The following is a 1,153,433-nucleotide window of genomic DNA, read 5'->3' as shown; positions in this document are numbered from 1 at the left end:
AGGGAACGTGTCACACCCTGAGGAGCAGCGCTCTAGCACCTGCTGTGCTGCGAGGGGAGGGGGCAATGCGGCCCCCCGCCCCCGGGGTGACCTGGGCGTGCAGGAACACTCGCGCGGCCAGGGCTCACTGGGCGCCGGCTCTGGGCCGGGCACTGGTCCAGATGCTGAGAATCAACAGCCTATAAAACCGACAAAGCCCCTGCCCAGGGGAGCCTGCCCACCTGAAGGTGGGAGGAGTGTCTGGTTTAAGGGGTTGAAAGGGCTCTGGAGAAACCCCTAGCACGCAGGGTGACTCCGAGCGCGCCAAGGGGGCGGCTCGCACTCACGGGGGGCAGCAAGCCCATCTCCAGGTGGAGGCGACCGGGACCAGGTGCAAAGGTGGGAGCTGTTCCCAGAGATCCCAGAACAGCGGAGACTCGGACTCGGCGCTGCTGGAAGAGCCTGAGCACGCCCTGGAACAGCATCAGATGGAGGGAGCCAGGCGGGGCTGCCCAAAAGATGCCGGATGGGGGGGGGGGGCTGAGACCCTTGTAGGGACAGGAAACATCTTCAAGGGCTGTCATGGGAACCTCGCTAGTATGAAAAGTCCTTATATTCCTATGGAGGGGAGCATCTAAAATTCCACATGACAGTCTTCCCAGGAGCTTTTAGAGGCCAAGTCATTTGAAACTAGGACCCTGCAGTGAAAGAAACAGTCCGGGTTCAAGCACTTTAAGGACAAAAACTGGAACATTGTACTGTACAAAGTGGCTCTCTTTAGCTTTTGCCACGATTTTCCCCTATGTATCATGCTTCCTCCTCTGGCCACCTACAAGTATGTCCCCTTGTCACTTCCATCCATTTCAACAGCAACAATTTAAAAACTAGTAATAATCCCAGCCCCTAAATCTTAGAGACTATGTTTCCTTGTCTTTTTTTTTTTTTTTTTTTTGTATTCTCATACAAGGGCTTTGGCTAGTAAAATAATTTCACCACCTCAAATATACCCAAACCTTAAAAGTAATCAGAAAAAAGCTATAAGATGCAGTCCACATGGGGATCCTTAGTAGCCCAACCCAAGTGAGTGTCTGTGTTGTTACCCCCTCACCCTCCATGCCTGGGTCTTTTTGGTGCTTAGTAAAACTCTGTTGAATATTAAAAGGCATTTTCATCAGAAAAAAAAAGAAAGTGAATAGCAAAGGGGAAAAAATTGTTTTCAATTTTACCTTCCTGATACGATAATGTGGGTTATGTCCTCCTGAATCACACAACCTATTCTAGAAATAGCACATGCAGGAGGAATGTGACTCCATTCCCGAAGGGCAAGGAGCCAACAGAAGACCTGTCAGTCCTGGGTCAGCATCTTGGGAGGGGGGTTACACACAGAAAATCCACGGGGTGTTATTCCTGGGTGATGGGCTTTGATGTCTCTTCCCCTCCAGGGACGCTCAGGGAGAAGTCAGTGTCCACAAACACTGCCTGACCTCCTGCATTTGTCCAGCTGCTGCGGGTTGTTTCAGCCTCCCCGCTGGAGCCCAGCTGCTTCATGCTGCCCTCGCGTGCCTGACATCACTCACTCTAATGGCCAGTCTGTAAGATCCGGCAAGTTTTCCTGAAAACTCCTCCTTGCCTCCGGTATCACCAGATACAATATCTTTAAAGAGCCCCGGTCATGAAGTAGACACCAATCTGCATTTATTTTCAGCACAAAGGGGAGGGGGGATGTGTCCCTTAAAAACCAGATACTGATATTGTTAAATGTCTTTATTGCAACGCACCCATCTCTGTGCAGACAGGGAACGCCGCTGGTTTGTCTTGCGGAGGACTGACACTTGAGTGATGCGTTCGGAGAGATGATGGATTTGCACTGATCCACCTCCACTCCCAGCTTGACTGGTCCCCCCTGTGACCAATGGCAGGCATTTGTGAGACAGCTGGCAGGGTGAGGGGTGCAGGCTGAGACTGTGCTAGAGCTCACTGGCCTCTGCACGGATCAAAGACTCATTAGCATCCCGCTCTCACCAAATCAACTTATTGGCTTAGACAATCTGTATTACTTTAAACCTTCAGACAGCTATAAAATGTATTTGTCAACCAGGCAGCGTTAGGATTTGATTTTTGACAAGTCCCATGCAAAGACAAAAGGTACGCCATCCCAGAACCATGCATATAGCATATGTTGTAATTCTGGGTTGCTGTTTGTTTGTTTGTTTGTTTGGCAAATACAAATTAATAATCATTTCCCAAAGTACCAAAATAATAACTTTGGGTTATAAAATATGATAAATTGGCCACAAGAAAATGCAGAAAATATCTCACTTGGGAGTTCTCGTGACAAACCACTCAAAATATGACTTCTATGGTTTATGATGTTTCAAGAACTTCCTGAAAGATTTATAAGACTGTAGAATTTGCAATGTGGCAGTCTACTGACTGCATGTTTCCCAGCCTACTGAATGTTATTGTTTGTATGGCTCAATGAACAAAATGAAAGTTGAGAACTCAAAAGACATAGAGTCCTAATTTAGATTTTACCACTGACTTACTGCACATCTGGTTGAAGTCATTTTACTCCTCTGCCTCCTAATTTTGCCAGAAATAAGAGGGAATTACAATATCACTTATTTACCTTTTGGGTAAACTGTGGAAAGAGTAATAAAAGGATCAAAAAGCCTCTTTATAAATATAAATATCTAGCTACAAGATAACGGGAATTGCTTTTATTTATAAGGGAAACTTCACTGTTGATATGGAAAATTTTACATTTGGGCTCTGTACGTTTGCCCATCCTGACGATTCTCTGTGTAGGCTGTCCAGTCTGCTGGATATAGCAAAGGCGCCAACCTTTCTGCTGTTCACTTTCCTTTTAAGAACCCTTCATTATGTTATTGCCTGGAAGGAGAAGAAGAAGACAGCAGCCTGTTTCCCAGTCAGAGCACAGGCAACCATGCAAGCTTTGTGACTCCCACCCTGCAGCGATGTCACCATGGAGCTGGCACCCGGGAAGGTGCTCATAGGACTGCTGTCCCCTATGGCTCAGTTCTACCTGTTTCCAATTCATGGAGATGTTCAATGTGCCATGACCAGACTCTTGGTTTTGTGGTGTCAAATATAGTCATTTAGGGAGGAGCGAAGGAGGACAGTGTTAGTTAGATCCTAATAGGAAATCATGGAAGCTATACAGACATCTTCAGAAGGAAGGAAGAGAGGGAGGGAGAAAGGGAGGGAGGAAAGAGAAAGAAAGAAAAGGAAAAAAAAAGAAAAAAGAAAGAGAAAGAAGAAAAAAGAAAGAAAGAAATAAAGAAAGAGAGGGAGAGAAGGAAGGAAGGAAGGAAGGAAGAGAAAGAAAGAAAGAAAGAAAGAAAGAAAGAAAGAAAGAAAGAAAGAAAGAAAGACGGAGGAAGGAGGGAAGAAAAGATTTTTAAAAGCCTCACATTACATGCAGTGCAAGCAGGAAACAGCTGTTAAGTGGAAGGAATAATGGATGGCTGGTCCGGTGAGCAGCGCAGAGGAGGTGGCTCTGTGGTCCTGGGCAGGGGCGAGGATGCTCCTGCCAGGAAGAAGGGAGTGCATCAGGGCAATAAATCAAGTCAGGAATTCCAACCATTGGGTTTGCAGCGAGGATTTGCTTCTCAGTGGGCTGCATTTTCTCACTCATAATTCTCTTCAGTGGAAAAGAGAAAAAAGAGAGAGAAACTTTAGGGCCATTTATATTACGAGCCAATTGGGGGTCGCATTGAATTGAACACTGCCCATTTCAAACCGACCTTTAATGAAGGACCTTCTGCCTTTTCCTCTTTGCTAAGCATGTAATTTAGGCACTGGAATTCCTCACCACGCTATGTATGCCAGGCAATGGGTACGCAGTTGTTTTGGGACTTAAAATTGATTTTAAGATCAGAGATGCTCACCGTATGGGTCCTTAGCTATTTTCTGAGCCAAGATACTTCAGATCCCACATCCTGGAGTCTTTTGTATAGCAGCTCCTTCTTTACTACTTTATCCAAATAATACAGTATGTCTACAGGCATATTAGCATTTTTATTAGCTCAAAATCTTTCATTTGAGTATATATAGATCAGATTTTTCAGATGTCTTGCCATGTATTTGTACTTAGCTATACAAGGTTAAATTTCCTTTAGACTAATAAGCCAGTTCATTTCTTAAATAATAACAAAATATGCATAAGGGTTTTGAGTGAACAACGTGTTTCACATCCAGATTGAGCATGTTGTCAGTGTTGGGTTGGGCTCTTTTTTTTTTCATCCTATACATTTTACTAAAAATAGTTTACCAAGAGCAAAGTCTGCTTTAATTTAATTGTGCTTAAAAAAAATCATCATCTGCCAGGAATTAGTTACAGTAACATTAGAATTTGAAACTATAGTCAGCAGAAGAGAAATCCCAAGGAAAAGAATGATCACCGCCAGGATGCAGAAGTGCATCCATTTACTGGTCTTTCCACCTTCATTTCCTGTGCTGGGTATGTCACAGTTAATGGCGAAAAGGAAGGATCTGGAGACAACGTGGTGCTCTAAGAGGTGGAAAGGAGGGCTTTGCTGGGTACCATGGGATGACGGCTTCCTTTTGATGCTGATACAGAGAGAAGGGTCATAGCCATGCCAGGACAGTAGCAGCAGGGGCAGCTGCCACCCCCACTGGCACATGCCACTTGACTCAGTGCCTAAAGATAACAAAACAGAACCATAGGAAAACAGAAGAATTCCATTAGCTGGAGCAGTCATCCTCCGGGAGAGGTGAGCAGGCTTCCACCTGCCAAAGTTCGTGACTAATGAACACGGTCCCAGAAAATTCATGGATTCCACAGTTTTCAACCACCCTACAAGGTTTTTCTATGCCTATCAGCAATTTTAAATGTATGCTTCTCTGTGACCTCCTCCACTGCCATGCTGAATTGGCAGCTTGGGAAGCCGAATCTCCTCTGTCCTGGAGGGGCTGCTTTCGTCAGTGAGAAGAGCCACGTTTAACATTTAGTACTGAAAAGGAGAAGGAAAAGAGAAAGAAATAAAGTATATGAAGGCTAAGAGGATGCAAAGAGAAAAATTTTTTAATGTAGAAGTTAGTCTAGTGCAGAGCAAAGGAATACACGACAGACACTAAGATTCATACCTGCCTTTTTCAGGAGAGCTTCTTGGCTTGTTCAGAAAAAAAAAAAAAATGTGGGATAGAGAAATCAAGATATGCAAAGAAAAACAATCCTCCAAGCACAGAAAAAAGTGACGATGGTACTCAGATAAAATGAGAAGTACAAGAAAGTCAGGAAATTTCACGTCAAACAGGAAACACCATAGGAAGGGAGATATCTAAATGCATGAAGGTAAAAGCCAAGGTACAACAGTAAAGGTAACAAGAGGAATTTAAATCTTACTTAATCTAAATTATTTGGCGATGTCATCTTCCAGTTACCTGAACTTCTGGATGATTCGAGGCTAACCTGAAAACCCTTAACTGTCCCAGTAAGCACAGATGAGCAAACACAGTTGACTATTCTCTTAAAGACAGAGGAATTCTCATTAATGTCAAGTCTTCGTGAGCTTGCCATTCCCAGTTCCTGTTAGAAGCCCATTTTTGTCTCATTGAGTGCAGTGTTTAAAAGCATGGGCTCGGGGCACCTGGGTGGCTCAGTGGTTGAGCATCCCAGGGTCCCAGGATGGAGTCCCACATCAGGCTCCCTGCGGGGAGCCTGCTTCTCCCTCTGCCTGTGTTTCTGCCTCTCTCCGTGTGAATAAATAAATAAAATCTTAAAGAAAAATAAAAGCATGGGCACTGCAGTCACACAAACCTGAGTTCAGATGCTAGCTCGACTCCTTACTAGTTGTAGAACTAGTCACAAAACTAGTTACAGTTTGGGAATGTTGCTTTAAAACTCATCTGTACGATGGGGATAATAGCAGTAATGTAGTCACAGGATTGTCATGGCGAAGAAATGAGATGATCCATGTAAATCACTTAGTACCATGTCTAGCCTTCAATAAATCTTAGTTGCTGTTGCTTTGGTATTATTACAACTTCTACTCTGTATGAGGAGATACAGAAGTTCTATGCATTAGCCCAAATACGTTTACCACATCATTTACCACTATTATAAACTTGTTCTCTTGGAAGTTTCAATTGTGTCTGCCTTTCAAATAGAACATATGGGGAGACCAGGAGGGGAGGGTGAATTTGGTCAGATGAGGCCTGCAGAGAAGGAGGCTTTGTTGATAGGTCCAACATGATGAATTCTAGTGCCTTTCAGCACAAAGTTCTACTTGTAAATTTTTTTGCCATTGTCCTAGTTCATAACACAAAAATCCACTACCACTTTCTGTTTTACACCTCCCAATCCTGGGGTTCTAGGTTTTGAAATAACTCTACTTATGGCCAGCTCCCTCAGGCAGAACATTAATTTTAAAACACTGTGGAGTCTAAGTTGTTTTCTAAAGATAACACAAAAGCAATAAACAGCGAACAGACTCTAAAGCGCTCAGACTAATTTTTGTGGACCATCGACTCCAGGGCCACTGCAGAGAAGCTGGTTTTCCAAGGACCCAGGGCTCCCCTCAGCACCACTGAGCACAGCCACCTGGGAAAGGAGGTTAGTATGTGTGGACTCTAGAGGCCAAGAGATCCAGACTAGGGGGTAGGCAGTACCAGAGCACTTTCTGATAGAATCAGAGACTTGGATAAACTCCATGTAAGTACCTGTGGGTGAGAAACTAGCTTCCCAGATTTCCTAGGGGACAATCCTCTGGGTGTGCCTTAGATGTTCTGCAGACTCCAGTTTATGTTTCTTTCAGAAAATGGCATTTAGCAGCCCAGAGACTTCTCACGTGGTGTGGGCAACATGCACCATCTGAGCCCTTTCAGGTACATCTTCCTTCCCCAGGCCCGACCCGACTTAGCAGCAAGGAGTTGACAAAAATCACAGCCCAAGATGGCATGACAGCAGCTTGATTAATAACGATTATCACAACAGATGGAAAACTGTAGACAAAACTTTCCATAGAATGAGTCTACCACAAAATTTCTGGATGAGGCAGAAGGATGCTTAGCTACCACAGAATTATTCCTTACTTAACAGAATAAAGTTGCTGAATTTCTACCCACCCCTCTGGATAGTTTTCACAAATTTCCAGTTGAGATCAGGACCCCTGGGTGACTTGTGAAACATACCACTGACTACGCAGACGTGCACTACTTCTCGGGGCAGCCAAGTGTGTTCCTCTCCAAGTGTATGCGTGTGCGGGTGTCCCCGAGAAGAAGCTGCTTGCACAGGTATTGTCTTCGTCAGATCATCTACGGCGGGTTCACACCCTTGGACCTCTACAGCCACCATCAGAATGTTTTTTGATCATTTGGGGGTGTTTTGCTTTCTCCCTGCTCATTGTTGTTTACTTTCGTTTACAGTGCAAATAGCTTCAGCAGACGCTAACCATTAATTCTGGAAAACAGAGCCAGTGTCTCTATTCATTCCCTCCCTCCCCTGGAGGCCCAGCTCAGCATGGAAGAGAAAGAGCCTTGCCCTCCTCCTTCCAGGGCTGCTGGAAGGAGAGGGGGTACCCCGTCCCCTCGCATGTGCTTAAGGTAGAGGGCCCCGAAGGCCCAAAGGCCAGGAGGCCCAATGGACCTCAGGGCACTGGCTGCGAGACAGGGATGTGGCGGGAGCCAAGGCCGCGGAGAAGCTAGGAAGGGCTCATCTTTCAGATCCAAAGAGCCTTCCAGTGCTGGGTGAAGATGCCAGTCAGTGCCTGAGTCTTCAAGCACTGCTCTGCTCTCCCTGTCCCCTACCAAGGGGAGCCCCCTCCAGCAACTTTGCCTAATTGCCCAGTTCTTCTGAGGAGCTAGAAACCCCCTTCTGCTGAGCAGCTCACATATCGACCTGAACTGCCAGCAGATTCCGTCATGTGTACTATTCAGAGTATTAATTATCCGATGGAATTCTCGGTGCTCTGGCCCCACAACTAAAGAACCAGAATCAAAAGGAGGACACATTTGCTAAACCATATCAGTGAGAGGCTTTTGGCACATGGAGAGGCCATGCATTTCTGCAGCGTTAAGTTTTGGACTACTGGTCCCCAAATGGTCCTGAGTGAAGATGGGGGCGGGGGGCTGAGCCCAAAGAAAGCTGAGCTGGGGGCTGGAAGACCCAGGGTCCAGGTCCTGCCTCCACGCCTCACCTGCATGCCCTTGGACTAGTCACTCACCCTTGCTCCCTATTTTCCAGGCTGCGAAATCTGAGTTAAGGAATTTGCAAGTCTGTTGTAAGATGACAAAAGTAAGCACGCTCTGTAATCTCTAAGGGACTGTACAAATGCAAGGCCTTTGTCTATGCCTAGAATGCTTGACTGAGTTTCCTTGGCAGGAGCCAATAGGACTGAGGAATGTGCGAGGACTAGGGTCCCTCCCCTCCTGCTCTGGCGGTCCCTTCTGTGATTCACGGCTGCATCCCTGGCCCACTGGCTGTGAGACTGGCAAACCCAATGCTGTGAAAACAGGACACTGTGTCCTTCCCATTGTATAGGTCCAAGATGGTACGTCGTTTTGGGATCAGAGAGCCCTAGGCATCTGCATTACTGGCAAGTGATCCAGCCTCACCAAGCTTCCTCTCCCTCAACCAGATAATGGCTTGTCCTTTACAGGGTCAAGGTGATGCTAAGTGACACAATGCATGTGAGGGTTCACCCCAGTACCTGGCACACGGTCAGGGTCAATCCGTGCTCCTCAGCCTTTTTACCGCGACGGCCAGAGCACGCTTCCCAGCTGTTTGTTTGTGAACACTAGAGGTGTTGTATGAATCGGTAGTGTTCCACCATTCATTAGAACTCCTTTTCTGTGCCATCCCAGGTTTAGTTCGGAAGCGACTGCCACCATAACCCTCCTGACCCAGTGCCAACCCTGCTCCTTGGGTTGTGCTAATCCAGGACTGTGCAGTCGTCGAAGGGCCCTGTGCCCACCAAGGTCCACGCTGGCTTCGATGCTCTGCTGTTGTGGTCTTTGAACAAGGGACCATGCATTTCATCTGGTACTGGGCTCTGCCAATTACATAGCTGGCTCTGGCTCGAATACTTTGGTGTTGCCTCATTCTGTCTTGTAAATTTTATAATTTGTTGTTCACATGCCCTTGGGAATACACAGTCAATCCTCATTATTCACGGATTCCGTACTGTGCTTTCTGTTGGTCCCTTTACTGTTTAAAAGGGCCCCATTTTAACGGTGCCTTACAGAGAAAGTGCGTGTCAGACAAGCTGGGTGCAGAATGAGTGATAGTGCGGTTGGCAGGGAGTTCAATGGTAATGAATCAATAATATATATTAAGTAAGGTGTCTTTAAGGAGAAAGACACATAAAACAAGGTCATGTATTGATCGACTAATGAAAATGCCGTGACCAGAGGCTCACAGCAACCTAACACAGTAAGTTCTTAGGAGGAACGGCTCAGTATTCACTGAATTCAGTGTCTATGTGGTGGTGACAGAGCTTAACCATCGCTAATCACAAAATTTCCTGTAACTCCTTTAAGGGCAATGTCTCTGCTTCATACGTGTTTTCTCGTCATCCTCAATATCATATTTGCCTCTCCTCCTAGTGCCCAGTAAAGTGCCATGAACATGTTGGTATGCAAAAAAATAAAACTAACTGTATGAAGTCATGATTCTGATTTTGAAGAGGCGTTAACAGCTGACTGTCGATTCTGAGATTTTACTGCTTGTTGCCTGCAGAATCAAAGTTCCCTTGTGACACTGTGGTTATACGAAAAAGCGCTCCACACAGCCAAAGTTGTAGGTTACTCTCCAGTTTTCTCCTAGGTGCAATGAAAAAAAGAGTACAGTGACAAATGGTCATGGACCAGTACGCCTAAGTTCTTCATGATCCTCAGAAAAAATGTTGAAGACCCAGACGTGACATTTGATAAGAAGAAAGATGTCCCAGAGTTCTAAAGGGATGTGTAGAAAACAGAGGTCTGTATTTTCAGGCAAACAATTTTAGACACATGAGAGATTTCTGTTTATTTATTTATTTTATTTTGAGAGACACAGAGAGAGAGAGACAGAGTGATGGGAGTACCAGAGGGAGAGGGATAAGCAGACCCACAGTGAGAGTGGAGCCCGATGAGGGGCTCAATCTCAGGACCCCAAGATCATGCCATGAGCCAAAATCAAGAGTCAGATGCTTAAACAACTCAGCCACCCAGGTGCCCCAAGATTTCTATGTTAAGTCCTTTGCAAATGACCCATGTATAAGAGGTTAGCTGGAATAAAGACCCTGGCAAGAAGTGATACCCAATCCTTGGGACAGAATGATGATGATGATGATGATGATGATGATGATGATGATGATTCTGTAGAATCAGCAACTTACTTACCACCTGTTTAAAGCAGGTGGGAGTACCGGATCCCAGGCCAGGAGTGCTCTAGAGTCTGAAAAATGCAGGATTGGGTGAAATAATTTGTCCGGTTACCAATAGAATGATGCTAATGGTCATTCTATCATAGATAAGCCTGTCTCCAAATCTGAAGAACATGCATTTTCTATTGGCTAAGTCCAAAATCTTATACTGAGATCCATCATGATCCTCCCGGGGAGAAAAAGAATTCTACTCAGTCACCTTATACATGGCATTTGAGGAATAATGTGTATCTGAAGGGGTCAAAAGGAGTGAGCCTGGAGCCCCAGGATGCAGTCACCACTCAGCCTGCCTCCTCTCACCATCCACCCCCATACTCTCGGCTCTTGGCTTCTGGCTGCCTGCCCTGGTGCTCTGCTCTTCACTCTGCCTTTCCTTCTGTGGAGTCATGTTCATAGCTAGATGCGGTGCTTCAAAGAGGCTTCCTTCAAAAGTAATTGGCATTGGCACAAATCAACTAAGTAAACAAGGCTGGGGCAAGCCTTGTCCACAAGAAAGATAGGGCTTGGTTTTGATGGACAACCCAGTGATGAGACCAGCATAAAAGCATAGCAGGTAATGAAGAAACAATTGATGTGTCCTGACAGCTGGTAAGTAGACAGTATTAGACAATGTGTCTTTGAGAAGAGAAATTAAAAGATCCTTACTACCCTTGATGACTTGTCTCTTTGGCTTTGGATTGTGAATGGCAATATGGTTATTTCGGTGAGAAAGGGGAGAGGGTCCAGATGAAGAGAAGAGTGGTCCAAAAGGCAGGGTGATGATGTACTTAGAACTATGAATGAACAGTGGTGCGTCGATGGTTGGAGAAAGACAAGAATAGGGTCAGAGGCCAGTGAGGTTTTGGTGGCCATAGACAGCAGGGAAGAACAGCCAGGGTGAATGGCATGGGGAAGGCTGACTCCATGGCCCTAGAAACTAAGTTGAGGGGGAGGGGTGCCCAGGGAGAAAGGGGATTCAAAGATGGGGATCCTGAGTTCCAGAGAGTGGGAAGCAGAGGTGTTTGGTAAGTGAGGTGGTTAGAAGGTTTTGGCACTTGGTACTTAAGATGCTGGAAGCAATTGAAAATTGGCAGAACCTCGATATATGACTTCATCTGAATTACATTTCAGATATTAATGCACCAACTGTTCCAACTTTGTTTCTTTGTTACCTACCAATATTTCTCCAAGAAAGTATGTCCAGACTTGATTTCTCAGACCCGGGGTAGTCTAGGCTGAGTTTAGCCTGGTTATGTTACATTGGGAAGTGTCAGAGAGGGTATTTCCCTCAAAAGATTGGGAATGGAGATTGTAACATCTTTAGACTTTAAGTTACCTATGGAATTAGTAAACTCTTTCTCTTACCCTTTTCACCCCTCTCCTCCTCCCCCAAACTCACCCCTCCAAATTATACCCACAATCACACATGCACACACACAATATTTAGTTTCTCTTTGTCCAGGGCTAGCGCCTGTGAAGGATGGATGCAGAGGTGAATGAGACACCATGCTATCTTCAAAAGAGCTTACCGGGGTGCCTGAGTTGGCTCAGTCAGTTAAGTGTCTGACTCTTGATTTCGGTTCAGGTCCTGATCTAGGGTTGTGAGACCCAGCCCTCTCTGTTGGGATCCTGACTCAACAGGAACTCTGCTTGAGATTCTCTCTCTCCCTCTCCCTATCCCTCTATCCCACCATCCCCCGAACCTCCGCTCATACAAGCTCACCCTCTCTAAAAATAAAATGAAGTGAAATGAAATGAAATAAGTCTTTAAAAAAAGAGAGCGCTCCAATAGTTGGCTACATTTTGCTTATTATTCACTATACACTGAACACTGGTGTAGTAGGCACAGAAGGCAGTGTTGCCTAGTAGTTAGACATGAATCCAAGGTGAGGTTAATGTGTAGACCCTGAAGCCAGATTAGCAAGACTCAAAGTCTTTGTTCTACTGCTTATTCATTGTGAGAACTTGAATCAAATTACTAAGGGTTCTGATGCTTCAGTTTTCCTGCATGTAAAATGGGACTAATAATAATTACTTCAGAGGGTTTTATAAAAATTAAATAGATCAAGGGTGCCTGAGTGGCCCAGTCAGTTAAGTATCTGACTCTTGATTTCGGCTTAGGTCATGATCTTGGGGTTATGGGACCAAACCCCAGGCCAGGCTTCGTGCTCAGTGCAAAGTCTGTCCTTCCCTTGCTCCCTCCCCCACTCAAATAAATAAATAAATAATAAAATATTTTAAAACAGTAAATAGGACAATAAATATGATCAACCATTATGTGTTGGGAACTTACACATGCTCCTAGCACATGATAAGCACTCATAACTGTTAGCTATTACTGTTAAATAGTGCTTTCATAAGTACAGTTTCATTTAATCCTTGTATTAATTCTGCAAAATTAGTATCATTTTTCCCATTCATGAAGGTGGACCTCAAGACTCAGGAAGAATAGTTGACTTTCTCCAACTTGCCACTAAATGAAGGATCTAGGACGTGAATCCAGGTGAGTCCAGGGCTCATTCAACAATAGTGAAATATATGGTGCAACAGGGTGAATGGAATTAAAGAATGATGTTATAAATCTCAGTCTGATTTAAAAATCTCAAAACTGGAGACGATTTTTAAAGGCTGATAATTAAATAATCAATAATGATTAGAGCTGCTAATAAAATTCCCTAATTTAATCTTATTCCACAAGGAAACTTTTAAACATTATTTGATTGTGATAATGAATTAAATGGACCAGGTATTTTCCTCTTTGATTTCGTGAACCATCCCCAGAGACATGGCTTATTGAAAAATTAGCTTCCAATTTTCTATGGGTGAAACCAGTTTGTTAACATTAATAAATATACTGATGGATTTTTAGATGTCAAGTCATAGTCAAGCATCTGAAGACTCTGTATGAATGTTAACGAAGATATATTTACACAGACACACACAAGATCAGTTAGGAGGTTGCAAGGACATGCTCTGTGTTGCACAGAATGAATCACATCATGAGGGTTGGCTGCAGATTCTGCCCACCGAGCTCATGTGCAGAAGTCTAGGCCAGCCTGACTTTCCCTTGGGCTCTCCATAGCGCTTTCACATTCCTCCCTTAAGACTCCTTTTAATCTGGTCAACCTCTAAGGACTAAGCTTGGATCAAGTTTTTGCAAAAAAATAAAAAAATAAAAAAATAAAGTTTTTGCTTAAGCCAGGTTAGGTAAGATGTTTGCCTGGAGTGGCCCTCAAATAATCCACATAATCCAAAGGGAGAACATCAACCCTATCCAAAAATGAAAGCCAGAGGTTAGCATGAAACCAGTTCCAACTGCAAAGACAGAGAGACTACAAATGAAAAATGGGGGGGGGGGGGACGGAGATACATCTGAAATCAAAAAGCTTCAGAATGGTTCAGAAGAGAGATTGCTGGGTTTTGTAAAGGGGAGACCATTCCTTCCAGCCCCATGCTTACCGAATGCGAGTCTGGATCTGGACAATAAGATGACTATTTATACACGTTTTCTCTCTACACTGAGCTTCTTGAGAGCATGACATGTACCGTGTCATTTTTCTTTCTCATAGTCTGTCATGAGACAGACCCTTAGCAAATATTTGTTGAGTGAATAAAGGAATCACAATTTGAGAATGCCACTCTCAGGATTACTACTACCTCAACCACTAATAACACCTATGACTTTTGGACATTTACTGTGTGCCCAAAATTGTGCTAGGCACTTGGTATACATGTAATTCTCACAAAAATAAGGCAGGTGCTCTTCTTAGCCCATTTTATAAATGAAGAAATTAAAGTTAAGAAAAGTTATCTTCTAGAAAATTGCACACCTAACAAGTGGCAGAAACGGCATTCTAACCCAGTCTGTCTGACTCCATGAACTTGACTGCTCAACTGTACTGTTTCAGAAGCCCAGGTTTGTTTGACTCTGAATTGGATTCTAATAGTTGTACAGAATCCCCTATCCTTCCCTTCCACCCCCACCACTCAAACTGCGTTCAGTTCCCCTCTTCTGTCCTTTCTGGGCCTGTCTCCACCAGTATACTCAATACAGTGTGAAATAAGTATGTCTAGATGAGTGTCCTGACCATAGGGACTCCTGTTTGCTTATGTTCCCCTATCCTAAATAAGATAGTGCCTAGAACAGAGTAAATGTTAAATAAATGTTGGTGGACTTGATTAATTATTGACTTTTGAATAATGATGGTCATTTAGAAGACTGTGTTTACCAGAGACCATTCTGATTTTCATCCGTGGATTTCCTCATGTCAGAACTGAAAGGTCTGACAGATAAGATAAATAGGGCTGTTTCAGCATCTCTCAGCTACCTTTGGGGCTGGATTTATTGTCTTCTTGGGTGAAATACTGGCCCTCACTTTTGCTGAGCCATCAAGAGCAGTGACTTTAGATGTGGGGTTGTTGATTGTCCCACAAGCTTACTTTTTTTAACTTGGAAGTGCCACCTAGCACGAGAATAAGAGATCTATTGTAAGGTGTTAATAGGACCTTTGGACCTCCAAGGAAGTGATGCAGGGAAGGCCAGGAGAAGCAAGGAACACCCTGTTCCCACCTTTACAGTTAAAATAAAGGAAGAAGGAACACCTGGGTGGTTCAGCGGTGGAGCGTCTGCCTTCAGCTCAGAGCATGATCCCGGGGTCCTGGGATTGAGTCCCTCATTGGTCTCCTTGAAGGGAGCCTGCTTCTCCCTCTGCCTATGTCTCTGCCTCTCTCTGTGTCTCTTATGAATAAATAAATAAAAATAAAATCTTTTAAAAAATCAAATAAAATAAAGGAAGAAATTTTCAACTACGAAACAAGTTTTTAGTAAAAAAGGGGGAAAAGGCAATAATCATAAGAGGATTCTAGGACAGTGGTTAACAGCAAAAGCTTTGCAGTTAAACAAATTTGTTTCAGATTCTGATTCCTCTCTTCTCACCTGTGTTACACAGGGCAAGTGACCGATTCTACACCTCAGTTTTCTTGTCTGTAAAATGGTACTGATAATGTCTACTTTATAGAGTAAGCATTAGCTAATGTGTGGGAGATTTTTCAAACAGCATCTATTATATATAGTAAAGGCTCAATAAAAGACAGCTGTTATCAAACAGTTAAGGTTTATTCATTTACTTAATAAATATTTATTTAACACATACTATATGCCAGTCACTGTCACTGATATGAATAAATGCAGACGGGCCTGTGGCCTCATAAAGCTTCAGGGTGAACTGTGAAGAAGAGCCACAGTCTCTTTGCCCGCCCCCACCATGCCCTTTGAGTGCCTTCCCACTTTGAACTTGGCCATGTGACTTGTGTTGACCAATGGAATGTTAGCCAACATGCTCCAAGCACAGGCTTCAAAAAACTTGTGCTTTGTCCTATCTGGCCGCTCTTAGAACCTCTGCCACCACCACCATGTGACAAAGCCTAAGGTAGCCTGCTGCATGTGACAAACACAAAGGCCCAGTTGCTGCTGTCTCCCTGGCCAACAGTGCAAGCAAAGCCATGCCAGGGGCATTGCCTCTGGCTGACCCACCCCTGACCACAGGCACATGGGGGAGCCTGGTCGAAATCAGCTGAGCAGGCCTAGACTGGAAAACCTGCCTAGCCAGCTCAGAGAACTGTGGCTAAATAAACGGTGTTTGTTTTGAACAAGTTTGGGGATATTTCTTACAAGGCCAAAGCTAACACAAGCTTATGGCCTAGCACAGAGGTCAAGAAACATTTTCTGCAAAGGGTCGGATGGCAAATACTTTGGCTCTGTAAGTCATGACGTCTTCATTGAAACCTATCAGCTCTGTAGTTGTAACCCAAAAGGAGTCATGGATGGTGTGGAAATGAAGAGTCATATCTGCTTTGGCCTGAAGGCTGTTGTTTGCTGACCCCCACTCCAGCACAAGAAACGGACACTATTCAAATAATCACAAAAAGAAATATGTACACAAACTATAAGAGCTGCCGTGCAGCCAAGGCACAATCACGCTGCTTGAAAGAATACCTGAAGAACTTGTCTCAGGCTGGTAATGCAGATACGGCATCTTGGTAAGATTCCCCCAGAAGAAAACCCTGAGACAAGGATTTGAGTGAAAGCAGTGTGTTTGGAAAGTGGACTCAGGAAGCAGGAGAGGGGAGTGGCGACCAAGAAGAAAGCCCATATGGACCAAGTCAGTGAATAGATACCCCGTGGGCCAGTAAGGCTTAGTCTGCTGGGGTCTCTCAGAGATGCTGGAGGTCACTGGGCGATGAGGAAGCAAGGTTGGATATTCTCTGGCTCCCATCTGCCGTCATTGGCAAGTGGCTTCTGGAGGTGTTCATTCCCTGGTGTTCTGGCCCACCCTCATCCCCCCCGCAGCCAGCAAAAGTACTCAGGCAGAGTGTAGCAGCTCCCAGTAAGAAGCTGAACTGGTAGTGAGGAGAGCCAGCGATGTGGGCGGACACTGACAGCATCTACTGCAGAAGCTTCCCCGTGGGAGTCGGGTCTGAGATGAGCGCTGAGATGGGGGGTTACAGGCAGAGAAGCCACGGCTGACATGTGGATGTGGAGGAGGTCACTTAGGGAGGAGGATATGTAGAGAAATGAAGAGAAGTCTAGAACTAAGTGTTTAGGAAAACCAACATCTAACGTAGGATGAGCCTAAAAAGAGACTGTATTCGTTTCTAGGGCTGTCATAACCAAATACCCCACATTCGACGGCTTAAAACAACAGATATTTGCTTCCTCACAGTTCTGGAGGCCAGAGTCCAAAGACAAGGTGTCAGCAGGGCATGCTTTCTCTGAAGGCTCTCTGGGTGTGTCCTTCCTTGCTTCTTCCCAGCTCCAGGTGACTCGTGGCAACCCGTGGCATTCCTTATATTGTGGATGCATCATGCCCGTCTCTGCCTCTCTTGTCACTTGACCATCTGTGCCTGTTGTCCAAATTTCCATCACTATTTGGCTTAGGGCCCACTTCTAATGACCTCCTGTTAACTTGATTCCATGTGCAAAGACCCTATTTCCAAATAAGGTCACATTCCTAGGTACTGAGAGTCAAGACTTCAGCATCTTTTGGAGGGAAATGATTCAACCCACACCAGAGACTGAGAAGGAGCACCCACAGCCGGGAGGAAAGGCCAGAGAACATCATGATGTGGACACCCCCACAGGAAAGCAGCACCTTGGAGGAGAGAGCATCACAAATAAAATGAAGATTGGACTTTACTGGATTCCAAGACATCCACTGGATTTAGAAACATGGACATGAGGGCTCTCTCCAAGAGCCAATTCTGTGGCAAAATCCCAAACCACCTGGTAACAACTACCAACTGCTCTGCCCCCAGAGAGAGCTGTTGCTCCACATTTTTCTAGTATTTCCCTTTCATTGCTGACCCTTTACCAATATTTATCAACAAATGCCATTTGTGTCTACCAAGGTCCTGTCTAAAAAGATCATCCTGGGAGAAGGGAGCAGAAGGGTGCAGGGCTTGCATGGATACACGCATTATTCTATCGATCTCAAAAACAATCCCCACAGGAAAGCAGGATGGGATTATTACCTTCACTTTACACAAGAAGAAACTGAAGCTCCAAGAAGTAGAAGGTTTTAGACTAGATCATGTGGACTTAAGCCCATACACTTGGATACCTTGTTGGGGCTTTTTCCACAGCAGAGCTGGCTTCCTCAATGTGATATTAAGGGCAGTTTAGAAGTTACTTGAGGACAGGAATATTATGATTTCCAGGAGGAAAAGGGACATATTTTTTCCAACATTGGTAGGAATATTTACGGACTTGCTTTCCTAGGAATAATGAAGGGGGCTAGTGTCTTATGAACCAAATTTACCTTCCTTAAGAGGCTGCACAACCAAATGATCCAAATGAAATTATACAAGTGCTGTTTTCCCATCATCTTAGAGTATTATCCATCCAGCAAACATTTACGGAGCTCCTACTGTGTGCTAAGGCTGTTTTCAAGGACTTTGGAATCTGGGGATAGGCACACACATGCATGGGCAGGCTACCTTGGCCGTGTGGGACAACGAAATGATGACACTTCAGAGAAATTTGTAGGATGCAAAGTCTACAGGAAGGAAGGGGAAGGACAGGAGCAGGCCCCAAGGGAGGAGGAAGAGAGATCAGGCCAGGGAGCCACACTAATAGCAATAACAAAATATATTTGCACGGCATTGACAGTTTATCAAATGCTTTTATAGAATTTTTTTTCACTTAACCTTCACAAAAGTCCCTTGAAAGGAAAACCATAAAGCACTTTCTCCCTATACAGGTAGCTCTAGGGAATGAGATTTCCCTAAGCAGCAGTGTATTCAAAATGAATAAAGTAAGAAATCCACCCATATTATACTACATATTCATTAGACTTGTGATTGCGTCTGACAGCTCCCGCCTCACTTGGGGGGCGGGGAGGGGGAGGAGGGGCTTTGCCATGCTTAGTCCAAGCAGCACTGCTCACCATCCTGTCTTAAAGATTCCTAATTCTGCCAACTAAACCCTGAAAATTGGTTGAAGTGAGGCCTCGGCTTCCCCCACATTCCGCTTCCTCCACCAAATGTGTGCTACCTGCTGTGACACCTTCCTGTTCTTCCAGATAAGATCACCGGTGTGGGCTCCCCCTGGGAAACTCATTCAGGTGGAGGTCTAAGCACATCTCCTAACGTCCTTCCTGAAGAAGTGGTTCATGCACAGTTCATTTATCGATCCGTTCATTTGATCCATGCATCGAACGCCCACCATCTGCAAGACACACGGGTGCAGGTTTTAAAATAGCAAGATGTGTGCAAGATGTGTGGGGAGAAGTTGAACAAATAACTAACATACAGGTCAGAGAGATAAGTGAGAAAGGAAAGCATTTTATTTCCTTAGCCATCATTTACGAAGTGGTGATTATGGGAAAGGAAGTACCCAGGTCCTGCCCCATGTCACCTTAGTTAATTCTCCAGCAAGGTGGTAGATGCTCTTAACTCTGTTTTACAGATGAGGACACCAAGGCTCTGGTTCCTTCCTTCCATTCAGAAGGGCTTTGTGGAAGAAGTTTTTGTTCCTTTGGGGGCTTCTTTGTTTTGGTTGGTTTGTTTTTGCTGCTGCTCAGGTTTGAAGGTTGCATAGGATTTTAACATATGAGTCGAGGAGGAATCATAAAGGAGGAGGAATCATAAAGCTTGACCTTTGAGCACCTGAGCTTACATGGGTTCCTTTCAAGGTCCTAGAAGGAGCCAAGAAAAGTGTTCACATTTTCTCTTGCTTTTGTAAAATTTGCCAAAAGAATGGAAGTGAGCTTTCTTTTTGTTAAAGAAGCTGTCCCACATTGTGCACGCATCAGGTCCCACAGAATCTAGATACCCCCTGCACTGAAAGATAGAGTGAAGGGCACGGGGAAAGCAGAAGCAGTGAGCTGGAGAAAAGCCAGTCATGCAGGGGGACAAGTGCACGTGGCCCTTTTCATACAGGAGGACTTGGAGGCAAGGCTGGAAAGGATGAAGCGGTGACTTCCCCAACTCCTGGCCTCAAACCCCAGGCCAATCTGCACCTGCTGCGTCCTATCTTCCTCCTGGCAGCGGTGAAAATAGGAACTCTTCTCCCCAGGTTCTGATCCCCTTTCCTGTAGGGCCATCCTCTGTCCTTCCCGGGTCTTCCCCTGCTGCTGCTCTGCTGGCCCCTTTCCCATGTGACACAGTCAGGATCCCCTGTTGAGGGTGAGAGAGAAGGAAGGAAGGATCGACGAAGAGGGGGAGGGAGGAAGGCAAGAAGGAAAGAAAACCTCTTTTGAAGATCTTTCCTCTCCAGACTCAGTCGTTCTTTTTCTCCTGCCTTCTTGGCTGAAGTTCTTGACAAATTCATCCTTCACTTACTGTTTGCCTTGACTCACCTTCTCAACCTGCCACTGCCATCAACTCCTCCCAGGCCAGCGCTAACCTCCCGAAAACACCCCCTGCCAAGATGGCACATGCTCTTCCCTCCTCACGCACCTTGGCGTCCTGACTTTGGGGACCCACTTCCCTGGCTTGGCCCCCAGCGCGGCCTCTTCCCTGTGTCTCCGGGCAGAGCCCCTCCCCATGACCATCCTCAAACACCGGTGTTCCTGGTCCTGTCTGAGGCCCTCTTCTTTTTCTCCATCATGATGCTTGTGTGTGTCACAGGCACAAACGTCATTGTGTCCAAAGCTGAGCCATCATCTGACAACCCCACCCCACTGGTTTCCTTCGCCCAGGAAATAGACCATTGTCCCCACAGCTGGCCAACCCAGAAACCTGTGAAACCTCAGATAGTTGCCCAGATTTGCCCACTCGACATCTCCAATCTCTCTTGAACCTGTGCATTTCTATCCACCCCCAATGCCATGATCACTTTTGCCCAGATTCCTGAAAGTGCTTCTGACTAATCTTCCTGCCTCTTTTCACCCTTCTCTCCAGCCATGTGTCCAAACTTCAAACAGAATGGTCTTCCTAAAATGCCAGTCTGGTCCTATTACTCTTCTGCTTACACCCTTCCGTGGCCCCTCTGGTCTCAGGGCTAAGTGTGACACCCTGACACACTCTGTAAGCTGGACTCAGCACTCCTGCTGCCACCTTACACTTGCAGCCTCTTGCCCCTGGGCTTTTCAGTCTCTCACACTCATTCCATTTCCCTGTCCACCCCACACTTACCTGCCTTTGTCTGCCTCCCCCCATGCCTTCTTCAGGTGACTTCAAGGGACTTTAGACAAATTTCTGACCTCCGGGAACAGCAGCAGGGGCTCAGGTTGTGTGGTTCCATAGCACTTCCAGTGTGGACCCCACTGCACTGTGAGATCCTTGGAAGAGGGCATGAGGATTTTGTCATTTTGTGTCCACCATGGAGGTCCCAATGCCAAGCACATGGAGGAATGTGCATTGAATAAGTTACAAATGAAAGGGTGGAGGAAACTAGACACCCATGTGCATTGAATGCCAGCCTGGGGAGCCTGTTTTAGTCTGTGAGTGAAGTGAAACCACTGCCAGATATGGAACAAGGGAGAGAGTGGACCCCGCCTGGTTCCAGAAAGTTCCCTCTGGGGTGGGGTGGGTTGGTGGCTTGATCAACACAGATGAATCCAAGCAGGAAACCCCATTAGCAGGCTCTTGCCAAGGTCCAGGCAGAAGGCACCCAACCCGGCATGGGAAACAGGCCGTGGGATGACAGAAACATGTGCTCTGTCCTCCAAGGGTCCAGGATCTGAGACTTTGTGCTTCTGCCCCAAACCCTGGTGTGGAGAGTAGATCTTTGCACAGCATTGGGTTGTTACTGGTATATTTGTTGTTATTTATCCAAACAGAACTTGAAGGATGGAATCCACGGTGGCTGGCATGGGGTTGTCTCACACAGAGACAGCCTAACTCCAACCTCACCAGGACTAAATGAATATCTGCAACAGAGGATTGTGGGTTTGGCTTTTTATTTTGTTTTTTGTTTTTTTAATCTTTAAGTGCTTTCTCATGCCACTTCGGTGCAACTGTCTCCCTGCTCACTGTTCCTGGGCAGTGGCTGTGGCCACCCACAGTGTGGGCCACCAAGCCACCGGTCAAGTGGCGGCCACCATGCCCACCAGTAACAGAACCAGTCAGGAGGTCCCACAGGCTCTCCACTGGGTGCATTTGGCCAGGAGCTCACATCTTCTCTACAGCCTCCTACCCAATACAACCTTCAGGGCACAAGGTTAATTTGAACATGATTTGTCATCACCCGGCACAGCCTGGCCGGGGATCCTGTGTTCGGCAGTTTCACTAAGCCTACTATCTCTGAAGCACTTATCTCTGTTGGACAAGCTATTACTGATGAAAGCAGGAAGGGTAAAGATGGGAATGCTTTCACTGAGTTACATCGGACTGTGTTGCATTCATAAGGTGACAAGACTGAACACAGATCTATGATGGTTGCAGTTCCCGGTGTGGACCTGGAGGTCAGACCACCTGGAATCAAAGCCCGGCTTTTCCACTCACTGACATCATGACCTGAGGTAAGTCATTTAACCTAACTAGACCTCAATTTTTCCCATCCCTGAAATGGGTATGATAAAGGCAATGATGCCCAGGATTTTGAGGAGCATCAGATGAACCTGTAGACCCCTTTGGCAAAGGAAATAAGTCTAACTTCTATCGGATTCCCATTTCTGGTTTCCAGGCCTCCCCATCCCCATGGGCCTCTTCTTAATATTCTTTTATTGTTTCTCAAAGAAACTGTATTCCTTCTTGAAAAGAGTCTCCAGAATGTAACTGACCCTGGAAATGGTCAGTAATCACTTTTCCTTTTCTTGCTTTTTTTTTTTTAACACTCTTAAAATCGTGATAAAGGCAAATGTAAAATCTACTATTAATGACAGTTAGTACATTCACAGCATTGTACAACCATCATCACTGTCTTGTTCCAGAATGTGTCATCACCCGGAAGGAAAGAAACCCTGTTCCCATCCACCCCAGACTCTGGCAACCACTCATCTGCTTCAGTGGATTTGCCAATTCTGGTCATTTCTTACTAAGCGGACTGCTCTTTTTATGCCTAAGACAAAGCTTCATTTCTGCTTAGAAAGCTCAGTCAGGCCTCCCCAGGCCTGAGCCTGGTTTTGCTGCTCTTAACTGTATGACTGTGCTGGTTGTTTCACATTTCTTCAACTTGGGTTCCTCCTCTAGAAATCCAAGATGACAGTCACAGGCTCTTCAGACAGGGTTGTGTGGGGAGTAAGCAAGATGACACATGTCCAGTACTCAGTAAGCATCTGCCTGTAGTCAGCGATCATTAATGTGATTTTCAATGACACAAGTGACACAGGCTTGTTGAAAAAGATTCAAAAAACAGAGATGTATACATCAAAAAAGAAAACCGCTCATGTTCCCCAAGCACATTGCCGGCTGAAGGTCAGAGACCATGTCTTACCCCAGCGCGAGCCCCCGCCCTGGAGCAGGTGTTGGGGACCAGAGGAGCTGCACCTGCCTCTGCACTGTCACTCCACAGGTGACCTTGGACAGGTCACTTACCTCCTGTGAACCCTGTTTCCTCATCCATCACAATGGGAAAACATCTACTGCATGAGGTCGATGTGAGAATCAAAAGGGATGTTCAATGTCAAGTGTATGACTCAGAGTAGGGTCTGAGCAGCCTAGGGCAGGAGCAGGGCCCCGGGAGTGGGATCGAGGGGAGGCAGCACGTGAGCATAGACACAGGCAATGCACACAGGGGTTGTGCAGAGCCAGGGAGGAGGCAGGGCCTGAAGAGCAGTTAGAATTTCTAGAGTCAGAGAGCGGGAAGGACTTTGCAGGCAGGGAGACGTTGGTGAGCCTGGCAGGGCCATGGGCTGATTTCCATCCCTCACTCACCTTCATACTCCGTGGCTTCCCTCCCAGGATCCCGTCCATGGCCTCCAGGTCCCTGTCTGTGAGTGATGCAGAAATGGAAGCCTGGGTAAATGGCAGCAATAATAGTAAAGCCAAGCGAGCACTTCCAGAGCCTTCCCTGGCTTCATCCTCTACTCCAAGAGAACGTCTGCAGTAATGGCCTGAGTGTGAAAGGGGAGGCAGCCTGTTCTCCACGGGCCTCAGTTACCCCAGCCACACCTCCTTGCTGTGTGAGATGTGAGCCCCGGCTGAGAAAGGAACAGCAAAGAAGGCAAACGCATAGACCTCTATGTTCAGTTCAGAAAGGCTCTAGAAAGTACTAGGGCAGTCTCCCCCGGGTATGGGAACCTGCTGTGTGAAACTCAAACTCTTAGGCCAAGGCTGCATTCTTTCTTCAGAAAGCCAAAGCAAGGCTGCCTCAGCTCAGAATATGTCAAACTTCAATTAAATATAAACTAATCCCTTAATGCATAGCAGCGGGGCTAAACTGGGCGAGGCTGCTCACTGGGTCTTGCCCACATGGCACCAGGGATGTCCAGCTCCTGGCACAGGGTACATTGAGTTGGCTGTGGGCACCCCCCAGAGCGTGTAAACTGTTGGGAATGATTGCACTGCAGGTTGCTCCATCAAACAAAGGTGACTGCACTCATTCCTAGCATTTCCATGGGCCACAGAACCTGAGGGCAGAGCCACCGCCTGTACAGTGTCAAGGAGCACTAAATGGCAAAAGGTGCAGTGGGCAAAACCGAGTCTCATCTCCCTACCACGAACCAGCTGTGTGGCCTTGGGCCAGTCACTTAACCTCTCTGGTGCCAATTCCCATGCTTGATAATGAGAGATTTGGCTCAGGGAATCTAAATTCCCTTCTGGCTCAAAATTCCTTGTGGGGGCCTTCTCACATCCACTTTTGGAATCACCAAAGCCTCTGTAGCTGCATATTATTCTAGATAGAGCAACAGAAACCTCTGCCAGCAGAGCTTTGCACTGCCAGCTAGGGTTGTTCCTGAAACTGTGGAGGTAAGTCAGGTGAGTGAAAACTCTATCATGAAAGTTCTAGAATCACTCAAAACTTAAAGGGTTAAAGAACCAAGTTGTTTTGCAAAAGGAAGAATACATTGGTAATGCACCAAATGCCCTTTCACCCATTTTTTTTAAAATATATTTTTTTAATTTTTATTTATTTATGATAGTCAGAGAGAGAGAGAGAGAGGCAGAGACACAGGCAGAGGGAGAAGCAGGCTCCATGCACCGGGAGCCCGATGTGGGATTCGATCCCGGGTCTCCAGGATCGCGCCCTGGGCCAAAGGCAGGCGCCAAACCGCTGTGCCACCCAGGGATCCCCTCACCCATTTTTTTTAATTTAAATTTTGACAAGCAGATTTAATAGGCTTTGGAGTCAGCAGAACTGGGTTGGAAAGCCTGGTTCCTGGAATAGTCACTGCACTTCTGTTTCTTCATCTGTGAAATGGGTGTTCATACCTATTTTGAAACACAGTTAGGAAGATTAGCAGGAATTAGTAAATTGAGTGACCCAGAAAGGTGTTCATCATGAGGTGCAAGCTGCATGTCAGCATTTTTGTGACAGTCTTAAAGCAAGACACATGGACCTGCTTGTTCACCTCCTTCTTTCTAGACTCTTTGAGGTCCTCCAGCACAAGAACAGTTTCTTATTCTCCCTGATAAGCCCCACAGGGTCTTGAATGATGCTGATGTAAAAAAATGAGTGCAGCATTTAATGAAATTACTTGTTTGCTCTTCCTGAAAGTTTTGCCTTCCCAGAGTTCACACCATCTCCCCCCTTCCTCACGACAGCTTGGGTGGTGTGTTGGATCAGTGTCACAGAATCTCTGCTGTAAGCCTATGAGAACATCCCTTTATGGAGAGGGCTCCAGACGTGTGCAAATCCCATCAGGACACATTTCCTTGCACATGCATGTCCCCCGAGTGCCATGAGGCTTCTGGCAGCCTAAAGGTGGTAACCAGAGGCCTCTCCACTGCCCAAAAGAGCAAGCCAAGCCCCCAGTGGGGCAGGATGTAGTGGACCCTTTCCATTTTGTGCAAGGCCAGACCCAGAAAACCACACAGGTTTTTCTGTTCTCACTCTTAAAACATGGCTCTAAGTACATAAGAGTCTAGCCCTGCCCTCTCAGCTAACCAGAAACGAGCAATAAGCAGGAGTGAGAGGGACATGGCAAGAGATGGGCTGAGGACAATGTGGCTGATGAAACTGGAAATCGGCCTGAGAGGTAGAATGGGTGGATGGCTTTCTGAGGGGACACCTTCCACCTCGTAGGGCATCTAACTCGAGCTTCTCCTCACTTTACTTGCAGAGATGTCAAAGCCAGAGTGAAGCCGTGACGTCAGCCTATTGGGAGAATCCACGGGCAGAGAAAACGTCCGTGGCCCAGTGAAATCCACAAATTGCAGCAGGTGGAACCAGTGAGGTTGCACTTTGTGTTCACACTAGGCCCAGCGCACTCTGAATGTTTGCCGAGTGAGTGGTTGTGGAAACGCAGCAAGCAGTGAGTGAACTGATGAACTGCAGCAGGAACTGGATGAAGCGAATACTTCAGGGGGCTAAGACCACCCATTTCACAGCTTGTTTGCTTTCACAGTTTGTGCTACTTCAGAGTAACACATGAGAGAATGTTTGTTGAAGGGCCAGGATGGGGAGAGGGAAATTTGTGAGCGGGTCCCAGGAGAGAAGGGCTGCAGGTGAGGGGCCAGCTGGCCAGGAAGCAGATGGGAGTGAGGTGGGTGGTGGGAGCAGCTGAACCCAGGGGGGAAGCCCCGGCAGGAAAGGGGGCTGGTCAAGCTAGGGAAGGAGGGGGAACTAGTGCATTTGGGGTGCCCACGTGGTGCTGGGCTCAGGGCCAGGCACTCTTTGCAAGCTATCTTTATGTTCTTCCCAGAACTATGGGAACAACTATGAAGTCAGTTTTGTGCCTTCGGTTTATTGAGGAGGAAACGGAGGCCCAGAGAAAATAAGAGACAATCAAGGTCAAGAAGCTGGAAAGTGAAAGCATTGGGATTTGAACCCAGGTTTAGCCAATTCCAAAGCCAACATTCTTTCCTTCTCTCAGGGCTGTCCTCTGCGGAAAAAAGTAATATGCAGGATACGTAGCATAACGATACACATTCCTCAGGACAATCTCTCTGCCCTGTGTCCTGCCACCTGCCACCCTACAGCCCATCCATCCCAAATCCCCTTGACCTGCTTTCCACTTCTTCCCATCCCTGGCTCAGCTACTTCCTTAGGGCAGCCCCTTCTCCCTCCCTCCTGAACCACAGCAACGGCCTTCTGACAGACCACAGTCCTGCTCCCCCCTCACTGCTCACCTCCAGTCTGCTTCCACAAAACCACCACCAGGGTGTTCTTTCTAGAATTTAATCTGAAACATCATTGGCCTGCTCTAGGATGAGGTCTCAATTCCCTAGGACCTGGCCTTGCCTCGCAGCCCAGAACATCTGTCGTTACTCTACCCTCTGTCCTGTACTGGATGGTGGCTCCCAAAAGCTATGTCCACTTGGGAGTGTGGCTTTATTTAGAGAAAGGGTCTTTGCAGATGTAACTAAGGTGAGGATCCTGAGATGAGGGGATCATCCTGCATTACTCAGGTGGTCCCTAAATCCAATGACAAGTGTTTATAGGGAGCAAAAGATGTGAAGACAGGAGCATGAAGGAGAAGGCCACGTGGCAGTGGAGGCAGGGATGGGAGTGTAGGGCCACAGGGGTGCCTGGAGCTGCCAGAAACTGGGATATTAGAGGCCAGGAAGACTCTTCCCTAGGACAGCCCTACTGACATCTCAATCTTGGACTTCCAGCCTCCAGAACCATGAGGGTACATTTCTATTGTTTTGAGCCACCAAGTTTGTGGTAACCTGTTATGGTGGCCCCAGAAAACAAATACATTCTCCCCTACAGGGCTTCAGCCCTTCAGGGAAGGAACTAACAGGACTCTCAAAGCTGTCTGGTTCTCTTTCGGGCATCTGCACATGCTGATCCCTCTGCCCCAAGCACTCTCCACCCCATTATTGTGTGACCAACTGATATTCCCATGTCACTTCTGCTGGAAAGTCTTCCCGGACACAGCTGCCAGGCTGGACTCCCCTTGCTGTGCATTTGAACTCACTATATGCTCTTTTTATAATACTTATGATGCTTTACTCAATTTTTTTGTTTGTTTTGTTTAATCCATAAGTTCCATGAGGGCAGAGATTTGCTGTACCCCAGGGCCAAGTATACAGTAGTCACTTAATTAAATATTTGCCCCCTGCCATATCATTTTTTTCCTACCATCCCACACCCAAATCAAATTTGTCTTCTCTAGACAGGAACCCATGAACAGAATCTACCCTTGTCCTTGGGTCCCTGGTGAAATCTTCCCTTCAGGGTTCAGCACCCTCCAAACTTCCTGCAGCTCCACTTCCTCCTCTGGGCTCTTGAATCAAGGCTTAACTAACAGTGACTGTAAGGAAGCTATCACGTGGCTTGGGGATAAGCACATCATCTAGGTCAGGTTAGAATTCTTCACTGGGGGGTTTAGATGCAGGTGTTCAGAGGAAGCCATCCCCTTCCCTCTGGGCCACTTCCTGGGATGAGGCTGGCTGGCACCATCTTTGTCCAGCCTGGTTTCCTCATTCCGTGAGGAAAGCCCATCCTCTGCCATAAAGACAGAAGTGAGTGAACCCAAGAAAGGGAGCAGGGAAGAGAAAGAGAATGACTGAACCTAATGCCATCATCTGAGTCCTTGTGCCCTAACACCCCTGGGGGCCTGGCCACCCCCAGACTCTCTGACAAATGAGTTAATAATTTCCTTTTTATTTTCCAGCTAATCTGAGTTCACTTTCTGTCACCTGTGATGGAAGGGTCCTGGCAGGTGCAATGCTTCCGTTGCCTGAGAGGCGCCATCTGGCCAGTCCTCGGGGCCCTTCTGAGGGGCGGCTGTGGGATCTCTGCTGGAGAGAGGAAACATTGACCCGAGGCTCAGTCTGAAGCCTGTGCTGCCTGACTTCGAAGCACAGACTCTTCTATCTTGGCTTCTCAGCTGCCTCTCGGGAGGCACCCAGGAGGGGGCAAAGCCCAACCAAGGCTGGAAAAGAGGAACATCCAGGAAAAGAGCCTCCAAAGTTCCCCAAATGCAGGTCACAATAACATGGGGTGGGGGGGAGCAACAGTGAAATCCCAGTACCTAGCAAAAAAATATTCATATTTGTTTTCTTTACAGTTTGAAACACCCTGACTCAAGGAGCCTCATGCTTCTCCACCTTTGCCTTAAAGACCTGAGTCTAACCAGGGGCTTCCTTCACACTGAGCATTTTACATGTTTAGCAACAGGGTGGTGAGAAGCGAGGAAGGTCTCTTCTTTCTCCAGGCAGGCAAGTGCTTGTCCCAGCTGTGACCCTGGAGTCACCTGAGAGGCTTAGCACCACTGCATTAGTAGGTGACCCCCTGGCTCATTAGCCAACACTGGGCTTCCCCGTCCCTCCCAGTTCTGGACTCACAGACTCCTGTGTCCCCGCACAGAGGACACACATGTCTTGCCTGCTAAATATGCTCTTCATTGCAGTGTCCTTCCTAGGTCCTAAACGAGGAGAAAGGAAGCGTCTTCTCCATTCACTGTGCTCCGTTGTCTGATCTCCATCAAATTGTTGAAAAATAAGGTCGGCCTTGAATTCCATGGGCTCACTGAGATTTCACAGAATCCTTACCTGGCTCCAAGATCATTAAACGATAGGGAATTTCAGGGAGATCAGATGAACGAAGTTAAATGAAAACTAATTAATATTTTATACTTTAGAAAATAAACGTTATTCTGCTTAACGATTTGGCCACAGATTAGAGATTAGTAACTGCTGTTGAACCACAAAGAACAATACATTATTCTCACTTCCAGATAAATAATATTGTTCATAGTTTCCCTTTGATTTCGGTAGAGAAATGCAGTGGGACCCTACTGTCCCCACTGTCCCCTCAGCACTGGCCTCATCCCCGCCCCCTGGAGACCATGCCCCTGCCTCTCCCCCCACTGGGTGGAGTCCCCCCACTGCTCCGCCACAGAGTGGGGTCTCCCTTCATGGTGCGGGGGTGGAGTCCTACCACGGGGACCTCAGGCCTTGCGCTTGGCATGCCTATTGGTTGAGGGGTGGGTGCCCGGATCCAAACAGGCCAACCAGAACCCTCCCCCAGGATTTGGGAACCGTAAGTGACAAAAGGAGTCTGAAGATAAAGACATGGAAATGCAGAAGCAGTTGGCAGCCCGTACCACCATGTGGACTGAGGGACGGTAAATGCCAATCAGCAGAACGGGAGTCGGAGGCAGGGGGAGAACAGACCCTGACAGCCTCTGAGCTCCTAACTCCAGTCGCTCCCAAAGGCCTCCCGTATTGCTCTCTCGGATTCCATTGAATCCAAGGAGACTTATAATAAAATTCCTTTTTGGCTTTACTAGCTTAAGATGGATTTCTATTCCTTGCAACCAAAAGAATTTTAACTAATATAAGAATGTAGGCCTATTTTGGTCTTACTTACATGCTAATCTTTAATTCAGCAACCATTTTACTTTGTAACTTCAGAATGAAAAAAATAAAAGGGAAATATTTGAGTTAGACTCTTGAACAAATTAGTCTGCAATCGTTCTCCTGGATTGTTTTTTCTCACACGACGTTCTAGTAGGGTTTTCCTCCATCCTGGGATGGACAGGATACATGCTAGAAATACGGGGAATGACTATGTCAGTGGCCTGGATGTGAGTGGAGGAACATGGAATTTTTATGACAGTCCCTAAGAATTTGGTTTTCTTTAATTTCAGAATCTGTGAGTATAGTGTGTTTCTCTCAATGATCAACATAATTCAAGCGATCTTTGTTCTGTAGACCCATCACCAATCCCCCAGGACACTCCAAATTCCACGAACCACACCCACGGCAATAGTCTTTGGTGTAACCCTTCCTATGGAAGCTACTAGAATTAGCCTTTTCATATGCAAGGCCCTGTCCTGTGCTGGAAGGTGGCAGGGAGCTGTCCAACCAGGACTCTGCAAGGAGCTGAACAAGCAGAAAACCGCTTTGCAGTACTAACAGGGATGACTCCTCTGCCAGGTGTCCTCTGCACATGTTCGCTGCTAGTTAAGACGATGAGCGACAACCACGAGGGTGAGAGTGTCCCCTTCATTTTCCCAAAAGCAGGGTGCAGCGTAAACAAACCATAGACTTAGGCGGGCTCTTGCCTAACATCTCTTCAGGACCTCTCAGCTTCCTCCTATCAGAAAACAGGACCCCAGACCTGCTGGGCTTGAAGAGAGACAAAGAAGGACATCCACTTGTAAATACAGTTAGACATTAAAAATCCTTAGGCTAGTGGAAACATTCACCTGCCCTGCCCGTGGCCCCCTCTTATCTGAGTGAGAGTGCCTTTCATGGTAACAAGGTGTCAAAGCCCAAGTGGTGAGTTAGTCACCATCTCTATTCTAATTGGAAAATATTTTCTGGTTAATCAGCCCAAGTTCAATCAGCATTAAACAGGTAAAAACAGGGATCCCTGGGTGGCGCAGCGGTTTGGCGCCTGCCTTTGGCTCAGGGCGCGATCCTGGAGACCCGGGATCGAATCCCATATCGGGCTCCCGGTGCATGGAGCCTGCTTCTCCCTCTGCCTGTGTCTCTGCCTCTCTCTCTCTCTCTCTCTCTCTGTGTGTGTGTGACTATCATAAATAAATAAATTTTAAAAAAATTAAAAAAAAAAACAGGTAAAAACAAACAAGCAAAAAAAAACCCCAAGAATTTAGAGCTGAAAAAAAACCTCAGAGTCAATGGCCCAAGAAGTGTTTTTTTTTTTTTTTAAGATTTATTGAGAGACACATGAGAGACACAGAGAGGCAGAGACATAGCCAGAGGGAGAAGCAGGCTCCCTACAGGGAGCCCGATGCAGGACTCGATCCCAGGACCCTGGGATCACACCCTGACCCAAAGGCAGATGCTCAGCTGCTGAGCCACCCAGGCATCCCCCAAGGAGTGTATTTTAAAGATGAAAGGGGTGGGAAATGCCCAGAAAGAACGAAGTCACTTGTTCAAGACTGCACAGCCAGGTAGCCGAGGACTGGAGAGTAGTGTGCATGACCCCCTCTCCTAGCTCTAGGCTCTTAGAAAGAGGGGCCGCGCAGAACACTTCCTGGGCCCCCCGAAACACCCGGCTCAGGGACAGACCTGCACGTGTGGAGGCTGCAGATGTCCAAGAAATCAAGGACACCGGCTCTTCTAAATTCTCCAGGGAGAAAGTTCTAAGGCGCTGGGGGCCATTGTGGCAGGATTTTCAAAGGCCTGCAGCAGGAGCCCTGCTCGCAGGGACACGGTCCAGATGTCCTCATGTCCCCTCTGCAGACACAGGGCTCGCACTGCTGCAGTCCACCCCACACAGCCGCAGAGCTGCATTCGGCTCCCGATCCCTGGGCATATGTTCAAAACACACCTAGGGTCACCACCGACCTGCCCACCTCGGGGCGGGGAAGGGGGGAGCCTGCCCCACTGCAGGGGCCCCAGGGCTCGGCCTTCCCTTCCCGCCGCCTTCCTACCCTGGTCGCTGGCTGTGGCATGGCATGAGAAAACGATGAAACGGCAGGGCAAACAGAAGTCAAACTGACAACTACCCACACTCGGAAGAGGGGGCCCGATTGCTGAGCAGCTTGAGTGGGATTGTGAGAAAACCATGGGGTTTTCACAGAGCAGGTGGAGTTCAGCGCAAATCCAGAGCGGCTTGCTAATCTTTAGAGATGGCACCTTTGTTCAGTTTCAAGAAGCGCAGTTTTAGGGGCATTTTTTTTTTCCCTTGGAAAAGAGCCTGTAAAAACAATATAAATTTGTTTAAGCTCAAGATGTGAAGCAAACTGATGTCATGCCTTCTCAGCTTTCTGAGTGAGGGACGGCGGTGTCACCTGAAGCTAAGGCTCACCTGAGCAGCATTACGGATCGTCAGTGACTACCCACTCACCCCTCCAGAGCTGAATCAGATTCTCCTCGACTCACACACACACTCACACACACACACACACACACACACACGTCAAGAAATAGCCGTCCTTCTTCTGGGAGGGTGGACAGTTGAACAACGGACGTGGCCAGGCCGACGGGACTGGGCAGCTGGATCACTGGGAAGGATACAGAGATTTCTCTAGGTGGAGGGCTCCTGGATCCCGGTTATCTCACTCACGGTGTCTGCTGTACGTGTCAGCTGCTACCTGAACAGAGGTGGCAGATCCAGAGAAGCTGGCTAAGAGAAGAAAACTGTTCTCACTCGGGTTCTATAAATTACTCGTATTCTCACTTTGATATCAAGTACGGTATGTATTAGAGTGCATGGTTTTGGCTAGAACCAATTTGGAAGGCTGTCAAATAAAAAACAAAATAGGAAAATAAATCCGAAGTAAAATTTATGACATGATTTTCCTCCCATTACATTCCACTTAACAAATGCATATGTTTTACAATATCTTTAATAATAATTATTAAACATAGTAAAATACTTCCAAACTTGGCTCATTGCATAATTGTACTTCGAGTGAAAAAAAATTATCTGAAGCCTTGTCAATATGCCACTTCCTCCTCCCCCAGCTTTTAACAGAAGCAGCCTCCAGTGGAATAATCCAAGCTGTGTTCAAGAAGTTGGCAAGTAGGTCCAATTAAATGTGGTTTTACTGTATTCTGGCGTTTGCATATCTAGTTTGCCAAGAAGTAATCTTTCACAAAAAAAAAAAAAAATCTGTACTGGCCCAGACACAGCCTGGATGGTGCAATGCATCACATAACTTTACCCCATGACTAAGATAATCTTTCTTTCTTAAATAGCTGTGGAAAACGTATCATACATCCATCATATTCCTATATGAATCACAAAACACCATCCCTTATGGAGCCTCTTACATTTATACATGACAAACTGAAATTCATCTTAATAGCCCTGTTTATTTTAATTATTAAACTCGAAAGGGGTTCGCTTCTAGCCACCTGAGCTCAATGTATTTATTCAGGTGTACTCCAGTCGGATTATCTGAATGGAGCTGTAAATGATCCTATTGACTATTAAATGCCACCGTGTCAAACTGCAGACCTAGGTACCTGCAGCTTAGGGAGGTGAAATGCTTCTCTGAGCTTTACAGATGAAATCCGGGGCCATTCTTTGCTGATGCTTACATGCTCCTGATCCCTTACGGAGGAGCTGACTCCCGTAGCCCCTTCCAGCTAACCAACACTCTACGTGAACGATCAGCCGTATCCAAAGTCCAGATGGAAAGCTGTCAACAAAGAGACTCCTTCCGCTCTGCCTACTGCATGATTCATCCCTGGCATGAAGACAGGCCCGGAGATGGCCCCACCACCTTGACTCCCATAGGTGAGCCAAGAGCAGAGCACAGGTGCCCATGCCTCGGGTCAGCAGGGAGGGAGCAGGTCAGAAAATGCAGCAAAACGCACAACCTGGCCTTTGTTAGGAACCATCATGAGCTCATTAAAAACACATGCAGAAATGGTTAAACAAAATCCTCTAAACCTTTTACAAAATTGCCAGTCTATTAGAAGGACTGAGCTCACAGCAAACTCTCCTTCCCAATGTGTGCAATGGAGCAGCTAATGTCCTTTGGACTCTTGTCTATGGCACTGAGCGGCGGGGGGGCGGAGGGTGGGGGGGGACTTGTTTGTTTTTGGCTCTTGTTGTTTTTCAACTTTTTTCTAAACCAAACTCTTAAATATATCAACCCAAAGGACCATTTCACCAAACATGTCTTGTTAAAGTCACTGCCTTTTAAAATATCTATGAAAATCATAAAACAAAAAGGAAGGTTTGTGTCATTATATCAAGGGGAGAGAGGAAAAGAGAAAGAGATGTGTGGCACGAATCCTTTTGTGAAGTGGCATTGCATCAAAGTGCAAAGTGGACTCTCTGAAAGGGCTTCTCGACACCCGCTTATGTGGACAGGATGGGTCCTAAGTCTGTTTCAGGCAACAGGGACTCAAAGTTCCCTTATAAGGAACATAGCAGCTTTGCATTCATCGAGTTGTGAACTTGGACCAGGTGCATCTTCCCCTAAAGGGACCTGTTCGCTGTGATACAGTATGACCAGAGTCTGTCCTTGTACCACAAATGGCTCGAACAACATGTAACGTAGTGCATCTGTGATGTGAGGCCGGAGACCGAGATGCTGTAAGCTGTGATCTGGCCTGTGCCACCCTTCCCCTGGTGAGATCGGAGGAATTCATTTAAGTCTCTGGGTAAATCACTTTCGTCTGTGTGCTTCCCTGGGGGAGCTATGCCTGTTTGCTCTCATGATGTATATTAATCCTGCTGTTGTTCATATTATGACACAAGTGTAGACATGACCTGAAGCTTCAGGGCTTGGTCTCTTCAACATTAAGGGGGGAAATATCTGTATTCAACTTAGGTTTTTGGATTAGATAATCAGAGAGTTGAAAAGGCTCTGAGAGCTCTGGCAAAGGCACCAACAGTGGGACGTGAGTTATATGAGGTTCGTGTGTGTAAACGTGTGTCCACCTACAAGCCCACCTGGGAATGTGCAATCCTTTCCGTTAGTTACCCTGGTGCTAGAACTTTTTCCATGTTTCACGTGGCAATTGCTTTCCTCGGGGCCTGCTTAAAATGGAAATAAAGTTGAGACGGTAAGCACTCAGTGGATTAAAATCATAAAAAGCCACACTGAGAAAAAAAAAAAAAGCCACATTGGTCAGAAGGCTTTCTGATAAAGAGCAAGTTCATCCTGGCACAACAAATAATCACAATGGTAATAGTGAGGTCACCTCAGACATACAGGATGCCTTGTTTCTGAGTGTGATGCTTTGCACATCTGCTTGGCATTCCTCTAAGGAAGAAGGTGAGGTGGGTGTTACCACTTTGGTCTTGCAAACGGAGAACCAGAGGTATCAGGGCACGGTTCCTCCCGTGTCATTGGTAGACCTTCCACAACTTTCTCTTCAGGCTTCTTTTCAACAGCTGATGCTGAGAGAAGGAGGTGAGAAACATTCCAAGAACTGAGGCCAATTTTCAGATTAAGTGGAAAACTATTCAATTCTCCCACTTGGGCAGCAAATGAGTTCCGAGGCTCCTGTCTGGCTGCCACCCGGCCATGCCATCATGTTTCTTCTCTCCCTCTCGCACGGCCAGCAACAGCTCTGTCAGCCCCGCGCTCGGTAGCCTGCAAGTAGCAGTGCCTCGTTGTGGTTGAACAAATAACATGTTTTGGAAACCCAAGCAACCCTTTTTGTGGCTGGGAGCAGAGAGGGAGAGCGTGTCAGTCAGCAGAAGAATCCTGCCAGGGTTTCAGCTCTTGGGGAGCCTAAGCAGAGGGCCCGAAACTTGTCCTCCCCTGACACCAGGAGAGAGTGTTCTGCTATAACATTTTTAAAATAGTCGAGAGGATCCAAGTCAGGAAAGGAAATAGTGTAACTCCAATCTTGGGTTCAGTTTGTAAATATATATAGCAGACAATGGTAAGCGCAATGGTGGTAGATATATAATTACATAATGCAAATTTGATCCCTTGGGCATAACCAGAATGTTGACTTCGGATTCAGACTCAATCAAAGATGCACCCAGAGCAAGGGACTCAACCTTCATGCGCTCCTAAAGAAAGGAAAATCTCATATCTGAAAAGATAGATAGCCAATGGTTTGGAGAATGTATGAAGTGAATGCAAAGTCCTCGGAGCCCCTTTCCTTCCCCTGTGCCTGGCCCTGCACCTGCCTCTCCACTTCCAGGATAAATAAACTGGAAATCACTTTTGCTCCTTCCAGCTCTAAGTTTTTTTTTTTTTTTTTTTTGTGATTTGAGATTGGTCTCTGTGGAAGCCCATGTTATACGGCAATCTGTAAGGGGTGGGGGGGATATTGGCCGCACCAATATAGGTCTTCAAATAATGGAGAATAATAATTGGACCATGAGATTATTTTCAAATTCTGGCCGTTAGATTTCTGCAGTTTGAATAACAAAATTAATTCGTTATTTCAAGAGCAACCAGTCCAGAATGCAAATTTTAAAATTCAGGATACAGATGTAAGCTTGGAATTGTGTTGGTTTGTAATGCCTAAAAGCTCTGTTATTTTTGGAGAGAGAGAAAAAAAATTATATATATATATTATTAAATAAGAATAATAATATGAGGATTGATTGCCTTTGAGGGTGTTACTTGACTGACTTTTAAATAGAAACACTTCAATCATTAAAATCTTTCCATGCTGGTCAAGCCTACAGACTGCCTGTATTTTGACTCAAGTATTATTTTTACTGCAAGATAAGCACCTTTACAAAGCAAGTTGAACAAACGATGACAAACGCTCCCTCCCTCCCCCTTTTGCACATAAGTGATTCTAGTACCGCTCTGAGGCATCCCTCAAGTAAAATAACATATAAATAGAATGTGAGAAATCACCACATTTTCTAGACTCCACACTTAGTATGAAAAACAAAACTTCACTGTGCCCCAGCATACCCTCTACTTTTGTCTCCTCTTCACTTAAAGATTTCATCCTGTTCCATGTCATTTGTTGTAATAATTCCCCTGAAAGAGGAAGTGGCCCCTTCATCCACATGCTCCAGCCTCCCCTCCCTGGAGATGCGTCCTTTGCTGGCGCAGACTGGCAAGTAGGGCCAATCTCAAATGTGGTTTTCATTTCAAGATTGTTGCCGTTACTTCAAAATGGTAGAAATTCAGACACGAAACCAACTTGGTTGGAAGATGCATCAGTGCAAAGGTGTCAAAATCACCCCTTGCGTAAAATGTGCTCTTCTATTATTGATAAGAGGCCATGGGGGGGAACGGAGAGCAGACTATGTAAAGTATGAATTTTAGTTTGTGTCTCAACAGAAATAAGAACCTGAAGGGATATACCACGTGCCCCCCTACCTTCAATTTCTTTTGGTTTATTCAGTTGCAAAATCTTAGGGATTTTGAAATCACAAACAAATGCTACACTAAGGGATTATGTATAATATCTAGACTTTGAATGTAAACTTGCACCATTTCTACACACACACACCGCCCTGGGCCCATCCTTAAGAGGCTCTCTCTCTCTCAAAGGCAGTTAGTTATGGAAACAACTTTATAAATTTGCTCTTCTTGGGATATGGTTCTGGGCTCAGATTTCTTCAACTCGATGAGGACTTTAAATGACAGAGAAACAGTTTTAAAATAGAGGAAACAGATTTTTTTTTTTTTTTTTTTACACTACGGACAAATAAATGGCACTGACTTCTATGGCTATGGTTCACAAGCAATACATACTTCTCTTAAGTGTTTTAATTATCCAATATTAGACCATTGTGCTTTTCTGAAAATTGTCCAAATAGACATCCTTAGGAAGCATTGTTGTCTCTCTAGTAAACATGAAACAGGCATTTCAGTACTACCAAACAGCTTGTTCATAGAATACACTTCCAAAGAGATGGTCTACAGAAAAGACAGAGGTATATTTCTAGTCTGCTTTTAAAAACAAAGGTAAGAGACTCACATGAGAAGCCTACATGTTCTTCCTTTGACCAAAGATCATTTCAGAGCATTAGCCATACAAAAATGTATCTTTACTAATCCTCTCAAAGGTAAAGTACACACTGCATTGAGGACGATTCTTTAAATGAAGTGAATATATCCTTATTTACAAATATTTTAAGTAATACATATATTTTAATCACATAGGGTTAAGATGCATTCTTTTAAGCCGGTCATATATCAAAGTTAGCACCAGCCTGGCACAGCACACAGAAATAAGCCTATGCCGTTCTTTCAAGTGCAGTACTGTTCTCTATGCATTATGTACGGAAACAACAGATTTAATCTACCCTATAAATGCTTACTAATATTTGAATACATTTTCCATGCACCACTTCGTGTTAACTACAAATATACTTCTTAAAAACTTCAATATTTAGGCCAATATGACTTCTTGAATTCCTCGATAGCCAATATGAAACATGCAGACTGACATTTAATAAAAACGACTTGATTTAATGATTAACTACAGAGATTATGACAAACTGTAAATAAGTCATTTCCGTGAATGGACTCTCTATGGGTGTCACACGGCCTCTCAAAGCCACTCTAAATATCCTCACTGAAACTGTTACTCACTAATGCGCTACATTTTAAAGCCAAATTGGGTTTTCACTCTTCTCTTGCCAAAGGAACTAGAGAGAATGCTTCCTATAGCAAAATGCAAGCTCCACTGCAAACCCATTCCTAAAGATTAGAGAGGGCGAGAGCCTGAAAATTCAAGAAAAATTTCAGTTTTCAAGAAATTGTTTTGTAAAGTACCCTGCAAGCCAAGGAAAATACCGTGCTCACATAAACCCAGCAATTGTGATCAACAGTAAACTAGCAAATGTAAAAACAGAATCAGAAAAGTTAACTGGTAAATCCATCTCTCTCAAAAAAAAAAAAAAAATCCGATTTCAAGTGCTTGAATATTTTAGGAAAAAGCTACTCTGTGAGCCAGAGTTATTTGGATAATTACCTGAACTATTTAGTGTAATAAGGCATTTGGGCTTAAGAGAGAAACTTTTTCAGCTACTGTTTCATTTTTATGACATCACCCTTTCTCGTTACAATGCTTTAAATTTAAAGAGTTCAGCTTCGTTAACAAGAAACTACAAAAATTGGTAATACTCGTTAAGAGGTCAGTTTGCAAAAATATCAAAAGTTTAATTTCTAAAATGTCTCTGAAAATAAATTACTATTTCTAACCTCCCAGCCCCAAGTGACATCAATAAGCTCTGATTGCTTTTGCTTAACCCTTCCTGATATTAAGAAATCTAAGGAGTAGGGAGGCTGGAAACATGTTTCATTCACATCTAACTGAACCGACTGGAAGTCAACAGAGAGGTAGTTCTACATTTTAGACCAAAGGAGCACATACGAAGATATTTTGCCACGTTTTGTAGGCAAAAGGTAGAAAAATGTTAACATAAGGGCCAAAATCTTGTCAGTGTAATAACCTTGGACTAGAGCCAAAATGAAACTCCTAAAAGCTATTTGCTGTAAAGAGATAATAATAAAACTATTGCGTTATTTTTTCAAATGGTATCATCTCTAGCATTTTAATGGCAAATGATTGTACTGAAAACGACTGAGCTCTTCTGTCCTGGATTTCAAAATTCACACTTACTCGATTCACTGTATTTATCAGCAATTTCAAGCATTGTAACAGACAAAAACTTAGATTAAATCTAAAATTATCTGAGTTTCCTAACCAGAGGTATATAAAAGTTTCCTGGATCATATTAGAAATCCAAGAATGTTTGAAGCTTTACCAGAATGTAGTCATGCAATACAGGAAATTTTGAGATCTTAGGACTTTTTTCTGAATTCTTATCTGATACAATGGGACTTGTAAAGTCTAATTTTTGTATACTTGTGTTTCATTGCTGAAACTTGTAAGAGTCAGGGATTTTTAAGTAGCATTACTTCGTGGGTAAAAGACTCAACTGTTTTCTTTGATGACAGTTCAAAACAAAAGATTTCCTTGAAAAATTAGTATTTTGGCCATATTATTGTGCACCATCATGTCATTTTAATACAGTGTTCACCTTTCCTAGGCTTCCAATAACCCATTTAGAGGTAATCATAACAAGTCTGTTAAAGAAAAATCTCTACTTGATTGACCTATTAATCTGATAACATAATTAACTAGAAAGGAAATCCAAAACCAGTATCCTTAACCAGTATCCTCAGATATTCCCTAGGGTAGAACTAGCACAATGCTGGACTCACACTGATCTAAGGCATAAGTGATTATCTAAAAAAAAACAGATGGTTTCAAAAGTAAATGAAATCACATAGTTAAAATACACTTAGACATCAGCCAGATGTCAAAGGGGGGGATCAATCTGAATGGTTTCCAACATGATTACATGACAAATTAATTTCCTTTTTCTTTGAAATGTAGTAAATGAACAAGTGATTCCTTCACTTCTCTTAACAAGTGTAGTGATTTGTGTACTTAATATTCCATTCGTTCTAGTTTTGCAAGGAATGTTTTAAGAAGTTATTTCTTCCAAGTCACATGTCAAAATACTATTCTTATAATCATATCCGGCTAAGTTTAGGACAATGCTCCTCATTTTAAATTAGATGCCAGTCAGTGAAACTAAATGATAACTCTCAACATCTTCAGACAACTTTTGAGGTACTCTGACCAGTTACCACAGGAACATGAGATCCACCCTCTCCACCCTGCCCCCACCTCCAGCCCTTTTTAAAAATAAGCCTGTTTTAACTGCTGAAGAAATAATTTCGTGGAGCCCTTTCACGTGAAACAACGTTTGGTTGGTTAAAACCAAGTGTGAGCTCCATGTGATAGAAATCCTGCTTGGACAACAACAGAAAAGGAAACACAGGGATTCCAAATAGTAAATTATTGATGGTGCTCTATGATCAAAAAAAAAAAAAATCTTTTTAGATTCCCATCCCCAGCCACCCGGGAGCTTACGAGTGTATTTTGAAGCCCTGGAGCTCGTTTCCCACTTCTTCTACAGAGGCTAAGAATGTTCACATTACTATTGGTCACGTAATATGAATGTATTTTGTTTGACGGTAGTCATGTAAAAGCTACCTTTTAAGGCTGGAAGTCATGGGGCAGATGAGCATCAGGATTTTACAAAAGCGCACACACTGTCCAGCACATGTGTGTTCTCCCTGTCAATTCTGTTAATCGGCAGCGTTCCTCACCCTGACACACCCAAGGAGCCCATCATTTAGTCTGGATGATAGCATTAGGGTCCAGGAGTCCTTGAGATTGCATTTGCAAAGTAAAACTTTGTGAGAGTTACAAGTTGGGAACCTCTGAGCTCTCCCAGCAACGGAAAGGATGCACACAGCCAATCTTCAACAATCGAATGCCTGCTAATTTGATTGCCTAGAATTCCAGTCATTAGCCAAGCAATCTTCCGAATTAAGACATCCGGTCTCCTTCAATCTTCCACTTACACCAGAACACAGAATAGGTCTGACCAGTCAACTTAGGACAAAATTACCCATGAAAATGACTTGGGGTGTACATATGAGCTGGTGGCACAGCGTATTAGGGAAAACCCCCACTGCCACCTGAAGTTCTGGAGGTTCATGGGTTTCTAGGGAATGAATGATCTTAACATTCTTGATCTAGGTGCTAGAAAATGGGTCACATTTTTTAAATGTGCGTTAGTATCTTAAATGACTGAGAGCCAAAATGTTTGCACATTCCCACCAGAGGAGTTAAGGCATCCTAACAATTTCATAAGCCCAGGACAGGATGGATATTGAAAATAACGACGCCCCGTACAATGTGTACTGAAGATCCATGTAGTCCATAATCACAATGAAAATAACACACACGAGGTTCTCAGTTCATATAATTTATTGCAGTTAGCACACAGTTTAAAAATTCACCAACACACCAATAGTACAAAACTAAACAGCATTATAAGTTATTCCCCCCTCAGGAAAATAAAACATACTATGATTGTCAAAGCTAGATGTCAGTCTAAGGTTTAGAACAAAGGAAGAATGTGAAACTAATAAAAGGAAAAAGCAATCACTCACAATGACCACAAAAAAGAAAATCCAAAAGAAAGTCCGTTTTCTCAGACATTGATTGTCTCTTCTAAATTAATAAAAATTATTTTAACATAAACTGTATTTTAAAAAAAAACTAAAAACTCTTCAAGTAACTAAAAATAATGCTCCAAGGCCATTTTCACAGCTTTTTTTGTTTGTTTGTTTGCTTTAAATGCCATTACAGCCAAATTAACACACATTTGACCAAATATTTCCAAAACAGTCCAGCAACACACAATGGAGTTTTCCATTCAGTATCTTAAGCACAAAAATAGGCTATGTTTACAGTAGTTAAGGCGATCAAATTTTAAACAAAAGCAATTAAAAAAAAAAAGGGAAAAACAGCAAACGTTTTCCATGCTACTCCCATAGACCTTATTTGTAAGTGCAAGACAGGAAAACAAACACTGTGCAAAATGCTTTTGCCCTGCGTGTTGGTCATGAAAACCACACGTTGGGCTGCAGCCTCTGCTGCCCCGATACACAGAGTCCACTAACCCCCTTCCCCACCTAACCCACGTCAATCAAGGCAGTCCAGTCCTTTCAGCCCGGGGCTTTTTCAGTCCATAGAATCTTTTCATGAGTTTGGGGGGGGGGGGGGGGCAATGAAGGGGAGGGAGAGAGGGAGGGAGGGAGGGTGGGTGGGTGAGGGAGAAGGAAGAAAAAGAGAAGGGGAGCCCCCCAAAAAAATCCCAAAAAAAAAAAAAAAGAAGAGAGAGAATGACCTATTGTCAATTTGTGCAGTAGTTACTCTAAAAATGCTCAACTGGGTAAATGTGTACACCTAAACTTTTGAGCTGGCATGGGTTTTGTGCAATTAGAAGTTTGTTATAAATGCACACTGCACATGCAAATCTTTAAGCCGTTTGTAAACATTTATATTTTCCTTGTTATGTAGCGAAGTTATCAATTTGCAGCTTAAGTTTTTATTCAGCTTAACAGTTTCAACTTAAGGACAGTGGGAAAGTCAATTTAAATTATATAAAATAAAAATAAAAACAGTGCATTTACGTTCTTCATAACACCAGTTTTTTTCCCCAAACGGTGCTATTTTTTTTCTAAGGAAATTAAATAATTTTAAACTCACTCGTTAAAGTTATACAATGCAAACAAAGACAAAAAATATATTGAAACTCATGCATTTCTGTAGCGTTAATATTTACTTTTCAAGACTCAACTAAGAGCATCAACACAACCTGTCAAGTTCTTTGACACCCCCCCCAGCCCGTGTAATCAGTTACAGTATACAAGAACAGTAATTCACATTTTTCAACACACAGTTCAACACTGCTGAAGCTGCAATATCCTTTTTCATCCCAAGCAAACCTTCACAAAGACAGCGTCCCAGTGATCCCAGTGTACTTTCAGAATTTCTCTCATTGGGAACCGTCAGAAAACCAGAAGTTGCCACAGAAAGTTTTAAGTCAACTGCTTGTTTAAAAATAGATAATCCAGCATTTCAGAAATTTTCCATTTGGGTCTAAAAGCATTCAGGTTTCCAACAGCCAGAAAAGATTCATGCAATTTGTGACATATAAAGAGGCTAAGAAAACTGGAGGGAATTTCTACTCTGAAAAGGAAAAAACAAAAACCCAAACAAAACCAAAACAAAACAAAAACACAAAACCAAAACAAAGTGGAAAAAGAGAGAGAGAGAGAGAGAGAGAGAGAGAGAGAGCGAGCTCAGAAGACAATGCAGTGTCGACAAAATTAAGCCCTGTGAAAGCATCTTGTGATAGGACGAGTTGTTTCCAAGGTTCTTATTGGCTTCCTTCCCCTACCCCCTCGAAAGAAAAAGCCCTCTCTAGTCTCCGACTTGCTCGAAAGTCTCTTTTACCAGAATGCTAAATTAGTGAGAGTCTCATGCTACTCTAAAGTGCAAAACCGAGTTAACACCCCGACGTTTTAGTTCCAGGAAACAAGGCTGCTTTTAGACCGTACCACAACTAGATAGAGATCTATGTATATATATGTATATATATATATATATATTATTTATATATATATAAAATTATTTCCAGAGTTCTTGAGAGCTATCTTCTAAGGTCCAGTCTCTGACAGTGGGCAAGCTCAGGGCTTCGCTTTTGACAGACAAGGAGTTCACCAACTCACAGTGGAACTTGCGGATGTGTCTGTACAGGTCCCCGGACTGCGTGAACCTGCGCTCGCACCACTTGCAGGCGTGCGGCTTCTCGCGCGTGTGCACCACGGCGTGGCGGCTCAGGTTGTGCGAGTACTGGAAGCTCTTGCCGCACTGCGTGCACGTGTAGGGCTTCTCGCCTGAGTGAGTCCTCTCGTGGCGCTTGAGCGTGTACATGCACGAGAAAGTCTTGCCACACAGCGAGCAGGTGGGCACGTTGACGTCGGCGGCCGGCTTGCTGCGTAGCCCGTCCTGCTCGCGGAAGTGCGTGCTCAGGTGGATCTGCAGGATGTGTGGGCTGGGGAAGACCTTGTTGCACAGCGGGCACATGAAGATCTGGCCGGCCGGGCTCAGGATGTTGGACACGTAGGGCAGCAGGCTGCTCTCCATGCCGCCCTCCACCGGGCCGCGCTCAGCGTCCGGGGTCATCATCTCATCGTCGCTGGCTTTGTCGTCGCGCTCGAGCTCCCTCAAGACCGAGTCCTCCCTCAGCGGAGCCAGGTGGGCCGGCTCATACTGTACCCTGGCGTTAGTGCTCACACTCTCTTTCACAGCGCTATGTTCCATGTCATAGTCATTAGTGCCAACCTCGCTCTCCTCACAGGAAGCCTCTTTCTCCACCTTCACCTGCACCAGGTTGCTTCTCAGCACGTCCTGTGAAGAGAAATAAGAGCTGTTCAGATTTTCAACTCCCGAAAGGCTGGACTTGACAGACAGGTCCAGCACACAGTCAACATCTGCCGAATCCCTCACGGAGGTGACAGACCTCTGGGACAAAGACTCTGTGGAGCTGCAGGGGCTGGCGACTGTTTTTCCAGCTGCTGTGGCGTGTGGCTCGGCCTCCCCGCCTGCCGGGGGGATGCCTGCCGAGTCGGAGGGCAAGCGCATCCACATGTTCCCGGGCTCGGCCGCCAAGTCCCTTTTGCTGGGCAGGAGGTTCAGTTTTTCGTCTTCGCCCTCGTCCTCGTCGCTGGGCAGATCGCCGGCCATGTGGCTGCTGCCGTCCGAGAGGCTCTCAACTTTGTCCGAGCAACTGGAGGCATCTTCCTCCTTCTTGGTGCTGTCTGCCTCCGTGGTGGCTTTCTCTTTCAGCTTCTTTTTGCACACTTTGACAATGTCATACATGTGGAGATAACTGGCAGCTGCTAGCACGTCTTCAATGGGCAAGTCTTTGAACTGGAGTTTCCCTTCATACATGAATTCAAGCAGGAGAGCGAAAGCCGGGGCTGTAACAATGTCGCTGTTCAGATGAACAATGTCTCTTTTGTCCAGCTGGTCCTTGTAAAAGAGGTGGAAATACATGCTGCATGAAGCCAGTACAGCTCGGTGCGCGCGGAACTGGGCATCTCCCACCAGAACAGTGCAGTCACAAAGGAAGCCCTGATGCCTCTGCTCGCTCAGACACTGCAGCAAATGTCTACTGTGGTCTGGAAACTCCATACTGTCTTCATAACCTGGGGAGAGAGAGAGTTCTCATGAGAGCCTGCTCAGGAACAACTTTCCAGTGCTTTAGCCCCGCGCAAAAAAAAAAAAAAAAAAAAAAAAAAGATAGTGACAGTGATTCGGCTCTGGCCGCCCGAGGTACCAGTCCCTGAATTTTAATCAGGCTCTGACCCGGGGACTACCAGATGACTCGCACAAAACCTAACCGTGAGAAGGGGGAAAGAAAAAATAAAGTGCACTTTTCAAACTTGCTCGTCCCAGCCCAACAGTCCCTGACGCATCTCCACCTTCCTGGAACTTTCAGGCAAGTTTTAAAAGTCTTAATTTCAGTGCAGTCTCTCACCGAGATTAAGAATTGAGATCTCTTTCAGAAGAAGTGAACCTACTCATCAAATCATGTCCCACAAAACCTACAAAACAGCTTTAATTTCAAAGGGAACAGCACATAGAACGGACAAAGAAAAGTCCCAAACACATTCTATAAGATTCACAAAACTTGTTCAACCGTCCTTTTTATTTTATTACTTTGGATACATGACTGCACTTAGCACAATTTTAACACACACACTGGCTGAATCAAGGAGGAAAAAAATGAAATCGCATAATTAGCCCAGAAATTAGCAAACAACTCACTTTTAAAGTCAGAGTGTTACAACAACAAAAGCCCTGTGTATAAAAACAGATGTTAATGCCTTAGGATTTGCAGGTAGAGCACACATGTACGAGATCAGAAAGAGCTACACCAACAGATGGAAAAGATCATCTTTACTATGAACAAATCCAAATATTTTTTAAATGAATTGAGGGAAAAAAAACAGTAACATTTCTTTGTAAAATCTGTATATCCAGAATATTAGGAACCAGGAGGGCTTCTCTTAACTCTGCAAATTCTCATCTAAACTTTGATCCGGTGCAAAGCAAATGAATTCCATACTGAAATTATTTCAAACTTTTAAATGAAAGCATATCATATTCAAATGAAACTCAAAAACTGTACAGGTTCAACACCCCCCCCCCCAAAAAAAAAAAGCCTTGCAAGAAAAAGAGAAACTATTTTTTTTTCTGACTCTTCCTTACCTCATTCAACAGAAAATACTTTGTTTCAATAAAACTTGATATATTTTGTTTTCCCACTAGCTTCTATTCTTTCAAATCTGCATTGCTGCCCTTGTTTTCTGGTGAAGGAGGGTGAAATGGAGGGAGAGGAAAGGCGAAGATGTACAAAGGGTCAAAATTCAACTCCTTTAAAAAAAAAAAAAAAAATCAAGAAAACGCGACTTCCCCTTTCCCGTGACCAGAAGCGAGGTTCCACACCAACCATCTCAGAGAGTGCATTTGGGGAACGGACACATAGCAATTTAATATTCCAGAAATTACCTCCCTTTCTCTCCACTTTGTCCAAGATGGACTAAACTTTCATCCTAGCCCCCAAATACCTTCCGCACGATGCCACCGCTAGAATAAACCAAGATTTACAATACAATCACTTTAAGTGCCCCACAGCTAACATCAATCCTAATCCTTGAGAGGGCTAAAAATAAAGATTGGAGGGCAGCTCACAAGGTAGCCGTGATCAAATTAGGAGGCTGGGAGGACAGAGAGGGCCGAAGAAGGAAGCTTATAAACATCTGATCCAGCTGACTGTGGCCATATGGCAGCTGCTGCCCAGATAAAGAGATTAAGAATAGAGGAGTGCGATTACAGCTGTCTGGCCAATTCAGGCAGCTCAAATCTACAAGTTCTAAATTAGTCGCTAACACAAAAACTCCTGCAAATAATTATTGTTATGCTGAAATAAAAGCTCTCTTAAATATATATTTGAAAGAGAAATGAGGAAACCAGTCAAACTATTCTCCTGGGGACAAAAGTTTTTTTTTCCCCCTTTTTAAAAAACCTTCGGTTTCAAAAGCACTACAGCTGTATGTTTCAGTAGTGCTGCTGAATGTTTTGAAGAATAAAGTTTCACAGTGGAATTAATTACACAACAATCTAGCTTCTTAACTAGAATAATCTTCTCATATAAGTTTGAATGCTGGATTCCAGACAGTTTACTATTTCTCTCCCCCCTCTACCCCAGAAGCAAAAGGAATCTAAATAGCAGTGAACAACAACAAAAAGCATTTTAATCCCAAGTGATCTCAAAAAGCAACATCTCAAAGCCTTTCTTAACATTTCAAAACTTGAAATATTTCTGTGTATTAAAGTTATTTACTTGCTCGAGCAAAAGGGATAAAAATTAAAACTACACAAGCCCAAGACTTTCAACTCCAATAAGATGTTCATTTAATACTCGGTTTCATATATTATTCCTAAACTGGGTTAGAAAAGTAATGTGATTTTTTTAATTAAATCAACAAAACACCAAAACAGAAATATGCTCAATCTAATCTCTTGCTACTCCTACCTTTAGGACACATAAACCTGATTAAGTCCTTTCCTCTGGGTCTCGCTGGCTCCAGGTCTGTTACATCGGTGGAAAAAAAGCGGACTAAGAGAGACAGATGCAAAGTGGAGATGATGTTAGAGAGGAATAAGATACCTTCTCCACCACAGATCCGCACACACTAACTCCCTGTCTGTGTGTTAGAATAAAAGGCTGAGGGATGGCAGGCTGTCAGCTGCTCTGACATCATGTTCAGATGGAAATGCTACCTCCAGCTGTGCTCCTTTTAATGCCATATGCTACTCCTCTACACTCCTGCCACCAGCTTTTTCTTAGGAGAACTTTTCTCTTCTGTTAGTATAAACAAAATACTTCAAAGTCTCCCTTTTTTTCCAAACTTTCTAACAGAAAGAAATTGAAAAACTCAGCATATGGAGTTCTACTGTATTTATGGAATAGCAACACTTCTGTCTTAAGTTGGTGGACTGGCTCACATACTGACAGCACACTCAAGCCACGGTGCTATTCAGGAAATCCAGATTCACTTTTATTCAACTCCAACGTTTAGTTTCAAAGGCAGCTTAGGGATATTTTTAAACCAACCCAATTGACATCTCCAGTCCCATTTCAACATTATTACGGTACTTTCATTTTTTTTTTTCCGCCAAGATAATGGCATACATGTCTCAATGCTGGGAGACTATACAGAACTATTACTACAGGCGGGTTCACCTTATTATTTCCCTCTTAATTTTAACTATTTATCTCCTACAACCTACTCAATAAAATTTCTCACATTGCCACTACATGCAAATTTCAACTCTCACTATCAACAAGGTGAAACTGCACTTTCTGAAATCCTGGAAAGTACTTCAGTTCAATGAGACAAATTAATAAACTGATGCAACCTGCTACGGCCGCTTAAAATGAACACTGCACCTGCCTATCTGATCTGACTCTCCGCTCAGGGGGAAAAAAAAAAAAAAAAGCAGAACTTTGTCTTCCCCTTGATCTGTGTCCCATAACAATCTTTTTTTGGGTCACTCTGCTGTAATGTTTCGTGATCACAAGAAAACCTTTCAGCTTTCAGTAAGAAGGAGGGGGGCAAGTCTAGTAAGTTTGGGAACTTTTCAGCTCGACTTTGTGGGTCTTTTTCTAATGGCTGATGAAATCGTAACGTAACCCGGGCTGGGCTGCCCCGTGCCCTGCAAGGTGCTGCGACATCTGTGAATGTCAAAGCCAACCCCACGGACTGGGAGGGCGAGGCGCAGCGAAGGCCCGAGGCGCGAGCGTCGCAGCCCTGCTGGTCACCGCCGGGTCCTCACCCGAAAACCGCGGCAGAGTTAACCAGTAACAAAAACCAGCGTCTCCGTCCAGGCTTCCTCGCTTGGCCAAAGTCACAGACCTAACTTTCCCTAACTTCGCGGTGAATGACATAATGACGAACGCCTATTGCGGGAGGCACTCTTCGGGAGCTACATTCCTTCCCAGCCACACAACCTATTCTCCACAAATGCCCTCGCCCCATTCCAACATATCAGACATTAATCACCCCATTTGCCCAGTGGGGTGGGGGGTGAGTGACAGTTTAATGAGTCCCAAGCACCGCAATGGGCCAGCGACTCCCACCCCACAAATCAACCCCTTCGCAGTCCTGCTACCGCGGGGTCCAGGGACGGACTGAGAGCCTGGGTTTCTGTTTTTCCCGAGGGGTGGGGGCGAGGGTGCGGAGTGGGGCCGGGGTGGGGTGGGGTGGGGGGGGTGGGGGGGGAGTGGGTAGGAAATGCAAATCTCCACGTAGTTCGCCGCGCATAAAACACACGGGGAAAGAGGAAGGTTAAACCACAGGGAAGGAGGTGGAGGGCGGAGAGCCGGTGCAGCAGGAAAACACCTTCCACAGCAGACGAGAAAACAGACCCGGGTCACGGCAACAACAAAAGAAAAGTCGTAAGAAGCAGCCCGCGGGAGGAGGGTGGCTGCTACCGCTTCCCCGACGCCGCGGCGCGCGAGCCCCCGGGGCCTCCCGGCAACTGCACCAGCCCGGGAGGGGCCCCTCCCCCGCCGGCCCCCTCCCCCCGGGCGCCACTGCAGCTGCACCGGTCCCCGGAGCCGCGGCCGTCCCGGGCGCCGCTGCAGCTGCGGCGGCTCCCAAGCCCCCCTCCCCCAGCCCGCCGCCCTCCGCACCCGGGAGGCGCCGCCGCAGCTGCACGGGCCGGGAGCCCGCCCCGCGCCGCAGCTGCACCGGCCGCGGGGAGGGGGGGCGGGGGGGCGCGGCGCGGAGCCGGCGAGCCCGCACCCCGCCCGACCCCGCAGCTGCGGCGGCCCCGTCCCCGCGCCCGGCCTCCCGCAGCTGCGCCGCCCCCCGCCGCCCCAACCGCTCCGAGCACACAAACTAAACTCCACTCGCGGGGGCGCCCCCGGCCCGGCCCGCCCTCCGCCCGCCCCGGCCCGGCCCGGGCCGCACAGCTGGCGCCCCCCGCCCGCCAGGGGGGCCGGGCGCGGAGGGGGCGCCGGGTCAGGGGCCGGGGCGGGCGCCGGCACTCACACGGAGCGGCCCTAAGTCACCGCGTCCCCGCCGCCGCCGCCGCCGCCGCCGCCGCCGCGTCCTCCGCCTCCTCCTCCTCTTCCTCCCGGCCGCCGCCGCCGCCGCCGCCGGACTTGGTGGGCTTCCTCCTCCTCTGGCCCCCCTCCCTCCCGGCCCCCCCGCCCCCCAATCCCGGCTCCGTCGCCCGCTCCCCCCTGCCCCCTCCCTCCCTCCCACCCACCCCCGCTGGCAGCCGGAGGAGCGCGGCGGAGCGAAGAGGGCCCCACTCTCAACGGCTCCCCATGGCAGCAGCCCAGCGGCGGCCGCAGCCTGCCAGACACAGCGAGGGAGCGAGCGAGGGAGCGAGCGCGGAGCCGCCGGCCGGGGAGGGGGGGCGGGAGGGGGGGCGGGCGGGCGGGGGAGGGGGAGGGGAGGGGGCGGGAGGACGCACCACGCACGCACGCGGCGGCGCCGGCCAGATGTTCCCCCCCGCCCGGCCTCGGCCCGCCCCTCTCCTCCCCCTGCCTCCCTCCCCCCCGGCGTTGGGCCCCTGCGATTGACCGTAAGCGGCTGGACCGGCGCTCCCCGCCCGCCCCCAGCGCGCAGCCTCCTCCAATGGGAGGGCGGCCTCGCGGGAGGGCGGGGGGAGTGGCGGGCGACCGTCGGACTGACGGGAGGGCGCAGCCAATGGGCGAGGCGGGCCGGAGCTGCCGCTCGCGCGTGCCAATCGCAGGCCGGAGCTGTTGCGGTGGGCGGGGCCCGGGCGGGCGGGGGGCCGGTAGCGAGGCGGCGCGGGGCGGAGTCCTCGGGCGCAGCGGCGGTGGCGGCAGCGGCGCCCCTCTGGGTGACTTGGCCGTGAGAAAGTGAAAGGAGCCCGCAGGCGGCAGCGACAGCTGCGCTGGGAGGGGCCTGTCTCCGGGCTCCGGGGCCTCGCGCGCCCCGGGGGGGGTGCGGCGCGACCTTCTCGGGGCGCACCGTGACCACCAGAAACACACTTTTAAAAGCGGTGGGGCCGGCGTGCGCCGAGTTCCGCAGGTATCCTCGGGAGGCAGGGCGCGCGGGGACGCGGGGGACGCGGCGCAGTCGAGGCCCGCCCGAGCGCGGGGAGCGGAACCGAGCGGCGCCCGCGCTCCGTCCCGCCACCCCGCGCCCCCCGCCCCCCGCCCCCCGCCCCCCGGTGCAGGTCGGGGCGCGCGGCCGCGGGCTCCGGGAGGCGAGTCCGGGCGTCGCTCCCCGGACGAGGTCTGGCTCCGGGAGGCACGCCTGCGGCCCCCGCGGCCCCGGGGCACTCGCCCTCTCACCAGCACACACTCCCAAGCGACTAAATTCTAGAGAACTCCAGTAAAATTGGTAGTTGTGGAAGCCGTAGCCGGATTCCTTAATTGGTACGTATCAAGCCACAGCGTTCAGCCACCGAGGGAAGATGTGAGACAGACCGCAGTGCCGCGGCCCCCTCCCTCCAGAGGAACTTTTATCTGATCCTGCCTCTTGGCTATGAAATTGGGTCCATCACGGCAACGGAGAAATGTAGAGACTTCTCAAGAAATTGCAAATCTTGGTGAGGCAGGGATGACAAAGTGGAGCAGCAAGTAAAAAAAAAAAAAAAAAGGTTCAAGTATGTACAATAGCAAATTGCACAGTAAGGAAGTCAGTGCACTAGTAATTGTCACATGAAATGTGTTTATTCTTTGCTAACTGAACCGGGACTGGCAAGCCTGTTGCTAACCAACTTGCCAGGAGACCTTTCAACTGAGCAAAATGTGCTTTCACTTTGTTCCAGGTCAAATGGGTAAACTAAGTTGAGAGCATTGTGTGGGCAAATCAGACATGTTGAATTACTAATGAAGTCCAAACAGGAGCACGTAACATTCCTGGAGCTGAAATACAGTTGGGCTGTCCTGTTAGAAACAATCCGATGTTCTCTTTCCTGGGCTTTTTCACATGCCCTCGGGATGGATCACTGAGATCAAGGCCGTCCTGTGATAATTAGTTCCTTAGTTCATGAAACATACCGTTGTATGTATGCTTTTGGTGAATTCTAGATCTTTTAGTCTATTGGTATAAGGCCCAATTTCAGTTTGCTCTGTTTCCAGTTAGGGAAATTTGTAAATTTTCTTGATGGATGCAACATACTATTTTAAAAAAAAAATGTGAAAAGGAGCACATGCTTTGCCAACAAGTTGAGGAAGGAAAAAGGAATAAAATGTTTGCATTCTCAGAGCTGTTCCTCACCTAAGAAAAGTTCAAAATAAGGAAAATAACAGATCTCTGGATGAACAGACATGAAGCAATTGTGTCAGGATATTAATAAGTTCGTGAGAAAATTAGATCCTCCACGAAAAGTTTGGAAACTTAGCTCTGTGGCATAGAGAGCAAAGTCACAGCTGTACCAAAAGGTTTAATTACCTAAGAGTAGAATAACAGCCCCGGAGATGAGCCAGGGGTCTGACACGACGATGCCTCCGAAGTTGTGAGCATTGTTTCCTAGATGTGGCAGTCATTACTAGAATTCATTTTTGAGAGCTGAGTTGTGTAGCCAGAAAATATAGATTAAATGGATATTTAAGGAAGCAAGTATGTCATCCCTCAATTATGTAAAGGGGTCTTATAAATTTATGAAAATGCATGGAATATTCATACGTTGTCAGAATCAATAAAAACATTTCTGGAGTATTTATTGTGTTCAAGAAAGGCATTCTGATGGGATGTGAAAGATGACAGAAAAGCAGGAGACAGGTTCTCTCCTTCCTGGGGTTTAAATGGAGCTGGGAAAGAAATGGTGTGACTGTATAAAAATCTGGAACAACGGAGAGACTAAACTAAAACAATATAATATGAATGTCAGAGCTAAATGTAATATTCAGTTGTTACAACCATCTTCCCCCTGGCCCCTGGTGAGGCTGTATTTTTTCTGCCCCATTTTTTACGTTAAGAAAATGTTTTACTCTCTGAATTCATTTGAAAGTGTCATAAACTTACTACAAAAATGATCCTTTTAATCATCTTTGGAAAATCATCAGCATACAAATTGTAAATAAAACAAGACTGATGTCAGAGGTGTCATGACACAGAACAATTACTATTTTTACTGAGTGCTCACTGGAACTGTGGAAAGTAAGAAGTCAGACCCAAATAGCCCCCAGGGTAAGCTCCTCAAAGTGGGGTCTGTTTACCTCTGCCCAACAGGCTTAGCAAATTAACAAGATTAAAAAAAAAAAAAAAGCTGCTTGACAGAGTTTGAAAGCCAATATTTTTTTCCCTCTCCCACAGTGAGGAGAAATAAAGTGTAAAAAGTACAATCTCTAAACTATTAGAAAAATGTACCATTACTTTCTTCTGAAAAAATCCCAATCCTGTACAGTTAACAGTTAATGCATACTTTTCTAAGAGTCCTGAAATTTAAAATGACACGAGCCAATCTAACCGTTCATGGTTAGATTTCTCACCAGAGAACAAGTTTTATGTTTTAATAATACATGGATTTCAAACAATAACAATCTAACTCTATAAAATGTCGACAGACCAAATAAAATTTAATTTGATGGGCAACTCCGTAAAATGAATGTCTGACTTTTAAATGTGAACCACAGTTCAAATCTCTGAAAAACTCAACATCTTTGTTAACACTTTGTGAGATAGGTCATGTCAAAAAAGTTATCCCTGCAATTGTATGCTTTATAAACTTCATGTATAACTGGGGTCTTTTTTTCTTAAAAAGTCAGGGAGGCAAGCATTAAAAAGACCAGATATTCCAAAGTGCAATAGTTTACATATAAAAACTATAAAATGTAACAAAATGTGGGTAGTGGTTAACCTGATTTTGAATCTAGAGAGAAAAAATATACTGAAGTGAAACGTGTTAAAGCTTCTTTTAAGCCCAGACTCTTTCAATGTCATAGCACACATGAAATTCTATTAACTTGTTTAGATTCTCTCTCTCTCTCTCTCTCTCTCTCTCTCTCTCTCTCCCATTCTCTCTCGCTTTCAGAAATGAACAGGTTGAAATGGCCTAAAGGTAAAAAGAGACACAGAATCACAGCTGAGACAATAGTTTTTAAAAAAGTAGGTGAACAAACTGGAACACACACTACAGTAATGACGTGAACAGGGAGCATATTTCCCCAAAGCATGGTTTTTTAAAAATGTGTATGTTTATAATTCTGCAAAACATGTTATATACCAAATCATTCTCTGGGTTATAAATTCTGTAATACTCGAATCTATTTCTTCCTCAACTATGATAAGCCATAAATAAGAGATAATTCATCCTGATTCTCAGACCTGACGACAGAAATAATGCTATCATAAACTCTTGATGAAAGATCCTTAGCAGATTGATACAGGGCGCTGGGGACCCATACACCCCCTACACTGAAAGCAGAAAGAGCCTACACCAGTAATTCAACCCTGTTTGAGGGTTAAGGGGAGAAAAGGAGCAAAAGATACAGTCTTCCAGTGCTTTTATGTGACCATCATAAATCCAGAGACAGCATAATGGGTGAAGGAGGCTGATAGGTTAGGCTGGGTTGACACCAAGACTAGCCACCCACACCTCTAATTTTCTGTCTCTCTCCCCACTGCCCACCTCTACTCTTCCTAAACAAAATAAATTGGGATGGACAAGTCTACTGCCCTTGAAAAATCACACAGAAACTCCAACACCCAGATGTTGGAATTGTCCTGTTGCTGTGGAGGCTGCGTTAATTCGGATCAGTAGAAGATGCATTCATTTAATCTGTGGAGTTTTTTTAGATTTAATTTTTAAAAATTAATCTGATGAAACATATCACTTTTCCAGATGAATAGACTCTATAGCAGAAAGATCTGATATGAACCTATGATATTTATGCCCCATTTTTTAATAACGTAAATCTTTGAGTTCTGTTGTCCTAAAATTCTGTAAAATATATCGTCAATAGGGGTAGTTTGTTTTGTTCAAAATGAAAGAATAAAATTTCTAAATATGTAAATGCTAATATTCTTAATTATATTCAGTTGCTTAAATTGGGGCTTGTAGAAATTCAGTGCAAATGAACTTAGCTAGAAAAGCTGAAGAGAATTAGATTTCCAGTAGGTGTTGTCGCTGTGCACCTACTAGGTGCCAAGTGTTGTGCTTCCGACCAAAAGAAACATCTGCCTGTCCACATTTCACTGCAGGAAGAAGTTTTTCCTGCCTTTTATGTTTGTTCCACCCTGCAGTGCAGTACTTTCTTGGACTTTAAGTGGGCAGAAAGGAAAATGATGCATCCCAAAATTATTTACTGAGAACTTACACAATACATTAGAGAAACGTGGAGCTCCCTTTCATGGTTCTCGTCAAATTTCCACCGTGTGCTAGGTGCCAGCAATACACGAGGCAAGATCATCCCTCCCTTCAGGACTTCATTATGTATAAATGTCATTGTGAACACACTAGACAAAGAGACAACATTTCACTTTTTGTGCAGTGACTAAGAAATGCATACCGATCCTAAGTATTGTAATGATATAAAACTGTCTTAATAAAAATCTTTTCTTACACAGAAATTCTATACATTTAATGCAAAAGTCTTGATACATACCAAATTCAAACTATTCCTGGTAATAAGAGCAGACAGAAGGTAAAATCTCACTCCAGAAATTTACTTCGCCCTTAGCGATAACATGCAACTCAGGAAGTTACTTCCCTCACAAAGAACTAGCATTTATGCTTAAGACTAAAATGATTATTTTTAAAGTACTCATTTTACAATGCAAATGTGTATCTAAATTAAACTCAGTAAAAATAAGCATTTTAAATTGAAGCTGCAGTAATGACTTTACGGGAGACAATAGGAAAAGTGGTTCTTGAATATGAACTCAGAGAAAACAGGCTTCAGATTTCTTCTGTGTCGGGAAGCTTTTGTTCCCTGGCCCTGTACCTTTAATGTATTGGCACGTGTTTAAGTGAGAACCCATTGCTCTGAAGTTGTTTTTACAAAACTGAGGCTTTTCAACAAGATCACAGCAAAAATAAATAAATAAATAAATAAATAAATAAATAAATAAATAAATAAATAATAAAGGGGAGGTTGTGAGTCAAAAACCCTCAAAAAACAAGAAACTGACAACCGGTCCACATTGCCAAGCCATGCCTTAGCTCGTGGAATACGGGACAGGTGCAGGAACACAGGCTCACTAAGAACAGCAACGAGAGTCAACAAAGATGCGTGCATAATAGAGCATTTTAGACAGAAATACTAATAGAGAAGAGCAACATAGGAAATAATAGCTTCATAGGGGAGAGGTAGGGCTATTAAAGAACAGTGAGAAGATGGTGGCAGTCTAGAGGGATAATGGAAGAGAGATGAAGAAAAGGAAAGATCCCAGAAGGAAGTGGTCTGTGGCTAGAGGCCTTGGTTTGTGGATGTGGTGCTGGTGGAGGTGGTAGCGGCAACAAGGTAAATATATGGAGATGTCGATATTCCTTCCTGGCCCTGCTGATCCTATGCCACTGTTTTTTTTTTGTTTTTGTTTTTGTTTTTTTGTCAGCTCATATCTTGCTCTTTGTCCTTAAATACTGCTTTAAGAAATAGCCAGCCCCAAGGTAAAGAGAATTAGAATATACTTGGTATTTAACTCTTCCTAAGACATTAAATTGTCACCATCAGGGCAACTGCCTACTGCATAAGTGTGTGAGCGAGCACATGTCTCTAGGTCATTAGTTTAGTTGGTTTTTCTGATAAGACCTGCTTGATATGAACCCTTGTAACATAGCATCCGAGTTTCAGAGCACACTCATTACATGGTATTCGGTTTGACCCTATGGAGAAATGGTGGAGAGGTTTTGACATTTCATTGAGGAATGTGAACTACTTATCAACATAACTAACCATATTTTAGAAATTCATTCATTCAACAGTCACTAAACATCTAGCATGCATAAGGCCTGGCACAAAGCACATCAGCCTGCATATAAAACATCTGGCCAGGATTATGACCAGATGCATGAATTAGCATCGAAGAGAGAGAAGACTGAACTGCTGGAATCAGGTGAGCCAGGAAAAATTGCCGTGATCTAAGATATTGACTCTATGTTTTGTTTACTGTCTTCTTCAATAGGATCTAAGCTCCCTCATTTGGGGACATCTTCTATGAAAGTAACAACTGTACCCTTAGCAAGCACCCAGAATGGTGCTGGACAAATACACATTCAAGAAAGATTTGTAAGCAGAGAGGGACGGAGGTGGGAAAGGCAGGGAGGAAGGGAAGGATGGAAAGAAAGAACTTACACCCTTACGTTTTTCCAGCTGGAGGGAATAGCGGTGCTTTACATTTACAACTGCTTCCTTCAAACTCAGGAAAAAGTGAAAAGTACGGCTGATTCTACAGATTACCAGAAGACCGTCCATTTCCTTTCTTGGGAGTACTCTGACCCAGGAGAGAAACAACCCAGACGGATGTGGTGCAGACTTTACTTCTGGTAGAATCATAGCAATTCCTTAGCATATGTAAAGAGTATTTCATCTTTGAGGCATTTTAGAAATGAGTTATTGAGCAATACCTCTTATAGGCAGAAATTTTGTTGTTATTTTTGCAACTGGGAGAAGAATGTTTATATGGAATGGCTAAGTGGCTTGTTCAAGGCCCAAGATTGAGATTGGTGAGTTGCAGAACGAGTTAGTCATCGATTCATTAAGTCATTGTTCTTCAGATATTTAGGCCACTCTGAAACTAAAAGAAAAGCCTCCATTGTTTTTCAACAAATTAAAATCTGCTGTGCCTTGAAAGAAATACAACCTACCAGGTCTTTATCCTTAAGGGCAAAGTCCATGATCTCAACTGAACCACACAGACAAGTTAGACATAGAATGAAAGGAATCATTGCTGACTTTTCAAGTGTAGCTCCAACTGGGTACAAATGCCACTGGTGGACATAAAGGAAGGAGCCTCCCAGCAAGGCATATTTTCCCGTCCTACAGATCATACTAAGAAAGTAGGGTCCTAATAGCAGTAAATCTGGTGCAGAGGAATCTATAAAACTGTATATATGGGTGCATCCTGTCACTATGAAATATAAAAGATTAGATTTTCATTTGCATGGTTTGCTGGGTTTTATTTGGCAGATACAATAACACAGGCTACGCAGAGTCCATAAAACAAAGTGAGAACAGCAGCTCATTTGGTGGCAGAATGTAATGGTTATGGCTAAAGGGCTTCCATAATTTATCTCAAACCCTTATGCCTACATTTATTGTTGTGTAAATGAAAATCAAACTCTCATGGCCATAAGGAGGGATCTGGTCCGAAATTTGATTGAGATCCTTTCTTCTCACACAGCTTCTGATATTAGCAATCTGTAACACTTAAAACAGCTACAAAAATATCCAAAAAGAGGCCACTTTACCTAAGCACACTAGTGCTTCATTACTTCAATTGTGCTTCTCAAAACAATCCTGTAACTCCTGGAGGGTGAGCATGAGTGAGTACTCCTGGCCCTGTTCATTGTTCTGACTCCGGCTTCCTCGTTAGAACACTCCTCAGCCCTGGTTAAGAGCTAATGTTTAGCATTCGGATGATGTTCCATGCAAATAATACTTGGGGGTGGTTGGGGGTGTGTTGGAAGAGGGCAATAAAGCAGAGTCCAAGCATGTGATATTGGCCCAAACCATTTCATACAAGTATGGTGTCTTTTAATATTATTAAAAGTACTTATTTTATAGCATATATCTACAAGATTATATTTGAATTCATGATCTTTAATCACTTTATTATTGTTCTGCTGCAAGAGTAGAAACATTGGCTCTCAAACAAGAATGCTCAAGGCTGGGCATTTTTCTGTGTGAGGGGTAGATTTCTATTTTTTTTTTATAAATTTTTATTTATTTATGATAGTCACACAGAGAGCGAGAGAGAGGCAGAGACACAGACAGAGGGAGAAGCAGGCTCCATGCACCGGGAGCCCGACGTGGGATTCGATTCTGGGTCTCCAGGATTGCGCCCTGGGCCAAAGGCAGGCGCCAAACCGCTGCGCCACCCAGGGATCCCCAGATTTCTATTTTTTATTTTTTTTAAGATTTAGACTGGAAATATAGTTTGTTACAGAGAAGTCTGTACCATTTTATCAAATGTACATCTGGATAAGGTTTAAAAATATCAGTGATTATCACACCAATGTAGTGGGAATGGAACCATATGACAGGTGTAAGAAATAACATTATAGTTTTATTTTCTACAGATAATATATAACATATACAATATTGATATGTAAACATATATTTTATAATGTTAATAAAAATTCCATACCATTCAATAAGATGGAAGTGTTTAGTATGTCTGGGCTATTGTTATACTCATGATTAAAATTGTCTTAAAAATGAAGGAATAAATTAACTCATTTTTTAAATGACCAACAGACCGTCAACATACATTTTAAATGGATATGAAAATAAATAAAAACATATGGCCTAAATTTTACCAACCATGAACAAGTTGTTAATTTTGAAACTGGGTTATCCCTCTTGGTCTTAGAAACTCTTCATTATTTTTAGGTAAGTCAATATGCATATTAAAGTGATTAGCTCAAACTTTCCAAATATGAAAATTTTATGCCATATAGGTTGTTACTATATACATACATGAACCAATTTGGAGAGGGAAGACAAAATTTTTTAAGTTATTTTAAGCCACTTGTGAATGCAAGTAAAGAATTCATTTTCCAAATCATGAGATAACTGACAGACTTCATCTTGCTTTGGGAGTAAACCCATGGCACGTGCATGTGAGGTGTGCGCATGTGTGCACGCCTGTGTATGTGTGTGTGTGTGTGTGTATACATCACTTTCATTGCATAGTCCTCAAATTTAACAGGAAACAATTACAAGAAAAAAAACAAGGAACATTAAAAACCAAATAGATTATTATACATTTTCATTTCAAACTGAAGTGTTACTGTCATGAATCATTACAGTCTTGTGTGTTTGCTCTTCTCAGGAAGATGTTTCCAGGCTAGTCCACATACATATTTAGTCAGCTGACCTTGATGGCCTTCTAGTGGCTGTAGGAAAGATCTGGCAGGTGGAAAGGGAAAAAATGGTAAACTAATACTGATTAAGAGACTTTCAGAAAGAAAGAGAAGAAGAGATCAAAGAGGAGGGAGAAGAAAGGATGAAGACCAAATAAAACTAGGCAAAGTTTTAGGAAATAAAGCAATTATACAAGTTTTCAGTCAGTTCATTTTTCCTAGCACAGAATTTTCTTAATTGGAAATAGTATGTCCTTATATTTTAATTTAAAATCTTCCTTCGCTAGACTAAAACAAGGCACCTAATGCCTCGTAAACATGAATATTCAAATTTTAGAATCTTAATAGCTTCGGGGCCATGCTACTGTTTGGGGTTGCCACTCCACTAACAGATGTGCAGACTGCTGAAAAGGAGAGAGAAACAAGTAAGGGAAAAAAATGGTTTTTTTTTTCCCTTTCAAAGACATTCTGCCTCGAAGGAGCATCACTTTCTAAACTGCCTGTTACCAAGGCAAGTAGGTGCCAGTTTGGTCAGAGTGAGTATCCAGATTCTATGATCCTAAATGAGCAAATGGAGTGATTTCTGTGTGCCCCCACCTCCTTGCTATATGTGTCTTCAAACCTTACCTCCATCACAAATAATTTGGGTTTTTGTTTTTGATTTTTTACTTTTGGGTTCTTAAAGCATATTATTCGTAGTAGTAGTATTAGTATTGTGATCTCCTATAGTCCTTTTCACTCAAAATTACAATACAGGGGACTATGGCCAATGCTATGCAGATGGCCAAATAGATAATAAAGGCTCAGTTCATGAATAATATCCACTCAGAAAGAGGACAAAAGCAACAGGAAAAAAGAGCCCAAATTGGACAAAATGTGCATGCTATATTTAAAAAAAAACACACACGCAATCATTGTCAGAGATCATTAAGGGTGCCCTGTAGTTTTAATGATATGCCAGTGGCACCAATTTGATGTGACTGTTTGCTCTTATAGTCAATAAAAAAAGTCATAACTGCCATCAAATTTAAATTTAATTTATTTTCTACACAGCCCTTTCTGTTTTCCTTGTTTTTTTTTTCTTTTATAACATTAACACTTTTTTTGTTAAAAAATGTGTGAAAGATTAATTTGTAGAATGAGGGGGCTGTGGGTGCACAGCGCAGGACAGATGGTGTGGGTGGGACATGGCAGTTTGCGTCTGCGGCATCATTTTGTTGTTGCTATTGCAAGTGAGCAAAATAAAGCTATGCTAGCACGATCCTCTCTTTGGGGGCCCCTCAGATAAGGTTGTGTGGCTTTTTCTTATGTTGGGCCCCACTACCTGGGGACACAGCCACCCCCTGCCCCACAGCCAGCCTGCTCATGAGCCTTGTTAGCCAGAGAACACTTGAATTTTAGAATTGCATTTATATAGAATTCCACCCAACTTTTGTGTACAAAAGAATGAGATATACTCTTCCTTAGTAAGCCGATTATTTTGAAATGAATTTATGATCTGTCCTCTCTGAGATCCTGTGTTGTAAACCCAAAGGCATGAAACCATAGATGCAAAAAAAAAAAGGGAGTGATTTTTTTTTTTAAAGGAGGGGATTTGGCGGCGGGGCGGCGGGGGGGGGGGGGGGGGGGGGTTTGCACCAGTCAGAAATTCTACTCACATTCACAGCGAGGGAGATATGGCGCAGGTTTATATTCAAAGGTTCAGTTTTTGCCTTGGAACAGCCCTAATTTACACATAAGTATTGTAGGAGTTCACCATTGTAAAGGTTCTTAGCAAAGAATAAAGCAATTACCAGAGAAAATCACTGTCATATGGCATACACAGACATTTGAGAAAAAGTAAAACTTTGAGAAGGAGGAAAAGGGGAATTCAGGACAGCATGTGGGAGGGAAGATTCGAGTTCTTTTTATGCACAAAGAGATCCATTAACAATATCTTTATCGGTTTCCTTCTTCCTTGTTAACTGAACTGACTCGCAGTGCCCAGAATATATGAACGTGATTGCAAATAAATGTTTTGGGAGGAGGAGGGGGCAGTAAATAAGTGAGCACATGAAAATGGTTAGTGGTTGATTCATGGCAAGATGGAACTGCCTGATGAAAAGTCTCCACCAAATCTGTGCCTCCAATGCGTGCTTCTTGTCCTCGGAAGGCAAGATGGCCCATGAAAGGATGTTAGCGGCCACAGAGTCAAGCACAGTCCCTGAGCCGTTTCAGGCCTTGAGACCAGGGTCTTCTGGTGGACAGGATATTGGGGTTTATTTTTTTTTTCTTGTTTTGTTTTTCATGAGAGACAGAGAGAGGCAGAGACAGGCAAAGGGAGAAGCAGGCTCCATGCAGGGAGCCCGATGCAGGACGCGATCCCAGGACCCCTGGAACATGCCCTGAGCTGAAGGCAGACGCTCAACGACTGAGCCGCCCAGGCACCCCTGGACAGGATATTTGGCATTCCAGTCATTTCATAGCACTTTGCTATTTCCCAGTTAGACGGTAGGCTTTCCCAGAGAGGGATTGCCACACATCAGGCAGTGCTCCAAGAGGGCACTTCGCTGACACCAGCGCAAGGGGCTCAAGGATCTGGTGGTGAGTCATGGTGGAGGCAGTGGCATGTAGTGGTGTTAGGCGTGGGGTTTGGTGGCAGGCAGTTTGCAGGGGGCCTCAGGCTGCCACTAGCTCTGTGACTGGACCCGAGTTACCATAGTGTATCAGGACCTCAAGCACTACCACTATAAAGACAGATGACAGGGCAAGCATGTACCTTCCTTACAGAATTAGTGGGGAATCCAAGAGTAGCCCTTTGGAAAGCATAGTCCTTTGGAAAGCTGGCAGGTAGTTCATTAAGGCCTTGTTTCTTGGACTTTGCCAACACCTGATGTCCAAAGGCACTCAAAACCCCAAATCTCTGAATCTATGAAACATTTCCTCTGTGTCTTTGGGGGCCACATGGGCAAATACAGTGTTAGAATTTACATGAGTGGATAAAGAATGAGGGAGAAGGATAGATACAATTTTAAGGCCAAAAATACTCTATTACACAGGAGGAGGGCATTACTGACATTGTAGGAAGTAAAGGGGAACCCAGTGTATGTGTTATACTCCTGGAAAATATGGTACACCTGAAGGAAACAGGATAAAGAAAGGGGTCTACCGCATACCTAATTGAAAGATAGTTCTCTATTTATTTGTTCTACCAGTTTCTCCATGATGCTACATGATAGTGCGCCTTGTAGAAATGGAGTACAGTGAGTTCTCACCATTCACTCACACAACTGCACTCAAACAGACTCAGAATAGAGACTAGCTATCCATAAATCCACAATCACAATGTTCATCCTCCTTACACTAGCTATACCACAATCACAATGTTCGTCCTCCTTACACTGAAACAATTGTAGGCCCTGTAACTAATTCTTTTGTGCATCCTAATATACAACACGGAAAGTATCTTTACCCATCTCTTGTCATCTGCCATCCTTCTGTTTATGCCCCAAACACTGGACAATACTTCATTCGTTGACTCTAGAGGAATTCTGATGGGCTGATATGAGGATGGAAATGAGAAGCTATATGCACTACATATATCTAATATAAACAAAAATTTATATGTATATACACAGATGTATGTCCAAAATGATCCCCTCACAGTAAGAAGTTCGTTCTTACCAAATGTAGTAGAGGCTCCTGGAAGTCTATCCCTTTCTTTGTCAGCAGTAAAACACTCCATTTTCACTAGGTACATTGCTGCTACAATTAAAAACTACTTTTCCTGGCTTCCTTTGCAGATAGGTATACTTAGATGATAAGCTTTGGACAATGAAATATAAGTAGAAACGTTCTATGGCACTTTATAGGAAGCCTCCCTTAAAAAAAAAACTGTTAAAATGCCCTGTGATCCCTTTCCCCTTTGTCCTTTTCTACTCCCTGAGATATGGATGTGATGGCTGGAGCTTGGGCTGTCATCATGGGCCATGAGAATGAGAGCCACACTGTAGAGAGGCTGGAGAGGTGACGTAGAAGAAGCTTCTGAATTTAATGAGTTCCTAAAGTGAACATACCAGCCCAGCCTGCTTCTCGACTGCTTCTAGACTTTGTTTCTATAAGAGGAAAATCCTGTCTATCTTGTTTAGAGCCTGGTCATTTAGAGTTTCTGCACGTATAGCTGAACCAAATCCTAACTCATGCTTTATCTATGCCTTTCCCTAAAGCACAGTGAACAGTACAGTTTATGTTACCACTGAAGTTTACACCTTTAAATGAAATACAGTATCTTATAAATATGCCAACATGACAAAGGCTATCTTTAAATATTAGATTCTAATATACTTGCATATTTAGTATATGTAAAAAATATTAGGTAGGGGAAATAATGCTAGCTGTTAGAACAACCACCCTCTCCTGCACTGGCTTCATGAAAAGTGTCTTTCTGATGTAACAGTCTGATGTGGACTGCTTGAGACAGCAGAAGAACGTGAAGGTCTCTGTTCCCTGCAGCTATTCCAAGATCAAGGTTTTCTATCTCAGCCATCAGAGACTTGGGCCGCCCATGCCTCAACAAAAGAGAGCGTGTGTAGGATCATCCATGGCAGATTTTTAATGGTCCGAGCCTAGAGTGACTTTTGACACTTCTGACCACATTCTAGCAGACAGAACTCAGCCACGTGGCCCCAGAACAATTGCCAGAGAGCCTGGGAAGCGCAGTTTCCCTGTGTTTCAGGAAGAAGAGAAGGAATAGGAGCATTAGTTCTCCTTTCCCAAAGAAATAAACAGAAAGTAGAGTTTCTAGTATCCCCGTTTCTACCTCTTGTTTCAAAGGCCAAATTCAACAAGCACCACATGCTCAAGGAGACAGCTCATCGTGTGGCAAAATAATTCTTTTTAGGTCATTTTGTAGGGAAACATCTAAGACTCTCAATGTTTCTGATCATGGAAGATGGGTTCCCTAAAGAGTGTGACTTCAGTCTCAAGCTCTGGCCAACTACCCTTGTTCCTTCTCGTAACATATTATGTATATGTATTTAGATACTGAACACCCTTAAATTATTTTGTATGATATTTATAGCAAAACCTTATAGACTGGTTATGGTTAAAAAGGACTGAGTCCAACTGCTCTAAGCACTATGCACAAACTTTTCCTGTAATATACTTAGTTCAATATACTTTACATTTTTCATCAATGCTCTTTAATGAAACTCTGAAATAATTTCATAGCTAGTTTTTTTCTTATAGGTAAAACAGAATATTCCTCCAACATGAAGACTTTTGTTTTAGTTTTTTTTTTTCTAGTTTGTAGAGGTCTACTTGACAAATAAAAACTATATATATTTAAGGTAGGCAACATGATGTTTTCATTTTTGTTTTCCCTTTTTTACCTTTTGACTCCCTTTACCTGTTTCTCCCACCCTCCACCCATCATCTCTGGCAACCACCATTCTGTTCTGTTTTAGTTTTGAGGTTTTGTTTTATTTTCTAGCTTCCTTGTGTAAGTGAAATCATATACTATTTGTCTTTCTCTGTCTGACTTTTTTCACTTAGCATGATGTCCTTGAGGTCCATCCATGTTGTCATAAATGGCGATATTCCCTCCCTTTTTTGGCCAACTACTTTTCTTTTCGTTCCCACTATTGTTCTTTCTCCTTGTCCATGTGCTTTTTCCATGATGAGAGGTAACTCTTTAGCATATATGGATGACATTAAGAAAGGTTTCCATAAGTCTACATATTGCTGAGAAAAACAGTTTAAAATGTGTTTAAGTGGTGGCCTTGGAATATACCAGACGGGGTAACAATGGGTCACCAAGGCAGATAGAGATTTTTCCATTTTTTTCCTTATACTTCTGTTGAATATTTAATAGGCTTTGTGATTATGTGCTGACACTTGTGAGATATAAGGTCATTTAGGATATTTCTAAGTTTTAGACCCTCCAAAAACAGATGGGGGAAGGATAAGAGAAAGCAAGAAATGACAGAGATAGAGGACAGATAATGGGTGGGTGGGTAGATAGATAAAACCCTATTTTCCCCTAGAAAATCAATCATGATGGTTTTATTTAACCACTATTTCCCTTGAATTCTAGGCAACTATCAAAGACAATCCATTTGAGGAAACATGATTGAGATAAAGAATAATAGAGTCAAGAGTACTCAAGTCCGAGATTCCATTTCAAACTGAATTCCTAGTTTGTAGCCTGCAAATAGGACACGATATTGCCCATCACCTTTTATCCTGAGAATCCTTCCTTCATTTGAATAAAAAGTTTGCAACCTCCATTTTCAGAGCTGTCCAGAAGATGTTGCTACTATTAGCTATCATTTCCTTTCATGGTTTGGTTTTGAAGTTTAGCTGTCTTCCAAAGATTTGAGGCATCTGATAGGCAGAAGGTACATTTAGAGTCTATTTCTCATGTGAAATTCAAAGCAAGCTTTAATGTTTTGGATTGTTCAGTTGAAATGTAAGAGTGCATTAAAAAATTACTGTATTAATAAAAGAAATCTGAAGTATTGATGTTCACATAGGAGAAAGAGGAAATTATAAAAAATACATTTGTAAAACCAAGATGAGTTTTAAGTTGAAAATGGAAAGGCTTCTAATTGGTGTTTTGTTTTGTTTTGTTTTGTTTTTAAGATTTTATTTATTTATTCATAAGAGACACAGAGAAAGAAGCAGAGACATAGGCAGAGGAAGAAGTAGGCTCCCCGTAGGGATCCTGAGGCAGGACTTGATTCTAGGGCCTCAGGATCACAACCTGAGCCAAAGGCAGACGCTCAATTACTGACCCACCCAGGTGCCCCTAATTGGTTTTTGTATGTCTTAAGGAAGCCCCAATTTAGAATGATTGGGTTTAAGATTACTTGTGCCACATGTTAGGATTACTTGTTACACATCTAACAAGTCTGGCACACAGTGCAGCACTCAAATAGTTTTTGAAAGAAGGTAAGGTTCCCAATCTGTATAAAGTAACCATTCCATTCTTATCTATTACAAAGAAATCACCAACCACCTGCCAGAATTTTGTGGCCTAGAAAAGGAGAGATTTTTCAGCTCTCTATGGCTCTGAAGTTTGGGAGAACTATCAGGAATTTTCCAGGATCCCAGTGCATTTTGGGAAAGAACCAGAGCTGGGCTAATCCCGATTCCCTTGAATCTTTCTCCATGGATTCAGGCTTGGGGGTCTGACCACAGGCATTGGTTGCAACTTCAACAACTTTAAGTGCTTATTAGAATCACCTGGGGATTTTTCACAAACTACTGTTGCCAGGATCCCACTTGAGCCTTACTGAAACCTTGTCTCCAAGGGGAAGATCTGGCCATGGAATCCAGGAATGTGTGTCTGAAAAGCCTCCCTGTTGAATCCATTACTTGTCAAAGATTGAGAAATGCCTCACCTCTGCAGGTGAATGAAACACAGCATTAGCTGGGGTTTCGAATGCACTTGTCATAGCTTTTGGCCACCAGCTAGGTATAAAAGGACAGGATCATGTTCTTGCTCAAAAATGATTGCATGATCCCTGCAGTCTCTGTCCTCACCTCTAGGAGGCAAGGTGTAGTCTGGGCATTTTTATAATACACCCCTGTGTCAAACACTTGCAACTTAGCTATAACCCCTAACCATTTGGACTGTGTTCCTGTGAACATATGAGCACTAGAAAAAAAGAAAGTTTGAAAAAGTGCAGGTGGAGTGTTAGCAATTAGAAAACCATAACCGACAGTCTGGACACTCATTTAATACCATTAAAAGAATTAATGCATTTCTTAGTAAATAAGAGGCTAGAGCACGAGGACATGCGATTAATGTATGTGTATGGTTTTGTTTTTGTTTTTTTTTTTCAATTAGAAAATCCAGAAAGTAGATTATAGCCAGTTAAGAACAACCTGGTCTACAACCAAAGACATGTTCAAACAAGAGGCCAAAGTCAAAGTATTGGATTACAATCATGAGACTATCAAATAACTAAAAAGTGGGATCATTCCCTTCCTCGTTTTTCAGGCTTCTCTTAGTATTGCAAGGGCTTTAATAAATTGCAGAGAGGAAGATAAATAGGACTACTTGGGATTAATATTGTATGGTGTTTTTAGTTAGCCTGCTGTCTTTTTGATATACTGATTTCCACCCGTTCCAAGCCTTTTGATAGAGAGCAGTTAAACTTGAATGAACACAGTCTTCTCATCCAGTGTGCCTTATCCTCATAACAAGAATGAAGTGTGCTTTTTTCCCCTTCGATAGTTTATAAATAGTCCATATAAAACTGCTCATTACCTTTTTGTACATACTAAGCTCGTTATCGAAAACTTACGCCCCCTCAAACCTCCAGGCCTTTCTGCATCTAAATGAAACTCTTTGCACTTAAATGTATATGGCAGGAAAAATCAGTAAATGCTAATATTCAAACCCCAAGGGGGCAGCCTGCACACAGATGAAAATATGACCGTGTACATACAGAGTTTCGTTGCATGACACCAGGCCTAGAGGAGAAAACCAAAGCCTGCATAAAAGATTTCACTCCAAGAAGTAGAAGAACCCTGTACTCGGGCATACCTACATTCATCCACAAACTCAAAAGAGTCTGTAGCAATCCTGACATTGTTTCAAACCACAGCATGAGATCAACAGTACATAAACCACAGCAAAATTTTTTTTAATTCCCATTTACTTAATAATACATATCACCAACTTTGCAGTCAGATGTCAAGGCAACAGGCAAAACAAGTTATTTTTAGGAGTCCAGCCAAGGGCCATTTGGTCATTCATGAGTGGGTTCTAAGAAGGCCAAAGCCAAAACATCAAGACGGGCCATTATCTGGGCAGTGGCTGCAGGGCCAAACCGCCTCACAAGGGGAGTGTCATCGACCGCACAGGAAACTAGATGAGAGACAACATGTGGTTAATACGGGCCCATTACTGTGATGAGAAAAATAACCACGAGCAGGAATGCTGATAGTGGTGGGAGCGTTTCATATTGAGAGAACGGTGTAAGGATTGGTTTGGATAAAGACATGGCCAAGGGGTCTAACATGCAAAATGTATCTGAAGGCTAATATGCTTCCTTGGAAAGAGATTTAGGTAAGGGGCAAACATGGTCTACATCTGAAAGGCAATTTACTTGCTTCCTATTGTTTTCTAACTGCTACCAGAGCAGCAAGACCATGGTTTCCAGTTCTCATCAAGATGAATGATGGCAAGCAGGAAGCTATTTCAGGCTTGTAGAATGCCTTTTGGATGTGATATAACTGGGGTCTGCGGGAAAAGAATGGCAATAAGAAATGCCTCGGGAAGTTATGAATACAGAGTGCCTCATTCCTTCATTTCTTTCCCCCACAAGGCTTTGTTGAATCCTTTTCCCGATGCATGTACATACCCGGGTGAGGGATACCAAGACATATAAACACTGTCCCTGCCTTCTGGGAGCCTTCATTCATACCTTTGTCATCATTGTCATCCCCATCATACCCCATCATCATCATCATCATCATCATCATCCATCATTATCCCACATCATCATCATCATCCCCCATCGTCATCATATCAGCAAATACTCCACACAACAAATACAGCTCCCTGAGTTTCCCTTAAGAGAAGGAGGCTGAGATGTCTATAATTGTCACTGATACTCAGTTTGGGATGATGATTCTCATTTCAAACAGTGCAACAGAAACCAGGTTACTGGCCACATTCCCATGAAACTAGTTCTGTCCGTCAGGCTATGAACCGGTGAATCTTACAGGTCGAAACTCAGAAGGGGCAATGCTCAACCTTCCAGCTGTGTCTTCCCTTCATTTGCCTGGACAGTTGAGGAGGGCTCACAGCAGTGTGGCAGACCTGCAAGATTGGCCTGGATTGTCGAGTTACAGCTTGGTGGACAGACGCCCGGGAAATCACCCAGCCCACAGTGGACTTCTTAAGTGAGAAATAGCCCTTTGTGGTATGAAGTTACCGAGACATTACTGCACTACAGCAAAACTTATCCTGCCTCATACCATTAATAAATGTTTGTTTTGCTTAGGACTTTTAGAGGAGACGAGAAATCACTGCCTCGGTAGATATGGAAGGAACTTTATGGATTAATAATCAACTCACCCAGTGCAAATAAATCTCCCAGTGGAAAAAAAAATCAGCTTTTCCCCTGTGTTCTTTCCTTTCAGTCAACCCCAGCCACACCAACTCTTCCCCAGATGGTGGGCTTCCTCATGCCTGGCTTCTTGGGGGGAACCCAGGGACCTCCAGTGTATCCATATCTCATTTCTTCTCGGTCTACTGGAGGCAATATGGGGATTTTGCCAAGTGAAATCTCCTACTTAAGAAATGAAGGTAAAGTGAGTACAAACGTATAGAAACAGATGGATTTGCTGGGTATAGATTTCTAATCAAAGTGTATTTGAGCCTCATCTTCCAAAACATTGGCAGGATATTTTTGATCCTTGAATTCTGAATCTATTCAGTGAAGGGTAACCTTCCTTAAATGCCTAATGATGTGGCCCTATGCTAGCTTTGTTTATTCACCCCAAATTATGACAATGTATGAAACACATTTCTTTCTATAGAATAATTATATTCCTTATGAACCATAAAAATCTTCAAGAGCAATATTCTCATTAATAATTTGTGATTTTTAAAGCACTTTGCATGTTCAAAGTCATAACTATAGTATCATGAACAATAATAGTCATCATCATATTTTAAGCCTATTCATGCACAGAAGAGAGTTAGGAAGTTCTTTATAATGTAAATTATTCCTAAGCTCTAGAAATTCAATTTACACTTACAAACATTACTTAATTTTAAATTCTTCTATTAAAATATATAATTGTTGGGGCAACAAGCTCCATATTTAACTGCCAATTCTTCCAAAAAAAAAAAAAATACCATACTGAATCTTACTTTGGGTGAGAGATAAGTGACCACAGATGGAAAGTTAATGCTTTCAGGGCATGGCTTAACTCCCTGGAAGAAGTAAATCACATTTATTTCTTGTTAAAAAAAAATTAAGTGCTTTTCTTCTTGTGTGTACTATGTGTTTTAACCTCCCATAAACCCAATGTTTCATAAGGGGTGTGGTATAGTGGTTAAGAGCATAGACTTTGAAGTTTGACTTGTGGGTTTTAATTCTTCCTCTGCCATTTTGCTAGCTGTGTGACCTTGACCAAGTTCTTTGATCCTCCTGGGCCTCATCCTATCTGTAAAACAAAGCTCCTAATAGTCCCTATCTTCCAGCAGTACCTGATATATACATGCAATGAAAATGCTTGTTGATTAAAAATAAAATTATACACTAGACATGAAGTAGAAAAATGGCAAAAAACAAAATACCTGTCTTTGATTCTCAGTGAGGCTTCAGAATTGAATAATGCAGAAAAAAAATTTCCCCTGCCATCCCTCATTATGGTTCCCCAAAAAGCAATGGGAACAGAAATAGGCTGTTAGGGGAACTCACATTCAGGGAATTCTCAGACTTTGGATAATCACAAATGGTGAATTAACCCCTAAATATGCCAAAGTTGCCCCAGGTTTTCTAGGGCTAGCAAGGTCTCCTGGGGCCCTGACGGTGGCAGTGAAGCCCACACCAGCGAGCACAGCACAGGTGCCCACTGAGAGTCTAGGTCCACACTTGCGCATTGTGGTTACAGAATTCAGAAAGCTCTGAAAACCTGAAGTTTGTTTGTTTGTCTTTAGTAAGAGAAGAGCAAACTCACCTGTCATCAAAACTTGTCCTGAATGGAGATGAGGCTATTTGAAGACTTTATTTTTTTTAGTGTGAATCTTCTCTTGCTTTGCTACAGAAACAATAATGCTATGGGTGCTTCCCCAGAACTTGGTGGAATGTTATATGCTTCATATATGTTTTATGTGTTCCATGTTTTATGTACCATATTACCTTCTTAAAATCTGAAAAAGCCTGAATTCAAAATCCCATCTGACACAAAGGATTTCAGTTTGGGGATTGTGGACCTTGACTTTCTTAGGTGTCAGATGGGGAGGTCATTGACAACTCTGCTGTCTCCGGTGTTGAGATGTGAGCTCCATGGAATCTTTTCTCTCACTTCCTCAAGGCCAGAAGGTGGGAACAGGAAGGGAGCCTCTGATGACAGAAAGAGTCTTTAAAAAAATACTAGAGTCTTTAACAAAATACTAGAGTCTTTTCTCCCAGAAACTGGTTCCAAGAGGGCTGCTGTAAAGATTTACAAGGGGTGGCTGGATGGGGACCACGTCACAGAAGGCGTGGGTAGTCAAACCCAGGAGGCTCAGCAGCAGGAATGTTCTGTCCTCAGTAAACCTGGGCTGTGAATAAGAGAGCAGTCCCAGGAGGAGTGTGAGAACACTGGCTAGACTCGGCCACACAGAGGTCTAACAGAAAGGGTCTGCTGCCATTCAAAGCATGTTGTGTCTGCACCTGATCACTAGGTTCTCCTCCAAGCTCATCCACCTCGCTTACTTGAAACATTCTGGAAAGCAGCCAGATAAAGCAGTGGGCAGTCAATTCCTCCTGCTTATCATGGGGATTTGCACCCTGTCATCACTGATCACATTTAAGCGTTGGACATCTAGGCTTTCTACCTATAAACTTGCAATCCCTACAAATTGATGTAACCCCAGTGGCCCTAGGGACACTGCTACTTCATGAGACCTGACATGACTGAGACTCAGAGCCCTGAAGCCACACCTTGTAGAAATCAAAACCCTTCCCATAGTGTCTATATATTCCTGGTGGAGCAGGCTTATTGTTGTCGTGATAACCTCTTCCCCTAGAACTGTGTCTGGCCTCTTCCAGTGACCCACATGTGCAACACAATTTCTACTCACAGAAAAAAACCTCACATAGAGAAAGTTAAGTATGCAGCAGACCTTGTAAAGACCTGGAAGGAGGAAAAGGGGGAACCCAACAATTTAAACAAGTTCAACTGAGGATTAGACACCACAGTGTCAAAAAAAAAATCGATTGTAGGGATATACTTCACTGACCCTTTTTCATCCAGCTCAGGACTCTAACCCAGCACTGCTAAACAGAAAAATAATTCACATAAACAGCTGAATACCTTCTAATGGCCACATTTAAAAATTAGTATGTTGGGGCACCTGGGTGGCTCTGTCATTAAGTGTCCAACTCTTGATTTTAGCTCAGGTCATGATCTCAGAGTTGTGAGATGGAGCCCCGCATCAGGCTCTGTGCTGAATGTGAAGCCTGCTTGAGAGTCCCTCTCTCCCCCTCCCTCTGCCCCTACCCCTTTCCCTCTGTTCGTGCACTCCCTCTCTTTAAATAAATGAATAAATAAATAAATAAATATTATTGTTAATTTTAATACATTTTATTTAACTCAATATTATTATTCAGTATATTAGAATTTCTAGATTATAGATTCAATATCTAGAGTATAGAGTTGATGTAATCAAGATTTTTAAAGTATTAATTAAATCTTTGACATCGTCTCTTCCATAAGGCCTTCCACACAGTGTGCATTTTACACTTAAAGCACACCTCCATTCAGACTTGCCACACGTAGCTGTGGCCACCCTGTGACCTGGTGCTCCCTCCAGGGCTACCTGTCTCTCCCCAGCCTCTTCCTCACCACCCCCAATAGTCTTAGAGGATACTCAATCCCTGTTGTTTGTAGGAAACCCTTCCCTAGTTTCTGCTCCTGTATCACAGCCTACTTCTTCTTGGTCAATTTCCATTTTTAAAAAGCCTATTTATTTAGAAATTGGACATTCATTAGAAATTTTTTTTTGGTTTCTCCACTTACATCAGAAATTATTATTTGTCATGATTGTTATTTATCATTTTTATCATGATGCCTTCATGATCTGACAGGTTGGGAGACTTAACTCTAAAAGTTAAAGATTTATCACATTCACACAGCACAGGGTGAGCCCATGACTCCTGAAGGGTCTCCTTTTGGCTCCAAAAGTTAAGAGCACAGGACCCAGAGCCCCCGACTGCTGAGACTGCTGACTTATTCTCCTGAATTCTTCTCTGGGTCCATCATCAGCTTCTACCAGGCCCCCTGAAGTCCTAGGCTCTGTCTCGCCTTTTCTCTTCTCTTTCCCTACACACTCTGGTGCTTGAACCTTTACTTGGGCCTTTTGCCTGCAACACCAGCACCTGCTTGAATCCACCTTCCTCTCCACAGCCTGGATCCCCGCCCAGAACACATACTAGCTCCTCTGAAGTCATTATCTCTATTAACCCCAGGCACTTTTGGTCCTAGACCTCCCAGGCCCACATCCTGCCAGTCACCACACTCCCCTGAGTACGAGTTTAAAAATGCAATTTCAAGACTTTACAATCAGAAGTTGAATGTTACACAATAATTCTCCTAAGTTGGTAAACACTGTTTGAATGTCTGAGAGAACTAAAAGAGTTGCAATATTTATGACTTCCAATGTACTAGATTTACAAAACTTTAAGATCATCCATTGGAAGATTTTGTGTGCCGGAATCATTAGCTTGCTGGATCAAGCGTTTGAGGTCGCTTAGGAAGAAAATTAAATGTGCTAAATTTATCACTGCAATTTAAGAGAAACGAATAATTAATGTAAATGACACTAATGGCTCAAGGGGTATTTAGTCCTTTCAAGTTGAGTTGATCGAAAACTAATCAAAGTTGTTTCCTCTTATTTTATATAAAATGTACTAAATTTATAAAGAATTGTAACATAAACGTGAAGGCTTTGGGAAACTGGGCTTTTACATGTGTAATTTTAATGACCAAATATTCATTAAAACCCCAGGTGTGTTGTGTTCCTCAAACGGGAGTGGGCAGCTTCTTAACACTTCAGCGTCTATGATGGCCCCCATAGGGCCTCTACATGGCTGAGTTTCTCCAAGATGGCGATGGTCAAGAAGTTTCCAGCACGAACGGTAGCTTGGTGATGGCTCAGGAAGGCAAGGGGTGGGGCCAATGAGCAGAGAGTTGAGGGCGGAGCACAGGAAGATTGGCCACCCAACCCGACCCCCTCAACCTTGAGGGGGTCTAGAGTGCAGAGAATGGAAAGAGACTTTTGTCAAAAGTGCCCTTTCCACATACACCGAGTCTTGGCGATGTCCTCAGAGTTCCTTTGTGAGCGGGTCCTTCTCTGCTCTCAAGGACGCGCATTAGCTCCAGTTGTACAGTGGTGCCAACCAAGGCTCTATGAGATTCAGTGACATGCTCTCTTAGCCCTTTTGAGCTGCCATAGCAAAAATACCATAGCCTGGGGGACTTAAACAACAAATAATTATTTCACACAGTTCTGGTGGGAAGTATAAGATCACAGTATTGGCAGATTTGATATCTGGTGAGGTATGCTCTCTGGTTCATAGATGGCCGTCTTCTTGCTATGCCACATAGTAGATGGGGCAAAGGAACTCTCTGGGGTCTCTTTTCTAAAGGCATCAATCCCACGCAGAGGGGCTCCACCCTCATGACTCATGACCTCTGAAAGGCCCCACTTCCTCAAACTATCACACTGGGGATTAGGTTTCAACAGATGAATTTCCGAAGGATGTAAACATTCAGTCTATAAGGCACACTCAAGTCCCAGGACAAGGGTGACAGAAACACAGATCTGTGCCTCCTAGCTGCCCTTTCTAATGCCTGCACATCCACCATCTGTAAATATCAAACACAATGTCTATGCAAATACAAACTTTCATGGAGCAGAAAGGTCCCACCTAGCAAACTGAACAAAGTCACAAGCATATAGTCCGTGGATATGCTGAGATAAGGTCCGGAACATACTGGTCATGGCTTTAGTGCTTCTATTCAGTGAATGTGACTACCATCTCTCTCAGTGGATTCCATTTTAATGACACAGCCCTGTCCCCAGCAGGAGACTATCTGGTGAGTGTAAGTAGGGCCCACAGTATTAAAATCACTTTAGGCCTCATAACATCATAGACATTCCAGGACGGTAGGAGTGAAGGTTTTGTTAGCTGATCATGTTAACCAGTATTAATTTTTATCAAAGCACAGCTTCTCTATAGCAATTCAGGATCACCAGCTCCTTCACAGATGAAGCTCTGCTTTTGAGGAGAATGGTGGTATGATGTGGAGGAAAGGGTATTTCACAGATGTTTACTGGAAAAGGATGAAGAGAAAACAAAACAGGAGAGCCATTAACCCTTGTGTTTGTTTGTTTCAGAGCAACTACAATTAGGAGACAAAATAGAAGATCAGTAGATAAGAACCAGTTGTCATTTTACTCCTCTGCCTGTCGTGCCTTTTTGCAAATAGCCAGACTCAGGAATTAGGACAAGAATGAATTGGCTTGGTTTGGAGGAAAAGCAGTTTCTTCCCCCATCCAGCTAACCCCTGTCACTTATCTGAATTAAAAACAATAATGTCCTATGTAGGGTTGTCCAGTGTCACAAATAAAATATGGGACACTTAGAAAAACTTGAATTTCAGATAAAAAATAAATAGCCATCTAGTAGAGAAGTATATTCTAAATACTGCATGGATGGGATCCCTGGGTGGCGCAGCGGTTTGGCACCTGCCTTTGGCCCAGGGCGCGATCCTGGAGACCCGGGATCGAATCCCACATCGGGCTCCCGGTGCATGGAGCCTGCTTCTCCCTCTGCCTGTGTCTCTGCCTCTCTCTCTCTCTGTGTGACTATCCTAAGTAAATAAAAATTATAATAAATAAATAAATAAATAAATAAATAAATAAATAAATAAATATTGCATGGGATATAATGCGACATTTAGGGCATACTAAAAAATTATTTTTAAATTTTCATTGTTTACGTTAAATTCAAATTTAATAGGGTGTCCTGTACCTTATCTCGCATTCCTAGCTGTATGGCCACTGGGCTTAGATGTACACCTAATAATATATATTTTTTGAATTAGCATTAATAGAAAAAAAATAACAAACATGTATTATAGGCATAGTCTTCTCTAGCTACCATTTCATACTTGGATAAAGAGAACGTTCCCAACCTTATAGTTTTTATCCTAGAGAAATGGAGGAATTTGCCCAGGGTCACCCCTTCGATATGCAGCGGAGCTAGGATCCAGACCTGGGCCTGCAGGAGTCTAAAGCCTGCTCTTCGTCATGACCCTGCATCGCTTCTCAAACTCTGAGTTGATAACACAGGCAACCATTGCTTTTACTCTTATTATTATTTTGGTAAAATACACACAATGTAAAATTTATCATCTTACCTATGCTTAGGGTGCAGTTGAGTTGTGTTGAATACATTCATATTGTCATGCAACCGAATTTCAGAATTCTTTTTATCTTGCAAAATGAAAACTCTGTACTGAAATGAAATGAAATGAAATGACTCCCTATTCCCCCTCCCACAGCCCCTGGCAGCCACCAGTCTACTTTGTCTCCATGAAGATTACTGTTCTAGTTCACTCATATAAGCAGAGTCATGCAGTATTTATCTATTTATGACTGGTTTATTTCACCTAGCGTGATGTCCCCACAGTTCCTCCATGTTGTAGCAGGTATCAGAATTTGTGTCCTTTTTAAGACTGTATAAGATTCCATTGTATGCCTATACATTTTATTTATCTTTTCATTTGTCAGGGAACACTTTGCTTCCACCAAATGCTTTTATTAACATGGGTGTGTACAAGTATCTGTTTGAGACCTTGTTTTCAATTCTTTGGGGGTATATACTCAGAAGTGAAACTGCTGAATCATATGGTAGTTCTATTTTAATTTTGAGGAACTGCCATAGTGTTTTTCACAGCTGTTGCACCATTTGACATTCCCACCAAGAGTGTGCAAGAGTCCCAATTTCTCCACATCCTCAATGTCACTTATTTTCTGGAGTTTTTTGTTTGTTTGTTTTTGGTAGTAGCTATTATAGAGAATGTGAGGGATCACTGCTTTTTATATCCATGATAAAGCCAAATAAAAACTATTATAGTTCGATTTATTTTTTTTAACTGATTTAACTATTTCATTGAAATCTGCAGGCTGCTTTACCAAGTTACTCTCTTTGCTACCATAATTAATGCTAATATCAGTTACTTATTGATAATAATGACTGGTATGCACTGAGCACCTCCTGGAAGCAGGAATTGCCTGAGTGCTACACAACCACTCGCTTGTCCAGGCCTCACACCACCACCACAAAGTGGATACTTTCTTTATTGTTCCCACCTGACAAGTGAGAAAAAGATGCTTAGAGAAAGGTTAAGTGTCTTGTCCAATGTTATAAAGCTTTCAAAGCTCATAAACCCAGGTAATCTGACTCCTACTTATGCCCCTATCTTTTGGTGGATCTTGAGAAGAAAAACATCTTCCAAATCAAATGGACCTATTTGAGGGAAAATTAAAAATTTGTTGGGGCACCTGGGTGATTCAGTCGGCTGAATGTCTGACTCTTGGTTTAGGCTCAGGTCAGGACCTCAGGATTGTGAGGTTGAGCCCCACGTGGCACTCAGCTCAAAGTCTGCTTGTCCCCTTCCCTCTCTCTCTGCTCACTCCCACTTGTGCTCACACATGTGTGCATACATACACTCTATCAAATAAATAAATACATCATTTTTTTAAATTTCTTGAATCTTGTGATTTTTAAATAGGACACTTCAAAATACTTTAAAGCTTCTTTAAAAAAATCTTTATTGAGATATAATTCACCTACCATAAAATTCACCCATTTAAAGTGTACAACTCAATGGTTTTTAGTGTGTTCATAGATTTAGGGAACCATCATCACAGTCAATTTTAGAACACTTTTATCACTTCAAGAAGAAACATTGGGGAACATAATCCAAGATGGCAGCATAGGAAGACCCTGAACTCACCTCCTCCCATGGAAAGACTGAATGTACACCCACATATAGAGCAATTCTTCCTAAAGAAGAACTGATTTAACCGCTTCTGCACAACAAATAGAGCAAAACTACATAGAGAAGGGTAGGAGAGAGGGAGACATTCTAAGGAAAGCCCACCCTCGACATGGTGATCTGCAATAAGGAGGGATATCAATGAGGGGCTCAGAGGCTCAGACTCCCCCTGCCTCAGGCACAATAAAAAACAGCAGCTAAAAAGTAACCAGAGTATAAGTGAAGGAAATCTATTTACTAACCCCAGAGTGTCAACCAGATAGGTTGGGAACTGCTGGGACTCTCTCCAAGGTTGGAAGTGCCCATGAGTACCATTTTTTACATTTCCCCTCCACATTGATAGCACAAGGTGGAAGCAGAGTCCAGACACTCTCACCAGCCTGCTAAGGCTGCCTACCTGGTCACACCACTTCTAACCATCCCCCCAGGTGGCCCAGTGAGGCATTTCCTGCCCTAGGATCCCATCGCCCACACCTGCCCCAGCTCCAGCCATCCTACCAGCGTGGCCCCGGTGTGGCATGCCCTGGGACTGCTTGTTCTGTGCTTGCCCTTGCTCTAACCATCCCACCAGGCAACCCCAGACTCCCTAGACCATGCTTATACCAGCTCCAGCCAAATTGCCAAGGTGGCCCTGGGAGCCCCTGGCTTGTGCCTGCTCCAACCCCAGTTATCCTGCCAAGGCAACCCTGACAAAACATGCCCAGGGACCCTCTAGCTCACATCTGCTCTAGCTCCAGATGGACTGCTAAAGCTGCCAGGCACATGCAGTCTACACAAGAGGTACTCTACACAAGGGCACTCCTTTAAGACCCAGAGAAGTAGATGTCCCATCTAATTAATAGAAACAATCAGTGCTGAAGAATCCAATACTGAAATGAAAAATACACTGGAGGGAATCAACAGAAGCTTAGATGATACAAAAGAATGGATCAGCATTCTAGAAGACAGAACAGTAGAAATCAACCAACCAGAACATCAAAAAGGAAAAAGAACTTAAAATGTGAGAATGGTTTAAGGGGCCCCTGGAACATCAAACATACTAACATTTAAGGGTTCCAGAAGAAGAAGAAAAAGACAAAGGGGCAAAAAACATTATTTGAAGAAATAATGGCTGAAATTTTCCCTAATGAGGAAAGAAAACAGACATTCAGGTCCAGGAATCAGAGTCTCAAACAAGATTAACCCAAAGAGATCTACACCAAGACATATTATAATTAGCATGGCAAAAATTAGAAAGAAACTTACATAGTCAGAAAGAGAATCTCAAATAGTACAAACAAGAGAAATCCCATAAAACTATTAGCCAACTTCAGTAGAAATTTTGCAGGCCAGAAGAGAGTGGCAAAGATACATTTATTTAAAGTGCCAAAAAAAGGAAAAGCTTACAACCAAGAATTCTCTACTTGACAAAGTTATCATTAAGAATTAAAGGCGAGATAAAGAATTCCCCAGACAAGCAAAACCTAAAGGAGTTCATAATCACTAAATTGGCCTTACAAGAAGTGTTAAAGCATCTTCTTTAAGTGGGAAAAAAGTCATACCTAGAGATAAGAAAATATGTGAAAGAAAAAAATGTTATTGATAAAGACAAATATATACTAAAGACAGTGGATCTGTCACTTAAACAGCTAGTAATGAAGGTTAAAAGACAAACATAATAAAATTAACTTTATCTATGATAAGTGGTTAAGGAATACTTAACATAAAAAGATGTAAAATATGACAGAAAACAAAAGGTGGGGTGGGGTGGAGTAATAATGTGCTTTTAGAATGCATTCAAACTTACATTACTATTAGCTTAAAATAGATTGTTATGTACATATAAGTCAGTATATGAACCTAATAGTAACCACAAACCAAAGCTTACAAAAAGTACACAAAAATAGAGAGGAACCCGAATATAACACTAAAGAGAACCATCAAACCACAAAGGACAATACTGAAAGAAGAAGAAAGGAACAGAGAAGCTGTACAAGGCAACCAGAACACATTTAACAAAGTAAAAATAAGCACATACCTATCAATAATCACTTTAAATGTAAATGTACAAAATGCTCCAATCAAAAGATACAAGTCAGCTGAATGGGTTAAAAAAAAATAAGACCCGGCAGCCTGGGTGGCTCAGCGGTTTAGCGCCACCTTCAGCCCAGGGTGTGGTCCTGGAGACCCGGGATCGAGTCCCATGTCAGGCTCTCTGCATGGAGCCTGCTTCTCCCTCTGCCTATGTCTCTGCCTCTCTCTCTCCCTCTGTGTCTCATGAATAAATAAATTTAAACTTTTTTTAAAGACCCACTTATATGTTGCCTATAGGAGATTCATTTCACATCTAAAGACACCCACAGCCTGAAAGTGGAGGTATGGAAAAAGATTTCCATGCAAATAGAAATGAAAAGAAAGCTGGAGAAGGAATACTCATATCAGACAAAATAGCCTTTAAAACAAACACTTAACAAAAGACAAAAAGACATTATATAATGATAAAGGGTCAATCCAAGAAGAGATATAACATTTGTGAGTATTTAAATACCCAACAAAAGTGCACCTAAATAAATAAAGAAAATAATAACAGACATAAAAGGAGAAGAGGACAATAATATAATAATAGTAGGGGATTTAAATACCCCACTTATAGATAGATCATCCAGACAGAAAATCAATGAGGAAACAATGGTTTTGAATGACACATTAGACCAGATGGTCATAACAGATACATACAGAGCATTCTATCCAAAAACTGCTGACTACATATTCTTTTCAAGTGTGCTCGGAACATTATCCAGGGCAGATCACGCATTAGGCCACAAAACAAGTTTTGATACATTCAAGAAGATTGCAATCATATTTAGCATCATTTTTTACCACAAAATTATGAAAATAGAAATCAATTCCAAGGAGATAACTGGAAAAAATATGAGCACATGGAGACAAAACGAGATGCCAGTAAACATCAATGGGTCAATAAAGAAATCAAAGAAGAAAGTAAAAGAAATCTCAAGACAAATGAAAATAGAAAAACAATTTTCCAAAATCTATGGGAAACAGCCAAAGCATTAAGATTTGTTTTATTTATCCTGGGTAAGGGGGCAAAGGGAGAAAGAAAGTCTCAGCATGGAGCCCAACAGGAGGCCTGAAGCCATGTCCCCATCATCATGACCTGAGCCAAAACCAAGAGTCGGACATTTAACTGAGTGTTCCAGCCAGATGCCCCTGGCCAAAGCATTTCTAAGAGGAAAGTCCATAGCCATACATGTCTACCTAAAGAAACAAGAAAAATCTCAAATAAACAATCTAACTTTATACCTAAAGGAACTAGAAAAATGCTGCTGGGAAAACTAAGCACTTAGATGCAAAAGAATAAAACTGGGCCACCATCTTACACCATTTACAAAAATAAATTCAAAGTGATTAAAGACTTGAATGTAAAAATTAAATCCAGGGCAGCTCAGGTGGCTCAGCGGTTTAGCACCACCTTCAGCCCAGGGCATGATCTTGGAGACCCAGAATCGAGTCCCACGTCAGGCTCCCTGCATGGAGCCTGCTTCTCCCTCTGCCTGTGTCTCTGCCTCTCTCTCTCTCTCTCTCTCTCTCTCTATGTGTGTGTGTGTGTGTGTATTCTCATGAATAAATAAATAAAATCTTTTAAAAAAATTAAATCCATAAAACCCCTAGAAGCAAACACAAGTAAATAAGCTCTTTGACATCTTAGTAACACTTTTTTGTGTCTTTTCAGGCAAGGGCAACAAAAGCTAAAATAAACAAATGAGACCACATCAAGCTAAAAAACTTTTGCACAGCAAAGAAAAGCTTTGATAAAACAAAAGGGCAACCTACTGAATGGGAGAAGGCACACACCAGATAAGTGGTTAATACTCAAAATAAATAATGAATGTATATAATGTAATATCGAAAAAACAAACAACCTAATTAAAAATGGGCCGAGCACTGAAGCAGACATTTTTTTCCCAAAGAAGACATACAGATGGCCAACGGCCAGAAGAAAAGATGCTCAGCATCACTGATTATCTGAGAAATACAAATCAAAATCAAAACCACAATAAGATATCTATGACCTCACACCTGTCAGATCAGCTGTTATCAAAAAAACAAAAAAAATAACAAGTGTTGGTAAGGATGTGGAGAAAAGGGAGCCCCTGTGCACTGTTAGTGGGAATGTATTGTTACAGCCACTGTGGAAAACAGTATGGAGATTCCTCAAAAACATTAAAAATAGAGCTATCAGATCATCCAGCAGTCCCACTTCTGGGTATTTATCTGAGGAAAACAAAAACACCAATTTGACAAGACAAATGGACCCCATGTTCATTGCAGAATTATTCGTGGAAGCAAGCTAAACGTCCATTGATAGACGTGTGGATAAAGAAGATGTGGTGTGTGTGTGTGTGTTTATATTTATTTGTTTATTTGTTTATTTATTTTTCCTTACATATAATATTAATCAGCCATAAAAAAGAATGAAATCTTCCCATTTGTGACAACATATTTGGACCTAGAGGGTTTTATGCTAAGTGAAATAAGTCAAATAGAGAAAGATAAATACTATATTATTTCACTTATATGTGGAATCTAAAAAACAAGTCAGGGGCTTCTGAGTGGCTCAGTCAGTTAAGGGTCTGCCTCTTGGATTCGGCTCAGGTCATAATCTTGATCATGAGATCAATGTCACATTGGGCTCAGTGCTGAGTGTAGAACCTGCTTAAGATTCTCTCCCTCTCCCTCTGGCCTGCCCCCACCCCTGTTTGTGTGTGCTGTTAAAAACAACTAAATAAAAAACAAAACAAAACAAACCAGTAATACCAAAAAACCAGACTCATAGATACAGAAACCAAACTGTTGGTGACCAGAGGGGGATGTGTTGGGGGGGGTGAAATAGGTGAAGGAGATTAAGAAGTACAAACTTCCAACTATAAAATAAACAAGTTGTGGGGATCTGATGTACAACATGGGGAAGATATAGTCAATATACTGTAATCTTTGTACGATGACATATGATAACTAGACTTTATTATGGGGATCATTTCAGAATATATAAAAGCATTGAATACTGTGATGTCCACTTGAAACTAAGAAGATATTTTATGTCAGTTATATCTGAATTTAAGGGAAAAAATGTTTATACTCTTTAGCCATCACCTCTTATCCCTGATCTCCATCCCACTTTCCACCCCAGCCCTAAGCAACCACTCACTACTCTACTGTCTCTATTTTTCTATTCTGGATTTCCAAATGGATAAGATCATACACTACATGGTCTTCTGTGACTGGTTGCTTGCACATAGGCCTAATGTTTTCAAGGTTTATCCATGCTGTAGCATGTAGCAATGCTTCATTTTTTTTATGGCCAAATAAAATTCCATTTATGAATGCACCACATTTTGTTTATCCATTTGTTCATTGACTTTCATCTACCTTTTGGCATTTACAAATAATGCTGCTATAAACATTTGTGTATAGATTTTTGTGCAGACATACTTTTTCATTTCTCTTGCTTATATACCTAGGAGTGGAATTGCTGGATTATATGGTAACTCTATATTTAATCACTTGGAGAATTGTCAGACTGTTTTCTAAAGCAGCTGAAACATTTTATATTCCCACTAGCAGTATATAAGGCTTCTGTTTTTCCCAATCCTTGCCAGCACTTGTTGTTATCTGACTTTTTAATTCTAGTCAGCCTATGCGGTCTGAAGCAGGATTTCATGGTGATGATTTGCATTTCTGATGACTAATGATGTTGAGCATATTTTCTTATGCTTATTAACAATTTGTAGATCTTATTAAAGAAATGTCTATTCAGATCTTTGCCCATTTTTAAATCGAGTTATTTGCCTTTTTATTATTGAGTTATGAGCTATTTACATATTCTAGATACAACTCCCTTATCAGATGTATAATTTTCAGATATCTTCTTCCATTCTAGGGATTATCTTTTCATTTCTTGATGGTGTCATCTGAAGCATAAAAGTTTTTAATTTTGATGAAGTCCAACTTACCTATTTTTTTCTTTTTTTTGCCCACACTTTTGGTGTCATAAATAAGAATTTTTTGCCAAATCCAAGGTCATAAGGACTTACTTTAAGAACTTTATAGTTTAGCTCTTACATATAGGTCTTTGATCCAGTTCAGTTTAATTTTTGTATATGGTGTGAAGTAAAAGTCCAACTTCTTTTGCATTTTGGCTCTCCCCACACCGTTTGTTGAAAAGATTGTTCTTTCCCCATTGAATGGACTTGATATCCTTGTTTAATATCAGCTGACCATAGATACATGGACTATCTCTGGATTCTTGATTCTATTCTGTTGATCCATATGTCTATATTTATACCAATACCACACTGTCTTGATTTCTGTTGCTTTGTAGTAAACTTTGAAATCAGGAGGTATGAGTCTTTTTACTTTGTTCTTCCTTTCCAGGATTGTTTTTGACTGTGGTGGGTCTCTTGGAGTTTCCTATAAATTTGAGGATCAGCTTATTGTTTTTTACAAAGACGGCTGGGATTTGGAGAGAGATGGCTTTGAATCTACATATTAGCTTGAGGAGTATTGTCATCATCAATAACAGTAAGTCCTCCCATCCATGGACATGAGGTGTTTTCTATTTATTTAGATCTTTAACTTCTTTTGATAATGTTTTGTAACTTTCAGAGCATAAGTTTCTCACTTCTTCTGTTAAACTTCTCCCTAAGTATTTTATTCTTTTTAACGTTATTCTGAATTAAATTGTTCTCTTAATTGCATTTTTGGACTTTTTTGTTTAGTACAAGTATATATGTATGTAATTGCATTTTATGCATTGAACTTGTATCCTGCAACCTTGTTGAACTCATTCACTGTCCTAACAGGATTTTTTAAAGTGGAATCTTCAGGATGAGAGCTTTAAAACTTCTTGATTTTGTGGAAGAATCACTGATCTCATTAGATTTGCTTTCAGAGAATAATTATTACCTCAGTAGACCATAGATGAGATCCAAAATCAAATTAAGAAAGTTAAAAAAATCTTAAAACCACCAACAAGAATTCTAAGGTAGAAGTTAATAGGCCATTATGGTGGAGTCTCTCATTTTCAGTAATATTAGGATTACAGATGCCAGTTGGTTAGCAAAGGAAAATGCTTCAGAGCAAGACGATCCAATACAGCTTTCAGTGATGGAAATGTATTATGTCTGTGTTGTCCAAAACAGTAGCTCCTGGCCACATGTAGATATTTAAGTTTAAAGTAATTAAAATTAAATAAAAATTGAATTTAAAATAATAATTTTAAAGTAATAATAATTTAAATAAAATTTATCATTATTTTTAAAGATTTTATTTATTCATGAGAGACACAGAGATAGAGAGGCAGAGACTTAGGCAGAGGGAGAAGCAGGCTCCATGCAGGGAGCCTGATGTGGGACTCGATCCTAGGACTGCAGGATCACACCCGGGGCCGAAGGCAGGTGCTCAACCCCTGAGCCACCCAGGTGTCCCTAAATAAAATTTAAATTTCCATAACACAGTCACTCTGGCCACATTTCAAGTGCTCATTGGCCATACATATGGTATTAGGTAGCACAGATATAGAATATTTCCATCATCACACATAGTCTCATCAGATAATTCTGCTCTCAAGTCTCCAGGAAAGAAACCACTGGGTTGGAGGGACATGAGAGGAGAAAATGGTATTTTCATTCTTCAGTGATTCACAAAAAGAGCCAATTCAGGATACTAGGTGATCTATAACTCTTACAGAGATATTAGAAGAAAAGGAGATTCACAAATAATGCTCTGCCCTGTGCCCTTTAAGAAAAGCAAAAATGTTGAAGAGACTGTCTTTCTTCCAATGGATAGTCCACATGCAGAAGACTGAAACTAGACCACTCTCTTTCACCATACACAAAGATACTCAAAATGGATGAAAGATCTAACTGTGAGACAAGATTCCATCAAAATCCTAGAGGAGAACACAGGCAACACCCTTTTTGAACTCAGCCACAGTAACTTCTTGCAAGATACATCCATGAAGGCAAAAGAAACAAAAGCAAAAATGAACTATTGGGACTTCATCAAGATAAGAAGCTTTTGCACAGCAAAGGATACAGTCAACAAAACTAAAAGACAACCTACAGAATGGGAGAAGATATTTGCAAATGACGTATCAGATAAAGGGCTAGTTTCCAAGATCTATAAAGAACTTATTAAACTCAACACCAAAGGAACAAACAATCCAATCATGAAATGGGCAAAAGACATGAAGAGAAATCTCACAGAGGAAGACACAGACATGGCCAACAAGCACATGAGAAAATGCTCTGCATCACTTGCCATCAGGGAAATACAAATCAAAACCACAATGAGATACCACTTCACACCAGTGAGAATGGGGAAAATTAACAAGGCAGGAAACCACAAATGTTGGAGAGGATGCGGAGAAAAGGGAACCCTCTTGCACTGTTGGTGGGAATGTGAACTGGTGCAGCCACTCTGGAAAACTGTGTGGAGGTTCCTCAAAGAGTTAAAAATAGACCTGCCCTATGACCCAGCAATTGCACTGTTGGGGATTTACCCCAAAGATTCAGATGCAATGAAACGCTGGGACACCTGCACCCCGATGTTTCTAGCAGCAATGTCCACAATAGCCAAACTGTGGAAGGAGCCTCGATGTCCATTGAAAGATGAATGGATAAAGAAGATGTGGTCTATGTATACAATGGAATATTACTCAGCCATTAGAAACGACAAATACCCACCATTTGCTTCAACGTGGATGGAACTGGAGGGTATTATGCTGAGTGAAGTAAGTCAATCAGAGAAGGACAAACAGTGTATGTTCTCATTCATTTGGGGAATATAAATAATAGTGAAAGGGAATATAAGGGAAGGGAGAAGAAATGTGTGGGAAATATCAGAAAGGGAGACTGAACATAAAGACTCATAACTCTGGGAAATGAACTAGGGGTGGTGGAAGGAGGAGGGCGGGGGGTGGGGGTGAATGGGTGACGGGCACTGAGGGGGGCACTTGACGGGATGAGCACTGGGTGTTATTCTGTATGTTAGTAAATTGAACACCAATAAAAAATAAATTTATTATAAAAAAAAGTTTTTCTAATGTAAAAAAAAAAGAAAAGCAAAAATGTGAACAGAGAAAACAAAAAAGAGTTTATATTCCAGAGAATCATGATTTTGCAAACCTAGTGTTAATTTTAAAGAAAAACAGTTTTGAGTCAAAAACCATGGTGTTTCAACACTTCTCTATGAAACCTTGCAGATTCTCTCTGCCTCTGGCTACAGTGATTGAGACCCGTGTTCAAGTTCAAACTCTACACTTACAAGTGTGACCTTGGGCAAGCTACTTAACCTGTGTCGAGTTTCTCTCTTCTGTAAAATGAGAAAAAGCATTTAAAGCACTTAGATGTGCATCTAGCAAATAGCCGGCACTACATACCTATTAGTTATTATTATTCCTAGATAGTGAGACAACATTGTAGAGGAGATTAGTTTGTACTCAAAACCCTTGAGGGGATCCCTGGGTGGCGCAGCAGTTTGGCGCCTGCCTTTGGCCCAGGGCGCGATCCTGGAGACCCGGGATCGAATCCCACGTCAGGCTCCTGGTGGATGGAGCCTGCTTCTCCCTCTGCCTCTCTCTTTCTCTCTCTCTGTGACTATCATAAATAAATAAAGAAAAAATATTTTAAAAAAACCCTTGAAATGACTTCTCATTGCTTAGAGTGAAACCCAAGGTTCTCTCCTTTGTTCCCAAAGGGCACAAGTCTGGTCTATATTTTCTACTCAAGTTTTCTCTCTCAGAGGTTCACCTGGGATTCTCAGCTTTATTAACACCATGCAGCCTGTAGTTTTTCCAGAAACTATGCCATTTTAGATTTCCATGACTTGTTCACCATTCCTTCTGCCTGGAAGCCCTCTATAGTCTTCCTAGCCCAGTTAACATGTGCTGATTCTTTAAGCCTCAAAGACAGTGAGTTAGGAGACTCTGGTGGACTCATTCCTTCCCCACCTGCTGTTTTATTTTGAAATTATCTGGTTAGGTGTCTGTCTCCATCAACAAGTAGAAAACACTAATACTGTTTCCTCTCTCCTGTTGTAAAGCACTGGATAGAAGAGGTTTGATTAAATTAATTCCTTTCAGATTAAACAAAAACTCATTTAACAGTCAATAGCCTAAAGTTTAGCCTATGCTCCTTTTCCTATAGCACCAGTCTTTCTGATACAGAAGTCTACATGCAAAAGTCTCCTCTCGTAGAAGGAACAAGGAGCTCTTGCTGTCCTGTCTGAACACGTAGGGGACACTACGACAAGTAGAGAATTAGCCCCTTGTCCAGTGCAGTAATACCATCTAGACTAGCAAATTTCTACCAGAAGTACTTAAGAGTCCTGGTATTTAAAGTCAATCTGGGTAATATAAAGTGAAACTGGTTAAAGAGATAAGCTTCTTAGAGAAGGTTCATTTAAGGGGACACTTTAATGTTGGAAATAGAAATTGCCAGCTATACGGAAAGACAAAGCTGTATGGAGAGACATTCTGGGGCCCCTGGAACCTTTAGCATCCTCTGATTACAGAAATTAATATTTTTCCAGGATGGACATCAGTGGGTCAGTTTATATGTAATACTATATCGGATGAGTAATATCTAATATTATATTGGATCATGTATTCTGATGAAGACAATTCAGGAGTTTGGCCCCACAGATTGTTAAGGTTACTTCATAATAACTACAGCTACATGGCACCCAACCTCTGGGGTTTTCCCAATATACAGCATAAGATAGTCAGGAACGACAAGCATGGGCCATGTTGGATAAAGATGCGTGATTGTTCCCCATCACACTCCTCAGGCTCATTCAGCTCTGGATCTATAATGACTAATATGGTGCTTGGCCCAGAGAAAGAACCCAGAACTTCTTGTTGAGCGGGAGAAGGAGGAAGGCCAGGAAAAAAAGAAGGAGAGGAATAAAATGGAACAAAGAATGGTCCCAGGCCCCATAGGGCCCAGAGATGGCCATTACCCAGGGACTTCCAGGGACACTTAGGAACAGTAAATGGTCTCTTTCATGCCAACCAACTATAAATGGAGTCCCCTAAGGCCAAAAGCACAATAGTTGAATTAACTCAGTTTTACCAAGAGCACTGTTCGTCAATTTGACCATCTCTTTAGCAGTTACATAGACTAGTATGTATTTTATCAGCTATAAGAGCAAGTAACACTGTAATAATCTTGAAAGTTGTCATAATAACCCTTTCCCAATTGTTCATAGCTTTCTAAAATTTCAGTGTTTGGGCTATTTCAGTGCTTTCTCTATTTGCTATCAGTCCAAACGTAACTTTTGGAAGCTGGAGGAAAAAACTCTCACATTATTTCTAATTTGATAAAAATTAAATTCTCCTCATTTCCCCCTTATGGTAACACACAAAATAAGAGTAATATACAGAACCAAGTATCTTCTCAAGGTAAAACAATAAGAATTTGGAGTTCAAGTTAGGAAATACTGATTAGTCTCTTTTTCTAATAAAAAATAACATTGTTTTAAAGATTTATTTATTTATTTGAGAGAGAGAGAAAGCATGTGCAAAAGCAGTGGTGGGGGAAGGGTCAGAGGGGAGAGGAAGAGAGAGAAAATCTCAAGCAGACTCCCTGCTGAGTGTGGAACCCCATGGGGGGATCAGTCTCGCCCCTCAGAGATCATGACCTGAAGAGTCGGATGCTTAACCAACTGAGCCACCCAGGCGCCCCCCAAAATAACATTTCTGATACAAGTTTTACTTTGCCTTTTTACATAGGCATAGTGACATTTTACCTTGAAACAACCCAAAGCTCCAGTGCTAAATTATGTTTTCCTTCAAGGAGGATATAATTTCACATTCAACCAGCACAGCAATTTCAGGCTTACCAATTAGGTCTGTAGAAGGAATTATCATTCTTCTAGTTATGATCTTTCTTGCCTCGCAGGAACTGCAGAATGAAATGGAAGAGCCCATAGAAAGGTTGGGGAGGCAATCTACCAGAGTAAAGGAAACTGGATGCTAAATTTTGAAAGCACCATTAATAGTTGCTGTGCTTTGCATTCATAATTAGTATTCCTGCTTGGGGAGGAGATATTTCCAAACTTGGACTTTGCATTGATTAAATCTGGAGTGTCATTTTGCCTCTTAATCTCTGTTGGGGCTGGCACAGAGTTTGTTCTTTTTATGGCTGGCTCCAGTGAACAATAAAAGCAACCGTTTGAAAAGTCAAATAACAGGAGTAGTTTTTAAGAGACTAGCAGCCAAACTGATTCACCAAGCTGGCCCCCTTCCCAGGAATAAAAATAATGCTAGGTAGTTGTAGTAGCTGTTATCCCGAGTGAGAGCAGGACGAGGATACCCAGGATTCGCAACTGCATGGCTGGGCAGGTGGGTTAGAGAATATGTCTAGGACCAGAGCACTAATGGAGGTAACCGGGCTGCAGCAAGCCCTGCATTAAGTTGGTACATTCAAAGTTGCCATAGAAACCTTCACTGAATGTCCTCACTTCTGCAGGATTGATTTGATGTTTAAATGTTAATATGCCTTCTTACACTTAATGATATGTGAAATAAAAAGCAGAGAAACATGGAAGGAAGAAAGCAGGCTCTGATGTCTGAAATACTTGAGCATCGAGTGGTTTTCCAATACTAAGTTATCCTTTTAAACCAGTGCCCGAAGAAGGGGTGGCGTGGGGAGTGGTGGCTGGGAGCCGTTTATGGGAGTCTTTATGCCTCTGCGTCCAATGCCGCACTCTGAAAGGCACTGCTGCAATTCAGCTAACCCAGCTTGTACTTGCAGCCAAATGAAATGCAAAGTTGCCTTTCAATAGCAAACCTCGAGGAGAAATGCCAGTTTACAAGCGTGAGAAGTTTCAGCTACTGTAATTCCATATATTCCGCTTTTACACTGCTCAATGTCCATGAGAAAACATTTGGAGGCTCTGTAAAGCCGGTTACATTATCAATTAATCTATAGTATGTTTTAAATAAATATTTCTATTAAATGTAACAAAAACCAGCATTTGTATTGCTTGCACCTAAATTATCATCATCACTGCAAAGCAGATGCGGAACGCAAAGACGAGGCAAACAATCGGCACTGTAATTTGCTCAGTAACATTGTTTTAGATCTAATTAGTGCTTATGCAGATCCTTTACAAAAATGTGAAAACTGCACCAGGATGTAATTGTTTAATGAATTTAGTGCAAAGCACATCTGCATAAATTCCATTTTAGCTGGAAAAACTAAGTTCAACTGCTATTTGCTCCAGAGCCAAAACATTGTGAATTGTACCCACTGTGCTTTAGCCCTGCTCTGCTGGCTTGGATATTTCAAATAAATACTACAAAGTTAAAGCCTCCAGCTGCAGACCAACCCATCTGTAGATGTTTGTTATATTTGGCAGTATTGTAGAATGATTGTGCCTTCCTGCTGGATAAAAGGGGGGGGGTATAAAAAACAAGGTTCTGTCAGCAAAAAAAGTAAAAGTTTGAAATATGCATCACCCAACAAAAGTGAAGTTTTGAATCTGAGTCTAGTTTATCTAGCAGTGAATTTTAAGCACCTGTTCGCATGGAGCCCACCATGTAAACCTAAAGATATCCTTTTTCTCCGTTCTCCCCAAACATTTCATTTCAGTCAAAATCACAGAAAAATTGGATGGAAGTTCAAATAAGATGGAACTTGAGCTTTTCCTCAAGGTTTCAGGGCTTTCACTAGACACTTCTTGCGATCAGTGTTTAAATATAAACATTCATCGTCTCCAAAAAGAGACGAGTTAGTCACGGGTGTTTACATGATTGGCTGGAAAGGTAACAACACTTTCTCAGTGTTTGCCTTTGGGTTTTGTTTTTCTGTGTTGCCTTCTGCCTTTTTTGGGTGCAGCACAAATAAATGCATTGCCGAACCAGAGCTGTTTGTTCTAGTAAACGCCTCGGGTACACACAGGAGGGGAGAGGGGGGAATGGAGGGGGTGGACGGCAGGATGGAGATGTTTGTGCCTGAGTCGAAAGAATTTTGTAAAACTCTAAACTGCAAATCTCATGTTTCCATCGTTCACCTGAATGCTCCTATTTAGGCTGAAACATCCTTAAAAGCATGCGGTCCGTGTTCCGATTGAATGAGATGTGTGCGGTTTCTGTTGGTTCTCTATTGCAGATCCGGCCTCAGACCATTTTGGGTTAAGGTTCCTGGGAAACAGATTGGGGGGCAGAGCTACACTGGCAGGAAGTTTACAAAGCTGGAGGGGTGAGGGATGGGGGTGCCGCGGACCCGCCCATGAGGGAGAGAGGGGACCAGGACTGGGCACCGTCGGTGCTGTTACCACAGGGCTTCGGCCACCCGCACAGGTGCTCCAGGGCTGGTGTCTCTTTTCAGAGCTGGACGGGATGAGGCAAAGGCTCCAGGTCTTTTCAGCCCCACATCAAGGAGACATTAGATGCAGGGGCTCCCAGGGCAGGACCCTGGCCTGAGAGGGCAGCTCCCTTTGGCCCCAGATGTGGGGGTGCAGCTAGAGGGGTTCTGCAGCCAGAGCTGCTGGAGGTGAGGTGATGACCACCTGGATCAGGATGGGGGATCTCAGCCATGCACCCCATCCACTCCAGTCCTGTTCTGCACACTCAGGTCCACTTACTTCATGTGGTAACTTCACACCAACCGGGAAACTAGGCCTCTACAAGTCTCCTTGGTCTCTTTCCCTGGAGAAACTTCAAGAGGAAGGGTAGTGGGACAAATGATGGCCCCTGCGGCTGTGGGTGGCCTGGACTGCAACTGCTTGTCATCTCCACCTGCCCCCTCCACCCATTCTCTATCCTCCTCACTCTCAGTACCTCTTCTGACACAGATAGCTTACCTGGTAGGGTGAACCCAAGCCTCATCCCTCGGCTCCTGGCCACCCTGTGCTTCTCAGGCTGTGCATGCTGCGCTTGTATATCAATACAATTTGCCAGGGCAGCACCAATAGATGTCACCATAGATCACCTGGAGGCCAGCAAATTCTCCCCTGCCTTATTGTATGACAGCAGCCCTACCCAGCCCTCTGATGATCAATTATTTCCGCCAGGGTGGTAATTCCTTCCACCAGCTTGTGGTGAGCAGAACCCAGGCCTGGTGAGCCTGTAGGCAGCCTCTATCCCTAAGGTCTATGCACCAATGCACCAGCCCTTGGGTGACTAATGGTAGAAGCTGGTTGGCATCCACTGGCGAGTCATTTTGTATCTGGGTGGGTAGGTGCCTCTTCCATAGCAGGTGCCTTTCGGCGACATTTAACAGGTACTACCAGTTAGAGCCCTGTGTATCTCCCCCTGAGTCCTCATCCCTGATATTTTCGGTTTGTTCCTTCCTAGCCTATGGCCTAGACTCTGCCTTTCTCTTGAGTCTCTGCAGGGGCCACTTCTTTTTTCTTGAAAGTAAATGATCAAGTACATAGTCCAAAGATCCACAATGGAGGAGGATTTCCCCTTACTTCTGTCTTTCAAGGCCACTCCTAGGAGGGGCTATAATACAGTCATGACCTATTTTGGCTTGCACGTGAAGCTAATCTAACTCTTCCTTATGCTAAGCTTGGCCTTCTTCTTTGTCAGTTGATCAATAAGGGACCTCATGAACATACATGCGACCATAATATATGTGAGCTGAGGGAGGAGAGTTGGTATGACAGTGATGGGTGGCATGAATGTCATGGAGTTTCCTTTTGTCCACTTTCCCTGTTCATGCCTCATCCTGGATGTACTGCTTCTGTCTTGTGATGGATTGCTCCTAGGCCTGCCTGACCTTATGACTTGGTGGGTCAGAACCCAGATTATCACAGGCAGTTCTAGCCACATGGTCACTCAATGTCCCATGGTTAGGCACTCCATCTCAACCAGGATCCATTAGCATGCCAGGAGCTATTTTTTCAATGGTGTATAATTCTCTGCTGCAGATGGCATGGCCTTGTTCCAGAACCCGAGGGGTCCATGTTGTCAATCTCCTATCGGGCTTGCCATAAACTCCACATGGCATCTTTTCCCACCACAGATACCTCTAATAACAGAGAGTCTGCTAGTCAGTCATATGGTCCAAGAAGCAGGGCTGCTTGCTTCTCAGCCTAGATCTGATGCAGAGCTCTTTCCTGATATGGGCCCCACCCAAAGTTGACAGCCCTTCATGTCACTTTACATGTTACATTACCCTGTAAATGTATCAGGGTAGTATTCCCACATGGTAAATGCGGCCTTCAGAACCCAAAAAGACTTACAAGTGGTGTGTTTCCTTCTTAGTGAGGAGAAGTACCCAGTGCATTAGCTTGTCATTTACTAAATGTCCACAGATAAGATGAGCTCTTGAATCCCTGTAAGGTTTTTTATTGCCTAGCCTCTGGAGCACATGTGTCATCAAGGTCTCCAATTACTTGCCATATCCTGCTCATGTGGACCTATTACCTTGGTGTCATCAGATTAGCAGACCAATGTGATGGTCTGACAGTCCATGTTCCCTTTGGATTAAATTATTGCCAAGAGCATAAAAGTTAACAGGTTGAGGGCAAGTTTGTAAGTATATTCTGTTGTCTACTCCATATGAATGTAACTGCTTCTAGAACTCTCCTCTGATAGAAATGGAAAAGAATCAGACAAGATCAAGGACACATACCATGTACCCGAGGTTGTGTTTCTCTCCTCTAACAATAATGACGATGACAACAAATCTGGAATGACAGGAGGTATTGGTACTATTCCTTGGTTGAGTCCACAGTAGTTTACAGCTTCCAGAATCTACTGGGTCTTCATAGGGCTCAGACTGATGGATTAAATGTGGGCTATGATTAGAACCACTACTCCCCAGATACTTTAGGTCTTTATGGGCGGCGCTAATGTTCTACTACTCTCTGTAGGCTACAATATCATTTTCATTTAGTATTTTTGCTGAGGAGTTGGAGGCAGTTGCCGAGCTCCCTGCTTAGACTTCTCTATTATAGTAGTTATTGCTCCAAAAACTCACAAACCAAAGAGAACGTGAAGTTCCATCAATGACCAAGTAAGCCCATTCCAATTACACATAATGATATTGAGAAAATGACCATTTGGAGAGTTCATTGACCCAGTGGACCTACTGTGAATCAGTCCAGGTCAAGGCCTCCATTTATTACCTGGCTCCCATATGCCCTATTCTAATAGGAGCATGATGATGCAGATTGGGTCATGGCATCTGCAAAGAGTGCAAGTTTTACTTCTTCCTTACTGATTTTAATGCATTTACTTCTTTTTTTAAAAAATTATTTATTTACTTGAGAGAGTGTGTGTATAAGAGCAGGGGGAGAGGGAAAGGGGGAGGGAGAGAAATCCTCAAGCAGACTCCTTGCTCTGCCAAGCATGGAGCCTGACGTGGGGCTCCATCCCACGACCCTGAGATCATGTCCTGAGCCAAAACCAAGAGTTGACGCTTAACTGACTAAGTCACCCAGGTGCCCTCTTTTATTTCTTTTTGTTGTCTGATTTCTGTGGCTAGGGCTTCCAATACTATGTTGAATAAAAGTGGTAAGAGTCAATATCCTTGTCTTATTCCTGATCCTAGGGGATAAGCTCTCAGTTTTTCCCCATTGAGCATGATGTTAGCTATGGGTTTTTCATATGTGGTTTTTATTAAAGCCATATATGGTTTATGATTCCCTCTAAACCTACTTTGTTGAAGGTTTTTACCATGAACGCATGCTGAACTTTGTTAAATGCTTTTCTGCATCTATTGAAATGATCATCTGGTTCTTATCTTTTTCTTATGGATGGGATATGTCACGACTGATTTGTGAATATTGAACCAAGTTTGCAACCCTGGGATAAATACCACTTGATCATGATGAATGATTTTTTTTAACTTATCATTGGATTCAGTTTGCTAGTATTTTGTCAAGGATTTTTGCATCTATGTTCATCAGAGATATTGGCCTGTAGTTCTCTTTTTTTTGTGGTATCTTTATCTGGTTTTGGTATCAGGGCAATGCTGCGCCTTCTAGAATGAATTTGGAAGTTTTCCTACTTTTTAAATTTTTTCTGATAGTTTGAAAAGAATAGGTGTTAACTCTTCTTAAAATGTTTGGTAGAATTCACCTGTGAAGCCACCTGATCCTGGACTTTTTTGTTCATTGGGAGATTTTGATTGCTGATTCAATTTCATTGCTGGTCATTGATCTGTTCAAATTTTCTATTTCTTTGGGCTTTAGTTTTGGTAGCTTATATGTTTCTAGGAATTTATCCATTTCTTCTAGGTTGTCCAGTTTTGGGGTATAATTTTTCATAATATTCTCTTACAATCGTTTATATTTCTGTAGTTTCAGTTGTTACTTCTCTGCTTTCATGTCTGATTTTGTTTCTTTGAGGAGTCTGGCTAGAGATTTATCAATTTTGTTGAACTTTTCAAAGAACCAACTCCTAGTTTCATTGATCTACTGTTTTTTGTTGTGGTGGTTTGATTTGGTTTCTAGATCATTTATTTCTGCTCTAATCTTTATTATTTCTTTCCTTCTGGTGGATTTGGGTTTTGTGTGCTCTTTTTCTAGCTCCTTTAGGTATAAATTTAGGCCATTTATTTGAGATTTTTTCTTACTTCTTGAGGTAGGCCTATATTGCTATAAATATCCCTCTTAGAACTAGATTTGCTGCAACCCAAAGGTTTTGGATATTGTGTTTTCACTTTCATTTGTTTCCATGTAATTTTTTATTTCTTTTTTTACTTTCTCATTGACTCAATCATTTTTTTGGTAACATGTTGTTTAACCTCCATTTATTTGTGTTCTTTCCAGATTTTTTCTTGTAGTTGATTTCTAGTTTCATTGCACTGTGGTCAGAAAAGATGCATGATGTGACTTAAATCTTGTTGAATTTGTTGAAATTTGTTTTGTGGTCTAATATGTGATCTATTCTGGGGAATGTTCCATGTGCACATGAGAAAGATTATTCACCATGCTATTTTAGGGTGGATATTCTGAATATATCTGGTAAGTCCATGTGACTCAGTGTGTCATTCAAAGCCATTGTTTCCTTGTTGATTTTCTGTTTAGATTATCTCTCCATTGATGTAAGTGGAGTATTGAAGTCTCCTACTATTATTGTGTTATTATCGATTAGTTCCTTTATGTTTGTTACTGTTTTATGTATTTGGGTGCTCCTTTGTTGGGTGCATAAATATTTACGATTGTATCTTCTTGTTGGATTGACACCTTTATTACTATATAGTGCCCTTTGTCTGTTGTTACAGTCTTTATTTTAAGGTCTATTTTGTCTGATACAAGTATTGTTACTCTGGCTTTCTTTTTGACCTCCATTTACATGATAAATGTTTCTCCATCCGCTCACTTTCAATCTGTAGGTATCTTTAGGTCTAATGGGTCTCTTGTAGGCAGCCTATAGATGGACCTTTTTTTTTTTTAATCCATTCTGTCATCCTCTGCCTTTTGATTGGAGCATTTAACCATTTAAATTCAAAGTAATTATTGATAGGTATGTATTTATTGCCATTTTAATACTTGTTTTTGTTTCTGAAGGTTTTCTCTGATTCTTTCTTGTCTTTCTCTTTTTTGTGGTTTGCCGGTTTTCTTTAGTGATATATTTGGATTTATTTCTGTTTATTCTTTGCATATTTATTAGTAGTTTTTGATTTGTAGTTACCATTAAGTTTATGTATAACATCTTCTGCATATAGCAGCCTGTATTGTTGATGGTTGTTTAAGTTTGAACCTTTCCTTTACTCCTCTCCATGTTTTAGGTTTATGGTGCCATATATCTATCCTTGATCAGAAGCAATGCTGCATGGATAAGGTATTCTATAAGTACACAAATGGTAGTTTTGGCAGAAACACTGTATGGAAGGATGCAAATGTATATCCAGATTAAGTGTCTATTCCAGTAGGAAGAAAAAACTGGCCCCTTCATGATAGAAACAGTCAGTGTAATCAACCTGCCACCAAGTAGCTGGCTAATCACCCAAGGGAATGATGTCATATTGAAGGCTCAGTATTATTGGCTTCTGCTGCTGACAGACTGGGCACTCAGCAGTGGCATTAGCCAGGTCAGCCTCGATGAGTGGTAGTCCATTGTGCTGAGCCCATGAATAGCCTCCATCCCTGCTATCATGGGGGCCACTTTGTTCATGATCTTATTGGGCAATGATAGGTGAGGCTAGGGAAAGAGATTGACCAATATCTACAGAGTGGGTCAAATCATCTACCTGGTTATTAAAATCCTCCTCTGCTGAGGTTATCTTTTAGTGAGCATTCACATGGCACACAAATATCTTCACATTTTGTTCCATTACTTCTGATCATACACAAAGCATTGCTTCTGATCAGGGAACTCAGTGTGGGAAAGCCACTTCCTCTGTGATTAAGGAGAACTCTTTCGCTGGCAAGGAGATTCAACAAGATTTAGGGGCTCACTGTCCCCAGCTTCACCAGAGTCTTCCCATATCCCCACACCAATGCATAGGTCCCACTCTTTCCCAACCAAGCCCTCACTTTAACTGTAGGAATGCTGCAAGGCTGAGAGTTCATCTTGCATTGTAAATTCAGTGGTTATGGGAGGAGGTCTTGCATTTGATTTTCAGCAACTGAGCCTCGCTGCTATAGGAGATAAAGCCCTCCTTCAGGATACAGACAGGCTCTTGGATCACCTCTGTGGTGCTTCTTGAGCTGGGAATCTGAAGGCTTGAGTTCATCCTTTTCCCTCACTATTCTGTTCAGCAACATTAAAAGCAACCAACTGAAGTCATTCCTTAGTTTTCCAGAAATGTTCCAAAGGATCATAAACGGTGTTACTTAGCCCCTTGTTTCTTATAAATGGCCAATTAGGAGTATCCAATGCAAACATTTTGCATATTTTTATAAACAGTTCTGTGCTCTCTATTGGAGATAGAGTCATACTATTGGAGATAGAGTCATTTGCATCTTTAATCAGATTAGAGAGCCACTTTCAGAAACAACAGAACTAATTCAGGAAGTTCATCCTTAAAATTCTGTTTCTCTAAAATCTCTCTCAGCACCAAAATCTGTATTACTCAGAACACCCCAGAGTATTTCATAAAACCAATAGGATGTATGTACACAGATATATACATGAGATTTATTATAGGAATTGGTTCACACAATTGTGGAGGCTCACAAGTCCCAGAGTCTGCCACAATCTGCAAACCGGAGAACCAGGAAAGCTGGTAGTATAATTCAGTCTGAGTCTCGGGGTCTCAGAATCAAAGGAGCCAATGGTATGAGTCTAAATCCAAAAGCCAAGAAGTAGGAACACCAAAGTCCAGGGATGGGAAGAGATGGATGCTTTAGTTCAAGCAAAGAGAGCTAATTTGCTGTTCCTTTTGCCTTTTTGTTCTACTCAGACCCTCAGCTATCGTAAGACTAGTGCCCATACCATTGCCTCTTGGGGATTTTGGTAAGAGAGAGGGGTGTAGAAGGTTCAGAAATGATCATTAGACAATTGTTTGTTATTGGTTTTATTCTTTGCTTTTGTCTACATTGACAGATAAAGGGGAGAAGTAAGAGGGGAGCAACAATTTTACTCCAGTGGTTTCCTCGAGTACACATTTACCACAGTCGGCTTACACTCTCTTTGCCAGAAAATATGTGGTTTTCAAGGTCTTCCTTTGTTTATTTGTTTGTTTGTGACTCTTGAACAAACTACACTTTTGGACCTCAATCTTCAGATTCCCTCCTATGCTCACTCTGATTTCTTGCCTTTTCTTGGTTTTAGGACAAATGTAAACTGATTTGTGTCAACATTTGTCATCATTTGGACACATAAAACTTTACCTATTTTAGGATTTCCTCCTACCTCACATCTGAAGAAAGATTGTGAGATCACATTTACTGGTAGTAATTATTTACAAATAATTATTGCATAACCTATTAGAAACCATGTTACTACAAACAGGAAATCTAACCTTTACACCAGTTGGAGAAGCTGAAATTGACAGGATGCAGTATTGTAATAGGACTGAAGAATTGGAGAGATGTTTAGGAACTCTGGCGGAGCATCTGTTATATGCACACGTCATCTCCCTCACTAGGTATTTGCCAAAATATTTTTGCCTTATCAGAGCTTATCAGGGAACACTGCAAGTAAGTGCCTCCAAACTAGCCCAACGAAGAGAACAGATCCAAGCAGCCTTCCCTGGTCAGTTTGAGAGATGACTACAGTGAATGGTCAAGCCAGTCAGCAGCCACTGACAAGAGAGGAGAAAAGTAAATGCCTGCACTTAATATAGAATCTTTAAGGGTTAACTTTCAAAATGATTCACACAACTTGGAGAAATGGACACACTAAGAGAGTGAAGTTTAGTAGGGACCAGAGTGCTGTATTCAAGCTGGGGAAGCCAACCCCACACATCCACATAGGAAGGTAATTAGCTTTGCTTTTATCATAAAGCAGTATGGCCAGTTGATACTAACCTTGACCACCTGCCTGGTGTAGGGTTTGTCCAGTGTCTCCACTGTAGATTGACTTTTCCTCCCTTTCCACACTATCCTCTTTGGAGGGACATCATTATGAGCAGCCTACACTTAAGGCATGGAAAGTTACACTCCCCACTTCTTGAGGGTGGAACAAGTACATCAATTTAGAATTCCTACATGCAAGAGATTTGTCTTTATGACCTCATTTATTTACCTATTTACTTATTCAATAATTTATTCATATCAGTGTGGACTCATGGGTATTTATTTTATATTTCATGTTATGACCCAATACTACTTTATTTATTTTGTTGCTCATATCATTCCAACTTTGGCAGTTGGGGGATATAATATGTTTTTTAAAGCTATAATTAAAAAAAATCAAAAAAATAAATAAATAAATAAAAATAAAGCTATAATCAGTTGGGTTTTCCTTTTTGTTTTCTTTTGTTTGTTACCAAAAAAATCCTACTTAATATGTTTTCCCCAAAGATCTTGCTAGAGCATAAGATAGTAATGAGTTAGTTGTGTAGTGCTTTTAAAAACTTTAGCAAGGTATGTACAAGTAGGCACATTGCCTTAAAACCTCACATTTCCCCTTATTTCTATATTACTTTGCCTGTTCTAATTAAAAAAAAAAAAAAGAAAATCATCCTACTCAGGAAATGAATACTGGTCTTTGACCTCCTACTAACTAGCCGGGTGGCTCATAAATACAGCAATCAGATTAACCAGACCAAAAATTGGGACACTACAGTCACCTATTCTATAAATATTCGCTCATGTACAGATCCCATTGGTAATTAAATTACTTTTGCTAAAAAGAGTGAAATCACAGGAAAAGAGATACAACTCACTGAAAATACATGTCAGCCAATATTCTATTTTAATATTTGCCCTGAGAATTTCTTTGGAGAGCCTCATGTGTCTGACCCCAGCATCAGGCTAGTCTCTGGACCTTTCTGACAGGAGTTTCCCAATCTATGAAAAGAGGATGACATGTCTCAGTACTGAGCTACAGGGTTTCTTTGTAAAGATAAAAATGAAATAACTGTGAAAATGCTTTTAAAAATTTAAGTACTATACAAATCTAAGGTATCATTATTACAATAAAGTGAATCCCAATTATCTAAATTTATGGGCTAAATAGAGTATTGGTATAACTGAGCACATACCACTTCTTTTTGTTTTTAAGCTTTTATTTATTTATTTATTCATGAGAGAGACAGAGACAGACAGAGACATAGGCAGAGGTAGAAACAGACTGTCAGTGGGGAGCCCCATGCAGGACTCATCCCGGGACCCCGGGATCACAACCTGAACCAAAGGCAGATGCTCAACCACTGAGCCACTCTTGTGCCCCTAGTACATAACCACTTCTTTAGTCCTTTTATAGCACTGAAAGTCTCAGATTCAACACAATGTTTGAACAAAATGAACATCAAGAGCAGGTGAAAAAGGGAAAACAAGTCACAAAATGGCAGCAGAATGTACGGCTGTGTGCAGACTGAGGCGTTGTTGAGGGGATGATGACAAGCGATAAGAAGGAAGTGGGCAGGTCGAGAATAAAATTCAGCTGCTCTATTCTTTTCTGGCATCAAGGGATGCAGCCACCTCTTCCCTAACCAATCACATCCCAAGTCACTGTCTAGACCAGTGGCAAGTGTGAGGCCTAGAAGAACTCACTGTTGGAAGAGCTCTAGTTGCAATGCCTGGAATGGCCATTAAGAGAAGGGCTCTCCCTCACTAGGTATTTGCCAAGTTACTGCAAAACTGTGCCAAAAACTGAGGGAGTGGGGGAGGAGCAAGATGCGTCTGGCATAATCAGATTACGATGGATGCAAATATGGTTAAAGCACAGGGGGAAAAAAAACAATTTCTAGTGGCCTATGGGACATTTGCAGACTTTGGGGACGAATGACTGTAAATTTTTAAAGTAATTGTCTATTTCTAAAATTGGAACACTTCACAAAAAACCTACATTTCTGGCTTTTCATGAAAGTGTGAGACCTGGCAAATCTGATGCTGACTTCTCTCCTGGGGACTCAGCTGGAGCTGAATGGTGGCAGCCTTGTCCTTGGCCAGAGAGTCTGGTTTCCCAGAGTCCCCATACACCTTTTATTGTTCCCAACCTATTCACCCATTTAAAATACCTGTGTGACCTCAGTTAGCATTTTGAGCTTTACAACCCAGTTATTTGCAGGAAGGGAAGAAGCCATGAGGAGAGGTAAGATAAAGTCAAAGAGAAGGGAACCGGGTTCACAGCAGGATCAGCTGAAAGGTTAAAGAAAGGGAAACAGTGTTTTCAAAGATAAAATCCACTGGATAAATAATACGCATTTGATATTGGGAAATACTCCTGACTAAAGATTTTTGAGAAAAGATTAAAGAGAACCCAGCAGCTATCTTTCTGTGCTTAAACATAACTAACATAGAGAACGAACCAGGTGTGCTTTATCATGAAGAATTTTGTGAAACACACATTTACAAAACCTAGTTAAGGGCTCAGAACTCTGAAAACTACTAAAACAATTCCCCCTCACTTAGGATACCATGATAACAAATATTCTAAAATTGCCTGAGAACAATTTCCTGTGCTCAGTTCAGCAGTGGATTAAAATCAATCAGGTATATTTCAATTTCTGAAAAAAAAAGAATCTACTTGGTGTGAATTTCTCCATCAAAAAAAACAAAACAAAACAAAAAAGCAAAAAAAAAATGTGATTACATTCAAGTCCCAGGTGTTAGAATTGTAAAAGAAAGAATGAAATTTTTTTTTTTTTTTAATGATAGTCACAGAGAGAGAGAGAGGCAGAGGGAGAAGCAGGCTCCATGCACTGGGAGCCTGACGTGGGATTCGATCCCGGGTCTCCAGGATCGCGCCCTGGGCCAAAGGCAGGCGCTAAACCGCTGCGCCACCCAGGGATCCCGAAAAAAAAAAAATTTTTTTAAAAAAAGAAAGAATGTAAAAGGGAGAGACCAGCTTATATGGAGATATCTGAGTAAAATAGCCTAATTTGATTTAAAATATTCCGCATATGCCCCCGAAGCTCTTCATATTAGGAATAAAATTGCTGCAAATGAACTGGAGCCACATGTGGCCAGAGAGGCTGACAGTGAAATCAGCAAGAAACTGCTTATTCAGCCTCTTCAAACAAAAATGAATTGTTTTGATGAATGAGAATTCTTTAATGAATTACCATATGACATGCCAGTAATTTTTTCAATGTCAAGCAGAGAAAGTTTTCATTTGTCTTTTGTTTGGCTACAGCCATTTAAAAATAATGGAAGGTCATGGCCATTGAGACAACACTTCCCATTATGGCCCTCCAAAGACAGGATGTGCCTACATTATGCCCAAAGAGAAAGGGGCCAGGTGGGTAAGGTTCTCCTGAAATCTCCAAGTCTCTGCCTTGTTTCTGTGTCATGTGGAGATGCGTGGCTACATTTAATGAATCCAATGGATGGCATTTGGATACAAGTGGAGTTGCGTCCAGATTTCACACTTTTTACATGCTCACCCCATGTGTTGTGTGGCTACATTTGAAACTGTAGGTACCAGGTTGGGGACAGTATATGAAAAACTTAAAGGATGACAAGTGAATGGTGGAGTGGCTGCCGGAGCCACAGTTGGAAAGGAGAGCAGGAGGACACCGAAGGCCACAGCAAGGGGCAAATGGAAGAGAACTATCAAAACCAAAGGTCTGGAGCCAGTAGGGCAACACCCGATGTTTCCAAAGGGTTCAGGTGAGCTCTGGCAAACATAGCACTGAGGGGATCCATCAGGACATCTTCTCAGGTTTGACATTTGAAAGGCTGCCACTCAGGCCCCCTTTGGTGCTCATGTGGACATTTATAGCCTTTTCTGCCCTGTATTGACCTCCTCCCCACACTCAGTCCCCCTGGCTTTCTGTGGGACAGGCCCCACCCCTGGCTCCAGGTGGGCGTGTGACCCAGGCCAACTAGAACAAATGGAACTCAATCCAAGACTTTTGTTGAGACTGTCGAGGAAGGGGAATTCTTCCTACTGGGTGTCTTGAGAAGGAAAGACTCAGTAAGAGGGTAGCTACTGACAGCCATTTGCCACCATGAGCTGAATGCTTCCCTAGAACCAAACTGACCCACAGCAAAGGTAAGCAGGAGCTCATCAACTCATCAGCTGATCTCTGGGCCTCATACCTGAAGCATTTTGAGTTGGGATTTCATTCACTTGCAACTTGAAGAGTCCTAACTAATACTTATCTTCAATCTGTAGAGTGATTCAAGATAAGAATTGACTATACTTATCACTAGCAGTGATTCAGGAAACAGTGCCAGACAAGAAGAGAGAAATGAATAGTCAGGTTGAAAGAAAGAGACAAAAACACATTAGGTGAAATACAGCCATCTTGGTGAATCTGCATTTCTGTCAGAGGTGGTCTATATGGCTTACCCTTTATAAACCCTCACTCCGTGTTTCATTAGGCTAATTAAATCACTCCCATATTCTGAAAGTTAATGAAAAATTATTACAATGGAATACCAGTTTGGTACTCTGGCTACTATAATGCACTGCATAGCAGAAAGGTAAAGTTATTGTACAATAAAATACAGTTAAACTGGACTTTGGTACATAATGAGTGTGTTTTCATTTTTTATTTAGGACTTGTATATACAGAATCCAGAGTGATCTGATTCTGTGAAAAACTCCGCTTCTTAAAACCCTTTAGTAGCTTCTGATTGTCCTTAAGGTGACAATGATTACCCAATGATTACCCAATATGATTACAAGGGTACCCACCATCTGGCTCTTGCCTGTGTCTTGTGGCACATCTCCTCTCCCACCATGCTGGTCATGTCTCAGTTTTTAGAACATGCTATGGTATATCTTATCTTTACCCCTTGCACATCTTGTGTTCCCAACATTTCCCTAAATGTTGCTCCATTATCTTCCCTAGTTATCTCAAATCTTAGCCCTCCTTTCCCCATCCTCAGACAAGATTAGTGGTACCTCTGAACTTTTGTCTCTCTTCCCCTACCTTGTCACATTTACGGAAACTCCAATTGCTTTCCCTTTTAGTTAAAAGCTCCTCAAGGGCAGGATTGTATTCTTCTTCTTCACCATTATTATATCTTCACTGCCTGCATTAAATAATTATTCAATAAATATTTGTCCAGAATGAATGAAAAAATTTTTCAGTGCCTTACAAAATTTAATAAACTGGCAAATAAGGCAATCAGAAAAACAGATCATCTAAAAGTATCAGAGCATGATGGTTAATTTTACGTGTCAACTTGACTGGGCCACAGGGTGCCCAGACATTTGGTTAAATATTAATTGTGAATGTGCATGAGGGTGTTTCTAGACATGATTAACATGTATTTATTTATTTATGGATGAGATTAATTAATTAATTAATTTACCGCAAGAGCTCCTCTTTCTTATTGACTAATTTCACACAGAAACAGCACTTGGAAAAATAAATACAATTTCTCAAAGTGGAGCCCATGAACCTGGAAGGGCTTTTCAGAAAAGGTAACTTCCTGAACTTTACTTCAAAACTACTGAATCAAAATATGTGGAAATAGGACCTATGCATGCATTTAAACAAAATCCCCAGAGATTGTGATGCACAGTAAGGTTTGTGCATGACAACATGCACAAGAACATAAACATGTTGATTAGCCTGCCTCTCAAATATCAGATGTCTGTAGTATACCCTGGAGATCCCTGGGTATCATTCTTTTTTTGTTTTTAATCCAGGTGTAATTGGCATACAGTGTCATATTAGTTTCAGGCGTGCAATACAGTGACTGAACAATTCTAGGCTTGCCTGGGTGGCTCAGTGGTTGAGTGTCTGCCTTTGGTTCAGGGCATGATCCTGTGGTCCTGGGATGGAGTCACACATCAGGCTCCCTGTGGGGAGATGCATAGGCTCCTCTGCCTATGTCTCTACCTCTCTCTCTGTCTCTCATGAATAAATAAATAAAATCTTTAAAAAAAAAAAAGAACAGTTCTATACATTATCAATGTTCATCACACCAAGTGTGCTCTTCACCTACTTCCTTCACTTTCTTCTCCTTCACCTACTTCCCCCATCCCCTATCCACCTCCCCTCTGGCAACCACCAACTTACTCTCTGTATTTAAGGGTCTGGTTTTTGTGTTTGTAACTCTTTTTCTTTTTTTGTTTTGTTTCTTAAATTCCACATATGAGTGAAATGAATGTCTAACCACTGCCTTTGCACCACTGTGCAAAGATTTGGTGTTTTGGTTAGAGCAAGAACCATATGCCTTAAAATCAGATGTGAGGAAACAGTTATCATTCTGTTGTGGAAAGTTTAAGAATAAGATGTGTGGGGTGCCTGGGTGGCTCAGTCAGTTAAGGATTCTTGGTTTCAGCTTAGATCATGATCTTAGGATGGTGGGATCAAGCCCCATGTTAGGCTCCATACTCAGCACTGAGTCTGCTTGAAATTCTCTCCCTCTCTCCCTGCCTCCCCATACTGTTCTCTCTCTCTCTCTCTCTCTCTCTCTCTCTCTCTTTCTCTCAAATAAGTATATGAATGAATATATAAATAAAAGAATACGATATATATTTTCACCCAGACTGAAGTCCAATTTCCCACATCAGTGGAAGCTTTGGGAAGAACCAGTGTCCTGAGAGAAGAGTCCCTGACTCTTCTGTAAGTAGTCATCCTCAATCTCAGTGTGAGCAGTGTGCCTTGTAGGGGAGATGTCTGATAGTTCTCCACAGCAGTACTCAACTGCAGGTGATTTTGCCTTCCAGGTGACATTTGGCAACGTCTGCAAGGAGATAAGTGGACTGACCCAGTGGATGGATGATGCACCCTCTGACACTGGGAAGCCGGTATAGCATGGTGAGACAAGGTGGCATCAAAGCCCAGAAGACTCTCAGAGTGCTCTTGGACATGCTTAACCGACTGAGCCACCCAGACACCCCTACATTTTTTTAAAAAATGTGTTGCCTATTAAATTTGAGAATTTTTGATGAATAAGGGATATCTGATGGGTAAGATGCTGTAGGCTAAATATTGGATTTTATTATGTAGTGACATAGATGCATATGATGTAGAAAGTACAGGTTAATGTGCACTAATCCAATGAGATCCAACAAACAAGCAAAACTGGGAATCCCCATCTTAAGCATTGAAGGAAGTATCTTAAATCAATATGTAAGCGGCTGCTAGGAGTGAGCTCAGGACCACCAGACCATCCATTTATTGAGTCCTGTCCCTCCTCCTGCTTCCACCCAACCTTAGGAAAACCCAGGCAACTTAAAGTAGGACATCAAAAAAAAAAAAATAGGACATCCCACATGACAGACACAAACCTGGTCACAGCCTTCAAGTGACCTCCATAGTGTCTAAGGCCATGGTCCATAAACAAAGGAAGGTGGCATACAAGGGAAGGACAGAGCATAATGATAGAAAGTAATAGCTTGGGAAAGAGAGGTATAGTGACTCCTAGTCATTTAGAGAGACATCTGATTAACTCTCAGTATCATCTTCCCCTTTACCTTCTAATGACCAAACTCCCAACACTTTAGCTGGGCAATAGCTACCCAGTGAAAGATTTTCTTTCTGTCACCTCACTGGCAGCAGATAAGGCCACATGAACAGATTCTGGCCAACAGGCTGAGAATGAGAGGGGCATCTGCACCTTTTGTGTTACATTGTTAAAATGGAGCCATTTGCTGCAGGTGGTGGACTGAATGATTGTGTCCCCATGAAACTCATATGTTGAAGGCCTAACTCCATGTGCTGGTTTTAGAGATGTGGCCTTTGGGAGGGTATTATGTTTAGATGAGATCTTATCAGTGGAGACCCCACAATGGAATTAAGGGTTTTATGAGCAGAGGAAGAAACCAGAGCTCTCTGTCATGTGAAGACACAGCAAGAAGGTGGTTATGTACAGGCCAGAAAGAGGGCTCTCAGTGGTACCTGATCCTGCTGGCATCCTGATCTCAAACTTCCAGTCTACAGTATTCTGTTATAGCAGCCCATGTTCACTAATGCCTGTGCTTCCTTTTCTTCTCTTCCTGAGGCCTGGAACACTGACATAGTGCTCGTGAGCAGGTTTTGATCAAATGGATGGGAAAAAGCACCCCAAGGGAAGGCAGGCAGCAAGAAGGAAGGAGTCTGGGGCTCTCGGATAACATCACGGAGCAGAGCCAAGGTACTATCCTGGATGCCTTGCCGGCTCAGACTTTTTTACAAAAGAGAAAGGAATCTTCCATTTGGTTTAGCCCTCTGTTTTTCATCTCTGTAAAAACAGCCAAGCCAATGTACTAACTAATAAAGACAAAGCTCAGGCCCTAAGCATGATGAAAGTGCTCACAGATCCCAAGTGGCCCACCCTATTTCTGGCCATTACACAGAGTGGACTCTCATCATATCTTGAAAGTCAGCAATAGTTTCCAAATAAAGGCCTATGGATCGGCTTTGTCAGAATCAGCCAGCCAAGGGGCTTTTACAAAACTTGGAAGGGCTGAAACAGCTATCATTTTATCCAGATGATTCTGGAGCATAATACTGCTCCCAGGTGTTTGCTCCCCTCGGGTCCTAGCCCCTTAGGCTCCCATTTCACACCTGCATCTGTGCTTCTCCACGCTGGTGTCTGCTCCAAGCCTCTTTCCCAGCTCACCATCTTTGGCCCCTACCTGTTTCTCAGCAAGTGCACAGCTACCCCAAGCGTAGGGTCACAACACCTTCAAATTAGAGGCCCTGATCCCCTCCCAGTGGCAGCCTGAAGGACCTCTCTCCAGAGCAGCTTGCTTGCCCCACAGTGCCAGCCTCCCTGCCAGAAAGGGGGCTGGAACACAGAGCCCTGCCCAGGTTTTATCTTGCCATGGTCGGGGGGCAGGGCAGGGAGGAGGCATTTTTTTTTAACCTCGTAGAAAAACTAGTAGAGTGTTTTGTAAACAGGGAGCTTGATAAATATCATTATCTGACTGAATGATATCTTCTGCCTACCTTTTTGACATGTGTCTGTTTGTAAGCTCCAGAGGAGTCAGAGAAAACTAAAGGGAAGGACATTCAAACAGGTAGTACTTGTTAGCCAACCCTGATCAATATTGGGGCAGAAATCCAGAAGGGTGGATATCAGTGGCTTCATAACTACAGTGAAGAATTTCCAAGATTAACCCATCCTGTTCTTCCCTCCCCACGGTCGCTGGGGTGGGACCCGGTACTTTTACATCTCTGCCCAGTTATTTTACCTTATGGCCTTCTCCTACCAGTCACTAACTAGTTTAGAAAACGTTTTTTCCAGTGCAAGAAGTCAATGCTCCGTGGAGGTAACCCAAGTGTCCCATTAGGCCATTAGGGCTAACAGAAGTAGAGGACATAGCTGGACTTTAAGGACCTTAATAGGATCTCATAGCCTACCTTCTTCCAGCATTTCCTCTTGGTGAATAACACCACCATCCATCCTGTTGATCAAGCCAGAAATCCAGGAGGGACTCCTGGCATATCCCTCTCCCTCAGACCTTGCCCAAATTCAGCCAGTACCAATTACAACGATCTGCCCTGCAGCCATGTCCATGGCCTACAATCTTTCCTCCTCGATCCTGCAGAGTGGTCTCTCAACATGTGATCTGTGTTATATCTCTTCTTAGAATTGCTCAATGAGGGGCACCTGGGTGGCTCAGTCACTTAAGTATCTGCCTTTAGCTCAGGTCATGACTTCAGGGTCCTGGGATCAAGTCCTATGTCAGGCTCCCTGCTTAGTACAGTCTGTTTCTTCCTCTCCCCCTGCCCCTCCCAGCCTCTCATGCTCTCTTTCTCTCTTTCAAATAAATAAATAAAATCCCCTCCCCCCAAAAAAGAATTGTTCAATGACTTCCCAGATTTACTTTTAGGACAAAGACAGAATTTCCCCTGGCCCTAGACAGTCTGATCTCTGCCTACTCTCCTGTTTTACCACTTACAGAGTGCCGGTATGTAGGAGACCCTTAATATTTGTTGAGGAATAAATATGCCACATCTACCTGCTGGTCAAATGAATAAATTAATTAATACATGAATAGAAAAATGAGTAGCTACCTTCCCCTTTGAAGAAGAATCTCTATCCACCAACAGAGTCTTACAGGGGTCTTCATGCCATGACCAAAGACACAAGGCTCTACTTAAAAATTAGGTTTTACTGTGGTCCAGTATTCTGGATCTCAATTTGCTCCTCTCATTTTACATCTAACTCTTGGCTTCCTTTTCACAACCCATCCTGGCAAGGATTCTATCATCTCATGCATTTATCTTGACACACAATCTTATTTCTCAGGACTTAATAACTGAGCAGTCTTCTGAATACATTGTCACTCTCTCATTGCCCCTATACCCTCCAATGTTGTCTATTCCCTGGGCCTCCTTCCCTTCTTCCCATGTGGGTGTCTGCCATCTAGTCTGCCCTAGAACCACAGGACAGACCAGCATTGGACAGACCCACATACAGCTGAGGCCCCACCAACCGCATAGACACTAGTTCAATATCTTTTGGAAAGATCCCGGACTTGGTATTTACACTAGCTCTCCAGATAATGTACTGTGCTGCATCTGGGCTACAGCACCTACTTCATACCTTCCAGGAGTCCATCTGCTGGTTCTCTGCTTTCAGCTGTGCATCTGCAAGCCAGGATGCTAACTTTTTCTAGTCTAATTAGATAGTCTAAGGAAATAGCTGTCTGTCTGATACAGTATTTCTTGAGCCATCAAAATGCTGTTGAGCAAAGTTTCATGGATAACGTAGACCAAATTTTAGCAAAGGCCAGAATTTTAATAGAACAAGTAGGGGGGGATCCCTGGGTGGCTTAGCGGTTTAGAGCCGCCTTCAGCCCAGGGTGTGATCCTGGAGTTCCAGGATGGAGTCCCACATCAGGTTCTCTGCATGGAGCCTGCTTCTCCCTCTGCCTGTCTCTACCTCTCTCTCTCTCTCTCTCTCTCTCTCTCCCTCTCTCTCTGTGTGTCTCTCATAAATAAATAAATAAAATCGTAAAAAAAAAGAACAAGTAGACAATAAGACTCATTCTTCAGGCTATACCATGTATTGTCAGAAATACATGGTCATTTTATACTTTATTTTTTAAAATATTTATTTATTTATTTATTAGAGAGAGAGAGTTGGGGGGGAGGGGAAGGGAGAGATTCTTAATCAGACTCCTCACTGAGCACAGAGCCTGATGCAGGGCTTGATCCTGTCATACACTTAACCAACTGAGCCACCTAGGCATCCCATGATCAGTTTATACTTTAAAACTCCAGTTATCACTGACATAAAAGAAAGTCTTATGTATATATTAGCATAGAGTTGGTGCAGTATGAGTGCTCAAAAAATATTTTTTGAGTGAAGAAATAATTCAATTGCACTCCCCCTTACTAAAAACCACCCTCTCCAAAAGTTATATTACTGGATTGCCTTTTGAAATCAGAGCTGGCAATTATACAGATGGATGTCCTCACAAGCATGTTCCCATTTTCTGAATTTTGAAGTTGAGAGCCAGGCACCAAGCAAACTGAATCCTATCTGCCTCAGAATGGAGTTACTGGCTGGGCTCGTGTCTAGGCTTCTGAGATGAAATATTAATCAGACCATTGACTGAGTTTGGAAAAGGTCTCTTTTTGTATATATCCGGTATTAAAGTGCACTTAAAATCCAATGGCTTGCACATTTTACTCCAAATGTCCTACCAATTGAACACTGGAATAGCTTCGGTTGAAATCAAATAAATATTTCTTTCGTATTGGGAAAGACAAATGATGATATGTTAAGACTGAATAACAACAAAGTAGCATAGAATCCTGACACCTTCCTCTAAATCTAACCCTGGGTGGAGACCCCACAGAAGTGATTGAGAGGCCACAGCTGGAGGACTCCAGAGCTGAGCTCCACAACTAGGATTGGAGCAGTGTGCTCTGGAGTTGGAGAGGGCTTGAGCCACTGGATTCCTTCCTCCCTATGGTTCTCTTCCCCTGCATCGCATTTATCTGTGGAAATTATTTTATGCAGCAACATCAGCCCATCACCTTGGGAAAGTGGAGCTGAAAAGGCCACATGAGGGCAACATCAGTGCCCGTCAGAATAGGAAACATGGGGGAGAGGCAGGCAGGCTGGCAGGATGCTGAGCATCTTCTCCTTGCTACTCACCTGCAACCACCTCTCCTAGGAGAGAAGTACTGGGGGTGGGGGAAGGTTCCCTAAGGAACAGATGATGTCTATAGGAGGGAACACAGGGAGTGATTGAGCAAGTCAGCAATAGGAGATTCTGTATATTTCGAGGAGAAGCCTCACCCTCCAAACCTATTTTAGGCTGAAAAGCACAACGGAAGTTTTCCCCCTTTGCCTCAGCAAACATTGGTAGTCAACATAGCTGGGAGTCCCAACAGAAGAAAAGATGAACTCATAGAGAAAATACCAAAACAATTGTTCCAGACAGAGCAAAAGCAACAGGAAAGAAAGAACAATTATTTTATACAGGTATAATTAGTAGCCTCTAACATAAAGGGGAATCATCAAGTAGCTATGGAGGTAAAGCTATTAGAAATACTGTATACAGAAAAACATAATTTTCCAAGTGAAGGATTCCATGGGTAAACTAAATATCAGAATGGATATGGCTGAAGAAAGATTTGGTGATCTGGAAGATTAGATAGAGAAAAGGAGACTGAGAGCAAAGAGGCATAGAAAGAGGAAGTAAAACCATCACTGTCTGCATAGTAGGGTCTCTAAGGAGTGAAAAAAATAAATTAGAAGAAAAAAATCTGGAGAGATAATTTCCCAGAATTAAAGGGAGAATGTTTACATTGAAAGGTCTCATCCAGTGCTAGACAAGATCAAAGAGGGTGGGGAAAAAAAAACATAATTGTGTGTTTTTTCACCACAGTGAAATTGAGGAACATCAAAGCTAAAAGAACATTCATTCTAAAAGCTTACAGAGGGAAAGAGCAGATCACCCTAAAGAAACAGGAATCAGGCTGGAATCTTAAAAGTAATAAATACCTTCCAAGTATTGAAATAAGGAACTTTGAACCTTAACAATTCTATTCAGCCAATCTTTTATTTAAATGTGAAGACAATAGGATGCCTAGGTGGCTCAGCTGGTTGTGTCCAACTATTGTTTTCAGTTCCCATTGTGATCTCAGAATCATGAGATCAAGCCCTACATTGGGCTGCATGCTGGGCATAGAGCCTGCTTGGGATTCTCTATCTCCCTCTCTCTCTTGCTCTGAAATAAAAAAAAATTTTAAAATTTGAGGACAAAATGAGGACATTATGAAGCATCGTGGATCTAAGGAAAATTTGTGCCACAGATTTATACCTCTTTGCAAGAGTTCTTTGGGATATGTTTTAAGAAGGGAATTTAATCCATCAAGGAGCCACAAGATATTAGGAAATAAAAAGAAATAAAATACTGATATATGATATAGCATGAATGAACCTTGAAAACATTAGTCTATGGGGTGCCTGGGTGGATCATGGTTGAGCATCTGCCTTTGTCTCAGGTTGTGACCCAGGTCCTGGGATCAAGTCCCACACTGGGCTCCCTATGGGGAGCCTGCATCTCCCTCTGCCTATGTCTCTGCCTCTCTCTCTGTCTCTCATGAATAAATGAATAAAATCCTAAAAAAAGAAAGAGAGAAAGAAAAAAAAAAGAAAAGAAAATATTAGTCTAAATAAGCTAAAGGGCCACATATTATATGATTCTATTTATATGAAATGTCGAATAGGAAATCCAGAGACAGTGAGTAGCTTAGTGAGGGCCAAGGGCTAAGCAGGGAAGGCGAGTAGTGAATGCTAATGGGTACAAGGTTTCTTTTGAGGAGGCAATAAAAAATGTTCTGGAATTAAACAGTGGTGATGGGTACATGACTTGGGGTACGTGACTATACCAAAAACCACCAAATTGTACTCTTGCAAAATAAACTTTAAATAAACTCAGAAATACATTAAGAAAGTCGAGTTAAAATTAAAAAAGCAATAATCTACCCCTCCCTTCTCCCAAAAAATATCTCTAACATTTCAGATTTAAAACTCCAGACAATAGCAATGTGCCAGGAGGAGAGAGTGGAGGAAGAAACAAAAAGCCTACTAAGAGTTTTTTTTCATTCAAGAGGAAGACATAGGGATCCCTGGGTGGCGCAGCGGTTTGGTGCCTGCCTTTTGCCCAGGGCGCGATCCTGGAGACCCGGGATCGAATCCCACATCGGGCTCCCGGTGCATGGAGCCTGCTTCTCCATCTGCCTATGTCTCTGCCTCTCTCTCTTTCTCTCTCTGTGACTATCATAAATAAATAAAAATTTAAAAAAATTAAAAAAAGAGGAAGACATAAATATGCAAAAGCTTTAAGCATTGATAGTGAAAAATAAACATAAGTAAAAATCTAAATAAAGCTGGGGTAACCACCAGAGAAATGGCATTATCAAGTCTGGTTGAGATCAAGCGTATATATATATATAATACAAATATATATTATTTTTGACAAATTGCTTTCCTCTTATTTCCTTTTCATATTTAGTAAATATATACAAGTAAAAATCTATTTCGTATTTATCATAAACTAAAATATTTTCTGTTTATTTTCTATGTATATTTTTACAGAAAATATATTTATAATGCACTATATTTATATATAAATGCATTATAGTGTATATTTTTAAAATTACACTTGCAGATCTGTTACTTTCATGTCAAGGTAGTAAATGGAGCGTTAGAAACTTTTTTGAAGACCTTTGTGTTTGATGCAGCTGAGGATTAACTGCTCAAAACCATCTTGGCATATCACCCCGCTACCTGATATTTTTCTCATTTACTTCTCCATTTACTGTTTATTTGTTGGTTTCTCATCACTGGAGTGCAGTTTCCATGAGAGCTAGGCCACAGCCTGCTTGTGACCAGACCTATCCTGCATGCCCAGAACGTCTGGGCACGTGGGCCACTCATGAATCACGTCTGTCTGCCCATGTTACTGGCCCATGCAGAACCATCCAGAAGTGGCTTCTCCCAAAGAGCCAGGCCAGTTCAGCTCTGAGCCCCCACAAAATAAGGATGGGAGGATTTCAAAGAGCCCTGGCACTGTGGCCAGAGACCTTCCACCAACTATAACAAGTAGTTGTTGTTCTAAACACTTAACCAATGTGGAGGAAACCTCTTTGGAACAAGGGGCACTGAAGGAGCTGTGGGCTTCACTGGCTTTGCATTTGGATGCAGCCTCTGCCAGTAGGCATTGTTCTTCTGTAGAGGCAGCACATGAAGAGTCCCCGACTGTCGTCTCATCCTAGCCACAAAAATCCTGTCAAAACCCTGCTGAGAATGATAGAGCTTTGGAGACAGACCAGCAGAGGGAAGAAGGGACTCTGAGGACTGCCTGCAATACTTTCTCAGCAACCCAAGCCATAAAGAAGGCCACCCTGGTTACACAGGATGAGAACTCCTTCCTAGAGCTTGCTCTAGGGAATGAATGAAAAAATTTCAGATGTCTAAGGGTTACACCATCAGCAGTCAATAAACACCTGATACAAAAAAAAAATTAAAAAATAAACACCTGATACATAGATGAAGAATGAATGCCTACTCCAGTGCCTGACTCACGGCTGTCATTCAATTATAGGTAGCTCTTAGGGAGAGAGAGAAACAGAAGACCCAGATCTGAAAGGTGAGGGTCAAGAACAGTAAGGAACTTCTGAGGGTTCTCTACAATATTTATGAAAATAGATGTGTATAAAATAAATTCATTTTGGGGAAACATATTCCTTTGATAAAGTGATTTCTTGCTTGATAAGACATTCACCATACATTTGCATTAAAAACTAAACCTTTTTCAAAATAGCATTTCACATATCACAAATTTATTTACATGTCACTTTCCTGAGCAAATTTTTTGCTTTGATTGAATCACATCTGTATTAATATTTTAATAATATGGAATATGTGAGTAAATGCTTACTACTTCACTGGGGGAAATAAAAAAAATTAGCCTAATTACAGCAGGAAGGACTTAGGGCAGGCATGAGGAAAAACACATTGATATTAAGGACAACCATGGAAACAAAAATTCCCTAAATTTAAATTTGTTATGCACACCTCTTCACATAAATTATTAAAGACACCAAATAACCCTCTGACTTTAGTGGGCTATTTTGGAATCAAGAGAGCCAATTAGGGGAGATCCCTTGATATTCACAATTTCTATATTTTACAAATGTACTTCCGATCTCGTTATTGCAAACTTTTAGATCAGAAGGGAATATGAATGGTCATTTAATTGAATCTTAGCATTTCACAAGTGGAATATGAGACCCCAGGAGGCTGAACTGATTTGCCAAAGGTTGTGCTGCCAGCTAACCATTCATTCAGGACTGGATGCAATTCTCTAAAACACCATTTCAATGCTGTTTCTACAGCATTGGGTGATAGTATTACCACCCTTTTATGCTCTTGCATTACTGTTCTCTGAAGTCTTAATTCATTCAGCTACATTCTCTATATTAAATCCAAATTGAACCCCAGACCCCTTCCCTTTGCAATCTTCCCTGCTCAGTGTCCACAGCCCACAATTGCTTAGTACCCTTTTCATTTTACTTTGTTAGAAACATAGTCTTACTTGGTACGAGCTGTAGTTCTTCCAATATTACATCCAGCAGAAAATATATTCCACATGTTTAATAACAATACTCCCAATATTTGATTATAGCAATAAGGTGTTATAGGTGTAAATCATGACTTTTACCATCGAAACCATGATTTTTAGAAATGGGAAGAGTAGTGTGGGAAAATATTCTCACCATTGGTGAAAAATCACGTTTTCACAGGGTTTGCAAACAGGGAAATATTTGTGGTTTTGTCTCATATGTTTTGCTTTTTTTTGGCAAAAGCAAAAGGCAGTTTTCTTTGCAATAAAAACGGCCTTTCGTTTTCGCCAATGCTTCACATCCATTTTTGCCAAGCAAAAAGCTGTTTTCCCAGGAGAAAACAGCTCAAGCTGAAATAAAAGTGAAGCACAATTTGTAAAATTTCCCTCTTTGAAAACAAAAATCACACCCTCAATGCAAATGCCACCTAAGAGGCCTTGCACAGAGAAAGATAATGGGAGAGGCATGGTTAAAACATACATAGAAACAAGCTTTCTAATAAATACCAGAATAAGCCCAAAGTCAGAGCCATGGTGAAAACATATATATAAACAAGCTTTCGGGGCAGCCTGGGTGGCTCAGCGGTTCAGCGCCACCTTTAGCCCAGGGCCTGATCCTGGAGACCTGGGATAGAGTCCCAGGTTGGGCTCCCTGCATGGAGCCTGCTTCTCTCTCTGCCTGTATCTCTCTCTCTCTCTCTCTTTCTCTCTCTCTCTCTGTGTGTGTGTCATGAATAAATAAATAAAATCTTTAAAAGTTTTTTAAAAAATAAACAAGCTTTCTAGTAAACACAAGATAAGTCCAAAGTCATACGGGTGGAAGTTTTTTATTTTTAAAATTAAAAAATAAATAAATAAATTTTTTTAAAGATTTATTTATTTATTCATGAGAGACACAGACTGAGAGAGAGAGGCAGAGATACAGGCAGAGAGAGAAACAGGCTCCATGCAAGGAGCCCGATGCGGGACTCAATCCCAGATCCTGGGATCACGACCTGAGCCGAAGGCAGTCACCAAACCACTGCACCACCCAGGCGTCCTGGGTGGAAGTTTTTAAATCATGCTCAGAATTACTGCAAACAGTCCAGTTTTCACTATGTGATCCAAATGTGCCTCAAGAATACCTCTTAAAATGGAGCTTGTTGGATCCACCTGTCCCAGTTACTCTGGATGGCTTCTGTGCTGATAAAAACATCTTACATTCTTTTAGTATACCATGATCATGTTGATACTTAACAAAACCATGAAAATTAGAAAAAACAGGCATTACCTCCAGCTTATATAAGCTAATTAGACATTTAATGAAGAGGAAGGTGCTGTTGGCTTGGCTAATGGCTGGCTTGGAGGACACTGAAGCTCACTAGTGCTTGTTTACTAAGGTGACCAAGGTGCCAAAACTTGGGCACGACCCAGGTGTTATGACTCCTTCTTTGTGCTTTTTACCCTAGGACTCTTTGTAGTAAATTCCAACCAGGAGTTCCTTATGTGTCATGGAATTTGATTTTATTTCTGTTCTACTTCATTTTGCTTCGCATTTTCCTATGTAATATGATACCTGTGTATCCTTTGAAGTATCATAGCATCTTCAGCCGGTTATTCTTGCTGTTAGAAAGACAAGCCCTATAGAAAATTTTAGTTTTGAAAAAAAATCAGAAGTTTCCAATAGCCATGTCAATTGCAAACAGATGAGATAGCAATTGTCACCTTTATAGAAGTGGGCCATTTATTACATAGAAAAATAGAAAGATTGAAACCATTTTTAAATAATAGCAATGTTTAATGAGCTATTCTTTGAGACTTAGCCTCTGGGGAAATTTTTTATTAAATGTACTCAAACAAAAGCTGTAACCAGATTGCAAAATGACCCTCAAGTTCTTAATTTGTTTAAGATAAAATTACTCATTCTAAAACTCTACATTTATCAGAATTATTATTGTATAGCTTATTATTTCACACTTAAGCAGTCACAAAAAAAATGAGTAAGTACTTTGCATAGATTCCAACCCAGATGTGAACACTTCAGTAAATCTCACTGGTATGCCACAGACACATCTCTGCTCTCCCCTGCTATCTGTCCCAGTCCTAGCTGTCTTCTTTGAACAAGAGCTCAAGTCATATCTCTTTTGAGAGCATCATATTTCTCAAGTCTTCTACCTTTCTCAATTTCTCCAACCAGTTGAGTTCATGCTATAAAATTTACCATGGTATCACAGAACTGTCATCTTAAAAATGGTAAATATCACATGCGTATTTGCTATGTCAAAAAATTAGGGGTGCCACCTGGGTGGCACAATTTGTTAAGTGCTTAACTCTTTGTTTCAGCTCAGATCACATAATCTCAGGGTCATGAGCTTGAGCCCTGCATCAGACTCCATGCTCAGCTTGGAGTCTGCTTAAGATTGTCTCTCCCTGGGCAGCCCAGGTGGCTTAGCACTTTAGTGCTGCCTTCAGCCCAGGGTGTGATCCTGGAGACCCAGGATTGAGCCCATGTCGGGCTCCCTGCATGGAGCCTGCTTCTCCACAGGCAGGCCTGTGTCTCTGCCTCTGTATGTGTGTGTGTGTATGTGTGTGTGTGTGTGCGTGTGTTTGTGTCTCATGAATAAATAAAAAAAATCTTTAAAAAAAAAAAGATTGTCTCTCCCTCTTCCTTTGCCCCTACCCCACCAACATGCACTCTCTCTCTCAAATAAATAAATCTTTCTTAAAAATTAGGAAAAGTATGAGTTTATGCTAACCAAGGCCATGTATAAGTCTAAAGAGCTTAAAATAAAGCATTTATACAATTGCTCCCTTAAAAATTTTAACTGTATAATTGCATATTGCTTGAGCTACTTCAGACATGTACATTATTTATTATATCTTCCTAACTAGATTGATTGTAAGCTTCCTGAAAGCTTGAACCATGTCTAAACCTTCCTAAGTCCTTTTCAAGACTTATAACAGTGCTGTGACACAGCAGATAATAAGCCAATAATTATTGATCCATAAAGAAGGATTTAGTTGGACACACCTCAGTTTGATGCTTCCCTTAAAATTCTAAATAAATAGTGGAAAGACCACTACTTGCAAAGTTACACATCATTGCATTTTACCTCAAAAATCTCAATTAATATTATTTAGTCACTTTATACTTTACCCATAATTACCCACTATATTTGTAAAGAGAAGATTTCACAGAGGCAGAAATGGAGCATACCCTCTGGTAGTAAACAGCAATTTGCAGTAACTAACTGTAGGGTTGGTACCTTGGACAGCGCCTCAGCATCAAGGGACTGAGTGGCATATTTGATTAAGTGAGCCTTCAGAAAGCAAACAACGAAGAGAAGAGGAACAGGCAGGGACAGGAGCAGCAGGACAGTGATATTCAATTAGTACATTAGTGCACTTCAGAAACCCCTAGGGCACCACTTGGAAGCCCTGGGCTTCCTGTCTCCTTGTATATCACGGGAGGCTGGGGGCTCCCCAGAGTCTACATCAGTCAGATGATGGCAGGACATCTGGAGCATGTCTTCGGATGCTGGGTCGCCCTACATTGACAAGGGGAAGAGAGGCAGGGCCAGCTCCAGCCATGTGGCTCTAACACTTATATGCTTCTTCCCTCCAGCACACAGTGTGGAAGGGCCATCAGTTCAGCAAGGGCAGGATGGTGTCTGTCACCCTTCCCTCTCCAAAGTGAATGTTAAGAAGCTGACATTTATCAAAATGAACAAACACCTGCTGCCAGTGAAGTGTGCCCTGAATAAGGACACATAGAAGAGTATCTAGAGAGTTTGTGATGAGAACCAGGGGCTCTTGAGACAGAGTGCCTCCAAATGCAGGCTTTCACTCACACTGTGCATGACATTTTATTACAACTAGCTACAGCCTTGAGGAAAGGAAGTCCATGATCTTGCTGTGGGGAGATAGGGGAAATAATATGCAGGTTCTTCTTGAAATATAGCCCAGAGTCTCAGCCTTTTGTTCCTTATTTCTCATATACAGCAATTCATTTATATTCCACTGGGCTTCTGCACATAAAATTCATCTCTGTGTGGGTGGAAGTAGCCCCAACTTACTTACTTCCGTGCTGTTCACAGAGTTATTTTCATTATTGGTACATGATGTGCTATCTCTGTAACTCACTGTACTTGGAGAAACAGTGTTGGACTCTGGAGGGTAAAATCTAGTTTAATTGCCTTAACTCTCTTGTTGCCATCAGGGCAAACATTGCTCTCCATCACCCTTCATCACATGCCTATATTGCTAAACTTGGGTCTACATCTTCAATAATAAAACTGGTGTGGATTTCAGTGACTTAGAATTGACATGGTGCTAGTGGTCTCCATTTCTATCACACAAATGCAATCTGCTAACCCAATTTTGTGTGTTCCATGCCCCATGCTGAGAAACATACTCTGACACCATGCAAGACCTCAAACATAATTTCAACTATCTCCAGGTAAGGATTTGGTCTGGTTTCAGGAGACTGAGCTAGTGTTTACTGAGTGCCTTCTATGTGATAGACATTTTCACAGGTCTTATTTCATTAATTATGCCAACAACAGCTCTGGAAGTGAGTATGACCAATCTCATCTTGTGGAAGAAAAAACTGAGGCATAAAGGAGTTAAATAATTTGCCAACAGCCATGCTGGTAATTAAGCAGCAGAGCCAGGATTTAAATCCAGGACTGCCTCTTTCCAGTGTCCCCATTGGTCCCTTTCTCTCTGCTGTGTTGCCTCTCCTAAGGCGTGTGGGACCTTGGGACAAGTGTTGCCACCAAGCATCATTTGGAGTGCAGCAGAAAGCCAGGTGGACCCTGTTCAGGAAGCCATGAATGCTTTCCTTACTGCCCCCTGCATAATGCTGTGGTGCTTGCAGAAAGAAGCAGGCCTCTTTCCATCAACCCCTTTGGAGGAGGCTGACTACAGAGGGATCACTACACACTCTTTCTAGTATGTTGCTCAGGCATGGTAAGGCACTGTTGGCCTTAAATTACCACCCAATTTCCTACTTCCATAGATAAGAGAAAATACTGAGGATATCCTCAAAACCAAGATCTCACAGTAAAAAGCATGAGCATTTTCAGCCTCTGCAGGTTCTGGAGCCAAACTCTCCTAGTTCTACTATGGCTCTGTCACTTGCTAGCAGACTGATCTTGGGCAAATAAATCACTTCCCTTTTCTGTATCTTGGTTTCTTCATCCATAAAAATGTTAATGACAATAGTATGTATTTCACAGGGTTGTGATGGGAATTTAATGAATATGCATAGAACTTACATGATACCTGACCTTGACCCTGACCCTTAGAAGGGGCCTTTAGCTATTGCCACCTTGTGGGCAAATTTTCCCTTTGCACTTGTAGCAGTGACCCTGGTAGAGATTTCCTTGCTTCTCCTAGACCCAGGGCATGGCTGACCAGGAGTCCTTATGAGTACTTAGATTCACAAGGGCTTGAGAAATGCAATTTTGTTTTCTGTATCATGTGCTCTGGAAGCAGGCCTAGGTGCCTTCTTTTCTATGGATTTATTCCTCATTTTAGGCCTCTGTAATTTGGGAAACGCAAGGGAGCAGTGCTAGATGCCTTGTACTGGTAATGCTCTTTGAATGAGAATGGAACCTACTTCACATCCTCCCCACTGGCTTTTCCCTGACGTCTACCATGACAACATTCCATTCTATTTCAGCCCTTCTGTAGGCTGTGGGTGCATTCCATATTCTACAATTGTTTTACAGGATCCAAAAGAATTATTGAAATGAAGGCTCTTGACCTGAAGGACCTTCCATCCTGTATCCTTTCGTTAGTGCTTCAATTTCTTCTGCATCTGCAAGAATCTAACTTATCGATTTGTTGTTTTGCTGATGGTACTACCCTGGCATCTGTGTGTATATTCAGATGAGTTTGCTCAAGTTGGCAACGTTTATAATATCCTGATAGCTTGATATAGTCGTACTTAAGAAACATGCGTGAGTATATTCTAAAACAATGATTTTTAATGCTTCTTTCCTCCTCCATTTCTACAAGTAAAAATGTTTGGAAAATGTGCGATGCAATATTTCTATAAAATCATGTCCAACATTTAACAGATATTGGTTCACCTTTGTGGGTCTAGTATTGTTCTCAGCACTGAAGAAAATGTGAAGAGCAAGTAGGCACGTCCTCTGCTCTCAGGGAACATACGCTTTCAGGGAGGAAATAGTCAACAAACAGGCAAAAAGGCAAGATAATTTGTGTTAAGTACTAGGGAAGAAAAGGAGGAAGAGGGAGAGGAGGAGGAAGAGGGTGGGCAGAGACAATAGGGTGATATGATAGAGAGTATATTATAGAAAAAGTAACAGAAAAAAGAAAGAAAGAAAATGTAACAGCACCAGGGCTAATGGAGACTAAGTGGGAAAGTCCTTTCTGAAGCAGTGACATTTACGTTGAGACCCAAAAGAGGAGAAAGCCAGCGAGAGAGAGTTAGGGGAAGAGTCTTCTGCCAGAAAGCACAGCAAGTGCAAAGGCCCAGAGGCAGCAAAGACAGGATATTCAAGCCAGAGAGAGCATGCCTTTGTGGCTAAAGCTAGGGGAGCGGCACAGCACGAGACTGGAGATGCCGACAGCAGCCGGATGAGGCAGGGTCTTGCCACCGCGGCAACAAGTTCACACGTGATGGCAAAAGCATGTTTAGCATGTTAGCAACTTGCATCGAGGCCTCCTGGCTCCACACAGAGATCTTTCCTTCCTTTGACCTGGCGTGCTCTTCCTTCACATTTTTCAGCAGTACTACAGTAAAGAAGAAAATACATAGGGAGGAGCAAGTTTTAGAGAAACTCTGCCAAATCCCGATGGAAAGGGAAAAAAGGAAATCTTTAGTCTGAGCACTGATTTTTACAGCTGAGGTAGCTCTCATATGGTCTCTTGTGAAGACATAGATAGGTCAGTGAGGAGCAATTTAAGCTCCTTTGAGTAACAGTTTTAACTGCTTTAAAGTGAATTATAGGTGTCAAGAATGGCAAAGTTTATCTGTTAGAAATGCATCCAAAATCTCAGACATAATTCACCAATTAATTCATATAAATAACATAACTTTTTCCAGTTCTAGATCTGCACTTAAAATGAGGTAAGGCTGGGGCAGCTCATTTCTCTGTCACATGCCAAAAAAAGGAAAAAAAAAATCAGAGTCCAGTGTTCAGAAGCAAAATATAGAGTGAAAGGATTGAAGAGATCCTTTAGATAAACTAGATATGAAAAGATACCTTAGATCCTTGCCCTGTGTTAGTTTATGCATTACATGCTATTGCCCTGTTCAGAGAGTATCTATTTCTCCTAGGATGTGGTCCGAACTCTTATTTTAAATAGCTGATCAAACAGTCTTTAGAAAATTAATGGCATTTATTGTTAAGGTCTTCCATTTTATTGTTTGCTTTAATTTATCCAAAGACTCTGCTCTGTTCTTTGTATCATTCAAAATGAAAAGAATAAGACAATCTTCTATAGCAACACCACCCGAGAATTACTTTTCCCTACCACAGTGAATAGAAGGCAGGGAAACCTCTTGATTTAGGGATAAGAACTTTCTCTCCAGCAGATTTAATTAAATACCTAAATGTTAATAAAGCATTTGTCAGTGGATTATTTAATTACTTTGAAAGCAGTACACTCCCCGATGTTCATTTTCCAGATGAGGAAGTTGAGAATCACATCGGTATAGGAAATAATCTGTAGGACAACGCACTTTACAATCTCTAGCCAGGAGGAAATCATCTCACCTTCTTCTCTTTCTTGTAAAACTCATGCTAATATTGTCCTTCCATGTATTTGAAGCCAGGAAATAAAGGTCTCCCCGAAGTTAGAGAATAAAATCACTTCTCTGACAGATCCTTTTAGAATGGGCTCCAAATTGCAAAATAAAAAAATACAGCATACATCTCTTCTCTGTATTTATATCTTCTGTATTTACATCAGAAGGGAATTTTAATTTAGGAAACACAGCAACTTGTATTTTAAGAACAAATTAGCCTCATTAGCTAGTACAAAATGCTGCTCCTCCAGCTATCATTTTGAGATTTTCTTAAAATTAGATTCATCTTTCCTTTGCCATCAGAAGCCAACCCTTGGATTCAACGACAGCCTCCAGCCACACATCGAGATGACACGGCAGATCAATTGTTGCTTTTGGTCACTGCCTTTGCAGATACCAGAAGCATCCAAAAGGACGGGAAAGATAAGCCATCTGCCACAAGCACTTATAAGGGGAAGTTTTTAAATGGGCACCTCTGGGCAGAACTTTGCAGAGGAATGGGCATCCGGGGAGGGTTCTCGGGTCCTGAAAGATGAGCAGTTCCACTGAATTCTTCAGTGTTGAGGGGTCAAGGCCAGGGTGAATAGAATGGCTTTGGAATGACAAGTATGATAACAATGTAAACTCATATTTTTCCAGACTGGCGCTCCTCTTACTCCCCTAAAGAGATAATCTCATAGTTTTTATTCACAGGAAGTTTTCCTATTTTCCTTCTTGTCAATTTCGGTCCAGTTAAGCTAGGGTCTATACTTTTATACTAATTCCGCTTTAATAATTCCTGATTCATAGGTTAAAGATCAGGAAAACAGCCTGAAACTTAAATGCTCCAATCTTGAGACTCTTAAGCCAAATCACACAGTCCATTTTTCTAAAAAGCAGTCCATCACCTGTTAATCACTTTTGTTGCTTTATGCTAATTTCCCCCTAGTTCTTCTATATCTGTGTGTTCCCAAGATACACAGACCTGAACAGGATATTCCAGGTGTGTTTCTGCCAAATGCACTAAATTACTCCACCTCTCCCTCATGATGTGATGTCTCTACACATACAGCCCCAAATCACATTAGCTTCCATGGCATATTGCAAACACATCTAATTTGTTGTCCACTCTCCCTTGGTCTCTCTGGCATCACTGCTTTCTGGATTTTTCCCTCTTGCTGCTTACTTTTATAGCTTGTTTTTTCCCCCCTCCCAAGCATTGGGGTTACAACTGTCTACCTTAATTCTCATTCTGTTTGATTCTTTCCATATTTTTAACCTCAGAAAGCCCATGCAGCATTTTTCTTTATTCACTGGTGTGTTCCTAACTCTTCTTGATTTAATTTCATCTGTAAATCTAATTAACATGCTGTTTACTACATTTTTTCCAGGTTACAAATGGACACGCTCAGAAAAAAAATAGCACTAACAGGGATTCCCAGGGCTCTTCTCAGCACCTCTCCTACTGGGACAGCCTCAGAAAGTGCAATTAACTTTCTTCAGCTCAGGGGATGGCTGCTTCAGCCACTTTACACCATTTTGATGGACAGCTGGGTCTCTCCCCTAATCAGCCAATTTGGAGATAGAACAATTATAAAAGACAGCAATTACCGAATGCAGTCTGTCATTGTGAAGATGGAGGCTGGGAGGAGGAAGAGGAAAGAAGAAATGGCCCAAGTTTAGACTCAGATGATTAAAAAAAAAAAAGATCTCAGCCCTACTGTACAGGAGGCTTCTGCAAAGCAAAGAGAGCCCTAGCTTCAAGTAGGTGAAAACACTGATTTTCCAGCAAGCCTCCAGTTTGGCACCTAGTCTCTCAGGAATCAAAGATTAAGGATTGTTTTTCATTCTTGTTGTTCTTAAAGATTCCAAGAGTTCTTTAGAATCCTGCTCTGATATTAAAACAGTTACTCTTAAGGTTATCCTTGTCTTTGCTGCTATTTTTTGGTTATAATCTAAATATACTTCACTTTGCTTTTTAAAGTGAATATAATGACTGCCAAGATCTTCTTGACAATGACCACAAACCATAGAGCTTTATCCCTTCATTGCTTCCCCTTTGGGCTCAGAAATTTCAAGTTCTTGATCTTTCCCTCAATTCGCTTAAGCAACTGTCTCAAAAGCACCATATGTTTTTCTCCATATACAGTGAAAAGACCAAAAGTTGGGGTCCTAATCAGGGAGAAAACATTATTTCTCAATTTTAATGGTCGTAGGGGTACCTCGGTGGCTCAGTATGTTAAGCCACTGACTCTGGATTCCCACTCAGGTCATGATCTCAGGGTTGATCAAGCCCCACGTGGGTCTCCATGCTCAGTGCAGAGTCTGCTTGGTATTCTCTGCCTCCATCCCTCCAGAGGCTCATATATGCATGGACACACATGCCTCCTCTCTCAGTCTCTCTCTCTAATAAATAAATAAATGAATAAAATCTTAAAAGAAATTTTAATGGCCATAGTCTTATTAGAAGATTAGAAAAATATCCTAAGAAAAGCAATATGTACCTCTATTTAAACATGTATTTAATTAGGAAGATTTCTAATTCAATTTTTTTTAAGTATGGAAGCCAGAGAATAAGAAAGGCAATTCTTCTAAAAAATTGGGTCAACAGCAGAAGTCACATTGAAGACTAGTGGAGCTTCATAAGGAAATTCCTCCCAACACAGTTTGGACATTTATCAGGAAGGAGAAAGTACATAAACTAAAGGGGTGGTTGCCAGGGCAAACTTTTTCATATTTGAGGAAGTAAAAATCTTAGATCGAGAAACTAAGGATCTTACAGGTATTCTATAAAAGCCTGTACCTTATTCCTCTCCAACTTTATTCTGTTTTCATAAAAGAAAGGAAGAGAAAAGAAGAATATATAAAAGTCCAGCTCCCCTGCGAGCATTAAAAGGAGGAAAAGGTTTTTAGTTGAGAGATGCACGAGGGATGAGAATCATGGCAGTCAAACGTCCTCCGCCAGGTAAACAGGAAACAGACTATACAAAGCTTTTGACCAAAGATCACTGGAACCTAGAAGCAGGCGGAGCACATTCAAACTGGAAGCTTCTTCAGCACTTCGGACAGGCCTAGGCTTCAGAATAATCAAAGCTCTGCGGGCAGCAGTAAGTGAAATTCTTTCTTTCTAGACAGAATGCAGTAAGTTCAAACTGGATTTAGCAGTGATCCTGATGAAAGTCTTTGTCCTTTATTGCTGATGTGGCCTTGCTTACGACATGTGACCTCCCCCAGCTCAGATCTCTCATCTGTTCTCTCCCACAGGGCAGTAGCCACCATCAAATGAACTTAAACTTCACACAGAAATAAGACATTTTTCATAATTAAGGTTTTAGAAAAACTTGAAATGTTCCACTGTTGCCTGTTGCTGAGAGTGTTTATAGTTACTATGAATCACCACTGGAAAAACACTGAATTTTATATTCATTAATCCTAGATCAGTGACATTAACACTTCCATTTTCAAGTAAATCAGGAAACATAAGAATTAAAAATACTAAAACATTGGAGATGTCTGTTAAATATGTAATTGCATATACCTCTAATTGTATTTATCTTTAACAATCTATTAAAACAATCAAATTTAGTATGTGGTTTATCGTAGGCTTTCAACCTGAATGTTTGTAGTTTGGAATCAGGTATCTCTACATATTTTGCTATATTTCTATTTATTCTTTATCAATGATCTACAATAAAAAACAAATCATACCACATTGAAATTTTCGATTATTTGACAATCACAATGATGAATTTCCAAATAATGAATAATAGAATAGTTATATTCATTTAGCCATCAGCATTCCTGAAACCACTGGGTCAATCACTTGTAGACTGATTACATATCAATGAACAGTGAACCCTATTTGGTCGCAAATATGGCTGAAATTAACCAGACTACAAATATTTAGCAGCAGTTGTAGAACTGCTAACTGATCAGTGATCTGATCTACAATTATTCATTGGTCAGCCTGCAACTGGCCTATGCATTTGGACATAAAAAGCAGGTTATAATCTAGATTTAGACTCCCACAATATATATGTATGTTATGGAAAAAATTCCAGGGGTGTGTGTGCACATGTGTTGATGGAAAATTGATGTTGCCCCTTGGCATTTCCCTAATAAAATTAATATCAAAGATTTTTTGTTAACAATTGAAAGACTCCCTGATGATTATACAAAGACACTGAGACATCCATATGTGAAAAGAAGCTTGAGAATTGATTAATATAGTCTTAGGGATCAAGAGTATATGCACCTGAACTCACCGACCAGTCTTAGCATCACTGAGAGTGGACAACCAGATACTGTATGCTCGATGGTGCAATAGGGAGTAATGACACAGCAGCAATGATAAAATATTCCTGCCTAAGCTGGACCATGAATCTAATCAAGCCCACAGCTCCAAATACCGACATAGGGGAAATACAGAGATAGGGCTAGGTCAAAAGTCTTTACAGGGAAGCAACTAATCAAATTCAGAGTGAGGGCATACTAAGGACAAATAACCTGGTTTATCCAACTGTCAATGAAATGAAAAGAGAGGGATTAAAATAAGCATAAGAGACATAATCAGGGACGCCCGGGTGGCCCAGTGCTTTAGCACCGCCTTCAGCCCAGGGCGTGATCCTGGAGACCTGGGATCGAGTCCCACGTCAGGCTCCCTGCATGGAGCCTGCTTCTCCCTCTGCCTGTCTCTCTCTCTCTCTCTCTCTCTCTCTCTCTCTCTCTCTCTGTATGTGTCTCTCATGAATAAATAAATAAAATCTTAAAAAAAAAGAGACACATAATCAGGAGTCTATTTGGGACCTACTTCAAGCAAGCTAATGGTATAAACACACCTCTGAGATAAGTAGGAGACTCTGAAGATGGACTAGGTGGGATGAGGTCAAAGAAATATTGTTATTTTTGGCCACTGTGTTTCAAAAAGTTGTGCCTGTCTCTTAGGGATGAACAGCAAAGTATTTCAGGGTGAAATAACATCCTGAATTTTCTTGAAAATACTCCAGGAAAGGGAAGGGGGAAGTGTGAGTGGATGACAAGCAGAAAGAAGCCAGAAAATTGGCAGAATAGTAATAATTGGTAAGTCTAGGCGATGGATACCCGAGAGCTCCTTATCCTAGTCTATCTACTTATTTTTTAAGTTTTTAATATTCTTGTACTGAAACATATTTAAAACATGAGTAAATGTATCTATACTTCAATTAGCTGTTTATTCATATAACACAATGATAGTTATCAGCATAATCATTTTGGAGAATCAATCATGGCTTAAATCTGGCTGGTTCTACATTACAGGTCGCCAATAATAGCCCACTAACGTCCATATAGGACTACTCTGTTTCCATAAGGAAAAAAAAAACCCACCCCACCTAATTCTTACCTGCCTCTCCTTCCCTCCTTTCCCGTCTCTGACAGAGTAACAAGAATAGGTCATTTTACAGCATGTTTTTGCATCTCATCAATCAGAGCACAGTCTTCTGCAGGTCTGGGGCAGGAAAGCTCTGCCTTCACACAAACAAGCTTGGTGCCCCACCCAGTGCGCTAGTGGATGCTCATGACCCCAAAGAGGAGCGGGGCTGATGTGTATTTAGGGACCATCGGGACCATGCAGGGAAGGTGGAAGGAGATCACGTCTGAATATAATAGTTCCTCAGTGCTTGAAATTAATATGTAAATTTCCCCTGGATTTTTGTTCACATTTATAAGTGGCTTTGTTTTAAATAATATGCTTAATTTTTGTTTACCACCTCCCTACCCTAAGTCTAGGCAAAAACTGTATTCCAGGTTGCCACGTGCAGAGAAGAGAAGCTACCCCAGGGACGGTGGAGAGGCATAATGTGGAGCAACTGTTTGAAGGGAGGAATGAAAGCACATCCTGATGTCTTGGAGCTAAGAGAAGGAAAAGGATATTTACATAAGATGAGATGCCAATAAATTGGAAAGTTCAATGTGCTTAGAAATAGATAGTGGCTGGGACAATGATAAAGGAATCACATTGCTACAGCAGATTGCATCTTTCATGTTTAATTTTCGTTTAATTCCTGAGGAAGGCAGAGGCTCAGAGGAATGACTCACCCTCATCCTCTTCCTTCAGAAACACTCCTGCCGACCCAACGGACGCCAAATCCTGGAAATACCCCTATCTGTTACGCTCCTGAATTGATCGTTTTTCATACGGCATTTATTGATTAGAAGCAATATTCATCTGAGGTGCAGCCATGAAGCAGTGTTTCAAACCAAGCGAGGAGGTACAAGGTGGACATTTCCAGCCTGTTTGGCTAGGGATTCATCTGTCATCATCTTTGTGCCCGGAGAGAACAGTAAGCCCTCTTGCCTCCTCCTCTCTTAGTTTCTCTATGTCACAAAAGTACAGTTAGAAAATTAAGGTATTTTATCTGTTTGAAGCAGAAACATTTTTTGTCATCTCAGTCAAGAAATGAACTAACGTTAAGTGATAGAATTCAAGTTCTGAATAATAAGAATAGTTTAGTTGGGTTCAACGTGAGGTTATAACAAAGCAGAAGTAATGGAAAAATTGAAATCAAATATGCCTAAATAACTTTACACAGTTGTGGGTTTCTTGTTTAAATTAACTATAGGTAACAACATGCAAGGGTCATCCGGAAACAAAGACAGTATGTTTTTAATGACCAAGAACCTGACGTCCAGTTTGAAATAATTAACTATTACTGTAGTAGTTTCCCAAAAGTCTCAGAACACATATAAAACATTCACAGTGTTGCACTGATAATAACTAGAAGGTGGTTTATTATGCCGGTTTTAGTTTAATATGAGCTGGAAAACCTAAAGAAATTTTGGGTTTACTTGAGGATAAGGAGTATATAACATCCAACTAATCTTTCGCATCTATGATTTCCCTTGGGGAAGGAAGCTGGCTAACATGTATGTGTCGAGTTTGAGGTTTTAAGGAGGGCTGAGACCTAATCCATTTCGTTTCTTTCTAATGGAAGATTTGTCCTCAATAGAGAAGGTAATTAGTGATTTTTAAAAATTCGGAATATTGGTATTTCTTAGACCCTAGGTTCATTTACTCATCAGGAATTTATGGAGCACTCACTATCTTCAAGAGAATGTGCACATAAATTTAAAAGCCCATTACCTAATATTTTCTTATGTTTTTATTATTTTATAGTTAGGTAATACTATTTGGCTTTCCCATAATATGAATAGTCTGTTATGACAAAAATATAGAAGAAAATGGTGATATTTCTAGCCACTAACAAACAAGTGGCTTTGTTCTTTCAACTTTTCATCTGGTATTAAATGTCATTGCCCAAAAGATTATACTATATTGTATTTTTAATTCAAGCCCAAATTATAGCATTTTAAATGAAATTAGAGCCAAGTCCCATTGGTATTTGAAAGTGGCAATTCATGATTTCTCCATATTATGTATTCCAGCATTTTTTTTTTCTGTTTTCCCAACCTGTTCTGTAGACCGGTTTCCAATTCTGTACCATGTCTTCAAGCGTGATTCTACAGGAAATTTCACATAATTGGGGAATAGTCCCTGTATTTCAGAAACACATCGCAGCTAATTTGATAACAAATTTCACTTTAAATGCAAAGTGTACTTTTATTTCCAAAAATCTGACCTTTATTTCCCACAAAACTCCTATGAAGAAATCCCATTCATGAATTTTATCTATGTCTGAACAAAAATATCTAATTGCTTCTCCTATGAAATCTGTATTTATCAATTATGGCTTTCTCAGGGAAATTCTAATTTGCAAAAATGCTCTATATTCCAAGCTTTAACAGTTGGAGGTAGATGTCCTTAAGGATGGAGGGGAAAAAAGTTCTTTTTTAAATGGCACATTTACTAATTATAAAATGCTCTTATCGCTTTGCAGCCAAAGCCAAAATGAACATGTGCCTTGTACGAAGAAATCCCAGGATTGTCACAACTTGTGCCAGCTGTTGAGGTTATGACACCTGTGCCAGCATCGCCAGCTCTGCCCACTGTCATCTGTTCCAACTGTTCCATCTGCACTGTTTGTACCAATTCTCCCATTTCTGCATCTGTACCTTCTGCAGAAACGTTTCCAACAATGCCAGCTGTGTCATTGGTGCCAAATATGCCAGATGTTCTATTTGTCCACCCTGGGCCAAATCAATGCAGTTCTGTGCTCATTAGTCTTAGCTGGTAGATTCTATTTTACAATTTTTTGAGATGTATTTAGATTGAATCCAGGCAAAAATCCCCTCTACAACAATTTCACATCTCTCTATCTTTTTGCCACCCCAACTTTACCTAACAGAATAAAGTTGGTCAATGCTGTCTTGATCGTATGAAACCCATTTCCAAGAACCCATTCAACATTAATTGTGGTAGGGCATCTCCTACAACATGAAACGATAGAGAGGAAAATACTGCAGAAGCCCCTGAACACAACAATAAATTGGCAAAGTAATTAAAAAAAGAATAACTGTTCTGATAACCAAATTGAAAATGCTCAAAAATCAATATGTCGAGCTGATTAGAGTAATCTGTGGCATAATATTCTATTAAGCTGCCTGTTTATTGGTCTTTTAATTGACAGAGTTACACATGTGGATTGATGTGTGTGTCATACACTCCCATTCTCTGCGTTCTGCTCTGCAGAGTATTAGCCAAGGGTGCACCTGGGTGGTAAGGCCAGGCCTTTGGCCCTGGCCCTTTCCCAGTAGAGCTAAGCAAGGTCAGAAGCGTGCCCTCCGGCCAGAAGCTAACTCTCTTTCCTCTCTCAAATGTCAATTTTACCAGTGCCAACACAAACCGTTCTTTGGGTAAGAATGAGCTTTCATCTTTAAAGTTGAAAAAAAAAAGTATTTTCATAGTCTCAACCTCAATATTCAACATCACTGCAATGCAAAAAAAAAAATAAAAAATAAAAAATATATATATAGTACTTTTTTCTTTTCTCTTTTCTCATTTAGGAAAGACTTTTTTTAAGGAGCACCAACATTGAATCTCCAAACATTAAACCAGGTTCCTTCCTCCAAAGTGGTTTTCGGAGGCAGAGGATGAGCCAGAGTTTGTCATTTGAAAACTGATGCTCTACCAGGAATGTGACGTCCAGAGGACAGCATCTACCTCCTGTTTTTAAAGCTTGGATTATTTAACCCGACCTTTCCAATGATGAGAGTTGCATCTATTCACTATGCTTCAAAGCATTGATAATGACGTTCCTGACAACTGATAAAATGGCTTGCAGTCACATCCAAAGATTTGTACTCAGTCTATACAAGTGACAAGCTACAGTGAGGAAATGCCTCAACAACTTTATGATGCTTCAAAATCCACACAGAAAACACTAAGCTGTAACACAATGCATCACCAGGTTACCATAAAACAAATAAATTTGTCTAGGTCTTAGGCTAAAAATCCTAGTGACATCATTTCTTCCCAAATAAAGGTGGACATGCTGACGATCCAGCCCCACGTGGGCCATGGTCTCAGGATATGCCAGTACTCATATACAGAAAGAATACCCTCCATTCAGTCACACTTTTGCCTTAAAAGGTCAGTGATTATTTTGTCACTGTCCTGAGTCCCTTGCTCCACTACACAAATTTGAGCTGTCTCTGATCTTTTCACCTCATACCTTTTCATAATCTTCTCTGAACATGGGAGGGCACTGAACAAATATTGATTAACTAAAGCGGTGGCTCTCTATCAAAATATGCTCAGTTCCTAGCTTAAGGGATCTGGTCTGAGTCTGATGACCTTACTTCTAGAAATGCAACAGACTTTTTCAATTCTAATCCCCTAAGTTCCAAGATGCCAAGAGGGAACATCCTTAATTAGGATTAAAATAGTTTGATGACTCTTTGGGAATGCACCCTGTACCTTCTCAGAACATTTTAATTAATATAACTTCTGCTCCCTGCTGACAAAGACATTTCCGATGGTGTTTTGGCCCAACATATTTACCGCCTTCATTGATGTGAGTCATTTGAATACTTGGAGGAATCCATAAACTCCATGGTCTTATGTGAAATACAGAATTGAATGTTACAAGTGCCAGGTAAGCATACACAGTGGAGAATACTTTTCATCACCTATCAGGCCTTTTTTTACAGCAGTTTTTAATACAGTGACCATGAGAACACTCAGATCTATAGGTAAGGGATAGGAAACCACACACTTCAAGGTTCCAATGACATGGTGGATCAAAAGATCCAAATGATTTTGAAGTTTGCTCTCATGACTCTTAGCTTCTCCTTTAGATAGCTGCTTCTCTGAAATGAGTAAGTCACAGCAATACTGTTCCTTGATCCCTTAGCCACTTGGAGTAAACAGAGTACCTCAGTCCTCAAGTTTCTTGAGTATTTTCTACTACTTCCTCAATCTCATGGTCCACACTTTCAGTTTGGAAGGATAACAAATCCTAAGGTAGTTGCCTCATTATTAGGTGTATCAGTATACTCTGATTCTTTAAATCACAACTACAGCAGCAGTTATGTGATCAATATTTAGGAAAATGCTACACAAGATGGCAATAATACCCCGAGGAGCTATGGCTCCACCAGTACTATTGCTGTCATTTTCACCATTCACTTATTTTCAGGGAAATGCCATTGCTTGACTCATTAATGTTCCAAGCCTTATGTTTGTCTCCTAAAAAGTCCCCAAACCCAGGGTCAATATATGTAGAGGAGCTGTTTATAGTTACAAGTGAAGTCTGTCAAAATGCAGAAGAGTTTGAGGAAGTAGGAAAAGAGGTTAATGGAAAACAAAGTAGGGCAAGAGTAGAAAATAATAAATCACTGCACCAAATCAATATGAGAAACGGACAGAAGTGGACTGCCTTGGTTAGAATCAAGGAGAACAGAGATCATTAGCAGACTCACAACTCCAATCAGAAAGCAGGTCCTCAGGCAGCCCCAGCGGCCCAGCAGTTTAGCGCCACCTTCGGCCCAGGGTGTGATCCTGGAGACCCAGGATCAAGTCCCACGTCAGGCTCCCTGCAAGGAGCCTGCTTCTCCTTCTGCCTGTGTCTCTGCCTCTCTCTCTCTCTCTCTCTCATAAATAAATAAAAAATCTTAAAAAAAAAAAAAAAAGAAAGCAGGTCCTCAGAGTTTAAGTGACATATCCAAGCTCACACAGCTTATTAATGGCAAACTCAAGTGTAGAACCAACCTATCCTCAGGTTCCTCTACTGTAAAATAAAGATGATAAGAGTATAGAACAGGTAGAATTGTGCAGGTTGAGTGTATCAATGAGAACCAAGCACTGAGAACAGTGTCTGACAGGTGGTAAACACTGTGGGTTGGCTCTCACCATCATCATCATTAGGATACTCGATTTTTACTTTCCTTGGACCATATGAACTGTATCTGGCAAATCTCAGCATCAATTTAAAGTCACACTCTTATCCTCAGCTATAAATCATCTTATTGCCATGTCTATAGTTTGACCATCAGATTTGTACCATGAAAAAGGAAGTTGGAATAGGTCTAAAATTAAGCAACAGTCCAGCTGTTTTCAGTATCATACCTGGCACACAATGAAGACAATCAAGACAGATAATGCTGAGGTGCCCATGTTAATGGAAGGAAGTGAAGGCATGATTAATCTAGACCAATAAAGGTCACAACAACAGTACTATTTGGCTTCAGAAAGAAAGCACACTCTCAGCTGTTAGCACACTCACACGTCCTCATGCAGGTACTTTCCTGTTACCTCTCTGGGGCTAACCACAGGCATATGGGTCCTTGCTAAGTAATAGAAAGAATAAGACTACAGAGGTTCCAGAAGAAAAAGTCCATTCCAAATAGAATCAGTCAACCATGTTGGGAAATTAGGAGGGGAAGACAGGAAGAAAATTATAGTAGCTACATAATAAAACGAATGTCTCCTATTTGTAAAGCACTTTAGACTTCCAGTTCTTACTATTAGCCTCTGATTTCTGATTCTAGGCTTCAGTATTGGATGGCACATTAGAATCACCAGGGTGGGAGATCTCTAGACAACTGAATCATAATCTCTCAGGAATAAGGACCAGGAGCATATGCTTTTAAGAGACTCACCAGGCTATCGGGATGCACTGGGATTTTGTAAGCCCAATCAGTGCTCTTTCCTCATTAGAGCAGGTTCCTAACAGAGAATTTAAATACACCTAAATTAATTATGTAGAACTTCAGGACACTAAGCTTTAAACACCAAATGCTACTTTGTGAAAAAGGTTTGGATCAAACTGGGTTAACTTGTCCTTTTTTGGCTTCTGTCTTCAGAGTCATTTCTTGTCTCATCTCAGTACATTCAAGTTGGACTGAATCACAAAAGCCAGAGATAGAACATTAGCTACTGAGCTTCCTCCATATGCTCCTGTAGGAGTTTGCCTTGCAGTTAACCTCATTACAACTCAAGATCCATCATAACAAGTGTTGAGATGAGTGATGATCAGATGGAAGCATGTCAGAGAGACAGGACACTGCACTGGTGTTTAGTATAACTGCAGACACACGAAGATACCTATATCCCTTCATTGAAAGCAAAGTCTGAATCCACAGCGGTTGGACATACACTAGATGGTTTTTTTCAAGCAAACATTTCAAATTGTGTGTAAAGCAGTTCATAGCACTTTTATGCATGGAAGTTGAGTCCCACCTATGACAATGGCACACTTGTGTGGCCCAGATGGCTCACCGGTGCACCAAGATGGTGACCCCTTCATCCAGGGGGCAGCCAGAAATTCTGGGCTAGTCGCCTTCAGACATTAGCAGCCTCACTCCATTGGCCATACACATATTACTACTTTCTGTAGTGCCACGACATGAATAATGTTGTGGAACCGAACAGCACAAGCCAAGCACTGGTATGGCACTCTCTAGACATCTAGACTCATGGACCAGTAACATTAAGAAGAAAAAAAATAAAAGAACCAATGTGAAGTTGCAAAGTTGTTATTTTAGATGTTAATACAAAGCAACTATTACCTGCAGCTACCATTTTGTAAAAGAAAGGGGATGGTGGAACCGTTTATTTCTAAAATGTTTTTATTTTAAAGTAGCTCACATCATGCAAGAGCATACTGACCAAACACATGGGGTCAATAAAACATTTTATCAAGAGTATTGAATCTTTTCTTCCCACTTTTTATTTTATAATTTTTCAATCCTATTGAAAAGCTGAAATAACATCACAATGAATATTCATCCCCTAAATTCTAGACATTTGTTCACATTTGCTTTATTGCTAGCTTTTCTTTCTATAGAGCCATTTGAAGATTATGATGTCATGTCACTTCACCCCTAAAGACTTTGTCCTGCATCTCTAAGAAAACAAATTCTCCAAAACAACCACAGTACTGTTGTCGCATGAAAATCAACATGAATTCAATGTCACCTAATCCATATTTAAATGTTGTCAGTTGTTTTCAAAAATCTCCTTTATAGATTTTTTCCCATTTGAGATTTAATCCAGTACCATACACTGTATTTGGTTGTTATATCTCTTCAGTAGCTTTTGATCTAAAATAGTACCCCCATGTGTTTTTTAAAACTCATTTGTTTCTCATGACATTGACTCTTTTGAACAATCCAGGCAAGCTGTCTTGTAGAATGTTCTACATTCTGGATTTGTCCATTGACTCATGCTTTGATTCAGGTAGAAAGGGCATTTTCAAACTCCTGAATATATAGCAAAAACATAATCGAGACTAAGTGAGTACACTGAACTTAATGGAGAGATTCTCTCTCTAGTTTTTATGTTACTTCCTATGGAGTGCCAATAACTTAGTCACAAAATGGTCCTTTTGCACAGGCAAGCATTAGGTATCCACCATTCAGTAGAATAAAAATGATTTCGGGGCACCTGGATAGCTCATTTGGTTAAGGGTCTCTTAATTTCTGCTCAGGTCCTGATTTCAGGGTCTTGGGATCCAGCCTCGCATCAGGCTACACACTCAGCAGGGAGTCTGCTTGTCCCTCTTCCTCTGCTCCCCCACCCCTTGCTCTCTCTCTCTCTCTCTCCCTCTTTCTCTCTCTCTCTCAAATAAATACATTGACAAACGGTACCCCTGAAAAAGATGCCAGGTCTTCAGAAGACTGACCTAACTTCTGCCAGGGTTCACTCACAGGTTCTAGGGCAGTTACTCATTTCGATAAATTTGTTAGGCTGAAAGGGCCTTATCTTACCCTGGATATTGTCTCAGATCAAAGTAAAATGTGGTAGGGCTCAAGATCCACTCACAGTTGATAAAAAGAAATAGAATTTGGTCCCTGCTGACTTGCTGAGAGCCCCATGCTTACCGCTGTTGGAAGTTGGAAGACCGGAGCCAGGCTTGTAGATAAAGCAGGGTAGAGAGGCTCACGATGCTACATCAACCACCTGCCTGCTTTGAGAACTTGCTCGGTGCCAGCAATGTCCTAATTACCACATGCCCTATTTATTGCAGAGCTTTTCAGTGGTAGACAATAAAACAGAAACACACTCGAGCGTGAGCACAAAGTTCTATCGTGGTACCCTGACTTCTACCAAGGGACTTCCTTAGTTATGCTGATTTGGATTATGGCACGTGACCACAGAGTCCAGGCCATGGACATACTCCAGGCAGGACCACTGCTTCCTCTCTGGAGTAATGGTTCTCCAGATCCACCCAGCAGTCTTTGTGGGGTGCCAAGTGTTCTCCATCCATGGGGAGGAAGAGAGCCTTTGGCAGGGATGGGGAGGGGGGCTACCTTCATCCCATCACATGCTTTCCCTCCACCCTAACAAGGCACATTAGCAGCGAGGGAAGAAAGAAGGGCTGCCTCCCTATAATGGCTTGTTGGTCCACCAGCTGCACACACCCCCACCCCAGTGATGGGGATGCACTACAGAGCACAACACAGGGCAGTGCACGCCCAAGTGTCACAGGGCAGATGCCAATTTATTTTAAGTGGACACTCACCTGCTTCTGAAGTCTTGCCCAAGGCTTACAAAAACAGACACTTCTCACCTAGGTTACTCCACTTCCAGCCAACTGCCCTGGCATCTGCTCTGGGCCATTTCTGAACTCACTGCATGTCTTCAGTCTCCTCGGGGGCTGCTGCTCCAATTCAGTTCAGCCAGGGATGGCAGAGACTGCACTGTGTGTCCGTGGACTCCCCGAGGCCCAGCACAGTGTCTTTCCATTCATTTGGTCACTGAGTTCTCATCTCCGCTCTATCTCAATGGAGACTGAGCAGTGTGGACGCAGAGAGAAGTAAGGAGGGGCTTCAGTTTGGGGAGATAATCATCAGTCTGGGGATATAGTGAATGTGTGTGTATATTTACACACACACACACACACACACACACACACAGAGTGACACAGAAGGTTGTAGGAGTCTCGCTGGAGGGAGTGACTCAAGCTGCCTGCAGTCAGTGGTCAGGCCATGAGGGTGGAAGCCACAGAGGGAGGCGGTTCTGCTGGAGGCAGAACAAAGGTCATGTGTTTTTTTCAGGAAGCAGAGGTAGATATGGTAGGTAGGCTTTAGATGGTGATCAGTGAGATAGGGCAGGATCAGAGGAAAGAATCAACTGACGGAGGTTTCTAGCTCAAGCACGCAATCCAAATGGCATCATTCATGCAGCGAAATTCTGAAAGCCTAGGTTTGGGGTGGGGCAGATGAGCCATTTATTCATTTATCTCTCAAAAATACTTTTCTTTAGCACCTAGTGTGTGCAGGGACCTGTTACTAGTCTTGAACGTATTGATTTTGAGGTGTTATTAAACCACCCAGAGGAGATGACGCTTTAACTGGATTTAAACATGAATCAAGCTTGGAAGAGTGCTGAGAACAGAGATCTCTGCTGGGAAATCATCCGTGTTCCTCTCTGGGCAAATTCTGATTCTTCAAAGCCTATTTCCCTTTGACTATATCCTTTCAGTGAACACGCTGGCTCCTTAACTGGGTTACACTATATTCATTTAGCGTGCTCAGGAATTGTCGATCTGCCCCATTCCCCATGTTACAAGAAATCCTGCATCTTTCTATTATGGTTGATGGAATTACATTCTAAATTCTAGAGTTTTCCTACTATCCCAGCCTGAGTCTTGAAGCCAGTTGTTCCTCACAGGTGAATAACAAACTGAAAACCGAGTCTGGGTACAAGATTGAGACCTAAAAAAATGTACAACGCTTAGGAATCTTTCAAACAAAAAGATCAGATTGTACAAAGCAGTTTCTTTTCTTATCTCTTGCTATAAGATTATCCACTCTACCATGTTATGGCCAGTACATTCCTCTGTTTTAATAATGGCTAATTTTGCAAAAAAACAAAAACAATACAATACAATGAAGTGTGTTTGTAATCTAGATTATGGACAAAACCACAGTTTGTGATTTCATCTGTGAGACCAGGCACCACCAGCCCTCTTGTGAAAGCTTATCCTAACTTCCCACCTGGTAAAACTTGCAGGCCACCGATCGTCAAACAATAAAATTAGATCAGATGTCATTGTCTCCTTGATAGAACTCATCAAACCAATAGCCAAACCAAGGAGATACATTTGTGGAAGATACACCAGGTTGTTTTGATGATGTCACTTAATTGTCACTTAATTGAACTCACATCCTTGGCAGGTATTGCACAATGATCAGATCCCATGTAATGAGTTATTACCACCACAGCAACACAACCCAGGGAGACCAAGTTCTCACCTCTGGTAGCAAACAACAGTGCAAGCTTCTCTGGCCCATCCCCTGTTGCACAGAACTCCAGTAAAGCAGGACCTTGCCTTGGCTGCTGACATTCCTCTGGAGTTCTGTGCATCCGATGAGATGAAAAGTCATTTGTAAGATCTCAGACATAAGCACAGGTGTTTGTAAACCCTTCACAGGGCAAACACTGTATTAGAGACCCAACATCTAATAATCCGAATTGAAGGATTCCTTTGAAGCTGTGTTTGTTTCCCAGGGCTGCCACAATAAACTACCCCAAAATGTGGCTTAAGATGACAGAAATGGCAAAACATGAGAGACTCCTAACTCTGGGAAATGAACAAGGAGTAGTGGAAAGGGAGGTGGGCAGGGGGTTGGGTTGACTGGGTGATGGGCACTGAGGGGGGCACTTGGTGGGATGAGCACTGGGTGTTATGCTAAATGTTGGCAAATTGAACTCCAATAAAAAATTTTTTTTTAAAAGACAACAGAAATGGGGAAGGAAAAAAAGACAACAGAAACGTTCTATCACAGTTTTGGAAGCTTGAAGTCCTAATTCAAGATGTCTATAGTGCCACGCAAGCTCATAAGGCTCTAGGGCAGGATCTCTTGTTGCCTTTCTAGCTTCTGATGGTTGCCAGCAATCCTCATTGTAGCAGCTTGTAGCCGCATACCACCAATCTCTGACGTCACATGGCATTTTCCATGTGTCTGTGGCTACATCCAAACATCTCTCTTCTTATAAGGAAACCATCACTGGGTTAGAGCCTAGTCTGACCTAGTATGAAATTGAATACATTTGCAAAGACCCAATTTCTAAGTAAGGTCACATTCACAGGTACCAGGTATAAGGGTTTGAATACATCTTTTGGGAGGACATAATTCGACACACAACAGGAAAAAAACAAGAACCTATAGGGTTTTAGCCTTTGTTCTTTAATATAAAAAAATTAATAAATGGAGGGACAGAAATAGTTTTTAACAAAGTCAAGATGCTACAAAGTTTAAAAGAAAGTTTTAAAGTTATATGAAATAGATTTGCTTTATAATTTAAACATATATCCTAGGGGTGCTTGGGTGGCTCAGTCAGTTGAACATCTGACTCTTGATTTCAGCTCAGGTAGTGATCTCAGCGCCATGAGACAGAGCCCCAGGTCAGTGAGGAGTCTGTTTGAGATGCTCTCTCTCCCTCTTCCCCTCCCCCACCCTGCTTAAATGTATGCACGCTTGAGCTCACTCCATAAATAAATAAATAAATAAATAAAATCTTTTTAAAGATTTAAATAAATCCTAAAAATTAAAAGATATAAAAATCTGAAAATACTATTAGCGTGGTTTGATTTTATTTTGAGCTTTTATCATGAGTCAAATACACTGATAGGACTGATGGACTCTTACAGAGACAGAAGCAACGTCTGGGGGCAGTGTCTGGGTGATCACTGTGCAAACAGGAAAGTGGAAAGAACTCTTTGGGACCCCAAAGACTAGATATATGCTTTTAGCACCTCCAGAGACTACAAGCCATTTCCAAAATTTAAGACTCCCATTGCAGAAACATGGCACATAGGGTCAGACGACCAAGGGTCTACACATACGTGCAATCCAGTAAACTATCCCCGTGTCAAGCATGAGGAATGCGATAAGTGCCTCATATAACTTCACACTGGACATGGATGTGCCGCCCAGGCTTGTGGTCTAAATCAGCGAGGGCAGCATTCCACACGGCTTCAGAAAGAATTACCGTAGATGTTACGCTTTTATACAATCATCTCTTTCAGTGAAACCAAATTGCTCTATCACCTTTCAATTAGGTCATCGCAGATAAATGTTTTCAAAGCAATTTTGGTCCCGAGAAGCAACATTTTGCTTCTTGGGACCACACCCTGCCTGGATAGTCACTTGGACAATCATAATTTTCTCATGGAACTAAAAGGGTAAGGATTAGCCCCAGGATACTGGAATCTTGAACAAATGGATTTATAGCTGCTCTAAAATTGCAGATACACTCTAGCAATCCAGCTAATACCTACGAATCATTGCAGATATAAAGGGCAATCAGATCGTCAGAGAGCAAAACTCGGACAATATTAAGCCTCTCTACATTTGGCTTTCTCAAAGTCAGGCTCACTGTACACTGCTCTCTGCCAAGGTAGGACTCAAGAATAAATGAGCAGTCAGTCTTTCTGCCATCCACCTGGGCTCGTGTGAAATAGTTCCAACCTAGTTTCCACCTGATTGAGAGCCGACAGACACTTCAGAGATTGCCTGGTTCAGGGCAGAAAACTTGGAGCCAAGCCTCCCAAGTACTGGTCATCACCTCGACTGGTCAGGTGCATAGGAGAATTTTCCCAGGCCATCACGGGAGGGACATACTAAGATTGCTCTGTCCTATTTCCTTTGCCGGCTGCAACCAGCAGTTGATATTCTCAACGTTTGACAGTAGTTCCTTGCTTTCTCCCGGGTCCTCTTTCCGAAAGTTCTGACTACTCTCCACAGGCATCCACTCCACCGTGTGTCTGCTTTTCCCACTGAGAGATGTACGCCTCCTCCCCCCACCCCCCACCCCAGGCCATACCTCAGTGTCTGATGCATGGTAAACACCCAGAGTTTTTGTTCAATGAAAAAATATTTCTAGAAAGGACAGTACATAAGGCCTGCCTTTACAATCTGAGTATAAATTCATCCTACTGAGTCTATCTCACAAGCTATTTGGGGAGTGAGGTGTGATGTGGGTGCATTTTTTCCCACAGGGACAGCAGGAAAAATGGAGCTTAGAGGTAGGGATCTATTTAGGAAAAATATAGGTTGTCAGCAGCTTCCAATCAACAAAGGGGAGGAATCAACATTGGGATGGGGGTATGTGACCACTAAGGGCTGATGGGCGACTTCAGGCTGTTTCTCCTCCCGCTCTTCTCAGCAGATCTGGCTGGTTCCAGCATACAGGGATGTAAAGTGGCCTGCACTCGTGTCGCCAAAGGTTTACCTGTCACAGGCTAGTTACCAACAATGAGGATGATTGGGGGAAGTTGAGCAAAGTCCCTGAGCCAAGAAAGCATCCCTGCAGCCATTCACCAGAGGAGATAGAAGACCCACCACTTGTCTGGCTTTGTTCTATCTTCACCCTTTCACTCCGTGGCTCCAACCTTATTCCAGGTTTGCCCTGGTGGCAACTTTCCCCTCCACTACAGCAAGGACTCAACACATGATCCAAGTTTGGTGCCTCTTTCCTGTGTTGGGTAAGGTTAAGTCATAATGTGTATGAGACAACTTGCACACAGTCAGAGGTGCCATGAAGTGAATGGAGTGTGAGATGCAGGCCTTTCTCTTGCCCAGGATTCTGAGGCTCGGGGAAGGTCCTCGGCATTCTTGCCTTGGTCCCTGTGAAATGTTCTCCATGTGTGGGCACACGTACACACATATGCATGGGCTTCCATTCTATAAATTTGGGCCAGCACACGAGGATCAGTTCCTGATCTCACATATAAGCCCTACACACCATTGTCCTTCTCAGACTAACTATGCTGTAGGCAGCCTGACCTGGCCTAGAAAATTCCATTCCCCAAATCCCATCCCTTAGGCTCTTCCCAGGCCCCTCCACCCACATCCCCCACGTCTCCCCATCTGTTTATCACAGATTACCACTTGTCTCTGATCTCTCTGAGTGTTTCTTGACCAGACTCTGGGGTTGTGCAGATAAGAGCTTTGTCTCTGTCTTGGCTTGCTTCTTTGTTTTTGCTAAGATTTCCTCTTTCTAGTCATTTCCCCCCCACCGAGAATACAGTTCTCTCCTGCTTTTAAAGGCACATGTCATGGTACAAAATAGAATTCTATTTGGTAGGAAAAATCACAGCACTACTGAAGTCTTAATGTAAAACTAGGCAGAATTCAAGGTCAGTCTGATAAGGCAGATTCCGTGCATTTTTTTACCTCCCTTTGAAATAACTTGAATTAAATTCTGGATTACTAGTTAACCTCAGTTATCCAGTTACTTCATCTTCACTCAGGCATTTCTCCCTGCCCTTAGGTGATGGCAGGGAAGCAGGTTTTATGACCTCATCTCATAGAAACCTTTAAGTTCATAAAAGGAGTGAGCTCTTTCCTGCCCCAGGACGTTTGAACTCACTCTTTCCACAGCCCAAGGCACTCTTACCTAACTCAGGAGCTGATAAACATTGCTTTTTATGAGATCTTCCCTATCTAAAGGAGGCCCACTGTCATTCTTGGAATCCCTGGGGGGTGTGCAGTTGGTTAAGCATCTGACTCTTGATTTTGGTTCAGGTCATGATCCCAGGATCCTAGGATTGGATCCCTCATTGGGTTCCCCACTCAGCTCAGAGTCTGCCTACTCCAGTGTGCTCTCTCTCTTTCTCTAAAACAGATAAATAAATCTTAAAAAAAAAATAAATAAAGGAATTCCACTGGCATTCTTTCTTTGCTCATTTGGTTTTCTTATCCTAATATGTAAAAATATATATATATATATATATATATATATATATATATATATTTCTTTTCCTGTGTCTTCCTTCAAAACATAAGCTCCAGGAAGGTCAGGGCCACGCCCATCCTTTTCTCCATTATACCTACTGCACAAGGTATGGTCTGAGGAAAGATTGTCATTGCCATGAGAACACGCTGAATCACCTTATTAGCCTTGGCTTTCCTAATAGTCCTGACAAAGGAAGCATATGATGTTGTCCCAGGCCTCCAGGAGAGCTCTTCCTAAATGGGCAAGAATGAGGGAACTTTGTTATTAGCATTGTCTCTTTCAAAGTTCATGAGATTTCCTTTGGGGTGTTACTGGTAATGGCATGGCTTGTCCAGGGTTTCCATCTTCTCTCTACCCGTGATTTCCCCAGCAGGGCTCACTTACTGCCTCGGAAAGGGTGGGCCAAGGACAACAGACACCATATGGGACTGACTGGTCTTGCCTAGTTCCAGCTAGGGCTCCCCTCCACTTGGGACAATGGAGTTTCAGGAGACAAAGCCATTACTTACATAGCTTTCCCCCAGAGCAGAGATGGGGCAAAAATCCACCAAGGACAGCTCCTCTGGGCCTGAGGGAGGCAGGGGGGGTTCTTGTGTCCTCTGCCCACCAGCTCCTTTGTTACAGCTTAGAGCCATTCCTCCTCTGTAATAACTTCAGACATTCAGAAAGCCAGTAGAAGAGTATATTGGGTTCAAGGTCAGGCTTCACTCACCCCCAGAGCTCAGAGACTTTACTTTGGAATCCAGTGTCTCCGACCTGGATTGGGAACTGTATTGGGAACGTAACAGGGCTGGGAGTGGGGAGCACGTTCAGCTTCTTCTATCAGGAATTTACTGTCAGGTCAAGTCAGTTAGTCTTGGCAAAACATTAACTTGGAAGTTATCGATTCTGGCTGCCTTTTTCCTTCTATCAATTCCTACAGAATCAGATGTTTATATGGATGCTTGCTTAGAAGATCTCAGAAGCTAGAGCTTGTCTCGATGATTAATGGCAACAAAGTTGGGTCTTCCAACGTACTGGGAATTTCTAGGACTCAAGTCTTCCATTAGCCTTGAGGAATATGGACATTCTAAAAGAGCTGCAGTCCAAATAAAGCTCAGAAACATGTTCCCCAAAACTTTCACTCCAGGGCAGTGCTGAAGCTGGCACAACTTGCAGCCAATGTGCCTGGAGCCAGGTGTGGAGGTGGCTCAGAAGGTGGCCACCCTGATGCTCCTGTCCCTGTGATAGCTAGCAGGGAAAATGGCCAGCAAAGGTTCACATTTGATGCAAAAGTAACTGCTTCTCAGGAGTTTTGCATGACTGTCAGAGTACTGCTACCCAGGGAAGGTGGCACATCGGTGAAAGCAGGTTAGTTCAGAGAGTGACCGTAAAAGAGCCTTTTGAGATATCAACATGGTATTGTGTTGTACTTGTATTTTTGGTATCCACTGATTGAGAAGATATATAATTACAAAAGATGCTATGAATTCAACAATGCCATTAAATGGACTTATATCTAATTAGATACAGAAGCACCTACACATATTTTAGGAGAATACATCCACTCTACTTTCAGCCTCTGATAGACATATGGGAACCTGGACCATTCAAAATGTCTTGGTCCTGTGCAGGCATCATAGCCTTCAGGTTCTAATCATCACTCTACAATAAAATGTCAAAGGGACTAGCCCCCAGGCATGATGCAGATGGGCATCAACAGGTTTGCTCCATGGGGTGACAAACCCAGGTAGTAATCATGCCCTCAGGAATCAGAAGCTAGGTGGATGCTGAGACTACAGATCCAGGAGTGGGAGGCATAGAGAAAGAATCAGCTCCAGAGAGGAGGGCTAGCAAATGCCACATATAGTATAAAGAAATCTGTCTAGTAGGCTCGTCTCAGAGCAGGACTCTGCTCAGTAAAGGCCATTAAAGGTAGAAGTGCTAGAACAAGGCAGGTGGAGGATGGATGGAGCAGCACAGGTCATGGTGGGACACAATACTTTAGGGACATATAAGAGATGCGCGCTTACCTCGGGGCTGGTTGACAGCAGAGGACATCAGGTGGGGGGCACTTAACAGACGTGGCACAGCCATGGCATCTTAAGTCTGCTGGGCACTTGGTTTAGCTCTCAGAGCTGCCGGGTGGTGGATAGGGCAGGGATGGCAAGCATCCTTCTATTCTCAGGACTGATTCAGGACCTGGGGCCAAAACGAGTCCACCAGTGGGGGCGTCAGAACATTCTGTGAGAGGAACTAGACAGCAGCTTCAGAGGCAACAAGCCTCTACCCACCGCCCTGAGAGAAGGACAGAACAGCCCAGCCTCATGAAACCTCCTCACCCAGACCTGAAACACACTAGCACATGCTTCTCAAGATTCTAAGAACTCAAGGATGTTATTTAGGACAGAAGAAGAGAGAGACAAGGACTCATCCCTGAGTGTCCCCTCTGTTTGCACTCTTCATGCGTAATTGCATTCAGTGGGGAAACATTAATACTCAGGGCCTCACTTCCAAAGCAGAAAGTAAGGGTGGAACAGTTTTATGGGCAAAATCTTTGTGGGCTCCCTTGATTCAGATCCTTATTGTAATTCAGGAGCCAAAAGCTTTTCCACACCGCCCCCACAACTCAGGCTGGAGCTGCCTCTCCACACTGGAAGAAACAGCTCCTAGAAACAGCCCCCCCCCCCCCCGCAGAAACAGTTCCACATCCTTTGTCTCTGCATCAAAAACAGGATGATTAATGTCGATGATGGTGTTGCTTAAAAAGGGATCTCTGAGACCCAGGGATGTTATCTAACTGCAAGTGTCTCAAAAAATGCCTTTCACAAACCTCAAAGCACTCTTCATCAAACACACCCAAGGGAGCAGCCGCGAAAGGCCCGGACAATAAATTGAGATGACTAGTGTTCAGAATAGTAAAAAGTTCTAGGAACGGCCAAAAGTCGAAACAATGCCTCGAAGTGGGGAGGGAGTTCTGCCCCAAGACTCGCATTCATGGATGATAATAAATAAAAACTTCAGAAAGAAGGAAAAAGCCTGCTGATCCAGGAATAGGGCAAGCACATGGCTGGTCGGGAGCCTCGTTATGACTCTGATGGGTGACACACACTGCCAACCCCCCCTGAAAAGGATCGCATTTTGGCAAGAGAGGATTATAGTTTCTTCCAGAGGAAATGTTCAGGTGCAGCCCCAATCCTCTTTCTGTTCTGTGTTGGATCAAATCCTTTTGAGGCAGTAGGATCCTTACTCTGATGTTTCCCCATGGCCCCCATGCTAAGGAAGTCACTTTTGAGTAGAACACTGATTCAGGCACAACCCTACAAATCAGATGGGGTAGCCTCCTAAAGCATGAAGGAAAGCCATTTTTCCCCCTCCGGCCATTCAAATCACAGGACAGAGTTTCTATGGGCAGGAGGAATCATGGCCAGCCCTCTCCTGACTTTATCACCTCCCCTACCAACACAGGTGAAGTTCGAAATGTATGGTTCACCTCCGAAGTCACCAGGCTTGAATACATAGTAATAAGAACAGTACTAACTGTTGGCCACTTACTGTCTACTACGTGCTATTTATATAAAAGTTACTACATAATGGTTTCTGGTGTAGGAGATCTGTCTGGTACCTACCCAACCTTACCACTCCACCCTGATCAACCTTTTTCCCCATGAAGCCCGAGCAACACATGACAAATTGACCCCATTCTCAACTCTGGAGGTAGATGCTTATGGGTCTAAGTGAATCATAGTGAACTCATTCCCCTTGCCAAAGATTGGCTGAGGAACGCAGATAAGCTCATGGCCTTCCTCTGGCATCTGTTTAGGGGTGGGTATGTCACCTAAGTTGGTCAACCAACCTATAAGGGAGGACTTCTGATCCATTCTTTCTCTCTCCCTGCCTCCCTCCCTCCCTCTCCCTCTGTCTTTCTCATCTGGGCATGAACAAGGAAACATACTACCCCTACTGCTGCTGGTAGTCACCTTAGCCCCAAGAGGGGAGCCATTCTGAGAAAAAAAGCTAACACGGAGATTGGTGAGATCTAGAATCACCAAGAAGTGGGGCCGGAGCTCTAATCATACTACACCTAGAGCCCACCTCACCTCAAGACTTCTTGATATGGGAGATGAGGGATGCCCATATTTCCTAAGCCAGACAAATGTTCTGTGACTTATGACCGGAAGTACCTTCACTGATAGATCTGAGGCAAAGTTTTTTTATTTCTCTCTCTCTCGATCCTTCCTTTTTCTTCCTTCCTTCCTAAGGAGGCAGCTCTGCTGCTTTTCTAGCCGTGTGAACTTAGGCAAATCCTTTCACCTCCCTGGTTTTCAGTGTCTTTCATATTTAATGAAAGAGCTGGACTAGGATGATTTGTAAGAACCCTTCAAACTGTAACATTTGTGGTACAAAGATTAAATAGTATAATACTTCTACTCAAAAGACAAGTGTCATATTAAGTAGGTAAACCACTGAGATTAGTTCAAACTAGTTCAAGCTGAAGGCATAGAGTTGCCAAGGCAATAAAAAAAGAAGGTTTGAGAAGACGTGAAGCAAACTCCCATACACAGCAGGCTTCAAGTCAATGAACACAGAAAATCAATGAGGCGAAAACCATGTACCCCTGAGAATGAATGAGGTGAAAATAAATTGACCACAAAATCGTACGTTCCCTTTTACACTCAGCCAAACAGACACTCTTCCCAGCCACTCTGTTGTGCCTCTCGGCTCTGACACCGCCAAAAAGATAAGGAAAAAAGGACCTGATGCCTTATTCATGAGCAAATAATAGCAGAAAGCACTAGAATGATGGGAGAAAGAAGGAATACTGTTTGAGGCAAGGGGCTCTGAGAGTCAACCTCAGTGCCATTTTCCTTTTCCTTTCTACATTCTAGAGGACATTTTGTTCCTACTGAGTCTCCAGCTGATTGCAAAAACCAAAGACTGTCTCCACTCAGAGTAGTTTTGCCCCAGACAAGTGTCATATTAAGTAGGTAAACCACCGAGATTAGTTCAAACTAGTTCAAGCTGAAGGCATAGAGTTGCCAAGGCAATAAAAAAAGAAGGTTTGAGAAGACATGAAGCAAACTCCCATACACAGCTGTTGGGGGGAAGGCTTGCTGCCCCTCCAACAAGACAGGGATGAGGTGAAGGAATCTAGAGCGCAAGTGACTGAGTGGCAGATGATCTGGGGGTGAAAGCAGGATGCAGGGGGAAAAGGCCTTCTATGTTCCAGGTAACAGGCCACAGTGAGAGCTTGGAGCAGTGCCTTTGGGACCCAAGTCAGAAAGGGAAGAGGATGCTTATTTACACTTTCTAGGATTCCCAGCTTTTAGCATCATCCTGGCACAAAATGAAATTCTACAAATAGTTGCTGCATTGATGACTAAGGTGCATAAAAATACATCTAAACCAATGAAGATGCTTTATGGCATCAAGGTATCAGGGAAATTGAACAAAAGTAGGAGTTGTTGGGACTGTGCCTGAGAAGACTAATGGACAGGGATCTAGTGCAGCCAGAGAATATTGATACTAGTCGTTCTCAACACTAGTGGCAACTTATGATCACCAAAGGAGATTAAAAATAACAGTCATGAGGCTTGAGCCCCACCCCAAGAAATTTTGATTTGGCTCATCTGGGGCAGGATTAAAGTTTGGAACCACAGGGTGGGATGGGGTGGGGTGGAGGTGAAAGCACTCTTCGATCAACTCTATCTACTTGCTCTTGGAGTCCACTCAAGTTTGATAAGCGGCCAGCAGGTCCTTTTCTGAGGAGGAGCAGGTCTATGCTTTTGTCTCTGCACACTACCACCAGAACCGTCTTCCCAAAGCCCTCTCCTCTCTGAAATGACTGTCCATCGTTGGCAGGTTAAAATCCTGGAACAAGTTTGTGGCTTTCTTCTGCCCTCCCTCCTTGTGATTTGTCCAGAGCAGTCTCATACTTCACATTTAGACTTGACCCTGGGTGATTTCTGAACTTCAAATGAAGATTAAAAAAAAAAAAACTTCAGAAAATTGAGTTATGAGCATTTGCTTCAAAGGGAGAGTCCAGAAACAAACCAACATAAAAATTTCTCTCTTGGTGGACACATTTGTAGGAAATTCTGGTGAAAGATCATTAGATTCTTGACTGACAGTCCACTGAGTGGGAAGCTAATCTCCCAGAGGCAGGCTCTCTTTAAGCTCATTAAAGTTTATTTTTAAATTACTTAAGCATTTTATCAGGAATATTAATTTCTTCCCAGAAGGAAGATGAGAAATACATCATGAGAAATACATCAGTTCTATCCAGACCAGGTTTGGGACAATTTTTCCTTTCTAAGGAGTATCTTAAAACTCTCTGACAAACCAAAGCAACTCTCTCTGCTTTAACTACTTTTAAAGCAAATAGAATCATTCTGGCACCATCTCATAGTCAACCCTAAAATCAGAAGACAATGAGTGATGTTTTCCAGCTTTCCAGAAAAAAAAAAAAAAAAGCTGTCTGATCAAGATTTCTATACCTGACAACAAATTATTCAGACGTAAGAACAAACTAAAAGCATTTTTTGTTATGGAAGGATTCTAAATGTATTTCATTTTGTTCTTTCTGAAAAGCTCGCTCAAGGAGGTACTCTAGCAAAACAAAAATTAAATCACAAACATTTCTAGAAAGAAGGAAGCAACCTGTAGAGGTTACCATAAATAATTGATATAGGTGATGACAATGTTACTGTGAAATGTAAAACAAGTGCTGAGAAAGACTTCCTACAAAATAGAAGGAGTGCGTGAGAAAAAGCAGCATCACTCTCTCCTCCTGCCCTGGAACATTCTTGTCCTCCCAGTTTTTCGTAGTACTGCCCAAGGCAGTGTGTGGGTAGGTGGTGTGTGGTAAAACCATGAGTCTTCTGCTTGGGGTGCTAAATTCTTTTACAAATCGATTTTAGTGTAGAGCAAAATACCCATTTCGTCCAGCAGCACCAAAGACTAAGATGTTCGCAACTCATTCTTAAACGGGTGTGACCCTGTAAAGATACTCAATAAATGAAGCAAAAGATTATAGTGAGGATGGAAACATGAAAATGACTAGCATCTTGGAGTTTTGCCCCACTAACATCAAAGCCCAGGGCAGAGTTCAATTCTTCCAAAAAGCCTTCCACGAAGCATCCACTAGAAGAAACTGCCTGGCACATTGTGGGCCACCCATACATGCTTTATTGAAAGGCAGCAAATATAAACAACCAACTTAGCTGCTTTACCTTCCCATAGTGCTTTTGTGAGTCACCTGCAGCCACAGTAAGCAATTGGACACATTGATCTCCACTGGTTTGTTGGAAATCAAATCACAGAACCCTGCTCCCCACCCCTACCACCCGCACCTTTCAGTAGGACTGCTTTGTGCCTTACCTGCCCGCGGGGAACAGACATGCCTGGGTGAGGAGGGCCAGGTGGGAGGGCTTGTGAACCTCTCCAGCCAGGGCAGGACGTTACCAAATTACCAACTTGTCTCTCTCCTCTCACATTGAAAATGCATTGAAAATGTTAAGCGAACACCTCATTCCTTACACATGCGCACACGCGCACACACTGTCCCTCTCCCACCCACCCGGGGCCAGGCGCGGATCCCAGCATTCTGGGTAACCGGAGGCTACACTGACGGAGGCCACGTGTGACCTGAGCTCCTGTGGCTCCCAGCAGCCCGAAGCCACTCAGTGTTTCCGCAGGTGGAAGAGAAAGCCAGAGACCCCACTAGGATCCTGGTCGCGCTTGGAACTGCTTTCTCGCCCGCGGCCCCTCGTCTGCGCAAGGACGAGGTACAGGCCGGGCGCAGCCGCAAGCGCAGCTCCGCTGCTCAGATGCGTGAGTCCTGGACGGCGGCGGCAGCCCGAAGCCCCGCGGTCAGCTCCGCAGCGGGGTTTTCAGCGCGCTCCCACGTCTGCTGGAGCCTTCGGTTTCGCACGTCTTCCTCTACCTTCTCCAGATGCGGCCTCTCTTTAGACGCCCGGAGGCTTAGCGGTGCGCATTCAGAGGGCAGCGGAACCGAGCCCGGGCCTGGCCTTGCCCCGCGGGCGCGCGGCGGGGGCTGCGGGCGGGGGCTGCGGGCGGGGGCTGCGGCAGGTGCCCCGGATCCGGCCAAGCCCCCGCGCTGCGTGCGCCTCGGGAACCTTCGAAGGAGCCGCAGGAATGAGCCCTCTCGGCGCCCCCTCCCCCGCGCCCACGGCGCTCTCGCCGCCCGGGCGGGAAGCCCTTCCCTGAGCCCCCGGAGCCACCGAGCCCGGGGTAGTCCCCCTCCTTCGCCAGGTCCAGAGACGCTGCTCCCACACCCGCTGCCGCCCGAGCCCTCTCTGGCCCGCACGAGGTGGAGGGGTCCCCGCCAGCGGCCGCCCCCGCAGCCCACCCCCCCCGCAGCTCTCCCGCACACCCGACCCGGGGCGGCGGGGCTCCTGCTGGGAGCGGGGGTCCTGGCGCCCCGGAGGTCCTGTGCCCGTCCTCCCTGACCCTTCCCGGGAAAACACTTAGGACTCCTTGAAAGGCAAAGAGGCTGCGCTGAAACAAAACAAAACAGAACAACAAAAAAAAAAACAAAAAACTGAATCCCAGCTAAGAGGTCCCAGGGGGAAAGGATTCAGGGTTAGGGGCTCTTTCAGACCGACTTACTGCGCATAGGGCCAAGCACTGAACCAAAATTCCAGGGGTGGGAGTGGGATGGGGAGCTGGGATTGGACTCTCTGCCCTGAGAGGACTGCTGGTCTGTAATGTGCTACAGGAAGCCGCAGGGCAAAATTTAGACCAAGAAGGGCCCTGTGGGGCCCTGGGTGGCTCAGGGGTTGATGGGGGGACTCTTAGTTGGGCTCAGATCATGAGCTCAGGGTCTGGAGATGCATCAGGCTGAACGCTCAGTGAGATTCTCCTTGAGACTGTCTCCCTCTCTCTCTGGCCCTACCCCTACCTTATCCCCCCCCCCCCGCCGCGCTTGCACACTCTCTCTCTCTCTAATAAATACATAAGTAAAAATCTTAAAGGGGGGGGGCGCTGTACTAAATAAAAGAGAGACAAGGAAGTTCTGAGGCAGGTGGAGAAAAGCAGCCAGTCAGTGAAAATGATAAACGGTCACCCTAACACCATCAGTAAGCCAGGGAATGTTTAAATTGCTCGAGCACAATGTATCATTCACTCTCAGGGCAATTCTAGGAATGTGAGGAAGACCAAGTTATTATACCCATTTTGCAGATGAGGACGCCAAAGCACAGAGGTATTGAACCAACCTGCCATTGAACAGAGGTCAGAGCTGGGAGGAGCTCCCTTTGGTACTGCTCCTTTTCCATCTTGTAAAAAAACCAGGCTAGGTGGCAGGCCTTTGGGAACTTACCTGGTTTTAGGTAAATTCTAGCTCCACTGTTTAGACGAGCCACTTAATCTCTGAGTCCCAGTTTCTTTCTCAGGAATGAGGACAGTGATTGTTGACTTTTCAGGAATGCTGTGAAAATCAAGTGCAATAATGTAATGTGCACGCAGTTTGCAAACTAGAAGGGAAGGCACTTACCAAATATAAAATAATTTCATATTGTTCTAGTCTTTCCCTAGAGTGGGAGCCTCAAAAAAGATCTCCGGAGAAGGGCATCCATGGACACTCATTAGCCCTCAGAGATACTTCTACTTCCTACTGTGCTATTTGTTATACACGTTGAACAAAACCCCTGTTCCAAGTAGGCCTCCTTCCCCTTTAACAGAATTCTTTGTTCAGTATGTTGAATATACTACTGAATTTAGGTTGCTTCCCCCAGGTATTTCCTTGTAACTTAGAAACAAATGACTAGACATCAGTGTTGGTTCTATGGTTAATATCCCAGCCTGGGGGAATAAAGTCCAGTTTCTTTTTTTAAGCATGGGGGCTGAGCTGGGGAAACCACCAACTACCTCCTTCCTGGCTGCCTAGGTCATGACTCCACTGGAGGGCAGGGATGGTTTTCAGGCTCCCCCACCCCCTTAAATGCTGCGTGAGGGAGCCTCTGGGAAAATCAGTCAGGAAAGCTCAGTGGTGACTCTTCAGGAGAGAGCAAAGGAACATGCAAGATTCTGCACACGGCTGGTGTATCAGTTTGTTAGAGCTGGCATACCAATGTCCCAAGGCTGAGTGGCTTAAGCAATAGAATGTTATTTGCTCATAGTCCTGGAATCTCAAAGTCTAACCAGCACATAAAGATCGGACTCTGTACAAAGGAGCACTTTTGGAGCACTGGAGGAAAGGCCATCAGCCAGGTGCGCTGTGGTGCAGGCACAGGGATATACTTCAGCTCTATGCACTTATGAAGCCTGCCATCATAGCCTTTATTAGTTAAGGCTGTTGCCTGTTGCCTATGAAATTAGCATGCTCTTCTCCAGGAAAAATGTGAATTTGGAAATTGAGACTATTTAGCGATTTACCATATTTCCTTTTTTTGCTCTGGTAACCAGGAAACTCAGATCCAAATTGGTTGGTAAGTCTTGGTGACCACATAAGATTTTATGACCTGTGTGTCTCCATGCCATACTAGATTATGGTCTTCCAATCCTATCCATGTTTTCCCTAGCCCTGATTCTATATTTATACTTTCTCTATTATTAGACAAAATATCTTCTAGATACTACATCCAACCCATTGTGGAACATGATAAGGACAATAAATGAATAAATTCTACAACCCTCTAACTGGGGCCAGTGATAATAGCACCTAAGGAAGAACTGCCTGTGCTATGTGCCTGGCTCTTCCATTTACCCATGGAGACAGTGACTTACAGGAATTCAATGAGAATTAATGATAGAGCTGCTCTGAAGAACTTTACGCTACTTCAGAAGCAGAGAATTTGTCAATAAAGCCACAACTGGCAAGGAAGTTAATATTCTGAAACCAAATAACACTGCAGCTCTTGTTGCCTTCCCTAAAACCTGCCCTGCTTCCCCCTCTCTCATCCCAGCTTCACTGCTTCTGCTGTATTCTTTTCACAAGGGTTTTAGGGAGAGTTTTCTTTCCCACCCCCACCCCCATGCATAACTTAGAAAATTGCCCCCTGGGATCCTAAATTCAGAATATGTACTTGGCAAAGCAAAATCCAAACGATCAGAGGCAAGAGTGTTTATTATGATCATTATTAGGTGTATTAATGAGTCTGTTTTTGTCTCATCATGGAGTATAGGACAGTAAGGTATTGCTGTCCAACTATTTTCTGTTACGGTGGCAGGAGATCAGACGGCACAAGGCCTGATGCCACCTGAAGCTAAATTATCAGTTAATATACACAGTGAGCAGCTGATGTCCAGAAGTCAGCATCGAGCTTCTTGCTAACATGATGAGCAATGGCCATCTGTCCCCACAAAGCCAGGCAGCATGACCTTCAGTCCCAGGCGTTGCTAACATGGCTCTTGCCCATGAAGGATGAGAGAAATAGGTGCTCTAATAATTTTCTGTCATTAATAACCACAAAAGCCAAAGCACTTGTCTCTGGTTTTGTTACATATTTTCTCCTAAAACACACACGCACACACACAAAAACAAACAGAGAAAGAGTCAACTGGAACCTGGATAACAAGTTAAAGCTTAGAGAGGTGTGATCCTATTTTCTTAGAAGGAAGATGTATGCATATAATTAATATGCAATCAAAAAGCAAAGCAGAGCTCATGCATTATACCGGAAATTCCTTCATGTTTTATTAATCTAAACTACATAGAAACATCTAGCTGGAACTAAAGGCACAGTTCAAAGCCTCAAGCCACTAAATCTCTCTTGACAAACAGCAAGCCACTCTAAACTCTGTGACTACTGTTGTTGGCAGAGAGAATGTAAACAATGATAGAGAAGGTGAGAGCAAGTCAGTGCTAAGATACAACCTTGCCAGTGAGGGGTTTGTAATCTAGACTGACTCATTAAATCCTTATGTGAATTGAATGCATTCCCCCATTTGTCTCCTGCATTCTTTCCTGTGTCTGTCATACAAGGGATTGTTAGCATCATCAGAACAAAAAGGGGGGGGGGTGTGGAAAGTAAGTGCCTGCTTCTCAGTGGGAATCCATCATTTGACAGGGAGTAAAATAACCATGTCCAAGATCAACAAAACCAGACATTATAAAATGTTTCTTTAAGCCTGAGTGGTTCTCACAATATCAAGCAAATATGTATGCAGTGTGTTATTTTTGTAAAAGAATTCCATTTTTCCATAACCTTTTACTTAGCTCTCGGGATTAAAAAAAAAAAAAGTTTAAAAAAATGTAAGTCATTTCCTAAGAACTTGCTTCAGTAGTTCATTTAAAGAAATAGGAAACATGAGAGTTGTTGGTGTGTCCCTTAGCATGAATTAGAGCATGAGGGAAAAACAATTGGCCGTGGCTTAAGCTGTAAGGATGGTTTATTGTCCTCCTCAGAAGAGTCTGGAGGGATTGGGTGGCTTCGGGCAGTTCAGCAGCTCAAAGGGCCTCAACTCTCCATTCTTGTTTTCCACCATCATCTTTTGTGTATAGGCTTTTTATTCTAGTATCTGTCAGCTCGCAATCCAAAGCTGGCTGACAAAGCTTTAGGTATCATATTCTCTCACTGGCATCCCAGCAAGGAAGAAAGGGCAGACACACAAGTTTTAGCCTTATTGGGCTCCCTCTTATTCAGGAAGGGCGGCCCTGTGTAGATTTCCCTGTGGATCTTATTGGCAGACCTGGATCTCTTGCCTTTCGGTAGGCCAATCACTAGTGAAAACGATTGACTCCTGGAATGAATCTCTGCCTGATACTGGTCAGGGGGGAAGATATGGGCAGGTGGCTATTGGGAAAGGCGAGAAATGCAACCCACCCCAAGGGGCCACATCCTGGCCTCCGTCCCATTCTCCAAACCTCTACCATCACATGAAGTTTCCTTGGGCCTTCTCAAGAATGGCCCATGGATACCAGCTGCCCACCAAATAGGTTATAATCAAAATCTCTTTCCTTCCTGGCTTTCCAGGCAGTTTTCTACTGTTTTCCATTCTGCTTTTGGCCATAGAACTTTTCCTCTGGCAGCAGGTGGCTCTTAGGGTTGCTGAGCCTCCACTCCTGTTGCCTTCCAGTATTTGCGCAACCTTGCCCTTCTACATCTTCCATTTCGCTAAGAAAAAAAAAAAAAGCACAGGTGTGTTTGCTTGCTGAAGCTGTGGCTCTGGGATCAGAGAAGGCAGTTTCCCTCTATGGCAGCAGACACAAGGGCAGAGGGCAGAGAGGGGACTCCCCGGGGGCTCTTGTGACTGTGCCCTACAGCCTGTAGCCCACTTGGCCACAAGTGTTCCTCACTCATTTACCCTCTGTGAGTATCTATTAGATGCATTTGGTTGGAAAAAGCAATCTTCTTTGGAAGAAAGGTTCCTGACAGACTGGCCAGTCCCCAGCAGTGGCTTCCTGCATTACCCCCGCCCTCAGCAGGGCCCAGCTCCTCACCAGGTTTCCAGATCAAGCCCAACCTAAGGAGGGGGACATGCTCCCACACTCTGCGCTCTTACCGCTTATCCAATCCTAATAGGATGTGATCAAAAAACTTTTGGTGTCCTAATAAAAGAAAAAGGAAAAGAGAGAAGGGAATCTGATCTGATCTGCCTGGGTGGGTTGGCAGCAAAGGGAGATTCTCTCTGCAGGAAGAGCAGCGGGATCCCGAAGTCCAGAGTGTGGCTCTCTGTGAATGCTCTCAATGATCAGCCTCACCTCCACCCACGCTGGCCTCACTGGGGCAAGGCGGGGGCAAGGAGCTAGCTGCACTCACGCTCTCCATGACCCCGCTGTCACCACCTCTGATTTCCTCTTGATGTCTGTGCTAGCATGGAGGTGAGGTTACAAAACATCAAAATGGCTTTTCTAAAGAGGCAAGAGGAAGGAGATAAACAGAAAGGATTCCAGCCAGATGATTTAGCTTACTACAAATGTGGTTTCTTTATTGTCTTTTTGGGGGTCTGCTTGCAGCAAGGCTCTAGGCTCACCTTCTGATATCAGAAGCCACCTGCAACAGAATGACAAAGCACGGGCTCTCTAGAGGGCCAGAGGCTGGCAGCAATACAGGACTCCGGAGACTCTCAGCCCAGGGTGATTTTGACCTCTGGGGGACATTTGGTGACATCTGGAGACATTTTTTGTTGTCACAGCTCGGGGGACGCTATTGACCTGTAATAAGTAGAGGCCAGAACTGCTGAACGGTCTGTGATACAGGGTAGGCCTCTCAGCATTGAATCACCTGGTCCAAAGGGCCAAAAGTGCTGTGGGTGAGAAAACCTACCCTTGCCCTTGTGCTTCAGCCAACCCTGACAGGAGACACACGAGGTTGTGGCTCTGGTTCTGCCACATTAGCGCATCACCCCTCTGGAGGAGCATAAGGAAGGGTGCACAGGGGCTAAAGACTGTATTTTCTAATGGATTGTCATTGCTGATCTCTGTGGCTCTTGGGAGGGGAAGGGAGTGCTTGTCTGACTCTTGGTTTCCACTCAAGGTCAGAGGATTGAGCCCTGCATCAAGCTCTCTCTCTCAGGGCGGTATCAGGGCGGTGTCTGCCGAAGACTCTTTTCCCTCCCTCCTCCTCCTCCTCTGCTCCTCCCACAGCTTTTCTCCCTCTCTCTCTCTATCCCTTACATACTCTCTCTCAAATAAATAAATAAATAAATAAATAAATAAATAAATAAATAAATAACATCTTAAAAAAAAAGACCCCATCTACAAGGATCCTTTGGAGGAACAGTCATAACCCAGTGCAGGGATGGATTGCTAGAAATCCAGGGGGGATGACAGAGCCAAGGTAGGTGGTAGGATGGGCACAGCTCCCACCACAGAAAGTGAACTCACTAGAACACAGCATCATGACAGCGCTTTGTGTGGGGATAGCTTTGAATCTGCCCCTCTGTATTTCTTTTTAATTGTGGTGCTTGGTTATCAGTAATTACTTGTGAATACACCTCACAAAAAAATATTAACAATCTGATGACTGTGAATTAACACCAGTTATCGAAAGAGAGCTTTGATCTAGATTCAAATCCTGACAGAGCCTTGCTCTTGTGCTTCAAGATTTGTTACCTGTAAAGTGGGTTTACAGTTGTTGTGCAGATTATTAAGATAAAGCATTTAGCACAGAGTAAGATTTCAAGAAATGGCAGCCTTCCGGGCATGTGGACATGGCCCAAACTGGGACCAGACATTTGCAACGTAGAACCGTTCTCTCACTCTGCCTGGGCTTTTATTGAAGGAAAAACTTATGAGACTCTTGCTGTTCCTATTGCCAGACTAATGAGCATGTCACAGTGCTTCCCAGGTTGTATATATCTGCTAGGGTGCTTTCAGTTACAAGAATGGAGAACCAAACTAAATGTACCTTTTAACATATAGAGCATTGATTATCTCACATAGCAAGACTATAAGTGGAACAGTTCTAGGGTTATTTGGCAACCAAATCTGTGTCATCAAGAAGCTCTCTTTCCGTTCTCCACCCCTGCCCTTCCGCCCTTGTGTCTGTTGTGTTGTGGCCTTTGTCCTTTCTTGGAGTCTTAAGATGGCAGTGGTAGCTCCAAGCATTTCTTTTTTTTTTTTTTTAGATTTATTTATTTATTTTTATTTATGATAGACACAGAGAGAGAGAGAGAGGCAGAGACACAGGAGGATGGAGAAGCAGGCTCCATGCAGGGAGCCCGATGTGGGACTCGATCCCAGGACTCCAGGATCGCGCCCTGGGCTGAAGGCAGGCACCAAACTGCTGAGCCACCCAGGGATCCCCAGCTCCAAGCATCTCATCCTTCTGCGGTAATACAAAGTGGTAGGAAAATGAGGACATTCTTAAACCTTTCACAGAAAATTCCTATCCAGGAATCTTCCTTGCACATCTAATTGGCCAGAATTGTATCAGATGCTTATGTTTCACCAGTCACTGGCAATGGGACATGAGACCACTAGGAATGACTTGGATCAATCAAGTTTCACCCCAGGAGGGAATAGGACCTTCTCCCCAAGTACAAAGATAATGAAGAATGAGTAGAAAAATAGTTGTGGTTGTTAGACCACTCCAAATATCTCCAGACTAAGACATTGTGAGAGCCCCATCAATTCTATTCCCCCATGCTTGGTACATAAAGATCTAGCTTTATGATATATAACAATGGGGTGGAAAGACAGGAGCTTGGGAGTTTCTACCAGCAAGCTGGCCATCAGGAAAGTTAGTTTCCTTTGTCTCTTTTTTGGATAGCCCTTCTCCCTAAGTTTCTGTCTCCTTTGGACAGATACACATTTTTTAAAAAATAATGACTTCATTGTATTTATCAAAATGATATATACTCATTTTTTAAGTGAGCAACATAGAGAAGTACAAAGGCAGGGACAACAAATCAACCAAATCCCACTGCTGAGAACTAACTGATGTTAACACTGATGAGCATGATCGCAGACCTTACTCTGCACATGAGACAGATCTGGAAAAGGAGAACTACAGAAATAATTTAATAAGGATGGCCATGCTATATATTCTCTTATTAATTAAAAGTATTCACTTTAATGTGACTTGATTTTATTTATTTATTTATTTATTTATTTATTTATTTATTTATTTATTTATTTTTAATGTGACTTGATTTTAATCGGCAGGAAAAATACCTTGAAGTGAAACTAAAAAGTATCATGGAATTCTTAGACACATATTTCTTGGCCAGGAGAGATACTGTTTTCCTAAAATACTCAAGTTTTTTAAAAAGAAGCAAATCTGTTGCTTAAGAAGTTAGAGCATTTTTACCTTTTACATAGAGGTTGAAGGGTTAGATAGTAAGGATCAATAGGTAGGGCAATTAGCCTCCTCTCATCTCTACCCTTAAATTTCTCTTGGTGATAATATTTTTATTTTATCAAGTTTTGTGATATTTGCACTCTTTTCAGTAACTGTAATTCTAAGCCTGCTGTTTTGAGCAAGTGTCCCTTGGCTTTTCTTTAGGAATTCTTGAAATCAAGTGTCCAAAGGCAATGCCTCCCACCCAGACTTCACCCCCTCTCCCAGACTCTCCACTTGTGAAATGGTGGCCTCATTGATGTCCCGCCCCAACCATCTTTCCTCATTCTATACCTCTTTATATCATTCCCTCCTGTCCCACTAACGAAGTCCCATGCACTTATTATTCAATTTTCCACTGCTTGTCTCCTACATCCATTTTCATCTTTTCAAGTAAGTCGTAAGCTCCTTGTGGACAAGAACCTAGTCTAATGCTGCATTTTTTTTTGGCCTTGCAGAACACTGAACACTTAATATACGCTCAATAAACAACTGCTCAGTCAAAATAGCTATGTGCAGAATAAAACAAAAGCAAAAGACTCTGGTATAAAAGATTGCAAAAGCATAGATATATCCCTGCTTGCCACAGCTAGCAAAGCTTCCCTGACACTCTTTGGAAGAACACACAAAAGCATGTCTTCTGGCTTCTTGAAAGGAGATGATCTAACACAGGAAATAATAAGATGATTGGATCATTTTCTATATCAATCACATGGAAAAAATCTAGAAATTTTAATGCTGAAAGTTACTGATCTGTGAAAAGATGGTATTTTACTTTCTGAAAATTCATACCCAGTCACCAATCTGACAAATATTATTGAACAATTAGCACATACTAAATCCTGGCATTCTTGAGCTTGATATATATGGCTTCTTGTCCTCAAGGAGAATAAGAGAGTAGAAGAGACAAGCATTAAACAGATAAAAACTATCTTGATGGGGAATTCAGGAGAAGCTTTGCAAAGCTAATGGGGGCCAGGATGAAGGAACCCGCCTAGCCCAGGTATCCAAAAAGGCTATCCTGGGGAAGGTGTACTTAACCTCAGAGCTGAAGAGGGAGAATAAGCTCCCTTGACTTAGAAAAACCTTCCACTGGAAGGTTAGGTTTAAAGAAATCTTTGCATGCAGGTGCTCATGAACTGTGTACAGCAGTTCAACATTCATGCAGATGGAAAAAATAGCTTCTTTACAACTTTCAGGAGGAACTGAGAAGGAAAATAACCAGAGGTGATGTGTGTTGTGGAGTATTTATCAAAAGGTTTGCAGCTTTAATTACAAAACAAAATCAAGCTTGAATATCCCCTTAATTGAAAAAAATTAATAAATCTCTCCATTGTTATACTTTGATATCACTGACTAATTACAAGGCTTAAAATAGAGGGTCAGGGCACCTGGATGGCTCAGTCAGTTGAGCATCAGACCTTGATTTGGGCTCACATCATGATCTCAGGGTCGTGAGAATGAGCCCTGGATGGGGCTCCAGGCTGAGTGCAGAGTCTGCCTAAGATTCTCCGCTTTCCTGATGTCCCTCCCCACACCCTGTTGGCCTACACTCACACACTCTCTAAAAAAAATGTAAATTAAATTATAAAAATAAAATAAAATAGGGTCAGTTGCTTACAATTCAGCTCTGTACGATAACTTTTCTCCATAATTACCTTGAAGGTTTTTTTCTGTCACCACTGATTACAGGAAAAACCTTTATGACTACATGTATTTATAAAGTATCTGCAAAATAAGTATCTTTACTTATAAAATAAACATTCATGTGTTAGTCTAGTTTTTTAAAAAATAAGACTTTACCTTTTACCTAAGATATTTCATAACTTCCAGAAAAATGGGTCTCTCTCATATTAACTAGATGCATCCCAGCAGTGTGTGTATGTGTGTGTGTGTGTGTGTGTGTGTTGTTGGAGAGAGAGGAGCCCTAAATCAAGTACTATATAATATGTGTTTTCCGCTACTGATTTCTACTAGTGTAATAAAAATGTCAAGCTAAAGGAATAAATAAATTCTAGAAGTAAAGGCTTCCTACATAGTTATTGCAGAAATACCAAGTATATGCTTTTGGAACAAATGGTGCAGCTACTCACTGTCCACCACATCAGGTGTTTGTCACCTCTGCTCCATTAGCCCCACTGTCACCCTGCTTTCAATGGGACCAAGAGCTCAGCTGCCCACCACACAGTCAGCTCATCTGCCTGTTAAATGCAGGTTCCTTGCCCTGCCCTTACAAATCCCAACTCAGTGGGTGGAGGAAGAAGCCAGGGAATAAGGATTTTGGTCACCTCCTTAAGTCATTCCAAAGAAGGGCTAGCAGGGGAACCACTGCTAACACACTCCTCAAGTGCCACTTCCTCCTGGAAGCTTTGCTAATCTTCTCACTTCCCCGCTCTTTTCCCAAGCTATATGTAAATATAAACGTATCATATAATTCTATAACATACATAAGGCAGGATCTCCACCACAGTGCTCTTCCTAGTTTTAGCACAAGTCTCGCAATACTGTAATTCCTGTACATCTCTGTGAAATGAACTAGTAAAGGAGGGGGCCAGGAAAAATGGCTCAGTATCCTTGAAGATGGAAAGGTTAAGATGGGGCCTGGACCTTGGGCCCTCAGGGGTATCTGCCGAGACCCTCTGTGCCCCCTCCCCTTCCAGGTGGGATCTCAATTTCAGCATTAGGTACCTTCCTCTGGAAGCCCTGACTTCAGGCTTCGCTGCCAGGGTGGTTTCCTCCCCTCTTGACCGAGAGTGGGGTTGCGAGATTTAAACTTCATCAACAACGGATGAGTAATTGCAGACTTTGGGATCCCAGGTACTGACCTATATCAAACTTGAGTAAGAGAGAAACATGTGCCGTTTGGGGGAGAATTCTGAGTAACTCGTTCCTACCCTTATGATTTCTCCCCTGGCTTCCACAAGCACCATCACACCGCTGTCATTTGCTGAGCATCCGCTGTTAAGTGAGAGGTGTGTGGACAGTTATCTACTGCAGGCTTCTGAAGCCCTCCCAGCAATAGGCAGGCAAAGTGGTGGCACGGAGAAAAGAAATAAAACAGAAATAAATGTGCAAACAAGAGCATTAAACTCTACAAGAGTTAAATGGAGTTGGTCGCGCCTCGGCCGCGCCGCCGTCTGTGACCGGACTGAATAAACGGGAGGGAACAGTGCCCCTTCCAAACACAATGTAGAAAGCAGCCAGAGGACGTAGCTGTTGAGGAATGCGGCATCCCGGGGCTTATTTACCGTTGCGGGGCTAAGCCTCGCTGCATACGCGTTCACAATATAAACAGGAAGGATTAGAGTGACCCCACGTCCCAAAAGACTGAAGCAGTCCGGGAAAAGCTCCGGTTACCTTGCATCCTGAGCAGCCTGCCCCTTGATGACAAATGTCCCAGATTCGGGCGTTCTTTTGTAGTTCATGGGAAAGCACGACTAATCCGTGCAAGCCAGCGCGCACACAGACCAGCTCCATTCAGCAGCGTCGCACAAAGCGCTGGCTGGCTCCCCGCGTGGGGCCCCGGGGGCCCCGGCCCCCCACTCCCCGCCCTCGGTCCTTCGGCCCCCAGGGTCCCCCCTCCCCCCGCCCCCGGCCCCCAGCACCCGGGCTCCCAGCCCCGGACCGCCCCGACCCTGGCCCAGCGGCGCTCAGCTGTGCCTCCACGTGTGGGCGCCGCCCCGCTGCGCTGCGGGGACACCCGGCTGGCTGTGACTCAGGTCTCGCTGCTCCCAGGCTTTGCAGACAGGGAAAAGCAAGACCCGCACGCAGCCTGGCCTTCTGCCTCAAACCAGCTCCTCTGTGCTGCCTGGGGTTCCCTCGCCCCCACTTTGAACCCCTCCGCCCTCTGTTCCCTCTCCTTTGGCCATTCTCTCGCTCAGGTAGCTCTTTGAATGCTCCAGGCCCTGAGAGCCCCGCAAAGGGAGTGGGCGATCCCCCCCCCTCCCCCGGCCCCCGGCCCGGGTCATCACAGCCCCGTGAAGCAGGTGCATCCTACAGGTGCAGAAACCGAGGCACAGACTGGCCCTGGGGCACCGCACGTGGACCCAGGCTTGCAGAGTGCACCTTCTTCACCGCTAGGCTGCACCTGTCACCGACCCAGAACTTTTCCATAACCCGCACCGGGAATCGCGCGGACGGAAAAGCATCTACGTTTCCATCTCCTCTGTCTCATTTGGAGAGAGCCCGCCATTGTCAAGGTCACACGCCAGGCCAATGCAGAAGACCCAGGGAAGAGGCAGGCCGCTGTTCACAATCTGGCAGCAGCAAAGCCTGGCCCCGTGGGAGTTCCCTTGCTTCTTGACGGCCTTGGGTTCAATGAACAGCCACCCTCCACCAGCTTGTTTCCCCATTACAGGGATTAAGGAAAGGTCTCCGGCTCAGAGCAGGGGGTTTAAAAACCAAGGTGGGAAACCACAAACGTGTGCCCTAGCCATTGCCAGCATGATGGCTGAAAGGCAGGTGATCTACAGGGCTTTCCTAACTGGCGACAAGTGATCTCCTTCCTGTTCTGGAAAATGCTGGAAATCCTGTGCTATGTACCTGGGAATATGTTGATAATTCAGAAAACAAGGCAGTAAACAAAATTTTAGAGTTCAGGCAGATTTGTTAAGGTTTGGAGCATATTGGTCAGAAAATGCCTGAATTTGTGTAAGAGGAAGGGAGTGGGCAGTTTGTGTGTGTGAGAGAGGACGGTAGTTTTACCTTCACTAGTGATTAAAGCAATGAAAGGAAACATCAAAAAGAGATACCAAATTTTACTTTGGCCAAACAATACAAACAAAATGGAAGAAGGTAGTTTTCCATCTCATATGCTGCCAGAGGGAGTGCCAGTTGGAGCCAATCTTTAAGAGATGATTGGGAAACACTTACGAGAAGCCTTGAAATGTGCACATTTTTGATGCAGTCGTTCTACTGTCTTTGGCTAGAAGAAGAGTCAATAACACCAGTAGAGTGGAAACAGATGTAGGCGTCCCCCAATAGGGGACTACTTAAGTAAGTTACAGCAGTCCAGGCAAAGGAAACAACTTACCGCATGTTGATAACAGGAAAAAAGCTCATTTTAGAAGAGCATACATATTCATAGTACCTTTTTTTAGAAAAAAAAAAAGTCTATAGAACTGCATCTGGAGGGGCATACAAAATGTTACTGTCCAAGGATTGTGAGTTTTGCTTTCTTTTTTCTGTTTTTCTATATTTTCTCATTTATCTTCAACAAATAAGAATCATATGAGTAATGAAGAAAAACAAAGCATTTTTTTTTTCAGGGAAAAATAAATTTCTCCGTTTCTCCCTGTAATGATAAAATGAGAGCAGCCTCTGACAGTCAAAGTTGGGACAGCCCTCCCACTGGGCAAGAACACCCCATGTGAATCTTGTCACACGGATGTCTGGTACCCAAGCATACGAATGTCCTTCAATCCACAACACAGAGTACGGACACAGGTCTTTGGCTCTCACTGGGAAATTTAACTGGAGAGTGTTGTGGTCCAATGCCTGGCAAATGCCCATCCAAAGGAAGTGAGATTCAAAGAAGGTAGTCTAGGGGCTTATGGTCTACCCCGCCTTAGGGAGCTTAGCACAGTACTAGTCCACACTGGCTAGATCATAAGCTTTGCTCACAGACCTCATTAAATTAGGATTCCCCAAATATGCCTTTGCCCATTTGTATGTTATATTATACCCTTGGCCTCTATCTGGGGTTAAAATGAAATAGCCATAGGAAAAAGCCGTTTTCTAGAAACCCTTTGCTACAGATGTTATTTTTATGCTGTATAATAGCTCTAGGTATTGACTTTCCTGATAAAAATCCCTTCAGAGCAGCAGAGTTTAAACTGATCTCCCAACAGCAGGTAAGAAGACTGGGAGACCAAACCCCTCTATTGCTAAGGGACTCTACTTTTACTTGTTCTGTGACAGATGCCAAATACATGGCAATTTCACCCTCCTGCAAAATTAACCCTCAGACAAGAGGAATTCCTCTTATACTTGAGCACTTAAAAACTTTTTCATATTACAAGGTGCTGAACTAATTATTTTTTACCACAAAGTATTATTTAGGAAAGCCTGATATCATCTCAATGAAAGTTAGTCTTGAAGGGTGCATGGGGGGCTCAGTCACTTAAGCATCTACCTTCAGCTCGGGTCATGATATCAGGGTCCTGGGATCGAGTTCTGGGTCAAGCTCCCCACTCAGCAAGGAGTCTGCTTCTTCTCTTCCTCTGAACAACCCCCGCCACACACACACACACACACACACACACACACACACACACAATTCATGCTTTCTCTCAAATAAATAAAATCTTAAAAAAAAGGCTAGTCTTGAATACTTTAAAAGAAGGCGAAGAAATTTATCACAGATTTAAATGGCTATTTCTGGACATATGACCTTACAATTGGGCAGGGGGAAATCCTACTAAGAGATATGAGCAAAATTTTTAAATTGAGATATACTTGACATACAGCATTGTGCATAAGTTTAAGGTATATAACATACTGATCTGATATATTTATATTGCAATATGATTGCCACTGTAGTGTTAGCTAATACCTCTATTTTGTCACATAATTACCATTTCTTCCCATTTGAGGAACAGTTAAGGTCTGGTCACTTAGCAAGTTTAATTTTATAATATAGTTTTGTTGTTATAATCACTGTAAAATGTATTAGGTCTCCAGGATTTGCTTATCTACATGAATCATTTTTTAACAAGCACTAAAATAAGTCATTAGGTAGTAAAGATCACAAATATATGCTGTATTTGTTTGCTAGGACTGTCATAACAGTGTATGACAAACTGAGTAACTTAAAACGACAGATATTTCTTGTCTCAAAATTCTGAAGCCTGGAAGTCTAAAGTTAAGGTGTCGATAAGGCATATGCTCCTCCTGAACCTGTCAGGGAAAATCCTTCCTTGTCTCTCCCAGGGTCTGGTGTTTGTTGGCAACCCTTGGCCTCCCTTGGCTTGTAGGTGCCTCTTTGTGATCTCTGCCTGAATCATCACATGCCCATCTTCCCCCTGTATGTCTTTTTGCTCTTCTTGCTGGATATCAGATTAGAGGCCCATCTTATTCCAGGATGCCCTCACCTTAACTAAATACATCTACCTATGAGTACCCTATTTTCAAATAAGGTCACATTTTGAGGCCCCAGTGGTTAGGACCTCAACATGACTTCTTGGAGGACACGATCCAACCTATTACATACATCTACAGAACAAAATGTTTTAAACCAACTCTCTGGTCTTGTGCAAATGATATTTGTGTCTTGAGATAAAATTCAATGACCTCATCTTACATGGATTCAAAAGCTGCTGTCTCCCAAATAATTACATGAAAAGATAATATTCTCCACTCCCCCCCCCCCTCAAAATGTTGTAAATGACTCCCAAGGCAGCTCCTGTTGATGACGACACTATGTGATAGTTAATTTTATGAACTGACTTGACTGGCCATGGTATACCCAGATTAAACATCATGTGTATCTATAGGATTTCTGGATGAGATTAGCATTTGAATTGGTAGACTCAAAAGGTAGATTGCCCTCCCCAGGGGGAGTGGGCACCATTCAAGCCACTAAGGACCTAAGCAGAATAAAAAGCACAGGAAGGGAAATTTGCCCTATTTTTTTGCCTCCCTGCTAGAGTCAAGACATCTCATCCTTCTCCTACCCTCAGACTAGGATTTACACCATTGGAAACCCCAGTTTTCGAGCCTTCAAACTCTCACTGGATTTTACCACTGGTTTTCCCCTATTTCCAGTCGCACATAGCAGATGGTGGGACTTCTCAGCCCCCATAATCGTGAGCCAATTCCTCATAATAAATCTCCTTTTATATATACATATATAAACATATATAATATAAATATATACATTATATAAATATCTATAAATATCTTTTTGGTTCTGTTCTCTGGAGAACTCTGACTAGTACACACCAATGTTAAAAATTCATTTAAAAGGTTTGAATAAAATTATTTCTTAATATTTGAAAGTTGAAAAAGCACATGTTCTAAATTAATATTCTATTTTACATACATAAGATCCTTTAATATATAAAATACTTTGAGTTGCCAGGTGGTACTTCACTTGAAAAAGAATGCCAATTTTTTTCCTAAGTGTAAGAATAATCCTGGACTCTTGCCTTAGGATCTTGGTATATAGTTTCTTCCCATTCTACCTGATTTTTACTTCTTAAGCTTTTTTTTTTTTGGAACCCTATTTATAGATGCCTATTATATATACAAAAGTACTTGCTAGACACAAGGAAAAGAGCAGTGAATTAAACAGACATGCTTTCTGCTCCTATAGAGTCTCCATTATTTATATTGAAAATTGCCTTTAATTCTCTTTAGAAGTGGATAAATTAACACAAAAGGAGGCGATAAGAGAGAAACATACAGGATTATGAAAAGTGGGAACAATTCAATAAGGGATTGTTGGTAAACAATATTTGGCATCCTAGAACTGTTGATCTTTAAAAATCAGTGGTCAGCTTACCACTAGCCTGGACAAAGATGAACTAGAAATAGAAATAACAAATGGAGAGTGCCTCCAACCAATCCATTAAAACCAACGCCCAAGCCATAACTATGAACATAGGGGTGGAGCAATTCTCAGGATCGTTAGCCCATCATTCTGGGTCCAGAAATGGTCTGTCTATATGACCACTCACTGGGCAAAGTGATTATATTTGTCTTCTTCCCCATCCTCTACCACAGACCTGCTCTTCCACTATTCTCTTGGACAGGAAGTAGCATTGTCACCTACTAGGTTACTCAAACGTACAAATCAGTCTTGACTCCTCTCTCTCCATCACTCCTCTCAGATTAATCTCCAAGGTCTGGCAAATCTACCTTGCAAGTATCTTCTGAATCCATGCATTCATTTCCATAACTGCTGCTATAAACCTAGTTTTAAAAATAAAGATATTGGGGATCCCTGGGTGGCTTAGCAGTTTGGCACCTGCCTTCGGCCGAGGGTGTGATCCTGGAGTCCCCGGATCAAGTCCCACGTCAGGATCCCTGCATGGAGCCTTCTTCTCCCTCTGCCTGTGTCTCTGCCTCTCTCTCTCTGTGTCTCTCATGAATAAATAAATAAAATCTTAAAAAAAATAAAAATAAAGATATTAGTACTCAACTAAGTTTGTACTTTATGTTGGCTAATTGAATTTAAATTAAAAATTGTTAAATTAAATTACATTTTTAAAATAATAAATAAATAAAAATAAAGATTAGCATTTACTGAGTACCTAATTTATTTCAGGCATAATTTAAACTCTTAATTTGTATTAACTTTTAATTCTGACTACAACACTATGTGGTAGGTACAATTAATATCCTGATTTTAGAGATGAGGAAATGAGGCACACAGAGATGAGGCAACATTCTCAAGGTCACACAGTAGGGAAGTGTCAGAACTTGGCTCCAAACCAGAGAAGACTGCCTTCTGAGCCCACATGGTTAATGGTAGTACTATACAACCCAGCTAGCCTCCTCCTTTCCCTAAAAGTTTGCCTCCTCTATCAGAACTGAGTATTGTATTCCTCATACCTTCTTACCCCTTTCCTGCCTCCCCACTCTCAGGTGATCACCTTGCCTTCCTTAGAAAATAAAAGCCACCAAATCCACAAACCAGAATTCATCCATACTCATCTTTGCTACCACCTTGGTTTTAATGGAAGAAGTGTCCATAGACCCAAAAGGAGTCCATGGAGAAATTCAGTTCTGTGAACTTATATGGGAAAAAAACATGACATCTATGACATCTCTATTTTCGTTTGCTGATCAAGGCACAGTTATATTAGCAGGACTTTTTACCTTTATCCGCAATATTTTCATTTGCTGATCAAGGCACAGTTATATTAGCAAGACTTTTTACCTTTATCCGCAATCTGTAATATCAGACATTTTGATATTACACTATAGTTTTGCAGACATCTCCAAATAGCATTTCTGCTTCATCGTGACTCAAAATACAGTTGTTATTAGACCCACTGCTAGATCTTGTGATGTAACATGTTACCAGATAAGCACACATATTACTACATAATAAACTTGTCTTTTTTCAAACTATAGTTACTATCAAACCTGTCTCCCAAGCTCCAAACTCAGAGCCAACTGCCTCCCATCACCTCTGGTTGAGCATCTACTAGATATCTCTAAGTTAATATGTCCAAAACAGAGCTCTTGGTTTTCCTCCCCAAACTTGTTGCTTCCTTTAGTCACCTCCATCTCCACAGATGGCTTTTCCATCCACTCAGCTGTTCACACTAAACCCTAGGAATCCTTCTTTATTCTCCTCTTATACTCAGTCCCCATTACCAAGTTCTATAAGTCACACCTGCCAACGAGGTCCTCGTTCACCCCCACATCCTGCTCTCCTCATCACCACACTCAGCCTCACAGAACTTCTCTCTGAACCCTGAACACTTCAGGTGTGCATTTTGTTTGTACTCACTATTACCTCCATTTGCATCTCCAGATCCTCACGTGGCTTTCAGGCCTCAGCTGAAACGTCATAAACAGTATATTTCACAACTGTAAATATGCTTTTGTGTATCTTGCTTGTTTCCTGTCTCCCCTCTAGAATGGAAGCTCCATGAGGGCTGTGATTTTGTCTGTCCTGTTCACTGTTGTATCCCCAGAGCCTAGATATGAACATATCAGATTAATAAAAATGTACTGCATGAATAAATGCTTAAGCAACTAATCAGTATGTTGCTATTTTGCAGATAAATTAAAAAATAGTGAGAGTTCATCCCTCAGCACAGCCTGACTGCACAGGGAGTCCTCAATCACTTTCCTCCACTGAGTGTTCAGCACGGTGGGGATGACCTAAGGGTAGCCTGACAAATTAGTTCCCCTGATGACACAAACATAAAGCTGGAATTCAATTTAAATCACAGAGGAAAAGACAGTGTATACAGATAAAAATACCTTTAGGCAAACTAACATAAATGTAGGGTCAATTTATTCAAATAAATGCAGGCCAGAAAGAGTATAAATTTTGGAAGGAAGAGGTCTTGCATTCAAGTCCCTGTTCATTTCCTTCCCCAGTTTGCATGTTGGAAATTCTTCAAGCCCTCTGAGCCTCAGTGTCCTTATACAGAAGGATCACAATATCTACTTGCAGGTTGTGAGAAACAAGTGGCATCACAGACCAAGAGTACTCAACACATAGCAGACCCTCCCTATAGCATCATTTCTGTTTACCACTATAGCAAATTCTCTTTGAAAGCAAGCACTAAGAATTTCAAGGAACCTGACAGAGCTCCTGTTTTGTCTCATTTTTGATATTTAACGTCAAACGTAATAAGGTTTATTTAAATCCACACACTACACTGTCATAGGCTGTTGCAAACAAAAATTTACCAAGTATTTCTTTATGTCGTAAAAAATTTTTCCTTCCTTGCCGGCATTGCATTTGAATGAATCTCTTCCCCAGTAATCATGCCAACATGGTCTCATATCTGTATTCAGCTTAGACTCCCACTGTTCTTTAGAGGTAATTTTCAAATCTTTCTACACCAGTCGACACGCAGTTCCATTGATAAATAACAGCCTCGGTGCTTTTACTTCCTGCATACTATTTTGACAGATCACCACCCTGAAGAAGTTTTTATGTTTAAGAAAAGTAATTTGTCTAAGGGAAGAGGGTATTTTCAAACGACACTTCCAAAAAATGTCAAATAACGGGAATAAAGGAAAAAATGAGCTCTGGAGTAAAAGAGACAGCTCTTAAATAAAAGAAATCACAAAATAAAAAGATCAAGAGCTAGCACAAAAGGAAAATAGGAATCTAAACATGTATTGGAGGTGGGAAATGAAAGTGTAACTGCACTCTTAGAATCCAGCTGTGAGAGTTTTAAGTGACATGACAACATTAATGAAACAGGAAAAATGATATTTCAAACCAATGGACTTATCCTTTGAAAACTTGTCTCTTTTTTTTTTTAGATTTTCAGGATAATGAGACCCAATTGCTAGAGTTAATACACAGACATAAGTCCTTCATTAGGTGATTTTCCATAATTTTAATAAAAATTAAAACTTCACATAGAGATAAGAAATTAAATTGTAATCTAATCATTAACTATGTGAAAATATGAATCACCATAATATTCTGCTCTGCTAGGTACCAAATAATTTGCTAGTGCTCGAAGGTAAAATCTCTAAGCCCCACCACAATTATTACTACACAATTTTGACCTGCAGCCTTTGTTTTGTTTGTTTTCACGATAATAGTGTTTTTAAAAGAGAATCTACCCCAGATTTTGACTTTAGAAGGGAGTTTCTTATTGACCAAAGCCCTCAAAACCAGCTTCTTAATTAGGTTGAAAACTCTTTTCTCCAAGAACTTGTTTCTTAGCAAAGCTTCATAATTTCTGTAAATCCATACTTAACTTTTTAATTTTGAATCACTTGCCATTCCATTCTTTAATGTTGGTTTGTTAATACTGCTCCACATCCCATCTCCTTGTCCTAAAATATAAATTATCTTGCCCTTTAGAGATACCTTCACGTGGCAATAAGCTAGGACTTTCAGTCTAAGCCACCCATTCCTGGAGCTGTGTAAATCTTCATGCCCTGAGTTTGTTTATATATATATTAGGGCTTTTACTAGTCAAGTTGTTTCAGTTTGGTGGCTAGTTATGGAAAGGAGGATAATGGAACAAAGACTAGTGGGTACCCACGAAGAATGCAATCTTTCTGGATGTTTCAGGGTGATGAGAACTTCAGTTATCTTGCCTGAAGTCAAGGCATTTATAAAACTTCCAAAATACTTTAGCAGAACTACTTAGATAATGAATACCTATGCACAATTTATGACTGCCGTACACATTGTAGCATCCAGTAATAGAGAAAAAACAATAGCCATGTCAAACCATAAAGCAATAATTTGCACTGAAATTTTGAATGTTTTTAAAAGAATATTGAAGGATCTGGTTTCAAGTGAAAGATGGTCGTATTAATTCTATCTCTATGTCTGTCATGGTCCTCATGAAGAAATATTCCAGAAAACTAATGCTTATTGGTCCAAGCCAATTTTGACCATAAGCATTAAAAAGCACATTGGTTCCATTAGCTTTTGGACATGACACAAGTTCTTGATGCTACAGGCACAAGTATGATGACAGAGACTACTGCAGAGCCCCTGGAACAGTAAGGATCCAAAATGAGTCACTGCATTCTTGGAGGAATGGTTTGACGATCATAAGTGAAGGCATTCACAAGCAGGGAAGGTAAGCATGAATTTTGGGTGTTTAAAAACTATACCTGCTGGTTGCAAGAGCCTGTAATAACTTCTCAGAACCTGTAATGATTTATTTGAGGACCCCTATACTTAAGGATTCTATTTCTGTATATATGTGTCACTTAATTATCAAGGTGAAATTTAAAATTCAATCAATCATTCTGATGTATTCTCTATTTGAGTTTTTTTTAATATAGATATCTGGCAATCTCATTTAATGCTCTGACACAGAAAGAAATTGAAGTTGACTGACTTAAAGCTTGCCTACCTCCTTCAGTTTAATCATATTCTCAGTGACTGCAATAATTTAAAATAAATGTGGTCCTTTTCTTTCATGTCTGAGAAGCATACATTACAGCTGAGAGCTTCACAGTTTTGCCACCTGTCTCATGTCCTCATTTATTATTATTCAATATGTTCATAGGAGCTAACATATATTATACATCTACTATGTCCTAGATATGATATGATAAGTGCTTTATGTATATTCTTTCACCTGCTGTAGATTCCATTTTATAAATAAGAAGCTTGGGGTTTAGGGAGAATAAGTCACCCAGCTTTCAAGTATGGATCTGGGATTTGAGTCTCTGCTGAGACAGTCAAGATTCTTCACTGCAACGATAGAAACTGACCAGCTGGTTTTAGCAAAAAGGAAAGGATTATTAAAAGGATAATAGATCATTTATAGAATTTCCAAGAGGGCTACATTAACTGACACAGAAAAAATGGTCAGGAGCAAAAAGAGGCTATGAAGGCAGAACCACAGCCCATATCATGCCACTACACTAGTCTGGCTGATTTCACTGTGTGGTCAGTCATGTTAAACACCAGTCAGAGTAACGAGTCACAGCCCCAAGAGCGCCATCACTAGGCACGAGACACCAATGCCAGCACCACCATCCCGGTAGCCCTAGAAATTGGGTGTTGGGGCTACCACTGCTGCCACCAGGAAGAATCTTTCACTCTACCTGCATTTTTGAATCACTAGATCCCTATCAGAGGTCTGGGGCAGGTGAGTCTAAGTGAATGAGTATAGGTCTAGACTGTGCCTGGGCTCCCTAACTAAAAGGAAGACAGAAAGGATGAGTCTGGCCCCTTTAGCTTCAACAGAGAGAGGTGAGCTCTAACTTGGATCAAGATTCCCACTGTAAGAAATTTCCCCCAAGACAAAAAGCATCATTTCTTTTTGCTCATCTCTATATCTCAAGCACTTAGCACAATACTGACACTACATAGATGTTCTATATAGATACATGAGATCAACAAATGGATGTATGATCTGGTTTTATCTGGGGGGGGGCATAGAGAAAAGCAAGAAAATAGTATCAGTAGCTGATAACACTACTGAAATGGGCAAACAAGTAAACCCTACTTGACTGAAAGGTCTGGGTAGTGAATGCATTGAGCTGGAGCCTCTACTCCAGAACCTGAAACTAAAACTGTCAAGGCTGGGAGTCGGTTGCTTTCTTACTTCCTGGGCGTGTCCTTTCCCTGAAAGAGAAAGCCCCCAAAGATCCCCAAAGCCTCAGTACCAGTCAGTACAGCTGTTGTCAACTGGGTCAGAAACAACCCATTTGAAAGTACACAGAAAGCAATGAGTGCTTGCTATGTGCCAAAGGTTTTACATGGATTATCTCACATAACCATCAAAACAACCATGCGAAGTAGCTACTATTTGTAGCTCTATTTTATGGAAGAGAAGAGCTAAAGCCTGGGGAGATTGCTGAAGGTTACATAACTAGGAATTGGCAGAACTTGGTTTTGAATCCAAGTCTTATTGACTCCAAATCCACCTCTCAAGAGCTATGCAACACTACAACAGCAACTTAAACTACAAAAATAGGTTATTGTGGAAGGCATTTCTTTTACAAAATCTAGTTTCACTGTCAACCCATCCCATTATTTTTCATTTTACATTTTTACAGAAGAAATCAACCTACACTTGAGCTGGCTCCAGTGAGGGAAATGGAGGGCTGCGTTTGATGCTCTCCAAGGTTCTGAAAACCAATGTTTAAAATTTAAAATTTAACTGCCAGAGTAAAGGTAGCATCATTTTATATTGGCTCTTCAATTTTTACACCCAGGGTAAAGCCATCTGTGAGCGGATGAAAATGAAATAATTATGAAATTTAGGCAGTTCTTAAGAAACTAAGTTTTCAAAACACCCACATCCATTCACTAAAATTAAGGAATATGAACTCTGAAAACAGACTTCCTTTATACATTTTTGGCTTTCCTCCACAGTTATGAAAGTCAATCCATGCCAGTAATGTCTAAAATCACGATGGGAATTTTCTGAGTGCTGCAGTAAATCCATTCTCCTGGTTATGCATCATCACTCCTGGAACGTTGCTGAGGCCAGAGTAAGCATCTGGAACCAGAGTACCTGGTGGCATAGGCAAGAAACAGCCAGTGGGGTGAGGATCAGAGTTAGAATTGGCAGCAAGAGTCTGGAAGAAGAAAGGAAATCAAAAGGAAAGGAGGGGGGTAAAGATCTGAAATAGAGAGAAAAAAACCTAAAAGCTTGAATGGGGCCAGTCCGAAAGGAGATGAGGCTGTGGCCAGTGGCGAGTCGTGGCTTTCAATTCATGGGGAGAAAGGTATCATCTGCGCTCTCTTTACTCCTAATACCAACTGCAGTGATGCTGTTTCTTTCCAAGTCTTTCTACATAGCTCCACGGGGGTTGACATTGGGGCTGGACTGACATCTGCTGCTACTTCTTGCTGCATTCTGTGCTATTTGGAGATATTCTATTGATATCATCCTTCTTTGACCTTGCTTTACTCTTCCCCCTCCCAACCCTCCTTCCGCTGTCCTATTTGTAGCAACCGCTTTAGTCCACTAACAAGGGCTCTTTTATCTATCGGTCCTGCTCTGGCTTTTGTTTCTCTTGTCTGTTTGGAGTTAGCTTCTTGATATAAAGCCAGCACGAATTCTCTCTTGTCCTTGAGAAACTGTTGAACGTAGCTGACTTGCTGGGACCAGCAGGTAAAAGTATAAGCTAATTCTATATTTCATAGAGGTCTGTTTGGCAGACTCCAACTCTAGCTAAGCAAATAACCATTTTCCTTTGCAAAAAATTATCATCTTGCCCTTATAATCACAATCCCCAGCCAGGAGTTACAGAGACCACATGTGTTTAGAATAAATAAATAAAAAGAACTGATCTCCTGTCATATGGATTCTGGCTTAGGCTCTTTGGACCCTGCCATTGCAGCTGAAAATGGGTTGCTGCTTACAGAATACTAATTGCTATTACTATTCTGCACTGGTCTGTCTTGTGAAAGAAAAAATCTGAGAGAAAAGCTTATTTGGGGGTTGGCCACTCAAAACCATAAGCTGACTTGGGAGGAAATCTATGTACCAGATATATATCTCTCCAGATTTTCTGCCGAAATGCCTTTGGATTTGCACCCAGTGAGAAGTATCATGACTCTCGAGTTATCATTTACGTTTTGTGTGCTCACTTTGTCGCAGCAGCCTGTCAACAATATTTACCGACCACTCATGTGTACACAGAACAGTAGAAGGCTGATCTTATTGCTTGTTTGACTCTATTTAGATAGAACAAATTGATCTAAAAGTCTGTTTACCAGAGATTCACCATTGATCACGTATTCTTTGATATTCTCTTAGTAGATTTAACATCAGATGTCATCAAATTTGAAGGTAAGAAGAGAAGTATTCATTCTTATACCTGGATGGAAGTTTTCCTGGTTTGCTGGGAGAACTATGGATTTGGAGTCAGGAGACCCACGATTAACCCCTGGCCCTGTTACTTGGGCTTATGCAAGCAACTTATTGTTTTTCAGCTCTAGTTTACTTCCTCTAAAATAAAGGTAGAAATCCTCCCCTGACTAGATCACAGGCTCAACATAAGGATTAAGTGAGATGGGGATGGATGTGAACCAGCTTTGCAAACTATAAAATACAGTTAGAAAGGGGTTAGAAATTGTGATAATAATGTGACACAGTGACTGTAAAATGTACAAACTGTCAGAATTAAGGATCATGGGTCAGAGCATGGTCACTTTAAATTGTCAATCCATTTTCCCCAAGCGCAAATTAATACTCTTATAATCAATTCAAAATATGCTTCAATTTTCTCCGTCTGGTGTTTCATTCCATTGGATGAACTAAAGCTAAAAAGTCATTAGTTGGGGCTGGAAGTAATTTGGTTCTACAAAGCTCTTTTTGTCTTAACAGTATTCTTTACAGTGCATATACTGTAAAGGGTATCATTAAAATAAACTATAATATATCTTAAAGTATCTCACGGACAAATGAAGCAGCTTTACACATTTTATGATTAGTTATCTCCTCTCAGGCATCAAGTGTAGAATGGGACCATTAGGGGGATTTCCAGAGAGGTACACCCTCAATGAAGAGAGTCCTATGAAGTATTAGAGAGCATTCTGGGAACATCCTCTTCAGATGCATGTTCCCCATGAGATGGTACCTTCCTTTACTTCTGGCAGTAATTTGGCAGAGGCTAAATGAAGTTACCACAGAAGAAGCGAGGAGGGAATTCAAAAACTAGGTGGAGATTTGGACTAGAGTATCCCTTCCCAGTGTTGAGTCATCAGTCTTTCCTCCCAAGTTAAAAAAAAAAACTATCATAATCATGTCATTTTTTAAGGGTTATCTTCACATGAAGAGAGTGGATAGCTACAAAATCACAAAATAAAGAACAGTCCTACAAATATAATCATTTAACTTATTGGGTGTAAATCACTACATTATCCTTAGGTTCTTCTTTTGGTGCAAACCAGAAAAGCTTCCTCTCATGCCGGCACCAGTTGTTGGGCCAATATGTGGCCAATATTTGTCTACTACTCCTCCCAACTCTGAGATACTATGATCACAAAAATGTGTTGAAACAAAATGATTTACTATTCTTGCAGCACAAAATAATACTTTTTGGGCAGCATGTGTGAGCAGCTATATGGAAGGCTATGAATAATTTCAAATTTGGAGAGCCTCTGCCATCAGAGTTTTGATGAAAAATGTTTAATATTTTCATCAAGGAATTCTGGTTGCTCGCTATCAAACAATGAATTCACTTAAATAGCTAACAGAAAAAATAAGAAGAGGAAAACGAACTAGAAAAAAGTTGATTGCAGATTTCCTCTATTGATAAAATTGCATGAGCTGTTCAGATATTGCCAAAGAGGACGTTCAACATTCTCCCCGGGTGGAAAGAGGTGTGAGGTTCAATTTCTCAGGATATCACACCACTGACTTCAGTTGCTCTCTGCCAGTCGTGTGTTTTCTGTTTCTTTTAGCTGTGAGTCTCTCTGCATTCAAGTTCCATCTGAGAACCTGACTAAACTTAGCTCATTCCAGAGAGAACAGCTCCCATTGGGAAGGTGTCACTGGAGAAAGTCTCATGACCTAGGTACCTGAGAAAGCCAGATCACCACGATTTTGTTCATTGTGAAGGAAACAAAAATATATAAAAATATCTGTCTTTAATTTTCCTAGCAGTAATGAAATATGCACTAGTCTGGACCATTTTGGGTTTTATACGGAAGCTCAAGAATCAGGATAAGTTGTTTCAGAACAAAGAATTTTTTAAAACAAATGATGTATTTCCTATAAATGGAATGAACAAGATTGTGGCTGTGTGATAATATTTCAAAACTTTATAAATGTGCTATACATAGCACTTCCATTTAGTGTTTCAGGCATTCTCTGCCCAGCGGAGTGGCTGCAATGCATAATAATTGTTTCTGTCAAAATCAGGCTTCTTTTTTTAAAGCTCCTGAAGGGACTCAGTTGATTTCTTGTCCTTATTTTCTCTCTGTATCATAGCCTATCCTGAACATCAGAAAATGTAGGATAATGAGTTCAGGGGAAATTAACCCATACTACACTAATGCTCACACATTCATTCACTCGCTCATTTATTCTACAAGTATTTGCTTAATGTCCTACTCCATGCAAGGCATTTGTACTAATTTCTGGGATTCCCAACATGAAAAAGAGTTCACTATATGATGGAATCTGAGTTAGCATGCATCAATCCCCAAAGTGGTCAGAATGGTGTTTCTCTTAAAAAAGAATTTTTTAAGCCTTTATTTATTTATGTATATATTTGTTTATATATTTGAGAGAAAGCACATGCACACATGCAGGGGGAGGAGGCAGAGGGAGACGGAGAAGCAGATTACCCCACTGAGCAGAGAGCCCAACACCAGGCTCAATCCCAGGACCCTGGAATCATGACCTAAGCCCATGCATATGTTTAACTGACTGAGCTGCCAATGTGCCCCCCATTTTTTTTACTATGATCCATAGTAAGAAATAAACTTTATATCCCAACTCAGTACCTGTAAAGCACACATATATAGCTTCATGCACAAACAACATACAACCAATGCTCTACTGAAACACAATTTTCACAAATCAAACTTACCCTTTATGTATGTGATACACTGCAGTATTTTCTGTCCTGTTCATTTAATTTTTTAAAAGGCTGACATGACTGTCTAAAGTGATTTCAGAGTCCACTGTCATAACTCGCAGTTTGAAAGAGAGAGTCTGGGTAGGTCAGTATGCAGCTAAAAATATCAAGAAAATTGTCAAGAAACATATTGGAAATAAAGACAAAAGGCATTGCTAAATAATTTTAGAGTATTTAGGCTGATGTACCTTAAGAAAGATATTAACCATAGGTAAGAATGATATTAACTTCCCTACTTTGACATGAATATGATAAGCTTGGATCTAATAAATTGAGTACCGCTTCCCAAGCAGCGCTAACCAAAGGGTAGAGAATTCTGGGACTTGGTTATATTACAAGCGAGGGTAAATATGGGGGGAAATGAAGCTAAAAATCACCCCTAATGTAACCTCCTGTTCTATATCCATTCAATGCACTTGCACCGACATCTTTTATGGTCTAAAGGAAATATGAAGGTGATGCAAACATCCGATATAATTAGTTTTCAGACATATATCCAAATCTTGCAAGAAGCACTAGGGAGAAATTGGAGACAGAAATATAATAATTATTAAAGACCTTTGAGACAAACTGATACATTACAAATGCTTAAAATACTAGTGCTTTGGTCACATCTCATTTTGTCACCTCAGCCTCCACTGGATTGTCTGCCTTGGCAGCACCCCATTCCCCCCCAACCCCCCGCAGTGTGCTTTGCTTTCATTCAGTACAGTCTCTTTGGGTTATCCATCCATCCCCTTGAATTTTCTCCTGAATGCGCCAACTACATGGCCAATCCAGAGTCTCCTCCAGACACATTCATTCACTGGCTGCCTGTTGAGCCCATCAGTCTGGGAGGCCTATAGATGTCTAAAGAGCAAACACATCTGAAGCCAAACTCCCTTCCCCCATGATAAATCAGCTTCTTCTTTCCCTATGCTTCTTAATACATTAATCATTACTAAGTAGATACAGCCCCCCATTTCTAGGTAGAAGTCATGCTGTCTCATGTCCCAAAGCCAATCAACCAAGTCACCAAGTTCTGCCAATTTTACACCCTTGCTCTGTGTTTTCAATCACCACTGCTTTGTCGTATACATTGTCCCTGTCCTTGGTCAGCTCTCACCACGGCTCACTGGTGCAGAAGCCTCTCAGCTGAGATGCTGTCTCTGGACCAGACCCTGCAATGAACAGGCCCCGGGAGGGTTCTTTCCACTTTCCTCCTTCTTAGAGTCCAGCCCCCTACCCAGGGGTTTCCCAAGTCAATTTGGACCAGACCCTGCAATGAACAGGCCCCGGGAGGGTTCTTTCCACTTTCCTCCTTCTTAGAGTCCAGCCCCCTACCCAGGGGTTTCCCAAGTCAATTTGCTTATGTGTTATACCATCAGCCCCGCAACCACTTGGCCGAAGCTTTTGGAAGACTCTGACTCAAAGGCAGCCAATCACAGGCCTGGAAGGAGGTCTAGACCTGCTCAAATGTGGGGTAGGGGTGAGCATGCTCTACACTAGATTAAAACCGGCTGCCAATCAAATCCTCCCTCTTGGGGAGCCAAGCCATGCAGAGAAGCTGCAGAGAACAGATACACCCTGGTTCCAGAAAGAAGCAGGGATTGCCTAAAGCGGAATGGGCAACAGGACAGCACAGCTCGAGGGCCTGTGCAGAATGAGTAACAACGTCGTTCTGAGTTTCTTGAGGCTGGACCGGCCAGTAGATGATGTGGCTACAAGTCTTCCCCACTTTCTTTTTTTTTTTTTTTATTTATTTATGACAGTAACAGAGAGAGAGAGAGAGAGAGAGAGGCAGAGACACAGGCAGAGGGAGAAGCAGGCTCCATGCACCAGGAGCCCGACGTGGGATTCGATCCCGGGTCTCCAGGATCGCGCCCTGGGCCAAAGACCGGCGCCAAACCACTGCGCCACCCAGGGATCCCTCTTCCCCACTTTCCCTATGAATCCTTTCAATAGCGTCCCATGAACAAAGCAAGCTTCTATCCCTGAAAACTCGAAGGAGCCTAGCACTGCTCACCTTTTCAGTCCACCTGCTGTATGGCTGCAGATGACTTCCAAAAATACAAATGTGGAGAGCCCCTCTGTCTCATGGTTCTTTAAGGCTTCCCCTTCCAGACAGGAGGAAAAAAATCTCAAGTCTGAGTATACTAGTGGGTTGGTCTTTTCTCCTGGGGCTGGACCTCTGCCCACCTGCTCAGGTGAGCTCCAGCCTCTGCTGTGATCCTCTTCCCTCTGCCTCACTCCCACCCTGGGGTCCTGGATAGACTTACACATCTACCCCCCACAGAGCCCTGGCCCCCGGAAGGTATCCACCCCTCCAGGGGCTGGGGCACACGACCTGGCGACCTGGCGTAGGGGTCAGCTGCCCTGAGGGGAGCCAGCTTATGCTATGAATCCAGATCATTCCTCTTCTCCCTCTCTTTTCATCCATCTTCCCATCCTGTGGGCTTTAAGTTCCAACACCTCCTGCAAAGAGAACAGCTCTCCAGAGATTCATAACTGGTGCCCACCCTGTGTGAGATCAAATCCCTAAGACAGGCCTGCATGAATCTGTATGCCTATCTGCTTGCATCTATCTATAGATAAACATGTGCAGTGTGGGGCCTGGGTGACCCAGTCAGTTAAGTGTCTGCCTTTGGCTCAAGTCATGATCCTGGGGTCCTGGGATGGAGTCCTACATGGGGCTCCCTACTCAGTGGTGAACCTTCTTCTCTCTCTCCCCCGGCCCCTCCCCCTGGTTCATTCTCATTCTCTCTCTCTCTCTCTCTCTCTCTCTCTCTCCCTCTCTCTCTCTCTCTCTCTCTCTCTCTCTCCCTCTCTCTCTCTCTCTCTCTCTAATGCATAAATAAAATCTTAAAAAAAAAGCAAGTGTAGTGTACAAATATCTCCTGATGGCTCTTTTCTCTGACTGAGCTCTCCTTAATACAGGAGGCATTGAAGGAGAGATGGGAATCAAGAATCCAGCTAGGCTGAAGCTTGGGCTGACTGGATGGATGGTGAAGTTATTTATAGAAATAGGACCCTTGGGCAAAGAACATGTTTGAGGAGTAAAGAATTCTGTTTTGGACATAATGAGTTTAAGGTACTTGCAAACATTCCTTTCAATGGATAAACAGGGAAGCTCCAAGCTTGAGACTTGGGCAAAAAGTATCAAGTGGCCACTTGCAATAACAAAATTTCAACATAAAAAGAGGTTCACCAAAAACTCTTTAACAAATTTTAAGAATTCTATATAATAAAAATCTTAGTTTTTTCTTATTTCAGTATTATAAAGTTTATTGTGATTATTTTAAATTTTAATTCCAGTATAGTTTCACATGCAGTGTTATATAAGTTTCAGGCGTACAACACAGTGATTTAACCCTACAATACCTGGTGCTCATCACAAGTGCACTCCTTAATCCTCATCACCTATTTCACTCAACCTCCCCACCCACCTCCCTTCTGGCAACCAAAAGTGTGTTCTCCATCATTACAAGCTTCTTGGTTTGTCTCTCTCTTTTTTCCTTTGCCCATTTGTTGTATCTCAATTTCCACAAATCAGGGGAAATCACTTGGTATTTGTCCTTCTCTGATTTATTTTATTTAACATTATACTATCTTCATCCATGCTGTTGCAAATGCCAAGATTTCTTTCTTCTTTTATGGCTGAATGATATTTGATTGTATATATTCCACATATTCTTTACTTACTCATCGGCCAGTGGACACTTGGGCTGCCTCCATATCTTGGCTATTGTAAATAATTCTGCAATAAACATAGGGGTGCATGTATTTCTTGGAATTTGTGTTTTCATATTTTGGGTGTAAATATCCAATAGTGCAATTATTGGATCATAGGTCATTCTATTTTTAACTTTTTGAGGCATCCCCATGCTGTTTTCTAAGTGGCTTCACCAGTTTGCATTCCCACCAACAGTACACAAGTTTTCCTTTTTCTCTGCATCCTCTCCAACACTTATTATTTCTTGTGTTATTTACTTTAACCATTCTGGCAGGTGTGAGATGATATCTCCCTGTGGTTTTGGTTTGTATGTGCCTGATGATGAGTGATTTTTGAGCATCTCTTTATGTGTCTGTTGGCCATCTGTGTGCCTTCTTTAAAGAAATGTCTGTTCATGTTTTCCATTCACTTTTTATTTGGATTTAATTTGGTTTTTGGGTGTTGAGTCATATCAGGTATTTTTTTTTAGTTGTATCAGTTCTTTTTTTTTTTTTAAAGATTTATTTATCTATTCATGGTAGACAGAGAGAGAGAGGCAGAGACACAGGCAGAGGAAGAAGCAGGCTCCATGCAGGGAGCCCGACGCAGGACTCGATCCCGGGACTCCAGGATTGCGCCCTGGGCCAAAGGCAGGCGCTAAACCATTGAGCCACCCAGGGATCCCCTATCAGTTCTTTATATAGTTTGGATATTAACCCTTTATCAGATATGTTATATGCAAATATCTCCTCCCATTCAGTAGGTTGCCTTTTAGTTTTGATGATTGTTTCCTTGGCTGTGCAGATTTTTATTTTGATGTAGTCCCAATAGTGCATTTTTGCTTTTGTTTCCCCTTGCCTCTGGAGACATATGTAGAAAGAAGTCTCAGCTACAGCTGAGTCATCAGCTACAGCTGATGTCAAAGAGATTACTGCCTGTGTTCTCCTTTAAGATTTTATAGTTTCAGGTCTCACATTTGGTCTTTCATCCATTTTGAATTTATTTCTGTGCATGGTGTAAGAAAGTGGTCCAGTTTCATTCTTCTGCATGTGGCTGCCCAGCTCTCCCAACACCATTTGTTGAGGAGACTGTTTTTATGCTACTAAATATTCTTTCTGCTTTGTCAAAGATTAATTTACTATATAATTGTGGGTTTACTTCTGTATTTTCTATTTTGTCTGATTGATCTGTGTCTATTTTGTGCCAGAACCATACTCTTTTGATCACTATAGCTTTGTAGTATAACTTGAAGTCCGGAGTTGTGATGCCTCTTGCTTTGCTTTGCTTTTCAAAATTGCTTTGGCTATTCAGGATCTTTTGTGGTTCCATATAAATTTTAGGATGTTTGCTCTAGTTCTGTGAAAAAAATCCTGTTAGCACTTTGACAGGGATTGCACTGGATGTATAGACTACTTTGGGTAGTATAGATACTTTAACAATATTTGTTTTTCCAATCCATAAGCATGGGATGTCTTTCCTTTTCTTTGTCTTGTCTTCAGTTTCTTTCATTGATGTTTTATAGTTTTCAAAGTACAGGTCTTTCACCTCTTTGGTTAATTTTATTCCTAGGTATCACAATCTTACATAACCGTAATTAATTTTTCCTCTTAGTATATAGTGATCATTTTTTTCATAGTGATCATTTTTTAATATTGAGTAGTTGAGAAGCTAGTTTAGTGTTTTAGATCATAGCAAGAGAACTTAGTTTGCTAGTTGCTTATTGATAACCCAACTTACTGATAATTTTCATAACTTACACATTTTATTAACCTACAAAAATTGTATCAACTTTCATATTTTTAAAATCTAATATCCTCCTCTCTAGTCCCAGTTAGACCTTTGATAGTCTCATCACATTCTCCCTCCCACTTCACCAGATTTAGAGAACACAAGAATTTGCTTTCACAAGTATCCTCTAAAGTTCCCTCCCAAAAAGAGATGCTCATGCTAATAGGCAAATGGACTAAGAAAAGAAGATTTTGTGTCTTGCTTCATTTACACCCACTAACCTATTTTTGTCATAAGTGTCTGATTTAAAAAAACTATTGTGCCTTGAATTACTTTAGATTTCAGGTTTTTGGATTATAGTGCTCCTTTTTCAAATGACAACAATAGCCTAGCAACCTGTCCAAGTTATTACATCTTTCAAAATGTGCTTGTTATTCTGAAGGAATAATATACACTTGGAGAGCCTGTCTTATTATAAAAATGCTCTTGAGGTTTCCTTTACTGCTCTAAATAGAGTTGCATGGCTTGTATTTGCATATAACCGCTGTCAATATCAGAATTCCAATATAAAAAGAATCAGCCCAAGGAGCGCCTTAGTGGCTCAGTCAGTTAAGCATGTGATTCAGGCTTAGGTCATGATCTCAAGGTCTTGGTTGGGATCAGGCTCCACGCTCAGCTGGAGAGTCTGCTTGTCCTGTTCCTTCTGTCCCTTCCTCCCTCTCTCTCTCTCTCTCAAATAAATAAATAAATAAAATCTTAAAAAAAAAAGGATCAGCCCATCACTCTGTTAATAAATTTAAAGAATTCCATACAATAAAAATCTTAGGCTTAGGGCATTTTGTTTTGTTTTAAAGATTTTATTTATTTATTCATGAGAGACACGCAGAGAGAAAGAAAGAGGCAGAGACACAGGCAGAGGGAGAAGCAGGCTCCATGCAGGAAGCCCAATATGGGACTTGATCCCAGAACTCCAGGATCACGCCCTGGGCTGAAGGCAGACGCTCAAACTGCTGGCAACCCAGGCGTCCCTTCCAGAATCTTTTGTAGGGTAAAAATACCACCTTGCTCTCAATATCTTTCATAATAGATACTAAGTTCAGTCTCATTGCTCTGCATGAGATAGGTCAGTGTTGAGCTTTCATATTTCCCAGGGAGGTCGGAATACTCAGAAGTTATGTGACATGTGATAGATAATATAGTAAGCAGCTGTGTCAAAACTAGAACTTACAACTTTTAATTCTCAATACCCAGGGTATGCAAACCACAGTCCTGCATATTCTGCTTTCCCAGCAATAAATGCCAACTATATTATATATCTGAATTGTAAAATGAAATCTGCTATAGAATCCCATTTACCATTTTAACCAGAAAATTGGAAAACATCATCCAGGAGAACACCAAAATTAAAACTGTAGATAATCTTTCTACAAATTGAAAACAACTTAATTAAACCAACAGGGCAGGTAAGGCAATTCTGTTATTGAATGACAACACCTCAGCTGTCTGAAATAACCACCTTGTAATCAATACCATGTTGAGACTTTCACCTAGCATTTACTTTAAGGGATGTCTTGTTTTGAACAATCATTGTAAATCCTAGTAAACTGAAGAATTAATTAGCAAGCACGGAGGCTCAGCAAACTAATGCTTTAGTCTGTCCAGCCATCTGCTCAGGAGCACCCTTCTCCAGTCTTGGCATTATTGAGTATGGGGGAACACAGCACTTTCGGTGCTTGTACTAGTAGATGAGTTGGTCCTTAGTATTTAACCATTCCATCTTTCAAATGCTCATGAAGAGACTCAGTCTTTGGGATAAGCACATGAGTGTGCTACCTCCAGTGTGAGGCCAAGCTTTCTTTAAGGGCAAGGACCCAGTCAAAAATGGCTTACCTACCCAAGCAAGTTTTGCCCCGTTCTAAATAGGTACCAGGAGGTTCTAGGCTAAATCCGATAATTCTTCCACTGTGATATTTTTTAAGTTTCATTTTTGGAATTTTTTTTTTGCATATTCATTCTCAAACAGTGGGAAAGAATCTGAATCTCTTTCATATGGTTGACTATTTCATGTAAAAATGCTATGTAACTATAAACTAATGAGAAAATATTTATTTTACAGTTGATGAACTGACTCAGGAGGCAGCTCAAAAATGGAGTTTTGAGACAAAAACAAAACCATGGTAAGTAAAAGGTGACATGATTTGAATAAGCATATAGCTCCCTGAAGGGGCTCTCCTGCTTGGGGAAAAAAAAACTGATAGACTTGTTTAGAAAAAATTCTCGTGTCCTTAGATAAATTCAACATATTTACCAATGGAAGCATAAACCTGCCGCTTTGTCTGCTCAGCACTTACCCTTCCCTCTTCCAATGAGAGGACATGGGTTTCCTTTGGGAATGAGCCCGTCACCCACCTTCAGGCCAGTAGCTCCTGGGGAAGGTGGAGCACTAATGACACCTGACCAGTTGAGTGTATCCCATCACCAAGGCTACAGTAATTGGTTCAGAGATGGGCCCCAGACCCAAGCCTGAGCATCCATTTCATGACTTCGGCTAAAACTGGGAAGAGAAACTTCCATTCTTTGGGGGTTATTAAGCTTAAATAAAGTGAGAAGGAAGAGGCTGTAATTGCTAAGAACCATCATATGGGAACTCCATCCTGAGGATGAAGCCAATGCAGAGTAAGGCAGAGCTGAAAGATGGAGAAAAAGAACCCTGATGACATAATTTGAGTAGCTAGATCCAGCTCTGCCTGAAGCTAGATCCCTGAGCTTTTCAGTTATAAAAGCCAAAAAATTCCTTTCTAAAATTTACACACACTTAAGTGTGTTTCCCTACATAATGGTTCGGTCAAGGAGGAAAAAAACCAACAGGAAATGTCACAGCATACACACAAACACAGCGTCGCTTATGCTGTGCCCGTTTATTTGTCATTAAGTTTTAGTTTGACGTCTTTGGTCATGTATATTTCCTTTTTCAATTTCATAGCTACACAAAGTGCTTTTAATTTCTGGTCTGTTTTATAGTGCTGAAGATTTAGTGGTGGGGGTAGGAAGGAGAAAGTGCTTAATCTTCAAGGCTATTTTCATCAGTGACTCCTTAAATTTGGAATATGATGATTCTGGATATGATACATTCAAAGTCAGCGATGTTACCTTAAGAGGCTAAGAGAAGTCAGACCAGAAATCAACATTGACATCTTGTCCCTCCCCTCTGTGTTACAGCCTTCCCTTTGATGCTCAGGGTAGCCAACCTCTGAGTCTTTCTGGCAGCCTGTTTCCTGGGCTATCACATCTCAGCACAGTAAACCGACTGCAGGCTGTTTTTCTCTAAAAATCTGATCAATACATCTGCTTCCCCAGGGCTGGAGGAAGAACAAACAGCAAGTCCTGATAAACGTTGGCTGGCATTGGTCATTTCCTCAACTGCTATCCATGGCACACACTTATCGCTTTAGTCCTCTGCTATTAATAAGCCTTCTCAAGGAAACACGGGAAGCTGTAACCCCACCCAGATGCAAGTAGTATATAACACCAAGCACCTTGTACCCAATGTTCTAGCAAAATAACTGAGAGTACATCATGACTCAGATGTTCTCAAGCATTCCTCTCTATCCTTAAATCTGAAACCAGCGAATCTGGAGCAGGTTGCCTTTTGGCAATTGACTTTCCAGCTACTGTAATTCATGCAGTGGCTCCGCACAGAGGAAGGCAGTTTGCATTAAAGAATGAGCTCCGTTTGGTTCCACATCCACAGAGGAAATTTGCCAGTAAGTCCTTTGCTGCAGATTCCACAATACCATGACTGCACATGCAAAAAATGAAAAAACAAAAAAAGCATGATCCTGTCAGACCCAGTGGAGAGAACAGAGTAGGCATCAGGCAGCCTTTTAGATGTTGAACCAAATCGTCAGACACAAGGCCATGCTGAGCCTATGATTTCCATCTGTTCCTTTTTCTGCAGGAAATCCAATCTCCTGGTCCCCAGTTATACGCAGTGAGACTTGCCCCCCTATCATTTCTCCCACTGTTCCCTTCCCTGGTGACATTCTGGATAGTGTGTACTTCTGAGAGCCAATAGCATTGAACCGCTATAGTACATTTTTCAAGAAAAGGATTCTGGAACCTCTGTAGTAGAAAGTTTAGGAAAAACCATTTCAACCATTAACACTTCTTATATGGAAGAGTTTAACTGGACCCCACCCCAACTCACTCCACGTGAAGCTGCAGTTACAGAGGAAAACCTGTTCAGAAGAGAAATAAGAATATGTTTGGAATAATCACTGGCTGAAAAAAAAAAAAAGGAATAATCACTGGCTGTTTGCATAAGATTTGAAAGTTTGAAAAGGGCAAGGTTTGGGGTGCCTGGGTGACTCAATAATTTAAGCATCCAACTGTTGGTTTGGTTCAGGTCATGATCTCAGGGTCCTGGGATCAAGCCCCATGTAGGGGCTCCACACTAGGTGGAGAGTCTTCATTTTCCTCTTCCTCTGCCCCTCCTTTGACCCCCTCTCTCCCTCTCAAAAAAATAAAAAATAAAAAAATAAAATAAAAAAAGCAAGGTTTTTCTAGAATACCCTTTCTCTACTAAGTCTGCTTTGGGGAAGGTAAGTGGGAGATAGGGAAGGGTAAAAGATTTACAGCAAGAGTGGATATTGACACGAAATGTTAAGAAAAACTTTGCTTAGAGGCTTCTGGGTGGCTCAGTCAGTTGGGCATCTGCCTTTGGCTCTGGTCATGATCATCGGGTCCTGGGATCGAGCCCCATATTGGGCTCCCTGCTCAGCAGGGAGTCTGCTTCTCCCTTTCCCTCTGTTGCTCCCCCTACCCCCCTACTTATGCTCTCTCTCTGTCAGCTAATAAAATCTTTAAAAAAAGAAAAAAGAGAAAGACTGCTTAGTCAAAAAGTTGCTGCTGCTTCTTGTGTTCATTGCAGCTAAAGCTCTGCATATGAGATCTTTGAAAGTCAATTTGTATGCGTCACACTAATAGTCGGTTTAAGTTTTCTTTTGCCATTATATGATTTCCAATTTTGAGGAAAATACTAGTATTTATAGATAGTATTCACAAGTTATGCAAATCAAAAATATAATAGACCATTAGTTGCAATGTTCACATCACCACATAGAATGACTAATTTTTCAAATTAGTCAAGGAAGTTAGAACTATGAGTCAGTGAGTGGATCACCCTAATGAATGAAAATAAAATGTATGCTTCTCTCAGACGGACTGTATTTTATTTTTTTAAAATACTTAGTAAGGCTTATTAGGTTTGTGCCATAATTTTGTTAAGTATCATTTCCCCATGTACGTTTCAAGTCTTTGGCGTGTTATTGTTTGTACCTGCACAAATCTAATACTGAGTTAGGCATGGGCTGGCCCCCGGCACATGATACACATGTACAAATCATACCGTATACTCCAATTCACTCACAAGTACAGGCCAGCTACCACTTCCTGTCACCACACGTGGGAACTATTTCAATATTTAACACAACCTTTACGGCGGGAAAATAGCTCTGCACAGCTAATCTAAATACCACCTACTAAAATATAAAAACAGTGATGAAACCATTGATGTGTCTTTTTTACACCTTGTCAAATTTTACATGTAATTAGACTTGCTTGTGTAGCAGGCCTTGCTGCGTGGAAAGAAACAGTCTTATTGTAGGTTGCAGTAAGTGTAGGAACATACTTAAGCATTGTTCAATCAGCAAACATTCTTGGGCACCTACTCCATGTCTGACACTATTCTGAGTGCATGGTACCAAAGAAAAAGGCACAGTCTCTGTGTTCAAGGAAGTGCACCCAGCATAGCAGTGGCCACGTAAACAGATGTGACATAGGAGCATTATAGTATGCTTTCCAAAAGTATAAGGAAATGAGCACTGAGTACATTGTGCACAGATGGAAATTATAAGGCTGTAGTTTCACAGAGCCAAGAGCGAGACTTAAAGAAGCAATTGAGAGGGGGCGCCTGGGTAGCTTAGCCAGTTAAGCATCTGACTCTTGGTTTTGGTTCAGATCATGATTTTAGGATCATGAGATAGAGTCCTGTGTTGGGCTTCAAGCTCAGTGAGGAGTCTGCTTGAGATTCTCTCTCCCTCTCCCTCAGCCTCTCCCCGTGCTCACTCGTGCTCACTTTCTCTCTCAAATAAATCTTTTTAAAAAGAGAAGCAATTGGTCTGATGATGAATGTCCTTTAAATTAAAAAAAAAGGCAAAAAAAAAAGCACTAAGATTCTTGTGACCAACACATGGAGATCAGTGGTATGGCCACAGTCTTTTCTGGAAAAGTTGAATTCCGAAGGGAAAGATGCCAAAAACACTCAGAAACTCACTTCAGTAACTAAGCAGAGAATGAGAGAGAAGAGTGCCATGGTGGAGTCTTCCGGGGACTCTGACACCAAGGTTCAGGAGCTGCATCGAAGTCCAAGTATATTTAACACAAACCTAAGGAGATGAGCAGAACGGAGTCGGAGAGAATCATAGAGTTCCCTCTTAATTAGGGCACCTGAGTATTGTAGCCCGGTATCTTTTAAAGCCAACCGGGCTTGAAGTCTCAGAGCCTCAGAGAAGTGACCTCACCCGGAGACATGCAGGGTGAGTGTGAGCTCCTTCCTTGGATGGGTTACTGTTGCATTCTGAAGGAAAATTGGGCGTGGGATAGATAGTAAACTTTCCAACTCAACCTTTTTAAGTTAATTATGCTTAGGGGCTGCTTGGATCTTTGGGGGCCATAGATGGATAAATCAGCAACCCTTCCACACACCTATAAAGCAGCTTATCTTAAATGTGGCAGGATGAAGTAACAGGAATCACTAACATCTGCTGATTTTTGCTATATGCCAGGCACTGTATTAATTAGTTTGCATGTTGTATTTTAATTAATTTTCGCAACTACCTTATAATCCAGGAACCATAATTATCACCACCTTATTCATAAGGAAAGTGGGAAGATATTTGCACAAGTTTGCACAGTTAGCAGGTGGAGAAGCCAGAATTTCAGGCCAGACACACTCTGACTCCAGAACCCACACAGTGCAAACTCGGCTCCTTTCTTGAGGTAGAAGCAGCAGGGGGTTACTGGCTTCTGAGTGAAAAAGACAGGGTAGGGGTATGGAAACACAACAGGAATGGAGCCCGTGAAGAAAAAAGAGTGGAAACCAAGAAAAGAAAAGAGCAAAAATGTTACCACCAAAAACAATTCCAGGGAGGACTTCCAACCACCTCACTTGCTCTCTTCTCTCTGTCTTTATCACCAAATTCTCCTTGTTTCCTGCAAAACACTTTTCACAATCCATATTTTCCCTTTATTTTTTTAAGATTTTATTTATTTATTTGAGCGAAAGAGAGAGAGCAAGAGCATAAGAGCAGAGGCAGAGGGAGAAGCAGACTCCCCACTGAGCAGGGAGCCCAACATGGGACTCAAACCCAGGACCCCAGGATCATGACCTGAGCAGAAGGTAGATGCTTCACCCACTGAGCCACCCAGGTGCCCCTGTACTTTCCCTTTATGTTTAATCCTGATTACCTGCACACACCAAAAAGTCTGTCTTCCCCCAAGTGTGCACACAGCACAGAGCACTGCCTAGCGCATAACTAGCAAGAAGCATTTAAATTAATAATTAAATTATGCAATGAAATTATATTATTTTCAGAACTGGAGGCTAAATTCTCACGAACATTTTTTTTTTTTACCAGTTAGCTAAGAATTATGTCTGTTATTCTTTAAAAGGAGAGACACTACATATAACCTACTTTCCTGGGCTCAGTCTCTGCCTCTTGAGCTGGTAATTCGTTGTTTGCTCCGCAGTCAAGACTCAGGGAAATATGGAAAGGAAGGGATCGTGTTTAAGGCAGGGAGGGAAGCATGGACCTCTTTCAGATCGAAGACAGATGATTTCAATTAATAGATTCTGTGCTACTGAAATTTGTCATGAAGATCATCTCAGAACTGCTTTCCCAGAAGAGGTGAGCTTCATTGGAGGAGTACGTAGGAGAGAGGTGATGTCAGACGGAGGAGAGAACTCTGCTTCCACCATGTAGGGCCATGTGGAAGCTCACGAGGAGGTGCAAGTGTAAGGGGAGAGTGGGAGTGGTAAGCAGTTGTGATTTAAGAGGGGGGAGGCAGCAAATGTGGGAAGAGCAGGAAATGACAGCACTCGCTTGAGCAGTGGGCTTCACAATCTGGCAATAAACCCAGAGCTAACAAGGCCCACCTGGAGTGGTTAGCGACAAAGGAAACATTTGTAGCTCACCGAGAAAATTTAATTGAGGAGAAAATAATATAATGTTTGGCTAGCATGAGACTCATGCTGTATCTTGGACCCAAATTCCTTTGGAATTTTGAAATGGGCAAGAAATGACTGACATATTTGTGCTTCTGGACTGAAGTTGATGCTCCTGGATCGAAATCTTGTTTCTTTGGTGACACTTTAGCACTCATTGAGCAGCAGCAGCATTTGCTCTGCAGCGATTTTGTCTTGACTTTCGTGTTTCTTCACAGGCGACATTATGCTACCAGAATCTCCCTTGTTATTAAAGTTGTTTTGTTTTATTCTTTGATTAACTTCTTGGCACAGATGTACTTTTTGATGCTAATAATAGATTTGTTCCTTTTAACTTTTTATTTTCAATCTTTTTCATGATAGTTCAACGTTGCTTATTCTTTTCACTGTATACTTGTAAAACCTGTCTTCCGTTTTTTAGTCATCAAGCATTCATTCACCTTAGAGGTTCCAACATTCATTTTTTTAAAGCCTACAGTCCATCTGTTACCAGCTTCTCTGATATTAAATTTTATTACCTTTTGTTGTTTCCTCCAACTTTTGGCAGAAGAGCCTATTATTTTAAAAAAAAATGTTATTTATTTATTCATGAGAGACACAGAGACATAGAGAGAAGCAGGCTCCATGCAGGGAGCCCAACGTGGGACTCGATCCCGGATCCCCAGGATCACGCCCTAGGCCCAAGGCAGGCGCTCAACCACTGAGCCACCCAGGCGTCCCAGAAGAGCCTATTCTCTGCTAAGCCCACTTACTTCACATGACAAGAAGTGTATCTAGGTTTTCATCAGTGTTCGCTGCAGGCAAGTCATTAAACATGCCCCTGAATATTTACACCTTCTACTTGTTTATGTCATTGATGCAATGTGTAGGGCTCAGGGAGAAGAGATCACACATAGAAAGGAAAGACTCAGAAATTGGAGTGCTGGACTAGGTATCCATTGCCCTGTAACAAACCTCCATATATTCAGCAGCTTGAATTGACATGGACATACACTCCTTTCCTCACAGTTTCTGCAGGTTAGGGGTCTAGCTCAGCTCAGCCTGGCCTTCCTGAGTCTCACAAGGCTTCAGTCAGGATGTCAGCTGGGCCACTTCTTTTCTGGAGCTCAGGGTGCTCCTCCAAGTTCTTGTGGTGCTGGTAGCTATAGGACTGAGGTCCCCCATTCTCTGCGGGCTGTCAGCAGGGCTGCTTCTGACTCTGAAAGACCATGCGTCCCCTCACAGGCCGCCTCACATGACGACACACCTCTTCCGGGGCAGCAAGAGAGCCTCACGCCATTCTGACAGGGCAGAGCCCTATGTAACCTAAGGTAATAACAAGAGTAATTATCCCCAACACCTTTGTGACACTGTGCCAGATGGTAGTAATGAGCCACTCCTCTCTCACCCCTCTGGGGTTGTGTCAGAGTAGGCCTCCAACAGATACAGGAGTCCCATGACCATCCATCCTGCTATGGACTGATTTCATCCCCCTCAAATTGTGACGTTGAAACCCTAACCCCAGATGTGATTGTATTTAGGGGTAGGGTTGATAAGGAGGTAATTAAGGTTAAATGGGATCACAAGAGTAAGGCCCTGATATAATTTGTGTCCTTATAAGAATGGACTCAGAGACTGCTCTCTCTCTCTCTTTCTCTCTTTCTCTCTTTCTCAATCCCTCTCACTCTCCCATGTGAGGACTCAGTAAAAAGGAAGCCATCTGCAACCAGGAAGGTTTCAAATCTCACTGGAACCTTGAGCTTGGACTTCTAGGCTCCAGAACTGTGAGAACATAAATACCTGCCATTTAAGCTGCCCAGTCTATAGTATTTTATTATGGCCACCTAAGCAGACTAGGACACATTCATGTCAGCACAGGCCATGTGGGCAGCAATAATGAGACACCCCTGCCCCACTTAGCTCTGTTGTATCAATGAAGGCCCAGCATGGTGGCAGGAACCCCACGCCTACTCAACAGCAATGAGGAGTCCTCCCCCCACAAACAAAATAAAACCGTTTCGGCAAAGAAATTGAAAATCTCAGTGAAGAAATTGAAAATATAAAGAAGAAACAAATGGAGATTTCTCAACTGAAAGATACAATAGCTGAAATAAAAGACTTAAGTAAAGTGCAACAACAAAATAGAAAAGGACAGAGGAAAAAATTAGTCAACTCGAATGTAGAAGAAAATAATAGACCAATCTGAACAATGAAGAGAAAATATACTGAAAAAAATTTTTGAAAGAAAACTGAGGCTCAGAGATCTGTGAGATTATAACAAGAGACAGTAGTCATTGGCATTCTGAAAAAAGAGAAAGAAGTTGAGGCTGAAAAATATTCAAGGCAATAATGTTGGATGGAATAGTTTCAGAATTTGGCAAAAGACATAAACCTACAGATTCAAGAAGCTGAGAAAGCCCCAAGCAAAAGAAACCCAAAGAAATCATTGCCAAGACACATTATAGTCAAGCTTCTGAAAACTAAAAGGAAAGAAAAATTCTTGAAAGCACCAAGAGAAAAGCATCATCTTATATATGGGAGAAAAATACTTCAGAGGACAGAGATTTTCCTTCAGAAACCTTTGAGACTGTAAAAAAATGGCACATTTTTTGAGCACTAAAATATAAGACCCCAAATCCTATATTCAGTAAAAATATCCTTCAAGAATGAAGGTAAAATCAAGACATTTTCATAATAAGGAAAATAAAAGAATCATCACCTCGAGGTCTGCCTTATAAGCATGACTGAGGTAAGTAAGTCTTTTAAACAGAGGACTTTGGAACATTGGAAAGAGTAAAAATATGATAAGTTCAACAAGTTTTCCTTCTCCCTTTGAGTTTTCTAAATGGTGGTTGATGGTTGAAGCATAAATTATAACACCGTGTGACTTGATTCTGTGTATGTGAAGGAAATATTTGACATGGTTATTGTGTAAGGGATGTAAGATTTCTACACTTCACTCAGACAAGTAAAATGTCAAGACCAGTAGGCTGTGATTATTTGTATATATAATGTGTATGTATATTATATATGCATACTATATATAATTATATATATAATGTAATACATAAGCAACCACTACAAGAGCTATACAAAGAAATACACTAAAAAATACCATTGATAAAACAAAATGGAATTCTAAAAATCTTCAAGTAACCACATGAAGGAAGGAAAAAGAGAAAAATAAGACAGAGGGAATATAGATAAAAAAATTAAATTGTAGGCTAATGCCTTAAATATCAATAATTACCTTAAGTGCAAATTGTCTAAATATACCAATTAAGGACAGAGATTGGCCAAGTGGATGAAAAATGCTGTCTATAAGTAAAACACTTCAAATATGATAATGTAGGTAGGTAGAAAGCAAAATGATGGGAAAAGATATACCATGCAAACATTAATCAAAAGAAGACAGGGATGGCTACGTTAATATCAGGTAAAGCAGACTTCAGAAAAAATTACCTATGAAGTCTATTGAAGTCAACTTCAGAGCAGAGAAAATTATCAGGAATAGAGAGGGATATTACATAATGAGAAAAGAGTCAATTCAACTTGAAATATGTGTGCACCAAACAACAGAACAGCAAAATATGTATTTTATAAAACTTAAATATGTATAAACAAATCCACAATTGTGGTTGGAGACATTAACACACTTCTTTTAAAAACTGATAAAATAACTACACAAAATCATCAGGAATATAAAAGAACTCAACAACACCATCAACCAATAGGATTTAGTTAACTTTTTCTTTTTTTACAAAAACGTGTATTTTATTTACTTTTAAGTTTTTATTTAAATTCCAATTAGTTAAGAAAAATAAATAAATTCCAATTAGTTAACATATAATGTAATATTAGTTTCAGGTGTACAATATAATGATCCAACGCTTTCATACAACACCCAGTGCACTCCTTAATCCTCATCATCTATTTCCCCCATCCCCCACCCACCTCCCTTCTGATAACCATCAGTTTGTTCTCTATAGTTAATAGTCTGTTTCTTGGTTTGCCTCTCTCTCTATTTTTTTACCCTGTGCTCATTTGTTTGGTTTCTTAAATTCCACATATGAGTGAAATCATACGGTATTTGGCTTTCTCTGACTTATTTTGCTTAGCATAATACTCTCTAGCTCCACCATGTCATTGCAAATGGCAAGATTTCATTCTTTCTATGGCTAAGTAATATTCCATTGTATATGTATAACACAAGTTCTTTACCCATTCATTAGTCAAAGGACATTTGGGCTCTTTCCATAATTTGGCTATTGCAGATCATGCTGCTAAACATCATGTATCCCTTTGAATTAGTGTTTGTATTATTTAGGAAAATATCCAGTAGTGTGATTGTTGGATCATTCTTTTAACTTTTTGAGGAACCTCCATACTGTTTTCCACAGTGGCTGCACCAGTTTGCTTTCCCACCAATAGGGCAAGAAGGTTCCCATTTCTCCACATCCTTGCCAACACCTGTTGTTCTTGTGTTTTTTTTTATTTTGGCCATTCTGATGGGTGTGAGGCAATGTCTCTTTGTAGTTTTAATTTGCATTTCCCTGAGGATGAGTGATGTTGAGCATCTTTTCATGTATCTATTGGCCGCATACAGAATATTGCACCAACAATAGCAAAATACATTCTTTCCAAGCACCCCCAAAGTAAATACCAAAATAGGCCCTATCCTGGGCTATAAAACAAACCTGAAAAATTTTAAAGAATTGAAATCATGCACTGTATGTTCTCTGACTACAGTGGAATAAAAGTGGAAATCACTAACAGAAAGATAACAGGAAAATTACCAAATACTTGGAAGTTAAATAATACACATCTAAAAATTCTGTGGGCCAAAGAGGAACTTTCAATGGAATTTTTTAAAAACTACAAATAATTGAATGAAAATGAAAATACAAAATATCAAAATTTAGGATGGACTCAGCTAGAATAGTGCTGAAAGGAAAATTTATGACAATAACACAAAATGCTTATCTTAGACAAGGCAAGAAGTCTCAAATCAAAAATTTAAGTTTCCATCTTAAGAAACTAGAAACAGAAGAGCAAAATAAACCCAAAGTAGGCAGAATGAAGGTAATTATAAATATAGCAGCAGAAATCAATGATACTCCGAGCCGAAGAACAATAGAGAAAATTAAGGAAATAAAAATCCATTAAAAAAAAAGATCGATAAAGTAAAAAACTTCTAGCAAGATTGACAAAGAAAAAAAGAGAGAAGATACAATTTACCAATATCAGGAGTGAAACATTGAATATAACCACTGACCCTGCAGACATCAAAAGAATAATAAGTCTACACACATAACTTTGACAAGCTAAAATGGAATGGATTGATACTTTGAAAAGTACATGCTATCATTACTCACCCAAAATAAGATAGATACTTTGAATATCCCTACAACTATTAAGGAAATTGAATTTGTAATTTTAAAATTCTGATAAAAAGAAATCTCCAATTATTTCACTAGTGAATTCTACCAACTGTTTAACATTTATTAACACCTATTCTATATAATCTCTTTCAGAAAATTGAAAAGAAGTGAACACTTGTCATATCATTTATAAAGTCAGTAACTCTGGTACCAAAACCAGAAAAAAATAAGAGAACTATAAACCAGTATCTCTCATAAATACAGACGTAAAAATCCTTAGCAAACAAAAAACTATCAAATAGAATTCAGCAATATATAGAAAGAATTGTACAGCATGACCAAGATTTGTTCCAGATACTCAAAGCTAATTCAATACTTGAAATCATTAAATGTAATCCATGTTAAGATTAAAGAAGAAAAAATATGACATTATATATAAATCAATGAAGAAAAAGCACTTGACAAAATTAAACAGCCATTCATGATAAAAACTCTCAGAATATTAGGAATAGAGGGAAACTTCTCAACTTGATAAAGAATGTCTACAAGAAACCCACAGCTAACATCATACTTAATGGTGAAAGACTGAATGCTTTCCCCATGAGATCAGGAATAAAGTAAAGATTACCACTTTGCTATTGCTATTCAACATAATTAGTACTAGAAGCTCTAGTAAACATAATAAGGCAAGAAAGGAAATAAAAGGCATACAGATTGGAAAAGAAAGAAAAACTGTCCCTATTTGCAATGAGGTGATAGTCTATGTAGAAATTCCCAAGGAATCAACAAAAAAATAAGCACAATTTTTAGAACATTGGCTATTATCAAAAAGACAGGAAATTACAAGTGTTGGTGAGAATGTGGAGAATTCTCTCTTGTTCACTGTTGTGGGAATGTAAATTAGTATAGTGCAGCCACTATAGAAAACAGTATGGAGGTTCCGCAAAAAATTAAAAATAGAACTACCATATGATCTAGCAATTCAACTTCTGGGCATTTATCCAAAGGAAATGAAATCACTATCTCAAAAAGATAGCTACACCCCATGTTCATTGCAGCATTATTTACAGAAGCCAGGACATAAAAGCAACCTAGTGTCCATTGATAGATGAATGGATAAAGAAAATGTGGTATGTATATATACACAATGAAATATTATTGAGCCATAAAGAAAAGGAAATTTTGCCAGTTGCAACAACATGGATAGACCTTGAGGGCATTATGCTATGTGAAATAAGGCAGACAGAGAAAGATCAATGCCATATGATGTCACTTATATATGGAACAAACAAACAAATTCACAGATAGAAAATAGATTGAAGGGTGGGCAAAACAGGTGAAGATGATCAAAAGGTACAAGCTCCCAGTTATAAAATAAAGAAGCCATGTGGACATAACACACCATATGATAACTATAGTTAATACTATACCATTTATTTGAAAGTTGCTAAGAATCTTAACACTTCTCACCACAAGAAAAAAAAATATTGTAACTGTGTGGTGATGGATATTTACTAGATTTATTGTGTGTGGTCATTTTATAATATATAAAAATATTGAATCATTATGTTTTATACCTAAAAATAACATAATGTTGTGTGTCAATTATATCTTAATCAAAAAAAAAAAGGAAAAACTTCTAGAACTCAAGGGAATTCAGCAAGGTTGCAGGATACAAGATCAACATACAAAAGTCAATTGTATTTCTAGGTATTGACAATGAATATGTGGCACTGAAATTAAAAATGCAGTATCATTTTGGAAGCTCTCTAAAAATATGAAATAGGGACACCTGGAAGGCTCATCGGTTAAGCATCTGCCTTTGGCTCAGGGCATGATCCTGGAGTCCTGGGATCCAGTCCCACATCGGACTCCCTGCATGGAGCCTGCTTCTCCCTCTGCCTATGACTCTGCCTCTCTCTCTCTCTCTCTCTCTCTCTCTCTCTCTCTCTGTCTCTCATGAATAAATAAATAAAATATTTTTAAAAAAGAATTGTTAAAAATATATGAAATACTTAGTTGCAAGCCTAACAAAACATGTACAAGACTTCTCTACCAAGAACTAAAAAAACAAAAACAAAAACAAAACCCTAAAACTGATAAAAGAAATAGAAGATCTAAATGGAGATATAAATTGTTCTCATGGATTGGAAGACTTAACATATGGTAAAGAGATCAATTCTCTCCAAATTGATACATAAATTTTTTATGTAAATAGGCTAAATAGGCTTGAACTCATAACCCTGCAATCAAGACCTGAGCTGAGATCAAGAGTCAGATGCTTAACAAACTGAGCCAGCCAGGTGTCCCTCCAAATTGATAAATAACTTTAATGCAATTCTTATCAAGGTGTAGGAAGATTTTTTTAAAGCTATAGACAAGATTATTTCAAAATTTTTCTGGAAAAGCAAAGGAACTAGAATAGCTAAGAATAATTTTGAAACAGAAGAATAAGGAGGGAGGACTCACTATACCTAATTCAAGAAGCCTGTGTGGAGATATAGACACAGAGATTAATGGAAGAGAATAAAGAAGCCAAAAATAACCCCACACAAGTACAGAAAACTGATTTTTAATAAGGGTGAAAAGACAACTCAAACAATGAAGATAGTCTTTCAACAAATCACTGGAACAATTAGATATCCATATGCAAAAAATAAATAAATAAAAGGATCCTGAAGCTAAACCTCATACCTTATATAAAAATTAACTCAAAATGAATCATAGGCTCCAATATAAAATGTAGAACTGTAAAACCCTTGGAAGACATGGCAAAGATCTTGAAATTATCAGACTGGGAATTTTATTTTTATTTTTTTAAAGATTTATTTATTTATTTATGATAGAGCGAGAGAGAGAAGCAGAGACACAGGCAGAGGGAGAAGCAGGCTCCATGCACCGGGAGCCTGATGTGGGATTCGATCCCGGGTCTCCAGGACCGCGCCCTGGGCCAAAGGCAGGCGCTAAACCGCCGCGCCACCCAGGGATCCCTTATTTTTATTTTTTTAAAGATTTATTTATTTATTTATTTATTTATTTATTTATTTATTTATTTATTTATTTATTTATGATAGACAGAGAGAGAGAGAAGCAGAGACACAGGAGGAGGGAGAAGCAGGCTCCATACAGGGAGCCCGACGTGGGACCCTATGCCGGAACTCCAGGATCGCGCCCTGGGCCAAAGGCAGGCGCCAAACCGCTGAGCCACCCAGGGATCCCAGACTGGGAATTTTAAACAATGATGATTAATGTGTGAAAGGCTCAAATGGATAAAGTATACAGCATCCAAGAACAGTTGGGCAATGTAAGCAGCGAGTTGGAAATCCTAAGAACCAAGAAAGAACACTGGAGATAAAAAAAAAAAATCACTGTAATAAAAATGAATAATGCTCATGCTGGGCTTATCAGTAGACTAGACATGACTGAGAAAAAAATCTCTGAGCTTGAGAACATATCAATAAAACAAGTAGACAGAAAATCTTTAAGGATTTAGAAGACTTGAACCTTAGCAACAAACATGACCTAGTTGACATTTATAAAGCACTATATCTAACAACAGAAAAATTACATTCTTTTCAAGTACATATGGAACATTCAAGAAGATAGAAGTATACCAAATCATAAAACAATTGTCAATACATTTAAAAGGATTGAAATCATGGAGTATGATCTCTACTCATAGTGAATTTAAATTATAAATCAATTATAAGATATCTGAAAAATACCCAAACATATGGAAATTAAACAATACACATCTGAAGAAACTATGGTCCACAAAGAAGACATAACAGAAATTATAAAATATTCTAACTGACTGATAATGAAAACATAACACACCAAAATGTGTATGATGCCACCAAGACAGTATTTACAGAGAAATGTAAATACTTATTTTAGAAAAAATGACAGTTTAAATCAATGACTTAAGCTGCATCTTAGGCTTAAACTAAAATAAACCCAAAGCAATTATAAGGAAGTAAGTAATAAAGATAAGATCAGAAATCAACAAAACAGAAACATATACAATAGAGAAAAATTACTGAAATCAAAAGCCAGTTTTATAAAAAGTAATATTAATAAATCTCTAGCTTGACTAAAATATAAATAAGACTCAAATTATCAATATCAGGAATGAAAGAAGGGCTATCACTATAAAGCTTTAGACATTAAGAGGGGAGTAACCAATTTTATGATTGACTTTATGCCAATTAATTCAACAATTTACATTAAATTGAAAAATTCATTAAAAGACATGAAGGGCAGCCCGGGTGGCTCAGCAGTTTAGTGCCGCCTTCAGTCCGGGATGTGATCCTGGAGACCGGGGATCGAGTCCCGGGTCGGGCTTCCCGCATGGAGCCTGCTTCTCCCTCTGCCTGTGTCTCTGCCTCTCTTTCTCTCTATCTCTGTCTCTCATGAATAAATAAATAAAATCTTTTTTAAAAAATAAAAATAAATAAATAAATAAAGACATGAAATGCCAAAACTGACACAAGATGAAACTGAAAATATGAATACTCCCATGTTCAGTACACAAATTGAATTTAAAAAAAAAAAACACGCATTCTCCTAGAGAATGCTCCAAGACATAGCTTCACTGTGGAATTCTATCAAGCAAGGTAGAAAGAATGCTAATTCTACAGAAGCTCTTTCAGCCAAAAGAGGTAAAGAAAATACTTACTAATTCATTTTAGAAGGACCATATAACGCTGCTACCAAAACATGATAAGACAGGGATCCCTGGGTGGCTCAGCGGTGTAGCGCCTGCCTTTGGCCCAGGGCACAGTCCTGGAGACCCGGGATCAAGTCACGCGTCGGGCTCCCCTCTCTCTCTCATAAATAAATAAAATCTTACACACACACACACACACACACACACACACACACACAAGACATTACAAGAATACTTACAGACAGGGTACCTGGGTGGTTCAGTCAGTCAAGTATCTGCTGATTTCTGCTCAGGTCTTGATTTCAGGGTTGTGAGTTTAAACCTTGTGAGTTCAAGCTCCACATTGGATGTGGAACCTACTTTTAAAAAAAAAATCTGGGCGGCCTGGGTGGCTCAGCGGTTTAGTGCCGCCTTTGGCCCAGGGCCTGATTCTAGAGACCTGGAATGGAGTCCCACATCAGGCTCCCTGTATGGAGCCTGCTTCTCCCTCTGCCTGTGTCTCTGCCTCTCTGTCTCTGTGTGTGTCTCTCATGAATAATAAATAAAATATTAAAAAAAAAATCTTACAGACCAATATCCTTTATGAACAGATACAAAATCTTGTTTAAAATTAGCAAATAAAATTCAGTAATGTATAAAAAGGATAAATACATCACAACCTAATGGGATTTAATCAAGAGATGCAAGGTTGGTTTAAAATTCAACTAATATAATTCACCATGTTAACAGAACAAAGGAGAAAAAAACAAATAAGTATTCCAATAGATACAGAAAAAACTTTTAACAAAGTTAATATAAGTTTATAACATGGGATGCCTGGGTGGCTCAGTGGTTGAGCCTTCAGCTCAGGGCATGATCCCAGAGTCCTGGATCGAGTCCTACATCGGGCTTGCTTCATGGAGCCTGCTTCTCCCTCTGCCTATGTCTCTGCCTCTCTCTGTGTATCTCTCATGAATAAATAAATAAAATCTAAAAAAAAAAGTTTATAACAAAAATTCTTAGCAAACAAAGAATAGAAGGAAATGTTTTCAATCTTATAAAGAACAGCAATTAAAAAATCTGTAACCTATAACATTTTACTTAATGGTGAAATACTGAATGCTTCCCCACAGTTCCCCCACTTCTATTTGGTGTTATATTGGAAGTCCTAGCCAGTATAATAAAGCAAAGAGAAGGAATAAAAGAGTAAACAGATTTGAAAGAAAAACTCTCTTTACTTGAAGATGATCAAATACATATGGAATTTATACAAAAGTAACTAGAAGTCAATAAGCTAATATGGCAAAATCTTGTGATACAAGGTCAAAATACAAATATCAGTTGTATTTGTATTGCTAGCAACAAATGATCAGAGAATCAAATTTATGAAAAAGTACCATTTATAATAGCTTCAAAGACCATAAAAATTGACAAATGTATGTAACTAAAAAACATTGAGAAAAAAAATTTAAGGATTTATTTATTTGAGAGAGAAAGAGCACGGGGTGGGGGGGTGGGGAGAGGTGAAGGGAGAGGGAGAGAGAGTCTTCAGCAGACTCTATGCAGAGCCTGGAGCCAGATTCAGGGCTCAATCTTAGGACTCTGAGATCATGACCTAAGCTGAAACCAAGAGTTGGTGGCTTCTGCCACCCGGGCATCCCAAGAAAAGATTTAAATAACTAAATCAGTGGTGAGATATGCCACATTCATGAATTGGAAAATTCAATAATTGTAAGATGCTAGTTCTCCACACATTGATCTAGAGATTCTGCACAATTCCTATCAAGACCCCCAGAAAAAAAAATTTTTGGAAGGAATTGACAAGCTGACATTTAAATTTTTATGGAAATTGTAATAACAAAACAATTATTTAAAAAGGAGCAATGTTGGAGGACTTTATTTTTTTTAATTTTGTTTAATTTATTTATGATAGTCACAGAGAGAGAGAGAGAGAGAGAGAGAGGCAGAGACACAGGCAGAGGGAGAAGCAGGCTCCATGCACTGGGAGCCCGACGTGGGATTCGATCCCGGGTCTCCAGGATCGCGCCCTGGGCCAAAGGCAGGCGCCAAACCGCTGCGCCACCCAGGGATCCCTGTTGGAGGACTTTAAACTACCTGATTTTGAAACTTACTATTAAACTACTAAATCATGGTATGTGGTCTTAGCATAAGCACAAACATATAAATCAACGGAATAAAATAAAGATTTCAGAAATAGAACCACACGGACATGTTTTTCATGGTAGAAAAAATGAACCTCAATCCTTGCCTCACATTATATGCAAAAAATCAGCCTAAAATGGCTCATAGACCTAATTGCAATAAGCAAAATTATGAAATGTTTAGAAAAAAATGGGGGTAAATCTTCATGCAAAGATTTCTTAGATATGATGCAAAAAAGCATAAAGGAAATATTGATAAATTGAATCTCATTAAAATTAAGAACTTCTGCACTTCAAAAAACATCATTACCAAAATAAAAGGCAGGCCACCAACTGGGAAACAATATTAGCAATTCACATATCTAACAAAGGACTTGCATCCAGAACATGTAATGTGCCTGGCAGCTTAATAACAAGACAAACATTCTTATAAAAGGCAGATAAATTATTTACAAAGATATTTCATATGAAAAAATGCTCAATGTCATTAAAATGAAATGAAAACCTCAATGAAACAACATAACACACTTACTAGAATGATGAAAACAAGCATGATGGATGACTTAAGTATTGGTGGATATGGGGAGCCACTGGAACTCTCAGGCACTGCTGATGGCAATGTGAAATGGTGCATCCACGTTGGAAAAAAATTCGGAGTTTCTTTTTTTATTATTATTTATTTTAGAGAAAGAATGTGTGTGGGGGTGAGGGGAGGGCAGAGAGAGAAAGAGAAACCCAAGTAGATTGTGCCAAGCATGAGGCCCTACACAGGGTTCGATCTCACAACCCTGAGATCATGAACTGAGCCAAAACTAAGAGTTAAGTCCTCAAATGACTGAGCCACCCAGGCGCCCCTGGAGTTTCTTATAAAGTTAAGCGTATGATGCATATGACCCAACTACTACACTCCTTGGTGTTTACCCAAGAGAAATGAAAACATATGTCTACCTGAAGTCCTATACAGGAATGTACAGAGCAGTTGTGTTCATAAAAGCCAAAAGCTGGAAACAATCACAATGTCCTTCAATGGATGAATCAATAAATCACGCTATATCCATAGAAGGAGTAATTATCCAGCAGTATTACGGAATGAACAACTGGTATACACAATACTGGTGACTGGAACACAGTATTGTGAGCAAACAAAGCCAGATACAAGAGTATATATTGTATGACTCCTTTTATATGACGTTCTAGAAAGCGGAGAACGCAATAGTTCCTGAAAGCAGATGAATAGTTATCTGGGATGCGGAAGTGGAGTAGGGAGGTGCCAAGAGGCACAGAGGACCTTGTTGGTGATAATGCCAAGAGGTGATTGATGCCAAGAGGCACAGAGGAACTTGTATGGTCATAGAAATGTTCTTTATTTTGACTGTGGTGGTACTTCCAGAGATCTATACATTTGTACAAATTTAAAACTCTACAGGTAAAATAGGCACCTGTATTTATGTAAGTAATGCTTGATAAAGTTCATTTAAGAAAAAGAAGTTGGAAATCTACATTTTAAAAATATGATGGCTAGTTAAAACTTTTAGGAATAAAACACCCACAGGAGACTAAGGCAATAAATCTGTGACGTAGAATTCTACTTGATAGTTTACTAAACTGACAAGTCTCTCAATGTCAACTAGAAATGACCATCGATCTAAGTACCAATATTATCCATCTCCATTTTACAGATGACAAAACTGAAGTCTCGTTATGTATTTGCCCAATTTCCCATGGCTGATACATAGCAAAGCTAGGTCTCAAACCAAAGTCCCGAGTCTTTAATCCTTTATCTGCTTTGCTTTATTATATATTTATTCACAATCTTTTCTTGAAAACAAATTAATAATCCTAAGCCTCTTCTTTCTTAGCACTCTGAAAAAATTAATGAGCAATGACCTCAAACTATACTTATTTCCTTTTTTCTTTTTATTCAACAGAAGTAGTCTTAAAATTGTACTTGGTATCAGCGTGCTTCTGTCAACTTTATATTTACAGAGTTTGTAATACTTCCTCACGTTAACCTCTTCCCAATCCAAGTTTCTGGCCTTGGGAATTTCTTAGTGATTTTCCTCATTTTGTACCCACAGGATTATAGTCTTATTTCCTTTTATATCACATACTATTAACAAGTATAACATGGCAGCCAAGGTTCTCACCTCCATGATCTAACTGAAGAATAAAGAAGCATGAAATGTTATATAATTATTTTATGTTCAGGAAAAACACACCTTCTCCATACTATACCAATGAAGGTGGGTAGCTGGAAAAGGAGTTACTTATCAAATGGCAAGATAATGCAAAATAAGATTCATTAGTGAGACGTAAGACAAATATAACAATTTATCTGTAAATTGTTATGCTCATAAATATGCATACACATATGTGCTGCAGAGTTACTGTACTCCAAACAAATTTGGAACTTAATAAAATTTATATTGAAGTTGTGAATATAATTCTAAGTAAGAATTATTAGCCAACATAGAAAAAAATAAATATTCTCTTGCTACAAAATAGAAATGCAGCAACAGAAGTTCTAACTTCTGGTAAAAGTGAGTTTTCATATGAGGCACTTCTTTGACAGCAAAGCCTAGCATACATATCTTATGATTCAGTGTTTCTTCCTAGGGATCTACCTAAATGACCTGCATATGTATACATACCAAGTGATATACAAGAATGTTCATGGAAACATTATTGATAACAGAAGCAAACTGAAAATAGTCTAAATGTCCATTGATGATGGAATGGATTTTATTTCTCAATGTGACATATTCATACAATGGAATACCATACAGCAATGGTAATGTACAAAATATTGCTACGAGCAACAACCTATGTATCACACAAACAAAATATTGACAGAAATAAGCCAGATTAATAAAAAAATTTCATATAATATGATTCCACTTAAATAAATCCAAAACCAGCCAAAACTCATGTATGATATTAGTAGTTAGGATAGTAATTACCTTTGGGGACACAGGTAAGGGTGATGACTTGGAGGGGTAGGAGGATGTTCCAGGAGTGCTGGTACACCTATTGGCAATGCCATGGGTAGGTCTGCTTTGTGATCATTTATTGAGGTAAAGGATGTGCTCCTAGAAGGAGGATAATTCAAGATGCAAAAAAAGAATGGAAAGAAAAGAAATGGTAAATATATGGATAAAGAAAATAATCCCTGATTGTATAAATATTATTAATAATACACCATAGGGATTTTTAAAGAAAGATATTTGATGAAGACGCACAACTGCAAAAATATATTAATTTGATATTTATGGAGGGAATAACATTTGAACATTATTTAATTGTCTTTTTTGTCCCTGCCCCATCATTTCAGGAGGAAAATAAAAGGTATTAGCTTTATACACTGGTATCTTGATTTTCTAGGTTGTAATTACTATAATAATAGACAAAAGTAATTGCCAAACCAATATAGAACCAAAAAAATATATATAGAGAAAGAAATTAGTGAAAAAGAAGCAAGAAAGGTATTGGGCAAAGGGCCGTATATAAATGCAAATTTGGGTTTATTAGGAAAATTGGAAGCCCAGAGCAGTTCGAGGATACCAGCCAGGCCTCCATTGCTCAGTATCCTGGACAGAGGCAAACTTGAAGAGGAGAGGTCCTATCTGATCTTCTGTGTTTACAAGGGACATGGAGGAAGGCAGGAGCACTGATTCAGCTCTGTAGCAGTGGGACCTTCGTGGGCAAGAAACCAACTTTATTAAAAGGGAGCCACTGGAGCTTAGTGCTTTATACCCTAGCACTGAGCTGGGATCTGCTGAGCGAACTTCTGATTAAGCTACAGAAAGTAGCAGTACCAACAGAAACCATCAAATAGGAGAGGAGATTTTTTTTTTAAGATTTTATTTATTTATTCATGAGAGACACACAGAGAGAGACAGACATAGGGAGAAGCTGGCTCCATGCAGGAAGCCCGATATGGAACTCAATCCCAGGACTCCAGGATCATGCCCTGAGCCAAAGGCAGATGCTCAACCGCTGAGCCACCCAGGTGTCCGAAGATTTTTTTTTAACCCAATTTTTTTAAAACACAATTTTGTTGATTGTTACACGAAATGTACATGAACTAAATGCTTTGGTCAAAGGAGAAGAATGTCAGATTCCATTTTCTTAAATCCTTGCAAAGTGTTAAGTATACAGAAAGGTTTAAAGAAAGATTTCAAGTAAAAGGATGAAAAAAATCATGTAAATATTAACCAAAAGAAGGCTGATATAGCTTTATGCACACATAAATATTACTATATGTATGTATGATAAGTATATAAAAATACACATACATATACATACAATCAAACTTGTGTCTATATAGCTCAGTAGCCCTCTTTCTCTCATTATGTATATAATGGTCAAAAAAATTTTTAGTGATAAAGAGTATCTCTTCACAATGATAAAAGGCACAATTCACCAGGAAGATATAAGAATTCTAAATTTGGATGTTTCCTTAAAACATGTAAATCAAAAATTGACAAAACTTCAAGAAAAGTAGATAAATCCACATCATAATGAGAGATTTTAATATACCTCTCTCAGTAACTGAGACTCTGGAGACAAAGGAATCAGTAAAGATATAAAAGATTTTAACAATATGATTTTTAAAGATTTACATATGGGCATATGTAGATATATAGCATACAACAGCCAACAACTACAGAATACATATTTTTTTCAAGTGCACATGTAGAATATTTACAAAAATTGAGCAAAAGCTAGCACACAAAATAAGTCTCAATAAATTTTAAAGGATTGAAGCCATACAAATTAATCTTTGGGGGAATTAAGAAATACTCATAATTCTAGGAAAAAATCAGACATAAATAAAAATTATTATTAACTAAAAGATAATAAAAATATGATATCTCAAGCATAGAAGCTTTGCTAAAGAAGTCATTAGAAAGAGGCACCTGGGTGGCTCAGTGTTTGAACATCTGCCTTTGGCTCAGGTTGTGGTCCCTCATCGGGCTCCCTGTAGGGAGCCTTCTTCTCCCTCTGCCTATGTCTCTGCTTTTCTCTGTGTCTCTCATGAATAAATAAATAAAATCTTTTATTTTTTAATACATTTATTTTCTTTTTTTTAAAGATTTTTTATTTATTCATGAAAGACACAGAGAGAGAGGGGGGGGGGCAGAGACAGAAGCAGAGGGAAAAGCAGGCACCTCACAAGGAGCCCGATGCAGGACTCGATCCCAGGATCGTGGGATCATGACCCCAGGGGAAGCCAGATGCTCAACCACTGAGCCACCCAGGTGTCCCAATAAAATCTTTTTAAAAAAGAAGTGGTTAGAGAAAAATGTATAGCCTTGCATACATATACTGAAAAAAGAGAAAGACTAAAATAAATAGGCTCATCATCCATCTCAAGAAGTTAGAAAAAGAACAGCAAAATAAAACTAAAGAAAGTTAGAAGATAGAAAGTAATAAAGATAGCAGCAATTAATGAATTACAAAACAGGTATAAAATAATCAAGTAACCAAAAGTTGTATTTTTCAAAGCGTTGTTGAAATTGCCAAACCCCTAGTGAGAATCAACCAGGAGAGGGAGAGAGAGATGAACAGGGAAGGAGAGACAGGGGAAGGGGGAGAGGATGCGAGGGAGAGGGGGAGAGTGAGAGAGAGGGGGTGGGGGACAGGGCATATCCATAAATGGTATTAAGAATGAAAAAGAGGACATTACAGATTCTTCAGATATTAATAAAAATGAGATACTATTTTTAAAATTTTGTCATTAAATTTGAGAGTTAGAAGAGATAAACTCCTTTAAAAATCATGATATATTTATTTATACAACAGAATATTATATAGCATCAAAAAAGGGGGGTAAATCCAGTTCCTCACAACAATATGGATAAATCTTAAATCTATAATATTGAGAACAAGGAGAAAGTCAAACAAAAACAAACTGAGAACTTATGGACTGACAAATTAGAGGAAACACTGTAATGAAAACCAAGGAGATTATTATTCCAGGAGAAAGGGCCATGGTTACTCTTGAAGGCAGAAGAACACTGGATACAAGAGTATTGCTTATGTTCTGGTTTTTGGACCTGGATGGTAGATGTCTATTTTGACATTTTTGGCCAGCCTCTATACCTGTTTTACCACTCCCTGCACAAGTATTATAGTTCACAATTAAAAATGGAAGATAAATCAATACAGGACTTAAAGTCTACATGCATTCTTCATTCCACACATATTGGTTCAACGTCTCTCTCTCTCTCTCTCCCTCCCTCTCCCTCATGCAAATATAATATACTGCATACTGTAACTAAATAAAGCACTCTTTTCGCAGGAAAGCAGTTGAGTTGATTTTGAGTCATCTTGGAATTAGAATTTGGATTACCATAATAAGGTAGTGTGTATCCTACACATATTTATTGAAAGCAGTTCTTTTAATAAAGAATTTATGAAGGCAAGAGAATCAAATGCGGGTTTAAGCAGATACAAATATTCCCACAAATTACAAACATTAGACTTTTGATGTTAAATTCCAATTTCTATTCACTAAGGAACTGTGAAAACTCTGCCAGTAGCACTAAAATGAAACTTTGCTTAGAGTCAGTCCACCGAACTTTATGTCTTTTCAAGTTTCTTCCAAGTCACATGCCTACTGGTCTACATGGTCCTGTCAATTTCCTGTGTGTGGGTCTTTATTGCTACTTGTGGGAAATGCTCACTGTTTCTGTAACTGTGTAAAATTCACTTATTTAAAAAAAATTGACAGGAAAAAATAGCCTCTGAGAGTAAAGAAAATGCTTTTCCATTGCATGTAAATATGGTCACCTTGATACCTTCCCTCATCCTTATCCATCCCCTCTTGTCTTCCTATTAATCTTCCCTACCTCCCCAATTTCTTGGATTTTCCCCATTTATTTTTTTAATTGAGTAAATTTGTTGCGCAGCATTGTGTATATTTAAGGTATACAATGTATACTTTGATACATTTACATACTGTAATATGATTGCTGTTGTAGCAATATTTATCATATTACATGATCATAGTATAATATTGTCTACATTCATTATACTATACATTAGAACTCTATGGCTTGGGGAACCCGGATGGATCAGTGGGTTAAGCACCCAACTCCCCATTTTTGCTCAAGTCATGAGATTCAGTACCCTGCCCCCCCACTCAGCTCCGCCCTCAGCAAGATTCTGCTTGAGATTCCTTCTGCCTCTCTCTCTGCTCCTCCCCCCGTTTGTGTGCGCATGCTCTCTCTCTAAAATAAGTAAATAAATATTTTTTAAAAAGATCTCTGTGACTTATTCACAACTCATTGCAGGTTCAAAACCTCCAACGTCAGTCTTATCCCCCCACCCCTGGTACCCTGTTAGTCTCAGGTTTTTTTTTTTTTTTTATGACTTTGGCTTCTTCTTTTCTACTATGATATAGGTGCAGCCATAGCACATTAAATTGACAACCTGGGTCTTGTTTTTAAGTGCACTTGTTAAAAATCAGTTGAATTGGAGGAAGTCATCAGATTAATCAAGATGAAAATGAAAGAAAAATGTATAAAGAAGTTTTGATTTTAAATATGCTGTATTGTTGAGGTATGTCTTCAGTTGAGTTGAAGTCCAAATTCAAGTCTATTTAGAAGGTTGGACTTCTTTTTTGTGGCAGACTGTGGAATGGTTGGTTGGTTGTTTTTCCAAAGTCAGGATATTAATTGTGTAAATGGTAAATATATTTTAAAAATACTCTGGGATTAGGAGTAAAGAAAGCCTCCTGATGAACATCAAAACAAAGAAAAATAAAGTGAGGAAGAAGGTCAGGTTCGTTTGAAACTCAATGGTTTGGGAGAGCTGAGATTGTTGGGGTGGGCAGCACTCTCAGCAGTCCCTGGGCAGGCAGGAATGTGCTCTGAAGGCATGTCTTGACAATTTCAAAAGTAATTCTAGAATTTGCAATGGAATAAGCTTCCTAATGGGAAGTGGATTTGCCTCCTCTTCTGTTTCCCACAGCTTGGGAATATTCACTGAATAATTGGCAATAGGATAATTATTATTTCATTTTTAATGATTTCCTTACAGTGATTTCGGTTGATAAATTGCCTGTATATTTAAAAAATTACCTCTTCTTCATTCTAAAGTTATGATACTATGATTTGAAAACACACTGGCTGAATTGAGGGCAGTGCTCTAGTGCAACCAGATTCAAACACTGAATAGAAGGGTTGACAAATGAGGACACTGTTACCAGTTTAATCCCCATATGGGCCAATTAGTTTCACATAGAGAAGAACTCTGTTCCAAAGCCACAGATTGCACCATTAACCCCAGTCAGCCGTCTCCAAATTGTGTGTCATTGATCACAAGAGGCCCAGGTATGAGTGTCGATAGCTCAAAGCAAACCCATCATCACCTCTGAGAGCCGAGTCATTCTGGTAGCTCATACATTCTTCATCTCATAGAGGGCTAGGAAGATTACAGTAAGATGAGAACTTGAAGGCTTTATCTCCCCCCCCCCCCAGTTCCTGCCCCTTGTAATCTTATTATAAGCAGTGGGATAATTACACTTGCCTTGTTTTCGTTCTTTTAGCAAATCGGAATGCCTTTGAGAAAACTGATAATACCATTATATTTTTAGGATTTATTTATTTATTTAGTGAGTAAGGGTGGGGGCAGAGGAAGAGAATCCTCAAGCAGACTCCCTGCTGAGTGCAGAGCCCCACATGGGGCTCCATCTCACAAACTGTGAGATCATGACCTGAACTGAAACCAAGAGTCGGGTGCTCAACTGGCTGAGCCACCCAGGCACCCCTGATAATATCATTATTGAAAAGTGATACAACTGGCAAGCAACAAATGATTTATAGATTCATATCATCAATACTTAATGGTACCTTAGAAATCCTAACATTGACCCAAACAGATGAGAAGGGCCAAATACACGCTTTCTAGCTCTTGTAACCTTGTTCTTCCTGGTTCATTTATAGAATAACAAAAATGAGCATCAGATGTAGAATTACATTACATGTGGAATCTGGAAAATATGATACCTGAAACACTCAACTGGTCTAAAATATAAATGTTCCTTAATCTTTTTTATTCTCAAAACAAAATCTTGCCTAATTTCTGGCTGTGGACAAAGTTTCACAGTCATCCTTAACTTGGGAGTAAGCCTGAAAAATTCATTTGGAGGGTAATTTGGGGTAAAATGAGGTCAAATTAAAGTAATTTAAAAATAGGCATTAATAAAAATAGTGTCACCCTTACTATCACTTCTGCAAATCTATAATAGATGTTTTGATACATGGATCCATTTAGCATACTTATCTTTTGGTAATAAAATGTAATTAAGTTAATGGTAAAACTGATTTCAGCAAAAAGCTGATGCAGTTCTCTGTAACAGAGCCAAACACTCTTGGTTCTTTATGAATCTTTTGAATTAAGCCAAAAATCTGGAGAATAAAAGAACAATGATTTAAATCTAACGACTGGGAGCCTGGGTAGATTCTGTTTGTGATTCTCTTCTCTTAGGCGGGAACTGCTTTGCATATAGGAATAGAGATCATGGATATTTTCCAAACGTTGCAACCACTATATTTTTCTTTATCTCATATTCCACATCATGTTTATTTTTCACATTCCTTGTCACTCTGGCCATTTCTTGCCCCCCTCAAAGCCACCCAAACACTAAATAGTGTTTTCTTTCCTCCGCTCCAAAAGTACCACAGGGGTGACATTTTCAGAGAGTAAAACAACTGTCCCCTTTCCTTTCTGTGAATTTGGATCCCAACAGAGAGACAGAATACAAAAGATAGGCATCAGATCAGGAAATAGCCCGGTACAGGTCGGGTTGGAGAATGTGAATTTAGGCCTGCATGCAGGTGAGATCACTAACACTTCATCCCAGGACCAGAAAACCACAGGCCATGCCTGGTTAGAGAAGTCTCTATTGGCATGGGGGGAGCCGACTTGTCTCCCAGATGGACCCCAGAATGGGCTAAGTGCCCAGTTACTTCCTTCCAAACTCCCCAATCAGATAAATCTCTGGGGACAAGGGTGTAGGAGTGAGAGAGGTCAGGAGTCTAACTTTAAACTGCATGGGAAAAAGAGGGCTGGGAAGAAGGAGTTTGTTGCCCTCCACAGAGCTGTTCATTCACAAAACCTTGGATTTCCCCAAGGCATGTTGGCTTGTTTCCTCCCAGGTTGAATTTCCAGTTACTGCAGTGTTGAAGGAACTCAACCAAATGCGTGGCATATACCATCTGACATTCAAGGTGCTGAACACAAGGAGCCATGGTCCAGCCTTCACCGTGCATGCACCCTCCAAGTATCACCACCCTACTTTTCCTCCTCCATGCCACCAAACTCCAGCACTGCCAAATTTCTCCCAACCATCTATGAAATTCTACCCAAGCCCAGCCTTTCCATGTTCTCTCCTATCTCTGGGAAGCATCCACCTTCCATTCAAGGTTTATCCTTTTATATTTCTTCTTTTTCACATCCTTTAGAACATTTCTTTTTTTTTTTAATTTTTATTTATTTATGATAGTCATACAGAGAGAGAGAGAGAGAGGCAGAAACATAGGCAGAGGGAGAAGCAGGCTCCATGCACTGGGAGCCTGACGTGGGATTCGATCCCGGGTCTCCAGGATTGCGCCCTGGGCCAAAGGCAGGCGCCAAACCGCTGCACCACCCAGGGATCCCCTTTAGAATATTTCTTGAGAAATAATCTTTTTCCTTCATTTTCAGTATCTTTCCTCTCACTGGCTTTTCCTCCCTTTTCCCATTTATATTGTCTAATTTCTCTCATTCTTTAAAAAAAGTTCCATCACTCCAAATCCCCTTTTGGCTATCACTCCTCTTCTCTGCCAATTTTTTTTTTCCCAAGAGCAAAGTGGTCTAGCAGGGAGAACATTGGCTGTGGGGTAAGAAGAACCTTGGGGTAAGTCCCGGGGTTTGTCCCTTGCTTGCTGGCCTAGAAAGTTCCTTTAACTCTCTGAACCTAGTTCATTGTCTGTAATGTGGAAAGGACATTTCCTATTTGTGCTATTGTAATGAGGAGGAAGTGTCAGAATCCATACAGTAGGCATGAATTTAATTCCCCCAATTCAAGTATTTAGGAAATATAACTTAATTTCTAGAACTCAACTTTATTTTTGGAGTCTCTATTTTGCTGGGTGGTTAGAAGCTTCCTTTCTGTCTGGGGTCATGATGGAGTTCTGGAGGGAAGGTGATGGGAAGAATGGCTTCTGTGGTACCAAGTCATGGAGAGAAAGGGCTCTTGGTCTTGGTTGTGTGCATACTGGCATCCTCTGAGATATCAATCACCTCAATTGCCCCTTGGTCTTGGTCCTTCAGAGTTACTGCTGAGCTGTCCCTTGGTCTCTTCACTGTCATTTGCTGATGTGTTAGAACTGCAATGCTGATCCTTCATAACAGTTGAGTTTGGGGCTCTCAGGTATCTGCTTAGAGCCCCATGCAATCTCAGAAATCTTACTCACATGGGAATCCAGTTGGTGCTCTTGTCATGCTGAACCCCAGGAAGCTCTCCAAATGCCCACATTAACCACAGGGACAAGTCACCCTCTGGTTCTTCTTCCCTCCACCTAGTCTCTTACAAGGAAAGAAACACAACTTCCCTCTTTTTGGAATTATGAAAGCCATCAGGTTATTTACTCATTTTTCCCACTCAGGCTGGCCCTGTGGGCCAGGGTACAGGGCTAGCCCTTCCCCAGAGACCCACCTCTCGACCCGTGTATTCTCTTCCTCCAGCTAGCTGGAGGACTGTTTTAGCAGTGGTGGTGGTGGTGGTATGAAGCCTTGTTCTTGGCCTCAAGATTCTCCCAAACTACCTGTTTTAAGTTCTAGAATCATTTCCACCCCCCACCCCTGCCCCCTGCCCAGGGTCAGGCTTTTGAAACTAAAAAGCCAGGAGAGGACTCCTTTCCTTATCAATCTACTCTGTCATCTTTCATGAGGCAATTATCTTCTGGCTTTCTAAATGGTGGGAAAGAGCTAGGGGAATTGGAAACCAGAAAGCAACAGTCAATACTTCAAAACCTCATCCTGCCACACTTCAGCAAAGTGCCGGCACAAAGCTGAGCCCGTAGTAGGTCTCATTAAATATTTGTTCCTATCCCCACCACTGCACTACCCCCTCCTCCTCAATCAGCCGAATTCTCTTGAACTCAGTTCGGTGAAGCTTTCAATCCCCATTATGATGAGATCACTTCCACGATGCTAACCAGTGACTCCTCGGTTGTAAAAGTCAGAAGGGATTCACTTGATTTTCTCCTTGACTTGACTTTCCCTACAGCATTTCCACTGGATAATAGAGCCTCTTTTTTTTTTTTTTTGGTTTGTTTGGTTTTTTTAACATTTATTTATTTATTCATGAGAGATACAGAGAGATACAGAGACATAGGCAGAGGGAGAAGCAGGCTTCCTGTGGGGAGCCTGATGCAGGACTGCAGGACTCCATCCCAGGACCCCGGGATCACGACCTGAGCCAAGGGCAGATGCTCAACCACTGAGCCATCCAGGAGTCCCTAAAGCTTCCTTTCTGAGACTCTTTCCTATGTTGGCTCTCATAGCCTCTCCTGTTTTTCTACTTACTCATTTGGCTATTTTTTTTCTCCATCTACCCTCAAGTATGAGTATGTCTCAAGATTCAGTTCTTGTGTCACACTGCTGCATGGTGTCACTCACCCTGTGCTCTGATGCAGACCTAGAATTTCAGGCCAAGTCTTTAAATCTCCATATTTTCACATTCCCAAATGCTGCAGATACTAAGTCAGTTAATTCCTATAGAGGGCTTAGCACAGGGCTTGGTACAGGGTAAGTACTCAATCACATTAGTAACAGTGTTTATTACTATATCTACCTGGATGTCTCACAGGTGTCCATCAGTTTTAATATGTCCAAAATGGCTCATTCTCTCTTTTCTCCTTCATAACCCTGCCTCTTGACAACCCTCCTCCCGAAATTAGATAACAAGTTGTGTATGCATGCTCTCTCTCTCTCTCTCTCTCTCTCTCTCTCTCACACACACACACACACACACACACACACACACACACACAGGATCCTTCCTCCCAGCCAGCGGTAGGAGGACAGAATTCTGGGCATCATCCTGCCCACCATCTGGTCACTCGGTCCTCCTGACTCTGCATCATAAGTTCTCTGAAGAGCCTTCCTTCTTCTCCTTCTCAACTGCTCTTGCATAAATGTACACTCATATTTCCTCTCATGATAATTCTTCATAACCAGCTCAAATTTTTTCATGTTCCTAAAACTTTTTCTGCACCCGTTTTTTCCCTTGGAGTCCTTGATGTTAGTTTTCTTTGTGTTTCTTTCACTGCCTGAAATGTCTCCTACTGTCCCATCAACTTTTGATCTCATTTTAAAGCTCAGCTAAAATGTCATTAAGTTCTCTTTAGGTTGCCAGACTTACTCCCCTCTCATTAATTTTTAATGCTCCCATGGTGTCTTCTCTTATCCCTTTATACATATTTCTGTTGTCACACGTATTTGGTGTATCATTGCTTATTTACATTTGGTCTCCCAATAGATAGAACCTCTTGAAAGTAGGTGCTGGTTTGTACTTGTGTCTGCCTCTAGACCTTCATCTGTATAGGGTTAACAAGTTTTTATGGAACTAAGTTGAGGTGAATGTTCAAACATGGACTATCCTGATCTCGGGTGTAAAACATTTTATCAGTGAAGACAACTGGACAAGCAAATGTGCAAACAAGCTTTTAGGAACTCTGGAGATTTAAGAAAAAGAGGTTATGATAATCCATCTTTCACTTTAAGGAGGAAGTGCAGGAAGAGTAACAAAAGTGGGGAGTGTGCCTTTATCCTTACTCTTTTTGAGTTTTTTTCTTATGAGTCATCTAAAGAAGCTTTGGCTCATAGATAAGACTTGTAGATATCATGCAGCTCAAGGGTTTTCTCAGGTATTTTGAAAAAGACAGCTATAAGGGAGGAACTTTTCAGAAGATAAGAGGTAGTAGGAGGCCTACTATAGGCAAGCATGGCATGTTTATAAATTATTATTCTCTGACTTGTATACTCCAGGCTCACAGTAACACTTTTTATTTTTTTTCAATATTTATTTATTTATTTATTTGAGAGAGAGAGAAAGTGTGAGTGTGTAAGAATGGGGGAGGGGCAGCGGGAGAGGGAGAGGTAGAGAATCCCAAGCAGACCCCGCACTTCTATCAACATGGAAAAGGAACAGAAAATGTATGAGAAGTGCCCTGAGACTACTGAGCAGAGATGCACCATTCAGTGACTTCAGAATCTCCCATAAAAAGCAAGATGTACAATAAGTGCCCCACACTTGCCTAACAGTTGGTCTGCTGGAGGGAGGTGCAGACACTCAACTTGAATAAGGAGATCATACCCCACGTGAGTCTTGAAAAAAATTACTTTGTATATTATTTAAAAATAAAAAAATAGGAGTTAAAAAAATAAAAACATGAGCTAAAATCAAGAGTTGGATGCTCAACCGACTGAATCATTCTGGTACTCCCACAGGAGCACTTTCAGTGGAGCAAGATAAAGTCAAGAAGGTTACACTAGACACCAAAGTCCATTCCAAAGTCTTATCATATTTTTTAAAAATTAAGTTTATAATTTTAATTCCAGTAGAGTTAATATACAGTGTCACGTTAGTTTCAGGTGTGCAATAGAGTAATTCAACATTCTCTACATTACTCATTGCTCCTCATGGTTATGTGTACTCTTAATCCCCATCACCTATCTCAGCTATCCCCCTCTCACCTCCTGTCAGTTTGTTCTCTATAGTTAAGAGTCTATTTCTTTTTTTCCTTTGCTCTTTGTCTTGTTTCTTAAATTGTATGTATGAGTGAAATCATATGGTATTTGTCTTTCTCTGACTGACTTACTTCCCTTAGCATTATATTCTTTAGCTCCATCCATGCCATTGCAAATGGTAAGATTTCATTCTTTTTTATGGCTGCAAAATATTCATATATATATATATATATACACACACCATATCTTTATGCATTCATTAATTGTTGGACACTTAGGCTGTTTCCATATCTTGGCCATTGCATACACTGCTGTATAAACATAGGGGTGCATGTATCCCTTTGCATTAGTGTTTTTGTATTTTTTGGGGAAATACTGAGTAGTGTGATTACTGGATTGTAGGGTAGTTCTAGTTTTAAATTTTTGAGAAACCTTTATACTGTTTTCCACAATGGCTGCAACTAGCTTGCCAACAGTGCATGAGGGTTCCTTTCTCCCCATCCTCACCAATACCTGTTGTGTCTTGTGTTGTTAATTTTAGCCATTCTGACAGCTGTGAGGTGGTATCTCATTGTAGTTTTGTAATGCATTTCCTTGACAATTAGTGATGTTGAGCATCTTCTCATGTGTCTGTTGATCATCTGGATGTCGTCTTTGGAGAAATATCTGTTCAAGTCTTCTCCCCCTTTTTAAATTGGATTATTTATTTTCTGGGTGTTGAGTTGCATCAGTTCTTTATATATTTTGGATACCGATCCTTTATCCCAAAGACCATCATTTTCTAGATTGTTTATACTTTGATATAAAACAAAGCAAGGCAACTCCTCTTTGGCAATCACAGACATCAAAGAAAACTCAAGGCAGTCGTATGCTATTAAAAAAAAATCTATCTGACCTTCATGTACTGTACTTATCTGAGACAACTGAAGAAGGGTTGGGGTAATTATCTAGGGGATGGTTAGAAAATCATTGTCATGACTTACTGCAAGTTGTCCTGTTGAGAAGTTCAGTCCCCACAGAGCAGGTTCTGAAACACCTAAATGCATACACCATCTTGCGAAGTTAAAAATTATGTCCTCAAATGATGTTCTGGGAATATAATATGAATGTGTTAATTTTATTGCTTACCTTGATTCTCCTGCACAGCCAGGAATAATAATTATGTATGCTGGTTGCTTTGGAATTAGATCATGAATTCTAGCTCTGAGCACTTATTTAACTGTGGACAGTAATTTCTGTGACTCAAGTGTCCTGAAAGACTGCATATAATGTCCAGAGATTGCTTTGCTTGCTATTAGACTTAGTTGTCCAAGACAAAGAAGGACAATATGAATGGAAAAATAATGTTCATGCAAATGGAGTAACATAGCTGGGAGAGAAAATTTGATGACGAAATAAGAGGGAGGTTTCCAGAGGGCTTTAAGCATCCCAGATTGGTGGCATATCTGTCTTCAGGTATTCTCATGTGTTACTAACACAGACATTTGACCTATACCTTAAAAAAGACATCCTCAAAAAAGAAAATTTGTACTAATAATTATTGCAATCGACCCTTCTGCTACTTACTCTTCTGGTCTTTTGAAAATGGCCTTAATGTGGTTATTTCAGAAACCAACTGTGACAGAGACTCCCTGGCTGTTCATCAAAACTAATTTTTTTTTTTTTTTCCTTTCCGGGGCTAGACTCCATTTCATGGCCTGCCTTGCACTTAGGTGGATCTGGAGGAGAATTCTGGCCAATGGAACGTGAGTGGAAGTGAGGTGCGGAAACCTTACTTGAGAGATCTCCATGCTTTCCCCTTTTCTGCCTGCTTGATGTCACAGTTATGCTCTGAACGTGTCAGAGCTCTGACACAGAAGAAACATGGGTCCTAAGTATTTATAAGAATAAATGTTTGGAGGAGCCTTCCCTGTATTCAGGACTTTACATGGATGAGAGCTACACCTCTGTTATTGTGTGCATGGATAGATTTTTGTGTTGATTTATCGTAGCAGCTAGTGTTATGTTAATGAATACATTCACATTTAGGATAAAGGAATTTCAGCTTGGTGTGCACTTACTACGTTTTAGATACTGTCTAATATTTCACTACATTTAATTCTCATAATAAGCCGTTGAGTAGTTGTAACTGTCAGTTCACAAAGGAGGAAATTAAGGCTTAGAAAAGTTAAGCAACTTGCCTGACATATAAATTCTGCTGAGAGAGGATTTGAACTCAGGTCTGCAGGTCTCCAAAGTGCATTTATGATCTTGCCAATAAGCCATCTCAAGAGGAAAGTATTGTATAAACTGTACACAGGGTACAGATTTTTTTCATTTGTTCATTCATTAATTTATTCAACAAACACTCTGTGTATGCTTTGTGCCATGTCCTGTCCTAGACACCAGAGACAAAGATAAACTTTTTATTAAGGCAGAGAAGTGGCACTGTCCTGAAATTTTATTCTATTTTTTTAAAGATTTTATTTATTTATTTATTCATGAGAGAGAGAGAGAGAAGCAGAGACACAGGCAGAGGGAAAAGCAGAATCCATGCAGGTGGGAGCCCCATGTGGGACTCGATCCTGGATCCCCAGGATCACACCCCAGGCTGAAGGCGGCACTATACCGCTGAGCCACCCCGGTTGCCCTGTCCTGAAATTTTAAATGTATCTTCCAGTTTAAGTAACTCCCCCCCAAATGGTAGAAGTACTTAGAAATAGCTCTCAGTATCTAATTTAGTCATTGGTAGTCAAGAAGAGTGAAGAGTTTTCTTAAGATGCATAAATTACTACAACTGAGAGATGTTAGCCAAGAATATCCGGCTTAAGAAAGAATGAGGGCTTTCTCCCTGAAGTTTAGGAGGGACATTCTCATGGCTAAACGTGCTCTGCTCCCTGTGTGACTGTGATGTGTTGACAGTGAAGAGGAGAAATCTAGCATATGCTCCGAATGGAGTACCATTATGCCATAATGGTCAGATTCTGCCAAATTCATGATAGCATGGTCTAAGGGAAAGAATAATGCTATTTAAATAAATAGTTCCATAATAAATAATAGTAATTCTGTAATAAAAGCTGACATGCTTTTATTATAGAGATTTATGAAACTACTATAACAGAAATAAAAGTTTATCATTTTTCAAATACATGAAGCTCGGAGTATATAATCCACTGTAGTTTATATAATACTTAATTTTAGGATTTAATCGGCAAAGATATATAATACAATATGGTGAGACCAGGAGAAATATTTTGGGGCAGTATGGCTTATAGGACAGATTTGGTTCTCACAAAGATGTTGATGTTCAAATTGGAAACAAATGAAAATCAAAATTAATAAGAGATTCTAGTAATTCAGAACACCACGCCTATCGGAGTCGAATATTTTACAAGAGCTTTGGCGACACTTTTAAGCTCTGGTGTCATAGGCGCTATTTTCTTAAAGATAAGTGGATTGGATTATTATAGAATAAAAATGTGACCCATTGCTGTGTTTTACAGCAAGAAATCTGTAACCGAACGGCTTTGCCAAGAGGGACTGTTAGAGGTCTGATGATTATGGGAATAAACTGTGTACGTTACACACCGATACACTGTATCAGGAAACAGTCTATGTTCACTAACCAGTTCTTGATGTGTTGGGAACTATGGGGAAAGGGGAAAAGCAGCAACTGAGGACTTTTCCACCAGGGAGACTTGTGTATCTTAAGGAAGGCAGATTTTGTTGTGGCCTCGTCCCCGACAGGTGGGGAAAACGGACTTAGCCCCCGTTCCTCCCCCTTTTTCCTCTTAGGTTTCATGCTGTGGTGCACCCACAGGAGGAGAGCTCGGCTGCTGTCGCAGGTAGGCAGGCCGCGGGGAAGCGGGGAAGCGGGGAAGCGCGCTTGTCCGGGAGGAATTCTACGGAAGGGAGCCGGGGGCACCACCAGGAATCTGGCGTTGGGAGAAATAACAGGTACCCCCACAGCGACAGCCACGTGGTGAGACAATACAGGTCCTTGCAAAGTGTTCCAGAAGCGACACAACATGGTGTCAGAAAAAAACAAAAACAAAAACAAAAAAACAAACCAAACCAAACCAAACCCAACCAAACCAAACCCAACAACTTCTTTGATAACTTTACGGACCGTGATGGACAGGAGAGCATGGCCATTTGCACAAGCCGTGCCTCCACTGCAAACAGTCTCAGGAGCCGTGAACTTCAAAGGAAAGAGATGGGTTTCTCCTCCGTAGTGAAGGCAGAACATCATGGCTTCCCCCAAGTCCACGCAAACTAATATCCCTAAGAAGGGCGTCGTTCGAAGAGTCCCGCCGGTCCCGCGCGGCCGCGGCTCCCCGGAGAGGCGTGCTCGGCCCGCGCGGCCAGGTCTCCGCCGACAGCCGAGCAGGCTCCGCGCTCGGGGCCGAGCCCGGGGGGCGCGGGGGCGCGGGGGGCGCGGCCCGCCCACCTCCCCGGGGGCGCCGCCGGGCCTCGGGGGGCCGCCGCGGGCCACGAGGGCGCCGGCACCGCCAGAACTTCCCGCCCGGGAGCGCCTGCCCCCGCTGCCGGCTCCGGCGGGCTGGGGGGGATGTTCTCGCGAGAGGAGAGGGGGCGCGGGGCGCCGCGGGTTGGGGGGCGCGGGGAAGCCTGCGGACGAGGGCGCGGCAGGGAGGGGAGCCGAGGCGGCGGCAGGGCCGGGGACGCGGGGAAGCCGCTCCCGCCAGTCGCCGAGAGCCAGCCCCTGACGTCAGGAGTTTTCCTCAAAGTCAACAACAAGCCCCGCGGCGGCGGCGGCGGCGGCGGCGACGAGCAGCGATCAGCGGCGGGGCCCGGGAGGGAGGAAGGAGGGGGCGGGGAGGCGGCGGCGGGGTCCCCCGGGCGAGGCGCGGCCCCCCTCCCCCCCAGAGGAGGCCGCGGGCCCCCGACCCGCGCCGGGCGCGCCCCGGGCCCCGCAGCCTCCGCCCGCCGCCGCCTCGCCGGCGTGACCCGACCCCCGCCCGAGCGGTGTTTTCTGGTGATGAATTGAATTTGTAGCCGATATCCGATTCCCATGTAGAGTCTCCGCCTCCTCCTCCCCCCGCCGCCGCCGCCCGCCCTCCCTCCCTCCGCCCTCCCCTCCCGCCGCCGCCGCCGCCGCCGCCGCCGCCGCCGCCTCCCGCTCCAGCTCCGCGGCCCGGCCCGGCCGGCTCCCTCCTCCCTCCCCTGCAGCCTTCGCCTGCCCTCCCGCCGGCCGCACCGGGCTCCAGGGGGGCCAGAGGCTCTGCGGGGTGGGGGGAGGACAGGAGGGGAGGAGGAGGGAGGGGGGACCCCCGAGTCGCCCCCTCTCCTCCCCCCGCCCCCCCGGCTCCATCCTCCGCCGCCGCCCGAGCAGCTGCGGGGCCGCCGCCGCCGCCGCCGCCGCCGCCGCCTTTGCAGGTAACAGCCACCGCCCCCCGCTCGCCCCCTCCCCGCCGGGCCTCCTCTCCCTCCGGGCCCCCGGCCCCGGGCCTCCCTAGGGCGGGGGGGCGGGTGTGGGGGGAGGCGGGGGAGGCGGGGGCGTCTGGGTTGTCACCGCGCCGGGGGCGTGGGCGGGGGCTGGGTCACCGGAGGCTCGGGCGTGGGTGTGGGTGTGGAGGCCGGGGGACGCCCGGCGCCGCTGACACCGGCACCCCCTCACTTTCCGGGGGAAGCTGGGGGGCGGCGGCGCGCGGGGGGCCGGGGAGGGTGTTCCCGGCCTAGCGGTACCGGCCGCGTCTGCGCTGCCCCGGCCCTGGCGCCTCCAGCCCCTGCGCAGCGCCCGCTCCCCGCCGGCCCTGGCCGCGCGGCGTGGGGAGGGGGCCCCGGCCGGGCGGGGGCGGCGGCGGGGGCGGCGGGGGCGGCGGGGGCGGCGGGGGCGGCGGCGGGCTTATATAACGCGGGGACGGCCCGTGCCGGCGTGTTTGGGTTGGGGGGAGGGGGCCGTCTGCCGCGCTCCCCGGCGCGGGGGCTGTCTGCGCGCGCGGGGTGCGGTGCAGGCGAGGATGCACCGGCGTCCCCCGGGGTCTCCTTCCTCCCCACCCTCCCGTGCTGCCGGCGCGCAGGAAAAGACGGCCCCGGGGGGGGGGGCCGGTGTGTGTGTGTGTGTGTGTGTGTGTGTGTGTGGGAGGTGGGTAACGTGCTCGTCTGTGTTTTTAATAGTAGTGGGGTTTTAATCCGCTTGGGAGTTGTGTGCTAAGAATAGAAATGTGCGGAAGATGCTGGGTTTGGCGGATCCAGTGATGCTGTCGCTGCTGGCGCGGCGGCGGCTCAGGCTGCAAGTAAACAAACCAGCCTCTTCCTCGTCCACCTCCTCCTCCTCCTCCTGCGCATCGGTCTGCATCAGCCATGATGCTTGCTGGGCCCTAAGAGCCCAAAGTTGAAGCCTAGCTGGTCGCCGTGTACACCCTGACTTCCAGGCGGGGTCATTCCTTGTTTGGGATTACCCGGGGAGCTTCACTTAGGCTGAATTGAGTCTCTTTGGGGCCAGGGTTTCAAAACCGGTATTTACTGTGTATTTTCTGAAAGCAGGGGGAAAGGCTTACCCATAAGCCCAGGGTAGGATGCTCCCATTTCTTACATCAAGAGAACGTTGTGAAAATAAAACCAACCCATTTCACCAGTGTGGTAATTGGTCGAGAGCCCAGTAGTTTGTAATTGATTACGTTTTAAAGTAGAAATTCGCAGCGAAACCTATGTATCTGTATTAAGTAGTACCATTAAGAAAATGTTCACACTTTTCTAGTTCATCTTGTAGCAAAAACATGTGAGATGATGACTTCTTGCAGTTAATAATACCTTGCCAACTGCTTCAAATCATCAAGTTAGACATATGTTCCATATTTGTAAAGGCATGGTCATTTTATATGTTTTAGTAGGCTGTAAATTACTAGCCAACCCCTGGGGTTTGGTTTTTGGTGGAAGCTCATTAAATTAGGTTATACATTGTTAGGAAATAGTTGAAAAAGCCAAAGCTAGATGAGACCAATAAACATGGTTTAGGAAAGTTTGTTTTCAGAACTTAAATAACCTTGCAAAATATGTATAAATGAATATGAATATTCCAGGAGGTGGTGGTCCAAAACCAATACACACATCCAGGAAGTGGTTGTGTAAAACGTGAACGTGTTTGTTTTTTTTTGTTTTTGTTTTTTTTTGTTTGTTTTTTTAATCATGAAGTCTAGTTTTTACTAAACTATTAGCTTTTTAAGGTGAATGCATAATAATTTGGAGTATATATATCGGGACTGTTGGTTTTTTTTTTTTTTATTCTTTTTTTCTTTTGCCAACACACAATCTTGATTTTGAAAGTTTACCGAGGAGGTTGTATTTGAAGATCTGCTTCTTGTTTGTCTCACTAGGGCTGACCCCAATATCTTTGATTGGCTTGAGCTTCTAATTTTAAAGTGAGGGAGTGCATATATCACATGAATGAGACAGCACTGGAATTTAGATGAATGTACAGCTGTAGCGTTCTGTTGTATGTTTGCGGTATGTGTTTTCAGTAGTAGGTTTTCCTACAGAATTAAAAAAATACCTAGTCCAAAGTATTTCTACCAAAAAACTTAGGAAACTGTTATTTCTATTCATTTTGCCCTCTATACTTAGTCTTTCTGTAATGATTACTTCTGTAATGATTACTTTAGTGAGTTTTCCAACTTAAAATTAATTTTTAGTTTGACAACTCTAAGTTGTGTATGTAAAGGTACTTAAGGGGGTTCAGCTTTGGACTTCCAGTTTATGTAATTTTATAGCTGTAAAAATATTTTAAATAAGATTTCATTCATTCCAGCAAGTATTAGAGTATGAACTGTGTGCCAGGAGCTAGTTTGATTAAAAAACTTTTCTTATTTACATTTCATTCACAAGATTACTACTGTTAGATATGAGAATTTGTTTTCAGAATCATGGCAAATCTAAATATGTTCTGGTTAGACATATCATAGGACAGATGTACTTAGCATAATAGACTCTTGTGCAAAGTAGGGATTTAAGATTCTTTAAACTCTGGCTTTTGATTTAAACATATAAGAGATTTTATTTCTTAAAAATTCAATGGAAATTTCCAACAATTTAGGTTTCTTGAAAAAGAGGAACCTGTTTTACAAATTGATATTGTGGAAGTTTAGAGTTTACTTGATGAAGTTTGCATATTTTTGTGAAAAGATAGCTACGCTTTCTTTTGTTACACTTTTTAGTTCAAAGAATTCATCCTTGGGAAGATAACACAATTATTGTTAACTCGTGTTAATTGCATTTTTAGCATGATTTGATAGAATCTTGTCTTAATAGTGTGATTACGTTTTAAGCATTAAAAGATACTTAATTTACAATAATTTATATTTGAATACCGTAAAAGACAAGGCAGAAAAAGAAACCATTTAATTTGTTTTGACCAAATCGGTTTTATAATTTGACTTGCATTTTTTATTTTCTTGACATAAATTTGCACATAATGAATTTTTGTAGATTTGTGTTAGAATATTTAAATCATTTGGAGTTGCCCTGTTTTTAACTCCAGGTTTCAGGAGTGTGCATTGGTATTCTGAATCCTGGTTTTATACAGCATATACTCTTATGTAGTCACCTGGAAAGGATAGCCCTGAATCTTCTGATGTTAACTGACAGACAATTTTATTATGGTCTTATGGCAGCGCTAGGTCAGCTTTAGAGTCAGTGCCAGCCAGGGCCTGATGAGCACTTGCCATGTGCCAGGCACTGTTGTGTGTGTTTAACGTGTGTCAATTGGTTTAATCTTCACAACAGCCCCTGCTACTTTTGAGGTGGTTTTCACAAGAGAAGACACTTATTAATGCAGAATTATAAACTCCCATTTCTGTAGAACTTTCCTCGTTCTTTTTTTAAAGATTTAAAACAAAATTTATTCATGAGAGATATACAGAGAGAGGCAGAGACCTAGGCAGAGAGAGGGTGAAGCAGGCTCAGGGAGCCTGATGCGGAACTTGAACCCAGGACCCTGGGATCACGACCTGAGCCAAAGGCAGACGCTTAACCCCTGAGCCATGCAGGTGTCCCACTTTCCTTGTTCTGAAACACTTTTTTCCTTAGCATTTCTCCTATGTTGCTGGTACCTACCATTAGATTTCCCAGTGACATACCAGTTTTGGTAATGTAGTGCAATAATTTCCACAGAAATCACATTAATATGGTAAAATAATTATATATCGACAGATCCATAATATATTTTTTTCATTTCAGTTGTTTCAGAGGCCAGGTTAAATGCTTCAGATGTTTACATATGTTATTGTAGTGGTATATAGCCTTTTGGTGTTTAGATGTAAACGCGTTTCTTTTGCCAGGTAGCCTTCAAATGGTAGTTGATAGACAAATTAATGTATGTTTCTTGACCTGGAGATTGGCTTTTCAGTATTCTCTTTATATTTATCACGAACTGCAGTCATTTCACTTTTTGTAAATGGGTCTATTTTGCTGATGTTCAGAGGGAAAGGCCAAATGATTTACCAAAAGAAATCCCTAGAAGACTTTCAAGTGAGAAATTTTCTCTCCTATATTAACTAAGAAAGCCTCTGACTCTGTTCGTGAGTCTGGGGGATGGGAAGGGGAGGAGGATGCTGTTTTGCCAGTATTGGAGTTCAGTCCAGGTTTTGTGTTAGTGGAATTGATGTTTGGATGTTTTATCTTCCAAACCACATAGCATCACTCCGGTGGGGCAGAGTTGGGAACAGGGACCCCAGTTTCTGGGCCTGCCCAGTGCTCTTTCTGATGAACTGTTGTGATAAATAAACTTTGTTATCGGATATCATACCTGTGGGTTAACTCTCGGTTTAACCCCGGGGTAAAAATCCATCAAGCCGATTCCTGACACTTAATGGATCTTATACCAATTGTATTTTGGGTATATGTGCAGATTTTGTTTCATTTTATTGTCGAGGAGGTCCCCAAGGCAGATTATATAAGGATTTTAAATGTGTGTTGGAAGAATATGGGAGCTGTGTAACCAAAATTCTTTGAGTGGCAACCTTCAACCTGTTCCTGTTACTTTACAGGTGCCTTCACATAGAGACAGAGACAAGCCACACTTCATATGAGAAATGTAGGGGATTGTTTGTCCGTAGCTTGTTCAGGGCTTTCGGTGAAACAAAGGAATGCAATAGGCATTTTCCTAGTTGTTTCAAATTAGAATATTAAATATAGCACCCAGCACAAGTTGTTTTTTTTATTTGGTTGATAATGGATGTGTTGGTTGAAATGGCATTTAGATGTCCTAAACTGAGGTAGGGAGAAGGGAGAAATACTCTCTGTTTTTGTATACATACTTAAAAGTTTGCAAAGTTGATTTTTGAGAGTTGGCAGTTTGAAAGGACTGAAATTTTGCTTGAAAGTTGGAAATCTTGCTTATGTGCCTATTCAAATATTTTCCTATAGGGTGGAACAGTGAAGATATCTATTAGTTTTAAGAAAGTCCACAGAATCTGTTATTGTACTCTGAAGAGAGGATCCAAGATATATCGTTTGTTTGGCTCACTTTCCCATAGGACAAGTTTATGAACAGGATAACAACTCTTAAGAAGGACAGGCTGGCTGAGGGTTATTTGAAGTACAGAGCAAGTTGCCTTGAATTTCCGTTTCATTTCAGTATTTTTCCTTTCTCTCAAACCCTAAAAAATTTTTATATAACCTTATGTATTTATTATGGCATATGTTAGTTTCACTTATTTCATGAAATTGGGAGATACCATAGAATTGTATTTTGGTTACCCTTGATAGTCATTTGTGTTTCAAAGAAGCAAGATTCTATTGTCTTTGCACATTAGTTGTCCTTTACGAATTTAATTGGACTAGGCATATCTAAAGAATGTAAAAAATTGTGGTGCAGGGCAAGTATACTCTACATAGCATTAATTACAGCGAAGGATATAGTTTAGAGCAAGTTGTATTATAGATAGTATAGTGGCTTTAAACTTAAGAATTAACATGTAGGAAATTGCCAACCTGTGAATCTTGTTCTAGGTTGTAAAAAAGAAAATTGCTGGTGTGCCTTTCAACTTTGTCAACCTTCTAGTCTTCTGTTGCTATAATTTCCTTTATGATGCCACGGTTATATTTGATTTTTAATTTATTTGAAAACATTGTGTTTACTGGACTTTTGAAAAATATTTTGATACAAAAAAAGTGTTTTAAGTGATTCACAAACGTTATTATACATCTGAGAGTTGATATTGGGTTATTTGGTAGAAAGCATACCAAACTGATAGAAGACATGGATTGCAGGCAGTCATTCTTGTTACTTGTCACTATCTGGTTATGGTAACAGCGAAGAAATAATGTCATTTTTGGTTGGTCACAGGTTTCCTAGGTTCAGAATTGTAGCTGCAGTAGCTACTGTACAGATTTGTTTTTAGTCAAATTTGCAAATAATGTAAAATACTCAGTGTGGTCCTTCTCACAGAGTAGGCAATCAGTACTTTTTTACTGACTACATATGTACATTACATGTTTCTTGAGTGATATTTTAGAAAGATGTTTGAAGAACTTTAGTGCTTAGAACTGAGTGGTTTGTTGCCATAAGTAAACAAACATCTTTAAAAAAATTTTATAAATATCATTAAGAAAATACGCCATTCTTTCTCTTTTTTCCTTCCACAATAGATAACTTTGAGCATCGTTGATGCTTAATTGTTTGGGACTTGAAACTTGACCTCATCTCAACAAAAAGTATCAAATGCAGAGAAAAGGAAGATAATTTTAATGTGTGCTAGTCCTCACAATTAGTGCAGGTCTATGGTAAATCTACTTTAATGAATAAGGAAGAATGTTTATTATAATTTAAGTTATTTCTGTGTAGGTGCTTTTGTAACATTTGAGTTCAGGTTTGTCTTCAAGATGGCTTAATACCGCTCTCTCTGTTGACTTACAATATTGGTTTGTCTTGTCTGTCCTTCATTAGTTATGTAAAGCTACACCTTCGCTCTTTCATTCAACCACTCATTCATTTACTCTGTGTTTGTTGGGTATATCTTCTGTGCCAGGCACTGTCAAATTGCTTTACTAAATAGTAATGCTATTGAATGAGGTACAAGATGTGAAAATGTTTTGTAAATTGTGAAGTGATATTCAAATGCTGTTATCAAATTCTCAAATAGTTTTGAATGAAAGTACCTTTAGTGTAACTGCTTTGTTTAAATTCTAAATTGAATCTGCCAAGAATTTTGTATGACTTTTTTTTTTAAGAATAGACAAAATTAGATTATTCAGCAATGAAATATTTAATGCAATAGGCTTAAAAGAAAAAATAAACCAAATTTTTGCCTATTAGCTCATTGGATAGAAACATACTTCTGAGGAAGTTGGGACTGTAGGAGGAGGTGAAGTTCATGTCCAGCTCATCATTTTGCAGATTAGTGTTTTTAGCAACATGGAACACTGAGTAGGAGAGCATAGATGACTTAGTGCAAGAGGTTTGCCACTATAGGGAAATTAAACCAAAGAATATGGTGCATTGCTTAAGAGTCAGTTTATACACACAAGATAGCATTTATTTCTAGCCTATTGGTCATAATTCTGGAGAAGTATACTTTTAAATGTCTTTTAAGCTATTTTCAAAGAATATCATTTTAGCTGAGAGTCCCTGGAGCAACTTTAAAGCTGGATATTATGTGTAGAATTTGGTAACATCTTAAGATGCAAGTGGATAAAGCCATTTCTATAATGAGTGGCTTTAGTAGTCCTGATGATGATTGTAAATTTTGTCCTGTTGATTTAACATCCGTTTAGCAGTCTAATCTAAATATATAAGTACCAGATAAACATTTTTATCTAAAAAGTTTTTTTAAAGTTTCATTTTCTTTATTTTTTTTTAAGGCTTATTTATTTGAGGGGGGGAATGGCAGAAGTTGGGGGGGGAGAATGAATCTGAAGTCAGCTCCGTGCACACCGAGATGGCGACCTGAGCAGAAACCAAGAGTCAGATGCTAAACGGACTGCACCACCCAGGCACCCCAAAACAGTTCCATTTTAAAAGAAAATTCATTGATTTGGGTTGATCTGCATATTTCACTGTTTTGTTTTGTAGTGAAGGGGTAGTGCTAGTGGAAAGAACATGTGCCTGGTTGTCTGGTCTTGGTTTCCTCAGAAAGCAGCTGTGTGACCTTGGGCAAGTCTCTTCATCCATCTGGACTCTTGTTTCCTCAGCTGTAAAATGAAGGTCCTTACTTGCTTTGAGATCCCAGCAATGAAATGTCAACTTAAAACAATGGAATAAATTTTGAAAGTTTTTTTTTTAGAACATGTGTTGTAATGCAGATTATTTTAATAGAAACGGATATGTTTTATCTATGTTTCTTGAATTTGTATTGTTTTTCGGTTATTAATAAATGTTGGCCCCTGATCTCTTCCATTTCCAATACCAAGAATATTAAGATAGGATTTTTTTTTTTTACCCAGATAATGTAATTTTATAAGTCAAACCAAGAATGGCTTGAATGAGATGAGGCTCTTTGCTACAGGTGCTACCAAAGAGGCCTTCTAAAGTCATCAGTTTGCACTCGGGCTCCCAATATTTAATGTCTTTATAATTATGTGGTGTAAGGAGCTAACTTTTTTAGTTACCTCGTTCTGTATGTAGCCAGTTTTCAGAAAGTTACTTAAATCAAACTAAAATGATATTTCGATTCTTTACTGAAGGTTTCTTGCTCTTTTTTAATGGTGTAATAAATCTTGTCTTGAATTATGTGGCCATTTTTCAAAACATGTTCCCCTAGATATCAGTACATACAACTAAAAAAAAAAAAAAAAAAAAAAAGAGCCCTGTGGGTTCAGTAAGCTTAGGATTTGCTGAGTTACATGAGGTTATACACATCTTATATCTTTAATATGTTAATTGTGATGTTCTAAGAGAAAGATATGGTTTGTGGAATTTTTCTGAACTATTTGGCCAAAGAATTTTTTTTCTTTTTTCATCATTTTTCTCGTATTATTCTGGAATTTTTCTTGGAATTCTTTCAAACATATTTTGGGAAAATAGACCCAGGTTTTAATATCCCTTTAGACTCTCTGCACTAGCAGACACCAGTGATTCTGCGGATAGTCTTGGCCTTACCTGTAAGTGCCAAGGGCACATATGGGGCTGGTTTGCTATTCAGCCACACAGACTTTGTCAGGCTTTCTTAAGAGTGTTAGTCCTGATTCCTCACTGCTAAGTGAATTAGGCTTTCTACTTAATTTGCATTGGAAAATGAGCCATAATTTATTTCAATAGTCGCTCAGAAGTCTGACCTTGAACTTGCCACTATGAACTATTTGTCAAAACCCGATCTGAGAAAACAGTATAATTCTACAGTCCCTCCATCCATTCTTCTGGTTATCTAAACTCTTTGCCTGTGTTTTTGGACCACATAATGCCAGTGTACCCTGGACCACATGTTTTGGTCCCTTTCTGTGGAAATATTTTTAACTCCGTTTTATCTTGGCATTTTTCCTTTTTAGGTTGAGAGGGACAATGAGAAATAGCCCTATAAAACTCATTACTGTATATATAAGGACATTTTTGAGGACTTTGTCTGTTATACTACAAGGTATCTTACAAAGACCCATGGGATAAATTTTAGATTTTTATTCTAGAAAAAATGGATTCCTTCTGAAGCAGCAACTTTTTTTTTTTTTTTAATATTTATGGATGCTGTAAATACTGAGACCCATTGTGTTTTCTTATTTGCATTGCTTCCTGAAAGCTTTCCTGCTAAATTTGTGGCCCCACTTTTACAAATATGTAGACTTTTACTCTGGCTTTTTTTTTTTTTAATTTTTATTTTTTTATCTGAAGGCAGTCTAGTTTTAGAGTTAGGACTGCAGGCTCTGGAGTCAGAGAGCCTTTTTCAGATCTGGGCTCCATCATTCAGTAGTTGTGTTGAACCCAGGCAAGCTGCTTAATCTCTGTGAACCTCAATTTACTCATCTCTGAAATGAAGTTAATGGTACTCTCATAGGTTTATCGTGAGGATTACCTGAGGATAATAGATGTAAGCACTTGTTCTTGACACATCTTGGAGACTCCATATTTTTTCCATTTTCATATTCCCTTTGTTTCATTTCCTGTATTTAAAAAAATAATCAATTTTATGTCATTTATAATGTTTATTGTAATCTGAAAATTTGTTGTACTCTAATTCATCTATTGTCTAAAATATTTCTTGGAGTAAGGCAGAGTAAGTATACATAAGTGTTGGTTTCTTAGCACATTGTGTTATACATAAAATACAGCTATTAAAAACTTTCACAGTTGCTTTGCCATAAATATTCCTAAATCCACAGAGATTTTGAAACTAGACATACGTGATAATGTACTTTTAGTTCACTTAACTTTCATTTTCTTCCCTTTTCACCTCAAACACATAGCACCAAACAGATTTTCTGTATTATTTGTATAGGTGTGACATTGGTTTTCTTTAAGACCTTTTTTGTTACAACCTCTTAGGTTAAAAGTTTCACTATCACTTGAAATCTGTCACAAGACCAGGGAAGCGCTTTCATTATAGAACGAACTATTGAATAAATAAGTTCCCCAGTTTGAGGAGGTAGAGTTTTATGTGAGGTCAGGCCAGTTGAAGACATTTACAAAGAATTAGTTGTTTGTTATTGCTATGTGAGTTGCAAGAATGGAAAAAAAAGAAATTCTTTCTTCAATACTTCCTTCCAGGCTGAGTCATCACTAGAGAGTGGGAAGGGCAGCAGCAGCAGCAGAGAATCCAAACCCCAAAGCTGATACCACAAAGTAGCATTTCTCCAAGTTGGGGGCTCAGAGGGGAGCCATCATGAGCGATGTTACCGTTGTGAAAGAAGGCTGGGTTCAGAAGAGGGGTAAGTACTCACCAAAGCCAAAAAGTTGTATGCTTGGTAAGTGTGCTAACAGTTAGCGGTGTCCTAGGAGTTGATTATTGTTCTGAAGCTGTTCACCAGGTCAACAGACATACTATGTCCAGTAAGAGAGAAATGATATTTAACATATGTGTTAGGATTTGCTTGTTATTTAGGGATTCTTTGTAATTCTTGATTTTGATCATTTATCATCAGCATTAACGAAAACTTGGCCTTCTGGTATGTTGGGTGCTGCATGTTGTGGAAAGTTCGTGTTTTGTGTTTTCGAGCCATCCACAGAGGTGTCTTTTGGGTGATTTAGTATCTAAAAAAGTGTCTGACTTGTATGCATTTAAAGACATGTACATTTATATTAAGCCAGTTTGGGTGGTACCAGGGGAGGGGCTTACAGGCTTAAAGGGGAAAGAGTTCACTCACAGACTCATGGCTTTGGCAGTCCTGTAAGTTAGCTAAGGAAAGTCCTAAAGTGAAAGACCAAAAGAAGAAAGGGCTTTCGTGTTGTGTGTGTGTTTATGTTTCATTTCATATTTTTATTTTTCATGATCTAGTTTTAGTATTTCTTGTTCACTGCTACTTTAGATAAATAATTCATATGTGTTATTATTCTTTTTTAACACTGAAGAAGAACTCTTCAACGTAAAGCTTAGTTTATCCTCTTTGAGATTACCTGCTAATGTGGTCAATGTGTTTATTAAGAAATCTGGATGTAGACTGGTTGCCAGGCAACTAGTGTTTATCCACGTGGCCAAATTGAGTAGAACCAGGACTATTTCATTCTCAGGACTTTTAAGTTCCTGTGTACTGTGTCTATTTTCTGATTAAAAGTTGCCTTTTAAATAGCGATTTCAATGTCCCTTATGGATCTGTAGTTAATTCCTATGCTTGAAAAGCTGTCGTCAGTATTTAAATGGGATTATGTATGACTGAGTTTTAAAAAATTATCCTTATGGAGTTATAATTTCCATAACAAAATACACCAATCTTAAGTGTACATTTTGATGAATTTTGCTATGTTTATATGGTAGTGTAACAAGCACCTTGGTTATGACTTCAACATGTCCATCACCCCCAAAGTGCCCTTTCCCCTGTATCTTCTTTCCTCAACCCTGATAGCCTACTGATGTACTACCACTGGAATCTTCCTTTTCTAATATTTCTTATAAGTGTAGTCATATGGCCCTTTGTGTTTGGTTACTTTTACATAGCATAATACTTCAAGGTTTCATCCATGTTGTGTATATCATTAGTTTGTTCCTTTATTGTTGAGGCATATTCCGTAGTCTGGCCATACCACAATTCACCTGTTTACCAGCTGATGGCTATTTGGGTTGTTTCTAGTTTCTGGCTATTATGAATAAAGCTGCTATGAGCAAGAGAGTGCATGTTTTGGTGTGATGTATTTTCATTTTTTCTTGGGGAATAACATAGGAATGAGATTGCTGCTCATATGGTAAGTGTGTTTCATGATAAAAACTGTTTCAGCCAACTATTGTTAAGTTTTATTTGTTGTATGTTCTATTTTAAATTTAGAAGGGATTTTCAGATTTCACTACTGTATGAAGGCATTTTTTCCTTTCTTTTTTAGCTTGTCTATTACATTTATACTACTTTTCCTAGTTTCTTTGTCATGGCAAATCACTTAAACCTTTTGGGGTAATACTTTATTAATCTCTAAAAATAAGACCGTTATGGGGATAATGGATGTGGACTTGTTTTGAGTTTTAACACCAGTGTAAACTATTGCTGTCACTGCATTTTGTCAGAGATTTAGGGTGGTTCTTGAGTTTGTTTAATTAATTGTGTCTTGAAGAAATACCCCGTAAGAGAAGGTTGGTATATATAGTGCATGGGATACAGAAACAAGAAAAAAATGGACAAAGGTTCCTCTGTGTTTTTTCCTGCATTGGTTAATAGGACACAAAGGTATAAAATGATAAATAGAAGTCTTTTCTACCTTTTACCTCTTCAAACTGGTTTCTCTCCTCAAAGATAGCCATTTTAGACCTTTTTTTATTTTTAATTTTTTGGTGATTATTATTTCAATTTTATGTATTATATGCTAAACTTTATAGAGTAATCTCACATAATTGAGTGTATCACCATTGTGAAAAATGCAGAATTTAATGTGTAATACCTATTCTTTTTTTACTTCCCTGAAGGAGTTTGATAAGGCTTTATGGTTATACTTTCAATACTTACACTCTTAATTCTAGAAAATACTTAGGCATCATCTCTGAACTTGCCACTTTATGAGTTGAGAAAAATCAGTACCCTTCACAGTTTTTCCCCGAATTCCTCATGGTTCCCTACTAGGGGGGACATTTATTTTATGTTGTCAAGGTTTGTAATAGTAACACTTTGATTCGGAGAAGCAATAATCAATTTTGTGATAAGTAAACACTACCATCCAGTGCTGAGCAAAAAGTAGTGTGATGGGTACAATGGGAGCCATGGAGAACAAATGAACTCCTTCTACCATGTTGGTATTCAAGATCAGGATGTACTTTAGTTTGGCTTCTAGTTTGGGCTGTAACTGTTTTTCCTGGATTTTCTAGTTGCCACATTGCCCCCATTGTCCACCTTCTTCATTTTATCACTTGCTTATCTGGCTTTTTATCATGGTATTTGTTGAAATTCTATTGTAAACTGACTTTTTTTCTGGGTAAGATGCTCAGCTAATAGCATGTTATTTAATTGCATTCTTGGGCACAGTCTGTGCTTTCTTAGATCTCCTGTCTTTCCACTATTTGTTTTGGATTTATTTTACAATGTTCTAGAAGTTTTTTTAATTTTTAAAAATTTCCTGGAGTACTTTCTCAGAGAAAATATGTGGGAGTATTTTTTTTTTTTTTAATTTTTATTTCATTCATGATAGTCACACACACAGAGAGAGAGAGGCAGAGACACAGGCAGAGGGAGAAGCAGGCTCCATGCACTGGGAGCCCGACGTGGGATTCGATCCCGGGTCTCCAGGATCGTGCCCTGAGCCAAAGGCAGGCGCCAAACCGCTGCGCCACCCAGGGATCCCAAATATGTGGGAGTATTAACAGAGTATTCAGAAATGTGCTTTTCACTTTTACACCCGGTACATACCTTGGCTGGATATAGAATTCAGTTGTGAAAGTTTTCTTTGCATTACCTTTTAAGAACCAGTTTCACTGATAAGAGGCTTAATGCTGGGGCAGCGGTTTAGCGCCACCTTCGGCCCAAGGCGTGATCCTGGGCGTGATCCTGGAGACCCAGGATCGAGTCCCATGTTGGGCTCCCTGCATGGAGCCTGCTTCTCCCTCTGCCTGTGTCTCTGCCTCTCTCTCTCTCTCTCTCTGTCTCTCTCTCTGTCTCTCTCTGTCTCTCATGAATAAATAAATAAAATTTTTAAAAAAAGAGGCTTAATGCTGATAGGAATAATTTCTTTCTAGGTAACCTGTTTCTGTTATCTGGAAGCTTGTTCTGTCCATGCCTTTTTATCCTTGACATTATGAAATGTAGTTCTTTTTAACTTATCCTATAAAGATTTGGTGGACCTTTTTCATATGTTCTCAGTTCTGGGGAATCTTCTGTATTTCTTTCATTATTTCTTCCCTTCCTTTCTTCCCTGTATTCTTTTACAGCTTTATTCCACTAGAACATCTATATCATTGCTCTGGTTTTACAATTTTTCTTTCACTTCCATGTCTTCATTTTCCTGCCTTGTTCTGGAAGATTCCTTGACTTTTTCTTTGAGCCCTTTACTGAGTTATTTCAGCTGTTACTTTATATTTCTGGGAATTCTTTGTAGTTCATAACCACCTGCTCTTATCTTACAGATAGAAGAATCTTTAATCTTAGGACGCTAACTAGACTTTAAGTTTTTTCTCTCCTCTGAATAACTTTTTCAATTTATTTATTCTGGTTCTTTTTTGGTAGTGTTGTATTCCTCAGGTATCTGGTGGTCTTGTTGGTGTGTTTATACTTGTGAAGGAAAGACTGAGGTTGCTGGTTGTGTCTTCTATTTCTACAATTTATGGATTTTCCCTATACTTATGACAAGTTAGATTCACTGAATTGAAGATTTATGATGGTAGTTTTAACTGTACCCTTGGAAGCATTAGTTGAAATATTAGGGGAAGCCAAACTGGGCATTCTTTCTTTCCACTGTTCTTAATTTATTCCTTCAGAGATTTTCAGTATGATTTTAATAATAACCTTGTGTTTTAGTCAAGCATTTCATTAGGTAGTCTATTGTTGTTTGGCCATATTTTGGTTCAGAGAATTTCTTCTAAAGAGCATTATTTAAAAAAAAAAAAAGAGCATTATTATTTGCTGCCTGTTTACCCTGGGCAAATAGATGATCATCACCTGAACCTGGGTATACTGGTTTGAAAATACATTCAATAACATCTGCCTTCTTTACCTCAGAGTGTGGTGATGAGCATTATGAACTAATATGTATAGAGTATTTCTAAACTATTAATAAAGGTATTGACAAAAAGAGTTATAATAGCCCTTAACTTTGAGTATTAAGTCCTTTTCCTCAAACTTGTGTTTATGAATCAGTTCTTATTAGCTGCTGCCCATATATAATCTCATTTTATTTTTATCTTTAATGTAAATAAGTTGTTCTTCAGTAAATATCATCCCAGAAAAGGAAAAAAGCAGGCTTAAGAATAATTAATGGTACTATGTGGGACAAATGCTTTCCTAACTTTGGTTCTGGTGACATAATATTGAAACTTTTTTTCTGTACATTGTTGGAGCAGTTACAAAATGGTAAGTATTAATTGAGATAACACAGTAACATGGTATTGTTGATGTTAGAGAGGACAGTCAAGAAAACATCATGTAGCACACATGGAATAAAGTGCCACTTGCATTTTCCTCCCTGATGGTTAGCCTAGGAAGTATCTACATATATGTTAAGCGCTTGTTAACATGATCTCCTTCATAGACCAGCCTATGGCTATACTGTTGGTAACTACAGATTTCTAAAGTTGATATCAAAAGTTTTGCTCTCTCTGGGACGCCTGGGTGGCTCAGTGGTTGAGCGTCTGCCTTTGGTTCAGAGCATGATCCTGGAACTGGATGGAGTTTCGCCTTGGGCTTCCTGCATGGAGCCTGCTTCTCCCTCTGCCTATGTCTCTGCCTCTCTCTCTCTCTCTCTTGTTTATGTGTCATAAACAAACAAACAAACAAACAAAATCTTTTTAAAAAAACCCCAAAAAACAAAAGTTTTGCTCTGTTGGTTTTTAATCCCATTCCAGCTAGTGGTGATATTTGCTGCAAAGAAACTTAACCCCATTAATAAAGTGGTAAATTTAACCAGCCTAAAAAGTCTAAATTATAGAATTAAGTAGACTGCAATACTCTTAACCAGGGCTGATTGTAATTTATAAAATTTCATTTGCTTAGTAGTACTGTTTCTTAAAAAGGTAAGTGGTCTCTTATACATGTGGAGAGCCAGTTTCTTGATAAGTTAAAATCTGTAGTGTGTTGTTAGTCAACTCATAATCTTATTGTTTTGAAATTGGTACAAATCCAAGAGATGGTGCTGCATGCATGTGATAATTTCTTAAACTTTTTGTTGCCTTAAAATCTAACAAATTGAACTTTCACCTTGTGTTCTGTGTATGTAACCAATTTGTGCTTTCAAGAAATTGTTCCTTTATTTTGCCTTGTACTAAACAGTTTGTGGTTCAAGGATATCCATAAACCATGTCCTTGGAATGATATTTGTTTTATATTCTTTGAAATGATTTGTTTAGAGAAACTAGAATGTTAGTATTTGGTAACTCCAAGCTAAAACTTAATAAATGTATGAGTTTTCTCTCAAAATAGCTTAATGCCACTATGCAGAATATTTTAGTAATGTGAAGAGTGTAAGCTGGCCTATGTTTAATGTGTGATTGTTGTGATCTGGCCAATTATAAGCTATTATGGAAAGCAAAATGCACAATTTTTTGGCTGCTTGTCCAAGTCCAAGGGCCTTCTCTTTTCCTTTGTACATACTTGCATACCTTTTGTTCATGTTTCATTCACAAACTGAGTTTTGAAATGAATTATCAAGTGATTATGGAGATAGAAAATGACAGTATGATTTTGTTTACTACTCAGCAGCATTTTTCCATAGAAAGTAAAGAGCTGTGATAGCAACCGCATAAATCACATGATAGATTAGAGAAGTTTATTTCAACTATTGATGTTACAAATGGAGCATAAACTTGAAAAAATTAAGTTTATTTTCTAATGGCATTGGAACTCTGAGATTTAATGTATTTACTATAATGTGAAATTTGGGGAGCTTGGGTGACTCAGTTAAGTGTCTGACTCTTGATTTCAGCTCAGGTCATGATTTCAGGATTGTGAGATTGAATCTCAAGTTGGGCTCAGTGCTGGGCATGGAGCCTGCTTAAGATTCTCTCTACCAACCTCTCTACCACACCACCTCCCCCTTAAAAAATGTGAAATTTATTTTTCTCATAATTTGAATACATTTATTTTGAAAATTTTAACCAGGAAAACCAAATGAAGAGAACCATCAAATGATAAGGCTTTCATATGCATTCTAGAGTTACAGAATTGTAGAGCTGCTAGGGTAGCACAGTCGGTTAAGTCTCCGACTCTCTTAAATGCATAAAAACAAGAATTGTAGAGCTGCTGTGTTGCATACACATACTCATACACTCTGCTTCCCAATCAGCCCTTGAGTTTTGTGTATTGACTTTGTATCCTGCAGCCTCATTAAATTCACTTATTCATGTTAGTTAGTTTTATGATTTTCTGTGTAGATGGTCAGGTCATTTGAAAAGAGCCACAGTTCTGCCTCCTTTGCAATCCTTATGCCTTTAATTGATTTTTCTGGTCTTGTTTTGCTGGTTAGGAATTTGGTGCAATTTTGAGTAAAATTGGTGAGAATGGACTTTTGGCCTTATTTCTTGGGTTATTGGGAAAGCATTTATTTTACCATTATCATAATATTCTATAATAATCAGTATTGTATTAGTTGTGGGTTTTCTATTGCTGCCTTTGATCACGTTGAGAAAGTTCTCTTCTGTTGTAGTTTGCTGAGAATTTTTATCATGAGTGGGTGTTCACTTTTTTCAAAAAGTTTTCCCATGTCTGTTGAAATGGCTATATGATTTTTCCCATTACTATTGACAATGGTGTATTACTTTCATGGCTGGAAAAATCCCATTTGGTCATGATATATTTAATTTACCAGTTTTGATATACTAATATGTTGTTAAGGATCTTTTTTTTTTCTTTCTTTTTTTTTTTTTTTTTTTTGGTCTGTCATATTCATTTCAGGTTTTGGTATAATGGCTATGCTAGACTCCTAAAATATGTTGGGAAGTATTTCCTTCTCCTTAATTTTTGAAGGAATTTGGATAAGATGGAATTTATTTCTAACTTAACATGTTCAGTAAAATGCATCAGTGAAACCATTCAGGTTGGAGCATTTTTGGTGAGATTTCTGATAACAAATCCAGGTTCATTAATAGATAGATATAGGACTATTCAGATTTTTTGTTTCATCTTGTGTCAGTTTGGACAAATTGTGATTTTTAAGGAATTTGTCCATTTTGTCTAAGTTGATATATTTGCCATGAAGTTTTTAAATTTACTCATTCTTTAAGTAATGATAATCTCCTTATTAAATTCTGATATTGGTAAATTGTGTCCTCCCACTTTCTTTTTTTTCTCTTTGATCAGTTTATTTTTTTCTTTTTTTTTCTTAAAGATTTTATTTATTTATCATGAGAGACACAGAGAGAGGCGGAGACATAGGTAGAGGGAGAAGCAGGCTCCCTACGGGGAACCGGATGTGGGACTAGATCCTGGATTCCAGGATCATGCCCTGAGCCAAAGGCAGACCCTTAACCACTGAGCCAACCAGGCGTCCCTGATCAGTTTTTCTAGGAATTTGTACATCTCATTAATCTTTTGAAGGAGCCAGCTTTTTACTTTGTTTTGTTTGTCCTTTTTATCTATTTTATTGCTTTTGCTCATTATTATTTTAATTTACTTGTCTTTTTTTCTGGATTATGGTAAAATATTACATCATTGATTTTAAACCTTTCTTTTTTTGAATATAAGCATTTAAATCTATGGATTTATCTTACTTCACTGATTAAGTAAGTTTGATAAGTTTTGATGAAATGTGTTTTCATTATTTATTATTTAGTGTAAAGTGTTTTCTAACTTCTCTTGTGATTTCTTCTTTGAATCATGGGTTATTTAGAAAAATATTGAAAAAATTTTGAAAACATATAGGGGTTTTTAGATATCTCAGTGTTTTGATTTCAGCTTTTTATTTGATTGTATAGAAAATAATATGTAAAATTTCAGTCATCTGGAATTTTTTGTTATTTAAATTTTTTTTTTTTTTTTTTTTTTTTATGGTCCACCATATGGTCTCTCTTGAATTTTCTGCTGTTGTGGGTGTAGTTTTTCATAAATGTCTGGTCAGGATGGGTGATGATGAGTCATATCTAACTTTACTGATTTTTTTCTTTAGTTCTATCAATTACTGAGAGAGAGGTAAATCTCTAGCTATGATTGTGAATTTATGCTTCTTTTTTCTGTGTTTTGCTTTATATGTTTTGAAGCTCTGTTATTGACTGTGTCCACATTTATAATGATTATATCTTCTTGATGCATTACGTCTTTTATGCATATGAAGTGTTCTTATTTTTCTTTGGTAATACTCTTTGTCTTGAAATTCAGTGTGTCTATTATTAATGTAACCACTCCAGACTTTTTCTGATTAATGTTTACATCTTCTATCTTTTTAAATGTTATTTTACATTTAGCTTATCTGTGTTTTATATTTAAACTGCCTCTCTTGTAGACAGCAATTTTTGGGTCTGGTTCTGTTTTTTTTCTTAATCTCATTTGACAGTCTTTACCCTTTTATTTGGATCATTCATATTGAAACCATTCATATTTAATAATAACAAGGTAATTAGTAATATGGTTGGGTTTCATTCTTTCCATATACCTGTACTTTTTGGATTTAGAATTTTTTTTTTTTACTTTCTCATTTTATCTCTGCTATTGGCTTGTTAGTTATGCCTCTTATTAAAATATAAAACAAATCTGTAGTTAATGTTGTTGATTTGATTGACTTTAGCTCTACTGTTTTGTTATTTATTTTCTATTTGTCTTATTTAAAAAAAATTTCTCTGTTCATGTGTATGTATATATTGTATATGTATATACATACATATGTGTGTATGTATATATATAGATATTCTATTGGGTTAATTGAAATTTTTTTAGTATTTCATCTAAATTCCTCTGTCAGTGTGCATTCTCAGTGGAGGAGAGGATATTTCCCCCAAGGGGGCAATAGTTGGTTCCAGGAGAGGCAAAAAACATAGATATTACAGTCGTTTGTGCCTTTCTCATAGGACACATTATATAAATGTGTAAACATATACATATATCCGTGGTATTAAAATTTCATGTAGGAGGCTAGAGCTATTAGAAAAAAAAAAGTCGGGATCCCTGGGTGGCGCAGCGGTTTAGCGCCTGCCTTTGGCCCAGGGCACGATCCTGGCGACCCGGGATCGAATCCCACGTTGGGCTCCCGGTGCATGGAGCCTGCTTCTCCCTCTGCCTGTGTCTCTGCCTCTCTCTCTCTCTCTCTCTCTGTGTGTGTGTGTGTGTGTGACTATCATAAATAAATAAAAAAAATGTTTAAAAAAAAAAGAAAAAAAGGTCTAGTCTTGTTAGCTGAGCCATAATGGAAAAAACTGAACTGCTCTATAATCTTTCATTACTTAATGGTTGTTATAGGGCAGTAGTTTTCAACCAGCCTGGGGGGCATTTGTCAATGTCTAGAGACATTTTTAGTTGTTATGACTTGGGGTGGGTGTGCTATTGGCATCTAGTAGGCTGAGGATGCTGCTAAATATTCTACAATGTACAAGATAGTTCTTCCCAAACAAAAAATTTTTACTTCAAAATGTCACTAGTGCTGAGGTTGAGGTTGCGATTATAATGTGCATCCTTCATTTATCACATTCTATACTGGATTAATATTTTACTACTTCCTGTAAAATATAACTTGAAATACTATTACCCCTCTTCTGAGTGCCTTGTGCTGCAGTTCTCATATATATTAGATACAAATTATGTTATAAAACTCTGGATATTTTAATTTTTGTTTTATGTCATTTTTATGTCTTTTAGAGAATAGTAGGACAAATATAGTCTTTTATGTATACTTACCTACAGTGTTTCTACTTATTTCTTCTTATAGATTTTGAGTTTCTGTCTGATACTGTTTTCCTGCAGCCTGAAGAGCTTTCTTTAGCCTTTCTTTTAGAGCAGACCTGTTGGTGACTAGTACACTCATATTTTTGGTTTATCTTAAAATGTTTTCATTTTATCTTTATTTTTGAGGGATTTTTTAATTGTATATAGAATTATGATTGTTAGTTTCTTTCACTTTAAAGATGTTATTTCATTTTCTTCTGCTTTTCCTTGTTTTTGATGAGAAGTAAGCTGTTATTTTGTGTTGTTACCTATGTACAACATGTCAGTTTTCTTGACCGCTTTCAAGATTTTTCTAGCTCTGATTTCAGCAGTTTGAATGTGATGTGCCTACATGTTATTTTCTTTTTACATATCCTATTTTGAATTTACTGGGATTGTTTGTATGATATATAAATTTATGTCTTTTTTACCAAACTTGGGAAATTGTATTGACCATTAATTAGTTCTAAAGAACATTTTCTACTTTGTTATCTCCTCTGCTTCTGGGACTCTGGTTATACCTGTGAAGATACTTGACAATGTCTCACAGGTCAATTAGGCTGTCTTTTTCAATTAGGCTGAGTTTTTTCAGTATTTTTTCTCTCAGTTCTAGAGGTAGAATAATTGCTAGTAAGCAAGTTCACTGACTCTTCTGCCATCTCTCTTCATTATTTACTGTGGACTGTATTTATTGTTAACTATTTTTATAATAGTTGCTTTGAAGTCCTTGCCTGCTGACTCCAGCATTAGGATTTTCTCGGAGTTGTTTTCTGTTGACTTTTCTTTCTTTGCCCACTTTCTCATTTCTTCATATGTCTAGTAATTTTCAGCCATATAGTTCATTGTGATGATATATTTGCAGACTTGTGATCTGTTGTTTTCTCCAGAAACTTTTGGTATTTCTGCTAACTGGTATTGTCCTTCTGTTCAAATTCAACACTTTGTTTCACCTATTGTGAAGAGCAAGTTGAAATCTCAGCTTTTCTGTCCACTTTTTGATTTCTGCTGTCAGGCTCACTGGAGTTTTTTCTATTCATGGACAACTCACGGTTTAGCTAGAATTTGGGTTGAGTTTACATGTAGGTTTTTAGGCTGCCCCATTATCATTTTTGTGGGATTTCTCTCTCTAGCCATTTTGGCATCTGACTCCAGCATTTGACTCTTTAAGCCAACAAGACTATATAGTTTTTGGTCTAAATTTTATCCACCTTATTTGAAAGGAATGGGGGAGCCCTCTCAAGCAGAAAGCCAGGTAATTCTCACCCAATGCACTTCCTTGTTTCAGGTACCAACTTCTTTCCAGTTCCTGCTTACTTTTGGTGCTTTCTACTGGCTTAAAATAGTTGTTTTTTATATTTTTATATTGAGTTTGTAATTTTATGTATGGGAAGATTAGTCTAATGTAGATCACCCTACAACTACTGGAAGTGAAATTCTAATAGGTATAGGCTTTAATGTATGGACATAAAAATTGGTTTAAGTTTTATAATTCGCTTAATTTTGTTATTTAGTTGCTCATAACAAGTCATGTGAAGTAGAAATTTTTTTTAAAGATTTTATTTATTTATTCCTGAGAGATAGAGAAAGAGAGGCAGAGATGTAGGCAGAGGGAGAAGCAGGATTTAGATTTGAGGAAACTGATGGTTTCAACTGGCTGAGTTCCAGTCACCTGGAAACAGCTGAACCCTTTTTCCAAGTGAATTTATGGAATTTGAAGCAAAGAGAGACATTAGAAGTCATCTTGTCTTAGACCCATTTATCTTCCAGATTAGAAAACAGGTCATTTTTGGAGTTAGAGGCTTAGCCTGGACCAGTAGCTGAGATTTCTTTATTATCAATTTTATGCTACTTCATATTTTGTTTCTTTCGGACACTCAGACATATATTGGAGTTCTTTTTTTAAAAAGTCTCTTATTAGGACCTGGTGAGAGAGGGGCTCAGAACTGTTGACAGGAGGAGAGTGTAAAAACCCTGTGAGAATGGAAAAAGGGGAGTATCTTTCATCTGGTGGAATCCTTACACTATTTGAGTAGTATCACTTATTGATGTATGTCCCAGTGGGGAATGCAAGGAAGCTGTGTACCTCTAGAACTTATTCTGTTACCTCTCTTGAAGAAACTGTTTTTATACTCTTTGACAGAGAGAAACTTTCTTTAATAATCTGTTTACATTCTGTAATCAATCACATTATCTTACTGATGTGATTAACCATGTACCTACCACCAAATATTCTTTTATGTATGTTGTTGCCTATGCCGGTTTTTCTACTTGGCATATTTTTTTTCTTGTGTCTTTGTCAATGCAAACCCTTTGTGTCCTTTAAATATACATTCTGATATAATCTCAGTTTTTTCCCAGATCACACAGTCTTAGAAAGTTAGAATGATTTCCCTTGTCTGCAGTATTACATCACTTTGCTTCCTCTTGGCTTTATATTGGCTATTACAGAGATCCATTATTTCTTTTTATCCGTTGTCAATTCCCCAAGGGCAGGAACTGTGTCTAATACAACTGTATTTTGCATCTAGGATCTACCAGTACTTTGAACATAGTAGGCTCTCAGTCTTTGAATGAATGAGGAAGAAAACAGTTTTAGAAGGTCAAATAACAGTATGTCACAGATTTCAGGGCAAGGAACTAGAATTGGGACAGCTGAGGCAGGGCAGGGAACACAAAATAGATCTCAATTATGAAAGCAGCCTGTATCTAGGATAGACTTTTGGTAAGGGCAATGCTGGGATTCTAGATCACGGTGTGTATCTGTCAAGTTTTTGTGTGTAGGAAAACAATTAGGAATTGGTAGTAATGACTGAATGGTTATTCCTGGAAGAGGTGGCTGTGCAGGACTCTGATCGACCCAGAATGGATTAGTACCTAAAGTATCTAAATCTGATATGTGCAACCTGGACACTATAGTAAGAATAGAGTTAGTGGTCATAGTCCTGGAATATTTATCCACATTTTACTCTTAGAACTACAAAGTACTTGTGAGTTCATGACATCTAACTTTTCCAGCCTAGAAGAATCTTTTCTACTACATTACTGATGGATCGTTATCTCAGATATTAATGGGTAACTAAAATCTCACTATGTAAGACCTAAGTGTTTCATTATTTAACAGCTCTGAGTACTAGTGGTCTTTCTTTTACCCTCCTGAGCAATATGAAACAAGTGCTATTTTCCATGTAATAGGCCTTTGGACTATTAGGCTATAGCACTTCAGGAGTGCTATGATATTTTCCCTAAAATCTTCTTTTTAAGCAAAATGTTCTCTTTAATTTGTTCATTGTGTGACATGGTTTCTAGCCCTCATACATAATTTTGGTGACCTACTGTGGAAATATCTCAGTTTGTCGATGTTTTTCTTAAAATGTGGTACCCAGAAGTGAACATGATCCTGCAGGTGTGGTCAGTGTAGGGAAGAGCATAGCAGGCCTATTTGTTCCTACAGTACATCACAGTAGGGCTGCCACTGTCCTCCAAGGCTGCAGTCAGTTTTCTCTATTTTACCTTTCAAAGGAACTTTTATGATGTTTTGTTTTGTTTTGTTTATGCAGATAATTTGCATATGCCAATTTGTTGTCCACGTGTTACCAGTTTACATTCCTATCACTAGTATGTAAAAGTTTCTGCTTTTTCATGCCATAATTATCACTGGGTGTTACTGTTTTTAGTTCTTGCCATCATATTGCTGTTTTGTTTTACATTTATTTGTTACTGAGGTTTAACTTTGTTGTTAATGCTTTTAGCCTTTTTTTCTTTGAATGAATTGCTTGTTTGTGTCCTTAGTTGATTTTTATATATGTGGCCCTATGTCTTTAGTTTTATAAATTTTACATGTTTTTATTTATTTGTAAGAGCTCTTTGTATATGCAGAATACCAATACTTTATTAATCATTTTGTTGTTGCAGATATTTTCCTGGCTTGAATAGATCTTTTAACTTTATGTTTTTGTCATGTAAAAGTTTTTAATTGTTCTGTAGTTTAATATATAAGACTTTTCCCTTCCAAGGAGGCCATTGAGGTCACATTTAGAAACTTTTGCCGTTTTCTTTGAGCATCGTTATGATTAAAACAATTTGTATTATCTACATAATATATTACTCCCTTTTGTAAAAGATCCAAGCAGTATATAAATAAAGAGTATGATAAGATTTCTCCATTCCCAATTTCCTTCTCAGAAATAAACTGTCAAGTGGAATGTACTACTATAAAGCCAACGTTTTTCTTAAAATAGGTAAGAACCAGAAGGATACATACCAAACAATAAGTAATATTTGTCTCTTGTCAAGAGATTAGAATCCAAGAGATTAGGTGAGGGGCAGGAAGAGGGATAATTAAAGAAATGGGACTTTACACTTTATTCTGTATACACATTTGGATTGTTTTTATCTCACTTTTCATAAATGGCATCATAATCATTTAACAGTGTAACTTAGAGATCTGTCTATGCCATTGTAACATGGTCACTCAGAAATTTTGAAAAAAGTGTCTAACTTGATACAGCTTGCTTTAGACAATCTATTCTTATCCGTCTGCTTTTTGCATTTTTAAGTATTCGTGTACTGTCAGTTTAGTCCACTGGTTAAGAGGATGGAATTTAACTTCAGATCTTGGCTTTGCCATTTATTGGTGACTGTGGGCAAAATACGTAATAAGCCTTAAATTTCTCATCTGGAAAATGGTGATGATAACAAGACTCTTGATTAGCTCTTATCACAGTGCATAGGACATACTAAATTATTAATACACAATAGCTATTATTTAATAATCTCTTATAGGATATTGCTAAATTTCCCATCGGGTTTATTAGTATTTAATGTTTAGACTCATCCATTGTGTTCCTCAATAAAAACAATAAGGATACTTGCCCTTTTCAGTTTTTTGTTTTTTTTTTAAATCCCTTTTGTTGCTCTGCATTTCTCAGAGATTATTGATGCTAACTGGAACTCAGCGATAAGTCACTTACTGTCTTCTCAGCACCTTTGGGCATCAGTGTTTGCATTATGATGATTCTCTTTTGAGAAGATAAGTGTAAAAGAGGAGTTAATCAGTATTCCTTTCCTATTGTCTGGGCCTGAATGCTGTGCTCTCTTCCTCTGGCTTCATCTTTTAAAACTTTGAAATTCATGTTGGTCCATAACTGTTTTTCTCAATTCATTGAGGACTTAAAGATCCTCAATGGGGCTTACAGATTATAGACTTACTTCTTCTAGGTCTCTGTATCTGTTCTTTGTTACATTTCTTTCCTAACACTTTTTCCTATGTTAAATGAACTAGTGCTTCAAGCAACAAATACATACTTTTTTTCTTCCTCATTCAGGGTTGGGTAAGGTCAAATGATAGGCACATTTTAATCTTGTGGTTGAATTTTATGACTAAAACTATTTGCCATATAAGAATACTAATTTCCTTACCTTGCATAATTGGAAGCAAAGACATTCTATTCAATATTCATTGGCCTAGAAGTAGAGGTTAAGTGTATTTTTTTAACTTTATAATATTAAGCAAGAGTGAAACCAAAAATGAAAATAAAAGTAGTAAGATTTGGGAAGAAGGGTGAGGGAGAACCCAGGTTTTCACCTTCAGAATGGGAAGTCAGTTGATGTGGTTATAGGTGATAAATCAAGAGACGGAGGCATAATACCAAAAACATTAAAAGTGTCTGTTTTTGAGAAGTGGAAAAGAGATCGAGGCTGCGCGTATTGTGTGTGCGTGTGTGCAAGCACATGGGGTGGGGAATGGTGGAAGAGACGCTTTTGTTTTTCAGTTTTCTATTCTTTCATATGCTTTCGAATTATTGTTAATTGGTGCATGTATCCGTTTATAATAATAAATCCTGTGGCGCCTGGGTGGCTCAGTCAGTTGAGCATCTGCCTTTGGATCAGGTCATGATCCTGGAGTCCTGGGATCAGGCCCCGCATTGGCTCCCCACTCAGTGGGGAGTCTGCTTCTCCCTGTGCTTCTCCCCCTGCTCATATTCTCTCTCTCATACTGTCTCTCTCAAATAAATTATTTAAAAATAAGTTCTATCCTGCATGATCCCAGTTTATAAAAATAAAAAAGTACACTTTTGTATATTGATGTCTTTAAAAATTGTTTGGAAGGAAATATACCAAATATAAAAAGTGATTATCTCTAGGTAGTGAGTTTTTTCCCGCCATTATATTTTTCTGTATTTTGTAAAATTTCTAAAGTGAATATTGTGACTTTTATAGTTAGAAGAGATGTTATTAAAGAAAAATATCTATCCTGGATTTAATTTGTCACACTTACTTTGCATCAAGAGGACTTTTTTATTTATATAAGTACTATAACTTTTTTTTTTAACTAAAAGAATTGTACACCATATTCTCTAAATGTTTGTAAGTCTATTTGTAAGGCAGGCATTCTGCTAAAAATAACAGAAAACCCAGCCAACAGTAACAAAACAAAGACTGGTCATTTTTTTCACTTTAAGAAGGGTAAAGGTGAGCAGTTGCTAGCTGTTTAGCAAATAAAGATAAAATTATAGGAGAATCAGACTCTCTCTGCCGCATTGCCTGTAGCTTGTTGGCTTTTTGTCCTGCACTTGTTGCTCTAAGGTTTCAAGATGGCCGTGCTAATAAGCATGACATTCTGTTCAAGGCAGATGGATGGAAGATGGCTAGTGTTAGCTACACTGTCCCTTTTATTAGGAAACTAGCAGCTTTCTCAGAGCTCACTATCAGACTTCCTTTTATGTCATGTTGCCCAGAACTGGGTTACGTCTCCCCACGGCTCCAAGAAAGTGAATATTTGTCTTTCAGCCTCTGTAGGGGGAAGTGGCAAGGGTAGCAGGGACTGGAAGTTGATACTATGTTAGCCAACCAACAGTGTCCCCTATGAAAAGTTTTGATATATACAGTTATAATATTTGTACTTTGGTTGCCAGTCACATTTCCAGGAGATACAACAGCCTTTCTAGAGGTTAGGTTGAGAATGCCCTTACTGCACGGGCATTTCTAGAATATACTCCTGTGGTGATTACTCCAAAATGTTGCCATTTTGTCTGGTTGTAGGAGTACTAGGCTTGTGCTCCCTTTCATATTTTGAGGTGATAGTGAGTTAGGGGTTATGTCTGTAAAGTACTCCCTAATTTGACTTTATTCCTCTTATAAAATCCAAATTTCAGTTTCTATCCAGTATTCAAAGGATTGTGAGTTTTTAAAGGGTGTCAGGTAAATTATACATAAAGATTTTCATTTTTGTTTTTCAGTTAGAGTATGCAATGAAAATGGTAGTCACAAGTTTTATAGCTGATGATTCCAACTCTACCAACCCAGATAGTACTGGGTTAGCCAAAAGTACCCAGATGACTTTGTTCAAAGTCTGATGTCTTATATTTACATGGATTTTTTCATGCACCTATTGTAATGGTGCATGCACCATTTCATGCACCTATTACATGGTGTAATGCACCTATTACCCCTTATTTTCTTATTCCTTTGTCATGGACTTCTTTAAAAAACTTTTAAAACTACAGATATATGCAGTTGCCATTGTGATGTTTATGGGTTTCAGCATTAAAATGGTGCTAAGTAAAATATGGTACTATCAAATTAGACTTGTTTATAAGTTTACAATGAATTGTCAAACTTTAATTTTACGTTTGTTTTACTGTAAATCAGAGATATTTGTTTAGTCCTAGCCTATTTTTCCTTAATCCTAAAAGGTATTATTACTTCTTGCTTTTTTTTTTTTAAGATTTTATTTATTTTTTTATGAGAGACACACAGAGGGAGAGGCAGAGATATAGGCAGAGGGAGAAGCAGGCTACATGCAGAGAACCCGGTATGGGACTCGATCTCGGGACTCCAGGATTATGCCCTGAGCCAAAGGCAGATGCTCAACCACTGAGCCACCCAGGCGTCCCACCTTTTGCTTTTGAGGAGTGAAAAATTGTCCTTGTAAAGGAAATGATCAAAAACAACAACAACAAAAATAAATAATCATACTCATTTCTAGTATTTGAAAAATTTATTTAGTTATAGAGAAATATGTGCTGGAGACTGGGGAGGATATGAAGATGAAGAAACAGCTCACCTGCCCAAATGGAGTCTAGAGTCTTAAGTAGGGCAAGAGACTCTGCATGAGTCAGTTTCCCCATCTGTGAAGTGGGGGTAGTGATACTTCTTACCTACCTCGTGATGGTTGTCATGAGGACTGAGTGAGTGAAATCATGTGAGGCTTAGAATTAGGCCAGGCACATAGTAAATGTTCACTGTTACTATTATTATTATCACAAAACAGAGATTTGCACAGAATGCTTTGCAAGCACAGACGAGGCAGGGATTGACTTTCTGGAAAAGCTAGAGTGTTAAATTTTTACCTGCCCTTAATTCCATGTTCATCTTTGCCACTCTAATGCCGACTGCTTAGTAAGCCCTCAAAAACTGTAGATGAATGAATTAATCAGAGAATGAGAATACACTTAGCTAAGTGGAGTTTTCTTAAAAGTATCTTTAAGTAGATATAAAATTTGTAAAACTTGAAGATGTAATATTAAAACTTACTGATCTTATATGCCTGATTTAATCCTGGGATAGAATTTAGAGTATTTTTTTTCAAGTAAGTAAATAATAGAAAATAATTTAAGAAATAGAAGAGCTATTACTTTCAACCGGGCTTTTGAAACAAGCTGGGTTTTCAGACAGATTAAGACATATTATTTTCTAGCAAGGACTTGGGATGCAACTATACTGCAGACTACAGCTCTGTCCATAGATTTTGGCAGTTTTGTGTTGTTTTAGATCTGTTTAGTGACATCCGTTACCTACTGTTGCAGAACAGACCACCCAACACTTAGTGGCTAAAACCAGTGGTTTATTATTTTTCATGATTTTATGATTTGACTTGGAAGCTACCCTGGTGGTCTCACTTGGGGTTACTCCTATGGCTGCATGGGAAGGCTGAACTGGGAGATCCAAGAAAGCCTTGTCCCCAAATTTGGGTCCTGGGTTCATTGTTGGCTGGGAGTGCCTTCGTATTCCTTCATGCCTCCCTTCCCCCACAGAGCAGCCTAAGCTGCTTGAGAGCATATAGTTGCCCCCGTCTGAGGGTGAAAGCCACTGACCCTTCCCAAGGTCAGTTCCAAAGCTAGCACAGCATTTGTTTTAATTCTGTTTTGCTGGTCACAAGTTACAAGGCCAACCTAGATTCAGGGGGAGGAGAAATAGACTCAATTTCTTGATGGGAAGAATGGCAAAAAATTTGTGGTCCTCTATGATAGTCACACACACACAGAGAGAGAGGCAGAGACATAGGCAGAGGGAGAAGCAGGCTCCATGCACTGGGAGCCCGACGTGGGATTCGATCCCGGGTCTCCAGGATCGCACCCTCGGCCAAAGGCAGGCGCTAAACCGCTGCGCCACCCAGGGATCCCTGTGGTCCTCTTTAATCCATGATAGAAGCCTGGGGCCTTCCTATTTTTGATTGGATATTTATCTTCCATATTTATTATTTCTTCCCTTATGTTTTATCTCTTTTCCTCTTTCCTTTCATTCTCAGTGAACTTTCATAGTTTGTCTTCAGACTGTTTAAGTGACTCAAGTTTCTGTTCTTTTGATACAAACTTATTTTTCTACAGTGTGGATCTTAGTTCTGCCCTGCTGGTTTTGTTTGGGCTATATGTTTTTCTAGTTTTATGTTAATGTATTCTATATTTTAGCTATCTCCCTTTGCTTTACTTTTTTAACTTTAATTTTATACAGTCTATTAAAAGTTTTTAGTCATAACATACATCATAGATAGGTATGGTAGTAGGACTAGAGGCAGTATCAGAAACACTGGGGTGGTGTCTATGATACTGTGTTAGTGGCATGAGGAGCCTGAATCTTTGGTTTAGGGATCTAGTGAAACATGACCAGATTGCCCCTTTGCCTTGCGACAGTCTTCAGCTTTTGCTACTCACTCAGCTTTTACATAAAAGTGGTTATGAAAATGATTTTAGCAGGTTACCCATAAAACTCCAGTGAAATTATGAATTACCCAAATTTTGTGATTTAAAACATGTAAAATAAAATGTTATTAGGCTAGTTTAGAAAACAATTCAACCTAGTGCTTAACTTGGAAAAGCATAATTCATGTAAAGATAGAGTGGCCGCTGAACTACTTTTCTTATCAAGAATGTGGAAGGGATGGTGGCACAGTCGATTAAGCATCCAAAACTAGGATGCTTAGATCAGATCATGATCTCAGGGTCGTGAGATTGAGCCGCATGTTGGGGCTGTGCACTCAGTGGGGAGTCTGCTTGTCCCTCTCCCTTTGCTCACCACTCCCTCATAAATAAATAAAATCTTTTTTTAAAAGAAGAATATGGAATTACAGGCCACAAGGTATTATGAATTTGTCAGCCACTTGAGTAAGCCATCTTGGAAGAAGATCCAATTCAAGTAGAGCCTTTTGATGATCACAGCCATGGTCATTGTCATTGCCTGTAGTGTCATCAGAGATCCTGTTTCAGGCCAAGCCATTCTTGCTACCCTGAAACTGTGCAGTGAAAGCTCATTGTATTTAAAGTGCTGACTTTTGGGGTAGTTTGTTACATAGCGATTGCTATTACAGATTTTGTACTGGTGGTTTTGTTTTGCCAAAATAAAAATTTACAATGGAGGACTGTTTTTGGAACTTAGTGGTGGATACAAGCTGGAAAGATTTGAGGCATTTAGTGAAAGCCTGAAGATCCTTGGTAGACTGTTGATGGTGAGTTTGGTGGCCTCTGGGAAAGCTGCGGGAGAGCTTAAAGAACAGTGAGAAAAATGTGGAACTTGAGGAAGGAAATCCTTGTTCTGCAGCAGCAGGAAGCTTAGCAGTTCAGTTGCTAAAATGTAGAAGGAGAGAAATAACCTAAGGGAAATACTGTTAACAAAAAGGAGCAAGGAATGGTTGAGTTTGAAAATTCCTGGCCTCTGTGTGACCAGTATCGCTCACATTAAGTAGTATGTTCTGGGGAAGATCCAATACGAGACACTTTCAGGAAAACGTGGTCTGCCAGTGAAGCTGAAGATGTGACTTGAAAATCCTGTGGGATCTCAAAAAGATCCCAGGTGTTCCATTGGAGACTGTTCAGTCCTGCATTCGGGGTTCTGAGGACAAGAAGAGAGCTGGCCTCAGCACTTCCTGAGGAGGGGCTTGTCTTCAGGAGAGTTGTGGGTGTGGCCTTTGTCTCCCAATGGAGTAAACCATGAGCAAATGCACCGGGGACCCACAGAATGGTTCCTTTTCTGTCTCCCTCTTTCTCTCTTTTAAAGACTGTTGAGTTGCCAGAAACACTGTTGGCTTGGATTGGACTGATAGGGCCAGAGCCAGGGCATATGACAGGCAGTATTTGGATCCCTGAGTCCCTGTGGTCAGGAAGCACACAGAAAATAAAACCGCATGGCTTCACAGCTGGGCTCCCCTCTTAGAGAAGGATGGCTCCAAAAATAGAACCAAGCAGTGGGAGCGCAGACCCTCAGCAAGAACTGCCTGGGCCCCACTGGATTTCAGAAATGCTGTGAGCCACTGATGGCCATCCACCTCCTTCCTTACCCGCTGCCCCATTTAAAATTATTTATTTGAGAGAGAGTGAGAGGGAGCACAAGCAGGAGGGGGTACAGAGGAAGAGGGTGAAGCAGACTCCCCACTGAGCAGGGAGCCAAATGGGACTGGATCGCAGGACCCTAAGATCATGACCTGAGCCAAAGACAGATGCTTAACCGACTGAGCCACCCAGGTGCCCCAATAGTTCTTTATCTTCCTTACTCCTTTTTGAGCAGCAATGCCTCCTGCATTATTGGTCCTGAGTTCCTTACTCCCAGAAACCATGAGATGATAAGGTTTGTTAAAGTACGAAGTCTTGTGGCAATCTGCCGTGCACTGATAGAAGACAAATGAAGAGACACTTAAATTGAAATTGCAAGACTGGGAAGGCAGATGTGCACAGGTGGCAGGCAGTTAGGGGTAGGGGACACTAAACGTAAGGGTGAGGAAGGCCTCCCACACAGGGGCCAGGAGCCAGTTGACTCACTTGAAGAGCATGCAAACTCAGGAATGTTCGCAAATGGATGTTTTATGAAATATTGGAGAAGGAAATTATCTGACCAATAATTATTACTAAGAACTACAGAATTTTATGTGTGAAATGAGAAAAACATTTTTCTGCTTACATTACATTTAATCATTTAGTCTTGTTTGTTAGTAAGTAATGTCTACATAGTCTATCTTCTCAAAGGTTAACTTATGTATTTCATAAACATACTTATTTATGTTAAAGATTTTATTTATTTGAGAGAGAGCATTTGTGTGAGCCAAGGGAGGGGCAGGGGAAGAGAGAAAATCCCAAGAAGACTTCCCACTCAGCACAGAGCCTGACACGGGGCTTGATCTCACGAGCCTGAGACCATGACCTGAGCCCAAACCAAGAGCTGGTTGCTCAAATCCACTGAGCCATCCAGAGGTTCCATTTCATATGCGTGTATATAAGATGAATAAATGTTAGATACAGTGGGGCTCCATATTCTCAGCTCTTACTTCCACTCATCTGTAAAGTGACTGGAAAGAAGAAGAGATTACCTTCACTCCTAACTTTTTATTTTGGAAATTTTAAATATACAGAAAAGTTGAAAGTATATAGTGTTAACGAATATGTAAACAGCCTTAATGTTTTGCTACATTTATTTTTTTTCCCAGCTTTATTGAGGTGCGCTTGACAAATAAAAATTGTATGTTTAAGGTGTGTGGTGTGACGTTTTGATACGATTATGCACGGAGACAGTTACAATACCAAGCTGATTAACCTATTTAACTTCTCAGACAGTTACAGTTTTCCTTGTACTTTTTTTGGGGGGGGGAGGGGAGGTGGGGTTGAACCATTGGAAGAAAGTTGCAGGTATTGCTCTGTCTGTATGTCCTTTTAGCCTAAATCCCCAGGAATAAGGTACCATTAACACACCTAAGAAAATCAATACATTCAGTAATTGCAACTAATATGGTAGTCCAAAAAAGCACATTTTTAAAAATTGAGGGTCCATACTGTTAATTTGGTTGTGTCTCTGGCCCATATTATTTTGGAATAATAAAATTATGACATAGTTCTTTCTGAGAAATTCTAAATTTGAGGAGGGGTGGATTTTATGTCTTCAGTTGTCTTATAGAATGTCCTACATTCTGGATTTGTCTGATTTTTCCTATTCATGGTGAACCTTTTTTGGTGAGAATATTGCATAGATGATACATACATGATCAAGAAGCTGACTTCTGGGTCTCTTACCTGTAAAGACTATTTTCCCCACTTATAAATCTGTAGGGTCATAGTTCCTAACAACACTTCACTTTGATTTAAACTTCCACTGATGATACTTGCCTAAATCAATTTTTACATTGTGAATTGTAGAGAAATTGCTTTTTAATGTCCATGTATAATAGATTCATATTTGCAAGGAAAGAACCCACTGTTGCTTTTTCTTTTAAAAATATTATTTGGGCTAGGATTTAAAGATATTTATTGTCTGAGTTCCATGCATGGTTTTTCCCCTTAATGATGGATTTGGAAAGACCATGGTTTAATTTATTTAATTTATTTAATTTATTTTATTTTTTTAAATATTTATTTATTTATTCATTCAGAGAGAGCGAAGAGAGAGGCAGAGACACAGGCAGAGTTCTGGAGAAGCATGCACCATGCAGGAAGCCCGATGTGGGACTCGATCCTGGGTCTCCAGGATCACACCCCGGGCTGCAGGCGGCGCTAAACTGCTGCGCTGCCGGGGCTTGCCCCGTGGTTTAATTTAAAACAATAAGTCAATACAGATCAGTCAGATGGTTCTTAGAATTGCTAACAGTGAGGCTCATCGAACAATCATGTAATACTTAATGCCCGGTGGGGTGTAAGGAATCACACTAGATAGTTTAATATGCTTAATATTAAAAATCGTACCTCTCAAATACTTAGCCAGTTGAGAAGATAAGACACATGCATATACAAATAGAATAATAGTCACAGCAGATCATAAATGCGAAGTTACTGGTGTAGTCAATAAATGCTTTCAGTGTTCAGAGAGCAATCACTGAACTTAGACGTGTGCAAAGCAATGTAGGTATATGATATCAGTGACATCCTGAACCTAGGCCTTTTAAGCATGCTTTCTAGCAAATATCATGTGCCTACCATGTTCCAGCAACTAGAAAAAAAATGAAATTTGTCCCTTACCCCTGAAACAATTATTGAGTGAGATGAAACACATGGGAATGTATCCTCCCTATGATCATAAAAATGCTGTAATATAATTATCTCTTTAGTGCCGTGGCTGTATGGAGGAGAGAACTAGGACTTCATACTGCTTTGGAGATGGGTGTGGGTGGAAAGGCTTCATGGGGGAAGTGGCATGTGAGTCTGATAGGCAGCGTTTAGATTGAGAATGGAAGAATATCCTAGGCAATGGAAGGTGGGCCCACATGTCAGGGGTGTGACTGTACTTGTCATGGTTTTAGGGGTGCTAGTGATGCCATTTTCAGCTGGCTCAAGAGTGGTCCTGATTTGAGAGGGTGACAGCAGTGTGTTCGTGTATGTATACCTGTAAAATTTTTGCTCATATAGGAAAAGAACACAGTTGAGATTTTAATGATAGGTATAATTTTTCAGAAAACATGGAAAGATGAGCAGCGGACTGAGGAAGGAACTCAGGAAACACTCTAGTAGCAAGTGGGGAGTGGGAGGAAGAAGAGACTCTTTAGGCAAGCACAAAAGGAGTTATTAAGAAGAGCGCAAAAATAGTAAGGTCAGAGCTAATAGAGGAGAGGTTTTACAAGCAGATAGTTAATGTCACATACAACAGTGTACATAGGGAGTGAAAACTGAAAGACCTTTGGGTTCCACAGTAAGAGGATGCTCTGAATTCATTTTCAGTGATTTTGGGGGGAGAGCAGTGTGGTAGCCAGATTTCTGGGGAAAAGGGAGAGTCAGATGCTTAAATACCAAATTGAATTCATTTTTGGGGTAAAATTTGGCAGCAAAAGTAGAGGCGAAATAAAATGAGACTGCTTGGTCAAGGGAAAGTGTTTTTAAAAGACAACCCCTTGTTGTCAGCACAGAGGGGAATGGCAGAGGGGAATGTGGTAGGTTGTTAGCAGGGAGAGAGCAGGCAGAGGGTGGGAAGAGATGAGAGCAGGGGGTTGCTCTTGGAAAGGAGGAGAGGCGAACCTCAGTGCAGAGGGAAGGAAGGAAGGATGAGGGAAGAGCAGAGACAAGGAAGGAATCTTAAGGCAGAGAAGAGGAAAAGAAGGAACTTGCATGTGATGGGCACGTGTGCTATGTGAATTTGGTTTTAGCCCTCCCTTCTCTGTTCATGCCCCCAGGTGCTCTCAGGGAGGAGGTCCCCTCTGCCTGCACCCTCTGCAGGTGGAGAGCTGCATGGCGGAAGGCTCAAGGGCAGGACAGTAGTTACATGGTATTTTCTACCCTGAGAAAAATGTTAATACAAAAAAGAAAATAAACACCAAATCTGGGCAGCCCCGGTGGCCCAGCGGTTTAGCACCGCCTTCAGCCCAGGGTGTGATCCTGGAGACCTGGGATGGAGTGCCACGTCGGGCTCAATGCATGAAGCCTGCTTCTCCCTCTGCCTGTGTCTCTGCCTCTCTCTCTCTCTCTCTCTCTCTCATGAATAAATACATAAAAATCTAAAAAAAAAAAAACCAAAAACCAAATCTAATAGTATTTTAAAATGTGATCATTATTAATACATAAAGATTTAAAATCACCTGCTTAGAAACAAAAAGCATTACGGGACTTAATTTTAAAAGTTTTGCTAGTATTTACATTTAAAAGCAGGTCTTCGGCGTAAAAAATGGTTGAATTTTTGAATGTTTAGAATTTTGCAGCATGTCATTTTTTTAAAGATTTATTTATTTATTTATTTATTTATTTATTTATTTATTTATTTATTTATTTATTTATGATAGAGAGAGAGAGAGAGAGAGAGAGAGAGAGGCAGAGACACAGGAGGAGGGAGAAGCAGGCTCCATGCCGGGAGCCCGATGCGGGACTCGATCCCAGGACTCCAGGATCGCGCCCTGGGCCAAAGGCAGGCGCCAAACCGCCAAGCCACTCAGGGATCCCCATCATGTCAATTTTTTTTTTTAACTGAGGATTTTCTCTATGAGGATAATGCATCAAGACTTTAAACATTTTAAGCGACAAGAACCAACACAAGCTTGAGCAATGAAAGAAAAATTAAAAGGGGATGTATTTAATAGATTATGTAAATGAGAACAAACTGATTTCAGGTATGCCTGATTATGTCAAACGTTCTCTCTTTGGTTCTATTCTATTCTGTTTCCATCTGTGATGGTCTCGTTGTCGAGCAGGCTTCTGCTCAGTAGCATGCATGTGGTTACTGGCAGCCCCAGGGCAGCAGCATCATGGCTTACTATCCAAAAAGAAGATAGACTTTCCCACCAGCCATGTGGTAACTATTAGAGTAGATTCTGTTTGTGTAATTTTGCCATCCCCAGTTATCCCTGTAGCCAGGAGTACAGCATATGCTGATAGTGGAGAGCCTGGGTTGAGGGAGGTCACCATGATTGTGGGACGAGTGGGGACTCTAAAATTTTGGCATGTTCCTTTCCTGTCTTATGCACATATGTATGTATGTGTGTGTATGTATTTGTTCTATAACAAACCAGGTTGTCTAGTGAAAGTCTTGTGTTGAAATCAAATTCCTGAGGAAAGAATCAGCCTTTGATTGGTTATATAAATGAGCCTTAACAGCTTCTTTAGTTTATGATTTCATGAAGATACTCTAGAAGCCTTTCCTTTTTTATAAGTAAAAGTGTTTTCCATGCCACATATCACAATATTTTTATGTCTTCACAAAAATGGAGCAGCTGTACGTGGGTCGATTTTAGTAGCAGCAAACACAAACACAGAGAAACAAAACAACCATCACAACACGCACACAACCTGGGTTTCTAGTTGGGATTTTGAAAGTGGTTATGATGGAAACACAAGCATAGCTGCCTTTGGAGTCAGCAGTTCTGGGCTTTTAGAGAAATTGTGGGGGGATTTAAGATAATAACACAGGATACCTAGTGTAGTTCAAGGCTTCTGAAAGATGCTTGACAAGTGATAGGTATCAGTATAATTTTTATTAATAAGCATTGATCTTTTGTGATGCTACAGAGAGCTCTGTGTGACCCTAGGAGAAGTCCTGGGATTTTTATGTCAGCTCTTTCCATGAGCAACTGTGTGCACCCAGCATATCAAGCTACTCAACAACACTGGGTCTGTAAAACAGAGAGGTGGGAGAGATCTTGTCAAGCACTAAAGTTCTATTATTTTCACTAGAATGATTTGGGTCACAGAAAGATGTTAAGTAGGAAGAATCTTTGTATACCGTAAAGAAAATAAATGATCCTAGTTTTGGTGTTAGACAGATTTGGGTTTGAACTTCAAGTCCTCTGCTCACCAGCTGTGCACACCTAGACAAATTGCTAAACCTTGTCCCCTCATGTAAAGAATGGCAATAATCAGTAATAATACCTGCTCTACATAGTTTAAGGATAGAAATTCAGAAATGCATTGGATTTATCTTCAGTAACATTTTACTTTTTTTTTTTTTTTAAGAATATTTATTTGAGAGAGTGAGACTGAGAGGTAGAGCCTAGTGAGCATGAGTGGCGGAGTGAGAAGCAGACTCCCCACTGAGCAGGTAGCCAGGAGTGGGGTTCAGTTCCAGGACCCTGAGATCATGACCTGAGCTGAAGGCAGATGCTTAACTGACTGAATCATCCAGGCACCCCAACTCATTTTACTTTATAAGAATCTGTAAAGTTCCTTCCAGCTCCAAAATTTGATATGTGGAATTATTTGTATTATATGAATATTCCATCTTTTCTGGTAAATTCCAGCTAGGAAGATTATTGTAAGTCATGATTATTATAAGTGTATGGTTATAAATGTGTGGTTATATAGGTGACCTTTGGCACAGCAGCATTTGTGCCCTTTGAGACCTAAACATGCTGCCCTTTGAGACCACGTGATGTAGATTGTTCATTTGGACCATTTCATAACAGGATTTGAGCACTTACTAGTTAGCTACCTTACCAAGTAGTTAGGTAGTTAGGCTTAGTGGTGGAGTGTGTTGGAATTTCCCCCATAAAATTGTGCCAGCAAAAAAGAGGTGTATAAACTTACAAAAAAGAAAATCTCAAGTTGTGGACATGGGATCTACTAAGGTTCCCATGACCAAGCCAGATATCACTTAAAGATTATTGTGAAGGTCAAAGGAAATAATGTATGTAAGCCCTTGAACATAATATTTTCCATATACGTTGGCTACTACTATTGTTATTTTTATCTTTCAGGAATATTTTTTCCTCTTGGATCACCAACACATTCAGTCATGGGCAAATCCAGGGGACCACCCAGTGCCATTCTTACCCGAGGGCTCTACTGGAACCGTGTATCAGAAAAAACTGAAGAAGCTCAGCTAAAACCCCAAATTAAAATTTACTTTCTTTCTGATCTAGCTTTAGTTTCTGAGACAATTTTCAATGAGAAATTTTTTTATTCATTCATTCATTCAGCGAATGTGTAGGACTCATTAAGGGTCTAGGTACCAAGGAGAAGAGCAGTGACCACAGATAGGTAACTTGCTTTGTATTAGAAAAAAGCCAGGTTCTCACTTAAATTTCATTTCATAATAACTTTGTAGTTGCAAAATAAAATTAATTGAAGCTCTAAAATCAAATAAGGCACCCTAGTAGTATACCAATGACTTTCGGGTAGAACCTAGATGGTAAAGAAATTTGTTTAATTTGGTATTTCTGAAACTTTTTTGACCTATTCTACTCTTTCCCCCCCTCCACTGAACCCACTTTCAGAATTATAGTCTAAAGTAGGTTTGTTTAACTGGAAGTGAACAATATTAGGTTATTCTGTGATATTTGTAGGACAGAAACTACTGCCTACCAAGAATATTTTATGGTTCATCTTACACTAATTGGGTGACTCCGTCCTGGTTTGCCAAGGACAGTTCTGGTTGATGCCTGTTGCTCCAGTGATTAATAGTCTCTTCTTTAAATCTCAGAAGTGCCCTGGTTTGGATGATAAATGAGGTGCTCCCTTGCTTAGCGAACACTTTGGGATCACATATGTGCCACCCAGCATCCTAAGGCTCGGGTATCTAGAAACTTGGTTCTCGCAACCCTCTTGTGAGGTCGGTACTGTTTTGCCCTTTTTTTTTTTTTTTTTTTTTTTTAGCATGTGAGTAAACTGAGGTATAGAGAGGTTGAATCTTGGGATTCCACACCCAATAGGTAGTGGGGTCAGGACTCAAGCACAGGTAGGCGCATCTGGTCCTGAAGGGTGTGCTCTTGACTGCGGAGCCTGTATATGCAGCCGCGCATGTTCAGTGAGCTGCTTTGATAGGCCAGGGTGGAGCCCAGGAAAGGGGAAGACGGGAACCCCTGGGAAAGGGGTTTGAAATCGGGAACAGGTGGAGAGCAGGAGCCAAGAGCAATGCTGCTTCTGGCTACATAATGTAGAATTTGGTTTTCTTTTTTCCTCAAGGAATTGCCCTCCTAACTGTGAAGAGATGTTTTCCTTTTCACTTTTAATTAGTGTCCAGAAGTCCTAGTTTTCCCTTGAAACCTAACAAAAGAGTGTTATTTAAAGCAATTTATATGTATTTGGTTTTTAAATTTAGGGATATCTTCTTTTTCCTTTGGTAACAGAAATCACACTCTTGGAAAAGCCCTTTAAAACCTATCCCAATTGATTTATCACAGGTTCTTCTGAGATCTAAAAGTTAATTCTAGGAAATATATGGAGTTTCTGTACTACCCTCTCTCTAGACTTCAGTGATAACATTTGACTTGCCCCTCATCTCACAGGGACTCCCAACTGAACTGTGCCATCTGGAAGTTGAAGAATGCTGAAGTATGTTATTACTTTGTTGACTGGTAATTTCTAAAACTGGACAACAGTAGTTAACAGTGTGATTTTTATAACCAGACTTGTAAATGTATAATTCTCAGAATTTTAAATGTGAGTATTCAGGGAAATTGAGCCAAACCAAACCATTAAATAAGTGGTATCTGTGCATTCAGTTAGATTGAACAAACATTAACTCAGATTCTCTTATAGTTCACTTTTCCGCTTTGTACTTAGGAATAAAAAGATGAGTAAACCTGTTGCCTGTATCTCCCGCTCCCTCCCTTCATCCCGATCCACCTCCCCGGGTCCAGTCCTTCCTTCTCAACCTCCCACAAAACTTTGCTGTGTGTCTGCTTACTTAAGAGGAGTAAGTAGTGCCTGCCTTCAAGTAACTTGTCCTTCGGGAGACGCACTAACTCCTGAATCAGCTCAGAAAAGTGTGGTCAGTGTTGGACTGGGTTCACACCCAGATTAAAATGGGATGACCAGAATCTAAGTCATGTGGAGGAAGGAGCGGAACTGGAACAGTCGTGGGAAATCCATGGTATCAGAGGGGCTCAAGGTGCTGGCCAGGGAGGACTGTTGCTGTGTTAAGGGGTCGACAGCCATGTTAGTTACCACGAGTTGAGGGTTGAGGAATCAATGGGAAATGAGAAAGCACTCTTGCAAGAAGCTTGATGTGATAAAGGGGGAATAGATAAGATTGTAGGTTGAGTGTGTAGTAAGATCAAATGAGTGTTTTTTATAGAGAACGGTAGGTATATTTGCTGCTGAGGAGGGAGCAATAGAAATGGAAGGGGAAGTTTAAAGACAGGAGAAAGAAGATAATAGAATCCTATAGGAAATTATATTTCTCAAGAGCATAAATGGAAAACAATTTTTTTCTAACTCAGAATTCAAATTACATGATAAAATAGATCATTAAACATCTTTATGATATGGAAGCTTTTCTCATAAGGCATATGTGCTAACATTTTAAAAGAATTATATTAAAGGAAAAATACTTCCATGTTATCAGGAATTCCTATTTGGAAATAATGACAAACTCTTTTATCTCACCTTCCCCATTGCTCGGTCCTCTAATCAAAAGCAAATGGGTTTTTGCTGAGAATAGAATATCTGTTTTAAGGGTCAGATGTGTCAGCTTGTTTTGACTAGCTAGAAAGAGGGGTGCTAATTGGGTCATAAATAGCAAATTTTCTCTTTTTATAAATCAGAGCTTGAGAATTTCGGAATCTTACTCAATAGGTCTAGGTGGGACCCAGAAACCAATTAATACATTTATCTACCAAATGTTTATCAAGTGCTTTCCTACCATATTCTTATTACCATAATAATAATACCATAATAATACATAAGTGAGGTTAGAAGGTGACCCAGGTGCCTACTGTAATTGGAGGACAGAGATAATTAAATAGGATAATTTCATATAACAATAAGTGCTACAAAGAAAGTAAACTGTGGGATATACTAGAGACTTACCCTATCCAGGAAGAAAGATAATTTTGCATAGGGTGATCTTGGAAGTTTTGAGGAGGTAGCTTTTTTAAACCTTGCTTTAAAAAAAGGTGTCTTTTTTTTTTAATCATGGTAACATATACAAAATAAAATATATGTCAGAAAATTTACCATTTTAACCACTTTCAAACATACACAGTTTGGTGGTATTAAGTCCGTTCCCAGTGTTGTGCAGCCAGCCATCCAGCTCCAGAACTTTTTTCATCTTGCAAAATTGAAAATCTCTAAAGCTTTAAAAAACCTCTCTATTCCCCTTTGAATGGTATTACAACAGGAGATGGAAATTGCTATACTTCTTTTGAAATAGGGAAGCAGATGGATACATAGCATTGGATTTAGCAGGGAGGAAAAGACTGTAAGTGCATAATACTTGCAAGAACTACAGGACTGTGGCCTGAAGCTCCCCAGAGGCTCGGCTTTGGGAGGCACCGGACACTAAGGAAGGCAGGCATCAGAAGTGGAGCTGAAAATGAGTTGATTGGATCCTTAGGTTCTCTCCCTGTACACTTGGTGTAGGATAGGTAACCATCCACTACCACCACTCCTGGTCTCAGGCAGCCAAGATTGATTGATTGATTGATTTTTAAAAATTTATTTGAGAGAGCTTTTGGGCATGCACGGGTAGGGGGACATTGGGGGCAGAGGTAGAGAATCTTCAAGGAGACTTCCCACTGAGCATAAAGTCCACTAGGGGCTCAGGCTCAGGACCCTGAGAATCATGACCTGAGCAGAAACCAAGTCAGCCGCTTACCCGACTGAGCCATCCAGGCGCCCCCAAGACTTATTCTTTATAAAACTTAAGTGATAAAATATAAAATTGAAGAAGTGCCTGCTTTCTGAACCAGGGGCAGTAGGTGGCTGATTGATTCAAAACAGGAAGATTAAGGGAAATCTACACCTGAATTGTGGAATTTAGCCTGTTTTCTCTGCTCTCCTTCCATAACACTGTGAAGCCTATCCTGCTGATCCCCTGCAGAAGACTGAAATATCTTCAGATATGGATAGGCTCACTACCACAGAACCCTTAAATGGATACTTAAAAGCCCCATTTCCCCACACAGACCTTTGAAGTCAATTTTTTTCAGAGCCTCATTTCTAGATAGGAGTTAACATTCCAAGACCATTGAACATTTGGGGGAAAGCCTCTATAAAAAGGTCAAAATAAGCAAACAAACAAAGGGGTGGAGGATGGAACGGTACTTGGGAGTATTGGGAGAAAACAGAGACTGTAAGGGTCAAGAGAAAACCCCCCCCAAAATCCAGCCCTCTAATAGTAGTATCAGAGAAAATATGTTTTTTCTTCCCCCTAAAAAGAAGGAGAAAACAAAAGCATATTTCCATGAGGGTAAAGAGAACTGGATGGGAGATGATAGCAGACCAGAGGCACCAGCTGCATTCTCAGCTATGAAGCTGAGAACCTGACCATGATTGGTAACAGACTTAGCAGAGCCCAGACAGTGGAAACATACTCCAAGGATATGGGTGGGTGGTGTGCAAGCCAATATTGATCTTCCTTTAATTTTGATGTGCATCATTCTATTTGGACTACTGGTTCTTAATTTTTTAATAGTATGCTCTTTCCCACTTGAAGCTATGAATGAGCTATCGGTGGAGAAATTAGAATTACTAAATTTCTTATAGTTCTCTTAAATGATTGTGCTTTACTACATCCTTCTCCTTACTGCTTGTGAGCCAGTGTTTCACAGAAGTAGATAGCTGATGCTTTTCCGGGTGCTAGAGACAGTGAGTTTGATAACGCTGCCAAAAAGAAAATAGACAAAATATTTAACCTAAAAGTATGTTCTACATTTTGTTTTAAAGTAGTTGTTTAAAAACTTGGTACTTCCTTTTGGAATAATGTAAAAAATGATTCTTGGATTCCCAGACTACACTTAAAAGACTGTCCGTAAGCTATTAAGTGGCCATCGGTGGGTTCTCTGGGAGACCTCACTGCTTTTGTAAACATCTTCCTAAGAAAAAAAAGACTTTTTTTGTGGTACAGTGTCTCTGGATTTGGAGTCCCACAGACTTGAATTCAAATCCTGCCTTTACCATTTTTCTGCCGCGTATGTGTAACCTTGGAGAAGTTATTTAATTTTTTTGAATCTCAGCAGAATGGGATGAATAATGTCTAACTCAGAGGGCAGTTATGATGATTAAGTGAAATTAAAGTAGGTAAAGCACTCAGCCTGCCTCCTGGATGCGGTAGGGTCTGTTAAGTTTCCTTCACTTCACCTTTCTGTGGAATGTGATAAGAGGGAACATTATTTTTCTATAAGGGAAGTGCAAATTAAATTGAAGGTGTGTAACATTTTCAAAATGGGATTCCCCTGTTTTAAAATTTGCCTTGTTTATCTGCAACCCATGTGTTCCTTGTAGTCTGATAGATTTGCTCTTGTAATGCTGTGGAAGGAGCATGGGAAGGGGACTCAGGAGATTCAGGGTCTAGTTAGCCTCCTTTTCTACTACTGACTAGATGAGTGATGTCATTTGTGTGTGTTACTTCCCCACTTTGGGTCTCCTTGATTTGCAAAATGAAAGTGTTCTATTGCAAGATAATTTCTCACAGTTTGCTACTGCTCTAATGTGATCCTGAGACCCATGAAACTTAGATATCTTTTTGCGAGCTGGGTTTTATGGGGTGTTGAGGTTTGGGATACATTTATTAATATAACTCATTTTATGTATTTGGAGGACTTGAGGCAATTGGACGTTACTAGACTAATAGCTGATGTTTGACTTTTCATTGGACAATAGTTCTAGCTGTGAAACCTATTTTTGCATGGAAATATGCCAGAAGTGGCCATTGCTTTTCTTCCTATAGATTTAAGTGCTCTTTGGTGCTGTTCCCATGAAGCTATCACCAGTATTTTCAGAGTCCTGTGGATTTTACCATTGCGCTTACAAACCCCTTTGCTGCCAATGGTTATGGACATTCTTATTCCTCAGATGATTTTGGGGAGTGGTGTGTTTGTTTGTGTTTGAAATTATCTTTAATGTTTGTTATGCTAATCTCAGCTCAGCTGTCATTACCAAAGGAATCCTTTTCTGACCCCTGGGCTAGATCGTGTTGTACGTTTACATGTTTGGTTTTATTTTCCTTTTCATTGTTTGTGTTATATACACGTCTACTTTCATAATAGTTTTCTTCTCAGCTGGATTGAAAGCTCTTGAGGACAGCGACCACATACATCTCTTTTGCTGACTTTCATCTACAAGGATCTGGCACGTAATTGACATTCGGGACATATTTTTTGAATAAGCGAATAAAATAAAATTGTTCCTTGACAAATATTAAGCGAGTAGAAATATAATGGTAATTAAGAGCTCAAAGCACTTACCAGAGTTAATGACTGTAGCCTTTGCTGTTACTGAACAGTGAATTTAAAAGGAAAAGACTAATGAAGGTGGTTGTATAAATGACTTTTATTATTGTTTGTGCGAGAACAGTGAACATTCCCTAGTACAGGAAGCAACTTTTAAAAACTGCTGGCAGAACTTACGAAGTCCGAGTGTCCTTGACCCTTAGATCAAATGTCTTCGAGCTGAGTTTCCTTAACTCTTCTTCAGTTTGGGATAAACATCTTGACACAATGAAAGATTTATTTCACATAATTTTTGGTCTTCCTAAACAAAGAGCTTAACTAAAGTTGCTGAAACGGAAAACAAACACTTTCTGAATTTTACTGGTTCCATTTGAAAAAAGTTTGTTTCCTTTCAAGTGCATAACGTTCAAATGAGCTCAGCTGTATTCGCAGATAAACATGTTGATTCATTTGACCCAAAGCTACTGAATGAAGCCTGGAGGGGCACAGGTTGTTCTCCCCCACCCAGCAGCACAGTGTTTTTCTTCCTCTCTGCCCTTTGGAGGGCAGGGGCCTGGAATTAGTGACCCTCCCTTACCTGAATTGTTTAGAAGGGAAGGGAAAAAGATTGGCTCACCATTTACTTCTCCTTTCCCTTGCCTTGTTCTTATCTTTAATTTATGGCACAGGCTTCTCATCCAGCACTCATAGTATAAGGGCTATTTTGTGTAGTCACTGTGACGTGTCATTTGACAGTTTTTACTGCTCTATTTTAGGTGATTAATCTATTGTGAGTCAGGTGAGATTCATTTTGAGGATGGACTTCGTTTTGAAAGCAAAAAAGTATGCTATATGTAGTGGTGGTGGGATCATAGATGGACTCACATACAATGAATCCATGCAGAGCTTTTATCAGGTATCTAAAGAACTTTTCTAAGAACTTGAGGATGAGCCTTGGTATTTTGGAATAGTAGTTAGGAAATGACCACAAATATGTGGCTTGTACTGTTTTAAAAACCCTGTAATTGTTTCTTTCAGCATATATTGTGTCCCAGGTGTTTCAGATTTGCAAAGATTAATAAAAAGTCCTAGCTGCCTTCCAGTAGCTTACCATCAGTGTACCATTTCCCAAAGCATACATCATTAGTAGGTGAATTTTCCTCAAAAATAGATTTCTTTTTTTTTTTTTTTTCAACATTCTTTTTTTTTTTAATTTTTTATTTATTTATGATAGTCACACACAGAGAGAGAGAGAGAGAGGCAGAGACACAGGCAGAGGGAGAAGCAGGCTCCATGCACCGGGAGCCCGACGTGGGATTCGATCCCGGGTCTCCAGGATCGCGCCCTGGGCCAAAGGCAGGCGCCAAACCGCTGCGCCACCCAGGGATCCCTCAAAAATAGATTTCTGTCATTGAATAAGTTTTGGAAATACCTGGACTAAAGAAAATAAAAGGTTTCTTTAGTATGAGTGTACATTGTGGAATTCCAAAAAGTACTTATGCTTTGTAAGATTGTTCAGAGTTCCTCAACACCGTTTCTTTTTCTCATGAACCTTCTGCGGTGGGATCTGAGGGGAAGGAGGGGGAGAGATATTGGCAGTGATTTGTGCAGGAAGAGGATGATTGAGGACTCATGGAACCCTCTTTGGGAAACACGGGACTGATGTTATCTTCTTACGGAGCCCATGCCTCTAAATTCTGCCTCAAACGGCTAGCATTTGCTGCAAGGGGCTGTTCATGCTTCTTCACCCCTTTTAGGTCAGATAAAGGACTTGCGTCTTTTGATTGAATAGATCAGTTGGATGTGGGGATTAGTAATCACTATGAGAAATGGTGCCTCTTTTCTCAAATTCAGACTGTCTTTAAGCATACTAACCATTTCTTCCAAAACAGGTACACTTCCCACCTTTTCTGTTCGATTAGACTGTTTTGCACCTTTTCTAGGCAGACAGGAGATCACAGTCATCATTGAATCTTTGCTTTGTCGTATTCAACCAGAGCCCCAGTGCCTGTAACCAAACACTGCCTGATTTTTCCTTAGCATTCACTGGTGTTTTCTCCCTTTCCCACTGCCATGGTTCACACAAAGTAAGTAATTAGTAAATATTTGTCGAATGATGGAATCTGGACGACTAATGTCCTCCAGTGACAGATGGGTCTCAGGCACTCCTTAGTCTTTAATTCTGAAGTACTTTGTTCCTGGTACACTCTGACTTACGCTGGATTTCTGCTCTGATATCTCAGTAGCTCATTGATGTGGGGAAGGTGGCCCAAATGTCATTACCTAGGGCCCTTGTCTGGGGGCCTTGTCATTACGTGGGGCACAGGTCATTCCAACCTTGCCCTCACTACTTTTTTTTTTTTTATTATTATAAATTAATTTTTATTGGTGTTCAATTTACCAACATACAGAATAACACCCAGTGCTCATCCCGTCAAGTGTCCCCCTCCGTGCCCGTCACCCATTCACCCCCACCCCCCGCCCTCCTCCCCTTCCACCACCCCTAGTTCATTTCCCAGAGTTAGAAGTCTTTATGTTCTGTGTCCCTTTCTGATATCTCCCACACATTTCTTCTCCCTTCCCTTATATTCCCCTTCACTATTATTCATATTCCCCAAATGAGTGAGAACATACACTGTTTGTCCTTCTCCGATTGACTTACTTCACTCAGCATAATACCCTCCAGTTCCATCCACGTTGAAGCAAATGGTGGGTATTTGTCATTTCTAATGGCTGAGTAATATTCCATTGTATACATAGACCACAGCTTCTTTATCCATTCATCTTTCGATGGGCACCGAGGCTCCTTCCACAGTTTGGCTATTGTGGACATGGCTGCTAGAAACATCGGGGTGCAGGTGCCCCGGCGTTTCATTGCATCTGAATCTTCGGGGTAAATCCCTAACAGTGCAATTGCTGGGTCGTAGGGCAGGTCTATTTTTAATTCTTTGAGGAAACTCGCCCTCACTACTTTTTAATATGTACTCTTTCCCCTGTACTATTGTTCACCATTTCTATTTGTCATGAGGTTCTTAACCTTTCCAGGTTTCACCTGGTGGCATGTATCACTTTTTTTTCTTGGAGTGCCTGTTTTTGGACCACATATTTAATACCTAAATCTTAGCCATCAACAAACTCATGTTAAAAGCTGATGCTTCCACAATCTCTCCAGCTGTGAGAGCTATTGTTCATCTGCACACACAGCTTTTCTCTGTAAATACAAGTTTGTCCACTCTTGGTGCTGTTTGTATATATTGTGGTAGATAATAATATGCCCAGCTTATTGCCTCTGAAGGTATACATTTCTCCAGGCAATACGACATTGAGTTTGACTGCTGAAACAGATAAACCTCAAATCTCTGTGGATTAATATCACTTGAATTTTGTGTCTTGCTTGGCAAAGTCCAGAACAAGTACGATACTCCTGCTTTTTGCTCCTTCTGTCTTGTGACTGCACTGTCATCAGCAAATGGTTCAACATGTGCTCATCTGCATGAAGCCGGAGAGGGAAAGAACACAGAAAGATCACCCTGGGGTGGTTTTCGGTGGACTAAGCCTAGGAGTAACACTCCTCATTTTTCATAATTCATTAGCTAGAACTCAGTCGACTGGCCACATTTGACTGCAAGGGAGACTTCTGAGGAAGCATGTGCCTGGGAAGAGAAGAGGTTTTTGTTAATATGAGGCAGTTTGTCAGCGTGCTTAGAAGCCTGCTTTCTGAAGTCAGACAAACCAGGATTTTATTTTAATTTATTTTAGAGAAAGCATGAACAGGGAGAGACAGAGGGAGAGGGAGGAGCAGACTCCCTGCTGAGCAGGGAGCCAGACTCAGGGCTCTATCCTTAGGACCCTGGGATCATGACCTGAGCTGAAGGCAGACGCTTAACTGACTGAGCCACCCAGGTACCTCCAAACTAGGATTTTAATTCTAGCTGTGTCACTTAATCAGCTCTGTGATTTTGGACAAGTTACTTCTCTTTTCATCTGTAAGATTTAAGCAATACTGCAGATAAAGTACTTGGCATATTTAATTATTCAATAAATTTTAGCTGTTATTGCCATCCTTAGCAACATATCTTGTACCTTTGTTGCGTAGGTGCTTATTAAATAAATGGTAAATGACTTAAAGCATGGCTGGTTTTAGGAGCTATCTGTGTTGTCACTCTTTTCTTTCATTAATAGTATTTTGGTGAGATCTATCAAGAGATCTATCTATACCAGAACTTACACATTATGCTATGCTACACAGCATACCTAGTTCTATTGCACTTTGCAGATACTGCATTTTTTACAAATTTTACGAAATTTTACAAATTGAAGGCTTGTGGCAACTTTGCAAGGAGCACATCTGTTAGTGCCATTTTTCCAATAGCATTTACTCCTTCATGTCTCTGTGTCACATTTTGGTAATTTTCACAATATTCAAACGTTTTTCATTATTTGTTGTGATGATCTGTGAGCAGTGATTACAACTTGCTTGAGAGCTTATGTGATAGCATCTTTTTTTTTTTTAGCAATAAAGTATTTTTAAGTTAAGGTATGTACATTTTTTTTAGACATAATACTATTGCATATTTAATAGACTGTGGTATATTGGAAACAGAACTTTTCTATGCACTGGAAAACTGAAATACGTACTTGACTCACTGTTGCAATATTAGCTTTATTGTAGTGGCCTGGAACCCAACCTACAATATCTCCAAAGTTTACCTGTACTAAATTATATTATTCCTACCAGTTGAGGATTTCATAAAGATACTTTGAAAAGAAGAATGAACAATGTTTTTGTAGACATCAGAAGATAAAGTAGGAAAATCTCCCGGAAAGTACAGTAAAAGAAAAAGTTGGAAAATAGGAGGGAAAAAGCTAGGAAAATCAGAAAACTGGTCCAGAAGTTTCTAACATCAGAATTACTTTCAGAAAGAAATCAGAAGAAATGGGGAAGGGGGATAATCATGAGATAAATCAAGAACATATTCTAGAAAAAGGACATGATTTTCAGATTGAAAGGGCCTGTTGGATACCCTGCACAACAGTTAATGGTGACCCCACATTAAGGCACATAGAAAGAACCAGGAATCAGGGCCTTTAGAGGTCTCAGCAGTAGCAAAAGCAGAAAGATAATGGAGCAGCAGTGCCTTTCAAATTCTGAAGAAAAATGATATCCAAAACTAGTCTAAGTAGTGTAAATGATTAATCAATATATATTTTTAAAGATTTTATTTATTTATTCATGAAAGTCACGGAGAGAGGGGCAAAGATACAGGCAGAGGGAGAAGCAGGCTCCATGCAGGGAGCCTGACGTGGTACTCGATCCTGGGACTCCAGGATCATGCCATGGGCTGAAGGCAGGTGCTAAACCACTGAGCCACCCAGGGATTCCCATGATTAATCAATATTAAGAGTAAAATGAAGATATTTTGAGAAGGACAGATCCCGTGAGAAGGAGGGAATATGTCAAGAAAGAGGAGGATCCAGGAGAGCTGAGAGATGGGTTTGGACCCAGGAGAGGGTGAAAGGGCCCCCAGGGTGGTGGCTGCACAGCAGGCCCAGGGGAACCTGTCCAGACCAGAGCAAGTCAGAAGGCAGGGAGGTACTTTTTCAAGGAGATGAAATTGGTAGAAATCTGACGTGAATGAATATATTCAAAGGGGATTTGTCAGACTGAAGAGTCTCAGGTTAATAAGAGATAAGCATATAGTAGATACATATATAGGGATAAGTAATGCAGTAAACTAAGTAAATGAGAAGCCAGGCAATTATTAACTCCAGGGAAGACAAAATGTTACGCAGGAAAAGAAGGGTAATTGGTGTTTACTCTTTGGCTCAGTTCTGAATGCCCTATGTAGTCATGATACAAGCCTCCAGTATTGATCTAATAACCAGAGTATTGAAACAGTGGGGGCGGGGAGTGTGGAGAGGGACAGGACTAGGAAACAGAGCTCAGTCACTAGAGAATACTCCACCCTGGCTGTTTAAGAAGCAGTGACACAAATATACTGTGTTACTTAGAGATGTGGAGGTAAATTCCAGAACAACTAACCAGAGAAAGTTTTGGTGGAAAGAAAATATTGGCAAGATAGGGACCAGAGGCTAGTGTTTCTTAACAAATCTTATAGATCTAGTTGATTCTTAAGAAACTCTATGGGTTGCAACGTTTATATCTGAAACTCTGGATTTTAGAGAAGCCGTTAACTTTAGTGGTTTTTTTCCTAGATCAGAAGCTTTTCAAGTGCTTCAGTTTCTCACTTAAATGTTAGATTCAGTTAAATTTTCTGTAGTATATATTGGATTTGAAATGCATAAATCCTTCTTGTTGTTGTCTTCATTATTTAGATTTTATGTATGAATAAGGTGTTGCCTGGGAGTCTGTCCACATCAGCTGCTGTAGGACCAGTGTTTCCCAAATCCCCTCTTCCTGCAGTGGTTCTGCTCAGTCTCTCAGACCTAGAATAACTATTCCATCTGTGTTAGGCTCTTCTGGGTGTTAGGTTAAGTGAGGTCAATTCTTACATTAGACTCCTCGCTTAGCACCCCTTTGGGGCCTTTGCTGATATCTTATTTCTTTGTAGCATTTAAGTAGCATGAATGCTTGTGTAGTATGGAGCTCTGTACTCTTCTGACCCCTTTTCCCAAAGCTCGGGTGGAGGGTGGAACAGCGGGGCTACGGTGAGTAGCCCCAGAAGAGGAGGGTATCACCCGGCAGCATTTCTGGTTCAGCAGCTTCTGATCATTTTGCCATCTCCATCCCGGCTCTTTCTACAACTTCACAGTTCTTGAAGATTGGTTTACTATTACCAGCTTCTTGCATACTTACCTCTTCAATTCAGAGTTCTTAATTATTTGTAAAAATGAAGTTACTAATTGAGTTTTGCTAATATATGTAGAAAGGGGATTTCTTAGCACTATTGAAGGTTTCCCTGAACCAGTGGAAAGGCTAGGATTGGGATCTCAAGATGGGGCCATGTAGCTGGGAGCAGTGCCTCTGTTCCTAAGATAGCTGTGGAAGGACACTCGGTAACTGAAAATCCTGTGTTGGAAGGTTACCATTCTCTGTCACATTAATGTAGCTCTTAAAAACTTGTAAACTGAGAAATTATTCCTTTTCAGGTATAGGTCATAGTGGGGCTAGTGATGATGACTGGATTTGTAGTTACTGGGATTTTATTTATTTAAAAAAAAAGATGTTTATTAGAGAGAGTGAGCACACCCACAAGTAGAGGGGACAGAGAAGCAGACCCCCTGCTGAGCAGGGAGCCCAGCACATGGCTCCATTCCAGGACTCGGGAATCATGACCTGTGGCAAAGGCACGTGCTTAGCCAACTGAGCCACCCAGGCACCCCAGTTCCTAGGATTTTAAATCCAGAGATTGGAGAAAGAGGAAATACAGTTTTTCAGGAGGTAAAAACCTAATTTTGGTCTATTTTGTACTCAAGTACTCCTTTTTGAGGAGAGTTAGAGGCTAGCCTTAGGTCAGTGCATTTCTGGGTGTGTTCTGGCTAAAATGGAATTCAGATCCCTTGACCAAAACCCTCCCCCGGTTTCTCGTCTCACGTAGAAGCAAAAATCCAAACTGCTTTTGATAGTTTTTAAGGCTCAGACTGCCCTGGACAGAGGTGAGCTTACCACAGAACTAATAATGTTTACAGCCTCTTGCTGGAGTGGCCATTTCCCAGGCTGGACCAAAATCGTTTGAGGCTGCTATAGCTTTCCACTGTGCCTTTCTTGCTGTCATATTTCCTGTCCTTGCAGACTGTGCTGGAGTGGACACTGGCAGTTTGGGAACCTCGAGGAGAGGGGTGTGAGATGCAATACTGTGATTTGACAGTCACTGTCATGGGTAGTTTAGTGATTGCAAGCTGACCCAGTGTACATCTGCTCACAATGGTGTTGGGCCCAGGATGAATGGGTATTGGAACTTGTCCTGTGGCACCCATCCCATACTGGAAGAACATGGGCAATGGAGGAGAAGCCAGGACAGACCATTTGCAAGTGTGTTGAATATTCCAATCTTATTGCTCAAGTGTGAAAGAAACATAAAAGAGGTTTTCACCAGTTCAATAATTTGAAATATTTACATGGTATCACCAATAGTTGTGAAGGTGTAAGAAACCTTTGTAAACAATCAGTAATAAAAAACAAATTTTTACCCTTTATTTCAGATAAAAGACTAAACGTTGTCTCTAAAATTAATATGGAAGTGCACCAGTGAGTTAATTATTAAAAATATCATGTTATAGTTTAGGATGTTTTGATGTGGTCGACAACTCTTCAAGAATTATAATTTGATGTAGCTTCCTTTCTCAATCCAAAGAAATACCCAATTAGGACCTCATTTTGTTTTCATAGCTGTATATTCCTTTTCTTGAGAGAGCTCTTCCCCCAGTTGCATAAGCTTCAAGCTCCATTGAAACCTGGGTTTCCTCGTCTGCCTCTTTTCCACCTCATGTCATGTCTGCACATTCTCACTCACTGGAGTCCAGGCTTACTCCTCCTGTTGTTCCTCAGGTGGATTAGCTTTGTTCCCGCTGCAGACCTTACACACCTGCCCAGGACACTCTTGGCTTTTCAGAGAACTTTTCATTGACTTCTCAGAACAGGTGTCTTCTCAGAGCATCTTTGACCACCCATTCTATAGTATCCTTTTCTTCCTCCCTCATCTCTGACACATCACCTGCTTGATTTTCATAGCGTTTGCCAACACCGGACCTTTTATTGGTGTTTTTATGGACTGCCTCTACCTTTTGGGACAGAAGCTCAGCGTGTGAGAACTTGTTCACTGCCATGTTGAAGAGTGCCTGAACCTTATCAGGCACTCAGTGGATATCCATTGCAGGAAAAGTTACGAATAAGCTTGCGCATGTACATTTTGCTGAGTATTTGCTAGTTCAGTTTCTTATTTTGTTAATTGTTTTTGGCATGTTATTAGACAGATATGATTATGATTTATGCATCCCTCCCTCACATCCTTCTCTACTTAATACAGGGGTATACTGAGTTCAGTGTTTAGCATTCTCATGCATTTGTATTTTAAGTTTTTTCTTATGTGTAAATGCATATATAAACAATAGATATGTTTAACAATAGAACTAGTATGTTTTTAAGCTTTACATAATGGTACCATATTGCACATTATCTCCTGCACCTTTTTTTAAACATTATGTTTTAAAGATGTTTTTATATTGATACACAGAGTCTTCTTATTTCTTCATTTGCTTTGCTGTGAGGTTTTGCATGAATAAATCACACTTTACTGAACTGTTCCATTGAGGGGCTTTAAATGGTTGCTATTTTTTTTCCCTATCACAAACCATGGTGTGAAGAGGTTTTTTGTAATGTTTATTTGAAATTTTTTTCTAGGATATATTATTGCGAGTAGAAATTGCCAAGTTGTAAGGATGCTCATCCTTCACCTTACCTAAATGGTTGTCACCAGTCTTCCACCAGCAGTTCAGGAGAGGCGTCATCTTCTTGCCATCACTTCGGTTTGTCAAATGTAATCATTCTGATGTGTGACAGCGGTATTGTGTGTTTAAAATTTGCATTTCTCCAGTTACCAGTGGGGTTTCAAAATTTTTTATGTGTCTGTTGCTATTTAATTTCTTTTGTAAATTGTTCTTTCTTGTCTTTTCTCCCCAAAGTTTTTTGTATTGGATGATTTGTCTTTTTCCTGTTGATTAGTAGGAATTCTTTAGCTATTGGTAGTGATAATTTATCTAAATCACAGATATCTTCTTTCAATTTGTGGCTTGTCCTTTTAGTTGCACTTGTACTAACTTTTGTTGTGTCAGACTTTTTCATTTTGATACAGATACACTTATCAATCTTTTTCTTTATAGTTTTAGCTTCTGGTATCATAGTTAAGAACCTTTTTGCCTACATTGAGGTTGTAACAGAAATCTATTTATTAATTATCTGTTAATGCTAGCAAATTGCCACCCAAGCCTAAAACAAACAGTGAGCATTATGATCTCTCCCTGCCCTTGGGAACAGTGTGGCAGGGTGGTTCTCCTCTCTGTCTCTGTTTGCAGGTGAGATGGCAGTTAGTCTGCCATCATCTGAAGGTTTGTCTAGAGCTGGAGGACCTGCTTTTAAAGAGAGTCTGTTCACATGGCTGGCACTGGGTATGGGCTATTGGGAGGGGGCCTCAGTTCTTTGGTCCTTTACCAGAGTCACTTGAGTATCCTCATAAGGTGGAGGCTGGCTTCCCCTCAGTGAGGGAGGCAGACAGCAGAGTGAGGTGGAAATTCGATGTGTTTTATGATCTAGTATTTGAAGTCACAGCCCTGCTCACTGGGGAGGAGATCCTGTGGGGGCTGCAGGAGCTGGGTGTGCAGATCACTGCGAGGTATGCATATCACTGCAGGCTGACCTGGAGGCTAGCTACTGGAGTGTCTTCTCTTTTCTTTTAAGGTACCTAAAAGTTCTTTCACATTTTGATTTTCTTTCCTCCACTTTGAGGGTTTTATATTGCATGTGCGTGTGGTGTTAGGAAGGGGATCTAACTTCACTGTTCTCTACAGGTATAATTTGTCCCAATCCCATTTATTAAATAATCCCATCATTATTGTTCTGTTTGTATGTGGGTGTGTTTCTGGACTCTTTGTACTTCTTTAGCTTCTCTTTCCCTTCCTCTGCCCATACCACTTTACAATAAGCACTGATCTCTATAACGCAAGCCTCAAACTCCTTTTGTTCTTCATGGTTGCCTTAGCTCCTCTTGTCTCCCGAGGGCCAATAAGAGAGAACTTGTTAGATAAATCTATTTGAGTTTTAGGATCAGTCTTCTAGGCTCCATATAAAGTCCTGATTGGATTTTGCTCATTTTAAGGAATACAAAGATATGACCTTTTTTTTTCGTTAAAAAAAAATTATAGTGCTCCATAAAGATTTGTAAAATATAGATAAAAAGAAACTTAAAAAAAGAAGACCCATGACCTCATCACCCAAACATCACCATTATTGTGATTAGGAATACACATTAGGAATCCTTAAAGATTTGATTTTGTAAAAGTTAAATCTGCTCTGTAACAAAGGGCATGATGTATTGGGAAAAAGTAAGGGATTAACTTCTCTTTCCTTTCCTTTCCTTTCTTTTCATAGTAGGCTCCATGCCCAGCATGGAGCCCAATGTGGGACTCAAACTGATGACCCTGAGAGCAAGACCTGAGCTGAGATCAGAGATCAGGAGTTGGATGTTCAACCCACTGAGCCCCCCAGGCACCCCTAACATTCTTATTATACAGTGTGCTTCCATAAATTATTGAAAAAAAAGAATAAAGGACCCAATGGAAGAATGGGCAAAGAACACGAACAGGGATTTGACAGAGGAGGATGTACAAAGAAGTGCATATATACCCATTCCTCAGATGGTAGCATTTTTCTACATTTGTGTTTTTTCTTCTCATCTCATTTTCTCTCTGTCGCCTTCTTTGTCCTTCTTTATATATGATATTTTGAATATATTTATAGAGAAATTATGTAGATAAATTTAAAAATATTTAGATGTTTAAATGCATTTATGTTCAAATGTATAGATTTTTTTTCTGAACCATTTGAAAGAAAATTTGAGGTATAATGTACTTTGTGCCCTTATATATGTCAGTCTGTTTCCTAAAACATTATGTTACATAATGTGTAGTTATCAAAATCAAGGAATTAATAATCAGCGTAATACTATTATTTCAATATTGCCAATAATAAACTTTATCCCCCTCCTCCCCCCCCAAAAAAAACCACCTTAGGTCATCTTACACATCTCATTATGTGACATCATGATGTCTCATCCTGCGGCAGAGACATGGGTTGTCCTGTCTCTTCAGTTTCCTTTAATCAGGAGGCACAAGATGATCTTGACTGTCCCAGTCCTGGTGATGGAAACCTTGATCACTGGTTACAGTGGTGTCTCTGTGTGTTTGATACTTTGTGACTGTGTAATGTCTGGTTACTCCTCAGACATTGACCTGCCAGTTTTGGCATCTGTTATGGTTCTTGTTTGAATCAGTTATTAAGGATTCATGGTGATTTTCCAGTTCTCTTGTACCTTTTTCATTTTAATTGACTTTTTATGAGAAAGAAGAAATTTCATTTTCCCTCGTGAATTCTGGTTTTATTCAGTGGATAATAATCTTTTACTATCATTATTAACTTTTTAAAAGTTTATTTTTCTTTAAAATATTTCTTTTTAGGGATCCCTGGGTGGCGCAGTGGTTTGGCGCCTGCCTTTGGCCCAGGGCGCGATCCTGGAGACCCGGGATCGAGTCCCACGTCGGGCTCCCGGTGCATGGAGCCTGCTTCTCCCTCTGCCTGTGTCTCTGCCTCTCTGCCTCTCTGTCTCTCTCTGTGTGACTATCATGAATAAATAAATAAAATCTTAAAAAAAAAAAATAAATAAAATATTTCTTTTTAAAATACCATTATAATTATCTATATTATATTAGTGTCAGGTGTACAATATAGTGATTCAACAATTCTATACAATACTCAGTGTTCAACGTAAATAGTGTGTCTATTTCACCTATCCCTCCACCTCCTCTCTAGCAACCATCAGTTCTTTATATTTAAGAGTCTCTCTCTCTCTCTCTTTTTTAATATTTTATTTATTTGTTCAGAAGAGACACACAGAGAGAGGCAGAAACATAGGGAGAGGCAGAAGCAAGCTCCCTTCAGGGAGCCCGATGCAGGACTTGATCCCAGGACCCTGGGATCATGACCTGAGCCAAAGGCAGATGCTCAACCACTGAGCCACCCAGACGTCCCTAAGGGTCTCTCTCTCTCTTTTTTTTCCCTCATTGTTCTGTTTCTTAAATTCTACATATGAGTGAAACCATATGGCATTTGTCTTTCTCTGACTTATTTCACTTAGCATTATACTCTTTACATCCATCCATGTTGTTGCAATTTTATTTTATTTTATTTATTCATGAGACAGAGAGAGAGAGAGAGAGAGAGAGACAGAGACACAGGCAGAGACAGAAGCAGGCTTCATGCAGGGAGCCCGATGTGGGACTCGATCCTGGGTCTCCAGGATTACACCCCAGGCTGAAGGCAGTGCTAAACCGCTAAGCCACCGGGGCTGCCCTACAAATTTTTTTTTATGACTAAATAATAATCTATTGTATATGCACACTGCATCTTCTTTATCTGTTCATGTATTAATAGATGCTTGGGTTGCTTCTATATCTCCTGTATTCCTTTGGCATGTCCCATCAGTTTGTAAAGCTTTTCTGACATTCTGACATGCTAAGGTATTCCAGGCTTATCATATCCTTTCCCTTTTCCAGTTTTAAAATCAGCCATTTCTCCACAGAGTTCTGGTTCCTTCTAGTGGATGATAGTATTAGCTTTCTTTTATTCTTCTATTTTCAATTACCCTTATTCTTCCTTTCTGTATTTTTTTACCCTATCTTGATCCATTCTGTTTTTTCATGAGTACCATGCTGCTTTAATTATTAAATTTTATATTTTAGTTAACTATTATTTTAGTAGATCTTTTTGCTCTATATTTGACACTGTGAGCAGTCATCTTTTCTTACTTCTAGAAGCTCATAGTTCCTCTTTGATTAGCTTCTTTGACTGCTTATCTTATTCTTCTTCTGGATTATTCTTCCTTGATTAAATTTTTAAAGGAGAGAGTTTCCTAAGATTCTGTCCTTTCTCTGGGGATCTAGATACTGTCAATGCTCAGTCTGCACTGGTTCCATCCCTCTGGGACAATTTGATAATGTATATCAAAATTATAAGTATATGCTCCTATTTCTGGGAATGTGTCTTACTAGTATTGCTGCATATTTCATAAAGACATGTGCAGAATTATCTTTATGAACATTGTATATAATAATAAAAGATTTCATACAAATTTGAAAAGTTTATTAGCTTTTTCTCCCCATATCTACATGAGGCTAGATTTTTTTTTACATGTGTGACCCAAAACAACCTAGTGCAACAGAATGGGAAAAAGCCCAAATGTCTATTAATAGTGGATTTGGGGGGTGCCTGGGTGGCTTGGTTAGTTAAGTGTCTGCCTTTGTCAGGTCATGATCCCGGGTCCTAGGATTGAGCCCTGTGTTGGGCTCCCTGCTCAGTGGGGAATCTGCTTATGGATTCTCTTGCCCCGTCTGCTCCACCCTCCTGCTCATGCTTTTTCTCTGTCTCAAATAAATAAATAAATAAATAAATAAATAAATAAATAAATCTTTAAAAAATCTGTTTGATTTGTCACATATGAAGGATACTAATTACTTTTTATAAATGTTTCTAGAATAGCTTAAAGCTAGTTTTGACACAGCACAGCCACTAAGCCACTAGCCCACAGCATAATGTTCCTTAACACACTTTATATAAAGCCTTTGGTCTTGTTAGGTGTTTACTTTGTCATTTTTGGCGCTATATTTCACATTCTAGCAAGATTGAATTTCTTCTGGTTCTTCTCATACATGGTGCTGTTTCATATTTGTGCCTGTTTTACTTATGTCTTCTTCATATTCCTTGTTTAAAAACCAGTTTATCTTCTCTGCAGGCTGAGTTAGATGGTTCTCTCACAATGCTCTGTATATTTGTCTCTTACTGCTCTTATCACATCGTAAGGATCAGGTCCTTTATCATACATGGACACAGACACTCAAAAGATTTGTTGTAATTTTTTTTTTTTTTTTTTTTAAGATCTTGGCCTGTAGGGTCAGGGCCATCCCTCAAGCAGCTGATCTAGTTGTTCCTGGAGATGGACATGCAGGAATGTAGTGAACATAAGACAGGTCTCCTAAGTGAGATAGTAGGCAAAGTTATACTTCCACAGAAGGTCTTTTACAGGGTCTTGAAGGTGGGCCAGAGTCCAGATGGAGACATTTCCACAGCCCATTGAGGAGCAGCACATAATCTGGTGGAGCTTCAGCAGAGAGGAATCATGACTCAAGATGAATTGGGAAGAAAAGGAAAAACAGACACAGATTGTGAGAGGTCTAACGTTCTAGTCTAAGGAATTTAAATAGTATCTTGTGGGCAGAGTAGGACTGTAGAATGTTTCTGAACAGGGAGTCAATCTGATCTGTTTTAGGATGATTACTTTTATGCTTTGTGTAGGGTGGTTTGAAAAGGAAGGAATGTGACAGCAGGGCACCCGTGAAGATACTTTATACTGTAAGCTACAGTGTTGAATATGGGATCAGAAAAGGAGTAGCCAGTCATTTTCAGACTCCGTGTTTTTTCCGTACTGTCCATTCACCCTGGTATCACGTGTTATTCCAGCGGTGAGAGTCTGTTCATCTTTGAAGAGATGGTTTGTGTTACTTCTGTTTGTAATCCCTGGTTAATTCCCTCCAAAAGTGATTATTCGTGCCCCCCTCTGACTGTGTTTCATTTATTTCTTTTGTAATCTTTTTTATACTTTATGTATCTTACAGTAATTGTTTTAATCACCCTTGGAGATATTAGTTGCTTTGTCCTAGGAACCTGTGTTGTTTTATGTGACCCATTCATTTAACACTTAACAAATTACATTGTTGTTTGATGGTTTTTCTGTTTATTTCAATAACTATTTCTTGGGTATCAAACCTCAAGGAAACCTTGGCGATCCCTATAATGTATGATTAGATGTGTGAGTTCTTGAGGAGACCTTATTTTGATCTCTTACACCGAGCACAGCTGGCAATACATGTTAGACACCAATAGTTAGAGACATCAGTGCAATAGTATTGGTTAAACCCAGGTTTAAACCCTGGCTCTGCCCCTGTAGCCTGGGTCCACTATAGAGAAGTTATTTAAGCCTGTCTGAGCCATAATTGTTTCATCTGTAAAATAGGGAATTAGCGTGGGCTGCCATAACAAAATACCAGAGACTGAGCAGCTTAAACAGCAGAAAGTTATTTCTCACAGTTCTGAAAAGTGGGAAGTCTGAGATCATGGTGCCGGCACGGTTGGGTTCTGGTGAGGACTCTCTTTTTGGCTTGTGGGCAGCACTTTCTTGTATCCTCACATGGTAGAGAGAGACAGATCAAGCTCTCTGATATATCTCCTTATGGGAACTGATCCCATCATAAGGGTCCCCCCCTTATTACCTTATCTAAATGTAATTACCTACCAACGGGCCTTTCTCTAGACCCCATCACGTGGGGGAGTTGAGGCTTCCACATATGACTTTGGTTGCGGTGGTGAGGGGGACGTAAACTTCCCGTCCATAACACTGTCTTACATAGTGGTTGTTAGAATTAAGTAATTTATGGAAAGCGTTTAGCACTGTGCCTCTAATATAGCAAGTGTTGTGTTTATTTAACCTCTTGTTATCATTATTTTGACTTTTCATAAATTTTGCGTAATGGTGGAAAGTTCAAAATGATCTGATGGTTTTGCTCTTCATTGATAGGGAACATGTGATAATATTAATTAAGAAGGGATGTGGGAAGAAGGGTGGGATTTCTGGCATGTGGGCGGAGATGCTGCTTTTACTCTACCTGCAGGGGAGAAGAAGGTAGATGAGATTGTCCAGTTTAGAGACGGAGCCTAACTATGCTAACAGTAGAAGGAAAGAGAACTTTCACATTCTATTCATGTGTGTGACCTTAAATGTACTTCCTGATTTGTTTATATTCAAATATTTCTTTTATTTTCTCTGATTTCATTGATAGATTGAGTTTTTTTGTGAGCCCAGGAAAACAGAAGTGCCTTTTAGATCTTTCTTCACAAATAATATTAAATTCATTTTGCTGGATTTTAAAAAGTTGTATTTCAAACATTAGACTTGTTTTGATGTTTTAGAATTGGAGTGTAATCTATTCCTACTCGCTGGCTTTTGGATTTTGACTTTCTCCTCTCAAACTTAATGAGTCAAGGACTTAATTTATGAGCCTTTCTAGAACTATTAAGAATCTCTAGGTCTTTCCCTTTTGGCAATAATTGTCTCCACATTTACTTTATAGAGTCCTCTTTGGTGGAGCCCACAGGCGGAGAGGAAGCACAGGATTCGTAAGATGGCGGGCGGGTGAGTGACTGAGAATTTGGGCTGGAATTTGGAAAAAGTAGTGATTGCCCCTTAACAGAAATAACACATGAAGTGTAAGTTTGGACATTACATTGTCTTGTGAGATCTGTAGACAATGTGATGGGCTTTTTCTTTTTTTTTTTTAATTTTTATTTATTCATGATAGTCACAGAGAGAGAGAGAGAGAGAGAGAGAGAGAGAGAGAGAGAGAGGCAGAGACACAGGCAGAGGGAGAAGCAGGCTCCATGCACCGGGAGCCTGACGTGGGATTCGATCCCGGGTCTCCAGGATCGCGCCCTGGGCCAAAGGCAGGCGCCAAACCACTGCGCCACCCAGGGATCCCTGATGGGCTTTTTCTTATGTAAATCTTACTAATAATTAGTATGGTGTAGTTATCATGCCATCTGTACTAAGATTTTTATCAAAATTCACACTGTGACTCAGCACACAATTGACGGTTTGGAAAACGGCAAATAGTTGATCCTAGGGTATGTCATTTCTTTGGTGATAGTGGTCAAAAGTGCATCATTAAGATGCAGTTTGGGGCTTTTTGTTTTAATAATAAAAATTACACTCTTAATAAATTCTATTTTAGTTGTAATTACCAGACAAATATGCTTCTGGAGCTACAGAAATCAAACTTGAAAGAAAGTAAGAAAACTTACAGGGAGGTGGTATGCAATTAATATCAAGATAAAATAATTATCAGGTGACGAACATTTTCATTCAGAAGAAAAATGATGTGTGCCCAAGATTAACTTTATTATTATATAGCATGTAACCTCAAAGCTGTGATTTCATATAACATAATCAGTATTGTAGCAGTGATACAAACAAAGGGAAAAAGTCAGTAAATTGACATCAGAAAAGATATGGAGCCAGTAAAAGTGGAGCCTTTAAAAAAGGGCTTATACATTTTACAAAATATAAAAATAACCTTAAATTGGTTGTATTGGTTTACTGGTCAGTTTATGAGTTTTCTAAGAATGTATGTAGTGGCACAGTTAGATGAGACTGCATGTAATATATATAGGAAAAGCTTCATTCTGGGACTCTTACTGCCTTTTCTTTTTCTTACTCCTTTAACTTCATTTGGGATCACCCTCCATAGGCCTCACCCTGTTTTATCACAGTTGAGGAGATGCCAGTACTTTTGGGCCTTGACAGGCTATCTTTGATAGATGAGTAGAGAAGGTTAATGGGAGGTATTTTACACTGAACTGGGGCTTTTGAAAATCCAAACAGAATTTCCTTATGGTAAAACCTCAAACATTGGGCAGCCCCGGTGGCGCAGTGGTTTAGCGCCACCTGCGGCCCGGGGTGTGATCCTGGGGACCCGGGATCGGGTCCCGCATCGGGCTCCCTGCGTGGAGCCTGCTTCTCTCTCTGCCTGTGTCTCTGCCTCTCTTTCGCTCTCTCTGAATAAATAAATAAATCTTTAAAGAAAAAAAAAACCCTCAAACATTGACATCTGTTGGGGGAGGCCTGTCAACATGCTGGTGTGTGGGTGTCTGGGCTAGGCCCCCATTGACCATTTGATCCCAATGGTGAGATGGGCATTCTTACCTTTTACAGAAGAGCACCTGCAAGAGGCACAGGGAGATGAAATAACCTTTCTAAGGAGGTCACAGTGGAAGCACATCTCAAGATCAGGACTTCCAGACTCCAAAGTTTTTACCTTTGCTTCCAGGCCAGCCTTTAATAGTCATTGTCGTCTTCTTTTTACCCAAACCTCTGTGGTGGACATACAGCATCTCACCCTCAGGAATTCCTTTCCCTGGTTCTATAGAGATGAGTTCCCAGGTCCTGTGTAAATCACCATACAGACCCTGCGACTTGTGGTCCATTAGTAAAAGAGATGGCCAACAACTGCAACATTGAGTTCTAAACATACTCAGGTTTATTTTTTAGCAGATTGGCCAACCCCGATCCTTGTACTTGAGTAAGGAAATATGGATGATTTACGTGAGAATCGTGATGTTTGGGAATGATCACAGTAAGAACTGATGAATTTGTTGTTCTTGACATTTTTGAACAGTTGTGTTCACTATCACAAACAGTTTGAAAATATTCTTTCAGCAAAGAGCTATCAAGTGTGTACTGTGTGCCGGGCAATGTTAGATTCTTCACTGAACCCAACACTTGAAAACACCTGGTTCTGGCCTCGGTGGGGTGGTAATTTAGAAGGGAGACAAATAAGGGAGGTCCCTACTAGCACACAGTATCCTCATATGATAATGCGGGTGCACAGAAGAAGTGGGGGCACTCTGGAAGGAATAGCTAGCTGCTCAGGGGGACTCATGGAGGAGTTCAGGGAAGAGAGTGTCGTTTCACTGAAGTTGGAATATGTCCTCACCTACAAGAAGCTGTCTAGTTAGCTTACACATACTGTGTGTGGAGCACTTGCGCCCACAGCGGTTCCCTCATGTGGACACGTAACTGCAGCAGTGAAGCTTGAATGCTTAGTCTCTTCCCTTTCCCCCAGTTATCCATGGTCATGTATCTTCTTTTTCTCCCCATATCTTTTTGAAAGCTTGTCTTAGAGCTAGCTGTTCACTTGTTACCCCTTATGTTTCTGCTTTCCACTCTTAGATTTCTCTGGTTTTTGGAAGCAAGCAGATAAATTTCTGGGTGGTCAAGCAAAATCAGATTAATGTTGATTGCCAATAAAATAAAGAAATAAATCTTTAAAACAAATGTCAATTGTCTATTTCTTCATTCTTTGCAACATTCTGTAGTGCGTGAAGGGTCACAGTGGTGGTGGGAAATGAAGAGATGAGGGTAATGGAGGCGACCAGGCACCTGGTCACTTTATCATTTTGACTGTGGCATAAATGATTTCCTTCCATTTAGAATTAACCTCAGGACTGAAAGTGTGACTAGCTGTATTCTTGAGCCGAAAATGTAGTGGGAGGACAGTTGGCTGGAGGGGAACATTGTATTCAGTGGTGTATTATTTTCTGGCCCATTTTGGTTGTAAGGCTATTTGGTGAATTACCCTTATGAAGCGTTCCCCTTTGATTAAGTATTCTTGTGCACAGTTGTCTATCATGTAGTTTTCAGAGGCACACTGGCAGATGTCAAAGCAATTTGGTGTACTTGAGAAGCTGCATGACATTGTGGAAAGAGCCCTGCACCAGAAGTTAGGAGAGATGAATTTTGGATCTACCTTAGTCTCTTGTTCTTTGCCTTTGAGTTAGTCAACTTTTTTAGGTCTTAGTTTTTTGGTTTGTAAATGATGGGCTTAGGATAATGCTCTCTGAGGTATTACTTGGCTCAAAACTTTCATCCTTTCATTATTTCTTTAACTATAAAATCTTTTGTTGAGTGCCTCCCACATTTTGTGCTGTGAAAAGAAGACATGGAGGATGTAGGCCTATTGGTGATGGAAGAAAATTGAGAGTCCAGAAATATACCCATATATCTTTGGGCAATTGATTTTTGACTGGGGTGTCAAGACCATTCAGGGGGGAAGAATAGTTTTCAACAAATGGTACTAGGACAACTGGATTTCCACATGTGCCAGAATGAATTTTGAACCCCTACCTCACATTATATATGTAAAAAGTAACTGAAAATAGACTTAAACATGAGAACTAAAACTATGTATCTCTTAGAAGAAAATGGGTAAATCTTTGTGACCTTCAGTTGGGTGATAGTTTTTTAGGTTTGACATCAAAAGCACAAGCAACCAATGAAAAGCTGATAAATTGGAGTTCATCAAAATTAAAACCTTTTTTGGGTCAAAGGACACTGTTAAGAAAGTGAAAAGATGACCCACAGAATGGGAAAAAGTATCCATAACTTATATATCTAATAAAGGTCGAAGTACCCAGAATATATCAAGATTTTTTCTAACTCAATTGTAAAAGATGACAAATAAAAATGGGCGGAATCCGAATTGACATTTCTCCAGAGAAAGTATACAAATGGCCAATAATACATGAAAAGATATGTTCGGTGTTATTAGCCATCAGAGAAATGGAAATCAAAATCTCATGAGATACCACTTTACACTCGTAGGATGTCTATAATTAAAAAGATCATTGAAAGTATTGGTGAGGTTACAGAGATGGGGTCCCTCAGACAGGCTGCTGGGATTGTGACCTGGTGAAGCTGCTTTGGAAAGCAGTTTGGCAGTTCCTAAAAACCTTACACATAGAGTTGCCAGTAGTTCCACAGCTAGAGAATTGAGTGTATATATCCAAGAGAATCGAAATCCTGTGTTTCCATAAAATCTTGTGTATGAATGTTCATAGTAGCATTATTCATAATAGCCCCAAAGTGAAAGTCATCCAAATGTCCAGTAACTGATATGTGGATAAACAAAATATGATGTAATCCATAAAATGGAGTATCACTAATCCAGAAAAGGAATGAAGAAGTACTGTTACATGCTCCAAAGTGAATGTACTTTGAAAACTTTCTGCTAAGTGGAAAAAGTTAGACAAAAGATCACATATTGTATGATTCCACTTACATAAAATGTCCGGGATAGGCAAATCCAGAGGTGGACAGCAGTGTAGAGGTTGCCAGGAGCTGAGAGGAGGCAGGGATGGGGAGAGACTGCCGATGGATTCGGTGTTTCTTTCTAGGGTGATGAAAAGTTCTGAAATTAGTGGTGATGGTTGCACAACCTCTGAACAACCTGAAACCCACAAATTTTATACTTTAAAATGTGATTTTTGTGATATATGAAGTAGATCTCAGTAAGATTTTTTAGAAGACGTGGCCCTTTCCTTCTTGGAGCTACAGTGAACTGTTTCTGTAATAGGGATAAGGGTTCCATGGGAGGATATGGTGTGATATTGTCTCCCAGTATGTTTAGCTGGGGTCAGACTCCTGAAATAAGTAATGTGGTGACCTGAAGGATGAATTGGAATTATTCAGGCGAAAAAACATCTAGTAACAGAAATGAGGAAGAATATGTGAGAATTAACAACTTCCTCCCAGTGTCAGCTGTAACAGATATCAGCTCCTACCTCTGTCACTGTGTAAGACTGTCAGAGACCTTTTGCCTTAAGTAATTTAATTTTATCCCATAATGTTTATTATGAGATATATGTATGTATGTATATATCTCACCTTCTTGGGGAAAACATAGCATTTATATTTCATGATTTGACTGTAAAATTTTAGTCTTATGACATTTTATAATTTATAATGTTCATGAAACCAAAGCTAGCTTTTAGAATTTGCTTAATGCTTATTTTCTTCTATTTATATGTTTGATAAGTTCAGTTTATAGAAATTCTACTGTTTTCATTCCTTTTGACACTTTGAGGTTAATTTCTGACCTTGTAAGCATGATTTACTGTTGAGTTAGAATAAATACAAATATTTATTTTTGTTTTCTTTTAGGTAATAAGCTGTCTTTTAGAAAATTTTCAAATATGTACAACAGTAGAGAGAACAGTATAATCAAAACACCATGTAATTAATACCAACTGTACATCTACTTACTCCTTTACCTCTTGGATTATTTGGAAGCAAATCTCAAATGTCACATTGTTTGATACATATCTTTCATTTATCTCTAAATGATACAAAAGAAGAAACATATTGAGTATTTTTTAACTTGGAAATTTTTTCTTATGAAAACAAATTTGAAAAGTTAATCTGTTACTGGAAATTGTTACTGTCACTCTTACACAATTTTAAAAATTTGTTTATATATTCGCATCTTCTAATAATATTAGATGTGTTTATAAAATAATAAATTGCTGTTACAAAAATATGGTTCATATATTGGTCCTTATGTTCCTCTTAGTGATTAACTAGGACTTATGCCTGATAAAACTATTCTCTAAAGCTAGTCATTACCTGTGTTTACCATAGTCAGTGGCCTTCACCATTTGGGCTTCTAGGAGCATTTGTATCATGTATTATCATTTACTACCCACTACTTATTGGACACAGAATCTCTCTTGGCTTCCTTGACATCTGACTTTCTTAGTTCATCCCTGTGTCAGAGCACTCTTTCACTGACACATTTTCTTTTGATACTCACAGAATGTTATTATATCCCATCCTTACTCTGTTCTTGAGCCTCTTCTAACCTCTCTGCAAACTCTTAGTTCTGCTCTCATGACTGTATGATATATTAACTGTGTTAGTGAATCCACAATATTTGTTACCAGTGAATGAAAGAACCTCTTTTTCATGTTCTAGTTGAATATTTATTTTTATTTTTTAAAAAAGATTTTATTTACTTGAGAGAAAGGAAGAGAGAGAGTGTGTGTGTGAGTGTGGAGAGGAACAAAGGGAGAGGGACAAGCAGACTCCCCACTGAGCAGTAGAGCCAGACGCAGGGCTCAATCCCAAGACCCTGAGATCATGACCTGTGTCAAAACCAAGAGTGAGTTGCTTAACCAGCCAAGCCACACAGGTGCCTCTCTTGGAAGATTTTGAAATTTCCCATGGATATCTCAATGTCTTCATGAATTTAGATCTTCAAAGCTGAGCCCATCTTTTTTTTTTTTTTTGTTAACACTTATTCCCCTGATCTTTACTGACAAATTGCTACATTTCTTCAAATCGCTGGGCTGGAAATGTTTCTATCTTCCACTTCCTTTAGTTTCCTCTGTACATGCTATTATCTTGTCCTAGTAATTCTTCCTTCAAAAGATGTAAGCTATTTGCATTTTTAAATTATTATGGGCCTTTTTTTTTTCCATTTAGGAAACTTTCTAACTACTTTTCGGTTAGCCAAGTGCTCTTCTCTATGACTCTATAAGCCTCATGCATTATCTAGTCAAGATGATCTATGTACATGTCTCTCCCTCATTAGAAATCAAGCTCTTCAGGACTAAGATGGGATTTCATTCATGCTCACATTGTGGCACATGAGGCACTGTGATATTTATTAAAGGCTAATTGATTTGACTTGAACTTCTACTAATCTCTTTACCTGTATTTCTGCAATATCTACCTAAGGTCTTATCTTTTCCCTTGCAGTACGTCCTATGTAAAGTAATCTGAAACCTTTGAGTGTCTAAGAAAGCAATAAAATATCAGTGTAAGTCAGCCTTGTAAATTTCCATCACAGAACTTATTGCAGTCTAAAATTATTATTTATTTTCTTTTTAATTATGGGTTTTTCCACCCCTGGAAAAGCCCTCTGTGACGGTACAAACCCTTATCAGTCTTTTACATTTTTGTGTCCTGTAATATAACCTTATATATGGTAAGACCCTAATAAATATCTATTGAATATGAATGGGTACTCTCCCCTCCACCCCAGTAGAGAGCAGTGCACTTTTACATAATACAGATAATTTCACAGCAGTTATAAACCTCAGTCTTTGAATCTTTTGTTTTATTGTTATCAGAATGATCTTTCTTTTTTTAATCTTTTATTTAAATTAAATTTAGTTAACATATAGTGTGTTGCAGAATAATCTTTCTAAAATGGTACTTTTATTAATGAAAAGTCCCTTTAAACTCCTGGGCCAGACTTAAGATAGGTTCTGAGAATACAAACATAAATAAGAATGTCATTTCTGCTTTTTATGGAATATAGGAGTAAAGAGGTAGACATACTTAAGCCTCCTTGAGGAGGAGGTCAAGGAAAGCTTCCTAAAGGACATCTGATATCTCTCAAGTTTTTCTCCAGCTCAATAATTACATAGTCAGCAGGTGCCATTCTCCTTTGCAGGAGGCTGGAGCCTGGGGCCCTGCAAAGAGAAGAGTGAGAGCTACCAGCAGGTGTTCCTGGCAGTTCCAGCAGGTTCCAGTGGCCGCCCTCCTTCTGATTAAGCTGGACAGTTCCTTCAACCTAAGGAGTAACTTGAGAATGGAAATCTAGTTCTTTACTAGATAGAGATGATTGTTAGATTACCCCTTGTTTTGTTAGTTTAGATAACTGAAGGAGAATCCACTAGTGTCTTCCATGGCTTTACTGAAGCTACTGCAAGCTTTTGTTGTTTGTGGTTTATTGGATTTTTGTTGGGTTAAGGGAATCGGGAGACATTAGCACTTGGCACTACTGAAGTACTGTTTACTCACCAGACTCCTTTCTACCTCTTATTTACTAATTTACTACATTTATTTTCCCTTTCATTCCCATTAGATTGTAAGCTCTGTGAGAGCAGGATCTTGTCTGTTGTGTCATCCATCGCTCAACAGATACTTAATGAATGAATACTTAGGAAGTGGTTGGTAGCCTTGACAGAGTAGTTTAAATAGTGGAGATGGGGCAGCCTGGGTGGCTCAGCTGTTTAGCTCTGCCTTCAGCCCAAGCTGTGATCCTGGAGACCCGGGATCAAGTCCCACGTTGGGCTCCCTGCATGGAGCCTGCTTCTCCCTCTGCCTGTGTCTCTGCCTCTCTCTCTGTGTCTCTCATGAGTAAATTTAAAAAAAAAAGTTTTAAAAACAATAGTGGAGTTGGAAGCAGGTTTACATGGTTGAGGATAGCTTCAGCTGGTAATTTGAAATCAAACAGGACTCTTTTTGCCCCTCTTAAAAAGTTTGGTAAAGAAAATATTCATGAAGCTGAATTGTCTGCTTGGTTACTTTTTTTTTTTTTTTTACTGAAGATAGCATGTAAAATCTATTTCAAATGAACATGTCCTCTTATGTATCTTTCTTGTAATTTATATTAGTTTTATAATTATAGAATTTTATTACTGTAAGCTCTCTGTTCTCAGTTCTTACGATGTTTTAGATATCTGGAGAAAATGAAAATTTTAAGTGTTCTTTGACCTAAATGCAGCTGTGAAGTGATGTATCAGTAAATGGTTCTGGACGTTCTATTAACTTTATTTTGAAAAATTAGCGTAGTAAATGTGCACCACAAGTAAATGTATGTGTAAATGACTTTACATTATTCAAAATTCTAGAACTAGACATCTGTCTAATGAATGCTGTTCTAAATGTTGCTAAATCATTAATAGTAATTAAAAGGTTAAATATAAGCTGAAGAAAGCTTTGAATTTTGAAATGTTTGCAATAACTAGAAATCTGACTGATGCAGACGTTTTTGTCAAAGTTGAAAAAGTTAGAACTAATTAATTTCTTGGGAGACATATGATGAATTGTAGGTGTGATAACATATTTGAGTAACATATGGTAGTAATGGGGCACCTTTCTAATGACAGAGCAGCCAGTTAAATATAGACTTTTTTGGTGTTTTTCTTTCATTACCGTTCTTTGTTACAGTGTATTTTTAAACCAATCTTATTTTCTAGAGGTCAGTGCTCAGGATTTAATGCTTTATATTTAAATGTTAACATGAATATGTAATTCTATTCTAAGTTGGCATACATTTTAGTGAAAGGTTTTCTTAAAACTGTAGCCAATAATTTTTTTCTCTCAACAGGCACACGCTGCTTATCTGACTAATAAGTAAACTCCCTGTTTGGGGAAGCATAGTCTCAGTGTATATGTTGTTTAACTCCAATTGCCCTTGAATGAGGGCCAAGAAAAAAAATGTTAGATAGTTACATTTGGCGGGTAGCACATACAGGCACTTATTTTAAACATTTATCTGTACTTTTCTTTCAGGAGGATTCACTGTTTGCATTTTGACTAATTTCCTTCCTTCTTTCCACTTTTACTTTCTGAATATTGCTTGATTATGACAACAGATTAAAAAGAAATCAACCATTCTGTTATTTACAGCATCTAACACAATTGATAGAGGAGATCTTGAGTTAAGAATTTTGCAAATAGAGGCAATTTTAGGTAATGATATACAGTTTTCATTTTTTAAAAGTTGAGTTTTTACTACAGTTGAAAGGATTGTAATCAGGTGTCTTAAGTTGATGGTTTTGTAACCGTCCTTCAGAGCGGTCCACAGTGAAATGAGAGCTCATGATGACAGTGCTTCTGTTGTGCTGCAGAGCCAGCCACTGGAGGGTGTTCAAGGGAACGCCTCCCCGTCTTAATGTTGTGCCAAGGACATAGATGGAGTGGAAAAGGTAGTGAAGGCTGTACGTTTCCAGATCTTTTAACATTAAAGCAAAAGCCATATTTATGTCTAAAAGGTAATAAACTGGAACAGAATTTAATTTTAAACCTTAAGGGAAAGAGGTATGTAAATTCTAGAATGATTAAGGAGATAACTTTAACACTCTTCTGGCCTCTACTCCAGATGCTGTGGTTTGGGATATACTTACTTTAAGAATTGCCATGCAGCTAGGGGGTGTAGCTTGTCTAGAAACCTTCCAAATTGATTTACTAAACTTTTTTGATATCACCATAATTGTCTTCATTTACATTTGAGTATTCTATGAAGAATTTTGGTATGGGCATCTGTTCTATGAATTCTTTCTTGTTCTAAATCTGTTGTAAAACTTTTCTTGTTAATTGGTGTGCTTTTAGCCAATGGGAATAATGACATATATCCCTGAGGGGACTGCTAGAATATTTTGTCCTAGGTAGGCTCTGACCTCAAGCCTTAAGGTAGATAATGAAGGTGAACTTGCAAGTAATTCACTGGAAAGCACTAGCTGTTCAGTCATTTAATGAAATGTATAAAATCTGTGAATACTCAGTTTTAAAGGTAGCAAAGTTCCTTGAAATACAGCTTACCAGTATAAAAAATGAGTAGGGATTTATTCTGGGAGTAATAAACTTTAAATAACTTAATTGGTGTGATTGTTATAATGATTAGACTCTCCAGAAACAAAATGCTGGTGGGTAGGCTGTTTATTTACTATTTAAAACTTATAGGAGTTTTAGTTAGAGTAAAATGATGATTTATAAGTTGATTGGTTTTATTAATTATCAACAGTAACAAACTTTATTTTTTTATTTTTTTTTTTTTAAATTTTTATTTATTTATGATAGTCACAGAGAGAGAAAGAGAGAGAGGCAGAGACATAGGCAGAGGGAGAAGCAGGCTCCATGCACCGGGAGCCCGATGTGGGATTCGATCCCGGGTCTCCAGGATCGCGCCCTGGGCCAAAGGCAGGCGCCAAACCGCTGCGCCACCCAGGGATCCCAACAGTAACAAACTTTAAATCAGATAATATTTCTTTATGAAAATAATCCATGTAATTCTCTGTAGCTAGTAGACAGTATTTAATGAAGAATAGAAAGATGATAATTTTTCATTCAGTAGGAAAATCTGATATTTGATTTCATAATTGAGGAATTACACTTAGAAATAGCTTTTTTTTTGCTTTCATAAGTTGTTAAAATATTTTCTGTTCAGATGAGGCTGTCTTTATGTCATAAAGTAAGTAAATGACAAATACCAGATCTATAAGCCAACATTAAAATTCACTATAAAATACTTGGCCCCAATCTGGAAAGCTATGGTTAGTTCTAGAAATATTTCTGGAACCAAGAGAGTGAATGATTTTGGAAGATTAGGAGATTTACATTTTAAATATAGTGTCAACAGTCCTTACCTTGCCATGCATAATTGGCAATTGCCAGATGTGCTCAGGTCAGTCTTAACCATTCACATATCTTACTTTTTTCCTGAAATTACTTGAATTTCAAGATGAAGTTTTGAAGGGACTTATTGAAAAGTAGGGTTTGAGAGGAAGTCTGTTAATAGCCTTATTAATAGTATGGAAAACAGTCCATTTTGTGGAGCATGATGCACTCTGTCACATAGCAACATTTTTTTTGGATGCTTTCATAGCCATCTGTAGAGGGTGGATCATTGATTATACATAAGTCAGATAAAAAAGATAATTTTGACACTATCTTTCCTTCCCTAAAAAACTTGTTTCTGGGAAATGGTGTGTTAGGTTGATCAAATCATTACATAGAGTCTCAAATTTGGCAGTTAAAAAAATATATAGTAAATTCATTGTTATGATTTTATTTTAGTATTTTCTGTTGACATGAAAAATTTTGAGAACAGATGATTAGCAATCTAGCTTGAGAATAAATGATTATTATTTTTTGCCTCTAGAAATGAAAAATTAATTTTAATAAACATATTTTAAATTTATCCATTTCACATTGTTTAGTCACTAAATCCATGCCAGAACTTCTCAGAAACTCAGAATTACCATGAGTTAAGCTTTTTTTCAGAAATTTAGGGGGGTACTGTAGATGCTTTCTTCATTTAAAATTACCAGGTATGCTGATAAAACCCTGTTATTTTGACTTTAAGAAACTGCCCTAGGAACATATTTTCTTTTTTAAAGATTTATTTCTTTATTTTAGAGAGAGGGAATTCACATGTGGGCATCAGGGGGCGGAGTGGGGCAGAGGGAGAGAGAGAATCTTAAGCAGGTTCCATACCCAGGGTGAAGCCTGACATGGGGCTTGATCTCACAACCTGTTGATTGTGACCTGAGCCAGCTGAGCCACCCAGGAGCCCCATCTCATAATTTCTTATGAGATATGGGATTTGGATTAGTATCAGGAGTTCAGTCAACAAAGATTCCTGGATGAAAGAACCAAAACTCTGGACATTTTGTCTTTAACAATAAAATAAACATTTCATACAGTTCTTAAAATGCTTATATATTATATTCCTTGAAATACATTCATATAATTGTCTTTGAAAAGATTGTCTTTAAGTTAACTGGTATTTTTTTCTACCTAACATTGAATCCTTATCAGGCAGTCCTGTGTGCTTTGTAGATCACTTCCTATGTATATGTGGCTGATGATTAAGCAGGGAAAGATCCTTAGATCTCTGCATACAGTCATGGGAGGATGGTCATTGTCTTATTTGGCCCAGACATCTAGGTAACTGCTGGAACATAGCCTTCATTGGTGCATATCTATGATGTAGCTAACTGTCACATGATCCCAGGGATTGGAGAAATCTTTCTAAACTACTGTTCCTTGACTGACCGAATTTTCAGGAGCCAGGGGAGGATGTTTTGTCAGCATCTCAGCTTTAAACTTAATATTTGGGATTCAGTAAGTACTTGGAGCAAGGGTAAGGTAAAAGGGCTTGGCTGCATGGGAGCAGAGTCTGGCCTCAGCCAGCTGTCCTCTGTCTGTTCTGATTGAATACTTAGGTAATGGGAGAGATTCCACTTGGTGAGGTGCGCCTCCTGTTATAGGGGTCTTACCAGTGACCAGAATCTAGTCTTTCAGTACCTGGGTGATACACTGCTTTGCTTTTGCAGGTGGTTAGGCAGGAAGTGTAGCACAGAACTGGCCTCAGAAGACAAATACTGTATGATCCCATCCTCTTACATGAAGTACCCAGAGAAGGCAAATTCATAAAGATAGTAGGTAGAATGCTGGTTGCCAGGGGCTCAGAGTGTGGGGTTAGGGAGTTACCGTTTAATGGGTACAAAGTTTCAGTTTTACAAGATGAAAGGAACTATGGAGTCATGGTGGTAATGGTTTGCAGAATGTGCGTGCACTCAATTCATAGTTCCAGGAAGAGATGAAAGAATGACAAAAGTGAAAAACAAAATGTGCAACCTCATTAGAAACCAGAGATTTGTTGTTGTTGTTGTTGTTGTTGTTGTTGTTTTTTAAAGATTTTATTTACGTATTCTAGAGAGGCAGAGACAGGAGAAGCAGGCCCCATGCAAGAAGCCCGATATGGGACTCAATCCCGGGACTCTGGGATCACGCCCTGAACCAAAGGCAGATACTCAACCGCTGAGCCACTCAAGCATCCCAAAACCAGAGGTTTGTAAATAAAAATCACCATACGATAGTTTCTACACAAACACCATATTGGTAAAGACTAGAAATCTTGATAATACCAAAGGTTGGAAATGTTGGCAAAAACAAACACTGGCCCAACTAGAACAGTTTGGTATTATCTAGTAAAGTTGAGAATAAGCATCCCTTCTGACTCAGTAATAGAATTCGACTTAGAGTAATGTGTATATGTTTTCACCAGGAGACACGTATGGGAATGTCCACAGTAGCATGGCTTGCAATGACAAGAAACTGGGAACATGCCTGTGTATGATGGAATAGATAAAGAAGTTGGGGTACGCACAGTGGCATACTGTACAACAAAGAAAATGAATGGATTAACACTACACTAGACACGTATGAATCGCACACCCCTGATATTGAGTGAAAGAAGTAAGGTACAGATGAAGCATAAGGTTTTCTTCTAATGTAGATGACTTTCAAATGCAGCAAACATTATGTATTTTGTATAGCTAGGTGCTAATACTATAATAAAACTAGGTAAAAGTCAGGAGAATGTTTATACCTCCAGGGGAAGGATAAGAGGATGCAAGCAGGAGGGGACATTTGGATGGCTCTTGGGTACTGGCAGTGTTCTGTTCACCTGCTGACCAAAGGCAAGTTCACTTTATAATCTTCCATCCTGCTTTATTGTATTTTATAACATGGGGCTGGCACTGTGGAGAAGTTAGTTTTGATTGTTAATGCTCATCCAAACTGTCCTTGTCCCCCTTTATTCTGTTTTCCAGGAGTAGCTTCCATGTGATCTTATAAGAACTTGAGTTAGGGTGCCTGGATGGCTTAGTCGGTTGAGCATCTGCCTTTGGCTCAGGTCATGATCTCAGGGTCCTGGCATCGACCTGGGATCCCTCGTTGGGCTCCCTACTCAGCAGGGAATCTGCTTCTCCCTCTCCTTTTCCTCGCTTTTGTGCTCTTTCTCTTTCTCTCAAATAAATAAAATCTTTATCTATCTATCTATCTATCTATCTATCTATCTATCTATCTATCTATCTATTTAAGATTCATTTATTTATGATAGACATAGAGAGAGAGAGGCAGAGACACGGGAGGAGGGAGAAGCAGGCTCCATGCCTGGAGCCCGAGGTGGGACTCGATCCCGGGACTCCAGCATCGTGCCCTGGGCCAAAGGCAGGCCGCTAAACTGCTGGGCCACCCAAGGGATCCCCAACAAAATCTTTAAAAAACAAAAACTTGAGTCAGATGATCTGGCTTCTCTACTCAGAAACCTCCCATAGCTTCCACTTCACCCATGGTCAAAGCCAGAATCTTCCGTGGGATCTACAAGGCTTTAGATGATGGGGAGCTCCTCATTACCTCTCTGACTTTTTCCTACTGATTCCTTCCTTGTTCTTCATTCTCTGGCTGTCCCAGGAGGATGGCAGGCATGTTCCCAGCTCAAAGCCTCCGTGTTCTCCCTGTCAAGAAATCTCTCCCCCGTCTTCCCTCTCCCTCGCCTCCAGGTACTTGTGCCTAGTTTCCTCACATCTCTTCAGTTTTTCTTAAAAGTTATTTCTCAGTGATGTCCTTGGCTACCTCATCTAAAACTTTAGTCCTCTCCCTGTTTTGTGCTTTTCTCCTTGGAACTTATCAGTATTTAACATACACTCTACACATAACTGTACGCTCTACTTGTGTCTCTCCCATCAAATACAAACTCCATGAAAGCAGTGATTTTTCTCCACTTGCTCCTGTTGTGCTCCCCTTGCCTGTCAGAGAGTAAGGGACACAGTGTTTGTTGAGTGAATAATGAATGAATGAATGAATGAATGAAATCTATAGAACCTATTAGTTAAGAGCTTTAATTGTTAGATAAAGCTATGTCAAAATGCAAATAAGGAACGCAAGGGTAAAAACCTTTACATTTTATTTACTCTTAATCTACATTTTGAGATAATTTCAGACTTATAGAGAAGTTGTAAGAATAACTCAGAAGCTTTTCTTTCCTGATCTATTTGAGTGTAAGATGTTCTAAGACTCTCAAATACTTTGGTGGATTTTTCTTAAAAAAGGAGGACATTCTTCTGTATGAGGAGAGTATAACTATTAAGTTGAGAAATTGATATTGATAAAACAGTTACTACCCTCTAATAATCAGGCCCTGTTCAGATTTTGTCAGTTCTTTCAATAATGTTTTTTTAATTAAGAAATTCTAATCTGAGATCTTGCATTGCATTCGGTTGTCTTTATTTTCATTTAACCTGGAATGGCTCCACAGTCTTTACTTTTATGGTCTTGATGCTTTTGAAGATTACATGCAAGTTATTTTGTAGAATGTCCCTCAAATTGGGATTGTCTGATTTTTTTTTTCCCCACTGTTAGATTCAGGTTATACATTTTTGGCGCTATCACAGAAGAGATGCTGTGTCCCTGTATCCTCTGGGGTGGTGTTCAGTTTCGATTTATTCCATTGCTAGTGATGTTAGCTTTGATCACTTGATTAAAGTAGTGACTGCTAGTTTTCGACACTGTAACGGTACTCTTTCCCTTTTGTTACTATTATTTTGTAAAATTATCTTTTAAAAGGTTTAGGCATATCTTTTTACTTATTCCGAATCAGGTTGCGTTGTAGCCTGGTGAGATCAGAGTTTGGTAGAGGGAAGAAGTATATTTTGAAATCTGGGGCATTTGGGAAAGTGAAGGCAGATCAAGATGATATGACATAATATAAGAAAGCATGAAAACCTTGAAACTGGTAAAAATAACAGCAGGGTGTGGGAGAAAAGTTTGTATTGGAAAGGATGTAGAAATTATGCCCAAGGTACACTTGCCCATTTCAAGTACTTGATTACAGTGAATTCTGTGCCTAGAAGGAGTGATAAAAACTTTTAACTTCCTTTTCCTCACCTTTCCATTCCAAGGACCTAGATTTAAGGTTGGGTTAGCTGGTACTGATTAGTACTATTTTACTGAATTAAATAGACCTTGGATGACATCCTCCAGTTTATAGCATTTTCTATTTATAGCATTATTCTCTGGAACAAAACACTCTGAGTACCCAGAAGCTACTGATGAACATAAAGGGTGCAGACCACTTATAAACCTGCAAAGGGTTTCTGTTATTTAAAAATTTAAAGTGTAGTTAAGTTTGAAAAAATAAAAAGTTGAAAACACCAGATCTAAGACTAGTGTGTAATTGAAATGAGGTTGTTTTAGACAATTAATTTTGGCAAGTGATTAATCCTTAATAAAGAATAATTGTTTTATCTATTTTAGGGAAAAATTAATTTAACAAACCTATTATTATGTGAAATTTAGGTAATGAACATGGGCAGTACATAATTTCCGTAACATTTATAGCATCGACCACAAAAAAGGCTGAATTAGTATCATCAAATACAAAGAATGTTCATTTCAGAATCAGAGCTGTTCAGAAAGCACTGCTGGTGGTTAACTATAATTAAGTCAACATTTCAGGGCTACTTAAGATGCTATGCCATGTCACTTTACTAGAGATACCTTTCAGGTTCTTATATGCTTATATGCTTTTGGATACATATCACTTTTTTTTTTTCTTTTTGGTACTTTCCAGTATTGAGTAGATTTTTTTCTTAGTTGAAAATATTCTCTCATTTTAGTGATTTTTGATTTTGTATCAAAAATAAAGAAACTTCCAGTTATGTTAAATAATAAAACAGAGGCCTGCCAACCAGCCCTGATTAGAACTCTGTACACAGTGTTAGCCCTGGCTTAGCAGCTGGTTGTGATTAGCTGGCCAGACTTCTGTAAGGTAGGTTCTCCCACCATTCCCTGGACCCAGTGGAGTTTTGATTGGGTGGTGAATGGATATAGAAATGAAGAGAGTCACTAGGTTATTCTTTTGAGTTTTTTTTTAATATAAAATGAAAGAAAATAGATTACAACAGGTCAAAGAAAGATGCTATTTGGATGGGGTGGGCATGTTCATAGGTTGTAGGGAAGGTGTCAAAATACAGAGGGGAATTTTGAAGATTCAAGAGAGGTATAATCATTGATGTAACCAGATCTTAAATATAACAACAAAAATGGAGCACAAGAGTAAGGGCTATCCCTTGACAAAGAGGATGTTCGTATCCTCCTTGGAGGAAGAGAAATAGAGGGTGTTCTAAATAAAGCATCTGCTTCAAAATGCAGAGTCGGGAAGTTGAGGTTACTTACTTTCAATGGTTTCCATGTTTTCTAGGAGGTGAGCTTATTAGAGGATGAGAGAGATGGAGTTTGGGGAGAGGAGTTTGAATAAGGATAAAGAAGATGTGACATGATTGCTTTTGGCAAATAATCATCTATCAATTTGACTTGATAGATGTTCAAGTCAACTGGAGATGAATTAAGTAATTGCCCAGGGTTGCATGAATTATGGTTGATGCATTTGGCTTAGTTTCATGATTTAATATTGCCATGCTCAGAGCAATTCCACAGAAAATGGATTTTACAAAAGACATAGGGTAGAGATTGATAAAATGTGTACAGTGAGGACACGTGGGTGACTCGGTGGGTTAAGCAAGCGTCTGCCTTAGTCTCAGCTCACCTGAGATGAGCTGGGATGTCCTGGGATGGAGCCCTGCGTCAGGCTCCTTGCTGCCTCTTCCTCTTCCTCTGCCCTGCTAATGCTCTCTATCAAATAAATAAATAAAATATTTTTTAAAAGATGTGTACAGTGAAGGAACAGTAGATGGGAAAAATAGAGGACTGACCAAGGACTCCATAGAGAATGAGACAAGTGACCAAGTGTGGAGGGGAACTTGTAGACTGGGAAAACAGGCAGAATGAAGGCCTGGAATGGTGGGAAAGGAAGGAGGAATTTCAGTAGGAATGGGGAAATTAGGATATTAGGGTAAAGTATTAATGGTAGAGTAGCTGATTGATGCAGTAGTGTTTGAGTGCCTACCATGTGCTGGGAACTGTTCCTTTGTAGTTACAGGAGATGGGAATACCAAACATGTACTGTTCAACGGAGTTGCCACTAGATGTCACTCTGAATCATATGGCAGGGCTAGCCTCGACACATTACTCTTCAAAATGCAAGGCTTTGAAAGCCTGATGTATATAAACAGGCAATCTTTAGGAGTTTTTGCAGGTAAAAACTTTTTACTAAATTAAAAAAATGTATTGTATTTATTTGTTTGAGAGACAGAGAGCAAGAGAGAGCACAAGCGGTGGGGAGGAGAGGCAGACTCTGCACTGAGCAGGGAGTCCTACGTGGGGCTCAGTCCCAGGACCTCGCGATCATGACCTGAGCAGAAGGCAGATGCTTAACCTACTAAGCCACACAGGCGCCCCTATTTTTACTAAATTAATCACACTACATCAAAGTTTGTGAAATTGTTTTCTCTCCTTTGAATACTGTTTCAGTTATTTGTCTGCTAGATTGGTTCGGCTTTTATAGGGACTAATGAATTTTTATAAGCACACTAGTAAACCACTTATTTCTAAGTTATCATGGTTGTGCCTTTCCACACCATAAGTGTAAATAAAGTTTTACTTTATGTGACCTTTCTCCTCTCCCCTCAGCTGTTAAGGAAGAACATGGTATCTATCCAGCTTTTTTTTTTTTTTTAAATCCCATTCTTGTTTTCTGTTTCAAGCAGATAGGATCATCAAGTGTAGTTTTGCTTCTTTATCTTCCTTGCTCAGATAAAGGAGCTGTATTTCGGGAGCTTGTCCGACTTCCTGCCTGCCCACAAGATTTTCCAACTTGGTTCTTTTAAAACCTCTGAACTATTTTGGACAGCTGTGAAATATAATTATTAAATAAGCCTGTGAAAACAGACAAAGTAACAACCATGTTGACTTCCTCAACAACATAGATAAACGATTCTCTAGCACATTATGTATTTTATAAGATCTGGGTGTTTTGATTTTTTTTTAATCTGTGTATCTTAGGGCTAGGGTTTGGGTTTTTTTTTTTTTTTAATTTTATTTATTTATGATAGTCACAGAGAGAGAGAGAGGCAGAGACACAGGCAGAGTGAGAAGCAGGCTCCATGCACCAGGAGCCCGATGCGGGATTCGATCCCGGGTCTCCAGGATCGCGCCCTGGGCCAAAGGCAGGCGCCAAACTGCTGCGCCACCCAGGGATCCCGGGTTAGGGTTTATGTTAAATTTTTTCTTCATTTGACGGAAGAGAGATTCTGCTAGAACTATTGGGTCTCAGTATAAAACAATTTGAAGATCATAATGGTAGAAAAGGCATAGTAGTATCACATTTTTGTGTGTGTGATATTCTGACCATATATATCCCTGTGCTTTTTACCTACCCCTCTTCACTGATGACCTCTAGTTAGCTTGTGATTTCTTATGACCTTAAATCATTCTGCAAAAAGCTTATACAATGTCTGAAGTAAATTGTCTTTAATTTATCCCTTTTTGAAGTTTGTGGACAAAGTTTATATTTTAAGGTTGGTTTTCTGTAGTACTTCCCATGTAATATTGACCCTTTCGTTTGGAAAAGTGCCTGTTTGGTAACATCATATAATCAACCAGGATTAATCAGGAAAGCCCTTTACAGGACGCCTGGGTGGCTCAGCGGTTTAGCACTTGCCTTCAACCCTGGAGTCTCAGGATCGAGTCCCACATAGGGCTTCCTGCATGGAGCCTGCTTCTCCCTCTGCCTGTGTCTCTGCCTCCCTCTCTCTCTCTGTCTCTCATGAATAAATAAATAAAATCTTTAAAAAAAAAAAAAAAGGAAAGCCCTTTACATCAAGTGGCACAAACTTGGTAAACTACAAAGAAAGAAACAATTATTTGGAATAACTGGAAATAGGCAGAGATGCTACTGCAGCTTGCTTTGAGACTTGTATGGTTGGGGAAAAAAAGGTACTTTTTCATTGGTTTTTAAGACCAGGTGTTATTAGGTGATATCTTGGTCTGTGAGGATGGCTTCTTTAAATCTTTTCATGTCTTTTGCAAAAAAGAAAAAAAAATATTTTGCTTTTTTGGACAAATGACCACAAATCACAAATACATTATATTTACTGAGGTGTAATGAGTGGAATGCTAGCGAGAGAGGAGGCCAGTGAGAACTTCCCAGCAGCACCATCAGAATTCTGCTTCCTCAAAATTATGTTGAGCCAATCATTATGAGTTACTGCCTCTGTGTTATAAAGGAATGAAGTGGGATGCAAAAATGCTCCATGAATGAAATTCTCCTGGAAGTTATTCTGTTATCACTTCTTTATTTTTAAATTCACTTTGCCATGTAATTTTCAAAATGAAACTTCTGACATTTTTGTTGGTGCATGGAGAGAGTGATTGTTCATTTCATTTTTTTGTTTTGTTCGTTTGGAGCTTCATAGTGAAAATATCACATATTCTTTTTCAGGAATATATTCTTTTGTTGGGCTAGGAACAATACGTTTACTTAGATAATAGCCATCTATACTCTCTATCTCTAATCCCCCAAGGTCTTAACCTCCATTAGAAACAACTGTAGATTTTTGTTTGCTTGGCATAGCTTCCTGGGCATGTAAAAACTCTTTTGACATCATTATTTAGGGGCGCCCATCCTCCCAGTGGAGCCACAGCCTAATACAAAACCTTTGCAGCTGGTGAGCTCCCAAAGCCCCTTTTGGTGATTGTTTTTAAGCTCAGCATGGCAGCTTGCAGTTGTTTCTTTCCTGTCCTGGTACTCCCCCCCAACCCCCCCCCCACACACACATCCCACCTCACCCCCTATGTTCATGTTCTTCAAGACAATAAGCCTTCTCCAGAGATAAAATCCAGGGCCGAAAATCTCTGATGGTTTCTTTATTCTCTATTCTTCCTGATTGTTTTCCATAAGTATATTAATACAGTTTATTGGAGATTTTTTAAGGGAACAGTCTTACTACTTCCCTCCTCTATCCCTGTATCTCTGTCTCTGTGTCATCTCTGATGCTCACTGTCTTTAATAAACTAATTTCTTTGATAAATCAAAAAAATACTGGCAGCACTATATATTCAGAGGTAATGGGGTGACTCTCCTTTTCTATAGAGTGTTAATATGAGACAGACCTGGGATTAGATGTTCAATCTTCATTTCTGATTATGGCCTAGTTATCAAACTTTGAAGTTTCTTCATCTCTCTCTATGTTCTCTAAAACAATGGTGGTACAAATATCCCAAGCAAGTGACAATTAATGCCTTGTTAACTCAGTGACATACTGGTTAGCAAAAGAGTCAAATTTTTTTGTTTTGTTTAACTAGCTTTATCAAATATAGGCTTATATTGGTATTATTTACAGGGAAAATATTATTTAAGACAAATCAGGTTTACTTCACTGGTATATAAAGATGGAATACATTTTAACTGAATAATTAAATAGAATATGATTTACATAAGAATATATATAATACACTGAGATGATCTGAGAAGAGAGGGGACTCACATGCCAAGTTAGGCATGGATGTTAAACTACTACAAAATACACAGAGAAACATGTTTGACTAGAAGTGCTACTTGTATTTTGAATTTAGTGAAGAAAGTATCCAGGGCTAACTGGAAGTAGAAACAAAGCAGAGTAAAAAATCATCAGTGAATCTGGAAGATCTTTTCATTTTGGTTCCACTTTGGAAATTTGTGTTTCTGCAGTGTGTTGACACTTGTATTAAAGTTATGTTCTAGAGTCAGTGCAGATTTTGCTTATTTTTTTGAGGGTCTACCTAACATAGTTTTATTGCCCTTATGTAACTAACATTAATTCCAAGTATACATCATACTAATTCGGTATTTGTATATATTGTGAAATGATCACCATGTGAGTCTGAAGCACTGTGTTAACAGCTATTTTCATGAATAATACTACTGCAGATGCTCAGTTTATATAGCTGCTATATGCCTTGAAGTCACTAAATCCAACTTCAAAGACATTCTGTAGGAAAACCCCTCGTGTAGTAAAATTTTCATTCCCAGTGTCAGTGATTAAATGGGCAGAAGAATAGTCTAGAGGTAAGAATAATAAACTTTCATTCTGGAGAGCTGAGTACTAATTTCATCTGTTACCACTTATTTTTGTGACGTTGGGGTAATCATTTTACCTGTTTTTGTAAAATAAGAGGAATTATTATCTAAATTATCTCTAAAATCCCTATATATTTAGCATGGTGATATCCATGTCTTTGGTATCATATTTGGTAATCATTTTACCTGTTTTTGTAAAATAAGAGGAATTATTATCTAAATTATCTCTAAAATCTCTATATATTTAGCATGGTGATATCTATGTCTTTGGTATCATATTTGGTATCATACATATATACACACACCTACCTCATACTTTTATTTTAGAACTGAAATATTCAACAGGTTCATTACAAATAATTTAAAAATCTTCTGCATCACATATTCAAGAAACCTATTTTGAGAAGTTAATAAAAAATATTTTTATGAGTGCCTGGATGGCTCTCTGTTGGTTAAGCATCTGACTCTTGATTTCGGCTCAGGTCATGATCTCAGGGTCTTGAGATCAAACCCCACATCAGACTCCCTGCTAGGTGTGGAGCCTGTTTAAGATTCTGTCTCTCTGCCTCTGTCATCCTCCCTCCGCACTTATGTGCATGGGCGCATTCTCTATCCTTCTCTCTCTGTAAAAAAAAATAATAATAATTTTTTTTAGTGAGCATGGACCTTAATGAGCAATAATTATTGCAAATGTGATTCCTACATGATGACTAGAAGAGCCATTTCAAAAATTACCATTGGCCATAGTAAAGAATATTGGAACTAATAGATGATGTTGCAAAATATAACAAAATGAAGAGATTCTATTTCTGTTGCCAGTAATAATTTTTAAGGTAAACTTATTCTTAAAGTATAAGATATGGTAAAGTTAAAAGTCCTAAGAATACCCTTCTGTGAATTTTCACCCAAGTGAGTACACCATGTAACACACCCATATAAAGAAGCAGAGCATTACCACTATGTTCTAAACCTTTCCCTTCTACCTCTCCAGGTCAGTATCCTCCACCAAGCTAATAGAGTGGCTTTTACATCGTAGATTAGTTTTGCCTGCTTTTGAATATGGAATCTATTGGCTTTGTTTCCCCAATGTCCTATTCATGAGATTCATTGGATTTGTTGCATGTAACAATATATTGTTCATTCCTACCTTTTGTTACATAATGTTTCCATTGTGTGACTATGCCACAGTTTATCTGTTCTACTGTTGGATATTTGGGTTGTTTGTACTTTTTGGCCATATGTCTTCTGGTGTGTTCTGCTCCTATTTTTGTTGGGTATTTTCAGTTCTACAGGTAGGACTGCAGGATCACAGGATGTGCATGTGTTCAGCTTATTCTGTAGATACTGCCAAACAGTTTCCAGAAATGTTGGTTTGTTTTTTTTTCTTTTTCCATTGAAGCATGTTTGACATTGAAATGTTGGTTCTTCATAATCCCATTGGCATTTTATAACAGTTCCATTGAATCTGTTTCTTTGTCAGCACTTGAGATTGTCTTTCTTATTTTAGTCCTTGGTTGGTGATATGGCTTTGTGGTTTCAGTTTTATTTCCCTGATGACTGCTGAAGTTGAGCAGTTTTTTTTTTTTTAATGTTTGCTATTCACTTGCAGTCCTAAAATAATTTTAGACACTGCATTTAAAAATAATTAAACTTTCTTATGTTAGGTAAGAGACATTGTAAATTAGATATTATCTAAAACATTTGGTGTAATCACTTGCTCTAATACTGTGATGAATTGTGAAATTCATTGGAAGTCTTTTCTAACTTAATAAAACTGCTTTTTGTATTTCAGACCATAAAATTAATTTTAAATGCTTATCTTTTTAAGTGTTCTTAAGACTGTTGATACCATTTTAAAAGACTGTCAAGATGAAATAGTTTAAATAAATAGCATACATTTTTCCCCCCACCAGGATAAGAATACTCAACATGGTAGAGGATGCAACTTAATGTTGATCTAACTTTAGTTTTATTGAAGATCAGTTACACCCTTATCTCTTAACAGGGAATTTAACATTTCCTTCAGCATTATTTTAGAGCTGTGTTTCAGAGGTAGAGACCAACTTTTCCCTGTGTTCCTACGTTTTCCAGCTTTCCATGCAGTTATGTTGGATCCAGGTGACTAATTTTTAGCCAGTGGCCTGAGAGTGAAAATCTTGTGTGTCACTGTGGACTGAGGCACTGTTCCTGCTTCCCTGATCCTTTCTCTTGCCCTGGTGACCATGGAGGCTGTGCCCCAGGGTCATGCATCTAGCTGGCCAGCACTGGTCTGCGTTCCCTAACCTAATACAGTTTTGTTTCAGTGAATGTTCTACACACTTTTTGAAAAAGATACTCTGAGATCCCTGAAAGTACTTTTATGTGCAATGTTTCTGTGAGCAGAGTGCTGTCTTTCTCAAGACTTTATGGAATTCAGAGGAGATGTTTATAAGGGGAGGTAGGTTTCTGATGAGAAAGTAAGGAAGACTAGAACATTTGTTTTGCTATGCTACCAAAAGAGAAGACCACATAAAAACAAATGTTTGTTTTGAATTCCCTGAGAGACATATTTATCATTTACATGGAATCTCATCATTTTTGTATGATTCTAACTGGTTCTTCTTTTAAATTTCTTAATTTTCAACTTAGGAAGGTGACAGCTCTCCTAGGAGACACATGTCAATATATTGAAGGATTGTGAAAGTAGTATTGTAGTCTCTTAAGTACTGAATATTATGAATACAAAGAACTCACGGCCTGAGATGACAAATACTTTATTTAAAAACAATGAAGGTCCTTTCATCTTCAGCTATCATTTTATTTTTATTTTTATTTTTTTTTGCACAAAAGGAATTTCTTTGAAAAGCTCTCATTTGCTTATTTCTTACCCTTGGCTTTGTTTTAGGAAGTATTCCCAGCAACCAAATATAAACCTGAGTTAGTACAGAGGTCAGAAGTATTTTGCATATCATCATGTGTCTGCTAACATTCTTCTATTAAACTACTTAAGCAACATGAGTAGAAAACTGGAAATGTGAGATGCGTAGCTCCAGGGAAATGATAGGACAAACTTGAATAAAAAGCATGTGATAAAAATATGCAACTCTCTGATTGACCTATTTAAATATTTTGTGAAAGATTATTGTTGGACTGTGTTCTATAAACTTGTAAAGGGAAAACCTTCTTTCCCTCCGTTTAACGTCCTTATGGTTATTGTCAAGATTAATAATCTTGCATGTAAATTTTCACAAGTATGTGTGATAGAATCGTCTCTGAAGGGTTGTAGTTAAACAGCATCAGTATGGGATAAAAAGATAAATGCTCTTTAATAAATTATGAGAATAGTTTTTTACTGGCATTCCTGGAAATAGGTGCTCTGAGGCTACTTTTTGAGTAATACTGATTTCTTTCAAGAGAAAGAGAAACATTCAAGGAAACAAAAATCAATACTGTCCAAAGACTGTTTTGTTGCAGAAAGAATACAGGTATTATACATGTTTTCCTAAAACAAAGGGCATAAATGAAAACTTAACACTATAAGCCTTTTTTTTTGGATACAAAAAACTATTTGCTTAGTAGCATTTAGAATGTCAACAAAACAGTGGCAACTTGTGTGTATGTGTGCATGTGCGTGTGTGCAGTTTACAGAGGGGTATTCAGTTACCAGAGTGACAGTTACTTCATACAAGCTGCATCAGAGGCAGCTGAAGACAAGAAAACTCTGGTTCCCATAAACAACGAGCTGGAGCAGGAGCCTGCTCTCAACTGTTGCCGGCAAGGCCAGTGGCTGTCAGAAATGCCACCAGGCCAGGGCCGTCTAAAGACACAGTAGGTAGTATGTGAACTATGCAAAACAAGACACTGTGCAATTTAACAACAAATCTTACACAGCCGTGCCTTTTTCTTTCTTTAAAAGGAGTGAGTTGGCTGCAGGGCGTTGAGATGCTTTACTGGTCAGGAGGAAACCTGCCCTAGAACAAGTTTGGTCATCATTGTCATCTTCCTCTCCCTCCCCACCTTCTTTCCTTTTTTTTTTTTTGGGGGGGGGTGCTTTTTCAGCCTTGGTGGTGACTCCCGTTTTTGCCTCATCAAGCCTTCCTTGAGCCTGGCATGCAGCAACATCTTTTTTGTATTTTTCCTTCAGCTTGGCAACCATCTCTTCATAAGGCCACTCACTCATCATCATGCAGAGTCTTTCATATCTCTTCCTGTTTCTCTGGGACATCACCATTGCATAGGCCAAGATGTTCTCCTTTGATTTGGGGCCATGCTCAGAATGAAGGAGGCCTCCTGGGATCCTTGAATTTCTTTTTTGGTTTCCCCTGTAGGACGAAGATAAATCTTCATTTCTCTTTGGTCATGGGCCTCGTCTGCCTTTGGTGTGTCTTTAGGTTGTCCTTTCTTTTTGGCAGATGTGGTCTTCCATTTCTCTGGCTGCTTCTTCCTGTGCCCCTCCTGGCAAGTTGGCACAGGGAATGCACACGATGACATTTTGCCTCTTGCTTCTTAGGCTGTCCTTTGCTCATGTTCAATTATTTTCCTCAGTGAGGCTCAGTGTCACCTGGCGCCCTGCCTGGCCTCTGTGGTGCCCTGCGGCCTGCAGTGGCCATGAGGGAGGGAGCCAGGCATGGCCTGCAACTCTGTCGGTCTTCAGTGACCTAGGCTGGCATTTAGAGGGCCAGTTTTTTTCACTGAAAATGGAAAGATAAACGATTATGTGTGTGATGAAGTTAACGTCCATGAGGTATGCTTCCCAGATGTAGGGCCAACGTTCCTCTCAGGAGATATGTTTCCAGGTACTTCGTAGCCTCAACAGGTACTTGGCTGTGACCCCTCCCCTCATGCTTTTGTACTCTGGAGCTTAATAACTGTGTCTATAAGACTTCCAGAGACAAAGTGTGGAGGTTTCTAGAGGCCATAGGGTAAATAATTACTCATTATCCAGCCTGTATACAGTATTTGAAATACAGAGCAAAGATAGAGGCCACAGCAGATCACCGATAAAGATTAAACTGGACGCCTTAGTGTGAGAGGCAAAGGACTTGCCGATTGAATTACAGAATCAGGCAGACTTTCCAAGTGCATTTCAGCCAGCACAAGGAAGACGGTGCCATAGAGCATGGGTCTGTTTCTGCACAGAGCCAGATACTAAAGTATCTCTGTAGGCCCTACAGTTTCCTTCACAACCGTAGCTACTCAACTCTGCAGGAAAGCAGCCATAGACACTATCTAGAGTAATGGGTGGGGCTGTGTTCCAATAAAGCTTTATTTAGAGAAACAGGCTGCAGGCCTTAGTTTGCTGGTCTCATGTAGGAACAAAGACAAATTTGCATTTTTTACAGCAGACTAACTTCAAAAGGAAGGAAGAGGATTAGACTGAATTCCACATGCCAGGATGTTTTCCCCACATCTCTCCACCAGGAAAATGACTCCATCTCACCAGAATAGAGTGAATAAAGGGAGAGAAAGAAACCTGGGACTATGCTAATGAACTCCCCTTATAAGAAGTGAGGGAAATGTTCCTCTGACCTTCACTGTCCTTCTAGTAGACACACAAGAATCTGTTAGGCACAGAGGGTTAGTTCATACTAAAGATTCCAACTTTGAGAGTCTTGGGGTTTCAGAATTCATTTTGGCATAGTCTCATGGTCAGTCTGTTTCTGGTTGGTGGTAGTAAAACCACGTTAATGAATGCACAGGACACTTATCTTCCTGCCACGTGTGTTGAGTGAGGGCATGCATAAGGTAAGCTCTGATCACTCTGTTGATTAAATCATGTTTATTGGGTGCTTCTAAAGTGCCAGGCATTTTGATAGATGCTAGGTGTGCAGCAGTGAACAAGAGTGATGTGATCTCCCCCCACCCCCACCCCGAGACCTTGTGTTGCATGATAGGAAGGGATCTGAGAAAAGACAGTGATGTCTCAGTTGAACCCTGAAGGATAAACTGGAGGTGGCCAGTAGACAGGGAGTGGGGAAGAGGAGTGTCAGCTCAGCATGTTCCCTACCAGAGCCTGTTGACCACCTTGGGGAAGGGGGAAGTGCAGGGAAGTGGGTACAGATGAGGCTGGAGAGAAGGACAATCTCATGTTGTAGGCAGGCTAGAAAGGTTGGGTTTTGTAGAAGATCACTGAGAAGTGGACGAAGGGCTTTACGCTGGTAGATGATGGGAATGGTTTGCACATTTGAATATATTAAGTCTGGACTGGAAGAGACCAAGATTGAAACCCTATAACTGAGCCACAGGTGGCTGTTCAGCACTGGAAATGTGGCCCATGTGGCTGAGGAGCTAGGTTGGAAATTTCATTTAACTCTAATTAAAAACAGAAGCAGTATAAAATCTTTTCCCTTTCACTTTATTGTTTTGGTAGGATTACATTTCACTTAAGCTGTTGAAATGTAACATCTAAATTGAGACGTACTGTAGGTGTGAAGTACATGCTGGATTTTGAATTCATGCTCTGGAAGAAACAGAATGTAAAATATCTCAATTCTTTTTATTGATTATTTTTTGAAATTATAATATCTTGGATATATTTGGTTAAGTAAAGATATATTATTTAAAATAATTCCACCTGTTTGTTTCTACATTTTTAAATGTGGCTTTGCGAACATTTAAAATTATGCATATGGGTTGCAGTATATATCTGTTGGACTGCTCTGGCCGGGGACCAGTTTGGAGACTCTTGAAGGAATCCAGGTGAGCCATCGTGGTGATCTAGAGTTAGGGTTGTGGCAGCAGAGTAAGATGCAGAAATTTGAGAGCTGTCCAGGAAGTAAAACAGAATTTGGCACCAATTAAGTAAGATTTAATTGTAAGGAAGAAACAGGAAGCCTCCAAGTACTAAAAATATAAGGAAATATATACTAGTAACTGAATGGCAAACTAAGCAAACAATAGTGTGTGTTATTTTTCATTGACAGGTGAACTAAAACGATGTAAATTGAAATGATTTTTCTGCTTCTACTGGATTTTTTTAAAGCATTTTAATATTTGTAGTTAAGTAGGTTCTAGCTAGGAATTGGTTCTTTAGAGAACCAATTTTGGTTTTCTTAGATTGTAGCCAGACTAAATTTTACAGTGTAATGATTTACCATCTTTATATTTGTCATTCATCTCCTTCGATCAGTTACCAAGTGGGGACTGGGACATGGGTTTTTTTATGTAGTTTTGAGTAGATAAGTTCTCTAGACACCCTCTGATGTGATAATTGAAACTTATGTACACTTCTCTTTAAGTTTATTCCTATTAGAAGAAGCAGGACTTTATTTACATTTGAAGGCTTACTAGACCCCCTCTAATTTGAAGTTGAAGTCCTAAAACATATCTGATGGATGTTAGATGCTTAATACTTTTTCCTGTTGTCCTCCTAAGAAATAGGATGCATTTCTAGCTTCATTTTCCAGTCTCTTAAGCTTATGAAAGTAGTCGAGACAGTTTGTTGACCCCAAAGAGACCTTTTAGTCTCTGGCTTGTTAGACAACCAGGGCTGACTCTTCATTGGCATTCAGATCACAGGCAGCCACTGGGCTCAGTGCAAAGCCAAGCGCAGCTTTAGGATTTAGACAAAGCCACTCTGGCAGAGGAACCCAGTTGTCAGGGTAGCTGGCTGTATTGTAAAGAACTGTTGCATAATAGGGAAGCCAAGTAGGACTAGTAGGATGCAAATGTGAAAAAAATGGTGGCGCTAACCGGCAAAAACAAACATTTCTTTTTTGGTGAAGAGTCTATTCTTTGTTGCTTTCTGCTGTTTAACTTCCCTGGTCTGTAGATGCAGTTGATGGAATTTGGGCGTGTTTACCTCAATCTCTGGTCCTAACGCTACTATGTTATTTTAAAAGGAGCAGCTAATTTGTATGAAGGGACCAAAGTACTACAGTGTTTTGGAATCTTCGTCATTTACAAGTGTGTCCTACTTTAGCCTAGACTGGTATTTGTTTGTGACTTTGATTCTCATATTCAGACGTGGAATCATTTTGACTCTTGATTTCGTTTCTTTTGATTCATAGCGAAGTCTTATCCTCATTGCCGCCACCCAGTCATTTGCCCCAGTGGACGCAGTTGTCCACCTAGTTAGCATGGAGTCTCTGTGGGCTCAAGAAAAACATGTGGAAGGCCTGACAACAAGAGTTCAACTTTATTTTATATGGTCTCATTTCGGAAATGTACCCTTTCCCAGTCTCTCTTGCTCCCTTCATCCCTGTCTTAAGTGCCCATTTTTTTTCTCTTGCCTGCTATTTCTTTCTCCTGCTTTTTCTCTGTACTTTTCAGCTTCCTTAGCAGAATACAGTGGAGTCCACACTTGGGTAAGTGCTGTGGGAGGAAAAGAGGTATGACTATAATAATACATGAAGGGTCCTCTGCCTAGAGTTGAGGTCAGGGAGCAACGAAGAGAGCTGCACTTTTAAAAGTGGTGACTACTTGCCCAGCTCTGTGTCCCACACCTCGCGTGACCACCGTCCTTTAATTTTCTTAGCAATCTTGTGAAGTGAGCACCATCAGAAGCCTTGTCTTGCAGGTGGGTGTGCTGAGGCCCAGAAGAACAAAGTGACTTGTCCAAGCTCGTGTAGCTTGTGTGCAGCAGAATCAAGAAGGGCGTCCTGGAGGCCATGAAGAAGGAACAGCCCAGACTGAAGGAAGCGGAAGAGTGACTTCTTGCTGTGTGAAGGAAAGCAGGTTGTTGGAAGTGGCCTAGCCAGTGTGACAGGATGGGATCCAGACCTTTCTGGAAGGAAAAGGCAATCTGTAAGGAGTCAGGATTCTACTTTCTCTTAACTCTGAGCACTTTCCATGGGTCCCAGTTTCTTTAAGATTGTCCTATGACTGTATTCATCATTCTTGTTTTGCTTTGCCTTTGAAGAAGTATCTTTAGACCCAATCTGCTCTAGGCCAGTATTTTCCTGACACTCACACTTTTACTAGTTGAGCATGCTCTCCCTTCCTTGTTCTTCATTCTGTTTTTTGTTTTTTTGTTTTTGTTTTTTTTCAGGGCTGTGCTTCCTTCAGCCTCCTTTATTATTAGAACTTTTCTGGTGGATTTTTGTTTACATTGGGCATCAAGTGCAAACATTTGAGGCTTTTTGCTTTTTCCTTGACTGCAGTTCTTAAGAATTTGAATGTTGATCATTATAGCTGATACTAATTGGGGATTGCCATTTCTAACACATACTTATCACTCACCACAGTATGTGCCAGGCACTGTGCTTCTTGCTTTATATGTATGATGTAATTTAAGCCTTTAGTTATGCTCTCATTTACTCACTCACACATTCATTCATTCATGAGTTATTTATTGGTCAGTCTTTACTGTTCTCTGGAAACACTGGGTAGGCCCAGGAGATACACTGACACGCAGGGCTGAACAGTCTCCACCTACATAGACTTGATGGCGTATCTGTCACTGGTTTGAAGTTTAGGAGCATCAGCCCTCCCCAAGTTTTCTTATTGGGAAACCCTGCCATGTATGACTTTTATGTTTTGGGTTTTTTTGTATTAATGTTGGGAAATCCTGATTATTTAAAAAAGATTTTATTTATTTAAGGAAGCACGAGAGAGCGAGTGAGAGAACAGCAGGGCAGAGGAAGAGGAAGAAGCAGACAATATACTGAGTAGGGAGCCTGACGTCGGGCTCGATCCCAGGACCCTGGGATCATGACCTGAACTGAAGGCAGATGCTTAACCTACGGAGCCACATAAGTGTCTGAAACCTGATTTTAGATGGATGCTTGTAGCTCTGTAGATAACAATTTGGTTACTCCATACTTTTTGTGATGGTTAGGCTTTTGTTCTTGGCATTCTGAATTTTCCTTCTTTTCACTCTGTTGCATTTGTGCGCCCTATTCATACTATGTAGTTATCTAAACATGGCCCTCTTAGGTCCTGACTTTTAACTGCTGTGTCATATGCCATTTGAATAGATGGCTCTGCATTTTACTTACTCTTTTTTAAAAAATATTTTATTTATTTATTCATGAGAGACACAGAGAGAGAAAGGCAGAGACACAGGCAGAGGGAGAAGCAGGCGCCATGCAGGGAGCTCGACGTGGGACTCGATCCTGGGACTCCGGGATCATGCCCTGGGCCAAAGGCAGATGCTAAACCGCTGAGCCACCCAGGCTGTCCTAACTTTCTTCTTTTTTCTTTCTTTTCTTTTCTTCTTTTCTTTTCTTCTTTTCTTTTCTTTTCTTTTCTTTTCTTTTCTTTTCTCTGCTCTTCTCTTCTCTTTTTTCTTTTCTTTCTGTTTTCTTTCCTTTTTGCATTTTACTTATTCTTTAATTGATGGACTTTAGAATATTTCCTCTTCCAACCTTCTGTTTTCCAGTACTATAGTAATTTTGGTCTTCTCTGAGTCAAAAACATGAATAGCTTTTGAAAAAGAACTCTCTCTTATTAATGTAGCTTTAAAACAAAAGTTTGAGTTGCGCTTTAGTATTTTTGGGTGGGGTGTTCTACAGAAGGCTCTGGTTTAATTAGTTTAAGTTGACCCTATTCTCTCCTCTTTTTACATCTTCAAAGTGAAAGCCGTGAAATTGTTGGTCACTTAGGGTGCATAAGCTGGCATAGCATAGTGCGGAACAGGTAAAAGGAAACAAAATGTAGGAAAGCAGCTAATTATAGTAATTGCAGCTGGTTTCAAAGTACTTCTAACAGTTTGTGCATAATGCTTACTTGAAAGCATCAAATGGGTGCGAGTTGTGAAATAGAACACCTGTTTGTTGTTGAGCATGTGTTTATGCAGATGATTGTTGTTGTCAAAGCACCTTGATGTAGAGTAGTCCTGTTTACATTTACGGTCTCCCCAAAGGATTAACAGTGTTCTCTCAATAAATTTGCAGTCTATTCTCCTCTCAAAGGCTGCTGTTTGGAGGGTGGTGTGAAAGAGGCAACAAGTGCTTGCTAATCACTTGAATATACATAATTAGCTACAGTCTGGTGCACTGGATTCTTTGTCAAACCGTAACAATGCTGATTGGCAAGAGCATATCACAATAGTTGTGTTACCATCTAGCTTTGAGGATACTTGTTGTTTGTTCATTGGTATTTATTATTTTTCTGAATTTGAGTGTATTTCTCAATACACAGGCTCTTCTTGTTCTTTTTCAAGGAACCAGTGTCAGTTACACAATAGTTCTTTAAAGTCACCTTGGAGCAGTAATGTAGCAAATTTCTAGACCAACTAGGGTTTAGAGTTATTATTTAAAAACAAATTTGATGTATTTAGTAATTCCAGAGATTGAGAAATATTTAAGCTTGTTGGGTAGATAAGCTCATTCCACATTGGAGCATTTTTAAACCTATTAGAAAAGAAGGTAAGTTTAAGATGAATAATGGATCTTTCCTGTAAGCGAATAGGTTCTCTTTCTAGTGTTCTAGCTTAGCATCCCATTATTGTAGGAGTTATTTAGACCTCAAGTTTTGCATCTTGAACTATACATGGGTGCAGACAGGGTCACTGGCTTTGCAAATAGCCTTCTATGGAAGTGTTAGTCTGTGGTAATAGTTTTCTTTTCCTGCTCCATGCCACATTCAAATCCATGCAGCCTTCCCTTCCTGATCCCTTTAAATAGTGGACAGGTGGTCAGTCACTAACTTAGCATTCTAGAGGTCTGAGACTTTCCTCCCTGTATTATAAAATATTCTGGTAGCAGGACGCCTGCATGGCTCAGTGGTTGAGCATCTGCCTTTGGCTCAGGGCGTGATCCCAGAGTCCCGGGATCGAGTCCCACATCAGGCTTCCTGCATAGAGCCTGCTTCTCCCTCTGCCTATATCTCTGCCTCTCTATGTCTTTCATGAATGAATAAATAAAACCTTTTTAAAAATATTCTGGTAGTGCCATCAGACTTCAGAAGTTCTAATTTAGAAGTATTAATAAAGAAGATGGTTTTTAAATAGATTAGAAAGGAAGCTTTTTAACTTTATGTCCCCAGGAGGTTGTAGTGTTGACCTATGTGAGAATTCTACAGGTGGTTGGCAGAGCTGTCTACAACCCAGTGCAACATTTCCCAAAGTATGACATTTGAAAATTATTTTAGGTGGTACCTAGGGGGAGTTTTACATTTTATTCAATATTTATTTTTATATATTAGAATAAAATTAGTCTATCAGACCTGTCCTTCCCTGTGTGGAAATCAACAGTCTGCCCCCAAATGAGAGCAGAAATAGTTTCCTCAGAGTTTGTATAGCATAAGGAGTCAGCCACCTTTAACCTGTCTCTGACTCAAAGGCAGGTAGAAGAGTAGGAAAGCTTCATAGCAAGAATAGGGAAGGCTCCAGGTGTGCCCTGATGGGCGATTGTTAGCATGAGGAGATGGGCATCTTACATGATTGGTTTGGGAAGCCTGTTTAGCTTTTACTGGTTGGTTGCAGCTGGACGCAGGGGCAGAGATTTGGGAATGGGCCAAGTCTTTACTGTTCTGGGCAGATTGCTGCAGAGCTTGTGATTTTTGTCTCCCCAGGCTGGTTGTAGGGGTTGGGGGGCAGAGTTTTGTTGTCACATATAATCTGGCCACTGTCTGTGTTCATAGCCCCTTAGTAGCTAGTATTGCAAGGTGAAACTAAATCTATTTAGGGAAAATATATGTACACCTATATAAAGAAGCATATTAAATAGATAATACAGATGGCATTTGGACATGGCAAAAATTTTGAAGGTAGTAAATGAAATTGGAGAAGAAAACTAAAAATTGGAAGACTATAATTATGTATTAGGCTTTTCACTAAATGGTTTCTGTATTTTATTTCATTTCATCGTCTTAATCACTCTATAGGTAGAATATTCCACCCTTGAAATGAAATATGAGGATCCTGAAATTTGAGGTAAAATGTGAAGCAAATGGTCCAGGGTTGCACAGATAATAAACAGAGGGGCTGAAATGATAAACCAAAGCTTCTTGACTTCAAAGACATTGGTCGAAAGGGAGGAATGAACCCTTCCGTGAACCGAGATATTGGCTGTGTAAAAATTACCTTTCAGTTTTCCACTTCTGGCCTTGTGTTTTCTCTTTTTCTTCACAGAACACTCTTTTTGCCTGAAGCGGGTCTAAATCATAATTTCTTTCTCACAATTTTTAAATGTCTGTGGCTGTTAGTCTTCAGTGCTATGGCTCCATGCTCCTTGTTTGAGGCTGGCCTTGCCGCGTGCCTTAGAGGATGCTTTTGCTCATGGTTGTCACCTCTGCTTTGAGATCATTCAAGAAGTCATGTGGGTCTTGCCCTTTACCTCTTCTCTTGCCCCCTCAGTTCTTGCTGCTATATTAAAGCAAATATTCTCTGAATCCTCGGAGACTTCACTGTGGCCTTTATCATGAGTGATGCCATTATGCCATTTAACTTGAAAGTGTGGGTTGCGGGAAACATGAATGAACCCTTCCACCACCGTATCTAGTTGCAGCAGGCGTTGCACTCCTTTGCTTCACTCTAGATTGTGATGAATTGCTTTTAATGCCCCAGATACTGACATACTGTTTTTTTACTTATATAAAAAATAACCCAAGGATGGTTTTGAAACATAAGTATTCAATCATGATAGGAGGGAATAAGTACAGAAGCAGGCACTGAAAACATAGACAATGTGAAAACAAATTGTTTTATTCTGGTATTTAAAATGACCCGTTCAGGGGTGCTCAGGTGGCTCAGTCAGTGAAGCACAGGACCCTTGTGCGCTCTCTCTCTCTCTCAAAGTCTTTTAAAAAAATAAATAAAATGACCCATTCATTGGGGGGAAATTTTTAAAAATATCTATAAAGAAGAGGGAATCCCTGGGTGGCTCAGTGGTTTAGTGCCTGCCTTCAGCCTGGGCGTGATCCTGGAGTCCCAGGATCGAGTCCCACATTGGGCTCCCTGCATGGAGCCTGCTTCTCCCTCTGCCTGTGTCTCTGCCTCTCTCTCTCTGTGTCTCTTATAAATAAATAAATAAAATCTTAAAAAAAATCTATAAAGAAGAAAATTATAATCTTTTATAATCCTATCCCCAGAGTTATTAATATTTTGTGTTTTTTTCATTTTTTTGTCTATACATGTATTTATATGTATTTGAAATCCAACATGTGGAATTTTATACCCTGCTTTTTTCTTTTAACACTATAAACATTTTCCCATGTTGTTAAGGACTTTTCATAAGCATTTTATATCATATTGTAATAGTTCTCCTTTATCATTACATAGTTAAGATCATTCCTGTATTTTTTTTTAGATAGAGTTTTGCAAATGAAATTACTGGCTCAATGATAGTAATTTTTATATTTCTTTGTAATGTATAAAGTGCTTGATCTGGAAAGGTCATACCAGTTTGTATTCCTGCCATGTACTAATGTTTAGAACAGCGCATTTACTGTTCTTTTCCTGTGTAGTTTGGATGCCATCCGTCTTCATTTTCTCTAAGACCTCTCAATTATGTCATCCCTCTCAATTATGTCATCCCTCTCTCGAAGTGCAGGACCCTCCCTCACTACCTTCTGTCATTATCCACACCAGCATCTGAACATGACCTTGTACCTTCCATCTGAAAAACAAATGCCCTCTCCCTGGACACGTGCTACCCATTCCAGCTCCCTCCTCTATTACTGCTTCCCCTTTTAATACAATTTCTTGAATACTTTGTCTATATCCCCAGCCTAGACTCTCTTACCTCGTGGTTACCGTTCTACTTTCTAGCCCGCTCCAGGCTAGTTATATTTCTTACCACTTCGCTGGAAAAGCTCTTGTCAGAATCACAAATGACATCTATGGTTCTCATCCATTGGACGTTTTTTTTTTTTTTTTGCTCCTCTTTTACTTCTTACTATCATTCAGCACAGTTAGCAACTGCTCCTTGTTGAAGCACTTTCTTATCTTTGCTTCTTCTAACTCATTGGCCATTCCCTTTTTATTGGCTTTTGAAACTCTGGCTGAGGCCTAGATAATCAGAAGGCTTGTGCATCAACCTAGGGCTCTTTCCCTAAAGACAGCTAGAACTCCTTAGGTGCTTTTTTCCCTAAGAACCTCCTTCTTCTCCCAGGAAGTCTGGCATTTGATTCCTGCCTTAAAGTCTATGGACTATTAACGGGTTTGTAATTTTAAGGCTATGTGCTTTAAACTCAATCTTAGAAAATTCTAAGATTTTAGTTTTCTGAGGTTTTCTTTCAACTGGCTATCCTTTGAACATTAAAGAACTGACAGCATGACCAGAACTGTTTTCTAAAAGAATATTGTGATTGCCTGCCTAGTCCTAACTGTTCTTGTCAAGTTTTAGGTAAAATAAGTTTTGTAATCCAAATTCACAATGGCTCCTGTGTTGCATTGGCAAGCTAAAAGTTCTCAAAAACTCTTTAAATTTTTTATCTGGAATAATTAAAATATATAATTGACATAGTATCAAATGCTGGCTTTCCAAATATCTTCCTCACAATGCATTAAGACAAAACTGAGTTTATTGCTTCCTGCAGTTTATTGCTTCCACCACCTGGACAGAACCTTGGCATGTCTTAGAAGGAAGAAGGCAAGGTTGGTATGTATTGAGGACCAATGTTTGGCTTACGATGAGTTCATCCAGGGGTGTATGTGTGTATGTATGTGTGTATATTTTATATAAAGATCAATATACGGGCAGCCCGGGTGGCTCAGCGGTTTAGTGCTGCCTTCAGCCTAGGGCCTGATCCTGGAGACCTGGGATCGAGCCCTACATCAGGCTCCCTGCATGGAGCCTCCTCCCTCTGCCTGGCATGTGTCTCTGCCTTCTCTCTCTCTCTCTCTCTCTCTCTCTCTCTCTCTCTCTCTGCGTCTCTCATGAATAAATAAATAAAATCTTAAAAAAAAGATAAATATACAACAGTAAAGAATTGAAAGAATCTTAAAGAGACCAAACACTTGATACTTCCCATTGAATAATTGATGGATGTTTCAGAAAGTGGAATAATGAACAGTCTGATTCTGTGCCTGGGCCAGGGTCTCCTAAATCCTTTTAGTGTAGATGGTAAGTTGTCTTAGGGATGCAGTAGTTCCAGTCTTCAGTATCTAAGTTGTATGGGGTTTCTGTTAGACTATTAATGTCATAGGATCACAACATTTTGCATTAAGCTTTTATACTGGTGGTTTTTCACTTGGTTTAGAGAGATGGAGCTAAATGCCACACAGGTCAATTCTTATAAAATGTCAACATTCCCTTACAAGTAACTATCAAACCAGTGTTACAGTTCTCTTGTTGTTGTTGTTGTTGTTATTGTTATTATTATTATTATTATTATTATTATTATTTTAACGCCAGTCAGGTTCAGGTCTATTTAATTTTAGAGTTGATATTGATAGAATGTTTGTGATGTTTCATTTTCTTGGATCTTTTTTTATTATTATTAGAAATATTTTGAAATACGAGGGTAGAGGTTCCTTTTCTGTGGACCAAGAGGATGTGGTCATGAGTCCTAAACCTCTAAAGTATTTTTTGAAGAAGACTAGACTTTTCAGCTTTGCATAATTCAACCTAGAAATTGCAAGTAAGGGCAAGAATCCTTGTAATAATAAACCTTTGAGGTTGATTTATGAAGACTGACCCTAGGATGAAATGTTGTCTATTGTCTGCCGTTTATTTTTCCTTCCTTAACAGATGTCAAGTTGAGCTGCCTGTCCTGATTTTGACTGGTAGTGTGTATTTAGCCCCAGAATCTATTATGTAGGTTGGGCTTTTAAATGTTAATGTGTCCACATTCACCAGATACACTTAGACTTATGTGAATTGCTCATTTTTTACCCTAACCTGGGGATGTGGAAGGAATCTGTTGAAGGACCCAGTGGGGCCCAGGGCTAGAGGCAGGTTTTCCCACAGTGCTGACCTCGCTCCACTTGGCTCAGGCAGGGAGCTGGGGCTCACTTACCTATACACCTGCTTGCAGAGGATGGGGTTGGCAGAATTTTATATGCCTTATTTTGGCTTTGTATGGATGGATTCATGTAGGATGCCAGGTGTTTGGGTAAAACAAGTTCCTCTTTGCACTCTGTCCCCAGCTCTTTTCATGAAGATGCTTTGGTCTTTAAGGGCTATGCAAACCATAGAAGAAGACACATTTGACTCTCAGTTTGCGCATTCTGATCCATTTAGAATTTCCTATCTTACACCCTTGGTCCATTTTTTTTTCTTACGTTGTTTTGACAACTCTTGTATGGCTGTGGGACTGAGTACTTGTCCCTAGATGAAGAACTTTCTCTATGTTGAGAGGATATTGGTTTGATATATTGAGTAACTATGAAGTTTTTCATGAAAATTGTTATTTTGAGAAATTACAGTTATAAGTTATCATAAAAGCCAAGCTTAGATATTGGTCAAAGACCATATTAAATATTTACTATATTTTTAGGTTATTTTCTCCATTAGTTGAGTTCACCTTATATGTTAAAATAGTTTTCCGTCTGGTAGGTAGGTCAAACGGTACTGACCCTGCTTTTTCCAGTAGATTTAAAAAAAAACTGACTTGATGCAGGGAGTTTTTTCAGGTGTTATTGCCAGGATTCACTAAAGTGTCCTTAAGCACATATTTAATCAAGTCTTGTACCTTTCATAAATTATTAAAGTGGATTTGGTCTTGATACTGGGAAGAATGTTATCTTGCTTTTGGAGCTATAGATGGATCAAAGTTAAGATCCATTATAGCGCTCAGAAATAGAGGAGTCAGGACAGACCTGAGAGGACCATTAGCACACACCAGCATAATAACATATTAATGTTGGAGGTGTTAAACTCCAAATCTGCCCTGTATTAGGCCTTTATGAGAAGTAGTAACTTTTACTACAAAAAAAGGCAGTAGCTTCTGGTCTTCTACTAAGTGCTTGGTAAATGAGTGGAATGCACGTAATCAGTTCTGTGTGTACATGTAGCTACTACTGTGAGAAATGTACTGGTGTGTTGCTTATTCATTTTGAATCATTATGACATCTTTTAGCCACATACATTTGGCATATGTATCTTTTTCATTAATACTCTCAAATCTCATAAGACATTACCATTTTCGCTAATTTTTCTTGGCAGTGTTGTTTTGGAAGAATTAACATATATTTGAGCTGTATTTTGAAAGAGCCAAAGTGGCCTTTAAAAGGAAAGACACGTGTTATTTTCTTTTCCTTATTTGCCATTCAGGACCTAATTTCTGTGCTTCATGTCCCTGCTTCCAACCCTCACCGATCCCTGTGTGCAGCAAGTGACATTTTTGCTCGATTATATATATGACTCTCATCTTTGAAGTAGAGACAGAAGAACAGCTGAGATCTGCTGCGCTGTGTTCCAGCCAGGAAAGCACATGTAATTTCTCTTCCCTGCACCTTTGCAGAGAGAGAGAGCACTTTTCCCTCCGGGGGTACAGCAGCACCCCCTTATCTGCGGTTCTGCTCGCCATGGTTTCAGTACCCTCAGTGGTGAAGCAGATGATCCTCCTCCTGAACCTCTGTCAGCTCAGCAGTAGCCTTGCGCTGTATCACAGCGTTGGACTGTTCCTCCCATCCCACAGGCATTTTATCGTTGCAAGTCACCTCACACATCAACACAGAAGCAGCAAGATAGTTTGAAAGCCAGGGAGAGACCACATTCATAGAACTTTTGCTACAGTTTATTGTTCTATTCATAGAACTTTTGTTACAGTTTATTGTTACTGCTTCATTATTAGTTCTTCTGGTTAATCTCTTAGGTATTTGTGAATTAAACTTTATCACAGGTGTGTACAGAGGGAAAAACACACAGTGTATAGAGCGCTTAGCACCTCCCGAGGTTCAGGTATCATTGGGGGTCCCAGCAGGTATCCCCTGCCACGGGGGGCCTCCTGTATTTTCCTCATTCCGGTTAGGTGCTGAGATCCTTCCCAGTAGTCCTTCAGGGTTAGTTCCCCTGTCAACACTTGGCCGAGGTTCCCCTTTGGGCCCCAGTGAAAGTGAATTCTCCTTCCTGGAACTCTGCCAATCCCTTGTCAAGACTTTTCTTATGTAGTTGTAATTATCATGGTAGGGGAACACCTTGTGTACTTGATTTCCCCATCCATATATGAGGGCAGATTAGCACAGTAGTTGCCTTTTATTTATTTTTCTCCATCACCTTGTGAGTTTTTGCTGACTTGTGATTTGTTGAGGGATGGATTTTATTTTAAAATTTAAGTATCTGTCATTTCCCCGTAGGAATTTAACACTTAAGTTAATATTTTTTAAGGATGAGCTGTAGTCTGTGTGCTGTATTTTTATTTATTTTTAAAGAATTATTTATTTGAGAGAGGGGGCTGAGGGGGGGGGGGAGAATCTCAGGCAGACTCCATGTGGAGTGTAGAACCTGAGGTGGGGCTTGATCTCATGACCCTGAGATCATGACCTGAGCAGAAACCAACAGTTAGATGCCCAACCGACTGAGCCATCCAGGTGCCCCTCCACCTGCTTTTGAATCCTGTGGGATGCTTATTAAAAATGCAATTTTTCAGAAACTGGAATTCAGATTTTTAGGTTCGATATCCTGCAAGATGGCTATGTGTGCATTAAGTACTCTGGTAATTCATATTTACACTAAAGTGTAGGCCTTATTTGCTTAAATTATGAAGGAAATCAGTAGGAAAATCTAGTTCAGTTTAGGGTATTTCTTTTTCTTTTTTTTTTTTTTTAAAGATTTTATTTATTTATTCATGAGAGACACACACACAGAGAGAGAGAGGTAGAGACACAGGCAGAGGGAGAAGCAGGCTCCATGCAGGAAGCCTGACTTGGGACTTGATTCCGGGTCTCCAGGAGCACACCCTGGGCTGAAGGCGGCGCTAAACCGCTGAGCCACCGGGGCTGCCTAGGGTATTTCTTAATACATAATTATGTCAAAATATAACTAACTCTAAGATTCAGTAAGTTTTATAATGTAAAAGTTTTCCCTCAGTTTTGTGTTTAAAAAATTATGTCTTTGGAAGGAAACGAACTTCCTTATTGATTCTGTTTTTGATTTTGATTACTGATTTGTTCATACAATAGCTCACGGATGTATGTGGGTTTATGTATAACTAAAAATAGAGATGTAGCCAACTGGTTCTGTTACATGTAAAGTAGAAAATAGGACAACTGAGTAGTACTCGGTGAGGAATAGTCTCAACTGTTCTTTGAATTCTACTGGTTTTTTCCCCCTCATTTCCCCTGATTTTGCCCTGTTTCATCTTGTCTCCATTATTTTTGGGTATATGTAGACTTTTTCATTTCAGGACCTCCTGTCTCACACAACATTGGGACAATGGCCCAGAAAAGCATTTCTGAATCATTTGAGGACGATGTATATGTATGATTTGTTGTATCTGACTTGGAAAAAATAAAAAGGATGTAGATTTTGTAGGAATCAGTTTCAGATGAAGGTTCTTGAGAGAGACAACTGTATTTAAATGGAATTTTGTAGTGTCATCGAACAAGAAGCCAGTAAAAATATTTGATGCATTGTTGTACCATTTCCCTTAGGGGCTGGTAGTCGGGTTATGCTTTTATCTTCTATCTGGTTCTGAAAGTAATGGTGAAGTGTGGAGGCTTTGAGTGTAGGGATCAGATCCTTGAATTTAGTAACTACATAAAGTGGGAAGTATTAACGTGACCCAGTGGCTTGTCTAGAATTCTGAAGAACTTGTAGTCTCAGATCTGGAGATGGAAGGGCAGTTGAGTCAAAATCAACTAGGTTCAAAGTGATAAATTTTATATTTACCTCTACTGTGACATAGAAAAAGAAAATAGCTTTGAAAGCCTGGCTTTCTTTTCCTTTTTTTTTTCTTCTTCTTCTTTTTTTTTTTTTTGAGTAGTGACAGGCATCTATGAATAGTGATGAATTCAGGAAGGCTCCTAGGCTAGACATTATCTTGACAGTTGGCGGACAGATGCTTCTGATTTGAGTGTGAGACTGAGGTATTCAGAAAGCACTTCAAAATACTCTCCTATGCCAGCCAACTTTGTTTTCCTTATATCAGGTTTGAGTTTTTAGCTGCTTTACAATAATTATTCTTGAGCTGGTCAGATATTTATGATTTGCTTATTTTGACTATAACAACACCTAGTTGATTTTATAAATTGTCTTTCAGACCATATTACTACTTGTAAAATGATGTATTAAAAAAAAAGAACAACAGATAGACACCTAACAGTTTCATTTTGAATATTTTAAATAAAAATTGGAAATGTTAAATGAAAAGTAGCTTTGATAATTTTGAAAAAAAAAAGTACCCAGATTTCTTTCATCTATTTCTGGAGAAAGATAAATTACTTTCTAGACAAAGTATTTATAGAGATTTGTTTTTATGTTACATATTTGAGGTAGGATTTGTCATGAAATTTCTTTTTCTGAGTTGATTGATAACTTTATTGAAGACATGAATCTTCACATCATTTTTCTGCATTTAGGAAGAATTTTTCCTTTTCAGGTGGGGATTAGACTGGGCGTTCTCATCCAGGTTTGCTCCAGCTTGGAATTTGCTCATCTTGTTCATTTGAAAGAATGTGTTGACTCTCTATGTGTAATGTGAGGATCCTCTGACTTTATTTAAAGGCTTTTTGGTCTGGGAGTACGAGGGTCACTGGAAAAGATGTCTTGTGATTGGGGAGTGCCTTTTGTAAAACAAATTCTGGTAATTATATTGTTTTTCTCCTTTAGCATTTTATTCATGTGCATGAACTCAAAGGCGTGCATGGAATGTATTTTAGAAAAATAAAAAAATTAGATGGAGCTGCTTTGATGGAATTGTAAATATAGGTTCTTTCTCCTTCAACCTATGTATCTTTTTTTCTTAAAGTTTCATATTATAGTGTGTTTCTCTTATGATAACAAGTTCAAATGTAAGCATACGTGCAACATGATTTCAGCAGATATGTCAAAACGTATGCATTGTTCTTAATGTTAAACGTTTTGTTCATGAGAATGACATAACACCTGCTATGACCTTTTAAGCTGTATAAATTTCAGCGACTGCAAAATTAAAATGTATTCATTTCCAAAATGTGTTTGGAAATTATTTGGAATGTTTTATGCTTGGCTCTTTTAGAGATTTTTATTATGTAATATGAAGAGATTCAAATCTAGTATAAAAATGGAAGCATATCATCATGCCTGTATTTGTTTTATCTTTTAAAAAATGTTATTTATAGGGTAATCTCACCTCTGATGTTCCTTGTCCAGGAGCAACAGATAGCAAGCATTATCCAATACTGCACTAATAATGTTTCCTTTTAGCTCTGACAGCCATTGATTCTATGCCTGTATTATGCGGATACCTTCTTTAAGAAGGCAGGATAGAATAGGGTTATAGTGAAATAATAAATTTTATAGGTTTGTTAATTTCTTTTTCCTTCCATGATATAAAAAACAGTGAGAAGATATAAGAATTGTAAGAGTGCTAGTTATTTATCCTTGGCAGCCCTCTTTGCCAGTGGAATGTGTTACAGCATCTACTTTGAAAGAATGGTTTGTATGCTTATTTTTTCTGAAAGATATACCGTGAGCTAGGAAGATGTTAAAAAAATAAAAAGACAAGTTGTGATTGCATTTTGTGTTGTCCCAAACTGCATTAACACTCATTGCCTATTACTAGTGTATAATTTTAAAAGATACTTGTATTTGAGGAGAGTATCTCTTTAACTGGCTAAACTCTTCTTTTAAGGCAATATTGTGATGTTACCAAGTCTGTTTTTCTCTCCTCACATCTTTTAGATCAGCACAAGTAGGCCACATCAGGTTGAGACCTGATACAGGATAAAAACCTCAGAACTCTTAAGAAAATAGTCAAGCAAAGGAAGATTGCACTTACTGTGTTTTAGTGATATTGGACACTTGCTCATATGTGATTTAGTACTTTTTACTAATGAAACGTGTTTTTTGACTGTTTTGTGTGTGTGTGTGTGTGTGTGTGTGTGTGTGTGTATGTGGGGTTGGGGTATCTTACAAAAAGGTTTTAAGTTCCTTAGTGGTTGAGACTGCCTGCCTGCCTGCCTTCAGCATGGTACCTTTTATAGCTAAACAGTTGCTTTCGTTCTTTATGTGTCCTTCACAGTACAAGGCAGTAAAGTAAGAATTTACTTAGAATAAGTTCCATATAGCAGAGATTGGCTACATAGTCACTCAATCTCTGTGCATGCCATCACCAGCACCCCAGCAGGAGTTAGACCATATTTCCCAGCTGACTTAATGGCTGGTGTGGCCAACAGGCCCCCTTCTGGCCTCTGAATTGTTAGCAGCATTAAGATACGTCACTTCCAGCCATGCCTCATAAACATCTCCTGTGTCAGTTCTGTTCCTCTTGTCCCTTCTGGCAATCATAAGGCCAAGGAGTTGGTTAGGCCTATAGAAGGAAGGAGTCTGGGTCCCTGAATCACTGCCTGGAAAAGAGCCACCTATGGAGAAGGTGCATTTGTTTGACTTTATGTGAGCCTCAAGTCAATTTTGGTTGTGTTTGCCATTAAGATCTTGGGGTTTAGCTCTTTCAGTAGCTCACTAATACATTGACACTGGTTAGAGTGAATGATTTCATTTATTTAAAAATTAATTCTCATTTGTTAGTAACTAGAGGTGGGAGTCAAGAAAGGGAAGTGGAACTGAGAAGTGAGAAGTTGAGTGTGATTCCACTTGGAGGGAGGAGTCTGCATGGAACTCAGTGAGGGGAAGCAAGTGGAGGCCACAAGGAAAATTAGGGGTGCTGTGTTAGGGAATTGGTAGGAACAATTTAGAGCCTGGAATTGTAATATAAGCAAAATAAGAGGCCGTCCTTGGGAGTTGGAGATATAGGAGATGTTGTGAATAAGAAAATCAACTCAGAGTTGGAGAGGTTTTTTTTAAAAAAAAGAATTTACTTATTTATTTTGAGAGAGAATGAGTGAGGAGAGGAGGGGCAAAAGGAGGGGGAGAGCAAGAATCTCAAGCAGACTTCACACCCAGTGCAGAGCCTGATGTGGGACTCAGTTTCATGACCCTGAGACCGTGACCTGAACTGTAATCAGAGTTGGACACTTAACTGACTGAGCCACCTAGGCGCCCCTTGGAGAGAATTTTAAAAACACTATTAGTTGTTTAAAAAAGAATTTTTGCCTCCTCATTCCCTGTGTGGTTTTTTTTTTTTTGGTTGCTTATTGTAGGTTAATGAATATCTTGACACAACAATAATATTCAGAAAATGTGACATATTTAAATGAACAGAGGAGTTGCCAACCTATATATCTTGTGTGCTGTGATTTAGATTCATTACTTGAATTATTTCCTGAATGAGTCATTCTGTTAGGTACATGAAGATAATTGAATTATGGCCATGTTTTATGCATATCTTAAATACAGTATATCATATTATACAATGCCTAAATATAGGTAAATTTACCTTGTGTTTCAGACATTAAAATATTGGATAGAATATTTAAAGAGGAAAACATTCAACAACTCATTTTACCAACATTTACACTTTATATTTTCAGTTGTTAGCTTTTAACCTTTTGTGCTTCACAACTGGATTTTATCACCCAATAAAGAAAGCAAATGTAAAATATTTGTGGCTTAGACAGCTTTTCAAAAAAGCTTTAAAATGAAGAGCTAATAATATGTTAGTTAGAAATATACTACATGACTGACCTGATATTTCCGATTTTCGTATCCTTTGTAAATGATAGTAAAGAGAATATGTGTTGTTGTTAACTTAGGAATACCCATGTCCTTAGTCTTGCCAGTGGTGGCAGTGGCTTTAAGAGGTAAAGGTTTTTAATCACTGTCCACAGCCGCTTTAGCTGCACATGTGCTAAGTGCTAAGAAACTATGTGACCTGGGCCTTGGGCATCATTGGTCTGGAAGCAGTGGCTACGTCTGATAGAAAGTTTTCTTTTTTTGTATGCATACCATGCATCATAAAAAGAATACAGTTCTCAGGGTGCTTGGGTGGTTCAGTCAGTTAAGTGTCTGACTCTTGGCCTTTGGCTCAGGTCATGATTTTGGTCCTGGGATCAAATACCACTTTGGGCTCCATACCTAGCATGGGGTCTGCCTGTGATTCTCTCTCTCCCCCTCTCCCCCTCCCCCCTGCACATTCTCTCTCTCTTTCTCTCTCTCTCAAATCTTTCAAAAAAAAAAAAAAGAAAGAAAGAAAAAGAATATGGCAGTCTTCTTTTACCATATACTTCCTCCCATGCATGTAGAAGACCATAGATATGTTGTATGTTCAATGTCTTGAACTCATTATAATTCATCTTAAAAATAGACGTGCTAAAGGTGATTTATGTTTCCAGGATTTCTAACAAATATAGCATAGAATGTATGCTCTATGGCATATAGGTTAGCTAGAACTGTACTGGACTTGCAGTCAAAAGAACCAGTCCATGCACATTTCCCTTGCCAGCCCATAGTTTTGGTTTCCTAATCTGTAAAATCATAACATTCTAGAATCTGAGTGTTACTGGTGACCTAAGGAACAATCTGGCACAAGCTTACACTCCGATTTCTTTTTTGTCTTTGATACATGGTCATCTAACAAGAAGAGGCTCCATTTCTTATCTCTTCTCTCAGGTACATGCAGTTTGGAAATGGCTGAACAAAATGTCTCCCCATTCTCTGTGTGCTGTCTCCTAGGGCAGAGAATAGTAATGGGGATATTAATACCCAACCTGTCTCCCAGGTTGAGGGGGGGATCATATGAAATGAGATTGAGAACAAAATGATGTGTTGTAAAAACATGAAGTCTTGGGATTACATCTACTGGGTAGTGGTTTTTCAACTAAGGGCTTTGTGGAGGAATGGACTACCATTTATATTAGTAACATTTTTCCTGTGGTCAACTGAGCCTGAAATCTCTGACAAATAACCTTTGGAGGCTTGTCTATGGTTTGGCCAGTGCTTCTAGTATTTTTGATACTGCCTCATCTTTGAAAATGAATGATCCTCATGCACAGTTTAAAAACTACAGAACAAGACTTTTCTTGAGTAGACATTTAGATCCTTGTTGGGGGCGGGGTGGCGGGAGTACAGTTCCTATTGTAACTAAAGATTGTGATACAAACATGACCTGTCATATGGTTACATAGAAGTCATTTATTTACACAGTAGTTCCTGCCTCTCCCCCACCCTGGTGGATTATTACTTACTCTTGTAGTCTGCCTAACTTAGAAATTAAACTTTATCATGGATATAAAGATTTACTAGCTGTATTAGGGATTTTAGGGAAAAAACATTGTACATACAGGGTTCAGTCCTGTCTGCAGGACAGTCTCTGCAGTCTCAGGCCCCCATGGGGGGTCTTGGAATGTACCTCCTGCAGATCAGGGGGGGACACTGCATGCTTCTGCTCCGCAGTTTGTGTTCTTCTTGAATATAGTGTATAAAACTATTCATTGGGGTAAAAACATAACTTTTTCATGTGCTAACAGTAAATGATGGATTCAAGTGACTTCTGCCTATGCCTTAATAGTTCTGTTTGGTGGTTATCAAAACACAAAGCAGTTTTGGGGTAAGTTTCTTTTATATATATAACATTCAGTGATTTATTCCATAAGGCCTTTAATTATTAGTAATTTTTCCAGTTCTTTAATCTGCTAAGCTAGAAATCTCTTTCTGGAAACATACACATGTATACACACACACTTAGTCTGGCCAGGTGTGCTGGAGATGCCAGTGATCTGTTGCTTTATCCACAGCCCTTTCTGAGGGAAGCTCACTGTCACCCCCTGTTGTGTGGGAGGTAAACACCCCTGTCCCAGTCAGGTTGATAAGTGGGCATCTGACCCAAGAGCTTCTTCAGGTGATTGGAGAGGCCAAAGACCGAAGCAGCAAAGCAACAGGGAGGTGAAGCCCTAGCTCATGTTGCAGTTGGAGTGGCCATTATGGGCTGCCCACAGTCTGAGTTTAGGAGGGAACAGCCCCTGTTAGCAAGCTGAGGAACTAGCAGGTAGAGACAATATGACAGATGCAGCAGACATTCTGCGGGGGAGAGGAGAGGACTGGGGAGAGGGCGGAAGAGAGAACAGATAGAGACCCTGACCACACCGTGCACAGTCCTTGAACAAGACCAAAGGGAAGTGGTATTTGCAATTTCATAGATCTCTTTGCTGAAGTTCTACCTGCGCTAGCTCTTTTCTTTGGATGAGGTGTTTACACTTTTATATATATTTTTTTGTTTATACTCTTATAATAAATAACCCTCTGCTTGTATTAGCTTCAGTGGGTTTTTTCTCCTGGAATCTGGAAGAGCCCTGAAAGCGCACTGAGGCTAAAGACAAAATATCTAAGGTGTATCTCTGAAGCTTCCTACTGAATATGATTCTGGAAATACTCTTCTTCCATTTCTACATCATCATAATGATATATTAAGTAATCATTTTTAACTTGTAGGCCCTCTTAATTTTAAATTCTACAATAGGTATTATTATTAATTGCTTTGCTTTTGTTACAGAAATGATAAATGTATTGTAAACTGTGGCATTGCTTGTATTTCTGCTGAGGAAGTCCACGTGCTTGGGTTAGTCTTGAATCTTGAAGGCTTGGATCCTGTTTGCCCTCAAAGTGAGGGCACCAGTAGCCTGCTGCACTGTTTGCCCAGTGCTGTGTCACAGCTTTTGACTAACTGTTCACAAGTATTTAGGAATACGCCATCCACTATAAATCATGTTGGGTACCTTTAAACCCTTAGGGGAACTTTAGTATTTCACATTTAACAAGAGGACTTCCCAACTTCTGTGGTTGGGAATTAGGCATGAGCCCTTAAAGAGATTCATGGTGGGTAAATCAAAATGATGATGCCTACTGGACTTGCTGGTATCCTTTGGTTGTGCAGGTCTAACTTATGCATATTTTCTTAACCTCTGCTTCTACCTGATTTTCCTTCTCTCCCTCTCCGTCTCCCGCTTAGGGAAAGGATAGTCCTCAGAATTGTGATTACACAAAGAAAACATTCTTTCAGAGCTATCATTTGTACTCTTGACAAATGCTTCATATTAGAAAGGACTTTTAAAATAGCCTTAATTTGTCTCTGTGTACAATTAGATTTTTTGCACTGTTATTGAGATCATGAGAAATGGTTTCAGGTAGTTTAGACACTGTTGATGGATTTTGCTAGGAAGCACTAATGATCAGATAAAGAAGTCAAGCTCATCATTCTCTTCAGTTTTCAGATCTTATATTCATATCCAACATCCTAAGTATTGTAACTGAATGGAGCTTTAAGCTTACAAACACTTCCTCAACCTGATTTCCCTAAATGGAACCAAGTACCTGTTTATCCAAAGAATGGCTTTTTACTGTGGTGTAATAAAGAGGCCAGTCATTTGATGGCCACGTCTTTGACTCTATCGTCCAAATGATTTTATTCTCTTATTTCTTTCGCTAACCAGGATATTTACTGTACTATATATATTTCTGCACAGTTTTAGAAAAACATTTATTTTTCTCATTGTGTAGATTGAGTCTTTTTTTTTTTTTTGACACCAGACAGTATGATGACCTTATTTACATAATAGGATTCACCTAGTTTGAAAGTTTACAGACTCAGACATGTATTACTGGCCAGATAATTCCCCAAACAAAGCATCCGTGTATATGTCAAATCAAATTATCTGTCAGAATGAGCTTTTAAGATCATTTTAATATTTGAAAATATTCCATAAATTGTAAACCAGCATACAAAAATGAGATATTTTTATCTTAAGGTAAATTGGTCCTTTGGCCTGATTGGTACCATGAAGAGAAGCCACTATACCCATAATGGATGATAAAGTTTGTATCTTCTAAGCCAAAATAGAGATAGATCCTGGACATTGGGGGAGCTTGTTCAATAGGGCTGTTCCTTCTCAATTTAACTACACCTGCCTTCTTCAGTAGAATCAGTCTTCTAGTATACTAACCATTGACATATGTATTTTTAAAATCACAGATGACTTCAAGCTTGAGTGGGGACTCTTTATTTCTATGTTGACCTAATAATTCAGTATTTTACTTTTTCATATCCCCAAAATAGCGATCAGGGCAATACTTGTGGGTACATGTAAATCATAGAAATTCAGGCCTATGATTTCATTCCCCTTGAAGTTTCAATGATCCTATGTGTTCTAGTCGAATATTTCGGTTTTAGAGTGTAGTTTATCGAAGATAGATAAACACTTTATATTTTGATCTTTAGAGGCACACAGCTGGCATTGAAATGAATTTACTTCTGATTAGAGAAAAACTCTTACAGTTGTTTTTTACACAATATTTTGTCAGAAAAATGTCACTTTGATGTATATTGGACCTTGATAAGCAATGATGCTATTGATAAGCAATGATGCTTGATAAGCAGTTATGTTATTGAAGACTTTTTTCAAATAGTAGGTGGATTTTTATAGGGTTTTGAAGTAGACAAAAATATTGAGTTTATATTCAGATTTTATTTTAGATACGTGAAGACTTTCTGACATTATATCCTCCTCCCTGTGCCTAGCAGGGTGCTTGGCACATAGTACTGAATTAAGTATTTAATAATTGACAGATTTTCTTGGAAAAAAATTTAGGACACATACAAGGAAATTCTTTTAGGTCTAGATTTACTGATATGTATGGAGAAGAGTTACATCTGCTTCAGTGAAATACAGAATTGAACTAGATGGTCTTAATGAAAGGTCATTTTGGTGATCTGGTATCTTTGAAATGGGTCCGTAGAAATGTTTTCAATAGCTATAGCTTCTTGTTTTGGAATTTTCAAAATATACCATACCTTAACTTAGCAACACTCTGAACCTGTCCTGGTTGTCCTTCTTTTTTATTGAGTTAAGGAAAAAACATTTTACCAAGTGGACACATTGTTTAATTTTGTTTTGCATTTACTAGATTGCAGTGCGAGGCCAATAAATTAAAGCCAGGCAGTTCTGTTGCTAATTACACACAACTTCTCTTGAGTATCAGATATTCAAATCCATTTTATGAATATGGTAGGGAGAATAACAACTGTAAAACAAAGCAGTGTGCATGTAAGTGACTGTTAGCGTGCATTTCAGAAAGGATAAATGCTCACCATATGGTACAATTACTGTGTCCAAGTTTTCAAATTAGCTTCTCTCATCCTCCTTATTACTGTCTTTAAAAAGAGAGGAAAAAACCCAACATGATTTATCTACTCTGCAGCAGAACTCTTGACGCAAAACAGCAGCCCAGTTCTGTCCAGTTTTTTTTTTCCCTTAGCATAATAGAGGCTGTCGGACTTTTTTATACTAATTACTGTGTGAGCCTCAGATGAACCCCCTTCAATTCACAGGGCTTTGTTAAGGGAGGAGCTGTCAATGTGTCTGCCCGTTTGCAGCTGTGCTGTGGCTTTAGCTTGCTTAACATTATGCTGCTTTTTAGACTTGACAGAAGGGATTTTTTTTTTTTTTTATTAAGGCAAAGCAGCCTTGTAGCGAAATGGTTTAAGCAGCTGCATTGTAGGAAAGCACAAAGAAGTTATTATTGTGTCTGTTTAGGGGGGTAGGGACGGAGGGGGAGATATTCGGCTGCTGTTGATGCCGATTGTTGACTTGCCATCTGCCAGATAGGGAGAAGAAAAAAAATGACAGCTCCAGCAGGGTGTTCAAGAGGTTGTTTGGAGAGACGCATAAACATGTGCAGATGTCGAACTGAATAATGGCTAGAACTTGAGACGGTTTATGATGCTGCTGATGTTTGTGCATATACAGAATGAATGTATGTGTGGATTTGGTTAACCAAGGGTACATACTAATTATCATTGTTTTCCTGCCTCCCCCCTCCCCCTTATTTTGTTAATTAGTTTAGGGACTTAATACTTCCTCTTCCTTCTCTTATGCACGTATAGTTGCAGAAAGCAGCTTCTCCACTAAATGGCAACGCAGACTTTCTGGCTGCCCTGTAGAGACGACAGCTAATCTAGTTGCTTAATACTGGGTGTGAATTGTTAACTGCTAGTGGGAGATTTTGGTTAGGAAGTCGGGCCGGTAAATTGCCATGCTTCTAGTTGTGTACACGAGCAGTTTAACACTCAGTCCCTTCAACCATTACTTGGGACTTGAATGGATTTATTTTATGGCCGACCACTAGGGGTGAGATAGAGAGTCCCGAGTTATTTTACCAAGTAATTCTGTCCTACTTTGAACTCAGATGGGACTAGCCGTGAAGCAGAGTTGCATGGGAACCAGGCCTTCTTGGTTAATACTCTTTTTCTCTCTCTCGATCGTCTTTGATTCTGTAAATGACAGGCGTGCATTGTCATCATGGAGTACTGGCTTGGCGGCAGGTTTCCTTCTGAGCCATTCTTGTCATTAAATATCAGAGATGTGGTATTGCTGTAATTTTTTTTAAATGCTACGGTCACACTTAGAGGGAATGTTTACCAAATACCTGTTTAATCCCTTTTGACTTTAAACACTTGAGAAGAAACAGGGATGTGAACTCTGGTTTCTCAAAGGTGTTTCTCTTCCAAGACACTAAATTTTTGTAAAATTTTATTTTATTTATTTTTAAAAATGTTTGTAAATCTTAAAATCAATCAGTATATGAGTAGAATTAACAAAGAACAAAAAGAGAAGCCTTGACTTCTCTTTCCCCCTTTTTCCTCGTTTGAATTTATATTACCAAAAAATGTGTGTGGTGTAATTATAAAGAGTTTTTACTTTGACTTTTGGTAAACTCCTGTTTTCCTAAAACGTTTAGGGTTTTGTTGCATAATTATTAAGCAGAAATGCCTAACGTGTGGTTGAAAGGGAAACATAACTGACAGAGCTTTGTGTCCAGAGTAACGTCTTTCTGAAAGGACGGAAGAAAGATTATCTGTTATTTTCCACTCTTTGTAAAGAAATAGAGGTCAGGTCTATTTAGAAAAACTTTTGAGCTCACTGTCAATTTCTCTTCAAGTGAACTCTAATCTGTGTTTGCTGGAAAGGCTTAGAGACTCAACAGCCACACTGGACCTGCCTTTGTCTTGTGTTAGTTTTCTCTTTTATTTAGAAGGCCACAGATATGCCCTTGTTTTTGTATGTGGAATTATGTATAAATATTTGTAGTTGCATGGTCAGTGCTGACATCCCTGCTAAGTTTTCTAGGTAGGGGCATTATTAAACCGAGCGAGTGTGATGTGACAGTCAGCATGCCACTGAGTGAACAAAAGCAAGCTTGTATAAGAGCAAACTTGCAGTTTTGGGCTTTATTCATCATGTCTTACTCTCATTTTTTCAGACCCATTGACAAAATCTGAGTGGTGTGGACAAGTATACATGCTAAGGTGATAAAAACATTAAAGGCAGAGCATCTTTGAACTTAACACAGACCAGATTAAATATCACATCCCTTAGCTGAGTGACTTTATGGAAGTACTATCCCTACTTTAGGGTCAGTCTCTTCACGTGCTAGCAGAAGGCCACAAGAACCACTACGCAAAGATCTCATGAGGACTAAATGAGATGCTGATATATTTAGAATGTCTGGACCCTGTGCCATTGTAGCTGTTAGTATTTTGGTTTTGGGAGGTGTGACGCGTATGTAGGTTTGCAGGTCTGTAACTGTTGTGAGTGGGGCACCTCACGGTGCTCTGAGTGTTGCCTGGTGAGCATGCACTGTCCTCGAGGTTGTGTAAGAAATGTAAGGTGCTTTCATAGAACCTATGTCTAGTTATTTATGATTGTTTCATAAATCTGAAGGGAAGTTGACCTGTTTAAAGAGAATGTAAGAAAACTTTTGAATGTAACTACTTTTGGAGTGTGGTATGAGAGAGTATTCAGGCATGATTTCATACGGTATCTTGTAAAATCCTTTTTCTACTTAAAAATTCAGCAAAATAGATATATTGTATTTATTCCTTTAATTCAGTATTAATCTCATTATTTTCAAACTACCGTTTTTCTCTGCTATGGCCAACACTTAAGCTGTATTTGGGTTATGATTATTTTTAAAATGAGATTTTCAGACACATCACAGTGACTAAATTTAATGATCGTAGTGAACAAACAACACTAAAAATAATGTTTTATCCCCTTGTGGAGTTTTAAAACATGATGTGATCGTCCCAGCTCTTGATTTTGCAGATGGAGACACTAATGAGGCTCACATAGTGCTGGGTGCTGGGGTGGCACAGCGTTTTCTGGAGGGGAAGAGGGTGGCCAGGGCCGGCCACAGTGTCGGTCAGATCAGCATAGCCTGGTTAGTACCCACATGTGTGTAGGTGGTTCCGCAAAGTTTTCCCTTTAAAAACAGTGTTTTTCTTTACTAAGTTTTCCTCCCTAATTTTAGGTGAAGAGTCCAGGAATGCTGCACCTGGGAGTGCTTGCCTGATTTAGCTGTTGAAGTGGTTAATAGGACTGGGTATAGTGACTAAGGACTTCTGTTTTGGTTTTGAAGAATAAATTGGTTACACTAAAAAAAAAGAAAAAAGAAAAAAAAACCCTCAATCTAAATGCTATAAACACGATGCTGGCTTCTCAGAAGGAGATTTTCACATGTAGTAACACATGGTGATAAATGCCATTGTTCATATACAAATAGTTAATTGTTATCGTTTAATTTTTTTTATTTTTTAATAATGGCATGTTTACCACAAACAACTTCCAGGACCAGAGAAGCAGAAATATCCCAGAGTCCATGAAATGTAGCATCACAGATTAGGAGGAGACTCCCACAGTGAAGACCTATGAGGGAAACTGGTACTTGGTGTATTTTCAGGATAATCTAAAAAACCTGGAGGAGCTTCTAGCGTTAATGATATATAGATGCATTTGAATTGTGCCTCAGAAAAATCCTGCATGAATAGTAATTTTTAAAAATATTGGCCAGTATGTTGAAAACAGAAGAGTATTTCTCTGTCTGACATATTCTTTAAGGCATCTTGCTAAATGTTTTGGCTTAAATTTTTTAATGTGTTTTAGTTTCAAGAAAATCTGATTAAAGATGTTGGTAAACTTGGTAGCACTTTTTAGAACAGAAGATGATTAAGATACAAAGGCAGAAACCGTGAAGTTCGTGTAGTTTTTTGGCTGGGCAAGTCACTTATTTGCTTGAGACTGGGACACAGCATCAAAGTTCATAATTTTATACTTTTAAGTGAAAGCGCATAGAACAGCAGCTGTTGTTTCCTGGCATCTCTCTGAGGAGATATTTAAACTTAAGTATATATATTTATTACAGAAAAGAATTTTATGAAGTGACCTTCTTTCCGTTCTCTGCATTTACATTATGTTCCACTGACTCTTAAGCTAATTCTTGGTACTTTTTGTTTTAGTAAACTAGGTTATGGAATGTAAGAATTTTTTTCTTTGACCTTAAACTTTCTGTAGTGCAGTATAGTATAATTTAAAAAGAATAAAACTGTTTAATTTCAGTAGCACATATTTTAAGAACCTCGTTTACTCAAAGTTATGCCAGGTACTGGTATAGTTCCTGAGAGGAGAATCATCCCTTAACCTGGGGAAGCAAAGGTTTTTCTTAAAAGTAAATACAAATTCTATGTAAGAGTGTATTTTCACTAAATGGAAAACATATGTCAGTAGATCTTACCGTGTAAAAGGAAAGCTTGGTACTTACCTACAAATAATAATTTTTATCTCCCCTCAGGAGGTCACTCACCATAAGATAGCTCTGTGGTTTGGACTGGGTTTATTGTGGGACATTGGTGGTGTGCAGTTGGATGGTCACTGTATTATGTAGGGCTAGTTAGTGTTTTGAACAGCCTAAAAAAAAAAAAAAAATCTTTGATGAGTGAATGCCAGAGAAGTTTTTTCCTACTTTGGGTGAAATAGGTACTTTATGAGGAAAAGGAAGAAATCACCCAGTGCACGTTGCATTAGGTCTAGGAAATTTCTTCATGGCCTGTGGAGAAATTTACAGTTTTAGGAGCAGTATGAAAATGAGTTCCTACCCATTTGTCATTTGTCTTATATTTTATTAATCAACGAAGGATTTGTAATAAAAAGCCTTTTGGCTATTGGCTGCTTGTAAGAAGATACCTGATCACCTCTGGTTTGGTGCTGAATATTAATCTCTTTGAATTACTCTATCTTTACTAAAAGGTTCATATGTTCTGGTGTCCTACAGTTTTTAAATAACAAATTACAGAGATCATTATGACAGAAATGTAATAGAACTTAGTATTTATATAATGCAGAATCATTTATATCATTTTTCATTTCATTGGATTTTGAATGACTTTCATGACATACCTCAAGTCATTTTCCTTGATGATGCCTTGATTTTAAGATCTTTCCTTTCAAAGTTACTAGAAACACTTGAGAACACACTCCTATGCCTGTAGAGGTACAGATAATGATGAGGAAAGAAATATTCATGTATAATGAGAAATATACCCATTTCAGGTTTTTTTAGAAGATTATTTTTATTGGAAGGGTAGGTAGATTGTTTTCTGAAATATCCTGTCTATGTGTTAGGTAATACTGCCCTCAGAGGGCCAAGGTAAGTAAATTCATTTTTAACATTAAGGAGCAGCTCTTCTGCTATTTGATCGATAAGCTTACTGTGGGGAGAGGAATGGACTTCTTTGAATAATTGAATAGTGTTTGATTTGGTTCTGTTCTTTTGAAAATGTTAGCTGTCTCCATACTTGGGGTGCTGAGCACATCAAGCCCATTAGTCCTTTTCTAAGAACATGAAGGCAGGGGACTGGCCCCAGATTGCTACCTTAGATCAGTTTACAAAGGCTAAGAAAATTACCTAGGAAAGTTGAGATGATTTTACTTGAGTATCTTTTGCTTTCTGTCTCTTGGATAACAGATGCTCTGATGTTCGAAATTATTTGAACCACACTTTTGAATATCTAGCCACGTTCATTGAAGTGGAAACATTATATTCCCTTCCGTTTTATAAACTTAAACATAATCACATCTTTACAATACAAATCAAGAATAATTAACTTCACTGCACATGTAGCCATTACATGTAAATATAAAATGCACTACCAGTTGAAATACAGTATCATTCCTAAGTATTTATTAAAGCCTAACATGAGTGTATGGTTTAAGGCATATCCAGATTCAGAGTGGTTTGAGGTAAAATAATTAACTTGCACAATAAAAAACTTGCACTTTTGACTGGTGTCAAAGTAATGAGTTGTATACTCTTGTGTTTGCTTTTTGTATGTGCTAATGTTTTATGAGATAATTAACTTGAAAGAAACATTGAGATGTTTTGTAGTAGATCCAGTGGCGTGCTTGATTTTTTTCCCCCATAGTTAATAGATACTGAATCAAGAAAGAATGTTTCTGTGACAGCAGCATTATCATTTGTAACAACAGATTTCAATTGGTTGAGCATAAATGATACATAACTCATTGTTATCGGCAATAACATGGGATGAAAACAGGATATAAGCAAAGTGGGTAACAAAAATTGATATTTCATTCACAAAGACCCAGCACCTATTCTGCTCAACTAATGTGGAATAATGGTCCCGCCAAATGAGATTATAAATTCCACCTTATTTTAAATACTACACTTACTTTTGTTAGTTTATTTTTTATTTTAAAGATTTTATTTAGTTATTCATGAGAGACGCAGAGAGAGGCAGAGACATAGGCAGAGGGAGAAGCAGGCTCCCTGCGGGGAGCCTGATGGGGGACTTGATCCCTTGACTCCAGGATCACACCCTGAGCCAAAGACTGACACTCAACTGCTGAGTCACCCAGGTGTCCCACTTTGTTTAATATGTTTACATGTATTAAGCACTCACTGCATCTTTTTTGTGTAGCCATACTTTATTCATTTAGCAAATGCTGTGTAATGTTCCGTATTAGCCAGATGTTGTTCTGTGTACTTCATAAATATTAACTCATTTCTTCTGAACTATTGTCCCCATTTTCCAGAAGGGGAAACTAAGGCACAGCTAGTAAGCAGTATGCCCAGAGACACACAGCTAGTTAGTGGTAGAGTTGGTGTCTGAACTTTGGACTTCAGAGGATGTGCTCCCCACCACTGTGATACGCTGCCTCCTTCCAAGGGCTTGAGCAGTATGGCAGAGCAGGATTTTGTTTACTTCAGGAGATCTTATTCAGATCTCAGCTTTGTCCTTTGCCTGTCAGCAGTGTCTCAGGGCCTCAGCATGGCTGTGCAGGGCGAGGACACCCTGGCCCCTGTCTTTCCCTGTCACTGAGGGGAGGTCTCGGGAGTAAAGCCTGAGTACGTTTCCTTTATCCTGCCTATTAGCACTTCTGTTCACCACTTTGCTGTGAGACAAGTCACGGTCAGCCACTGCCTAGGAAAAAACGTAGGTGTTGGGAAGGCCATGGATTCAGACCCAGAATTGTAGGGTTTGTGGCTTGATGTGTCATTTTGGGGTCTTGTGCTACTGGAGATTTATTACAGGAGATACTCCCATCGGTGATGGTCTAAGAGAAAACCCTATTCTGTTTTTTTGGGTTTTATTTTACGGGGCAGCAATTAGAATATAGGGCTGGGAGGGTTGAATCACCTGAGGGTTTTTTCAGATGGCACAGGCCTCCTCCCGAGGTGCTACTGCCACTCCTGCCAGCTTCCCTAGGGACCCACTGTGATGGCTGTATATGCTGTCCATCCATTGGTGTGTTATAACAGAAATGGGCTGAGTTGTGCTAGGTTGTGTTGGACTGAGATTTCTGTTTGAGAGAGCTTTTCTGACATGAATGTGGTTTACATAGAGGTAGGTTTATTTATTCAATTAATGGATAAATACCAGCCTGCTCTGTGGTAGGTGCTAGAGATACGTGGTGAGTAGGTTGCGTTATGGACTCCCTGCTTCCGTATCTGATACTCATTGAGGCTATTTATTGCAGCACATATATAATGTAGGAAATTACATTAATTTAAACATTTAGAGAATATGGTGTGGCAAAGTGAAGAAGTTGGAAAATGTCATCTTTTAAAATTTGTCCATTTCTTCAAAATTGTTTAACGTTCTGTGGCCCTTGCTACTTTGTTAAAATAGTGCAAGAATGACTGAGTGTTTAATGCAGTGTGTGGAGTTGGAGACTTTTTGCTATCATGCAGAAAGCAGATTAAAAAGAAAGCTCTGCTTTCACAATCTACAAGGGCGTAAATGTAAGCAAAATAATAATTTAGCTCACATTTAACCCAGCAGGAAGCTGAGTGCAGATTGAGTAATTCTCCACAACATATCTACTGCTATGTAAACTAATCTCATGGTTTGTTCTTCATTAAATTGCCAAGATGCTATTTTTCTGTTGGCTAGTTTCTGTGGATGCTTTTTGTTCTCTCTCATTCTCTCTCTCTCCATTCACCTTGCTTTTCTCTCAAAGTAAAACATAATGCTGTAATTCCATTAAGATGTTCTTATATTTGTAAGAATAATTGGTAACTGTCACATTTTAGGTTTGAAGTGTAATGTTTTCGAAAAACAAAGGGAACCAGAGTTGTTTGATTAACTGATTTATAGAATACCTGGAAACAAATACCATAGTGCTTAAAGGTGAGTGATCATTGTGCAGTTTTCTGGAAAACAGAAGATGAGAAAGTAGGTAAAGTACCAGTGGGCCAGCCGTTCTGACCTTAGGAAAGGCTGCACTGGAACATCTGTGGTGTTTGGTGTGGGAGTCCTTTTCTCATCACTTGCTTCAGCTTCAAAGCAAAACATGGACCCCAGCCTTCTTTAGTAAGGAGATGTGAAAACTATACCTAATATAAAAATGACAAGTTCATGCATTATGCAGTGGAAGCACAATTTCTTGACTATAATATACTTTTCAAAATAATCATGAAGGAGCATATGTGGGAAAGCAGAGGAATGTGGGTACATCTGGAAAGCTTTTAAGGCATCTTGGAAGCACAATGCAAAATCACCAAAATTGTAAACACCTTCCATCTGGTCAGTTGTAGTGGTAACATTGACCAGTACAAGAGCAGACAAATCTCTCAGTGACCTTATGTGACAGGCAGACAAGCAGGGTGAAATCATCCTAAACATTTGAGTATTTTGCAGTATGACCTCATTAATCAATACTGTGCAGAAAACCATGAGAGAAAAAGACTGCACAGGCGGGATCTTGAAACTTGAAAGGCTCAGGTGTGTTCTACGTTATGTTAGGTGAAAGAAGCGTCCTAAACTATTACCATGCCTCTGCTTATACTGTCATGAGGCTTCAAAGAGGAATGGGTACAGTGCCTGATCCCGGAACCAACACAGCAGCAAACCAGCTAGCTCTTCCATGAAATGTTGAAGGATCATGTGCTAGTAACTTCTGCCTCCCCTTTCCCCACAGGAAGGCATCAGACTGCAGTGTTACTGAGCACCATTTCCACAAGGCCCAAGGGTCCCATTGGGAAATGCCAAGCATGGAACATCTTCCTACCCCTCCATGTGACTTCTTATATCATGAAGAATGACAAAAGACATGGGAGAGTTTTTCATCTAGCATTTTAATTGCTCAAAGCATCCACTTTTTTCAGTTCTCTCTTCTTGCAGCTGCCCTCTACACTTAAAGCTCTGTGAGACATATCCTGTGGCTGGATCCTGCGTTCTCAGTGCGCGTGTGTATTTTGATGCTCAATATATACTTTTGAATGAATGTATCTATTAGAAGCCCATTTCCCCCAGTTCTAAATGAAAGTGTTTCAAGAAGCTTGTTCTTTGGGTTGTGATTCTTTGAGCTATGAGCAGTACCTGAAAATGAGGGAGCGGGGCAGGAGCCTGTAGTGCTTTGGGTGGTGTTGTAGACCCCATTGAATTTAAGACTATTGAAACACAGCCAGCACTAGTTGATGACGGTCAAGGAGATTGCACAGATGACACCTCAGAGTGTGACACTTTTAATTTGCCCAAGGGCAAGATAAGAACATGCTTGAAAGGACTTAAAAAAGGGGAATGACAACCCAGACCTTTGGGTTTGTAGGAGCTGAAATACCTGATCAACATATATTTAGTAAGCTTGTAGAATGTAGAAAAGTACTTCCATTTTTTAAAAAATTATGTTTCAGATGGTCCCTGTGAGTTGAAAAATTGTTACTATGCTAGCTCATTGCAGTGTAGAAAATACCAACAAAAAAAATTCTTAGGGTTATTTTCAAGATACTTGTAAGAGGACGATGATAATTTCAGTAAGAGATTGTACTTCTTTTATTCCCTGAGAAACATTCATAGGGCTTTTACTTAGAACTAATTGGAATGGAACACTTGCAATCCACTATATAAAAATGGAACAGACAATTTCAGAGATGGCAAATGTTTTGTTATGTTTATCATCATACATTTCTGCAGTAACTATATCTGGCTTTACTATATTTACGATATTTAAGACATAGCACACTATTGTGAATTATATATTCAGTATTTGTTTGTAGTGCTAATAATTACTTGCAAAAATCTCCTAATCGAAAAAAGATTCTGCTCTGTTTTCTTTTAGATAGTTCACATGTGTAAATTTGGTTGGCATCGGTCAACAAGCAACTAAATACTTAACTATATTGTGAATCATGAAAATCGACTTGACACTGCTATTAATATTAAACCTCTTTTTTTGTCTTAGGTAAAAATTGTCCCATGAGACTTTCATTTAAGACTAATGCTTTCTTAAAGTCCTATAAATTAACTGAAAGCTGCCATCTCTGGATTTAAAAGCTATTCTTGGGAAATTTTTAATTATTTGATTTTCACAATACTGTGCCCCATATCATTTAATAAAAATAATTCAGAGAGATCTAAGACTTTAGCTCTTAAAAAAAAAAAAAAACAACTCTGATATCCTACCCCTGTCTTGAAAAAGAAGTATTAAAAAAAAAAAAGAAAAGAAAAAGAAGTATTAAATTAGTGCTGTGTTTTGTTGTGGGATAGCCCTTTCATTTCTTCAGAGAATTCAAGTTTTATATACCCGACACCAGCTAAAGAGACTTTGTTTTTTGGGGCAATAGAATACATTTATTACCCAAGTGAGGCTTGTTGCCTCACTTATGACAATATTCCTGAATAAGTGTACTATGGTAATATATTACGTGGAATATATAATAATTAGTGGAATATATAATGTAAGGTTGGAGATGAGTTGTAAATGATATTGCCATAAATGACAATGATATTATTAATAACAAAATCTAACTCATGCTGTGCTCAGGTGGACGCTTGCACATCTTGTCCTTTAGGTGGGCACAGTTGTGTTTCTCTGATTTCAGATCTGAGTTTGGGAGTAGAGAGCTTAAAGTTCCTAAGGCTGAGATGTGGAAGAGCCAGGAATCAGACCCATACTGGGAGGCTGGGAGGCTGCGAAGTCCTTGCCTCCGAAGCATTGTGTTATCCTGCCTAGAGCATTCCAAGGGTGAGGCAGAGCAGGGAAGGAACTGAGGCCTCACTGCAGAAATTTCTTGATCCTATATTGACAAGGATATTTGTTATGACTTTTATTATACAATATGGCATTTGTCTTAAGTAAAGTTTCTTTGGTCTGAAAATGTGACCCATGTGCCTTAAGCTGCAGTGGTAACATGGCCAGCTGCTTTTTTGTATAAATACTATTAGCTCTCCCCCTCTATTAATAAAGAAGGTGTAAAGAAGTTATTTTTTATTAACAGATGTAGCGAGTGTGGATATTATTCATATTCCCCCTCTGAGATGTCAGAGATAAATAATAATGTATCTTAAAAATGTGGATTGTGATTAAACATGGAAATAAAATTCAAAAAATATGTATTATCAGGAGAGCTGAGCTTATAATTGTTTCAGCTTTGTGATGATACAGTGGTGCCTCTGTCCGACACACCCATGAGCATATCCTCACCCTCTTCTTCAGGGAGCGATTAGCTTGGGAAGCCTATGTGATCTCACTTGTGAGTGGCTGTTAGTCATTTCAAAAGCCATGTCACCTGTCTTGTACAGAAATCAGAACTCCTGATTTGTTTGCAGTACAACTGTTGGTAACCAGCATCTTTCATTTTCTTCATATTTTATCCTAGGAAAGTAGCTTATTTTGAAAATGATGCTTCAGTGTTTTGTCTAATTAAGTTCTAAATGATCATGTGTGTAGGATTTGTGAAAAACAGTGCTACACTTGTATAGGCTTCTTTTCAATTGGATTCTGTCTATATCTATCTTAATGACATCTTAGTTCATGTACCTAATTGTGTTTTTAGCATAGCCCATGATTGTGGAGGCTAGGCCTCCAATAGATGAATGAGTATTTCTGCACTGTTCTCGGCTAGTGCAGAATTGACTGCACATCTGATTTTCTGCTTCTTGCGAAATTAGAGTTAGGACCAGGTTCTAGAACACAGCCTAGCCTTACAAACGAATGAATGCATGAACCAAATATTTATCGACACAGTTCACTTATGAGGATACCAGCTGATTCATTTCTAAGGGTCTTTTTTCCATCTGTAAGTCTGAACAAATCTAGTCAGTTCTTGGTTATTCTAGATGTAAGACCATTTGAATGTTTTCACCAATCTCTTAGTTTTTAGACATACATTCCTAGCTCCTGCTTTGGCACTTTTTTGATGATTTCAGCTTCTAAAAAATGCAAATGTGATTCTTATTGAAGTATTAATGAAGTAATCTGTAGTATGTGAGGATTAATTTAGGTTGATTCATTTATTATCAAATAAAAATGTAATTTGAAGTTAGGTGAGTAGTGGGAAATGAACTTGTCAGCTTCATCAGATAACCTTGAGTTGAATGCATATTGCTAATAAAGATGATCCACTTGAATACACTATCAAAATATTGAGGTGCCGAGTGAGGATGAATTTAAACTCCTACCATCTCCCATCTGAGATGGTTATTAAAGATTAAGCCTGAAAGCCAAAATATTATTTGTACTCAGCTGGGGAAATCAAGAATGTTCTCTGTGGCCAACATTCACTGAAAAACACTGAGGTTTTTTATTTATTTGTTTTAAGAGCCTACAGGAAATAAATTAAGAAAGCTGGCAAAAGTCCAGAACCTGAAAGCATTATAACCAAGTAAAACTGAACTCTAGTAGACAACCTCCTCTAACCCCACATTTGACAAATAGCATTCTTTCCTATTGATAAGAGCAAGGTAAGATTTTTTCCTTTGCGTTTATAAGGTATTAACTATGTCTCTGTATTAGTGATGCCAAGAGCTTAATCAATAGGGTTTTGTTTTGTTTTTGTTTTTGTTTTTTTTTTGGTTCTATAAACAAGCCTGGTTAAAGTGCTAAGAAACTGCAGTAAGTTTTCTAGGGCTGCCCTAACAAATTACAACAAATGGGTGGTTCAAAACAAAAGACAATGGCAAAATCTCTCGTAGTTCTGGACACTGAAAGTTACAGATCCAGGGGTCAGGCAAGGCCATACCCCATATGGAGGCTTCAGAAGAGAATCTGTTCCTTGCCTTTCCAGCTCCTGGGGTCTCCAGGTGTTTGTTGGCTAGTGGTATGGCGCTGGATCACATGGCCTTCTCCTCTTAGTGTGTCAAAAACCCCCTCTGCCTTACACTTCTACCCTCCTGCAGGGATATTTGTGATTGGATTTAGGGCTCACTCAGATAATCCAGGATAAGCCCTTCTTCTCAAAATCCTTCACTTAATCCCATCTTTTGCCATTTTAGGTGGTGTTCCCAGGTCCCAGGGATTAGGGTGGATACATATCTTCTGAGTGGTCACCATTCAGCTTACTACAGAAACCAAACTATCAGGATTCTTATTGGGAAGTGTATGTGTTTTGATATTGGAAAGGGCCTTCTTCAAAATACATAAAACCTCCAGCCAGGGAGTGTGAGAAAGAGTTGCAAGCACCCTTCATTAAGGTAGATAGAAAGTTGGGAAGAGATTGTGCTGGAAATCCTGTCCAGGTGTGGCTGTGGCGCTTTCTGCAGGTTTATCATGACAATGCATGTAAATGTTGAATTGATACCCCATAAATGCTGCTGCTTTTTAAAACAAGACTTCCGCCCTGTTACAACCAAGCTGTGTGTCTTAAATTAGTTGAAGCCTATGGGCTATAAATGTAAAAGTATGATACAGCTTGGTTTTAATACAGCATGTATAAATTTAGGTGTAAATGCTATGTTTAAAATACAAGATGTGGTTGACTTTTAGCAGTCTATCTTAAAAGGACTGGTGGCAGAGAGAGCACCTTTGTTCTGGGCATTTAGCCCCATAAAAGCAACGACTATCTGGCTGTATTTTTAGAACAGCCTGAGAATATGTTCCTTATCTAGACTCTCACTGCTTCAACTACCGAGTCAGTGAGGAGAGTGTTCAGATCCTTTGTCAAGACCAGCTGGACAAGAACCTCAAGGCTGCAGGAACAGTTCTACTTTTCCATCAGTGGGCATGGTGTCCTGCTGTGGTAACATGGAAAACTATGACTTTTTATACTCTTGAGCTAGGAATGTTCTTCTTTTGTTTTAGGCCTAGTAGGTGGCAGTAAAGCTTGTTTTTTTTTTTTTTTTTTTTTTTTTTTTTAAATTTCTACCTTGTGAATTTGTGTCCTTACTAAGGCCCATTTCTGTGGCAGAAAAAGAATCCCTTTTCAGTTCCTCTTTTGGAACTAGAAAATAAATATTTAATTAGGCCAGCACATCATGCAATTGTATGAACTTGACTTGAGAATGTTAATGGGAACCTATAAAAAAGGATCTGCTTTCAGGAAGTATTCAGAAGCCTCTGATTTTTAAGCGGTATCTGAAACCTGGTATAGTACTAGAATACAAAATCCAAGAATTAGAGTCCTTGTCTTTTTTATTTTTTTGTCCATCACTATGTCTCCAGGACCCAGAAGAAATAAGTAAATGTACTCTAAACATCTTCTCAGGAAGTCCATTCATATTATAAACAACAATAAAAAATCAGGAGTCTTAAAGTTTGAGATCCAGTAAGCCCCACGTGACAGTACAATTGTTGACTTGATTGAACTGAAATCAACTCAAAATTGTTAACCAAAATTTGTGACAAATAATAATATTTTTTATTTTATTAAGAGTGTAAATTTTGACTTTTCAATTTTACTCCTGTGTGAAAGACTACTGCACTGTCTTGGTGTAATGTATTATGTGTCAGGAAGACATAACAGATTGATTTTTAAAAGAACTTTTTGGCAACCGGAAGTCTTGCTGGAGACCACATAAAATATTCTAAATTTCCCAAGATTTGTTTAACCAAAAAGATAGAAGATTTATGTGATGGTGTTTTGTGTCTTTTGACTGAGCATGACAGCATTAGTGGCTGACAGGAAATTATTCTTAGAAATGAAAATTTGATGTTTGTTTCTTTTAGTTTCGTATTTCTTGAATAAGTGTTTTCAGTACTTTGCTTAGATAAAGAGTAGTGCTGTCCCATTTTTCTTTCAAAATTTTTAGACGAATTTATTTTGTCTTTTGTGTAACTATTAAGCTATTGCTTAGTTTTTAGCCTGATAGACTTAGAGCATCTTATACTAGTATGAATCTGTTGTTTTATAGGAGCATTTGAAATCTAAATATGATATTACTAATTAGAGGTTTAATGTTTAATGATTTTAGATTTTATATAGGAATCCATAAGTAAAAAAATACAATAAGTAAATAATAAGTGCAATCAAGAAAGGAACTTGCTTCATCTTTGTAATGGGAACTGTGAGTGTAGCATTCTTTTTTTTTTTCTTTAAGATATTATTTATTTATTCATGAGAGACATACACAGAGAGAGGCAGAGACACTGGCAGAGGGAGAAGCAGAAGCAGGCTCCACACAGGGAGCCCGATGTGGGATTCAATCCCGGGGCTCCAAGATCACACCCTGGGCCAAAGGCAGGCACTAAACTGCTAAGCCACCCAGGGATCCCCTGAGTATAGATAGCATTCTTATTTTGCAAATTTGGCATGTGTTTATTAATACCAAGGCCATGTTTTTTCAGTAAAGCAAAATGAGGGAGGGAAGTTAAGGTTTCTTTTTCTTTCCCTTTGGGAGGGAAGTTAGGGTTTCTTTTTCTTTCCCTTTAAGTGCCTTTTATGTGCTGGGATGGTATTTGTATACATCTCTTTCATTTATTCATTCATTTGGTAGATTATTATTCAGCACCTATCACGTGGTGAGCACTGGAGTGGGTGCTTGGAATACATCACTGCAAGGAGAAAGAAGTCACAGTACTTAGGACCAATGGTGAAAATCAAGTTCTGAAGAAAAAATAGAATATATCTGCCATTGTGAGCTTGATGGCTTCCCAGTGCCTACTTTTCTGATGATACTTCACTAATAAAATGTGTCAATACTTGAAAGATTAGTATATCTCAGTGGACCAGTGTCTCCTAAATAGCCAAAGTGTGGTGTTGCAGAACCCTGCATAGTATAAAAGATTCACTCAGTGTGTAATATAGACCAGTGGATTTTCACTTAACGGGGTACAACAGTTTCCTTGACATGGTTTCAAATTCTACGCTGCAGTTAGCCTTTCAGAAAACTTCAAAGAAAACCATAACTATCTGAATACTCCTGCCCTTCCTGGCTACATACCTGTTGAACCAGATTGCTTTCTGTATTTTAAACTGAAACAACATACCACAGTAGATTGAATACAGAAGCAGGTATGAGAACCTGGCTATCTTCTGTGAAGCCAAACATCAAAGAGTTTTTTTAAGTGGAAAGAAGTTATGCTCTTTCACTGATTTTTTTTGTTTTAGAAAATGTAACTATTTTCATAAAAATGTATGAGTTACATTACACATAATGAGTTTATTATTTTTAAAGGAAGTAATAAAAGAATTTAAATTTTCATTTTGGTTCCTGATACAGTAAACCTAGATGTAGTCTACCTACATAGACTGTTGGAGTTGTCAGAGTTAAAGCTGTAAAGAGGTGTGAGGTGTAAGGAGCTTGAGAACTGCTGATCTACATCTGAAATATATGTTAGGGTGAGATTATGAAGGAGCTTACGTTTGATGCTAAGAGACTAGTGCTAAACAAGAAGGAGTCAGAAATTTTTGAGCAGAAAAGTGATATAAATCAAAGTGGTACACACATCAGGATTAATCTGGAGGGGGATAAATGCGTGAGGATGAAAGGGGGGTGAGCAGGACTGGGCACAGCACAGCAGCAGAAGGGTGAGGTGTGAGAGCCCCCTTTAGGTTGGCCTGGATGAGAGACTTGCCAAGGCAGCGCTGACCTAGCCTCAGCACAGGGAATAGCCCTGTGTTGTTAGCTAAAGCTTGCGTAGCTGTGGTCCAGGGAAGAAGCTGACCTGTAGGGAAAGTGGAGCTCTGTTCAGTTTTTTGTGGGACTGTGATTCAGCATTTTGAGATTGAAGAACCAAGTAGAAATATCCAGGAGAGAACTGACAATTTTGAGACCAGCTGGCCTTCTGTGTCTTTTGGTGTCACAGAGTACCTCTGTTTCTTAAAATTAAGATGAGTCCCTCCTTAGGCAAGCATTTTGGGATCTGGTTGCTATAAAGGTCTATTTTGGTAGTTAGGTGATAGTTTATATCAAAATTTGATACATATGCATTTATTGATTATTATGTGCTTGGCATTGTACCATGTGTTCTTACAGTTATTACGGTTTGTGTGAGCATGTGTGTGGTTTTTAAGCTCCGGTAACTCATGGTCTTTCAGTCCTTCATTTCCTTGACTTATTTACAGCATTGCACAGAAAGTAATTTCTCTATTCAGAACAATAAAATGTTGTTTAAACAAGTTCTGATCAAGATTTAACAATGAAAACAGACTTTTCCCCCTTTCTTCTTAAAAAATGACACAATTAGTCAGTTAGTACATGGAAAACAAACATCTATTTCATGTTCCTCCTTATGATAAGTGTTTTTCATCAAAATTCCTTGATACTGTGTGTGGGTGATTTACCAACGCTTTTTAAAATGGTTGAAATATGCTCTAACAACCATCTGATAAAATGAAAAACTGAATAAAATGTGTACTCAGATGAATGATTCTCTGAAGAAATAATAGTGCAAATGAATTATCAAAGTGTGAAATCATTAAAAACAAAACATGTTTGAGTTTTTATTGAATCTTAATTGCAGGCTTATGTATTTTCTTTTGTAAGCTAAGTTAAAAGAAAATTGCCTAACTAAATTTTTGGAGGCCAGTGTTGTAGGACATATATTGTACCATAATTTATTTTTCACATAAAAGCTGCTGTTCATTTTTTTCCCCAGCATTAACATGCATGCTTTCCTCATGTAGGAGAATATATAAAAAACTGGAGGCCAAGATATTTCCTTTTGAAGACAGATGGCTCATTCATAGGATATAAAGAGAAACCTCAAGATGTGGATTTACCTTATCCCCTCAACAACTTTTCAGTGGCAAGTAAGTTCATTATGATTATTGATTCACCTTGTATTTATTTATCTGTATGACCTCATGTATCAGATATACTGCATTACAGGAGAAGCCTATGCAGAAGTTTAGGTTTGTATTTAAGTGCTGGGAAATTTTCAGCTTTGATAGAATTTCAGTTTCTTAGTATAGGGGTTATTGATAGTATATGGTCTAATATAATTCAATATTGTTGAATATAGAACCTAAATGTGATAAATACAATTCACCAAATATGTACCTCAAGTTTTTCTTTATAAAATATAAATAGAGACCTTTGAACTCGGTTGCTAAGTGACATTGGTTGTAAGGTGTTGCAGTACCTGGTACATTTTTAATCAGTTTCCTGTCATGACCTTAGCTCTTTTTGTTGATCATATGATGAAAAACAAGTGATCTACTTTAGAAATTATTTGCTGGGGAGATTTTATGTTTGAAGTTCAATTTTTCTTCCTTACAAATACTTCAGAAAAATGTTTGTAATGAAAATTGATTTAATTATATATTTTCATGAACATAGCACAAAATAAATGGAAAGATTCTGCTGCTGGTGACACTGGCAAGGTATCATTGCTGTGTTATAACCAGGCTCTTAAGGCTGATGGTATTACTGATAAATCAATGGAAGAGTTTTTCTACATCAATTCAGAAATATATTTGAAAACTCATGTTAGGTTAAGATAAACTTGCATAAGAGCTAAAGTCTGTACCCTTGAGATAAAATCTTTAGCCAGACACCATTCTTAATTTTGATTTTGGTTGTATGTTGTTTTGTGTTAGTTTCATTTGAAAAAGATAGGAGGTAAAGATTGAAGCAAAATAAATAAAATGAAAAATAGCATCAAATAGCAACAAAAAACCCAAGATAACAAAAGTCCTTGAATGTTATAAAAGTCATTTTAAAATTGGATAGAGCCCCAGCCCGTTTTATGGATACTATTTTTTAATTTTTTAAAATAAGGTAAAGCCATAAACCAAAGGGTTTGTGAAATCAGTTGAGTGGCAAGAATACTAACTTAAAAAAAAAAATAAACCCAGACACCTCTCCATTTCTATAAATGGATTCTTATGTAGGGATTTCATTTTTTAAGAAGTGACAACTCTGTTAATCTGTATGTATTAGTTAAGGAAACCATTTTTCCCCTAACTAGAATGCTTGTTAGGTATTTATGGCTTTCTTTTAGTAGAGAATGATTTTTAAAATCCTGTTGTCAATTGAAAATAATATCTTGTATTTTGTATTGACTTAAGAGTATGTTTTCATTCTATAGATCTTTTGGGTAAGCATTTGCTTTAAAGTGATAGAAATTGGCTTTTAAAACACTAACTGCACATATTATCTCCTACATGAAACAAGTCCAGTTTCTTAGTTTCTCTATTTTACTAGCAAATTGTATTGGTTTGCCTGCAATAATTTATAAAAGTACAGAACTCCTGTATCTGCTGATCAAAATGCAGCATTTTTTGACCTTATGAAATTTCACACCCCAACAAGTTTTAAAGACATACTGTATGTCACAGTCTGCCAACATCTGCTCCAACACTTCCACTGGCAGAGGCGACGATAAATGCTGCACTCTTGGGGAGAGATCCTGTTTAGTGACTGACTGTCAGCCTACCCACAAAATAAATATTAGTCGACATCTGGAATCTTCACTGGTAAAACCAAGTAGTCGTAGGTGATTGACTCCAGCAAACAAGTGAGGTTGTGGAGCAGCTCCTTCATTTTTAGCAGGGCGTTAACATGTGTCTTACACCAGATAAACTGGGTAAAACTGATGGTTCTTAAAATTGGACTTCCTGCCATCTTAAACTGCCATGCAGAACAACAAGCAACGAGATGGACGTTGGCTGGCAAAGAGGTACCAGGGTCAGCTTTGCCACGGGAACGAGTGTGACCTGGGATGGGTGATTCTCTGGAGCTCTGGGCGTGATAGGAACACTTGTCTCCTCCCTGCTGTGGTTCTGCTAGGGGTGGTTTGAGTAGCCCTTGAAAGAGGGACTAGGAATTCAGTCACGTAGGGGAGAGCGGTATTTTGGGCCAAGGGGGACAAAGACTGTTTTTATGAGACATTAAGAGAGGGAACAGTTGGATGAAGGGAGTGTTTACTTGGCCAATGGTTTCCCTCTGGCCCTGGCCCCCTTGAGCATGTGAGAAAAGAGACAATTTTACCAGGTATTTCTAAAGTGTGTTGGGAGACATATTCGTGTACATTTTGCTTATAGCTATATGAGTCCTCTATTTTTCCTGTAATTAAAAATGTTACTTAATTTTAATTTAAATTTAAGACGTGGGTTTTCTTGGAATTTTACCAAAATAGGCTTCTAATCCATCTGAAAAAGTGAAGTATGAGAACTAGCAGGGACTTAGAATCCCTCTTCCCAATCTTCACTAAATTCCACATTCCTTCCTTTCTGATTTAAAATTCCCCCAGAGATGGCATATGCTCATTGTTTCTTTCTTAATCCACCACCACCTAGCTTTCTCTCTCTGTCACATGATTGAAACCAATCTCAGTAGGTTCTCCAGCGACCACTTACCTGCTCAGCCAAGCAGAAATCCTGCCATCCTACTTTTCTTGGATTGACACCTTAGACTGCAATTCGTACCTTTGTTCACCCTTCTCTCTTGGCATAACCTCTCCTGTTGTGTCCTGGGAGGCTGTCTTCCTGGTTTTCCTTTGCCTGTTGCTTGCATCATGGTATCTCACTGGTTCCGGTCAAGTATACTTCTCATTTTGTTCCTGCTCCCTGGGTGATCACCTTCACTTAAAAGGTTTCTTTTACGTACTGGATATATCTTATTCCCACAATACATATCTTTGGGGCAGGCCTCTCTCCTGAGCGACAGGTTGTTGTATTCAAGCAATTGTTGAACATCTCTCCCCACGTATTTCTGGGACTTAGCCTGTCCTAAGCTGGATTCAAGATAATCTTGTCAATTATACCCCCTCCAGAAACCTGGGTCCATTCCATGCCTTCCCTCCCACCTTTCACATCTTCACCCCATTCCCAATTCATTTGTTTCTACCGATTTTGCAGCTTATTGTTTGAACTTCTGTCCATCCTTTCCTATAATCACCCTAGAACATGTGCTCACCATCTCTACTCTAGGTTCTTTTTTTTTTTTTAAGATTTTATTTATTTATTCATGCAAGAGAGAGAGAGGCAGAGACAGAGGCAGAGGGAGAAGCAGGCTCCCTACAGGGAGCCCTGTGTGGGACTCAATATTGGAACCCCAGGATCACACACTGAGCCAAAGGCAGATGCTCGACCACTGAGCCACCCAGGCGTCCCTCTACTCTAGGTTCTTAACTAGGCATTCTGCCTCTAGATTTGACCACTTACATTCTTCCTTTTCATGATTTCTCATGACAGTGACCCTTCCACAGGTAAGTGCTGACTATGCCATTCTACTGTGAGAGCCCTGCCCTAGATCCTCATTGCCTGCTGGACAAAATCCAGCTTCCTTAATATATCCTGTGGGCATGTCCTCAGTCTGACCTCTGCTTTGGACCCTTGCTTTCTGTGTCTCCTGCTGGCGGCCAGTCACACTTCAACAGCACTGAAGCATGTGTGTGATTCCCTGTGCTAACTAACTCCACGGCTCTTCTGCTCTGAGAATTTGTTTATGCTCTTCCCTCTGACTGGACTGGCCTTCTCTCCTCTATTTGTGTGGATAATTTTTTTTTTTTATCCTGTAAGCTTTAATTCAACCTAACAAATGCACCACTGGGTATTTACCCCAAAGATACTGATGTAGTGAAATGCTGGGATACCTGTACCCCAATATTCATAGCAGCAATGTCCACAATAGCCAAACTGTGAAAGGAATCATGGTGTCCTTTGGCAGAAGAATGGATAAAGAAGGTGTGGTATATATGTATGTATATATATGTATGTGTGTGTATACATACATATATACACACACACACATATATTTACACACACACTATGGAATATTACTCAGCCATTAGAAATGACAAATACCCACCATTTGCTTCGACATGGATGGAACTGGAGGGTATTAATGTTGAGTGAAATAATATAGTCAGAGAAGGACAATCATCATATGGTTTCACTCATCTGTGGAATATAAGAAATAGTGAAAGGGATTATAAGGGAAAGGAGGGGAACTGAGTGTGAAAAATTAGAGGGAGACTAACCATGAGAGACTCCTAATTCTGGGAAACAAAGGGTTGCAGAAGGGGGAATGGAGTAATTGGGTGATGGGCACTAAGGAGGGTACTTAATGGAATGAGCACTGGGTGTTATGCTATATGTAGGCAAATTGAATTTAAATTAAAAAGAAAAACGATTTAGGGGCAGTTGGTTAAGTGTCTGCCTTTGACTCAGGCCATGATCCTGGGGTCCTGGCATGGAGCCCCATGTTGGGGCTCCCTGCTCAGTGGGGAGTCTGCTTCTCTTCCTTCTGCCCCCCACTCCTCGCTCATGTTCTATTTCATATTAATAAATAAAATCTTTTTTAAAAAGATGTAATTTAGACTTAAATTCACAGCCTCATTCCTTGCTGAATTAGTCTTCCCTGCTCTTCACAAAACTGTTCTCTTTTGTTGTTATTGCATTGTTTTGGTGTTATGTGTTCATATGTTATGTCTCATCTACTTATCTGAGTTATTTTAGGATAAAGAGCCTAGCGTTAAATAATATACCTCCTTATATCTCCTAGGGCTTATATATTAGGGCCTAATAACCATTTTTGAATGACTGTCTGAAAACAACTAATCCGGATTTTTCCTGTTTTAGATGAGAAGAAAGAGGCTTTTAGAAATTGAGTAATCTGTTTTAGGTTGTTGAACTAAGGTAGTGGTAGCCAAGTATCAAGGTTAGAACTCAGATTTCTCCCCCCTCATTTACATTTTATTTCCCTCCCCCACCCCCTTGTACCATTTTCTCTAGGTTAAGAGCCTTGAGATCTGATTTGGGGTTAGAGTTCCAATATTTCAAATTGCTAGGTGTCCTTTGGCATGCAGAATGTAGACTCCATGCCCCCTGAGATATGGATAAAAACATTTGACTTTCATCCTTCTTTGGGAGGATCACATATGAACTTTATGTGAAGGTTCCTTCTTAAAGATAGTGTTGTGGAGGGATCCCTGGGTGGTGCAGCGGTTTAGTTTAGTGCCTGCCTTTGGCCCAGGGCACGATCCTGGAGACCAGGGATCAAATCCCACGTCGGGCTCCCGGTGCATGGAGCCTGCTTCTCCCTCTGCCTATGTCTTTGCCTCTCTCTCTCTCTCTCTCTCTCTCTCTCTCTCTCTCTCTCTCTCTGTGTGTGTGTGTGTGTGTGACTATCATAAATTAAGAAAAAAAAATAAAGATAGTGTTGTGGAAATGAAACGTCAGTAAAAAATTGTTTTCAAGCAAAGTGCATCTTAATCAGAATTATGATTTGGTCAGTTGCTCATTGTAGAATGAGATTACCTTTGCACAGGAAACATTACATCATGACCGAAGGAGGATATGGGCACATACACACAGCACTGCTGCAAAGCTGTGCTCACACATACTTTGAGTGCAATAGCTGGGCTACCCAGTATTCATGGTCTCAGACATGTTGACAGTTACCAGCCCAACTGGTAAAGTTACCAGTCCAACTGGTAAAGTAAAGCAGTTCCTCAGTGGAGAGTTGGAACATCTGTCCATGTCTTGGGGCTCATTCTACTTTTAATCTCCTCCCTTTACTCTCAGTGGGGGGAACAGAGAGGTGTCCCTGTGTCCCTAGCACCACCTCCTAGAATACTACCTTCTTCCATGTTGCAGCTTTTGGTGCATTCTGACACTATCTCTTTCCTCTCTGAAACCTTTCTTCCTTTTTTCAAAAAATAGATCAGTCTGAATTGCTTAGGCCAGTTTTAAAATCGAAATGAAATATTTACTCACTAACCTGTTTTTCTTCTTCTCTTTGTAAGAAGATAAGGAAATTATGGGGCTTAAACCTGCCAAAAAACATCTTTACCTCTGAATAAATATTAGACACAGAGATTTTAAATATGTAGAAAAATCAGTTGATTTCTACTACTGCTTTCACTGTGATTATTTATGGCAATAGAGAAAGTGCTTATGGCTTGATCCTTAGTCTTACGTAACATATAATACAACCTGGAATATCAATCTATAAATCTAGAATAACTCTATACCATATAGGTATAGAATCATTGCAGGGGATCAGAATAGCTCACTTTTAAAGGGTTTATTGATCATCAGAACCATACTAGCACTAACCGGAATATAAGGTGCAGTTTTTGAATGTAGGAATTTGTCAGTGATTCTGGAAGACATGGACACACGTAACAATGGGAGGAGAGAGGATGCTGGTTGCCAGAATAAATTTTATAGAAAATAAGTGGCTGTAGAAGTTGAGAGACTAGGTAAAGGTAAACAAGGGTGACTAGGTAACAATTTTAACAGGAGCTCTGAAGGATAGGTCATAACAGAAGATTTTGGAAGAAGGAGGATATTCACGGTGAAGTTAACAACATACATAGGCAAGCATATGAAGTCTGGAATTAATGAGTAGCTTATTTTGTGAATAGAATATGCAATATCATAGGTAGAGAATTTCTGTTGGAGAGAAAACAAGATTAGATACATTGTAATCAGATTGTAAAAGGTCTTGAATGCCAGTATGATGTTTTTAGTGGAAACCAGTTGGAAACCATTGGAGACTTTTAAGCATTAGGTGTCCAAATCAGTATTTGATTAAAAAAAAAAAAAAAGGAATCTACCTGATGATAATGGAAGGCAAACCATGCTCTTCCCTCCGTGAGTCCATTGGTCACCAAGGCATTGTCTTGGTTTCCTTCCTTTGCCATCTCACTGCTATCATCCTAGTTCAATTCTTCATCAGTTCCTCCCTGGGACTATTTGGATAGTCTACTAATGGATCTCTTGCCTTCTATATATTCTTCTCTCTGGAGTATTTGAAGCAATGCATAGGATAGATTCAGCTTCCAAAAAAATTCTTTTTCAAGTATCATCTCCTTCCTCAGAAAAATCCCAAATTTCTCCCTTTGTCATGGGAGGAAGATGATCATTGTGATTTTTTAATGTGTTTTTAAAAAAGGTTTTATTTATTCAGAGCACACAGGAACGGAGGGAGAGTGAGAGAGAGAAAAATCTCAAGCAGACTTCCCTCAATCCCATGACCCTGAGATTTTGACCTGAGCCAAAATCAACAGTCAGATGCTTAACCAACTGAGCCACCCAGATGCCCCTATTTTTAAATGTATTATATATCAACAGTTAAACACTCGCCCAAGTCAAAACTGTGTTTATACTCTATATAGTTTCAGGATTCCTTTTTCCTTCTTAATATTCCATATGTTTTCTTTTTAACATACATTGCTACTTCTTTTAGGTTGAGTTACATATGAAGTTCTTAACCTCATTTTTGTTTTTAGTGATTTTTAAACAATTTTATGTACTTGACTATTTGAAGATTTGGTGCTTTTTTCCCCCTACTAAATGTGATCAGATTTTTAGGCAAACAAAAAGTTATATCTGATAATAGTAGCATCTCACTGTATGGAATAGATGCCTTACTTAAAAATTGATCATACAGTGAATGAGTGCAACTGTAATCAGCTTTCCTCCTGTCATTTTTATAGGTGGTACTGTATTCATTTATTTGCAAATTTTAATCCATAATCAAAGTTTAGAATGGGGAATGGAGAAACCCTATTTTTTAATATTTTATTTATTCATTCATGAGAGACACAGAGAGGCAGAGACACAGTCAGAGGGAGAAGCAGGCTCCATGCAGGGAGACCGATGTGGGACTCCATCCCAGGACCTGGGATCACACCCTGAGCCCAAGGTAGATGCTCAACCACTGAGCCACCCGGGCGTCCCAGAGAAAACCTTTTTAAAAAACGCTTTAAAAGGAGATCATAGGGCAGCCTGGGTGGCTCAGCAGTTTAGCACTGCCTTCAGCCCAGGGCGTGATCCTAGAGATCCGGGATTGAGTCCCACATTAGGCACCCTTCATGGAGCCTGCTTCTCCCTCTGCCTGTATCTCTGCCTCTCTGTCTCTCATGAATAAATAAATAAAATCTTTAAAAAATAAAAAAAAATCATGTTTGGAAAATGACAACGAGTAATAATGTCCTAATTAGTCATATATTTTCTTCCTCTCATCTAATACCACAAGAAAAAAATTTCCACAGAATTTCTCTTCTTCCTTCTTTTTTTTCTGTAATAAACAACAAATGTGCAAAAAGAAAAAGTAGAATCCTGTTTTCATGGATATGGCTGTGGAATCCAGAGTTTCAAATCCAGCTCCTAGGTGTGAGAGCAACCCTCTGCATCTCTGAAATATTTCATCAATTCCATGTCTTTTATAAGCATAAATGTACACATGACTTATGTGAGTGTCCTATTAGTTAATCTCACTGTTGGAACACTTCCTTCATTGGAATATTGTCGGTCTTCTAATGTCTAGTGTCATCGCCTCCCTAGAGGCTTCCCTGAGCGCTCTCTTATCCCCTTCCCTGATTGACTTGAATCTAATCTATAGTTGGGCCTTTACCTTCAAAACCTCATTTGTCGGAATATAAATTAGTGGCAGGGGCAGGGGCAGCTTATGTAGAACCCAAGGAAATGATAAATTTCTAGAGCACAATGCCTGTGTATACTCATTTAAAACATTTCCTATAACATTTATTACAGGATCTGTATGCCAGAAGGTCATCTGACTTGGAGTCAAAAGACCTGAGTTTGAGTCTTGGTTCTGCTCCTTTGCTAGTGTGTGATCTTGGGCAAATCACATAACTTCTCTGATCTTCATTTTTGTCATCCTTAAATATGAAGGTTAATAAATACCTACTTCTCAGGATTATGGTGAGGATTAAATGAGATGCTGTAAAAAAAATATTTAAAAACCCGAAATGCTGTATGTGAACACACTTTTTTTTTAAATTTTTTATTTATTTATGATAGTCACAGAGAGAGAGAGAGAGAGAGGCAGAGACATAGGCAGAGGGAGAAGCAGGCTCCATGCACCGGGAGCCTGACGTGGGATTCGATCCCGGGTCTCCAGGATCGCGCCCTGGGCCAAAGGCAGGCGCCAAACCACTGTGCCACCCAGGGATCCCGTGAACACACTTTATAAATCGTGAAATGCTTTACAAATAAAACTATTACTGTAGGATGGGAGATACTCTGTAAAATTTTGCTCGGTTGAGTTAAATGGCAGCCATTTCTCCCTCTCCAGCTAAATTACATTGGAATGGAAGGAAACTGCTTGTTTTTTTTTTAAAGATCACTAGAAGTTTAAGGTAGAAAGTATTTGCAGCACTCTTCGAGTTGAGGACAGATGCTATTGCTTGGATGGGTGGGGCGGGAATCTCAATTTCATTTAATGCCAAGAACTTTGATCTGTAAGGGCGAGGTCTTGTGACTAAACCACATGAGCTAGACCCCCAAACCACACTTGTAGCCACCTCTGGCCAAGGGAGGGAGGATCAGGGCTGGTGCGGGGCAGCTCCTTGGCGCTGGCCTCCAAGGACCTGGGTACAGACCAGATTCTTCAAACATTCAAGCTTGAAGGTCAGAGCTTCCACAGGGGAATGATCCGAGTGACTGTTTTTATGCCTTATTTTAATCACAAGTGGTTTTTGGGGATCCCTGGGTGGCGCAGCAGTTTGGCGCCTGCCTTTGGCCCAGGGCGCGATCCTGGAGACCCGGGATCGAATCCCACATTGGGCTCCCGGTGCATGGAGCCTGCTTCTCCCTCTGCCTGTGTCTCTGCCCCTCTCTCTCTCTCTCTGTGACTATCATAAATAAATAAAAATTTAAAAAAAAAAAGTGGTTTTTGGGTTTTCTTTTTTTTGGTTTTTAATAAAAGTAATAAAATTATCCAGTATCTTTCTGACTGTCTTAAGAGGATCCCTTGGTTACCATCCATTGGGGGAAATTCTTAAAATAATTTGGTTTTTCCATTACATGATGACTTTTTTGAAAGATGGAGGATGCAGTGGGGCTTGTTCTTAGGGGAAGGCGAGCTTCAGTAGCTTACTTTAAATGATGTGAAGGTACCCTGGCAGAGCCAACCTTCCTCCCTCCCTCTTCCTCCTCTTCACTCTCTCCTCCCCTGTACTACCTTCCATCCCTCCCTCTTCTCCTCCCTCCCTCCTCCTCTTCATCCTCTCCTCTTTCCCTCCTCCCCTCTCTGAACCTGTCCTGAGGTTAACAGTTAACTGCCATTTATTCAAAGATATTTCCATAAAAGAACAGCCTACATGTAATTATTTTCACTGAATTATTCTTAAACATTCTGCCTCGGACTCTTTCCTTGACTCTCTTTCCTAGATGCCCCACCTAACAATGTCACAGGCTGAATTCTGGTTTTGAAATCCTCCACCTTGTGTGTGTATGATTTAAAGTAACACAACTTGGGGACGCCTGGGTGGCTCGACAGTTGAGCTTCTGCCTTCAGCTCAGGGTGTGATCCCACCGTCCCGGGATCGAGTCCCACATCAGGCTCCCTGTATGGAGCCTGCTTCACCCTGCCTGTGCCTCTGCCTCTCTCTCTCTCTCTCTCTGCGTCTCTCATGAATAAATAAATAAAATCTTAAAAAAAAAAAAAGTAACACAACTGGGAAACATGAGAGTTTCACAATGAATATTGAAACGTAGTTTTAGGAAACCCAACTTCTAATGGGATATTCAGGAAGTTTTTAGTGAGAGTCTCTGGTGGCCTCAACATTGCACTAGGTACTTGGGGAAAACAGAACAAAGGAAGGAAAGAAACCAGCCTTCCTTTGGGCACTGCACTATGCCAGGCCCTCTCACATGTGTTCCCATCTAATCCTCACAGCGCTCTGAGGAGAGTATCATGTTCTCTCCTTTAGAGACCGAGGAAGATGATGTGACTTGGTTGAAGTCATTTATCTGGAAGATAGCTGGGTCAGGATTTTAGCCCTCGGTTTCAGAGAGTTTATAACCCAGTAGCAAAACTCTGCCCCAGACCATTGGGATTGGTATTCTGAGATGTCTCCTGCTTCAGTCCTGAAGTAAGTTTTACAATTAACACATTGAGAAGAGCTTGGGAGAAGGAAGGATCATTAAGAAGACGTTCTTAGAAATTGAGATTGTTTAGAGAAATAGTAAGATTTCGAAAGATGAAGCACATTCCAGGTAACAGGAATAGCCTTAATTTGAAATGTTATTTCTGAGAAAGTTCAGCTGAATCTCTTATTGTTGATTTAAATGAGTATGAGCTCCTCAGATATGAATGAAAGCTCCAGATGGTATGTTATTTTTTTTATCCCTGTATAGAGTGAAAAATATCAAAGGAGGAAGGAGGATAAATGATAGGAATGAATATGGCACTTGAAATCTGTAGCAGAATGCTGTGATAGTACCAGATACTTTGTTTTCTCAGGGTCAGAGTTAGGCACGAGCCTTCCTGTTAGCTTACCTGGCGTGGCATGTGCAGCTCATGTAGTAACATTGCTGTCCATTGTCTTTCCTATTAGGGTATCAAAGAATTTTACTGATGCAAAGAAATACTATTCCTTTTTAAAATCCCCTCCTGAAGCCAGTGTGTTTTCTTCAGCTAAAAAGGTTTTAAATGATAGCTTTTCTCTCAGAAAAGGGTACATTATCTTTTTATCTGTTTATTTAAAAAAACATAAACCCCTGACCTCTTAAATAAAGGAAAGCTAAGGTGACATAGACGATGGGTACTGGGTGGGAGGCTCTCCGCCTGTAGACTGTGTATAAGAAGCAGGTATGTGGATTTATCCACACACTTGTGTACTCTTTTACATTAAGTTCATTATTAATGGGCCAATATAGCTCATTGTTTCAGGTAAAAACTTACTGAATATGTAACACCTCATAACATGAGCCAGCCTGTGATGCTAAGGATCCCTGTACTGTTGTTTTATCTCTATTACTGATCCTAGCATTTTCCTCCATGATACCCTTCCATCTCTGAAGGGTAAAAATAATTCTTTTTGCACACCATTCTGACTATACTCATTTATGACCTGATTAGGTTTATAGATCGTTTTGGGTTGAACTGAATGTGGATATCTTCCTGATTTATTTGTTTAATTTCCAGGAAGGAGATGTTTGTGTAATTTTTTTAAATTGTAGAGTAAAAACTGATTATATGCCCATCATATTTGGTGCTTTATGCCACTTTATAATTAATACATAGGAAATTAAGAGGGACCCAAGGAAGGGATGCCTGGGTGGCTCAATGGTTTAGCGCCTGCCTTCGGCCCAGGGTGTAATCCTAGAGTCCCAGGACCGAGTCCCGCAGCAGGCTCCCCATGGGGAGCCTGCTTCTCCCTCTGCCTGTGTCTCTGCCTCTCTCTGTGTGTGTCTCTCATGAATAAATAAATAAAATCTTAAAAAAAAAAAAAAGAGGGACCTAAGGAAGCAAGGAAAGAGAATTGGTATTTATAAGGAGCCTGCTCTGTACCAGGTTCTTTATTTATGTGATCATGTTTTGTCTTGACAAGAACATGAAATAAAATTACCTAAAAAGCCCCAAATGAGATAATGTAACCCAAACCTGGAGAGATTAAGAACCTTTCCCAAGCCTCAAAGCAGATAGAGGGCAGAGCTGTGATTTGGACTCTGGTCCATCTGACATCTGGCTATAGTGCATTGAATCATATGTGGAGCTCAGAGATGACAGCCCTCTTCAAGTAGGGTCTAGTCAGTGCCCCCAGAAACTCTGTGCTGTGCCCAGGATTATACACAGCAGGTTTAATAGCAGACTCTCAGTGTTCTCCAGAACTGTATTTTATGCCATAGTGATTCTATTTATGCTGTAGCAAGGGGACAGACATGCAGATGATACCTAGGTGGCCAATCATTTGATAGGAGTTTATTATGTAATATTTGTTAGTCCTGCAACCACCCGGGACTCATGTCATGTGTGGTGAGGGAAGTAGGATGAAGGATCTTTGTAGTCCTTCCTGGGAACATGCAGTGATTTGCCTATCAGCAACACATAGTCATTCCTTGAGACATTCAGTCTACTGAGAAGTACAATAATAGTAATTACCACTTGTGTGCTCTGGACTTTATATATGTGTTGTTAATCCTACTACAGGTTTCTGGGATATGTAATGTCTCTTCCTGATAGCCGGAAAACTAGGCTCTTGGAGTTTGCCAGTGGTCATGTCAGGTGATAGAGCTGGAAACCAAACCCACAGCTTTCAGGTTTCAAGGTCAGTGAGTTTTCTATACCATGGCTTGACTAAAGAAAGCATCTCAGGCCACCTCAGGTGTACGAGATTTTCTAGCATGGGCAGTTCAGAAGCTACGGGCTCTCCATGCATCTAGATGAGTTTGTATGTCAGTATCAGGGATCAAATCTTGTGATTTTCAACTAGTATGGGAAGATTTGTTTCAGAGCTTTTGGCTACTTCTCTTTAAGGAAACAAGCTCAAGGCAGAAGATCCACTAATGTGTGAACATTTCCGACTTCTAATTATGTTAGAGAAGTCAGAGGAGAAACACTAATTTTTAGAAGCAGAATCATCTGGATATTTAGTATGACTCATGATCATTGTATTTTCACAAATTGAACTTGAAGGACACGTGTTTTGTGGATCTCTCTGCAGTTGTATGCTAAATCACTGCCTTTCTGTGTTTTTCCCCGTCCTATCTTTATGTTAATTTAAATTTATTTATTTATTTATTTATTTATTTATTTATTTATTTATTTATTTATTTATTTATTTATTTGAGTAATGTTAAATGAGGCCCAAGGCTGGGGTGCAGGGAAGGACCTTGAAGCCTTGGAATTTGGGACCACTGTGGAGGAGTTCTTTTGGGGTGGAAATAATACACAATCGAGCAGATGCTAATGGAAAAATGAAATGCAGGGAGAGAGAAAAGAGGCTAGGGTGGCTGTGTGAGAGTTTCATGGAGGAGAGGACATTGCCCCTTTATTACAATAATGTTTCTGCCCTATAATAAGGTCTTTCATTGCTGGTTCAGCTTTTTTCATTCACTTGTTTTGTGCTCTGCTTCCTGTTACTAATTGTCAGCACAATAGTCTTCCAACTATGAAGTCTCTGTGTCCTTTTGGACCAATTTGTCATTGTCTTTCTCCCTCACCCCCCAACCCATGCTCTCAGAATCTATTACTATGGTTGCATTTTTAGACATTTTTTATGTTTTAAAATGGCAATGCTTTTGAAACATGCCAGAATAGTTTATGATAATTGAATCATCCAACCAGCAACAGTTACTGCTTCCAAAAGCACACTGATGAAGTTTAAAGTTTCTGTCTCTATAGGATATTCTTATAAAGTAATTGAAAATAAACATGCAGTACTCTCTTTATAGCATTATTTCATGAGCATCATGTCCTTTGAGCTTCATCCTCGTCCTGTGGATGTAGGATATTTTGTTAAACAGTATTATTGATGGAACTCAAAGATTCTTAGGAATATCTGTGCCTGTAGGAAGTTACATATTTATTGTTTTCCCACCAATGGCTCTTGATTCTTATTTTAAAAAAAAAAAGATTTTATTTATTCATGAGAGACACCAGAGAGAGAGGCAGAGACATAGGCAGAGGGAGAAGCAGGCTCCCAGTGGAGAGCCTGATGTGGGACTCCAGGATTGTGACCTGAGCCAAAGGAAGACAACCACTGAGCCACCCAGGTCCCCCGGCTCTTGATTTTTATAGATTATTATTATTTTAAGAAATCTGCAAATCTGTAGGGTTGGCTTAGATTGACAAGCCCAAACAAATTCTGGCTATCAGATTCCAGGCACGTGGTACATGTTACATGTCAATTCCTGTTCAGTTTTTAACATTTTGGCCAATAAATATTCTAAATGTGCTCTCAGCCTTGTACCAGTAATTTAATACTGACAGAGAGACATTTTTCAAATGTAATTTCTATGAAGAAATTCTGAAACAGTATTATTCCTGGACAGTTGATCTTCCACTCGGAGCTTAGAGCTTCCCTTGTCTTATGGTCATGTGATCCAAGTCTATTGGTGCTGATTTTCAGTGTAATTTTCTCAATAGATGGCAGTTTTTTTGAGGGCACAAAAACTAAACAACAAATTTGGACAGTTTTCTTTGGGGAAAAGATTTCAGTACTTTCTATATGTCACCTGTTTCTGTCAATTCAACTGCAGAAAACCCATAAGTGTAGTATACAATGTTCATTAGAAAGAAAGAAAACTTCACTTCTTCTTTCTTAAGTAGCTGACATTCCTAAAACAGAATGTGACATACGAAGAGGAGCCACGGATTTAGGGCTAGAAAACGTAGATTTGAGACTCTGTTTTACAACCCTAACAACTTGATGGTTTTGATTAAGTGACTTAAAAACCAGACGTTTCCATTCTTTTATTTGTGGAGTAGAAATGATAAAGATGCTCTGAAACATTATTGGGGAGATGAAGGGAAAAATAATGCATGTAAAATCTTAATGTGGTGAGGCAGCAGATAATAGGCCAAAATAATGACTTGGTACTTCACTCTTCAAAAAGAATTTTGGAGAAATGTGTAGTGGAAATCAAGGTCTCCCTACTGATTTAAATTGGGAAAAAAGATTGAAGATGAGGGTTTTTTTTTTTTTTGTTTGTTTTTTGGGGTTTTTTGTTTTTGTTTTTGATTTTGATTTGGTAAATTCTGCTGGACCTGGCAAAATGCTTATTCCAAAGTATGCTCTTCTTTTGCAGTGCAATGTATCACTTACACTGATTTTGACATGAAGTATTTTGGTTCTATAGTGAAAGCCCAGAGGCCTCTTTATGATAGTGATCGAAACTTTTTAAAGTCAGGATAGCTTATCTGGAGTCAGTATTCCCAAATGGAAAGTGAGACATCTCTGTCTTCTCCTTAAAGTCAGAAGTTGTTAGAGAGTTTTCCAGATAGGTCAGATTGTGACAATGACTCTTTGGTTATCTTTATATATGTTTTTCATGAAATTAATAGGCTTGTTGGTTTATAATCTTCCAAAACTCATTGTTTCTTTGGACTGTTCCCTGTCTTACTCTGAATAGATAGGCCCATCTTTTAATTTTTCTCCAAGGGAAAAATCCTTTAACTATTCTATAACTCTAATCCTTTCTATGAGGGAAGGAAAGTTATCTCTTAAGTGTTAGAGCTATAACTGTGCAATCAAGGATTTGATTAGGCTTTAAATACTTTTTTTTCAAATTGATGTTTTCAGGATTTATTTATACATATATGTAAACTAAACTGTACAATTAAGTTTTGAAGATATAAGTAAGATTGAGTTGGGAGAGATCATAAAGTAAATTGTGTTTCTAAGGGCATGTGAACTTTAAAATATTGAGATTGTTACACAAGAGAAAGAAGATTACTTGTGATAAATTCTTACATCAGAAATGTTTTCTGAAGCTTTTTTTTTGTTTGTTTGTTTGTTTGTTTGTTTTAATTCTGACTGTGATGAATAAAACAACAATTAGAAATACCAGATCGCCTGAAACTTAAAATATAGTTAAGGAGACGTGCATGAAACAGCCTGCATGTAACAGTGTGTGATCAGGTACCGGCATGTGGAATGTAAATGTTAAGTGCACTAGATCTGCAGGAATTGAGAATGAGGACTGGAATCATGAGAGATTTTCAGGGACTAGAATCTAGGTAGAAGGGATGGAAAGTGTTTCAGATGAGGGAATCTGTGTGAATTAGATCCCGAAGTTAAGAATGCTCAGGGACAAAAAAAAAGGATACTCAGGGACATTTTAAAAAATCAAACAAGCAGAAGCAGACCCATAAGTACAGAGTGCACAAACTGATGGCTGCCAGAGGGGAGGGGTGGGGGTGATGGACACACTGGGAGAAGATGGGGTACAGACTTCTAGTTGTAGAATGAGTAAGTGACAGACTAAAAAGCACAGCATAGGGAATATAATCAGTGGTATTGTAATGGTGGTGAATGGTGACAGATGGTAGCTACACTTGTGGTGAACCCAGCATAACATACAGAGTTGTTGAATCACTGTGTTGTACACCTGAAAGAAAAGAAGAGTCAGGGAATGTTTAAGAGTCAGTGAAGGTAGGTAGGTAGGCAGGTAGAAAGAAAAAGAAAGAGAAAGAATCAGAAAGTATATTTATTCATTGTTGTTTTCAGACTCTACATGTGATGCCACACAGAATTTGCCTTTCCCTGGTTCATTTCACTTAATGTAATGCCCTCAGATGTCATCCATGTTCATCCATGAAATCGCATGTGTTTTTTTTTTAATAATATTTTTTTTAAACTTCTATTTATTTATTTATGATAGTCACAGAGAGAGAGAGAGAGAGGCAGAGACACAGGCAGAGGGAGAAGCAGGCTCCATGCACCGGGAGCCCGACGTGGGACTCGATCCCAGGTCTCCAGGATCGCGCCCTGAGCCAAAGGCAGGCGCCAAACCGCTGCGCCACCCAGGGATCCCCGCATGTGTTGTTTTTTCTTACATCACATGTTCATTATCTATTTATCTGTCATAGGGAAGTTAGGTTGTTTAGGTTGTTTCCATAAGTTGGCTATTGTAAATCATGCTGTAATGAACACATTACAGTTTTTGGAGGTATACCCAGGAATGAGATTCCTGGTTCATAATGGTAGTGCAGTTTTTAATTTTTTTTTTAGGAACCATCATACAGTTGTCCATAATGGCTGTACCAGTTTCTCTTCCCAGCAATAGTGTATAAAAGTTCACTTTTCTCCACAACCTTGGCAACATTTGTTATTTCTTGTCTTCTTGATTCTAGTCATTCTGACAGGTTGGTTTTGGTTTGCATTCCCCTGAAAGATTAGTGATGTTGAGCATCTTTTCATGTCTCTGTTGGCCATCTGTATGTCTTCTTTGGAAAAATATTTATTCAGCTCTTCTGCCTGTTTTTTAGTCAGATTATTATTATTATTTTTTGGTATGGAGTTGGGTAAGATCTTTATATATTTTGGATATTAACCCCTTATTGGATATGTCATTCATAAATATCATCTCCCATTTAGTAGGTTGCCTTTTTTGTCTTATGGATGGTTTTGCTATATAGAAGCTTTTAATCTTAGTGTAGTCTCATTAGGTTAATTTTACTCTTGTTTCTTTTGCCTCTGGAGACATATCTACAAAAATGTTTGTACTGTTGTCAGAGAAATTACTGCTGTGCTCTCTTATAGGAGTTTTATGGTTTCAGGTCTCATGTTTACGTCTTTAATCTGTTTTGAGTTTATTTTTGTGTATGGTCCAGGTTCATTCTTTTTTGTGTAGCTGTCCAGTCTTCCCAACAGCATTGTTGAAGAGACTGTCTTTTCCCCATTGGACATTCTAGCATCCTTTGTTACAGATAAAATGACAAAATAAGTATGGGTTTATTTCTGAACTCTCTGTTCTGTTTCATTGACATATGGTCCGTTTTTGTGCCAGTACCATACTGTTTTGATCACTAGAGCTTTGTGGTATAGCTTGAAACCTGGGATTGTGATGACTCCAGGTATAATATTTGCTCTTCTAATCCATGAATATAGACTTTTTTTTCATTCATTTGTGTTGTCTCCAATTTCTTTCATCAAAATTTTATGGTTTTTGGAGTACAGGTCTTTCACCTCCTTGGTGGATTTTTTGTTAATCTCTCTTTCTGCTACTTCATTTTTTAAAAAGATTTATGTATTTGAGAGAAAAAGAGAGGGAGCACAAGTGAAAGGGGCAGAGGCAGGGAGTGAGAGAGAATCTGAAGCAGACTCCATGCTGAGTGTGGAGCCGACGTGGGGCTTGATTTCATGACCCTAAGATCATGACCTAAGCTAAAACCAAGAGTCAGATACTTAACCCACTGTACCACCCAACCACCCCTGCTACTTCATTATTGGTGTGCAGAAATGTAACAGATTTCTGGATATTAATTTCGTATCTATGACTTTAGTGAATTCTGTTAGTTTTTTTGGTGGGATATGCATTGTTTTTATAGTAGGGAATAAAGTTTTAAAAAGATTCTGGCTTGCTTATGAAATTGAAAGTTAGACTAATGGGATTGAGCTTTCTCTTGCAGAGACTAGTAGATTTTTGAGAATGATCTATGGAATACGAGTTTGAGTAAGACCAATGAGGCCAGTAATATATGGGATGCGTTGGACAGGGAGAAAGGTGGGCATGGGGAGACCATCCAGGAGACCACTTCAGGGATCCAGATTTTGGTGGTAAGTTTCTGGTTGGCTGTTACCAGTGGAAAGAGGCATGAAAGAATTGTTAAGGTGAATGTTCCTGCCTCAGCTATGGGTTGAGAGTCAAGGATGTCTGACGATGTGTTTCTTGGGTGATTAGGAAAATGAAACAAAAATAAGGTAAGTAGAAGCACTGTTGGATGTGGTCATTTTCAGTTTGAAGTATCCAAAACAAAAACAAAAAAATGAAACCCATTTAGGTTTGTTGAGAATGAAGTAATAATAGGGCCTCATGAGAGACATGCCAGATGGAAGGTTCAAGTTTGAGAGTCATCAGACATCAGGTGACATTTGAGGCAAAGCCACCAGTGAGCCTCCCCATCTGTACCCCTTATCAGGTCATTGAAGATCTTCCCAACCTCATTTCCTGCAGTGTCCTGAATCTACTTTTTATTCCAGCCACTCTGGACTCCTTTTTGTTTCTCAGACACATCTGTGGGCTCCTTCTAGCGGTGGGTCTCTGCACTTACTGTTCCTTCCACCTGCGTCCCTCTTCCCACAGATGGCTGATTGGTGCCTCATTTTCCTGAGAGATGCCCTTTTAACAACCCTTCTTTCTAAAGTAATACCACCTCCCTGTCATTTTAACTTGTTGCCCTCCCTCATTTCTCTTTGTAATCCTTTTGAGTACCTTCTGTGTTATAAATTAACTGTTCTACTTGGTTATTGCTTGACCATTCCTCCGCTCAGTAAAGTACAAGTGTTATAAAAACGAGGGACCTCGTTTTGTTCACTGCTCTACCCTCAGTGCCTAGCTTGTTCCCTGGCAAAATGTGGGCACACAGTAAATATTTACTTAACAAATATCTAAATGTACTAAGGATGAAATTATCATTAAAAAAAAAAGTTTAACACAAAACACTGAGCCTAAGGGAGCAGTGCAGCTGGGAGGAAGAGAACCAAAGAAAACATGCTCGAGAGTGGTCAGAGAGATGGCAGCAAAACTGGGCAGGTCAGTGTCCTGGGGACCACAGTGGGGGTGCAGTGGGGGCCAAGAATATCAGGTACAGCAAAGAAATGAAAACGAGAACAAGTAAAAGATACCTAATGAGGGGATTTTAGGAGGGACCCTAACCATCACCAAGGCTGATGGAGAGGTGACGAAGGGCCATGACTATAGCTTGTGGTTTTGAGTAGCAGGAGTAGTTAGGGGAAGGAAGGTGCACTCAGTGCACAGCCAGCTTGGTCTGTATGTGTATGGTTCGCTCACCTTGCTGTGCGCCTGCACAAAGCAACACAAAGTGGTGTTGAGCATGTGTGACTAGAAATTGTCCCACTGATATAAATAGAAGTGCAAGGCATTTAAGTTATAGAGTCTGTACTAAATAAGAGGATTATTCCAGCAGTGATTCCTATAAACATAAATGTCCAGTGAAATATTCTGAAGTGTAAATTGCATTAAATGAGTTTAATTAAGTAGAAGTGGCTTTTAGATACTCTCCTGTATATTTTATATTTTAAAAATAGTTTCTTTCCCACTGTCAGCCATTTAAGCTGTGGGTAGTTTATTTTGGGACGTACTTTGAGGAAAGAATCTAATATTATCTTGGAGAGGGTTTCTATTTTTGACTTTTTATGATGGGAAATGTCAGACATATAGATAAATAGCTTCTTGGACTCTCTTATCCATTACTAGACTTAACATTTACCATTTTACCAGACTTGCATTATCATTTTGTTAAAACATTTAATGTAAATTAGGAAATTATAACATCTATCCCTAAATTCCTGAGTACAGATCTGTGTAAACAGTAAGGAATTTCCCCACATAATTACAGTACCACCATTTTTATTAGAAATCTAATAAAAAATTCATATTCAGATTTCCCCAGTTGTCACCTAAAATACCTTTAACAATTGGTTTGTTTATTTTATTTATATTAATTAATTTATTTATTTATCTTTAAAAAAATAAAGATTTTATTCATTTATTCATGAGAGACACAGAAAGAAAGGCAGAGACATAAGCAGAGAGAGAAGCAGGCTCCTTGCAAGGAGCCCGATGTGGGACTCAATCCCAGGACCCTGGGGATCACGCCCTGAACCAAAGGCAAGACACTCAACCACTGAGCCACCCAGGTACCCCTGCAACTGTCTGGTTTAAAGCAGAATACATGAAGGATCTCACAGTATACCTAATGGGCATGTTTCTTAAGCCTCTACTGGTCTGGAAGAGAGCTGTGTCCTCTACCATCACCCCCACTTCAGTTACATTCACTTAGTAAAGAGATGAAGCTCTTTGACCTGTGGAAAGTCCCCTCTTCTGGAAATCTCTGCTGATTGCTTTATTGAAGTGTCATTTAACAAGTTACATGACTAAATTTGTCCTGTATTCTCTCCTTATGTTTATTCATTTAACACATTTGACACACATTGTGCCTAACACAGATTGGCTGTGTTGTTAGGCACAATACTCGGTAATCAAAGAGCATTGATCTTGTCCTTAGAGAATTTGGAATCTAACATACATTCTTGTCAGATTCTTTTAAAATTTTGCTATCAAATTCTGGTTTTATCATATTTCAAATATAAAGTAGTTTTTCTTATTTAGTTGAAACAACTGGTGCTTTTGATAATTTTTCAGATTTTAACACAGTACCTAATGGTAAACTATGTTAAAATGCTTAGATGTCATCCTGTTTACATCTGAATGGTCCACTTCTATTTGTTTTTTGGATTATTATAATCTGCCTACTGTGATATCTGAGTATAGTGGGCTCTTTGCCACTGTTCAGTAGGATGATGTGTAGACCTTCATTTATTGAAATGAAAAATTCGCAACATTAAATGAACAGAGCACTTATGTAATATGTCCCATATGCTAGTCTTTTTTTAAAAAGATGTATTTATTTGAGAGAGAGCAAGAGAGAGAGAGAGAGAGAGCACATGCATGAGTGGGTGGGGCAGAGGAGGAGGAGAGAGAATCTGAAGCAGACTCCCTGCTGAGCATGGAGCCCAATATCAGGCTCCATCGCAGGACCTAAGATCATGACCTGAGCCAAAACTAAGAATTGGATGCTTAACCAGCTGCCCCGTCCAGGAGCCTTTGATGTCATTGTTATTTTTTTAAAAATGCTTAGAGAAGATCTGAAAGAATATACATTAAAACATAAACACTGGTCATACCTGTGTAGTAGATTATAGAATGATGATTTCTTTTCTTTTCATTTTAGCTGTACCTGTTCATGAATTTTTCTACAGTAAGCATAGCTGATTTATACAGTGAGAGTAAATAAAACAGCTTGGTCACACAACATCGTGAATGTATGTAATGCCCTAGAATTATACATTTAAAAAGGGTTAAAGTGGTAAATTTTATGTTTTGTGGTGTGTTGCTTTTTTTTCCCCCACAATTAAAAACAAAAAAAAAGACTCCATGGCGATTATACTGCAGACAGCAAAACCAGAAAGCAGCTTGCCTAGTCATATGTTTTGAGTCCACTAGATGTTTGCATACCTCTTAGAACTCTTGTTAGCCTTATGTCATTTCATATCTTAATTATTGATCCATAGCGACCATAGTACATTTTTACTTGAAATTTCAAGTATGCAGAGGGTAGGCAGAAAGCAGTTGTTCTAGAGGATTCTGCAGGTGTTTTCTTTGTTTAATTAGAGGCAGGATTTGGGACTCCTGGGGTGGCTTAGCAGTTGAGCCATCTGCCTTTGGCTCAGGGCATGATCCTGGTCCTGGAATCGAGTTCCGGTCCCGCACTGGGCTCCTTGCAGGCAGCCTGCTTCTCCCTCTGCCTATGTCTCTACCTCTCTCTCTGAATAAATAAATAAAATCTTAAAAAAAAAAAAGTTAGAGGCAAGATTTGGTGGACAAGACAAGATGGAGAAATGCTAATCGGAAACATGTTGGCTCTGAAAGTACACTTTCAGTAAATAGTGATATCTGTGGTGACCATTTTCATTAAAGAAAAATGTATTAGGAGAGGTTAACTTTAACATGTCATGATTTCAGTCCACAAATAGTATCCCATGTTAAAACCAGAGTAATGAAGTTTATGATAATTAAAATGTCAGAATTTGAAATGTGTATCTTAAAGTGAAAAACATCTTCTAGAGTGCAGTATAGTGTTAGAAACCCAATCCTACTCCCCTCTTTTATAGAACTTTTTGTATTATTTCTCCCTTTTTTCCTTCTATGGAGAAGGCTGTGTTAACTCTGGGTCATAGGTAGATACTTCAGACACAAATAGCTACAAACATGGAGCTGAATCAGTGCGAGTTTGGCAATTGCTTTTTCATTCTCAGTAATTGAAAAATCTTACTAGCTTTATTGGTATTGTGGGATGTGAGACTCTGCAGTGAGAGGACCCAGAGATTCTGCTGCCTCCTTACTACCTGCTTCTGCTCCTCATTCTCACTCACCTTCCCTCTACCCACCTCCTTGGAAAAACAAGAAGTGCCAGGGTCCGGATTCTCTAGGGCATAATTCTCATGCTTGTCCATCCTTATGCCCTGTTCAGAGCCAGGAGCAAATGCATCAGGGCCCTCTCCCCTCCTCAAATATTGTTAGCAGGTGGAAAATGTCCTGGATTTCTTTGTAGGAGAAGAGATGTCATAGAAAAGAGGAGCGCCATTCACTGGGAAGGGATGGGGAGTGTAGAAGATGAAGTGCACTGCTCCGTGCTTGGACAGATGGCCACTGATCCTTTAAGGCACTTTTCCTAGCTCTCCTGAAGAGCATGCAATTTGGATTCAGCTAGACCTGAGGGTAAATCCCTCTACCGTTTCTTACAAACTGTGCATCTTGGGGCAAGCTATTTAGCTAGTTTCTATTCGTTCATTTATGGAATGGAGGACAAGAACACCTTATAGGCTTGTCCTCTGGATGAAACAGGAAACACTGAGGGACCAGCAGTGCCTGCAGTACTTGGCACATAATGGCACAGAACAGGTAGCCTCTACTAGACTTGCTTTTGACCAGTGCACCTGCCACACCCACGACTCATCTCTTTCTGTGGATTGAAGGAATCTTTTTTAGGACTAATGTGTTGAGTCTTACTTGCGCCCTATGCATTTTGGCTCCCAGACAGTAAAAACTTAAAAGGAAGAAATGCTTTCTGTTCCCTTTAAAGAATGTCCACAATAGTCTTATATCTGAGGGCTTAAAATACACTCTTTATGGTCATTATAATTGACAGCATTGTTGACACATAATGATGTGATTTAATTATAAATGGAATCTATTATTATGCCTTTGTTTTTCATGTTAAATATTAGTACAACTTATTTTTAAAAGAAAAAATTAGTATTTAAAGGGTTATAGAAGTTGAAATAAAATCTAATTTTAATAGATTCTGACCAGATGACATAAAAAATTCTTTTAGGCATACATTTTTTGATTTGACATATTCCCATTCTTCTAATTGGCCTCCATGTTTAGAGTAATTACAACTTCAAATAAACTTGGTTGTCTGTGGTTCAGAATGTGTAAAAATAAGCAGAACACTTGAAATTTGGCTTATAGTTTAACATGCTCAGGTGAGTTTAGTATAACTAATTCAAGTATCAGTGTAACAAACACTTGGCATGGGCTGGGATCCTAGAAAGTGTCATGGGCTGGGATACTATAAAAGTTAGCTACCTGGCATTTTATATTAGAACACATGCTTTTTTCTTGTATGCAGGAATCATAGCTAATCATCTGGGTAATAGCTTTTTAGAATTGCTATTCGAAGCTTCCACTTTGGATTGTAAAATTTTAACATGGCTCAGCTTGAATTGGGAACATTTACATAATTAAAAGGAAGATATCCTTCTAATGAAGTGTTGGCTGTATTTATTAACCACTATTGCCTTTAAAAATAAGAGTCAATTTAAGAATAAGAATCCCTTTTGAGAGTTTTCAGACTTGAACCATGTTCTGAAAACGTCCATATTTTTCTTCATTTTACTGAAAACTAAGATGTGTTCATGATTCTATATTATGGCTAGGATGAAAGAACTAAAGTTTTCGGGTTTAAACTGGCCCACATGTTTAAACATGATAATTTAAAATGTCAAGTGTTCTGATGTCAGATTCAGCTCTTTAACTACATTTGTTTATGTACAGCAGTAAACCTTGGGATTTGGTGGTAGAGTGTCCTCTTCTTTTGGTACTGACCCAAGTTCCACTTGAATTATGTTGAGCCAGCTTTTGGTAGCTGCTTCTTTCTTTTACCATCTCAATCTAGTGAGTATTGTTTAGAAATAAGATTCATTTATAGAGTATTTCATATTGAAACATATAAAATATAGGCTTATTTATGTTTTACTACTTGTTCATAATAATATTTTTGTTCAACTAGGCTTCAGAAAGACCTGGTTGAAACCTTTTTACCACTTGTGAGATACTACTTTTTAATGATGTGTTAGAATGATTAATAACAGAATTTAGTATATGTTGTAAGTATGTAGAGTTTCTTACTCATTTTTCTTTCTATGCTCAGAATCTTCCATAGTGCTTGGCCCTTAATTGGCATATGTCGTTGAGTCCATGAATACTTCACATATTTACTCAAAATAGCCAAGTTGTGTGTAACTATTTAGATCGTTATATTATTATTTTATTATTTTTCTAAAACCATCCTTTTTGTAAATACAAGCATTTTGTCCATTTCTAAACAATTCCTTTTCAGTGGTCTGTGTGAGAATGGTAATTAATCACTTTTGTTATTATTTTTGTAAATTACAGTAATTGATAATTACTTAGAATCCCATACATAATAATTTAAATAGCTTGTTAGATTATAGCATGGAGAAGTTATTAAGATCATACCACTTAAACTTCATTTACATATAGTGTTGAAAATATGTTGCCTTTAAAAATCTTAAATTTCTCATAGCTCTGTTAAAGATGAAAAACCTGGGGGCTTGGAGGTGTGCCTTGCCTAGGATCACCCTGCTGCTTGTGTGAGAGAGACTAGGTTTGGATCTGGTGTTCTGATATTAAAGTCTGGTGTCTTAGTCACCCTGACATCAGCACAACAGTGGTAAAACTGAAGAGTAGGTGGACTTGATAGGGCATTCTCTCCTCTCTGCTTTATAAAATCCATTTTTTAATATTTCTGTTGGGCCTGCCCATCTTTGAAGTGTCTGTCCTCCATTCCTTGATTGATTGATTGGGAGGGGACGGGGAGTACATGAGTGAGAGGGAGGGGCAAAGGGAGAGGGAGAAGTAGACTCTCCACTGAGCAGGGAGCCCAACACAAGGCTCCATCCATCCCAGGACCCTGAGATCTGACCTGAGCTGAAGGCAGATACTTAACCAACTGAGCCCCCCAGGTGCCCCCTATCCTCTGCTTTTTACATTAAAAGCCACTGAATCACTTCAGTCACAAGGTATTTACGGTGTCCCCCTTATGTGTTGTCATATCCTAGGTGCTGTGTGGGGAGTTGTGCACATAATTCCTACCTTCTCAGTAACTTCTTACTAGGACATCACATCAGCCTGTATTAAACACTGAGTAGAAGCGCAATAGGGGTTTTTTGAAGAAGGAAATAGGAAGAACAGTGGTCTTCAGAGAGAGTCAGGTTGGGTCTCTGCTTTATAGATCTACATGTAAACCCTTCTGGTTTATAGTGTTGGTATCTTAAAACTTTCGTATTTAAAACAAAAAGAGAAATAGGCATTCTGTATTTGGTATTTTTTAGCATTCATATTTCAGAAGATATGTAACATTGCTGTACAGTATTTAACTGTGAAACGAGATTTTATGTTGTCAGTTCTCCCACCTTTTCATTATTTTACCCACTATCAGCTTCTCACTTTCCTTCTTACCCGTTTTAAATTCATCAGCTGATTCTCTAAACCACAGTGTCTTGCATCCTCTCTTCTCTTTCTTGCTTTGCCAAACTTACTTGGTGAAATTACAGCTTGGCGGAAATCCAGTCCTCTGTGACCTACCTGCTGCACCCATGTAGCTGAATATATCTGGGGGAAAATACACAACCATGATTCCTGGCATTCGCTTGAATTCTTGATCATTAAATTTCAGCAGGCTCCTGATGCAGCCCAGTTGTCTTGCTATATTTCCCTAGTCTGTGTGCTGTTCCATTCTCCTAGAGGGCTGTTAGATCTCTTCTCAAAGCACCAGTCCATCTTCTTCCAACTTGATTCTTAAAGATGATTTTATATCCTCATGCCTTGAAAAAGTAGAAGCAACAAGAAAATCATTTCTGCCAGCTCCTACTTGCTGTGTACACCCTTGACTGCATTTGGGAACCTTTTGACTCCGTGTCTTATTATGCCACTAAACTGTCTATACTGAATAGAACCAGCCCTCTACTTGTCGAGCAAATCCCATCCCTTCTTGACTATATAAGGAAGTTGCTCCAGAAATTTACCCCTCTTTTTTATGTCATCAAAATTACCTTCTTGTTGGTTTAGTACTATCCGAATTCATCCAGATGGACAACATTCATTCATTAAGTGTCAGCTAGGGGGAAAAAATATACACTGCCTAGGCACAGGTGGGCACAGTTCTTGGTGCTAAGAATTTATCAATGGAACTTATATTCCTATTGAGGAAACAGTAAGCAAAAAAGATACTAAGTCATTTCAGATGTTTGAAGATGATGGTGTGAAATAAAAAGTAGATCAGGTAAGAGGGGCTAGGGAGTCCTGGATGAGGGGTGCAGATCAGTGTTTAGGAGCGTGGTCAGAGTAGGTGTCTGTAAGAAGGTGAGATCTGCTTAGAGTTTTGAAGGTGGTGAGGGAGTAGCTATGGGCTGTGTGAGGGGGAAGAATGCTAGGAGAGAGGGTGCAGCATGTGTCTGAGGGAACGCACAGAAGCCAGAGTAGCCTGAGAGAGAATACTTAACTAGATGAGGAGGTCAGAAAATAAAGTGGGGTGGGTGGGAGGCTCAGGTCACGTGGGACCCTTGTTCATCATTGAAAGACCTTTGTTTTCTATTCTTCATGAAATGGAAACACTACAGATTATTTCTTTTTCAGTTGATCATGTTAAGGAGATTTCTGGCTGCATGTATTGTTAACAGACTGCAGTGAGGGGCTTGGAGAGCTATTCTAGAATTTTCAGAGTGGTCAATGTGAGAGATAATGATGCCTTGTTCCGATAATAGTGAAAGAAGTGAGAAGTGATACTGGATATATTTTGAAAGCAGAGCCAACAGGATTTCGAGAATGAGATATGAGAAAAAAGAGGAGGACTTAAGGGTGAGTCCAGGGCTTCTAACCTGAGCACTTGAGAGGGTGGAGATGCTGTTGTCTGAGATGCAGCTGTAGTGGAAGTTGGCAGGGGACCAAGGGTAGAAGAGATTGGTTCACTTTTAGATGAGTTCAGGTGTCTTTTTAAAGTTTTTATTTAAATTCCAGTTAACATGGCAGTGTGATATTAGTTTCCGGTGTACAATATAGTGATCCAGCAATTCCATGCATCGCCTGATGCTCATCACAACAAGTGCCGAGTCCCAATGTATTTTAGGATACAGTTTCTAGCTTTAAGTAATGGATCTAGCCCTTCCATGTTTCTGAGTTAGGAAGAGCTGGTTTTATGGGGAGGTTGAGGCATTTAGCAGTGAGAGTCTGAAGTAAAACTGCATCCTTGGAAAAGCCAGGTAATTGCAGATACTACCAGTATCAAACAGGAGTACTCCATGTTTTCAGTTTGGATGGTAGAAAAATTATCAAAGCCAGAAAGAGGAACAGAATCAGGAGGAAAGATAGTAGATTTTAGGAACAAGTAATTTAACCAGGTAGATATATCCACTGTCTAGTTAATCATGGGTATCACAAAATAAAGATCCAAGATGGAAAGAAGTTTGGATTTTTATATTGGTCAACCAAGAGATGATAGCTGAAACCCTAAATCTTGTTAGAAAAGAGAAGAAAAATAAGCATAGACCCTTGGGTGAATGATCTTTTTTGGTATAAGGAAGTCAGTGAACTAGTCCAGTGTGGCTAATGACTGGGTCCTGCAAAGACTTAGAGATAGTAGTTCATCATTGCTAATGATGGAAATAGGATGATGGAACATGCAAATGCTGAGGAAACACAATTTTGTCAACTGCAGGGAAATTGTTTCTTCCAAAGAGCAGTGTCAGTAAACAACCCTACCCCACTTTGTCTTATTGTCCAGTACCATGTATCCTTAAAGTCCAGTTCAGGTATACACCTAATAATATTAGCTAACATTTTTTTTTAATTTATGAAGTGTCACACACTATGCTGAGTATTGTACCTATTTATTATTAATCCCCACATCAATTCTATGATGTAGGTACTTGTTTTTCCTCTAATATTTGAACACCAGAGAGGTTAATTAACTTGTCCAAGGTTACATAATGGCAGGAAAAGAAGTTGAACCCAGGAATACTGGTGTTAGAATCCACATCCACTACAAAATGCTACTTTTCTTTGAAGTGTTCCGAGATATTCCCTGACATAATTTATTCCTTTTGACCAACTGGCTCTATGGGTTATGATTACTAAGAGTTTAGGTATATACGGTCTAAAAGGTGTATAATTGAGGTAAAGGATAAGAATACCTTTGTAAATGATACCTAATAATACAAAATAGCATAAAATGAGGGATACAATAATAAGTAATGAGAATATGGAGAGGGGGATGTTTAGTTTAGGACCAGATTGATAGGTAAAGCTTCATGGAAAGGTAGGATTGGTTCTAGGCCTTAATGGATAGGTATTCTTTAGACTGTAGGTGATTACATATGGGTCGGGGTGAAATCATTGGACACTGTTCTAGGTAGTCAGAGCAGCTGGAGCAAGGGTGTAGATTCAGGATGGGGCAAGATGTATTTGGGGAAACTTAGATGGTCCAGTTTGGTTGGTTAACCGAGCATGTGGCCAGAATGGGTGTTGGATTGGAAATGAATACTGAGGTCAGGTTGTGAAGAACCTGAGTGTAGGTCCATGGAAAGCTGTGAGATTGCAGTGCTTTTGCCTGGGACTGAACTCTATGGTTCTCAACTATTTACTTCTTGGTTTAAATGTAAGTGTATTCAAAGAGACATTTTATGTTATTTCTAGAATGCCAGTTAATGAAAACAGAACGACCAAAGCCAAACACATTTATTATCAGATGTCTCCAGTGGACCACTGTTATAGAGAGAACATTTCATGTAGATACTCCAGAGGAAAGGTAAGAATTTTTTTTTTCCTATCTTGCGAAAAAGCCACAATCGGTACAAAGATATATGTGTATCTGACTTCACCATTTGTAAATATATATGAACATATTTGTAAAATCCTATAGTCCATTAATAATTCTGTTTCTGGTCTACTAGGTGAATAATCAAGGCTTGCAACACATTAAATAAAAACTTCTAGAACTGCTGTAAGATACTTCTTAAGAAAAAAACAGGACATTTAAAAATTAAAATACAAATTGGGACATTTTTATAACTAAGCTACCTTTAAAAAATGATTGAATTGATTGTGTTCATATTTGCAATCTTGAGGCTAGTGATAGTAAAATGTTTCAAGCAGTATACCATCATGCAGGTGGCTGCCCGGAGTATTACATTGAAAATGATTCTGATATTGGGGCCAAGCTCCGTGAGAAAAACAGTACCAGGATTGATAGGCATCTACTTGTCCTCATTGCCAAAGAGGGGAGTGGCATCTTCGTCAAGGCCATATTGTCATCCTCCTGATCTATGCATTCCTGCAACCCCTGCCTCAACCCCCAGTTCTATGTTAATACCCTCTTACCTGCTGCTGAGTTAGGTCCAACAACCACAACCACAAAACCATTTTCCTGCACGGATGTTGTCATGTTTGATCCAAATCAGCAACTTTGTGAAGTTAAATGTTCTTAGCCTTATTTTCCAAGGGAATACAGTAGGTCTTAGGAGACTTGTCTCAGATTTAAAACCAAAAAACAAAAATAACCTCCCATAAAACCTAGTAAATAAATATTCTTTTAATAATGCTTTTTTTGATCAGTAAGCAAAAAGGTAATGTGTGATTACTTTAGAAAGAAAAATAGAAGAGAACTAGAAATAAAATTATGAGTACTTTGAAATATATATGAAATACTCATAATTTTATAGTCAGAGTTAAGGACAGATAATATTTTCTTTTATATACTTCCAGTCTTATTTTGTGCAGATGTATTTAGGTCTTGAATATACATACAATTTGATAGGTCTTTTCCCTGTCTACCCCTGTCTTCCTTGGGCATTTCTATATGCTAAGTCCTCAGTTTGCTTATACTTCTACCCATAATTGTGACTGGGCTAATTCCTATTTTTCAGATCTGAGCTTAAAAATACCACATTTTGTACAAAACCTTCTCTCACCCTTGTAGACCAGGTATCTTTGTTTGCCTTTCTCACTAGACTATGAGATTCTTGACTAGCAAAGATACGATTCTTGCTCAATATTCCATCTGTACAGGATAGTCCAGGACCCAGCATAGTATTTGTTTACTGGCTGAATGAATGGAATTGTTCCCGTCGTATATTCTTTGAAAATATTATTCTTAGTAGATTTACAGTATCCCATCAAAGCATGATTAATTTTGCCATTTTTATGTTTGCAAAGCTGGATTTATGTCATACCTTAAGACTTTAAAATTAGTTCCTGTACTTATATCACTACTTTACTTTTCTGAACAGTTTTTATTTGCATTTATGACTAGAAGAAAGCAGTTTTAGTAAAAATGAAAAAACAGCATCTTTGTATTTACCATTGGAGTCTGTTTTTCTACATTCATCTAGAATCTGGTGTTTAGAGATTTAATATGACTTTAATGGTAATGAAGACTTAGAAAAATGTAGTGAGAACTAGAAAAGCTGTGTATTTTCTGTGTTCTCTCTGCCAGTCTAAAAATCCATTCTTGTTGTAAATGAAATATGTATCCCTATCTTTAAAAAAAAATCTTCTATTTGTTTTATTGCATGATACAAGTTTGGAAACTATTTTTTCCCAAAGGATGAGACCGTTGTATTAGCTCTGTTCTTCATTTCTTTTCATTGAATAATCTATTCTGTCCTCACTGATTACGGATGGCACATACACAAATATTTGTATTTTTAGTTTTTTTTTCTTTTTTTCCTTTTGATTTCCTTGTCATTCTAGCACTAAGACCACATCGTTTTAATTAGAGAGTCCTTATAAAGTTTTTAACTTCTGAGGGAAAGAAAAGACCTTAGAAGTAAGAAAATTGAGAAAAGAAATAATTTCATGTAAAAGCAAACATGTAGTAAAGGAGAACTTCAGTTATTACTGGTTTTTCCCCCCCCAAAAAAAACGTTCTTAGCTTTTGCAGGCGTAGCATCTGCGGATATTAATAATTTTATCTCTTTCTTTCAGATAGGATGGTCTGTTGTTTTTTGTTTTTAAATAATGCATCATAATTTTCATGATAGCTTATACGTTTGTATTTTTCTCTAGTTTTAATGAATCTACTTCAAATTATTCACTGTCAAATATGATTTTTCATGTATAGTTTATTTTGTTATAGTGGAACCACTTTACAGACCCAGATAATTTTCCTTTCTTAGAGCTATCACTTTCATTATCATCACTATGGCCCTGCTGCAATCACAACCGCATGTTCATGTGCATGAATACATGCCCTCTTATGTTACGACTACAATGTACTACATGTAGTTTCCCGAGTACTAATTCTATAGTGACTCTCACATCACTTGTGGCTCTTTTTGGCTCTTTTCTCCCCTATGCCAGAAATATTTTCCCTTGCTTGCTTCTTCCTATACCACCTCATCTTGTACATCTCATTTACAAATCATTCTTCTCCTTTGATCCCCACTTCAAGCTTAACATTGTTTTTCCTAGAACACCACTGTTCTCAGTGCAAACTTGTTATCATTTTTACCTATAAAATTTTGTTATATTTGTTTACAATATCAAATTTACCTATATATATATATATATATATATATATATATATATACACACTATGGCTTATTGAACTTTAGTAGGATACATATGTTAGACATTTTAATTAATGTTTATTTTAAATAAACGATCAGCTTACAAAAATTGTTTCAGTTTCCTATAAGTACTATATGTATTTTAAAGTTAAATTTACTTGCTTCATAGGGATCTCCATTCTGTTTTCTGAATTGAATACATTTGCCAACATTAGTTAGGAATGAGAAATTACATGCTTTCATTAATGAGATATTTGGGCCCAATACTTGTTTGCAGAGCATATATACATATTTTGGTTATGGTGAATGAGGTAATTTATGTCAGTAATCCACCTAAGAACTCTTAGTAAAGGTGGACAAAACATTAGGGAAAAAAAAAAAAGGCATACATGAGGCAATTTGACTGCAAAGAATTAAGGGACTAAAATTTAATGGAAGGGTGAAACCCAGAGAGATGAGCTCACTCTTTTACCAGGGGTGCCTGCCAATTCTAGGTAATAATAGAAGGGGATATGTTGACATTTGGAATAACTATCAAATCTAGGAATCTTATTCTGGAACCCAGGGCCTACCAGAGAGTGGTCATTGTACATCAATACATTTTAAGTTGGTACCTAAGGATAAACTAGATTTAGACTTACCTTTAAAGGATTAAAGTCTAGCTTTAAATTATTTCAGATCTTAAATTTGGTTAATGTGAACCACTTTTGCTAGTCTCTTTGAAATCTAAGTAATCTCAAACTATTTACATTTTTAATGTACATTATTTGATAAGCATTAAGAAATAAACAAGTACATAAAGATTCAAAGATTCAAAAACCACAGAGACAAAACAACTGAATCAGATTCATAGGCTCCCTAGATAAAAGCAGATAGAAAAAATAAATTGGTTTCAAAGGACCACCAATTAGACGAAAAGATGATATCATTAGAAACAGTTAACATGGAATATATGGGATGGAATGATAATTGGAGATAATGGAATGATATTCTCAAAGTGCTAAAAGAAAATAATTGCTAATGAGCAAAAATACTTTTCAAGAATGAAAGTAAAATGAAAATATTTCAGTCAAAAATTTCAATAACTTCAGTTAAGAATTGATAGAATTTCTCACCAGCAGACTTGCAGAAGAGGAATACAAACAGTATTCTTCAGACAGAATAAAATAATCCCAGATGGGAGAAGAGATATTAGGAAGGAATGAAAAACAAAATGGTAAATAAGTTGATAAAACCAAAAGAATATTGATCTAGTGAATAATAATAACATTTTATGGTTTAATTATATGAAGATTATACTATTACTGAAGTAATAATATGTAAACTAAGGTTGAGGGAAAAATGGAAGTTAGTGTTGTATGACATATCTACATTTTCTTAGAAGGCTTAAAAGTATAGACATATAATATTAGACTTTGCTAAGTTGAGGATGAATGTCGTGATTTCAAGGAAAATTGCTAAAAGGAAAGCAAGTACATAATGACTACAATGCTGATATGAGGAGAAATAGAATCATAAAAAATTAATTAACCCAGAGTACATTATGTAAGTTGACTGTATGAAGTTAATGTTATATATAAAAATATGCAGGGGCACTTGAGTGGCTCAGTTGGTTAAGTGCCTTTGGCTCAAGTCATGATTCCAGGGTCCTAGGATCAAATCCTGCATTGGGCTTCTAGCTCAGTGGGGAGTCTGCTTCTCCCTCTTCTTCTGCCTCCTGCTCCCCCTGCTCTGTCAAATAAATCAAATCTTTAAAAATAAGTAAATAAATAAAAAATAAAAATATGGAAAAAAAAACCACTGAGAAGCCAACAGGAAAATTGAAATGGAATTCTGAAAAACTTTAAAATAATGAAAAATAAAAAACAGGCAGGAAGAAAGAAAAAAGTAGAAAAAATGGTAGACTTATGTACAACCATATAAATAATTGCATTAAATATTAATAGGTTAAAACTGCAGTTAAAGGGCAGAGTTACAGAATTAAAAATACAAGGTCCACTTATGTGCTGTCTATAAGAAATGTACTTTAAGTATAAAAACATACTAAGTTGAAAGTAAATGGATTGGTAAAAATATATCATACAAACAGCCATAAGGAAGATAAATCAGATTTCAAAATAATATTCTAGAGAGTTCCAGGACACTTGATAATGATAGAAGGGGATATGTTGACATGGATGTTATAACAGTCATGAATATGTATGCATGAAATAACAGAATTAAAGAAAAGTAGACAATTCCACACCCATATATATAGGTTTTTAAATTCTTTCCAGCAAGTGATGGAGCAGCTAGATAAAAAAAAATCAACTAAATCATAGAATAACACTATCAAATCACCTTGATGTACTTGATATTTACAGAATACTACACTCAAAAGTGAGAGAATGCATATGGTACATTCACCAGGATAGGTCATATTCTGGATCATAAGCAATTCTTAATATATTTAGCAAGATTGAAGTTATATAAAATATGCTTTCCAGCCTTAGTAGAATTGCTTAGAAATCAATAAGAATAAGAACCTGAAAAACTCCCAACTATTTGGAAGTTAAACAACATACCTCTTAAAAATCATTGGGTCAAAAACAAAATTCACATGAGCCATTAGAAAATCGTTTTAAAATAAATGATAATGAAAATAAAGCATATAAAAATTTGTGAGTGCTGAGAGGAAAATTTATAACAGTAATGCCTATACTTGAAGAAGTTAAATCAATAACCTAAGCTTTCTTTTTCAGAAACTAGAAAAGTAAACGCAAAGCAAACATCAAGAGGAAACAGTAGAGCTCAGAAATCAATGAAATAGGAAACAAAAATAATAATAAACCTGAGCTAATTCTTTGAAAAAAAAAAAAGAATAGAAAACATCATGGAAGATTGTTAAAATAAGACATGAATTACCAATATCAACCCAAAAAAACATTAGAAAAATTTTTTTGAAAACATTAGAAAATTTGAACAGCCAATGTCAATGAGCAGAATTGAGTTAATAATTTAAACTCCCAAGTCCACATGTCCTCACTGATGAGTTCTGTCAAAGAAATATTACCAGTCCTACACAATCTATTTGAGAGAATAATGGGGGAAGAGAACACTTTCCAACTTAAAAGGGTACTCTTGTTTCAAAAACCAGGCAAAACTATCATAAGAAGATGGAACTATAGTCCAAAATACTTGTGAATGTCAGTTCAAAAAAATTTTTTTTAAAAGATTTTATTTATTTACTCATGGCAGACACAGAGAGAGAGGCAGAGACACAGGCAGAGGGAGAAGCAGGCTCCCTGAAGGGAGCCCGACGTGGGACTCGATCCCAGGTCTCCAGGATCATACCCCGGGGCTGAAGGCGGTGCTAAACCACTGGGCCACCGGGGCTGCCCTGTCAGTGCAAAATTTAACAAAGTTTTGACAAATTCAAAAAAAATGGAAAAAGAATAATACATCATGACCAAATAGAGTATATCTTAGAGTTCAGTTGCATTATCATGTGAAATCATTAAACTAAATTCACTATATTCAGAGGATAAAGTAGAAAAACTAAATGGTCCTCTCAACAAATGCAGAAAAAGCATTTGCCAAAATTCAGTATCCTTTCATAACTAGAACACTCAGCTGACAAGGAAAAGAAGGGAACTTACTCAACTTCTATCTATAAAAAACCTACAGCTTATATGATAATCAAAAGTAAAAGCCTTAGTGCTTTATTTCTGAGATCTGGAACAGTAAGAATGTCTTCTCTCACCACTTTTATTTAACATTTTTCTAATGATCTGATATACGGCATTATAAGGTAAAAAAAAGAAGTAAAATTGCTGTTATTTGTAGATATGTTTGCATGTATAGAAAATCCAGAAAAATAAAAGGTATTAGAATTGGTACATCAACTTCTTAGTAAGGCTTCAGTACAAGGTCAATATAAATACCAACTTTAAGAACTACTATGAAAAATTAGAAAATTACAAATTTTTAAAAGCATATTCCAATAGCATAAAAAATAGTTAGCAATAGGTAACTCAGAAAGGGATCTCTAAGAAAGTGAGGAATGCTGCCAAAGAAAGGAACATCCTAAGAAAACAATGAATTGGGATGCCTGGGTGACTCAGCAGTTGAGCATCTGTCTTCAGCTCAGGGTGTGATCCCAGGTTCCGTGATTGAGTTCCTCATCGGGCTCCCTGTGAGGAGCCCGCTTCTCCCTCTGCCTATATCTCTGCCTCTCTCTCTCTCTTTTTCTCTCCCCCTCTCCCTCTTCCTCTCTCTCTCTCTCGCTTTCTTTCTTTCATGAATAAAGAAATAAAATCTAAAAAAAAAATCAGCTGATTTTGTTCAAGGGAGATGGCAGAGTAGGAAGATCTTGAGACCACCTCCTCTCATGGACACACCATTGCTGCAACTATATATAGTAAAACTCACTTTCAGAAAAACCTGAAGACTACTGAACAGCTCTTCCGTGGCTAAAGATATATTTTAACAATCACAGCAAGAAGAGTAGGAGATAAAGAGACAAACTTGGGAACCAAACCCCAGACACATTGATCCATAAGCAGGAAAGCTATCACAGGTGCAGAGGTCCTCTGGGAGCAGCTCTTGGGCACCCCCAGCCCTGGGCATTTGCACTGGGAAGGCAAGCCTCCATAGCCTGTGGCTTTGAAAATCAGTGAGGCTTAACTCAAGAGCTTTGAACATTAGTGGGTCTTAACTCCAGGAGAGGTGGAGAGCTATATATAGCAGACAGTGCTCTTAAAGGTTCTGTGCACAATATCACTCACTCTGAGACCCACGACAGAGGCAGTAGTTTGAAAGCTTCTGGGCTCATATGAGGGAGCTTTATTAACCGATTGTAGGGTTGTGCTGGAGGATCAGGGATCTGTAGGCACTTTGGGAATGGAAGAACTGGCCAGTGCCATCTCTCTTGACTTCCTTCAACATAGTTGGCCTGATGCTGGCAGGCACCAGTTCTGACGTACTCCTTCTACCTTGCTAGCACTGCGTAACCCTGCCCTGTGGACCTGTGCTGGCAGGTGCCCCTCCAAAGCCACTCCTACCCCTCCACACCCAGCAGGAATCAATAGGAGGAAATTGACAGCAGACTAAAGGATAAAGATGAACAGATCAACAATCTGAAGACACCAAGTGAACAGCAAAAAGTAAGAGGAATCTAAAAAATATGAAGATGTGTAAGGGACAACATCAGACTTAGTGACATTTGTGTTATAGCATTCTCAAAGAAGAGAGAAAAGGGGGAAGAAAACTTCTTTGAAGAACTACTTGTTGAAAACTTCCCTAACCTGGAGAAGGAAACAGACAGCCAGGTCCAGGAAGTACAGAGTCCTAAAGAAAAAAAATAAACCCAAAGAGATCCACATTTAAGACACATAATAATTAAAATGTCAAAAATTAAAGATAAAAATAATCTTAAAAGTAGCAAGTTATATAAAAGGGAAATGCCATAAAGCTATTGGCTGGTTTTTCAGCAGAGACTTTGCAGGCCAGAAGGGAGTGGCATGATATAATCTAAGTGATGAAAGGAAGAAACCTACAACCAAAAATAATATATGCAGCAAGGTTGTCCTTCACAATGAAGGAAAGAAAAAAGAGTTTCCCAGATAAATAAAAGTAAGGTTTGTTACAACTCAACTGGCCTTCTAAGAAATGTTAAAGGGACTTTTTTTAAGAAAAGAAAGGCCATAATGAGAACTAAGAAAATTACTAAAAAATTTCATTAGTAAAAACAAACACATAGTAATGGTAGTAGATCAATCACTTACAAAGCTAGTAGGAAGACAAAGAGATGAAAGTAGTAAAATCAATTATATCTAAAATAATTATTTAATGGATATACAAAATAAAGATGTAAATTGTGAAGTCAAATACATAAAATGTGGAGAGTGGTAGTAAAAATAAGGTGCTTTTAGAATGTGTTAAATTTAATTGAACCTCAACTTTAGTAGGCTGATAATAAGTAGGGTTTTATATATGAATGTCATATGAACCACAAACCAAAACCCTTTAATAGATAAAAAACCTGAAGAGAAAAGAATCCAAGCCTAGCCCTCAGGAAAATATAAAATCACAAGGGAGAGGACAAGAAGAGAAGAAGAAAGGAACCAGGAAGACTATAAAACAACCAGAAAATGTTACATGCCTGTTGTATATGCCAACAAATGGCAATACATACCTATCAATAATTACTTTTTTACATAAATGGTCTAAAGTTCCAATCAAAAGATTAAGGGTGACCAACCCAATGGGGAAGAAACAAAACAAGACCCAATATGCCATCTCCAAGAGCCTCACTTTAGACCTTAAGATACCTATAGCCTGCAAGGGAAGGGCTGGAAGAGCATATACTATGCAAATGGAAGTGAAAGAAAAACAGCTGGGGTAACAATACTCTTATCAGACAAAATAGACTTTCAAGCAAAGTCTGTAACAAGAGACCTAGATTGGAGTTTCATAATGATGAAGGGATCAGTCTAACAAGAGGATAATAATGGTTGTATATTTCTATGCACACAACATAGGATCACCTAAATATATAAAGCAAATTAACAGACTAAAAGGAGATATTAACATAATAAGAGGGGATTTTCCCCATTTACATCAGTGGATAAATTATCTAGAAAAAAATCAATAAAGAAGGAAACAGTGCTTGAATGACACATTAGGCCAGACAGACCTAACAGATATATACAGAACATTCCATCCAAAAACAGCAGGATACACATTATTTTCAAGTACCCATGGAACATTCTCCAGGGCAGATCACATATTATGCCACATAACAAGTCTTAAAAAATTTAAGAAAATTGAAATCATATCAGCCAGCTTTCCTAACCACAAAAATATGAAGCTAGAACTCAATTATGAGAAAAACACTGGAAAAAAACCAGAAACTTTTGGGAGTCTCAACTCAATATGCTACCAGACAACCAATGGGTCAGTGAAGAAAATGCAGAGAAAATAAAAATTGGTTGCAGACGAATGAAAATGAAAACACAGTAGTTCAAAATCTTTGCTACCCATGTCCAGTGATACAGGCCTAGCAACAAACAACAACAAAACAAAAATCTTAATCTAACCTTACTCTTTAGAAACTAGAAAAAGAAAAACAAAGCCCAGTGTTAGTAGAGGGAAGGAAATAAGACTCCAGTGGAAATAAATAAAATGGAGACTTTAAAAAACAATAGAAAATATCAGTGAAACTAAGAGCTGGTTTGTTGAAAAGCAAAACAAAATTAATAAACCTTTAGCCAGACTCTTAACAAAAAAAGACAGGACTCAAAATTAGAAATGAAGCAAAAGTTATAGCTGACATCACGAAATACAAAGGGTTAAAAGTGACTAACTATGAAAAATTATATGCCAACAAATTACGCAACTTAAAAAAAATGGATAAATTCCTAGAAACATGCAATCTTCCAAGACTGAAAGAAGAAGAAATAGAAAATCTAACCAGACCAATTAGTAGTAATCAACTCCCAGTAAGTAAATGGTGCAAGACCACATGACTCCACAGGTAAATTCTACCAAACATTTAAAGAAGAGTTAATAGCTATGCTTATCAAACCGTTCTAGAAATTGAAGGATTTCTTCTAAATACATGAGGCCAGCATTACTGTGATTCCAAAACTAGACAAATACACTATAAAAAGAAAATTATAGGCCAATATCTCTGATCAATGTAGATGCAAAATAGTCACCAAATGTTAGCAAACTAGACTCAAAGTACATTGAAAGGATCATTCCCCGCAGTCAAATATGATTTATTCCATGCGTGCAAGGATGGTTTCATATCCACAAATCAGTCACTAAATGTGATACAGCACATTAACAAAATGCAGGATAAAAATTGTATGATCATCTCCATAGATGTAGATAAAGCATTTGACAAAATGCTATATACATTCACTTGCAACAAAATGGGTAGAGAGGGATTGTACTTCAACATAAATCAGACTCACAGCTAACATCGTACTTAATGGTGAAAATTTGCTGGCTTTTCCTTTAAGGTCAGGAGAAAGACAAGAAGGTCCATTCTCACCCCTTTTAAGCAACAAAACACTGGAAATATTAGCCCCAGCAGTCAGACAAGAAAAAGAAAAAAAAGGCATTCAACTAGGCAAGGAAGAAGTAAAACTGTCACTATTTGTATGTAGGTGAATGATACTATATATCAAAAACCCTAAAACTTGACCAAGAAAACTATTGGAATTAGTAAATGAATTCAGTAAGGTTGCAGGATACAAAAGTAACATACAGAAATCTTTTGCATTTCTATAAGCTTACAGAAGTATCAGAGAAATTAAGAAAACAGTCTCATTTGCAATTGGTTCAAAACGAATAAATGTAATCTAGGAAATGAAAACCTGCACTCTGAAAACTATAAGACACTGAGGAAAGAAACTGAAGGTGACACAAATAATTGGAAAGATAAACCACTTTCATGGATTAAAATAATTAGTATTGTTAAAATGCCCATACCACCTAAAGCAATCTACAGATTCAATGCAAATTCTATCAAAATATCAATTTTTTTATAGAACTAAAATTTGTATGGAACCACAAAAGAACCTGAATAGTAAAAGCAACCTTGAGAAAGAAGAACAAAGTTGGTGGTATCGCAATCCCAGATTTTAAGATACAGTACAAATCTATGATAGTCAAAACAGTATGGTACTGGCACAAAAATAGACACACAGATCAATGGAACACAACAGCCCAGAAATAAACCCACACTTATTTTGTCATTTCATCTGTAACAAAGTATTCTAGAATATACAGTAGGAAAAGATAGTTTCTTTAGTAAATTGTGTTAGGAAAACTGAACAGCTAAAGCATAAGAATGAAATTGGATTACTTTTTTTCTTTTTTTTTACATCATATATGAATATAAACTAATTGGAATAAATACCTAAATATAAGACCTGGAATCATAAAGCCCCTAAGAGAATACATAAGTGGTAACCTTTTGGACAATGGTTTCAGTAGTATTTTTTGGATCTGTCTTCTAAGGCAAGGGCAACAAAAGCAAAAATAAACAATTGGAACTGCATCAAACTAAAATGCTTTTGCAAAGGAAATAATCAACAAAATGAAAAGGCAGCTTACTGAATGAGAGGACATATTTGTAAATGACATCTGATAAAGGTTTAATATCCAAGATCTACAAAGAACTCATACAAATCAATGCCGAAAAACCCAATAGTCTGATTAAAAATGGGAGAAGGCTTGAATAGACATTTTTCCAAAGAAGACATACAGATAGCCAACAGGCACATGAAATGATGCTCAACATCACTCATCACCAGAGAAATGCAAATGAAAACTACAATGAGATAATCACCTCAAAACCAAAACAAATGAACAAACTGCAGACTCATAAATACAGAGAACAAACTGGTTGCCAGAAGGGAAAGGTATGGGGTGATGGGTGAAATAGATGAAGAGGATTAGGAAATACAAATTTCTGGTTCTAAAATAAATAAATCACAGGGATGTAATACAATACGGCATAGCAGATATGGTCAATAATATTGTAATAACTTTATATGGTGACAGATGGTAGTTACACTTACATGGTGAGCATTTAATAGTGCATATAATGACTGTGTTGTACACCTGAAACTAATATAATACTGTATGTCAACTGTACTTCAATGAAAAGTCAATACTTTAAAAAAATAAAATATTTCAGAATAAATTCAATTTAAGATATGCAAAACATTTTCACAGAAAGTCATAAAAGATTGCACTGGGAAATTAAATAAATGGAGATAATACTATGTTTATGGAGTGAAAAATTTAATTTTTTAAGATAGCAATTTCCCCCAAATTGATCCGTAGATTTAATATAATTCCACTCAAAATTCTAACAGACTTTAAGAAACAAATGCTGATTTAAGCATTTATATGAAAATGAATAATTCTTGATCTATAACACAAATTTCAACCAGTGCTCCTGAGACTTATTTTACCTACAAACTATGGGAACAGTGCTCCTGAGACTATTTTACCTACAAACTACGGGAACAGTGAAAGGCTTTAGCTTTGAAAACCTTTTCTTGGAACTTCTGTTGGACCCCACAGTAAAGACCTTGACCATGTCAATGAACTTAACAATGACTAGACAAAGAAGGATTTTAAGGGGCAGCCAGCTTTTGGGGGCCAGTTTACTTTATAGGTAAGTTGTATATATGCAATAAAATTTAACTGTACTTTTAAAGGATTTTAACTGAATTTTTGTATAATCCTTTCCTTCTTTTTTTCTTTGACATACATTTAAATAAATGTTCCAACAGTCATAAGGTCTGTAATGTTAAATGCTTTGGGGATTAATTTCACTTTTGAGTAAGGGTGGGAGGGTATGTTTACATGTATGTGTGTGTATTATCCTGGAATAGACTTTATTTGTATTGATGTCATATTTTACATGAGGGAAATATTTGAATCATTTACCATTCTTTATTAACGGGAAACTGTACTTGTTTTATAGGGAAGAGTGGACAGAAGCTATTCAGGCGGTAGCAGACAGACTTCAGAGACAAGAAGAGGAGAGAATGAATTGTAGTCCAACTTCACAAATTGATAATATAGGGGAGGAAGAGATGGATGCTTCCACAACCCATCATAAAAGAAAGGTAGAGAATAGTAATTTATTCCCTACTTAGTATAGCGCTTATTATGTGTATGGAAGAAATATGCACAGTGTTGCATGAAGTATTGGCCAATGATCTTACGTTATGCAAATATAGAGATGTGGGTGTTATTTATCCTGGTAAATCTGAAATACCTGTCATTGTTTAAAACCAAATAATATAAAAGTCACCTCGTTTTCACTGCTTAGCGCTTACCACTGCTGGTAGGACTTCTGAGGTACTTGTTGACTAAAGTGCCATCGTGCTGATTTATAATTTGCATTTTTCTCATTGTTTTTAATATCATTTTAGAACTTGGAAATAATGTTTTCCCTAATGATTTGACCCTTTTCCATTTGGTGTTTTGTTTGCTCTGAAAGCAGAAGTGGTTCTCATGTGCTTCCCACCTGGCACCCCAGCTTCACTGATATCAGCAGAAAAGTGAATAGTCTTGGAAATAATAGCTTTTTATTTTAATGTCTGCTTCTGAGCTAGTGAGAGAAAAGACTTTCCTTCCCCAAGTGCTCCAGATTAGTAAATGTCAAGTTATATATTGATAGAATTATAAATTATGGTTTTTATTGATATAGAAAATTTAAAAGCTGGGTGCCTGGGTGGCTCAGTCACTTAAGCATCTGATTCTTGATTTTGGTTCAGGTCATGATCTCAAGGTCCTGGAATTGAGCCCCACTTTGGGCTCTGCACTCAGTGGGGAGTCTGCTTTAGGTTCTCTCTCCTTCTCCCACTCCCACTGTACGCATGCACATGTGCTCTCTCTCTCTCTCTCTCTCTCTCAATTAAATAAATAAGTCATTAAAAAAATTAAAAACCAACTTCCTTGTATGAAAATGGTATTTTAAGATTAAAGATCTAAGTGTTCAAAGTAAATGAACGTGCCATTTATCATGTTAGAATATATTTGTTATAATGAATTGTAAATTTAATCTCCATGTAGGAAAACACTAATTTTTAATGTAATTACCCATGTAATTTGATATTAGCATAATGATTAAGAACTCTTTGGAGTTAGACTGCTTGTTCAAATCCTCCTTTTTCCAAGTGCTAAACATGAACTTGATGAAGTTATACTGTCACAACCTAGAGCTTATTAATTACTTTCTCCTTATCTAAAATTTCTATTCTAATTATAATAATATTCTGTGAGTGATTTTGATCCAGTGTTTGAGAACTCTTTGTGTCTTCATTAAAGACTTAGCCTTTATTTGTTAGTTGAAATGAATCCCTCTTTTAAGTCAGTGTAACACCAGCTTGCTCTGTAGTCATTGCAAAAAACAAAGAACAATCTAGCTTTACTCACCTACTCAGAGATAAGAAAGCTTCTTTTGGATATGTATGTGCACATGTACACAATAAATATAAAATTTGATTATGCTCATAAATTTAAAATCAGGTCCCAATTAATCTTGCCTTTGAATTCTGTGCTACCACATTCATAAACAAGCTATACCAGCTATACTCTAAGTCTGTGGACCTCCTAAAACTCTGCTTACTAACTGACAGTAATAAGCTGCTATTGAGGTGGCTGTAAGTTAAAAGTGGGGAGTTTAAAATGCCCTAACTAGAAGTACTCTTACTATGAATGAGAGAATTTGGAAATGAATATAGAAATTATTTACCAGAAAAACTTTGAATGAAGAAAGACATTTTCAAAGATGTAAAAATGCAAAAATATGGAGGATTTTATTATTTTTCTGGTAAGACTGGTTATAAATCATAAAAGCACAATGTGATTTCCTCTTTTCACAGTTACCAATGTGGATTATCTTAGAAATCATCACCTTCACTAACTATCACTTATAAACATTTATTTTGTGCTCTGCTCTCAGGAGTACTTTTATATCTATTACCTCATTTAATCCTCACAAAAATCATATGAGGTTAGGTATCATTATTATCTCACTTTGCAGGTGATTCATCTGACATTCAGAGATTAAATAATCTTGTTCAAACATGTAAGGACTTTTAATTATATACTGGATACCTTCAGTGTGCAACTTATTTCTTATAATTGATATATCATAAGCCTTTATAATCACTATAATTCTTATACTTATTATATGACCAAGTTGTATTAGAGAGCAGAATTATACAGATACCCTCTCTTGTGATTGTACTTGGTTTCTCAAATATTTATGTCAAGCTGTTGCTTAGTGTTTTGTTAATTTCATTTTTTATTGGTGTACTGTTGGGAAAATCAGTAGAATTTGAATATCACAGAATAGTGATAGGAAGTGAGGTTTTTAAAGTAGATTCTCTAAGAAATCTTTCACTGAAACTGGATCTCAAAAGCCAAAAATTGAGGGATTTATTGTTTTATTTGATCTATATCTGATTTCTATTGTCCTTTTTTATTTCGGTCCATTTCAAAAAAAATTTTTTTAAAGATTTAATTAATTTAGAGAGAGTATGTAGACAGAGGAAGGGACAGAGGGAGAGGGAGAATCTCAAGCAGACTCCAGGGCTGAGCATAGAGCCCAGTGTGGGACTCGATCTCATAATCTTGAGATGAGATCATGACCTGAGCCAAAATCCAGAATCAGACACTCAACCGACCAAGCCACCCTGGGCGCCTGTTATTTCATTTCATTTTAAGTGAGATAGTATAAAACTGTTTTAAATGACAAGGAGTGTAAAAAAAGAACCTCTGTAGCACTCTTTCGTGTGGCCCTAACAACTTGGTTAAAAAGGGTAAGATAGTCATGTCACTTTCCTGGGTCTCTAGTACTACATCCTTTGTGTATATCAGGTATCCTAAAAAGAATTGCAGAAGTTTTTATTATTTTTAATATCAGACTGCATACTCTGAAATAAGAATGCCTTTCTTATAATTTACAGCGCACATTTTCTTCTTTGTTCACTTTTTTGAAAAATGAGCAATAGGATGAAGATGATAGCTCCTAATTGTGTTAGCTTTGCTAAGAATTGTCTTAGCTGTTTTCTCTTGCCTCAAGCAGATAAATGGTTACTTCTCTTAGTGGTAGAGTATTACCCAGTATCTGATGCACAGGGTGAAAAATCTTTTAGGGAAAGATACTGGGTGGTGGAAAAGAGGCAGAGGCCTCCTTAACCAGATTTATGTGCTTTTCTGTGTTTTAACTAAAAGATGATCTTCCAAAGGAATTTGATTAGAGGACTCGGAAGTGCCTACTCTTGATCTGCCAAGCAACCATTCTCTATACTGTCAGGTCTGTGAAGGAGCACAGCATAGAAGGATCAACAGCCAATAGGAGTCAAAGTTCTGCCTAATTTTAAAGTGACCAGGGTAGACCTCTCTGAGAGTAGTAGCTGCTTATCATCTCCTGACTTGGTGTAAAGTGTAAGCAGTATGTACTACTTTCCCATTATGTCTGGCTCCAGTTCTTGGAGTGTTTTTATTTAATGCCTGGCTACACTAACTCAAAGCAATGGCTGGCATGTGGAGAAAGAGTGAAGAAGTTTCCATGGAACCTGCAGAAATCATGTGCTCTCTCACTGCCTGTCCAAAGAAGGAGCAGCTGCCTAATCAATGGTGGAGAGGTTGGCTGGATAAAGGTGAATTTCTTGAAAGCCCCGTTTTTACTTAGTACCCCATGGGGCTTTGTTTGGTTTAGTTCTTAACCTTGACCAAAGGTGCTAAAACCCCTGTATTCTTTTCCGAGAGGTTTCTCATATTCGTCTTCAGTTATATGTTCATATTCTTAACCTAAATTTTGTACTACATAATTAGTCTTTTTCTTATATTCTAGTGTGTATTTGAATTGAGTACATTTATTAAGCATTTGTTATATATGCCTATGCATCTCTTAACCTAAAACAGCTACATTGATGTGCTGGAGATTATGCGAAGGAAAATGTAAAATATTTACTTAATAAATTTTGGGAGTTGGGTTTTAGAAGATTAATTTTTCTGCAGGGGATCCATGCTCTCATCTTTTATTAAATTCTTACTGTATTTTTTCCTTTAACATCATCTAAAAGAGGGAAACATTTTGTAATAGGTTACATTTCATTTGTAAAGACTAGATAATTATTGTGTATATCATATCATGCTAACGTGAGCATTTGGTATCAAAAATACTTTTAAAATTTTCTGAAGTTTTGTCAAAATAGATACAAAATCTGTTTCTGATTTTTTTCACATACGATGCTTTTACTAATATTAATTTCCATGCAAATTCTTTTTTTAAAGGTTGACAGTCAAACTGATAAAGCTGTGAAATATAAAGATAAGGCTATTATATTTTTTAAAACCTCCTTTTCTCTCAGAAGTGCAATCCTTAAGCAGTATAATAATATTTTATTACATATTGCTTTTCATCTGAAAATGTCATAAGACAATTTATAAATTCCTTTCTGATTTTTATCACTAAGAATTCAGTTTCCGTTTCTATGATATTTAATAATGGGACATAGCAAAGATCATTTTTCAGTGTACTTAAATAAACATTGAAGAGAGTACTGCTCAAATGAAGCTTTGAGCAAAAAATATCATGGCCTAGTTAGGGGAATGATGTCTCTCAGTTTGTTATAGACATGGAATAAACTACCCAAGTTCAATGTCTTAAAACAGTAACACTGTATTTCTTCTCAGATTTTGTGGTTTGTGTGAGTACTTCTACTGGTCTCATGTGGATCTCTCAAGCATTTGCATTCAGTTAGCACACAGGCTGGTCTGGAAGATCCCAGAAAGCCTTTCTCACGTTTCTGGATTCTTGGTTTCTCCTCCATGTGATCTCTTGGTATGTGGTATCTCATCATCTAGACCCTTTCTACATAGTATCTTTCCTTACGGCATGAAAGCCTGCTTTGAATTATGACTTTAACAAAAGGGTGAAAGCATAAGCCGCCAGATTTAAAGGCTTCTTCTGGAACTGGCATACTATCACTTTGATCCTATTCTGTGTTTAAAGCAGGACACAAGGCTAGCTCAGGGAGAGAGAAAGTTGAGTCTACCTCTTCAAGGGAAGGATGGCATGTGCATCCAGGAAGTCAGGGCACTAGTGGCAACCAGTGTTGGAGACTACCTAGCACAGATAGCTTTGTAGTTATATGGTTTTCCTTGATTTTTAAAAATCTATTAATAGAAACAAAATTTCTTAGCACTATGTACTATTCAAATGACACTAACCTTGTTAAGTATATTCTGTATATTTAGTGCCACATGTTTGATTTTTAGTTGAATTAATAAATGTATTTTCCTTTCTTCCCTGATACGTTTTGCTGCTTCTATTGTGAACTGGAGATATTACTGACTGGTTAAGACATTACAACTTGACATTTGGAAAAATTTTCAAATTTACAGGCAGCAGATAATGTTGAAAGTGAATGTAAGCATTTGTTTCTAAAATTTGTAGAATTTTTACAAATAATGCGCATGAGGAATATTTAGTCTGTAGTTTTCTTGAAATGTTTTTGTCTGGTTTTGATAATCAGGGTAATAATGGCCTCATAGAATGAATAGGGAATTATTCTCTTTTTTTCATCTTTCTGTAGGAGTTTATATAGAATTGGTATCATTTCTTCCTTAAATGTTTATAGAATTCAGCAGTGAAACCATTTGGCTCTCAGGTTTCCTTTTTGAGAAGTTTTTAGCTGCAAATTGAATTTTCTTAGTAGACATAGGGCTATTTAAGTTATCTGTTTCTGTTTGAGTGAGCTTTGATAGTGTGAGGCTTTCAGGGAATTTGTTCATTTCATGTATATTGTTGATTTTATGGGCATAAAGCTGTTTGTAATACTCCCACACGATCTTTTAGTGTCTATAGAGTCTGTAGTAATGTCAGCTCTTTTATTCCTGATGTTGGTCATTTATGTCTTCTGCCTTTATTTTCCTGAGCAATCTGGTTAGAGGTTTATCAATTTCATTGATCTTCTCAAAGAACCAGCTTTTGGTTTCATTGATATTCTCTATTTTTTAAAAAAATTTAATTGATTTCTGCTTTTATCTTTATTATTTTCTTTATTCGCTTTCTCTTGAGTTGAATTTGCTCTTGTTCAGCTTCTTAATGTGGAAGCTGAGATCACTGACTTGAGGCATTCTTGACATTTACTTCAGATGAATGGTAGAAAGGAAAAAAATACAGTTATAAAATGGCAGAAAAGTCTTCAATAACTTCTCATTATCTATAGGATAAAACCCAGATTCTTAACTTGTTATTCATAGAGCCCTGAACTGAATTTAAATTTATGATGATAGGGCAGCCCTGGTGGTGCAGCGGTTTACCGCCACCTGCAGCCCAGGATGTGATCCTGGAGACCCGGGATCGAGTCCCACATCGGGCTTTCTGCATGGAGCCTGCTTCTCCCTCTGCCTGTTTCTCTGCCTCTCTGTCGCTCTCTCTGAATGAATAAATAAATAAATCTTTAAAAAAAATAAAAATAAATAAATTTAGGATGATAAACTGAGCATACCCGGTTGTCTCTCCTTCTATTTAAAAGCCCATTAAAATGATAGTAAAGGCATTAAAAAAGAGACAAGTCCACGCAAATGAAAAGCTGGGTAGAGGAAAGGCATTAGTGGACAACCATATCAAAATTATGGAAATTTGTAGAAGAACACTAATAGAGCAAGAAAAGCATGCATAAAGGGGGCTGTAGAGAGCAAATAGCAGATCTGCTTGGCAAAATCCTGGGAATCAGCTAGCTTAGGAGTGAGAAATGAACCTGAAAACAGATTAATTAAAGGCATTCTTAGACGTCCCTAACTTTTCTATTCTGAATTGCACCAATTGCTTTCTCAGATATAGTACTGCTGCTTTTGAGATTTCTTCTTACTGAGCTCCAGGGTTATTTTCAACATTTCTTACACACCTATCTTTCACTTCTGAGGATTTTATCCTAATTTTGCTAGAGTACATTCTCAAATAGCTTCCGTGAAAGGTACTGCTCCCTTAGATGTATTTGGAAAAGTTTGTGGGGGCATTTTTGATGACCATGTTGTTTGGGGGTAGTTGCACTACTAAACCCCAAAAAACCTGAGTCCTTGGAAGACAGTATGGAAGTTCCTCAAAAAATTAAAAGTAGAATTACCATATGATCCAATAATTCCACTATTGGATACTTACCTAAAGTAAATAAAAACACTAATTTGAAATATACATGCACACCCCTATGTTTATTGCAGCATTATTTACAATAGCCAAGAGGTGGAAACAACCCAAGTGTTCACTGATAGATGAATGGGTAAAGAAGACATGGTATGTATACACAATGGAATATTACTCAGCCATAAAAGAGAATGAACCCTGCCATTTGCAACAACATGGATGGAGCTAGAGAGTATAACGCTAAACAAAATATCAGTCAGAGAAAGGCAAATACCATATGATTCCACTCATATGTGGAATTTAAGAAACAAAACAAATGAACAAAGAAAAAGAGACCAAAGAAACCAGACTCTTAAATACAAGAGAACACATTGGTGGTTGCCAGAGAGAAGGCAGGTGGGAGGGATGGGTGAAATAAAGGTGATTAAGAATACAGTTAACTTGATGAACACTGAGAAATGTGTAGGACTGGTGAATCATTATATTGTACACCTGAAACTAGTATAACACTATATGTTAATTATACTTCAATCAGTCCAAAAAAGGCCTGAGTCCTCGAAAGTAAATGAAAATGATTCTATTTTCCTTTTGCCCCTACACTTGACTGATAGCTTTTTTTTTTTTTCCCCCACAGTCGGTGTCCTATAGACACGAGTTTATTAAAGCAGCCAGGGTCAGAGTGGGTACAGGTGGGAGGAGGTGACAGGGGACCTTGGCAGCACTGCCAGCCTGAAGCCAATAAGACAGAAGGCCAGGGGGCCACAGCCAGTGGGGCTTAGGTCAGCAGGCAAGCAGGTGGACTGCTCTTCACCCTGCACATGTTAGTGCCCAGGGCATGGTGGAGGCTTTGGGAGGATATAGAGAGTGTAGGTGCCTGGCTCTAGTTGCAGTTGGGGGGGCAGGATGATGAGGAAGCCCCCTGCCCCCAAGGGGTCTCCAGCCACCGAAAGACAAGCCTTGCGGGTCAGGGCAGTGTGGCTCAGGGTTTGGGGAAGGACACTAGAACTTGGCTGAGGGATTTGAGATTCAAAATTATTGTCTCCAGTATCTGAGAATTGCTTAAATTATTTCTAGTATCCATGCCTGCTGGTGAGGCAGCCATTGCCGATCTGATTCTTACTCATTTAAGTGTGTTTAGAAATTGGTTAAATTTGCTTTTGAGAAGATGTTGCAAACATATACCTATATGTTTATAAATAAATTGCATCAAATATTTCATACTATATTTTTAATTTGTATTTTTCAGACAATGAATGATTTTGACTATTTGAAACTACTAGGTAAAGGCACTTTTGGGAAAGTTATTTTGGTTCGAGAGAAGGCAAGTGGGAAATACTATGCTATGAAGATTCTGAAGAAAGAAGTGATTATTGCAAAGGTAATTGATTACTAGAGTTAATTACCAAATTTTGCTTTATGGTATGCACTCATGGCATACACATGACTGAGGTGTAGAAATTCCACTAAAAAAACAAAATGTTGATTGTAGGCTGTTGTTGCAGTAGTATCTGTATATCAGGATTTATTTATAACATATATTTCAAAAATTTATAATATTATCTGAACATTGTATACTGAAGCTACTTTATTCCCTTGAGGAGATAAAAATATTTATTCTGTTTTTGTGTTTGGGGGAATGTTTTGACTGTTTTGACCTATATCACTAATCCACTAGTGTTGCTTTTTGATATTTTTCCTCAATATTCTGAATTTTTTATTATTAAATTAAAAAAGTAATTCAATTAGCATAAATGATTTGCACCCATAAGTTTACACAGCTCATATTGCATCCATAAGTTACACAGCTCATATAACAATGAATGGGAAAGCATCCTTAATAGATTTGAAAATATGAGAATCCTAAAATTAAAAGAAATAATAGTCTTTGAATTTTTTTCAGGAACCTTTAACTCCCACTTTCATAACTTTATTCAGCTTAGACATACACAAATAACTAACATGTTAATGATGCCAATTCTCACCCAGAGTTCTGAACTGAATCCTAATATCCTCAATAAACAAATTCAATATACTTTACAAATTGGTCCATGCCTTATGTTTTGTTTGATTGAACAAATGATACATAATATTATTGGTGTACTTAATGGACTACTTTAACTTTCAAACCACAGTTGACCCTTGGACAACTTGGGGGCTAAGGGTGACTCCCTGCTCAGTTGAAAGTCCAGTGTCACTTTGGACTCCCCCCAAATTTAACTAATAGTCTACTATTGACGGACAGCCTTAGCAATATCATGAATAGTTACGTCTTATATAGTGTATTTGTACAATGAAGTAAGTTAGAGAAAAGAAACTATAATTTAGACAATCATAAGGGACATAAGATATATTTACATGACTGTATTGTATTTAAGTGGACCCCTGCAGTTCAAACACATGTTGTTTGAGGGTCAACTGTATAGTTTCCTCATCTGGAGCATATTGCTCTACATACTGTGAAGCTGTGCTCCTCCTGTCTCTAACATTTGTTTTCATTTCAACTCTTACACAAGTCTGTGTCTGGTATTGGAAATAACACTGACCTTGGAGTCCTATAGGCCTGGATTCACACCTTAGCTTTGCATCTTACAATTTCATAACCTTTAACAACCCATTTTTTGGGGCAGTACGGCTCTCTTAGAGACATTTGCAGTGTTTTGGGGGAGCATATTTGCTTATCACAAGCATATTTGCTTATCACAGTGAATCAGGAAAAAAGAAACTGCTGACCATCATAAGGCTAATAAGGCCATGCATGCTGAATGTCCTGCAATGTGTTGAGCAGCCCAGCACAGCCTTGCATTTTTTATTTCCAAAATTTCACTTGTTAAAAGAAAAAAAGTCATTTGAAGTAAGGAGCACTAAGTATTGTATGCAACTGATGAAACACTGAATTCTACCTTTGAAACTATTAATACAGTGTATGTTAACTAAATCTAAATTGAAGAAATTTTTTAAAAAGGTATTTCTGGGCAGGAATATTAAGGATTAGGATAGGCAAAATGTTTGGCATCATACCTGACACTGTTCATTAAACTGATATTTTCTGGGAGCTAGTATAGTGCTACTTACTAAATGAACCCAAACAAATTACTCTTTATGCCTTCATTTCCTCAGTTGTAAGATGAGGATAATATAATGCTTATCTCATAGAGTTGTCGTCAGGACTAAATGAATGAAGAAGTATAATTGCAGAAAATAAAATTGAACTAAGTATAATTGCTGAAAATAAAATTGAACTAAGATTAAAATAGTATTAAACGAAAATAAATACATTATTACTCTAAGTATTTGCTATGATTATTACTCTTACCACCTACCCTGTGTGAAGCATCAGTAAATCATTTCTATTTTGTTTTTTCTTTTATGCATTAGCCTCACTTGAAGCCTTTTTCCCTATTAATTATACTTTTCTGAATAACTCTATAGAACTGGGTATATTTTACAAGTGATAGCATATCCAGCGTGGTGTACTATCCTTGATATATTTTCACCATAAATCCATTTATCCATTTCTTGAAACAAAATATGTCTGCTTATAGTAAAATGATTAACAATATAATGTTTCAGAGTCTTTCTGAGAAGACCTGGGGTTTGAATCATGATGTGCCCATTGCAGAGCCTCATATCAAGGAATAAATGATGTCCACGGGCCTTATTACTGTTGATGTTAACACTAACCACTTGATTAAAACATTGTTCCCCAGGTTTCTCTATTGTAGGCATTTTTCCCATTGTAATTATTAACTATCTTAGGAGGGATATCTGACACTATACAGGTATTTTTTTTCTTCTTAAATTTTTGCCCACTCATTTTAACTTCCATCAGTGGATCTTGTCTACAACAGTTATCACTGTGGGTACTAATGGTATTTTCTATTTCCTTCATTCTTTATGAATTTATTCTATTCAGTCTAACTGAATAAAGGTTTGATCATTTTATCTTTTCAAAAAGTGAACTTTTACTTTCATTTATTTTTCTCTGTTTTTCTATTCTCTGTTTTATCTCTGCTCTAATCATTATCATTTCCTTCCTTCTGCTAGTTTTAGCTTTAGTTTATTCTTTTCTCACTCCCTGAAGTTGTAAAGTTGGGTTGTGGATTGGAGATCTATCTTTGTCGTCTTCCTCGTTGTCATTGTCATTGTCATCGTCTTTGAGAGAGAGAGTGCATGCATATGGAATTTGGGGCTGAGGGGCAGAGGGAGACAGAGAATCTTAAGCAGGCTCCAACTTCAGCAAGAGCCTGACACAGGGCTTGATCCCAGGACCCTGAGATCATGACCTGAGCTGAAATCAGGAGTTAATCACTTAACCAACTGAGCTACCCAGGTACCTCAAGATCTGTTTTCTTTTTAAGCATAAGCGTCTAAGGCTATAATTTTCCACTTAGCATTGCTTTTGATATTTCCCATAAATTTTGGTATGTAGGTTTTTCTTTTCATTCGCCTCTCAGTGTTTTCTAATTTCCCTTATGATTTCTCCTTTGATCTATTGATAAAGACTCTTTTAATTTCTACAAACTTATAAATTTTCCAGTTTACTTTCTGTTTCTGATTTCAGACTTTATCTCATTGCTGTTAGAGAAGGTACTTGGTATGATATCTGTCTTTTTAAATCTGTTGAGACTTAATTTGTGGCCTAACATATGGTGTATGCTGGAGAATTTTCCACCTGCACTTGAAAAGAATGTGTAATCTGTTGTTGGGTGAAACATTCTCTGTGTGTCTGTTAGATCTAGTTGGTTTATAGTATTAAGTTTTCCATTTTCTTACGTCTCTCTAGTTGTTCTCATTATTGCAAGTAAGATATTGAAGTCTCCAACTATTATAGTAAAACTATTTCTCATTTTAATTGTCTTATTTTTGCTTCATGCATCTTGATGGTTTGCTATTAGGTACAAAAATGTTTATAACTGTTATTTGTTGCTGGATTTGAGCTTTTGGTAAATATATAATGTCAATTCTTGTCTTTTGTAACTTAAAAAAATTTTTTTTTTTTGGTCTGATAATAAAATAGCCACCCCTGCTCTCTTTTGGTTACCTTTGTATGTAATATTTCATCCTTTCAGTTTCAGCATATATGTGTCTTTGCCTCTAAAATAAGTCTTCTGTAGACAGTGCATATTTTGATCATGTCTTATCTTCTGATTGGAGGGTTTAATCCATTCACATTAAAATAAATACTTATAAGGAGGGAGTTCTGTCACTTTGTTATTTTTTTTCAATATGCTTTATACTTTCTTTGTCCTCACTGTCTGCAACTGTCTTATGTTTAGTTGATCTTTTTATAGTGAAACATTATAATTCCCTTCTCATTTCCTTCTCTATGTATTCTGTAGCTATTTTCTGTATGGTTACCATGGGGATTACATTTAACAACCTAAAATTATAACATTCTAATTTGAATTTATACCACCTTAACTTCAGTAACATACAAAAACTGCTTCTCTGCTGCTATGCTACTCTACTCAACCCTTTTAAGTTATTTATGTTAAAAATGACATCTTTATTCTTTTTGGTGCAATTATAAATGGGATTGTTTACTTAATTTCTTTTTCTACTACTTTGTTATTACTGTTTAGAAATCCAAGAGATTTCTGTATATTAATTTAGTGTCTTGCAACTTCACTGAATTCATTTATTAGTTCTGGTGGTTTTTTGGTGTTTCTGGGTTTTCTATATATAGTACCATCTCACTGCAAATAGTGACAGTTTTAATTCTTTTTTACCAATTTAGATACCTTTTATTTCTTTTTCTTGTTTTATTACTGTGGCCCAGACTTCCAGTACTCTGCTGATTAAAAGTGGTGAGGGTAAGACATCCTAGTCTTGTTCTTGATCTTGGAAGAAAGGCTGTCAGTTTTTACCATTATGATGTTAGCTATGGGTTTTTCATATATGGCCTTTATTATGTTGAGGTATGTTTCCTCTATCCCTACTTTGTTGAGAATTCTACAGTGAATGAATGTTGTAGTCTGTCAAATGCTTTTTCTGCATCTATTGATATGATCATATGGTTTCTATCCTCTTACTAGTGTGATATATTTCATTGACTGATTTGTGAATATTGAACCACCTTTACCTCTCTGGACTAAATCTTACTTGACTGTGGTGAATGATTTTTTAAAAATGTATTGTTGAATTTGGTTTGCTGATACTTTGTTGAGGATTTTTGTATCCATGTTCATCAAAGATACTGGTCTGTAATTTTTATTTATTTATTTTTTGTAGTATCTTTATCTGGTCTTAGTGTCAGGGTAGTGCTAGCCTTATAGAATGAATTGGGAAGTTTTCCTTACTCTTCTGTATTTTGGAGTAGTTGAGAGTAATAGGTATTGATTATTTAAATGTTTGCCAGAAGTCATCTGTGAAGCCGTCTGGTCCTGGGCTTTTGTTTGTTAAGTGTCTTGGTTACTGACTCAGTTTCATTTCTAGTAGTTCATCAGTTCAGATTCTCTATTTTTTCCTGATTCAGTTGGAAGATTATGTTTCTAGGAATTTATCCATGTCTACTTGGTTGTCCAGTTTGTTGGCATATAATTTTTTATAAAATTCTTTTATAATCCTTTGTATTTCTATGGTATTGGTTGTTATTTCTCCTTCATTTCTGATTTTATTTATTTGGGTCCTGTCTTTTTTTTTTTTTTTTCCTTCTTGATGAATCTAGCTAAAAGTTTATCATTTTTGTTGATGTTTTCAGGGAACCAACTCCTAACTTAATTGATTTTTATATATATTTTTTAGTCTCTATTTCATTTATTTCTGCTCTAATAATGATTATTTCATTCCTTCTACTAGCTTTTCTTTTTGTAGCCCTTTTAGGTATAAAATTAGATTATTAGTTTGAGATTTTTTTGTCTCTTAAGGTAGGTCTGTATTACTATAAACTTCCCTCTTATAATTGCTTTTGTTGTGTCGCCAAATTTTGTACCATGTGTTTTCATTTGTCTCCATGTATTTTTAAATTTTCTCTTTGATTTTTTGGCTTGTCCATTCATTGTTTAGTAGCATGTTGCTTAGCCTCTACTTGTTGTTCCCAGATTTCTTCTTGTAGTTGATTTGTAGTTTTATGTCTCTGTGGTCAGAAAAATTGCATGATATAATTTCAGTCTTAAGTTTATTGAGGCTTGTTTTATGGCCTAAGATGTGATCCATCCTGGAGAATGTTCCATAAGCACATGAATAGAATATGTATTCTGCTGCTTTTGGCTGAAATGTTCTATATATGACTGTTAGGTCCGTCTGGTCTAATATGTCATTGAAAGCCACTGTTTGCTGGCTGTTTTTCCATCTGCATTATCTCACCATTGATGTAAGTGGGGTGTTAAAGTCCCTTCCTGTTGTATTACTCTCAATTTATGTCTGTTAGTAAATTGCTTTATATAAATTTATAGTTATAATTTATGTAATTTACAATTGTGATATCATCTTGTTGGACCTATCCCTCTATCATTATGCAATGCCCTTTTTTGTCTCTTGCTACAGTCTTTTTTTTTAAAGATTTATTTATTCATGAAAAAGAGAGGCAGAGACATACGCAGAAGGAGAAGCAGGCTCTCCAAAGGGAGCCTGATGCAGTACTTGATCCCCGGACCCTGGGATCATGCCCTGAGCAGACACTCAACCACTGAGCCACCTAGGTGTCTCTACAGTCTCTGTTTTGTGTATTAGGGAGGTCAGCCACATCTCCTGGTTCTAAAAACAGTGGCCTCATGTAAAAGAGGTCCTGTGGTACCCTGTAATGCCATACCCCTCCCTGGTCACTAAATCAAGGTGCTCCAGGGGTGTCTGCTATGTGGGCTGTGTGTGCCCTACTGTTGTGGCTGAGCCATGTTTGCCTTCAGTCCAGTCGGCTGCCCTGACCTCCTTGGCCTACTGCGGGAGCACGGGGCAGGATTTGGTCCCTGTGCTGTTGGGGTGCCTGCCAGAGGCTAGTGGGATCTCAGCGTTGGGTGATCAGCAATTAGGCTGAGTGTCAGCACTTAGTCTCTCTTTCTGCCACAGTGGTAAGCACACCACGTGGCAGGACTTTTCTTTCTGTGCACCCAGCCAAAAGGTTCTGCTGCTCAAACTAGGCATACAAGTGTGTGGGTTATCTCCCTACCTCTCTCCATGACAGAAGTCACTTTGGAATGGCACTGATCCCTCATGGGGCTGCTTGTGGGATGTGGCAGGGCAGGAGTCACTTTGGAGGGTTGAATGGGACTGGTCTTCAAGGGAACACCAGGGCAGAACAGCATTGTTAGCAAGGTAGGAGGAGGGTGCTGGTGCTGGCTCCCACAAGTGTCTAGCTCTCCAGACTGGGGGAGGGGAAGAGAAATGGTGCCCATAGCACTTTTCTTCTTGGAGATGTGTCCTGAAGATGCCCACCTCTCCAGCACATGTTCTGAGATGAGTAAATAAATCTTCATGTATACCCCAGGTGCTTCTTTAACTACTGCTTCTGTGCTATGTCTCAGTGAGTTACTTGCTGGCCCTTTAAGGATGGGTAAGTCCACTGATTTTTAACGTACCTGGAGTTAAGCTCCATTGACTTGAAAAGCTCCTAAAGTTAAGCCCATTGGTTTTCAGAGCCAGCTGTTAGCAGGATTTTGTCTTCCTGATGCAGGGACCCAGCATCTAATGGCTCTCATGTCTCCGTGGTTGTGATGTCTCTTCTGTTTGTGGTGAGTCTTGCCAGGAGTTTGGTTCTCAGCTGTGCCTCTGCCTCTCCTACCTTTTTCCACATGGCTTTCTCTTTACAGTGAACTATGGAATATCTGTTCTACCTGTCTGCAGATTGTCTTCGGTTAGTTGCACAGATGTAACTGTTGTCTAGGTATGTCCATGGACCAGGTGAACTCAGGATCCTCCTGCTCTGCCATCTTCCCAACCACCCCTTGAAATGTACTTCTAAATACAACTCAAAAGTCAAAAGTACCCCGTGATCCATGGACTACAGAATGGATGTTGTATTAGTGGGCATGAAAACAACACTAATCTGTTGTCCATTTCCATTAGAGTTCTTGGGCAGTCAGGTGTGTTGTCAGTAAGCAGTAATATTTTGAAAGGAGTTTTTTTTTTTTCTGAGCTACTCAATGGTAGGCTTAAAATATTCAGTAAACCGTGTTGTAAATAGATGTACTGTCTCATCTGGGCTTTGTTGTCAAAGAGCACAGGCAGAGTAGATTTAGCATAATTCTTAAGGGTCCTAGGATTTTTGGAATGGCCCATGAGCATTGGCTTCAACTAAAAGTCGCCAGTTGCATTATCACCTTAAAAAAAAAAAAAAAAGAGTCCGCCTGTCCTTTGAAGCTTTGAAGCCAGCCATTGGCTTCTCCTCTCTAGCTATGAAAGTTCTAGATGGTATCTTCTTCCAGTATAAGGCTATTTTATCTATATTGAAATCTGATATTTAGTGTGGCCTCCTTTATGAATTCTCTTAGCTGGATTTCTGGATAACTTGCTGCAGCTTCTGCAACAGTAGTTGGTTTTTCATCTTGTACTTTTATATTATGGAGATGACTTCTTTAAACCTTGTGAGCCAACCTCTGCCAGCTTCAGACTTTTCTTCTGTGGCTCCCTCACCTCTTTGAGCCTTCACAGAATTGATGAAAGTCAGAGCCTTCCTCTGGGTTAGACTTTGGCCTAAGGGAATGTCATGGCTATTTGATCCTCTATCCAGACCACTGAAACATTCTCCATATGAGCAGTAATGCTGTTTTGCTTCCTTATCATTCATGTGTTCACTGGAGTATAACACTTGCAATTTCCTTCAAGAACTTTCCCTTTGCTTTCACAGCTTGGCCTAGCTTCCAGCCTCTCAGCTTTGACCTACCTTCCTCACTTGGCTTCATCACATCTAGCTTTTGATTTAAAGTGAGAGATTATACATCTTCTCTTGAACACTTAGAGGCCATTACAAGATTATTAATTGGTTTAAATATTAATTTCAATATTGTGTGTCTCAAGGAATAGGGAACCTCAGAGGGAGGCTCGGGAATAGACAATCAGAAGAAGATTCTGAACACACACACACAACATTCATTGATTAAATTTGCTTTCTTATATAGGCAGGGTTCATGGCACTACAAAATAATTACAATAATAATATCAAAGATCACTGATCAGATATCTCCATAAAAAAAATCTAATAGTAGTGGGATGCCTAGATGGCTCAGGGGTTGAGTGTCTGCCTTTGGCTCAGGTCATGATCCCGGGGTCCTGAAATCAAGTTCCAATTGGGATCCTCCAGGGAGCGTGCTTCTCCCTCTGCCTATGTCTTTGCCTCTCTCTGTATGTCTCATGAATAAATAAATAAAATCTTTAAAAAAAAATCCAATAGTAATGAAAAAGTTTGAAATACTGTAAGAAATGCCAAAATATGGCACAGAGACACAAAGTGAGCAGCAAATGCTATTGAAAAAATGGCACTAATAGACTCTTGATGCATTGCCACCTTCAATTTGTAAAAAATGCATTATCTGCAAAGTGTAATAAAGTGAAGCAAAAAAAAAAAAGTGAGGTATGCCTGTACAGCATTTTAAACTCACTTTGATTAGATGAGCTGAGTCAATCTAATCCTGCTCATATCCTCAGCCATACACAGTGATTGGGTATAATGTTTATGTCATCAGGATAAAAATAGAATTGACCTTCTTACAATGTTACTGAGTTGTCTGACTTAGGTAGGCTAGGTTCCCAGTTCTGGCACCCGGCACCCTCTTTTCTTGGACATTTCTGGGGTCAGAATGGAGTGGTCACATTGCTTTTCTGTTTTCTACCTCATCAGAGTCTTTAAGTGTGCCAGCTCGTTTCCTAATTCACATAGTAAAATCTATTTTCAGCTTTCCCATTCAACAAGAGAACCCATGTTCTATTACTCTACCTCGTTAGTCATTCAAGAATATGAACAGAGGACTGAGGATCACCAAACAGATGAGAAAAATCTAAAGACAGAATAAAATAGAATGAAGAAGAACAAAGGAATAGTTGATCCTCATGAAAACAGACAAAACAGAGAACTGAAGATACATTCACAATCTCTAATTAGTATTTGCAGAGAAGTAGGAAAAATGTATTACAAAACAAAAATAGGCTGAAAAATAGAGCACAAGAAAGTAATTATAAATTTAATGCGTGATTGCTAAAATAAAACATTTAATACAAGGATTGTAAACAAATTTTTGGGTAATATCTAAGAATGAAGAGCCAAAAAAATACAGCAATAGAAAATACTGAAAGAATAGTTAGGACATGAAGGCTTAATAAAGGGCACTCAGCATGTGTAAGAATTTAAGGGAGAAGGAAAGAGTTTAGAAGTAATCAAAGAAAATAAAATTGATTGTAGCTGAAGGAGTCTTCACATTGAAAGTATCTACTGAGTGCTGAGCCCAAAGAAAAGAAAACTGGGCCCCTGGCTGGCTGAGTCAGTGGAGTTTGTGACTCTTGATCTCAGGATTGTGAGTTTGAGCTGCACATTGGGTATAGAGATTACATAAAAATGAAGTCTGGGGGAAAAAAAGAAAGAAAAAATGGACAATAGACACCTTCTTAAATCATTAGGAAAGTTTTGAATCTTAAAGCTAAAAAGATCCTCTAAAAGTTTTCAGAAAGCAAGGAACAGACTACCTTCCATTAAGGAATAAAAACAAAATTGTGTCGTATTTATTTTAGCAAAATTTAGAAGGAAATGTCATAGTCAGAGATGGAGTCCATGAGGCAAGAGAACTTACGTTCAGTGTGCATGATAAGATATCTCAAGATGACATATGCCAGTCATTCCATAGTAGATCATTTGACTAAGGTCGATTCTAATGGTAGAATAAAGAAGGAGGAGAAAAAAGGATGTAGGACCTACAAGGAAAAGTAAATATTTCCTCGAGAAAGATATAGTCCAAATGTGAAGCAGAGTGAAATATGGAATGATCATGACCAATGGATGTAGCATCAGAGACAGTTTGGCCTGGACACATGGAAAATTGTCCCTGGAGGAGCTTAGGATTATTGATGAACAGTAACCTTTCCTTTTTTACTGATTAACCATACTAGGTGATTCTGCTGTAAATGATATTTACCTATTTTTATAATATTACAAACACCACATTGGTGTTCAGTTTTCAGAATAAATCAATAGACAAAGTGCACACGACTTATTTAGAGTTACAGGATAGACTGAAACTGTTACAAGCCCAGGCAGTGTAAAAGAAATGGTACAATTGGTGGATGCCGCTGAAAACATGCTACTCTGAAACAGGAAGTGTGACTCTGAAGCCAGAGCCACAGAGAGGCACAGATGCAGAGGCTACAAGGCCCTCCATGGGCCTAGAGAGCAGAGATGCAAATACCAAGGATTTCTCAGACCTAGGGATCTAAAGGAATCTCTTCTGCTGTACTTGAGATGGGTGATCTCTTTATTCTTTCCAATTCCTCCCTTTCAGAATGGGAGTATCTGTCCTATGCCTGTCACACCATTGTATTTTGGAAGCGAATATCTTGTTTTCTGATTTAATAGGGCAACAGATGTCGATGAATTTTGCCCCAGGATGGGCCATCCCTGCATCTCTCCCGAACCTAACTTCACTATTTAGATGATGAGATTTGAGAGTTTTGAGCTGCTATTCTTTAAATGAGGTTTTAGCCTTAAAGTTGATAGTGTGAGTCAAGACTTTTGGAGATGTTGGAATGCGTAAATATGTTTTGCCTGTGAGACAAAAATTTGGGGCACCAGGATTGAACTGTAATGGTTGAATATTGAACCCCAAAATGGTATTTCCACATCTTAATTTCTGGAACATATTAATGGGACCTTGTTTGGAAAAGCCCTTTTCTCAGATACAGTTAAATGAAGGATCTTGAGATAAGGAGATGGTTCTCAATTATCTGAGTGGGCCGTATATCCAGTGACAGTTGTCATTAAGGCAGAGGCAGGTTTGATTCACATGGTGAGCAGAGATTAGAGTCCTGGAGCTTCAAGGAGAGAAGCTCCTGGCAGCCCCCAGAGGCCAGAACAACATCATGGAATGGATTCCCCACGCCCCCAGCACCCGACCCTCTGAAGGGAGCTTATTAGCTCCCAATCTTGATTTTGGACTTCTGGTCTCCAGAACTGTAGGAGAGTAAATTTTTGTTGTTTCAAGCCACCAAGTTTGTGATAATTTGTGACAACAGTCACATGAAATGAATACAGGCAAGTACCTAGAGATATGAACTTCCCATTTAGGGTAAGTATGTGCTGAAGCAAATTGCCTGCAGTACCAGAGGTCTACCACATACCTTTCCTGCAGTCCAGTCTCACTCATAGGGTGAGTTACAGAACCAGTGAGCTCTCTTGACAATTAGGCAACACAGCCACATTCACTGTCAACCCTGCTTTTCCTGGAGGAAGGGAAGACACAGTCCATCCCATCAGGCCCTTAGGAATTCCAGCATAACACTGACAGGTATAGTTACAATTTCTTGCTAAGGAATGAGCCCTCCTTCAAGCACCCATAGTGGTATCCCTGGTCCAAGGATCACAGCATCCATCAGGTAGGAAGAAGGAAAATTGTGGTGATGTGGCGAAGAATTTCAGAGTCATAACACAATCTTCTGCTACCCCCTCTTTCCCATGTCCTCCAGGAAAATGGAGGACTCTATCAAGCAGGGACCCACCCCCTTCAGCCTTCCTCGTGTTCAGTATGAGCACACCTCTGAAGGCATGGACTCCATGAAGGGCTCCTGCATGTCTTTATCTTTTCTCATTTTAGATAACAGATGTTACAATTTCCCATTCCAATTCTTTATCAGACTCTTAGATACCCTGTCCATTTGATGTGCTACCTCTTTGCCTGTTATTGGTTGCTATGGGCTATAAAGGATGTTTCTTGGTCTGATGACCACCAAGGTCCAAACTGGTATGTTATATTCTGTTCTAGTCTTTTTATAGTATTTTGAATTTTTATCTACCACTGAGTATGCAAAGCTCAGTCCAGAATAAGTTTCTGTCCCTGTCAGGTCCCATATATAGCCTTGGGGAATGCTGGTGGGGACCGCTATAGTGCACTTGCCATCTGCCGCCTAGGCATCTACTCTCTCTCTCTCTCTGGCAGACTAGATAGTTCTTACTGATATTTTGTGTCTCAGGGGGTGCAGAGGAATATGTTGATGGTCAACCTAACTCTGCATTGCCACAGCTCTCCTATATCTACTCATTTTATGAACTCGGGTGGCCACCTCAAGCATAGGAGGATGTCCACTTGCTGGTTCCAATCACCTGCTGATCTCGGAAGACGGTACTTCTATAGCATCAACTTGCCCTACTTTGATGAACCTCTTAAATTCCCATTATGATTTCCGTAGTACTGTGCCTTCTTGGTAGTCCATCCCTCCAGTAGTCTAGCTCTGCACTGCCCATCACACTGACCACAAGGCCAGGGAGATGGCCACTGCCCATGCATCATCACCTGCTTTGTCATTTTTCCTTTTCCCTAACAAAGTTCTGGCCACATTTTTTTTTAAGGATTTTATTTATTTATTCATGAGAAACAGAGAGGCAGAGACATAGGCAGAGGGAGAAGCAGGCTCCCTATTGGGAGCCCGATGCAAGACTCGATCCCAGGACCCTGGGATCATGCCCTGAGCCAAAGGCAGACACTCAACCACTGAGTCACCCAGGCATCCCATTTTGGCCACATTTTAGCAAGTCAGAGTTGTTCTAAAAAGTTTTACTACCTTTTTTTTTTTCCCAACTTTGAGGTATAATTGACCGATGCAAATGTATTTAAAAGTATACAACATGATTATTTGGAATCATGGAGTGATTACCAAGATTCAGATGGTTAAAATATCAGAACATCATCGTTGACCTTTCATGTGTGTGCGATGAGAATTCCTAAGATCTACTCTGAACAGCTTTCAAGTATAACATATGGTGGTATTAACTAGAGTCACCATGCTGCACATTAGATCCTCAGAACTTACTTTTCTTGTAACTGAACATTTGTGCCCTATGCCTTATACCTCCCCATTTTCCCCTCTCCAGCCCCTGGCCATACAATCACTCTCTCCTTTGTTTCTATAAAATCAACTTTTTTCAGCTTTTTTTTTTTTAAGACTCCAAATGTAAGTGAAGCCATACTGTATTCGATTTTCTCTGTCTGGCTTATTTCACTTGGCATTATGCTCTCCAGTTTCATCCATGCTGTCAAAAATGCCAGAATTTCCTTCTTTTTTATGGCTGAATAATACTCTATTGTGTATATATACCAAAGTGTCTTCAAGGACATTTAGGTTGTTTCCGTATCTTAGCTATTGTGAAAACACTACAATGAACATGGGAGTATAGATGTCTCTTTGACATCCTGAATTCATTTCCTTCAAATATATATAAGGATAGGATTGTTGGATCATATGGTGGTTCAATTAATATTTTGAAGAATCACCATACTGTTTTCCTCAGTGGCTACATCAATTTACATTCCCACCCACAATGTGTAAGGCTTTCCTTTTCTCCACTTTCTTGCCAATATTTGTTCTTTTTTTGATAGTAGCCATTCTAACAGGTATGAAGGACATCTCATTGTGGTTTTGATGTGCATTTCCCAGATGATTAGTGATACTGAGTACCTTTTCATATACCTGTTGGCGATTTGTTTGTCTTTTTTGGAAAAATGTTTGTCTTCTGCCGCCTCCCCTTTTTTTTTAAGATGTTATTTATTTATTCATGAGAGACACAGAGAGAGAGAGAGGCAGAGACACAGGCAGCGGGAGAAGCAGGCTCCATGCAGGGAGCCTGACATGGGAGCCTGACTCGATCCCGGGTCTGCAGGATCAGGCCCTGGGCTGAAGGCAACGCTAAACCGCTGAACCACCCGGGCTGCCCCCCTTTTTAATCAGATTATTTGCTTTCTTGCTATTGAGTTATATGAATTCTTTATATTTTTGGAAATGAGCCCCTTATCAAATACATCGCTTGCAAAGTAATTTTCTCTTGTTCTGTACCTTTTCAATTTATTGATGGTTTTGTGCAGAAGCATTTTAGCCTGATGTAGCCTCACTTATTTATTTTACCTTTTGTTGCCTTTGGTTTTTGTGTCTACACAAAAATCGTTGGCAAGACCAACGTCAAGGAATTTTTCCTTATGTTTTCTTCTAAGAACTTTACATTTTCAGGTCTCACAGTTAAGTTTTTAACGTATTGAGTTAATTTTTGTGAGTAATGTAAGATAGAAGTCCAGTTTCACTGTTTTAAACCATATTGTCTTGCTTACTGTATGGTTTCTCTTATTATAGCTTTGGAATATAGCTTTCGGAATATAGTTTGAAATACAGAAGTGTTTTGCCTCCAGCTTTGTTCTTTTTTTTAGATTGCTTTGACTTTTGGGGTTTTCTTTGGCTACACACCAATTTTAGTGTAGTTTTTTCTTCTGAAGTGAAAAAGGCCATTGGAATTTTGATAGGGATTGCATTGAATCTGTATGTATCACTGACATTTTCACAATGTTAATGTTTCCAACCCAAAAACATGGGGCATATTTCCATTTGTCTGTGTTCTTCAGTTTCTTTCAGCAATTCCAGTAGTTTTTAGTGCATAGGTCTTTCACCCCCTTGGTTAAATCTATTCCAAAGTATTTTATTCTTTTTGATGCAGTTGGAAATAGGATTGCTTTCTTCATTTCTCATTCAGGTATTTTATTGTCAGTATATAGAAGTGCAACGGATTTTTGTGTGTTGGTTTGGTATCCTGTAACTTTACTGAATTCATGTATTAGTTCTAACAGTTTTTTGCTGGAGTCTTTACATTTATGTAAGATCATATCATCTGCAAAAGATAATTTTACTTTTTCTTTTTTCATTTGTATGTCTTTCTCTCTCTCTGTCTCTCTCTCTTGTTTTCTCTTCCTAATTGCTGTGGCTAGTAACTCCAGTATTGTGCTGAGTAAAAGTGCTAATAGTGGGCATCCCTCTTGTTCCTGATGTTAGAGGAAAGGCTTTTAACTTCTCACCACTGCGTATGATATTAACTGTGGGCTTGTCATACATGGCCTTTGTTATGTTGAGGTACAATTCCTTCTATACCTAGTTTATTGAGAGTTTTTATCATGAAAGAGTGTTTATTTTTGTCAAATATGTTTTGGGATCTATGGAAATAATCATGTGCTTTTTATCCTTTAATCTGTTAATGTGGTATATCACTTACTGAATTGTGTTGAATCATCTTTGCATCTTAGGGATAAATCCCATGTGATCATGGTATATGATCCTTTTAATGTGCTCTTGCATTAGGTTTGTTGGTTCTTTGTTGAGGGTTTTTGCTTCTAAATTCATCAGAAATGTTGGCCTATTATTTTCTTTCCTTGTAAGGTGTTTTTGTCTGACTTGGGTATGAGAAATATTAGCCTTGTAAAACAAATTTGAACCTGTTCCTTTCTCTTCAATTTTTGAAGAGTTTGAGGAAGATTGATATTCTTTAAATGTTAGAATTCACCCATGAAACCATCTGCTTTTGAGCTTTTATTTCTAGGGAGATTTTTGATTACTAATTTAAACTCTTGCTCTTTATTATTCTGTTCAGATTTTCTGTAACTTCAAATTGTATGTTTCTAGGATTTATCCATTTCTTCTGAGTTACCTAAAATTTTGGTGGTAATTGTTTACGGTGGTCTCTTAGGATTCTTGTATTTTTGTAGTATCAGTTGTAATGTGTTCTCTTTCACTTGTAATTTTATTAATTTGAATCTTTTTTTTTAAATCTTTGTATCACTAAAGATTTGTCAATTTTATTGAACCAATTCTTTTGTTGTTTTTCCATTGTATTTCTAGTCTCTATTGCATTTATTTCTTTTCTAATCTTAATTATTTCTTTCCTTCTACTAACTTAGAGTGTTCTTTTTTTAGTTCCTTAAGGTGTAAATTCAGGTTATTTGAGGTCTTTCTTTATTCTTAATGTAAGAAACTTCCTTTTTATGACTGTAAACTTCTCACTTAGAACTGCTTTTGCTTGTTCCATAAGTTTTGGTATGTTGTATTTCTATTTTATTTGTCTCAAGATTTTTAAAATTTCCCTCCTGATTTTTTCTTTGAACCATTGCTTATTCCACAGTATTTTAATTTCCATATATATGTGAAATTTCCAGCTTTCCCCCTGTAATTCATTTTTAGTTTCATACTGTATTGGTTGGAAAAGATACTTGATATGGATTAAACTTCTTAAATTTATTAAGAGTTGTGACCTAATTTTTTTTAAGATTTTTTATTTATTTATTCATGAGACACACACACACAGAAAGAGAGAGAGAGAGAAAGAGAGAGAGAGAGAGAGGCAGAGATACAAGTAGAAGGAGAAGCAGGCCCCATGCAGGTAGCCTGATATGGAACTCGATCCAGGTCTTCCAGGGTCACGCCCTGAGCCAAAGGCAGGCGCTAAACTGCTGAGCCACCCAGGCTGCCCTGTGACCTAATATTTGATTTACTTGAGAAGAATGTATATTATTATTGGATAGAATGTTTTGTTTCTGTTAGCTCCATTTGGCTAACGTGTAGTTTAAGTACATTAGTTCCTTACTGATTTTCTATCGGGGTGATGTGATGATGAAAGTGGCATATTTGAGTTCCCTACTACTGTGATATTGCTGTCTGTTTTAATCTGCAGATTTGTTAACTATTATATATATTTACAATTGTTATAGTCTCTTGGTGAGCAGACCCTTATGTCATCATATAAAGACTTTCTTTGCCTCTCATTATAGCTTTTGACTTAGTTTCTTTTGTCTGAGATAAGTATAGTTACTTACCCCTGCTCGTTTCACCTGCAACATCTTTTTTCATCTTTTCACTTTCAGCCTATGAGTGTTCTTAAAGCTTAAGTATCTTTTGGGCAGCATATAGTTGGATCTTGTTTTTTTTTTTTTTTTTTTAAATTTACTTAGCCATTCTCTTTTAATTGGAGAATTTAAACCATTTGCATTTAAAATAGTAATAAAGACTTGCCATTATTATTTTGTTTATTTCTTTCTAATTGTTTTGTAGTTCCTTTGTTCTTTCTGCTTCTCTTGCTCTTTTATGAATTATTTTTTTTGTAGTGGTATACTCTGATTCTATTTTTATTTGTGAATCTATTGTAAGCTTTTGCTTTATGATTACCAGGATGTTCATAGTACATCTTACTGTAATAAGTCTTATTTCAAGCTGCTAACAGCTTCAGTTGATTGAGAATATTCTACACATTTACTTGTTCCCCCCAACATTTTCTGTTATTATTTTTTTTACATTTTCTGTTATTGATGTCCATATTTACTTGTGTGTGATGTTGTAGCAAAATACTGTAGCTATTGTTATTTTTTTATTGTTATTATTTTTAACACATTTGTCCTTAAGCCTGTATACTGGAGGTCAAAGTGATTTACACGTTACTATTTCAACAATATAGAATTTGACTATATTTTTACCTTTTCTAGTAAATTCTATTCTTTTATATGTTTTCATGTTCCTGCTTAGCATCTTTTATTTCAGCTTGAAGAACTTCACTTAGCATTTCATGTAAGGCAGGTCTGGTTGTGATAAATTCTCTCACCTGTTGTTTTTCTGGGAAAGTCTTTATTTCTCCTTCATTTTTGAGGGACCACATTGCTGGGTAAAATATTCCTAGTGGGCACTTTTTTCTTTCATCATGTAGAATATATCATCTTACTGTCTCTTGGCTTGCAAGGTTTTGCTGAAAAATTCACTGACAGCCTTGTTGGGCTTTCCTTGTATTTGATGAATATATTTTTTCTTGCTGCTTTCAAAATTCTCTGTGTCTTTGATTTTTGAGGGCTTGATCTCAATAGAGATCTCTTTTCGTAGAATCTCCTTTGGTATCTTTGAGCTTTGTGTACCTGAATGGTCATATCTCTCCCCAGATTTGGGACATTTTCAGTTGTTATTTCTTTAATAAGAAATATTTCTTTGTTATTTCTTTAAATAAATTTCCTATTCCTTCCTCCCTCTTTGTCTTCTCCTGCTGGGACTTTCACATGTGAATATTGTTTCACTTGGTGGTATCCCATAAATCATATAGGCTTTCTTCACTCTGTTTCATTCTCACATCTTTTTTTCCCTCTAACTGCATAATGTCAAGAGGTCTCTATCTTCAAGTTTGTACATTCTTTCTTTTACTTGACTGAGCTTGATTTGAAGCCCTCTGATGCATTTTTTCATTTTGTTCCCTGTTTTTTCCAGCTCTAGATTTCGGGTTTGGTTCTTTTATCTGATTTCTATATTTTTGTTGAAGTTTTGTTCATGTATTGTCTTTCTGAGTTCTATTGAATTATTACTGTGTGTTTCCTTGAGTCTTGGTGAACTTCTTTAATTATTTTCAATTCTTAGGTAACTCTCAAGTCCATTTCTTTGGTGTCAGTTACTAGAAAATTACTGTGTACCTTTGAAGAAGTCTTGTTTCCTTCCCTTTTTGTGTTTCTAATGTCTTTGTGTTGATATCTGAGCATATGAAGGAGTGGTCATCTCTTCTAGCCTTTCTGAACTGACTTCTTTAGAGAGAGACTTTTGCCTGAAGGTGACTGTAAGCACACCAGCTGGCTGTGGCCTAGTGCCTGGTTCCTGGGAGGGTACAGAAGACTGGTCCCCATGCAGCTCTGTCAGCTGAGACCAACATCAGTGAAGACTGGGGGTGGTCAGGGTCTTCTATGGCTAAGCCTGTAGAGATTCTGTGGATGGCAGTGGTGTCTAGGGCTACTCAAGTCCTCAGAGATGAAGTTTGCTGGGGTTCTCCTGTTCTTTTTTTGCCTGTAAAAGGAAGTTCTAGCTGGGGGAATCCCTTTTGGTACCAGATGTGATGTGCTGACAGTGTCCGCAGAGCTGGTGTCATGGGATCTGGTACACACAGAGCTACCATGGCACCTGAGCCCTGGAGCACCAAGTGTATTTGGGGGGGTGCTGGTATCTGAGATGCAGGTATATGCAGGTTTCCTCTGGAACTGGGACCTGGGTCTCTGGGGATCACCACAGTGTTCAGGACTTGGGGTGGAGACAGATGCACCAGTGGCAGGATAACAGTGCAGTGGTGCCTTAGGACCCAGTGGCAGTGTACAGAGCATTCACAGCACCAGTCCAGTTATGTTTGGTCAAAGCCCCTGCTTGGGACACCAAAGGTAGGGTGCAGAGCCACAGCAATGTGGCCCTGGTGATTGTAGGTCAGAGCCCCAAATTAGGATCTGGATAACTCAGCCCCAGTTATGAATGGTCAGACCTACAACTTGAGACCCAACGTTGGGTACAGAACATTATTGGCACAGCCCCATTTATGGCAAATAAAAGCTGCAACTGGGTGCTGGAGGCAGGCTGGGGTGGGCAGCAGCAGCACAGTCCTGGTTATAGCAAGTTAGAGTCCTAGTTTTGAACATAGGAGGATGCAGAGCAGTGGCAGCAGTAGTGTGACCCTTATAGGGTAGGTCAGATCCCTGACTTAGGATTCAGTGGTAAGGCTTAGAGCAACTGCAGCTTGGCCCTGTGGATGGCCAAGTTTTGTGGCATCCTGATCCCAGAGAGTGGGCCCAGCAGCAACTTGGGTCCCCAGGGGTGGGTTTCACTACAATGACATTCTAGTCCCAGGGAGGAGATGCAGTGGTGGGAACTTTGGGCAGCGCTGTCAGCTGAGTTCAATGTTAGTGAAGACTGTGGGCAGCCTTGGTAGCCAAGGATGCAAACATATGTGGTGGTGATAAAGCTTGCTGGGTTCTCTTGCTCTAATTTTCCCATAAAATTCTACTGAGCAGATCCCTCTTGGTGCCTGGCTGCTCTGGATTTGAGGATGGAGTGCTGCAAAATGTTTACTATGCTTTCCTATTAGCCATCCTTGTTTGTTTGTTCAGCTTTATAAGAATTCTGTTGCTTTATTGTTTTCTGCTGACTTCACTGTAGTCCAGAAGTTTTCCAAATCTATACTCATCAGTCTGTATTTGTTCATTGTGTTTTTGTTTTTTGTTTTTGTTTTGGTTTTGTGGGGGAGCCTAGCACTGGGCCTCCAGCCCTCTGTCTTGCTGATGTCACCCCTAATAAATCCCATAGCTGATGCTGTGTCCGTTGTCCTTAAGACCCACCTCAGGCTAACTATTTTGTTAGGACCACAGGATTCAGAAAAGCTGATGTACTGTATGGTTCATTATACCCAAGAGATACAGACTGAAATCAGCGAAGGGAAAGGCACATGGGACAGAGTCCAGGAGAAACCAAGTCTAAGCTTCCAGGTGTTCTATCCCAATGGTCTCGCATGGCCATGCTTCATCCTCCCAGCATCAGTGTGTAACAGCATGTACAGAATGTTGTCCAACCTAGGAAGCTCACCAAAGCCTTGACGTCCAGGATTTTTGTGGAGGTCAGTCACATAGGCAAGCAGCACTGCTTGACTTCCCTTAGCTGCTCAGATTCTAGCCATTCCGAGCAAAATCAGGAGTGTAGCCCTCACCATTCTTAGAGTTGTTTGTATAAACTATCCAGTCAGACTGGTACTGTGTGGTCCAAGATCTCTGATAAAAACAACTATCATACAGAATATTGAAAGGGGTCAGAGTTTATTTCCCAGGAGCTGGCCAAGTGTCAGTCCTGAAGATTGGCCATTCTTATGAATGCAGAGTCTAGCAGCCCAAGCCTGCTCCATCAATCCTTTTCCTGCACACTTGCCCACTAAAATATAAACCCAGTGGTTTGGCTTGACCACTAATATCTCTGTGTCCTTGGATCTTCAGTTATTGCTGGTAGACCTTAAACAGAACTTCTTAACATCATCTGCCAGCTTCTCTGATCCACTCTTTGAGATTCTCTTGAACCTCTTTATTAAACATTGTGCTAGTGATTGTGGTTTACAGTGGGAGACAGATAATGAATGGATTTGGTTTGATCTGCTGTATCTTTATCTGCTCATTGTGCTCTTGGAGGAATTAGTTCATTCATTTTTGTTCTGGTTGCTTCTTGGAATTTATGAAGCTTGTCATTCTTCAGTAACATATGCTAATATGCTAAAGAATCATTATTTATTGATTCATTCACTCATTCTTTCAATAAATATAAATTGAGCCCCAAATTATTTAACATGCATGCTCTAGACACTGGGACTTTGTGAATGAATAAACTTGACCAAACTCCACCTCTCCCATTGGAAATAACACTCTAGTCTGAAGATGGACAATAAATACACATTAAATGAGTAAATCACACTGTATGTAAGAAGCTAATACATACTAATGGAGAACAATAAAATAGGGCAGGGAAATGAGGAGTGATGTTTGTGGGTTTTGCAGTTTTAAATAGAGTAATCACAGAAGGCCTCACCATTACGGTAAAATTTCAGTGAGCATTTGACGGGGTTGAGGAAGCAAGCCCTTGAGGTATTTTGGAGGAGAGAGTTGCTGCAGACGGAGGGCTTCACAGTTGAAAAGGCCCCGAACAAGCAGCATAAGTAATATGTTCTCAGACTAAGCTAGGAGTCTACCGTGGCTTGCATGGGTAAGAAGAGGATAGGATTGTGTAGGTACTTGCCACTGTCATAAGAATATTAGGTTTTACTTTAGATAAGTAGGAAGCCACTGGAAATTTTTAAGTAGTGTAACATCATCTGGTTTTCATTTTAAGAGCATCTCTTCTGTTGTAGAGTTGAAAATAGACGGTGGGTAGGAAGCAGGGAGTTTGCTAGGAGTTAATTGCAATAATCTCGATAAATGATACTCGTGGCATGCATCAGGGTAGTATCAATAGAGGTGGAAAGACACATTCAGATCCTGGTTGTAATTTGATGCCGAGCCAACAGATTCCTGACAGGTTGAATGTAGGGTGTGAGAGAAAGGGGTTGAGGATCAGTACCTGGTTTTGGCCTGAGCAACTGCAAGGATGGTATTGCCATTCTCAGCAATGGAGATTTTTATTTGCTTTGTTTTGTTTTGTGAGAGAAACAAAGCTTTTTGATGGCAGATTAGAAATTAGGTTTGTCTTTTTGTGGGTTTTTTAATATATTTCATTTATTTATTTTGAGGGAGAGAGAGCATGAGCAGGGGAGGGGCAGAGGGAGAAGCAGACTCCCTGCTGAGCAGGGAGCCTGATGCAGGGTGGATCCCAGGCCCTCAAGATCATGACCTGAGCAAAAGGCAGATGCTTAACGACTGAGCCACCCAGGTACCCCTAGAATTTAGGTTTTGGATGCCAAATATGATGTTTCTGTTACACATCCAAGTTTAAGTCCTCTACTAGACATCGATGGCAAACAGGCGTTTTGGGGGGTGAAGGATCTGTTTGGAAGTCCATCACCATAGAGACTGTTTGGAATCATAGTGAAGGCAAGACATCTGAGGACTGAGTTCTGGGAGGATACTCCTAGAATAAGGATTCAGAGATAAGGAAGCAGTAAAAGTTTGAGAAAATGGAACTACTGATGAGGGAAGTAAGAGATTGTGATGTTCTAGAAACCAAGAGAAGGGATCCCTGGATGGCTCAGTGGTTTGGCGCCTGCCTTCGGCCCAGGGAGTGATCCTGGAGTCCCAGGATCGAGTCCCACATCGGGCTACCTGCATGGAGCCTGCTTCTCCCTCCGCCTCTATCTCTGCCTCTCGCTCTCTGTGTTTCTCATGAATAAATAAATAAAGATCTTTAAAAAAAAAAAAAGAAAGAAAAAGAAAGAAACCAAGAGAAGAGGTCTTCAGGAGGGATGCGTCATCAAACGTATCAAATGTTATTAATGACTAATACTCTGCAAAGAAAGTAGATCACATTTTGAAAGTATGTGGGAGCAAAATTGAGATAAAGAGAGAAACTTAATGAAAAGCTCCTAGACTTGAAAGTGACAGACCTGGGCCTCTGTCCCAGCTCAGTAGCTTGACAGGTGTAAGTAGCAGACATATCAGGCATGGTAGTAGCCCTGGGAATGTTTTAAGAGCACTATAATAAGGACTGGAAGAGTGACGTGTAAAGAATCCTCTGAAGATTCAGCTGAGATTGAAGAGGGAATTGTAATGGTTCTAGTCAGTATGTTTATGTGATTTCTTACCCCTTTAGATGTGGGATAGAAAGGTGAGAAGGTAGAGACTGGTTTATTCCAATATTGGGAATTCAAAGGGGTAGAAGGAAAGAATGCAGTGCAAATAGGGGGCAGGATAAACAAGCAGCATACTGTACAATTTAAGAAATACTAGGTCCCCAAATGATTATATCATTATCAAAGTCAGAGGAGCCCACGTAGCCCTCCATCCAAGCAATATTTGGAACAAGAGGATCAAGAACAAAGTATCAAATGACTATCCTTGAGAAAGATAATGTAGTGTTCATAGACAACCAAGGACAACTGTGCTTTCATTCTCTGCATCAAAGTGAAAAAAATCATAAAGAAAAGAGAAATAGTAGTTAAGGAACAGTGAGAAGACAGTGTGGTGCCTGGAGAGTGGGAGAGCAGGACAGGGCTGATCTGGGCAGTGCCCTAGTTTTGAAAAGAGGAAGTTAGGACCCCAAATTTAGAGGTTAAAATGTGTTACGTCTTTGCTATGGGGAAAAAAATGTATAGATTGCTAACCTATGGTGTCAAGACAGAAGTACATAACATGAGAGTGCCCATGGTTTAGTTGAGAGTAAGTGAAATGGAGCACAGACCTCTCTGCCCTATTCTGGTTATTTCCCACCTGCCCCCTCCCCTTCTGGGTCTTTGTTATTGCTCTGATGGAGCGAGGAAGGAAGTGCTTTGAACTTGCCATATCTTGATTTCAACTGGCTTCTGATAGAGTAGGTCATTAAAGTCTTGCATTCAAGTTGGAGAAAATACTGTGAACAGAGTGATTGTGCCCAGTTAAGGAGATACTGAGCATTTGAATGGGAGACAGTGGTGTGGAGCAGAAGTGACCCTAACATGGGCCTTAAATGTGGAATCAGTACTGACTCTTTCACTGCAGCCTGAACAGGTTAATTTCTCGGCACCTCAGTTTCTTTATGCAGAATGGGAATAAGAAAGCCTACCTTGCTGAATTGGTATAGGGGTGAAAGGACCTGAATCCCTTGTCACTGACCAGCGGGTTAGAGATCTCTTCGTTCAGTTCTCTGCCATGTCCTACTCCTGACCCCTCATGAAATACCCAATAACTGCTTGACAGTATGGGGCAGGAGGAGGCAAATGAAGGCAGAATTTTAGACCATCTGCAGTAGAAGGGAGTGGTAAATTGGAGATGATTGGGAAAATAAATATGAGAAGAACTTTTCTCTGCCTCATGTCCTCAAGAAATAAAATCCTATTCCTATGAGAGAAATTAGATTTAAAATTCATTAGTTACTATTTTGCCGTGGGTGAATATACATGAAACTGATTTTCAGAAGCTTTTTCATTAAAACATTAGACTTCTATTGCACACTCAAGCATTTTTAGCCCCCTTCATTTATAGTCCTGATCAACGAGTGGATTTTTTGAAAGGCATCACATTGTTTTAGCCACTAAGTTTTATCACTGTTATTTTTAACTTTTTGTTTTGACATATTGCTTTTAACTGTAATTAAAAATTATTGGCATCTGTGTTTACTTTTTAGCTGATGCATACCTTATCTTCATAGCAGAAACTAATTAGTATGTGAAGTATAGTACTATTAAATCTGCATTAAGGGGGAAGAATTCTAATCTGATCATATGTAAAATATGGTAAAAAATACATTTTAATATTTGAAAGTTATGTACATGGTATTAATTCTGTTCACATTCTTATGATAAATATTGGTTTAGCATTTGTTGCCATATATCTTGCCTTGGCTGCTTCCCTGTGGTTAGGCAGATTGCAGAATTTAGGAAAAAACTAATCTTCTATCCTGAAACTTACAAAGTGATTTATAAAAATAACTATTGTATGTGGTAGGCTTATTTTAAAAAATAGAATGGGGGCACCTGGTGGCTTAGTCGGTTAAGTGGTTAAGCTTTGAACTCTTGATTTTGGCTCAGGTCGAGATCTCAGGGACATGGGATTGAACACCCATCCTGTAAGACTCTGTACTTAGCGAAGTCTGCTTCTCCCTCTCTCCCCCGCCCCACTCACTCACACTCTCTCTCTGACTCAAATAAGTAAATAAATCCTTAAAAATAAAAAACAGAATGAACTACCCTCTGGAAATATTTTCTGAAGTATTAGAATATCTTTTCTGGTTTCAGATGGGTTTCACACTTACCTTTCTGTAGTCTTTTCCTGGCTGGCTGCTTCCAGCCACTTAGCGTTCTCAAGCATAACCTGCAGAAATGTTATCTCTTCTGTGAATCTTCTTCTGACTGCCTGCAAAGAGATGTTTCTTTTGAGTCACGCTCGTGGTAGAGGCAGGTAACTTTTGAATTATGACTGTTAGTTTTATATCTCAAAAAGATTTCAAAATGGTCCCCCTTTTTTCCTGCTCCTACTGATACCACAGTAGTCTAACCCATCCTGGTTTCTCTCTTGGACTCCTTGTTGTTTCTGCTTGATCCTTGCTATTTTTGTTGTCCTTCTACTCAGAGGAGCCTGCGTAAACTTTTAAAAATAGAAATTAGATTATGTCACACCCTTGCCTCCCACATCATCACATTACCCACCCTATATAGTCTTTCAATAATGTTAGTTTTCTTTCATTATGCCATTTATGATCATAGATTCCCCCATTTTTTCTTAATATCAGTCATCAGAATTAGTAATTTATTTGAAGTTGGATATTTACCCATCTGTTATGTCTTCTCCACTAGCCTGTGACTCCATGAGCAGAGAGATTATGTCTTTTTTTTTTTTTAAGATTTTATTTATTTATTCATGATAGTTAACACAGAGAGAGAGAGGCAGAGACATAGGCAGAGGGAGAAGCAGGCTCCATGCAGGGAGCCCGACATGGGATTCGATCCTAGGTCTCCAGGATCTCGCCCTGGGCCAAAGGCAGGCGCCAAACCGCTGCGCCACCCAGGGATCCCCTTTTTTTTTTTTTTTTTTTTTTTACCACTTTATACCCTCACTGTCATTAGCATTTAAGTGCCCATCAAGGGTTTTGGTTTTTAATGAATTTGGTTGTGTTTGTCACAAAGTAGCCACTTGTGTAATGCTTCCGTATGTATTTCATGTTCATTACAAGATGCTCCTAAACTGCAGTAGCCCTGGCTCCATTTTTTCCCCCTTAGCATTGATCACCATCTGTGTAGGGAGACAGAAAGTTCCCTGAGGGCAGAGATCCTTGTTTGTTTGTTTGTTTGTTTGTTTGTTTTTTTGTTCAGGGCCGTATTTGCACCCAGTAGGTTTGGTTGCATATTTGTGGAAGGAATGGGTGATTGATTTAATGGAGTCATACACTCCTGACATCTGGAATTTATTCCTGTGATAAACAGTTCAGTTCAACAAACATTTATTGTCTATTGTGTGCTAACCACGATGCTAGGCACTGTGGGTGTTAGAAATCAGTAAGTCATGCTCTCATTTCTGCTTCTGATTTAGTTTGCATTAAGATGTGTGCTGTTCTAATTAGTTTAGAAACTGTAGTATGATGTGACTGATAGAGGCTTTTGAATTGTTTGAGCACTTAAGCCTAATTTTTATTAAACAGATAATTCAGGAGTGGTTTCATACCCATGCTTTGTTTCACTTTGTTCAGATGAAGCTGGTCCTGCCCTCTTGGAATGGCTTCCGGGGCTTAGCATTTTTGATCAATCTATTTCTCATTTATCTTCTAGGTCTGATTAAGGTCAGATGATAAATATAATGCAGTGACCCAATGTTTTGCTCTCCACATCTTACTTATAATTTAATTGTGATTTGCTGACGGTGTGGAGACATTAATCCAGCAAGAGCCTTGTTTAGGCTCTTGCTGGAGGCAGAGACCAGAGAGACCAGCTGTATTAATTTCAGCAGTGTCTTCCTTTCCTTTCTTCTTTAAGATGCTGTTATTTTTGAAATATGAAACATTTTTCCAGTTTTCCATATGTTGAAGAAAATCTCTCCTAGTTCATTTTTGATGTCAAGATGAGATTTATGTACAAGATTGGGGAAATATACTTATTTTTGGTTTGAAATAAACCCAGATTTTTAAAATTGTCACCTAAGTAGGTTGTAACTTTTTTTTTAAGAAGCCTGTTAAAAAGCCACAAACAAAAATATACCAATTTTATGTTCTGTTGGTATTTGTAAAATGTATAGTTGATAATTAAATCTTATCTGTATATTCTGTGTTCCTATCTTCAGGAACTGATTTTTTCTTTTAAGTAGGAGACTTAGAAATTCTATGTTCTTTACTGAAATACATCCTTTATATCCTCCTGAATAAAATATACTACAAACATGGGAATATTAACTACTCCATGCCTGAATGTTAGCTGCTAAGGCATTGCCTCAAAGGAGGAAGGTTCACTATTCAATCACCTGTGTCCCTGATAACTATTTGGTGATTTTTATTTGATTATCAAATATAATCAATATACTTGATTATAATATAATATTATATATATTATATTATAATATAATATTATACTTGATATAATATTATCAATATACTTTGATTAACTATGAGTGTATATGCGTTTATTACACCTCACAGCCATCTCATTTTTTTGTCTCTGGGTTTAACCTCTTCTGGTCTTAGAGAAATAGTGAATATTTTCTATTGCTGGTGCTTAGTCCATATATTAAAGGTTTACCTTTTTCTTTTGTAGGATGAAGTGGCACATACTCTAACGGAAAGCAGAGTGTTAAAGAACACTCGACACCCCTTTTTAACAGTAAGTGACTGAGGCCAGGTGCACTCACCTGACCTTTACGTTCAAGGGAGGGCAGGTGTACTCACCTGATACTTACATTCACAAGAGTGTTATTGCAAAACTAAGCCATGAAAAATCTCATTTGTCTACGTATGCCATTTTCTTTGTAGAGAGACTCTAGGTCGTATTTCTTTCGAATGATTGCAGTGTATGGCTGAAGTTTACAATATGTGTGTGTTTGTGATCCTCCTCTTACATGGCCATTACTTTTCTGAAACTTTTTCCCCCATGAATGTCACTGCCTTAAAAAACAAAAAACCATAGAGCAAATATACAGAGACCACTGAGAAAATGGTAGACTTAAAAGAAATTCTTAGTATCAAATGTAAGGATTTTGTATTTCCTCTGCTTAATGGCTTCTGATACATATTTCAATGATCAAGCAGCATTGTCTCCAGATATGAAAGGCAGAAAATCTTTACTGAATATTTTTCATAGAAATTGAAACCTCCCATAGGTAGAGAGTACTTGAAGAAACACAGGAATCCTGAATACAAAAATTAAAGATAGGATAAGTCATGATATGTTTTCTTGACTGGACAAAGTATAAACAGTGACTTACATGCATATTACTTGTTTTGAAAGAAACTAATTTTTTTAGGCCTGTACTTAGATTGCTTATAATAGAGACACAATTTGTTCTGGTTCTAAAGAAGTATATTAAGATGAAAAATAACTCGTAGAAAAGAAAGAGGAAAAAGAAGTAACAGGTAGATGTTCCAAAGGAGGAGCCTTTTAGAGATTTAGGATTATGTAGTAGGAGTTTTTTCAGAAGAATAGTTACATACCTAGGCTTACTTTGTTACATTGCTGTCAGTCTGTTGTCCAGTGTATTAAGATAGCTCTAAAGTTTTGATATCTTTATAACTTATACAGTTAAATGAAACAGCTTTGTTGAATTCACTCAAGTTCTGCACCCAGTATGCAAAAAGCAGTGTTGAAACTGTATTAGGAGCAGGAGCATAGCTACTCCAGCTGTATTCCTTAGACTTCCTCACTTGAAGATCCTGAGGGTGGGGACCTCAGGAACTAATACAGTTGCAAATAGCACAATATATTGACAGGTGCTCATCACAATTACTAAGTGTATTTTTACTTAAAATTTTAATTTTAACTTTTTCCCTAACAATAGCCACTGCTGATCTAAACAAAATTTGTTTTGTGTTCTTCCAAACTCTTCAACACTTTTAAGGAGTTAAATAGACTCCTCAGGACAAGAACAATTCATTTCATCCCTGGAGCTTACTGTTTCTAAGTATTCTATTTTGGTATCATTATAAGAATTCTGGATTATAATGTAACATTTTTTCTTTTTCATTTCAAGTCCTTGAAATATTCCTTCCAGACAAAAGACCGTTTGTGTTTTGTGATGGAATATGTTAATGGGGGAGAGGTGAGTCAAGAAGTAAATACGCCACTTGAATATGCATGGTAGTATTGTCATCATTTCTTTAATTATTGATGATATAAGTTATAATGTAACAGGTCTCTTCTTCCTGGCAAGAATTTGTGTAGCTCCATCTACCACTGGGTAGATGGGAGCTGAATCATTTATAATGAAACATAATGATCACTAATTTTTTATGACTGCTTTTACATATTGGAAAGCATAATTATATTTTTTCCCTATGTTTTTTAAATGTAAAATACTTTATCACAAATGTGCTTTTGGAAATCGTGTTATTTAACTTTGAAACCTGGAAATACAGGATTTATGATGCTTTGCAAAGTTCTTTTCAAGTGTTTGTGAAATTGGTAAAAGATTTAGCCCATTTTAAACTCACTTGAGCAATGGTCCATAGGCACGTCATGGCTAGTTCTCTCTTCTTTTATATAGTAGTTAGAGTAACTTTGACTATATTTAAGAGATTTGAAAGGTTTTTGTAGCTTAGAAGAGAAATACAGTCAGTGTAGTGGTACATCTCACCTCTTTGTTCCCTGTCCTTTCTCCTCCCCATTTTGGATTGTGAGGGAAATTTATAATTTACTGGCACACTTAACTGGAAATATTTCACATTGTGGGTTTTCTGAAATAAATATAATTATTAAGTAGGGGATTGATTGTATGTCACAGACTTTAAAATAGTCTTATTTTTCAAAAATAAGTGGATTAAATATCTCCTATGGAATATTTTCTCCTGTAGAATTATATGACTTGTAGGAATTAATTGCAAAAATGCATTCATTCATTTGATAATCACATTTTAAATTCCAAGGCAGTGTGGGTTTATCAGAATGTGCTAAGACATGATCCTTTCTATGAAGGAGTTTGTAATTTACATTGTAAGTGTACTATAAATTAGAACATGTATAGTGAAAGACCTAAGTGTTCATAAATTCATATTAGAAAATACGTTATGAAAATAAAAAAAAGAAGATGCTTTGTGGGTGATTTGGCATTAAGGGTAGACCTTTGATTCTTACTGAGATCTCAGTAGGGGAACTGACTTGAGATTCTTCAGGCAGAGAGAGGATCACGTTAACAGAATCACCAGGGTGAGCACAGGACTGGAGGCACTTGAGTGGTTGGAGGAGAATAATCCAGGCATTGGACTCAGAGGTGTCTGAGAAAATACAGAGAAGGTGAACATCATAGAATGGCACAGGATTGGTCCATCTTCATGACCAGTGAATTGGGTATGGGTAGAAAGAGAGAAGGATCAAAAGTGGCTTTGGGTTAGAATTGGGGATAACAAATACAGTGTACTTAAACAGAGAATATGTTGAGGGTAAGATTATAAATGTGGTGGTTTTCCCTAAGGTTCCTAGGAAATGTGTATGTGGAAAGAATGTGAGAATATCAGAGAGAGTAACTGGGGAGTCAGAACTGTGGGTACAGATTAGGAAGCCATTTTTTTATAGGGATTATAATTTATGTTATGAAGGTGTATATTTCCCATTTTATGGGGAATTAAGTGGTTGAATCCTATACATTAGTATCTATCGACGTAAAAAGTGCTCATTATTTTTGGAGCCAGCAATTTCACTTCCAGGAATTTATTCTACAGATGTATTCAGAGATACACCACAGAATGATATGTGGATAAATAGATTCATTACAGCATTTGTAGAACCTTAGATAAGCATTCCGTAAAGAGACTGCTTAAATTAATTGTGTTGTATCCACACAGTGGAATACTTTATATCCATTAAAAAGAATGAAGGTAGCCCAATGTGGGCTAATAGGGAATGACTTCTAAGATACATTCTGAAGTGAAAGAGACAAGATGGAGAGGATAAAGCATGCCACCATTGTAATAGTTAAAAGAAACTAGGACCATGTGCGTGTGATACATGTTTCTGTGTATGCGTTGACTGTCTCTGCAGGTATGCACTGAGCATTAGTGTGTACCTTTGGGAAGATAAGCCAAATGGCTGGGGACAGTGTGAGAAAGACAACTTTTTAAATTGTGTGTTCTTGAGCAGTTTGTGTATTTTGTACCACAGATATATATTATATATTTAAAAAATGAAGGAAGGAAGTTAGATGGACCAATGTGGACGGATGGATAGATACATGACCAGGGAAGACCATAATATCAGGAAAATGATAAATTACAAACAAAAACTTGGAGAAATACTCTTAAATTATAGAAATAGTCTTACACAGTGTCATACATTTACACCTGTTAATAACAATTATCACTTTGTTTTAAAATTACCTATTTACTTGTGTATCCTTCCTGCTAGACTCTGTGTGCTCCTTAAGGGCTTTTTTGCTGGTGTAACCCCAGCACCTTACACACTACCTGGCAAAGTTGGAACTAGACAAATAATTTATTGGGTTGTTTGAGTGAATAAATTAAGTGAATGGATGAATAAATTCTCTCTGGAGCAAGGATCAACAGGGATGTTTAAACTGGAAACTGCTGACAAGTAGGAAGAAAAATAGAAAGTAATGTACTACATAGTTTATTTTGGGAAAAAACTTGAAAATGTTTTTTTCAGGAGGGAGTATCTTTGAGTGTCTTTATAAAATAGGCATTTTTTGAGGCTTTGTGCAAGTCACTCTAGTAGGTAATATGGGATATAAAATCTGAATTAAACCTGGATCTTCCCCTCAAAGAGTTTATAGGCAGGTGGGGGAGATAAGTTACAAAGCCCACACTAAGTGTAAAGTGATAATTATTGCTTATATCAGAACTACAGATGAAGAAACACAGGACTTCACAGGAGGGAAGAGGGTCTGTGTGGTGGAAAGCCTCCTGGGGGGGCCCGCTGCACCCACACTCTCGTTCTAAACCTAGAGTACTTCTGAGATTAATTAAATGGTAATTGTTGAAAAAATTTTACACACAAAAGCAGATTTTCCAGACTAGCCAGATGGTTTTCTTTAGCACTGAAACTCCTACATTATTTCTCTCTTTTTTCAGAATTTGTTTTGAGAATGTGTCATAGATAAAGACTAAATTATTTAATGGATTGCAGCAGGTAAACTGATTCTGTATGTGGTCTGTAATTTTCAAGTGCTTGGATCATAATCACAGCATTGCCATATATATATATGTATATGTATATAAGTAATATGTATATTAGTAAAAATGAAAGTTTTATATAATTTCCCAATTTTTCTTTCTTTTAAAAAATTATCAGATACAGGGATCCCTGGGTGGCGCAGCGGTTTGGCGCCTGCCTTTGGCCCGGGGCGCGATCCTGGAGACCCGGGATCAAATCCCACGTCGGGCTCCCGGTGCATGGAGCCTGCTTCTCCCTCTGCCTGTGTCTCTGCCTCTCTCTCTCTCTCTCTCTCTCTCTCTCTCTCTGTGACTATCATAAGTAAATAAAAAAAAAAATTAAAAAAAATTATCAGATACACTTTTTAGTTATCAGATACACTTTTAAATACAGTTTAGATGTACTTTTAAATGTACTTTATGAATACTAACAGTTATTTAGTTCTTGAAACTTAATGTGATTATTTCTGTTCTTAAATGTATCATTTCTGCAAAGGAAATCTATGTTCACTATATTTTTCTTGTGACTTACTTGATTTTGATTTTGCTTTAGGTTCATTGTGACATTTATTCTGCCCAGGGATGCTTCCTAGAAATTTAGAAAACTCCATTGCTATAGAAAAAATTCACTAAAATGATACTTATGTTTGGAAATAAGGTTGAAATAGAGGTAAAGTAAGGGAAGCCATAAGCTCACACAGACAGTCCATAAGTTACCCTGTGGGGAAACTCTGGGTGGCATCTAAGAACTGTGGGTAGGAGATGCCCGGCCTGTTGAAAAAGAAGCTCTGGGAGTGCCTAGGTGGCTCAGTCACTTAAATTTCCAACTCTGGATTTCGGTTCAAGTCATGATATTGCAGTGTGGGATCGAGCCCTGTGTGTTGGGCTCTATGTTCAGCGGAGAGTCTGCTTGTCCTTCTCCCTGTGTTCCTCCTCTCTCTCTCTGTCTCTCAAATAAATAAATAAAATGTTTTCTTAAAAAAAGAAAGAAAGAAGGAAAGAAAATGAAGCTCTGGTAAAATGTTGCTCACCAAAAGGGCAGCATCCTCAAATCTCTTTATATCCAACCACTGCCCTGAGGTGGGCTTATTCAGTGGGCCTATTGAAGTAATTATATCTAGCCCAATTTTTACTTAATTCATGCTTGTTTTGATTTTTAATTAGCAATAGTCTCCTTTTAGCCTGTGTTCTGGAATGTTTATCATGAAATATACATAAAACAGACTACAAGACTGCATGGAATGTAGCATGCTCATGGCCATGCTTTTTATTGTTCCTGTGTTTGCCAGTGTTGCTTAAAGCACTAAATAATCTTGATGGAAGTGGGTTGAGAGAGGATATTGGTGTAAAAAATTGATAAATAGATAGATACAGTTAGAAAGGAATGGAGAAAGGAAAGAAGGAAATGGTGATTCTGCCGTTCTTCTCAATAACTGTGTTCACAGTCACCTTAAGATGAGAAATAAATTTGCTATTTTACGCTATGTCAGTTTCTACTTGCCACCCACTGAGTTTCATGGAACATAAACTCTGATGTTTAAAAATACATAGTTTTCATAAATCATTGTCATTAAGCGCATTGTAACTACAGATATCCGTCTAAAGAAACTGTGGTATTTCAGCGCTGGAGGAAGAATTGCTGGGCTTAACTATATTGAGACAATATGTTGGGTCTGCAGTGTAATACCTTCCTCAGGAATTTTCAAGAATGATTTTGATTATACTTGATAATTTATGTATGAACTTTAGAACCTATTCCATTATAATCCATTTGCCTATTAAATATTTAATGAGTAAGTACCATCGACTGGACCTCAGCAGATGCAGAAATAAGGAAAACCTAGTACTCTCTTTTAAAAGATAACTATCTAATTGAGGTTATAGACAAGAGAATATGCATGTACTTTATAGTGTCATTATTGCTATAATAACACTGCTTGTTGTGGGATACAGAGAATGGGCACTGGAATCAATCCAAAAAGGAAGAGAGAAGAGAAAGGGGGAAGATGCCAGGTAGGAAATGAAACACTTCCTCAAGTGATTGCTAAGCTAAGACTTTAGTTTAACTATAAGTTTGATCACTATGAATGAAAAGGAGCACATTTCTGTACAGAGGAAACAAAATATGTGGAATGTGCAGGAATATGCCAATCCTCCCCCACCTGCCCAGCTATATAATACAGTGTATTGGTGACGCATAAAGTCCTGCAGAAGAAAGCCAGAAGATTCTGAACAAATAGCATCGTATTAGGATAGATTTTCTCTCCCAAGTAATTTAGATTTTATCCTGAAGACGGTGGAGCATCATGGAAGGATTTCTGTAAGAAAATCTTTCAGAAAGAATATTTTGTAGCAATATGAAACTTGGATTGAAGAAGACAGAATTGGAAACCAGGAAAATACTTGAGAGGATACTGTATTTAGGTTTTTAGTAATCCATTTATAAACTTATAGGGTCATTAACTGAAGCAATATTAGAAGGAATAAAATTCTAATCATGTTTAGGTACTAGAATTTCCAGGATTGATTGATTTTTAAAGATTTACTTATTTATTTTAGAGAGAAGAGATAGTGTGCATGTTGAGGGGTGGTAGAGTGGTGGGCAGAGGGAGAAGAGAGAGAATCCCAAGCAAACTCTGTGCTGAGCATGGAGCCCAACATGGGGCTTGATCCCACAACCCATGAGATCATGACGTGAGCTAAAACCAAGTCAGATGCTCAAGTGACTGAGCCACCAAGTGCCTCTAGAATTTCCAGGATTTAATGACTAAATGGAAAGAGAAAAATGTCACAGTTTCCTATTTACTGCTTGGGGGTAATTGTGTGGATACTGGACTGTTCAAAAAATCAGGAAACACAGGATTAAGAATGAATTCTAGTGTGATTATCTTATATTTGAGGTACCTAGTGGGGCTAACAGGGAGGTAGAGTTAGGTCAGATATACAAATAGGCTTCATCAGGAGTGCTAAAACCAAAGAAAGGAAGAAATGTCCAATGTGAGAAAAGTATGTAAAGTTAGAACATTAGTGGCCAATAATGGTGCCTGGAAATACCAACAGTAGGGTTGTTGGTGTTGAAAGAAGCCTAAGGAGCTTCTTGGCAAAAGGACCCAGGCAAGAGAAGCCTGTGAAGCTGAGTGTGGTATATTAAGTATTACTTTGTAGAGTGAATCCTGCAAGATAACAATTGAAAAAAGTGCTTTGGATTTGACAAATACTAGCTCCTAATCAGAAGCATGGAGTTTTCCTTTTTCTTGGGTTGATGCAAGGTGTGAACCTTGGCAATAGAATGGAATGTACAACACTTGGTTTGGATCTCAAGGTTTGACAATGAATTCAGGGCAGCCTTGGATAAACAGTCATCTAGCATCTGAAGAACAAATTATAAAAGCACCTGAGTAATGTGACCAGTAACACTGCTCCTAACATACCCAGATCAACTCTCTTTTGGTAGCTTAGGTATTAAATTTACAAATTTACATAAGGGACGCCTGTAGTTAACGCTCGCCCTCCGCAGTTAAGCTTCTGCCTTTGCCTCAGGTCATGATCCCACATAGGACTCCCTGCATCGAGCCTGCTTCTCCATCTGCCTGTATCTCTGCCTCTCTCTCTCTCTCTCTCTCTCTCTCTCTCTCTCTCTCATGAATAAATAAAATCATTAAAAAAATACATAAGGAGAAAAATATTCTGGGAAAAGAAGAAAAAGTAAAGTGAAAACCGACTAAGATGGTGGTGGTTGGTTTAAAATCCCTCTACATAGGGGACATGTGACTGGCTCAGTTGGTAGAGTGTGACTCTTGATCTTGGGATTGTGAGTTTGAACCCCGCATTGGGAGTAGAGATTACTTAAAAATAAAATTCTTTAAAAACGAATAATAATAAAAAACAAGAATGCCTCTACTTAGGACTCTTCCCCCAGATCTTACCCAGCCCTATTTCTTTCTGGACCTCTATAAACCTCTCTCCAGGCTGAAATTGGAAGTTAAGATATCCATTAGGGCATAAATGAAAATGACTGTGTAGAAATGTATACTCGTCTGATTAAATTCTTCACAGTCCTCTATTTATGTGGATACGATATGGATGAAACTGACACTTTCAGTTAATCGCTATTCTTGCCTATACTTAGCCCATGGTACACTATATTAATTATTTTGATAAAATTCAATTCATTTTTTTCATTTGCCTTTCAATTTCATGCCAATCTTGAGATCCTCTCATATTTGTTTCAGATTTTCATTATTTGGCTGGCATTTTTGTCTTCAGTGAACCAAAATCATCTCATTTTAAATTCACATGAGGCAGAAGTGCCGACAGTCATCATTCTAATTCTACTTACTAATTTATGGAGGTGTGATTTGGGTGATTTTTAAATTAAAAGTATCATTTTATATTCACAATGATGATTTTGAAAGTTTTACTAAATCTATATGTATATAAATATCTTTATTGTCAGGAATCTGATGAGTTCATTTTTTAGCTGTTTTAGTTATTAATATATTATGTAGGTTATATCAGAATTCTATAGCTTTCATCTAAAGCTTTTTCAGAAATTCCTAGGCCAAGAAAGTTACATTATAATATTCACTTTAACATATAAAGTTGAAGGCAAAATAAATTTGGGAATATTTTTAGTATATACTTTAGTATATACTGTATTTTAGTACACTTTTATAATAAATTTCAAGGCTAGTTTTCTAAAATAAATCTTTAAACCAATATATCACTCCATCTAAGGTAACAATTCAAAGCCTTGACTAGCCTCAACATCTAAGAGGCTTACTTACTTTCATTTCTGGAATCTCAGATGAGGTGACTGAACTGTAGGAGCTGACCAGGTTATCGTACAGCACCACATTTTCAGGGTAATTAAGCTTCTCATACAAAGGTTGGATTATCCAGAGTGAGCATACAAAAGAGAGAAAACCAAAGACAAAATATATGTACAATTGGTGACCTTGAAGACAAAAACACAGGGCATTTCAACACGATACCTAAATATTAAGAATTATAACTGTGCCCCCCCCCCCCGAGTATAATTTCCAAGCACAGTATTTAGTCATTTGTGTTCTGCATCTTTCACTTAGCATAATACTTTAAAAATTCACAAAATGGTTGTATATATCAGTAGCTTGTTTCTTTTTATGGATTTACTTCATTACACGGTTGTATCATAATATGCTTATGCAATCATTAGTAAATAGACATTTGGGTTCTTTGCAGTTTGGGCTATTATGAAAAAACTGAATATTCTGGTACAAAACTTCATATGGACATACATTTTCAGTTATCTTGGGTAAATATCTAGGAATGCAATTTCTGTATCATTTGGTATGTTTGTTCAACTTCTTAAGAGACTGCCAAATTGCATTTTGCGTTTTTAGTATGTTACTTAGCGTCGTCACCACACTTGACATGGTTAATCCTTACATTTTACCCCTTTTGGTGGGTGTGTAGTGGTATCTTGTAGTTTTTTGAACTTCCTGAACAACTAATGATATTGATCATCTTTTCCTGTGTTGATTTGCCACTTGGAGATTCTTTCTTTCTTTCTTTCTTTCTTTCTTTCTTTCTTTCTTTCTTTCTTTCTTTCTTTCTTTCTTTCTTTCGTAAAGATTTTATTATTTATTTATGAGAGACAGAGAGAGGCAGAGATATATGCAGAGGGCAAAGTAGGCTCCCCGCAGGAAGCCCAATGCAGGACTCAATTCCAGTTCCCCGGGATCACAACCTGAGCCTAAAGTAGATGCTAAACCACTGAGCCACCCAGGTGTCCCTGGATATCTTTTTTTTTTTTTTTTTGGATATCTTCTTTTGATAGGCTTTTTTAGAAGTATCTTTTGAAGGTGAAATCTTCAAAATTAGATGAAATACATTTCGTACATTGTGTGTGTGGTTTGTACATTTTGTGTTTAATTTAAAACATGTTTTCCTCACCCAAATTTAAGATTTTTCTCCCATGTTTTCTTCTAAAAGGGTGAATAGTTTTAACACTAACATTTAGGTCTGTGATCCATTTCAAGTTAATTTTTGTATATGGTGCTATATTAGAGTCAGTGGGTTTTTTTGTTTTGTTTTAGATTTAGATATTTAATTGTTCCAACATATTTGTTGAAAACAGTATATTTTTCATTAAATTACCCTGACATCTTGGTCAAAAATCATTTGACCATGTACATGAGGGTCGATATCTGGACTCTGTATTGTTACATTAATCTATATATCTATCCATTCTTATACCTACCACACTTGATTTTAACACTTTCATGACAATAAGTTAAAAGTCTTCCACTTTTGCTCTTTTTAAAAAAATTGTTTTTGACAACCTTATTTCCTTAATATTTCCACATAAATTATAGAATTAGCTTGTTGATTTCTATGTAAATATCTCCTACTTTTTAACTGAGGTTATATTAAACTGTTGATCAATTTAGAGAGAATTGACATATTAACAACATTGTGTTCTGATCCATGAACATGGTATATCTTTCCAATTATTTAGATTTTCTAAAATTTTTTCAACAATATTATATAGTTTTTAGTGTATAGGTCTTGAACATTTTTTTGTTAAATTTATCCTGAACTGTTTTATGTTTTTGAAGTTATTGTAAGTGATTGGTCTTCCAAATTTGATTTGTTGGTTGATAATATATAGAAATGCCATTGATATTTATTGCCCTTGAATTTTGCATTCTTGCTAAAAAAAGTTTTGAGATATGTTGAGATTCTCTGTGTAGATGATCATCATGTGAGAAGAGGCACAATTTTACTTCTTTCTAATCACATGCATTTTTCTTCTGTTATTGCCTAGGACCTCCAGAACAGTGTTAAACAGCATAGTGAGAGCAGACATTCTTGCCTTATACATGATTTTAGGGTGAAAGCATCCATATTTTCACCAAAAAGTATATTGTTAGCTGTAGGTTTTTTCATAGATGCCTCCTTCATCAAGTTGGAGACCTTTTTATTTTATTTTATTTTATTTTATTTTATTTAGTTTATTTGTTTTTATTCCTAGTTTGCTGAGATTTTTAAGAAATCCTGATAAGGTATAATATTTTGTCAAATGATTTTCCTGTATCTATTTTGATGGCCATATAGTTTTCTTCTTTTTTCTGTTAATATCTTGAATTGTGTTGGTTGATTTTTTTAATGTTAAACCAATTTTGCATTTCTTATATAAACCCAACTTGGTTATGAGGTATTATCCCTTTGATGTTTTGTTGGATCCAATTTACTAAAATCTTATTAAAAATTGAAAATATTTGTTCCTTAGTAATATTCTTTAGGTCTCTCTTTTTCCCTATCCCATGTAATTTCTCAGGGTTTGGATTTAAGTTAATGCTGACCTCTTGAAGTGAGTTGGGAGGCATTGCTGCCTCTTCTGTTTTCTGGTAGATTTCATCACTGAAATTTTTGGACCAAGAATTTTCTTTGTAGGAAGGTTTTTAACAATGAATTGAAAGAAAAAAGAATGTGTGTGTGTGTGTGTGTGTGTGTGTGTGTAGCCATGCATTTTATTTTTTCTTGAGTGAGCTTTGATAGTTTATGTTTTTCTAAGAATTTGCTCATCTAAATTTTTAAGGTATTTGCTTAATATTGTTAATAACATTCTGTTGTTACTGCATTAGTGTCTGTAGGGAGCAATGGTTAATGTCTCTCTTTTAATATTGTAGTGTGTGTCTTCTCTCTTTTTATTTCTGATCATTCTTCCTAAAGGTTAATAATTTTTATGGATATTTTCAGCTGTAGGTTCGATTGGTTTTCTATTATTTTGGGGTTGTCTATTCATTGATTTTTACCCTTTATTATTTCCTTCCTCCTGGCTACTTTGATTTAATTTGCTTTTCTTACCCTTGTTTCATAATATGGAAACTTAAAGCATTTATTTAAACCTTTTTTCTTTACTAATATAAAATTTTAATGTATAAACTAACCTGTAGAAACCAATTTTATATTGTACTTACATATGAATATAGCATATTTTACATATGTATTCTCATGTTTTTTGTTAGATCTGTTCTTTTCCTAAATTTACTAATTTCTCATGTCATGTTTTCATTGACCAATGGTCTATTTAAAGGTGTATGTTTTCCAAATAAGGTTTGTTTATCCTTCAGAAATGTTTATTGAGTGCTTATTGTGTTCTGGTCTTAGGGTGCACTGGGATGATTAAAACAGCCATATTATGAAATAAACTCAATAAATGTATTATAATAGCAATGAACAGAACCCTGTGGTATGAGAGAGAATAATGGAGAACCTACTAAACTATAAATTGAGTTACTCGTTTGAGGAAGTAGCACTTAGACTGAGGCTTGATAGCAAAATATCTGGGGAAGCAGAAACTGGGGAAGAACTGCCTGCACAGAGGCTGTGGTGAGGGCAGCTTTTTGAGAGTGAGACCCTGTGTAGGTCACAGTTCTAGGTGTACTGCTCTTTCAACAGAGATGTGCTGTATTCCTGTTCTTGTTCTATACTTTGAGAAGCTGTATTCTATGATAAGTTCTTTCTCTTATGTAGTTCATATTATGCAATTATGAAGGAAATTTATGAAATTTCTTCTTACTAGAATAATTTATACATGTATCATCTCAAATTAATAGAAACTATAATTTTAGTATGATAAATAGATGATATGCTTTAGAGACAACCTAAGTTTGAATCTCAGCTTTACCAGTTAATAGCTATGTGATGCTGAGCAAATTTTATAACATCTCTAAGCCTTAGTTTTCTCATTTCTGAATGCAGATAATAATTTTATCTATTTTATAAGGGTGTTTTGAGGACTATGCATGTAAGTCACTTGGTACAGTACCCAACAAGTAGCAGTACTCAAAAATAGTGCTTCTCGTGGGGCGCCTGGGTGGTGTAGTCAGTAAAGCATCCAACTCTTGGTTTTAGCTCAGGTGGTAATCTCAAGGTCATGGGATACAGCCCCATGTAAGGGCTCCGTGCTCAACCAGGAGTCTGCTTGAGATTCTGTCCCTCTGCCCTTCCCCACATACACTCTGTCTCTCTGTAAAGTAAATAAATCTATTAAAAATTAATGCCTATTGTGATAGATAGTAATGGGAATAATCACTTATTACATTTAGTCATCTGTAACGTGGAGGAAACATGTAGCTTTTATGATTGTTGCTAGAATGTACTGCTCTTAATGCTCAAAAATGATAATGTTTATTATTTTTATTGTACTGGTATTGGATATATTTCACAAATAGCCCAGATATTTCACATATATCCTAATGAATATAAATATTTTAGAATAATTACCTTGAGAACTTTTTACCTTCTTAAAAGTATATTTTCCAAATGAAGAAATCTATTAATATTTAATGTGATTAGAACTGAGCAGTTTCTTCTTTAATCTTGATCATATGATTTTAATAAAATATTTTAATTTATTTTAATTACAATATTGGATTGGGAATTTAAAATTATTTTTTAAAGGAAACTATTTTTTGTACTTTTCACATTATTAAGTATTTTCAGTAGGTGATTTTTTAATCCCAGAAAAATTTCTTTTTTTTTTTTCCAGAAAATTGTCTTAACTTGTATTGCATTACTTTTTTAAAAATTGCCAATGTACGGGCTACTCTTTCAGATATCAGACACCTAGTTGGTAAACTAGAATTCTTATTTTTTCAGACTTGTAAGAAAGAGGCCAAGAAGTAGACAAATAGGACTTGAGGCCTTAGCTAATAATTTATGGCTAACACAGTTGCCATCAAACAACTGTTCCACCGTCCAGCAGCTCTGACTTTAGATCCTTTCAATTTTTCTATGGCATCCTAAAGGATGTATTTCTTGAAATACAAATTAAACTATGTTTTAAGATTTTATTTATTTATGAGAGACACAGAGAGAGGCAGAGACATAGGCAGTGGGAGAAGCATTCCCTGTGAGGAGCCTGATGTCAGACTCCATTCTAGGACCCCAGGATCATGACCTGAGCCAAAGGCAGATGCTCAACCATTGAGCCACCCAGGTGCCCTGAACTATGTTATTAGAATATGACATTTTTATACTTATGTCTATATCACAGTCATTTCTGAAAGAACCTTACTTAAAAACTACCAAAATAGATTACTTTGCATTAATTTTTCTGTGTGAAATAAATGCAAGCTATGAGCTTAGCTTGTGAAAAGTATAGTCATTATCTGGAAGATAATTATATGAAGAATTGCCTGTTAAATGTAAGAATACTTCCATTTGATCCTATAAAATTAAGTATTGAGGTGTTTATTTCATAATGTAATTAATATTATTCCAATTGTGTTGTATTTTCGATAGACTGAGTATTTGTCCCCTTCTCACCAGAAAACTCATGTGTTGAAGCCTAACCCCCAGTGTGATGGTACCAGGAAGTAGGGCCTTTGGGAGGTGATTGATTAGTCATGAGGGTAAAGCCCTTGTGGGAGGAATTAGTCCCCTTATAAAAGAGATCCCAGAGAGTTTACTTGCCCTTCCTCCATATGAGAACGCAGCAAAAAGACAACCATTGGTGAACTGGGAAGGAGGTTGTCACCTGACACTCAGTCTGCCAGTGCCTTGATCTTAGATTTACCAGTACTATGAGAACTAAATTTCTCTTTTTTATAAACCTCCCCAATCTTAAGTATTTTGTTATAGCAGCCTAAACAGACTAAGTAAGTGTCATTGCATTGTTTCTCTGTGGGTGAGTCAGAGCCATTCTTTTAAGTCTTTTTGTAAACCCAAGAGACATGTTGATCTGCACATGATGCAGACTGACATGTCTTGTTGCTTAATTAGTCATCTTCAGGATATTCAGGTTTTAAGCTCAGTGGATATTATAATAATGTCATCATTGGAAATAAGCATATTTTGTTACTCTCTAGTTCACCTTTTTATATATATATATATATTACCAAGGAATGACTGAAAAATATAAAAGTAGTATTTGCAAGAAAAAAACTGAATTTAAAATCTTAATAATTCTTTTTTTTTTTTTTTTTTAAGACATAGAGAGAGAGGCACAGACACAGGCAGAGGGAGAAGCAGGCTCCACGCAGGGAACCTGACGTGGGACTGATCCCCGCTCTCCAGGATCACACCCTGGGCCAAAGGCAGGGGCTAAACTGCTGTGCCACCCAGGGATCCCTTGCAGTGATAATTCTTAGAAATTTTCTATGTCTGGATTTTTTTGTTTTTTGCAAAGTTTGTTGCATTAAAAAGTAAACTTTTGCACAGTGAGGGAAACCACCAATGAAATGAAAAGGCAACCTACTGAATGGGAGAACATATTTGTAAATAATACATCTGATAAAGGGTTAATATCCAAAATATATTAAAAATTTACACAACTTCATATAAAAAAGAACTCTGTTTAAAATGGGCAGATGACTTGAATAAACATTTTTCCAAAGAAGACATGCAGATGGCCATCAGACACATGAAAAGATGCTCAACATCACTCATTGTCAGAAAATGCAACTAACAGTGACGATAGGATATTGCCTCACACCCATTAGATTGTTAATAAAAGCAGAAAAATTAAGCATTGGTGACAACGTAGAGAAAAGGGAACCTTTGTGCACAATTAGTGGGAATTCAAACTGGTGCAGCCACCATGATGAATGACATGGAAGTTTCTTAAATTAAAAATAGAATGACCCAACAAATTCCACTTCTGGATATTTACTCAAAGAAAATGAAAACAGTAATCTGAAAAGATATATGCATCTCTATGGTCATAGCAGCATTATTTACAATAGCCAGGATATTTGAAAGCAACGTAAGTGTCTACTGGTAGATGATTGTATAAAGAAGATGTCATATATACATACACACACATACACATATAACTTACTTTTATTACTTTGTATATACACCCGTGTATATATACAAATATGCACATATACAATGGAATCTTAGCCATAGAAAAAGAAAGAAATCTTCCCATTCATGACAACATGGATGGATCTGGAGAACATTATACTAAGTGAAGTGAGTCAGAGAAAGACAAATACCGTATGATTTTACTTATATGTAGAATCTAAAAAACAAATGACAAAACAGAACAAATCTATTGATAAATACAGGAAATAGGCTGTGGGTTACCAGAGGGAGGAGGGCGAGTAAAATAGGTGAAGGGGACTAAGAGATACTAAATTTTGGTTATAAAATAAATAAGTCATGGGGATGTGGTGTACAGCATAGGGCTTACATGGTGTCTGGTGACAGATCATAACTAGAATTACTGCGGAGATCATTTCATAATATATAAATATACCAAGTCATTATCACTATGATGTATTCCTAAAACTAGTAGGACATAATATGTCAATTTTTCTTGAGTTAAAAAAAAGAATAGAACTTTTTCAAAATACAGCAATTTATTTTCAAAAAAACATTATTATGGGGTTTGTAATGAAGTACAGACTTGTTTATTTAGTAAGTTAATCTATTTACATTAGTGTTTTCCTATAGCATGACTAAGTACAATACACAAAAAAATAAGTAGTCTTTCCCTTAAAGGAGCCTAAATTTCTAAACATACCCCTTTTGCCTGTGTACCAAGTAATGCATTATTATTTTTGAACAAAGGGACGTTCAGTTATTTTATATGATTTTATTATGATTCTAATAAAAACACTTTATCTTTAAAACTGTAAACTTTATTTTCCCCCAAAATAATTATTTGAAAAGTATTTTTGAATTTCCCTTTATTCTTGACATATTTATTAAGCACATAATACATGTGTGCATAATACTAGGTGTGGTGCCAAGAAAGCAAAACTATAGGGTACTTGCCTAGTCTTTCTCTTTTCCTTGTGTATCTGCCAAGAAGACAAAGTTATAATAGAGTATTAAATTTGTCACAAGGGTTAATAGTACATGTATTTGAAAGCTTTGTACGTTTTTTACTGATTATAAATGTAACAACTGCATGTTCATTGCAGAACATCAAAAAGCCAAAGCTATTTCAGTTCAGTTGAAAAATTTGTTGACTGCTTTCTATAAGCTAATCACCGTGCTGTGTACCTAGTATATGACGTGAACAAGACAGATGGTCTCTGTATTTAAGGAATGCATGGTGTTTTGGGGAATTAATATTAAACAAATAAAAAAAACACAAGTAATTTTCAATGTATAAAACAGAAAAACCACTCTAAATCTCACCATCTTTAGCAGTAATTGCTCTTAGCATGTTGGTGTATTTTCCTGGTTTTATACTGTACACATATTTTCCATTTTATTCACTATTTTAAAATATATCCTAATTGTCTAGTGATTGATTATATAGATAAACTATAATTTATTAAATCCTAACCAAATTTTTGAACATTTAGATTTTTCCATTACCTAATCAACTTTGCATAGGTATAATCTACATACAATAAAACATGCTCACTTTAAATATGCAGGTACATGAATTTTGACAAACATGTATATGCATGGAGTCCCCATTATAATAGAGACGTGGACTGTGTCCATGGCCTCAGAAAGTTCTGCCACAGCTTGTCATGCCATGTCTCATTCCATCCTGCACCCACACCTGGCCCTAGGCAGCCACTGACCTGCCTTCTGACACTAAAGATTTGATTTACCATGTCTGAAATTTCTTTGAAATGGATTCATATGATATTTTCCATTCTGTGCGTTTCTTTTCCTCAATCTACTGTTTTTGAGTTTATCCATTTTTTGCATTTCTCCCTAGCCTTGTGCCTTTTCTTGCTGAGTCTTGATGCAAATCCTGGCTATAGGAAGGCTTGTTAATCTACCCTGCTCTTGATGTACATTTGGATTAGTTCCACTTATTGCTTATTATTAAAGGGGATATGCACATTCATGTACAAGTTTTCTTTTCTCTTGGATAAATACTGAGGAGTACCATTGCCGAGTTTATAGTAAGCATATGTTTATGTTTTTTTTAGAAATTGCAAAACTGTTTTCTAAAGTAGTGGTGTCATTTGACATTTCCAGTACTGATTTTATGAGAATTCTTGTTATTCCACATCCTCACCAGCACTTGGTTTGGTCAGTATTTTAATTTAGTTCTTCTAGTCAGTGTATAGATGTGTATTATGGTTTTAAGTTGCATTTGTCTGATGATTAATGATAATAAGTATGTTTTCACAGACTTCTTGGCTGTTCAAATACATTTTTTGTGACCTGTCTAAATATTTTGCCTACTTACTGATTTGGATTGTTTTCTTATTGTGTTATAAGAGTTCTTTATATGTTCTGATTACAAGTAGTTTGCCAAATGTTTCACAGATAATTTCTTCCATATTGTACCTTGTTTTATCATCATCTCCCTGATATTTTTTGACATCAGTAGTTTTTAACTTTGAAATCCCAATTTACAAATTCTAGTCTTTTCTGGCTTTTATTTTTTGGTCTGCTATCTAAGAAATCTTTGTCTATTCTAAGTCACAAATATTTCCTTCTAGAGCTTTTATAGTTGTACCTATGACATTTAGGTCTATGACCTATTTTAAGTTGATTTTTATGTATATGGTAAGGTAAGGCTTGAGGGTCATTTTTTTTCCCACATAAATATCTAGTTACTCCAGCATCTTTTGTTGGAAGGGCTATACTCTGCCCCATTGAAGGACTGTGACACCTTTGTCAAAAATTGATGCCAGATATTTGTTTCTGGATTCCCTATTATGTTCCATCAATTGATGTATTTTTCTCTACACCAGTACCATACTAACTTGATTACTATAGCTTTAAAGTGTATCTTAAAATCAGGAAGAACACTGTTGTTTCTCAGAATTGTGGTGTTCCTTCTAGATCCCATGCATTTCCGTATCAGTTTAGTATCAGCTTCTTAATCTTTATAAAAAAGTCTGCTGGGACTGTGATGGGATTGCTTTGAGTCTATAGATTAGTTTGGGGAGAATGGACATGTCAGCAATAGTACTGTTCTGATCCAGCAGTACTCGGTATATCTGTTTACTTATGTCTTCTATAATTTCTATTGAAATGTCTTGTAATTTTCAGCATATAGGTCTTGTATAACTTTTTAAGTTTTTCCTTACATCCTTCTTTTGTATTTTTTTCATTACCAGTTGTTTGTTGCTAGCATATAATACAGTTGATTTTTTGTGTACTGACCTTGTATCCCATGGCCTTTTGTAGCTCACTTACTAGTTTTATAATTTGGGGGGTAAATTTCTTTGGAATTTCTATGTAGATAGATTTGCTCTTTGTGAATAAAGGCAGTTTTACTTCTATTCCAATCTGTATGACATTTATATATTTGTCTGTCTGTCTATCCTTATTTGACTTGGCTAGGAACTCCGGTGTACACTAAATGAAAGGAGTGAACATCCTTGTTCCTGGTCTCGGGGAAAAGAGATTCAGTCTGTCATTATTAATAAGTGTGATGTTAGCTATACATTTTTAAATTCCTTTTATCAGGTTGAGGAAGTCCTCTCTTGGTTCCTCAGTTTTTTAAGAGATTTTAGTATGAGTGGCCATTGAGTTGTCTTAAAAGCTGCTTCTGCATTGTTTGTGGTGATCATATGGTCTTCCCTTTTTTTGTTTGTTAATATGACAAATTATATTGGTTTCAAATGTTAAACCAATCTTTCATTCTTGGAATTAACCATCACTGGTCATGACATATTATCATCTTTTGTTGGATATGATTTGGTAAAGTTTTGTTAAGTTTTTACATCTATGATTTTGAGGGATATAAGCACTGTTTCATATAATATCTTTGTCTGGTTTTGTATTAAAGTGATGCTTGCCTCGTGTAATGTGTTGAGAAGTGTTTCTTCCTCCTGTCTTCTGGAGCATGAAATTGTTATTCACTCTTCAGGAGTTTGGTAGAATTCACTAACACATTGTTTACAAATTAGGGGGGGAAAATACAATTTGGGGGGGTTGGTTTTTAAATACAAATTCATGTTTAACTTACTCCATTTTTTAAAAAGGTTTATTGATTTATTTGAGAGAGTTGAGTGAGTGAGAGTGGGTGTGAGCATGGGGAGAGGCAGTGGGAGAGAGAAAGAGAATCTCAAGCAGATTTTCTGCTAAGTGTGGAGCTGGACACAGCGCTCAATCTCATGATCCTGAGATCATGATCTAAGTCAAAAATAAGAGCCACTCAACCGACAGAGCCACTGAGGCACCCCAAACTTACCCCATTTTATATTCAAGTTAGGCTGTACCATTTTTAACTATTGTAAGACCCTTCCACCAGTACACCTTCATTTTCCCCCTCCAGGCTTTGTGCTATTGTTAATACATTTTACCTTTACATATGCTATGAATGCCCACAATGCATTATTTTTGTTTAAAATCAGCACTGTCTTTTAAAGAGATTAAAAACGTAAGAAAAGTCCAACGTGTATTTACCCACACAGTTATGATTTTCAGTCTCTTCTTTACTTTGTGTAGACCCAGTTTTACATCTGGTACCATTTTGCATCAGCCTGAAGCATTACCTTGAGCATTTATAGTGCAGTGTTTCTGAGGATGATTTCTCTAACCTTTTGAATGTCCCCAGAAGACTTTCTTTTGCTGTCATTTTTGGAAAGATATTTTAGCTATGTATAAAATTGTGGTTTGCCAGTTCTATATTTAATTACTATGGAGCTGCCTCTCCTCTTTCTCCTGGTTTGCACCATTTCTGACAAGAAATCTGCTCTCATTCTTTGTTCCTTGTGGTTACTGTATCTCATTACCACCACGCCCTGGCCTGTCATGGTTTCCTTTTACCACTTGCTTTCAGCTATTTAATTCTGATGTGCCTTGTAGGATTTTCTTCACATTTCTTTCCATTTTTTTTAAGACTGTCAATCTGGGCTTAGAGTTTTCATCAAATTTGAAAGCTTTCTGGACATGATTCAAGTATATTTTTCTGTTCTTTTCGTTTCTCTAGTCCTGTCCTGAGAGTTCACTTACTCACTTGTTAGACTGTGGGATACTGTCCCCATGGTTCATTAATGCTCAGTCCATCTTTTTCATATCTTTTCCTATATTTAATTTTGGATGTGGTTCCTGTGTCTTGAAGTCTGTTATCATGGTTTTCCTCCAGTGTCTAGCATACTGTGTTCATTCAATCCAGTTTTTCATTTTTCATCTAGGACATCTCAGACTTTATTTCTTGGAGTTTAATTTGTGACTTTTCCTTTTATATTTCCATTTTATTTCCTTATTATGCTTCTCTTTCTACCTTTTGAACTTTTAGACTATATCTTAATAGCTGTTTTATCCCAGTGTTCTATTTTAGTCATCTGTGTCACTTTCTGAGTCAGTTTCTACTTATTCATGTTTTTTCCTAGTAATGGGTTCTATTTCCCTTTCTTTTTGTGCCTGATAACTTTTTATTGGATGAAATTGTTCTTACTTATAAACAGTGATCTTTTCCAAGCTTGCTTTTAAGCTGAACCTGGTCACACTAGCCTTTGCTCTAACACTAATATTGCTGTGCTACGGAGGCCATAACTTCACAGACACCCCCAGGTGCCACATTTCTTAGGAAGCCTTTCCATCCTTCCTGGAGAGGATGCAAAGTACTTTGGGCTCTTTGTGAGCCTGTTGTCATGTCACTTGATCTTTTTCCATTGCTTTGTTCCCTGGCCTTAGTATTTTTCTCACATACATGTGCTTCCTATTTTATGGATTATTCCCCCTGGATGCAGAATTTTTAAGATACTTTTTTGTTTTTTATTTAGCCATTTGGGTGTGTTGTTCCATTGCCTTTTTATTCATATAGCCTCTGAGAAGTCTAGGATTATCCTCCTATTTGTTCCTCGATATGTAATGTTTCCCCACACACACATAGAATTTTTTTAAGATTTTCTGTCCTTGGTTTTTCTGTGATTTGCATATGGTCTGACTTCTTATGTTCTGATTGTGCATTCTTGTAAACTTTCATCATGTTGGGGTTCATTGAAATACACTTATCTATGTGTTTATCATTTTTATCCAAGTTGGGAGAATTTCAGGCATGATTTTGCAAGTGTCTCCCTCCCCGTTTTAGGAACTGCCTTTATACATATGTTAGCCTCTTTGACACTGTCAACAGGTTCCTGAGGCTTTTTTTTTTTTTTTTTTTTTAGTTGCAGTTTATATAGTGTCTTTTACTCTGATTTTACATTGATTGGGGTTTTTTTTTTTTCCTCTTACAATGTCTATTTGTTGTAAATCCCATCTTGTGGATTTTTTATTTCAGATATTATAGGTTTTGTCTCTAGAAGTCACATTTACTTTTACTTTTATTTTCCTTTATCTCTTCTTTCTACTCAATTTTAAAGTCAAACTGTTCCATCGTTTCTGCTATTTTTAAGGTCTGTGTCTAATGACTGATTTTTCTCTTGGTTATAGGTCACATTTTCTGCATCTCTCTGTCTCGTAATTGTTAATCAGAGTACCAGATCACTGGAATTTTACATGGATGTCTGGATTTTGTTCTCTTCTTCATATTTGTTAGCTTTTGTGTGTTTAACTTTGGCTGTTTTAAAATGTCTACTGAATGCCAGGCTGTTGGGTAATGACACTGTTCTGACTGGTTAGAAATTGAACATCTCAGCTCTGAGTGACCTCCAGGAATTATTTGGCATACAGATACCCATTCCTTCTCTGCTTGTTCTCATAGAGCTTAACCTGACCCACACATTGTTATATATTCAGCAGCAGACTCAATGTGCGGATTTTGTATAGTGTCTTCCTCATTGATATTCATTCTGACCTGCAAATGCTATCCACCTTACCTGCCTCAAAATCTGCTTTTCACTTTCCAATAGTGAGACCTCTGAGTTATGCTTAGGATCTCCTTTCCTGCTGGTCATGTTCCACAAACTGCCCTCAGACAGAAGACTAGTGGTTTTAGGTCTCACTCATTTGTTTCTCTCTTCACAAAGATCTTAGTCCTGCACTGCCTGTTGTCCAGCATCTAAGGAGGATTCTGTTATAAATTTTTTCCCAATTGTCATTTTTCCGTTTTATGTATTTTTGCCCAGTTGTATAGAGCAAGGGGGTAAATCTGGCGCTGTGGGCTTTTCATTCTTATTTTCTAGTTTTTAATTAGCTTAATATTTTGTATTTAACTATGAATTACATCAGAATTTTATTTTGTGTGATACTAGATGAAAATCTAATTTTATTTTTCCATATGGCACGAAGGCTGTTTTTGCATTTTTACCATTATATGTACTACTACAGAGAATATCCTTTTGTAGACTTCTACCTTTCCTTTTTTTTTTTAAAGAGGAACTATGGTATTTTAAAAATTATCTTAGTATCTATTGCCAATTGCCCTGTGAAAAGTTGCTATCTGCTTACATCCCAGCTACCAGTGTATAAAGATACTTATCTCCCAGCACTTTCACTGACAATGCTATTTCTGGATACACTAAATTCTCTCATTTTTGTTTTTATCTCAGCTTCATTGATTATTATTATTATAAGTGATATGTTTTCATAAACTGTATTCATTTGTGTTCCACTCATTTTAATTGTCGTCCCTTCCATTTTTTTCTTTGTGCTTTGGTCTTTTATTGTTTTCATATGATTTCTTTATGTCTGTATGCCATCTTTGTCTCTCCCTGGTGTTCAACACAGTGACTTTAAAATAATTAATGCTCATTAAATGGAAAGTTGGTTCAATGCCAAGGTAGAAAACTGAGGATATAGAGAATTAGGTAGAAAAGCAGGAGAGAGCTGTATCACCAAAGCCAAAGAGAGGCCAACAGCCGATGTGCTCAGGTCCAGAACAGGAAGAAGTACAGACTATAAATAGATCATTGAATTTGGCAATCAAGAGATTCTTGGTTATCTTTGCAAAAATAAGTTCCATAAGGTAAAACGGGTAGACATCAGAGGACAGCAGATTGAGAAATAGAGTTTTCTCCTTAAGTATCGTTTTTTTAGCTGATATTTTTATAGAAATTGGCTGGGAGACAAATTGAAGAATATGGTCTAAATAAAGATCTAGAAGCCTGCATGTATTATATTGATTTAGGGAGGATCTATATCTTTAATACAGTAGATGAGGAAGTAGTAGGCTTTACATTATTTTTCTAAAAATTCAGAAATGTAAACAATATTTTCATCCCATTAGAAGATTGCCATAAATTTACATAGAGATCATAGGAGTTCCTTCATCCAAGTTAGTGATACTTTGAAAAAAGCATGGCAGAAATTATTTTGACCCAGAAATTTTTCAGAATGGCTTTACTGGTGATAGATACTTCTTTCTCCTCTCATCCCCATTTGAATGGTAACACATTAATAATATATATTATCTGCCTATATAAAATGAGTAAATTTGAAGAAATATTCCTGAACAATTGTATGCATTGGTTTGATTTTTGGCATACTATATTGGATCATTTGTAAGACGTATTTTAACATTTTTGCAGTCAGAATGTCTTTTACACTTGATGGTTGGTTATAGCTTTAATTGGCAACTTCTTTGTTTCTGGCTATTACTTAAAATGATGATGGAATTCCAATCAAGAACATCGTAGACCTGATAAAATATGACAAGATAGTAGAGAGCATTAGAGTTTAGAGACTGTTAGTCATATATTTTAGTTTTACTATAACTAATGTTAAGCCAGTCTTTTTTGGCAATTGTTATGTCATATTCCCTCCCACTCTACTGTGACAATGGGTATGTGTAAAAATTATCTTAAAATAATGATAGACTCTTCAGTGGAGGTGGAAAAAGGAAAGAAATCTGTCAGAAGGAATCTGTTTTTTATGTTGCTTAAATTAGGATTTGGTGTGTGAGGAACAAATCTTGGTTAACTGTAATTCTTACACATTTGTAGAAGTGCTAAGAGTCCGTAATCCATGGGAAGGTGTAGTTAGTTTGTGATCTTATAGTCAAGGAGACACTGATTGATAGGTTCATTTCTTTAATCACAGATGTGTATTAAGTACCTACCGTGATACCTGGCAGTGTACTCAGCACTGTCAACAAACTTTCATTGTTCTTGGCAGATTTCTTAATACAGTGAAATAGTGCATTAGAAGTCCATTCATTGTGCCTGGAACCTGCTCCTTCCCTAGATGCATTGTTGAACTGAGAGACAAGATGGGCAGTTTTCTAAATAAGGAGCTGGCTTAGGCTTTAGAGGGGAACTGAGTGTGTGGCCACAGTGAGCAGCCAGGAAGGAAATACCTGTTGACTGCAGAGTGGTCTGTCCTGTAGATGATGAATAGGAAGTGAATGAGCTTATGGTTTTAGGTAATTATATGAGGGGAGGTTGGTGTGGCAGTTATTTTGGACATAGAACCATAAGGGGAATAACAAGAGCATCTCAGTCCCTTTTGGCCATTACCAAAATGAAGCCTTACAGTTTGTCATTGTAGAAAACATTGATTTGGACTTTGAAAACATTTCTAGAGATTTGATGAAGCAACAACAGTTGTAGAATATCACAAGTTCACATCCATCAGTTTTAGCGCATCAACGATCCTTTCTCTGAAATCAAATGTAAATCAAATAATTAAGTAGAAATATTACATCTCTGTTCTCTACATTTATTTTAATCATGTCTCAACGCAATGCCTAATCCTTGAAAGAGGGAAGCAACAGTATAGTGAGGAGGAAATGCAATCTGATGATGTATACTTTTTTCCTCTGGTAACTGAAGGTTAAATGGGTAGCAAACAGAATGCCTTAAACAAGATTGGTATATTGATTAAAACGCTGATTTAACAGCTCGCAGTCTCCCCTTGGAAACCTGGAGAAGATAAGCCAGCTGCTGTGTAAGAGTGCTCAGTGTCCACTGAGAGTACACTATCTATCATCACAATATGGTGATGAGAGGTGTTTTATGTTTGTGTTAATTTCCCCCACTAAATCAGTAATTATTACAATCCTGTCCCTGCTGTTTACCCTGCAGCTGTTTTTCCATTTGTCGAGAGAGCGGGTGTTCTCCGAGGACCGCACACGTTTCTATGGTGCAGAAATTGTCTCTGCCTTGGACTATCTACATTCCGGAAAGATTGTGTACCGTGATCTCAAGGTAAAAAAAAAAAAAAGTAATCAAAATTTGTTTTTGCAGAGACTACAGGGACAAACACAAAGTAATTACAAAGTTACACAGTTTGGAGAAAAGCAGATTTAGTTGGGAAAAAAAGCACTCTGTTTAAGAACGTAGTTCATTGCATTTGACAGGAATTCCATTCACTGATACGTACATAGTTCCTTTATGTCCGAGTCTTTCACATGCACCATAGTTTCTGCTTGACTGCTCTGATCAAATATGACCTACCAATAATAGTTTCCTTTTTCTGGAAATTTATGAGTAACGTTAAACATCCGACAAAGTGTCAAGTGACTTTGCCAGAGACATTCTAAATTAAGTTTCACTATTACATTCTACCATCCTATGATGTGTTATGAAGAAATGTTTATAATACGTAAGATATTTATTGGGAGGAAATACTTAATTTGATTTTGGTATTCACTTTGTGACGGGTTTAAATACCTGAAGCATTTTAATAAGGCCTTTGATTAATTTGTTTAGTTTCCATTTTAAAAAGTACTAGATTGTTTTATGGACAGTAGTGACTTGGCTTCTCTGAGTTTTTCCTGACAAGACTCTCGGAACAGCTCAGGGATTAGCAGACCTTCTGTAAAGACTAGATAGGCTCTGCTGCCCATAGTCACCTCTGCAACTGCTTCCCTCTGTGCCTGTAGAGCAGTAGGTGCATGAACATGGCTGGCTGTGTTCTGGTCAAACTGGATTTGCAAAACCAAGTGGTAGGCTAAATTTCGCTCACAGGCCATTCTTTGTCGAACCCTGGAGTTGCCCATAAAAGATAGTAGTAACGCTCATGACACTCTTTTGAATTAGATTGGCCACGTTAAGGAAATGTGTACCATGACACATTTTGAACACATTCTAAATGTGACTGTCTTACTTTGTAAAAAAGTAAATCATTTAGTAATCTTGGCTTAAGATTTGATACAGAGTTGCTCGATTTATTAAATATTAATTCATTTCAAGTATGATTTGTAGAACTAGAAGTCTTTTATGATATCCAGTCTGTATTAAATGAGGTATACATTTACATACTGTAACAGAAATCACAATTCTCCCCACCCGCCCACCTCACTCCTTTTAAACACCTGGGGTTCCTAAGTTTTCTAAGCACTTGTCTGGGTTCTTTTAAGATGTTCTTATCATGTACATTTACCCTGTGAATGACCCTAAGGCTGATCCTCTCGCAAAGTATTTGGTACACTCACAATGAAGTTTATAGTATATGTATAACCTATTATGTGTTAAAGTTTAAAAGAAGCTATAAATACTATATTTAGGAAAAATGAACTATACAACTGTAAACCATTTAGATCAGGGATGCCAAAGTGCACCAGAAATGAACCCAAATCAACAGTGTGATTGTATATAGCCTGAAGTCTTTGTAATCAGGAATGTGATAAAATGAAGCCTCCCTGTTTGATGTCTGCATGGCCAAATAATCCAGTGATGTTTACATGTCTTGAATCTAGATATTTTTTGAAAGGAAAGTTAGTTATATGACATGCTGAAATGTATAGTTATGTAGCATTTCCAGAATGACTTAGAAGTAGCTCTTCTCTGAGGCTGTTCTCCCCATTCATGAAGTGTCATGTTCTATGGATCTTAGTTATAGGGAAAAGGGGGGCTTCCTCGATTCAGAGAGATGAGAATAATTTGTAAGTACTCAGTAACCTATTCAGAATACTTCTGCTGGAAGCAGGAACTATCAACCTAAACAAACGGGAAAAGAATGCTCATCTGATTGCCAGTATTGAGCAGTGAATGATATCATCGGGATGGTCTTGGTCAATAGTCTTTGTTAATCATTTCTTATAAAATGAATCAACATGTTGGTATATTAAAGTGCATTTAATAAGAGTTTCATTGCCCTGTCCTTTCTGATGTTGGAATTAGACCAAGATCATTAAACAGCAATATATATACATATATACCAGTCCATGTAGTTACTTATTCATAAACCACTAAGTTTATTAGACAGTTAGGTGGTCTCTGCTGTCTGAAGTTTATTTTCTTAAAATATAGTATTAGCTTAAAGGTCTGAGTAAATATAGAACACAGGACAGAAGCCACATGAATACACACTGAGAAGAATACATGTGACATTAAAAGCCTAGCATTCAAATTTATACAAGTGTTATTGGTATCTGTAGTGCACAGGTTTGTGCGTAACAGAATGAGATCCTATAGGTAGGATCATTGATATTTCAAGTTGGTCCGTACTTGACAGGTGGTGTCATTGAAGTTGGAAGCCTAGCAAGTGACTTACTTGAAGTCAGGGACTAAGGTGGTGACTTGGTCAAGATTATGAAAATCATGAATCCTAGATCCAGGCCCGGTATCCTGCTCCTTACACCCTTCTGCCTGTCTAGAGTTGAAATGAAATCTGCATGGGGGAAGGAATGCATTGGATTAACTAGAGGACATCTTTGTAAATCTAAAATTTGAATAAAGCTGCCAAAAATAGGAAAATGGGTGTTTTAAATATATTTTCACCAGATACATTGAAAACAGCATCATCAAATACTGATTTAGGTACCCACTTTAATTGATCAGCCTCAGATTTGTCTTGATCATCTCCTTACTATAATGACCTTATGTTTATTGAAATGCAAATCCATTTGCAATGCCTATCATAGCTGCACCTCTTAAGGAAATCCGTACCTATTTGCTGATGCCCGATTGATCATTGGAGGGAAAACCTTATTTCATGTGCAAGTTAATTTAAGATATTTTATTAGTTCATAGTTCCTTATGAAGTTGGTATTCATAGCAGCAGATAAATTATTACAACTTTTGTTGCACTTTTCAAAGTAAGTTTGCTTAGTTTATCAATACACATCATAATATGAAATTCTCTTTTAGTGAGGACTCAAATCTCTTGTGATTACTTAGGAAAAACTGGCATATCTTCATGATAGTGTAAAAATTTGAAGAAGTCTCTTGAGATTTTATCAGTAATGCGAATTATATTAAATCTTCCTTTCTGCTTGTTCTTATTTTGCAAGTGAAAGCTTTCTTTTCAAAGTCCATGCCATCCAAGTACAGAATGAGCTGAGTAGGGTCATATGCAAAGGTACATATAAGGATACTGGAATTCTTTAAGAATTAATTTCTCTAGACTTTATATAAGAGGGCAAAGGGCAGAAAATCATACATCAATTGCTACCACATTCTATTGGTAGTTCATCTGATCTGGTTCTCTACCTAATTACAGCATTTCATGGTTAATGTGACCATTTACATTATTAGCATGAAAAACCAACAAATAGGGATCCCTGGGTGGCGCAGTGGTTTAGCGCCTGCCTTTGGGCCAGGGCGTGATCCTGGAGACCTGGGATCGAATCCCACGTCGGGCTCCCGGGGCATGGAGCCTGCTTCTCCCTCTGCCTGTGTCTCTGCCTCTCTCTCTCTCTCTCTGTGACTATCATAAATTAATTAATTAATTAAAAAAAAAAAGAAACCAACAAATAGATTTAGGTAGGTTCCGAGGCTCGATGCTGGTGCAAAAGGATAGTCCAAGAATCTTCTCGGTCTTCAGCTCATGACACTTGCCCCAGATAAATCCACAGGCTAAACCAGAGCAGTGTGCTGGCTTTACCTACGAGTCTCGAGACCCATCCCCCAGCTCCTACTTCTGATTCTTATCAGTCACTCTGGATTCCCTCTTCTATAAAAATTTTAAGCCACTGCTATTAAGAACCCCTTCACCCTCGAAAATCAAATTGTACTGTTGGGCTACATTCCTTATGTGTAGGCGGGTTCTTAAGCAGCCTGGCCACACAGGTGGGGTCTCTGCTGTTATACGTCAGGAATCCTGTACTAGCTCAGGCAGGTCGAAGCAGAGACATTTTTCCTTCAGTATTTCAACACACAGTCTTAACTCTGTGGTCATTAAGTTCCTACAAGTTAACTTGTATGACATGTTGACACAGATACCCCTAAACCTGAGAGGGCAGTATGCAGAGGACATTCCTTATGCCATCTTGGGCCTGAAGGCAGCTTGGTATGGAACATTGGGTTTGACATAATGGTGCCATGATGGAGCCTAAGAGTGAGTGAGGGGGATTGCTTATACTGTCCAACAGCTGTCAGAGCCCTTGGGAACTGCTGTTCTCATTCCTTCTTTTAATCACAGTGTCATCCATTTAAATAAAATGATACCTCAGAGATAAGTACGATACTTAGATATTAGAATGTGTATCTATATTAGAATATTAGGGAGTGAACAAAAACTTAGCCAGCCTGGTGTGTATCAGAGCTTCCCACCCTGTGCACCATAGATGGGTCACAGGTGTGCCCAAGCCATGGCCTCCCGCAGTGCGCAGGTGGCTCAGGGAGCCTCTGGGTCAGTCAGCTCTGGCCTCAGGCAGCCTGTCCACTGATCCTGATATGCCCTACAGATTTCATTTGTAATTGTACTATGAAGTGTTGAGAAGCACTATACTAAGGACAGCAAGGATTTTTAGGGTTTTATTTTATGCTACACACCAGCAAGAACAAGAAAGAGCATAGTACTTTCTTGCAATGATTTCTTGTCCACAAAGCATAGAGGAAAAAAGATGTCAAATCTAGTATATATTTTTTATATACACTGAATCAAGACCTTTTGTCAGGTAGAGGCTGTTCACTCCTGTTGAGTAAAAATGTTACCATTTTTTTTTTATGGGAACCCTGTGAGGTAAAGTCTAAACATTTTTTTTCTCTCCTCAAAGAACGAAATGTTAGAAAGCAACCCTCTCTAACTGGACAGATAATAAGCATCACTCAGATTGTTAATAATTATAATTTTTTCTCTCAAACCTCCTATTTGACTTTATCATTGCTTTTGCCAGTGGAGGGACCCATGGGGCAAAAACATAATGCCTGTGTTCAGTCTTGGAAACTAGACTGATTGGAGGTAAAAACAAATGGATTTGAAATTTACAAGTAGAGCGCCTGAACAGTAAGCGACACTGTGCATTGTGTGCTTTCCAGCCAGCCAAAGGAAGAAGGATAGCCATGAGATTTAGGAAAGAACCAAAGAGATCATTTGTAAATATTTTTATTTTTATTTCTCCTTTACACAGAATGTGTGATTAAGTAAGTCCCCTTTAGTGTTAAATGCACGAAGGAAGTAATTTCCAGGTGATTTTTATTATACTTAAGCCATTGATCTGCTTTGAAAAGATTTCCACGTGATTCTGTGCATCCTTCACATTTGTTAATCACAACACTGATGGTTTTTAACATTTTGCAGAAACTTTGCTAGGCATCTGCATCAAATTATTATGTATTTTTTAACAAGATTGGATACTTGGTTACCCCCAATTTATCTTTATACAAGAGTAGATTTGGAGATATCCTTTCTGCAAGGGGATGCATCTCTATTGTTGATACTTTTGATGGATAAGTTGTTTTTTTGGCAGTCGTTCTCAAAAAAATGATATTTTAAGGTGATGAGAAAGCAAAAATAGTTGGTGGGAGGAGGTGGACACCATTAAAAAACGGGCTCAGGGCAGCCCCAGTGGCCCAGCGGGTTTAGCGCCACCTTCGGCCCGAGCATGATCCTGGAGACCTGGGATCGAGTCCCATGTTGGGCTCCCTGCATGGAGCCTGCTTCTCCCTCTTTCTCTGCCTCTTTCTCTGTGTGCCTTTCATGAATAAATGAATAAAATCTTAAAAAAAAGGGGGGGGGGCTCAAAAACAACGAAGTATTTATGTTTTGTTGTTTTATTCAGTAGAAATATCGACTGTGTTTTTAACAATGTCACTGAGCTGACCAAAGTGTTTTATTGGGTTCTGTTCCAGAACTTTCCTGTGTTGTCTTGAAAAGCACACACCGTTGTGATAACTTTTAATTCATCATTAAGCTCTCCACTGTTAATAAATGATCAGTACATCTATCGAATGCTTATGGTGTGTAAAGTTCTGCACTCCATATCTAATTCTCAAAGCAACCACCTTGGATGCTCCTGTTACTTACCTCTGTTTCATAGATGAAGTTGAGGGACATAGAACTCAATAGCATGCTCAAGTTCGCACAGTTAGAAAGGACAAAGCTTGAACTTAATATGTGTTCCCTGACTCCATATATGACCATTTTGCCCTCTTCTGCCTCCCCTGCAGTGTGCTACCTCGCTCCACCTCTCACTGTCATCCCTTAGGCTGGCCTTATTTCTTACTATTTTATTGTAATCACTTTTTAAAAAGCTGATTTATAAAACAAGCAGGAATTTTTATGATATTAATGAAAAGAGATTTATTAAATATTTTCAGAAGACCTTTCAGCATTTTATGATTTAATTTGAATTTTTATTTTTTATTCAACAGACAGACTCTCTGGCATATACTTCTCAGTAGGGCGAGATGGGAAAGAGTAGAAGAGGGTGTTTTTGAAAGAGAAGGAAAAGGGATAGAAAACAAGAGGCATGAAGAAGAGAAAGACCAGAGCCAGGCAGTGGTGATCTGAAGAAAGGGACATAGACAGAGAGACTCTTTCTGGATGTTTTTGGCTGGTTTCAGTATTCAGGACCTGTTGCCACTGTGCAAATTAGGCATGGTTTTTAGGTTCCAGTTAGTGGAGGAGCAGAAGGAAGATGCAAGATATCTGAATTTAGATAAAATTAAAGAACTTATATTTTTGAAAGAGTCAACAATATATTTAGGGTTCGTTCATCTTCCTGTAGACCAAGGAAAGACATACTTATGTCCCTGAAGTCTGTACAGTACATGAAACATGCACTGAGCATTTAGTTCAGCCAGAACCACATCTAATTACTATATTCAAGGACTTAGGTCTCTTCTCATGTTTTCTTTAGTGAATATAGCTTCCTTAACTGTATTTGGTTTTTCATTTGTAAGACCTTGGATAATATGACAAAGTACAATATCACATTTTATATGATTGATATCTATTTATATTCTTATATGGAGTTCTGTTTTGAAATTGATGTTGACTTCAGAAGTTCAGGTAAGCACTGTTATATGTCATCACATAAAGGAGGAGAATCAGTATCTACTCCTTAACTAAGCTAAATGTCATTTATCCTGCTAATACATTTGTCACGTGTTTCTTGTGTATGTATTTTCTTGTGTGTACCTTTAGGTTATATCTATATGACTGAGGAAGCTTAGGAGCCTTGTCTATATAACGCTGCAGGATCACAAGTTAGAACTCATATGTGTACTTGTGTGATGATAATCCTAAATTTGGGTTCAAATTGGGAGGAAAAGATCAGTTATTTTTGCTATTTTTAATTGCATTGATTTTGCACAAACTCCTCCCTCCACTCCCCACCTCCACTCCCGACATTTATAATTTCCACTTGAGGTCAATGATCTTGCTCTTTGGTTCTTTGGTTAAGTCTTTATGATTCTCTTTGGTGTTTTTGAATTAATGGGTTCAAAGAGATTCCAGTTTTATAATATTTGTGCTATATATTTTCACTAACTGTTGAATGTTTGACTTTGATATTCTTTTTCTTTTTATGTTTAAAAGGGTTGGTATTTCTTTATTACAAAGATCTTCAAAAAGAGGATATCGCCTTACCTTACAAAATAAGATTTAGGTTTGATTTACAACAACCACCAAAAAACATTTCTGTAAGTGAATATTTTATAATAGCAATAGATTCCCAAGAGCAATTGTTGAAAACCATCTGTATATATCTAGAAGAAGATGCTCGTCTCTTTGGGGTTGTTTAGATCACAATTTATTAAGAAAAAAAAAAGGATCGCTGTTATCTTTGAGAAGTTACTTAGGTTTTAGTACTCAGAACTCACAGAATAATGGTTCTTACTGCCATTGGTTTAAAAAATCAATAATTTTATCATCATGAAGTATTTGATAAAACATGTTTCTTTTTACACATGACTTAGGAAGCTGTAGGGTTTGTAAGTGCTGAAAGTTCTATTAACTACAGCAATGTCCTCTTTCCAAAATAACTTACGCAGCATTCAATAATTTTGCAGAGCAGTATTTTCCTATTTTTGAAAACTATAAAACAAATTATGTCATTTTTCTTGCTACACAGTTGGAGAATTTGATGCTGGATAAAGATGGCCACATAAAAATTACAGATTTTGGACTTTGCAAAGAAGGGATTACAGATGCAGCCACCATGAAGACATTCTGTGGCACACCAGAGTATCTGGCACCAGAGGTAGGCTATGCTTCCATTCATAGGAAAAACTAACATGGCCATAATGTTTTATGAAGTAAACCATATAGCTTTAAAAAAACACTGCAGTACCTACTACTTTTTAAAAATTTTTAATTCCGGTATAGTTAACATACAGTGTTTTATCAGTTTCAGGCGTGCAATATAGTGATTCAACATATCTGTACATGACTCACTGTTCATGATAAGTGGGCTCTTATTAATCACCATCACCTATGTCATCCATCCTCCCACCACCTCCCCTCTGGTGACCATCAGTGTGTTCTTAACTACAAAGAGTCTATTTTTTGATTTGTCTCTTTCCCTTTGCTCATTTGTTTTGTTTCTTAAATTCCACCAATGTGAATCAAAACTATTTTTCTCTGACTCGTTTAGCATGGTATTATAGAGCAAGAATATGTAGCAGTTAAATTTTTTGAACACAAAGGTACTAATAGCTTCAGTAAAGTAAGTCACTTCTTATTTTTGACCATATACATTTTATTTCTATTTTATTTCTAGATTATGCCCATTTTGATCCATTCATTAAAATCAAATAATCGAATGGCATCAGCAAGAATGTTTGCGGTTTTATAAGCCATCTTGGATTTTCCATCAAAACAAAGACAGTTTATATTCATAGTATTGTGGATTTCCATACTTCATTATTGGAAAGTATTTTATAGGGAAAGTTAATGAAATGACAGTAGCTACATCTTGGAATTCATGCCAAAGGAGGTCCCAAACAGTGGCCTCCCCATGCTGAGGGTTCCATAATAATTTGTTAATTTGTTTATTCAATAAATATATATTGTGTGTCAACTACATATTAAGTATTTGCCTGGGTGATGTGGTTACAGGAGACATAAAAGACCCTGCTCTCTGGAGCAAAACAATAAAAATAAGTAAATACCATAATGTCATCTAATGAATATAAGGGTCAGGAAGAGAAATAAAGCTAGATAAAGGGAAGGGTGTGGTATGGTAGCTATTTTAGATAGAATTCAAATTACTATTGCCTTGTAACAAACCACTCCAAATCGTAATAGTGAAAAACAAGCATTTTATGTGATCTCTGATTCAGAGTCAGGGATACTCAGGGGACAGCAAGGATGGCTTATCTCTGCTCCACAGCATGTGGGGCCTCAGCCAGAAGGACTTTACAGCAGTGTTGGGACCATGTGGCTGGAGGCTGGAACGTGGAAGCATCCTCACTCATCCGGCAGTCGATGCTCCAGTCTGCTGGTACCATGACATGCTATCAACTGGAGCAGTGACCTAGAGCCTCAGCCTCACCATGGGTCTGGACTTCTCTGGCTTTGGATTCTAAAAGTGGAAGTCCCAGGGAACAAGTCACCAGCTGCTTCCTATTGTTTTTGCTTTTTTGTTCCCCTAGTAAACCATTAAGAAATGTTTTGTTGGTTTTTTGCAAATTCTTTTTCACGGTATATTTGTAATAATTTTATTATAGAGTACAGGCCACATACCATAAAATCCAGCAGTGGTTTTTTACTACATTCACACAGGTGTGTAACTGTTACCACTGTCAGATTCCACAGTATTTTCATCATTGACAACAGAACCCAGACCAGTTAGCCCCCCTCCCCTGCAGGGAGCTATAGTCTACTTTGTCTCTGTAGATGTCATTATTCTGGATATTTCATATCAGGGGAATCCTACAATAGGGAGCCTTTGTAGGCTAAGTAAATACATACTTTGAATGTATTTACTCTTACTGCGTTCTGTGTCCTGGCTTCTTTCACATAGTGTGTTTTCAAGATTCATTCATGTTTTTAGCATTTTCTTGGTACTTTGTTCCTTTTAACAGCCAACTAATATACCGTTGAATGGACATGCTACATCTTGTTTATCTGTTCAGCAGTCAGTGGACATTTGGTTTGCTTCCAGTTTGGGGCTATAATGCTGTTGTGAACATTTGTGCATTGTTTCTCCTTTTATGGCCTGGTTTCGGAAATCATGTGTTATCTCTGTCATAGGCTGACTGCTTGAGCAGTCTGAGCTGACACCTGTTGAAGGGGTGGTGACATCGATCTCCACGTCCCCATTGTAGAAGAGCACAGAAGGCACTGTTGCAGTTGTCTTTGGAAGATGCAATCTTCTAATGACAGGCTGCTCAAGGAAGTGATGGTTGACCAGACACCTGAATGCTAAGAAGGCAAAAGCTCTTGTGGAAGTGGAGGAGACAAGCTTTCCAGATCCATAGAGCAGCTAGTGTAAAACCCTGAGACATTAACGTGCTCAGTTCTTCCCTCAAACTCTAAGAAGATTGGTGTGGCTGGAGCCAAGCAGGGAGGCAGTGATCTTTGGTGGATGGATATTAGTTTATTGAACATCTGCTATATACGTGTGTTGCATGTTTGGAATGACCTTTGGTGATAGCATCCCTGATGTTTTTTTTAAAGGTGAGAGAACTGAGGATCAGAACTTTTTAATGGAGTCTGTACACAGCAGGGATTTGTCAGCAAGAGGATCAGGGGTCTAACTAGGTCCATCTCATAAAGGCCACTCTTCCTATTTTAACTACATAGATGATGGCCCCCAAAGTCACAGTTTCAAGACCACTTAATAGACATGAATAATTGTCATTTTTAAAATGAATGCTTTAGGGGATCCCTGGGTGGCTCAGCAGTTTAGCGCCTGCCTTTGGCCCAGGACGCGATCCTGGAGTCCCGGGATCGAGTCCCACATCGGGCTCCTGGCATGGAGCCTGCTTCTCCCTCCTCCTGTGTCTCTGCCTCTCTCTCTCTATGTCTATCATAAATAAATAAATTAAAAATAAAATAAAATAAAATAAAAGCTTTATAAATGCTCAAAAGGAAAAGGTAATTAAAAGAAATTAAGAAGTAGGAATACATAGAGAACACTAGCATTCCCTATACCTGTGCCTAACTCATAGCAATTTGTTATTATAACAGTCTTTTTCAATTAGTAAATTTATATTTCAAGAACGTTGCACTATTATAAATAAGTGCTAATAGTTTGAAGTACAGTACATTTCCAAATATTATTTCCTTGCAGGCTGCCAACAATATTATTTTTCTCTGTTATAAAATCTGGAATTTAAGATCCTCCATTTTTGTGGTGAATTAGGTAAAATTTTCGGAACACTTTTCCTTATTTATTCAAATATGAGATCATATTTTCTAGAATAGGGTTGTTTTGTGAATGTCATGAAGAACACACTCTTTGTTTCTCTGGAGTTCAAGTATCCCTGCTATCCCTGCGCCATAGATAATACTATCGTGTATTGAGAATAACGAAATTAGTTGTGTCACAATCAGGGGAAATTATTTCTGAAGAAGATAAACACATTTCATACAGAAGCAGTTGATCTAAGAGACAAAGGTACTGTTTTACATGCTTATATCATCAGCTGAAGAACAAAACCAAGAATTTCATGCAAGAAGAGTCCAGTTGTTTCTAAATTGAAACTTTATAATTCCCAAGAAATTATCATTTTATTTTTAAAAACAAGTAAGAAATTTCTGTCTACCTTTTTCTTTTCTTTTTTTTTAATATTGCAGATGTCTGGTCTTTAACAGCTATTTCTGTACCCATGGCTGATGTGTATTGATCTATAATTACAGTCTCGACCCCTTTTTTTTCCGTTTACTATCATTACCATTTGGGGATGACAGTTCCTGAAACAACTAACTTCTCATGCAATTTAAATTCTTACATTTTAAGCATTTATGTCAATCATTGCATTTTTGTTAAATAGGGATAACTTTGAATGTATTACTCTTACTTTTAAGAACAAGAATTTTAAGTTCTTTTCTCTGGTCTCTGATAGGGGCCATTTCACTGAAGAACATTCTCGTTTGTTAAAGAGATATTTGCAGAGTATTTATTAGGTGTCATATGTTATGTTAGGGGCTGGGAATACAAAGATAGTAAGAAATGGGTTTTGTCCTCAAGTAGCTTGCTGTTTACTGGAGTGATAAGAGACAGATAACATGGAGCAGTGGTTTAGCACTGCCTTCAGCCCAGGGCCTGATCCTGGAGACCCACATCAGGAGTTACACATCAGGCTCCCTGCATGGAGTTTCTCCCTTCCTCTACCTCCCTCTACCTCCCTCTACCTCCCTCTACCTGTGTCTCTGCCTCTCTCTCTCTCTCTCTGTGTGTGTGTGTGTCTCATGAATAAATAAAATCTTTTTAAAAAAGAGAGGCAGAAAACAATCATTACTGTGCAAGAAAATAATTGCTTTACTAGAGTTATGCCCACCATAGTGGGAGGAGAAGTGTAGTGGGAGGGTGGGTAGGCCTGCAGGGAGGGTCCAGTGGCAGTGAACGGGAAGCAGGAGGACAGGAGGCTGGGCAGAGAGATGTGGACTGGAATGCAAAGGAGTTGAGGTTTGATCTCTTGGATAAAGAAAAGTCACTTTTGAATTGAGAGCCAGGCAATAATGTCATCAGATCAACATGATCAGAGTTAGAGGGGTGGGCAAGAGCTGAAACCAGCCTCTTCCCTTCAGATAGTGTCTCTCCTTGAAATTTCTAGTACATTCCATCATCAGTGCCAGACTTTCTTCATGGTGTCTAAGTTGTAGTTGCTTGTCAGACCTGGAATACGTTCCTGATCACTGCTTCCCTGGTTCACTGTCAGCGTTTTCTCTTCCTACACAAGACTTGTTTACACATTATGGAGAGGTCTCAGTGTCACCTGTGCTTCATCTAGCGGTGGTCACCCTCTGCCTTTTCCATTGTCTTAATCTAATCTGGCAGAAATGCTTTGCTACTTAAGGATATATGAAGGCTATGAAAATATACTTCAAAAAAGACTTAGCAATCAAGTCAAAACCAATTGTTAGCTGTCCGAGATGTTAGTCATAGCTGATGTTAAACACAAATTTTAAGTAAACTTAAGCTTTTTCTTGCTCCAGAGAACACCAGGAAAGATGACTCTTACGATATAAAAATGCCATTTCTGGGAAAAAGTATTTACAAGTATTTGTTCTCTTACCTCTTTTGATGAAGAATTAGAGATATTTATTGTTAAAGGAAAAAAATCATGTCTTTTTTTTTTTAAGAGGTTAAAGAAATAAAGTCCTAACAGATGTATAAAGTATGCATTTAGTGTCCCACATCTCTAAAAATGCATTACTGTCTGTGGTTGTAAATGAACATGTTTTTGCTCTTTCCTATATTAGAAAGAAAGAAACTTCACCTGCCATACATTATGGACAATAATATATTTTGAGGAGATTTTGTTTTTTGTGATTGATACTGTATTTTCAACCAAGAAATCATAAAAGAAACTGGAAATCACATAAAAATCTTACTGTTAAATTTTATTATTTGATTTGGCTCTCAGTGAATCCAAACCATTTTATGCAGTGCTAATTATTTAGTCTCAGCTTTGCTCTTGAGTTAGCAGTACCTGATCAACTTTCCAACTGTAAAACAGTTTGAAAATCAAATGTAGCTTACATGCAAGACCCAACAAAATTAAAAGTGTTAAGTACGTTTTGGCAGTTCACTTTTATTATGCCCAGTCCTCAAATGTACCAGCAGATAATCATCTGAATGTTAGTTATTTTTCACATGCTTATGTGATCACACAAAAAAGTACATGCTAAAAAGAAGCAGATGGTGACAGATGGGGAAGGTTGAATAAGGTGGTTTTGGAAACCTAGAGAAATGCACTTCTGTAATAGTGTAAAAATAAAAATTATTTGATAATCAAGTTAGAACTAACAAAAAGATTGCAGAAAAATGGCTTGGCTGTTGGAAAATACGTAGTATCGAGTTGTGGTTGATATTCAGAAAAAATATATACATAATTTGATTTCATGTAAGTGTAAAATATTTTTTTTCAATGTCTAAAGATGCATTGTTTGATGCGTTCTTAGTTTTCAGAACCTCATTTATAGAAAACGTTCACTTGCTGTCATTTTATTCCCTTGTCTTTTGAAGCCTATCACCTTTACTATCTTTCGTATAATGTATAATTTGAAAATATCTGAAAGAGACCAGAATATTTTGCTGATGATTTTAAGAAAAAGATTTTGCTTGAAGTTATCGTGATGCTATAGAGGTAGTAGCACAAATGGATGTTAAATTTCTTAGAAATTTAAAGCCAGAGATACACAGTCACTTGTTCAGAATGAACTGGGAGCATCCATAAATTAAGAATAAAGGTAGTTGTTGGCACAGAGTGGTATAGATGGGGGGAGCAGTTAGATCCCCAACTTGATTTAAAGGTATGAAATGGAATTTGTATGTATTCATCTTAAATGCAACAAAGAATAGGTGTAAAAGACATCATTACATGGGTTCTTGTCAGTATTGTCTCTTGGAGATTTTAAGAGAGATGAATGAGTCCAAGTTAACATGTGTTTGCACATTTAATCCATAGGTCAAAATAGTAGCACACAGTTGCAGTTTGCTGATCCCTTGGATGAAATTCTACTACATCTAACAGATTATGAAACTAAGTCCTGAAATGCCTAAGGATTTTGTAAAAATACAAAGTTTTAGTAGCCCTTCTTATACTGTGTGCATCCTTCCTTTATGTATTTATAATTCATGCAACACTCATCCTCTTAAGGCCTTTTTGAAAACCTTCATCCTCCTGAATGGCTCCAGAAAGGATTCATCAATATTAAGGCAGAAATGAAGTGAAGGAGCATGGTCATTAGTTCAGGTAGATCATTGTCTGCTCACGTATAAGCATAGTTAAGGACTTGAAACTGTCATGAGTCGGCTTACTGCTTATATTGTTTCTGGATAATATTAAAAATCATCCCAGGGGATCCCTGGGTGGCTCAGTGGTTTGGCTCCTGCCTTCAGCCCAGGGCATGATCCTGGAGTCCTGGGATCGAGTCCTGTGTCGGGCTTCGGCATGGAGCCTGCTTCTCCTCTATCTGTCTCTCTCTCTCTCTCTCTCTCTCTCTCTCTCTCTCTCTCTGTCTCTTATGAATAAATAAATAAATAAAAGAAAAAAATCATCCCACTTTCTCCCCAAATTGGATATTATTTAAATATAAATGAAAATAATATTTCTAGTTCAACTTTGACAGTCTCTTGGTGTAAGTTGGGGCTCCTTCCCCAGAGGCCAGTCAGTTCCTGTGGTGGCCAGTTTTCACCTAAAGTTCTTCTCAGCTATGTACAGTGTTTTGGCTTTAACAGTATGAATATTTGCATTCAGTGCTTTAGGATGATTCTAGGTTAAGCATAAAGTATAATTGTAGATTCTCTGAAGCACAAGAACAGAGACAAAATCCATCCCAACTGGCTGCATGCTGGTGATTGCCTGTAGTATGTTACATCAGCTGTTTTAACTTCAGTGGCAAAGGCCCAGTTTCCTGAAATCCCTTGATGTCTGTTGTTCCGGGATACCAGGGAAGTTGAGAAATTTCTGGGAAGCTGTGCATAAGAGTGATTCGGCCACTAGCGTTGCATCTTGTTCAAGCGTGTTGCCTGTGCTAGCCAGAGATTGCTTTAGAGAGCGCGTGATCAGCTGTACTGAGGTATATGTGCTAGGACAGAGCATACAGCTTACAAGAGCTAGTGGCCTGTACAGTTCAGTTTCAGTCTCTTGAGAATTAACAGAGCAGTGAAACTCCAGGCAGAAAATCTGTATTTATGAAGAAAATACTGAGAAACCTTGGAATTCATAATTCTCATGAAATATATACTTGAAGCTGCCATACATTTTAGAATCTGGATCGGAAGACTTAACAGCCCTCCCTTTTTTTAAAAAAAAAAAAAAAGATTTTATTTATTTATTCATGAGAGGCAGAGACATAGGTAGAGGAAGAAGCAGGCTCCCTGCGGGGAGCCCAATGTGGGACTCGATTCCAGGACCCCAGGACTATGCCCTGAACCGAAGGCAGAGGCTCAATTGCTGAGCCACCCAGGTGCCCCTTTATTGTTTTTTTTTTTTTTAAAGCAGATTCCTATGATGATAAGAATACGTAAAGGATTTCCACAAATGATAAAGTATAGAAATGTATGTTTATATAGAAAGTACATGCATACCCATTACCTGAAATACAAGGTTACCAGGGGGGAAAAACTCGTTTTTGAATTAGTGGTAAATTGGTTCATGCAAGCTCGCAGTTTACTTTCACAACATAGGTGTACAGACAGTTTGTTTGGATGTTTAATTTTTTCCCCCATCTGTTCTGTCTGGATTATTGATTGAGCAGCAAGCCACTTCAGGGCATGCATCCCCTCCTTATAATCACTTGCCTTAGGTGCATTGTGTGGCCTGGTGGCCTCCAGTCTTTCAGTAAGTCCTGGTTGGTAAAAGAATACTGGAGGGAGTATTGTTTTTGAACGTGCCCATCAGCCAAATAAGTATTCAACGTTGGGAACTTTAACCAATGGTACCGTTTTAAAATACATAGTTTATAATTTGATGTCATTCTTGAAATTTGTAACCATTCAAGAGCTACTCTTGTTGATTTCTGTTTAACTCATCTGGCTGTTTTTAGAAGTGGAAGCATCTACCTCAAATATTACCAAATATTCATCAGATATTACCAGAATACTTAATAGTAATGGATACCTGCTATGACCTCTTTGAAACCAGTTTTATTATATGAGAAAGTGAAGCAGTCTCTGGCTCCTGATAGAAAAATGGAAATTCAGCCTTGTTTCCTAGCCTTTGGGTTCTGTTTGGATGCTGATTCGATGTGACCTCTTATCATTGTTTAATATTTACATTACTTTTAGGGTTCCAAATCACCTCTTGTTCTTTATGTCTATCTTTTGCATTAAATGTAGTTACAAAGTAAATCTACCTCTGTGGTGACAGAGATAATAGGGTTAAAAGGAAATACCAAATGTCTGCATTCATATTGAAACCTTGAGTTCAGTTTAAAATGCACAAAATTAAAAAATAAAATGTATAAAATCAATGATTTTGTGGAAAGGGGACACTTTCTTTAGATTAATCCTTCAAGACAAGTCTTTCAGTGGGTTGTTTCTCTAGGAGCAGGCTTTGATTTGCATTTATATCCAAATTATATGATCAGTCGCATGGCAATGGAGTTGAAATCCACTTTGCCATTGTTGGGCCTCCGTGTTACCAATTATCCTACCTTTTGGATCTGCTCTCCTGATAACCAGGAAGTATATTGGCCTTTTTTCTAGGGGGGAAAAATCATCAGAGGTAGCCAGAAGGAATTGCAACTCTTAGGTTAAAGAATGTGAATATTATATGTTACTGTAATTTGGGGAAAAATATGTGCTTTGAGTAAGAGAGAAAAAATCTCTTTAAGAAATAATATAAAGGAGGCTATAGATTTTAATTTCACTCAAATTTCTAGAGCATTTTGAAGTACTGTCTTCTGAGATAATTTAGATTTAGGGAGAGAGAAAAGATGTCTGAATAGTGGTGTTACATGTTTTATATACTGTATCCACATGTAAAATATTATCACTTTTATTTTTATTCCTTGTGTATTTCATCTTCCAGCTGTTTGGTGAAATCTTTCTTTATAGTTGATAACAAAGACTCTTATCTTAGATAAAGAGGGCTGGCTGAGTTTTTAGGGTTTTTTTTCTCTTCAACATTGCTGGGTTTCACATGTCGATAGGAGAATATATTACATCAGACTTGTTCAGTTCAAAGTAATAGAGCACACAGTCCTCATTGTGGCCTTATGTATATATATATATTCATTAGCCCCCGTATGTTCAGAAGCAAAACCACTTATTTTGAGAATCAGTGGTCATTTTACAAAGCTAAATAAAATATATTTTTTTTTATTTTATCAAACAGATTTTTTTACAATACAGTTGTATTTTTCAGTTGCTTTTTTCTCTTCAAAAATAAAACCCCTTTTTTATGTGCTCACTTTCCCTTCTGGCTGCAAACCAGGTATTTAAACAAAAATAAAGGATTGCCAGTTTTGCCAGCTGGGGATGAGAACCCGGCTGGTGAAATGTGGGTTCGGGAAGCAGTTAATCCAGCTTTTTATGCTTTTTATGGTTTTATGAAAAAAGAGGTTAAAAACCACATTTGGCTCTTTTTCGCATGTGCCACTGTTTTGTTGGTGTTGTAGGAATTCAGTAAAAGGTTACTTAGATTTTAAAATTGTTTGTCATTAGGTAAAATCCTGATCTCTTCGATTCAGGCCCACAAACAGTACATTCTACTAATTGGACAGGAGATAGATTCTTGAATAATCAAAAGTCACTGGTATTTAAAAATCATACGTACAACATTTCCTTTCACTGAAGTTAAGTATACAAGCTGAATTTTTTCTGCTTCTTTAGCTTATTTCTTCTTTTCTGTGTGTTTTTATGTTATTCATTTCAAACAAGTAGAAATTTGAAATATTTTTAGCCAAAGGGGAAAACTAGAATTTGTTATTCTTCCCCAAAATATTTTGCTTAGATTGTTACTCTACAGAAGATTTTCGGAAAAGACACAGGAACTAGACTCCTGTTCATATCTTGCAAATGCAGTTCCTGTGTTGTTTTGGAACTGTAATACAACTGAATTAAAAATCTTCTCATCATAACATTTGAAACACATTGCTGAATTAATCTTTAAGTAACATAGTTTTTTTTCTCAAAATTACATTGTCCATGCATATAAATACACTGTCTACCAAGCCTTTCGTAGTATCCATAGGTAATCATAGTATAACTGTCAAATATACCATGTACAATTCTATGAAGTTGTTGGTAAATTTTAAATAAAGGTAACATGGGGTAATCAACAACTTACTTAACTCGAACCAAGAAAGTTTAGAACATGTGCACTAGTTTGTTCTGTATCAAATTCTTATGTAATCAGTTATAAGATGTTTTTAATTGATAAATTTCACGGGTATGGTTTTCTTGCTTTATTTATCCCAAAGCTAAGAGAATCAAATAAAAGTAGGGTTTAAGGTTATTCAGACACAGTAATTTAAAACAAAATATTGAAAGACCCTGGGGCACCTCGGTGGCTCATTTAGTTAAGTGTCTGCCTTTGGCTCAGGTCATGATCTCAGGGTCCTGGGATTGAGCCTCGAGTCAGGCTTCCTGCTCAATGGAGAGTCTGCTTGAGATTCTCTCTCTTCTTCTGCCTCAATACCCGCTTGCATGCTCTCCCTCTTTCTCTCTCAAATAAATAAAATCTTTTAAAAAATATATTAATAGATTCAAATAGATGAAAAAAATTGCATTAGACAAGGAACATACCTAATAAAAAAGGTAAAAACCAACACTTTCCTGAGACAAATGGCAAATTATTATGCCTCAATTTGAATAGGTGGCTCTAACATACCCTGGTACTGTTTTATTCTTTCTTTCTAAATTTATTTTGTGTGAAATGTATTTTGGGAAAGAAGTTTAAGGGCATATACCAGAGAGAAACTGCATCCGTGATTTTTGTTGTTTGTGTTTAACAGAAATTTTATTGTGAGGTACTAAAGTTTTGGACACACTCCAAATGGTAAATCTTTATATCCACTTTGTTGACTATTTCCTTAAAGAGTTTAAACACATAGGGGCCTCCAGAAGTTTTCAGCTTGATCATCTTGTTTGCCTTGCCCTGAACTCCTCTGTCTGTAGAACTCCTCCTACATGACTTCTGTCTTTCACAGTTTGATTGGAGTTACTTAGTCCTCGTATGCTCAGTCAGCATGACTTGAATTACTTGAAGTCCACATTAGTGGAACCAGAGTGAAAAGTTCAGTAGGCCTCAGAGAAAACAAATATGCAAACAATTTTCATGTGACCCTGCATTGTCATTTACTTGGAATTTGCTGCATGGCCTGTCCCCTTTCTCATACACTGGCCACTTCAGGACATGTATTGAACACTTCACATCTCTGATGTAATTCTTGTCTTTTGTGGGATGCTTTCTAGTTTAAATGTGAAGATATCAGAATAACCTACCTAGGCTTTACAGGTTAGGATTCACTTCGATGTAAAATTCGTACATTTTGTAAATGCTGCTCTAAAAGTTAATGTGCAATAACGAATTTTTTCACTGGTTTCCCTCTTAGGTGTTAGAAGACAATGACTATGGCCGAGCCGTGGATTGGTGGGGACTGGGGGTCGTCATGTATGAAATGATGTGTGGGAGGTTACCTTTCTACAATCAGGATCATGAGAAGCTTTTTGAACTAATACTAATGGAAGACATTAAATTCCCTCGAACACTCTCTTCAGATGCAAAATCATTGCTTTCGGGGCTCTTGATAAAGGATCCAAATAAACGGTAAGCCACAAATGACACTCAATGGGTTACTGATGAATGTGGTTATAGAGATTCTGATGTGTAAATTAATTCAAATATAACTCCAAGGAGCAGTGTATTTGGTGGAGACATCTTTCCATGGAAATACTGACTTATTTTTAACTGCATTATAGAGAAGATTTTTTAAATTTCTGTAACTCTTTCCTAACTTGGAAATTTATTCACATTTTACCAAATAAGGATTTTGAGGGGTTTATCCATATTGTGAGCGAACAATTTCTTAATTGCCCTGATACCTGCTATTGTGGGGATAGGAAGTATCCCTCCCCTTTTTCTTTCCTTTCAGTCTCTGGGCCTTTATATTTATGCTTATTTACATAATAAAAAGGATAGCCATGCTTTCTACTCCTAGTTCCAACCTGTGTTAACATGCCCTACTACTTTTTTTGTTTGCCATTTGAAGATACTCTTTTTCCCTGTGTGACTGAGAGGATTAATGGCAAAATATCTTTACAAGACTTGTTTTTCTTTTGTAGCTCCAACTGTGACCTAAAGAATCCTACAGCCCTTTGTTTAATTAGCAAACTGTAGTATTCTTTGTTCATATTTGTATATTCATTTACACATACAATTTGTAAGTCATATATGAAATGACTATTACTGTAAAAATGTCCTATAATCTGTGTTTGTGTATACATGTACAGAGCCATCCTTTCCTGTCAATTTATAGGCATATCAGCATTGCCCTGAAAATCACTTAGCTATTAAGCATCTTGAGGATAGATTTCAATATTTTAATGTCAAATCTTCCCTCACATAATATGTTTTTACAAAGTTCTATTTTTGGTTGCTGCCCATTTTCTATTTATTGACAGACTGAATTAATGAAGGAAGGAATAAATGAATCCTCAAATGTGGGTTTTGTTTACCTTCTAGATGGTTTCCATCACACACTTCTAGCTTCTAAGTTCACGAGGATCATGATTTTACCTTTGGCAGAAATACGCAAACATAATAAAAGAGAACACCATCCTTTTGCTTCGTGAAGAACCTCTCAAAACTGTGTTTTGTGATCCTGGAAATGGAGAGTTTACCTAGTATTTGTAGAGTGTTTTCAGGTTGTCTTTTTCAGGGCATTTGCATCTGTTTTGTGCTTTTTGCTGTTTTGGTAGCCTTGCAGTTGATAGGTAGAGTTTATTTTCATTTACATTTGATTGAGGACGAAAGTGAGGCCTGGAGAGGTTAAGTGATTTACCCTACAGCAAATTCCTGTGGAACCAGAGTAATCAACTTTCTTGGTGCCTACTTGGTATTTCTCTTGTGTCTTACTTGCAGTGCATCCATTTTAGAGTTGGTTCAAGTTTTGAAACGTGTTCCATTTAGTGTGATTACTTCACAAGTAATGTAAGGGACAGCACTTGGTGATAGGTGATCTTTAAACAGAGCTAGGATTTCCATTTTATCTACTTGATAAATAGATCTAATATTTGGCTTGGATTTCAAGGCAATGGATTTTTAGCCATCCTTTCCAGACTCCTTCAGGTAACTTGATGGCCTCTTCTGTAAGGAGCTGGTAAAACACACTTATATTTGTGTTTTCTCCTGTCTGTGTCTCTCATTCCTTCTCCTATCTCGACTCCCCACCCCTCCCCCTATCCCCAGGGCAGGGAGGGGGAAACAGGTAGCAGATACTAGATAATTGTTGAGGAAACATGAGGAAAATTTCTAGAATGTTAGTGGCCCATGTGTAGGACAACCCCTGAAGGTTTGGCCACGTAGAGGTTGGGATTAATCTAAAGGAAAGGCGGGGTATTTTCAATGATTTGCTGTTTTCATTTAGGGCAAATGTCGCATTAAAGTATCAGGAATGCGGGATCCCTGGGTGGCGCAGCGGTTTGGCGCCTGCCTCTGGCCCAGGGCGCGATCCTGGAGACCCGGGATCGAATCCCACGTCGGGCTCCCGGTGCGTGGAGCCTGCTTCTCCCTCTGCCTATGTCTCTGCCTCTCTCTCTCTCTCTCTGTGTGACTATCATAAATAAATTAAAAAAAAAAAAAAAAATTTAAAAAAAATAAAGTATCAGGAATGCAAGGATAAGCAAGACAAAGAAGCTCTGCTGTCAATGTTCATAGAATAATGTGGGACACGGAACGGGTATTCACAGATGCTCAGGCCTGTTGAAATTATTAGCTGGGGGTGGTGATGGGAAGGGTTGTTGTCTTCTAAGGTGTTCATGCAGAGAAAGTGATGTGGGAAGGAATCTAGAATTGCAAGTGAACGTGCCATTTGAGAAGTTCAGTGACTAGAGTGTAGACTGATTTGGGTAACACTGGGAGAGGAGCTGGAATGGTAGATTGCAAAGACTTTATGCTTCTTAGAAAATTTTTACCCTTTATTCAGAAGGGGATAAAAAGCCACTGAATTATTAAAAGTAAGCAATAGTGTAATTGGATTTGTGTTATGAAAGGTAACTGGCAGCTTTGTCTTAGATGAATTAAAACACGGAAGGGCCCGGGGCAGGTAGGCAGAGCCCTTGAGAATGTGTAGGGGATTGTCCAGATAAAGGATGGGGTCCTTCCAGGGGTCATGGTAAAGGAGCAGTCATTCGGATTTTGTGAACAATTAAGTAGAAATGGTGAGGAAGGGGAAAGAGTGGAGGCGGTGGGTGGAGGGATGCCTAACTCAGGTGACCCGTTTGGAGAATGGAGTGTTATTAACAGACAGGGAACACAGGCAAAGGAGGCTTGTGGGAAGGATGCTGCTACTCACTTTGGCTGTTCCAAGTCAGATCTATAAGAAAACCTGGATGAAAACGTGAAGCTGGCAGTCAAAAATCCTGCCAGTGTTTAGTAGACACACAGTGGCTGGCTATGTGGTTTGGGGACCCACCGACGTCTCAGAGACAGCTGGAGCCATGAGAATAGTTGGGACAGACTTATACAGTGGGAAGAGGCCCGAGGACGGAATCCGGGGAAACGTCAGAATTTAAAAGATAGAAAAAAAGATAAGCAAGAGCCACTAAAGGACTGGACCCTGAAGTGTTTGGAAGTGTAATAAGATAGTGTCATGGTAGATCTCATTATTCTTCCTATTCAAAGTTTGAAATACTGACGAATTTTTCTGATACTCTTTACTGAATTTCTGTCAGTTCTCCCAAAGGGTCACTTGTCATTTTGCCTTTATTTCTTACTCTCCATTACTTTATGTTCATTCTGTTAGAATCTCCTTGGTCCCTCTATGCAGTTTATGGGGAAAACATGACCTCACAGTGCAATCAGTAGCACCAGGAAAATACACATTCCATGATGTTCCTAATAATGAAGAACTCATAGTAGCTGAGGATTAGTTTGGCATTCTAATATTGGAGTTTACTATTCTTAGACATAAATATCTTAGTGCAAATCATATTTTGATATTATTTTGAAGTCTTAAATTGTGTATTAGGGAGTCATTGACATTGAAATTTTTGACAGTTTCACACTTGGAGGAAGTTCGTGTTAAAGAATCTCTCCCAGCTTCTAAAATGGCAGTCTAAGATTATAATCTTAGACTTCGCATAGTACTCATGGCTGATACTTTAGTTTTTTATGTATTTGATAAATATAGATTAAATGCTGGCAATGTCCAAAGCCAAGCTATTGCTAGAGAACAGAGGGGTGACATAAAATGAATAACTGAAGCTGGATTAAAACCTTCTATTTACAAAATGATTATGGTTCTCTAGCCCAGCTCCCAGCTCCCCCATCATCTCATTTGTCATTCAAAATGAAAACAATAGCGTAAGGGTAAGAGAATACCATGAGCTCACGCAGACCACTTTGATGCATACTTTGGGACTTAAATTCTTTTCAGCGCATATTTTGGTGTCTCTGTTTTTCTGGCTCCCTAAGTAGAAGCTCAGAACGCTTTTTGGATCATCCAGTACCAGTCTCTGCCGTCAGAAGAATTTGCAGCCCAGCCAGGGAGGGACACATACAACTTGGAATAGAGAAAGAAAGAGCCAGGCCAGGGGGGTGGAGTGCTGGCGTTAACTAAATACAGAGCCGCCAGTCGGAAAGTCCTGCATACGAACACCGAACACTGCTAGTACCATCTGGTCCAGTCTAGAAGTTCCCTGTAAGTGCTGTGGTTCGTTCTGTATGATCTGAGGACAGGAGACCTAGATTGTGGGAACCATGGATCATGACTACAGATAACTCAGATATAAGTTGGTTGTATTTTCCCCTCTGACTGGATTCTTCCCCAGTTCGTGTATTCCTTATACCTAATAATAGCTAGCACTGTTAGATTGTAGTATTGCTTGTTTATTGTGACCTATTTGTGTTTCTTCCTACCCAGTGTTGTGTGGGAGTTGGCATGTACCGACTCATGAAAGCCAGATGTTAAACTTCAAGGATTTTGTGAGCTGATTGTTTAATACAGTCATTGTTAAAAATCAAATTTTATAAACATACAAATCAAATCAAGTACATTAAAAACAAAAGTAATAAATACTCAATTCATCAGTCTCTAATAATTTTGTTAAATTTTACTCTTTTCAGTGTTTTTGAGGTTGCTTTTATCTGTGTGTCTGTACAAAAATACTATGTAACGACCTGCTTCTGTGCACCTCTTCCCACTTCTGTGTCAGTGACATCAGGTTGCTAACTTGAGATTAGCCATGGAGGAGTATTTATATCACCAAAGTTGGCAAACTTTGTAAGTTAGGGCTTGCTCTATTGTTTTGTTGATTGTTTAGACTTTAGAAACTAATAGAGAAGATGTTAATAACACAGATTACATTTTTATTTCTGGTTTGTTTGTTTTTTTTTTTTTTTTTTTTAGAACCGAGAATGCAGGGGAGAGAGGTGAAGGGGGAGGGAGGAGAGAGAACCTTAAGCATGCTCCATGCTCAGCCCAGAGCTCATGACCCGGAGATCATGACCTGAGCTGAAATTGAATAAGACACTTAACTGACTGAGCCCCTCCAGGTGCCCCACAGATTACATTTTAAAGTTTGTTTTGTCTGTATGCATAACACTGTGAATAACACTCCAAAATGAGATTATTTTTCCACTGTTCCAAGATGATTCACCATTCATCAGAGAAGTCACTCCTATAACTGACAAGCCAGGGAAAGTCTGACTGTGTGTCTTTGTTGTTTTACTCTCACCACAAATGACAAGAACAGCCAGTATTTGTGTTGGAGCTCCTCCTAAGTCAGTTAGTGGCTTTCAAGTTTAGCAAAATTAACAAATGTTTTCTGTGAGCATCACTTGGCTACTTTAGAGAAAAGGGCATTCTATATTATTCTTAATAAATTTTGTGCCTTGTGTCTTTTCTATCTGTAAAATTATAACAAACATATCTATATAATCGGCACATGTAATATTGCACATGCATCATTTTGCCTGGATTGCTGACTCTTAAACATTTATGGGCACACACTGTCCCTAGTAGCCATGAGCAAGACCAGAGAAAGCTTGCTGTATTGATCCAGATTTAAATGGATTTCCTTTCCTTTCTTTTTCTTGTTCTTTCCACATTCTTTTTTTTCCCCCTTCTCTCTTTCATTCCCTCCTTGCTTCCCTCTGTGGGTTATTTTTTTCTTTTTTCATTCCTTCTTCGTAGTAACTAGTATGAATTATAGGAAGCTTAGGAAGCCAGAAAGCACCTGAATTTCACACTGTGCCCACTCTCCATTATGTAAGAATACCTGCAAAGCTGGGGGGAACATCTTTAAATTCATAGTGTGTATTGCGCTTTGCATAATAAATTATGTAGCAGGGGTATTTCCTAGATTTGTGATGTCATTTCTGTGGAAATTCATTTGAGGTATGAAAATAGCCCTCGCGTTTCTATTAACAATTACTGTACAAGTTGCTTTTTCTAACTAATTACTTAGTTATTTCGGAATTTATGGTAGCAAGGATGCAGTTTAATCTGAATCTTAACCAAAATAAATATGGTTTATAGAGGCACCTGAATGACTCAGTGGTTGAGCATATGCCTTCAGCTCAGGTCATGATCCCGGGGTCCTGGGATCGAATGCCACATTGGGGTCCCTGCAGGAGCCTGCTTCTCCCTCCACCTGTGTCTCTGCCTCTCTCTGTGTGTCTCTCATGAATAAATAAAATCTTTAAGAAAAAAAATCTGGTTTATAGAATTGACTGTGGTAATTGCTACCATTTGTTGTGCTAGGTGCACTTATCTGTGTTATGGCTAACCCTCATGGTGGCCCACCAGGCTGGTATCGTTGTGCCCACACACACACACAGTGGAGACACTGGGAGTAAGCAGCTTGTTCATTGTCACATATTCATAAGTTCCAGAGCTGGTTGCCTGTTTCAGTTTTGTCCCCAAAGCCTGTACTCTTTTCAGGTACCACATTGTCCTGAGGCTACTCCTTTTTTTTCCTTTTTCTTTTCTTTTCTTTTTTTTTTTTTAAGATTTTATTTATTTATTCATGAGAGACAGAGAGAGAGGATAGACATAGGCAGAGGGAGAAGTGGCACCCTGCAAGTAGCCTGATGTGGGATTCAATCCCCGACCCAGGGATCACGACCTGAGCTGAAGGCAGATGCTCAACCACTGAGCCAACCAGGTGTCCCTTTTATTCCTTTTTGAAGATTTATTTGAGAGAGAGCATGCATGCAGGGGTAGAAGATTGGGGGAGAGGCGAGGGAGAGAGAATCTCCAGCAGACTTCATGCTGAGTGCAGAGCACAATGTGGGGCTCCATCCCATGACCCTGAGATTGTGACCTGAGCCCAAATCAAGAGTCAGGTGTTCAACTGACTGAACCAGCCAGGTGCCCCAAGGCTACCACTTACTAATAGCAAGTCAGGGAAATCAGATCTGACAGTAAAAGCTTTTTATTGGTACAGCTCTTGATCTCAGGAACTATGTATACCACAGAGAATTACATTTCATGGACACTTTCTTGTTTCCTTTTGGCCTTATATAGATATCTTAATGTTCTCTCTTAATGTTCTTTCACTCTTGTTTTCTCTCTTAATGTTCTCTCACTCTTGTTTCTGTCTCTTAGCCTTGGCGGGGGCCCAGATGATGCAAAAGAAATTATGAGGCACAGTTTCTTCTCTGGAGTCAACTGGCAAGATGTATACGATAAAAAGGTAGGTTATTTTCATGGAACAATCCTTATATATTTTGCCTAAGATGAATTTACGGTCAAAAAAAATTTTTAAGTGAATAAAATTTAATAATGATATTCTTCATTTTTATTCTACATATTTGAATATAATATTGAACTTCTTAGCCCAAAAATTTATCGATGATTCTGACTCCCAAAATGCAGGTTGAAATGTTACTCAGTGTGGTCAGTTGATTTTTCTTTTATCCCAGTAACATTAGTTTGCTTCTCATTGTTTCCTAAATATTAGGAGAAAAAATAAAAACCTTGATGTTACGTTATTCTTTAAGAAAACTAGCAAAACGAAATCAGAATGTTTTTCCTTATCTTCATGTCTTTAATTTTAAAGTGAACTCTACAAATGTATTTATACAAAACTTACTTGAAAGGGAATTAAAAGCAATTTAGTTTTTAATATTTAACAAAGGAATGGATATTTTTCTTAGTTGGGGTTTCTCTGTTATTTGAAATGGAATTTTAATGTCCACAAAATGGATGCTACTGATTTTATAACTTTATTTTTATTAAAATCTGCTTATTACTTGTGTTTAATACTGTAATTTTTCCTTAGGACAGGAAATTATTGTGTCTAGTCCTTTGTTGTAATCTTTGTCTATTTTATTTCTACTATTTTAGGTATTGTTAGTACAGGCACTGATTTCACTGATTTTGATTTTTAAATGCTCATGTAAAAATTTTACTATGAAATTTTTATGTAATACCATAATTGCTTAGAATCTTTAGTTCTTTTGTGTAGTTAGTCCTTCTATTTCATTTTATTCCAGTTTTCCCTGTTTTCTCAGACACATACATAATCAACATCATTTAGAAAATGTCTGTTTTGGGCAGCCCCTGTGGCGCAGTGCGTAGCACCACCTGCAGCCTGGGGTGTGATCCTGGAGGCCTGGGATCGGGTCCCACGTTGGGCTCCCTGCATGGAGCCTGCTTCTCCCTCTGCCTGTGTCTCTGCCTCTCTCTTTCTCTCTGTGTCTCAATAAATAAATAAAATCTTTAAAAAAAATTTAAAAAAAAATGTCTGTTTTGTGCCAAATATCCTTCTTTATTAATCCCTAAAGTAAAGATAGAATGAAATCATTATGACTTACAAGGAAAAAGACAAGTACTGAATTTCTGCATTACGTTATGGGAATAGAAAGTATGGTGGTTTTCTAAGCATTTCTTGTGAAATAGTTGTATGATATTAAACACCTCTCAAAGTTTAGACTCCCACCATGTACCAAGCACTGGGGTAGATGTTGGATCCTTCTCAACTCTTATGAGAAGCATGTAACCATTTTTAAATGTTTATTAATTTCATGTAGAAAACTAGACATCTACTTTATAATAGTGATGGTGTTCTTTATGGGTTGCATCCCTATTTAGACCCTAATGATGGCTGTGTGGTATTTTTAATAGATCAGTTCACTACAAAAGACCCTTGTAAAAGAGAAGGATCAGAGTCTTCTTATATCTCCCAGAAATAATACATGGTCAGAGGTTTTCTTTGGCATACAAAGCTGTAAGCCACAAACAGAAATCCCTTTTACATACCATCACCAAGGATAACTCAGTAAAAAAGGGGGGAAAGAGGAAGAGAGAGAAGGAAGGAGAGAAAACATTCCTTGAGGAGACAACTGTGAGTCCCAATTGTGTCACTGCTAACTTCAATAGGAGGCAAAACATGTACTTTCTTCAGTCCTGTCAGGAGATTAAAATATACCACAAAGATTTCTTCATCAGGTTTTGGCTCTCCATGTTAAGTGGGAGTTTGGCATCACTCAGGGAAAGCTCTGACATGCCATGGAGCTCGACACGCCCAGAGCAGTTACAGTAAGACCCTGGCCAGCTCCCTTAAGGTGAATGGGCTTGGAGGGGGCTAGCAAGCAGGGAGAAGGAGCTGCCAGAACATAGCTTTAAATGATGTATTGTGGAGACATGGGTTTCAATTGTTAAAATTGATAAAAATAGATGCTACTTAATCTGAGCAAAGACGTTAAGTGTCTTACGTAAAGAAGCACAACCACAAAAATTACGAAGTTTCTGTGAACAGAATTCATCAGGAGCTGACCTCTTCTGCAGGTTTACTTGGATGGATGTCCGATGAGGCTCTGGTGTTTTAACCACCTTACATGCTTGAAGGACACTACAGCAGCATTATAATAGCACCCTCACATTTTGAGTCTGTCTCTAAAAGGCTTTGAAAATGTGATCGGGTCTGTCTGGATTTGTATCATATCACTAAGAAACAGAGAATTATGGGAATGTTGACGCCAGTAACTTTTGTAATGAATCCAATTATAATTCTACTCTTCAGACAGTATAAATTAGGAAATAATTTAGAAAATGAAACACTTTTATGGGACTCATATGTCTTTAAAATATGTAACTGTTTCATAAGAGGTTAATTTACTTCTAAGATCAGGTGTTTTTTTAATTACAATTTTATTAATATTCTTTGGGAGCTTTACTCTTTTGTAGATTTATTATCACATAATTATTGGCCACTTTTCAATATATTGTGGCAAAACCAGAGAGAAGACATAGAGAGAGGCTAGTATCCTTAAGGGAAATCTAGATCTCTTTCTAGGTTAAGTAAAAAAAATGAATTAATCTTAATTGTGAATGTAATGAAGAGCACAGGACTGAAGTGTGGAAATCCATGTCCTAGATTTGCTTCTTCCTTCCTATGGGGAAATGGACAAGTCATTTTACTCACACAAAATTAGGATCTCCCAAGTGCCTTCAAGCTTTAAGATTTAAGAGAATATTTTATAAGATGAATTTATCCAGATAAATTTCTCTGTAGACTTTGCACTCAGTTTGTCGTCTTATACAAAAAATCTGCTGGGATTTTGTGTGATACTGTGTTGAATCTAAGGATCAGTTTGGGGCAGAATTGACATTTGAACAGGATTGAGGCTTCAGATACATGAACATCATATACCTTTCCATTTATTTAGCTTTTCTTTAATGTCTCTCTGTAATGTTTCATAATTTTCTGTGTTCAAGTCTTACCGGTATTTTGTTACTTGTCTTTAAGTGTTTTATGTCTTCTAGTATAAATGGTATTTTTAATTTTTATTTTCATATTGTCTGCTATGATTATATAGAAATACAATTGATTTTGTATATGTACCTTATGTCCTGCAGATTTGCAAAACTCACTCATTAGCGTTAGTAGCTCTTTTTTTTTTTTTTTGGTAGACGAGTCTGCATAGGTGATTATATCTTTTGTAAATAAGTTTTTACTTCATTTTCAACTGGTATGTATTTTCTTTTTTTTTTTTTTTTTTTTTTGCCTTGGTATATTGGCTAGGACCTCACTATAATGTTGAGTAGAAGTGATGGAGTGAACATCCTGGTTTTGTTCTTGATCTTATGGAGAAAACATCTTTTATCATTAAGTATGGTGTTAATTATCACAGACAGTGCAGAGATCTTAGTTTTTAAAAAATATTTATTTATTTATTCATGAGAGACACAGAGAGAGAGAGAGGCAGAGACATAGGCAGAGGGAGAAGCAGGCTCCTTGCAGGGAGCCCGATGTGGGACTCAATCCTGGATTCTGGGATCACGCCCTGAGCTGAAAGCAGACACTCAACCACTGAGCCACCCAGGCATCCTGAGTCTTAGTTTTTAAATATCATTCTTCAATAAAAAGAACCAAGGTTACTTGGAGAAGTAGTGACTTCAGCACTGGGATGAAGAAGATAAAAGACAAGGCCAAGGAATTTAGAGGTGCCAAAAAAGTAAAAAAAAAAAAAAAAAAAAGGTTAGATAGATAAATAGAAGTACATTAGTAGGATGCAGGAGCCAACCCTTAAGTCCCAGTGGTGAAAGCTGGAATAATTTCAATAACAAAATAAAGTTTATTTATAATTATACCTTAGTCTATCATGACTCAAAGAATAAAATATATATCTGTAAGTCCACACTACAAAAATAAATGATTGAACAAATGTTGAGAAGGGACATGTCTTCTTGATAGATGAATTGCAATTAATAAATGTAGAATGAAGTTACCTAAAGGAAAATGTGTGTATATACTTCTTATGCATTATATTGCTGGAAATATATTAAGATCCTGGTAACATTGGTTGCCTTAGGAGAGGGAGCTAAGTTAATGATCCCTGTGGTGTGTGTTCAACTTTTCATTACATGTGCTTTTGCAACTTTTGAATTTTCAACTATGTAGATATATTATATAGACATAAGTAACATTAAAACTTTAAGAAGACAAAAAATTTAAAAATCTATCAATATTTAGGGCAGCCCCGGTGGCTCAGTGGTTTAGTGCCGCCTTCACTCCAGGGCGTGATCCTGGGGACCTGGGATCAAGTTCCACGTTGGGCTCCCTTCATGGAGCCTGCTTCTCCCTCTGCCTGTGTCTCTGCCTCTCTCTCTCTGTCTCTCATGGATAAATAAAATCTGTAAAAAAAAAAAAAAAAGTCTATAAATATTTAAAGAATCCCATGAATGTCAAAATAGAACAAAACAAAAGTAGCAGGAATGAGGTAACTAGGAAATCACCATAAGACCCCCAGGGCGGGACTTAACTACGTGGGATCTACCAATGAGTGTTAAAAATCAGTTGGCAAAAGTTTAAGAAAGAATATTTGCATAGCCTTAATGTATTTCCTCTCAAACGTTTGTTATTTACAAAGCTTTAGAGAGTAACTTTATGGTAGAAAAACTTGGCCTACCATGTGTTAAGCCAGCTGACCAAGATTCAGATCACCGGTAGTAAGACCGACTGCTGCCATGTAGCCTGTGACTGGAGACTGTGGGAAGGCTGTATCACTGCTGTGGTATTCTTTCTCAAAATGCATGACCTCAGCGTAATCTTGGAACCACCTGGAGGGGACACTGCTCAAAATCACTGGCCATGTGGCCTCAAAAGCATCCACTTCAGGAAAGGCCAGGAGTGGCTGTGGAACCAGGGACAGTGGAGATGGAGAAGAGGGGCACAGTGGGAAGGTGGTGACGTCCAGATGACAGTTCTGTACTAGCGCCGATTTCTTAAGTTTTGAGCATTGTGCTTTGGCTTTATATTAGCCTTAGGGGCAGGTGTGGTAATGAGATAGGAGATCTTTTGTACTACTTGTAGAATTCTTCTCTAAGCCTAAAATTATTTCAGTATAACAAGTTCTAAAAATATGTTAGTGTAAGCTTTCTATACCTCCTTTATTAGGATGAGGAAGTTCCCTTCTGTTCCTAGTATGCTAATAGTTTTTATCTATTAGCATAACTGTTGAATTTCATTACAAGTTTTTCTGCATTTGTTGTAATGACCCTCTGGTTTTTCTCCTTTATATTCTATTAAGATGGTGAATTGCACTGATTGGTTTTCGAATGTTAAGTGAACCTTACATTCCCAGGGGAAAACTCACCTATTTGTGATGTCCTTATTATGTATGCCTAGATTTGATACAATGTATTTTTTTAAGGATTTTTGCATCCCTAAATCACAAGTGATACTGGGGCTGGGGCGTCATCCTCTTTTCCTGAAATGTCTTTGTTTGATTTTCATTCAGGATCATGTTTGATTTTTTAAAATGAAGAACTATTTCCTCTTCTTCAATTGTATGGGATTGTTTGTTTAGAATTTGTATTATCTGTTCTTAAAATCTTTGATAGAATTTACCAGCAAAGCCACTTGGGCTTGGGGTTTTGTATTTGTTGGGAGGTTTTTAGCTATGAGCTCATGTTCTTTCATAGTTGTGAGGCTATTCTGGTTGTCTGTTGCTTCTTAAATGTTTCCGGACCTTTTGTCTTCTAAGCTTTCTAATTTATTGGCTTAAAAAATATTTATAATATTCCCTTATTGTCTTTACAGTGTCTGTTATATATGTGATGATGATCTCTCTTTTAATCCTAATATTGGTAATTTGTGTGTTCTCTCCACTTTTTCTTGATAAATGTGGTGAGAGATCCATCAATACTACTGATTTTTTTTTCCAAAGAATCAGCTTTTGGTTTCACTGATTTTCTGTATTGTTTTTCTGCTCATTATTCACTAATTAATTCTGCTATTTATTACTTCTCTATTCTGCTTCTTTTGAGTTTGCTTTGCTCTTCTTTCCCTATTTTCTTTGAGAGAAGCTAAGAGTACTGTTTGGGGACCATTCTCTTTTTGTAGCATAGCACTCAAGGAATGCTGTGAGTTTCCATAGAAGGGCTATTAGCTTTGTTTTGCAAGTTTTGATTTGTTATGTTTTCATTTCAAAATAGTTTTAATTCCTCTTGTGATTCCTTCTTAACTCTGAGATTATTTGGAAATGTGTTGCTTGATTTCCAAATATATGGATTTTTCAGACTTTTCTTTTACTGATTCCTAACTAAACTCTCCTGTGTTTGGAAAACATAGTATATATGATACTAGTCCTTTTAAATTTGAGACTTGTTTTATGGCCCAGAAAATGGTTTCTTTTGGTGTATATTCTATGTACACGTGAATGTATATTCCGCTTTTATCGCGCAAAGTGTTCTACCAGTAGCCATTAGTGAAGATGGTTGGTGGTGCTTATCTTTCCTGAATTCTTACCGATTTGCTGTCTACTTGTTCTGTCAGTTACTGGAAAAGGATTATTGAAATCTAGGGCTATGATTGTGGATTTGTTTCTCTTTTTAGTTTTGTTTCATGTATTTCGAAGCTTCATTGTTGGTTGTGTACACATTTAGGTTTGTTATATCTTCTTGGTGAGTTCACACCTTTATCATTATGAAGTGTTCCTCTATATCCATAACCATAACCTTTGTTTTGAAATCTACTTTGTCCGATATAATTAATATGAGTACTCCAGCTTTCTTTTGATTTTATTTATCATGTCCATCGTGTTAGTTTTAACCTATGTCAGTACATTTGAGTGAGTTTTCTTTTAAGCATCATATATTATTTGTGTGTGTGTGTGTTTCCGTGTGTATAACACTCTTTATTTACAACTTTACAGCAAAAAAAGAGTAGGAAAAGTTTAAAACAGGGCATTCCAACTGATCTTGTCAGATTAGAGAAATTCCATTGTATTTTATTTATTAATTTATTTTTAAAACATTTTATTTATTCATGAGAGACGCAGAGAGAGGCAGAGGAGAAATTCCATTTTAAATGCCCATCCAATTGCCCTAAGGTAAACAATAACGAATCTACATATGCAGTTTCCTTTATGAAGTGCAGTGTTCATATTTTAGGCATCTTTTAAACATAAAAATTCTAAAAAGTGGATTCACTCCTTAAAACTACATAAATTAAGGGTGTTTTAAATTTAAATTTATATCGTCCTCGTAATAACACATGCCCAATGAAAATCAAAAGCTGGAAAAGCAGCTGCACTTCCTATCTGAGTGGACAGTTACAACAATCAATCATTTTATGCAATGACCTTTATATTTTCAATTTATCATTAGCTACTTTGAATTTACCATAAGATGTGGACAAAGTCAGAAGACAAGACTTAGGGAGAGGACTTCTTTTTTGAGGGAGGTAGAGCCTTTCAGAACTGGCATGGGAAATATCTTGTTGAAGGATTCCACATGGAAAAATTAATGTAGTCCGTGTCCACTCCTGCTGAACTGGCTTAGTGTTTTCATTGACATGTTTAGCGTCATTTTAAAAATCTACTGTGTTAAAAAAAATAATAAAAAAAAATAAAAATCTACTGTGTTAAACTCTTCTAGTTGATCCAAATCTTCAACAATACAGAGATTTTCATTGATAGGAACAACAGCCCTGGCTCCTGCCTCTTCCCTTTGTTGTGCTATTTCCAGATCACTTCCTTCACCACTTCAGCCCTACCTCTGGAAGGCTCACTTCATTGTTTTCTGAAGTACATGTACTGAATCTTTCAGGACTGGTTACTTTTCTGCCTCTCTCATCTACATCTCTTGGAATGTACAGGTTTAATTCTCCATTGTTTGTGTGCACTGAATCATATCCCACCCCCCGACCCCACCCCCACTCCCCCACCTCCCCACCTCTTGCCTGGATGTCACAGATACTATCTGCATCCTCATTATCATCGACCAAAGCAGAATGAAATTCCAGCTCTTCATGCCCACTGATGACCAGTGCTTTCCCTGCTTTGATGTATGCTTGCCTTCCTTCCATATCTTGCTCAAGTTCCATCAGTGTTTTCTTGTCTTTTCCTTTCTTTTCATGCAGGAAAAGGTTCAAGGGTGATTTTGGTAATATTTGAACCTAGGCAAAACACTCGCAATTAGATCTCATGCAATTTCATTTTCTTTCTCTTCCTTCTTTATATCTTTCTTTCACACAAATCCAGGAGGAAATGCACAGTGAAACATATAAGTATCATCCCCTCAGGCCAGCCATATTTGTTGTTTTCAAAAGCTTCAAGAAATGTTTGCACACTATTTAAGGGTTTTTTCCTCTTTTCCAGCTTTTTGTTCACTGTTTACAGTTTTATCTCATCTCACTTATCCATAGTATCTTTTTCAAGCTCTTTATGTCTTGCATCACATTTTCTCCCCAGAGTTAATTATGGGACAACGCACAATTACCTCCCTTTGTTCACTGCCTTTGCTCGAAGAGCACACATACCGCGATTTGAATCTGCACCTTTGCTTGTTTTTTTGAGCAAGAAGTATAGATTTAAATAGCTCATTTAGCTCTTGCAATTCCTTCTTGTTGTCTTTAGTTTCTTTTCAGCTTCACTTTATGCTATCTGACATGGATTTTGTTGACTAAATTGAACTTGATGACTGATAGCTTTGATAAACTTATTTTTTTTTTTTTGCGCCCTTATTATTCTTTAGATCAAATACTTTAGGGGCAAGGGTGGCTCAGTTGGTTGAGTGTTCAACTCTTGATTTGGACTCAGGTCATGATCTGAGGGTCATGAGATTGAGCTTCATGTCAGGCTCTGCACTGAGTGTGAAGTCTGCTGGAGATTCTCTCTCTGCCCCCCTCCCATGCTCTCCCTCCCTCTTTGTAAAAAAAAAATAATAATTTATGTCCCGTAATTTTCTCTTTTTTTGCTCCATCTTTTTGCTGCCAACAGCCTGACTCTGTTTCTTGGAGGGCATTGTAGAGACAGGTGGCACCAGCCAGACTTAAAGCTTAGCTGGACACCATCAAGAGATCTAGTCCCATAGCAGGAGGAGGAGGAAGACATGGGCCTCCCTAGCCACCATTCTGTGCCTTTTTTCTTATTCATTAGGTAATATATGATTTTTAAATGGGCTCTGAAGCCCATTTTTATTTAATGTAAGTATTGACAGAGTTGGGTTTATACCTGCCATTTTGGGATTTGTTTTTGGTTTCATTTTTTATCTGTTCCTTTCTTTATCTTTGTCTGCCTTCTCTTGGATTTATTGAATATTTTATGATTCTGTTTTGTCTTGGCTCCTATCTTATTAGCTATCTCTTCTTTTTATTGTCTTGAGGTTGTTTCTAGAGTTTGCTATAAACATATTTAACTTCTGACAGATTGCTTTCAATGGATACTAGAACCACATCACATTCAACAGCACATTAGTTTTGTCTCCCATTCTTTATGCTATCATTTTACTTTCACATGTTATAAACATCATAGCATAAGAGACCTTTATTTTGCTCTCAAGAGTTATGTTTTAATAAGACTAAAACTATGTATTTATACTTTTAGCATTCTCCATTCCTTTATGTAGATCCTTACTTCCATCTGGTATCTGGTTTTGGGCTTTTTCTTTGTTGCTTTTATTTAACCTTTATTCAAAGGCTCATTTATGTAGCTTCACTTCTCAGACATGACTCCTTGGGCTTGGAAAGATTCCTGGAAAAAAGAGGGTATTTGAAGGAAACAGAGGATAGGATATGATGGGAATGTGACGTTTCAGAAGTGGAGGCCAACGTGAGAATAAATCAGGCAGTGAGAAATGAAGTACGTGAAGATCTGCTGACTGTGAAGAACCTACAGTTCAGGGTGGATTGAAACTGGGTGCAAAAAATGGAGCAGGGCGCCTGTTGATTTGGGGTAGTTTCTGCAAGGTTAGCTCCTCCTGTTAGCTTGATGCACCTGCTCACCAGGACAGTAGCTCCTCCAGTAGGGAAATGCTATAACATGATTGGACCCTTTCAGCTTTTGTTCGTATAAACTTTTAGGCAAGAGAGCTCGGAAAAGAAAACCTCGGAAAATCAAGAGACTGCACAGTGATAGTAATGTTTGATTCTGAATGCAGTTACCCAAGGGCTAGAAATACAGGACTAGCACTGGAAGTGAGAACAGGAATGGATATGGCTATCTGGGAACTCTGTTTCCGAGGGCTGTGGGAGTGGATTTCTTCTGTGAGCAGGAGAGGGATGCGAAAATCGATGGGAAAGAAAGTTGGGGAGGGAGGACGGTGTAAGGACACTTGAGAGCCACGGGTGTGTTAGAAAATGTCCAGTCGGGAAGGGAAGTTGGTTTGAGGACATGTTTTTACAAGGTGTATCCAAATCCCTTGTGAAGAATCATGCAATAGTTGCAGGGACACCTTTCTGACTAAATCATGACTCTATTTTCTGACTGAAAATTTCATCTTGAGGAGTTTGGTGATTGATGGCAGTTATGCAGATGTTAGTGATCACTGTGGTTTCCGTCAGTGAAGCAAAGTTCCAGTATAACACAAACACTAGCAGAGAAGACAGATGGTAGCTACAAATATACTTCCCGGACATTCACACTAATACACTCCTTACCTGCTCTAATGATGGCCCATTTTTAAGCTGTGGATCAAAGAAAGATAAGCTCCAAATATCTACCAGACACTCTTATGGTTTAATGTTAAAACTACTTCCGGTATGCCTGGGTGGCTCAGTGGTTGAGTGTCTGCCTTTGGTTCAGGTGATGATCCAGGGTTCTGGGATAGAGTCCCGCATCAGCTCCCCACAGGGTGCCTGCTTCTCCCTCAGACTATGCCTCTGCCTCTCTCTCTGTCTCTCATGAATAAATAAATAAAATCTTTTAAAAAAATAAAATAAACTACCCTTTCATTGATCATGGGACGTTGCACTGTGGATACAAAAGAACACAGACAGCTGTCCAAATGTTAGTTAGAGTGCAAAATGTGAATGGCCAAAGTTTTAAAATCCCTCAAATTGGATTAAAAACAAAATATAACAAGATGTTCCTTATAAGAATGTCGCCTAAAACAAAATTACACAGAAAAGTAGAAAAAATAGGATGATTGGAGATTTAACAGTCAAATGTTATAAACAACAATAGTAACTTTGGGCGAAGTTGATTTCAGTATATAAGTATGAAATGTGAAAGGTCATTTTGGCATAATGTACAATATTCACCAAATAGTAGCATCTACAAGCACAAAACACTATCAGAAATGCCAGAGGACTTGGTAGAAAAACAATTTATTGCTCAATGTGGCAGAGGTTTTAGCTGACAAGATCTAGCTTGTGGTTTTGTTGATTTTCTTCATCAATTTTTTTTTTTTTTCAGTTTCATTGATTTCTGCTCTGGAACTTATTTCTTTTCTTATCACAGATTTTATTTTCTCTTTTATTTCTAGTTTCCTAAGCTGGAACCTTAGATAATTACTTTAGATCTTTCCTTTCAAATAAATACATTCAAGTGCAATAAATTCTCCATTAAGTTCTGTTACCCCACGAGTCTTGATAAGTTGTACTTTCGTTTTCATTTAGTTGAAAATACTTCTCCTGGGACTTCCTACTTGACTCATACATTACTTAGAAGTGTATTACTTAATCTCTTAAGTATTTGGGGGTTTTGAGCTATCTGTCTCTTACTAATTTCTAGTTTAATTCCACTATGGTCTGAGAGCATTCCCTTGAATGTCTGTTCCTTTAAATTTTTTAAGGTATGTTTTTTAGCCTAGGATGTGACCTATCCTGGTCAGTGGTCTATGAGCTTGGGAAGAATGTGTATTCTGCTGTTGTGGATGAAGTGGTCTGTAAATGTCAGTTGGATCCAATTGGCTGATGGTGTCTTTCAGTTCAATGATGCCCTTGCTAATATTCTTCCTGCTGGATATGTCAGACCCTTAAAAAGGGGTGTGGTAAAGTCACCAAGTATGATAGTGAGTTAATCTGTTTCTTCTTGCAGCTCTATCAGTTTTTGTCTATTGTGTTTTGATACTCTGTTGTTCTATGCATACACATTAGCAATTCTTATGTCTTATTGGAGAATTGGCCAAGTTATCATTATGTAATATCCCTCTTTATCTGTGATACTTTTCCTTACTCAGAAATCTGCTTTGAAAAAAAAAAATAAATCTGCTTTGTTTGAAATTAGTGCAGCTACTCCAGCTTTCTTTTGCCATTAGCATGGCAAGTCTTCCTCCATCCCCTTTTAATCTCTTAGTGTCTTTACATTTAAAGTGGATTTCTTGTAAATAATACATAATCGATTCTTTGGTTTTTATACACCTTACAGTCATTGTTTTTGTTGGTGTTTTTAGACCATTTAAATTTATATATTTTTTTCAAGATTTTATTTATTTATTCATGAGAGACACAGAGAGAGAGAGGCAGAGACACAGGCAGTGGGAAAAGCAGACTCCATGCAGGGAGCCTGATGTGGGACTCGATCCCAGGTCCCCAGGATCAGGCCCTGGGCTGAAGGCGGTGCTAAACTGCTGAGCCACCTGGGCTGCCCAAGACCATTGAAATTTAAAGTGATTATTACCACAGTTGGATTAATATCTGCTGTAACTGTTACTGCTTTCTAGTCATATCTGTTCTTTGTATCTTCTTGTGTGTTGTATCTTTTTCTGACTTCTCTGGTTTTAACTGAGCATTTTCTAAGACTGTATTTTTTTCTCCTCTTTTAGCATCTCATTTTTTTTACATTGTTTTAGTGCTTTTCTTTAAGTTTGCAATATATATTTATAATTAACTGAAGTCCTTTTTCAAATAATACCACACCATTTCATAGTGTAAGTACCTTAAAGCAGTATTTCTAATTCCTCCTTCCTGTCCCAAGTAACATTACTCATTAATTTCACTCATCCATAAGCTATAATTGTTGTATATATTATTGTATTATTATTTCAAACAAACTGTTACCTGGTAGATTAATTAAGAATAAGAAAAGGGAAAAAAAAAAGAATAAGAAAAGGGGGGCACCTTGGTGGCTTGTCAAGAGTTAAGTGTCTGACTCTTGATTTTGGCTCAGATCATGATCTCATTGTTGTGAGCTCAAGCCTCACACTTGGCCCATGCCTCTGTGCCTCTGTGCCTCCTCTACCCACCCCTGTCCTTCTCTCTCAAAAAAAAAAAAAAAAAATTTACCTCTGTTGGTTCCTTTTCTAGCTTTCTTCCTTTCTATAGAACTAAGCTTCTGTCCTGTATCATTCTCTTTTTTTCTGATGACTTTTTTTTTTTTTAACAGTTTTTGCAAGGTAGGTCTGCTGGTGACAAATTGCCTCAATTTTTGTTTGTCTAGGAAAGTCTTCATTATTCCTTATTTTTGAAAGCTAATCTTCCTGGATACAGAATTCTAGGTCATTGTTTTTATCTTTCAATATTATGTATTTTACTGTATTTTTTTTTCTCACTTACATGGTTACTGAAGAGAATTCAGTGTAATTCTTGTCTTTGAACCTCTATAGAAAAGATTTTTGGTGTGCACATGTGTATGTTTCTGGCTTCTCAAAATTTTGTCCTTGTCTTTGGTTTCCTGCAATTTGAAGATTTTATTTACTTATTCATGAGAGACACACAGAGAGGCAAAGACATAGGCAGAGGAAGAAGCAGGCTCCCCGTAGTGAGCCTGATATGAGACTTGATCCCAGGACCCTGGGATCACACCTCGAGCCAAAGGCAGATGCTGAACCACTGAGCCAATCAGGTATCCCATTTTCCTGTCATTTAAATATGGTATGGTGTAGATTTGGGGATCTTTATCTTGTGTGCTATTTTCTGAACTTAGGAGATACGTGTCTTGGTGGGTAGCACTAATTTTGGAAAATGCGCAGTCATTATTGCTGCAGTATTTCTTCTCCTTTCTCTCCCTGTCATATTCCCATTTATAATATCTTTTATAATTGCTTAATGATTTTTGAATAGTCCATTTTCATATATTCTTTCTCCATTTCAGTTTTTGAAGTTTCTATTAACATTTCTTCAAGCTCACTGAATCTTTCCTTGGCCATGCTCTGGTTATTAATGAGCCCATCAAAGGCATTCTTGATTTCTCTGATGGTGTTTCTTTATTTCTAGCATTTCCTTTTTATTCTTTCTTAGAGAATTAATTACTTTACTTATAGTACCCATATGTCCTTACATGTAGTGCAGTTTTCCATTAAAAAACCCTTGCTGTGGGATCCCTGGGTGGCCCGGTAGTTTAGCACTTGCCTTCGGCCCAGGGCATGATCCCGGAGTCCTGGAATCAAGTCCCACATTGGGCTCCCTGCATGGAGCCTGCTTCTCCCTCTGCCTGTGTCTCTGCCTCTCTCTCTCTCTCTCCCTGTGTCTCTCATGAATAATAAATAAAATGTTTTTTTTTTTAAACCCTTGCTGTATTTTCATAGAGGAATTAAATTCCAGTCTGATAATTCCAGTATCTCTTCCATATCTGAGGCTGGTTCTGGTGCTTGCTTCTAATTCTGAAACTGTATTTTTTTTTTAACTTTTAATATGCCTTGTAATTTTCTGTTGAAAGCCAGACATGTACTGGATAAAAGAAACTGAAGAAATGGAGGTAAACAGGTTTGAGTTGAGGTCTTATGAGTTTTTCAGGCTAGTTTATCAGGCTAAACTTAGTAGTTAATCAGGTTAAACTTATTTGCTAGTGCTAGTCCCTTTTAGGAGATACTTCAATTTGTATGCCTTTTATTTCTTTTTTCTTCATTATTGCACTGACTAGGATCGCCAGAACAATGTCATATAGAAATGGTGAGAGCAGACATTTAAGTATTACTAATACGAGGGAAATAGCATTCACATAGCCCCTACTAACTAAGGTATTAGTTGTAGGGGTTTTTTTACGTGCATCATCTCTCAGATTGACAAAATTTTCCACTATTTTTATTTTCTGAACATTTTTATTATGAATGGATGTTGGATTTTGTCAAAATGCGCTTTTTTTTTTTTTTTTTGGAGAGAGAGAAAAGGGCAGAGGGAAAGGGAGAATCTCAAGCAGACTCCCTCCACAGGGCTTGATCCCAGGACCCTGAGATCATGATCTGAGCCAAAATCAAGAGTCAGGTGCTTAACCAACAACTGTGCCAGCCACCCAAGGTGCCCCTAGGCAGCTTTTATCATAGATTCTAATAAGATAAGATGATAAAAAAATAAGAAAAAGAAATAAGGGGTATTTGATTTTTAAAGGAAAAAAAAAACCTTAATATATCTTTGATGGTGGAATATGTAATAATTGCATTTTGTCTTATTTTAACAGTGGAATACTATACTGAATAAAAAAATGAATAGGTTGGATTTATAAGTATCAATTGGTAAATTGATTTATTTAAGTATTTATTGGTAAATCTCAAAAAGACATAAATATAAAAAATCAAGTTACATAAGATATTTAGGGAATGATACCATTATTGTAAAAACTGAAAATGAACTAAAGAAAATTCTATCTCTCATAGCCTATCTATGGGAGAAAAGTACATGCAATGATATAGAGCACCACAATATTTGCCTGAATTATATGTAATTGTAGTTTTTGGGGATTAAAAATGGGTCAACAGGGATGCCTGGGTGGCTTAGTGGTTGAACATTGGCCTTCGGCTCAGGGCATGATCCCGGGGCCTGGGATCGAGTCCCACATCTGGCTCCCTGCACAGAGCCTGCTTCTTCCTCTGCCTGTGTCTCTGTCTCTCTCTCTGTGTCTCTCATGAATAAATAAATCTTTTTTTTAATGGGTGAACTTTAATGAGGAGAAAGCAATAGAAATAGAAATAGAAAGCAATAGGTATGCAGCTGCATCTCCATGTTTTATATCTTAAAAATATCCAGAAGTGTGAAACTATCTATGACTAAACATAACATCAGTCAGATTTAGTTGTTTTATATTATTTTCTATTCTTTCCTTTATGTTCAAAATAGTTCTTTTTAAATTTTGTAAGTGCAGCGGGAGGTAAAAGAAATGGAAGCACCAAGCGTAGTCTCCTCAAGAAAATGGAAGAATAATGAAGGAAGGAGTAGGGGTGAACCGAAAAACAGCCTACAGAAGGGATTAGATTTTAGATTTGGCCTTGCTCTTGTGTTGGTCTGTCCCTGGGGGAAAATCCAATCAGGACTCTGGAAGTGAAGGTGCATGGAACAAGGTAAGTTTCTATGCATACAGCAAGATGTATTGTAATATAGAGTATTGTAGGTGTGAGACTGATAAACATGGGGAAAGTGAGATAAGAACAAGCAAGACTGTGAAGCCATGCCAGAGGGGTTAGTCTTCACAGAAGAGGTGGGGCGCCTTCTGGGTGACACTGATGGGAAAGAAAGGGAAACGCCCTCTGAGGCAAATGTTTTTATAACTATTTGGTCCTGAAGCTGAGGTAGTAGTTCCTGCCCGAAAGTAGTTCCAGCCTGAAGGCCCTGCCTTCTTTCCAGGAGTCCTGCCTTCTTAGAGTGAGAAGAAAGTATGAGGCCCACGTTAACTGCCTGAGGAGAGGGTACTGGGGGACCCTCATCAGGGCCAGGGCAGTGTGTGGTGGGGGGAGGGCAGTGTGTGGTGGGGGGAGGGCCCAGCCGAGGCAGAAGATTCCAGAAGTTCATGGAGACTGCTGAAGCTCTAGTCTTTGTAAGGAAAAAACATACTACTATAAAACATGAAGACCACGAAAGGGGCTTTTAGGGAAGATAGATTTGGAATCTTTGGCTCATTGTGATCTTAAGAGAATCTTACCTCATTTTGATCTACCTTTTACTTATCACAATTGTCCGTACGTACTTGCCAGAGATTCCCTGCAGAAAAGAAAACTTGCTTTTGTTGTGCCCAAGATTGCAAATCCGAGAAACCACCAAGGAGCCGACACCGATGCAAGCGCATGAGGGTTTATTAGCAAGCTCGAGCTTGGGTCCAAGTATACCCGACACAGCCGAGCAGGGACTTGGACCCTGAAGTGGGTTACAGCTGGGTTTTTTATAGGCTGATCTAGGGGATTTTTAGAAGGAGTGGAGGAATTTCTCAAGTTCTGTTTACATTCTGATATGGGACTTTCAAGGGCATTGAGCTCTGTTCTCATTCTAATATGGGAATTTCTACCACAGGCGTGGGCTCTGTTGTCTTTCTGATATGGGATTCCCTGCCGAGGACATTCTGCAGTTTTTCCTGTAAAGTTCAGCTCTTATTCACAGGGGCCTAAGATGGCTGTACTTGTGCTAATACTAAACTTTAGGTGGGATGGCCTTAATTTTTCTCGGCCTCCACAGCTTTTAGAGAGTAATTTAGGTACTTCATAATTTATTTTGATCACTCATTTGATACTCATTTCAGTGAAATGGCAACTGTTTAAATGGGCAATTATATTCTAGTCCCTAGTGGGAGGAACAGAGCCGGGCCTGAATGAAATAATGCTTGAGGGGGGTGGGGAGGAAGAGTCACCAGGATCTTCCACACCTTATTATATGAGTTTAAGTCTTTGGCTCCTTCCTTACGCTTCTGTGTTCCAGTTTGAATATTAGCCTTCACCTCTGTCCGGATGCTAAGTTAGAACTTTAAGTATTTGTTATCTTTTTCCATGTTCACCCTTTCAAATACTCTTCTTTTTTTTTTTTTTAATTAAAAAACAAAAATTGTTTTTGCTGAGCTCTGATTCACTCTATAAAGTGTACACATAAGTGGATGTTGGTATTGACCCGGGGTCCCTGGTGCTGCTCTGGGAAGCAGAGCAAGTGCTCCTCTCTCATCATTCCTTCTTGAAGACCCAGTTCCTTTCTGGTACACTCCCCTTCAGTCCAAGAAACTGACCTCATTTCTCAATAGTGCACGTATGCTGCCAAGGAACTTGTTTTCTTTTCTGATGGTGTCTTTATTTTGCCCTCACTTTTGAGGGATATTTTCACTGAATATAAAGTCGTAAGCTGATAGTTTAGTGAGTGCTTATTCAATTATGTATCCCTTTGTAAATTATGTGTCATCATTTCTCCTGCTGCTTTCAAGATATTTTCGTTTGTGTGATGGCTTTAGAATAAATCACTGAGTAGGCTGAGCTACATGTTCCAGAATTCTCCTTTAAGATTCCAAGAGCAGAAGTGAAGCAATAGCCACTGGTAGCTCCTGCTCTTGTGGGTTGTCTGTTAGCTCACTTCCCCGGTGCTGACCTTGAGGCAGGGGTGAGGCCTGCATCTGCTCCTGGTCCCCCTGTGAGCCCGGTCACCTCTGCCACTACTGGGCCAGCGTGCATGTTCAGACTCATGATGCAGGTCCCCAGCTTGTGCAGGAGTGCCACACCATTGAGGTCCAAGGTGGTGACCATGACATGGATTTCAGCTATCCTGTGGGCTCCAGTTCATGCTTCTGGGTTGCACATTGCTCTTCTCCCTGCTTTACATGCATCCTCCCCTCCCACCTCCTGTCCCATGGATGCCAAGCTCCACATGTCCTTAAACATGAAGACAGCAGCCTCACAGAGAATGTGTGGCCAGCCTCCTCCCTAAGTTGATTGAGTTCAGAGCCCCCTAATCCCCTTCTCTGCCCTCTCTCTCTCGTTTTCTTCCTCCCTCCTCTTCTTCCTCCTTCACTCTCCCTCTCTCTCCCTCTCAGTCTCTCTCTTTCACACACACACACACACACACACGCACGCACACACGCACACACACACACACACAGTGTTTCTGCTTCTCTGTTTGAATCCTGACTGAGATTTGGTTTTCAAACTAGACTGTTTGTAGGTGAGGTTTTCTTTGTATTTATCCTACTTGGAGTTCTCTGAGCCTTTTGAATCTCTTACCTTTCATTAACTTTGGAAGAATTTTAGCTATTATTTCTTGAAATATACTTTTTGTCTTATTGTCTCCTTCCTTTATAATTCCCATTACAATACCTTTGACCCTTTGACATGATCCCACAGATCTTTGAATTTCTGTTCATTTTTTTCCAGTTTTTGCCTGTGGTCATCAGATTGAATTGTTTCTATTGATAAATCCAGTTTACTTACTCTGCTGTAATCTTTAAACTGCTGTAAGCCCATATGGTGAATTTCTTATTTCAAATGTATTTTTCCATTTTAGATTTTCCATTTGATTCTCCTTTTTTAATAGTCTCCATTTCTACATCTCTTTAAGCATTAGGAACATATTTTACTTCACATCATTGAGTGCAATTATAAAATCTGCTTTTGAGTTTTTGTCTGCTAATCCCAAAGTCCAGGCCTGGTTCACATCAGCCTCCCTCATTGTCTCTTTGTGGTACGTGGGCCATCTTCTCCTGTTTGTTTTTATGTTGTGTCATTTTGGAATATGTCCTGGGCATTGTGACTGAGACACAATAGGGCCTCTGAAATCTATTAGATTACAACAAGAATATTGATTTTTTTCTTTGTATTTATGGACAGTTTTTGATGGCTTAAGTCAAACTGCAGCCTCTTTGTCCTCCCCAGTGAGTGTCAGTTAAAATTTGAGGTTGGTTTCTTCAGACATCCCTAGGGAGCTCAGAGTCTGCCCTGAGTGTGCATGGCTCAGGGAGTCAGCCAGAGACCTGGGCAGACTGTATTCAGAATGTGGCATTCTCCCTCCTTTGCTCCCCTACTTGAAGCTGCTGTGCTTCTCCCAAACCTTCATTCTTTGTGATGTAAGACTAGATGTCTCATCCAGATTTTAACCCTGTGTGGTATAGACTGGAGCTAAGAGCCACAAAAGTGGGGAATTCATTCAGGACCATTCCCTTCTTCCTACTTTCAACTTCCTTCCAATACATACCTGTTTCCAGTTGCTTCCCAGAACGTTGTGATTTTTTCCTGAGTTTATAATTATCTGCAGGAGGGTGGATCCAACAGGAACTGCTTGGCTATTAACAGAAGCAAAACTTAGCATTTATTTTTGATTATGCATTATTGCAAGTCAAACATAGCCTTGCTTCTGGTGACATTTTTTATTCATGCAAAGAAGTACCCCCCAAATTCACATTTGTGCAGCCTTCCAAAGAATGTGTATAGGTTAAAGAGCTTTTTTAGATGCTATGAATTAGCAGTGAATGTGTGGTTGTTTCAGTGCACCTCCCAAAGATAACTCGGCTCTTCCCTTGTTTGCTTGTCCCACCTCTTAATAACAGACTCAGACTCTCCTAGAAAATGTGCAGTTTGCATCACCTTTTGTCTTGAGTGGGCCACAATCACCACAAGACCAGAGGACCTCATATGACTGTTTTACACTGGTAACTCACCATTTACTGCTCATCCACTTTGTAGCAAGGGTTAGGAGTGTGCTGAGCATCTAAAGGGAAGATCCATGTCCCCAAGTTGCTCACAGTTTAGTAAAGGAGGCACAAATTAGCAGACTGTTGCATTTGTGTGACCTCAGGGCTGAATTACAAGTAATTGGAATTAGAGGCACCTGGGTGGCTCAGTAGGCGAAGCATCTACCTTCGGCTCAGGTCATGATCTCAGAGTCCTGGGATTGAGCCCCACCTTGGGCTCCCTGCTTAGCGGAGAGTCTGCTTCTCCCTCTGCTTCTCCCATGGCTCATGCTCTTTCTCACTTGCTCTCTCTCAAACAAATACAAATCTTTTTTTTTTAAGTAATTGGAATTTTATTTATATTCTTATGCTTTTGGATAACTGACTAGTATGAAAATTTGGGACCTCAATTTTTTCATTTTAAAATGAGGGGATTGGATTAGATCTACAAGATTTTTCAATGCAAATATTTTATAATTCAGTTAAAAATGTGTTGAAAAGAAGAGGTACTCAAAACCCCACTTCTTTGTTCTTCATAAGGATTTGGGTATGTTGAATCACTTAAGCTATAGCTTCACTGAGAGGTGCCAGGATTAGCAGGTAGTGCTGCTTGTTATAGCTCCCATCCTGTGGTTCTGCAGCTTAGCTGGCCCGTGCACACCTGCAGGGGTCCTTGCATGCATAATCAACTTAGGAAAAATGCAGGTGTGTTTAGGTCCTCTTATGCCTTACCTCCCTCCTTTTACCCTTGTTGGGGGCCAGCACAGCTTAGATCCTGCCTTTGGGATTCTTCATCCAATTCTGGTTAGTTTCTACAAATCCGTGAATGAACACTGTGACAGGGCCATAGGAGCTCCTCACAAACCCAGATTCTTTCTGCCCTCAAATTGAACCTCCACATTTTCCTGCTCTGCTTTTAAATTCCCTACTTTCCTTCTTCCCTTGCCACCAAAATCTTATCACCAAACCCAGAGGCACTCAGATCACTGGGTCCTTTATAGATGTTGCTCTGATGTAATCATGAGAGAGTGGCTGTGATGGTGGTGGGAAGGTGGGCACAGGGATAGGTTCTAGGTCATCTTCATGGAAATATGATATGGATGTCTCTGGAAAAATACTATAAATCTTGTTGGGAGCTTTATTATTATTACTGTATCTTTTTCTGTATTTTAGGTTTAGACTTTGACTAAGTCTGTACAAGTCTGTACAAGGCAGTACTGTGACTGCCTGGGAGTCTACTCATATTTTACAGGGTTTTTGTTTGCTTTGGTTTGGTTTTTGTCTATTGATACAGGGTCTTGAGTTTTTTTCAGCTTACACCATTTCTCCCCAGTTTACTTCCTCATTTGTGCCCATGTTCATGAACATTTCTAATCAGAAATACTGACGAGTGGCTGCCACACTGCTGATCCTGGGCCACGCCTGTGCAGTCAGCTGGAGGGAGGATGAACAGTGGACTGTTACAGCAGGTTCTTAGTGAAATCCTGAGGCTTGTAAGGGATGTGGCTTGCCCATCGTCACTGCCATAGCATCAGAGTCTTTTTACTAACATCCCCTGCCTTTCAGAAAGGGTTCTGTTTCACTGATGAAAGTTATTTTACCTCCATCAGCAACTCTTCTCCAAGTATAACTGAGATGCTCAAATGATATGATGTGCCTATGGATGTTTGTGAGCAGCATCACCTGTCCATAGACCCACAGCCAGCAGAATGTTTGTGAAGCTCTTTTTAACTGAGGAAATTGAGGGCAGCCCGGGTTGCTCAGCAGTTTAGCACCATCTTCAGCCCAGGGCCTGATCCTGGAGACCTGGGATCAAGTCCCACATCAGTCTCCCTGCTTGGAGCCTGCTTGGAGCCTGCTTCTCCCACTGCCTGTGTCTCTCTGCCCCTCTCTCTCTCTCTCTCTCTCATGAATAAATAAATACAACCTTTAAAAAAAAATGAATGAGGAAATTGATCAAGGAAAAGAAAGCATGAGTTCAGATTTTGGGGGATTACTTTCAAAGCAGTGCAAACCATGCATACTGTGTGTTAAAAAACGCTTCTAAATTACAGCAGGGAAAACAGATGTATTAATTAAACATTTAATGTTTGTTATAGCTAAAATATTCACTTTGCTGAGTTCAACTTACGATATAATATTTGTATATTAGTGTGATACATTCTGTGGGAGCCTTGGTGCATTTTTTTATGGGATCAAGGTCAACATTATGGACCTGAATTGCTATTGTGTGGTTTTGTGAAAATGAAGTATAGTTATTTGAGTTTCTGATCATCTTCAAATGTTAATTGGTATTATAAAGCTTAGCAGATAATATACTTAAGTAATGTTTGCCATAGATTTATTAGTTTTGGTAGAAATAAATCCTCTTTCCATATTCTCATTTTTCCTGTGTGTGTGTGTACATGTGTGCATGCATATACATATATATACACACATACAAAGCACCATAAAACCAGTTTTTCAGGAGGAGCACCTGGGTGCCTTGGTTGAGCATCTAACTCTTGATTTCAGCTCGGGTCGTGATCTCAGGGTTGTGAGATCAAGCCCCATGTGTCAGGCTTTGTGCTGGGCATGGAGCCTGCTTGAGATTCTCTCCCTCTATACTCCCACCTTTCAGTTGCACTCTCTGTCAAAAGAAAAACGAGCAAAAACGGGTTTTCAGAAGAACAGAGATTAAAATAAACTAGAATCGCTATCTAAGCTCAGTTACTCTCTTGAATTGTTTTAATAAGGCAGGATTACAGCAGTAAATTATCATCCATAGTAAATCTAAGCATTCAGTAGTGTTGGCAGTGTGTGTGTGATCCATTATTAGAGTGGTGGACATTCAAACAGGATGACCATTAAGGTTCTGTAGTCACTGTCTGTATCAGCTTTCCCTATAAGTTTCAAGCCCTGCTATTTTTTTAGAACACCAACACTGAAAACAGAAGAACAGAGAGACCAGACAGTAACAATTGATTTGTTGCTGAGGACAGTTGGGGGAAGACTGACCCTCAGAGACTTTGGTGTCCATATTCCTCTGCGGTCATTGTAGCCACACCACGAGTGGGGACTGTAACCTAGTTGAACAAGTTCAGGGGCATGTTTTCTCTGTTCTTTCACTTACACTATGAAGAAACACAGAGTGACTGGGTACCATGTCAAATCTGGTAGAGGGTCAGCATGGAAGGATTTCAGGGGCTGTGTTGTTGCCACCACTCTGTGGTCTTGAGGCTGCACAAGGAAACGCAATCCTATAAATGCCTCTTCGGTAAACTGGAAGTCCTGAACCCAGCACTGTGATCTTCCTGTTTACATCGTCTGGAACTACATTTCCTGAAAACCAACGAGCTTTTAAAGACAGATACATTCAAGGTTTAATGCATTCATTGTCAGATTCACAGTTAATTAATGGCATCCATTGAGTTAACATATAAAGGTAGCTGAGATTTCCAGTTGCGTGCTTCTGACTCTGCCAGTACTTGTACATTCCTAAATGAGAGTCTGCAATGTGTCAGTTGGTACAGGAGTGTTTTGAGAGAGATGTCCAGAGCAAGCGAGGGAAAATTAAGATGATACTGGTTTAAAGGCAAAATAGAAAATTAACATTACATAGCACCACAGTCTGGTACGACTTAACAGAAATTTGTTTCCCCATGGTTCTGGGAACTGGACATTCAAGATCAAGGTACTGGCAAGACTGATTTCTTCTGAAGCCTCTGCTTGGCTTATGGATGGCCACCTTATCTATTCCTCCTCACATGGCCTTTCCTCCATGTGTGTGAGCATCTGGAGTCCCTCTGTGTGTGTCCGTATTTCCTCTTCTTACAAGGACATCTGTCAGGTTGGACTAAGGCCCACAGTAACACCTTGTTTTAATGTAATCACTTTTTAAAAGACCCTCTCTGCTGATATAGTCACTGGGGGGTTAGGACTCCCAATATGTGGATTTGAGGGAGGAGGCACAATGCAGCCCATAAGTATGAATATTTGAAATGTGTTCAGTTGTTTTAAGTGAATGTATGCTCTGGGAAAACCCGTGGCTGGGCATACCCAGGATGGTGTGTGGTAGCACCTCTTTTAGGACCTGTGGCAGTTCTTTGCATGTTCTCTCTCACACTTTTCCCCATGTACAGAATTAGGGTTCTCGCTTCCCTGTTAGATTTTTATACTTTACTGTGTTGTCTTCTGCTTCTATGTGTGAGTTGAGGAGAGAAAATATGCCCCCAGCATGCATGGCTTGACTTTGATTAATGTCTGGAGAAGCACTCAAAAGCAAAAGCATTTTCACACCATGTCTGTCCAGGCACCACACTAGAGAGAGCTTGGGATTTAGAGGTGGAGGGTTGGCTGCTCTTGTTGCTGCTTGTATCATCTTTAGCAAGTCATTTTACCAAGTGTCCTCATTTCTTAAAGGGTAGGGCTACATAATAGGAATGCAAGAAAAAATAGACAAATCCACATTATAGTTTGATATGTCAATGCCTATCTCTAAGTAACTGATAGAAGAAACAGAGAGAAAGTCATTAAGGTTATAGAAGACATTAGTAGCTTAATTGACATTTATAGAACACTACCCGACAACAGAAGAACATTCATTCTTCTCAAGATCACATGGAACATTTGCCATGTTATACCATATTTTGAGCTAAACTCTGTAGATTTTGAAGGATTCAAATAATTTAAAGCATGTTCTTTTGAATGAAAAAGGAATAAAATTAGAAATCAAAACAAAGATATATATTATATGTAAATATAACATTTATATTATATAATATATAATAGTATACATAGTTATATATTATATATAAAATTATACTTTGTATAATTTTAGCAAGTCAAATCAATAATAAATACAAGGAAACTCTTCAAGTATTTGGAAACTAAGTACAATTTTAAATAATCCATGGGTCAAAGAAAAAAATCAAAAGGGAAATTAGAAAGTGTTTTGGACTGCCTAAAAATGAAAATAAAACATGTTTTTCTGTGGGATACAGCTAATGTAATACTTCAAGGGCAATGGGTGGTACCAGAGGACAATATTCAAAATGAAGAAAGATCTGAGATCAGTGACCTTATCTTCCATCTTGAGAAACTAGAAAAAGAAGAATGATTTAAAGTCAATGTAAACAGAAGAAAGGAATTAATAAAGATTGGGGCAGCAGTCAGTGAAATAAAAACTGTAAAATTATCGAGAAAATTGATGAAAGGTGGTTCTTTGAGAAGATTAACAAAATTGATAAATTTCTAACCAAAGTGAACAGAAAAGCAAGAAGACAAGTTATTAATATCACAAATGAGAGGGGTAATGTCACTACAGATTTTATGGATATTAAGTGGATAATAGGAAATAGTATGAAAATCTTCATGCCCATAAAGTCAACAATCTGAGACGCCTGGGTGGCTCAGTGGTTGAGCATCTGCCTTTGGCTCAGGGTGTGATTCCAGGATCTGGGATTGAGTCCCACATTGGGCTCCTTACGTGGAGCCTGCTTCTGCCTCTCCGTGTGTATCTGCCTCTCTCTCTGTGTCTCTCATGAATAAATAAATAAATAAAATCTTTAAAAAAAAAGAAAAGTCAACAATCTTGCTGAATGGACAAATCCCTTGAAAAATGCAAATTAAAAAAAAAGAAAGAAAGAAAAATGCAAATTACCAAGAAGAACTAGATATTATGAGTAGCCTGGTATGTGTTAAAGAAATTATATTTGTAGTTAAAATGTTACTCACAAAAAAAGACTCCTATGGCTTCACCAGTGACTTTTCCCAAACATTTAAATGAAGAATAGTATTGGTTCTACACAGAGAATTGAAGATAAAAGCAGTATGTCCAGTTCATTCTATGAGGCTCGCTTAACCTGATACCAAATCAAGCAAAGATAATACAAGAAAACTAGAGACTAATTTCCTTAATTGACATATATGTAAAAATACTTCACATAATTTTAGCAAAGTAAATCAAATACAAGGAAAGCACATCATTAACAAGCGGGGTTGATTCTAGAAATACAATATTGGTTTAATATTCAAAAGTCAATCATTATGATTTATCATATCAATAATAAGAAATATACATGGTTATCTCATTGGATGCAGAAAAGCATTCAAGAAAATCCAACACCCATCTGATTTAAACAAAAGCAAGCAAACAAAAAGACTCCCCCTAAACTAGAAATGGGAAACATCTCTACCCTGATAAAGGACATCTGGGGAAAACTTACCACTAACATCCTACTGTGGAAAGACTGAGTGATTTTATAAGGTGAAGACGTTTGCTATTTAACATTGTATTGGAGGTTCTGGCCAATGCATTAAGGCAAGAAAATGAAAGTAAATGTATCAGATTGGAAAGAAAGAAGTAAATCTGTCTTTTCATGGACAATGTGGTTATCTATAGAAAATCAGATGGAATCTACAAAAAAAGTTAAGAAAGTTTAACCCATTAGTTATTTGATACAAAGTAAATATGTAAAAGATTGCACCACACAAAAATAATTTATACAGCAGCAACAGACAATCCAAAATAGAGATTAATAAGAATATCACTTATGATAGCAACAGAAATATGAAGTACCTAGGGATGGGGAAAAGATGTGAAAGGCCTTCATACTGAAAACTAAAAAATATTGTAGAGAAATTAAAGACAGCGTAAAGCAATGGAGAGATCTAATGTGTTCATGATTTAGAAGACTCAATATTTTTTAGATGATAGTTCTCTCAAAATGAATACATAATTGAACACACTCCTAATCAAGATGCCAGCAGGCTATTTTGTAGAAATTGTTAGGTTGATTCTAGAATTCATATGGAATGGAATGCCAGGAAGTTAGGGTAGCCAAAACAACTTTGACAGAAAACAAAGTTGGAGAACCTGCACCACCCAATTTTAAGAGTAAGTTACAGTAATCAGGACAGCTTGTTATGGACTGGTGACATCTATTTATTTATTTATTTTTTAGATTTTATTTATTTATTTATTTATTTATTTATTTATTTATTTATTTGAGAGAGAGTAAGAGTGCAGGCATATGTAGGGGGAGGAGTGCAGAGGGAGAGGGAGAAGCAGACTCCCTGCTAAGCAGGGAGCCTGACATGGGGCTTGACACCAGGACCCTGAGATCATGACCTGAGCTGAAGGCAGACGTTTAACTGACTGAGCCACTCAGGCACCCCCATCTTTAAAAAAAAAAAAAAAAAAAGATTCATTTGGGGACACCTGGGTGGCTCAGGGGTTGAACATCTGCCTTTGGCTCAGGGCATGATTCTTGGGGTCTTGGGATCGAGTCCCATACCCGGCTCTCCATGGGGAGCCTGCTTCTCCCTCTGCCTGTGTCTCTGCCTCTCTCTTTGTGTCTTTCATGAATAAACAAAATCTTTTAAAAATTTTATTTATTTGAGAGTGTACGCACACACACGTGCAGGTTGAGGCAGAGGGAGAGAATCTTAAGCAGACTCCCCACTGAGTGTGGAGCCTGAAGCTAGGCTCAGTCCCACAACCCCGAGATCATGACCTGAGCCAAAATCCAGAATTGGACACTTAACCAACTGAGCCACCAAGGTGGCCCCTGGACAGATAACATCTTTTATTTACCCACAAAGAACCTAAAAATCTAGACCCTTATGTATGATTGACTTAAAATAGAAGTGCAAAGATAGTTCAGTTCAATAAATTGTGATGAAACAATTGGACATCCCATTGTTTTTTTTTTTTTTAATTTGCAGCATATCCAAAGTTATCTCAAAACTGATCATAGCCCTTAAGTGTAGAGGCTTCTGGAAGAAGACACAGGAGAAAAACCTTTGTGGTGTTAGGTTATGCAGAGATTCTGTAGATGAAGCCAGTACATGACCCATAAAGAAAAACTGATAAATTAAACTATGTGTAATTAAGAATGTGTGTTCTTCAGAAGGCACTGTCAAGAGAATGAAAGGAAAAGCCACAGACTGGTAGAACAGTTGCACATCACAAATCTGATTAAAGACCTGTGTGCATATTATGTAAAGAACTCTTGAAACTAATTGACCAAAAAAAAAAGATAGGCAAATATTTGAACTGACCCTTCACCAAAGAAGTGAACTCAACAAAAAAGATGATTATTCATTAGGGAAATGTAAATTCAACCCATAGTGAAACACCAACACACCCTGGAATGTCTGATAGTGAAAAGACCGACCAAACCAGCGCTGGCAAGATCATGGAACAACTGGAAATTTTGTACACAGTGGTAGTAATGTCAAATGAAGTGACTGCCTTGGGAAACAGTCTGGCAGCTTCTTAAACAGTTCAGTGTACATCTAGCATGTGATCCAGCCAGTCCACTCCTTAGTATTTGTCCAAAATAAATGAAATCTCATCTCTGTTCAAAGACTTGGGACACCCAAGAGTCCTAGCAGCTTTATTTGCAATAGCCCCAAACTAGAGGCAACCCAGGTGTCCGTTGACAGGTCATGGATAAACAGATGGTGGCACACCTGTATGGAGTGTTCCCCAGCAATACAGTGGGTGAGCCAGTGACACTTGAAGTGACAGGGATGGACGTTAAAGTAATCATGCTAAATACCAAAAATCAAAGGATACATGCTATATGATTCCATGTACATAAAAGTCCAGAAAATACAAACAAATCCATCGTGGCAGAAAACATGTCAGTAGTTGCCTGCCAGGGCATAGGAAGGAGGACAGCCCACAATAGGCTCATGAGAAAACAGACACTTCACCATCCTGGTTTGGGTGATGGTTTCATGGGTGTATACATATGTCAAAATGTGTCAAATTGTACACTCATAGCATGTACAGTTTGTTGCATATCAGTCATACCTCAGTAAAACTGTTCTTATAAGTCCTCACCATCACAGAGCTTAGGTTTTGTTGGAAGAAGGTATAATGGTGGTGGCAAGGAACAAATATATGTATGTTTTGCGCATGTCTGTGTGTGCACATGTAGGTGTGTTGAGTCAGATGTTGAAACTCCTGTGAAGGCAAAGGAAGGCAAAGTGTGAGGATGAGAGGTAGCGGGAGGGTGGCTGTCGGAGAGTGGGGTCAGGGAAGCCTTCTGGTGCATGGGGACTCCTGAACAGAGGCTAGCTTAAGCCTCCTGTAACCACTGGAAACTTTTAAGATCTGTTCCAGCTTTTGTTGAGTGTCAGCTACTCTCTCTCACTTAAAGGTTAGCACCTTTCCCCCAAACCTGAGGCAGATTTCTGGTTTTGCCCTCAGAAGGAAGCAGATGGGACGAGTGGGCAGAGGTAAGCACAGCCTACTCCACATGCCCAGAAGCCCACCTCTGCTAAAAAAAAAAAAAAAAAAGGATTTCTTGTGGTGAAGTTTTGACCGGAAGGATGAGGAAGAACCATTTGGGGGGCATTTGTAGGATGGGGACCCCAGCCAGAACCCCAGCCTCCAGTCTCCTGCAGGTAGAAGCAGTGACCTCTCCGTTTCCAAAGAGGAAACCCCCAAGTTGTCTGGTCCTGATCACCTTTGCTGTTCTTGTATGCTTGTGTGTGGTACACGTGAAATGCATGCCCTTGTGTCTTGAGTGGAAGAGGGAAGATTGCCATCAGCAGAGTGAATGTTTGCATGGCCCAGGCAGTGTCACAGAGCAGGGCCCACATGACAGGAGCTTGGCCCAGGTGAGGTCAGGGGAGTGGAAGGAGAGCCATGTTGTTCTGTTGAAGCCACTGCCCATCAGAAGTGGACCCTAAATAGGGTCATCCCCCAAAAAAGTGCCTGCTCCTAACAAAGACTTTAGAAGAGCTGTGTCCTTGGGCAGAGAGAAAGGATGATAAGAGGCCCAGAGATTAAAAATGCCTTGTTACATGTGCCATAAACCGAGATGCATGGTCCTTTATTCTAAAACATGCTTTTCCTTCTGCTCACTCCCTGGTTTTTTAAAACATAGTCTGTCTAGAGAATAATGTAAAGATTTTTGCCTTATTATTTAACATAAATTTGGTGACAAGAGTGGGAAAATGTATTGAGCCAAAGCCAGTTGTGTGTTTCTGTTTGTTTCAGTAAAATTTTTATAAAACATACAGATTTCGGTCTCTCTGTTTTCCGTATTTCTGTCTGCTTGGGAATTTCTTTCTACAAGCAGCATCTCCTGGTCAGCAGGGTACTCATGAGAGCATGGACTGGGACGCCAGGCCCTGGGACAGGACCCCCTCTGTGAACATTGAACCATAGACTCTCTGGCCAGAGCCATGAGATCTAGGAGTCCCATCCCTGCTTCTGCTCATCCCTGCTAGTGGAGGTCACAGAGGCTTGGGCTTCTGTGGCTTTCAGCAGCCCCAGACATCCCCTGCCCCGTACCCCCATGCCGGGTACAACTCTGAGGCAAATGCGTCCAGCCCTGTTCAGTCCTCAGAGCAGTTACTCTGACCCTCTTTTGGATCCTAGTCCCCTTTGAGAATTAGACGCAACCTTGGGACAAAAAGTTTACCCGTGGCTTCAGGGGCTCCCAAGACCCCTGTCCCAGAGCAGGGCAGGCATTAATGCCCGTCTCAAGTAAGCGGGTGTGGTTCTTTTCAAGTCCAGCACTTTGTGACCTAGAGAATAACTATCATTAAGTTGTGTTCTTCATAATAAACTGTTGGACCAGGCGTCAGGAAGGCAGACAGGATGAGTCATGCTTTCACTGCATGGGGAGAGCCTACATTTTGTCACCAGGGTTTGCATCCACATGCTTTGTGTATATGTGTGTGATTGGGGGGAAATTAGGACTTTGCAGTATCCTCTTTCCACCCTATTCTTTGGTTCTCATTTGTTCTATTTCACATAATCCCTCAAATTTTATACAGAACAACCAAGTACCTCCTGTTCTGTGCTCAGACTGTTGACTGGGAAGCCAAACGCCATGTCTCCTGTACGCAGTGACTCAGCGGTCTGGTCTCTGGCACCGCTGAGTTCATTATTTGCTCTCTGATTTTATCCTAGAAATGAATTTTCCTAAACTGAAATCTGTTAACAGTACTTTCTTTGTTCTGCTTGCAGCTTGTACCTCCTTTTAAGCCTCAAGTAACATCTGAGACAGATACCAGATATTTCGATGAAGAATTTACAGCGCAGACTATTACAATAACACCACCTGAAAAGTGTAAGTAAATTGAATGGGCAGTTGATAATATTCTGATAGAACAGAAGACAACAGCCGCTTTTTTGGTTGGATCTTTTCAAGATCAAATTCCACAGTGGCTTACTCCGTTCCACTTAAGAATATGGAGTTAGGAATGTGGAGGTATCAAAGACAGGTAGCTGAGAGAGAAGTTTTGGGGAGTAAGAAAAATTGTAGACTGGGAATTACAGACTAGCTTGTAGACAACATAGCCCTTCCTTACTGTTCTAATACATTCTTCCACCATCAGCCAGAAGGACCAGAAACTGACTCTTCCCGTGTTTGCCCTACAGTTTACCCACGTGCCCCCTTCTGGTCTCGTGCTTACTTAATAGTTTATAAAAATTACATTAAATTGAATCACCCTTTTTTAAAATTTAGCTTTGTCTTAATAATATTTGTGAAGACATAGTGTGCCAGTAATTTGTTGAAACATATAAATTAAATTACATGTCTATTAAAACAGTACATTCATGTACCACTTTTGTTCCACATATACTAGTGTGTACACACTTCGATAAATGTCCTAAATAAGGTATCAGATTTAACTAATAAACACTCTTGTACTGATAGAGGACTATGAATCTGTTATCATTAGCTTAGCAATGAGGATAAAATGGAGTTTCAGGGTCATATTTGGAAAGCCAAAGATTCCTTCAGGTCATACATCTTTTGGCTCCCAATCCCATTGTGTTAGCTCTTCTTTTCTTTTCTTTAGATCCCCTCCTACTTTTCTTCTCCCTTCTCTCCTTTGTCGAAGTACACCAGTACTTCCAGAGTAGCTAGAAGTACTGGTGTACACAGCGAGTATCGACGAGAGGGAAGGTGGACTCACGATGTCCTTCCAACCACGGATACGGTCACCTGATTGGATGTGGAAAGACAAACCAGGAGCCATCTTGGTCTAGAGTTTTCAACCCGTGGCCTGACAACAAAGGCCCGTGAACGCACCCTGAGATGAGAAATATGATTATGTCCGCATGTGTGCACTTTTCTTTCCTTAGACTTTCCAGAAGTTAAGGACCTCTTAACTTTCATTTTGGAAGAGAAGAAATTGAAACCCAGAGAGACACTGAGCTTCCCAGGTCGCACAGTTAGCATCAGCAGTAGCTGGGGTGGGATTCCCCAACATGGCCAAGCTGTGAACTATTAACGTGGAAGAGCTGCTCATGGCATATCCCCAGTGGGACGATGGGCCCCCATGCTGTGTTGTGTGCCATTGCTGACATTTTAGCATCCATCAGAGTAGAAGACAGTGTTGGAAAGCCTGTAGATTGGCGGGCAAGTAGCTCAGGGCTACAGGGGGCTCAGGCCTCAGCACAGTCTCCCTTGGCCCCAGGTGGACTGTGGGGGGTCTCGTCTCAAGTGCAAGGCAGACCAGGGAGGTCTGGAATGGCCCCTGAGGCTTTCCACTTCAGAGCATTTGCTCTGCCTCATCACTGGGATAGGACCTTAACTGTAATCAGACCCCACCATTCCCCTGCCCACCAGCCTCCAGTGGCTCAAACTCTGCACTCTCAATCCAAACTGCTCACACTGAAGTGCACAGCCCTGTCAGGTCCCTGCTCCTGCTCCACCTTGCCATGCACCCCACCCCCCTACCCCACCTGTGATGGGCCACCCCTTGAAGGCGCCGTGCCTTGCCTTGCCTCGGGTTGCGTGTCGCCCATTGTCTCTGCCTGTGGTGTTCTTTTCCCTGACATTTGCATGAACAGCTCTTACTCCCTCAGATCTCAGCTTAAATGTCACTTCGCCAGAGAGCTTTCTTTAACCTCCCAGCATCTAAAGAACTGTGCAGCCCATTGGCCAACGCCTCCCCCACCCCTTGATTCTGTACATTGACAACTTGCTGATCTTCTGGTTAACGTGTTTGTTTCTTTGTTTACGGTCTGTGCAACTCGGAGGCCATAACCCTGAGGAGAGGGGCTTGCTTTCCCATTCGCTGCTGGCCCCAGCTCCTTGCTGGGTATCTGGCCTGGCGTCGGTAGTCAGCAAATATGTAGGAAGCGAAGGAATAAACACGTTATGGCAAGGGCCTGTGGTTTCCCGGCCCGGAGGAAGCCCAGTCTTTACAGATGGCACTCTTGCCGGGATTTTGTGCTTCAACTTCCCTCCCTGCATGACGCCACAGTGGCACTGAGAGGGTGAGGTCCCTCAGCCTCGGCCTTTTGGAGGCTGCTCTCTTTGGTAGTAGAGCTATGACATTTGTGGAGTCGTTTAAGACACCTAAACATGTGGTCTCTGGAGTCACAGGGATAGGAAGGCTCCGCAAATGCAGAGCCAGAGCACATAGTTGCTTGAGAAGGGTAGGAGTCCCATCCTCATGTGGAAGAGAGCCTAGAGGCTGAGTCTTAAGGAAAAGGAGCTGAAGAGGTGAAGAGAGCCCGGTGGAGTGACCGTATCCCGTATCACACCTGGCCCTGCCACTCCCTCCCTGGAAAGGGGGTGCAAGGCTGGGTAGTGTCCCCGAGACCTAGCTGTGCCTGGGAAGCCATCCCCCTGAGAAAGTACCCGGAGTTGGACAGCTTCGAAGAACCCTAGTTTTGGTTTTATTGAAGTGCCGGGTGAACCAGTCTGGAGCATTCTTTGTTCTGGACACACTGCCTGAAGCGTGAGGCTGAGTCCAGAATGACGAACACCTTACAGATGAGAGTGGGTGCAAATCTGGGGTCAGGGGACAACTGATAGATACCAGTAGAGCAGCATCCACATCCGTGACTATGGATGAGTTCAGTCTAAAGCTCTGCAGTGTCCGCTGCCCTGGCCGTCAGGACTCACTGGATTCCAGAGCCCTGGCTGTCAAGATCCAGATCCCTTCAAGGGTCACCTTGCCTGCCTTCCCCTCACTCCAGACTCCCACAGCACTTGTCCCCCTGAGAATATGTCATTAACAGGCACACTGTGGCTTTGTTTCCAGAACTTATAAAATGAGACAGAGATGTTAAAAAGTGTCTTAAGTCACCCAGCAGGGTTTCTAGAATATCACCTGAACCTGGCATTTCAGCTTCTCTATCAGTAAAAGAATGGCACATCATGATAGAATGTTTCATTGCTAACAGCAGGCTGTTCTTGAGAGACTCTACATCATTGTAGACTCAGGGAGCGCTCTATATGCCCAGTGACTCTGGGTTCTGGACTGAGACAGGGATCAGCAGGAGGCTCACACATTGGAGTCCCTCACATCGTGGGTTCCAGAATCCACCTGCTGTGGAGGCCTGTGAACCTGTGGCTGTTGCAGGCATCTGACCCCGGAAACTCGAGTCCAGCAGCAGCACCCTGTGTCTGTTGGATTTCCCGGCTCAGGGCCTCGGCAGAGGGAGCAGGTGACAGCACCCGGAAGGACCCCCCCCCACCCACCCACCCCTACCCCTGCCTTGGGCAAGGTCGGAGAGCTGTAGCTCCTGGGTTGCCCCGGGCACAGGGGCCAGGTCTTCAGTGGGATGGTCACTGGAAGGATCCTAGATCTCCTCAAGAGGTAGATCAAAGGGGATTCAAGGAAACCTCAGCCTATGATTACTTGTAACAAAATCTTCTCGCAGCTTTGAGGGGTGTTGCTGGCGAGTGGCCCTGCAGCCGCTAGAGCATGAAGGTTTGTTTGTTCATCAGAGCCCTCCGTGGTACTCTTAGTGACTGCTGTTTTCCCACTTGCCACCTGGCTTTTAGGACAGAGTAGAGTTACTTTTTAGGACAAATCAGCAGTTAGACGGCCAAGTGTTTCTTGCCTACAAACAGCTGCGGTCACATGCCAGATTGTTCTCACTGGTGTTAATTGAACAGATTTTGGAATGTGTCGTCTTGCATTCTGTCCCTTAATGGTCCTCTGCCTTCCTCTTATGAGAAAAGAGGATTTCTTTGAGATCGAGTAGCTCTTAATGCATGTAATTACATTTGCTGAACACTGTAAGGAAATTAGGCTCCTTGGGCCGTGGATTCTGATGTGGGATGGGGAGTCGATCCCTGCTTTCTGGTTTCAGACGTGTCTTGTGTTTTTAGCATGGCTCCCGTATGTCATCAGCATCGCAGGAACACGTTTGTAGCTGTTGGGGGGTGTGACAGTCTCTGACTGGGGCAGTTTGCTGCCCCTCCCTCCACAGCCCCCCACCTGTGGGCACAGGGCACCCCCCCCAACAGGATCAGATACTGGCCCCTTGCTGTGACTGAGCAGGAGGAAGCCGAAGCGAGTGGTGTAATCAGGCTTTAAAGAACCTCAGGGTGTGGGCTCTTGCTTGCTCATCTGTGAGGCTGAGATTTCTTTATGTTTGGAAACGTGATTTGTTTGTTACCAGAGTGACAGAATGAAGACTCTCTTAATTCTCAGCTGACGTGCAGCCTAGAGCACTAGATGCTCCTCCTCAGACTGGAAGCCCAGTGCCTCCCGTGGAGTGTGGAGGGCCTGCTGACCAGGGCCAGGCCTGGGGCCACCCAGGGAGCTAAGGCTGTGTGGGCCCCAGCCTCCCACACGGGTGGTCTGGGGCCCTGTGCACATTCACTGCGCAGAAACACGCAGCCAAACAAAGCTGTTAGTGGGGAAACTGTTTCTTTGAAATGTGATTGGCATATGTCAGAATGTGAACATGAAGCTTTCAGCTGCCTTTTCTCTAGTTTTTATTCTTTGTGACTCAACACCAGAAAGTGCATACTGCCTTTCGTGCAGCCAAAAATACTGTGGAAGGTATTTGATCTGAGTGATGCATGTGGTTTGCTTGGGAACCTAACCAGTATTTGATAAGGAGGCAGAGATCAGTGGTCTACACGGAGCAGGGATTCCCAAATCCTCTTCATGGATTGGTTCCCACCTAATCCAGTGATATTTTCTAGTACATTCGAGGCCACAAATTTTGGTTAGCAGCTTGACCCCATTTCTAGAGCCTTCTGTATTCAGAATAGAATACTGAAGAGAAGGACAGTGAGAAAAGAGCGCAAACATTTGCTCTCCAGAGGAATGCATGTCCTCAGGGAGTATAGAGTATTATCCTTGTGTGATAGGGTTGGTGCCCCCCATACAACGGCCTGTGTGCTGATGTGACATCCATGCTCCTGGAGAGGCTAGAAAGTTTAAAGAATTGACACTGTGCTCCCTATAGGGATCTGAGGAAGTAGAATTATTTTGCTTGAGGAAAAGGTTAGGTGTTTGAACCCCTCTTCTGGTGCTTCCCCCGTGGGACAGCATCTGACCCCATGCAACTGGAGGAAAGCAGGAGAGGCTTCGTAGGCACCTCCTGCATAGATGGGGAGCCCTGAGGGTGGCCGGACTTGGCCCAGTGCCTGGAGCAGGTACACAGGAGATGGTATGGCCGGGGTGACCAAATATGTGACCACATACAAGGAAGAGCTTCCTGGCTGTGCAGGACTTTAATCACTAGGAACATTACAAGAAGGGCTTCGGGCTGGGGATCATCTGAGATCTTTCAAATACAGGAAGGCAGGGAAGGTGAAAGGGGCAGCCCAAGTGAAAGCAGCTTCCTTCCAGGCCTTCATGTCTCTGCCCACTTTTGGTTTCCGGCAGAGCTAGTGTTAGATGCTGACATCTCACCCTCTTTGTCTTACTCTCTTCAGTCTGGTTTAAAGTTGCATCTTACAGGACACCTGGGTGGCTCAGGCAGTGAAGTGTCTACCTTTGGCTCAGGTCATGATATCAATGTCCTGGGAGCAAGTCCCGGTCCCGTGTCAGGCTCCCTGCTCAGCAGGGAGTCTACTTCTCCCTCTGCCCTTCCCCTGCTTGTGTGCACGCACTTTCTTTCTCTCTCCCCCCCTCTCTCTACCTCTCACATAAATAAATAAAATCTTAAAAAAAAAATTATGTTGCATCTTAGGGAACCTGGAAATGGTGACCAAAGGCAGGTATGAGATGGAGAGTAAATAATGTCAATAGTGTCAGATCAAGGATGCATACAAAGCTTGATTTCACAGTCATACCTAAAGCATCCCCCCCCCCCCCCAAAAAAAAATAAACCACACATTTGAAGGTGTTGGGACCAGATGCCAGACGGATACTTCTGGTGCCTTAGGACTGACTGGCTTCTGTAAATGTTGACGTGTAGTTTCATGAAATTGAAGGTTACTGAAGATTATTCGCTCCATCTTATTTTTAAAAATCTGGTTTTCTTCGATAGTAGTTCCTTATAGTGTCTTGAATCTTAAGATGTTCATGGCTTGAAGGAGACGATGTGATGGTGGTATTTCTTCACAGATGGTGTGCTTAAAAGGGAGATCGTTTGGGGAGTTAGTTTAATTCCTCCGTGTTGTGTTAAGAGCCATGAGTTTGTAGGAACTTGCCGTTGTTGATGTTCATTGTGCTAGAAGTTAGAACCACATAGACCAGTGATACCATTGCAAAGAGTAACCATGACGTTAAGTGGCCACTCTCTGCCCGCAGATGACGAGGATGGTATGGACTGCGTGGACAACGAGCGGCGGCCGCACTTCCCTCAGTTCTCCTACTCCGCCAGCGGCCGGGAGTAAGGCCCTCGTTCTGCTCCTTCACTGTCATCCCAGATTTCTTCCTGAAGATGATTCCTGGACATCACAGCAGTCGTAGCTCTTACAAAGCAGGAGCGCCTCCAGACACCCCAGCCCACTCTCACCCCCACAAGAACACACATGTACGCAAACACACTTGTTTGTTTTTGCATGAAATTGTATCTCCGTCTACGGTCTCATGCTGCTGCTGCTACTGTCTTACTATTCTAGCAACTTTAAGAGGTAATTTTACAATCTTTGGAAGTCATGAGCCCACCATTGTTCATTTGTGCACCAGTTGTCATCTTTCGATTTTTTAGTTTTTGTTTTTCCCTAACAGTGAAGGCTAAATGAGATACACTGATTCTAGGTACATTTTTTAACTTTCTAGAAGATAAATCAAAAACTAATTAGACTAAGAAGATTTAGTTTATAATTCAGAACAAACAATTGTGGCAGGGTGGTGATGTGCATATGCAGAATTTTATTTAGGAAGGCACAGGAGATCAGTGCGTACCATGGGGATCTCGCACCCAGACCTGGCCGGAATCCATAGGGAAGCATCTGAGAGAAGGACCGAACAACTGTTGAGCTAGAGCGATAGATACACACGTAGTCCCTGTTGGACACTGCTGAGGAAGCCCGCTATTCCACCTGGACATCCAGATTTCACGGGTGGTCGTTGGCAAGATGAACACTGTTCTTCCAGGGAAGGAGGCATATGCACAGCAGAGGCAAGGTCGCTTACAGGCTCTATGACACGATTTGCACCAGAGAGCATTTTTCCCCCCCTGTGCTTGGAAACCTTTTTCCCTTCTTGATATTTATCACCTCTGATGGCTGAAGAATGTAGACAGGTATAATGATCCTGCTTTTCACCAAAATTTGTACACCAAGGTAAACAGGTGTTTGCCTTATTTGTTTTAAGTTTTGACTTTCAGTTCTTCGTGGATTAGCTTTTTCTCGGATGTTAAACCTTTGAATGTCCTTTTATGATTTTGTTTATATTGCAGTAGTATTTATTTCTTAGTGAAGAAAAATTGTGTGTCATGTTAGCAAATGCAGCTCCAACTTACATGAACTAGACTCACTGCAGTTTATTTTGACCCATGTGCAAGGAATGTACACGCCAATGAGAATCATGCACTTTTTCTCCTTTGTAACAAAATCTGATGAGGCTCTGAAATTGTACATATTGGTTAGAATTGGGCTCTGGGAGAAGAGATGCTGGCACTGAACCCCTTGGTGCTCAAAGTGAGAAAATCCCCAGGTCTCCGTGCTGAGGGGTTAAGGAGATGGAAGGATGTTGCTGTTGCTCGTTTGAGATGGAAATGCTCTGACGGCCTGGTGACACGGGGCCGTGAAGGAAACAGAATCTGCGTGACCGTGACAAATGCACCGTACTTGGCAAAATGCGCACATCTCGAGTATTCAGAGTAGGCAGTAAGGGATAAGAACCTGGTGTGTTTATTCCGATCATGGTACATTTATCACTGATTTAAGCCATCAGGGAGAAAACAAAACAACACACAAAAAGAACACCTCCAACTTTTCTTTTTCTGTATATACTCATGTCCCCAGATTCCAACATTTCTCACTGAAAGGGGACATGTATGCAAACCTCATCTTTCTCCTTCATTAATGATGATCTTCAGATTAAACCCTTTGGTGCTAGGAGCTGACATTTTCCAAAGCAGCCTATGAAGTCCAGGGGCCAGGGCCGTGGCTGCGATCCTGGAGAAGGATGTGGTCACCCGATCTGACAGCTCCCCGTGGAGGACGGCAGCGTGACGTGGGATCACTGTTGTCAGAGGAGCAAGTGACTTTCTGAGGAGGATGAATCCCATTCATATGCAGATGTCTTAGCCTCGGACGCTGGAGTGTGGATCTGTAGACGAGACACCACTGCTGGCGGTGGGCAGGCCACTGGGACTGACGGGGGTCAAAGGGCATTTTACTAAGGCAGCTAAGACATATTCAGACATAGGTTTTATCCTAATTTTTCATCTTCCTACCTGAGTGAAGTTCATCCTTAGCATGGAGTAGGAAGTTACAGGAAATGGTAGTTCATTCTTACTTACACATGTAGCTTCACTTCTTCCCCCTTGGAATTCTGTTGACTGTCTCACCTGGACCAGAGAGTAGCCTAGAAGGTGTGTCCCGTAAGTCGTCTCGCATCGTCAGGGCTGAGGGGCGCGGGTGCGAGGCCGAGCGGGCGGCTGAGGCGCCCGGTCCTGCGGAGCCGCAGACCCTCTCGGCCCTTGGAGGGGGAGGCGACCCCGTACACCAAGCACTTCCGTAGCTTCCCCCCCTCAGGGGACTTCCGTGACCTTGGCCAAGGACGCCTCCTGAGGACGGGTGACCGCTGGCCGGCCGCGAGCCGGGCTCGCTCCCTCGGGCCGCGGGCGTCTCCGTGGCTTCCAGGCGCAGCCTCCGCTTGGCGCTCGCGCCCGGGGGAGAGGGGGGGAGGGAGGGCGGGAAAGCTGACGCGTGCGTGAGAGTGCGTGCGTACGCACGCGAGTACGTGCGTGTGCGTGTGCGTGCCCGTGCGTGGAGGTCCCGCGCCGCCCCGCCCCGCCCGACTCCCCCGGCGCCTGCCCTCTCGCGTCCGCGCCGCCATCGGGGGACGGGCCGTGTCCGCTTGGGTCGCTGGCAGGCTGCTCCCGGCTTTGCTTTCTACACTCGCTCCGTAGCGTCAGTCCAGTATTGTTTGCAGCGCCCGGTCCTGGTTCCGGCTTCTTCCCGCTGACTGTTCTTGCAGGGGCCCCTCGCTTCTCCTCGAGGGCAGGAGGGAGGGCCGCCCCACTAACTGCAGGGTCTCCGTATTACACCTCAACGTACACACTTTGCTGCTACTGTTCGTACTGTCTACAGTAGAATCTCCTTATCTTGCTCCTGGTAGTGCGTTACAGGCAAGCATGAAATGTAAAGTATTTATTTAAATAAAAAGAAAACCTCTAAATTGGTAATTGAATTACCTCCCTGTAGCTTTATAGTTTGTGACATTTCTTGACCTTGCTAGTTCTTTCATTAGATCCGCGCAAGATCTAGTCATCTGGTTAAGGATTTTAAGCAGACGCAACTATGAACCCAAGAAAAACTGTATTACTATTATTGTCGGTCATACTAAAACTGTTCATTTCTTTAAGCATATGACCCACAAGGATGTGAAATAACTACAAGAAACTGTTTTTGTACACTGTACATCCTTAGTATTTTTACACGTATATGATAGGGATGCACATTATTTTCCTTCGTACAGACGGCTTAAATAAAGCACTATGTCAATCTGCTACTTCTCTGTTTATTGTTGTTGGACGTGGTTCTGTAGTCTCAGAAAATGGAATATTATTCTTTTCTGGAAAAAAAAAGGATTCTTAATAGCTCCAGCTGGTATTAACCCCCCCCCAAAGTGTGCAGGAGAATGACGTCCGTCTCTCCTAGCCCAGGTCACACACAGGATGGCTGCGCTCCTACTTCACTAAGATGGCAGTAGTGCGGTTGTGCCAACGTGGACGAGGGGCCCCGCTTCTGACGGGGAGGTGCCGACGGCTCCGCGACAGTTCTGGGGCAGGAAGAAGGTCTCCTCCTAACTTCCCACCAGGCGGCTCGGGCCGGGACGCTTCAGGAGTGTCGCTCCTCGGTAGTTGAGTCTTCCTGAGGACGTTACCCATGTGGCTCTGCAAACTTCTTCCTCAGAGTGTGTGTTGGCAAATGAACAAACTTAGTCGTGGGTGAGAGGTGGGTAGGGCGGCTGGCGTACAGCCTGATCATCTAGACTTGTTTTGGATGGGGACTTTTTCTGATTTTACCTCATAAACCTACTCTTGTACAGACTTGGCTTTGCTCATGTGACTAATTGGCTTTGGGACCAAAGTCAGGCAGGCACGCATGCGTATGTCGCACGCCGAATCTGAGGGCATTCTTCCATGTGCTCTTACCGCACAACCACCGGGATGGACAGATCCAGGAGGCTAACATAAAGTGACCTCTACAATTCTTTAAGGGTGCTATTTGTAGAATATCGTGTGATTTACTTACTGTAGTCCTAAAACAATTAGGGACGACTAACCGCTCTTACGTGACAACCTTGATGTCTAGCACGTTAGAGCAAATCAAACACTGAATCCAGATAGAAGTTCTGCTCTCTCAGGCTGGAACCTTTTCCATGCTCCAGAGACTTGAGAACAGGTCTTTGCGTGTGTATCATCCCAGCGCCTCCAAAGCCTAATCTCGGCCCTTCCCGAGAGGCCACAGGGGGCCCAGGGAGGGGGGCCGGGGAGGGCGGGGGGGGGGGGGGGTTGGCCTCATGCCTGCCGGCTAGCCAGGAGACCTGCCTGAGGTCTGGGCCTCCGCCTGCAGCCTTGCCTTTACTGCTTCACTGTCCTTCTCAGAGACAACACGACACTTTCAGTGCCCGTTTCTATTACTTTTAAGCATCTGAGGGCTTAACTGTGTGTAGTAGAAATACTCAAACTAATGATCTGTGTACAGATACCTGCTAGACCTCGAAGTCAATTTTGTAATTCCACGAAGTACATTTGTAGGCTTCTCTCAGATACCGCACATTGGAGAAGAGACCCGACCACCAAGCCAAAGACACTTTCTTGTCTGTTTTCGTTGTGAACAGTGGACAGGATACAGAGTGCTTCCTGATGCCTCCTGACTGTGCAAAGAGTAGCAGGATGATAAATAATGGGAGACTTCTGAGATGTTGATTCAAAGCATAAGCAGTGGGAGGATGATCCCTAGCTCCTGAAGAGGGAAGGAAACGTGAATGGCAGGAAGAAAGTCTGGTCCTTCGTACCCTTTGGCCTAGTTAAAATATGTGCCTTTTTGGTGTGTTTCGTTCATCACTACAAGGTAAAAAGGAAACATTACAATTCAGGTCTTTAAAAAGTTCATTTATTGAAATCCATATGTGTAACAGCATTACAAATGAGCATATCTAAAAACATAATCACTTCAAGCCATTTCTGGAAACATCCTGCAGGAGGGCTCCTTGTCTGGCACCAGAGCTGAGCTGCAGCCCGCCCGGCTCGCAGGTGTCTCCAGGCAGTGGACAGGGCACGGACCCAGCAGCCCGCTGCCCTCCAAGGCTCTGGCCGCTGGCAAGGTTGTGGTGCGTTGTGGCATCTCACGAACAAATCAGATGAATGTAAATATCTCTTTGTAAACCATTTCTTTCACTCTGTTTCGTCCAGGTCAGCAATCAGATTGTCGCATGCTGGGTAACTGGAAAAAAAAAAAAAAAAAGAAAATAAAAAGTGAATTTAAATAGATCCTGTTCTTCCCTGTGATTTGTCTTCTGCTGGTTGAGAGGTACCCCTTCTATGTTTACAGAGAAAAACAACTCTTGCTAAAAACGCAGAGAGTGTATGTAAGCAGATGCAGGAAAAGCGTGCGCTCCCCCCAAACATGGATCAAAGGCCTTGTCAGATAGAAGAGTGAAGTGAACTATTTTGTTTAAAGGCTTTAAATCTAAAAACCACCTGGACTCCAGACGTGTGTCTGCCTCTTGAGGATTGGCAGTCCAGTGACAGGGCAAGGCTGGCGAGCCACCACTTCCCTGTCCTGGGAAGGAGACCTCGATCCATGCCAGGGTGTGTTTACGGATTACAGCTGCTGAAGCTAGAACAAAAACAGGATGTAGGCCGTGTGTCTCTCAGAAATTCCTAGTGAAATCAAAACGAGCTAAAACCTCCCAAATTTTTAGAGTCACTTTATTATGACATCTATAAAGGCATTTTTTTTTCACATGGAAACCACCTCCTGCATGCTGGAAGAGGGAATTTTGTGTATCTGGCCTCTTCATTTTAAACAGGAATAAATCTGGGGCGCCTGGGGGGGCTCTCAGGAGCCGAACCATCTACCTTCGACTGGTCACGATCTCAGGTCTTGGGATCGAGCCCCACATCAGGCTCTCTGCTCAGTGGGGAGTCGCTTCTCCCTCTCTGCCCCTCTCCCGGCTTGTGCTCACTATCTCTCTCAAATAAATAAATTCTTTTAAAAAATAAAAATAGAAAAATAAACAAGAATAAATGTTTCAAGACTAGGTCGTGAAAACTGGGTTGAAGGAGTGACAGATCAGTGGAGTTGAGAATACCATTGTCCGCCCTGGCCCACGTGGCTGCTCAGGTTAGCTTAAGCCACGGCCAGAAGCGGTGCCAGAAACCATGGCAAACAGCTGCACTCCACAGAAGGCCCCTACTGTCTACCTACCCTGTACCACATGGGAAGATGAATAAGGCACAGTCCTTGCCCTCGAGGAGCGGGAGGTCCTAAGATGGTGCGCAGCCCCCTCTGGCTGGCTGGCAACCATCTTCCAGAAAGATGCGTGGGCCTTTGCACACACCCCAATGCACATTTCCTGAGCTAGAATTGGCAGGGGGGCCGGGGCCCTCTGGGAACCCAGGCTGAGCCACGGTTACTTGAGGATTTCCGACACAGGACAGTGAGGGAGAGATCAGAATCCACGCAAGAGAAATAGGGGATTCAGTCTGTTGCCTCTTTTGAAAAATGCAAAAAGGTAACGTTTACACCCGGGCAGGCTCCTCCCGCTCCTCCCTGGTGCCCGGAGCCGTGAGTAGGAAGGCAGCCGGGCCGGCAGGCGCGCAGCCCACCGGCCCACGCGCGAGCGCCCGCAGGGGCTGCGGCATCGTGAGAACCAGCGGGCGCGCGTGCGGACTCCGACGAGGCAGGAACGGGACAGGCAAGCGGAGGATGTGACCGGACCCCAGGTAGAAGCCCCCCCCCCCCCCCCCGGGCCGCGCACGGAGCAGAGGTGCGGTCCAAAGAGGCGTCACCCAGACTGCAACCCGAGCGTGAGGGCGCGGGCCTCTGCCGGGTGCGTGGGGCCTGCGGCTCGGCCGGAGCAGCTGTCCGCCGGGGCCCCGCAGCCCCAGCCTGCGCTCCTGCCGGCCTGACCTCGGCTTGGCGGTGATGCCAGGGCCGTCCTGCGGCCGCGCAGACGTCGGGGGCCGCTCCCCGCGTGTTGCCGGAGCTTCGGGACGAGCTTGCCCGGCCCGGGAGCCAAGCGGCGCCGCCGTCGGGCAGGAAGCCGGCCCGGCTGCGGGGGAGGCGGCGGGCACCGGGGCTGAGGCTCGTCGGAGACGCTCCCCCACGCCAGAGAGGCGCCCCCCCGGCGCCCGCTGCTCCGAGCCCTAACAGCCTTCTCTCCACAAACCCTCCCTTCTGTGTTTCTTCCCGGGGTTCGACTTGAAATTCGGAGTCGAAAACCGGAGCCTCCCCGGGTGCTCCGAACGGCTCCCCAGCTAACACACCGTGGGGCCGCGGGGCCTTCTCCGCCCCCCGGGGCGGGCCCCCGCCTGCTCAGCCTCGGCCTGACCCGCATTCCCACCACCCGCGGCTCCTCTCTGCGGACCCCCACGCACTGGTCCCCCCAGACGTGCTCATCTGCACATTTCCTGTCTCTGTGTGGCCAGGTCAAAAAATGGCCCTGTTCCTGTGCCTCTGGCCAGAAAGCCTCTATTTTTAACCGGACACGAGAGTCCGGCCCCCACCTCTGCTGGGGCTTCTGAAGCTTGTCCCCAGGGAGCAGAGCTCCGGGGAAGCCACCAGAACCGACTGTCTGTCGGGGAGCCAGAGCTGGCTGCTCCGAGAGACACACAGGTGGACACCCACCCGTCCACACAGCCCGCGCCCCGGGGGACTGAACACCACATTGTCAAGAAGTTCACCTCCCTGCCATTCACTTTCCAGTTCTGCTCACCTCATCTCTAGGCCTCATTTGTCCTGCCTGTTGGGGAAGGACATCAAATGACTGATGCAGTGGCCCCTTGACGCCCATGATCTCCGCACCACCCGGGCTGGCCTCATGGTCACCTGTGCTGGAGGCAGGGTCATGCGGGGGTCCCTCTTGAGGGAGGCTGGCTCTAGTTTTAAGGGTTTGTTTTTTTTGTGTTTTTGTTGTTGTTTTGGGATTTTGTTTTAGGTTTAAGGGTTTTTCTTTGGGTTTGGGTTCAATTTTGACCAGGACCTGAGTGATAGGAAAGCTACACAATTTGCCAGGAGTGGTACAGAGAGGAGATCTGAACCCCGGCAGTGCGACCTCCAAATCCTGGCTCTTTCATGCGAAAGAGCACACAAGCCACCAAGGGTGATCTGGAAGGCCAGAGCCCGAAGGGCAGCTGCATACACGGGCTTCATGGACTGAGTGGTCACCGACTGGCTCTGGAGGAAGCTGTCCTCACCAGTCCTCTGCACACTTCGCGGAATGTGGCCTGTAGGGGGGACTGAGATGTGACAGATGCCGCAAGGCACACGGCGGGTGCTCCCGAGTCAGCAGAGGCCTGCCTTGTGCCCAGGGGAGTGACCCACACGCTAGCTGACCTTCCTGGAATCCAGCTGTTGGCACACCCGGGGGTCCCTTCTCCCCTCGGGCTGCCCGGCCCGGCCTCTGACAACCACAGGTCAGGGCCCCAGGTGCCCTAGACCACGGGGACCATGGGCCTGGCTCCCTGCCTCTGGGCTCCCCAAGAGGGAAGGGGCCATAGAAGCCAGAGAAAGGAAAGGTAGAGGCAGGAAAGCCTTACAGAACGAAGGCAGGCCAATGATTCCTCGGCTTTCTGGAAAACAGAAGCTGTGGCTGGACCAGGGACCCTCAGCCCCGCGGGGAGGCGGGAGGCCTGTGCGCCCAGGGCCCGGGTCAGAGTGCCAGGGCGCCGCTCCTCCCCAGAGCTCTGCAGACACAAGAGTCCTACACCTCGTGCCATGCGGCTGTGTAGTCTTCCAGCTTTCTGGAATCCCGCGAGTCCTGCGAACTTTCTCTGCACATGGGCAGGTGTCTGCGTTTTATAGGGACCATGTTTCCATGGTAAATAGATTTTTTAAGAATTCCCAAAGGACAGACAGTGTCACCAACAGCAGAGAGAGGAGCCTCTGGCTGCCTCATGTTTGAAAGCGTTAAGAATAAAGACAACACTGACATTTGGGGTTGTAATGTGACGGAATCACAGTCTTTTAAAGGCAAGAACCACTTCTCTACACTCCATGCAATATTCAGTGTTTTGTTCACTTGTCTAATTGGATTAAAATATTTAGCTCCCTTTAAAATCTTGATTGTGAATTTATATTGCAAAATGTAATGTCTGACTCAGGAAGCAATAAGTGCAGCAAGTATGTATCTGAAGCAACAGAAAATCCCATTTATTTTTCTTCCATGAGTCTCATTCTGAAATTATTCACTCTTGGACAAAGTGAACTGTTAACGGGAGAGCAAGTGTGGCTTCAATAGAGCCGTATGTGCTTTTCAATATTAATTACACACAGGGCCTTCCATGAAGAGGGAAAAAAAGAAAGTTAAACTATGCTATTTGAGTTGCTCAGGGAAGTTAGTCTGAGGGTCATGAGACCCTTATGTTAGAAACGCAGCACCAGGGGTCTCGTGTCACTCTTTAAAAACATTCAGGCAGCAGGGAGTTAATGACATTTTAGCTGCATATGTTCAAGTGTATTTAAAAAAATATGCAAGTCACTTTGGTTGACAGTGTCTTGTACACAGTTTTGAAAGAATCAGGGCAAACTTTAACAGAGTCAGTTTTTATTTGAAAAATATTTTCTGGGAATGTATCAGTGTTTATTTTTGAGACTGACAATTCGGGTGAAAATCAGGATAAAAACAAAAAAACAACAATTTGGTTGAAATCAAATTGTTTGTTTTCATCTATTTAGAATTCTTTCCAAAAAATCTTGGTTCAGGAGGAGGCTTTCTAATTTATTTTATTCAGTGTATTTGCTGTTCTATTCAAGCACCATCTGTCCTGCAGGTAGCTAACTTTGTGGAAGCGCCCACGGGAGCCGGGCGAGGCCCCCAGGGCACAGGAAGGACCCCTGCAAACCTGTGTACACCTCCAGGGCCCACCCTGGAGGAGCTGCTGGCGCCCTCTCCTCAGCAGGACCCCTGCCTGGTGGCCCTCACGTGAGTTGGCATTTCTGAAGCTTCAGGTCACAAATGGGTCCTGCCTTCCCTGCTCCTCTGTGCCCATTTCTTGTGCTCATTTGGGCTCTCTTGCACGGGCCCTTCAGAGTAATGAGATAATGTCCATGATTTTGAATATAATCACATATGGCTGCTGGATCCACGCAGGAGTTTGAATCAAATTAGAAAGTCCATTCACTGCCAAGAATGCTCAAAAGTCACAGGGCCAACTGATTCATCACTGATAAGTCAGCCTCTGGAGCTGCTTCCTGCCTGTAGAAATGTTTCCTCCGCAGGGAGGAAAGGGAGCCCCTCCCCAGACGGAGCACTGACCACAGAGCCCCAGGCCTGTGGAGAAGGCGGCTATCACCAAATGCCAATCTGCTGAACCCCGAGTCATTGCCCAGTGAGTAGCAGTACACAGGCAAAGTCTCAGCTGTATAAAGCCATCCTCGAAATGGCCAATTTCTGTTTCTTCCCATCTCTCAGATGCTTTTCTCCCCAAGAAAAGGCTGATTTCCTCAGCAGCTGGCACCTCCCTTCCTGGCCAGATGTTAGAGCCCCAGGGTGCTGGGTCGTTCAGAACAGCGCCCCTGCTGCCAGCTGCCAGGCCCTGCCTGCATTCCCCTGTCGCCTCGGACACCAGCCCCATGCCACCATGGCCAGAGTCTCTCTGTCACCCCAAGAAGAGGTGACAGGGCAAGTGCCCAGCCCCGCCTGTGACAGAGCTGCCTGCTGTGCCCGGGGACGGCCTGGGGGGCTGTGTTTGCAGTCAGCCTGGGTGGGTGTCTTCAGGCTCTTCTGTTTCTCCACAGTGACCAGCAAAGCCATTGGGGGACGTTTTAAAAGCCATTTTCTGGAAGTCACCTGTCTGCAGCATGAGGCAGGAGAGTGACAAGGCCAGTTTCCAGTCACACAAATAATAAGTCAGACAAGAAGCCCTGATGAGTGGTGGGCACCCTGCACCTGACTGGCTCCCTGCACGAGAGCAATGTGAGGCCAAGCCGGGAATCCTCATGGTTAAAAATGTCACTGTGGCCCAGTTACAACGATGACCATCTCCCTCTGCCAGACATGCTGTTGTGTGCCTTTCTGAATTTAAGCAGAAACCATTTAGAATAATAAGCCTTCTGAATAGACATAGCTGCTTCCTGTCAGAGACCACAAGCCAACCCGAGGCCTGTCATCTGCTCCAGGGCCCAGGGCTCAGGACACAGGAGCAAACCAGAGGCATGGGACTCAGCCACAGAGCAGCTGCCCAGGCCAGGAAATCTCCACTTTCTGTTGGGTGGTGGGTGGGCAGAGAGACATATAGTTTGACATACACAATTAAGTCATTATGCCTAATCCACCCAGGCTGAGAAAACGGAAGCCATCCCTAGGCAGAGATGAACCAGTGTCCCTCCAGGAAAACAGGGAGCACAGTTGATCACTTGGGAGCTTGCAGCAGGCAGTTACCTCTGACATCCTTGCTAAGGGCGCACAGTGGCCTTGTTCACTTCGGGGGCTGGAAGCTAAAGTCACAGTTCCAGGGTATTCCATGGCCAAAGGAGGTGTAACACCACACTTGGGTAGAAAGAGCAGGGCTGTGGTTTAGATATTCAGCAGAGAACTTGCAAAACTGGATCCCTGCCTCTCCTTTGAACAGTAGTATTTGCTACTGAAAGCCAACAGTCCCTCTATGAAATTTCTTTTGTCGTGTTCATATTAAAATAACTCCAAATGTACTATTTGAATCTGAAAGATCCCTTTAGAGATGAGCCAGATGGGCTGGTATCAGATAACTCAGGATGGTCAAATCATCTCTGTTGCTTCAGGCAAGAGAAGAAAGACCTGCTCATTTTTCTAAGGATTTTCTGAGGTTTTGGTTTTTTTTTTTTTTTTTTAATGCATTTTATGAAACTTTCGCAATCCATTTGGCAATTATCAAGTTTTTAAAGCCCTGGAAGAGGTTTCTAAGCATTGATGGTCCATGTTAAGATCTGAGTGATTGTAAGGTAGGCAGATGGGGAGTTAAAAGGGAAACCCTACATGATAATGATCTGGTCCAGAATGGACAGGAAACTACCATGTGCTCGGAGCCCGTACAGAAGACTCCCCACAAGTCATTCTGAAGTGGTTCTTGGCTCCTAGAGCCAAAAGATTTGCTCATGCTATGAGCCTCTGTTCCACCACGTGTGACAGGAGCCCAGTCACCTGCCTAGAGAGCCGGTGGCCCCAAATCCTTGGCAGGCACCACCAGGGCCTCCTGTAGGACCTACCCAGGCATTTAGAGTGTGGCCCGCGTCGGCCCCACAGGGGCCGTGGGAGGGGCCTGAGGGCGTCGGAGAAGAGCAGGGGAGCAGTGGGCACAGTGCTGCTGGCCCCAGAGGCCTCTGCCTTCTCACGCTTCTGCTGGGCCTCCTTAGGCCTTGGGCGGGGAGAGGCAAGGGAAAGCCCTGACATTTCCTGGGCCTACCGTGTACAAGTGATTCTGTGCAGCACCTGAGGGCTATACTCATGACAATTCCAGTATCCCTTGGGGTTAGACTTCAGTTGACTTATTCCGATCCTCACAACAGCAGAACAGTCTGGAATCATGCTCCACCCTTTCTGCCTCCAAATATTTCAGAGGTTCTCAAACCTCCATGTCCCTCAGAATTATCCAACCAGCTTGTTAAAATGCAGATTCCTAGCCTGTGTGAACACAGGCCCCGGAATCCGTGTTCCTCAAGATTGCCCATTTACAAGCTTGCCGGACGACTGTGCTGCGTGGCATGAGTATCACCAGGGCGCAGAGTATAGGTGGGTCCCCAACCCCAGGCCTTAATTCAGTGACTGGGAGCATCCTCTTACTATACGTGGAAAAATGAGTAGTATATGGCAGGGGATTTGGTTCACTGAATATGAAAATTCACTCAGAGGACAGCAGCTCCCCAGTATCCGTTTGGCACATTTGAAAGAATGAGAGACAGTTTCCCATCCTTTTCATTTCGAGAGACATTTTTCCCATTAATCATTCCAAGCACTCGCTGTGTGGCATCCCCAGGTGTTCAGAAGGCGTCTGGGTGCCATCCTAATCCAAAGCGGAGACCATGGCCAGGCCCTGAACCATCCTATTATCCTGACAACTGTTTGATGGGGCACAAAGTACAGCTTCTCTGACAGGAAGAGAAGCAACTTTGGGGAAAGAAGTCTCATTGCACACTCCAGACTCCCCTGGATATTCTCTTTCCTCCATTACCCCTTTTGGCAGCCCCAGATAGAACCTCAATGGTGAAGGCCTGGGCTGTTGCATCAGACTTAGGTGCCACTGGTAGTGTCCCTACTTGCTAGCTGTACAGGCTATTTGTGCCTCAGTTTCCCTATCTGCAAAGTGGAGACAATAATCCATCTTGCAGGCTCGTTCAAGGGTAACAAGAGTCCGTGCAGTGCTGCCAGACCTTCCACAAGCACTCGGAAGCTCAGCTCGGTTATCCCACAGCTGACTTCAGACAAGACCTCTGCATTCCACTCACAGTGGCTCCCCCAACTGGCAGCGCCTCTTTCCTCAACCAATTCAAACCATACACATCCCGAGTGGCAGTTCTGAGTCTGCCTCCTGCAGAAAGCCTGCTCACCACTACAGCCCTCTGCATCTTTCCACTGGCTGTGCCACGAGGGAACCGTGCCCACACACAGCTCAGCACTTAGCGTGGCCTGTTCGATCGTGGGTTGTTCTTGCACACAAACTTTAGCTCCCTAAAGACAGCAGGCTGGTGGCCCATGTAACCCATGTCTCCCACAATGCCCAGCACTGTCTTCAGGATCCCCCTGCCGGCTTACTAGCTAAGCCACGTGATCACTTGGGGGTTTCACCTGCGAAGATACAGCTCTGAAGAAAGGAACAAGAATAAGACCCATATGCAGACCCCTGCTGGGCTCCCTGGTAGGTGAGCTGGCCCTGAAGATCCCCACCCCTGCATTAGGTTTACACAGTACCTGGGATCTCAGACGCCCCACCTCTTCTGACAGACTCTGTCTCTCCAGCAGAAGCTGGTTCTGCTTGTTGAGAAGCTGTACCAGCTGCTGGGCCGTGGCCTGGCTGTGCTTGTCCAGCTGCTTTAGCCTGCAGAGAAATCCACCACAGAGTTAGGGATGGATCCCGACACATGGGGGCAACAAGCTTTAGAGAGCAAGGGAGACAATGGCCAACCTAAGGCCTTCAGTGTGCTCCACTGCTGTCTGTGTCTGCGGGCAGCTCTGGATAGTGAGCCAGGAGCCCTAAATCCACGTGACCCTGAGATGTGAGGTTCTGGCTGGCCGGAGGCTCTTGGAATGCAGCACTGATGACACCGAATGGAATCGCATCAACGTGAAAGGGAATCAGGAGCTCTCTCCATGACTTGTCAAATAGGAAACACACAGATAAGTTGGATAAGAAGAAGACAACTGAAACCTTAAGCTCACAGAGGTGGAGGACTAGGGGCCTCAATGGCTCCATTGTTCAGCTGGAAACGTCTCTGGCAGGCTGGAGCAGACAGCCCGCCCTGGCTGGGGAAGTGGGCGAGGGATAGCAGAAACACTGAACTAAGGGGTTTCCATTATTAATCACTCAGTCAATCATGAGCTCCGGCATCGCTGACCAGATGTCTTTAAAGATCCTAAATTTGTCATTCTGCTGATGGGCCCTCCTCTCCAGACTTGCTAATTCGCTCAAACTATTATCCTCATTTGTCCACAGACGGCTTCCTACAGCACACTCACCCCTGGAAATGTAGGCTTTGGATTAAATTTAGAGTTGCACAACTACCCAGAACTGTTCTGGAAAGAAGTTGAATGTGTCAGGCGCCCTTCCTCACTGACCAAAGGCACCGTTGGTAAAATTAACTTGTATTTTCTTGTTTTTTTTTTTTTTTTTTTTAAAGATTTTATTTATTTGAGAGAGTGAGCAAGAGGGAGAGGGAGAGAGCATGAGCAGGCGGTGGGGCGCGCAGAGGGAGAGGCCGACTCCCGGCTGAGTAGGGAGCCCAATAGGGGGCTGGATCCCAGGACCCTGAGATCATGACCTGAGCCGAGGGCACACACTTCACCACTGAGCCACCCAGGCATCCCTATTTTCACAAAGAAAAGATTTTAAAAGCTGAGATGTATTTCAAACTCCAGGCTACCCATGCAACACTCACTGGGCCCAAGGCCCCGAGGGGACCTCCAGACGCTGGGGCTGGGCCTTCGGCAGTGAAGCCCTCCGGCCGCGCTTGCAGCGCTCCCGGCACAACCAAGCACCGCCACGGCAGAGACTGGGCCTGGGGTGGGCGCGCTCCTCTCCCCACGTAATAGGGAGCCGGCACCTGCGGGCAGGCCAAACTGCATTCTGGGAAACCTAATGACCTTCTAGTATTAACTCCCGCCCGCCCAGATTCTCGTGCTACCTGCAACCCTGTCCGTTTCCGAGACGGCATCGACCCCGGGCCCTGCCCGCCCTTCCCGACTTGGGAAGGATCTTTGTTCAAGCTGCCCCCGAAGGAAGGCACACTTGCCGCCGCTGGGGTCCCCACCCAGGTCTCCTCCTCCTCCTCACGCACCGCGGGCTCCCACTTTTCAAGCACGCCAGGCCTCCTGCTACCTCCGACAGCGGCAAGCGCGAGGAGCGGGAGACCCCGAGCACGCGCGGCAGGTGCCCAGGCAGCAGGGCACAGGCTTATACCGGCCGCCCCGCCCCCTGGCCCTGGCCCCGCCACCGGCCCTGGCCCCGCCCCCTGGCCTCCGGCCTCCTGCTGGGTTTGGAGAAAGAGCAAGGGCATGACTTAGTTCTTCCACTTGTGTGTGTGGCCGGCCAGGGTCAGGGGCCCCGGATCACAGTGGGACAGAACCGAACACAAGGATCTACCACCCGAGTTTGAGCGCTCCCTCCTTCGGCACCGTAATGCTTCCTTGGCCCTGGGGCCCTGCTTCTGATCTCGGTGAAGCCAGGGCACTGCAGCTTTGGGAAGCCTCCTCTGTCCCCACCACGACGCATCACACTGTCACATGGGGACAGTTTTTCCTGAGAGCGGTCTCAAAACCACCCCACGGGTGTCAGACGGAACACTTTTCCTGCACCACCTCCTGGACAGAGCACAGCAGGGAGGGGAAAGGACATCCCAGGGCAGCAGAGCAGCCCAAGTGGGCTTGGAGGGCATGGGGCAGGGGCATCTGCCCAGGCTGACCCTCGGACAGATGCAGGCAGCCACCACTCATCTGAGGGGGTACTGTGCTGTCAGCACTGGATTGGGTCCTCTAGAAGATGCAGAGTTGAGAAGAGCCTTTTTCCTTGAGAAGCAGACAACCTAACACATGGATATTTGAATCAGACTGGCCAAAATCATCATCATTAGCAGTGGAGCTGTCTAAATCCTTGGGTGGCTTTCCCTCTCCAATCAAGTCCTCGGTGTGGAGATGGCCACAGGCTAAGAGCTCTAGCCAGGTAGTAGCCCATTGGCTTCACGCTTGCTGGAAACAAATGCAACAGAAACATGTGATAAATAGATGACCCCATTAAGGCTTAAAGGTAACAAGGTGCCAGGAGTGGCCTTTCTCCATGTGGTCCCTTGCCCTGTGCTTTGATCAAATGGGATCACAGTCCTATGGACTGATGGCTTCAGTATGTGTTTCTGGGCTCCTGGAAAGAGGTGGATGCCTGGTCCAGAGCTATGGGCTGAGCCAAAACCTGCTCTCTCAGCACAAAATGTCCACATGGGCTTACAGCCAGAAATGGAGCCAGTTCCTGCCTAGACCCTCCTCCCTTGGAGCCCCTAAAACCTAGATGAGGCTCTCTTGGCGATGTTCTGCAAACCGAAGGCTTCAGATCCCTGTGGTGATTACCAGAGTGCACCCAGGCCCCACCCGGACTGGCTGAATCAAGTCCCTGGGTGTCATCCAGCAGAGCACCACCCGGGCATAAGGAGTAAGGACCTCAGGAGAGCCCTGCCTCCCCTGCCACCCCTAGCTTCACAGCCGGAACTAACCTGAACACTCTGGGCAGTCTATCTTGGGGAGCTTTTCTCCCTTTACAAAACATGCTCCCTCCTTGTTTGTCACTGTCTATTATGTCGCTCCACGTGCAGCAACAAAGTCAATCACAAGCTTAGAAAAGGTAAAAACAACAAACCCAAAGCCACATTTGTTAAAAGACAGAAACAAAGAAAAAAACCCAGATTTTAGATAAAAGGGACTTGGTTAAGGAAATTTGATTTCAACAGCCGCTCTCTTGAGGCCTTTTATTTATATTGGGAAGACATTTTTCTTTTCTTTTTTTTTTTTTTTAAATTAACAAGCTATTTTTTGGAACAGCCTTCCCCAAACACTGCAAACCCTACGCATGCTCTGTTCTTGGATGTTTCATTACTGTCGGTTAGAAGAGATATCTTGGGGTGTCCTATGACACTAATGTCATCCTTCATTTTCCATGCTGCTTTTTGCTCTCATTTTTGTCCTTCTAAATTTGCGTGCTCAGCCAACCACAGCTGCAACTACTGCCACTGCGAGCAGCTAATATTTACTGAGCCCTGTGCTGAGTCCTCTGTATAGGTTATCTAATTAAAAGGTGGGTGCTAGCATCCCATTTTATAGATGAGAAGCTGAGAGGTTCAATGAACTTGCACAAAGTCATCCAAGAAGCTGTCCAGTCCAGAGGCACATGGCAACAGTGCACAGGTGTTCTTAACTATTGTTAATAGATGGTTTATTCATTGAGTTAATTCAGCCAACCAAACGGTTAACCCTTGGTGAGCACCTCTCCTTCATGGGTCAAGTACTATACGGTAGACACTTGGAATACATCAGGAATTACAACTGGTCCCTGCCTTTGGGGGTGGGGGGGCGTGAGGGGGACTTCCAGCCAATTAGGGAGAAAACAGCTGGAAAAGGAAATGGTAGGACCCTGAAACTGGACCAGGTAAAAGCAGGAAAGCCAGGGGGCACTGGGCAGGTGCGGGGTCCAGGAGGCTGGCACCTACCAAGGAAACAGACCACATCTCCGGAGCGCTGTGTGCCAGGCACTGCTCTAAGTGCGGACAACCACCCCACAAGGCAGGAACTAGTCTCTTACTCTCACTTTGAGAACCAGGGAAGCCCAGGCACAGACAGGGTAAATGGCTGGTTGGGGCCACTGAACTGGCAAGTCAGGATGTGAAAGAGGAATTGGTGTTGTCTGGAAGGGGCGGGGCAGGGGTTCCCCACAGGAGAAGGGGTGCTGCAAAGGCATTGCTGTCTGCTAACTGAAACCTGGGTGGTCCAGCTAGACAGTCAGCAGGCTGCTCACAGAGGTGATGCAGGCCCCAACTGAGCTTTGTAGCCGAACTAACAGATGTGGATCTTGCCCTCCAGGGCAACGGTGGTGCCCTTCACCAGGAAGGAGAAGATGGGAGAAGGGACAGGCCTGGGATAGAAGTTCTGGGGTTAGGGGGAAGAACTGAGCAGTTTTGTGGCCTGGTGCCTAGGACAGGTCTGGCTGGACATCTGGTTGTGCCAGCCAAACCTGCTGAGAGGTGAGGCCATTGAATGCAAAGCAAGATTCACCCAGGAAAGCTTGGAAGAGCTTTTTAAGCCTCTTAATAATACAGGTATTGTTGGGGGCACCTAGGTAGCTTAGTCAGTTAAGCATCCGACTCTTGGTTTAGGCTCCTCATGATTTCATAGTCTTGTGATGGAGTTCTGAGTCAGACTCCGTGCTCAGAGGCAGTCAGCCTGTCCCTCTTCTTCTGCTCCTCCCAGTGCTTGTTTTTGAAATATTTCTCTCTCTCAAATAAATAAATAAATAAATATCAAAAATATATGTTCCCCCCAAAATATATGTTCCCTATAAGCTATTGGCTATGCATGTCTGCCACAGTGAGAGGAAACAGGGTCAGGACAGGGCCTCGGGGATCAGCCACATTTACAGGCTAGTAGGGGACAAGGAGCCACGGAGACAGCTGCCCAGAAGGAAAGAGGAAATCCAGGAGAAAAGAACCTGGAGCTCAAGGGAAGAGAAGATTTCCAAAAGGAAGAGGGGGCCTTTGTGTGAGATGCTACTTGGTGGTGGAACATGCTGTGGACATACCTGGCCAAAGTGGCCTGCCCTTCCAGCAGGATGGTCGTGGAAGCCTGATGGTAGGATGTTAGAGGGGAGGCCGTTCTGGAGAGGGGCTTGGCTGAGCGCAGGGAAGCAAGAGGGGGGTAGAAGATGGAAGAGGCTTGAGAGGGTGGGCAGGAGGCCCGCAGGAGAGAAGAGAATTCCTCAAGGCTAAGGGTGCCAGGCTTCCCAAGGCAGGAGGGAACCCGCAGCAGAGCCCAGGACCTTCCTCCCAGACGCAGTGGGGAATGCCGGCAGGGTGAGTGAGGGGAAGCCCCCATTCAGCAGCCTTCCTATTCTGTCCCAGTTACAGGGCACAGGTATTGATTGAGAAAGGCAGCGAGGTGACAGGGTGGTGGCCAGGGAGCTGCTATGAAGGATGTGGGCACTGGCCAAGGGCAGGGACATCAGGGCCAAGCCACTGGAGAGCCTTCTCATGTGCACGAGGGCACCCTGACTCATCCTTTGGACGATCTGTCTCGGCCCTGCAAGGACCCCTGCTCTCCAGCCGCCCAGACGCCCCTCTGCTCTCCCACATATGTTCTTGGCACTGGACGGTCCCTCGGCCTGGAGTGGGACCCCCTCCTATCTTCAAGGTTCAGCTGTCAGTGTGTCATTCTGAGAGCTAATTTCTTGTTCTGTCTGGGTCCCTTGTTTGAGCTGTTTCTTCCACATGGCATGAAGGAATTAAAGGAGAGTGGGGCTGCCCTCCCCAGGTGCGCTTTGGAGTCTCTCTGGGAACCAGCTCCCCCCCACCCCCCCGTGAGAAGGAGCCCCCGACAGCCTGCAAAGCACATGGCAGGAGAGAGAGGTGGAATCCTCAGATTTCAGAGCTCAATCCCTAACCTGGACCTTCTTCCCCAAGGCCTACGTGCACCCCATCTCTGGAACAGGTAGCTACCCTGTCCCTTCCAGATGCCTCCAGGACAGACTTGGCATCTGCACTGTGCTGTCGCGGTACCCAGTGAAGCCATCGCCAGGCCAGGCTGGCCAGGGGCAGGAGGCCAGTCCTCTCCATGAGGCAGCTGGTGCTCCCCTGCCCTTGAGGGTGCCGAGGGCTCGCCCAGTAGGCTGGGCTCACCATCCTGACTGCAGGTGCAGAGCCCATTTCCTTACAGACCTGTGGGTGTACAACCACCACCACTCAGTAGAAGTGGGGCCTGTAGGGGAGAAGAGCAGCCATGCCCAGGCTGGGGCAGAGGGGTCAGTAGGGCTGGCCTGTGCAACCCAGGATGCAGATCAGATGTGAAGGGGCTGGTGTGTGCACTGGACCTGGACACAGCTCTATTGATCCAACAGTGATCCTCTCCGCCACACCCCGCAGGCATGATCAGAACCAACATTTTTTTTTAAATATGCAAGATTTCAGGATAAGATGGAGCAAGTGGCGCAATACAAAACAACTTTATAGAGCTGAGTGGGCTGGGTAAAATATCTTATGCAAAACAGAAGTGGTACAAGCTGCCAGCTCTGGTCCTATGCTTCAGACACTCATTTGCTATGAATACTGTGAAAGCAAGTGAATACATATATTTAAATTTTTTTATGTTGTATGTGATACATACAAAATATATGCAGTGTATAAATAAGTGATGAGGTATAATAATCAAATGAACACTTGTGAAGCTGGTATCAGCACCCGGGGCAACCCTCCATGTCCTCATCCCAAGCCCGCCTCCTTCTTCCTCCAGAGGTGGCCAATATCCCCATAAATATACATTTTTTAGATGAGAGGCTTTAGTTTCACTCAGTAATTTCACCCAGGAGCTTCCTACCAGTTTACTTTGGGGTTTGTTTTTTCTTTCTGTTTTTGTATTGTTTTGGTTTCGGTTTTGGTGGTGGTCAAATGTCCTTTATCCGAGAATGTTTTCAGACCGGAGCCCCTCTGTTTGGTCACTCTGGTTATAGAAAAGATTTGCCCTGCCCTTCTTAGATAAGTGTTCTCAAATGCTCAGACCAAAAATTCAGTGGGACAGGGGGCCTCCTCAAGGAAATGAAGAGCATTTTTCAACCAACATACGGACTTAGAAGGTACAAATATTTGACTGTAAAATATACACTTACTTCTCTGTTATTCCCGGTGAGTAATAAGCATTTTACATTCATTAACCAATTTCATCCTCCTAACAATGCCAAAGGGTAGGTATTACTATCATCTTCATCATTTCTTGCTTGAGAAAAGCCAGGCACAGAAGTGAGTCACTTGCCCACACTCAGACCACTAGCTAGAATGACCAAGCCACAAATGGCTTCTCACTCTGTGTCTCTCTGTTGTGGGTGGGACCATCTCCAATGGCCTGGCTCTGAGTCCTCCATGCTACTTCCTCCCTCACCCTTCCAGTCCACACGGCTCAGACTCCTGGCTCTGAAGACTGAGCCCTGACCTCTCCCCAGCTTTCTGCAGCCCATCATCCCAACCATCCCACCGTGTTCCCATCTACTTACTATAATCGTGGCCACTCACACTGAACTCACTCAGGTTCCCTAAGGACAGAAATGGGGTCTCATTCAGCTCTCCATCTCCAGCACTTAGTGAGGTGCCTGCCATTTAGACTGTGCTGGATAAATGTGTCAGGATGAACAAACTACCTACCAATGGATAATATTTACACCAAAGAGAAGACCTGTAATTTCATCTATGGTATCAGGATGCTTTCATATGTAATAACTTTGAAAAAAACATAACATATACATTAAATCATTTGTAGTATGCTACTGAAATTCACCCCTAACTTAAGAGGATCCTAGAACAGATGAGTGTCTGCTGCATGTGCATGCAGGGACACGAATTCAAAATCCCACCATGAACTACCTATTCTGCTTGGGCAAGAGGCTTGATCTCAGTCTTAGGCAACCTCACATTCTTCATTTCTACAACTGAGAAGGGAATACCTCCAGACCTCCCAAATCAGCTACACTGGGGTGGGGCCCAGCAGTATATGTTTTTATAGGCCCTCTGGGTGATTCCTGTGCATTCTCAAGTACGGGAACCACTGGCATGCCATACTTCACAATATTATTCATGCATACAAAATAAGTTTTTGTAAAGAATGATTTTCTTCCGCGGCTCCTACTTTGATCATCAAACAGCCAACTGTCCGAATGAAAACTGCTGTAGTCTACTCCCAAGCATGGATGTTGGTCATGATAAGTTAAGCAAAGCACACGATCACGTTGTTTCCTCCCCTGGGAAATGAGAGAATGAACTAGAATAGGGGTCAGTAAACTTCACAGCCCAGGGCCAATCCACTGCCTGTTTTTGTACTGGCTTCAAGTTAAGGATGGTTTTACATTTTTAAATTACTAATCTAAAAAAAATCATAAGAAAAATAATGTTTTGTGGCGCAAACATTGCATGAAATGCAGCTTTCGTTCCCTGAAATAAACTGTCACTCAAACACTAGGCTCTTCGTGCACATGGGTGCTATGACTGCTCTGCCCTGGAACAGCCAAGGTGAGAGGCTCTCACTGAGCTTAAAATGTTGATGCTTTGAACCTTAGGGCTGCTGGGCTCGGGGACAACTGAGTTCTCAGCCGGTGCACACATCCACAGTGCCCTGACCCTACACAACCTTGATGTGTCTTCATCCTCCAACCCTGCGGCCAGCTCTGGTCCCAACAACCCCCACTGCCCAACTTCAAGCTTGAAAACCTATGTACCCCCAACTTATGGCTCCAGGTAATTAGCTGTGGTGCATAAACCACATTCATATAAAGTTGTACATTTGGGGGCAGCCCGGGTGGCTCAGCGGTTTAGCGCCACCTTCAGCCCAGGGCGTGATCCTGGAGACCCGGGGTCGAGTCCCACGTCAGGCTCCCTGCATGGAGCCTGCTTCTCCCTCTGCCTGTGTCTCTGCCTCTCTCTCTCTCTCTCTGTGTCTCTCATGAATAATTAAATAAAATCTTAAAAAAAAAAAAGGTGTACATTTGGTTCTCATACTTGAAAATCACTTGCCACAATTTACATAGTTCTGTTTCAGTTACCGTGGCTGCACAGAGTCAGCGAGAAGCAGCCACGTCCTGAGGAATCTGGAACATATGCTAGCCCGTCACCCTCACTTAGATGGTGAAAGCAGTTTCCAATGGCTGCTCTGCCATTCCAGTTTCCTTTGTTCAAATCCACCCCACTCCAGGTGATTGTCAGAGAGTCATTCATTCTGAAGATGCTGCAAATCTGGGGAGAATCTATATTCCCAGCAAAGAGATTTATGTTCTTGTGGCACCCCTTTAGTTTTTCACTGCCTTGAATTTCCAATCGGCCGTGGCTGCCTGTGGAAGTGGGGCAGGCGGCTGCTCAGGGCAGCAATTAGGGAGAAAGACTTGGGTTCTCCTCTTCAGAAGGATCAGATCACAAGGTCACGTAAGATGTGAGGTCATTCAGTCCAGCCAGCGACGGTGAACCTAAGGCCCATAGTCACATAGCCTGTGTGCAGGAAATCTAGGACCGCAACCCATATCTCCTGACCCTAAATCCAGTGCTCTGGAAAGCTTGTCTGAATCCTTTAGAAAAAGGCCTGACTTCTTTTCCACACTAAAAATAATAAGGATTTTCGGCAAAGACCATGTTTCTCATGGTGACCACTGGGTGACCCAGTGGGAGCCAACAGAACAGAGTCATTCTCCAAAGCCTGGGGGTTGGGGAACTCCACACCAGCTCTCTACCACCTGGCCCAGGGGAGGGACGGTTTGAGGTCTGCTTTTTATTCCTTTTTAAATTTCCACTCTGCTGCCAACTTAGAGTTTTGGGAAGTACCATAAAAACACTGGGGCACTGATGGCCATAAACATTTCTAAACACTGCTTCTGTTCTTATCTTGTCACCAACCAGTTTGTGGCCTCCTCAGTCTGGACACCACACCGACTAGTCCAGACTGGTGTAGGCATGAGGATGCACAAACTAGAGGCCCCAGGCTCCAGAGACCCATTTGGAGAGCTTGCTGTGGGCTGGCTCCCCATGTCCTAGCACCCTGAGGGCTCTGACAGTGCCACCATGCTCTCTCACAGACCAACTGCTTAAAACAGAGCATCCACTGGAAATGAGCCTCAGCTTCATCACAGAACTCCAAGAACATCTGCTGCATCACTGCCTTGCCATCCTAAAGAGCAAGTGCTAGGTGACACAAGCTGATCTTGTGATCCCCTTGCAGGGCCTGGCAGGAAGAAAGGATCCTTCCTGCACCGTGGAACAGTAGGGACTGGAGCTGATGCGTCAAGAATCTTAGACTCTCCAGAACCAGGACACCACTTGCCTTAAGCCTCAGTTACCTTTAGCCAGCTCTTTTTAAGGCAGTAGAGTCAGGGAGAGCACAGCTCCACTGTGCAAAACCAAATGGGACAGAGGAGTGAGAATGGTTGAAAATCACAGTGTTTGCAGAGTAGAATCCAGGCCACATCTGGCTCGTGGCCATTTAGAAATCCTAGCAGAAAAACTCAGACTGTGTCTCATACTGTTCCCTACCTAAACTTAAGCATCCTCTTTTTATTTATTTTTTTAATTAATTTTTATTGGTGTTCAATTTACCAACATACAGAATAACATCCAGTGCTCATTCCGTCAAGTGTCCCCCTCAGTGCCCGTCACCCATTCACCCCCACCCCCCACCCTAGTTTGTTTCCCCTTCCACCACCCCTAGTTCGTTTCCCAGAGTTAAAGCATCCTCTTTTTAAAAACTATTTGGAAATAGTAACATGCTTATAAAAAGTTGCAAGAATTGTATAAAGAATATCCACATACCCTTTATCCAAATTTACCTACTGTTATCGGGTTTTTTTGTTGTTATCGTTTAAACCCATTTATTATTCTGCTTGCTCTCTCTGTCCACCCCTTCTAACACACACATACATGTATATCTTTTTATTGCTTTCTGAGTCATTGGACAGTAAATCGAATATACTAGACCTCAGTGTACATCCTAATGATAAAGACACTCCAATATACCATAGTATATTTTCAAGTGCAGTAACTGGAACAGAGATATAATATCTTTTTCCAAACTACCGATTTCCAATTTTGTCACCTGATCCCAAAATGTGCTCTTTCCTCCCTACCGAAAAGATCCTTTGCACTTAGATAACCATGTCTTTATCTGGCACAATTAAAAGATCAGTTTTATTTTGAGGACTATTTGCAACACAATTAAATCATCTTAAAACCAGATATGAAACTATCAGAACATATGAGTCACCTGCCCAGTTGCCCTCTTGGAGCTTTTTTAAAAATAAATTTTAAAAAATATTTTATTTATTTTAAAGATTTTGTTTATTTATTCATGAGAGACACACAGGGAAAGGCAGAGATACAGACAGAGGGAGAAGCAGACTCCATGCCGGGATCCCGATGTGGGACTGGATCCCAGGACCCCAGGATCATGCCCTGAGCCGAAGGCAGACACTCAACTGCTGAGCCACCCAGGCATCCCTTGGAGCTTTTTTTTAAAAAGAGATTTTATTTATTTATTTACTTAGAGAGAGTAGGGGGAGGAGCACAAGGGGATGGAATGAGACTCTCAAGCTGACTACACACGGAACATGCAACCCAATGCAGGGCTCCATCCCATGACTGCAAGATCATGACCTGAGCTGAAACCAAAAGTCAGATGCTTAAGCAACCGTGCCCCCCAGGTGCCTCGACCCTCTGGAGTTTTCACAGCAGTGTGGTGTCTGTGTGAAGATTCGTTTCCAATAAGGTCCCCCTGGTGCTCCCGGACACTCAAACCATCTGGGAGCAGTCCTGGAGCATACCAGGTTCACAATGTCGCGAACTTGCTCTCTATTCCTTCATGTTTGACCATCCTTGGGATAGGCCAATTGGTCACAGAGGTGTGATCCAGTAAGAGTGAGCCCACAGCAGCTAAGTAACAGATCCAATCACTACGGTACATGGATTGGCACATATCTTAATTAGGTTTTAATGCAAGTAATTTGATAAGTACTCCTGGCCAAGCCACTACAGAACTGTCAATGCTGAAAGCTTTTTATTTAGCTCCTCTTCCGTCTATAGTCTATACCCAGGCAGCCTCCCTGCTGACCCTTGTCAAAGAACCCCATCTGCTGGTTGCCACGGTAACTGAAGGCGACCAATTGAGCTGAAGAGAGTGACTCAGAAATAAAATCTGCAGCCAAAGGAATTCTGCTAAGAGTAATAAATCATTTAGTAAAAGGGGGTCCTCTGCACAGTGATGAGTGTTGGGATAATGTGGTGGCAGAGCTCTTCCAGCTAGAAGGGCTGGACGCTCGTTTGGTTTCCAGTGGGCTCCGGCAGCAGAAGGAAGAGTCTGATCCTGCCCAGTTGCATGCCATCGTCAGGGAGAAGGAACCAATTACATCAACGGTTTAATGTTTGGGCTAGGAAATTTTGAATTTTAAAAGTGGCAAGAGAACCAGTCTAGGCTTCCAACTCTCCTTCCTCTATTTAAAAAAAAAAAAAAAAAAATAGAACCAGTACACAAAATGCCCCAGGTAGCTCAGGAAACCATTGTGGCCCTGAGGGAGGTGGCAGGGAGATGGAATATTAAGATTGCTCTAGAATGAGGAAGGCTACCACCACCTCCCTGTCATCAATCAACTTTTAGATGCTCCAAGCAGAAGCCAGCTACGTGTCCAAGGCATGCAGTCCTTGAGACAGCAGGAGAGACAGACAGGCTTCAGTTCAGAGTGCTGGGAGCCTCATGACAGGATGGTTGAGGAGGTCAGGGGTTTTCTCTCTATGGCAGTGGGGCCATGTTCCTAACAGAGCAAAATATGTATCTTAAATCCTGAATGAGAGGAACAGGAAGGAAAGGGAAAGAAGGGGCTTCTTGGGGACTACCTCAGCCACAACAATAGGCAGCACACTGCAGGCCACAGCCGGGGCTCAGTGTTGTGCCCTAGGCCCTGATGGCACAGGCCCCCTGGTGAGCTCCTGCTGGGTAGACCAGGAATCCCCTGTGGGCAGCAGTGCCCAGGTTTTAAGAAGAAGAAACCCCAGGCATGCTAAATCATCCATACAACTTTTAATCTCTACAGGTCAGTTCCTTGGTGGTTGTGATAGAGCAGCAGTGGGAACAAGAGCCCTGACGGTCAATTACCAGGCAGTGAGGGGCTAGAGGACAGGCGGCTGGGCCTGTTTCGGGGACAGTGGTGGCAGGCTGGGGACAGACTTACCTTGCCATTGCCTCTCCCCACAAGCTGCATATTGGCATTTTAAGGCGTGTGGGTGCAGAATACGGCCATCCCTCCAGCCCTGATCCTCCCGGCAATGGGAGGACCCTGCACTAAATCATCCCCAGGGATAAGTTCCTGCTTTACAAAAGAGCAACTGCTAAACAGAAGGTAGTAGCTGTCATATGCGCACCCTCCCCCCATATTCTAGATGCTGCCAAAGAGAAGCTTCATCTGAGAGTTGCAGAGAGATCCCGTGGACCGAGTTGGGAGCGCCTGGAGCTCGCAGCCGGCCTCCCACGGCGCGCTGGCCACCTCCCCCTGCGCCTGCTGCGCACCTGCACCTGCTCTCAGGCCGTCTCGAGCGCCGGGCCCGGGGGCGGCCCCTCCCGCAGGGGGGCGGGGGGCGGGGGGCTCCCGCTCCCTGCGCCCCGCAGACGGCCCCCGCCCGGGCCGCGCCCGCGGCGACCTCCGGGCCACGCCGGCGGGGGGGGGGGTGCGGGGGGGGGCGGAGGCGGGGAGGCGGGGCGGCGCCCGCACCTGCTGCGAGGCCGGGGCTGCGAGGCGGGTCGCGCGGGGCTCTGAGCTTCGGCGGCAGGAGAGGCTGAGGCCGAAGTGGCAGTGGTGGAAGGAGATGGGCGAAAGCCTCATTAACTCCAGGCTCACGTCCCCACTTCTTTCCCCGAAGTGAAAAAAAGTTTGGTTTCCTGGTGATGGGAAAGGTGCAGCGTGACCGTCTTTGCTTTTCTTCCCTTTCAAGTCCTTATTTGTAAACCAAACATTAATCGTTTTGTTGTTGATCGCGGAAGACTCGGATTAGAACAGGAAAAACATCCTGGCTAATAGGCCGAAGAAATATTACAGTCCGCTTTAATTTCTGGTAGTGATTAGGCTTCTCCTGTTACTTAACTCAAAGTGTCAAACATCTGAAGAACTCGAGCACATCAAAGTTAAAAGGTGCTGAGCATGACATTGCTTTACCGGATCCCCCCGTTATGGTCCAATAACCCAACTGTTTTTTATGATGTGTCCTAAAATGTGCCATGAGAAACAGGACTTCGCAAAAAATAATTTAAGCCGCTTTAGGACACAGTTGTTCCTACTTGAATTCCCTCCTTATCCTTACAAAGTTACCCTTAGTTTCACTTCTAGATAAAACTTCCCATTGCTTTGTCTCCACTCACTCCAATTCCCCTCCATATTTCAATTCCCAGATACTCTTGAACTTTTGCACACGCTGCCAGTTTGAGCCTGCACAGAATAATCAGTATATTAATTCCACTCGGAGAGAGTGAGGTTTTTCTAACACAATCTGCGCAACCTGAACTCTTTCCTTCAGAAACACTTTGCCTTTAAAAAGAAACTCCCAGCATGAACCTCATAAGAAGCGACATGTAACAGACAGTGCATGTGGCGCTGGGCATGCAGCTCAGAATTAAAAGAGAATTTTTTACTTTGTTTCTTCGTGCCATGTGCATAATGTACATGTGGACGAAACTGACATCAGACATTTAAAGCAAAAAGGGATGGGGGGAGGGGGATGTGATGGTGGCGGGAAAGAAAGAAAATGTGTTGATAAAAACAGTAACTTCTGTTAATCTACATTTTTCAGTTACTGTCTTAATTAAGAATGTTAGGAAATATGTTGCAGTTTAATTGCATTGTTTCAAGAAATTCTAATGCTGACAAATTTGGGCCCGTGTACACTTGGATGGTAAAAGGCATTAAAGTGGTAATTTCTTCCAATTGGTAGATAACAATTAAAATTATACTTCCCCCTCTGCGCCCCTCCTTCATCTCCCCAGATCCTACGTTCCGAAGACAAAGTGAGAATAGCCTAACACTTGAGGTGTTCAACATAAAATAAGCCTGGGGCGGGGGGCACAAAGGAATGTGTTTATAACCTGTGTAGATGAGATAGGAATGATTTTTTAATACAAAGAATTCACAAAATGAAATAGCACTCAATCTGAAATTTCTGGGTGATATCGGTATTCTTAAAGAAAATAGTTATTTATGAAAGAAATTGGTAACAATCTCCAGAGGTAATTTTCAGATGACCCTGTGTCAAGACAGTAAAAATCATTTGCCTCAGACCTCAGACACAAGTACACAAAAACGACGACAGTGTGAAGACGTGCAGATTTCTAGACACTGTGCCCTTTCCTCCCACTGGAGCCCAGTCGCAAATGCTCTAGGTTTCATTTCTTTTGGGGGCCAGGGGAGCCTTTGCATCATTATGCAGCAAAATAAACTATTTTCATTGCTCAAAGTACTTTAGATAGAAGTTGTAGTAGACATTTCCCACAGTTGACCAGAGCTTGCATTTTCTGTAACCTGGGTGCTCACTCCTTACTTGCTACCATTCTCTGGGGCTTGTACAGTTGGCCTCCCCACTTGTCATCAGGGGAGGGGGGGCGGGGGCTCAGACCCTGAAGGAGGTGTTACTGTAATTCAGGTGTGAGGCACATACTAGGCACCAATCAGAGACTCCCACCAGACTGGCAGCATCATAAAACTGGTTTGATCATTTGGTCAGATACCTCAACCAATTCTTTCACTGAATCAGCTACTCATCGCACCTTCCGTGAACCACCACAATGTATGATACACCATGGTGCCTCAGAGATGGTCATCCATCTCAATGGAGAGGCACACCCAACTTTCTAGTGGCTAAAGATGCTGCACTGAATACTTTAGTGGCTCTGAAATGACAACAAAATAAAATCTGTTTGCCCTAGAATACAGCCAAAATGTCCAAAGAGCTTGCTCAAGAGAACAACTCCAAAGATCTGCCCTCGCCAGAAGGGCTCCTGGGTCTTTCTGCCTCCATCTCTCAAAACAAGAACGGACAGAGAATTTGGCCATGGATAAAATAGTGTCAAAGCGTTGAATCACAGAGCCACCTCTCAAACATTTTGTATCAGGGAATAGAGTCCTGAGGTCACCGAAACTTCTCGGTAAACGGCTCGTGTGACCTAAAAGGCCAAAGAATTCGCTGCTATAGAATTAGTACTTTTTTTTTTTTTAATGCCACACACAAGATCCAGAATAGTGAAGGGACCCATTTCTTATGTGCTCAACACCTGGGGCCGCATAAAACTCTGAGATGACCCACTAAAGAATGAGAAGAGTTTCCATCTCTTGGGGTTTCTGGAAATTCTGGTGGGAGTACACACACCCCCAATAGCCAGGCAAGCTCCCTGGGAAAGGCCTTTGTCAGGAGGCACCAGAAGGAGGGGGGCGCGGCGCCCAGACCCCCCGCAGAGGGCCACGGGGCGAGGACCCAAGGATCATTAATTTCCAGGTCAGAGAGAAAGGAAAGTTCAGGCAGACATCCAGGCAGGGAGAGCCGGGAGCCTCATTCTAAGTTGCAAAGTTCAGAGTCAATTCTCCGAGTTTGAAGAACACTAAAAGAAGAATACATAACACTGGGGGAGAAAAAAGGGAAGCAGTACCCGCCGGAGGGCCGATTGCCTCTCCAGCAGCGGCAAGGCTGTTCCTGGGCTCGCAGGACCATTTGTTCTATTACACAATCTCCTGAAGCCATTTAGAGAGAGCTCAAACAACTGCCTGTACCAACACGACACATGGCTTCCCATCCCGACTCTTTGCTAATCCAGACGCTCCAACCATCTTTCTTTAAGATGCCATATGGTTGGCAGAAGCCTGTAGATCTAGCAGCACATCTGCTTGTATGTTTCTTCTTCCCCTCCATCCCCCTAACAAAAGAGGGGTAGAGAGACAGACCGAGAGGAGGGCATGCATGTTACCTCTGCCCACAGAATAGTTATTTCTTTGGAAGCTGGCTAACGAAACAAAACTATTAAAAGGGATGATCGGATGATCGAATATTATTCAGGATTCGCTCGCTCGTTTTGTTTTTTTTTTTTTTAACTTGACAACATGGCGATTTATTTGCTAGTCATGATTTAAAACAAGATTAGAAAAACAAAGGATGGCTGGTCTCCTTTTTCCAAAGCCTGATTACTTGCAAACCACTTCAAAGCTCTCCCTCTGGGAATCCTTGGGATGCTTTCTTGCCACAGGAAAGGGACAGCACCCTTGCCTGAAGCTATTTCTCCTCCTTTTTGGTCAAGGAAGACAGACAAGCTGCGAAACTAGCAGATACTCAGAGCCTGCTTTGTTAGCAAGCACGGCGCGGCTGTATGCTAATGAGCCGGCACCGACCCACTGCTTTTCGGTATGATGAGCAAAGATTGTTGACACTGTTGAAATCCTGGCTCTCCTGGCCTGTGAGCGCACGGGCTGCCTCCTTGGAATCTGGCCCCCTGAAAGACAGGCTGCAAAAAAATAATACATTCTACTCTCCTGATGACTGAAATCTGGCCATTTGTAACTTAGAACAGTTGGGGGTGGGGAGCGGGATTGGGAAAATATTCTAAAATATTTTATCAGGCCAGGAATCAGAAAGACACAGGTGACAGTGATGCGCTTCTCCCAAACTAAGAAGTTAAAGACGGTGGACGCCTGTGAGTGATGCGGGCCAGGACTCTGGCTTTCGGGAGCAAAAATCTGAAAGTGAGGGTGAGGGGCAGTTGCTGTAGCCTCTGGGACTTGGGGACAGCTGGGACATTCCCTCCGCACCCTGGCAGAGAGCCCTCTGCAGATGGGACAGCCCCACTGGTGGCACCATTCGGCTACAGGTGAAAAGCTAAGTTTTTGATCTTGTAAATTTGTTTGAACCGTGTGTTGGTTGCCCACGCATGGTTTTCCAAGTCTGTGGAAATGAGAGATGGTAAAAAAGCAAACCAAATATTCTACTGTTGCAAAGACCTTTTTTTTTTCTTCATAAGTCAAAGGGTGGAAAGGAAGCTCCGCAGTTTGAGTGCTGAGCAAGTTAAATGAAATATCCCTTCATCTGCCTGGAAACTAAGGGACAGGTATTATTATTTTGATTTAATAAATGTGGAGGCTGAGGCTTAATGAGGATAAAAGAAGAAGCAGAACTTCAGCAAAGCTGTGCAGCTAGGAACTGTCAACCCCAGAAGCCACACCAACCTCCCGTCAGGTTTGCAGGGACACTGCTGCACAGACACACCTCCTAGGATCTGCCCTGGGTCCAGGATGCCCACCTGAGCAGACCACTGTCAGCTGGCGACCAATAGGCTAGTTCAAATTCATATGCAGGCGAGAGCACCAAGCTGTAAATTCCGTTTACTTGAAATCTACACTATGAATGAAAATTCATGTAAGTGAAATGTAAAATGTAAAAACATGAGGAGAGACTAAAAAAGCATTGAATGTTATGATGAAAGTATGAGAATGCAGCCATTCAAAAAGTCTGCCCTTTAGATATCCCCCTTGAGGATGGCACAAGTCTTTGGACCACACTACCACTGCCTAGGTCGTGGGGGACATGTTCCTTCTTTCTGGAACTCCCTCCATAGCCTCGGGGTTTACAGACAGACACACACTCAAGTGTATAATAAACTCATTTCCTCAAAATCATATGTTTTAATATAAAATACACGCAGAGGATATTATACCACTCATTGAAGACACAACTGCTCAGATTAGATGCTGGAAGCCCGATTCTATTATCAACAGGAACAATAAACTATTATTGACAATTCTGTTGTTACCATTGAGATGTGGCTATGTAGAATGATGATTTTGAATCTTAAAAAAAAAAAATCTAGGTTGAAATCTGAGCATGATCCCAGGCAAATTCTTCTAAGCCTGTTTCATTTTCAATATAAAATGATTCTACTATCTCTCGGGACTATTTGGAGAATTAGAGACAATGTGTAAAGTGCCAGGCACTGCAGATTCTCAGTAAGTGAAAACACAATCATTGTTATTAATATTTTCAATAAAGTGCTTCAGAGCATATGCGAGGTGCTTCCACATACATGCACTTACCTAACTCTGAAAACAGCCCTGGAATGCAGAAGTGCTTTTTCTATCAAATGAAGAAAGATTCAATAATAAAATAACATTGGGGCACCTGGTGGCTCAGTCTGGTAAGCATCTGCTTTTGGTTCACGTCATGATCTCAGGGTCCTGGGACTGAGCCCCATGTTGTGGGCTCCCTGCTTGGGGGGGGGCGTACTTCTCCCTCTGCCCTCCCCCTGCTCATGCTTCCTTTCTTCCTCTCTCTCTCAAATAAATAAATAAAATCTTTAAAAAATAATAAAAATATAAATAAAATGATAATAATAAACTAAAGCAATAAACAATATGAACTATTATTACTATTTATTGAGCCTTTTCTCTGTGCAGTTACTATGCTAAGTGATTCCCCAGCCATTTTTAATCATTAACCTTCTCTTAAAGAAGGTATTATTGATACTATTGTGATTCTCATTTTATCAGAGATGCCACCAATATCTTGCCTACCTCACACAGTAAGTGGAGAGCCAGAAAGCAATTCCAGGTCTATCCTCTGAACCTATGATCCTAACAATAGTTATAAAACAGTGAAGGCAGGCCAGATGTCTCTGTTTAAAATCTGGTGCTCCTTTGTCTATACCACGCTGTCCTTGGATGGAACTTAAGTAAAGCTACTGCTGGACATTTGATAAGGAAGTTTCCTAGCATAAAAATCTTTGTCTACCAAATGTCCACACATGCTTAGTAGATTCTGTAGGGTCCATGATTCCAACCATGTACATTCATACAGAGCCTAAATGCTGGGTGCTCCCTACACACACACAGCACAGTGAGAAATTAAAGCAGGACATGGCATGTGCATTTGAATGCACTGCACACAGAAACACACACCGACAGAGCTGTCATTATGTATTTGAAATCTAGTTTAACATCACTGATATTGTTAGAAATTTCTTATCAAGAGAATAGTTTTTCAATACAAATTAACTATCAATAGAAGGCTTCTAAATCCAAATTATCTGCTCCGGATGCTAGAACATTTGGAGGCTGCTGCTTACATGCTGACGTGGGGCCCTGGGAGCTGTGATGCACATATGTGCCTAAGCAGACAGCTCTCCCCAGACAAAGCCCCGACCCCTCCCTGTGCCTCTCTCTTCTGGCGTCTGGGGCAGGGGACCCCAGGGGCTGTCATCTCAGGTGAGTTTTTATCTGACCTCTGCTCTTTCCCTCTCTGCCTCTCCATCTGATTGCACTCGGACTGATTTCCAAAATCCCCAGTTCCCCCACTGCTTCTAGATTCCTAATTTCACCACTGACTTCAACCCGTTTCAGAACAGAGTAGGATTTTAACCAACCAACCAACCAACCAACCAACCAACCAACCAACCAACCAACTTTGCTATCACTTCAATGCTTCCAGATTCATAAATCTTTAGTCACCTTTTCAATCAACAGTCAATAGCTTCCAGAAGGGTCTGAGCATAAGAGATCTGTGAACAGAGATGTGATGCTTGGAATGAGTGCTGTAGAAATACAAAGTGCCCCAAGGATTTCAAATTTAAAGGATTTAAGGCTCTTGAGAGTATTCTGGAATGGGAGCATTCTGATCTGTCAATGTAGGGCTATTAACCATACCCCTGAAGGTGAGACCCAGTGCCCCAGAGGCAGACACTGTGAATTGTTTGTCCTTCATTCATTTCAAGGCTGGAATAGCTCTGGATTACAGCATGAGAACAAAAATGCTGTTTTATTCTAATTTAGCTAAAGGTGTGGGGAGGACCTATTTAATACCCACCCCTCCTGGGGAAAAATACCAGCTCTGATTATGCCTTGGTCTCTGGGCCAAGCGCTTTAGCAACTCACAAAGCTAATGTTGATTGAGTTACTTACCATGCGCCAGGCACTGCTCTGAACATTTCTCTGTTATAATTCACGCAATCCTCCTAAGAACCCCACGAGATCCATAACACCACTGTCATAATCTTACAGATGGAGACGTTTAGGCCCATGTTAAGTAGCTTGCCCCACATCACAGAGCCCAGGGGTGGGCAGAGCCAGTACTGGAAACCATGCCATCTGGGTTCAGAATGCACACTCTGAATGCCCCTTCCCTACGATGACTCTCAGGGACATTTAGTAGGAAAGGATATGATTCTCAGCCTACCAGCCATGGGAATTTGGTGCTACTTAGCCTCTCGGTGCCCAAATTTCTTCAAAGTAAAATCTCGTTTTCCCCATACTTGTCCCACCTGTTTCACAAGATTATTGGAAGACTTCATCTGATATTCATATTCTCACGCATGTGATTCTCTGCTTCCTTTTCCCTTTGTGCACAAGTCTTGGGTAGGCCCAAATTGTGACCTTTTTGAAGGGAGGGCCAGCATCTGATATATCTAGGTAGCCCCTGTGGCCAGGGCTCACGGTTGGCTGTGACTGCCTTCATCATTGCCTCAGAAATGGCCTCTTTGGGTGTGCTTAGGGGCCCTAAAATGAAAAACCAAGGATCTCTTGCTTTGCAGTTGAAGAAGGGGCATAGATTAGTTCAGCCTGTATTTACTGTTTAAATCCCTTTCCTGAATGATCTCAGATAAAATGAAAAGGCAGTGAAATCAGCCAGCCAGCCCCACAAAGTATACAGGGACTCTGACCTGGAATAAAAAAACATGTGGTGTCTTCTCTCCTGGAAGCCCCTGAGGTCAGCCTTGTCTTCTGCCCATGGCACTCAGGGGATACAAAAAATACTACCACAGCAAGGGAGTGAAGGCAGCTAACGTGATGGGAGACAAGATTAGATATAAAACAGAAATACTTCCTTTCCAGAGAGAGAAAATTGTTAATACAAATGAACAGCTGTTTGGGAAGAAAACATTATTTCCCAAACCCAGACAAAGCTCTATTTATTACATTTCAGAGACACTTAAATTATAGTGTCTGAAAGCTATCTTATGAGTATATGTGACACCTAAATTATCCCAAAATCTAAAAGGTTAAGCCACAATAAAGGCTTTACTGTGAGAAAGACACACAGAGAGAAAGTTTCTTTTTTTCCTCAAAGGAGCAGGTGAATAAATTCAGTGTGTAGCAGAACCAAAGGAGTACTGAATCCCAGCACCAAACTTTCTGGAAATCCAATAGAATATCAAATTCAAACTTCATTCCAAGATGCTAATGCATGCTATTTAAAAATCTAAATGTGTAGTTCACTATTCCCAGTGGTCTGTTCATACTCTTGTGTTCACAAGGGTTCTCCTGGCACTCGGCTGCTCCCAGTTCCAGGCCTGCCCCAGGTGCTCCACAGAAGTCCTGGAATGTTCTCTGGAACATGCTCACAGTGCTAGGCCAGTCCTGTTATGGGAGCTGCTAGATGTGGCATCAACTCTGACCCTCCCAAGGCTCACCAACACCTTTCCCACTGACTAGCTGTGTCTGACCACCTGGGGGCATCTCTGGAAAGTAGACTGTCACACCCTGGTAAAAAATTCTGGTTAAGAGAAAGAGAAAAAAAATTATATTTATTTGGGTCTAGGGAATGTTGTACAGTGGACCACGTGGCCAGATTAGGAGGCAAAATCCACAACTGCCTGTGATGTTCTTCAGTCTCGTGCTCCCTTACCTCGGGGTAACTTGAACTCCAATGCCAAGGGGCCACCCACTATCTTCATCACCCTGCGTGAGCACAGTTGCTTCTCTCCTTCCTCCAGTGTCTTGTTTTGTTCTACCTTACTTCTGATGCACCTCGTGGGGTGCTGTACAGCTTAGTGAGTTAGCGAAGGCTTGAGATTCCTCGAACGAGAGGTGTTATGGTGTTATGTAAATACACAGTATTATTTTGTCTTTATTCCAGCATTACTGGTTTGAAATAGTTCAGTGTGTGTAAATATGTTTAATAATGTGTATTAATTAGATTTTTTTAGTAATTCCCTGGCATCCCAGTTAACTAAGTTGTAGCAGGCTCACTTGTACAGTCAACTATTAAGTATAGTCTCAGATAACTATCCACTGGTCTTTGTCCCACTCAAAGCAAATTCTAGTGAAGTGAATATCTACTCAGTGCTTGTAATTGTTTACCTGAAGACAAGACTGAATCACTACGTTGTGACCTCCCGTGGAAATAAAGAGGCAGGTTCACAACAGAGCCACCAGCTCTATCCAGAGAATGGGAATGTGTGTGCAAGTTCCCTGTAAACAATTAGTATGACCAAAAAGCCCAAATGTACAATATTCAGAAAAAAAAAATAGTTTAAATACCACCAATACCACTACCCCTTTAAAATGAAATTTCCAAAAATAAATATTACTCAGAAGATCAAGTGTTTGTCAGGGCCATGTTAACTCTTGCTAGCCACTTTTGTTGCCCTCCATGAATATCATTGTGTCCAACCAGGTCAGCAATGTTGGGTCAAGAGGATCTGATCATGGCAACCCACCTTGCTTTACAAGGTTCTGAATAAAGGGTTATTTCCATCCTTCTCTCTAGACAACAGCCACCTACACCTACACAATTTCATAGGAACACTGAGAGTTCACACGATTATACAGACAGGTATTTCCAGGAGATACTGCTTTTTAAATATCTTGTGTGGGCATGTGCCCATGTGGCAGAGTGGTCTCATTATCTTCCCCATCACAGATGGCAGAGAGTACCTCCCATGCAAACGGAGTCAAAAGCACAGGCTCTAGAATTATCATAAAGATGGGGAGAAGGTGTCAATGAATTACTGAAAAACTCACAAAACTCATCATATGCTGAGTTAAATGAGTAATGTTACCATAGAGAACATGTTTTGTTATGTATATTATTTTCTCCCTCCCAAGTTAAAAATCTGCTCAGAGACCCACACTGTGATTGGATTTTGCTATAGGGGCATTATAAGAAGTGCTTGAGTCTTGGCTGGACAGCCATGGGAACACTCCCTGCTAGCTGACTGAGCCACCAGGAGGCATAGAACCATGCCTCAACATTGGGAACATAAAGAGGTCAGACAGAAATCACGTGCTGCTTCTTATCTTGGGTCTTAACTCTAAAATTATCTTCTAGGGGCGCCTGGGTGGCTCAGTAGTTTAGGCATCCAACCCTTGGTATTGGTTCAGGTAGTGATCTTGGGGTTGTGGGATCGAGCCCCATGTCGGGCTCCATGCTCAGTGCAGAGTCTGCTTGTCCATCTCCCTCTGCTCCTCCTTCCACTCTCTCTCTCTCTCTCAAATAAAATAATTTAAAAAAATAAAATAAATAAAATGATCTTTCAAAGTGTGGAATCCAAAGAATATGGTTAGAAAAAGTGGGGTCTTTTTTTGTTTTTGTTTTTCTCTCTGCATGCACTGTGTTCTCTTTAGGAATCAAGAATCACTCCTCTACAAAACCTTATCTGATCTCCCCCTACCTGTTCCTTCTTCTGAGTTCCTCTTTATGGCTTTTACTGCAGAGCATCGTAACTGTCTCCAGCACTAAGAGGCTGGTTCTTATGGGTATCCACAATGTCCAGCACAGAGCCTACCAAAGGTAGGTGTTGAACAAAAGAAGGAATTGCAATGCTGGCATCATAGATTGTGCTTATAAAGCACCTACTGGCCTGAAATCAGATAGCACCACGGTATAAATTCAAAGATTTGCTCTATATAGAGAGCTTTCAAAGAAACCTCAGCAAAAGTTACCATTTCCACATTCAGTTGAAGTAGAGTTAGTTGCATCTGTGGAAGTCATGTTGCTTTTGCTTTCTGAAGAATGTGGGTTTTTTCCCCCCTAAAAGAAAACCAGATGAAAGAAAGGGCAATGCCTTGGTGCAGAGAAGGCCTTGGGGACTTTCTAGGAAAACAATTTCATTGGCAGCAGCTGGAGATTCAGCAGCACTATGATTTCGCTAAAGCTGTTTAAATACCATACACACTATAGATGCTCGTGTTTTCTAGCTGACCAAGAGGCAGGGACTTTACCACAACGTGAAGAAAAGACCACAGCATTCATCTGTTTAACATACATTTACCAAACACTTCCAATGTCCTCTCTACTGGGTACTGAGAAATGGGGGAGAACAAGACCGATAGGATTTCACTCCAAGGAAGTCATGTGGTTGTTAACAAGATCCATATTTGTGGGAATTTTGCAAAGATGCTTCTGGGAAAGTGCTAGGAGAAAAACCTCACTGGTGGAAAGGAGGCAAGTTAAATCTAACCTCCTCTGATTGAGATTAAGAAATCATAGAGTGATGTCACTGAGGTGACATGATTCAGTTAGATTTGTTTAAACAGAATTCAAATGCATTTTTTGAGCTCCAGTTACAGTGGCTACTCAAATATATTGGATACCGGCCCCTCCCCTCACAGAGGTCACCGCACCTCTACAAAGACCTTTGCACATGGGTAAGGAAGGCAACAAACAGGTGTGCGAGCTGAGGGCCCAGGGGCAGGTGAGTAGTCTTCGACTTCAGAAGACAAATTCATTCAAGAAAGTTTCTCCATTAACTCCACAGCATTGTGTGTTACTGATAAACAACAATAACAAAAAGGCACCACAGTACATTTACAGGCACCAATAACCCTGAAATAGAATAGGATGGAAATAAAATGGACTGTCTAACTGATAACAAAGGTTTCAGTGCAATCAGTTTCAAAACACCGCAGAATAGTACTGTAGTGCAAATCTGACTGGATGTGCCAAGAGAGAAAATGTTTCCCGTCGATGCAGATTTTTTGAGACTAAGAAAATGGACTTCTAAAGCTTCTCAAGGACTCTGCTAGTCATGCCACAGACAGTTAGAAGGAACTGCTAACTCCTGAAGCCACGCTGCAGGATTAAAACAAAGACTGCAGAGATGCTGCTTTCCCCAACCAGCATGCACGGGATGGCGAGGCCAGGGACACCGTTCAGAGTGCATAGGGGAACTGGCATGCTGACCCACTGTACTTTCTCTTTGATCAACCTTATATTTGACTGTATTTTAGTAAATTATCCATGTAGTTGTATTTTGACAGCTCTCTTTACAGCAGTAAAACAAAATGTGTGCATCGCAAATGGCAAAGATTCAAATTTCAGCTATGTTTATCCAAAATAGCACTGAACTGCTTCTGTACTTATGCTATACTGCCTACAGCTTTACGGAAGGGAAGACAGATGGGATGAATTTAGCAGGGAAACAGCTGTGGCTTGAAGAAGAGACAAGCAAAAGTTTTGCTATCAGGCTTCATTATGTATCAAGGTACCAGTAAAATGTGTATCCGTAAGGCAGCCAAAAAAGTGTTTTTCATTTGACTAGTGATAATTACCCTTTCTCAACAGCTGACAATGTTCTAAGTGGCATTAAATAGGTATAATAATTAAGCAATAAGATACAACAGGCAGTGCCCTACTGGGAATCATGGTTCCCCTCAGGTGAGCTGGAAGGCGCAGGCAAACGGCCGCTGACTTCAACCACCTGAGAGATGCAGCAAGCCCCACAAATGGCTGGCAGAAGTGCACACAAATAGGAAACGGGAGTAAGAACTCCCAGGCAAGACTGGATGTTGGGAGCTTATCAGCGTGACGATGACATCACTGAGAGAAAGTTACGCACTCACCCCCAGCCTTGTCCCCCCACTCTTAATGATCAACATGCGCCCTTGGCACTTTGCCCCCACTGGACCCACGATTCCTCAAGCTTGTGGAAATGGAGGTTTGGGCTGCTTATCCTCCAAAACATCTTTGTCCAATTAGATGTTCCCCAAGACTGGGCTGTGTCAACTGTCAGAGAAGAGGAAATTTCCAGGCTTCACAGTGGTGAGGTGGTGATCAGTCACTTTGCCAGTTAAGCACTCTGGTGGACCATTCCTGGCTGCTACTGATTCCAACCTCACGTGTACCCTCAGGGAAAACTGATAGTTGTGCTGCTGCAAATCATAGAGACACTCTTATTCAATAGTGCTCACTGCACAAACTCTGCATTTAAAGGAAGAAACCATGCATTTTGTGAAAAAAAAATTGTGTCTCTTTATTTTGCCTTAAGTAGAGGCCTCTATTGGATGAACAAAAAAGAGAAAACATATATACATTTATATATCATATATGCACATGATTAACACCTGATAAACTGCTCAATTAAAGTTTTTTTATAAATCTAGTTTGGGTCTTGCTGATGAATAACACCCTTCTGCTCCACCCAGATCCATAACATTCATACTCCACCCAGATCCATAACATTAATACTCCACTGTAACAGAAAGGAGCCACACACAGCCTAAAAATGGAACAAACATACTGCAACAGATAGGCAATACTCTCCCTGAGTGGTAAGATGTGGAAAGCATTAACATGTTCAAAAACATGTGCGAACAGATGAGAAACTCACTGCCTTCCCGAGTATATCAGCATTGCCTTCTATTCACACTTGGGCAAGGGGTTGTCCTTTTTTTTTCTTTGACATACACCTATTGTCCTCAGGTAGCTTTTTTGTAAGGTTCCTCCACTTTTCCAGTGACTTTTGTTCCTGGAAACACTTCTCAGAATCTACCTGACTGCGTCTTGACAAGTCCCCCGAGAGTCACTGCTTCTCTAGGTCCACTGGTACCATCATCCCCTTTAAAGGAAGAAAGACAGTGAGGTGTAGTGAGCACGCAGGCTCTGGAGTCAGGCAAACCTCTTGTAGGGCACTGAGTGTCATGTCACAGTAAACTGTCATACTTAGCAACGATGTTTTTTATTATGGGGAGAAAAGATTTTACTAAATTGCCCTTCCTGCCATTCCTTTATTTTAAATTATCATTACTCTTCATTTCCTTCTCACTATTCATCAATCTCAAATTAAGGTAACAGAAACATATTTGAGAGGGTGACTATTTTAGGCTTTCTACCCACATTTTATCCCACTAATCAGCATGTCAGGTTTTCACATGGAGACACAGGATACTCAGGTGTAAAATATGTGTACAACGCTTATGTTATGTATGTTGGGACTCCAGATACTGATTGGATGCTGCTGTGGGACCACAGTCATGGTTTAGTGACAGGATAGCAGCTCAGAAAACATAAAATAATACCATATTTGATTGGTACGACCGCAAGAACTCTTTAAAAATTGGTAGCGTGCAGAGCACCTGGGTGGCTTAGTCAGTTAAGCATCTGACTTTTCATTTACTCAGGTCATAATCTCAGAGTCGTGAGATCGAGCCCCATATTCACTGGGGAGTCTGTTTAAGATTCTCTCTCTCCCTCTCCCTCTGCCCCTCCCTGCAGGTTTGCTCTATCAAATAAGTAAATAAATCTTTAAAAATCAGTCAATAGATAAATAAATAAATATTGGTATGATGGGAGCTAAAATATTCCTAAGATTCTTCACATCTGCATCCCTTCTTCATAGACATGGGAGCAATACTGCATGGGTTCAGCTTCCACCTCTGTTCTGTAGTAGCTGTGTGACTCCACTGTGCCTTAGTTTCCTCAGTAGTACTTGCCTCATAGGGTTGATGTAAGAATTAGACATGTTAATAAAGGTAAGTACTTAAAACAAAGACAATACTATCTAAAGTTAGCTGCTGCTATAATAATTCTTTTTTTAAAGATTTTATTTATTTATTTGAGGGAGAGAGAGAGAGAGAGAGAGAGCAAGCAGGGGGAGGAGCATAAGGAGACGGACAAGCAGACTCTACGCTGAGTGTGGAGCCTGACACAGGGCCTGATTCCATGACCCTGAGATCATAACCTGAGCCAAAATCAAGAGTCGGACACTCAAGTGACTGAGCCACTCAGGTGCCCCAGCTGCTGCTATAATAATGATAATAATTGTAATGATAATTTACTACATATTTATTATGTGTTATATAATTATGTAGTATGTAATAATTATCATTACTGTGAGGTGTGTCAGAAAATTTGTACATGGTAGCAACAGGTTTAGTACAATGTATAATGGCTATCAAACCACAAAAACTGGGAGTCAAGAAGTCTGGAACCAAGAACCCTTAAGGCATGAAATGAGAGTACAGACAGGGTCCTGGGCCCATAAGGCTGAAGGTGTGGATGAATTACTCTTATAGCAAAGATCGTAAGATCATCATCTTGAATGGCCAGATTTCTTTGTAAGAAGTATGCTCCTAGATTTAGTGACTTGCTCAGATACAAAGTCAAGATCAAATTGAACTGTGTCTTGTACCTCTTGAGACCTCATATCAGGATGGATCCTGAAGGTTTCTACAGAGACATCTCTATCCATACCAGGATGCTTAATTATATTTCTGACACAGAGAGATACAGTAGATATTGCAGCCAAAAAGAGAAGAAAGCACATGCCAGTCCAGCAGCAATGCTGGCTCAGTGCAAGTCAACAAAGTCTCTGTCTCTTGCTTTCCTCATGTTGTAAGTGATGATAACCACCCTTGATAACCACTTAACTGAGGGGATGGAGAGTGCCAAATGAAATTCATAAAGCATGCATGAGGTTGCAATCATACAAACACAGAAATGATCTTTCAAGAATCAATTTTGAGTGGCTTCAATCAATACGTTAATGACAAAAGCTTTCTAAAACTAATGAAACATTAAACTTAAGATACTGTACTTTGACATCAACCACCGACAGTACAAATGTCATGTTTGCACAAGGACTGCCACCAGCAAAAAGTTTGGAAATAAATATACTGCATTTAAAAAAAACATTTCTCAATGCACAATGTCAGTCAACAATGGTGGGAAGCCATTATGAAAATGGAGACTGATGCACCAGGCAAAGCCAAGGCATTTCTACTTAAAGGGTAGATTCTTTCCCTCTATTTTCTGTATGGCTGCTTTATTACATTTAAAAAGAAAGAACTGTGCCTTGGATGCAAAACCAACTCTGAAACAATGTGGACATTTACATGAGTTATCTCTAGTTTTGTGATAATTTTCATTGTGATTGGACAGAGAGAATGAAACTTCCTTCGTTTCTCCAGGATCAACACAGGAGACACAGGCTAAACTTGAATATCCACAGGATTCTTTGCATAAAGAAAAATTAGGAAATAATCAATAAGCCAATTGTGATAAAGCAGGACACCCATTTATTACTCCAAGCACTAATGTTTCTAGCATGCGAGATGAATACCTCTAATTCCTGCATCCATTTTCATTTTTGGAAGTTCATCTCTGTATATTCTGTGACAATCTGCTCCCCTAGAATTTGGAATTTGAATAGAGCAGATTTGGTTGCTTTTTTTTTCCCCAGATGAATGCACAAAGACCCTTAAAAAACAAATGTTCTTTAGAAGACAGCACGATGAGGGTATTTCACATTTATTAAAAATACAGCATCCACCAAAAGACCTTCAGGCTGAGCTCTGGCCACACCACTCCCCCAGGCCAATCCCACAATAGGAAGTTAAATAGAAGCATAATAAAAGGTCCAGGAAAAAGCACAATGAGAAAGAGGGAATAAAGATGGAAGGCTGCCCCCTCAAAATAAAAAGAAAAGAAAGAAAGAACCTCCCTCTCACCAAAAACAAAAGGTAAACTACTTTCCCTGGCCCCACCTCCCCTTTTTAATGCTGGGAGTGACCCACTCTGACCTAGGTATATTCGAATAAAAATAAAGGCGAAAAGACTGATTTTCCTTATGTGTTTGCATGAAAAGAATCACAGACACAGCTAACAGCTCACTCTAATGTCTTCTAAGAAATCTTTTTCCAAAGCAGATTCTTCCACACTGCCTTTATTATAACTGAGGCATCCATTTTTTAAAAATACTTTTTCTTTTGCCACTGTCTGCCCAAATTTGTCCTGACTCTACTGCGGGCTCTGTGAACAAATCCCCTAAGATGCATCTCCCCACACACATCTTTTAGCTTTCAATAACCCGAATGGCCCATTGAACACACGACCTGCACCTGCATGACCCAGACCAGCTCCAGAACTGTAAGGGAAGGAATTTCCTCACTGGCAAGGGCAGGATCCAGGATGAAGACAGAACCTAACCCATCTTCTCACACCTAATTACATCAGGCTTTTCCTTTCAGTTGACCAACACAAGAAGAGGAGGGAGAGGCAAGACTTTCCATCAAGACAAACTCTACAAGCTGCTGCATGCCCTGGATGAGTTGGAGGACACACAAAAGTTGGGTGGTGAAGACCAGAAGGGAGGCTAGTGCTCCGAGCTCCCCCTTCGTGACCCCTTCCCCGCCCGGGGAAGGTAATCATTCCACTCCTCCAGTCTCTGAAAATGCATGCCTTGGGCGCAGAGCCCATTGTGACCCATGTTTGTTCCCTTAGGGCCCAGGATAAGTGCCCCAACAAATCCTGGGAGAAACATGAAATGGCTGGTTTGTTGGGTCACATCCTCAAATGTACTCTGCCCTTGAAATGTGGCACAGAGGGTTCTAACCAACTGAATCACGGTTTATAAGCATTACGAGGAAAATTTACTACAAGGATTCTGTTGCTAAGTGAGGAATGACCACTTAACTAATCCATTTTGGAAATTTGATTTAATATATCGGGTTTGCCTAGAGCGAGATATAGTGACACCAGCTTGGCTTTCTATCAAGCTGAATTTGGAGTAGACATTTTGATTTAGGGTCATTTATTAAATTCCAGAGCCTCCGGTTTCTTAGCCCAATTGAGTGTGATCAAGATAGATTGAAGCAAAGCAATTATATGTTTAGCAGTTGGCCCACTTTTCCACATTAGGAGAGAAAAAGACTGCAAAATTGCCTAGGAAAGTTTTTGTTGCAGCTTTTAAAACGTTATATTCCTTCATTCTGAAATACAAAGATTCCCTTCTTTTAATACTGTTGTACTTTTCTTTAAAATTGTGCCCTCAGTTTTTCTTATTTTATGCATTATAACATTTTTATTAAAAGCAGTATACATAACCTTAAAATTAATACTGATTTGGGTTATGGAAACTAAAATGAACGCCGTTACAAAGTTAATCTATTCTACTTCCCCAGGAAATTTTCTCACACCCGCACTGTGAGCGGCACATCTGGTGCACTTACTGAAATCCTAACCACACAGATGGTCTCATCCGGCTGCTGTGTCGCTCACTGTGCAAGGCACGGGAGCCAGTAGTGAGCTCTTCTCTCCAGCTGCTCAGCACCCAGTGGAGACAGGCCGATGTAACCGGGAGACAGTGCAGGTTACAGGTGGAGCATGCTTTTAGAAACCTCAATGATTTCATAATATGACCTCTGATAAAAATTTTTGACCAAACCTGGTCCAGTTTCTCTGAGCCTCCTTCTCAACTCGGCTTTGACTTTGGCCTTTAGGGTAGGGTCTGCCCTTGTCAGGCCTGCATTGCCCAGAATATTGTCTGATATCTGATCAACTTTGACATCTGATCAGAATTCCTCCTCCTCTTACCATTCTCCAGCTGGTGTATGTTCACCCTGCCTGCTTTCAGGAAGAGTCCTCTCAGGCTGCTTTAGCCAGAACCCCCTTTTGCCATCTTTCCATCCACGGATTCCCCTGCACCCACTCCATCCTGCTCCTCACCTATAGAACCCCACTCTTTCTTCCAATTTGAAATTGAGGCTACTTCTATATTATGGTCTCACCTCCTGCCCCCAATTTGCAATAGGTCCTGAATACAATTGTTCTTACTGCCTTAACTCCTGTCAGGCTCTGATTTTTCCTTGACACCTCCCCAAGCCACACTCTGCTCCTCTGGAGAACAAGCCCATGACTATCAATAGTAATAATAAATGAGATAATAATATATTACGCTTAGCTAGAGCCAAATCCACATTAGCCACCCCCTAAAACGCTACCCCTTTTCTTATTCATACTTCAGCTGTGCTTCCTAATACCCCAGTGGGATACATAGACCATAATGTCCTGGACTTCAGGGCAGGAAGATATGCACTTGGAGCAGATGCATCACCTGCACAGTCCCAAGATGACCCCATGTTAAGGAGGCCTTTCCACCCTAATGACAGTGTAGCCTGTCAACAGAAAACTTAATTTTTATCCTGTGACAATTAGTTCTCAGGTGTTCTGCTCAGGCTGTATGTCTCAGACCCATTGTCTCAAAGGCAAGACAATACTAATAATCCATCTTGCACAGCGTATATGAAAAAGAAGTATCTATTTCATGTTTTAAAGGTCATTGAATATATAACAGCTAGATAGTTGAAGCAAAATACCATATTCATCAGTGAAATAGGAAAGTTTAGCAGCATTCATCTGTTCTCATTTTAAATTTACCACAGTATGTAAATGAGAGGATTTAAAAAAGCACCAAGCAAAAATCTGAGCTAGGTGCGAATGAAAAGCACAATCAGAAGCAAATTTGTGAGCTTGAAGTGCAGGAGTTTGCCAAATGGGCTGGTGCTTAGATTTTACTACTAATCTGAGTTTATATAAAGCCAATAGAAAGATCCCAATTATTGTTAAATACCCAGAGTAGAAATTTGCTGCTAAACTGCTGTATAGTATCGGTCTCAGGTTGGCTTTTGTAAACATCTTATTTTATGTACTGAAATTATCACAAGAATACCACACAGAAAGCTGAACTTTAAACACAGTCCTAGTCACACACACACACACAAAAAAAATGTCTGAAGAAAATAAACAAAATACAATTCGGATTAGAGATGGAATTGCCTGATTTTAAAAATATTTCGCAGTAGTTGAGAGAATCTGCTTAACCAGAAACAGCAGTTATTCTACCCACTTAACATCTCAAAATATAATTGATGGCAAAATGAGATAATCTGATCATTCTCTGCAGGAGTTCCTTAGGTTTAGAACGTACATCCGCAGTATCAGACATTCATACCGCATCAGTAATTGCACAAGGGTGAGTTTGGGACTCATGTTTTTGTAGATCTTGGTGGGCCAGTATGTTACCTTGAGACTTCAGCCCACTGTTTAAACAATACCCAGTCTGGTTTCTATAGAATGAACTACCTTCAAACACAAAATGAACCATATTACATGAAGCCAAAGGGAAAGCAAAACTCAAAAGCCTTGTACCTTCTGTAACCTAAGAGTTAGGGGGTTTGGGTGTTCCTACTGTGCTAATCCTATAGACTTGGCCTGGGGCCCTGAGCCTACCAACAGGAGTGGAATTTAGAGACAGAAAGAACCTAGGCAACCATAGGGTCCAGCCGAGAGACAAGGAGACAGACCCCAATGCAGGTGCTGATGGAATGCAGTTCCACAGTCAATTCTGTGACAGCATTGAGCATAAAGCCCAGGTTGACTTTCCAGAGTCTCCTGATGCTTGTGATTACCTTTACCTCTTTTCTTAAGTAACATCATGACATTTATTCAACTCTGAAAAATGGGGATAGTAAAAGAAAGGTCTTTTCTACCTCATAATGTTGAATCACTGGAAATGTTTCACTTTCTGAGTGCCCCACTATGTTTCAGGCACTGTTCTAGGCAGTAGGAGACTGGTCATGAGCAAGACAGACAAGTCTCAACTCATGGCACTGACATTCTAGGCAAGGAAACTAAACAGAGTAAGTGTGGAGAATGGGGGGAGGTCAGGAATTCTTTGATATTTTTGAGAGTCTGACTGAGGATCAGACCTAGAACCTTGCCTGGCATAATGCAGGCACTCAAAAACTAACTGGATCTGATTCCCAGAAAAGAAATGCATAAACATTAGATTTTTGCATCCATTTTTGGAAGATTCACTTAATCTTTGGATTTCAGCTTAAGAATTTCATTGCAGGGGTGCCTGGGTGATGCAGTTGATTGGGCTTCTGCCTTGGGCTCAGATCATGGTCCTGGGGTCCTCGGATCCAGCCTTGAGAGCCCACTTCTCCCTCTGCCCCTCCCCCTCCACTTATATGATCGCTCTCTCATCTCTCTCAAATGAATAAATAATAACTAAAAAAAAAAAAAAAAGACTCTTGTTACAGAGGGAAGGGAGGAGAGGTCTATGATGGTGATGAAGCCAGGGGTGGGGAAGGGCCCAGAACCAGGAGGAAAACATGATGAAAACAGATCATTATAAGGTAAAGATACAAGTGCTGGACAAGAAATCAAAAGGGCAAAATGAACAAACAGAGGGAGGAAGCTAACCATGCTTGGAAGGGGTTAGTCAGGGAGGGTTTCTGAGAAGGAGCAGAGCCTTGTCTTTAAAATTTTTTCTACTGTTTCTATTTCCTTTTACAAAGTAACATGTGCTCAGTGCAAGAAACTTACAAATTCTTGGAAAACTGAAGAAAATACACCAATAACCCCAGTGCTTAGAAACAGCTAAGTAGGGATCCCTGGGTGGTGCAGCAGTTTGGTGCCTGCCTTTGGCCCAGGGCACGATCCTGGAGACGAGGGATGGATTCCCACATCGGGCTCCTGCTTCTCTCTCTGCCTGTGTCTCTGCCTCTCTCTCTCTGTGTGACTATCATAAATAAATAAAAATTAAAAAAAAAACATACAGCTAAGTAAACTATGACTCTCCTAGGTGTGCACATGTATGTGCCTGTGTGTGTGTTTGTGTAACAGGATGGGCAACAATGTATTTACTGGGTGTTTCAGTGAAACAATTTGATAATCTGAGAAGATTCCAGAGGTACTGCTGAAGTTTTGTGCTCATGAGCTGGCCTCCTATGCAGTTTCTTAAACTCTGGGTCATGAGCCACTAGTAGATTATAAAATAAAAAAAAAATATGGATTGCAGTCTACAGTGAAGGTAAGTACTATTTTATTAAACTTTGTTTTGCGGTATGTGTATGGGTGTGAGGTTTTTACTCCAGATGCAGGCTCCTTGAATGTATGTGCTGGGGCCAACTTGGATTATTCTCCATAACAGGGGTAAGGAATTAGCATTCTCAGGGCGTGACAAAGCAAAGACTGAGAGTGATAAGGAGAGAAAAAGCCAGAGAGAAGACACAGGTGCCTGAGTGGAAATACAGTCTTGAAAGGACTTTGAAAGAGAGAACCATATCAATGGAGACTGATAGGTTGCTTCTACGGGATGTGTGGTATGAATGCCCATCATCTTCTTTCTTATAATATCCTCTACAGTAACACCCATGCTGATCAGCAGTGCTTTGTGCATATGAAGCCTTTTGGGGAACTCAGAGAGATGCCGAGTTCCACATATGAGTTGGCACAGAGCAAAAATTGAGTCCACATGTGTGGGATATAAAAGCTAGAGTGTGAAGAAGATATTTTGGGTATATATCTGTATCTATTTTTTTTGGCAAAAATGAAATCATATAAGATATACTACTTTTATCCTATTTCCCCTTGCAGATATGGAGATATTTTGAACATCTGTCATGTCAATAAGCACTTTTCTATGAATAAGTGACTTTATTGGCATTTTAGAGTTCCACTGTAGGGAATTTATGTAAGCCGTTTATGTAACTAATCTTCTAATATTGGACATTTTGATTACTTAATATTTTGATTTGATTATTTTAATGCTCTTCTCCTAGAAATAATATACTGCTTAGAGTCATAATCAGTAGGGCTGACCAAAGAAAAGTATCTATGCTTATTACAGTATATATACTTTATTATCTATTTAGGTGTCTGTCCTATAAAGGAGGACCCTTTTACCAAGCACCAAGGACAGTACCAGGTGTACGGTTGGTGTACTGCAGGGAGCAGGGAGCAGCCTGGCTGGGAGGTGAAGGACGACTATACATTTGAAATGTTGGGAATTAGTAAATCAGCTACAATTTCTCTTCTGATACAATTCTTGACACTCATTTCTTGGGACTTAAAGTGCTTCCTGTAAAAACTACAAATCTAGTGTGAATAGTCCTAGAAATATACGTAAATCTGAAAATAAAAATTAGACTTGCATTAGGGAAAATTTAAGCCAAATGGAAATATGACCAACAACTGTCATTTTAAAAGTCATTAGCTTTTCAGGCCTCCTGTAGGTTCATTCCCAGAGAAATAAAAAAATGTCACTGGGGGGGCACTTGGGTGGCTCAGTTTGTTAAACGTCTGACTCCTGATTTTAGCTCAGGTCATGAGATCGAGCACCATGTCAGGCCCCATGTTGTGTGTGAAACCTGTTTAGGATTCTCTCTCCCTCTGCCCTTCCCCCAGTCGTGTACATGCACACATACTCTCTCAAATAAAAATTAATTGATTTTTAAAAACCCACTAGGATTTAGACCAAAGAAATAGGTACTAACAGTAATAGTCATGAGCAATATTATTTGATTCTTGATTTCTCTACACTTCTCATATCCCATCAACAGCTACTTTACCTCCTAAGTATTTCTCTAATCCATCCCTCCTCTTCATCTCTATCACAGGCACCAATCATTTCCTGTCTTGTTTCCCTACTGGGCTCCCTGAAATCCACCCTTCAGGCTACCACCAGTATTTGAAATGCAAACCCATTATTGTGCCCTATTTAACACTCTTCATTGGTTCCCTAATACCTATGGGAAGCAGAGACAGGTAGGTCTCTGGCATGGATCTCCAGTGCATTCCTGCTTCTTCCAACCTTCCAACATGGCCCTGTGTGTTGTTGCTATTCCATATGACATCACTTCTCTCTCCAGGTTTCCTCTCTGCCTGGCATGAGACTTCCCTCTAAAGTTAAGTTGTGGGGGTGCCTAGGAGGCACAGAAGTTAAGTGTCCAACTCTTGGTTTCCACTCAGGTCATGAACTCAGGGTCATGAGATCCACCCCCCATGGGGCTCTGAACTCAACATGGAGTCTGCTTAAGACTTTCTTTGCCTCTCCGTCTGTGTCCCCGAGCTCGTTCTCTCTAAAATAAATAAATAAGTCTTTTAAAAAAATAAATTTAAGTTTTGGTGTTCCTTCTTCCAGAAAGTCTTCCAACATCTCCCAGACCAGATCTGTATCTCTCTTCAGTGTTCCTATGCAGGTACACAGTCATCTCTACCAAAGTCTTTACTACATGGGGCCTATGGAGTTAGAGTAGGACTTCATACCTCTTTCTCCAGAGAACAGAAGTCAGGGATCGTTTATTTTGTGGATCTCCATGGCCTGTAGTTCCTATCATGTAACAGGCATTCACATTCCTTTGGTTTTTGTTGTTGCTATTGCTGTTGCTGCTTTGGATGGACCAAATCATATTATAGCTTAAAGGTTGAAAAACTTAAAAGGTTGAAAAACTGCCTAATAAAAGCCAAGTGAGTTCCAATCCTAAAAGGCTAATGGAAAGAAATGAGGGCACATATGCAATCAGTATACATTAATACTAAGCATCAGCTAACAGCTTTTAAGTTAAAAGAGTTGCAGTTCCTGGAGGATTATTCATTAATTCACATAGTTTTATACACTTGAATGTCCAAGATTGGAGACTTCACAATCTGACAACAGGAGAGGATGTACAATGCCATGAATGCAGTGCTCCAAGTGCTGGAAAACAGAAGCATGGGAGAGAAGAGGAGGGGGTGCCTAACTAGGGAGGATTAAGCAAGAATGGTCCCCAGTGAGAGCTCAGAGTTTCCATTAGCCTCACCAACCCAACCTTCCATGTAGTAGTTCTCATGTAGGATATCTAGAGAGCAAGCCCAAACACATTTTGCAGCCTTTCCTTGGGGTCATTTGCTCTTCATGCTCAAGAGAGGGAGATCTGGAGCCAAAATGGGAGCATGTACCCCAGCAGGGGGTGAAGTGCGGGAGGGAGGAAGGGCCCTGCCTGGGCTGCTCACCTACACTCGCTCAGGCCTTCCTGTTCTAGCAAAAAGCTAGAGGAGCCCAGGACTCTCTGATCCAGCCAGGCCCTGCAGGAGACAACCCTGCAGCTGAACATGGTGGCATAATTCAAAATAACTATGAATGCAAGACTGATGGCCCTATCTTTTAAGGGCCATGTGGAAAAACTGGAGCGCTCCAGACACAGGTCACAGAAATGATTATTTTAAAGTGGGAGACATAACAGAAGTTGAGTATATTTGGTTGGAGCAAGAAATGATAATCTCTTTCAAAGGATCATCTTTCCAAGGGTTGTTCTGCCTGGCCATGCAAAACAAGAAAAATTTTCCCTTCCCTCGATTCTATATTATCTCCATCGCCTGTGATACAGCAATCACTAGCATTATGTAAAATGTCAAATTTGGCTGATTAAAAAAAAAAAAACTTCTCACCAGATTTGCAAGTTAACAATCATTCTTTAATATATCAGGCCACTGGGGAAACTGAAGGCTTGGAAAATATATAACTCATTCCAAACGACTGTCATAAAATTTGTAAAGTCAAAGACATTTACGTAACTGCTAACAACCCTAACCAGCATCTCCATTAAACATGACCTCCAAACCTTAAGAAGCAACTAATAACACAATGAGTAGTTAAATGGCTTGAATAGAGTGAGGGAGCTCTTCTAGTTTTAATGAGACCAAAGCATATTAAATGGTTGTGATTGATATTTATCGAGTGTTTACTGGATACCCATCATTACACAATAAAAATTTAGATTTGTATTACTTAATGATAGTCATTAAAAACACAGATATTGAAGATTTTTTCCAAATGTGAGAATACAGATAAGAGGTTATAAAGTATTTTTTTTTAAAGTTGCACATACACATAAATTCTGCTTTTAACTCATTATTTTTCCCCCTTCTACAGTTCTGGCAGACTGAAAAAGGCGAACTTGAAGATAAAAACCATTAACAATTCACTGAGTGAGTATCCTGTAAGTGCCTGGCATCGGGCTACATGCATAAGAAACAAAAATGACCAGGATATAGGCCCTGCTCTCAAGGAATTCCTGTCGAAGAAGTCAGACATTCAAAGAATAACTATGACGTCCTGTGCCCTTGATCAAAGTGTGGTTTGAACAAGTGTTGAAGAATGTGGACAATGAGTTAAGGAAGGCTTCCCTGAGATGACAGCTGACCTGACTCTTCAGAAACAAGAAGTCTCTAGGCCGAGAAAGAAAAGGTATTCCAGACTTCAAGAAACATAGGCAAGAACATCTGGCCTGTATGTTCTCCAAGACCAGGGTTCAGCTCCCTGCATCTTTCACCCCAAAGCCTGCCACAGGTCCCTGCTACCAGAGTTGACAATCAGGAATTATCCTAAGTGTGTATATATAAACACCGAATGAACAAATTAATAATGAAATGAACACAAATCTTTCTGTAGATTCTCAGAATGATTCTAGATCCCTGAGAAGGAAGAACATAAACAAAAAGTCCTTTTTGAGAGCCTTTGGACTGAGAAAAAGATGTTTACTCTTCTTGCTCATCACAGCCACATCGGCAGTGATGGAGATACGCAAGTCTTCCTATTTCTCATGAAATCCATTCCACAACACAGTCTTGGGTCATCACACCTCAAAGTTCACCTGCAGCTAACAGACCTGCTGTTTGGCAGTGCCTGTGTATGCTGTAGCCATGAGCAATTCTTCCTGCCTGTGTGAGAGAGAGCATGGACCTGGTGATCATACCACACCATAGAGTACAAAGAAAATGCAGTGAAAGTAAAGCCCAGAGCTGGAACACAGTGGTGAAGGGATGAACGATGATCACAGAGCCATGAGAAACCATGTGGTCCTCTGGGAGGTGCCACATGGTCACTTCTCTGCTTAGACAGGCGATCTGTCTCCTGCAGGGCAGCCTGTAGCCCTTCATGCCCTATCTGTACACCCTTGGCTGTAAAGTTTTAAAGTATTACAGATATTCTTATTTATATTATTATTTCAATGAAAGCTAACTTAAACTTTAAAAATATCTAATGATTTCTAAGATTTATCAAGGCAATTTTAATATACTAATGTATATCTTGCGGCTCCAAAGAGTGGGTAGAGTTTACGCATTATGTCCCAAATTAAATCCTATATGGCTTTTCTCAAAGACCATTTTGTGGAACTGATTGTTCATAAAATACATAGGGAAAAATGCTGTCCCATCCCTTTGGGCCACAACAAAGGTAGCAAGGCAGTAAAGAGGCAGCTATATTGTATCATTTTTTTTGTGTGTGAAGCAGCTGTGTGCTATAATCACCATTTTGGCAAATACTATGATCTAAAAAAGGAAAAATGGATGGATGCTTGGACAAAAAAAAAAAAGATAAAGAAGATAAGTAGAAAAATTACATTCACCCAATTTAGACAGAGGTTAGTTGTTCATTACTTGTTGGTTTCTTCGTTCATCATCATTCTAGGAAAGGGACTTTATGCATTTATAGTACCCAGGCATAGGTTCTCAATCCAAGAATTTATCTAAACCCATTTGGAAACCATTTGCATTTTCAGCAGCCCAACCACCTAAGAAAGCATTCCTTCTAGGACACTTGATGCAAGGAATAGATCAGCTCCCTAAAGAATGCAGGGCTACAACCCCTATCTTCCCCAAATGAGTAGCAGGTCACTCACAAATCCATACATGAGCAGTGACTCTCTAGGCTGAATAATGGCCACTGCTTTGACTGCCAAGCAGCTGTAGAAAGTTCGCTTGGTATAAGAATGCTCCAGGGCAGCCTGGGGGGCTCTCCCGTTTAGTGCTGCCTTCGGCCCAGGGTGTGATCCTGGAGACCCTGGATTGAGTCCAGTGTCAGGCTCCCTGCCTGGAGCCTGCTTCTTCCTCTGCCTGTGTCTCTGCCTCTCTCTCTGTCTCTCATGAATGAATGAATGAATGAATGAATGAATAAATAAATAAATAAATCTTAAAAAAAAAAAAAGAATGCTCCATTGGCCCAACTTTTGGGTGGTGTGAGCCTCATCTTCTTGACCCAGGGGAAGAGAAGGGAACAGGGCAAAGAGAACAGGGAAAGCTCCCTTTCTTCTGCCTGCAGGTTGGCTGTCTCCTCTCTGGTACAAAGGGAATAAATGTCCATGGAACGTGCTCTGCAGATTCCTCTTATAAAATGAGTTAGCATTCTGCCTATTTTCATTTGTCTGACTCCACTGGTTCCCTCCAAAGTAGAGCTGAAGCTCCCTGAACTGATGGCCACTTACCCTGTCCATCTAATGAACCAACACCCTCCTTTGCTCTCCATAAAAGGTACTGAGTAAAGTCCAGGACACACTCAGTACCTGTGGCCACTGGCTGCCAGTTCCCAGTACGATTGCTCACCACTGCTCCCACCAGTCATGCAGTGCTTTCCAGGCAGTTGTGTCTCTTTCCAAGCATGGTTCTGCTGCTTACACAAGCATAACTTAATGTTTCGTGAACTCAGAAATATGACTGCTGATTCAATGAAAACAAAGTGGAGTGATTTAGAAAGAATCAACAAAGCAGAGCGTTTGTTTTTGTTTTTTACAAAGTCTGTCAAATTAAGTGTGTTTGAAATAACTGTAAAAGACATGGTGGGAGGGGGTCATTGAAACAGTCAATTCTGCAGGGAAGTTTCTCCCCAAGTGTCTTTATGTCCTCGGCTGGTTTAAAGAAACCCAAATTGGAGGCACCGGAAGATGCAGCTTTGGTGTGGTGCACCCAGAAAAACTGATGTGACACTCCAAATTGGGTGATCCATACACAAAGAAAATGTCTTCGTTCAACATATCGATCACTTGTTTTGATTTCCTGACCTTTGAATTAACCATCCAACTTCTGGTCTCAAGCTTACTGGATCAGCCGGCTTTACTAAACATCTATTTACCTGCACTTAATATTTTCCTCCCTCTTTCTTGAAACATACACATTATTGAGTGAGTTCAGTAGAAAACTAGAGCAGCAGTCAGAAATCACAGATTCTGGTCAATACCTGAACCGTATCTTAGGAGTCACCCTATGTCGTCAGGTCTGTTTCCTTACCTAGAAAGTGTCTGCTGGGGTAGAGGATGGAGGGTGAGAAGTAGATGCTAGGACAGGGGGGTCACTAATCTTTCAGGTGTCTCTGACTCTTTAAAATGCCATTCTGTGCAGTTCAGCTCATAGAATACACACAGTGTTCCCCAAAACATTTAGTCATCTTTATTTAGGATACAAAATACAAATATTTGGAAAATATATATATATTTTTTGTTAATGTTCAGAATAAGTAAATGTACTTCAGAAAGGTAAATACTATTTAAAAATTTTTACTTTAGAGAATAAAATGTGAAGTGATATATATTCTTCTAATGCAAAAATACAAGCTTAGATATATAAGCATACCATATGTGCGTGTATGTGCATATTTATATAATGATTCAAATACAATTTAAGTTACCCACATAAAATTGATTATTTGTTTCCTTCTGACTTGTGAGTGGGAAAAAGTCTCTAAGATGCCACATCTTCAATGTCCATGCTTCCTATAAGAAACTTCTGGAAGAAGCTATACTTATTAATTTGCAGTTCCAAAGTAGACTGCAGAGCTTTAGTTCTGAGAACAGCATGTAATATGAAACTGTTTATTTTATTTTATTTTATTTTATTTTATTTTATTTTTTTTTTACGATAGTCATACAGAGAGAGAGAGGCAGAGACACAGGCAGAGGGAGAAGCAGGCTCCATGCACCGGGAGCCCGACATGGGATTCGATCCCGGGTCTCCAGGATCGCGCCCTGGGCCAAAGGCAGGCGCCAAACCGCTGCGCCACCCAGGGATCCCATGAAACTGTTTAAATATTTTCCAAGATTAATTTCAATTTCACAAGCACAAAATTACAAACAATTCCTGACTGGAGAAAATAAACTACTCAAAGAAACCAATGCTGCCTTTGTTAAAATTGTAGTTCTGCAACAGAACGACAATGAAAAATTATGCTCAAGATTCAATTTAAGCCACAACTGACTTTCTTTAATAGCAGTGAGGCTTGTCAAAAAAAAAAAAAAAATGTACTTGTAGATAGGAAGAAAAATTATTAGAGAGCACTAACATTGTTTTGATATTTCTTTCACTTTAATCAGAATGGCACCTGAGTTACACTTTGTGCCACAAATATGAGACACAAAACCTAGGCTCCTATACAAAGATAAGATTTAAGTTGAGCATCCACCATCTTTTAAAATAAGCGTTTGCCACTTGTAAGAGGGAAAAACAATTGTAATATTCAGTTTACATGCTGCCTTAGAGTCTATATCAATTTCAAGTTTTTCTTTTATGATGCAGCTATTCTAAGAGTTTGAAAATGTTTCATTAAAAATTAATGTGTTATCCACACAAATGGCAAATATTGAAAAATGGGAATATAAATACAAACTAATAAAAATAGTAAGTCTACTAATACTGAAGAGGAAGGAAGACAGGAGGGGGGAGGCAAGCATGTGAAAGGGAGAGAGATTTTAAACATCCGGTTTCTATTCTGGACCGTTTATAGAAACAGACAGACACAGCAAGCGGAAGCCAAATATATTCTCAGGCTCTGACAGGATTTGTTTTCTAGCTTGTCATTATTTGTACTATATTCTTCCTAATACTGTTTCTCCAGTGTTCTAGAGTTCCTGACCGACAATCCCAGTCTTACTCAGAGCTTGTGCAGGAGAGCTGGAGAGGGGTGGGCACACTCCCCGAGCCTGGCTGCCTGGTGAGCTGAGTCCCTGTGGTTTGCGGCTCTCCCAGGAACCCCTCAGCATAAAGGCATGCAGCCACCGCAACTGCATCCTCCCAAATTCCTCTGAATGGCTTTCTGAGGCTGGAGCACTTGATCCCTGGTCTGCCACACAAAGGTAGAGATGGATGCCTGGTGCCTATTTCACTAAGGCAGGCACAAAGGCAACAAAATCACTCAATCTGCATCCTCTTTGTTTGCTCTTTTTATAAGAATGATTCATGTCGAACAGCAAGCAAGGACCTACCTGATTCTATCTCAACCCTTGCAATTTAAATGCCTTTGAGAGAAAGTCACATTGCTTATTAAACATGCAGCCAGGGACACACATTTGTCCCTACATCAAAATAACACACAATAGAGTTCTCCTACACCAAAGATAATGAGGGAACTATTTTGAAAATATGAAAGATTTGTTTATGCAGACTATAAAAACATCCCTTTGCATCAAAATAAGTGTCCCTCTTTATTGCACACTCATTATTTTCTATAGAATTTAAATTGTACATGAAAGTATAATTGTGCCTTGTTTAATGTAAATTGATTGTCTCAATTATTGGGAAAGGATTTGAATTTTAATGGACTATTTTGCTGGAGATATGCCAAGCAAATCAGCAAAAACTCTAATAGCTCTAACTGTGGAGGTACACAGCCGAACAGTCATATAAATCAGGAAAGATGGTGGGTTCTAGAATCGATCCTAAAGTGGTCGGGAAATGGTTAGTAAGCTTTTCTCCCCGAACAAGAAATCAGCCGTTAACTTTCAATGTTGAAAGATTCTGTATCAGTGAGCCTGTAATTTGGTTTCTCACTCTGAAAAAATGGTAAACTCTACCATATTTTAATGTTCTTTCTTTCTACAGATTAGGTTATCTATGGAAATCAGGGATTTACCCTGAAGGTAGAACTGACATAAAATCCAGCAGCACTTGGGGCACCTGGGTGGCTCAGTGGTTGAGTGCCTTTGGCACAGGTCGTGATCTCAGGGTCCTGGGATCAAGTTCCACCTCAGGCTCCCCGCGGGAAGCCTGCTTCTCCCTCTGCCTATGTCTCTGCCTCTCTCTGTGTGTCTCTCATGAATAAATAAAAAATATCTTAAAAAAAAAATCCAGCAGCACCGTGTCACCCAAGAGCTAGGACACACTTAAATGTCCAAGGGAAGCCACCCCAGGAAGCTGGCTGCAGACATATCCATCCCAGCAGCATGCCACCATAGTTACTGCTTGACATATCTCCTTTTTTATAAATCCAGTGTCTAGGAAGTCAAGCAAATCTCCTCCACACTTACAATCATGTGCAAGAGCAGACCTCAGCTGTTTGGCTACCCAGATGGTTGCAACATAGCTACAGTTAAATTACAACCAGTGATGCCCGAGGTATAGATACACATCTGCCCAAAACTGCCAGTTTCCTACAATCTTTTTCTCAAAGCCTCAGCCTCAAGAGCACTGCTGATAGAGGTGCAAAAATCACCTCTGGTCATAGCATGATTAACTACACAGCCAACCTTCTATCTCAGCTATAAACCATCAGGAATTTACTTTAACTGCTATTTGAGATATTTTAGGAACTGCATATATGAAGTTTTAATCATTTTACTCTTGAAAGACCCTTTTTTGCAATGGAAAAGTATTAAGCTAGACATATATGCAGATGTTATGTGCAGAGTACAGGTTAAGATTTGGGAGTAAAAATTTCTTTTTTTTTTTTTAATTTTTATTTATTTATGATAGTCACAGAGAGAGAGAGGGAGAGAGGCAGAGACATAGGCAGAGGGAGAAGCTGGCTCCATGCACCGGGAGCCCGATGTGGGATTCGATCCTGGGTCTCCAGGATCATGCCCTGGGCCAAAGGCAGGCGCTAAACCGCTGTGCCACCCAGGGATCCCGGGAGTAAAAATTTCTTCTCCTATTCATCAAACTCTCCTGAATGAATGTCTATGATGTTAAAGAATCAAGCTGAATATAAGGCATTTCTTTTTATAACAGACTCCAGAAAGAGCAATAAATTATGGCCAACTATAGTTTTGACTGACTTCTTCCTAAAAGCTGATCTGGCGTGTAAAAAGCAACCTCATTAAGATAGTTCAATCTGGGGTGCTTAGGTGGCTCAGTTGGTTAAGCATCTGCCTTCAGCTCAGGCCATGATCTCAGGGTCCTAGGATTGAGCCCTGCATCAGGCTCTTTGCTCAGTGGGGAGCCTGCTTCTCCCTCAACTTCTGCCGTGCTCTCTCTCTCTGTGTCAAATAATAAAATCTTTTTTTTTTTTTTAAGATTTTATTTATTTACTCATGAGAGACACACACACACAGAGAAAAGCAGGCTCCATGCAGGGAGCCCGATGTGGGACTCGATTCTGGGACTCTGGGATCACGCCCTGGGCCGAAGGCAGGTGCTCAACCACTGAGCCATCTAGGTGTCCCACAAATTACAAAATCTTCAACAAAAAAAATATAGTTCAATTTTTACATGTCTTATAACTTTTCTTTTCTCTATGAATACAGAATTCCCTGGCAACTAGATGTTTGATTAAAACGCCACATTTCAGGCGCTCCTGGGTGGTTTAGTTGGTTAAACCTCTGAATCTTGATCTCAGATCAGGTCTTGATCTCAAGGTCATGAGTCCAATGGCCCACACTGGGTTTCATGCCAGGCATGGAACTCACTTTTAAAAAAATTCTGTGTTTCTTAGTAAGTCTCAGATTTTGGATAACACAACCTAACAGTATGAATTTTAATTAAATGCCACACCCAAGGTACACCATTTCACTGTATGAATATGAAATCTGGCCACAAATGGGTATCTAAAAATAAAGAGCCAAAGCAAAGCAACAGAACCATCACAAGGGAGAGGAAAAATAATGTAAAAGTGAGGAGAGAACGAGACAAAAAAGGGGAAGGAGGGGATGTGGCAGGTGAGTAGCCCTGGCTGACTGGAAAGCAGTCGTGGATTTGGCATCTTTGATACCCATCCTCTCCCCATCTCCACATTTGCAGAGGCCTGGCTGCAAATTTATTCATTTAGCAGCCAGAGTCAGTAACGCATCAGCTAGAAGGATGTCTACTTTCTCTTTTGTCTAGCATATAAAAATTAAAATTTATATTTAGTGGGAAAGAATGACTCAAGTCACTTTAATGCTGCTTTTCTATATTTCTACCAAGTGCCTTTAAAATACCTACTCTTGGGGATCCCTGGGTGGCGCAGCGGTTTGGCGCCTGCCTTTGGCCCAGGGCGCGATCCTGGAGACCCGGGATCGAATCCCACGTCAGGCTCCCGGTGCATGGAGCCTGCTTCTCCCTCTGCCTGTGTCTCTGCCTCTCTCTCTCTCTCTCACTGTGTGCCTATCATAAAAAAAAAAAAAAAAAAAAAAAAAAAACCTGCTCTTTTGGGGTGCCTGGGTGCTCAGTCAGGTAAGCATCTGTCTTTTTTTTATTTAAAAATTTTTTTAATTATTATTTTTTGTTTTTTTAAGCATCTGCCTTTGGCTCAGGTCATGATCTCAGGGTTCTGGGATTGAGCCCTGCATTGGCTTTCTGCTCAATGGGGAGTCTGCTTCTTCCTCTCCGTCTGCCCTTCCTCCCACTCGTGCTCTCTCTCTCTCAAATAAATAAAAAAATCATTAAAATACCTGCTCTTTAAATTGTTGCATGCTAGGGATGCCTGGGTGGCCCAATGGTTGAGTGCCTTCAGCTCAGGGCGTGATCCCGGGGTCCTGGGATCAAGTCCCACATCGGGTTCCCTCCAGGGAGCCTGCTTCTCCCTCTGCCTATGTCTCTGCCTCTCTCTCTGTGTCTCTCATGAATAAATAAATAAAATCTTTTTAAAAACCTGTTGTATGCTTTTCACGGATGATGTGAAAATGGCTCTGCTCATGTTCACACACACACACACAGACACAAAATATTTCAAGGACAGTAGTAATTTTTTACACCAATTAGTTTCTAGAAAATGAAAGCCCAGAAAATATCACTGTATATCATCAGGATATCGTTCCCAAACTAAACATTCTCATTAATCTGTTAAATTTCCATTGCCAGCAGCCTGCATGTTATACATGGAGAGACCAATGCATCAAATTGCTTCGCCCTTTCCCCTAAAAAGTACATGTTCAACTATACAAAGGAAAACAATTTAAAAGGTCTAAAGGCATTGTTCCTGGTATAATCACCTCAGAAGTTATTTTGCTCAAAATTACCAAAGAAATGTTAAAAACAATATGGAATTCCACAAAGGAATCCATTCATTATATTCGATTGACTCTAGATTTCAGTCTTTTGTGCAATGCAAAGAGCTACATAAGCACAAAAGCATAGTGCCCAAAGGCCCAGGCACACCGCTTGCTCTGCTTAAGTTCCCACCTGCCAGGCTGAGAGTGCCTGCTCTTCCTGGAGCTGCCCAGTGGGCTCTGGACAGGCCAACTGAATTGCCCTCCCTAAGTCAGCTGCCTCGGAACAAACCCCACAAAAGAGCCTCAAATAGTATTTCCTGAGAAAAAGTGAGGTCTGGCCATTCTACCAACAGAGCCTATGTAGTTTCAAAGTGAGACCTGCTATTTTGTGTTTTTCTTTCCCTCTGATTTGTTTTTTTATTTAGTGATGATACACGATTTAATCTGAATTACAAAATAAGACCCTGGAATGAATTATTTTATTTAATGAAAACACATATCACAGCCGCAGACTCGAAGTTGAGGCAGTGGGAATCTTTCTTCTCTTCTGTTATGGATAAGGAGGCTGAGTCATTGAGAGAGAAGTCACTTGCCCAGGAGAGGAGTGACAGTCTGTTCAGTGGTGGGGCTGGGATTAGAACCGGGGCAGAAGGCTTCAGAAACTGTATGTTCTTAACTACTATGCACCATATGCTGTGTTAGTAATTAAAAAATCTTTTCAAAAGCTCATTTAGTCTGGCTGTAATGGGTGGGGGGTTGGGGGGTCTCTAAGGCATGTTAGCCCAAAGAGCCCCTAGCAGAGAATTTGACTCTTAGATGCCACGCTGTCACTCTTTGGTTGGAATGGGAAAATCTGCCAGGGAGCTTTGGAGCTCAGGGCTCTGGGGATCCTGGATTCCAGGCCCAGCTCAGATGCTGGCTGGCTGGGGACACTTGGGGAGGCACTGCAGTGTACCCAGTGAAGGGTGGGCTCTGGCATCAGATGGCCCTGCATTCCCCAGACTGGCCCTATCACCATGTATCAGCTAAGTGAAAATGGTGACCATGGTAAGTCACATAACCTCTTAGAGCCTGCTTCCTCTCTAAAACACAGAAGACAAGAATACTATCTAACAGTACTGGTCTAATAGTCAAATTCCATATGGCCTCTCTGCTTCAGATTCTTTAATTATAAAGCCGCAGTCTTGTGTCAGAGATCACCAAGTCCCAGCTCCCTAACAAATGTGATGTCATGCTGTAAGACAGTCGATTTAATCATAATACTACACTATATTTATACAGTGCAGAGTGTCTCCCTCCCCCCACCAATTTTCATACACAGGATCTGATATGATCCTCATAACTATTCTGCATGGTCTTTAATCCCCATTCCATGGATAAGGAAGTTGAGCCTGGAAGAGTTTATGTGGCCTGTCCAAAATCATAGAGTAGCAGGTGACATTAATCCTGAGCTTCTGCTCCCTAGCCAGTAGTCTTTCCTTATTACAATTTGTTGTTTCCACAGAAAAGATGAATGACACCTTTTGGCATCATTAGCGTCAATTAGCTTACAAATTGATGGAGAAAGTGAAAGACTATGAAAGATAGAAGTAAGTACGGACTGATGAAGGGTCCTAGAGGAAAGAAAAAGCTGTCTGGCTGGGGTGTGTCATGCAGTTTGTACTGAGGGATGGTCTTAGGCATCCAGAGAGTGCAGCACTCAGGCTTGCCTGGAAAGGAAAAGAAGCCAAGCTAGAGATTCCAGAGGAGAATGAAAAAAAAAAGAAAATGAAACCCAACTAGCCAAAGAACACATTTTTTTTAAATTTTTTTTTAAATTTATTTATGATAGTCATACAGTGAGAGAGAGAGAGAGAGAGAGAGGCAGAGACACAGGCAGAGGGAGAAGCAGGCTCCATGCACCAGGAGCCCCATGTGGGATCCGATCCCAGGTCTCCAGGATCGCGCCCTGGGCCAAAGGCAGGCGCCAAACCGCTGCCAAACCGCTGCGCCACCTGGGGATCCCCAAGAACACATTTGAAGATATGCGCGTAAGCCAAGACTAATGGATGACTCTGGAAGAGAAGCAGCAGGAGAGAGAACAGGGCATGCACATAACTGAGTTTCTCTCCAGGGCTGGCCTTGAGGCTGACACTGTTTAATGTTATCATCCCTGATAGGTATGTCAGCATCTCTCAGGGCCACCCTCTCCTGGGCTCTCAATCCCTCGCTGCTGCCCTTGAGCTCATTGATCCCATGGTGACCCTCTTGGTCTGCCACTCGAGTCATGCTACCCACACCTTGAGTCAAGCAAGGTTCCCTCCTACCACTTGGGAGTCAAATGCCATGCCAAAGACAAGAATTTAGGATTTGGTTTCTGAAGCAGCTGCTAAAATGACTGGTTAATAAAGTCTAAAGAGGAGGTGAATTCTTTCCTATGGGGAAAATTCTGGACCCATGGGAGACAGGAGACAGAATCTGGGCAGATAGAATCCCTTCTCTTTTCCTCCCTCTGGTGGGCCATTTGGAGGCAGTTTCTTTGTAACAGGCTGATCCAGAAACATGTGTCTCTGTGGCTTATCATGAAACAGTCAGTACAGGATAACACATTGTCTTACATTGTTCTGCATTCTTCCGTGCTTCACCTTCCTTTCCCTCGCTCTTGATGCCCTGAGACTGCAGCCAAAACACTCACCCTTAATTCTTGCTCAGGTACTGAAACAATGGAAATGAAGGGATTGGCAAAATCTTCACAGATACCATCCACTTGGGTAGTTAACATATCTAAAAATGGACAGAGAAAGATATATACCAGAGGAATAAGTCATAGAAATGGAAGTAGTCTGATAATGCAGGCAAAATAACTAGTGAAAAGAATCAAGGAGCTCAAGAACTAGAAGCAAGCTACCAGATTAAAGATGGGAAATGCTGAGCAGAAAGTGATCAGTGGGTCACTCTGGTTTAGCAAGTAGGAGGTAGACATCACCGTGTTTAAGAGATTAACATCACATAACTATCTCACCCTGCTGAAAAGCCTTCAAAGGCCTTCCCCCTCCTTCGCAGTGCTCAGAATAAACTCCAGATTTATGTTTTACATGATGCAAGGGAAAGACTCTTCCAGACCTAACAGCTGAGCGTTCTACTTCTTCTTAGGATGCAGGGAGCCACAAATGAACATAACTCTTACCCAACAGGAGAAAAAAAAGTTAGACAATTAACAAAACCATAATTTTTCTTGAGCTAATCAGAGCTGAGGTTGCAAGATAATCAGGTAAAATCATTCAAAAGGGTGATTTGCCTCTCTGAGGTGAGACTGAACCCTTTGAGTTGTTCTTTGATAGAGCATGGCAAAGAGTGATAGCTCCTATAGATGTGTAAAGGGGGAAGGAGGCAAAATTTTCCTGGATTCTTAGAGTGTGGGCTAGTTGACCCTCTAGAATCCCTGGAAGCCCCAGACACAGAAGTATAAGAGGATTTGCACTCATTCTCAAGCACTTTTCCACAGGCTTCCTTCTACTAGATACTCTTAAGAAAGATGGTGGCAGGAGGGGAAACTAGAGATATCCCCTGGCACCCCACCAGGTGGGGCACAAGCACAAAACCCTGCCACCTCACCAGACTCCTTTTTCATCTGAAACAAGCACCTCAAGCTTCTGGAGGAAAGGCAAGAAACCTTCCCAGATAGTTTCTGGGGAAAGGTGAAAAGCCAAATGGGTGGACACTTTGTGCACCTGCCCTGAGAAACAGATACATTGTTACTAAGGGAGGGGTAGAAGCAAAATCCATCAGTGGTATGATTGCAAATGTTTGAAATACAGTTCTCTTGGGGCAAAGAGGTCCTGTTTCATGATGTCTGCCAATTTAGCTGATGTGAATACTTCTGCCATGGTCAATTTAAAACTATCAACATGATGTTGAATGCCCCATATGTTTCTAAAAACTTAATAAATCAGCTCCAAAATATAACTGCATCTGACCCTGAGGAAGCAGTAGGAGGTCCTGTTCCCCATCCCCAACATAAGCCATGACCACAGTCAAATAAACAAACAAAAAAGTATCAGAAATAAAGAATATATTTGGTGGGTTATTGGCAGAATGAACTCAACAGAAGGGGAAAATCATTCAGTCTGAAGACTGGCCAACAGACATGATCCAAAGTGAAATACAAGAAGAAAGAAAGGAGTTCAGGTCGGGGACAGTGCCTGGAACAGTGCACCTAAGAGCCATGGGACAGCCTCAGATGGTCTAACCAATGTGTAAGGGGGGGGGGGACTGCTTACCATCTCCATCTCATCTACTCTCCCTCCCCCATTAGATTTAAAAGCCATGGTGTAATTCTTGAAGAGACCATGTTCTCCTTGACCCCCAGGACCTTCAAACATGTACTTCTTTATCTCTGTGAAGATTACTTAAAAACACTAAATTTTAAATCATAAGGGTTAAGAAAGTGAAAATGCTAACCAGAAGTTCTCGATCTACTTAAACAATAAAAACAGAGAGAGAAATTTGGCTTTAAAGGATGAACTCACTCAAAGTGGTTTATGTTAGATTTATGGAAAAAATGTTTAGGCATTTTAAGCATGGAAATATACTTTCTGTCCTCTAAGAACAGAAATTTGCCTTCTCTTTTAAGCAAAAGTTCTGTCCAAGGATTGTTTAATGCTCATAACCTCTAGTGGCCCTTTGTACAATTTGAACATATGTTTAGTACTTATTTTTAATTGAATATTTTTATTATCCAGACTTAACTGTGGAAAAATATAAAATAAACATTATCAAAATGTTAAAATTTGTTGATAATAGTTGATTTGCTAAAATATTTGCCTCCAAAAATGTATTACCTATTTACTATTACTTTATGTTCTTAGAGTTTTTTCTTTTTAAATTTTTAAATATTGTAACAACTTCCCTCCCAGGAACAGAAGTTAAAATCTGTTAGCTTTTGTTTGTGCTCCTCACTGTCTATTATGCTGAAACTACGACTTTTTAAAATAAGTAGGTAAAATGTATTCCTGTTGAACTTTTATTTGAGGCTTGAATTGAAAACTTTCACCACCAAATAGAGGACATACACACATAAACACACACACACAAATATTCACAGATACTTAGAATACTTCAGGCATTTCCCAAGTATGATCCAAAATGATTTATGGTTCCATAAATCAGCTGTTGAAAATTCAAAAGGGATGTTCCCATAGAAATCACATTATCTTTAAAAAGATTTGTAAGATTATTTATTCATGAGAGTCACAGAGAGAGAGAGGCAGAGACACAGCCAGAGGGAGAAGCAGCCTCTCTACAGGGAGCCTGATGTGGGACTCGATCCCAGGACCCCAGGATCACGCCCTGAGCCAAAGGCAGACGCTCAACCGCTGAGCAACCCAGGTGTCCCTAGAAATCACATATACAACACAGTGTTTTGGTTTCACAGACCTGCTCAGGAGAGCCAATGTAACCCATGAAGTAAATAAACCTCCTTCTAGAATATTAACCTCTGAAGGTCCTGTTGTACCTCCAGAATCTAGAACAGAGCCTGTTGTGTGTTAATGGGCTGATAAGTATGTTGAATGAAGGCATAACAGTGTCAAACATTTGTCAAGCACTAAGTCTGTGCTAGGTACTATTCTAAGAGTTTTCATGAATTATTTTAGGTAATTATCATGTCCTTCTAGGGTTGCATTTTTCAGATAGAGAAAGGGAAGAAGTGAGGATGATGAAATATAAGATGTAAGGAATTTGCTCATGACAACCTGGCTAGGAATTGGTAAATGAGGAGAACCCAGAGAATCTGGTTCTAGGGTTCATGCTCCTAACTACTGTACAAAGTCTCTTTACTTTAGGTTGTAGGTCAACTCACCAACAACTAGAACCTGAAGGCAGCTTAAAGCATTACAAAAGGGCAGGGATGTCTGTCTGCTTGTCCAGCCATTTATCCAAAGCACATTGATGCTATATAATAAATATCTGATGAATAAGTGAGAGGGAGTTTTCTTCTTCTCTTGGGTATTGGGCCTATTCTATAAAGAAGTGTGAATTATACTAAAATGTCTTCGCATTTTCCTTACTCTCTTTTGTTGGATATCTTTCCATGTAATCTACTCTCAGGTAAGCAGTCGTGATAGTGCTTGACTTATTCCAACTGCAGTGTCTAGACAGACTGCTTTAATAGCTTATTACCTGCTCCCAGATAAAAATTCTAATCCCTGCTGTTAGAACCTCCTCTGTTATTGGGAGGAAAGCAATCTGACTTCAGGTCTTCCTATTAAAATATAATCGAACCTGTCATCCAGTCCTCTTAGGGACTTGTCAATAATACATGGGATAATTGGATTTTAAGGAGGATGCTGTTAACCCCAATTGGCTTATAATTTTGGCATAATTTTGGGGGAAAGGGTCAAATTTTCTAAGCTGTTCTTGGTTTTTGCAGCTTCCTCCTTTCTAATATAAAATATTCGCAGATCATTTGTCCTTTGAGCCCTTAGGGGAGGCAGTCTACCTAATCCGCACATTTCCATGGTCTAGGAACATGAAAGCTAGAGATTACCAAGAAACATTTCAAAATTAACAAGAAGCAATGAGCTTCTTTCCTAGCAAATATGGGTTATTTATCATCTTCTATAATTTTATATTATAAAATAATGGCACAGAAATCTAAAATAACATAGCAATTATGTTAATTTACAATTAATAGTATGTTGTCAGTTACCCAGGGCTCCTGGGTGGCTCAGTCGGTTAAGTCTCAGACTCTTGATTTAGTTCAGATCATGATCTCAAGGTTGTGAAACGGAGCCCCACGTGGGGCTCTTCTGTGGGTGGGCATGGAGCCTGTCTCTCTCCCACTGTCCCTCCCCCTCCCCCTCCCCTGAACTACTCCCACACACATGTATGTCTGCATGCACACACACACACTCTCTCTCTAACAACAACAACAACAACAACAACAACAAAAAATCCCAAATTGCCAAGCAGCACATTACCAAAGGAGTGCCTCTCTACAGCATACTGGTAGGGGCAGGGGGAGATGGGAGGTGGGGATTATATACACATTTGCTTTAGCAAAAGAGATGCGGATGATTCACTGGTGAATTACAATTCACATAGGACTTGAAACATAGTTATTGAGAAACCGATACATTGCTGAAACAAATATGCAATTTTGTACTTCTAAGAGGTTAAGGAACAACATAGGACAAATGATTTTAATTACCATGACACTAAATTAAGAGCATTTTATAATTAAAAGCAAGAATAGCAACATTAAAAACCCAGATGACCTCAGTAAATGTCCTTTTGCCCCTAAATCACGGGAAGTCAAACCGGTGGAGCTTGGGCAGGATCAGGGGAGACTGGCAAGGGGTAGAAGCCAGTGGAATGCTGCAATAGCATCCTCAGTAAATTACTGATTTCCTGATTCTCAGTAAATCACGACCCAGAGCACTTTGGTTTATACTTTGATTACTCTTCTAAATGAGGAAAGATCAACTCAAAACATTTCCTCAGGGACAGGGAAAAGTTTTACGACTATAAGCTCAAATCTAGTATAAACAGACTTCTGGGGCAGCCCTGGTGGCGCAGCGGTTTAGCGCCGCCTGCAGCCCAGGGCGTGATCCTGGAGACCCTGGATCGAGTCCCACGTCAGGCTCTCTGTATGATGCCTGCTTCTCCCTCTGCCTCCCTGTGTCTCTGCCTCTCCCTCTCTCTCTCCCTGAATAAATAAATAAAATCTTAAAAAAAAAAAAAACTTCTGGTTTATACAAATCAGAGAGAACAAAAGATCAAATAAACACTCCACTCCAGGGCAACCAACTCTTGCCCAGGCTGCCTATGGAGGCAAGTCCCCCAGAACCCTCCTCCTTCTTGTCCATGGGGTTTCTGGAAGCACAAGAGTACCCCAAGAGACAGTGAGTGATGTCACAGCTGCTCTGGATCCCCATCAGCCCAAACAGAGAGAAAATCTGCAACCAGGGTATAAGGAGTGTGGACCTTTTTCATCTCTGTACCCCCTGGCCTAGTGTGGTGGCTGGTACCAAACAGATGCGCAGTAAACAGAATAAACCAATTCTGGCATCAGCTCACTTTGCCAGCACCTGATCTGGAAACCCACATTATAAGCTCCTATCTTCCTTTCAAGCCACAGTTGAGATTGGTGTCCCATATCTCCTCTGTCTACCTTAGCATCTCCAAATTTATCTGATTCTCAAAGCCTTCCACAGAAATACATATCTTTAGGAATACCCTTAGTAATCAGTTAAATTATTTTATACTTTTTACATGATATGACTTGGAGAGATTTTTAAAATAACAAATTTTATTTTAAATAGGTATATCTTTAAATTTTATAATATAAAGTGTTGTGCCCAAGATCGCGAATCCGAGAAACTGCCAAGGAGCCGACACACCAATGCAATCACACGAGGGTTTATTTACAAGCTCAAGCCTGGGCCCAAGTATACCCAACGCAACGGAGCAGGGACTTGGACCCCGAGACTAAGAGGCTTAGCAACTTTATAGGGGCCAGTGGCCAATGGGATACGCAGAAAGTTGCACAGTCATGCTGGTCTGCTGAGCCGGATTTCCGGTTAGGGTGTGTCCTGGTCTTTGATTAGGGTGGGGCAGTGCCCTAAGTAATAAGCAGGTCAGCACAAGGTGGGTGCAGCCCAAAATAGAGGCAGTCCTGCTCTGCTTGTCCAGGGGTAGGGGATTTTGTTCAATTTCCTGGGTCCCACAAAAGTTTATTTTAAAGCAATTTTCCTAAACCTGAAACTATTCTAAAAGATAAAGTCTATTTAAAAATATGATGAGAGGGGCTCCTGGGTAGTACAGTCAGCTGAGTGTCTGGGTCTTGGTTTTGGCTCAGGTCCTGGTCGCAGGGTCATGAGATCGAACCCTGCACCAGGCTTTGAATTCAGCATAGAGTCTGCTTGAGATTCTCTCCCTCTCCCTCTACCCCTCCTCCTTCTCTCTCCCTCTCCCCGCCTCTCTAAAATAAATAAATCTTGAAAAATATATATATGAGGAGAAACAGGGTATTTGCATGGTCTCTACCTCCCTAAAGGCCCTGAAGAACTTCTCTCAAGTGGAGAGATCTGGCAGGCACCACCTTGAGCAAGTGACCAAAGTCACCACCACTAGTGACAGGACACAATGACAGCCCGTCCTCAGCACCGTGCACTCAGAGGGACACAATACTGTTGGATTCCTGCCCAAAATGCCCAACCTCAGCCCACACATGAAGAGCCTCAGACAAACCCACATTGAGAGCCATTCTACAAACAATGGAGCAGTTTCTTACCAGAAGTCAGAACTGTCACAGAGCAGATTTCCCCCTTGAGAGAAATTACTGAGTGTCTAAGGACTACTAAAGAGAAAAGAGAACTAAATGCAACATAGAATCTTGGACCAGAACTAAAGAATATTAGGGGAAAGCTAGTGAAAATCTAAGAAGGTCTAGAGTGCATTCCTAGTATTGCACTGAAGCTAATTTTCTAGGCCAGATCACTGTATTGTGGTTATGTAAGATGCTCACATTGTGCAGGGCTGGGCGAAGGGCATATGGGAACTCACCCATTATTTCTGTAACTTTTTTAGAAATCAAATTATTTCAAAATAAAAAGCTAAATAAAAGTAATTTTCCTATGTAATGAGCAATGCCAACTACTTCACTTACATAAATTAAATCTTTAATGAATTAATTATATAAGAAAAAAGGCACAATTGGCCAATAACATGTTTTAGTAACAAAATGTGCTCTATAATGTAGATTTGAAATTAAATTGATGTGTAAGAATTAAAAAAAACCTACAAAAATGGCTTCATGATTTTTTTGGAATTCTTGTTTTTTTAATGTAAAATTCAATTTATTGCTTCGTTTTTTAAATTAACTTTTTTCATACTAATTTAAGACTGAAGGGAAGACTCAGCATAAATGAAGGGAAAGCTCAGAAATTTCTCATATGCCCTGTCCCCACACAGGTACAAACCAACCCTCATTATCCACATCCTCTACCAGAGTGATACGTTTGTTACAAGTCATGAAACTATGTGGACACATCATAATCACCCAAAGTTCATAGTTTATGTTAGGCTTCATTTCTGAAGTCATTCATTTTATGGATTTAGACAAATGTATAGTGACTTGTAGACACTATTATGGTATCATACAAAATATTTTGCACTGCCCGAGGAATCCTCTATTCTCCCCCCCCCCCCCCCACAGCCTTGGCAACCACGGGCCTTTTTACTGCCTCCACCATTTGCCTTTTCCAAAATGTCATAGAGTTGGAATTGTACAGTTTGTAGCCTTTTTAGACTGGCTTCTTTCACTTCATAATAAACATTTAAGGTTCCTCCATGTCTTTTCAAGGCCTGGTAGCTCATTTCTTTTTAATACTATATATATCATCCCACTGTCTGGTTGTACCACAATTAATCCATTCACCTATTGAAGAGATGTATCTTGGTTGTTTTCAAGTTTCGACAATTATGAATAAAGTTGCTATAGACATTGCTGTACAGGTTTTTGGGTGGATATAAGTTTTCAGCTCCTTTGGGTAAATACTAAGGAGCATGATTTCTGGATCATACATTTAAGTTTTGTAAGAATCTGCCAAACTGTCTTCCAAAGTGTACCATTTTGCATTCCCACCAGCAGTGAATGAGAGCTCCTATTGCTCCACATCCTTGCTAGCGCCTGATGGTGTCGGTGTTCTGGATTTTGACCACTCTAACAGGTATCTCATTGTAGTTAGTTTTGGTTTGCCTTTCCCTGATGACATATGATGTGGAGCATTTTTCATATGCTTATTTGCCAATATGTAGCTCTTCTTTGATGAGGTGTCTGTTAAGGTCTTTGACCTAATTTTAATTGGGTTGTTTGTTTTCTTATTGTTGAGTTTTAAGAGTTCTTTGAGTATTGTGGACAATAGGCCTTTATCAGATGTGTAATACTTTCTTCTAGTCTGTGGCCTGTTTTCTCATTCTCTTGACATGGTCTTTCTCAAAGCAGAGCTTTTATACTTGAATAAAGTCTATCTTATCAATTACTTCTTTCCTGGATTTTGCCTTTGGTGTTGTGTCTAAAAAGTCATCATCATTCCCAAGGTCATCTAGTTAACTTCCAGGAGTTTCAAAGTTTTGTATTTTATATTTTTGTCTGTGATCCATTTTGAGTTGATTTTTTGTAAGGCATAAGATCTATGTCTAGATTCTTTCTTTCTTTCTTTTTTGCATATGGATATCCAGTTATTCCAGCACCATTTGTTGAAAAGATTATCTTTGCTCCATTGTATTGCCTTTTCTCCTTGGGCCTACTTTTGGGTTCTCTGTTCCATTCCTTTGATCTACTTGTTGATTCTTACTCAAATACCACATCATCTGGATTACTATGCCTTCTTAGTAAGTTGGAAGTACTATAGTTCCAGCCTTCTGATTTCTTTCTTCTCCCTCATCATATTGAAACTATGTTGGCTATACTGGGTCTTTTGCCTCTCCATATACTTCAGAAGCAGTTTGTCACTATCCACAAAATAACTTACTGGAATTTTAACTGGAACTACATTAAATCTATAGGTCAAGTTGGGAAGAATAGACATTTTGGAAATATTGAGTCTTCTTATCTATGAACATAGAATCTCTCTCCAATTATTAATTCTTTGGTTTCATTCATCAGAATTTTGTAATTTTCCTCATATAGATCTTGTATCTATTTCATTAGTTATACCTAAGCATTTCGTTTCTGGGGTGCCAATATAAGTGGTGTTGTGTTTTTAATTTCAAATTTCAATTGTTCATTGCTGATATATAGGACAGTGATTAATTTTCAAATATTAACCTGTATCCTTCAACCTTGCTATAACTGCTTATTAGTTCCAGGAGATTTTTTTTACATATATGATCATGTCATCTACAAAAAAAGACAGTTTTAGTTTTATATCATTCTTCCCAATCTTTATATCTTTTATTTACTTTTTTGTCTTATTGCATTAGCTAGAACTCCCAGTATGATATTGAAAAGGAGAAGCAAAAGGGAACATTCTTGCTTTATATCTCATTTTGTGGGAAAGCTTTTGAATTTCTCACCATCAAGTATGATATTAGCACTAGATTTTTTGTAGATGTTCTGAATCAAGTTAACGGAGTTCCCCTCTACTTTTAGTTTACTGAGAGTTTTTACCATGAGTAGGTGTTGGATTTTGTCAAATGCTTTTTCTGCATGTACTGATATGACCATGTGATTTTTCTTTCTTAGCCTATTGATGTGATGGGTTACATTAATTGATTTTTGAATGTTGAACTGATCTTACATACCTCGGATAAATCCTACTTGGTTGTAGTGTGTAATTCTTTCAAAATATTGTTGGATTCTCTCTGCCAATGTTTTGTCTTTAAATGATGAAATAAAGGTTAAGATTTCAGGCTTCTATTTTCAGGTACTTCTCTGAAAACAATGAATAGTCTTAATTTCCCCAAAATGGAATGTCACATTAGATTAGAATCAATATTTTATTTCCCTTCTTTTCTAAGTAAGTTCTAGGTCCAACATGGGGTTTAAACTCAGGACCCAAAGGTCAAGAGTCACATGCTCTATCGACTGAACCAGTTGGGTGCTCCTATTTCCTATTCTTAACACTGGTTTTCAAGGAATAAATTTTCTATTAGAAAAATACAACTTAATAGATTTGGTAAAAATCATACTGTGGTAGTTTATAGAAGAATTACCGATTTTAAACTCACTAACTTGCTATATTTCAATCAGCAGCTGCACATCTTCTTTAATGATTTTTATGTGTATAATTTAAATGATACATTACCACAGGAAAGAAAACAAAAATTCTACATTATACATGTAAGAATGTATAACTGACAAAGCAGTGACGATCGCTGGGGGTTGATAACCCAATACTTGACCTCTTGACAGCACGTAAGTGCACTCAGTGGTCCTCTACTAGCTCTAGGGCTTGTTCCCTCTGCAGACCCTGTGGAGCTCTCACATGGTTCTATTTTCTATGACAAAATACATGAATAAATACCTTATTAAAACATTACCAGAAAAAGGCTGTAAATTCCATGACACTGGGGACTACATTTACTTTGCTCTTTTATCCCCAGCGTGTGGTGGAGAACATGACGCATGAGAGTGATCAATAAATACCTGCAGAATGAATGAATGAATGAATCATTAATTTGGTGCCTAACCTTCAGTTGGCAAATGTAGCTTTCCAAGCTTCCATTATATATCTGGAAATGGAGGATAGTTACAGCTACTTTCCAGTAAGATAACATGGGTGAGTGTATTTTGTGGACTCTAATACAAATTTAAGAAAAATAAATATTACAAAGAAGCTTTGGTTGCCTAGTATGGCAAATTGCAGCCCAAGGGCCAGGCCAAATCCTCTGGCTCGTTTTGTTGGCCCTCCAGCTATGAATGGTTTGGCTTTCCTAAAGGTTATAAAATACAAAAACAAAACAAAAAGGACTTTCTGACAGAAATCACATATGGCCCATAAAATCTAAAATATTTTAGTCTGGCCTAAAACAGTATCTCTGAGTTTAAGTAAATCTTTTAATGAGTAAATAAATGAATGATTAATACCTCCCAAATGCACCCGTATTTTAATATTTCAGTGACTGAAAAGCAGTGCCATTCTCTGACTGCCTTTCTTCTTCTCAATAGAGCAAGTGATCAACATTATAAAATATTTACCCCCTCCCCAAGGACTCTATGTTGACTTTAAATTTTAAAATAGGGATGCCTGGGTGACTCAGTGGTTGGGCATCTGCCTTTGGCTCAGGCAGTGATCCTGGAGTTCCGGGATCGAGTCCCATGTCGGGCTCCCTGCATGGAACCTGCTTCTCCCTCTGCCTGTGTGTCTCTGCCTCTCTCTCTGTGTCTCTCATGAATAAATAAATAAAATCTTTAAAATAAAAAAATAAAAACAAAATAAAAGGAGTCTATATGCATTTTCATTTTCCTCTCAATTTTATCAAGTGCTTCTGAAACAGAGGTGTGGAATGTCTGGTGAATGGGATAGGAATGGGGGGCTGCAGACCAAGAAAACCACTGCAAACCCGCTGTGGAGCTGTACATGTGATCGCCACGTGGAGTCCAAATCTACCGCAATCAATTCATTGCAGGGTGTAAATACTGACTTTTTGCCCCTCGGGAATCCACCATTGTATAGAAATTTTATATGACACATTTACAGAAATCGAGAAGAGGCTGTGTTTATTACAAAAGAACTGCACTAAACAGGAAAGGAATCTGGAGTTGAATGATCAAGATCCACGTGTGAACTCTACCACCTCCTCAATCTGTCCCTTGGGGCAAATCCATTAGTCTCTCTGAGCTTATGTTTCTTCATTCAGAAAAAGGAAGCAAATATCATTGGTGCCATTTGGAAGGTGGCTGTTAGGAGCCAGGTGCTTGACATACATTTGATCTTGATCTCAAACTGCAAAGTGGTCACTATTAGCCCCAGTACACAGATGAAGACACTTGCTGAGGGAGGTCAAGTAGCTTGCTCCAAGGCACACCAGTAGGAAGAATCAGAGGGTTTGGAGTCAATCCTGACTCGAGCAATACCCTCGGTTAGTTGGGCATCCAACTCTTGGTTTCAGCTCAGGTCATGATCTCAGGGTGGAGGGATCCAGCCCCATGTCAGGCCCCTTGCTCAGCAGGGAGTCTCCTTGGGGATTTTCTCTCCATCCCCCCACTCAAGCGTGCACTCGCTCTCTTTAGTAAATGAATAAATCTTAAAAAAAAAGAGATACCTGACCTTCTTATTTTATCTTACAAAAAACACATGAAACTATGAAATCCCTTCATATTACATTACCGACTTACACCTTAAAGTCAGATGGTTCTCCTACAATGCCCTCTGTTAAATCTATGTCTAGAGAATAATAAAGAGGAGATATGCTCTCCCCTCTGTATTATAAGAACAATCTAAGTTGAGAAAGCATAAATACTTAAGAGCATTAGATTTTGAGCATGTCTCTTGACTGCCACGGTGGCCATGAATTCTATTTATTCCACATCAATTTCCATTCTGATTTTGAACCCAACACCTTTAAGATATGGCATGTCAGTTGATTACTTAAGCCATATTACCTTTGCTTCATTATCTCATGTAGTCTTCCATGTTGGACACACTGTTCCTCCAATTCATCATTTCTTCTCTGTAACTTTTCCAGTTTGTCATATGTATACTTTTTCTCTTGACTGAGCTGAGCTATTTCAGATCTAGAGAGGTAAAAACACAGAAATGACAGATGTTAAAGTATTTATTACAGAGCATGTTTTTACTGTATAACCTTGGCATTCTCTTAAGTCTCATGCTTAAAAATGATGGTGTAAATATTTTATGTAAAACAGAATATTTCAGAAATTGCAAAATATCTAGTGGAGGAATATATGCATTGCAGGCACTCAAGTGGGAGACAGAGAAAGGAATAATGATTTACTTTGAAAGAGATGGCTTCTTCCAGGAACAACACAAAAATGATAATGATTCATATTCATACCCAATATTTATTGAGTGCCTATTATAGGCCAGCCACCATGCTGCTACAGAAGCAACCCCAGGCCTAATCTCTAGGATGGAGCATTGCTTCTTTTAATTAACATAGCTAATGTAATGGCACATGATTAAAATCATATAGTTCCAAAAAGCATAATAATGAAAAATGACATTCCCCTACCCACTACCTCCCCCGGCCCCATCTCCAGCTTGTCAATATAATTACTAGTTTTTCAATGTGTAGTTAAAGCAATAGCCACATTTATATCATGTGATTATCTCAATATTGGTATTTGCTGGCTAAGTACTTGATTATGATCACATATGCACTGGTATACATTTATTGTCCCCAGATGAGTGGGATTTAGTGTAGATTGACAGAATGTGAAGCCACCCTTTTCAGTGGGAGATTCCTAATACCAGTGTGTACAATTCTTTCCTCTGTGGCTCTTTTGCTTCTCAAGAGCAGAATCCTCCAGCTCCCTGCTTGTTCTGTCTGACCCTTGCCAGCAGTGGTCTAGGAGCAGGTCGGAAATAGAGAGGTAAGGATCTCACCTTTCAGAATGCAGACGTCAATATTAATTTCTCTATGCTGCCTTCAGTGCCTCTATTTTAAGCAGAGGCTGCTGGTTTGTTTAATGTCTTCAGAGAGGAAGCCCCCAGTTTGCTGGGTGGAGGAGGACAGTCATAGCTGGGTAGGGTGGGGAGTAGAACTGTTGATTTTGGTTTCAGTCCTATGCTCCACTTCTGCCTTCCGAATTTTTCTGGTATCCCAAGAGCAGATCAGTTTCTTTCATTCGCAGTGACTCCTCTGGAGACACATAAGATTTGCCTTCCTCCATTTTGCCACATCAGGTTCTATTTATCCAATCTTCTTTCTGCCTTCACACATCTCATTTGGGATCACAGAGGGCTCCTTAGGTGATGATTCACGTCTCTCAGGAAATATGCTACCTCTTCAGTATCTTGGAGGATTATCTCAAGTCTCAAAATTTAAAGATCAGAAAGATACCTATCTGAGAAAAACCATATCCCTGTCCTTGTTTTTGGTTCAACATGGTCCCTGTGGCCACCACCCCCCCCATGCCCCACTGCCTCACAGGTACTGAAAGTTTAAAGCTCTTGCATACAGTTAAAGACTGGTTGTTTCTTAAAGTTTAAGTAAGACATTTGAAGCAGAATGATGTCTCTCCAATGAAAGGATTCTTCCATTAGGTGAGAGAGCCTTTTCTTCTTGGTCAAGAAGAGATGTGGATTTACTTGGAATTCATCCCAAGGACCAAGTAGCCTCATTGTATGAAGCAATTTCCCACTTTCCATTCACCTCATTCCTCATTTTGTTTCATTTTGGTTCCAGGTTCATCTCAAAGGAAGCTTGCTCTGATCAATACTTTGCAGTTCTCAATATGTCAGCACATTTTTTAAAACTACCCCCAGCTTTTATGCATGTATTAGCTTATAATTTATTCCTCTGAACTGTGGCTCGATGCCTCATCTTTCTTACTAGATTATACATGAGAGCAGGGATTATCTCTTTTTCAAGCTCAGATCAAGCACTTAATCTACGTTTGCTTCTCTTAATAAGAATTTACCTATATTTGAAATAGTCCAAATCAGTTAATAATGACTTATGCTTCTCCTTTCAAAATCACATACAATATTTGGTAATTTAAGGGAGTTATAAGAAATTATTAAGTTAGTGTTCTTCCAAGATTAGTATCTCCTGCCACAACATGTACTATGTACTAAAATAAACTCCAAAAAAACAACAGATATCCTTAACCTGGATTAGGAAAACATGCAGAGGAATATTTATCTGTTCTCAGTTCTTTCCCCAGGGGAAAAAAAAAGTCACTTTTTAAAAGAACAATCACAAACGAAACATAGATTTTACAATATAAAAATACAAAACCTTTACATACAAAAAAATCATAATGTTCACAGTAGCAATTCTTTCTAGAAGCAGCCTTGCTATACAACCCAATATATGGAAACTGAATCTAGAAATGTGTCAACAGAAGATTGGTTACATTACTTATACAAAGGAATATCAAGAGGCTATACGGACAGTGAGAGCTATCTGTTGGCACTATTTATTAACTGAGAAATATGATTTATTGACCTAAAAATATGATATACTGGTAAGAAAGGAAAATATTGAAAAATCAGCATCTATAAAAGTGATACCATTTTATAATTAAAAATACCTTTTCCCCTCCCCCTTAAAATATTTTGATGTGTATATTACATTTTAATATTGATTCTTTCTAGGTGTCAGAATTAGGAATTTTTAAAGATTTATTTTCCTTTTCCATGTTTTTTGAGTTTTTACAATGGACATAGATTTAAGACAAAAAATAAAGTCACTTTAGCTGAATCTACTGTGGCCATCATGTCATAATACATATAAACCTCACCATCAGGCTCCACATCTTAAACCTAGATGGTGATGTATGTCAATTATTTCTCAATAAACCTGAACAAAAAAAAACTGAAAGTCATTTTGATTTTGAAAACAATTCATAAAAACCAAAAGGAACTGGGAATAAAAATTTCAAAATTAAAACAAGAACTGGGAACACATAAAAAATGAGACAAATGAGTATTAGAAGCCTCATTTAATAAAGTGCTATTCCACTCTCCAGCAAAATTCCAATTAAAAACAAATATGAGGAATATGAAAAATATTCACAGAGGTCAATAAACATTTATAAAATACTCAATTTCTACTATTATTTAAAAAATGCATAACAAAGCCAGATTCCAGTTGAATATTTAGTGCATGCCTACTCTCTGCCAGATAGCTGAATGCATCCTTTTTATTAATGATCACAATTAATTCTTCAAGGTACGTGTTTATTTCCTTTTCTCTTTGAGATAAGTAGGAGGTCACCTAAATGGTGATTAGCCCAGCCCAGATACAAACACTGGCCTGTCCAACTCTAAAGGGGTTGTCCCACCCACTGTACAATACTGCCTCTCACTTTTTCTTTTTTAAACCTCACCTGTTTGTGTTACATATTGATACGGGTACATGTATACTGAGAATTTAATGTAGCACCTGATCAAAGTCATCCACCTCAACAGCCTTAAAAAGGGTCCAAATCATTGCAACAAAAAAAGAGACAAGTTCAGGGTCTTTGGACCAGCAATCCCCTGTTAGGCATCTTGCCTAAGGGAATCAGCAAAAAAAATTCAGAGTTATGGACAAAATTATTATTGTATTCTTCATAACAGTTAAAAACTGGAAACATCTTAAATGTCTAATGAAGTATCATGCATATGAATGATTCAATTAAAATAGTTTCCAGAGTAGTGATGTAGACAAATGTTCACCAGATGACAGTAAGTGAAAAGCAGGATACAAACTGTATATACAGAACTCACTAACCAGGTGAATGCATGTGCCCATACATTCACACACAAACTCACTGAAAGGAGATACTTCACAGCTGAACAATATACTTCACTGGATGGTAATGTCAAAGGAAAATTTTTTCTTAATTTTTCTTTGTAGTTATAGCCAAATGTCCTATATTGAGGATTTCTTGCATGACCATAAAAAGATAAATGTTATTTTGTAAAGTGCACATTACTATCAGGTATTTTACTGCTATATTTTTTTCTGCTTTGCATATTTTGGGGTTTCTCCCCTCCCTTTGTTTATAATGGTAATTTGCCTTACAATTTGCAATGTTTGATAAAAATTTGGCAAATACATATGGACATCATCATTTGTCTGTCTAGGGCCCATGATATATTGAAAGAACTAGTAGTTTGCAAAGTTCAGAGAGTAAACTTCCAGCACAAGTTTCTGTGTTGATTCAAGATTACATTTGTGGCATGGTTATCCCAATGTCATATAAAAGAATAATTGACTCTAATCCATTTTTATAGAAAATTTAGGGGGATCCCTGGGTGGCGCAGCGGTTTGGCGCCTGCCTTTGGCCCAGGGCGCGATCCTGGAGACCCGGGATCGAATCCCACGTCGGGCTCCCGGTGCATGGAGCCTGCTTCTCCCTCTGCCTGTGTCTCTGCCTCTCTCTCTCTCCCTCTGTGACTATCATAAATAAATAAATTAATTAAAAAAAAAGAAAATTTAGGTAATTCCTGGCTTCACAGAAGCATGAACTTTTCCCTGCATTTTTATATACCAGTTATATTGTATAGTGGCACTTGCATGAAGTATAATATTTTACTACTACAATTACGATTACAATGATAATTGCTTTTTAAGGGAAAACCTGACCCCTTAATTTTTTATTCTTTTAGATTCTCACTTAACTTTTGGTGACAATTAGCAGAAGCCAGTATGAGTCTCTCCTTGCAGAACATAATTTGCGCAGCATCCCAACCTAACATCATCTAAATATGCGGGGGGAAAAAATAGTTCAACCGGGTGTGTGTTCTTTACTTCAATTAAACTCACACAGTTGGATACTGAGTGTTGCCAAAACAGTAATATAATTTATACATTATAGTCCACACAGTAAAACTACACTAAAAGTCATTTAACAATATTTATAACACCATAAAATACAGTGTTAAAATATATGAACTGCAATATGTACCAAAATTATAAAATTTGTTTCTCATCATCAGTGATTAAAACCAGGATCATTGCTCTAGCCTCAATACCCACAACCCTGGTGACAGATTAGAATTCAAATCTTAATGATCAATTTACAATTAACAAGATAGAAGTGAAACAAATTAAACCAACCATTATATATAACGAGACCCAATGGACTCCCATTGTTCCTCTTAATTACAAAACGCAAATCACAAATACACAATGGGCAGTGTTAGACATCAATCCATAAGCCTAGCAACCCAGAAAGTGACAATGACGGGAAAGAAAGAAGAGAAGCAAAACCACCATGTAGACCGGGGTTCTGTGCTCGCTGCTAGCCTGTCTCTCCAACATGCAAGTGCCCAGGGGCTGCAACGGAGAACAGGCTGGATCTTCACCCTGCAGCTGGCAGAGGCTCATGCCTCCCAGCGCCCAACACTTCTCAGCTCTTCCCAGGCCACGGTCAGAGCACTACAAACTGCACTGTGAACATTTTACTGCTGATTCATCCAAGCGCCTGCAGAGAGGGAACACTTCCCTCACTCTGATAAACAGAAATCACAGTTGCCCCAAAAATATTTTAAAAGCTCCACTTAACCACCCTCAAAAACAACCCTATAGTTGTAATAAGCTCCCAGGGTTCTGGAGAACAAAGACGAAAGGGTAGCTAAAGTTTATGGGAGCATCAACTAAAATTAGCCAGAGTGTCTGCCTGGTGCCAATTAAAAACAAAATGGAACTAATTCTCTTCGTCTCATGGTCAGAAACAAGCTATATAAAATGCACAGAATCGGCAGTTCATTTTTAGTCTGAAAATGGGATGTGCCATTCACAAACCCGAGAGTTAAAGACACCACCCAAGCGGTGTGGAATGCGCGGTGCACAAAGTAGCGTGCTAATCACTGCGGAGGGCTTCCAGACAATGGGAGGACAAGGCGCTGCCACAAGACGACCTACGTTACTTGGGGAAAAAAACATGTAAATGGACACACACGGAGGACCCATTTCTAAACACTTCCACAAAGCAGCCTAACATGAGGCTGGGGTAACGAGTTAGAGCCTACGGAATGGTGAGCCCAGACTGTCAGCTTTCCTAGGGACTGCATGGGCTCTGGTTAAAGGGCTGGATCTGTGAGTAAAAAAAAATAAAGCTTGTTATAAATGGTGTGACTCCATTTGGTTAATATGGGATTATAAATAACATGGAACTCTTAGAGAAATGTCACGTTTAAGAAAAAGGGAGTCAAAAAATTGGTTTCAATTGTTGATCAATACAGAATAAATATACCTACTTTAAAAAAATATTACTGTAGTACTCTGAGGAAAAGCGGGATCAAAATTACCATGTGATTTAATTATTTTGGAGACTGAAGTTCCACAATGACAACACTTTAGAAAGCTCCAAAAACTCCAAGATTTTCCTTACCTCAAAATGCAGGAAAAATCATTTATCCAAAGTTTAGTATAGGGTATACAGAGCTCCTGGAGAGTATCTATAGGGCTTCCTAAGTTTATAATCTTTATTTAAAAAGAAATACTCTGATCTCTTCAAGTTATATAGGTGAATTCAAAGCAAAAGGTAATGTCAAAATCAAATGATAAATGTTGTATGCATTTTGAAAATGTCATAGTCTTCATGGAGGGAGCCAGAAAGAAAAGAGACTCAGTGGACAAGAGATTGAGAGTAAAAAAAACAATCTTTATCATATGTACCACTTTCTTGTGAGACACACAAAATGAATATTTAAAAAACTTTGGCGGCTCTTAAAAGTTTTAACAAATATAAGTAATGGTTTCTTGAATGTTTACGATTGCCAGGCCTTAGTTTTGGATAAACATGTAAAATTACAGTAGATGCCTATTTGAATTCTTCAGATTTACAAAACCAGCCATCAGAGCAGGACTTGAAACACAGTCAGATCCACATTTTCCTGATCCTACTTTGCCTTTAAAAAAGGTTTTCCTTGTGGTATAGAGTTTATGTCTGTCAGAATGGCACTCAGACCCTCCCTGGCAAAGACAGTAATGGCTAGATCAAAGTCAAATCCAAACTACTCTAGTCAAGACCTTAAAACAGTGCTATCACCTATGGTTACACTTTTGTGTGTCAAGCACCATGCTAGGTGATTTACATAGGCATGTATGTATATGTGTGGATCCATGTATCTCTCTATGTTTCTAATTCCCACAACAATCTTGCAACATAGTTTTAGAAATGTTTTAGGGGCACCTGGGTGGCTCAGTCACTTAAGCATCTGACTCTTGGTTTCAGCTCAGGTCATGATCTCAGGGTCAAGCTTCACACTGAGTATGGAGCCTATTTGAGATTCTCTCTCTCTTCTCCCTCTGCCCCTCCTGACCCCCTTCATGTTCTCAATCAATAATTAAAAATATATATATTTTGTAGATGGAGAAGCTGAAGTTTAGAGATATTAGGCAATGTACCCAAGGTCAAACAGCCAAGTGAGAGTCAAACCTAGTTCTTCCTGAATTCTGAAATGGTTTTTACTGCACCTTGCCTGTCATCAACAAAGGAATAGGTTGGGACCAGAATCAGGGCAAGATATGAGGGTGTAAAACCATACCTGTTTCATTCATTTAGTCAGTAAATATGTACTGAGTGCCATGTGTGTGTCAGACATAGAGGAACACACTCAATCAACACAGTAGTGGTCAGACACTGGAGGGATCCAAAGCAAGAGGAGGTGGAGAGGGCCTGAGGTTCAGTCTGTACAGGGTAAATGAATAGATTTAGATCAGCAAAAAGAGGGCCCGGGGCACAGGGCACAGGCTGACCCATGGGAGGGGTTGACCTCTCCCATGACAAGCATGCCTACTTCTCCTGGAATTTAAATAAGAATTTTTCTTTCCCAAACTTTTTCATCATCACTACTTTGGCCTCGATTTTCTTTGGTAGTAGATATAAAATATTATACTTATTACAAGAAAGATTATAGGCCTTGGAACTAGAAATATCTATGATAGACTCTAGCTCTCCCACTTTCCAGCTATTTAAATACTCTGAGTATTGGCTCCCTCACATGCAAAAGAAGATAATAATTCCTGTCTCAAGTTGTAAGAATTAAATAACATATACCAAGCATTGTACACGTCCTTCTCTTTATATGCTGCAATCTCCAGAATTACATCTCCTTAGAGAGCAAGGTAATTAATAATTGATCACAAAGCAATCTTAAGATAGCACAATCCTTTAAGTCCCAGACCAATATAACTTTTTCTTAAATTATATGATAGTTGTTTTTGTTTATTTCTAACAAATCCTTTACTTTGGAGTTTATGTGAGGCAAATTAAATATTTCTAATTAGCAATAGCTACTATTGATATAAGGGTCTCTTCCATGAAAAAATCATTTGGGTTTCCCTGTCAAACTTCCTGAAAATATCTGGGATTTTGGCACCCTGAGCTTGTTCTCTACCCAAACAAGATATTTAATTAGTAATTGCTGGGGATCTCTGGGTGGCTCAGCAGTTTAGCACCTGCCTTCAGCCCAGGGCGTGATCCTGGAGTCCCGGGATCAAGTCCCACGTTGGGCTCCCTGCATGGAGCCTGCTTCTTTCTGTCTCTGCCTGTGTCTCTGCCTCTCTCTCTCTCTCTCTCTCTGTTTCTCTCATGCATAGATAAATAAAATCTTTAAAAAATAATAATTAGTAATTGCTAAGGAGGTGCACACGTCAGAGCATATTCCAGTGCTTTTTAGGAGGCTCTGTCTTCCTATGAGCAGAATGAACTGGATTCATAAGCATTTTGGTTCATTCAGGGATGGGGATTCCATCAGCTAAGCCACCTGATGCAGGAACCCAAGATAGGGCTCAGGTTGATCAGATTTGCTCTGATTCTCTTGGAAATTCTTTCTGAATGAGATACCTAAGTCAGAAGTTTGTTTGTTGAGCTCTATCACTTGCTCTGTGTAGATCTTAGTGAGCTTCAGAAAAAAATAGAAGACATCTACAGGTTATTTTTCCATTAGGTTGTATTTTAATGGGACATCTGATGTCTAGTTAGCTACATGAATGATGCCTTTTATAGTTCAGTTCAAAGTGATTCTATCCAATATCATTCATTTACAAGAGGAAAGCACAGTTTAAGAAGTCAAGTAAATTTGCCTAAGATTACACACTCTCAGAGCTGAGATGAGAATTCAGGCTTCTTGTCATTTAGAGTATAAAATCATCCATCCATGGGAAGTAATATGATTAGAAAATGTGCAGAAAATAATTTATGAAGATCCCAATCAATGTATCTCATAAAAGAACAGTGTATCTACAAAATGAATGATAGCTGTTACTGTAAAACAAGTCAATTTTAGGAGAACAAAAGAATGGTTTGGGTTTATTTATTTTCAAGTATCACCTACTTTCATTTTTATAGATATACATTTCATCTATTATCATTTGACCTAGAAACAGCTTCTGGGTGTTCGTGGAGCACTGTGATAACAGATTAAAATGTTAACTGTACCAACGTAAGACTTTAAAACTGCTTGACTGATTTATCTGAATCCTTTATTAAAATATTTGCCATCTTGAACTTTGTGTTCTGAAGTTTTATAATTATCAATTCTGAACATTAAAAAAGTCAAATAATAGTACATACACATAATCATGAAAAAACACCTAGGTGTCTGTATGGATAATTAAGAAACTGTCATACGGAGAAAATATTTTCACAGGAAATATGTCAACACATATCTAATTTTGACATTAGCTTCAAATAGTAGAAATACTGTTTTTTAAGAAAAAAAAATGACAGTATTCGCACAAACAGTGCTCTGAAAGTATTGTGTAACATTACCTACCTGCTTTTTTGAGAGATTTGCTCCAGTTTCTTGGCTAATGCACAGCACTCTTCCTTTAACTTTGTCAAAAATGTATTCTGGGAGGTCAGCAATGAATACTGTTCATTTTCTGGAAATAACAATAAACCCCCCACCAATATAAGATATTTATGGTTGTAATTCTGCAGGGCTTCCATATGTAGATTGGTAAGTGCTAAGACTGCTACCCATTTCTGGTAAGCCATTTGGTCAATTTCAAGGTCCTAAGTCAAAGGACCACTCACCCAGAAAGACACTGAATCTTGGGAGGCATTAATTTGTCTAATAATTACACACCAAAAACATTTTTGATCACTCTAGCTTGGGGTAATGTTTTAAGGTGTTGATAAACTGTCAGATATCTCAAATGAAGCCATAGATGCCTGTATCTTTGTAATATGCAAGATATTATATTTTTATTTTAACAATTTTACTATAAACTGTCAAAAACGATCACAATTAGATAATTCACAACTAAAATAACGGAGGAACTCTCTTCTATACTGTAATTCATACTTTATGTTTCATATTCGCCCACGTATCTCACTGTTCCAACCCCTTGCATATACTTCTTTAATTATGAAGGTAAAATACATGATTTTCTTTCAAATTTGGATTTCATTGTCAACAGTATGAGTTTCACTGAAGATCTGGTCAAAGGAACTGAAGAGAGTGTGATATATTTGTACAAAATAAAAGGAAGTGTCCTTAAGGAGCTCTTAACAGTTAAATATTCTCACGGAGTATTTAGAATCAGAGATTCTGCTCAACACTCCTTGATTACTAGAATCTTGCGAGCAGGAGGGGTAAACACTAATTTTTTCTAGGATTTCCTCCTCTTATTCTTACTGGACAAACAACTACTGATTCTGGAAAAATGCTAGAGGGAATCATGTGAGTCAATATGACATTTGCCTTTTAGAAGCAAATAAATGATTTAATGAATTTTATCCCACAATTTTTCACCTATAGGATAAGCAATAATTTTTTTTTACCGTGTCATCAAAAATAGTGCACAGGAGATCATGTGAAAATTATCTTTAAGTGTAAGGTTTAACAAATCCGTTTATTTCTTTCTGATTTTAGCTCTTTATTGGCAAAAAGCATATAATCTACAAAGCAAAATAAATCAAGGCACTAAAAATTAAGCAACACTTTTCTGGAAGAGACAGGATCAATTAAACTTTTGTTTTAATAGTACAATCAGCTTGGAGTATGTGGTGTGGAATTATAATGACTGACATGGTCTTGTTTTGACTAACACTGTCTGTGAACACACAACTCAAAAGTGAAAGGAACCACAGAATGCTCCGACTGAACACATCAAACTGCCTGCTTTGAACAAAAGTGCATTTTACTTTCAAATTAAAGGTAAAGAGTTACTGGCCAACTCAGTCTGCAAAACAGCACCGATGTGATGAAAGATGGCAATTTTTAGCCAAGCTGCCAGCTGTGGTCAATGCCTTGTATTAGTGAATTTTCACAGCAGTTTGAGAACTTGAAGAATGCAAAGGATTAAACATCACTCTAGATTGGGCTGGGGGAGGTGGGGAAATCATACAAATGCTAAAAATGTTCGAAGCTGCAAAGATTAAATAAAGGAACATATCAATTTGGAGCCACTGAATTACATCCAGCTGCGACAGTGAATTAAGAACCGATTAATGGCTAAAGCTTTTCTCCAGTTTGGATGCTGAAGCAAACTCATTAGGCTTTTAGAGTAGCTATAATGTGTGTACTGTGGGAACTGTTCAATGCTATTCAGGAGACTCTAACTGTAAGCTCAGAGCATTTCCCGCAGAGCTTCTGATGCTATTTTTTTATATAACATGTGTGCCTGAAAACCCAGCCAAAAACAAGCCCTTTGTTTTTCTACTTTGTTGTGGTCTCTCTCAGCTTTACGTTTCTTGAACACAGGTAAATAAACTCATAATCCAGATGGTGCAACAGATGTGAGAGCAGCACTCTGAAATCAACAGACAGTGGGCAATACTTTCCATTTTCTCTTTTAAACGCTAACTAATATGTAATTCGGAATCTCCGGTGTAGTTAGCATCTGCTCCCTTCGGCCAGCCAAAGGTTACAGGTGTTCCTGATGTCATTTCACAGTAAGGCGTGGGCCTGGCTTGTGAGCCAGTGCCCAGGCTCTAATCTTTCCCTACCACCTACCAGTTTTGTCATGCTGGGTCTCCATTTGCTGTATCTTCTGTGTCAGCTCCTGCTCTCTTTGCTGGGCCTGAAGGGCTTGAGCCTTTGCTTCGTTGCTAAAGCTCTGCTGAATGCTATCTTTTTCCAGTCTACAAAGCAGAGAGGAGACAGACAGAAATGTAATCTACAGATGCATCAAGGCCCACCATTTCCCCTACAGACCACAGAGAGCTGATACATTGTAAATTGTGAAGCAGAAGAAGACAACAATCATTGCCAGACTCTCCAGCAATCCCTCCCCGCCCCCTGCGGGGGAAGAGCCAAAGGACCTTTCATACCGTATTCAATACATGCCATACATTGAAAGGGACTAAAGTATACAACTTTAAAAATCAAAACATCATGACCTCTGAATATTTTGTAACTTTAAAACACATACCCCCTTTTTGGTTAAGACTGTCAACGTTCTGTGCCACCAATTGTTGTTTTAGCTTTTGAATGGTCAGATTTCCTACGGATCTTGTGGTTCTACAAAAGGCATGATTCAATACACCAAAACTTAAATTCTTGAAACTAAGCTTTGTAGACCACTCTGCTTTTCCTCTCCAACTTAAAATGGAATCTCAGATAGAATGTAGGAGATCCTATCTAGAAGCAAATAAATGCTTCTGCCACGTGCATGTTTTCAGTATACATCTTCACACATTAGGCCACATAATGGGAATATAAATATGAATATGAAAATGAATAACTTCCCCCAGCATTTCATAATAAGACCCCTTTTGGGTCACTTGAGAGAATTTGCAAGATGAGAATATGCCACAGTCCAAGACAATATCCCACCCCTGGGTGATGGGATATTGACTCCTTGAGATGGGTCATCCCACCAGGTCAATATCCCATCACAGTGGTTCCTAAAGAAAGAAACTGCCTAAACAATTAGAAGCTGAAGAATGTACAGGATCACATTGCTGGCAGCAGTGTAGATACTGACACCACACACACACACACATTAGGTTTGTTCCTCATACTCTAAATATGGGTAAGTGAAATGAGGGTTTCCTTTAATTAACTGACTTAGTTATTTCTAACTCCTTATCTCCTTGTGGGCATTTCTCATCCGTGCTGTTTTAGTTTACTAATTGAGATATTTACTGCCTTGCCTTTGCCAAACTAAAAATAAACAATTCCATAAAGCTATCACTAGTAGTCTACATACCGCTGTGGAGCTTCGATTCATTGGCTTCTAATTATAAAGCAACATAAGGAAAGTCTGTATTGAAATTGGTCAATGCATGCAGTAATGTTGTGGTGTAAAATTTCAGAAGGAAACTATACCCATACCTCATTCAAATGGAATCATCAGGAGTCCACGTTAAATGTGAAATAAGGTCCCTTCTGGTGCTTCTAATAACAACACCCCCCTGGACTTGCTCCAAGGTCTTCCCTCACACTAAGTTCCAAACTGGTATATTGCAACAAATAGATACACTAGGCCACTTTTTGCCTCCCCAGTCACTTCATGCATCTTCTGCCTGTGGATCACTGCTTATATCTCTGTTTTCCTGGGATGTCTCCCCCACCATCCAGTTCCACCCCCACCCCTGTCCTTCTACTCAATGTACCCTGGTCCTTTGAAGTCTGCTCAAAATTCTCCCCTCTCCTCCCATTCTCTCTTAAATCAAGTATTCTTTCCTCAGCGATCTTAATATATGTTGTAAATGGATACATCCTACTAAGATAGCATTTATCACACTTGAATTATTGCTTCTTGTCATCTTTGTGTCTCTAAATCCTGAGCCCACCTTAGGATTGGCACATAAGAAGTCAGCAGTGAATGCTTAATGAATAGATGTTCTTATACCCTTACCATGGGGGACGGGAGGGTGCAGTCTTTAGTGAGGCTGGAGAATCTGCTCAAGCTGGTAATGAGGGGGCAAAAACTTTTCAGACATGTTAAAAATAAGAGTGCCTGGATGATAGTGGCTCTGGTGCCTCTGTCAGCTGGAGATCATGCTCCTGAAGGAATGAGCCTAAAAAAGTGAACTCTTCCACTGAGTAACCACATTTAGGTCAGACCCCTGGTTATAGGCAGGGAGATGTGGGGCTCTGAGATCACTAAAAACCAGGTAGCCATACAATGCACCAATACAAATGGATACAAAACCAATATGCATTTGAGAGTGAAAAGGAGAGCTATTGATAATCATACCAGGACAATAGTGATAACTGGGGCTACCCTTGGTAAACTGTGGCTATGGTTCTTCTACATAAGGGTCTCAACATCAATTTTTAGCATGAGAAGCTGCCTAATAACTGATATTCTAAATTTATAATAGAAAAAATAACTATTGTTATTATACCTCTCCTTATAAAATAAGACAATTTAAAAGAATACTCGACCAAAGTGCCTGGGTGGCTCAGTCAGTTAAGCGTCTGCCTTCAGCTCAGGTCATGATCCCAGGGTCCTGGGATCGACACCAGGTCAGGCTCTCTCTGTTCAGCAGGGAGATTGCTTCTCCCTCTGCCCCTCCCTGCCTCTCATATGTGCACTTTCTTTGCTCTCTCAAATAAATAAATGAAATTAAAAAAAAAAAAAGCTCTACCAACAAATGTTGAGTTATACACCATGTCTTGTTTCTTGAATCCTTCTCCAATTTTTACTGTATTTAAGAAACTACATATTATTTTATAATTTTAATTGAGGTATAATTGACATATTAGTTTCAGGTGTACAACATAATGATTCAATATCTGTGGTACGAAATGATCACAAGTCTAGTTCACATTTTTTTTAATGGATAAAAACATGGCATACCCGTACTTTCCTATTTCCTCCCTTCAGCCCCCATTACTCCCGTGTTGCGTTCTCCTCCTGTAGGTTCTTTCTGACTTAGTAGGCTTTTTTTTTTAAGATTTTATTTATTTATTCATAGAGCTGCAGAGAGAGAGAGGCAGAGACACAGGCAGAGGGAAAAGCAGGCTCCATGCAGAGAACCTGATGGGGGACTCGAGCCAGGGTCTCCAGGATCACGCCCTGGGCTGCAGCCGGCGCTAAACCGCTGCGCCACTGGGGCTGCCCCAACTTAGTAGGCTTTTTATAAAACCTTACAATGTTGTTAGAACTGAAAGGGAATCTCAGATCTGTTTAATCACATCCTTTCACATTACAGCTGAAAAAAGAAATCTGCTCAAGGTTACATTGTAAGTGATGTGAAGGCAGAGGTGGTATTTGAAATATTCTGATCTAGGGAAACTTATTTTATGACCCTCCAGAGGTAATGTGATCATGGATGAAAGAATTAATAAAAACCACTTATGTATCCAAGGGAGGGATTAGGGAAGAATTCAAATCAATCCATTTAATATTTATCATAACTGTATTATGTGAAAGACACTCTGCTAGGCACGGAGTCAAATAATGACAAATATGGCATAGTCCTTGCTCCTGACTGGGAATTCAAAATGGCTAAAATAGGAAGTAGAAGGTGGAATACATGATAAGAAAGCTATAAGGGGTAAACAACCAAAGCTAAGAAAAATGAGAGGTCAGTCCCAGTGGAGTGTGAGAGCGCCCTGAAGGGTAGCTGAGCTGGTCTTCCCCAACTGGGTTTCCTTCCGTTCTCACTCAGAACACTGATGATTTCACTTAATCAGATTTGTAGCTAGCTATATTTTATAAACTGGAATAAAAGCAATGTCAGTAAAGAAGAATTTCTTGGTTGTGATTAAAATGAGGCTGAAAGATATATTTATAATAGCTAAAAACTAGAAACAATCTAAATGTCTATTAACTGCCAAGTGGATAAACGAATTGTGTTATAGCCTTACAGGGATACAAGGAATAGTAGGAATAAAAAGGAACAAGGTACTATAAGTATAACTCACAAGTGAGCCTCAAAAGCAGTATGCTTAAAGAAGCCAGGCACCAAAAACATATTGTATGATTTCATTTATGTGATGTTCTAGAAAAGTAAACACTAGAGCGACACATGAGTGCCACCAGGAACTGAGGACAGGGGATGAGTGTGAGGCAACAAATAGGCATGAGGAAAATTTGGAGTTGACAGAAATATTCTGTATTAGGATTATGACGGTTCCACCATTTCACACCTAAAGTTGGTGATTTTTATCATATTTAAATTTACCTCCATAGAGCTAATTTTAAAAAGGAGCAAATGGACTACAATAGGAACATCTTTCTTCTTCCCCAAATTATTCACAATCACCAGTGGCCACAAATGCATGCGTGGCCATGTCAATGTTTTCTTGATGACAAGAGTTAAAGTCAAAAGTACTGGATAGACTTAAAACACAGACTATGTACACACAGAGGTTTTGCCACTCCTTTTTTCCAATTATAGTTGTGGTTGATTATATTTTCTAAGAATGTCTGCAATGATACATACCATCCCATTAAAGAAACAGACTGAGGAACTGTTCTGATCCCCAACATTTCTGTATCATTATTTTAAATCCTGCTATTTAAAAAATATTCATGTCGAAGAGAAAAAATGACTTATTAGATTTTTTAAAGGACATTTAAAATTTTATAGCTACATTGAAGAACTAAAAGTTTCTGATGATCTTAAAGTTCATCAATGAGTCTGGGACAGAAATGATGAAAGCTTCAAGTCTAACCCAAGAATGAGGCCTATAGTGGCAGTGATTTGAGGCACCAGTCCTGTCTGCCATGTTTCTAGTCATCTTTTCACTGAGGGCTGAAAGTTCTAGTATTAAACTTATAACCCTTTTGGTTAAAAGGTGTTTCCCTTTTAAAGTACAATATAGAGAGCTTTGTGACAGTATTGGTAAGACAAAGTTATCTGACCCTTTTTAAAAAAATTTTTTTTAAGATTTTATTTATTCATGAGACACACACACACACACACACACACACACACACACGAGACACAGGCAGAGGGAGAAGCAGGCTCCATGCAGGGAGCCTGACATGAGACTCAATCCTGGGTCTCCAGGATCATGCCCTAGGCTGAAGGCAGTGCTAAACTGCTGAGCCACCCAGGTAGCCCTATCAGACCCTTTCTAACATGCTTTCTAGCCAAGAGCCATTCCTGATGGAATTATATAGAAAAGCAGCAGAGAGGTATGGGTGTTATTATGAGTTAAGACACATGATGTTCATTTGTCCCAACATTAGCAATATTATCTTTGAACACTTGTTTAATGTCATTGGTATGCTATAAAATGTTTAATAACTGGTCTCCAGAGGGACAGAACTGTTTATTTGTAGTGTTTACCAATTTCCAGTGTAAATGCTTCTACCATGGCCTGTTTTAGGCTACCAAAGTAACATCACTGAACACACATTTGGGACAAAATACACACGGTTGGCTTTCATAGGCTGGCATGAGGCAGCCCTGACATACCACTGGTTAGGTGGGCTCTCCCAGGCTTCTCCACTATAAAGGTACTACCTCCTTCTTTGTAATTGATAGGTAATTTGTTGGGAGATGCTAAGACCACTTAAATACCCTATTCCTCATTAAATTCTAATCCACTAATTTTACATCCAATGGTGACTCTTCTATTCTAACATTCTTCCTTATTTGTTAGTTAACACTGTGCTGCAGGAAAGGGTCTTCCTGGGATCCCTGGGTGGCGCAGCGGTTTGGCACCTGCCTTTGGCCCAGGGCGCGATCCTGGAGACCTGGGATCGAGTCCCACGCCGGGCTCCCGGTGCATGGAGCCTGCTTCTCCCTCTGCCTGTGTCTCTGCCTCTCTCTTTCTCTATCATAAAAAAAAAGGATCTTCCTTTCTCTCCCTTTATTAATTCATTGATATCAACATGGAGTCATAGATTTCTATTTTACTCAGTGGGCTATAATCTATTACGGCCATTATTTATTTTTTTTGTTTAACTCATACTAGATTTGGCCAGTGAGAACCCCTTCAAGCTGTTTCCTATATCTCTCTCTTACTCCTATGAATGCCTTGGCCTTCTATCCCCACCAAGATGTTCCAGGCTCATCTGGTACTATCCTTGTACCAGTCTTGCAATCATCATTTGTCCAAGGAATTCTTCTGCCTTTTAGTGGAGAATGGTATTTAGAACCAAGATTTGTCATCAGGTGGTGCACACTGCTACTGAGAAGTCTGCTTCTAAATAATCTTAGTAGACAGTACCAGGATAAGAATATACATACAAAGGTAGAAATATATAATTATTTTTCCACATAAGTGCATATTAATAATACATGTACATTCACACTAATCTTTCTAATTCCAACCCAACAGCATAGATAAAATCTAGTCTCCCTTCTTTCCATCACTATAATTTTCTTCCTCAACAGTGAAAAACTTGGCTCCCATTATCTTCAACATATTTACTCATTTGTTCAAACTTATATTGTATACACAGAAAATTGCTAATCTGCTATAGAAAGCATATCTACTATTAACTAGAATTAAATATTTGCTGACAGTTTTAGTGGCTTTGTGGCTTTTAAAATTTTTATTTATTTTTTTACACAAATGTATACATACCACTTTCAGTTTATTTTCTTTGTGTTCTGGAAAAATTATATCTTGAGAGGCAACAGAAAACAGTAGAAAACTCACACAGCTACAGTGTCAAATCATGGCATTCACCTTCTTGTTACTTATGTGGCCATGGACCAGTAACTTAATTCTTTTAATCCCGGGGTTCTTCATTCAAATAGGGCAGAAAAAAGATCCTACCTTAAAGGATGAATAATTTTGGTAAGGTATTACTTATTAATGTTTACTGTATGCTAAACTCTTTACATTTTTCCTTTTATTTAATTCTCATACCAAGCCTCTGAGGTAGATTCTTTTTTTTTTTTTTTCCTGAGGTAGATTCTTATCCTTACTTTATAAACTAGGAAACTGAGGCCTAGAAAGGTTTTATTACTTGATCGAAATCTCCTAGTTATTAAGGGGCATAGCCAGGAAATCCAGGCCAACCTGACTCTAAAGTCCACAGTATGAATCCCTATGTTTCAATCTCTTAGTTTGTCAGGGGTGCAGAGAAATGAGAGAAGGTTAAAACGATAACTAAAATAATTCAATTATCCGTGTGTGTCTTTTAAGAGTTATATCATTCACCTTGATAGCTGAATTCCCAGATAGTTCTCCTTCTCCATTTGTCCCATATGTTATTGGATCACTTCCTCCTACAATGACACTATCAATTAGTCATATCCTCCTTAAAGAAATACACTGAGCTTTACAAAAACGTTAAAAGGCACACAACTACATCTCTGGCCTCAGAAGATAAGACACGTACATCTTATGTAGAATGTTAAGTACCTAAAAAAATAGAGTCCTTGGTTTTGCTCACTAATTTATCCCAAAAGCCTGGAGTGGCCTGGGACATTGCTGTCTGGTTAACAAATATTTGATGGACGAATAAATGAATGAATGAAAGAACGAATAAACAACTGTTAAGAGATGGAAAGTACTAAGTCTCCACAAGGTTTAAGGGTCCTCCTATCTACTGAATGGAAGAGAACAGGATAAGATAGTCCCTATTTTGGCCAACATCTAATTTAGTTCTATATTGTTATGGACAATAACAACAAAATAAAAACAACAGTAAAATTAGTAGACAACATGATGTCTTCCATGTTTGACAAGAACAAAAAAAATCCTATACTTGTTTACAAGGGCTAGGTTCTTGTATTTGAATAAAAACATAAACAAATTTAAAAAATACAAGAGGGATAAAAAAAATAGAAGAGGAGTAGCTTTCAGCAACCCCTACTTCTTCAAGTACGCAAAAAAAAAAAAAAAAAAAAACCCTAATGGCATCACTCATATTTCCTAGAGTAAATTATTTCTATTTTCTTCACTGCAAAGTGTGTCAGAATTTTAAGTACAATGTTGAAACATGAGTTATCAGATTAGAACATGAGTCACTTCTAGGAAAGGAAGCAGAAACAGAAAGGAGATCAACATCTTTCAAAGGAATAAACACAAAAGAAAGGAAATAATTAACAAAAACATCCCTAAAAATAAGTGGCTCTCCAAAAGTGTTCTTACAGTATCTCCAAAATAATTTGGAAATGCTAACTGTCAAGCAAAGGAGGCCGTGCTTGATGAGATATCTTGTGCGCCACTTGCATTCACAGCAGACAAAACCACGCAATCTTAACCAACTCAGTGTCTCCCCACGCTCGTGCTTTCTGTTTTGTAAAGAACATTCAAATGAATTGACCTCTCTACTCTTATAACAATTCTGGAAGCCAGGAGGATGGAACAGTTAACCCTGCTTGACATGAGAGACATCTCAAGCCCAGAGAATTAAGATATTTGCTCAACGGTGCACAGCCAGTATGAAGTGGCAGAGCTAGAACTGACATCTATCTTTTTGCTTCCAGTTCAATATACTTCCATTTCATGGCATCGCCTCACATGAGTGGTTTCGTCAGACTCCTACTGCTCATCCATTCGACAAATACTCAAACACCTACTTTGTGCCACACACAGAAGTGTGGGGATGCATCAGTGTACAAGACACAGACCGTGACAGTGCCTTCAGAACTCATGATGAAGAAGACAGAGAAGAAAGAACAACTAAGACAGAATGGTAAATATGAAAATAGGGCTAAATGCCTGCTATCATACAGGAAGACGGGACAGGAGTTGGAGAGTGGCAAGGTGCATACAGTCAGGGAGGGTTTTTAGGAAGTTTAAAAAATGACAGCCTGAGGGTGCCTGGGTGGCTCAGCTGGTTAAGCATCTGCCTTCAGCTCAGGTCATGATTTCGGGGTCCTGGGATCAAGTCCCACTCCCTGCTCAGCAGGGAGTCTTCCTGTCCCTCTCTGTCTGTACCCCTGCTCGTGCTCTCTTTTTCTCATAAATAAATAAATAAATAAATAAATAAATATTCTTAAAAAAATAATTAGAGGCTGAAAATGAGCTGTAAATAGCCAGGCAAAGAATGAGAAGAATATTGTGACAAGCTAAGTGGACAGCGTGCCCAAGGATTCAGGGAGGAAGGATAACCCAGGTGCCTTTGGAAAATTGCAAACAGCCTTGGCAAGACCGAAGGGTGGATACACACGTTGCAGGGTAGAATCGAGCTGCTGGTAGAGGGAGATTGGAGAAAGAAGAGACTGAAGATGTAGGCAGGAGCCAGAACATGAAGTTATTTTTAAGGACTCCATCCTGAGGGAAATAGGGAGCCAACGCAGGGCTTTAAGCAGGGGAGTGTTGTGATCACACTCATGCTTCAGAAAGATCACTCTGGCTGCAGTGTCGGAACAGATGGGGAGGGACAACATCAGAAGGAGGGAGAGTACTTATTACTACAGCAATAGCAAGAGCAATTTCTGAATTTGTTTCGGAGAGATGGTAGCTGCCGTAGGTAGATACTGAGACTGAACAACCACCAAATGCACATTTCAACGATTTTCACCCTGAACATTTTTTGAGAGCTCAGAGGTCTCTGATGCGTAAGTGATTGTTAGTCTATTCTATTTTATGACATCATGGGCCCACTTCACCAGAGCAAAGAATGAGAATATGCTATCGCATAAAATAAATTAGATCATGATTTTGCCTACGTATCTTCCTATTGTCAAAATATCCATATTTTCTATCTCTAACCCTTCTATATAAATTGATCACTTTGGTCCATTCTTGCCTGTCCTCTCTCAAAGATGTCAGCTTATCTACTAGTCCTCATAATTCATCCTTCTGTTGAGTCACTTCAGATCAGACATCAGTAGGATTGATATATATTATAATGGAATTTCTGTAACCTGTCAATGGATACGGATCATTGTCAAGTTATGATACTACCAATTGAAAAAAGTTTCTATTTTATTAAAATGTTTTTGAGGGGGCATCCCTGGGTGGCTCAGTGGTTTGGTGCCTGCCTTTAGCCCAGGGCATGCATGATCCTGGAGTCCCAGGATCGAGTCCCGCATCGGGCTCCCTGCATGGAGCCCGCTTCTCCCTCTGCCTGTCTCTCTGCCTCTCTCTCTGTGTGTCTATCATGAATAAATAAATAAAAATTTTTTAAAAAATGTTTTTGAGGGGATCCCTGGGTGGCGCAGCGGTTTAGCACCTGTCTTTGGCACAGGGCGCAATCCTGGAGTCCCGGGTTTGAGTCCCACATCGGGCTCCCGGCATGGAGCCTGCTTCTTCCTCTGCCTGTCTCTCTCCCTCTCTCTCTCTATGTCTATCATGAATAAATAAAAATCTTAAAAAATATAAATAAAATAAAAATAAAATGTTTTTGAAAATTTTTTTGTTTTTGAAATTTCTCAGATCGATTATTAAATGGGGAATGTGTTGGTTGCTTTGTGGCTACTAAATTTCTTAAGAAATAGGTCATAATAGCAAAAATTTTTAAATCTACTTTATAGCATCTCATTTCTCAAGCACAATAGAATAATCCTTCATTTATCTGGGATGTTGAGAGGTGAGGTGTTCCACATGAGAGAACTTTCCAGGCATAACACCCACAGAAATCTGTTTAGAGTAGAAATATGTCTAGAATATATATTTATTATGGCTTTGTTTCCGTGAGCAATTATAATCAACTCCACTTGATAATCAAGGTCATAATGTCAAATGAGGAAGGTCTGCTTGCTACTACCATCACCACTGCTGGGATGTTCTTAGAGATCAGGGCTCACCATTGTACCTTCAGGTGCCTACTACCAGTGACTGCAAACAGGAGGCCATTTATAACAGCTGCTGCATGAAAAGTCTCAGACGCTGTTCTAAAGAGCCAGAAAGCAAATCGAAGTATACTGACCTACTTCTTAAAATTTTTTGTGTCAGTTGTTTATGAGTTGCTGCTATGTTTTATTTTCCCTTTTTTTTAAAAGATTTTATTTATTTATTTATGAGAGACAGAGAGAGAGGCAGAGACATAGGCAGAGGGAGAAGCAGGCTCCCTATGGGGAGCCTGATGTGGGACTCAATCCCAGGACCCCGGGTCCTGAGCCGAAGGCAGATGCTCAACCACCGAGTCATTCAGGTGTCCCTTGTTTTGCTTCTTAAAAGTACTTTTTAATTTATATCTCAGTTTATAGCTATGTGTCAAATGGCTGAATTTACCAGAAGTCTGAGTTTAAGTGTGGGAAATGCTGTAAAAAAGACAGTGGAGTTTACATTGTTGCTGAAGTGGTGAGCTTCTGGTCAAATTCAGTATGTCTGTACCTAGGAATTAGGATTGTGTTCTATTGACTAATCTTGGCTTGATAACAAAAATATAGCTAGTTCATTTTTAAATCTTGATTGAGATATCTGTAAACTTTCCATTTTTGCACAGGATTCTGGAGCTGAAAAGCACAATTATATTTACAGAAAAAAAAACTGACCGGAGCTCAAGTGTTTAGATTCCCATCCCAGTGTTATCCTCACTTTTCCAAATAAGAGAAGCATGTTCTTGCCACGGTACTGAGGTCATTTTTCTCAAGAAAACATTTTTCCTTGTAGTCATTTTTATGATTTAACATGATTTCTATTTGACTTGGAACACATGCTTATAATTAGTCTTTCCTACCTTCTGAAAGGTTCCTTCTCTACAGAAACATAGTGTGTTGGGTTTTCTTATTTCATGGCCGTCAAAAGGCCATGATGCTCAGCATTCCTATGGCTACAGAGCTGCCCCTTCTGTTCCTGAAGACCTCCTTCTTCCTTTATTCTAAATCTATATTCAAATTCATTTCTACAGAGTAGTCTGTTCTGAGCTTACCCCAAACAGGGGAATTCATGTCCTGAGGAATATAAAGAATTAAAATCCTAAAGGGCCTCTAAAAACAATATTGGGCCCCTGGACTTGAGGCCTCAGCATGTAAGCCCACTGCCAGCAGGGCTGAGTCATGAATTTGCACACAGGAGCCAGAGGTTAAGAGCTCAGACCTTGGTGTAAGCTGGATACGGCATCAGAGTCCCAACGTGTCGACTTATTAGCTGTGCACCCTAAGCAAGTCACTTACCTGATGTCTCAGTTTTTGCAAATATGAAATGGGGTTAATAACATACTTCTCTTTAGGAATACGATAACACTGTATGTAAAATGTGCTTTGTACAACATGGTCATATCCTGTGATCAAAAATATTAATCAATACCATTATTATTGTTATTATTATTTCCTAGAAGATGACTATTCAAAGTGTAACAATCAATACCATTACCTCAAAGACTCACAAGCTCAAAGAAATAATAAAAAATTTCCTTAGTTTACTGATAAAAGCAATACGGGAGGAGTGGTATTGTAGAGCAAATGTGAGTTTGGGCTTTGGATGCACACAGAGCAGATTTGGGCCCTGGCCCCACCAGGCACCAGTTATGTGCCATTAGACGGGACCTCAGTCTAAAGCCATTTTTCTCCTTTAATGAAATGATATTATCAGGATACGTGAGACAATCTATATAAAGCAGCCAGCAACATCTGGCCCTGACCACCCTTTGAAAAAGGTCTAAACTCATCTGGTGAGCTCATTGTCAAATTTATCTGCCACAGCTGTAAGGTGTAAAGGCAAAGATGGGCCCATAAGACCGGAAGAACTTACTCTCTTGGGCTGCTGGTACAGCCGGAAATTGAGCTGCTCTTCAAAGAACGGCAGGGAATGGCAGCTTCTTCTCCCTCTCTTGCTCAAAGTGGCAATTCTTCAAAAAAGTACTAATCAAAGACAGGCCTGGCTACTGACCCCAAAATTACAGAAGAACCTGACACGATTTTCTTGTTTTATAGAATGATTCCAGTTCTTGTAGAAACAGAATTCAGATTTTCCACTCATGAGAAACCAACCGCAACCTGACCAGGCATTGAGGAGAAGCTGGGAAAAGTGAAAACAAGAGCCTAGGGATGCCATGGTTTGTACTGTAGCTACTGGCCGCATGAGGCTGCCATGCACCTGATGCGTGGCTAGGCTGAAGGGAGATGCCCTATAGGGGTAAATAATGCGCACTGGGCTGTGAAGAATTAGGAAAAAAAAGCGAAAAACCTCATTAATTTATACTGCATGTTGAAATGATGCCATTTTCTTTATTAGGTTAACTAAATTATTAGAATTAATTCACCTGTTCCTTTTTACCTTTTAAAATATGATTATTTGGAAATTTTAATTAAATATGTGGCTTGCATTTTGTGGCTCTCCTTGTATTTCCATTGGACAGTGTGGGTTTGAGCATAATTCCTTTGTCTACTTCCCCAGAGCAAAGAATCATTTTTAATCCTGATGGGCCACAAATCAAAATAACCATGTTGCCAAAACCTGCTAACTTTAAATGCCTCATGAAGATATCAAATCTCATAATTTTTATAAGAAGCAAAAGCTATTAAAATAACATTTTTTTTTTACTTTGACAAATTTCTCATTTAAATCAGTCTGTCACCATTGCTTGAAAGGAGAATGGAAGGAGATTTCTGACAGAAAATGAAGAATTAGCTAAAGCTGAAGCAGTTACCATATTATACAAATGGAAGCAATAAAACCTTTTTTAAAAAAATCAGATCTGGTTTGAAGCACCTCCCAAAATACATATTCATAATTAAAATTAAATTATAAAGCATATTAAAAATTATTCCACATAGTCAAGCTGGCAAATTATAGAAAAATATCCAGTTATGAACATGTATTAAGACTCCTAATAAGGTAATGTGCATAGGGTTGGAAAATCTTTAGCATTTCATAGTCTTTCTGTAATTGTTAAATGGAAATAACAAATTCTCCAAGAGATTTTTCCCCACGGATTTCCCTTTTTCTTCCCAAAGATTTTTGAATCTCTAGTCATCAATCTTGTATAATTCATTACTTGTTTCTAGTAAAAATCTAGCATTTCCATAGTCTGTCAAGAGGACCAAATACTCATATGAGTTAGTGTGTGAGCCAGTTTAATAAACTATCCCACCGCCTGGTGAGCTAATCTGTTGCCTTTGTAGTTCTCACTTACTGCAAAACATAATCTGCACTTTGTGGAATTCAGATAAGCCAATGAATGGTTTCAACTCTCTACAAAAATTGCTGGAATTTGTTGGAAGAAATAGAATTCAAGAACCCAGAAAGGGGAGGGGTGGGTGGGGAAGCCAGGACCACACATAGTAAGCCCTCATGAGAGTCACAGTTCCAGTCATCATTATCACTGCAACATCATTATTTACAGAAAAACCTTACCAATGGGAGCTGCTGGAAAAAATGATAAATTATAGGCACCTCCAAGTGTATTTACAAAAAAATTAACACATTATGAGTTCTCAACTTCTCGACTTCTAGAGCTTACTATCCATGAGTTAGTTACTCCATTTCTTCAGGATATAGGAAGGGATATACTTGGAAGGGAGGAAGGAATATCAGGATAGCAAGAGTTGAAGGAGAATAGGGTATACTGCAGAGTCTGATTTAGGGGCCCAGACTTTGAATCTGTGCCAATAATTCCTGGCAGAAGGTTTTTTTGGAAGGATTTATGTCCAAAAGTATCCATTAAATCTTACTCTATGAAATCTTATTCTAAGGGTCAAGCTTTGAGAGAGATACCTAAATCTGATCAACTGACTGGCATCTAGTTATTTGCCAAATTTATTTTCAAGAACTATTATCATATAAAGGGCCAAGTTGAAATGGTGGATCTGGAGGACCCCATTGTAATGTGACACTGGCACAGCTAACTATTCAAGTAATGGCTAGAGATGCTCCCCCATGCGTACCCCACTTTAGAGGACAGACTCCACTTAAATTGAAAGGTGCCACCCACCTGCTCTCTGCATGAATCGAAGTGCAGCACAGAGCAGGGCTAGGGAGAGAAGTTCCAGAAGTACTGATAAGAAAATAAAAACTTGCCACGTGAAAATTCAGTTATCCTACCACAAATTAATTTCGATTAATTCTTCCCCAAGCGTATTCCTAAAAACCTGATTCCTGGGAGACATGTAGAGATTTAATAAAAGAGTTTCCATAAGTCATATAGATTTGGAAAATGCTGAAAACTAAATCCCTTTGCAAGAGAGTCACAATGTGCACTAGTTAGCATTTCCAAGGCTCTGAGAAGCCCTACTGGCAAAAGCCCTATTCAACTTTCCAAAAGGAATTGATCACAGAATCAATTTTCTCAGAACATCCACCATCAGAGGCAATATACTAAGTGTAATAAATAAATGTATACTGGAGCCTAATTGCTGAGGCTTGAATCCCAACTCTACCTCATTGCCAGTGTTGTGACCCCATGCACCTCAGTTTTCTTATCTGTAAAATGGGCTCATGGCAGAATCTATCCGAAAGGGTCATGTGGAGACTAAGTGAGTTAATGTGAGTAACGAGCTTATCAGAGAGTAAGTAGGGTGTCAGGGGAGCTATCTTGACCATTACTCCCAGGAAGAGTGTTCCAAGAAGTAGTAATTGGTGCTTTTAAGTTACAGCGTTTTTGTTTTTAATTTCATTTATTTATTATGAGAGACACACAGAGAGGGGAAGAGAGGCAGAGACACAGGCAGAGGGAAAAGCAGGCTGGGACTGCTTTTTCACACACACACACACAATCAACCCATTATCCCTTCACAGGCAGAGGGTAAAGCAGGCTGGACGCAGGACTCGATCCCGGTCTCCAGGATCATGCCCTGGGCCAAAGGTGGCGCTAAACCGCTGAGCCACCCGGCTGCTCAAGTTACAGTGTTTTGTTTGTTTCAAGAACTTGTAACCATGTGGAAAAGACCAAAAAGAAAGCTGCTTTTCCTTTCAGCAACAGGCTGTGCAGGACTCTGACAGAAAGATTTTTAATAGGTTTATTCAGACAAGTCATATTATCACTGAATATCAGGGTTATATAATGCAGAGTACCAGGAAGAGCACTAGACTAAGAGTAAGGAAATGGAGATTGTACTTTTCAGTGTCCACTGAAGAACTGCTGACCTTGGGCAAGTCACTTAACCTCCCTCACCTCAGTCCTCACATATAACGAGGGCTGGACGGACGAGGCTTGTTCCACTAATTCATTCACTCACAATGATAAAGAACATTTATAAATATACTGTTTTATGTTTTACTATATTTAATACTGTTCCAGATTTAACACAAACACACACATGCGCACGCACATACACACACATAGGTAGTTATTATGTACACCTTATCCACTAGGTTGTAAGTTACCTGTGGAGAGGGATCATGCTCTCTTCATTTAAAACATCTTCAGCAAAAAAAAAAAAATAAAAAAAAAAAAATAAAACATCTTCAGCACCTAGTATAGCTAATGTTGAATGAACGCCTGTTTAACAGCAATCAACCCATTATTCCTTCATTCAAAAAAATTTCAAAACCCCTATGACATAAGACATTATGCTGAATATAGCTAAGTTTACATATTTCTGGGAAGTTATTAGTTCCACCTATAAAGAGCTTGCAGCTTAATTTGTGAGGCACCAAATGATGACTAATTGTTTTGGTTTCTTTTTACAACCTTTTGATTTGCATCCCGTAATTCAGATGAGTTTTATGGTATTATTTTATATGGCAGCACCATGCTAGTTTTTTATATTATTATTAAAAGGCTCAATATTGTTATTAGAAGGATTTTATAAAGGTACTCAGGAACTATGATGGAAGAGGTGGCAAACTCAGTACATTACAATTAGAGCAAGTAAGCTCCAACCAACTTTATGTAAAATTTTAGGTTAATAAGAATATATATTAAATGAAAACTTCTTAACAAGTGAGGAGAAAGAGGCACATTTTGGAGCTGGTTGTAAATACAGATAATCAAATTCCTTCTTTTGGAACAAATCATTTACTCGTTTTCCTTCAAATATACAGTTGTGTATAGCCTCACCCAGTCTTTAAAAAAAAAAAAATGACCAAGAGCTCGGCTCTCCAAGAACAACACAGGCATGAATCAACGTCTTCTATAACTGCTAATCAAATTGCAATTCTCTCTTTTCACTGACAAAAACATGCCAGGGATCGTAGATGTGATCTCTAAAATCAGAATGTTCCGAATATCCGCCCGAATCCAATGGTAAACTATCCGATCCAGGCTGCTCTGAGATGGGGAATGTGAACACAGTGCTTGCTGAATATATCCTGGGTATTTAATCTTTGTGAAAAGTGTGCAGCAACTCTTGTGGATAAATTACTAGATCTTTAACACCTCAAAATAATTGTGCATTTTCATCATTTTTCTTGGGGATTGCTTCCTAGCAGCTCCTCCTCAATTGGCAGCTCTTTATCAGTAATGTAACGTAGGAAAATTTCAAGGACAACAGTGGTAGACGAGGGTCCACATAAATGGCATGTGTGATGTGACCAGGTAGATGATTACCAAGGATGTCTTTGGTTTGCAGAAAGTTTAATTTTAATAAGTCTAAGAAAATAAGAAAGTCCCCCTGCCTTGCCCTACTGTATACACTGTTCCTATTGTAAATGCCTCTTGAGTTTGCAGGTGTCTCCTTAAAGACAGGTCATGGAAAGTCAATGACAACCTCAGCAACAGAAATTAACCTGCAGATCTGGCAGGCAGATATACATTTTAGGGAGCATTAATCTTACTGGAGCTATCAAACTGGACTTCACGAAATGAACAGAGACTCAAAACAACAAAAGCAACCAACAGCATCCATTCCAACATTGCAAATTTCTTAGATATTACAGATGTCACCCAACAGTGCGTGCATTTGCTTCCCATATGTGAACAAAACTGAGGCATCACAAGATAAATTTGAATGGAATGTTAACCTTCACTTAATTTTTTTTTTCTTTTCCTAGCTGATGACACAATTTTAGTATTATCACAACGGAGCTTCTGGCTGGAAAAAATTAAATTAATGGATGGATTAAAAAAAGCTTAGAAACTTAAAAAAAAATAAACAACTTTCAAATATCTATCCTTGATGGTGTCAAGAGCCAAGATGAATGTATTTCAATTGCAACTTCCAAACTAAACTCACAAATTACTACCATTATGCTAAGTGTTAGCTACCCCACTGTGCAGTTTTGCTTTGTGAATTTTTACCTTCCTCTATGAACACTTTTAGCCACTGATCGCACAGCCTTTCAATGTTTTCTGCCTTTTCCTTTAAATAAACTGGCTCTGGCTCCTTCCATCTGGTTCCCCTTCCGTCAGCAACCCTGCACCTGTTCACACCTCCTCTCCTGTTGGATTCCACTGAACATTTCCTCCTCTGCCAGGGCTATTCTGGCACTCGCAACCTTTCTGTCATTCAATCCATCTGTCAGAAGTGAACTTTGTTTACCGCAAGCTTCTGCTTTCTTCTTCAAGAAGCAAAGCCCCTCAAGGTCATTGTCAAATGAACTGTCGGCATGGATTTAAATCCTCTACTGCTAACCAGCAGAAGATGAAGTTCTGTTGTGTAATGTACTTGTGAAAATTACTTTTGGGTTCGGGAAGACAATAATTTGGAGTCAAAAGTAGTAAGACATGGTATTTTCATGATCATTTGTAAAACCAGACAGCTGATATGTATTTCCTTCATGTGTGTCTGCACTTCTTATTATATCAAGTATGAACTATATGTATAAGAAGCAAAATAAAAGTTTTAAAGTGAAATCAAAATATCATAAACAAGTTTACACTATGTAAAAATTGCTTCATACTATACAGCATTAACTTGAGGAATAAATATTTTCACTAATGAATTAGCCAAGGGAAAGAGTATTCCAATTAAGAAATTTTACACCAAAATGCTTAAAATGTACAAATATGTACCATTTCAATTATAAGCTATATATTAACACACAGCTCCATTACTGCTTTGAAAGACTGAACCCATAATATACAAATTGAGTATATTTTAAATTCCATCATTTAAAAAAATAAACAATTCTGCTTCAATAATATTCAAATATATGTTGCCCAACAAGCACATCATCATCTAGCTAAAGAAATAGAAATTGTACCAATAGGACAGTTCTGTGAAAAAAAATTAACTCATAAAAATTAGGTGAAAATTATACTCTCAAATGAATTTATTCTGTGTCATCCACTGCTATCAAGTATTTACCCTCCCTTCAGAAATCGGACATGAAATCACTTTATGTTGAATTATTTCCCAGTATTTCAGACAACTATATTCTCTAGGAAAAAAGGTAAACCAATGACTCAATTCAGTTTTCTTTTAAGAAAAAGGGAGATCACTTTTCTAGGAGAAAAGAGATGACATGAATTTTAACCAAAGCACTGTTAGAAATGTGAAGCTAAATGTAAACCTAAGTGGTACTTCATTCATAATGCTGCTTTTATGTTTGGAGGAATTACCCCAAGATTTGATCCTATTGCATATGTTTTTATTAATAAGCACAATTAATTGAGCCAGGAAAATTTTCTAAATCCTTTGTAGAAAAGGCAAAAATGAAAGCTTTTCTCATTGACATAAAATTGCAGGCAGGTTTTATTAATAAAAGCAGTTTAAAAACCTGCAATCTAAAATTTGAATCTTAAGGGTTTGGTTGATTAAATATTTATAATTTACAAAAAAAAAAAAAGACTTTTCCAGAACAATTCTTCAGATGTGTTAGAGAAAATTATTGTGATGCTAAATATAAAAGCAAAAACAAAACCCGACAAAGACAGCTTCAAATCCAAGTGCAGAGACATTCTTTTTTAGCTCTAATTTCAACTCTATTCCTAATCTCCAAAATTCCCTATGTCCTATAAATCATTCTTATGAAACACATATAATGTAATTGAAGGTGTGGCTTTTGAACACAAAATATGAATTCTAAGAGGTGCTTCCTCTTCCAGCTTCCCAAAACATGACTTCTAAATAATTTCTATTCATGTGGAGAAAATTTCAGAAGTAGTATCTAATTTACCCAGCAAGTTTGTTTAATATTTTTCTCGGTATTTTATCCCCTTTAGTGTAATCTGTGCCTGACGATAGCTTGGTTACCTGGATCCCTGCTTCTGAATAGCATAGAAAGGGTACTGGTAATCTGATCACTTCCGTGGTCTGATTTGCTATATAAAAGAAAGAAGTATTAGCAAAATGCTAGTTTCACAGGGGCTGCTTAAATCACCGTGAAGGAACGCTCCATTCTTAGCAAATTGCATTTCAGAAACCCACTAGTAGGCTTGTTTTAGAAAATGTATATGACAAGAACATAAACAAATGAAAAACCGCTCAGTTGAACAGCACTTACACTCACACACGGATGCATGGGGTGTGCACACACATCTACTCTTCCCCTCCATAAATACATAAGAAAAAGAAAAGGGAAATAATATCACGATTACTCTTCCAAATGGACCGATTTAAGGAATTCAGAGAATACTGTTACAGTTATCTGCCTCAGGTGTAAGATGCTTGTTTTATCTTTTAAGCAGAAAAACTAGGAAAAAGTTTTAGATACTTTGATACCAGCACCTGAAAGACAAATTTCACAGAAGAATAAAGATAAATAAAAAAAAATAAAATAAAATAAGGTGGCATTGAAGCAATGTTGCCAGGTTGCACTAGAGAACAGGGAAACCATTTCCAAGGGCCCTGCTAGGTGAGGAGGAAGAGCTGATGTCACTCACATTCGTTCATACCAGTTTTTCTGAAGCAGCATATGTACGTAGGCTGGAAGGTAAAAATATTTCAGCTCCTTAATAGAGAACTGACCGGCCTCATTTATCGACATTCTGAATGAGACTAGCAGTTTTGCTTTTCCAAGAATTTAAAACGATGAGAATACAACGATTTTTCCCTGGTGTATGTATTTTTCTGCCTATCTATCCCTGCAGCCTTTTAACAACAGAGGGTACTCCTTCTTCCACCCCCTTCCTCAGTTACCTCAAGGCAAGACCTTGTTTCAGATGTGAAAATATTTGCAGGACTTCAGGACAAAGAACTGAGACATTTTCACAGAGTTGAGCAAGGGGGAGAAGACAAATTTGTGAGATTCTGTTAAGAGTAAGGAGAAACTAAATGACAACTTTAAATCTGCCACAATCATTTACTAATGTGCTGTTATATCAAATAAGTCTAATTTTTTGACAGCACCAAATTAGATTTATTGCAGAAACTGCTGCATAAATAGCATATGGCTATGTTATACCACCTATTTCAAATCCTGGTAATGTTTCCCCCTCCCCCTCCAAAATGAATAAATTGAGCCAAGCTACAAAGCTTCTGCAAAAAAAAGAGAGAGAGAGAGAAATATACTAGTTCAAAAACAGATGTAGGAGATCTGTATTTCTTTGTTAAAATAATAGTTTTAGCATCAATGTCCAACTCTATATTTAAAAAACACGATTCCTTAATGAGTTATTAAATTTAATAGGTCATTTTCTCTTTCATTTCTTTCAGAATGACTTGCTCTTATTTTTGTCTTAAGGTTGAGTTCTGAATTAGGCTTAGCATTCTGATGTTCAATCACAGTTTTAGGGGAGAGAAAAGGTCAAGTGGCTCTGGATCAACATGGCTCCAATTAGGTTATGAGAAATTATTAGGCATAAATGCACATATCATCTGTTGGTCTGGGCTTTCATTTGTTAAAGACATGTGGTAGAAATCATATCAAAAAGTCTCTTCTAATTTTAACCATAGCCTCAATATCAGAAACTCTCTGATGCATAAAATACATAAAGTGATCCTTCCCTGTGCCACATCATACACATGAGGACGGCAGAACCACACAAACAGCAAAAACCAAAGTTCTGTGGGAGCCAGGGATGAAAATGCATGCCCCGACTTTCGAGATGGACAATTCTTCCTTCCTCGCTCTCTACCCTGATGCCTGCCCCCACCCCCAACCGTGCTACAAATTCAACTCAATTTTTCTTTTGAAACAAAAGTTTCCGTTCTTCCGTGGATGGGAAAGACATTGCAAGGTCTTATCTCAGACCAATGGGCACACCACTGCAAACATCATGGCACTCGGCTACCCCGCAGACTCCCTCTCTGTGGTCAGTCTTCCCAGCTGCCCTATCTGTTACTGTCTGATTAGTTCTGCTAAGGAGCCCCTCCCCTGCCAGCTTTCGATGCCATCTGTTCTACGCAAGATGGCTGCTGCCCAGCAACCTAACACTGCCCTCCTACCTGGCACCCGGCTACCATCCTTACCCCAAAGTGCTAACACAGGTTCTCACTGCTGGCAGAGTCAGGATTTCATTACTACTACTTTGACAAGTGCAGGGTTGTTTGTAATTTCTCTTTTATCCTGATTTTGATTGTACAACCACCTCCCACTGATTCAGTTTGCTTCAGTTTTGTTGCTCACAGATTTTACTCTCCACATTAATCTCCCTCTGGCATGTTACTGCATCTGTTCCCTTTTTTATTATTAATTTTCAAATTCCCACCATTTTTGACAAAAAGGAGGTAATCTACACTCTGTTTCTGCCCATTTCATTTTCTTTAATTTGGAAGATAAGTATGAAAGCATGCCAAAGAAGTTAATTCTCCGTTAACAGTTTATTTTCTGGCATCCCCAAGCCTTTGTATATGAAAAACAGATAGGAATAAATGTTGACTGAATCACAACAACAAAGTCGCAACCATTCCTGAATTTAATGAAAAGCAAACATATGAAACAGCATCTCAAAAGTTGATTAGTTACATGAGTTGTCTCATGCTGTCCTTCTTTCTTCCACTTTTAACAGACAGACAAGCCTTTGTGCAAATCAATCTGAGCGCGGGACCTGAATTTGGGCTCCTCTTACATTTCTGACATGGGCTCTCTTTTCACCGGGGATGGATTTTATCTAAGTCCTAAACGTAATTATCATCTTTCCTCACCGAACATTGTCGACTAATTCAATAGTGACTGATCCTGAATAAACGCCTTATTTCAAAAATAGGGGAAGAATCCAGAACTGCCATCAGTGCAACAAGGCAGAGCTTAAAGAGCCCCAAGGTTGCAGAGCTACTCCCATTATTTCTCGCTTGACGAACAGCTAATATCAGGAGTACCAAGGTGGTTTTCCTCCGAAGACAAAGAGGGCCATCTAAGAGTTAGAAAGTGGGAAGTCATATATTTAACGATATATTCTCTTCATGTCCCTGACTTGTCACTATCACCACCTTGCCAAAAAAAATTTGAGTAATCTGATCTTGCTGCAATTGCCCTAAAGTTTTCTAGATTGAGCAATGCACTGTGACTGCTAATTAATATATTTTACACAAATTCTCATTAGTAGCATCATCATCCCTGAACAGATGAGGAACCCCTCAGATTTACAGAACCCTGCATGAGTTTTGTGATTTTCATATTCACATATATCTTCATAAAATTACAGTTAAGATCTGCAGGAAATAAAATGCAGTAGGAGACTTTTCCCAAGGTGACAGAAGGTCCTCAGAAAGAGAACCAGGACTGGTGTCAAAAGCAAGCTATGCCCAGCCTGGTGAACCACACTTCAGATCAGCTACTGGAAAACCAGCAACCCTCGTACCTGCTAAAACCCACTTTTAATGCCTCATCTTGAACTCCCTCTTCCCCCTACCCCTTGCATATATTCCAATAGTGACTTCTCACTCTATTTTATATACTTCTTTTGTTGCTATAGCTACATTAGAATAATTAGAATAACCGTACTCTCAACATAGGGTGGATTCTTTCGATAAAGGGATCCCTTCATACTCTGCTTGGCTCTCCCCCCAACCACCTTGGCCAGGGCAGGAGATGCTCAGCTCTCCCTCAGGTGACCAGTGCCTGCTGTGGAGAGGTCATGCAGAGCCAAGGTGGAGCAGTTTTTCCCTCAGCTGGACGTCAGTGTCACAGGCTGTTTCCAAATGTTTCCTGACCCATTTGGTGCCCACTCTGAGTTCCTGAATTCATGTAATTGTACTGTCTGCTAAGCCAATCTAACAGAGGAGTAGCTTTATTAAAAATGTGTTTAGTTGCATTGGACCCTAGTCCCTGGTGGGACATGGATGGCCCTGGGTTGGACCCTGAGGAAACTGGATATTCCCCCAAACCTCTTTATTTCCTGGGACCCTAAAAATGAGCTTTGATTCCAACATTTCACATCAATGAATCACTGTATAATCTCCTTGTGGGTATCAGGGAAACATCAAATAACAAGTGAGTCATACCCAATAATCGGTCTAGCCAACACTTCCAATTAGGAAGAGGTGTTTAAAAAGAAATTAAACATCAAGTTTTTTTTTAATTTACCTTAAATTAATATTGGAGATCAGAGCTTCCTTTTAGAAAAAATATTCTTACTTAGAGCTACCAAAACAACAGTTCTATGTTTTTGCTTTTTTTCTCCTTCTATTTGCATTGAACTTGATGTTCATTGTTGTTGAGTCGGGCAAATGCTGTGGGCAATCCTTTCTCGGTTTCCTCTGGGCTTCTTCAGAAAATGAGTTGGCTGCCACCATCACCATGCTCCAGGCTGTGGGCCTGTGTGGCAGGGGAGAAGAGACATCCCCGGTGTCGATTTTCATTGCGCACACATTTGAGCTTCACAGAACCGAGAGAGAAGCGAGCCAGGGAAAGTTAGGCAGAGCCCACCCGCAGAGACACATGCTCTGGCAGGCTCGACTCTGACCTTTCTTGCCCGGGGCTGCACCGAGACCAGGGTTCTTAGCCCATCAAACAGGTGGAGGCAAGGGCACTGAGGCAACCCGGTGTCCACCAGAGCAAAATGAAACGCCTTTGCCTTCCTGGCTCTCTGACAGCCCGTTCTCTCGGGTACCGGGTGGGGGAAAGAAAAGAGGACGCAATTTAAAACAGTACCAAGGCCATCTATTTCAAGACTTGAAGATGTTGGTTGCACATATATCCATTTAAAAGTATTTTTGACACGTTCTCTGCTTAATTTATTCATGAAAGGAGTACAAGAAAAAAATAAGCTTAACTTTTAAATGGAAACTTGAAGCTAAAAATTCTTCAATAAAACTCAGGAGGGAAAAAAAAAAGTTCACCAAGGAACAGAAAGATTACATGTCAATGCTGTACTCCCCTTTCCAAATGAAGAGAGATTGGAAGTTTGGTTCTTTGATCTAAGCCAACTGTCATCTGAAAATAAGTGCAGTTTCTTCTTAATTTGCCCCTAATAATAAAGAGCAGAGGCAAAGTTGTGCAATGCTTGTAGAGAATTTGCTAGATGTAGCCTGATGTCAAACGTGGTTCAAGAGACCTGTTTCCTGGACTATGAACTGAGATTCTGCAATCAAAAGAGTATTTCTACTTAGCTTTGAAATGCATTTTTGCATCTATCTGTGAACAGGAGCTCAAGAGCAGAGGCTCTGGACTCTGACAGACCTGGTTCAAAGCCTGCTTCTTCAGCTTGGTGCCTTACTTCCTTCCCGGCTGCATGATTTCAAGCCTCAGCTTCCCTGGGCTTGCTGTAAGGACTGAGAAGGCAGGGAGTTCAAACTTCTTGTGTAAAAGCTTATTTTCTCAAAATTTTTTTTTGCAAAGCATGAGTTTATAAAATAGGAACAAAATGAGTTACAAGAATTTTTTTTAAATATTAAAAGACACAGAAAAAAAGGAAAAAGTCCACTGATCATGCACTTGGTTGGATATTATGGCATTTTAAAATAAAAGTTTCTAAGCACTCAATCTTTGTATTTATGGTAGACTTATCATTTATAGTCCATCACAGGCCACATTTCACGTCACACTGCTGCTGGGAATCAGGCACGGTGTTTGGCTAGTGCTAGGGGCTCATTAATGCATCTTTTGCACATCTCTCTTTTTGCATTCTAAGAGTTCTCTAAAGAGAACCACAAAGTCACCCTGTGAAGAAATAACCCTGCCTCCTTGGCCTTACAGCATTATGACAATGGAGAATATCACTCATAATCCAACATTAACAGAAATGTACTCTTCTTTCCCCCCCCTTTGCACTTTGTTCCTAGTCAAGGGAAAAAAATCAGAGATTATATTTTTAAAGACGAGAAGGGATGCCTGTTGTTTATTATCCCAGGGGTCCCTGGCCCCTTTTCCCCTAGTAAGAGCACTTTCTTTTGCTCAGTGTAACTCTCATCCTTTACTCCAGTGCATAGGACTGTGTGTACCCAAGGGGTGGCTGTGTGATCAGAAGTAGGGGAGCCAGGGAGTCATATTCTTACAGTCTGAAGTCACGGGCATCGTGACTTTACCTTCAATTCAGACTGAGGGATGTGACTTCATGGTACAGAAGAACCTGAAGGAATGAGCCAAGATTCAGACAAAAGTCAAGCCTGGGATCGGCAGAAAAGGACAGCATCCTGGTGCGGCCCCATGTCCCTGCTCCAGGAGAGCCTGAGGCCAGCTGTGTCTGGATTTTACACGGTCTGGTTATCAGGCTAATCAGTTCCTCTGTTCTGGGTTTCTGTTACCTCAACCAGAGTCCTGACTCCTACTGGTAACAACTACATTCAAGAAAGCATTTATAGTCCTTAGTACCAGAGGCTAAACACTCTGCAATGCTGCACAAAGAAAGACTTCATCACCTCTCTCCAAGTAAATCACCCATCATAACAGGATAACACAGTGACCTCTCTGTTATACCCTTTCTCACTTTTTTTTTTGAAGATTTTATTTATTTATTTGAGAGAGAGAGGAAGACAGTGACAGAGATAGCAGGAGCAGGGAGGAGAGGGAGAAGCAGGCTCCCTGCTGAGCGGGGAGCCCAAGGTGGGGCTTGATCCCATCATGACCTGATCCGAAGGCAGATGCTTCAATGACTGAACCACCTAGGTGCCCCCCTTTCTCACTTTCAGAAAGATACAAATACTACAGTTCAGGTTATTATCTCTCTAGGTCAAAGGTTAGACCTTCCCACCATGTGGATTGCAACCATAGGGAAGAGCAGAGAATCCACTCTATGGGCCTTGTTGGGATTCCTGCTGATTCTTTGAAGTACCTATCACTGAAAACATAGTTTCTGGAAGAGAAAAAATAAACATTTGAAAGGCAACTCAGCTGAAGTAAGCTGGAACCTGCAGGTTTAATGGCAGGTTGGTCTCCCTTCTGTTTTGCACTGAGAGCCACTCAAGTTCTAAATTCTCTCTAAAGTAAACAGAAGGCTTCCTGCAGTAATTCTACCTCCTCAGACCTGAGGAAAGGATGTAAGAATATGTTTCAGTACAGATATAGCAGGTATGGAGAAGAGTGTTTGCCTCCATAAGTAGTCAACAACAATCATATAAACATTTTGAAATGTTTATATGTTGTTCCAATATATTGTATCATGAAGTAATCTATCCCCATTGATGTAAGTGGTAATCTCACGAGAGGGGTCAAAACCGGTAGCTCTTTAAAAATGTTTGGACATGTCAGAAACAAATATGTGAAGGAATTTCCACTTTGTCGGAAAGACCTCTTTCCTCTTGAGTAAAAATGAAGTGAAGAAGGTAACATAGTTGTATTATAGTATGTTAAAACGTGACTAAGGCAACTGACTGACCCCAACAAAGTTTCTTAGGAAAAGCCCAAACCAGGACTAAAACACACTGACACGTATTTATATCAGTGTATGAGGCGGCAGCTAACACTTATTTCAATTATAAATTTATGCTACTGATTTCTCCAACTGTACTTTCAGGAACAACTGTCTTAATCATTTTCCTTGGAATTTACACAGAGTTCCAGAGTGATAGATAATGGTATAGGCCTGGTAGGCGAGCTGCTGGGGTTGAAAACCTGCTTCTATAAGATGGCAGCTGTGAAAATGACCTTAGAGGATCATTTTACTTCTCTGTACCTTGGTTAGCTCAGCTATAAGACAGGGAAGGTAACAACCTGTACCCTCTTGAGCTCTGGGTGGGGTGGGGGACACTAAATGAAACACAATGAGCTCAAGTCTTGGAACACAGAAGGGATTCGTAAGTGACAGCCACAGCCCTGAGCCATTACCTCTGTTCTTATTTTTTTAAAGAGGTACTGCATGAGCATGGTAACCAGGCGGATCTTAAGATGGATACATTCTTAATCTCAGAGACTGATGCTTTTAGGTATTTAGAAGACAGGTTGTAAATAAGAGGCTACCTGTCTCTGCTCCTGGAATCTGGAATCTCCCTTCTGGATCTTTTCATTTATCTTACCAGCTTTTTGTGTATTTTCTTTTCTTCCCTACCACCCTGTAAGTTTCTATCAGAGGCGTCACCTTTTAATTATTGAGAATGCTAACTTGGAACTGTGTGTGCATGTGCATGTGTGTGCATGTGTGTGTGTGGTTTTTATGCAAGCATATTTAAGTGAGAGTATGGTATATTTTACCAACTCTACTTGAGGAAGAGTTCTTTTTTTTAATTTTTTTTTAATTTTTATTTATTTATGATAGTCACAGAGAGAGAGAGAGAGAGAGGCAGAGACATAGGCAGAGGGAGAAGCAGGCTCCATGTGCTGGGAGCCCAACGTGGGATTCGATCCCGAGTCTCCAGGATCGTGCCCTGGGCCAAAGGCAGGCGCCAAACCGCTGCGCCACCCAGGGATCCCAACCAACTCTACTTGAATTGTTAGAATGACTATCATTTGATTCTGCTATACTTAAATATGTGTATGCATACAAAGTTAAAAATGAAAAAAGCTATTTATCTTTTCTCCATCTTACACTTTTTACTCTGATATATTTGAGAATATATATATACATATATGTGTATATATTTGTTTATTAATACTGGGCTTTGAAAGAACAGTCATAAACTTGTAGTACATTGGCCATCCCTATAATGACTTACTAAGCTCTAATTCTTTGCAAAGGGCTGAGCCAGATGCTCTGAAAAATAGAACATTAATAAGACCTCTCATCCCTCATTTGAAGAATAACACATTCCAGAACGTAAGAAAAGCAAGTACATAAAACCCTTCAGAGTATTAACTCATTTTTTTTCAGATTTTCATTGTCCCTGTTTTGAGTAATTCACTCAGGATATTAAGCCTTCAGCTCTGAGTGGAAAGGAGGATTCAAAGGGAGAAACACTCCTCTGGTAGTGGGGCCATCAGGGAGGGCTACAGTGGAAAAAAATCAGGATTTCAGAGAGACTTGGAAAGAAGGTAAGATTACAATAGGGCTAGAGAAGGTCAAAGGGGTATTCTAGGTGTAGAGAATAGCAAAAGGGGAGAAAAGCTCCAAAGTGCAATTTGGCTTGTGACATGAGCCCATGAGAATGATGATAAAACTGGAAGGCTGGGACCCTGTCCTGGAACGTTACCCATGAGTGGTCTAAACCTCCTGTAATAGTGTAACACCAGGGAAGGTTTCAGGAGCAGGTGACAGAGTCAAGACAGTGCTTATGATTATTCAATTGGCAGTGCCTGGTGAGAAAGACCAGAAGGGTCCATGACCCTTGTGAGAGGTTAGCAGAGCCTAAGCTATGATGAATGTAAATGGTAGGTCTCTGAAGGATACTCCAGAAAAATCTCTCTGAAGTTCAAACTAAGAAAACACCTTTAAAAAGGAAAAATTATTTATTTATTTTAGAGGGAGTGGGTGGGGGAAAGGCAAAGGAAGGAAAGAGAATCTCAAGCAGACTCCCAGCTGAATATGGAGCCTGATGTGGGACTTAATCTCAGGACCCTGAGATCATGACCTAAGCCAAAATCAAGAGACAGATGCTGAACCAGCTGAACCACCAAGAGGCTCCCTAAGGAAACATCCTAAACAAAGAATATTTCAAGCAAATTAAATGCCTAACACTGGGAAATGGGCACTTTGTCATGGGGTGTCTTCAGTCACCATTAGGATCACTGATGATTAGAGCTAGATGTAAACTTAGATATCAGGTTATAGCCTCATTTTATAGGTAAGCAAGCAGGTTCAAAGAATTAAGCTATGTGTCAAAAGTTGCAAAGATGGTGAATGCCCAGGAGAAGATTCTAAAACTCGGCTTCCTCAATGCTCAGAGGCCCGGGGACTCCCCTAAGAAAAGCATGTGACTTTGTTACATCATTCTGTATTCTTTTCTTAGGACTGATGATCCCTTTAGTCTCCTTGGCTGGTGGTGCTCCACTCTCTTATTCTAAGAGCATGACCCTCTTATGTTTTCACCCATTTCCTTGGCTACTACCAGTAGCTTTACGTAAAAGCATCTAGTAAAGAGCCTCACACCTTGACCTTTCTCCTCACACTGGACCTACTCTGCACATCTCCACCTGATTCCCAAAATACAGTGTATTATTTTCCTCTGTTATTCCTTTTAAGTCCTCTAATGGAATTAATGGCTCATTCAGTTAACACAGGCTAGAAAGTCTGGAATCACCTTTAATTCTGGCCTCTCTCATTTGCTACTCTAAATGCCTCTTAAAGATGATATTTCCATTCCATTTTAATGGCAAAGCCATGCCCAGGACTTCATGACTACCTCCTGGACTGGGGCTTATACTCTAATCGGGGTCCCTCAGTCAATGATCTCTTTCTCAGGCAATCTGTCTTCAATTACCCTACATTTACCTTCCTTAAATCCATACTTGAACACCTTAAAGTTCAAGCTCTCTTGCTTTCTTACTTGAATTACACAGCCTCCTAACTGAAGGGTTGATAAATTGTTTCTGTAAAGGGCCAGATGATATTTTAAGGCTTTGAGGACCATACTCAATTCTGCCATGATAGTCCCAATACATAATGCATAAAGGATAATCATGGCTGTGTCCTATAAAACTTTATTTATGGGTATATAATTTTTATGTGTCACAAAACATTATTTTTCTTTTGTGTTTTTCTTCCCCAGCTATTTAAAAATATAAAAACCATTTTTAGCTCATGGACAAAAAAAGACAACAAGCCATATTTATAGACTGTAGTTGCTGACTCTGCCCTAACGGGTCTTCCTATTTCTTACATCAGCTCTCCAAACTTACTCTCCACACTGCTGAGTCAGAACATCGACCCAAAGAAGTGATCATATCAACAGCCTTGCTTAAAATATATCAAGAGTAACCCATTACTGTCAGAATGTCCAAAACTCCAGAATATGGACTACAAGGCCCTGCCTCTGGTCCCTGTTTGTCTTTCCAGGTTTATCCCCTGCCAAATACCTAACCTGAGTGTGTCCCATCTTTATGCCTTTGTATATATTGCTCCATCCACCCAGGTTACTCACCCCATCTTCTTCCATTTTGAGAATTGCTATTGAAGAGCTCATTAATCAAAACAGCTCCAAACGTCTCCTCTTCTAGAAAGCTTTCCCCGTCATCTTCACCTCCAATGCACAGTGAGCCAATTCTTCTTCCTATGTGCTCCTGTGGTAACTTTATTTCTATTACTGCATTATTATGGTACTTGATTGTAACTGCAGTAGCAGAGTGTGAGCAGCCTAAGGGGAAGAACTGCATCTGATTTTTTTTTCTCTTGACCCAAGAACCTATTAATGTACTTGAAAGATAGTAGGTGCTCAATAAATATTTGTTGAATGAGTGACTGTTAAACTTACCAGTTGGGTCTTTCAGTGGGTCTTTTCCATTTTTTAAAGTAACCTCTCTGCCCAACGTGGGGCTCAAATTCCCAACCCCAAGATCAAGAGTTACATGTTCTACCAACTGAGCCAGCTAGGAGCCCCTCTATCTTCTATTTTTTTTTTAATTTTTTAAAAATTTTTATTTATTTACGATAGTCACAGAGAGACAGAGAGAGAGAGACAGAGAGAGAGAGAGGCAGAGACACAGGCAGATGGAGAAGCAGGCTCCACGCACCGGGAGCCCGACGTGGGATTCAATCCCGGGTCTCCAGGATCGCGCCCTGGGCCAAAGGCAGGCGCTAAACCGCTGCGCCACCCAGGGATCCCTCTATCTTCTATTTTAAGTCTAATTAGACAATAAAAAGGAAAAGACAGATGAGTGATAGCTGATATGTCTTTCAGATACAGATGATCTATAGATTAATACTCCAGTTTTTCAATTTTCTTTGCCCTGGAAGATCTGCATTCTTATTTCATCATTACTTATAACGTGGTTTTCATATTTGATGTTAAACTTTGTTTAGACTATGTCATTCGAAATGTTTAAGTGAAGACTAAGCTACCTGTGTGGTATTTACTTACTTTGGCTGGTCTACACAGGGAAAGAAAGACATAATGTTTCTCAGCCACATACTTGAGTATACCGAATCAATAAAGACTGTCTAGGAAATGCAAACTCTTTAAAATATATATCAGAAATATTTAGCCCAACAGCAAACACACATTTTCAGTACAAAAGAGAGATACATGTAGTTCTTTGCATTTTTAATTGTCATCTTTAAATTTATGAATGTGGATTTTATAAAACACAAACAGACTAAATGTAAAATGCTTACAAAAGAGTGCTGCACTCAGAAAATGGGTAATTAAGTTTTATTTTCTGTAAAACTAGTTTTCAATTTTTGTAGACTGGCTGTAAATAAAGCTCAACAGAAAGAGCTTTCTATGGAACCAAGCAAAACCGTTTTTCTCAAGAACAAAGGAATTAGTTACCACTAGCCCATTTTCAGCAGTTGCTGTACCTTAAATATGCTCTATTTGCAAGAAACTGGTCTTGTCAGACAGTACAAATTGATACTGCACAGAAAAACTCCCTGTAGGACTCTGACTTCAGAAATTAACTCTCTGAATAAGACAGGATGGCAGAGGGGACAAAACCAGCATTAATATTTATTTTCTGAGGCTCAGCCACACTGAGACTCTGAAAGCTGTCCTATTTTTGTGGTTTAATAAGTGCTGAGCACACAAATGGTTGTCTCCCAACAGAAGTCTGACAGAAGAAAAACTATTAACTATCATGATAAAGCTAAAATTTGAAACTTCTGAGATGAAATAAGCCATAGGAACTATGTTAACATGACGTTCTTAGTTCTATAAGACAATACTTTGAATGGGTGTTAGAAGAATGTTATCATTCTACAGTATTAAGGAGTTTCTTCTCATAAAAGTGTTTTATCTCTTGGGATTTTTCCAGATATATCACATGTGTATAAATGATTTTTCTTGCTTGCTTTTTCCCTTTTTCTTTCTTCTGGTCCTCTTTCACTGTTTAAAAGGGAAGTTGGCAAACCATTTGGGATATTATCATAACAAAATGTTTTTAACAAAGTTTGATTTTTTAACAGAACTGGAGGCATCTTAACACTAACCCAAAACTTTGGGAGGTTCACCAACCTCTAAAATATTTTTTTTCTCCAAATGCAGGCTGTTCAAGTGGTGCTTTTCTCCATCTGTTATCATACCGTGCTCAGAATTACATTGTCATATTTAATGTAAAAGGGATCAGTCCCCTTTCATAGTTTAAATGCAACATATTACTATGATTAGAAGACCAGTATTTTTCTAATTTATGAACCAAACCAAAGCTCATAAACTTACATGTGTATTTAGATGAAGTTCTCTCTAAAAACTGAAAAACTTTCAGAACTGAACAAACCCAAACGCTTGATCTGAAATATGAAAAACTACTAAAACCCGAAGTGAGAAGAAACCACTTATATGGGAGTGTAAAATATCTGCAACCTCTATTTGAATTTTTCTCTGCGTATGTACATTTGTGTGTATGCGCGTCTGTGTGTCTTTTCCACAGAGCAAATTATAGAGTGCTTGCTATCTAAAATGTCTCCTTGTAACCTAGGGCTGAGCTACATGATCCCTAAATTTCTATGACATTAATAATTACATTGCAGTATCTTGATGACAGAATCCATGTAATCTGAAACCACAAACGCACGGTTACAATCATGGTCTGAACATGAACAGTGTCAATCAATTTCCTCTCCCAATTTCATAGCTCCTTAGGTCTCAGCGTCCTATACATCAGTCCCACCTCAGCGGGCATTTCAGGAAGTCTTTTACTTTGTCTCTTTCACCACTGACAGCATCTGATTCTCTTCCTAAATATATCCCTCGGATCTTTCAATTCAACATTTTTATTAGACACAGAATTAACAGGAGAGGTAGTGGTGATGGTAGGAGAAATATGTCGTGTTGCTTATATTGGTAGAGAACCACCTAAATATTTGAGCCTTGTAGATGGAAGGTTTTGTAATATATCAGTAATTCCCTGCCACACTTATCATTCACATGTCTGGGTGTTTTGCTTACCACATCTCCACTTTTCTTAATATGCCTGAAAGCTGTGTGTGAATTGAATGATTAAGACGAACTCTAACAACTGTTTGGAAGCCGGTGGCAAAAATCAGCGGAATGGAATTGGTGCTCTGGCGCGTAATGGGATTAGGGAGTACCTGGTGAGGTGCAGTTGGTGCTCGGATTCGCTCAGCAGTTCTGTCAATTTCAGGCTCTCCTCTCTGGCCCGGGCTGCCTTCTGCTGCTCCTGTTCCAAGTGCTGCTTGCTTTCACTCACTTCTAATCTCAATTTCTCGATTTCCTTAGGTAGAGAGGAGAGGGAAAAAGCACCCATGTAAACTCTACGCACTGGAGTTCAAAATGCTCTCATTTTTAGGTTTGTCATGAGTTTTAATGTGATGAAAAATTATTAGAAAATTTAGGCTAGCTTCCATTTTATGACAAAGGAAATTAACACAGCCAAAAATGCACATTAGTGAGGTTTTTTGGATCGTCTAATTTCAGAAATGAAATGATTAAATGAGAGTGGTCAAATGGAGAATCTGCACTTTCATCCTTAAGCTTCAGTCCCTTTAAAAAACAATGTGAACTTAAAAATGTCACCACTTTAAAATAGAACACTTTCGTTTGTGAGATCCGATCAGATCCATGTAGTGATTTATATCAAATATGTGATTCTATTCTGAAAGGTATATTTATGGTTTCATTGTGATGTTTTGAAAGCCAAATTAAAGGGTAAAATAATACATCTTTTAGAAAAATGTGAGTTGTAAGAGAAGGCATGATTATGATGCTCAACATTATTTGGAAAAAAAATACTTTAGGAAAAAACAGAGCACGAGATCCTTTAAGCTTTAGAGTACATGAGATTTCTGAGCTAAAATAATATTTACACTAAAATGGCACTAAAAAGGTAACAAAAGCACTCTAAGATTAATAAATATAAATATCTAAAATCTATGAAAATTTATGATAGTTTATTCCTTGGTCTCAGGAAAAATTATCCTTATCTTACTGAAACTCAATATTCCAAAGCAAAAATAGTTTATATAGAACACAGTTTTTAATAATTTATACACTAAAGTACAAATATTTATCGTATAACATATATAATTTTTTTAAAAAAATAAAAGAGATAAATAATCAGACTGTTAAAACCAGAAAAGCAAATAAAAGGGAAAGTAAAAGGTAGAAACATTTTCAAATTCAACAGACAGCAAGAAGTAATTTTAATTCACAAAAATGCAATCTCCTTTTGGAAAACAAAATCATGTCTAATAAAGAGTTTTAAACTTAGTATTCAAGTACATTTCAAATTTCCTCATGTCATTACTCAATATGCTGAACACTCTCCAAGTACATTTAATACATTACGCAAGATAAGCTAAATTATTTGTTTTTTTTGACATTTATTACACTATATTCAGTTTATCTCCATCAAAACTGTACATTATCCACAATTTAATAAAACTTATAACGAGTTCTCAAATATGGTTTCATTTTTAAAAACCTATGTAATAATGAGCCTATCACTTTCATTCAGAGTAGATTTTCTATATCTTTCAGATCAGAATATTAAATGAAACTGATCTGTTTTTATAAAATATTTCAAACTGATAAAGTTATACCAATTTATTTCTAATCCCATTATTTAATATAATTAAAGATATTAAAAAATATCAGTCTATTAAGTTTTATTCACCTAACATTTATGAAATTTACAAAAGCAGATATGCATAGAATTGGAATTATATGTTGACTTTAAAATTTCAAAAATTCACTCATTAATTTTGTACACAGTGCTTGCTCTATGCAAGAAACCATACTACTTGAGTATTATGGTGGGCTCAGAAAGCTTTCATCTCTACACTTAGGAGTTAACATTTCAGATGGGTAAATGAGACATACACGCACATACACACATAAAACTATCAAAATACAAAGCACTTAAGAAACAAGTGAGTAGTAGAGAAAATCTGTGTTTCAATAGGTCAGATTAGGGATTTATTAGCATGGGCAAGAAAGGAGGGAAAGAACGTAAGGACATGCTAACTCATAGAATAACAGGTGGGATCTCATTGTGAAAGGTCTTGACTTCCAGATTAATAAAGCTGTATTTTTTATAGATAATGGAGAGAGATTAATGGTTAAACAGATATTCCAAATGAGAGTAGCTCAGCTTTATAATAACTGGAGTCATGTTTATGATCAATTTAAGATGGCAGAGACTGGCAGAAGGTAGATCACGAAGAGAGTTGCAGTATGTCAGATGTGAGAATAGAGACACCTCAAATAAATGTAAAAGGAACATGGTGAATATATGGAAACAAAAGGAGAGATATCAGGAGACATCAAAGAATTATGAACTAAGAGGATAGCAAAAAAAGACAGAAATAGAAAAATGTGTAAAATCCCAAAGTTTCTTAAAAAGAAAAGATGCGACTATTTTTATGAGCACTATGTGACAATAATGAGACATACAACCTTCTATTGGTAATTAGGTTTTGAATATAAATCAGCTGTTTTCTTTCTTGTTCTCATGTAATAAAAAGTCAGAGGCCGCACTGAAAGCCAGTCAAACACAGAAATAAAAACATGGACCCTGCTTACTATGATGAGCACTGGTGTTATACGTAAGTGATGAATCACTAAATTCTAGACTTGAAACCACATTAACTAGAATTTAAATAAAAACTTGAAAAACAAAACACACATGGGCCCCAGAGTCAACACAAATCAGGGTTTCAGACACAGCTCTAACACCTTCCAGCCCTGTTACCTTGGACAAGTCACTCAACTGGTAAAGATTCTTCAGCCTAACATGGGACTGGTGGCTGTAGCAAGCTCCCAAAGCTATCAGGAAGATTAAATGAGGTGCTGAGTACTTAGCAGAGTGTCCAGCACATAGTAAGAGCTGAATAAAACACAGCTAGTGTTATTATTGCTGATTATTTTCTCTACTGATCTTTCAAGAACAGCAGAGCAGTAAGTAGAAAAACTGCAGGAGGATATATGGCTACATTGAGGACTAAACAGTTCTTGATTTAGTTCAATAAAATTTCCCCCAGAATTTTGATGAAAACTGAATAAAACTTTATTATAGTTTCAAAATGCAAAAAGCATTTTTCTTAGGAAGATGGAAAATTACTGCCTGCTTCTGATTATCTGGGCCAGAAAAAGAGCTTATTGGTGCAGATCATCAAAATCAACAAATAGTCTAACCAGCTGGACCAGGGCTCAACACTTACTCCCTGAGTCAGGAAAATCTGCCATGGCACCAACTCCAACAGTTAGAAGAGGAATCTATTGCCAGAAATGCCATGCTCCCACTGGCAGGATAACCCTTTGCCTCACCCAACTAGGTCAGCACTACTCCCTTGGCTGTATATAGTGGTACTGGGATGAAAGACCAACAACACTCAGAGGCCAGTTGTACATTAATCCCAAAGTACTCCATTAACCTGCAGTGTCTACAACGCAGTTTGATGTAGCCATCTTTTGGCTAACTAGGCAAAGACAAGTCCAGATAGCTTTACACTTTACCAAAAGATATACTTCAAGTCATGAATGTAACCACCAGAACAACTAAAAGTAGAAACTTATTAAAAGTGGCTTTCTTAGGAGAAGCGCACCAACCACAGGACAGGGAAAAAGAGAGACTTTTTTACTATTTATTTACAGTCTTCTATACCATAGTAAGTTTTTTTTTTCTTAAACATGGACATACATAACTTTATTATTTATGACATTTTCGTAACAGGGTAATTTCCTGATTTAAGTCAAATAGTACTCAACTGCTCATAACAAAAAAGGGCAGTGCCCATACTCTACACCCTGCACCCATCTCTAAGCCTGATCCTCAATGGCCCACCCTATGCACTCTTCTGATACTTATCTTCATATTTTATTTTATTTATTTTTTAAAAGATTCTATTTATTTATTTATTCATGAGAGACACAGAAAGAGAGAGAGAGAGACAAAGACCTAGATGAAGGGAGAAGCAGGCTCCATGCAAGGAGCCCGATGCGGGACTTGATCCCAGATCCCAGGATCACACCCTGAGCCAAAGGCAGACACTTAACCACTGAGCCACCCAGGTGTCCCATTTATCTTCATATTTTATAGGACATATTTATAATGCTATTTCTTGATTCTGCAATATTAGACATTATCATTGATGTCCTACAGTAAAGAAGTAACAATTTAAGTCACTCAACAGACCTATCTCATCCTCCCATCTAACAATTCTGGTTAAATCATTAGTCACTAGTGCATTTACATTATAATGATTATAGAAATATTATTCACTCCTGAGACGTCTTATTTTAATTTTTCATACAAGATTTTATTATTTCTGGAATTAATTGCCTACTTTTTAATAGCTTATGTTTTAGGTTACTGACATTTTTTTCCCCAATGTTCAAACAGATCTGTCAACTACCCATCAGTAATATATTTTTTTTCAATAATAAAACACATCAGACAAATTTCCAGTTCCTTTAAAATTTTCCTCCTAGATGTATCCTTTTTGGTGCCTATGTCTGTCCTCATTGATCTCTGTCTTGGGTCAACCCTTAGACATGATCCTATTAGAGTTTCCTGCTTTCTGGCTGGTTAAGTCATCTTGTTTTTCAGTTTACTTCCTGTTTTAGTTAAAGTATGTTTTCCAGATAACTTTCATAAGAAAGAATATATGAATAATACATTTTAAAAGTATTTGTATGCCTGAAAATACCATTTTTCTATGTATACACTTGACAGTTTGGCTAGGCATAAAAATCTATGTTGAAGTTAATTTTTACTCAGGATTTTTAAGGGGCTACTCCATTGTCTTAAAGATTGCAATATTACAATCGAAAAGTCCTATGCCATTCTGATTCCTAATACTTGGTCTGTGATTTGCTTGTCTCTGAAAGTTTTTATAATAATTTCTTTTCTCCTGCCATTTTGAAATTTTGCACTATTGGACCTTGGAATGAACCTTTTTTCATGCTTTGTGCTGGCTTTTCAGTAGGTCTTTTTCAATCTAGAGGTTTGTTCTCTTCAGTTTGGGTAATTTCTCTTCTATTATTATTTTAAAATATTTTGATGTATACATTTTAATATTTCCTCCTCTTGAAACTCCTGGACATGGATTTTGTCTCCATTGCATTTATCATCTAATTTTATTCCATTGTGTCATTATCTTTTTATTCTAACTTCTGGAAGATTCTCTTGACTTCATCTTCCAAAGTTTCTACTGAATTTGGGAAAAGATTTCTACCACATTTTTCATTTCCATGAGATATTTCTTGCTTTCACTGTTTCACATAGCATGCTATTTTTATCTTATGGATACAATATCTCACCTATTAGAACATTATAGTATTTTAAGTGTTCTCTTCTACTCATTATATATTGCCTCAATTTCCTTTTTTTCTGCTTGTTTATTTTTAGACAATCCCTTGTGGTAGAAGCTTTCTTCAAATAATGTTATTTCAAATCCAGAATGAAGCTGTAAACAAAAAAAAATTTTTTTTGGATAATGTAATAGTTTACATTATTGTTCAGAAAATTCTTACTTTTATCTCCCTTCCACTGGAAATGGAATACACTATCTCTTCCTAATGACTTTGGACTTAGCCATGTGATTGCACTTTGCCAATGGGATTTTTGCGGCTATAAGGTAAGCAGAAGTCATACATATGTTTATGTGTTTTGGCTTTGCTCTTGTATTGTGGTGATTCTCCATTAGAAAAGCATGCCCTGGACAGCTACTACCCCTTTTGCCTGGACTGAAGAATAAATACGTGTGGAGCAGAACCAAACCCAAGCCACAGCCCAGACAACCTACAACCCATAACCTGAAGCAGAGCCACCTAGTCAAATGAAGCCTAGATTAGCCAAATCTCAGTTGACCTTAAGATTCATAAAATGAGCATAAATGATTGCTATCATAAGCCATGAGTTTTTTTCAATAAAAAATGATTGAGAAACCACTCTAAAGGAATATGGAGTATGAAAACTGTCTATTCCCTTAGGATTTTATTTGATCTTTAAAACAACTGCATGAAGCACATAGGGTGGTTGTCCCTGTTTATACAAAAAAAAAAAAAAAATTGAGGATCAAAGACATTGAATGATTGTCCAAAGAAGTAAATCTCAGCCTTAACCCAGATCATCTGACATTACTGCCTCCACACCATACCATTAGTTAAATAATGACTTTCACTCTTATTTGTTTTCTTTTCTTTTTAAACAAAACCATGGTAAGAAACCCATTTTACATCACAATTCAGAAACATGCACATTTCACATACACACTTCTAAAATTTTTTTAAAAGATTTTATTTATTTATTCATGAGAGACACGGAGAGAGAGAGGCAGAGACATAGGCAGAGGGAGAAGCAGGCTCCCTGCGGGGAGCCCGATGTGGGACTTGATCCTAGGACCTTGGGATCATGATCTGAGCCAAGGGCAGATGCTCAACCACTGAGCTTCCCAGGTGCCCCTCACACACACACATTTGAATAGAACTAGCACTTAATAAGACAGTATTAATCCTTACTTTGTGTGAAGTGCTCAGATATGTCCTAGTCCTTCTTGTTCTATACGCTTCTTTAAAAAAAACTTTTGGATGCAAACTATAATATTGTTTTCTCAACCTTGCAATTTGAAAAGCATTGTGTATTTCTGATAAATAAAAAATACTTTTTAAACATAAATTAAGTAGAATCAAATAAAGAGTCTTACTAAGAGAAGCTCTATGATACATTTCTCCTGATTTCCTCTTTCAGAAAAAATACCTGGAAAAATGAACATAAAACCCATCTGAAAAATTACATGTCATCTTAATCCTAAAAGAAACTTTACCTGGAAAGAAAGTAGCATACATGAATGATTTTAATCCAATGGTTGTGATTTATCCCTGCTACTAAACATTATGTGACTTAAAAATCATTTAATAATTTTTAATATAGGATAACTTCGTTGTATATGTGAGGAAGAGAATAGGGAGAAAAGGGGAAAAAAAAAAAAAACCAGAACAGTAAGAAGATCAGAACCCAAAGTTCTTGCAGAGTGAGAAGAACTTGTGGTTTTGAAGATGACAAGACTTGACAGTGTGAACTTATCACTCAGAAACCAATGGATGAATTCAAAGAATATATTTAGAAAATAAAATTGTATATGATACTAACAAACGAAACACATCAATACATAACTTGGGAGAGGAATAATAGTTTCTGTCAAGTTCTGTATGGGTAAAAACCATGTACTTACTGGAAATTTAGTATATGCTGGTTGACATTTCTATTAACTTACAAATGTTAAGGATGATTTTACCAAATCACTAATAAGGTTTTGTCTGGAGCTACCCGAGCTACCTGTGGCTATTTATTTATTTATTTATTTATTTATTATTTGGCTATTTAAATTTAAGTCAATTAGGGGCAGCCCGGGTGGCTCAGCGGTTTAGCGCCGCCTTCACCCCAGGGCCTGATCCTGGAGACCCCGGATTGAGTCCCACGTCGGGCTCCCTGCATGGAGACTGCTTCTCCCTCTGCCTGTGTCTCTGCGCCTCTCTCTCTCTCTGTCTCTCATGAACAAATAAATAAAATCTTTAAAAAATTTTTAAGTCAGTTAAAATAAAAAGTTTAGTTCCTCATTTGCATTAATCACGTTAAGTGCTCAATATGGATTATATCTGCCATACTGGACAGTGCAGGTATAAAATATTTTCATCATCACAGAAAATTCTATTGGATAACACTGCTCTAGAATATAGCAATATGTATTTCTAAGACTCATTCTCCAAACTAGACTCTTAGAAAACCAGCCTATATGAGTAAAAGGATATTAAAGGAGGTAAAAAAGTCATTTAGAAATGGACAAAACTGGTTATCCTTCTTAGTGTAGTAGATATGGAAGGCTGTTGCTACCATTCTAGAAGTTCTGTTCGTGGTTATCATTGTTGAGGGCACACAACTTTGATTTAATATGCTTTTATTGTAGGCCTAATAGTATTAGTGATCAGCAATCATCATTTTTGAGGGCTTACCCCGTGTAAGGCATTGTCTTTTTATTGCTACAGGTAGCACTCTGTATTTTTAATCTCATTTTGTGTTTGTGACAACCTTATCAAAATCAGCATCCTATTCCTGTTTTACAGATGGGAGAGCTGAAGCTCAGATGTTTAGCAACTTATACAAGATTCTATAGTTACAGAGCTGGGATTCAAAAGTGGGTTAGTCTTGGGATGCCTGGGTGGCTCAGCAGTTTGGTGCCTGCCTTTGGCTCAGGGCATGATCCTGGAGTCCCAGGGTTGAGTCCCACATCGGGTTCCCTACGTGGAGCCTCCTTTTCCCTCTGCCTGTCTGCCTGTCTGTCTGTCTGTCTGTCTCTCTCTCTCTCTCTCTCTGCGTCTTATGAATAAATGAGAACTTTAAAAAAAATCCAAAAGTGGGTTAGTCTGATTTCAAGTTCTCCAGTCTTTCTACTAAACCACATAGGTCTCCCTAAACAAACCCTACGGGTGTTAAGAGAAGACAAAGAGGAAATGATGCAATATGCTTTCTAAAACCTCTTGACCTACAATTCAGAATGGAAAACAGATATTGGAAGAAGTGTAACTCAGATGGCCTTGATCAAACATCACACCAGCAAGTACGACAACTGGGATGTGCAAAGCCCCAGCCAAAATTCACTTTGAAGAAGCATTTCTCTTTGAGAATTTAGTGGTGCTGATCTCAAGAAGTGGAGTGAGGTGTGTTTAGCCTCAGGTCACAGTTTCCATTGCTTACAACACAGTGACTCCACACTAGCATAAGAACCAATGTGGCATTGACCTTTTAGCCTTCCCAATACAGTATGTAACTTTTTCATGAAACTTTTCAGTTTTCTAATTGTTTCTAATGTGACTACTAAATCCATCCTTATTCTAAGCAAATGTTCCTTTTATTTTTTTTAAAGGTTTTATTTATTCATTCATGAGAGACACAGAAAGAGAGAAGAGAGAAGAGAGAAGAGAGAAGAGAGAAGAGAGAAGAGAGAAGAGAGAAGAGAGAGAGAGGCAGAGACACAGGCAGAGGGAGAAGCAGGCTTCACACAGGGAGCCCAATGCGGGAATTGATCCTGGGACTCCAGGATCATGCCCTGGGCCCAAGGCAGGCGCCAAACCACTGAGCCACCCAGGGATCCCCCTAAGCAAATGTTCTTTAAAAAATTTTAACAAGAGGGTTTTTTTTTTTGTTTGTTTGTTTGTTTTTGCCTTTTCTTAACATTAAGGGAAGTGGTATGAACTAATCGCTTATATTCGGAGGCACTTCCTTGGAGTTAAAGTAACTCTCAGCCAAAACAAGTGTTTAAAACAGATGAGAAGGGACCATGGCAGAAAAGAAGTGTCTTTCTAAAAGTACGTAACCAAAGAAAAGAAAAATTTAAGACATCTAAAATAAAACGGGTTCTGTTACACTGTGACAATACAGCAGACATTTTGGTGAAGCCAAGCTTATACCACTGTTCTGTGATGCCAGGAGATTCAAAGGCAAAAAGAAGAATCCTTTTAGCTCTGGAGTCAGTTTACCAAAAAGAGCCCAGGTGATAGCTCTACTCTTTTGGACTGCTTTAATAAATGCTTTATTCTTGTGAGAAGTAGAGAAATGGCTTGCTTTGTATTCTCATGAGTGAAAATTTCTACCTATCACAGATAAAAAAATATTAAGTCATTCATAGAGTCTAATATTTTTCTTGAAAATATGGAGGTGCCTTATTTTGCCCTGAATTCTCTCATGCTCTTTCTGTGTTCTAAAAAGGTAAATTAGGAAGGCCTGAGTGGCTCAGAGGTTGAGCATCTGCCTTTCGCTCAGGGCATGATCCTGGGATCCAGGATCGAATCCCACATCGGGCTCCCTGCATGGAGCCTGCTTCTCCCTCTGCCTATGTCTCTGCCTCTCTCTGTGTGTCTCTTGTGAATAAATAAATAAAATCTTAAAAAAATTATAAAAATGTAAATTATTGGGGTGCCTGTGTAGCTCAGTTAGCTAAGCATCCAACTCATGATGTCAGCTCTAATGATGATCTTAGGGTTGTGAGATCAAACCCTGTGTTGGGCTCCACGCTCATGTGGAGCCTGCTTCAGACTCTCTCTTTCCCTCTGCCTCTGCCTCTGCCTCTGCCCCTGCTCTCTCTCTCTCTCTCTCTCAAACTAAATAGCTAAGTAAGATATTTAAAAATAAATAAATAAAAGGGTAAAATATTAACATTGTTCAAATACTCATATGCTCAAACATTCACATTGTAAACACCATGGAGAGAGAGAGATCTGGACCTTTTATGTCTACTTATGTTAGAAGTATAATATTGTTGGAAATATAAAGCAGCATTAAGATGGCCCTGGGTGAGGTAAAATTTGAAATAAGAGGCAATGTTGGGGGATCCCTGGGTGGCGCAGCGGTTTAGCGCCTGCCTTTGGCCCAGGGCGTGATCCTGGAGACCCGGGATCGAATCCCACGTCGGGCTCCCGGTGCATGGAGCCTGCTTCTCCCTCTGCCTGTGTCTCTGCCTCTCTCTCTCTCTCTCTCTGTGACTATCATAAATAAATAAAAATTAAAAAAAAAAAAGAGGCAATGTTGGAAAGCCATATAAAAAGGGGTAACAATCTTTTCTAATGATCCATTGCAAAAGAGTTGTTAAGGTACAAGAACATGGCTAAGAATGGCTGGGTGAGTTAGCTGCAAATCACAAATTACAAGGGATAATGAAGACCCCACACTGTGAGTAAAAAGAGTTAAGGAACACAATGCTAAAATCAATGTTAGATTCTTAAATTAATGAAATAGTCAAATACATAAATCTGCTAATTGTTGACCATACCAGTTACTGACAGATGTACCAATGATGTGAAGTTTGAAAATTATCTGAGAATAACTTTGGTTCAACACCAGGAAAGTATTGAGAGCTGCACTAAAAAAAGACAGCTATCAATCATGGTGTTAAGAAAGAATCTACCACCTTGAGAGACACACCTGCTTCCTGTGGGAAACTGAATCCTTCATTTTCTACCTTGAAGGTCCCCTGTTCTTCTACTCTGTAATTTGATGCCAAGGGCTCCCAGTGTGTACAATCTCACATCACCCTGCTGTGTGGTACATTTCATCCTGTCTTCATTCATCATGATCACAGAATCAGATGGTTTACAATTAATGTTAACAGCAACAGGAATACATAGTAGAGCCACAATGCAAAACACCAAGAGAGACATGGAAGAAAAGTACATAACTCTGTCTACCATTTAACTCAGTGAGTGAACATCTTGGAATGAATATGAAGATTGAGACATGAATATACTGAGCCTTTGGTCAATCATAGCACATGTATACCTCTTAAATGCAATTTCATCTAAGAGACAGATGTATTTTTCATACAAATGGGCCCCCAAACATAAGCCGATTTGTTTTTATCTGATCCCTGTCTGAATAAATGGCAATCTGTCCCAACAATGGAAATAAAATAACATGAATTAGAATTTCTGAGAAAGGGTATGAATGTCTCCAATGTGGGAGGACTATAATACTATAAATGCATATAAAATTAATACATACAAACCCCTGTAGACTATGCTCATTATGAACAATATATGAGATTTTCAAAAGTATTTATGACCATATAGAATATTTCCCTTTCAAACTGAATTTAGACATAACCTTCTCCTGATATGTCACTTCACTCTAATGAAATAAACTGAGTTTATTTTAGTAATAGAATTATTTCAATAGCTTCACAAATACTTTTATTCCTATATTTATAAACATTCTAGAAGTTGAGGGGTCATTTATATTTTACTGTATTTAATTGGAGGAATTAATTGCTTTTGCTATTATTGGTGAAGACTTTGGGATTTGTCCCTACAAATAATCAAGGGTCTGCTCTAACTTCAAACATTTGAAAATGGCTTCCTAACACTGCCCCCTGTGGCTCCCTTGTCCCCTCAACTGTGAGTTGACTAAATGACTGGGGAACTACTAGGTTTAAATATCTCTAGAAGTAAAAACCTCCTAGGAATGTTTGAACTCTTACAAATCAACCTAATTGAATTATCATCCAAGAGAATATTTCTGTTTTGTTCATAGCTGTATCATAAGAGCTATATTAGTGGAGTAATTTTAATAAACTTAAAACACTTCAGATCTTTGGCAATCCCCTGCTTTACATAGCTGGTCATGCTATGGCATCTATTCTACTGCACATACCATAAAATGCTATATTGGGATATTGAAATGTGACAGGTCTTGTAATATTGTTTGTGGAGAGAATATAACTAAAAAGACCGGTGCAGGTCTATGTTCCTGTGTACATAAGAAAATCCTTTAGTATCTTGTAACCATCCCATGTTATAACTTTATTTTTTTTAAGACTTTATTTGTTTGAGAGAAAGAGAAAGCATGAGCAGGAAGAGGGGCAGAGCGAGAGGGAGAAGGAGACTCCTTGCTGAGTAGGGAGCCTGATGTGGCACTGGTTCCCAGGACCCCAGGATTATGACGTGAGCCAAAGGCAGACACTTAACCAACTGAGCCACCCAGGCGTATCCTCCCACCCCCCCCGTTATAGCTTTTTTTTTTTAAAAAGGAAGGCTTTAAATAGGTAACAGTTTGGCTTCCTATTTTCTAGAAGGAAATTTATGTTGGCAATGTGCTTAACATTCCAATTTAATAAAAGGAGGATCCATTTTACATTTAAAATGTGAATATATAAAATTAACTTATGGGAAAGTAAATTGGTGCAACCACTATGGAAAACAGTAATGGAAAGTCCTCAAAAAATTGTAAGTAGAACTAACAGATGATCCAGCCATTCCACTTCTGGGAATTTATCTGAAGGAAACAAAATCAAAATCACCATCTCAAAAAGATATCTGAATTCCCCAGCTTTATTCAGAGTAGTTAAGATAGGGGCACAAACTATGAGTCCATGGATGAATGAATAGATCAAGAAAAGGTGATTTTAGATATTTAGCCATAAAAAAAGATGGAAATCTGTGACAAAATGGATAGACTTTGAGGGCATTATGCTAAGTAAAACAAGTCAGACAAAGAGACAAATACCATGTCACTTTATATGTGGAACCTAAAAAAAAAAAAAAAAAAAAAAAATCCAAACTGAACTCATAGAACTGAGGGGTGGGCCAAACTGTTGAAAGGGGTCAAAAGGTACAAACTTTCAGTTATAAGATATCTGGGGATGCAGTACACTATGATGACTAAAGTTAACATTACTGTACTGTATATTTGAAGGTTATAAGAGAATATATCTCAGGAGTGCTCCTTACAGGAAAAAAATGTGTAGCTATGTGAAGTGATGGATGTCAACTAAATTTATTGTGGTCATCATTTCACAATATATACATATATCAAATCATCATATTGTACACCTAAAACTAATATTTAATTAAATTAATTTATTTATTTGAGAGAGAGGAGAGCAAGCATGCAAGAGTAGGAGGGAGGGGCAGACCGAGAGAGAGAGAGAGAGAGAGAGAGAGAGAGAGAGACAAGCCAACACCTCACTGAGCAGGGAGCCCGACGTGGGACTCGATCCCAGGACCTTGGGATCATGACCTGAGCTGAAGACAGACACTTAACCAACTGATCCACCCAGGCACCCCAAAAACTAACATAGTATTAAATGTTAATTGTATCTTAATAAAATGGGGAACTTATATGTATTACATGAATGTACTATTTAATAATTTACATATATTTAAATACATACACATTTAAATATGTATATGTTATACATTATAATCTATTATATGTGTATGTATGTTTTAAGTATATGTAATATATTCAAATTAACTTCAAATGCTAATTTAATAAAATAACAAGGGATATTAGTAAAAAAAAAAAATGGCCAAGAAGAAACTGTGCCTCCTTCCATTCTTCCCTGAAATGGGGTCATGTGGACCAAGTGGCAAGTGAAGACAACTCCAGTTTCTGGGATGTGAGTCACCAACACAAAGGACTCTTGGACCCGTAGTTCCTAATAAATAATGCAATTCTCTTTTATAGTGACTTCCTATGTGATTCATATTAAAAATGCTAGACTAACTGTAAGCCAATTCTTTAAGGAACTTTAAAAGTATTTTACTTGCTACAGTAAGTACACCCAAAAGAAAAATAAACCTGGAATTGTTTCTCTCAAAATAAGCTATAATAAAAGCAGGAAGATCTTTTTTCTGATGGGACATCCTTATATTAAAAGGTAGGTCTCTTCTAAGGGCAAAAAATTATTTCATATGTTTTTTTCTCTTACAAAAGAGGCACTACTCAACTAGTACAAATGCTGAGAGATAAAAGAATTACTCAAGAAAAGTATCTATAAATGGCTACTCTCAAATGTTCATTACAATTGTTGACTTTTGTCACCATTTGAAAATTATTTTATCACCAATTGAGAAAATCACCCACAGCAAAAATAGAATAATTCCAATTTAGGAAAACAAACTGTTAATTCTTGTAAATAATTTCTTCCCAAGTCCTCAATTCAACAGAAGTATTTTTGAGTGCCTACTATGTGCTGGACATTGTATAGTATATATATATTTTTTATATGTATATAATCCAGATGACCAGATAATTACATACATGTATACATCTCTAATCTGTCCACTCTTCATCTGACTCTTTCTTGTCCTTTATAACTATTAAAATGTAAACTAATTTCCTATCATTTTGATAAAAAAAGAAAAACAAAATGATACATCTAATTTTTCATATCATTACCTCCTCAAATTTACAAGCATCTGGGCTACAGTAAATAACAGAAATTATTGCAACATTCTTATTCAGTTCTTATAAAAATTTATAGCAGAAAATATCTTGTAAGTATTAGTATTAAGGCTCCAGGATTCATGTTAAATGAAGTCTAACCACAATTTTCACATTACATTTCTAATTTTGGGCTATCTTATTCTGTGTATCTTTGAATACTAAAGCTATTAATATTCTATGATAAAATAATTGAAAATATACTGAAATATAAGATTAAAATAACTTTGGTCATATTGCCCACTACTAATTACAGTGTTGTTGCTACTGCAGTATTCCCCACTGGTAGAAACGGAACCAAACACAAATAAAAAACAAGATTAAATATATAACCATGCTAAAACAATTTTAAAAAACGAGAATGAAAGGCATTGTCAAGTAAGATAAAGATATTTTCACCATCTATAAAGATAAATAAATTGAAAGAACTGAAACTACTGCTATTCTAAAAGTTTTATCTGATTTTGCTACAGGAAAAATTATATGTAAATTTAAACGTGTGACGTTTTTATAGTTTAGAAAACATCTTTTTATTATTAAATGTATTTATAATACCTTCAGGTTCTCATGATAAGATTAAAAATACTTAAAAGACATCAAGGATATAATTTCTCATCCTAAATTAAATAGTTAATTTCTGAAATTTTTTTTCGAAATTGACAACTACCTTACATGAATTACAGCATAAAGGCTTCTATTCTATTGGCTTCTATTGACATAAAGCAATACAGAATTCCAATGGTTTTCTATATTTTCTATTTCTGCTTCAAATGTAATGCTTTTCAAATACTATAATTACAGGAATACCAATATTCAAGTATACCTTTCAAAACCAAAAATTTTTTTGAGTAGACATAAAAGTACAGACAATTACTAAATGACAATTTCCAAAGAAAATGAGTTAGTAAGTCTGCTGCTATTCCAACAGTAAGCATGGTTTCTCAGTTATGGTTCAGCTATTAAAAATTGTGTGAAAGTAAACTGCCCATTTATTCTTAGTAAAAAAAAAAAGCAGGCAGTTGTGGCAAAACTATTTTATCTCTTAGATAATGCACACATTTTTTATTATTTTTCAACTAGAACAAATTAAAACTATTATATTCTGTTACTTTTTTAGGAGTTGTCAGAAAAATATCAGTTAAATATTCTGATTCCTAAAAGGAAAACACAAGAAAGCTTTAGGATTATTTTGCACCTAACTTTCAAGACCTTGATGTGCATTCTTTAATTTGTCAAATAAAATTCCTCTTCCTTAAGTATTGTGCTAATTGATTACATTTTATCTAAAATGTGCTCCTACCAAAAAGGCCCTAAAACATTTGGGAGGATCCTAAAGCATTTGGGTGTTAACGTCCCTGTTTATATCGAGACTTTAAATAAAAATACAGGCCTTAAAAAAAAAAAGGTACAGAGAGAGATAGAAGATATTCAATTATCATCTTTGTCTATCTTGTCCCTTTACAAATGCGAAAATTGGGGTCCAGTGGGATCAAATCAAACAATCGATTGAAGTTCTCTCAGCTGGACTAGAACCCAGGTTTTGGACTCTTCACCAAACTCCATTTCCATTCAAATGTGGAATCATGCCAAACCACAAAGCTAACTCAGTTAACGAGCATCAACAAGCTTCCATTGGCAATAATTAATTTTTTTAATGCAATAAAGAAGACACATCATCTGTTTCTTTTCTGACAACTGTTATTCAACAAGAAGTTTTTCTCTGTGCTCTGTGTATTCTCTTATTAGTTAAATTCTGTCAATCTCTGACAACCAGAACAAATTTAAGACTCAGATCCCCTTCTTAAAACTAGGTTTATAAGACCGTATATATCATTTCTTAATTTAAAAAATGTATTTTATAGGATTTTATTTTTTATCAATTTTACTATTTAGTATAGGTGCTGGAGCCAAATAACATATTTCTTTTCTCTCAAACCAAGAAAAGCTCAAACATTTAGACCTATTTAAAATCTCCCAGCCTTTCACTTGAAACAGAATGATTTTATAAGAAATCATATTTTAATTGTTCACAAAATCAGTTTGAAAAGACTGAGAAAAAGGAAACCCTCCCCTAAGGTGTCTAGACCACTTAACGGTACAGACGATGGAATTTAGCCCCCCTTCTGCCCCATATAAGTATACTGGACCTCCAAGAGGTCACCCCCTTTTACCACCTCCCCACTTTCTGTTACTCCTTGGTGTACCCGATGACAGAGAACATCCACAGCAATGCTCTGGCTATAAAACTCTAAAGAGAGTAAGAGAGGTAGAGTTTTACTACACTAGAGCATCCAAACCTCTTCCCTGAACACTTATGCTTGGATTCAAAATACTCTGACCACTGAAACCGCATGTCTGTCTTCAACTCACCTCTTAGCTGCTACTCTGCTCGTGACACAAAATGGATTCTCTTCCACTGGAAAATTGGACAATGTAACCTTATCTTGTTGGACGGTTTTCACTGAAATTAATGAGACGGTCTTATGTGAAGAGGAAACAGCAAATTTTAACAACAAAACTGGGTTTATTTTTAGAGACATAACTGATTGAAAAAAAAATCCTTCTGTACTGAGACATGGCGTACGTGATCTCACCTTATGGGGAGTTTTTAGAAAATTCACTTTAGCTGTGAGTTATAGAAATATTTCTGTAAAATCTATTTGGGGAACTTAAGAATTTATTGTACTTTGCTTTAACTCAAAAATAACCTATATTTTCTGACTAATTTGGCAAGAAGCTTCTAATGTAAAGTAGATGTTTTAGTTAATAAATATTTTGAGTATGACTCTTTTACATTAGCAGCATCCACATACAAAGAAGTAAATTTATCTATTCAATTTATTGACCATGTATTCAATCACGACTGATATATATATATATATATACACAGCTTTTCATAGTTTAGAAGACACTTTCATATAAAGTACTAAACTTATATGCTATGACAATTAGAAAAATAACATAACTCTTGCCTTCATTCACTTTCAAAAAGAAAAATGAAGGGGGCAAAGAACAGAGAAATATTGGGTAATGATTAGGATGGAATGTTTTTTTTTTTATCAAGATAAAATTGATATATAACTGGGTTTTACTGCTGACCTTGAACAACATGAGTGTTAGGAGTGCGGGCCCCTGACAAAGCTGAAAATCCACATATAATTTTTGATTCCCCCAAAACTTCACTATTAAAAGCCTAATGCTAAAAAAAAAACAAAACAAAAGAAAACAAAAACAAAAAAATAAAAGCCTAATGCTGACCAGAAGTCTTATCAATAATATAGTTGATTAACACATATTTTGTATATTCTATGTATTATATACCATTCTTACAACACAGTAAGCTAAAGAAAAAAGGTTATTAAGAAAGTTATAAGGAAGATAAAACACACGTATAGGACACTACTTATTGAAAAAAAAATCGATGCATAAGTGGGCCCTAGTAGTTCAAACCCATGTTGTTCTAGCGTCAACTGTACTTTTAGGTACACAGCATAATGATTTGATAAATGCACATGAACATGCTTTTCAAAGGAGAGTAGGTCAATGGACTTAAAAGAAATCTGAAAAACTGATTTTACAGAGTCGAATTCCTCAAATTTCCAATGTAGTCTATTTATCCAGATTATTTAGATGAAGAAATTGGAATGTCAGGCAGGCTCATCCCTTTTCCATGGGGAGTTTACCAACACAGGTTTAAATCCTGCCAACTATACATCTGATCCCTATGTACAAAGGCACTTTGAGTTCTTAGCGATCTCTGCCTAATTTCTTCAGTATTTGCCATCAATCTAATCTGTCACTTGGCTCATTGGTGCCTGCATGCACTGTTAGTACATAGTAGGTAAAAAAGTCAATATGCTTTGATTTGACTAAAATTATTCTGAGGAAGGAATATGGTCTGGTTCTCAAACAAGAAAATAAACCAGCAGTTTAAGAAAACATTTGGAAGACAGAATGAAAATATCCAGCTATAGGGAGGTCACCGGGTTCTGCGCTGTCATGTGTGCTAAACTGTTTAAACCACTGACTTTACTAAGGACACCAATGATGTGCTGATCAAATCTGCCTGTGACATAGATGTGAGAGTCTAATTTATTACGTAGAGATGTCAAAAACAGAATCCAAAGTGGTTCAGACCAGCTGACACAATAGGTCCAAAAAAAATTATCAACTTTCAGGGAGACAAATGCAGATACTTATATTTACTGTCCGATGTCAGGCAGGAGACACATGCCATTTGGAGTTTTAACTGAACTGAAGCTCAATAAGAATTCACAGTGAGAAATGTTTGATAAACACATAACGCAAAATGATAACTGGCTCTGCTGTTAGATTAATGTAAGCTCAGATGACTGGTCAGGTCATACCAAAAAAAAATCATATTCATTTATTGTGGTTCTGGAAAGCAACTAGATAAAATAAAACACAATCAGGAGAAAGAGATAAGGGTGGAGAATAGCAGTCATCAAGACATTAGAAAAAATAAGTTATTAACATTAATAGACCAGTTATTATTTGTCGTGTACTGTGTCATGGGGTTAACATAGATTATCTCAAATTTTACAAAACCTTGTAATGTAGTGATTTTAGGGGCACCTGAGTGGCTCAGTCAGTTGATTTCAGCTAAGGTCATGATTTCAGGGCCATGTAATCAACCTGACATCAGGGTCCACACTCAGTGGGGAGTCTGCTTGAAATTTCCCTCTCTCTGCCCCTCCTCCTACTCATACATGCTCTTACTCCAAAATAAAAAAATAAGTCTTTACTAAAAAAAAGTTTTTTAAAACTGTGAATTTTAGGATGCCTGGGTGGTTCAGTGGTTGAGCACCTGCCTTTGGCTCAGGGCATGATCTCAGAGTCCCAGGACTGAGTCCCACATCGAGTTCCCCACAGGGAGCCTGCTTCTCCCTCTGCCTGTTTCTCTGCCTCTCTCTCTCTCTGTGTGTGTCTCTCAGGAATAAATAAATAAAATCTTAAAAAACCCTGTTAATTTTATCTATCCTCATTTACAGATAAGAAAACTGAGGCTTGGACATCTTAAGTGATTTGCCCAAGTTCACCAAGTAGTAGGTAGTGAAGTAAGAATTTGACTTCAGGCATCTACTTCAGGGCCTATCCTCTTGGCTACCACTCTACCTACCCATCCATCCAGTTATGGGATCCTAACTGCATGCAAGACACTGAAGCACTAGAGATATTAGAACAACGACTTAAAAGCTGGTGATCCACACAGTTATTGTGAGGAACAGTGTTCAGACAAAGGGAACATCAAGTATCAAGACCTTGAAGTGGGAGTTTATCTGATGTGTCTGCAAAACACCATGGAAGCCAGTGTAGCCAGAGCAGAGAGATGGGGGAGAAAAGTAGGAGATGAAGACAGAGAGGAACAGGATCAAATTGTGTAGCACTTTCACCTTGTACATCTCTGTAAGGCCTTTTACCAGAACTGAGATAGGGAACCACTAGAGGGTTGTAATCAGAAGAGTGACAAGATCTGGCATAAGTTTTAACAGGGTCCCTCTGGCTGCAAAGGGACTAAAATGGGGAGAAACAGAGGGAAGGGAAATCAGTTAGGACATTCTTGAAATCAGACTGACGAAGAGATAGTGTCTTGGACTACAGTATAGGAGTGGATATAACTGGTGGGAGTATATGGATAGCAAGGAGGTACCCAAAAAGAGGTCTAATATCATTAATGATCAGGGAAATGCAAATGAGAACCACAATAAGATACTATTTCACACTTATTAGAGTGGCAAAATAAAAAAAAAGGCAAACATTTTATACTAATTAACTGCTATAAAAGAAAAAATAAGGAACATTATTATAAAAGAAGGGCTTTTGGGGTTGTTTTTTGGATTATCTTAGAGAAAGAGAGGGGCAGAGGCAGAGTGAGAATCTTAAGCAGATTCCATACCTAGTGCAGAGCCCTGACATGGGGTTCGATTTCATGACCCTGACATCATGACGTAAGCTGAAATCGAGTCAGACACTTAACTGACTGAGCCCCCCAGGTGCCCCAAGAGAAGTTAGTTTCATCTTGATTCTGCCTACAACTTTTTGCCTTCCATAGCAAAATAAAGATGAACTAGGAGTTAGAGGATGTGTCCTCTAGTCGAGGCATTATCATTTATTACTGAAGTTCATCCTTCAGCTCACCTATGCATTCATTTACTCATTCATTCAACTGACAGATAAAACTTATTGTAAGCCTTCTCTGTGCTGGGTCCTGGGGACACAGGATGTATAAGAATACAGACTCTGACTGCAAATGGTTTATCACTATTGCTGGCAAGTGATTTCAGTTTTCTGGGGCTCAGTCTTCCATCCTCATCTCTTGAGCCCTCTTTAATCCTGCAGGTACACACCGAAGAGTGCCTCTGCATATTCTGTCCCTTTTGTCTGAATGGCCTCCCCTTTCTGTCTCTTTGCTCCAGACTAGGATGAAGTATGACTTGTATGGTAGGATCATTTTTTAAGCAACAGTGTCATTGATACAGTTCACATACAATTCTCTCATTAAAGTATACAACTGAATGTGTTTTAGTCTATTCAGAGTTGTACAACCATGATATTGGTCAATTTTAGAACACTTTATGACCTCCAAAGAAACCCTATGCTCACTAGCAGTCCTTCTCATGTACCCCCAACCTCCTCAGCCCTAAGTGACCACTAATCCTTCTGTCCTATAGGTTTGCCTATTCTGGACACTTCCCACAAGTGAAATCATACAATATGTTGTCTTTCATGCCAGGCTTCTTTCACTCAGCATACTCTTTTCAGGCTTCTACCATCTTATAGAAAGTACCAGTATGTCTTTTGATTTTACTGTCAACATATAGACAGAGATAGAGAGATAATAACATTTTATTTAGCCATTTATTAGTTGATGACCATTTACGTTGTTGCCAGTTGGGAGCTATTATGACTAATGCTGCTATGAACATTGATGAACATAGTTTTGTGGGGACATGTTTCATTTCTCTTGGGTATATATACATTGTAGTGGAATTGCTGGGTTATGTTGAACCTTTGGAGAAACTGCCAGACTTTTTTCCAAAGCAGCTGCACTACTTTACAATCCTACTAGCAATGCATGAGGCTCCAATTTCTCCACATCCTTGCCAACACTGGTTACTATCTGTCTTTTTGATTATAGCCATTCTAGTAGGTGTGAAATAGTATCTCATTTTGATTTGGATTTGCATTTCTCTGATAGCTAACGATGATAAGCAACTTTTCACATGCTTTTTCTGCCAGCTGTATATCTTCTTTGGAGAAATATCTATTAAGATTCTATGCCTGGGAGTGCCTTGGTGGCTCAGTCAGTTAAGCATCTGCCTTCAGCTCAGGTCCTGATATTGGGGTCCTGGAATTAAGCCCCATGTCAGGCTCCCTGCTCAGTGGGGAGTCTGTTTCTCCCTCTCCCTCTGCCCTTCTCTCCCCCCACAACTCAAATAAATAAATATAATCTTTTTTTAAAAAAAAAAAAAGATAAGAATCTTTGCCTGTTTTTAATTGGGTTGTCTTTTTTGTTAAATTGTAAGCATACTTTTTTTTTAAGATTTATTTATTTATTTTTATTTATGATAGACACAGAGAGAGAGAGAGACAGAAAGAGGCAGAGACACAGGAGGAGGGAGAAGCAGGCCCCATGCCGGGAGCCCGACGTGGGACTCGATCCCGGGACTCCAGGATCGTGCCCTGGGCCAAAGGCAGGCGCAAAACCGCTGAGCCACCCAGGTATCCCCAAATTGTAAGCATACTTTCAAAGTCCTAGTCATAAATCTCTTAACAGCAACATGATTTGTAAACAAGTTCTCTCACTGTGGGGGCTGTCTTTCCACTTTCTTGATGGTGTCCTTTAAAGCACAAAAGTTTCCAATTTTGATGATGCCCAATTTATCTATTTTTTTCCTGCTCCTTGCGCTTTTGGTGTCATATCTAAGAAACCACTGCCTAGACCAAGGTCACAGTGATTTTATGCCTATGTTGTCTTCCAAGAGCTTTAGAAGTTTAGTGCTTATGTTTAGGTCTTCACTTTGAGTTAATTTTTGTAAATGGTACAAGGTAGCAGGTTCATTCTTTCACAAATAGATATCCAGTTTGCCCAGCACCATTTGTTGAAACACCATCCTTTCCTCCAGTGAATTTTCTTATTATCCTTGTGGAAAACTGGCTGTTGAGTAGGACCTTTTTGAACTCTCTCCCACCACAGGAAGCCACCCCTTGCACTAAGCCCCTATCTTATCACATTTTACCTCCTCACCAGACTATATGAGTTGTGTAAGCATTACACATATTTTATTTTAAACATATCTCATGGTAACCCCAATACTTATTTGTGAGTGCCATATAATAGTTTACCAACAACTATTAATTAAACAAATTAGTGCCTAAAAATGAAGTGATCATTCTCTGCTCACCTGCTGTCTAATTATCTACAATATGAAGGGGACAGAACAAGTCATTAAAAGCTTTCTGGTTCTCAGTACCCATCATACCACTGCTTCTGACAACCCAAGGCCCCCCCTTAGATTTTTCATGTGACCAATGAAAGGAAAGAGACTAAAGAAAAAAATCACCTCCATGAATTATATTGCTATGTGATTAGAAAGCATCTTCTGAAAAATGCCAAGCTATATCAAGTTACTCTCAACAACCAGTAATGGTTTAGGGTGAGGATGTGGAGAGAAGGAGGTCATAATAGCTATTATAGTTTTTAAAAATCTTATTGTTATTATTATAGATCCCTCCTCAAAATACTGGATAGAAGATAATGATGGATCTGTGGTCATGTTTGCCTTCTCTGAGCTAGAGTCTAATGGGAAGCAGAATATGTAGAGGTAAAAGCCTGGTTATTCTCTGTGTAAATGTCTTTAGAATGCATTCTAAAATCTTTCTCAGGGCAGCCCCGGTGGCGCCGCCTGCGGCCTGGGGTGTGATCCTGGGGACCCGGGATCGAGTCCCATGTCAGGCTTCCTGTAGGGGGCCTGCTTCTCCCTCTCCCTGTGTCTCTGCCTCTCTCTCTCTCTCTCTCTCTCTCTCTCTCTGTGTGTGTCTATGAATAAACAAAATCTTTAAAAAAGATAAAAATAAAAAAAAATCTTTCTCATTTTTTCCTCCACTTCCCTACCCCCTTACCCTCCACTCTTCTTTACTCCTCTCATTTTTATAACTGAGACAGTAACTCTAGGATCCTCTCGTCTCTTCTGGCTGATGAGGTAAATCTAAGGTACCCTAAATTCAGCATTTAGAGACTTAAGACTTCAGGCTCTGATCAAGAAAAATCGTTAGCTAGTCATAACGTCTTGTATGACATATTAGTAAGATACACACAAAGATAAATATCCACATGCAGATTTTCAAATATAGACACAAATAGATATCAGATCCATTGTTCTAACTCCTCCTTCAGATTAAAACATATCTGGTTCTTGTTATAGAAACCTTTCTATTCCTTCATTCACTTTAATCACTATACACCTTACATATAGTAGACCTCCAGTAAGCAGGAAAGAAAAAATGACCCAGCCCTATGATTCAATATTAAACTTAATTAAGTGCAGAGACTCAAATTAGGACAGGACAATTATCTCTTAGTATAAGTAAATTCAGATGTATTTTTTTTTATTTTTTAAAAATTGAGAGAGAGAGAGAGAGAGAGAGAGAGAGCAAGTAGAGAAGAGAGGCAGAGAGAGAGAGAGAGAGAGAGGAAGAGAATCCCAAGCTGAGTGCAGAGTCCAACATGGAGCTCGATTCCATGACCCATGAGTCAAAGCCAAGTGTCAGATGCTCAACCAACTGAGCCACCTAGGTGGCCCTGAGTGAATTCAGATTTCTGTGCATGAAATCCTGAGCAAATTAAAAGGGGTCCAAAAGAAAAGGCAGTACTTGCAATGATGGGATAGTCTTTTAAGTGGAACAATTCTTTCTAGCCTATCTCCTTAAGATACCCATAGAAGTTTTACCTCCCTTTTTTCCTTGGCTACTATTCTAAGAAGACCAGAGCACTTCCTCACACTTTAATGGGAACTTTCAACAACGAGTTTGACTTATGATTTCCTAAGCCAGGCTAATGCTATCAGTTGCATGATTTATTACCATGGAGAGAGACAGATCAGACACAGAATGAATATCAGAACTTCAGCTGTTAAGTAGAGAGATTTGATACAAAGAACAATTTTCCATTCCTCATGGAGAGGACAGAAGGCAAGCCAGATGTAAGGACACTGGTGCTTTCTTGTCTTTTCCCTAAAAACTAAATGTTACTGATGTTAAACAGATGTTAACAGCAAAAAGGGTTAAATTACTTTGACAGCCTGTTAACGAGAATAATAGGAAAACCTAAACACTATGCAATTTATTAATAGTCAGCTCTATCTAGAATCTTTGTCTCAGGTAGTCTTTCACACCGCACTCCAATGAGGGTCAGGGAAATATTCCAGGAATATGTGAGATCTCTGAGAGGTTAAAAAAATTATTTTCATTCTGATGATTTAAAAAAATCAAAATGCAGAGACTTAACATAATCATATTCTAACCACAGGATTTCATTCCACGGAAGCATTTATGCAAGCACCAAGTGGAAGCATTAAGGGAAAGCATTAACTATTAGTATCATTGTTCTCTAACAGGAGAACACTCCTGTCATCCTGTGGATCATGGGTTCACAAGGAAACTCTGGCTGAGGATATTTAATTCCACGGGTTTTGGGAAGGCTGGCTACTCCTCTAAAATACTTCCTTGGACAGTTTGCTTTTGCCTGAAATGTTTCCAATAGAACTTCATTCTTAATTCAGAAGAGGGCTTTAATCCTTATTGCAAATTAAAGTCTATCTTGTAATTAAATTCAACTGCTTAAAAGACTAGACATTTTATTGTTCTATTATGAATCATAATGAAAAGAATATGATCTAAAATTGATGACAGCAAAATTTCATCTTTATCAAATCAGGTGAATAACTGGAAAATCTGAAATGACACTTGAGACTCCATGTAATTTGTATTGATTTTATTAATACTTAATTCATAATTAAGAGGGGTAGAGAAGTATTGCCTATGTTTTTGGAAACAAAGGAATTTTGAGCTAGAGAAAAACCTTAGCTATCATTTCTCCAAGCTTTTCACTCCCCTGGGAAAAAAGGTGAAGCTCTGAGAGGTTTGCTCAGGAAATTAGCCAAAAAGCCAAATCAAGAAGTCAAATAAAACTCTGTACTCTGTATTTTACCTTCCATCGTTAGTCATGTAGAAATCTTCTACAAATCATTAAGGTAATTGTGAATTCTTTATTTCTAAAAACTAATCCTACTTGATTCCAACATTATTTACAAAATGACATTTTATTGTATATTATCTGAAATTTGAACATCTTGAAATTATTCCATTATATAGAAAATATTACAAAGGAAATGAAAAACCTATGCAAACATTCCCCAAACACAGTATGATTTCTGTGCTTGACTGCAGAGTGTGCAGTATGTTATATAATAGGCAATTACACTGGGATTCTGAACCTTATAGAAAGAAGCCCATTCTCTATGGGCAATCTTTTATAATGGAGACGTGGCACTGGAGATATTGAGGTCAGTTATACTAGCGTGCCTTGGAATCAAAAGACACATACACTCCTTCAATGCATCTTCCTTTCCCACATGCCAATCCCACTCCCGCCTTTGCCCCATCCCCATTCCTTTGCTCAAGCTGACACATTGGACCTCCCAACCAAAATGCCTTCCTCTCATCCACGCTGGGCAACAGCCTACCCATTCTTCAAGGATGCCAGCTCTCCCTCTTCTAAATCCCCATACCCTTGTATAGTTTGCTAATTATAGTTACTGGGATCTCTTGAACATTTACATATTTGCATACCTGTCTTACACCTTCCCTTCTTTAAGAACAGAAAAACAGAAGCTCATTCTAGGCCAGTATGGTGCATGCAGTATATGGTTGTTGAATTAAAGTGAAGTTGAGGGCAAAAAATTCTGAATTTGTAAGTGTCTGTTCTATTCCAAATCTGACTTATAATTCTTTCCTTTGAAAGTACATGTAAAAAAAAAAAAAAAAGAAAGTACATGTAAATGGCCCTATTAAAGTGATCACTCTGAAGAACAAGCAGCAACACATAAAAATGCTGGAGGTATCGTTACATGAAATATGCAAAAACCAAAATTATACCTAGGCTTTGTTTATTACTTGAAAATATCATATATGCATATGGACAAAAAGTAGAAGGTAAAACAGAAAAATGAAAACAATTTGCTCTATTGGGTGATGGATTTATTGGCTTCTGTGAATGTGCTTATGTTTATATAATAAATATTGTTTAAAATGTATACATCTGTGGTAATTAGTAATATTTATACTGAATATCAGTACTAATATTTCTGGACTGTTAAAAAAAAAGGCACACATAGCTGTCCTTTGTCTAGTGCTTTCTAGCTCGCTGGCCCATATGGACACACAAGGAGTTTCAGGCCACCTGGTAGCTACCACAATTGCAGAGCTGGTACCTGAGAAGATGCTCCGCAAGAGGGGCAGGTAGGTCTGTGAGTTCAACTATTAAAGTCAAAAGAAGCATGCAAAAAAGTTTTTTTAAGAACCAAACTATAAATCATCCAGTGAAATAGAAAATATAGCAGAAATTCCTTGAGTTCAGTTTAGTTTTATATTCCTATCCAAAGACAAACATTTATTTCTAAATGTTTACCCCATGCTTTCTAAACGGGCTTGTTTTATGTCCAATTTGTACCCTCATCTCTAAATAGCCCTAAATTGCTATCTTCATATATATTGTTTCTGCTTATACATTTTATTTTTAAAAAATACATTATTATAGTGAATAGCATTACCATCTTTCCTGGAGAATCAAATGACTCTTTTTTGAGTGTATGAATTTCTACTGTGTCTTCATGAAAGACATACACATGTACTACCCCCTAAAACCTCTGCCCAAATCATTAACAAAGTTACCAAATGCTAAATGCCCCCAACTACTCCAATTAGGTATTATTCACTGGGTTGATTTGGAACTGTTCCTTTGTGGGGAAAAAAAAAGAAAGTTCCCTTTTCACTGCTAATTTTGTGACTTTCTTGATATACTTATGGTTTAAAATGAAGAAACAAACTTTGAAGTTTGAGAAAAATTAGAAGTTCAATAATCTTCTATTAAAGGAAGATATTTTTTATTTACATAATCCCATTTATCCCATTTAGCATCGTGCCGCGCAAGAACAAAAGAGGCTGATTTATTAGACACACGCCAGGCTGAAGAATTTTCTCAGAATTCTTGGTTAGGCTGTGATAAGAACAGAGATTTATCTGAACAATGCTTTAGGGCGTACTTAGGGAAGATGCTTTTAAAAAAAAAAAAAAGCTTTATTGCATCATACACATGGAACCAGATTCTGACTCTCATGGGCTGGAGCCAGCATGAAGTTCACACTACATTAATTTGCACTTGTCGATATGCTACTTTGCAAGTATTTTGTAGGCATGTTCAAATGTGTACCCTGTCTCCTCAACTAGAATATAAACTCCCTCAGGGCAGGACCTGGGTCTTCCAGCTACCACCCCCACAGTTCCACTGGTCTGGGTCAGGAGCAGGGAGAGTCAGGAGCAGAGAGAGGGAGGTGCTAAGCCTCCAGTAGTGGAAGCGGGTGTGAAGAACAGTGGAGAGCAACTCTGTCATCACCAGGACCGAGTGATTACACGTGCTAGCGGCATGCCCAAGTGGCCCCTCTCCCAGTCAGTTTTTAGAGGCAGAAGTGAGACTGCAGGTGGTAGTTGGAAAGTCTCTCAAGTCTGGCTCTCCAGAAGCTTTCCATTATCTCAATATATCCCCCCAAGCCTTCTGACGAGCGTACATGGCGTTACAGACACAAAGTGGAGAACAGAGCTGAGGAGGATTTCACTTTAATGTGTAGGTGCTAAGTTCCGAGTAGAAAAGACGGCTACCACTACTAGCCACTTTAGCAGGCAGAGTGAAATATTACGAGGATGCTTTTACAATCCACTAAGAGACATCGGACCTTAGAGGTCCATGAGCTGGGCCTTTGGCAAACTGCCAGTTCTGTTTGAAACTGGCAATTTCAGGGAACAAAGTTCTGTGACCTGTTACTGTGATCTACTTCAACCTTCCTACTGTCTGAAAGTTCTTATGTCAGGCTATTGTGATTACCAATTGCTGTGATTAAATTGCTTTGTTCTTATTCCTTCCATACTAAGGATCAAGCACAGGTGTTTAACTTCTTCCTTGAAAGAATCTGTCAAGTCCTTGTCGGCAGTGAAGCAATGTTTTAGGCTTCTCTAAGTAAAAAGGCACAATTCTTCTATTTTTCTTAATTGTTTTAATTTCTCTGGGCTTAAGTAAGACCTCCTTTTAGGACTTGCAGGGTTTCCTCACATCTTTACACAAACCCATACAAAATAGATGCACTTATTCCAACAATCTAATTAATTCAACTGAACTTTAGAGATAATTCCCGTGTTGATACAATCCACATGTAATGTCAGTACTAAAGTGCTGAATCATACTGCTGGAGATACGAGCTCAAATTCTTTCTTGCCCTAATTCTTGTAGCCAAAATTTTCTGATCTACTTCTTTTTTTATATACCCTACCCTAAAATATTTGATCAAGTAATTTTGAACCTCAATGTTTCCTGTTTAATTGCAACCACAATTCCAAAGTTATAACTCATGCAATGCTGGTTAAAAAAAAAAAAGGCTTCTTGTCTCTTGAAAAAAATTTTACCAATGTAAAAGAAACTCTAACTGTAAAACAAGTTTTATATCTATGTTTGCACTCTCATCTAAGTCATTATTTTTAAAAAGATCTATTTATTTATTTGCGAGAGAGAGAGAGAGAATATGGGTAGGGGATAGGAGTAGAGTCCCCGCTGAGCAGGGAGCCAAACTTTGGGGCTCGATCCCAGGATCCTGAGATCATGACCTGAGCCGAAGGCAGACGCTTAACTGATTGAGCCACCCAGGGGCCCCTCTCATATGAGCCATTATTAAGCCATGTACCACTGCTAAGATAACAACATTAAAACCTATCATACCCTCATTTGGCAATGCTACGAGATGACTAAGAGACCAGGGATGAGGCCATGTGCCATACTGCAAAATACTCTAAAACTATTAAGTTATCATCTAAGGTTGATTAGTCTTTAAACTCAAAGCTCCACTTTTTAGTAAGGCAGGAGAAACTTAAGCCATGCAGTTCTATTTCTATACCTAGGGTAGAAGGTGGCAAACTTCTACAAAGGCTCAGATAGTAAATATCTTAGTCCTTGTGGGCTACAGGGACAGAGTCTCTGCCACAACTCCACTCTGCATAGCAGGAAAATGGCCATCGACAATATATAAACAAACATATGTGGCTGTATTCTAACATAACCTTATTTGTAAAAACAGGCAATAGGTCAGATTGGCCCATGAGTTGTAGTTGGGCAGCCCTGTCTTAGGGGTACAAGGACATGGGCATGTTAAACACTCATGCATGTCTGTATGTGCAAGTGGGGTGTTTCTATTTGTAGCAGTACACCAAATGTCTGTTTGCCTATCCTCACAGACTTGGTAGCATTATGGGCCTGTAGTCAGTGCAGTAATACAGGGCTTAGAAGGTTGCTGTTTAGAAGGGTGTTGAGCCTTGCTGTTTAATGCCATGTGGTCGACATCTTGAAATTTTTAATGATTATGTATTGGCATTTGTGTTTTGTCAGAGAAGTCTGATGGGACAGTGGCCACCCACTCCTATCTGTGGTTCTGTCTCTTCACTGCCTCCCAGCAGCTTCGAGGTGTTACTCAGACACGTTCCCTGCAGTTTCCTCTTCTGGACCATACTTTGGGATTTCGCAGCCATCTGCCTTAGGTGGAACCTGGTCATAACAGTGTAAGGTGGGTGTGGGTGTAGGTGGGGTTGTGTTCTTCTATTGCCCTCTGCCTCTGGCAGGAATCCAGATTGAGCCTAGGGAAGATTAGGTTGAGTGTATCACCCTTCCATCCCAGGATATGGAGGTGATCATCCCTGCCCAACTGCCAGCACTATTGCACACTCAGTAGACCAATGTGGAGTCTCTGCTCATCCTAATCCAGATATCCATATGTCTACACTCCCCCATGAGTATGACTGTGCTAAAGGTAGTCCAAAGTTAAATAGCAAATAAAAAACACCATAACTAGGTGAGAGAGAGAGAGAAAGATTAAGACTATAAAAGAACAATATTTTATATTATAAATATAAAATATAATATAATGCTACCTCTAGCATCACTTTTTTCCTGCATTTTGAACAAAGAGTCCTGCGTTCTTCTTTTCCACCATGCCCTGATCAACCCTCTGAGCTCTAAAGAACCACCTTCTGAGATTCATCTACCAGAATAGAAGGTGGCAAGGAAAATTCTACTTCTGCATTGGCCATAACCTTTGTAAGTGAACCTTTGCAATGCCAGAATAACAGGGCTTCCTGCAGCATTCTCCAATCTTAAATGAAAGACTCTGAAATTAATTATGAATTTTGGGTTTCAGAAGCTGAAAGGATATGATGATTGGGGTTGCTGCATGGTGGCCACTTCCCTTATATAGTTTGCTATAGGATAAATTCATATTTCTTTAGAATGATGATGTGGCACATTATAAATATAGAGCACAATCAAAACATATGTAGGAAATTTAATATGACAATGGTAGATAAAGAAAGTTGAAATTTTTCTAAGATATCCCTTTATTTCCTATTAAAGAAGATAAAAACCATAACATTCTGACATATAAAAACACGCCTGGATGTCTGCTTTGAATAAACCAGCTATAAAGCAGAGATTGTGGAGATGGTCAGAGAAGTCTGAGTATGGGCTGGGCATTACAAGATATTAAAGAATTATTGTTAGTGTTGTCAAGTGAGATGACGACATAGTGATTATGAAAAAAATCCCTCATAGACACACATTGAGGGATTCATTGGTGAAATAATATCATGTCTGAGATCTTCCTCAAATACTTCAGCAAAAGGAGCAACAGAGGAAGGAGACAGAAGAGAATGTGGAAGAGAAGATGAAGAAACAGACAATGACAAAATGAGAAGGAGAGGAAAAAAACATGAGATAGATGGAATAGGATTGGCAAAATGATGAACTGAGGTGATGGAAATATGGGAATTCATTATAACCTCCTTTTCATATGTTTTTCAATTCCCATAATGGATTCTGTGTGTGCATGTACGTGTGTACCTGTTGCCTAGAAAAATTTTCAAATAAAAACTGGGGCAGAGATTTTTCATTTTCCTCCATACCAAATGTCTTTTTTTTTTTTTTTTCCTGGTGCGAGAAGTATCCTCTCAGGCTGACAGGAGTGCTCTACACTGAAGAGATACAAAGGAGTTGATGGGAAGGATAATTCGCCCATGAGTTCCTGACACAATATAAAGAAGAAAAAGAGAAAGTGGGAGGAAGAGATCGCTATTGTTATTCCCCTAACCCTTCCTTCTAATTATGCCAGAGTCAAGGCTCAGGTCACAAAGAAAATGATTTTGGTGGTCAACCATTTGCCCTATTTTGTCTACATCAAAAAAGCCCTTGTTCTTACCACATTCCAATCTCAGTTTCCCACCTACTTTAAAAATATATCAAGAGGCCAGATTAACAAAAATATGAATAAAATGACTAGATCACAAGGAACGCTTTGTTTGTAAACTGAGAGATGGCCTTCTTGTGATGCTGAATTGTATGATGTGTAACACTTTAAAAGTTAAATACACTTTATATTATTGTAAGTATTTCTGATAAATGTTCAACATACCCAGCTTTTAAAAGTTAAATGTAAATTTCTCTCTTGAGTGCAGATGGTGTCCAAGCAAAGTAGCTCTTTGGTCTTACAGACAGAAGGTCAGGTCATGGCTGAAAGACCAAAGAACAATTGCTGCTTTGCTCCTCCAGATCATCCATGGAATGAGACACCACCACTTTCTTTTCTGAAACTGTCTGTTCAATACAAAATAGTTACAAAGAGTACCTATAAGATTTCCTCACATTCTGTCCAAGAGAAAATGATAACAAGCACATCACATCACAAACATCTTGTAATCATTCTGAGGGTTTATTTCTAACCCTCTGACCTCCTAAGAAGGCACATCTTTATCTAAAACAACACTAGAAATCATTATGAAAACTGCTAATGTTTCACTATTTAGCAGGAAATGTTTACAAATGAAAACAGCTCCTTTTAAAATCCTGTAACTTCAGATCATTACTGGTTAATTGCAATGAGCTGAAAGACAAATATTGCAAATACTTCTACACATTATTTACAAGTGATATGATAATCTTACTATTCCAACAGTGTTTTTTCTTCCTAGAACATTATCTTCTAATTTTAAATAACTCACTCTTCCTATTTTTTTTCCAGTTAGTCCAAGTCGGTATATTGGGCAGATACTATAGAATAATACAAAAGTATATAACAATGCTAGGTAGCATACCAAGATGATACTTTTTTTTTTTTTAAGTCATAATATATCAGGAAAGGAAAGGAAAGTTCTATTTGGTTTGGTAGTGCTAAACCTTTAGTCGCCGAAAGAGAGAATTTACAATTCCACTATCAGGCACGCCCCCAACTGGATGCAATAAAAGAGTTTAAATATCTGTATGTGTTAATAATGAAAATTCTGAAAATTAAAACTCCTAACACTCTGAATCTAGTGGTACTAAAGCAGAATCTGATTTTGGTTGTTCAGATGTTTATTTAGTACCAGGAATTTCAGTTATGACTTGAAAAACTATTTCAAGTACTAAATTTCATTATCACTTTAATTTTTAATACTTTTCCCAATTGTCTTTTCATCGTCTGAATGAAGAGTTGAGCGGGTTGAAAGGGAAAAGATGCTGGAAAGTATGATAAAAAGCTATGAACTAGAAATATATTTGAAAAATTTACTTTTACATTTACCTACTTTTAAATTGTGATTTTTAAAAAATATTGATACTGAGAATTCATTTTAATTGAATAGATTTATCAATCTGCTTTCATTGAATGTAGAGAATGAAAGCCTTTGATGTTCTGTACTATAACACAAAAATGGAAAATCCAAAGTAAGTCCATTAGAACTGCCTCTCAAAACTTTATCCATGTCGTCAATTAAAATTGGAGTATCTACATGATCTTAACACAGATATAACATAAAACATCTGTTCAACTGAAATGAAGTAAGCAGCATTTTTTCCTAACATTTTTAATTTCCCTGTATTTAAGGCTTCTTGAGCAAAAGAATTCATGGTTATCTTAGTTAAAACTGGTTTCACTCTGCCAACAATCAATTTGATTGACATATTTACATATCAACTCATCTCATCTTACAAATTTTAAACTTTTTCACTTAAAATTGGATTCAAGTTGGCATCTTTCAAGAACTTTATGTACGTATATTTTAGGTTCAAACCGTGCATTAGAACATTTTTTTTTTTACTTTTGTAAGTAATAGATACACATATCCAAATGTATATTTATGACCTGTCAGATTGGGATTTTATATGCAGGCAGTTGTATTCTCACCATCTCATGTGAAAGGTGATAATTTTAGGCAACTATAAATGAAATTCTTTTAATAGTATACACTGGATTGTTCCATTAGTTAGAAGCAATATAATAGAAATAAATAACTTACATCTTTAATTATGTCTTTAATTATTGCAGTTGTACTTGTCATCTCTTACCTCATCTTTAATTTCAAGATCCCTTTTAGTTTTTGTTCTGTACTCTCTGTGCTCCTTCTCTGCCTCATCTTTCTCCATTTTGGTTTTATTCAACTGATAGCGCATTTCCCCGCACACCTGTTAGATTGTAAAAACTAGATCAATAGCTGCGGGATTCTACCAGGCAATGCCTGCAATTAGATCTTTTGGTGCCCCCTAGAGGTCATATAAATAAAATACAATAGAATTTTCCTAAGAGGATTTTCTGTTAGAATATTCAATGTATTCTGTTAAGATGTGAAGGTAGTATCAGGTATTACCAGGTTTAACAATTTCAAATTATTATAAATAAATGTATAACTAAGAAACTTAATGAATGTTCCCAAGACTTTTTGTGTAATATAACAGCTTCAATTGCATATTATCATCCAAAATGCACTATCATCTCCATCTTATGCAGATAAAATCATTAATTAAAATATTAAGCTATGTGAATATTCATTCAAATTGTTATGGTTAAATATACATTCTATATAATAAACTTCTCCTTTAAAGATTTGATGAGTTAGGCTTTATTTAAACTTTTGGGTGCTTTATTTCCTTCAAAAATAAAGGAATTTTTCTCTCTGCTAAGAGGCTATATGGTATTTAGGTGCATAGTAGAACACAGTATTTATTGTGATCTTTGTAGATAATGTCAATCTTATGCACAGTGTGATATATGTAAGTTAATAAACCCTGTCCAGTAAAAGTCATGGACTGGAACCATGCACTCTGCATTTATAACTGTAGCATTCAACATAAAAGGAAATACACATTTAGGTGAAATTATTTTAATATATCATTAAATAATGAATACACAGAGCATCTTAAAAGTGTTTTATATCATCCTTCATATGATTTTTTTTTTCAATCCAGGGTCTCTACAGACAGGTAAATATATGTGGAAAATGCAATTAGCAGATAAATCTAAAAAAAATAAAAAACAAATTATGAGTCTTTGAGACAATTGAGAACCTACAGAAAGGTTAATACACAAGTCTTCCAATTCAGGCTCTGACTTACAAATATAAGTTATAAAAAATCATGTATCATCCAATGGTTATAGTTGCTTGAAACTTTTCAATTTTGGTATTTCTCCAAAACTGATGATTGGAACTTTAGAAATTAGTTTTATCATTATTGAGATATTAGAATCTTATAAAACCTCTATCTATGTCCCATGTTCAAATTAAAAAAACCTTTGAAAAATAAAATCTGTGTCTAAAGGTTATAGTGACAAGACAGAGGAGATAGTTTCTCCCCATTGGCCCTCAAAATGCTGGAAAAAGAATTACAAAAAATTTGATTTGAAATTCAAATGTGTCAGAGCTGATCCCTCTCATTGTAAAGAAAAAAAAACTAGTAATTTACAGAAAGCTATTAATTTTAAAGCTAGATAAAGTTTAAAATTTAGATGACAGAAAAAAATTAGAGGGGCCCTAATTTGCTTCCTACCTTATTCTTATCACAATCGATTTGATTTAAATACATGAATGAAATGAAAAAACCCAAATCAATAACATCAAAAAATAATAATTACACAGTCCTGGTGTTTCAAACCTAATACTAATACATAATTATTTTATATTATTATATGTCTAGGCATTAAGTTTTATTTAAAATCATCTTATCCCTTAATTTTATTTTAAAGGTTCCCTTGCCTTCCTACTTTCGCTTTAGCAATTGCTAAGTTTATCCATAACCATTAAGTTTACCTAAAATAAACTGACAAATTAAATCGATGTAAAATGATATCTCATGGTTGGAGCCACTTCAAGGCATGCTTCTGATGCTTGAGTCTTTCTGGACAGTTATAAAGACAAAGGAACCATCTTTTTTATATTAATTTATTTTTATTGATGGTCAACTTGCCAACATATAGAATAACACCCAGTGCTCATCCCATCAAGTGCCCACCTCAGTGCCCGTCACTCAGTCACCCCCACCCCCTGCCCACCTCCCCTTCCACCACCCCTAGTTCGTTTCCCAGAGTTAGGAGTCTTTCATGTTCTGTCTCCCTTTCTGATATTTCCCACTTATTTTTTCTCCTTTCCCCTTTATTGCCTTTCACTATTTTTTATATTCCCCAAATGAATGAGAGCATATCATGTTTGTCCTTCTCCAACTGACTTATTTCACTCAGCATAATACCCTCCAGTTCCATCCACATCGAAGCAAATCATGGGTATTTGTCGTTTCTAATGGCTGAATAATATTCCATTGTATACATAAACCACATCTTCTTTATCCATTCATTTTTCGATGGACACCGAGGCTCCTTCCACAGTTTGGCTATTGTGGACATGGCTGCTAGAAACATTGGGGTGCAGGTGTCCCGGCGTTTCATTGCATCTGTATCTTTGGGGTAAATCTCCAACAGTGCAATTGCTGGGTCGTAGGGCAGGTCTATTTTTAACTCTTTGAGGAACCTCCACACAGTTTTCCAGAGTGGCTGCACCAGTTCACATTCCTACCAACAGTGCAGGAGGGTTCCCCTTTCTCTGCATCCTCTCCAACATTTGTGGTTTCCTGCCTTGTTAATTTTCCCCATTCTCACTGGTGTGAGGTGGTATCTCATTGTGGTTTTGATTTGTATTTCCTCGATGGCAAGTGATGCGGAGCATTTCCTCATGTGCTTGTTGGCCATGTCTATGTCTTCCTCTGTGAGATTTCTCTTCATGTCTTTTGCCCACTTCATGCTTGGATTGTTTGTTTCTTTGCTGTTGAGTTTAATAAGTTCTTTATAGATCTTGGAAACTAGCTCTTTATCTGATACGTCATTTGCAAATATCATTTCCCATTCTGTAGGTTGTCTTTTAGTTTTGTTGACTGTATCCTTTGCTGTGCAAAAGCTTCTTATCTTTTTTTTTTTTAGGGCAAAAATGATTTTATTTGACATGCAGCAAAACAAGGGCAGCAGAGTCAGTATATTGTACACAGCCATTTGTCACAAAGCAGTGACCTCAGTAGTAACACTCAGATAGTTTTAATGTCTAAAGCTTATTATAAAGGTGTATTTTCCATATAGTAATCCCACAAATCTTCCCAGGGCTGCAAGCAGCCAGTCTCTGGAAAGCTCTTAAATTTATAAGTAGTGAAACTGATTCACTTTTGACTTGTCCTAATGAAGCAGTGAAACCTGCTTGCTCAAGATGGAAGGGAAGGAATATAGTAAGGAAACCTGGCAAAGTGCAGGGAGGAATCAGGGAGTGTGGTTTGTGCCACCTTTCCCCAAAGATGGCTCTGTGCCATCCAGCTGAGCTCAGGTGAGCTGTGTGCTCTTTCCTCAGCTGGTGGAAGCAATTTTCCTGTTGCCCCATGAGGCCTAGACTCCCTGGCCCAGTTGCATCTGGACAAGCAGATGGAGCAACTGGCACAAGCTTTCTGGAGCTGAGCACTGTCAAAGCAACAGGGTCTGGTGACTTGATTCAAGCATGGTTCCTGATCTCACCACCTCCAGACCCCATATCGTGGTGACTGTGCCCCTCAGCAAAAGCTTCTTATCTTGATGAAGTCCCAATAGTTCATTTTTGCTTTTGTTTCTTTTGCCTTCGTGGATGTATCTTGCAAGAAGTTACTGTGGCCGAGTTCAAAAAGGGTGTTGCCTGTGTTCTCCTCTAGGATTTTAATGGAATCTTGTCTCACATTGAAATCTTTCATCCATTTTGAGTTTATCTTTGTGTATGGTGCAAGAGAGTGGTCTAGTTTCATTCTTCTGCATGTGGATGTCCAATTTTCCCAGCACCATTTATTGAAGAGACTGTCTTTTTTCCAGTGGATAGTCTTCCCTCCTTTGTCGAATATTAGTTGGCCATAAAATTGAGGGTCCATTTCTGGATTCTCTATTCTGTTCCATTGATCTATGTGTCTGTTTTTGTGCCAGTACCACACTGTCTTCATGATCACAGCTTTGTAGTACAACCTGAAATCTGGCATTGTGATGCCCCCAGCTATGGTTTTCTTTTTTAAAATTCCCCTGGCTATTTGGGGTCTTTTCTGATTCCACACAAATCTTAAAATAATTTGTTCCAACTCTCTGAAGAAAGTTCATGGTATTTTGATAGGGATTGCATTAAATGTGTAAATTGCCAGAGGAGCCATCTTTACTGTACACATTCCAACAGAAAGTTCTCTCCCTACATGGACTGAATGCTCTCACCACCAGCTTTCCCCCATATATCTGGATTAGTCACTGCTAGCCTTTTACATACATTCCCATACTTCTACCCCTACCTCCACATAAACATATTGATGATATTGGCAAATAAGGTCTTTTTAAACTTTTACATTAGCTAGCTTGAATTTTAGAAAGTAAATGGAGAATTATAGAAATTCAAGTCAAGAAAAGAAAAAATAGGCTTTGTTTCTTCTATATATTAAAGATAATTTTAATTACTAAATTATAAAGTAACAAAGGCATTACATATGTGTCAAAATTTAGGAAAATACATTGATAAGTAAAATGCAGTATGAAAAGGGCACACATTTCAAACAAAATTACTTGTGTCATTTTGACCTGTGTATATTGATAAAAAAAAATCAATTGGTTTAATTTATTACATTATGCATGCCTGTATTTAGTTTCTTAGTTTTAAAGCAACTGATCACTGAAATCTACATGGACTTCTAGCATTTCCTAAATGTGTACCTTACAGTAATCAGCCAAGACTACTAAACATTTTAGTTTTTGGTTCACAAGTTTGTGATGCCAATAGCACAGACACTGTGATATTTTAAAGTATAAATTTAGGGACCAATAAAATAAGACACTCAGTATTGGAATTTTGATTTTAGAGCCCAGGTCTGAGAGGAATGGGACATGGAGAATTTTTTATGTTAAACACATTCTTCATGTGGTGAATAAATCTCTTTTTCTACAATTGTGGAGGCCAAACCAATGCTAGCTCTGGCAAACATTTCTCCTGTTTAATACAGAAATGTAAGTTTTATCAAATATTAACTATTAAAGTAATGAAACTTGCTTTTTGACAAGTCCGTCTCAGCAACTTATCCTTGGGTTCAAGGATATTATTTGTGTCTAATTCATCTTTTGTATTTACAATACCCATCAGAGGGCTTGCCTGTAATAGGTAAACGCTTGCTTAATGAATTTCATGTGGACTTTTACTATCTTAAATAACAAAATTTTTCTATTTCAAACTGCTTTCTGGGCCTCGTACATTAGGAAAAAATTAGAAACTAAAATCTCACTTTGTACCTTTGTGGCCTCCATTTCCTTGGAAGCAAGATGGTTTTGAATTCCCTCTAGTTGATTAATAGCTGAAATCTTCTCTCTTGTTACCTTTTCAAGCTGGGCCTCCAGTTGTGCAATATTTTGAGACAGGGACAACATCTATAAGAGGAAATAAAAGTCCTAAACAATAATGTCATTTGACAAAATAAATATTAAGAACATTGATTTCTCAGCCATAAAAAAGAATGAGATTTTGCCCGTGCAACAACATGGATGGACCTAGAGAGTATAATGCTAAGTGGAATAAGTCAGAGAAAGACAAATACCATATGATTTCACTCATTTCTGGAATTTAAGAAATAAAACAAAGGAAAAAAAAAGAGAAAGACACAGACTTTTAAATACAGAGAACAGGTGGTTCCCAGAGGGGAGGTGGGTAGAGGATGGGTGACACAGATGAAGGGGATTAAGGGTATACTTATCTGGATGAGCACTGAGCAATGTATAGAACTGCTGAATCATTATTTTATATACCTGAGACTAATATACTATGTAAAAAAAAAAATCTTGAATTAATGGGAGTCTCTGCATGGCCACTTCACTTAAGTCATTTCTCTGTGTTTTGGGTATGTCAATTTTTCCACTTCCTCAACTCACCCATTCCCCTATGACTTAAATATGTATTTCCTTTTCATTCATTCTCTGGTCTCTCCCTCATTTTGAGAACATGTAACAAGATGATAAAATCAAAATTTGGGTTGAAACTTTAAGGTTATAATCCTATAAACTGTAGAGGGGATTAATATGAATAAATTTCAGAGGTGAGGTCAAGAAATCAAAGAAGTCTTGGGGAACCTGGGTGGCTCAGTCAATTGGGCATTGGACTCTTGGTTTTGGCTCAGGTCATGATCTCAAGGTCCTGGGATGGAGCCCCACATTGGGCTCCCTGCTCAACAGGGAGTCTGCTTGAGGATTCTCTCTCTCCCTCCCTCTATCCTTCCCCTTGCTTTCTCTCGCTCTCTCTCAAATGAACAAATAAATCTGGGGATCCCTGGGTGGCGCAGTGGTTTGGCGCCTGCCTTTGGCCCAGGGCGTGAGTGTTAGACTCTTGATTTTAGCTCAGGTCCTGATCTCAGGGTCATGAGATCGACACCCCTCCTCCCCCAGTTGAGCTTCATGCTCAGCGGGGAGGCTGCTTAAGATTTTCTCTTCTCCCTCTCCATCTGCGCCCCCCCACTCTCTCTCTCAAATAAATCTTTTAGAAAACGAATAAATCAGGGATCCCTGGGTGGCTCAGTGGTTTAGCGCCTGCCTTTGGCCCAGGGCGTGATCCTGGAGTCCTGGGATCGAGTCCCACATCGGGCTCCCTGCGTGGAGCCTGCTTCTCCCTCTGCCTATGCCTCTGCCTCTCTCTCTCTCTCTCTCTCTGTTTCTCATGAATAAATACACTAAAGACCTTTTAAAAAAAGAGAAAGAAAATGAATAAATCTTTTTAAAAAATCAGAGATGTCTTTTTTTTTTAAGATTTTATTTATTTATTCATGAGAGACACAGAGAGAGGCAGAGACAGAAGCAGGCTCCATCCAAGGAGCCTGATATGGACTCAATTCTGGGACTCCAGGATCACGCCCTGAGCTAAAGGCAGATGCTCAACCACTGAGCCATCCAGGCATCCCAATCAGAGAAGTCTTAAACCCTTAAGGGCATAAAGACTGGTTGGGAGACCTGGAGAGACAGATTTCTTTAGAGAGAACAGAGGTTCAATGGATCCTACTACCATCACTCCAGCACCAATAAAGAAGGCTCTATGCACTTTCCTTGCTATAAAACTCCACTAGCCTTCCTGTTATCTAGCTACTGCTATTCCTCCTCTCAGCCATTACCCCCTCTCCTTTGGAAGGTTTCTTTGACCTCTTGCTCCCAGCACAAAATAGGAGCCCCTTCACACACAGAGGGTTGCTATTCAGCTATTGTGTACTGGGACAGCCATGTCTGCTGTTTGCAGCTAGCATCCATTCTCATGGATTGCTGCCCATGTATGCTGGTGGTTTAATATCTTGACTCTCACTCTGGCATGTGCTGCCACAACCACCTCTATATATTTCCATCACACTGCAACCTGCAAAGTCCGCATACTTCCAGCCTGTACTTATCTGTTTAGACAACTGTTTAGTTGTCTATTTCCTCCTTAGACTACAAGTTCCTCAAGGGCATGTTCCTCAAGAGAGACTGAACGTTTGATGAATGAGTAGATCATTGGAATAAACAACTTTCCTAAGGAGCCACGCGCTCTATGGATGTCAGGTCCTTACCTTTTCTTCCAAGGGTAAGAAATGCTTTCTAGATCTTAGATTTAACCTTTATAATTTTTTCATTTGCAATTACATTTTACTCTGCTCCAGGAAGTCAAAATTTCCTGGACTCTTAATTTCTTATTTGTATTAGCAGTTTTAAAGCAAAGAAGAAATGCTACTTTCCTTGACAGGGAAACACATATAGATACCTACCAGTTTTTAATCTGTTAAAAAAGAGCTTGTAACAAAATTGAAATATTTTAAATCTACTGTTGTACACTGACAAGGGTGGGAATTCAGTTTTACAACTGAATTCAATAACACAAAGTTTGTGATAAAAATCAAGATTGCCTTTGAATTATGTAACAAGCTAAAGTTGACACGTGAAAATAATGAGCCCTGGTAGTGATTTTTCTAATTAAATGGTAGATGTATTCATTAACTTTCCTGGAGATTGTGGAGAATTGTATGTTTGACTTATGGCTGTTTACATGTCCTTATCATTAAAAGTCTGGTTAAAAATATAATTTGCACATAAAATTATTAATACGAAGTTACAAACTATGCTAATACACACTGCAATCTGAACCCTAAATTGAAAGTCAAAAGACATTAAATGTAACAAATAAAGAGATTACTTTATATCCTTAATTTAAAATTCAAGTTTATGAGTATCCATATTATGAATATAATTATAGCTTTTCTGGAACCATACAACAGCAGCGAACTTTAATTACCAGCTACTAAAAAATCATACTTATGTGAAGATGTATCTTATGGTAAATATATTAACATTGGTGGTTTTTGAAGTAAATATGCAGACATTTACTTGCTAATTGTAAATTCCAAGTCAGTTTCTATTATAAGCATGTAACAAATCACACTCCTTCCATCTGATTCCCTCCCTCTGCCACCCATCACTTCTTTCCTCTGCCCACTACCTGTCTGCTCCCTCCTGTCACCCACTTCCTGAGGCCTCCACTCCTGTTGTCACACCTTCTTTTTCCCCACGCCCACCATCTGGAAGTCAACATTACACTGCAGGAGCTTCTCCATCCACATCTGTTGCGGAGACAGAAGTACCGCAGACAGCTGCAACACTGCTGGATGTCCAGGGCGTTGACATCAGGTAAGTCCTTTAAACTTTGACAGGGGCAAGCAAGAGACAAGGACACCCAGGTTGGGAGAGCTTGATGGAACTCTCTAGACTACAGCAGTCCCTAGTGTCCTGAACATGGTATAATGTGGTCCTCCCTGTATAACAGGTGCAAGAATGAAGGATTCTATGAAAAAATGTATAGACCAAAGGGGGTGCTCACTAATATGATAAATGACTGAACTAACAAACCCAGGGGCTCAGCGCAGCCAAGGACCATCACTGAAGACAACAAACAAACTCACAGCAAGTACTGTTCATGGGGGGATGATTCAAAATCTGTCTAGGTAGAAGACATCTGCTCTCTTTGAGCTTCCCACACACACACACAGAAATTAATGAGAACGAGTCAGAAGAAAAAAAAGAAGAAAAATAATAAAAAGAGAAAAAAAGTCTAAAAGTCTCACAAGCATTCCTGACTGCTCAGAAAGTGGGGGCAGGGGATGCTTGCTTTACCCTAACTACAGAGCTCTCACAATGTTAGGATGAATTGTTCAGTCTCCCTCTTAGAATAACTTCCTAAGCCAGGCAGTGTGATGTACATTCTTTTTCATCACCTTGAAGGATGAATTATATTGAATTAATTTTCAGTTGAAAAAATGAGATTCAGAAAATTAAGGAATCTGCCTAAATTCATTCAAAAGCTAATGAATAAAAAGTAAAGCCGGGCTTTATAGTAAAAAATGTCGGCTTTGCTAATAGAAAGGTCTAAGAAATCTATTCCATTACCCTGTTTCTCTTTCTCCAGAGTAAGAATGATAGTAGCCTTGAGCTAAAAGTTATTAAATGTCCACTCTAAGCCAGGTATATTAGGTCCTTTCGAAACATTTGTACTTAATCTTACCAATTCCTTGAGTAGATTAACTCTATTACTTACTCCTCTGAAATTTGAGAGGTTAAAAGAATTGTTCAAGGTCACAGGAAGGTCGAACTGGATTCAACTCTAAACCCTTCAACTCTTACTGCCATATCCTGGTGACAGCACTTGCCTGAGTGCTAGGACCACTTTCAATGAATGTCTTTTTTTTTTTTTAAGATCTTATTTATTCATGAGAAACACACACACACACACACACACACACACAGGAGATAGAGAGAGAGAGAGAGAGAGAGAGAGAGAGAGAGAGAGAGGCAGAGACACAGGCAGAGGGAGAAGCAGGCTCCACGCAGGGAGCCTGACGTGGGACTTGATCCCGGGACTCCAGGATCAGGCCCTGGGCTGAAGGCGGTGCTAAACCGCTAAGGCACCTGGGCTGCCCCTAGGACCACTTTCAGCTCTTTATTCAGACACTTTATTTAGGGTAGGACCTTGAGATTAAATGCCAGCCAAGGCTTATTCCGGGTAAAACTCAAAATGAATCAGACTCAGACATACATTTTACTTCTGTTGCCGCTTTTATTCGTGAAATAATTATCAGTGTAAGAAAGTGGCGCTGTTACACGAGAGCACCTGGAATATAGCGGCACTTCCAGCCTTTTATTGTCCTCCCTTATCAGCAATTCTCAGCTCCATGTTTGTATATAGTAGAACTATTCAGCAAGGCAAAAAGTTTCCACTCTTCCAACCCAGAAGAGTCTCCCACACATGACTAATAGCTGTTCTTTGGTATTGGTCCTATTCTCTGTCACACACACAACACTCAATTCACAAAGTTACCTCTACTCCATGCCATACTCTTGTTGTAGCCAGCATTCCTCGCCCCATGCTTTATATTTCTGAGTCCTACCTGCACTTTGACACTCAGTTAAAACACTACCTTCCTCACAAAATCATCCATGATCTCTTGCAGACATAGGCCATCCTGATCCTCTGAATTCACAAAATCTTAGCCAGACCTTTCCAATGGCACAGGGTCTTTTTCTATATATATATTTGTCATTTTTTCATTCAACAAATATATGTGGAGCACATTTTATGAGTGGGATGTGCCAAATGATGACAATGTTAACCAACCACATATTCAAAGGACTCACAGTAAATTGGGAGAGAAAAATGATGCAGTAAGAATTTGCAATTAATTGAGTTATAGGAGCCCATAGGAGGGGCTCTCAATTCATCTCTGGGAGCAGGTTGTATCAAGAACCCTGAAGGATCAGTTATAAAGGGCACAGGGCAGAGGATTCCTCTAGGCAAGGGACAAAGCACATACAAAATCCTGAAATGAAAAAAACAGTATGGCAGATTGGTATGTTTGCAGTGGAGTTAATGTGGTAGGTCAGTATGGTGATGGTGGCAGTGCAAGGAAGAAAGTGAAGGGAGATGAGATAGGAGAGCTGAAGAGAGGAAGAGAAATGTAGAATTTTCAGGCAATGCTGAAGAATCCTAAATTTTATTCAAGGGGTTGCTGGGAGACATGAAAGGATTTTAAAGCAAGAGACTGGCGTATTGACATGTTCATTTTAGAAAGATCACCCTGGCTGTGGCTCAGATGAGAAGGCGAGACTGGAAGCAAGGAGAGGTCTTGGGGCTATAGAAATAATCCAGGGGTGAGGTATGGATAGCCGTAGGGTAGAGAGAGAGGGCAATGAAAATTCCTAGGTGCCTGAATCTCTAGAATTTGGTGACTTAATAATGAGCAGAGTGAAGGAGTGAAAGGACACAAGAATGCCAACAAGATTTGGGGGTTGGCAACTGGATGAATAGTGGCTCCTCTGGGAGAGGGAGGATGGGAAGTGAAGCTGGCTCACTTCCAGGTGAGGATGGGAGCTCACCAGAGAGCTGAGGATTTAGGAATCAATTCCATATACGTGAAACTGGGAGACACTGTAATGCCAAAGATCCCAAAATATAAAGCTCTCTGTTAAACTCTAGAACTTTCCATCAAGTTGCTTTCTGGATATGTTTCCTTTCTTGTCTCAAAGGCACTTTAAACTCAGAGCAAACTGAAAGGCACACACCATCATTCTCTCAAATCAAGAAAAATCAAAGAAATCAAGAAAAAATCTTTTAAAGAGAATAAGAACTAAAAAATATTCCCTAAAAATAGTACAAGGAGGGCTTCGGTGAACATAATGAGAGGTAAGAGAATGAAGACAGACAAACCTTTCAAAAAATTTGCCCATTAAGGGGAAGAGTTAGGAAGGACATGGAATTTACTGAGGTGGCTTCCAACCTTACACTGGAATCACCTGAACAGCTTTAAAAACTGCTGACACTTAAATCCGACCCACAGTTATGTACACATGTTGGTTTGGGATGCAGACTGGGCAATGAGATTTTTGGAGCTTCTGTGGAGCCAAGATTGAGAACCACTGGATTAAAAGAGTGTTTATTTTAATGGATGAGAGAAACTTGAACAGATTCTCCTCTGTTCAACCCGACCCTGAGATCATAACAAAGAGGCTGCTGTGAAGGAAAGACAGGATTCAGCAGGGGAGAGGAAGAGGAATGACAGCTATGAGGGGCTGGGTGGCTCAGTCAGTTGAGTTTCCAACTTTTGGTTTTGGCTCAGGGCATGATCTCAGGGTCGTGGGACTGAACCCCCTGTCAGGCTCCACGCTCACCTCAGAGTGTGCTTTTGCTCTCCCTCTCCTTCTGTCCCTGCCCTCTCTCAATAAGTAAATAAAATCTTAAAAAAAAAAAAAAAAGGTAAAAGAAAAAGAAATGACCTCCCTGATATGGAGGAAGAGAATGGAACTCAGAGCAAGGGGAATGAATTAGCATAAGGCCTCTCCTGTTCTGACAGGGTTGGTATGCTAGTGAGATCTTATTGGAAGGCCCAGGTGAGGAGGAAAATAAGTAGTTGAAGTTTTCAGTTTTCTTTGTTAGGTAAGGCTTTCCACTGAGAATGAGGGGAACGATGGTAGAGTAGATAATTGAGGAGAATAAAAGTAATTTAAAATAGTCCTTGAAAAAGGGCCCAAGATACCATCATGGCCACCTGGACTACGATAATTACCTCCCACCTGATCTCCAGGCATTTGTTCCCATCCTCCTTCCAATCTATGGACAGATGGTACTTCTCAAATATAAATGGCATCATGATGCTGCCCAATTTAAAGCCGTTCAAAGGTTTTCCATTAGTTTTAAAAATTTTTAAATCTTTCACATGGACTTTAAGGCCATTTATACTTTGGTCCCTGCATACTACTCCAAACTCATCTCCCACTATTGTCCCTACTTCCTATGTTCCAGTCACCTGGGTCTTTAAATTTCTAAAAAGTATGATGCTTTTTAGCTTCAAAGTCTGGGGGGTGTCATTTCCCTGGGTCTGAAACTTTCCTTCAACTCTTCACCTGACTATTCCTACTCACCCTGGTTGAGTCTTTCAAAATTTCTTTCTTAGGAAAGTCTTACACAACTGTCCAGACTGGGTCAGGTGTGCCTGTTACATATTCTTATGGTACTCTATACTGTACTTTCTTGTCTTTACCGTGGTGGTAATTACGAACTCACTTATGGAAGTATGTGTTTAATGTCTTCCTCTCTCTTCCTCTGTAAGCAGGACTGCACTGGTCCTGGGACACCCATAGTCCCAGGCCCTCCAGTTACTATCTGTTGAATGCAGAATGAACGAGTGAGAGGAATGTGTGGCAAACTGCTGGAAAGCAGCAAGAGCACCATGGATGTAAAGGCCATGATGCACCGTGGTGCCATCTGCCAGGCTCAGATGGCCCATCCAGGTCAGAGAAGGTAGATGATTAGATTGATAGAGTAAGGTTCTGACAGGCGCCATCTTTCTAAAGGCTGAGACAAGGGAGTTTACAGTAAATGCTTCAGAATCCATAAGACTTAAAATCTCCTGGACAGAATTTGTGATGTTTCTCTTTTCTGTATCCTTAGGATTACACACTGCCTTGCACATGACAGATACTCAGTAAATATGTGCTCAATAACGTAATTCTCACACCCTGGAACATTATATTAAAAAAGCATTAAGGGTACAAGCTGTCAGTTGCTTTAAAAATAAAACAAAACATGTTGGGATGCCTGGGTGGCTCAGCGGTTGGGCGCCTGCCTTTGGCTCAGGTCGTGGTCCTGGCATCCGGGATCAAGTCCTGCATCAGGATCCCTGTGGGGAGCCTGCTTTTCCCTCTGCCTATGTCTCTGCCTTTCTCTCAGTCTGTGTCTCTCATGAATAAATACATAAATCTTAAAAAAAAAAAAAACATGTTATAGCCCTTTTGGTTATTTTATGGATCATCTTACTCAATTTTCCTCTACCTTAGCAACTTTAAAGATTTATTTATTTTAGAGAGAGTGAGATAGCGGGTGAGCTGGGGGAAGGAAAAGGAAAAGTAGAGAAAGAATCTCAAGCAGACTCCACACTGAATGAGGAGCCCAACTCTGGGCATAATCTCATGACTCTGAGATCATGACCTGATCGAAAACAAAAGTCAGACACTTAATAGACTGAATCACCCAGGTGCTCCCATTGCAGCAACATTAAAGATAGGTTTCAATTCTATATTCCAGTTTGTTACTGTTTTCCAAACAGTGCCCATTTCACATTAGTTGTTACTTTTGCCTTTCATTTCTCCCATCCATGTGTTCATCTGGTTATGTTCATTATCCATTATGCAATTTGTCAGAACCTACTTTGTATGGTGTATATAACTACTTTTTCTTGGTTTCTTGGTCCTACATGTGTTTCATTTTCTGCAAGTCTAATTCGAGAGTGGGGGATACGGTGGGGGAGTCATCTCTCCTGGATTTAGACCAGGTTGAAATAAAATCTGGATATCCACAGAGCACCTGCTTTTCTATGACAAACATGAGAGAGGGCATCAAACAGAATGGCGGGATCAAAGTATAATTTCACAACTTCCTACCATGGAATTGAACTGATTATTTTATTTGGAGAGGTCTGAGAATATGACAAAACATGGAAAAATGGAAAATTTTTATGAACTCTAAATTATAAGCAATTGACTACTAAGGGGTTTTTAAAATTGAGTGTTCAGTTCAAGAGTTGCAGTCCACAGCATCACCAGAGACATCACCACAAACATCTCTGCCACAGCAAGGAACAAATTGAATCCCAAGTACCTTTGATCCCATGTCCTCCCTTTCTTTTGTTATTTCCTTTCTCATCATCTCTTTCTCAGAGGCCCTTTTCTCTTGCTGAGCCGTGAGTTCTTTTTCAAGTCTTTCCGTCTGCCTCTCCAGTTCATTCTTCAACTGTTCACACTGGATTAAAGCCTGCCAGAGTAAGACAGAGGAAATGGGACCTTAGAATTTGAAAAAATAAGAGGGCAATGAGACAATTAAGCTTTAGTTTTATTTAAAATCATCACAACCCACTGTAAAACCCATTAGAATAATTTTATGTTTGTCAATATCAATTATCAATCTAAACCACAATTCACATGTTACATTTATTCACCTATTTCAATTTTCACAATTAAGTCCGTATTAACTAAGCAATAAGAAAATGGTTAATGGACGCTGATGAAGCCACAGATGGGTCCAAATTTTGCAAAAGAGCATCAGAAAAATCAAATGTCCTAATATTTTTCAATTAAATGTCATGTTTATACTAAATGAAATAGATAAGTATTCAATTTAACTGACTTTTCATTTGCTCATTGTTAAAAATTAGTAAAATTCTTCAAAATTTAAAATGAGATGCATTTATTATTATATACAGGAATCTATTTTTGACATTATCAAATGATCAAGTTTCCTTAAATACAGTAAGATAAGATTTAGTTCACTCTCCTTATAAACATAACTAAAGTAAAAATCAGGTAATAATAAAAAGTTTCAGGGGATACCTGGGTGGCTGGGCGGTTTAGCGCCTGCCTTTGGCCCAGGGCATGATCCTGGAGTCCTGGGATTGAGTCCCACATCGGGCTCCCTGCATGGAGCCTGCTTCTCCCTCTGCCTGTGTCTCTGCCTCTCTCTCTCTCTCTCTCTCTCTGTGTGTGTGTGTGTGTGTGTGTGTGTGTGTGTGTGCGCGCCTCTCAGGAATAAATAAAATCTTAAAAAAAGAAAAGAAAATCTTAAAAAAAAAGTTTCAATAAAGAAAGACTCAAAACATTTACTATCTAGTTTCATAAAATGAGAAGTGCCATCTTTCACTGCTCGTAATTCGCAAGTTTACAATTGTTTTTTAGTCTTGATTTCCCATTCTGAATTTCTAGAAGTAAAAACTTTCTAACTTCCTTTTAACTACATTCACAGTATCTTCATGTAAAATACCCAATAATTAACTTACTTCAAAATCTCAATTAAAAAAAAAACAGTACAGGTAAGGTACTCGACCTAAAGAATTTGAACCATTCTATTGTTTCTTAACCTTATTCCAGTGGCTCTTATACAATATTCACCTCATTCAACCACTATGTTACTCTGAATTGGAAACCCAAGGAAGCAAGTCTCATAAGACCTATGAACTGTGTAAGTGTGTATTGAGTACTATATGTGATAGCTACATTTGTTGTTCATGGTGAGGAAGTGGTCTCAGTAAGCACTGCAAGTTTTATACATAGCTATGCTTCCCTCTGGTGAAAGTGATAATAAACACAGACAATAAATAATCTAGGGTATGTGAATTTGTTTCTCTTCATCTGGAAAGCATTAAACCCTAATCTCTTTCAAATTCTTCTGGGAAGTTTCTGCACTCCTAGGCAGAAAATATAAGGGTAAAACTCAATTGTCTCAGGTTAACTGACAAGCACATATAGTGACTGACAATTGATTCTCCCAGGACTCAGTCCCAAGTATGATCTTAGTCGAGAAGATCTGGAAAATAAAATTTTCCATTAGATTGTAAAAGAAATGAAAAAGCATAGTTTTTCTATAATTTAAGCCCTTGGAATTTGATATATTATGAATTTGAGATTTTTGTATTTCAGAACACAATTGCTGTTGTGAGAAATATTTTATATGAACCTAATAAAAGTGTTTATAACTTTCACTGATCCAATACCAGTAGCATGAAAGAACAAAATGATTATTGATGATAAACCAATATTTCCAATCAGAAGCTTTTTTCATTGCACAAAAACTCAAGAGTCAACATTAATCCAGCACAGAAGCAGTGGAAGGGATGGCTGAAGATCTAAATATCAGGCTGACATGAAGATCAACCAAAGAATCAATTCCAAGAATTCAATTAGTTCGGGAACAAGGACCAGTAACTGATCCTGATAGGATAAGAGGTCTAATGCCAAGGTAAGATGATATAAACAAAAAGTACAAAGCACAAAAGCAAGAAGTTGTAAATCATTCAACACCATTGCTGAAGCCTTCTCCCTATTTGGACTGGCCACCACATAGTGGTGATGATAAGGAAGTATGAAGGCAGAACTTTTCTCTTGATTTTAATATATATGCCTGGTCCCAATGAAGAAAATATTGAGGATCAATAACACTTGAATTTAGAAAAGTGATTTAATCTTTCTAGAGATATCTCTCTTACCATGGACCTCACATATTAGAAGATCATAGCAAACTAAAAAAGTATTTATACACTCTTTGCATTAAAGCTTTACCTTTTCATTCCAGGGCTCCCTCTCCCAGTGTCCAGAATCCCAGCTGATCCAGGACTCCCTGATTCTGCTCATCTACCCATTCCATAAAGGCATAATAACTGAATTCTCACAAGTGAGGTCAGTAAGTGGTCGGTTACAGCTAACTGATAGATCTTCAGAGGGGACCAAGTGGATTTGGGGTCTGTAGTTGCCATTTCTCCCAGTGGCTCCCAAGGGGGTAGCTTCTTTCTTTCCCTGAGCACAGCCCTGTTTTGGGGCAAAAGGCTGGAGCTCTTGGGGAGTTAAATGAATTACACTATTCCCCCCACCCAGTCAACTCAATTGTCAAGGGATCTTTTCTGGGAAGTTTCTTTATTTGTGGTTATTCTATGCTGGCCACATTATAACACAATTTTCAAAACATAATTTATTGGACTTGATATTCCCCTCTTTAGTTCTATTAAACCGAGTATGGGTTACTATTTTAATGAGGTCAAAACGTTTTCTGAAACAAATTTGTATCTAGTCAGCTCAACTTTTTAAAATAGGAAACCTATTTTAGGACCTATGAAAGTCCTTCCCAAGTGTGAGGGTTAGGTCTCTAGAAATCTTTGTAATCGAACTAGTCACAACCTAATAATTAAAGACTCATGAAAAACAACAAAATTCACACTTCAAAAATTAAATTTAAAATTCAATTAATTTTAAAATATTTAAAATTTAAAATAAAAACTTGCAAAAGTATTTTCATTTTTATGAACTATAGCCCACAAAACTAAAATGATCATCAATATGTTTTAAGCATTTAACTTATGAACAATGACAACTATTGATTTTTTTAATTTATAAACTCTTCTTTGCTAGAAAACTGTCTCCCCTTTTCAAGATGTCTATTATTTTTTTTGTGGCAGATAATGCACATATCAAGAAGCAATGGAGCAGCCGGGAAGCTCAGTCAGTTAAGTGTCAATTTTGACTTAAGTCATGATCTCTGGGTCCTGAGTTCAAGCCCCATGGTGGGCTCCCCGCTGAGCATGAAGCTTGCTTAAGATTCTCTCTCCCTCTCCTTCTGCCCCCTCCCAACCCACCCCTTCACCTTACTTGCTCAATCTCTGTCAAAAAAAAAAAGGGGGGGGCATTATATTCTCTGCCTGTGCTTGCAATCAAATGATCAATTGTTTTGATCTTTTTAAGTTTAGGTTTCTAAATTTTCATCTTTTTGATTCTGCTGTAGTATAAGAAAAAGAATTTGGAAAGGAAAAGAAAAAGGGTTGGGGACATTTATTCAACCTCTCAGGTTTTTGTTTTCTTTTTTTAAAAATCTTCCCTTGGAGTGTTATCTCATTATAGATAAGTTCATGATAACTTCATGTGAAAGCCAACAATTTCCCTTCAAATAGAAGCAAGCAGATCTGAGGCCTACTAAACCTTTTCATCTCTGTAGCTTTACCAAAGCATCACTGCAAAACCTCTACTTTTCTTCCTCATTTCTTCTGAGGATATTTTTTTTCCCACTCTTTTAAAATTACCCCTGGTTGTAATGGCTTGCAATTTTCAAAGAAAACCAAAACAATTTATTGACCACTCACCATGAGCCAGATACTTTGCTAAATGGTTTCCATTGATTAACATATTTAACACTCTTGCTAAATTTTAAGTAGTTCTTACTACTCAGCTAAGGAAACTGTGCAGCTCTGAGACATTAAGTAACTTGCCCAGGATCACAGACCTACAAAGTGGCAGAGTAGAGAGATCTGAGCCAGGGTGGTTCCACAGCTGAACTATGCACAGCATTACAGGTTCCCTGTGTTATAGACTTATTTGCTTATAAAATTCCCAAGTGAGGGATCCCCGGGTGGCGCAGCGGTTTGGCGCCTGCCTTTGGCCCAGGGCGCGATCCTGGAGACCCGGGATAGAGTCCCACGTCGGGCTTCCGGTGCATGGAGCCTGCTTTGCTTCTCCCTCTGCCTGTGTCTCTGCCTCTCTCTCTGTGACTATCATAAATAAATAAAAATTTAAAAAAAATTTTTTTTAATTTTTTTTTTAATTTATTTATGACAGTCACAGAGAGAGAGAGAGGCAGAGACAGAGGCAGAGGGAGAAGCAGGCTCCATGCACCGGGAGCCCGACGTGGGACTCGATCCCAGGTCTCCAGGATCGCGCCCTGGGCCAAAGGCAGGCGCTAAACCACTGCGCCACCCAGGGATCCCTAAAAAAATTTTTTAAAAAAAGAACATTTAAAAAAAAAATTTTCCAAGTGAGGTGCTTGGCTGGCTCAGTGGATTAAGCATCTGCTTTCTGCTGGGGTCATGATCCCAGAGTCCTGGGTTCAAGCTCCATATTGGGCTCCCTTCTCAGCGGGGAATCTGCTTCTCCCTCTGCCCCTCCCCCATTCATGCTTACTCTCTCTCTTAAATAAATAAATAAATAAATAATAAAATCCTCAGGTGTCTTCACTGCCATCATCAGTGTTAATATAGAACATGAAATAATTCCTTCTGTGCCCTTACTTAGCATGCAATATGCAAACTGGAACACTAGATGGCAACAAATGTCAAGAAAATGTAAGAACAAAGTACACAATTCATCAGCTCAACAATCAAGTAGTTTGTTTCAAAATTAAAATACGGATGCCATTTTATGTTTTACTCTCAGAAAGCAAAATTCCTATTATATTTTAACATACCTGGATAAACACTAGTAGATGTGTATTGTATTTTGTAGACTGCATAGAAATCAGTTCTTGTATAATTAGTAATTCAAGGAAAAATGCTTTAGATTCACAATACACAATAGCTTCTTTTGTCAACTGTTAAATTTTTAAAAGCACTAATTATAAAAATTCATATTTATAGTTAAAGCTAACAATTGACTTTGATTCAATTCAACAAACATTGTACAATTAATATGTAAATAGACACAAGGGGAATACAATGGTAGATGCCAGAGACCTGCCTTTTAAGGTCTTTCGGTGGTGAGAGCTATGTAAACAGCTACCAAAATTATACACAGCTCATTTGGAATATGGAGGAAAAAGAGATTAATTCAAACAAGAAAGAGCTGGGGAAAACTTTGAGGAAAATTGCCACCTGGATTGAGCCCCAAGGTTGAATAGATATACATCAATACAGTGCTATAAATTATAACATGAAAAAAAAAATAACATGAGCAAATTCATGGTCACATTCAGGAAGGTCACATTCCTGACCTTGTAAGTCACATTCAGGAAACAGCCCAGGTCATATGAAAGAGTATAGTGAAAAATACGGGTAGAAAAGTTAGGGTGGCCACATTGTAAAAGATCTGGAAGATCATGCTTTTATTCTACTGCAAGAGAGGAGTTACCAGACAGGGAGAGTTACAATTGAGGAGGACTTTGTTAGCAATAGGAAAGATACCCTGGAACTGGAAGAGGCTTGAGCAAGACCAACAGAAGTCTATTGCAATTGTCTACACAGACTTGAACCAGGATGGAAAGGGTGGGCATAGCTTAGGATGGAACTCCAAAGTCCCAAAGACAGTGAGGGTTTGGCAACTGATTGGATGTTGAGAGTATGGGATGGGGAGAGGCCAAGATATTTTAAAGGCTCTGAGCCAGGGCTGTTGGTAAGATGAGGATGCCATTATCTGAGAAAGAAAATACAGACAATAGTAGAAGGAGGAGAGGTGGAAAGGAAAATAGAGAGGAGTAGAAACTTGGTCACATAGATTTTCAGATGCCAACAGAATGTCATACATATATGGCAAGAAATGTAGGTGTGGTACTCAAGAGAGCCATTAGACCTAAAGGTACAAGGCAGGGGTGTTCAAATGAAGGGAATGTTTTAGACATGGCAGGAGAAACAAATTCCTGGAAATTAGGACAATGCAGTGGAAGACTAGGAACTACTGACCAAGTAATGCCTGAGTTGAAGGCTTGTGGAAAACAAGTGAAGAGAGATGGAGAAGAGTGGACAAGCAATAAAAAGAGGACCCACAGGAGTAAATGTCAGATATATCAAGGGGGAAAGATGACATGTTATGATAGGACACCCAATAACTTCCAAGACTGCAGAGTTGGGAGTCAAATGAAGATGGAGATGAGGTCACTGGGCTTAGTAATCAGGAAGTGACTGGTGACCATTAAGTGAGCAATTCAGCAGCAGGAAGTCAGATTAGTTTGTCACCAGCCTGACTGCAGTGTGTTCAGAAGTGAACAGAAAGCTGCAACGGTGGACACTCATTTTGAAAGGTCTGTGGATGATGTGGTGATGAGAAGTTAGTCAATAGAGTGGAAGCTGATCAAGTAAAGGCTGCCTGTTTTTTGTTTGAACAAGAATTATGGCTGGAGATAGGATGGGAGTGACAGAGGGGAGAGAGGGATTGAAGATACACGAAGATATGATGGCAAATGACTCAGGGTCCCTACGAGTAGGAGACTTCAGTAACTTAGAGTAAGAGATTTCACCTTGGGAAGTAAGAGGGATGAGAAGATGTTGATGAGGTTCTTGTCAGTTGGCTATGATGTCAGTACCGCAGGTCAGCTACCAAGTGGGGATCTAAGAGCAGAGTTGTGTATGTACACAAAGTGGCACTTCTGCCTACCATACAGAAAGTGGTCAACTGCAAAGAAGAGAACTGCTCAATAGTATTTAAAATCACTGAAGGTGACCAGTATCACTCTCCTGTGGAATTCATTCTGTGGCCTTCTTCAGCCAACACTTGATAGGCTGAAAGCAGCGATAGGAAAAATATGTGTGATTGAGCCTCTGCTGGGTACTGGCAGTGGGGATAAACTGGGAAGATAAGAATAAAAAGATTTTAGAGTGTTACTGAAAATAGATTACAATTCCCTTACTTAGTGGATATTTTCTGAGAACCTATTACATGCCAAGCAGTATGCAAGATGCTAAAGAGTTACTAGTGATCAAGATGCATTCCTATCAGAGATTTTAAAGTTTAATGGAAGGGGCACCGGGGTGATTCAGTCGGTTAAGTGTCTGACTCTTGATTTCAGCTCAGGTCATGATCTCAAGGTCATGAGATCGAGTCCTGTGCAGGCTCTGTGCTGAGTATAAAGCCTGCTTGGGATTCTTCCTCCCTCTGCCCCTCATCCCCACATGTGTAGGCTCTCTAAATAAATATATAAGAATAAAGTTTAATTAAAGATAAAGACAAATAAGGCATAATAATATACTTTGATGAGTGCTGTACATAATGGGAAGTAGTTCTTAGCTGGGAGCAATTCTGCATGCATACGCACATACACACATGCATGCATGAGTACTTATCTGTGGGAACTTTTAGCAATGTATGGAGATATTTCTGGTCGTCAGAACTTGGGGAAGAGGAGGTATGCTACTGGCATTTAGTGAATAGAGGCCAGGAATACTGCTAAATATCCTATGATGTGCAGGCAGGACAACCTCTAAAACAAAGAATTATGCAGTCCAAAATGTCAATAGTGCTAAGGTTGAGAAATCCTGCTATGAAGGCACATAAGAGGAACATCAAACTAGAGATTTTCTATAGACAGCAGAAGACCTCTCTAGAGATGGAGAAGATATCTAGGTAGGGAGTGGAGAAGAATTTACATGGTGTGTACAAAAATCTAGGGGGTAAAAATAACAGTGCATAAGCGGGGAATAGTAGCCAGGAGCATCAGTGGCACCACTGTTGAGGAAATACATCGTGCCAGAGATCTACAAGGTAACAGATACGCATTTTAGGATGCAGTCCTCTGAGTCAGATATTATTTCCATTTTACAGATGAGGAACAACCATGGTTCAGGGAATGAAGTAAGTTGTCCTAGGTCATGTAGTCGGTGAATGGTGTGTCTGGAGAGCTGATTCAAGGTTTGCTAACTAATAATACCCTGACCAACCCCTAAAGTCGACTGCCCTTTCAAGCTGACACTGGCTGAGTCTGTTGGAAGAGAGTAATCAGGAAGCACACGACAGACCTCAGAAGTAATGCCAAAGGGATTAAAGACTGTCCTGAAGCAGTGGGCAATCCCAGACAGATCAGAAATCAAAGACTCACAGGATCAAATCTGCCTTGAAGAAAGGTCACTTCTGGCTGCAGTGTAGGGAATAGGGTGAAGGAAGAGGATGTTGTAATTCACAAATCCATAGATTATGGTATCCTGAACAAGAAAGGTGACAGTGAGAAAAGAAGTCAAAAAAAGTTCAGAAACTAAGATTTATACTTAGTGATTGGCTGGAAGTCAAGCATGAAAGAGAGCATGACAACCAGGTTTCTGGTCAGGGCATGGTAGTAGACAGAGTTGCCATTCAAGGCATACAGAACACAGCAGCATTAGGGGAGTAAATGTAATGAGTTCAGTTGGGGATGTAAAATTCATATTTAAATGAGGGGGGAGGTGCCTGGTGGCACAGTTGGTTAAGGGTCCAACTCTTTATTTCAACTTGGGTCTTAGGGTTGGTCGGGCTCTGCTCTTAGCAGGGAGTCTCCTTGAGATTCTGGCCCTCCCATTTGTATTCTTTCTCTCTCAGATAAATAAATCTTAAAAAAAAATACTAAAATAAATAAATGGAAGGGGAAAAAGACCAGCCTAGAGACAATAGATAATATAAGACAGGAGAGGCGACTGAAGCAGCAGAGGCAGGAATGAGGACACTGAGTATGTTTAATGGGGACAGGGAGGCAGAGAGGCACTGGTCCAAGGGAGCAGATGCAGAGTTGGAGATGCCATGGACACATCAGTTCAGGTGACAGTCACTATAGAACAGGGAAAATGTTAGAGGCAAGCAAGCCGAAGTATGTTGGGACTATGGTGTTGTGTGTATTAACAAGATAGATTAGAAACCTTTCAGGATAATCAAAGGAGGAAGGTAGAGGGTGCTGTGGACTGAAGGTTTGTGACCCTCCAAAATTCATGTGTTGAAACCTCACCCCCAACATGATGGTATTAGGATGTCTGGCTTTTGGAAGCTGATTAGGTCCTTAGGATGAAGCCTGCATGAATAGGGTAGTGGCCTTAATAAAAGAGGTCCCAGAGAGCTCCCTCACCCCCTTGGCCTTGTGAGGTCACACAGCAAGAAGACAGCTATCCATGAACCAGGAAGCAAACCCTCTCTAGACACCAGATCTGCTGGCACCTTGATCTTGGACTCTCCAGACCCCAGAACTGTGAGAAATAAATGTGTGCTGTTGAAGGTAGTCAGGCTATGGTATTTTTGTTATAGCAGCCTGAGCAGACAAAGACAGGGCCAGATGCTAACACTCTTAAAAAGTGTCAAATAGCTAACAACTATTTTATAAACTCAAGTAGTAAAATGGAGGAGGTTTTGTTTTGTTTTGTTTTTTTTTAAAAAAAGTGTCAAATAGTAACATCTAGATTGAGAGTTTATACTGATTAAAATTAGGGAGAGGAGAGACAATGATGATTTCAAAGAGGCCTCATCACAGCCAGATGAAAGGAATGAGCGGCAAAGGGCTTGAGGGTCATGGTATCATCAAGAGACTGCTAGAGTTCAGTACAAATGAACAACTAGGAATATTTAAGGAGACAAAGCCTGTTAGGGAGTTTGGTCAGAATGGACATAAGTTACAGAGGCACCAGGGTGTTAGTAATGGAAGCTATGATGGTCAATGGTCTGGGAAGAGCCAGGGATGTACTGGATAGAGACAATGGACAAAGGAGTGACTGAGGAGTTGAATACAGAGGTGAAGTGCCTCATACCTTAATAAAATACTGATGCTAATATAGGGCTTAGACCAAAGCTATGCAAAGGAACTCTCTGTGATGCTGGAAATGTTCTATATGTGCACTGCCCAATACAGTGATCACTAGCTACTTGGAGTGTGGCTAGTGTGTCTGTGGAAAACACACAGCAGCTTCAGTACACTGAGGTGTAGCTCCCCAAAGACAACAGTGAGTCAACAATAGCCTCCTATGACTTAAAGTGCTTACAACACTGCTTGATCATGAAGTGGTAACTATTACTCTCACTATCATTCAATGTGTTTGATTTAGCATCTGTGGATCCAGACCCATTCCTAGCCAGAGATGCTATTCAATACACATATATTATTTATTAACTGTGGCGTGTTGCATGTCCTCAAAATTTCCCATGCACAAGGGAAAAGCATTTGTCAGTGGTCATACATGAAAATGTACAAATGGTGTTATGGTCTTCACAGCATTCAAACTTGATCAGCAAATGAGAAGATTAAGCAGGCAGGTCTCTCCAAGCACTCTCCCACATTGTGCTATATTCTCTGACTAGTGACAGAACAAGGAGATTTGCAGAGGAATAAGAATTCTACCAGTAAATCTGTTTAATTTTGCAAAGTCAACATTAACAGATTGGGATTCACTTTGTGTGTTTGGAAAAAAAAAAAAAAGAGTTTAGTTATGGAAGAGTAACCACAGAAATAATTGGAAAAGAAAAGAGGGCAATTCTGGTGTGGCTTTATTTTGGTCTTTTGAGACTTGCCTTGGTTTTCTCAAAATTGGCCTCCTCCGTCATTTGCACGGCTTGTTTCACCTGCTCATAAGCATTGGCTTCTCTCTGCTGCACATCTGTCAAGCTGCTCCTGACGGAAACCAGCGCAGACATTAAATCATCCCTTTCCCTGTCAGCGCAAAAAGAACATTTGAAACAAGCAGTGGTCAGATGATCTTGTATTCGTAAGTCAGGAAGAACAAGGCATTAACACGTAGTGGAAGGAGAGCCGGGGTGGGGTGGGCTGGCTCTGCACTCTGTAAAGCACTCCCAGAGAAAGACCCTCTGTCCTCCCTTGGCCAGGGGCAGGCAGGGCAGCCAGGAAAGGCTGAGCATTCATGGCAGGACTGCATCTGTGGGGCACAATAACTTATTGTGGGGAGGACTGCCCCACTCTAGGCTGCAGATTAAAGCCCAGAAAAGAGGAAATCAGTTTAAAAATTTGAAGGGCGGGGGGTGGGGCAGGGGAAAAAGGAATAAGGCAGAGAAGGTGGGGACTGTATGTCAAAGGAGAACATATTTACTTATATATTCAGGGCCTACTAAGGTCCTAGCAACACTGCTGACTCACCTCTCGTTTGTCTGAACAAATAGGTTCTTTCCTATTTGTTTTCCTCCACAACCCTCTTTTCCACCCTTCCCTTTCAATTAAAATCTTTCACCAACTTATGAACACATTTCTTCTTTCAATGGGTAGGACTGATGAAACCCTCAAATACCCTGGTCACGCAGAGAACATTCACGATTTAACAAAATCTCATCCCGCTGGCTTCGATCACTGCCTGGCCCCACACCCTTGTCAGCAATTCTCAGAAGTCCTCTGAGCTAATCATTTCTTGGGGATTGATGCAACCAGATGCCAAAACACTTTGGTGAGTAAAATAGCAAAGAGTCAATCTCATGGGTTAAATAAATCACATATAAGATTTTAGGATATTTGGGTTTTATCCACAGGATAAAAATGACCAGTAGACCAAAGAAAAAATGTGGTGGGAAACTTTCTATACACACAAAGCAAAAAAAAAAAAAAAAAAAAGTAAGTTGGACAGCTCTGCCTGCTATTAAAGAGCTCAAGCTCTAAACTGTGGTTTCAGATTCAGTTCAAGTAACTGCTTGCAGTTTCCTTTTTTTTTTTTTTTTTTTTTTTGCCAAGTTCTAAACTATCAGGAAAGAGCCAGCTCTGATTTTTTCTTCTTAAGTTTAGCAACCCTTAAGGAATAATTTCAAAGGTTATAATCTCTGAGTTTGAGTTGCTTTCAGAATTAACCAGTGATTCCATTTAAAAAAATCTCTTAACGATAAAATAATTTAAACTATTTGTGGTATTTGGAAAGCACTCATATTTTAAGAAATATGCAATACTGAACAAAGTTACAATTATTAGCAGTTTCATAAAAGCCTGTTTTGTTAAAAAAAGAAAAATAATTGCTTCAACTATCATAAAATTCATGAGAGCACAGTGATCTTAATTTAAGAATTTCTTGGTTTGTTTTAAATTGAGAAAAATAATTTACTCTTATTTTGTTCTAAAGGAAATGAAAAAAGGGAGTTAATTATTTTGATCAAATACAAACACAATGGTTATGTAAAGAATAGAAGAATCAAAGCAAGGTGAAATCATTCTAGGTAAGAAAAAACAGATTATTTGAAAGCCAAAGTGAAAGCCACTGAGAAAGCACTCAGTGATGCTTGGATCTGTTTGTGATGCCATGCCCTCAACTGAAGCCAAAGTTCCAACTAAAAAGAATTAACAGAAAAGCTCAGTGTTGATAGTGTGCAGACAGATCACAAAGGGAACAAAATCTAACCAATTTGCTTCTTTTTTTTTTAATTTTTATTTATTTATTTATGATAGTCACACACAGAGAGAGAGGGAGAGGCAGAGACACAGGCAGAGGGAGAAGCAGGCTCCATGCACCGGGAGCCCGATGTGGGATTCGATCCCGGGTCTCCAGGATCGCGCCCTGGGCCAAAGGCAGGCGCCAAACCGCTGCGCCACCCAGGGATCCCCCCAATTTGCTTCTTACAGGAGATTTAACACTTAGTATTATTTAATCTTTTTTCAGTATGTCCTCTTGCAGAGAGGAATATGCCACAGTAGCAGATAATCAGTGGAACAGAGGACAAAAGACCCAATGAATGAGTAGTGACTCTGCTACAGAAGGGCATCAAAAGAGGTAAAGTTCTAGTTCTAGTATCCTAGGATCTAGATTTTAAAAGTCACTAGGCTACCTAGAGTTGGAGACTAAAGGAGTTTAGTTGTTCTGGTCGGAAGGTTTTCAGACAATCAACTCATCAAGTTCAGACCACAGACAATCATCAAAGATAAACACCCCCAAATACTGATGTCTTGTTAACTCATCATTCAACAGTGAGCCCATGAAATGATTACACTAAAAATCTGTATGGCCACCTGACTGACACACTCCCAATTTTCCAGTAGAGAAATGTACTGCATGCTGTAAGATGGCCTTCAGACCACCTGGGAGGCTCTAGAGAGATGCCTAAATTGCATACATACTTATAGGTACAGGAAGCCATCTTGCTATTTTAGGATTATCTACTCAGTCACTACATTTCTGTTTTGCTTTATTTCAACTCAGTCAGCCCTTCCTAAAAGCAAGCCCTGAAAACAAACCAGCTCTGGGCATGTTGGCCTGTCTTCCTACAAGGTTTTGCCTCCAGTCTCAATTTGAGGTCACCTTTGTGATTTAGCTCCCCCTCTTCTGGCCCCATGCCATTCTGCATCATCCGGCTTTCAGAAGCAGTCAGTTCCAGCCATTGAGGAGAACCATCCAGGCAGCTACAGGTCTGCTCCAGAGCTCCCAGTATACAGGCCCAGCCCAGAGCCCAGGCCTGAGCATGCCTCTCCCAGTGGGAAGCTGTACAAATACAGATGACCTACCAATATGATTGCAAAGTGGCAGTTATCCAAATTACCATCTGCAATGGCCAGAGGTCTGTGAGTACTTCAAGAACACCATGTGTCATCAAGGAGTCTTCTGAAGCAGAGCAAGAAAGACAGCATCAACACTGTCACATTCCATGATCAAATGGTCCATGGAAGTGCAGCTAACACAGAAGTGGAGGCAAGGAGGTGGGTGCAAGTTCTGGGATGAACCAGCTAATAAGGAGCATTGAGTACTTAAGGAATTTAGTGCAACAATCAGAGCAACAAGCACTGAGAAAGTCCCTGAATAATCTGGGTCAAACGTCTATCTTTTTTTTTTTTTCCATTTATTTATTTGGCGGCAGCGGGGGGGGGGGGGTGAGGAGAACAAGCAGGGGGAAGGACAGAGGGAGAGGGAGAAGCAGATTCCCAGACAAGTAGAGAGCCTGACATGGGGCTCAATCCCAGGACTCCAGTATCATAACCTAAACCAAAAGTAGATGCTTAACTGACTGAGCCACTGGGGCACTCCTGGGTCAAATGTATAAAATAAGGAAGAGAGAGAGCTGGTATGATATACATATATGCATGAGCTTCATCTTGAAAGATAAGGTGTGTAAGAAATGCCTGAAATTCTGGTTATTCCACAGTGAGTAGCAGTTTCAAGCAGAATTAGTAAGTATTATCCCTGTCTTTTAAAAGCAAGTCTAGGAGGCTGACTACAACATTTCCTTGTTCCTCATTTCTGGGAAGTTCCTGCATAGTTTTTCAAAGCCAACTACATACAACATTGCCAAGACCCACTCGAAATTCACAAGCTGGTCTAAAGTCCCAGGAGAGTACAGTAGTAATCACTTCTCTTTTCTGAACGGTACACAGAAACTTCTCCAAGGCATGAGGGGCTACGGAAAAGGATCTAATATAAAAGTTCCATCCTGATTATCATTTGAAGGTGCTTGATCATTACGTAAGAAAGAGAGGTTACTGTCGCTCTTACCCACCCTATGACATAATGAGGCCTGAGTGTAAGTCAGAAGTTCAGAAACACTATAAGGCCTTCAAATCAACTTTTAAAATATATCCAGTGTCATCAACAGTTGTTAAGTATACTCTCCTAACACAAGGCCACAAACATACTGGTGGTCTGCCTGATCCTGTCCTTCTCAAGTGCTCCAGTTACTCTTGTCATATATTCAATACATTCCATGCTAAAAGTTCAACAAAGGAACTTACCACGCATGTCACAATGCCACATTTCAAGCAAAGGCTGGGACACTCTTTTGAGGCATCACATTTGGAATATAGTTTTTTTTTAATTCCCTCTTAGAATCCTGCAGGAAATTCTATGATAGAGGGCACTGAGGGTTTAGGCTTCTAATTATGCATAAAACTAGAAATTCAGACCTAAAAAGTGCTGGTCACCCTTCAAACTCAGCATAACTTTCAATATACAGCATTCTGAATTAATAAATTGAAAGAAGCTGAACACCAGCTTAGGCCAAAGGAATCTTATAATTTTTTTTTTTTTAAATTTATGATAGTCACACATACAGAGAGAGAGAGGCAGAGACATAGGCAGAGGGAGAAGCAGGCTCCATGCCCGGGAGCCCGACATGGGACCCGATCCCGGGTCTCCAGGATCATGCCCTGGGCCAAAGGCAGGCGTCAAACCGCTGCGCCACCCAGGGATCCCCAAAGGAAACTTATAGACAAAGGTTTCATTGATAATAAAATCAGGAGCCTTCCACTATACTCTGTTATGAAAGTAGAACATGAGTTCATGATATGCTGACAAAGCAGAAAACTGAACAGAGAAGGTTGATATTTACTTTAAAAGACTAAGAGCTAAAATTTAGGATGGAGACAAAGGAATAGATAACTAAATAAGAATCCAATTTCTAAATGACTGTCAGCCCTGAAATCAATGCAAACATTGTAGTTTCCTCTTAAAATATTACTTTCATGAACTATAAGGATAATATGGAAGGCAAGAGGGGGAAAAAACCCTGTCTTTTATTTGTTGGTTTAGTTATACCAGACCATTTAGTTAAACTCTGTATCTCTTCATCTATGTGACTTTGAATATGCTTTTTGCCCTTTTTAAATGAAGTTTTCATTACATTCTCCTTCTAAACATAATTACCAACACAGCTAAAGACCCATTTGACACATACTTTGATTTTGGTACCATATTCCACCACTCAGTGGCAATCACTGTTAAATACTGGGTGCTTATCCTTTCAAATCTTTTTCTATGCCTATGTATGAACCTGAAGAAAATACATAGTATGGTCAGGTATGGACCTTTTTAAAAAATAAAAATACAAATGAGTTTCATTTCAGATGTGTCTTTTTCATTTTTATTTTTTTCCTTCAACAATACATTGTGGAGCTTAATAGTACACATAAATCTACCTCATTCTTTTTTTCTTTTACTGTGCATAATTTATCTAAACCTCTGAAGGATATTTAGGTTGTTCACATCTAAAAGAAATACTTCTTGTTTTTCTCCACAGTTTCTGTATTCACACTTCTGACACCTTATGTGTGTTTTCAACACCAAGCAATTCTCCCAATTCTCAGTTGATATTCACTCAATTGGGACATTAATTTCCTGGAGTTAGCACAGACCCCCAGGTTAAGGCTCAGTCCCACAAGACTGTCTCCCACTTCAGGTACCAATTGCAAGTCCCAGATTGTCACCTGTACTTCTGAACAATTGGCCAGAAATCAAGGGCTCTCATGACCCGTACCTCAGTTTTGATAATCTGCTGACAGCTCAGAACTCAGGAAAGTGCTTTACTTACTATTCCCCTATTATAAAGGACACAATTCACAAACGGCTAAATGGAAGAGATGCACAGAGCAAAGTGTGTGGGAAGGGGGGTGGAGTTTCTGTGCCACCTCTGGGCATGCCACCCTCCCAGCATCTTGGTATGTTCACCAACCTAGAAGCCCTCCAAATTCCATTGTTTAGGGTTTTTATGGAGGTTCTATAGGCATGATTGATAAGATCATTAGGCATTGGTGACTGAACTCAATCTCCAGTCCCCGCCCACTCCACAGAGATTAGGGAGGAGGGCCTGAAAGTTCCAATGCTCTAATCACATGGCTGGTTGCCCTGGGAACCAGCCCCATACCCATCCTTAGTGGGTTTCCAAAAGTCATCTAATTAAGGTGAGCTCAGGTATTACTCAGAGGAGCTTGTTAAGAATAACAAAAGATGTTCCTTTCACCTTGATGTTCAAGAGCTATTTCAGGAGCAGGAAATAGAAACCAAGTATAACAAAGGATATTTCTATTGTTTTTATCATTTAGGAAATTACAGTTTAGGAGCTCTGTGCCAAGAACTAAAGATGAAGAGCAAAATATGTATTTCTTAACATATAACAATGTCACAACACCAATTACAAATAATGTTGCAAAAACATTCCCTAGAATGACTCCGTTGTATACATAAATATGTTCTTTGGGTTAGATTTTGAAATATACTTTAACTATTAATGGGTAATGCTAAATTACCCAACAAAGCAGTTATTGACTTACAGTTCCCACAAGTAGGGTGTGAAAATACTCGCTCACTCACAGCCCCCCAATTATTGTCACTATCAATCTCTTTAACTTTCACCAATTTGAGGGGTTGGTTTTTTGAAAATCTGCATTTCCCTGAATAATAACAGAGTGAATACCTTCTCTTATATTGACATCTCCCTATTTAATTGCTCACCAATTCCTTTTTTTTTTTTAAGATTTTATTATTTATTTATTTGACAGAGAGGGAGGGAGACAGCACACAAACAGGTGGAGCAGCAGAGGTGAGCAACAGACTTCCTGCAGAGCAGGGAACCTGATGGGCAGGCTCAATCCCAGGACCCTGAGATCATGACCTGAGCCAAAGACAGACACTCAACTGACTGAGCCATCTAGGTGCCCCTGCTCACCAGTTCCTATTCTTTATCCACATTGCAACTGTACAATTTGTCCTTTGTGTTTGTTTCAAAGGATGTTCTTTAGATAATATACCAATTTTTTGTTATGCAACATGCAAATATTTTCCCCAGTCTTTTAATTTCATTTGTATCATTATATCATAAGTTTCTTTTTAATGAAGCTAAATGTATAATTTCTTCCTTTATGGCATTCATTTTCCATACCATGTTCAAGATTTGACCTAGCCAGAAGCCATAAAGATAATTTCCTATATTTTCTTTTAATGCTTTTATAGTCTGAATTATATCTGGGTCTTTAAACCATCTTGAATTTGTTTTTGTGAAGTATGTTTCTATTCTTTTTGTTTCTAATGTAAACACGTAAATTTTTAATTTCTCTGAGCCTCAGTTTCCCTAGCTGCAAAAATTAGGGTAATAATATTTACCTCATAAATGCTAAAAAAGATTATTTTTAAAAAAACTGCCTGGCAGGGCAGCCCAGGTGGCTCAGTGGTTTAGCGCCTGCCTTCGGCCCAGGGCATGATCCTGGAGACCCAGGACCAAGTCCCACGTCGGGCTCCCTGCATGGAGCCTGCTTCTCCCTCTGCCTGTGTCTCTGCCTTTTTCTCTGTCTCTCATGAATAAATAAATAAATAAATCTTAAAAAAAAAAACTGCCTGGCAGAGTCCTTGGTATGTAATAAATGTTTGCCACACGGTAGTTGGATCTGAAAATATATTTAATATATACTTACTAAATTTTATAGTTATGTGAAATAAATAACAATAATTTAATAATATATTTAAAAAAATATAAGAATAATTTAATATAATATTTAACAAAAAATAGGACCATCAGCTCAGATTATAAAAACTATTCTTTAGTCCATACTACAGAAATTCAGGGTTTTTTTTAAAAGATTTATTTATTCATGAAAGACACAGAGAGAGAGAAAGAGTGAGAGAGAGAGGCAGAGACACAGGCAGAGGGAGAAGCAGGCTCCATGCAGGGAGCCCGAGCCCGATGTGGGACTTGGTCCTGGGTCTCCACGATCACACCCTGAGCTGAAGGCAGGCGCTAAACCACTGAGCCACCCAGGGATCCCAGAATTTCAGTTTTTATGTAACAACCAAAAGGTTAGTCACTTATGGAAACCATGGCTACTAGACATTTTGATTGCTTTTGGAGTATGAGAGGTACAGAGGAGTTTTAATATTTATGGGGCATTTATTATTTGTCAGGAACTCTTTTAAGCACTGTATAGGTATTCTTTCAAAGAACCCTCAAAATAACACTATTAGGTACTTCTATCTCCATTTTTAAAATGGGGAAATTGAGGTATGAGAAGTTAAGTAACTTTCATGAGGTTATATAGGCAGTTAGTAGTAGAACCAGAAAATGAATCCCCAGGCAATTTTGCTCTAGCCACAAGGCTAAGTGTCCCAGTAAAATCCCAACATGTAGGTATTATTCCTCCAAACAAGAGAAGTCCAGGAGGTATCTGAGTGGCTCAGTTGAGCGTCTGCCTTCAGCTCAGGTCAGGATCCCAGAGTTCTGGGATCAAGCCCCAAGTCAGGCTCCCTGCTCAGTGGGAAGCCTGCATCACCCTCTGCCTTTGCCTCCCTCAATCGGTCAGTGCTTGCACACTCTTGAGTTCTGCCTCTTTCTCAAATAAATAAAAAATCTTAAAAAAAAAAAGAATTCCTTTCAAATTCACTTTTGTTACAAAAAGTGCCAGATTTGCAATTATAGACTCATAGACACGAGCAGAATTGAAAAGATTATTTACTTCAATCCTCTCACTTCAAGATGAGACCGAGGCCAAGAGAGGTAAAATTACTTGTCCCAAGGACATGGTCACACACAGCTGGCAGAACTCACCTGTTCTGTCTTTAAGAAAACTCCAATGTAATAAAATAAAATCCATTTTATTTGAAGCTCAGCATCAATCCCACAAGAGACAGCATGGGGATGAAAGAGCACAATGCTCCTTTAAAGACACAATTTTCCATGTTGCAAAACCTCCGTGTGGAGAAGCATACTTACTTAGTCAGTCTTTCAATGGTCTGCACATGAACATTATTATGGGTTTGGGAGAGAACAGCTTCATGCTGAGCACATTTCAAACAAAGGCCACCAACTCGATTAGAAATATTAGTAGCAAGAAGAGACTCTTTATGCTTTAGTTGCTCTTTAAGATCTTCACAATTTTTCTGATATTCAGCTAGGTCTTTCCTGAAAAGAAGGGAAAGAAAGTTCTAGCAAGTACTAGGTACATTACTTTCACGTATTATCCCAGAGATAACTGCTACTATCACTTACGGGTGCTTACCTTATGAGGTGCTCTGTATACAATATCTAATTAATTCTTACCACAACCCTAAAACGTAAGTGTGATTATCCTAATTGACACTTTGAATAAAATGAGACTTGAATATATTAAATAATTAGCCCAAGTTCTTGTAAGATTTTAACACAGATTAGTCTGCCTCTTGATAACTGGCTCTCTGTTCAAAGGATCCCATCTCCATTACATTATATTACCCACTGATCAAGAATAAAACTCCAAATACAAATCCTAAATAAATTCTCTCAAAAAAGAAGTGAGGCAATGTAACATCCTTGAATTGAGGGAAATGCCCTATTCCAAGTGTTAACCCTTAGAAAATTACATAAAGCTCATGAGTTTTTTCCAGGAGTAACTTATTATTGCTCATTCTTCTTTAGGAGAAAAAAAAAACTTTAAAAAATTCTCTAACCACAAAGTTCTATAAAGAGCTATTTCATAAGAAAGTGGGCTGCTCTCTTCTTCTAGAAAGAAGCTATATAGAATTTACCAGCCCATGGAGATTTATAAAGTAGCAGCTATTAGCTGGAAATAAGCAGCTTGCTAAAAGAAAGTGTTGAAGAAGTGTGTATATGTGTGTGTCTATGTGTGTGTGTCTATTTGTTTTATTATAGGAGATCATCCTTGGATAAGTTCTTCTCCATGCTGACCTTTTAAGGATAAAACAACCAATGTATGGGTTGTATTTTCACCCCCATCCTTTCTCCATAAAGCTTTGGTAAAGTCAACTGGGACAATTGAGCTTCCTTGCACAGATATTCCTTTCCTACTGTGTGTGTGTGTGTGTGTGTGTGTGTGTGTGTGTGTGTGTGTGAATAAAACGTCCTAGTTTACAAAGAGGAAAATAGCCCTTAAATACTTGGACTACTGAAAGCATGTACTTTATCTCCAGCTCAATCAGTTTCGATTATACTCAGGGAGCTATAGCTCTCCTAACCAGCTATCACAGAAGAGAAACCAATAATCGAGTCATACAATACCTCCACTCTGGAATGGAGGTGGGGGGGGGGGCCTTTCAGGCAGCACTGAGGAGGTAGGAAACATCTGCAGGCAATCTAAGGGTTAAAAAAGCTAATCTAGGGCAGCCCCGGTGGTGGCGGCACAGCGGTTTAGTGCCGCCTGCGGCCCAGGGTGTGATCCTGGAGTCCCGGGATCGAGTCCCGCATCAGGCTCTCTGCATGGAGCCTGCTTCTCCCTCTGCCTGTGTCTCTGCCTCTCTCTCTCTCTCTGCATCTCTATGAATAAATAAATAAAATCTTAAAAAAAATTGAAAAAAAAGCTAATCTAATGACAGTCTGAGGTGAAAAAAAAAGCTGTTTTTGCCCTTTGCCCAAGCTATCTTCAGCATAATATGTTTTTTTTCTAAAATATCATGTAGAAAAAGTCTGACTTTCAAAGTCTTTGTAAAAGGAACTTTGGAAGCACATTCCAAAATCAAAGGGTCTCCATTACTATTTCTGTCAGTTTCAAATTCAAAACTGTGATTCAGACAGATGTGATTATTTGAAATGCCAAAAAAATTAAAAAGAAATAAATACCAGAAAGCCAGAGTTTCTGAGAGTGGTGGTTTTATCTCTTTCTTAAAGAAAATGACTCCAAATAATCTTAAGTTATACTAAAGGAAAAAGAAAGAAATAGAAGCTGCAGGGAACAAAGTCTAGTTCATTCTAAAGTAGTATTTTAATGTAATTAAAGATGGCACATTTGACTTATGAATGAGACAAAATAAGTCAAATTACCACAGTGACCTAGAAATATATTACTTTAAAAACTGAAGAATCAAAACCCAATGGAAATCACAATATAATAAAAGCAAGAAAGCAAAAAGTAGGCCATTTTATAAATGCTAGGTTTCTTCATGAAAAAATAAAAGTCTCTGCAGAAACCCTAAAACTAATCAGGATAAGGTATAAAGTGCATAAAAGCAAATTAAAATAAATGATAGTGTGCATGAAAGCCAAGAGTTCTGGTACTTAACATTACTGTGCTTATGTCTCAAATAATATGTGGCCTGAAGATTTTAAATTTTATTTCAAATTAGACTTATTAAAGTTATAAAGAGTATTTTAAAGTTTGTTTGATTGAAAAATATTTCATTGTCACTATTTAAAATAAGCTTTAACACCTCCCAAAATCAACTCCTGATATCTTCTGCCCATAATACATACTAATCGTTAATCTATAATATATAGGTTTTATTGAGATTTCTTTTAAAAAGGTCAAAAAATACTTGAAAACTTACTGTGTATATAAAAGTACCCCCTCATAGTTTCACTTCCCATGATTTGAGTTACTGAGGTCAACCAAGATTCAGAAGCAGATGATCGCCCCTCTGATGGATGATCAGAAGGTCAGTGGTAGCCTAATCATCTACGTCACAACACGTATGTCATTGCCCTCACTTTATCTCATTACACGGGGAATTTTAGATCTCATATCATCCCAAGCATCAATGCAGGACAATAAGCTATTTTGAGAGACCATATTCCCATAACTCTTTTTTTTCCCATAACTCTTAATACAGTATATTGCTGTAACTATTCTATTATTAGTTAGCTGTTTGTCTCTTACTATGCCTAATCTCTCATAAATTAAACTTTATCATAGATATGTATGTACATGGAAAACAATATATATATAGGGTTCAGTACTATCCACAGTTTCAGGCATCTCCTGAGGGTCTTTGAATGTATTTCCTACAGAAAAGAGGGGACTAATATACTCATATTCATAATATATAGAAAAATGCTCAAACTATTAGTTAAAATTTTTAAAATTAGATAAAAATACCTATAAAGAAAAAAATACTTGCTTCTAATTTGAAAACCACAATGCTTTATTTTCAGTATTTTATTTTAAAAGCGTAATTTCTACCAGAGCAGCTAGTGATTCTTAATTCCATGAGAAAACACAAATATTTCATAACTGATAAAGGGACAAAATTTATAATTCAGATCACAGTTCTCTGAGATGGGACTTCACAATTTTATGCTCCTGTTCCTTTAATACCTGAGGATATTTCTTATATTGAACATACAATGTCATCAAGTCATTCTTATATTGAGTAAACCTAGCATGTCAGCAAACATTCGAATATATTTTAGCATCATTATGCTTTTGCTATGATTTTTAAATGGATGATGATACTTTACCTTAAAAACTTCAATTGAGATTCCAGGATAACAGTCTTTTCTTCATAAGTAAGCTTTAGCCTCTCCTTTAGAAAAGAAAACAAAAAGTGTGCCTTTTCTCCATGTTCTGTGCTTTATTAGCAAATTTTAATTACTAATATTAAACTCAATTTCCTTCCTTTTACCCAAGAGGAAAAATAATGTGTCCTCTCCAGAAACACTTTCTGTAACTCACTTTTATTGAGTGTATACCCACAAAGAACTACTTAGTCATGAAATGGTTATTTGCTCCCCTCCCCATTTCTTTAAAAAATGCATACAGCAGGGGATCCCTGGGTGGCTCAGCGGTTTGGTGCCTGCCTTTGGCCCAGGGCGCGATCCTGGGGTCCCGGGATCGAGTCCCGCGTCGGGCTCCCGGCATGGAGCCCCCTTCTCCCTCCTCCTGTGTCTCTGCCTCCTTCTCAATCTCTGTGTCTATCATGAATAAATAAATAAATAAATCTTTAAAAAAAATGCATACAGCAGTTCTTACTTTTAAAAGTGTGACTCTGGGAAAAACCAATTTTAACCTATAAGGTCCATGAGGGCAAGGATCCCACACTGTGAATGCTGTGTATTGACAAACAATAAATGAGTCCTGGATGAATGATAAAAGGAAAGTTATAAATCACAGTAAATGACAGACCAAACTGATATACTAATTACAAGAGTTGCTAGTATCCTCCTCCTGTTCTTTCATTCAGCAAATATTTATTGGGTATCTAAGATGGAGATGACTTTAACCCCAAGGAGCTTATATTCTCAGAAGAAATAGAAAAACATGAGTACAGTGCAGCCCGGGTGGCCCAGCGGTTTAGTGCCACCTTCAGTTCAGGTCCTGATCCTGGAGACCCGGGATCAAGTCCTACATCGGGCTCCCTGCATGGAGCCTGCTAGCCTGCTTCTCCCTCTGCCCATGTCAATGCCTCTCTCTCTCTCTCTCTCTCTCTCTCTCTCTCTCTCTCTCTCTCTGTGTCTCTCATGAATGAATGAATGAATGAATGAATGAATGAATGAATAAATAAATAAATAAATAAATAAATAAATAAAATCTTTAAAAAAATAAAAGACAAACATGAGGACAATTTCAATTATATATAATTCACTCCAGGGAGGTATATAGAAGGTAAACTGAAATCAGAGATGCAGGAACTTGTAATTCAGCTTAAGAGAAGTAAAGAAGACTTCATGGAAGAAGCACTAATACTTAAAGGATTAACTTCCAATAGAGAAAAAGGCATAGAGGCTAGAGAAAACATGTCTGGCCAGTGAGTGGATCTGTATCCCCACAGATAAAAAGCTAGATGGAAGAGTGGATAGAGATGGGTGGGACAGGTGAGAATGGGCCATGGAAAACTAAATATATAAGACCTTTACCCAGACAATTCATGTAATCTCCATGTAGTAGAGGCACCGGGTGAACATTGAAAACTTCATCAGATTTGAACCTTAAGTCACTCTGAAGTATGGAAAAGGGAAGACCAACGAAGAAATGCACTGCAACTACAGAGGGAAGAGATAGGCAGTGAATAAACGTAATCAAACAGTAAGGAAGGAAAAGAAAGAATTTAGTAGGGAGCTATATAAGACCAAAATTGACAGAATTTTATAATTTAATAGATAATGGGGGAGAAAAATATATTAAAAATAATCCTAGGGCAGCCCCGGTGGCGCAGCGGTTTAGCGCTGCCCATGGCCCGGGGCGTGATCCTGGAGACTCTGGATGGAGTCCCATGTCAGGCTCTCTGCATGGAGCCTGCTTCTCCCTCTGCCGGCGTCTCTGCCTTTCTCTCTCTCTGTGTGTGCCTCTATGAATAAATAAATAAAATCTTAAAAAAAAAAAAAAGTCCTAAGTTTCTGCAATTGAGCAATTGGGGGAATGCTGGTGCTAAAAAAGTTTTCAGACTGGTAAAAGAAGGCAAAATGGAACCATAAAAATATTCAACTGATTCAAAAGAAGGCAAAAAAAAAAAAAAAAAAAAAAAAAAGGAGGGGGAGGTAAGAGAAAAAAAGATCAGAAAAAAAACGAAGCCAAATAGCAGGATAGTGGACTTAAACTCAAGTACATAAATAATTGCATTTAAAAGGCAGATATTGTTAGATTGAATAAGAAAGCAAAACTCAGCTATAGGTTACCTACAAGAGACCCAGATTAAATATGAAGATACAAATTTATTAAAAGTAGAAGGATAGGGATGCCTGGGTGGCTCAGTGGTTTGAATGTCTGCCTTTGGATCAGGGCATGATCCTGGAGTACTGGGATCGAGTCCCACAGCAGGCTTCCTGCGGGGAGCCTGGTTCTCTCTCTGCCTCTCTCTCTCTGGGTCTCTCATGAATAAATAAAATCTTAAAAAAAAATGTAAAAGGATAAAAAATATACCTACTCAAAAGAAAGTAGGAGTTGGCCAAAATACAAAAACCATGTGTCTGCCCCATCCCACCAAGGAGGACTCAGCAATGAAAATTTTAAAATATTTATGTCATTTATGATAATATCAAAGATAACTAATATAGAAATAATTCTACTGAACGATATGAAGACCTTTACTCAGAAAACTGTAAAAGGTTATGGACAAAAATTAAAGGTGACCTAAGTAAATAGAGTGATCCATAAGTTTAAAGGATTAGATGATATAATACCATAAAGATGTCTTCTCCCCTAAGTGACCTATAGCTTAAAGATAAACTGAGTTAAAGCCTCATAAGGGCTTTTTGGAATCTGACAAAATGATTCTATATTGTATTTGGAAATATAAAGAGCCAGAAAGAAGATGCACTCTTTCTTTCTTTCTTTCTTTCTTTCTTTCTTTCTTTCTTTCTTTCTTTCTTTCTTTCTTTCTTTCTTTCTTTTTGAGAGAGAGAGTGAGCGTGAGCAGAGGGGCAGAAGAGGAAGAGAGAATCTTAAGAGACTCTGTGCTGAGCGTGGAGCCTAACTGCCTAACTCAGGTCTCGATCTCACAACCCTGAGATTAGGATTTGAGCCGAAACCAAGAATCAGATGCTCAACCGACTACACCACCCAGGCGCTCCAGAAATAAAAAAACTCTTGAGGACAAAGTATAACGTTGGAAGATGTGGTATGTGGTCTATCAGGCATAGAGCTATAACAATCAAGAGAGGATGATAGTAGCATAAAAGCTAAAGAAATAAAACACAAGAGTCCGCACATATACGTACACCTGATTTATGACAAAGATATCAGACAAAGGACTGTCCTTCTGACAAATGGTACTGGGATATATATATATATATATCTTTTTCCATATCTTTTCCATATGGGAAAAGAACAAGAATGACCCCCTATACATCACATAAAGAAATAAAGACAGGTGGATTATAGATTTAAATGTTAAAAGTAAGACTATAAAGTTTCTAGAAGATAATATAACAGGATATCTTTATGACCTGGGCCCGGAAAACATTTTTTATATAGGGTACAGAAAGCATTAAACAATAAAGGGAAAAATCTGATAAATTAGTTTATAATAAAATTAAGAAATTTTTAGATTAGTCATGAAGAAAGAAAAAAAAGAAAAGAAAAAGTCAGAAAATATATTTACAATAATCCATAAAGAGCTTATATCCAAAATATATAAAGTAGTTAAAAAAAGAAAACAATGTCAATTACCTTAAAATAATGAATAGGATATTTGAACATGTGCCTCACAAAGAAGGACACTGATAAATACATGAAAAGATATTCAATCTCCTGAGTAATTAGAGAAATGCAAATGAAAATCACAATGAGATAGCATTATAGGTCCATCAGAAAAAACTGACAATATAATGTGTTGGGAATATGAAGAAATGACATCACTCCGATGCTGCTATAGAAGTGTAAAATGATAAAAACCACTCAGAAAGTTTACCCTAACTACTCATTGTGAACACATACGGATCCCAAGACCAACAATTCCATTTCAAGGTACATACCCAACATAAATGTGTGCCATGCACACCACCAGGTATATTAAAGAATGTCTATAGCAGCAATATTCACAATATTCTCAAACACTGAGAAAGATTTAGGACATAGGGCACACAGATGCAAGGATGGACCTCTGACACAAACTGGATACAAATGAATCCATAACAGTTATAAATACAACACTAAGCGGAGACATAAAAGAGAAATTAATTCTAATGTGAGAAACAGAAGAGCAGAAGAATGTAATCAGGGAAGGCAGAATCAGAGGGGGCATTTGAATGAAGTCTTACAGGACGGAAACCTTTTTGGGGCAGAAGATAAGGAAACATTTTAGGCCAGGATGTCTGCATAAACCACAGTCAGCAATGCAAAAAGCAATGGAGGTAGGTAATAAGTTTATGAAGTAGTTAAGTAGTGAGTGATCTGTGTGTCTACAGTAATATTGGAGAAACTGACAGAAATGAGGCCAGAAAGGTTGTTTGAGGCAAATTGTGGATGGTTCAGGAGATTGATCTTTATCCCATGGGTGCGTATTAAGTAGTTATCAGAGATTATTCAGCTGGAAAAACAATACGACTTATTTAGTCTTTCTTTCTTTTTTTTTTTTAAAGGAACTCTTTCCAAAATAGCAGAATAAAGCTTGAGTTAGGGACAGAGAAAGGAGGGAGGCTGGGGCCAGAAAGAGACTTTAGAAAACTATAAAAATAACACTGAGAGATGATAATGAGAGCTGAACTATCATCCATTCTATCTTCCCCTGAAACCCTCCATTTACAGTGTCATTTTTACATTTTCATCATTGCTGATCAATTCTACCACGTCAAATTTAATGCAAGGAAAACTTCAAACAGGAGGAAGAAGAAAGGCCTGTTACACGGATCAAAAGATTGGAAAGTATCATTTATCTGAAAATAAAATTATTTTTGACTCTGGGAAGTGAGTATATTTAAAACCAGCTGTGTTATATGAGGGAAATTCAGAAAACCAGGAGCATGTCCAGGAAAGACACATGCTCAATCCTGAGAAGACCTTAAGCTTTCAGCTCAAGCTGATCTCTAGGCTCAGAGCAAGCCCAGCTACATGGTGAAGGAATGCCCCAGCACTGAGCACACCTGCAAACACTGGCAGAGGTGGCTATTTTTCTTTTTCTTTTTTTTTTGATTTTCTATGCATATTTTTTTTGGTGGTTGTCTGTTTACTTGTTTTAGCTCCTGGCATTCATGGGAATCTCTGTCAAACATTACCTAAACATGAGCTAATGAAAGAGACTTCAGTAATCACACACAACAAAGAATAGTCTACAGAAATAATCTGGAAAAGTATCAAAACAAAAGGCACAATATAACCTTCAATAATAAAAGAGAACCATAGGGAACTGGGATATTGGATTTCCAGAGTTATCACAGTGTAATAGTTCATTTCAATGTCTACTTTTCAATCAAAAAAAATCACAAAACATACAAAGAAACAGGAAAATATGGCCCACTTAGAGGTACAAAATAAATCTACAGAAACCACCATTAAAAAAAATCTATAGATACCAGACCTACTAGACAACTCTTTAGAACAATAATCTTAAATATGCTCAAAGAGCTAAGAGAAAATATGGCCAAAGGACTAAAAGAAATAAGGAAAACAACTGTACACCTGAAACTAATATAATACTCTATGCTAACTGGAATTAAGATAAAAACTTAAAGAAAGCAAATTATAGAAGGAACTAAACAGATCTGGAGCTGAAAAGTACAACAAATGAAATAAAAAATTCCTAAAGGCATAGAAGAGCAGATATGAGTAGCAGAACAAAGAATCAGCAAACTTTAATATAGGACAGTTCAAATGACTGAGTCTGAGGAGCAGAAAAAGAAAAGAATGAATTATCATATGATCCAATCATTCCCCTTATGATTATATGCCCAAGGGAAGTGAAAGTAGGGACAAAAACAGACTTGTACATTGATGTCCATGGTAGCTTTATTCATAGGAGCCAAAAGGTGGTAACAAACTAAAATGTTCATGAGCAAATGAATGGATAAACAAAGTATGGTGTATATGTAACTGGAATATTACTCTTAAAAAGGCACAAAATTCTGATATGTGCTACACCACAGATGAACCTTGAAAACATTATGCTAGATGAAACATGTCAGACACAAAAGGACAAATATTGTTTGATTCCACATATGTCAGGTACCTAGACTAGGCAAATTTATAGAGACTGGAAAGTAGAAGAGATTGCCAAGGGTTGGGAAAGAGGGGGGTGGAAGTTATTATTTCATGGGTACATAGTTTTTGTTTAGGATGATAAAAGCTCTGGAAATGGATAGTGTTGTACACCGTGATTGTATTTAATGCAAATAAGTTGTACACTTACCATGGTTAAATGGTAAATTTTAAAATGGCGAAAACACTAAATTTAATAGTATGTATATCTACCATGATTAAAAAAAAAAAAAGAGGTACAAAAAAAGTAGATGCATAAGAGAAAAGCACCCAAATTCTTACCAGTTCTAGGTTCCATTTCTCAGTCTCACTGGCAGATGGACCCTTGACAGTATCTACATTGCCATGGGAGAATCGTTTCTTGGCAGCTTCATCCATCCCAGAGTCTTCATCTGTTGTAATCCAAGAATTCTTCAGGTTTCCCTAAAATAAAATGTATGAGTAATTACAACCTGCATTTAATTGTTAATCAATATGCCAGTTTTACGAATGGAACACTGATTCTCATCTGTGATGAAAGGAATACAAAAGCAGATTGCTTCTAAACTACACATCAAGCATGATTTTACATTTTCAGGCTATTAGGGTCATAGTCCACAAGTGTTACAAAGTCAAATTCCTATGGGTACAGGCAATAACATAAATGAGCAAAGAGGACTGGCTGCCAGTGTTTCAACAAATGAACTTGTTTCTTACTTCTCTGAAGACATATATTCTTAAAACACACAGCCCTCTCTTGATTTCATTTTCCACCTTTCATAAAGGCATGACTAATAATAATGTTAATACATACAGTGTTTACTATGTGCCAGACACTGTTTATGTGCTTCACATATATTAACTCATTTAATCACTATAACAACCCCATGAAATAAGTTCCATTGTTATATCCATTTTATAGAAGAGGAAACTGGGGTGCCTGGATGGCTCAGTCAGTTAAGTGTCTGACTCTTGATTTTGGTTCAGGTTATGATTTCAGGGTCATGAGATGGAGCCCTATGTCAGGCTCCATGCTCAGCGGGAAGTCTGTTTGAGAGTCTTTCTCTCTCCTTCTGCCCCTCCTCTCCCACCATGCTGCTCTCTTTCTCTATCTCTAAAATAAACAAATCTGTTTTTAAAAAATGAAGAGGAGAGCAGCCTGGGTGGTTCAGCGGTTTAGCGCCGTCTTTGGCCCAGGGCGTGATCCTGGAAACCTGGGATCAAGTCCCTTGTTGGGCTCCCTGCATGGAGCCTGCTTCTCCCTCTGCCCGTGTCTCTGCCTCTCTCTGTTTTTCCCTGCGTCTCTCATGAATAAATAAATAAGATCTTTTAAAAAAATAAAATAAGAAGAGGAAACTGAGTTACAGTGAGTAACATGTAAGAGTCACAGAGGTAGGAAGTAGCTAATAAACAGCAGAGCTAGGATCTGAACCCTGGCAATCTAGTTCCCTAGTCCATGCCCTGAACCTCTATGCTGTCCTGCATTTCCAGAAAAATATTTATCTTCAATAAGAAAAATAGTGCACGGAGACAAAAACAGAAATGACATGTAACTTGCATGTCAGGAACTCACAAAAGAGTGATGGGGACAAAGACCAACCATTCAAAAGAGGCAGCCACTACTCAGTTCCAGGCAATTGCTGCCATGTGTGAATGCAAACTCCCATTACAAAAAAAATCTTTTGATTTTTTAAAAGCTAACCCAGAGATCTGACTTTTCATTTGAAACACTGTTACATACTGGTTTATGGTTTGTCAAACATATAAAACATACCTACAGATTGAATTTCGTGTATACCCATTAAGTTTGCCACCTCCAGTACCCTCTCAACATTCAATGAAATATACAGCCCAAAGATCTGAGTAATTTATGTGTACAATAAGGATTGAAATATTAATTCAATTCAATAAATAATTATTGAACTCTTCTAAGGGCCAAAGTATATAGTAGTACTCACAAGAGAGGACAGGTCCCAAACTAAACTATACTGCAGTGTCATATCATGCTAGAATGAGGTAAGCTGCATTCATCCCAATTAGTATTCTGAGGGCCTATCCTATATTCTTCTGGAAGTCCAGTTTTTGCAAACATTTGGGTATGATACCTCCTACATTCAGACACTGCACTAAGAGCTTGGAGAGTAAAAATGAGCAAGACCAATCATACCCTCAACACAAACCCCTAAGCAGATAATTTCAATTTAACCAGTAAGTGCTAGGCCAGGGGGTGTATAAGGGATGATGCCAAAACAGAGTAGGGGTACTAAGAACAACCAGAGATTCAAGGAAGGTCTTCTGGGGAAATGTTGACATTGGTGGGATATCTCAGATGAAAAAGAGTGAGCTAGATGAGATGAGCATGCCAGGAAAAAAAACACATGGGGAAAGTCAAAGAGGTGTGAAAAAGTCTGGTACCTCCAGGAGACTCACACAACTCAGAATTACTAGAGATCGAAGCACAAAACAATGGACATCCAAATGTCGAGCTAGAGATTCAAGTAAGGGTCTGGAAAGTATGGTATAACAAGCTTGAACTCGATTTTGTAGGTAAGGACAAATCTCTCAAGATGTGAGTGCATCCAAAGTTGCATTAGAGAACTATGAAGAATGGCAGCACTAATTTCCTATAGAGAAACTGGAAAAAGTATGTAACTCACAGATCACTGACTCATGATATAAAATATTGTCATTCTTTGGAAAGAAGTGCTAGCCTAATTGACACTTTGTCCTTTCACAGATAACATTTAAGAACGTGAATGGTATTTGAACAAAATTTTATTTTACCTTTTTATTATTTATTCATGAGAGATCGAGAGAGAGAGAGAGAGAGAGACAGAGAGAGAGAGAGGCAGATAGGCAGAGGGAGAAGCAGGCTCCACGCAGCGAGCCCGATGTGGGACTTGATCCAGGGACTCCAGGATCATGCCTTGGGCCAAAGGCAGGCGCTAAACTGCTGAGCCACCCAGGCGTCCCTTGACCAAAATTTTTAAAACTTAATTACATTTACATCTCTGGACATCACTGAAAACCTTTGATTTCTTAATTGAGAAGAGGAGTGGTAGCGAGGGGATAAAAGTAGACATAAAAAGAAATGGCTCAGAAATTTTCTGCTTTAAAAAAAATTAAATCTTGGGCAGCCTGGGTGGCTCAGCGGTTTAGTGGCTGTCTTCAGCCCAGGGAGTGATCCTGGAGATCTGGGATCGAGTCCCATGTCAGGCTCCCTGCATGGAGCCTCTTTCTCTCTCTGCCTGTGTCTCTGCCTCTCTCTCTCTCTCTCTCTCATGAATAAATAAAATCTTTTAAAAAAATCTAAATCCTCGAATGAGTACAAATGCCAAATGTCTTTCTTTCTTTTTTTTTTTTTAAAGATTTATTTATTTTTCAAGGGTGGGGGGGGGCAATGCAAGTCCCAAGCAGACTCTCTGCAGAGCACAGAGCCCAATGTGGGGCTTGATATCACGACTCTGAGATCATGACCTGAGTCAAAACCAAAAGTTGGATGATGAACCAACTGTGCCACCCAGCTGCCCCCCAAATTTCTAATAAATAGCATATTTTAATATTATAATTTTTGAACTCTGGAGAAAAACTCTGCATGGAAAGAAATTTCACTTAAAAATGATGAAAAATGAAGATGGAAATGGTTTTTGTTTTTTAAAAATAATGATTTTTCATTTTAAAAACATAATCTGCTTGTTTCTTCAACCTTTGGGCCATAAAGTGGGCTAAGAGCTAAAAGTCATGTAGGCTACCATCCAAGTCCATGACTAAAACTCAGGAACAATAAAGGATGTCCCTCTCCTCTGGGGAGAATCTTCTACCCCATGGCAAACAAAGATAGTTGGGTTCAATACTGACAAGCTATTCCTAACTTATACAGAAAGATAGTACAACTCAAGGCTAGGCAGATGGATCTGTGAGTTAGACAGTCCCATGTTTGAGTCCTTGTTTTCCCATTTTCTAGCTTTGTGACATTAGTAGAGTTGCTTTGTTTATTTAACTGCCCTGTATGTTAATTTACTCATCTGAAAACAGACCTAACACCTGCCTTCCTTCACTACTATAAACCTAAAATAATTGAATGTAAATAAAGTGCTTGATGTAGTGCCTGCTACATAACATGTAGTCATCAGTTACTAATCATTACTATATAACTATTTTAATTATTTTTCAAAAGAAGGCATTAAGAAATACTGAATGTCTATATTCAAATCTGCCAATAGCTTTGGCAAGATCTAACCATCAGCATGCTAACAGGCTTAGTAAAAAGAGTTCAGGGGCAAAAAAAGATGTCTCTTGATATGTTTATATTTAAGATATTCTAAGAAGTTTCATTTACATGAAAACTCTGAACACAGTACTATGTATACATTGCTGAAATGCCCCAATTCACCTACACAAGCCAAAAGCAGTAGGGGTACTAATTCTGTAACAACAAAATAACGTAGAAGACTAACATTAAAATATATATCAAGGTCTCCTGACACATCTGCAACAATCATTTTGATTGTTTGCATTACATTTTCATTCACGTGAATTTTTGTTTTTAAAAACCACTCTACAACTTTGTTTTTGCCATAATTATGGCTGTATTTTTCTTCAGCAAGTTTCCTTTGTTCATATAGCAAAGCATGTGTGCTTTTACATTGTTTCCTTCCCCTTCAGTGTTACTCACTTCTCTTGCCCTCTGGTTCACTTGTCTGCCTAATTTCCTTTCTCATTTCACTTCCCCTTCTTCCACTTCTTTGCCATTGTACAAATACTGAAGTCTATGAATAAGCAAGTCACTGTTTGCTAAGTGACTATGTATTTGGAAGAAAAGCAAAAGAATATATTTATTTTTAAAAGGAGCTACTTCAAAATATTTTTCATATGGCTACATCATCTTCAAATTGACATTACAATAATAAGCAACTGAGATGGAATTTTTAACTAATAACATTGATAACAAATAATATAATATATACTCAGAAAAAAGTCTTCTGGTGGAGGGAAAACAGCTGAACACAAACTGAAATATACTGCAGAAAAATAAACTTAGCACAGTCAGCTACTTCTAAATAGGAAATTCTAACACAGAACTCAAAGATTACAAATGAGACATCGGGTCAGGTTGACAAAAAAAATTTCAAAATAAAAAATTAGAGGACACCTAGGTAAAACATTAAGACACTCATATTTTTTCTTAATCAGAACCGATTTTCCTATGACAACTAAGTCAAAACCACCAAAATCCACTGTAAAGTAAGGTTGCAACAGGCAGTATTAAAACTTCCCCATGGAACATTGAATTTGTTTCAAAAAGCAGAACAAGCTGTGATTAACTATGTCCTACAGCAAAAGAGTAAATAACATTTTTAAGGCAACAGTATCTCTGACAAGTCATAAGGAGATTTTAAGTTTAAAAACTACTTAAATATCATCACAAGAATTTTGTGTCATACAATTATAGAGATCATCAAATCCACTGTTCTTCAAAATGTAGTGCACTGGTACTGGAATTACTTAGGCAACTTGTTAAAAATTCATATTTTTAACTCAAGGATTAAACTCAAATGCACTGAATCAGACTCTCAGGGGAGGGAGCTCAGAAATCTGCACTGTCAACAAGTGTCCCAAGTGATTGTTAACTCACATTAAAGATTCAGAACAGTTAATATATGTGAATCTTCTCAAATTGCCAATAAACAGAAGATACATGAGTCCAACCACATTTGAAAGTCCCATAAAATTACTTGTGAAACACCCAGCTTTTCAGGAAAACTAACGTGCTGATCCTGACACCCTCAGGCTGGTGTTCTCTCTGCTACATCATGCTGCCAATTAGACTTATTCAGAGCACAAGGAAAGTATAGAGAAATACAACAGAAACCCAAGCTGCAGTTGGAAAGTTTCTGGATTTAACAAAGTCCTTCCTATATGACCTGCTTCCTGCTTCAGACCTACTCTTTCCCTGTGGGAAAAGCATACATGGTATGCTTGGAGAGGAAAGCAGTACAGAGATTTGGCATCACTACATCATTTCACTTGAGGATCCACTCCACCATGATGAATCTTAATGAGTGAGTAACAGCACAGTACACCTGCCAAAATTCAAGTTGAGAATTTCAGCAGTTCAGTAGGCTGTGGGAGAGAGTAGGAAGGAACATTCAAACCAGATATAATTTATGGCTTTAAGAAATGCTCACAGATATATCCAGAAGTGTTTGTTCCCTCATTGCTTCCTTTTGTCTCTGAGATTTCAGCTCTTCTTGGAGCTTTTCATTTTCTAGCTCAGCTACTTGTATCCTATTTTTCATTCCAGAGAGTTCATCCTGTAAAAAGTAGAAACAAAAATACCAAATACATTAAGTATTTTTAAGCAGTGTTGATTGCTGATTACTAGATGATCCAACATGACATAAAGCGTGGAAAACATGCTCTCTACCCATTTCTGAAATATTGTAATTATATTTAGACAAATAAGGCAACCTTCAGTTAACAACAAAAAGAAGCCTGGGAAATACAGCAAAAGGCCTGCTCATGGTCGTATCACAGAAATGTGTCCTTTCTGAGAGTTATTTTGTAGGCTTCCAGAAAGACTTTAATTAAAAGGGTTATCTAAAAGACTTTTAAGAATATGGTAGACTTTCAAACAATAAGGTAAGATATATGATTACTCATGTTCAAATGTTGACAACTTGTTGAACCTAATGGAGGATAAAAGGGATAGGCATGGAAAGTGAGACTAGTTATCCACCACTCATAACCTGATGGAGGGAAATTATGAATGAGACAGTTTGGTGGAGAGTTCTAAAAGAGATTATCCCTGGCCTTCCAGGCATAATAAAAGGAATTACAATTAAAATAGCTATTTAGTGGCATTTCACTCTCTAAAAAGAGGTTAAAAATATCAATACATTGATGGCACAATACTTTATTACCAATGTAGTAAAAAGCTATTAAACAATATAGGCAAATTCCAGTTCAATTATTTTATTCAGAATAAAGCCAAAACCTCAGTCCATATTTGAAAGTTCTAACTAAAAAAAACATTGCAGAATTCCAGTTTTTGGTCTGGCACATAATGAGCTTGGAAGACATCATTCACAACAAGAGCAAAGCTGGACAAACCAAAAAATTAGCCACTCTTCTTAAATGCATTAGAGAATTGGGGTCCCAGGGAAAACCACCATCCCCCAAATTGGACAGACAGACAGATGTTCCTAAAAATCACAATCTACCTGAGCAGAAACTTCCAGGGGAAGTACGGCTAGGAAGGAAAATGTCAAGAAAAATTGGAAGCTCAGGATAGACAAGTTTGAGGATTAAAAACTTCAGAAGGACCATCTGAAGGGGATTCCTACACTTCTGTGAATTTTATCTCTAGAACAGGTTCTTACAAGCAAAGACTATAGAAAAATCCCTCCAAGCTTCCTCTAGTAGGAGAGTAAAAGTTGCCATTTTGAAATATGCCCAAAGCATCTCTATTCTTAAAAAGGCCTGCTTCAAGAGAAAGTATTCTACCAGAGCCTAAATAGCTGGCCTTTTTCACAACCTAACTGACCTGCGGGAAGAGAAATACCCAACTCCAGCTCCTTCTAGCCTTCCCATCTCACGGTGACAGAGTGACTGAGAAGCACTTGTGATGGTCAAAGCTAAAAGGGCACAGACTCACCAAAAGACTGAGGCCTAATCACAGGGCTATAAAATGATTCCTCTACTCCTACAGCCTCCATCACGTCAGAAGAGTGCCTATAAAATAACAAGGGAATACACTAAAATAGCTGCACATCTCAGACTATAGAAGAGTTCTCAAGGGAAGCTCAAGCACAACAGGGGGGATGTAAAGGAGGACACTAGAGGAAATTTAGCCTCTGACACCTGTAGCAACACCAAACAGTAAACACAGCCTAACTCCTACCATGTCAAACACAGTATCTCACACTAAAAGCTTATTCCCTCAGTTCCTTTAAACCACTACATCATGGTCAGCATTCAACAAAAAATTAGAAAGCACACTAAAAGACTTAAAGCACAGTTTAATAAACTAAGCAAGCACAGAACCAGACTTGAATATGGCAGCAATGTTGGACTTATCAGATTGGAAGCTTAAAATAATTATGATTAATATGTTAAAGGGTTTAATGGAAAAAGTGGACTACATGAAAGGACAGATGGGAAATATAAGCAGAGATGGAAACTCTAAGAAAGAATCAAAGTGCTGGAAATCTAAAACACTATAATAGAAATCAAGAATGCTTTTGATAGTCTCATTAATAGACTGGAAACCACCAAGAAAATAATCAGGAGCTTGAAGAACTGCCAATAGAAATTTCCCAAACTAAAATGCAAAGAGAAAAAAGAATGAAAAAGAACAGAATATCCAAGAAACATGAGACAATTATAAAAGGTGACAAAAGAAAGGACAAGAAGATATATTTGAAGAAATAATGACCTAGAATTTTCTGAAATGATAACCACCAAACCACAAATCCAGGAAGCTCAGAGAACACCAGGCAGTATAAAATAAGCAAAAAATCTATACCTTAGCATATCATATTCAAACTGCAGAAAGTCAAAGACAAACAGAAAATCTCTAAGGAAATCAGAAATCAGAGTTCTCTTCAGAAGCCATGTAAGCAAGAAGACAATGGAATATTTAAAGTATTGAAAGAAAAAAAAATTCACAAACCTAGAATTCTGTATCAGGCAAATGAACCTTCAAAGGTGAGGGGAAAATAAATACTTTCTTAGATAAACAAAAATTGAGGCTATTTGTCTCCAATAGACTTTATAAGAGATGTTAAATTTTATAAGTTCATATGTACACAAAAAATAAATTAGGAAAGGAATATATGGTGATAAAACAAAATATTTTCTTTTTCTTAATCTTACCTAACATATAACAGTTTGCTCAATATCACAGTAGTAGCACTATATATAGTGATTATAGCTTATGAATAATTGAACTGAATGATAGCAATGTTATAGAGAACAGGAGGGAGGGATTGGAAACATTCTCTTATAGGGAGCTTGCCCTACCCAGGCAGTGATATAGAGCTATTTGGAAGTAGACTTAGATTTCTGATCAATGTAACTGCAAACTCAAGGACTTACAAAAAGTAAAAAAAAAAAAAAAAAAAATTTCAACTGATACGCTAAGAGAGGAAGAAAACTTCAATCACAGAACAGGCTCATTTAAACCAGATATGGCAGAAAAAGAGAGGATGGAAGGACAGACAGACAGGCAGGCAAACAAGGGCAATGAGTAAAAAACAGTAACAAATATGGTAGATGTTATCCAACTATACTGATAACCAAGTATATCAATAATAACTTAAACGTCCATGGTCTAAATACACCAATAAAAGACAGAGACTATAATAGTGAATAAAGAACATGACACAAGTATATGTTGTCTATAAGAAGCCCATCTTAAATATAAAGACACAGATAAAGTAAGGTAAATAGGGACCCCTGGGTGGCTCAGCAGTTGAGCGTCTGTCTTTGGCTCAGGGCGTGATCCTGGAGTCCCAGGATCGAGTCCCATATCAAGCTCCTTGCATGGAGCCTGCTTCTCCCTCTGCCTGTGTCTCTGCCTCTCTCTCTCTCTCTCTCTCTCTCTCTCTGTGTGTGTGTGTCTGTCTCTCAGGAATAAACAAAATCTTAAAAAAATAAATTTTCTTCAGAAAGAAGAAAAATGAAACAGACTATAAGCTCATATGTACACAAAAAATAAAAGAGAGCATCACATAATGATAAAGGGATAAATTCTCCTTGCAGACATAATAATCTTTAATGTGTATGTGCCTAATGATAGAACGTCAAAATACACGATGCAAAGACTGATAGAATTGTACAGAGAAATAGATGAATCCGTCATTTCAGTTGGAGATTTCAAAGTCACTCTGTCTGTAATTGACAGATCCAACAGATCTTGCAGATTGGCAAAATGTTGGTAAGTACATAGTTGAACTGAACAGCACCAGCCATCAACTGGATCTAATTCTCATTTATAGAATACCTCATCCAACAAGTGAATACACATTCTTCTGAAGCTAACACAGAACATTCACCAGGACATACTATATCTTGGACCTAAAAACACACCTTAACAAATTAAAAAGAATAGAAATCATAAAAAGTATGTTCTCAGACAACAGTGTAATTAAACTAGAGATCAGTAACAGAAAGATGGCTGGAACACTCCCAATATACCTGGTGATTAAACAACACTTCTAAATAACATGCAGGTCAAGGGAAAAATCTCAAGAAAAATTTTTAAAAACTTTGAACTAAACAAAAATGAAAATACAACTTATCAAGATTTGTGAGATACAACAAAATCAGTGAAAAATATTAGAAAAGAAGAAAGATTCCAAATCAATAATCTAAGCTTCCATCTAGGAAACTTTAAAGGGGAATAAACGAAATCCAAAGCAGAAAATAAAATAAAAATTAGAATAGAGATCAAAGAAATTAAAAATAGTAAATCAATAGAGAAAAGCAACAAAATCAAAAGCTGGGTCTTTGAAATGATCAATAAAACTGGTACAATTCTAGGCTCTAGTCTGGCTAACTAAGAAAAAAGGAAGGAGACACAAATTACTAATATCAGAAATGAAAGGGGGGTCATCACTACAGATTCTTAAAAGGATAACAAAGGAACACCATGAACAACTCTACACCCATAAATTTTATAATTTAGATGAAATGGACTAATTCCTTAAAAGACACAATCCTCCAAAACTCTTGGAAGGAGAAACAGTCTGAGTAAGTCCTCTATTTATAAAAGCAATTGAATCAATTGCTAATAACCTTTCAAAACAAAAAGCACCAGGCCTGCCATTGGTTCACTGGTGAATTACACCAAAACTTTAAGGAATAAATTATACCAATTCTCTACACTATCTTCTATAAAGTGTCCAAGAGAACACTTTCTGACTCATTCTATGAGACAAGCATTCCCCTAATACCCAAAGCAGGTGAAGACACTATGGGAATGAAAAACTACAGACCAATAGTATATCTCAAGAACATAAATGCAAAAAGCCTCATCAAAATATTAGCAAATCAAATACAATGATGTATAAAAAGAATTATACAACAGGACCAAATGGATTTATTCCAGATATACAAGATTGGTTCAATATTTGAAAATGAATTAATGTAATCCATCACATCAACAAGCGAGAAAAATCATTATGATCATATCAATAGATAGAAAAAGCAAGTGACAAAATCCAGTAGCCATTCAAGAGAAAAACTCTCAGACAAGAAATAAAGGAAAACATTCTCAAATTGATAATCAGCATCTACTAATAACATATAGCTAATATCATACTCAATGGTGAGATTATAACTGATTTCCCACTAAGAATAAGAATAAGAACAAGGGAAGGATGTCCCTTCTCATCGCTCCTATTCAACCTCCTACTAAAAATTCTAGATAATGAACAAGATATGAAAAAGAAATAAAAATCACACATATTGAAAAGGAAGAAATAAATTCTTAAAAAGACATGAGTTTTTGTTAAAAAATGACACAATTCTCTACAAAAAATCTCAAAGAATCAAAACAGCTAGAATAAGTGATTATAGCGAGGCTGCAGATTACAAGGTCAATATACAAAAAAGATTGTTCTTATATATTAGCAATGAATAATTAGAATTTGAAATAAGAACGCATTACCATTCATACCAACACTAAACATGAAGTCTGAGGTATAAATCTCACAAAATATATACTAGATCTATACAAGGAAAACTGTAAAACCCTGAAAAGGAAATCAAGGAATACCTAAATAACTGGAAAGACATTCCATGTGCATGCATAGTAAGACTCAGTATTGTCAACATGTCAGTCCCCAACCTGATCTATAGATACAACACAATCCCAATCAAAATCCCAGCATGTTCTTCTGGGGATAACCAGAATTCTGGATATTTACCAACCAAATTTAATTTATAGAGAGGGGCAAAAGACCCAAATAGACCACAACAAGGAGAAGAACAAAATTGGAAGACTGACACTACCCAACTTCAAGAATTATAAAGTTCCAATAATCAAGACAGTGTGGTATTTGCAAAAGAACAGACCAATAGATCAATGGAACAGAAAAGTGAGCCCCAAAGTAGATTCAAACAAATATAGTCAATTGGTCTTTATAAAGAAGTAAAGGCAATTCAATGGAAACAGTCTTCAATGAGTGGTGCTGAAATAACTGGATATCCACATACAGAGAGAGAGAGAGAGAGAGAGAGAGAGAGAGAGGAGAAGAAGAAGAAGAAGAAGAAGAAGAAGAAGAAGAAGAAGAAGAAGAAGAAGAAGAAGAGGAGGAGAAAGAAAAAAATCTAGACAGAGATCTTATACCTTACACAAAAATTAATTCAAAATGGAGGATATATCTCAAAGCAAAACACAAAATCATAAAATGTCTAGAAGAAGAATGGGGAAAATACTGTTGACTTTGAGTTTGGCAATGATTTTTAGATAGAATATCAAAAGCAAAATCTATGAAATAAAAAATTGATAAGTTGGACTTTACTGAAATTAAAACCTTCTGCTCTATAAAAGACACTGTTAAGAGAATCAAAGACTAGCCACAGACTAGGATAAAAGAATTGCAAAAGACATAGCTGTTAAATGACTGGTACCCAAAATATATAAGGAACTCTTAGAACTCATTAAGAAAATAAACAACACAATTTTAAAAACAGGCAAAAGAACAGACACCACATCAAAGAAAGTATGTAAATGGAAAGCATATACATATATATATCTCCTCAGGGAATTGAAATTAAAATAGGTACCACTACACACCTGGAATACATTAAAAATCCAAAACACTGATGACACCAAAAGCTGGCAAGGGTGTGGAGCATTAAGAATTCTCATTCATTACTGCTGAAAAAGCAAAATGGTGCAGCCACTTTGGAAGACAGTTTGACAGCTTCTTACAAAACTAAACATACACTTACCATGTGATCCAGCAATTGAGCTTCTTGGTATTTACTCAAATGAGTTAAAAATTTATATCCACGAAAACCTGCACATGAATATTTATACCAGCTTTGTTCATAGTTGCCAAAACTTGGAAGCAAGCAAGATGTCCTTCAAAGTAGGAATGGATAAATAGACTATGTTATAACCATACAATAGAATATTATCCAGTGATTTAAAAAAAAGGTACATACAAGCCATAAGAAGACATGGAGGAATCTTAAATGCATATTACTCAGTGAAACCAGTTTGAAAAGGCTGTGGCCTGTATGATTCCAATTACGTAACATTCTGAAAAAGCAAAGCTGTGGAGACAGTAAAGATATAAGTGGTTGCCAGGGTTTGGTGGGTAGGGAAGGAGAGATGAGTAAATGTAGGACAGATGATCTTTCATCTGTGAAAGCAGCAAAACTATTCTCTTTGCTACAGTAGTGATGGACACATGTCATTCCTTTTTTTCAAAAGCTACAGAATGTCTGATACAAAGAGTGAGCATTAAGGTAAAATGTGGAATTTAGCAAATAATAATGTAATAATATTGGCTCATCAATTGAAACCAATGTGCCACACATTGATACATGGTGTTAAGGATAGCAGAAACTGCTGGGGAGGTATGAAGGGGAACTCTAGGTACTTTCCATTCATTTTTTTCTGTAAACCTAAAACCGATCTAAAAAATAAAGTCTATTAATTAAAAAAACTAGTAAGATAATTCTACCAAACATTTAAAGAAGAGTTAATACTTATTCTTCTCAAACTATTCCCAACAAATAGGAAAGGAAGGAAAACTTCCAAACTGACTCTAAGGCCATCACTACCCTGATGCCGAAACCAGATAAAGACACCACAAAAAAAGAGAACTCTGGGCCAATATCCCTGATGAACACAGATGCAAAAATTCTCAATAAAATACTTGCAAACCAAATCCAACAATACATTAAAAAAAAAATCATTCACTCCAATCTAGTGGGATTTATTCCTGGGTTGCAAGGGTAGTTCAATATTTGCAAGTCAATCAACATGATACACTACATTAATGCAAGAAAGGATAAGAATCATATGAGCATTTCAACAGATGCAGAAAAAGCATTTGACAAAATCTGACACCCATTCATGACAAAAACTCTAAACAAAGTAGGTTTAGAGGGAACATGCCTCAACATAATAAAAGTCATATATCAAAACCCCACAACTAATATCCTCAATGGGAAAAAACTGAGAGCTTTTCCTCTATGGTCAAGAACAAGATAGAGATGTCCACTCTCACCCCTGTTATTTAACATAGTACTAGAAATCTTAGCCACAGCAAACAGACAACAAAAAGAAATAAAGGGCATACAAATTGTCAAGGAAGAAGTAAAACTTTCACTATTTGCAGATGATATGATACTCTATATGGAAAACCTGAAAAACTCCACCAAAAAACTGCTAGAACTGATACACAAATTCAGTAAAGTCCCAGAATACAAAATCAATGTATAGAAATCTGTTGCATTTCTATACACCAGTAATGAAGCAGCAAGAAAGAGAAATTAAGGAATAAATCCCATTTACAACTGCACTAAAAATAATAAGATAGTTAGGAATAAACCTAACCAAAGAGGTAAAAGATCTATACTCTGAAAACTATAGAACATCTATGAAATAAATTGAAGGGGACACAAAGAAATGGAAAAACATTCCATGCCCATGGATTAGAAGAATAAATATTGTTAAAATGTCTATACTATCTAAAACAATCTACACATTTAATGCAATCCCTATCAAAATACCAACAGCATTTTTCAGTGAGCTAGAATAAACAATCCTAAAATCTGTATGGAACCACAAAAGACCCCAAATAGCCAAAGCAACCTTGAAAACAAAAAGCAAAGTTGAAGGCATCAAAATTCCAGACTTCACGTTATATTACAAAGCTGTAGTGATCAAAATAGTATAATATTAGCATAAAAATAGACACATAGATGAATGGAACAGAACAGAAAACCCAGAAATGAACCCACAAGTATATGATCAATTAATCTTTGACAAAGCAGGAAAGAATATCTAATGGGGAAAAGACAATCTCTTCAACAAATAGTGTTGGGAAAATAGGACAACATGCAAAAGAATGGAACTGGACCACTTTCTTATACCAAGTACAAAAATAAATTCAAAATGGATTAAAGATCTAAATGTAAGACCTAAATCATAAAAATCCTAGATGAGAACATAGGCAGTAACTTCTTTGACATCAGCTGCAGCAAGTTTCTTTCTAGATATGTCTTCCGAGGCAAGGGAACAAAAGCAAAAATAAACTATTGATACTGTATCAAAATAAAAAGCTTCTGCAAAGTGAGAGAAACAATCAACAAAACTAAAAGGTAAACTATGGAATGGGAAAGATATTTGTAAATGATATATCTGATAAAGGGTTAGTATCCAAAATATATAAAGAACTTATAAGACTTAATACTCAAAAAACCAAATAATCCCACGATGTCTGGGTGGCTCAGGTGGTTAAGCATCTACCTTCAGCTCAGGTCATGATCTAAGGGTCCTGGGATTGAACCCTGTGTCAGGCTCCCTGGCTTCTCCCTCTCCCTCATCCTCCATTCATGCTCTCTCTCTTAAATAAATAAATAAATAAATAAATAAATAAATAAAATAAATAAATAAATAAAATCTTATAAAAAATAATCTGATTAAAAGTGGGTAGAAGACATAAATAGACATTTTTCCAAAGACAAAGAGATGACCAACAGATGCATGAAAAGATGCTCCACATCATTGATCATCAGGGAAATACATGTTAAACCTATAATACAAAACTAAAATGAGCTATCACCTCATACCTTTCAGAATGGCTAAAATCAGCAACACAAAATAGGTTTTGACAAGGATGTGGAGAAAGAGGAATCCTCTTTCATTGTTGGTAGGAATGCTAACTGGTGCAGCCACTCTGGAAAATAGAATGGAGGCTCTTCAAAAGGTTAAAAACAGAACTACCCTACAATCCAGCAATTGCACTAGTAGCCATTTGCCCAAAGAATACAAAAATAGTAATTCAAAGGGCTACATCCACCCTGTTTATAGTAGCATTATCCACAATAGCCAAAGTATAGAAAGAGCCTAACTGTCCATCAACTGATGAATGGATAAAGAAGATATGGTATATATATGTGTATACATACGTGTGTGTGTGTGTGTGTGTGTGTGTGTGTGTGTATAGGAATATTATTCAGCCATTAAGAAGAATGAAGTCTTCTTCTTCACAGACAGAGCTACAGAAAATTGTGCCAAGGGAAGTAAGGCAGAGAAAGACAAGTATCATATGAGTTCAGTCATATGTAGAATTTAAGAAACAGAACAAATGAGCAAAGGAAAAAGAGAGAGAGAGAGGCAAACCAAGAAACAGACTCTGAAGTATAGAGAACACAGAAGGGAGGTGGATGGGGAATGGGTGAAATAGGTGATGGGGATTAAGGAGTGCACTTGTCCTGATGAGCACTGGGTGTTGTATGAAAGTGATGAATCGCTACACTGTACACCTGAAACTAATACACTGTATGTAAACTAACTGTAATTTTTTTTTTAAGATTCCATTTATTTATTCATGAGAGACACATACGCAGAGAGAGAGAGAGAGAGAAGCAGAGACACAGGCAGAGGGAGAAGCAGGCTCCATGCAGAGAGCCCAATGTGGGACTCGATCCCGGGTCTCCAGGATCACACCCTGGCTGAAGGTGGCACTAAACCACCGAGCCATCCGGGCTGCCCTAAATGGAATTTAAATAAAAACTTAGGTAAGTCTGGCTAGCTCAGTTGGTAGAGCATGTGACTCTTGATCTCTGGATTGTGAGTTCGAGCCCCATGTGTGGCATGGAGTTTACTTAAAATTTTTTAAATGTTTAATAAGAAAACAAAAACTTTCAAAAATAAATTTTAAAAAGGATATAAAAATAAAAATTATTAAAATTAAATAAAATATTAGAAATACTAAAAAAATATGCTAAAAATACTAAAAAAAATAAAAAACTAATAAAACACTTCTAAGCCCTTAAATGTTACTTTTATTCTGCTATTCCTTTGTTAAAATGTACCAAGTCATACTCTGTCTACCTTTCAAGGCTTTTGTAATCTTCCATTTCCCTAGTTCAGCATTGTTTTAATAATTTCTAACAGACATCTTCTACTACAGGAATTTAGAATAGATGCCTTGTGGCCCCCATACATAAACCATATTCATCCTGAATATATCCTTTCAGTGCTGCTCTTTTCACTATGGAATGCTTTCATCCTCCTGCTGATCTAAATGATCCTACTCCTTTAAGATTTTCCTCTCCCAGAAAAACATCCCCCCAAACTCTAGCTTTTAGTACCTTGCTACTCTTATTATAATTACAGTTTATACCATAGAACACAGATTACATTATACTCTATAGTGTTACTGTGGTGCTCATAGGTTTTAGTATTTTTCTCAACTTGATGGTAAGTTTATTACAATTTATATTGTGGTAGAATCTGACACCCCAAAATATACCACTTTGGAATAAGAACTATTTTGAACTAAAAGCACTTGAAAAACAGCAGATACAAAAAGAGTCCTCTGACCTCTCCCTTCTTCCTGAAAGAAGGAGATAAAACTCTCATGTGAAACATGTCCTCCTCATATCAGTAAGAAAGAAACATTCTTATCACCAGACATAGGGAATGGAGGCTAAGAGGAATCTGTGCAAACAGATCTCATTAAAATAACTCATCTTTCCTTTAGCCTTCTCATATATTTTAGTTATGTTTATACATTTCCTTCTTTGTTCAACATAAAAGCATTTAAGTTTCACCATTTCTTTGTCATCATCTCCTTTTGAGGGTTCTCATGTCACATAAAACTTATATTAAAACAACCCATTTACAGTTGCACCAAAAGTTGCATTTACAGTTGCATCATCTCCTTTTGAGGGTTCTCATGTCACATAAAACTTATATTAAAACAACCCATTTACAGTTGCACCAAAAGGAATAAATCCCTAGGAATACATTTAACCAAGGAAGTTAAAGATCTACATTCTGAAAACTCTAGGACACTAATGAAAGAAACTGAAAAAGATATAGACAAATTAAAAGATATACCATGTTCATGGATCGGAAGAACAAATATCATTAAAATGTCCATTCTACCCAAGGCAATCTACAGATTCAATGCAATTTCTATCAAGATACTAATAGCATTTTCCACAGAACTAGAATCAATAATCCTAACATTTGTGTGGAACCACAACAGACTCTGAATAGCCAAAGCAAATCTTGAGAAAGAACAAAACTGGAGATATCACAATCCCAAATTTCAAGATTATACAGCTATAGTAATCAAAACAGTATGGTACTGGCACAAAAATAGACACATAGATCAATGGAACAGAATAGAGTCCAAAAATAAACACACCTATAATGGTCAGTTAATCTATGACAAAGGAGGCAAGAATATACAATGGGGAAAAGACAGTCTTTTTAATAAATGGTGTTGGGAAAATTGGATAGCTAAATGTAAAAGAATGAAATTGGACCATATTCTTATACCATACACAAAAATAAACTCAAAATGGATTGAAGACCTACATGTGAGATCATAAAGCTTCTAAAAGAAAAAACATAGGCAGTAATCTCTTGGATTAGCAACATGTTTATAAAAAGGTCTCCTCAGGCAAAGGAAACACTGAAATAAAAATGATTTTACATAGCAAAAAAAATCACCAAAAAACAGAAAGATAACTTAGTGAATGGAAGAAGAGATTTGCCAATGATATATCTTATAAGGGGGTAATATCCAAAATATAAAAAGAACTTATACTACTCAACACCAGAGAAAGGAAATAATCTGATTTAAAAATAGTCAAGAGCCCTAAATAGACATTTTTCCAAAGAAGACATACACATGGCCTACAGATACATGAAATGATGCTCAACATCACTAATCATCAGGGAAAAAAAAAATCAAAACCACAATGAGATATAGCCTCACACCAGTCAGAATGACTACTATCAAAATGCCAAGAATTATGAATGTTGATGAGGATGTGGTGAACAGGCAATCCTCAATCACTGTTAGTAGGAATATAAACTGGTGCAGCCACTGTGGAAAACATTATGGAGTTTCCTCAGAAAAATTAAAAACAGAAATACCATATGATCTAGTAATTTCACTACTGGGTATCTACCCTCCAAAACTGACACAACTCCAAAAAGATTTATGCACCTCCCTGTTTACAGCAGCAGTCTTTAAAATGGCCAAGATATGGAAGCAACCAATGTGCATTGATAGATGAATGGGTAAAGAAGATGTGAGTTGTGTGTGTGTGTCTGTGTCTCTGTTTGTATACATACACATATATGTATACGTATATATGGAATAGAATATTACTCAGCCATAACAAAGAATGAGATCTTGCATTTGTAACAACATAGGTGGATCTAGAGGATATCATGCTAAGTGAAAGAAATCAGACAGAGGAAGACAAGTATCGTATGATTTTACTTATATGTGGAATCTAAAAACAAAATAAAGGAACAAACAGACTCTTAAATATAGAGAACTGCTGTTGTCAGTTGGGAGGTGGGAAGGGAGATGATGGGTAAAATAGATGAAAGGGATTAAGAAATACAAACTTTCAGTTATAAAATAAATAAATCACAGAAATGAAAAGTAGAGCACAGGGAATATAGTCAGTAATAGAGCAGTAACATTGTATTCTGACAGATGGTAACTACACTTATTGTAGTGAGCACTAAGTAATATATGGACTTGTTCAATCAATATATTGTACATCTAAAAACAATATATTGTATGTCAATTATACTTCAATAATAAAACAAATGTGTATACTTTCATCTTGTTAATCTGTTTTATGTAAATTTAATTATAAATCCCAGCAGAAAACCCTAAGAAGGAGAGAGAAAACTCCCCTACAATGTCTTTTAAGTTTTACCCGTAGCATCTTAGGGATTAGCAGGAGCTTGTTAAGAAAATGAGTCCTAGGATATTGTTTTAGTCTCTTTGGTAATCCAAGAATACTTTTGCAATAATAATTGTATCCTCCAAGAACAAAGACAAAGTGACATTTTAAGATCAGGAACTTCTTTGAAAAGTCAAGACAATGAAATGTCAAAAGGTGGGGTGTCTGGGTGGCTCAGTTGGTTAAGCTTCTGTCTTTGGCTCAGGTCATGATCCAAGAGCCCCATGTCAGGCTCCCTCCTCAGCAGGGAGTCTGCTTCTCCCTCTCCCTTTGTCCCTTCCCCTGCTTGTGTGCACATACACTCTCTCCTTCCCACTCTCTCTCTCTCTTTAATAAATACACAAGATCTTTTTTTTTTAAAAAAAAAAAGAAATCTCTAAAGGTTTCGGAAGTCACATATTAGACCTGGACCTTGGAAGAGTAACTAAAATGTAAAAATATAATTCATTGATATTGAATAAAAAAGGAAGAAAAACTAAGAACACATAGCTTGGAAAGGCAGAAAGGCTCTGATGGCATTAATGACATTACTGAACTGCATACAGTTGAGCAATATAACCATCTGGTGTTACAAGCTGTAGCAGACACATTTGATTTCTTGGTTATTGTTATCCATACCCCCATGAGCCATTCTTACTCAAAGCTAAGGCAAGAATCTGTATGCTGACAACGGAGTAGACCTAGCCTGGTAGCTTAGAATCCCTGGTTGCTGCACCAGAGCTTCCCTAGGTTGACAAGTGTGGGAGAGTGACCGGCATTACCATTCCAAAGCATTTGCCATCAGCTGGGCTAAAGAACAAGGAATGGAAAGCAAAAACTCTGGAACATGAGAGCACATTATCAGGATATTAGACAGTTATGAGCCACTGGGAAATTAAGCATTCAGAAATAGCAAGGTCAGGAGTATCATTCCCCAGCTGAGGAAGCCCCTGAAAATATGTCTTTACCAACATGTAAGCATGACAGCTGTTAACATATTGTAATCCCCATGAAGATTAATAATAGCAAACTTTCATATAAGGTATCATTAATACAGGCTTTCATTTAATTATGTTTAAATTTTTAATGAGAAACTTACCTTGCAGAATTTGACTTCTGCTTCTAAATGATGAATGTATTGAGACTGGTCATTGATGATAGGAACAAGATTGTATACGGTAGGCATATTGGCTTCCTCACATTCTGATGACTTCTAAGGCAAAAAACAAAAACAAATTAAGCATGTTGGGATTTAGAAAAGAATCAGGTAATATCACCTCCATATTCAACTTAGTACTGATGCTATATAAATATAGACACACTGTGGCCAATAGTATTTCTTTGTCTGACAGTCACCCTGGACCAGGAGCCCAGCAAACAGACCTCAGAAAAAGTGTTAATCCTACACTTTGGCAGCATTCCTGCATTGATTTTATTTTTTTAAATATTTTATTTATTTATTCATGAGAGACACACACACACAGAGAGAGAAAGAGAGAGAGAGAGAGAGTCAGAGACACAGGCAGAGGGAGAAGCAGGCTCCATGCAGGGAGCCCAACGTGGGACTCAATCCCGGGTCTCCAGGATCAGGCCCTGGGCTGAAGGCGGCACTAAACCGCTGAGCCACCGAGGCTGCCCCTGGTAGGAATTTCTAACAACAAAGTACCAGCAAAACTCTCCTGAATTATTCTGCCATAAGAGCTGGTACTGTATATCCACATTTCAAAAATTTAAGTAATACTATGTGGATATATTTTTCATCTCAACAGTACCTCAATTACTGTCAATAGAGCCCACATATCTCTGGTATGTCATACTGGCTATGAAAGCACATCTAAGGGGCACCTGAGTCAGTTTAAGCATCTGACTCTCGGTCTCAGCTTAGGTCTTGATCTCAGGGTTGTGACATTGAGCTCTGTATCAACAGAGCATCAGGCTCTGTACCGAGTACAGAGTCTACTTCAGATTCTTTCCCCCATCCCTCTCTGCCCCACTCTGTTGCTCCCCTTCCCCTGTCACACTCACACACACCCTCTCTCTTTCTCAAATAAATAAAATCTTTTTTAAAAAGATGAAAGAAAGTGCATTTAAAGTGCTTCTAAACCTTCAAATGCCGGTTATTATCCTTACAGCTTGTTATCACACCACGTGAACTATATACATTCAGAGTCTAAGTTGCATCCTTCCAATAGCTCCATATAAACGGACCTGTGTATCTGTAAAGTGTATACTGCATATACTGAACAGATGATGCTCCTGGTGAGGCTCCTCCTGCTACCCTAAATTCAACCAGCCTGTACTATCACTGCCCTGTTACATCTTTAAAATGCTAAAGAGTACGTCTGAGCATTCAACAGATTCAGCAACCTCATCTACTCCACTTGAAAGTACTCCACCCACTGTGTGCTTAAGAGCACTCTAGAACCCAGGTGTCAACAGAAATACATTCACTGAATGGTGAAGTATATTAAAATTATAATTGATAGCCATAAATATTGAATAGGGGCCTGTAGTACTTTTCTCTAAAGTGGGAATTAAGCATGAAGGTTTGTGTCAGGCTGAAGTGTTAATATGGGATTAGGGCTATGACATTTCAGTTGTGAATTAAGGAAAGTGATGTGTCTCCACAGTTTCTAGAATGTAGCTTGGCTATCCAACTGTCACGCACACTGAAAATGTAAGTTAGTTATTGCTACTATGACATGTTAGATTTGTGTCAAGCTTCGTAAGCTTCTAAGAATTTGAAGTATATACTCTTAATATTACAGAAATGCTATGAGGTATAATATCCTTCTAGAAAGTACATAATAAGCCCTAGACAGACCTAGACTGTTATTTTGACCATTTAAACCTGGCCAAATCCTTCCCTCATACCTATCCTTCCCTCACATCTGTCTTAGGCTTTAGTGTATCACATTGCTTCAAGCAGGAATAATTCACTCTGTCAAAGCAATAGTAATAAAAAACAATTTCAGAAAAAAACAGAATACAGCTCCTCATTTCATACAATTTTAAAACCATGTATTTTAAGATGCAGAACAAGATTACATACTTTGGCTTTCACATTCAAAACAAACAAGAACAGCTAGAAATACAATTAAGTAAATTCTAAAAATGATAGGATATCAATATGGATAGGATATAGATAGGATACCAAAAAGAAATGGCTCTTCTTTTCCATATATTGTTCCTTGCAAAGTAATTTCTCCAATCTGTTTCCTCATTTATATTTTTCAAGTAAATGATAAATTTAAAACTCAGGATTCCCTTTGCCATGGAAGTCTCTCTTCTTCAGCCAAAATAATAATAATCAGAGGGGAGATCATTTCTTTTGATGCTTTATGCTATTAGAATGTCCTTCTCAGAATTTGTTGAGAACATGTACTAATAAAGCAACTTTGGAGAGTTAAAACATAGAGGGGCACCTGGGTGGCTCAACTGGGTAAGCATCTGACTGGATTTCAGCTCAGGTCATGATCTCACGGTTGTGAGATTGAGCCCCATGTCGGGCTCTATGTTGAGTGGGGAGGCTGCTTAAGATTCTCTCTCCTTCTCCCTTTGCCCCTCCCACCATTCATGCCCTCTATAAACAAACAAACAAATAAATTCTTTTAAATAAAAAAACAAAGAAAGACAATGCTCTTGTTAGGTTGCAAATGCTGATACGTACCAGAGCAGACACATTGTGTTTTCTTGATGGAGACACCTCACTTTCCTTACTTTTTTGTTGGTGCAACAAAGCTTTGAGTTGATTGACTGCAGAGCAAACACAAGGGATTTCGTCAGCCTTACTGCAGATCCATGGCTTCTCATCACCTATCCATGCTTCTAACCACCTAACAAATATATTTTAAACATGTTGTAGGCATCAACAACTGTGCAATGGACTGAGGATCCAAAGGCAAACATGAGAAAATCTCTACCACTTAAAAGCTAAGAATCCACCAAACAGGAGAGATCCACTGACAGATATAAGAAGTTCGCATGTAGATGTGCAGGTGTATATGGTGCTATCAGAAAAGGAAGCACCTAATCATGCCTGTTTTTATGGAGGAGTTAACATTGTAAGGAGAAACAGAAGATTACCAAGCAGAAAAGAGTAAGAAAAACCCCAGTCAGGAGGGATGGATGGCATATGCAGAAGCTTTTATAAAAGCAGGGCCAATAGGTTGATGTGACTAGAACATGGTTTACCAGATGGACAGTTGGGAGGAGGATAGGAATTCAAGGCTGGAGAGGTAGCTTGGAGCCATCTTGAGAAAATATTGCTAGGACATACAAAGGATTTTGGACTTCAGGGTAAGGCTTCATGAGTCAAAGAGAAAATATTAAGCAAGGGAATTCTATCAGCTGATTTGTGTGTTAGGAAGAAAATCCTACCTGCCGAGTAGAGGATGGCTTGGAGTCTTTACTGTTCAGAGTTCAATATATTCAATGTGTGTCATTCAGTCTAGGGCTGACCTCCACTCACACTCACCAGCATGGCTGTGCTGCAGTTCATACCAGGCAGTGCCAGGATCCTCATCTCCCACGCTGGTACTAAATGCGGGATCCAGTGCATCTTCTCCCACAGTGACATCACCTTCTTTCAGGGTATACTTCAGTTGGTGAATGCTTCTATTCTGACGTTCTGCAACCATAATGTGATGAAAATCAGGGCCTGTGAAGTCTGCACATCCACATAAACACTTATTCCAACAGGCAGTTTCTAAAGGAAAAGCAATTTTTTCTCATACTTTATGGGAAAAAAGCAGAATTTTGGTTCTAGCTCACTGAGGACTGTGCTAGAGGAAGAGAGAGATAGAGTTCATGGGTCAGAGGTGAGACCTGATGATCTCTAAGGTCCCCAACGTGCCAGAGGTAGATATTCACAATATATAGCTCTACTGCCAAGGAGGACAGAATATCCTCCCCACCTCACCCCCAGAAGGTGATCCCCTTCCCCTCCTTGCGACACAGAACCAGCAGGAGGGACTCCACTACACCAAGTTCCCACCCAGGGAAGCCTACTTCCCCTGTGAACCAGATATCTCTCCCCACTGAGAGACTGCCAACTGCTGGGCTAGTTCTGATTAAGGCTGGAAGAGCCAAATGAAGTGCTTACAGAGCTAGCCTCTGTAATGTAGTCCTTCCTGTGTCCTGTGGGCTCACTACATACTTTTAGAAATTCTTAGTTAGCACCCGTAGGATTGAAGCTTCAACTTACTAGCACATACTTAACATTGCAGCCTAAAATGAAGTATCTTAAGGTTTATTATAGTATAGTGGTTCACTTCTATAAATAGCCTCCCCCCCCAAAAAAAAAAACCCAGCTTCTCCCCTTGTCCCCTCCCAAGTTGAAACTAAGTCAGTAACTTGCACTCATGACAGAATGCAGAAGTTACAGTATGCCAGACCAGGCTTCGTTTGTTTTTTTAGACTGTTTTATTTAATTTTAAAGAGACAGAGAACACGTGCAAACTCATAAGCACCCGCTGTGCACACATGAAGGGGGGAAGGAAGTGGGGTAGCAGGGGAGGGAGAGGGACAAGCAGATGTCCTGCTGGTTGTGGAGCCCACTCAGGGATTAATCCCATGACCCTGAGATTGTGACCTGAGCTGAAACCAAGAGTAGGGAGCTTAACTGACTGAGCTACTCAGGAGGCCCCGGGCTTCATTTTTTAAAAGCTTCTGCTTCCTCCCTCCTGGAATGCTTGTTTTTATGATCCTTAAGCCACTAAGTAGGAAGCCTGCCTACCCTGCTGGAGAGATTGTGGAGGGCCATGTGGAAACAAGAGGCCCTGAGACTTCATGGGAAAGGAGAGAAGCCCAGCCCTGCTGACAGCCCAGTGGAGTTTTGAGAGGACTCGCCAGAAGCCATCTCACTGCAATGGCATGAAAGAAACCCGAAGAACTGCCCAGCTGAGTCCAGTCAACCCAAATGCCATTAGTTGTTGCTGTCAGCCATCAGGCTTTACAGTGGTTTGTTATGCAGCAACAGGGAACTGAAATAATTATTCAGTGAAATATCCAAAAACGTTTTCAGTAAAGGATCCAAATCTTAAATTAAAAACAGAACTAAACCAATGATACTAGTGATGGTACTACTAAGATTTCTACCTTACTTTACGGATATTTTTTACATGTCTAACAACTGGAGAATCAGGCAATTAACTGGTAATTTCATTAATTAAGGTCCACTTATTTTTTTTCCATTTAAACTTCTTGTTTCTGTTAGTCTCTCTCTCTCTCTTTTTTTTTTTTTTTCTGCTAGTCTCTTATGATTAAATTCACTGGCTCCAATCTAGAAAACATTATAACAAAAAGTTTTCCTTGTACGTTGGATCTGGGACCCAGATTTCAGTAACCCTGTTCGAATTTTGAGATCTATATTTGAAACTTATTTTTTAGCCCACTGATTAATTTACCAAACATACCCATATATCTAACATGGAAATTTATGTTAGAAAAGAATGAATTCCCATTCAAATTCATCTACATCTATTATCTATTTCCTTGAAGATTTTGTTTATTTATTTGAGAGAGAAAGAGCATGTGTGCACACTAAGTGGTTGGGGGAAAGGGTGCAGGGGGAGAGAGAGAAGCAGATTCTCCTGATAAGCAGGGAGCCTGACAAGGGCCTCAATCCCAGGACCCCAAGATCATGACTTGAGCCAAAGACAGATACTGAACTGACTAAGCTATCCAGACATCCTATTATCTATTTCAAATGGACTCCACGGAAACAATCCTTAAGATCCTCAAAGGGAGATGGTACTTTTCCTAAGAAGGAACAACTCATAACAATGATGACCAATGTCATTCTTGCTCTTCTTTGACAACTCAGGTCTATTTCTTCTTATGTCCTCAGGAGAAAAGCTCCTCATCTTTGCTACCTATTTGGGAACCCTAAGAAAGCTACAAAACAACCATCTTTTTTCATTACCATTCATGGATGAAAACATATTTACAAATATACATCAAGGTCTACAGGACCTTGAGAAATAGATTTTACTTTCTCCAAGCTCATTAATTTCAAAACTTTTTTTTTAAGATTTTTATTTATTTATTCATAGAGACACAGAGAGAGAAAGAGGCAGAGACACAGGCAGAGGAAGAAGCAGGCTGCATGCAGGGAGCCCGACATGGGACTCGATCCCAGGTCTCCAGGATCACAACCCTGGCTGAAGGTGGCGCTAAACTGCTGTGCCAAACTGCTGCGTCAACGAGGCTGCCCCAAGCTCATTAATTTCAAAGTTTAGAACAGAAAAAGTGTAACTCAGTAAAAAAATAAAATATAAAAAAAAATACTCCATGCTACAAAATATCTAACATAGGTTCTTCACTTACAGCAGCTCATTTTATTTCTTGATTAAACTAAAGAAAACAGGTCTTTCAGGTCAGGGTTCAACAATGACATTTTATTACTAACTACACAAGAGACCCACTGAATTTATTGCTATATTTTTCTCCACACACTAATCCTATTTCCACACAGACCTTTCTCTGACAGGCATTTGGTACTGAATACTAACCCCTTACTCATCATGAGTTTTGTTTTTGGGGGTGTTTTTTTTTTTTTCTTTTTTACTCATCATGAGTTTAAGAAAGACCCAGATAAGACACATTCCTGGTTTTAACAAAATAAAAAGGAGCAGTAGTTTTCCAATAACTTAGTATTTTCTAAAGAGATTTGTTAATGGAAAAGGAAAATCAAAGTGTTACATGATTAGCAATTTAGTTCACAGAGCTTTAGATTTACACACATAAATGTATGAATAAAGCACTTATCTTTATTGCGTCCATTAGGAAACAGAGGGTTTGACTAACGTTAAAAGTGTGCTCGATAGAGCTATGAAATGATTTCACTTCTAAGCAAAGGATAATCATTTATTTATACCTAATCTGACTAAAAGCTAATACGCTATATTAGGAAAAAGGGAGGAAATCTGGAAAAATGTTGCAGTTGAAAACGTCTATTGAGTACTTTTATCAGATTACAATGATGGCAGAGTTTCATGAGCCCATTTAACACCTTTTCCAATATTCTTCTTTACTCCTTTAGAATTTATGATATTCAAAGACTACGTGTTAAAATTACACTATGAAAACAGTTATTATGTGAAATAGTGAGCTACTGAAACAACCATCCCCAGGAAAAGTGATATCTAAGACATGGGGTTTGTTTGTTTGTTTGTTTATTTATTTATTTATTTATTTATTTATTTATTTATTTATTTATTTATTGTGATCCCTGACTTCAGTTACCAGGATCAGAGAGGAAGGGAAGGAATTTGCAAGAACTGTGTTCTAAAACTAAAACTAAGGAGGTCAAGTGATATTTTTAAGTCATTTCAATAGTACATTTCAAAACACACTAAATGCTCTTCAAGTATATACATAGCAACATAATTATACACTGTAACAAACAGTTAATCCTGAGGAATAATGCTTAGATGATTCAAAACAGAGGAAACTCTATTGCTCTTCAGCTGGAACCACTGCAACTGAAGGCCCCATAGTCATTTTATTTTATTTATTTTTTAAGATTTTATTTATTTATTCATGAGACACACACAGAGAGGCAGAGACAGAATCAGGCTCCGTGCAGGGAGTCTGATGTGGGACTCGATCCTGGTCTCCAGGATCATGCCCTGAGCTGAAGGCAGGAGCTAAACTGCTGAGCCACCCAGGGATCCCCCTTGTAGTCCTTTTAAAGAACACTACTCCCCACATGCAATTATCTGCTACAAACTAGATTACACAGGAGGTTCTAGTTATCATTTCCTATCCCACTGCAACTGGGCACAGCTTTATCTGTCCGTAACCAAGAGACGGAAAGAATACTCATTTCCTCTTCTCTCCAGAGAGGACAGTAAAAGTATTTCAGAATGTATCCTGATTTCTTCTCCCAGCATCAACCATGGCCTGGAAATAAACTTAATTATCAATATAATACAATACAAACACAAATAGGTCCTCTGAGTCCTGCAGCATCACAAGAACATAAAGGTAAGTAAATCATATTTCTGGTGGTCCGCTATCCAAACATCAATCAGTACAATAAGCACCGAAATCGTTAGCCAATTTCATTCTCTCTTAATCATTTTTGTAGTCCAGTTCCCCCCATTCTTTCTCCCAGCTTACCATCAGGCCTCACTTAACCAAGGTGTTTTTGAACAGAAGATAAGTATGTCCCAGTCTAGGAAGGATCATCATTTATATACACACGTGAATTATTCATGCCTACGTTCTCCATCTGCACATAGAGATGCGAATGAGAATTACCCTGGCGACAGGGTGAGGGAACCACACCCCAGGCAGCACCCAGCTATCTCTGAGAAACCAGGCCATGAACCATACCTCCCCGAGGCTGAGACACAAAATGCACTGCAGTTCTCAGACCAAGCTGGGGCCAGGGCAGACAAGCAGAAAAATGAAACCACAGCGAGATAAGAGATACATGTATCTGTCCACACTTGACCGGGCCTCAGCTAGTTCGGAAGATTGCTGTTGCTGTTTATTAGACTGCTAGGTAGGACAACCAAGATAAAAATGGCCTAATCCAAAGCCAGACAAAGCCAGCCTTGGAAATGGCAATGACAACTGTGAAAGGGATTAAAAGTAACATGTAGAAACTAAGAAAAATTTAGAAGAAAATTCTATCAGAAAAGAAAAGACACTAATAGCTGAAAAATGTGAAGTGGTTGGTGCCAAGAGTGGAAGATAATCTGAACAAGAATGTCAACATCTTAAGAAAGCAGTGGCTGGGAAAAAAAAAAAAAAAAAGAAAAAGAAAGAAAGAAAGCAGTGGCTGGAAGATCATTAAGATATGTGGATGTTGACAAACCAAGGAGACTGACTATATGTTATGAGAGATACACCAGGTGTGTTTTTAGCACCAACTGAGAGGATTTATGCACCTGTCACTTTCCACTGATAAAGTAATTCTAATCAGGGTGGTAGAACACAGGTAAAATCACCAGCCAAGTACAATCTGTATCCTTAATGGTAATTACTCTCAAGGATGATTCCTGTAGAACAAAGGCTATGAGCAAGGCCTTGCTACTTCTAGGTCACAGTTTTTCAACCTAGCACTATTGATACTTGCACCTGATAATTCTTTACTGTAAGGAGCTGTGTTGTGCATGTTTAGCATCAAATCTCCTACCACCACCACCACCAGCTGTGATAACTGAAAATATATCTGTACATTACCAAATGTCCCCTTGGTGGAAAAATCACCCCTGGTTGAGAACCAGTGTTTTAGATCAATAAAACAGGATAGCTAGTGTTCAAGTTTTTGGTGAGTTGGGTTTTTTTTTTCTTCAAATTTTTATTTAACTTCTAGTTAACATACAGTGCAATATTGGTTTCAGGAACACAGTGCAGTGATTCATCACTGACATACAACACCCAGGGCTCATCATAACCTATCCCCATCCCCTATCTAGCCCATCCCCCCAACCCACCTTCCCCCATCAACCCTGTTTGTTCTCTACCTTTAAGAGTCTCTTCCGGCAATTAATTGTACTACTAGGTATTTACCCAAAGGATACAAAAATACAGATTTGAAGGGTTACATGCTCCCTAATGTTTATAGCAGCGTCATCAACAATGTTGAATTTTGAGGAGAGACCTCCCACATTACCATGTTGTAACTACAGCCATGTCTTAATGAAAAGTGGGCAGGACAGTGAGCTATTCAGCCACAGCAGTGTGGGTGGACAGTGCATAAGCCCCAACCATCACTGCTGTGATACTACTGACCCAGCTGTTCCTACTGTAATCAGGAACTGGAAATTCATATTTAGCTTCATGTTGTTCCAAGGCCTAACATGTGAAGTAAGTTACACTTCAAAGCCATCTTTCAGAGCCAGCTTAGGTGATCTTCCTATAAATACTCTAGTGAGTCTTGATGAAGAACACCCCTGACCCCACCCACCTCTGTCCATCAAGATTGCTTTAGCCCAGTTCAGCTACTTTCTCTATCTTTTGACCCCGAGAGGAGTATCACTAAGTGAAAAGGTGGGAAACCTTAACCCACACTGGGTAAGTGATCAGAGCATACATTTGTAAACATCTCAAGAGAAAATGTAATTATTCTCAGTATCTCATTAGCTTGAGAACAATTTAATCTCTTTTTCTGCCCAAGAACATGTGAAAATGCTCTTAAAATTTCGTAACAGTGAACCATTGTTTTGGCACTAAATTATTCCAGGGATGACTACTTACTTGTAAAATAAATTTTTACTGGCTTTTCTTTTCTGGCTGTTAAATTTGATCCTTTGCCTTTTTTACCTCATCAGTAGTGAGAAAGAAAAAATGGGATTCTACTAGCTTTGTTATTCTGGTAAAAGAAATGGTGATAACAATCTAAAAACCATTTAGAGCAGATAAAACACACACGTAAAAAGAATATATGTACTCTAAATTTTATCAGCAAAAAAATAAACTCAAATGTGTTTACAAATTTCATTTGCATTGCCAATCTTTATTAATAGCTAAACCATTCCATTTCTTTAATTTTGAGAAAAGAGAGCGGACTGTTTCAGTCCACACTGAAATACCAAAATAATTTTCTTATTTCATGAGAAATGCTTCCAGGGGTTTTATTACATTGCTGTCTATCTTGTTCTCAGTGAGGCTGAGAGTAAAACAAGCAAACACTCACTGTGGAGAATGTGTGTGTGCGAGCATGTGTGTTTACACATTTATAGTGTACATGGCAAAACATTCGGAAAACACTCAAAAGCAAAAATAAAAAGGACAAGTTTGATGTGTAAAACTGAGAAAAAGAAGAACTTTACTTCTTACAAGTTGCACATATGTTTTCTTAAGTTTATGAAAGGTCCAGATGATAGTTCAACTGGCTGATTCAGTGACCAAGGTGTTGGCAAGTAAGATTAACACAGGCCATCTACAGATGTGACCCCTTCCCTGGAAGGGGAAAAAAAAACCACTCTGTAGGATCTGGGGAGACGTGTCAATCATATATAAGTAAAACATATCAACATTATTGTCAGTTTTCTCAAACTAGATCAATTTACAAAGGAAAGAATCACCCCCAAATTATATATTTTCTCCCATATTCAAGCTCTCGGCTTCTGTGAACCTACTTCCACTCCTTCCTCTCATTTCTATAAGGTAGAAACATAACTTTTTTTTTTTTTTTTAAAGAGAGAGAGAGAGAGAGGGACAGTGAGAGGGAGAATCAGACTCCCCCCTGAGCAGTGAGCCCAATGCAGCACTTGATCCCAGCACTAGATTAAGCACCTGAGCAAGAGGCAGATGCTTAATCAACTGAGCCACCCAGGAGCCCCAGAAATGTAACTTTTATCATTCACATGGTCCAATCAGCATTGGCAGAAGGGATATTAGAGATGCAGGGGTCTGAGAAAAATGCCTGCAGGGGGAATGAGGTTCTCAGATATGTTTTGCTAACCAAGTATGGGAGGAAGAGAGAAGAAAAAGAAATTTGAATGTTTTAGTTTTTTTTAAGATTTGTTTATTTGAGAGAGAATGCATGTGAGTGGGCCTATGGGCATGAGGAGAAGGAAGGAGGATCTCAAGCTGACTCCCCGCTAAGCATGGAGCCAACATGGGGTTCAATCTCACAACCCTGAGATCATGACCTGCGTTGAAACCAAGAATCAGAAGCTTCACCGACTGAGCACCCAGGCGCCCCAGAAATTGGAATGTTTTTACAAAAAGCATAAACTGCCCAGTTTGGCCATAAGCCTTGTGTCTTCCGTAGACTCCACCACATGTTTTGTCACCTGCTTGGGTCCTAAAGGCAGTAATTCTGTCACCTCCTGCAAACTTTTCCTTTTACAGACGAGGGAACATGAATCTAAGAACAGTTTACTAACTCACTTAAGGTGACACCAATGGTTATCAGCAAAGCCACAGTAGGGTTTCAGGGACTGGGCTCCTAGTTCTACATCCTCCACTTGGACTCCACCAAACTCTTTTGCAAATTCAGTCTAGAGCCTAGAATACAAAAATGTTGAAAGAAAAAGAGGAACTAGCTTACAAAATGTGTCTAGAAAAGAATGATGTATTCTTGTCCCAATCTAAGTTTGTTCCAGATTTCTTTATGCCCACTTAGCCAAGGGTGGCTAGGAACTAGGTGAATAGGGGAGTCATGGACACAGTGTTGTTGATACAACTGTATCCACAGCCAACACTGCAGCAAGACACTGGACATGATTCTGGTATTAAGAATGGAACACTGCTTTTCTAACAAGTTCTCTTCTTTCTATTATCACATCTCTATGTTCAGGGCACAGATCTTTAAAAAGCCCGGATTCCCTTCTACAATGGCTTTTCTGACCCTTTCTTGGCTATATACTAGCTTTACCTCAAGGCCTCTGTACGATGACGTGTTGGATTTAAATGAGAGAAAGGTATTTGCTACACTCTCCAGTTCCCAAGATTGTTCTCAGTCATTCTGTGGGTCTTGAATGCTAGCTGCCTACATTCACCACAAAGAGAATGAACACCTAATCATACTGCCAGGAGACCTCCCAAGTCACTTCTACTTCTAGATGAAATTTCATGATTCCCAGGGTACTTGGGATACTTTCTCCACACTGGAAACTTTCAGATCATCTACTGGGAAGCAATAATATTACAGATCTGTGGGGCAATGAAGCCTTCTCTTTTTGTCAGAATACTTACTTTGAAGGACAGTCAGTAAATCTAATTTCTTGCAATGAGGGCACAAACAATCCAAAGCAAGAGAGACCCTTAGAGGGGATAGAGTGAATACATCTGGAAAGTGTGAGGAAGGAAAGGACGACAGGAGAATGTGGAGTCTGTCAATGGGATCCCTCTTTCCACGGCTGTTCTGGGAGCATGGCTGTTCTAGGATCACAAGTCAAGAATAGACAAGATTCCTACTCCAGTTTTAAAGGAAAGCAAGAGGCAGCCCAGGTGGCTGAGCAGTTTAGCTCCGCCTTCAGCCCAGGGCCTGATCTTGGAGACCCCAGATCGAGTCCCATGTCAAGCTCCCTGCATGGAGCCTGCTTCTGCCTCTGCCTGTGTCTCTGCCTCTCTCTCTCTCTGTCTCTCATGAATAAATAAATAAAGTCTTAAAAAAATAATAAAAGAAAGCAAGCAGGGTGCCTGGGTTGGTTAAGCTTCCAACTCTTGGTTACAGAGCAGGTTGTGATCTCAAGGTCATGATCTCAGGGTCATGAGACTGAGCCCCTTATCAGGCTCTGCATTCAGCACAGAGTCTGCTTGAAATTCCCTCCCTCTGCCCCGCCAACCTCTCAAATAAACAAATCTTAAAAAAAAAAAAGGCAGCTTTGATTCTGCCTTTCAAATCAGAGCTTCAAATTCTAAAATACTATATAACATTACCTAAAATTACATTTAAAGTAATGAGGAAGGGACACCTGGGTGGCTCAGCGGTTTAGTGTCTGCCTTCAGCCCAGGGTATGATCCTGGAGTCCTGGGATCGAGTCCCGCATCGGGCTCCCTGCATAGAACCTGCTTCTCCCTCTGCCTGTGTCTCTGCCTCTCTCTCTCTCTCTCTCATGAATAAATAAAACCTTTTTTAAAAAATAAAGTAATGGGGAAAAGCTACAAAAATGAGGGACTAGCAAAGAAAATTGTGAAAGCATCTTGCATTTTTATACTGTACTTCCTGGCTAAATATAAATGAAGGGATATTAATAATAATTACACATACAGTTATTTAGGAACCAGAGGAGTAACACATGAGGAAAGACCAAGAATACTTACTAGCCTTTCTTTAAGCATGAACTAGGCAAAACATTTTGTGGCCGTAATGGCAGATAGACAAAACCAAAACAAAAGAACCTCAAATTACGTTTTATCTGATTGTATCGTAACACAATTCTCAAGTCATTAGGCGCAAACACTTAAAATAATGAAGTTCTACATGTAAAATAATGCCACCATACTTTGTTATTAAGAAACACAAATTTTTAACTCTAAAGGGAATTATCTTAATTAAAAGGGCTAATTTATACATGTGAAGCAAAGAACTTCTGATTGTGCTTTCATTCAGGATTAGCTGTTTCCTTCCATAAGCTGTTATATAAACTAAATAAACATAAAAGTTAGAATGCTACTAAATAAATAGTAAGTCCTGACAACCCATAAAAAATTTCAGGTTCAATTTCCTTATTCATTGTTAAAACCATCAATAAAAAAAAAACTTTTTTTTCTCTGCTTCATGTTTGCTTTTGATTATATGTTTTTACAATCCTGTATTATGCTACACTTAAAATTTATTTTAAAATGTATCATCTTTTAACAAAAACTCTCCACTCTATATAATTATTGAAAGCAGCATTTTCTTGAAATTAACCACTTTATTGTAGTAAAAAGCCCAATATTAAGCCTCACTGCTTACATAAAGGTTCAAAATAAGGTAAAAGAGGAGCAGCATTAGCAAAAACTTATGACAGAAAACAAATTTTTACCAGCCTTGAAAATCACTCATTATCATTGTGCACAGCATTTATCTTGCTTTCAAACGAAAAGTTAGAAATGGTTATTTCTGTATCTAACAGCTCTTGAAGTATCAGTAGGCTGATGAAAGTATTCATCAAGACCAATTATTTTACTCCTGCAGTTTGAGTATTGAGAATGTTGACAGTTTAGAACACTGTTGACAGATGGAAACAATACAGAATAATGCTTACAAAATCTACAGTCTCTAAAAGATAAACTTTCTAATCTCCTTGAAAAATCTTTAAGTACCAATTATAAATAGCAGCTGACATTTGAGTGCTCCTTATGTGCCAAGCACTGATCTTTACCCTCATTCTCTATCATAGTAATCTGCAATTATTTTATCATCTTTCTCCTCCTAACTAATCCAGAGGCTCCCTGGGGACAGGGACTCTACTTCATTGCATCCCCCAACACCTCGCATGCCTTACACATAGTAGGCACCACATGTTTAAATGATTCATTGTTCCAAACACTTTCAATAATTGTCTAAAAATGGTTGGTCAATGATCTAGAGGGCTAAGAAAATGCAAAACAATAGAGTGTATTTTATTTAGTAGAATATTCTTCAGTGAAATTTTTACATGTATATGTCCCATATAAAATGTATTTCTTACGAAGGGGTAACAGCAAAAAAAAAAAAAAAAAGCTGGAAAGCTTTACATGGATTATTTCATTTGCTCCTCATTAATAACCCTGTAGCTGACATAACTTCCTACTTAAAAATAACAAGACTGAGGTTTCCAGATGGCATATATGATGTCCAAAATGACAGATCTATAAGTACGACCATCACTTCTATAAAGTCTCACTCATAAGGAGCCATATTAAGAAAATGTGAATTAACTAAATAAGGTTCCGGTAATAATAATTGCGACATGATTAATAAAGAAAAAAAAATTTTTTTTTATTTTTTAAAAAGAAAAAAAAAAAAAGGCTTTTAAGGCTGTCAGCCCTGAATACCGGGCTGTGCCACTAACCAGCTGTGCGGACTCTGGCCGAACTTAACATCTTTGCACCTTGATTTCTCCACGTGTAAAAGAGGGATATTCATAACGTTGCTGTGAGTTTTAACTTCTCTTGATGTATGTAAATAGCTTAGACCACTAAGTTGAAGCTGCTGCGATTAAAATAATTAGTATTTCCTTCTTCCTGGTCCGCTAGGTCACATTCAGCCCACTACACCACAATGCGAATGTGTAAAAAGCGTGAGTCAGGAATTTACTGGACAGGAAGTGGGCAGGAGTGGGGGAGAGCCACCCACGAGTTTCTGCCGGCCTTGGGTGACAAAGATGCTTCAGTCGAGCTCGGGGGTCGGTTCAGGTAGGTCACTATGGGAATCAAGGGAAACAACACTGCTTAACCGTAAAGACAAACACAAACTACTTCATCTTTCCTCAAGGTTCACAGCACCATCCATCTTCTTCCTCTGTGTCCTGGCGGGGGCTGAACCGGGGTGTGAGGAAACGCACCTGGGCAGCCCCCGCCCACGCAGAGGTTCGGCGCAACTCACCCCGGAGACTCCGTTGATACTGCCCCAGAATCTCCTCCAGGGTAGAGTTCTCCGGGGACTTCGCCATGCACAGAGTCGGGGCCCAGGGATGGGAGTTACGTAGGGAAGTGTCCAGTGTCGCCCCTCGGGGAGCAAGAGGCCTCGGCGCCGGGGAAGCACCCGCCCGCTTCCGGCCGCCGCTGTCACTGGGGGAGCAGGGAACCCCGGACGGAGCTCGCAGGGGGCCCTGCCCACCCAGTGGCCCTCTTGGTGGACGTCGGGAATTGTAGTTCGCAGACTGCTGGCCTGCAGTCACGAGGCTCCTAAACTACCCCTCCGACTGTACTACAATTCCCGGAGGACATCGCGCTAAAAGCTTTGGCGGTTTGGCGGCCAGATCCGGTTGCCAAGAGACTGCTCGGAGGCTGGCTGAGTCCTGCCTTTATCCCACCCTGCGGTTTGGACCACCCAACTGACGGAGGCCTTGACTCTTTTCCAAGTTTGCTAGTTTTCGGTTGGTCCTTGGGTCTTCTCAAGAACACAAATAACAAGCTCTCCACCCGCCAGCCGCGACATTTGCCAAAACGGCCAAATACATTCTCAAGAAGGTTGAAATCTACCAAACAGCCTAACTGTAAAGGCGTCCTACACTACAAATCCTAGCATGCCCAGCAACCCAACGTCCGCTTGCATTTGGCGCGCTGCCCTCTGGGAAGCGTAGTCCGTTTTCGTTGCGGTCCCGACTAACGCCAGAGCCCTCTTTATTGTTCAAGCGGGTCTTTGGAGCACGCCTGCGCAATAGGCAGCTGGAGAAGGCTTTGGGTGAGACCCTCCGCACAGCCCCTTTTCATTGTCTGCGTTTGGCGCCTGCGCAGTTGGAGATCGTTGGGACTGGGCCGACCGAGGGGATAGGGCCCGGCTCCTCGCCCATTCCTCAGGCGCCTGCGCACTGGGCGGCCGCTCTTTGCCGTTACCGCTATGTGCGGGGCGTGTGTGGAATAACGTTATTGCCCAGCGGAGCACAGGGCCGGGAGCTCGACCGCGGCGGCAGCGACGACGACGACGACAGCGGCGACGACGACGACGACGGGGTGGGGGCAGGACGGCGTGCGAGAGACTGACGGGACGCGACGCGCCCCGCCTCCCCCGTCCGGTCCCTCTCTCAGCGGTGAGGGGTAAGTGATGCGCTCAGCTGTTCGGTCGGGTTAGGCGCCGCCGCCGCCGCCGCCGCCGCCGCCGCCGCCTCCCCACATCCTCCGGGGTTTGCAGCGGGGGCTCAGGGCGCGGCCTGCCGGGGCCGGGAGTGCCGGGCCGGGCGGCGGAGGGGGCGCTTCCCGGCGGCTCCGCGCGGCGCCCCCCCCCCCCCGCACCCCAGCCGGGGCTCGTCCGGGCCTCCCCCCCCTCCCCTCCCCCACTCGGCCCCCGCCCCTCCCCCGCCCCCTCCTCGCTGCCCCTCCGGGCCGGTGGTCGCTGCCTCTTCCCGAGGACTTCTTGAATCCTTTTCAGCCCTCTCTCGGCTTTGTGCAGCCCTCCCCCCTGCGCTGTGGCAGCTCGCGAGGGGGTGCGGGCGGAGCATTGGACGGAATGGCTGCGCTGGCGCCGGCGCTGGCGCTGGCGCTGGGGGAGGGATTTTTTTTCCCCCCCGGGTCGGAGCAGCTAACCGTGCCGGGCCTTTTTGTGAGGTTGGTTTGCGGAGGTGGGGTGGCTTGGGGGAGGTCAGGCCGGGCGCCCTCTGGACGCGGTTGGAGGGCGTGGAAGACGTGGTGTGGGTGTCACGCACTGTGCCAGGCGACTGCCCCCGCGCAGGCTCCGGCTCCGTAGTAAACCCAGGGGAGGAGAGAGCGGCTTCCTGTCGGCTTCATTGTCCGAAGATTCAAATGTGGGGTTTGGGTATGCTTCCCTTGGTTTCGTGCCTGACACTAGGCGGGAAGACGTGGGATTTGTGTCCTAAGTTAAGAGAAGCGCCGGGGCTGGGGACGGGGGGCTGGGAGGGAGGGAGGGAGGGAGGGAGGGAGGGAGGGAGGTGTTTTAGTAGAGCTTTAGGTATTTGCTTGAAGGATGTAAGCCCCTGGAAGACAGGTACAGCGCCTGTCCCAGCACTGCCAGGGCGAGCCGTATGAAATTACTGGAGAGCGACGAAAGATCGTCCTTAGAAAGGGCCCGACGACGAGGCTGTTCTGTGGCAGGGAAATGAACCAGCAGAATTGTTTTTTCATTGGGTGGGTAACGCTTTCACGTTCCTGAGGGAATAGATTGGGCTACATCTTTCCGGTTTTTGTTTTTTTGGTTTTTTTTTTTTTTTTAAGCAGTCAAAACAACAACAACAACAACAACAAAAAACAGGCCTGGTACATTTCTATTCCTGATTTTGTTTATTCATACTTTCATTCTCTTAGTGAAATTCCACCCTATTTGGGAGAAATGTGGTGGTGCAGATGATCGTTGATTCGAAATGCATCTTTTAAAATGATTTCATCTTAAGCTTTCAATGCTTAAAACCGTTTGCTGGCACTAAAACAAGCGGAAGAAAGAATAAGCAGGATGGGGAGGAGCAGGTGGAGGAATAATGGGAGAGGAGGGAGTTACATTGTGAATACTGCATCTAGAGCTTCACTGATGCAATCCTAGCTGGATATGCTTCAAAAATTTAGTGATTCAGTTCTGGAAATACTACATTGCAAGTACAAATAATTTCGGGTTATTTTTTTCTGCCGTTATTTTGTCTTAAAAAGTAAAACCAGAGCTGTTTTTGTCCTTCCCAACTTTGTAGATGTTGTAGGATTTTGGTGTTTTAAAAGTCAAGAATCTAAGTGCACTTGACACGGAGGAAGACGCTAAAACTTGGGAAGTTAACTGAATTATCTGTCCAAGCCTAAATGCTAATGGAAAGGCAGAGGCAAATAAAACCAAGATCTGTTCTTGCACTGCGCTCTTTTGGTTTTTTCACTTAGTCCTCCTCGCCTGAGAAAACTTAAGGAAAGCTTCTCTACGTGCTCCTTGAGTTTCTTTAGCTATCAAGTTCATTGATACTAGTTGTATTAATCTAGTCCTTTTTCCTTGTGATGCAAAAATAATTCTCCTGAAGTGGAGTTTTAGTTTTATAAATTAACTTATAAGGAAAGATGCCCTAAAATGAGCTTTTCATAAAAACAAACTCTTGGAAGTTTTTCCCTATTAGTAAGCATATTTTAATATTTCCTGATATTCAGTAGTATTTTATAGTATGAATTCTATAAGCTTGGTTAAAAATAAAATTGCCATGTAACAGGAAGCTGTGAAGTTCATTTTTCTTCAATTAATGAATTATTTTCAGCTTAGCTTTTGAGGAAAAAAAATCTGTTGAACTTTTTATCAAAATTTACCTTTTTTTTTTCATTGAGTTGCTTTGGACATAAAGTGCTTTTTTTATTGCTTTATAACCTTACCCTTTAATTCTACATTGCATTTTAATAGAGTTTTTAAAAATTTATTAATAGCCCCTTCTAAATCTTAGCTTACTTAAAAAATAATCTAGCTAACTTCAGCCTGTGAAATTATATTAAACCAAACGTTAAATGTATTTTACTGGTTAATTTTGCTCTTCGCATTTACTTTGTATGGAAATAAATAGCCATCTGCATGTTTTCTGTCCTAGCATTAGAATAATGAAATTTACGCTATAAAGTCATCATACATTATGCCCATTAATGCAAATATCAAAATGTTTTTAAAAACTCTATGCTTAGTGATTTATTTATTCTAAGTATTAGTTTATTTCCTTTTATCACTGAAGAAAAACCTAGTTTTATTGTTGCATTTGTAACCAGGTATCATTCACCTAGTACTGAATACTGTGTATGTTTAAACTTGTTAATTTTTTTTATTGCAACAAAATTATATTCCTATAAAGTAATTTTTACTATTTTAATTAATCTGTAATGATTGATTTCTGTTCTCTGTCGTGAACAATGGGGTTTTAAGCTTTCCCATTTTAATAAATATTTAACAGCAGTGTACTAAATTGCCAACTGAAATATCTGTATAGTTGCAAATTATTATGGAAGTATAACAGAAGAGCAATTAGATACCATCTGAAAAATCCTTGGTGGATAGATAATGTGGAGGAGAATGTTAAGTGTTGCTGTGTTTCAGTAAGAAATGAATTTGTTCTTATGGGGAGAAACTTCAGACCATCTTCATTTTATAAACTTTTGTTAGTAACTAAGATTTCCAACAATCAACTACCCTTGGTGAGATGGGATTTAATTTATTTTCTTAAATATTTTTTAAGGGAAGTGCTCAGCAGTGAGTTAGTGTGGACAATACAAAAGAGTAAGAAGACATCTGTCTGGTAGTAGAGTTGATTATATTAGACATATAGTCTAGTTTAGTTGAGTGATTATGCAACAGTATATCTATATTATAATTTGGGCTTTTATGGCCAAAATAAATGACATAGTTTGTATATACTGAACGTAAAGAAAGCCCTCTTTTATGTCAAACAAAGGTAGAAAGGAAACAAAAGCAAGGTTAAAGAAAACCTTACAAAAATTACTTACATACAAATAGGGATTATACAAAACATAAAAGTGGAAAAGAATCTCAAGCATGCATTGCTTAGGTTTGAGAAACGATATGAGACATAGAGAATAACTCATTATTTGAATATATCTATAAGTGCTAAGTATTATGGAACATATTACCCTTTGGGACATAATATTTATTGAATCAATGACTAATACGTACCACACGTTGAAACCTACTATGTGTCAGGCAGCATGTGTGTGTGTGTAACAGTCCTGTGTATAAGGTATAAATGCAACAGTCTTGTACATGGTATAAATTTACACATTTAAATTTGAGAATATTTGAAGCCCAGAGTTAGTGAATAATTTTACTTCTGTGTCAGACATTACTAAGTAGTAGAACCTATAACTAAATCTTTGTCTTTTTTGACAAAACCCCAAATTCTTTCCACTCATCATTTTTGGTAAATTAAAAAAGCAAAATGTACTCTTTTCTGATTCACAAAATTTTAGAACTACAGGAGATTTTATTTAGAGTCATCTGGTATAGTGTGCCTTCTACTACTACTCATATCCTTGAGATCTTATCAAGTCCAGCTTTTCCAAGAACAGCACTTCCATAAACAAAGAGGCATAGGATGTCTCATTTAGCTTTTGGAAAGTATAATAGAAAGATCTTAATTAAGTTGAGCTACTGTCTGTCTTACTTCTCCCCATTGGTTACAATTCTGTCTTAAGAGTAAGATTCAGTAAAGTATTTCTTTGCTAGGTTTTCTCTTTCCTAAATTAAATATATAACTCTTACAACTTCATGATATTGTTTCCTTTACCTTTCTCATCTCGTCAACTAGATTGTTTTGTCAGTGTTGCTCTTTTTGTTCTAATCTTATTAAGTTTTTATATTTAATTCGATAATTATGGTCTGAATGTAGTGTAGTGAAATTATCCCTTTCCTTAATTCAAGCTATACACTTGTGTTTACAGTCTAAAATTGTGTTAACTCTTTAACAGCGGTGATATCTTTGCTAGTTCTAAGCAAAAAAGAAATGAGGAAAAGTTATATGGCTTTTCAGGTTACAGGCATGCAATTCAAGGGACTTGAGTGTCTGTATTTCTACTTTTCTAATGTTAAAATGACCTCTTTATGAAATGATAGTGTTAGTATGTAGTAATTTCTTGTAATATTTGCTTTGGGTTTTTTTGTATTGGTTTGGTTCTTAGATGAACAGTAAAAGGTTGGCAAACTTATGTTGTTTTTCATTTTTTAAAAAATCTGTTTAGAAACCACTGATATAGTCAACATAAGCTAGTGTCTGTCTTAAGATTTTTCCCATTCTGTAAGTACACATACATGATTTTTTGAAGCACTGTTTAACTTTATCCCTTTCAGATAGTATCTCCTTGAATATACCTATAGTTAAAACTTATTGAAGTCTTCACAAATCATTATACTGTCATCCAAGGGATTCGCTTTCCTTCCTGTCTTATAGACATTTATAGATTTAACAAGCCAGCCCTTTTATGTCTTTGTCCTGGCCATGTACTAGATATAGACAAGGACAAAGCCATGCAGATTTATAAATAGAGTAAATGTAACATAAATAAAATATACTTGAGATGATACAAAGATAATGAAAACCATTTGAATGTTTTTTGTTTTTAATTAAGGAGAAAATTATTATTATATTCTCCAGTACTAAAGGAGTTGGTTAAAGCTTAAAGTCTGTTGGGTGATATGGATAATTATAAAATGGAGAGTGAAGTAAGCATAGATGCTATGAAGAACATGCAGAATAAGGGGGTGGACTGTGATATTGGGCTGCTATTTTTCATTTGTTTTTAAGTAGTCCCTCAGAACATTCACATGGTTCAAAGAAATCAAACTATTTTAAAAACAAATACTGTGAAAAATCCTCCTACCCCTCACCTTGTCTGCTGGGTTAGCACGTTCTCTAATCCAATAGCTACTTTTTATTAATTCTTCTGTATCATTCCAGTGAATTTTTTCAAGTTAAACAAATATGTATTCTTAACCCGCCTCTCCTCTTTTACACGGAAGATAACCTCTTAAGACAATATTCTGCACCTTAAGAGTTACCATTTTAGGAGCAATTAGGGAATACTGCTCTGTAAGGAGGTGGCATTTAGCAGAGAATTGTATTAGGTAAGGAAGTAAGCCATGGAGATGTGTGGTTGGACTGTGCAGTGGTCCTGAGATAGGAATGGGATGAGTGACTTCAGAGAATAAAGAGACCACTGGCTGAAGGTGAATGAGCAAGAGGAAGAAAGAATTGGAAGAAATGAGGTTGGATAGAGATTGTAGGGCTTTTAATTTCAAGTGCTTTCAGAGTTCATTGGAGGGTTTTGATCAAAGGAATGACAAAAGAATTGTATCATTTTAGAATGATAAAATATGATTTTACATATTAAAATGTAGTTCTAGCTCTTTTGTGAAGAACAGACTGGTGGGGAAAAGAATAGGAACATCGGGCTGAACTAAGAAGACAAGTGGAGTGATCTATACTAAGTTGTCAATGGTTTCCACTAGAATAATGATGGAGATAGTGAAAGTTACAAGGTTCTGGTTTTAAAAAATAAAAGAGTTTTGGAAATGTTAAGTTTAAAATGTCTGTTCAACATCGGAGTGGAGCTAGCAAGTAGGGGAATACACAAGTCTGGAATTCAGAGGAGTAGTTCAGGCCTGAAGATATTTAATTCTTAAGCATCACCAGTAGAACATATTTAATTAAAGCCATAGACCTGGAAGACATCACTTAGTTTGAAAGTTGGTTAATTAGGATGAGAAGAAGTCCAAGAGTTGAGACCTGATACTCTTCAACAGTGAAAGCTTAGCAAGGGAGAAAGAGCTATCCAGAAGGATTGAAAAGAAGTGGCTAGTGAGGTAAGAGTCTGCTGTCACAAAAGCTGAGTAAAGATACTATTTTTAGAGAGAGGGAATGTTTAGTCAGGTTATACTACCTTTAATAACCTGGATATTCCTTTAAACTGTGGATGAGAACATTTTGTTAGACATCTCTTCTAGTTCACAATCATTCTCCTCCAGAAACTACTAAATCTCAACAAAGCCCTGAACAAAGTTTTCTTTGTAAATAGGCCCCTGCTGTTTGTTTCTTAGGTAGATGGGTTATGACTGCTGCTGTTGCTGAGTACTGAACAGGAGAGGTGTGGTGGTGTTACTATTGGGAATTGATTCAGAGCCACTACTCGTGTGATCTTAAACATGTCACTTAATTTCAAAAATTCAGTTTCTTCATCTATAAAATAAGCTAGTGATAGTCCGTTTACTTCAGAAGTTTATGTTGAAAAGCAAAAGATGTAGGTGTAAAAGACGGATCTCCTCCCATAGCCCTAGATGTGGCAGTGTCACTTAGTAGTGTTACACCTGAAGAAATGTTTTGTTTGGAGTGATGAATAGAAATACTTTTTTCAATCTGACACTGTAGGAATAGTTTTCTGTTTCTTCTGCATTTTGTCCCCATAAGGCATTTTACACATAATTTTAGTGTTCTTGGGAGTGGAGAAAAAGACATGATGTGAGAAAGAGGCTTTGAGATTATTACTTTCTCCAATCCTAAATTCATCCTTAATTCCAAGCATAATGTCTAAATGAGAATGAAGTCAGAAAAAAGGAGTCCAGCTTACTTTTTTTCCAGGCCAAAAGGAAATTTTTCCTCTTTTTAACTGGCTTTTTTTTTGTGGAAGGTGTTTTTACCAGGTAAGGGTTTGTCACATCTTACATGGAATAGTAAAGTACAAATTCAAAGCTGAGGGGTTGTAAGGAGTCTTGAACTCAGGGCAGCCAGCTAGAAACTGATTTGAGGAGACAGAGGAAATGAGCATACTTGATACAGAGGTAAAGTATAAAATACTTATTTTGGTGAAAAAGGAACATTACAAATAGAGGACTTTGAGCAATAAGTCTGCAAAGGACTATCACTTCAGAATACCTGTCTTGAGGACCCCATGTATTATTATTTGCTTTGGTTGTTCAGTAAACACTTTTCATTGGATAAACAATGCATTGCAAATTGAAGCCCACCATATTCCTTCAGGCTATTTTTTTTTTCGTATTACAAATCTAATCCTTGTCTATTGCAGAATATTTAGAAGATACCATTACGTCAGGAAGAACACTTCTCGTAATCCCGCTAGCCAGTGATGCCACTGTTAGGTTTTCTTGTCTGTTTTGGCTTAATTTGTAACATTTTGTCCTAAGATTAAACTTTCTGACGGTATAATTTTTTTTATGATGGTATAGGAGTCTGTGTTATCAAACTTGTAATTTTTTATGACGGTATAGGAGTCTGTGTTATCAAACTTGTAATTTACTTAGAATTTATGGAAATTAAGAATATTTTAAAAATTGTCAACAACTGTGAATTTCTGTGCAAATTACTATTTTTCTTTGCCAGTATTTTAAGAAATTAAATGTATTAAAGAAAATTTGAATTTGAATGCCTTATCTAATTTTCTGATGAAATCAATCTCCTCTTCCTGGTCTTTTCCAGTATACACTTCCATCATTGGCATATGAGATTGTTGCTTCAACCCTACACCAATGCTGGATATTACATACTTTTAAAAAATTTTGCCAAGGTGATAAATTGAAAACCTTATTTAGATTTCTCTTATCAGTAATATATCTGAAGAACTTTTTAAAAAATAAAAAGTTTGTTGGCAAATATATATATATTATATATATATATGTTTATTGGCCACTGTATTTCTAATCTGAATTGCTTGTGTGTGCCCTTTGTTAATTTTTTCTGAAGGAATGTTATTATTGTATATACTTGTTACAACTCCTTTGTCATATACGTTGTAAAATTTTTTCCCAGATTGTCATTATCTTTTTTATTTTTACCCAACAAAGATTTTTAACTTGTGTGTAGCCCAATTTTCCTCTTTTCCTTTATGAAGTAATACCACTGCACAGTTTTATTAAATATATACCTGTATTAATTCTCATGGATTTTATGATATTAATATGTGCAAATGTTAGTTTTTCTAAAATGTATTTAGACCTATGTATATAGCTTTCCATACCCGTACCATTTATTGCATTACTTTTCATTAGTTGATACAATTTGATAATGTTCTATTAATATGCTTAGCTTTATTTCTGGATCTTTTTATTCCATCTACCTATTTCTGCACTGCTATATTATTACTGTGTTGTATAACATAAGTTTATAACATCTTTATAAATGGGACAGACTGGGGCAGCCCCATTGGCGCAGCGGTTTGGCGCCCCCTGCGGCCCAGGATGTGATCCTGGATACCCAGGATCGAGTCCCACATGGGGCTCCTTGCGTGGAACCTGCTTCTCCCTATGACTGTCTCTCTGCCCCTCTCTCTCTCTCTCTCTGTGTCTCATCAATAAATAAATAAAATCTTTAAAAATAAAAATAAATGGGACAGACTGTTCTCCCTATACTACATTTGCTTTAACAGAATTTACTTAGTTTTCCTTGTATGCTTATTTTTTTTCAGATGTGTTTAAGCATTATTTTCTCAGGCTCATTTGAAAAAATCCTTTTGAGGTTTTGATTGAGCTTAAACTGAGTTTATTGATTTTTTTAAAAAATGATCTGAAAGATGACAAGGGGGTAGATTTTGGGGCCTAATTTTTGTTTCTTTTAATTTCTAGTCTAGTGTAGTCTAGTCTAGTCTAAACTAACCTACAGGTTATATTAGTTTCAGGTGTACAATATAGTGATTCAGTAATTCTATACATTGCTCAGTGCTCATGGCAATAAGTGTACTCTTAATCCCCTTTACCTGTTATACTCATCTCCCACCAACCTCCTCTCTGGTAACCACCTGTTTGTTCTCAATAATTAAGAGTCTGATTTTGGTGTGTCTTCTTTTTTTTTTCTTTTTAAAATATTTTATTTATTTATTCATGAGAGACACAGAAAGAGAGAGGCAGAGACATAGGAAGAGGGAGAAGTAGGGTCCCTGCCGGTGAGCCCGATGTGGGACTTGACTCGGGATTCTGGGATCATGCCCTGAGCCAAAGGCAGACACTCAACCGCTGAGCCACCTGGGTGTCCCCACCCCTTTTTTCTTTTTTAAATTCCACATATGAGAAATATTAGGGTATTTGTCTTTCTCTGACTGATTTCACTTAGCATTATACCGTCTAGATCCATCCATATTCTTGAAGATGGCAAGATTTCATTCTTTTTTTATGGCTGAGTAATAGTCCATTGGGTATTTGGGGTCTTAGTTTTTGTTTTTTGTTTTGTTTTGTTTTTTAAATTTTTTTTAAATTTTTATTTATTTATGATAGTCACACAGAGAGAGAGAGAAAGAGAAGGAGGCAGAGACATAGGCAGAAGGAGAAGCAGGCTCCATGCACCGGGAGCCCGACGTGGGATTCGATCCTGGTCTCCAGGATCGCGCCCTGGGCCAAAGGCAGGCGCCAAACCGCTGTGCCACCCAGGGATCCCATGGGGTCTTAGTTTTTGATAGTGTTTTCAGATCTATTCAAGTTCCTACCTATTTTTTTTAGTCAGTTATGTCATTCTCATTTTCCTAGAAGTTTATTCATTTGAGATTTTCAAATTTAGAAGTATAAAGTTATAGTTCTTAAATTTAAAAAAATCACATGTGTGCCTATGTCTTTTTATTACAAACCCAAATGTTTATGATGAACGAAGCAAAAAAATCTGTCAGGAATTTTAGTACTTTTTTTAAAGAAGTAACTTCTGATTTAGCCTTCTTATTTTTGTGTTTTTAATTCATTAATTTCTTTTTAAATTTTTAATCCTTTATTAGTTTGTTGGATAAGTTTATTTTTTCTAGTTTAGTAGAAAATACATCTAAGGCTTTAAAGTTTTTTCCACTTCAGCTTTGGGTGCATTCCTTAGATTTTATATAAATAATGTTTCCAGAGATTTGACTTTTTAAACTCTCTTATTCTTTCACTAGTGTTAATTGATGAGATGGTTTGTTTGAATACAAAGGTCTGTGTATGTGGTTTATCTCAAATATACAGGGAAATTGGAAGAATTTCATAGTGAATACTCACCTCACCATTTGTACCATTAACATTATATTAGGGTTTTTGTTTTTTAAAGACTTTATTTATATATTTGAGAGAGGCAGAAAGAGTGAGAATGCAGGAGGAGGGAGAGGGAGAAGCTGACTCCCCACTGAGCAGGGGGTCCATCACATGGGGCTGGATCTCAGGACCCTGAGATCATGACCTGAGCCTAAGGCAGATGCTTTACCAACTGAGCCTCCCAAACACTCCAACATTATATTAGTTTTATCACACATCACACACATATATCCATTGTCTGTTCATCAGTGCATTTTACATTTTGAAGCATTTCAAAGTAAACTGCAGACATGAATGTGTGCATGTAAGAAAAGGGCTCTTTTTTTATTTTTAAGATTGTATTTATTTATTCATGAGAGACACACAGAGAGAGAGGCAGACACAGAGGGAGAAGCAGGTTCCACACAGGATGCCCAGTGTGGGACTGGATCCTGATACTCCAGGATCACGCCCTGAGCCAAAGGCAGACGCGCTCAACCACTGAGCCACCCAGGCATCCCAAGAAAAAGGCTCTTAAATCATTTGAAACTTTTTCACTTTTAAGTTTTTTAGATGTGCTATTGAAATATTTTCTAACAATCACTGTTAAATTAAACAATGAGTTACAGACAGGTGACAGAGATAAGGGAAATTGTCAGCTACGGAATTGTTGAATTAGGGAAGGTGAATCAAAGACATTTGGCTTTCAAGGTCTTACAGACTCTTAGTTCATACTGCTTTCTTCCTACTGTCAGCCCCTTCTGTAGATGTTTCCTGCTCCTACTGATATGTGACCCGACAGTTTTTCAGATCATTGTTCAGTGAGCCTAGGGATAGTTTGCTCTTCTTTCAGATTCTGAGTTTCTGATCCATGCTGAACCCTCTTTACTAAATTCGCCTCATTCCTCCAGATGAGTCAGCTGAATTTTGATCGGACTTTAATATAAACTGATTGATTCTTATTTGTCTACAGACTTCTCAGAGAGGCAGTCTTGGAGCCTGCTGGTGGCCAAGCAGGAGGGTAAGAGGTAGATTAAAAATAGACTGAGTCTTGCATGAATCTTCAGTGTTTATGGCTTAAAAAGATAGTGTCAGAGAGTGTTACCAGGTAAAAGTTTCTTTTCAGTCATATTCAAATTCTTAAGCCAAGTCTGAGTTTGTAGGAGTTGGCATCACTAGCATCATTTTAAGATACTCGAGAAAAATATGATGGAGACTGTGATTGTGGGAGCAGCCCAGAACTTGGTGTGAAAGTCCCGGTTTGAATCCAGATGGCTCCTGTTTACTACTACTAGATTTGTGACCCTGTAAGTCATTTAACTTTAGCTTTCTTGAGGGCAAAAATGACTCCCATGCGCTTCTTCTGGGAGTTAAGTGAAGGCTGAGAGTTTAAGCACTTAGCACAGTTGCTGGCACAAAGAAGGTACTTGGTAAATGTTTGAATCTAAGTCTTGAATGATTTCTTGTAAAACAGCAGTTAGGTTGTAACAAAGTTGTGCACTTCTACCAAAGAAAGCAAGTCAGACTTTACGTTTTTCATAAACTGGCAGAGGAAACTTGGCAGGAAATTTTAATGCCGAGATAATTTATGGAAACATATAACTTATTTTCTCAAGCATTTTCTTTAACACTTTATAAAATGATTTTTATGAAGAAATCAGGTCTTTCTTTTTTAAAAATTTATTTATTTATTTATTTATTTATTTATTTATTTATTTATTTATTTATTTATTTATGGTAGACATAGAGAGAGAGAGAGAGAGAGAGAGAGAGAGAGAGAGAGAGAGAGAGAGGCAGAGACACAGGAGGAGGGAGAAGCAGGCTCCATGCCAGGAGCCCGACGTGGGACTCGATCCCGGGACTCCAGGATTGCGCCCTGGGCCAAAAGCAGGCGCTAAACCGCTGAGCCACCCAGGGATGCCCAAAATCAGGTCTTATTAAATCACTGGCTTTTCCTATCCAAATTAAGTCTTCTTTTGGAAATATGTGATAAACTCATACAGAATATATGGCTATTGATACTAGAATGTCATCTTCATTTTTTTGTGAAAAAATTTTTCACAGTTGAATGCCATTTTAGGTGAAAGTTGTAAATTACATTTTTTCTCAATACTTTTTTTTCCTCAGTATTTGCTTTGGTTTTTGAAACAATTAATTATATGGTAAAGTTAAAATTTGAAGCACTTATTTCAAAATAATCAGGAGCATATGAAAACAAAAATTTTCTCAGTACCGAGTTTGTTCACATGAGCATAGAACAAGTATTTTGGTAAGTATCCAAAAACAGCACAGCTGTGGATTTATTGTTTTGGATTAACTGTACATTTCAAGTGGGGGTAAGGCTTTAAAAGAAAATTTTTCCCAAGATATATTTTTCATTATTGGTCTGGTCAAGTTATATAGCAGAGCTGAATTTGTGAATATGATTTAAGTGTATGTCACTTTCTCAGAGATGTTTCCCCACACCACCCAACCTAAAATACCAACACCCTAAAACTATTACATTATGCTGTTTTCTTTGTCTTTTCACATTCCTGCCTTCCCATTGTCACTAAACTTGTCTTCTTTTAGTTAGCTCTTTTTTGTCTATTTTTACTTCTGTGTTCTGTGGGATAAAGAACTTTTTCTATACTGATTATCACTCTTTTCCCTCTTACCTATAGTACTTAGTGATTAAATACTTGTGAATGAAAAAAATTAGATTAATTCATTTTAGAATGTTTCATAAAATTGAGTCCTCATTTATAAATTGGTGCATACTGTTTATGTCCATTTTCTAGAACTTACATAATTTTGATAGTTAAAATCAATTTTGTGATCATACGTATACGAATGAAGTTCTTAGAATGGTACATGCTCAGTAAATGCTTCTTATTACAAATAAAAGATTACAGATAATTATATCTGTTTGCTTTTATAACATATGATCAATTATATCTATACCTTCATTGAGTCTGAGTCTTTAGCTAAAATGCAACCCTAATTTTTTTTTTCCCCAAAAGGCAGAGGCTTTAATGTTAAGAATATTTTCTACAGGGATATTAGTATGGGGAAAAGGTGAAATAAGAATTTTGAATATATACATTTGTTTAAAATTTTTTCAGTTATCTTTTGGGTACTTGGTGTGATGGGATAAAACGATATGGTATTAGTAGGAGTTTGATTTCTAATTGCTAAACCTTGGAAACAACCAAGATGTCCTTCAGCAAGTAGATGGGTACATAAAAACTATGGTAGACCCAGACAATGGGATTTGGCGCCAAGAAGAAATGAGATATGAAGTCAAGAAAAGACATGGAGGAACTTGGAATGTATATTAGTAAGCAAAAGAAGTCAATCTGAGAAGGCTACATACAAACTTTATGATTCCAATTTATATGACAATCTGGAAAAGGCAAAATTGGTGACAAGAAAAAGTTCAGGGGTTATAGGGGAGTGATGAGTATGCAGAGAGCACAGGATTTTGGGGGCAGTGAAAATACTCTGTGATTCCATAATGATGGATATATGTCACCATACATCTGTCTAGATACATAGAAAGTGCCACACCGGGGGTGAATCATAATGTAAACTGTGGACTTTGGTTAACAGTGATATGTCAGTGTGAGTTCCTCAGCTGTAAAAAATACATCACTGTGGTGGGGGATGTTGACACTGGAGGAGGCTATGCCTGTGTAGAGGTTAGAGTATTGGGAAATCTCTGTACCTTCTCCCTGAATTTCGCTGTGAACCTTACTTAAACTGCTTTAAACAAATAAAATTTTAATTACAAAAATTTTTAAGGGCCTGGTACAAGTTCTAACAGCCTTATGGCAGTTGATGCAGCAACTTAGTTCACTTTAACATATAAGCTTTACTGTTAGGTTTTTTTTCTTCAAGTTTTTATTGAAATTCCAGTTAGTGAACATACAGTGTAATAATTAGTTTCAGGTGTAGAATTTAGTGAGCCATCACCTACATATAACACCCAGTGCTCATTACAAGTGCCCTCCTTAATCCTCATCACGTACCTAATCCATCCCCCACCCATCTCCCTCTAGTAACCCTGTTTGCTCTCTACAGTTAATAATCTGTTTCCTGGTTTGCCTCCGTCTCTCTCCCCCCCACACACACACACACCGCCCATGTTCATCTGTTTTGTTTCTTAAATTCCACTTATGAGCAAAATCATACAGTATTTGTCTTTCTCTGACCAACTTAGTTCATTTAGCATAATACTCTCTAGCTCTGTCTGTGTCACTGCAAATGGCAAGATTTCAATTTTTTTTTTGATGGCTGAGTAATGTTCCAGTGTGTTTGTGTGTGTGTGTGTGTGTGTGTGTGTGTGTGTGTGTGTACCACAACTATCCATTCATCAGTCAATGGACATTTGGGCTGCTTCCATAATTTGGCTATTGCAGTTAATGGTGCTATAAATATTGGGATGCATGTGCCCCTTTGCAATATTTTTCTAACCTTTGGGTAGTTGTACTGCTGGTTTAAATGACAGTTTCAGGAATTGAAATTTATCACTTTTTTTTTCCTTTTAGGTTTTCATTTATTTTGTTAAGAAAATCACATTTTCTTTCTTCTACTACTGTTGTTCATTCAGGAAACAGAAGTAGGTAGATACTGGGCCAAGCCCATGAAGATCCTTTTCACCCTTTCATGCCTCCTGGTACCAGAAAACAATTGGATTCATCAACAGATAATATTGTATTAAAATAAGAATTACATACATTAGAGGAAAGCATTTTCAGCTGCATGGATTGATAGTCCTAATGCTACTCCAGTAATTTCTTACTCTGCGATAGCAGGACTTGTGGAATAGGAGGAAGTTCATTCTCTATAAAGCCATCTGGTGATGAATCAGCCAGCTGATTGCCAGAAGCAGAGGATATATTGCCCTTAGCATGTATTTTAGCTCAAGTAATTGCATACGCTGAGGATCATTTATAGAATAGTTTTTCTTCCTCAAATCTAATAATCTGAGTTAAACTGGCCTTTGCCATTGGTTATGTTATGCATCGTTTCCGAGAACTGTTATAGTGTTACTACATATCGAGTACACTATTATCTCACAGCATTCTAGTAATTAATCTCACTTGGCTTCTTGCCACTAGTCCTCAATTTTAATTATAAGTGACTTGAAGCAACATTTTTTTAAATATAAATAAACAAAACCAGAAAAATATAGGTGAGGTTGAAACTTAGAAGTGTAGTTGAAGCAGTGTCCTCTGCTGAACATATGCATCTTTTGTTTTACTTTTTAATTTAAATCTTAAATATTAAATTTTTAGTACATTCAATTCTGAAATACCCTAGGATCTAACAGGAGAGTCCATTTTTAAAGCCAGTTATAGCTATCAGGAACAGGGAAACTGGACTGTGATTCTGGGCCAGTGTTTACTTCCATCTGACCTTCAAAGGTCAGAGCTTTAAACTTTTGTCAGTTAGCTGCTGCGTACTATGTGACAAGATAAAGAATATGGGGGAGACAACTGAAGGCAAAGGTGGAAATGAGGATTTAAGGGCTTTATATGTAGCAAAGGTTAAATGATTAATTTCTCACCTTCTGTCCCTGAAGATTTCCATTATCCACTTCAAGATTTGCCACAGTTCCAGAACTACTCATTCATTCATTAAAAATAGCTTGTCAGATACTAGAGGTGGAACGCTGTGTTAGGCTCTGGGGATACAGAGATAAACGTCGTCGTAGTTCAGCTGTGCATGGACTTGAAAGGATACTACCCCCAGTGTCAGCATTCCACAGTGGAGTAATGACATCCTCCTGTTTGTTCCAAGTATCACTTTAGGTTTATCTCCGTCATGGCATCTACTGGCCAACATTCCCCAAGGACTAAGTTCCTTGTGGAAAGCTTTTGTTTTGTTTTGTTTTGTCTTCATGCACCCTAAATGCCCAGAGTACTTGGATTTGGTAGATTTCTCTATAAATATTTAATGAAACAACTGGGGATGGAAGAAGATAGATTTTTCTTGCTTTCAAAGAGATCACCAGCTAGACACATTATCATATAATAGTGCAGCAACATTAATGCTATAAATTGTAGTTTAAGTGATAGCATGAAAGATGTTTGAAAAAGTATCATAGAACTACAGAGAAAAGACGGGCTTACTCTGCCATGGGAATAGACGTACAGAAAGGCATCTGTTAGTTTTGTACATTGTCATACTCTGAGATTTCTTCAGTGCTAAAATTAAGCACAGAAGATACAGACTAATATAATTTTGTATCAAATCTAGTCTGCATTTCTTTTTTTTTTAAAGATTTATTTTTATTTATTTATTTATTTATTTATTTATTTATTTATTTATTTATTTATTTATGATAGAGAGAGAGAGAGAGGCAGAAACACAGGCAGAGGGAGAAGCAGGCTCCATGCTGGGAGCCTGACACGGGACTCGATCCCGGGACTCCAGGATCGCACCCTTGGCCAAAGGCAGGCACGAAACCGCTGAGCCACCCAGGGATCTCCTAGTCTGCATTTCTAAGGCTGTAGGCTTTTAAAATTAAGTTGTTATGGTGTTAGAAAAGTCATTGAGGTTTGCTGGTATGGGAAATAGAGTTTTGAGTTGCATTTTAGTTTTATTGTTAATCATTTTAAATGAAGCAGAGAAAATTGTATCGATTTTTTTTCAATTTTTTTTAAATTTTTATTTATTTATGATAGTCACACAGAGAGAGAGAGGCAGAGACACAGGCAGAGGGAGAAGCAGGCTCCATGCACCAGGAGCCTGATGTGGGATTCGATCCCGGGTCTCCAGGATCGGGCCCTGGGCCAAAGGCAGGCGCCAAACCGCTGCGCCACCCAGGGATCCCTCGATTTTTCATTAATAAATAGGCTTTCATATTTGTAATTCTTAAGTGAAATTTCCTGGAATTTTTACTGTTTGTAATTAAAGCTCTTAGCTGTTTCTTCTATCCAAAACATACATATTTACAGTTTTTGTTGATTTTTTTCATAATTAGATATAAAACTCTTAGGACTCTGAATCTGTTTAGGTTTTTAATCTAAATCTAAGCCGTACCTGTGCTAATTATGTATTTCATGATTGATGGGTCAGCATACACCCATGGTCTAATCCCTGAAACTTTACTAGTAAGTTTTTGTGCTAATCTTTTGGTTTTTAAAGTTCTTGTTATGTACAATTCTAGTGTTATACTAGAGAGTAAATTAGTAGTACTTTGGTAGTATCAAATTTCTTTATTTGAATTCAAAGAACACCAGGATTTTTATTTAATTTGATCTTTAATTTGGAAGGATGATACTTGGTTTTACAATAGTATTCTGCTTGTATAGAGTTCTTCTGCTTACCAACTAAAAATCTAAACATAACTAAAGCCTCCAGAGGAACAAAAATTTATGTTACGAAACCACCTAATTTATTCACAGGAGCTCTTGTGTAGATTCTATTTGTTTGAGCCTAGTTCCAACATACTTACATTATTTTTATGGTTTTGCAGGAAGGAGTAGGGCTAAGACAATGAAAAATGATTGATAAGGGAGAAAACAGAAAAATTATGTGAGTACAGAGTTTCAGAAATGTAGAACAGTATAGTATTAGGACTGATACATGCATATTAATAATTTCTGAGAAACACTATTTTGCAGCATAGTTTGGTAACTGTTAATAATAGTAATAATCACAACCCACTAAATACAGTGTTCAATTTTCAGTTGTAAGAAATAGATACATGTGAAATATAATTTAAAGTATTTTGGGGGTACCTGAGTAGCTCAGTCAGTTAAGTGTATGACTCTTGATTTCAGCCCAGGTCTTGATCTCAGGATTGTGAGTTCAAGTACTGCAGTGGGCTCCACACCCAGTGGAGCCTACTTAAAAAATAAAGTAAAATATAAAATAAACTATTTTCATTCAACATGGGAAAGCTAAAAACTAGTATTAGTCCTTTAAGGCAGGGGTGGCAAACCTTTACTGTGAAGGCCAAAAAGTAAATATTTTAGGCTTTATAGGTCATATGATCTGTATCACATCTCAGTTTGGCTGTTTAAATGCAAATGTCTGTGTTCCTACAAATCTTTATTCACAGAGTGGCTCATTTGGTTAAGTGTCCGACTCCTGATTTTGGCTCAGGTCATGATCTTAGGGTCATGAGATTGAGCCCCATGTCAGGATTCATGCTTAGTGTGGAGTCGGCTTGAGATTCTCTACTCTTCCCTCTGTTCCCCCCCCCCCCACTCACATGCACATGTGTGCTTTCTCTCTCTCAGATAATAAATTAAAAGTATCTTTAAAAAAAAAAAAAAAGGACTTTCTTCACAAAAATAGCAGAAGGCCAAAGTTAGCCAATCCTTGCTTTAAGGGAAAACTTGAATGTCCAAAACAACTTGTTCTAAAGGCAATCAGAAACAAGTACAAAACTAAGCAAAATAAGGATTCACTATGTCTCCAGTTTAAAAACAGTGATTCAAGGCAGAGAGAGGGCTCGAGTGGCTTTTTTTCCCGCCAATTACATTTTTAAAATATTGTGGTTAAATATACAGAACATAAAATTAACCGAGATGCCTGGGTGGCTCAGCAGTTGAACATCTGCCTTCAGCTCAGGTGTGATCCCAGGTCTTGGGATCGAGCCCCATGTTGGGCTCCCTGCAGGGAGCCTGCTTCTCCCTCTATCTGTGTCTCTGCCTCTCTCTCTCTGTGTCTCTCATGAATAAATAAATAAAATCTTCAAAAATATATATAAAATTTACCATTTTTAGGCATAAAATTCAGTGACATTAATTGCATTCACAGTGTGTAACATACTACTGTCTGTTTCTAGAACTTTCTCATCATTCTAAACAAAAACTCTGCACCTGTTAAATAGTAACTCCTTCTTTCCCCAGTTCTTCTAACCTCAGTTCTACCTTATATCTACATGAATTTGCCTGTTTTAGGTACCTCATGATAGTGGATCATATGATATTTGCCCTTTGTGTCTGGCTTATTTCACTGAGCATAATGTGATGAAGTTCATCCATGTTGTAACATGTTAAAATTTGATTTCTTTTTATGATGGAATAATATTTCATTGAATGTGCAAATCGTATTTTATTTACTCATCCTGATGGGCACTTGAGTTATTTCTCCTTTTTAGCTTTTGTGAACAATGCTGCAGTGAACACTGGTATATAGGTATCTGTTACTCCATACATTTCCATTCTTTAGAATATATACCTAGGAGTGAAACTGCTGGATGATATGGAAAATCATAATTTGTTTTGTTTTGTTTTTAATGAGAGACGGGGGGGGGGGTAGCGCAAAGCAGAGGGAGAGGAAAAAAGCAGGGTTCCGTGCTGAGCAAGGAGACAGATGAGAGCTCCATCCCATCACTGAGCCACTACCTGAGCCAAAACCAAGAGTCAGATGCTAAACTGACTGAGCCACCCAAGTGCCCCTCTGTTTGACTTTTCAAGAAACCATAGCAGCTGCACTTATATCCCTACCACCAACACACAAGTGTTCCAGTTTCTCCACATCCTCATCAACACTAGTTTTCATTTTTTGATAATAGATCATACATCCTAATGGATGTGAAATGGTATGTCATTGTGGTTTTCATTTGTATTTTTCTAATGATTAATATTCTGGGCACTAATCCCTTATCAGATAAACGATTTTCAAATATTTCTTCCATTCCTTTCACTATTTTTTGGTAGTGTCCTTTGATGCACAAAAGTTTTAAATGTTGATAAAGTTTGATTTATCTGTTTTTTTCTTTTGTATCCTGTGCTTCAGTGTCATCTGTAAGAAACCATTACCAAATACAAGGGTCATGCAAATCCCCTTCTTTTTTTCTTGTTAGAATTTTATACAGTGTTATCTCCTATGTTTGGGTCTTTGATCCATTTTGAGTTAACTTTCACATGTGGTCAAGTGAGAGGCCAACTCCATTCTTTTGCAGGTAAATATCCAGTTTTCCCAGCATCATTTGTTGAAAAGACAGTCTTTTCCCCAATAAGTGGTATTGGCACCTTTGTTGAAAATCAGGAGTCTGTATATGTGATGGTTTAGTTCTGGGTTCTCTGTTGTGCTTCACTGATACACGTCTGTCTTTATGGCAATATTTTAGTTGCTGCTACTTTCTAGGAAGTTCTGAAATCAGGAAACATCCTGAGTATTTACACTTTGGTTGTTTTGGCTCTTCAGGGTCCCTTGAGGTTCCATATAAATTTTAGGATGGATTTCTCTGTTTCTTCAAACAGTGCTCTTGAGATTTTGATAAGGATTGCATCAAATCTACTTTGCATTGGATAGTCTTGTCACCTTAACAGTGTTACATCTCAAGTTCATGAAGACACAGTGTCTTTTCATTTATTTAGGTCTTCTAAACTTTCAGCATTGTTTTATATTTTTCTTTCTTTTTTTAAGATTTTATTTATTTATTCATGAGAGACACACAGAGAGAGAGGCAGAGATACAGGCAGAGGGAGAAGCAAGCTTCATGCAGGTAGCCGGGTGTGTGGACTCCCAGGATTAACACCCTGGGCTAAAGGCAGGCGCCAAACCACTGAGCCACCCAGGGATCCCGTGTTTTAGATTTTTCAATGTATAAGTCCTGAGCCATCTTGGTTGTATTTAATTCTAAGTATTTTGTTATTTTTGATGGTGTAATAATGAACTCTTAAAAAAATTTCCTTTTCAGATTGTTCAATTGCAAGTAGAAGTACAACTGATTTTTGACTGGATTTTATATCCTGCAATTTTTCTGATTCCTTTCATGTGCTGTGAACACTTTTGGGGCCTTCTTTGGGGAGGGATATAAATTTTTTACCTATAAAATCATGTCATCTTGGGAGAAAGATGATTTTACTTCCTTCATTCCAATTTTGATATGTTTTCTTTCTCTTCTTACCTAATCACGATGGCTATGGCTAGGATTTCCAAGACCATATAAAATAGAAATGATGAGAGTAGGCATTGTCTTGTTCCTGATTTTAAGGTGCAGGTTTCAGTCTTTCATAATTGAATCTGGTGTTAGCCATGGGATTTTCATATATGATTTTATCATGTTCTCTTTTATTCCTAGTTTATTAGGTGCTTTTTTATAATCAGAAAAGGGTTTTGAATGTTTTCAAATGCTTTTTTTGTGCATCAATTGAAATAATCATGTTTTTTTTTTTTTCCTTCATTCTCTTAATATGGTCTGTCACATTGATTGGTTTTCTTGTATCGAACCATCCCTTTTTTCCAGGAATAGGTTCACATGGCTATGGTTATATAGTCCTTTTAATATGCCAATGAATTGGGTGCCTGAGGGGCTCAGTGGTTGAGGACTTGATCCCAGGGTCCAGGAATCAAGTCCCATATCAGGCTCCTTGCATGGAGCCTGCTTCTCCCTCTGCCTGTGTCTCTGCCTCTCTCTGCCTGTGTCTCTCATAAATAAATAAAATCTTTTAAAAAATACGCTAATGAATTGAGTTTGCTAGTATTTTGTTAAAGATTGTTGTATCAGTAGTATAAGATAATGGTCTATCAGTTTTTTGAAGTTTTTATGTCTGTGGTATCAGGTAATGCTGATTTCATAGAATGAATTAGGATATCTTTTTAAGTTTTTGGAAGACTTTGACAAGGATTGGTGTTAATTCCTTTTTACCTGTTAGGTAGAACTTACCAGTGAAGACATCTGGTCCTTGACTCTTCTTTGTTGGGCATTTATTACTGATTCAGTCTTCATACTCTAAGTCCATTCTATTTTTCTGTATTTTCATGATTTAACTTGGTTGTGTGTTTCTAGAATTTGTCAATTTCATTTAGGTTATCCAGTTTTTTAGCTTACACCGGTTTGTAATGTTCTTATAATCCTATTTTATGTATCAAAATCAGTAATGTCACCATTTTTATTTCAGATTTTAGGGATTTGAGATTTGAGTCTTCTTTCAAAGAAATAACTTTTATTGATTTTTCTCTTATTTTTTAATGCTCTTATTTCATTTATTTTTATTCTTTATGATTTTCTTCCTTCAGTAGCTTTGTGTTTCGTTTCCTCTTTTCTCATTCCTTAAGGTGTTAAGAATTACAGATGATTAATAGTTAATAACAAGTTATTAGTCTAAGATATTTCTTTTTAAATATATACATTCACAGCAGTAAATTTCCCTCTTACTACTGCTTTTGTACAGTCCTATAAGTTTTGGTATGTTATGTTCTTATATTCACTTGTCTCATTGGATTTTTTCATTCTCTTATGACTGCTTCTTTTACCCATTGGTTGTTGACAGTGTGTTAAGTTCCACCTATTGAGAATATTCTTATTTTCATTTCTGTTACTGATTTCTAATTTCCTTCTATTGTGATTGGAAAAGTTGTTTTGCACTTTTCACTCTTGAAATTAAGTTGTTTCTAGTCTAACATAATGGGCTGTCCTGGAGAATGTGCTTTGTGTACTTGAAAAAATTAGGATTCTGCTGTAGTTGAATTGAACATTTTATATATGTCTGTTAGGTATATTGGTTTGTAGTGCTGTCAAGTCCTCTGTTTATTGATCTTCTGTCTAGTTTTTGTTTCATTGTTAAAAGTGGGGTGTTGAAGTTTCTTACTATTATTGCTCAACTCTCCACTTTTAAAATTCTGTTTATTTTTGCTTTGTATCTTTTGAGCCTCTGTTGTTAGGTATAGATATGTTTACATTTTTTATGTGTTGCTATGTTGAATCTTCTATCAATATGTAATGTCCTCTTTTGTTTCTTATAATCTTTCCTTGAAATTTATTTTTTCTGATAGTAATACAGCCACTTCTACTTTTTGGGGAGTTAAAATTTGCATGGAATATCTTTTTTCAACATTTTAACCTCTTTGTGTCCTTGTATCTATAGAAACTCTTGTAGGCAGTGTATAGAGAGATCTTATTTGTTTTGAAGATTCATTTATTTATTTTAGAGAGCTCATACAAGTGAGGGCAAGCTGGAGGGAGGGACAGAGGGAGAAGGAGAGAGAATCTCAAGCAGACTTCCTGCTGAGTGTAGAGCTTAACTGAGAACTCCATCTCACAATACTGTGATCATGACCTGAACTGAAACCAAAAGTCGGATGCTCAACCAGCTGCTACCCAGGCACCCCAACATATCTTGTAATTGTATCTGAACTCCTTTTTCTGCCTTTTTATAGGAGAGTTTAATACATATGTGTTTAATATGGTTTCTGAAGAATTTACTTCTGTCACCTATTTTTTACATTCTTTTAAATTTTTTGTTGTTGTTGTTGTTCCTCCATTTCTCCACTACTGCATGTTTTTTGTACTTAGTTGATTTTTTGCTAATGTGTCATTAGATTTCCTTTCCTGTGTGTTTTTTTAGTTATTTTCTTAGTGGTTACCTTGAGGATTACAAATGACATCTCAAATTTATAATAACCTAATTTCAGTAATACCAACTTAATTTTAAGAGTATACAAACACTTTGCTTCTGTACGTCTCCCTCCCTCCTGTGTTATTTTATATTTGTCACAGATTACATTTTATATATTGTATTCCTATTGACATAGCTTTATGTTTTTTTTTGTAAGATTTTATTTATTTATTCATGAGAAACATAGAGAGAGAGAGGCAGAGACACAGACAGAGGGAGAAGCAGGCTCCCTGCAGAGAACCCAATGCAGGACTCGATCCCAGGACCCCAGGATCACGCCCTGAGCTGAAGGCAGATGCTCAACCACTGAGCCGCTCAGGCGTCCCGCTTTATAAGTTTTGTTGTATGTATTTGCCTATTACATCATACTGGAAAAAGAGAAAAGCTGCAAATCATATCAGAAGAACAATCATCTTGGATTTATATTTACCTACATATTTATTTTACTTTTGTTATCTTTAATTTTTCTCATGGCTTCTCATGGTTACTGTCTAGTGTCTTCATATCAGCCTGAAAGTCTTTCTTTTCCATTTTTCTGTAGGTCAGTATACTGGTAATGAACTGTCAGCTTTTGCTTAACTGGAAAGTCTTAATTGTGATTCATTTATAAGATTTAGTTTTATTAGATACAGAATTCTTGGTTGACAGTTTTTAACCCCAGACTTTATAAATATGCCATCCCACTGCTTTCTCACTTCCATGGCTTATGAGGAGAAATCAGCCATTAATCTTATTAGGGATACATGACAAGTGTCTTCTCTTGATGTTTTCAAAATGGTCTTTTTCTTTCAGTTTTGGCAGTTTGAGTATAATATGGATGAGTCTGGATCTGAGTGAATTTATCCTGCTTGGAGTTTGTTGAGCTTCTTGGATGTGTTTGTATCTTTCCTCAGACTTGGCAAGTTTTTTGTCATTATTTCTTCCCCTTTCTCTGTCTCTTCTCCTTCTGGGACTCCTATAATGTATGTGTGGCTACATTTGACAATATACTACAGATCCCTCAGGCTCTGTTTATGTTACTCTTTTTTTTTCTGTCACACTAGATATTTCAAGTTGTCTTACCTTCAGATTTGCTGATCATTTCTTCTTTTTGCTGAAATCTGCTATTGAACTTCCATAGTGACCTTTCATTTTATTTTATTTTTTTTTCTTTTGAAATAAAATGGTTTTATTTTTTTTTAAAGATTTTATTTATTTATTCATAGACACACAGAGAGAGAGGCAGAGACACAGGGAGAGGGGGAAGCAGGCTCCATGCAGGGAGCCCAATGTGGGACTTGATCCCGAGTCTCCAGGATCACACCCAAGGCTGCAGGCGGCGCCAAACCGCTGCGCCACTAGGGCTGCCCAATAAAATGGTTTTTTTTTTTTATTTTTAAGATTTATTTATATATGATAGACACAGAGAGAGAGAGGCAGAGACACAGGCAAAGGGAGAAGCAGGCTCCATGCACCGGGAGCCTGACGTGGGATTTGATCCTGGGTCTCCAGGATCACGCCCTGGGCCAAAGGCAGGCGCCAAACCGCTGCGCCACCCAGGAATCCCCAATAAAATGGTTTTAAAAAGAAAAGCTTAACCTAGTCAATACAAGGGACAGTTCACTCGTTTGCTGTCTCCAAGCATTCCTATACATTTGCTCAAGGTGTGACTTTGTCCAGTGATCTCCCACTCAAGTTCAATTAAAATCTCACTTCCAGGGGTGCCTGGGTGGCTCAGTCAGTTAAGTGTCTGCCTCTGGCTCAGGTCATGATCCAGGAGTCCCAGGATCAAGTCGTGAGTCTGGCTCCCTGCTTCGTGGGGAGTCTGCTTCTCCCTCTGCCCCTCCCCTGCTCATGCTCTCTCCCTTCCTCAAATTAAAATAAAAAAAAAAACACACACAAAAAAAAACCCCAAAAACCTCACTTCCCTAACTTGGCTATTTCTTCTCTCCTCTGCTTCTAATGTACTTTTTAAAATAGGAAATGGGTTTTGGGGAGCCTGAGTGACTCAGTCAGTTAAGCATCTGATGTCAGCTCAGGTAGTGATCTCAGGGTCCTTGGATAGAGCCCCCCCCAAGTGGGAGTGGGGTCTGCTTATCCCTCTCCCACTGCTCCTACCCCTTTCTCTCTCTCAAATAAATTAAAGAAAAGAAAAAAGTGTTTTCTTTGTGCTATCTCCAAATCAAATACCAAAAGACTAGTTTTATTAATGATCCTACTCATATAATTCAAGGTCTTCCTCTCTCTTCAAAAACTATACATTTCCTTTATACTGGGCTTTATATTTGTATTCTCACATCTAGACCCATTCCAAAGGCACAGGAAGTATTAAGACACCAGCAAAATCAACAAGAGTTCCAGTTTAGAGCTAACTCGTCCCTCTACCAAAAATTAGTTTCTGAATTGGCACCTAGATGGTTCCAGGAGCAGATGTACATATCAGGAGCCAGGCCAGAGGCAGAAAGGTTACTCGAGACTGGGTTACACTGAAGAGAAGCAGCTGCTAAGTTTACTCTGTGCTTGTCACCACCACAGCTAGACTGCTCTGTCTCAGTGGTCAACCAAAGGACAGTTCTCCACACACAGAAAGCCCGGGTGACCTGTAGGCTGAGCAAGAACCCAGTGGCAGAACTTAGCCAGTGATTCTGACCCCAGGCTGACATCTCTGGGCCCGAGCTCTGAGCTCCTCAGGCAGGACGGCCTGGAACTGCTCCTGCACCAGCATCTCCACAATCTGCTCCTTTGTGTGAATATCGGGTCTCAGCCACTGTCCGGCAAGCTCCTGGAGATGTCTGAGGACATCCCTGGGCCCAGCTGCGTCCTCATAGCGGAATCTCCGGAACCTCTGCCTAGAGGCTGCCGCATTGGGAGGATTCCTTCGTGGCATGGTCTCCACATCTTCAACTGAGTCTGCATCGAGGTGCTCTGGTGGAGCCTGGACCTGGGGAGCTGATATTAGGACAACTTGTGGCTCCTCAGCCATCATCTCATTTGAAGGTGACCCTATTTTATCATTCTGGACTTCTTTACTTCTTTGTGTCTCTAGGTACCCTTCAGTCTCCATTCTGGAACTCTGGAAAAGGAGGTCTCAGACTCCTGCGCAGGTGCCACCTCGGAGGGCGGGGGGAGGGGGGAACGGGGGCGGGGGCCGCTCGCCACCAGACTCGGAGCCCAAAACCGACTCCGAGAAGAGCCCTTTCGTTTTATATTATTTGTATCTTCCTATTATGATCTTGGCTTTCTCTTAGATCATTTCGCTGATTTCCCTTAGTTCTTTGTCACATAACACATGTAAGGCAGTTGATTTACTACCTTTGACTAATAATTAAAATGTCTAGGCTTCCCCAGGGATGGTTTCTGTCCATTTTACCCCCCTACAAGTGAATTTTCCTGTTGCTTGCTCTCTATATAGTTTGAGAACCAAACTGGATATTAAAGCATTATATTGTGATAAATCTGGAAATTTAATTATCCCACTACTTAGGGATTGCTGAATATCCCTTGGTGAATGCTGAAGCCAACTGTATGTTACTCTTTGAAACTGTGTTTGCAAGGTGTGTATTCCTTGTTGTGTGTGGTCACTAAAATTTGTTTTTTGTCATCTCTGTGGTCAGCCAGTGACTTCATAAGGATTTCCTTAAATACCTGATTCCCAAAAGGGAAAGAAAACAGAGAAACATGCACACTTGACTCTCCAAATTCCTTAAAAGATGCTTCAGCTTTTAGGAGTTGAAGCAATGATGGCCAGCACAAAGGCTCATGCCAGAGCACACAGTCCAATATTTTGATGAGAAAGTCTTTCTTATATATCCTCTCCAGTGAGTCACGCTAGAAATTCAGGAGGATATCCACAAGCTACTTCTTGGAGCTTTTGGAATAGGAAATGGGGATGGTACGTGCTACCATGCAAAATACTGAAGTTTAGCAGTTGTTTGGCTAGACACCAGAGCCCCCAAACAGTTACTTCATATAGTTATTAGGAGTTCAATAGTCATTTATATGGAGAAGTGGATTCCTGGAGCTTCCTGTTTCCACATTTTTTTGATATTCCTAAGCTTAGGAATTAAATTGCTTACTAGAGTAGAAGTGCTTTGCTTAGCCAAGGAGATTAATATGTAGAAACTGCAACTAGAGCAGTGAAACCCCCTAAACCACTTCTTTGTTTAGCTCTTACAATATCAGCAGTGTGTTTATTGCCCATTAGTGAGGGATATGGGAGTAGTCACCTGTAGTAAACTGAACTCCATAGGGGAAAAAAGTAAACTAAGAATATTGCCTCCCCACCCAAAGAAAGGGAGCTTGCATTTTCTAGCACTGCTGGATTTTCCAATTACTGGTTCTTTGTTACAATAAGCTGAGAGCTTTACCTCTAATTCTGTGATATATATAGCAGCCTTATATTTAATTATACAAATAAATGTTACCATCAAGAAAAGAGTAAATAGGGAAAAGAGACAATGAAAACATTTCATTTGTAAATTCTAAAGATACTCAAGTGAATGTATTGGACTGAATGTACTTACGGAAAGATACTGTATTTTAGTAAATTATACTCCGTGTGCATTATAGTCAGTGGTGAAGCAAATCAGCTCACATCTGTTAGGGACTTCAAACAACATTTTTATTTTTTGCTCATATATCTGTTGTTTAGCTGGAGGTTGGATGATATACTGACCACCCTATTTCAAGTTACATGTTAGATCTATGTCTGTTTGACATATCTCTCATTCATCTTGGACAAATAGGCTAGCCAGGGCATGTTCTTTTTTTTTTTTTTTTTTTTTGTGATGGCACAGGTGCAGGAGGGCAAGCCAATTGCCCAAGCACATTTTAGGCTCTATTTGGATCATGTATACTGATGTCATCCTGTTGGCCAAAACAAATTATAAGGCAGAGCCTAGAGTTAAGGAGTGGGAGATTATACCCCACCTCTGATTGGAAGAATGCAGAATCACAGGGCAAAGGTTATAGTTTGTGGTATAATTTGAATATGTAAGAGGGCCTGGGCCTGCAGTCTTCAAAAAACTCAATGATCCTCTGTACAATCAGACTTTAGATCCCAATGAAGACTGTTCATGCTTTGAGAAAGTGTTGTAGGAATTTTAATAAATGATCCATTAAACTTCTCTAGAGTTGAAATATGAATGAAATATAAAGACTAACATTTTTAATTTTATGATTAATCCATGAGCTACATTATATTGTCACAATTTTTATCCTAAAGTGTCCTTTAAGTGAATACTTTAGAGAATTGACATAGAAAATACTCAGTAAATGTTACTTGTTTGGTTGATACTGTTCTAGTCTCAAGTTACAACTTTAGGGTATTATTTGGCAGAAAAGATTAGGAGGAGAGGGAGAGAAGGAGACGAACATTAATTGGGTACCTTCCATATGCCAGGTATTATAAGATACCATATCTGTGTTTCATTTTGTCTTTAGATATTCTCTTTGGGTTTTTTTTTTTTCTTTGTACAGATATATCTAAAACTGAGAAGCATTTGTTGTTATTTTTGTCATTTTGGGGGTTTTGAGTCACTTAGCACGAGGGACTGGGGTTTTAATTCAGAAAGTCTACTCCAAAACACATGTTTTCTTGGCTCATCCAGAAACTGTACAAGGAAATGTAACTGCTGTCACATCTGGTCAACACCTCGGGCATTTCTCTACAATTGTTGAACCCAAAGGCTTCTTATTCCCCCAACCCTTAGAGGATCCTGAGCTGAAACCTAGCTTGGTCTTTGAGGAAACTCTCAACCAGGTTTCAGTTTTATCTGTGTGTGAGTGTTTGTATTACTCAGTGAGTAGAAAAAGATCATTGGAATTGAAGGACCGGTGAGAAAGCTGTCTTAGATAAGGAGAGAGCCCTATGTAAAAATGGAAAAGCAGTAGCTTTTTTTGTGATATCTCATTCCCACCTGCTGTTGAGAAGCTAGAAGAGGTCTCAAGGCCGTTGTACCACTCCAGTAAATAAATACCCCTCATCTTGAGGATAACTTTTATTTTGTTTCAGAAATTATGTATTTGTTTATTTATCTTTTAAGTGTCAGTGAAAGTCAAAAATATATATTAAAAGCCATTATTTTCATATTTTATGAAATTATATGTAGTTGACCCCTGAACAATACAGGTGTTAGGAGTTCCAAGCCCTACACAGTTGCAAATCCATGTATAACTTTTGACTCCCCTAAAATGTAACTCCTAATAGCCTACTGTTGACCAGAAGCCTTACCAATAACAAACTGTTAACACATATTGTTATGTTACATGTATTATGTGTTATAATCTTAGAATTAGGTAAGCTAGAGAAAAGAAAAATGTTATTAGGAAAATCATAAGGAAGAGAAATTGTAATTATCATACTGTATCAAAAAATCCACATATAAGCAGGTTCATGCAGTTCGAACTGTTCAAGGATAAACTATAATTATTGTTTGTATATTTATATTATAGAATTATAGGGTACATATTTGTATATTAATATAATTCTATTTGATGTTGTCTAAATACTTAAAACAGTGTTTTTGTAGCATACAAACAATGTTCACATAAAATTTGATTTTGAAAATGTTGTATTCCCATTACCATGTTTGGCTGTGCTGTTTTAGTTTTCAGTGTTTAGACTAACTTCATTTCCTTTTAACATGTCTTATTGTAGTTTTTTGTTTTCCAGTTCCTTTAAATAAATATATAAATAATAGCTTACTTATTATCATGTTTCAAAATTGTTCTTTTGTTGGTTTATAAATGCAGTATGCAACTTAAATGCTGTATTTAGATTGGAGGGTTTTTCTTGCATAAAATTTTTTTGATTCTGTGTTGACTTGGCCAGGATGTACATGTGAAATGCTAAAAGCCAATTTGATAGAGACTAGACAGTTGGAAGATTAACAACATTTCCAGCACAGAGTTAGGTGGATGAAAGATTTAAAAACCCAAATAAATTGACCATATCAATTGGTAAGCTGAGAGTGGAGCAAGACTTGATTGTTTAGGCTTTTTTTTTTTTTTTTTTAAGATTTTGTCTATTTATTCATGAGAGACATGGAGAGAAAGAGAAGAGGCAGATACATAGTTCAGAGGGAAAGCAGGCTCCTCACAGGGAGCCTGACAATGGGACTCGATCTCCAGATTGAGTCATGCCCTGAGCTGCCAAAATCCAGTAGTCCCTATTGTTTGGATTTTACAGAATATTATTTGCCTGTTTTAGTGAAACCCACTGTTTCTTGTATGTGCTGATAAATTTATAATCCATGATATTTTTACCTTGACATAAAATTCTACATTTTGTAGGATTTTGCTTTAATGTATAGATATAGTTCTTATTGCAGAATGTTTCAGTTCACCGTAGTATAATTCGCTTCTATTTAAATTGTAACAGAATGTGCCATTTCTTTTTTTTAAAAAATATTTATTTATGATAGTCACAGAGAGAGAGAGAGAGAGAGAGGCAGAGACACAGGCAGAGGGAGAAGCAGGCTCCATGCACCGGAAGCCCGATGTGGGATTCGATCCCGGGTCTCCAGGATAGCGCCCTGGGCCAAAGGCAGGCGCCAAACTGCTGCACCACCCAGGGATCCCCAGAATGTGCCATTTCTTGGAAAAAATGTTTACAAATAGTTTTTTGATTCCTAAGAAAAAAGTATTGAGTAGATACTATCATTACCCTATTTTAGGAAAGAATAAACTAATGAGCAGGAGAGAAGTAACTTTGCCCCAGGTCATGTTGTATAAAAAGTAAAGTGTTGCAATCAAGAGACAAGACAGATTCTTGATCTGTCAATCTGACTCCAAAGTTTAAGTTCTAAATGACATAGCCACCTTCTGTAGCACAGTGGTTCTCAAAGCTCAATCCACAGGCCTCTGGGAGTTCTGAAACCATTTCAGAGGTTCAAGAGGTTAAAACTATTTTCATAATAACATCAAAACATTATTTACCTTTTTTGAACTTCTAGTATAAAAAGAAAGGTGGGTAAAGCTGCTCGTTGCTTGGCATAGATCTAGGCCGAACTATACTAATAGTAATTGTATCCTTCACTGCCATGTACCTGCAGTTAAAAAAAAGAAAATCCAGTTTCACTTAAGAATGTCTTTGATAAAGTGGTAAAAATGAGTCACATCTTTTTTAATATTCTGTACAAGTAATTGGAAGGACATATAAAGCACTTATGTTGTATACCAAAGTACCTGGTTGTCCCAGTGGGAAGCATCTGTATCATTGAGTTGTGAACTTCACTACCCACTTGTTTCATGGAGCACCTTGTTACTTGAAACAATGACTGATGGGCAAATTTATGGTTTTGTAGACTTGAGTATTTTGCAAACAAAGCCTGTCATCTCAAAAAAAAAAAAAAAAAAAGAACTGGTAGTATTTTGTTGTCAATAAAATTTGAGGTTTCAAGAGAAAATTAGGATTTTAGAAAACTTGATTCTGCCACCATGATCCTCACAGCTACCTAGCACTTAAAGGCTTTTTTGAGGAGATGAGTGGTGAAATTAATGAATGGGATGTTTTTAAATAATAAAATGAATGTGTCATCATTTGGAAGATCTGTGTAACTCAGGGAACCAATATTTTCCAAATGATGAATTTATAATACAAGATTCCTTCAAAGTTGAAGATGAATTTTCATGTAGCATACTATAAAAAGTTTCAGATATCTTATTATAAGTAAACTTCAAGAAACTTGAAGTTCAAAGTTTTGATGTAGTATCAAAGAAAAAACTACAGTTCTTTGAGAAAACTATTAATTAAATAAATAAAATAAAATAAATAAAATAAAATAAAATAAATAAATTTCTCTTTTCTAATTATCTGAATGAAGGCAGGCCTTCTTTTTTAAATGAATAAATCTTCGTTTCTCAGTTTTTATTTCTTTTTATGGTAAATGACATATGTAACCCATATAAACAAAATGCTCTTTGGGGTTCTTTTTTTAAAAAATAGTGAAATGAGGGGTGTCTGGTTGACTCAGTTAAGCATCTGCCTTCAGGTCGTGGTCCTGGGGTCCTGGGATCGAGCCATGCATGGGCTCCCTGCTCACTGGGTAGTCTGCTTCTCCCTTTCTCTGCCTTTCCCGCATTCATGCTCTCTCTCGCTCTTGCTCTCTGTCTCTCAAATAAATTTTTAAAAAAATAAAACAAAAGGGTGTAATGGGTTCCAAGAACAAAAAACGAAAAAATTGCTACTCTAGAAAAATGTCCTAAGAAAGTGAAGTACATGTGAGGACAGAGAAATTGCAATTGCATAGTTTTAAAAGTTCTTTCAGTGGTCTGTGCTTCGTTGACAATTTCTTTGGTTTTTACTTACAGTTCTTAATCAGATATCAAATATATACATTTGAACTTCGTCTTTCTCAAATTATTTATAAATCAGACATTTATTTGTATAATGTTGGTTTTTACTCAGGTTAACATAATATCATGATCATTTACTTGAGAATTGTAGACCTTTATAAGCTGTGCTCAAAGCCTTTCAGAAGTGTGATAAGTGTGAATTGGTTGACTATTTAATTTAATATCTTCCTTTTTAATTGAACTCTTAATATTGAGTCTTTGGACTTAATACACTCCTGAGAATTTGGTAAATCTATTGTGTTGTAGGACCTCTGGACTGTTTACTTAGCTAGGAGTAGATGATTAATGCAGTTCTATTCTTAAGCCTGCTTTAAAAAGTTTGATGAATAGATACTAAAGCTAAAAATTTCTGAATGTATGTTTTTCTTCAATATCTCTGCAGGATGACGTAGTTTTGCCAGAGACTTAGAAGCTAAGCAGAAAATGAGCTTAACATCCTGGTTTTTGGTGAGCAGTGGAGGCACTCGCCACAGGCTGCCACGAGAAATGATTTTTGTTGGAAGAGATGACTGTGAGCTCATGTTGCAGGTAATTGCATTAGACTTCTAGACGTGTCTACTCAAAACCTGGAACTGGTATAAAATATTCTTCTGTTCCTTTGGAGAATAACACTACATAGATTTGAACTTTCTGGCTCTCCTTCTTTTAACTCTAGCTACCAGTTTAATTAATTTTCTCCCTCTTGAATCGCCTAAAAATTAGCTTTAAGTCTTGGGGAATATATTTTGAAAAATGAGATCTTAGAGTAGAGAAGTTTATTTTCAAGTAAGAAGTTTCACATTATGTACTTTAAGACTTGTAAATAATTCATAAAATTAGCATAGCATGAAGTAAAACTGAATTTTAATAATGAATGCTTCAGTGATAGGGAAATTAGTTTCTCTGCTTCTTTTCAAGATGTTCATTATGATACCTTTCAGTAGATTGAGCATAATTAAAGATTGATGGTATTTACTGCATTATGTATAAAGAAGTTACTTTTAAAACATATTTACAATGTGGGATCCCTGGGTGGCGCAGCGGTTTGGCGCCTGCCTTTGGCCCAGGGCACGATCCTGGGGACCCGGGATCGAATCCCATGTCGGGCTCCCGGTGCATGGAACCTGCTTCTCCCTCTGCCTGTGTCTCTGGCTCTCTCTCTCTTTATTTATTTATCGTAAATAAATAAAAAAAAAAATTAAAAAAAACATATTTACAATGTATTTGAGTAAGGTAATTAGAAAAATGGATCTCCAGATTTTTGAGAATTAGTTATTTTAACAGGTTCCTGTCAGTTTGGAATTAAGTCTTATCCCCTTACTCTTCCTCCTTTTTCTGTTGTTAAAAACTGTAAACAAATACTTAAGGATAGAAATGTTCATTCTGTTAGCCTAGTAGTTCTCAGCTGGGGTGATCTTGCCACCCCCTGCACAAAGGACATTTGGCAATATCGGATTGTTAAATGTGGTGGGAGGTTGGATGTGGTCACAGCTGACATTTAGTAGGTAGAGGCCAAGAGGCCACATGTGCTATTAAGCATCCTATAGTGTACAGCATACTTCTCTCCCCACCCTAAACACACACAACAAGGAGGTATCTGGCTCTAAATATCTATAGTGCTGAGATTGAGAAACCCTGAGTTATCCCTAGAAAAATCAAATTTACATATGTTAGTTATACATGTTTACTTTAAAATTAGGGAACTTATTTTACAGTTCTGGGACAATAAAACTTAAGCCACTATATAGCTATGTGAGTATAGTATATGAATGTACTAAGTGTAGTGTATGAGTAAGTTGCATACAATGACACCTTAATTAAACAACATAAGTGCTAGGAATAGAGTAGTACAGATATTTTTTGTGGTTCTCAGTGAGATAAGGTGTTGAGAGTGCCAACTGACAAAAAGGCAGTACTGATTCTGTTTGGATAAAGGCCTCATAGAATTGGACCCTATCTTAGGCACAAATAGGGGGAGCTCATTTACCAGAGAGTGAAGAGGTGCTTTCTATGTGGCATTTGTATCAACCAGCCAGGAAATGTGAGAATGATTCTTAAGGAGCTTGCAGGATAAGTCTCGTCTTAGATGGAAATAAGAATATTAAGAGACATGACTGTTATGGTGTCTATTCCTGGACTATGTATAACAAATGGAAGTTGTCTGACAATTTCTGAGGAGGAGGGAGAAAGCTGTGAGTCTAAGGAGAACAAGGTAGTTCCAGTTCACAGGACATCAGAGAGGAAAGAGGTACACAGAAAAAGAACTTGGCAGGGGTAATCCTTCAGTATTCTGTAGAGTATTGTTTAGCACAGATATGTGAAGAAAATAACCCAGAGAGGGGGGAAAAAAGCAAAGAAAAGGATAGAGTTGACAGTGTGGGGCAGTAGCATGGTCAGGAATGGTGCCTCTCTTAACAGCAAGACTGCAAAACCTCGTAATTCATGAGGCATTGATCTGATCTCTACCCCCTCAGTAGTAGCGAGTAATTTACCATAGACTGAGTTCTGCCTTCATCTAAATCTGAAAAGCGTACCCAAGGGTCACACTCTTTTCAAGTAACTTAACTATGTCCCATAACAAAGTTCAAGAATATTTATAGGAATACAGAAATATCCAACATTCCCAAAAGGCAAAATTTATAGTGTCTGGTATATAATAAAAACTCAGTCTTGTAAAGAAGCAGAAAAATGTGACCCATAATAAAGACTGATAATAAAAGATGTTTCTGAAGAGTTTGGCTAAGTTTGGCAAAGTAAAAACTTGTCAAAGTCTGGCAAAATTAAAAAAAAAAAAAGGGTAAAACAATCCTGAAAAGGATTCCAAAACACTACAAAGCTGGTGATACTGACTTGTATAAAGGCAGACTCTATATAGACAAGTGGAATAGAATAGAGAGCGTAGAAATAAACCTCTGTATATATCTGTGGCTGTATCTGGTTTGAATTGTGTCCCCCTATAAAACGTATTGAAGCATTAATCTTCCATACCTGCAAATGTGCCCTTATTTAGAAATAGCCAAGATAAAGTCATTAGGATGGACACTAATCTAATATGACTCAATGTCCTCATAAGGAAAGGAAAAGACAGACCCAGAGGAAAAACAGCTATGTAAAAACAGAAGTGGAGATGACAGGCTGCCAGAAACCAAAGAACACCTGAGTCCACCAGAAGCTGGAAGAGGCAAGGAAAGAAAAGATCCTCTCCACAAGTGTTAGAGGAAATAAGGCCCTATCTTATTTCCTTGATTTTGGATTTTTAGAGTCCAGACTGTGAGAGGATAAATTTATGTTGTTTTAAGCCATCTTGTGATACTTTGTTAGGAAACTATTACAATGGACAACTTATTTTTTTGAGAGTGTTAAGTTCATTCAGTGTAGGAAAGAATAGACTCTTTCGCAGATGAGGCTTGAGATAACTGGATTTCCATATACAAAAGAATGAAGTTGGATCCCTGCCACACATCATATAAAAATTAATTTAAAATGGACCAATGACCTAAATTTAAGAGCTAAAGCCATAAAGCTCTTAGAAGAAAACATAGGGATAAGCCATCATAACCTTAGATTTGGCAGTGGATTCTTAGATATGACACCAATAGCACCAGCCCCAAAGGAAAGAGTAGGTAAATGAGACTTCGTTAAAATAAAAAACTTGGATATCTAAGGACATTACCCCTCAAATGAAAAGACAACACCTAGAGTGGGAGAAAATATTTGCAAAATTATATATATCTTATAAAGGTTTAAATCCAGAGTATGTAAGATGGCGGAAGAGTAGGATCCCCAAGTCACCTATCTCCACCAACTTACCTAGATAACTTTCAAATCATCCTGAAAACCTACGAATTTGGCCTGAGATTTTTTTTTTTTTTTTACTATTTAGGACACCTTTATTTATTTATTTTTTTTTTTTGCATTTAAATTGGTTTTTTTTTTTTATAAATTAATTTTTATTGGTGTTCAATTTACCAACATACAGAATAACACCCAGTGCTCATCCCGTCAAGTGTCCCCCTCCGTGCCTGTCACCCATTCACCCCCACCCCCCGCCCTCCTCCCCTTCCACCACCCCTAGTTCATTTCCCAGAGTTAGAAGTCTTTATGTTCTGTGTCCCTTTTGGCCTGAGATTTAAAGAGAGTACAGCTGGAATGCTACAGTGAGAAGAGTTTGCACTTCTATCAAGGTAGGAAGACGGGAAAAAAATAAATAAAACAGCATCCAAGAGGGAGGCCCTCCCCCCACCCCGCCCCGCGAGGAGCTGGGCTAAGGCCAGGTAGCGAGTGCCTCCAGGACAGGGAAGTCTAGTCCCAGAGAAACAGGAACTTTACCAATCTTCCCTGACGGAAAGGCGCTCACAGGGAACTCAGGCAGGATCCCAGGAGGGGCAGTGGAGCCCCCAGGTTCCCGGGGCTACTAACAGATGAAGTGTGGCCCAGGGGAGAGGGCGCCACACACCACGGGCGGAGCTCCGAAAAGGGCTGGAGTGCACCCGGTGGGGCCCCGGGAGCCGCTCAGGCAGCAGCTCTGTGCAGAGGGGGCTGTGCAGCCCGGGAGCACAATTCCAGCGGCGCAGACCCTGGAGCCCAGGGCGCCGGGGGACATAGCCCAGGATCTGGCGCTCCCCTTGGGACAGGCGGAGGCTGGGAGGACACAGGACAATAAGGACGCTCCTGCCACCATCGACCCTGAGCTGTGCAGATCAGCACCCCCCGCCCCCAGAGCATCCAGGCCCCTGTGGACTGGGAGACAGCAGTAGTTGCTGGTAGAGCTGACTCCAGAGCTGGAGAGCTGGCTGCCGCCACTGTTGTTGTTCCTCCTGGTGTCGCCTTGTGCCTGGAACTGAGCAGGGCGCCAGGGAGCAGGGGCCTCATAGGATAAACAGCTCCCACAGAGCCCGGCACCCAGCAGGGGGCGGGGCAGCTCCCCCAGGTGCACACACCTGAGAATCAGCACAGCAGGCCCCTTCCCCAGAAGACCAGCTGGAAGGACAGGGGAAGAGCAAGTTCTTGACCAAGCAGCACTGGAAAGTTCCAGGGGAAGTCGAAGGACTTACAGTTTATAGAATCAGAGAACACCCCTCCTTGTCTTTTGTTTGTTGTTTGTTCCCTCCCCTTTTTTTTCTTTTTTCTTCCTTTTTCCAGTACGACTTGCTTTTAGCCACTCTGCACTGAGCAAAATGACTAGAAGGAAGAACTCACCACAAAAGAAACAGAAACAGTACTCTCTTCCACAGAGTTACAGAATTTGGATTACAATTCAATGTCAGAAAGCCAATTCAGAAGAACAATTATAAAGCTACTGGTGGCTCTGGAAAAAAGCATAAAGGAATCAAGAGGCTTCATGACTGCAGAATTTAGATCTAAGAAGGCCAAAATTAAAAATCAGTTAAATGAGTTGCAATCCAAACTGGAGGTCCTAACGACGAGGGTTAATGAGGTAGAAGAACGAGTGAGTGACATAGAAGACAAGTTGATGTCAAGGAACGAGGCTGAGGAAAAAAGAGGAAAACAAAAGATCATGAGGAAAGGTTAAGGGAAATAAATGACAGCCTCAGAAGGAAAAATCTACGTTTAATTGGAGTTCTAGACGGCACTGAAAGGGACAGAGGATCAGAAAGTATATTTGAACAAATCATAGCTGAGAACTTCCCTAACCTGGGGAGGGAAACAGGCATTCAGATACAGGAGATAGAGAGATCCCCCACTTAAAATCAATAAAAACCATTTAACATCCTGACATTTAATATTGAAACTTGCAGATTCCAAAGATACAGACAAGATCCTTAAAGCATCAAGGGACAAGAAATCCCTAATCTTTATGGGGAGAAGTCTTAGGTTAACAGCAGACCTCTCCACAGAGACCTGGCAGGCCAGAAAGGGCTGGCAGGATATATTCAGGGTCCTAAATGAGAAGAACCTGCAGCCAAGAGTACTTTATCCAGCAAGGCTCTCATTCAGAATAGAAGGAGAGATAAAGAGCTTCCAAGAGAGGCAGAAACTGAAAGAATATGTGACCACCAAACCAGCTCTACAAGAAATATTAAGGGGGACTCTGTAAAAGAAAGAGGAAGTCCAAGGAAACAATCACAAAAACAGGGACTGAATAGGTATTATGATAACACTAAATTCCTATCTTTCAATAGTAACTGAACGTGAATGGGCTAAATGATCCCATTAAAAGGCACAGGGTTTCAGACTGGATAAAAAAGGAAGACACATCTATTTGCTGTCTACAGAGACTCATTTTAGACGTAAGGACACCTACAGCCTGAAAATAAAAGGTTGGAGAACCATTTACCATTCAAATGGTCCTCAAAAGAAAGCTGGGGTAGCCATCCTTATATCAGATAAACTAAAATTTACCCCGAAGACTGTAGTGAGAGATGAAGAGGGACACTATATCATACTTAAAGGATCTATCCAACAAGAGAACTTAACAATCCTCAATATATATGCCCCGAATGTGGGAGCTGCCAAATATATCAATCAATTAATAACCAAAGTTAAGACATACTTAGATAATAATAGACTTATACTTGGTGACTTCAATCTAGCGCTTTCTACACTCGATAGGTCTTCTAAGCACAACATCTCCAAAGAAACGAGAGCTTTAAATGATACACTGGACCAGATGGATTTCACAGATGTCTGCAGAACTTTACACCCAAACTCAACTGAATACACATTCTTCTCAAGTGCACATGGAACTTTCTCCAGAATAGACCACATACTGGGTCACAAATCGGGTCTGAACCGATACCAAAAGATTGGGATCGTCCCCTGCATATTCTCAGACCATAACGCCTTGAAATAGAACTAAATCACAACAAGAAGTTTGGAAGGACTTCAAACACTTGGAGTTTAAGGACCATCCTGCTAAAAGATGAAAGGGTCAACCAGGAAATTAAGGAAGAGTTTAAAAGATTCATGGAAACTAATGAGAATGAAGATACAACTGTTCAAAATCTTTGGGATGCAGCAAAAGCAGTCCTGAGGGGGAAACACATCGCAATACAAGCATCCATTCAAAAACTGGAAAGAACTCAAATACAAAAGCTAACCTTACACATAAAGGAGCTAGAGAAAAAACAGCAAATAGATCCTACACCCAGCAGAAGAAGAGAGTTAATAAAGATTCGAGCAGAACTCAACGAAATCGAGACCAGAAGAACTGTGGAACAGATCAACAAAACCAGGAGTTGGTTCTTTGAAAGAATTAATAAGATAGATAAACCATTAGCCAGCCTTATTAAAAGAAGAGAGAGAAGACTCAAATTAATAAAATCATGAATGAGAAAGGAGAGATCACTACCAACACCAAGAAAATACAAACGATTTTAAAAACATATTATGAACAGCTGTATGCCAATAAATTAGGCAATCTAGAAGAAATGGATGCATTTCTGGAAAGCCACAAACTACCAAAACTGGAACAGGAAGAAATAGAAAACCTGAACAGGCCAATAACCAGGGAGGAAATTGAAGCAGTCATCAAAAACCTCCCAAGACACAAAAGTCCAGGGCCAGATAGCTTCCCAGGGGAATTCTATCAAACGTTTAAAGAAGAAATGATATCTATTCTACTAAAGCTGTTTGGAAAGATAGAAAGAGATGGAGTACTTCCAAATTCATTCTATGAGGCCAGCATCACCTTAATTCCAAAACCAGACAAAGACCCCACCAAAAAGGAAAATTATAGACCAATATCCTTGATGAACACATGCAAAAATTCTCAACAAGATACTAGCCAGTAGGATCCAACAGTACATTAAGAAGATTATTCACCATGTCCACGTGGGATTAATCCCCGGGATGCAAGGCTGGTTCAACACTCGTAAAGCAGTCAATGTGATAGATCATATCAACAAGAGAAAAAACAAGAACCATGTGATCCTCTCAATAGATGCAGAGAAAGCATTTGACAAAATACATCATCCATTCTTGATCAAAGCTCTTCAGAGTGTAGGGATAGAGGGAACATTCCTCAGCATCTCCAAAGCCATCTACAAAAATCCCACAGCAAATATCATTCTCAATGGGGAAACACTGGGAGCCTTTCCCCTAAGATCAGGAACATGACAGGGATGTCCATTCTCACCACTGCTATTCAACATAGTACTACAAGTGTTCACCTCAGCAATCAGGCAACAAAAAGAAAAGGCATGCAGATTGGCAAAGAAGTCAAATTCTCCGTCTTTGCAGATGACATGATACTGTACATAGAAAACCCAAAAGCCTTCACCCCAAGATTGCTAGAACTCATACAGAAATTCGGGAGTGTGGCAGGATACAAAATCAATGCCCAGAAATCAGTGGCATTTCTATACACTAACAATGAGACTGAAGAAAGAGAAATTAAGGAGTCAATCCCATTTACAATTGCACTGAGAAGCATAAGATACCTAGCAATAAACCTAACCAAAGAGGTAAAGGATCTATACTCTAAAAACTACAGAACACTTCTGAACGAAATTGAGGAAGACACAAAGAGATGGAAAAATATTCCATGCTCATGGATTGTAAGAATTAATATAGTGAAAATGTCAATGTTACCCAGGGCAATTTACACATTTAATGCAATCCCTATCAAAATACCATGGACTTTCTTCAGAGAGTTGGAACAAATCATCTTAAGATTTGTGTGGAATCAGAAAAGATCCCGAATAGCCAGGGGAATATTAAAAAAGAAAACCAGAGCTGGAGGCATCACAATGCCAGCTTTCAGGTTGTACTATAAAGCTGTGGTCATCAAGACAGTGTGGTACTGGCACAAAAACAGACACATAGGTCAATGGAACAGAATAGAGAACCCAGAAGTGGACCCTCAACTTTATGGTCAACTAATATTCAACAAAGCAGGAAAGAATATCCACTGGAAAAAAGACAGTCTCTTCAATAAATGGTGCTGGGAAAATCGGAAAGCCACATGCAAAAGAATGAAACTAGACTGTTGTCTTACACTATACACAAAGATAAACTCAAAATGGATGAAAGTTCTAAATGTGAAACAATCCATCAAAATCCTAGAGGAGAACACAGGCAACACCCTTTTTTAACTCAGCCACAGCAACTTCTTGCAAGATAACATCCATGAAGGCAAGTGACACAAAAGCAAAAATGAATTATTGGGACTTCATCAAGATAAAAAGCTTCTGCACAGCAAAAGAAACAGTCAACAAAACTAAAAGACGACCTACAGAATGGGAGAAGGTATTTGCAAATGACCTGTCATATGAAGGGCTAGTATCTGAGATCTATAAAGAACTTATTAAATTTAACAGCAAAGAAACAAACAGTCCAATCATGAAATGTGCAAAAGACATGAAGAGAAATCTCACAGAGGAACGCATAGACATAGACATGGCCAACAAGCACATGAGAAAATCCTCTGCATCACTGGCCATCAGGGAAATAGAAATCAAAACCACAATGAGATACCACCTCACACCAGTGAGAATGGGGAAAATTAACAAGACAGGAAACAGCAAATGTTGGAGAGGATGTGGAGAAAGGGGAACCCTCTTGCACTATTGGTGGGAATGTGAGCTGGTGCAGCCACTCTGGAAAACTGTGTGGAGGTTGCTCAAAGAGTTAAAAATAGATCTGCCCTACAACCAGCAATTGCACTGCTGGGGATTTACCCCAAAGATATAGATGCAGTGAAACAGCAGGACACCTGCACCCTAATGTTCATAGCAGCAATGTCCACAGTAGCCAAACTGTGGAAGGAGCCTCGGTGTCCATGGACAGGTGAATGTATAAAGAAGATGTGGTTTATGTATACAATGGAATATTACTCAGCAATTAGAAATGACAAATACCCACGATTTGCTTCGATGTGGGTAGAACTGGAGGGTATTATGCTGAGTGAAGTAAGTCGATTGGAGAAGGACAAACATCATATGGTCTCATTCATTTGGGGAATATAAAACTTAGTGAAAGGGAATAAAGGGGAAAGGAGAGAAAATATCAGGGTGACAAAGCATGAGAGACACCTAACTCTGGGAAACAAGCAAGGGGTAGTGGAAAGGGAGGTGGGCAGGCGGTTGAGGTGACTGGGTGACGGGCACCGAGGGGGACGCTTGACGGGATGAGCACTGGGTGTTAATGCTATATGTTGGCAAATTGAACTCCAGTTAAAATTTTTTTAAAAAAATCCAGAGTATAAAAAAAAAAAAAATCCAGAGTATATGAAGAATTCCTACAACTCTAAGACAAGCAGCCAAATTAAAAAATGGACAAGAGACTTGACTAGACATTTCTCCAAAGAAGATATAAAAATGCTCAGTAAACTCATGAAAAAGATCATGAACAACATCATTCATCATTAAGAAATGGTAGTCAAAACCATAGTGAGACAGCACTTCACATCTACTAAGATGGCTAGTATTTTTTTTAAAACAGGAAAATAAATGTCAGTGAAGATGTGGAGAAATTGAAAGTCTTGTATGTTGCTGGTGGGATTGTAAAATGGTTTCACTGCTGTAGAAAATAGTTTTTAGTGGTTCCTCAAAATGGACATAGACCAGCAATTCCACTTTCAGGTATATATCCAGTAATTGTGTGCAAGGTCTGGAACACATGCTTGTGTGTCATTGTTCATTACAGCATTCATTATTCACATAACCAAAAGGTGGAAACAGCCCCAGTGTTTAGCCACAAATGAATTGTATAAACAAAATGCAATGTATATACATATAATGGATTATTACTGACTTGTAAAAAGGAATGAAGTTCTCATACATGCTGCAACATAAATGAACTTTGAAAACATTATGCTAAGTGAAATAAACCAGACACAAAGGACAAATGCTACATAATTTCATTTCTTTGGAAATAGCTAGAATTGGCAAGTTCATAGACATAGAGAGGGTTAGCAGCTACCAGTGGCTGGGAGAAAGAGGTTTGGGGAGTTATTGGTTAAGAGTTACAGAGTTTCGGGGCAGCCTAGGTGGCTCAGCGGTTTAGCACCTGCCTTTGGCCCAGGGCGTGATCCTGGAGTCCTGGGATCAGGTCCCACATCGGGCTCCCTGCATGGAGCCTGCTTCTCCCTCTGCTGATGTCTCAGCCTCTCTCTCTTTATCTCTCTCTCTCTCTCATGAGTAAATAAATAAAATATTTTTAAAAAAAAGTTACAGAGTTTCTGTTTGGAGTGATTAAAAAAATTTTTGGAAATAGTGTACAACATTGTGTTAGTGCACGTTGTGTTAGTGCACAACATTGTGAATTTAATTAATGCCATAGATCTGTATAGTTACAAATACTTACAATGGCAGGCATTATGCTATAAATATATATATCACCACAATGTAAAAAAAGGAAATAAATGGCTATAGAATTTTAAAGTATCTTTGAATTGAGTCAGGTGATTCATAGTGCCTTTATAACAAACTTAGAGGAAAAATTTTTATTTTAATGAGCAGGAACCAATATTACAGTGCTGTAAAAAGTCAAAACTTAAAATAAGATTTTAATTTAAATTTCATTAATGTTTGTGGTATGAATATCCATCCTATCTATGACTGTTTTTATTTATGCTTTGTTTTTTAAATAGAATGTAAAGGAGATAAGGGAACTCCATGAACAGGCAAGAAAAAGAACAATTTTGATCTGTTCCTCAATCTCCACCCTTAAAGATACTTCTGCCCTTTATCTGATGATAGCACACTTTATAGCCCTCCTCTAGACACAGTAGATTTCTCTGAAAGAGATCTATGAGTAGATTGGCATACTGGTAATCTGGTAGTTTGAATTAGTGCTACAAATTAATAGCACTCTTCGTAGCACTAAAGGACATCTTATCTACAGAAGTAAGAACAAATATTTGCAAATTTTATTTAGTTTTTAAGTGGTTTAATGTTAATCTTTTCTATAGTAGTAAAATAAATGGATAATTAAAACTTACTCCTTATATCATTTTTGAAAAATGAACTAAGCTTATGTACAAATTACAGTGCTAGAAAAGTGAAGAATTTTGTGTTTATAAATGCAAAAGGTATTTGTTTTGAAAGATTAGTGCTCTAGAGCTATTGCAATTGTGTTTTCCTTTTAAAGCCTTTACACAGCTTCAGTGGTTCTGCATTGGCTAGGTTAGTCAGTGTGACAATTAAAATTGTTAGAAGTGCAAATAGCTAGTATTTGATTGCTTTTTAATGAGTAAATAGAAGATTTTAAAATTTTGGTTGATCTAAATCTGCATTTATGGCTTAAAATCTTCAATTTTTAATGTACAGGAAATCACTTGTTAGGTTTTAGAATCTCTGCCTCTGAATAATTTTAAGTAGTTTCTTACCTGTAAAGATTTCAACTACAAATAGATTAACTGGTCTTTGGTGATAATATGGCTTAAACCCAAAGCCGAAGGGAAATAAATGATCCATAAGGTTATATGACCTGTTTGATTACAATTAAAATTTTTTGTTGTTTTATGACAAAAAATAAATTTTTTGAGTTTTATGTTTTTTTAATTTCATCTCATTCCCAAAAAGGTAGTCTAAAGAATGTGATGATTAAGAAGAAAATGTACCTGGATATTAAAGAGTAGATGGTTAAACAAAGGGTTCTGGAATTAGTTCTCCCACTTACCCTGGAAGTCTCCAGCAAATTATTTAGACTTGCTATGCCTGTTTGTCTGGCTGTAGAAAGATGACTGTGCTATGTTCCATAAGACATATTATGCAAAATAAATCTTAGCCAATGATGAAAGCTATAAAGTATAATTATTAGATGGAAATTAACTTTTGTCTGGAGTAACACACATTAATACAACTATTAAAAGTCCCTTGATAGTACTTTTTATTTCTCCGTGTTCATTTATATTATTTTGGTTGTTCCTTTCACCATTTTCCTTAAAGATAGAATCATCCCCATTTTACAGATGGTAAAATTAAGATTAGAAAGACTTAAAGGGCCAGTATCACGTAAGCATTAAGTCATGAAAGCTGGTATTAGAGTCTTGGTCATACTGGCTCAAAATCAAATGACCTTTTTCTTCTACCACTAAGCTGCTGCTGCATGTATATAATCTTAAACTGGTTTGATAACTTACTTCTGCTAGTAAATATATTCAAACTTTTATTGCAATATATGGGATACTTCTAAGTACAAATAGAATTGCACTTTGAAAGGTTCATTATCTAAATCTAATCTTCATAAAATTTTTTATTGCACCAAATAGTTGAATTTTGCTCTGTTTTGAGAAATGTCATCGTACTGACACATGGTTTTTTCCCCCAATGCATAATAAAGACTGTAATGAAGTTATATTTGACTTACTATTTTAATATTTTAACTTTCAAAAAAAATATTTTAACTTTCACACTGATATAAGAAAGTCCCCAGGAGGATAATGGAATATGTTTTGAAGATCATAGGTAACTTATTTTCTTCTGTCCTTGGGGGGCATATAGCAAAGAATAAGTCTCTGTGTATATTCTGTAAAAATGCAGTTGAGCTTTTAAAGAGTCAGCCACAGGGTCTTTAAAAAAGATTTTAAAAGAGTGATGATGCACAATGTCAATCTTTCTTTTTCTCATTAGGTTTTTTTTTTTTTAATTCTATGTTCCATGTATGTCTGTGTTTTAGTAGGAAAAAGAAGTAATAGGAGAAGAAATAATAATGTTAAGAAGTAGCCATTTCATACCAAAAGCACATATGACACATATAAGGTAGTCATTTGCACCATTTCATGTGTTAGCTTTTAGTTAAAATTAGCTTTTCATTGTGCCTGGCCTAGAATTATTTTTTTTTTATTATGATTTATTTGAATTATTTTTTTTTTATTATGATTTATTTGATATCAGACTTTTTGTTGTTTCTTTGTTTTGTTTGTTTCAGAAAAGGAAGTATTTCTTAAATGTAGCAGTGTGGTTGCTTCATTTTAATACTCTTATTTTCCACAGTTTTCTGGTTTTATAATTATCTTGTCTGAGGTCCAAAATTTTTTTGTTTGGGTTTGGTTCTGTTTTAAGCCATCCAGTTTGTAGGTTTCTTAAAATTTGGTCTGAACTTTGTAAGTTCAGTACTTTTAATATTTTATTCTCTTAAGAAAATTTTTCTATCTTCATTCTTCATGAAATGAGATTGGCTAAATAGCATCTGTTTTCTATCCAAAGAACCTTTGCTAAGCATCTACAAATAGGCCCCATGCTGGCCACTGAGGGATCAATGCATATACAGGTAAGGCCTCCCTGTCCTTGTCCACTAAACTAAAAGGAAGTGTCCACTAAAATGAAGTGTGCATATAAACAAGAATAGACATTACAGCACAGAACAGTGATATGTTTGATGTGAGGTGCACAAAAGACAGATTGATCAGTCCTTCCAGCAAGGAAATGTGGAGATGAGAAGTCTGGAAAAATTTCACAGAGGAGATGGCTTCTGCTGAATAATCTTAAAAGATGAATACATGGTTTCTGGAAGGTTTAGTGTGTGACTCAGTACATGGTATTAAAGAAAGCATTGGCATTCCGTGTCTATTAGGTAATTTAAATAGTCCCTTGTGATTTATATATAGGATGTGAAGGCAAACATTTTGAGAGATTAAGACTTGGACGTTAGAAGAGATGAGATCTTGGAGGGCCTTGTGTGCTAGATTAAAGATTGTATTTTACCTTAGCCAGTAAGTATGCTGAGTTTTTACACAGGGCAATATTGCCTTTTTTAAATGCTTCCCATGCCTTATGTCATTTAATCCTCACAAACAAACCTCTGAGATAGGTCTTTTTTATAGATGATAAGACAAAGATTAGTTATTTTACTAAGGCCACACAGTTGCCAGATGTCTCGACCAGTTCTTTTGGACTCCAGCACTTGCACTTTAAACTGTTAATCTATATTGCTGCTCAGAAATTGGAGCACAGAATTGTATAAGCACTTAGGAGGTGAGGTGAGGTTCTAAAATGAAGACAAAAGTATGAGAGGGATTGAAAAGTTAGGATGTACTTTCTAGTTAATGAGGACCAGAGAGAAAAAGAGCCTCAGACCTAGCATCTTTGGCATAGAAATGAATGAAATAACGTTTCAGGAGGTGTACTTTTGAGGAACCAGGTAGTGAGTTTGAGGTTTTGAAGGGACATCCAGATTGAGATAATCAGTAGAAAACAGGAAATAAATATGTGAAGCTGAGCAGAGTAGTCTGAGCAGAAGGTAGACGTTTGGGAGTTGGGAGCATGAAGGGATAGAGAGAGCCAGAGGGAGCTGGATTACAGGGAAGGAAGTAAAAGAGTGATAGAGTATGGTTGCTTGGGAGAATAGGAAGGGGTCAGAGTATGAGATGACCTACTACAGTCAGAGCACTGAGGTTGCATAATAGTAAGTAATTGTAAATAAGTGAGAGAACTGGAAGAAAGGAGAAAAGTAGTCATAGAGAAAATACTATTTTAGATTCCAGGTGTAGAATCTGTTTCACATAAGATCTAGCAATAGGAGTGGCATGCCAAGATAGGGTATGGAGTTTGGTTGTGGAGTCAGGAAGGCTAGACATGGTTGTCTACATAGATTTTTTTTTTTTAAGATTTTATTTATTTGAGAGAGAGCGCATGAATGGAGGGGAGGGGCAGAGGAAGAGAATCTTCAAGTAGATTCCCTGCTGAGCATAGAGCCTGACAAGGGCTTGATCTCAGGGCCCCGTGTTCATGACCTGAGCTGAAACCAAGAGTCAGACACTCGACCATCTGAGCCACGCAGGTGCTCCCTATATAGATGTTCAAAATCGGTCATGATGAAGTAGGAATTTGAATGAAAATGAAGACTATGAACCATAACTCCAAACTTTAGTCAGAAAATTAAAATGAAGGCTGCTGGGTGGTTTAATCAGTTAGAGCCTGTGACTTAGATCTTGGGGCATGAGTTCAAGCCCCAGACTGGGGGGTAGAGTTTACTCAGGGAAAAAAAAAAAAAGTTAAAATAATCACAGACGATTGCAGCAATCTTAGAGGGGTGTGTATGTGTGTGGAAGTATATAGTGTGTATATATATTTGTTTATACTTGTATGTATATTTATGTATAGGTGGATAACAAGAACTTGAAAAAAAAGTGAAAGGCTTTTCCTTGAAAGGGGAAAGTAATGATCCAAAAGTCACAATAGTACACTGTGGATTTATTCTGTGTTTCTGAACTCAGCAGAATGTTGGATTTAGAAGGTCGGCATCCACTTTAAAGGAACGCAGAAGAAATAGTGTTCTCAGGGGGAAAACCAGATTTCAGTTGAAGGAAGTAAGAGGTAGCCATCTGTGAGAGCTTGAGAATGAAGAGAAGTTTCGGGTAAGGTGGATTCTTGAGAGTGCAATGCAAAGCCATGGGAAGAGAATCTTTCCAGAAAGTAAAAAATTACAAAGAAGGAGGTACATTCTTCTGGGTATTTTCTATAAGGAGGCAGTAACTAGAGAGTCTGGCTTTTTTTTTTTAAGTTGAGATAGAATTAACTTATAATATTGTATTAGTTTCTAGTGGGCAATGATTGACTGTTTGTATATGTTGAGAAGTGATCACCCTAATAAGTATAGTTAATGTCTGTCCCCATACAAAGCTACAGAAAAAAATGGCTTTTCTTATGATGAGGACTTTAGGAGTCTTGCATTCTTACTGGAGTCTTAAAGTGACAAGAATAAGAGAACTAGTAAATATTGACAATCTTTATAGTTTACACCCAATCAGCTAAGGTTTTCCCATTAGGACCACAAGCTTGATGAAGTTAGCAGTCTTTGTCAGGATTTAAATTAGATGTTTGAGAAATTATTAGATTTGCATTGAAATGTCCAAATGGGTTGTGAAAATTAAGGTGTAGTACACCTTCTCCTGGCTTGTGTAATCTAGAGAAAATGTGGATTTGATTATCTGGAAATGAAAATGCATTAATTAATGCTTATATGGTTAGATGTAAGTAGGGAACTTTCCTTATTCATAACTTCATTTTTTCTTGAGCACTCACTAGATATATTATGCTCTACAATCTTGGTTTTCTGCTAAATTTCTTTGATGAATGCTGAAACACTGCCTGCCACCTTGAAAATAGTAGATTGTGGGCAGCCCCAGTGGCCCAACAGTTTAGTACCGCCTTCAACCCGAGGTGTGGTCCTGGAGACCCGGGATCGAGTCCCACATTGGGCTCCCTTCATGGAGCCTGTTTGTCCCTCTGCCTGTGTCTCTGCCTCTCTCTCTCTCTCTCTCTCTCTCTCTCTCTCTCTCTCTCTTTTTGTCTCTCATGAATAAATAAATAAGGTTTATTTATTAAAAAAAAAAAAACATCAGGGGCTCCTGGGGGGCTCAGTTGGTTAACCCTGAGATCAAGCCCCATATCAGGCTCTATGCTCAGCATGAAGTCTACTTGAAGATTCTCTCTGCCGCTTGCCCACCCACACGTGATGTGTGCTCTCTCTCAAATAAATAAATCTTAAACAAGATGCTTTTTCTGACCCCACATAACATCCTCAGTTCATTCCCCAGTCCCTAGTTGGAAAGGCATCTCAACTCAGACTATATTGTCTTCTGGTGTCTTAACGTTTGCTCTACATTCCATGGGAGGCATTCTTGTACTTACCTATCCCCAAACAATTTGAGGGCAAAGTGTATATCAGGTTCAGGATTTTCTGGTTTCTAGCAAGTTTAAGTGTCCTCTCCTAATTGTTTCCTCCTTAGACCATTTTTTTCCTTTTCTTTACCACCTTCTTCCCTCAAAAGCTCTGGTTCCCTGACTCCAGAAGGAGCCCACTTGGCTTATTTTCCAAAGCTTACAGTAACTCCCTTTTCTGTGTGATTTTTGTGTTCTCAGCTTTTCCCCTTGAATTTCAGTTTGCCATTCTAAGGACTTGAACTCTTTCTGTTTCCTTTGTCACAAAGAGATTATTTATGACCATTCATTCGTGTTTATTAAGTGCCTACATATATCTGCAATCACACGTGTCTTACAGCATGCAGAGATTTTTATTCCGCAGACTAATGCAACTTGATAAATCCACAACAAGGAGGAGTTATTTTCCTAAAAGTTGCTACATGTGCTTTTTGTCACCTGAATAACTGAATTTCATACTTCATTAATTTAAACAGAGCAGCAATTTAAAACGCAAAAATAAAAACCAGAATGAAGTTTAAGTAACTTACAGATTTAATGCAGATGTTTCGTAGTGCTAATTGTTGTAATTTGACAGGTAAGCTGTAGAGGAGTAGCAGTAATCCTACAATACAGAAACTTGTTCTTAAGTCTGAGGCTTGTAATTTTTCCTAGAGAAATTGAGGTTTCAGAGAAAACTAAAACAAAAAACAACTTTTAAAACTTTCAAAAAGAACAAGAGTGTATGTATGATAAATGTTTAAGTTTTGTTGAAAAATTGTTTGAAGTCATATACTGTTTCTTCCAAATGTTAGAAGGAAAGAACAAAACTTTTTCAATATGGAATCGAAGCTAACTGAGGAAGGAACTTTTCACTTTAGTGATAGTTATTTGGAAAGGTTGATTTCAACTAGGATATACTCTGTATTGTTGTTTTACTAGTTGCTGACCTTCTCATTTTGTTGCTGTATCTAGGAGTCAGGCCGTGTTCACTCTTGGCTGTAGTAAAAGTATCAGGGCTAATATTTCCTATAGTGTCCCTGTTTTCGTCTCTCCAGTTGATTTTGGAGTTTCTTTAAAGACCCTTTATTCAATAATCAGAATTTAGCAGTTTTTCCCATTGTAATATCTCTTGTGGGTGTGGTGGTAAGATTTGGAGGGAGAAGAGTCATTCTATAATGCTGTGATTAGTTCTCAGTCTTTTGGTGGGACTTCACAAGTGCATCTTAGCTCTTCTTTGTCCCCCTCTTTAGGTGAGACAGGAAGGCTAGAGGACACTTGAGGACACTGGAGCTCAGTATTCCCATTCCCCCATGTCAGTTAGGCTCTGGTAAAACCCTGATGGTGGAACACTGGTAAAATAGTCTTCTTTGAAGACAGGTCATTGTCTGTCTGTGTCTGCGACAGCAGAATGCTCTGGGTGTATTTCAGATTGGCTACTTCTACTTCCAGGCTGAGGGGACACCAGAAGACTTCTCCAGTCTTCACCCTGACATCCTGGTGGGGCTTCTGGAGGTAAAACTCAGAAAACTCCTCAAAGAGGAATATCCCCCACGGCTGTGCCCCTAGGAACTTTATCTTGCAAGCTAGTTGATATTCATGTCTCACAGTTACCTTACCCTTGAGTTTTCCTGCCTTGCTGGCTGCAGCCATGGTTTCTGTTCTCAGGAAGCTGGGATCCTCTGTATTCACCTCTCTCCATTTTTCAGGGTAGACTAGACCTCAATTCTCTGATAAAACTAAGACTGGTTTTTGATTTTCCATTTATGCATCTTTTTTCTTGTTGTCAGGATGGGACTGATGACTTTTTTATTTTTATTTTTTTGACTGGGTACAGTATACTTTATTGATGGTACATGACAAGGTAGGGCTCCCCAAGCCCCTCCCCTTCCTCGGGGTCTAGGATGTAAATTGGAGGTCAGGAGATTCTCAGTGTGTTGGGGGATTAAGTTGGGGCAGGAACTCCCCAGCAGCTGAGGGCCTCTCTCTTCCTCTTGTTCTTGCTGGGGCTGGTGGTCCAGGAGGCTCTTACTCCTTGGAGGCCATGTGGACCATGAGGTCCACTACCCAGTTGCTGTAGCCGAATTCATTGTCATACCAGGAAATGAGCTTGACGAAGTGGTCATTGAGGGCAATGCCAGCCCCGGCGTCGAAGGTGGAAGAGTGGGTGTCACTGTTGAAGTCACAGGAGACAACCTGGTCCTCAGTGTAGCCCAGGATGCCCTTGAGGGGGCCCTCCGATGCCTGCTTCACTACCTTCTTGATGTCATATTTGGCAGCATTCTCCAGGTGGCAGGTCAGATCCACAACTGACACGTTGGGGGTGGGGACACGGAAGGCCATGCCAGTGAGCTTCCCGTTCAGCTCAGGGATGACCTTGCCCACAGCCTTGGCGGCGCCAGTGGAAGCAGGGATGTTGTTCTGTGCAGCCCCTCGGCCGTCACGCCACAGCTTCCCAGAGGGGCCGTCCATGGTCTTCTGGGTGGCAGTGATGGCATGGACGGTGGTCATGAGGCCCTCCACGATGCTGAAGTGGTCATGGATGACTTTGGTGGCTAGAGGAGCCAAGCAGTTGGTGGTGTAGGAGGCATTGCTGACAATCTTGAGGGAGTTGTCATACTTCTCATGCTTCACGCCCATCACAAACATGGGGGCATCAGCAGAAGGAGCAGAGATAATGACCCTTTTGGCCCCACCTTTCAAGTGAGCCCCAGCCTACTCCATGGTGGTAAAGACCCCAGTGGACTCCACAACATACTCAGCACCAACATCACCCCATTTGATGTTGACGGGATCTCACTCCTGGAGGATGGAGATGGACCTCCCGTTGATGACAAGTTTCCCATTCTCAGCCTTGACCGTGCCGTGGAATTTGCCATGGGTAGAATCATACTGGAACGTGTACACCATGTAGTTGAGATCGATGAAGGGGTCATTGATGGCGACAATATCCACTTTGCCAGAGTTAAAAGCAGCCCTGGTGACCAGGCACCCAATACGGCCAAATCTGTTCACTCTGACCTCACCATCATGTCTCGGGGACGCGGCTGGCGCTGCACCAGAAGATGCGGCTGTCTGTTGAACGTGGAGGAGCAGAGAGTCGGGACTGATGACTTCTAAGCTCTTTACATGTTAGATTGGAAACTGGAAGTGATATCTCTCCCCATTTGGGATACTTTGCTTTTCATTTACCCAGGTTCCTGTAGTGGCCCCATGGTACTGAATTCAGCTTCACTGTGGTTCTCAGACTGTTTCTTCCTGTTACCGTACCAATGGTTTCTTTCAATAAAAGTTTCCACAGGCTTTTGTATAGTTTACCTCTCAGGTGCTTTTATCTGCAGACAGCTACTAAGCTCTGGAGCTGTGTGCACACATGAGTGTGTGGACTTTTAAGAGAGACTGAAGAACAATTTTCAGTAATCACTTTGCCATTTTAATTTCCTTTTCTTAAACTTTCTCTCTCTCTCCCTCTTAGCGCTCTCCCATGAATTCTAGTTGTTGTTGTTGTTGTTGTTTTTAAGATTTTATTTATATATTTGCCTGAGAGAGAGAGTACAAGCAGGGGAAGGGGAAGCAGGCTCCCCACTGAGCATGAGCCTGATGCTCAATCCCAGGATCCTGGGGTCATGACCTGAACTGAAGGCAAATGCTTCACCGCCTGAGCCCCCCCCCCCACCCCAGTGCCTTCTATGAATTCCAGTGTTAGAACCCATATTTTAAGTGAGGATAATTTTGTTCAAGGATGTATCACATCATTATTCCTTTTCTCTAAATCTTTGGATTCCTTGTATAATTTACATTGTAATTTTCAATATAGAAAGAAGAAAATCCTGTAGGGTTAGTTCTTTTTATACAGTAAGACACATAAAACATTATGAAATTATAATTCGCATGACTTCCATGTTACAGTCTTATTTTAAAAAATTGTCATTTGATACATTCAGCAAAGTCACCTGATTTAATTCTTTAAAAAGGACATATAAATTTAGTTGAAAAGAACGTCTTCAAATTTTGGCTGCTTTTTTCTTTGGGGAATGATGCCAAATTTGCGTTGTATAGTAATACAGTTTAAATCTCATTTAATCCACTTTATTTTGATATTTCTCTATATTTATCTACTATCCTATTAATATAAAGTATCTAGCCAAAAACATTGTATTTGTTATTTTTTCTAGTATTTTCTTATATATACTAACTCAGAAAAATTCCTTTCAGTCTCGTAGTGTAGACAAGCAACATGCTGTAATCAATTATGATGCCTCTATGGATGAACATTTGGTGAAAGATTTGGGCAGCCTAAATGGGGTAAGTAAAAGATTTTCTTTTTTGTCTTATTGCAATATTTTCTTAATATTGTAAGAAGATAGATCCAGCTACATTTCCTGTTTGTGCTCTGTTCCTTTTCTTTAGTTTGCATTTTACTTTTAAAGACTTAGTAGGTACATAGTACTTTGGGGACCATACAGAAGAATATGAAACTAGCCCTTGTTCCCCAGAAACTAACAATAAATACAGGAATACAGATGGTTATTGGTTGTTATTACCTGTAATGGTTAAAAAAATTTTTTTTTCCTTTAAGGAGATGAGATGAAAGTTGACCTCACTGGATGCTTGAATTTATATGTGGAAAAACAGTAGAAAGTCATGGCCGTTAATATGAGTAAAAGCACTCTTGGGAGATAAATATACAGAAACTTAGAAAATAAAGGTGAAAACATGGTTTGATGCCAGATGGTGGAGGAGTTTCTATACTAGAGTAAAAAAGACGTGAAACACATTCATTTACCTTAAAAATATAGCATGTGATTTTTCGTTACTGCTTTTTTGTGTTACTGCAGTGAGGTTTTTTCCCTAATTCTTCATTTGGTCTTTCCACATTGTCAGAATATAAGGAGCCACAGAATAAGAGAATGCCAGAGTATTGAATAATTTCTTATTTCTTCAATTTTCTTAATGGCCCTGCTAACATAAGCAAATGCAGCATTTTCCCATATCTGAACTGTTGAAATTGTTAAAATGAATTTAACAGAAACTAAATGGATGCAAATGCTTCTTACTGCTATTGCTTTTCAAAGTATACATTAAACATTATATGGAAAAACCTATGCAGAAATTTGGCAATTACTGTGAAACATTTTTTCTTCTTCTGAATTGGCCTGCTACTGAAAGACTGATATTTAATCTTTGAAACACTTTGTTTTTCTGTTAGTTTTTTTCAAGCCTTTATTTGTTTCTCATGGCACGCAGAATTAATACTTCAGGTATTAATACCAAACTTTTCCAGATTCCTGCTCCATCACACTTTCCCTTTCTGTACATCCCCAGTAGTGATTCTCCTGTTATCTGTCTCCTTCTCAAAATAATTTGTTAGATTTTCTTGAGCCTAGTGCTTCTCCCATCTGCCTTGTCATTTATAAAAGTATAAAACCATTTTTAACATGAGACCAGTAAGTAAGCTATTTTGATTCCCAGCTTCTAATTTACAGAATTACTTTCTTCCTTCTCCGCACCTGTAAACTTCTGTTTTAATCGTATTTTGGGATGCTTTGTCAGCCTTGTATTAGATCTACTTTTACTTACCTGTCACTATACTGGATCCAGAACAGCTCATGAGCCTTTGCTTAGAGCTCTGTATGATGCATGAACACAGTAAATCTTTTTTTTTTTACAGTAAATCTTTATTGAATGGAATTTAATTTTATTTTCTCTATGTAAGAATTCATAGAGGAAAATTTAATCTATTTGCATATGTGGACTATTTTAACTAAAATGTTACATTCTGGTGTTAAGCCTAGAAATTTTCATCTCCACTACAGTGCTGTTTGTAGGTGTTTTTATGTTATTATCTTGGATAATAAGTACAAATTACATCACAGTGTTTTATTCTTTTAAAAGATTTGTGATCAGATATAAAAGTTACTTGGTGTTATTAAAAAATCAGGTGAAATACCAACTTCCAAGTTTCTCTGGGTTCACCTCTCTCTTAATTTGATTATATTCAGTAGTTCTATGGAAGATAATTACTCCTAGAGAGCAACATTTGCAATCTGAACTCAAAATCGGGACCATGATTTGAATTTCTGTCTGTAATGTACCAGTGGTGTAACCAGGGAAAATCATGTACTCTCTGCAATGTAGTTTTCTCATACATCTTCACATTAGTTCCCAGAGTTGTGGTAAAATGTAATAAGCTTGTTAATTTGAAGACTGAAAAATTCAGTTACCTTGCTTTAGATTTAAAATAATGAAATGACATTTCCTGCTCTGTAGTGTTATGAGGATAACATGTGACCGTACATGTAGGTCTGTGCCTGGTATGGAGCTTGAAATCTTCACATGAATGACAGATAGCTGTGCTGTTACCTAAATGATGGCCTAGGAAATATGCCAGGACAAAATTGTGAACTACCGACCGTAATGCACTTTATTCATAAGTAGACTATTACTCACAACCTGTTTACTCTTAATATTCATATAATTCTAGAAATTTGAGCATCAAGTTAAAAGTAGTAATTTTATTTTATTTTTTAAAGATTTTATTTATTTATTCATGAGAGACACAGAGAAAGACAGAGAGTGGCAGAGACATAGGCAGACAGAGAAGCAGGCTCCATGCAGGGAGCCCGATGCAGGACTCCATCCTGGGACTCCAGGATTACGCCCTGGACCAAAGACAGATCCAACCGCTGAGCCACCCAAGCATCCCTAAAAGTAGTAATTTTAGGAAGTAAGGGGACACAATGTGGTGGTTATGAGCCTAGCTTGAATTTTTACTGGTGATATAACCATAGACAGGTACTTAATTTTTCTGTGCCTCAATTTTTTTCAGTGTTCATAGCAAAATGATACTCCTCTCAGGTTGTTGTGAAGCTATAATGAGTTCATAATTGTAAATGATTAAAATGACACATAGCATTCAATAAGTGGTGGTGGTGGTATGTTAAGAAACGCACTTAAATTTAGTACCCTGTGGCCTATATACTTTTTGATGAATCCACTGCTATATGTTTTTTTTAAAGCACTTACCAGCTAAACCCAACTTATAAATAACTCTGGCTGTGATCACTTTCACTCCTCCCTTTTATCCCATCCTAAAATATGCTCCCAAGGGCCCTAGATCTCTACTTGATGTTATTGCTACCAGAGATGAGACTGCTCTGCTCGAGGAAGTTGGAACTAGTTTTGTAGTTGATCTTATCATGGCCCATTTCCCTGCAAGCCCCTTGAAGCTTCTCTTTTTATGAAATCCCTTGTTTGCTGTCACTTCTTCCTCCCTCCTTCCTCTACTGGAGCACTTGCCCCTCTGAGAGCCTCTGCCATATCACTCCTATCCCATTCCACCTCTGGCTTTTGTTACTAAGCTGGCCCCTTAGCTCACTGTGTTCCAGCTTTCTGTTCTACCCCATTTTCACACTGGAGTTTCTGTCAGCATCAGATCAGTGTGGCATAGATCAGAGAAGGTCTAGGGAAAATGAGATGACTTTTGTCACTGGCAGTGTGATTGAGGAGGCTGTGCTCCTGGCCACTCACTGTGTTCAGATTACTTAGAGCATTAATATAATACACAGTGGTTATATGGTTTTATAAATCAATTCTGCAGTTGTATGTAAATTAAATAGATGTTTATTTAGTTTGTTTCACTTCTGTGACTTAGTGGTTCAGAAGAGGGAATTGGAAGAGCTGGCCTGGCTTGGGCACCCAGGCTTCCTTCAGATGGAGAGAACATGAGATTTGTAGCTAGAGAGACCTGAATTTGAATCCCAGCAGTTCTACTTCTGAACTCTGAAATCTTGTTTGTTACTTTCTCGGTACCTATTCTACCTGCAAGGCAGAGATGTGATGAAACAATGTTGACATAGAAACAAAACCTATATTTCCCCATATTTAATTTATTAAAATGCTTCGTAATTGATTTTTTTTAGATTTATTTCAGGGAGAGAGAAAGAGCACAAGCAAGGTGAAGGGCAGAGGGAGAAGCCAGCTCTTCACTGAGCAGGGAGCCTGATGGGGGGCTCAGTTCTGGAACTCTGGGATCATGACCTGAGCCAAAGGCAGACACTCAACTGACTGAGCCACCCAGGCACCCCTATAATTGATTCATTTAAATGATTTGTCTTTTTTTTTTTTTTTTGGCCTGTTGCTCTTTGAAATTTTCTCTTATTATTTTAGAACTTCAGGAGAGTTTTTTCCCTTCAGATATTTTCACTTGTATTTCTGTGAGTTGAAACTTTGTATCTGATTCATATTTCCTAAGCCTTTTTAAACCTTAGGGAGTATTTCTGCCTGAAGTGCCAGTATGTTAAAATTATATGTTTCTTGAGTTTTGCAAATACCTACCTAATATATATGATAAACACACAGTAGGTGCTTAATTAATTAAGAAAGTTGAGCAGTATTAAGCTTTATGTGGATCTGATTGGTTATTTTAGGCCTTTTGAGTAAGAATGATATTTAGGTTGAGACAGTTTTAAGTGAAATTGACTTAGAACTGTGGCATACCTCTGACACAGTGTACCACATTGCTTGTCTTCTGCATACCAAACATCAGTGAATTAACATTTTCTTTTATTCTTCTCTTTTCCATAATTTTCCTCAATTCTTCTGGTTTTTTTTTTTTTTTTTTTTTTTTTTTTAAGATTTATTTATTTACTCAGAGAGAGAGAGAGAAAGGCAGAGACATAGGCAGAGGGAGAAGCAGGCTCCGTGCAGGAAGCCCGATGTGGGACTCGATCCCGGGTCTCCAGGATCACACCCCAGGCTGCAGGAGGCGCCAAACCGCTGCGCCACCGGGGCTGCCGTATTCTTCTGTTTTGTAATAATACTTAGAATATTTTGGTAAACTGAAGGTGTAACTTTTATTTTTTTATTTTTTTTAATAAATTAATTTTTATTGGTGTTCAATTTACCAACATACAGAATAACACCCAGTGCTCATCCCGTCAAGTGTCCCCCTCAGTGCAAGGTGTAACTTTTAAAACACTCAAATGTTCATTTTGAAAAGGACTATGAAGTTTTTTTTTAAATTAATTAATTAATTTATTTTTTATTTATGATAGTCACACAGAGAGAGAGAGAGGCAGAGACACAGGCAGAGGGAGAAGCAGGCTCCATGCACTGGGAGCCCGATGTGGGACTCGATCCTGGGTCTCCAGGATCGCGCCCTGGGCCAAAGGCAGGCGCCAAACCGCTGCGCCACCCAGGGATCCCAGGACTATGAAGTTTATACATGCCTGAAGCCTTTGAATTTTCCTTGTATTAACACTTCTGCCTTTCTGTCAGGAATGTTGGAAGCTTGTGTTTTAGGATTACTCATAAATTGTACTAAGGTGTGATGCCAAGTTTTAGCAGTATTCTGTTGTCTCCATATATCTATGCTTGGAATTATGATCATAACAACTTCTAATTTTTTCTGTAGATTTACAAACTGATATTCCATGATATATTACAAAGTGCCTGTTATGCATAGGAATTTGAGTATTTGACCATAACAACATAATTTCCTTATATATTTTACTATGTGTCATTCAAGACCCTTCTAAACTTCCTCATGATGGAGGGAGCTTTCCCAAACCAGGGTATCCTGGCCATCTCAAATCCAATAAAATTTGAGATTTAAAAAATGGAACTCAAAAGGAAAAAGTAATTTTTAAAGTTTCAGCTGATCAGAAGAAAACCTGGATATTCATGATATTTTCATTCTGGGCAATTAAGTATAACAGTATTCTGTGTTCTATGAATCTAGCAAATTCCAAGTCTTTAACTTCTAGTGTGCCAGGAAAAATAATCATCACCGTTTACCATCTGTGTCTAGTCGACTCTGTAAGTCTTTTTACAAATAGTTTGCAGAAGTAAGGATAAAAGGATAATGAAAAACAATAGAAATTTTAATAAAAAAATTAATCCTGACAAACTCACATTTTCATTTATTATTTTTTTTGAAAAGTACATAATATATAAAATGGGTATGTTCATCGGTTGTCCAGGGATACCTGGGATATATATCCATTTTATAAATGTTTGTTTCAGATTTCAAGTACATAATAGATGTTCTAGCTTATTATTTCTGGTTCTTCTTACATTGTATTGTCAAAATGCATTATTTTAAAGACTTTGACAGCTTAAAATTTTATTAAGATGATAGCTATCTTCCATAACTGTAAAACATTTTTTAGTTTTACACTTATTAACAGAAGATTATTAGTAAGTTTATTTCTTTTGATATCATCTTTCCTTCTAGTTACCTTTGTGTAGATATCTGCCTTGGGCATTTGTCCACTTAGAAACTTAAATAAGTATTGAAAAATAAACATCAAAGACAAAAGAATGCTGTGAAAATTTAAAATACAGAATAATTCAATTTCTTATTGAGAAATAATTGCATGATTCTTCTTAGTGAAAGGCTAACTAAATGAAAAATACCCTATTTCCTTTTTCTCCTTGAAAACAATCTTCTTTTACTACTTCTTACATTAGACAAAATTCATCTAAGATTAGCTTTATCTGAAGACTCATGGTCTGATATTCTGCTACATTTTTATCAGTTTTATCACTATTAATATAGTCTAGAGCTCTGCTGTCTTTGTGTTCATCTTATAATTGTGAAATACCATCCTGTTTCTTCTCTTTGCCTTTATGGATTGTTAAGTGAGAAATTCTGAATCCTCAGTAGTGCTCTTTAGTAACTTAGAAAAGGACAAAGACTGTGTTGCCAGATGTATATCACATTTTCTTGGAGAGATGAGACAGTTTTGTGGGCAACACAGGAAATAAAGTGAAGGTCGAAGCAGCAGAAGTGGTTTACTACATTGTCCTTCTAGTCCTGGGCTTCCCACTACAGTAGCCACTAGCCCTTGAAAGCACTCGAAAGTGGCTAGTCAAAACAAAAAAAAAAAGGGTGGCACTGGTGGCTCAGTGGTTTAGTGCCACCTTCAGCCCAGGGCCTGATCCTGGAGACCCGGGATCGAGTCCCACGTCAGGCTTCCTGCATGGAGCCTGCTTCTCCCTCTGCCTATGTCTCTGCCTGTCTCTCTCTCTGTGTCTCATGAATAAATAAAATCTTTAAAATTTTTTTTAAAAAACCATGAAATATCTTATTGCTTTTTATATTGATTATTTGTTGAAATAGTACTATTTTGGATATATGGGTTAGGTTAAAATATAGTATTAAAATTAATTTCATCTTTTCTATTTTCTGTTTTATTGTGCCTACTAGAAAACTTAAGATTGGGACACCTGGGTGGCTCAGCGGTTGAGGGTCTGCCTTCGGCTCAGGGTGTGATCCCAGGGTCCTGGGATCGAGTCCCATATCGGGCTCCCTGCGTGGAGCCTGCTTCTCCCTCTGTCTGAGTCTGCCTCTTTCTCTGGGTCTCTCATGAATAAATAAATAAAATCTTTAAAAAAAAAAAAAAAAGAAAACTTAAGATTATATGTGTGGTTTGCATTTGGGGTTTGCAGTATATTTCTGTTGGATAGTAGGGTTTTAGGTAATTCCATTATTCTGTTTTCTTACTATTTTGGTCATATTTGGCACAGTTAGAAATCACTGATGATTAGTGACAAAATGATGAGGGGATGATGAAATACCAGTGTTTTAAGAAAAAGGGAAAAGTAAGGTAAGTAAAATCCCATAGTATTAGAGTTATAAAAGGGTCGAAAGGACTCATGGCAATTGTAAAATAAAAAATATGAGTTTTATTCCATTTTTTAAAGTAAACTTTTTGTTCTTTGGAATAATTCTAAGAATTAAAGAAATAAAATTATTATCAAGCCTCACAAATAGTTAGAATTGTCCAAAAAAAAACTAAAATTGAGTCCAGTGAATCCTGATGATCTATCAAGAGTTTAGTACTTTACCCTTTACAATTTGCTAGCTTCAAATTAGGAGCTTTTCTTAGCATCATTTTTGGGTGCCTGAATTTGTCTTGGCAGCATGGTAGACTTAGAGGCACTGCAATCTTGTTCTTTGTGTGTTACAGTAATTAATAAAAGGCTTGGTATGAAATCATTTATCAGCTTATAAGATGCATGGCACACATTTTATGATACACAAGCTGTGTTAGCCACCATATCTAATGTACTTTTAAGTATAATATGGTTTGAGTATTTGTTTGTGTAAAAGGTAATAATTAATATTCCATATACAACTTAACATCTTTTTCTCTCTTTGTAGACTTTTGTGAATGATGTAAGGATTCCAGAACAGACTTATATCACCTTGAAACTTGAAGATAAGCTGAGATTTGGATATGATATCCTTGTATGATTTTGTGCATTTATTAAATTTATTCAAAAATCTTTTCTGGTGTAAATTAACATTTCTTGAGATGTAAAAATTTGTAGTGGAGGCGTACTAGAAGTCTCTTTGCCCTCCCAAACTGAAATACATGTTTAAAAATAATACATACATATTTTTGGTCAGTTTGTCTATTCCTAAAAGTAATCCTAGAAAAGTTGATAGACTCAGCCTTCTTCCCCCCTTCCCGCCCCATTTACTTTCAGTAGAGATTTCCCTGAAGTGGTATTACATATATAATTTTGGTATAGGAGAATGTAACAGGGAGAGGACAGGGGATGTTTAATGTTAGCCCAGACCAGGGATTTTGTTGTTGTTGTTGTTGTTGTTTGGATGGTCATGGCACAGATCGATATCCTCAGAGGGGTGTAAGAACTTATCCCTACCTTTTTTTCCATTCATACCTTTACTCTGTTTTATGAGTTCTATCTCTATTGCCTATTTAATTCAGATTTTCCTGTATCCTAAATCTGAGACCTGCACTCCCTGCTTAGGTTAATTATGCAGTTAGTGTGTATTTCAGGTTCTTTTGTTTAAAAATAGGATTTTAGGGGCATCTGGCTGGCGCAGTCAGTAGAGCATGCAACTCTTGATTTTGGAGTTGTTAGTTCTAGCCCCATGTTGGTTGTAGAGATTACTTAAAAATGTTAAAAAAATAAATAAATAAAAATAGGATCCTAAAGAACCGGACAAGGACATGACTTTGTCCTCCCTACAGTAGGGTAAAGAACCACTAGCAAAGAGAAGGGACAAGATTGATTGAAGAAGCATAAAACATTTCTGTTCATGCAAGGCAAAAAGCTCTGTAGTAAAGGACTAAATTTTATTAAAATACAAATATTCCATATTATACTGAATGCTTTTCTTCTGTTTTCATTTTTTCAGTTACTACATTTATATGGATTTCAGTATTGAAGAATGTGTTAAATGTGTATTGGCAGCTTAGATGGACTTTATTACTGTAGCATAGAATATGTAGTCTCAGTTATCTGGACTTGATGCTTAGATAAAGTAAATGTACTAACACCTTAAAATTGTTATTAAAGCATAACTGTTTTTTTTTTATTTAACTTAAAATTGGTGAAAAGTGTTTTTGTAGCATATCATATAAACCTTATACTTGTGGAGCGAAGGAACATGTGAAGAGTGAAACCATTAAATATTAATACTTGTGAGTTGTATGTTTTAAATCCTTTTAGAAATACCAACCACATTAAATGACTACAAATGAACATTAAAGCTTTGATTCATGGGCCATTTTTCACCGAAGATGTTACATCAAACAGTAAATATAAATATATTTTGAATTTAATACATCCTTAAGCCATTTGACCATAGCTGTTTCAAAACATAAGAAAATAGTAAGAAACTGAGTTTCAATAAACTCTCTACCGTTTACTTTGAATTTGAAATCAAGAAGAAACTACTGAGAAGTAACTCTTGCTTTTACACTTTGTATAGTGATTTCTTATTAGCAAACTAGTATCTCCTTTTTATGTATTGACTCATAATATGTCTTTCTGAAATTGCTGGGACAAATGTTTTGTTCCAAAGGATTGTTTCAGAGTTCTAAGTCAGAGTTGAACCAGAGCTGGTATTCCAGATCCTCAGGGAAGGCCTACTTAACTTTATTATTTTAAAATAGCATCTCACATTGCTTATGATTTTTAAGTACTATACATAGCAAACTTTGGGCTGTTACCATGGCGGAAATTTTATTATATGGGATGACATTTTTAAAACAAATTTTATATGTTATACTTGTTTTATATTTGGCTGTACCAGACTGAAGTAATTATTGTGCTTTATTCATATTAAAATTAAGCTTAATAGTTAACGAGTCTACAAACTGCTAAACCTTGGAGTGGAAAACTCCACATATTATTAAAATGTCACAGCAGCAGAAAGAACATTTTACCATGAATTGAGGTAGAACGAGGAAACAAAATTTATCTGCTGCAAGTATTTTTTCTAACTAAAGAGATTAAGTGATTTGGGGAAGCCAGTAGTGAAATACCCAAGTTTAAGAAATGACTGTAAATTCATGAGAGATAATAAAACACTGCAGTAATCAAGATAAACTTCAGAAAGAGCTAATAAGGCTCCAGGTGGCCTGAAATGTAGCAGACAAGTGTAAGATCATTCACTTCACAGCTATTAAATGTCTCCTGTGTGCCAGGAGACCCCTGTCCCCATGGTCTGAAAATATGGTGGTTAGTGAAACAGACCACCTGTCTGTGTCCTCATGAAATATATATTTTAATGGGATTGGAGGGAGCTGACAGCAGCACACACAAAAAGAATAAAAGAGGATGGTAAGTTCTAAGGAGAAAAAGTGTGAATGGGGGGATACAGAGAGCTAGTGGTGGCAAGTGAGAAGTTATAATTTTAAAAAAGGATATTTATGAAGCCCACATTCAAAGATAGGGAGAAAGTAAAGAAGCTGGCTATATGGATATCTGGAGAAATATCTGCTCTTCAGGCAAAAGAGTTGAATGCAAAGAACTTGAAACAGGAACACATTTGTTTGGTATGTTTGAGGAATAGCCATAAAAGTCTTTGTTGCTGGGACCAGGAAAGAGTAGGAAAATATGAGTAGGGGGACCTAACAGCCCTAATATGCCATTCTGTGGATTTTGACTTTTATTCTAAGTGAAATGGGGAGCCATTTAGAGGGAGGGGTTTGATCAGAAGAGTGACATTATAATGACTTACATATGTAAAAAGATCCTCTGGCTACTCTTGTTCAAAAAAAGACTAAGGATGGATAGAAGTGAGCAGGGGCAAAAAGAGGCAGACCAGTTAGGAGGATGTGGCAGTAGTCCCAAGGGAGCAATCATAGAGGTTTGCAGCTGGGTGACAGAAGAGGAAGTAGTTACAAATGTTTGGATTCTGGAAATATTTTGAAGATGGATCCAGTAACATTCTTGATTAGACTGGAAGTAGAATAAAACAAACTTCAAGGTTGAATCCCAAGATTTCGCAGTTCATTTTAGCAATTAGAAAAAAAGCAAGTCATCATTAACCGACAGTTAATTCTGTGGGTAGAGTAAATTTTGTGGAGAAAATAGGGAGAATCTTCTCAAGCTTTTGGTTTAACTGAATTTTATCTGTTACTGTTTTCTCTTTGGTTTCATCCCTTATTTCTTCTAGATGTGAAAGCTGAGGTCTTTTTTTTTTCTTTTATAGGCTTTTAGTTCTATAAATTTTCTCCTAAGTACTGCTTTAACATTCAAAATACTTTCTAATTTCTCCTGATTTTTAAATGTAGGTTGTAAGTTTGTTAAAATAATTTGGAGATTTTCTGTTACTGATTTCTAATTTAATTCCATAGTGGTCAGAGAACATACTTTATATGTCTCAAATCCTTCCAAATTTAATGAGACTTGTTCTGTGATCCAGAATAGACCTGGAATACATACCTCATCTGTCTTGATAAGTGTTCCATATGTACTTGAAAAGAATGTACATTCTGTTGTTTTTGGGTGAAATGTTCTGTTGTCAGGCCAACTTGGTTCACATCCTCAATATTTTCCAATTTGGTTGTCTACTTGTTTTGTCAGTTATTGAGAGAGAGGTATTAACATTTCAGCCTGTAATTATGGATTAGTCTTTGTTATTTCTTTTTGCAGAAGTTTTTGCTTCATGTAATTTGAAATCTAGTTTTTAAGTATATAAACATGTAGGATTAAAATACCTTCTTGATGAATTGATCTCACTTATTATTATAAAATGACCTGCTTTATTCAAGACAGTGTTCTATGCACCAAAATATGACATTGATATCTTTGTTCCAGCTTTATTTATTTATTTATTTATTTATTTATTTATTTAAATTAGTGTTAGCATGGAATATTTACATTCTTTTACTTTTAACCTATTTGTATCTTTACATTTAAAGTGGGCATCCTATAGTCGGTCTAACTTTTTTAATTCAGTCTGAGAATTTCTGCCTTCATTTGGAAATTTAGGTCATTCACATTTAATGTAATTAATGATGTAGTTAGAGGGTTGTTTTTTTTTACTTGTTTTGTAAGATTTTATTTTAGAGTGAGAAAGAGTGCACACAGCAGGAGGAGCAGAGCTGGAGGGAGAAGGAAGGGAAAAGAATCTCAAGCAGGCTCCACACTGTGGAGCATGAGGTGGGACTTGATTTTACGACCCTGAGATCATGACCTGAGCCTAAAACAGCAGTCAGATGCCTAAAAGACTGAGCTATCCAGGCTCAAGATGATAGATTTAAATTTATTATCTTGATACTTACATTCTGTTTGAGTCATCGGTTTTTTGTTTTCTTTTTTCTCCTAATTTCTTTTGGCTTATTCAAACATATTATAGGATTCCATTTCTGTCTTTTGTTGGCTTATTGGCTATAACTTTTTCTATTTTAGTGGTTGCTTCAAGGTTTGTAATTACATCTTTTAAGCTGTATTTTCAAGTGACATTAAATCTATTCACATACAGTGTAAGAGCCTTATAATATATAGTATACTTCCCATTTCTTCTGTCCTGACCTTTGTGCTATGATTGTCAAATTTTTATTTTTAGATATATTACAGCATACTACATCGTCATGAGCAAAAGGTCCATTATCTTTTAGAGATTTAAATAAGAAAAATATATTCTATCTTTATGTGCATTTTACTCACATCTTAAACTAATGTAAATATCATTTCTCCTGCTCTTCATTCCTCCTTATAGATCCATGTTTTCATCTGGTATCATTTTCTTTCTGCTCAGGACTTCTTTAACATTTTTTGTAGTATGGTTTTGCTAGTGATGAATTCTTTCTGCTTTCATGTGTTTGGAAAAGTATTTCACCTTATCTATTGAAAACAATTATTGCTGGGTGTTGAATTGTAGGTGGCATTTCTTTTTTCAGTATGTTAAAGTTGTTGCTTTGCTGTATTCTAACTTGGATTATTTCCCTTTATCCCTGGTTTTGAGCAATTCAACTATCATCTGCCTTGGTGTAGTTTTTTCATGTTTTCCCTGCTTGAAGTTTGTTAAGTTTCTTGGATCTGTAGGTTTATAGTTTTAATCAAATTTAGAATGTTTCAGCCATTATTTTTCCTGATACTATTTTGCCTTCCTCACTTCCTTCAAGGACTTTAATTAAATATTGTTAGGGTACTTAATGTTGCTCAGCTTACTGATAATTCTGTTTATTTATCATTTTTTAATCATTGCTGTATTCCAGTTTGGACTGTTATTACTACTGTGTCTTTAAGTTCACTGATCTTTTCTTTGGCAGTGTCTAATCTGCCATTAATCCGTGCAGTATAGCTTTCATCTCTAGAAGTTCAGTTTGGATTTCGTATTTGATACCTCCCAAGGTACTACTTTTTGAACATACAGAATATGGTTATAACTTTTTGTTGACACTTGGTCAGTTCTATATCGGTTTTGATTTAATTTGCAAGCAAAGTAATTTTTGATTGAATGGCATTGCGAGTTTGTTGAGTATTGCATGTATATTTTTGTATTCCTATACATATTTTAAGCTTTGTTCTGGGACAAGGTTACTTGGAAAGTTTTATCACTTTGGGTCTTGCTTTTAAGATCTGTTTTTACTTCTAAGCTTAGTTTGAAACTAATTATTCCCCACTATGGAGGTAAGACCTTTCTGTATACTCTACTGGGGAGGTCAGCAAACCCAGTGACAAATCTGGCCCTCAGCCCATGTTTGTAAATAAGGTTTTGTGGAGCACAGCCATGCCCACTCATTCACATATTTCTATGGCTGCTTTTGGACTATCACAGCAGAGTTAAATAGTTGCAGCAGAGATCATAAGGTCCCAAAGACCTAAAGTATTTACTCTGTGGCACTTTACAGAAAAAATTTGTGACCTCTCCTTCATCCAATGACTCATGATTCATGATATTTTCCCACCTGGCTTTTAGGAACAGACACTCTTCCTGGCCATACTTGAGCACTGGGCACTATTACCTGTAATACTGTTAGATAGTTTTTGCCCCAGACCTAGGTAGCTTTCTCACATCCATTACTAATCAGTACTCAACTGAATACTTGGGCGAGATCCTCAGAATATCTGAAATTCTTTTTCTGTGCAGCTCTCTTCTCTTCACTACTCAGTCCCATGAACTCTAGTCACCTTGGTCTCCCCAGACTCTCAACCCTGTTTCCTTCACAGCTCAGAGAACCTGCTGGGCTTTGCCCAGATTACCTCTTCTTACAATGTGATCTGGAAGCTCCCTTAAAGTAATGAGCTGGTAACAGTGATTGGACTCCCCTCGATTTGTTTCTCCTCACTCAGGAATCACTCTTCTGTTACCTGATGTTGGTTATCTTGAAAAACATTGTTTTATAATATTTTGTCGATTTTTTGGTTGCTTCAGGTGAGAGGGTAAATCTGGTTCCTTTTTTCTCTGTCTTGGCCAGAAACAGGAGTCTAAGAATTTGATTTTGGCCATTCTGAATATACAGATTAAATCCAAGGGATGAGGTATAGGCTAGAGACAAAAATTTGGGCTTTTCCATAGTCTAAATAATACTTAATATCTTAAGACTAAATGATATCAGCCACAGGAGTGAAAATAGATAGGTTAGATGTCCGAGGACTGAAACTTGGTACATTCCTATATGAAGAGGTGGGAAAGATAGGAACCAGTTAAAAAGGATTAAGAGAGAATCACTGGTGAACTAGGAGGAAAACTAGGATATGGTATGGTTTCCATGTTCAATGGAAAATTATTTAAATATTATTTACATACCATAAATCTCAAAATCCTCACCATCCCAGTCATAGGAGTCAGTATAAGAATCTAGGACCTTGATTTTTTTTTTTTAATGAGGTTCTTTTTCCCAAAGAAGTCTATTCCCATGACAATGGGCCACAAAATGATTGATTAATCATATTAGAAGCAAAGTAAAGATCATTATCATAGCTCTCAAGATCATGATTTATTTATTTATGTACTTGGAATATTACATGTGGCACTGGGTGCTTGGGTCCCAGTTGTGACTGCTAAAATGATCAAGAGGGGGATAAAACAGAACTAAAAATCAAGGATTCTTCATTTAGAGGAGTTAAAATCCTTCCTGATTAATGTGATTGATATCTACAAGAAAACATGAACACACTCTCCAGATTTCAAAAATGGAGGACATTTCTCAAAGCTTGAAAGAACTAAATTTAAGAAATTGAGGTGAGCTAGTAAATAAGGAATAATGTCACAGAAGAAAAGTTAAAAGCATTTGTTTAAAAATTGTGTTCTTATAAAACAAGGTTTTCTAAAAGTTGGCCAAGGTATTCACCTACTAAAATAAAATACTTTTTTTTTTTTAAGATTTTATTTATTCATGAGAGAGAGACAGAGACACAGGCAGAGGGAGAAGCAGTCTCCATGCAGGGAGCCTGATGTGGGACTTGATCCCCCATCTCCAGGATCATGCCCTAAACTGCTGAGCCACCCGGGCTGCCCAATGATGCATCTTTCTGAAGATGTAGACAAATGTAAACTAGTAGAAAATAAAATTTTCCACTTGGGAGGCTTTCTGTCAATTAACTTTTTAAAAAGCTTTAGCATCTCCTAGGACCTGCATTGTTAATATAGTGTGCAGTCTATTTTAACATAAAATACTGTATTTCAGTATTGAATATAGTCAAGTGTCCCATATTTCTAAGGGGAAGATCCAAAAAGAATGCTTTTCCCCCCATTCTTCCACTGTATAAAGTAATTGTATTCAAATATTCTCATATATTGTGACATCTAGTGTCTTCATGAGAGTCACATTCTTTTTAGTATATAGTTTTTCAGAGAATATTGTAATTAAATTGTTTGAGAATACAGCACTTTTTGAAACTTAAAATGATGAAAATCTTGTCCCAAGCAACTAAAGCTCATATGTAATACTGAATTTCTTCTGTAAGTGCTTGGAATTGCCTCAGTGAAACAACTTAGTGATTTAATTTTTAAAATGATTTTTTAAAGATGAGTTCACAGTGATTATCTGACACCTGGTATTTTTAAGGTCCTAGGAGTAACCAAAACTGTTGAAATTTTTGTTCTCCTTCTATTTCGCTTTGTCATTTAGATAAAGGAGGATGTCATAGAGCACTTTGCTAGTATGTTGATGAGTTTCTTTGACTTCACTTTTAGATAAACATTTGTTGAATAAATTGAGTTCAGGGAAGACTTTTAGAATAGCAATAGGGAAATAACCTACAAATATGATTTTTTTTTTAGATTTTATTTATTCATGAGAGACACAGCGAGAGAGAGAGAGAGAGAGAGAGAGGCAGAAATCTAGGCAGAGGGAAAAGCAGGCTTCATGCAGTGAGCCCAACGCTGGACTGGATCCTGGAAAGAGAGAGAGAGGCAGATACATAGAGGGAAAGCAGGCTCCATGCAGGGAGCCTAATACGGACTGGATCCTGGATCCCAGGATCATGCCCTGAGCTGAAAGCAGATGCTCAACCGCTGAACCACCCAGGTGTCTTCAAATGATTTTTAATAAGCAAGAATTTAAAGTTTTTGTAACTTTTTTATTCAGATACAATCAACGTGACTGTTATACCATATCGTATATTTTTAACTTAACTGACAACAGGAGTAATTGTATCTTACTTAGTCATTTTTTTAGATTAACAGTTAACCGGAGTCTATACCATTAGAAAGATGATAGCTTTGGAGATAAAAGTAGGGACTAGGGCAGTCTCAAAATCTCATACCACCAGGGTTCTTAGGTAAATTCATGACCCAAACAAGAGGATCCTTGATATTTCTGGTTCCACGCACACAAACTGTTTTGGAAGGTAAAGTGTTTGATGCCAAGAAATGTGGCCTCTCTGAAGCTTTTCCTAATCTTTTAAGAGTCTAAAGTCTAAAGACAATACCCCAGACTAGCCTTGGGGAATAACCTAGAATACTCTTAGGAATAAACTTGAAGTACCAGAAAACCCTCAGGGTACAGTCATTGTGTTTCCTACTGCAAAAATGGAAATGGCTTTTACTCTTTTTGAGACATTGTTTTCCATTGGAAATGTAGGATGCTATGAATATTCTTCAGGGGTTAATGTGTTTCTTGGGGGTAAAACAAAGTTATTGGACCTGTTTTTCATTAAGTATGAAATTATTACAAAATATATTTTTAACTATATCAGAAAGCATGTATCTGTGTGTGTACCTAACAAAAAAGGAAAATTCTAATATTTTACAGCTACAGGAACCCTGAACTGGGATTCAGCTGACTAGATTGTTGTTTTAGGTTCTGCCCCTACAGTCCTCAAGTTCCCTATATAGAATAGGAGGACCAGTTCATGGAATTAAACCATATATTCCCCAAAGCTCTTTACAACACCCCTCAAATTCTGAGTTTTAATTATTCTAATGAGTAGAAATATAAGTTAAATACTCATTTGCAAGTTTGCTGCTCCTTATGTGTGGGAACTATTTTTACCCCAAACGGTTGTGATAATTATAGCTTTCTACCCTTGAAGTCATAGGGTGCTATGAATTGGTAAAGGATTATAGAATTTTAGTACATAGTTCTAAAAGTCCTTTCAGTACAGGGTTAAGAAATGGTGGGAAATGTGACCTCTACTGTGTAGTGAAAGATGTTCTTTAATATACAGAGGCATTGTTCTTTTTGGCATAATAATGAAAGCATTCATTATATCTAGCACTTGGTTCTCATCTGTATAAAATCAGTTGTTTGTTGATGTAATACGACCTTGATTGCAATGCCTCAGGAAAGGGGCGATTGTGGTTGTTGTAAAGACCCTTATTATAGCATTTCTTCTGCACTTTGAAAATGAACTTCATTTTTATCAATGCTTGTGAAGTCTGAGTAATCAAATTCTTTCAGGATTTACTTTTGGGTAATCACTGATGAGATACTTCCTTTCACATTTTTGTGATTAACTATCAATATAATTTGATCCAGGTACTTTTTCTTTGCAGTCATAGTATTTGTTTTTTTTAGAATTGAAAATATCTTTTGTGCTGTAATTACCCAGTTATTTGCTTCACCAAGGCCATTATTGCTGAAGTTTAGAATTACTTGCTAGATTTTAAGATTTTCTCTAGTATTTAAAAATTAAAGTCTCATGGTTATGAGCATATTGTAGCATTTAACTCTTAAAGAGAATATAATGCTTCTGTTGTAATTACTGTTGGACCCTGGCTCACAGGTGCCAACGTGTCCCGGTGGACGCCCCAGAGACTCAGACCCCAGACAGGCAGATGCAATCAGCAAGAGGGTTTATTGAACGTTTGCGCAAACGGGCTCTCCGCCTCCGAGGAGGAAAAGAGCCCCGATTAGCAATTACAGGTCTTTTTTAAAAGGGAAGAAACCGCCTAAAGACAAAAGAACCACGGGAGTCGCATAGCATCCAGGTTAATTTCACAGAGGGTCAACATGAACCTATTCAGGGACATTCCAATCAGGGTGTGGGGGGAAATGGTTTTCTTATTGTGAACAGAATGCTTTTAGTTGCTAAAATTTCAGGAAGGCGCCTGGATGGGCTGCCTCTGGATTAGGGCTGGCCCTACTTACAAGGGGGGAGGTTTTTTCAATTACCTGTTGAAAATAGGACAGTTTCAAAAGTATTTTTGATCACTTTAAGCTTGATTATCAGAATTTGGAAATTATATTCTTCCTTAGCTCTGTCTACATACAAATCTTTTCACTGTAGTCCGAGGAGAAATGAGGGTCCCTGAAGAAGCTCTAAAGGTAAAAATTATTACTTACTTCTTTTGTAAACCTGTCATTTGCTAGAGTTGATTTCACTCCTACATGTTTCGCTTTCATTCTTAAATGTTTTATAGCACGAGAAATTTACCATTCAGCTTCAGTTGTCCCAAAAATCTTCAGAATCAGAATTATCAAAATCTGCATGTGCCAAAAGCATAGATTCAAAGGTGGCAGATACTTCAACTGAAGTGCAGCACAAAGCCACAGAAGTACTAAAATCTGAGGAAAAAGCCATGGGTAAGTTAACCTCTTTGAAAATAACATACTTGATTATGAAGAAAGTGCATGCTTTGTTCTAAAAAACTTGGCCAGGTCCATATTGATTATAAAAATAATGACAGTTTTAGAGTGGAATTTAATACAGGCAATGCTTTTAGTAGAAAGCATTATATAACACATAATTATATATGGCAGTTATATGTAGGTGTGTTTAATATGTTTAAATATTTGAGGGAGGTAAATCTAGTTTACAGTATTACTATTATCTCATATTATGTGCTTTTTTATGTTATAATAACTGACATGGGATCCCTGGGTGGCGCAGCGGTTTGGCGCCTGCCTTTGGCCCAGGGCGTGATCCTGGAGATCCGGGATCGAATCCCACATCGGGCTCCTGGTGCATGGAGCCTGCTTCTCCCTCTGCCTGTGTCTCTGCCTCTCTCTCTCTCTCTCTCTGTGACTATCATAAATAAATTAAAAAAAAAAATAACTGACATGAATTAAAAGGAAATATCCAATGATGTTATGTCATAATAATTAGCATATTTATCGTGTTCCAGGAACCACTCTACATAAATAATCCCATTCATGCAAAAAACAATTTTTTAAATTAATAGGTATTACCAGATTTGCTCAGATATAAATCTAATCATGTTACACAGCTGGTTTAAATTTAGTTACTCTGTATTGCCATTGGGCTTTAAAAAATATTTTTAATGGTCATTCACACCAAAATTTACTTTAGTTTTGTCTTTTTATTTAGACTTACTTGATGAGCCATTTCTGTATACCAAAAACCTGATTACGCCTTAACAACAAGCTATTAGGCTAACGCAGTTTGTATTACTTAGGTATTAGCCAATGCAAAATGTCATTTATTTAGTCATGTCCAACACTGAATAAGGTCTTACACAAATAACAAATTTTTCAACTTAGAGTACTTTTCAACTATATAGACTGTACTTTGTTTTTATTTAATAAATTAACCAGGCAGTTCTAACATTCTGCAAAAGCATGTTTGTTTTTTGTGGGGTTTTTTTTTTTTTTCTGTTTTATATGCTTTAGACAGATTCCTTTTTTTTTTTTACCTCTTTCCAGACATTTCTGCCATGCCCCGGGGCACTCCCTTATACGGGCAGCCATCATGGTGGGGAGATGATGAAGTGGAGGATCAGAGGGCTTTCAAGTCAAATGGCAAAGCCGAAGAAAAAAGTCATGAAACTGGAACAGCAGGTAAGGAAAAGCTCAGGCTGACATTCATTGGGTATTTTGGGAAGAATTTGTAATCTAAGCAAAAATCTGGCAACCCTGGAAAGAGATCTATATCTACTATTCTTTAATAAAAAATGTTGTGAGTATCTTAATAATCTTGTCATTGTAAGTTTGTTATGAGTATTTCTTAAAGTATGAATTCCATATCATTTTTATTTAAAATATTTTTCCAGCTTATGAGATTAAAACATGGAAAATAGATGAATAATATAACTGGGCATTTAAAGTATTTTAAAATAATTATTAAAATGTTTCAATTAGACCAAAATAGTAGGCACAAACTAATTTTGTGTGTTTCATTAGATTTACAGGCATGTAATCATATCTTTAAATCAACAGTTTCTGTTATGTTCAGAAATGGGATATATGAAATTCAAACTTTTTTAAGACCTCAATGTGCTTTATTTGTTGGGATAGGGTAGCAACATGATTAGCTGAATTCAGCAGCTAGAATGAAAAAATCGTTCTGGGTCACATTAATAGTCAAGGAACATATTCTTTTGTTGCTAGATGGATTTAGTGATGAACTAAGTGTCCCATAAGCCAGAAAATCAAGATTTCTAGGAAATAAACGGAGGTATCAGTTGTTACATAAGGACTTTGGCAAAGACATCAATACCGAGGGGTCAAACATCCAGTTTCCATGATAATGGCAGATAAGGATCCAGAACAGGAGAAATCAAATATGGGTACCAGGAAACCTAGCAGTATGGAAACCAAGTCTGACTCTGAGTTAAAGATAGATTCCTTCAGAACTCTTCTCAGTTTTCTGCCTTTGACCCTAGTTGTACAAGATAAGTAAGACTTTTTTTTTTTAAGCTGGAGAGTAAGAACACTGTTCTTTCTTTTTTTTTTTTTTTTTAAGATTTTATTTATTTATTCATGAGAAACAGAGAGAGAGGTAGAGACACAGGTAGAGGGAGAAGCAGACTCCATGCAGGGAGCCCCACGTGGGACTCCATCCCAGGTCTCCAGGATATGCCTGGGCCAAAGGCGACTCTAAACTGCTGTGCCACCCAGGCTGCCCAAGAACACTATTCTTTAAAATATGCTCTGATTTTGCCAGGATACAAGTCTATAAGAAAGCTGGCTTTATGGACTCGATTTTACAAGTGCCGCAAACTGAAGTTGTCAACTTTGCAGATAAATTCCTATCATTGCTTCCTTGGTGTTGTCCACCGGCAGTTTTCTTCATGTCCAAGCTTAGAAATACGAAATATTAATACTTAGTATCATTTAGCATACCGTCAGATGCAAATAACAGAAATGTTCCCTGAGACTAAGCAGGAAGGAAATTTTCTGGCTAAAATAACTGTGGCCATTTGGGGCTGGTTTGTGCACCTCTGCACTGGCATCGCTGGAGTCAGTTTCTCCCCCTTTCTCAGCCCTCTGTCTCAGTGTTTGCCCTTATCATCATCTGAGTGAATGAAACTGAATTCTTATGATTATCAGCTCATATGGCCTGTCTCAGTGTCATTTTTGCCCCATGACAAAAGCTGTCTCATAATCTTGGGGTTATTTTTGAGTAAGCAGGAATTAAGTGATTTATGTCTTGTGTTAAGTAGCTCAAAGAACTCAGCCAGATTCAGCAGGTTAAGGGCCTTGTGAAGGTCTTTTCTGCTTTCTTACATTAGTGTGAGGATATCCTTGTGTCACATTTATTACTTGCAGTTTCTTAAAATCTAGGATAAAGGGAACAGTTTACTGACCTGAATTAACTTATGATATTAATAGAGATCATAGGATCAGTATGAAGATATATACTAAATCTTATTTAATTTGATCATTTCAAAATTGTTTTTATCAAATGTTTCAAATTATGAAATATAAGTGATTCGTTTATATTCTAAGCATGCGCTTGTAAAAACAAAGTGATTTGCTTCTTGGTCACCAATTTTTAGAATGTAAAATATTAGTAATTATTAGGAGAGGTGAACATTTCAGAAAGGGTAATAGATAATAGAGTATGTGCTACTTACTGATTTCCTTTGTCCCTCTCAGTGGGTCCACATGTATCTAGAATCTCCTACAGACTTACTCTTATAGCTTAAAAAACCCTGGAAGCAAATATGTATGCTGGAGCTACCAAATTCTCCTGAAATTGTATGAATATTTTTAGTCCTATTAGGAAATTTTGTCCTCATATTTTGCTATAGGTGTGCTCTTCTATCTGCTGACATGGTTTAAACATTTATTTAGGTAACATGTAAAGGTCTTTAAAGTGTTGCAAATGTGAGGAATAGATTTCTGGCTCTTTTACATTGATTTTAATCAAATCACACTAAATAGGGAAACTTTCCAATTGTGAATCCTTTTTCACAAGAGATGTTTCCTGGTTTTTGTTATTTGAGGTACTCGAATATGCCAGGTTGGATATATGTTGTAAGCTGGATGAATGCCTTATCATCATTATAGCCTTTATCATCTTGAATTAATTGAATATTTTACTTAATTTAGTACAGAAGAATGAAAGGTAGTTTTTCTGGATTATGTATATTATAAGGTTTCCCAAAAGGTGAGGCACAATCATAAAATACCCTAAGAACTTGAGGATATTATCACCAGTTGCTGTTCTGATTCAGATAAACATAATTAATTCTAGTATAACCAGTTAGCTTTAAATATCTAGCAGTTGAGATTGTAACAAAATATCAGTATACACAAAATATTATGATATTTAGTGTATTAATTTAGTATAAAAAATAGATTTTGAAGATAAACGGATATTAAATTCACAAATTTCCAGAATCTGGTCTGTTAGTGTTCTGAGACAGGAGAGCTATTTAATTTTCAATATTAAAAAATAATAATAATAATTTTCAATATTAATTTAGAAGACTCCCAATGATTTTTCTAGTAGGTCTACACTTCCCAAGTATAGTAGGTCCGCATGTGATCTGTTTTTATCATCTTCAGAGAAATGAATTCCTTCACATAATGAATTTTTCAGATGACTGGACTTTTTTACAATTGACAGTTTCTTTTAAGAGTTTAATCATTTTCTAAATTTCTATTAAATGAATTATCCATATCATTGCTTTCTTAAGTGGAGAAGGCTAACTATAATTTAAGTTTCTGGTTAATGACCCAATCATCGTGATGAGTATCAGTTCCTGATGTGATACATTACAGTGATGTCATTGGTGGCCATTGAGGGATATGGGACTGTTGGCTCTATATACTGAAGGGTTCTGGACAGCTGTGGTTCTGACCCATATTATGAGCTCTTATTTTTTGTCTCACCTCTGCCATCTGATTCTTACTTCCCAGGGCTGTATGTCTTACCTTAATCTTATTGCAGGTTTGCTTCATGTATCTGAGCAGATAGTAAAAATGCTCTCAAGTGACCTCCCGATTAGTAAAGGTCATGAACATGGGAGTATAGGTGCCGTTGAATCTCTCTTAAGTTTTTAAGAGTTAGAATTTTTTGTTTAGTTATTTTCCTGATTCTTAGTTACGTTGGAGAATTGAGGAAAAGAGGGAGATGTTTATTTGTGCCGGGCCTTGTTCTGGGTAACAGATTATCTCACTTAATACTTAACCTCATTGGATCATCATCACAATCTGATGGATACATGGCATCATTTTTGATGAGGAAAATGAGAATTGAAGACTGACAGAAACAGGATTTATCTGATTGCAGATCTCTTCGCTACTTTCCTGCCTCGTTACAATCATCAGGTCCTAAAATGCTGCATGTGCCACCTGATGTTGTTAGATAACTGATTTTGGGGGAAATTATCTAGTAAGTCTCAGGTTTCTAGTCCTTGGAGTAAATAAAGGTGACTTTGAAGTAGGACCAGTGGATGATAACCTTAAGAATAGTGACGCACAACAACTCTTGATCTCTGCTGTATTTATGTGTTACAGTGTGAAAACATGCTGAAAGTATGTCAGTATTAACGGTGAGCTTTTCCTTCACAAGGAAGGAAAATATTCCTTTAAATTGTGAATGATAAGTAGAAGATAAATGTTATACACCTGGAGCAGCTTTTTGTGGGTTTTGCTTTGTAGTTCAGCCACCTCATTTTATTTGGGTATACAAGTGGTGGTAGAAAGAAACTATACCACCCTTTATCTCTAGCCAGCATTATCCTGTTACCAGAAGGATGAGCAAAGCAGAATAAATGACTCAGTGAATGTCATTTCACTGATAGGCTAGGCTTAAAAGCCAGTTGTACTATATGGACATTGTAATAAATAGTAAATAAGCCCCAGTGTATGAAAAATTAAAAATAACATTAATGAGTTTACTAATACATGGGAGTGACTAATGCAGTTTACTCTCATGGGAATTTTTTTTTTTTTTTTTAAGATTTATCTGTCCATTCATTCAGAGAGAGCAAGAGAGAGGCAGAGACACAGGCAGAAGGAGAAGCAGGCTCCATGCAGGAAGCCCGATGTGGGACTCGATCCCGGGTCTCCAGGGTCACACCCCAGGCTGCAGGCGGCGCTAAACCGCTGCGCCACCGGGGCTGCCCTCTCATGGGAATTTTAAATGACAGGCGTTCAGAGTAAAGAGTGCAAGTAGGCATTTTATTATTAAGATAAATTCACTTTTTTTTTTTTTTTAAGATTTTATTTAATTCATGAGAGACACAGGCAGAGGGAGAAGCAGGCTCCACACAGAGCCCAATGCAGGACTCGATCCCAGGATCACGCCCTGGGCCGGAGGCAGTCACGCAACCACTGAGCCACCCAAGCATCCCAAGATAAATTAACTCTTACAGAAATTTAAAACATGACTTTAGGTTATTTAGTCTTATTGTATAATTTCTTCTCCCAAATAGCATGTAAAATTTTTGCTTTAATGACAGTGTTTTCTGAAACACATTCCACATTTTTAGTTATATGAAAAATTAAGTATATTTTGTAAAGAATAATTTTTTACATTGAAAAACATTTTTGTTATTCTGTTTACCTTCTGTATATTGGGCTTTTTTTTTTTGGAACTGGAGCTTGATATTTTCTATATACCTTGTTCCATACATTGATTACAGCAGTGCTGTTGTCCCATTCTTATAACCTAAAAGCAAATAGTTTTATGTTTATGTTCAGAGAGTACTACCAAGAAATCAATTACAGCACCTGAAGAATCCCATCAAGATTCAATATTTGAAAAAATGCTTCAAGAGACCACAAATACTGCTTCACTTAATTAGGGCATGATTGGAAACAACCTAGTCTCCCTGTACTGCCTTTCTTCCTAAAAAATTATCTGCACATGGTATTTCTATCAATCTGTTTAAAAATGGAATGCTTCTGAGAGCTTAAGGGAAATATTTTTCATTTGAACTCTTTACGATCTTCATAATGGACATAGTTCTCTTGCTTCCTGAAAAACAAGGCCGTTTAGTCTTTTTAATTTATCTATTTAGTTATTGCTTGCATTTGTACTAATAACACATACAAGAAAACATTTCAATAATCATTTGTTTATATATTTTATTTACCTATTTTATTGACATACTATGCATATATTTTTATACCTTTATATTTATTTCTGAGATAGCAATTGCTCACTTTTTCTGCCAACTCTGGTTGTTTTGATCTGAGATTTATAATTCAGCTTTCCTCCCAAGAATTTTTGACACTTGCGCATATTCTGCTATATAGACATACACATGAATTTTCTTCTAGAATTTTTGGCTGGCAACTAAATTTTCTATTTTTACCTTATTTCTTTCACATTGCTGCTTCAATTGCAATGCACATGTTTTATCTCTAGTCCTTTTATTCTTTATAGAATGTATCCATCTTCTTGCAGTGATCACACATCAGTAATGTTATTTTTATAATTCTAAAAGTAATGTCTCTAAATGTGATAGTGAAGAATGGTAAGTGGAATCATTGCCTCTAGACCATCACTTGCATATTGACTTCATGTTTATTTCTTCATATGAGCACCTGTTCTCCTTCAGAGCTCTACTATGTGTTCATAGATAATTTATCCTCCTGACTTGATAAGGAAATTCATATTTTTTCTCTGTCTCTAGATGTATATGTTGAATGTGCATCTTCATCTCCATTTGATTTCAGTTCTTTTGCACCTTGATTTCTAGATCCAAATTGGAAAAAATATGGATCTAGCCATGCCAGGGTCTGTCTCTTAACTGCTTTGTTCTTTGTCACTGCTGCTGCTTATCTTGCATCTTCTGTTACTGAATGCTATTTATAATCAAAATTATTCTTTCTCTGTGACATTTGCCAGATTTTCATCCAGGCTGTGATCTGCCTTCCGAGTCTCATGGCATAATACAAATGGCCATATTTATTCTCCTTCAAGTTTTAGAAGCTCCCAAATATTTTGAATTTTCTCTTATTTTTTTCATTAGGGTGCAGCATAGATGCCAAGCAAGTTGAAGAACAGTCTGCAGCTGCAAATGAAGAAGTACTTTTTCCTTTCTGTAGGGAACCAAGTTACTTTGAAATCCCTACAAAAGAATTTCAGCAGCCATCACAAATAACAGAGAGCACTATTCATGAAATCCCAACAAAAGACACACCAAGTTCCCATACAGCAGGTGCAGGGCATGCTTCATTTACCATTGAATTTGATGACAGTACTCCAGGGAAGGTAACTATTAGAGACCATGTGACAAAATTTACTTCTGATCAGCGCCACAAGTCCAAGAAGTCTTCTCCTGGAACTCAAGACCTGCCCGGGATTCAAACAGGAATGATGGCACCAGAAAATAAAGTAGCTGACTGGCTAGCACAGAACAACCCTCCTCAAATGGTATGGGAAAGAACAGAAGAGGATTCCAAAAGTATTAAAAGTGATGTTCCAGTTTACTTGAAAAGGTTGAAAGGTAAAGTGAATTGATCATTTCAGAACTTCCTGTTTTGTGATAAAGAAAATTCAGTCTTCACAGTTAACCAGACTACTCCTAGATAAATAATTATATGATAGGAAACTTCAGCTTTTTCAAACCTTTATATTTGATTTTGAAGCTCAAAAGCAAGCCATACTACCCATGTCCACCTTACTCATGAAAAATAGTCTGCCTTCATTTTCTTGCCAAAACCAAATTGGTTTTGTGAATTTATATTTATGCCATTAAAAATGTTTCTTTTTCCTGTGGAAATAAAAGATTAATTCTGTTCACCAAAGGAATTCCCTAGAAGACAGTTCTCATCATTTTCTTGACTTCAGGAAAAACTATATTCAATTCTGTTCTTCTCTATTGTGATGCTTCCCGTAAAATGTCAAAATCTAGATTTTGAAAGAAATTTTAAGCCATTTGATAATGGGCCAAAAGTTCTACATTAGTAATATAGTGACATTGTTGATAGAGTGTTTCCAGCTTTTCTCAGCAGTTACTCATGAAACAAAAAAACTTGTGGTCTAGAGATATTAGGAATTAATTGAGTTAAAGATGTTTTTGATATTAAAATTTCTGAAATCACAATCGAATGTTTATTTGTGAAATAGTCAATATATGCTTTTTAGTGTAACACTTGACCGAAATTAGGCAAATATCTATACCTATATATCAGAGTATCAACTGAATAATTTTTCCATTGTTTTGCTAATTAAGTATATTTTAATTACCCTATCTTAATTTTATTTAATTAGCTATCTTTAAAAGAAATGATTGCATGCAAATCTGGCCATTCTGTTTCTCTGCAAGGAGTTAATAAGCTTAAAAAAATGCTCATTGAGGTCATTGTATCCCTAACGTTTTGCCTGGGGACTTAATTATGTGGCAAGTACTCAGTAATTTGAATACACAATAATGACTTCATTATCAGTGATAAGACTAACCCTGGCCTAACCAGTACTTTATGCCCTGGGATTTTGTTTGGTCAAGTCATGAGGAAATACCTTGTTCTGATTTGCTTCTAAGACATTTCAGGATAGTGAAGTGGTGTGATTACTTAATTCTTTGTTGGGGCCTATTACTATATATAATTATAATCATAAGCAGTTACCTAGAATATATACTTTTCTTTTTTTTTTTAATATATACTTTTCACATGTGATTGTTCCCTTTTCTTCTATCAGGTAATATTAAATACATAACTAAGAACTATATATATGTGTATAGGTTAAAGCTCACAAATAAAAGCTACCCATTTGGAAACTGACCATTTTTATGAATTTATAAACAGTACTTCTATCCTAGTAAAATATAAAAGGTAGCATAAACCTTGAAAATTTAGAATTGATGTGGTCTTTCTTAAACTACTCTTAATAAATGTCTTTTTTGACTAAAAGATTCCTTAAAAAGCTACTGTTTTACAGAACTGTTAGGTTTTTTGTTAACTAAATGGAAATGAGACCGCCAAGGCAAGCGAGGGTCCAAGAACAGATTTTATTGCAGGCACCCTCGGGCGAGGTTCCACGACTCACGGAGGGAAAGAGTGAGTCGGGGAAGTCGCGCCAAGGCAAGGTGGCAGGAGGTTTACATAACGTTGTAAGGCAGAACGGTTTCCTATTGGTTGGCTCATATGCAAAGGAAGGATTGCAATCCAACCAGTCAGAGTGACCCTCACTATGCAAAGGAAGGATTGCAATTCGGCCAGTCAAAGGTGACTTCCTCCTCTGGGGTTTGAAGGGCATTGGGTCCGGTTGGGTAAGTCCAAAGGAGAGGTCTAAGGGTCTGCGTCAAGCTGTCAGCAGGTCATTGGTCCATTGGCGTCCCAGGTGGAGGTGGTGACAGGAACCTCAGCCATTTGGGGTATCCGCCATCTTGAGGAGTTTCTCTTCCCGCCTGGCCCCAACAAGAACCTTTATCCCTTTATTATAGCTGCTTCTTTAGTCATCTATAAATATCTGTATTAGCTATTATTTTTAAGCCATCATTTTTAGACATTCTCTTCTTTAACAAGGCCCATTGTAAGCCTGATTCCAAACAGAGACATTAATGTTCATATTCTTCACACTATCTATGCATTAATGATTAGATATTTTTAAACTTTACCAGAAATAATACAATCAAAATACTGTTGTCCCTCAAAGTTGATTTAGATATATATTTTAGGATATTGCCATTGCTCAGAACCCTTCTTTTGGATTTGCCTTCAGACTGTTTTACAAACCATCCAAGAAAATGTGAATATAACTCCTTTTTGGTTCAAGATCCATTTTATTTCCCCAGGCATATTTATAAATGACATTTGACTTTTTCCCAAAGTTAAATATTCCATCATTAGATAAAATTTTTCCACAATATAGAATCTTGAAAGTGTATACATAAATTTTAAATAAAGGTAATTATGGCAAACAGTAACAATTTTACAGTAATTAGACTTCAGCAGTTTTTTTTTTGAATCAATCTCAAAGACTTGAAAGTAAGTAAAATAAAAGCAAAACCTTTGCTCCTACAAGAGTAAAGTGCACGCGCTTTGGGACAGTGAAGAAAATAATGTTCACAAAGCCCATACACTTTTACCCTTTAGGAGAGTTGCAACTTCTTTGACCACAGCTCCTGACTTGGTATAGCCAACCTACCCTAGAAAATACTAAACCGACTTCAGCATATTTAGGCATGGTTAATGGTAGACAAGACCAGAAACTTGGTGAAGAGAGTTTCCTAGTGATTTGTTTGTTGTTGAGTACAAAGAGAGTTTGCAATTCTGATCAGATATCTCACCTCCTGTAACACAGAGAAATACAAAAAGGAATAACAGTCTTCCAAAAAAGAAAATGGCTAACCCATAAAGAGAAGTTTTTAAACTATAGTTTAAAGAAAAAGATACTGAAAAGATCTGACACCATATAAGTGCCAAATTTTGTGTGTTGGTACAAGAATTGAATTCTGTAAAGATGGTGTTTTCACATCGTGTGTATGTGCAATATGGGTTATTTGGTTTTATCATACAGGAAATATTAGAGTTTAGTTATTCCTGGCTCTTACAAACTGATTTCTTTTCAGTTTATCCAATGCAACAACTATGTTGTAAAATTGCATGTTTTTAACGAGTTTTCTATTTGAGTTAGTGGTTTAGTTTGGTTTTATATTCCATCTGCTATCCCTGGTTCTTAGCGTAATTACTTGAGGGATTCCATTAATTGAATATTTGTTTTGTTTTGTTCTTTTCAGATTGCATTTTGAATAGTTGCTAATTTGAAGAAAGATTTTCAGATCTGTTGTCTTAGCTGATATTTATAACATTCATCAGTTTTACTCTGCTGGGAGTGCTTCCCCAATCGCCTTCATTTTGGTTTATTTCTCTCCCTTTGTTTCCCTAGCCTATTACTTTTTTGAAACACTACCCTTTGTGTGTGTGCTTTTTCTCTCTGAATCTTCTCACACCTTTTAGGTACCACATTTTGACAACCAGTCCTCTTGTGTTAGTTAAACCATTGGCACCAACTGGTAACCTGTTAATTCATTAGAAACAAACCCACGAGTATTAAAACTCAACTTTTTTCCATTGCATGAATGCCCTTTGCCCCCACCCACCCAACAAGTCTTCAGTTCTGGTCATTGTCTTGTTACTATGTTATTAAGCAGATATTCAGATTCAGATTTGTAACCCAGAAAAAGCTCAAACTCAGCCCTGGAAGCCACAGACTGACTGCACAGACTGACTGCACCTAGTTGACTAGGCTCATTTACATTTTTCTTCTACAGAAGCCCTCATTTAAGCCCTCATTTGTGATTCAGGCTAAAACATGCATAGAGTAATTCTTGACTTTCCAGTAAATTTATGCTGTAATAATGTAATTACCATTTGATTATTTCTTCTAATATACCTATTTAAATACTGAGAATTCTAAATCATCGAAAAACAATTTCCATAAAGTTTCACATCAGATCCCTAGTAGACTTATGAAGGGTAACAGAAAACCTCTTTTAGGAACCTGATGTTTCAAAATTCAAATGTATTCTAACTTGACTCTGTGTGCTTTATAGAGAAGACAGATTTTTAGCTGGTTATATTTAGCACCCTGCCATTTGCCCAGAAGGTGGTTACATTTATATAGGATTTCATAGACTATGCTTTTCTGTGATAGGCCTTTAGCATTCTTTTTTTTTTTTTTTAGCATTCTTTATTTAACTTTTAAAGCCACCAGAGTTTAGATCACAAATTTAAGTTTACAAAAATTCTCATAGCTAGAAAGACACTTGTAAAGAAGTGTATAGTTAATTGGAGAAAACTACAAATGTGTATCTTCTTATAAACATTTTGCATACTTTTTATTGAAAGTATGCTATACTTTCAGAAGTATTTATTGAACATTGTTGAAAGTTAAAATTCATCACGTTTTTGTGGCACTTGCATTTTCTTTTACAGTGTCATGATAAGCATTTCAGGAGGATCACCGTTTTTTCTTTTTGCCTCTCCTGCTAGAAGCAAATTTTTGATTGCTTAAAGAAAGTATAAGGTTTGGAGGCAGGATTAATGTTTATTAATGTTAAAAGTACAAACTATCACGATGATATAGCATGGCTTATCTGTTACGGCATTGATGAATCATTATAAAGTTAAAATTTGGAGAAAGAAAAGCAATCCCATTCAGTTGTTTATAAAGGACCTCATTGTTGGTTGATAAAATTTGAATGTGAGCATTGCAGTTGAGGGAAGTTTGCAGAGCCTGTTACTGAAAAGAACATATGACTTGGATTGAAAAGGGGGAGGGGGCAAAAAACAAATAGCACTTTTGTGTATGTGTCTAATTTTCTACATGGGATTTTTTTCCTTCTGTATTATGTGTTTTCTTTTTTGTGTGCAGGAAATAAACATGATGATGGTACACAAAGCGATTCAGAAAATGCTGGGGCTCACAGGCGCTGTAGCAAACGTGCAGCTCTTGAGGAACACTTAAGGCGCCACCATTCCGAACAGAAAAAGCTACAGAAGGCCCAGTCTGCTGAAAAGCATCAAGACCAAGCTGTTGTAAGTCAAACTGCTTTTATGATTGCATTCTTTGATGAAGACAATCCCAGAAAAAGAAGGTCATACTCTTTTACTCAGAGTGCGGGAATCTTGTGTCAGGAAACTACTTACTCAACACCACATACAAAACTTGAAAAAACAAAATCTCCAACAGCAGATGCCAAAGTGGTTTCTTTGTCTTTACAGACAAGCTCTACGCATCACAGAGGGGGGCATGGTGTTCCACATGGGAAATTGTTAAAACAGAAATCAGAGGAGCCATCGGTGTCAATTCCCTTCCTACAAACTGCATTGTTAAGAAGTTCAGGGAGTCTTGGGCACAGACCAAGCCAGGAGATGGATAAAATGTTAAAAAATCAACCTACTTCTGCCACTTCTGAAAAGGATAATGATGATGACCAAAGTGACAAGGGTACTTATACCATTGAGTTAGAGAATCCCAACAGTGAGGAAGTGGAAGCAAGAAAAATGATTGACAAGGTAAATAATTGAAATTTGGGGATGGTGGACGTTTTCTTTTGGTATATTTGACTGTTGGAAATTATTGGAGGGTCAAGCGTGGTATGTTCTCATGCAATCAGTAGTATTGGAACTTTAGGATTTTGTGAGGGAACTGCAAGACTAAAGATAAAACCAAAGTGCCTTCCGATTTTATTCTGCTTATATTCTGAACTTTTGCCTGAGTTTCTTATGTAAAGTTGTGTAAATTTAAGATAGAATTTTAAAACTGTGTGCTTTGTGTGACCATCCTCACTCTGCATTTATATAAAAACTACAAGACAAAGCCAAGCTGCTATTCCTCTGTTGATATAAACATAACTGTCAGCTGATAATATTAACCACAGGTTTCCTGCCTACTAATAATCATGTTAGAAACAGATGAAAGTGTGTATGTTTTAGTCAGTTTTGTTCTTTGTCCTTATTTTCTTTTCTTTCTGTTCACTGCTGCCTTTGGAGATAGAAGTGTGTGAAAACAGAATCAGTTTTCTTATGATACTCTGAATTCAGCCACTGAAGTGTATGCCCAGCCATGATGGTTATTTACATTTTAGATTTGTTCCTTGATGTTACTGATTAATGCATATGATGATCGTTGCATGGTTTTAAAAGCAGTTTTTATCAGTTTTGCCCATAGTAATGTAAAATTGACTTTAGAATCAGCTGTTAGAAAACAGCAGCTTAAATTTGGCTAAACAGTAACTTCTTGTTTAAGTTCTTGTTACTCAGAGTGAGCATCAATTTAGGAGCTTATTAGAAATACCGAAAAATCTTAGACTTCATCTAAATACACTGAATCAGAATCCGCTTTAAAAGCGAGATCTCCAGGGTGATTCACATATCCCTAAACATTTGAGGTGCTCTAGTTTAGATGATGAATTTACAGGCCAGAGCATCAGGAAATTAAACAAGATAAACCTTAGGGACCTGGGAAAATTATTAGGACTTCTGTTTGCTTTTAATTTCATAGTTCTTATTTACATTTTGGGATATATTCTATAGTGGATGCAATATAATTACATTGGTATACGTATATAATTTCAAAGTATGTACTTATTTGAGGAGCACATGCTCAAAATTCTTTACTGTTGGAGTGTGCACCTTCAAACTTTCAGAGACCCATTAGCCTAGGAAGTAGATGCTGCATGAGCAGTGTTATAACAGTTGTTAATAAGAAAAACAAAAAAAAAAGAAAAAGCAAGTAAGAAAAGATGAATAAAGTGAGTTTCCTGGTTATATTAAAAGAAGTACAAGGACACAGTGTTAGCACAGAAAATGACTCTTGGTGATTTTGAATTATTTTCATCATTGGGAATTGATAATGATACTTCTTTCAGATTGTTTCAAAGTTCCAAATTTTCCCTCTGGTTACTGAGAACAGGAATATTGCTATCTAAAATACTGTAAAATGCAAAGTAAAAGAATTGGTTTTGAAAAGGAAAATAGAAGTTTTAAAATTTTAGATTAATATTAAATTTATCCTATTATGCCTTTGTTTGGTTTATGGATATTATATTCATAGTCATTGGTGTTTTTTCCATTAGGTTATTTTACAGTGAGGGATTCTTTTGGGATTGAAGAACATGAACACTTGCAGGCAGATCTGGAATTGAGTATAAACTCTAAATGAATTGGATAGGTGCCTTTGCCCTAGAGTAAACTAACCTCTTTAAAACTCTGTTTCTATTTTCTCTAAAATGGGAGAAAGTTCACCAGGTCTTATAAAAAGAATTCAGATGAAATATATAAAATGAGTATCACAATGCCTGTTTTGTAATAAGATGTCTAAAAATGTTAGCTATGTTATGACCCTTACTAGAGGTCTCCACGTGTGGATCTCTACACAAGGTACTGATAAATCCTAGGAAGTTATTTTAGCCTGAAAGAGTCAAATCTAAAACCCAAGGAGAAGTGACAGTGCCAGGGAGCATCCAAAACAGCAGAAAACCAAGAAAGAAGTCACTGTTAACACGTGAGACTCATAGGAAACTGCTGGATAGAGAGGAAGGTCACCACAAACCCTGGTGCATACCTGCTGTCTATAATTATCACAAGCATCCTTTTTCAGTGGCAAATTATACAGTGCCACTATGGATAGAGAAAATGAATATTTTAAAGCAGGATTCATTTAAGGGAGTAATGGTAGTGTGTGAATTGAGTGGATAATTCAGAATCATTCCTAGTTTGTATAAACCACAAAACGAAACTGCCTATAACTATAGGAAGAATTCACTGGATTATCTTGTGGATACAAAGAAAAAGAGCTAAGAGTCACTAGTTGTGGTTACAGCCAGAAGCCAAATTCAGGCTAAAATCAGGCACTGGGAAACAAAAGCAGAGAAGCAGGAGTCAAATGTCTGAAGAAGATGAAGTAACCGTGGCATAGAGAAAACAAAGACCAAGACTAGCCATAATCAAGGCATAAGAAGCACTCTGGGAGGGCAGAAGTAATACAAGTATCATATCCAATTGTTTGGATGATTTAGGGTATATGGACAGAAGTTGGGGCCTTCAGCTGCTATACATCTAAATTTAATTGTTGTTCAGCCCTGAAAATGCATGTGTGGTCTCTTCCTTTTTCACACCATCATTTGAAAACTGATTTATTTCATTGACTTATTCATTTAACAGCTTTTATTCAACATCAACTGTATGCCACCCTTTGTGGTAGAAGAGAGAGATTCAAAGACAGAATTGTTCCTCTCAAAACATGAGTTTGTTAGAGGAATGGAAATACACAAGTAAAAACATATGAACTCAAAATATGATGAGTGCTTTGTTAGACATAAGCTATTGGAGGAAGGGTGCCAGTAGTTCCCTAAAGATATTTCTACAGATAGTTTCCTATTTGTTTAGTCACCTCCCCACTCCCCTGGAAGGTATGCACGCATGGACACACACCAATGTAAACTCCATGACTATGGGAATCTAGTGCCTGGCATTGTATATGTCAATAAATATTGAATTTATTTGCCAATTGAACTCATATTTAAGCAGGTAGAATCAATTCCATAACGAGGGTGGTAAAGTCGGGTTTTCCAAAAATATGGAGCAATCTGTCCCAGATACAGAGCATGGGAATATGAAGGACTTGTTCACAGGACCACAGTTATTTAGATGAGGTCAGACTAGATATTAAAGGCCTTTGTGTATCAGATAAAGGACCGTAGAGTTTTCAAACTCGGCGGGAAATCCCTGAAAACTTTTAAATAGCGCAGTGACAGCTAATCACTGTCAGAAGCGTAAAGAATGGATTGAAAATTGGAAAGGCCAGAAGCAGAGAAGGCAATTAAAAAGCTTCTGATGTGTCCAGTAGTCAGCTGGATAGAAAGGTATAGAAACATCTGGATCTTAGGTAAGAGATCTGGGCTAACATCATAATTTGAGAAATATTAGTAGCTAGATGCAAAATAATAGATGAGATTACTTAGGAAGAACGTATAGAGGGAGAGGAGACCAAAAAATGAAGTTCTTAGCAATACGAACATTGGTGGACAAAGAGTGAGCAAAGGGGTCTGAAAAGAATCACACAGAGGAGACAGAAAACCAAGAGAAAATAGCATGTTGGAATCAAAAACAGAATCAAAAGGAAGTGAGTAAGCCACAGTATCACATGATACAGCCCTGAATGCCTTTTCAGTTTTTCCCCAAAATACATTGTACTCCTGGGCCTAAAGAAGATAATTAGAACAGGTATTTGCATCTTAGGAAAAGATACATGTGCTTAAAATAGGATCTCTTTAAAAAAAATTATCAAGCTGAAGTACCATCTCATTGTTTTTTGGTGCTGGTTGTAGTTAAAAGGTACTGAAATGCCCTTCCCCAGACCCCGAGTTATGGGATTACAGTATTTTGGTTCCTATTTTTGTGCTATGTGTTTGTCAATAGGTATTCTTATTTTACGTATTGTCCCTAAATTCACTTATAATATTAATACAGATGCTTGTTATTTATGAAGACCTCTTGAGTTTTATGTCTAAGCTTACATGGAGATGTGCTCTAATAAGAAAGTGCTGTTGACTGCCTGGAGTAAAGGTAACTGTCTTAGTAGTCATCATAGCCTCCCCAGCCCCCTCCCTCCTTCAGCTTCCCTGTGGTGCTAGAGAACCCATCATAGTGCCAGCTTCTTCTTCCCACTCCATCAAAACAGACACTGCTGTGAGGGAAGAGGAAGACATTCATTAGGGCTATTTCTTGTCCTTCTAAGCTAAGCGAGAAAAACTTACACTGAGAATAGAAAGCTAAATACTAAATTAATGAAAAAAAAAAAAAAAGGTAGAGGGCTTGAGGCTCTGTCTTTTGAAAAAAGTGCTTTCCATGAATTTCATACCATAGACCAATTCTGCCCTGAGTGTTGATGCCTGTTCATGTGTCCATGGCAACATGAATGTCTCCCAAAATGCCTCCTATTAGCATATTCTCTTCTCTCATGGGCCTTGGGTCTACCAGTGCTGTTCTTCAGGCAGCAGGTGGTAGGGAGGAATCCAGAACCAGGAAAACTATAACAACACTGGAAATACAAAATGAAGAAAGTCAGTGCTGAGGACCTGGATCATCTGTCAGCAGTTTGGAATTGGGGATATTCCAAATCTTGAAGCTCACAGCAAGATTTTAGATTAGATCCAAGTTGGAGCCAGGGGACCCCTGATAAACTAGAGTCAAACTCTAGGTGACCGTGCCAGATCGAACACAAAAAGGCAGCCTGTCCCAGGTCCACTCAACCACAGAGTCAGATATGTGTGAGAACTGAAGAGCCTGGAGCAGGGGGAGAGGACCTTGTTCATGGGAAGCATTTTGATTTGGACTTAATATTTCCTTCAACTTCTTGCCAGTCCAGAAACCATTTGAGTTAATGGGCCAAAGCAAATAGCAGCTCTTAGCTGGCAAATTCAGAGGCCTTCATGTTTCTTCCTCTTCCACTAAACTTTCTTGCCCTCTCTTCACTAAACAATTTTTTTAGAAAATCTTTAGCAAGAGCATTCACTCTGGGTCCCTCTGATGACTGCTCCTTTCCACTTCTCAGCTCCTCTTTAGAACTTCTCAGGTATGGGAAACCCTCTTCTGCTGTGCTCCTTCCCGAAGCTTCACATCCACACCTTCCTGTCTTTAGTCAGAAGCTTAACATTTATGAGCCCCCCGCTTCCTTCCTGTGTTATTATATGAAATCTTACTTATTTTCCCTCTTATCGGACTTGGCAGTTACCATGCCTTCAGCCCATAAGCTCTTCCTTGCGTTTTTGCATGCATTCCTCCTTCTCCTAATCCACCTTCAAAGGCTTTCTGTCCTCTCCCTGTCTCAGGTAGCCCTGCTGTTCATCTCTTCTCTTTCCATCACATTACTATGTCTTATTTTCCTTGTAGAACTCCCCTCTAGCTAGTTTCTTTTCTGCCAGTTCTTTCTAGAATGACCTTGTCTTTATCACTTCTGTATTTCTTGTGCTTAGAACAGTGGCTGGCATATGGTAGACATTCAGTCTCTTTTTAAAGAATGAATAAGACTTTGTGATATGCTTTTTCATTTTTATCAGTATGTGTGTATGTGTATAACATGTTATACACACATACTGATAGCTATAGATCAGTTAATTTAATTAGCTAATTTATTGATTAGATTATAGATTAATTTATAATTTATAGATTGGTCAGATTTATAATTTATAAATTATTTTTAATTATAGATTGGTCAGATTCCACCATGCCTCCACAAACAGATTTTCCTATATTTTTTATTTGCTGAAACTAGTTTGTATCTTGATTAATTTATATTAATTATAGATTAATTTGATTATAGATTATTAATTTAATAATTTATAGATTGGTCAGATTCCACCATGCCTCCACAGATTTTCCTATATTTTTTATTTGCTGAAACTAGTTTGTATCTTGATCCTAACATAACTTGTTAAAATGTCTAGTTTAGAACCTTGTATGTGTTATAAGCTTTACTTTGTAAGTAAAGTATGAAAGCTGCATAAGAGTATAGGTTGTATCAGAAGACATACATGTATAAGTTTCAGGGGAATTACCTTGACTAGTAGAAGAATGGAGATGCCTTTAGTTTCTAGCAATACCCAGCTAACAGCTTAGTGCTTAAAAGTCTGCTTGGCAAGGAAAAGGTATGATGGTCATTGATGAGCAGCCAGATTTTAGGCATGAAAGGAAGGAATGCATGTCAAGGAAATGAGCCATAAAAAGAGAAATCGGATACTTTAACTGTAGAAACATGAGATTAGACCTGAACATAATTCGAAAATACGAAAGGAGAAGCTAATAGAAAAAGAATGCTAAGCAATGCTGGAAAGGGAAGAGGCGTGGATATAATACTCCTAAGGAGTGGGAAGAATCAAGGACCACAGGGTAGATCCAGAGAGAGGGCAAAGATCTGAGCATGGTTTTTCACAGGCAGAAGTAAAAAGGAAGATCAAACTAAATGGTGCCTTTAAAAAAAAAATGAGGTAAAATTCACAAGACATTCACCATTTTAGCCATTTAAAGTGTATAATTCATTGACTTCCAGTTACATTCACAAGTTGTGAAACCATCAGTACTGTCTAATTCCAGGGCATTTTCTTCACCCCAGAAAGAGATACCATACACGTTCCATTTCCTCCAGCCTCTGGCAACCACTAATCTACTTCCCCATGTCTATGGATTTGCTTCTTCTGGGCTTTTCACATAAATGGAATCATATAGTATGTGGCCTTTTGTGACTGGCTGTTTTCCCACAGCATGTTTTCAAGGTTCATCCATGATACAGAATGTGTCAATACTTCATTCCTTTTTATGACCACTGTGTGGATAAACCACTTCTTTCTTACCTATTTGTTGATGGACATTTGGGCTCCTTCTGTCTTTTGACTCTTGTGAATAATGTTCCTATGAACATGCATGTACATACCATGATAAATTATTAAATGTCTCCCTTAACCCCATTCTTTATTCTAATAATTTTACTGAATTTTACATTTTAAGATTGATTATAAATATGTTATAAAAATCCCATTGTTAAACACTTAGGACCACTTATTCTATTGACTTTTAAGGGATTTTTCTTTTTAAAAATGAAGTTAGGTTTTTATGGAAAGTTGCATGTTTAAAGAAATTCTCCTCTATTAAATCATCCTGGTTTTGTTCCCTGATGTTAGAAGCTAGGATTCTTCATAGTTCTTAAAGTATGTGTCAAATGATTTTCATAGGCCATGGGAACCTTTGCTATTGATTTGAATTGGTAAAGACCCTGCTCTCTACCCAGGAGAGGTCCTTGCTCATTGAGGAGAGAGTTCTTCTGGTCATCTGAAGTTGAAACTTGAGTGCATATTTACATGGACAGTTTGATAGGATTGATACAGTAAATGCAATACTGTTCTTCAGTTACTAATTCAAAATAAGCCCACAAAAGCTTGATGTTCAACTCACCATTATGTTTCTCATTTCTATGGAAAGATGAAATCTGAATTCAGTTGATTTGGAAATTTTTTTAACTAATAAATTAAGGACTGTGGCTGTTGAATTACCATTTTGCTCTACATATATACCTATACTAAATTCATATGCTTAAGTAAGTCTTCTTCCCCTTTCTCCACTCCTTCTCACACTGTCCCTACTTTGTCACGATAATCAAAACTCCTTATCTGATGTCACCAAATAGAACTTGACCTTTCTTTACAAGAATTTAGTAGGTGGGGTATTTACCCCCATGAAAATTTACCCTGTATTCTTTGGTTTGATATACCCCCCCTCCCCAACTCTCCAGTTTTAGAATTAGAAACTGTGGATGTTATTCAGTCTGAGCTTTTAAATAATAGTGACAAGGATGATGATACAGTGGTGAAAAAAACCAAGGCCAAACTTTTCACATGTACTGCACATACTAGACCTTTATGATCTGGAGACTGTTTCATTTTTATAAACTTAAAGCTGAAATCTAAAAATAGAGTCTGGTTCTTAAAAAATGTTGTTTTAATAAGCATCCTTGTATTACACTTCAGCTCTCTGAGAGCAGGGATTAAGTTGTATATATTTTTGAAGCCTCTTTGTTGGCTCACTCAGTAGCCTGAAAAAATAGTAAGTACCATACTTAAGGAACAGGTGGTTAAAATTGTTTAGTGTAGCCACTGAGATACAGATGTGAAATCCCAAAGTAAGAGGCCAGATATCATATGCACACATCCAAAGGAAAAGGAAGACATTGCTGTTCCCTAATTATTGGAGTAGGATGGTGAGGGAAGTGCTGTTTTCCTACCCTAAATCTTGAGGCCACAGGAGGGGTCACAGGTCACCCAAAATAGAGATGCATCTCCTTTGATCAAGGGACCTAGAGGCATAAGCATCTCCACCCCTAAGATGAATGAATTATCTTTAAGCATCTGCTAGGCACAGAGAGCTCAGACAATGCAGGTTCAAAAGGAGATTTTCTGTTCCCAACCACTCCTTTCTTTTTGCTCCCTCTGGAAGAATTAGAAACTGACTGACAAACTTAGGGTAGGGAGCTCTTTTAGAGAGGGAGCATGAACAGTTGGGTATCTGATCTCTCTCCCTTCCTCAGTCTAGACTTTATAGCCTAAAAAAGTCCCTAGCTGAATGAGAGAACCCAATCTTGTAATATATCAGATTGGGGTGTGATTGAGCCCAGGGAAGGGAAGAGAAGTATGGGCCCTGGTTAACATAACACTGCATCTGAAATACTTTTGAGCCATCTGTGAGGGGAGATGCCAGTGAGAAGCTCTCTGTGGTTAAGGGAAGCCTTGGATGTGGATGAAATCACCTAGGGACAAAGCCTACAATGAAAAGATGAGAAAATCTAGCAAACTTGGTCTCAAGTTTTGTCCAGCTATTGGATCATATGTCAGATTACATGTGCTTTATAAAATGTGAAACCTCTAATAGCTTTAAGGTACACAGACACTGTGTAAGATGTTTACATCCTCTTTGTTTTCACATGAAAGTTCTTGCAAGTGGATGTTTTTGTAGTGAGACACAAAAAGGATAATAAGGACTTCAAGCTGGGGTAGGCATTACTATCAGTTTTTCAAAACACTAAAAAAAAAAAAAAAAACAGATAGGAACTTTGAAGACTTCTTTCCTCACATAGTGCCTTAGGTCCTATCGCGTGTTTGGAAAACAGATGATGATTTAACTATTCTGACAGGTGTATGCAGAGCTATCTCTGATGCTTTACCAGGAATCTGTAGAAAGTCATCCGAGTGTTCTTTCTATACAGTTTCAGCCCTATTTCCCCAGAAGCATCACTTCTTTGCCTATATTTTGTTATCATTTCAAAAGTGTCAGAGTGATTTAGAGAGATTTATTATTATTTTACTTGAAACTGGCAGTGCTTAAATGTTTGAGGCAAAGAAGTTTTGGAAGTCCGTTTTGATTATGACATAGAAGTAAATGTCACCAAATTTGAAAATCACCTGAGATTGTTTGTAAATTAACTTGCCAGATACCATGTGCAAGTACTTATGTGTGAGTGGTTTTATCTTTTACTTACAAACTGGAGTTGATTTTTCCCCAATAATTATAAAAATAAGGAAATAAATTCTAGTAAATTTGGAGGTCAGTAACTTGAGTTACAAATAATTTTAAGTTTTTATTTTAAGACAGTCACAAGTAGCTCCAGTAGCTCTAATTTGCCTTCTTTACAAGTGGGACTAGAGGCAGAATGCATGGAATGGTATATATACACAGCATTTTTTACTGTTATTGTTAAACTTACCAATTCTGATGGTGAACAAAATGAAACAGGTTTATTTTTCCCCTTCTGTGCATAATTGGTATTATTAAAATCCATATTTGATTTAAAATTAGCAATCTACAATTTACTTTGAAAGCAAAGATAATTCAAATATTGAATGGTTCAATAGATATTAAATCAGTTCTTGAAAGCTATGGTTATATTTGAATTAATATTAAGTAATAAGGCCATCTAGTGGTAAAATTTCCAAGTTTTAGTGAATTTGAAAATCTGATTTCTTCTTTACCAAATGTGGGCTTCAGAATTGTATCAGGTGTATTGTATGATTGTTAAAAAGTCTTTCTAGAAAATAGTGTAACCTAAGTTATTTGTCCCTTTTTATAGCAAAGAAGGCCCTTCCGTTATATGTTTGTTTGTTTGTTTGTTTATTTATTTATATTTTTTTAGAAACTTTTTTTTTAAGATTTTATTTATTTACTTTTATTTATTTAGAGACACACACACACAGAGATAGAGAGAAAGAGAGAGAGAGAGAGAGACAGGCAGAGGGAGAAGAGGCTCCATGCAGGGAGCCCAATGTGGGACTTTTTTTTTAAGACTTTTTTTTTATTTATATTTTTTTAGAAACTTTTTTTTTAAGATTTTATTTATTTACTTTTATTTATTTAGAGACACACACACACAGAGATAGAGAGAAAGAGAGAGAGAGAGAGAGAGACAGGCAGAGGGAGAAGAGGCTCCATGCAGGGAGCCCAATGTGGGACTCCATCCTGGGTCTCCAGGATCACGCCTTGGACTGAAGGCAGCGCCAAACCACTGAACCACCTGGGCTGCCCCCTTTCGTTATATTCTAAAAATCCTTTCTACAAAGCATTCATTCAAACATGTAATATTTTTCTTGAATGTAATCATTGGAGCCACCAATAAAATCTATAAATAATAAGCACTGGGAACAAAGAAACTTAAATAGTAAAGTGGAATGTTAAAGTTTATGTAGTTATAACCTTCCTCCAGCCTGTTAGATGCCAGGAAATGAGCAAGACTCAGATCCTGCCCTTGATTGAGCACATGGTTTTTGGTCCTTGTATTTAAATACCCCACAGGTGTTGACCATAGTCAGCCTCCTTGTTGTAAATGCTCATCTGTGGGGGGAGACCCAGGATCTGCATTTCAGAGGCCTTTCAATGAATTTTTAGGCAAATAAAGTGTGAAGATCATGCTGTACTCTATACAGAGATCATACAATAAAATCTGTTTTTTGGGACCTTAGAAAATTTCAAGTATAATTTTAATTCATGTATGTAAATGTTACACATTTATTAGAGAAGGAGCCAGTAAAATTAGCCGTATGTTTATAGTTCTGCAATATGCTTCTCAAAAATAATAGAGCAAAGGGAGAGGCTGAAAACAAGCTGAAGTGGTATTCTTCCCTAACTCTGCATTATTATAATATTTAACATCTTTTCACAAATCAAAGAGTAATATTCTGGATATTTCTTATTTATTATCAAATAGTACTTGGCTAAATATTAAATAAGATAGTTTTATTTACAATATAGTAAGCTGCCAGGGCCCAATTTTTCTTTCCAGTGGTCACTGCATTTGGATGTTATTCTGTCCTGAAACACATTTCCCTCGCTATTGAATTACCCATCAAAATTAATTTAGAATATTTTTATTTGCCTCTGAAGTTACTGATAATATATTAATCTGGTGCTCAGACTTTTCATTTATAAAATAATTTCTCCTCCTAGGTATTTGGAGTAGATGACAATCAGGATTATAATAGGCCTATTATCAATGAAAAGCATAAAGATCTGATAAAAGATTGGGCTCTCAGTTCTGCTGCAATAGTAATGGAAGAAAGAAAGCCACTGAGTACACCTGGATTTCACAACTCAGAGGTATACATCCCTTCCTCATATGTAACTTTTACACATAAAATGTAAATTTGTATCATTTATTATATTGTTATATCCCCTTGAGAGTTCTAAAAACTAAATTCTTATAAATTTGTTTCTAATAAAAACCTAAAGCAATTTTGTAGTAATTATTTCAGGTTTTGTTATGTTCTTTTAAATTATGTTATGTTCAGTGAGGGGAAAATGTGAATTTCAGAAAGCAGTTGATGAGCTATATGCTCACTCTCCGATTGGCATTATGAGATGAAACAAAAATTATACACTGCTTATACTATTTAGCATGAACAGGCCTGTCTGTCATGCCAGGAAGCATTTGCCAGGTAGAGCCAGACAGATAAAATTTACATACCTAAGTAAAGTGCAGGTACAGAGCAGCCCTGGATGTGATTTGGATAACCTAAAGTTAAATCAAGGATGGCTTGGCTCAAAAGTTAGGTGGTCAGCCTGGTACTGTAGAGCCTGGAAGACCTGAATGCGAATCCCAGAGCGGCTGCATCTGTGTTGGGCACTTCCCCTTTAGCTGCAGTGTTCTCCTCTTTACAAAGCAAATTGTTGACAAAGCCTATTTACAGGGAGTTCAGTGATGTATATGAAGCACTCAGCATAGTAATTGCCCAAGATTTATGCCCTTAACAAGTGGTTATTCCCTTATTGGAAATAATATTAGAATGTCATCTCACATTTCTTGTGCCCTTCTACGAATAAGGAAACTGAAATATGTAGAAATTAAGTTGATGAAGGTCATAAAACCGAGTACCTTAGGGAGCCAGAATTTGAACTGTAGTAAGCAGCCATGTTTTCTTGACTCCTTCTCTTACTATGCCATGCTCCCTCTCAAGAATTGAGCTAATTTAAAATATACAAATGGTAAATAGATATACAAATGGTAAATAAAATCTTAAAATATAAATAAAACAATTTCAAATAAAATGTTATATTTGTATGAAATGTAAAATATTTCAATAGACAGGTAAATCCACCTTTTAAAAAATGTGTTAAAATTATTGTCACAGTATTCTAATTGGTCCAGTAATGATTCTGACAAACATGAACTTTAAAAGACTCCCTCTTCCCTTCTTTATCCCCTCTACCCCTGCCAAGTGGACTCTATATATAGCCCCAATATGCAACTGCCTTTGAAGGAATCACCTAAACAGGCCATGAGAACCTCTTTACAGAATAGTTCTACTACCAGTGAAGGTGTGAGTAGCTCTGGGACTTCCTTCATGCTGAGAACTTTGGGCAGTTAGCACAGAATCTTGAAAGGGAATTAAAAGATTCAGCAGGCTTTGGAATCCTTAATCTTCATTGTATGTATGTCACTATGTATACTTACTATTTTAATCTATTCTTAAAACCATATATATAGTCTGTATGGAATATGTACCTCATCAGTTTTTAGCATATCATCCTTAATACAGTAAATATGATACTTAAGATATTGTTTTGAATAATTCATAATATAATTTTGGTTAATAGCCTTCCATTCCATAGTTGTCATTACAGTCTCAAAATTAAGCTTTGACTTAGATTTTTTGTGAAGGAACATATTTTTTTCTGTATTCCCTAGATCTTCCATATTAAATGCCTAGATTGTCCTGATGTTAAAAATTATCAGTATATGTCCATAAATCTGTGGAACCATATCGTGAATTAAATTGTTTCACACTTGACTATAGAGATTCAAAGAGCACTCGCCTTAAGGCCAGATCTATACGTGCACAAGTCTAGATTCAGACTAGTTTTCGAAAAATTCTTTTTTTTTTTTAAGATTTATTTATTTATGATAGACATAGAGAGAGAGGCAGAGACACAGGAGGAGGGAGAAGCAGGCCTCACACCGGGAGCCCAACGTGGGACTCGATCCCGGGACTCCAGGATCGCGCCCTGGGCCAAAGGCAGGCACTAAACCACTGAGCCACCCAGGGATCCCCAGTTATCGAAAAATTCTTAAGGGTTAAGTGATTTCCAGCTGCTTCTGGAAACAGTAAAATGTTCTAAAAAGAGGTCTGAAGCTTTGGGTTTGTTTTTGAAATCCCTAAAGACATGATCTGAAAGGTTTAATACTCCTTGAGACTCTGGAACCAGTCTGATTCCTAGAAGCATCTAGAGGGCCAGAGAACCACTAGACTCCTGTTCCATAGAATGAAGTAGAATCAACTCCACTGTCTTAGCCATAAGGCTGTGATAATTCACCCACGTTTGTTCAGCCACAGTAAATTTTAAGCTCTAAGTGTTTATTTTAGTGCCATCATTAGTATTTCATAAGTAGAGAAAATTATACTGCACTTAAAGTAATAATACGATACAGTTAAAAGGAGTACCTAGAGAATCTTCATTCTATATATAAAGAAACTTAATAAATGATAATATGGCAATGTGAGGTTTAAACATGGCTTTGTATGATAAGATAATGTGACTCTATAGAACTCTGACTAAATAGACTGATTTCTTTCCTTTATCTTTCTCCTTTAGGAAGGTGCATCTTCATCTGGAAACAAACGCTGGGTTTCACAGTGGGCTAGTTTGGCTGCAAATCATACAAGGCATGATCAAGAAGAAAGAATAATGGAATTGTCTGTACCTGTTCCTTTAGAGAATGGTATTCCCCCCCCCTTTTCTTTTTTGTGACTCCTACATCAGTTTTTTTAAAAACAAACTAAATCCGTATAGTGAGAAGTAAACTAAACCTAAATAAACATAATCACATATTCTCCTGTTTATACTACATATATGATTTTATTTGCACTAATAATGCAGATACCATTAAAATATAACTAACTGAAGAGCTAATATGTAGGTGAAAAACACGTACATGTATACAAATTTATATATATGGTAAAAATATAAAAATGGAAATTTTATTATTTTTTTAAGATTTTATTTATTCATAGACACACACACACACAGAGGCAGAGACACAGGCAGAGGGATAAGCAGGCTCCATGCAGGGAGCCTGACGTGGGACTCGATCCCGGGTCTCCAGGATCACACCCCAAGCTACAGGTGGCGCTAAACTGCTGCGCCACTGGGGCTGCCCTGGAAATTTTAAAGTAAGATAATTTTAAAGTAAAACAACAGTTCCAAATTACAATATTCATAATATCATTAATACAACAAGTATTTTAATGCTACTTTGTGCATTTAAGTAAATGTACAATTCAATAAAATTCAATATTTAATACAATTCAATAAAATTCAATAAAAAAGAATACTTAATTTACTTAATATCTTTTGCAAGGCTATGTAATATGACTTTTATTGCCTTCTAATAATAATTCTGTGAATTGAAATAAAAGTTTTCTTTAAAAAATGAAATTTTATGCCTCTAATGATTTTATTAGGTTGAATTAATTAGATTCTTAATTAGAAATAAAACCCTCAAGAAGAATTTGCATGTGGCTTTTTATCTATATTCTTATATAACTGATTTACAATAAAAACTAGAAGTAATCAATAGTATTACTGAAAGCTTCTCGAGAAGACTGAGTGATTTTTGCAGATTGATTGACACAAACTGGTCACTGTTTGGGGAACAAGGATCCCAAACAGAGGGGTCAGAGGGTCAGAAGTAAGTTTACCAAAGAATGCATTGTGAAATTAGTTTAGCTGAAGAAAGCAAAATTCTACCCTTGTTATAAAATATAACAAACAAACAAAACAAAACAAAACAAAAAATTAAATATAACAAACAAGCTGACCCCTCATTATCTTGTTTCAAAATGTTTCGTCATGTTCTAAATTATTTAGATAAGCTGATAAATGCACTTCAATACTAAAATATTCTTGTTAAACATTCATCACATGTGCCTTAGAAGCAGGACAATTTAAGAAATGCTAGAAAATACAAAAAGATAAAATAGCTAGTACAATTTAGGTACTTATAGTAGCACTATAGAGATGAGACATAATACAGTAATGTCCTGACTAATTGCTAAAGTTGAATCAGGAAGTTTAGTAGCTGTTTTCCTGCATCATAACTATTACATTGCTGTGAAATTTAAATGTTCAACTTTCAGAATTATAAAGGGAGAAAAGACCCACAGAAGTTAGGTCTTGGTATCTTGCCTCCACTTACCCTCAAAGATGAGAATACTTTATATGTTAATTTTTATTTCCCTAAACAGACGTCCCTTTTCTCTGTATTCCAAGTATAGAGGTCAGCAAAATCCTCAGGTATTCTCAAATTCTCTCACATAGAAATATCAAAGTGTATATATTCTCACTGTTTTCTATGTAACTGTGAAAAGAAAAAGTGATCATGTGTTTCTATATGAGGTGTTAATATACCAGAACACCATAATTTTAAAATCCCTCAGTTTATAAAAGTACAAGTTCTGTTACTTTGTTTCACACTTAAAATTTTTCAAAATCTTGGGGTACCTGGGAGGCTCAGTTGACAAAGCATCTGACTCTTAATTCAGCTCAAGGTCATGGTCTCAGGGTCTTAGGATCAGATGCTCCACAGTAGGCTCTGCACTCAGGAGGGAGTCTGCTTGTTCCTCTGCTCCTACCCCTGTTCCGAGCTATCTAATAAATAAAATCTTTAAAAACAATCCTTTTAACAGAGTTGATTTATTTTTTTTAAGAAAACCTTCTAAAGTCTTGCATTTTCTGTTTTACTTAGGAAATCCAAACTTGTCATTCTTTCAGATAGATTACAATGCTCATTAAAAAACAATGTGGAACTTGAACTCATGACTCTGAGATCAAGAGTCAGATGCATAACCCACTGAGTGACCTAGGTGCCCCTAGTATATTTTTCTATACTATGTGTTTGAAAGTGTTTATTAGGCATTCTCTGTGCAATTCTACAAAACATTTTCTTGAGCAACATTTCATGGACCTTATAAAAACAAGAATGAACACAGTGACCTTCCCTGCCATAAAGTATATTGAAAGAGAAAGAGCAACAAATGACCCTAATTTTCATGTCATAAAACTGCCTTTTTGACTACCCCTGTTAGTAATCTGCCTGTTTGTATATCGTGGCATTGTACTTGCTCTTGAAATGGCTCTATCACAATGCTGGCATGTTTATTCAGAGTTTTCTTGTACACTAAGCCATTTCTTAGCTTCCACTGCAAAATCTAATGTGATATGATATTCTTTTTATTTGTACTTTTTTGCTCTAATACATTTCTTTTTTGTGGTTTTATTGTATAGATACAGATATCAGCGAGTCTGGCATTTCAGCACGAAGTACTGGCTCGGCAACTTCCCTGGCTAGTCAGGGAGAGAGAAGGAGACGCACCCTTCCCCAGCTTCCAAATGAAGAAAAGTCTCTTGAGAGCTCCAGAGCCAAGGTTATAACACAGAGGTCAGAGATTGGAGAAAAACAAGACACAGAACTTCAGGAGAAAGAAGCTCCTACACAGGCATATCAGAAGGATAAACAAGATGCTGACCGACCCCTGAGTAAGATGAGCAGGGCAGTGAACGGCGAAGCTGCTAGGCCTGGCGGAGATAATAAAACCCTTCTTCACTTGGGCAGCTCTTCTGGAAAGGACAAAAGTGATACTGATAAGGAAGCTTCTGTGGTAAAGCAGACATTGGCCAAAATTCAACAACAGGAACAAAAGGAGCAGGCACAGTGGACACCTAGCAAGTTGTCTGCTTCCAAAAATGTTTCAGGTCAGGTAGATAGGTGCCGGGAGGAATCTTTTAAACAAGAGTCACAACCTCAAGAAAAAGTTCCAGGACACTCTACCAGCAAAGGAGAAAGGGTGACACAAAATGAGGGCAAGCGAAGAAAAGCTGAGGATGTTCTCAAAGGTCAGAGTTCAAAAGGGGGAGACAAGAAGGAATCCTCAAAGTCCTTAGTGCGACAAGGAAGCTTCACCATAGAGAAACCTAGTCCCAACATACCCATAGAACTTATTCCCCATATAAACAAGCAGACTTCATCCACACCCCCTTCTCTGGCATTGACAGCTGCCAGTAGGATACGAGAAAGAAGTGACTCTATGGATACTGATTCCAGTATGGACACAACTCTTATTCTGAAAGACACAGAAGCAGTGATGGCTTTTCTGGAAGCCAAACTGCGTGAAGATAATAAAACTGATGAAGGCCCAGATACTCCCAGTTATAATAGAGACAACTCTATCTCACCAGAATCTGATGTGGACACAGCTAGTACAATCAGTCTGGTCACAGGAGAGACTGAAAGAAAGTCAACCCAAAAGCGAAAGAGTTTCACAAGTCTCTATAAAGATAGATGTTCCACAGGTTCTCCTTCCAAAGATGTTACAAAATCATCATCTTCAGGTGCTAGGGAGAAAATTGAGAAGAAAACAAAAAGTCGTTCGTCAGAGGTAGGCTCAAGAGCGGATGGCCGTAAATTTGTACAGTCCAGTGGAAGAATGAGACAACCTTCAGTAGATTTGACAGATGATGACCAAACCTCTAGTGTACCTCATTCTGCTATCTCTGATATTATGTCATCTGATCAGGAAACTTACTCTTGTAAATCTCATGCCAGGACTCCACTTACCTCAACTGATGAGCATGCACATTCCAAACTGGAAGGAAGTAAAGTAACTAAATCTAAGACTTCTCCTATAGCACCTGGATCATCCAGTAAATCAACCACTCTTCCAAGGCCGCGACCTACCAGGACTTCCCTCTTGCGCAGAGCACGACTTGGTGAAGTGTCCGACAGTGAACTGGCTGATGCTGACAAAGCATCCGTTGCTTCTGAAGTGTCCACAACCAGTTCCACATCAAAGCCCCCCACAGGAAGGCGTAACATCTCTAGGATTGATTTATTGGCTCAGCCTCGTCGAACAAGGCTTGGCTCATTATCAGCTCGCAGTGACTCTGAGGCAACAATCTCTAGAAGTAGTGCCTCTTCGAGGACTGCAGAAGCCATCATTAGAAGTGGAGCCAGATTAGTACCTTCAGATAAATTTTCTCCTAGAATTAGAGCTAACAGTATCTCTCGACTATCGGACTCCAAGGTCAAAAGTATGACCTCAGCACATGGCTCCCCTTCAGGTAATTTGGATCCAGACTTTTTATAATATTAGCATATTTATTTCATGTTTTGGGACTCCCTTTTTATTTTTTTTATTTTTTTTTTTTTATAAACTATTCTTTTTTTTTGAATTTTTATTTATTTATGATAGTCATAGAGAGAGAGAGAGAGGCAGAGACACAGGCAGAGGGAGAAGCAGGCTCCTTGCACCGGGAGCCCGATGTGGGATTCGATCCCGGGTCTCCAGGATCGCGCCCTGGGCCAAAGGCAGGCGCCAAACCGCTGCGCCACCCAGGGATCCCAAGGGACTCCCTTTTTAAAAAAAATTAGATGTCTAGTGTTACTTCTAAAAATATTCAACAGAAAGGTTATGCTATAAGAGGATATTTTCTATAAAAGTATTTTAGCTCATATTCATCTCTGGAAGATTCAGAAGTTACACACACCTCCAATTAATACCCTGGGACAAAATAGTGACTTCAAAATTAGTATCTGTTTAGGAATTTTAATTGTCTGGTTGACGAGATATCTGGATTCATGTGTCGAATTAGAGGAGGAATAGTATCTGGTTTAAATAATAGGAATTAACAGGAATAGGGATTCTTAAATATCCTCACATAATTCAAAGCCCTTTGCAGAAGCCCTTTATCTGAAGAAAAGTAGTATGCTTAGCAGAGCTAAGTGAAATAATTGCTGTTTTATCCTTGCTTTCCCATTTCTGTAGAAATGTCTTATATTTTTTGAAGTTAAATCTGTTTATAGTTGGGACAGGTGAAAACTAATCCTTAATTTATTTCAGTGGAAGAAGATGGATTCATGAGATAATCCCTAAGTATATATGGGTCAAACTGGGCTACAGAAACCTGAATACGAGCACTATCTCATAAAACACTGTTCTGTCACTTAACTATAGTAATTAGCTGTCAATGAATATAATCATTCCAAAAGCTATTTCCTCCCCATGCAAATTGAACGGCCTTTGGGATACTTGTCTGTTGGTGTACTTCATATTCACAGCTGTAGCCCAGGAGAGTACGAGTGTGTGACCATAGTACTGACACAGGTGCTTGTGTGTACCCTGTACGCATGGACTCTTACTTCATAATCAGCCTCACCCCTGGGTGGGGCTACAAGGGCCAGTGAGGGGAAGCCAGCTGGTCAAAGACTTAGAGATCTCTTATTAGCAAGCATCCAAGTGAGCCTAAGTCTTGAGGGAAGAGTGAGGGAAGGTTGGTATACAATCCCATGTTCTGACTTTTATGTCTACCACGGTGGAGTCTGCAAGACTCAAAACTAACAGTGCTCCTCATGTTCTGTTTTCACTTTTAATTCCTCCTCTCTTGTCTTCACTGCTGTTCCCTCCCCTGTACTCACAGCTCCCTCTCTCATGGTCAGATCTGTGGTGGGAGTGCAAGTAGGTGGGAAATAGGGATTAATTAATTAATTAATCAGGACTCCAGAAGAATAGCTGATTTTCCTTCATGCCCCATCGTCCCTGCTTCTGCACTGGGAGCTCTTGTTGCTGGTTCATGCAGTTATTGCAAGCATTTTAAAACTGACTGCTGTCTGTCGGTTTGTGTTTACCCAGTATTGGTGTTCTGTTCCTTATGGCTCTACCTCTTCAATTCACATTTCCTTTGTGCTGCATTCTATGGTGTGTACTGTGATAGAATTTCTTCTCTCACATGGCTTGTTTGATCACCTCATCTCTATTTCAGTACATAGAAATGTTCCAGTTTTCTCCTGTCTCACTGTTAGCTGTAATGCAAGCCATATGTCACCAAGTAGCATGGAACAGTTCCTTCTGTACTGGTTCTCTGGTCTGTGACACATGAGTGATCTGTTTAACATGAAGGTCTTCTGTGAGGTGCAAGCCCAAGAGGACTACTTAAGCAAATCTAAGAAACTGCTATAAGATGCTCTGTCTTCAAAGATAAATTTTGTTTTCTCCTTTGAATACAGAACTTGATAAACATGCAGTTTTCTATATCCAAAAAGTACCTTCAATTGCTTAACGATATTCCCTAGTACCCTTTCGGCCTTCTTCATACTTAATAGTAGTATATTAAATAATTAGAACCATAGAATTTAAAAACTGGAAGGATTATTCAGTTTACTTAACTTAGGCCAAGAGATGCAACAACCTGCCCTGGTCACATAGCAGAGGCAGGGACAGGATGAGAAGCCCCAAGGCCTTTTCATTCCCAGCCTCTTGCTGTTTCTACCACATCCTGTCTGGCTCTCAGAAATACTCTGCTTACAAGCTTCTGGGCAATGCCTGGAATTTATTGGATTATTTCCAGAAGTATATACAAGGCCAACATACAATATATTTGGTATGTTGTCCACTATAACCTATGTAATTCTGATGTGTTACTAAATTCATGAAGCCACATTGTGATCCAGGATTGTATGTTTGGATTCACTCAAGATGCCTGTTTATAGTATTCTATCCTATCTACAAGGACAATGGCTAGCATCTCATAGTTAGTGGTCACACACTAACATAGTTATATGGGTAGGCAAATAAAAAAACAAGAAAAGCAGACACTTGATCTAGTTGCTAAATGGGTTGTCTTTATGTTATGGCATTTCTACTTAAGACAATTATAATATCTTGACTGGAAAAGAAAATAAAAATTCTTAGATTTTGAAATATGATTTAAGAGAATGTAAAATCATACTGGTCAGTGTTGTTGTACAAACTGTAAACTTAAAGGACTTAGAGGTCTCTGAACCTAGAGCCTTGATATGTCCAGATTGGCATATGTGAAAATAATTCTGTAATGTTTCAGATTTCATAATTTAGGCCATGTCTAAAAAAAGTTTTCCAAAGAAATGTATATGATAAAAATAGAAGAATGGAAATCTCTGGCTTAGAAACATTAAAAGTTCTTTGATGCTTCTTTAATTCTGATGTAATTTGCTTTTAGGAAAGTCTAGTCTCCACTACCCACCCCATTCCTTCAGTAATCCTTTAATATCAAGTTATGTTAAAATATCCAGATTTATTTTGATAAGATATATTTAAAACTAAGTGTGCAAGGTTTTCAAAGTAAAGCAGTTGGTTTTCATTAGGTACACATCCTTAGATTTCTTGCTTTCTTATTTTTATTCCGAACCTCAAATTTTATAGATGGTAGGAATTAGATGTTGGGCACGCATGGCTTCAGTTATTTCTTCCTCCAGGTTAAAGACCAATACAGAACATTGTCAGGGATCTTTTTCCCCAAATGATCTTAATTGCTACATGCTTATAAATATACCCGTAAAGTATGTTTGTGGTTTATTTCCCACAAAAATATTCTGATATAAAGTGTGAAAATGCAGTGTTTGTTTCCTGAAATGTATTTGTTACATCTATACATGTGGATGTGTTTTAAGGCCAACAAAGTTTTAGTTAGCAATGAAAGAAATCAGAGCATTCACAAATAAATAATCCTGATAATTCTTTCTTCCTTTTTAAATTCTCAATAGTATGTTTTCATAGTGAATATAGTAGTTTATTATTTCCATAAGAGGGAGTGTTGCATAATTTTGTAACTAAGCATTATAATTAATGTAACTAAAATAATTTTCAGGTTAGCTACAAAATTAATTAAGCTGATCTTAGAACTTTGATTTTATTATATTTGCTATCTAGTATCTCACCAACCAAGGAAGCCTCCCTGGGGCCTGGCATTGCAAATACTTTTGTTATAATATTCAATTTAATGATTTATCTGAAATGCCTTCCTGGTACCAATAATATATCAGATAGGCCTAATGCTGCATTTTAACTCTATACAGGATTTTACTTAGACAATAAAATTCAAGAGGAAGAAGTAAAATTCTTCACAGGTAGAAATCACAAAAACTATCATTCTATGAGAAATTGAGGATATCTTTTCAAAGAATTAGCCTAACTGGAATCATAAAAAATTTTTTTTAAATAAAGATTTTCTAACATGTAACTGTGAAGTATTTAGAATAGCAACAAATGAGCTATGAACTCTGGGAGTTGGTAAACTTGGCTTAAACTTTGATTTAAGCAAGGCAAGACCTTTCTGGGCCTGTTTTTCTCTATATAAATTGAAGAATTTATGCTAATGTTAAATAGAGATTCTTATATTCTAAAATTCTATGAAATAAGTAGTCAATAGGGAAAGTTAAAAACATTCTAATTTGAAGTTTACTCTGCAGTAACTAGTCGATGGTAGGGATTTTTTTCTTCAGATAAGTTCTTTGGGAAATAACAGGCCCTGGCATTAAAGCCCCTCTCCTGGTCTCTCTTCAGCCAGTAGTGATCATCCCACTGGTCTCCGCTCTCCTCTTGGCTGTTACACAAGCCAAGTGGTGTCTACACCATACTTGAGCTCTGCTTCCTAGTACTCCCCATATGATAGGTGTGCCATTAATAAAGATAACCCTTAATCATTTAAAGATTTACTAGCCATATTTTCATTTCTTGGCTATCCCCTCTTTATTTTATCTCTCATTTTGCCCTCAATTTTAAGAGAACAGGCCTAAATATGTTACCTTTCCATTTTTAAAATATCTTTATGGTACCTTATGGTTGCTTTTATCTGGAAAGATATTCTTTTTTTTTTTTTTTGGAAAGATATTCTTAAACTTCAGTAATCTTGCTGGCCTCTAGATAGACCTGTAAAAATAAGTGGAAACTCTATGAATGTCATTTGAAAAGAAGTTTTTCTCTTTCCCCCCCCAAAATGTAATTATTTTCTGATCTTGAGACTCAAAGTTCATTCTAATGTGGCTCTATTTACATGCCATCACCTGACATTTAGCACTTGGTTCTCAGTTTCTCGTTCAGCTTTCATATATTGTGCTACTTGTGAAATATAATAGCCAATGATGGCATTCTTTGTCAGTTACCTCTAAGTCAATGACCTAGCTCCATCATCCCTAAGTATGTTTTCACATCTCCTGCAATCTATTAAAACTCTTTGCTATTGATTTTGTTTTCACTCCAAACAACTTTCAGTTGTTGTAAGTATGGTTTCCATAGTTTCCAAATCAAAAATCAGGAAATCAAATCTATGAATGGTCCTTTTCTTATTTGTGAACTTGTTTTCTATGAATGATATATTCTAAACATTGATGTTTAATGGCATGCCTTTATTAAAAAGTATAAACATTGCAATATTTCTATTTTTTTTTCTAGAGTCTTTTTGCTCTTATTCCTAAAGTGTTTCTGAAATTGTTTTCAAGTCTTGGGGTTAGTTCAAATTGTAGGACTTTTCAGATGTCTAAAAACTAGTAATTTTTAGTGGTAAAAGTATTTTTATGTTAATGAATTATCTTGTAATGGCAAAACTGGAAAATTTATTGACCACTACCTCCAAAAGACATTATGAATAATTACCTAGAGTTGTGTATATGTGTTTGCATACACTTTTCCAGAAGGCCATGAAGTTTCTGCATATCTTCTTATACCCGTGAATCTCGTTCCAAGCTCTAGGAGCTTCAAATGGGATTGTGAATCAGGATGAATTGGCAGGCTCTGATTCAAGACACATTCCCGTTTATAGATTTCTCTGCTTCTTAAACCAACTCTGGTGGCATTGTATATCAGTTTTATTTGACAGCCACCTGAGCCATGCTAGGCAAAACTGTGGTTTGGGGAGGAAGAGACAGGAGAGGTACAAAATTCCAGTGAAGCAGGATGAAGGAATTGTAGACTTGACCAATCTTTGCAGCCTAGGGTCAGTTTCTGTTTTAAAAGAGGGGGAGCAAAAAAAAAAAGGGGGGGGAGTGAGAGAGAGAGAGAAAGAAAACTCTTCTAATATTAATGGCAATTGGAACTTATAGCAGATGCTGAGTTTTTGTCACTTTAGCCACTAAAAATATTTCATGCTTTTCACTGGGTTTTACCTAATCTGTGAAAAGCAGGTGGTCAGTATCTAGGAATTCATTCATTTATTCAAAAATATTTTTAAAACATTTGCTAGCCAGACCCTCTGCTAAGTGCTAGATATGCAGTAGTAGATTAAACAGGTGTGGCTCCTGCCCTTGTGAGGTTTACTGTGAATCAGTCATTATTGCCCTATTTGTGACCTCTATCTTATGCCTCACAAATTGTTTGTTTCGTTCTTACACTAACAGTAGTTGTGAAATTAATTTGTCTTCTGATTTTTCAGATGTGTCAGCAATACCATCTCTAAAATGTCTTTACTAACCTTAAATAAGAAAGTGATTGCCACTTTCTTTAATGTGAATATCACAGTATCTTCTGTGCCTTGAATGTCATTGGTTGTGAGAATAGCTTTGTAGAGCTTCGCTCCTTGTAGGTCTTATGCCATTGTCTATATTCGCCATATGCTTTCAGTGTCAAAGCAGAGTTGTACTGAAGATGCTTTGTTGTGTTTTTACCATGTAAAAAGATTTTTTCCAATCATAGCATAACAGGATGTTGAATGACAGAGGTAATGTTTTTTTCTGCCATAAAAGCATAATTTCCACAGCAGGAATTATGCACATTTGTATGTTGGGAAAAGAGAGATTACCATCTCCATGTTGAAAGTCCATGTGGCATGAGGAAATCTTTTCCCGTATTTTTATTTTTGTTGTTACTGTTACTGTCATTTTAAAAAATCCATACCTTCATTCAAATGATATATATTTGCAACTAAAAAGTATCTGAGTTAAACATTTATGAATAGAGCTTGCTTAGTTGTTTATCATTAGTGAATTTTTCATCTGAGTGTTTTATTCACCATACTACGGAAAACATGGTCTTTCAATTGTCTTTAATTACTCATTGTTTTTAATTCACCAAAATGTATTGTTTCTATCTTTAAGAAGTAGTAGACATGATTTTTGTTAGGTATGTGTATGTCAGTTTTTGAAAATTGTGCTGTGTTTGTCTCATGGTGTTTTTGAAATCATGACTTTTATCTCCTTTAAAAGGTAACATAATAATTCTTTTTTTAATAATTAAACTAATTTAGTAAATTCAAGATGGAGGCGCTTTCCTACTGATTATGCTTCCACCTCAGAAGATGAATTTGGATCAAACCGTAATTCCCCTAAACATACTCGTCTACGTACTTCTCCAGCCCTGAAAACCACTCGGTTGCAGAGCTCTGGGTCAGCAGCAATGCCTACTAGTTCTTCGTTCAAGCACCGGATCAAAGAGCAGGAAGACTACATCCGAGACTGGACAGCCCATCGAGAAGAGATAGCCAGGTTGGTTTTAATGGATCATCTTTAAGAGCTGAAATTTTTTGTCAGTGTTTCAACTTGATAACAAAGTTTAGCTTGTATCTGATTTGTGTAAATTAGTCCAAGAAATGAAATCCACAGGTAGTTATGAACTTAGTTTCCTCCAAAGTGTTCCTCTCCATGCAGTTTCTCCTGGTTCATGTTTTTAACACCAGTGCTACTAACATATTGTACAACTGATTTATTTTGGTTGCAGCCCCCCTTTCTTGTTTCTGGTGAAGATACTGATGAGTTAATATCATTCTTGAAAGGTAGTGTCAGCTTTATATAATTAAGAGTTGTGCAGCTGAGTTTTTTATTACTTTCCTTTTATCTTCCAAAGAGGTAATAAGCACACTTGTTGGAGATATTCTATTCATGTTCTCTGGGGAGACTTAGAGGAGATGGATTTTTACTCACAGTTTATGAGTTCATTAGATACTAGTTTAATTCAATCCTTTATTAATTATTTTGAGTATTAAATAAATTTGTAGGACGCCTGGGTGGTTCAGTGGTTGAGCATCTGCCTTTGGCTCAGGGCCTGATCCCGTCCCGTCCCACATCGGGTTCCCTGCAGGGAGCCTACTTCTCCCTCTGCCTCTGTCTCTGCCTTTCTCTTTGTGTTTCTCATGAATAAATAAATAAAATCTTCTTTTGAAAAAAGAATATTAAATAAATTTGCTTAGTGTAACTAAAAGTTGTATCCTAAAATGTAAAATTCATGCTGCAGAAGTGATTTTTAATTAGTACCTTATCATGGCTAAACATTGAAGAGAGGCTATACTCAAACAGATGCTAACTGTAGTTAAAGTATGTTTTTTTAAGTTTGTAAGATACTAAATTTTACTGCAGTGTTTTATATACCCTATGTCACCTAAAACATTTTCATGTTTATGTGCTACAGTTATTTCCGCCTTCAGTTTAAGGCTCTAATCTTCAAGTTTTATATTAGGCAATATTATTATAATTAAAGAACATAATATGTAATAATCCATAGATGCTTAAAAAACTCTTAACATAATTTTTTAAATTTATTTATTCATGAGAAACGGAGAGGAGAGGGGCAGAGACACAGGCAGAGGAAGAAGCAGGCTCCATGCAGGGAGCCCCGACATGCTACTCGATCCTGGATCTCCAGGATCATGCCCTGGGCTGAAGGCAGTGCTAAACCCCTGAGCCACCCGGGCTGTCCCTTAACATAATTTAATAGTGTTTATCTTGCTTTTCTTTGTTGACTTCTATGAATTATGTTTTTTTTCTGGCTCATTACTTTAATGTAATGTTTATGTTTTGGGGTCTTTAATGACTATTTACTTGTAATTGCTTTCAATTCTTTTAGACATGCCCTTTTAATCTCATTGTACTGCTTAAACATTTTATTTTACCATATAAATAGCTTTTTGTGAGACAAATTATTGAGGCATTGTGAGCCAGTTCCAGTTAGGGAACAGGCCTGTCTGTGCTTCAGGATCCATTAATTGTCATAAACCCACAGGATGCCTGCAGGGAGAGAATCTCCCTCATGTTTTATGTTTTATTATTATAAAACTCATGTTTTATTCTTGTGGGTGCAGCTGGCAACAGCAGACTTTGCCTTCTCTCATCCTTTCCCCTTCCTGAGGAGGAGAGGTCCTCCAAAACCAACTCAAGAAGTACCTTGAGGGAATATTGGGTGTGTCTGCTTCCCTTTGAGGGGCACTCCCCCCCCCCCCCAAAACTTAGACCCCTTCTTCTGGGCCAAACCCCTTCCCTGCCCCCACCCAGGAAAGCTACCACAGAGGAGACAGTGCACAGGAGCTCAAGGTGACATTTTTCACTTGGCTCTACCTTGTTACTACATGCATTCTATCACCACCGTCTCTGCATGTCTCGTTAGGTATACCAGCAGGACTGCTAAACTGCCTGTCATTTAACTTCTAATGACTTTATTCCTTTTCCTTCTAGTTTGTTAGTAGCACTGTGGTTATAAAACTTGCCTTTGGGATTTTATTTTTTAAGGTGTATTTTTCAGCCATGTATCTGAAAGCAAGGAAACCAGATGGATTGCAAAACTCCAAATAAAACATTTGTATCATTTTAGAATTTCGTCCTCTAGCAGTTTTGATAGGAATGGAGACAGAATATGAACAACGATTATGAGCTTCATCTTAAAAAAAAAAAAAAAGCACACAGATCAAGAGATGTCAAGAAATACATTATTATAAAATATTCCAATGAGTGTAACCTAGAAGCATTATGGAATAAGTCAGCTTAGAATTAACAGCTATATAAATAGGTCCATACTCTATATTGAATTATAAATCTGTTATTTCTGCTTGAAGATATTTATTACTTTGGTTTTCTTGATAATTTTGCTTTTTAGAATTCCTAATGCTGGTTTTTAGTAGGTGCTGAGACTTTTAAGCAGTGTGGATTTAAACCAATTTAATGGTCTGTATTACTGAGTCAACTTTAAGATAGGAATCGTGGTCACACAAAGAAACAGCTGGCATGTACATGATAAACTTGCAAATTAAAAGGCGGCTTTTAAGGTGCTTACTGACTAACCAGTTTATGTCATGTATACATTAGAGTTGTTCATGTTAGCATAGTTTTTACTGCATAACCTGTTGAGATTGCTATTGTCTGTTTCATTTTTTCTAATTAACTCAGATTGCTATCTACAAAGATCAGAAGCTTCATTGTACAAATGTCTGCATAAAAAAACTTAAAAGCAAAAATAGATTTTTGGATAAGCTCATGCTTATCTATGTTTTGTCTCTTTTAAGCTTGGTTATTCGGTTTCTCTGAACTTTAGTTCATTTATTTCAGAAATGCAAGAATTGAATGTAGTATCTAAGAAAACACGGTAAACTCTTCCCCAGAAGAATTATATCAACAGTTATAAAATTACAAGTTTTTACAAGTTACAGTTACAAGTTTTTAAAAATTACACATGGAATGATAATGTGAGATATAGCATGACCTAATAAAAAGATCTAGTTACACCATTTAAGTATTTGTGACCTTAACCAAAAAGTGTTCAAATAACTTCTCTTAAGCCTTATTTTCCTTATCTGTAAAACAAGACGATGAGTACCTCTCCTACAAGGTGGCTGTGAGAATGAAGTGAGTTGAGTATAAAGCTTCTTTCTAGGGGTGCTTATTATCATATAGTGGTTTTGGTCATATTATAATATACATTACATAATTATACATAATGTGCTCATTATATTTATTCTAAGCTTATAAGAGCAGGGACTCTATCTGCTTCCTCATCATTATAGCCCTTAGGGTATATAGCATGGTGCCTGGAACGTGATAAGAGACCAAAATATATTTATCAGTGTACTTCCTACCTTTTTGTATTGGTAAATAAAGGAATTGACCACAAATCGTGTCTGTTAGGCCATAAGCTTCCATTTAGCTTCTCTTTTTAAATCTGTTAGTTAAATTGTTATGCAGTTACTGTATTCCTTAAAAGTCTTTCAAGCTTACATTTTGCCCGTTAAAAAAATGGTAATTTGTACCTGCTTTCAGTTTTAAAGTTGCAGAAGCTTTCACTTGTTTTAAGAATGTTCTGTAATTTAGATACCTTCCCTGTGGAAGTAGCCAAATTGACTTCAGTAGATGCATTACTTAGAATTTTCATGTCTCATTGAATTGAGATCTTTTTGAGAAAAGCAAGATTATCACTGGTAGATTATTAAGTTTTCTCCCTCTTAAAAATAGCAGCATTGGAAAAAAATCAGTTTTTCCTTTTGCTTATCACTGGTAATACTTATTTAGTTCTTCAGTTCGCGTGGCTGATAACACAAATAAATGGCTCTGTGGAAATGAGCTCTACACTTGGGATCTGGCCTTGCCTTAGCTATTAGTAAATTATATTGTCACAACCAAGCCACTCACTTTATCTGAGAATGTGTCCTTATTCACATTCAGTTAGAAAAGTCCTACCTCACAAGAACCTTGTGACTCGCAAATGATATAACAACGTGTACTATGAAGTGCTGTGTGTCACATGAAGTCAAAGTCATGTGTTGGAGTTACTGACCTCTTTGGCCATCTGGGGAAGTTTATGGAGCTCCTCTCAGAATAATGTTTCTAAATGCATCAACATAAAATACTTAGTTTTGTTTCAATAGGACTGCATTTCTTTATAATATTATAAAAATATTTTTAAAGTGACAGAGCAATAATTAGTTCTTTGTTAACATACTTACTGGAACATAATTGCTGTGGGTTTAATGACTGCTGTGGATTTAATTTTGAAGTAGTAATGACTAGTTGTTTTAAGATACCTATAGCAACCATAATGTGATTTCTGTTGGTGAAAAAAATGACAACCCAATATTACTAATACTAATTGTTTGTTACTTGTACTTATAATCAAAAGAAATGCTAAGCTTCATTTGACAAAGGTTAGTGAAAATGAAGTAGTAATTACTTTCTTATCCAGGTGCAGCGACTCCTTGGATTCTGTTTGCCATTGTCCTCTATTAATGCTAGTCATTGATACTAACAGTGTGTTTTAAAAGACATAGCACTACTTCTGGGTGTTAACATATTTTTCAAAGTGACAGTTTATGTGAAATTTAGTTTTATTAACTTTTGGAATTAAAGTTTAAGACTGTTAGAATCAAAATAGTTAATAGGATTTCCAAAAAATCCTAAGTTTTTGGTGTAAATCTTTAATTAGATACACAACTTCTATAACTGATTCTATCACAAATGATTGTTTCTAGAACTGTTATTTAAAAGGGATTAAACTTCTTTTCTGAAATTATTACCAGGATCAGCCAAGATCTTGCTCTCATTGCTCGGGAAATCAACGATGTAGCAGGAGAGATAGATTCAGTGACTTCATCAGGCACTGCCCCTAGTACCACAGTAAGCACTGCTGCCACCACCCCTGGCTCTGCCATAGACACTAGAGAAGAGGTAGGAGATCTTCATGGAGAAATGCATAAGGTTCTTTCTTTTCTTTATTTCTTTTGCTTTTAGCTTTTTGCTTAGTTTATTTTAGTTACATCCACCCTCCCTGTTTGCATGAAGCACTGCATTTTCCAACTTTGGTTTAAAAAATTTCTTTTTATGTTTTTGTAGCAAAACTAGTAAAGGCTAACATTTGATCTGCTATTAACATGAAGCTGTAAAAGTACTTAAAACAAGCACTTTGCCAATTATTCGTGTATAGTTTTACTTAAAAATATGAGTATAAAATAGGAGTATAAATGGCATCTGAATAGCAAACTAAAACTTGATAGATGATTGTGTAATGTTTCTATAAAGTCTGGCTATGAAAATACTTCAATTAAAGGGTATTTTTATACCTGCTTAGCTGGTGGATATCTCTACTAGCAAATAAAGAGAAAATTCTACAGTTTTCACTACTTTAAATAATTCTTTTGAAGAATACACACGCATATATACTCAAGGATACACTTTGAAAACTGAAATGTATGTATTTATACACACACACAAAAAAAATACAGATATATTCAGTTTTGAAACATTCTTGCAAATTCTGGAATGTAAGGTAGCATATATAGATTATTGCTCTTCCAAAACCAGGGCCTCCTATTCTCTGGCTTCAGAGCCCAATATTTGCACAACACTGCTCCAGAAGATGCCTTTAACAGATAATATAAAATTAATGGTACTCTGCCATGTTTGGTCTCTTGATCTGGTACAAGCAAAAGATTGGCATTTGAGAGAATTAATTAAAAGTTTTATTACGACAAAGCCACATTCTTTTATTTAATTATCATCTGGCTGTTTTGTATTGCAATGTCAGAAATTAGTAGTTAGATGGGCACTGAATGGCTGCACAGTCTAAAATATTTATTATCTAGCCTTTTGCAGAAAAAAAAAATATGTCAGCCTTTAATAGCTTCTCAATTTTATAAGATAATGTTCTCAATAGTAGCCCAAAATGGCTAGCCTTTTTGACAGACTTGATTCTAATAAACTGTGTTAATATTTTCTTACTTTGCTTTTTGTCACATTCCTTTTATAATCTAATTCTTTGATGGTCATTGTTTTGTTTTGTTTTTTCTCCTTCATGTGTTGTCTGATTTGGTAAATGAGCTTTCATGAATCTGTGTAGAGTTTTGTTACCACATTGATCAATTGTAAATGTATATAAAACCATCCTCATTGTTGAAAAACAAAAGAATCTTCTTGGTGGCAAGACATACACAATTCTTCTGGTACATTTTAAATGATAAGATATTTTCTCAACTATCTAACTAAATTTTATCTAACATGATTATGCATTCACTCAGATCCAGTAAAATTACTCAACATTTCATTGAATAGACTTTAATTTTTCTTTTTTATTTTATTTCTGAATAATGTACTAAAGTTTATTCCTTCTTCAGTAAACCTGAGTTACTTTGTATTGTATTTGTATAATTTGCACTGTAGGTGGCAGTATGTCATTTTTACTAAAATATGTAATTTTTGTAGCATTGTTCAAAATTTACCTAAGACCAAAATACTTCATTTAATTTTTTTTCCTTTCATACACTTAATTGGAATTTGCAGTTTATGTATCTGTGAAGAAATTTGGCACCTGGTTTTGGGGAGAAAAAAGAAAAAAACAGATAGGAAACTAAAAGAAAAACATTATTTTACATTGGTAATACAATGTGAGTAAAATGAACATGTCCATCAAGATGGCTCAGCCCTTTCTACTTAAATCTGTTTTCCATTTTGGGGAAATCTTATCCATGGAAGAATTGAATTTAACATAGTTATGTATTTTGGATTTTAAAAATAAAATCTATGTAGGTGAACATCTATTTTATTAAACAGGTACCATTAAAGTACTTATAAAAAGAAAGAGTAATTGGTTTATTGAAGATATCATGCTTCTGTTACTACCTGACAATGGAATAACTTCTGTCTAATAAAATTATAATGCCAATATCGGGACTTTTCCAAATTATTCTCATAAGGATCTGCTTTTGTCTTATTAGTTGGTTGATCGTGTTTTTGATGAAAGCCTCAACTTCCGAAAGATCCCTCCATTAGTTCATTCTAAAACTCCAGAAGGAAACAACTGTAGATCTGGTGATCCAAGACCGCAGCCAACAGAGCCTCCTGATCACTTAACAATTACAAGACGGAGAACCTGGAGTAGAGATGAAGTAAGTAAATCATTAACTTTAGCAAATGTCAGAGGAGGCATGTCTTGTGAGAAAAGGAGGGAACTGTTTGATAAATGAGGCTAGGGCAAAAAATAACTTGTTCTTTTGAGTAGAATGAAATTTCATCTGACATCACATCATGTATACATAATTAACTATAAATGAATTAAACTTTTAAAGGGTGCAAAAGCAAAACTTTTTGTAAAAAAAATATAGTTAAATATCTTTCCACATTATTGCAAGGAATGATTTCTTAAAAGACACAAAAAGCTTCAGCTATAAAATAAAAGATTGATAAATTAGAGTATATTAAAGGACTTTTATGAAACAGAGTCAGCAAAGGATTAGTATATAGGATACATAAAGAAGTTCTACCAATCAATTTAAAAAGACAAAAACAACCCCCCCAAAAAAAAATTTCCAAAAGACATAAACAGCATTTTACTGAAGAGAAATTACCTAAGATCTTCAAAATACAGAGATGTTCAACTTCCTGAGTATTTAGAGAAATACATTTCAAGGCTACAGGGTGATTCTTGTTCAATTTACAACAAACTAAAAAAGTCTTAAAATATTAAGTAATAGAGAACGTGGATACATGGACTCTCATGTGTTGCTGATGGAGGTTAAATTGCTGCAGTCACTTGGGAAAATGATTTGACATTATTTCCAAAGTTGAACATAAACATATCCCATGATCATATGACACAGTTTTACTGCTAGTAAAATACTCAAGAGAAACCCTTTCCTATTAACAAAAGCCATCATGCAAAAGGATATCTATAGTACCACTGTGGATGCTAACGAAAACTTGGAAACAGTGTAACAGTTTTTATCAGCAGAAAAACGAATCTACAAACTGGCATGTTCACAAATTGAATAATTACAGAATAATCAAAATAAATGAACTACAGCAGTGTGCCACAATATGTATGAATTTTAGCAATATAACATTAAATGAAGGAAATAATTCCCAAAAGATTACATATAATATGATTCTTTGTTATACGTTTTTAAAAGTGAAAACATATGCTTAGGACAGAAATAGGTACAACAAATGATATGAAAAGGAAAGCAAGGGAATGATGAATGGAATTCAGGATATTGTTTAACCTAGGTGGAAGGTAGCAGGGAGATGGGATGGAGGAAACCAGAGGACCAGTGGTAGATTATATCAGTCAGCTACTTCTGCATAACCACAAAAATCTCAGGGATATAGAGCGGTAAGTATGTATCACACACCTGTGGGTTACTTGGTATAGCTCAGCTGGACAATTAAAAGTTGTAGGTTGAGTCCAGGTCTTCCCACGTGCCTGTCATATTGCTTGGACAAGTGGGCTAGCCAAAGCTTGTTCTTGTCTTACTTATATCAGAAACAGAAGAGGGCAAGCCCCACCATGCAGGCACATTTCATGTTCATGTCATTCATGTCTGCTCATATCCCATTGGTGAAACCAAGTCATATAGTGGAGGTCAAAGACAAGTAACCTCTTCCTTTGGGATAAGGAATGAGTATTTTGGCCATCTTTTCTGTCACCTGGTCGTTGCTATATTCTAGCTTTTGTTTTGGCTGTTAGATTATTATATTAAAGAGAAAGAAAAAGTAGTCTAAATTGAACTTGTGATTTACGTCATGAATGAAGAATTACGATTAATTCTGTGTACCTAAATATGGCTGGTGAGAATCAGGTATAGAGAGGTTTATTGAGAAGATTTATGATAATGGAAATTAGATGAAATGAGTGTGGGAAAAATTCAAAGATATGGAATTTATTCACCAAAGAATGGTTATTTCAAATAGCACCATGGGAAGAGCTGATTGAGGAATGACATGCAGTGGTAGTATAGGTAAAGGCTTATTAGGATGTGGGTAGAAGGAGAAATTAGGAAGTAGCAGTGGACAAGAAGGGTTTAGTCATAGGTTGGCATCCTGTTAATCCCTAGATTTATGCAACAGGAGCTAAAAGTTAGTATGTAAGAATGTGTATGTTTGCAGTATACTACTGAGTAGGAAAAAATGTCAATGGCAAAGCATGAAGCCAGTTCCATAGTTGCCACTGCAATATCCTGGATAGTTTTAAAACACACTCTGTCTTTGCCTAAGTAATAGATGTCTTCCACTCCTGCTTTGGCTTGTTTCCTTAAGGCTCACAATATACCATTATGTTTGTTTAGCCTTTCATTCCCTGTATGTTGCTGATCACATCCTAAGTAACTTTTTATCTCTCGCTAACTCCACACGGTAGGAGTTATTCTTAGGTTCTAGTTTTCCATGGCACCTTCCTTATTTACACTACCCTTCACTGAACTCCTTTTCATTAGAATTCGTGTAACACTGAATCACAAAATTTAGTTATGTTCTTTGAAAAAAAAAAAATTTAATACTGTTTCCTATATACTTTAACTCCGGCACTGATCTTGAAACCTGCAAGGTCATATCCTATTTTCTGGATTGTCTTGCAGAGTCTAGATACGGTTCTGAAATACAAAGAGGTGATTTGGGAGCCCACACCAACCCCAAGTTTTCTTCTCTAGCTTCTGCAGACCAAATCCAGCCTGCCACCTGTTTTTGTAAATAAAGCTTTATCTCAACACAGCCCGGTCCACTTACTTACATGTTATCTATAGCTGCTTTCACAACAATGAATTTAGTAGTTGTGACAGAGACCAGATAGCCTAAAATCTTTACTCTCTGGGCCTTTACAGAAGAAGTTTGCCAACCCCTATTTTTGCCCATAAATTTCAACTAGGGTGGTATCAACTGCCATCATAAAAACTTACTTTTTAGAATAAATCTTTAAAAAGAATCTCTCCCACTAGACTCTGGCCAAAGAGCAAGGATCATAATCTTCTTGATCTCTATATTCATATTATTGGGTGAAAGTATAAATAATAAACTGAGTATTCTAAATTATTTGTATTTTCCTTTTTATGATTATTTGATTTGGAGGCTAGAGAGATGGGATCATGATAGTAATTGAAGATAGGATTATATGGATTATTTTTTAAAATTATATGACCAAAATAATATGGAAACCAAATGAGTTATTTTTTGAAAAGGAACTCCTTTATCATTATTTATTTCTCTTTCTCAATTTAGTTATACATAACTCAAATGATATTCCTCATTGATTTTTTTAATTAAAATTAGCATAAATACTAAATCCCCCTAAATATAGTAAGCTGTGAGTAGTGTTCTTGGTGTTTATACAATACAGTGATAATATTTTAATTTATTTTCTTTGGATGTTTCAGGTCATGGGAGATAATCTGCTGCTGTCATCCGTCTTTCAGTTTTCTAGGAAGATAAGACAGTCTATAGATAAAACAGCTGGAAAGATCAGGTACTGTTCTGTTACTCAAACCTTCTGGCTTATATTGTTAGGAGACACCTGTTCCGTGCTGTGCTCACTTGCTGCCACCTACAGCTGAGAGGAACGAGTGAAGGCCGTGGCACTGAACTTACACCTGCCACTGTCACGTTCCTTCTCTTTTTCATAATAGCCAGAAGCTATAAGTAATAGCCAGAAGCTAGACCACATGAAGGGGGCAGAAAGGGAAATAAATGTCCTAAGTAATCACCCCTTTATAATGGAGAGTTAACAGCTATAATTACTTAGATTAGTTTTGTTAATAACCAGGTACAATTTACTCCTCCACAAAATAATAGTGAAGTATTTTAAATTAACAGACCTTTTGGGCTTCTTTCATAAGACATGAAACTTAAGGCTAGTTTTCATCTTCCTCATCAGTAAAGAAGACGGTACATAATCCTGTCAGACTCAGAATACCTGCTCACTCGCCTGCCTTGTGCACTCAATCGTGAGGGCATCAGAACTGTGATGGACAAATAATATGCAGTCAAAAATCATTCAATCCGATGAAATTTGAAGACTTCATTCCCATATAAGAGTCTTTTATTTTTTTTTAATTTTTTTTTATTTTTTAAGAGTCTTTTAATTAGCATTATTTCATTTATTTATTCCTTTGGTTAATAATCCTTCCAGTATGTCCTGGTTTTAGAATATAATTTTAGTGGAATTATATTCAAAATAACAATTTCATCAACTTCAACTGCATTGCGTACTTGAAGCAAACTTCAGGCATGCGTGATTTCTGGTATTAGTAAGTAGGCATGTGATTAGACCCTATACATTTGTTAGTTATTGTATAATAACTTATTAGTTAGGCTTAGGGTTTTTTTTTTCCTACAAATTTCATTGAATGGACTTCATTTTCTGGCTACATGCTATATTGGCAACTCATAGGAGGACGGGTTGTCATGGCAAAGGGGAACTCTGTGACCTATGAGAGAAGAAGGTAGGATCAGCAGACTTGGAAGTTTTGTAGTTGCTGGGAAACACACCTAAGATGATAGTAGAGTACTGATTGCTTAATCACCAAGTATGATGAAAATAAAAACAGTAGGCTCAGGGCACATGGGTGGCTCAGTGGTTGAGCATCTGCCTTTGGCTCAGGTCATGATCCTGGGGTCCTGGGATCGAGTCCCACATCAGGCTCCCCACAGGGAGCCTGCTTCTCCCTCTGCCTATGTCTCTGCCTCTCTGTCTCTCATGAATAAATAAGTAAAATCTTAAAAACATCAACAGTAGGCTCATTTATAAGCCCAGTCAGAAACTACAGAATGTGATATTCATAAATAGCATGCAACTAATTTAGTTTCTTTAAAATCAAATGCAAACCTTAAAATGCACACATTTTTAAAAAATATTTATTATTCATAAGAGACACAGAGAGAGGCAGAGACATAGGCAGAGGGAGAAGCAGGAGAAGCAGGCTCCATGTGTAGAGTCCCATGCAGGACTCAATCTCAGGTCCCCAGGATCATGCCCTGAGCAAAGGCAGATGCTCAACCACTGAGCCACCCAGGTGTCCCAAAATGTACACATTTTTTAATTTAGAAAGAATCAAATACAATTTTATATTGCTTATATGTTGAAATAATTGGTCATTAGTGTTTGATGAGGATCTAATCATGGTAAAAACACATTGATTTGAACATAATGTTATTTAATTGTATGGCTGTCTATTTAAGAGAAATCGTTTAGATAATTTTTTTCCAAAACTATTTCAAAAGTATCTTTTAAAAATATTGTTTAAGGTGTTCTTTAAAAAAAAAAAACCCCACATAAAAGTGTTTTAAACTACTATTAAAAAATAAATACACTACATAAAAGCAGTTTGCTTTATCTTCCAGTTCCCATATAGCTAGATTTTGCATGGTATTAGATAGTCAAAAGCTGGGTTAAAGTAAGAGGGCTAGGAGGTGATGAGAGTTGACACTGGAGAGGTAAGTGTCACTCAAGAGTTTGCACTTTATCTAAAAAGCTGTGGAAGGCTAATATGTTAAATATGGGCTCCCTTGATATCCCGATGTTATCCATAGAAGTACCTGTAAGTCTCATTATATGGTCATGTGACCTGCCAGCTGGAAAACTTTGACGTCTCCTCACCTACTACCTACTGAAATACAAGTCCTCCTCCCACACTAACTGGGTCCCCATCTGCTCATTTATTCATCCAGTACATTCTCATAGCACGTCTGACTGATACCATTCTCTCTTCCTGTTGACTATTCCTCAGTCCACACTGAACTCATCCCTAGTTTTCTCCAAAAAAATACTTTGTCCCTTTGACATTTAATTAAAATTGAGACCAAAGAACACATTCATTGGTTAACTCTACTGTCTCAGAAATTTGACACTGTGAGCATTAAATTTTACTATTTGTAAAGCACTATAACAGGCTCTCTGGAAGATAACCAGGAAGATAGAACATCATGCCATCCTTACAAGGTTTACAATCTGGCCAGCAAGGCGAAGCATATAGGCAATTACTGTACAAGGTAGTCTGTGCTAGATCGGTGCCCAGTTAGTTAGAGGTAAAGGCAGACGAAGGGTCACTTTGACCTAGGACAGTGAGGGTAGGCTGTATAGAGGGTTTCATTCAAAGGTGGGTATTTTAATCAGCACATCTAAGGAAGAGAGCCTGAGCCCTTTGGATGGAGTATCAGGGTAGTTTGGGAAATGACTGGTCCTTAAGTTTTGTGCCAGGAGTTACAAACTCAGATGCCTAGCTGATCCTAACAGTATGCGCCTATTTAAATTGCCCCCATACTTTCTATGGGCACAATTGGAAATATTTATACAAAAACTGTTTTACAGCATTCTCATGGTATTCTATGTGAACGTGACCCTCTGAAGCTGTGTAGCACGGCCCTCTCTATATGCACTACCAGTTTGTAACCCTGATTTGCATGTGTTGGGGGATGGGCCAGAGAATAGATAGTAAAGGTCTTAAAATATGAACTGGAGACTTTATTCTAAAACCAATTGCTTTATCGAAATGAGTATTTAGCTAAATAGTTATCTGAAAAAAGTTATCCTTAGCATTTTTACTGTGTTTTCCATGTTAACATTTAGTCTGACTACTATTTTACATCCATAATGTGATAAGATCACTCAAAAGCCATGAATTTTTTTCTGAAAGATCTATAGTGACCTTTAAACAAAGACAGCTAAGTTCTAGCCATTATGGCCTGGTCTAAAGTCATGACCTTGATCTAGTTTTCTGATTCCTTAGTATTTAAATAGTATATTTGAGCCTACTTCCTAAAGTCAAAATGCTAAATTTGGTTTCTTAAATCCATAGCACCATACTCACACATCATCTTTTTAAAGTAAGTTTCTTATCTCTTCAGTGGCTTGGAGGTCCGGGGGGCTTTTCAAGTGAGTCAGCAACCTCAGGTGACCATCCTGAGCCATGTTCAGCAAAGGTGATTTATATATCCTTTAACAGTTTGAGAAGCCTAAGCATTAGATCCGGTAGCCAAATTCAGGCAGACTTCACTGGGTTTTTAGCGCAGACTTGCTGTATTATATACAAGTCCATTCTCATTTCAGAACTATGATGACAGTCTGATGCTGCCAGTGACTTACAAACCACATAATTTACTTACATGCCTTCATGTCATGGTCATAACAGTAACAGCTCTTAGACAGCTGGCAAGGAGGTTTACTAGTTTTTCCTGTTTCAAAAATTTCACAGAAGAATATTCTTATATCAGTTTCTAGAATTATTATTGCCCTTTAAGGAATGGAGATGTATAATTGCAGATGTTCTGGACTTAATTTGATGTTGATGAATTTCATGTTTTTCAAACTTAAGTTAAAAGTAAGGCATTTTGATCTTTAAAGAAATACAAATAATATAATTTAGTGTACTACTTAAAAACTGATCAGCTTCTAGTAGTAAAAATTTACTTACCTGTTAGTGTTCATGTTTATATAAGGCAATTGAATTAAATTTCCAGGCTATTGGGATCCCTGGGTGGCACAGCGGTTTAGCGCCTGCCTTTGGCCCAGGGAGTGATCCTGGAGACCCAGGATCGAGTCCCACGTCAGGCTCCCTATATGGAGCCTGCTTCTCCCTCTGCCTGTCTCTGCCTCTCTCTCTCTGTGTGTATGTGTGACTATCATGAGTAAATAAATAAAATCATAAATAAATAAATAAATAAATAAATAAATAAATAAATAAATAAATAAATAAATTTCCAGGCTATTTAAGGCTCAATAAAGAAATTTTAAAAGAAACCAGAAAGATGCCTATTATTTATATCTCTCAAACTGCCAAGTCATATCGAGGATAACTACTTTTGGAAGACAAATCAAAACTTTGTAATACTTTTTTTATAAGTTAAGATATTTGAGTTTAGGGATCCCTGGGTGGCGCAGCGGTTTAGCGCCTGCCTTTGGCCCAGGGCGCGATCCTGGAGACCCGAGATCGAATCCCACATCGGGCTCCCGGTGCATGGAGCCTGCTTCTCCCTCTGCCTGTGTCTCTGCCTCTCTCTCTCTCTCTCTGTGTGTGTGACTATCATAAATAAATAAATAAATAAATAAATAAATAAATAATAAATAAATAAATAAATAATTAAATAATAATTAAAAAAAAAGATATTTGAGTTTAGCTTCTAATGTAAGGATAATTATTTTTATTGGCAGTTGTTTTTATCAAAAGGATAGTGTCTTAACTCCTATTGGTTATTATAACACAAATATACTAACATGAGTTAAGATTTTTAAGGAAAAGCACAGTGAGTACTCCAATTTTCAGCCTTTTAATCAATAATTGATCATACCTAATTCAGTCTATTTTCATCTTATGTTTATACTGCATATGCTCCATCTGAACAAAGTTGTGTTTTAGTAAGTGCTCATTTTATGGTTAATTACAAATATTAGATAAAATGTGGGGGCTATCTCATCTACATTTGTTTTATATTTGGGTTTCAGTAATAGATGGAATAAGTATGAAAGGATTTATGTGTGTATTCATAACCACTCACTTTTTTAATACAGATTTCTCACATAAATGAGTTTATTGGTAATACTGGTTCAGTACTTTATTTTCATTTGTGTAATGTTTAGTGGTTTCTTTATCCTTGTGTAGCTTTGAAAAAATACATTGTTTTGGTATCATTGTTAAACATATGACAGGTTTTTAAAACATGGAAAGTAAAATGCTTATGTTTTCTGATTTCTAGAATATTATTTAAAGATAAGGATCGGAACTGGGATGAAATAGAAAGCAAGTTAAGAGCTGAGAGTGAAGTCCCTATTGTGAAAACCTCAAGCATGGTATGATAATTTATCTTGAACATTAAAACATTTTAATAGACAGGTTTATTTTAAAGGAACAGTGTGCTTATTTTTGAAGTGTTTGTTGATTTAGATTTTAAAAAGATTTGGCACAGATTTGGCAAGTTTTATGCCTTCAGCTGTCTCTCACAGGGGTTTAAAATGATTGCTTCAAAGTTGCAGACAATATGAAGGAGGAACTTTCTTTATGTTTCTCACTAATACATTATTGTTCTTATAATAATTACACACTATAAATAGTTTGAAATAAAAGCTGAACTCAAAGAGAAGTGGACATGGATCATTTCCTTTAACTCAGTAGATTGCTCAACTCCTTCTTAAGAATCTGTACAGGTTTTCGTGGCTCAGGGAGTTGTCCTAAAACTGAGATCACAGTTCATGTATTTTTCAAAGAAAATCTTTACGCACTTTCCAAATTGTTATAGGGTTGATCAATGCAAGTTTTTCAAAATCTTTGCTTATACGATAGTATTATCTTAAACCTTTCATCTTTTATCATTATCTCATTGAAAAAATAATTAAACATTAAAGACTTTAAATTTTGAATCTCATCATTGAGATAAAATTGATATTAAGTATTCCAAATAAGAGGAGTGGGAGATTCACTGCTTATCAAATAAAAGTGCCTTATTTACAGTAAACTAATTTTTGTCATTGCTTTCCCTACAGGAGATTTCTTCTATATTACAGGAGCTAAAAAGAGTTGAAAAGCAGCTACAAGGTACATTTACTACTGAATTAAGTAGGAAGAGCTTATGATTTCAGACAAGTACATTCATTCTAAGTGGTATCTCTTAAAATATTCTCATTGCTACAGAGTGATTGGTTAAATATAACAACATGTGGATAAAAATAAGTTCTACATATTCAAATCACTTATAAGGAGGAAGTTTTAAAACCCAGTTTGAATAGGAGTGCCTGGGTGGCCCAGTCCGTTAAGTGTTCAGCACTTGATTTTAGTTCAGGTCACAACCTCAGGATCATGGAGTCGAGCCTTATGTCAAGCTCTGCACTGAGCACTTAGTCTGCTTGAGAACTTCTTCTCTGCCCTTCCCCCTGCTTGTGTACTCTCTCTCTCTCTAATATATGAAAAATACGTAAAATAATGTATTAAAATGTATGTATGCAGCTCAGGATGCTTATTAACAGCTGGCATTGTTTATTCAATTTGACATCTCAAGTTACATTTATGATGTAATCCAAATGAACTTGTATTCTGATACAAATAACAGTTGTTTGGGTAAACCACAGAAGAGTGTATATTGGCCAAAGGGAGCAGAAAAGGAAGGAGAAAAAAAAAAGAGACTCTGTTTGCCTTCTTCCTGTACTTTGACAGGGCCATTATTTCTATATGTGGCAGATCTTACTCAGGCATTAATGCCTGTGTGTGTCTTGAACTAAAAGTCTGCAGTGGTACAAAAGCAGCTTCCAGAGTCAACTACTCAGTCTTTGTTGCTTGAATTATCAAAGGCTTAATAAGTGGGCCCTAGCTAAGTGATTCTTAATATCTGGTCAGCCTCCATACACTGAAGGGTTATGTTTTACCCAATGGGGAAAAGTGTCTTGCTAATAACACAGTGAGTATTAGCTGGTAGAGCAGGAGTATACTTGAGTGATTCCTGTATCAAAGGCACTTCCTTCTGCCATCTCCCCACTCTACCTGATGCCAAGTTGAAAATCACTGCCTAAGATTTTTGCTTGTCCAGTCTCTCAAGGATCTTTTGGACTGAAAGCTGTGCTTTCACTGGCTCCTCCCGTGGAGTAGCAGGTCTCTATGGCCTGCTGGAGCCACCATGGGGTATTTGTATCTAGGTTCTGAGGGCATCCCTGTGGCTCAGTGGCACACACACACACGGCTGATGACCCCACACTCTTACCAGGATGAACATTTTGTGGTAGCCTTCAAAGCGTGTTGATGTTCTCCAAGCCTCCCCAAACTTCAGTTACTCTGACCCCCTTCTTAGCGGTGAATCTCCACTTATCTGAGTGGTAATTACAGCTATGAGTCTCATTAAAGTCCACCTGGTGTTTTCCCTATCTTACAATGATGAAAGCAAATTTCAAAAAGATCTTTCTCAAATTTTACATCTTCAAATCTTAGTCTTTCAGCAGACTCCAAAAGGCCTATATGTGAGCCTATTCAGGGCACCAGAGAAAGCATTCAGGTCCATATAATCTACAATAGAGGTCAGGCCCAGAATTATTAAAAATGAGTTTTAAATACAGTATCAAAAGGATTAGCCAGGGGCAGCCCAGATGGCTCAGCGGTTTAGCACCGCCATCGGCTCAGGGCCTGATCCTAGAGACCCGGGATCGAGTCCCACGGTTGGGCTCCCTGCATAGAGCCTGCTTCTCCCTCTGCTTGTGCCTCTGCCTCTCTTTCTTTCTCTCTCTCTCTCTCTCTCTCTCTCTCTCTCTCTGTCATGAATAAATAAATAAAATCTTAAAAAAAAAAAAGGATTAGCCAAATTTAAGCTCATACAAGCATCAGTAGTTGAAATATTATCCAAGTCATAAGCACTGTTTACATCCAAATTTAACTGCATCTACAATTATCTTTTTTCCCCCATATTCTTGTTTTCCCTTCAGCAATCAATGCGATGATTGACCCAGATGGAACTCTGGAGGCTTTGAACAACATGGGATTCCCCAGCGCTATCTTGCCATCTCCACCAAAACAGAAGTCTCCCGTGAATAACCACAGCAGCCCGGGTCAGACACCGACACTTTGCCCGCCAGAAGCTAGGGTTCCCCATCCTGCTGCTATCTCAGTGTCAGCTGAATTTGAGAATGCCGAGTCTGAGGCTGATTTCAGTATCCATTTCAATAGGTTCAACCCTGATGGGGAAGAAGAAGACGTTACAGTACATGAGTGACTTTCTCTCGATGGTTAAAAACCAGTACCTGTGGATGACTAGGAATACTGGAAGCAGCATAGTGTTGACTTAACAAAACAAGATCGCTTGATCAGCTACAATCTTGTTCTCTCTGTCTTCTTAATTTTATTTATTTATTTTTTACCTATAATGTGGTATCCTATTAATCCTTCAGACCATTAGAAAACTACGTGATGCACATATAGGAAAAAAGCAGATTGTGGCAGTTTCGCCTTTTGTGGTTTTATGATTTTCAAATTGAATTCTCTCATTGCATCCTTTCCCTTCATAGATCTTTGTTTTTTTTCTTTAAGCCATGCTGTGACCTACAAGCAAATTAAATACCCAACATTTCTGACCCCCATGTCTTCTGTGCCAAGCTGCTCCCGAAATGGACTTCCTCTTCATCTGTACAGATTTGTTAAACGCTTATATTTACTTCTTAATAATAGGATTTATATTAGTATTCATTACCATTGGATACAATGACATATTACTCTCCACAGTCCTGACCTTTCAAAACAGTCGTTCTTGTGTTCTGAAATTTTCCAGCATATATGTGATTTATATAACTTTGTTGCTACGTAAATTGTCTTGGGGTTTACGGAGATGAACTATTATGTTTGCACTAAGATTTGCCGGGAGTGGTAGGTGGACATAGCTGTATATCAATAAGGAAGGACTAACCGTCTTTTTTGTATATAGGATATTGATAATACTGTATTTGTTTTAACCCCTTGGTGTTTTACTCCACTTTCAAAATGCTCAATTTGGCACTTTTTTCAAAAATTTTTTTAACGGAAGTAAGATTTTTGTCTCATTTTAGGGCAGATGATAAGTAGACAGATTAGACTGTTTAGGTGGAGTATATTTTTTAAACTGAAAACATGTATATTGGTCCTGTGTTACCAAGTTTATATGTGACAGTTGAAAAAAAATCCCCTTGAGATGATCATGAGGTTAAGATTTGCTTTTTTAGGAGACTTGGAGAACCAGTAGTCATAAGATTAGTGGATAGTTTCACTCCCAAGCAATGAACTGCTTCTGTGTGTTCCCCAGTAGGACCCACTAGTAAATCCTGTCCGTCTTACACATTTAGAAGGACCCTGCGAGACCATAATGATGAAGGCTCGGGCCTATGCCACTAAACAGGAAGCCTGTGGAAAAGTACCTTCTGTAAACTTGTGTTTTCTCCTTCCAGTAAGTTCACATTTGGATAAGTTTTAAAAGAAAGTCATTATCTTTGTGTTTCCAGAACACTATAATTTGGGCGAATCTTAATTCCTTTAAATATTACTTAGTAGACTTGGATTTCCCCCTTGACCCTATCAGTCTATAAAGATTAATACTGCAGTTTTTGCAACTTTTACAAATGGTCTTTAGTATTTCAGCAATAATCCTGTACTACATTGGTTGCAAGAGACTAACTCTGGACGTATCAAAACTTTACAAGATTTAAAAACTCCTGTAATGTTGGGCCAGTTAATAGAGATGCAAAAAAAAAAAGAAAAAAAAGAAAACCCACAAAAAAACCCTTTTTGTAGAGATGTAAAAAACAAAAGACTGTTGTATAATGAATCTCATATTTTTCTTTAAATTAAAAAAAAGGTAAATGAACTCTTCTCCTTGTAAAGCTAAAACTTCTCCATTCTATCTAATAAAGGAAGACTGAAAAAAAGTTTTAAAGAACATGAATGGAATGATACAAAGATGCTTTGAAGGAGTAAGTGAAACATTAAAACAGGGTCCATTTGAAGAAAAAGTCAAACAAAATAATCACCATCGCTCTCTCTTTTATTTAATGTTTGGGTACTGATTATATCCCCATGGAAGTAGAAGGTAAGGAGTTGTTTAGGAAAATATTAGCATCTACTCTACTTACATTATCCTTTAAGTGTTTACACCGTTTTGTTCAATTATAAACATTTGGCCTTTTACTATGTTATTTTTATTTTGTATGAATACATTTCCTCCTTATTTATTTTTGTTACATTTATTACTTATGTTATTTTGTTATGCATTTACAACTCCATTTTTAAATAAAGTGTTTCTGGAACTTTATACAATGATTGTACATTTTATTCTACCATCTGGACTGTTAATACTCCATCAGTTTACCAAGTAACTATTTATACACCATTTTCCAAGGCTTAGCAAAACAAGGAATTCCTTCAATTCTAATTAATATGTGATAATCGTAAGACTTCACAGTATTTTGACTCAAGAAGAAAACATTTTCTTAGCAGATTTTTGTAAATCTCATTCTCTTAGCTTAATGTAATATGTGCACACAAGGCCTTTATTTCTAGCTGTCCTGGAATCATTAGAAGGCTTTATGACAGTGATATATTTAGGGAACAAAGAAGAAATTTAAAATATCTTGGACATCCTGAACTTGAGAACCATCCATTTCGATTCATTTTCTTTCATTGTGTCACCCACACCCTAGAGCCTTGAATGTCTCCCTATTACTGTTCAACATTCTGTTCCTTATCTTGACCCTTGGAGGCTTTTCATAATCTGGTCCTTATGTGTCTGTGTATACCTGATACAGATTGTCCCACGAGTGCCTTACAGTCTGGAGCTTCTCGCTGCCTCTCTTGCTCCTTCCTTCCTGCTGACGCACTGCCCCCTCCCCTCCCTTCTTCAGAGGCCTACCAACCACTTGACTGGGCCCCAGTACAGGGTACTGCCAGGCCCTTGCATCTTTCTCTTCCCTTTCCCCCCTGCATATACACATATTTCTTCCTTCTAAATCACTAAGATAATCTTTATTTCCTGAACAGATCCTGTACTTTCAAACATCTGTAGTGTTTCGCTTCCCAACTCTGCCCTTGGCTTGCTTGTGATCTCTCTGCCTGTCAGGACCTGAACTTTTGACAAGGGAACTAGACTTAGAAGCTTGGGTTCCAGACACATCCCTCAATAGCTAAAATATGTGTCTCTGTCTTCCAATCTGCAGAATGAGAGCATTGTTGTCATTCTCTGCATCCCAAGTGGAGTCTAGTCCATGTGATCTGTGGCCATGAAATGGCTCCCCTTCCTCTTTTTCTCCAGAAAGCCTTCTCTGATTCTTTGTTCTGTAAAACCTTCTCTTCACTGTATTCTAACACCTTGTCCTTTGTGATTAGCCCCGATTATAGGTCTATTCAACAATATGTACTAAGTGCCTAACACCTATTGGGACTGGGTTACTGGCAGTGAGAAGTAAGTGGTCTACTAAGATTCTCCCTTCTCTGAAGGAGAAACAACATCCCTGCAGATCACAGGGTGCTGCAGTGCTGGGGGAAAGGGCCAGGAAGGGCGGGACCTACAGAGGCAGACTTCACTCTGACAGCCAGCTCAGCACAGCCAAGAGGGTTAGAAGAGGGAAAACTACCTGATTTTCTCATTACATTTCTAAGCTCATACTCCCAGACCAGATCCCTCTGGCTACCACATCAGACCCTACCATTTGGCTGGTAGTCTCTGGGAACTCCTTTTTTAGGTTTTTCTAGAGCTGGTGTTCACGGAAGTGTTCCGTGGCTGCCATAGTGGTGACTGGGCCAGGGGCCAGGTGAGAAATCCTTCTCACCAGGTTGTGCTAACCCATTTGGAAGCAGATAGAAATTTCAGGAAAACAACCAGAATCCAAGCTTGTTGGGAGCCTGTGGCTTGGATGAGGAAACTGACAGCATCAAGGATCCATTCTCAAGAGAAATGGAACATTCTAACCCATTAGACCTCACAAGTTTTCCATGTTTTACATCTTAAGAGAAAAAGCACACTAGGAGCACAGGCACTATAAGATAAAAGTGGGCTCTGCAATGGAAAGTTATTTGGCCATAAAAAGAAAGGAAGTACCGATGCATGCTACAATATGGATGAACCTTGAAAACATTCTGACGAAAGTAGCCAATCACAAAAGGCCACTTATATGATCTCATCTATATGAAAGGTCCAGAATGGATAAATATATACAGAAAGTGGACTAAGTGCTGCCAATGGCTGTGTCAGGGCAGGGGATGGGGAGGTTAGGGGGTTATAGGTCAGGGATACAAGGTTGCTTTTGGGGTGATTAAAATGTTTAAAATTGATTGTGGTCATGGTTGCACAATTCTAAATATACTGAAAGTTGTTGAACTGTGCATTATAAGTAGTTGAATTATAATACTGTATATCTATATAAATTAGGTATGTGAATGAGATCTCAATAAAGCTCGTTCCAAGAAAAATGAGTAAGAAAAGTAGTAGAAGGAGGGGGAAGTGGGGAGAGAAGTGCAACATCAGGTGGAGATGGCCGCTCATCACTGTGCCTGGAAGTGCCAGCTTGCACCTGTTAGCATTCTGCTTGAGCTTATATATGTCTGTCCTCTGCAGTTGGCTTTGTATTGAGTTTCACATCTTACTGTTTCCCCCAATAGCTGATGATTTAAATAAATAAAATCTTTGCCATGTGTTCTTTTTTAAACAGAGAAAATAGAATATGTGAAGATTTTTGTATCAAAATGTGCTGTATTGCAGGATGCTTGGGTGGCTCAGTGGTTGAGCTCAGGACCTTTGGCTCAGGTCGTGATCTGAGGGGTCCTGGGATTGAGCCCCATATTGGGCTCCCTGCACAAAGCCTGCTTCTCCCTCTGCCTGTGTCTCTGCCTCTCTCCTTGTCTCTCATGAATAAATAAATAAAAATCTAAAAAATAAAATAAAAAATGTGTTGTACTGGGAGAACTGGAAGCCAAGAGAAGAGTCAAGACTGTGTTCCTACCAAAAAATTTGAATATCAGTCTAAAATGAGCAACTGCTATTGCTGACACTGTGCTAGGTTCTTTAGCATTTCATATAAAATTCACAACAGGGCAGCCCGGGTGGCTCAGCAGTTTAGCACTGCCTACAGCCCAGGGTGTGATCCTGGAGACCCAGGATGGAGTCCCACATCAGGCTCCCTGCATGGAGCCTGCTTCTCCCGCTGCCTGTGTCTCTGCCTCTCTCTGTGTATGCCTCTCATGAATAAATAAAATCTTGAAAAAAAATTAAAAAAATAAAATTCACAACCACCCAGAATTATAATAGATGAGGATTATTAGTCCCATCTTATAAAGGAGTAGAGGCTTGAGTTAAGTAAGAGGCTCTGGGAGTCAAGATTTGGACCTGGGTCTAACTGACTTCTATCGTCTTTATTCTGTCATGAAGTGACAATAGAGCAGGGTGGTAGTAGAAAGCCACTCAGTGGTGCTAAAAATCCTGCAACTAAGTTAAATGTATTTTAGGCAAGTGATTTCAACCCTAGCCTGTTAATCGGTAATGAGGGGGCAGATGATTGGTTGACTAGCTAGCTGGTCTCTGAGGTATCTTCCTGTTATATTAGTGTTTAGTCTCTGACCTTCAGATAGTGTACTCTTGGCTCTCTTCCCCAGATTTGTGGCAGAAACCTACCTTGTTACCTTCATGGTAATTCTGCCTCTCTTATCCCCTTTAGCAAATGACTCACCAGATCCTCTCCCTCATTGTTATTCTTAAACTGCTTCTCCCAGAAATCGTCCAGTTCTATGGCTCCATCATAATAGTTGACTCCTTCCCTTTGGCCCACATGAAGAGTGTCGGTGGTTTGGGCCGAACCAGGATGTCCTAGTCATGATGACACCACTTCAAAGAGAAAGGGCCTAGCAGTTACCGAACCTCTTCTATATGGCAGGCACTACTTGACCACGGCTGTATTTTGAGAATTTGTTTTCTCTCATATTTCTCTCTTTGGCCAACCAATTGCTCCTAACCTCTGAGGAGGAGGTTTTACAGGGCAAAACCCACCTGTAATGAACTCTCTGGTTTTGAGATTTTGAAGACCAAAGCCCTTGGGGGAAGTGATATGACTTTCAGAGAAATGAAATGAAAGTAGATTCTCAGGCTTTGAGAGAATGCCTTAGCTGGAATTTAAAGAGAGAAGGATACCTTCTCTAGCAGAAAAATGAGGATCCCCTAGTCCTGGGAGCAGGGGGAAGGGGAGAACAGTTGCTCTAGCTTTACTGCAGTGCCACCCAGGGGATGGGCAACATTCCCAAGGGAAGCCATGGCACAGTGTATCTGGCATGTGGGCTATTGGTAGTGTGGGAAGTTCCTCATGACCTGGTCTCCACCAGGAAGGAAGAGATGGTAGGCCTCTCAGAGGTAACTTCTGTGGACAGCTTGACACAGTGTGGAGTTCTGTAGCATGCCCCGATGTGGGGTGGGATATCTCAAAAAGAAGTCCGGTATCCTCCCAGCTGCAGTGATGGGGTGCCTGAAATGAAAATTAAGCTGGTTTAGAGAAAACATGGTCTACATATCCAAGTGTGTGGATTATGGACCAATCTGTATGTAAATATCTATCTATACATCCACATCTATGTAGGTATCTAGAGATACAGATCTGTCTACACAACATGCTCTCCTCATAGGCATATAGTATGTATGTGTATCCAGCCATACCTCAGAGATATTACAGGTTGGGTTCCAGACAACTGCTTTTACAAGGTGAATTGCACAATAAAGTGAGTCAAATGAATCGTTTGGTTTCCCAGGACATATAAAAGTCATGCTTACACTCTAGTCTGTTAAGCATGCATTAGCATGATGTCTAAAACAAACAAACACACCTTAATTTTAAAATACATAGGTAATAGCACAGATGGGGCTTGCATATACATCACTTCACCTGGGACATTCTTGGCAAATTATAAACAGTGCCCCCTTCTATGAGCAGCCTCACTCTCAGGGAGCCCTGGAGACAGGTAGCAGTGAGGAGATGGGCATGCACAGCGCAGGGGGCTTGGCCTCCCTGTCTCCCTGCCTCCCCACTGCGCTCGTGGGGAGGGACAGTCCCCGGGACCCAGCCAGGGTGTGCACCCCAAGCCTGTACTGCTGAGAGAGCCATTTTAAGGGCAAGGAATAGAAAATTATAAATACAAAATATGGCACTGAAGTGAAGATTTATTTAGAGTGAGATAAGAAATGACAACTAATTACAAGTTTCGACACTACCACAGCATCACCAAACCCAGAAAAAGAAACCTCTACCATATTTTTTCCCTGTATTTTGGGAATGCATTCCCTGTGATGACTTTGCTCCCCCTACACTGTTACACATCGGATCTCTGTTACACTGTTCCACAGACCAGCGTCCAGCTCCACACATTGCCCGCCTGGTTTTTTCCCACTACCCGCATGTTGCCTGTGTGGGGCGCTGCTGAGCATGTTCATACTGTGTCTGCACCATCCTGTCATGCCTGCCGGTGGAGTTGGCACCAGTGGCTGGCAGGAGAGTTTCTGGAGACCATTCCTACATTAGAAAGGTAGCAGCAACACCTTAGCTATGCTGAGAAGAGACAGGGAACCACATAATTCTATCCTAAACTCAGACATAATATATCCTCAACTCCCCTTATCCATGCCATGACCATTTCTTTTATATGTACATATGTAGTAGCAGTACAAGCAGGGTTCATGCCCAGGTCACTTTTCCCGGGACATTCCTGGCAAATTATTAACAGTAACCCCTTCCATGAGCAGCCTCAATCTCAATGAGGAGGTGGGCATGCACAGTGCACGGGGCTTGGCCTCCCTGCCTCCCTGCCTTCCTTCCTGCCTGTGCTCTTAGTTTTCACCATATATGTGGGACAAAGGGAGAGAGAGAATCTCAAGCAGACTCCACACCCAATGTGGAGCCTGACCCAGGGCTCAATCTCATGACCCTGAGATCATGACCGGAGCTGAAATCAAAACTCAGATACTTAATTGAGTAAGCCACCCAGTTGCCCCAGTCATGACCCTTTCTGTTGTCACCTGACACTGGGGAAGTATGCGTGGGAGGGAAGTTGAAAATGGAAGAGACAATAGCTTTAACAATTGCAAATTATAAGCCTGTCTGGAACTTGCCCTTGTCTTCCCCTGCCCCATGCCTCTCTAGCCAGAGCGCTTGGCTTCAACCCTCTGGAAATGTACTAGATCACTTATTCATTCAGGAACTACATTTTGAACATCTCTTTACCCTAGGCACTGTGATTAGCACTGGAGTGTGGCAAGGATGTCAGAAAACTTCCTGACCTGGAACTTTCTGGGCTGCCACACATTAAAGCTGGTTTCCTCACTTGGCATCAGTCCTGATACAAAGTCTTCCGACTCACAAAGCAGTTTGGGGAGGGGGGAAGATTTGTGAGCTGGAGAGAAGCTTCTGCTTGCTGAGGCCCCTTTGTTCCCTACCCCCAGCCAATCACTTAGAGATTTCTGGAATCAAACATCATTATCACCCGGAGGCACTATCTTAAATTTACTGCAGGCATCAAGGAAGGTACTCCGAAAATCTTCAGGAGGTGAGCGATAGATGCCTTGACTTGAAATGCCGGCATTTTATATTCATAAGCTCATTGCAGTGATCAGCAAAGTACTCCTAAACTTAACTTATGACTTTCCAGCTACTGTGTTCTATTAAGACCCTGGGAGAGTCATCAGTATATCCTGAGGGAGGGAGAAATCTGCCAGAAGATATATTTTTAACCTGTGTCGTCCTGGCCTTCTAATTCCAGCAAAATAAACCAGATATAAAATCTCTCTCCCTCTTAACACCTAAAAACACTGGGTAAAGTATAACAAAAACAGTTTTAGTAGCATACCTTAATTCTAAATTTCCCAGTGTCAAGGATTAAGAAGGAAACCGAAATACAGAGCTGATTCTGCATCTGGCAGAGAGATTGCTGGTGGCTGGTTCCTGGTGAGCAGAGGCTTGGGTGCAGGGAAAGACATGAGCCTCATGTGTGTGCATGCGAGGCAGTCAGAATGGAGATTTTCACATGAGCCACCTCAAGGAGAGGGGGACCTGGCATGAGAATGAGGCATTATTCGAGGAGAAAATAGAGGATCTTTTCCCAGAAATGACACAGGTCCTCAGACTTATAAATAATAGTAAGTCTCAAGCCTGATATATTTTTCTGAAATACCTGGTTATGTTGTAGAGAAATTGCAGAACACCAAAGTCAAAGATAAAATCTTAAAATTAATTGAAGAGAGAAGAGACTTTTTTTCACCAAGAGCTCCAACTAGACTTCCCAACAGCAGCTAGAATGTAGGGGACTACCATATTATTTCCGGGTACAGATGCATGCAGAAGTACAAAAGCATGTATGGGAATGACTCACACTAATACCTGAACTGAGCTATTCCTAGAGATGGAGAGAAGAAGGAGGTGGACACTGGGTGAGTCTTAGTTGGGTCATAATGTTGTGTGTATTAAAAAATAGCATTTTGCTTACTGAAATGATGGTTTAAAGCAAATAAGCCAAAGTATTAATAACTGTCTAATTTGATGGTATGCCTTAGAAACTTGTTACTTTCCGTGATTTTTGTATGCCTGAGTTGTGTCAGGTTTTTTTTTTTAAAAAAAGTGTTTTAAGATGTATTTCCTTTCCCTCTCTTGACATGTGATCACAGAACATCAATCAGTTAAGAGAAAAATTGGTACTGAACTTCTGGCATGTTTAACAAGGAGAGTAATTTATCAGACCCACTTGACACTCATTTGAAGGAGATAAAATGTAAAAAGACCTAAACTGGCACTGAACTTCCGAAACTGAACTAACATTGCGGAAAAACAGTGAAGTCCACTAAGCTCATTCTTTGGCTCATGAAGTTATAGACACTAGAGCCCACATTCAGACCTCTGTTATTTTTGCCTCCTCTTTAGGAAAATTTATGCTCAATGAAGATCTGAATACCTAATGAATTTACTAGAGAAGATTTCAAGGATTTCCTTTTTCAGAGAGTTGTGCTTTTTTTTATTTTTATTTTTATTTATTTATTTTTTTTAATCAGTGACTTAGTTGTCGTCTCAGCTAGATCCAGGGGGTCTATTCCTCCAAGAGTCCCTTGATAATCCATCACGGACTACTTAATATATGTGTCTAGCTTATGGTTTTATTTTAAGATTTATTTATTTATTTATTTATTTATTTATTTATTTATTTATTTATTTATTTATGACAGACATAGAGAGAGAGAGAGAGGCAGAGACACAGGCAGAGGGAGAAGCAGGCTCCATGCCAGGAGCCTGGCACGGGACTCAATCCCGGGACTCCAGGATCACGCCCTGGGTCAAAGGCAGGTGCCAAATCACTGAGCCACCCAGGGATCCCCTAGGTTATTGTTTTAATTGGCTTCCAGAGTTTTCTCATTTGGGGGGTGAGGAATTAGGGAGAGTGAAACAGGAAGGCCAATATTGTCTTCTCAGGTCATCTCTACAGGCTACCTAGGCTTGATCCTAGCAGAACCACCTAAGGATCTGTGTAGACTGTGCTTCAGAATAGACAGGGAGGAGCCTTTGTTCACCAGCTCCCACCTCCCATTGTAAGGATTGCCTCTTGGGGCACTGAGTCCCTCGTGCATGCCTGTATGAGTGCTGGTCTGGCTCCTGCAGATGTCCCCTGCTGTGTTATCAACAGACAGTTGGGAGGAGTCTCCAGGTTCCACCTGTTTGAAGCTGTGGTTGTGGTAGCAGTGGCTGGAGTAAGAGAAGGACAAAGATGATGTAAGGGCACACATTTCATCCCATACAGGTAGTCACTCCAAAAATGGTAATCTCCTGGGTTGGGAGATAAATACAAACCCACTTATCTACCCTTTTCCAATCATTCAAGAGACAATACTGGATGAATCCATGTGTTGTTTCCATCTTAACATTCAGGGAACAAAAGTGTACATCAAAGTTGCTGGCTTTTTTTTAAAAAAATATTTTATTTATTTATTCATGAGAGACACACAGAGAGAGAGAGGCAGAGACACAGGCAGAGGGAGAAGCAGGCTCCATGCAGGGAGCCTGACCTGGGACTTGATCCCAGATCCCCAGGATCACTCCCTGGGCCAAAGGCGGTGCTAAAACTGCTAAGCCACCCGGGGTGCCCAGTTGCTGGCTTTTAGTATTGGAAATTATTCTTCATTCCTATGCATTTGGGTTTTTTAAAAAATATTTTATTAATTAATTAATTTATTTATTTATTCATTCGTTCATTCATTTATGAGAGTCACAGATAGAGGCAGAGATAGGCAGAGGGAGAAGCAGGTTTCCTGCTGGGAGCCTGCTGTGGGACTTGATCCCAGGACTCCAGGATTATGATCTGAGCCAAAGGCAGATGCTCCACCACTGAGCCACCCAGGTGCCCTTCATTCCTATGTGTTTGAATCAAAACAATATTGTATGAAACAGGTCATGTCCTAGTTTTCAGAGAAAGCAGTGAATCCATTCTAGAATCCCTCAGAAGTATGCTTATGTGCATTTGTAGATGCCATTCACTAAAGGCTATTGGGATTATCTCATTCTTAAAATAATACGAAAAAAAAAAGTATTTTTCACGTTCACATTTTATGTAATAAGAGTATATCATAAGAATACTAACGTCGGCTGGGATCCCTGGGTGGCGCAGCGGTTTAGCGCCTACCTTTGGCCCTGGGTGCGATCCCAGAGACCCGGGATCGAATCCCACGTCGGGCTCCCGGTGCATGGAGCCTGCTTCTCCCTCTGCCTATGTCTCTGCCTCTCTCTCTCTCTCTCTCTGTGTGACTATCATAAATAAATTAATTAATTAAAAAAAAAAAAAAAGAATACTAACGTCAGGGATCCCTGGGTGGCCTTTGGCCCAGGGCGCGATCCTGGAGTCCCAGGATCGAGTCCCACGTCGGGCTCCCTGCATGGAGCCTGCTTCTCCCTCCTCCTGTGTCTCTGCCTCTCTCTCTATGTCTATAATAAACAAACAAACAAACAAACAACTCTTTTAAAAAAAAAGAATACTAGCATCACAAAGCTCCCTCAGGGCAATGTATTGCTTAAATCACACTATTAATCTCTATATTCAACTTTGGGTTCTTTGAGTAGCAAAGATTCACCCTTGTTGGGTTTGGAGGAAAAAAACCTAAATATCTGAAGATATTTTTTTTCTCCTGGACCCCAAGACCCTAATGAAGAATTTAAGTTAAGCCTGTCATACAAATTGCTGAGATAACCTACCAGGAATGTCAATGCCCTAGGCATGTGTGTGCATGTCTGCTTGTTATAACTGTTGGCTCCTTGGAAAGACCATGGAAGAACACTTCCCAAAGCACATCTTCCAACATTTGGGGAACCTGAGCAAGTTCACCAAACTCCAGATTAACAGGATGAAGAGAAACTCTTGGAGGCTTTGAGTGAGGTAGTTTTCAAACAAAACAGCTGGGGGGATTATTTTATGCTTAAACAGGAAATGTAGGGGCTTTGTTTCACTAAGGGAACATATGGAATGGAGCTATAACCTATTTAATAGTTAAAGAATTCAGATTTTTCCATGGATGATCAAGTTGTAATGGCTTTTAGAGAGACAGAAAATGCTTTGGGGCAAGTTAAGTTGACACGGGGAAGGTGATTGGGTGCTGTCCCCACATGTCCTCCCATCATCCTAAACACGGAGGCAGCAATGGGTAGACCAGGTGCCTGAGCTAGGGGGCAGGACTAAACTTTGTGGAACACCCACCATGTTTCACATCATCCTTCCTCCTCAACCTGGGTCAGGTGAGTTCATCGCTGTCATTTCGCAGAGGCAGAAGCCGAATTTCCCGAAGATGAACAGCTTGCCCAGGTCACATGGCTAAGTGTGTTCCTCCCTTCCAAGCCCATTCTGTCTCAAAGTGTCTTCCGGCCCCTTCAGACCACACCAGGGCTGGCCCCCATCTGTGCTCCACTGCCGTCCAGAGCAGGAAGTGGGGAGCTCAGTGGTAGCTGAGCCCCAGTGTTGTCTGGTCCTGAGGCTCTGGGACCCAGCCTCAGCAGCTAGCTGGTGTGGGACAGCTTCCAGGCACATCATGGGGCTTTATGTAATTTCTGATTTTATGAGAACATAAAGATCTTATGTTGTTCAAGGAATTCTACAGGGATTTATCCCAGAATGGACTAGGCAGGAATGAAAAGGAAGCCTATCAAAAGAAGAAAAAGATTCAGTGACTTTAGCATTTCCAAATTGTGATTTTAGATATCGGGGATCTTGAGACTCTGGTTTAATTTATTTGCTGTGTTTCATCCCAAAGCAAACAATGGGCACCTTTGACGAGACCACCCCAGTGGTTGCAGCTGCAACAACAGTGTGGCCATTTTCGATCCTACGTTAGAGTTTATGGCCATACACACATGCCACTGAATGTTCACGATATTCCCGTGGGCGTGTTGTATTGTCGCAGGGCACAGATGAGGAGAGATGAGTGTGCTAGTGACCTGCCCAAGGTCAAAGAGCTCCCAAGTGATAAGGCCAGCATTGCCATCTGCTTCTGTTGGCTCTGGCTCCAGTCGGTCTTCCAAGACACCAGACAATGGAAAAGTGAGACCTGTGTCACCCCGGGGTGAAGTGGAAATCTGCTCAAATGCCCACAGACTTTACAGATTTGACATGTTTTAAATTAAACACCTAATCTCTCATTTTACACGGAACCTGCAAACAAGCAAAATCCTTGGAGGCATCCTCATCCTCCTTGTTTTCTCACACCCACAAAATCCTCCTGACTTTACCTTGAAAAATATCCAGGATCTGATGGCTTCTCACCCCTTCCATAGCTGTCCCACTGGTCTGAGTTACCCTTGTCGCCTGCATGGATTCTTGCAATTCTTGCAGCTGATCTCTCTGCTTCTCACCTTTGTTTCCAAGATAATAGCCATGGTGATCTTTATAAATAGGACATAGCACATAAGCCAGATAGACTGTTTCTCTGCTGCAAACCCTGCACTGGCTTCTCATTTCACCCAGAATAAAAAGCTAAAGTTCTTGCAATAACTACAAAGTTCTGTCTGTTTGCTCCTACTCCCCCCGCCCCCCTGCCCAATGCCTTGATCACCTATGCGCTCCTGTTCCACTCCAGCATCACTGATTTCCTTACTGTTCCTCCAAAATCCCAGGCACATTCTGACTTCAAGGCTTTGCTCTAGATGCTGCCTCTCCTGAGAGTGCTATTTCCCAGATTCTGTTTGGCCAACCCCCTCACCTCCATGACCACTTTGTTTCCCACTGACGGCTGCCCTGAGAGCTCTTTGATACTATGTTCTGCTCCATACCATTCTGTATGGCCTCCTTCCTCTGTTCTTACTTCCTTCTGCTTTATTATTATTATATAATATAATAGCAGGTAACAGATAAGCTCTGTTATTATTCAAATATATTCTCTGACACTCTCTGGGAGAATATTATACCTCCTCCACTTCATTGACTTCCAACATTGCTGTAGAACTTGCTCTGATTGATGACATGTAAGAGGAGGTGATCTTACTTCTTTGCAGAAGATTTAGGGCGAGCATACGGTCTACAGTATTTACCACTCTGCCATGATGTCTTTCATATTTGAATTCTTTCATGTAACAATATTTTTGAGTTCATCCTTTTTTCTTCTGAATTTATAACATGCTGTGCTTTTTCATTGCTGGATAATATTCAAAAGAGTCACTATACCACAATTTGTTTATAGAAACAAAACAGATAGTGCCTGCTCCAACAGACTGGGTCCCAGAGGTAAGGCAGCATGTGACAGAGCTGCAGCTAGCCAGCAATGGCCAGGTAGAGTGAGTCATCAATGAAACTTTGTGGTGGAAGCCATTGATATTTTGAAATAGTTTGTCTATCCTAACTGATACATATGTATCTTCTGCCAATCAGTGTATCACAAGCATCTAGAATAATTGGAAAAAGGACTAAAGAGTCAGCCATCCATTGTCCAATAACCCATGTCATTGAATAACCCTTATTCTAGAAGCTGGACCATGGAAGAATTAGACATATGTTTCTAAAATCATTATGACACAAGTGATCTATTTTGGACCATTGAACTTCTGTTATCACTAACACTGTTTTTTAGGATTATACCTTTAGGGATCCCTGGGTGGCGCAGCGGTTTGGCGCCTGCCTTTGGCCCAGGGCGCGATCCTGGAGACCCGGGATCGAATCCCGCATCGGGCTCCCGGTGCATGGAGCCTGCTTCTCCCTCTGCCTGTGTCTCTGCCTCTCTCTCTCTCTCTCTCTCTCTCTCTCTGTGACTATCATAAATAAATAAAAATTTTAAAAAAAGGATTATACCTTTAAAATAGCTTTACTGAGGTATATTTGCATTGAAAGATCCACTAAGTTTAAGTGTCTAGTTTGGTGATTTTTGATATGCTTATGCAATGACAGACCTCTACCGCAGTCAAGATATAGAAGAGTTCCATCCCTACATCAAGTTTCACCTGACTCTACCATCAGACCTCTTTCCCAGTCCCCAGCCAATGGCCACCACTGATCTTCTGTGTCTATATTTTTGCCTTTTCTAGAAATTAATATGAATGGAATACCACTATTTGAGAATTTTTGTGTTTTACCTCTTTCATTTGGTGATAATGTTTTTTAGTTCATCCATGTTCTTGAATAAGTAATATTTTGTACTTTGATTGCTGAATAGTATTCCAAGGAATGGATCGTTACAATTTGTTTATTCATTCCCAAGCTGATAAACATTTGAGTTGTAGATAGTTTTTGTTTAATTATTTTATTGCATTAAAATATACATAAATAAAATCTACCATTTCAACTATTTTTAAGACTACTATTTAATGGCATTAAGTAGATTCATAATGCGGTGCAACACCACCATCCATTTCTAGAAGGTTTCCATTATCCACCAAAAGAAACTTTTATCTGTAAGATGCTAACTCTCCATTCTTCCCATCTTTGAGCCTATATGTATGAATGTTACTACTCTAGGTATCTCAAATAACTGGAATTATTTAGAATTTGACCATCTGTGACTGATTCGTTTATTTCATGTTGCCATAATGCATTTAGTGTTCACCCATGTGGTATCATGTGTCAGATTCTCATTTTTTAAGGCTGGAAGATTGCATCCATCATATTTTATTTACCTGTTCATCTGTTGATTGACATTGGATTGTTTCCACTTCTTGGCTATTATGAATAATGCTGCTGTGAATCTTGGTGTACAAGGATCTGTTTGACCCTCTGCTTTCAATCTTATTGGGTATAGCAGTTGAAATGGAGTTGCTAGATCATATGGCAATTTTATGTTTAACTTCCTAGAGAACCACCAAACTGGTTTCCACAAGGGCTGCACCATTTTACAGTCCCACTCCTAAGGACTCCAATTTCTCCACATCCTCACCAACAATTTTTATTTTCTGTTTTTGGGTTTTGTTCTTTTACTTTTTAACTTTTTATATTAGCATTTTATATTAGCATTCTAATTTTACTTTTTAACATTTTATATTAGCATTCTACTTTTTAGCTTTTTATATTAGCATTCTAATGGGTGTGTAATTTGTGGTTGTGATTTGATTTTCATTTCCCTAAAAGCTAGTGAGATTGAGCATCTTTTCAAGTGCTTACTGGCCATTTGCTTGTCTTCTTTAGCCCATTTTTTTAGGTGGATTATTTATCTATTTGCTGTAAGAGTTCTTTCTGGATATTAAACCCTTATAATATATGATTTGCCAATTTTTCCCCCATTCTTTGGGGTGTCTTTCCACTCCCTTGATAGTGTCCTTTGATATATGAAAGTTTTTAATTTTGATAAAGTCCAATTTAATCTATTTTTTCTTTGGTTGCCTCTGCTTAGGTGTCCAAGAATCATGACAAATCTAATGCCATAAAGATTTGTGTTTTGTTCTAGGAGTTTTACAGTTTCAGGTCTTATATTTAAGTCTTTAATCCATTTTGAGTTAATTTTTATATCTGGTATAAAGTAAGAATCCAACTTCATTCTTTTGCACATGGATATTGAGTTTTCCTAGCACAATTTGTTGAAAAGACTGCTCTTTCCCCATTGAATAGTTTTGGCACCTTATCAGGGACAAGTTGACCATATATTTGGGTTTATTGCTGGATTCTATTTCATTGGTTTATATGTGTCCTATATAAGTATCGCACTGTTTTAATTACTATAGTTTTATAGTTAGTTTTGAAACCAGGAAGTGTGAATTCTCTAACTTCATTCCTTGTAAGGAATGTTTTAGCCCTTCAGAGTCCCTTGAAGTTCATAAGAATTTTAGGATATCTTTTACTATTTCTGGGGGAAAAAAAAAGCACTATTGAGATTTTGATAGGGGTTGCAATAAATTCTATGAAAACTGTATATCATTTTGAGTAGTATTGTGACCTTAATAATATTGTCTTCCAATCCATGAACATGGGATGCTTTTCTCCTTATTTTTGTCTTCTTTAATGTCTTTTAGCAATGCTTTGTAGTTTTGGTACACAAGTCTTTTGCCTCCTTGATTATAATTATTCCTATTTTATTCTTTTAGATATTATAAATGAGATTGTTTTCTCAATTTCTTTTTTGGGTTGTTCTTTGTCAGTGTATGGAGATACAACTGATTATTCTGTGTTAATTTTGTGTCCTGCAACTTTACTGAATTCATTTATTAACTCTAATAGATTTGTGTGTGTGTGTGTGTGTGTGTGTAATCTTTCAGCTTTTCTACACATCATATCATCTGTAATCAGAGATAAGTTTATTTCTTCTTTTCGAATTTAAGTGCCTTTTACTTCCTTTTCTTGCCTAGTTTCTCTAGCAAGAACTTCTAATACTAACTTCACTAAGTGGTGAAAGCAGGCATCCTTGTTTTGGGTTATAGTTTTTGGCTGTTTTGGTTTGAATAATGCTGATATGAACCTACATGTTCAAATATTTACATGGACATATTTCATTTCTCTTGGGAGATACCTAGGAGTTGGATTGGTGGATCACGTGAAAAGCATATGTTTAATTTCACAAGACACTGTTACACTGTTTCCTAAAGTGGCTGCACCATTTTACATTCCTACCAGCAATGTGTGAGGATTCCATTTGGTCCACATCCTCACCAACACTTGATTTTGTCAGTATTCTAGCTTGAGACATTCTATTTTTTTTAAAAAGATTTTATTTATTTATTCATGAGAGACACACAGAGATAGGCAGAGACACAGGCAGAGGGAGAAGCGGGCTCCATGCAGAGAGCTCGATGTGGGACTTGATCCTGGGACTGCAGGGTCATGCCCTGAGCCAAAGGCAGATGCTCAACCACTGAGGCACTCAGGTGTCCCAAAGCTATCCTCTTTTCTAAGGCTGTTTGCCCCACACATACTCTGGAAAAGGTAATCCAGAAGAAAGGTCTCTGCTCACAACACATGTGGAAATGTGAGAGATCCATGGAGAATTATCTTCCAGCACTAACTGCCTCATGACTATCACCACAGACATATTTGCTCCAACATTAGCTTTATAATGATGCCATTTATGGATTGCTCTCTAATATATCTTCCTTACTATTCAAAAATATTTTATAACAAGACCAATAATTAGAATATGTGTCTGTTATCTGTAGTGCTGAAAAAGTCATCCAGATGGCTTGCAACAATTAAATAAAAAATCTCATCCATAGGTGTGGTTTCATCACAGTCTATTTTCAACAAAACCCATAGATGTACTACTTGAATGTCTCTTTTTCACACAGAATCATGATAGTCCATGTAATAAAACACAAAATTCCTAAAAAACCAAAGCCTAAGGTAGTCCATGACTTCAAGTAGTTAAAAACAATTTTGATTCCATAAAGGAGTTGCCACAGTATGTGACATTAACCAAGAAAAGAGGCTAAGTTAAATGAAAACAAAAGCATTTATCTGGGTCTCAGAATTGCAATTTGGAGAACACAGATTTAGGCAGGAGCCCAACTTGTGCTCCCTTGCTCCCTTCTCAAAAAAAAGTCAAAGGTTTTAAAAACAAAAGGGGATGCTTGGATATGTTGTTTACAAAGGACTTTGATTGCTGTTCGTGGCAGAACAATAATCTTGGCTGAAGATCATTGGTTGTTAAGGCTGTCACAAAGCAAATCCTCATTATAGCAGATTGCAGGTGTTTGGGCTGAGTCCTTAGAAATTTGTGGTTGACTCAGGTCAAAAGTTCATGGCTTCTCAGGTGAGGATATGCATAAGGCCCCTCTCCTAATGGCCTCCCAGCTCCATTTTAAAACCCCCTGACATAAACCATCCCATTTCATTTCACTCTTGCAGTCATATGCTATCCGGTGATAGGACAATAAAGGTTTGTGAAGAAAAGCAGGTTTACCAGATGCAGGAAACAGTTATAAGTTATTTGTGCTTATAGCTAATGAAATGGTAAATTACTTTGAGGACCTAATAAGGTAAAGAACACCAAATTTTTAAACTCTTGTTCTGCATAATGTCAGATTACTTTTCTGACAATAACACAGGAAGATTTTACAAGAGAAAACGTTAGCTGTCCTCTAAAATTCAGGGCAATGTCATTCTGATAATACCATCATTGGATCCAGAAAACCTTTTCAAGGCTGATTTATGTTTTCAGTGTTTTTGCCTCTTGGTAGTAAAGAGAGGTATTTGTGCTGGCTGCTGTAATAAACATAAATTGTACTCTCCAGATATTCACTCAGGTAACAAATACAGGTGCTTGCTTTGCTCAGAGCATGAGGTAGATGGTCCCAGAACTCAAATATTGGAAAGGCCCATGACCAGGGAATGAAAAGTCTAGCCAGCATACAATAAAGCTAATACAAGGGCCAGAGCAGATAGAAAGCAACATGTGCCTACAGAGAGGTATGGAAAAGTGTTTTGTGCATTCATATGAAATTTGTATTTATCAAAAAAATACAAGGATAATTATCATTTATATATTTTAAGAATATCTTTGGTTTTACAAAAGAATTCGTTATAGCATTCCTCTAAATGGCAGCATTTTTTTTTTTTTTTATTCATGAGAGACAGGGAGAGAGGCAGAGACACAGGCAGAGAGAGAAACAGACTCCATGCAGGGAGCCCGATGCAGGACTCGATCTCAGGACCCCAGGACCATGCCCCAAGCTGAAGGCAGATGCTCAACCACTGAGCCACCCAGGGTCCCAAATGGCAGCATTCTGTTTGAATTCAAACTGTCATTTGTTTGGCCACAATTGAATTTATGTGCAACACTTCAGCCACGTATTTACTGGCTAAAAGATGTTACTCCATCAGCTCCTTATATTTGTTCTCAAATTGCATTGAATTTAATAATTAATGTAAAGCAGCATCTAACCAGGTATAATCCCAGGGTTGCAGGGCCATTAAATAAAGAATTCTATTTACCAAACCAAACCAAATTCCTGTTCTATGTCTGAGAGCAACTCCTAAACATGCAGACCAAACCGGAACCTCATTATCCCTTGTGTGTTTTGTCAACTTCTTTCATGCTCTGGGATATTGTAAAATTCTCTTAAAATAGGCAAGGGAGAAATACAATGACATCAGGTGGCTGGTTTCTAATCAGCGCATGAACATCAAGTTCCAGATGGCAGTGCAGAGTTGTAATTTTACTGTGTTCTGGGATTATTTATTGATACCTATTGAACAGCCAGCAGCCCATATTCTGGACTGTACTTCAGTGATTCTAAATGACTTAGATCTGCATTGTAAACATGCCTGCTTCTCTGGGACTGTTGACATTTCTGGAATGGCATTTGGTTCTGTTTTGCCTTGGCCTGTTCCCAGGAGGCCAGTTGATATTTATAGACATAAACCAGTTTTCTGCTTCCTTCATCTTTCTTCCTCCTTAAGATGTTCTGAAGCTGTGGGAGTTCAGGCCAGTGTTAATGACAGCAAAAGGTCTTGTCTGAGGTCTGACCTCCCAGGTGCACTAGGTCCCAATAAACATAAAGTTCAGGGGTGCCTGGGTGATTCCATTGGTTAAGTGTTGGACTCTAGGTTTTAGGTCATGATCTCAAGGTCAGGTAATGATTTCAAGGTTGTGAGTATGAGCCCTGTGTCAGGCTCTGTACACTTAGCATGAAGTATGCTTGAGATTGTCTTTCCCCCTCCCTCTCCCTTTCCTGGCTTATATGTTCTAAACAAACAAACTAATTAATTAATTAATAAAATCTTAAAAAGAAAACAAAAAAAATCCAAAAAAAGACCAAACAAACCATAAAGCTCAGAGATTGTCAGCCGTGAACATTAGTGGTCCAAGAAGACAAATTGTTGGGGTCCTTAATGGAATGAAGAGGATTCAGAAACAATATACATATGGTTAAATAGGTAAGAGACAGGACAACTCACATCATCAGATCAGTGATAGATCTATAGGAGTCAGCGGGGCAAGGAGGAACTGGTAGGAATCTGGGTCCAGGCAAGTGACAAGTACATGATTCATTCATAAAATGTTAGTTGAGCACCTACTAAGTGCAGAGCTATATCCAGAGCCCAGGTTGACCAAGCCAAGAGGTAGGGATCAGGAGATAACATGAGATGATGGGAAGAATGGAGCAAAGAGGCTTCCAGAAGTTTAGGAACTAGCTAGAGCTCTGCCAATGAGAAACTTGAGACAGGGTCCATGTAAATTTATGTCAAAGTATGTTTTGAATGTCCCAAGAATCTTGCCATTTTGAAATGGCAAGAAATTCTCAAATAGTGGTCTGTAGACTCATAGTATTATAATTGGAGGGGCAAAAAGGAAGGGAGTGATAAATGCAGACTCAGGTGTCCCATCCCAGACCTACTGAATTGGAATCCCCGAGGCTTCTGAATTCACAAAGAAAATAAAATGACTCACTTCTAATTGTGAGCCTTTGGGGAAATGGCAGGGTGCAAAGGGAAAGAGAGAACCCCAAGCAGGCTCCATGCTCAGTGCAGAGCCTGACCTGGGGCTTGATCTCATGATCTTGAGATCATGATCTGAGCCAAAACCAAGCGTCAATTAATCGACTGAGCCAGCACCAATCATAAATCTTATGCAGCTTTTTGAAAACCATAGTTTTAAAGAGATCTTTTTGGTGAACATATTTTGTAAATAAAAAAAAATCTGGGGATCCCTGGGTGGCGCAGGGGTTTGGCACCTGCCTTTGGCCCAGGGCGCGATCCTGGAGACCTGGGATTGAATCCCACGTCGGGCTCCCGGTGCATGGAGCCTGCTTCTCCCTCTGCCTGTGTCTCTGCCTCTCTCTCTCTCTCTGTGTGACTATCATAAATAAATAAAAAAAAATTAAAAAACAAATCTATCATCTATCTATCTAATCAATCTATAAACAGTCTTTGAAAAGTGGCTCCTAAAGTTTGAACTAAAGCCCACAATTCAATAATAATTCCCTTAACTCTTTTGCTAGATTTCTCTATTGGCACTGTTGCTCTCACTATTTACATTAGTGCTTCTGGGTGCATGAAATAAGACAAGACTTGAAGCTGGAATCCAGGAGCTTGAGGCTCTGTAACCAACTCCCAGTCAGAGTAGTATCTTGTTGCCAAGTGTCTAGACTTCCCTTGAGGGCAAGGCCTTCCATTTTGCATATCTCTAACTGCCCAGTTCTTAACCCATCTCTGGAATATATAGGGAGTCAGTAAATGGTTGATTGGTTTGCTTTTGCTGCTTAACTAACCATCCTCAAATTCAATGGTTTAAAACAAATATCTTGTTTGGAATCTGTGGGCCATCTGGGGTTGGGCTTTTGGCTCAGCTGAGTTTGGCTATTGGCCACAGGTGGGGCTCAGCTCTGCTCCCCATTTCTCTCATCGTCCTTTGACTAGTCAGTGATGTGGGGCATGTTCCCCTCATGGCAATGGTAGATGCCCAACAAGGAAAAGGAAAACACATGTAACCTCTTACTATTTATGCATAGAATTAGCAAACTATCACCTTGCTCCCATTCAGTTAGGCAAAGGAAATTACATGAGCAAGCCCAAAATTATGGATTGGGGAAAGTTTACATTTTTAGTGAAAAGAACTGCATATTTACATGGCAAAAAGTATAGATCTGGGGAAGGATGGACATTTGGAGCCAATAACTAAATCTACCAGTTAGTGAACATGAAAAAAGCATAGTTTTATACTTGCCGGAGTGCAGAATTGTGGAAATGGGGAGGCAAGACAGTTTCAATGTGACAGTGAATTACTTATGTTCCAGATTCATTAGGAAACCTAATGTAAGACTAATTATGGTCTCTGTTGGCTTGATGAAGACTGTTAGGTAATTCATAACATTTGACATTTTTTAAAAAGCCAAATGTAAGAATGTCAAGAACCAATCATAGTTTTAAGCACAGAGGACAAAAAAATATACTCTTAGTTCACATATTTTGCAGCTCTCTGGGATTTGCCTAAACAGCCATGGCTATCCATAATCACATCTTTCCTCTGGAGAATTGAAATCTGAGCGCTGTTGTAGTTATGCCTAAAATGACCTGTCTGTGATTTGACACTTGATGAATGTCACCAAAATCTCATTAATCTTCAATTATCCATCAACAGGCATCTTGCATCTTACTACAGTTTTCTCATCCTGAGAAATCATTAGTGGTTTCTGGTCAAAGGCAATTATGTCAACAGACAGAACTCATTTCACACCTTAAGTATAGGTCTTCAATCCATAATGGTGTTTAAGAGGCAGAATGCCTGTGCTTCTTGATTGATGCTGGTTGATGACCTGGGGCTACTCCACCATGTAGGGATCCTCAGCTCCTTTCCTTTACCAGATTCTGTATTGTTCCTCTCAGACCACTAAGGATTGCTCTACATTAGTCTGTATTGGATACTATTTGAAGTTTGTCTGGCTCTCATAAATGAAGCCCCTTTCCCCCTGTCTGTGAAGAACTCTGGCTGCCATTTCCATTGGTTTTTAGTACTATGGAAATACTCGAGGTTCTAAATAAGCTGTTTCCAGATTTTCCCTTCACCAGAGAAAATGATCTCTAGGCCACCCTCAGGAAAGATTTTGTTGCCTCTTATTTTGTCACCATTGAGCTCTTTTCAGCATCACACTAAATTAACCTCAAGAATTCATGCTTGGAAAATCATCCTTTAGGGACAGTCAAGATTCAAGTTCATTAACTACCTAATTTCATTCTGGCTTTTTCTGTAGTTTGCCAACGTCTTCCTTCCTGAGAGCAGATACCTTCACCTCTTTCCTGTGACTTCAAGTATTATGGAGGAATTTCTCAAGATGGAGTCTTTCTTTAGCATTACTTAGTAGGTTTGTATTCTTGTAAATCTTTTTATACACCGTGTGGTCTATCCACTGAAAAAGCAATTGAGCCACTTATACCTGGTGAATTCATCACAGTGTTCTGTCTGGCAGGATTTCTAAATACAAAGAAAGGTGACTATAGAACAATTTATTATGCAATAAGCTTAGATAGACCATCCATGGACACATTTTCTTTTTAAAGATTTCATTTATTTATTCATGAGAGACACACAGAGAGAGAGGCAGAGACACAGGCAGAGGGAGAAGCAAGCTCCATGCAAGGAGCCAGATGTGGGATTCGATCCTGGAACTACAGGATCACACCCTGAGCCAAAGGTAGATGCTCAACTTCTGAACCACCCAGGCATCCCAATGGACACATTTTTGATTATCAGCTTTAATTAGGACCAGAAAGAGCATGGATAATTAAAATTCTCTGCTATCTCACAGATGCTGTTTTAGTTGCTGTGGTGGTTTTTAATGTGTCAATGTGTTGGATTATATTTCCTAGAAATCTCTTTCCTATTGGTTTCTGGTTAAGATGGACCACTAGACAGATTCTTATGGGAGATTTTGGGGAGTGAAGTTGCAGCCACTTTGTAGCTCACACACCTTGACTCTCTTCTGGTTCAGCTTGTTAGCATGAGGCAGGAGTCAGGCCTAAAGTTGTTCTACCATCCTCTGGATTCTCCTTCAGCTTCTCCCACACCTGGGTGCTGTGTTTAGCTTGATGATGAAGGGTGTTGGCTTCTGAAGGACATCCCCATTACCAGGGTCATATGCAGCAAGAACTGGTAAGGATTCCCATCCATTTTTGTGGGTTTGAGCTCATGCAATTTGGTTTTTCTTTACTCTCCCCACCTTCAAGTTTGTCTTCCCTTCCCAGCTGCCTGCCCTAAGGAACTATATATATTTATATCTTCTATAAAATCTAGTGGTTCTGATTCTCTGATTGACCTTGACAGATACAGTGAATTTGGTCAAATGTCTCCCAACCAGAGCAGCAGTTGAAGAGAAGAAAAGTATTGAAGACGAAAAGCAAAAGGTCATATTTTGGAGCACATTAAAATCTGGATAAGGGCAAGGGCCCTTGGCAGGTGATGGGATGCTGAGTGCCCTTCCCTGAGATTGGACTGGATCTTCTTCCACTTGCTGGTTCTCCGGCTGCTTTTAAGATTTTTTCTCTTTAAAACTGGGTTTAAGGGATGCCTGGGTGGCTCAGCGGTTGAGCATCTGCCTTTGGCTCAGTGCATGATCCCAGAGTCCTGGGATCGAGTCCCACATCAGGCTTCCTGCATGAAGCCTGCTTCTCCCTCTGCCTGTGTCTCTGCCTCTTTCTCTGTGTCTCTCATGAATAAATAAATAAAATCTTAAAAAAATAAAAATAAAATAAAAATAAAACTGGATTTAAGGCGCACCTGGGTGGCTCAGTCAGTTGTGTCTGGCTTGGGCTTAGATTATGATCTCAGGGTCCTGGGATGGAACCTTGTGTTGGCTCCCTCCTCAGCCAGGTGTCTGCTTGTCCCTCTCCCTCTGCCCTTCACCCTGCTTGTACTCTCTCTCAAATAAGTAAATAAAATCTTATTAAAAAACTGAATTTAAGCAATTTGATTTTGACGTGCCTTAGTGTAGTCTTTTTCCTGTTTCTAGTAGTTGGAGATTTTGGTCTTGGGTTACAGCTTCCATCAAACTAGCCAATTTATTATTATTTCTTCAAATGGCAATTCTGTTACTCCAGCTCTCTCATTTCTTATTCTGAGATTCTAATTACATGGAAATTAGGCTGATTAAAATTGTTCTGATGCTCTGTACATTTCTTTGATCTTTTTTTTCTTTGTTTCATTTTAGCTAGTTTCTATTTCTTTGGGTTGACTAATCATTCCTTCTGCAACATCTAATCTTCCATGAATCCTTCCAGTGTATTTGTTATCTCAGATTATATAGTTTTCATCTTTAGAAATATGATCTGGGTCTTTTTAAAAATATCTTTTTATATTTTTCATGACTACTTAACATGCTCCATCTTTCCTCTACTGTCTGGAACATATGCAACATAGTTTTAATAACAGCTCTATGCTCTTTGTCTATAACTTCTTTCATCATTATCATCTTGGGGTCTGTTTGATTGATTATATTTCTCTTCATTACAGCTCATACTTGCCTGCTTCTTTGTATGCCTGGTAATGTTTGGTTACTAAATATTTTGAACTTTACCTTTTTGAATGCTAGGTATTTTTGTTTTCCTATAAATATTCTTGATCTTTATTCTGGGATGTAGTTAGTTACTTGGAAACAAATTGATTATTCTGAGGCTTGCTCTTGGTAGGTGGAATCAGAACAGTCTTTAGGTTTGGACCAATTTTGCTCCTTTACTTAGGAAAAATCCTTTTATTGATCTACCCAATGTTCTATGAGTTAAGAATTTTTTCTACTCTGCCTGGGGGAAACACAAACTATAGGCATACCTCAGAGATATTGCAAGCTCAGTCCCAGACCATTGTAATAAAGTGAAAAATCACAACAAAACAAGTCAAATGAACATGTTCAAATTATGTTTACACTATACTATAGTCAATTAAGTGGCAATAGCATTATATCTATAAAAACAATGTATATACCTTAATTTTGAAAGACTTCATTGCTAATGTTGGACCCTGGCTCACGGGTGCCAACGTGTCCCGGTGGACGCCCCAGAGACTCAGACCCCAGACAGGCAGATGCAATCAGCAAGAGGGTTTATTGAACGTTTGCGCAAACGGGCTCTCCGCCTCCAAGGAGGAAAAGAGCCCCGATTAGCAATTACAGGTCTTTTATGAAAGGAAAGAAACCGCCTAAAGACAAAAGAACCGCGGGAGTCGTATAGCATCCAGGTTGATTTCACAGAGGGTCAACATGAACCTATTCAGGGACATTCCAATCAGGGTGTGGGGGGAAATGGTTTTCTTATTGTAAACAGAATGCTTTTAGTTGCTAAAATTTCAGGAAGGCGCCTGGATGGGCTGCCTCTGGATTAGGGCTGGCCCTACTTACAAGGGGGGAAGTTTCTTCACTAAAAAGTTTTAACCATAACCTGAGCTTTCAACGAGTCATAATCACTGATCACAAACCACCATAACAAATAGAATATTTAAAAAAAAGTTTGAAATACTGTGAGAATTACCAAAATGTGACACAAAACACATAAAGTGAGCAAATGCTGTTCGAAAAATAGCACTGATAGATGTGCTCATCATAGGGTTGCCACAAACCCTTAATTTGCAAAAAAAGAAAAAAAAAGAAAAAGAAAAAAAGAAAGAAAGAAAACAAGAAAAAAGAAAAAGAAAATCCCCAGAAAACACCATAAAGCAAAGTGCAGTAAAATACGATATTCCAGCCTTATGTGAGCTCCTGGGGTTGTTTGTCCTACATCTGTGCTGGTCGGTGCTCTCTTAAAGAATCAAAGGTGACCCTCCACAGATTTCCTCTACTCTTTCTCTGTTCAGCTCTCTCTTCCTTAGTACCCTGGTCTGTGACCTTTAGCTACTTGCCTGCCTGGACACACAGGTCTGTCTCTTTGCACCTGAGAGACTGCTAGGACTCACCTGGGATCCCCCTCTCTGAGCTGCAGTCTAGAAACTCTCTTGGGGTGCCTATAGGAACCAAGTTGTATGCTTCCCTCTTTTGTGCTGCCTGACATCCAATGACTGAAAACCTTTGTTTTCTGTCTGTGTTTTTAGTTGTGTAGGAAGAATATATCTGGTCCCTTTTACTGCATATTGACTGGAAGTGGAAATCTCAATTTACATAAACTAATTTTGAGATGAAATTTTTCCTGCTCTGTCTGCTGTAGAGTGTCCTCTAATTGCAAGTCAGCTACTAAAAAAATAAAATGAAATACATAAAAAGCTCTGTTACCACATACGTGTAAGTCATGTCTTTAAAATATATTTGTTTATAACTGATGAGGAACAAGGGTTGGCTGAGGACAAAGCACAAGCTGACACCTGACAAAGAATTCCCCTCCCCAGGGTAGGGTAAGTGTGACATTCCTCAGGAAGTTCCCAACTGTCTTAATGTTAATACCTTGCTAGAGGGAAAAACAACCTTTAAGTCGACAATGGCAAGGCCTCCAGTATCTTGTAGGTCCTCTTTAGCATATGAAAGTCCTTTTGAGGGCAGCCCGGGTGGCTCAGTAGTTTAGTGCTGACTTCAGCCCAGGACACGATCCTGGAATCCCACATCGGGCTCCCTGCATGGAGCCTGCTTCTCCCTCTGCCTGTGTCTCTGCCTCTCTCTCTCTCACTGTGTGCCTATCATAAATAAGTAAAAATTTAAAAAAATATATTAAAAAAATGTATTTATTATTTATATTACTACTTTACTTACAAATTAATGTAAAGATATATGTCTAAAACACATTTATAGTAATGAGACACTCTTTTTATCTGTTATATGTAGAGATTGTAGCACTTTCTCTAAGAATTCATTTTTAAAGTGTGTTCCTATTCTTTAAAAAAGTCAAAAAACAAGTGTTTTAGGCTGTCATGTAAACTGTTCTGTAAATTGTTCTGTAGCTGCTGTTGTTAAAGTACATAAGGTGCACAGCTGAAGGACAGAAATGAGGTACACATAGTTATAGTGTGGGACCCAAGGAATTTAACAAAAATCCCCTACCCCTGGACAAGCAGAGCAGGACTAACTTCATTTTGTGCTACACCGGCCATCTCATGTATCACCCCCACATGACCTGCTTGCTTAAGGCACTGCCCCACCGTAGTCAAGCCACAGAGCACACCCTTACTGGAAACCAGCTCATATAGGAATGCGGAACCCCTAACCGCCAAAGAATGTAAACCCCGCCCCCCAAACCTGCGTGCCACTTCTGACCAGAGTGATAGGCTAGTTCAAATGGTCACCATAGGGTAAATTGTAATTCAATTGGCCACCTGTCTGCGGACCGACATGACTATACAATTTTCTGTGTGTTACAATCCCATTGGCCACTGGCCCCTATAAAACTGCTACGCCTCTGAACCTCGGAGCCCAAGTCCCTGCTCCTCTATGTCAGGTGTACTTGGACCCAAGCTCCAGCTTGCAAATAAACCCTCATGCTCTTGCATCGATGTCAGCTCCTTGGTGGTTTCTCAGATACGCAATCTGGGGCACAACAATAGAAAAAGGGTGTCAACCCAAAATAGTGAATAGTATCAAGTCCTAATGCTTTGTGTGGACATGGCCTCATTTCAAAAGCAATATGTGTACATTCAAGATTGTAATTTTGCTGTGTCCCGTTTCTCCACACCAGGCTTTCTTAAACTGTGCTCCAGGAGATTTCTCAAACACAAGTTTCAGATGTGAATAGGTACTTTGTGGGCAAAAGTGGTTCTAGGAGGTGCTGGGGCCAGGCGGGAAGAGAAACTCAAGATGGCGGATACCCCAAAATGGCTGAGGTTCCTGCCACCACCTCCACCTGGGACGTCAATGGACCAATGACCTGCTGACAGCTTGACGCAGACCCTTAGACCTCTCCTTTGGACTTACCCAACCGGACCCAATGCCCTTCAAACCCCAGAGGAGGAAGTCACCTTTGACTGACCGAATTGCAATCCTTCCTTTGCATAGTGAGGGTCACTCTGACTGGTTGGATTGCAATCCTTCCTTTGCATATGAGCCAACCAATAGGAAACCGTTCTGCCTTACAACGTTATGTAAACCTCCTGCCACCTTGCCTTGGCGCGACTTCCCCGACTCACTCTTTCCCTCCGTGAGTCGTGGAACCTCGCCCGAGGGTGCCTGCAATAAAATCTGTTCTTGGATTGAAGAAAGATCCAAGAACAGATCGCTTGGCTTGGCGGTCTCATTTCCATTTAGTTACTAAAAAACCTAACATTAGGTGCCGAAACCCGGGAGGAGATCGAGCCCCTGCAACAGCACGGAGGCTCTCTCCTCCTCCGTCGGACTGGGACTCCGCTCTGTTTCTCTGCTGGGGTCACTGGACTCCTTGTGGTAAGTGTTCCCTGGTTTCCGACCCTCCTCCGGGGCGCCCTGTCCTAATCGTGGCCGCGTCAGGGCAAACCCTCTGCCACCTGGTGGCTCCGCGGTTCCGGGGAGTAAAGGAGATGTCCTCACTCCACGGTAACCACTTCTGTAAGCAGCAGCTCAATTCACGGTGGAGGGGACGCCCTCCTCCAAGTCTTGAGCTGATGAGGGAAGGAGCCATGGGAACCTCTCAGTCCAAATTTGATTCCAAAACGCCCTTAAGATGCCTACTGGCTAATCTCCGAACTCTGGAGTTAGACCAGGACTTACGAAGTCGACGCCTTATCCATTACTGTACCGTCCCTTGGCCTCAATATCAGCTGAATAACCAATCGCAATGGCCACCTGAAGGCACTTTTGATTATCAGGTACTTACGGACCTTGATAATTTCTGTAGATGCCAAGGCAAATGGTCTGAGGTGCCCTATTTCCAGGCTTTCTGGACCCTGCGCTCCAGACCAGAACTCTGCTCTAGCTGATCAACCTCTCAAGTACTCCTAGCCCGCTCTCCCCCACGGACTCTTCCCCACTCCACCTCTAGAGACAACAACTTGGCCCCTCTATCCCCCCTCTCCGAGCCTCCTGAAGATCTCTCCAGGCCCCCTGTAAGGGCCCCACACCTGTCTCCTCCTCCCTACCAACCCGCTCCCCAACAACCTATGTCCCCGACTCCTTCCTCAAACTCCGAAACTCCAGGCCCAGGCGCAGCCTTGAGCATATCCTCTCCAACTGTTCCTCTCCTCCCAGCCCCAGAACCTCAACCACCTTCCAGCCCCCTCCCTTCCCCTCCTATCTCTGCCCGTACCAGATCCAAAAACTCTTCCCCGGATGTGGTCTGCCCCTTGAGGGAGGTTGCAGGGGCTGAAGGGGTTGTCCGAGTCCATGCGCCCTTTTCTCTACAAGACCTATCCCAAATAGAAAAACGCTTAGGTTCCTTTTCAGCCAATCCCGACAACTACATCAAGGAATTCCAATACTTGGCACAAGCCTATGACCTAACCTGGCATGACTTACATGTCATCCAGACCACCACCCTCACCACTGAGGAGAGGGAACGTATCCAGGCTGCTGCCCGGGAACACGCTGATCAGGTCCACCTTACCGACGCCACAATGCCAGTCGGTGCTCAGGCGGTCCCAGCCATAGAGCCAGGCTGGAGTTACCAAGACGGTCAGGATGGCCGCCGGCGTCACGACCACATGGTCCGATGTCTCATCGCTGGCATGCGGGTGGCCTCTAATAAGGCCGTTAATTATGACAAGATCAGAGAAATCATACAGGCCCCTGACGAAAACCCAGCTCCATTCCTTAACCGGCTGACCGAGGCATTAATTCAGTACACTCGCTTGGGCCCGGCCTGTCCCGCGGGGGCCATGGTTCTAGCTACACATTTTATCTCTCAGTCAGCCCCAGATATCTGCAAAAAATTAAAGAAAGTTGAGGAAGGCCCTCAGACCCCCATTTCTGACCTAGTGAGAATGGCATTTAAGGTCTTTAACTCCCGTGAGGAAGCCGCAGAGCTTAAGCGACAGGCCAGACTCCAGCAGAAGATTCAGCTACAAACCCAGGCCTTGGTAGCAGCCCTGTGGCCGGCCGGCTCCAGGAGCCAGCAGAAAGGGGGAACCAACCACACCCCTCCAGGGGCCTGCTTCAAATGCGGGGCTGAAGGCCATTGGGCCCGTCAATGCCCCAACCCGAGGGCACCAACTCGGCCATGCCCTCTCTACCATTTGATGGGCCACTGGAAATCCGACTGCCCTAGCCTCAGGGAATCCTCGGCACCTCAATGCTGGGGAAGACCCGAGCCGGTGAGACCACCCTTCCAACTGCTCGGGTTGGAGGACGACTGATGGAGCCCAGACTCAGCCACCCCTCTCACCCAGGCCGAGCCCAGGGTCATGCTCCAGGTAGCGGGTAAGTCCATCTCCTTTCTGCTGGATACGGGGGCTACCTATTCTGTTCTGCCTTCCTACGCGGGACCTACTCGACCCTCACCGTCGCTGTTATGGGGATCGACGGGAACTCCTCCACTCCTAGGGCCACACCTCCCCTTACTTGTAGCCTGGATGAGTTCCCTTTCTCTCACTCATTCCTGGTGATTCCCTCATGCCCAGTGCCCCTGCTGGGTAGGGATATCCTCCAAAAGCTAGGGGCAACTATTCATTTGTCCCCCTCTCCTCCCTCCTCACCCTCAGCTCGTCTCATCCTATATCTCTCCACTCCATCTACTCCTACCCCGGATCAATTACCCTTTGTGAACCCCCAAGTATGGGATACCTCGGAACCTGTAGTGGCCTCCCACCACCCTCCTGTCAAAATAAAACTCAAGGATGGTTCCAAGTTCCCCTCTAGACCCCAGTTCCCTATCTCCCTCCTCCATCGCCTCGGCCTCAAACCAATCATAGAACGACTAAAGCGTCAGGGACTTCTGATTCCCATAAGCTGTCCCTGTAACTCCCCCATCCTGCCGGTCCATAAACCCTCCAGGGCTTATCGATTGGTTCAGGACCTCTGACTCATTAATGAGGCAAGAGTCCCTCTCCATCCAGTGGTTCCTAACCCTTATACCCTACTATCCCATATCCCTCCAAACACCACTCACTTTACGGTGTTGGACCTGAAGGATGCCTTTTTTACTATTCCCCTACACCCCAATTCCTACTTTCTTTTTGCCTTCACCTGGGAAGACCCAGACACACATACCTCTGGACAATTAACCTGGACTGTCCTACCCCAGGGGTTCCGGGACAGCCCCCATATTTTTGGTCAGGCCTTGGCTGTGGATTTACAGCAATGCCTCCTTAAGGCTAGTACCTTACTACAATATGTAGACGACCTCCTCCTCTGTAGCCCTGCCCTCACCATCTCCCAGGACGACACTTCCTCCCTACTTAACTTCCTAGGGAGCAAAGGGTATCGGGTCACACCCTCTAAGGCACAACTCTGCACCCCTTCTGTCACTTATCTGGGAATCCACCTGACCCCCACCTCTAAATCTCTTCCCGGAGACCGTATCTGCCTCCTACGAGAGCTCCAACCCCCTCAGATGGCAGATGAAATACTTTCCTTCCTCGGGTTGGCTGGCTTCTTTAGACACTGGATTCCAAACTTTTCTATTTTGGCCCGCCCCTTATACCAAGCGGCAAAGGACACTCCCCAGGGTCCTCTCAGTGATCCCTCTTTGGTCCGCCGCCTGTTTTCCAAGTTAAGAGACTGTCTCACCGCTGGGCTGATACTAACTTTGCCTGACCCTTCAAAACCATTCCACCTTTACACTGATGAGCAGTCGGGTTCAACCTTTTGGCCCAACCGGTGGGACCTACTTACCGGATTATAGCCTATCTATCTAAGCAGCTAGACGGCACCCCCCGCGGATGGCAGCCCTGCCTTAGGGCGCTCGCAGCTGCTGCCTCCTTAACTAAGGAGGCTCTCAAATTGACTTTGGGACAACCCCTTGTGGTTTACTCCCCCCATCGACTTGGGGATCTTCTTAGCCACCGATCCCTGGCCCACCTAACCCCCTCTCGTCTCCAACTCTTCCATCTGCTATTCATCGAAAACCCTCAAATCTCCCTCTCTACCTCTCCCCGCTTAAATCCTGCAACTCTGTTGCCTACACCTTCCCCTACCTCTGAACCCACTTACTCCTGCCCGCAGCTCATAGAGGATCTCACCCCTCCCCACCCTGGACTTTCTGATCAGCCATTATCCAACCCTTACTGTATACTCTTTGTAGATGGCAGCTTCTTCCTGGCTGCGGATGGTCGGAGACACGCCGCCTATGCTGTAGTCACCCCAGAGACAGTAGTGGAGACAGTTCCCCTCCCAATTGGGACTACTTCCCAAAAGGCTGAACTTATAGCTCTCACCAGGGCTCTACATCTATCTAAGGGACAACGAGTAACCATCTACACTGACTCAAAATATGCCTATCTCATCGCTCATACTCATTCCGTCCTCTGGCAGGAGCAGGGATTTTTAACCACCAAGGGGACGCCTATAGTAAATGGACCTCTCATTGCCAAATTGCTTGAGGCCCTTAGTCTGCCCACTGAGGTTGCAATCATTCACTGTAGGGGCCATCAGACTTCTAAAGACATGGTCTCCATAGGAAATAATAAGGCCAACTCAGTGGCCAGGGAAACGGCCTTAAGTAACCCAATATCTCCCATCCTCTTCCTTAATACCTCTCACCAACCTTCCTACTCTATAAAGGAAACTCAAGCCCTCCAGGCCCTGGGAGGAAAGGCAGAAGGTAAAGGATGGATTTACATTCGAGGGAAGATTGCCCTCCCAGAAAACCTGGCCCATACCCTAATTACTGACATCCACCAATCTCTCCATATTGGCCCAAGGGCACTGAACCAGTTTCTCCAGCCCCTGTTTTACTATCCATCCCTACCTAAGGTGATTGAGGCTGTCCGTAGGGCTTGTGAAACCTGCTCGGCCGTAAATGCACAGGGAGGGATCCGCAGGCCGGGGCCTAACCATCAGCTCCGAGGCCATCAGCCCGGGGAAGACTGGCAGCTGGACTTCACTCACATGCCTCACCATAAAGCCTTTCGTTATCTACTGACTTTGGTTGATACTTTTACAGGATGGATTGAGGCATACCCCACAGCCAGAGAGACTGGGGATGTGGTGGCCACAATCCTCATTGAGCACATCATCCCGAGGTTTGGGTTACCCCGGACCCTACAGTCAGACAACGGGCCGGCATTTATCTCCAGTGTGACCCAACAGGTGGCCGAGAGCCTCAACATTACCTGGAAGTTGCACGTTCCCTACCACCCTCAGTCTTCGGGTAAGGTGGAAAGGGCCAACGGGCTACTTAAGGCTCAACTCACTAAACTTACCCTGGAGACTCGCCTGTCGTGGCCCACACTGTTACCTATAGCTCTCACCAGACTCCGGGCGTCCCCCCGAGGACCATCAGGTTTGGGTCCCTTTGAGTTACTGTACGGTCGGCCCTTCCCTTATCAACCACAACCTCCCGGCCATTCCTCCACCTCTTTTATCCTATCTGCCTTACCTTACCCTCCTCCGGGCCCTCTTGAGAGCTCATGCCGATGCTGTCATTCCGGCCCCGACCGACAATGCATCCGAGGGAGCCTCCCCACAAGACTTATCCCCAGGGGACCAGGTCCTTCTCAGAAATCTGCAGCCAGGCTCCCTGCAGACCCGATGGACCGGACCTCACACGGTCATCCTCACCACCCCAACCGCGGCAAAATTGCTGGGACATACGGCATGGGTGCACATCAACAACCTTAAACGGGCACCCACAGGTATTGAGTGAATCTCCCAGATGGTGGGACCCACCAAACTCCACCTGGCTAGGGCTCCTTCTCATACTACTCCTGAGCCCCCTGATCCAGGCGGTAGAATGTGATTGCATGAGAGGCAGCGGTACCTCGCGCTACTTTTCATCTTATACCCATATGCCCAGAACTTGTTACTCAGGAAAGACACCCATCACCTGTACTTCAAGACATGCCGTAGGAACCTTTTGGATGTTTGAACTTTCTCAAACCAGCTGATCCCCTTGCAGCCGGTACCCCAAGACTGGAACGCCTGCAAGAACTCACCCGGGTATCTGTCAACCAACTTTTACTTCACCCATACTCTCGCCTGCCCACATCCGACTACCCCTACAACGACGCCCCACCATCAGCAGGAAGTAGCCAGAGCAGAGTCGACGCCCCCGACACCATTATATAAAACAAAAGGTCGGAATGTTGGGGCCAGGCGGGAAGAGAAACTCCTCAAGATGGCGGATACCCCAAAATGGCTGAGGTTCCTGCCACCACCTCTACCTGGGACGTCAATGGACCAATGACCTGCTGACAGCTTGACGCAGACCCTTAGACCTCTCCTTTGGACTTACCCAACCGGACCCAATGCCCTTCAAACCCCAGAGGAGGAAGTCACCTTTGACTGGCCGAATTGCAATCCTTCCTTTGCATAGTGAGGGTCACTCTGACTGGTTGGATTGCAATCCTTCCTTTGCATATGAGCCAACCCACAGGAAACCGTTCTGCCTTACAACGTTATGTAAACCCCCTACCACCTTGTCTTGGCGCGACTTCCCCGACTCACTCTTTCCCTCTGTGAGTCGTGGAACCTCGCCCGAGGGTGCCTGCAATAAAATCTGTTCTTGGACCCTCGCTTTCCTTGGCAGTCTCATTTCCATTTAGTTACTAAAAAACCTAACAGGAGGAAATAAGTTTGGGAGAAACATTGAAAAAGCCTGAATACAATGTCCTATTCCTGGATATGCACAATCTGCAGGAATAAATAATCCTATGCCAAAGAGATATATTTTGGGGTGACCAATTCCACTTCCTATTAACATTAAAGGATCTAACAAGTCCTGTTTCATTTTGTTTAATGGAACATTTTATTCCCTGTAGGAAAAGTGTTATTTGCAAAACTAATTTGGGAAGTTCTGATGTAGATGTTAAAAAATTTTTATAATAATAGAAAGTGCCATTATATAATTATCATTCCCATTAGGAGTTTACTTTAAATCTTAAATTTTCCTATTTTATTGTTCTAGTGTTGCTTCACATAAGAAGTGGTTAGCCACATATGGCTATTTAAATTTAAATTAATTAAAATTAAATACAATTTAAAATTCAGCTCCTCAGTCATACTGGTCACATTTTAAGTGCTCAAAAGCCACATGTGGCCGGTAGCTGCCAAAGGAAAGGGCTGCTCTCATTGTTTTTTTTAGGTACAAAATAAATACCTTATTAATGCAAGTCTTCATAAATTTATAAAGCATGCAATGTAGACATTATTAACCAGAGTTCTCAAACACCTTTGAAAACAGCAATTTATTAATCTTCATAAAAGCTTTGTGAAGTACTAAGCATAATTCCTTCCTGGAGAGAGGATCGGGCTGGATTTAACTTAAACGCTCATTAGTCATTTGTAAAAGCTCCCTGTGGTCCTCTGAATGTGCCATATGCAAAAGCAAAGGATATACAAAACCAGAGACCAAATCGTCACCATTTCATGATAGGAAGTGGGAGAAACCTATGTTTTCTGGGTATCCTAACAGATACAAGTAGAGATGGGCATGAGGCATTTGCCCCTCATTTTGGGGTGTAACTTGAACTTTGAACACTACTTTCAGTAGGGGACTAGGTGCTCTGCTTGGCCTTTGTTTTTAGGAATTGTTCATATGCCCAACATCAGTTCAGTCAGCATAGCAGAGTCAACACATAGATGTTTTTCCAAGCAAAACATAACTTCTGAAAGGGGAGTGGAATTGGTCACCCCAAAACATGCCTCTTTGGCATAGGATTATTTTAAGCTGGTTATTTTTAAGAAACTGCAGACACAAGAGAAACTCTGAAAACAGAGTAAAAGTTACACTTTGTAAGAGACATTTACATTTAGAAGGGGAATTTCGGTTTATAAAGATGTCTTTACCAAAAAAAAAAAAAAAAAAGGATGACTCAAAATCTTTAGAAACTCTTATCAATGAAGAAAGCAGAGACTTAAATCTACGTAACAGCCACAACCTCTCTTACTATGCTTTTCCTGGAAAGCTCCCACAACTGACTCCACAACCCTTCCTACCCCCAACATCTTTTGTTTTTAATTGGAGATAGTATATTGGGTGGTCCCTTGGGCCATTTCAGGGAGTTACTCAGTTTTCCTTGGTGTCTCTCAGGTATACAGGAGGTATAGATGTTATTTAGCTTCTTGTTTTTCTGTTAACCTGTCTTTCAGTATGGGGGTGGGGGTGGTAGTATCTTGGTCAAGAACCTAGAAAGGTAGAGGGAAAATCATTTTTTCCTCCCCCACATTTCTTTATTTCTTTATAACTAATGTGATTAATCTTTTCCAGGAATCTGAGAGGAAGCAAAATACATGACTCCAAAATATTGTCACTTTGGCATATGAATTATTTTGAGGTGAAGGCAATCAAGACCCAGGAGACTCAAGAAAACTTTTACCTCTTCCTTAATTGTAATTAAAGAATGTAGTTACAGGGCATCAAAAAGAAAGCCCCAGTCCAAAATGGAGTCCTTAATGCTAGGTCACATAATCAAAATAAGGCTTAATACCTATTAAATTGGAGTTTCAACTTTCCCCAGAAATGTGGTTTTCACTGGTCAGGAATTTTAGGGTCAGCACTAATGAGGTAATCTGTTGCATGTGCTCCTTCCATCCCCCAAAGGAAGATGAGTTCATCTACATGGTAAGAGTCCATGCTTTTCCCCCAAGAGTGACCTTGGCAGGTGACCTTGCCTGAAACAATCTTTTCTTTTGCTAATAACTTCCTTACCCTGCTCTCCTTCCTATAAAAACCTTCCATTTTGTACAACTCCTCAGAGCATCTCTCTGCTTGCTAAATAGGATGCTGCCTGATTTTTAAATTACTTAATAAAGACAATTAGATCTTCAAATTTATTCATTTTTGTTCTTTAACACAGGCCTGCCCTAGAACGAGAGCTATGACCAGAGATGACTTTTTATTTGAGAGAACTATTTGTATGGCAGGGCACATAGCTAATTACCAAACAGCTGCTTTTTATTGTCCTATGAATTGCCCCCTCCCTTTTGAAGCCGAGGCCCCTATCCCATCCTTAGCTCAGGATGGCACATAAGCCTCAACTGATCAACTTGTTTGGTGTCATATTGTTGGACCCTGGCTCACGGGTGCCAACGTGTCCCGGTGGATGCCCCAGAGACTCAGACCCCAGACAGGCAGATGCAATTAGCAAGAGGGTTTATTGAATGTTTGCGCAAATGGGCTCTCCGCCTCCGAGGAGGAAAAGAGCCCCGATTAGCAATTACAGGTCTTTTTTAAAAGGAAAGAAACCGCCTAAAGACAAAAGAACCGCGGGAGTCGCATAGCATCCAGGTTGATTTCACAGAGGGTCAACATGAACCTATTCAGGACATTCCAATCAGGGTGTGGGGGGGAATGGTTTTCTTATTGTGAACAGAATGCTTTTAGTTGCTAAAATTTCAGGAAAGCGCCTGGATGGGCTGCCTCTGGATTAGGGCTGGCCCTACTTACAAGGGGGGAGGAGGTTTCTTCAATATTTTTTATGGGGTCCCAAACATAACTAAATTTGATTTTCTCCTGTTAATCTGTCTTATGGCAAATTGATTAATTGACCAACCAAAAGAACCTATAAATATAGAATAAAAAAATTTTCCTCCCCTACAAGTTCCTAATCTGCAAGGATGGAAACAACTTTAAACCTGGTAATTGAAGGTAATGAAATCTCATCCCTTTTAGATTATCTTGTTCAGTCACTCTGGCTTTCAGACTTCTGCTTCCAGTTGTCCCTACCCAATCCAGTGTCTGGGTATATGTTTCTAGATATCCATGATGGTCATGTGGAAGGAGCCTCTGGGTCTAGAGGCTCTGGAAAGCCACTGGACCCTTGCTGTTCTCTGCCTTGAGGAGATGCTCTGTTGTATTCTCTGGCCTTCTGACTATTGAGTGTGATCTCTCAGCTGAGGTTGTCAGGCTCAGCAAATAAAATATGGAACAACCAGTTAAACTTGAAGTAAAATAAACAATCAGGGACACCTGGGTGGCTCAGCGGTTGAGCGTTTGGCCCAGGGTGTGATCCCAAGATCCCGGATCAAGTCCCACATCAGGTCCTTGTATGGAGCTTGCTTCTCCCTCTGCCTATGTCTCTGCCTCTGTCTTTCTGTGTCTCTCATGAATAAATAAATAAAATCTCAAAGAAAAATAACAAATAGTGTTTAGTATAAGTATGGAACTAACAATAAATTAAAATTATTCATTGTTTATCTGAAATTAAAGCTTAATTAGTCATCCTGTATTTTATGTGGCAACCCCACAGCACTTCTGAATTTCTTCCCAAGGGTGCAAAGGAACTTCCAGATTCTCTGTTCAATATGCACAGATAGATCCATTCTCACCTTCCCAGTAACATTCCCTAGCACATGTATGAAGTTGAACATGGGGTTTCCAGGAGAGGCTTGTGGTCTCTCTCCAACCTGCACCAAGGAACCTGAATGGTTTTCTTGGGTGCTTTCATACCTACTTCACTTCATCCTCCGTCCAATCACCACATTAGGCTCAATCCACCTCCCTTTTCCTTCCACAGGGGCCAGGCTTACTTTCCGTATTCCATCTTCTTCTCAGGGACACAAGCTTCAAACATACAGCCTAAGTCTTCATGGAGTGGCTACTTTCCATGATGCTGGAAATGAACGATGACCCGGGGAGGCTGGGTGTAGGTCTTATTATGGAGCGATTTGAAACTGGGGACAACCAAAGGTAAAAATACATTGTTTTAAAAGAGGATAAATCATGACTTTCATACAAATATAAAATGAACAAACATCAAAGATTTTACTTAACTCATTAATTAATGAGGGAACCAGAAAGTTGTTACAAATGATTCAAAGGAGGAATCCAAAAAGCAGACACAATTATAAGCCTTTTAGAATGTAGAAATATATTTGCATTAAGCAAATTAAAAGCAAAGTGAACTGGCTTCCTCCACAATGGGGGGAGGGAAGCCAATTGAACCTCCTTGGGACAAAATTTGCATTTCTATAGCAGGAATTATTTGATTACTTTTAGTTTTCTACAGCCAATTTTCATTTCCACAAAGTTGTATGATAGCCTGGTCAAATACCATGAAAGTGTTTATCCATAAACCAGATGGATAAACTAAAGATAACCGAAAAAATTCAAAGTCTTTCTCAATTTTTCTTCTGACCGTGTAATATATTATAAACACTACCCTATTACAGGTGTTTTCTCGCCTTTAGTGTCACCTACTGGTCCTACTTGACCTTATATGTGACTGAATTTTTTCTTCCCCAGTGACACATTACATAAGAAACAGAAGTGGTGAAAATATCATGAATTCTGGAGTCATATCTGGGTTTGAATCCTGGCCCTCTCACACTAGCTATGTGACTTTACGATGGTCACATAATTTCTGAGTCTCATCTTAAATGAGTATAATAAAAATCCAAGTGCCTACGGGAACTGAATGAGATAATGTGTACCAAGTTCCAGGGTCTCCTTGTGCCTTACTCTGTTCTCAGGACTATAAGCCTCATCATGTGCCTTCTTACAGTGTTCCCAGATGATGATTTGATGATGGATTCCTACCCCAGTGCTAATGAACTCAGAGGGATTAAGAGATTTATTTTTTTTTTAAGATTTTATTTGTTTATTCATGAGAATACACAGAGAGGAGAGAGAGAGTGGCAGAGGGAGAAGCAGGCTCCATGCAGGGAGCCTGACGTGGGACTCGATTCAGGTCTCTAGGATCGGGCCCTGGGCCAAAGGCAGTGCTAAACCGCTGAGCCACCCAGGCTGCCTGGATTAAGAGATTTAGATCAATAAAGTCAATCCTTTCATTTTGCAATGAACTGAGACCCAGAAAAGTTAACCGGGAGTCCAGGTCACCTTGATGGCAAAAGGTAGCATGGAGCAGAGGACAGGGCAGTGAGTGCAGATTCCAGTTTGGGCTCTAGCACTTGCTTTTCTGACCTTGGCTGATGTTAATCATTAGCAGGTACCAACCATCTAGGCTTTACTGGGTGCTATGCTGGGTATACATCATAAGCATCATCTTGTTTCTGTCTCTGATGAGCCTGTGACAACAACTCTATGACATCAATCTGGAACTCCTATTCTCATCTCTGGCTCTTAAGCCAAAGGAACCACACTACCCTCATTTAAATTTGTTAAACTATGGATGTTTTTGTCTTCATTTTCCTAGAGACTGTAAGGAAGGCTAAGTGTCCATACATACAACTTCCTTTGCTCTTTCCTTCAAACTTGCATGTTCTACCCATCCTCTCTTTCCTAATTCCCATGCTCTGGATGTGGAAGAAGGCTGTGTTCTGTCTCTCCTCCTGCCTCTTTACCATCTCTCTACTCACTTGCTCCAAAACTGCACCATCATTCATATCCTCTGTCTCCTGGTTCCAAAAACTGGTCCTTTGTACTGCCTCCTTGCCCTGAATAAATAAGCTCTGTTGGATCTCTGTCTCAAACTTGACCATCTAGCAGAAGCTCGATTTCTTTATTTTCCTTTCTGACCAAACTTCTTGCAAAACACTGCAGCTCTTTGTCCTCATTACCTCTCCATCCTCACTTTTTAACCCTTTACAATCTTGAAATTTCTAACTGCCAAATCTTCAGGAACAAAACAAAACAAAAATCCTATTTCAGACAATATCTTTTTAAAATTTTATTTGATTTACATTCAATTAATTAACATGTAGTGTATTATTAGTTTCAGAGGTAGGGCTCAGTGATTTATCAGTTGCATATAACACCCAATCCTCATCACATCATGTGCCTTCCTTAATGCTCATCACCCAGTTACCCCATCCTTTCACCCCTCCCCTCCAGTGACCTTGTTTGTTTCCTCGAGTTAGGAGTCTCTTATGGTTTGGCTTCCTTCTGATTTTGTCTTATTTTTATTTTTCCCTCCCTTCCTCTATGATCCTGTTTTCTTAAATTCCACATACGAGTGAAATCATATGGTATTTGTCTTTCTCTGACTGACTTATTTCCCTCAAGTTTCATCCACATCAGACAAAATCTTACTTGAATGCTTGGAGGTGCCCCATTCACATGTAAGGACAGACATGAGCTAAAAATAAGAGGTTTAATTCTTCCTGTTGAAAATAAGAGACGAGACTCCTCTCTTCTTCTTAGAGCATTTACTTCAGAAAACTTACAACTGTAAATTTTCTCCTTTCTGAGACATGTTTATAAATCCTTGTGAAGGCTTCATAAGCCTTTTGTCAGATCTTTCCCCAAGAATGTCTTTTCAAGGACACAAAACCATCTCTTTGGAATATAAACATCAAGGGAGAGAGTGCCCCTGTCTCTAGTTTCTGTGGGGGTTAAGAGCCTAACTCACGTGGTGGTGGGTGCCTTGCTCCAAGCTGCAAAACTACCTCCTGCCATAAAGTGAAAAGGTTGTTTTCCTTCCTATAAAGCCAATTTACTAATACATGGTCCCCTCAACTATTGGGTAAAGCTAGGAGGAACTGTATATGACAAATGATGCCATCAGATCCTCTTACTTGGGGGCTAGTTATTGCTTCTATTAAGCCATGATGCAACAGGTTGTATCTGCCTGACTGTATAAGAGGGCGAGATTTCTTTCTGTCTTGGCAGTCTCTGAGCAGACTGCCTCACATTCTGGCTTAGTGCTTATGCAATGGAAACCCATTCTCCTTCTCAGCTACCCTTGAGAAGAGGATTGCTGGACTGGGAAGGATTTTGAATTTAATTGTATTTGACCAGCACATACTCGTGGGGGCTTGCCATAGCTGACACCCCCATTTGGCTCTATGACATCATTCCACTCTGTATTTTGTCCTAGATTCTGGCACACTTTGGCCTCTTGTGCTGTCTTACCTTCCTTGGCCCATTCCTTCAATAATGTGTCCTCCCAGTTTCCTGCCCCAGTTCTGGTTTCTTCTTAATCTAAGTGATTTCAGCCATGCTCAGCCTGTGTGCAGATGAGAGCCAACTTCTTTAAATGTCTAGTCCAAGTCTCACTTTCAGACTTGAATTTTGAATTGTTTATTGGACATCATCATAAAGCACGTTTGCCCAATAGCATGTCACATGCCACGTACCAGAGCAGTGGAGTAGACAGAGAAAATTTTGGTTTATTGTAAGAAAATCTTTGTTCCTACACCAGAGCAGAGTCATGGTTCAGAGTCAGCTCTGTGACCATGGAAAAGTTATTTCTAACCAGTCTGAGCCTCATTTTCTCCATCTGACAAATGAAAATAATAAGAACAGTGTTAGAGAATTAGAAGGGTAATAATATACTTAAAAACTGACCATAATAGGCACGTAATAAATTGTAATTGTCATTATTATTTGTTTGAAAGAAAAATAACTCCCCACTTTCCAATATATGCTGTCCTTTCTTCTTCTTTTTTTGTCTTGGCTAACAGCAGCATTCTCTTAAACTCTGAAGCCATGAAGCTTGTTGACTTCAAACAAGTTACCAGATCTTATGAATTGTACCTTCTAAGTATCTTTCAAATCTGTTATGTCCTCCAACCTTGCTGTCTCTGGCCTTTATCATCTCCTGCTTAGATAATGAGTTTTTCTCCTAGTCTCTAGGCTACCGCTCTTGAGCCCATTCTCCATATTCATCGAATATTTGATGAGTGTTGTTGTCAAATAATGCAGAGTGTTTTTTTTTAAAATGAAAACTTGTCTTTATTTGAAATCCTTTAACAGTCATCCTTTTCTGCAAGAAAAAAATCTTTATTCTTTATTCCGGGATATCAGGTCCATCTGGAGTCCTCTCTGCTTTCTGAATTTGTGCCCTGTGCCAGCCTCACTAGGACACCCCCTGTCCCCTGCCCACATGCTCTGTCATGCTCTGAGCCTTGGTGTTTGTCTTTCTCTCTACTGAGAATTCCCCTTCTCCACACTTCTTTTTTGCCCAGAGAGCTGCTACACATTCTTGCCAACTTTGCTCAGATACCATATCCTGTCTGCTGTTGACCATCCAGAACAAGGCATCTGTATTGGTTTCCTATCACGACCATAATAAATTATCACAGATTTAGTGGCTTGAAACAATACACATTTATTATCTTATGGTGCTGGAGGTCACAAGTCAAAATAAGTCTCACTGAGCTAAAAGCAAGTTGTTGGCAGGCAGTATTCCTTCTGGAGGCTCTAGGAGAGAATCTATTTCCTGACTGTGTCAGCATCTAGAGGCTGCTTACCTATATCCCTTGCTTCATGGCTCCCTTCCTTTATCTGCCAAGCCAGTCAGGTAACATCTTAAAATCTTTCTCTGACTCTGAACTTCTGCTTCTCTTCTCCCCCTTTAGAGGACCATTGTGATTAGATGGGACCTGCTCCGAAAACCTGGGATCACCTCCCTTCTTGAAGATCAGCTGGCTATCAAACTTATATCCATCTACCACCTTAATTTCCTTTCACCATGTGACCTAACATATTCACAGTTCTGGGAATTAGGATGTGGACAGGGAGAGGGCATTTTTCTGCATATCTCAGGGTCCTTGATTCTCCATGGCACTTTGTATCAACTCACTTATAGTGCTTATTACATGGTATGGTGGTCCTGCTGAGGAGCCCAGGGATGGTTAGAACAAGAATTTCAGGGACTTAACTGCCTTTTATGAAAATGTGAAAATTATTTAACTTCTCTCTATCCATTTCCTCATTTGCAAAATGGGGATGATAGCAATGATATTTATGAAATGATATCTATTTTGCAGAACTGTTACAAGGATTAAATTATATCTCATAACACCCACAAGGCACTTTTACAAAGTGCTTGGCATGGACCAGTTGCTAAATAAATGTAATATTGTTATATATGGTCATATGGCCATAAGAAATCTGACATCTAGTAAAGTCTGAAGGGTATGAATTACATTCCTTTGTCCTCAACCCTCAGTTTGATATCTTTTGATTAGACTGGAGGTGATAGAACAGTGGAAGGGAGGAAGAAAATGTCCCATATGTATTCTGGAATCCAGATCTAAGAAGAAATTCCATCCTCAATTAATGTGATAGGCAGGAGACAGTGTAACCCCACTGGGCTATTTGACGGATGGTGAGACATAGGCCTGCAAATGGGCCTTAATGGGCTGCCAATGGGGAAGACCTGGGGACAGGCAGGAAGATAAACCTAAATAAAATGTGGAGAAATGGCATGGTCTTCAGAGTTCCTGGAATGTCAGCAACATCCAAACATGGCAGGGTTCCTTATTTCAAAGTGAATTGAGATTTCCTCAGTAATTGGCAAGTGAGAAATGCTCAGAGTATCTTCAGTAGGTCCAGAACAAATGCAAATGGTGAGAGGAATTTGATTAATCAAGTGAGCTAGGCTGGCCAATTGGTCTTAGAACATTAATTTAGAAAGAGTTATCGGGTTAAGTCTTTGGCAGGAAAGCAGCGTGAGGTCATAAAGAATGCCTTTTCCTGGACTCAGAGAGAATTTCTTGGTAGAGTGGTGTCAATTTTTGTTTTGAGGCAAAGTCCTTTGCACTTTTGACACTTCGATGTTCCATGGGGACAGTGTACAATTGCCTTGGAAAATAACTTTAGCTCAAAGAAATATCAAAATCTGCCTGAACAAATGAACTAACTGTACTTAAGCCAAAATGTCTTTTAAAAAATTTCCTGTGCACATGCATGTGTGTGTATGTGCATATGTATGTGGGTTGGGGAGGAGGGTTGTGTTTTTTATCCCCTTAAAGTGAAAGATTTGCTCCCTCTTTCTATGGATGTTTTTGGAAAGACTCAAGCATGCAAATTTATGAAATCAAATAACAAAGTAAGTTGATGTATGTATCCTGATGTAGACAACCTTTCTGTGGCTGATACATTGCAACCACTAGCAATACTCAGAATGTTATTTGTGAAATCAGGTGCTTCACTGAGAATGAGATATTTTTAAAAATCCAGGTGATTGCAGGGGCACTTGGGTGGCTCAGTCAGTTAAACTCTGACTCTTGATTTTGTCTCATGTCATGATCTCAAGGTTATGAGATCAAGTCCTGAGTTGGACTCCAGGCTGTACATGGAGTCTGCTTAAGATTCTCTCTCTCCCTTGGTCCCCCACTCCCCATTTAAAAAACAAAAATCCAGATGACTGCCATTTAAAAGTTTCTATCAGTGTTCTGAACCAAAACAGGGAATTTGATTCACTTTTGAGACAGATTTCCTTTAAAAAGGTATGAATTCTGTTAAGCATTATAAGCTGAATGTATTCATGTCTGTGGTTACAAATAGTAGAAGCCAAGTATGTGTAACATTGTGAGTTATCAGGAGAAAAGGAAATAGAAGCTAGCTAGCTCAAGTAACTAGCTCATGGAATTAATGGAAAAGTTGGAGAATCAGGGTTGAAAAATAAGTATCTAGGAACTAAGGAAAGTTATGTAGTTGACACCACAGACAGGTTATGACACAAGAAGACCCTGCTTAAGAAGCCATGGTCACCAGAGGACCTGGCGACTGCAAGCTGCCCCCATTGCTCTAGATGGTAGTCATTGGAGGTTGCCCCTCTTACACCAGGATAAGGTCTAATAATGCTGCCTTGTCACTTGCTTCTGATTCTGAGTTCTGGCAAAGACTCTGTAACTTACCAAGCTTAGAGCATGAGCACTATGCCCTATCTTGCTCCAAGACCCACACAATGGTGGGTTTCCCAAACATAGAATGGGTTTTAGATCCTGGGAAATCAAGATAACAACAACTAGCCAACCAACTAAACAAAGAACTTCAAATATTAAGTATCTACCAAATATAGAATTTTCCCTCCAAGTTTTGTTTTAATCTACACTGTCCCTAGTGGCCATGTAACTTACAGTCCAAACTGGGGCCACTTTGAGAGTGAAAGCAGGTGCTGGGACAACTGTAAATGAGGACTGTCCTGGGCAAACCAAGATAAATGATTGCCCTACCTATATCTGAAAAATTATTACTTGCCTTTGAGAGTGCATCTTTGTCCTACCTCAGAATTTACTCATGGGTACAACAACATGCTGAACTATAGCAACAGGGTTGTAAGAGCCTGATATATTCTTTTACTCAAGGTGAGGGATAAAACCCGTGATGAGGAATGGAATTGGATTTGGTGTGGCTCTATATCACTGGGAGTTCTAAAGGTAGAAATATCGCAGACTGTACTCTCCAGTCTTTGGACATCTACTATGCATTTTTGTGATTGAGTTGTCTGGGCCCCTTGGCTGTGGGCTTGGAAGTACTCTGAATAATATTGCTGTCCTGTTCATCATGTTTGGAAAGGGGAAGGATCTTTTCCTCTCAATAGAATGAAATGTCATTGGATTTACACCTCCAAGGTGAAAAGATGTTTGGAAGTTCCTGTTGGTTGTAGTGGGGCTGATGAGGGTGGGCCCTGCTGTTGAGAGCTAGAAAGGAACCATGAGATTAGGTTTTACTATAGTGTACCTGCGTAGTTTTTTATTTCCTCACCATGCTTGAGTATTATAGCACCTTATTGAGTCTGTGGCTTGATATCTTTCATTTATTTTGAAAATTCCCTTTTTTGAGAAACAGTCTCAATTTACAATACAAAGAACTTTTTTTGGAACCAATTTGGGTAGCTGACATGATGTCCTATAACCCTTGAATAGTTTAGTATGCATCACCCACATAAAGAACATTCTGCAAAACCATAGTGTAACCATTAAAAGCAGGGAAAGAGCTTTAGCTTATTATCTACCATCTAATCTTCAGATTCTGTTCAGGTTTTATCAACAGTCCCAGTGATGTCCTCCTTAAAGAAAGGTGAGGGATCATGCATTTAAATTCCATGTCCTTTTACTCTCCTTTAGTCTAGGGCCACTTTCTGTCTATTCCATTTTGTTCTTGGATTTCATGACTTTGACAGTTTTGTATATTATAGGCATATTTTGTAGCCTGTCCTTCTGTTTGGATTTGTCTAATGTTCCCTCATCATTAGACTCACAGACTGCACCATTGGCAGGGATGTCACAGAAGAGATGCTACTTTGTAACATTTGGGAAAGTCACTTGAAATGTCTGCATGGTTGTCTCTTTATTGATAATGAAAGAATGCTTTTAAGGAGGTATTATTAAGTATAGAAAGTGAATAAAAGAATGCCTGTCATTATTGAACTATATTCCCATGGATAAAAATAGCTCATTTTCCTTATTCATTAAATGGCTCAATAATGCTTATCTCCCAGAATTATTACTGTGCTGTCACAAATAAATATGACAGCATATAAAATGTGTTCAATACAGTACTTAGCATATAATATGTGCCCAATAAATGGTATTGGTTAATTTATAATAACAATATTTTTATTATTAGAGGGTAGATGTGTATGTAAAGGAATAGAGTAGTGTCAAAAGGGAGATTATTTTTGAAGCTCTCTTAGTTTCTGTGATAACTTTGTGGTTTTGGTTATATACATTGTGCTTTAGTACTCTGATAAAAATTCACAAAAATTAAAAGTCTACTAAATAACTTTGTTGAACACATAAGGCCCCACTGTACTACTGGTGTTAATAAATCAGCTCATTTGGAAGAGGCATAGCAGAGCCCTTGGAGTTGACATGACTATACCTCCCTGCAGTACTTTCATTGACTACCCTATTATACAAGGATCCTGGGGAGACCCTAGTTTATTATCTACAAGGAATACTGGGAAAAATGATGCTATAAAAGTTTGTTTTTAAAGTAAGTTAAAACCAGGTGAAAATAGACCTCATGTTCCAGCATTTTCCAATGTCTTGGTCTTTCCCACTGCTATTTGTATATATTGTCAGAATTCTGGAGTTGATACAAGCCTATAAATAAAAATTATTCTTCTCTGTCTCAATTGCATTGTGGTTAGAATGAGATAAATCCAGTTGAACTAGAACAATAAGATTGTAAGAATGGAATTGCTCTTTTGGGTGTTTCCTCAGTACTTGGGATTTGACCTTACCTGAAAAGAATTTCAAAACTAAAAATATCATATGAATAAAAATGGAGAGTATATTTTTTAAAGGTATTTCAATCCCCATGGATTTGTAAGTATGTTAACCTCACACAATTGGAGATATAATACAGAAAATGCTTGGTATTACAAAGACTAAGGTAATAATTCTAATAGCACATGGCATAAGAATATTATAACACACCTTGAAAATAATATACAGCATATAAGAAAATAAAATTCATCTAGGGGATCCCTGGGTGGCTCAGCGGTTTAGCGCCTGCCTTCTGCCCAGGGCGTGATCCTGGGGTCCTGGGACTGAGTCCCACACCGGGCTTCCTGTGTGGAGCCTGCTTCTGTTTCTCCCTCTGCCTGTGTCTTTGCCTCTCTCTCTGTGTGTGTCTCTCATGAATAAATAAATAAAATCTTAAAAAAAAAGAAATAAAATTCATCTAAAAGATGTCATTGGCAGAACAAGCCCTAACACTTGCAGAAAAGCTGTATATAATTATAGGAGTGAATAAAAGAAGAAAAGAAAATTAGTTCTACAAAGAACTGAGGAAATTTGGGAGTAAATGTTGCCACTAAACAGAGAAAAGACAATATGACCCTACAATCTAGTTATGATGGAACGTTGTTCTAGGGGCACCTGGGTGGCTCAGTTGGTGCAGCGTCTACCTTTGGCTCAGGTCAGGATCCTGGAGACCTGAGATCAAGCCCAAGACTTTTTTTTTCTGAAGCCAGCTCCCTGCAGCAGGAGGAGCTAGGGGAGCAGGGATGTTTTTGAAACCAGTGACTTGTAGCTAACTGCCTAACAGTAAATTCACATGGTAAAATGCAGAATAAGTCAACATATAGCCAAGGTTTACATTATATCTAGAAATATGTTTTATGCTTTAAAAAAATTGCAATGCACTCCAAAAATTTTTTTCAGATAATTCCTGTACAACAGAAGGCACTGTTATCCAATAACCCCATTGATTCTGCATGGCGGAAACCTGAGACGTGCAATTCAATTCAATCTTCTACAACCACCTTGGTCATTCATCCTTTGGAGAATAGGATTTGTCCTTTTCTGTTCACTGATGATGTCTTCTTTTAATTTCATACATTACAGTAGCTGCTTAGAATCTATATTTCAGGGTGAGAAAGGTCAAAGGGGAAGAGGGAGTGGATAAAAGTGCTGCCTGATGCCCCAGTCAATGGGCACAGCAGGTGGGTGCTGAAGAGCAGCCCACTCTTTTCCTCCCCTCCTCAGCAGGGAGCCTGCTTCTCCCCTTCCACCTACTCTTGCTCCTGCTCTCTCTCTCTCAAATAAACAAACAAATAAATAAAATCTTTTTTAAAAAAGATGGAATGTTGTTCTTAGTAGCAAATCAATGGAAATCATCCAATCTTGACATCTTTCCCTTGTCAGCATTTTGGGACACAGGTGACTCATTGACACTATTTCTATTTAAAGGAATACGTATTTTCCCAACTCTTCCCCCATCCTCTCTGTGCCCCCATCCCCTGCCAAAACAAAAAGAAAGAAAAGAAGTCAAGAAAGAAAGCAAGAGGGGAAGGGAGGTGCATACCTCCCTTACTTTCTTCAAGGCAGGGGAAGAAAGTCCCCTTCCCATCAGTGAATCCTTCACTGGGGCACTTACAAAGTCCTCAGCAACATGCCAAGGACAGGTTGGCATTGCTGGTGCATAGTGATTTTTAAAAAGCAGACACATTTTTACCCAATTTTATTACTGTTTTTAAATTCTCTACAGACAATGCCTACTTGCTTCCATGCGAGCTGACCATTCCCTCTACCCTGCCCTTGGTACATCATTGAGGACCTTTGGGCTTCATAAAACAAGTCATTTTAAGTTACAATTACATGAGGGAGTTTGGGGGGAGGCAGCATGAAATTCAGCTTAATCTCAAATGTTAATTATTTGGGAGCTTTCTAAGGGCCACTGCTTTTCCTGACGGACTCTTTGTTTTCTGTCATCTGTTTGGATCACTTGTACTTTCTGGTTTTTGGGCTTTGTATTGTTGAAGTCACTTCTGTGGTTCATGATCCATAAAATTGCTTTCACAGTGAAATGGCACACCCAAACCAGGGTTCAAAGCAGATTTTTATATCCCCTCTAGGTCAGAATTCAGACTATGGAAGGAATACAGGTATGTCAACCTTCCAAAGTAGTCAAGCTTTTGAAAAATCTACCTAGCTACCTAGTTTTGTAGACCTTCTCTCTCTGAAAGAAAAAATATCACACAACATAAATACTTTTTCCTAGCTAAAAATCCATGCTTATTAGAGAATATAGTAAGCAGAAAGAAGAAAACAGAAGGCAACTCTAATTCCACTACTTAGAGATAACTATAATTTCTTTGGGTGTATGTATACTTTCAACTCTCTAGACCGTATATGCACAGTGTGTGTGTGTGTGTGTGTATACATTAATATATGTATATATACATATATATATATATATATACTGTTTCCCAATCTTTTCTCACTGAATAGATTATGAACAGTTGTTTGTGTTATTATGACAGACTTTTTCTTGAAGGTTTTCCAGAATCAAGAATTTGCTCCTCTATCTAGAGACCCCATACTTTCAACAGGCTTGCATTCTGTCTGTTAGAAAGAGCTATTCTGGCTGTAGTTATGGCCAAGAAAGGAGGTATAAGATGAGGCCTAAAATTAAGTGCAGAACTACTCTTTTTTGATGAATATTTTATTGTTTAGACAGGATGTAGAAGCATTCTGAGCTTCAGGCTATTTGGCCACCACCCATTAGGCTCTTTTTGGAAGTGGCAAAACTCAGATGGCTTGTGGAAGGATTAATATTTTAATGCCTACATCAGTAACAGGAAAGATCCGAAGAAATTCAGGATCTTGGGTCTTGCCTATGTGATCCTTTGTGGGAAGGACAATCATTTGTTTAAGTAGGACTGCGTAGTGGGTTCAGTACCAGCATCAGATTGCTGACTCTGAGTGAGTCTTAGAGGTGTGAGGGAAAGGTTCTGCCAAGAACAGGAATATCTTTTGCAGTAGCCCTGACAGCAGGTGGCAGCCTAGCCTATGATTGAGTTCCATAGGTGATGGAGGGAGGGTTACTCTTCTGATTGCAAACCACATCACTGATAGATCTAAAAAGTAAGGATGTAATTGCTTATGTTGAACTAATTTCTGCCTCCCGGTAACTCTCTTGCATGTGTCTAACATCTACTTTCTGGACCACTGTAAGTTAGTCTCCTTCTGCCCAAGCCTTTATATTTGTCATTCTGGAGCCTTTCTATGCTAGAGTAAATGCCCTAGGTTTTATAAGTGATGACATACCAGGTGGCTTTCTTGGGATGCACTTCTTGTGTACATTTCTTTCTCTGTGAAGCGCTCAGATTGAGCATGAGTTACAGGTACGTTCTGTGCAGAGGACCGTAGGACTGAGATCTTTGACGATCAAGACCTAGAATATATATCAATAGACCTGAGACTGGATTAGCTTTGTTTATTTTTAGTATCTGAGTAATTCTGTTGGATGAGAATCAATGTGCTGATTATTTTCTGTTTGCTTTCCCTGCCAGATAGGTTCCCCAGCTTTGCCCTCCCTAAAAGATTAGAAGCCTAATCTCTAAGGAATGTATTTCTCACTTGGGTTGCCTTGCTCTCTAGCTTCGGGTTGGGTTGGCCAGTGGGAAGCCCCAGCACAAATTCTGAAGGTAAGAGCAAAAAAGTATTGAACTATTAAAAAAGGAGAGTGGGGAGGAGGTCGTCCATCTACCTATGACCTTAGCTCCTGTTGGGAAGTCTTGGTGCCAGTCCCTGGGTGATTCACCATTACTAGTTAACTGCCATGACACTCCTTCCATTAAACTTCTTAGTTAAACTCTTTGACAGTACCACCATTTCCTGCTGGGACATGGACTGGGTATAAGAAGCATACAGGCACTAAAATGCTGAGGAATTTTTCAAATGAACAGCACCAGATCAGGTCTTCCTGATTCTGTATGTGTAAAACTATTTTTTAACTCCCCAAATATAGTACTTTGAACCTAGCTGTGAGAGCCTTTCATGTTAGTGTCAATCATTTCAGATTGCTGAGATCATTTAGATACTGATTTTATTGATCCTCTTAACCTCCCTTCTCAACAATTTTCTAACCGTGTACAAATTTTATTAGTATGTGATATGTGATCTCTACCTCTATCCATGGAGAGGCAGTATAGTATCATCACGAAAAATTGACTTTGGAGTAGATCGAGTTAGGTTTGAATTACTATGTAACTTTGGAAAAATTACTTAAACTTTATGAGTTTCAATTTCTTCATCTATAAGATAATCGTAATGTCTGAAAATTTTGGTGTAAGTTTAGCTAGCAAAAATATCTGAAAAGCTGTAATGTCCCACTTGGCCCACAATAAGCATCTGGTAATTTGTAGCTTTGTATATAGGAGAGAAATGTGAGCTATCCTAAAAAAGAAATAAAGGAAATAAGAATACCATTTGAGATGTAAATATAGAATGAGAGGGGTATGAATTCTCCCTCTCTCTCTGCCTGCGTGTGTGTGTGTGTGTGTGTGTGTGTATGAGTCTGAGTGTGTGTGTGTGTGTGTGTGTGTGTGTGAGGGAAGGGGAGTAGAAAAGTGAACTCCCCTCAAGCTTCCATGGGGAGCAAAATAATTTTATAAGGCACTGCAGTCATTTGAAAAGATGGTAATTCGAATATATATATATTCAAATTTTTCCTCCCTCCTGCCAAGATAGAGTACTTTAATTTATTAACTAATTCTATGTTTTTGTTCTTTATGTATTGATCTCTACTTTCATGTATATTAATGCATTATTTCTGCTTTCCTAGGAGTAGTTATCTTTTACTAATTTTTAAATTTGATAATTATTTATTTTCTTTACATTATAACTATTTTCATATGTAATATTTTATTGCCACAATTTTCTAGGTAGATATTTTGCAAATTTTATTTTGATTTCTTTTTGACATAAGAATTGAGAGAGCTTATAAATTCTCATGTTGTAATTTCTAGCTTTATTGCATTATGATCAAATAATGTCATCTGAAGCAATTCTACCTTCTCTACTTTCTCAGATTTTTTTTCAGTGGGGGGAATGTCTAATATGTTCAATTTTATAAATATGTTATGTATATATATAAATTCAGTGTTTCTGTTTTCTCATTACAAGTTTTGCTCTATAATACTATATATATGTATTAAGGCCCCTATACATTTTCTTTGTTGCCTTTCTTGACTATCATGAAATTAGAGGGTGAGCAAAAAAGCCTCACTAATTGATATTTTTCTTTCTATATCTCTTGCATTCTAAGTTTCATCTTTACAAAACTTGTATACATAAAAAATCATGTATATAATTTTTGCGCATAATATTTGGATTTATAAATCCCTTAAATCTGGCTGAGTGTTGTTAACAGCATAGGTTTTAAGTTCTAGGGAGAAATTTAGTTAAGATTCAGCCAGATATCAGGGTTGCTGATAGTTGTTCAGAACCAGGGACAGCTCCCTGCTCCAGGAAACATTTTGGTTACCGTACTTCAATGTCTTGAACACTGAATCACAGAGTTAAAGAACAGATATGGAGAGTCCCCTTAGGATGACACATTGATTTCTGGTCTTGCATAAGACTTATAAAACCGCCAATAGACTGTTCCAGCCCAGAAACTGTCCAAAGTCGAGGGGTCATTCCTAGTATCTTCAATTAATATACCTCCTGGGCAAGATTAATATACCCCCTGGGACCGCCTTAAGCTATTTTGACGAAGGCACATTTCTGAAAATTTATCCAATAACTTCCCTTGTTGTGATTCTTTGCTCACCAAACACTATTCTGATTATAATTCAGCAACTCATATAACTCCATGTACAGGGAGAGAATGTACTAGGCTTGACAATGCTAACATTTCAGCCCCTGTACTGCAAGAATCGCAGTATAATTTGATAACTTGGCATCTTAGTTTTATACAATATTCTCTATGTTCTTAGTTAGTGTGATAATTTCACTTCCAGAAATACTCATCCTTTCTTAGATGTGGATAAATCAGCTTTGCATCTACGAGGTTACAGTCAGAGCTTAAAACTTTATGAATTCTCCAAGACATTGCCTGTGATGGTGATCTGCCAAATGGCTCCCTTTTGGGGGCACTTTGACATCACCGTACACTTTCCAATAAAATCATGGACCATATGTGATCAGAAGGAGAGCCCTATGACAGTTTACCACCCCCCCCCTTCAAAATCACATGGACTTATTACCAACACTCACTATCACATGAAACTCTGTAACTGAATCTGGGTGCCGGGCATGATGAAATGGTATGAGGGTCAAACAACAATGTGGATATCAAACACCTGTTTATTTCCTGGGAGAAAAATTTAAAAAAAAATTTTTTTTTAAATTTTTAAATTTATTTATGATAGTCACAGAGAGAGAGAGAGAGAGAGAGGCAGAGACACAGGCAGAGGAAGAAGCAGGCTCCATGCACCGGAAGCCCGATGTGGGACTCAATCCCGGGTCTCCAGGATCACGCCCTGGGCCAAAGGCAGGCGCCAAACCGCTGTGCCACCCAGGGATCCCTGGGAGAAAAATTTTTAAGAAAAATATCTTTTAACAAGTGTTTATATTTGACTAAAGACAAGTAAGCAAGAAATTAATGAATTTGTTTTTGGTATTCTTAACTGAGAACATTGGTTGAATATTTGTCACTATTTCCCAGACTCTGCCCAGATTACTCCCAAGGACTAAATGATATTGTGTCCACAATGGGCTATAAGGGCAATCCTGAGGCAACAAAGGCTGTCACAGTGACACTCATTTGTTTGGGCCCTCGGAGCATTTTTCCTGAATATAGTACAATAGGCTTTGTTCTTATGTGTCACACACACATGAATATACTGAAAATCATTTATATTTGACTTTTTTTTTTTAAAAGAAACCCATTACTAGGAAGGCCCATCAGTGCATTTTTCCTACTAATAGTAATTAAAGCAGCTCTGCTTTCTTTTTAAGGCATTTTTCTTACATATTAAATGCCAGGAAAAGGGCACTCCTTAGTTTTAAGGAGACTCTTTCTTTATGAAGTCAAATGGCTATGTTTAGTCAATTTCAGTCAATGATATTTACTAAATGCCACTAGAGGAGAAGTGAATACCAACAGAAAATCGCATTTACAAAGACCTTCACCTCAGTATCCTAACCTGCCATGTCATAATTCTGAGGCTACTTTTCTCCATTGCAGTTGGTCTCCTGATGTGGCTAGAGGAATACAGGTAGCCTCCTGAGACTACTTGTATGACCTTTATAGAAAGGAAATTCTTGGATAATGAGGTATTTTAAAAGCTGGAATGAGTCAGCAGCAATAGCAGAAGGAGAAAGCAAGTGTGGTCTCTCCAAGAAGCCATCTGGCAGCTCAGGGTTCTGTGGGAAACCCCTGGTTTAAAAAGCAGCTCAGGAGACGCTTCTGTTGCATTAGGGTGGGATGGTAGGAGATTGGGAATACTGAGGTTTAGCTCCCTAACTTCTTGCCTCAGCTCTAGTGCAAATGAAGAACCTTATTTCAAGGATTTCTACTTCTGCCACTGTAAAGGATATCTGCCACTGTTTGGCCCTGAAACATCCACACATTTCCTGTTAGCACAGTGATCTCCTTTCATCAGGAATTCTGCACTCTGGGCGGTTTTGTTGGTGTGGGTGAGGACAGGTGACTTAGTTTTGGCTGCTGGGACATTCTCAATGGGATTTTGTACAGTGAATGAGTGAGAGGGCAATCTTGCCACACAGAGACAAATGGATTCAAATGTTCCCCTGGCAGCCTGTATTTTCTGCTACTCAGCCCAGTGGGGGAATCCCTTTGTCCTGACCTGTTCTTCAAGCCTTGTTCTTCATCCCTTCTGTGAGTCTCTCACCCATACTTTCAAATAAATCCTTTATTTTTATTTATTTTTTAAAAGATCTATTTATTTAAGTAATTTCTATGCACAATGTGGGACTCGACCTCATGGCCCTGAGACCAAGAGTCTCATGCTCTACCTACTGGGCCAGCTAGGGTGCCCCTCAATCCCTTATTTTAAAATCTATCCAGAACACTCAGAACAGATTTTGAGACTTTCAACCTAGGACCTTGACTAAATGTGCCTTCTCTCAGCATTCATTGACTTATTTATTACATATTTTTGTACTGAATAAGTCAGGATAGACTAGGTTATGCTGTGTTAACAAATATCTCCCATAGGGAGCTCTACTCCTCATGGTCACTTGGGACCCAGGCTGCTGGGTGTCAGGCTACAGTAGGTGGAAAATGTGTGAATCACTCTCTAGCTCTTAAAGCTTCTACTAGAAATGACACATCACTTTTGTTCACATTGCATTGACCAAACAAATCATGTGGCCCTACCAAACGTCAAGAATGGTATGGAAGTGCATTCCTACCATGTTTCCAATCACCACTGCAGTACATGTTTATAGCCCTTCTTACAGAATTTACTGTGTTCTGGTTGTGCAAATTTTCTACATGCTCAATTAGGAAGGAAATTATTTTTTTTAATTTTTATTTATTTATGATAGTCACACACACACACACAGAGGGGGGCAGAGACACAGGCTGAGGGAGAAGCAGGCTCCATGCACCAGGAGCCCGACGTGGGATTTGATCCTGGGTCTCCAGGATCGCGCCCTGAGCCAAAGGCAGGCGCTAAACCGCTGCGCCACCCAGGGATCCCAGGAAGGAAATTCTTAATGGGAAGAAATAATTTTAAATTTCCTTTAAAATGTCTATTTTGCAACTCTGGCATGGTGGACTTGTGGAGTTCTTACTGATGGGCCCAATCTCCTCAATAAGTTGAAATATTGAGAAATGAGGTTCAATTTGTATTTTATTTTATTATTATTATTTTAAAGATTTTATTTATTTATTTATGAGCGACAGAGAGGGGGGGGGCAGGGGCAGAGACACAGGCAGAGGGAGAAGCAGGCTCCATGCAGGGAGCCTGACATGAGACTCGATCCTGGGTCTCCAGGATCACACCCTGGGCTGCAGGCGGCGCCAAACCACTGTGCCATCGGGGCTGCCCAAAATGAGGTTCAAATTTTAATGACATAGACCAATGGAAAACTTTAAATGGCCTTTTAAGTAATTGAGACAAAAACAACTGTGATATCAATACAATTCATTTTAACTATGTATTACATAATTTGCAAAATAGGGAGAACAAGTTGATAGCCATCACTAAACCAGAATTGGTCTGATTTTTACTATATTGCCATATTAAAGTGTAATAAATACTTCAAGTATCACATAAGCATAGCCTATGTTCCTTCAGAAAACAGAATTTGCTGGTAGCATTATTACTGCAAACTGCAACATGTGTATAGCTCTTGTAGGTTGTCAGGTTGTCTAGAAGTACCTAAAAAGTGACAAAACAACAAGCACAGGGTTTGATTATGAAAGTATAGCCTCTGGGGAGCACCTGGGTGGTGCAGTTGGTTAATTGCCTGACTCGGTTTCAGCTCAGGTTGTGATCTTGGGTTGTGAGATCAAGCCCCACATTGGACTCTGTGCTCAGTGCTGAGTCTGTTTAAGACTCTCTCACCCTGGGCAGCCCTGGTGGCTCAGTGGTTTAGTGCCACCTTGGGCCTGGGGCATGATCCTGGAGACCTGGGATCAAGTCCCACGTTGGGCTCCCTGCATGGATCCTGCTTCTCCCTCTGCCTATGTCTCTGCCTCTCTCTCTCTCTCTCTGTTTTCCATAAAAAAAAATTTTTTTTAAAGACTCTCTCGCCCTCTCCCTCTGACCCCTCCCTCCCTACCACACACACATGCGTGGGCATGATTGTGTGCCCTCTCTGTCTCTCAAATAAGTCAGCCAATCTTAAAAAAAAAAAGTATAACCTTGGGCTAAAATATAGTTTTGGCTCAAGATGGCACTAGTATTTCTTATAGCTTATCATCCGTTACATGGAAGCCCTTGGACTGAACATCCCTATTCTTCATTTCCCATTATCCTACCACCTGGTCCTGAAACACACATGCACGTGGGCACACACACATAAACACACACACACACACACACACACACACAACTCATGTAATTTCATTCATTTGGGCAACTTTGCTTGTATTAGGAATTAGTCTTCCAAATGACGTTCTCTTTAGGGAGACTGAAAGAAACCCCAAACTCATTTTATCCACTTAGCCTGATGAATCCTGTAACTGTCCCTGTCATGTTAAAAACTAATAAAAGAAGTAACCAATAAAATAAGCTCATTTACTCCTGAGGAAGTTTAGTGCTAATCTTTTGAAGCGTATGCTCTGAGCCTGGAGTGGTGACTACTAGAGGCTTTGGTGAGTTATTCTCAGCCCAGTGGCGACAAAAGTGTTGGCTGCAGCTCTGAAGTGGAGAGTCCCTATTTGCCCTTCAGGATGTCTGCCCGAACTAATTTATGGCTCAAACGGAAAAGCAGTTTTTTTTTTATAACTCACTGCAGTTGTACCTCCTGTCTCTCCCACTCTCCTGCAAAGGGTATTGAGAAATTGCCTTTGTAGATTTCTCGTACTCTAAGTGACCAGAGAAATTACACGTTCATTGTTACCTAATGAGGACAAAATGGGAACATTTTGAAGTCCAGCGTCCACCTGCCAGCGCACATAGACACCTGCCTCATGTCCTGTCTCAGGGTGTGCAGAGGGTTGCCTTCAGAGGCCACCTACCTTTGCCCTTCATCAAACCAGTGTCCATATCATCCCCCAGGAAATCTCAACTTACAGGCAGCAAAGGATTCATTCAAAAGATAAGATCGTTGTGAGGGTTTTTTTCCCCCTCGTTGACAGTTTGCATTTTTCTGGGGTTTATAAATCTTCTAGTATTTATCAAACTTCCTGGTTTGATGTAGGCTTATTTGTGAAGCTGCCTGTTATCGTGCCCAAGATTGAGGGGGCTCACAATGCAGCCAGGAGGTGTGGCTAATTCCAGTTGTCTCTCCCACCAGCTTTTGAGCAGCGGGAAGTTCTCAAGTTCTGGGGAGGAGGCCCTCCAGCCATATGGATGATATCCTACTGCCTTTCTCTGTCACATTGAGCCACCTGTCAGAACTGGTGACTGGTGTTCATGTCTCTCCTGAATTCATTTGCTTGGTTTGTCCTTGAATGTCCTTGGATGGAAGTGCTCTCTCATGTCCAGTGTGGCTTGGGTGTTCTGACTCCTGGCTTTGGCTCCCAAGTTGACTCTGACCCTGAGTTAGAGCAGATGCTAGAGGCCCAAGAAATCTGCAAACTTGGCAAAACCTGAGATGCTGATGTTTTGCTTTGGGACTCAGGAAGGAGGGAACCTCTAAGTGAATGCATCTTTTGGACTACTGGTTAAAATCATGCCCAACTCTTTATAATGGTTAACTCTGGGCTGTGGGATTATGGGAGACATTTACTTTTTTTTCCTTAGATTTGCCTGCATTTTCTGCACATCAGTAAAATACAAGATGCTGTTCAGAAATTGCCCCATTGTCATGGTGCTGTTGTTCTCTTTCTCTCTCTCTCTTTCTTTTTAGAGAAAGAGAAAGAGAGAGCACACCTGTGGGGGTCAGTGAAGGGAAAGGGGTGGGAGGAGAGACTCTTAAGTAGACTCTGAACTGAGTGCAGAGCCTGATGTGGTACTTGATCTCACAACCCTGAGAGTCTGATGCTTAACCAACTGAGCCACCCAGGCACCCCTGTTGTTTCTGATAGACAGACATCCAGGATGGACATTCCAGGCAATGTAACTGGTATTTACTCTGATAAGTGTCCTTATTTCTTCTCCTTAGAAATTGTTTTAAGATCTTTTAAAAAAGATTTTATTTATTTATTCATGAGAGATACAGAGAGAGAGAGAAGCAGAGACATAGGCAGAGGGAGAAGCAGGCTCCATGCAGGGAGCCCGATGTGGGACTTGATCCCTGGACTCTGGATCACACCCTGAGCCAAAGTCAGACACTTAACTGCTGAGCCACCCAGGCATCCCTCTCCCTAGAAATTTTAAACATGAAAGTGTTCTGTGTGATCAATAGGTTTAAAGAGTAGAAAGGTATCCTGGTTGCCTCCTTTCTATCCCTCCTAGTGGCTGCCCTGGCTCACAGCAAGTTGAGAATGGTGATTATAAAAGAAAATCGTGGTGCCTTCTTTAAGAGGACCATTCAGTCCATCTTACCTAGTGTCAGACCTTCTCTCTGCCTCAGACTAGCCACACTCCTTAGCTCCAGATATCATCAGGGCCAACAGACTGGTCATGTCCCTTGGTTTCTCCCCGTAACCTTCAGAAAGCATTTAGTTTATGCTAGTGCCACAGATTGCAAAATGCAATCACATATTCCTAAATTGGTCCACATGTCCCTTTGCATGGGTGTGCACATGTGACTTTGTCACTCTTCCCATCAAGAGAAGGAGACTATTTATGGACTCTGGGCAAGCCTTGGAAATTGTTTTGCCAGTAAAATATAGAGGAAGCAATGTTATGTGACTTTCAAGGCTAGGCTGTAAAAGGCTTTGGATTTTCTGCATTTACTTACTGTCTTCAAATGCTGCCCTGAGAGTACTGTAAATAAGATGGCCTAGGCCACCAGAGGATGAGAGGTCAGTAGAAGAGCATGAAGGCTCTCAGTCAACTGCCAGTCATGTGAAAGAAACCATCTTTGACCTGCCAGCCCCTAGACCTTTCCACTGAACAGTCAAATGAAGGAGCCCAGGCAAACAATAAATCATGTGGTTAGTTTGGGGATGGTGATTACACAGCAATAGATAATTGAGAAGCCCAATGCCTTTCAGAGATGGAAGCACCAAATTCTGTTCATGGTACCGTTGTGGGAGTGCTGATTGCAGGTCAGGTAAATAAGCAGTGGCCAGAACACAAGGCCTTTTGTCCCACAGCCAGGAGTTCAGACCTAACCCTGAAAGCAGCCGTAGAAAGGTTTAGGCAAGAGAGTAAGATGGTCAGATTTTTTACTTTGTTTTATGTATTTTTTAAAAAAGATTTATTGGTTTGAGGGAGAGAATACAAGCAGGGGGAGGGGCAGAGGGAGAGGGAGAGAGAATCCCAAGCAGGCTCCCCACTGAGCTTGGATCCCCAGACCTGGAGATCATGACTTGAGTGGAGGACGCTTACCACACTGAGCCCCCCAGGCACCCCCAGATTTTCCTTTTAGAACATCACTGTTGTAAACCCATCCATACAGAGGATGAATTAGCAGGTACGGAGGCTGGAGGCAGGAAGGCCACTGGGAAGCTATTACAATCTATTTAAGAATTGATGTGGGCTGAGGAGTGGGGCAGGTGTTGGAGAGAACAAAGCAGATTTGAAGATTTGAGAGGTATTGAAAGTGGGAAATTGATGGGACTGGTTGATTGGCGGAGTAAGCTGAGTGGAGGGTGGTGCCACCCCAGGTGGAGGCCCCTCATCAGGGGAGGATGCTGGGAAGGACAGGTGATGAGTTTAGTGTTTGTAAGCACTGTTCGTGGAGGAGGCATTCCACCAGAAAATGATGATGAGCTTCATATAGAGTCTTGCTTCTAATGAGATCCATGGTGAACTCACAGTAAGATCAAAACCACCAGTAATCGTCAATTTTAAATAAAAAATTATTTTTCTTTCTGGTTAAAAGAAGTGCCTGTGTTAAGTCAGAAAGCCAGAAATTTACTTCTTCTGGCCAAAGGTTATTGTGTAACCCATAGAAAAAAGTATAAACACTGAGCTTAAAAATTAACCATAAAGCTTGTAAGCGAACAAGCTTGCATTTGGTGATTTATGTAGAAGAGGTAACATTTTAGAGTTGATTTCCTGAGGGAATTCATTAAGCCGATAGAGAGCCATGCCATTTTAACTGTAGTGTTTAAATATCTTTAGCTCTGATTTTTTAATTAGCAGAAGCAAATAAAGAGAGCTTCGTTTTACTGTGGGAAATCGCTCTTCTGTACATCAAATGGCTTTAGATTTGTCCTGATGCTGTTGTCCCAACGATTGTGCAATTACCAACCTCATTATTAATTTCCTGAGTACAAGTTCACACTTTGCCTCAGTTTCTCTCCTATGAGATTGGATAGGGAAATGGAGGTAAGAGTTGCTAACAGGTCTTGTTGATAGCCTCTGCGACAGCTACTAACATGAGATATCAGACAAAATGTGTAATATTTTATGCAATGTTAATTATATTATTATATATTTTACAGATATGTATCAATTTCTTTTTTAGTGCCAGAAGAGACCTTAGAGATTGTTCACCTGTCCTCCCTCCGACTCACACTCTCTCTAACACCCCCACCCACCCCCCCACACACCACTCTGATGCGGACACAAACAATAGTGATATACCTACTACGTGTTGAGAACTTCTTATGTAGGAGGCACTGCTTTTCTAAATATTTCACATATATTAACTTATTTAATCCTCAAAACCCCGTAAGTGAATGCTATTACTATTCCTTTTTGTCCTACGAATGAGAGATTGTGAGGTACAGAGAGGGTAACTAACTCGCTCCAGGTTGCCAAGCTGGGGATCAGTGCAGCTGGTTCCCACACCATCCCACCAGAGAGTGTAGGTATTGGCAACCCTGTGGGAAACTGCAAAGGGCCAAGTGGAGCTCAGCCTCAGCTACTGAATTCCACTGCAAGATTCCCTCCCACATTCTGGCCTCGCTCCCAAACAAATTAGAGCAGATTAGGAAGCAGTCCCAACTGGGCCCTCCCCTCTGCCCTCCAGGCCGGCCCCCTCCCCAGATTGGGTAGCAGCCTCTGCCAGCCCCCACAGGGCTGCCCCCAGTCACACCTCCTGGGCAGGCAGCACAGGCCAGGGCCAGAGGGGTTGGTCTTCCCCCAGACCTTCCCTCCCTCTCTTCAGGTCTCTGCCCAAGCAAGGAGCCTTCTTATGGAGTCCTGCCCTGAGCTTTCTATGGCAACTGCCAACCTCACACCCTGCTTTCTTTTTCCTTAAAGTCCTTATTGTTACCTACCATCATATTATACTAACCATCCCCCTATTTGAAAAGAAGCTCGGTGAGGAAAGGGATTTCTCCTGCCATGTGCTCTTGGAGCTCCAGAGTCTATCATACTGACTGACACATAGTAGGGGCTCATGAAATATCTTGTGTGTGATGAAAGGTGCTGAGCTGGGCCTCGCTTATGCTTGAGCATAAATATGGTGCCCATAAGAGAATTTAGTCCCTCAGAGCAGAGCCCTGAGCCAGGTTGGGTCGTGGGGTCTCGAGGCCCCAATCCTAAACTGAGACTAAATTCCTTGGGTTGCTGATTTGATCTCCATCATGCCATGGGGACTGGCTTGAAGCTTTCATCACTGGCTTCTTACTGGGAAGCTGCTGAGCTGGTCTTGGCTGAGGGAGGGAGGCTGTAGTTCCTGTAGGCTCTGCTCACCCATGAGGGCTGCAGTCTGGTGTGTACATTTGGTGTGTACAAGACACCGGGATGTCTGAGGAGGGGACATTCTCTGCCCCAACACAGAAAGTTCAACAACAATAGAGTCTTTAAGGACTTGTGTTTTGAACTTACCTGAAAAACTCAGGTCCTGTCTCTTCCCAATACCGTTTGTTGCTTAGCTTCTCTGAACCTTTTTTCTTATCAGTTTAAGAACTATACTTATTTTGTGAGGTAATTCTTTGGATTCAATGAGACAACAGATGCTTTAAATAGTAGTCATTATTACAAAAAGAATCACCTTATTTCTGAAATGGGCAACTCGACCTTTTTCCAGGAGATTTTTGGTATGATTTCAGATATTTATGGGATTTTGTGAGTAGGCTTATTGTAAATAATTTTCATGCTCCAGTGTTTTCTCTTTCTCTCTTTTTTAAAAAAGATTGATTTATTTATTTGAGAGAGAGAGAGCATGAGCAGTAGAGGGAGGGAGAGAGAATCTACAGCAGAATCAGTGCTGAGCACAGACCCCACATGGGGCCCAATCTGAGATCCAGACTTGTGCTAAAACCAGGGGTCAGAAGCTCAACTGACTGCACCACCCAAGCACCCCCATAGTCCAGCATTTTCTTAAACAACAGGATTTCCAAAGTGCATCCCATGGAATATTCATCAGAGGGATGGTAATAGCTATCACTCAAAAGTAGGCAAATATTGTAGAACACAAATGTTGTGTATTTGGTAGAAGCCATGGCTGCTACAAATATCAAGAGCAGTATTTCCCAACTTACTAAATTCATTAGATCATGGTTAACTTCCAAAAGAGCAAAGAGCAACTTTATTTAAGTTAAAAAAAAAAAGAGTTTATTTAGGAATAGCAGAAGAATGGCACTTTGAGACAAGCAAGCTATGATGAGCTACAGGCAAAGAGTCTAAAGAGACAAAGGGAAGACAAGCTTTTATTTGGTTTTAGGAGGAGCCTGGGGAGGGTTGATCTGGACAGGAGTTTACCTGAGAAGGAGAATGTAAGGTTGTGGTGGTCTCTCATTGGCTGCAAGTGGTGATTAGTACATTGTTGCTGGGGCTGCAAGGGATCTTCTTTCCTTCTCTTAAATGCAGAAAGTCCTATGTGAAAAGTACCCTCCCTTGTGCAAAGAGCTCTGTCTCCCTTCTTCTGGCTGGTTACCAGCTGCGCCAAGTCATCGTGTGTGAAGCTTCCCCTTCAGAGCTTGCCAACTATCTCAGACGAGTGTTCCTTATTTACCTGCACATCCCAGACTCTGCTTTTAGTGGAGACCTTAATAGAACTCATGTTCCATGGAAAGAATTTTGAGAAATACTGCTGAGAAAAGAAAAGGACTAAGTTCTGCTTCAGGGGAAATATCTGGCATCTTATTATATTAAGCAATCAAGTCCTATCCAAGAAGATAATCTCATTGCTCACAGACTTTAGGTCAGGTTGTGGGACTGAAGGGAAATGGCCATTTTGAATGATCCATATCCAGCCAGCAGGGTGGTTCAGAGTCCCATCTGGGGGGTCAGGAGTGAAGGGAATATAAGATTAAGTGCACTTCCATAGCTGAGAAATCCTGAGATGAATTTGTAAGGTGTGCTGTGAACGGTCAATATATTTTAAATTCAAGAGCCTCCCTGTCATGGTTATGGTCACAGTTACTGTTTAGACCTCAGGGCTGCTTTAGGCAGAAGCAATTTCATACCTAAGCCACACTGATTTTAAGTGAAATATTGGAAACCATTGTTGAAATTGCATAGAGGTCATCAGCCAGCAAGTGAAGTTCAAATGCCTATCACTCTTCTCAAGCTGAAGTCTCTCTAATGTTCTTATTTGCAAATCCTTTTGGCCCAGAAAGTACATACACAGTTAGTCGAAGATCACCTCCTTGTATTCATCTGAGGTCTTCCTTTATGAAATGGCTTCCAATTCATTCACTGAGAAACAAAGTGAATTCAAAGATTATGTCAGTAGGCACAAAAGATTTTAAATAAGTGCCAGCTGCAAAAAAATCATTATTCTTTGGTTGAGAATTTCTGTTCCTCTTGCCTCTCCCCCTCATTCTATTTGTTCCAGACCTGGGTTCAAATGCTGGCTCCATGGGCCACAATCTCTCTGAAGCACCACTGAGTCTGAAATTTTAGCCTTGGCTTTCTCACTTGAAAATTTTTTTGGTGGGGGGCAGTATTTATGTCTACCTCAGAGGGTGATGAGAACAGAGGGACAGAGAGTGCTGTTAGTGGTTCTGCTGTCATTCAGTGCATCCCTGTGGCTGTGTCCTGTCTCCTGGAGAGAATGTGAGGTGACATTCCTCTAGTGCAATAGTTCAATATACAATGAAAATATCAGACTCTTTTCCCAATGAAATCATAGGTGAATGACCAGAATTTGTGATGCTGAATGTAGAAGGTGCTGGCCCTGAAGAGGCAGGGGGTGTTGGCGGGAGGAATATGATCCCAACCTGCACTGCCCCTCAGGTGCACTTAGGCCTCTTTGCAATAGTTCTAGCAACTCATGTCTGAAAATTAAATGGTAATTTTGGGGCAGAAGCCAACCACTTTTGGAAGTAAGGGGGCTCTGGCAGCTGAGCCAGCAGCTCCTGGGCCTGCTCACTCAGAACTCAATCCTGCTTTGCCTGGGGCTGGCTCCTGGAGAGTCCAGAGAAGCTGTCCAGCCTTCTATTGTGTCTGGTCTGCAGAGCCCAAAGGAAGCCTGGCCCTCTGTAGGAGACTGAGTTTATGCAATGGTGGGTCTGACCTCAGAGTGATGACTTGGGGCCCAAGCAGAGTGGCCAAGATTGCTACTGGTCTGAACCACATCTCTTTCATACATTTCCTATCTTTCTTCATCCATTTATTCAACAGAAACTTATTATCCAGCAGTAAGTATTATTAGATACTAAGCCAGGAGCTGGAGAGTTAAGATGAATAAGACTCTGTCTCTGTACTCTGGGGGTTCTCAGGCTATTAGGATGAAATAGATGCATGGCAATAAACACAGTGCATCCAATGAATGCTGCAAATGGCATGTTCAGAGTGATGGTTCAAGTATTCAAGTCTCAACTTTTGATATGGGCAAACACCGACTCAGAGACTTTATTATTAGTGTGTCTATAGTATTTTGTGCTCACTCTCCTTCGTTTTTCTTGTCACTTATATTCTCCTTCTCTCAGATCATGATTCCAAATTTGGGAAGAGGGTAGACTAAAAAGGGACCTTTCTGCAAAATTTTTCTTGGGAACGAACACTTGCTTTCCTCTTGGAGTCTGGTTGTAGTGCTTACTAGCATTTATTGACTGTTTATTACCATTGGGGTCTTGCTAAGTCTTTTGGATATATTATGTTGTTTAATTTTTTTGAATCTACATGATAACACCATGACAAAGACACTTTTTATGAATAAGGAAAGGTGAGATTCAAAGTAATCAAGAGATTTTTTTCCCCCCAAACCAGTAATATGGTAGAATTTGAGCTCAGGTTTGTCAGACCCCAAATCCTAAGTCTTGTGATAGTTTTATGTGTCAACTCAACTGGACTAAGGGATGCTCAGGTCATACATCATTTCTGGGTGTGTCTGTAATATTTCTGGAAAATTTTAGCATTTGATTTAGTAGGTTGAGTAAAGAGATCCACCCTAATCAATGTGGGTGGGCACCGCTGAGGGCCTCAACTGAACAAAAAGATGAAGGAAGAGCAAATTTTCTCTTTCTTCTTGAGCTGGGACATCTATCTTTTCCTGCCCTTGGAGATTGGAGTGCATGGTTCTCTTTCAATTGTAGTTTATTTACCCCTTCATTGCACTCTCCTATTCCAGCATATTCCCCTTCTTGGAGAAACTGTTCTAGTAACAGCAAAGAATGTGTGCCTGGGCACAGCTGATGGGACCAGGGATGGACACCTGGGGTAGATGCCCTTGTCTGGCAAGTGGGGATTGGGAGATGGTGGGGATTGAGCTGGAAGGTTTTTCTGACTTTAATGATTAGACTGCCATTTTGTAGGAACTTTGACAGGCCCAGAAATGAGAGAAATTAATCTGCAGAAAGAAAAGGATAGAGCAAGACGGTGGGTGGCAGAGTAAGAGGACTCTAGGCCTGCCTTGTCCCATGAATCCAACTAAATAACTAACAAATAATCCTAAATACTTAGAAATTGACCCTAAGGCTGATAGAACAAACTCCATAGGGACACCTGGGTGGCTCAGTGGTTGAGTGTCTGCCTTCGGCTCACAGTGTGATCCCAGTCCGGGGATTGAGTACCACATTGGGCTCCCTGTGAGAGCCTGCTTCTTCCTCTGTCTGTGTCTCTGCCTCTATCTGTATCTCTCATGAATAAATAAATAAATTTTTTTAAAAGAACAAACTTCACAATGAAAGGGGGGAGAGGAAGACACCTTGAAAAAGGTAAGAAATGTGGAGACGTGGTTTAAGGGAGAAACAAATCCCAGCTGCTGCAGAGGGGAAGGAGCTATGGTTGTTGAGAAGGCTGAGAGAGAAAAGAGCACACAGGAGAATACACAAGAACATTTCCCCATAGCCACTGGCTTGGAAAACAAGAGGGGCTGAATTTCATGAGTTCTTGCAATGAGAGAGTAGTACTTAAAGCTTGGATTTTTTTTGGAAATTTTTTAAAATTAAAGATTATTTATTTATTTATTTGAGACAGAGTGTTAGAGAGCAAGCACAAATGGGGGGAAGGGCAGAGGTAGAGGGAGAAACAAGTTCTCAGCTGAGCAGAGAGCACAACGTGAGGCTTGATCCTATGACCCTGGGATCATGACCTGAGCTGAAGGTAGTTGCTTAACTGACTGAGCCACCCAGGCATCTCTAAAGCCTGGAATTTTATTTTATTTTTTTATTATTTATTTTTTTCATTTTTTTAGAAAGATTTTTTGTTTATTTATTCATGAGACACACACACACAGAGAGAGAGAGAGAGAGAGAGAGAGAGAGAGAGAGAGGCAGAGACACAGGCAGAGGGAGAAGCAGGCTCCACGCAGGGAGTTCGACATGGGACTTGATCCCAGGTCCCCAGGATCATACCCTGGGCTGAAGGCAGCACTAAACCACTGAGCCACCCGGGCTGCCCTAAAGCCTGGAATTTTAAAGGTCATAGGGTTTGGCTGGGATAGAGCCCTGAGGATACTGAGCTGTACTCTTGGAAAGAAGGCAGACAAATAACCTTGGGGTGGGGGTGGGGGCAAATGGGATGGAAGCAGTGACCTGAGGAGTGCCTGGTGCACAGAGTGGGGAGATTATTTGCTCTTCTTGGAGCCTGTCCCTGAGAGGCAGTGTTCACGGAGACATCTCTTTGGGAACAAAGGAGCTGACCAGAACTATTTCCCTCCCTTGTTCCACAGCATAAATACAGAGCCAACTTGGGAAGTAGCCCAATGCCCACACTGTTGCCTAATTTACTTACACTAAGCCCACCCTTGTGCACTCTGGTGGAACTGCCCTTTTCAGTCATGTTTGCCGCAGTTCCAGTGTGGCAGGTCCCTCCTCCAGAAGACCAGCACAAACCCCTGCCCACACCAAGTCTCCTAACCAGAGGGTTTTGCAGGGCCTCAGTTCCAGTGGAAGTGGTGACAGATCTCATCTCACAAGCATATCAGAGCACACCTTATTAAAAATCACCACATTCATGCCAGGGATGAAGCACTGCCCACAGCAGACAAGAAGAACTTTGGAACATGGCTCATCTAAAGGAGAGAGTAATCAGAACATAATAGCAGAGCATATGCAGCACACATTGGAGACTCTCCCTGAAGCATGAGGCCCCGGGAACTACGAGACCTCTTCTTGAGGCCATTACTCAAGGCCATTCCTTTCAGGAGCAGGAGGCATAACTGGCTTTCCTAACATAGAGAAGAAGGCAGAGACCTAAACAAAATGAGAAGACAGAGGAATTTATCCCAAATGAAAGAACAAGATAAGGCTATACCAGAGATCTAAGAAAACCAGATATAAGTAACATGCCTGATGGAGAATTTAAAGCAATGATCATAAGGATTCTCACTATACTTGAGAAAAGGTTGGAAGACATCAGTGAGGCACCACAAAGATAAAAAGCTTAAAAAAGAATCAATCATAGATGAAGAGTGCAGAAAGACGAGATTAGAAACACCTCTGATGGAATGAACAGCAGGCTGGAAGAAGCAAAGGAATGAATTAACGACCTAGAAGACAAAGTAATGGGAAGCAATGAAGCTGAACAAAAGAGAAAGAAGAATTATGCAAAATGAGAATAGATTTAGGGAATTTAGTGACTCCATTAGATGTAATAACATTTGTATTATAGGAATCCAAGAAGAAGAAGAAGAGAGAAAGGGGGCAGAAAATTTATTTAAAGAAATAACAATTGAAAACTTCCCTAATCTGGGGAAGGAAACAGATATCCAGATCCAGGAGACACAAAGAACTCCCATCAAAATAAACAAAAACAAGCCAACAGCAAAATATATTGTAATCAAATTTGCAAAATACAGTGATAAGAAAAAATCTAAGACAATTTCAGGTGGTTCACCTGAGACTCCCTGAGCACCGACCCAGTCCTTGCACAGTCCTATTTCTGCACCGACAAGATTAAAGAAACCATTATGAACCAGGAGAAACTTGCTAAACTGCAAGCACAGGTGCACATTGGTGGGAAAGGAACTGGTCACCAAAAGAAGAAGACGGTTCATAGAATGGCTACAGCATATGATAAAAAACAAACAAACAAAACAAACCAAAACAAAACAAAACAAAACAAAACAAAACAAAAAAACCCTTCTGTTCTCCTTAAAGAAGTTAGGGGTAAGCAATATCCTTGGTATTGAAGAGGTGAATATGTTCACAAATATCCATGATCCGCTTTAACAGCCTTAGAGTTCAGACATCTCTGGCATCAAACACTTTCACCATTCTAGGCCACACTGAGAAAGGAAGCCAACAGAAATGCTACCCAGTATCTTAAAGTAATGTGGTACAGATAGTCATAGTAGTTCTAGAAGCCTGGCTGAAGCTCTGTCCACACAATCTGTGGATGGAAGAGCACCCTTTTGCTACCAGAGAGGATAATGATGATGAAGTTCCATATCTTGTGGAAAATTTTGATGAAGCTTCCAAGAATGAAGTAAACTGAATCGAGTCAACTAAAGAAGATAAAACTTGAAGGGAAGTTGCTGGGAGTTGCTATTTTATAGTGGTTGCTTTTAAAAATTTTGTTCATGGATCTGATAAAAGCTAGATCTCTAATATTTTAAAGCCCAAGCTCCTTGGACATTGCAATTCTTTTCAGTGCAATTCTTTTGCTTAGACACAATTCATTCTTTGCAGCTAATTAAGCTGAAGAAGGCTGGGAATAAAGTTTGAAACAAGGTTAATGAAGTTCTTTGCCTAGTATACATTTTTATTTTTTATTACATTGTCACTGATTTGTACATAGAAAGTAAAGATGTTTATAGAAAGCTAATCATGTTTATAGAAAGCATGTAATATGGCTAGTAATCTGATAAAATTTGATTAAAGATTTTAAATGGAAGTGTAATGTAAAAAAAAGTTGGTATAAGTTCTCATGTTTTTAAACTTTTCCCCAGCAGTTAAAAACAAAAACAAAAACAAACACAAACAAACAAACAAAACCAGCAAGACAAAAGAAGTCAGTAATGTACAGGGCAAACCACATAAGGCTGGTAGGAGACTTTTTAACAGAAACTTGGCAAGCCAGGAGAGGGTGGCATGATATATCCAAAGTGCTGAATGGGAAAATCTGCAGCCGAGAATACTCTATCCAGAAAGGCTAAAATTCAGAATAGAAAGAGATGAAGAGCTTCCCAGTCAACAAAAACTAAAGAAGTTCATGACCACTACACTTGCAGGGCTGACAACTTGAACAGACCAATACCCAGCAAAGAAGTTGAATCAGTAATAAAAAAATTTTCTCTGGCCCAATGAGTGGAGTTTGATAGTAATTCTTGCTACAAGTAGAAAAAAAAAATTCCCAACACACCAGAGTCCTGGACCAGATGGCTTCCAAGGTGAATTCTACCAAAATTTAAAGAAGAGCTACTGCCTATTCTTCGCAAACTATTACAAAAAATAGAAAAAGGAGAACTTCCAAATTCATTCTATGAAGCCAGCATTACCTTGATACTAAAACCGTATAAAAACAACACAATAAAAGAACTACAGTATCTATGATGAACACAGATGCAAAAATCCTCAACAAAATACTAGCAAAACAAATGAAATAATACATTAAAAAAGTCATTCACCATAATCAAATGGGATTTACTCCTGGGCTGCAAGGTTGGTTTAATAGTCATAATTCAATCAACATGACACAGCCAATCAATAAAAGATAAGAACCATACGATCCTTTCAATAGATGAAGAAAAAACATTTGACAAAGTATAGCATCCATTCATGGTAAAAACTCTGAACAAATAGGTTTAGAGGGAACATGTCTCAATATAATAAAGGCTACATATGAAAGGCCCACAGCTAACATCATCCTCAATGGGGAAAAACTGAGAACTTTTCCTCTATGGTCAGGAATAAGACAAAGATGTCCACTCTCACTACTTTTATTCAACATAGTACTGGAAGTTCTAGCCACAGCAGTCAGACAACACAAATAAATAAAAGGCATCCAAATTGACAAGTAAGAAATAAAACTTTCAATTCGTAGATGACATGATACTCTATATAGAAAACCTGAGGGCACCTGGGTGGCTGAGTTGGTTAAGAATCTGCCTTTGGCTCAGGTCATGATCCCAGGGCCCTAAGATTGAGCCCCGCATCGGGTTCCCTGCTCAGTGGGGAGTCTCCTTTCCTTCTCCCTCTGCCCTTCTCCCCCACTCATACACACATTCTCTCTCTCAAATAAATAAATAAAATCTTTTAAAAAAAGAAGGAAAAAGAAAACCTGCAAGACTCCACCAAAAAGCTGCTAGAACTGACAAGCAAATTCAGTAAATTTGCAAGATACAGAATTGATGTACAGAAATCTGTTGCATTTCTATACATCAATAATGAAGCAGCAGAGAAAGAAATTAAGGAATCAATCCCATTTACAACTGCATCAAAAACAATAAGATCCCTAGGAATAAACCTAACCAAACAGGTGAAAAACCTATACTCTGAAAACTATGAAACATTGATGAAAGAGATCGAAGACTATACAAAGAAATGGAAAGATATTCCATGCTAATGGGATGGAAGAACAAATATCATTAAAATATCCATACTATCCAAAGCAATCTCACATTTAATGCAATTCTTATCAAAATACCAACAGTATTTTTCACAGAGCTAGAACAAACAATTCTAACATTTATATGGAACCATGAAAGACTCTGAATAGACAAAGCAACCTTGAGAAAGAAAAGCAAAGCTGGAGGCATCACACTTCTGGACTTCAATTATATGACAATGTTCCAGGAATCAAAACAGTATAGTACTTGCACAAAAATAGACATATATATATCAATGGAACAGAATAGAAAATCCAGAAATGAACCCACAATTATATAGTCAACTAGTCTTCGACAAAGCAGAAAAGGATATCCAATGGGAAATAGTCCCTTCAACAAATGGTGTTGGGAAAACTGGACAGTCACATGCAAAAGAATGAAACTGGATCACTTTCTTATACCATACACAAAAATAAATAAAAAATGGATTAAAGAGCTAAATGTAAGACCTGAAACCATGTAAATCCCAGAAGAGAACAAAAGAGTAACCTCTTTGACATCAACCATAGCAACTTCTTTCTAGATACGTCTCCTGAAGCAGGGGAAACCAAAGCAAAAATAAACAGTTGGGACTGCATCAAAATAAAAAAAAAACTTCTGCATAGCAAAGGAAACAATCAATAAAACTAAAAAACAACCTATAAAGTAGAAGATATTTGCAGATGGCATATTGGATAAAGTATTAGTATCCAAAGTACATGAAGAACTTCTAAAACTCAACACCCCAAGAATGAATAATCCAATTAAGAAATGGGCAGAAGAAAACAAAACAAAACAAAACAAAAATTAAATAAACAAAAAAAAAAATAAAAAAAGAAATGGGCAGAGGACATGAATAGACATTTTTCCCAAAGAAGACATACAGATGGCCAACTGACACATGAAAAGATGTTCAACATCCCTGGTCATCAGGGAAATGCAAATCAAAACTATAATGAGATGTCACCTCACACCTGTCAGAATGGCTAAAATCAGTCACACCAGAAACAACAGATTTTGGAAAGGTTGTGGATAAAGGGGAATCCTCTTGCACTGTTGGTGGGAATGCAAACTGGTGCAGCCGCTCCAGAGAGCAGTAGGGGTTCTTCTCAAAAAGTTAAAAATAGAACTACCCTATGAACCAACAATGGAACTACTAGGTATCTACCCAAAGAATACAAAAATATCGAGGAATACAGGTACCCTGATGGTTATAGCAGCATTGTCTCTAATAGTCAAATTATGGAAATCCCAAATATGATGAAGGGATAAAGAAGATGTTACACACACACACACACATACACACAGATACACACAATGGAATATTACTCAGCCATAAATAAGGATGAAATATAGCCATTTGTGATGGCTTGCATGGAGTTAGAGTATCATGCTAATTCAGAGAAAGACAAATGGTATGATTGGAATGAAATCTTGCAGGACATCTGGGTGGCTCAGTGGTTGAACATCTGTCTTCCTTTGGCTCAGGTCATGATCCTGGGGTCCTGGGATCAAGTTCCACATTAGGCTCCCCACTGGGAGCCTGCTTTTCCCTCCACCTATGTATCTGCCTCTCTGTGTCTCTCATGAATAAATTTTAAAAAATGAAATCTTGCCATTTGTAATGATATAGATGGAACTAGAGTATTACGCTAAGCTAAATAAGTCATTCAGAGAAAGAGAAATGCTATGATTTCACTCATTTGTGGAATTTAAGAAACAGAACAAATGAGCAAAGAGGAAAACGAGAGAAACAAACCAAGAACACTCTTTTTTTAAAATTTTTATTTATTTATGATAGTCACACACACACACACACACACACACACACAGAGGGGCAGAGACACAGGCAGAGGGAGAAGCAGGCTCCATGCACCGGGAGCCCAACGTGGGATTCGATCCCGGGTCTCCAGGATCACGCCCTGGGCCAAAGGCAGGCGCTAAACCGCTGCGCTACCCAGGGATCCCCGAACACTCTTAACCCTAGAGAACAAACTGAGAGCAGAGGGGAGGTGGGGGGGATGGGTCAAATAGATGATGGGGATTAAGGAGTGCACCTGTTGTGATGAGGGGCAGGTGATGTAGGGAAGTATTGAATCACTGTATTGTACACCTGAAACCAATATAACATTGTATATTAACTCACTGAAATTTAAATAAAAACTTAAGAAAAAAAGAAAGAAAAGAATGAACAATGAAGCACAGAAAGTAGCAGAGATAAGAGATTTAAAGACCCAGGTGGTGAGATGGAGGGAGAAGCTGCATGGTGACACCTTGGATTCTAAACACGTTCTATAAGAGCTCTGTACCCATTCTACAGATCTTTCCTTGAGCTGCTTTGAGTGGGTTTTTGGTTTTTGAATGGTCTCTGAATGAGACATTGGGTTCTGCTCTGGTTTGATCTCCAAACTCAAATGAATAGTGTCCTCAGAAATAGTCACGTGTGTATGAATCTAGGCCACATGGCTTCTGGATTAGGAGCCACTCTTCATGTGACCGAGGCTCCACTGGCTGTAAGAAAAAGTGTCTTTAAGGTTACCTTAAATAATGACTATTTTAAAAAAATAAAAATAAAAAATAGTGAATATTTTTTAAAGGATACATATAACACATAGAAATATGGAAGGCAGTAATTTTAGCCATCTGGTGCAGGCTAGAGGGATTTTGAGACACAATTTTTAAGGCAAATCACTATTTGAAAGGATATCTCCCTCTCTATACCAGGAAGGGAATGATAACTACATTTCTAGAAACTCTTATCAATGGAGAAAGCAAAGGCCTAAATCTACATAAAAACCTGACTCTCTCACTGTACTTTGCCTAGAAACCTTCCATAACCAGCTCCCCCTCCTCCCCAACATTTGTCTTTAGCTGAAAATGGTTTTTAAAGTGGTGGCTTGGGCCACTTGAGGGAGTTACTCAGTTTTCCTTGGTCTCCCCCTTGTAAACTGGAAGTATACATGTTATTTAACTTTTGTTTTGTTTTTCTCCTGTTAACCTGTCTTTCATTATTGGGGGGTGGGGGGAGGGAGGTCTCAGTCAGGAACCTAGAAGGGTAGAGGGAAAACTTTTTCCTCTCCTGCATGATTTACTGTAATGGGAGCCCAGACTCTGCAAAGTTACATGTTATTTTATTTTTTTATTTTTCTGTCTGGTAGAGGTGCAAATGATTTCTTTCTTGTGTAAAGATTTGATTGGCTTATAGGACATCAACCAATTTTGGCCCCAAATTATAACATTTATTTCAACGTGCCATTCCTAACAGTCAATCTAAGTCTTTGGCCTCCAAATTCTACATGAAAATAGCTTTACCATTTTCTGATTCTCTGGTTTATGAAATAAGTCTTTGATACACATTTGCTATGTGCTTATATAATAATATGTTTAATTTTTTTTGAAAATTATACTTGGACAACTCAACCAAATAGGCTGTGGAAAATCTTTTGAGACTTGTTAGACCAGCTACCTGGTTAGAAGTAACAGGGCAGAGCCAGGTTATTCTTTATCCTGGTTGACTTGAGGTTTATTCCCAGATCTGAGTATCCTGGTCTGGGGTCAGATTGGGAGTGAGGTGAGCTCTATGGCCAGGATACCCACATGGTGAGGAAAAATAGGGCCCATAGTAGGACAAAGCAGGAAGGATGATAGTGAAGACAAGAGATTAAGCTTCTTATTAAATTGGGAAAACAGACAAATGTATTGCTGGATAAACAGAAAACCTTCACACAATGAGCAGAGACAAACTGGGAACATCCCTTGTCTGGAAAGCTCTGACTAGGTGCCAATACTCCTATCTTTACTAGTGTTCAGAACTTTACTTACTAGTAGTAATAATTTTACATGTACTCTAAGTCTATAATTTGCTCCAGCTTTTAAAAAACTTTTTATTTAAATTCTGGTTAGTTGAACAGCCTGCGTGGTTCAGGAGTTTAGCGCCTGCCTTCCGCCCAGGGCATGATCCTGGAGACCCGGGATTGAGTCCCTCATCGGGCTCCCTGCATGGAGCCTGCTTCTCCCTCTGTCTATGTCTCTGCCTCTCTCTCGGTGTCTCTCATGAATAAATAAAATCTTAAAAAAATTCTAGTTAGTTAACATACAGTACAATACTAGCTTCAGGTGTAAGATATAGTGATTCAGCACTTTCATACAACACCTGGTGCTCATCATAAGTGCACTCCCTTTTTTTTTTTTTTTTGAGAGAGAGAGACAGAGTGAGCGCTCTTGTGCATCTGGGGGAGGGGCAGAGGGAGAGGGAGAGAATCTTAAGCAGGCTCTATGCCCAGGGCAGAGCCCCTGGTAAGGCTTGATCTCATCACCCTGAGATCATGGTCTGAGCCAAAATCAAGAGTTGGATGCCCAACCCACTGAGTCACGCAGATGCCCCATGACAAGTGCACTTCTTAATCCCCATCACCCCTTTCACTCCCACACCCCTCACCTCCCCTCTGGTGACCATCAGTTTGCTCTACAGTTAAGAGCTCCTATGTTTTGATTGCCTACTAGTGCTAGCAGCTTTATGTACAGTACTGCTGATCTTCACCATGGCCCTGGCAATTGGTGATATGAAGGACCAGAGGACTTGAAGAAAGTCGGTGACACACCCATGTTTTTGCACAGTTAGAATTTTATAGAAAGGACTTAAACCTAAGTTGATCTAATTCCACAGTCCATGTGCTCACCCCTGCCTCTCCTCTTCTTATTCCCTCTCTCCCTCCTTCCCTAACATTACTGAGGACCTACCAGGTGCCCGGCACTGTGCTAGGCTCTTGGGAGACAGTGGGAAACAAAGTCCTTGCTCTCAGGGAGTTTACAACACAGAAAATAATAATAATAATAATAATAATAATAATAATAATAAAATCTCCTGTGATGGCACATTTCTTTGTTTTCTGCCATCAACAGTGCTTTTATCTCATGCTACATCCCCCACCCTTGCGTGGAGCTTATACTGTGGCCCGGAGAATCGGGAGCACTTCAGAGAAACACCTGCAGTCTCTTTGTGTGGGGGCCTTTGGTAGAGAGAAGCAGTCGCAGCGAAGCAGCGGGGGTTCGGGCAGCCAAAGGCTGAAGCACCCCTTTGGAAGCCGGGGTGTGGGCTGTGTGGAGGGAGGCGGTGGGCAGCAGATCCCTTGGGGGCAGAGTCACGCTCACCTGCCCGCTCCTCCCTCACCGAGCAGCCTCAGAGTAGCAACTGCAGATTCCCGAAAGTTTCACCCCCTCTGAGGGGTCGGGAGCAATCCTAGCATGATCAGTAGCTGAGTTAAAATTCATGCTAAGAAAGCATTTCTATTAAGTTAGGATCTCAGTGGAGAGAGCATGACAGTGATTAAAACAGGCGTCAAACCTGAATAATTAGCCCGCTCTGCAGAGCTGCTGCACCTGTTCACAGGACTTCCGGTTGCAATGCATCACCATAAACAACAGAGACCAGAACATCTCAGAAAAGATAGGTTTCCAGAAACTTTTGGAACACTGACACTTTGGAGGCTGTGCCGGAAAAGCACTGCCTTTTTTTCTTTTTCTTCTTTAAGGTTGTTGACTTAAAAAAAAATTTTTTTTTTGGTTTATTGTTACATTAATGGGTCCTCTAAATAGCAACTTTGTATTTTAATCGCTTCCAGGAATTCCTCCTGATTCCGAGTGTGAAGGTGGAGAGGCCAGGGATTGCTAACCCAAGGCTGGTGCATTCGGGTGGAAGGCTGTGTGCGGACAGCCTTGGGCTTAGGGTCCTCTTTCCTCATGGCCTCAGGTCCCCAGTGATGTCACCTAACTCAGCTCTTCTTCCTTGCGTGGGGTTGGTGGGGCCCTCACAGTAGATGCTGATGAGGCCATGGTCACCGATTCAACGTGACCAGTTAGCACGGGGCGCATAGCCTCTGGCAGCACTGCTAGCCCTGGCTCTGTGTATTCTCAAACTTGCCTGCATGTTGGAATCACCAGGAGAGATCTAAAAAACCCAGATGACCAGGCTGCATCCCAGACCAATGAACAAAGAATGTCATGGGGCCAGGGATCAGTAATTTTAAACAGGATTCCAAAGCTCAGACAAGTTTGGAGAACCACTGTCCTAAGGATCATGAATTGTATGGTGGTCTCATGAACACAGAGGCCCATGAACACAGAGGAGAACACAGCCCAAGGGGTCATGAGTGCACAAGGTGTGTGTGCCTTTGTTTCTGTACAGTGAACTCAAGCCTCACGCAGGACGGGCAAATAGCATGGTGTTCTCAGTGGATAGAGAACTCATGTGGCATAGCATGAGGCAGCCATGTTCTGGGCCAAGCTCTTATTCCCATTTTACAGAGGAAATTGAGGCACAGAGGTTAGGCAAAAACCCCCAGGGCACCCAACTGGAAGGGGCATTACCGTTGTGCATGGCACAGAGGCATCTATGCCATCCCTAGAGCAGAGGGGAGACCAGCACAAATTTCATTCTGGCTCTGTAAATGGGTAGCCCTTAGAGTGAACAGAGTAGGGCTTTTGCACCAAATTTCCATTTCAAAGAACTAACTTCCAACCTTAAACCCAGTTGCATTGGTTCTCACAGCTCTGGAACTGACCCATGTTAGTTGCAAACCCTCTGTCTGATGGGCAGAGCCTTCCCTCCATCTGTTGACTCTGATGGTTATTGATGGTTTGGCATGAGACACGTGGAGCCGCCCAAGCCATGATAACGCTTTAGAAAGTTACCACGTGTGCTGTGGCTGAACCCAGCGCTCACTGAGCCATTGTGAAGAGTAAATCAGCTGTTGAACCCTGAGAAGGGCTCTTCCCATTTAGCCAAGAAGGGTGCCCTGGGGATGGAGAGAAAGGGGAGGACAGAGGGTGGCACACAGGTTGTGTTGGGGAGTGGGATGTGTTTCCTAGGGCTGATGGTGGTGGGACAGTGTGGGGCTCTTCACGAGACCCACTAGTGCTGAAGTGTAGTAGTTCAAGAGTGCTGACTAGGGCATGGCTCCCTCAGGCAGAGGAAGGAAGCACCAGGCCATGCCCTGACCCCTGGAGTGGGTTAGGGACAGACAGCATGTTTCTTCTAGGGATCGTACCATGGATGGGTGAACATGGATGTGATAGTGGGAATTAGGTGGGGAAGAAACTCCACACAGCTGCCTTACTCAGCATGTCCCATAAGACCATAAGGACAAACCAACAAGAAGGCTGTTCATGTGTTGGTCTGTCCCAACATGCTTTGATTCTGGAATGGCCTCTCCTACCCTCTTAGCTGCAATCATCCTCAATCCCACCTCTGCAAAAACTACTCCAGCAGCGAGTCTTCCGTGACTTCCCACTGCATAGAGTGTTGTTCAGAGCCTTCACTCAACTCCAAACTCGTCTCCAATTCAGTCTTTCCCTACCTTTCTGGTCTTCTTCTCTTTTTCCTTCTCCTTCCTTTTGTGATGTGGAACTCGATCTCAGGACTCTGGGATCACGACTTGAGCCAAAGGCAGATGTTCAACCACTGAGTTACCCAGGTGCCTCCCTTTGTCATCTTTTTTTTTTTTTTTTTCTTCTCCCTTTGTCATCTTATTTCCACTCACCCACCTTGGGCTTCTGCAGGTTGGGTCTAATTGCCATTTCCTGAAAATGCTCTGAAGTGTCCCCGTTCCAGGTCTCTGTCTCTGAGGAGATGGATTCTGGGACTATTTATGGGTACTGGTCTTTTTTATTTGCTCCTGAAACTGTCCTTACAATTTTTGTGCATGCATGTATTTTCATTGGATTCTCAAAAGGGTGTTCACCCATCAGACATCCAGACCAGAAGAATTAAATCAGAACTGCTGGGGGTAGTATATTCTCTTGGGCAGCCTGGGTGGAGAACCATCGTTGTACAAGAAACAGTGGGCTTGGAATATAAGTGACCTTGGTTTTTCTTCTCTTGGCCACAGGACCTTAGAGAAATCATGCTGAGCCTCATGTGCTGAGGGAGATAATAATGGTAAATCCTTTCACAGTTGTTACAAGGATTAAAAGTGTGTAAAAGTGCTTTGCAAACTGTGAAGTGTTAGCATTTGCCACCTGTCTTATCAGTGTGAAGAGACACTGATAAGGGAGTGGGAGAAATATTTTGAATGAAACAGAAGTCAGAAAGTCACATCTATCAGAGTTAAATATTAGATACTATGTGCTTTCCAGGTCTGCCGCTGCTGAGTAAATTGTCATAACCTTCCTGAAAGGCAATTTCCCAGTGTATATAAGATGTGTAAAAAATATCCAGGCTCTTTGACCCCAAGATAACATTTCTAGGGATTTCTCTTAAGGATTTAATTAAGGACATGAACTAAGATTATAGTAGTACAAAATTGGAAACAATCTAAATTTGTAACAATAAGGGGTTGTCTAATGATAAATGAGGTATTATTTAAACATTAGCATTCTTTTGCATTTAAATATTTCACATGGAAAGAGACTTATAGTAAATAGTATCAAAGGCAGTGCATAAAAATGATATGTATAATATGTTTGCCCTTATTTTTATTTTATTTATGTATTTATTTTTAGAGAGAGACAGAGACCAAGCATGCAAGTGGAAGTGAGAGGCAGAGGGAGAGGAAGAAAGAGAGAATCTTGAGCAGGTGAAGCCAGACTCGGGGCTGGATGTCATGACCCTGAGATCATGACCTAACCCAAAATTTAAGAGTCAGAGGCTTAACTGGCTGAGCCACCTGGGCTCCCTTGCACTTATTTCTAAAGACACCTAAAAGACTTGCACTAAAACAGTGACAGTAGTTAATTGTAGGTGATGAAATTTTGGAAAATATAATTTTTTTCTTATGTTGACTCTGTATTACTTTTAAACATAGTTTTCATTTAAAAAGAAAATTTAGGTAAGTCTATTAGAAGTGCCAGTGTTGTTGAGGGCCGAGGTGGCTTGCAGTCTTCCTGAGAGCGCCATCCATTTCTCTTGTGCCAGGGGAAGAGACCAGAGCAGAAATGGGGCTCCTCCTGGTGCCAGGGGCTGACTCAGAGAGATAAAAGGATTATCTCCGTTTCTCCCAATGGCTGGCCATCTGGCCCACTGAACTCTCCATTTTCAGCTGGACCAGGATTTTTTGAGCAAAACGACTTGCTGAGACCCACCATGAGCACATCTGCCTTCTGGTGTGGTCAGGTGGAGCAGCCCCTTGCCAGCTGAGTCCTGCCAGAACTGGGTCCTCTCACTGATCACCATCCTCTGCACCCCTTCTCTTTCTCACGGAGCTAGAGGAGGTCTGCCCTCTGCTGAATTCGAAATGATTACAAGGTGTGGAGTTAGGCATAATGCAGACCAGGGCCCAGGTCTAGGCTGACCAGTTAGCTGTGTGGCCTGATGATGGACATGCTCCAGGTTTTGGTTTCCTAATCTAGTTGCCAAACTCGTCAGTCGATTAGAATAGCTCAGATTGACCTAAGAACATTTGTGGACTTGGACGTGTTCATATGGAACTTTTTTTAAAAAAGATTTTATTTATTTGAGAGAGAGAGAGAGAGAGAGAGAAACACACGACTAGGGGGTGGGCAGGAGAGGGAGAAGCAGACTCCACCCTGAGCAGGGAGCCCAATGTGAAGCTCCAGCCCAGGACATGAGGATCATGACCTGAGTGGAAGGCACCCCTTCATATGGCATTTCTGACCAGACCTTGTTTTCTGCTTCTCTGAACCACTTTGTGGTGTTTCAACTCTAGAATCGTTGCTCATGACCTGCAGGCTCACCATGCACACAAGTCACCAGCTGAGCTGCTATGGCCACACTTGTCTCCCTGCAGTCCTGTGCTAAGCTCTGGCCTAGGGTTCTTCTCTCTTATGTGGCTCTTCCCACTGCTCTACCTCGGGACTGGAAACCGGAGCGTTGGTCCGGGGTTGCTGGGAATCGGTGCTGTCATTACATTCTCCGTGGGTTCTCCTGCATATGAAGTTTGATCACCACCAATCCAGAGCTTGAATACAGAGCATAGGCCTCTCAGATGCTGTCTGCCTCTTTGCTTCCCTAGGTGACCTGGACTCACTTGCTGGACCCTGTTCATTTCTAGGTCTTAAATATTTATCATGCACTCCCTTGTATTATTAGTACACTTTTACTTACAGATGAACAGAACCCAGTCCCAAATGATTTAAGCAAAAGGAGAATTTATGGTAAAAGTTCAGGAATATACTGCTTTCAGGCATGGCTTGATCTAGGCACACACTCTATTATTAGGAGGCAGTCTTCCTCTGCCTCTTCACTTACTGTGTTGGCTCCAGTCTTCAAAAACATTGACTCTATGGTAACAGAATGGCTGCAGGGGCTCCAGATCTCATACCTTCTCAGATTCCAGTCTGGTAGAAAATGCAAGTCCAGAATTCCCATCAAAGTCTTATAGACTCTGGCTTTGATGGGGTTACCTGTGCATCCTTGAGCCTGTCACAGAGCTCAGAAAGGACGAGTACCTCTGATTTACCAGAGTGTGGTGGTGATCAATTTTTAAAAGCATACAGACCGAGGTGTTTGTAGTGCATTCCCGGGTTTGTCCCAAAAGTAAAGTATGTGAGTGTTAAGTGATTCTAGGGAGTGAACGTCCATTTATCTTTTTTGTGAAGGCTGTCTGGACTCTTCAAGACTGTTGTGACTGAGGCCAGGAGGGCTTTGTGTTAGGTTGTGACCCTGTGGGTCAGCTCCTGCCTGGGAAGGGCACCCAGCTCCTGTGGTCCCACTCTGGCCATATCCGTCCTGCCCTCTGAGTGTCCAGCCCCCTGAGTGTCCAGCTTTTTCAATAGGCTCAGCGTCCTCCAACTAGGTAGTCGAAAGGTTCACTATATTACCCGTATCCAGACCCAGAAGCACAACAAATTTCTTTTGAGATCCAGAGTGGTAGATGAGCAGCTGCATTCAGACAAAATGAAGGGTGAAGAAACCTCTTTTATTAAAAGCCTTTCCTTCCATCAGAGGTGATTTCACTCAAACTCTTAAAAGCTCAGGATAATTCACCCCCCACCAGGCTGCACTCAAAGGGAATGGCTGGTGGGCCTGAGTTGATTGCAAGATAAGAGACTGCATTTTGTCCCCCGGGGGAGAAGCCGGGGTTGGGAGTCCACTCCCCACCATGCTGGTTAGACTTAATGAAAAGGAGTGAGCAAAGAAGGAGCCTTGGCCAGGGACTGACTGCCTTTGTTCTCTGGGCCACACGCTGGAGCTGGAACAGACCCAGCAGCCAGTGCCGCTCTGGGTTCAGGAGGGGATTCCAGCAGGAGTCATATTGTCTGCCTTTCAGCGTATGAGAGATTAGCTGCTCACCTTCTCTCACCTTTGCGCTGAGATGAATGTCCACGGAGAGCATGGATGAGGATGGATATTCCCAACAGGGCGAATGTAATGAGACTAGATGCCAAAAACAAAAACAAACAAAAAACAACAAAAAACAAACAAAAAAATCCCCAAAAAACCAAAATACCCCAAAAAACAAAAAACTCTGAAACCTTAATTAGATGCCAAGCACTGACTGATGATCAGATTCATACAGGTGAACCACCAGGAGTCAGGGCTGCAGTGGTCCTGCCAGGTCTTCCCTGTGGGGTCTAGGCGGAGCTTGTGCCAGGAGTGGGAGCTGCACTGATGCAGTTTTGGAATATAGGTGAGGTCCAGGGCCGACAACCAAGAAAGAATTCTTGAGAGGTCTTTGGTGCAAAATGGTGGTTTTATTAAAGCCTTCGGACAGGACCCGTGGGCAGAGAGAGCTGCTGCCCAGGGCTTGGGATGGGTGGCTGATTATATACCCGTGGAGCTGGGGGAGGTTAAGGAAAAGGGAGGTTTCTAATGATTTTCATATGCTAAGGAGGACCTACAAGATACTGGAGGCCTTGCCATTGTCAAGTTAAAGATTGTTTTCCATCTAACAAGGCATTAACATTAAGACAATTGGAAGTTTCCTAAGAAATGTCACATAGATCCCACCCTGGGCAGGGGTGGGGTTGGGGAATATCAACTGTGATTTGTCCTCAGCTAGCCCTCCAGTTCCTCATCAGCACCACAGACTCCATGGCTGTTCTAGAACCTCCTTACATTCAACAGCTGTGGAGTCTGCACTCTGGAATTTGGTTTCCATGTGTCCAAGGAAGAAGGCCTGTGGATGCCTGAAATTGGATTGTTTCACGTAACCCATGTGCTAGAATGACAGGAAGAGAACAAAATTTGGATGCTTCCCCTACACTTTAAGATCCAAAGGGATTGTCACCAGTGGTTGACTGCTACCTTCACTCCAGATGGGGGAAATCTCTCAACATCCAGCAGAGCTTGCCCAGGGATTTCTAGAATGACAGCAGAACAGTGGGAGAGTGTTCTTTCAGCTCTGGATTCTGGGAATTTCCTGGTTTTCTCTGTGTGGGAGAACCCAGCCCCATTTGAAGGCCCAATTCAGCAGAGCCAGAAGCATGGAGAGAGGAGGCGTGAGGATAGAGGACCATGGTTCTGGCTAGCCTCCCTTGATCCCACACTGGGGTTGATCTCACATGGTGCCCAAGGGACGACCGGCAGTGGCCCTTCATAGCGTCCAGGTCTTGGGTGCAGGGCCACAGATTTGCTTCATACTGACAGGTCTAAAGCTGTTGAAACATATTAGAACATCCTCAGTATCCTACGGGGCTGCCTTTGGTCTTCTTGCCAGAGAACTAATGTCGGTTGTGAGCAAAAGGGCCACATCTGAGGTACAGAAATAAGATTTTTTAAATAGTGTTTCCAGGAGTGTCTTGGTATCTTACAGAAAGCAGCACATCAAAGTATTGATTCAACCACGTCAAGTGCATTAGCAGAGGATGCCTATCAGACTCAGACATCCGAATGTCTGCTCCAGTGAAAAAAGCACACATAAGGAGCATAGGCTAAACTTTGCATCCTTGTATGAGCACAGTGCATGACGTGGCTGTCAGGGTTGGTTTCTGCTTGTTTTTACTTTTGGTTGGACGACAAGATGAGCAAGAGCTTGACATTCGTGTTTACTCTCAGTCCTCACCAACACTGCCTGTTTGGGAAAGAATTTGTTTCCTTGAACTCATTGTAAGGCTTTGTTTTTAATCAATAGGATCAAATGGATTTTATAAAACAAACTGAATGAATTCCAACGAGGCCAGAACCCAAGAACATTTCCATAAGTGTCAGGTCGTTGCTGGTGTGTCCTCTCAACTGAGGTACAAAATGTGCAGGCTACTCCCAGGAACCTTGCTTGTTCCAAGAGCTCAGAAATGAGGAGTGCTTCCGCTGGAGTGTAGGTGGCTTAGAGCATCAAAAGTACACATAGAGATTGACATCGAAGTAATTAACTCAGCCACCAAGATGTTTGACTTCCATCATGCAAAATAGTCATCTGCACTGAGTCTTTGCGTTTGAGGTCATCAGCACAGCCTTTGCTGAGTTTTCTTATATAATCTTAATGAATTCCAAGTCCTGTGACTTTGAAATATCTGGGGGATATTTGACCCCTTGGGGACTGACGATGTGGTCTGAGAGAGCAGAGCCTCCTCTCAGGAAGATCTACTGATTCTGCTCCACGAAAGAAGTCTGCGAGGGAAGAGAGGACATATTTCCATTTGTTGCCTACAGGTTTATTTGCTTGTATTGCTTTGGGAAATGGGATGACTGTGTGTATCTGCATTATGGTTGATGGAATAAAGCATCATTCCATATCATACCTGTGAAATAAATCACTTCTGAACCTACATAAAAATAATAAAGTGGGTCAGTTCCCTCTGGGAATGTTCTCCCGTCCCTGGAATCCAGCTTCCATTAACATATAGAAATGATGCCTGACATTGCTTTATAGTTATGTGCCTATCAACACCGAATTTATTAATGCACCCCTCATGCTTTCTTAAGTTCCATAAGGTGATGAAAACAGTTTCAACGGTGATCCTATATATCCATCCGGACATATCTCAAACAAAACAAAACAAAACTCTTTCTGCTGAATGGTAAACTGTTTCACAAGGTAGAGGCTGTTTGGAAGGGCCTCTGTGGTATGAGGGCGTGATGATCAGGGATGGATTGGCCAGGTCGGTGGTACCTGTGAAACCCAGCTCCGGTTACTCTGGAGTGGTCCTGGCTGCTGAATTAGTTCTTGCCTGTCTACTTCTACCACTGTTTTATGACTTTGAGATGACTCTTTTTCCCAAATCCTTGGTCCCAAATTGTGAAAAAATAAGATAGCCGTTGCCAACTTGAAACTGAAGGGAATGGCTGTGTTAGTATCCATTGTGTACCAACCATGTGGTTGGCACCTGGGATGTTTTCCCTCTTACTGTCCTCCTGGCAACTCCCTCGAGACTGAGCCTGTCACTTTTTGTGCTTTGCAGTTAATGGAGTGAGCTATTGAGAGGGTGGGGTCCTTGTCCCCAAGCACAGGGTCCAGATGAGTGCAGCAGAGTACCTGAACCTGGGCTCTGTGCCAGGAAGGCTGCCACTGCCTCTCTCTGGAGCAGTTGCTTATCTGTGCCTGGGACCTTTGGAGGCACAGAACCAAGGATGCTCCATGGGTTATGTTGCTATGTCACCTTTCCATAGCACCCTCAAAAGGCAATTTCATTCATTAAAAAACAAACAAACCACTGAAATCGAGCCATCAAGTCTTTCCCATCAGTTACACAGAGTCTTGGTTGCTCCACACACTGTTGTTGAGCAGAGAACTTTCCAAAGCCCTTGTGGTTTACTGTGGTCAACTCTTTCCAGCTGAGAAAGCTTTCCTAGGCCCATCATAGCCCTTCCTGATAACTGAAACACAGTGAAAGATAGTAGAAAATATTCAAGGAGGAAGCATTACTCCAAGGCCGTCTACACAGATTTCTGATCCAAGGAAGATTTCTAATTCAGTTCATGGAGCAAGAGTGCGCACCTGGCCCATTCCTGGCACCACCACTGGGCAGCAGGAGGACTTTCAGGAAGTGATTTCACTTCCATAAGCTTTGGGTTCCTCATCTAAAAAATAAGGATAATATTAGTAACTACCTCTCACTGTTCTTTTTTTAAAGATTGCTTTTTAAACTAATCTCTAGACCGACATGGAGCTCAAACTCACAACCTGGAGATCAAGAGTTGCACGCTCAACCAACTGAGCCAGCAGGCACCCCCTACCTCTCACTGTTCTTATGAGGAAATATGCAGAGAAGTCATCAGCATGCGACCAGGAACAGAGTGAGCATTCAGTAAATGTGCCCACTGTGGTCAATGAAGGCCATCTCATCTTTGCTCAAATGCCCTCAGGAATGGAAAGCTAACTACCTCCCAGAGTAGCTCGTTCAAGGAATCTTAGAATTTAAGACATGAGCTCCTGACCCACTCCAGTGTCCTTTCCTTACATTGTGTCAAAGCCAGCCTCTGTGTAATAGTCTTCCTATGGGTCCAGCATTCCTCTTGTCATGGGCCCTGGCAAGAAATACTGGATCCTTTTAAAATGTGAGTGTCAAAGTTTGATTTCACACTGTCCATTATTGGACTTTAAGAAATACTCAAATTGTCGTCTTTTTCTTGGCACTTGTAAGTAGTCCACAGATAGGTTACAGAGCCAGAAAAGCTGCCCTTTCTCCCATGGCCTGACTGAGCTAGCTCCTGTATTCCCTGTGCTCACCACACATGACCACCAGGTTTTCTCATACCTGGCCTTACTGTAACATCTTGGTCATTCTTCAGTTCATCCATTTGTTGCTCAAAATGAGTCCCTCCTCTTAGCCACATACTGTGGATGTACACACAGAAAATTACTATCTGCTCCCCAGATGCTCATGGAGAAGTGGAAGGATGGATCAATAAACTGGGTGAGAGTAGAGTGGGGACAGATGCTTGGCTGTCTAGAACACAGGGGAAGGAGGTGCCAGGTGTGGAGGTCATCTGCAGCCATAGGGAGGTAAGTGGTGCCATTACCATGACAGACACTGGCTAGTTGTTCAGAACTGTGTCTCCCCTTTTTGCTGGGCATGACAGCATCCCTCGTGGTCGGGAGGCCACATGACAGCATTGTAGCCCTAAAATGTGAGCAGAAGCCATGAAGGCTGCTTCTAGGCAGGGCCTGCAAATTACGTAACCTGTGATTCTTTGTATGTTCTCTCCAGCTACAGGCTGGATGCAGACAAGGACGGTGACTGGAAGTCACAGGCTGCAGAAGGTGGAGCCACAAGATGGAAGGAAGGGACCAGGTCCCTGGCTTAGAAGACAGAGCCTCCTGCTGACCAGGAACATGTGTCTCAGACTTTGTGGATGTGAGAAATAAACTTCTCTTCTGTTTAAATCCTTACACTTGTGGGGTTAATTTGTTGTTTTTGGAGCACCTAGGGTCACCACCACTACTGCACTTAGTAAACCTGAAGCTGAAATTGATTTACACGGTGTTGAAACCAGCCAGACTAGCTAAGCCAGTCCGAAAGAGACGCAGCGGTAATCCTGGCTTCTTAGTCTATGAGATAATGAGCCAATGGGAGCTGGACTCACAACATGCTCTCGTCCTGGAAAATTCTATTTGAGATGTATTTGGGCCCTTATCCCTAAAGAAATCATCTTAGCCCTGATTGAAATGTTCCTGTTTCTCATAGATAACATGGCTTACTCTATTGCTGGTTGCTGCTGCTAAAAATCTACAGCTTGCTTGCTTTTTTTTTTTTTTTTTTTTCTAAGCCAAAAGGAAGGAGCAGAAAGCAACATTACTCCCTATAAAGGGAAGGGAAGAGGCTTGGCAGCTCATGTATGACTGTGGAAAAGACAAAGAAGGAAGGGTATTTTGCTTCTTGTCAGTGGGATTTTTCTGGGCTTTCCCTCCAGTTAGCCAGCCATGAAGCCAGGCCTTCCACATCTTTAACTTAAACTTAATCAGATTGTGTCATATTTCATTACAGTTTTATTATTACTTTTGACAGGTCTGCCACAAAATAGTCCATGGGCTTCAATCAAATAAGAAATAAGTTTAATAAGGACACAATCAAGTAAGGAATAAATTAGAGAATTCATAAGAAAAAAAGATGTCTGATTATTGACATTCCTCTGGTACTGACATAGGCAACGCGTTTTCTGTTTATTCGTTTGTGCATCTGTTTTAGTTACCTACTGCTGACAAAGTAATTCTACAACTTGGTGACTTACAATATGTCATTCATTATCTCACAAAGTTTCTGAAGGTCAGGAATCTGGGGACAGCTTACTAGATGATTCTGGGTCAGGGTGTCTCATGGAGTTGTGGGGGACTGGACGAGTCCATTCCAGATGGCTCACTGGTTTTAGCTGTTGGCTGGAGGCCTCCATTCTTCATTATTCAGTTTTCCATTAGGTGGGCCGTATCATAAGGCCACTCATTACATGTCAGTTCACCCCACCCGGAGTGAGCAATTTCAGAGAGGATGAGTGAGTGAGGCCACAGTGCCTTTTATGATCTAGCCCCCGAAACCATACATCACCCTGTCTGCTTTTTTCTTTTCATTAGAAGTGAGTCACTAAAGCCAGCCCACACTCAAAGGGAGAGGAATTAGGGCACCTGGGTGGCTCAGTCGGTTAAGCATCTGCCTTCAGCTCAGGTCACAATCCCAGGTCCTGGGATTGAGCCTCTGCATCAGGCTTCCTGCTCAGCAGGGTGTCTGCTTCTCCCTCTGCCTCTGCCCCTCCCCCTGCTCATGCGTGCACGCACTCTCTCTCTCTCTCTCTCTCTCAAATAAATAAATAAATAGATAAATAAATATCTTTAAAAGAAAAGAAAAAGAAAGGGAGAGGAATTAAATCCCACTTCTTTCAAGAAAGAGCATCAGAGAATTTGTGGGTGCATTTTAAAACCTCCAATATTGATATATTACCTTCTTTGTACCAGGCACCAGTCAAGGAGCTGAAGATCTGGGAGTAAAGGAAATAATGAATATTTAAACAGCATATTGCTCATAAACTTTAGTAATCAATGTCAACGAATCAGCTTGGAGATATTTTTTCCACCACTTTTCCCCATGGTATGCTGTAATACCTCAGTCCACCAGTGATCTTTGGTGATTGACTGCCTACCATGTCTTGGACAGTGCAAAGAAGGAACATATTATATATGGAAAGTCTAGTTGAATACACACCAAATTTTTGTTTTCTGCCTGGAGTTTCTCAATCATAAATATAGCATACATATTTAGATATGCTTCATATTATGTACTGATGAACATCAAAGAGACCTTAATACAACCAAGGATTGACAGTTTTTCCCCACAAATTCTGTTTTCTGGCCAAATGTTCTTGCTGGTAAGTTTGCGGACAGAGTAAGAAGTAGAAAACAAACCAAATAAAATTACCCATAACTTTTGTGACATCATCACAGTGAGCCATAAATGGCTCATAATAATAATAATAAGTACCTAAACAATTACATACTCACCTGTGAGATCAATTAACTCACACAGCTCCCTTTACAGCTTTTCTTCTGATAAATGAGTAAATGGAGGTTCCGTTAGTAACCTTGGGTGCTCTGACCTGTTGCCAGCTCTGGCTTCAGAGAAGCCATGCCTTACCATTAGAAGAGGCAGCTCTCCATCCTGCCCTCTACACCCTCACAGTGTGGAGCAGAATGCACTGGCTGTGGCCCCCACTCGACTCCTAGAATCACACAGGCAGAGGTGGAAAGTGCCCTGGGACATAAACTAGTTCAACTTCTCCATTTATCATTGTAGAGACTGAGGCTTACAGATCACTTTGGATCATGTGGTGGTTGGTGGCAGATGTGAGATGACAATCCAGATTTCCTGGGGCCAATCCTGACTTCTCTCTCTGGAGCCTACTCTGCCTCTTGCGGGAGCAGTCCCTGTGGATGCCCACGAGCAGGGGCAATGCTATGTTTTCAGAGGGAAAGGCAGGTGGCTGCTGGCCTCTGTGCATCCTACTCTTTGCAAATTGTTATCCAAATATTTTGTAAAATGTGATGATAGCCAATGTTTTTGAGGACTCTTTTGCCAGGAACTGTTCCCAAATTCATTTAATTTTACCCCAACGAAGTTATTACTTCAATCCTCTTTTTACAGCCAGGGAATCCAGGCACAGAGAAGTTATGTAACTTGCTCAAGTTCGCATAGGTGGTAAGTAGCAGAGCTGGTGTTCAAATCTGAGCAATCTGGCTCTAGAGCTCATGCCTGTTTGGACCAGGCTGATACTAATGGTAATTCTTTTAACCAACAATGCTTTCCTCTCAGTGCTATTCTGTTCCTAGTTGGGGGTGGTCTTTGCTTGTGCTTTGCTGGAGTCCTCCTGTGTACTCCTAATTTGCTCCTTTACAACCCACAGGAGGTCTGGCCTCTTTTGAGAAGCCTTCCTGGATTCTTTCCTGGTTGTCAGGCAGTAACTTTGCTCCTGGATCCTTGCAACACTTTTCGGGCCTGCACTGTAGCAGAAGCTATCTTTCTACACAGATAAATGACAGCTATAGATAAGACAATGGCACAAGCAGGGTCCTAGAACAAGAAGGCCAGGGTATGAGTTTCCATTGTGCCAGCAATGTGTAGCGACCCTGGAAACCCCGTCAAGCCATCTGAGATTTTGAATCTGCAAAAATGGTGCTGGTTATTCTGCAGCGCTCAGTGAAATGGTTGAGACAGGCAAGGCTCATCAGTATACACTAGAATATTAGGAAAGCAGGTGTCGGGGAGCAGGTGTTTGTGTGTTTTTAATCCATCATGCCACACATTACTCACTATTTGCAAAGGGAAAGCATGCCTCTACTATGGAGAAATCTGGGGTCACCATTTTACCCAGGCAGTCAAATGAGCATCATTAGTGGAGGGACAACCTGAAATTATGGGTCCTTTGATGTGATGCGATAGAGAATGCACCGCACCATCTCTGACAGCTTTACAGGGGTACAATTCACACACCGTACAATTCACCCACTTAAAACGTGTATAATTCAGTGTTTTAAAAAAATTTTTTAGGGATGCCTGGGTGGCTCAGCGGTTGAACGTCTGCCTTTGGCTCAGGTTGTGATCCCGGAGTCCCAGGATCGAGGCCCCCATTGGGCTTCCTGCATGGAGCATGCTTCTCCCTCTGCCTCTCTCTCTGTGTGTTTCTCATAAATAAATATATAAATAAAATCTTAAAAAAATGAAAATGAAAATTAAAACAATTTATTTATTTACTGTAGAGAGAGAGCACGAGTACACTGAGGGGGGGCAGAGGGAGAGAGAATCCCATGCAGACTCCCTGCTGAATGCAGAACCACATGTGGGGTTCTATCTACCACCTGAGATCAGGACCTGAGCTGAAATCAAGAGTCAAGTGCTTAACAGACTGAGCCACCCAGGTGCCCCAATTTGGTGGCTTTTTATATTTATGGAGTTGTATAACCATTGCCAGAATCTAATTTCAGAGTATTTTCACCACCCCAAAAAGAAGCTCCAGACCCATTAACCGTCACTCCCATCGCCCCCTCCCACTGCCCAGCAGCTCTGGGTAACTGCTAATCTGCTTTGTGTTTCTATAGATTTACATTTTCTGGATACTTCATATCAATGAAGTCATGTAATATGCAGTCTTGTGTGACTGGCTAATTTTACCTAGTGTGTTTTCAAGGTTTATCTGCTTGTTAGTGCTTCATTCTTTTTTGAAGAATTATTGAAGAATTTGATATTATTATAGCCTAATAATATCCGACTGTATGGAATGGAATGTACCACATTTTATTCAGCCCTCAGTTGATGAACACTTGTTTTTTTCTACTTTGTAGCTATTATGAATAATGCCATGTTTAACACTCATGTACAGGTTTTTGTGCAGATACGTTGTTCCATTTCCCTCTTGGGTATATTCCTTAAAGCAGATATGCTGGATCATATGCTAACTCTATGTTTAATATGTATATTTTTTATTTTAAATAAAATCAAATTTTTTTCCTTTTCTCTGTTAATATTGTGTATTCTTACAATGTTTACTTAAGACTTTTTTTTAATAGTACTTTTGGGTTTACAGCAAAATTGAGTGTAAAGTACAGAGATTTTTCCATATATCCTCTGCGCACCCCCCCATCCCCACCAGTGTGGTACATTTGTTACAATTGCTAAACCTACATTGACACATCATAATCATTCAAGCTTGTCATTTAATTAGGGTTTACTCTTGGTGTTATATAATGGTACGTATGCATCATTATAGTAGCATACAGAGCTTCCCCCACCCCGTTTTTTTAGAGAGAAATTGTGAGTGTGTGCATGCATGCCCCAAGCAAGTGGAGGAAGGATGAGGCAGGAGGGCAGAGGGCAGAGGGAGAGAGAGAGAGAGAGAGAAAGAGAGAGAGAGAGAGAGAGAAAATCTCAAGCAGGCTCCATGTTCAGCATGGAGCTGACTCAGGGCTCAATCTCAGAACCTTGAGATGAAATCAAGAGTCAGGTGCTTAACCCACTCAGCCTCTCAGGTTCACTGCCCTAAAAATCCTCTGTGCTTATCCTATTCATCCTTCCCTCTCACTCCAACCCCTTAAATCACTGATCATTTTACTGTCTTCGTGGTTTTGCTTTTTCTAGAATGTCCTATAATTGTAATCATATAGCATATGCCCCTTTCAGATTGGCTTCTTTCACTTAGTAATGTGAGTTAAAGTTCCTCTATGTCTTTTTGTGACTTCATAACTCATTTCTTTTTAGTGCTGAATAACATTCCATTGTCTGGATGGACCACAGTTATCAATTCTCCTACTAAAGAACATTTTGGTTGTGTCTAAGATTGGCAGGAATAAATCACTCATAAACATCTGTTTGCAGGTTTTTGTGTGGATATAAGTTTTCTATTTCTTTGGGTAAATACCAAAAAGCATAATTGCTCAAATATATATTAAGAATATGTTTACTTTTGTAAAAACAAAAATAAAAAACCCCACCAAGCTGTTTCCCAGAAGTAGCTGTACAATTATATATTCCCACTACCAATGAATGAGAGTCCCTGTTGTTCCACATCTTCAACCACCTTTGGTGTTGTCAGTGTTCTGGTCATTTTAATAGGTATACAGTAGTATCTCATTATTTTAATTAGCATTTCCCTGGTGATAATATGATGTGGACTATCTTTTCATATGCTTATTTGTCATCTGTATCTCTTCTTTGGTAAGGTGTCTGTTAAGGTCTTTGGCTTATTTTTAAATTGGGTTGTTTTCTTATTGTTGAGTCATAGAAGTTCTTTATATATTTTGGACAACAGTCCTTTATCCAATATGTCTTTTGGAAATATTTGCTTCCAGTTTTTGGCTTGTCTTCTCATTCTTCTGTTTTTTTTTATTGTTGTTGTTGTTTTGTTTTATAGATAAGTCTTAAGTTCTAATGAAATTTAGTTTATCAATTATTTCTTTCATGCGTTATGCCTTCAGTGTTATCACCAGACCTAAGGTGATATAGGTATTCTCCTATGTTATCTGCCAGAAGTTTTATGGTTTTGCATTTTACATTTAGATCTGTGATCCATTTTGAGTTCATTTTTGTGAAGGATGTAAGGTCTGTGTTTAGATGATGATGATGATGATGATGGTGATGATGATGATGATTTGGCATGTGGATGTCCAGTTGTCCTAGTACGACTTGTTGAAAATTTGTCTTTTCTCCATTGTGCTGCCTTTGCTCCTTTGTTGAGGATCAATTGACAAGATTTATGCGGTCCTATTTCTGGAATCTCTATTCTGTTCCATTGATCTAATTGACTATTCTTTCACCAACACCACAATGCCTTGGTTATTGTAGATTTATAGTGGGTCTTGAAGTTCAGTAGCATTAGTCCTCAAAATCTGTTCTTCTTTCTCAATATTATGGTAGCTATTCTGGGTCTTTTGCCTCTCCATATAAATTCTAGAATCAATTTGTTGATACCCACAAAATAACTTGCTGAGATTTTGATTGGGATTGCATTGAATCTATAGATCAAGTTAGGAAGAACTGACATCTTGACAATATTGAATCTTCCTATCCATGAACATAGAACATCTCTCCATTATTTAGTTCTTCTTTGATTGTGTTTATTAGAGTTTTGTAGTTTTCCTCATATAGTTTTGTAATTTTCTTCATATTTTGTTAAATTTATACCTGAGTATTTCTTTTGGGGAGAGGGTACTAATGTGAATGGCCTTGTGCTTTCTTTCTTTCTTTTTTTTTTAAGATTTTATTTATTTGAGAGACAGACAGACAGAGAGAGAGAGAGAGAGAGAGAGAGAGAGAGAATGAGCCAGTACAAGTAGGGGGAAGGGCAGAGGGAGAAGGAGAAGCAGACTCTACACTGAGCGGGAAGCCTGATGTGGAGCTTGATCCCAGGACCCTGACATCATGACCTGAGCTGAAGGCAGATGCTTAACCAATTGAGCCACCCAGACTTCTTTGGTATTGTGTTTCAGATTTCAAATTCCACTTGTTCACTGCTGGTATATAGGAAAGAGACTTACTTCTTTGTGTTCCACAACCTTGGTTATTAGTTTGAGGAGTTTTTATTGATTCTTTTGGATTTTTCTATATAGATGATCATGTCATCTGCAAACATAGACAGTTTAATTTTTTTTCTTCTCAATATGAATCTTTTTTATTTCCTTTTCTTGTCTTACTGCAATGGCTAGTACTTCCTGCCTAATGTTGAAAGGAGTGGTGAGAGGGAACATCTTTGCCTCATTCCCAATATTTTTAATATTTTGAGGAATTGCCAGACTGTTTTCCAAAGTGTCTGTATCATCCTTCATTCCCATTAGCAATGTATGAAAGTTTTCTTGGCAAACATGTTTAATCAAGACATTAGACCTAACTTTCAGATTATGGGAAACATTAACAGAAAAACATTTAATGGGCACTGAGGAAGCAATCAGAAAAATCAGATAATCAAAAAATGATATAATCTATAACTGGCTTCTTTAAGGATTCAATAAGGGGGCACCTGGGTGACTCAGTCAGGTAAGTCTCTGCCTTTGGCTCAGATCATGATCCCAGGGTCCTTGGACAGAGTCCTGCATTGGGCTCCCTACTCTGCAGGAAGCCTGCTTCTCCCTCTCCCTCTGCCTGCTGCTTCCCCTGCTTATGCTCTCTCTCTCTCTGTCAAATAAATAAATAAATGTGTTTTTTAAAAAAGCCAATAGGTCAATGTCCTGAAGAAAAGAAGGGTGATGGTTAGAAGATCCTCCCTCAAAAAAGTAACAACTGACTCTAATATGTCAATTTCAATTGGATCCTGGTGAGAACAAAACAAAACAGTTCCAAAAAAAAACTCATATTTTGGGACAGGTTGGGATATTTGGATATACACTGGATTTTAGATGGTATTATGAAATTATTATAAAATATCTTAAATAAGACAGTAATATTGTGGTTAAATGGGAGGAGAATGTTCTTACTTCTTCTAAGAGAGGTAGCTGAATTATTTAGGGGCTTCTAGTGTTGTGATATCTGCAGCTTCTTCATTTTTTTAAAAGATTTTATTTATTTATTCATGAGAGACACACACACACAGAGGCAGAGACACAGGCAGAGGGAGAAGCAGGCTCCATGCAGGGAGCCCCGATATGGGACTAGATCCTGGGACCTCAGGATCAGGCTCTGGGCGGAAGGCAGGCACTCAACCGCTGAGCCACCCCCAGGTGTCCCTGCAGCTTATTTTCAAATTGTTCAACAATCTCAATCTCTCTCTCTCCTCTCTCTCTCTCTCTCTCTCTCTCTCTCTCTCACGCACACACACACACACACACACACAGTGATAAAGCAAGTATCAGCAGATGTTAGATCTTTAATAGAGGTGATGAACACGAGTGCACAGTATACACTATCCTCTAGCTTTTGAGACTAACAATTTTCATAACAAAAAGTTGGAAAGAAAGGAGATTACAAGTGCCATTTTTTAGCTTTATCTCGCAATTAGACTGCAAACCCTGGAGGTCTGGGGCCTGCTTTGTACCTACCTATTACAGCCGCTGTAACAAGCCCAGTGCCCAACACCCCAAATGTCTCCAGCCATCATGCCTCAATACAGATGTCTAGTCATTAACCAGGAGGCAAGAGAAAAAGGCTAACACACTAGCAATTCCAAGTGTCATTGGAGTGAAAGGAGACACTGACATCCTTCACTTTTTATAGCCCTAGATTGGAAGATGAGTAGGTGGTAATTGGAGTCCTGTTTCTCAATGCCTGCCAGCAAAAACAAACTTTTCTAACTTTGCTCCCAGAGCAGTGAATGCAAAAGAAAACAAAAATCAACGAGCATCCCAATTAGCATCACTCATTTTGATTACTGCTTTTAGGTGAAGCTAGTCAGCAAAGTAAGATCTTGAAATAAAATATAACCCCTGGGGTTCTGGACTCTATTAGTCCTAAAATATAGAGATTTTTGGAAAGATTCTTGGCAGATATGCACTATTCCATTCATGGGGTCATTTCCACAAGCAGCCTTGGTGGAGGATGGGTTCTTGGGAATTTTATAAAAATATCAGGGGCACCTGGACCAAATAAGAACTATCTAAGCTAATATTATTGTCAGTCTTCCATTCTTTCCCTGACTTCCACTGCCAGGTGGTAGAAAAGAATGCATCTGCCTTCATTTTAAAAACACAAGTTGTATCACTTTTTCCTACAGTACTACTTTTAGGATTATGAGTGAGTGTTAGAAATACAACATGGACCTCAAGAGAAATGGAAAAGTAAGTGCTTGAACTCAATAGGTCTATGTGGCCATTCTTCATTCAAAAATAGCACATTGCAAATCTTTTGGAGATTTCTAATTTCAAATGTTCCACCTTGTTATTCCTATAAACTGATAAGATGTCCTGGATATACTTTTGTTTTGAAATTGAATCTGTATTTCTCAGATGGCTTATCTCCAACCCCTTGTGATACAAAATTCATTTTTTAGTACATTGAGTCTTATTGGTTTTGGGGAATTATGGTCACCATAGATGTTGAAACATTGTAGATTGTTTCCCTGATAGATGACAGCTTCATCTGCACAGGAAGTCTGACCTCATGCTCTGAGCTCCAAGGGCAGCACTGATTTCAACATTCTGCCCCTCTGTAGCCATGTATCCAGGCACTGTATTGATCTAACATATATTAAACTTTTGTTTACAGACACATGGTGGTCATTGGTTTGCCCACATGTTACCTTTATTAGTAACTACACTCCTTGAATTCAGTTAATAACAAAATGCAGGCTTTGGAGAGACCATATTGATCATCATGAAGACTTCTAGACAAAACCAATCCCATTACGTTTTACACAGGGGAAAGAAAACTTATACAATAAGTGACTTACCTCTGGTAGTATTTCTTAAGGTTTGGGCTTATATCAGAGAAAGAAACTGTGTTCCCACAGATTTGGTAAAACTGTACACCAGATCCCTTTCTCAGAGAGTTTCAATGCAGATTAACATATTGAAGTTTTAGAAAAACCCCTCAGTAAAGAAATCTGTTTAATGTTAATTCAGTGTTGGCTGAATTTATTGCCCTATGAGATTTATTTTTATTTTTATTTTTTAAAGATTTTGATTATTCATTTGAGAGAGAGAGAGAGTGAGTGAGAGAGAGCACAAGCAGAGGAAAAGGCAGAGGAAGAGGGAGAAGTAGACTCCCTTATGAGCAGGGAGCCCACTGTGGGACTTGATCCCAGGACTCTGGGATCATGATCTGAGCCAAAGACAGATGCTTAACTGACTGAGCCATCTAGGCGCCCTGAGATTTATTTTTAAATTGCATAAACATCAGTTAACATCTCAGGGAAGACATTTTGATGACCTATAGTAACTATAAAGAAGGTAAAAAAAGAACGTCTTATTCAGACAAACTATAAGAATAAGTAGGAGACAATCAGAGCAATTTGAATGCTGATTGAATATTTGATGATATTAATGAGCTATTATTAATTTTTAATTGTATTAATAGATTCATGATTAATGAGATTAATGATATTAATGAGATTCAGTTCTGCGTTGTTGTTGTTTTTTCCTGACTCCTTTATTACCTGCTGAAACGTTAACAAATGACTGACTTGGTATCTGAGGTTTGCTTCAAAATGATCCAGAGTGGAGTAGCTTGTAATAGGTGGCTTCGTGAACCGACAATTGTTGAAATTGTTCAAGCATTTGTTTTGGCTCAGATCATAATCTCATGGGCCGTGGGATAGAGCCCCACCTTGGGTTCCACACTCAGCAGGGAATCTGGTTGAGATTCTCTCTCCTTCTCCCTCTCTCTCCCTCCACCCACTTGTGCTAACACACACACTCTCTCTCTAAATTGAATAAATAAATCTTAAAAAAAATTCTTTTCTGACACTGGAGACCCGAGTGCCTGGTTGCTGTTTTGATAGGATGAGCTGGCTTCAGAAAGTGTCTCCAAGTAATTTCTAATTTACAGACCAGTTGTAAAATGATTATTTCTAAGCAGATGCTAAAGACCTGACCTAGGAGCACTTCCCAGTACCTGGCTCCAGCTTCCATCCTGAAATAAACACCTGCTAATCAATGCACTGACTTGGTGGCTTAGCCAGAGGAGCAAGCATCCTAACTGCAATGCATTTTGCTTCTCCACACCCCTGATTTCCATGGGTGGGGCTTGCTAGGATCCTACAGTCTTAAGATAGTAGGCTTAAGATCTGATTTAACAAGTTTCATCCAAGAGTTCCAGAGACTGTCTTCATCATAGTGTTCTCCAGAGGCTCCAAGATACAATGGAATACAGATGCTGCTCTGAATTGGAATAATAATAATATCTTCTTCATAAAGCCATTGTGACGATTAAATCAGATGATCTGATATGATCAGATCAGCACTGGCTTTGCAATGATCGCAACTATCCATCATCATCATCATCCCCATCAACACCATCTTGCTGGCTCATCAGTGGCTGGGTAGCTATGCAAGGTCTCCTGAGCCCTGTGCCCTGACAAAGAATGGGCAGCAGTTATGAAAGCAATGGAAACATGAAATGGAATGGAATGGAAACAAGCCAAGCAAACACGATCGTTTTTAAAAGGTGCAAAATACTTACTTTTGTACCAACATTATGAAATATATTTTCTCTTCTTGAGCAGTCTTCATTGTCTGGTTGAAGAGGGCAGACAATACCATCCCTACACCAATTTATTGATGTAGAAATTGGGTTAAATTTGAAATATAAAGTTGGTCAGTGGCATGTTACATCATTGCTAATGTAGATTATTCTTGCTTTAAATGTTTGTAACACTCCTGAAAAAGGCATATGTGGAGAGAATATTCACATTTTGAATTCTACTACCTTTAATAATAACTTTCATCATGATTTCAGAGATATATCATCTCAAGAAAAGCAATCAAAAGTGATGTTGCATTGAGGGGCTTAGGCATCCTGGTATTTCTCTCAAGGTACGTGGTCTTCGTGTGCCTCAAATTCCCTGCACAATCCCTTCAAGAATTCAAATACTCATTTCAATTGCTTTTGGAAAGTTAATGCATGCACATGTTTAAAAGAATTGTGTTTTTCATTCCCCTAGAATTGACACAGAAATTTCTTAGAATTTAAAGGAAAATCTTCTCTAAAAAAGAAGGATGTGACAGCTGGGTGGCTCAGTTGGTTGAGTATCCAATTCTTGATTTTGTCCCAGGTCATGATCTCAGGGTCCAGGAATCGAGCCCAGCATTGGGCTCCCTACTCAGCATGTAGTCTGCTTGAGACTCTCCCTTTCCTTCTGTCCCTCCCCACCCACAATCTCTGTAAAAAAAAAAAAAGAAAGAAAGAAAGAAAGAAGAAAAAGAGAAAGAAAACAAGGAAGAAAATCTGCCCCAGGTATTCAGAATATTGTAGCAATATAAGCAAATCCTTGATTTTCACTCATCTTAAAAGCAGCAGGAAGGAATGAGTGATATGATCCAAGACTAAAGGCTTTGTGGACTTGTAGACCCAGATTCCTCTGAGGAAATCATTTCCCTTTGCTAAGCTTTGCCTTCCTTAGCTATAAAACAGTTTTACCTACTGCAGTGGTTGATTCAAGAACTGAAAGGTGCACAGTATGCAAAGTTTGACACATAACATGCTGAACACTAGCCACTATTATCAATGCACAACTGTCACATAAGCAATGGACTTTTAAAAAGGTGTATTAGCTTGATGGGAAGTTTAGAAATGTTGACTAAACGTATCAATGTTACTTCTGTCCTGGTTCTTTGACTATTGTGTCCATTGCTGGCCTGCTAGTGGAAGTGAAAGAGTTGTATGTATGGCTCTCTCTCCTTGGTACAATGTCTGCTCTCCAAGAGGCTGAAAAATGTTATTCTTTTATAGACTGTGTCTTGCTGCGGTGGGAATGACGTTCTCTCATGATTTTATATCCTAAGCCAGAGAGGAATTCCTGTTGGGCTCCTTTAACACTGTTGATGCTACCCTTGCCCACCCACCCCACTGCTGCTGAGACATGGTTCATGCAAAAAAGATAGTAGATGGTTGAATCAGACCATTGCCTTCACAGCTGAATCGCCATGAGAACTGAGTATCTTTAAAGAGACTCTTTTAAAAACACCTTTAAAATATATGGGTCAGTCTGTGCTTTCTGGCTAGTGAGTAGGTTGTCGGACACATTTCCTAGTAAAGTCCAAACCCAGGCATGCTTAGTTGTATAAAAATGGATATGTCCAAAAAAAAGATGGTCCTGAGGGTCTGTGATCTGTCAAGGAGCAGTAGGCTTTGCTTCTCTGCCTTTCTTTCCCTTTCTCTTCGAGATGAAACAAAGAAGCACAAACAAAACAAAACTCTGAATGAATCAACCACTCTACAGAAAGATGCTATCCCACTCAAAAAAGCAAATAGAAGTGAGCTTGTTTTCCCAATGTACCCTGCAGCTGGCCCACATGGATATAGTTTATTTTTTCAATTTGTAAGCAGACCTTCCTACATCATAATGAAATGCAAATGGGTACCCAAATCCACAGGTGTGCTCATCATTGCCAAGTGAAATTTCTAAATTTTAAATCTTGGAGATTGCTAGTTGTCCTTCTGAATATTAAAGGCCAGGGAGTTTATTACAGTGGTTTATTACCTTATTAGAATGGTATTATATAATCTCAGTCCCATGTATTCTTATCTCTTTGACCTCATTATTCTCCTGAGCTCAAACACTGATAATGAGAGAAGCATTGAGATTAGAAATAAATGCATTTAACTAGTAATTGTGCTCTGGATGTGTTGTTGGTCTCACATCTTATATCTTAAAAGGACAGCTATTTATTCTTATAATTCACTGTTGAGAGTCAGGATCTTCAGAGTGTAAGTGGGACTTTAAAGTGGTTTGCCTCTGATGGTTACCATTGTCAGAGCTCATGGGGACAAGTAGAGAGTAAATGATGTCTCAGTTTCAAGGATCCAATGCTCTCTCCAGGTGTGGGGAACTAGCATGCATTCAATCTGAACTAGAGTATGAAAGTATTTGAATCAAATGAGGGTCAGAGAGAGACCGAACCCATCGTTGACAAAGCAGTGCGATCAAATCGCTGATGAACTATAGTCATATTCATATTCTTCCAGGCTCCAATGGAAATCCATTTTACTCCAGCCCATGGAGGGTCCCAAAATAAAAGAGTTCTTGGCGAAGGCAAGGACAGAGCTTATTTAGCTTCCTGGTGTTCATTTCTGATCCTGTAGAGTCATTGGGTTAAAGTTAAATAGGTTTGTTTTGTTTTGTTCTTTGTTTTTGTTTGTTTGTCCAGTCATACAATGGAAGGGATATATACATTAGAGAAAGAGGGAGAGAGAGATTAAAAAAAAAAAAGTCAATGTTGCAAAGAGTGGAGGGGGAAAGAGTACACTCCTAGCAAGTTCTGAAGCAGAGGCAGTTTGGGATACAGTCCTAGAAAAATAGGATCTACTTCAAAGGCAAAGGAAAAGCTGTGTGTTAAACATGGGTCCCAGATAAGAGAGAGTCCTATTTGTTTAGTGCTGAAGATTCTCCTCATTTATGGGCACCAGTGAGACTAGGATAACAAGTCTCAAGCCATGAGGCAATCTGTAATGCCTCCTTAAACACTAAACTCCTTAATACAAAGGCTTGTCTAAACAGCAATATCCTAGATGAGGCTACTTTCCTTTTCATCCATTCTTTCAGTAATTGCTGTGTGTCCTTATTTCTTTTTAAATATTTATTTATTTATTTACTGAGAGAGAGTGCACTCAAGAGCAGGGGGAGAGACGATCTCTAGCAGACTCTGTGCTGAGCCCAATATGGAGCATGACCTGAGCTGAAATCAAGAGTTGGATGTTTAACCTACTGCGCTACCCAGGCAACCCTTTGCTTGGTATCTCTAAAGATCTAAAATATCCTAGAGTCCTTGGCTGTTGACAGGACTGTACTTAACCTGCCAATCATTTGGGAAGGAGCAAGGAGAGCTGTAATGTGGGCTCTGGAGGCAGAAACCTGCTGGGGGAATGGCGTTGGGTGAGATGCCACGCCACTGCTACCGACCTGTGGCCAGTAGATCTGGCCTGGTGGTCACCCTGAGAACTGAGTTGGACATGGATTCATAGATGCCAATGAGCATTGGAAAAATCCCAGAAAAGCTGTCATTAAGACAATTTGGTATATCCAGCTGCATAGTTACCTTTATTGTTCTAATTGATTTGTCTATAGTCTTGGTATGTAATTAAAGGAAGGATAGAATTAATGCCCTTTTGACAAAACCATCCACCCAATAAGATTGGGATATAATTTATTTCTTAAGAGTACTATCAACCTGAGCATGATTTGTGGCTGGTTTTTCAGCTGGGCTGTAACCTTGAGAAATCCCCACTCCACCCTGGCAACAAATACATTCTTTGTCTTAAGGGTTCTAAAACCAGTTTCAATGTCAGGTAGTGGCCAGAAGCTAAAAAGTTCCAGTGCCTTTTCTCAGCTGATGATACTCTGTTCACAGAAATATACAGGGGCCAGGATGGAAAGCAAGGATCACAATATGTTCACTACTCCATCCCCAGCATCAAACCTGGTGTATAGTAAACACTCCACAATAATTTATTTATCAATAAATTGATATATATATAATACATATATGTGTATGTATGTATGTATGTATGTATGTATGTATGTATTGGGAGCCACTCAGGCGTCCCAAAAAGTTTTTATTTATAGTCTTGGGACAATCTCCTTTCTATTAGTCTTTACTCTGACCTATCAAAATAACTTATAAAAATATTTATTTATTTATTTGAAAGAGAGAGAGAGCATGTGAACATAAGCAGGGGTAGTGGCAGAAGGAGAAGGAGGAAGTCACTCCTCACTGATGGGGGATCCCAATGCAGGGCTGGATCCCAGGACCTGGAGATCACAACCTGAGCCAAAAGCATATATATATATATATAATGACTAAAATAAATGATGGGACAAATGAATTCAAATTTCTTAAGTTTTACTGTCAAGGTAATTTGCAAGCTTAATGATAAAGTTCAATGCACATCATTATCTTATATATACTTATCTGTAGGGTTTCCTTGAGAGTAAAGACAAAAATGAGGCATAAAATGGGAATGTCACGATACCCTTTTACTGTCTTTCTTTCTTTCTTTCTTTCTTTCTTTCTTTCTTTCTTTCTTTCTTTTTTTTTAAGATTTATTCATTTATTTGAGAGAGACACAGAGCACACAAGCAGAGGGAGGGGCAGAGGGGAAGGAGAGGACAAGCAGACTCCCTGCTGAGCAGGAGCCTGATGTAGGTAGGGCTCAATCACAGGGCCCTGAGATCATGTCCTGAACCAAAATCAAGAGTTGGCCACTTAACCAACTGAGCCACCCAGGTACCCAACACGCACCCTTTTTCTATGAAAATAAGCTATAGTTTTGCAAGAAAGTCAAAAGCATTGGTTCTCAGACTTAACTAATCACTCGAAACAGCTGGGGAGATTTAAAAGCATAGATTCCTTAAAACTTGTAGATACTCTTAAATCATTGCTTTAGGATGGGTCCTAATTATCTGGATTTTAAAAAATCCAACAACCTACCCAATTATATTCTGTTGGTGAGCTAGGTGTTGGGAAGTACTGGGCCAACATGTTCCACCTGCCTAATGAATGTGAGTGTGGGCTCAGTACTGCTGATTTCTGTGCTTTTTTCTGGGCAGTGGCACCATTTTGATATGGATAGGGCTAAGGGTAAGGACAATGTTGATTTTAAAGTGAAAATTGGGTTTGTATCCAATATTCTACATTCTCTGTGTTATGGGCTGAACTTTCTTTCTCCCCCCATTCCTCCCACCCCCAATTTGTATGCTGAAGTCCTAACACCCAGCACCTCAGCATATGACTATATGCGGGAATAGGGTCTTTAAAGAGGTAAAATGAGGTCATTAGGTTGGGTCTTAACTCAATCTCACTGGTGTTCTAATAAAAAGAGGATATTGGGACATGCACACATTCAAAGAGAAAGCCAATTGAGGACACAGAGAGAAAGTGGCCATCCACAAGGCAAGGAGAGAGGCTTTGGGAGAAACAAAACTAGCTAAAACCTTGGTCTTGGAGTTTTAGACTCCAGAATCATGAGAAAATAAATTTCTGTTACTTAAGCCACCCAGCATGCAATACTTCATTACAGCAGCCCTAGCAAACTAACATATGCTCTTCAGCTTCCCCAGCCAGGGGCATCTGGCTCTCTCTATCCTCCAGGTCTCACCAGCAGAACTCCCTCCTTGGAGGCCATCTCTACCCGGCAGGACTCCAAGATCTAGATAGATGTCTTTGATTCAATTCTGAGATCATCTGTCGACTCCCACCCATGTAACAGAGGCTGTTCCTGTTTGGGGTGGCAGAGAAGATGCTGTTTCAAGTTTCCCACAGCACCCTCTTGGCTGACCTCTCTCTAGGCTGGTCCCACTGGAGTCTGCTAGGTGAACCAGGAGCTGATCAACCAATTCCCATCTGGATTATTATGGCCTTCTAGTCTAAATGCCTTCTCCAAGAGCTCTCCTCAACTAGGTATTCCTTGAAATCAGGAATATTAATTATTCTGGGTCCTCAATATCTTTTTTAAAAAGTAGCTTTTTATTTATTTATTTATTTTTAAAGATTTATTTATTTATTTATTTATTTATTTATTTATTTATTTATTTAGAGAGAGGGAGAGGCAGAGATAGGCAGAGGCTCCATGCAGGAAGCCCCACGTGGGACTTGATCCTGGGTCTCCAGGATCACACCCTGGGCTGCAGGCGGTGCTAAACCGCTGCACTAACGGGGCTGCCCCGTCCTCAATATTTAATGAAGTGCCTGGCACATAGGGGATGTGCAACAAACTTTGTTTTCACAAGCAAGGTGATCACCTTGCTTTTGGTGACTGACAGCTCATAACTTATTGACATAGCATATCCCTACTTAGCATAATGAGTAGGACATATAATTTAGCACATTATAATTAACTTACATTATGAGTACAATATAGGTTCAAATTATAAGAAAGAAAAAGATTTTAAATTTAAATTTATTTTTTTAAAGATTTTATTTATCCATTCATGAGAGACACACAGAGAGAGAGAGAGAGAGGCAGAGACATAGGCAGAGGGAGAAGCAGGCTCCCTGCAGGGAGCCTGATGCGGGGCTTGATCCTGGGACTCTAGGACCATGACCCAGCCGAAGGCAGATGCTCAACCACTGAGCCACTCAGGCGTCCCAAAAAGTTTTTATTTATAGTCTTGGGACAATCTCCTTTCTATTAGTCTTTACTCTGACCTATCAAAATAACTTATAAAAATATTTTATTTATTTATTTGAAAGAGAGAGAGAACATGTGAACATAAGCAGGGGTAGTGACAGAAGGAGAAGGAGGAAGGCACTCCTCACTGATGGGGGATCCCAATGCAGGGCTGGATCCCAGGACCTGGAGATCACAACCTGAGCCAAAGGCAGATGCTTAACCGTCTGAGCCACCCAGGGACCCTGACCTATGAAAATAACTTAATCTCTTTTGTACATTCACTTATTATTTGGCTCCCTGCAGTGGAGTGGGTAGTGGTAGATAGCGGTGAATTCCTGCCCTCACTTAGGTAGTCTGGTTGTGAGGATAGATGATATACAAATATATATATGATATATTTTTACAATATGTAGCCAAAGACTGTGATAAATGTGAGGAAGCAAATATGTAATATCTGAGAAAGACCAACAAAGGCATTCTGTTTAGAATAAGACTCTGAGAAAGGAGTTTAGAAAAGGTGACATTTAAAGAGAGAACCCATTAGCCAGAGGGAGAGAAGGGAAGAGAATATTCCATCAAAGGGACTAATATGTGTGGTGGAAGCTGGTCACATCCAGGAACCAGAAGGCCCACATGGCTGGGGGATTGGGAAAGTGTAGGATTGCTCAAGCCTGGTGGTGAGCCATGAGGGTTTATACATTTGAAATTATCACTAGCATTGTACACTTTTTTTTCTCCCTTGGGTAAACTCCACTAATTGAACCTATTCTTTGTTAGAGGGTATATTTTCTGGTCCAGGAGTCTTTTCTGACTCCCTCTCCTGTCAAGTTCAAAAGTGGTGCAATCTTCCAGCTGCCCTAGGAGTTCGTGTGTATATCTTGAGTAGCTACTCTTGTATGTTCTCGTATCTTGTGTGTGTGTGTGTGTGTGTGTGTGTGTGTGTAGCTTTCACATATATGAGATGGGATTTTCAACCAATAAGAGTCCATTTACAACAATAAAAATTTCAATTTTATGGTTTGACTACAGCTTTTATTCACTGCCCTAACAGAGTTTAACCAGGACTTGCTTTCTACCTGAAATACTATTCATGGCTATACCTTCACTCTCATCCCAGATTGCAACCTTCCTGGGGCAGGATCCAGGACTGAATCATTCTGCACACCTGACACAGACATTCCCTCCAAACTGAAATGTCATCACTTACCAGTTTCTCTCGCTCTTTTCAAGCACTCAGCCCTGCTGTACAACCGCCAGAGTGGGCATAAGGCAAGCAGTTGGGACAAGTGGTCTTAGTTTAACAACCCCCTCAAAAAAACACACAACTCAAGTATGTTTAGCACATATTTTGAATTTGAGGGGCTTTATTTTACCATATTTTCTGCTTTATTATGAGATATGGAATGGCTTGTGCTACAGGGATCTGGGGAAGATGTCTTTCCAGTCATGTTTTTGGTTTAAAAAGAAACAGATTGGGCAACCCGGGTGGCTCAGCAGTTTAGTGCTGCCTTCAGCCCCAGGTGTGATCCTGGAGACCTGGGATCAAGGCCCCCAGCGGCTCCCTGCATGGAGCCTGCTTCTCCTCTGCCCCTGTCTCTGCCTGTCTCTTTCTCTCTGTGTGTCTCTCATTAATAAATACATAAAACCTTTAAAAAAAGAATTAAAAAAGAAACAGATCAATTAAGGAAGTAATGTGACACTTGGTTGGAGGAATGACAGAGACCATTAGTCTTTTTTTTTTAAGATTTTATTTATTTATTCATAGAGATGCAGAGAGAGAGAGAGAGAGAGAGAGAGAGAGAGAGGCAGAGACACAGGCAGAGAGAGAAGCAGGCTCCACGCAGAAAGCCTGACATGGGACTCGATCCAGGGTCTCCAGGATCAGGCCCCAGGCTGCAGGCGGCGCTAAACCGCTGCACCACCGAGGCTGCCCAAGACCGTTAGTCTTTATAGAGCACTGTTATTACGCAAGTTGTACCTGGCATGGGGTTTAGCATGTTTTGTAACAGTAAATGACTTGGGTCATAGTTTTCTTTGGCTTTTTTAGAAATTCATCACTTTTGACAGAGTTGCTGTCTTTTTTGAGTTACTAAATTACATTTAGTCCATTCTAAGGAAAAGGATTGTCTTATTCAACTTTGCGTTCCAACACTCGGCACAGTGCCTGGAACATAGAGGCACTCACAGATATTTATTTACATTATTATGGGATTTTAGGGCATGTAGTTGCTTCCTGGAAATGTTTCTTATTATATCTTTATGCTGGCTACATTGCATTGAAGTTTTAAATGCATCTCATTACTTCAGGCTATCATAAGTCTTGTCTAGATCCTCTGGTGGCATGAAGTGTACTCTGTCCTGGACTGGAGTTCCACTGGAACTGGAGTTCCTCACTAAGTCTAGATACTGGGAGCACAGAATCTCTTCTTAGTTATCTTCATAATTACTTAGCACAGTCCTTGGCACATAGTAAGTGGCCAACATGTTTGTGGATTGCAGAAAAAGAATATATCACTGATTCCATGGCTGTGATCACTAGAGCAGTGAATGGTCAACTTTGTAGAGGTTTACTTCCTGCCCTGGGTCAATGTCTAAAGATTCATTTGCTGGTGCTCTTTTTGGCCACTGATGATGATATTGTCCAGAATGGTATCAACTTAGATCATTAAGTAAATCAATCTGCCAAAGGGGTCATGTGGCTGCTGGGGGTTGAAGTCCCTTCTCTTTCTTGGATGGGGGACAAGTCCTGTTCTTTCACTGGGGATGCAGTTTGAAAGGTTCCTCACTGCCTCGGTGGTTTTGGGTAGTCTTGGCCATCCTCAGAATCTGTGGCAGGGACCCAGCTGTCTGGCTTTGCATATAAATAAGATCCTGCAACCTCTGGGGGAAATCTTTACAGCCAAGGCCAGAACAAGCCATGTTTGTAGTAGAAGCTGTGAATAGAGTGATGAAGAAAGCTGTTGACAATCCCCACACAGCCTAGTCTACCGCCCTTGTACCAAAGAGCACACTTCTCAAAGAATGAGAAGTTTAAGATGACACATTTGCTAGTTTTCAAATTATTGTAGGTAATGTACTCAAATTTTTTAGAATCCTGTATTAGATTGCAAGAGTAGATGTCAATTGGGAAGTAGGGTAGGGATTAGGGACGGAGCTTAGTATTAAGAGAGGGAAAGGAGGAGAGAAAGGAAGAGCAGGAAGAAGAAAAGGAGTGTGTGTGTGTGTGTGTGTGAGAGAGAGAGAGAGAGAGAGAGAGAGAGACAGAGGTCACTCTATGTTAAATGCTAAATGGAAACCACAGAAATTGGAACACTAAATTTAATTATGTTCTTACTTCATACTTTTTTTTGTTGTTAAATCTTGTGAATATGAAGAAGGGCACAAATAAACTGAATATTCACATTTTGGTTAGCTAAACAAAAAATTGGCAGGTATTTATTTATCATGGTATCCCCAGTGCCTAGGACAGTGCCTTGAACCCAGTGGTCCCTGAACAAATGTTCGAAGGTAAAAATATGAATTGAACACCACCCAATATTTCAGAAGAATTAAAAACTAACTCCTTACAAACTCTTCCATAAAACAAAATGGGGGTAGGGGGAACATTTCCCAACACATTTTGTGAGGCTAGTATCATTCTGATGCCAAACCATGGACATCCTAAGAAAACTATAGACCAATATCTCTTATGAGTATAGATGCAAGAATCCTCAATAAAGTACTAGTGAATCAAATCTAGTAACATATACAAAGGAGGATATGCCATGAAGAAGTAGTATTTACCTTGGGAATACAGAGCTGCCTTAAAATTTGAAATTGTTTAATGTAATATACTATATCAACAGAAAAAAAATCAGAATAAAAAACATGATCATCTCAGTAGAGAAACCATTACTCTTCCATAATAAAAGCACTCAACAAACAAGGGATAAAGGAAACTTCCTCAACCTAATAAAAGGCATCTATAAAAAACCTACATCATATCTAATAATGAAAGACTGGATGAGTTTCCCCTAGGAAAAATGTCAAGGTTATCTATTCTCACCATTTCTATTTAACATTGTACTGGAGGTTCTAGCTAATGACAATTTGGCAAGAAAATGAAAAAAAAAAGGGCATTCTGATTGGAAAAGAAGTAACTATCTGTATTAACAGACAATCTGATTTAGTATGCAGAAAATTTAAAGGAATCCACTAAAAAACTAGTAGAACTAATAAATGAATCCAGCAATGTTTCAGAATATAAGATCAATGTGTAAATATTAATTATATTCTTACATATTTGCAATGAACAATCTGAAAATGAAAGAAAATGAAAACAATTATATTTACAATAGAATAAAACACTTAGAAAAAAACAAAATGTGTAAAGCTTATGTTCTGAAAACTGTAAAATATCGTTGAAAGAAAAGAAAGATGATATTAATAAACTGAAAGATAGTACATTTTCATGGATTGAAATATTACTAAGACGGCAGATTGATCTACAGATTCATTGCAATCCCTATTAGTGTCCTCACTGGTTTCTTGGTAGAAACAGACAAGCTGATTTAAGCCTTCATATGAAATTGCAAGGGACCCAGAATATCCAAAATAGTCTTGAAAACAACAAAGTAGGAGAATTCATACCTTTTAATTTCAGAACTTATTACAAACTAATGGTTACCAAGGATATGTGGCATAATTGTGGGCATATGGATTGATGAAATAGAACCGAGTGTCCAGAAACAAATCCATGCATCTATGGTCAGTCGATTTTCAACAAGGGTATCAAGACCATTTAAGTGAATAATCCTCAACACATGGTGGTGGGACTATTAGATATCCACATGTCAAAAAATGAAGTTGGACCTCTACCTCACACCATATATAAATTAATTCAAAATGGATCAACCTAAATGTAAGAGCTAAATGTATAAAACTCTTTGAAAAAAAAAAAACAGAGGAAAATCTTCATGGTCTTGGATTTGGCAATAGTTTCTTAGATAGATTAAAAGCACAAGTAACCAAGGGAAAAAATAGACAAATTTAACTTCATCAAAATTAAAAACCTTTGTGTTCCAAAGAATTCTATCAAGAAACTGAAAAGAAAATCCATAAAATGGGAAAAAAATTTTGCAAATCATAATCTAGATGTCTAAGTGTCTATAAATATCATGTCTAAATATCTAAATATGAATCTAGAATATGTTAAAAAATAACTTCTTATAACTCAAGAGTAAGAAAACAAACATCCCAATTAAAAGATGGGCAAAGAATTTGTATAGACATTTCTCCAAAGAAGACATACAAATATCTAATAGAACATGAAAAAATGTTTGACACCATTGGTTATCCTGCAGATACAAATCAAAATCACAATGAAATAGCACTTTCATACTAACAAGGGTAGCTCTAACCAAAAAGTCAGGTAAAAACAAGTGTTGGTGAGGATGTGGACAAATTGAAACTCTCATACACTGCTGGTAGGAATGTGAAATACTGCAGCACTTTGGAAAACATTAGTATAGTTCCTTAAAATGTTAAACCTAGTATTACCATATGACCCTGCAATTCTAGTTCTAGGTATATACTCATGAGAAATGAAACATATATCTACATAGAAACACATACATGAATGTTCATAGCATCATTACCCATAATAGCTGAAATAACCAAAAGTGAGAACAACCCAAATGTCCATCAATTGACAAAGGAATAGACAAAATGTAGTATATTCATACAACAGATATTATTTTGCTAAGAAAATTTCATAACAATTACTGAAGTTACAACATGAAACATATGCTAAGTGAAAGATGTCAGTCACCAGAACCACAAATGATGATTCTATTTATAAGAAATGTCTAGAATAGGCAAATCTAAGAGAGACCGTAAGTAGATAGTCATTGCCTGTGGATTGGCATGATGTGGGGGTTTGGGGCATGATTTCGAGTGATAGCTAAGAGGTACAGGTTTTTTTCCTGGAGTGATAAAAATGTTCTAAAATTGATTGTGGTGATATTTGCACAGCTCTGTGAATACTCTAAAACCATTTAGGGGCAGCCCGGTTTAGCGCTGCTTTCAGCCCAGGACGTGATCCTGGAGACCAGGGATTGAGTCCCATGTCAGGCTCCCTGCATGGAGCCTGCTTCTCCCTCTGCCTGTGTCTCTGCCTCTCTGTCTCTGTCTCTGTCTCTGTCTCTCTATGTTCTCATGCATAAATGAATAAAATCTTTAAAAAAATAAAAATAAAAAATAAAAACCATTTAACTGTACCCTCTAAATGGCTATGGACTATATGGTAAGTGCATTGTATCTCTATAAAGCTGTTATCAAAAAAAAAAGAATCAGTTAATAAGTTGAGAGTTTTGATTAGAGCCTATTATATAAAGAAATAAATACATAAACTACATACCCAAGTTCTAAAATTAATCAGCAAAACCTTTAGAAATCACAGGTTTCTTCTACATTATTTTATTTTATTTTTTTTAAAGATTTTATTTATTTATTCATGAGAGACACACAGAGAGAGAGGCAGAGACACAGGCAGAGGGGAGGCAGGCTCCATGCAGGGAGCCCAATGCAGGACTCGATCCCAGGACTCCAGGATCACACCCTGGGTTGAAGGCAGGCACCAAACCGCTGACCACCCAGGGATCCTGGTTTCTTCTACATTAAAAAAAATATTAATCTTTGAGGGTTGGATTAGGTTTCCTGCCCAACATTCAGACTCCATAGAATAAATTTTGAGGAGGAGCTTCTTCTTCGCCAATGTTGAGATAAGTAAAACAACATGATGTATTTCAAGATATTTCCAAGGGGCACCATAGACTTGGACCCAAGAGGAACAGCCTACTTAACTGCTAACTTGAGCTTCCTGGGGGCCCAGGCTCAGTGCAGTGTGGCATTGGCAGGAGCGCCCTGCTGATGGCCAGCATGAGTATTTGAAAAGCAATTTCAATGTTATGAATAATTCCAAACCATTATTTTTTTTTAAGATTTTATTTATTTGAGAGACAGAGAAAGAGAGAGCGAGCACGAGTGAGCACGGGGAGGGGCAGAGGCAGAGGGAGAAGCAGACTCCCCTTGAGCACAGAGCCTGGCACGGGGCTCAATCCCAGGGCCCTTGGCATCATGACCTAAGCCAGAGGCAGATGCTTAACCAAATGACCCACCCAGGTGCCCCTCCAAGCCATTCTTAACACTGAGCAAGCTTATTAACATCTCTCTGACATTTTCTTCTGTTTCTCAGCAACTCCTGACCTGACAGCTACCCAAAGAAGCTTCCCCTCCCTTATCTTTCACCCCTTCCTCTCCCTCAAGCTCATTCCAATTCTGCCCTTAAGGCTCTTTTCTTCTTTCTCCCATCCCATCCTCTGTGTGTAGTCTATATTCACTGGTCGATGATTGCCTGTCATTTCCAGTGTAAACCAATCCAGTTCATTTTGATGCCTTTAATCCCCCTCTCACCCATTACCAGATCCCTAGGACCTTCCCAAGAAGGTCCCGAAGGCAGAGCGCCCTCCAGGAGGCAAAAGTGGGGAAGAAGCTACAGTGCTACTTTTCTGGTCACATTGCCCAACACATCTAAAAATTAGAGGTGATAGGTTAAGAGTTGTGGCAGGAGGAAGTTGGTCTCACTCTGTACTTTCTAGAATCTTCTTACCAAGGCAGCCAGAACATCGGCTGGAAGCAGAGAAAGGGGGTTTAGTTTTCTGTGTGTTCAGTGACTGTCAACCCAATTTGAAGGAAAATGGTTTTAAATTTTAGAAGGCTTGATCCTAACATTCACTTTCTCATCTTAAGGATCTAAAAGAATTCACAATGATCCAAAGCTTTAAAACAGAGGCCCCAAAGGGCATGTTTTAAATGCCAATCTGAAGATAGGGATGACAGGGATTAAGAAATCACCAATTCCAGGAGCATTCAGACCGCTTTTAAGTTATCTGCCAGTCAATAGCACTTACTGAATGATTGTCCTCTGTGTATCCAGCTCCACGTTAGCCTTTAAATTACAAGTGCTGTAAAGAGAACCTTCCCTTACCCTTCTGCCAAAGTAAGTATATCTTTCTCTGCAAACGAACTCCTGCCGGGGAGTCAGAGGTCTGTGCTTTAATCTCACAGAAATAGAGACTTCTCCCTGGCTCCCCTGCCTGTTGTCCTGTGAGCTGGAGAACATTTCAGAGTTGAAATCCACACCAGCACAGCCTTGGCTAACTTTAGATGGTTCACTTGATTAAAGATGATTTTCTGACCTGCTATCTCTCTACTTATGTTGAAATTGTTCCATCTTGGCATCTTTCTCTGAAAAGGGGCAACATCAGGAATCCTGCACAGATGGGGTATCACTGTTTGAAACGTGAGTTCTCGGAGGGGAGATGCTGGATAAGGTGCAGTCTGCGAATGAGTCAGACCATTGGTATTTACACACATTAAAGTAGTAACTCTTTAGAGGGCCAAGGAACTAGTTTCTTTCATTTGAACTCTTTTCTTCCTTCATTTTCTTCTACCAGCCCACCTTTTGGTTATTTTTTCAACTAGTTGGCATGATGAGATACAGGGTAAGGGAAAGAAAGAAGCGCAAATCTCCTTCAGTAATACTCAGGTGAAGCAGTGCCAGGGGCTGTGACTTGAAACAGGGGCCAGAATTTTGTGAAAAGCATCCACGACTTCTATGTTTTTCGTCTGTGGATAAAGAAAAGCACTAATAGGATTCTAGACTGAGAAGTCTGACTTCAATTTGGAGCTCGGTTGGCTATGCATCTAACTCATGAAAGACACGGAGTCCTCTGATCTGAACAAGTAGATGCTGTAGGAAATAAGGTGCCGGGTCATTCTTTTTGAATGGTCATCCTTAATTTCACTGTGAAATGTGAAGATTCTGAAAGAAGAGGGTTCTTAAATTTTAAAAATAAAAAGCACTTTGTCTTTCTGGCAACTGAACACGGGGTGCTGTGAATTAGGGTTGTCTGGGAGAGGTGCACAGGTATCTCTTCAGCATCAGTGCAATGGCAGCAACACCATCATCATGAAGTGACTGGTGCTATCTTGTGTTGGCAAGGCAAGGGGTAGCCCTTCTAATTAGTGTGTGCGTTGGGACATGGGAGAAGGGAGGAAGTGGTAATGGAATGATTGGTGGCCTTCCAAATGCGTGGCTGTTTACTGTGGTTCAAGTGTGTCTGTGTGTGGGGAAGCTGAAACCACAAAGCAAAACCTCACTGTGATCATGACCACCCCAGTATGTTTCCATTCCCACAACCACCAGCACTTCTTTCGTGTTCTAAAGCAATTTTAATAAAGCGTACTGTTTCTACAGATGCTGTTTCAATTTTCCATTCTGTGCCTAGTACGTGACCGCTAAGGCTGCTTAATAGCTGCTTATGTATATTATTTTATTTATAGACTGCCCAAAATTTTATTATACTTGGTTTTATTACAGTTTTTGCCTGGATTCACTGTCGCAATTGATTATTAATGAAATCTTACAGTTTTATTACAGTTTTTGCCTGGATTCACTGTCGCAATTGATTATTAATGAAATCTTAAACATTTATTTGGGATATTACAATGAGTAAGCACAGCCTGTGTCCTCAGGAGCTCGTAGTCTAGCGAGGGAGGCAAAGAAATAGACAACCTGTCATAAAATCCTGGAGTAAATGCTGTATTAGGGTGGGAATGAAGGTCTAGTAAAGGTAAAAATCACAAAGGAGGGGCACCTGAGTGGCTCAGTCGTTGAGCATCTTCCTTTGGCTCAGGTCGTGATCCTGGGGTCCTGGGATCAAGTCCCTCGTTGGGCTCCCTGTAGGGAGCCTGCTTCTCCTTCTCCCAATGTCTCTGCCTCTCTGAGTCTCTCATGAATAAATAAGTAAAATATTTTTATAAAAAAGTAAAGCACAAAGGAGGTGCTTCCCTGCAACCCTTTTTCCTGGACTTAAAGGACTGGTATTTTCTGCAGGAAATGGCTATGCAGGAATGCCTGGGTCATTAGAGAAGAATATTTCTACAGCATAGAATGTAATGCTACAACACTAGCTTCATCATAAAGGGCTACCTTAAAGACTCAGATTTCAGGATTATTTAGATACATATCTCTTACATACACTTAGTCATATGCAAAGGGTCCTGGCCCTACTACAGATCTTCCATCTTCCCCAGCCCAGCAACAGTGATCTAAGTTAAATACTAGGAGCATAGTCTACCACTGCATTAGTGATGGATTATATCCTGCAGACAGAAGAGTTTTGATCTTGCAGCTGGAGGGGATGTTTTATTTCCTCCCCAATAGTGCCTGAAACAGCACTGCTTTGATCAGTGGTCACACAGCCTTAGGAATTAGAGTTCTGTAAACAGATGCTGGAAGAAAGGCACTGATAATGTGGCACATCAGTTGGAAAACACTATGATTGAGAGTTGCTCCGTCAATCAGAGGCTTCTCTTGAAGTACTCTTACCCATCGATTCTGGAGGGGAGATCATTTGGTAGCAGTTTTGGGAAGGGCCGTGGGGGTGGGCTTACCAAGGTCACACTGTAGTCCAGAGTAGCATGAAGGCAGTATTTTCAGCCATTCTAAATCTGCCATGTTCAGAAACTTTCCTTCCATCCCTCCAGAAGGCTCCCTCTGAAACACAGAGGTACCAAACTCTCTTACCATATGTTCTTCTCTAGAGCTGTGGGCTGTGCCAAGCATGGGCAGGGGAATCACTGAATTGAAACTGGCAGGCTCTAGGGCAGGTTCTCAAGAGCTTACCATGCTGGCAGTGCCAAGGCAGAGGCTATGAGCCTGGAAGAAGAGCAGTCTTAGACTGATACTGAGCAGAGGGCTAGAACAAATTTTGTAAGCAGTGGGGAAAACTGGGTAGAAAAAGAGGTAAAGGATCTATACCCTAAAAACTACAGAACACTTCTGAAAGAAATTGAGGAAGACACAAAGAGATGGAAAAATATTCCATGCTCATGGATTGGCAGAATTAATATTGTGAAAATGTCAATGCTACCCAGGGCAATTTACACGTTCAATGCAATCCCTATCAAAATACCATGGACTTTTTTCAGAGACTTAGAACAAATTATTTTAAGATTTGTGTGGAATCAGAAAAGACCCCGAATAGCCAGGGGAATTTTAAAAAAGAAAACCATAGCTGGGGGCATCACAATGCCAGATTTCAGGTTGTACTACAAAGCTGTGGTCATCAAGACAGTGTGGTACTGGCACAAAAACAGACACATAGACCAATGGAACAGAATAGAGAATCCAGAAATGGACCCTGAACTTTATGGTCAACTAATATTCGACAAAGGAGGAAAGACGATCCACTGGAAGAAAGACAGTCTCTTCAATAAATGGTGCTGGGAAAATTGGTCATCCACATGCAGAAGAATGAAACTAGACCACTCTCTTGCACCATACACAAAGATAAACTCAAAATGGATGAAAGATTTAAATGTGAGACAAGACTCCATCAAAATCCTAGAGGAGAACACAGGCAACACCCTTTTTGAACTTGGCCACAGTAACTTCTTGCAAGATACATCCACGAAAACAAAAGAAACAAAAGCAAAAATGAACTATTGGGACTTCATCAAGATAAGAAGCTTTTGCACAGCAAAGGATACAGTCAACAAAACTCAAAGACAACCTACAGAATGGGAGAAGATATTTGCAAATAACATATCAGATAAAGGGCTAGTTTCCAAAATCTATAAAGAACTTATTAAACTCAACAGCAAAGAAACAAACAATCCAATCATGAAATGGGCAAAAGACATGAAGAGAAATCTCACAGAGGAAGACATAGACATGGCCAACATGCACATGAGAAAATGCTCTGCATCACTTGCCATCAGGGAAATACAAATCAAAACCACAATAAGATACCACCTCACACCAGTGAGAATGGGGAAAATTAATAAGGCAGGAAATAACAAATGTTGGAGAGGATGTGGAGAAAAGGGAACCCTCTTACACTGTTGGTGGGAATGTGAACTGGTGCAGCCACTCTGGAAAACTGTGTGGAGGTTCCTCAAAGAATTAAAAATAGACCTGCCCTACGACCCAGCAATTGCACTGTTAGGGATTTACCCCGAAGATTCAGATGCAATGAAACGCCGGGGCACCTGCACCCCGATGTTTCTAGCAGCCATGTCCACAATAGCCAAACTGTGGAAGGAGCCTCGGTGCCCATCGAAAGATGAATGGATAAAGAAGATGTGGTTTATGTATACAATGGAATATTACTCAGCCATTAGAAACAACAAATACCCACCATTTGCTTCAACGTGGATGGAACTGGAGGGTATTATGCTGAGTGAAGTAAGTCAATCGGAGAAGGACAAACAGTGTATGTTCTCACTCATTTGGGGAATATGAATAATAGTGAAGGGGAATATAAGGGAAGGGAGAAGAAATGTGTGGGAGATATCAGAAAGGGACACAGAACATAAAGGCTTCTAACTCTGGGAAATGAACTAGGGGTGGTGGAAGGGGAGGAGGGCGGGGGGTGGGGGTGAATGGGTGACGGGCACGGAGGGGGACACTTGACGGGATGAGCACTGGGTGTTATTCTGTATGTTGGTAAATTGAACACCAATAAAATTAATTTATAAAAAAAAAAAAAGAAAACTGGGTAGAAGCATCCTGTCAGTGGGTAGGGTTGGGGGAACACAAAGGGACTGTCTTCACTCACTTTCAAATACATCTGAACAGTGTCCGACTCTGTTAAGGTCAGATAATTTCTTTATTTGCTGCTTTAACAAATATTTGTTGAACAGTGTCAGGCATTGCGATGGTTAATTTTATGTGTCAACCTGACGGGGCTGTGGATTGGTTGAGCTTTGTTTCTGAATGAGTCTCATTTCTGGATGTGATGAGCATTTGGGTAGGTAGACTGGGTAAAGCAGATTGGCCTCCCTAATGTGGCCTTGTCCCCTAAAGTCCAGAATAGAATAAAAGACAAGGTAGAGAGAATTCTCTTTGCCTGATTGTTTTCAAGTTGAGACACTGGTCTTCTCTTGCTTTTGGACTTGGACTTGGAGTAGAATTTACATCATCAGCTCTCCTCCTTCTCAGTTTCTCCAGAGAAACAGAACCAATGGGATGTGTCCATTATAAGGAATCAGCTCACACCATTCCAGAAGCTGAGAAGTTCTGATCCAGAAGAGATAAGAGTATAGTTCCTATTGGTTCTGTTTCTCTGGAAAACCCCAGCTAATACAACCTTGTTATAGGCCCTGAGATAAAGTGGTAAACAAGAAAATAAGGCCCTGGTATCACAGGTCTTACATTCTTGTTGAGTAAGACACAAAGGAAACAAATAAGTGCACATGAAAGATATCAAATAATGATCAAGGCTGTGATCCCCACAGAATTCAAACAAAGTGGCGTGATCGTAAGTGGCTGAATGGCTCTTCTAGATTGGTAGTCCAGGAAGGTCTTTCTCAGGAGGTAACAGAAGACCTGAGAAAATAGCCTTTCCAACAGAGAAAATAGTAAGTACAAAGAAGCCCTGAGGTGGAAACAAGCATGATAACCACTGCTTGTGACTGGGTGGTACCCTCTCCACGAGACCAGGACTTTGATCCATGATGACCCGGCACAGCCAACATTCACCAAATGTTTGTGGAAGCTCTAGTGAGGGGTCATGTACTTAAGTGAAAAATACATCTAAAAATGTAAAAAGGAGCTGGCCCCCTTGGATGGAGAGGTGAGGAATCTTGGAAGAGCCTCCATGGCAATTTGAAATCACCATGCATGCTCTCAAGAGCCCGTCAAGACCTCTGAGCTCTTGCTTCTTTTTTAGAACCTGTTCCTAGGACAAGGAGACATTCATCTCAGCTCTCCTTGAGCTGTTCCTCATAGCCTCACAAGCTCACTGGGCTTGTTCCCATCTTGATGCTTTCCTCTCTTCTAGAATGGTCTTCCCCCAGCCTCTCTGTTCTAGTTGTAGCTCAAGTTCAGTTTGCTGTCCACGTGTCTCTTTTTCAGCTGAGTTCTGCAGGTCCCGGAGCCTGTGACCAGTGCTTCCTTGTGGCTGGCTTGAACTTGCATTTGGTTTGCCTTCTTTCTCCTTCCCAGAGAACTAGAGGTGAGGTAGATATGCAATGCAGTTATACTTGTATATTAGAGTGATTACTTAGGATTGTGGCAAACAGCCAATCCTGTGTTTGGGTGATGGTTTCTGGATGATGCTGGAAGTGGGCTATAAAAAATGCTCTTTCAGGGAGATGGAGGTCCAGTTTCTGGGCTTTGGGGTGATTTTTAAAAATTTTTATTTATTTATTTGACAGAGAGAGCAGAACAGGTGGTGGCAGACAGAGGGAGAGGGAGAATCAGGCTCCCCTTGGAGCAGGGAGGCCAATGGGAGGCTCTAACCCAGGACCAATCCTGGGATCTCATGACCTGAACCGAAAGCAGTTGCTTAAACAATTGAGCCACCCAGGTGCCCTCAGGTTTCTTTTTTGTGCACTTAAATTAGATAACAAATTATTCTATTCTTATGTAGTGAGTCAGCAGATGACTTATTCATAAGATGCTATATCCTTGTCCTCAGAAGAAGCTTCCTGCAACTGGTTGATTCAGTGGACTCAAGTTGTCCTTCCAGCCTGATGGATGGAGCTGGAGCACAGGCTCACTTCTGGCATTTTTCTCTGAGGCTGTGATATGTGTGTTGTTTGAGTCCTCTGAATGCTTGCCTCCTTCAAATTGTATTGTTTTTTCACCTCAGCTTTATTGAGGTATAAAATAAAATAATTTTAAATAAAATAAAAATTGTGTGCATTTCAGGTGTACAATAAGATGATTTGATCTGCATATACTTTGTGAAATGATTACCACAGTCAAGTCAATTAACACATCCATCACCCACACAGTCATCATTTCCTGTTTTTTTTTTTTTTTTTTGTGGTGAGCACGCTTAACATTTACATTTAGCAAATTTCAAGTACACAATATGGTATGTTACCTACAATCTCTCCTTGTTGTACATTAGCTCCCAGGACTTATTTATAATATGTATTTCTTGTATGCCAACTGCAAGGCAGTGTCCCGGTGGTGGCGGTATGGTGTGTGCATTGGACTGGTGTGGGAGAAAGCCTAAGACATATTAAATACCTCTGCACCTGAGAACCACAGTTAGCTAGGGAGACTGGACATGCCTACCCAGCTCCAGGCCAAGCAGAATCCATACTATATAGATACCTCATTAATATGGAAATACCCTCATTTCTATGGAAACTCTCAGCATGGCTCACAGTGTTGTGTGGGTCTTGCTGTTCATGACCAGCTAGGATGCCATCATGGCTTTGACAGATGGTGGGTACTCTAGCACCCAGATGATGGCCCTTCTTTCCTCATCAGGCCTCAGGGCTGGGTGTGGGCAGTGTTGGGGAGCCTCTTCTTTCCCTGGCTCTGCCTCTCATGTCCTATCTTCTCTGTGTCCCAGCCCATCTGGTAGGTGCCCCCAGTCTCTGAGAGAGCAGCATTTCTGGCCTCAGGTTATTCTAGGTGTGAGTGGCCTTATGGCTTTCACATTCTGAAATTATAGCATCTGTAAAACAAGCCAACTTGTTTCTCACTGATGTTGGTCAAATCCTCAGAGACATTACAAGCACAGAGTCTCTATTTATACTAAGTCAGACCTTCTTTCCACCCACTGGAGGAAAGGGAGGAAGGGGGAGGGATGAAAAGGACCAGAGCTACGTTTTTCCACAGGCCAAAGAGAAGCAGTGAAAGGACTTGCCTCACAGGCAACTCCTCAAATTTAAATGGCAATAATGCAAGCAAAGCCCATGGCACAGTGCCAGCCACAGAATAATCTTTCAACAACCATTATCAGTAGTAGTAGTAGTATTGTAGCTATATCCTGAGGGCTAGAGGGCCTTGGATAGTTGAGATGCTTCAGTGGTAAATTCTTCTAGAATCTCTCTCATAATTGTGTTAGGCTCTTTGTTAGCTGCTCTAGTTAAGCTATTTCTAACAATCCTATGGAAAATACTGCATTCATCAAGATTTTAGTTTTTTCGTTTGCAAACAACTGCTTTCTGGGCAAGTGTAGCAAAAAGAGGAAGGTGCATGGACATTCCCCATGAATTCCAAACTGTTGGACCATGAGGACATGGAGGAGGTCAGAGCTAAGCATCTCTAGGAGTCTGAGAGGCAGCACTTCTTGCATCTTCCACCAACAGACCCATAGCTGGGTCTGTTTCCTTATCGGTTAAATGGAGATGACAAAGGTAATGGTACATCTACGTAAATTGGTTCTGAAGATGTAAACAGTGATAGTGCTTAGAATGGTGTCTGGCACCCAGGAAATGCTCTCCATGTTTGCTTTATTATTATTTTTTTTAATTATTATTGCTGTTGTTTTTGTTAGCACCAGAGACTTCATGTGTCTGTCTTTGTGCAAACATAAACTTCCAGAAAAGAGAAGTGAGTTGCCTTATATTGAGACAGGTGTCACCTTGGATGACTCAGTAGAGGCACAGGTGGAAAGATGGCTTGGTACAGACATGGCTCTGGGGACTCACAGCACTGTTTGCAGAGACGGCAGCTCTCCCAGAAGCTGTTTGCCGAGTCACTATTCCCACTGTACAGAGGAGGCAACTAAAATTCAGATAGGGCATGTTACATTCTCAAGGGCCCATTGTCATCAGTGAGATGTAGAACTTAGATTAAAATGTAAATTTCTGGGGCCCCGGGGTGGCTCAATTGGTTTAGTGTCCAGACTCTTGATTTCAACTCAGGTCATGATGTCAGGTTCATGTGGCGCTCTGCACTGAGCATGGGGCCTGCTTAAGATTCTCTCTCTCTCTCTGCCCATCCTGCTCTCTAAAAAAATAAAATGTAAATTTCTATGCCTTTTAAAGCCTACAATCTCTTCATGTACTGTCTACTATGTTACCTTACCTGCCTCCATTCCCACCCCTTTGCCAGTCTGGGCAGGTGTAACCACCTACCTTTGAGCCAAAACCATGATGTGGCAGGTTCTTCCTACTGGAAGGAACCATCTGGGGTAAATAACCACAAGAACACAGTAATATGTTGATACTGACTTCACAGCAAACTGATGAGAGACAACCTGAGGTTCACTCTTCCATTTTAAATTAGGTTACACAGGCCATTAAGCCAAGTAATAATAGATTTTTAGATATTTGGACAGACTGCACAACAACCAGAACTTATTGTTGTGCAAATGAAAAACCAGCCTTTCAAGGTCAAATACCTTGATTCCAGCTTAAAACTAACCTTGTCGCCAACACTGGCTTTGAGTAGGGAAAAGGCTTTTTTAGGCATTTATCTTGACTTGTTTTCACCACATGCTTATCTTCTAAATGCTTTCTATCTGTAATGAAAGGACTTTCTTAAAATGAAAGGACATTTTTGAAAACCATTGTCAAGAAATAGAACTTATCTTGGTTTTGGAGCTGGTACTGATGGTGGGTCTTCTTATTACAAGAACCATGGTCCCTTTCTTTTAATTACACCAACACGACCCATCCAGCCTGCTGGTGTAACACTGAATGGATTTCAGGAGGCTGTGTAGAACATTCTGCAAGTTCTGGGTGTTGGTGGATTCTTTTTAAAATTCTCAACCTTGGGACGCCTGGGTGGCTCAGTGGTTGAGCATTTACCTTCGGCGCAGGGCATGATCCTGGGGTCCTGGGATCGAGTCCCATGTCGGGCTCCCTGCATGGAGCCTGCCTCTCCCTCTGTCTATGTCTCTGTCTCTGTCTCTCATGAATAAATAAATAAAATCTTAAGAAAAATAAAATAAAATTCTCAACCTTGCCAATGTATGTTCTTAAACAAAAAATGACAATAGGAATGTAGAACACTGCTTATAAATTTTCCTTCTCTAGACACTCTTTGCTTTACCAGTAGACTGAATGCTCCTCATGGTCAGGGACCTTGTCTGGCTTGCTCATTATTGTACTCCCACGGCCTGGCAGAAAGTTGTTTGCCCAACTGATCTTTCCCAAGGGGAAGGATTCCAAGGACTTTGGCTTCTATTACTATTGTAATCACTACATACAAAGGAGTAGCAGGATAGAGCAGATAGGATTATAAGTATCTTGGAGACATGTAAAATGAGGCAGGAAAAAGTCAAGTTACCTGTCCCAAAGTTAAAAAGCCAATGAGTGAAAAAGCAGAGGCTGGCCCTGGGCTCCGGCCTCTGAGCTTGTCTGTGTGAACCTGAGGTCGGTTTCCCCAGCTGGGACAACAGGAGTTCCATATGCGGCAGGAACGGATGTGAGAAGTTTTGGAGAATTATTGTCTTTAGTTGCTATAAGATCCTGTGTGAATGTTTCCATATGAAAATATTTCAAAATTGATAATGAATTAATAGATATTTAGAGTCGATTTGATATCATTTTATTTTCTCAAACCAAGCCAAATACTTCCTACATCCACAGTGATGACATTTATCATCATTTATATTTTCTTTCCTTTATGAGTAGTCAACAGGACATAATTTATTTGTAACTTCACTGTGATCAATAAACAAGCAACCACATGGTTCCCCCAATCATTTTATCTACTGAAACAAATTCTGAAGCTCATGGCAAATATGTCCTAACTCCAAGCATTTTCATATCATTTAGCAGCCAATGTTTGGCCTCCCCAATTCCAGTCTAGCTTCCTGAAATTTTCTACTTTCATTATAGAACACATTCCTGGTTTTCTTTCCATCTTCATGTTATATCCTTCCCTAATTCCTCCAAGTCTGGATTATATTTAAGGTACACTGAAGAAGCAGTTGTATGTTCTAGAGGGAGCTCATAATGGCTTGCTAGAGACAATTGGTAAATTTTCAGGAATTTTGCAAGCTGATCATTCACCACAGCGATTATTAAAACTTAAAATTACTTTCACTTCACGGCACCTGGGTGGCTCAGGTGGTGAAGCATCTGCCTTTAGCTCAGGTCATGATCTCAGGGTCCTGGGGTGTAGCCCCACATGGGGCTCCCTGCTCTGCTGGGAGTCTGCTTCTCCCTCTCCCTCTGCCCCTCCCCACAGCTCGTGCTCCTCCTCTCTATCAAATAAATAAATAAAATCTTTAAAAAAATTACTTAAGTAACATTTAAAAACGTAATAAATATGTAAAATGTATTACTAATTATTTTACTACATTTTGCTATTATGTATGCTCTTGGGGTTACTGGTCCATTGGTGGGATTATGATATAATGGTACTTACTGTCCATTTCTTCCCCACTCTGTGTTCAGTGATGTCATTTTGGCAACCTGAAATAGGCCCCAGTGGGAGTGTTTCCACCATAGAAATTGGCAAACAGAACAAAGCAGGGATTGTTCTTCTATGAGGCCTGTTGTTAACATTGACCAGCATACCGCTGAGTACAGAGAGGTGAGGGTAGATAGAGCAGCAGGAGAATGATGTAGCTCATTCTGAGTTCTGTCAATGGCTGGTCACCTGAGGTGAGATGCCTGACCTCCCTGAGTGTTAGTCTCCTCATCTGTAAAGTGGGAGTGTTGTGAGATTCAATCAGTGCAATGCATATAAGACACATCACAATTCTTAGTTCAGCCTGTGGAATGGGTTCTAGAAATGCTGGCTAAAATAATCCTTAAATAATTCCAGCCTTCTCTGCTTTCTCTGGTAGGAAGAAGTCAGCATGTCTTTCTAGGGATATCTGCTGTCTGATGCTCCTTTTGTCATCTACAGAAGGAGCGCCATTTGTCTCAGGGGTGGGTTTTCCCAGCAGTTAAGCACACACCTTGGTGGAGTCTGAGGGGCCTCGTGTGGGTGGGATGGGAGTGTCGGTGGGGGTGAGGGTGGAGATGTGGCTAGCGGGGTGGGAGTGGGGGTTCAGGTACAGTGAGCCAGGAGCCAGCTGAGCTCATGAGAGCAATCCCTGGGGGAGAAATGCTCTGCTGTGTGGGAGAGGAGGACATCCAGCTTTCAAGGTGAAGCTAGTTCTGGGCTTGGCTTTATTTTCCTCCCTATTGCCATATACAGAAGTGTGGAACATCGTGTTAGGGGTGCTTTGAGGAGTCAAAATGAACCAATTAGGAGGATCTTAGAAAATTCAATGAAAGGAAAAGTTGTAGTCAAGATGGTATGTGCACCTACCCTGCATGGGAGTCTACAGAAGCAGTGAGCTTCCTGGGTTTCCCAGAGCACATCAGATGGAAACTCCAAGCACCTTTCCTAACTATCACAGGCAGCCTTCGAAGACATTTGAGGGGCAGACTGTGGGTTACAAGCAGCAGCCTATCCAAGCTGCACACAGATATTGCTCCAGTCTATAGCTGGCCCCAATCTTTCTCAAGCTGCAGCCTGTCTGTCCAGCTTCTTGGCATAGCTTCCCTATGGGCACCCTCTACATCAACAGATGAACCTGAAGTCAGTAACTCTTCCCCACAAACAGGCTCCACTGTGCTGGTCGTTTCATTAGTGAACCATTTCCTTCCAAGATGTTTGAAGTAAACAACTGCTAGAAACAGCAACCTACCAGCTCATGTCCCCCAAACCCAAAATAAAGCCTAAAGGATTTGCTGCTAATTTATGTGTTCCCTTTTCTATAAAGGATTCTTTTTCTAAAGGATTTTATTTATTTATTTGAGAGAGAGAGAGAGAGAGAGAGAGAGAGCGAGCACAGGAGCATGAGAGCAGGGAGGGTAGAAGGGAGAAGCAGACTCCCCACTAAGCAGGAAGCCCGATGCAGAGCTCAATCCTAGGACTCCAGGATCAGGACCTGGATCAGGACTCCAGGATCAGACCCTTAACCGACTGAGCCACCCAGGCACCCCTCTGTAAAGGATTCTTGATGATTTATAAAGTAGGTCTCTCCAAGCTACCTCCCATGACTCAGACAATAGTTTTGTAAATCATCAGGTTTCTATGTGTGGTCTTCTAAATGATAATTTGTTGGCTACTAAAGATGTCCTCATGATTCTGAATAACCAAAAGCAACAGATTTATTACATTTAACTTTTACTTACTTCTGCCTTTGCCTGTGTGATTAGAGCTATGGGAGCCAGCAGTGACTGGCACACATTACTGGCAAGATGATATTTCCCTTATTTCTGACAAATCTTTGATATTTGAGTGCTTTTGCTTTTAGCAAGGAAACTTTAAAGTGAAGAATCAGGATGCTCTCAGAAAGCGTTTTATTTTGAGGTGGAATGGGAGAGAACAAAACCTAAGTGTGCTGGTGGGCTTCCAGGTGAGGTGCTTTCCTGTATAAATTGGTGGTGATTCAGGGTGGGGTGGGTACTCCTGCAAGGGCAGATCCATGATTCTCAGGGTACAGAAACTAAGCCAGGTGTAGACTCTTGGCAGGGACCACCTGGAGCTTGGTCTGATGCCAGGATGGAAGGGGTGAGAGTGAGTCTTACGGCTACTAATCAGTGTTGGCTCCCTTTCCCCTCCATATCCCCTCCAGGTTAACATCTACACTTTCCTCAGGCCCAGAGTAAATATCACCTTCTTTTACCTCCTTCTCTGAGGGGGTCTTCCTTGACTCACCCAGCCAAGCTGATTTCTCCTTTGTTGTGTTCACATGGCATCCCATCAATCCTCCCCCTTTCAGATGGTATTGCCTTATTTGGACAGATTCATACCTGTTTCCCCAGCAGGGCTCTGAGTTTGGGTGGGCAGAGATGATTCATCCTCATGACCCAGGGACCATCCAGTGTCTCCTACCGCACATTAGGTTCTCAGGAGATGCTTCTTGGAACAACTGGCTAATGAATGGAAGGGTTAACTGAGCAGGGTGGAAGGTGTAGGGCATTGGAGGGCTGGAAGCAACAGGGTCCAACAGACTATGGGTATATTGTTCTGGTTAAAACTTCATCTTAAAAAATGGTGTCTTTGAATTGAGAGGAGAGGGGAAAGCACCTACAACCAAATGGCTGTTATGTGCCAATGAAAGTGAGTGAAAGCAACTTAAAAGCACATTACACCCAAGAGCTCTTCTGTGGATGTGTTGGACATGACCTTATTTTATGCTGGAATAGAAGAATTCAAGAGGGCAGGAAGGGATACCGGGCTTCATATCCATTATCCAGACACGCGTGTCACAGGAGTGGCCCACATACTCGGGACCAACTGCCCTCACATAATTATCTCACTGAAAGATGCACCTCTCTAAGCAACCTGGACAGGAAACACAGACATTTAGTTCCAGTCCAAAGTGTTTGCCAGAAAATAGCCAAGCTATCAATCTCTAGAGTATTTGGAGTTATTTTTACTTTTTATTGCCTTTTTAAGTGCTAGTGTGAAAGGGTAAGCCAGAAATGAGAACTTAGTGCAGCGAGTTTTGGATGAGAGCTTTGACCTAGCCTTCTGAGAGGCCGAAATAACCTCTCAGGCCCAGAGTGATGCCTGCTGTCCGCCAGGGCACGCAGGAGGGAAGAGTCTGTGTGTGATCTAGGGGCAGGGAAGCCAGGTGGGGATGGCTGTTTCTCCTCTTCTTTGGAGAAATTAAATTAGTTGTCTCAGACTTGGTGAAAGATAGACCGAGGGTCTTGAAACACATCTAGTGTCTCCGATTTTATAGGGAGGAAGGGGGAGAAGGGGAGGGGGAGAGAGAATGCAAGAAAGTGAAGTGACAACAGAGAAGGGAAGGGAGCTGTGGTTCTCAGTTTCCCCACAGGACCAGGGAGAGAAGTATCCAGGCAGGTGGAGGCAGGTGTTAGGAGTTGTGTGGTCCTGGCACTGCCTCCCCAGATGGGCATCTCCAGCAGGACTGGTTTATGGAGTACAGCAATCCCTCCCTTATCCAGGGTTTCAGGCATCCACTGAGGGTCTTGGAGTGCATCTCCCATGGAAAGAGGAAGAACTGTGGTGCTGTCAGGAGCAGCCACCTAACACCCATTCCAGGCTCTTGTCAGCATTCAGCCAAGTCCAGCAACCTTTCTCTTTTTCACTGGCCAAGCAGGATATTGCCTTGAGATTACAATTCCCGAGACAGCAGAAGACCTTAAGAAAGGAGCTTTACTGAGGCCTCCTGTTTGCAGCATTAATGCATCACTGAAGTTTCCTTTGAATGAATTTCCAGCCCTCTCCTGCTACATCCCACTGCACCCCAGGGGAGGGATGCACAGGTGACTGCAAGGACAGCATCGGTGTGGAAGTTGAAGGGTACTTCCTGATTTGGCTTTGTGCCTGCGGGCTTCTCACCTTGGATATTGGAAGAAGATGAGGCAGGGTCGATGTGAGCAGTGGGCAAGAGGTGTGGGTTGTGTTGGCAAGTCTCCTCTGTCCTCTGAGACTTTGTTAATATCCACCCACAATTTGAACTGGAAGCATGAGGATTGGTTCACTCAGCTATTTATTCCTGTGTCCACTCACTTGGAAAGGAGAAAGCAGGAAATATGAAGTAAATCACATTTCCTTCATAGCTGAGTATGTTGGACTTGTTTTCAGATTCTTACAGTTACCTCTGCACGTTGCAAGAGAAATAGACGCCATAGTTTTTCAAAGATTATGTCTTTTTTTTCTTAGCTTTCCTCTGGTCTGGAGTCTTCCTTTGTTTTGCAATTGATTTTTGAATTTCTTTCCATTGGCTCCTTCCCTGGCCCAGCAGCAGTTTGAAGCAGCAGGTGTAATGGTCCAGACCACAGAGAGGATCAAACACTGGAGCTGGGTTTTGGGTACCTGAGATGGAATCTCACATTACCATTAACCAGTGGTATACTAACTAGTAGGACACTTTTGGTAAGCCGTTTGTCTCTTCAAAGCTTTAGTGTTGTCATCAGTAAATTGGAAAAGTGGCCATCATGTCATAACACAGGGTTATGTACAAGTTAAAAGAGAGAACATAGTGCAGGAAACGGGCACCAAAGTAAGTGTTGGTGGCATAAATAAACATATGGATGAGTGAGCCTTGAGCTTGACTGAAGGACAGAATTAAGACAAGTCATTGTGATTTTTTTTCTGATTGTTGAATTGTTTCTTTTTACACACTTAGAATTTTGGCTGATAAGACAGCAGTCATCTGAGTTCTCAATCGAAATGCTTACTTTTCTGGATCTTTAAGAAATTTATGCACATATAGTGGGTGTATGTATGGGATGTATGTGTGTTTCCCATATTTTATGGTGGAGACTGGTGTTTTGGTGTCATCCAAGCAGTTTCTGTGTGGTGAGCCAAAATACACTAAGCTTCCAGATAAAGACATATTTTTCAAGCAATGCAAATTGAGACTGTGTTCCATGATTATGTATTTCTAGCACGATACTTTATACTATAAAAAGTAGCATCCAGTGTGGTGTTTCAGGGAGTTTGTGGAGACTAGAACTGGGTGGTTTAATCCTTAAGTGCATGAAATGCTTTATACTTTTCAAAGTCCTCTTATTTACAAGATTTTACTGGATTCTCACAATACCTCTTGCAGATATATAAGTTTATTGTTGTATCTCCATTTTATAGATCGTAAAACACACACCTGGTAGTCTTGGGCAAGTTTTATAGAGGAGATGGCATTAAAATCCTCATACTGTCACTGGAGTATTATTCTTGTTCGCTAGCTGGTCTCCCAGTTTCCTTTTTGTCCTTCCATAGCCTGGTTTCCACACAGCAGCAAGAGTGATCTTTGAAAGTGTGGGTCAAAGCATGTCACTCTCTTGCTGGAAACCCTCCAGCAGCTCCCCATTGCAACCCCTCAGTCTAAAGCCCTTGGAATGGCTTATAGGCTCCTGGGTGAGCTGACCTCTGGCTACTTCTCTGGCCTTGGCCTTCCATTCTTTCTCTTGCTCACCAACCCCCAGCTCTTTGGTCTTTGTTTCCTAAACTTGCCAATGCTTTTTGGCCTCAGGGCTTTGATATGGGCTGTTTCCATTGGCTGGGATGCTCTTTTCCTATGATGATATCCAGTTTTATGATATCATCATGAAAACATATTTGAGAATCGAAGCTGGAATCACCCTGTATTATTTTCTTCAAAACACTTATGACTATCTGAAATTAACAACTTCATTTACTTATTTCACCTCTTCTCACTAGAATGGAACAGACTTTAATCTGTTTTGTTCATCCCTATATATCCTACAATGCTTAAAATAACACCTGTCACATAGTAAGTGCTCAATATTTATTTGTTGAACGAATGGCTCCTCTTTATTACTTAGGAAGCAATGTAAGAATAGGAAACTGGGTTAGGATTTGGGGTGAAGTAATCCAACAGCTGTTGGCAAGGTATCTTAAACCTGAATTATTTTAAGGACTTAAGCTGCTACTATAAGCCCAGACACAGAGTAAATGCAGTTATGTAACATTATTCTCCCAAAGAACCAATTCATAGCAAAATTAGCAGATTTGAATATATGCTAAGTATGAGGCTGTGGAGGTCTCTGCCAAAGTCAGTATTTGTAAATTCACAATTTTTATTTAATATCTAATACTGAAACCAAAGTGCAGAAATTTACTGAGATAATAACATTCATTCTTTGGGGAATATGATAAAATTGAGCTATAAAAACAAGCTTCTCTTTTATTGTGAGTTTCTGTTTCCAATAAATTTCAGCTCTAAGTCAGTAAGTAGGTGACTGAAGGTCCAAGTACGTGAATGAGCAAAATTACAGCTGTAATCTTGACAGCTGACTTCTGATTTTCTCTTCTCCAAGAGAAAGTATAGAGGTGCACAGAGAGTTACCATTCCATGCAAAAGGGAAATTTGTGCTAATAATAATATAAATAAGGTTTCATGGATGAATTTTATCTTCAGTTTTCCATAAGAATTTTGTCATCAAAATGCTTACAAAGAAGTTGATGTGCGGATTTGCTTTTTTCCCCTACCCACAAAATTTCTACAACTCACTGACGCCTTCTTTAACTCCTATAACACATACTTGGGAAGAACAGCAGAGCTCTTTTTCAATTTAAGGAACAAACACAATCTCTGTTGCCAAATTGGTATGAAGTGTTTTCTGACAGTGGTTTCTGCCACATGAGTTCAGAAAGAGTCATTATTTGGGGAAGTGGGGTGCTGTGGATCCTGGGACAGGTGCTGGACGGAATCATGTCCCTCTGTACTTGATGCGGAGCTATGCAGGGGCAGGAGGGTGCGTTCTGCTCTATCCCTGCTCTTTCATTTTTTTGGTATTGATTTCTTGGAAATAGGTTCCAGTCAGTCCTCTGGAGGCATTACCAGTTGAGAAGGGACATTAGCAAAGAACAGTCGTAAGCTGTGTCTACAGGAGTCTCTATGATTGGTTTCAAAGCGACACATTCGTCAATCAGCCTTTATCTTTAGATGAAGGAAACAAATGACCCATCATTTGCTCCACTGAAGAAGGAAAATTTTGCCCAGACTGACTAGTCCATTTAAGACTGAGCAGCTTTGTCTATGTTACAAAACAACGGGAGAGAAAAGAAATTGAGCAATTAGATCAAGTAGCAGGTTTACCTGGAAGAAACTTTACCTGCGTTTTTTGTGTCTTTTTAAAAGATTTTATTTATGTATTCATGAGAGATACAGAAAGAAGCAGAGACATAGGAATAAGGAGAAGGAGGCCCCCTTTGGGGAGCCTGATGCAGGTCTCAAAACCAGGACCCCCGGATCATGACCTGAGCCAAAGCAGACGCTCAATCACTGAGCCACCCAGGCATCCCCTGGGTTTTGTTTTAATTGAAAGTAAAACACCTTTCAGACTCTGAGGTTGCTTCAGGCTTGTCTAGGTGACTAAGTGGTTTGTTGTTTTCTTCGTGACCCACGGTGAGGTCACTGTGACCTCTTCCTTGGGCAGGCAGTCTCCTTACTGTCCTGCTGACAGGCTTCCCTCAGTTCCCACCACTGTGCCTTTGCTTCACTGAGCTGCCTTCTTTTGTACCATATGTGTTGGAGGAGGACTCAGGATCTCATTTTAAACAAATATTCCAGGGGGTCTTAAGGCAGGCAAGTCAGTCAAGCCAAGCTGCAGTGGGATGGTAAAATGACTCAAGGTCATTTGGGGGCAGCCCCTGCTTCAAATCCTCTGCTCTGGGTTATCCATACCAGCATTCAGGGCCAGGGTTAGTCCTAAGGCTAGAAGCACCAGTCTGTATATTGGAAGCCACCTTGGAGCTGATGCTCAATTTATGGAGGAGGAAGCAGAAGCTTCCCTGGGAACTTGCCTTGCCCACATGGAGCATTGGAGGGAGAACCCAGATGGCCAACTCAGGGCTGGTTTCATGGGCTTGTGCCCTCCTGCACCCCTGCACATTAAAGGGCTCTACCTGCGGGGTTTAATGTTCTGTTGTCATCATTTTGAAATTTGGAGTAATTTTATCTGTGAATGTGTGTTTTGTGAGTGAAGGCTGGTGGGGCTATGAAGCATGCACACAAATTCACTGGCCCCACACTCCCTGCAGAACCGAGGGGTCCCATGTGGCAGGTACATAGGAATTTGGGAGACTCCAGGGGCGTATATGGTGTGAGGCCCAAAGGCTGAGTGAACTGGGCACTGAGAGCCCAGAAGGCCATGCTTCCCTCTCGAACCACAATTTACTTCCAATACAGGAAGGAAATGCCATTTAAGAAACCCATGTGACCAAGGAACCCTATCATTTCCTTTCTTACTGGTGTTCCTTATGTTTGCATGTTCAAAGGGGGCATTCTGAAAATGAACAACATAAAGGTAAGTGGTAAAAGTTATCCTATTAATGTAAAATTTTAATTTTGCTTTCCTTGGAGCAGTCTTCACTTGCAAGGTGAGAGGGACCGTGGAGGGAGGATAGAGCTTTCTCTGTGGAGCTTCCAGCACAGCCACGTTCCCTACGAAAGGCAGGAAGGGCAGCGCAGCAAGGGGGCCCCCCCAGAGGCTCCAGTGTCTCCTCAGTCAGGATGATGTCACTCTGCCTTTCACAAGGAAAATCTGTGCTGCAGCTTTACCTTGGTCTCCATGGAAACTGGGGAAGTATTAACAATGAAAAGTTAAAACACCTTTCTGCTGGCTCTGCTTTAGGGAAGGATCTCCCTTAACTGAATTATGTTAATGGATGTAGCCTGCGGCTGGCTCCTGCCATCCTAGTGACAAAGCTCTGTCCTTTCAAGCACAGGCTTGTCTGGTGAAGTGATCACTTCTTTTCACCCTTCCAGGCCAGCCAACAAGAGAACACCAGCCCAGTCCCTTGTATCCCAATGAGGGAAGGGCAGGAGCTCAGGCTTCTCTGAAGACGCACAGATGAGCTGCACAGCTCTCAGCTTTCTGTGAGTTGTAGTTTGATTTTCTTAGATCTGAAAGCAGACATCTTTTGGAAGGCTTGTTTATACTTTGGTTTGAGCCAGCCTTGGAAGAGGGAACTTGCTCCCAACGTTGAGATTATGAGATTACCGTGGGGAGAAGGGAGTGAGTTTCCACATTCCCACCCACCCTGAGCTTCGGAGGAAGGAGGCTGCCCAGGGTGCTAGCTGGGTGCTAGCTCTGGGAGCACTTTGTTCTCTCTCTGGCTGTGACCCAGAGACTTTACAAGGAGTCCTCCCAAGAGAACACAAGGGAGGACACTGAGTTGTGACACTCCCTGCTCCAAGCAAAATGCCTCTGACCCGGGCCCCCAGTCCTCCTCTGCAATAGTACACACATATACACACATACACACATGTATGCGCACACACAGTTGCTTGGCCATGCACCCAGGGGGCCATGGCTGCAGGGGCTCTAGGGCACAAACACTCCTGTGTTGCTTCCAGGAGCCCTAATGGTGCATTTCTGTGGAGAGGAGATAAGTGTCCTAATTAGGAAGTCTTCGAAAATGAGTGATCGAGGCATTATTGGATCTGATTTGCACATCACTACAGTCTGAAGCCAGAACACATTAAACAGCTATGAATTAGAGCACCGGGCAGGGTAGGCAGAGAGAAAGAAGTGTAAAAGGTCTATTGGGGGAGAAAATCCTTAATGAGTTTTCTATTGAAATAACTGATGAATGGCTTGTTAGAAATAGGCCAAGGGAAAAAATATATTTATATATTCACACTCTCTCTATCCTTTGTGTCCAAGTTGCTGTCCAGAAATCTTTTGTTCTGTGGTCTATTACCATTAGAGCATTAACACAAGTAACGATATCTTTATATCATGGTTTCAACATGGCAAAATAGTTTAGAAATATAGTGTGCTGGGAACCAGGCTGGTGTCTCCTTGTGGGAATCCTTAGGTTGCCCTTCAAATTCTTGCCTTTTTAGAAAACGACTCCTCGTGAAGACTTTTGGCATCCTGCTTTTCCCTCTATGCATACCCTCCTTCTTCCTCTCTCATAACAGGTTTCAAAAACTTTTAAAAATGATTGTTTATAGTGTTATTTTGTCCTTGCTTCTGTTAGTGCAGTGGAATAGTGCAGTAGGGAAGGCATGGGGATGAAGCATGAAGCAGGCCTGTATGCAGAGTCCTGCTTTCTCCAATACGAGTCTTGTGTTTTTAAGACAAGGTGTAACTCTTGATTTCTTCAGCTGTAAAGCAGGGATGATGACAATATCTACTTGGACTGTTGTTATAAGATTTCAGTGAAATAATAAATGTAAAATGCAGAATGTGCACTGTTTAAGAATGAATGTCCAAGATAATTATTCAGGCATAATTACTGGTACTATTTCGATAGCTTGCAATCCCTAGAACTTGTGGATACATTACCCTATGCGACCAAAGAGATCTTGCAGATGCGATTAAGTTGGGGGCCTTGAGATGGGAAGATCATCCTAGACTTTTTGGGTGGGTCCAGTGTAGTCACATGGGTCCTTAAAAATGGAAGAGGGAGGGGGCACCTTGGTAGCTCAGTTGGTTGAGCGTCCGACTCTTGATATCAGCTCAGGTTATGATCTCAGGGTGTGAGATTGAGCCACCGATCAGGTTCCATGTTGGGTGTAGAGCCTGCTTGGGATTCTCTCTCTCCTTCTGCCCTCCCCACCTGCTCACACACGTGCACTCTCTCTCTAAAAAAATGGTGGAAGAGGGAGACAGAAGAAGGGTGGGAATAATGAGATATGGGGACTGCACCCACCATTGCTATATTTGAAAATGGAAGAAGCAGCTCAGAAATCCAAGTGGCTCCTAGAAGCCAGAAGAGGCAAGAAAATTTATTGCCCCCTAGAGCTTTTCATAAGGAATACAGAACTGTGCACACCCTGATTTTAGCCCAGCAAGACCAGTGTCAAGCTTTTAACCTACAGAACTGTAAGACAATAAATTTGAATTGGGCATCTGGGTGGCTCAGTGGTTGAGCGTCTGCCTTTGGCTCAGGTCGTGATCTGGGGGGTCCAGGGATTGAGTCCTGCATCAGGCTTTGTGAAGGAAGCCTGCTTCTCCCTCTGCCTGTGTCTCTCTCTCTCTCTGGGTTTCTCAGGAATAAATAAATAAAATCATTTTTTCTTAAAGCCACTAAATTTTTGGTAATTTGTTATAGCAGCAATGGGAAACTAATCTGCTCACTTTAAGGATTACTCTCCACCCAATAGCCAGAGGGAACTTTTGAGAACTTTGGACAGATCATGTTTCTTTTCTGCTGTGGACCTCTACTGTGTCCAACTTGCTGTGAGTGCTCCCAAGTCCCACAACTGTCCTCAAGACCCTACGAAATTGAACTCTGCTACCTCCTGGATCTTTGCTCATAAGTCTTTTCCATCTCTGTTTGTGGCTGCTCCTGAGACAGGGTAAGTCCTCTCCTCATCATTGGGCTTTTGCCTGAATTGCCTTCCACTTGAGACCCTCCAGCCTCAGGTGGATGTGATGTAGGGGGTAAATACACCGACTAGGGCCAGTGTGCCTGGGTTCAAATCTCACCCCTGCCACTTGCAAGTAATTTATCTCTTGCGTGTTTGCAGTTTCCCCATCTGCAAAAGGAGGCTAATCATAGCACCCCTAGCATATGATTTTGATGAGGATTAAAAGAGCTAACCTGTGTAGAGAATTTAGAAGTATACCTTCTTCTAAACAGTAACCTCCTCAGTAACCATTCCAGTGTATCTGTGTGGCTCAATGCATTTTCCTGTCTGCTCTTCTTACCTCTTCCTATCATCCTCTTGTACTTTATCCTTCTTTATCTCCCTGTGCTCATCACCACCTGACATGTTATGTATTTATTTGCTAGTTTCCTTGGTCTCCCCTAGACTATAAGCTGCACCAACAGGAACTTTCTTTTGATCATCATTGAATCCTCAGCCCCTGGACCAGTGCGTGGTTTCAGTAGGCACCCAATGTTTGAGAACATGTTCATTCCTGTCGGGAGTGCTGGGAGGAGACATCTGCAGTGAAGTTGAGGGTGAATGAGTGCGACCTTTAGGGTTATTTTTATCCCAAATTTGAAGATGTTCTCATGTTCACAGCAGTAGGTGTAAGAACCAGCATCTATAGTCTTGGTTATGTGTCTGGTATCTCAGGCAGTTCGTAATACCTAGTTTTCATGTCCTTTTTCACCAATGCCTTTCCCAGTGGGCCCTCCAGTGGGGTTCCTGCTCCTTGCCCTGGGAAACACATTTTACTTGCTTGAGTCCTTAGATGCCTACTTGGTGCCATGTGATAGTTGATAACTATGACTTCATAAAACAAGCTACATCCATGGAGGGAGCATGAGGCCTTAAAGGAACTAAAGATGCCCATGACCTCACATTACCTCTCAAGTATTGAAAATGAGGTGAACAGGAGGAACAGCCCTATGGAAGACTCCTAAAGTCACATCAAAATAACTGACATTTGTAGCTCTCACAGTGGGCTATTTGTCAGTGGTGCTGTAGAAACTGATTAAAAGTAGGATGTGGCTGATTTGGAGATATAAATCCTGCAGAGCTATGGATTCTTGAGTGTAGTCTTATTTGAAGACTTTTGTTCCTTGATATTGGTGACACCTTATTGCCACCTGCAGACTTTGCGCACACAGAAATACTGGATGGGGTATTTTGACTTAGTTGATTATCAGTCCATTGATAGATTTTTTTAAAAATAAAATGATGGCTTATTTGATTGAATTAAGAAAATCTACTGTTTGACTTATATATCAGTCATGGTTTTGGTGCAGGTAGTAAGTACAGATCTAGAGGCACCTGAGTGGCTCAGTCAGTTAAGCAACTGACTCTTGATTTCAGCTCATGTCATAATTTTGGAGTTCTGGGCTCAAGCGCCATGTTGGGCTCTTTGCTCAGTGGGGAGTCTTCTGGAGATTCTTTCTCTCTCTCTTTCCATCCCCCTCACTCTCTCCCTAAGATAAATAAATAAACCTTTTTAAAAGTAAGCACCATTCTATGCTTTTTCCCTTTACTTCATTTTATTGTGGTAAAATATACATACGTTTAAACTTGCTGTGTAACCGTCTTTAAGTGTACAAGTTAGTGGCATTGAGTACAGATACAGTATTGTGCAATCATCACCACTGTCCATTTCCAGAACTTGTTCATCATCTGAAGTAGAAACTGTATTCACTAAATAATAACTTGCCATTTACCCCAACCTGAAGGTCTCTAATAGCCTTTCTTGTAGGCCTGGTTTCATGATAACAGATTCCCTCAGCTTTTGTTTGAGTGAGAATGTCTCAATTCCATTCTTATTTTAAAAGATGGCTTTGCAGATATGGAGTTCTTGCAGGACAGTTCTTTTCTTTTGGCCTTTTAAGTGGATCATCCTCACTGCCTTTGGGCTGAAAGACTCTACTGAGAAACCCACCAATAATTGTATGGAGGATCCTTGCATGTAACAAGTCACGTCACTGTCACCGATTTCCCCAGTCCCAAAACCTTTACTCTCCATATTCAAACTAAAACCTCCAGCTGTGCTCCCCCCAGTTCTCGAATGTATCTTCCTCTCTATCCTCATGACTTTAGTTCACCAGCTCTTGTTAGGATTACAATTTGCTTCCAACCATGTTTTTCCAAGCATGCTTTTTGCCTTTCTCTGATATGCTTTCCATGTTTCACAAGTTTGACTGATCAGAGGCAATTATGAACAAGAGGTTCACTTTTTGAAGTTGTTTGTTGGTTCCTCCTTGCCTTTAGCCAATCCAGACTCCTGGCCTTGACCTATAAGGCCTGTTGGCACAGGGGCCTCCAGCCTACCACTCCCCTCTGTCTTTGCCCCGGTTTTTCAGGCTCACTCAGCCACTGGCAGTTTCATGACAGTGTTGTGGGCATATTTTGTAACCATTTGCCCAAAAAGTACTTTCTTTTGCTCTTTACTTGGATCATTTCCACTCACCACTTAACCCTTGGCCTAAGACATACTTCATCTGGGAGCCTCATCACACCATTTTCTTTCCAGCACAGATAAAGTATTTTTCATACTCCCAGAGCATTTTGTACATGCTTTCATCACACCACTTAGCTCTCTGCCTCATACAACCTTCTGTCTGTGAAAGTGCTTTCCCACCGTATAGTAGGGAAGGGACATTTTTATTTGATTTTATGTATTTAATGCCTAGCAAAATGTAGGCCCTATAAATCCTTGTGGAATGGATAAGTGAATGATTCCCCACCATCCTTATGTAGGAAAGTGTTTTTAGAAGGCTGTCAGCATCCTTCTTATCGTTCTTTAGAGAAAATAAAAAAACAAATTACTCTATTAGTAATACTTTATCCAATAGAAGGATATATGGGAAGAGTCTGGCTAGTTTCTGTATCTTTCAGGAGAAAGAAATGGGATTAATGTTCTATGAATAGATTTTTTCAATACTTTTTTATAAAAAAGCATTGAAAGAATTTTTTATGTAAAAAATATATTCTTTGATTTTTCTTTTTGAGATAGATAGAGAGAGGGAGAGAGAGAGAGAGAGAGCATGAGTAGGGGGAGGGGCAGAGGGAGAAGAAGAGAGAATCTCAAGCAGACTCCCCACTGAGCATGGAGCCTGATGCAAGGCTTGATCTCATGACCCTGAGATCATGACCTGAGCCAAAATCAAGAGTCAGATGTTTAACCAATTGTGCCAACCAGGCAATCCTCTTCTTTGATTTCTTTAGGGCAATAAACAAAAACCATTTTTTTCCTCTCAATTGGATGCTTGTACACTTGTGCCCATTCACATGACTCTTATTCAACTATTCCTCCCTTCCTGTCATTGCTTAAGCATCTACTTTTATTGTTTCCCATTCATATCTCCTTCCCAGCCTCCTGTCACCAAGTGTGGACCTCAGAACAGAAGTTATTTTTTCTTTCACTGAGGGAAGCCTTAGGTCAATGCCAAACTGGTGGTTCTTCCAGGACCCAAATTTCTATCACATCGAATGACATTCTGTTCTTGTATTTGTTGAATGTTTCCACAGATCGACTTGCACCATTGTCCTTCCTTATGACTGAGCTGTCTTCTGATTTTTATTGTGAATAATATAATATTCATAATATAATAATTCTGGAGTATAGCCCTTCATATTGCACTAAAGAGGTCTATGTAAGCCGTCAGATCTGGAGAAAGACCAGAGGAAAGAGTACTAAGTCAGATTAGGTGAAGTCCTTTGAGAGAGAGAGACATGCAGTACCCCTACAAGCTGACCAGTCATTTCCACAGTTGTTTCTTTTGGAGGGGACAACCAAAATTGGACCCTGGAGAGGTGGCAGTCTAGATGAAAGGGGAAAGTAGCTTTGAATTTCCATAGGACAAACAGCCAACATGTATTCCTTGGAAGATCCAGAAAACATAGGCCCTACAAACTCAATGCTACATCCCTCTTCAGTTTTTCCCATTAAGCTCACTATGCTTTAGTTCAGTTGGACTACTCATTTTTTCCTAGTCATCTCTTGAGCATCTCTATGCTTTTAAATCCCCTCTTTGGTTGCCTCTCCTTGGAAAATATCCATTACTGTCCAATTTGTCTGAGTTCTTCCCAGTCAAGAATACAGGTGGCTATGTGGGGCTTCACCATACTCCCAAAGAGTAATCTCTTCTTGCTTCTGTAAAGCCTCAAAGCAATGTCTTCAGTCCTCTCGTTACCTACTTTATGTTGAGGTGATTTGACTTTGTTTATTGTGCACCTTAAAACCCCTTGTCTGTGCCCAGCACCTGCCTTGTGTCTGATAGGTGCTCCAAGAATCAGTGTTGTAGGATGCCATGGAGAGCACCAGGAGATACTCAGCAGAGGGCAGACAGCTGGGCCCAAGGGGGTGCAGAAGTATGAGAGATATCAGAACGTGGCAGCATTTTCACAACTGAGGCATGGAAGACCAGATGCTAAGTCAAAAGCTGCATTAGAAACTTCAGGGCTTTCATGTATTCCTGCCCTTTGGGAGGCAAAGAAAGATGCAATAAAGAGCCAATCTGAACTGATGTCCTGCTCTCTTCTGCCCTGTTCTGGAACAGTTATTTTGGGAAGAAAAAGAATGTGACTGAGTCTCAAGGAAGGTGAAGAAGCCCAGCAGACGGAGACTTTTACCTTTCTTACACTGAACACATTGACAGAATGACCTAAGCTTTTTCTATAAGGAGCCTTTAGGTTATTTTGGCAACCCTCAGGGAGCCATCGGTATTTGGACAGTAGGGTCAGGTAAAAATAACGCCAGCCACATGCACTCAGCTCTCCTGGTAGTCTGGGTCTGTGTAACATTTGCTGTTGCTGATAGAAGTTTGATTTGCAAAGTCCTCTGTCAGCTGTGGTTCCAACCTGGGACTCCAGAGTCCAGGTCTGTTTTTCATACCTCAGTAATCCCAAAGGAACTTACATGTTTACCCATGGCAGACCACTCAGGCCAACTAAAATGTCAAATGTTTTTACTCTAGACTGGAATTATTTCCACTCTGGGTAGGAACACTCTGATGCTAATTTGAAGTTGATTGGTAAAACGTGAACTACTTTTTTAAAAATGCAATTTTTTGCTAGATAGGCTCTTTCACATATGGGTTTTCCATACTTATAAAAACAAAGACTTCAAAGTGATTTTTCTCCTTTGTTCTGTTAGGAGATATTTTAACCCTGCAGCTCTGAAGTATCTGCATTCCTCTAAGTTGTTACTACTTGTACAGGTCTGACTTTGACTTCTGTACCTTTCTCCCACTTCACCTATCTTTTGCATATTTAAATAACTAATTAGCATCAAATTACTTCTGTAGGTTCAGGTTTGCCAACAATTTTAGGATTTTGTAATCTACTAGAGCCATTCATGTAAAGGGACTGTTTATTATTTTCTTCTGAAATTTAAAACTGCTGAGTATAATACAATATACAAAAATGTAAAAAATATTTTGTAGTATGATACTTCATCACTGCTTTTGTAAGAAGACTATACTTACATCTATTGTTTCTTTTTGACATTTTAAGTCAAATGATGAGGTAGCAAAAAACAATTTCAGGGGAAAATTGTCTTACCTAATTCCACAACACTAACATAAAATTGTCTCATTTTTGTGTTTTATCCTTTAGAATTTGTTTATATAATTTCTAAGTATTTTTTAGTCATGTTGAAATCATTGTATAGGTGCCACTTTGTTAGTATTTTTTAACTATAAGTTATATAGTCTCAAAAAGTTTACCTAAAACAAATAGGACAAGAAATCAAGAGGACAACAATAGAAAATGGTTTGCTAAGAATTGGGGGAGAGGCAGAACTGATGGAATTACCAGGGAAAAGAGTAGAGGAAGTCATTGCAATTTTTTTTTTTTTTTGGTAATTAGACATTTAGGTTTTAAATAACAGTTGGTATGTGCATGACAATATAAATGATATATATGTAAGCTACAAAGCATAAGAATACGATGAATGCCTGGAGCCCACCACTCAACACAGAATCTTGAACAAGTATCCATCATTTGCATCTGTGAGTTCTTCCAACTCTTGATTCCAACTCAGGTCATGATCTCAGGGTCAGGACAGGGGCTCTATTTGAGATTCTCTCCCTCTGCCCCTCCCCCTGCTCCCACATTCTCTTTCTCTCTTTCAAATATATAAATAAATCTTAAAAAATAGTTGAGGTATGTAGTAACATAGCTTCAGGCATATAACTTAAAGCTGAACCCATGTAGAACCCAACCCAGACTATAGAACTCTCAAAAATCTCAAGAGGAAATAAAAGAAAACATTAAATAATAGAAACAAAATGAAATATAAAGAAAAAAAACAATAGGAGAGGTATAATAGAGATATAAAATATGATATAAAATGAAATGAATAATAAAACTAAACTTAATCTGGTTTATATATATATATATAATTATATATATATATATATTTTTTTTTTTACTTAACCTGTTTTAACAGTGAAGGAGGCAACTTAGCTCTTGAAAGAAATTTGAAAGAACTTGAAAGACAAAGGCTCTGAGAATGAACTTAAAAACAATTATCCAGCAATCTGTTGTCTAAAAGAGACATAGGTAAAATGAAGTGATTCAGAAACTTTAGAAGGAAAACAGTGAACAAAAGTTTGCCAGAAAAATATGAAAATATTAAATATTGGGAGGGTCATCAACAATGAGGTTTCAGTCCTCAATAAAGCTATTAAATTATGCAATTCTAGAAAAAAAAAGAGTTTTGAAATATAAAGAGCAAATATCTTTGGAAATGTAAGTGAAAACTGGTAGCAGCACCAGGCTCTTAACAGCCCCTACCCCAGGCCTTGGTAAAGCATGCAGACAAAGGAAAATAACAGTATATGAATGGTACCAGTCTTGATGCCACCTTTAAAGCTATACATCAAACCTTATGTGTTGCAAACAGAAAATACAAATTCTTTTCTACTACTGATGAAATGTTTATAAACACTGATCATATATGACATAAAACAAGTAAGTTCCTCAGAGTAAAACAGTACAGGCTACACACTCTGAACTGAATTAACTGGAATTAGAAACAAACAGTAAAAGTAGAGTTCACATGCTCCATCATAAATTTATTTTATTTTATCATTTTTTAAAGATTTTATTTATTTATTCATGAAAGACACACACACACACACACACACACACACACAGAGAGACAGAGACACTGCCAGAGGGAGCCCGATGTGGGACTCGATCTCAGGACTCTGGGATCACACCCTGAGCTGAAGGCAGACACTGAACTGCTAAGCCCCCAGGCATCCCAACCCCAACACAAATTTAAATACCATTTCCTAAATAACTCATGAATCAAAGAAGACATAAAAATTGCAATTCCCAAAGAGCTATAAAATAATTAGAATGTTGAATATCAAAACCTATGGATAGAAAGCCTTGAAGCCTGTTTGTAAAAAAGAAGTAGAAGTAGTTTATTAAGCCCCGAATTCACAAATTAAGAAAAAGACTAACAATCATTAGTAGAGTAGAAGTAAGAAAATAATGTAGATAAGCGTAGAAATTAATGAATTACAAAATAAACAAGCCTACAGTTTTAAGAAGTAATCTCAAGAACAATATAAAGCAACCATAAAAGTAGTTAAAATAGGGATCCCTGGGTGGCGCAGCGGTTTGGCGCCTGCTTTTGGCCCAGGGCGGATCCTGGAGACCCGGGATCAAATCCCACGTCGGGCTCCCTGCATGGAGCCTGCTTCTCCCTCTGCCTGTGTCTCTGCCTCTCTCTCTCTCTCTCTCTCTCTCTCTCTCTCTCTCTGTGACTATCATAAATAAATAAAAAAATTTAAAAAAAGTAGTTAAAATACTATCCTAATCTTAAAAATAAAACAGAAAACATAAATATATACAAGTAGGATTAAGGGAAGAAATATTGTAGTCATCACAAAAGAAATTACAATAATTATAAGAAATGCTCTGCTCTTAAGTTTGTAACTGAATGAGAAGGAAGATGTTTGAAGAAATGAGAAATAAGCAAAATTGACTGAAGAAATTCAAAACCAAATGTGTCAGGTGTCTGTAAGACCAGCTTCAGACTGATGATGTGTGGAAGAACTCACAGAACTCAGAAACACTGTTTATTGCAGTGAAAAGACACAGATTAAAATCACAGGAAGGAGGTGAGTAGGATGGACAGCAGCTGTGTGGGACCGCACAGGCAGAGTGTTGCCAACTAGAGATATTTACCTGAAAACTCTGGTTTTCATGGAGACTCGGTCATGTAGGCCTGAAGTACTCCTGGGAGTGACTTTCATACATAGGTTCTAGCCCCTTTGGGGGTCAAACTGACACAGCATGGTCCAGGACCCCACGTGAACAAAAATAGGCATTCACCTTAAATTGCATTGCCAGCATAATCTCTCTGGCATAGCCTGAGGCCTCAGGTATCCAGACGTACTCTTTTTAGGCAGGATATCCAAAGGGCTTAGAGGTTATGTCCCAGGAGCTGGTCTAGCATTGGCTTGAAGACCATTGGAATGAGTACATTCTTTACTGCACACAAATAAACCAGTTATTGTAAAAAACATTTCAGAATTGTCAAGATCTACCATGCAAGGGGGCACCTGGGTGGCTCAGTCGGTGGAGTGTCTGACTCTTGATTTTGGCTCAGATCATGATTTCAGAGTCATGAGATCGAGCCCTGAATCAGGCTCTGTGCTCAGTGTGTAGTCTGTCTCTTTCCTTCTGCTCCTCCCTCTTCTTTCTCTTTCAAAGAAATAAATAAAATCTTAAAAAAAATCTAACATTCTAGAAAGCATGAGGCTTCTATAGCTTCATAATTAAATTCCTTCAGACTTACTTTATTTTTAAAAAGATTTTATTTATTTATGTTAGAGAATGAGAGAGAGAGAGCAAGGGGAGGGTAGGAAGGGACAAGCAGACTCTGTGCTGAGCACAGATCCTGACATGGAACTTGATCCAACAACTCTGAGATCATGATGTGAGCCATAATCAGGAGTCAGAGGCTTAGCCCACTTAGCCACTGAGTTGCCCTAAATTCCTTCAAACTTTAAAAGAACAGATAATTGCAGTGTGATTCAATCCTTTCCAGAGTTTATAGGAAGAAAAAAATTCCTCCTTATTATTTGTATAATTTCTTTTTTTAATTAATTAATTAATTTATTCATGATAGACACAGAGAGAGAGAGAGGCAGAGACACAGGCAGAGGGAGAAGCAGGCTCTATGCAGGGAGCCTGACATGGGACTCAATCCCGGGACTCCAGGATCACACACTGGGCTGAAGGCAGGCACTAAACCACTGAGCCACCCAAGGATTCCCTTATTTGTATAATTTCAACATGGAAACATACTATCAAAAACAAATGATAGCACAGAAAAGTACAAATGAATCACACCTTTGGATATTGATGCAAAAACCCTAAACAAAATGTCAATCAGTAGAATCTTACGGTGCACTAAAAGATTAATACACTGTGACACATGGAATTCATTCCAGGAATCCAAGTATGGTTCAGTAGTTAGAAAGGAATCACAGGGCACCTGAGTGGCACAGTCAGTTAAGCATCCAACTCAAAGAAATGAATCACTAGGGACACCAGGGTGGCTCAGTGGTTGAGCGTCTGCCTTTGGCTCAGGTTGTGATCCTGGGGTCCTGGGATTGAGTCCTGCGTTTGGCCCCTGTGGGGAGCCTGCTTCTCCTCTGCCTGTGTCTCTGCCTCTCTCTGTGTGTCTCTCATGAATAAATAAATAAAATCTTAAAAAAAAAGAAATGAATCACTATATGTCACTATTAATAGTTCAATGGAAGGAAAACCTGTATTACTCCAATAGCAAAATAATATTTGATAATTTATAATTTCAAGATAAATTACGAAAGTATTTTCTCAACTCAGTTAAAAATGAACATCTCAGATTATTAATGAGACAAGACCTGTCACCATATGACTTTTTTTAAGCTATTTTTTCACTGATTCTGGAAGTATTGGCTACTATAATTGGATAAAAGAAACACATATTGTAAATGAATTTTAGTATTGTTATTTGGCAGATGGTATGACTACATACCAGGAAGAACTCAGGGAGCCAACTAGAATTTTAGTATCAACTATAGAGGAGGTTGATAATGTAATTGGTTAAAAATGCATACAAAGAAGTCAGTGTTTCCAGTTTCTGGCAACAATAACTAGTTAACAATAACTAGTTAGAAATTTAAGAAATGACTGCATTTGAAATAACTAAATAAAAAATATCTGTGAATAAACTCAAATAAGAAATGATATCTATATGAAGAAAACAAACTCCTTCCAGGAATATAAACAAAGATTTCAATAAATAGACATATCTTCTATTTGAAGAGAAGAACTCAATATATTCATAGTGCCTATTCTCCACAAATGAATCTAATAAATCTTGATAAACTCCTTCAATCCTGATGTCAACTCTAATAGTATTTCTTTTGACACTCTTAAAAAAGTGGTTGTAACATTCATCTTGAAGAATAAATATATAATAGCAGCCATGAAAATTAAAACAACCAAAATATCAGAATGTTACTGCTTGAAAATAAATTAGGTTGAGACATTTAAGAAGGAAGCACTGGGAGAGCAGTCCAAGATGTGGCATAGGGAGATCCTGATTCATGCCCTCCGTGGACACACTCAGTCTACATATGGAACAATATTGCTTGAAAAAGACCTGAAAACCAGCTGAGCAGCTGCTTCACCTCAAATGAGAAGCCCACATCCAGCCTCCAAGAGGCTGAGACAGTCTCACCAAAAACCCCACTCCAGTCACCTAACACACAGTCAAGAGGGGCTCACCATCTGGAGCTTGACTCTCAAGAAGGCCTGGGGCTACTGTCCTTGTGCCCTTTCTCTGTCATGCTCCACAGTGCTTGTGTCTGATGGTGGGGAGCTTTTACTCATATCCGGTGCTCCACTTTTGAACATCTGGCTCTGGTGACCAGGGTCAGGGTAGGGAGGTGGCTCATGCTTCTGGGTCCTGTGAAATTGTAATGGTTGGAGAGACAGTCTTTGGTAGGCTCCCACCCCCAGGACATTGCACAGAGAGCAGACTGAAACACATCCCAGTCTTTCTGTGAAGGAGTCCTTCTTTCTTGTCCTGGACCTTCAGGCTAGAAGAGGCAGGTTGAAGATTTGCCCCATAACCAAGGGCTACAGAGGTGCTCTCAGGGAACACAGGCCAGGGGATGCCATCTTTGTGCCACCCCTCTGCCTCACTCCAGCTCACCAGTACCTCTCAGAAAGGAGATTCTACATGTCTTGAGCCTGGATCTTTGCATCTGTTGCACAGGGACACCTCCAGATCTCCTAGTCTGGAGGCCAGCAGCATTTACATTTGTAGCCCACTGTATATATTTGTATAATTTAGAAGCTGCTACCTGAGTGTGTGGTTTCCAGTCAGCCTGCATCTAAGTGCTGACTGAGATCCCTCCCTTGGGAACACTGGTGTGTCTTGGCATACCCTCAACAACTGGAGCTAATAGAAAGAAATCAGGCTACTTAGATAATCACAAAAGTTCTAGAGACAACCAAGAGCTATGGCAAGGTTGAACCATAAGGTTCATCTATGTGAGGTCACTCTGTCAAGACTGGGAGTGGTAGCTCTTTCACCTCGCACATAGAAACATACACACAGGCAAGCAAAATGAGTAAAAAGAGGAATATGTTCCAAACAAAAGAACAAGATGAAACCTCAGGAAAAAAACCTTTAATGAGACAGACTTAAGTAATTTACCTAACAAAGAGTTTAGAGTAATGGTCATGAAGATGTGAGAATGGCTAATATCAAAAAGACAAGATGGGTACCTGGGTGGCTCACGAATAAGCATCTGACTTCTGCTCAGGTCATGATCTCAGGGACCTGGGTATGGAGCCAAGTGTTGCACTCTGTGCTCAGTGGGGAATCTGCTTGAAATTCTCTCTCCTTCTCTCTCTACCTTCTCCCCCACTCGTGCTCTCTCTTTCTTAAATAGTTAATAAAACTTTTTAAAAAAGACAAGAAATGCAAGTGTTGGCAAGGATGTGGAGAAAAGGGAACTCGTGCACTGTTGATGGGGAGTACAAATTGGCACAGCCACTGTGGATGACAGTATGGAGATTCCTCAAAAAGTTACAAATAAAACTATCATACAATCCAACAATTGCACTACTGGGTATTTATTTAAAGAAAACAAAAATATCTGCACCCCCATATTCATTGAAGCATTAGCTACAATAATCAAGATATAGAAACAAGTCAAGTGCCCATCAATGGGTAACTAGATAAAGAAGATGTGAGGTGATAGATGATGATAGATTAGATAGATAGATAGATAGATAGATAGATAGATAGATAGATAATGGAACTTTGTACTACCATTAAAAAATGTAATATTGCCATTTGCAACAACATGGATGGACCTAGAGGGTATTATGTTAAGTGAAATAAGACAGAGAAAGAAGTATCATATGACTTCACTTATATGTGGATCCGAAACAAAACAAGCAAATGAAAGAAATCCATGCTCATAGACAACAGAACATGCAGAGAACAGAAGGGTGGTTGCCAGAGGTGCGGGGTGGGCAAAACGGGTCAAGCTGTCAAATAGTACAAACTTCCAGTCATAAAATAAGTAAGTCATGGAGATGTAACGTACAGCATGGTGACTGTAGGTAATAATAGTCTTGCATATTTGAAAGTTGCTAAGAGAGGAAATCTTTAAAATTCTCATTAAAGAAAAGAACTTTGTAACTGTGTGCAGTGGCAGATGATAACTAGATTTATTATGATGATCATTTGGCAACATGTACAGATACTGAAACATTCTGTTGCCCACCTGGAACTAATACAATGTCCTATGTCAAGTATACTACTAAGGATTTTTAAAAAGAAAAGAGTACTGGTGAAGTGCAGACACATATAAGGGATAGGTGTCTGGAAAACATAAAGACCAGGAGGTATTTTATCGTTAACTCAGCATTCCCTCCCATGCCTGCTTTGAATCTAAATACTGGTTGCAAATGGCAGCAGCTTGTCCAGCCTCTCTCTGCTGCCTCAGGTGTGTCTGTTGGCCAGCTCACTTCCCTACATAATAGGAACTGGAGGAAGTTATTTTTAACAGTGAATAAGGGGCAGAGACCATTTGTAGTGACCTAAAGCAGCTGGTGAAATCATGCAGCCAGAGACTGGATGCGTGTGCCACTCAGACAACAGCCTATTGTGAAGTCCCTATTGTTTTGGTACTCTGGGGAATCCAAGTCTCTAATGACTGTGAAGAATTAATAAAGCACTTCTGGTGTGTAAACCAGAAGCAATCTTTGAGGACAGGCATGTTATTCCTATGTAACAAATATCTTCTTATTAAAAGTAACAAATCAGGGCTCCTGGGTGCCACAGTTGATTAAGTGTCCGACTCCTGGTTTCAGCTCAGGTCATGGTCTCCGGGTCCTGAGATTGAGCCCCACCTTGGGCTCCATGCTCAGCATGAAGTCTGCTTGTCCTTCTCCCTCTGCTCCACCCCCTGTGCTTTCTCTTTCTCCCTCTAGAATAAATAAATAAAATCTTTTGAAAAAGTAACAAATCTACTTTGGTTTAACTTGTAGGTGGTTAGAACTGTCACTTTCATTTTTTGAAAATAACTAAGTGGAAAAATAAGGCTAGATATTAGGCTTTAAACAGGTACTATAGTGGGATGAGAGTCTCAGAAAGCTTTGGAGCAGGTGAATATATTTTGTACTTGATAGAAAGAAAAGTACTTGGGCTGGAGGGTAGACTATGGTATGCAGGATTTTACTGTGGCCTCTCAAATTCCTGCCTCCTGGCATGTGCAGCCTGTGTAGTCTTCTCTCCTTGAGTGAGGATAGGTGGAGCTAGTGAATATAATGGGATATTATTCACATGGTTAGGTTCCTGGCCACTTGGGGGGATTAATTTCAAAACATTCTGGGTGGGCCTGGCCTAATCAGGTGAATCCTTAGAAAGGGTGGTACTGGGCATTTCTTGAAGCTAGAAAGAGTCAAAGCAGTATAGATATTTTTCTTGCAGGCTTTGAAGACACAAGCTTCTATGAATTCCACAACACAGTGAACTGAATTCTACCAACAGTCTGAGTGAGTGTGGTAAAGGACCCTGAATTCCAATTCAGAACACAATCCAAATGACAAATAGACATAAGACTAAGGCCCTGTGACACATGAGCTGAGAGGCTGGCCAGCCCTGCTGGGACTTCTGACCTACAGGACAGAGAGAATCAATGAGAATTGTTCCAAGCTGCTGTTTGTGGTAATTTGCAGTATAGAAATAGAAAATGAAATCCACAGTGTTTGAGTAGAAGAACAAAGGGGAAGTTATGGTGGTCGGGGGCAGTTTGTTTGTTTTGTTTTGTTTTGTTTTGTTTCTTTTAAAGCAGTAATCATAGCTTTAGCTATGATTTTACATCATGCCTGTATTTCTTACTTCCCTCCTTTCTTTGTTTCTCTTCCTCCCTCCACAAATCTTCCTTTGGAGTGTCCCTTCCTAGTCAGACTGGTCCCTGTTTCTGTCATGCTAGGTGACTGTAGTACAGCCACATACACTCAGAATCAGTGGAGTTGACAGGGTCGTACCTGATGAGAGCTCCACTGTCGGTCAGCCCAGTGATGTGAGCAACACACATGATTGTCTGCAGATGAGTGGGTGGGCAAGAATATGTCTGAAGTTCTTATTTGCACAGATGCTCATGGTTCTATGAACTGCCTACATCTGCATGCAAGGGGAGAGAAAATGGTGTCCTGCTGCGGGGTGCTTTGAAGGATGGCATGAATGTTACAATCAATAGTGCACCTCGAGCTTGCGGCCACCTCTTCTGAGAACCGGCTCATGTTTCGAACTCTGCACTGCCTCACTGAAGAGCCCAAAGAGTCCATAAAGACTGAGCTTCCATCCCAGGCCATCCCTGATGTAGTTATTCTTACCAATAACGTGGACGAGATCTAGAAGAACAGATGCTAGAGAGATAGGCAAGAATTCAGTCTAAGAGCAGTCCTCTCTTCTGATGATCTCTCAGGAGGTCAGAGTTGGCCGCTGTGAATTCCACCTATACATGACCAGCGTTACTCTTGTAAGTGTTAAGGATTAAATAATGAATAAATGAGACTCAAGTAGCTTACATTCTGGTTGGTCCAGTTGGTGTGTACTTGACTGCCAACAACTGTTAAGCAACTTTCAAAACCTCAAGAGGAATATTATAGGGGTTCAGAAGAGGCAGATTTTAAAATTCGGAATTTGCAGTACTCTGAAACCTCTCCCCACCTTGTGGGCCTGAAGGCATGGAGGGGAGAGAATTTGTGGGGAGCACTGTTGGATTAAGTCACCACCACTCACCTGTGGGGAAGTTTGCAGAGGCTCTCTCCTTCAAGCTCTGAGCCTGATGTACGTCCCAGGCAGTCTGAGGGATTGTGAGCTTCCAACTTACTTACCCCGAGGAGGTGAAACAGGCCCAAACTGAGGCAGGCTGGCTCCTCTATGGCTGCAGAAGAGAAGCTGGGTGAGTGTGACCCACATGGTTGATTGCTTGAGGAAAAGTTGTAGTAAAGGACTGGAGGTAGTCATGCAAGTCAGCATGACTTCATTTCACATCCTGTAACAGAGGCTCACCTAGAGGTGGAACCATCTCAGCAGAGAAAACTTGAGGTTTCTGGACTTCTAGGGCTAAGGAAGTGATTCTTAATTTTTTTGGTATCAGGATCTCTTACACCTTCAAAATTAATTGTGGACCTTGAAGAGTTTTTGTTTATATGGATTATAGCTACTGATTCTTACCATATTAGAAATTAAGCCTGAAAAAATTCTTTTTTTAAAAAAATGATTTTATTTCTTTGAGAGGAAGGGGGTAGGGGGAGTGGCAGAGGAAGAGGGAGAAGCAGGTTCCCTGCTGGATGCAGGGCTCAAACCCAGCACCCTGAGATCATGACCTGACCCAAAGGCAGCTGCTTAACTGACTGAACCACCCAGGTGCCGCTTTCATGTTTGTTTTTAAATTTGGAGGGCAGGAGAGGAAGAAAAGCTAGGGTGGTTATTTTCATAAATTGATTCTGAAAGGTATTTTTTCCTTTTAGGAAGAAGAGATATCTGTGTGTGGAAAAATAAATCTTCTTTATCTTTCTCTCCTTTTCAGATTTCTTTAAAAAGATTTTTGTATTAAACAGCTTGAAAAAAAAAACAGAGATGTAGGAATAGTAATGTAATTAATACTCCTTATCCACAAATTCTTCTTCCTAGATTAAAAAGTTATCTCTAAAAACACTTTACCTGTACCCTTTCCTACCTGCTCCCAAAAGAGAGAAGTTGTCTTCTGACTATGGCTTTGAATTCAATCTGATTTTAGCTCCTTCACCTGTAGACACCTTAGTTTCTAATAAAATGGCTCTATCTAGAGTTTTGAGTTCTCCTTTCCATCCACTTACTACCTGCCCTTCATTCTGAAACATAAGAAGATGGGATCCCTGGGTGGCGCAGCGGTTTAGCGCCTGCCTTTGGCCCAGGGCGCGATCCTGGAGACCCGGGATCGAATCCCACGTCGGGCTCCCGGTGCATGGAGCTTGCTTCTACCTCTGCCTGTGTCTCTGCCTCTCTCTCTCTGTGACTATCATAAATAAATAAAAAAATAAAAAAAAAAAAAAAAGAAAATTAAAAAAAAAAAATTAAAAAAAAAAAACATAAGAAGACTCCTTTGGTAGCCATCTTCACAGGGATGCTTCTAGAATTAATGAGCTGAGAGAGATACCGTTTTGAGCTTCTTTGGGAAAAAAAAAATTAACGTACAGCCTATTTCTCCTGCTTCACTGTATTTTTAGAATAAGAGACTGTCTTATCATTCTCTTACACTTATACTCTACAGACACCACTCCAGGATTTACTGCAGGATAGAAACTGGGGCATAGTTCTAATTGAATAATGATAACAAGAAGAGATGCAGGGCCATTCTGAGGCTTGAAAGTAGGAAGAATAATTAACTGATAATGGAAAGGATAAAACCAAACTGGTTCCTCACTTATCAAGGAGCAAGCATGTACAAAGCACTATAAAGTTATTTCTTATATCAACTTGCATTTGTTCACTTATTTTAGGTCTTGTAGCTAAATTTTAATTATTTTATATGATGCCACAAAATCGTAAGAGCAAAGGTGTCCCAGCTTCACCTGTATTAGCTGCACAACCCTGAGCAAGTAATTTCCCGTTTGTAAGCCTCACTGCCCTCCTGTGCAGCTTGGAGATAATGAGGGGACTCATGTCATTAGGTGTCTTGAGCATCAGATAGAATAACTCACGCACAGGTGCCTGGTTCCTAACAGGTTCCCCAGGCCTGGGTGCTGCTGCTTCTCTGCTCAGTGCTGGGGTTTTGGCTATTGTTTGGAATGAAAATTTACATTACTCCCAGAAATCCACAGAATGACTGCTTTCTATCTCTGCAATCTGGATTCTGTGAGGTGGGAGATGCTGGTCCCCAGAGGGGACATATTATTGCCAAAGGCCACAGCAAGGTTCCCAGTGGATTTTGAAGGATGGCTGCCACCCGAGCAGTTTAGGCAACTCATGTCAAGGACAGACAAGAAGAGGTGTCATTGTCACAGCATGGGTCATTGGCCCTGAGCTTCCAGAAGAGGCAGGGCTGTTATTGTGCTATGGGGTAGGGAGGGATACGTAGGAAACCAAGATGATCCACTTGGATGCTTCTTGGGACTGTCTTTCACAACTGTGATTGCAAATGGACAGAGACAGCAACTTTAGCCTGTGAAAGACATGTTTCAGAGGTGATGGTCTGGTTTGTGGCCCAAGTAAGCCGATGAGACCAACAGAGATGGGAGCAAATGATGAGGGTAATTGAGAATGGATAGTACAGGAGGGAGACAAGGAGTATCCATTGCAGCCCTGAGGTCAACTACAGTGGAGGAGGAACAATTCTTCCCCTTAACTAGCCACTGTCTTCTAAGTTTCTCCTGAGGAAAAGTCCACAGGAAACTAGGAGGGGACGATCCCTGAGTATATAGGAAGAAGTGAATCCAAATGGACACAGAGATGCACTACCTATGTCTCCCTTCAGGGGAGGATTTGCCACTTAACTGTGGGGTGACCAGAAGGCAGTCTCTAGTTGTCCATCCATTTCAGGGACTGCCTCAGTGTTGGTGCTCCAGGGCTCCTGGATGAGAGGATTTTCTGGATGGGCTTCACGATTTGACTTCACTCTCCGCACAGTCCTGGATCCTGTCCCTTCCAATCACAGATGTTCATCCCCTATAAACATCTTGTACCCCAACCTTCTCAGCATTTGCTTCTAGATAACTCAGCCCATAACAGCACCTTATTTATTTCCATTTGGAGCCATGACACTGGCTGATTCCATTCACCACCTGTCCTCCATTTTTGTTACATGCTTTCTAATTTTATCTTATATGATTGCATTTCTTACTCATAATAACCATTGGCTATCTCCCCCCATGACTCTTAGTGTCATTTGTAAGACTCTTATAGAAGGATTCATTTGTGTTAAAAGTTAAGAAATAAAAATCAATTCTGGGCAACTAGAGGGAAGAGAAGGAGAGGAAAATTGAAAGACGATGGTAGAGCCCACAGAATCCAAGAAAAACATGATTTATCTGGATCCAGGGAAGGCGCAATCCCATGGGAGCTCTAAAGCATCTAAGAGCAAGAGTTCAGAGGTCTTCTTCCCTGGCCAAGTACTGCTATCAGCACCGCTTCCACCATTACAATGTTCCATTCCAGACTTCTCATATGATCGAGCAGCCTCTGTCTGCTTCATTAGGGGATACAGAGGGAGACCCTAAGAGTCCCCTAGCTGAGAAGAAGCTGCTCCCACAGGAGAGGAAGTCATTGTGGCATCTATTTCAAGAAATATTTATTGCTTTTGGTAATAAATCAATGAATGAGGTGAGTTTCAAAGACACACTTGGCTGTTAGAAACTTTGTTAGCAGAGTTGAAAAAATATAGGAAGGTGAGGCCTTTTGTTGTTTCTTCTCTATCATAGTTCTGCCACTCTCTCTTCGTTTCTTGGTTTTTGGGGTGCTGGGCCATAGTCCTCTTGGCTCTTTTGAAGCCTAGGGACATCACTTCCCCATGATCTGGTGGCCACACATGTGAAGTGCTGGGTTTTATTCCTCTGTTCCTGGGTGACCGGACTCTTCCAGGTCAGTAAACAGAGGGCAGATAAAACCACTGACATCCCCTCTTTAGCTCTGAAGAAATGACTCTAAAAATCTTGGGCCCTCTGTGTCATTGTAACTTGTTTCCAGAGGTAGTTTCCATTCTGTTGTTTTAAGAATAATTGCATTTCTGAAGATAAATTTATGAAACCAAAGCCAAGTAACAACAATATGTTTCTCTTTTTCCTTCAGTGGCTGGGAAGGTGAGTCCACAATAATTTTCCATGAGTAGAAGTTTATTCAGCTGTGGCATCTACTAGCCTGAGCTCTTTCCCTTTCTGTGGGCTCCTTTTTGCTCTGTGTTTCAATGTCTACTGTGCCTGTGAGCTACATGTCAAAACCATGAGCTGGCCCCAGGTCCTTCTGGAAGTACACAGTCTATATGTCTTTAAGTAAATAAAGATAACCCATCTTTTCTCTTCCTACCTCCAAAATAGAATATAGCCATCATAGTTTAAAGATAAGCAAATGGAAAAGTTTTGATGTGACCAAGTTGTAGTTAACTGCTGGGCCTTCCACAGAATGAGATCCAGTTTTACAGAGAGCACACAGGCTCTTAGCACCAAGAAAGAAATCTTAAAACACACAGCCTCTGCCAGAGTGGTCGCTGCAACAAAGAACTGCCAGGTCCATCTGACACAAAGGGTACCCATGTCCTGCCCTGTTTTTTAATTTATTTTTATTTTTTATTTTTTTTCTTGCCCCCCTTTTTTTAAAGCAGTTGAGCAAAAGATCTGTTTGTGTATACTCTGCATTCACTTCATTATCTCTTAAAAAGTCTCCGAAGAAAGGATATTTTGGGGCTAATTATCCCTTTTGGCAGAAATTAGAGTTGTATTGATAAATAACTTCTGTGGTGAAAGCTTCTGCTTTTTTAGGCATGTAATTTTTAAGGATATAACTTGCACTTCCCTTTCTTGGACTGCTAACATATTTGGGTAGATAATCAGTGTTAAGGGGACCAGAGTTCGATGGTTTCAATGTGTGGACAGAAGCTTCTGTCCCAGAGTCTCCCTGTTTTGTACCATAGGCATAGAGTTTGCCTGTAGTCCCGAGAAACCATCCTGTAAACCACAAGGTGTGGGGCTGGAGGAGAAAGTCTCCAGTTCTCTGCAAGTGTAAGCAGAGTGATGAGGGCAGTCCTCCAAAGACTGCTAAGGGTGTGAGTGGTGGAAACAAAGCAGGAGGGGAGGGGGCACATAAAGACATAGTAGGGGACAAGCTACCACAATTCATCTGGTAAGGTTGTCCACAGTGCAGGACTGATCTACCACGCATTCCAGATTCCATGCTCCATGGCTAACACTTGTGCTGGTCTAGACAGCTTGCCTGGTTACCTGGCCCAGATTTTCATCCCTGAAGGATCAGAGTCCTTGTCAAGCCATGGTCATTTTAATGATCTCTTCACAATTAAAACATGGGCATGAAAACACCAAGATATTTCCTGGTGCATAACCGTGTTTTAAATACATTCCTCTCCACCCCCATTATGTAGCAACAGCTCTACCACTGTTCTATTATCCCTGCTGATAAAATTTCTTTGCCTGCTGGTCTACAAGCATAACCTAAAATCACCAGACAGGTGCCGTGACTTTAGGTATGGAGGAACTTTACAGTGTTAGACGTGTTCCTTTTCTGGGAACACGGTACCCTAGACCTTCAGTACCTGTTTGTCTCTAGTGGGACATTAGCAGTGATGGTGAGTGGAACCACTTCTATTTCCATCCCTTGGTTGCTAGACTTTCATATTCTACACAGGTAGAACACAGAACCATATAAGGACCAGTGGCTCAGGGTATGTACTGCATTCTGAAGGACAGTGCATCAACATAGAAGGGTGTCATCTCCAGGCTTGTGCCTCAGCTGCACCTTCAAGTGACTTTCCCCATCTTCCAGGCTGGCAGCTTCTGTGTGGTGCAGTACAGCATGGCATAGGACCACTGACTAGTGGTCATAGGCAACGATCATTTGCATGCCCTTTGCTGACAAGCAGGTCTCTTGGTCCAGGGCAATATTACATGAGATCCTATTCTGGTCATTGGACATTGTAATACCCAATTACTGTTGACTGGTGCCACCACAGGTTGGATATACAGCAGTGGCAGTGGCTACATTAGCTTTGATGAGAGAGAGCTTTTGGTTTGAGGCCCATGCATGGCCTTCGTCTATTATACTGTGTCTATACTCTGCACTGGCCCATTTTGCAAGCACTAGGATTGCCAAGGACTGAGGCTTGCCAACATTTAGTGGATGACTCATTCTGTCCACTGGTTGTTTAGTGCCTGTCCTGCAGTGGATACTGTCTGGTGAACGCTAATGTTTAGCACAAAGAATTGCTCACTTGGTGCCCACTCCCACATGCTTCTTCCATATGCCTCTTCTGCAGACCCCTTATCTCTGATGTTGCTGTTTTGCTCAGTACAACTCTATGACAAATCAGCAAAGCACTTCCCCAAAGGCACGAATGTGTGCATACCCCTTCTTTCTCTCAATGAACTGGATGACCAGATGTATCTCCTGAAGCCTCGCCCACTGGGAGGGCTTGCTTTTATCGTGTTTCAGGCTCATGCTTGAATGAATCTGTAGTCCAACAGCAATCTTTGTTTCAGCTCATACCACCATATTGAGCTGACCCCTCTGGAAACCAGCCCCAGGATTTTTCCACCTCTTCCAGCTTGGTGTAGAGACTTGCAGTAGGAGGACATAGATGTGAGGCAAAGGACAGACATTAGGGCAACAAGGTGGGGAATGCTGGAGCCTGGCTACTGGTTCACGTGCCTTAATTGTGCCTGATGATCCTGCTTGTGCCCAGTCTACGATGTACCTCTTCCACTGTATAATGGGTTATTGCTGTACTCAGATGACTTTATGACTTGGTTGGTCTGATAGCATCCAGCTTGTGATAGGAAGCTCCAGTTTCATGGTCACTTAATCTATGGTCAGAGCTCAGTCTCTAGGAGGGCACAGTACTCTACTAGAAGATGCTTTCAAATGGTCTTACTCCAGAATCCTAGGAGCTTGCCCTGAAACTCTCCTCTTGGAGCTTTCCAGATACCCAATTTCTGTCTATCTACTACAAATAACATTAGCACCATGGGATCTGCTGGCCCATGGGATCTGTAGGCTTCATTCAAAACTGCCAGACTTCTGAGCCTACTGATCTATGAGTTGAGCAGTGTTCTTAAGTTTGGTGCATGCTACCTTATAGTCTGAAGAGGTCTATTCAGAGCAGTATTTCTTAGTGACAGAAGCTGCAAGATGTGATACTTATTTTTTAACTTGGAAGAGAGAGCCTAGCATATCCTAGACCTCTAGACTCCCCAAAATTCACCAATGTGGTAGGTCTCTGAATCTTTGTAGGGGTTTTCTACCACTCTCTGAACACACTCTGATGTGTCTCATCAGGACAACCAGGAGACCTGCCTCTTTCTGCCTGTCAGGTCCAATTAACACAATGTCATCAACATTATGGGCCAGGATGCTACTCTGTGGAATGCCTAAACCTTAAAGTTCTCTTTAGAGAAAATTATAAAGAGAACAGAAGCGTTAACAACCCTGGGAAAAGATTGAATTTATGTTGTTGTCCATCCCCATTTAATGTGAACTACTTCTCGCCCTCTTCCCTGATGGGTTATTGACAAGAATGAAATTATCAGATCTATAGTCACATTCTGTATAAGATGCTGTGTTGATCTGCTCTAATAAGGATAAAATTGCCCAGAAACTACAATTAGGCCACTTCTTGATTTGGTTTGTGGTAGTCTACCATCAACCATTATGACCCATCTGTTTACTTCAGTGGCCAGACTGTAGAATTAAGCGGGGGTATGATGAGGTTCCCCACTTCTGCAAGCTTGAAGTCTTTGAGAGTGACACTAATCTCTGCCATTCCATGCAAGAGATATTGTTACTTTTTGCTTACAATCTTGGTGGGAGAGTGGGAGGACCAGTTTCAAGGGCTTCTTCTTGGCTTTTCTTAATGATGGCTCTTACTTCACAGATTAAGGAGCTAAAATGAGGATTGTACTGTATGCAAAACGTGTCCATCCTTCACATTGCTATGCATTTGGAAACTGAGGAAATGACCACTGTAGAGGGCCCCAAACCAGGAACCCCCTCGTCATCTGCCCTCTACAGACCTCCACTCTCACATGGGACCTTGATAACTTTGGATTTCCCCCAGAGATGGTCAGGAAAGATGCTATGTCCAACAGGACAGATCATGTTGGGGAAAACTGAAGCACCAGTGGAATCACTACTGCCTAATCTATGGCATTGCTGGTTACATGGCCTTCTATGCCTGCTCCTATCTCCACATGCCAGGGTACCTACTTTCTGGCTCCTCTGCCTCCATGAGCACTGCACTAGAGCTCTGGGAACTCTGCTTCTAACTTACTAGGGCTACATAATATCTGTGTAATGAGGGCTGTGTTTCTTCCCTTCTGTAATTCTCTCTTGGTGTGGCTCATGTCAGTATTCTTGTGAAAGGAAGAGGAGGAACGGATAGAATTAGGTGGCATGCGTACTGTCTGTAACCCCTGGGGATTAGGTTGTTCTGAATGGTGGGTTTTCCAGGATGGCTGAGAATTTGACACTGTACACTACCAAACCATAAAATAATTTTAAAACATTTTTATTGGAATCTTTCTAAATTACATTAGAAAATAACCAAGTCTATCTCCAAGGGACATCATTCAGAGAAAACATTCATTTCCTGTATAACTCATTTCCCCAGGCCTATTTTACATCATTTCCTTTAGGGTCCCTTTGTTTTTAAGGGACTTAATGAGCTGAAATTTCTAAGCAGAGTTTAACCTGCTCTGTAGGTTAGCTTAACACTTCTCTGTAGAAGTGTGTATTTCTATCTGAGCAGTTAAAATCTAGGGCAGAAGTGCTGAAGCCTAATCTTTCTAGACCTCTGTTTCCTTATCTTTTTCACCTTTATAAATCTGCATTCTAAGATGTAAAGGACTGTGAATAGAAAGTGATTTGAGAAGCAGAGTGCTTATGGAGGGCAGGAAAAAAAGAAATTATTGTCTAGCAAAGAAACCATCTGGTTCACACTGAAAGGCCCTCAAACTGGACATGTGTTTCTAGCCCCAAAGAGCTTTTTTTTTTTTTTTTTTTTTTTTTAAGATTGTATTTATTTGAGAGAGAGAGAATGAGCATGAGGGGTGGGGGAGCAGAGAGAGTAAGAATCTCAAGCTGACTTCATGCAATGGGCAGAGCTCAACATGGGGCTTGATCCCACAACCCTGAGATCATAACCTGAACCAAAACCAAGAGTGGGACACTTAACCAACCTAGCCACCCAGGCATCCCCCCAGAGAGCTTTGAGTAAGCAAATGCCCTTTTCCTGGACTTATACATCTAGGCAAAGCAAATTCAGGACAAGGCCTGCTTTTGGAGAAATTTGGGCCATTATTTTTTATAGATCAAAGAAAAGGAGTATTTTCTTTTTTTCCTTTTTTTAAATTTTTATTTATTTATGATAGTCACACAGAGAGAGAGCTAGAGAGAGAGGCAGAGACATAGTCAGAGGGAGAAGCAGGCTCCATGCACCAGGAGCCCGATGTGGGATTCAATCCTGGGTCTCCAGGATCGCGCCCTGGGCCAAAGGCAGGAGCCAAACCGCTGCGCCACCCAGGGATCCCAGAAAAGGAGTATTTTCAAATCTGGGTGGTTGATCTATAAAATGAGCTGAATTGATTAATTGATCCTTTCATTAATTTATTCAACAAATATATATGAAGGAACCTGCAATGTCTCCAATTCTAGATGGCACAGGGGATTCATTAGGTCAGACAGAGAGATCCCTGTCCTCAGAAAACATTTTCTAGGGGTGAATTCAGATGAAACAGCACTGGCCATGACATATAATGAGCATGGTACCAGGGCCTAAGGGGGCAATCTTGGGGAACAGAACAAGGGTCCAGCCCCAGAAAGGCTGGACTTAGCTGCTGAGATATTAGATGTTGCTAAGAAAATGCCATTTTACTAATTTAGTTCTGTTAATCTCTAAACTCTATGTCGCCATCTTGTCTATATCCTCTGGAGACACACATGGAAGGTAAAGATCTAGCACTGGTAAGAAATAAGACCAAAGCAAATGTTTCTCTTGCACTTTTCATTAGAAGGCAATACAATTTGGGCACTGAACCAACTGATGGCTAAAAGGAAGACTTTGCTGATATTATTCATCTCCTTCAAAAGAGCTCAAGGCCATTAAATTTTTTTCTAACTCGTCTTCAAGATGTTCTCATAAGTTTGGGGCCAATCTGTCCTTCCTCCCTGGTTTTGTCTCTCCTTCCTGTCTTTCTCTCTGGACTTGGCCCTCTTTATAGCTTTCTAGAAAAACATTCTAGTGTCTTCAAAAATATCTTTTTCTTTAGAAGATTTATTTAGAGAGAGAGAGCGTGGGGGCACACACACATGGCTTGAGCAGGGCAGGAGGGGCAAAGGGAGAGGGAGAGAGAATCTCAAGCATACTTCCCACTGAATGTGGAGCCTGACACCAGGCTTTATCTCACAACCCCAAGATCATGACTCCAGCCAAAATCAAGAGGCACTCAACTGACCAAGCCATCTAGGTGCCCCCAGAAATACATTGAGTGCCGCACTCAAACTCCATTTTGCACATGTTCACTCTGTGTTAAAGCTCCCTATTACTGGCCCTTCCCCTGGCTTCATGATTTATGTTCCCCTGCCTAGTCCTTCTGTATTAATGTTTCACAAGTGCTGTATTATGGAGTCTTGCTTGCTATGACTCTGCCTCTAGAGACCATCTCTGGCTCTCTCTCGGCTGCATTGTCCATAGCCCTTAGCCTTACCCAGTCCCAAGTCTACCCCCTCTAAGAACCTGGCACAAGCTCGATTAAACAAATATGTAAGGACTACATGAACTGGGGAGAGTTGTAGAAATGTCATAGAGTCATATAGGACCTCAAAGTTCTTCTAATTTAAATCCACATTTTGCAGAGAAAGAAGTGCAGACAATAGAGAGTGTGGAATCTGCCACAGCTTGTTGGTGGCAGATCAAGTATCACACCTAGATTTTCTGACCCCAAGCCCAGCGTTCATTGTGTTTCCTCATGTTGCCCTTGGACTGAAGAAATTTTAAAAAGTAGCTTGCAAAATTGTTAATCAGATAACATGTAATATAATATAGCTTGATTTCTGTTTAATCTTCTGAGCCTAAAGCTTTGGGAATTTTAGGCCATTGAAGCCAAGTGCAATATTTAAAATTACCCATTTTCTTCTGTTAAAGACAAAATTTCCTTAGGGAAGAATACTAGAAATGTTAGTGGACCTCACCTGAAATTGCTTCCTGGTAATATCAGCTATTGCTTCTTAAGCCCTGGAAGGTGGATTAATAGATCTTGAATGGTTTGACATTAACAATTTTCTGTGTCCCACTTTTACATAAAAGATCATGTTTGAGGGTAAAGAAAGAAACAGATATCTAAATGAAGAAATATCTATTAATGGAAGAAGGAGATCTGAGCTGCTTCTTTCCAAATGTATTAAGGGAATTGCAAAAACACAATGAGAGGATGTGTAGTGTTATAAGAAGAAAGCTGAATATAAATGAAAGTCAGCGGAAAGACATTGCATGCTTTATTTGTCCTTGTTTCTCCTTACTAGAGTGAGTTGAAATCATGGTCCAGTAATATTTTCATTGAAGTAAAAGTCATCTTTACTCAGATGTAGAAGGGTAGCTACAAGAGTGATTCAATTTGTGCGTGTGTGTGTATGTGTGTGTGTTTGTGTGTGAGTGACTGAGGATTGGAGTGAGATTTTATTTTTAGGAATCTTCTTTGAAAAAAATGTTAATAGCTTTCAGAAAAGTATGATGTTAAATTCTGGCCAACAAATCATTGTATGCGACTGTGAACATAACCACACCCAAAAGCATTATTAAATTGTGGATGAAAGCCAAAAACACCGAGGATGCTAACCAGAAAAACCATGGTGATCTCAAAGATGTGGACTTTCTAACATTTAGTCATTTTGCTCTGTATAATCAAGATATTCTCTTGATGTCTTTATGATTACTATGAACCAATAACAAATCACAAATTTAGAATCAGATCCAAGAATATAGGAGATGAAAGTAACTAAAAATTATGTTTCCAAGCAATGAAATGATAATGGAAGTGAATCATTCATTATGTGCAGTGAGTGTACAATTATGTTATTTCTTATTTTCTTCTGATTTATGATTTTTCTAAACTTGTGGGATGGACTAAAATATAACAACTTCATATCTTTGCTCCAGGGTAATTTCTAATAATCTTTGCTTATCAGGAGCTTAAAAATGGAGCTTCCATTTGTCTATAGGTTCTTCCAGATTCCAGTGGCAGATAGGGGTATAAATGATTTCAGATTCTCAGTTCAGCACTCAGTGGAATCTGCCAAATAGGCTCCTTTCAATGCAATTATGCTTCTGTCAAATTTGTAGAATGTTTCATACATGAATGATGAAATGATCCAACTTTTACTTTATAGAAAAGTTATCTCTGATCACTAGAATTTATGGAATGGTTTCCCATAAAGGTTTGTTGACAAGATGCCATTGGCTGATGTAAGATTAGAAGAGAAAAATACAAATCACAATGTGTTCTATATGTCAGATAAGACAGACGCTGGTTTGAAATGATTGAAATCATTCCTGGAAAATTGTCTTAATCAGCAATCAATATTTTTCCACTCCGCTGAACACTGCTGAAGAACTTCATGGGTTTATAAGAGTAGAGCAAAAAAGAACCTTGAAAATAATCATAAACATCTTCCTTTTTATAAGTCAGGAAACTTACAGATCAAGGGTAAATAACTTGTCCCAAATCTCAAAACTAAGAAGTAGCTGGGACAAGAAATTAACTCTTTTACCTGACAGCCTAATTAAAGTGGGATAATCTGTCTCCACATGAACTTCAGCAAAATCTACTTCCTTTTTTACACATGGCCTGATAAATCTAAGCTTGGGCTTATGGACAGGATAAAAGGCAAAAACTCAAAAGGCTATATTTTTCTGACTTGATCTTTCCTTGTCTCAGGCAATTTCACTACAAAAATACATCCGGAAAAGGTGCAGCCTGGGTGGCTAAGTGGTTTAGTGCCGCCTTCAGCCCAGGGCATGATCCTGGAGACACGGGATCCAGTCCTAGTCCTATGTCTGGCTCCCCGCATGGAGCCTGCTTCTCCCTCTGCCAGTCTCTCTCTGTTTCTCACGAATGAATACATGAAATCTTAAAAATAAAATAAATAAAAAGACAAGAACAAAAAGGTGACCAGAGTGTAATTTTAGCATAGTGGTGGGGAGATTGAATTAATAAATTCTAAATTTATATTTAAAACCGGATGTAGTCTTGGGTGACAGCTTTCAAAATTTCAGCACCAGACAGCACTCCTACTCAACATAGACTTTAGAAAGGGAGTGATCCTTTGTGAAACCTGAATTGGAACTTTCTGGAATATGGAAAAGAAGAATTCTTCTCTTTTTGGGGTAGAGATTTTACGAGTCTTGGTATTTAAGCAAGAATGTGAACTAACACAGTTTAGCAATGTTTTTTTTTAACATCACAGATAGAAACAAAAGGAATTCTTTGTTTAATCCAGAGTGAATCAGAACATTTAATTAGCCAAAATACTCTAGAGCATCTGGATTAGTTAAATTTTTAGTGGAAGAGAGGTGCTGAATTGGATTTACACTGAATTGGATTTACATTTGGATTGCATTTGGATGCACAGTGGGATTCAAAACAGGATGTGTTGTGTCCTGAATTTGAAACCTGAGAACAATCTGTCAGGTGCTGAATGTTGGAAAAGTCTTTATCATTAAAGAAGATTCCAAAGGGCATAAAAGAAAGTAAACTAGGTGACATCATGATCATTAACAAATCCACCAAGGAGCAAAGTATAGCACACTGTATGTGCTACTAGCTAATATGAAAAATTCGGTGAGCTAGTTACCTTGTTTGCAAGGAATGCAACAATCTACTGGACACTTTCCATGTTTGATTTAAATTAGTGTGCTGGTGCTGGTTATGTACAACATAGCTTTATGCCTCAACCTGGACAGAGATCATACCTTACAGCTGTGATTGGGCTTCTCTCTGCTGCTCATGCAGAGCTTCTACACATTTGAGTTCTCTATGAGCATGAACTCTCTAATCTTATTTCTTAGCCTGGAGAGAAAAAGTTATGACTGCTTCATTGCTGCATCATCAAAAGATGTTGAGCCAACATCACTTTTCTTCTAAGGTTTTCATTAAATAATACCAAAACTTGAGTTTTATGTTTTCTTTTAAAAGATTCTACTAAATTAAACATTAGTTATTTTATGAAAGATACGGAGTCCATAAAGTTTTTATTAAGCTCAGATATAAAGTTAAAGAGAGTAATTGCTTTGGAGTGTCAAACTATAGCATTTGGGCTCTTTCTGCTCCTAGAAAAGTGCTGGGCCAGAAAAATCAAGAATATGCATATATAGTTCAAAAGAATGATGTGCTCAAAAGCCCTGATTGCCTGAATAAATTTGTCCTTCAAGCTCCCACTCATCTTTCTGATATGCAATAGGGCAAGAAAAGATAAATTTCATAACTGGTTTGGTTCCCAGACATCTTCCCTGCTTTTTCTTCTCTATCCTGAATATTAAGGTGGGTGCCTCTCACGTAGATTCACAGTGGCCTCAAAGATGGCATTGGAGCTCAGCTTTGTGAACTGGCACCCAAGTCTATGGAGCCAAATCCTGCTCCCTGGGTGCTGGGCAGCACAGGGCCACCAGCATAGAGGGAAAAGCCATCACTGGATCACCACACCAGTCTCTGGGATTATTAGCTATTGTTTCTGATGTGTGCTCTGGAGCTACAGTCTGGGGGAAGAGCCCCAGTTCTTTCCAGCTCTGAACAGGGAGTTTATGACAAGAGAGTGCATGTGCAGGACTCCTGGCACACAGCTTATATCATAGCCAGTATCTGAGGTCCCATTTTCATTGCCAGCTTCTGAAGCAAACTTTATTGCAGAAACCAGCTATTTTTTTTCTGTCTTATTAGAACTGCAGGGGAAAACTAATTTTCCCCAAGATTTTTATTGCAAAAAGGTAATGAGATTCCTTTATACCAATTCAGGATCACAATAAGTACTTTTGAATACTTTTAATAAGCAGCAAGGACGGTTGGATTAGGGGAGAAAACTTAGTCAGCATTAATAAAGCTATTAAAAATGTTTCCTTCTGAGTACCAAGGAATAGAAGCAATAATAATAGTGGGACAAATCTCATCTATGGAGATGGGTTGGTATTTACAGTCACAGCCTCAATAATAGCTTCTCATTTGTAACCTCTTCTTTCTTCCATGTTGTACATTTGAAACTCATATAACACTATATTTTAACTCTATTGGAATTTAAAAAAACCACTAAAAGGCATCACCTCATACCTATCAGAATGACTATTATCAAAAAGATAAGAAATAACAAATGTTGGGGACACTGTGGAGAATATATACACATATATAATCAACCTACCACAAAGGGGACAAGAATATACAACGGGGAGGGAGGGATCCCTGGGTGGCTCAGTGGTTTAGCACCAGCCTTTGGCCCCGGGCGCGATCCTGGAGTCCTGGGATCAAGTCCCGCCTGGGGCTCCTGGCATGGAGCCTACTTCTCCCTCCTCCTGTGTCTCTGCCTCTCTCTCTCTCTATCATAAATAAATAAATAAATAAATCTTTTTTTAAAAAGAATATACAATGGGGAAAGGACAGTAAATGTGTTGGGATAACTGGACAGCCATATGCAAAAGAATTAAACTAGACTGGTATCTTAGACTATACACAAACACTTACTAAAAAGAGATCAAAGTCTTGACCCAAAAACCTGGAACTATAAAACTCCTAGAAGAAAACATAGGCAGTAAGCCCCTTGACATTTGTTTGGTAATGATTTTTTGGATCCGACTCCAAAAGCAAAGGCACCAAAATAAAAAATAAACAAGTGGAACTACATCAAAAAAATGCTTCTGCACAGCAAACAAATAAACAAAACCTAAATGAAAAGACAACCTGGTGAATGGGAGAAAATATTTTCAAGTCATATACCAGATAAGGGTTTAATGTCTAAAATATATAAAGTACTCATGCAGTTCAATCGCAAAAAAAAACCAAAAATCTGATTGAAAAATGAACAGAAGACATGAAGAGACATTTTTTTTAAGAGGAGAGATAGAAGGAGAGAGGAAGGGAGAGCGAGGGGGAGAGGGAAGAGAGAATTTTTTTTTTTCTGAGATTTTATTTGTTCATGAGAGATAGAGGTAGAGGTAGAGAGAGAGAGAGAGAGAGAGAGAGAGAGAGAGAGAGACATAGGCAGAAGGAGAAGCAGGCTCCATGCCGGAATCCCAATGCGGAAGTCAATCCCAGGACTCTGGGATCACACCCTGAGCCAAAGGCAGGAGCTCAACCACTGAGCCATCCAGGCATCCCTAGGGAAGAGAAAATCTTAAGCAGACTCTATGCCCAGTGTGGAGCCTGACATGGGGCTCAATCTCACAACCCTCAGATCATGGCCTGAGCTGAAATCAAGAGTCAGATGCTTAATTGACTGAACCTCCCAGGTGCCCCTGAACAGAGATTTCTCCAAAGAAGATATCCAGATGGCCAACAGACGCATGAAAGGTTGTTCAACATCACTCATCATCAAGGAAATGCAAATCCAAATCACAATGAGATATCATCTTATACCTGTCACAATGTCAAAATCAAAAACACAAGAAACAAAAGGTGTTGGCTATGATGCTGAGAAAAAAGAATCCTTATGCACTGTTGGTAGGAATACAAGCTGATATAACCACTCTGAAAAATAGAGTGGAAATTTCTCAAAAAGTTAAAAATAGAGCTACCTTATAATCCAGTAATCACACTATTGGGTATTTGCCCCCCCAAATACAAAAATACTAAATGAAAGTGATAAGCCAAGAAACAGACTCTGAACTATAGAGAATAAAATGCTGTTACCAGAGGGGCGGTGGGCAGGGGGATGAGGAGAAACAGATGACGGGAATTAAGGAGTGAACTTATCTTGAGGGGAGGGGCACCAATGATGTATAAAGTGTTGAATCACTATATTGTACATTTGAAACTCATATAACACTATATTTTCTCTATTGTAGCTTAAAAAAACCATAAAAAGGCATCACCTCATACCTATCAGAATGACTATTATCAAAAAGACAAGAAATAACAAATGTTGGGGATGCTGTGAAGAAAACTCTTGTGCACTAATGGAGGGAATGTAAGTTAGAATAGCCACTATGGAAAATAGCATGGAGGTTCCTCAAAAAATTTAAAATATTACTATCATATGATCTAGCAGTTTTGCTTCTGGGTATTTATTTTAAGAAAACAAAAACACTAATTCAAAAAGATATCCATGCCCTTATGTTCAGTGCAGCATTATTTACAGTAGCCAAGATATGGAAACCTAAGTGTCCACCAATGGATGGATGGAAAAAGATATGGTATGTGTATACACACACACACACACACACACACACACACACATACATACATACAGTGGAATTGTGTTCATCAAAAAGGAATGGAATCTTGCCATTTGGGACAACATGGATAGAACTTGAGGGCATTATACAGAGTGAAATAAGTTAGATAGAGAAAGACAAATACCATATGATCTCACTCATATGTGAAATCTAAAAAACGAAACCAACAAAACACAAAAATCAAACTCCTAGATTAGAGAACAGATTGGTGGTTGTTAGACAGGTGGGGGGCAGAGGTGAGGGTAAAATGGTTCGAACAGGTCGAGAGACACATACTTGCAGTTATAAAATAAATCATGGGGAGATAATGTACAACCTGGTGACTATAGTTAATAATACTGTACTGTCTATTTGAAAGTTGCTAAGAGAGTGTATCTTAAAAGTTGTCTCACAAGAAAAAGAAGAAGAAAAAAATTTTTGCAATTATGTTTGGTGACAGATGGTAACTAGATTTTTTGTGGTGAACCTTTTGCAATGTATGCAGATATCAAATAATTATGTTGTACACCTGAAGTATTAGTATAAAGTTCATGTAAATTAAACCTAAAAAAAAAAAAAAAAAAAACCCCAACCCCAGAATAGTCTTCTAATTCCAGTAAGATTTAGCTCTCATAAATGTCATGACACTTCTCAGGGATTATTTACCCTTTAGTAAATGTGATGAAACTTCTCACAGGATTAAAGCTACATGTGAGAAATGTCTAGCTATGGAGTAATCTGTGGCAGAAATTGTCAATTCTCCTTCCAGCCTACCACCTCCCTTGGATGGTGTACAAGGAAGAATTGACTTGGTTCTAGAGTCCTCACTTAGATTGGTGGCTTTCGATGGCAGATGATTTCCTGCCTTGAGCAATGTCTGGAGACAGCTTTGGTTGTGAAAGTTTAGGAGATGCTACTGGTATCTAGGGCAGAGAAGTCAAGGATGTTGCTAGACTCCCTACAATGAATAGACTCCTCCGTAAAGAATTATCTCATTCAAAATGTCAATAGTACTGAGGTTGAGAAACCTGATTTAGAACAATAACAAGGGTTTCAAATGAGAGCATTCAGGAACAGATATTGGGTGGCCTCAATCATAAATGTCTTAATAATTGGAGTGAGCTATGGGGAGTGGTGGAGAGAGGGCATGTTAAGGATTCTTCCTAGGAAGGCTTCAGTCTGTTTCTCTGTTTGCAGAGCCTGATTCCCTTATGTGGCCAGACACTGTAAGGTCAAAGTGCTATGGGGCACTGACTCCACTGTTGACAAACTCATGTGAAATTGATGTATAAACCCAGTCAATATACTACCATATAACTAGAAATATAATTTGTGAACAGACACTTGAATCATCTTATCAGGATAATCTCTCCCTGCAGGGAAATTTATAGGTACAAACATAGAAGCAGAATATTTCTTGGTAAACATACACTTGGAGAAAGGGGAGTTGGCTGGACCAGTGACATATCCTATGAGAGCTTTCTGTCTCCGAGGCCACTGTTAACGCACTTGTTAAATGGGCAAGATACTTTTTTTATCCATAATTTTCTATTTAAAAAATAAGTTAAAAATTATATGTGTATAAGGTGTACAATGTGATGTTTTGTCATACACACACATTGCAAATGGATTAGATCACTACAGTCAAGATATTGAACATATTCAACATTTCACAAGGCTACCACTTGTGTATGTGGGCGAGAGAGGAACTTAAGATCTACTCTATTAGATTTCAAGCCTATGGTACAGCATTAACTATAGCCACTATGAGGTGCATTAGATCTCCTGAACTTACTCATTACACATAACTGAAGCTTCATACTTCCGACCCCGCCCCTGGTAGCCCCATTCTGCTCTCTGCTTCTGTGGATTTGAGTTTTTTGGATTCTACATAAAAGTGACATCATAGGGTATTTTTCTTTCCATGTCTGGCTTATTTCACTTGGTATCATGTCCTCCAGGTTCATCCATGTCATCACAAATGGCAGGATTTCCTTCTTTTCTTTTTTTAAGATTTTATTTTTAAGTAATCTCTACAACCAACATGGGGCTCAAACTCACAACCCTGAAATCAAGAGTCACATGCTCCACCAACTGAGCTGGCCAGGAGCCCTTTACTTTTCTCTACTGTTCTGTTCTGTTCTCTTCTCTCTTTTCTTCTGTCTGCACCCTTTCCAGCACTTATCTTGTTCTCACCCTTTTGATAGTAGCCATTCTAACAGGTGTGATATGACATGGTGTTGTGGTTTTGCTTTATTTTTTAAAGATTTATTTATCTATGGGAGAGACTGAGAGAGAGAGAGAGAGAGAGAGAGAGAGAGAGAGAGAGAGAAAGTGGAAGTGAGGGGAGAGGCAGAGGGAAAGAATTGTAAGCATACTCTCCACTGAGCATAGAGCCTGACGTGGGGCTCCATCCCAGGACCCTGAGATCATGACCTGAGCTGAAATCAAGAACCCGGTGTTCAACCCACTGAGCCACTCTCCCTGCACTATGCTTTGATTTGCCTGTCCTTGACAATTAGTGATGTTGAGCACCTTTTCATATATGTGTAATTTTATGCATAATTTGTATATGTATAATTTTCCCTGTAATGTATTCTGGGAGTTTTGTGGTCTTGGGTCTTCTGTTTAAGTCTTTAAACCATTTGGAATTGTTTTTGTGTATTGTGTAAGGGTCAAATTTAATTTTTTTGTATGTGATTATCTAGCTTTTCCAGCATCATCATTGAAGAGACCGTCTTTTCCCCATCGTGTGTTCTTTGTACCCTGTTGAAGAGTAGCTGTGCCATCTTCAGTTTCTCTCCTCAATATTTTTTAGTTTTCAGTATACAGATCTTTTACCTCCTTGGTTAAATTTATTCCCAAGTATTTCATTCTTTGTGATATTATCATAAATGGGACTGTTCTCTTGATTTCGTTTTTGGAGAATTCCTTGTTGGTATAAAAAAATACTACTGGTTTTTTAATGTTAACTTCATGACCTGCAACTTAACTGAATTCATTTATTAGTTTCAACAGTTTTCTTTTTAATGGAGCCTTTCTGGAGCTTTCTACTTATAGGATCATGTCATCTGCAAATAGAAATAATTTGACTTCTTTCTTTCTGATTTTGATGCCTTTCGTTTCTTTACCTTATCTAGTTGCTCTAGGACTTCCAATATTATGTTGAATAGAAGTGGTAAGGGTTTATTTTTAATTTTTTTTAAGAGTTTAAAGCTCTGTTTTTCTCCCAAAATTATGTTAGTTGTGGGATTTTCATAAACGGCCTGATTATGGTAAGTTCCTTTTTATTGGTTTTGTTGAGAGTTTTTATCATAAATGAAAGCTGAACTTTGTTAAATACTTTTTCTGTGTTTATTGAGATTACCATGTGTTTTTAATTTTTTATTATGTTAATGTACTATAACACATTGATTGATTGTGGTAAGTTGAACCAATATTGCATCCCAGAGATGAATCCCACTTGGTCATGGTGTGTAATCTTTTTGATGCATTGTTGAATTCAGTTTTCTAGGATTTTATTGAGTATTTTTGCATCTAGATTCATCAGAGATATTGGTCTATAGCTTTCTTTTCTTTTAGTGTCTCTGGTTTTGGTATTAGGGTTATACCGACCTCATATAATGAATTCAGAAGCATTCCCTCTTCTGTTTCTGGAAGAGTTTAACAAGGATTGGCATTAATTCTTCTTTGAATATTTGTTAGAATTCTCCTGTAAAGCCATCTGGTCCTGGGCTTTTCTTTCCTAGGAGGTTTTTAATCTCTACGCCCACTGTGGGGCTCGAACTGCCAAACCCCAGTTTGAGAGTCACTTGCTCTAGCAAGCAAGCCAGGCAGGCACCCTGTCTTGGGAGATTTTTAATTACTACTTCAGTCTCTTAATTTTTAGTGGTCTGTTCAGGCTTTCTAATCATCCTTGGTTTCATTTTGGTTACATTATATGCTTCCAGGAATTTGTCTATATCTTTTAGGTTATCCAATTTGTTGGTATATAATTGTTCATAAAAGTTCCTTATTATTCTTTTTATTTCTAATGCATTCCTTACAATATTTCCTTTCATTTCTGATTTTATTTATTTGGGTCTTCTCTCCTTTTTAATTAGTTTGGTTGTGGGTTTTGTTTTTCTATTGTCTTATTTATTTCTGCTCTGATCTTTGTTATTTATTTTCTTCTGCTAACTTTAGGCTTTATTCCTCTTTCTGATTCCTTGAGGTGTAAAGCTAAGTTCTTTATTTGAGATCTTCTTCTTTTTTTTTTAATATTTCATTTATTTATTTTAGAGAGGGAGAGTACAAGCAGGGAGAGGGGCTGAGGAAGAGAGAGAGAGAGAATCTCAAGCAGTCTCAACACTAAGTGGAGAGCCCTAAGTGGGGCGGGCTCAATCCCTTGACCCTAAGACCATGACCTGAGCCAAAACCAAGAGTCAGTTGCTTATGTCACTAAGCCACCAGGCACCCCCCCCCTTTTTTCAGTATAAGCATTTATTGCTATAAACTTCCTTACTCATACTGCTTTTGCTATATCTCATAAGGTTTGGCATGTCATATTTTTATTTGTCTCAAAATATTTTGAAAATTCTCTTGATTACTTCAGTCATGGTTATTCAAGAGTGTGTTTTTGGTTTCTATGTATTGGTGAATTTTCTCAGTGTTGATTTCTAGTTTCATCCCATTGTGGTCTAAAAAGATACCTGTGATAATTTAAGTCTTATTAAAAAATTTAAGACTTGTCTTGTGACCTAACATGTGATATATTCTGGAGAATATTCTGTGTGTGCTTGAGAAGAATGTGTATTCTGCTGCTGTTGCGTGGAAAGTTCTAAATTCATCTATTTGGTTCATTTGGTCTATAGTGTTGCTCAAGATAGTCCTTTCTTTATTGATTTCCTGTCTGGATGTTCTTTCATTATTGAAAGTGGAGTATTAAAGTTTCCTACCATCAATGTATTGCTGTGAATTTCTCCCTTCAGATCTGCCGATATTTGCTTTATATACTTAGGTGTTTGATGATGGGTATATATATATTTATAATTTTTATATCTTCCTGTTGAATTGACTCTTTGATCATTATATAATGACCCTCTTTCTCTCTAGAGGCACTTGTTGACTTGTATATAGCCACAACTTTAATTTGGTATCATTTTCCCAAAATATTTCTTAGGGACAAGATACTCTTGATGGGTGAGGGGAAGGCTCACTGGATGGAACACAGCCTTTCACTCAAGGTTCCACTAGAATAGCTCTATTTATATTTGCTTTATTCATTGGGGTTTTGTTTAAAATTTCAGTAGGGAAAAAATGGTTCTATTATTCACAAAGTTAGAAAATCCTCTGTGTTGTCCACTGACCCACCACTCCTCCCTGACATACTGACATGTTTACTCTCTTGCTGGTCTTTCATAGATGCTCCAGGCTGAATCCCGTTGTGTTTACAGAGCTCTTCTCTAGACAGCCACTGAGGATACAACCAATTACATTTTGATTTATTAAACTTTACTTCCTGCTATGAATTGAATTGTATTACCACAAAAGTCCTAATTCCTGGTGCCCCTGGAATGTGACCTTTCTTAGAAATAGGGCATTGGCAGATTGGAGGTTAGATGATCCTCCCGATGCAGTATGACTGTGTCCTTTTAAAAGGGGAGGACATTTGGACCCAGGGACAGACATGCATACAGAGAGAACGTTTATGTGAAGATGATGCATCTGCAAGGCAGAGATTGCCGGCAAACTACCAGAAGCTAGGCAAGAGGCCTGGAACAGATCTGCTAACACTGATCTGATCTCAGACTTCTAGCTCCAGAACAGTGAGACGGTAAGTTTCTGCTTTTAAACAACCCAGTTGGTGGCCCTTTGTTATGGCAGCCATAGAAATCTATGGAAGCCCACATTTCAGCCCTGAGCTTCCAGGCCACTGAGATTGGAATTTTCAGGGTTCCCAGACCTTGTCAATTGCACATTGACAGCTCATCTCCAGGACTATTTTCACTTCTAGATAATCTCATTCATTGGGGTGATTGTTCATTTGCTTCACTTTGCTGGCAGCCTTAATTACAAATTCTTAATTAGGGGATACAGGGCACATGTCTCATAAATTCTTCCTGTATCAACAAAACATCATATACTGGGGTTCTTTTTGGTCTCTAAAATGCAGAAGTGAGAGAATCAATGAGAAAATCAAGGAATCAAGGCTTTTTAGAAAAAAAGAGCTGGCTCATAGTGGGTTTGTACTATAAGGTTTGTACTATAAATAAGGTCATCTTAACTTACTCTTTTCAGAAGTAGATATTATTATTATTATTATTATTATATTATTGCCAAAAAGTCAAGGGAATAGGAGGGTCAGGGACTTCTTAATTATGTAACATATACTCTTAAATTGGGGAATGAGTTGGCAAAACAGACCTTGACAACAAGCAGTTCAAATAAGTTGGTGCAAGATTAATAGGTTTCTAATTGCCAATTTCCATGCAAATGTAGTTAAGGCAGTAGCTGCTGCCTTATAATAAACTGGAGGCTTATTTGCATTGTTTTCTAAGATTCTTGGCAGTTTTGCAAGTAATCAGGATTTTGCAACCAATAGGGTACCCACCTCAATAGGTTACCTCACAAAGAATTTTTAGCTTCCTTAGGCTGGTGCTCAAAGATCATGGTTGGCACAATGTTAAGCCCGGCTCTCAGAGTCCTCCAGCACATTCAGACCCAAGCAGCCTGCTCTAGGTCCTCTTCCTAAAAAACAGATATCTCCACATTGGACCTCTTCTAAGCTTTTTCTGCCTTAACGATCAATATCTCATCCACTGAATTGCTCTGAGTCCTAAGAGTCATCCTTGATGTCTCCCTCCCTTGCTCTCTTGTAGCCAAGCCATTTCCAAGTGCTGTCATTCTGGACTCCTAAATATCTATAAATCCATGCTCCCCTCAGGATGGCCACACCCCAACAAGCCATCGTGACCTCTCACTTGCAGGGTGGTAATAACCTCCTGACTGACCTCCTTTCATCTCTTCTTGCTCTGACACAAATATAGACAAAGACATAGTTTTTTCCCTTATCAAGCTTAGCCTGGAAGGGGTGTGGGGTGGGGGAGGAAAACTATTAACCAAAAAAATTATATAACTTTTTATAAAGGTAAAATTATTATAGTGATACATGCTAAGGAGAGATGCATGGGCTATAAAAACTTTTATCAGAGGAACTAATCCTATTGGGGAAAGATTTCTCCAGAAAGTGATGATTAAAAGGTGTGGATTGACCCAGGTAGAGAGGTAGAAAGTGGATGAGTCAGTCCCTTGCATGAGGGAGCAAGGCCTGTTGAGGAAAGAAAAGTCCAAGTGTCTGATGCAGACTCAGAGGGGTAATGTGAAGGCTTTGGATCTCTATCCTAAGAGCAGTAGGAACACACTGAAAGGTTGTATGGGTGAATGTATTGTGGAATATCGAATAACAGGAATTTGATCAGATTTGATTTTTTGGAAAGATCTTTCTGGCTGTAGTGTAGTCAACGTAGACTTGAGGAGAAGAGGTAGGCCTGCAGAAGGCCAGGCCAGAGGTGACACTTGTGGATCAGAGTGCTGGTGATGGAAGTGGGTCAAGTGGCCAGACTTTGTGGGTAAATTAATGGGAGTTCCCACTACTCTTCTGAGGAAGCACATAAGACAGCCATCTGTTCTGTCTTACGAGATCACATAAAGGTTCTTTCTGGAAATAAGGCTGGGCTGAGACTTGAGGCACAAATAGAGATGGGTCTTCAAAAGTAGAATAAGAGGATGGAGGTAAAAAGACTGAGATCTCAGTCTATGAACGTCTGGAAAGCAGTAAGGACCATGCCATTTTGCCTCATGTCTTCCAATCCAGAGTCTAACCTTGAATCTGGCACATTCTGAAAGGGAATAGTGGTTAAATAAACATGAGTGAACTTAGGAACAGGTATTAAAAGCAGTCTGTCTGATGCCAAGAGTCAAGCTCTTTTCTCTCTGTCAGGCTGCTTCAGATAGTAATCATATAATATTTCTATCTCTTTATTATAGATGAGGAAACTAAAATTCACCAAATTTCAAGCATAATCAGGAGAAAAGACCGATTTCATGGCAGATTAAAACAGATGATTTGGGAAAGACAGGCTTTTGTCAGATCTGTAGATTTATTAGTTATAAGTTAGTATGAATCAATCTTTTTTTCCAGAAGAAACAAAGTTTGTCTCTAAGTTTACACATCAGAGCCCTGGAGTCTGATTTTAATGTTGAGATCAAAAGGAGGTTGGAAGACTGTTATTAGAAGTTTTGTTTTTGTTTTATTTTTTGTTCAGTATGCTTATAAATCTTCTCCCTAAGTGATAGCAACTAGTCACATAAAAGTCAGAATAGGCAAGATTGGGGCACCTGGGTGGCTCAGTTGGTAAATACTGACTCTGGATTTCAGCTCAGGTCATGATCTCAGGGTGGTAGGATTGGGCCTTTTGTCGGGCTTCAAACTCAGCAGGGAATCTGTCCTTGTCCCTCTTCCTCTGCTCCTGCCTCACCCCCACCCCTGGTTTGTGCTCTCTCTCTCTCTCAAACAAACAAACAAAAGGAATAAGCAAGATTATGCTCTAGTAACAAAATAAACTCCAATTTCGCTTTCTTTTCCAAAAAAACCCTTTATTTATTAAATAAACACGTATTTATTTATTTATTATTTATTTATTTATTTATTATCTTTTGTAAAAAGATTGAAATGTAATTGATATATAACACTGTATTACTTTTGGGTGTACACTGTAATGGTTTGGTATATATATATAGTGCATTATGTGTGTGTATATATATATGTGTATATATGTGTGTGTGTATATATATATAGTGCATTATGATTATGTTGCGCACCACAGTAATGATATGGCATATGATTACCACAGGAAGTTTAGTTAATGTCTACCATCACATCTACACATTTTTTTCTTGTGACAAGAACTTTGAAGAGCTACGCTCTTTGCAACTTTCAAATATCTGAGTTGAAATATTTGAAATATTCCAAATATAGTGAACTAACGTCACCATGCATAAATTAGCCCCCAGGACTTATTTATTGCTGAGAGTCTGTACCTCTTGACCCCCTTCACCCATTTGCCAACCCCCCACTTCTGGCAACCACCTATCTGTTCTATCTATGAGTTCACTTTTTTTTTTTATGACTCCACATAGAAGTGAAATCATACAGTACAGATGACCCTGATCAATACTGGTTTGAACTGTAGAGGTCCACCTATATGAGGGTATTTTTTTAAAAAAAATATTTATTAATTTATTTAGAGAGAGTGTGTGAGAAGTAGGGGAGGGGCAGAAGGAGAGCAAGAAGCAGACTTCCCAGAACACAGAGCCTGACATGAGGCTCTACCCATGACCCTGAGATCATGATCTAAGCCAAAATCAAGAGTCCCATGCTTAACCGAATGAGCCATCCAGGTACCCCATGATTTTCTTAATAGCATTTTATTTTCTGTAATTTACTTAATTGTAAGAATACATTATATAATACATATAACCATAACATACGAAATATGTGGTAAAGCTTCCAGTCAATAGTAGGCTATTAGTAGTTAAATTTCTGGAGAGTCAAAAATATACAGTGGATTTTTTTTTATATGGTGAATTTTTGATTGTACGAGGGTTAGTTCCCCTAACCTCCCAGTTGTTTAAAGATCACCTGTATTTGTCTTTTTCTGTCTGAGTTACTTCACTTAGCATAATACTCTCAAAGTCTATCAATGTTGTCATAGAAATCTCAGTTTCTTGACAGAGCAAAAGGTAATTTCTTGTTTGTGACTCATGGACCCAGGATGATGGATACACTGAGACCTCAACAGACAGCCTTTGTAATCAGAAGAGAAAACACAACAAAAAAGATGAGAGATTGATGCAGGCAGGGCCTTTGATACATTATACTTCTGCTCCCATCTCAGTAACCAGCTCTGTGTAACTTCATCAGGACTGGGAGGTATAGTCTCCGTATAACTAGAAAGGAAATGAAAATTGGATATTTCATCAACTATAGAGTCTCTAATCTCCTTATTGAAGTGACATGTTTCCCGACTTTGATAGATCATGCAAAGTATCTCTTTAGAATAAGGAACAAAGTATTCTCTATTTCACTTCTAATAAAATCAGACAAATAGTTGGTGCCAGGTATGAGAGGAAATAGACACAAATTTTCTTCTTACCATCTACTATGTACCAGGCACTAGCCTAAGAATTTATAGAGTTGAAGTCACATGGGAGAGAAGGAACTCAGAGTTCTGGCTTTTATTCTTGGCCAGGGCTGGTCTTTGTTTCAGAGTTAACCTCAGTGGTGGCTCTCAAGTATTTGGTGTCCATGAACCAATTTAAGGAAAACACGAACATCAATTTAGGTAAACATATACTTTAAAAAATATTCATTATGAATTTGAAATATATGTAAATTATTTAAAATAATGGTAACTATGATTTCACATTAGTGAGTGAGATGATTATTTCAACTTTCATCAAAGTAACTCTATTGAGCTTGAGGGCAAGTAACTTGAGCCATAGATCAGATTCCATGTCTACTTTTTATTCATACCTTTTATTTCTACTAAATTGGAAATGCCAAATTCACAATTTTAGGTCCTTTAGAAAGGTTGCAAATATTTGGTGGCTGTCAGTGCTGAGAACTGGTCACAATGAAACACTAGAAAATTCAAAAGTATAATTAGGGAGATAGGAGAAAATAGATTACTAATGAATTCACTGATTGCATGCTGTTCTGGAAATTAAAATGATATTTTGTTCAGATATTAGATGTGGTTTTACATTTTTTCATAGTCGGTGATTAATTTCACCCTCTAATGAGTGACATAAAATATCAAAATATTGGGACAGAGTTGAATTCTTAGCAATTGACTTATTCAGTTCATTGCTTAAACTTCTTATAAATCCTGATTAAAATCCCAGTATAATCTGTGCAGGTTACTTATGACCCCCACATACATTGTTGAGTTAATTTCTTTGGCTGAGCCACTCGAGGTGGTAGAAATGATCTTTACTACAATTGCCATGTCATGAAAAAAATGTCTTCTTATCTCTCCCCTCATTTCAGAAATGGACATGAGCATTTTGCCCTTAATAGTTAGCAAGGTCTTGTCCTTATCGTTCATTTCTTTGCCCAGCATGTATGAAGATGTACACTAAGGAAAAAACTGTTTTCATTATTTTCTTCAACACTGAATCAAGAGGCTCATTACTGATCACCAACTACTGTCTGTTAATAAAGCAGTAAGTATCTGAATTGGGATTTAGAGACAACTTCTATTCATAAAGCTAAGGACTGGTACCCTGCTAGGAAACATGCCAACACACATTTTTTTCAATATAAAAATCAGACCAAGGGGGGCCTGCTAAGTCAGTTAAGCATCTAACTCTTGATTTTGGCTCAGATCATGATCTCAGGGTTATGAGATCAAGCTCCACACCGGGCTCCACTCAGCATAGAGTCTGCTTGAGATTCTTTCTTCTCCCTCTATGTCTCCCCTGGCTCACATGCACGTGCGCTCTCTCTCCCTCAAATAAATAAATAAAATCTTTTAAAAAAATCAGACCAATAAACAATTGTTCCTACTTTTAATGGCATTGATTTTCAATGCCAAACAGATAAAAGTCCCTCTGTTATACATACTATACATTTTCCAAGTGCTTATTCATGCTTTGTACAACAGTGGTATTGTTCATCCCCAAAGCAAACTATTTTCTCTCACACATATGTGATGGTGGCTATTCCTCTACATCAAATGCCATCGCTCAGAGTTCCATTTCAGAAAGGATTTGTGCTAATAGCACATTCTGCATTCTCTCTGAGCATCATTTCATAAGCCTTCCTCCTGTTTTCTAAGACTTTTGGCAATCCTGTAGCTTGCCCCATTTTTGCTATAAAGAATACAACTTTGAATGATGACTTTGTGATTTTGATTTCTTCTTTGCTTTTTGTGACTAAGATAATTAATTTTGTACTAAAAACAATTCTTTTAATTTAAGGGGCTTACAAGTTAGCGTCCTATCTTTGCAAATGATGAAACATTCTTCAGTGACTCCCAAACAACATTTGGCCAAGTATAACAACAGAGCACACTAGAAGCCCTAGAAGCAAGTAGTAACAGCTAGCTAGTCTTTGTGTTTTCATTATTATGCTCCTGTTCACTTGTGTCCTTATCAGCTGCTGCAAAATCCTCACCTGTCTCAGAGAGTGCATGGTGCTGGAATTCCTATTCCTCTTCATGTTTATTGTGTTATTCTGAATTGCTGTGTTTAGGTTCTATTTTCATCACTACTTTCATGCATCAGTGCAGTGTTTTGGAGTCAGCCATCCCTTTTTGTCACTTTGAAGATATTATTCATCAAAATAATAACGAGAAAAAGTAGAATTTAAACAACATAAAGCATTACATGCCATTGACATGAAAATACATTAGCCCAGATGTCCTGGACCTTGGAATGTTAATCAAGATAATATAATTCTTCATCTTATTTATTTATTTATTTATTTATTTATTTATTTATTTAGATTTTTTAAAAAAGATTTTATTTATTTATTCATGAGAGACACACACACACACAGAGAGGCAGAGACACAGGCAGAGGGAGAAGCAGACTCTATGCAGGGAGCCCAATGTGGGACTCCATCCCTGGTCTCCAGGATCAGGCCCTGGGCTTAAGGTGCTAAACCGCTGAGCTATCCGGCCTGCCCTCATTCATCTCCTTTAGTGTAAACAGATGGTATAAGAATATAAGCATTATCAAAAATACAGAATATTTTTGTTAAAGAACTAATTAATTTTTATGTTTCTAATGTAAGGAAACTTATTTTGTAGTTTTTTGCTCCCAAATGGCTAAACCACCTGTAAACAGCTTGAAGGATTACCAGGGATTTCTGGGAATAGCCTGTAGTCAAAGAACTGCATTTGGATAAACTCTGACCTGGTAGGAAAGAGTGAGAGCTGTCGTCCACTGCCCAGATTCCCCCTTCAGGTCAGAAGCTCTATTTCCCTGGGTGATAGGATGTTTGGCAGTTGACCGCCCTAGGCTGTCTCCCTCAGGGACTTGCCCTTGGCTGAAGAGAGCCTCCTTGCCATGGTCACAACCCTTCTAATGGGTCAACATCCATCCGAAGGTTGGTGGATGTTGGGTACATATATTTGGTCCTCTTATCTCAATTCAGGACAATTTTCAGTTGTTTCAAGTCTTTTGGTCATATGAATTAAGTTTTTATGAACATGGACATATCCACCATCTTCTCAGGTATATATCTAGAAATGCAACTGCTGAGTCAAATGTTTAGCATAGAGGTAATGCACAGAATTTTCCAGAGTGGTTGAACCAATTTCCATGGACCACAGAAACATTTGAGAGACTGCCAGTTTCACATTCTTCCCAAATTTGATATTTTCTTTTTCGTTTTAGCTCTTCTGATGGGAAGGTGGTAGTATGCCATTTTGATTTTGATTTGCATTTCCCCAATAAGGACTGATTTTTGGGAATTTTCCTATGCCTATTTACCATTTGGATATTCTATTTTGTAAACTGGGTAAGTCTTTCACCTACTTTTATTTTTAAAAAATTTTTTAAAAAGATTTTTATTTATTTGAGAGAGAGCGCGTGAGCGCATGTGCACGAGTGGGGGGAGGGACAGAGGGAGAAGCAGACTCCCCACCAAGCAGAGAGCCCAATGTGGAGCTCGATCCCAAGACCCCAAGATCATGACCTGAGCTGAAGACAGATGCTTAGCCAACTGAGCCACCCAGGCACCCCTCGCCTATTTTTAAAAATTGGGCTTTTTCTTATTAAGTTGTAGGCATTCTGGATACAAGCTCCTTTGTGTGTGTAAAAAAATATAGATTTATAGTATGAGAATATATATAATTCATCTATAAGGGTATAGATAATGTGACATAATATGAAAATATATATGTAGATATATACGCATATCCTCATTTTACACACACATGTGTTTCTCAGCCTATGGCTTACCTATTTGCTTTCTTAATCATGTCTTTAATATGTAGATTTGCTTTATTTCATCGAAGTTCAATTTGTCAAAAAATTTCCCTTGATGGTTAGGGCTTTTGTGTCTTAAGGAACCTTTGCTTAACCCCAAGGTCATGAAAATATGCTCCTTTGTTTTCTTTTAAAAGTTTTATTCATTTAGCTTTCACATTTATGTCTATGATCCTTCCCAATTTAATTTTTTTGTATAAAGTGAGGTGGAGTAAAAATTATTCTTCCAAGTAGGTATCCAATTGCTCTAGCATCATTGATTTTTTTTATTGACTATCCTTTCTCACTGAATTGAAGTGACACCTTTGTTTTAAATCAAATTATGTTATTAAATATGGATCTATTGTTGATCTTTCTTATTCTGCTCCACTTTTCTGTTTTTGTATCTTGAAACAATATTCTATTGCTTTATTTACTAAAGCTCTAGAGTCTGTTCTAAAATCTGGCTTTTAAATCTTCCAAATTTGATCATCCTTTTCTATACGGTCTTAGCTTTTCTGGATTTTTTTTTTTTTTTTTTTTTTTGCATTTCCACGTGGATTTTATTTATTTTTTTTTTTAATTTTTTTTTAATTTTTATTTATTTACGATAGTCACAGAGAGAGAAAGAGAGAGAGAGGCAGAGACACAGGCAGAGGGAGAAGCAGGCTCCATGCACCGGGAGCCCGATGTGGGATTCGATCCCGGGTCTCCAGGATCGCGCCCTGGGCCAAAGGCAGGCGCCAAACCGCTGCGCCACCCAGGGATCCCTCCACGTGGATTTTATAATCAGCTTGTCAATTTTAATGAAAAGTAAAACTGTTGAAAGTTCGATTGAGACTTCATTGAATGTATAAATCAGTTGTGAGGAGATTAATATCTTAAAGAAAGTGAGCCTTCCAATCTATAAAGAGATGGTATATCTCTTTAGATTTCTCAAATTTCTCTTAACCATAGTTTTTAGTTTTCAGTGTAGAGGTCTTTCACATATTTTCTTAGATTTATTTCTAGAACTTTAATAAATTTTTATTCTATTATAAACAGTACTGTTTTAAAATTCAATTTTCCAATTACTTTTTTCTAGTGTATAAAATATATAAAAATCCAAATGATTTATATTCTTAAAAGACTTGTTTATTTTAGAGAGAGAAAGAAAGAGTGGGGGGAGGGACAGAGGGAAAGAGAGAATCCCAAGCAGACTCCCTGCCAAGCACAGAGCCTGACATGGGGCTCTGTCTCATGACCCTGAGATCATGAACTGAGCTGAAATCAAGAATCAAAAACTCAACCAACTGAATCCCCTCCAGGTGCCCCTAAAAATTCAGATACTTTCTATCTAATAAATTTGCTTCCAGCAACTTTGCTAAGTTCAGTTATTCATTCTAGTATGTTTTACTGTAGATTCTTCTGGATGTTTCCATGTAAAATCATATCATTTTCAAGAAAAAGCAGTTTATTCTTTACTTTCTCTAACAATTTCCTGTAGTTATCATAAAAATTACCACAAACTTTGTGGCTTAAAATAATAGAAATTTATTAACTCACAGTTCCGGAAGCTTGAAGTCTGAAATCAAGGTGTGGGCAGGTTCTCACCTTCTTTGGAGGTTCTTGGGAAGAATCTGATGCTTGGATCTTCAATTTTCTGGTGACTGTTGGCATTCCTTGGCTTGTGGCCACATCCCTCCAGTCTCTACCCACCTTCTGTTTGTGTTATCGCTCTTTGTTTTTCATAATGGCATAACTTGTGATGACATGTACGGATGATCTTATCTCAGGATCCTTAACTTAATTGCATCTGCAAAGACCTTTTCTCCAAATATGGTAACATTTACAAATTCCAAGGATTAGGTCTTTAAAGACTCTATCTCACATTTTGTGGTACTGTCACATTTTGTGGTACTGGGGTTAAAATTTCAATATAAGAATTTGGGAGTGGGAGACACACTTCAGCCCACAACAGATTCTTTTTGATTTTGATGGATGGCTTTAAATAATAACAAAAAAACCTCCCATGATGTAGTACCTGGGAATGTCATGCCCTGGGACAAAATGATTATTCCTACTTCCAATGTGTCACAAAGCAGAATGGTAACTGGGGAGTGTGGCTAAAAGCACTGTTATTCTGGTTCCTGTGCCCATACGGCCTCTCAACTCTACCACCACCACCTGTGCAACATCCAGTGTGTTCAACCTGTGTGAATGAATGATACTTCCTAGTTCATGACATTGAATTATTGTGGGTATTAGATAAGTTAACATTGGCAAAGTACTTCCAACACTTCTTGAAAGAAGTGCAGAATTTACAATGTCTTGGGATTATTATTTTTTAAAGGTGTATTTGTTTATTTATTTATTTAAGAGACAGAGGGCAGGGAGGAGCAGAGGAAGAGGGAGGAGGAAGCAGACACCCTGCTGAGTGCTGAGGCTCCATCTCCTGAGTCCAAGATCATGATCTGAGCTGAAATCAAGAATTAGTCACTTAACTGAGTCACCCAGGTGCCCCAGTAGCTTGGGATTCTTCAAGTGACGCTGTGCTGCCACAAAGGTCCTCTGCCATCTTCAGCCTGCCAGGCTTCTCTTAATTTGTGGCTGCATCAAAGCCACTGCAGCCCTGTCCCTTCTTGTCTTCAATCTCCTCCTCATTATTCTTCAGTGTTATCTCTCCCAGTCCCCTCCAGAGTGCATCTTGGACCACTGATGTCTTCTCCCAGGGGCCAGTTCCCTCCTTCATGGCCTTGCTCACTCCTCTCCTGATCCTTGTCTTTTCTGCTCTGACCCTCATCCCGGTCTGTCCTGTAACATAATCTGGCTCAAACTCTATTTCTACTGGAGTCACGGGTCACACAGTATGACTGGGCACCTGGTTTGCACCCTTCAAGACTTGAATTGGGCTTGTTGTGCTATTTATTCCTTTGTTCTGCTCAACACGCAGTTTTATCCTCATACTTCTCTGTCTGATTCCCAGGACTAGTTATAAGCCAGTTGAAGAGTGCGTGTTGGCTCTGGGGAGTTCCGCTTAGTGCACACTGCATAGTGCTGATGGAGAATCAATAGAACATTGCTATGAATCCTGAATCTAGCTCCATTTCCTTACCTTTCTGATGAAGATCCGGTTAGCTACAAATGCTTCCCATTTCCCCCATGAGAATGTTTTCCTTCTTGAAGACAGTGTTTATCATTTTCTTTTGCCAACTGAGAGGCTCACATGAATTAATATTTAATTTTCAATGACAAATAAAAGCGTGCCAGAGCAATAGCCAATTTTGGGAGCAGTGGAGTTTTAATATCCTGAATGTCATCTGCATTTGCTTCTCTGAAGTATCCCTGCTCTTCATTGCATTTTTGTAAGTGGTGTGTAGGGGGAGCAATTTTATATAAGGTTAAAGACCTGGGCTTCCAAAGTAAAACCTACCTACCTCGAAGAGTTGTTTGTGTATTAAACAATACTCAAAGTACTTCGCAGAGTACCCAGACCATTAGAATATCTTCATAAATGTTAGTAATTACCATTAGTACTCAAACATTTCATGTTATTTATATGCACACTCTTGCATTTCACAGAGAATCATCATGTAATTTTACATCATCTTTCTCCCAACCTCCTGCCTACTGCTGTGCCTCCCTACAAGGCCAATGTGCTCCTGGGAAAATTGTGTGGGCTTTACCCTTGACATGATATGAAGCTTTCAGATGGTTCTGATTCTCCTGATCATTGTATTCCAGTGAAGCTGGGTTGTCATTTAAACTTTTGCAGGGCTGGGTAGGGTTAACGCTTACTTTGGGAAGAGCCATATGCCAAAATTCTAGGGTTTTAAATGTTTTCACACTGGTTAGTCCCCATGTTGCTCTTCCCCCCAGATCTCCAGCAAATTCTGATATCTTGCTGCACTTTCTTTTCCTAAATATAAGACACATCTCATGTTAAGCAAGAATTTCAATTATTGTTATACCAAGGTTAGCAAATAAATTTCATCTCTTGTGTCAACCTCTATCGATTGGTAATGGAAAATTGGAGTCCTGTGTTGTAAAAGATTCTGAGGCATTGGCTCCTGGTGAGGAAGAGTATTTGCCCAATTACTAGTATCTGTGGTAGACACAAGAATCAAGACGGGATATAGCGTGCTTGTCAGGTGTTTGCTGACATTTGCTAAGACCTGACTCCCATTGCAGAGTGCTGTGGGGGTGAATCAGGAGCCAAAATTGCCTCTGTTCTGCCTGAGTGTGAATGCCAAGAGTAATACAACCGAGTTCACAGCCCTTCTCACACAGACATAGCTGAGAAGTTTGTGCTCCAAGCCTAGGGAGGTGAGCGAGAACCTGTGACCAATAAACCCAGATGAAAAATGATAGCCTGTTTTTCAAACAACTTAAAACAATTATATGACATAATATGACGTTTGTGGCAGATTTTCTTTTTTTCAATGGTGTCAGTGTCATTCTGACACTAACCCAGATGTCCCTTCCCTCTTTTGGGGGAGATAAAATCTAGATGCTAAGATATTAACATTGTCAAGACATTATATGATTTAGGGGCAAATAGAACAACTTACATTGAGCCCTCCTCACCCCACTTGCTTTCAGATGCCCAGTTTTTATGCTGCCAACTCTCCCACCCTCAATCCCTACCCACATGGACACCCTTCTCACCTCCTTGGTCTTCATATACAATGTCAGGAGGCATCCAGGCATGAATGCCCTTCTCACTCTGCCCAGACTCCAACACTTCCCACCAGGCTGCCACTTTGTGAGGATGCCCTACTGATGCTGCTTGGTTTCCTGATCTGTACAGGTCTGGCCTCCCAGTGTGGACACCCCCTCACCCCGCCTTGGGCTCTGATGCCCAATACGAGGATGCCTTCTACGGAAGTGCCCTTCTGCCTTTGCTGGGACTCTGACTCCTTATATCACACCACCCACCTCGGGACAACACCCTCTTTTTGCTTGGGCTCCAGCACCCTACACTAGGCATGCCTCCTATGTGATGCCCTCTGCTCACGTGGGTTCTGATGCTCTGCTTTGAGGCACAGTGGCTCATCCACCCCTACCAGCCTATCCTGCTCTGCCTTCACAAACAGCTCAAGGACTGGGTTATTCTGGACAGGCTGGGAAGGGAAGAAAAAGAAGCACTTTAAAAAATTTAATTATAAAAGAATTCGCTGAAAACATGTAAAATCAGAAAAAGCAAAGGTGGAACACCCAAACTGATCACAACAATCAAAGATACCCTGGTCAAATGCAGAGATTGATATTTTGCTACATATGCATTTTTTCCTTTTTCTGTGCATACATATCTATATCTAAAACTCATCTATTTTCCCAGCTCTATTTACCTATCTGGATCCATCTTGTACTTTTATGAATGTTAATTACATCAGTTGTACCTAAGCACAGAAAGCAATTTTAAACAGAAAATTTAAAGAGAAATCTTGATATTTTTAAAGGCTGAGACTACTTAAGACGCTAGGACTATCTATTTTCTATAGACAGAGTCTGTAACTCCATCTGTTTGGGTTTTTTCTTTCTCCCTGAAGATTTTGGTCAAGGAATTGGCATAGAAGCTAAGCTAGCCTATCTCAACTACTCTGTGCACAGGCAACCTCTCTGTAAAAAGAGGATAAAATCCTCATATTTGAAATGCTTTTAGAATGATTTGAATGCATTTTATGAAGATGATAAGTGTTCAAGAAATATTTAAATAAAAATAGTTTAATGTATTTTTCCTAATCTTCTGGGGGTTATAGGCATCTCAAGAAACATGTAATCAGCTTTAAGACAAAGAAATATCAGTATACTTAAAAAATACTTTAATTGGGGGCCGTTGGGTGGCTTAGTAGGTTAAGGTTGGCCTTGGGCTCAGCTCACGATCCCATAATCCTGGGATGGAGTTCTGCATGGGGCTCGCTGCTCCATGGGGAGTCTGCTTCTTCCTCTCTCTCTGCCCCTCCCCCTATTTGTGCTCTCTCTTAAATAAATAAAATCTTTTAAGAAATACTTTGATTGTGAATTTAACCAAATTTCCATTAAAGTTCAAAACATATAGCATATATTCTAGGCAAGAACATGGAAGACCATAGCCAGAGTTTAATAATGTTTTATTGGACTTAGATCTATTTATATTGTCTATTTATATGTATATATTTAATGTATAAATATAATTTAGAAATATTTAAGTTAGTGAAAAAATATATATGTAATAAGAGAGAAATGTGCTCCTCTTCTATAGATCTGTGGATGCTCTTTTGAGTGAGATACACATTGAGGGAGAGATGGAACCAGATCCAGCTCTTTTTATAATCTTTTAGAGGAGAGGAGCCAGGAACCAGACCTGGCCTTCTCATTCCAGATCTGAGCCTGTAAGAAATGAAGAACCAAAGCACACACATGATGACAGAATCCAGATGAAATGCATCCTGAATGGATGTGTAGCAGAGGGTCTGTTTCAGAACTGTGAGTGGGGGTATGGTTGACCTGTCTCAGTGAGGACTCTCACCAATATCCAACCATCGCCCCCTGGGAAGGACATGGGGTGATGTCAACAGCAGGCTTTCCATACCCAGTGTCCTCATCCTGCAGGATGTTGTCAGGTGTCTGAGTGCATCTCTGGCTTTGAGGGACCCTCGGGAATCCCATTTTTGAACACTGGTCCTCACATTCCCTCCTGGCACCTCGTTATCCAAATCAGTACATCTTGGTCCTTATTAGCTGCATAAATATTTATATTACTAAGTGTCAGAGTCTCTGGGCTCTTGACAATCTGTAACCTTTGTGATGCTGCTGCACTGCCTATGAGCATGCCGGAATGGATTACAGGAGGATATGGACCCCCAGGTCCATATGGAATGGACCCCCAGGAGGGTCGAGGCAGAATTCAGGATGCTCATCCTGACCTTAGACAATGATGCTCTAGGCCAGGGCAGTGGGAGCAAGAAGCCACATGAGCACTAAGTATGAGATACATTGCAAAGGAAAAGTAATGAGCCCTAGTTCTGCCTCCAGCTCCAGGACCTCCAGGACCTACTGGATTGACCCTCAAGGTGACAGATGGCTCATCAGCCTTGTTTGACATGCTGCATCTCCGCCCTTCGTGTATTCATTTAAGTTTTACCTCCCTGAAATTAAATTATCCCTGCTTCCCATCTGCCAAACCACTTCTGACCCACTATAAATTCTCTTTTCATAGTTCTTGCATTTCTAAAGGTTCTATGTCATTTAGGGAATGACTCCATTATAACACAAGCAGGTTTAGGAGAAGGGCTCTCTCTTAACCTATGAACTAAACAACTCACAGGTACTGATTGCCTGACAAGTAATACAAGAATCAGCTTTGTGATTATACAGAGCCAGCTTTGTGATCTTTTCCTCTTGGAAAATCCAAATTTTGTATATTTCTATATAGACATTTTCAAAAGTGATAATATAGTTAGAATATCTAAAAACTTTATCTATTTAAAAGATAAATATCGTCCAAAATTAAGAACATTTTTCTCCTGGCTCTCCAGGAGAAATGGGCTCTCCTGCCCATGCCTTTTCCTTCCTCCCACTGCCCCCTTTAAATCTAAAACTAACAAAGTACATTTAAGGGCACATTGAACCAAATGAAGCTAACATTTGCACCTCCCCCTCCATCCCACATATTGGCTTTATTATTGCTCCATCCTATTCTAAATAAGCCCTCTTCAACAAGCCTGTGTGATACATTCACATTTTCAGAGAGCTATGAGTCTGTTGCCAGGAAGTCAGCAAAGGGCCAAGGAGAAACTTCTTGTGAATTCATGCTCTGAGACCTTCAGGAGAGTCTAGAGAGGAGGGCCTAGATGGAGAGGAAGACAGGGGGGCTGCTAGGTTTTAGATTTCTCTCTTCTTGGAAGAATGAATAGCACGGTCTATAGAGTTTTTAGATGTTCTCAGAGTAGAGGGATGGGAAACCAAGAATGAGTTATTGACAGTGAAGTAGGTCTGTCCTCAAAGCTAAGTTTGTTCTTCACATATTTTCTTAAGATGTTGGTTTGCTTGCAAATGCTTATATTTTATACTTTGGTATGGAGTCAGTTATGAACCCTTACTAAAACTGGCTTAGGCCAAAAAGAGAATTTATTGGTTCACAAAACTGAAAAGATGTAGATTTCAAAAACAGGACTTAATTTATGGCTTAAAAAATATGGGCCAAGACCTCCTTTTCCTCCCTCCATTTCTCAGTGCCACTTGCTGATGTGCTCTCTGGGCTCCAGGTATCCACTCTCCTGCAGTCCTGGCATCTTAGGCTGTAATCTTTCTTTATGGAGTCCAGCAGGATGGGATATAAGCTGAATCATGGCCATGAATCTAAATGGTCTTGATTGGCCTTCCTTGGATCATATGCCAATTCCTGAGCCAATCACTTTGGTTGAGGTGAAAGGGACTCTAAGCTAGTTAGGGCCCATTCATGGATATGGGCTTGTTCAATACCCCCTAAATACCATGACTCTTTTTTTTAAAAAAATTATATATTTATTTGAGAGAGAGCGAGAGCGTGTGTGCATGTGCGCAAGGTTGAGAAAAAGCAGAGAGAGATGCGGGGCCTAATCCCATAATCCTGAGATCACTGCCTTAGCTGAAACCAAGAGTTAACTGACTGGGCCATCTAAGTGCCCCTAAGTCACATGACTCTTAAGTGTACAGTGGAAATGGAGTACAAAGACTTTGGTTCAAAGTTCAGCCCCATCAGTTAATAACTGCATGATCTTTGTGAATTGTTTCAGGTCTACTAACTTCAGCTTCCATTTTGGTTCCTTGGAGATAAGAATAATAGTTATCTTATAGCAAGACTGCTTGCAGACATCTGGGTGGCTCAGTCAGTTAAGCATCTGCCTTCGGCTCAGGTCATGATCCCAGGGTCCTGGGATCAAGCCCCTTGTTGGGCTCCCGGCTCAGTGGAAAGTCTGCTTCTCCCTCTCCCTCTGCCTGCTGCTGCCCCTGCTTGTGCTCTCTTTCTCTCTCTGCCAAATAAATAAAAATAAAACGTTTTTAAAAAGCAATACTGCTTGGATTAAATGAGATAGTCTATATAAAGTGCTCCGCACAGTGTTTGGTTTGTAGTAGGTGCTTTGACTTGCTTTCTCCTATGCTTCCCTACCAGCTGTTGGACCTCTACCAAGGTCGCAAGAGCTCTTTTGACAAACTTCCTCTTGGAAGCTTGGGAAGATAGCAGTAGGCCTCTGATAGAAGTGTGGACCTCAGCATGTGCTAATACTGAAAACCTGACATCAGATTCCTTTCTAATCTTTGAGGCCAATTAATCCGATAGGCTTATATTCCCACCTCCATTGGACAATGCAAACCACCCTTCCTGTGTAGGCATTCCCAAAGAGCTTGAAGGTTCCTGATCTCTGACTCATCCTTCTGAGAACACTGCCCTCTCTAGGAACAATGTTCTGCCACTGCCCATGTGGGTATGGGTGTTGGAACTAAATGCCTCATCAAATATCCTTGTGACACCTTTGACATCATTATCCTCCATCTTGAATCCATGCCAGCCCACCTGAGGACTCCCACATACCATCATTGCACAGAACTATTCCATTGTCGAAGATCTGATCTGCAATATCACATTTAAGATGACAATCTCTCACATTTCCAGTTCTCCAAATCTCATTTCCCATCCTATCTGCTCTTCAATCTAATATAAATTTTAGTTCCTTGATGCCTCATTTTACTTCCAGTTAGTAAACATTAAGTCTTCACATTTTCTGAGACCAGTGGCTTGTCAGTTGAACCACTCTGTTAACCCCATGAGCTTCCACTACCCTCAGTCTAAGCTCCAATTCTGAGGACCAATCCAACCATTTGTTGTTTCTGCTCCTCTGTCCATGTTGCTAAGGATTTCTGAGGAACGTCAAAAATTAAGCAAATTTCTGCCATTGTGATGTCATTGTTTCTGAACACAGGTACACCCCTGACAATGCCTTGCAACCCTCAGGGGATTTTCTAGACAATTCCTTATGTAATCTGTTCAAAATATTCACTGTTCTTTTCAAATCTCTTCTACTTCCTCCTTCTGACTTGTGTCACACACCTCCTCCTTCGTAAAGAAAATACGCTGTAAGTTCCAGATCAATTCTTTAAAGAACCTGCTCAGGGATGCCTGAGTGGCTCAGTGGTTGAGCTTCTGCCTTCAGCTCAGGGCATGATCCCAGGGTCCTGAGATCGAGTTCTGAATCGGGTTCCCCACAGGGAGCCTGCTTCTCCCTCTGCCTATGTCTCTGCCTCTCTCTGTGTCTCTCATGAATAAATAAATAAAATATTAACAAAAATAACCTGAGCATTTAAGTTATTCTTTCTTTTTCTGAGCTAAAGCAAATTTCACCTGGCTCTATCCCTCCCTCATCAACAAGCAGTAATTATATCAGTGACTCCCCCTCCTTTGGCACTAGTTGCCTCCTATCTCCTAATTCATTCCCATCAGCACAGGGACTGTGATCTTATCTTCCAAATCTAGCCACCAACTGATCCTTCTCTTTCCACTCACAGGCACCATTCTCCCAATTTTGCTTTCTCCAAGTGTTCTCATTTATTTAAATTGGAAACATTTCTTGCTGACATTATCACTGACCTTTCATTTATCTAATCAAGGGAACATTTTTCAGTCCTTTTGAACTCTGTGATATTTGGCAATGTTACTCATTCCTTATTTTGATCTGGTTCTATAGTCTCATGGCCATTTTCTTTTCAATATATTTTTGGTTCTAATTAGTTCTAATTAATACATAAGTAAAATTGTATTAAGTCAATGTTTCAAATGAAACAAGTTCCCCTTGACATATAATTCTTAAGTCCAGTGGTTTTTAAACTATAAAAGAAATAAAGCATTTTCTTCAAATATAGATTTATGCAGAAACCCACTATTTATTTTGTTTGTTCATTCCATTTATTCATGGCTAAATATTTATTGAGTACCTACTTAAAAGGCCCTCAACATTCGAGGCAATGAGAGTAATTATGGAAAGACAGTTACTTGCTGACAGTGACAAATATATATATTTGTGTCTAGGTTCAGCCCTTGTACTTGCTTGCTATTCTCTATCTAAACTAATTACCTGCATGAGCTCATCCAGTCTCATGACATTAAATGCCATCCACATACTGATGAGCTTCCTTTTGTATCTTTCGCTCAGACTCCTCCCTGAACTCTAGACTCATATATCTACTTGCATGTTAGACACATCTCTTTGGGTGTGTACCAGGTAATGGGAGAACAAAAGGCAAGCTGAAGGCAAAAGACAAACTGATGCTCCATATGCTACCCCCCTCCCCACAGTGGGAGTGGGATATATGTGACATTTCTCAGATGCTCATGACAGCCCAAGAACAAAGGAAGGAAAAAGCAAATGGTTTACTGCAAAGGATCACACGCACAAAGGACACAAGTCACCATCAGTTTGTAACTGTCTTAATGATTTGCAAGAAAAACACAATCTTGAGAATAGTCAGAGCTTCAGAAACCTATACCCTCGATTTTCTGGAGCCCTAATGTCGCCTTCCCCTTCCATAGAATGAAAAACTCTTTATAATCAGTCACTCCTCACACTTATAATGCAGCTCTTTCTGCCTACAGGTCCTATCCTCATGCTTTAATAAAATCACCTTTTTTGCACCAAAGCTGTCTCAAGACCTCTTTCTTGACCATTGGGCATCGAGACCCTCTGTCAATAGGTATCTCAAATTTACCATGTTAAAGTCAAACTTCTGATTCTGTATCTTATAAGTCTGTGCCTCCCATGGTAGTTGCCACTTCTGTTCATGGCAGCCCATACTTCTAGTTGATCAGGATGACCACCTTGATGTCATTCCTGAACTCTCTTTCCTCACATCTCACATCAGGCAACCAGTGATCCCATGGTTCCACCTTCAGTGTACATACAGAACCAGCCACTTCTCAACACTTCCACTGCTACTGGCTTGGTCCAAACCACCATCATCTGCTGCCTAGGTTGTTGTGATAGCTTCCGGATTGTTGGCCCCGATTCCCACTGTCCCTTGCAGTCCATTTTCAGCAAAATGGCACCTCACTCAGAGTCAAAGAAATCCTCACATGATTTAATCCTCTCCTGTCTTCCAGTTACCCCTCTTACTACTTTCTAGCCACTCTGGCTTCCTTACTGTTCCTCTAACAAGCCAGCAAGAGTCCTTCCTCAGGACCTTTGCACATGATATTCCCTCTGCCCAGAATGCTTTCTCCATGTATAGCCTTATAACAAATGTTTTACTTTTGTCAAGTTTTACTCAAATACCACCTTCTTAGTGAGGCCTACTCTGATTACACTTTTATTTTTTTATTATTTATTTATGATAGTCATACAGAGAGAGAGAGAGAGAGAGAGAGAGAGAGGCAGAGACACAGGCAGAGGGAGAAGCAGGCTCCCTGCACCGGGAGCCCGACGTGGGATTCGATCCTGGGTCTCCAGGATCGTGCCCTGGGCCAAAGGCAGGCGCCAAACCGCTGCGCCACCCAGGGATCCCTGATTACACTTTTAAAAGATATACCCCCTCCCCAAACAAATTTTAAAAATGAAGCACCTGGCTGGCTCAGTTTAAAGAACATGTGACTCTTGATCTTGTAGTTACGAGTTCAAGCTGCTCCCCTCACCCTGCACATAGAGATTATTTAAAAAATAAATAAATAGGGGCACCTGGGTGGCTTAATCGGTTAACCATCTGACTCTTTATTTTGGCTGAGGTCATGATCTTGGGGTTGTGAGATGGACTCTGTGTTCAGCAGAAAGTCTGCTTGAGATTCTCACTCTCTTACCTCTGCCCCTCTGCCCCCTTAAAAAATAAAAAAACAATAATAAATAAATAAAACTTTAAAAAATAAAAACAAGACCCCCCACTATTATCTTTTTTTTTCTCACAAGCACTTAGAAACTTTTAACATTTTATCTAGCTAACTAGTTATGTATCGATCACCCATCTATCCAGTTTTTCCTCTCCCTGACAAGAACTAAATTCTATTAACACAGGGAATTTTGTTTTGTTCACTGATGCATACCTATAAGTTAACACCTAGTAGGTGCTTGATGACACTTTACACTATAACATTTCATAAATATATCTTTCATTTATTTTTTTGTGGATGACCTTCATTTGTTGTTCTCATGTTTCTTTTTTTTTAAGATTTATTTATTGAGACAGAGTGAGTGAACATGGGGGGAGGGGCAGAGGGAGAGGGAGAGAGAAACCTAAGTAGACTCTGCACTGAGCGTGGAGCCAGTCATGGGAATCTATCCCACAGCCCTGAGATCAGGATCTAAATTGAAACCAAGAGTTGGTTGCTCAACTGACTGTACCACCCAAGTGCCCCTGTTCCCATGTTTCTAGCATTGCTGCAATGAACATGTAAATAAACCTTGGTGCACTTTGGATGGATTTCACTCTAGATCATCATCTAGATTTAGAGAAGACTCTGATGTTTACATATACAAGATGCTACTGTGCAGTGCTCTTTGGAACAACACTGGGTAGAGAAAAAATTTAAACTGAGATGTACTTACAAAAGAAGCCTCAGGTCTGCAACTGATGTCATTCAAGCTGTCTGAAATTGGGGTGAGGCTTGGTCTCCATCCCCGTGTTGGATATAGGCTGCCCCCAGCAGGGCATCTACTCATCGTTGGGTGAGGTAGCTCCCTTCAGTAAGAGCATTTTCCTGAGAAGAAGTTAGTGCCTGAGTCCTAAGGGGCAGGATCCGAGAATTACACCCAGCACCCACAGGAGTATTTTAAGAGGAAAATTTTAGGTTAGAATGTGTGCATCTTCAATTTAACTAGATTTTGCCAAATTGTATTTCACATTGGTTGTACAAAGTTTTGCTCTCTTCAACAATATATAAGAATTTTTGTCAGTATTCTCCCTTTTGACATTTTCTTTTTTTTTTTTTTTTAAAGGTTTATTTATTTATTTATTCATGACAGACCCACAGAGAGAGGCAGAGACACAGGCAGAGGCAGAAGCAGGCTCTTCTCAGGAGCTGGATGTGGGACTTGATCCCAGATCCCAGGATCACGACCTGAACCAAAGGCAGCCACCCAACCACAGAGCCACCGAGGTGCCCCCTTTTGACATTTTCTGTATCTTTTATTTCCCTGTGCTATTTTCTGGATAATTTCTATAGATCTTTCCTCAGGTGTAAAAACTGTCTTTTTTTTTGGCTGTGCATAATTTACTTTTTAAGTTAATGGGATTTTTATTTTTTCTCACTGAGGTTTTATTTCTGGAAGTTTCATTCCTTTTAAAAGACATTTTTCCCCTTAAAAAGCAAATAAATTTCTTATGCTCTGATTTCTTATTTTACTTTTGAATAATATGAAGCTTGTTTATTCCTTATACTACAGTAAGTCGTTTTATTTTTTGAAGTTCTGAGGCTCTGATCTCACTTGCAGTGGCACCTGGTGATTCTCATGTGGGCTTGTCTTTTCATATCTATATCTATGTGATCGTGAACACAGAACTGTGAGAATTCTCTACTGCCTATATCTGTTCTCCAGAGAGATCTTAAATCTACTTCTGCCAGGAAACCCAGAACCCCATGTCTCTTCTGTTAACAGATCTTATTTTTTAGAGCAGTTTTATGTTCACAGAAAAACTGGGCAGAAATTTCTATATGCCCCTCCTCACTACTGCTTCCCGCACTATTGACACTGCCACCCACCAGAGCCATATATAGGGCACATAATCACTCCAAGTCTGTGGCTTACATTAGGGATCACTGGTGACCATTTAAAAAAATTTTTTTTAGTTTAGTGGAGAATTTTAAACATGCAGAAAAGAAATTAAATATTAATGCTTCATATAAGAGTCTCAATTTCAGTTCCATGTCTTTTTTTTTAAAGATTTCATTTATTTATTCATAAGAGACAGAGAGAGAGGCAGAGACACAGGCAGAGGGAGAAGCAGATGGAGAAGCAGGCTTGCTGCGGGCAGCCCAATGCAGGACTCAATCCTGGGGCTCCAGGATCACATTCTGCACCAAAGGCAGGCACCAAACCACTGAGCCACCCAGGGATCCCCTCAGTTCCCAGTCTTGAAGATGCCCATAGCCTTCCACCCAGTCTCCATGGGGCAGCTACCATCCAAGCTGCTTGTCCCTGGGGTCAGCAAAATATCTTCATAAAATATGCTCACCTTTCCGAGGTTCATTGTCCTCTTCATTTGCATATTTAAGGTTTTCTTAATTTATTAGAAACTCAGCTATGCTTTAGAAATATTTTGGGGGGCTCTTGGGTGGTGCGGTTGGTTAAGTGCCTGACTCTTGGTTTTGGCTCAGGTCATGATCTCAGGGTTGTGGGATTGAGCCCCACAGCAGGCTCCATGTTCAGGGAGGAGTCTGCTTGAGATTCTATCTCCCTCTCCCCTGTCCCTTTCCAACCCCTCGCTTGCATTCTCTCTCTCTCTCTCTCTCTCTCTCAAAAAAAAAAAAAAGAGAGAGAGAGATCTTTTTGTTATGTATTAAACAACTTATCTGAGTATCTGAGTAGAAGCAAGCTTTTTGGATGATCTACTCCACCATATTTCCAAACTAGAAATCTCTCATGATTTTCCCACATTTGAATTGCTGCTTCCTACTTTCTATTCTTTTTCATGGTGATGTGGTTTGGAGTGGTGGGGTCTGGAGCCAATGGCCAAGAAAGAATTCTTGATATGTCTTTGGCACAAAAAGAGTATTTTTATTAAAGCCCGGGGGCAGGACCCATAGGCAGAAATAGCTGCACCAAAGTTGTGAGGAGTGATTGATTATATAAGATTTTCTATCCTCTAGAGGAGAAGGTGATGTTAGGGCTCCGGTAAATTGAGTCTATGGGTTTCCAGAGATTGTTTTCTTCTTGTAAATCATTAAGACAGTTGCAAACTGATACATGTCCTACATGACTGTGATCTTTAGCAGTTAACCATTTATTTTTCTCTTTCCTTCATTCTAGGGCAGCCTAGAGTGCCTGAGGAATGTCACATATATCTCACCTGGGGCAGGGTAGGGTGGGGGGTTTGTGGGGTGTCAGCTTGTGCTTTGCCCTCAACCTGCCTTCTGTTCCTTCATCAATGGGGTTCCTCTTACTTCTCTGCCCTCAGATTGCCCCCAGGATTCCACCTCAGCTCTCTTCTCTTCTCGTCCGTGTCCATGTGTTCAACTAAGTTGGTAATTCCCAAATTAGTACTTCTAGTTAAGACCTTGCCCTGACACATACTTCCTACTGCTTAATAGACATCTCCTCCTGGTGTCCCACAGTTACCTGCCCATGTGTGCCAAGTTCAAAACTGATTTTATTATTGTCTTCCAGAGATTGGCTTTCTTGAGTTATTGTTCTGAAAACTGAGCAATTAAAATCACAGTTCATGGAACATATACCATGATTCACTAAACATTGTATATGGGTTTATAAATATAGGTTCATAATGTCTGAGGGCCTGTCAGGCTCATCCCCAAACAAAGCCCCAGACAAAATTTATGGGAGTGTATGTATAGGGGGTTACATTTAATCACAGAATCCAGGCTTTTCAGGCACAGAGTTGCTTCCCCTGACCCAGAGAAATGGAACTTTCCAAGTCAGACAGCAGCACATCTGACTGGGATCAGTGCATACTCAGGGCATCCTGTTGGGAATTATTTTCCTCAGCATTGTTCTCATTCCCAAATTCATGCAGCCCCAGCCCCCCTTTGGCCCTTGCATGGGGACTTCCAGTCTTTACATCATGGTTCAGAAAAGGGGACACTGGGGCACCTGGGTGGCTCAATGGTTGAGCATCTGCCTTTGGCTCAGAGCATGATCCTGGAATCCTGGGATCAAGTCTCTTTTTTTTTTTAAGATTTTATTTACTTATTCATGAGAGACAGAGAGAGAGAGGCAAAGGGAGAGACACAGGCAGAGGGAGAAGCAGGCTCCATGCAGAAGCCCGACATGGGATTCGATCCCGGTCTCCAGGATCACGTCCTGGACGGAAGGCAGGCACTAAACCATTGAGCCACCCAGGGATCCCCCTGGGATCAAGTCTTACATCAGACTCACCTCAGGGAGCCTGCTTCTTCCTCTACCTATGTCTCTGCCTCTCTCTCTGTGTCTCTCATGAATAAATAAATAAAATCTCTTAAAAAAGTGGAGGACACTGGTGATCTGCAGTGTTTTTCTTTTTCTTTGTCTCAGGAATATATGGCACATTGCTGTCATGTAGCACACTTTTAATTACTTGTTGAGTTGAATTAATTCTAATTCTCACTACTACTTGGAAAAGGTCATCCGAAATTGAGCAAAAAAACATATGTAGCTTTATGGTGGAAATGATGGACTCTGATATGTTCACGTACAGGGAAGTAGATCAAAACCACTTTAGAAGTCAGGATGAAACACATAAAATTGTTGCTTTGTCTAAAATTTCTGCTTGAATATAGTAATCTGTGATAGGCATATATATGCAATAGGCATGGTATTGTGTCTCAAAAACAAGAAGAAAGATGAACCAACAATGAAACCTTTTTCTCAACAGTGCTGCATTGAATAGCATATTAGATCATCTGAACACTTTCCCTAATTTAGCAATTTATTCCCTGCTTTTGCTTCTGTTTCGTAGCTCAGATTTTGTTTGCTATATAGATCATTCACCCTGTGTTAATCTGCCACCAGATTTTGATGGATAAAGCAGGGTGTTCTTGGGACAGGAACACGGACATCTATAAATCTTAAACCTTGAGGTATTGAGATACCAGATGCCAAGTGCACTTGTCCATACCAGGGTTGGGACAGAGAGCTGAATTTGATCTGGTTTTCCCTTTCCCTGCCCCCAAGCTTGTCTTGTGTTTCTAGTTTCAGTTGATCATACTACCACCCCCTCAGTTACCCAAACCAACATTCCAGATTCTTCCTTAATGCTTTCACCTGCCTTGCCACATTCGATTGGTCTCTGACTTACGGATTTGGCACCTTAGCTGGGGCAGGACTGTCACCAGAGCACTCCATCTGTCCCCTCATTAATTAACACCTCTCTCTCATTCATTTTGTACACTGCTTCCTAGGTAATAATTCTAAAAGCAAGCTTTATTATTTCCCTCCTTTACTTAAAATCCTTGGGTGACTCCCCACAAAGCCTTAAGGACCAAGTTCAAAATCCTCAGTCCTACCAGAGATGAGCTACTCATGTTGTCATCTCCCATCATTTGTCCCTCAGCATCTCCACCTTGAGCAATTTCCCCTCCCTGTTGCATTTTCCACGTTTCTCTCTCCCCTGAGGCTTAGTTTATGCTATTCCCTGTGCCTGTCACCATCGCCTCTGCCATTCATGGGCATAATCTGTGGCAAAGCCCAAGGCTCAATCCAGGCATTACTTTCTCTGGGGCATCTCCCTTGATTCTTCCATTTGGTATCTGAGCACATACTGATACTCTATTTTGTGTCAGAAACTCTACTTAAAATATCATATATAATCTTCATCAAAGTTCCATGCGGCAGGTCCTACTACTCTCCTTATTGTACTGATACGGAAAGTATACCAAGAGGTAAAGTTATTTGCTTATACAACTAAGTGACAGAGTGGAGGTTTGAATCCAGGTTTCTGTGGAGGGCAGAGCCTATGTCCTAGCCACCTGTAAAGTAGTAGTGTTTACCTGGCAGGTGTTATTGCTTAATAAACATTTCTAAGCTGAATTGACCCTGACGCTTGGTTCTAGACCCAATCTGGAGCAAGAAAATATATTTTGGAGTTTTTTAGCCTCCCTTTTAGGGCTCCAATTTTCCGTACAATGTCTCAACCCTCTCAAAATATATGAGACTAATTTCTTCAGATTTAATGAACACCAGTATATTTTAGTGTGCTCACACTAGCTTAAATCAGGTGTATATTGATTTAGGGATCGTTGGAAGGACATTGCCCTGGGATCCAGTGTTCTCATGCTGGGGCAAGTTGAAGATAGAGGTTGTACTGGATAAAAGAGAGGCCTGGGGACAGATTTGTGAGAGATAAAACCTTCCAGAGGGCCTCAAATAACATTTCTACATGATTTCTTTTCTTTTTTTTTTTTTTACATGATTTCTTCTGTATAGTTAGAAGCAACTTTGTTTGCTTCATATAGAATCAACTAATCAGCTCGAAAGGGCACTAACATAATAAGTTAAAGATAAACTAACTTTCTTATTATTTAGTAACAATTATAAAACCAGTCATTAGAGAAGTTGTACCCTGGAGTGACCAGCAACCAAAGCTTGGGGCTCACTGTTTCATGGGCTGAGCTACACATCCAAAATCACATGTGTTCATTGATTAAAAAAATAAATGAAATAGAGGCACCTGGGTGGCTCAGTCAGTTAAGTGCCAGCTCCGGATTTCGGCTCAGGTCATGATCTCAGGGTCATGGGATCAAGCTCCACATCTAGCTCTGTCCTCAGCAGGGATTCTGCTTATGGATTCTCTCTCCCTTCCTCTCTGTCTGGCCATTCAACCTGCCTCCCCCCACCCCATCTACCTATCTGTCTTTAAAATAAATTAATAAATCTTTAAAAAAATAAATGAAATACTACTTTAAATATTCAGTATATCCATTTCAGGGTAAAATCAATATTCATTTAATTGTCATATTGTTGATATTGGCTTTATATTTATTCTTGGTAACTGAGCAACCAGAAGCTTCCATTCATTCCTTTCATTCCCTGGTTAATGATGAATGAAGATTCACATCTTAGAGGCATTTTAACTCCAATTCTAAACAACTACTTGTCTGTCCTGAAGCTGTGAGCTCATGGTATTTTCCTCAGGTTAGTAGTGAAGCTGGGAGGATAGCTCTGGTGTCCCACCTTCCAATATGGCACTCCTGGCAAATACAATTACAGTCTAAAGCTAGCCTTCCTCCTGTGTGTGTTTCTTTCTTAACTTAAACAAGTTCTTGAATATAACTTTTAAAAAGTGAGGTAACTTTTAAAAAGTGAGACTAGCTTTTTGTTGATTCATGAGGGAAAGACTGTAGACAGGAAGAGACCCAGCAACATCTGTCCCAATCTACCTTTGTTGATAATCCTTCCCACCCACATCCTCTAAAATGTCATTGGCTCACCATATTTCAATCTTCAAACAGCCATGCCATCTATTTTCTCTATTTTTGTTTTTTTTTTCTCTCAGCAATGCATACACATTCACACTTTCAAGTCTCAGCTGAAAGGTCACTCTCTTGGAAAACTTCTGCTCCCCATTGCAGAACTGGGCATGCCCTTCTTGGGGATCTCTCAGCATTTACTCTCACTCCTATCAGACAGCCCACTGTGTTTCAATCACATGGGCACCCTGTCTGTCCTCTGCCCTGTCCTGTACCACAGGCCAGCCAGGGGGACTCTCCAGGACATTCCTCTGGAAGGAATAAATGACCACTGGAAACCCTGAGGGCATTTGGGAAAGGGTACGACCACCTAATTCAGTATGAAATGAAAATTGAAGGTGAAGATGCTGCTATTAGATTTCCTGTTTTCCCCATGGCAGTGTTTAAAGATGTCAAGACTAAAGGGAAAGTGAAAAATGCCAGGTATAATTTGGTAGTTTTATGTAAATAATGAAAAATAACTGTTGGATTCCTTGCTCCTTTGACTGAGTTATAGGCAAAAACAGGCTTCCTAAAAGGAAAGAATAGATAAATTTGACCTCATTAAAATGAAAGCTTGTTATCTGTGAAAGCCCATGTGAGGAAAATGGAAGGACAAGCTACAGACGAGGGGAAAATACAGGCACATCTCATTTTATTGCTCTTCACTTCACAGATATGATTTTTAACGAGTTGAAGGTTTGTGGCCAACCTATCTGGAGCAGGTCTTTCTGTGCCATTTGTCCAACAGCATTTGCTGGGTTTGTGTCTTTGTGTCACATTTTGGAAATTTTCACATTTCAAACTTTTTTGTTATTACTATATTTCTGATGGTCATCTGTGATCAGTGATTATGAGCCATTGAAAGCTCAGATTATGGTTAGCAATTTTTAGCAGTAAAGTCTTCGTGTTTTTTTTTAAAGATTTATTTATTTATTTATTTGAGAGAGAGAGCATGGGGGGAAGGGCAGAGAAAGAGTGAAAGAGAATCGCAAGCAGACTCTTCACTGAACATAGAGCCTTATGTGGGCTCAAACTCATGACCCTGAGATCATGACCTGAGCTGAAATCAAGAGTTGGACACTTAATCAACTAAGCCACCCAGGTGCCCCAGGAACAAAGTTTTTTTATTTATTTTTTATTTTTTTGAAGATTTATTTATTTATTTATCATAGAGAGAGAGAGAGAGAGAGAGAGAGAGAGAGGCAGAGACACAGGAGGAGGGAGAAGCAGGCTCCATGCCGGGAGCCTGACGTGGGACTCGATCCTGGGACTTCAGGATCGCGCCCTGGGCCAAAGGCAGGCGCTAAACCGCTGAGCCACCCAGGGATCCCCCAACAGTCTTTTTAAATTAAAGTATGTATATTGTCATTTTAGATATGCTATTGCATACGTAATAGACTACAGTATAGTATAAACATAAATTTTATTTGAACTGGAAACTAAAAAAAATCACTTGACTTGCTTTTTTAAAAAGATTTTTATTTATTTATATGTTTGTTTGAGAGAGAGAGTGTATGTGCAAGCAGGGGTGGGGAGGGCAGTTTAGAGGAGAGAGAACATCCCAAGCAGACTCTACACTGACTGCAGAGCCCAATGAGGTGAGGGGCTTCATCTCACAACCCTGAAATCATGGCCTGAGCTGAAATCAAGAGTCCGATGCTTAACTGACTGAGCAACTCAAGTGTTCCCATTTGACTTGCTTTATATATAGTATCCTCTTTACTGCAGTGGTCCGGAACCGAACCCAAAATATCACCAAGGTATGTCTGTATTTCCAAACCCTATATTTATTAAACGATTAATATCTAAAATACATAAGGAAACATCAACATTAAAAAACTAGAGAATCCAGTTTAAAAATGGACAAAAAATATAAATTGGCCAGATAGAAAATAGCATACAACAGAGCTCTTGGCTCAGGCAATACAGCATGGGACTCTTGATCTTGGGGTTGTGAGTTTGCACCCCACATTGGGTGTAGAGCTTACTTAAGAAAATTAGCACAGGAAAAGTTTAATATCATTAGCCATCATGGAAATGCAAATTAAAACCACAATGAGCTATGTTTAGCTACACCTATTAGAATGGCTAATGTAAGAATAGTGATAACACCTGATAAGGATACAGAGAAAGGAGCTCTTGCATTTCTGGTGGAAATGCCAAATGGTACCACCACTCTGGAAAATGTTTTGGCAGCTTCTTGTACAATTATAAATGCAATTATTCTATGACCCAGCAATAGAACACGTGTGCATCTACCCCAGAGAAATAAACATTTTTGCTCACATCAAAACTTTTACACAAATGTTCATAACAGCTTTATGCATAATAAGCCCAAACCGGGAAATAGCTCAGAGGTCCTTCAATGGGAAAAATGGCTAGACAAACTGTTGTGTGATCCTTGGAATAACTTAGCAACAGACAGGAACACACTACTGACATACTCCATCAACTTGAATGAATCTACAGTTATGCTGAGTGAAAAAAGCCAATTCTGCAAGGTTACATGCTGAATGATTCCATTTGCATGACATTTAAAAAATGAGAACATTAGAAATGGAGAACAGATTAGTAGTTTCCAGGAGTTATGGATGGAAGGGGTGCTTAGAAGGAGTTGGATTTGGTCATAAAGGATCAACACAAGGGATGCTTTGGGGTGAGAACTGTTCAGTATCTTGACTATATGATGGTGAACACATGAATCTACACACGTGATAAAAGTGGATGATACCGGAAATACAAATCAAAACCACAATGAGACACCACCTCACACCAGTGAGAATGGGGAAAATTAACAAGGCAGGAAACCACAAATGTTGGAGAGGATGCGGAGAAAGGGGAACCCTCTTACACTGTTGGTGGGAATGTGAACTGGTGCAGCCACTCTGGAAAACTGTGTGGAGGTTCCTCAAAGAGTTAAAAATAGACCTGCCCTATGACCCAGCAATTGCACTTCTGGGGATTTACCCCAAAGATTCAGATGCAATGAAACGCCGGGACACCTGCACCCCGATGTTTCTAGCAGCCATGTCCACAATAGCCAAACGGTGGAAGGAGCCTCGGTGCCCATCGAAAGATGAATGGATAAAGAAGATGTGGTCTATGTATACAATGGAATATTACTCAGCCATTAGAAACGAGAAATACCCACCATTTGCTTCAACGTGAATGGAACTGGAGGGTATTATGCTGAGTGAAGTAAGTCAATCGGAGAAGGACAAACATTATATGGTCTCTGTCAACAAAAGGAGGGAGGGCTTATTTCTATCCCTTATATTTTTCCTCTAGTGACTTCTACTTTTCTTCAAGAAACTTGCAAAGAAGACTATTTCTCTGCCTTAAATTAAAAGTCACAAAAGCTGAGGAGAATGGCACCAGTCAGAATGTGAGCTAGAATGTAGTACTAGAAGAGGAGGTTATCCTTCTACTTAGATCTTAATGTATCTGTGGTTTTAGATTGTGGTGCAAATTTAACCCCAGTATTATGTTTATAATATAAGCAGAACAGGTTGTGGTTTTAGAAAACTTTTCTTTAGATTATTGTTTGTGCCATAACACTGTAGCTTCATGTTTTATTTTTAAAATGTGCATGTTTATATGCATAAACATACAAAATAAATCCCCAAATAAACAAATATTAACATTTTTTCAAAGTTCTTTGAGTTTCCTTCCCCAATTCCATATATTCCTCATCCTTCCCAGAGTTAGGTATAATTATGAATTTAGTGTTTCTCCAGTCCATATATTTTTAAATTTTAACATACACAACATATATTATTTTTGTAATTACACATGTAGTATACTATATGTAATATTCTTCAGGCTTTTTTTTCTGTACCCAACATTGTTTTAGATACGGATTCTGTTGACATATCTGCATCAAGTTGATCTTTACAATTGTATTTTACAATACGGATATACCATAACTTGCCTATTCTTCTATTTATGGAATATATGTGATCTCCAATTTTTTCCTAACGCAAATGTAAAGCAAGAACTTGACACTTGCAGCAGTGCTTGCTTAAATGCTAATCAAACCAAGAGTTGTGTTTCAGTACAACTGGTTCTAACAGAAACTGATTGGCAACTAGATGCTTTGAGCGATCCTCAGTGACCTAAATCTCTTTCTTGATAATAAGAAAAACAATAGAACCTTTAGTCTTAGAAGTAATAAATGAATATTAGAACTGGTTTTAAGTGTATTTATTTAATCAATGATAGGCCAGTAGTCACGATAACAAGTAAACATCAGAATTGGCTTTTTATTTTTTTTTTAAGATTTTATTTATTTATCCATGAGAGACACAGAGACAGATGCAGAGACATAGGCAGAGGAAAAAGCAGGCTCCCAGCAGGGAGCCCAATGCCAGACTCAATCCCAGGACCCCAGGATCACGACCTGAGCCAAAGGCAGATGCTCAACAACGGAGCCACCCAGGGGCCCCCAAAATTGGCTTTTCAAATCCTTTGTTAAATCATAGCCAACCAGTCAATGAGAGGCTCATACTTTGAAAGGCAGCCAGTCAGCATCAGACTCACTCCAGTTAAGCTTCTAAGACTGATGACAAGTCACTCCCACTCCATAACTAATCCCAAACATGCTCTGTAGGTAACACAATCCATGCTTTATTTTCTACAGGATAGAGAAGTTGGCAAAATAAACTGCTCTGAAGATTAAGATAGGCAAGAAACTACTGTGCAAGAAACTAAGGCCAACCTACTTCTGCATCTGTAATCATCACTGCCCAAAGTAAGCTTCCTGAAGAACCTAACGAGTGGCTTGATTTGCTAAATGACTGTATACCTGACCAGCACAACCCCCCCTCTCTTAAGTAGGCAGTAAGTTTGGGCTCTTGGTTTCAGACATTGTGTGATATTTTTCTTTTTCGATATTTACTGTTGATATTTTTTAATCAACTGTGCATGGCTCTAGAGTATATAAAATATTTAACTCTATCCCAAATGCAAGCTCCAGTCTATAATTAATGTGGTTTCCATGGGCCACCTCCCCTACCCTTCCCATTATAGGACTACTCAGTGAATTACTTGACTTGCATGTCTTCTCTTTCCAGGCAAGCAAACTAATCTGTATTACTCACTACAATGGTCATTATCCTTTATATAAACAGTACTTCAATAAACAATCATTTCCATGTTTTTTATCTAGATGTAAGACAGAAGGGAACAATAGCTTTACTAGAAATTGGGAGATTGCTCTCCAAAATGGTATTAATAATTTAGAGCCACACCATGAATAGTGTTATTCTCACCAACATTTTGTGTCATCAGACTTTAAATTTTTGCCAGCCTGATGACTATGAAATGGTAACTTAATGTATTAATTTATGTTCCTTGGTTACTCAATTGTGCTTGAATGCCTTTGGCTGTTTATTAGCCATTTAGGTTTTTTTGCTGTGTCAATTGCTCCTTCTTAAACCATTTTTCTATTGTATCATTTGTCATTTTCTTATGAATTTTGTGAGAGTTCTTTATGAATTCCTATATTAATTTTTTACCATATAGGCTGTATCTATTGTCATGTATCCACTTTTTTTAAAACATTTTTTTTAAAGTAGGCTCTATGCCCAATGTGGAGCTTGAACTCATGATCCAGAGATCAAGAGTCATATACTCCTGGCTGAGCCAGCCAGCCACCCCTAGTTTTTTAATCATAGTTGACCATTTAAGTTGTTATATTATCAATTCAATCAAGTATTTATCTTTTTGATTTGTGATTCTTCTTCTTGTTTAAGAAACCCTTACATATTCTGGAGTAATAAATACATCCTGCTGTGTCTTCCACTAATAGTCATTTTCCATTAGTTTTTAAAAATCAACCTACAGTTTATTTTTGAGTAGGGTATAATATTTGGAGACTTGAATTCATGTTTTCATATTGAAATACAATTTTCCCCTAATGAGCTGTAGCTACATATGATGCAAATGAATCTTACAAAGTTGATGTTGAAGGAAAGGAGCACGTCCCACCAGTCCTGACAGCATTAGCTAATAGATTGGATTTAGAAGTACTCAGTAATTATAAAATCAAAGTAAACAGTTTGAGACCCATATTCCATCTAAAATGGACTGTGACATAGTTATTTTAATAACACAATCTCTGTTTATCATAATATTTCAATGTAGTGATGCTTCGTCATTTACAAAGCACGTTTACAAGAAAATTACCCCATTTAAAAATGGAGCTTCGAGTAATGATTCCCCAACCATGGACCAGCATCATCACTGTCACATGGGAGCTTGTGGGAAGTGCAGAATCTGAGGCTTCAACCCAAACCCTGGGAATTATTATGCACTTTGAAGTTTGATAACACTGGGATGCGGAATTTATTTGTATGAAGCTTCCCAGGTGCTTCTAACAATGAGCCAAACATAGGGAAGAAGGGCCTACAGCATTTTTTTCTGGGAAGTTCAAACAGTTAGCATAAGAATCAGACTTATAAGTACAGACAACATACTACTGGCTTTTGGAAAGGTATGGGTAGGAGGATAGGCAAAATGGGTGAAGGGGAGTGGGAGGTCCAGGCTTCCAATTATGGAATGAATCAGTCATGGGAATAGAAGGCACAGCACAGGGAGTGTAGTCAAGGATATTATAATAGAGTATGACGGCTGACGGATGACAACTATACTTGTGGTGAGCACAGGGTAACATGTAGGACTGTTGAATCACTATGTTGTATATCTGAAACTAACGTAACATTGTGCACCAACTATACTCAAATTAAACTTTTTTTTAAAAATCCTCCAATAGTTGGCATACATTCTGTCAATCTTAATCTTCAGAGCAGTTTATTTTGCCAACTTCTCTATCCTGTAGAAAATAAAGTCACCATATCTACATGTGTACAGAGTTGGCTGCTCAGTTGGAGTGTGATCAGGTGTCTCTGGTCTTACATTCCAGGAGGTTAGCTTTCATGATCTTGGTGAAATGAATACCCTTAACTGGGATATGTTGAGGGAAATCAGCCTATTTACCAATTAACCCACGTCTAAAATTCTTTAACCGTCTAGATTACTTAGAATGCTTCTTGATCCAGTATTTATAGGGTGGACTATATTGATACAATATTTTGGGGATTAGTAATATATCTACAAAATCTGAAAACTCTGCCAGGTCCTGAGGTGTTGTCTCAAGACTTACCTCTTTAAACAGAAGAAATGTTTCATGATTGTTCTCTAAAGAAGGTCAGTTTTTTGATTAATAAATTCCTTGAGGTTGCACTAAAGAGGAAGAAGGGACAGCTAATGGGTATCCTTTTGTTTGGGTTTGCTTATTCATTTTGATTTAGATAAATCTTGAACTAGAATCTCTCTGTTCTAATGTGACACTCACTGCATTGGCAAATCATTAAATAATTGAACTTGGCCAACTCCTTACTGCTAATTCTTTTGCCTAAAGAGAGACCCATTATCTTCCCATCACTCCCAGGGCTGCATGTCATAGAACATCCCATTTAACCAATTTTCAACTATCAACCAGAACTGATTTGCTAAGATGATGAAGCTAATGATATGTTGTAGTTGCCCACAGGAGCTAGCACTTGTTTGATGTAGAGGGAATGGAAACGCACTCTCTGGTCTATCACTTGTGTGGCATTCATATCACATTCTTTAGTGAATTGTACCTTAGAAAAAAGACGTTGAATGAAAACCTGTAGTGCAATTGAAAAAAACATTAGGTGATTAGAGAACTGATTTATTCTTATTTTTCCTCTTAAGATTTTGCTAACTAGCTCCAAGTACAGGCTTATTTTTCCTGTACCTAATGGGTTCCATAGCAGGTTTACTATGTGTCCACCTCATTTTGCTTGTGCTCCATCACCATTTAATTTTTCCTCTCAGTCTGAGTGAATAAAATAATAACAAAGAAAGCAAGCATTTGTTATTATTTATATTACCATTTTTAATATTTATGTCTCCTCGCTTCTTTTGATGAAGTAGAAAGAATATCAGATTTACAGCTTGTTTTTTACAGATTTTATTTATTTATTTATTTATTTATTTATTTATTTATTTATTAGAGACACAGAGAAAGCAGCAGAGACATAGAAAGGCAGATGCTCAACCACTGAGGCACCAAGGTGCCCTCAAATATAGTTTTAAAATGAATGATTCAGCATTTTGAGGATACGTGCCTAAAGACCTAGCTAAGGGCAGAAGAAAACAAAAAAGTCAAGAAATAGTGCTATGAGTTGAGCCGTGCCTGACCTGCATAAAAAAGTAGCTTCTTCCTCATTGTTTATATTAGAAGTCTATAGGAAATTAAGTGAGTGAATGGTTTAGTTTGATGAATGAAACACATCATTTGCCAATTGATAATGTATTATTATTTTTATTGCCATCAAAATGATCTTGCTCAATATAGAGTGTAACAGGATAGGAAATGATCAATACTTGCATAAAATGTAAGCTATATGGGCAAAGTGTGACCATGGTCTTTTGACTTATCTGTTTACTAAATTATTTTTCACTCTTAATTTTTAAAAAGATTTATTTAATTGAAAGAGAGAGAGAGCATGAGCAAGAGTGAGAAGAAGAGAGACTATGAAGAAAACTCCATGCTGAGCATGGAGCCCGATGCAGGGCTTGATTTCACGACCCTGAGGTCCTGGCCTGAGCTGAAACCAAGATTTGGACACTTAACTGACTATGCCACTCAGGTGTCCCTCCTTTTTCTTTATTTTAAAGAATTTGAAAGGAAGGTTTAAGAGGGAACATGTAAAATTACCTCTCTAACCCTTATGATCATATCATGGAAGAGATAGTTTAGACTCTTTGAGATCAGCTGGGATTCATGAGCATCTCATGGTAGCTCACATTATTACTGAGTGGAGCTCAGTCAGTGGCACTCTATTGACACAAAGTAAAAGATATTTGCACCTGCTATCACACAAGCTTTTACATTTGGTGCAACATTTTGCTCTCACGGTTGCACTTAAGGTTGTGATCTACCTTGGTTTCTCATCCTATAGGCTCTTCCTTTAGAGATGATCCCACACTGGCTCCTGAGCCTGATCATGTCAACCTTGAAGGAGAAGGGTTGACCAAATTATGATTTGATAGTGCTTCACAAGCTGGGTTCTCAAACCTCCTGTCTCAGAGTTCATGAGCCTTGGAAGTGACAAATCTGACAAGCTCCCTGTATGATACTTGGTGCACATTATATTTTGAGAACTGTAGCTTCAGTGAAAAAGCAAGTTGTCAGAGATTATGAATGGTCCAGAAGAGATGGCCATCCACCCCTAGCATGTTTGAAACTTGTGGGTATTAGCTACTCCTCATACAGGCCCTGAGTTCTACTCTCTGCATCCTGGTGAGTCTGTGTTGTTTTTTCTTAGATTGCCCCAGGTGTGTATACCTGAAGATAAGATTTAGTAAATGCTATAAAGTACATACTTGTATTCCGCCAAAATTTATATGTTGAAGTCCTAATTCTCAATATGATGATATTTGGATGTATAGCCTTTGGAGGTCATTAGGTCCTGAGGATGGAGCCCTCATGATCAGATTAGTGCTTTTATAGGAAGAACCAGGAGAGAAGTGAACTCCCTCTCTACCATATGAGGACACAATGGGAAAGCAGTCATCGAAACAGGAAGTGAGCTCTCCCAGAACCCAGTCATGCCGGCACCCTGATCTTAGACATCACAGCCTCCAGAACTGTGAGAAATAAATTTCTGTTGTTCCAGCCCCACACTCTGTGGTGTTTTGTTATAACAGCCCGAGCTGGCAGAGACAGTAAATGACAAAGTGGGCCAAAGCAAAAGGAGAATACAAGTCTTTGGTATGTATATGTGTACGTCAACTGTTCAGGTTAGTTTTGTTTTTTTCAAGCAGCCAAAGTGTCTTCAGATTCTCTTCACTTTTCACTCTCTAATCTTAGCGCTAGAACTTTTCTAGTGTGTTTCATTCTACAATCTAAGCAGAGCACTAGTCTTTTCCCTGGTCTCCTTGGAATAGCCATCTGTGACAAACAGAAGTGTGGCCCTTGTCTTTGTAGCAACTTTCTGCTTTTAATAGGATTTTCTCTAAATATCTGTCTGGAAGAGCTGTAAAATAAGAGTCAGGACTAGATGAGGTAAAACTGTTTTTACCTTTAACAGAAATGGTCACCATGGCTAAATTCCTGAATGGCCTTTGGGTTTAGAGTCTCATGGTTTTTTTGGGACTCTACCCGTCTGCCTGCCTTCAGGAAAATGACTCCATGGAGATCAGGATCTGAACTCTTCATGTATCACATACAAAGAAAGGTATTCAAATTCTTTAACCACAACTAGCACTACTGGGAGCATCAGTGTATGGAGGCCCCTGCCTCACATGAAATCAATGAGTCAAGGATGGCTCTGTTGTCCCTAGGTTGTTATTTCTTCATGGCAGGTAGAGGAGACCTGTTAGCTGACAAGCTTGCTGGTGCCACACTCAAATTTTTACATATCCAGTTGTTTAAAAATAACCCAAATGAGTAAATTTTTAGCTGTTTAGAGTCTGCCTGCTTTGTATACCCTGTGAAACCTCATCCAGCATCTGCTGGCCATTAGTAAGATAGAGCCCTAAGCTGCTACTGTCCACTGACCCAGAGACTCCCTGCTGTCCCGCTGAGGGAGCTGGGGAGCAAGAAAGGCTTTCTTAAAGAGTGGACACTTAAGCTGAAGTCTGAGGAATGGGGAGGAATTAATCAGGTTCAAGGGAAAGGAAATTGTCCAGAGAGAAAATTGTTTTATGCAGAAGCTCTGAGACGAGAAGGAGCAGGGAGTCTTTGGCTTCAAGGCAAAGCATGAATAGGGAAGATGTCAGAAGTCAAGGCCAGTGGGATGGCTGGATCACACAGGATCTTATCAACAGGTGAGGGATTCTGTATGTGTGTGCATGCGCGAGCGTGTGTGTACTTTGCACTTTGGTATAAGGAAGAGGTGGTAGCATGAAGCTATCAGAATCTCAGCCTGGTGGCCCAGAATCCTGGTAGTTTAACCCAACTTATTTTGGAGAGGTCTTTCATATTTGAACACAGGGAAAGACAGAAAATTCTTTGGTCAAAAACCACAGAACTAAGTAGGACAAGGTTACAAATTCATCACCAGTCGGGTCTAGCTACTTCGAAGATGTATTTTATTGAGTTAAAAAATAAGCTTTGACTAGCTTGCCATCATATAAGAATGGGGCTATTACTTATAAAATATGAGTATTTGGCTTCCTTTGAAAAAGTAGAGATACAAACACTAATACAAACACCCTTTAACAGAAACACAGTTTGCTGGAGATGAATAATGACAACCACCTGCTGGCTTTCTCTCTCCAGCCTCTCCTCCCCCAGTGCCCTTCTTGTGCCATCTGCATGCCTCCAGGCACTTGAGCTTAGGATATCGGAATTGGAGGATAAAATCATCTCCTTGTGATGGGGACAGGGATGATGGCCATTTGCTGCCAGGCTCTTGGTGTCTGACACAGTCAGGCTCCAGCCCCTGGTAGATACTCATTAAAACATATTAAAGGCACAAAGTGAGTTAAAATGGGGCAACAGGAGGCATCTATGTCTCTCACATGCATTGGCTTAAGGTCCGACTCTTGAGACAGACGCATCTGTAGAGCTGTTTAGTTAGGACTTGAAATTACCAATACCTCCACTTGGCATTAAGGGAAATTTAGAAGAATTGAACAAACTGAAAGCCAATTGGTGTTGTATTTAATTTACTTGTACTTTGGAAAGAAATATGACAGTATTGTTGGAAAGTCACCCACGTGAGTAGAATAAAAGATATTATGCATGGTAAAAAGTTTAAACAGTTTCCTTGTCCCAACTGTTTTCTCAGGAAGAACCAAGGTGGAATTATGAAAAAAAAAAAAGAAAAAAGGAGTTAAGAGCTAATATCAGCCCACATTTTTCTCCTGAGGAAGCAGCATTATTTGAGACATTTAAACACACAGAACCTAATACTAAAGTGTAAATTATATAAGGCAGAGTGAGTGTATGTTGTCTTCTTAAAAACTCTTTATTCTTCCCCTTATGTTTATGTGAATTTCATATCCTACATCAAGGCTTAAAAGACATTACTCTGCTTTCCAAAATAGATTGACTTAATATTGGATTTTATTGTAAAATGTGTTCATTGTAGAACATGCAGTTCAAAAAATATAAAGAAAAAAATAAAATGAGTACATAAACCCCTAGCCTAATGTAGTCCCTGAGAGCCTAGACTGGTATCAAACTGCCTGTGTTCAAATCTGCATTCTATCATCACTGTGTGTGACCTTATGCAAATCACTTACTCCACTCATGCCTCAACGGCATCGTCTGTAAAATGAAGATTATGCTGCATCTTTCAGAGGGCTATTATGAAGATTATAGGAATTAATATTTTAAAAGTACTTATCAAATAGTGTCTGCCACATAGTGAATGACATATTTTGTTAAATAAATGAGATACTCAGAAAAATAACTGTTACAATTTTTTGCTTATATCATTCCAGACTTTTTTCTATGTACACATGGATACAATTTACACAGACACATTTTTAAATGAATAGGCTTATTTCCAAATAAGATTTTCTCACTTGTATGTTTTGGTGAGTTTACAATAGAAAGTTTTACTCATGGTAATTTTATAATAATTTTAAAACATAGTTTTTAATTTTTTGTATTGTGAACTATTTCATTGAAGAATCTTTAAAATGTGTATGTAAAGAATGAATTAATAATGTTATAAAGTTTAAAATGTTTTCAATAGATGTTTTACCCATATTTGGTAGGGTTTATCCTAAATTACTTTTATGTTGCCAGATAGTACACTAAAAATTGCATTTCTTTTTTAAGGTTTTATTTGTTTACTTGAGAGAGAGAGAGAGAGGGAGAGAGAGAGAGAGAGAGAGAGAGAGAAAGCACAGAGGGAGAAGCAGACTTTCTGCTGGGCAGGAAGCCCAATGCAGGGCTCGATCCCTGGACCCTGAGATCATGATCTGAGCAAAGGCAGATGCTTAACTGACTGAGCCACTGAGATGCTCCTAAAAAATTACATTTTCTAAGTGATTATTAATGTGACATAGAACTGCAATACATTTTTTATATTCATCTTTTATCCCAACCTCTTACTAAATTCTATCATTAACTATTGATTTCGTTGTTGATTTTGGGTTTTTGCCATAAATCATCATCTGATCTGTAAATAATTTCAGTTTTATTTCTTTGTTATCTGCATATCTAAAATCTTGCTTTGTAGTTATAACTTGGGTTTGTCAAGGTGATATTGGAAAGAAAAATTACAGCAGGAAGGGCAGGCAAGAAAAGTTTTAAACTGTTTTATTGTTTAGGCCTGAATATCCATAGGTTGTTACAGAAAAACAGGTAGTCATGATGTTAAAAATAGCTATTATTTTAAACCACATTATTATATTTATCTGACATCAATGGATCTCAGGTTGCTGTCAATGTTGTGCCCCTAAGAGAAGTGTGTAGCACACAGATATCCCTGAGGTCAAAGGACATTTACCTATTAAATAGGTAAAAAATCCAATAGTTGACATGCAATGGTCCATTAATTCCAATTGTACAACATAACATAAATGACGAAGTTTTTGAGGGTCAAATTTCAGTATTAGCCCTGTGATTTGTTCAGTAGTAGCCCTAATCTTTGGGCCAGCAGCAAAATGAGAGAACTTGTCCAGAGTCCTACATAATCTTGGACCCCTACAGGGGCTTGAAATAGTCTATAGGTCAGTTGTGTCTCCCTGGGTCCTGTGCAGAAGAAAACACAAATCCTTCTGGAGAAAAGACTTCTAAGATGCCTGTGGATAGAAATTAATCAAATATAGTAGCTCACAATCATTCATTGACAAATATACAAGGAAACAGAGTAAGTAGAATGCAAAACATTTAGATCCCAAAGATTTTGGGGGATACTAGAACTAACAAATAGGGAATACAAAATAATTATGTATAAAATGTTTAAAGAGATAAAATATAGGATTATAAAAATAAGAAACAAATGCCTTTACAAAATGAACAGGCAGACTGGAAAAAAATAACAAAATGAAAATATAGGTATTGAAATAAGTTCAATATGAGATTAGATACAGCGAAGAAAATGGTGGAATGAAAGGCAGCTCTGAGGAACTTGCGCAGAATGTAACAGGGAGTGAAAAAAGAAATAAAAAGTATAAAATAGGGGCAAGAGCTATGGAAGACAGAGTGGGAGTATCTAAGAAAGGGCTAATTAATGACCCAGAGAAGGAAATGATGAGAATGATGGAGAACATATCTGAGGAGGTAACAGCTGACCAATTTCCACAACCATGTTTTCTCAGAAGAACAAATAAAAGAAACCATAATTTGTAGTGGAACAGCAAAGAGAAGAGCATAGAAGCAGACAGGGAGAAGGATAGATATGACCTAAATACAAGGGCATGTAGATGACCGCAGAGTCGTGTACAGCAACATGGGGTCCTGAGGAGAGCAGAATCACATCTTGTTCACACCAAGGGAAGATAACTATCAATCTAGAATTGTATGCCCAGAAGAATCTCTTTGGGGTTAAAATAAAGACATTTTCAAAAAAGGAAAGATGTGTTGAGTTTACTGAAACCAAAATACTTCTGAAAAAGAGCAGGGAGGGTATGAAAATTAAGAAATTCTAAAGTCATTCTAAAGTCATTGTTATGAAGGTGTGAGATATTAATTTTTGTTTTGTTAAGGAAAGTATGCTAAAAAAAATTTTAAAGAAAACCATTAAAATAGCAAAAACAAACAACGAGGGGAAATGGAAACATAGTGATAGAGTCGCTGTTTCACTAGCACAGGAAGAAAATTCCCCTTCTCCCAAAAAACCCTTTATATACTTGTTATTTCCTATTTTCTCCTCTTTAATCACACATAAATTTTAAAAATGAAAGACCAGTTCTTCTTTAATAAAGCCAAAAGAAAGGCACCTGGGTGGCTCAGTCAGTTAAACATCTGACTCTTGATTTAGGCTCAGGTCATGATTTCAAGGTCATGACATCAAGCTCTGTGTTGGGCTCTGAACTGAGCATGGAGTCTGCTTAAGATTCTCTCTTCCTTTCTGCCTCTGCCCCTCTCTACCCCTTCCTGCTGCTCATGCCCACATGTGTTCTCTTTCTCTCTCTCTCTCAAAACAAACAAACAAACAAACAAACAAACAAAGCCCATAGATGTAGAGAGTTACAGGTGGGAGAATCATTATTTATACAAGAAATTGTTCTTCATTTCATATAAAAAAACCCATAGAATTATTTCTACAACACATGCCCTTCATGTATTTTTACCCTAGATCTATTTTTTAAAAATAGTTGTAAAATACAGATTGTAAAGAGAGTACATAAAGAATATATATGTAGAGTTTAAAGACCAATAATAAAATGAACAGCATATGCCCAACAACCATGCCAGAAAATGAATTGTCATAACCTGGAAGTTTTCTGTGTGACTTTTCCAATCACATTACACAATGTATCTGCCAAAAGTAATCACTTAGCTGAATCCTTGGTTTTTCTTCACTGTTGTTACTAGACATTTTTATATCCTTACATAATATACTGATTAATTCTCAGTGTATTATGGAATTGGAATCATATTTATACATTCTTCTATGACTGCTTAAAATTATTTTAAAAATTTTATCCATATGGATTTTTGGAGCTGTAAATCATTTTCATTGTTATATATTATTCAGTTCAGAGAGGTAGTAGAAGTTATTTATTTACTTCAACCTACAATTTGGATTGATTCCCATTTTTTTTTGCTGCAAATAATTCCCCTAAAAATACTTGTATATGTTTCCCTGATGAATATGTGCAAAATTTTTTCTTTCTCTTTTTTTTGAATTTTTCTGATATAAGTGAAATTGCTGGGTCCTAGAATATGCATACATTCACCCTAGTGTCTTAATGTCTAAATGAGATGTAGCTGACTCAAGCTACAGGTCAACTACATGTGAATATGTTGTCTTTATTCCAGAACTTTCACCCAGTGGGAATTTACAGACAACCTGGAACATAGAAGAAAGGTGGAAAATTATGCTTTGCCTCTTAAATTCTACTATTTAAAAATAATACATATAAAAAATAATACATATCACTTCTGCTCACATTTATTTCATTGGCTTCAAGCAGGTTACAAGGTCACACCTGGTTTCATGGGAGCAGGTAAGGTACTATCTTTCCCACGGGATGAAAGACAACTAGGAATATTGGTCAGGACCTCTAACAACTGCCATAGTCCACCATTCTGGACCCCAAATATTTGGTTCATTCTCCTTTTCACCAATGCAGAACATATAAACACCTTTCTCAGTGAGGTCAGTACAGATAGCCCTATCCAGTCATGGCATTGAGCTCAAAGTTCATGACCTTTGGGTGATGGGCAACAGTGCTTAAATGAGAGGTTTCAGAGGTAAGATTTATGATTGAATTGTCACCCTTAAAAAATAGGTTGAAGACCTATTGCAAGCTGGTACCTGTGAATGTGAATTTATTTGGAATTGAAACCTTTGCAGATGTAATGAATTTAAGGTGAGGTCATGCTGGATTAAGGGGGGGGGCCCTAATCCAGTGTGACTGATGTCCTTGTAACAAAAGAAGAGATGAGAGAAGAGAAGGTCTTGTGACAACAGAAGTGGAGCTTAAAGTGCTGCTGCTGCCAGCCAAGGAATGTTCTGGATTATTGGCAAACCATCAGAAGCTAGAAGGAGACAAGGAAGGATTCCCCCTTATGGGTTTCAGTGGGAGCATGATTTTCTGCCATCCTGATTTCAGACATCTAGTATCCAACTATGAGACAGTAAATTTTGGTTGTTCTGAGCCACTCAGTGTGTGGTATTCTGTTAGGGCAGCCCCAGCAAACTAATACAGCTAGATCATAAACATTTGTCTCTATATTAGGTCTAGCGTAATTCCTCTTGAATTTAAAACCCATGATCTAAAAAGATATGTTTTTGCTCTCCCTTTTCTCCATGGCACAATTACAGAGCTGGGACAGGGCCATGGCAGGTGCATGTATTCTGCATGAGGGACAAAGAGGAAATGATTATGTGACCAGAGGAGTGGAATGTGGCAGATATCACCACCTCCATGGATCCCCAGTTCCCTGTCCTTCCAGCTTTCCATTAGGATTGTCCTCCATGTCTCTTTGAAGTCAGGCACAACCATGTTACTGGCTCAAGTGAATAGGTTTGCCTCAGTTGGTTAAGCATCTGCCTTCAACTCAGGTCATGATCCCACGATCCTGAGATCAAGCCCCATTTCAGGCTCCCTGCTCAGCGGGGAGTCTGCTTCTCCCTCTCTGTCTCCTCCCCCCTGCTCATTCTCTGTCTCTCTCTCTCTCTCTTTCAAATAAATAAAATCTTAAAAAAAAATTAAAGAAATAAATACTTGAATTTAATTTCTAATGTCCCACAAACCCTTTATTCTTCAGACTGAAAGGGATCTATGAGTGTAATGACTCCCCAGTCCAATTGTCTGCTCAATGCTTTGGACTCTATTGCTATTAGAACTGCTTGCACTCACTCATACATTTATTGAATGATAGCTATATATCAGGCAATGACAACTAAAGATAAAAAAAATCACAGTTCCTCATATGACTTTATTCACAATCTGAAGAGGTATTCAAGGATGTAAACTCTTCCTGTCATGGCAGTGTGAGCATTTCTACACAAATCTTTCCACTGTTTGGTCCCCTGAGGAGACTGAGTCATCCTTCTATGAGCTGCCTTCTGGGACAGAAATCTGGGGTGAGAAGTCCCTGCAAGGTACATGTGGCCAGAGAGGAAAATAAGGGACAGGTCATAATGCGATTCATTAGTCTGTGGAGAACCAATACTAAAAAGAAAAGACAGTTGTGGGAATCCAGAAATCAAAAGGTCCAAGTGTTGGAGAAGGGCAGAAGCAGGAGGAGAGGAGTGGGCCACACCTGGAATCTCCAAGATAGACAGAGTGGCTCTGCCCTGGGGCAAACTGGAGACCTGAAGATCAAGGTGGGTCCCAAGCTTTCACTGAGAGGAAATGACATTTGAATTGCTGCTGAAGGATAACTAAGGGTTCCCAGTAATCAAGCGTGCAAGATTCAGTGCATGGGGATAAGGAATGTCACAAGTCTTTTGGGGTAGAGAAAAGTGACATGGAATGGTCTCTGGCACCAAGAATGGAGGAGCTGGGGCTCCAGACCATTGCACAGAACTTTGTACCCATTCATGGAGATATCAGAGACAAGACATCAGTGAAGTTGTAAAGCGGGACTCAGTATGACCTGAGTGGTTATTTTGGACAGGGTAGCTTTGCAGCCTCACAGAGAATGAGCTGATGTCAGGCAAGTCCCGTGGCAGGACAGTTGTACAGAAGGAGCCTGCAGCCCCAGCAGGGCACAGTAAGAGGCTGGATCAAGTCAGTAACAACAGGGATGGGGTGGAGAGAGGCAAGAAAATAGATGTTTCCAGAGCTGAAGGCTGGGATTGGGGGCCCTGGCTGGATGCAGATATGAGGAAGCCTGGTGAGTTAATGCAGATCAGGACTTCACACCATGGTGATAAACACTGGCTGGCGGTAGGGACCTTGGCTCTATCAGTGCTGCAGTGAATTGGTGATGGACACCAGGACAACCACTTCCCCCGCTGAGTTTACTTGTAAAAGGAAGGGGTTAACTAGAAAATCAAAAGTTTCTTCCTGCTTGAAGATTCCATTATTCTAAGCTCCCCCCCCCATGCTTTATCATACTTGGTTCTAAAACCAATGATACATGAAACTGCTAAAATTTTTCTCTAAAGTAAACCTAGAAAAATATATTGTGCATGGCCTTTAGGACCCTAAGGGTCCAACATTTATTGAGAACGTGATGAGCCGTGTGCTGAGGCAGAGGACTTGGCTTTGGAATTTGACCTTGAAACAGTGCATCATAAACAGACCCAGAGGGAGGAGGTGAGGAGAGCTCAGAGATAAGTCAGGAAATTTGAATTGAGCAAGATAATTAAAAATTGAGAACAGTTTTCCTCCTCGCTTGCTGTATTTGTTACAAGCTTGTGGGTTATAGAAAGATTGAACTTCAGTTTTTGAGCAAAACATGTAATGAAACCAATCGATTTTTAGGCTGTTTGGTCATTCATATCTTTTTAATCATTAAGAACACTTCTGAAAGGTTTAGTTCTTTGTAGTGGATCGTTTATGAGATCTGTGGATATAACCTCCATTATCTGAGGTAAGTTCCAGAATACGGTACAGGAAAAATGGTCACAAACCACACATTTAATGGGAATGATTAGCAATAAAAAATGCAACCATTTCCCTCTGCATTGCCAGCAGACCTCCTGATGAATGTTTTATGTTAATGTGCAAATGTTCTTTTTGGTCTGTCTGACTTTAGTGAAGCAGCTTGAAAATATTTCATCCCACATTTCAAATACTTTGTTCCAAGGATATGGAATAATAAAATGTGCTTCCCAGCATCTTGAATAATAAATCCATTTATTCATGAGGCAACTAATTTTGTAAACTTCATGTAATTTAGGTTTTTCTGATCTGATGTAAGATTTTCCAAGAAAGAGGAAGGATACAGAGTAAATAAGAATCTTCTCTTCTTCTTTTTATTTCTGAGTGTCATAGTAAACCCGAAGATGCCACACAGACTCTTAGAACTAAAATATGGGATGTTTTGCTCAGAGCCAACCAGGCTTATGCTTTAATATCCTTAAAATCGACAATGGGCTTATGTCAGTGATGGAAGACAAATGGATAATGACTTCTGGAGAAATAGCTTTTGACTTACCTTCTGTTGTGGAAGAACACAATTTAAATCTGTGGTGCCATGACACAGCCTGTAAAGATGCAAAAGGAGGAAGTAAAAATTGTGAGGCACATCTCCTGAGGTTCTGCAAGGAGGCAGAGAGAGAACCTGTCATTACTATCTGGAAGTCACTGGGTTAGGGGCTAACCACCATTTTGATCTGGCCTGACGTTTGGTTGGGGTGGGTAATGTGGCACATTGAGCTGGACATGGGATTTTGGTAGTTGGTAAAAGTGGTGGAAATGAGAAGATTATTTATATTCATTAATTCATTTATTCATCCAGCCAGCCATTCATTCAATAAATATTTGTTGACACATAGTACACACTGCTGGGAAGAGAGTAGTGAACGCTATAGACCGAAACTCCTGTCTTCACGGAGCTTATACTGTAGTGAAGGAGGCCAGATAATAAACAAATAAGCAAGCAAAAGATCTAGCATGTCAGAATGTGATAAGTGTTGTGGAGAAAAATAAAGCAGAGAAGGAAGATGTGCTGATGGGGATCCAGAGGCTATTTTAAATAGACCACAGGGCAAGGTCTTGCTGCTAAGATGACATTTAAGGAGTGAAGGAGAGGATGGAGACCAAGTCAGTTGGGAAGAGGGGATACTCACAGGCAAGAGCCTTTCAGATAGAGGACAAATAGCATGAGGAAAAGCCCTGGGACAAAAGGATTCTGGCTCATTCAAGGAAGCAGATGGATGGAGGAAAATGGGCCCAGGAGAGAAGTCTCCAAGATGGTGTGCTAGTTGGGGCTATCCAGAGCACATAGTGCCTTGTGGATTCTCACTTTGCCAGAGATAGAAGCCACTGCAGAGCATTAAGCTAAAGGGTACTGTGATCTGATGTGGATTTTAAATAATCACTTTGGGTGCTGTGTGGAGAACAGGGTGTGGGTGGGGGTAAGGTGAAAGCAAGGAGTCAGAGATGGGCATCTTGCAGTCATTGAGATATGGAATGGAGATGCTTGAACCTGCGAAAAAAGAGCAGAGGTGAACAGCTGTTGGATTTAGAGGAGATTCTGAAGGTAGAACCAATGGGACTTACTGATAGACTGGATATGCTGTACAAGAGAAAAAGCAACATAAATTATGAAAATAGTCATCTGAGCACCTAGCAGGATGACACTGGAAATTGGGAGCCTGTGGTCAGTTCAGGGGACAGGTTAGGAGTTTCTGTCTGAACCCATTAGATTTAGAATGTTTCAAAGTGTGGAGGGAAGACAGTGTTTACTCCCTCGGACTTTAATATGTATTGTCCAGGAAGACAGACATGTGTGATAAAAGTTTGTAAAATAGAAGGGAGTGACAATCACAAAATTTAAGGTAGTAGCTTCTCCAGTGGGGGAAGAAAGGGCAGAGTGTTGGCATCGGGAAGGAACCATAAGTCGATGCCATGAAACTGGTGATGTTTCATGTTTTAAGTGGATGAGAATATTCACTGGTGTTGATTTCATTATGTTTCATAACTTACATATATTCTGTTGTATCAATCGGATATTACACGACAAAAATATTAAAACAGAATGAGAGGAATTGGAAACGGATTCTAGACAATTGTTTTGAGGAGTGCTTCTGCAAAGAGGAGCAGAGAAACTGGGTTAAGTGGAGTTAAGGAGAGGGTGTTTTAAAAATTGAATAACAATAATAATGAAGGGCTGTATGCTGCTGGGAATGCTCAACTGGGGGGCCGCATTGGTGGTGCAGGGGGGCAGGGTGAGCATTCTGCAGGCTCATCCTTGAGTGGGAGAGACAGTTTGCAGGGTGCAGCCCACCACCTGTCCATTGATGGAGTTCCTTTTATATTCTACATATAAATCCAGTATTGGTTTTAGATATTGAAGGTGCCTTTTCCTGGTCTGTCAACTCTCCTTAGCATCATTCTTCATTGAATAGACATTCCTATTTTTGATGTTATCAATTTAACAAACATTTTGCCTGTGATGCTGATTTTGAATTTTGTTTAAAGCAGTCCTCTTCCAGGTCATGGAGATCATCTCTTATGTTTTATTATATTAAATTTATAATGTTAGGCCATTAAGCCATCCAGCATCTACCCTTGTTTGCAGCATTAGGTAGTGATCCAGCTTTAAATTCTCCAAATGGTAAATCAATTTTCCCAACACAGTCTGCTACACAGTTTAACTTTCCCCATCAATTCGTGGAAAAATAATTGCTAGTATCCTCCTCGCATCATTGTTTTCTCCAGGTTGCCTTTTTGTTCTTAGTATGTTTTGGCTTCTGTCTTTCTCATTCAAAGTTTTTACTCAAATGTCTGGTGAGTCCCTAACTGTGTGTTTGTACGCTTTACAACGGTCACACGGACAAGCTGACTGGAAACTCTGTTTGTGCAAGAGGACCTCCTGCTCATAGGCCCCTGGTGGGGTAGTCTGCAGGTTCGTGCCTCAAAGTCTCTTCAGCTCAAGGGGCAGATTCCCCCAAGAAGGGTCTTCTCCTATCCTGCAGAGGATATCATGGAGCTGCTGGCTTTTAGAAAAGGTAAGGAAAGGCCTGGGGGAAGGGATAGTGTTGAGGGAGGTTTTCAGACTAGAGTATACAACTGTTTTATACAAGCCCTCTGGTTTTGGGGGTGGGCACCCCCCTGACTTACACCACACCTGCGTGTCTATAAGCCCAGAGACTTTCAGTTCACACTATTGGAGAATAAATGTTCAAGTCCTCTTTTTGGGTTCAGATAGGGGCACTGGGCTAGCTAACCAGATTTGGGGGACATGTACGTGGTTCTAGATTTTTGCAGAGAGACTGGGCTCAGTCCCCTCGTTTTAGCACCTCTATCCCCACACTCTAGACATCCTCAGGGACTCCGCGGAGTTGAGGAAGTAAACCTTTGGCTTCTTGGCTTGAGGCTCTTCAGGCTAGAATTCAGCTTTCTTGTGACTTCTAAGTCATCATTTAACAAACATTTTGCCTGTGATGCTGATTTTGAATTTTGTTTAAAGCAGTCCTTCTTCAGGTCTTGGAGATCGTCTCTTGATCTATTTATTTCCTTGCTTCCAGAGTTTAGGGGCACTCACTTCTTTTCTACATCTTTCTGTGGGACTAGAGACTTACAGCTCCCACTACCAGGCTTTCTCGGAGAAAAGCTGTTTCAGCTTCCCTCAAAGAGGAGGCCTCCAGGCTGAGGCTTCACTAGCCTTCCTGGCTGGCCCCTGAGCTACCTGGCATGTATGTGAGATGCCACCACATTTAGAGGAATTCAACTCACCCGTCTTTGATGACACACAGAACAAAACACAGCTTGTGTCCCAGAGGTGGGCCAGGCCCAGGGCCCCCACCCCCTTTTTGTCCACCTTCCCTCCTCCACCTCCTTCCTGGTCCCACGAAGGAGTCTTACCTGATGCAAACTGAGCCAACACCTCTCTGGATTGAGCCTGGCTATTGATGGAGAACGTAATTATGTCTGTGAGCTTTTCTTAAAGCTCATCGACTCTAAATTTGAGAGCCCAGCTGTGCAGCAAGAAGCTGCAAGACACCCACTGCTTCGTAGAACTCTCCAGCAGACCTGTGGGTGGATGCAGCTGGTCAGAAAACAAAGGCCTTTGTCTCCTGCCTGAATGATTGCACCTGGCATTCTAACTGGAAACAGGTGGCTGTGTATCTTTGGTGCTTCCTTCTGAGAGGGCAGAAGTGCCATATTTAGGCCTCCACTAAGAGGAAGGCAGTTATCCCTGACCTTGTGCCAAGGGTAGTCTAGCCTGATCCTGCCTTGGACTATAACATGATTTCCAAATCTGTATCATTTTTCTCCCAAGGAGCTTTGCAACACAAAAACACATTTAAATCCCACCCAACACCCAGTTTGTAGCTATGGAACCAGAGGAATAGAGATGCCAAACATATTCACTGCAACTCCACATCAGAGGTGGGTGCTGGTACAGAGTTCAGGCGTGTGCCTTAGCTGACTCCTCCAGAGACTCTAATTTTTCCGGGGAGATTATGGGAAGAGTGCAGATAATTTTCAAAATGCTCTAACCATTTCTTGGAATTTTCAATGTTTGTTGATTAAACTTTCTGACCTGAGGCCATGGTGATGGATTCCCAGAATATTTTTAAAATTAAAACATAAAAATGTTAAAAAGACACTGAACATTTTTGTTGGTAAAGCTGAGCCTGCATAGGCTGGAAAGTTAGAGTATAATCTTTCATGAAGGGAAGATTTGGATGATGAATTAATAATGGAATAATGATTACAAGTTCCTAGGATGGAAATTGGGTCCATTGCATGTGCACAGGGAAAGCTGGATGAGGAGAATTAATCAGTTACTTAGGATTTCACACAGAATTCTGATTAGTGTATTTCTTTCCAGTAGTCATAGCAAAATAAAACACCAAGTGCTCTATCAAAGATACCTCACAAATGTGCCAGGCAATAGTATAGTCACTGTAAATTGCCCTAGATTTGGATCGTGTTTCATAAAATGGGTAAGAGTGGTGGCAGTTGGGACAGCTGAGGCCTAGTGAGGACCCATGGTCCTGGTTCAAATCACAGAACTCCCACTTCCAGTTTTTCTGAACTATTTATTGTGTGTTAGGTTGTTTTTTTTTGTTGTTTTTTGCAAGCCCCCCCACCCCCCGCCCCGGTCAAAGGTGCCCTTTGAAGCTGAGGTTCTCAATCTGTTGTGTTCTTAAGGTTAGCAAATGTCAGGACAAAATGGGGGTTGATGTAATTGCCACCATGTGGTAGAGTGAACCAGTAGTCACATTCCCGTCTCCTTGTAGTGTGGTTCTACCTTTACAACCTTGACCCCACAGAGAATGGAAAGTACTTCACTCTTGACTTTGGGCTCGGCTGTGGGATTCAGTTTGCCCTGTGGAATGTTTGGGTTTTCTCTCTTGCTTCTCTGACATTGTCATGGGAATAACGTGTCCCAGCTGCCCTAGTGGCCCAGAGGGAGAGGCCCAAGAAATAAAGCTGTGCCACCAATCCATAAGAGTGACCAAGAAATAAATGTTTATTCTTATATGCCATTGAGCTCTGGGTGTTATGTAGAATTGTTGTGGCTATAACTGATAGACCTACTCACATTTTATTTGATTTGCCAAGCAAGAATAGCAAAGGGCAAAAGTTCTCATTATAATTACCATCATTTCATATTAAACAACATCTTATTACTGAAACCCGGAAAGAACAAAATTTAGAATAAAGGATTTTCCTTCAAACTAAAGTATTTAACTCTATGAAGAACACATTAATGACTTTTCATTTTCTTCATTTTTTTAAATGGGAACTGTGAAAATGTCATCATTGACTTGTAGCAGTCTGGGAATAACTACAGTCTCTATGCAGAGAGAAGGGTCTAGTTGGGGATCCCCCAGAATAACTCCTGGGCTCTCCAGCTATGTATGAGTTACAGTTCCTGCATATTTCTTTTCCTGTATCTCAGGATACCATTTTGCTATAATGCCTTTCATAAAAATCTCTATTTAACTCTTCAAAAGGCAAGTGACACCCCTTGCATTTAAAGCATGCTGTTTCTGAGACATGAGGATGTATGGAAAGAGCCAGGTGAGGTCCTTCATGAGGTGTCCTGAGTGGAGCAAATGCTTTCTTTGTTTCAGTCTGTGGTTCTGGGTGCCCACGCCCAGGGTCTGTGACCAGCCCCGTCCTCAAGGAGAACCACCAGATCTGCATGGATTAGGCAGTGTGATGTTTGATTTATTTTCTCCATCTTACTTCTCTTTCTTATTTTTAGCGTCACTGTTCACAAAGAAAATAAAGAAAATTGTCCAGAAGATTGAATATTGAATTGCTGGTTGAAGAATATAAATTATAGCCCAAGAGAAGGAATTTGGCCTTTCCTCTTGTTATAAAGCATGAAAGTGGTTATTCACTCAGGAAATCATGGTCTAGGGGTAACAAAAACAAAGGAAATTCAAATGAAGACCTTCCTGAGACAGGTGGAAAGCTAATTGAGTCTTCTAGATGAGAGTAAACCTACTGCTTTCCACCAGACCTGATGCCCACAGCCTGTGAATTTAGCCAGGTGCCCGGGGAGGAGAATGTACCAGTTCCATAGCATACCAGGAGGTGATCAGGGGCAGCTGGGGTAGGCTCTGCACCAGTCGTGGAAGGACTCTACTCAGTTGCCAGATGTTTCTGGTTCTTGTTTCTATTGTTAAAAAATAAAAAGCAAACTATATCTACACATACAAATGATTGCATATAAAAATGGTAAAAACTGAATATGGTCTGGAGTAAAATTTTCTATATTGTACCAGCATTGATTTCCTGGTTTTGACACTATACTGAGGGTTGCTAGATTTTACAAATAAAAATATAGGACATTGAGTTGAATTTTAATTTCAGATAAACAACAAATTTTATGGGGACATCCTTCTACAAAAAATTGTTTTTATCTGAAATTCAAATTTAACTGAATATCCTGCATTTTATCTGGCAATCCTAGTTGGACTGCAATTATTTTCAATGTCACCATTACAGGAAACTGGTTGAAGATGTGGATGCCATGAACTTTTTTTTTTTGCAATGTCCTCTGAGTCTGTAAATATTTCTGAAGAAAAAGTTTCAAAATTATATCCTCTGCTATCTACCATACATGTAAAAACACAAGAGTACAGGCATCCCCAGGTAATCTGGGAATGAAATGCATTCTCTGCCTTTGTGGTTTATATGTTATTCATTGAGCTACAAGGGCTTGAAGAGGGTAGGTACAATTCTCTCAACTGTGGGGCAATGCAGTAAAGAAAATTGGCAAAGATAAATTGTATGTGGCAAGCTTCTCATCCTGTTCTGTTAAAGTCCTGAATGCCCCTCACCTGCTGGCAGTTGGGCAGCAAATAGCATTTTCAATCTGATGTGTGGAAGTGAGCTCTCTTTGATTTCTTGCATCCCCATTGACAAACTGTCATGGCTACCAAAGTAACTTGGCTAAACAGAAAATAGGAGCTGAATTTCTATTTCTTATCCTTGAGAAATTGCTTTTAAGACTACTAAATATGTTGAGATGCACAGAGGAACAGCACGATCAGATTTTCTGAATTCTAAGGGACCAACGCCGAAGTGACAGTCCAAGGAAATATACTTTATCCACTTTGTTAGGTATTTGGCTCTGCATCATTGGTGGTCTCCTAGGATGATGAGGTCTGGGGCTCCCTTTACTCCTATGATTTAAAACCAACTCAAGGAATCTAAGTTCTTGGCTCATTTTTCATGGAACCATATACTAGTCATGGAGATCCAAATGTTAGCACACTGTGTGGAAAAATGAGTAAGGTTTGAGAAAAGAAGACTAGAAATCCTTGCCCAAAGTAGCATTTTTTGAACACCCCACTCTGCATTTTCCTGTTCTAGTATTCAGAGATGCTTCAAATATTTGATAAACATGATCAGTGAATGTCTGATATACCAAGAAGCTTTCCTATGTTTTAAATCTGCATTCTCTATGATCACCTCTTTATAGGACAATCTTATAGTATTGTTTTCACCAGAGAATAGATAGACCAGTCTTTCCTCTTGGATGTCTAAGTAAAAAAAAAATTTAAATCACATTTGTAGTTTATAAAATTTTCTTTCAGCTTCACAACTTGCTGCTGGCAATGTCTTGCTAATTTTTTAGAGTTATTGTCAAATTTGGAAAAATCATACAAAATTACTTTCATATACGAGCAGTGAGATTTCAGGGACTTTCAGTTCTCTTGTTCAATAACTGCCCCTACACGCTCTAAATTGGTGACACTCAGTGACCAGGTATCAAGCTATTCTTGGCAAGATGTGGGAGAGTTGTCCCAAGCCCTTTAGGAGTATCCCTGGGAAGTAACAACATCAAATAAGGTTTAGCAAGAAAACCTACCTGTACATGAAAGTGAACTGCAAAGTACATAAATATTTTTTACCAAAAGCAAATTGAACCACTATTTGCTTTTATCCTTTGTATCCTTTGGATAATACCTAGTAGTGCAATTGCTATGTCATAGGGTAGCCCCATTTTTAACTTTTTGAGGAAGATCCATACTATTTTCCAGAGTGGCTGCACCATTTTGCATGCCTACCAACATTGCAAGAGGGTTCCTCTTTCTCTGCATCCTCACCAGGTGACTCAGAGGGGCACATGCACACCAATGTTTATAGCAGCAATGCTCACAATAGCCAAAATATGGAAAGAACCCAGATTCCATCAACAGACGAATGGATAAAGATGTGGTATATATTTTTTTCTTTTCTTTTCCTTTCCCCATTATTTTATTGTGAATTTCCAGTTAACTAATTTCTCTCTTCTTTTAGTTTTTTTTCTGTTGATTTGCAAGACTTTAAAAATATATATGAAAGATAGTAACCTTTATGTTTTGTGTATGTTATGGATGCTTTTCTATTTGAGTATTAATCTTATGGTACTCTCTGCTGCATAGAAAGTTTTTAATTTTTTATAATTAAATCTACAAATTTTGTCTTTTATGGATTCTACTTTTGGCCTCATTCTTAGTAATCCCCTCTCTATTGCAAGATTTAACAATATTGGCCAACTCAGAGTGGTAGCAAAGAGAATAGCAGTAATAATAATTCTTATAGCTGCTGTATCTGTTTATTTAGTACCTGCTATTTGCCAGAGATCTCACTAGATACTGAACTTAAGCGATTATACTAAATTCTTTTTAGTCCAGCAACCTAGATATTGTCAATTTCAACAAAAATATCGCTGTGGAAATTTGTTTGACATTAAAAATGGACTCTTCATGTGTATGATCATGCTCTGTCTCTTTATTTACTTCATGCTTTCAAGTGAAATTTTATGGTTTTCTTTATGCTAATCTGGCTCATCTCCTAAGGAGAGTTTTTGTTTTATTATAAATGAGATCTTTCTAAAAATTATACTTGTAGCTAGTTATTATTAGCATATAGCACACCTTTTAATTTTTATATGTAGATCTTCTATCTGGCCACTTTACTTGACTCTCTTCTTTATTCTAATAATTTTCCAGTTGATTATCTTACAGTTTTTTGGTAGACTGGCATGGAGTCACAAAATTTATGTCATCCTGCAACTTACATTTTTTTAAAAGATTTTATTTATTCCAGAGATAGAGAAGAGATGCAGAGGGAGAGGGACAACCTGACTCAGTGCTGAGTGCAGAGCCCGACCCAGTGATCCATCCCAGGACCCTGAGATCATGACCCAAGCCAAAACCAAGAGTCAGACACTCAACTGTCTGAGCCACCCAGGTGCCCCCTACAACTTACGTTTAAGAGAAAATGTAGTTTCTTTCCTTTGCCCATAGTTGACTTGGTCTTCCTACTTGTTAACAGCAAGAATATTTAACTTAAAGTTCTAATTTAGTCCAATCAAGTAATTTAACTGTATTCTCTATAGAGCATTGCCAGTCTCTCCAGGAAAAAACACGGTTGTTTGGTGATCTGCCCCTTTGCCCTTCATTTCCCCAGGATGGGGTCTGGATATAGGAGGAAACCCGATCTGTCTTCAGGGTGGCACTGGGAGGGAGGATTCCACTGCATGCAATATTCTTGTTCTGTCTTCTCCATCACCTCTTTTTCTGCTCCGCTGGGCTCAGTATTGTAATTTGTGGCTGTGATTTACAGTTCACTCTGTTTTACTTCACCAATGCTCCTGGATGCAGTGATTATACTCTCACTGGCCCTCCTCCCTAGGCCCCTACACTATTATATAGACTTCCCCCAGTTCTTGCTGCTGCATCCCTGAGTCTCTGCCTCTTTCTCTCTGGCCCTCTGGCTTGAGGGTCCCTCCCAGCCTCTGCTCCCATGGCACAAGCCTCCAGGCTCTCCACAGAGATGGGAACTGAAGGTGGTAGCCTGTGAAAGCTGCACATCAAACTTCTCTCCACGTTGATTCGAGTCCCTTCATGGTACGGGGACAACCTATGAGGTGGAGTCCCTGAGTCCCAGGCAGGGAGCAGAGACAAGAGAACCCGTCTGCCCTCTGTTTCATCTGATCTATCTTTCACATCTCTCTTTCCTTGTCCAGAGACGAACACTGGGACAGTTGGCCTGCTTTTCTCTCTTGAATCCCTTTTCCCTTCCCAGCCCAGAAAAAGAAAAGATTTCTTTGAAATTTGCCCTCCACCACTTTTCTTTTTCTGTCATGGCTTGGCAATCATAGGAAGACATGGTTATCTTTTCTGCTTCAAAGAACGCTAATCCTACTTGCATGTTAGAAGCCAAATATTACTGGATTCTTTCATTTTGTAAGATGAAATTATAATCTCTATCTCTACTTGCCCTTCACCAATTAGGCACACAAATATCATGTTCTAAATGATTTTCAAATATTGCCCTATTTTAAGGTCATCATAATAATTGCAAATCATTTTGTTTGTATTCTTTAGTGCACCAAGAAGGGGCTCTAGGACAATGTAGAGTGATAGGATTGATAGAAGAGATACTTAAACCTGACTTTTATGATGTTACTTTTAATATTTCACAATCATGTTATGAAATCTTCTGGCAGATATGCTTAAGTTGAGAAAATGCCCTTCTATTTTTAGTTGACTACGAATTTTTTTTAAAAATTAGGAATAAGCACTGGATTTTATTTTTTTAGTCCCAGTATAATTAACATACAGTGTTATATTAATTCCAGGTGTACAATATAATGATTCAACATTTCTATACATTATTTAGCACTCATCATAGTAAGTAGACTCTTAATCCCCATCACCTATTTCACCCATCCCTCCAAATACCTCCCCTCTGGTGACCATCAGTGTGTTATCTATAGTTCAGAGTTTATTTTTCTATTTGTCTCTTTTTCTTTGATCATTTATTTTGTTTCTTAAATTCCACATTTGAGGGAAATCATGAAGTATTTGTCTTTCTTTGACTAATTTATTTCACTTAGCATTATACTCTTTAGATTCATCCATGCTGTTCCTGTTTTTGCAAATGGCAAGATTTCATTTGATTTTATGACTGATTAATATTCCAGTGTGTGTATGTATATATACATATATATATATATACACAAATATACATACACACACATATATACGTGTATAAATGCTATAAATGTAGGGGTGCATGTATCCCTTTGAATTAACATTTTTGTATTTTGGGGGTAAATACCTATAAGCATTGTATTTTAGTAAGTGCTTTTGGAGAGGGTGCTTCTATTGAAAGCTTTATGTAACTAAACTGTATTTCTAGATACTCTTAACTGTTCTGGTTGAATTTCTCTGGTGGCAAACAATGAACAATAATCCTTGAATAACAATGAAGAAAAAGTGCATTAGAAATATAGTGTAGGTATTTTTCAGAAGCAAAGTAAAACCTGAATGATTACAGCTGAAGAAAGACAAGAATCAGGATTGCTCCAAGGAGCAGAGTAGCGGAAACCAGTGGACCATTTTGCTACTATGGCACTATTGTATAATTGACCCTAACTGCTTTTGTTGCTTTGTGACACTTCAAGAAGCAGATTTTAAGCAGAGAGAATCTGATTGCTCAGGCTTAGGGCACATGTCCACTCCACTGTCGAGAAGGAATAGTGTATGCTCTTTTGGAATGGGGGCAGAGTAATCCTTAGAGAAGTGGCACTGTTACCAAAAGATTAGTGGTTCATGATAAGAAATAGATGTGGTAAGCAGGAAAAATACTGATAACCATAATACATGCTGGATTGGATTCCCAATTTTAAAAATAATCCATATTGTGCATATACATTTGAATCTCTGGGGTTGAATCCGTTTTATTTTTTTGGGCTGTTTGAAGTTTTCTATCCTTTTGGGGGTATATTTTGAAAAAAAAATTAATTAATAGAAAACTTTTTTCTAGCTTGATAGAATTTTCCTAGATCTGGCATATGATTATCATTAGTTAATGATACCATGAATATATAATTATAATATTATAATTATACTATGAATAATGGTATTTTTAGGTTTTCTTGCCCCTTAAGTTCTGACTAGTTTTACTTTTTTATTAATGTGAATCTTTTTTTTTAAGATTTTATTTATTTATTCAGGAGAGACACAGAGAGAGATTGGCAGAGACACAGGTAGAGGGAGAAACAGGCCCCATGCAGGGACCCCGATGTGGGACTCGATCCAGGGTCTCCAGGATCAGGCCCTGGGCGGAAGGCAGGATCTAAACTGCTGAGCCACCCAGACCACCTGTGACTAGTTATAGTTTCATAGAAAATTGTTCATTTCATATAGACTATCAAAATATATAGTGTTGCAAATTTGTATCTAATATTTTCTCATACTTAAAACAGTGCTTTCTTCTTGTGGTTTAGGCATTTTACCTATTCTTAATCCTGTTAATTGATTTCTTCCTTATCTTTCTAAACAGATCTGTCATAAGCTTTTTAACTTATTGGATTTAAAAAAACACCTGCTCTTGCTTTTGTCCTGTGTTTTTTTAATTAAATGAATTAATTTATCTCTTCTGTTATCTTCACTGATCCCCTCCTACTTCCTTACATGTTATTTTGTTGTTCACTTCCTAGCTTCTTTAGTTGAATGCCAATTTATTCATTTTTATCACATTTCCTAAAAAAAAATTCATTTTATGAAAAAAATTCATTTTATGGTCATTAATTATTTCTATGAATACTTCTTTGGCTGCTTTTCATAGGATTTTTCTAAATAGCTCATAATTTATATTTTTATTTCTTATTTTATTTAGGCAGCATTTTTAAACTTCTAAGTGAATAGGTTTTTTTCCCCTGAAGTTTTTTTTTCTGTTATTGAATCTGAGTGTTATTGTACAGCAGTCAGAGAATCTGGCCTATGCTCTTTCTACTTTTTGAAAATTTATTGAGATATGTATATTGGGGTAAAAAGAGTAGCCAAATAACACAACAGGGGCAGCCAAAACATAACCACAGTCATTATGGCTGAAGGACTTTGATGAAAGGTATGTCTAACATTAAGGTTTTTGTTGTTTGTTTTTTTGTTTATGTATTTGCTGGGCTGTGCAATTGTGCTCACCCCTGCCCCAGCCCATTAACTCAAGTCTTCTGTAGAGTGAAATACACACACACACACACACACACACACACACACACACACACAGATTTGATGACATGAAGTAATGGGGGCAATAGTCTGTGGTGGTATATCCATGCAGTACAGAAGAGAAACTGTACATGTAGGAAGCACTCTATGAGGAGGCATAAAGCAGGTAGAGAGAGTGGGGAGGGTGGTATATCAGCCAGGGTTCTCCAGAGAAACAGAACCAATATGATGTGTACATTCACAGAAATATTTGTTTTAAGAAGTTGACTCACATAGATGTGGGGGCCTGGTAAGTCTGAAATCTGCAGGGCATGTTGGCAGGTTGGAGACTCATGGAAGAGTTCATATTGCAGCTCAAGTCCAAGGGCCATCTGGAGGCAGAATTCCCTTTTCTTCAAGGGACTTCAGAATTTTTTCTCTTAAGACCTTCAGTTGGTTGAATGAGACCCACCCACACCATGGAGGATAGATAATCTGCTTTACTCAAAGTCTGATTTAAATGTTAATCTCACTTAAAACATACTTCCATAGAAACACCTAGATTAGTGTCTGGCCAACCGTTGAGTACCATGGTCTAGCCAACTTGTCATAAAATTAACCATCATTAGTCTACCCCTTGTCAACTTGGCACCCATCCATATCTCCTTACAACATACTTAATCTCCAAACAAAGATGATAGCAAGGCCATACTTCCTCTTAACATGATACAACAATTCTACATTTAACTGAAAATGCACTTTCCCTTTCCCCAGAAGAGGATGTAAAATTCTTGGTGATGTTTACTCTTCTTTTTGATGTTCTGTGGTATATAGAGGTATATGTGAGCAACATCACCCACTTAGTCTTCTATCTTCCCCAAATCTTATAGATACTGGAGGGAATGCTGCCTTTAAGCCACACTTTTCTTAGAAATAAAGGACAGTATCCCCAGGAGCTAACTTCTGAGCTTTACTAAGCCTATTTCAAAGTTTTGCCAAGGATCAACCATGCTTTGACTATTTTTAATACCTATATCTTACACCAAAGTCTAGAAATAAGTAGGAAAATTAGGAGCAGCCCAAGCGTCTCCAGAACTATTTGAATTCACCAACTATAGTTCTTCTAATTACAGCTAAATAATATGTCATAAAATCTTAGATTTGGAAAGCCTTTTATAGGTCACCTAGTCTGTTATTTTATAAACCCTGGTCTATGCCTAGGATTTCACTGAGAAGGTTTTAGGTGCAGGGTTTTGCTGTCCTAAGAATATTTGAGAAGCTCTTGGTCTTAACCCAAACCCTCTGGTTCCTGGATCCTCCCTCCATCCTTCTTCCATCAGGTGGTCATTGCCATGAGGAGGAGCTCACATGCTCCTCTTGGCAGCCTATTTCATCTTTGTATGACTCTCATAATAACTTTATATTGATTTGACATCCTATGTACAGCTCTATAACTTAACCAATTATAGGAACTGCTTCTTTTCTGGTTACTCAAATAAAGAAGAACCTTAGCATTCACAGATTTAACATCAGCAATTTCATCACAATCCTCAAAGTTTCATGAAATGACCTAACTCATGATTTTGTTAGGACATTTACTTGAGTAATGTTTTCTGCTAGGCTGGTCTGTAGAATTGAGTCACTTGGCTGGCAAGTGACCCATCTAGAGAGTCAGAATTCACTTTTTGATTTTTTTCTCCTTTTTATGTTCACAGTAACTCTCCTGAAAGGAGTAAATAGTCAAATAAATGACTTTGGTCCTGTATTTATTATTTATAAAGAACTGAAAGCAGTCAGATTTTTAAGCTATTTGTTATTAAATTTTATGGGAAAATGTATGCTCTAGTGGTATTTATGTACTTGGGATATTTGAAGACCTTGAGAAATATTCCTAACAAATACCAATGGTTACCATATGATGTTTTCAAGGGCATTTTTTCCAAAGAGCTCCGAACTTTGCTTTAGTATTTCATTATTGCTAGGAAGAAGGTGAAAGGGAGATATATATTGAAGCCTATAAACATTTTGACATGTCAAAAATCAAATAGCATTTTAAAAGGAAACAAAAAGAATAATACCTGGATTAGCATTAGAAGGGAGCAAGCCAGTAGAGTGCTTTGACCAATGTGTGCCTTGGTTCTGTTGGTGGAAATCTCAAGATAAATATTTGTGCCCAAAATTTACATGAAGGAAACTTTAAATGTAGTAACTCTTCTTTACAAAATTATGTATTATTTTATTTATACTCCCTTTTAGAATTGATTTGAGCTGACTTATAAGGCTATTTAATGATTTGATAATACAGTTATAGTAAAAAGGTAGCAACAATATGGGTGACTTTTTAAAAGTATGCTTAAAAGCCAAAAAAAGGAAAATAGACTACTAGAGGAGATCCCATATTTCAGGTTGGCAAACTATGGCCCATGTGCTGAGTCTGGCCTTGTTTATGTATAGCAGGCAAGGTAAGAAAGGTTTTGATATTTTTTAATGGTTTTAAATAAAAAAAAGAAACCCAAACAAACAAAAGAAAGAACATTCCATGTCATTTGTGTAAATTATATGAAAGTCAAATTTCAGTGTCTATAAACAAAGTTGTATTGGAACACAGCCATATTCAACCATTTACATATTGTCTACAGCTGCTGTCTTGTTAAAATGCCAGAGTTGAGAATGTGAGAGACTGAATGGCATGTAGAGCCTGAAATATTTACTGTCTGGTTCTTTATAAATGAAAGTTTGCTGAACTCTGATGAAGATCACTTAGAACTACCTTCTGCATGTGGAAGGCTAAGAGGAAGGGTGCCCTGGATGACCATTTGATCCCTGCCCATCTCTGTAACAGCTTAACTGTGTTCTGAGTCATTGTGATGAGGATGGCAGCAAAATGGCAGTCAGGACTCAGGTGCTTGATTCAGAGAAGGGACCAGGAAGGTGGCAAGGCGGGGACCATAGGTTGTCAGTTCTGAAGCTTCTTGAGTGTCTGTTGAGGCCCAGCAATGAGATTAGCTCTGAAGACTTTAGCTGGAGTGCTATGGAAGGCTTAGAGCATGAACAGGGAGGAAAAAGAGCAGGAGAAAGAAAAGCAAATGGGAGACAAGTGTGAGATGAGGGAGAAAAGAGGTGAATATTGAAGGGAGTCACTTAGACTGGCTAAGTTTTCTAACTCAGATCCGCATCATTGGTGAAAAAGGAGTAGAGCAGAAAGAAGAAAATATGCAATATTTAGGAAGATGACACTATTTCAGTCATATTGGTTTAGACTGACATGTTCATGTGATCAATATCATGCAGTCAGATGAGTTGGCCATAATTCTGGAGGTGATGTTAGAGTGTTGAAAATGTTCATGATATTGTGATTAGAAATCCTGAAAAGTCCAAACCTTGGCCAGCTAGTAATTTTTACTACATGACCCTATCCCTGTGCCATCTGATCCTCCTCAGCTGCAACTCTCTACCTTCGGAGCTACCACCCAGGAACAGCAGCCAAATGAGAGTCAAGGTGATAAACTGATGCCCAAACTTCTGATGCTGACTGATAAAAGGTGGGTTAGAAGATAAAGTTTAAGCTCTAGCCTATGTGGGCACTATCTGATTACCCTAAGCCTGAATGGAAATTTTGGGATCTTACTACCTTCAAGTTCCTATGGAAGAGAAAGACATCACACAACCACCAGTCAGGATGCACACAGACCATACCACCCAAAAGTTAAGAACAGGTTCCACGTTTAGTAACAGACAGCCTCACTGGAAAAAGAAGTTCAAAGAAGATAGTGGAAGATATAGCCACTTGACATGCCCCACTGGGTCAGAGTTCACAGTGGCCAATTAATGCCAGTGACATCAGCCTCTAGTGAAGAGGCCATATCAATGACTTGGATTCTTGATCAGCTAAATTAGCAGCTTTTCCTTCTATGTGAATCTGTAGGTTGGGAGGAGGGCAAAGTAAAGCAGGGAGAAAGTAGTAGAAAGTTCTTTATAATAATTATTCCCCAGTTTTTTAATCTGTAAAATAAAGATGAACTATGTGATTTCTAAGGCACCTACTTGTTTTCAAATTCTATATTCGTAACTTTTAGAGATGAAGACACTGCTTCAAAATCCTTACTGTTCTGCTAAAGAATCTTTTCTAAAAATGCAGCTGATTAAAAGCTTGAAACAGACAAATATGACCCCAAATTATCTCATAAATCTTACTATAATGAGTTCTGAAATAGCATACTTCACACAGACTTAGTGATGCTGACATGTTGAAATATTTGCAATTCAAAATATCAAGATATTGATTTAAATACATCTTATGGTTCCAGTCCAAGATGGTGACATTAGAAACTCTTTAACTCCCCTGCTCCCGTGGACACACTGAATCTACAACTACCCACAGAGCGATTTCCTGTGAAAGAAATTCAGAAACTACACGTTGGCTCCTACACATCAGGCAAATGAGAAAATATCCACATAGAAAAACTTAGAAAATACTGGGACATACCTTCATCATAAATCCCATCCCACAGAATGCCATAGAATCAGGAGGGAACTCCCACTCCCAGTTTCTCCCTTATGAGCAAAGATTTGGAAATGCACATATAGCATCCAAACTTTTAAAACTCCCACCTAAGGGATGGACCCCAAACATCTAGCACTGAAATACAGCAGGGAGTGTGTTCATAAGACCCGCAAAACTATAGCAAACAAATAAACAAAACTAGTTTTTAACTGGCTTATGAGATCATGCTATGGCCATGCCCCAGGACTCAACATAGAAGGGGGAGGCAAAAAACAGCAATCTCTCAGTCTTTCCTTGAAAGATACCATTTGACAAACTTTGAAAGGTACCACCTGAGTCAAATTTCTAATTTAGCACACATCTAGTGGTTGACTGTAATCTTCCTCAGAGAAAGGGAAAGCCAACAGATATCAGTTCAGCCTTCTTCCTCTAGCCCACTGCAAATTGCAATAATGTCTCTCTAGAAGGAGCTTGTACACATATTTGGCACCTCAACGTTTGTAGCTGCCACTAAAGGAATGGGTCTCTGGATCTCCTGGTTCTGAGAGCAAATGGCCCTTGTGTTCACAAGTCTCAAAGGACTGCAGCAAACTCAGAATCAGTTCTAAACAGGTACAGGAACACCCCCCCCCCTGCCCCGTGGATATACAACTATATCTAGTATGGAGGAAGCAGGTAAAAATACCCATCTCCAGTTTCTCCCTAGAAGGACTCTAACTCATACTCTCCTAGCTGTTGCCTGAGGGTCTGGCTTCTGGTCATTCTGCACCTAGGTTCTGACTGTGATCCTTCCCTTTGGGACACTGGCAGGTCTTGGTACAAGACCTTAATAATTGGGAATGACTAAGAACAAAGGAGGCATCTTAGACAATCACAAAGGTTTAAGAGCCAAACAAGAGCTTGGGCAAGGTTGGTGAGTAAGGCTCATCCCCTACATGAAGATTGGGAGAGGTGCCTGTTTTATCTAGCACACAGAAATCAACACAGAGAGGCAAGGAAAATGAAGAAGTAGAGAAATATGTTTCAAGCAAAAGGACAAGATAGAGGGGCACCTGGGTGTTGCAGTCGGTTGGGCTTCCAAATCTTGGTTTCGGCTCAGGTTGTGATCTCAGTTTTGTAGGATTGAGCCCTGCATCAGGCTCCATGCTTGGCACAGAATCTGCTTGAGATTCTCTCTCCTTTTCCCACTGCTTCTCACATCTGTGCTTTCTCTAGCTCTAAAATAAAGTAATTTTTTTTAAAGAAAAAGGTAGAACTTCAGAAACAGATCTCAATGAAACAGAGATAAGTAATATATCTGATAAAGAGTTCAAACTAATGATCATAAAGATGCTCACCAAGGTCAGGAGAACAATGCATGAAAAAATGTGGATTTTAACAAAGAGAATATACCAGAAAGTAGCAAACAGAAACCACAGAGCTGAAAAATTCAATAACTGCACTGAAAAATTCAATAGAGGGGTTTAACAGCAAACTAGATCCTGTGAAGAAAAGAATCAATTTATAGTGAGAAGGCCTACAGTAAGAAAAATGAAAGATATCAAATAGACAACCGAAATTTACACCGCAAGGAACTAGAAAAACAAGAACAAACTAAGCCCAAAGTTAGCAAAGAAATGGAATAACAAAGCTCAGAGCAGAAATAAATGAAATAGAGACTAAAGGGACAATGGAAAAGATCAATGAAATTAAAAGCTGGGGGTACTGGGTAGCTCAGTAGGTTAAACCTCTGCCTTTGGGTCAGGTCATGGTCTCAGAGTCCTGAGATCAAACCCCGATCAAACTCATTCTTGACAGGAGCCTGCTTCTTCTTCTCCCTCTGCCCCTCCCCACCACTCGTGCTCTCACCCTCACTCTGCTCTCTCTGTCTCTCATAAATAAATAAAAATATTTTTTTTAATAAACTAGGCTGATTTTTGAAATTATAAATAAAATATACAAACTGTAGCTAGACTTACCAAGAAAAAAAGAGAGAGGACTCAAACAACTAATCCCTATCAAAATTTCAATGCTATTTTTCACAGAAATAAAAAAGATAATTCTCATATTTAAATGGAGCCAAAAGAGACCCTGAATAGCCAAGGCAATCTTGAGAAAGAACAAAGCTGGAGACATTGCACTTCCTGATTTCAAACTATATCACAAAACTATGGTAATCAGTGGTATTTGCATTAAAAGAGACACATAGATCAATGGAACATAATAGAGAGCCCAGAGCCTTCAGGGTCAATTTGTGACAAAGGAGCCAAAAATATAAAATGGGGATAGTCTAATAAATGGTGCTGGGAAAACCAGAAGGTACATATGCAAGAGAATGAAACTAGACCACTCTCATATATCACACTCACAGACTAACTCAAAATGTATTAACAACTTGAATCTAGAGTCTGAAACTATAAAACTCTTAGAAGAAAACATAGATGTTAAGCTTTTTGACATCCATCTTGACAGTGATTTTTTGGATTTGATATCAAAAGCAAAAGCATCAAAAGCCAAAAGTGAACAAGCAGGGCTGTATCAAACTAAAATATTTCTGCGCAACAAATAAAACTACTAACAAAATGAAAAGGCAACCTTTTGAGTGGGATGGAATATTTACAAATCGTAGATCTGATAAAGGATTAATATCCAAAATATATAAAGAACTCATACAACTCAATGGCAAAACAAAACAGGACACACATACACAAAAAAAAAACCCAGACTGAACAAAATAGGATATTGGGAGAGGATCTTAGTAGAGATTTTTCCAGAGAAGACACACAGATGGCTAACAAATACTAAAAAAAAGGTGTTCAGCATTGCTCATCACCAGGGAAATGAAAATGAAAACCACAATGAGATATTACCTCACACACATTAGAATGGCTGTCATCAAAAAGATATGAAATAACAAGTGTTAGCAGGGATGTAGAGAAAAGGGAATACTTGTGCACTCTAGGTGGGAATGTAAATTGGTGCAGGCACTCTGGAAACCAGTA

General features: G+C 39.6%; 5 protein-coding genes and 2 pseudogenes across 24 annotated transcripts; 2 read left to right on the top strand and 5 right to left on the bottom strand.

Annotated features, from left to right (window-relative positions):
- Window positions 1–42,068: 42,068 nt before the first annotated feature.
- Window positions 42,069–50,897, bottom strand: ZBTB18 (zinc finger and BTB domain containing 18). 5 transcript variants are annotated; one of them, XM_055324488.1, is made up of 3 exons: window positions 48,274–49,684; window positions 46,947–47,044; window positions 42,069–45,880 (listed from the first exon to the last, which is right to left on the bottom strand). In XM_055324488.1, exon 3 carries the CDS (start codon window positions 45,864–45,866, stop codon window positions 44,298–44,300), a length of 1,569 nt encoding a protein of 522 aa, XP_055180463.1. In that variant the 5' UTR covers window positions 45,867–45,880; window positions 46,947–47,044; window positions 48,274–49,684; the 3' UTR covers window positions 42,069–44,297. The 5 variants fall into 5 exon arrangements, with proteins under 5 accessions (XP_055180463.1, XP_055180462.1, XP_055180464.1 ...); XM_055324487.1 differs by having other exon boundaries at window positions 46,947–47,111; window positions 48,274–48,336; XM_055324489.1 differs by lacking the exons at window positions 46,947–47,044; window positions 48,274–49,684 and adding an exon at window positions 50,800–50,897.
- Window positions 50,898–229,661: 178,764 nt separating this feature from the next.
- AKT3 (AKT serine/threonine kinase 3) lies at window positions 229,662–539,371 on the top strand. The gene is made up of 14 exons (XM_055323992.1): window positions 229,662–229,910; window positions 240,166–240,326; window positions 362,808–362,933; window positions 393,135–393,246; window positions 406,500–406,644; window positions 414,934–415,065; window positions 443,305–443,370; window positions 444,734–444,802; window positions 469,706–469,828; window positions 477,865–477,993; window positions 489,969–490,183; window positions 497,187–497,274; window positions 528,564–528,666; window positions 535,061–539,371. Exons 2-14 carry the CDS (start codon window positions 240,281–240,283, stop codon window positions 535,144–535,146), a joined length of 1,440 nt encoding a protein of 479 aa, XP_055179967.1. The 5' UTR covers window positions 229,662–229,910; window positions 240,166–240,280; the 3' UTR covers window positions 535,147–539,371.
- LOC129508987 (zinc finger CCCH domain-containing protein 15-like) lies at window positions 502,001–506,333 on the bottom strand (annotated as a pseudogene).
- A 97-nt stretch (window positions 539,372–539,468) lies between the features above and the next one.
- Window positions 539,469–774,187, bottom strand: SDCCAG8 (SHH signaling and ciliogenesis regulator SDCCAG8). 5 transcript variants are annotated; one of them, XM_055323989.1, is made up of 18 exons: window positions 773,988–774,187; window positions 761,481–761,633; window positions 760,674–760,759; window positions 758,103–758,216; window positions 743,236–743,361; window positions 737,351–737,491; window positions 730,900–730,964; window positions 727,447–727,635; window positions 718,573–718,711; window positions 707,702–707,854; window positions 698,287–698,421; window positions 693,048–693,164; window positions 658,695–658,837; window positions 624,692–624,819; window positions 622,505–622,613; window positions 612,706–612,837; window positions 549,044–549,170; window positions 539,469–540,378 (listed from the first exon to the last, which is right to left on the bottom strand). In XM_055323989.1, the coding sequence occupies exons 1-18, from the start codon at window positions 774,052–774,054 to the stop codon at window positions 540,349–540,351; spliced, it is 2,154 nt and encodes a 717-aa protein (XP_055179964.1). In that variant the 5' UTR covers window positions 774,055–774,187; the 3' UTR covers window positions 539,469–540,348. The 5 variants fall into 5 exon arrangements, 3 of the variants coding, with proteins under 3 accessions (XP_055179964.1, XP_055179965.1, XP_055179966.1); XM_055323990.1 differs by having other exon boundaries at window positions 758,103–758,213; XR_008664244.1 differs by lacking the exon at window positions 539,469–540,378 and adding an exon at window positions 600,289–600,377 and having other exon boundaries at window positions 549,132–549,170.
- Window positions 774,188–774,720: 533 nt separating this feature from the next.
- Window positions 774,721–909,150, top strand: CEP170 (centrosomal protein 170). 12 transcript variants are annotated; one of them, XM_055323745.1, is made up of 21 exons: window positions 774,721–775,141; window positions 808,608–808,753; window positions 829,969–830,058; window positions 837,923–838,004; window positions 848,689–848,744; window positions 848,840–849,002; window positions 850,083–850,217; window positions 856,592–857,068; window positions 861,943–862,106; window positions 862,293–862,586; window positions 874,056–874,205; window positions 876,699–876,825; window positions 879,390–881,222; window positions 888,153–888,390; window positions 893,178–893,355; window positions 895,368–895,538; window positions 898,794–898,882; window positions 904,105–904,198; window positions 904,889–904,940; window positions 906,809–906,931; window positions 907,410–909,150. In XM_055323745.1, the coding sequence occupies exons 2-21, from the start codon at window positions 808,649–808,651 to the stop codon at window positions 907,418–907,420; spliced, it is 4,632 nt and encodes a 1,543-aa protein (XP_055179720.1). In that variant the 5' UTR covers window positions 774,721–775,141; window positions 808,608–808,648; the 3' UTR covers window positions 907,421–909,150. The 12 variants fall into 12 exon arrangements, with proteins under 12 accessions (XP_055179720.1, XP_055179719.1, XP_055179718.1 ...); XM_055323744.1 differs by having other exon boundaries at window positions 888,261–888,390; window positions 906,809–909,150; XM_055323743.1 differs by having other exon boundaries at window positions 893,178–893,274; window positions 906,809–909,150.
- On the bottom strand, window positions 800,752–802,017 carry LOC129508729 (SCAN domain-containing protein 1-like). The gene has a single exon (XM_055323749.1). The coding sequence runs from the start codon at window positions 801,930–801,932 to the stop codon at window positions 801,501–801,503; it is 432 nt and encodes a 143-aa protein (XP_055179724.1). The 5' UTR covers window positions 801,933–802,017; the 3' UTR covers window positions 800,752–801,500.
- Window positions 827,582–828,678, bottom strand: LOC129508730 (glyceraldehyde-3-phosphate dehydrogenase-like; annotated as a pseudogene).
- Window positions 909,151–1,153,433: the final 244,283 nt, after the last annotated feature.

The sequence above is a fragment of the Nyctereutes procyonoides genome, unplaced genomic scaffold (genome assembly GCF_905146905.1).
Source record: "Nyctereutes procyonoides isolate TBG_1078 unplaced genomic scaffold, NYPRO_anot_genome, whole genome shotgun sequence".
Lineage (NCBI taxonomy): Eukaryota > Metazoa > Chordata > Mammalia > Carnivora > Canidae > Nyctereutes > Nyctereutes procyonoides.
Note: the sequence above shows the minus strand (reverse complement) of the source record. Positions and strands in the feature narration are given on the sequence as shown.

Bases quoted from the DNA above. Each gene is read 5' to 3' on its own strand.
- AKT3 (XM_055323992.1), top strand. From the start codon at position 240,281: ATGAGCGATGTTACCGTTGTGAAAGAAGGCTGGGTTCAGAAGAGGG. The intron at 415,066-443,304 runs GTAATTGATTAC...TTTCTTTTGTAG, and splicing joins AAGAAGTGATTATTGCAAAG to GATGAAGTGGCACATACTCT. The intron at 469,829-477,864 runs GTAAAAAAAAAA...CTTGCTACACAG, and splicing joins TTGTGTACCGTGATCTCAAG to TTGGAGAATTTGATGCTGGA.
- SDCCAG8 (XM_055323989.1), bottom strand. From the start codon at position 774,054: ATGGCGAAGTCCCCGGAGAACTCTACCCTGGAGGAGATTCTGGGGCAG. The intron at 760,760-761,480 runs GTGAGTGTGAGT...TTTGCTCTGCAG, and splicing joins ACTGCAGCACAGCCATGCTG to TCAATCAACTCAAAGCTTTG. The intron at 698,422-707,701 runs GTACTTGGGATT...TTCCTCTTATAG, and splicing joins GGGAGGACATGGGATCAAAG to ATGTTGTCCCTGTCTCAAAA.
- LOC129508729 (XM_055323749.1), bottom strand. From the start codon at position 801,932: ATGGAGACTGAAGGGTACCTAGAGACACAAAGAAGTAAAGAAGTCCAG.
- CEP170 (XM_055323736.1), top strand. From the start codon at position 808,649: ATGAGCTTAACATCCTGGTTTTTGGTGAGCAGTGGAGGCACTCGCCAC. The intron at 893,356-895,367 runs GTTCTTTCTTTT...TTGTCTTATTAG, and splicing joins TTCATGGAGAAATGCATAAG to TTGGTTGATCGTGTTTTTGA. The intron at 904,941-906,808 runs GTACATTTACTA...TTTTCCCTTCAG, and splicing joins AGTTGAAAAGCAGCTACAAG to CAATCAATGCGATGATTGAC.